At 41.4% G+C, this 1083532-nt stretch overlaps 1 protein-coding gene and 1 long non-coding RNA gene across 3 annotated transcripts; one reads left to right on the top strand and one right to left on the bottom strand.

Moving 5' to 3' along the window:
* Positions 1 to 294801: 294801 nt before the first annotated feature.
* gpr158a (G protein-coupled receptor 158a) lies at positions 294802 to 893428 on the bottom strand. The gene is made up of 11 exons (XM_073054683.1): positions 891729 to 893428; positions 760429 to 760534; positions 536001 to 536103; positions 503075 to 503283; positions 476340 to 476408; positions 388976 to 389085; positions 370510 to 370748; positions 348487 to 348625; positions 318682 to 318787; positions 300319 to 300465; positions 294802 to 297845 (listed from the first exon to the last, which is right to left on the bottom strand). The coding sequence occupies exons 1-11, from the start codon at positions 892631 to 892633 to the stop codon at positions 295929 to 295931; spliced, it is 4050 nt and encodes a 1349-aa protein (XP_072910784.1). The 5' UTR covers positions 892634 to 893428; the 3' UTR covers positions 294802 to 295928.
* Positions 893429 to 893443: 15 nt separating this feature from the next.
* Positions 893444 to 897247, top strand: LOC140732277 (uncharacterized). Of its 2 annotated transcripts, XR_012100031.1 has the most exons (4): positions 893444 to 893793; positions 894034 to 894099; positions 896125 to 896234; positions 896531 to 897247. It is a non-coding gene; the product is annotated as an uncharacterized lncRNA (long non-coding RNA). The 2 variants fall into 2 exon arrangements; XR_012100032.1 differs by lacking the exon at positions 894034 to 894099 and having other exon boundaries at positions 893453 to 893793.
* Positions 897248 to 1083532: the final 186285 nt, after the last annotated feature.

Below are 1083532 nucleotides of genomic sequence, written 5' to 3'. Positions count from 1 at the left end.
TGAATTGGGCAGAGCGGGGAGAGACAAAAAGTGGTAAGTGGATACAGCAAGGGCTACAGACTCTGGAAGGTAGTAAGTGTGATGAGTTAAGGGAGGGATGATGGGCAGCTGGAACCAGTGAGGAATGAAATGAAACTGGGTAGTAGGGGTAATAGAAGAAAGAGTGGGGTGTGAGAGAAACAGAGAATCAGAAGTTGAGAGAAAGGAATACAAGGGTTGTGGGGTAATTGCAAACAGAAAATTCAATCTTAATACTCATGAGTTATAGACAAGCCTGATGGAATATGAAGTACTATTCTTGTTCACCCTTGCCCTTATCCAGCTCAGGCACTGGACAGATTCAACACAAGGAGGAAGATCCTTAAGGCTGGAAAATTCAGGACAAGGAGTAAGCCAGCTAAGCTGGAGATAAGTAAATATGTTTTATTTACAGAGAGAGGTGAATCTGTGACTTGTGTTCAACAGAAAGCATTGACACTGAATCATGAGAAATTCAGGTTTCTATATTGCTCTTGGAATTCAGTGGATCAAGGATGAAGGGAGAAGTCTGGGACGGAAGTCAGAATCAGGTTTAATGCCGGTGGCATACTGTATGTTGTGAGATTCGTTGTTTTGTGCCAGCTACACACTGAGCACCAAAAGACAGATTACTGCCTGATGAAGTTTGCACTCTTCAACTGCGTGGGTGCTCTCGGGAGAAACCCTTGCGCAGGTTGGTAGGTTAATAGGCCACTGTAAACTGCTCCCCAGTGAGTAGGTGAGTGGAAAAATGCGAAGGGAGTTGAGAATGTGGAGAAAATTAAAAGAAAACGGAATTAATGTAGGATTAGTGTAAGTGGGTGGCTGATGTCAGTGTGAACTCAGAGAGCTGAAGTGCCTTTCTGTGCTGCATCTCTCTCTCTATGACTAACTCAAAAGCACAAAGGAACAATTAACTCAATGTAATACACTTAATTCAATCCAATTAACTGAAGAAAAGAAATTACTTTGTACTGAAGTTTTTGTCCACTGCCTTTCTTCTCCTGCACATCCTGATCTGGAAATGTATCCCTGTGCTTTTACGGATACTGGGGCTAACTCACAGAACTACCTTACAGAACTCCAGAGGAGCCTTCACCAGAGGAACTGCGGCTGTTCAAGAATGTGGCTTGCTAGCACTTTCTCAAACGACAGACAATAAAATTTGCTCATGCCAATCACAGCCAAATCCCCAAAATTTAATAAATAAGAATAAAACTGATATTAAAGAACTATAAATTACAAAGCGTGCTACAGAGTACAAATCTGGTGCCGTTCTGTTAGAAGTCTCGGTACATTCTCCCCATCGAATATCTGGATTTTCTGCAGGTCCTCTGGTTTCCTGCCACAGTCCCAAGACATGCAAAAAGAGATGAAAAGATATTGAGGTAGTGTTCATGGGTACATTGCCCATTCATGTGCAAGAGCTGTTGACTTTGAGCACCAACAACCTGATGACTGACCATATGGAATCCTATTAGATTTCCCCTACTCAGGGGCATACATCTTTTTCACCAATCAACTTCCCAGCTCTTTACTTCACTCCTCCACCTCCCAGTTTCACCTGTCACCTGGTGCTTCTCCCTCCCCTCTCCCCATCTCTTAACTCTGCTCCTCATCTTTCTTTCTCCAGTCATGCCGAAGGGTCTTGACCCGAAACGTTGACTGTACTCTTTTCCATAGATACCGCCTGGCCTGTTTTAGATCCCCCAACATTTTGTGCATGTCGCCTGAAATTAGAGTCTGCTTGACTTGTAGCAGGTTAGTTCAGCAAACTGAATATCCTTCGTCAGTGCCAGGAAATGTGTGGAAGTTGGCATTCCTATGCTGGATCCTGGCTGAAATGCAGCATTGAAGTTCAATGTAAATTTATTATCAAAGTACACATTTGTCACCATACTGTACAACCCGAGGTTCATTTTCTTACTGGCATACTCAAATAATCCATAACAGAGACAGTGAAAGACCACACCAGTTTGGGCAGTTAACCAGTGTACAAAATACAAAATAAATAATAATATAAATAAATAAGCAATAAATATCAAGAATATGAATTGAAGATTCCTTGAAAGCAAGTCCATAGGTTATTGGAACATTTCAATGATTGGGCAAGTAAAGTTGACTGAATGTATCCCTTTGGTTCAAAAGCCAAATGTTTGAGGCCTAATAACTGTTCCTGAACTTAGTGGTTTGAGTTCTGAGGCGCCTGTACCATCTTCCTGATGGCAGCAGTGAGAAGAGAGCATGTCCTGAGTGGTGGGGATCTCTGAAGATACACGCTACTTTCTTGTGAGAGCATTTCATGTAGATGTGCTCAGTGGTGGGAAGGGCCTTTCCTGTGATGGACTGGGCAGTATCCACTACTTTCTGTAGAATTTTTCATTCAAATGCGCTTGTGTTTCCATACCAGGCATACCTAATTAATACACTCTTCACTACACATCAGTAGAACTTAGTTTAAGTTTTTGTGTCATACTGAATCTTCACAAACTCCAAAGAAAGTGGAGGTGATGTCGGGCTCCCTTTGTAATTGCATTTGCGTGCTGGGCTCAGGACAGGCCCTCCAAAATAATAACACTGAGGAATTTAAATTTGCTGACCTTCTTCACATCTGATTCTCCAATGAATATTGGCTCATGGACTTCTGGTTTCCTTCTCCTGAAGTCAATTATCAGCTTCCTGGTGTTGCTGACATTGAGTAAGAGGTTGTTGTTATGGCACCACTCAGCCAGATTTTCTATCTCCCTCTTATTGGCTGATTCATCAGCAAGTTTGATTTGGCCAACAACAGTGGTGTCATCAGCAAGCTTGAATATGGCATTGGAGCTATGCTTAGCCACATTGTAATAAGTGTAAAGCAAGTAGAACAAGGGCTAAGCACATAGCCCTGTGGTGTTCCTGTGCTGATGGAGATCGTGGAGAAATGTTGTTGCCAATCCAACCTGACTGAGGTCTGCAAATGAGAAAATCGAGGATGCATTTGCAGAAGGAGGTATTGAAACCAAGATCTTTGAGTATATTGATTAGTTTGAGGGAATGATGGTACTGAATGCTGAGCTGTAGTCAAAAAAATGCATCCTGATATATGCTTCTTTGCTGTTCAGATGTTCCAGGGTTGAATGAAGAGCCAATGAATTGGCATCTGCTGTTGACCTTTTGCAGGTAGGCAAATTGGAGTGAATCCAAGTTGCTTCTCAGGCCGGAGCTGTTATGTTTCATCATCAATCTCTAAGAATACTTTATCACTGTGGATGTAAGTGCTACTGGATGATGATCATTAAGGCAGGTTACCTCGTTCTTCTTAGGCACTGGTATATATAAAGTTCTGCTTGAGCAGATGGGTACCTCAGACTACAGAAGTGAGGTTAAGAATCTCATTGAACACTCCAGCCTGCTGATTAGTTAGTAGTTAGTACCTGGCCAAGTATCCCATCTGGACTGGATGGTTTTCATGGGTTCACTCCCCGAAAGGCTGCTCACACATCAGCCTCAGAGATGGAAATCACACAATCATCGGGCTGTGTGAGTTCCTGACGGTCCGTCCATGTTTTGACAGTCAAGACGAGTATTGAAGGCATTGAGCTCAACTGGAATCGAAGCCCTGTTGCCACCTAAGTTGCTTAATTTAACTTCATAAAAGGTGATATGACTCAAGCCCTGCCTCAACTGTGAAACATCCTTCATTGATTCAAGTCTAGTTCAAAATTGCCACCTCACTCAAGATATGGCTTTCTGAACATGACGCATGGACCTTTTGTAATTTTCTTGGTCACCAGACTTGAATGCCTCTGATTTGGACCTCAGCAGATTGCAGATGTCATCCAGTAATCAGCCCCCAAGCTCTGTTCTTTCCAGAGATGCTGCCTGACTTGCTGACTGTTTCCAGCATTTTCTGTTGAGCTTCAGACCTTAGGTCATGTGCAGTCTTTCTGATTTTAGCCATTTTAGGACTTACATCTTCCTTAAGCATTTACAAAGCCTGGCTGACTAAATGTAGGCAGTTCTGATTTAGGAGAACAGGGCCACAGATATTGCACTTGATCATGTGAACATGACCTTTCTCCAGTCTGTAGCATTCCCAGAATGCAGAACAACTTTATCCTTTACTCCTTCCTGAATAACTTGCAGCTAGTCCTGTTCATTTTGAAACCAGCTTTCCTTCTTCACTGGAATATCATATTCTTACGTGAAATTATTTATGCCCATGACATACATGAGATGCACTGCCACCTAATGCCTTTTTAATGTAGTACAGTAACTTCAAACATCAACCAGTTCAAAACCAGACTGCATTGGTAAAATGGAGGATGATCTCACTGTACACTTGTAAGAAGCTCAAAAATCCTATAACATGGTTCAAAAATAAATCATAGAATGTAACAAGAATTTATCATATGGAAAGACATCAGCATAACATACCCCAGTTCACCAATCACACTTGCCACGTCTGTGCATTTATTCACATATACGGAGATCTCCACATTATTTCAGTGACCAATCAAGTTGATATAGCTCCCAGTTCTTTGTTTGTTTCTCATTTCTATTTTTGTCATGACAAATTAAAGAGGAGACACAAAGGACTGTAGATGTTAGAATCTTGAGCAACACACAGAACGCAATGGGTTGAGCAGCATCAGTGGAAAGAAGAGAACTCGATGTTTTGGTTTGAAACGCTGCATCAAAACTAAGAGTGAGCAGGCAATTTCTGCTAAAAATCAGAAAAACTGAAGATGCCTTGATGTCTGAAGTTAAGCAGGAAATGTTGGAAATAGTCAGCAAGCCCCTTTCTTCTCTCTATACCAGGCATGAGGCAACTGGCCACGTCAGTCTTCACTCTCAGTCGTGATGCAGGATTTTGACACAAAACATTAATATCTTCTTTCTTTGCACCAATGCTGCTCAACCTGCTGAGTTCTGTCAGCAAAGGATAGAAACAGTAATGGCCTGGAGTTCTCACTTGGCTTATGATGTGCATGCAATGGGTCAATCTCCTTAGCTATGGAAAGTATTAAAACTAAATACAAACCTTTTCACATATTATCAGGAAGAGTGGACAAGACATTTTTGACATCTGTATGTCCCAATTGGGATCTGTGGGTTGATCTGGCACCTTCCAAGTTTGTGCAATTTAACTGTAACAAACTCGTAGCAGCCATCGTCAGAGTGGGACAGCCTTGGCTCAACAGGCTTTGGCGTGAACAGGCAGAGGCGAGGGTAGGCTCTGGTAAGTTGTTGTTTTTGCTTTTTTTCCTCTCATTCGATTTCTTTTTTAACTAGTAAGTATAGAGAGAATGCCAGGCAGGGTGTTGGAATGCTCCTCTTGCAGGATGTGGGAAGTCAGGAAGACCTCCGGTGTCCCTGACAACGACACCTGCAAGAAGTGCATCCAGCTGCAGCTCCTAACAAACCACATTAAGGAACTGGAGCAGGAGCTGGATGACCTCCGGATCATTCAAGAGATTGAGGAGTTTATAGATAGTAGTTTCAGGGAGGTAGTTACACCAAAGGAGCAGTGTACAGGTAATTGCGTTACCGTCAGGTGAGGGAAGGGGAAAGGGCAAGCAGAGCAGGGTTCCCCTGTGGCCATTCCCCTCAACAACAAGTATACAGATTTGGATACTGTTGGGTGGGGGGGGGGTGGGGGGATGACTTACCTGGGACAAGCTGCGGCAGCCGGATCTCTGGCACTGAGTCTGGTTCTGCAGTGCAGTAGGGAGGGTGGAAGAAGAGGAGAGCGGTAGTGATAGGGGACTCGATAGTTAGAGGTACAGACAGGAGGTTCTGTGGTCGTGACAGAGACTCCCAGATGGTTTCTTGCCTCCTGGGTGCCAGGGTCAGGGATGTCTCTGATTGTGTGCACAGCATTCTGAAATGGGAGGGTGAGCAGCCAGATGTCATGGCACACATTGGAACCAATGATGTAAGAAGAAAGAGTGAGGAGGTGCTAAAGAATGAATATAGAGAGCTTGGTAGGAAGTTAAAAAGCAGGACCTCGAGGGTAGTAATCTCAGGATTGCTACCTGTGCCACGTGAAAGCGAGGGTAAGTGTAAGATGTTCTGGAGGATGAACACGTGGCTGAGGAACTGGTGTAGGGGGCAGGGTTTCAGATTTCAGGATCATTGGGACCTCTTCTGGGGCAGGTGGGACCTGTACAAGAGAGACGGGTTACACCTGAACTACAAGGGGACCAATATCCTTGCAGGGAGGTTTGTTAGTGCTATTGGGGAGGGTTTAAACTAGATTTGCAGGGGGATGGGAACTAAAGTGCCAGAGCAAATAGTGGAGTGGGGGTGAAAATAAATGATGTTAAAAGTTCATGAAAAGTCAGAAATAGAAGGGTTGTGTGTGGTGATAATAATCTTCTGAGGTGTGTCTATTTCAATATGAGGAGTATTGTGAGGAAGGCAGACAAGCTGAGGGCATGGATTGACACGTGGAATTATGACATTATGGCCATTAGTGAAACTTGGCTACAGGAGGGGCAGGACTGGCAGCTCAATGCTCCAGGGTTCCAATGTTTCAGACGTGATAGAGGCAGAGGGATGAAGGGTGGGGGCTGGCATTGAAAGTCAGGGGAAATGTTATAGCAGTGCTCGGGCAGGACAGATTAGAGGGCTTGTCTACTGAGGCCATATGGGTGGTGCTGAGAAACAGGAAAAGTATGACCACATTAATGGGGTTGTATTATTGACTACCCAATAGTCAGTGAGAATTGGAGGAGCAAATCTACAGAGAGATAGCAGACAACTGCAGGAAACAAAGTTGTGATAGTAGGGGATTTTAATTTTCCACATATTAATTGGGACTCCCATACTGTTAAAGGTCTAGATGGGTTAGAGTTGGTAAAATATGTTCAGGAAAGTTTTCTAAATCAATATATAGAGGTACCAACTAGAGAGGATGCAATATTAGATCTCCTATTAGGAAATGAGTTAGGACAAATGACGGAAATGTGTGTCGGGGAAAACTTTGGGTCTAGTGATCATAATGCCATTAGTTTCAACTTGGTCATGGATAAAGATAGATCTGGTCCTTGGATTGAGGTACTAAACTGGAAAAAGGCCAAATTTGAAGAAATGAGAAAGGATCTAAAAAGCGTGGATTTGGGCAGGTTGTTCTCTGGCAAGGATATGATTGGTAAGTGGGAAGCCTTCAAAGGAGAAATTTTGAGAGTGCAGAGTTTGTATGTTCCTGTCAGGATTAAAGGCAAAGTGAATAAGAATAAGGAACCTTGGTTTTTGAGGGATATTGGAAATCTGATAAAGAAGAAAAGAGAGATGTATGACAAGTATAGGCAACAAGGAGCAAATAAGCTGCTTGAGGAGTATAAAAAGTGCAAGAAAATACTTAAGAAATCAGGAGGGCTAAAAGAAGGCATGAGGTTGCTTTGGCAGTCAAGGTGAAGGATAATCCTAAGAGCTTCTACAGGTGTATTAAGAGCAAAAGGATACTGAGGGATAAAATTGGTCCTCTTGAAGATCAGAGTGGTTGGCTATGCATGGAACCAAAAGAAATGGGGGAGACCTTAAATGGGTTTTTTGCATCTGTATTTACTAATTAAACTGGCAAGGACTCGATGGAAATGAGGCAAACAAGTAGTGAGGTCATGGAACCTATACAGATTAAAGAGGAGGAGGTGCTTGCTGTCTGAGGCAAATCAGAGTAGATAAATCCCCAGGACCTTGGACCTTGAACCTTGAAGGAGACTAGTGTTGAAATTGCAGGGGCCCTGGCAGATATATTTAAAATGTCGGTATCCACCAGTGAGGCACCAGAGGATTGGAGGATAGCTCATGTTGTTCCATTGCTTAAAAAAGGATCTACAAGTAATCCAGGAAATTATAGGCCAGTAAGTTTGATATCAGCAGTAGGTAAATTATTGGAAGGAGTACTAAGAGATAGGATGATAATAGGATAATAAGACAGGGCCTTATTAGGGAGAGTCAACATGGTTTTGTGCATGGTAGGTCATGTTTAACCAATCTATTAGAGTTTTCCGAGGAGGTTACCAGGAAAGTGGATTAAAGGGAGGCAGTGGATGTTGTCTACATGGACTGCAGTAAGGTCTTTGACAAGGTCCCTCATGGGAGGTTAGTTAGGAAGATTCAGTCGCTAGGTATACATGGTGAGATAGTAAAGTGGATTAGACATTGGCTCAGTGGGAGGAGCCAGAGAGTGGTAGTGGAGGATTGCTACTCTTAGTGGAGGCCTGTGGCTAGTGGTGTGCCACAGGGATCAGTGTTGGGTCCATTGTTATTTGTCATCTATATCAAAGATCTGGATGATAATGTGTTAAATTGGATCGGCAAATTTGCTGATGATACAGAGATTGGAGGTGTAGTGGACAGTGAGGAAGGTTTTCAAAGCTTGCAGAGGGATTTGGACCAGCTGGAAAAATGGGCTGACAAATGGCAGATGGAGTTTAATGCAGACAAGTGTGAGGTATTGCACTTTGGAAGGACAAACCAAGGTAGAACATACAAGGTAAATGGTAGAACACTGTGAAGTGCAGTACAACAGAGGGGTCTGGGAATATAGATACACCAATTCCCTAAAAGTGGTGTCACAGGTAGATAGGGTCGTAAAGAGAGCTTTTGGCACATTGGCCTTTATAAATCAAAGTATTAAGTATAAGAGTTGGAATGTTATGGTGAAGTTGTATAAGACATTGGTGAGGCTGAATTTGGAGTAATATGTGCAGTTTTGGTCACCTGATTACAGGAAGGATATTAATAAGGTTGAAAGTGCGCAGAGAAGGTTTACAAGGATGTTGCCGGGACTTGAGAAACTGAGAGAAAGGTTGAATATGTTAGGACTTTATTCCCTGGACAGTAGAAGAATGAAGGGAGATTTGACAGAGGTATATAAAATTATGATGGGTATAGATAGATTGAATGCAAACAGGCTTTTTCCACTGAGGCTAGGGAAGAAAAAAACCAGAGGACATGGGTTAAGGGTGAAAAGGGAAAAGTTTAAAGGGAATATTAAGGGGGGGCTTCTTCACACAGAGTAGTGGGAGTGTGGAATAAGCTGCCAGTTGAAGTGGTGAATGCAGGCTCATTTTTAACATTTAAGAAAAACTTGGACAGGTACATGGATGAGAGGTGTATGGAGGGATATGGTCTAGGTGCAGGTCAGTGGGACTAGGCAGAATAATGGTTTGGCACAGCCAAGAAGGGCCAAAGGGCCTGTTTCTGTGCTGTAATGTTCTACGGTTACACCTTGCTTTCTCTTTCACAACAAAGCTATTGGGAAAAATTGCTGTAGTTGTAATTTATTGAAAGTTCACATGAACTTTTCATAAAATACACATATGGTCAGTGGGAGGTTTTGTTCTCCATTTTGGCACAATTCCACTGATGAATTTGTGTCAGCCTTCTCTGTTAATGATCTAAATTTACAGCAACACAATCTTGCAAATGCTTCGCAATTCAACAGACTTCTGTTAACGCTCTCCTTCTGGTGCTCAGGATAACCTCAATTAATATTTATTAGATAATCAGACTGTGCTGCAAAACTCTGACCTGAATGAAGTTTATAAGTAATTCAATTAACATGTGATGCAAAGGAAAGTAGAATGTGTTCTTAAATATTACCTTAAAGTACTTTTGCCAAGAAATTGTATAGAAGACAATATTTTGAAACAGGTTATTCGGCCTAATCCAACCAAGTTAATGTTTGTTATCTGATCGAAACATCTTCTATTCTTTCTCATCCCAATGTGTTACTCTCTTTAACCATAAGCCTATTAGCTTCTCCTTCTGCGCCTTAGTCACCCATTATGGAAGTGAGCCCCACTTTCTCATTCAAGATAACACTTAAGTAGGAAATCAAGAAGGCGTGAAGTTTCTCTAGCAGACAAGGTGCAGGAGAATCCCAATGGATGCTGCAAATATATTGAAAGTGAAAGGATAACAAGGGACAAAATTGGCCCTCTTGAAGATCAGAATGGTCATCTGTGCATGGAGCAATAAGAGATGGGGAAGATCTTAAGCTGATTTTTTTGCATCTGTATGTACTCAGGACACAGGCGCAGAGTCTATAGAAATGAGGCTAAACATCAGTGTGGTCATGTGACCTATATAGATTACAGAGGATGAGACGTTTGCTGTCTTGAGGAAAGTTAGGGAGAAAAAAAATCCCCAGGGCCTGACAATGTGCCTCCCTTGGAACTTGTGATAGGCTATTGCAGAAATTGCAGGTTCCTAGCAGAGATATTTAAAACATCTTCAGCAATGGGTGAGGTGCCGGAGGAATGAAGGATACCTAAGAGAGGTGCTGTAAATAAGCTGGAAATTTTCAGGCCGATGAGCCTGATATCAGTAGTGGGTAAGTTGTTGGAAGGTATTATAAGAGACAAGGTATAGAGGTGTAAGTATTTGGATGGACAGGGACTGATTCAGGATAGTCATCATGGTTTGGGTGTGGCAGGACATATCTAACCAATCTTACAGTGTTTTCTTTCTTTCTTTTCTTTTTCTAATTTTTTATGAAATTTCATATACACAAATACAGAATTCATAAGGATACTTATAATAAATCAAAATAAGATAGCGCAAAATGCACTGTATATAAATCACACTGATACAATCACGGTATCCCATATTCATGATCAATCAAATAAAATAAATTGAATGATGAAATACAATAATAATATGGTTAATTATATTATAATAAAAATCTACACCCACTACCAAGACAAATCTGGTTGTTTTCTAAAACTGTAAAAAACATTAAACCAGATCCTCAAAATGTGTTTAACCACCAAACTGTCAATTAATTTATTTAAAGATAATGCAAGAGAGGATCCAAGAAGCAAAATAATAGAAAATTTTGTAACAGAGTTGGCTTCCAAAAAGACCCATATTGGACAATCCTCATGATTAATATAATATAACATAACCAGAACGTAGAGTTTTCAAGGAAATTACCAGGAAAGTTGCTGAAGGCAAGGCAGTAGATGACATCTGCATGAATTTTAGCAAGGCCTTTGACAAATATGTAGCTATCACCAAGATTGGAGACATATTAAACAGCAAGGAAGATGATCAAAGTTTGCAGTGAGATCAGAACCAACTGGAAAAATGGGCTGAGAAAATGGCAGATGGAATTTAATGAAGACAAGTGTCAAGTGATAAACTTTGGGAGATCAAACCAGGGTAGGACTCACAGTGAGCTGGTAGGCACTGAGGAGTGTGGTAGAACAGAAGGATCTGGGAATACAGATCCATAATTCCTTTAAAGTGGCATCACAAGAAGACTGGGTCATAAAGAGAACTTTTGACATATTGGCCTTCATAAATCAAAGTGTTGAATGTAGGAGTTGGGATGTTATGTTGAATATCCCAATGTGAGGAGTAATTTCAAGTATCGCATGCAATTCTAGTCACTTACCGACAGGAAAGGTATCAATAAGATTGAAAGAGTGCAGAGAAAATTTGCAAGGATGCTACCAGGACTTGAGGACCTGAATTATAGGGAAAGGTTGAATAGGTTGTGACTTTATTCCCTAATGTATGGGGAGGTTTGATAGAGAAGTACAAAATTATGAGGAGTATAGATAGGGTAAATGCAACCAAGCTTTCTTTACTGAGGTTGGGTGAGACTTGAACTGGATGTCATGGGTTAATGTTGAAAGGGGAAATGTTTAAGGGGAACAGGGATGAACTTGTTCACTCAGAGGATGGTGAGAGTGTGGAACAAGCTGCCAGTGGAAAAGGTGGATTCAACGCTTAAAAGAAATTTGGATAGGTACATGGATGAGAGGGGTAGAGAAGGATAAGGTCCAGGTGCAGGTCAATGGGACTAGTCAGATTAATAGTTTAGCATGGATAGTTTGGGATGAAGAGCCTGCTTCTGTGCTCTATGACTCTAGTGATTGGATGAAGAGGTTTTATCTAGATTTTCTGTGTCTTTTTCAAGTTTCAAGATATCAAGTTTATTTAATATAATTTCCAGTACACAAGTGTAAAGGAGAACAAAATAACTTATTACTGCTGCAATGCAGCACAAAAAAAAACATGATGTAGAACACAACAATTAAAAAAAACACAATACAAATACATAAAAAAAGCTTATATACATAAGTTAATTTTTTGCCCATAATATGACACTAGGCACAGGAGTGTCTGTACATAAGATGACTGACAGAAAATGATAAATTAGTGTTGGTGGGCAATGTGGAGAGGTGGGTTCGTGGGTGGATGTGTCGATCAGCCTTACTGCTCAGGGAAATCAATTGTTTTTGATTCTGGATGCCCTGGTGTGGAATGGGGGGGATCAGTCAATCAGCAGGGTGGGTGCAATCCTTTATGATCTTACTGGCCCTTTTCCGGCCCCTCTCTGTATGTGTGCCCTTAATGGGGGGAGGGTTGGCCCAATGATGCACCAGGCAGTTTTAACTACCTGATGTGCAGCCTTGCTGCCCACCACCATACAGTTTCTGTACCAGGCAGTGATGCAGCTTGTTAGGATGCTCTCTGCTGTGCTTCTGTAGAATGACGTGGGTATAGATGTGCATAGTGCAGTGCTCTCCAGCACCCTCAGCAAGTGGCATTGGTGAGCTTTTGCGTTTGTGTAGAATGTGTTACGAAACCATGAGAGGTTGCGTGAGATGTCCACTCCCAGGAGTTTGAAGCCGCTCGCAGTTTCCACTGCTGTGCTGCTAATGTAAAGATGGGTGTGAATGGTGCAAACTCTCCTGAATAATCAATAATCAATTCTTTTCTCTTGTTGATACTGAGGAAGAGGTTATTTGCCTGGTGTCAGGTCTTGAACTCTTCCACCTCCTCTCTACAGGATGTCTCATCTTTCTTGGTGATGAGACGCACCACTGTTATATCAGCAGCAAACCCGACAATTTGATTACTCCATGGTTGAACTGTATAGACGTGTGTGCAAGAGTGTACACCAATGAGTTCAGCACACAGTCCTGGGGGGAGGGGGGCGGAGTGCCCGTGAGGAGGATGATGGGGGTGGGGGGAAGAGTTTGTGCATCCTGACTATCTGACACTTCTAGTTTTTCTCCAAGCTCTATCAAAACTCAAAAAAACATCTAAAAAGTCACTTATTAAGATGTTTTAAGAGATCACGGTGACCATTGCACTTTCTGAAATGGCAGAGGTTTTCGCAGGAAGCTAGAATCATTGAATATTACAGCACAGAATGAGGCTGTTTGGCTCATTGACTCCCTTCCACACTTCAGCTACTTGACTCCAACCGTGTAGTTTATGGTTCTTCAAATGTTCATCCAGGACCCTTTTAAATGTGATTAATGTCTCTGCCTTCACCACTCTTTAAGACATTGAAATATGCTTTCCCAACGTTCTCTATGTGAAGAAAGGCTTTAGCCTTTTGTGATTTTAGACACTTTAATTAAATCCATGCTTAGTCTTCTTTGAATGAAAGAAAATAATACAGATCAATCTCTTCATAACCACAATTTTCCATATCCCTGTAAATCAAACATGCACTACAAATACCACATTGTTTATGTAGGGTGGTGACCATATGATTGGTATTGGGTTTGTTGACTGCAAAGTTTAAACTCAGATGAAGACCTTAACCCAGGCAACCTGTTCATATTCTATACCTTCACAGTACGGTCCAGGTCAATTTTGACACAGTCCAAGAATCCCCTCATAACAAGTGCCTATACTAAATTTTGAACCACAGATCTCATTAGAATGTATAAGTAGCCTATCTGACATTAATAAATGGGTGATTAATCCATAATTAATGTTTCAGAGAACTAAAATCCATTTCAATAGATACGGGTCAGATTTGACCCGGAACAGCCTCAATGTACAAAAATTTGTGACATCTGTACAAGAGTATAAAATTTTTAACTATTTTCATTTTTGCACATTTTGGGTCACTTTAGGAGAAGTCATCAAATCTCGGCTAAAAAAAATGGCATTTAGGGTGTTTTTACTGCTGTCAAATGTTAAGATGGGTCAAATTTGACCCGAGCAGTATGTAAGGGTTAAATCCTATTGGATATAAATAGTCAGGAGTGCTTTTACTAAAGGGAGATTATACTGTAACTACACACACTTCAAAGACTACTTCACTTCCCTATTTATTCCCCATAGTGAGTTTAGCTGTCAATACCTACTATTCAAGCAGTGAATCTCTTCTCCCTACCAAGAAGATACTTCCAGCTACCAAAGTAGTTTAAAACATGGCTCATTTATTTTCAGTGATACATGTTTAAATCCATACAACATTCTTAAAGCACATTTAAATCTCAGAGGATTTCTATCTTAAACATTTCCAGATTACAAACTATTTCTAAATCACAAAGCAATTCCAAAACATAAAGCATTTCCAAAACACAAAGCGTAAAGGATTTCTGAAGCACAGGTACAATCCCTAGAAACTAAAAAACCATACCAATGATGCAGACAAACTAATCTGTGCCAGAGGAATAGATTCTAATTCACCCCATGTTCCTTTATATTTCCTAGCGCATTTCTAATAAGCCTGAACTACTTTCTCCATTTGGGTAACGTCACACACATATGAGTTTTCCTCAGATACCCTTTTAACATGAATAGTCTAAAACACATCTTGGAGACATAGATCACAGCTTAATGTTTACAGTTCACAATTAATGCTGTAAAACAATTCTTCTTGAGTGCATAAAACTCTCAAATATAAATATGTCAGTCATTTGACATGCTAAATGATGTTATCCATCTAGTATGCAAGCTTTCTCGAAGTAATGTTTATACAAGCCACCTTACCTTTGTTCCTCCAGCTAGAAATCCATTCCATTGTCCCAGGTTTTCCATTTCCATCCCATATGTTCTGATAATGCTTCCTTTCATTCCAAGACAACTCATCTCCCTTTATTCTGAACCAAGGATTTAACCAGACCATGGTTAAACCCACACAGCTTTGTCCACTCTATTTCATGTACGGTACCTCCACTTTCATGTAACTCTCATCCTTGTGTAACAAGGATAAGATTCCCCATTTCCTCACCTTTCACTCATTAGCCCTTATGTTCAAGTTCCAAAGCCTCTCTGCTGAAGTGGATTACATATTGTCCTCTAACATTCTCTGTTTTACTTTATAAAGATGAATATAGTCTTAACCATATTACAGTCTTCTGGCACTACACCTTTCACTAATGAATTATTAATATGTGTAACAGACTGCTTTATTACTATACTTTTAATGTTTATATAGTTGGATTTAACCCATGCTTTTCTCAGATTTTATCCTACTTGAGTTTGACTGGTAGATTTAAAATTTACCTTTATATTTTAAATGCTTCATTTCTTATCACATCTTTTAATGTCATGTTCATTTAATCCATCTTCTGGTAATAAATGAATTAAATTAATTATTCAACATTCCTTTATATTCAACTGCAAATATCTAAAATTTTAGCTTATCTATCCCTGAAGTAGACACTTGCCCAGTCAGATTTTTAAAATCTTTACAGGTTTGAAGAACACTTAACAGTTTTATTAAATCTTCCATAATAACTTGATTGCATTATTCTTGTACTACTTGTCTCCTAATTTCTCCTGAGAGGGTACAGAAAACATGTATGAGAATAGTTCCGGGGAAGAGATATCAAGCTGCAAGGTTAGACGGGGAGCGAGAGTCGAAGGTGAAGCAGATCAGAAGGAGATATGATAGAAATGGGAAAGATCATGATGGCTTTGGATAGGGTCGACAGGAATGTTCTAATCATTGGCTGATAATTCACGTACCAGTGGGGGAAGTTTTAAATCAAAGAGCCATGAGGGTATGGGGAGAACAGGAGGTGGAGCAGAGTTAATCAAGGATTTCAAAGAGGAATTAGATGAAAAATAATTTTCAGTACTACATCTAAAAGGGAGAATGAATAAAATCAATGAATTCCCTTCACAAGCCTCAAAAAGGTACAGTGGTACACAAATGTTTGGGCACCCCATTCAAAATTTCTGTTACTGTGAATAGTTAAGTGAATAGAAGATGAACTGATCTCCAAAAGTCATAAAGTTAAAGATGAAACATTCTTTTCAACATTTTAAGCAAGATTAGTGTATTATTTTTGTTTTGTACAATTTTAGAGTGAAAAAAAGGAGCACCATACAAAGGTTTGGGCACCCCAAGAGACTTGAGCTCTCAGATAACTTTTACCAAGGTCTCAAACCTAAATTAGCTTGTTAGGGCTATGGCTTGTTCACAGTCATTGTTAGGAAAGGCCAGGTGATGCAAATTTCAAAGCTTTATAAATACCCTGACTCCTCAAACCTTGTCCCAACAATCAGCAGCCATGGGCTCCTCTAAGCAGCTGCCTAGCACTCTGAAAATTAAAATAAATGATGCCCACAAAGCAGAAGGTTGTAAGAAGATAGCAAAGCGTTTTCACGTAGCCGTTTCCTCAGTTCATTATGTAATTAAGAAACGGCAGTTAACAGGAACAGTGGAGGTCAAGTTGAGGTCTGGAAGACCAAGAAAACTTTCCGAGAGAACTGTTCATAGGATTGCTAGAAAGGCAAATCAAAACCCCTGTTTGACTGCAAAAGACCTTGAGGAAGATTTAGCAGACCCTGGAGTGGTGGTGCACTGTTCCACTGTGCAGCGACACTTGCACAAATATAACCTTCATGGAAGAGTCATCAGAAGAAAACCTTTCCTGTGTCCTCGCCACAAAATTTAGCATCAGAAGTTTGCAAAGGAACATCTAAAAAATTCTGATGCATTTTGGAAACAAGTCCTGTGGACTAATGAAGTTAAAATAGAACTTTTTAGCCGCAATCAGCAAAGGTACTGTGACTGATTTATATTGCAAACCCTACCAGTGTGTGTTGGGGAGTGGAATGGAGGATGGGCTTTGGAATGCACACAGATTATTTAAGTACCAGGCTCCTGTAAATTGGCAGATGCACAAGAGGTTTATGCCCCCCACCTCATTTCAAATTACAATTGAAGGTGAAGACTAGAGTCCTGAAGAAAATAATGTTTTGCCATTTCCAACACTTACTTTTTTGTAAACAAGATATGAGATATCCTCATTTGAGATATGATGTTCCTCTCTTGAGCATACTCCGCAGTATAAGCTTATCCCCTTGGTTTAAATTCTTCTCTCTATACTATTGTGTTCAACATTATTTCAGTTTTGCTCACAAACTTGATGGGAAGTTTAGAAGAGGTGACCAAGATGAATGCAGGGATTCTACATTATTTACATGAACATTAGCAATGTTTCACGGAGTAGAGTGGTTTGGAAGGTTAGATCACATGGGATTCAGGGTGAGCTGTCTAATTGGCTTGGTGGATGAAGTCAGAGGGTGGTAGTAGAGAGTTTCTTTTTCAGATTGGAGACCTGTTACTAGTGGGGTGGTGGGTCCACTGTTGTTCAGCATCTACTGTATATTGGCAATTTAGATAAGAACATTGTTGCACAATTAGCAAATTTGCAGATCTATTCACATCCAGAAAAGCATAGCCTTACTTAGAATAGTTAGCGTGGCTTTGTACTTAAATCATAATAGCACGGTAGAGGCCCTTCAGCCCATACTATTGTGCCAACCTTTTAACCTACCAACTTAATCCTTCCCTTCACCATAGCCATCCATTTTTCTATCATCCATGTGCCTATCTAAGAGATTCTTAAATTCCCCTAATTTATCTGCTCAACCACAATCTATAGCAGAGCATTCCATAAACTTTACTCTCTGTAAAAAAAAAATTACCTCTGACATCCCTCCTTCAAACACCTTAATGCTATGCCCCCCCCCCCATATTAGTCATTTATGAGCTGGGAAAAATCTCTATCTCTTCACTCATCCTATGCCTCATATCATCTTATACACCTTGATCAAATCACCTCTCACCCTCCTTCACTCCAAAGAGAAAAGTCCTATCTCTCAACCTGTCTTCAAAAGACATGCTCCCTAGTCCAGGAAGCATCCTTGTAAATTTCCTCTGAACTCTCTCTAAAGCTTCTACATTCTTTCTATAACGAGAAAAACCAGAAATGAAAACAATACTCCAAGTGTGGCCTAACCAGGGTTTTATAGAGCTGCAACATTAACTCGTGGGCCTTGAACCCAATCCCTGACTAATGCCGACCAACAAAGTGTATGCCTTATTTACAGTACTATCAAATTGCATGGCAGCTTTGAGGGTTCTATGGACACGGACCCCAAGATCCCTCTGATCCACCACACTGTCAAGAATCCTGCTATTAACCCTGTATTCTACTTTCGAATTCAACCTTTCAAAATGAATTACTTCACACTTTTCTAGGATGAACACCATCTGCCACTTCTCTACCCGGCTCTGCATCTTGTTAATGTCCTCTTGCAACCTAAAACAACCCTCCACTCCATCCACAACTCCACCAACCTTCATATCATCCACAATCTTCCACCTCCTCTTCCAAGACAGTTATAAAAAAAATCACAAGGAGCAGGGGGCCTAGAACAGATCCCTGCAGAACACTACTGAAACCCTGGATCCTGAACCTTCTAACTTTCTGCAAGAGCCTACCATGGGGAACCCTTATGAAATGCCTTACAAAAATCCATATACACTATCCTCATAGATGTGAGCTCACATCTTACAAACTAGGTTGATGGGTGTTATTCTGTCACCAGTGGTTTTCTGCAAGGATCAGTGCTAGGGCTTCTGTTGTACAGCCCAAAAATTGGTAGAGGATGGTTGTCAAAGGGTTCAGTAGGATTTATACCAGTTGGAAACTTGGGCAAAGAAATGGCAGATAGAGCTTAATCTGGACAAGTGTGAGATGTTGCTCTTTGGGAGGAAAGTATACAGTAAATGGTAGGACTCTTTGGAGCTCTGATGTACAGAGTGATCTAAAGGTCCAAGTGCAGAACTCTTCAAAGCAGGAACACAAATAGATAGGGTGGTAAGGGCATATGGCATTCTTGCCTTCTTCGGTTGTGGTGCTGGATATGTAAAAGTCAGGAAATCATATTCCAGTTGTTTAACTTTTTTTATGGCAGTACATTACAGTAAGAATGAGGGGGCTTTGGAGCGGAGTTCACCAAATTACAGATTATTACTTATAAGGAGAGGTTGGACAAATTTGGATTGCTTGAGCTGGAGATTGGAGGATGAGCTGATATAAAATTATGAGAGATCACGATAAAATTCCTCAGGATGGGAATGTCAGATACTTGAAGGCATGGTATTAACATGAGAGGGAGAAGTTTAAAGATTATTTATGAGGCAAGTTCATTTTACACAAAGAATGGTAGGTGCCAGGGGAAGTGGTGGAAACAAGATTTAAGAGGCACGCGGACAGACCGATGAATAGGTAGGGAATGGATAGACGTAGACCAGGTGCAGCCAGAAATGACTGGCTTGCATTGGCATTACAATCAGCACAGGCAGCATGGGAGAAGGTGTCATTACCATGCCTACCAGCTCTATGTTCTTAGCTCCTCTGATTCCCTTTCCACCTCCCACAGGAGTGTCAACTCACAATGGAAATGATCATATCAGCGCATCCTTGGGATGTCAGAGAAAACTGCAGCATCAGGGAGAACAGGCAATCTCCAAAATACAACACCAGGGCCCCTGATCAGTCCTGGATCACTGGAGTTAAGTGGTAGCAGCTCCACTGGCAGTGTCATGATGCTGACCATGATACCAAATGATTTTAATATGCAGTAAATTATAAAGGAAATAATGAAAGAACATGCAAAAACATCCTTGGCTAAATATATATTGAATTTCATGTTCAAACCAAATTTAGATGAATTTTAGATGATCAAGTTTCTTAAATCAGTCATTTAATTGACTTGGTAGATTATAGTAAGAAAAAATGGCAAGTAAAAATCCAACAATGGAACCATAATTATGCAAAATTACCATGGAATGAATGCCAGTAATCATTATCCTTTGACTACGACCAACTTTAGGGAGTTTTAAATACCCCTTGCCTGCCATCTTTTTTTTGTAAATAATTATGGTACACACACTTTTACAGTAATAAAACAGAACCATTGCTAATCTTATACTACTAAGCTTTCAGCTTCAAAATTATTTTTTCCAGAAGCCAATAGTTTTGATTTGCTAACACTAGAGCTTCTGTGATTTCTCTTCTCCCATTGTGTTCTGCCCCTTGTACTTACACCGTTTGTAGTATTTAACTAATTGTTTTGTTTGTGATTGCTTGGAGTTCCTCTGTCACAAAACAGATTTCAGTATCAGTTTACAGTCAGCTGTAACCGATTTAAACTGACCCGAGCATTAAACAAATGTGTACTTTCTAGATGTAGCAGGCAATGGAAAATAGGTAGAAAGATTAATAAAAATTCAAATATGAATGTAAATAAGCAATAAAAATAAAGGCATATTGTACTGATGAATATGACAGAAAATTATGCAGACTAATGGACCAGTCAAGGCGTGTATCAAACTTCTCTCCAAACTTTCTACCTGACCTGTGTTTATAGGATTTATTGGATTCAGCTGGTGCTTTCATTCCATCCCATTCTCAGAAAGAGTAAAAGATTCAACATATTATTTTATGAAACCATCTCAAACTGATCAGGCTGATATTTGACACCACATGGATATCATTCCAAGCTTTACAATAAATCAGATGATATCTATAGGAGTAGTTACAAACCATTTGTTCTCAATTCATTTTCCCCAGCACAATTTTATATATGATTTCAAGTGCCCTCCCCCAGACTGTTGTGTAAAATAACTGAGAAAAGTGGTGATGTTGTTCCGTTGGTTAGTACTATTCATTGAAGTTAGTTCAACAGTCTGTAAAAGTCACCTCTGAATATTTGCCAGCCAAGCAAATAGTACAACTGATTGAAGACACGGCCTGCCTAGCCTTCAACATCTTATTTGAACACATTAACGGTGATGAGAATAGCTTTAATTGCAAGGAGAAGGTAATAAACAAGCAGTGATAGAAGTCTAACAGTATCAGTGGGGAAGATTGCAACAAAGCATTAAGCTGATATCACTGAGGTCTCAAACGGCATGAACCTGCAGCTCAGATCAGATAGATTTAAAACGCAACACAGTACTAAGATACTTCCTCAAAACAGGGAATACTTAGACTGAAAGAACAACAAATTTTAAATGTTTCAAAGAAACTCACGGTTTGTGTAGATCTTCATATTAACCGCATGAACTGTTCATTCACAAAGTGCATTGTTAGAGTGAAAACATTCTTGTGTTATTTAGGGATGGCTATGTGGAGTCTGAACTGAACTTACTAAATTATGCATCAGTTGAGTCAACTGGTAATCTAATATGAAACAATTTGTTGAAATATTTAAACTTGTAATTAGTCTAATGGAGAAACAGGCATTGTGTCAAACCACCAGTGAGATCCAGGAAGAAAAACTTTGTCAATGCATGACTGCATTATCTAAAACACTGGTACAATGTCCACAGTGTTAGTCAATCAATCAGGAGCGTTATACACAGTCAGGTATGTAAGCACACTGAGATAAACAGATACAAGAGTGGTTCATGTAACAAAACAATATTCTCATGGTCAGATGCTGAACTGCATTAAGATGAAGACTGAATAGAAGACAGGAGTGCGAATGTTGATGCAAGTTGCCATGGACTTCTGTATGTGTTGACAGCTCCAGTGATACCCAGTATCAAAAGCATTTTAGTTCTGGTTAATAGCGATAAATTATGCTTGACATTGGCACAAGATGTGATTTTTAGGACTGGTTGATAGTATCATTCAGGATGAAGACATATATAATCATAACCTGAAATGGATTAACAAAAATGGATACCTGCATGGGGTCATGACTTAGTCATATTTATATATGTTAAGCCATGAGCAACTTGAACTTGAAATGAAAAAAAAAATCAGATGTATAATCTTACATTCTGGCCATGGTTCACTTCAGAGTATGAATGCAATCTTGTTTTTCTGTGGGCTTCTGCCTGGAAGTGTTTAATAGATATAAAAACAGACCCTGCCTCAATCAATATCTTGCTGAAATATATTCAGTGGTTTGTAGAAAGGAGTGGAAACTTCTGAAGAGCAAAATAAATTGCAGTTCAGATGTGTCCACCTCTGATAAACCTCTCTCTCCAGTTGTGACATTTCTGTTTAACACACAAATAAATTGGACTTCTGTCAATGCTAGGTAGCAGTAGAGGCAAATAAATCCCCAGGGTCTGATGCGATTTATCCTCAGCTGCTATGGGAGACAAGGGAAGAGATAGCTAGGCCTCTTACAAAAATTGTTTGGCCACAGGGTGCTAGATGACTGGAGGACTGCAAATGTATTACCTTTATTCCAGAAGGGCAGTAGGGATAAGCCAGTTTATTACAGGCTAGTAAGTCTAATATTGCTAGTAAGCAAATTATTACAGTGAGGTTTTGAAGGACAGACTTAATCTGTAATTGAAGAGGAGGGATTAATCAAAACTAATTAGATTGGCTATATTAAGAGGAAGTCCAGTCTGACTAAATTGATTGAAATGTTCAAGGAGTAATGATGAGCGTAGTGTAGTTGATGGAGTCTCCATACCACATTAAGGATATGTTTGTATGCGACAGGATATTGTGGAGATTCACCAGCATGTTTGCTGGGATGGAGCTTTGAAGTTGCGAGGAGGTTTTAGATTGGCAGGATTTCTTAGTAGTGAAGTCTGCTGAGGTGGGTGGAGGTGTTAAGGAGAGTTTCTTCCTCAAATTCCCAAAGCAAAGGTATCTGTTACCAGATGGCACAGGTTTAAGATGAGAGACAGGTTGATTTAGAAGGGGATTTGGAATTCATCGACCAAGGAGGTTTTGAAGGGAGGTACCGTCAAAATATTTAAGTTGTATTTAGATGAGCACTTGAAATCCCACAGCAGAGGAGGTAGTGAGTCAATAGCTAGAAATGGATAATTATAGATAGGTGTTTGATGGGCAACATTTGCATGGTGACCCACAGGACTTTTTATTTCCATGGCTCAATGGCGCTGTGACTCAACATTCAACAACAAAACCAGAAAATGTAGACAAAGCCACAAGTGGCTTTGCATTGCTGTTAGGACAATTCATTAGAATAATTGATCAGGGTTAATACTTGGAAATAATTGGTATGGATGCAGGGATAAATTCAGTTTTCTTTAACTCAGCCTATTATTTTTCTTGATATATGTATGTTCACATGTTATTTATATTTCATTTACTTAAATGTGCCTTGTAAATATCCTGATTTATTCTCAAATAAAAAATAGTTCAATGTCCATCCTTTCCAGCTTAGGCCTTTGCATCACTAATCCAGTTGTACAACTACATTTTATAAGGATGCCTCTGTTTGGATAAAAGAACACAGGAAAATAGCAGCAAAAAACAATCTGTTGGAAGAACTCTGCAGGCAAGCAGCATGTACGAACGCAAAGAGACAATAATGTTTCAGGTTGAGACGTCCTATTGCACGATCTTGACTATCCCTTTGTCTCCACAGATGCTGTTTGATCCATTGAGTTCTTCCAGCAATATGCTTTATTCGCACTAGCTTTGAGTATCAGCACTCTCTCGTGTCTCCTCAAGAAAACCAGAGTAAGAGTAGGTCATAGGAAGGGTGAGTCTGTGGTGAGGAAGGCAAATCTGATATTAGCATTCATTTCAAAAGGACTAGGATACAAAATCAAGGACGTAATGTTGAAACTTTATAGAGCACTGGTGAGGCTTCACTTGGAGTAGTGTGAGCAGTTTTGGGCCCCTTATCTTAGAAAGGATGTGTTCAAAGGAGGTTCACAAAAATAATTCTAGGATTGACAGCTTGTCATATGAGGAGTGTCTCATGGCTGTGGGGCTGTATTCATGAGAATTCAGAAGAATGAGGGGTGACCTAATTGAAACTTGTCGAATGGTGAAAGAGTGAATATGGAGAGCATAGTTCTTATGGTGGGAGAGTCTAAGACCAGAAGATAAGTCTAAGATACAGCCTTAGAATAGAGAGACATCCTTTTAGAACAGAGATGAGGAGGGATTTCTTTAGCCAGAGAGTGATAAATCTGTGGGATATGTTGCCACAGGCAGCAATGGAGTCTTTATGTATATTTAAGGCAATGTTTGATAGATTCTTGATTGGTCAGGGCATGAAGGGATATGGGGCAAGGCAGGAGATTGGGGCTGAGAGGAAAATGGATCAGTCATGATGAAATGGTAGAGCAGACTTGAAGGGCCAAATGGTCTAATTCTGCTCCTTTATTTTATGGTATTATGGTCTTATTAGGCCCTCAAGCCTACTCCATAGAACAGTACAGCATAATACAGCCCCTTCAACCAATGATATTATGTCAACCTTTTCAACAGCTCTAAAATCAATCTGCGCCTCCCCCCCCACCACATAGCCCTCTATCATTCAAAATTTATGATAGTTATCCTGTTCCAGCCTCAATTCCTCTTCAGTGCCGGTTCCCCATGAGATTTTATTCTTCATCTGTCTTTTCCTTACTTGATGAGGTCAGGACAGAGGGCATTGCCTATGTGGACTTTAACAAGGCCTTTGATCAAGGTTCCACATGGTAGGCTTGACACACAAAATTCTGGAGGAAAACAACAGGTCAGTCTGCATCTATAGAGGGAAATAAAGCATTGAGCACTGATCAAGGATCTTGGCTTGAAACGCAAGTAAATGCTGCCTGACCTGCTGAGTTTCTCCAGCATTTCTTATGTTTCTCAACATTTCCTCCATCTGCAGATTCTCATGTCTCCAACATGGTAGTCTAGTCCAGAACCTTATACCACATGGGATCCAGGTGAGAAAACAAATTGGAAAGAAAATTGGTGTTGCGGTTGTGAAGAGTTGTGTCTTGGTTCAGAGATATGTAGCCATAGTGTGCCACAGGTTTCAGTGCTGGATAATTTATCATGCATCATACTTATGACTTGACTGTGGAGGCCAAGTCATCGGATATATTTAAAGCAGAGGTTGACAGGTTCTGGATTAGTCAATGCATCAAAGATTATGGGGAGATGGCAGGAGAATGGGGTGAAGAGGGATTATAAATCAAACAGATGATGACGTAGATCAGATAATGACTTCTCTTTGAAAAAATAATCTATGCTCCTCAGTCTTAAATAACTGGCCACTTAGCTTATAGGAATATCTCCTTGTTTGAGTTATTCAAAACCAGAATGGATGCAAACTTTAGCCCACTGCTAAAGTTTCCCAGCTACTTCTGTCCATGTCATTTATAGGAACAGACATGCAAATCCCATTTTTTTTATCCCCATGTTTGCTATATCAAAACCAAGAGGGCAGAGGTTTAACATGAGGAGATGGATATTACAATTACTATGCCTAAGAGGCACTTAGAAAGGTGCTTAATTAGGCAATGAGTTAAAGGATATAGTCCTCATACAGCTAATAAGACTATTGTAGATGGACATGGACATTGTGAGAAGAAGCACCCATTTCTCTGTGTATGACTCCAGAATGAATTATTTTGAGGAAAATAATTCATTTAATTTCACTAAAGAAATCCATTAGAACAGCAAACTATAATTTAATTTTTTGAAGTTTGCTTGCACTGCCTTAATTAATTTTTAATAGCTTTGTAAATTTTATCTGGTGACATCTACACCTATCCCGATTCCCTCATGACCAGAGGGGACAGCATCAGAATAGAAGGACACCCCTTTAGAACAGATTTCTTTAGCCTGAGAGTAGCAAATCTGTGAAATTCATTGTCACAGGTGGCTGTGGAGGCCAAGTCACTGGGTATTTTTAAGGCAGAGATTGATAGATTCTTGATTAGTCAGGGCATGAAGGAATATTGGGGGGGGGAGAGGCAAGAAGTTGGGGCTGAGAGGAAAATTGGATCAACCACAATGAAATGCAGAGCAGACTCGATGGGCCAAATAGCCTAATTCTGCTCCTATATCTTATGGTCTTATCATATCCCCAGTTTCCTTAAATCTGTTTGCTGAATTTATATTCAGATGCCAGCATCATACAGTTGATCTAAATTTATATCCACTTTATTCAGATTTATTTAATATTGAACTCACAAACAGAATTGAAAATCTCATTGTACCATCTACCTACTTTTCAACAATTTCCTGAAACAGATACTAAACTTTAGGCTAATCACCATTTCTGCTTCATTCTAGCTTCAAAACTAAAATTTAATTTGTCTTCTAGAGCGTGCATTACCCAACTGAACACGTCACTCTTTCAGGAGTCACGATAATTCATCATTCATGTGTTTACAGTGACACATAGTAATCGAAATAGAGTGTGCCGAGTGCTTCATACAGGATGAAAATAATCTCTTTGATTTATATTTGGCTGCCTGTTCATGCATCATTTGTGTCTGGTATGTGAAATATGTGTTTGGGTCACTAGTAGATTACTCATCTTTAAATAATCAGGGAGTTCAGGACTGACCACATTAAATAGGAAGTATTAACTCTGTTATCCGTGATGTTTTCTTGATGCAACTGCTCTCAGTTTCCGTATTTTATTCCCCAGAATTTAAATGGTTAATCAGCAATGCTAAGAGAGTTTTTGATCACTTATAGGAACTGAGAAGTTGGAAGCTATTTTGCTGGGTACTGAATTTATATTTTGGATAAAGTGGAAGCAAGCTTTCTAGGAGAGGGGATGGGACGCACTTTTTGCACACAAGTTGGTTGACATTTAACATCCTACAAACAACATTTGATGCTATATGAATTGTTAATTTTAATTGAGCATGCCATGTTTTTCTTAAACATTTTTGACAAAAAAATTAAGTCATAGGAGTGTGGTGATCTTATTAAATGAACAAGGAGTGTAGATCGTATTCCTGTCTGTGACGTTCAAATGCATGGAAACAAGACAGGAGTTTTCTTAAAGAACTGATTCATTTTACTTCACACAGTTAAATTATCCACAAATTAACCAGAAGCAATAAGCCTTCTCATTTCCATAGGAATTGAGATGTTTGTCAATTGAGAAATGCTGATCAGAATGTGAAAGCAATGTGAAAAAAACTGAAAAAATTAAGCAGAGATTCAAGTGTTATTTAGTGTTTAAGGTGTCTTTGATAATGGTCGTGGCATAGAAGTTATTTGCATTTGTTTAGCAATAAAGAGGAAATATTGGGTGTGAATATCTGTTTAAAATCACAGATCACTCAAAGAACAATAAATTCTTTCACTAGAAGCTAACATCAGTTTATTATTAATACACAAAAATCTGCAGCAGCTTTCCTCTTTGCAAGGGCCTAACACAACACGCTGAGTAAGCACGAGTAGTTAACTAGTTTTGAAGGGAGCAAGTTATCCATTACTATCTGAAATATGTTTTTCTGTATCACAGTTAACGATTTTCTGCATGTGCAGCATTATTTATAAAAAGATTATTAACAGGTCAATGTGTCTTTGTTAGTGTTCCCTGTTGTTAGCATCTGAAAGATGTATATGGAGGTAGACTGGTGACAAGTTCCATTTTATATGATTCCTTCTCAAGGGATCTTTTTCATGATTTTATCTATAATGTTAAATTTACAAGGATGCAATACTCTTTATTTTGGTTTTATTGCTGTGTCAAGCGATTGGCTAAGGTGCTAGTTCCAGGGCTTCAAGCTTTCTGAGACAGATTGGGCTGGAATCACTTTGAACCCCACTCTCAATATAAATAAGGTGAAAAGAGCATGTTTTTCATCCTAAAGCAGCCAAAATAATTACAGTGTGGTTATCACCAATTACTTCAAAGCAGATGTACAGATTCAAGCATCGCAATCCCTTCAAGATTCAGTGAATGATAGAATGTTTTAAAGGCTAATATATTTGCCAGAGATCAATGCATTTCTGATGCTACTGACTGACTGCAAGACATCTGTAAGTAAAGTGCAACATCCACTTGCAGTTTGTCACCCTGTCCACATGATTTTCTCAGCTCTGAATATTGAGCCAGACTTTTCAGTTACTTTTAATCTTCATCACTCAAAGTGATGTTTGGTATTTGTGTGGATTTTATAGGTAATTCGTGTGTGTTGTGATGACAAAGAGGGTGGAGTTGTGGAAGAAGCACATCTTTGGACACTTAATACGTTTATCGATCCAGAGTCAGACGAGTATTATTGATGATAGCACTGCAAGAGGAGAGTGTGTAGAAAGGAGAGGAAGGTACCAGAAAGTCAGATATTAACTATTAGAGTAAGGGTGCCGCAACTAATAGTTTATTTATTTATTTATTGAGATACAGCATGGAGTAGGTTGTTCCGCCCCTTCAACCTAGGCTGCCCAGCAATCCCCCGACTTAGAGTGAGGGTGATTAACTTATCAGCTGGAGTGTCTTTGTGCTGTGGGAGGAAACCAGAGCACCCGGAGGATACCCACACAGTCACGGGGAGAACATTCAATCTTCAGGCAGGCAGCAGTCAGGAATGAACCTGTGTCACTGGTAATAGCATAAAGCTTTTAAATGAGAGGGGAAAAACTTGAATCCTGTTAGTATCCTATTGCTGTGATTTCAATCAGTAAAAATGCTGGAAATTATTGCTAAGATCTCCATGCACGCACTATTTATCAACCAATAATTTGCCGATTGATGTTCAGTTTGGTGCTGCAAGATTCATAGGAAAAAAAGGATTTTGGAAGTAAGGTCAATGCAGCATGCTGTTTTTTTTCATGAATCTGTAGTTTAAAATAGCAAATATTAGAAACATTCTCTTCATCAGCCCTTATCCGAGGAGGAAGATGAAGCCTGACCTGTACAGTGCTTCTAGCATTACCTGTTTTCATTTCAGATTATCTGCTGTATTTTGCTTACAGAAATCTAATTTCAAAACTTTTCTGACTAAGAAACTGTTTGGTAATCTATAATTAGATCATACTGGGAATACATCTTGTTATGTTCTATTTTCTTAGGGAGTCTTCTTCAGCAAGGTATCACTTACCATTTGTTATTCTTATTAGATATTTAGTCTAGTGTTTGGGTTCCTTGGTAAATGTTTAAAATGATCAATTTCTAACAAATGAAATGCAGCTCAAGTGGGACAAATTCAATTAATATATTTAGAGGTGTACATTCCAGTTAATTATGCATCAGAAAAATAATTGCATTTTCCCATTATATTCAATTGTACTAGGTTAACATATCCTGTCACAGAATAATTATTCCTGCTATTGAAGCATTTTAATTGTAAACTCCTAATAGACAAACATGACTGTGACTGATAAATTTACCACAACTTCAGGTAATCCTCAAATATGAAAAATAAGCATAAGAAATAGAAGCAGAAGATCAAACATATTTGAAAGTATTCTACAGCTCACCAACACTACCATCATTTGTACATTCCAAGATTTAATTTCATGTCCTAAAATACACATCTCAGCTTTTTGTCAATGACGAGGCTCTGAGGCAGAGAACTGCATAATCACAACTTTGAGGGCAAAGAAAAATTTATTTTGCTTCGCCCAAATTTCTTTCCGTCTTCCTCACAGTTTACCTTCACACATATCTTTGTATTACCAACAAATGTTGATACTTTGCTTCAAAAGTCAAAACACTGCAACTGCTACAACTTATTTCCAGCATGGTCAGTGCAACATTGTGGGCCATAATGTGCTGTAAATTTCTATGTCTATCTGTTCTAATTGACTGCTTTGGTCTGCCAACATTCCTTCTGGTCATACTGAAGGGGAAAAAAAACAGTTTTGGCAGCATCAGAGTTTGGTGAAAGTTTAGAGGGGTGGCATCATTAAGGACCACCATCACCCATGACATGCCCTCTGTCAAGGCTCCTGCATCTCCGCCCTGACAGTAGCAATGACAGAGGGCATGTCATGGGTGATGGGGGTCCTTAATGATGGATGCTGCATTTTTGAGGCATCGCCTTTTGCAAGTGTTTTCAATGCTGGGCAGACTAAAGCTGAGCTGACTGAGTTTACAACTTACTGCATTTTTTCTGTTCCTGTGCTGTTGTCCACCATATCAGACAGTGATGCAACCATTTAGAATGCTCTCCATGGCACATCTGAAGAAATTAGTGAGTGTCTTTGGAAACATACCAAGTCCCTTCAAATTCTTATTGATATATAATCTATAGATTCATTTTCATGGCCTCTACAGCACACATTCTGAATACTATTATTTAATTATCTGCTATTTTTTGTATTTGTACAATGTTGTCTTCTGCACATTGGTTATTTGTCCATCTTTGATTGTGTGTGGTTTCTCATTGATTCTGTTGTGTATTTACTGGAAATGCCCACAAAAAAAAAACTAACCTATAGTGGCATATGTACTTGATAATAATTTTACTGTGAACAATTTCAGATGTGAAGTTTAAATTTATATTCAGTCAACTCTATTTCAGGCTTTTATCTATAATAAAGTGGATGGCTTATCAATAAGGTACTCCTTAATAAGCTGCCAGTGCCAATTCATTGAAGTAGAGCAAATTGGAAGGAGCTGCTGGTAGGGATGACATCAGAGTAGCAATAGCCAGAACTTCTGGGGAAAAATGAGGAAGGTGCAGGACTAATGTACTTCAAAAACAAAGAAATACTCAAATGCCAAAATAGTACAACTGTAGTTGACAAGGGAAGCTAAAGCTGATGTAAAAAGCAAAAGAGCATACAACAAAGGAAATATTAGCACGAAGACAGAGGACTGAGAAGCTTTAAAAACCTACAGAGAGCAACTAAAAGAATCACTAGGAGAGAGAAGATGAAGTATGAATGCAAGCTAGCAAACAATATCAAAGTGGATAGCAGAAGCTTTTACAAGTATGTAAAAAAAGAGATGAGAGTAGATATAGGACAAGGAATTGGCAGACGAACGAAATGAGTATTTTGCATCAGTCTTCACTGTGGAAGACACTAGCAGTGTGCCAGATGTTGCAAAGTGCAAAGGAAGAGAAGCCCAAAATGGCATTGAAAGCAGCATACTTATCATTGAGGGGAACAGTAACAGGGGCACTCGGCACTGGCTGCTTTTTGCCTTTCCCTCTCATGACAGTCACTCAGGTGCAGTACCCTCCTCCTGCAACTGCAGGATGACTAGATCGCTGTAGCTCCTGGCTGTCCCCCTCGTCATTCTCTCTTATGAGCTGCAGCTTCAGTTCCTTAACGTTGTCTCTAAGGAGCTGTAGCTCAATACACTTTGTGCAGATATAGTTATCTGAGAGACTTCTCTCCTACAGTCCTTTATGTGAAAAGATGCCGTTAACTCTGAACCCATTCTCAGCATACTAACAATAGGCAAAGAAAAGGAGAAAAACTTAGTAGAAACTTACTTAGAAACTCTGCCTGTGCTTGCCCAAGCCTGCTGAGCCAAAGCCTCATACTCTAACACTGGGCAACCCCAACAGTTTGTACCCCTTTATTGTAAGAGTATTAGATGGTTCCCTAGAATGATCAAATTAACTTTTGACCTTGCAAACTACCTCATTATGATCTTGGAATGCACTTTATCTGCAACTGTTGCACTTTATTCTGTGTTGTTATTGTTTTATCTTGTTCTGCCCCATTGCACTGTGTAATGACTTGATCTATATAAACAGAATGCAAGACAAGCTTTTCACTATTTCAGTACATGTGACAATAATAAACCAATTCCAAAAACTGATTATCTGGTAATTATCACATTGCTATTATTAAGAACTTGCTGTACTTAATTTGGCTGTGTTTCAAATGTTAATTACCTACAAACTACTTAAGCACACCCAGCGGGATGTAAAAGGCATTATATAAACAAGCATTTTCTTAGTAAATGTGGATTCCAAAGTGGACCTCTCTTCAAATTCTGATTGCCTCTTACTAGTAAGATGAAATGAATTTGGTTTTCTGGAATGACGAGCATATGTGTCATGCCTAATGCAAAAATATATAGAAAATTGTTAAAAAAAATTGCTGATGTACCCTGAAGCAGCATGGAATGACTCAGACAGATATTGAAAACCATCGTTACCTGACTGCAGCACAGCCTTGTTCTGATCTGCAGTTGATTCTCACCTTAGGTGATAAAGTTCACCTATACACAAGGGATCCCAGATTCAAGTAGTAGGCTAACCTACTAATTCTTCAAACTGCTGAATAGGTACGTTGTAAAGAGATTTTGGAAATTACTTGTCCGATTGCAATTAACCTAATATAAACATGCAGTTTCAACTGTCAGTGTAACAACCAATGAGTTAATAACACATTCAACTCTAATTCCAGCGAACCATCCAACGATTAAAATCTAGAATATACTGCAGATAAGTGTCTTTGTCATCTATGATGTGCCACCTAATTCTCCATTCTTTACTAAAAGGGTTATTGAGTAGCTAGTCAGAGGACTGAGGAAACCCCATTAATGAATGAATACAACATTGCTTCCGTAATATATTCACTGATGTCAGGGAAACTACCAGGGAGAAAATTGAATTCAGCTAATAGTCAATTAGACCTACTGGAAGAGAACCATGGGCAGTCAAAAGACTTCTAGCGATATAAAAATTCCTAAGGCAGGAAAGCAGTTGCCATAGCTACTTAGGCCACATATTATGAATTGTTTATACTGGTTAGATGAAGGGTTAAGATTTATGGTTTACTTTCTGTAAAAAAAAAATTCCAAAAATAAGTAGAACATCAGCAACCATTGAAAGAACTGAAAATTACTAATCCATACATTATATCATAATTTCTCTATCAATACATGGATAATATAATAAAATTACTCTGACACAGCACTACACAAACTCTCCACTTCCTGGAGGACTATTAAGTCTCAGTAGATCTCTTATAAATTTCCATGCACCACCGCAGATCCTGAGCCAATAAATGGTAGTGATTTATCACTATACCAACCATTCTGGTACTAAGAACGAGCGAACATTTATTTCCCCCAATTCTTGAACTACAGAACACACTGCTTTTTTGGACAATTAAATTTTGAGGAACAGCTGGACATGGGGATCTATTTATAAGTGATGTGATTGTGTCCTTGGTAAACTTCTTCTCTCATCTACATTCTTTATTGTGATAAGCCATACCACCTTCTTCCAATGCTCTCCGTGTATCACCTTATTGAGAAAATTGCTTTTGTCTACAAGTTTTACAACATATAACACAAGATATAAAAATCTCACATTTTGGCTCATTTATATTAGAAACAAGCCTCCACAATCAAATTACCTTTTTTTTGAATCACTCTATTGTATATTAACATACAGGCTCAGTTAACAAATGAGGATAATTTGGGTTGACTTTATGAGAAGAGAATTTGAAAACAAGAATAAATATATCTTGTCCAATTGCATAGCACCCTAGTGATGTTTCTATGCCTGAGATGTCTGCAAGCAAATTTGCAGTCTTGAAATTAAGAATCAATCATTCAGGATAAACAGGAGGGGAAAAAATTGCTTCATACAAAGAATAGCAAATCTTTAGAACTTATACTCAAAGATTACCAAAGTTCTGTGAAGGATTATTTTTAGAATACTTTCAAATCAGAGATCAAAATATCTTTAGAGTTCAAAGGAATGGAAGGAGTTAATGTAGAAAACTGCACCAGGATTACAGATCAGCTGTGACATTATTGAATGGCTAGTAGACACTTGGAAATGAATGTCCTACTTCTTCCTAATGTTCTTATGATTCAAGCCACACTACAGAATTTTGATGGTAACCCTCTCTCAGCAGACAGTATCAAATAGAGTTTAGTCTGTCTTTGTTCGGACATTACACAAGAGGCTCATGGAAGGGATGAACTTAAATGGTCAAATATACTCAGCAGCTTCTTTCCGCCATGTCAGAATTATGTGTTAGAAAGCATGTGAAGGTGCTTGAATGAATCCCTCCCAATCTGAAATCAAAGGTTATTCAAAAGAATGTTCATTCTTCCCCTCAATTACCTGAAGTGCAGTTCCACAGATATATTTTACCTCAAGCGGCCAGTGGGTAGGAGAAGGTCTTCTGTAAACCTAAGCAAGAAAGGGCAGTAAGAAAGCTAACCACATAGCATCAAACCTATGGCTTTGCAGCTACCACTTCCAATAAACTGAGTTCAGTCACTATGAGGCTTTGAATTTCTTTGGTTGGATTTCCCAGCACTACATTAAGCTATACAATTATCTAGTGAGCCATCCAGGGAGTCCCCTGAATTATCCCCTGATTGCTCCACTAACCAGCCAATATTATCACATCATTAAGAATGGTAGGTAATATGGCTGGTTCACTGATTGCCTTTCAGTCGTTTTAGCTCACTGCTCAGTTCAATTTTCCCTGCTGATCTAAAAGTGGTGATGTAGCTCTTAAGATAAGCTAATTGCATACAATAGTGCTGAATTAAAGAAATATCTTTATGAAGGAAAATCTGCCATACCTATAATACATAAAGCCATCTATTGTTTTAATCCTACCTCTCAACCAACTTGTAAATGTATTGGTTTCATTATATTTCAATAAGTTGTGTCAACAGTATCCAGGAGTTGCTGATATATCTCTAGATACTTGCATTCTTTCCCCTCCTCTGGGTTCAAATCTAATTAATTCACGTTTAGTTTTACCTGGAGCTGTTAGCTTGTCTCAATACCTTTTAATATGAGATAACGTTAATACTTACATTATCTCCTACACAATGTAAGATTAGAATGTGCATTCATATAACTGATATGAGGAAAACACAACAATATCTTGACATGGTAATTATGAACTCAACACTCCAGGTTGAAAATTTCAATTTCATTTTATAAAGTAAGAATATTACTTGAATTGAATTGACTTTATTTCTTACATGAAGGATGTAAGAAAACATCCTTAAACATGAGGAGTAAAAATCTTTGTTACGTCTCCGTTTAAAAGTGCAATGTGCAATTAATTGTAATCTATAATAAACAGTATGTACAACATGTCATTGAAATACAGTTGTGTCAGCATGAATTAATCAGTCTGATGGCCTGGTGGAAGAAGCTGTTCCAGAGCCTGTTGGTCCTGGCTTTTATGCTGTGGTTCCATTTTCTGGATGGTAGCAGCTGGAACAGTTTGTGGTGGGGGTGACTTGGGTCCCCAATGATCCTTCGGGCCCATTTTACACACCTGTCTTTGTAAATGTCCTGAATAGTGGCAAGTTCACATCTACAGATGTGCTGGACTGTCCACACCACTCTCTGCAGAGTCCTGCAGTTGAGGAAGTAAAGTTTCCATACCAGGCAGTGATGGAGCCAGTAAGGATGCTCTCAATTGTGCCCCTGTAGAAAGTCCTTAGGATTTAGGGGCCCATACCAAACTTCTTCAACTGTCTGAGGTGAAAGAAGCGCCATCGTTCCTTTTTCACCACACAGCCAGTATGTGCAGGCCACGTGCGATCTTCGGTGATGTTGATGCCGGGGAACTTAAAGCTGATCACCCTCTCAACCCCAGATCCATTGATGTCAATAGGGGTTACAGCTTACAGCAGATCTTATGTTCTTCTATGTGGGGAAATCATTTTCCTTCTTCAGTATTACTTATATGTAACTCCAGTCTCAAGCCATGTTGTCAGCATTCAAGTAACCTCCTAATTAACCCAGCGAGCTCTTCAATAATGAGGGGAGCTATAAATAGGATAGAAGTACTGGTAGTACCCGTGCCCTGAAGATGAACAGAAAAATATTGCTCTTACATTATTTGTAAAACAATTAAGTACAACCTGACTTGGAATGTGACCCATATTGCAACTCACATCCCAACATTCCCTTTGGAAATATTCAGCCATTGCATACATCAATCAGGTACTCTTTCCAAATGTATATTCTACATGCTCTGTCAGCTCTGTACTTCACAACTTAGTTTTATTAACATTCATTTCTGCAACTTAGACAAGGCTATTTGAGGTATTCCTTTGGGTTCACCAAAAGTACACAATGGCCAATGAATTATATGACGTTCTGGCTACAAATGAACTTGTGGAGTTTTTCAATCCAGCGATAATAGCTAAATCTTCTTTTTACAGTTGTAGGTATTGGTACTCTGCTCCTCCATAGAAAACCAAATAAAGAGTCAATCGTCCAATCAAGATTAAGATCAAAAGATCCTAGGGAACCAAAGGAGTTGTATAGATCAGGTAGAAGGAATGAAGCACAGGACCATCCTTAATGCTTTGGAGTATCTAGGCATCCTCAATGAGGCATTAGGTCTATTTTTACTCTTTTTTTCCCCTCATGTTTCATGATTAACTTATTTATGTCCTCTGGGGGCCTTGCTGTTCCCAAGGAAGCATCCAATTAGTGAAGGATTGAGACTATGTCAATTCTTTACATAAGTTGGTGAACTAATCAGAATGTCTTTGAAGGAACACTTAACAATCCAACCTGTCTTTTCTGTAATATAACTTACTTTTGGAATTTGTCTATGGGAGTACTCCATGTAGTTTTGGTTTTCAATATTTCAGGCTGTTCCTAGGTCATGTTGTATTCCCAGGACATGTTGTATTCCACTCTAAGCACACAAAACATACATGTATCCCATAATTGACTGATGGCTCCTACTCAGCATACAATGGCAAGTCCTGACATACTCCTAATGGGATACTCACCCATTTGAAAAGAAGACTTTTAAGAAGAGATAATGTTGGATGTTTGGAGATGTCAGAGATGTCACAGTCTGACCCAGAAAGAGTTGTAAAAACTTTCCATATTAAAGTATTAACCCAATATTAAGGGATTAGATTTCTAATGTTTTATAACTATTACAACCAGAAAGAGTGCAGAGGGGATTTACAAGGATGTTGCCAGAATTGGAGAGCATGCCTTATGAGAATGGGTTGAGTGAAATCGACCTTTTCTCCTTGGAGCAACAGAGGATGAGAGATGACCTGATAGAGGTGGGTAAGGTGATGAGAGGCATTGATCATGTGGATAGCCAGAGGCTTTTTCCAAGGCTGAAATGGCTAACATGAGGGGGCATAGTTTTAAGGTGCTTGGAAGTAGGTACAGAGGGGATGTCAGCGGCAAGTTTTTCACACAGAGAGTGGTGGGTGTGTGGAATGCACTGCCAGTGATAGTGGTGAAGGCGGATACAATAGGGTCTTTTAAGAGACTCTGAAATAGGTACATGGAGCTTAGAAAAATAGAGGGCTATGTGGTAGGGTAATTCTCGGCAGTTTCTAGAATTCTTTTGGAATTCTTTTTCATTTTATCATCCAAGGTCATTTCATATCTCCTTTTTAGCTCACCAAACTGCTTTATAAAACTCTAAGGACCACTTCATAACAATTTTCTATACTTGACATATGTTTCCATCTTTATTTTTGCTGAAACCCTCAATTTTCTTTGTAATCAAGGTTTTCTAATTTTATTATCTTTATTCTGGACCTTTTTAAGGACCTTCTGCTCTTCCTTTTCTTTGACATGCCCCCTCCCTCACCTATTGGATGTAGTTTTCCTTTTATCAGTTGTTTCAAATTTATTTTTGCCAGATCCTTCATATATCATTTAAGCCCAATTGAGACTTTAATTCTCGGTCCAGTCTTAGCCTTTTTTGTGACTAACTTAAAGCTTACTGAACTTACTATGTGTAAAGAGTTTTCACTACAGCTCCATCTTCAGTATTACAAACAAACTCATCTCCAAACTACTAGACCTTGGACTCAACAGCTTCCTTTGCAAATGGATCCTCAACTTCCTGATCAATAGGATATAATTGGTTAAGAACAGACAATAACTTCTCTGCCACATTTATTCTCAAAACTGGTTTCCCATGAAGGTGCATCCTCAGCCTGCTATCCTACTCCCTATGCACTCAGACTGCTTAGTAGGTTCTACTCTAACTGCATCTACAAGTTTGTAGCTGATACCACTGTAGAGGGCTGTATCTCAAATAACAATCAGTCAAAGTACAGGAAAGTAATAGGGAGCTTAGTGACATGGTGTCATGACAATAACCTATCTCTCAGTGTCAGTAAAATAAAAGAGCCTATTATTAACTTCAGGAAAGGGGACAGTGCTCATATTTCTGTTGACATCAATGATGCTGAGGTCGAGAGGTTGGAGCTTCAAGTTCCCAGGAGTGAACATCACCAATAACCTGTCCTGGTACACCCACATAGATGCCATGTCCAAGAAAGCTCACAATTATCTCTATTTCTTAGGAGACTAAAGAAATTTGACATGTACCCTTCGATGTTCATCAGTTTTCATATGTACTTCATAGAAAGCATCCTGTCTGGATGCATCATGGCCTTTTATGGCAACTTCTCTGTTCAGGACTGCTGCAAACTAAAGAACTGTGCCACAGCATAGCACATCACGGAAACTAGCTGCCCTCCATAGACTCTCTCTACAATTCTCGCTACTTTGGGAAAGCACCCAGCCTAATCAAAGACCTCCATACCATTTGGACTCTCCTTCTTCCCTCCTCATATTGGGCAGAAGAAACAAATGCCTGAATGCACATACTACTGGGCTTAAGGATAGTTCCCACCCCATTGTTAAAATAATATTGAACAGTCCCCAAGCGCATTAAGATGAACTCCTGACCTCACCACCTACCTTTTACTTTATTGTCTACCTGCACCTCACTTATTTTGTAGCAAGAACACTTTATTGTGGACTCTGTTGCTGTATTACCCTGTACTACATCAAAGCACTGTTGTGAACAATTGATCTGCATGAGCATTATCCAATACAAGTTTTTTTCACTGTACCTCAGTAGTGAGGTGTTGTTATTAGATCATAATAATAAATGAATTTATCAGTTTACCAGTTTACTATTACTTGCCCATTCAGATTCTCTGAAGTAAAATGGAATACAGCTCTGTAGGAAACCCTTGCTGGATTTAGTTTAACAAAGTTAAACCCATCTGGGCCTCATTAATATTGAGAAAGTTAAAGTCACCCACAACTCCTCCACTATTGCTTTTATATTCTACTGACATTTGTCTATGTATTTGTTCTTCCAAATCCTGCTGATTATTTTGAGGCTGTAGTATAATCCCATCAAAGTGATCACCCCCTTTCTAGTTTCTAAGTTCAATTTCTGCTGGACATCCTCCCGGAGTTCTCCTGCAATGCTGTTCCTGTTCCCCCGTGCAACACCTCCTCCCTTCTTTAAATCCTCTCCCCTCATCCCTGAAAACACTTCACCCAAGAACACTGACCTGTCAGTTGTCTTCCCCTGGTTATGCTCTGTGATTCGCACAAGACCATGATTTCATGTTGAGATCCACACATTCTCAATCATCTGTCTTTTACCTGTAAGGCTCTTTATGTTAATGTAATTAATGTCTTATTTATTTAGAGATCCAGCATGGCAAGGTGCCCTTCTGGTCCGATGAGCCCACACCATCCAATTAACCTACTGACCCAGAATGTGAGAGGAACCCGGAGCACCCAAAGGAAGCACACCCAGTCACGGGGAGAACATACACAACTCTTTACGGATAATGCGCCGGGAGGCTAATGAGATGGTCGGACTAACCTCTAGATGTGAAATAACTGAAAACCTGAAAGGGTAATGTGTATGCTCTCACTGACAATGGGAAGAACTTTAAGTCACCTGGATTCTTACCTGTTACCCTAACCAGGCAGAATCTCAATCTCCTCAGTGGTGCCATGTCTCCTCCCTGTTATCAAGCTTCCCTTCCCCTTCTGGTGAAAGCCCTTGGTGAAGGAAATACGGTACCTCTTCCTCCCTTGCCCAAGTACAAGCATTATGGCAACCCTCAGGGAACTATCCATGATTGGCCCTCCTCCACAGCTGCCACTCTCTGCAAAAGACAGCTGGAGTAGCTTGGAATATTTTCTCTCGGCACACGGTTGGATCACATTATGTTCATTCACGCAGTGTCTCTGCCAGGCACTGTGTGAAGAAACATAATATGATCCAGCTTGCAAGATGCCAATATGACAAAAGGATGAAATAACATAGATTGCACTGACATTCAAAAAATGTAAAAAACTGTACATAATGGTAGTAGATTGACAAGTTCACAAAATGTGTGGTAGCATTTTCAAGTTTGTCCCCTCAAGCCACACAACAACTGCTGTAGGTATGAATACTAATGGAGCATAACATTAGCAGATGTCATTAGTTTTCTCCCAGAATGAAGATGGAGACATTGAGGTCATACTCTCTTACCACGTGCAACTGGCAACTGCCTTACAGCAAGATAAATGTCTGTTGTGCTATTAATTTCTCTTTTGAACATCCCTGGGAACAGAATGAGGCACTTCTTTCAATAACACCATTATGAAATGTAACTAGAAGAACATTTACAGGTGTCAGCTTGTGATGCCAGCTGCACAAGGAGTACTCGTGCTCATCATTCAAAGCATCAAATGAAAATGTGCTACAGTTGAATCTCTAAAATAATATAGAGCCTCGATTCATATATTTAACACAAAAATGCAAATATCACAGAAGCATAAATTAGTTGCAGCACTAAAGAAGGCTATTTGGCCCATCAACTCCCTCTCACTCCTCATTGAGCGGTCCCCATCAATTTCATTACTCCACTTTATCTCTATAGTGCTATTTAACTGCCGTATGAAGGCATCAGTTCACTCTCCTTCCTCCACTCTCGTGTGCAGTGAATTTATATCCAAACATTTCACTTGAGTGAAGAAACAATGTTAGGTCTATTTCCCATCCACTGAGATGAATATAATGCCTTTCATTTCCTCATCAGATAACAAAGCATTTCTAAAGTGTTGTCATTATCATAAAACAGGAAACATGGAAGCTGTTTTACCCTCCCACTAGACTCTTCCAATTGAAATGTTTTTCTCTTTCACACAGGTCCTACTTCACTTGCTCAATATTTCCAGCATTTGCTGTTTTTACTTCAGGTTTTTACTTCTGCAACTTTTTTAATAAGCATTTTAAATTGCTTCATCTCTACAGATGCTTTAAATTTCCAGAAAGCATCTGCAGTGATTACCAGTAGACTAAATATCTTTTTCTATGCTGCACTTCTACAATAATATATGATATATATTGTCTGATATAAAAACTGGGGGAGGGGATGGTGGAATGAGTTTGTTTCCAGACATCCCACTGTTCACCTTGCAGTGACTCTTCCCCTTCCTAAACAGTAAGCTTCTAACATCAGGTATCATTCTTGTGTTGGCTGTTAGTTTGATTTCATGGCTCTCAGGTTTAAGAGATTCTGCTCCAAGGACCACCCTTCAAAACAAAAGGAAAGATTTTTGGCTGACACTTTAGTACAGTAAATTGATAAACTGATAAATTAATTTACCCATCTCAAGTGTGCCAAAGTACCATGAGAAACTTGTCTTGAGGACCATTCAAACAGATCAATTCATTACAACAGTGCATTTGGACAGCACGGTGCAGGCAAAGAATAAGGTGCAAGGTCATAACAAGGTAGATTGTGAAGTCAAGAATCCAGCTTATTGTACCAGAGAATCATTCAATAGTCTTATAACAGCGGGATGGAAGCTGTCTCCTTACTGTATTCCAATTCATCTTTATATGAGATATGGCCCATCACTGTGGTAATCATCTGAAAACTGAGTTAAAGAACCTGGTCACGCAGTTGTGAGTGAATAGGGAATAGAGTATGGGGCTGAGGATGCAGTCTTGTGGGGCACCTTGTGGAGGAGGTGTTGCTGCCTATCCTTACTGACCAAGGTACATTGGTCATGAAGTCAAGGATCCAGTTGCAAAAGGAGGTGTTGAGTCTCCAGGTCTAGAAGTTTGGAGGTAAGTTTCTTCGGAATTATAGTACTGAAGGCAGAACTGTGTTGGAAGTGTCTTTGAAGGAAATCCTTGCAAACATTAAGTACTATTTGGTAGGTTTTAAGGTGGTTATGAGAAAGGTCTTAAATTAGGAGAGGGCTAGTTGCAAAATTTATGGAGGATCTGGCAAGAATAAATTAGAAGCAGATGCCAATCAGAATCCGATTTATTATCACCAATTTACAGTATATTCAATTCAATTCAAGTTTCAATGTAATTTAACCATACAGGAATAACCATGAGTACAGCCAGACTCTGGGGCCAAGTTGCATAACTCAATACCAACTGCCATATGGCACAGCGCACACATAGCACATACAAGGTAGCAAGCACAGAAAGATATCAGTGAGATACAGCCACGCAAAAAAATAATAGTCCAGACCCGAGCCACGGAAATCTGCAGTCGGCCACAATATGGCTTGTCTTCTGCCCAGTGAACACCAGGGGGCAGCACTAACTCTGGCCTGGACGCTGACACACTGCCTCCAGTGGAGCTCAATGGCTCCAAAGCCTCTCTTCTGGCAGCTGTAAAGAGACGACACCACTGCATGTGAACTGAAATTTGTTGTTTTATATTATAAGCGCAGTGCAGATATAAAATCACTATGAATTATAAATAAATGGTGCAAAAAAAATGAGGTGGTGTCCACTGGTTCATGGACAATTCTGTAATCTAATGTTGAAAGAAAGGAAGCTGTTTTTGAGTCACTGAGTCTTCAGGCTCCTGTACCTCCTCCCCCACGTTAGTAACTGGAAGTTGGCATGTCTTGGATGATGCGGGCTCATAATGATGAATGTTGCCCTTCTTAAGCAGTGCCTTTTGAAGATATCTTCAATGGTGGAGAGGGTTTTGTTGAACCTATAGCTCTCTTTAGCCATTTGCATTTCAGTGCATTGGAGCTTCCAAACCAGGCTGTGAAGCAACCAGACATAATGGTCTCCAGCATGCATCTATAAAAATATATAAGAGCCTTTGGTGACATTCTGAATCTCATCAAACTTCTAATGAAGCTTACCTCGTTGTCATTGGTTTTAATACCTTCCTCTCTATGGTTGCTTGTTGTGTAAACTTCCCTTTGAGGAAGGAATCGCTCTACCAGAACTCCTTTGGTTGATAGCTTTGCCGATAGACTAGCATGCTGTAGATATTTTCTGTCTGTTGAAATACTTTGCTGATTAGAGTTGGCGTATACATAAGATGGATGACCTCTGCTGCATTTAAAGCAGCTATTTCTATCTGTCTCACCCACATGCACTGCATTTTGTTTTAAGATTTCAACCTGGAATTTTACCCCGTGTTCATGAATTTGCCTGCAAGTTCAGAAGTGAGATGCATTTAATATTTTGAATTGAAGCTTCTCAGTAAATAAACCAGAAGAAAACCTGTCATACAGTACATGATCTAAGAAATTGCCAAATCTGCTATGCCAAGAAAGTTTTTAAGCAGATAATCTATTGAAGTCCTATTTCTGATTCCTAGATTCAAACTTCAAGCTCTTTGTAATTTCTGATCATTTAGAAGTGATCCATGATGTCGAGGTTTCAATGTGTGGAGATCTCATTGAAAACTACCAAATGTTGAAAGGACTAGATGAGGTGGACGTGAAGAGGATGTTTCCTCTGGTGGGGGTATCCAGAAATAGAGGACAGCCTCTAAATTGAGGGGTGATCTTTTAGAATAGAAGCAAGGTGGATTTTGTTTAGTCAAACAGTGGTGAATCTGTGGAATGTTCTGCCACAGACTGCGGTGGAGGCCAAGTCCATGAGTATATTTAAAGCAAAAGTTGATTAATCCTTGATCGGTCAGGGCATGAAGGGATATGGTGAAGGGCAGGTGTATGGGGTTGAACGGGATCTGGGATCAGCCATGATAAAATGGCGGAGCAGATTTGAAGGGCTGAATGGCCTATGTCTTATGGCCTTATGATACAAAACAAAGCTAATTTTGCTTTCTATGTCATTAAAATTATTATGAAAGTAGTTTATTTTTCAGAAACCTCTTAGAAGAGGTATTGTACTGTTTTGTGCTTCAAGCAGACTTCAATTATACAGGTACCTACCTGCCTCAGTGACTGTCCAGTAGCACTTACATCCACAGTGATGAGGTTGGTGATGAGTGATACAACTCCTGCCCGAGATGTGACTTGGAACCATTCCAGTTGGCCTACCATCATGACAGGTCAACATTGCCTCATCATTGGTTCTTCACTCAATTATGGAACTGTCCTGAATCTAGTATGTAAATGTCACTGCGAAGAAAACACCGCAGTGCCTCTATTTTCTGAGAAGTTTGTGAAGATTCCGCATGTCATCTAAAACTTCGACAAATTTCTGTAAGTGTGTGGTGGAGAGTATCATGGCCTGGTATTTTAAACCTGAATACCCTTATATAGAAAAGCCTACAAAAAGTAGTAGATAAGTTCCAGTCTAACATGGGTAAAGCCCTCCCCTTGCAAACCACAAACATTTCAAATCCACAAACCACAAACATCCCCAGTACTGAGCATATCGACACAGAGTGCAGGAAAGCAGCATACATCATCAAAGACCCCCAATACCCAAGCCGTTCGCTTTTCTCGCTGCTGCTATCTGGAAGAAGGCCCAAGAGCATCAGGACCCACACCACCAGGTTCAGGAACAGATATTACCTCTCAGGCATTAGGCTCTTGAACCAAAGGGGATAACTTCACCTGACCCATCACTGAACTGTTCCCACTGAACTGGACATATTTTAAAGGACTCTTCACCTCATATTCTTGATAGTTATTGCTAATTTATTTACTAGTGTTATTTTTTTCTCTTTCCTTTTTTGCATATTGGCTGTTGTCCACCGTGGTGGGTGTGGGTTTTCATTGACTCTATTGTTTTTCTTGTATTTACTGTGATCACCTGCAAGAAAATGAATCCCAGACACATAAATGCACTTTGATGATAAATTTACTTTGAACTCTGACATCCTTACTGTCACCACCAAATTACACCGTGATGGTTGCAGTGTTAAAACAAAATGCATGGGAACTTTTAATGTAACTAGCCGGAGAATGTACTTGAAGAGTGTATCACATAATGTAACTAGTTCCACAATGCTTTTATCTGATTACCATTCTTTCTTAAATCACAGTATTTGTTATAGACTAAATGAATCCTGTTATAAGATCAAGGTCGAAATGTGTGTTTATAATCACTCACAAACTACACACTTACTCGCACTGACAAATTTTATTTATTGTTGCCAATGCCATGAGTGCGGAGAAACACAAAGAGCTATTGGGACACATGCAGCTGTTTTTTTGGGCCAACTAACAGCACTGTTCATGATCTCCTGCATCATGCAAATATACATCTACATCCGACATTAATGTTCAGTATGCCTGCAAGAGATGATTTGCTTTTATGACCAGCTCCTTTCATGACTGTCTAAAAAAGCCAACAATTTCAACAAGGGGGTTTGCACATGTGATATGTGTTCCTAAAACACTCTACTCCACATGGTCCATTACAAACATCCTGGTAAAGCGATAGTGAGGAGATCACCTAGCTGCTTGGGACCATCACCAAGTTCAGCTATGGCCCAAGTGCGGAGGGAGAGACACTGAAGCAGGTCGATAGTTCACAGACTTCAATGTGAACAGTGTTAAAGGGAAAAGAAAACAATAAATGCTGGACCAAACAGGGCCGTTAACTAAAACTCTCAAATGGAAAATGAAGCCTACACTGCAGGAGAGAAGAATAACCAAGAATAAAATGAATACCGCTAGTCTTCAGAGTCAATTGACTCGACAGTCCAATTTCTCAGGTAGGGCGGAATGCACACTAGCAGCGAAGCGTTGCTGTGTCCAAGTCTCGATGAGTACTATGATGACAAGTTTGGAGTTAAATACTATCACAATGAAATAATAATTAGCTGACATGCGCATTTTCACGAGTGCAATTGCCGAATCTGCTGCTCTGCTGAACCCATGGTTGTGACAGGGTTTTTCTCTCTAGGCGCAGCCCCTGATCTGCCACAGACCTGTGTCCACTGGAAGTCCCGAATAAGGGACTTTTCCAAGATGTCCTTCAGTGATGCTGATAGGTAAGTGCCACAGCGTGCACTGCCATTATTGGAGCCAAAGACTTCCATGTAGAGACAGAAACAAGAGCTTATACAAAGGTAGCTCGGTCAAGTGACACCATGAGACAAATCACTCAAAATGAGGACCCTCCAACTGGAGCTAATTGGACATGTGCTTCAAGAGTAAAACTAACACAGAATCTCAAAGCCAATCAAAATAAACTTAACAAACTTCAGGTGGGGCCGGGAGGGAGGCTTGGGAGTCCGCGAGATGGGGAGGACATTGAAAAACCCTAAGCACATTGAATAAGCCTTGGAAACAATCAGAAAAATAAAATCCTTGGGAACATAGAGAAAATTCCTTGAGAAATTTTGAAAACATGAAACTTGAAAGGTAAAGGAGGAACCTTTTCAATTCTTACTCACAGTGTTTTATCTCTCACAATGTTTCCAGAGGCAAATAGGATATACTCTCAATTTTACAGATCAAGACAGCATAGACAGGTTCCTTTCATCACAAAGCTAGCTGGTTCTCTGTAGGTCTGTTTAATTTGCTACATGAAAGTTCAATTTTCCCAGTCTGTACCGTGACTTTCATCAAGAGGTTAAAAATACTCATGATAAGGTTACTTTACTTGTGCATTTACATACTCCAGCCAGGGATCAGCTTTTGGAGTAGGGCTGTTCCAGAATTTACACTATTGACTTGAATGATGACTTGTTGAATCAATGGATAAGCTTGCATGAAGCGTTCATTTGTATGCAGACCTGAGTCACAGGACCATAAAGCTACAGACCTGAGTCATGGGACCATAAAGCTACAGACCTGAGTCATGAGACCATAAAGCTACAGACCTGAGTCATGGGACCATAAAGCTACAGACCTGAGTCATGGGACGACAAAGCTGGGAACCTGGATACTTGAGAGTTGAAAAGCTTGGAATGGATACCGGAGAAACTCATGTAGACTAGAGAAGCTCGGTATGTAGAATCGGGACTCTCGGAATGTAGAGTCAGGACATGCACTCAGAATAAAGGCACCCTATCCTCAAGCCACCAATGTCAAAATGTCACTGTTCAAACTTTGCTGGGTCCATTAGTTGGCAAGATACTTCTGTCATGATGGAGACAGAAACAGTTTCTACATAGGAATTCCAATGGAACATTGTTGCCTCGACGAATCATTCTGACCAATGAATCTCATGGCCAAGGTCAGCTACCCTCTCTTTGCTGGGTGCATCTTTGTGTGGTCGAGACTTGCTGTCAACGGGTTCGGATATGGCCTAAGTGCGGAGTGAGAGACACTGAAGTAGGTCGATAGTTCACAGACTTTAATGCGAACAGTGTTAAAGGGAAAATAAAACAATAAATGCTAGGCCAAACTGGACTGTTAGCTAAAATCTCAAATGCAAAATTAAGCCTACAGAAGAGAACAACTAAGAATAAAACGAATACCGCTAGTCTTCAGTGTAGGCTTTTTTCTAGGATGGTGGTGAGGGAAGAAGTGTGGGGGCAGGTGTAGCACTTCTTCCGTTTGCAGGGATAAGTGCCTGGAGGGAGGTCAGTGGGGAGGGATGGGGTGAGGCACCACTTCACCTGCGAGTCAACTGGGGTGATATACTGTATCTGGTACTCCTGATGTGGCCATTTATACATTGGGGAGACTCACCGCAGACTGGGAGACCGTTTCGCCAAACACCGGCGCTCAGTCCTCCAGCAGTGGTGGGATCTCCCTGTGGCCACACACTTCAATTCCACAGACCACTCCCACTCCGATATGTCGGTCCATGGCCGCCTCTACCGTCAAGATGAGGTCACATGCAGGTTGATGGAGCAATACCTTATCTCCCACCTAGGTAGCCTCCTACCTGCCGGCATGAACATTCAACTCACAGACCTCTGTTGATACCCCTGCCCCCCCTTACCCCATCCCTATCTATAATTTTAGTCTGGTTCTCTTTCTCTCTCTTTTTCCCTCCTCACTATAATCTCCCCCCAGCCCTACCTTTCTTTCTCTTTTATTTCCCATAATTCTCCACCTTCCCCTAGCCCATTTCCCTTCAGCCTATCACTTCCCAGCGCTCTACTTCATCCCTCCCCTTACTTCTTATCCCCCCTCGACCATCCCATGTTACTTCCCTCCTGATGAACGGTTTCGGCCCGAAACATCGTCACTACCTCCTCCTAAGGATGCTGTCTGGCCTGCTGAGTTCTGCCAGCATTTTGTGTTTTTACCGCTAGTCTTCCGAGTCAGTTGATTCGACAGTCCGATTTCTCAATCAAGGTGGAATGCAAGCAAGCAGCAAAGCATTGCTGTGTCCAAGTCTCGACCAGCACTACGGCAACAAGTATGAGTTAAATATTATCACAATGAAATAATAATTAGCTGACACACGCATAGTCACAAGCACAATTACCATATCTACTCTGCTGACAAATCTGTGGTTGTGACATGGACTTTGTGTAATAACAACAATATTCATTTATGTTATGTCACAGATATTCCACCTGCACATGAAATCTGTTCTTATTTTATTTGAGTCCCTGGGCCCATTCTTTCAATGGGAGTCCAGCTACTAGCTCATCAGCCAGATCCAGTACAGGACATTTCCATTCAATACATGGTTGCCTCCAATCCAGAATTGTTTTAAACACTGGTTAAGATCAATCTCAGCTGTCAAAGCTGCCAAACAGGGAGAAAGACAATTCACAAGCATTCTGAACATTGTCAATGCTTGAACAATGATATATTTCAAATCAGCAGATGGTGTGACCTGAATGGGAACCTGCGAGTTCTTCTAGATTAGCAGTGCCCAAGCTGAGGTCCATAGACCCGTTGTTTAATGGTACTGGTCTACAGCATAAAAACACTTAGGAACCCTATGCTAGAGACATATAAAAAAGTACCAGAAGGATTAGTGCTCAGGCCTTTGATATTTATGAAATATATGCAAACATAGGAGGTATCATTTGTAAGTTTGAAGATGATACAAAAATTAGTGGTGCATTGATTTGCAAAGTTGTCTAAGTCTTCAGCAGAATAGAAATTTGTTGGAGCATTGGGTGGAGACTAGAAGATGGAATGCAACCCTAACAAGTATGAAGTAAGTTATTTAGGGAGTGAAATTGGAAAAGGACATATACAGTAAATGGTGGAACTTGAAGAAATGGTGATGAAGAGCTAGGGTTCAGATTCAGAATGACATGATATTTGTTGTTTTGTGGCAAGTCCATGATTTGCTGTAAGTTGCAACATGTGTCAATAGGATGGTGAAGAAGCATGATACGTGCTTCCTTTCATAGGTTGGGGCACAGAATATAAAAGTTGCGGCATTATGTTGCAACTTTGCAAAACACTGGTTAGGCTATACTTGGAAGCATTTTCTACAATTCTGGTTGCCACGTTACAGGGAGGATGTGATTGTGCCGGTGAAAGTATGGAAGAAATTCACCAGGACGTTGCCTGGGTTGGAACACTCGGGAAATGGGGAGAGATTGGATGGGATGGGCTTGCTTCTGCTGGACCAACGAAGGATAAGAGGTTATACTGACAGAAGTATATAAGGATAGTGGAGGCATAGGTAGAGTAGACAGTCAGAACCTTTCCACATGACATGGTGAAGGTATCATAAATAAGAGGGCATAGTTTTAATATGAGAGGAAGGGGATTTTAAAGAGTGGAATACATTGTGAGAGGAAGTGGTAGAATCAGACACAATTACTACATTTAATAAACATTTAGACAAGCACTTACGTAGGAAAAGTACAGGATCAAATCGTAATGGAGGAAAACAGGATTACATGGGCAAAATGGGCAGTATTTTTATGATGGTTGAAGGCCTGTTTTTGTACTTTACAGCTCTGTAATTCTATGACTCTGTGAACCTAAGTGCTTCACTTGGAATAACTGCTCTCTGGATTCAGGAAGGGAATAGACGAATGGTCTTTCCTTTGCTTACATGGGAAGGTGGATGGGACGTAAGAATGACAGATGACTCGGGAAGTGTGTGGTAAAAGGGGAGCAGAATGAAAAATGTGACTGGTAATTGGATCATGTTTGAGCTTGTCCGGTTGACTGGTTGAGTATGCTTTTGAATTTTCTAGAGCCTATGGCCAAGCTGTTTTTCTGATTCTGGACTATCATAGAAGGCAGTTCAAGGTTAACCAGATTGCAATGGCTCTGGAAACACAATTTGGCCAGAATGAGTAAGGAAGGCAGAATCCTTTCTCTTTGTTAATGAACCAGATGGGTTTTCACAATCAAGCCGCCTCTTCGCCACCATGAGCACTACTAGCTTATTTATTTTTGATTTATTTAATAATTTTGATTTAAAGTCCACAGCTGCCACATTGAGATTTAAACTGATGCCTCCAGATCATTAGTCCAGCTTGCTGGATTACTAACAAAATAATATAACCTTTATGCTATCATATCCGTAAATAGCAGATGTGAAAAACAAAGGTCTAAAAGCTCATTTTGCTACTGAAATCCTATTGCGTTATCACATTGTTACAACTGAATGACTTAGAGATTGACACACCGGAATCCACATGCAGAGAAAACTGTAAGTGATAAGTTTCTGAATAAATTTTAAAATTCATAATGGGAATGACAATCAGGTAAATAAAAACAGAACATATTTTTAATTAATCCACAGTAATGTTAAATTATTGCACTGATGGAAGATTAATGCCAAAGGGACTTACTTAAACATTTGATCAATGAGTCACTTCACACAAGGAAATTCCAATCCTGTCAAAAGAAAGCAATTTATTACAAAGCGTTTTCAGAACCTACCACCTTACCTACCACCTACCACCCCACCAGCCTCCAGATCCAACGTATAATTCTCCGTAACTTCCGCCAACTCCAATGGGATCCCACTACCAAGCACATTTTTCCCTCCCCCCCCTTTCTGCTTTTTGCAGGGATCGCTCCCTACACGAATCCCTTGTCCATTCGTCCCCCCCCTCATCCCTTCCCACCGATCTCCCTCCTGGCACTTATCCTTGTAAATGGAACAAGTGCTACGCCTGCCTTTACACTTCCTCCCTCACCACCATTCAGGGCCCCAGACAGTCCTTCCAGGTGAGGCGACACTTCACCTGTGAGTCGGCTGGTGTGGTATACTGCGTCTGGTGCTCCCGGTGTGGCCTTTTATAGGTGAGACCCAACGCAGACTGGGAGACCGTTTCGCTGAACACCTATGCTCGGTCTGCCAGAAAAAGCAGGATCTCCCAGTGGCCACACATTTTAATTCCACGTCCCATTCCCATTCTGATATGTCTATCCATGGCCTCCTCTATTGTCAAAATGAATCCAAACTCAGGTTGGAGGAACAACACCTTATATACCAGCTGGGTAGCCTCCAACCTGATGGCATGAACATTGACTTCTCTAATTTCCGTTAATGCCCCTCCCCCCTTCTTACCCCATCCCTGACATATTTAGTCATTTGCCTGTTCTCCATCTCCCTCTGGTGTTCCCCTCACCTCCTTTCTTTCTCCTGAAGCCTCCTGTCCCATGATCCTTTCCCTTCTCCAGCTCTGTATCACTTTCGCCAATCACCTTTCCAGCTCTTAGCTTCATCCCACCCCCTCTGGTCTTCTCCTATCATTTCGCACTTCCCCCTCACCCCACTACTTTCAAATCTCTTACTATCTTTCCTTTTGGTTAGTCCTGATGAAGGGTCTTGGCCCGAAACGTCAACAGCACTTCTCCCTATAGATGCTGCCTGGCCTGCTGTGTTCCAGCTGCATTTTTTGTTTGTTGTTGTTTTCAGAACATCTAGTTTTTGCTATGCTATTTCTGAACAGCATGGAGTCACTGGAGGAGGTGTGGTGTGACTGGGGTGGGGGCTGGCCCCTCCCATCCGAGCTGCCCTCCATTGTTCAGACAAGCTGGATTGCATTCATCTGTGGGTGATGAAGAACTGCTGCATGTTTTTTCTTGCAGAAACATGGCTCTAGGACAACATCTCATTAACCACCAGTTTATAGACTACGACACACAGGGACTTGGCACTGTATTATTTTTTATGTGAGTGTATGTTTAACTGCTATCATATCATATATGAAACCCCCTAATTTCCTCAGCTGCGTAAGTCTAAGGAAGACACTCTACGGTTCCGCCAAACTCGCAAGATTGAGACTGCTCTCCCTCCCCAAACCCCGGTTTGTGTGGGGGCTGTGTAATTTGCTACCCTGTTACAAATTAGTGCCACAGAATAACAGACAGTACACTGCACACAATTAAAGGAATTATATTTATGAATCTTAACTAAAGGGTTAGTAAAGAATAACAAAAAGAAAAGGGCCCATTTTAATTAAACAGTCAAATGTGCACTAGTTGGAGCTCATATTGACTTCTCTGTCACTCACATGCTGGGCCCTCGGTCAGGGTGAAAGCCTACACTGCCTTCTGAACGTCACTTGCAATCCATCTCGAACGAATTGGTCTCCCACCAGGTTGTACCTATGACAGGCTCTACCCAGGGTCTTCTCTCTTCATCTCCCGCCGATCAAAAACCTCAAGCCCAACCTTAGTGCCCCTCTCGAGAGAAACCTCCCCTCAGCTCTACCATCCTAATTGGATGGCACACATTTCTCCTCATCCTTATCTTCACCAATAACCCAGACAAGCTGAAAACAGAACAGGCTGCTCTTACAGAACTGCTAAATGAAATACATACAGCTTAACAGTAAAAATCTGAACCGGAGCATTGTATATGTGCCTTGTGCTATGTGTAAATCTTTGGTACCTTGTTCCCAGAGGAATCTTGTTTAATTTGGCTGTATTAATGTGTATGGATGAATAACAATTAAACTTGAGCTTGAACTTCAAATTGAAAATCTGGGGGCTATCTCTTGGGTGAAAAGTTGTCCTTCAAATCTTCAACCAAGGTAGTTATTTTTTATTTGTGAATCGAGAAGTGATACTCAATTGAGAAGAGTGTAATAGTTAAGCTCAATTTTGTCCTCACAAGAAAATAGGACCATGTTTGTATAAGACCTTTAATATAGGCACCTCTGGCAAGGCGGTTCAGCAAGGTACTATTATACAAAGCTTGACTCCAAGCCACATACAGAGTTATTTTGACCAATGAAAATTAGCAGCATTTTGCTTTATATTTTCATGTGTGAATAAGACACTGAAGGACAGGAGTCTTTTGGATATCCTCAAGCAAGGGAAGGCTGGTTGCTGGGTTGGACTTGTCAATGTGGAGTTAAACGATTATGTGGATGAGGGCTTTGGCAATTGATGAGATGCACAAGAACAATTCTGGGCAATGTTTTGGGGATCTTTTCTGTTTCCTGCCTCCATCCACCAAAATCATAGACCTATCTGTTGGTGGACATAATGCAAAAGTTGCAAGGTATCTTGAAACAGGTCTGTCCTTGAGCAATGGATAAGCCAAAGGGTGCTCTGTGATCTGCCTCTCAATGGCATCTCAGATCTCTACTAGTCATGATGGCTGCTCTTAACTTGGTGCAGTTTTTGGTACAGAGACCCTTTAGAGTCTTCCAAGGATGGTCAGATCAGAGGGAACATCCCTGGTAGCATGAAGTCAGGATTGCCATTAGAATAATCTGCTGATGAAGTTATCTGGTTGATAGGTTAATAAAGAGAGTAAGAGAGAGAAATAACAAAATGGGATGTCAAATTTGTGAAATGTGGAGCTGTAAGTAGGTCACAGAAGGTCAGAATGTATTAGTGGAAAGAAAGAAACTGAGCCAATATGACAGGTGGGTCAGCTGCTGTAGTACAAGCCAGTTGTAAAACAGAGAGCCTGATCTACCTGGAGCAGCTGAGTTAGACCATAAGACATACGAACAAAATTAGGCTATCTGGCCCATCGCATCTGCTCCGCCATTCAATCATGGTTGATCTTTCTTTATCTCCTCCTCAACCCCAGTTCCTGGCCTTCTCCCCGTAACCTTTGATGCCATGTCCAATCAAGAACCTATCAATCTCTGCTGTAAATACACACAATGACCTGGCCTCTACAGCTACATATGGCAACAAATTCCACAAATTCACCACCCTTTGGCTAAAGAAATTGCTCCACATCTCTGTTTTGAAAGGGTGCCCCTCTATCCTGAGACTGTGCCCTCTTATCCTAGACTCTCCCACCATGGAAAACATCCTTTCCATATCTACTCTGTCTAGGCCTTTCAACATTCGAAAGGTTTCAATCAGACCCCTCCTCATCCTTTTGAATTCCGGCGAGTACAGGCCCAGAGCCATCAAACGTTCCTCATATGATAACCCTTTCATTCCTGGAATCATCCTTGTGAATCTCCTCTGGACCCTCTCCAATACCAGCACATCTTTACTAAGATGTGGGGCCCAAAACTGTTCACAAAACTCAAGGTAAGGCCTCACCATTGCCTTATAAAGCCTCAGCATCACATCCTTGAGTTCAATATTGAGTGCAGAAGGCCACAACTTGGCCAAAGAGAAGATGATAAGCTGTTCCCCAAGTTTAAATTGGCCATATTATAACTCAGAAAACAAAAGAGAGGTTCAAGTAGAAGTGAAATGAAGAATTAAAGTGTCAGGCCATCAGATGCTCAGAAATGCTCCTGTCGACTTACCATAATAACTTTGCAAATGGTTACCCAATCTACAATTAGTTTGTCCGTTATAGAGGAGACTACTTTGGGAGTACCAGCCAACAAAACCGTGGAGATTACCTGATTTTCAGCAGAGTTGTGCAAGTGCAGTTCTACCCAATTGTTTCTGGTCTCACTAATATTTATTGCCTAGTGATTTTATTGCATCATTTCTGGTACATTAGAATATTCTTGTGTTTTATTCTAACTCCAAATTGGATCTCCCATGCAAAATAAATGCACGAAGTTGGTCAGAAGCTATTTGAAGCAGTATTTTAAGGGTAATTTACATAAAGGTAAAGGATGAAAATGGGATCTGTGTAATTCAAAGCAGGACCATGTTCACTTTAGTGCATCTCTGACACAACTCAGCAAACAACAAATATGTTAGCCATTGAAGTAAAGAGGCTGCACAAAGAGAGCTCTCATGTTTCCTTTAAAGGATGTAATATATAGGATACATAACAGGCAGTGGTCACCTCCAGAAGATGGAATCCAACACTCTGTGTGGCAATGTGGAAAGGAATTTCATGGCTTCTTCAAATGTAGTGATCTGCATACCACTGCTTAATCAATAGTACAGAGGCCCTTACTCAAATGTTATTTAGGAAGTCTGATTCTTTAAGCATGATTTCCTCTTACAAGGAAATGTAGGGATATTGTAGCAAGACACTGGAGCATTTGGTCTTGTTTAATCATCAGTGCTTATGGATTTGTCAACTGCTCCCCTTTAGGACACTGTAGCATTACCACAGAATTACCCCATTCAGCCCACTGAGTGCGTGATGACTACTCATGAGCACAGTTCTACTCATCCTCTCTTTCTCCTCATCCTGCAAGTTAATATTCCCTTTTACCTAGGTTATGCCCCTTTGAAAGACCTGATTACCCCATTTGCACCACGTTCCTTATCAATCTCTTTCTACATTTCTTCATACACCCTTTGCTTCCTTTTCCCTTCATTGTATTTAGGTCTCCTGGTCCTTGAACCACTTGCTATTAGCAACAGTTTACTCTGATTCACTTTGCCTAAGTAAGTTATGATTCTGGACAATTCCACCAACTCCTCCACCGATGATGGCTCTAAAAATGCTGTGGTGAGGCATGTCAAAGAGTGAAGGACGAAGCTGACCAATGTCACATTCATAGAATATTTACTGTAAATTATAAATTGATGAAGGTCACTTAGTTACAATGATCCAGTCAGGCAGATGCAAAGATGATGCATGGGTTTGGGAGCCAAGAGCATGTCCATGACTCTAGAGAGGAACAGGAGGTTAGAGATGAAAAAACAGCTTGAGGGACTAAGGTACGAAAAGGTGCAATCTTGACGGCTGAATTTAAAAAGAGTGACACACTAAATGAAAAGAAGGAACCACAAGGAAGATGGAAGCATCGTGAGAATAAAGAGAAAAGCAGTGACAATCATTGAGGAGAAAAACTTAGAAAAATTTTAATGGATAATGAAAATAAAGGTAGAAGCTTGTAATTGGTGAAGTGGCTGTGATTAGAGGAGGTTTGCCTCAGTGAGTCAGAGGAGGGAGAGAAGTGGCAAAGGTGTGTGATACGATGTGACAAAGAAGCCCATAAATTCCAAAAACTTGTGGAACTACTGCTAAACAAGGTTTGCACTGGAGAAGCTGGTGTTACTTTTACTGATGGAAATAATGATCAATTTTTACAGACAGAAATTCTAATAATTGTCATAGAATGCATCCAAACTGGCAGTGAACAACTAAACCACTTTCCTTCATATACCTTCAAATCTGTGTCCCTGACATATAAAAGACCAGCTGTTAGGCCAATACCAGGGATACAGAAAGAAAATGAAGAAGATTTATTCACAAATAATGTTCTTGTACTCACTGTTCTATTACTGATTTTTTTTTGTTTGTGCATCTAAGGATTAATATACATTCATGATTTAGTTGTAGCTGCTTTGGCTACAACAGCCGTATCTTCGAATTGCTTGGAGCACCTGCAGGTTGCCTTTCAATAAACCTGGAGCCCTGAGGGAGACAGGGTAAATAGAAAGAAGTTTCTTTTCTGTGTCAGAGCGTATGGGTTTAAGGTAAGGTTTAAGGAATACCAAGAAGTTTTGTTTTCACCTAAAAGTTAATTGGAGTTTAGAACTCAGTGCCTGAGAGGGTGATGGAGGCAGAGATTCTCATAACCTTTAATGTCTAGATGAACACAAGTTGCTAAAGCATAGAGGTTATGTCCAAATACTGGGAAATGGGACTCGTGTGAGGGAGGGCTCAACAATAATCATGGACATAGTGGGCTGAAAGGCTGTTTTCATGCTGCATTACTGACTCTCTATGACCATGAGCAAAGCTAATCTTATTAGTCTGCAAACCGTGCATCGCTTAGATCCAAGCAGACCATCTTCCACTGGGCATATATCCATTTCAGCAGTGAATTATGTGGGACCATTTCCTTTATTCAGGACATCCTACATAATCTTTACTGACACAATATTTATCTTGACATGCAAGCAACTTTGATTGTGGCTGGTCATTAAACTGCTGTGGTTTTTTTTTAGAACTTGCCATTGATGTCAACGAGGTGATCTCTCAGTATTTATAATGCATGGAGCTCCTCATGAACAGTGTGATGTAGGGCATGCATTGTGTTTACCCACTTCCTGTCAGGCAGGCATGGCTCGTGCCTGCTCACTCTGCTACTTATGAAGCTGAAAGAAAATCGTAGACTGTTAGGTTAAGGACAAATTCTTTCATTACATGCAAAGGTATGTGGATTGAAACCTTTGAGACTTTAATGCCAGTTATTAGATAATTGTTTTTCCCTAACTTATCTCCACTTACCTATCTTGATTCCAAATCCCTTAGTACCTGTTTGCCAACCATTTCTGCTTAGAATTTTCCTTATATTTATCTAACTTCAATGACATTGTTCTTCAAAACCAATGAAAAAGCTGGATCTTCTTCTGTAGACCCTTGTCCTACAGTTTTCCAGCAGAAGAAAGAGATTCTTTCGACATGCTCTCTCCCTTCAATCATCATTAACACTTCAATTTGATCACCTTTTAATTTTCTGACATGAAGAAAATACCAAGATGGCCTCTGCAGCCTGAACTCAAATTTTTGTTCATGAATCTGCACTGGACCCTCTTGTATATTGGTAGGACAGAAGTTCAGCCTTATTTGAAGGAGGTAAAAGCATAATATGTTAGCATTTGCACTTTGAACTTAATGTTTCTAGTGGAAGTTGAGTGGAGCTTTTCTTCAGATTCTGCGGTTAATATATAAGGCTGAGGATAAATTTCTACTCCTATATATCCTTTCTGAGGTATTGTGCTGGTAACAGAATGGTTTGGAAGGAGTTACTGCAGAATACAAGTCAAAACGAAACAGACAGTGCTATGCATCTGTGGTAATTTACTGCAGCAATTTATGACTCTGACGAGCAGAAACTGTTCAAGTAAAAGTAGACTGAAAGATTCATTTGATGCACCATCCAAAAACATTCTGTCAGTCAACACCTACCAATCCACTAATTTGACATAGTCAGTCATTGCACATGTCAGTCAGATAGACTGAGGGCCATGTTTTCTCTTCTCAGAAAAAAAGGGTAATTTTTGTTCTAATATTAATCCATTTGTATTTATTAAAATAATCTATTCAGCTATAATGTTCACAATCATGTTGTTTCTATGTCTAAAGTCAAAAACGGTGGATGTTTAATCCATTTTTATTTAGTAGAATATGCAGTTAAATTGAATGTTTTATATGACAGGAAATATTTGCATTTCAGTCCCTGAGCCGAGCTCCTGTCTCTCATTCTCATGTGAAGCAGAGCACAGTCCAATTCTAACGTTTGACCCAGCATAAATCATGCCTATTTTAATTTCTGACCTGCTGAAATATAAGAACTTACAACTCACCATTTATCCATTCTCAGCACGGAGAATATAGACAACCAAAGCATCCACCACCACGTTCTAGAACTGCTACTTGCCTTCATTCATCGTTTTCTTAAACCAGCCGGTAACGTTACAGGTCGCTAACTACTGCCCTAATCACTACAGCAACACCATGAACTGTTGGCAGTACAATGGATTATTGTCTCAATTGCTCTTTTGTGTATAATTACAAACTATGTATATATAATTTATGTATTTATTTATTTTATTTGTTTTCTTGTGAATGTTATGCTTTTGATGCTATATTTATACCACTGTTGTATTAAAATTTTCATTGCACCTGTTCTCGTGCATATGACAATAAACTCAACTTTGTGACTTTTATTTATTCATGAGATTTGAACAACATTGTCAAAGTGGCATTGACTCCCACCTTTACCTACCCTTGAACCTGAAGTGCTTATCCATTTCAGAGAAGTGCTAAGAGCCAATCCCATTCCTGAGCATCTGCAAGCACATTCAGGCAAGACCTGAAAGACCAGGAAGCTTCCTCCCTGAAAGATAGACTTGACGCTTATTTGGAACAATCTGGTGTTCATATTGGCATCGTTACTTTTTATGTAATAAACAGTATTTTCAATTTGATTTGACTTGTAAAAACCTGCTGCAAGCAAGTATTTAATTGCATCTGTACTAGAGAGGCATAGATAAAATGAAAAATATTGCTCGCAGAAGCTCATAGGCACTTATGATGAGTCCATATATGATTCCAACTTCAGCTGGAAAACTGCATGCAGTTGTGGTCACCAAACTGTAGAGAAGATGTGACTAGATTGGAATGGGTGCTGAGGAGATACATCAGGTTACATAGAAATATGGCAAACCTATGGGCCTTTCAGCCCACAAAGCTGTGCTGAACATGTCCTTACCTTACAGCTACCTAGGCTTACCCATAGCCCTCCATTTTTCTAAACTCTGTGTACCTATCTAGGAGTCTCTTTAAAAGACCCCATCATTTCTGGCTCCACCACCACTGCCAGCAGCCTATTCCACACACTCACCACTCTCTGTGTAAAAGACTTAATCCTGACATCTCTGTATCTGATTCCAAGCACCTTAAAACTAAGCCCTCTTGTGCTAGCCATTTCTGCCCTGGGAAACAGTCTCTGACTATCCACACAGTCAATGCCTCTTATCATCTTATACACCTCTATCAGGTCACCTCTTATCCTCCGTTGCTCCAAGGAGAAAAGGCCAAATTCACTCAACCTATTCTCATAAGGCATGCTCCCCAATCCAGGCAACACCTTGTAAATTTCCTCTGCACCCTATCTATGGTTTCCACATCCTTCCTTTAGTGAGGTGACCAGAACTGAGCACAGTACTCCAAGTGGGGTCCGACAAGGGTCCTATATAGCTGCAACATTACCTCTCAGCTCTTAAACTCAATCCCACGATTGATGAAGGCCAATGCACCATATGCCTTCTTAACCACAGGGTCAACCTGCATAGAAGCTACGAGTATTCTATGGACTCGGACCCCAAGATCCCGCTGATCCTCCACACTGCCAAAAGCCTTACCATTAATACTATATTCTGCCATCATATTTGACCAACCAAAATGAACCACTTCACACTTATCTGGGCTGAACTCAGTCTGTCACTTCTCAGCTCAGTTTTGCATCCTATCAATGTCCCGCTATAACCTCTGACAGCCCTCCACACTATCCACATCACCCCCCCAACCTTTGTGTCATCAGCAAATTTACTAACCCATCCCTCCACTTCCTCATCCAGGTCATTTATAAAAATCACGAAGAGTAGGGGTCCCAGAACAGATCCCTGAAGCACTCCACTGGTCACTGAGAATGGATCCCTGAGGCACACCACTGGTCACCGGCCTCCATGCTGGCTATTGCCAATGATTTTCAGTTATGAGAAAGGCTGGAGGTGCTCGGTGGTTTTCCTTGGAATGATGGAGGTTAAGAAATGACATGATTGAGGGAAATAAAATTATGAGCGATATAAGTAAGGTAGACTGAAAAAAAACTTTTCCTTAATCAGAGGTGGATAAAACCAGAGGAAGAACATTTTGGTAAAGGTTAAAAGTTAAGAAGGGATCTGAAAGGGACTTTCTTCACTCAGATTGTGGTGAATTACTGGAGTATAAGGCCTGAGAGAGAATGAAAGCAAAGTTTCTAGCAGCATTTAAACATGCAGATGAACACTTAAATCAACTTTTACAGAAGGTTAGGAGCCAAGTGTTGGAAGATGGGATTAATACGGACGGGTGTCCACTAGTCAGGATGGCTGCTGGGGGTCGAATTCCCTATTTGCTTGCTTTATGACTATGATTATTATCATAGTAAGTTAACTTATATAGGACACAGTCTTCAGCTAAATGGCCAATCAGCTGTAAAATAATCAGTCCAAAAGAGAAGGGAAGTATTGTGTAGCAGTAAGCCACTGTTGGATCAGGATGAGACTCAGAAACACCTAGCCACCTCATCAACTGCTGAGCAGTGTTGTTAGTTGGGAGATATCTCTCAAACCTAGCCAAAGGACAGAATTTCACAATACAAGTTATTTCAAAAGGTATCCCCAATATATTTTGTACTGAGGACCAGATTACCATAATTTAAAACAAAAACATACGCTTCAGCTCAAACATTTTCTATCTATCTATTTATTCATTGGCTCTTAGATTACCCTCAATATCTTTAAATTAAGAGAGGTGGACTTGGTTTTACTTCAATTTGGCAGCTTGCTTTGTTGAGGAGACTCTGGTGACTGATGGATAAAAAGCATAGATTGTTCATGTGAAACAAACAAATCTGTTGCTATATCTCTAAGTATTAACACAGCATCTTTAACAGCTGGCAACAGAGTAATAGTATCTTCCTGTAGGGTATAAGGTCCAATACAAATCTGAGTTAGGCAAATGGATGTAATGAAAGCCTCTAAAATGGTAATGGTTTAACCTTCAAACTGAACAATGCCATTACAACCATTATTAGTTCAATTCCACGGTTATGTGCTGTTCTCTGCCTTTGTCGGTGACCTGCACCATTGAAAAAGGTGTCGCTGTAACTGTCTTCACTGTTATAGCTCTCAGCACATCGGATGATGCATGGTTCATGTAGTCAGCTTAATAGCTGCATTGTCTCCATAACAACAAATGGTTTCATGTAAGTCTACTGAAATCTGGGCCCTAACTTATCATTTGATCACACAGACTAAACTGAGTTTGCAGTGCTGTTCAGACTTCTGATGATTCCTTCGCAACGAGCATTAGTAATGACATTTAAGGTTTCGTCTTATAAAAAGAAGTGGGCTCGTAGACAATAAAAGTACCCAAATTGAAATCATGTAGACTAACAAATTCTTTGTTAATTGACAAGGAATTGAGGATCTGATGAAAGGCTATCTAGTTTATGGAAGCTGTATCATGCAGTCTACTTCATAATAAGATCATGAACAACATGTCTCTCTTCTTCTCTTTTGTCTTCAACAATTATATTTAAATGAATAAAACACTGAATTCTGTGTCCTTGGCAGGTAACTGTCTCTCAGCAACAAGGGTAGGAATGGAAAAGGAAAAATGAACAGAAAGCAGCAATATTCAATTTGATCGATTGACCAATGAAAAATGGAATGCCTTGTTTAATTAGAGTGACTACACTCAATCCATAAAGTCTATTTTTTGTTAGCAAGATGAAAAGTTAGGTAATCATGAGGTCAAAATGACATCCGTCACAGCATGTGGCGAACAGCATCTTTCCTGTAAGGCAGTGGTTTCCAAAGTGGGTGGTATCGTCCCCCCAACCCGGGGTGGTGGGAGTTTCTAAGGGGCGATAAAGGTAAAGGGGGTGGTGAGGGCACTCAGTAGCAAGGGGGGCAGATGATGATTTACAGGCTTGATTTAAGAAATAAATAACTTAGAATTAGTATTTGATCCTCAGTGCCTCGTAATGATTGTGTAACCACTTCATCTCTTGCTAACTCAGCATTCTCTTAGACTTTGCTCAAAGCGCATTATGGTTATTGGAAGGCAATGTGACCCTTCCATATCCGGCATATCATGAGAAACTGACACTGAAGAAATTGTGTTATTTCTGGGCCCTCCCTACACATTGTCTCTGTTCACTACTATCGTACAGTACGATTCCCATAAGCTAATCACACGTGACACAGTTTCTGTGAATTAGAGTAGCGTGCTCAAAGGGTTCAAGTTCAGAATCTGCCCTACTGAATGGTCTTGACCAGGCTTCTCTAGACCTCAGCCCAAATGATTCAGTGCTGCCCCACTTTATGTTCCATATGGCACAGTCAGGATGTGTCCAGGCTACAATAACATTATAACTTTTCCCTTTTATTGATCACAGCACTTCAGGTTGGACATAAACAACAGGCAATTCACCACAGCCATTAATCCTTAATGAAAATGGCAGAAACAGACCAAACGAAAAAGAACAGTAGACAGTATAGCGTGGAGTATCTGAAAAATGGATTTATACCAGCACCAAGAAACCAACAGCAACCAATATGTCTGTTGTGTGAGGCAATGAAACTATCCAGGCTCCGTGAGCATTTGAAGATAAAACAGACTAGAACTTGGCTTATTTTCAGTCACTTCATGCAAACTTTCAGAAAGAAAAAAGTGGATGAACAAATGAACATTGCTCATTGATAAATCTGGAAAGGCCCATACAGTTGGAGAACTGACTCTGCCAGCAGTAAGGGAGGATCTGAGTATGATTTCAAAGAAGAACAGTTGAAATGTCTGCGAATGTGGAAGACCTATTGTGCAACGTACGTAGGACAACAGAATTTGATCCGCAGTTGGATAAGTCAACATTGCCAGGTAATGAATCTTTACTTCTTGGTTATGATACTTCATAAAAGATGAAAAGGTAGTTCAAGAGTTGTTATTTGCAAGGGGACTAGAAAAAGGGTTGTTGAGCAATTTTTCAAAGTGAATGACATTCCGCTCACCAACATTTTTACTTGTTCCATTGATGGGGAACCATCAATGACATAATACTACCATGGGGTTATTACTTTCCTAAAAAAAACTGTGCATAACATATTTACTGTTCACTGTGTAATTCACAGACAACATCTTGTCGCAAAAAAATCTAAATGATCGGCTGAACAAATCATTAAATACTGTTAACACAATTTTAAATAAAATCAAGTCCCATGCTTCTAATTTTCAAGTATATTTTGAGTGCTTTTTCTAGAGAATTATGAATAGTTTTAATGCTTGCTGTTGCACACAGAGGTCTGATGGCTCTCAAAATAATTATGTCTGAGATGCTTTTATGAGCTTTTTGAAACTGTGATAACATTTTTCTAAGACTTGAATGCTCTATTTACTAATCAACTCAAAAGTATTAGGCCTGACATTGCTTATTTGTCGGAATTGTCTGCAAAGTTTAATGAAATCAATCTTCAATTGCAAGGAGGTGATGTGAATCTTATCAAAGTTAAATCAGTCATCCCCACACTTCTGTCAAAGTTAATCTGATGTAAGTACAACATTGGCCAGGTGATCATTTCCAGTTTCCAAGCCTCTCAGAGTTGGAAGAGAAAGAAGGAATACCAGATGATGATCTTCAAGTGTACCTGGGTGAGCTGCATAAATACACGTCAGAGAGATTTCAGGATCTTTTCTCGATCCGAATTCCAGATTAGGTAATAAATCCATTCCTGAACACTTGTAGGTGGAAGGATGGAGGAAGAACTGAATTTGTTACAAAATGACTTTGAGCTGAAGTAGAGGATCAAAAAAGCATATCAAGAATTTTGGTTGCAGAAAGAAATCACTGAAAGCTATCCTGCACTGTGGAAAAAGGTCGAGATGTTCTTTATTGCCTTTCAAACATAACATTTAGTGAAGCGCGGTTTTAGTGCAGTCATCCAGCTTCTTTCAAAAGAACGTAACAGATTGCAAATTATTGAATGTGGGAATCGGAGACTCCTGAGTGACATTCAGCCTGATATTAAGAAGCTGATATCACTGCACCAAGCCCGTCCATCTCATTGAAAGGTGAAAAGGCAATGAAGTATGATTAGTTGAACTATTATTCTGTGCTCTAAAATTGTTGATGAAAATTATTTTTATTGTAAGTAAAGAAATAATTATATTTGTGTATTTCAAGAAATTTGAATAATCTTTGCAGTTATTCAGCATTGCTTTTAATTTGCAACTCGTATTGCATTGTAAATCAAAATTCTTTATAAATTTCATGCAACGGCCAGAAAGGGAAAGGGGGAAATCATTGAGGATGTCATTTGAGAGCAAAGGGGGCACTAACCCAACAAAGTTTGGGAACCACTGCTGAAAAGTAATAATTTCTCTCAGTTGCTACAAAGCAGATGTAGTTTTTTTCCACTCTCTAGAAGCACAGGGAAGGTTGTAACCACTTGTAACAGCAAGTAGAAAGAAATATTTCACGCATTAAGCGGAAACATAATTATCCCTGTCACAATGACAAGTGAGAAAACATTAGTTACCCTGCCATGAGTAATATCGTGAATGCAGATGTTGAAGCTGTTGCTTCTTCCTCCGATTGTTTGCACTCCATATTGAGCTCTAAACTGCATATTAGGAAAGTTCTTTTCTTCATTGCTCTTTACACTTAGGTAACATTGACAGGCTATAGTCTTGTGATCAAGACTTATTTAACTGGAGTTAGCTCCATCTCTTACTTTAGTTTCATTAGAACAAAATACAGTACAATGTATTATTTAGAATAGATTGCTAGCATTTTTTAAAAGATTTTAAGCATTAGTAATGTATTTGTGGAAGATTTGAAAGGTAGATATAGTAAAATTAACGTAGGTTTTACTTCTTACTCTACATGGATACCAATCAACATTAGCATCTCCTTAATTCTTTTTTTGAAGGATTTGAACTATACATTTATCTAAATTATCTCAGTAATATGACAGCAAGATTGCTTTCTAATGGTCAGTAACGGTATTGCGCATTATTTTCCCAGTCATTAACTTCAAACGATGAGTTCCAAATTATATTCAGGTCACTTCGTGCTTTGAATCAAAAATACCCATTTTAATTGGAAATATTTATTTTCTATTGCATTCATGCTCCAAGTTTGTTTCTTAATAATAATAGGAATACCTAGAGGGATTTACAATCGAGGGGTTGGAGAGTAAATACATTGGCTTTCAGTGATGGTATAGCTGGAACTGTTGGTATGTCCCACTCTTCTCTATTCCAGCAAATACATTAACCTGACTATTAGGTTCTCAGATAATTTCATGTAGAAATAGCTTGGCGTCTGTTATTGTAGGAAAGACACAGGTCAATTGTATCTTGAAATTGGGGAAAGCCTGTGAGCCCTGCAAATCTCAGAGTCCTTTCTTGCTGCTTCCGGAGGAAAATGATGCTGAGCAGACATGGTCTCAAACATGAGCATAGCGACAGCATCAACCACAGAAAGTGTGAACTGTGCAATGGATGTTAGTACAGATATCCCAGAGGCAGATTGGGTGGACCCTCGAGCTAAATTTCTTGTGTAATGACCTTGAATGCTTTGGGCAGTACTATGCAATCTCTAGCACTTGATTACAAGCCTCTTTCCGGGAAATGCCCCAGGCACTGATTGCTTCTCCAAGATGCGGAGTTGATAATAAAGAAAATGATACCATGACATAAAATGATACCACAAAATAATGTAATTGAACATAGCCTGTATTGATTTATGAGATGAAATCATGTTTGCCTAATCTATTGAAGTGCTTAGATAAGGTGCCTAGTAGAGCAGTTGGGAGGAAACTAGTGGATATGGTGTTTACGTATTTTCGGAAGACATTCGCAGGCACTTTTGTTCAGCTCTATAATGGTGCAAAATTGGGTAGCTCAAAAATGGGTGTTCATGTGGTGCTGTGGGCCATGTACCTCAACACCATCTGTAACCTTTCGACTCCAAAACATCTACCTTGGTTCTAAGAGCAGTACAGAAGGGCATGTTGCCAACCTGACCGATCCAAAAATAATGAGGTCCAATGACTGCCTGGCTATGGCTTTTCATAAAGCATAACAAATCCAATCTATTTCACTACTGCCCAAGCAGTTTCCTCTCAGTCATCAGCAACACAATAGCAGGATTCTTAACAGAGTTATGAGGTAGCACTCACTCACCCGTAACCTGCTCACCAATGCAGTTTGGCTTTATTCAAATCCAGACTTCATCACAGCCTATGTGTAAACACAGACCATAGAGCTGAGGTAAGAGTTACTACCATGACATCAAGGCCTCCTTGGATACAATATGGTAGCTTGGAAACCCGATTATACAGTCACAGAGAGATATAGTCTAGTAACAGGCCCTTTGATCCAAAGTGTTCATCTCATCCAAAATAATCCTACATTTTCAATTCTCCTCAGAATCTACCATTCATCTACACACTACAGGCAACTTATTATGTTATATTAACATCAACCCACGCATCTTGGGATGTGGGAGGTAACTTGAGCATCTGGAAGAAGCACAGTGAGAATGCAAAACACCATACAGACAGATCTGAGGTTGGGACTGAATCTGACATTGTGAGGCAGCAGCTCTACTAACTATGCAACTGTGCCGCCCAAAGATGGTAAGGCTGAAATCAGCGGGCATTAATGGGAAAACATGCCTATGGCTGGATTCGTGCCTCAGGACAGGAAATATAGCTGTGATTTTTGAAGTTCAACCATCCCAGCCTCAGGATATCACTGCAGGGCTTCTGCAGGGCAGTGATTCCATCATCTTATCTGTTTCAGGTCAGAAGGGGGAGTGTTTGCTGATGAATTCATGATGTTAAAAACCATTCTCCGCTCCTCAGTAAAATAAACAAGAATAACATACAGCAAGACAATATTCAGGCATGGGGTGATAGCTGAAATGTAGGAGTCAGGCTGCAAAATGCAGGGAAATGTCTATATCCAATATGTTTAACCACCCACACTTTACATTCAGTGTTGTAACCATTACTGAATACCTTGCCATCAATGTTCCCTCTAATTTGTAATGAGAAGCGTGTGCAAAAACCTTGGACTGTGCAATTTTTTTGCCCAGTAACAACGACATATCCATACTGGAATTTTAAGTGGAAGTAACCCCGAAGCTATTCTAAGGATTATAAATCTACATTCCTGACTTCATGAGCTTTCTGTGTAGCAGTTTATACTGTTCTATTAAGCTACTCTGCTTTAAATGAACTATCAGTTCTTTGCACTTCTGCCCTTTGCTTCTTTAGAATTTGACATAGTTAATCAATAATTTCAAATAAAACAGTATAAATAAGCGAGTTCTAAAATCTGCAGATAAATCATTGCAAACTCCACATTGTCAACACTGTCTGAATTAGAAACTAGAAAAGGAAATGTGGTTGTGTATGACTGTGAAATATACTTAACATGCCATCTAGGTGACAAACTTCTGTGCGCTAGTAGCAAAAGATGTGTGCGCACACACATGTGCATATTTTAGAGGGAACATTGCTAGCCATTGATATCTTGGGGTCACCACAGATCAGAAGATCGACTAGAGCAGTCATAAATACCATGGCTCCAAGAGCATGTATCCTCTGAAGGCGGGCAAGACACAGGACTGAAATCTGATAATCACTTCTAAAAATAATTAATTTGTTAATAATAATATTTTATGCCAGCTTTATTTAATTATTTGAACTTATTACATACACCTGTTAGGGTGCATTCTCCAGATAGCTCTGTGAAGGTTCCCAACCTTCACAGAGTGTTTTGACCCTTAACCTTGACACTCTCCAGTTGGTGGTCTGGCAGTGGTGGCCAAATCACTGCCCATCTGCTCCTGGCTTCCAGCTTCCCTCCTCTCGCCAATTCCAAATCCAACAAGAGACTCGTTTTGCCTCTTCCCCCATCCTACGTGCTGCTTGTTTTTTGCTCCTTTCATCCAGGCCCAGAGCTGACAACAACTGCCATGCTGATTTGGCTGGGAAAGCTCTGCAGCCGATCTCCACAGGGAACATCCATGTCTGCCATCCCTTGTCTTTGCACTCCTGCACTAAGGGCTGGTACTTCAAGGTCTTTCTCTCATGGGCCTCTTCCCATCCCTCCTCCCACCGCACCGTCAGCTCAACCAGAATTATTTTCTGGTCTTCAGTTGACCACAATACAATGTCCGGGCGGAGGGTTGCGTGCACCACCTCCAGGAACTGCAGTCTCCTTCCCACATCAGCCCTCATCTCCCAGGACCTGGCCGTTAGCAGCAGATTTGGCTTTGGTTGTTTGGTTACGAAAGGCCTGGCTCCCTCTTTGATGAAGGTGATGGCCTTCCTCAAATCTGTGCCGGCCGTCCCCTTCTTGCATCTTTCTCGCTTTATTGTGTCAGCAAGAGCCAGCTGGAAGGAAAAGCTGTAGGGAAAGTTATCGCTTTCCCCATTGTACTCTCTCGTGACACATCAGTTTTGAGATGATCGATATAGATGGCTTACAAAAAGGTTTTTCACATACATGTGACAATAATAAACCAATTACCAATGAAACTGGCGAAGGGACTCAGCCCGAAATGGCGACAGTGTTTCTTTCTATAGATGCTGCCTGGCCTGCTGCGTTCCACCAGCATTTTGCGCGTGCTGCTTGAATTTCCAGCATCTGCAGATTCCCTCGTGTTTACCAATGAAACTATTAACTGGTACCAGAAACTAGATATCTTGTAACAGATGACACACTTCCTGCATCCCATCGTCACTGTTCTACCATCCACAGCATCCTGGAACTGAATGGGATGGAATTCTCTCCATTTGCCTGAATGACTGCAGTTCTTACAACTCTCAAGAATCTCAACCATCCAGATCAAAGCAGTTGGTTTGACTGACACCCCATCAACAATGCTGAACTTTCATTCCCTCGACAATATATGCATCTTGGTTGTAGTGTAGCATCTAGAAAAGAAATGAGCTGCAATTACCTGCTTTGGCTAATCAGACACAGGCTACCAACTCATGACCTCGACCACCAATGAGGAGAAGGGTAACAGACACGTAGGAATGAATGCTACCGCTTGCAGATTTCCCTCCTAATTGCGCAGCAGCATGGCTTGGAAGATTATCATTAAGCTTTATCTCTGGGTCAGAAGCATGGAACTCACTACCCATTAGCACTTTGACTACTTTCAGAAGAAATGATGGAACTCACTACCCATTAGCACTTTGAGTACTTTCAGGAGAAGGGCTACAGCTGTTCAAGAAAGTGGCTCTTAATGGGTAATTAAAGATGGACCATAAATGCTGGCCTTGCATCAATGCCCAGATCTCAAAAACAAATGTTGCAACAACCAGGAAGAAAACAAAAATGACAGCACAATGTTGAGTAAAGGAGACCAAAAGGGCATTAAAGCATAAACAGTTCGATGAAGCGCATGCCTGTTTCATGCCAAAGCTCTTGTCAAACCTCCATGATGTCTAGTCTCAAACCACCACAGAGCCTTGGTAAAGCCTAATTGACCAGCTGTTCAGAACACTCTTAATGAAAGAACCAAAAAGCACAAAACAAATATCAGTAGATAAATTCTATCATGCTTTAAATGATCCATGATAACCTGGAAGTGAACGCAGAAAGTACTGTTAATAAGTTTGCAGATGACATGAAAATGGATGATATTGTGTATACCAAGGAAGTTTTACAGGAGGATAGATATCAGAAGAAAATTTGGTTGGAGAATTGACAGCTTAAATTTATTAGGGTGGGACAAAATATTGTTTTCAGTGTGTTGAAAAAATATTCAGACGCACAACCATTTTCACATTTTGCTGTTTCATTTTCTAAATTTAAAATAAATTGAAGTAAGATTTTTAATTGATCTATAAATCACAGTGCATCACAAATCAAAACAAAAGTTCCAAAACCTGTCAACAATTTACTAAAATTTAAAAACCAAAATAGTGAGGCTGAAAAAGTATTTCCTTTGTAATCACTATGCAAACTTTCCTCGGTAGCAATGTATTATCTTATCAAATCAGCCAATTTGTTGACATAGTAAATTGGAGGATCACCTTTTTCAATGAATTTATAAGAATACTGTAAATATCACATCTGTCTGTAAAGTCCAACAGTATTGTAGATTTTCAACAAATCAAATCAAAATGATGACAAAAGAGCATTCAAGACAAGTCAAGGAAATGATGACGGAGAAGCACAAATCTGGGGAAAGATACAACAGCATCTCAAAGACACTGAACATACCTCAGAGCTCAGCGCAGTCCATCTTGAACAGGTGGAAAAATATGAAACCACAGCCATACTGCCTCGGTTAGGCCACCCTTCTAAACTTAGTTGATGGAGAAGAATGGCATTTATACGAGAGGCTACTGTGATGCTAACTGTCACTCTGAGTGAGCTGTAAAACAAAAAGAGTATTTATGGAAGAATGGTAAGGAAGGAGCCCTGGTTAAATAAAAACATATCCTTATCTGTAAAGACTTGGCGAAGTGTCACCTAGAAGATACTGTAAATATGTGGAAGTAGGTCTTGTGGTGGTATGAGACTGAAGTAGGACATTGTGGCCTCAATATTAAGCGGTATGTGTGGCATAATACTAATACTGTGTATCAACCAGAAAGCACCATCCTAACCAATGATCACTCTAAGGTGTGCCCATGTGCATGTGCTTACATCTTTTGCCACTAACGCAGAAAGGAAGTTAAACTGTGCAGAAAAGGTTATTACCCTCTACCTCATTGGCATGTTTAGTATATTTTACTATCATACGCAATCACATTTTTTTTCTGAATTCTGACACAACAGTGTTGACAATGTGAAATTTGAGATGACGTCTGCAGATTTTAGATCTGGCTTATTTATACTGCTTTTATGGAAGAAATTATTGATTCACTATGTCAAGTTCCAAAGAAGCAAATGGCATAAATTGCAGAAGAACTGCTAGTTCATTTAAAGCAAAATGGCTTAATGAAACAGTGGAAACTGCTACAGCAAAACCTCATGAGGTCAGGAATGTGCACCTAGGAGAAATATTTATGTACAATACAGAAACTGGTGTTACCTGGGTGTATTGTCACAATTCAAAAGTTACTGGAGAATTTGCAAGTGGGAAGAAATGGAGTGATATGTGGAAATGCTGTGTCTATGCAACTATATATCAAATAAATAATAGCACACATATGGGAGATGGCTTTAACTGGTGTATTCACATTGCAGAGAGAGAGAGGGGGGGAACAGATCAATGCACATAGGTAGGTTATCAGTCCATGAATAGTGCTGGGGGGTCATTGCTCTCAAAGAAATAGATCCATACATTACACTTCCTCCGCCTTTAGATTAATGTAACCTAAAACTCTATGTGTAGCAGAACATTCAATTTCCCTTTAACAAACCATATTCAAATATACATGCTTTTACAAAAATAGTCCATAACTATCTTCACTGTACCAAAGATTCAGTCTTTTGGGTGGCACTCTGTTACTTTCAGGATAGTGCCTTTGCCCTGTGGAGTGGCATCAGTTTTGGCAGGCATCTTGTCAAAGACAACTTTCTCTGTTGCAGGTGTCATGTTGCTGTTAGTGACATGATCGTCACTGAAAGGTAAGTCTGGTGCCTATATTGTGCCGGCCTTGTTGGATACATTCAACTCAGTTGTGTTGTTCAGCTGAGCATCCAGCATCTGGTTCACATGATGTCTGATCTCCAACATCCACTGTGCACATCAGTGGTCCAGTTCTTGTAGCTGTTCTACTGGGTGTCCACTTGTCGTCTTGGTAATCTAATGAACAGGGAGTTGGCATGGTGCTTACCTGGAACGACAAATGGGTGAGTTACACCTTGTCCAGGATTATTACAACTCCACTATTCCTAGCAGCATCTGTTGCCTTCAGGTAGCTCTGTGCTTCAATCCCAAATTCCTTCTCTCCCTTGATAGCCGTCCTCTTAACATCATGGATTGCCACATCTGGTGAGGGAAAGTTACTAACTATGTGAACTATCATGCAGTACTCCAGAATCAGGTTGTCCAGTTGGTGGTCACAAAACTACAAGAATCTAAGGTAGTTTCAATGATTCTCTCTCACCAGGAGCGGTGGATCATTTGTTTGATGTCTGCCATCACTGTGGTGAACTCAGTTCTAAAGCGCATGAGGACCCTGAACAGACTGTTATTGAGATCTGGACCCCACAAGAGCACCTTTGAATTGTGCACTTGAATCAAAGAAAGCATTTGTGCTACTTTCAGGAGGTGGTTAACACTGAAGTTGGTCAAATACCAGTTTTCTTTATTGGGATCTGGTGGAGGCGCTAACTCAGTATGATTATTCCTGAAGAGTCTCTCCATGAACTCTGGGTACTGATCCTTCATTTCTGGTTTTCTTCTCAATGTGCAACGTAGAGACATGAGTCAACTAACAGCCTGTCATCTGTTGCTTAACAGCTGTTGCCATGGAGAGTGGAAAGGAAAGGGAGCTATTGAACTGTTTGACTCGTCTTTGCTAAACTCTTTGTTTATGACTTGAAGGAAGACCTCTTTATCAATGGAAGGTGCCAGCTTATAGTCATCTTACAAGTGACAGACCAACTTGCCTAAATCTTGTTGAGGAGAGGTAAGTATATCATGTCTTCACTGGCATACCACAATATTCTCTTTCATGCAGATTCTACTTTAATGGGAACTGAAATGCCTCAGGCGCCCTATCTCCAGGATATTTCTCTTAAGTATGCTGACAATGGACTGATGAGCATGATCAACGCAGTCTTCACCCACTATGACACAACCCAAGTCCAATCATTGGGCATAGGCTGCTTTGTGCCAACAATTGCACTGTTTACATGTGCACGGCAAAAGAAGAATCTCATCAGAAGACTCAAGTGGGGGTATCTTGTCGGCTATGTCTTTAAGATGTGAATGACTGTGTGCAGCTTCAGGATTTGGAATTTTATCCCTGTTGTCGTAATGAGGGTTGGCAAGGGTAAGAAGACCTCACTCTTATTTACTCCACGACAAATCCACTGGCAACTCTGATGTTCCAAAACATGAAGAAACAGAGCTTTGATTATTGAATGTGTCAAATGACATGTTCCTCTGATCATCCAAAATCATTTATGGCTTTATTTTTTGCTTAGGATGTCCTCTCGGGTAGATGTTGGCGTGACGTATTTTAAAGCAGGATTTGTCTCTGAAGCCTTTCCCACATGAGGATGCATACCCAGCTGGCTCCCTGCTGTGCTGTGCTGTGGATGTGCTGGAACCAGCAGCAGCCCAAGGTGCTGGCCCTGAATGAAGTGCCAACACATGGTGGCTCCTGTTGTACTCAGTGCAGTGTATGATAGCTTCACAGTCGTTTACATGGTGCACTGTTGAAACATATTGAGTACTCTATTAGAAAGCATCTGCAAGCAGTTTTTCTCTGAATCCTCAGCATTTCCTTAAGGGGAGATGTTTCTTATGATCAGGAACTTCCCCTCAGGGTCCACAACAGAGTTTTCTACTTCTGTTTTGATTACCATTCTAGGGGATCTGGTTTTCTCTGCAGACCTTTTTTTTAAATCACAGTTTACTGAAAAGTTGTGAGCATAAAACTAGGGTCATTTCGCATTTCTATGTTGTGGCAGATGAATTCCACAAAGCATGAAAATGACAGTCAGTGGGCATGATGTTTCATTTTATACTCGAAACCTTTAGTTATCCATATTACTTGGATATCTATCTTACATGTTACTTGGTAGTTCTCCACTACAGCATTTATTCCTCTTGCTGTGCCCAAGTAGCTCAATCCCAGTAGGTATCCCTCAGTTTTTGCAGCTTGCATTTCTGACAACAGATCAGCAAGCTCCAGTAGCTCCCCCAGTTTTTTTTTGTAAGAGCCTTAGAAAATTGCTGAAGAGAGCTTCTTCTATTGCCTCTGGAGAGCCATAACATCTGTCCAGCCTCTGCCACAGCCTGTAGCTGGTTTATTAATGTGCACTGTCCTAACCCTTGGTGCATATTTCAGTGACTCTCCATCAGGCCACTCACAGTGAAGCTCTTCGCTAGGCTTGACACCTAATCCTTCCACAGCATTGTGAAAGGTTGACCTTCAGGACAGATAAGTGGCAGACTGATTGTCAAACAGAAGAGAAGCTAAAGTTAGATGTATCAGTACTACAGCGGAGTAAAAGAAATTACAGAGGCATGAGAGAGGAGTTGGCCAGAATTGATTGGAGAAGATCACTGGCAGAGCAGCAATGGCTGGAATTTCTGGAAGCGATTTGGAAGGTACAGGATATATACATCCAAAGAGGAAGAAGTATTCTAAAAGCAAGAATTCTCCTCCTCTCAGACTTCCAATGTCTGATTGGTTGCTGGTCAAAGCTTCATTATGCTGCTTCAACCTGCTGCTCCATTTTTTTACTCGGGCAGTGGACCTGAGTGAAATCCCTTCCTTTCAAATGTCTGATATTCGGAGTGGTCGCTAGTCAAAGCTCTATTACATATATAATTCACTGAAATGGTCAAGGAAAGTTGAAGAAGTGGGATGAAAGTGGGTATCCCAGGCTTCATAATAGAGACATGGAGTACAAGAGCAAGGAAGTCATAAATAATATAACATAATGACCTAGACACTGGAATATTGTATCCAATCATTGAATTTATGTCACGGTCCAGTCCATGGATTCCTCATTCCAGTTATTTCCTTTTCCCCGTGTTCCGTTGGGCGCCTTAATCTTCATTTTGTACCGGCAACATAAAAGGCTCCAGGTTACAGCGGTTATTGCTGGACCGGCATCAGAAATTCATCACTGGTAACCAGTCACCGGAAGCTAGTCATCTCACCGTAGCCACTGCGGCTATGCCCATCCTGGGACTGCCGAGTATCGTGGACTCTAGCTGCTCGGTGCCTGTGGCTGCTTAGCGAATTCAGTCGTTTTCATGTCCAGCTGAGTTGCCGGCTGTTTTTGCCACTGCTCTGAGTAAGGTACAAATTCTGTCATTTACGTGGCCGGCTGAGACTTGCTGGCCATTTGCTGCCACTCCTAGCAAAGATATGTACGGACTGTCATTGTGTGGTTTTGTCTCCTCGTTGTCCAGGTCCTTCCAGCTGAGTAGGTCCGGCCGTTTGCCACTACTCTGAGTTAGATATTCTGTCTCCTCGTTGTCCAGGCCCTTCCAGCTGAGTAGGTCCAGCCATTTGCTGCTACTCCGAGTTGGGTATTCTGTCATTTCATGGTCCAAGTCCAGTCCAAGTCCAAGCTTGTCGTCCAAGTTCTGAGTCCAAGTCAAGATCCAAGTTCTGAGTCCCAAGTCAAGTCCGAGTCCAGGCCAAGGTCCAAGTTCCAAGTCAAGTCGAGGTCCAAAGCAAGTTCAAGTACAGGTTCCAAGTCCAAGTCTTAGCCCAGGTTTTACCAGTTTGTTTTTCTAATGTTTATGTCCATGTTGACATTTAGTCCTCACTCCCTGGCCTTCCTAGTAACTATCAATAAACACTGTTCTGTTTGTACTAACCTGTGTCTGTGTCCTGCACTTGGGTGTGCTAGGAAAGCCCCTGTGTAACACTTTAGGAAAGATGTGCATACCCAGAGGGTGCTGAATGGATTTGCAAATATGATTTCTTCAGGAGATACCTCAGTTATGTGAATGCACTGGGGAAGCTGGAATTGTTCTCCTTGTTTGCAAGGTAGCCTGATAAAATTACTTAAAATCATTAATAGTATAGATGGGGAGAAACTGTTCCCATTGGCGGAAGGATCGAGAGCTTGGGGAATGAAGGTGACAGGTAATAGGAGGGTGAAAGAGCCAAATGTTATGTGAGGAATGTCTGTTTTACACCCAGCATGTGTTGAGAATCTGAAATGCACATCCTGGAATGGTGGAGAGAAATTTCATTGCAACACATGAAAAGGGCTACAGGGAAAGGATTGGGAAGCTGAATCAGCAAGGTTGTTAGAACAGACCTGATGGACTACATACGTTCTTCCCTGCTGTAACCATTGTGTGATTTCAAAAGTATCTGTATGGATATCTGAACATGAAGGCTACAGACTAGGAGTGGTATGAGAAGCTGAGTACCTTCTTATCAACCAGCACAGGTATTCCAGACTTTCCTCTGTATGCTAACCATTCTGAGAGTTTTGTTCTAATAGATTCCAAATGACTGTATCTATTGCAAGTCTCTTTCTTGGGTTTAATCTCAGAAACAAAATAAGAATCAAGCTTGTTATCACTGATAAATGTTCCCTCCCCTTTCTCAATCTCTCTATCTCCATCTCTGGAGGCAACTGTTGACCAGTATCTTTTATAAACCTACCGATTACCACAGTTGTCTTGACTATACCTCTTCCCATACTGTTTCCAGTGAAAATTATGCTCCCTTTTCTCAGTTCCTTTGTCTCTGCTGCCTCTCTTCCCAGGATACAGCTTTCTTTTCCAGATGTTCTCCTTCTTCAAAGAATGCGGCTCCCCTTCCTCCACCTTTGATATTGCCCTCCCCCACATCTCCTCCACTGCCTCAAAATCTGTGCTCCTCCCATCTTCCTGCTACCTTAACAGTGATAGAGTTCCTCTTGTCCTAACCTACCACCCATGAGTCTCCAATCCAATACATCTTCCTCTGCAACTTCCACCATCTCCAAACTGACCATACCACAGAACAACCTTTGCCTCCCTCTTTGGTTTCTGCAGGGATCGCTCGCTCCATGATTCCCTTGTCCAATCATCCATCCCCACTAATCTCCCTCTCAGCACTTATCCCAAAGTGCTCCATATGCCCATTTGCCTCCGCCCTCACCTCCATTCAGGGCCCAAATCAAACCTTCCAGGTGAGGCAACACCACCTGTGAATATGCTGGGGCCATCTATTGTTTCTGCTGCTCCTGTTGCAGCCTCCTCTATGTTGGTGAGACCTGTGGTAAATTGGGGAACAGCTTCGTTGAGCACCTCCACTCCATCTGCCAAAAGCAGAACTTCCTGGTGGCCAAATGTTTTAATTCCCATTCCCCTTCTGACATGTTGGTCCATGCTCTCATTTTGTGCCAAGATGAGGCCTCCTTCAGAGTGATAGAGCAACACCTTGGGTGGCCTCAGCTTGATGGCATGAATATTGATTTCTCTTTCCAAAAAATCCCTCCCCCTCTCCTCTTCTTCTATTCCCCCCTTTGGCCTCTTACCTCTTTTCACCTGACTACCACCTTCCCCTGTGTCCCTCCTCCTCTCCTATCAGATTCCTTCCTCTCCAGCCTTTGTCTTTTCAACCCACCTGGCTTCATCTATCACCTTCTCGCTATCCTCCTTCCCCTCCTCCCACCTTTTTATTCTGGCATCTTCCCCTTTCTTTTCCAATCCTGAAGAGGGGTCTCAGCCCGAAACATCGACTCTTTAATCATTTCCATAGCTGGTTGCTGAGTTCCTCCAGCGTTTTGAATGTGTTGCTTCAGATTTCCAGCATCTGCAGACTTTTGTGGTTTTGCGGCAGCAGTATGGTGCAATATATAAAAATACTATAGGTTACAGTAAGAAATAAGTAGCTCTTTAATCTCCTTTCTATTATTCTGTGAGAAGGCAAAAATCTATGTCGACGCCTATGTCAGGCACATATCTGGTGGTGATGGAGGAAGGAAATTGCTTTTCACCTGACAGCAGATACAAGATTTTGAGCAGCATGCCCTCCAATTCACCATGAGCAGTGCCACAGGCGATATGCAGTACCAGTCTTGTATGTGACTAGTGCTAATTAAAATCAATTGTTAAAATCACAAAAAACACATTGCTGGTGTACAGCGCTGTTTTAATGACAAATGCTTGGCTGGAAATGCTTTTCCATGAAGTGAAATCTGTTGAGCACAAAACAGAGGATAAAGGCTGCCTTAGGTATTGAAGGAGGTGAGGTGGAATATAATGAAAGCAACACACACAAAATGCTGGTGGAACGCAGCAGGCCAGGCAGCATCTATAGGAAGAGTACAGTCGACGTTTCAGGTCGAGACCCTTCGACTATACTTCTTCCTATAGATGCTGCCTGGCCTGCTGCATTCCACCAGCATTTTGTGTGTGTTGCTTGAATTTCCAGCATCTGCAGATTTCCTCGTGTTTGGAATATGATGAAGTTTATTTCTTTGAATTAGAGAATATTCACAACGCTTTATATTTCATAATATTAAATTTCACCACTGTCCATTTTTTGGCATAGAAGAAGACTATGCAGTTCATTGAGTTTGTCCTGGACATACGTCAAGCAATCTAGGCATTCTCATTACTCTATTCTTTCTCCTATTCATGCAAATTATTTTCTCATTAATGCCTATCCAGGTCCGTTCTAACTAGCTTGATTGGCCTTTTTCTTTACAGCCCATTTGTTCATTGCTGATAAACATTAAGCTGCTTCCATAAAACCCTCAGTTAACAAAATCAAGTTGAATTAAGAAATTAGACAAGCTGAACTCATTTTTAGGGTAGGTATGTTTTTAATCAGATTATAACTTGGATTTCTTTTTCATTTTAAGTTGATAAATGTTCCTTCCCTCTTTCAGCATGTTTGTTTAAATGTAGCTAAGGAGAAAGGAAGCCCCTGTTCACAGATCTGACATTTAAGGCTCCCTCAGAGAGCCTGACTCCCAATCACTAATAATAGGACACAAGAAGTGTAGGAGTGTCACGATCCTGACCATTGATTCCTCATATTTTCCTAATTCCCTTTTCCCTGTGTTCTCCTCGGCTCCTTGATTGCGGCACCTGATTCTCACCTAAACCTGCAGCATAAATACCCCGGCTTTGTATCCACTTATGGCCAGATCGTTGCTTCAGCCTGTGTAGTTGTTCATGTTCTAGGCCGCTTAGAATTGTGTATTCTGTTTTGTTTCCGTGCTGTTTGCCTGTGTTAACGTTATCTCTTGACCTCTTAGAATTGTGTATTCTAAGTTCTGTTCCTGCACTGTTTTCCAATGTTAACCCTTTCTCTCAACTGCTAAGAATTGTGTATTCCAAGTTCTGTTTCCACGCTGTTTGCTTGTGTTAATGCTGTCTCTCCGTGTTAATAGCAGCATTGCATGCCGTCTGTCTTCTCGTTCATCCTCCCACCTGCTGTTCTCTTCAAGCCATGCTCGCACCCTGGTCTGCATCCCTGCTCCGTCTTGTTCCACCGTCCGCCTACACTCTCCGTTGGCCCGGTGGTTAAACACCACGTTCCCACCGCAGCGACCCAGGTTTGATCCCCGATCAAGCCTCACTCATTCCTCAGCTTTCCTCTGCCTAATCCTCACTCCCTGGCCTTCCCTGTAACCGTTAATAAACAGTCTTTAGATTACTCTACCTCTGTGTCAATGTTCTGCATTTGGGTTCATCCATTCTCTTCGCAACAGGGAAAGACTAAGTTTGATTATTGAGCATTTTTATGGGGTGAACCTTAGCTAACCCAGTGCCCCTTTTCAACAGGGCTGTAATTAAAATACTCATGGGGGTCAAGGGGATCTATTGATTTCTGGTAAGCTGATTGAAAGAGATGACAGTGTGGATCTCCTAGGACTTGACAACTTGGGCTTTCCAAGTAAGTTGTAGAAAATTGAACAAAGTTCTGGCTGATATCTAGACTTCAGGCGGATCTGCTGCCAAGTTGTCATCCTTTGGCTTGTTAGGGTAAGTGAAGACAGGAGCTAAAGGGAGGTAGTCACCCCAAGGCTACAGGAGACAGATAAATGTGTGACTTTCAGGAGAGGGAAGGGAGAATGTCAGATAGTGGAGAGCAGCCCTGTGCCCTTCCCCTCAACAATAAGTATTCTAATTTGTGTACTGTTGCAGGGGATGACCTACCTGGGGCAAGCAATGGCAGACTTGCCTCTGCAACTGAATCTGGCCCTGTGGCTCAGAAGGGCAGGAAACTGAAGAAGGGGGCAGCAGTAATAGAGGACTCTATAGTTAGGGGGACAGATCAGTGATTCTGTGGTTGCAAGAAGGAAACACAGACAGTAGTTTGCCTCCCAGATGCCAGGCTTCACGATGTTTTTGAACGTGTTCACAATGTTCTGAAAAGGGAGGGTGAGCAGCTAGAAGTCATGGTACATATTGGTACCAATGACATGGGTAGAAAAAGGGAGGTGGTGCTGAAAACAGACTACAGGGAGTTAGGAAGGAAGCTGAGAAGCAGGACCTCAAAGGTAGTAATCTCAGGATTGCTGCCTGTGCCACACAACAGTAAGGAGAGGAATAGAATGAGGTGACAGATAAATGTGTGGCTGAAGAATTCGAGCAGGGGACAGGGATTCAGACTTCTGGATTACTGGGACCTCTTCTGGGGCAGGTGTGACCTCTACAAAAGAGACTTGAATCCGAGGGGGACCAATATCCTTGTGGGCAGGTTTGCTAGGGCTATTGGGAGTCATTTAAATTAATATGGTGCAATTAGAGATTGGTTGGTATAATGTTGTGGGCATTACTGAGTCATGGCCAAAAGAAGGTCATAGTTGGGAGTTTAACATAAAAGGATATACTTTGTATTGAAAGAACAGACAGGAAGGCATGGGTGGTGGTGTGGCTGTGTTGGTGAGAAATGGAATTACATCTTTAGAAAGAGGTGACATAGGGTCAGAGAAAGTTGCATCTTTGTGGGTGGAGTTAAGAAACTGCAAGGGTTAAAAAAACCATTATGGGAATCATATATAGGCCTCCAAATAGTAGGCAGATCTGGGGTTGAGATTGCAAAGGAAGCTAGAAAGGGCATGTAATAAGGGTAATGTCACAATTGTAATGGGGGAACTTCAATATGCAAGGGGAGTGAGAAAATTAGGTTGGTGTCGGACATCCAGGGAGGGAATTTGTTGAATGCCTCCAAGATGGCTTTTTAAAGCAGCTTGTGCTCGAGCCAACTAAGGGAAAGGCTATCTTAGATTGGGTGCTGTGTAATAACTAAGATCTTATTAGTCAGTTTAATGTAACGGAACTGTTAGGAGGCAGTGATCATAATATGATTGAATTCATACTGCAATTTGAGAGGAAGAAGCATAAGTCACATGTATCAGTATCGCAATGGAATAAAGGGAATTACAGAAGCATGAGAGAGGAGCTTGTCCAGGTGGATTGGAGAGGGATACTGGCAGGGATTATGGCAGAACAGATGTGGCTGAGATTTCTGGGAATAATTCACAAGGCACAGGATAGATATGTCCCACAGAAGAAGTTGTTCTCAAAGAGCAGGGCCACAAAAGGCAACTGAAAAAGCTATAAGAAGGGAAAAGATGAAATATGAGGGCAAATAAGCCAATAATATAAAGCAGGATACAAGAAGATTTTCTAGTTATATAAAGAGTGATATGGAGGTGAGAGTTGATATTGGATCTCTGGAAAATGATACTGGTGAAGAAGTAATGGGGGTCAAAAAATGGCAGATGAACTTAATAAGTACTTTCCATCAGTCTGCACTGTGGAAGACACTAGCAGTGTCCCAGAGGTCCGTGAGTGTCAGGGAGCAGGAGTGAGTGCCATTGCTATTACAAAGGAAAATGTATGAGGCAAACTCGAAGGTTTTAAGGTGGATAAATTACCTGGACCAGATGGACTACAACGCAGATTCCTGAAAGAGGTTGCTGACTGCTGCTGAAGAGATAACTGATGCATTGGTCATGATCTTTCAAGAACTGTTTGATTCTGGCATGGTCCCAGAGGACTAGAAAATTGCAAATGTCTCTCCACTCTTTAAGAAGGGAGGAAGACAAAAGAGAGGAAATTATAGGCCAGTTAGCCTAATCTCAGTGGTTGGAAAAGTGTTAGAAGTCATTATTTAAGGATGAGATAAAATGAACATTGTTTCCGTAAAGGGAAATCTTACCTGACAAATCTGTTAGAATTCTTTGAGGATGTAACAAGCAGGGTGGACAAAGAAGAGGTAGTGGATGTCATTTACTTAGATTTTCAGAAGGTATTTAAGATATCTCACATGAGGCTGCTTAACAAAACAGTTCTATGGTGTTATAGGAAATATGCTGGCACGGGTAGATGAATGCAAGTGGGAGTAAAGGGGTCCTTTTCTGGTTGGCTGCCAGTGACTAGTGGTGTTCCTCAGGGGTCAATATTGGGACCACTACTTTTCACATTGGTTTGTCACTGACGTAGAAAGTGGAATTGATGGTTTGTGGCAAAGTTTGCGGATGATACAAAGATAGGTGGAGGGGTTGGTAGTGTTGAGGAAGCAATGCGATTGCAGCAAAACATATACAAATTGGAAGAATGGGCAAGAAAGTGGCAGATGGAATACAGTGTTGGGAAATGTATGATAATGCATTTTGGTAAAAGGAGCAATAATGCAGACTATTACCTAAATGGGGAGAAAATTCAAACATCAGAAGTGCAAAGGGACTTAGGAGTCCTCATGTAGGACTCCCAGAAAGTTAATTCGTAGGTTGAATCTGTGATAAAGAAGGCAAGTGCAATGTTGACATTTATTTCAAGAGGAATGGAATATAAAAACAAGAAAATAATGCTGAAGCTTTATAAGACACTAGCTAGGCCACACTTGGAGTATTGTTAAGTTCTGGGCTCCTTATCTCAGAAAGGATGTATTGTTATTGGACAGAGCCCAGAAAAGGTTTATGAGGATGGTTCTGGGAATGAAGGAGTTAACACATGAGGAGCATTTAGCAGGTCTGGGCCTGCACTCACTGGAATTTAGAAAACTGATTGGGATCTCATTGAAACCTACTGAATGTTGAAAGGATTCGAACGGATGGATGTGGAGAGGATGTTTCCTCTGGTGGGGGGGGGGGGGGGTATCCAGAACTAGAAGGCACAGCCTCAAAATTGAGGAGTGACCATTTAGAATAGAGCAAGGAGGTTTTTCTTTAACCAAAGAATGGTGAATCTGAGGAATGTTCTGCAACAGACTGCAGTGGAGGGCAAGTCATAAAAACGTAGAAACATAGAAAATCTACAGCACAGTACAGGCCCTTCAGCCCCCAAAGTTGTGCCGAACATGTCCCTACCTTAGAAATTACTAGGCTTACCTATGACCCTCTATTTTACTAAGCTCCATGTACCTGTATAAAAGTCTCTTAAAAGACCCTATTGTATCTGCCTCCACCACCATTGCCAGCAGCCCATTCCACACACTCACCACTCTTTGAGTAAAAACCTTACCACTGACATCTCCTCTATACCTACTCCCCAGCAACTTAAACCTGTGTCCTCTTGTGGCAACCATTTCAGCCCTGGGAAAAAGCCTCTGACTATCCACACGATCAATGCCTCTCATCATTTTATACACCTCTATTAGGTCACCTTTCATCGTCCATCGCTCCAAGGAGAAAAGGCCAAGTTCACTCAACCTATTCTCATAAGACATGCTCCCCAATCCAGGCAACATCCTTGTAAACCTCCTCTGCACCCTTTCCATGGCTTCCACATTCTTCCTCTAGTGAGGCGACCAGAACTGAGCACAATACTCCAAGTGGGGTCTGACCAGGGTCCTATATAGCTGCAACATTACCTCTCAGCTCTTAAACTCAATTCCATGATTGATGAAGGCCAATACACCGTACGCCTTCTTAACCACAGAGTCAACCTGCGCAGTTGCTTTGAGCGCCCTATGGTCTCGAACCCCAAGATCCCTCTGATCCTCCACGCTGCCAAGACTCTAACAATTAATACTATATTCTGCCATCATATTTGACCTACCAAAATGAACAACTTCACACTTATCCGGGTTGAACTCCATCTGCCACTTCTCAGCCCAGTTTTGCATCCTATCAATGTCCCGCTGTAACCTCTGACAACCCTCCACACTATCCACAGCACTACCAACCTTTGTGTCATCAGCAAACTTACTAACCCATCCCTCCACTTTCTCATCCAGGTCATTTATAAAAATCATGAAGAGTAGGGGTCCCTGAACAGATCCCTGAGGCACTCCACTGGTGACCAACCTCCATGCAGAATATGACCCGTCTACAACCACTCTTTGCCTTCTGTGGGTAAGCCAGTTCTGGATCCACAAAGCAATGTCCCCTTGGATCCCATACCTCCTTACTTTCTCAATAAGCCTTGCATGGGGTACCTTATCAACTGCCTTGCTGAAACCCATATACACTACATCTACTGCTCTACCTTCATCAATGTGTTTAGTCACATCCTCAAAAAATTCGATCAGGCTCGTAAGGCATGACCTGCCCTTGGCAAAGCTATGCTGACTACTCCTAATCATATTATACCTCTCCAAATGTTCATAAATGCTGCCTCTCAGGATCTTCTCCATCAACATACCAACCAGTGAGGTAAGACTCACTGGTCCATAATTTCCTGGGTTATCTCTACTCCCCTTCTTGAATGAAGGAACAACATTCGCAACCCTCCAGTCCTCTGGAACATCTCCTGGTCCCATTGATGATGCAAAGATAATCACCAGAGGCTCAGCAATCTCTTCCCTCACCTCCCACAGTAGCCTGGGGTACATTCCATCTGGTCCCAGCGACTTATCCAGCTTGATGCTTTCCAAAAGCTCTAGCACATCCTCTTTCTTCATATCTACATGCTCAAGCTTTTCAGTCTGCTGCAAGTCATCACTACAATCACCAAGATCCTTTTCCATAGTTAATACTGAAGTAAAGTATTCATTATGTACCTCTGCTATTTCCTCCAGTTCCATACACACTTTCCCACTGTCACACTTGATATGTCCTATTCTTTCATGTCTTATCCTCTTGCTCTTCACATACTTGTAGAATGCCTTGGAGTTTTCCTTAATCTTGCCTACCAAGGCCTTCTCATGGCCCCTTCTGACTCTCCTAATTTCCTTCTTAATCTCTTTTCTATAGGCCTTATAATCTTCTAGATCTCTAACATTACCTAGCTCTCTGAACCTTTTGTAAGCTTTTCTTTTCTTCTTGACTAGATTTATTACAGCCTTTGTACACCACGGTCCCTGTACCCTACTATAACTTCCCTGTCTCATTGGAATGTACCTACACAGAACTCCACACAAATATCCCCTGAATATTTGCCACATTTCTTCTGTACTTTTCCCTGAGAACATCTGTTTCCAGTTTAAGCCTCCAACTTCCTTCCTGATTCTTTTCACATATGATGTATTTCTAACTTCTCTAGTCACTCTTCACAGATAAGAGAAAATCTGCAGATGCTGGAAATCCAAGCAACACACACAAAATGCTGGAGGAACTCAGCAGAACAACCTGAAGGGTTTCGGCCTGAGACGTCGATTGTACTCTTTTCCATTGATGCTGCCTGGCCTGCTGAGTTCCTTCGGCAGTTTGTGTGTTTTGCTCCTTTTTTGTTGCTAATTTGGGTGATTTTGAACAACAGCAGCCTTCAGATAATGAATATTGAATTGAACTGAAATACACTTTTGATTTTGTATTTTATATTCTGTGATTTCACTCTTTTTTTTGTTGCTATTTGTGTGATATTTTTGCGCTTTGCAGGGAGTGATTGAGGTTGATGTTTGTTCTCTGAACGGGTTCCATGGTTCTTCATTGTGTTGTAGCTGTATGTGGGAAGATGTATACTGCATACATACTTTGATAAGAATGTTCTTTGAATATTTAAAGCAGAGGTTGATAGATTCATCATTATAAGGACATCAAGGTTTCAAAGGTACATTTAATGTCAGTGAAATGTATACAATATACATCCTGAAATGCTTTTTCTTCCAGGGTAAAGGCAGGAGAGTGGGGTTGAGAGGGATAAGAAATTGGCCATGATGGAATGTGGAGCAATTCAGTGGCCTGAATGGCCTAAATCCACTCCTGTTGTCTTATGTTCTATGAGTCTGCCAACATCAATGGTATAGCTGAAATATTAAAATATTCATCAATGCATAAGATACCACCATTCTCCAAAAGTGTGCAGACTCTGCCTCTAACTGTGGCCATCTGAATAATGCTGATTATCCTTACCTCATGGTGTCAAAATATAGCATTTTTTAAAAAAGTACACGCAGAGGCTCCCTGATTAGTTTCACAAGTTATTAGCTTCTAACAGAATCCGCGGGCATTTAAGAGAATCTATTGTGTAATGCCATGAATAAGGGTGTTGAGTGCTCAAAGTGAAATTACTGAGTGCTGTATTTGATCTCCAGCAATTTTAACAGCAAGGGGAAACACCTATTAATAACTGGTGCTGTATATTAGTGTCTAATTTTAAACTGATGCAATAACTTAAATCTAGCTGTGCAGCTGCTTGCTTCATGGTATGTTTCCGAAAAAGCTTTCCATGGGTGTTTTAAATGGCATGAAGATCAATGCCCAACATGTTTCATTTCTCAGTGATTCCTCTCAGATCATAATCTGTCGCTTCCAAATTAGCACACAATTACTTCTTCAGGACTCGAGCAGGATCAACAGGTGTGAGCTACTGGACTGCGTGCTGATGCACTCCATCTGTTCACTGCTGATAACACTGCTCTGTGCGTCTCTGTGTAATGTCTTTACCAGCATTGGAACTCAACGCGTAATGCATTCTGTGAAAAGAGCCTGAAGCTTGCGGTTCTCCCTGATAAGCCTTGGCAGGCTGCGAGTGGCTGGGTTGAGTCAACTGCATCATATGTCTCTTAATTCGTAAGCTGCAAGTTGCTCTTTTCCATTTGAGATGAGAATGACCTAAATGTCAATCCATATTCTACATGATGTTGTTAAGATATAAAATATGTTAGTCAAATAAAAACTGCCATCTGTGTTTATTTAAATTTTTTAATTAAAAATGACTATAAGATATTACAAGATATAAGATATATCCAAGAGAAATGAACGCTTTAAAATGATCATTCACTTTGTCACAGGTGCTTTTGAGAAAGGATCATGGTTGGGAAATGGATAAATGAGTAGTTGAACTGGATACAAGGCAATTTAGGGGCCAACATTATCTTGGATGCAGGTGCCATCACAGTTCATAGGTCAATTGGCTGCTTAGAGTCAGAAGCTCCATTAACTTCAATTCTCTGGCCTTATCTGAATATCTGGAAAGTTACCCCCACCTCAAGACCTCAACCACCAGAAGGCGAGAGTGAGGCGCTCGGTCCCAGAAAAATTATCCATGGAAAGGTAAGCAAGGCAGTTCATCTAGGTAAGTGGGACATGATCACAATTAGAAGCTGTTTGGGACAAAGCAGCAGCTGTTTCTGACTCACAATGATGTTCAACTCTGCTCCGTACCTTATGTTAGCTTCCTCTGGCCACTCTGTGGACATTCTCGGCTGCCTCCTTGTATTGTAGGCCCTGGGTCCGTCTTCCCACCACAGATTCCTGGGTGCATTGGGCTGGGTTAAGAGCGAGCAGTGAGAGGGATGAGGGGAAAAAAGGAGGCAAGCTCAAGTAAGGGAAGGGAGACAAGCAGGAGTGGGAGGGAGCAAGATGGGAGTGGGCGGGGTGAAGTAGGAAGGAGGAAAGTAGTAATTGAAGAGGAGGAAAGCTGAAGCAGCCCCCAGCAAGTAACCAAGAAAATGTATACTATGAAGTTAAGGAAGTAGAGACAAGGTCATCCCATGTACAAACCCCTCAGAAAGGAGGGCAATTTGAATATTTAAATCTGACTCCCACTTCCATGAGTGGGACTCATACAATTGTAGAGTCATTCAGCAGGGAAACAGGTCCTTCATCCATGTCTACTGTGTTGCCCAGCAAGTTAATCCCATGTCCTCACATTTGGCCCACAGTTTTCTAAACCTCTCCTATCCGTACATTATCCCAGAGAGCTTTCAGTGGTTGTGCCTGCCTCAACCACTATTTCTGGCAGCTCATTCCAAACACACAACCACTTTCATGAAAAGAGCCTGCCCTGCTGTCCTTGTTAAATCTGTCATTCATGATCTTATGTCTATGCCAATTTATTTTTAGTAGACTCTCCCTGAGGAAAAGTCTACGTATTTTCACCTTGTCTACCTCCACTAGCTCACACCCACAACTTTGGACACAGTCACCATCCTCCACAAAGACAGGAGTCTTTTTTAAAGACACAGAGGTGGAGTATGCTTTGTGATTAACTCATTGTGGTGCACAAGTGTGATGGTTCTCTCAGTCCTGCTCACTCAATCTGGAACATCTCGGGGTCAAATATCATCCGTTTTATTTGCCAATAGAGTTTTCAGCCATCTTCCTGGTAGCAGTGTACGTTCCACCTCAGTGTACCGTCACACAGACGCTGGAGGAGCTGAGCATCGTAGTCAGCAGGCATCAAACTGTGCACTCTGTTGCCTTCCCTATTGTTGAGGGTGACTTCAACCAGAAGTCTCAGAACAACTACCACCAATATGTCATCTGTGCAACCAGAAGAGCCAACGCACTTGACCTCTGCTATACAAACATCAAGAAGGCTTACTGTGCCATCCCTGACCCACGCTTTGGAAAGTTCAATCACCTAGATAGATAGATAGATAGATACTTTATTCATCCCCATGGGGAAATTCAACTTTTTTTCCAATGTCCCATACACTTGTTGTAGCTAAACTAATTACATACAATACTTAACTCAGTAAAAAAAAAAATATGATATGATATGTACTTCTACTCCCAGTATAAAGGCAGAGGCTAAAACCGCAAATCCAGTAGTGAGGAGCAAGAAGCTATAATCAAGGAAGGTAGAGGAGCACTTACAGCACTGCTTTGAGTTAGAGGACTGGACAACGTTAGTGATTCATCTTCAAGTCTGAATGCATGCACCACAATTGTCTCTGACTTCATCAAGACCTGTGTGGACTAGTGTGTGCCTTCAGGAACATCTTGTCTTGCCTCAATCTGGCCACCCCTTCCTGTCCATCTGCATATTAGGCTAATTTTTAGTTCACTGTTATCACCTGTGTCTTGTTAGTAGCTCTATATTCGTTCCTTGTTTCTTTGCTCAGTCTTGGAATCATCTTTTGTCAGTGAAGTCTTGGTTTTGGTTGCAGGAATCTCGAGTTTCCGAAACTCCAGTTAATGTTTTTTTTCGGATTTTGACTTTTCCTGTGAGCTTTTGGGACCCTTTGCCTGCTAGGGAAACCAGTAAAGCGTTGATGGATTTCTTTTTCCTCTGATTTTGTGTGACTTTTCTCTGCAGCTGGGTTCACCGCTATTCAGCATGAGGGAAGTTAAAACTGAAGAAGCTACCTAGTCAGCTGTGACAGCAAGACTAAGCCATCCAGATAGGCCCAGCAGAGAAGAAACTGCTCTGTGCTGTTTTTGCTAAGCGGGGAGCCTTGCTCAGCACACATCAAAAACAACTACAGCAGCTTGTGGGTGCTGTTAGCTGAGTCTCTTCAGCAGCTACCTGCCTGCATGCCTTCCTCAAGATCCTTATCCTGATGTATTCAAAATCAGTTTATTATCACTAAATATTGTGAAATTTGTTAACTTAGCAGCAGCAGTTCAATGCAATACATGATAATATAGAAAGAAAAAATATATAAATCAGTTACAATTAGTATATATTAAATTGAATAGATTAAAAATATTGCAAAAACAGGAATAATATATTTAATAAGAGAGGTAATATTCATGTGTTCAAAGCCCATTTAGGAATCATATAGCAGAGGGGAAGAAGCTGTTTCTAATTCACAGAGAGTATGCCTTCAGGCTTCTATACCTCTTTCTCAACTGTAACAAGGATAAGAGGGCCTGTTCTGGGTGATGGGGTACAGAATAATGGAGGCACCGCTCCTTGAAGATGTCTTGGATACTACGACGGCTAATACCCAAGATGGAGCTGAGTCATTTTTCAACTTTCTGTAGATTCTTTCGGTCATGGGCAGTAGCCTCCCACCCACTCCATACCAGTCAGCGATGCAGCCTGTCAGAATGCTTTCCACAGTACATCTATAGAAGTTTGAGTGTTTTATGTGACAAACCAAGTCTCTTCAAACTCCTTGCCTGCTTTATAACTCTATTGCTGTCTTGCCTACTTTATAACTCCATTGATATGTTGGGACGAGGTTGGTTGCTCAGAGATCTTGACACCCAGGAGCTTGAAATTGCTCACTCTCTCCACTCCTGTTCCCTCTGAGGATTCGATCCTGATGGCTCATTCTACCCTTTCTGAAATCCTCAATCAGCTCTTTCGTCTTACTGATATTGAGTGCAAGGTTGATGCTGTGTCACCACTCAACTAGCTGGTATATCTCACTCCTTTTACATCATCACATCTCCTACTGAGACCCTACCAACAATGGTTGTATCATCAGCATATTTATAGATGGAATTTGAGCTATATCAAGTTACACAGTCACAGTAGAGAGAGTAGAGCAGTCTGCTAAACACACACCCCTGAGGTGCACCAGTGTTGATTGTCAGCAAAGAGGAGATATTATCATCAATCTGCATAGATTGTGGTCTTCCAGTTAGGAAGCTGCGGATCCTATTGCAGAGGGAGGTACAGAGGCCCAGGTTCAGTAGCTTATCGATCAGGATTGTGGGAATGATGGTGTTAAATGCTGAGCTATAGTCGATGAACAGCATCCTGACATAGATGTTTGTATTGTCCATGTGATCTAAAGCTGGTGTGAAGAGCCACTGAGATTGCATCTGCCGTAGACCTATTGAGGCAATAGACAAATTGCAGTGGGTCCAGGTCCTTGCTGAGGCAGGAGTTTATTCTAGCCATAAACAAACTCTCAAAGCATTTCATCACCATAGATGTGAGAGCTACTGGATGATAGTCATTAAGGCAGCTCACACTACTCTTCTTAAGCACTGGTGTAATTGTTGCCTTTTCTGAAACAAGTAGGAACTTCTGACGAAGGGCTTCAGCAGCCCTGAAGTGCACCCCAATCAGTCACCAGAAGCAAGTCAGCAAGAGGAGGAGACTTATTTCTCCCTTCAGCTTAGGACAGAGGGTTTTGGATCTCAGCTAAGGACTTACATTTGAGTCAAATCCAGAAAATTGGCTCAGAGATTTGCTGGGCCATTGGACGGGTCAACCCTGTCATGTATCAGTTGGCTCTGCCTAGGTCAATGAGAGCAAGTCCTACTTTTCATGTCTCCCACTTGTAAACTCTCCATCTCCTCCAGTTCTCTTTTCTTTACCCCCACCTCCATTGTAGGTGGTGATCCCGCTTATGCTGTGAGAGGCTGCTAGACTCCCAACATCATGGTTGCAGCCTCCACTGCCTGGTTGACTGGGAGGGCTATGGCCCAGAGGAGCATATCTGGCTGTTGGCATGATATATCTTACACCTGGACCTGATCCAGGCTTTCCATTGCCAATAGACAATAGACAGTAGGTGCAGGAGTAGGCCATTTGGCCCTTCTAGCCAGCACCGCCATTCACTGTGATCATGGCTGATCATACACAATCAGTACCCCGTTCCTGCCCTCTCCCCATATCCCTTGACCCCGCTATCTATAAGAGCTCTATCTAACTCTCTCTTGAATGCATCCAGAGACTTGGCCTCCACTGCCTTCTGGGGCAGAGCATTCCACAAATCCACCACTCTCTGGGTGAAAAAGTTTTTCTGCATCTCTGTTCTAAATGGCCTACCCCTTATTCTTAAACTGTGGCCTCTAGTTCTGGACTCACCCATCAGCAGGAACATGCTTCCTGCCTCCAGCACGTCCAATCCCTTAATAATCTTATATGTTTCAATCAGATCCCCCTCATCCTTCTAAATTCCAGTGTATACAAGCCCAGTCGCTCCAATCTTGCAACATATGACAGTCCCGCCATTCCGGGAATTAACCTTGTGAACCTACGCTGCATTCCCTCAATAGCAAGAATGACCTTCCTCAAATTTGGAGACCAGAACTGCACACAATACTCCAGGTGGGATCTCACCAGGGCCCTGTACAGCTGCAGAAGGACCTCTTTACTCCTATACTCAATTCCTCTTGTTATAAAGGCCAGCACGCCATTAGCTTTCTTCACTGCCTGCTGTACCTGCATGCTTGCTTTCATTGACTGATGTACAAGAACACCTAGATCTCGTTGTACTTCCCCTTTTCCTAACTTGACTTCATTTAGATAGTAATCTGCCTTCCTGTTCTTGCCACCAAAGTGGATAACCTCACATTTATCCACATTAAACTTCATCTGCCATACATTTGCCCACTCACCCAACCTGTCCAAGTCACCCTGCATTCTTATAACATCCTCCTGACATTTCACACTGCCACCCAGCTTTGTGTCATTGGCAAATTTGCTAATGTTACTTTTAATCCCTTCATCTAAATCATTAATGTATATTGTAAACAGCTGCGGTCCCAGCACCGAACCTTGCGGTACCCCACTGGTCACAGCCTGCCATTCTGAAAGGGACCCGTTAATCGCTACTCTTCGTTTCCTGTCAGCCAGCCAATTTTCAATCCATGTCAGTACTCTGCCCCCAATACCATGTGCCCTAATTTTGCCCACTGATCTCCTATGTGGGACTTTAACAAAAGTTTTCTGGAAGTCCACCATCCTCATCCTCCTGTGCCATCAGGAGCTGGATGTGTGGGGGTGGGGGGGGCACTGTCACACCTCATGCTGGCCACCAGAAGGAGGCGGAGAAGACACGGCCAACCCTTTCCTTCTCACCTGCTATTAGGCTAATTATTAGTTCATCGTTAATCATCTGTGCTTTGATTTTAGCTCTCTGCAAGTTCCTTGTCCCTGTTTCTTTGCTCTGTCTTGGAATCTTCGTCTGCAAGTGAAATCTTGCCTTTGTTTGTAGGAATCCGTAGTTTCTGAAACTCTAATGTGTTTGGGATTTTGATTTTCCCTGCGAGCTTTTGGGTCGCTCTGCCTGTACCTTGCCTGCTAGGGAATCCAGTAAAGCCTTGTTAGATTTCTTCATCCTAATCTTGCGTGACTTTTTTTTGCAATTGCATTCACCACTATTCAGTACGAGGGGAGTTAAAACTGAAGAAGTTACCTAGTCAATGGTGACACATGCCAGACATACACAAACCAAAAGCTGTGGATGAACCAGGACATTTGTGGTCTGCTGAGGACTCAGCCTGTTGTATTTAAGACTGGTGATCCAGAACTATGCAAGAAATCCAATATGGTCTGTGCAATGCTACCTTAAGAGTAATGGATGCAGTCTCACTGGTTTTCCACTCGGACTTTTCCCCTCTCTTTTTACACTATTCAATTTAGTTAAAGTAACAGGTTTCACAACATGCAGTATGCCAGTTATATTAAACCTCTTTCTGCTCCTGATTCCCAATCTCTGATGTTCCAGGGAATATTGTCCTAGTGTACACAACCTTTCCTTCTAACTCAGGCCCTCAAGTCTAGGCACCATCCTGGTAAATCATCTTGGCATTCTTTCCAGTTTGATAATATCTTTCCTATAACAAAATGATCAAGACAGCTGCAAATTCCTAGATTAGAGGCAAAATGTCATACAATGCAAATCTCTCATCCACCCCATATCATTCAACCTATCAGACAACTATCTATTCAAATCTCTTTTACATAAGCATAGTCCACTGCTTTCTCCGCCTTGCTGATTCAACTGCATTTGAACCATCCTCTGGGGGAATGAAATCCCGCCCACCCACTTTCCCCTTGCAACTGCAGCAGTCCATTACAGGCAACATCTTGTTCTAAACCCTCTCCAGTGCAAATACATCCTTCCTATGGTGTGGTGACCAGAACTGCACATTCCCCTTTGTTTATTCAAGCTCCTTGGCATACACATCTCACCTGAACTGTACATATCAGCTGTATGGAGGAAAAAGCACAACAGTGCCTCAGCCGGCTGAAGAAGTTTGGAATGAGTCCCCAGATCCTCAGGACTTTCTACAGGACCGCCATCGAGAGTATCCTGACTGGCTGTGTCACCGCCTGGTATGGGAACTGTACTACCCTCAATCGCAGGGCACTGCAGAGGGTGGTGTGGACAGCCCTGCGCATCTGTGGATGTGAACTGTCCTCTGTTCAGGACATTTACAGCAGCAGGTGCGCAAAAGGGGCTCAGAGGATCATCAGGGACTCCAGCCACATCGACCGCAAACTGGTTCAGCTGCTTTCATCTGGCAAACGGTACCACAGCATTAAGGACTGGACCAATAGGCTCCAGGACAATTTCTCCCACCAGGCCATCAAATTGTCCAATACACATTGATCTGATTGCATATCTAACTGTACGTTGTATCTGTCTGTACATGTATATGTAATGCTCTGTAAAGTTTCACTGCTAATGTAGTGGTTTCTCTGTAGTAGCAGTGTTTGGGTTATGACTAGAGATAACGGGGGGCTTTGGAATGTGCGCCATTCAATGAGAGGCGTGTTTTTCTTTCTTGTGTGCCCGAGAGAAAGGTTCACGGGGTTTTGTTCGGTGGAAGATGGACAGAGAAGATGCCGAAATGGGGAAATCAAGGTCTGCAGGACGGAGTGGACTTGGAATGGGGTCAGGAGTCGATGCCCGGGGGAGGGAATATCAATGGAGAACAAACAGAACGGGGAGAAGCTTTCTGCCTACATATTTCAGCTTGAGAGACAGCTAAATTGCTTGTGGCACAATGGGGCCATTCAGGGGGCTGAGGTGGATCAGTTAAGAATGGACCAGATAGCAAAGGGCACTCCGTCCCGGGATCTGATTGCTTGGAGTCTCCGACTGTCTCATAAGACACATCCGCCTCCCTCATTTGTTGAACTGATTGGAGAAGTACGGAGGAGAAGAATGCATCAGAGGTGTGGGAGGCCTCAGTCAGCAGGGTACAGTCCTCGGTAGTGGTCCCCTGCGGTGAAGCGGCAGAGTTGAGAATTGAGATGTCTCGGCTGTTGTCAGTGGATGTGACCTCTCCATATGATGGAGCTGATGGGGGGGGGGGAGCAGTTCCCTTAAGGGGACGAACAATGCGGAGGGCTGCGAGCAGCCGGTGTCATGCGAGAAAGAGAGTGAGCCCCCAGGTACCTAAGCAGAGAAAATCGTTGGGAAAACTTAGAGGAGACCCAGTGAGGGAACAGGCTGGTGTCTTTGGGGGAACACGTTCACAGCAACCCCCGAAAGCAAAAGACCCCATTCCTGAAGGATTAGTGGGGCCATGCTCCAGTGTATCGCTACAAATACAGGGTATTTATGCTAAAGACATACTCAACACTGGGTCACAGGTCACATTGCTCCACCGTTCATTTTACAACTGGTATCTGAAGCATTTACCATTGACCCCATTCAGTGCACTGGAGATCTGGGGTTTTAGTGCAGGTGATTATCCGTACGATGGTTATTTGTCAGTGAAACTGGAGTTCTTGGAGGCCGATGTGGGAGTGGATGAGGTCCTTGATACATTAGTGCTGGTTTGTGTAGACCCCGCTGAGGCGGGCCGTGTTTCAGTCCTGGAGGGGACCAACACTCCTCTTGTGAGAAGGCTCATGGGGGCCTGCAAGGAGAAGGCGGGTGAGAACTTTCTGGGAACATTGTCCGTGCAGCCAGTGTTTTGAGCTGCTTTTGAAGAAGTGTGTGGCTGCATTGGGCTGGATACCGAATTTAGACATGGGACTGTGTGGTTCACCCACTTGAAGCCAATAGTGTTATGGCCTGGGGAAGTATTGAGAGTGATAGGGACCCCTAAATTTCCTGGAGTGCCCGAGGGCGAGGCCCTCTTAGTGGACGCTCTGGAAGACCATTAAGGGGGAGTTGGGATTTCCTGCTGGGGTACTGGTGAGGCCTGAACTGCAGAAGCTTCGGTTGTGCAGGTGAGCAGGATGGTAGTGATTGACAGGAGCACTATGAAGAGGGAGGTCACCTTCAAGTGGGGGATGCCCCTGGCAGATTTGTTCTCAGCGATAGTAATGTCAGGTGTCCCTGTGAGACAAGCTGGGGTGAAAGTATTGGAAAAAGGGGGAAAAGTTGACTGCTGAGTCATTCAACTTCGGGGACTCCCCGGTTCCTGTGGGTTGGACGAGGAGGTTGGTAGAGAAGATGTTGAAGCTGGAAGTGTCTTTTCCACTGACGAGTTTGATGTGGGTTGTTCCAAGAGCACTTGTCACACTATCCAAGTAACTGAGGACAGCCTGTTTAGAGAGTGGTCACAGCGACCGGTCCCTGTAGAGGTGGAAGGCATTCAGCAGCATTTGTATAAGTTAAAGGAAGCTGGGATCATCACTGAATCCAGAAGCCCCTAGGTGTCTCCAATAGTAGTGACCAGAAAGAAGAATGGGAAGGTACGGATGCGTGTGGACTATAGGACTCTGAACAGGCATACTGTCCCTGACCAGTATACAGTCCCAAGGATTAAAGATGCACTGGCCTGTCTGAGTGGTGTGAAGTGGTTCAGTGTGCTGGATTTGAGGAGTGGATATTACCAGATCCCCATGAGTGAGGCTGACAAAGAGAAGACAGCATTTGTCTGTCCCCTGGGATTCTTCCAGTTTGAAAGGATGCCCCAGGGATTATTGAGAGCCCCTGCAACTTTCCAGCAGGTCATGGAGAAGATGGTGGAGGATATGAACTTGCTTGAGGTATTGGTGTATCCGAATGACCTTAGTGTTTGGGTCCACCTTGGAAGAACATGAAGCGAGGCTACTGAAGGTGCTAGACTGCCTGAAAGCTGAAGGGTTAAAACTTTCCCTGGACAAGTGCCAGTTCTGCCAAATGTCTGTTATCTATGTCGGGCACAAAATCTCACAGAATAGAATAGCTACAGATCTAGCTAAGATATAAGCGGTTACCACTTGGCCAAGGCCCCAGACTGTGAGCGCTCTGCGCTCATTCCTTGGGTTCTGTGGTTACTATCGGAGGTTCGTAAAGGGCTATACAAAAGTGAGTCACCCATTGATTCAACTTCAGTGTAGTTACCCTCCCTTGGGGAAGAAAGGGAGAGGGAAAAACGGAGAGGGGGGTAGAGAGTATCTTAGCCTGTTTGAGCCCTTTGGACCAAGGTGGGATGCGAAATGTGAAGAGGCCTTTCAGTCACTAGAGGAGCTGCTGACCCAGGCGCCCGTGTTGGGTTTTGCGGACCCCCGCTTGCCGTATGTACTGCATACGGATGCCAGCAGAGAGGGCTTAGGGTGTCCTTAGGGAGTTGAGATCCATTGCATTTGTCAGCTGGAGTCTGTCGCCCTCCAAGATAAACTAACCCACGCACAAGTTAGAGTTTCTGGCATTGAAATGGGCTGTGGTGGATAAACTGAGTGACTACCTCAGTGGTGTCAAGCTTGAGGTGAGGACAGACAACAATCCCCTAACATATATCCTCAGCTCAGTGAAATTGGATGCCACAGGACATCGGTGGTTGGCGGCGTTGTCTGCCTGTGATTTCAGGCTGGCCAGGAAGCAGATTCAGTGATGCTGATGCTTTGTCCCGACATCCACATGAGGGACTGGACAGGGATGAAGAGTGGGAGAGCATTCCTGCCCCAGAGGTGAAGGTCATTTGTCAGTTTGCCATCATGGTGAAGGCAGAAGAAAGCAGGGGCTGGATCGAGTGGCATATTAAAATTGAAAGCTTCTGATGATGGCATTCCACAAGTTCACTGTAATCTGACTGCTTGGAAGACAGATCAGTTGCCAGAATTGAGTTCTGGGGAAGCGGCAGCTGCTCGGTGAGATGACCCGGGTATTGGTGCCATTTGGTCCGTGGTCAGGAAGGGAGACATGGCTCAGGTGGAGAAGATGAAATACACTGTGCTGCCTCCATTTCTGAGCCAATGGCCCTGGTGGGAGTTGCAGAACCAGATCTTATATCGGGTTACGTCACCCCTTACCAACTTCTGTGTAGCCAGTTGGTTCTGCCGGAGAAGTATCGTAGGATTGAGTTGAAGTTACTTTGTGATGATTCTGGACATTTGGGGGTGGAAAAGACCTATGGATTGCTCAGAGACCAGTTTTACTGGCCCCAAATGAAGTCAGAGGTTGAAGAATACTGCAAGTCGTGCATTCGCTGCATACGGCGGAAGACACTGCCTGCGCGGGCAGCGCCTTTGTCCCACCTGCAGAGCGCAGGGCCCCTGGACCTGGTGTGTATCAATTTCCTGTCCATAGAACCCAATGCCAGCAACACAGCAAATGTCTTAGTCATAACAGAGCACTACACCAGATATGCTCAGGCTTTTCCTACTAAGGACCAGAGGGCATCCACAGTGGCCCTCTAAGATGTTATTGTCAGGAATGGGGGCAGGATTGGACCCAAATGCAAGACGCAGGCACTGAAGTACTAGGGGTAGGACAGGATGGGGATGCCGTGGCATGTGAGGGGCAAGGCAGGTGGGGCTGGATCCCAGAGATCAGGAGAGGCGGGAGGATCCCAGAGTTCAGGCGAGGCAGGCAGGAGGATTCCTCATGGTGGGCCACATGGATCCCAGGCAGGGCCACCTCCCAGGCAGAAAACACAGAGGCCTGGGCCAGTCGCAGACACCTGGGCAGGTGCGGGGCACAACCTTAGGGAGCAATAGGTGTAAAGGGCAGAAACCCCCGCCAGCCAGTGACAATCCAGCTGGACCTCCCCAACAGAGGCAACGGGTAGGAAAAGGCAGATGGGTGGAAAGCACCAGGCAGCAGCAGTCCAGCCAGACCTGCCCAACAGAGGCAACAAGTAGGCAGGGGGTAGAACCCCCACCAGGCAGCGGCAGTTCAGCCAGAGCTGCCCGATGGAGGCAAGGGATCAGAAGGAAGCTGGGTCCAGGGTAAGCAGCAGGACTACCATGATACACCGGTAATTTGGGAAAAACACCTACAACATGGCAGCACAAGCAAGGAGAATAAGGCGGAACAGCGGGACCAGCGCACAGGGGAGAAGCAGGGGAACAAGACCAACCGGATAGAGCATATACAGAACAGGCCAGCAACCAGGGTAGAACAGGATACAGACAGGATTCAGAGCCAGTGGTCCCGGTACAGAGCAGGTTAAACAAGCTTCAGAGTAGGACAACCCCACAACTAGGCTCAGTCCCCGAGCCCCTTATAAACACCTGCCCCCTAATAGGCAACAGGTGTACCTCCTTAAGCCAAGATAATCCAGGAGGGCTGGCTGCAAGGCCCAGAATCCGGAGTCTGCGGACCGGAGCAAGACCCGGAAGGCGGTCTCCGGACCGGACTCTAACAGTTATGGGAGAAGTATTAGGCGGACACCTAATGATCAGGGATGGGATTTTGAGAGCAGACTCATTCATGAGTTACTGGGCATGCTTGGAGTCGAGAAGTCGAAGACCACGCCCTATCACCAATAGGGTGATCCCCAGCCCTAGAGGTTTAATCAGACCTTGCTAGACATGCTCAGAACCCTGGAGATCAGCAAGAAGAGCAGGTGGAGTCAACATATTGGACATCTGGTCCATAGTTACAACTGTACCCGAAATGAAGCTGCCAGGTATGCGCTGAATTATCTGATGTTTGGGCGCAAGGTGAGGTTGCCCATTGACCTTTGTTTTGGGACTGATGAGGGTGACTTACCACTGAAGACTTATCTGAAGTATGTGTCTGATATGAGGAGAGAGCTGAAAATGGCTTATGAATTAGCCATGGTCGCGGCTGCCAAGCAGAATAAAGGAAATAAGAGGAGGTATGATCAAAAGGTGAGGTTTTCCCAACTCCTGCCGGGAGACCGAGTCCTCATAAGGAATTTTGGGCTACCTGGGAAGCATAAGCTGGCTGACTGCTGGGTTACCACACCCTACGTGGTGGAGAGTCAGAAGCCAAACCTACCAGTTTTCTGGGTGAAACCAGAGGATGGGAACGGGCCTGTGAAGATTCTCCATCGGAACCACCTTCTGCCTCTGGGACAAGAGGTTCAGGTTGACCCAGAGCCCAACCTGAAGCCTAAACCTAGTAAATGGACTCTGCAACCATGCGAGGTGACTGCAGGGCCAACTGCAGGAAAGGTTAAGCCGCCCCCCGGCCCTGAGAGGGATACTGATTTGGAGGATGAGGACCTGGAGTTGTGGTAGATGCTGCCTTCTGCTAACTCCCCATTGAATGAGGAAGAGACTCCCTGCCCTTCTCCCACTGAGTCAGGTGAAGTGCGGGGGGGTGGGGGGGCTATCTGTGGACAGCCTGGGCTGCAGCAGGACCCTGTAAGGGATGAAGAGGGGCTTGGCCACGGGACAGAGGGGTCCAAGTTGCAAGTGGGAACGAGTGAATGGCTGGGGGAGGCCTCGCCACGTAGACCAGAAGAATCCCCAATAGTGTCGGAACTTGAAGAGTTAGGTGAAGGGGAAATGGAGGTCTCACAGAATCAGGAGACCCATGGATAGGCTGGCCTATGTAGCACTGGGGGAACAGAGTGTGGCCCCTGCTGTTTTGGGGAGCCTTTTACACCTGGGTTGGATTTTGTGCTTTTGGCAACTTATCTCAACGTCATGAGGACCTGACTAAATTTGGTGGGAGGAGAGTGTAATGCTTTGTAAGGTTTCACTGCTAATGTAAGTGTTTCTCTGTAGCAGTAGTGTTGGGGTTATGACTAGAGATAACGGGGGGCTTTAGAATGTGCGCCATCCAATGAGAGGCGTGTTTTTCTTACTTGTGCGCCTGAGAGAAGGGGTCACGGAGTTTTATTCAGCGGAAGATGGAGAGAGAAGATGCCAGAATGGAGAAGTCGTAGTCTGCAGGATGGAGTGGACTTGGAATGGGGTCAACATCCCGGGGGGGGGGGGGCGGAATTGATGGAGAATGAACAGATGGGGAAACAGTGAGCTCCAACGTTGCCCATTACACTTTTTCATGAGAATGGGCCCTCTTTCTCTTTTGCTTCTTTACTAACCCTATTGTCAAATTAAGAATTATAAAGCTCCATCATTTAAAAGCATATTGTGTACTGTTTGTAATTTTGTGGTACTAATTTGTAACAGGGGACACATCACGCAGCATCCACCCAAACGAGATTTCTGAAGTTTGGCCGAGCCGGATGCTGTCTCCCCCTAGAGTAAGCCACTAGCCGAACATACATACATAAACCAATTATATACACAATCTTAGTGTTTGAGTAATATTCTCCCATATTTCCCTTCCTTACTGTTTGTAAGATTTTTGCTCCCTCATGTTGTGAGATGGATGAAAGAAATAAAACTCTAATTCTAAGTGCAGCCTCATCAATGTCTTGTATGGCTGCAGCATAACCTCCCAACTCCTATACTCACATAACACGGAGTAGCTGGAGGAGTGGATCAGACAGCACCTATGGAGGGAAATGGACAGTTAATATTTTGGGTTGAGACCCTTCATCAGGACTCAGGATTTCCACCATCTGTAATCTTTGGCCCTGACTGATGAAGGCCAGCATGCTAAAAGTTTCAAGGCTTCTTTTTCTTTTCAAGAGCTGTATCAGTGCATGTTGTTTTTGTACTGGGTCTGAGAACTGTTACATAATACATCTGCACTGAAGCAACATCTCAGTACCACTTAAATTGAAGTGGTTGAGGCAGATACAAGAACAATTTTTAAAAGACAGTCTAACCAGTGCATGAATAGCAAATGTTTAGGTTATCCCCAAACATGGGCAACTGCGGACAGCTTGGAACATGCATCTTGGTCAGCAGGGAGCAGTTGGGTTAAAGGTCCTGATTCTGTGATACATGACTCTATGATTCTGTAAGTTAGACTGACCTCTAATCATGCATGACAGATGCGAGAATTTTAATTTTTTTAAATGCAATTTTGTATAAAATTTCCCACTTTTGTAATGAGGTTACCCGTTCTGACTGTTGCATTTTTGTGAATGAAAAGATAGTTGCAGGAAGGAAAATTGGAAATTATAGGAAGAATTTCTCACTTTGGCAACTTCAGCACATGCAAGGAATAGATTAGAAAACCCTATGGCCTGCTGCCAGGGTTATCCATCTGTTAATATTAAAATGAATTGTTGGAAATTTATGGGACAGGAGTGATTAATTTCCTAATGTGCACTTCAGACTCGTGCCAAGAGGATTGAATGGTGGAAGTTGAACTTCAGCTTTGTTGAATTGCACTTGCAAAGTGTAACAGCGACTTGCTCAGTGTATAGTTCCTTGTGGATCATTTTGTAATTTGAAAAGTTTTGTGTTTGCTACTTCTCCTAACACGATTTGGAATCAACATTTTCTGCTTATCGTATCATGCTGGCAAGTCTTGCAAGTGCCTCTCTGTCTCCCTTTTTTCCTTTCATGCAAGGACTGGACTGCAGATTCCTGAATTCCATTCAAATATAATCTTAGTTTCATTTTAACTTAAAATGCATCCAATAATTTTACTAACAAAGGATATTTGGTCAAAAAATAATGGCATGGAACTTACGCCACAGTGTAAAAACAAGAGAGTGAGCATTAACATACTATGAAGCAATAATCAATACTGAGTCTGCCTGAGGTGCATGATTTAATGCTCTTAGAACTATTCTGTTGCTTCTTAAGTGCTTGAAAGTAAAACTCTTTGGCTAAATCCTCTGATGAAGAAGCAAGCTTAAGAATTGAGGATTAGAGAGATGAAATTCAGCTGAGCACCTGAGCTCAAAATGAGATGATGGGTATCAAAGGGTGCTTGATGGTTGGTGCCAAAGAGTCTGCTTCCATGATGTATGACTCTAAATAGTAGAAGCTCCTGCCCTAATAAATTACAAACTACAAGATGGAATAAGTCAGGCCCACAAGTTTGTTTTATCATTCATCATGACCGGTCTTCCACTTCGGCATCATTTTTTCCAGCATATCATCTCCATTAGCCTGACCTAGCCCAACCATGTTGATGTTATGGCCAAGATAAGGGAACAGCACCTCTACTTCCTCAGGAGGCTAAAGAAATTTTGCATGTCCCTTTTGACCCTCACCATTTTTTTTATCAAGGCACCACAAGAAGCATCCTATATGGATGCATCACAGTTTGGTGTGGTAACTACTCTGTCCCAGAGGGTTCTGGATGCAGCTCAGCATATCATGGAAACCAATGACCCTCCATGTACTCTGTCTACATTTCTCACTGTTTTGGTAAAGCCGCCAACATAATCAGAGCCTGGACATTCTCTCCTTCCCCCATGCATAACATACAAAAACCTGAAATCATGTACCACCAGGCTCAAGGACAGCTTCCATCCGGTTGTTCCAAGACCATAGAACAGTGCGCTAACGTAATAGCCTCTTCATCTCACAACCTACTTCGTCATGGTCTTGCATCTTATTGTCTGTTTACACTGTACTTCCCCCAGAAATTTTACTCTGTATTCTGTTACTGTGCCCTTGTACCACCTCAGCGTATTGTTGCAATGAATGATTTGCATGGATGCCCTGTAAAACAAAGTTTTTCACTGGACATTAGTACATACCAATTTATTCCTCAATTCCATTAATGTTCAGAGATCTAATAATCTGTATTTGAAGAATGCAATAACTGAGTCTCGACGGTCTTCTGGGGTAGAGAATTCCAAATTAAATCTGTGAATGAATGTTAATTTTAAATTACAGAGAAAATGGGAGGGAGGTGGTTGAGTGAAGGGAATATCTCTGGTTGTGTGAGGACATAACTGCCATAGGGGTAACCTATAGATATCATTCTAGTCAATGGGTTCATGGGGACAGTTGGACAGAGGGAGAAAAACATGGACAAAATCTCTGAAATGAGGGCAAAGAAGAGCACAATACAACTGAAGGAATATACAAAATGTGAAATGCAGGGCTGTATGACAGCACGTCCCATTAGAGTGATGAAAACGGGGCAATATCATAGGTAGATGATATATAGCAGAAATGAAAAGTTCTGACACAGGCAGAGGGATAGTGAGTTATAGAAACTGATTTTGAATCCAGAAGGCCACAACGTGCCCAGATGGAACTGAGATGTTGTTGCTCAAGCTTACCTTGTACCTCATTGCACCAGTGGAGGAGCGCACAGACTAAAAGGTCAGAGTGAAAGAGCAACAAGAAATTGAAGTAAAGCAAAAGGGAATTCTGAGTCGCTAGAGCAAGGTGAATGCAGGTGATTTTACCGCATGGTAAGTGGCCCCTCTGGCCCAGTGAACCCAAGGAACCCAATTGCAACCATGTGACCAATTAACCATATGCCTTTCTAGGGTTTATAATCATCAATGCTGATACCAATATAGGAAAAAACCAGAGACCCGTATGGCCAACTCCTCACAGGTAGCAGCTGAATTGAACCCGGGTTGCTGGTGCTGTAATAGGTTTATACTAACTGCTAAGCTACTGTGCTGCCTCAATCTTCAAAGTTTTCCCTTATTCTGTGTTTGGCTTTTTTATTGTGGAAGAGGCCACTTTGGGAACACTAAGACACTAAATTGGGAAAAGTGTAAATGAATTACTGCTTCATCCAGAAAGACTGATTGGAGCGCCAGATGATGGAAATAGGAGAGCTAAAAAGGACTGGTGTTATGGGGAGCGGCTGGTGGAGATGGAGGAACATTGAGGAACAGCTCATTCAGTGAGGAAAGAATGGGAAAGGTGAATTCAGAGAGGAGTTAAAGTTATGCCTGGTGGAGACACTATGCTTGCATATCATAAACAGTCCAGTGAAAATGAAGGCTGCTTTTACATGTGGCTTATGAGGTAATGGCCTTTCTATAGCCCTTGCCCACTGCAATTTTGGATAATGAGGGGTTTTCAAAACACACCTTACAAGCAATGCTTTGTAAATCTAACTGCAGCATTGATGATTATAAGCCCATTGTTCTTTTTAAAATCACAGTAAGGCAACCAGATCCAAGCCTGCAATAATGTTCTCATGCACTGAGTCACTTGGAAATACAATGATTCTAATACGTAGGCTAATATAGTGAAAGTTGGGGGAGCATCATAAAACGATTAATTGTTTCAAAACCACAACGGTGTTGCTGAATATAGCATTTTCCTTAGTTGCTGGTCTGTGACAGAGTTATTGTGCTGCTCATAGTTTCATTAAATTAGCCATCCACTTTTATTTATTCTAAAACAACTATTTTACTAACTACACTATGAGACATAAACTTAATTGATATATTAATCACTCTTGATTGCAAGACTAGCAATTTTCACTCTAACGGAAACTATTCTGGGATATCAGCTTCCAGTCATCCTTCACTGTCGAACAAATAGCGACCAAGTGACTAAGCTTATTGCTCACAATTGAGGAGCAAATGTGTCACGAGGAATAGCACAAGTCACAACCTAAGAACATTTGCCAGCAAAGGAAGTGGTCTGAAATTAGTAACCCTTCGTGACTATTTAGATGAGGTTGAAGGACACAAATTGCTGAGCTTTGCTCCTCTGTCTGTACATTCAGAGACTGCTTTCTGCCTTCAAATAGTGCTTTAAATCTTGTCTCAATGATTTTATAGGCTCACTACATCTTCAGTAGCAGTTGCCCTACCAGGGAGAAGGTAGCATGGCTTAAGAATTCCTGTGTGATACCATATTATTGGTGTTAAAGGCTGGGCATTCCAAACAAAATTGTCTAAAATGGCATGGGACTGCAGCAGTTACTGCAATTGCAGCATCAGTGATTACCAATCAGGGTTCGATTCCCACCACTGCCTGCAAGGTGCTGCACGTCCTCCTTGTGACCACGTGGCTTTCTTCCCTGTGCTCTGATTGCCTCTTAGTTCCCAAAACTTACATTCTTTGTCCTTAGCTTATCTTTAAGGATGAGAACTAATCTTTTATTTCCAATCTGATGCCTTATAAACAGCAAGCAACCATTCTGCTATTGGTTTCAGTTGGAATTCTGTCAATTCCGTCAGGGTCATCTGCTGTATCCGGTATTCCCAGTGTGGCCTGCTCTAAATTGGTGAGACCCAATGTGGAATGGGGGACCACTTTGCCGAGCACCTTTGTTCTGTCTGCAACAGTGAAGATTTCCTGATGGCCAACCATTTTAATTTATTTTCCCATTCCTATTCCGACATGTCAGTCCATGGACTCCTCTACTGCCATGATGAGGCCACTCTCAGGTTTATGAGGAACAACACCTCATATTCCGTTTGGGTAGCCCCCGACCTGATAGCATGAGCATTGATTTCTCCCCCCTTCCCTCTTCTCTCCTTTTCCATTCCCGATTCTGGCTCCTCTCATGCCTGTCACCACGCTTTGGTGTCCTCCTTCCCTTTCACACATTGTCCCCTCTGCTCTCCTATCGGATTCCTACTTCTTCAACACCTTTATCTTTTCAACGAATCACCTTGCTTCTCACTTCATCCTCCCTCCCCCAGTCGGTTACCTTTTCTCTCAGCTGGCTTCACCTATCACCTTGCATCTTGTACACCTCCCCCCCCCCCCCACCCCCCCGACCTTCTACTTCAGGCTTCTTCCCCTTTCCTTTCCAGTTGTGATGAAGGATCTTGGGCTGAAACGTTGACTCCTTATTGCCCTCCATAGATGAAGGCTGACCCTGGCATCTTGTGCGTGTTAAATTGGAGGAGCATCATCTCTAGGGTTTGGAGGGAATTGTCAACCTTTTGCACTAAGAGTGGAGAAGGAAGATAGCTGATATCAAGAGGAGGGACAAGATGGGGTCCAAAAGGTGATGGATGGACTGAAAAGTACAGAAGGATGATGGGTAGGTGGACTCGAGTGGTGGAGGGGGGAGGCGTTTACGTTCAATTTTTGTTGGAACCCCATTCCTTACTTTCTTCATTAAGCTACGGACTGGGGGCAAATGAGGTAGAACTGACACAAATCTTGCCGCCAACAAATATTTATCTTTGTAAATAAAAGTGAGGGAATGTGGTAAAGCTTGATCAAACTCCATATTTCAGCCTGCCAGCCTTCATTCAAACCTGTTTTAAAGTCAGCAGTTTGAAATGCACAGAGCGAAATACTGCGGATGATAGGGTTTAGGTTTGGTGTAAATAAAGAAGCATTATTTTGAATTGCATTAGGAATGAGGAATGATTCCTGAAAATCTAACGTAAAATGCCAGAAATAATGATTTGTAAAATTGTTGAAGTGTTACGGCTGGTAGGCTGTAATGGGGTGCTGTCTCATGATGACTCTGGTGAGTTCCTGCTCACCCAGCTTGGAATATCTAATACAGTTCAAAGTAAATTTATTATCTAAGTGCATTTATGTCACCATATACAACTGTGAGATTCATTTTCTTGTGGGCATACTCAATAAATCCAGAATAGAATCAATGCAAGACTGCACCAACTGGGCATTCAACCAGTGTGCAGAAAGCAACAAACTATCCAAGTAAAAAATAAGGAAATAATAAATAAAAAAGCAATAAATATTGAGGATATGAGGAAAAGTCCTTGAAAGTCCATTAGTTGTGGAAACAAATCAGTGTTGGGGTGAGTGAAGTTATCCCTTCTGGTTGAAGAGCCTAATGGTTGATAACTGTACCTGAACCCACTGGCACAGGTCCTGAGGCTCCTGTACCGTCTTCCTGATGGCAGCAGGAGTACAGATCATGACCTAGGTGGTGGGGGTCCCTGACAATGGATGCAACTTTCCTGTGACAACACTCCGCGCAGATGTGCTCACTGCCTCTACAATGAAGTTTTATCTAAACTACATGCCATGTGAGTTTCCATACGATAACCTAACAGCAGTCTACACCCTGGCGCAGGTGGATGTAAGGACTACACTCTATGAACAATACTTCATGGTCAACAGCATTGAAATGTGATATCCTGAAGCACTCTCCATTAGCGGTAATGTTAATAATGCCCATGTTAAGAATGTTTTCCATAATATGACCAGCATGTCATCCTTCCCATCAGAGATACAAATACCCTTAACCATTGATACACAACCATCATACCAAACCACATCCCACTGACACTTTGGTTAGTCTGACCGCCAGGCTGTGCTCCCTTTCCCTGCATACAAACAGAGTCAGTGTTCTGAAGGGGGTTGCTGAAGAGATTCTGGAAGCTTTAGTAATGAACTTTCAAGAAGCAGCGGATTCTGGAATAGTTCCAGAGGACTGGAAAGTTGCATATGTCACTACATTACTTAAGAAGGGAGGGAGGCAAAAGGCAGGATATTATACTGTAGACCAATTAGCCTATCATCAGAGGTTGGTAAGATATTGGAGTCCATTATAAAGGATGAATTTTTGGGGTACTTGGCAAGACATGATAAAATAGGCCAAAATCAGCATGATGTCCTTAAGGAGAAATCTTGCTTGACAAATCTGCTTGAATTCTTCAAGGTAGACAGGGTAGACAAAGGAGAGTCAGTGGATGTGTTTACTTGGATTTTCAGAAGGACTTGAATTTTCAGGACTTGGAAAAGGTACTCCACATAAGGCTGCTAAGCATGATAGGAAACCATGGTGTCACAGGAAAGATGCTAGCATGAATAGAAGATTGACTGACTGGCAGGAGGCAAAAAGAGGGAGTAAAAGAGGCCTTTTCTTGTTGGCTGTCAGTGACTAGTGGTGTTCCACAGGGGTCCATGTTGGGTCTGCTTCTTTTCACATTATATATCAATGATTTGATGACAGAATTGATGGCTTCATGTTCAGGTTTGCAGACAATATGAAGATAGGTGGAGGGCAGGTAATGACGAGGAAGCAGGGAGTCTGCGGAGAGACTTCGATGGCTTAGGAGAATGGGCTAAGGAGAAGCAGATGAAATAAAGCATAGGGAACGGTATGGTAAAGCATGATGGTAAAAGGAATAAACATAGAAGCAAAATACAGGCCCTTCAGTCCATAGAGTTGTGCCGAATGTCCCCACCTTAGAAATTACTAGGCTTACCTATAGCCCTCTATTTTCCTATGCTCCCGGTAGCTATCCAAAAGTCTCTTTAAGATCCTATCATATCTACCTCCACCACTGTTGCCGGCAGCCCATTCCATGCACTCACCACTCTCTCAGTGAAAACTTATCCCTGACATCTCCTCTGTACCTACACCCCAGCAGCTTAAACCTGCGTCCTCTTGTGGCAACCATTTCAGCCCTGGGAAAAAGCCTCTGACTATCTACATGATCAATGCCTCTCATCATCTTATACACCTCTATCAGGTCACTTCTCATCCTCTGTTGCTTCAAGAAGAAGAGGCTGAGTTCACTCAACCTATTCTCATAAGGCATGCTCCCTAATCGAGGCAACATCCTTGTAAATCACCTCTGCACCCTTTCTATGGCTTCCACATCCTTCTTGTAGTGAGATGACCAGAACTGAGCACAGTACTCCAAGTGGGGTCTGACCAGGGTCCTATATAGCTGCAACATTACCTCTCGGCTCCTAAATTCAATTCCACGATTTATGAAGACCAATACATCATACGCCTTGTTAACCACAGAGTCAACCTGCATAGCTGCTTTGACTGTCCTATGGCCTTGGACCCCAAGATCCCTCTGATGCTCCACACTGCCAAGAGTCTTACCATTAATACTAAATTCTACCATCATATTTGACCTACCAAAATGAATCACCTCACACTTATCTGGGTTGAACTCCACCTGCCATTTCTCAGCCCAGTTTTGCATCCTATCAATGTCCTGCTGTAACCTCTGACAGCCCTCCACACTATCCACAACACACCCAACCTTTGTGTCATCAGCAAATTTACTAACCCATCTCTCCATTTCCTCATCCAGGTCCAATTTTTATCCATTTATAAAAATCACGAAGAGTAAGGGTCCCAGAACAGATCCCTTAGGCACTCCACTGGTGACCGACCTCCATGCAGAACATGACCCGTCTACAACCACTCTTTGCCTTCTGTGGATAAGCCAGTTCTGGATCCACAAAGCAATGTCCCCTTGGATCCCATACCTTCTTACTTTCTCAATAAGCCTTGCTGAAATCCATATAGACTACATCTACTGCTCTTTATTCATCAATGTGTTTAGTGACATCCTCAAAAATTTAATCAGGCTCGTACGGCACGACCTGCCCTTGAGAAAAAGGGGAGAAAATTCAGAAATCAAAAGTGCAAAGAGATTGGGAGTGCCGGTGCAGGATTCCCTAAAGGTTACTTTGCAGTTTCAGTCAATGGCAAGGAAGGCAAATGCAATATTAGCATTAGGTTTGAGAGAGCTAGAATATAAGAGCAAGAACGCAATGTTGAGGCTTTGTAAGGCATTGGTCAGACCTCTCTTGGAGCATTGTGAGCAGTTTTAGCCCCATACTCCACCCACTACCCCACCCTTCCACACCCCTAACCATTAGTACCTAAATTTTATCCTGTCAGTCACCTTACGTAGAGACACTCCTGTGTCTAGCATCACTTTATGGACTCACAATAACTCGATGTATATAGGCTGTCTTATGTATTTACATTTATTGTGTTTTATTTTATTATTGTGTTCTTTATACTATTGTGTTTTTGTACTGCCTGGGATCCAGAGTAACAATCATTTCACTTTCTTTTACACTTGTGTACTGGAAATGACATTAAATACTCTTGAATCTTCTCTAGGAAATGATGTGCTGACATTGGGGGGAATCCAGAGGGCTTCATGAGAATGATCCCTGGATTTAAAAGGTTGATGTATGAGGAGCATTTGATGGCTCTGGGCCTGTACTCACTAGAGTTTAGAAGACTGAGGAGAGATCTCAGTGAAAGCTATTGAATATTGAAAGTGGTTCCCAAAGTGGGTGATATCACATTACCCACCCCAGGGCAGTCAGTGCCTCTAAAGGAGAAATAAAGTTCAAGGGGCCCATGTGGGTGGCATTCATTAGCAAGGGAGCAGCTGAGGAATTACCAACAACTTAAGGAATGAATTACATATTATAAGCATTTGATCCTCAATGTCTCATGACTGATTATAATGATCACACAATCACCACATCTTTTGTTAACCCACCGTTCCCTTAGACTTTGCTTGAAAAACATTATAGAGTTTGAAAAGCAATGTGACACTTCTGTGCTTGGCATGTCATGAGTAGTCTGAACTAAAGAAATTAAGTAATTTCCTGGCCCAGCAAGTGCATTATTGTCATTCACTACTCAAGTACATGTTAGCTAGTATGATTTCCACACTAATATCACAGTGATGCAATTCCTGTACATAAGAATGTGGGGTTATTACCTTCTTGAAAAAAGCCATACCTAACATATTTACCATTCGCTGTGTAATTCACAGACAACATATTGTTGCAAAATATCTAAGTAATCAGCTGCACAAATCATTAAATGCTGTTATCACAGTGATAAATACAATCAAGTCCCATGCTCTTAATTCTCAACTATTTTAAGATCTTTATATTGAGAATGCTGAACAGTTTGAATGCTTGCTGTTGCATGTTGTAGTCAGATGGCTCTCAAAAGGAAGCAGCCTGAGATGCTTTTATGCACTTTTTGAAAGAACACCAGACGTTGATCTTCAAGTATACTGTGCTCACCTTGATAAGCTGCATAAAGACATCGGATAGAGGTTTCAGGATCTTTTCTCGATCCAAATTCCAGATTGGGTAATAAATCCATTCCTGAACACTTGTCATGATGAATTAACAGGAAGAATGGAGGAAGAACAGATCTCACTACAAAATGACTATGAGCTGAATCCAAAGTTTGCAAAATCATATCAAGACTTCTGGTTGCAGAAGTTGCACTGTGGAAGAAGGTCAACATGTCCTTTATTGCCTTTTGAACATCATATTTTGCGGAGCACAGTTTCAGTGCAGTCACCCAGCTTCTTTCAGAGTAATGAATCAGATTGCAGATTACTGAATGTGGGAATCTGAGTCTCCTGAGTGACATTCAGCCAATTGTTAAGAAGCTGATATCACTGCACCAAGCCCCATCCATCTCATTGAAAGGTGAAAAAGCAAAGAAATAGTTAATAGTTGGACTGCCAACGTATGCTCTAAAATTGTTGAGGAAAATTGTTTTACCTGTAATTAAATAAAGAAATAATTTTATTTGTTGCTTTAAATAGATTTGAATAATTTTTGCAATTATTTGTCACTTTGCATTCCTGTTTTCTATCACAGTGCATCATAGATCAAAATACTTTATAGTTTTAATGTAATGGCCAGAAAGGGAGGAGGCACTAGTGATGCGGTCAGGGAGCCAAGGGGGTGGTAACCCAAAAATGTTTTGGGATCCACTGGTCTGGATAGAGAGGACATGGAGAGCATGTTTCCTTTAGTAAGGGCATCAATGGTTATGGGGAGAAGGTAGGGAATGGGGTTCAGGGGGATAATAAATCAGCCAAGTTGCAGTGGCAAAACAGAATCGATGGTCTAAATAGTCTAATTCTGCTCCTTTCATATGGTCTAATGATTTAAAAATCATAGAGCGCTAGTCTATGATTAGCACTCTATGAAAGTTTTGAGTCAGTAGACTAGACCATGTACAAAGACTCATCTGTCACCCAAGTGTGACTTTATCAGCATGTTGACTGAGTACCAAAATGACAATTCGAGCGTTTCCAAACTGAAAACCTGGATATACGTGGAGATCCACTCCCTACTGAAGTCTAACACAGCAGCATCCAGATTAGGTGACCACCTCCCCCACCCCCCACCTTCACAATAAATCGAGATACAAACTCCTTAAAGCAACCAGGGATGCCAAAACTCACTACCAGTCAAAATTGAGTCCAGATCACACGTCAGTTGTGGCAGGGCTTTTGTGCTATAAAAAGCTATTAAACAAGGGTGGGGGGGGGGGGGGGGGGGGGGGGAGACCAGCATAGCCAGTAATGCGAAAACCTCCTTCACCACTCTGTCTACCTGTGACTCCACTTTCAGTGAACAATGTACTTACACTCCAAAGTCCTTCTGTTCTACAACACCTCTCAGGGCCCTATTGTTCTCAATAGAAGTCCAATCTGGATTTGACTTTGCAAAGTGCAGGACCTCACAATAATCCAAATTAAGCTGCATTTGTCATTAATCAGCCCACTTGCCTAGCTGATCAAGATCCCTCTCTAAATTTTATAATCTTCATCACTGTCCACTAAGCCACCTATTTTCGTGTCAGCTACGAACTTACAAACCCTGCCTTGTACATCCTTATCCAGATCACTGATATATATGATAAACAACCAAGGGCCCAGCATCGAACGCTAAGGCATAGCACCAGTCACAGCTCTGCAGTCCAAGATACCCACTTCCACCATCACCGTCTGCTTTCTACCCTCAAGCTAATTATGCATCCTATTAGCCAGCTCTCCCTGGATTCCCTTTCTTGATTTTCTTTTGAACAAGTAAACAGGTTAATGCTCCTAAACTTGATCTCTCTTGCTTATTATTCCACATAGCAGAGATTGGCATTTGCTAAAGCTGCTGCTTCATAGCTGCAGCAGTCTGGGCTCGATCCTGACCTCTAGTGCTGCCTGTGTGGAGTCTGCTTGCATGCTCTGTCTGGGACTCCAGTTGCTTCAGTTTCCTCCCACATTGCAGATAGATGTTTATTGGCCACTGTAAACCAATTGAGTTGTAGAATCTGGGGAGAGTTGTTGAGCATGTTGGAAAGGTTGAATACAGAGAAAATTAATAAGGAGTGGAATTGCAGCTGTGAACCAACATGGAATTTATCAGATTGAAATATCTTCTTCTTATGTAAACTAAGGTTCCTACATGCTCAGGAGAGGCTGTTTGAGATTCTCCCAATGGAATCCTCCAAGTTTAGATTTGGACATGTTTCTTCAGGGGTATCAGCATTGTTATCTGATCATTGTTATCATTGTTAAAATTGTACAAGGCATTGGTAAGGCCAAATTTGGAATATTGTGTACAGTTCTGGTCACCGAATTATAGGAAAGATATCAATAAATTAGAGAGAGTGCAGAGACGATTTACTAGGATGTTACCTGGGTTTCAGCACTTAAGTTACAGAGAAAGGTTGAACAAGTTAGGTCTCTATTCATTGGAGCGTAGAAGGTTGAGGGGGGATTTGATTGAGGTATTTAAAATGTTGAGAGGGATAGATAGAGTTGACGTGAATAGGCTGTTTCCATTGAGAGTAGGGGAGATTCAAACGAGAGGACATGATTTGAGAGTTAGGGGGCAAAAGTTTAAGGGAAACACGAGGGGGTATTTCTTTACTCAGAGAGTGATAGCTGTGTGGAATGAGCTTCCTGTAGAAGTAGTAGAGGCCAGTTCAGTTGTGTCATTTAAGGTAAAATTGGATAGGTAAATGGATAGGAAAGGAGTGGAGGGTTATGGGCTGAGTGCGGGTAGGTGGGACTAGGTGAGATTAAGAGTTCGGCACGGACTAGGAGGGCCGGAATGGCCTGTTTCCGTGCTGTGATTGTTATATGGTTATATGGTTATATGGTTATCTACTCAGCTAAAATTTATAACACTATAAAGAAAAATAGTTGTTCTTTTAAAAATGCACTTTTGTATATAAATATCAAACAGAAGTCCTATCCTTAGAAATATTTTGTTCATGATAGTAATTATTTTCATGAGCTAAATGTCTAAATTGTGTGAAGCAGCGCCACACCAACGCAAGTTCATTTTAAAAACATTTCCTCAGGGGAACCTTCCAAACAATATTGGAAATTAGTTCTGCTTTCCAAAGGTTAAAATTAACAGTCTATGTCTCAATTGGTTTTTGAATTAAATGGTTAAGAACAAAATTGCTCTTTTAGTTTCATGGAACATTTCATCCACATTTTGCAAAGCAATTTCCTTCATTTTCGTGATTAAGCCCAGCGATGGTAATGCTGGTTGAAGACTGCAGAAATAGAGTTTTATGGTCATACAGCACAAAAACAAGACACACATCTATACTATTCAATTTGACCACAGCTTGCTGCGTCTAAGCCCTTCCTGTACCTGTACAAGTGTCTTTTAACAGTTGTTATTGTATCTGCCTCACCTCTATCCATGACTCTCATGACCTTATACAAAATATTTTTTGTTATTTATTGAAAAGCACTTCCAGGTCAAGAAGAAGACCATTTTAGATGGGTTACGTGGTCCATAAGTTTTTTGTTGTTAATAATCAGAAATAAGATTTACAATGAATGATGATGGGGGATTACTTATTTAGATATAACAATTAGAAAAAAAAGTCATTCACTACACTGCAGTTTTTAAAAAGTTTGTTCATTTTTCCAACTTTAGTCAGTGGTAGCATGCTCCACAAATGGTATCCCAAGGATCAACTTGTTCTATGAGTCCTCAAGTCCCTGTCTTTAATCTGTCATTGTCATTGTAACCAATCAGCACCATTCTTAATCAACCAGTGTTATTGTCTAAACATATAGCATCAATATCTTATGATGCAGTGCCCCAAATGTCAAGAGACAGTTGTCATGGTAACTCCTACCTTTCTGCTATTCACCCAGAGTTGGCATTCAATTTCTCTTATTTCCTTTTGCATGTTATAGATCATTGCAAATTGCCTGCCAAACTATCGGGATCTAGAATTGGTCAATGATTTATCTTAATGGAGATTAATCTGAAGAATTTATTTAACAGCTGCCATCACTTTGTAAGTAGGTATCATAATTAAAAGGACAGCTCGGGTAATGAGAGGTAATTCACCATTTCAGATGTGTTTCTGTTGAACTCTCAGCAAGTTTCTGGCACCCTGCTATTGGAAGCAGGAATAATGCAATAGATTTCCTGTAATAATCACATATTATAGAACAAATGGTCATGTTAGAGCCTGACAAATTTTCTGGATCATTTGTGCATTCAGAACAACTTCTAGTATATAGTTCATCAGCTACAGGAGATTTGTTGATTCCACAGTATAGCACAATGATATATTTCACTGATATATTTCAATGATATAGTCCTAATATAAGGAGGCAACAGACATAGTGAACAGTTTGGTTATCATATACCAGAATTCTATACTTTCTAGAATCACTCCTGTGGATGGGAGGATAGCAAATGTGACTCTTTTATTTAAGAAAAGTGAGAGATCCAAAAACTGCAAACTCCAGGCAAGTTAGCCCAAGGTTAGTGGTGGGGAAAATGCTGAAGTATCATCATAGCATCATATAGAGATAAAGTGCAAGAACAGATCCTTTGACTAACTAAGGTCATGCTGACTATCAACCATCCATCCACCACAACCCAACGTTAATCCCATGTCTTATTCTCCCAATATTCTCATCAACTCTCTCCTCCCATTTCCACCACATTCTACGCTACAGCAGAACAGTTTTACAGTAACTGATTAACTTATTGACCCATAAGTCTTTGGGAAGTGACAGAAAACGGAAGCATTGGAAAGAATCCAAACAGCCTAAACATTCACAAAGAATTACATAAAGAGCACCTGAGGTCAGGGTTCAACACATCTTCCTGGCACTGTGAGACAAAGGTACATTATATAATGTAATTATATATTAAAACAATTAAATATAATCATATGATGAAACATCCAATAACATTGAAAACTGTAATAGGACTGAAAAGACTCATCACGGAGGAAAGAAACCCATTTTTAACTAAACAGTAATTATTTAAAGATGTGATTAATGGAATATAGAGTATAAGAAGTATACATGGATGCCTTTAGTAAAACTGTATAACTTGATGAACCTAAACTGATTAAAAATTCACTGCAATTTTTATCCCAAAGTACTGTGGGATTAGTTACATATTTTATGTATTTCAAACTGGCTGCAAGCAGAAAAGGAAATCCTAGATTTATTCAAACTTTTCTTCCGATCTGCTTTGTGACAATATCATCAAAGTAACAAGCCAGCACCTAGATAACAAGCAACACACACAAAATGCTGGTGGAATGCAGCAGGCCAGGTAGGATCTATAGGAAGAAAGCAGTTTCCGTTAGTCCTGATGAAGGATCTCGAACCAACATGTCGACTGTACTTCCGATAGATGCTGCCTGGCCTGCTGCGTTCCACCAACATTTTGTGTGTGTTGCTTGAATTTCCAGCATCTGCAGATTTCCTCGTGTTTACCTCGATAACAAAATGGCTTTTGTGCACCTAATTCTGTTTTCAATAGGTGTTAGTATGTGTAAATATCAGGAGGAATATTTAACAAGTATATTTAGGCTTGTGATAAACTTCAGTTTGTCTCCATGAAAAAATATCTGCTGTGCAAATCGTGGTACATCAGATATCTCTATATTGAACAAACAACACACACAAAATCTGGAGGAACTCAGTAGGCCAGGCAGCATTGATTGAAAAGAGTACAGTCGATGTTTTGGTCCAAGACCCTTCAGCAGGACTGGAGAAAAAAAGATGAGGGTAGTATTAAAAGGGGGGAGGAGGGGAGAGAGAAACACAAGGTGATAGGTGCAACCGAGTGAGGGAGGGGAGAAGTAAAGAGCTGGGAAGTTGATTGGTAAAAGAGATACAGGGCTGGAGAAGGGAGAGTCCGATAGGAGAGGACAGAAGGCCATGGAAGAAAGAAAGGAGGGGAGGAACACCAGAGGGAGGTGATGGGCAGGCAAGGAGATAAGATGAGAGAGGGAAAAGGAGATGGGAAATGATGAAGGTGAGGGGGGCGCATTACCAGAAGTTCAAGAAATCGATGTTCATGCCATCAGGTTAGAGGTTACCAAGATGGTATATGTTGTTCTTCCAACCTGAGTTTGGCCTGATCAGTACAAGAGGAGGAGGCCATGGGTAGACATATCAGAATGGGAAGGGGAAGTGGAATTAAAATGGGTGACCACTGGGAGATCTCAGTTTTTCTGGTAGATGGAGCGTAGGTGCTCGGTGAAATGATCTCCCATTCTACATTGGGCCTCACTGATACACAGGAGACCACACTGGGAGCATTGGGTACATTACATGACCCCAACAGACTCACATGTGAAGTGTTGCCTCACCTGGAAGGACTGTTTAGGGCCCTGAATAGTAGTGAGGGAGGAGGTGTAAGGGCATGTGTAGCACTTGTTCTGCTTGCAAGAATATGTGCCCAGAAGGTGATCAGTGGGGAGAATGAATGGACAAGGGAGTCACACAGGGAGCATTCAGTTTGGAAAGCAGGGAGTGTGTGCAAGGGAAATATGTGCTTGCTACTGAGATCCTGTTGGAGATGGTGCAAGCAGCAGAAAATTATGTGCTGGATGCGGAGGCTGGTGGGGTGGTAGGTAAGGATGAGGAACCCTAACCCTGGTAGGGTGGTGGGAGGATAGGGTGAGAGCAGATGGATGTGAAATGGAAGAGATGTGATTGAGGGCATCATTGACGGTGGAAGAAGGGAAGCCCCTTTCTTTGAAGAAGAACATATCCTTCATTCTGGAATGAAAAGCCTCATCCTGAGAGCAGATGTGGTGGAGATGGAGGAGTTGAGAGAAGGATATGGTGTTTTTACAAGTAATAGAATGGGAGGTGGTGTAGCCTAGGTGGCTGTGAGAAACCATGGGTTTGTAATAGACATCAGTAGATAAGCTGTCTCCAGAGATAGAGACAGACAGATCAAGAAAGCAGAGATACAAAAGTGGCATCACAGGTAGATAGGGTCGTAAAGAGAGCTTTTGGTACATTGGCTTTTATAAATCAAAGTATTGAGTATAAGAGTTGGAATGTTATGCTGAGGTTGTATAAGGCATTGGTGAGGCTGAATTTCGAGTATTGTGTGCAGTTTTGGTCACCGAATTACAGGAAGGATATTAATAAGGCTGAAAGAGTGCAGAGAAGGTTTACAAGGATGTTGCCAGGACTTGAGAAACTGAGTTACAGAGAAAGGTTGAATAGGTTAGGACTTTATTCCCTGGAGCATAGAAGAATGAGGGGAGATTTGATAGAGGTATATAAAATTATGCTGGGTATAGATAGAGTGAATGAAAGCAGGCTTTTTCCACTGAAGCTAGTGGAGAAAAAACCAGAAGACATGGGTTAAGGGTGAAGGGGGAAAAGTTTAAAGGAAACATTGGGGGGGGGGGTTTCTTCACACAGAGAGTGGTGGGAGTGTGAAATGTGCTGACAGATGAAGTGGTAAATGCGGGCTCACTTTTAACATTTAAGAAAAACTTGGACAGGTACATGAATGAGAGATGTATGGAGGGATATGGTCCAATTGCAGGTCAGTGGGACTAGGCAGAAAAATGGTTCGGCATAGCCAAGAAGGGCCAAAAGGCCTGTTTCTGTGCTGTAATATTCTATGTTTCTACGGTTCAATGGGAGGGAGTTGTTGGAAATGGATCAGGTAAATTTGAGGGCAGGGTGGAAGTTGGAGGCAAAGTGGATGATGTTGATGAGTTCCACATGGGTACGGGCACCAGCAACAATGCAGTTGTCGACGTAGTGCAGGAAAAGTGCAGGACACCCACCAGTGCAGACTTAGAATACAGACTGTTCCACATAGCCGACAAACAGGCAGGCATAGCTGGGACCCAATACTAGTGCCTAAGGCTACGCCTTCTGTTTGTAAGGAAGTCAGAGGAGCCAAAAGGAACATTTAATTATTTAGAGTGAGGACGTTCCGCTAGGTAGAAGAAAGTGGTGGTGGAGGCGAACTGGTTGGGACTGGTGTCCAGAAAGAAACGGAGAGCTTTGAGGCCTTCCTAGTTGGGGATGAAGGTGTAGAGGGACTGGACATCCACAGTCAAAATAAGATGATGGGGGCCAGGGAACCAGAAATCATTGAAAAGATCCAGAGAATGTGAAGTGTCATGGATGTATGTAAGAAGGGACTGAACTATAGGGGATAAAACAGAGTTGAGGTATGCCGATATGAGTTGTCTGGGACAGGAACAAGGTGAACCAGTAGGTCTACCTGGACAAGCAGGTTTGTGGATCTTGGGTAGGAGGTAGCAAAGGGAGGTGCAGGGTGCGGAAACTGTGAACTTAGTGGCAGTGGATGGGAAATCCCCAGAATTAATAAGGTTGGTAATGGTGTGGAAGACATTGGCCTGGAGCTCCTTAGTGGGGTCCTGTTCAAGGGGTAAGTAAGAGGAAGTGTCTGAGAGTTGTCACTGGGCCACAGCAAGGTAGAGGTCAGTGGGCCAGACTACTACAGCACCCCCTTTATCTGTAGGGTTTGATGGTGAGGTTAGGATTAGTGCAGAGGGAGTGGAGAGCAGAACATTTGGAAGGAGTGAGGTTGGAATTGGAGAGAGGAGTGTTGAATTTGAGTTGGTTGATGTCCCATTGACAGTTAGCAATGAAAAGATCTAGAGCAGGCAGAAGACCGTGCCTGTGTGTCCAGGAAGAGGAGGAGGGTTGAACTTGGTAGAAGAGGTCATCGGTGCTGGGTGGAGAGTCCTTGCCAAAGGAATAGGCTCAGAGACGGAGGAGGCGGAAGAAGAGCATCATGGCGTGCGTGGACTCACTGAGGTGTGGGCACAGGGGGACAAAGGTGAGGCCCTTACTGAGGACAGAATATTCTGCCTTAGAGAGGGGAAGGTCGGAGGGGATGGTGAAGACTCAGCGTGGATGAAAGCAGGGATGAGAAGGTGGGAAGGGGGTTGGTAGTATCCAAGGAGAAGGGAGGTTTGGGGTGTTCACGGATGGTGGCGTGAGAGGAAGATGGAGTTTCCGATGGGCCAAGAGCTGTTGGTGGGACCTGAGAGAAGACGGGATTGCAGAGTGCTGGTGGGGGAAATGGAGAAAGGGGTTCTAACAGCAACACGTGAAGACCTGGCCTGAAGATCAAGGCTGGAGTCAGAGGTGGAGGTTGCATAATCAACACTTTGGAGATGTCCGAGGTCATTGGAACCTGCATTGATGGGGTGGAGTCTGGGTTTTGAATCTGCTCTGGATTGTTAGAGACATTGATGTTGGTAGCAGGGATCGTGGTTTGAAGATGTCCATGCCTGCCAGCACTAGAGGCGGCAGGTTCTGTGGTCTATTGACAGATGATCTTCCAATTCTTGTAGGACGTGAGAAAGTCAAAGAACTGGTGACTGAAGGCTTGAAGTCAAAGAACCGGAAACTGAAAGCATGGAAGCAAATAGGATGAGAGGTTTACACAGGAAAAATGCAAGGTTTTGTCACTCTGATTGCCACCAGAAGTTTTATAAGTGGATAGCTCAGAAAGAGTGGTGGTGACTGCAAAGGTAAACTCTGCAAAGAGCAGAGTTAGGCCTTTCGGCCCATTGAGTTTGCTCCACCATTCCATCATGATTGGGTTATTATCCTTCTCAAACCCATTCTCCTGCTATTCCCCCTAGCCTTTGATGCCCTGACTAATCAAGAACTAATCAACCTCTGTCTTAAATATGCCTAATGAGTGGGCCTCCACAGCCTTCCACAGATTTACTGCCCACTGGCTAAATGGATTTCTCCTTATCTCTGTTCTAAATGGATGTCGCTCTGTTCTGAGGGTTTGCCCTCTGATCCTCCAATCACAGGCAAAATGCTATGGTGAGTTCTTAAATCAAATGAACATTGATTTCTTTTAAATTAAATAAACTTTGATTTAAAGAGTTGTGAGTTCCACTGCTTTGTGGGCGTAAACTGTTCATCTCCACATGGATAGCACAAAACAACAAATTTAATAGGATATGCAGGTGAAAATAAACCTGATTCCTATTCAAAGGCACCGTTGCCTGTTGTGCACTAGATTTTCAGAAGATTTTCAATGAGGTCCCAGACAGGGGACTAAGCCAACAAAGTTAGAGCACATGGGGGTAATGAACTGACAAATGTTAAAAACTGATTATATGACAGAAAGGCAAACAATAGGAATAAAATAGATAGTTTTCATGTTGGGTGCCTGGGATTAGTGGGGTATCATAGGGATCATTACCTGGGCTCCAGTGAACCATAATCTGTATTAATAGTTTTGCTAAGAGGCCAATTGTCATATTTCCAAATTTACTAATAAAATAAAACCAGATGAAATTGTGAATAGGGAGGCAGATGTAAAGTCGTTTCCAGGAATATGGTGAGATGAATGAATAAGTGATTAATGGCATAGAAAGATGAAAAATATGAAGATAACCCCTTTGGATCACAAACCAGAGGAGTTTTCTTTGAATCATGACAGTGTAGGAAATACTAATATTCAATAATACCCAGGCATCTTTGTACACAGCTCACAGAAATCTAACATGCACACACAGCAGGCACTTAGGTAGGCAATTAGTATGTTGCTTTATTACAAAGTGATTTGAGCACAGGAGTAAGATATATTATTGTTCTTACATGAGGCCATGGTGTAACCTACACAGTTAGTGTTTCTTTTTCAATAAAAAGGAGATACCTCCAAAGGAGGGAGTGTAGTGAATATTTACTAGACTAATTCAAGGGAAGACAAGTTTGGTGTATGAGGTGAAACTGAGTAGACTAAACCAGGCATTCTCTAGAGGAGGGGCTTCCCAACTTTTTTATGCCATGGACCCTTACCATTAACAGAGGGGTCTGTAGACCCCAGGTGGGGAACTCCTGCTGTAGAGTTTAGAAGAGCAAGAGAAGATTTCATCAAAATAATCAAAATTGTTACAAAACATTAATTATATGTAGGGAGAGTATTTCACCTACTGAGGAGTCTAAACCAGGAGTCCTGATCTCAGAATAAGGCCATTTAGGAATGAGTTGAGGAAGGTGGTGAAGATTTGGAATCCTTCCTGCCAAAGGGATGTAGGGATTCAGTTATTGATTTCATTCAAAGTAAGATTGATAGCTTTCTGGATTTAAAGGGAATCATGAGCCATGGGGATCAGGCAGGAAATGGCACTGAGATAGAAAATCAGTCAAGATGTTGATGCATGGCAGAGCAGGTACAAAAGAACCAGATGGCCTAACCCTGCTCAGCATTTCTTATGCTATGACATGAGTGATGGTAAGACAATTTGTTTCTTTCACTTCTCAGGATTTGATTGTGCCCGGAAAAGGCAGGGGTGATAACTATTTCAGAGGGCACTTGTTTTAAGAGCCAACTGTAAAGGATGTTTCAGGAATCTCATACAGGCCGGACCAAAGCGTAACCCTTCAGGTAGCTTCTGTGTTCATTGTTACAAAGACTAATTCTTCCAAATTATTAATCATATTTAAATTTCACAGTTGTTATGCTAGAACCTATACATCAGCAGCACAGCAGTGGAAACTGAAAGCAGTTTCTAACTCCTGGGAGTGCACATCTTGTACAGTCATTCATGATCCCAGAACACATCCTACATTTTCAATGCTCCATTGTAACCCATGGCAACCTTCTGCAATATATGGATCTAATATCTTTTAGAACAATGACGCCCCCTCCTGTTGCACTATGTATTGATCTGCTGTCTGCACATGCGCTGTTATCTACGCGTGCCCATTGTTCTCTCTCTCGCTGCAATGTTAATACACCAGTTAAAGCCATCTCCCATATGCGTGCTTTTATTTAATTGACATGTAGTTGTGCACAGACACAACTTATATCACAGACTGTGATATTTTCTGACATTTAAGTTCATACTTATCGCCAAACTGCACCGACAGTTATGGCACAATTACGGGACAAAATAGTGAGAGTTAAACAGTACAGAGAAGACACCAGCAAATGTGTGAGTAACAGTGAAAGAGGCACTGATTTTAAAGAGAAAAAAACATGGCCATAGCCTCAGTCAAGAAAGTTGACAAACTTGATAGCAGAAATCAAGACTGGGAGTTGTATATCGAGAGGGTTGAATTGTATTGCAACGCGAACGACGTGGAGGAGCAAAAGAAAGCGCCTACACTTCTTAGTCTAGTGGGCGCAAGAGTCTCTTATAAAGCCTAGTAACCCCTGAAAAGCCAGCAAACAAGACATTTGACAGAATTGTCACAACTTTGCACTATCACTTGAACCTTAAACTGTTGGCAATGACTGAAAGATTTAGAATTTACAAAAGGAACCAGTCAAAAGAAGAAAGCCTTTCTGAATACATTGCAGAACTGTGCAGCTTCCCAGTACTGTGACTTTAGAGATGGACTTTCTGATGTTATAAGGGACAGGCTGGTGTGTGGCCTGCATAGTCAAAGCACTCAAACAAGGCTACTGGCAGAAAGCAACCTAACCTTAGAAAAGGCATTGACCATTGAAATATCATTAGAGACTGCAAAATAGGATGCAGCAGAACTACAGAAAAGGAGGTCAGAATTGAAAATGCACAAAATGACCCTGCACTGTGCAAAAAACCAAAGATGTTATCAATGTGGCAAATCCTCTCATGATGCAAATAAATGACTGTTGGTTCAAAGAAAAGTCTGCAGAAAGTGTCACAGACAAGGTCACATGGAGAGAATGTGCAAGGTGGACATAAAGGATAAACAAGTGGAATGTCTCAAACACAAAACTAAGCAAATGCATAAAGGTGCGGAATGTAAAACAGAATCAGACAACACAGAGTTTGACAAAGGTGAACTGTCATGCCTAGAGCTGCATAGTATAGCTGAAGCAAATCACAAAATAATCAGAATGACAATAGACCTGTTCGGGGTAAAACTGAAAATTGAGCTAGATACAGGGTCAGCTTGTCCATAATTCCAGAGGCTGACTACATCAGACGGTTTTCTAAGCTAACATTAGGGAAGACCTCAGTGATGCTAAAGACCTACACAGGTGAAAAAGTGTCTCCCAAAGGCAAACTGAAAGTGAATGTGATGTATGGAGGCCAAACACAACAGTTAGAGCTTTCTGTGTTGAGAAGTGGAGGCCAACACTTTTTGGAAGTGAACAGCTGAGAAAAATCAACTTGATTGGCACTCAAACAAAGCTCTCAGTGTGTGGCATCAACAGGCAACAACAGCCCAAATGGTAGCACTAACCAGAGATTGTCACAGGTGCTTAATGCTAATGAGAAGGTGTTTGAGAAGGGTATTGGTGAACTCAAAGTGTCATGGTCCTGTCTGGCCGCCCCCCCCCCCCCCCCCCCCGTCTCGCTCCTATCTCCTTGATTATGCCTTAATTCCAGTTGTTAGATTCCCAATTGCTGCTAGTTCACTAAAACAGCACACCTGGTTTGCATCAGAGACTGCAGGATAAGGACTCTGGCGTCACAACCACGAGTCACCAGCTTGTTGGTCGATTCCTGTGTGATAACCTGGTTTCCCTACTGCTTAGAACCATTAGTTCTAAGTTCAGCTCTAGTTTCAAGCTATTCCATGAAAACCCCGTCTCTGGGTCAAGACTCCCCTGGTTATCTGTTCCACATTCGTGACTGTGCAAGCACCGCTCAACCCCATCTCCATGTCTGTGCCCAGCACTTGGGTTGGCCCCCAGTCGCTCCGTGTAACAGAATGAACTGGACAAGAATGAACCCAGTGGACACGAACCCCCAGTATCAGGCCATTGCCAGCCAGGGCTCCCTACTGGGCGTCCACGATCAACTGCTCAGAGACGTCATGGAGAATCTCCGTGTCCGGTCTGACCAACCCCTACAGCCTGGGATGGCATCGCCCAATGGGTCGGCAACACGATCACCAAGAGAGCTGCACATTCCTGACCCAGAACCCTACACTGAGGACCTAGGGAAATGCTGGGATTCTTGCTACAATGCTCCTTGGTTTTTAAGCAGCAGCCATATACATACTCCACGGACAGATCAAAGATAGCATACATCATGGGGTTGTTGTGAGGGAATGCCTTAGCATGGGCCACCATTATGTAGGATCACCAGCCGGAGACCTGCTCTGCTTTTCCCAACTTCATCTCTGAAATGAGGAAGATTTTTGAACATCTCATTTGTGGTAAGGATGCCGCTAAGTGTCTACTGATTCTCCACCAGGCCTCACGGAGTGTAGCCGAATGCTCCATTCCGGATGCTAGCGACCGACTCGGGGTGGAATGACGAGGCACTCTAGGATGTGTTTCGACAAGGCCTCTATGACAGGATAAAAGATGAATTAGCGGTGAAGATTGACACAAACAGCTTGGACTCTTTGGTCTCTCTAGCCACAAGGCTAGATAACTGACTCCGAGAACGTCAGAGAGGGAAATCCGGTCGCCCCACTCCTCGGGTCACCCCACGGCCTGCTTTATCATCTTCGACCAGCCCTAACCTCTCTCCCCTTCCGCTCCTAGCACAGCTCTTTCTCCAGCCATTCCCACTACCCCGGTGAGCCAGATGACACTCCCTTCAGACACCAAACCTGGATGCAGATCCAAGCTACTATGAGCTATCACCAACTGTCCCTGTTTCTATCTGCCTTGGTGGACTTGGTGCCGAGGGAAACCTGCTGGATGAGGACATAGCCTCCCGGGTCGGAATTCCGTGGGAACCTTTAGGTACCCCTCTGGAGGCCCGGGCACAGGACGGGAGACTTCTGGCTCAGGTCACTCACCGTACACCACCCTGACCTTGACTTTGTCTGGAAACCATCGAGAGCAGGTACAATTTAATCTAATCCATTCTCCTCAAGCCCCTATAATTCTGGGATACCCCTGGTTGAGCCACCATAATCCCCCCATAGACTGGTCTACTGGGAGGATAGCCAGCTGGAGCCCATTTTGTCACTCCACCTATATTCAGTCGGCCCTTTCCCCTGGGGAGGTCACCACAACCTCGCCTGTCGTGGAACCCCACTTGTCCAGGGTTCCAGCAGCGTACAGCGACCTGGGACAGGTATTTAATAAACACCAGGCTCCTTCTCTGCCTCCACACCGACCACACGATTGTGCTATCGACCTTCTCCCCGGAGCCTCGTTACCCATCAGTCAGTTGGAAAACTTGTCCCGTCCTGAGAGAGGAGCCATGGAGAAGTACATCAATGAGTCTCTCGCGGCAGGCATTATTCGACACTCATCCTCCCTGGTGGGTGCAGGGTTCTTCTTTGTGGGGAAGAAGGATGGGTCACTATGTCCCTGCATCGATTACCGAGGTCTTAACAAAATAACCATTAAAAACAAGTATTCACTGCCCCTCATAAATTTGGCATATGAACCACTTTACGGAGCCACCATCTTCGTGAAGTTGGACCTACAAAATTCCTACCATCTGGTCAGAATAAGGGAGGGGGACGAGTGGAAGACAGGATTTAATACACCTCTAGGCCACTTTGAATACTTGGTCATGTCACTTGGCCTCACCAACTCCCCCACCTTTTTTCAAGCCTTGATTAATGACGTGCTGAGAGACTTTATTAACCACTTTGTGTTTGTCTATCTGGATGACATCCTGATCTTCTCCAGCAGTCTCCAGAAACACATTCATCATGTCCGTTAAGTCCTACAGAGGCTGTGGGAGAACAAATTATTTGTGAAGGCTGAGAATTGTGAATTCCACGTCCCCACAGTCAGCTTCTTAGGCTACATCATCAAGAGTGGGTGAGTGAGAGCGGATCCCGAGAAGATCATGGCGGTGGTGGAGTGGCCCAGACCCACGACCCGCAAGCAACTCCAGTGATTTCTGGGGTTTGCGAACTCCTTTCGCTGATTTATCGGGGATTACAGTCGGGTGGCAGCACTCCTTACCCGACTTACCTCACCTACAAGACCTTTCCTTCGGGACTCCGAGGCTGACGCAGCATTCGCTGAACTGAAGAGGCGTTTCATGGCCGCTCCCATCCTGGTCCAACTGGACCCCTCCTGTCAATTCATTGTGGAGGTCGATGCCTCTGACTCCAGGGTGGGAGAAGTTCTGTCCCAATGTTCTGGACCTGATCAGCAACTTCATCCCTGTGCCTTCTTTTCTCGCCAGCTGTCTCCCACTGAACGCAAGTATGACATGGGGAACCGGGAGCTACTGGCGGTCAAAATGGCGTTGGAAGAATGGAGGCATGGGCGGAACACCTGTTTATTGTCTGGACCAATCACAAGAACCTTGCATATATCCAAACTGCCAAACGCCTGAATTCCCAGCTGGCCCGGTGGGTATTATTTTTTGGTTGGTTCAGATTTACACTCACCTATAGTTCGGGGTCCAAGAGCAGGAAACCTGATGCGCTTTCCCGTCAATACAATTCCGAGGAGGATCTTTCCAGCCCGGAGACCATCCTTCCGCCATCCTGTGTAGCGGCTGCCCTCATCTGGGAAATCGAGGCCATAGTAAAAGACGCCCAACGGGCTGAACCTGACCCCAGCAACAGTCCCACCAATGCCTTTTTGTGCCCAATTCCATTTGATCTCAGGTTCTCCAGTGGGGGCACACATCTCATTTCACCTGCCATCCCAGGAGTGATCGGACACTGTCTCTTCTGAAAAGACAGTTTTGGTGGCCTTCCATGGACACTGATCCCTGTTCCCTTGTCTCTTCTTGTTCCGTCTGTACCCATGGAAAAGCCTCCCACTGGTCACCTGTTGGATTACTTCATCCCCTACCTGTCTCTAGTCATCCTTTGTCTCACATAGCATTGGATTTTGTCATGGGATTACCCCCTTCACATGGGAACACTGCCACACTCACCGTGATGGACCGTTTCTCCAAGACTGTGCACTTTGTAACCCTCCCTAAACTCCCATCTGCTCAGGAGAATGCAGACCTTCTCATCCACCACGTCATCCACCTCCACAGAATTCCTTCGGACATTATCTCCGACCGGGGCCCCCAAATCATTTGGCAAGTCTGGAGATCCTTTTGTCGATCCCTGGGTTCCTCAGTTAGCCTGTTGTCTGGCTTTCATCCACAGACGAACGGGCAAATGGAACGGATCAACCAGGACTTGGAGGCGGCGCTACATTGCATAACAGCCAACGACCCGTCTACCTGGAGTGACCACCTCGCGTGGGTAGAGTACGCCCACAACTCTTGGGTCAGCACCGCCACCGGAAGGTCTCCCTTTGAATGCTCTCTGGATTACCAACCCCTGCTGTTTCCCGTTCAAGAAGAGATTGTGGTGCCGTCTGTTCAGGCCCATATCGGCTGGTGCCGCAAGGTCTGGGAAGACACACGCACGGCCCTGCTCCGCTCAGCCGACCGCAACTGGAGGGGTGCCGATCGCCATCGGACTCCTGCGCCCGAGTATCGGCCTGGGCAGAATGCGTGGCTCTCATCTAAAGATGTTCCTATCAAGCTCGCCCCTCGCTTCCTGGGACCTTTCGAGATTGAGAGTATCATCAACCCTACGGCTGTTCGACTTAAACTGCCTAAATCTATGCACATACACCCTACATTTCACATTTCCCAATTAAAACCAGTTTCTGTTAGCCCCTTGTGTCCTCCGACTGAAACCCCTCCACCTTCTTGGATCATTGATGACCTCCCGGTATACACCGTCCGGTGGGTACTGGATGTGCACTGTCGGGGCAGGGACCTCCAATACCTGGTCGACTGGGAAGGATACGGCCCAGAGGAATGTTCCTGGATTCCCCACTCCTTCATCCTGGAGCCTTCCCTCATTCGTAACTTCCATCGGGACCATCCAGATAAGCCTGGGGGATTGCCTGGAGGCTCCCATTGGGGGGGGGGGGGGTGTCTGGGTACCGTCATGGTCACTTCTGGCTGTCCCCCATCTCTCTCCTATCTCCTTGATAATGCCATACTTCCCGTCATCTGATTCCCAATTGCTGCTAGTTCACTTAATCACAGCACACCTGGTTCCCATCAGAGACTGCAGGATAAGAACTCTGACGTCACAACCACGGGTCACCAGTTCATTGGTCGATTCCCGTGAGACATCTTGATAACGTGAGATAACTGTTAGTTCTAAGTTCAGCTCTAGTTTCAAGTTATTCCATGAAAACCCCGTCTCCATGTTAAGACTCTATATCAGAGCTCCGTGTCAAGATTCCTCGTGGTTATCTGTTCCACGTTCACAACCGTGCAAGCACCGCTCAACCCTGTCTCCGTGTCTGTGTCCAGCACTTGGGTTCGACCCCAGTATAACACAAAGGCCTGAAGGCCAGAATTGAACTGGATGAAAGAGCAGCATTAAGATTCCATAAAGCTCATCCAGTGCCTTATACACTACGTCCTAAAGTGGATGCTGAACTGCAGAGCTTGGAGGCATCTGGAATTCTCTCCAAGGGCTGAGTGGAGTGATTGGGCCATGCCATTTTCCTAGTGATCAGGAAAGGGAAGGTCAAAGCTGTTCACAGATGTGGTGATTTCAAGGTGAGTATCCCTGCTACAAATAGAAGACATATTTGCATCTTTTTTCAGGTGGAAAGTGGTTCTCTAAGATTGACTTGTCACAAACCTATCTGCAACTGGAGATTGAGGAGTCAAGCAGGGAATTCCTCACAATCAACACACACAAGTGACTGTTTCAGTATAATCATTTTGTCCTTGGCATTGCATCAGCTCCAGCAATTTGGCCAAGAGCAATGGACCAGGTGCTCCAAGGTATCCCAGAAACAAACTGTTTCCTTGATGACATCATTGTGACCAGCAAGATTGATGAACAGCACCTCCAGATCCTTGGTAACGTGCTTACCAGACTGACTCAATATGGTCTGTGGGCCAAGAGAAAGAAATATGAGTTTTTCAAGACTGAAATTCTTATTATGGACATATCATTGACAAGCATGGCAATTATCATTATCAGAGTACATACATGTCATCACATTCAACCCTGAGAATCTTTTTCTGCAGGTATACTTAACAAATCCATGGAATAGTAACCGTAAAAAAGGATCTGTAAACTGTAAATATCAGGGACTGTAAAATGTAAACAAACTGTGCAAATACAGATAATAAATAAATAGCAATAAATAATGAGCATGAAATAACAAGACTAAAGAGTCCTTAAATGAGTGTAGCTATCACCTTTTTTTAAAGAACCTGATGGTTGAGGGGTAGTAACTGTTCTTAAACCTGCTGGTGCAAGTCCTTGAGCACCTGTACCTGCTACCTGATGGCGTCAGTGAGAATAGAGCATGGCCTGGGTGGTGAGGATCTTTGATGATGGACGCTGCTGTTCTACATTTCAAGTAGATGTGCTCAATGGTTGTTAGGGTTTTACCCTTGATGTACTGGGTCAAGTCCACTACCTTTTGCAGGATTTTCCACTCAAAGGCTTTGGTGTTCCCATACCAGGTGATAATGCAGTCAGTAAGCACACTTTGCACCACACATCTATAGAAGTTTGCCAAGGTTTTTGATGACATGCCGAACCTCCACAGACTCTTGAAAAAGTACAGGTGCTGTTGTGCTTTCTTCACAATAATATTTATATGATGGGTCCAGGAGAGGTCCTCAGAGATAGTGACACTGAGGAATTTAAAGTTACTGACCCTCTCTGCATCTGATCCTCCAATGATTATGTCTCATGGACCCCCGGTTTCCCTCTACTGAAGTCTACAATCAGTTCCTTGGTCTCATTGACATTGAGTGAGAGGTTGTTGTTATTACATCACTCAGCCAAATTTTCAATCTCCTGTCTATATGGTGATTCACCACGACCTTTGATACAGCCCACAACAGTGGCAATCATCAGCGAACTTGTATCTGGTGTTGGAGCTGTACTTAGTCACACAATCATAGGTGTAAAATGAGTAGAGTTGAGCGTCAAGTACATATCCCTATTTTCTCACAAAGAGTTCCTGTGGACCATCACTGGCCATGGACCTCCAAGCAGAACACATTCCTTCTACTGCCACCACCTGCATTTTGTGGGCTGGGTAGCCAATAACGAATCCATGCTGCCAAGATCCCACAATTTCTGACTTCCTGGATGAACATTCCATGAGGAACCTTGTCAAGTACCTTACTGAATTCCATGTACATCACATCCATCACTCTCCCTTCATCAACTTGTATTGTCACTTCTTCAAAAAGATAAGTTCATGAGGTACAACCTGCCCTCACAAAGTCATGCTGACTGTCCCTTATAAGACTATGTTTCTCTAAGTGCTCATAATTCCTGTTCCTAAGATTCCTCTATACTAGTTTGCTCACCACTGACATAAGTATCACTGGTCGATAATTACCAGCATTGTTCCTGTTACCTTCCTTTGACAATGAAACAACATCTACCATTCTCCAATCCTCCGATACTACTCCTGCAGCCAGTGTGGACACCAGGGTCATCGCAAAGCCACAACAATCTCTTCCCTCTATTCACATTGTATCATTGGGCATATCCCACCTGGCCCCGGGTATTTATCTATCCTAAAGTTCCAACACTGCCTCTTTCTTAACCTCAATGAGTTATAGCATATTAGTCTATTCTACCTTGATCTTACATTCTTCAAAGTCCCTCTCCATGATGAACACTGAAGCTAAATATTCACTAAGAACTTCCCCCTCCTCCTCTAACTCCAGGCATGTTTTCCCCTTTATCGCTGAGCTGTCCTACCCTTACTCCAGTCATCCTCCCATCCTCCTATTCCTTGTGTACCGAAAAATTGTCTGATATCTGTGAGAAATTCAGCTGTTAAATTTTAGAGGCTTAGTTCGCTAAAGGGCTGGGAGCTCATCTATCGCTTATGCTTCTGGTGTGTGTATCCTTTAGACTCCCAGATAGCCCTAAACTACACAATGTCAGTTTTCTTTCATTTTAAATATAATTCTTTGTCTTTCTCTTGCCTTAAGCTCATCTATGTTGATGGAATTCCTCACAGCAGTGCCCACTCCTCCTCCCTCCACCACAGCAATGTACTGATCTATCATTTTGGTCGACCACATGGCACTCCAAAACAATTTAGCTCTCAGTACCCTTCCGTTATCAGTTCCCAGTACGTTAGCCAAATGCTAGCTTTTAATTCAGTGCAAACTGTGTTTTAAAGAAATTATAGGGCTGCATTGCCATGGGCTTTGGTGTTCTCAGCATATCTCCAACTATTTGCCTCATCACCATATCTACAGTTTAATCCAGCAAACATCTGTCAGACTCAACTTTTAAATCATCGTTTGATGTATATTATAACTTCTTCACCAAATGAATAGGAAAAAAAGTCTCATACCCAGCAATTCCTTTCAAATTTTCAAGCATCACCGTCAAATCACTCCTGATAATCTGAATTTTGGGAAATCTTGGTAGCATTCTAGTAAACCTGCATGTCATGTTTTCCCAGATATGTAATCTTTTCTAAGCTCTGATGTCTAAAATTACTTACGACGTTCCCTGCATTAAACTCAATTTGCAAGTGTTTTTATACCCATTAACTTCATCAAAGAATCTATCCCTTCATCATTTCTATGGTCTTATCAACATATTTTACTATACAATGTATCATTGGGACCGTACTGAAATTGTAGCATATTATAGTTTTATATGGAACTTAATTGAAGTCCCTGAAGTCCTTATAAACAACATACAGAGGCACTACACTGTCTCCCGGTCTTACACGCTTCCTAAAAAAAATCAATTGGATTTGTTGAAAGTGACCGAACTTTTACAAAATTCATTTCGGGCAAAGCACATTGTCCCTAATTATAGATTCCAATTATTTCCTTAGGAGCTGTGAGGATTGCTTAGTTATGAAATATATTGCAAAACACTTCAGCAATTTTAATAATGAATCATTGCTGATTGTAAAGTCCGTTTTGGATACTTACCGGGGCCAGCTAATTTATCAGCATTTCCATTTATTTTTAGGGCTTTTAATATTCCAAAATGATTAATAAATCAACTTAAATTCATTATGGATTTCTTGTACTCCATTTCATTTCTCATTTTTTTCGAATCACTTGTCTTTAGTGACCATTTTTACTGGTGAATTTGAGCGATAATAAAATGTTTGCCCGTTATGATAATGATTTGAATGAAGGGAAATAATTTAAATTTTAAAAGATACACAAACAGCTTTTGAATACAACACTGAGCCTATCAAATAAAAACACAAAATGAAGAGAACACTCAATAGTTCAGACAGTGTCAGCAGAAAGAGAAACAGTTAATATCTCTTGTTGAAATCTTTCAACAAACTTTTTTTCTCCACATTCCTTTGGCAGCCACAGATATTGCCTATAAGACCATAAAGCATAGGAGCAGAATTAGGCTGCTCAGCCAGCTGAATCTATGGTGAAAGGATTGCACTCATAGAGTCCCCTCTCAAAGCTCCAATTGCCCCAATTTCCTTATACCCACCAATATATCTTTGCAGTTATAATGTACAAAATAATTGATTCTCACATCGACTATGAATGAGATCTGAACAGTTTAATATTTTCTGCTGTATTACAAAATCTGATATGTAAGTTCCACCCATGTTGGAATGCAATGGTGAGGTTGTATAAGACATTGGTGAGACTGAATTTGGAGTATTGTGTGCAGTTTTGGTCATCGAATTACAGGAAGGATATTAATAAGGTTGAAAGAGTGCAGAAAAGGTTTACAAGGATGTTGCCAGGACTTGAGAAACTGAGTTGCAGAGAAAAGTTGAATAGGTTAGGACTTTATTCCCTGGAGCATAGGAGAATGAGGTCTGATTTGATAGAGGTGTATAAAATTATGATGGGTATAGATAGAGAGAATACAAGCAGGCTTTTTTCACTGAGGCCTGGGCAGAAAAAAAACAGAGGTCATGGGTTAAGGATGAAGGGGGAAAAGTTTAAAAGGAACATTGGGGAGGCTTCTTCATGCAGAGAGTGGTGGGAGTGTGGAATGAGCTGCCAGATGAGGTGGTGAATGTGGGCTCACTTTTGACATTTAAGAAAAACTTGGACAGGTGTATGGATGAGAGGGGTTTGGAGGGATATGGCCCAGGTGCAGGTCAGTGGGACTAGGCAGAAAAATGGTTCGGCACAGCCAAGAAGGGCCAAAAGGCCTGTTTCTGTGCTGTAATGTTCTATGGTTCTATGGTTTAAATCTTTCATTACCCATGCACCTTCAATAGATTTTTGTTCCCTGTCACAACCTCCATTCACCTTGTCGCTTTTGTCCTTCAAGTTAACCTATCTTCTACAGTACTGCAGCCCATCTCTTTTACTCTCTCGATCCCCGTTCCTCCTTGTAATGTATCATACAACTTGCTTTATCTTTAACTTTTCCTAAACCTTATGAAAATTATTGACTGGAAATATTAACTGCATCGCTAAGCATTTTCGGCTGGTGTTGCTATTGTTGCAGTTTCCAGCATTTGCATTTATACAGCACCTTTCATGTCTTTTTTTCCCAAAATGCACAAGATTTAAGGTGCAAGATTGTTTAATATCATTTCCAGTTCACAAGTGTAAAGGAGATCCGAATAATTGTTACTCCAGATCTGATGCAGCACCAAAGAAAACACAAGACAAGGAAAGAATAATTTTTAGAAAACACATTTAATATAAATGCATTAGTTAGATTGCAAACACGGATTGATTATATGTACATAAATTTATTCTAGGCACATAAGTGTCTTTACATAAGGTGGCAGACAGGAATTGATAAAGTAATGGTTGTGGGGGGTGGGGAGTGTTCTAGGGTGGGTTACTGGGTGGAAGTTCAGATCAGTCTTACTGGTTGGGGAAAGTAACTGTTTTTCAGTCTAGTGGTCCTGACATTAATGCTACATTGCCTGCTCCTTGATGGGATTGGGACAAACAGTCCACTAGCAGGGGGAGTGAGATCCTTCATGACAGTGCTGTCCTTTTGCCAGCACCATTCTGTGCACATGTACTTGATGGTGGATAGCCTGGTGTTGGTGATGTGTGGGTGATTTTGAGTACCTGTTTTAGAGCCTTCCTGTCCACAACGGGGCCGCTTCCATTCCATTCATGATGCAGCTTGCTAGGATGCTCTCTGCTGCACACCTGTGGAAGGTCATGGGTGTCGATGTGCATAGTCCAGCTCTCTTCAAGCTCAGAAAACAGAAGCATTGGTGAACTTTCTGGATTGTATAGAATGGGTTCTGGAACCTTGAGAGGTTGTGCAAAATGTATACTCCCAGGAGTTTGAAATTGCTCAAAATTTCCATTGCTCTAACACCAATATAATGAGGGGTATAAGTGGTGTGAGTTCTTCTGGTCGATAATCATCTCCTTTGTCTTGTTGATATTCATAATGGTCAATGAACTATAATTGTACTGTTGTAAAGGAGAATCCATGGCAGACAGATTGTGCACTTTTCAAGCATATTTGAGTCTAGCTAAACAAAGATGCTCAATTAATCTATCAAATCAGCTCTAGACTTCATGAATGGCATCATAACTTGCTGAGTGCGAGATCCATAAAATGGGGCAATGATGCTAAACTTAGACTTCAGTGCATTTGGTCTTCTTAATATTTCAAATAAACCAACGACCAATGACAGTAGCATATGGACCAGTGTCCCTACGCTTCTAGTGCATGTCTATTTTATACTATGAGGCTTGGACAAAAATCTTCTGGGATGAAAGCATGAAGTAATAATTGTCAATTGTTTTAAGTAGTCAGGAAGGAAAATAGAGGAAGGAGTGTTTTGAAAGTGACAGAGAAAAAGAGATTTAGGGAGAGCTAAAAGTAGACCATTTGTGGCTAAAATTGAGAGTACTATTTTCCCAGCACCATGCTCAGAAATGTACTTCTTAGTTCACCTTTTGGAACAACGATGCATATAGGAGGGGCAATCTAGATCAGTTGGTTGAGTGTTGTCAAAATAACAAACTTGTACTCAACATCAGCAAGACCCAAGGAATTGATTGTGGACTTTGTTTATATGTTGAGATAGACAGTGTTGATCAGGCCCTTCAGGCCATGCATTCCAGCAACCTTCCTACTTAGCAGATCACAAACACATCTGCAGATGCTGGATGTTGCATCTGCGCAACTACATATCAATTAAATAAAAGCACGCACATGGGAGATGGCATTAACTGGTGTGTTCACATTGCAGAGAGAGAGAAAACAGTATGCGTGCATAGACAGATCAATATGTAGTGCTAAGGGGAATCATTACTCTGAAAGAAATAGATCCATACATTACACTTCCTCCCCCTTTAAATTAATGCAACATAAAACTGTATATGTATAAAATGTTCAATTTCACTTTCACAAACCATATTCCAAATACACATGCTTTCACAATAACAGTCCATAACTAACTTCACCATTCTAAAGATTCAGTCTTTTGGGTGGCGCTCTGTTTCTTTCAGGATAGCTCCTCTGGACCTGTGGAGTGGCATCAGGTTTGGTAGGTGTCTTGTTAAAGATAACATACTCAGTTGCTGGTGTCACATTGCTTTCAGAGACATTATCATCTCTGAGAGGTAATGTGTCCACCTTGTTGGATGCAATTGACTCAGGCATGTCCTTCGGTTGAGCATCCAGTATCTTGTCCACATGATGTCTCTTTGTACAATCTCCAACATCTACCATGTACATCAGTGGTCCAGTTCTTGTAGCTACTCTGCTGGGTGTCCACTTGTCTTCTTGGTAATCACGCGCTAGAACGTCCTGTCCAACCTCAAAGCTCCTTGCTGATTCACAGCTGAACTGTTTGTTCTGTACTTCCCTCTGTAGGTCTTGTTCAGGAGGTCCTTGTGAAATCTCAGATTCATGCTCATGAACAGCATTGTAGGTGTTAGATTTGTTGTCACATGAACAGTGTTCCAGTACACAAAGAGGAAGATGTCCATCTTGTGTTGTAGAGAAATGTTCTCCTTGTCCATCACTTTAATGGACTTCAAGGATTAGATAAACCTTTCAGATAACATATTCATTGCTGGGTGGTGAGCAGTTGACTTGAAATGTTTGATGCCAATTCTCTTTATGAACAGCCGGAGTTCTTCTGACATGTATTGTGGTATGTTGTCACTCACAATTTGCTTGGGTAAGCCATTTCAGGTGAAAATAATCCTCAGAGACAGTCTTTGCTGAGCTGGTTGGCTTCATTGGTATGACGTCCAACAACTTTGAATGAGCATCCACAGCAATCAGAATCATGGAGTCCATAAATGGCCCAGCAAAGTCAATATGTACTCTTTGCCATGGTAATGATGGCTGCTCCCAAGGGTGTAGCAGTGCCTGTGAACTTTTTGGCATCCCAAACAGCTTTTAGCCAAGTCTTCGATCTGTTTATCTATTCACAGCCACCATATATAGCTCCGGATGAGACTCTTCATCTTTACTCAGGTGTCCTGCATGCAGATTCTGTCACACTCTGGTGTGCAGTTTAGAGGGAATCACAACACAAGATCCACACATTAGCATTCTTTGATATACAGGCAGTTGGTCTCATATCATTAAGAATTCTGGAAACATTGGGTTACCATGAGCTGGCTATCCTTGCATGGTGATTTCATAGACTTTTGACATTGTCTGGTCATCCCTTGTTTCCCTTTGTATTTCAGAATTTGCTACTAGCAACTGGTTCACCAGTGCGGTGTGGAACACTTCTGCTGGGTCACAGTACGAAGACTTCTCTTCTTGAGTTGCCAACAGTGGAAGACATGACAAGCCATCAGCATTGTTGTGCTGTTTAAGACCCTTGAACTCTATATCATAAGTGTGGGCTCCTAGGAACAGTGTCCAATTTTGTAACCAGGTAGCAGTCATCACTGGGATTCCCTTCTTAGGATTAAAAATGGAAATAAGGAGCTGGTGGTCTGTTACTATCATAAACTTCTGTTGGTAGAGATAGAATCAGAATCAGAATCAGAATCAGACTTTAATCGCCAAGTACCTATGCACATACAAGGAATTTACTTCCGGCAGATGTCTCTCTGCTCATAACAATAATAATGATAAATATAAATGAAAATATAGATTATACATACAGGTAGTGCAATCCAAGTAATAGTTAGCCGACAGTTAACCGGCAGTTAACTGTTCAGCAAAGTGACCGCAGTAGGGAAAAAACTCCAGTGCCTATTAGTCTTAGTCTGGAGGGATCTGAAGCACCTACCAGACGAAAGCAGATCAAACAGTCCGTGCGCAGGATGGGAGGAGTCCTTTATGATGTTTCCCGCCCTTTTCTTCAACCTGGAAGAGTACAGGTCCACAATAGAGGGCAGGGAGGCTCCAATGATGCGCTCGGCAGTCCTCACTGTGCGCTGTAGTCTGGTTCTATCCTGCTTGGTGGCGGCTCCAAACCACACAATGATGGAGGTGCACAGGACAGACTCAATGACTCCAGTGTAGAACTGCAGCAGCAATTCCTGAGGCAGACCGTATTTCCTCAAGAGCCGCAGGAAATACATCCGCTGCTGGGCCTTCTTCAGGATGGAGCTGATGTTCTGCTCCCACTTCAGATCCTGAGAGATGGTGGTTCCCAGGAACCTGAAGTTCTCCACGGTGGACACAGGGCTGCTGAGGACTGTGAGGGGAGACATAGCGGGGGGATGTCTCCTGAAATCCACTATCATCTCCTTTGTCTTGAGCATGTTCAGCTCCAGATTGTTCCGACTGCACCAGAGCGCCAGTTGGTCCACCTGCTGTCGATATGCAGACTCATCACTATTCTGGATGAGTCCGATGACGGTAGTGTCGTCTGCAAACTTCAAAAGCTTCACATAGAGGTTGGAGGAGGTGCAGTCATTGGTGTAGAGGGAGAACAGCAGTGGAGAGAGGAAACACCCCTGGGGGGGCACCAGTGTTGGTGATTCGAATATCCGAGGTGACCTGTCCCATCCTTACCTGCTGACTTCTGTTGGTCAGGAAGCTGTAAATCCAATCGCAGAGGTCAGGTGGCACAGCAAGGTGAGACAATTTGGAGCAGAGGGTATGAGGGACGATGGTGTTAAACGCCGAACTGAAATCCACAAACAGCATCCGAGCATAGGTCCCAGGATGATCCAGATGTTGCAGGATATAGTGCAGTCCCAGGTTGACTGCATCGTCTACTGACCTATTTGCCCGGTAGGCAAACTGCAGGGGATCCAGCAGGCTGCTGGTGAGGGTCTTCAGGTGGTTCAACACCAAGCGTTCAAAGAATTTCATGACTACAGATGTCAGTGCGACAGGTCTGTAGTCGTTCAGTCCTGTGATGGTGGGTTTCTTGGGGACCGGGATGATGGTAGAGTGCTTGAAGCAAGTCAGAACCTCACTCAGCTCCAGAGATCTGTTAAAGAGCTGGGTGAAGATGGGAGCCAGCTGATCAGCACAGGCTCATAGACAGGAGAGGGAGACCCCATCTGGGCCTGGAGATTTTCGGGTCTTAAGTCGCTGGAACAGTCGACATACTTAGCTGATTCTAAGCTGTGATCCAGGGGGGCTGGGCAGAGATGGTGGGGAGGTGATTGCAGTGATTGGGGGATGAGTGCCAGTGAGTGATGGTTGAGGGAAGGCAGGAAGAGAGACCGAAGAGGGGGGAGGGACAGGTGTAAGATGGACCCTCTCAAATCTACAGTAAAAGGTATTAAGGTCGTCAGCCAAAGCTTTGTTAACCTCAGCAGGGGGGGGGGCAGGGCGTCTCCTGTAGCCAGTGACCTCCTGCAGGCCTCTCCACACCGACAATGAGTCGTTAGCTGAGAAATTATTCCTCAACTTTTCGGAGTAGAACCGCTTGGCCACTCTGATTTCTCTGCTCAGTGCATTTCTGGCCAGCCTGTACAGGGCCCTATTCCCACTCCTGTGGGCGTCCTCCTTAGCTTGGCGAAGATGTCTGAGTTTGGGGGTAAACCATGGCTTATTGTTGGCGAAGGTCCGGAAAGTTTTTGTGGGTACACATGCATCCTCACAAAAACTGATGTAGGATGTTACGGTATCTGTCAGTTCATGTATATTGGTGGCTGCAGCTTCAAAGACACCCCAGTCAGTGGTGTCAAAACAGTCCTGAAGTTGCTGTTTCGCCTCACTGGTCCATTTCTTCACTGTCCTCACCACAGGCTTCGCAGATTTAAGTCTCTGCCTATAGGCTGGGATGAGGTAGATCAGACAGTGGTCAGAGAGTCCTAAGGCTGCACGGGGAATAGAACGGTAAGCATTATTTAGGATAGTATAACAGTGGTCCAGAGTGTTACTGTCCCTGGTGGGGCAGTTAACATGTTGTCTGTATTTCGGGAGTTCGTAATTCAGTTTAGCTCTGTTGAAATCTCCTAGGATGATCAACAGTGAATCTGTGGTGGAATTGCTTTATTCCCCATACTAGACTATGGGCCTCTTGGTCAATCTGTGCGTAGTTAGGTCCTGCGTTCATCAGTAATCTTGAAGCAAATAAAATCGGACATATAGATCCATCTTTCATAGTGTGTGACAAAATGGCCCTGATACCATAAGGGGGCGCATCACATGCCAGTCTGATGGGCAATGGTAGGTCATAATAGGTGAACAGTTTATCAGATATTATTAGTCTCTTTGTTTCTTTGAATGCTCTTTCACATCTTTCTGACCATTCCCACTTTGCTCCTGTCTGCAACACTGTGTTTAATGGGTGCAGCACTGTAGCAATGTTTGGGAGAAACTGGTGCTAGTTGTTTACCAGGTCCAAGTATGACCTGAGTTGTGACACATTTTCCAGTTTGTGTATCTGTAGCACTGCTTTAATCTTCTCTTGTGACTTATGTAAGCCATGCTTGTCAATGACAGGACCACAATATGAGATTTCATTCTTGAAAAACTCTCATTTCTTTCACTTTGCATGCAGACCATACTCTCACGGCTTGGTATGCACTTTACCAAAGATCTGGGGGTGATCTTCATCATTCTTGCCAGTGATGATGATGTCATGAAGCTAACATTGTGTTCCTGGGATATCTTGGAACACATTGTCCAGTGCTCTTTGCAAAATTGCTGGAGCTGATGCGAAACCAAAGATGAGACAATTATACTTGTGGGTGTTGATTTTGAAGAACTTTCTGCTTGATGCCTCAATCTCCATTTGCAGGTAGGCTTGTGACAAGTCAATCTTAGAAAACCTCTCCCCACCTGCCAAAGATGCAAAAATGTCTTCTTTTCACTGGAAGGGATACTGCACAGGATGCAGCATCGGGCTGATGCTCACTTTGAAATCCCCACATATGCGAAAGGCTCCAGTCTTCCCTTTCTTGATCACCTGAACAATGGATGTGGCCCCAATCACTCCACTCAACCTTGTAGAGAATTCCAGATGCCTTCAACCTCTGAAGTTCAGTATCCACTTTAGGAGGTAGTGATTAAGGCATGGATGCACTTTATAGAATCTTGGTGTTGCTGCTTTGGCCAGTTCAATTCTGGCCTTCATGTCTATGAATTTACCAATACCCTTTTAAAACACCTTTTCATTACCATTAAGCAGCTCTACCAGTCCCTGGCTAGTGCTACCATTGAGGCTGCATTTGCCTTTTGATGATACATGGACAGCTTTTATTGTATGCCAGTCTCATTGGAATTTTCTCAACCATTCACATCCATAAAGTGCTGGCTCTTCACTTTTCAATACATAAATCTCTAACTACTGAGTTTGGTCTCCACACTTTGTGGTGGGAGATTTTAATTTCCCAAGTATTGATTGGCTTCTCCCTAGAGTGCAGGGTTTAGACTGGGTGGAGTTTGTTAGGTGTGCTCAGGAAGGATTCTTGACCCAATAAGCCTACAAGAGCAGAGACTGTACTTGATCTGGTATTGGGAAATGAACCTGGTCAGGTGTCAGGTCTCTCAGTGGGAGAGCATTTTAGAGATAGTGATCATAATTCTATCTCCTTTACCATAGCATTGGAGAGGGATAGGAACAGACAAGTTAGGGAAACATTTATTGGAGTAAGGGGAAATATGAGGCTATTGGGCAGGAACTTGGAAGCATTATTTGGAAACAGATGTTCTCAGGGAAACGTACAGAGGAAGTGTGCCAAATGTTCAGGGGATGTTCTGCATAGGAACATTCCAATGAGACAGGGAAAGGATGGTAGGTTACAGGAACCATGCTGTACAAAGGGTGTTGTAAATCAAGTCAAGAAGAAAAGAAGAGCTTACAAAAGGTTCAAAAAACTAGGTAAGGATAGAGGTCTAGAAGATTATAAGGCTAGCAGGAAGGAGCTTATGAATAAAATTAGAGAGCCAGAAGGGGCCATGAGAAGGCCTTGGTGGATAGGATTAAGGAAAACCCCAAGGAATTCTACAGGCATCTGGAAAGCAAGTGCATAAGATGTGAGAGTATAGGACCAGTCAAGTGTGACAGTGGACAAGTGTGTATGGAACTGGAGGAAATAGCGGAGGTATTTAATGAATACTTTGCTTCAGTATTCACTACGGAAAAGGATCTTGGTGATTGTAGGGATGAGTTGCAGAGGACTGAAAAGCTTGAGTATGTAGATATTAAGAAAGAAGATGTGCTGGAGCCTTTGGAAAGCATCAAATTGGATAAGTCACCAGGACTGGATGGGATGTAACCCAGGCTACTGTTGGAAGTGAAGGAGGAGGTTGCTGAGCCTCTGACGATGATCTTTGCATCATTAATGGGGACAGGAGAGGTTCCGGAGAATTGGAGGGTTGTGGAAGTTTTTCCCTTATTCAAGAAAAGGAGTAGAGATAGCCCAGGAAATTATAGGCCAGTGAGTCTTACTTCAGTGGTTGGTAAGTTGATGGAGAAGATCCTGAGAGGCAGATTTATGAACATGCGAGGCATAATATGATTAGGAACAGTCAGCATGGCTTTGTGAAAGGCAGGTTGTGCCTTACAAGCTTGATTGAATTTTTTGAGGATGTGACTAAACACATTGATGAAGGTAGAGCCGTAGAGGTAGTGTATATGGATTTCAGCAAGGCATTTGATAAGGTACCCCATGCAAGGCTTATTGAGAAAGTAAGGAGGCATGGAATCCAAGGGGACATTGCTTTGTGGATCCAGAACTGGCTTACACACAAAAGGCAAAGAGTGGTTGTAAACAGGTCATATCCTGCATGGAGGTCGCTGACCAGAGGTGTGCCTCAGAGATCTGTTCTGGGACCACTATAAATGACCCAGATGAAGAAGTGGAGGGATGGGTTAATAAATTTGCTGATGACACAAAAGTTAGGGGTGTTGTGGATAGTGTGGAGGGCTGTCAGAGGTTACAGCAGGACATCGATAGGATGCAAAACTGGGCTGAGAAGTGGCAGATGGAGATCAACCCAGATAAGTGTGAGGTGGTTCATTTTGGTAGGTCAAATATGATGGCAGAATATAGCATTAATGGTAAGACTTTTGGCAGTGTAGAGGATCAGAGGGATCTTGGGGTGTGAGTCCATAGGACACTCAAAGCTGCTGCGCAAGTTGACTCTGTGGTTAAGAAGGCATGTGGTGCATTGGCCTTCATCAACCGTAGGATTGAGTTTAAGAGCCGAGAGATAGTGTTGAAGCTATATAGGATGGTGGTCAGACCCCACTTGAAATAATGTGCTCAATTCTGGTCGTCACACTACAGGAATGACATGGAAACCATAGAAAGGGTGCAGAGGAAATTTACAAGGATGTTGCCTGGATTGGGGTGCATGCCTTATGAGAATAGATTGCTTGAACTCAGCCTTTTCTCCTTGGAGTGCTGAAGGATGAGAGGTGACCTGATAGAGGTGCACAAGATAATGAGAGGCATTGATCATGTGGATAGTCAGAGGCTATTTTCCAGGGTTGATATGGCTAACATGAGAGGGTGTTGTTTTAAGGTGCTTGGAAGTAGGCACAGGGATGTCAGGGATAAGTTTTTTTTATACAGAGAGTGGTAAGTATGTGGAATGGGCTTAAGGCAGCAGTGGTGGAATCGGAAATAATAGGGTCTTTTAGGAGGCTCCTGGTTGGGTATATAGAGCATAGAAAAATAGAGGGCTATGGGTAAAGCCTATGTAGTTCTAAGGTAAGGACATGTTCAGCACAGCTTTGTGGGCCGAAGGGCCTATATTGTGCTGTAGTTTTTCTAAGTTGGATGTTCTATGTTCTACATCACATTCACTTTCAGTTTGCCTTTGGGAGACAATTTTTTTTGCCTGTGTAGGTCTTCAGCATCACTGAAGTCTCCTCTAATGGCAGCTTGGAAAACACTGTCATAGTCAGCCTCTGAAAGATAGATAGATAGATAGATAGATAGATAGATAGATAGATAGATAGATAGATAGATAGATAGATAGATAGATAGATAGATAGATAGATAGATACTTTATTCATCCCCATGGGGAAATTCAACTTTTTTTTTCCAATGTCCCATACACTTGCTGTAGCAAAACTAATTACATACAATACTTAACTCAGTAAAAAAAAAATATGATATGCATCTAAATCACCGTCTCAAAAAGCATTAATAGCTTTTAAAAAGTTCTTAAGTCCTGGAGGTAGAATTGTAAAGCCTAATGGCATTGGGGAGTATTGACCTCTTCATCCTGTCTGAGGAGCATTGCATTGATAGTAACCTGTCACTGAAACTGTTTCTCTGTCTCTGGATGGTGCTATGTAGAGGATGTTCAGAGTTATCCATAATTGACCGTAGCCTACTCAGCGCCCTTCGCTCAGCTACCGATGTTAAACTCTCCAGTCCTTTGCCCACGACAGAGCCCGCCTTCCTTACCAGCTTATTAAGACGTGAGGCGTCCCTCTTCTTAATGCTTCCTCCCCAACACGCCACCACAAAGAAGAGGGCGCTCTCCACAACTGACCTATAGAACATCTTCAGCATCTCACTGCAGACATTGAATGACGCCAACCTTCTTAGGAAGTACATTCGACTCTGTGCCTTCCTGCACAAGGCATCTGTGTTGGCAGTCCAGTCAAGCTTCTCGTCTAACTGTACTCCCAGATACTTGTAGGTCTTAACCTGCTCCACACGTTCTCCATTAATGATCACTGGCTCCATATGAGGCCTAGACCTCCTAAAGTCCACCACCATCTCCTTGGTCTTGGTGATATTGAGACGCAGGTAGTTTGAGTTGCACCATATCACAAAGTCCTGTATCAGTTTCCTATACTCCTCCTCCTGTCCATTCCTGACACACCCCACTATGGCCGTGTCATCAGCGAACTTCTGCACATGGCAGGACTCTGAGTCATATTGGAAGTCTGATGTGTACAGGGTACACAAAGATGACCCTGTATAAACAAAGATGACCCTGTATCCAGCTCCATTTTCAGTTTTACACCAGACACATCTATTGTGATCATATGATTCTGTGATCTGCTTCAGTAATACTGTGCAGTTCTAGGCATGACAGCTCACCGTTGACAGACATGTTGTCTGATTCTGGTTCACATGCTGTCACTTCATGCATTTGGCTAGTTTTGTGCTGAAACTTTTCACTTAGTGTGGTTTTTCTGTTTGGTTGTGCTTTTTATCTGCCTTGCCCACTCTCTCTATGTGACCTTCTCTGTGACACTTTATGCAAACATTTTCTTTGAACCAACAGTCCATTGCATCATGGGAGGATTTGCCACAATGATTGCTTTTTGGCTTTTTGCACCATTCAGGGACATTTTGTGCATTTCACATTCTAACCTTTTTTTCTGTAGTTCTGCTGCATCCTTTGCTGCAGATATTGCAATGGTCAATGCCTGTTCCAAGGTTAGGTCTCTTTCTGACAGTAACCTCTCTGAGTGCATTGAGTATGCATGCCACATAGAAAGTCCATCTCTAAAGTCACAGTACATGGAAGTTTGCGCAGTTCTGCAACTTATTCAGAAATGCTTTTATGCTTTGACTGGTTCCTTTTGTAAAGTCTGAATCTCTCGGCTATTACCAGCAGTTTAGGGCTCAAGTGATTTTGTAAAATCATAAGAGTTTCTTCGAAAGTCTTGCTTGCTTCCTTTACAGTGGTTACCGGTTTGCTTAACAGACTGTACATCCTAGCACACGTTAAACTAAGAAGAATGGGGGCTTTCTTTTGCTCATCCATATTTTTCGCCTTACAATACACTTCAACCCTATTGATATATAACTATGAGCCTTCATTAGTAATATTAAACTCACCAACTTTCCCAACTGAAGCAATCACCATATGATTTTCACTTTAACTTTGCTATGTACATCTATGCACTGTTATTCACTCGTCCCTTTGTTAGCCTTCATGACAGTCTTCTCCATACTGTTTAACTATTTCCTCTCATTTTAACACCCCATAACTGTTGGTGCAGTTGGTGATACCCTCTGACATTCAGGTTCATACTCCTGATGAAGGGTTTCGGCCTGAAATGTCGTTATTACCTCCTCCCATAGATGCTGTCTGGTCTGCAGATTCACTCGTGTCGTACTCATTACCAATTTGTTGTGTCTGTGCTACTACTTATCAATTAAATAAAAGCATGCACACAGGAGATGGCTTTAACTGGTGTATTCACATTGCAGTGAGAGAGAGATAGAAAACAATGCACTTGCACAGACAACAGATCAATATGTAGTGCTAAGGGGAGTCATTACTCTAAAATAAATGGATCCATACATTACACTGGAAATCCAAAGAAGCACACACAAAATGCTGGAGAAACTCAGCAGGTCAGGATTTAACAGGAGCTTAATCACAGGACAATTGACAATGACTAATTAACCTACAAACTGATATGTCTTTGCACTGTGGATGGAAACCAAAGCACCTGACGGAAACACAAGGTATGTACAAACGTGCTTACAGAGGACACCAGAACTGAACTGCAAACTCTGATGTCCCAAGCTGTTAATAGTGCCTGGCTAACTGCTATGCTACTGTGGTGCTCTCAGGAGGAGAGAGTCAGGAGAATACACAATGGTCCTCATTGAGGGATCAGTGATAGATAAGATGTGAGGCTGTGCTTTTTTAAAAGTTTGAGGAGATTTAGTATGTCATCAAAACAGATACACAGTGGAAAGCATTGTGACTGGTTGGATCACTTTCTGATATGGAGGATACAATGCACAGGAAAGCGGGCGCAGAGGCGTGTAGACTTGTCTAGCTCTATCATGGGTACAACCCTCCTTCAAGGACTTCAAGGATGTCTTAAAAAGGCATTGCCTCAAGAAGGCAGCATCCATCAGTGTTCAAAGTAAATTTTATTATCTAAGCACATATATGTCAACTGTTACGGCACGTATCCGGCACCAATGAGTATAGAATTAAGTCAGTTTTTTTTAAACAAATTAACATTTATTAAACTCTGATAAACAAAATGAAAAGTAAACAAACGATTAACTTAACCAGAAGTTAACTGCTATACGGCAGCTCTGGAACAGTTCTTAAAGTGGTAAATGCAAACACAGTCCTAAACGTGGTAAATACGAAAGACCAGGTGATTTACACAGTCAATTAGGAGAGACTTCCCTGAAATAACAAATTCCTTGACAACGTGACGTTACTGCTGATCCCAGCCAAAATATGCTTTTTCCGAAGGGTTCACGACGAAGGAAATAAAAACGGCTTAAAGGAACTGACCTTTTCCTTGGCGGATGAACACTGCACAACCCTTTCTACTCTTACAGACTGGGTTATCTCAGATGCAGGTCACTATTTCCTGAACGAAGATTCAGTAAGGTCAATCCTGTAGCAAACCGCCGACGACATCAACTTTACTCGATCTTTCAGGTTCCCATAATTCAGTAAAGTCTTCACTCTCCAATACTTAGACTTTAAAATTTAATCAAAGATACACGAAACAAACTGGCAGCGATTAGCAAAACTGCCAGCACAGTGATTCTGTACCTTACAGTAGAAAGTAAAACTCCACTTTAAAATGAAACTGCGTCATGAGACCAAATATGCAGCATAACGGAGTAACTGACGAATTAAATGACAACTCAACACAAAAACTCCTGCGTCACAGCAGACTTTCCCGTTTTATACCTGTTGAGAACATGTCATACGTGACTTCACACTGGCGGGAAAATTACATCACCCCACCATCACAAGACCATTACATCATGCTCACCAGATACTCAATTACATCATCGTCATAAGACAGTCACAAGATACCCACGGGGTATGTAATACAATATATACAACCCTGAAATTAATTTTCCTGCAGGCATACTCAACAAATCTATAGAATCTATTGTAACTATAACAGAATCAATGCAGGATCAACTAGAGTACAAAAGACTGCAAATGCAAATATAAATAAATTACAATTAATAACAAGAACATGAGATAACAAGATAAAGAGTCCTTAAAGTGAGATCATTGGGAACATCTCAATGGATGGGCAAGTGAGTGTAGTTATCCCTTTTATTCAAGAGCCTGATTGTTGAGGGGTAGTATCTGTTCTTGAACCTGGTGGTGTGAGTCCTGGGACTCTTGTACTTTCTTCCTCATGGCAGGAGTGAGGACCTCTGATGTTGGGTGCTGCTTTCCAACAGCAGCATTTCATGCAGATGTTCTCAATGGTTGGGTGGCTTTCCTGTGATGTACTAAGCTGCATCCACAAATGCGTGTAGGATTTTCCATTCAAAGGTATTGTTGTTTCCATACTGGACCATGATGCAGCTAGTCAATGCACTCTCCACTACACATTTATAGAAGGTTGTCAAGTTTTAGATGTCATGCCAAATCTCTGCAGACTCCTAGGGAAGTACAGGCTATGCTTTCTTCACAATTGCACTTGTGTGCTGGGTCCAGGACAACTCCTCTGAAATAGTAACACCCATGAATTTGAAGTTGCTAATCCTCTCCACCTCTGATCCTCTGATGAGACTGGTTCATGGCCCACTGGTTTCCTTCTCCTGAAGTCTGTAATCAGTTCCTCGGTCATGTTGACATTGAGTGAGAGATTGTTGTTATGACAGCAGTCAGCCAAATTTTCATTCTCCCTCCTGTATGCTGATTTATGACCATTTTTGATTTGGCCCATTAAGGGCCCTCATCATCCAGGACACACATATCTTCTCAATGCTACCATCAGAGAGGCAGTATGGGAGCTGAAGATCCACACTCAATGTTTTATGAACAGCTGCTTCCCTTCTGCCATTACATTTCTGAATAGTCTGTGAGCATTAGCTCACTATTCCTCTTTTGCACTATGTATCCATCTTTCTATTTATTGACTGTATTGTAGTAATCTTTATACCTTGTACTGTACTGCTTACATGAAACAACAAATGTCTTGACATATATCAGTGATAGCAAATCTAATTCTGATTCTGAATATCTTGTATTGTCTTGTACTTTATGACATATATCAGAATTAATAAACTTGATTCTGATTCTAATTCTGCGTGTCATATCTGAAACATGTTTTAACAAAGATCCTTGCTGGTTAATACAATCTGGCTGGATTTGAAAGTGCACCATGAAATGTATCCGTGGAAAACTGTTCAGTTCCCGAGTACAGACAGACTACACATTTCTCAAATTAAGTCACGGCATGTGACAGGGAAAGGGACTCTTTTCTGATAAAATAGGCAAAACATGACATGCTGGTTAACTCGATCATTTGTGAGTCAACATCTGAGCTCATTAAGGAATATCTTTTTTATCTTATTTGCCTCGCCATGGAGCAGCTAACTGATCATTATGGAAGTGCAGGAAGTTAAATAACTGGAACTGCTTTCAATTAAGATATCGTGATCGCTAGGAGATATTTTTCAAAGCTCTGCACTCTACTGGAGTCTGACGCTACATAAGCTTTAGAGACAGCTGTTGTAAACGTAATGCCAGGCAGAGCAAAACAAGTAGGAAAAAAGCTGCCAGGAGATTAATCATAATCAGCCCACACTTAATCATAGCTTTCAGCACACCAAGGAAATATAATTTCAACCTTGTTCATTGTCTCTTTGGACTCAAAGCAAAAAAAAACTACACAACCCACTTGCCACATTTGGAGTTTAAAATCTGCCTGCCTTCATCACTCTAACAAAGTATTCAGCATATCCCCGCTATTAGGGTGAGTCACACTGCTACTGAATTAAGCAGCTCTCTGCTAAAGAGCATCACTCTCTTTAGCCTTCACTTGAAAGGAACACGACTTTTATTTAATAGTGATACAATAGAAATGATTTGCCTGTGACTTTGCTTATTGCGTAGTTTCAACACAGTTTATTTATTTTGATACTCATTTAAATTGAGACAAGTAGTTCTAAACACACATGTAACACTCGCAGAGGATTTCTGATTCATAGAAGATTTCCAAGTTAGAGAAGATTAACAGACTACAAAGGATTTCCAAACACAGGTACAATTCTTACGAACTAGAAGAACATACCAATGAGTTGCAGATGAATAAGTCATCCGTTGCAGAATCCGAAGGTTGAGGAATGAATTCTAGTTTTTCTTTCTGTAGCCCCATCTTTCGGTATTCTCCTTTTCATTCTGAGCAATCTCCAATAATAATAAGAATCTGATAATAATCAACATCTGATGAAGTATTGGCATACTATAATCACTCTATCTATTAACAACCAAAAAAGAACAACATTATCAAAATAAACTGAGGCATTTTCCAAGGCAGCTCTCTAAGCCCATTATGGTTTTGTCGAGCTTTAAACCTGCTCTCTAAATTACTGAATTAGACAAAAATAGGGTATCAAATCAGAAGTAACCAAACAAACTACTCCTTAATACACCTTCTATACATGGATAATGTGAAATTATACACTCCCTTATCAATTAAGCTGAAGTAATTAATCTAAATAGTAGAACTATTTTCGAAAGATATAAACATGAACTTTGGACTAGATAAGTGCAGAACATTAAACATAAAGACAGGTGCAATAAAACATACAAGTATTTGGATATGAACAAGCAAAGAAAATTCTTCATTCTGCAATAAAGGGAAATATTCGACAGGATTTATTTCAGGGCTTCAGAAAATTTGAGATCAATAGTAAAAATATAACAAAGGCAATAAACACTTTACCCATATGCTATACCCATTTTAACATATTCTTTTGGCATAATATCTTGGTCTGAATTACAAAGAAAATTAAGAACTGAACATATTTTAGAAAACACTATGTACACTCTAATGCACTTAGGTTAACACTACCTCGGAGGAAGAGGAATAATAAACATTAAAAGGTTGCACAATGGTCAGATAAAACTTCTAAGGATACAACTTCATCAATGAAAACAGGATTCAGCCCTCTTTGGCGCATATTCAACTCTGATAAGAAATGCACACCACTAAACTTAAATGAAAGCACTTCCTAGAAAAATGAAGAAACATTTAACCAATGGAAGAGCATGACCCTCCATGGAAGACATCCCCACGATCCGAGCAGACTAAATGGTGAGAAGGAAGCGTCGAATGCCTGGCTCAGAGTTGAAGACATCTTCCCAGAAACTGAGAGGTTGCTAGTGCTAATTCAAGATCAGGAGGTTAACACAAGAAATACATAATAAAAGACCAACAAATTCAAGATGATAAATGTAGAAAATGCCAAGAGAAACCAGAAAGAATCCAACACATTACAAGGTCCTGCAGCAGTTTAACTCAATCTGATTATGATTACTTACACAGGGAGAAACAAGTGGCGAACATCATTCCGCAAAATCTTGCTTTAAAGTACAAACTCATAAAAGACACCATACCTTACTATAACTTCAAGTCTGATCCAGTTTCAGAGTCAGAGTCCTACAAATTGCATTACAACTGATCCATTATTACAGACAGGACAATCCATAATAATTATCTGCATATCATTGAATTGAATTGACTTTATTTCTTACATCCTTCACATACATGAGGAGTAAAAATCTTTACATCATGTCTCCATCTAAATGTGCAATGTGCAATCATAGTAATTTTTAATAAATAGAACGGTCAATGTAGTATAGAGTACACTCAAGTCAGCACGGGTTCATCAGTCTGATGGCCCAGTGAAAGAAGCTGTCCCAGAGCTAGATGGAGCCGACTAAATTTACGACTCTCTGCAGCTTCTTTTGGTCCTGTGCAGTAGCCCCCACCCCCCCCCCATATCAGACAGTGATGCAGCCTGTCAGAATGCTCTCCATGGTACGTCTATAGAAGTTCTTGAGTGTTTTTTTAGTGTATTTAATATAATATTACAGGAAAAACAATTAAAAGCTACTTACTTAATAGATATAACCATTCCAAACACACGTGATATCAAGAAATGGCTGAAAGCATGAGGTACTGCAAAGGCTATAGGCCCAGACAAAATCCTGGCAATAGTCCTGAAGACTTGTGCTCTAGAACTTGCCATGCCACTAGCCAAGCTGTTCCAGTACAGCTACAACATCAGCATATGGAAAATTGCCCAGGTATGTCCTGTACACAAAAAACAGGACAAGTCCAACCCAGCTAATTACCGCCCTAACAGCCTACTCTCAATCATCAGCAAAGTAATGGAAGGGGTCATCAATGGTGCTATTGTGCAGCACCCACTCGGCAATAACCTGCTTACGGATGTCCAGTTTGGGTTCAGCCAAGGTCACTCAACTCCTGACCTCATCACCTCCTTGGTCCAAACATGGACTAAAGAGCTAAATACCAGAGGTGAGATGAGGTGAGAGTGATAGCCCTTGACATCAAGGCAACATTTTACCAAGCATGGCATCAAGGTACCCTAGCTAAAATGAAGTCAATGGGAATTAGGGGGCAAACCCTCTGCTGGTTGGAATCATACCTGACACAAAGGAAGATGGTTGTGGTGGTTGGAGGTCAATCATCTCATCCTCAGGACATCACTGCAGGAGATCCTCAGGGAAGTGTCCTAGGACCAACTATCTTCAGCTGCTTCATCAATGATCTTCCTTCCATCATATGGTCATAAGTGGGGATGTTTGCGGATAACTGCACAATGTTCTGCACCTTTCATGACTCCTCAGATAGTGGAGCAGTTCAGACCCAAATGCAGCAGGACCTGGACATATTCAGGCTTGGGTTGACAAGTGGCAAGTAACATTTGAGCCACACAAGTGCCAGGCAGTGACCATCTCCAACAAGAGAGGCTCCAACTATCATCCATTGACATTCAGTGGCATCACCATCACTGAACTTCCTATTATCAACATCCCAGAGGTCACCATTGACACAAAACTGTACTGGCCTAGCCATATAAACAGCATGACAATCAGAGCATGTCCAGGCTGGGAATCCAGCAGTATGCAACTCACCTCTTGATTCCCCAAAGCCTGCCCACCATCTACAAGGCTCAGATCACACATTTGGATGAATGCAACTCCATCAACACTCAAAAAGCTTGACACAATCAAATACAAGGCACCCCACTTGATTGGTACCCCTTCCACAAGCATCCAATCCCCGCCACAATCGACAAACAGTTGCAGCAGTGTGTACTATCTACAAGATGCACTGCAGCAACACACTAAAGTTCCTAAGCCAGCAACCTTTGGACCCATGGACACTATACCATCTAGAAGGACTAGAACAGCAGATACCTGGAAACACCACCACTTGGAAATCCCCCTCCAAATGAAGGGATTCTAGTGAGAAGAGTTTAAAAGGAGGCAGCCTTATAGAGTGGGCACCAGAGTAGAGGGAGACAGAGTAGGAAGGGTTTGGCTCAATGGGGCTTAGGTGATAACAGGTCGAAGCAAGGTAGGTTGCTTGAGTAGAATACAGACAGGAATTATGTGTGTGAGGCTGGTTTTCTGTGCTCGGTGTCAGATGTGGGAGGTCCGGGAGACTCCCAGCCTCTCGGACAGCCACATCTGTGCCAGGTGTGTTGAGCTGTAGCTCCTTAGGGACAGGGAGAGTGAAGACGTGATAGAGAGGAGCTATAGTCACACCGGGGCCTGGGGAGACAGATAAGTGGGTAACAGTCAGGAGAGGGAAGGGCAGCAGTCAGAGGCTAGCGATCACCTCTGTGGCTGTACCCTTTGATAATAATACTCCTGCTTGAGTACTATTGGGGGGAGGAACAGCCCACCTGGGGGAGTCTGGCCCTGTGGCTCAGAAGGGTAGGGAAAGGAAGAGGATGGCAGTAGTGACAGGGGACTCTATAGTTAGGGGGGTCAGACAGGCGATTCTGTGAACACAGGAAAGAAGCACGGATGGTAGTTTGCCTCCCATGTGCCAGGGTCTGAGAAGTTTCTGTTCACATCCAAGATATCCTGAAGTGGGAAGAAGAACAGCCAGAGGTCATGGTACATATTGGTACCCACAACATAGGCAGGAAAAAAGGAGGAGGTCCTGAAAGCAGACCACAGGGAATTAGGAAGGATGTTGAGAAGCAGGACCACAAAGGTGGTAATCTCGGGATTACTGCCTGTGCCATGTGACAGTGAATATAGGAATAGAGTGAGGTGGAGGATGAATGTGTGGCTGAGGGATTGGAGCAGGGGGCAGGGATTCAGATTTCTGGATCATTGGGACCTCTTTCGGGGCAAGTGTGACATGTACAAAAAGGATGTGTTGCACTTGAATCCAAGTGGGACCAATATCCTGGTGGGGAGGTTTGCTGAGGCTATTGGAGAGAGTTTAAACTAGGATTACTGAGTGGTGGGAACCGTACTGAAGAGACGGAAGAAGGGGTGGTTGGCTCACAAATAGAGAAAGCTTGGAGACAGTGCGAGACGGAGGATAGGCAGGTGATCAAGAAGGGATGCGCTCGGATCGATGGTGTGAAATGTGTCCATTTTAATGCAAAGGAGTATTATGAACAAAGCGGATGAGAGAGTGTGGATCAGTACTTGGAGTTATGATATTGTTGTCATAATGTGGGCGTTGGGAGCAGACGCAAATGCAAGACACAGATACTGAACTACCACGGACAGGACTAGGTGTGAGAAGGAAGCAAGGAAAGTGGGGAAGAAAGGACACTGAACATGACACAGGCCCTGACGAGACAAGGATTCTGGGCCTGGGCTCGGACTAGACTAGGATAGCGGAACCAGGACATGGAACTGGGAACTAGGAGCCTGAGCTTGGACCCTGAGCCAGAGACTGGACAAGGACCCAGAACCTGGGTCTTGACTCGGGCTCAGACACCAGAACCAGGTGAGGACAAGACATGGCTACAGAATGAGGAGAGACAACAGGACTGGACGTGAGACTCCTGGACAGGACAAGGGAACCCCAGCACCAGACGAGGGAATCCCAGCACCAGGCTGGGCAAGGTACTCCTGGGCTGGGCAAGGCACATGGACAAGACGAGAACACAAAGCCGTGGCTTGGACAGGACAAGGTGCTAGGACATGGCTAGGACTGGACGAGACCCCGAAGGCTTGACTTGGTCGAGGGAGAGACAGGAACGCAGAGCCTTGGTCGAGGGAGAGACAGGAACACAGAGCCTTGGTCACGGGAGAGACAGGAACGCAGAGCCTTGGTCGAGGGAGAGACAGGAACGCAGAGCCTTGGTCGAGGGAGAGACAGGAACATGGAATACAGAGCCAGGACCCCCCTTGGAAACAAGACGTAGGGCCAGGACTCACTACACAGAACACAGAGCCGGGACCCCTCCTTTCGTACAGGACGTGGGGCCGGGACTCATAACACAGAATGCAGAATACGACAAAACGGTTCCTAATACAAGATAGCGGCAGAACGGTCGGATCTACCTAGCAAAGTTGAGGACACAAAGACAGTTCTCAAAGCTAGGTAGCGGTAAACAGCTGGGCCTACCTAGCGAAGGCGTGGACACAGACTGTTCCCAACACTAGGTAGCGGTAAACAACTGGGCCTACCTAGCGAAGGCGTGGACACAGACTGTTCCCAACACTAGGTAGCGGTAAACAGCTGGGCCTACCTAGCGAAGGCGTGGACACAGACTGTTCCCAACACTAGGTAGCGGTAAACAGCTGGGCCTACCTAGCGAAGGCGTGGACACAGACTGTTCCCAACACTAGGTAGCGGTAAACAGCTGGGCCTACCTAGCGAAGGCGTGGACACAGACTGTTCCCAACACTAGGTAGCGGTAAACAGCTGGGCCTACCTAGCGAAGGCGTGGACACAGACTGTTCCCAACACTAGGTAGCGGTAAACAGCTGGGCCTACCTAGCGAAGGCGTGGACACAGACTGTTCCCAACACTAGGTAGCGGTAAACGGCTGGGCCTACCTAGCGAAGGCGTGGACACAGACTGTTCCCAACACTAGGTAGCGGTAAACAGCTGGGCCTACCTAGCGAAGGCGTGGACACAGACTGTTCCCAACACTAGGTAGCGGTAAACGGCTGGGCCTACCTAGCGAAGGCGTGGACACAGACTGTTCCCAACACTAGGTAGCGGTAAACAGCTGGGCCTACCTAGCGAAGGCGTGGACACAGACTGTTCCCAACACTAGGTAGCGGTAAACAGCTGGGCCTACCTAGCGAAGGCGTGGACACAGACTGTTCCCAACACTAGGTAGCGGTAAACGGCCGGACCTACCTAGTGAAGGTGTGAACACAAAGACAGTTCAAAACAACAAAAGACAGTTCCTTATCTTGCTCCGGTGGTTGAACTTGACAGCAGTGAAGGTAAGGGTTACAGGTGAGGCAAGGCGAGGCTAGGTTCCAGGCGAGATGAGGCAAGGCGAGGTTCCAGGCAAGGCTTGGCTCCAGGAGGAAGGTGAAGGGGAGGGATACAGACAGGGGGTTTGGACAGGAACAATCCAGCAGCCAGAGGCTGAATCCTGAAGCTATTTATGAAGCCAGCCCAAACGAGAATCAGTTGCCTCAACAGAAACTGGGGAAAACAAGAAAACCTGGCATAAGGAACATTGAGCAGACGGTGAACTGGAATACAGATTTCACAGACCGGAACATGACAGTTGTGGCCATTACTGAGACTTGGATGGCTCAGGGGCAGGAATGGTTACTTCGAGTGCCAGGCTTTAGATATTTCAGAAAGGACAGGGAGGGAAGCAAAAGAGGTGGGGGCATGACACTGTTGATCAGAGATAGTGTCATGGCTGCAGAAAAGGAGGAAGACATGGAGGGATTGTCTACGGAGTCTCTGTGGGTGGAAATTAGGAACAGGAAGGGTTCAATAACTCTACTGGGTGTTTTTTATAGAGCACCCAATAGGAACAGGGACATCGAGGAGCAGATAGGGAGACAGATTCTGGAAAGGTGTAATAATCACAGGGTGGTCGTGGTGGGAGATTTTAATCTTCCAAATATCAATTGGCATGCTCTTAGTGTGATGGGTTTAGATGGGATGGAGTTTGTTAGGTGTGTTCAAGAAGGTTTCTTCACACAATATGTAGATAAGCCTACAAGAGGAGAGGCTGTACTTGATCTGGTATTGGGAAATGAGCATGGTCAGGTGTCAGATCTCTCAGTGGGAGAATATTTTGGACATAGTGATCACAACTCTATCTCCTTTACATTAGCATTGGAGAGATATAAGAACAGACAAGTTAAGAAAGTGTTTAACTAGAGTAAGGGGAAATATGAGGCTATCTGGCAGGAACTTGGAAATATAAATTGGAAACAGATATTCTCAGGGAAATGTACGGAAGAAATGCAGCAAATGCTCAGGGGATATTTGCGTGGATTTCTGCATAGATACATTCCAATGAGACAGGGAAAGGATGGTGGGGTGCAGGAACTGTGGTGTATAAAAGCTGTTGTAAATTTAGTCAAAAAGAAAAGGAGAGCTTATGAAAGGTTCAAAAAGCTAAGTAATGATAGAGATCTAGAAGTTCATAAGGCTAGCAGGAAGGGGCTTAAGAAAGAAATTAGGAGAGGCAGAAGGGACCATGAGAAGGCTTTGGCAGACAGGATTAAAGAAAACCCCAAGGCATTCTACAAGTATGTTAAGAGAAGGAGGATAAGATGTGAAAGAATAGGACCAATCAAGTGTGACAGTGGAAAAGTGTGTATGGAACCAGAGGATATAGCAGACGTACTAAATGAGTACTTTGCTTCAGTATTCACTATAGAAAAGGATCTGGGTGATTGTAGGGATGACTTACAGTGGACTGAAAAGCTTGAGCATGCAGGTTTTAAGAAAGAGGATGTGCAGGAGATTTTAGAAAGCATCAAGTCGAATAAGTCTCCGGGACCGGATGAGATGTACCCCAGGCTACTGTGGGAGGTGAGTAAGGAGATTGATGAGCCTCTGGTGATGATCTTTGCATCATCAATGGGGACAGGAGAGGTTCCAGAGGATTGGAGGGTTGCGAATGTTGTTCCTTTATTCAAGAAACCCAAGATAGCCCAAGAAATTATAGACCAATGTTCTTACTTCAGTGGTTGGTAATTTGATGGAGAAGATCCTGAGAGGCAGGACTTATGAACATTTGGAGAGGCATAATATGATTAGGTATAGTCAGCATGGCTTTGTGAAAGGCAGGTCGTGCCTTGCGAGCCTGATTGAATTTTTTGAGGACGTGACCAAACATATTGATGAAGGACGAGGAATAGATGTAGTGTATATGGATAACAGCATGGCATTTAACAAGGCACCCCATGCAAGGCATTGAGAAAGTGGGGAGGCATGGGATCCAAGGGGACATTGCTTTGTGGGTACAGAAATGGCTTGCCCGCTAAGGCAAAGAGTGATTGTAGATGTGTCATATTCTGTATGGAGGTCGGTCACCAGTGGTGTTCCTCAGGGATCTGTTCTGGGACCTCTACTCTTCTTGATTTTTATAAGTGACCTGGATGAGGTAAGGTTTTTTTTCACGCAGAGAGTGTTGAGTGTGAGAATGGACTGACGGCGACGGTGGAGGAGGCAGATATGATAGGATCTTTTAAGAGACTCCTAAACAGGTATGTGGGGCTCAGAAAAATCGAGGGCTATGGGTAAGTCTAGGTAGTTCTATGGTAAGGACATGTTCGGCACAGCTTTGTGGGCCAAAGGGCCTGCCTTGTGTTGTATGTCTCTATGTTTCTAAGTCACTCACCATCCTGACTTGGAATCATATTACCGTGTCTTCATTTTCGCTGTGTCAAAGTCATGGAATTCCCTCCCGGCAGCACTGTAGGACTACCTACACCTTAGGGACTGCAGCCGTTCAAGAAGGCAGCTCATCACCTCCTTCTCAAGGGCAAGTAGGAATGGGCAATAAATGCTGGCTTAGCTGGCACCACCCACGTCCTGTAAACAAATAAATAAAAGAGCATTAGATACAAAAATCAATACATGCAAAACAACTGAAATTTGCTGAATTGAAAGAGGAAAATTGAAAGACTGTGGAACATGAAGTGAGTGTACATTGTCCCGATAGTAATATCGACACCTGGTTCATCCCAAATTTACTACACAATAGCATTGAACACCTCGGCCTGCACAACAACATCTATTTAAATCTCCCGAAAGCCACTGCTGAGGGCTTATGAGACACTGATCAGGCCGCACTTGGAGTATTGCCAACAGTTTTGGGTGCCATATCTCAGAAAGGGTGTTTTCACATCGGAGAGAGTCCAGAGGAGATTCACAGAGATGATTTCAGGAATGAAAGAGTTAACATACGAGGAGCATTTGGCAGTTTTGGGGCTGTACTCAGTGGAATTTAGAGGAATAATACCATAAGACATAGGAGGAGGATAAGGCTTTTCAGCCCATCGAGTCTGCTCTGTCATTCCATTGTGGCTGTTCCTGGATCCCACTCAACCCCATACACCTGCCTTTTTGCCATATCCTTTGATGCCCTGACCGATTAGGAAGCGCTCAACTTCCGCCTTAAATATATGCTCAGACTTGGCCCCCATCGCTGTCTGTGGCGGAGCATTCCACAGATTTACTACTCTCTGGTTAAAAAATTCCTCTTTACCTCTGTTCTAAAGGGTCACCCCTCAATTTTGAGGCATAACTCTCTAGCTCTGGATAACCTCACAACAGGAAACATCCTCTCCACATTCACCGTATCTATCCCTTTCAACATTCTGTAGGTTTCAATGAGATCGCCCTGCATTCTTCGGAGCTAAAAGTATTTAAAAATTGATCCTACAGCACACAGGCAGCCAGTGTAATGGTGCCAAAAGCAGTGAAATGTGCTCAGATTTTCTTTATTTGTTGGTTAAAATTCTCGATGCTACATTTTGAAGCAGCTGCAGCTGATTTCAGGCAGTCCTGAAAACAGTGAATTACAGTAGTCAAATCAGCTAAAATCAAAAGCATGTTTCAACTTTTCTGCATCTTAATGTGTTATAAGAAACTGAACTCTTGCAATGTTACTTAAATGAAAGAAAGCATTTTTATTAATATGGTTAATATGTGATTGGAAATTTAGCTCAGAGCCAACAGTAACGTTACTGTGTCACGTACTCATTATTTCTGGGTTGAAGTATGGTTCCCGTATTTATTTTAAGGGAATTTGAACTCATCCATTCTAGAATGCTAGTAAGACACCAGGCCAGAGTTATAGAACCCTAGGATTTTCTTCTGTAAGAGACAAATGCAGTTGTGCGTCATCTGCATAGCTGTGGAAACTTACCTTGTGCTTTGAAATAATCTGAACTCATGGGAGCATGTAGAGTGAGATCAACATTGGTTTTGATGCTGATATTCATACTATTTTTCACTAGATGACATCTAGGACAAAGTAACTCAAACACAGATGGTTATACTATGCTTGGGGTCACATGTCCAATATGTGCGAACATAACAAATTTCTTTCCTTTAAAATTTAGTTTTATTTTCTATACTGTTCAGCACAGACATCATAGGCTGCAGGGCCTGTTTTGTGTTGTAATATTTTGATATTTTCTGGATAATTGGGACCACATCCGGCTTAGGTATGACCCGTACAAAAGGGATGGGCTGCACTTGAATCCAAAGAGGAGCGATATCCTTGCTGGCAAATTTGCTAGAGCTGTTGGCAGAGGTTTAAAATAATATGGCAGGGAGGTGGGGACCAGTATGATAAAACTAAGAATGAACCAGCAGGTTTATAAGTAGATGATGGGTGTAGTATGAATGTAAGGAAGGACAAGCCAATGATTGGGTACAAATACAGAGAGCAAAGAGTTACGTTGTACCACAGAGGCAAAATTCATAAGGGCAAAGAATGCAGGACTGGATGTGCTGTATTTAAGTACATGTAGCATTTGGATTAAGGTGGACGAACTTGTGACGCATCTAAAGATCAGTTGGTATGACATGTAGGAATCACTGAGTCGTGGCTGAAAGAAGGCCATAGTTGGGAGCTTAACATCAAAGGATATACTTTGTATTGAAAAGACAGGCAGGAAGGTATAGGCCGTGGTGTGGCTCTGTTGGTAAGAGATGGAACTACATTTTCAAAAAGAGGTGACATAGGGTCAGAGAATGTTGAATCTTTGTGGGTAGATTTAAGGAACTGCAAGGTTAAAGAACCATTATGGGAATCATGTATAGGCCTCCAAATAGTAGCCAAGATGTGGGGTTGACATTGCAAAGGAAGCTGGAAAGGTCATGTAATAAGGGTAATGTCACAATTGTAATGGGGGGGGGGGCTACAATATGCAAGGGGATTAGGAAAATCAGGTTGGTGTCGGATTGCAAAAGAGCAAATTTTTTGAATGCCTATAAGATGGCTTTTTAGAGCAGCTTGTGCTCAAGCCTACTCAGGGAAAGGCTATCTTAGATTGGTTGTGTAATAACCCAGATCTTATTAGTCACCTTAACATAAAGGAATCCTTAGGAGGCAGTGATCATAGTATGATTGAACTCATACTGTAATTTGAGAAGGAGAAGAATAAGTCTCCTGTATCAGTATTGCAGCAGAATAAAAGGAATTACAGAAGCATGATAGAGGAGCTTGTCCAGGTAGATTAGAGGAGGATACTGGCAAGGATTACAGCAGAACAGATGTGGCTGAAGTTTCTGGGAATAGTTCACAAGGTGCAGGTAAGATATGTCCCATGGAAGAAGTTCTCAAATGGCTGGGGGAGGCAACCATGGCTGACAAGGAAAGTTACATAAAAGCCAAGGAAAGGGCATATAAGGTAGCAAAAGTATGTGGGAAGTTAGATGATTAGGAAGTTTTAAAATCCAACAAAAAGCAAATAAAAAAGATATGAGAAGAGAAAAGATAAAATATGAGGGCAAACTAGCCAATAATATAAAACACGATACCAAAAGATTTTTCAATTATATAAAGAGTAAAAGGGAGGCGAGGGTTGATATTGGACCACTGGAAAATGGTGCAGGTGAGGTAGTAATGGGGGAAAAGAAATCACAGATGAACTTAATGAGTACTTTGCATTTGTCTTCACTGTGGAAGACACTTGCAGTGCACCAGAAGCCCATAAGTTTTGGAGCAGGAATGATTGCCATTGCTATTACGAAGGAAAAAGTGCTAGGCAGACTGAAAGTTCTTAAGGTGAATAAGTTATCTGGGTCAGATGGACTACATCCCAGAGTTCTGAGAGAGGTTGCTGAAGAGATAATGGATGCATTGGTCATAATCTTTCAAAAATCACTTGATTCTGCAATGGTTCCAGGGGACTGGAAGATTGCAATTGTCACTCCACTCTTTAAAGAAGGAGAAAGTCAAAAGAAAGGAAATTATAAACCAGTTAGCCTAACCTCAGTGGTTGGGAAAGTGTTGGAGTCTATTATTAAGGATGAGATTTCAAGGCACTTGGAGGCTAGTGATAAAATAAGTCAAATGCAGCATGGTCTCTGTAAAGGGAAGTCTTTCCTGACAAATCTGTTAGAGTTCTTTGATGAAGTAACAAGCAGGATGGACAAAGGAGAGGTGGTGCATGTCATTCACTTAGATTTTCAGAAGGCATTTGATAAGGTGCCACACATGAGGCTCGTTAACAAGGTAAAGTCCTGTAGCATTCCAGGAAAGATACTGGCGTGTATAGAGGAATGGTGAGCAGGCAGGATGCAGCCAGTGGGAATAAAGGGGGCCTTTTCTGGTTGGCTGCCAGTGACTAAAGATGTTCCTTGAGGGTCAGTATTAGGACCACTACTCTTCACATTGTTTGTCAGTGTTTTGGATAATGGAATTGATGGGTTAGTGGAAAAGTTTGCAGAAGATATGTAGATAGGTTGAAGGGTAGGTTGTGCTGTGGAAGGAATGCACCAGGACTTAGACAAGTTGGAAGAATGGGCAAAAAAAATGGCAGATGGAATGCAGCTTTGGGATATGTATGATAATGCATTTTAGTAAAAGGATCAATATTACAGACTATTATCTAAATGGGGAGAAAATTCAAACAGTAAGAAGTGCAAAAGGACTTAAGCAAACCTGTGCAAGAATCCCATAAGGTTAATTCACAGGTCGAGTCTGTAGTAAAGAAGGCAAATGCAATATTGGCATTTATTTCAAGGGGAATAGAATATAAGAGCAAGGAGATAATGCTGAAGCTTTATAAGACACTAGTCAGACCACACTTGGAGTATTGTCAACAGTTTTGGGCCCCATATCTCAAAAAGGATGTATTGTCATTGGAGAGAATCCAGAAGAGGTTAACGAGGAAGGGGTTAATATATGAGGAGCTTTTTGCAGCTTTGGGGCTGTACTCATTGGAATTTAGAAGAATGTGTGGGGATCTCATTGAAACCTACCGAATGTTGAAAGGACTAGATAGGGTGGTTGTGGAGAGGATGTTTCTTCTGGTGGGGTTACCAGAACTAGAGGGCACAGCTTCAAAACTGAGGGGCAACCTTTCAGAACAGAAGTAAGGAAGAATTATTTTAGCCTGAGCATAGTGAATCTGTGGAATGCTCTGCCACCGACTGCGGTGGAGGCCAAATCTGTGGGTATAATTAAAGCAGAAGTTGATAGATTCCTGATTGGTCAGGCATCAAGGGATATGATGAGAGGGCAGGTATATGGGACTGAGTGGGATCCAGAATTAGCCATGATGAAATGCCGGAGCAGACTCGATGGGCTGAATAATCTAATTCTGTTCCCGTATCTTATGGTCAAACAGTCTAATATTCCACATCGTACGTTTTATGCTCTAGGTTCATTTTATAGCAATCTAATAGTTTCATGGTAACTCTTTGCTATTCACTGGCTCTCTCCTCTAAATTTTATTTAAGCTAAAATATGGCACAACATTTCCTCATGCTTTCTGATCATCAGTCCCAACCTCTGGAATACCGGTCCAGTAACTATGCTACTTTAAACCAACCTGGAATAAGTAGGCACAGGAAGTAAATGACTTTCAACTACAACCCTAGACTGCACTACAGTTCCTCGTACTGTTTCTAAGAGTTAAAAATTGAGATGCTAACTTTCCAGCCATCCTGCTTTGTTCACAAGTTGTTTTGTGAAAATTGGCCTTGGCCAGCATCCGGTACCCCCTTTGGCCAATTGGCTCATCCTTGATATTGCAAAATAGCTACAGTATTTGGGTATAACCATCCAGCCGTAAATGCAATGGAACATGTTTGAAATTATAATATTCTTTCTCAGAGCACAGCTGTGCCCAAGTTTATGATGCTTGCCCTGACCCCAATTCTAATTGCAAGCCCCACTCAACACATAAACCAGTCATTTAGCTGGTACAGATTGCCACTAGATAAATTATTTTTTTTATACTGGTGATGCTGCATCAAATGTTACTACAATATTGTTCCCATTTAAAATCAGTCACTTAAATTATTAAAATATTAGAAATTGACTTTCATATATCTTTTACAATTCTATTCACTGATTACTTAGACTCATACAGTTATACGGCATAGTAAAAGACACTTTATCCCAAAACATGTGGAAGTATTTTATATTAAATTGATGTCACTTTGAAGTATTTTGTGGTACATTTTCAATTCTCAAGTAACTTCAAGTAATTCCAAGTAACCAAAATAAACCTCTTGGTGTTACTACTCTTCATCTTGATCAAACCTCCAACCACAGAGAGAAAAAAATTGGTAGCATTATTTCCAAATTATTGCAGATTAAACCACAAGAATTATTTATGCAGTTTTAGGTTGTATATCAATTTTAAACAATCCAGTTTTGCTATTATTATTCATAAAGGGCTTCAGCTTCACTTTGAGAGAATCATTTGGTTGGATTAGAACCATTATTCTCAATGAAATAATTTACTATATAATAGATAACTCAGCACTTTATTTAAAGAGTCCAGAGCACAAATGTCAAAATTAATGTAATGATATATCAAAATGACACTTTGACAAGTTTAGGATGAGAAAGTGTAGAATGATCAATCTCTCCACTTCCTGGAGTTTTCAGTATGTTCTCTCTGATGAAGATTTTCCCATTGGAAACAACTTCCGTATGGGCTCAAAATCGATAACATAAACAAGTCATGACCATCACTTATAGTATCAAGTTTTTTAACAATTTTTAACAATTTTAACAATTCTTATTATATGTTTTCAGTGCCTGGGCCCTACCTTCCAATCTATCACCATGCAAAAACCTTTTCATAACTTCTGATATTCTCAATGACATAATAAACAGTGACACACTTTTGAAATACTCTCAGGCTGCATAATATTGCAATGAGAGTAACTGAGTCCATCATCTAAAGTGCCAAATATATAATTAGATGCCTTCACCTTTTGAAGAGATGGTCCTGTGAAACCTAGAATTCTGAAGTACTTCCCCTTCTTTTGATGAAATCTATATTGAATGGACTTCAACTTTGACATCCTTCATATACATGGGGAGTAAAAATCTTTACGTTACAGCTCTGTCTAAATGTGCAATGTGCAATTTATAGTAATTTATAATAAATAGTTAGTACAACAGGACAGTCAATATAATATAGAAATACAGTTGTGTCAGCATGAATTAAGCAGCCTGGTGGAAGAAATTGTCCCAGAGCCTATTGGTCCTGGCATTTTTGTTGTGGTACTGTTTCCCAAATGGTAGCAGCTGGAACAATTTGTGGTTGGGGTGACTTGGTTCTCAAGTGATCCTTTGAGCCTGTTTTACACACCTTTCTTTGTAAATGTCCTGAGTAGTGGGAAGTTCACATCTGCAGATGCACTGGGCTGTCTGCACCACTCTCTGTAGAGTTCCCATACCAGGCAGTGATGCAGCCAGTCAGCATGTTCTCAATTACACCCCTATAGAAAGCTCTTGGGATTTGGAGGACCATTTCAAATTTCTTCAACTGTCTGAGGTGAAAGAGACGCTGTTGTGTCTTTTTCACCACAAAGCCGGTATGTACAAACCACATGAGATCCTCGGTGATGTTTATGCCGAGGAACTTAAAGCTGTTCACCTTCTCAATCCCAGATCCATTGATGTCAATAGGGGCTAGCCTGTCTCCATTCCTCCTGTAGTCCACAAACAACTCTTTGTTTTTGTGACATCGAGGGAGAGGTTGTTTTCTTGACACCACTGTTTCAGAGTGACGACTTCTCTGTAGGCTGCCTAATTATTATTTGAGATTAGACCAATCAGTGTAGTGTTGTTAGCAAATTTAATTAGCAGATTGGAACTGTGGGAGGCAACACAGTCATGGGTATACAGAGATTAAAGAAGGGGACTTAGTACACAGCCCTGAGGGACACCTGTGTTGAGGGTCAGGGGGGCAGTGGTGAGGAAGCCCACTCTTACTACATACCGACAATTTGACAAGAAGTCCAGGATCCAGCTACACAAGGCAGGGTGAAGGCCGCGGTCTCTGAGCTTTCTTGTCAAGTCTGGAGGGAATTATGGTGTTGAATGCTGAACTTTAGTCTAAGAACAACATTCTCACATAAGCACCATTCCTTCCCAGATGTGGCTATTGCATCATCTGTCAATCGGTTGTGTCAGTAGGTGAACTATAGGTAGTCCATTGTGGGCTCCTTACAATATGAGGGAAATGGACATCCGAATTGGCTTTTGAACCAAATGACTTGCTAGACTATTTCTGAGAACTGTGAAAGGTTAACCATACTAGATTTAAAGCCTAGAGAGTCAATCTCCTAAACTCTTCAGTCAGGATATTGATAACTATTGAACATCTTGAAGACCCATAAAACTCCGAGATTAACCAACCAAATGTTACACAATAATGACTTCTCAAAGTACTGGTTATAGTTCTAACATTGCCAGCAAATTCTTCGATAAGTAAAAGTTATAATTTAGGAGTGCAGCTTGAACATAACAAAATGAATTTCAGGTTATACCTCTTCATTTATTATACATTTGTACTTTGCATTATTCCTCAGTGGAATTTTGACATTGAGAAAAACATCAACCTAAACATAGAACATAACAGGACATTAAAGGCCCTTTCGCCCATGATGTTGTGCCATTCTCTTAAGCTGTTTCAGGATCAATCTAAACCTTCCCTCCCACATCCATTTTTCTTTCATCCATGTGTGTAAGAGTCTCTTAAAGTCTCTGATGGATCTGCCTCTACCACTTGGACCAGAAGCCCTGGCAGGTACATTCCATGCTCTTAACACGTTCAGAGTAAAAATCCTACCTCTGCCTAGTCTTATCTTACCCTCCCCTATCAAGTCACCTCTTGTGCTCTCCCACTCCAAAGAAGAAAGCCCCAGCTTGCTTCACCTTCCCTCATGAGACATGGTATCTAATCCTGGTAAATCTCCTCTGCATGCTCCCTAATGCTTTCCCATCTTTCCTACAGCAAGGTGACCAGAACTGAACACTTTACTTACAGTGATGTGGCATATGATCTCCCAGATTAACAAGGGCCGGATATCACATATTTATATTCCTTCTGGGTACCCTCCAACCTGATGGTATGAATATCTTTCAGTAAAAAAATCTATCCATCCTCTTCCTCTGTTCTGCACTCTGACTTTTCACTTCTGCTCATCTGCCTATTATTTCCTCGTCGGTCCCCTCCTCCTTCCCTTTATCCTATTGTCCACTCTCCTCTCCTATTAGATTCTTTCTTCTCCAACCCTTGACCTTTCCCACCCACTCGGCCACACCTATCACCTTCCAGCAAGCTTTATTTCCCTCCCCCCACCTTTTTATTCTGGCATCTCCCCCCATTCCTCTCAGTCCCAAAGAATGTTCTCAGTCCAAAATGCTGAATGTTTACTTTTTTCCATAGATGCTGCCTGACCTGCTGAGCTCCACCAGCATTTTGTGTGTGTTGCTTTGGATTTTCAACACCTGCAGACTCCCTTGTGTTTATGATGAATAAAGACCTCTATATCACCAACTTTAGTATCTCTCTGGTGACTTTGATCGCAGTCACACCACCATAATTGTCAGATTGACTAGTCATCCAATTTGACCTGAAGAGAATAGAATAAGTTTCCAAATAGCTCATGAATCATTATGAAAATATCATTGTCTTGCAGCTGGAAACTAGAAGTATTAAGTACAGAATAATACTTTCTGAAGAATGAAGAATGAAATTGAATCATTCATGAAAAACCATTGGAAGGCATGATTGAATGAGCTCTCGTTGACCATAGGCTGACCCCGCTCTATTACTCAATGTGCCTGAGGGCAATGATGTGCTCAGGTGTGGAATAAATTATTCTAGAGCAAAGCCTACGACTTGATATGTCCAGTATAGGTTTACTTTGGGGTGTTACGAGAAACGCAGGCTCGTACTGTGAGTATTGCTTTAGGAGCGCCTGAGTGAGGAAGGACTATGACGTCAGTCACAAGCTGCGGCGTCCTGTTGGAGACTTAAACCGAGAGAGAGAGAGAGAGAGGGAGAGGGAGAGACTGGAAAAGCTGTTGGAACTCCAGTTTGTTGCTGTCATTGTGAATGGGAGTTCCATACTCTCCCCTGCCCAAAAGGTTGGATTGATTATCGGCACGCAATGGATGTCTGACTGTTACTTTGTATAATCCGTATGTGTGGATTTGTTGGAGTGTCCTGTGGTATCACTTTTGTTGGCCCTTAGCTGGAATTGGGGTGTTATGTGGTAACCACTTGAAGACGATACTCCTGTGACTGTCACTTGGTGATATTTCTAAGTGGTTTTCAGAACGACTTGACAGACAGGATCTTCGACGACTGTTATTCTGTTTCCCCAATGAGGAACTTGTGGAATTTGACTCTATATCATATCCTGGATTACAAATCTCTCTCCCATCATCTATTCCATGGATTACCGAATCTTTCTACTTTGCCACCTGAATCTTAAGACTTTAAGAATTGTTCCCAAGCTTAATTGTTTGGGAGCCACACGCGCATATATACGCATAAAACTGTTAACTTCTGTTTATTTCATTTAAGTTACTATATTATAAGTAGATACTAATAAGGATAGCGGTTTTAACATTAAAACCTGACTCAGTGTATGATCTATTGCAGCTGGTACGTAACAGGGGGGTAAAGACATTGAAATTTACAGAAGTTTAAATAGAATTTTAATTAGTTCCAAGAAGCTGAGCAAACACAAGGAAATCTGCAGGTGCTGGAAATTCAAACAACACACAGAAAATGCTGGTGGAACACAGCGGGCCAGGCAGCATCTATAGGAAGAAGAACTGTCGACGTTTTGGGCCGAGACCCTTCATCAGGACTAACTGAAAGGAGAGATACTAAGAGATTTGAAAGTAGTGAGGGGAGGGGAAAATGTGAAATGATAGGAGAAGACCTGAGTGTGGCTTCATCTTGACTGTAGAGGAGGCCATGGATAGACATATCAGAATGGGAATGGGGCGTGGAATTAAAATGTGTGGCCACTGGGAGATCCTGCTTTCTCTGGTGGACTGAGCATAGGTGTTCAGCGAAACGGTCTCCCAGTCTGAGTCGGGTCTCACCACTATATAAAAGGCCACACCGGGAGCACCGGACGCAGTATACCACACCAGCCAACACACAGGTGAAGTGTCGCCTCACCTGGAAGGACTGTCTGGGGCCCTGAATGGTGGTGAGGGAGGAAGTGTAAGGGCAGGTGTAGCACTTGTTCCACTTACAAGGATAAGTGCCAGGGGGGAGATCGGTGGGAAGGGATGGGGGGGGACGAATGGACAAGGGAGTCGCGTAGGGAGCGATCCCTGCGGAAAGCAGAAAGAGAGGGGTAGGGAAAGATGTGCTTGGGAGTGGGATCCCTTCTTACCCCATCCCTGACATATTTAGTTGTTTGTTTTTTCTCTCTCTCTCTGCCCATCACCCTGCCTGTTCTCCATCTCCCTCTGGGGCTCCCCCCTCCCCCTTTCTTTCTCCCGAGGCCTCCTGTCCCATGATCCTTTCCCTTCTCCAGCTCTGTATCACTTTCGCCAATCACCTTTCCAGCTCTTAGCTTCATCCTACCACCTCTGGTCTTCTCCTATCATTTTGCATTTCCCCCTCCCCCCACTACTTTCAGATCTCTTAGTATCTCTCCTTTCAGTTAGTCCTGACGAAGGGTCTCGGCCTGAAACGTCGATAGTGCTTCTCCCTATAGATGCTTCCTGGCCTGCTGTGTTCCACCAGCATTTTGTGTGTGTTGTTCCAAGAAGCTGAGGTGGTTAGTTGTGGTGAGACATAGCCACAATCAAAAACTGGGGGGATTCCCATCATTGATCACAAGTCATATACAAGGAACTGAATCTCACTTATGAAATTCACTTCAATTGAAATCAATGAAAGCAAAATTCAGAAGTGAACTACAGCACACAGCCACTGATATACTTTCTGTTTAGTATAAATGAGCGAGGACACAATGCTGATGTGTTCTATCAAAATCAGACTTCTGAATGGTCCATGACCACTACCCTATTATTCCTTACTTTTGTATTATTTATTTATTTTGTAATTTATAGTAATTTGATTTTATTGCACTGCACTCCTGTCTCAGGATCACAAAGTTAATGTCATATAAGACAGTGATAATAAGCCCGATTTGGATTCTGATTTGTTCTTCTTAGCTTTCTTAATAAAACATTTCTACAAATGTACTGTTAAATCTCCATCAAATTTAAATATGGACATTAACAGTCACATACTTGGGATAATATATAAGAAATTAGCATGGAAAATGTGATGTAATATAAAAAAATCTGCAAGCTGCACAGTTACTGCAACCTGAAAATGGTTGAGTGTTGATATTCTGGAAATTAATGAAGGGTTTAATCACATGCACCAGTTAAATAAACTGAATTGGCTGTTAATACCTGTTTGATTAGCAATTAATACTCAACGTAAATATACCAAGATGATATAATTCATTACTGACGAGTAAATCAAAGCTGAACTAATCTTTATCCAATGATTTCAGTTGAACAGTTTCCTGTGGGGTTGATTATAGGGTAGCGATTCCAAATACATGCATGGACCAGGAAACAGTTTCTGTTCAGAATTTAACAGTGTTTCCAAGGTAACAGATGGTAAGAGACGTGCTTTAAAATTTAAGTGAACTGGAATCGTTTTCAGGGTACAAGGTGAAAGTCTTGACATCACAGAGGAGCAATAACATCAGGACAATATATCCTTGCAAGCTTAACAATCTAGTACACAGAATGAATATAGTGTGTTTTAGTGCATGGATTGCTGAATGTATTCAGATGCCATTCATGTATCCACATACTTAAAATAAATGGTGAATTAGGGACAATCATAGACAAACATGCACAGTGGCCATGGTTGCTTCACTTTAGCTATCCAAACAATAAAAGGTGCGCCAGCAAGATTACATCTTTAGATTGATGCCCAGTGCTGATGTCATGCAGACATTTTGCGATCACTACTGGAATTCTTAACAAAAAGTGAGTTCCTTATTCTCAACCAAATCATTGGTTCAAGTGGAAAGAGGTTGAAATAAAGGACTGAATGTTACCTATTGTGGTGGAAATACTTTATAAACCAGGGAGGTTCCGGTCATTTGCTAGATTAGGTGATTTCTGTAATCTTTAGCATTAGGCAACTTCAGGTTAACACAGGGATTATCAAACCATATGTATTACAATCTTCTAGAATATTTGAATTAGCAATAGGTTGACAAAGGGAATATTAAACCATTTATTTTATTACACCAGGAATATTATCAAATGATAAGGTTTGACTATGTTCTCACTGATCTTATGAATAGCTGACATTCACAATTTAGTCTCATTAGTAGAGATATTGCAAGAAATAAAGGGACATCTTCCATGGAATTGTAACATGAGAAGAGAACCAAGAACATCAAAAGAGGAGAAGATGGAAGGCAATTAATGGACAAAAAAGTAACGAATAGCGAAACAGACGTGGAAAACTGTACAGTTGTAACCCGTACTTTTTGGACAGAAACAACTGAGTTATTCTTGATGATAGATCTTGGAAAAGAGCCAAACTAATTAAAAGATAAGGGATTGTTGTACAGTGGAAATCTTAAATGGAAGCTGGTGTTAATTTATATTTCAAGATATTGAAGACAACGGCATAGAATTTCACATGAAGCCAGGTAACGAGTCATGTGGTTAGTCTACAAATCAATACAGACTACGAGTGTGGCAAATCCAAATGTATGGATATCACCAACCAAACCACTTCGAGCCATTGAAATTTTATCAGCTTTTCTCTGAGGTAAATGATTGAAGGGATTAGAGATGTGTTCAGAAGGGAAACAAAAATACTGCTTTGACAAGTGCATCAGAGAACAAAGCAAAGACTAACAATAGCTCCTATTATGAACAAAATTGTACTGACAGTGATGAAAGCTGCTGCACAGCTGAATTACAATTATTTAGCTGGAGAATTTGAGTTTAAAACTACTGAGCAGAGTCCAGAAAGTAAGTGCACTGAGTCACCAAGGCAGGGTTGTGATTCTGATGCAGAGTTTTGACCTGAAACATTGACAATTCCTTTCTTTCCACAAATGCTGCTCGACCTGCTAAGTCCCTTCAGCAGATTGTTGCTCCAGGTTCCAACATCTACAGTCTCTTGTGTCTCCAGAGTAATATCCTTGTCTTTGTAGGCATGTGTTATTACAGAACTCAACATTACCCATTACTAGGAATGTCAGGAAGCCTTTAACCATAGTACAGCTCTCACCACAGAGTTTCTCCACCACTCAAACTTTCTCTCCTTCTATGAAGGTGTTGTTCAGGTAGCAGCACAGAAACATAGTCCATGTGATTGGGTATATTTAAAGCAGTGGCTAATAAGGTTCTTGATTAGTAAGGGTGTCAAATGTTGTGGGCAGAAAGCAGGAGGATCAAGTTCAAGTTAAATTATCATTCGACCATACATGAATATATATACCCAAACGAAACAGCTTTCCTCTGGGGCCAAGGTCCAAAAACATATTACCAATAGCACATTGCACATGGCCCAAGTAGCACATGTGGTTATGATAGCTAAAAACATACATTCATAAAAAATTAATATAGCCTATGTCCCTGAGTGGCATGTTGTGCAGATTGATGGTAAGTTGTCCTGGTCCAGTCTGCTATTCCATCGAGTGACACTGGAGGACAACACCGAGGAACACCAAAGGGTAGCACTGAGCGAACACTGGAGAGCAGCACTGAAGGAAGCGACCAGTCCCCAACTGGAGTACAGACTCCAGTGGAGAGGCCTCTGCTCTCTTCCACACTGCCTCTGTTGTCTCCTCCCCTTGGCGGTATGAAGGCTTAGGCCCTCCCCACAATCGAGACAACACATCTCCCCTGTGTTGATCACAACACACAGCCCAAATATTTCACGTAGCACAAATAGCACAATAGCAATGAACCAGTGTACTGGACTTGCAGTATTCTACGTTATCAATGTCCAATAGGGCCTTACGATCACAACAAAAACCTCTGAGGCAATCACTTGCACTGCACACTGTTACAGCACAACAACAATACACAACAAGTACAGGCAACAATACCGCAATAAGTCCAACTCCATCACTATCGAGCAACTTGCTGATCGGATAGTCCTGCAGTACTTCATCTTCTTAGTATCCAGCGGTGACTTACAATCTTAAAAAGGATGTACAGGGTGATTGGACCCAGAGTGGCCACTGCATCCAAATGTGTCACTACCTTACCAGAATTGACTTTGCAACTTCCAGTACCTTACACAGGTCACCTTTTTCACTTACAATCACGAAGTTCAGTAGCTGCAGAGATAGTGAATATTGCCCAATGCATCACAGGAGCACACCTCCCCGTCACTGGTGGTACCAACAGTAGGCACAGCCTCAAAGATTCCCCACTATTCAGGCCATGCCATCTTGCTGCTACCATCGGGCTGGAGGTACAAAAATCTGAGGTCCCGCACCACCGATTTCAAGGATAGCTACATTCCTTTAACCATTCAGTTCTGGAACCGCTCTTAATCCCTATAATTTAACAATACTATTTCAAGCACCTTCGCTCCATATGCAGCAGGCAGTATTTCCCAGTAGCCAATTGCACTCCCCATTCCCATTCTGTTATCTTAGTCCATGGCTTCCTCTACTGCCAGGATGAGGCCACTCTCAGGTTGGAGAATCAACGCCTCATATTCCGTCTGGGTAGCCTCCAAAATGATGACATGAACATTGATTCCTCTAACTTCCAGTAGTTTTACCCCTCCCTTTTCTCTCTTTTTCTGCTCCCCTCTTGCTCTTTCTCTTCTTCTTACCTGCCTATCACCTCACTCCGGTGCCTCTCTTCCTTCCCTTTCAGATTCCTTCTTCTTCAGCCCTTTTCCTTTCCCACCTACCACTTCCCAGCTTCCCACTTTATCTCTCCTCCCCCACCCACCTCTCTTCTCACTCACTTGGCTTCACCTATCACGTGCCAGCTTGTACACCTTCCCCCTCTCCCATCTTCTTTCCCCTTCCTTTCCAGTCCCGTTGAAGGGCCTCAGCCCAAAGCATCGACTTTTTATTTGTTTCACAGATACTGCCTGACATGCTGAGTTCCTCCAGTATGTTGTGAGTATTATTATAACAACTTTGATCACTTTGCTCTAAAATGGTCCTTGTTTTTGTACTAATTGTGTGCTTCCTTGAAAAGAATTGTGTATAATTTATGTTTAATTGAAGTTTTCTTGCGAATGCTACTCATACGATGCTATGTTCCTGTGATGGTGCTATAAGTTCACTTTTCATTCTACCTGTTCATACCATTATTATGCATATGACAATAAAGTTGACTAATTTATTCCACTCTCTGTAGAGATTCGATGCGAATCTGAGGACAACAAAATGTGTCAGGGTAGGGTTAATGTAAATAGGTCTGCGCAGACTTAGTGGACTGAATGGTGATGTACTTCAATTCTATGACTTGTTAACCAGACTCAGACTGCCAAATGAAATATAATCCTGATGAAGAGTCTCATCCCAAAATATTCCCTACATAAATTTTGCCTGAACTGCTGATTTCCCACAACATTTTGTTTGTGTTTCCCCAAATGAACTCGACAGAGATTTAAATTGCCATTCTTAGGATTAAAATCCTGGACCTTTGGGTTAACATGCAATAACATTGCACTTCCAAGATTTAATTTAAACATAACAATAGTCTTCTGCCCTATCAGTGTTATCAGTGCTATCATGTTTGCTGTTGTGTGCTGGGGCAGCAGGCTGAGGGTAGCAGACACCAACAGAATCAACAAACTCATTCGTAAGGCCAGTGATGTTATGGGGGTGGAACTGGATTCTCTGACATTAGTGACTGAAAAGAGGATGCTGTCCAAGTTGCATGCCATCTTGGACAATGTCTCCCATCCACTCCTTAATGTACTGGTTAGGCACAGGAGTACATTCAGCCAGAGACTTATTCCACCGAGATGTAACACTGAGTCATTCCTACCTGTGGCCATCAAACTTTACAACTCCTCCCTCGGAATGTCAGACACCCTGAGCCAATAGGCTGGTCCTGGACTTATTTCCACTTGGCATAATTTACCTATTATTATTTAATTATTTATGGTTTTATATTGCTATATTCTACACTATTCTTAGTTGGTGCGACTGTAACAAAACCCCATTTCCCTCGGGATCAATAAAGTATGTTCATCTGTCTGTCTGTCTGATATGGACTCAGTGGCCACTTTATTAGGTACACCTGTATATCTGCTTGTTAATGCAAATATCTAATTGATCCAGGCTGACAGGAAGGTGACAGTAACTCACATGACCACAAATTACAACAGTGGTGTGCACATCACATCAAACCTTGAAGTGGACGGACTACAACAGCAGAAGACAATAAATATATGCTAAATGGACACTGTATTAGGTATGAGAGATACCTAATTTAGCAGCCAACGTGTGCAGGTTCCATTGTCTTCTTCTTCTTGGTCAGTTAGCTCCCAGTAGGACACAGGCCACTGATGAACTCCTGACTCCATTGCCCAAAGTAGATGGTACAGTTGGAGTTCATCAATGTTTCTGTAATCCATTGTATCCACTATACAAGAGATTGGCTTATACAGCTTCACCAGAGCCCTGTTTCCACCTCTTACAATGGGGATGTAGGGTTGGACTTTGTCAGTGATCTTAATTCATCTCCTAACCTAGTTACTAATGTCAGCAGCAGATTCATGAGCACACCTTGGCTTCATATAAGTAATCTTAATGAAGTGAGCTTGCATGAGCATCTGAAGATTTTACACTTGAAGCACAAAAGAGAGCTCTACAGTCTCAAGATAATTAAACTCAAATGATGTGCATTTTTACCTGGAAACTGAAAAGAACCTGACAAGCTCTATATTCCTTCCTTTTATTAGTCGGCATAGATTCCACTATCTGTTATGCTGTTGAAAAGTGACATGTAGACTACACAGTTCAAAATCAATTATACACATAAAAATCAATATTTAATGATGGCTATTAGCTTCATTTTGATTCCATTAGAAAACTAAATCAACATGATAACTTAGTTAGAACTTGAATATTCATTTAATAAGCAGCACTTTTGATATCTTGTTGAATTTTATTCTATTTTCAATCATTAAAATAATAAGCATTTCCATAATTTGCAGATATGATGGAGAATTCAACTTGTTTACATAATATTTGTCATCTGCTGGTGGACTCAATTGAATGATGATGATGGTAACTTCTACACAATGGGGATGGTGACGTTAAATCAAGACAATGCCTTCCTCTCAGATACTGGAACCGATAGCATTATGCAAAGATATGCTACAGATTCCATCAGTGACTGTTAACCAGTTGCCTCATCATTTATTAAATTGGGGTCATGTTGCTTTGCATAAATTGACAGCAATGTTTCCTTACAATATAAATGTAAATGTTGTACAGTGGGCGCATCCTGCTGGATAAATAACATTGCATTAATGACGCAAGTTATTGGAAATGCAGAAAACAGCCAGTACAACTAGGCCAATGGGTAATGCACCATAAGTTCCAACAGTCCAGAATCTGTGAATCAATTTATGTCACTCTGCTGTTTGTTTTGCATAATATTTCCAATTCATTTTAAGAGCATACTACATTGCATGTTTATTAATCATTAACTTTAATTTTTTTGGGTTGGAGCTGAACAATCTAAGGCAGAGAGTCGTAGAACATTATAGCACAGAAGCAAACACTTTGGCCCATCTAGTCTATGGCAAACTATTAATCAGCCTAGTCATACTGACCTGCACCCTTCATATTCTTCCCATCCATGTACCTATCCAAATTTCTCTTAAATGCTGAAATTGAATGCATATCCACCACTTCTTCTGACAGTTCATTCCACATTCTCACCACCCACTGCGAGAAGTTTCCCCTCATGTTCCCCTTAAACATTTCACCTTTCACCCTTAACCCTTGACCTCTGGTTGTAGTCTCACCCAACCTCAGTGTAAAATGCCTGCTTGTATTTATTCTATCTATACCAGGGGTTCCCAACCTGGGGTGCCCGCACCCCCAGGGGGTGCGAGATGGGATTTCAGAGGGTGCGACAAAGAGTGGCTTGTGTCCTTGAGTGATGAGTCATCGCTCAGCACACTGCCAGTGTGCCTTGAAAAGTGGCAGTAACGTTTGTCCCAAGCACACTCCAGTCTCCCGCTGCCTGAGTCGAGAGAGACGTAAACTCACTCCAGTCTCCCGCTGCCCGAGTCAGTGTTGAGGATTCTCATCAGTGTTACCTGGGAGTTACACCTCAAAGTTGAGGAATCTCGTCAATGTTAGCTGGAAGGTTACATCTCAGAGTTAAAAATCATCTCATAATGCCAAAATCTTCATACATCCCGTATCAACCATCGAGTAACAACTTTGCGTTAAAACCAAACCCGCAGACAGTAGGTAAATTATTCAATCATAAAATTTTAAAAAGCCGCATTTTGATTAAAAACAGCTGGTCATTCATTTGTATTTGTCTCAATGCATTAAAGAAGTTTTTGAATTTCAAAGGTTTTTCTTCTCTTAAAAGATTTTTTTCTTGAATCGTTGATAATTTTGAATTGTGTTAGTTGAGGAGGTATCATGGTTAGCACCGAGGACTTTGAATTGTGTGTAGGAGTTCATATCTCCAGTTATCATCAGAAATAGGTGTGTAAATTCAGTAGAGAGTAGCTTAATAAGTCGTGTTGCATCCCCGTAACACTTCCACATGACAATTTATCTTGGCGTAACCGCAAATAATATCGCAATATAATATTCAAAAGCGTATTTCTCACGATACTTTGCTGTAGGTGTGTCTGGTTGAGTAAAGCAGTCATCCCTGACTTAGTCAGATAGTTTTTCTCATATTAACTCATATTTTTCTCTTTACCCTTAACCCTTCATTAACCCTTCATCAGGTCAAAAAGAAGGAAATGGAATGATGACTATGTGTGCTTTGGTTTCACTCGCACAACAGGAAATGATGGCTTGCAAAAACCCCAGTGCATTCTTTGTAGCGTTGTGTTTTCCAACTCAAATTTGAAGCCATTCAATCTTCAAGAGCACTTCAAGAACAAGCATGGTGGAGCTGATGTTGAAGGATATAATGTTGGGTCATTGAAAATCAAAAGAGCTCGTTTTGATTCACAAGGAACTCTTCCAAAATTAGGTTTTGTTTCTGTTGAAAAACCACTACTTCTTACTTCATACCAAGTGGCATATAAAGTGGCCAAATCCAAGAAGCCCCATACAATTGCGGAAGATCTCATCAAGCCATGTGCACTGGAAATGGCAACAATTATCCTGGGCAAAGAAGCAAGGAAAAAATTTGAGCAGGTGCCCCTATCAAATAATGTCATTCACAACCAAATCAGTGATTTGAGTGAAGATATTTTGGACCAAGTCATCTCAGATGTCAGAGCGAGTCCTCTTAAAACCTCTATTCAGTTGGATGAGTCAACTGATGTCTCCAGTTGTAGTCAACTCATCACATTAGTGAGGTATATCAACGATGGTGCTATGAAGGAAGATTTCCTGTTTTGTAAAGATCTGAAAACAAACACAACTGCAAAAGGATGTGATGCAGCTGGTGAAAGACTTCTTTGTCAAACATGATTTAGATATCAAAGTCAATGGTTCTGTGTGCACTGACAGGGCACCTGCAATGATTGGAAATAAATCTGGCTTTTTTGCATTGATGAAAAAGGAGATTCCAGACTTGCAAGTTACCCATTGTTTTCTTCATCGGCATGCTTTGGCATCAAAAACATTGCCTCCAAATTTGAAGGAAGTCCTTGATACTTGTGTGAACATCTTCAGCTGGATCAGTGGGCATGCTTTGAACCATCGCATCTTCAAATCATTTTGTGAGGATCTGGGAAGTGAGTATTCAGTTTTGTTTTTCCACACAGAAGTCCGTTGGTTGTCATGAGGACAAGCTTTAACCCGCTTCTTTGAAATGTGGGAAGAAATCAAAGTTTTTCTGGAAGACCGTGAATGTGACCTGGTTGGGACAATGGAATCACAGGAATTCACCCAAATGCTGGCTTACTTAGCTGTCATTTTCACTCGTATGAATGACCTGAGTTTTTCTCTTCAAGGAAAAGGGATAAACATATTGAAGACCTGTGAAAAGTTGAATGCCTTCAAAGAAAAGTTATGTCTTTGGCGTTGAAGGATGGAAAGAGGCAGTCTCTCAAATTTTCCTTCACTAGAAGAGATGGTTGATGATGCTGGATCCATAACTCCTACTGTGCGTGAAGAAATTGTGGCTCATTTGGAAATGCTGTCAGAATCGTTTGATGGATATTTTGCTGCTGGAGACCTGAAGATTTCAGAAGAATGGATCATGAATCCATATTCCTACAATTTGAAGAAAATGTCAGATGATGAAGAACTGAAGGAAGATCTTATTGATTTGCAGACAAATTGAGCTCTTGAAATGCAATTTGAAAGCAAGACTTTGGAGGAATTTTGGTGTGCAGCACTGGATATGTTCCCAAGACTTGGTGGAAAAAGCACTCCGTGTCCTCATTCCATTTGCAACAACATACTTGTGTGAATCTGAATTCAGTTCTCTTTTGTCAATCAAGACAAAATCTAGGAATCGCCTAAATCCACAGGCAGACCTGCAGATCGCAGTCAGCAAGGAAGTTCCACGTTTTGACAAAATCATGAATGAGAAGCAGGAGCAAAGAAGTCATTGAATTTTATGTTCACAATTTGGATTGATTTTACTGTTTACAATTTTTTCTGAATAAATTAGAATCTAATTGCTCAATTTATATTTGCATTTTATGAACTGAGTTAAAAGCTTATTTTTTTAAGTTCAATTAGTTCACCTGCAGTATTGTATGTGGTTCAAAAATTAGAAATTAGACTTCTTCATCTTCAAATGTGATATTACTTTTGTAGGGGTTGCGAACATTAATCAAACATTTCCTAGGGGTGTGGGGCATAGGTTGGGAACCACTGATCTATACCTTTCATAATTTTGTATTCTTCTATCAAATCTGCACTTACTCTTCTATGCTTGATGGAATAAAGTTCTAACTATTCAAACTTTCCCTATAACTCAGGTCCACAAGTGCTGGCAATATACTTGTAAATTTTCTCTGCACTATTTCAATCTTATTGACGGTTCCAGTTGACCAAAACTGCACACATCACTCCAAATTAGGCCTCACCAATGTCTTCTACAATTTCAAAATAACATCACAACTGTATTCCCAGCTCCCCCTGTTGCATTGCACTCCTCAGTGCTCTATTGCTCACGATGCAAGAGCTTCCCAGGACTGACTTCCTAAAGTACACTACCTCACACTTGTCTGCGTTAAGTTCCACTCATTATTTCTCAGCCAATTCTTCTAGCTGGTCCAAATCCCATTGCACCCTTTGATAGTTTTCCTGGCTGTCCACTCCATCCCTCAATATTGGTGTAATCCACAAATCTGCTGATCTTGGTTACCACACTGCATCCAGATCATTGATATAAATGACAAGCACCAGTAGACCCACCACCAGTCACTATGGCACACCACTAGTCACGGGCCTGTAGTCAGAGAGGCAACCATCTACTATCACTCCTTGGCATCTCCTGCGATGCCAATGTCTAATCTATTTTACTACCTCATCTTGAATGCCAAGCAACCAAACCTCTTGACCAACCTCCCATGTGGGACCTTGTCAAGTGCCTTGCTGAAGTCTATGTAGACAACATCCACTGTCTAGTCTTCATCAACTTTCCTGTTTAACTTCCTCAAAAAACTCTATAAAATTGATTAGGCATGACCTGTCATGCAAAAAGCCATGTTGACTATCTCTAATCAGTCCCTGTCTATCCAGATACCTTCCACTAACTTATCCACTACTGATGTCAGGCTCACTGATCTATTCATACAGCCATTCTTAAACAACAGAACATTAGCTATCCTCCAATCCCCCACACTGCACCTGTCGATAAGAATGTTTTAAATATCTTGCCAGGGCCCCTGCATTTTCTGCACTAGCCTCCACAGGGTCCAAAGGTACAGATGTCAGGCCCTGCAAGTTTATCCACCCTAATTTTCCTCAAGATAGAAAGCACCTCCTCCTTAAAAATCTGTATGTGCTCCATACCTCACTGCTGCTTTGCCTCACTTCTACAGACTGTGTCTGTATTTAATAAACATAATCAATATCTCTGAGGATGATGTCAACTTTCTCTATTTTTCTTTCCTTGTCTGTTTCTACTGTAATTAATCCTCCTCTATTTAACCTATTTCCTTCCCAGTTTGAAGATCTCATTGTTTAAGGAGATACACATTTAGACACATCCTTCTCTTAGGACCTACTGTCATTAGAGACCAATCTATTCAAAAATGAGATATTTTCATATTGAAAGTACTGTTTAACAAGAGAAGCATGCTCAGCATAAGGTACTCTGCCCCGGCAAGATGTAACCCTACTAAATTGGTTTAAACGTTCAACCATGTTAGTTCACCTTTGCATAAATGGAATGCATTCTGTGTAATGGAGACTAACATATTTGGATATCAGAATTCTTCATGACAAAACTAAATAGATATCAGATTTGAGCAAGTTACAATAATAAAGATTATAACTAGTTGTGGTCAACCTGCCTAGGTTTCAGTTACTATTATTGGAGTGTGGGATGATATTTATAAGCTTGCATCTGTATTTTACTTCCCATTGACAGTGGATGTGATGCATTAACCTTCCCAGTGTGACAGCATGTTTAGTACAAGTTTGCCATCTAATGGTGCAGCATTTTATGACACATCATAAATGATAAATTTGGAACTAATCATCCAGCCTCTTCCAGCTCTTCCAGTTATTTGCTGTAATTCTTGGGTAACCCACAATGTGACCGGATACGGTAGTTGTTTGTGGATCCTATTATGCACTAAAAAGTATAAGACCATAAGACATAGGAACAGAATTAGGCCATTTGGCCCATCAAGTCTGCTCCGCCATTCAATCAAGGCTGATCCTTTTTTTCTCTCCTCCTCAACCCCATTTCCCTGCCTTCTCCCCTTAGCCTTTGATATCATGTCCAATCAAGAACCTATCAATCTCTGCCTTAAATACACCCAACGACCTGGCCTCCACAGCTGCATGTGGCAACAAACTCCACAAATTCACCACCCTCTGGCTGAAGAAATTACTCTGCATCTCTATTTTCAATGGACGCCCCTCTATCCTGAGGCTGTGCCCTATTGTTCTAGACTCTCCCACCATGGGTATAGAGACACATTTGCATTTTCTGATGAAGTTGATAAAGCCACTCAGTCAGTTAATCGCTAGGATTTGAAGCTATATGCGTTAGAGCTTTCTAGTTGGTTGTTCTAACAAGTTAATTGGCTATGAAATGTTTTGATGGATCCTGACAAGCTGATATGTAATGTTCTCCTAAAAGAACAGAGAAGGTTTGTGATATATGATTAATTCACATCTATTGACTCGAATCCAATGCAGACACTTCATCTACCTGCCTACTGTAATAATTTCAAGGTTATTTTCCCAACCTCTTTCTTTAAGTTTTATTTGCCTACTGAATAAAAATGTCTGTATCTTAGCTTAGATCTAATTGTTTTATTTAGCAATACAACACAGATTAAAACCTTCTGGCCCTTTGAGTCATGCTGTCCCAACAACCCCCAACAAACCTGATTAACCCAAGCCTAATCATGGGACAATTTACAATGGCCAATTAACCTACCTGTAACCCAGGTTAATTGAACCCAAAGCTGTAATGTTAGAAAGTTCTACCTGCAGAGGGATACAAACAAGGTTTACCGATTTAACCATATAACCATATATAACCATATAACAATCACAGCACGGAAACAGGCCATTCCGGCCCTCCTAGTCCATGCCGAACTCTTAATCTCACCTAGTCCCACCTACCCGCACTCAGCCCATAACCCTCCACTCCTTTCCTGTCCATATACCTATCCAATTTTACTTTAAATGACACAACTGAACTGGCCTCTACTACTTCTACAGGAAGCTCATTCCACACAGCTATCACTCTCTGAGTAAAGAAATACCTCCTCATGTTTCCCTTAAACTTTTGCCCCCTAACTCTCAAATCATGTCCTCTCGTTTGAATCTCCCCTACTCTCAATGGAAACAGCCTATTCACGTCAACTCTAACTATCCCTCTCAACATTTTAAATACCTCGATCAAATCCCCCCTCAACCTTCTACGCTCCAATGAATAGAGACCTAACTTGTTCAACCTTTCTCTGTAACTTAAGTGCTGAAACCCAGGTAACATCCTAGTAAATCGTCTCTGCACTCTCTCTAATTTATTGATATCTTTCCTATAATTCGGTGACCAGAACTGTACACAATATTCCAAATTTGGCCTTACCAATGCCTTGTACAATTTTAACATTACATCCCAACTTCTGTACTCAATGCTCTGATTTATAAAGGCCAGCGTTCCAAAAGCCTTCTTCACCACCCTATCTACATGAGACTCCACCTTAATGCTATGTGAGGGAGGGGTGGGCTCGACTCAGGGTGGACAAGGAGAGAAACGCAGACGTAGAAAAGGAGCTGGAGACATGAACTGTTAAGAGTGGAATTAGTAGTGAGTATCTTTACCCTACTAACTTGAAACCCTCAGGATGAAACCCCTGCAGGAGAGACAATAGCAATAAAAAATTTATTGAAGCTATAGCTATAACATACAGCAACTATAACAAGACACCAGTGTCCAAAATCCCTACTGTGTAGTTGGGAGTTAGTTCTGCTAAATCATACCAAGGCATTTGGTCAAGTTTTGTACAAGTTTGTGAATTGACTTAGTGTAGATGATCAACTATTTCAACCAACGAACTAAGATGGCCAGCCACCCAGATGAAGAACCAGCATGGGAACGAAATGTGTAATGACGCAGTGGTTTTAATGTGGTTGGATGTGCAAGTTTATTTTCATTCGAAGAATCCAAATCTGATTTTCTGCAAGATTTGATTATTTTTGTGCAGACTTTGATAAGTTACTGAATGAGATTTACTTTGTTTAAGAGTTGTGATGTTGGAGAGTTGTTGTGAAAGGAGTTAAACTATGTATACTGTATATAATTTCTGAATTTAAACTTATAGATATACTGCCTGGAACTGAAACTGACATTAACTATTATACTTGAGAATACGAATTATAACTAACTAACTAGGGAAAAGTTAAAAGCAAAGTTCAGTCTGTAAACTTTTAAATATTGAAAACATTAGATCAAATTACTTAGAGAAATTGGAGCAACAATGGTTCTTCTAATAAATATCACTGATCCTATTAAGGAATTTGGCTTTTGTTGATAACCAAGATTTGAAATGTAAACAGAATGTTTGAACTTTGATTTGTTCTTACTCATGTAAATATTTTGTACATATTGTTGTTTTTCTTATAAACAAAACCTTATTTCCAAAAGTGTGTGGTTTCTATTCACTGCCTCCTCCTGATACTTGGATTCTTCTGATGGCCTGTTAGCACCTAGTGTAATTTGATTTTCTCTGAAGAGTGTGAAGACTAGTCACACATGATAAGTCTTGTGTTACATAAGTGTTACATACCCAGTGCATCTTTGGACTGTGGGAGGAAACCAAAAGAACACAGAAAATAACCATGGGGAGGTTAGACAAGCTCCATACAGACCAGCGTTTGAATTGAACCTCGAAGTCCAGAATGGCCCGAGCTGTAATAGAGTGTGTTAACCGCTATGCTACCGTGGTAACCAACGTGCAGTGTCGAAGGTTTAAAAGGGATTTGAGAATGGTTTCACACGGAGAGTGGCTAGAATCTGGAATGCATTGCCTGAAGGGCATTTGGAGGCAAGTCCGCCCATAACATTTAAAATGTATCTAGGCAAGCACTTCAATTGCCAAGGTACAGAAGGTTATAGATCTAACATGGGTTTATGGGATTTCATAAACAGTACATAAACAATGGTCAACATGTTTTTTTTGGGCCAAAGGGCCTGTTTCTGTGCTATAAAACCCTTTCAGGTAAGGAGGTATTTCCAGGAAACAACATTGAAGGTAACTTCATGATCTCACAAGAGACGCTACCATGAGTCTGTTTCTGTCCTCATGAGTGTTGTCTACCTAAAATGATTCCAGTATTTTCTGCTTTTACCTACAGCCAGGTTTTTGTCCTGGCGAATCCTGCCTACTGAAGAACAAGTCTGTCCCCCTGGCTTGCATCTCATTGGCTAGGACTTCCATATCCCTGTTGTACTCGTGAAACAGTGGACTTCACTGCTTTGTGGCTGCCATGGAGTTTGCAGTTTAAGGATTAAAGTCTTTTTTGAAGGACTGATGCAGGATTTTGTCACGAAACAGCAATAGTTCCTTTCCTCCCACAGATGTTGCTTAACCCATTGAGTTCTTCCAGAATATTGTTTGTTGCACCAGATTCCAGCACCTGTAGTCTCTTGTGTACCTTTCTCTGAATCTCACAGAACCAAGAGTCAGGAGATGTCTGATACTGACTGAGTCCCCATTGGGAATCATCCTGAAGCTGTCTTGATATTTGTTTCTACTCCAAATCATGCCTTACTATTTCAGATTAGGCTTTGACCAATTTTGTAATTTTGCAGAGTGTCAATGCAAATGCAGCATATTTTAGCACTCCAGAAATAGTGCAATCCAATTTCCAAACATCTGTTTTATAGCAGGACTTTCACTTAGGAATGCTTTCTCCTTTAATGTTCAACATTCCAACTTAGACCTAAAACAAAACCCAAATACTAAATATAACAAGTCTTTAAAACAAAAACAAAATTCAAGAGACACCAATTTTAAATTTTAATTTTCGATCTTTTCAATTCTGGTGCTGTGCAGAAGTCAATCAGGTTGCAGAAAGCATCTCCTTCACAAGAACCATTGGACTCATAAGTTAACAGGATTCAGAAAAAGGTCCATCAAACCTCTTTGGTGGGGCAATCAACTACCACCATCACCTCCACCCCTGCTATTTACCTACAGCATTGTAAATATTTTAACCCCAACAAATATTAATCCATTTTTTTCTTTAATATGGGATGCAGCTGTATTCAATTGCCTCAGAGTTTCAGGGATTCCAGTTCCATCTTGACCATGGATGTTGGCTCCTTGGAGCTTACAGGTAGCCCCTGTGACTGTGTAAGTTACTGTCAAGGTGCTTTTGTTTCCTCACAAATCCCTAAGATATGCTGGTAGGTTAACTGGCTACTGAATGGCCTCGCTATAAAACAATGAGCATACTTCGGTGAGCTTGCTGCCACTCTATTTCAGACAATGTTATAATGAAAAAACTCGCTGCTTAGGCAATGCAAGTATTCCCTCTAGTGGGCATTGATTCCTTTGCCATAAATCAAAACTCTCAAATTACTGAGTGTTCTGCCTCTATAAGCAATTTCTCTGTATTTATTCTATCAAAACTTTTCCTGCTCCATTGAATCTCTTCATAACTTCTCCACCTGAATGAAAACAGTCAATCTATGGGAATAAGTAAACTCTCTCATTCCTAGCATTATTCTAGTAAAATTATTATTCAGGAACTTTCAACACAAACCAAAAATAAGACATAGTGGCTAATTTTAATCACAATGTACTGTATACTCGGAGTGAGATCAATTGTTTTTAAAATGAACCACTTTGCCACTTTGCTCCATCTGAATTGCTCAGTGTGATTTGCTGTCTGGAGGCAGAGTGCAGCCTCATTGAATTCCTGGAACTCAGGGGTCCACTACTACTGGAGAATGCAGGAATTACTCAGTAGGCCAGGAAGGACAAGGGAATAGCAAAATGAGCTAAGGCTTTAGGTTAACGGTTCTTCATCCAGTGAACTTGCCCGTGCAGTTGCTTTTATCAGTCTGCTGTTGCTGATAACTCATCCCAGTACTCAATGGAAATTTAGTATTCCCCCAGCTTCGCCTTCCTGATCAGTCCTGTAATGGCAAAGCAGTTGTAAAGGCAAATGGCTCCCATCTTCTACAATTCAAATTGATTTAGGTTGCAAATGAGACAAATGAACCGGAGGTGATTAGGGAGCTTAGAGTAGGTTACATGGTCAGCACAACATTGTGGGCCAAAGGGCCTGTAAGGTATTTCTATGTTCTACATCAGGGGTGGGCAAACTTTTTGACTTGTGGGCCACAAAGGGTTCTAAAATTTGACAGGGGGGCCGGACCAGGAGCAGATGGACGGAGTGTTTTGGTAATACACCTCATAAGAGAAAATAAAATATCATGGGATATGTTGAAAACATGTGCTTTAATTTCAATTGAAAATGAACAAATGCATTACAACAAAATATCTGTCTTTGAAGTCCCATGGTATTTAGCTATTTATTGAAATGACTTTTAAAACACTGAAAATTAAATGAATAAAATACAGCTTTTTTTAATAGTAACAGTTATTATTTTAAAGCACTGAAAATTCTGTTATCCTTCAAGATATTATCATCATCACTCTCCTCCTGACTGTCATTATTTCAAAAACGGTAGGAGATGCAGGTCTACTTGTCCTGCTCCTTCTTATTCAATTGTCCCCTGTGCCAAAACTCAACAACGACCAGTGTCACTGACAGAACAGTGACAGCGCGCCAGTATGCGGAGCGCGTTATTTGATCTGGAGCGCATTTTTTATTTTGAGAACGTACGTGCACCTGCGCACTACTCATGTCCATCACTTAACAGAAATGACATGTAACATGTAAGGCTTATTGAAAAAAATATTTTCAAATGCATTTTTTACATAACACAACGAAGAAACTTATTTTTAATTTCAGTGGGAACAGTGTTGTTGGTCTCCCTTTTTAGCCAGCGTATCAAAGTCTGGATTTAGTTTTGTTGTGGCGATTCTCAGGATGGATCTGAGGTGTTAACAAGGTTTATTAATATAATTTCATCATGTTCTGCGGGCCGGATTAAAAAGCTTAACGGGCCGCATATGGCCCGCGGGCCGTAGTTTGCCCATGCCTGTTCTACATTCTAAACCTTAGGAGTCGGTGATCACAATATGACTGAGGTCAACTTGAAATTTGGTAGGGAGAAAGTAAAGTTTGACGTAGCAGTATTTCAGTGCTATGAGAGAGAAGTTGGCCAAAGTAAATTGGATGGAAATGCTTGCAGGGATGACAGCAGAGCAGCAATGGTGTGAGTTTCTGGGGAAAATAAGCATAGATGTATTCCAAAAACAAAGAAACACTCAAATGGCAAATTAGTACAACTGTAGCTGACAAGGGAAGTCAAAGCTAATATGAAAGCAAAAGAGAGAGCATACAACAAAGCAAAAAATAGTGGGAGGACAGAGGATTGGAAAACTTTTAAAATCCTACAGAGAGCAACTAAACGAATCATTAGGAGGAAATAGATGAAATATGAAAGCACGCTAGCAAACAATATCGGAGTGGATAGTAAAAGTTTTTCCAAGTATGTAAAAAATAAAAGAGAGATGAAAGTGGATATAGGACTGCTAGAAAATGAGGCTGGAGAAATAATAACAGGAGACAAGGAAATGGCAGATGAACTAAATGAGTGTTTTGCATCCGTCTTCACTGTGGAAGACACCAGCAGTGTGTCAGGTGTTGAAGGGTGTGAGGAAAGAGAAGTGAATGCAGTTACTATTACCAGGGAGAATGTGCTCAAAAAGCTGAAAGACCTAAGGGTACATAAGTCACCAAGATCAGATGAACTGCACCCTAGGGTTCTGAAAGAGGAATTGGAGGAGATTTTGGAGGCATTAATAATGATCTTTCAAAAATCATTGACTCTGGCATGGCCAAATATCACTCCACTCTTTAAGAAAGGAGAAAGGCAGCAGAAAGGGAATTATAGATCAGTTAGCCTGACCTCAGTGGTTGGGAAAATATTGGAGTCCATTGTTAAGGATGTGATTATTGAGTACTTGGTGACACAGGACAAGATAAGGCAATGACAGCATGGTTTCCTTAAGGGAAAATCTTGCCTAACAAACTTATTGGAATTCTTAGAGATTATAAGGAGGATAGATAAAGGGGATGCAGTTAATACTGTATATTTTGACTAGCAGAAGGCCTTTGACAAGGCGCCACACATGAGGCTGCATAACAAGGAAAGTTACTGGCATAGTTAAAGCATTAGCGGATTGGTAGGAGGCAGTGAGTGGGAATAAAAGGATCCTTTACTGGTTGGCTGCCAGTGATAGTGATGTTCCACAGGTGGCGGTGTTGGGACTGCTTCTTTAATGCTGTATATCAGTGATTTAGATGGTGGAATAGATGGCTTGGTTGCCAAGTTTGTAAATGATACAAAGATTGGCGGAGGGGCAGGTAGCGTTGAGGAAACAGACAGGCTGCAGAAGGACTTAAACATATTGGAAGAGTATGACAGAGAGTGGGAAATGAAATACAATGTTGGAAAATACATTGTCTGAGATGCAAAGGGACTTGGGAGTCCTTGTGCAGAACATCCTAAAGGTTAAGTTGTAGTTTGAGTCGGTGGTGAGGAAGGCAAATGCAATGTTAGCATTCATTTCAAGAGGTCTAGAATACAAGAGCAAGGATGTGATGCTGAGGCTTTATAAGACACTGGTGAGGGCTCACCTTGAATATTTTGAACAGTTTTGGGATTGTCATCTAAAAAAAGATGTGCTGGCATTGGAGAGGTTTCAGAGGAGGTTCACAAGGATAATTCCAGGAACGAAAGCGTTATCATATGAGATGCATTTGATAACTCTGGGTCTGGACTCGCTGGAATACAGAAGGATGAGGGGGGATCTGATTGAAACCTGTCGACTGTTGAAAGGCCTAGACAGAGTAGATTTGTAAAGGATATTTCCCATGGTGGGAAAGTCTAGGACAAGAGGGCACAGCCTCAGTATAGAGGGGTGTTCTTTTTAAACAGAGATGCACAGATATTTCTTTAGCCAGAGAGTGGTGAATTTTGGAATTTATTACCACAGGCAGCTGTGGAGGCCAGGTTATTGGGTGTATTTAAGACAGGGCTTAATAGGTTCTTGATTGGACATGGCATCAAAGGTTACTGGGAGAAGGCTGGGGATTGGGGCTGAGGAGGAGGAAAATGATTAGCCATGATTGATTGGCAGAACAGACTTGATGGGACAAATGGCCTAATTCTGCTCCTATGTCTTATGGTCTATGTTCAATACACAAATGTAAGTATAGAGGTATTGTTAAGTGCTTAACCAGATTCATCAATGTAGCAGGTTAAAAAGGCCTAAGGTCTTATGCTTTTATTGGCTGAGGCATTCAATAGAAGAACAGGAAGGTAATAATAAAACTGCAAGTTGGAATGTGTGAGAGCTCTGTGTTGAGTTCTTGGTCAACACCAGCAGATAGATGTGACAGCACAAGAATGCAAAGATTTAGCAGAATGATGCTAAATCAGAACTCTTTTAAGTTCTATGATCTGGGGTTGCTTCCTCTGCAACAGGGGACTTGAGGTAATGTAAAGGAAGGATATAAAATCATGTATGTTCTAACTAGGAAGAACAAGTGGGCAGGATTCCAATGCTCATCTGTAGAATTGGTTAAGAATTATAGGTGAAATGTGAAAATATTTCACCCAGTAGAGCAGTGTGGCAGCGGATGGGGTTAGGATGTGTGGAAAACACTGCTCTAAAAATTGGATGCAGTAATCTCTTGACCATAGATTAAGATGAACACACCCTAACCTACATAACAGCAGCTAAAAATCAGTATGCAAGGAAAGCCTGAGCAATTATTAGTGCAGCAAAACAAACGTAATGGACACTTTTGTGCCGTATGTCTCAATGGGTGTACTGTGTAGAATCAGGGCAGATTAACTGACTTCATGAAAAATCGAGGAGTCTTAACTGTCTTGTGAGTCATATTTCAGTGATGGCTAACTATTGGAGAGGATTATTAGAGACAGGACGTGTGTGCCTCCTGAGCCTGATTGACATTTTTGAGGAAGTAGCAAAACAAATTGTTGAAAGTAGAGTGATGGATGTGGTGTATATGGACTTCAGTAAGGTGTTCAGTAGGATTCCCCACCATGAAAGTCAGGAAGCATGGGATGCAAAGAAACTTAGCAGTGTGGATACAGAATTGGCTTGCCCATGCAAAGCAAAGGGTGGTGGTAGATGGTGTGTATTCTGCCTGCAGATGTATGACTAGTTGTGTTACATAGGCATCAGTTCTGGGACCCCTGATCTTTGTAATTTTTATAAGTGATTCAGATGAGTAAATGGAATGGTGGGCTAGTTAATAAGTTTGCAGATGACATGCATGTTGGTTGTGTTGTGTAAAAGGTTGTCATGGGTTATAACAGGACATTGATAGGATGCAGAACTGGGCTGAGAGTGTCAGCTGGTGTTCAATCCACAGAAGTGTGATGTGATACACCTTGGCAAGTTGAACCTGAACACGATTACCAGGTTATTGGTAGGATTCTTGCCAGTGTGCAGGAACAGAGGGATCTATAGGTAATGAGCCAATTCTATAAAATGGTTAGACCATATTTTAGAGTATTGTGTTAAGTTCTAGTATAGCTCTCGTTGTAGGAAAGATGTGGAAGCTTTAGAGAGGATGCAGCTTAGATTTACCAGGAAGAATCCTGGATGGAAAACATATTTTATGAGGAAAAGTTGAACAAGCTAGAGTTTTTCTCTTTGGAGAAAGGGAGAATGAGATACAACCTGATAAAGGTGTGGAAGATGATAAGAGGCATAGATTGAGTGGATAGTCAGCACCTTTTTTCCCAAGGCCACAGTGGTTAATGTAAGGAGACATTTGAGATGATTGGAAGAAAGTATAGAGCAGGTGTTCCAAACCGGGAGGCCTTGGACCCCTATCTTATTGATCCATGGCATAAAAAAAATGTTGGGAACACCTGGTAGAGAGGGTTTGCCAGAGGTAGCTTTTACACAGAGAATTGTAAGTGCATGGAACACACTGCTGGGGTGGTTATAGGGGCAGATACATAGGGGATATTTAAGAGACTCTTAGATAGGCACACAGATGAAAGGAAAATGGAAGGTTATGGGTTATGTAGGAGAGATGGGTTAGATCTATATTCAAGTAGGTTTATAGGTTAGAACCATAGAACACTACAGCACAGTACAGGCCCTTCAGCTCTCCATGTTGCGTTGACCCACATAATCCTTAAAAAAAAGTACTAAACCCACACTACCCCATAACCCTCCATTTTTCTTTCATACATGTGCCTGTCCAAGAGGCTCTTAAATACCCCTAATGTTTTAGTCTCCACCACCATCCTTGGCAAGTCATTCCAGGCACTCACAACCCTCTGTAAAAAAACTTACCCCTGATGTCTCCCCTAAGCTTCCCTCCCTTAATTTGTACATATGCCTTCTGGTGTATACTATTGGTGCCCTGGGAAACAGGTACTGACTATCCACCCTATCTATGCCTCTCATAATCTTGTAGACCTCTATCAAGTCCCCTCTCATTCTTCTGCGCTCCAAAGAGAAAAGTCCCAGCTCTGCTAACCTTGCTTCATATGACTTGTTCTCCAATCCAGGCAACATCCTGGTAAATCTCCTCTGCACCCTCTTCATAGCTTCTACATCCTTCCTATAATGAGGTAACTAGAATTGAACACAATACTCTAAGTGCGGTCTCACCGGAGATTTGTAGAGTTGCAACATGACCTCTCTACTCTTGAACTCAATCCCCCTGTTAATGAAGCCGAGCATCCCATAGGCCTTCTTAACTACCCTATCAAACTGTGCAGCGACCTTGAGGGATGTATGGATTTGAACCCTAAGGTCCCTTTGTTCATCCACACTCTTAAGTAACTGACTATTAATCCTGTACTTGGTCTTCTGGTTTGCCCTTCCAAAATGCATCACTTCACACTTGTCCAGATTGAACTCCATCTGCCATTTTTCTGCCCAACTCTGCAGACTGTCTATATCCTCTTGTAACCTTCGACCACCTATAGCTCCATCAACAACTCCTCCAATCTTTGTGTCATCTGCAAACTTACTCACCCATCCTTCCACCTCTACATCCAGGTCATTTATAAAAATCACAAATAGCAGGGGTCCCAGAACAGATCCCTGTGGCACTCCACTAGTCACCGACCTCCAGGCAGAATACTTTCCTTCCACAAACAACCTCTGCTTTCTTCCTTTGAGCCAATTTTTTATCCAAACAGCCAAGGTTCCACTTATCCCATGCCTCATGACTTTCTGGATGAGTCTCTCATGAGGGACCTTGTCAAATGCTTTGCTGAAGTCCATGTAGACCACATCCACTGCCGTACCCTCATCAATTTCTTTTGGTACCTCTTCAAAAAACTCAATCAGGCTCGTGAGGCATGATTTTCCCTTCACAAAGCCATGTTGACTATCCATGAGTAGACTGTACTTCTCCAAATGCTCATAGATCCTATCCTTAAGAATCCTTTCCAGTATTGTTGTTCGTCCTTCGGAGTCGAAGACGACCACGACTTCTGTCAGGTGGAGGGTTTGTGACTGTGGATCCCGAGGTGACTGGTGAGGCCAATCCAGGCCCTGAAAGCTCGCCCACATGTGGGACACGAGGGTAAGTGCTGCAGTGGAAGTGGAGGTAGCTCGAGCCTTGTGCACGGCGCATTTCCTCTGAGCCTCTGTGGTGCGTCTGATTTCTGCTGCATACGCTCCTTTAGTGGTCCTGCTCCACCAGGTTGGGCGGTCCAGAGCAAGCGATTCCCAGCTACTGGGATTGATGTTGAGGTCTTTGATGGACACTTTGAAGCAGTCTTTCTTTCCAGTAGTTTGCATACCACTGACGTAAGACTCACTGGTCTATAGTTCCCAGGTTTCTCCCTATTACCTTTTTTAAACAACTACATTTGCCATTCTCCAGTCCTCCGGTACTTCCCCTGCAGCCAAAGAGGATTCAAAGATCATGCCTAATGCTCCTGCGATCTCTTCTCTCAATTCCCACAACAACCTGGGGTGCATCATATCCGGCCCTAGGGATTTATCAATCTTAATGTTTTTAAGAAGATCCAGCACTTCTTCTTCCCTAATCTCCACATTGTCCAGCACACAGGTCGTTACAACATCATGGGCTGAAGGGCCTGTACTGTGCTATAATGTTCTATGTTGTTTTTTCCCAGAAGATCTGGCCAGGAATGCATTAGTTTCTATCTATTTTTGAGTATTTACAGCCTTATGCTAAAATTCCCTCTGATTAACTCTCACTACAATCGTATGTGTGTAATTCCTATTGGACATTAAGGAGACAATAATTCATAATGTCTATTATTTTGTGCTTAGTTCCAAACCCATACAACCTACAGCAGCATACCAGCTTCTACAAACACACACAGAAACCAGCACCCTGTAAGCTATATGTGATGCATTTCAATAACATTAATGAGTTCAAATTTAGACAGGTCCATTTAATTATATTCTCTGCTTGATGGCTGATGCTCAATTGTTAATTCTGTAAGTGGATGCCTATGTTATTTATTCTACTAAAAATTAAACATTACTACCTATCAAGTAACATTCCTAATTGCATTAAATATTCATAATCAGGAGAACACTTTCAATGAATGTGAAAGAATGAAATGGTTATCACTGGCAAAGGTAAATATTTCCAAAGACAAGCTAACATATTTTTGATTAATACCACACACAACTGCGTAATTTATCAAATTATTCTCTGAGCTGTTGTTATATAGTGCCATCTGGTGCTGACTTACTCATATAACATTTAAATGTGTTCTTTCACATCCCTTTTCCGGTGTCTGTGTTGCTTAAAATTTGCTGCAAGTCGTATCACTCAGACAAGATAGAGTGAGCAGCAAAATATTAAATACCACTATAAGCTAAACCACAGAATCTAGTTCAACAATATATCAAGACTATACCATGTGATGCAATTGGCTCTTAAAGGTAAATACACATTAGTGTTTAGTACATTTTTCAGGATATTGCAAATCATGCTCTGGCCAATGAAGTGCTTTGAGTTACAGTCACTCCTATATCACAGTAAACATAGCAGCAAATCAGAACAGAACAATTTTTCATGAAAGCCATATGCTAACGCACAGTCCATCTGTTTTCAGTTTTAACTGAGAATAGCTACCGACCAAATCGTTACACAGGAAGGCATGCTAGTGCTGCTCAGGGGGGGAAGGTGTTAATCCTGAGTTGGAGAGGGCTGGGATCCAGAGTGCAGGACAGCAAGTGAAGTAGCTGGGGTGAGGAGAAGGGGAGAGTAGATGTTAAACTTTCAAGCAAAAACAGAAACTGAAAGCTAGAGCATGGTGAGATTAGTGTTCTGAGTGGCATCAGTTTGAATTCAAGGAGTGTTTCATGTATGGCAGATGAACTTAAAGCATGGATCAGCACATGAAATTATGATGTTGTAGCCATTAATGAGCCTTGGTTTCAGGAGGGGCAGGACTGGCAGCTCAACGTTCCAGGGTTTCCTTTGTTTTAGACATGTGGCACGTGGCCAAGTGGATAAGGCATTGGATAAGGATCTGAAGGTCGCTAGTTTGAGCCTTGGCTGAGGCTGTGTGTGTGTGTCCTTGAGCAAGGCACTTATCCACACATTGCTCTGCAACGACACCGGTGCCAAGCTGTATGGGTCCTAATGCCCTTCCCTTGGACAACATCGGTGGCATGGAGAGGAGAGACTTGCAGCATGGGCAACTGCAGGTCTTCCATACAGGCCTTAGTCATCATTGAACATCGATGGACAGCCGAAGAAGAGGTAGAGGAGCAGGTAATGAAGAGGGAGAGATGGCATTACGTATCAGGGAAATTACCACAGCAGTGCTCAGAGAGAACAAACTGGAGGACTTGTCTACAGAAGCAAAATGAGGAATTAAGTGAGGAATTTAAAAAAAGTTGACCATGTAAATATAGACCACCCAATAGCCAGTGGGATTTAGAAGAGCAAATTTGTAGAATTAGCAGAGAATTGCAAGAAAAATAAAGGTTGTTTATTTAAAGGTTGTTAAAAATAAAGGTTGCAAAAAAAATAGGTGATTTTAACTTTTCACATATTGACAGGGACTCCCATACTGTAAAAGAAGTAGGTAAGATAGAGTTTGTCAAATGTGTTCAAGAGATGTTCCTTAATGAATATTTAGAGGTTCCTACTAGATAGGCCATGATACTGGATCTCCTCTTAGGGAATGTGATAGGGCAGGTGACAGAAGCATGTATAGGGGAATACTTTGGATCTAGTGATCAAAATTCCATAAGTTTCAAGATAATTATGGTGAAGGACAGGGCTGGTCCTCATGCTGAGATTCCAAATTGGCTAAAGTCCTACTTTGATAGCATCAGAAAGGGTCTGGAAGGCATGGATTGGGACAGGATTCTTTCTGGCAAAGGGATGCTTGCTAGTTGGGAACTTTCAATAATGAACAATTGAGAGTACAGAGTTTGTATGTTCCTGTTAGAATAAAAGACCAGACTAATAGGTTTAGTGAACTTTGGTTATCAAGGCTCTGGTAAAGAAGAATAAGGAGGCAAATATTGGGTATGGGTATTTAGGATCAAATGAGATGCTTGGAGTATATGAAACGCAAGGGAACACTTAAGAGAGAAATCAGGAGGGATAAAAGACGACATGTGGTTGCTCTGGTAGACAAAGGAAGGAGAATTCCAAGGGCTCCTATAGTTATATTATGAACAAAAAGAAAACAAGAGACAAAATTGATCCTTTTGAAGATCAGTGTGGTCATCTATGCGTGAAGCTGAAAGAGATGGTGAGATCGTAAACACATTTTTGTATCTATTTCTCAGAGACAGACACAGTGTCTGTAGACTGAAGCAAAAGTGCTGTTGGGGGTCTTGGGTGGTATCCAATTACAGAAGAGGAGATGTGTGCTGTCTTGTAACGAATTAGAGTGGATAAATGTCCAAGGCCTGACAAAGGTGTGCCCTTAGACCTTGTAGGAGGATAGTGGTGAAGTTCCAGGAGCTCTGGCAGAGATATTTAAAACATTCTTATCACAGTTGAGGTGTTTGAGTATGGTGTGATAGGTAATGTTGTTCATCAAAGGCTCTAAGAATAAGTTGGGAAATTATAATACTTTGACAAATAGGGCTTGATTATGGATAGTCAACATGGCTTTGTGCATGATAGGTCATGCTTAACTAATCTTATAGATTTTATCAGGGAGGTTACCAAGAATATTGGTAAAGGAAAGATGTGGACCTGGTCTACCGAGACTTTAGCCAGGCCTTTGGTGAAATCCCATATTGGGGCTGGTTCAGTTGGTTAAATTGCTTGGCATTCAGGAATAAGTACTTAATTAGATTCAACATTGGCTTAGTTGGAGAGGCCAGAAAGTGGTTGCAGAGGATTGTCTCCTGACTGGAGAGCTGCAATTAATGGTATGCCACAGGCATCAACGCTGGATCCGTTGTCATCTGTATCAATGACTTAGATGATAATGTGGTAAGTAGAATCAGCAAACTTGTGGATGACAACAAGATTGAGGTGTAGTGGACTGTGTTCAACTCATCCCCAATCTCCTGCCTTCTCCTTGTATCCCTTAATGCCTTGACAAATCAAAATTCGCTCACACTCTGCCTTAAATATACATAAGGACTTGGCCTCCATAGCTGCCTGTGGCAGGGGAGGAAGAAATACAAGGTAGTAGGTGACAGGAGGGGTGAAGTCGATTGGTAAAAGAGATGAAGGGCTGGAGAAGGGGGAATCTGATAGGAGAAGATAAAAGGCCATGGAAGAAAGGGAACAAGGAGGAGCATCAGAGGGAGGAGAAGGGCAGGTAAGGAGATAAGGTGAGAGAGGGAAATGTAAATGGGGAATGGTGAAGAAGAGTGGGGGCCATTACTAGCAGTTCAAGAAATCGATATTCATGCCGTCAAGTTGGTAGCTACGCAGATGAATTATAAGGTGTTGCTCCTCCAACCTGAGTGTGGCCTCATTGTGACAGTAGAGGAGGCCATGTACTGACATGTTGGAATGGGATTGGAAAGTAGAAACAAAATGGGTGGCAACTGGGAGATCCCACATTTTCTGACAGACAGAGGGTAGGTGCTAGGTGAAGCAGGCTCCCAATCTGCTTCAGCCACCAATACAGAGGAGGCCTCACCAAGATACAGTAGATGACCCCAACAGACTCACAGGTGAAGTGTCACCTCATCTGGAAGGACTGTTTGGGGCCCTGAATAGTAGTAAGGAAGGAGTACAGGGGCAAGTGTGGCACTTGTTCTGCTTGCAAGGGTAAGTGCCAGGAGGGAGATCAGTGGGGAAACACCACTTTCTATTCTATTTCCCTATTCCCGTTCCGACATGTCAGTCCATGGCATCCTTTGCTACTGCGATGAGGCCACACTCAGGTTGAAGAAGCAAAACCTTGTATTCTATCAGGCCATTGTTGGAGGCAATGTCCTGAAAAGGGAGGAAGGTGGTGGTGCCCAATTTTATGGATGAAGGTTTGGTGTGGACAAGGGAGACACTGTCTATAGAGCAAGGACTGACAGACTGATAGTCACTACTGCAATGCCAGCACATCTTTTCTTTGATAAGGGGCCCAAAACTGTTCACTATACACCATATGTGGTCTGACCAATGCGTTATAAAGCCTCAGCATTACATCCTTCCCTTTATATTCTAGTCTTCTTGAAATAAACACTAATATTGTTTTTGCCTTCCTTCAACCTTCAAGCGAACCTTTGAGGAATCCTGCACAAGGACTTCCAAGTCCATTCGCTCCTCTGATGTTTGAAATTTCTCTTTGTTTAGGATCTTAACCTTGAGCTTTTCTTTCCTTTGCTTTCGCTGACTGAAGCTTCTCCTCGAAGAGCTAAAGCCTCAAGATCTCCTTTATCCACTCAGACAACGGCTGCTGCACTTGCCCCTGCCTTCCTTTAATTTGCTCTTGCAAATCAATCCCAAAATCCCACTCTCAAAACTTCTGATGTCCAGACTGGTTGCTGGTCAAAGTTTCTTTTTGCTGTAGCAACCCGCTGCTGCCTTTTGTATTCGGACAGTGGGCCTGATTGACGTCCCCTCCTCTTAAATCTACCGGTGTCCAGATTGGCTGCTGGAACGCGGCAGGTTTAAGGGAAGATCCTATGGAGGTATTCAAAATTGTGAGCTGATTAGATAAGGTTAAGCAGGCTTTTCCCACTGAGGCTGGGTGAAACTAGAATCAAAGATCATAGGTTAAGGGTAAAAGGTAAAATATTTAAAGGAAATCAGAGGGGAACCTACTTTACTGTGAGTGTGGTGCAAATGTGGAATGAGCTGCAGTGGAAGTGGTAAATATTGGTTGAATTATAACATTTAGAAGTTTACATAGGTATATGAATGAGATGGATATAGAGGGCTACTATATGGTTGCAGGTGGATGGGACTTTGCAGAAGGCCGGGCTAGCACAGACTAGATGGGCTGAAGAGTCTTTCTCTGTGTTATAGTGCTGTATGACTCTATCATGCTATGGCATAGCCTTAAGGTGAGAGGAAAAATATGTAAAAGAGATCTGAGTGGCAAGTTTTTCACCTACAGGGTAGCGGGCATATTTATTTATTTATTTATTTACTTGTTTATCAGTTTATTTGTTTTTGTTTGTTTATTTAGAGATACAGTGTGGAATAAGCCTTTCTGGCCTTTCAAACTGCACTGCCCAGCAAACCACTGATTTAACCCTAGCCTAACCATGGGACACTTCACAATAACCAATTAACCTACTAATTGGTTTGTCTTTGGACTGTGGGAGGAAGCCGGAGGAAACCCACATACACACGGAAAGGAACGTATAAACTTGCTTACAGAGGACGCCAAAGTTGAACTCCAAACTACGATGCCCTGAGCATTAATAGCATCGCACTAACTGGTACACTGCTGTGCCACCCTGGTGGTAGAGATGGGATCGTTGCAATGTCTAGAAGACATCTGGACAAACACGAGGAAATCTGTAGATGCTGGAAATTCAAACAACACACACAAAATGCTGGTGGAACACAGCAGGCCAGGCAGCATCTATAAGGAGAAGCACTGTTGACGTTTCGGGCCGAGACCCTTCATCAGGACTAACTGAAAGGAAAGATACTAAGAGATTTGAAAGTAGTGGGGGGAGGGGGAAATGCGAAATGATAGGAGAAGACCTGAGGGAGTGGGATGAAGCTAAGAGCTGGAAAGATGATTGGTGAAAGTGATACAGAGCTGGAGAAGGGAAAGGATCATGGGACGGGAGACCTCGGGAGAAAGAAAGGGGGGGGGGAGCACCAGAGGGAGATGGAGAACAGGCAAAGTGATGGGCAGAGAGAGAGAAAAAAAACAAACAACTAAATATTGTCAGGGATGGGGTAAGAAGGGGAGGAGTGGCATTAATGGAAGTTAGAGAAGTTAGTGTTCATGCTATCAGATTGGAGGCTACCCAGCCGGTATATAAGGTGTTGTTCCTCCAACCTGAGTGTGGCTTCATCTTGACAGTAGAGGAGGCCATGGATAGACATATCAGAATGGGAATGGGATGTGGAATTAAAATGGGTGGCCACTGGGAGATCCTGCCTTCTCTGGCGGACCAAGCGTAGGTATTCAGCGAAACGGTCTCCCAGTCTGCGTCGGGTCTCACCAATATGTAAAAGGCCACACCGGGAGCACCGGATGCAGTATACCACACCAGTGCACTCATAGGTGAAGTGTCGTCTCACCTGGAAGGACTGTCTGGGGCCCTGAATGGTGGTGAGGGAGGAAGTGTAAGGGCAGGTGTAGCACTTGTTCCGCTTACAAGGATAAGTGCCAGGAGGGAGATCGGTGGGAAGGGATGGGGGGGACGAGTGGACAAGGGAGTCGCATAGGGAGCGATCTCTGCGGAAAGCAGAAACGGGGGGGAGGGAAAGATGTGCTTGGTAGTGGGATCCCATTGGAGGTGGCGGAAGTTATGGAGAATTATACGTTGGACCTGGAGGCTGGTGGGGTGGTAGGTGAGGACAAGGGGAACCCTATCCCGAATGGGGTGGTGGGTGGATGGGGTGAGGGCAGATGTGCGGGAAATGGGAGAGATGCGTTTGAGAGCAGATTTGATGGTGGAAGAAGGGAAGCCCCTTTGTTTAAAAAAGGAAGACATCTCCTTCATCCTGGAATGAAAAGCCTCATCCTGAGAGCAGATGCGGCGGAGACGGAGGAATTGTGAGAAGGGGATTGCATTTTTGCAAGACATCTGGACAGATGGAATAGGAAAGGTTTAGTGTAAGGCATCCTCTAAATCACATGAGACAGATGTGATCTCATTGACGATTGGGCTGAAGTGCCTGTTTCCATGCTGTATAACACTATAACTCTAATGATGTTTTGTAGAATAATTAGCTACCTGTACAATGCCCCTTAGTGGGTGGAAGAGGATTCAAAGGGGGGGGGGGGATAAGAATATGAAAGATCATAGGTTGCAGAGAAGTAAGTGGGGAGAAAGGAATTGATTAAGTTGCTATTGAGAAATGGCATTGGTTTAAATGGCCTAACAACCTCCTTCTGCATCCAGAGGAAATGATCTGAAATACCCAGCCTGAGGCAGGTTTGACATTTTCCTTCTCTTTCACATGCACTGTTTTCCTATCTGCTGCGCTGGAGAAATTACTACTTTTTCCTTTCGGGAAGTTTACAACTCACTGAATGGACTTGGCTGTACAGATTCCACCGGGATCATTCAATTTCACTCTGCAGGGCATAATGCTGGTCACACTTGTTAAGTTTCAATGAACACAAAGTAAAATTTATAAGAGAAGTAGGCAAGGATTTAGTCATGTCCTTCAAACTGCTGTTTTACAGTGGTTACAGACCCCATGATAAAGAACAACAAAATATTTACAAAACACTGCATAAAGCCAAGAGATTCTGTTGAGGCTGGAGTCCAGAGTCACACAGACAAAATGCTGGAGGAACTCGGCAGGTCAGGTAGCATCTATGGAGAGGAATAAAGAGCCAATGTTTCAGGCCGAGATTATGAAGGGACTTGGCCTGAAATGCCGACTCTATATTCCTCTCCATAGATACTGTGAGGCCTGCTGAGCTCCCCTAGTGTTTTGTGTTGTGGGTCACCAGCACTCCACGCTCTGGCCTCTGGATTATTAATGGAGAAACAGCAACCATTGCACTGGCAAGGCTCCAATAAAAGTTCTCTGTAATATTGCCTTGTGAGACCTTCTTTCCATGGGCCAGTCCTCCCACCCAGGCCCAGGGATCTCGAGCTGCTATGGGTCGTGTTACTTGTTTGTTGGATTTGGGGACTAAATAAGGAAACAGCCTGCAACTTCTACAAGGTGCTTTCTGAATTCCAGGATTGATAGTTAAGGATGCTATCTCCTGTTCAAAGTGAGCAGCCAGTGTTTGCAAGCATTCTGTATAAAAGTGTTCTGAATTCTGAAAGTTTGAACATGCATTTTTTTATTATTTCGACAAATGACAAACTCTCAAACACTATTTACTGTTTGTGAAACATATCCAGAGACTCCAGATGCCGGAATCTGGAGCAAACAAGCAAACGGCTAGAGAAACTCAGGAGGCCTGGCGTTTCTGCAGAGGCAAAGGGATACTTGACATTATGGATTGAACCCTGCAGCAGGATTGACAGTGTAGAGAGAAGATAAAGAAGCAGAAAGGAAAGGTAAGACAAATACTGGTAGGTGATAGGAGGAATCAGAAGAACATTAAGCAGGTAAAGCCAGTTGGAAAACGGGAAAGGGTAAAATAGAGACAGAGTCTGGTAGTTGATGTTGATCTGGAAAAGGCAGAGCTGAAATTGATTTGGGAGGGAATAGGAAAGTTGAATCATTGGAGAAGAAACCCAGTAGATAGATATGTGGGGGCTAGGAAGGTGGAACCAAATGGGGGAGGGTGATGAGTCTAGGTTACAGCGGGAGGGGGGAGGGATGGAAGTGGTGAATAAAGAGAGAGAGAGACCCTTGGTAGACTAATGAGAGTGAGAAAGGAATACAAGGTTCCCTGAAGATTCAAAATTCATAATTGTTTGTCATTTCCAGTGCACAAGTGTAAAGGAGAACAAAGTAATTGTTACTCTGGATTTACATGATGGAGATGTGGTCAGAGAGGCCAAGACGAGATTGTAGGTTGGCTTTGTAAGTACTGCACCTGTTTGCTTCCCTTGTGGCCAGGGTGATGTTTTGGTGGAATCAGGGTAAAATGTCCTGCAGGTTAACATGATTGAAGTACTCTGCAATTATGAAGAGGCTGGAACATTTGAATATTCAATATTCATGTCAATGGGATTTAGGCTCTTGAGGCTGTTGAATATAAGGTGTCATTCTAAATCATGTTCAGCCTCGCTGTGAGAATGAAGAATGCTGAGGACAGACAGATCAGTATTGGAATGGGAGGGGGAGGCTCCCCCCATCCCAAATTTCACCACATTCTACCAGAGCATCGTCAAGTTCCCTGGCCAGCTGCATCAACATCTCGTATGGGAACTGCAATGTGTCAGAGTGCAAAGCCTACAACTGACAGTGAGGACAGCTGAAAACATCAGGGTCCCTCTCCCTTCCCCTGTTCAGGACATGTATCAGAACGCTCAATACACTGCACCTCCAGGGCTGTCAAAGACCCCTCCCATCCTTCCCACAATCTCTCTGACCTCCTGCCATCAGGCAGATGGTACGGCAGCATTAGAATCAGAATTGTCTTGCTTGATAACAGCTTCTTCCCCCACGAAAATTTCTTTACCCCCAGCTGCCACCGAACACAAATGTATGCCCAGCACCCCCCACCCCCTCACTCCCCAACTCCCTCTCACCCTCTTTTGTCACTTTTATTGCTGCTGGTTCACATATTTATATAACTGTTCATTTTAATATAATAGTGCCTCTCAGGAGGTATTCTGGAGTTTTGTGAATATAGCAGATATTAATTCAAAGATGAACCAGTTTTCAGTTCCTTATGTGAATTGTAAATTGCATGCAGTAAATTGAAGTCAAACTGGACTGCAGACTAAGAGATGGTTTTGCAAAATGGTGACCATGAGATATTTGCATATAATTTAGCCAAGACAATTGATTTACGTTACTTGCCCTGTAGTAATCCAGGCACCTATTGATTTAAGTAATATACAAATTTGTAAATAAATCCAGGAAATCTTGTAATTAGCAAAACCACTTGAATATTCAGAGGTGTTTCCCTTTGTAGAATTGTAATTCAAGGGAAGGAATCTCAATCCAAAATATTGAAGTGAATGATGCCAGTGCAACTATTTAAATTCTATTGAATCAACCTGCTGTTACATTTGATCGTAAGGGGATAGAAATTTGTAGTAGTTTTGGATTTGTGAGCCTCTACCAAGAGCGTTTTGCAGAATGCAGCCTCCTTGTTGCGGTGAAGAAATACTTCTATATTGCCAGCTTCAGTGTCTCGCCAGTAACGTTAATCACAATCACAACATTTGGGGCTTGTCCAGGATAAGTTTGTGACTCACTCTGTGGCTAGCGACTTAAGCAGACTAAGGGGCTGGGTACTTTTAAGAATAGCATCCGTGCTGAGTTCTATCTGTTCAGGTCAATGATCACAGGATTACAGAGTATCAAAGAACACAGCAAAGAAGTGAACTGGTAGATATAAAAGCAAGCTGTATGTGTGATTGTGTAAGATACCAGACGTTTTTGAGTAGTTAGGTGAGACAGCAGCACCAGTTATGAAAGGTGAATACTGACCATTTGGGACATGAGAGTATACAGTCAGCCCTCCTTAATATCTGTGGGTTCCGCATGCGCAGATTCAACTAACCGCGGATCGGGAAAACCCAGAAGTTCTCTCCCCAGCACTCATTGTTTGAGCATGTACAGACTATTTTTTTCTTGTCATTATTCCCTAAACAATACAGTATAACAACTATTTACATAGCATATATATTGTATTGGGTATTATAAGTAATCTAGAGATGATTTTAAAGTACAAGCGGTCCCCGGGTTATGAACGAGTACCGTTCCTGAATCTGTCCTTAAGTCGGATTTGAAGTCGGAACAGGTACATCCGGTATTATTTAGCGTCAGTTCGTCAAACGTTTGTCTTAGTGTATCGTATATATTTTACCTTTCTATGCATATAAAACACTTAAGAAATGTATGTATTTCAATAATTAAACCAGTGTGTTGCTTAGTAATAATTGTAGCTTTCATCAGGGCAGGGCCTTTCTCACTTTATCCTTTAAAATTGTTCCGATCGTTGACCGACTGTAGCCTAACGCTTTTCCAATGACCGATGGCGTTTCACCTCTTTCCGATCACTTTATTACTACCAATTTATTTTCAATCATGATCATCATTATTTTCATGAACATAAACACTGCAGATTCAGAGCTGCACCGCCGGGTCCTAATGTCCACCGCACTGGACAGGTTAAATAAGGGACTTGAGCATCCGCGTTTTTGGTATCTGCGGGGGTCCCGGAACCAATACCTCATGGATAAGGAGGGCCGACTATACTTGTTTGGGATACTGTGCAGTAACATACTTATTTGTGAGTGTGTTATGTGTTTTAAGAATAACTTTGAAACCTCGGAAATGGTTTTAAATGAAAAGGAGTGCAAGCAAGTATCATGAATTCAGGGCCCTGAAGTGGAAGATTGCAGAGTACATACTCTGGTTTTAAGTACATACTGTTCAATTTTTATCCATCCCTTGTATTTTGCTTAATATAGGAACAATTCTGTAAATATTTGAGGAAGATGTTATACCCAGGTATATCTGTTGGGATTGCACTGATTATGGTCAGACCACGTTAGGTTGAGAATCTTGCTGACCTCATTCAGCCCTTGACCCTGATTATCACCATTCACCCCCAGAAAAAAAAACAGCATTTTGTCTAACCTGTCCTTAACTTACAGCTGCTTATGGGAATTCAGAACTTTAGTGCAAGCTCAAAGAAATTATTGAAATCCACCAGATGCACCTAAAAGATATACACGTGTTGAAAAAAGCAAAAAGCCCGAGGACTATATGGGACAATATCAGGACCGGGGGCTGTGGGATCTAACATGGGCATCTATGAGGAGAGATATTGCTTCTTTAAGGGGAAAGTGAGGCAGTGATTGGGGAATGAGTGGTTCAGCGGAACAGAGTCAATGGTTCAGAGAGCTGATGAATCTGCCATGGATATTTCAAGCATATGAGCAGTACTCAGGGTTGGACAGTCCAGGAGAGATGATCCAGTCTTCCTGAAAATGTTGAAGGAAAGCCTGAGCTCAGCCCACAGGAAGTTTTAGATTTGGGGGCAGCAGTGGGTCTGACTCACCCTGCGTATCATGGGTTGGTGAGATAAAGCAGAGGAGGGGAAAGCGAGATTGTAAAGCAGCTGTAGTGAGTGTACAGAAGCTGCTGCAAAGGTACCGAGGACTTGCCTTGTGAGCCAGCAACCTGAATACCTATCGAGGGAGTGCCTGACAGAAGTAGAAAGGAGATTTTATGTTATAGCTGTGGCCAGTCAGGCCATTGTTGGAGACAATACCCTGAAAAGGGAGGAAGATGTTGGTGCAATTATTAAAGATGAGACTTCGGTTTAGACAAAGTCGACACCGCCCACGGCGTAACTGCTGACAACCACTACTGATATGTCAGCACATCCTTCCTTCAATAAGGGGCCCTAAACTGTTCACTATATGCCATGTGTGGTCTGAGCAATGCGTTACAAAGCCTCACATTACATCCTTCCTCTTATATTCTAGTCATCTTGAAGTAAATGCTAACATTGCCCTTGCCTTCCTTACTACTGACTCAACCTTCAGGCTAACCTTTAGGGAACCCTGCACAAGGACTCCAAAGTCCATTGGCTGTTCTGATTTTTGAATTTTTCTCTCTGTTTAGAAAATAGACTTTATACATTATGTTCCATCTGCCTCTTCTTTGTCCAGTCCCTCAAACTGTCCAAGTCCTTCTGCAGACTTCCTGCTTCCTCAATACTACCGGTCATTCCAACTATCTTTGTATCACCTACAAACCTGGCCACAAACCCATCAATTCCATCCTCCAAATCATTGGGAATTAACATGAAAAAGAGTCGTGGTCCCAATACCGACCATTGCAGAATACTACTTGTCACTGGCAGCCAACCAGAATAGCCTCTTTCCAAATTGCTTCTAAAAACTCCAACCATTCCTGTTCTTCCATTATCCCTGCTAGAATCTCCTTCCAATCAACTTTGGCCAGCTCCTTTCCCATTAATCTGTAATTCCCTTTACTCCACAGTAATATGAATACTTTGGCTTCTGCTTCTCAGACTGCAGAGAGAATTCTATCATATTATGATCACTGTCTCCAAAGTGTTCCTTTACCTTAAGCTCCCTAATCAAATCTTGCTCATTACACAGCACCCAATCCAGAATTGCCTTTCCCCTAGTGGATTCAAGCACAAGATGCTCCAAAAAGCCATCTCATAGGCATTCTCAAAATCCCTCTCTTGGGATCCATCACCAACCTGATTTTCCCAATCTACCAGTGTATTGAAATCCCTCATCCCTCACGACAAATGCAACAATGTCTTTTTCAAATACATTTTCTATCTCACATTATAATTTGTAGCGTACATCCTGGCTACTGTGTGGAGGCCTCTATGTAATTCCACTCAGGGATTTTTTTATCCTTGCAGTTTCTCAACTTTACCCATAAGGATTCTACATCTTCCAATCCTCTGTCACCTCCTTCCAAGGTTTTGAGTTCATTTTTACCAACAGAGCCTTTGCAGCCCCTCTGCCCACCTGCTTATCCTTTTGATACAATGTGTATCCTTGGATGTTAAGCTCCCATTATGATCTTTCAGCGACGCCCACAATATATTACCTGCCAATCCATGAATGAACTATAATATCATCTACCGTATAATGTTTGCATTCAAATATAGTGCCTTCAGTCCTGCATTCATCACTTTTTTTTTTAATTTTTGTCCCTGTTATTCTCTAGCTCATCCCCCAGACCAATTAATTTAAAGCCAAACCTGCTGGGCATGATATTGGTCCCCCTCGGGTTCGGATGTAACTCATCCTTGTTGTACAGGTTACATCTTCCCTGTGAGAGAGCCCAATAATCCAGAAATCTGAAACTCTGCCCCTGCACCAATTCTTAGGCTGCACATTCACCTGCCAAATTATCCTATATTTACCCTCACTGTTGCTTGGCACAGACAGCAGTCCAAAGATTACAATCCATCCTTGCTGTACAACAAGGATGGATTATGTCAGAGCCCCAGGAGGACCAATATCATTGCCAGCACGTTTGGGTTTAGATTAATTCAGTATGGAGAGGGGAACCAGTGTGACAGGGCTCAGGATGGAGTAGTTGGTATGCAACTAATTGCAGTGTGTAGTGAGGCTGTGAGGAAGGACAGGCCGATGATCGGGCAAAATTACAGATAAGTTAAAGAGTAACGGAGTCAAAATCAAAAAGGGTGATGAATGCAGGGAGTGAAGGTGTTAAATTTGAATACACGCAGTATAAGAAATAAGGTAAATGATATAGTGCAGCCTAAGAATTGGTGCAGGGGCAGAGTTTCAGCTATGTTAATAGCTTGTTTGGAGTTAAACATTGCTATCTACCACGTTCAGGCAGCATATCTACCAATGGAAATAGCACAACGCTGCTGCAGAAACGGAACTAATATACCATTTCCTCTTTGCTTGTTATCTGAAGATGTGTCCTGCACATGCCCAGTAGGAGGAGATTCGCACAAATACCTGTTTTAATGTGGGCGGAGGTATTTTCAAAAACGCTTGGTGTGGACACCTATCGTTTTTACACAAAACTGGCGTTTTCAAAATTATCCGGTCTAGTGTGGACGTAGACCTAGTCTTGTAGATAGTTAGTTAGGGAAGATAATGCAAATGTAGGCATGCATAGGGACTTGATAGGTTATTAATTGGGAAGGGATCTGAAGTGAACGGCACTTTTGCTGCCTACTTAATTAGATCTTCCTTAAAGTTTGGCTTTCCTGGATCTATTAGGAAGTATTCTCAAGTTACGTGATTATAACAGATATTAATTCAAACAAGAACTAGTCTTCAGTTCTTAATGTGGATTGTAAATTGAAGTTAAACTGGTCCATAGACAAAGAGATAGGGTTTGCAAAATGGTGACCATGAGATGTTTACATATGCATCAGCCATGGAGTTGTGTTAAATGTACAGTAATCCAGGCACCTATGGGTTTAAGTAATTTGCAAATTACTTAATTAAATTCAGGGAAGCTTGCAATTAGCAAAGGTATTTGAGCATTCAGAGGTGTCTCCCACTGTGGATACGCAATTCAAAGGAAGCATTGTCATCCCAAAATATTGAAGTGAATGATATCTTTGTAACTAATGAAATTTTATTCAATCACTTGCTGGTACCTTTGATCTTAAGGGTATGAAAATGTGATGTACTTTAGGGTTTGTGAGCCTGTACTGAGAGTGTCTTCAGAATATTGTCTGCTTGTTGTGATGAATAAGGACTTCTTTATCACCAGCTTCAATGTCTTTCCAGTAACTTCAGTCACAGTCACAACAATGCTATTTACATAATTAACTTACATAACCATCTTATTATCTAATGTAACTATCTTACCTCACACTTATTTCAACATATCAATCTTCAGGCCATGCAACTCAGGGACTGTGCTAATATTGTGTGACTGCATGTGTTGGATCATAACTATATGTGCTGTGTGCGACTATATGTACAGTGTTTTTAACCTTGTTTCATTTAGCTGAATACATGTATATGGTTGAATGATGGTAAAACCGAACTTGAACTAGAACCAGCTCAAGATAGTTTTTGAGGATAGGAATTCAGAACTGCAGCTAACAAACATTATCTGTTATTGTACACATGTGACCGCACTGGTCTCCTGGGTTTAGACGCTCCCATTCTCTGGAGTATGGATAGCTGGCAGTCCCTTTAAAGATTCTGGCTAACTGCTAATTGGCGGGCGGCCAAAGTTTGGCACCAGGATTTGATATTCAAAGAGCACATAAACTCAGGTTCGGTGCTCAATTGGCATCTCAACTTTGGTTCAGTTTGTGATTCCGTTTAGGGTTTCTGTCTCTTTTGGACTCTTGCCTAGTCTCGTCAAGTTCATTTCCAGCATTTATTCAAGAACCGTGTTCTTGTCTCAGTCTCAAAATCATGTCCTGATTCTATTCATGGATACTGCTGCATTTTGGGCCTCTTGTCACTGTACGATTGAGCCAACATGGACCCAGTGGGGTATCGGAGTCTCTCGTTAGCTGTGGCCAGCCCTAGTGAGAAGATCTCAAGACAGGACCTGGAGATCCACAACCTCCAGGTCACCAGGGAGCCAACTGTCACTAGCAGGAAGGCAGAATCGCTCAGGTGAGGCCATTGGTTGCACAGCAGAGTTAGTCTGTCTTCTGACCCCGGAGAGGTTCACTGGTAACCCGGGTCCTTGCCAAGGCTTCTTCACACAGTGCCTGTTAGCTTTTAAACTCCAGCCATCCTGGTTTCCTACACACGATGGAAAGGAGGCTTTCATGATTCCTCTCCTGACCAGGAGAACTCTGGCTCGGGCCGCCATGCATTGGGAGCGGAGGTCGGAAATTTGCTCTGATTCAGAAGAATTCATGAACACGAAGAGGATGCTCCATCATCCCGCTAACAGATTCTCAGACCACGTGATGTAGGTGCATCAGGGTAGTCGGTCAGCTGCTGACTGAGCTTTGCACTTTGTCCAAGGGATGTGGCTGGAATGGGGAGGCCTTGGCTCTCTGTACTACCACAGACTCCAAGGCAAATTAAAGAACGTCCTTGCTTTGGAAGAGCCATTAGAAGACTTACAGGCTCTGACTGATTAGTTCATCTACCTCGATAATAACTTGGTGGAGTGAAAGTGGGACTGTACCAAGAGGTCGAAGAAAGCTAGCCCAAGCCTAGCCTCGTCACATCATGGTTTCTTTTCCCGACATCGGACAATGACCAGACCTTCTCCTGCGCTAGAACTTGTCGAGCCTATGCAAATCAGCTGCACAAGACTCTTCGCCGATAAGAGGTCCCGGCGTCGGAGATGAGGTTGCCTGCTACTACTGTGGGGAAGCAGATCACTTGAGGGGTGAATGTCTATAGCTTCAGCCGTTGGGAAACTACTAAGATTGTCCAGTGTCAGGAGGGCTGTGACTGTAGCAGCCATTACTCCCAACCCTACAGATTCTGGTGTCATGCTGAAGCTGGAGATCTGGGGTAAATGACTCTGCGGAAACGGGTAGTTTCCTAGACTTGGGGAGGGCCAATCAACTTAACATACCTCTGCAGGATTTGGGACAACACATAACCAGAACTGTCCTGGATAGACGTCCTCTTGGGTTCGGGCAGATACTACAGCAGACACCAGTTCTGCAAACAAGGATAGAGGAACTTGCGGGGGACATTAATTTTCATATCACAAATTCTCCTCACATACCCCTGATCCTCGGGCACCCTTGGCTGTCCAAGCATAACCTTTCCATGTACGGGGAGGTAGGGAGAATCTTTGCAAGAAGGAATGTTCTTGGTTTGCAAACACGAGGAAATCTGCGGATCCTGGAAATTCAAACAACAACACACACAAAATGCTGGTGGAACACAGCAGGCCAGGCAGCATCTATAACGAGAAGCACTGTCAACCTTTTGGGTCCTGACGAAGGGTCTCGGCCCGAAACATCGACAGTGCTTTTCCTTATAGATGCTGCCTGGCCTGCTGTGTTCCACCAGCATTTTGTGTGTGTTGATGTTTTTGGTTTAGTGTTCTGATCCCAGGCTCTCCTGAGGGCAGAGGCCAACAAGGGGGCAGACATTTGCTTGGGGTAACCAAAGCCTTCAGGAGACCTAGTCACGCCTTCACAAGTGGTAAGCTGGCTCCAGTCAATTGGAATGTATGAGTCCCAACCCTGATTTGTTAGAGGTGCACAGGAGCTGGAGAGAGAGAAAGGGTCTCCAGTTCAGGAACAAACCAAGAAGCCTGCCAAGGAGGTGCCCAAGTATTTTGGAGCTCTAGCAACCAAGCCTGAGGGAATCAGTCGCCAGTCCCATCTTAGAGAAAGGCTCCTAAAAGCAAATCCTCGGTGGCTAATCCAAGGAGGACTTGAGGAATGGTGCTGTTTTCAGAAAGGGATATCCTGGACCAGGCACTGACCCATGATTACTGTCAACATCACCCCGAGCAGCCAGGGCCATCAGCAGTCAGTCATAGGGGAGAGGGTCCTGTTACAGTACACACCCAACTATGCCAGCCTCCAACTCTCGGGAATGTGGAAAGCTGGAACGGTTCCTTTACAGATTGTGGCCCAGTCGGCTGATTTTTGGAGCCGTGATTTGGATATTCAAGGAGCACCAGAACTCAGGTGCTCAATCAGCAGCTCAACTTTGGTGGAGTCCGCGACTGTGTTTAGGATTTCTTTCTCATTTGGATTCTCAACTAGTCTTGTCAGGTTCTCATCTAGCATTTAGTCAAGAACCCTGCTTTCATCTCAAGTCTTGAAATCATGTCTCTATTCTAGTCTTGGATACCCTAGCACTTCGGTCCTTACGATTCTTCCCTAGGCCTCTCATCACATTATCCCCCTCCATCCAGCAGGAGGTATCAATGCCTGGGGTCAATGGTCAATTCAGCATGTTTACGATGCAATATGGGAACAGCAGCAAACCACGCATCTTGATGAGATATTATAACGCATGTGGAGGCTCTTATTTTAATTCCAGCAATATAACAAATCATAAAGAAACAAGACAAATTGTTAAAATGCGTCTTGTTAATTCCACTCTCTCCAACTCCGCTGCACATGTACAAGTCTGACATTTACATATCCTATTTACTTTTGTTTGTAACAGCTTTATATTCACTGAAGGCTTTTCTCAAATAAGTGAACTGCTTTACATTATAGAAAAGATTCTTGGATTTCTGCTTCCTTGCTGTGCAATTCTAACACCTTGTCTATGTAAGTTGGAGGGGATCTACTGTTCCAGTCCAGGAAACCGACAGCTACTTCATCACAATTTCCTTCATTGGTATATGCAAAGAAGGTCAACATTACTTAGTGCTTATTTATGTATTCATGAGACAATGACTTCGCTGGCAAGGTCTTTACTTATCGCTTAGGACAGTGCATGTTATCTGTCTGCCAGGACCACTGCAGTCCTGCATTTGAAAGAACCCTGTAGTTTTGTTGGATAGGGAGACTTTTTACTCCTGAGTGAGGGAATAGTGATACATTTTCATGATGTATGGCTTGGAGAGAAACTTATAGTGTCTCCACTAGAAGTGGTGGGATTAGGATATGATTTTGAAGGAGTCCTTGGGAGTAATTGCATTGGACCTAAAAGGAACACAAGAGATTCTGCAGATGCTGGAAATTTTGAGGAACACACGCAAGGTGCTGGAGAAATACTGCAGGTCAGACAACATCTGTGGGGAGGAATAAGCCGTCAATGTTTCAGACCGAGGTCCTTCATCAGGGCTGGAATGGCATGGGGAAGAAACCAGAATAAGGAAGTCGGGGGAGGGGAAGTAGTTCAAGCTGGCAAGTGACAGAGACCGGGTGAGGGAGATGATAGGTGGGTGGGTTGGTGGGATGAAGTGAGAAGCTGGGAGGTGATAGGTGTAATGTAAGGATCTATTTCTTTTAGCACAATGACTCCCTTAGTACTACATATGGACTGATAACTTACCAATGTGGATTAATCTGTTGTTCTCTCTCTCTCTACAATACGAATATACCAGTTAACCTTCATCTCTGCGCAAATGCTTTTATTTAATTGATATATAGTTGTACAGACACAACAATAAGTGTAAAACGTTGAGGGGTAAAGAAGGAGGAATCAGATTGGAGAGGGCAGTTTACCATGGGAGAAAGAAGGGAGGGTGGCACCAGGAGGAGGTGATGGGATAGTAAGGATAAGAAAGGTTAAGTGGGTGCCAGAATGGGAAATGGAGAAAGAAAGCAGGAGGACGAGGGACAAATTACTTGAAGTTAGAGAAATCAGTGCTCTCGCTCTCAGGTTGGAAGATGTTCAGACAGAATATGAGGTGTTACTCCTCCAACTTGAGTGTGTCCTCATTGTGGCAGTGGAGGAGGGTGTGGACTGACATGTTGGAATGAGATGGGAAGTCAACTGGAAACGGATGGCCATCGGGAAATCTCACCATTTGTGGCAAACAGAGCGAAGGTGCTCGACAAAATAGTACCCCAGTTTACATTGGAGGATGTAAATTTTAAATTGTAGAGGAGGGCACATCAGGAGTACCAGATACAATAGATTTCCTAGAAAGACCCAGAAGTGAAGTGCTGCCTCACCTGGAAGGACTGTTTAGGGTCCTGAATATTGGTTAGGGAGGACCCAAAACAAACAGGAAACTGCCTTCTAACTTGCACATTCATTCCTACCATAAGCAAGAGAAAATCTACAGACACTGGAAATCCAAGCAGTGCATCCAGAATGCTGAAGGAACACAGCAGGGCAGTCAGCATCTATGGAAAAGAGTACAGTTGATGTTTGCTCATTTCCATAGATATAGCCTGACCTGCTGAGGTCCTCCAGCATTCTGTGTGTTACATTCATTCCTGTTCTTCTTGTTAAGCCATACACAGTAAACATTGCTATAGCTAGATTTAAATATTAAAAGCAGTATAAATCTGTGTTGTCTTTTATGGGAACTGCCCTTCTGCACATTATAGCAATCATGGATGAAATATGCATAGTCAATCCTTGGTAGAAGTATTTAGAATTAGCGACAAATTGATATGGAATATTACTAAACAAATTACATTCAAATGTTTTTCAGGAACTACCATTTTATTTGACAATATGCTGAATTGTTCTAAAAATAAATGATGCTATCTACCTACCATATGTAGCTGAGAAAGTAAGATGTTTCAGTCAAAATGATCACTTTGATGTTATTAATGCTGGCAGGGTACTTCACATTTTTTTCCTGATGCTCCATATTGTTCCCTGTTGTTTATTTCCTAACATCATTTTCAAGAAATAAGCCTTGGAGTCTCATTGATTAAAAGCTGAGTGATCAAAATTTTTCCTGTATATCTTTTTCTCTGAATATCCCTGTAGCCCAAGAAACACAACTTGAATATTCTGTTCACCATCAGCCTGATCTTATAGTGACATTATCCTGTGGTCTTGAGAGCCAACTTGGGTAAGAGCATTGGTAAACACCCCGTGTAATCCCCAACACAGAGACAAAGCCATCACAGTGAGGGAATAAAACTCAGTGATGGTCCAATGGACTCTGCACATTGCAGGGAAGAGAAATACACTGAATGGGGACCTTCCAAAGAGTGATCTTCTGGATCTACACGAAACTGGCAAGAGGTCAGAAGAGGGGAGAGATGTGTACAGTTAGGCTGTCCTCCCACTCTGTGCTGTGTAGTCTCTAATCTCTGACTTTTCTTCACTTTCTTGTTCATCCACCTTTAAGAGTATTCATAAAACTCAGGTCTCTTCAAGCATGAATTTCTGTTAATGACTTCATTCTGTCTTAATGAAGGGCATTAAAGCGTCTTTTCCTGCAGTTAAAACACCTTTTAAATGCAGCTTGTTTAAAAGATGAAGGAAAAATAATGATGTATAATTATAGGACATAAAGCCCAGCAGAATATTTAGTTCAAATCTTACTCTGATATGGACATAGATTCTTAACCATTTTCAGTCCAGAATTCTTCCCATGTCCTTGACAGAAGAAAGAAGACTGCCTCCACTAACACCAAAATGTGATTGTTACTACAACAGAGTTAATGAACCAACAATGGAAACTATTCACTATAATGATCTCAGACAAACATTATCCCTTTGGAACACTTCAGTAAATATTCAGCCACAGAATGATTGGTGATACTGACTATGAAAACAGTGGTATTTTCATATTAGAACAGTTAGATACCTTAGAAAACGGGCCTGTAACCTGAAATATTAACTATTGTCTGTTGTACACCTGACCTGCTGAGTGTTTCCAACATTTCCTGTGTCTGGATCTCTGCATCTGTGATAATGTCTTTACAGGAGGTATTGATGATAAAATGGAGGAGGGAAAGTGGCTTCCTTCTTGAGGCTTCATTGCTTCCAGATGCCCCAGTGAAAGATCTCGGCCCAAAACGTCAGCTTTGATACATAGATGCTGCCTGGCTTGCTGAATTCCTCCAGTGACTTGTGTATGTTGCTCCAGCATTTTCTGTTTTATTTCATATTTCTAACATACACAAGCATTTTTTCTCTTCTTTTCATGTCCTTATAATTTCATTATCATGTATGAATTTCCATGAATGATCAAATGGCCAGCTCCTGATTTTGAATCTATAACTTGCCCAGAACACTCCAACTAGGGTACAGATCAACTCTGTCTTAACTCTATCAGACCTCTCAAGAATTTTGCATTTTTCAATGAGATCATCTCTTGTTCTTCTTAACTCAAAGAGCTATGTAACCTAATGAAGATTCTTATCGACTGTCCATTTCCCTCCGTAGGAAATGCCTGGCCCGCTGAATTCTTCCGGTGCTTTGTGTTTTGAGACTGAATTTGCTGCTCTCTGGTTTCCAGGTTATCAAGCCAGTCTGCATAATTTATTTTTAAATTCAAGAGCTGGGTATCACTTGCAAGTCCAGCATTTAATTCAAAGTCAGTTTATTATCAAAGTGCATACGTGTTAGCACATACAGCCCTAAGGTTCATTTTTCTTTCAAGCATTCACAGTGGAACAAAGAAATGCAACTGAATCGATGAAAAACTACACACAAGCAAAGACTGACAAGCAATAAATGTGCAAGGGAATGCAAACTGCAAACACATAAAAAGCAAATAATAATAATAAATAAATAATACTGAGAAAATGAGTTGTAGAGTTTTTTTTGGTGGTTGCAGTCAGTGATCTTTTCTGTTATGAGGTCAGTGATATCCATACGCATTCAGGAGCATGATGGCTGGAGGATAATAATTATTCCTGAACCTGACAGCAGTGAGAAGAGGGTATGACCTGGATGGCAGGGGTCCTTGATGATTGATGTCACTCTTTGTGGCAGCACTCCTTGTCATTGTGCTCAATGGTGGGGAGGGCTTTTCCTGCGATGGACTGGGCCAAGTCCACCTCTTTCTGTCGCCTTTTCCATTCCTGGGCATTATTACAATCTCGAACTGCCCACACGGGAAGGTAGCATCATTGGTTAGGAAGTTCTCGGACTAAGCACAGGAACAATGAATGGTGAAATATTTCGGTCTAGAAGGGGTGCAACTCAGAGGCAATCCTGTAGATGGCACAACTTCCATGCACTTGCTGACTTTATTCCTCTTGTAGTGGAGATCATAGATCCAGTTGCAGTTTAAGGGTAGCCTGGGTCAGTAACTGCAATGCATTTTACAAATGCTACACTCTGCAGCCACTGTGCAATGCTGGTGCGCAGAAGGAAGTTTAGATGGGTTCATGAGCCATCAATCGAGCAGGTTGTCTGGAACTTTAGTGGCGTGATTGATACTTCCCAGTTGTCAGTGCATGCTTGAACGTTATCATGGAGTTGTTGCACATATGCACGGCCTACTTCTTTTGCCAAGGTGTTGTGAATGCAATTGAACTGTGCGATCATCAATAAACATCTCCATTTTTGACTTAATGATGGATGCAAGGTTATAGGTGAAACAGTTTAATTTCTCACTACTAGACCACACCCCTTCCATCTGCCCGCACCCTTTTCCTTCTGCTGAAATTGAAACTGAAATATCAGAGTCATCGAGCTTCACAGCACAGAAACATATCCTTTGAACAACTTGCCCATGCAAACCAAGATGTCCCTGTTGACCATGTTTGGCTCAGGTCTCCTCAACCTTTCCTATCCATATGCCTGCCTAAATATCTTTTAAATATTGTTATTTTACCCAAATCACAGCTTCCTCTGGCAGTTCACTCAATATGAGCTGTGTGAACATTGCATGTCAGGTCCATTTCAAAAATCTCCCTTCTTACCTTGGATCTATTCCCTTTAGTTTTTGACTCTACTATCCTTGGGGGGGGGGGGGGTGATGACTGTGATTGTGACCAGACACCTTATCTGCGCTCCTCACAATTTTATATACCTCTACAAGGTCACACCCTGCCCCCACCCCCAGGGGATAGAGTTTAAATCTATCAATTCTCTCCTAATTCAAGCCCTACAGTTCTGGTAACATTCCTGTGATATTTATTCTGTACATTTCCAGTTTGGTAGCATCCTTCCTCTAGCTGGACAACCAGAAGGGAACACAAAACAAGTGTAGCCTTACCAATGGATTTGTACAATTGCAGCATGAGATCCCAAACCTTATACTCAGTGACCTGACTAAAGTTGAGTGTGCCAAATGCCTGCCAACCTGTAATGATACTTTCAAGGAAAAATGCACCTGTAACCCCAGATCTCTATGTTCTGCAACATGTTCCAGGGCACTACCAGTTATTTTGTAAATCCTGTCAAGGTTTAACTTACCAACATGCAACACATCACACTTGTTATAATCTTGTTATAATCTTAGATAATTTACTTCACTGTCCACTACATCATCGGTTTTGGTGTCATCTGCAAACTTACCAACCATGGTAGCAATATGGTCATCCAAATCATTAGTGTAGATGACAAATAACAAGACTGTAGATACTAAAAATGTGGAGCAATTCACAAAATGGTACAGGAATTCAGCAGGTCAGGCCACATCTATGGAAAGAAATGGACTGTTGACATTTTGGATTGAGACCCTTCACCATGTCAACTGTCCATTTCCCATTTAGATGCTGCCTGAGCTGCTGAGTTCATCCAGCATTTTGAGTGTTGTGACCAATAATAGTGGACCCAACAACACTGGTTACAATTCTCCAATCATAATCCACTATCATTTGCTGCTTTTCCAAATGCTTGGAGATCCAGTCTCTTAGAATCCCCTCTGGCAACTTTCCCACCACTAACGTTCAGCTCACCGGCCTGTGGTTTCAAGACATCCCCTTGCAACACCTCTTAAATAAATGTATTCTGTTACTCCACCATAGATAAAGATAATGCAAATTCCAGGATTCCTGCAATTTTATCCTTAGCTTCCCACAATGTCCTAGGATGCACTTGATATATGCCTTTAAACTGCCAGCACCTCTGCTGGAGGTTGCACAAAAGTTGGGCCAATGAGTATTCAAATGAAGTCACCTCAGTTGGAAGTTAAGCAGCATAAAGCAAATTTGGAGCTGATCTCCTCGCATGTTCTTTGGCATTTCACTCAGACTTTCGGACAGGCATCCCTACAGGCTAAGCGTTTCATTGTGCATGATTGCCACCATTCACTTGGTGGCTCCCTTGACTAACTCTTCATCTGACCAGAATTGTGTGAGCCAACACACACACAGGGCTGTTGACATTCTTGTTGCTTTTATACCCTATTCCAGTCAGGACACTCATCTCTGGTGACTCACCACACACAAGTATCTCTGCTATGCTGCTGTTGTCGAGGGAAGGCTAATAGCTAGTAAATAGTGATGTGGATTGTGCTAATGTCCTAACAGCAAACAGTAGACAAGGCCTAGAAGTAGAGATATTGAATGCAGCAGTGACAACACCGAAGTTGCAGGAAATTTATTAATTATGTTATTGAATGCACTCATTGCTGTAGATTGAGTTTAAAAATCTGTCGGAGATCCCGCCACTGTCTCCGGTCGTGGGTATCTGTTGGAGCAAACTAAAAGGCTTTTCAGTGGATTTACTGTTAGACCTGTGGATAATTATTTTATTCTGTCTGTTCCCTAATTATGTCTTTCTGTAACAACTATTTCTGTTTTTAAAAAGTAGTTTTACTGGTCATCTCATCAACTGAGAATGTAAAAGTTGTACCAAGTTCCTGCTCAGGTAGATTAGCTTTGACTGGTCTCCTGGTGCAGATCTGTTATTTTGAACACCGACTCCATGTGGGGTTCAGTTTGCTCCTGTAGGTTTCCATGACTGGAGATGGTGGCCAGATCTGAAATAGAAGCTCCAAACTGTATCTCCTCACAGCACACCCTCCTCACAGTCTGCATGTTCAATGGGTGGTGCTATTTCATATATGGTTCTCTGAAAGAAGAAAGCCACACTTCTGGGGACAAGGGAGAGGAGACTAAGCTTGCAGTGTATACAACTGGCAAATCAGAGGAAATCAATAATTAGCAGCAATGTTTTCTCTGGCCATAACTAAGCATGGGAGATAATTAAACTTCTCGTTCAGTGGTAGTGCATCCATCTTCCTAGAGCAGCTGCTTTTGACCTTGAAAATGATGTGCTGCCACTGTCACTTCTCTAGAAACTTCAGAGCATTTATTAAACTCATTCATGGGATGCATACACAGGCATTTATTTTTCATCTTTAATTACCACCCAATTGTGAACAGCTTAGTGTCAACTGCACTCAGGGACACAGTCGGGATTTCAGAGCCCACCTGTTACTGCACACAAATTAGTTCAAACTTGTGTTAAAATCCAATGAGCTACAGTATTTGTTTCCAAATGAATGATAACTGATTATGCGTTAATTTTACATAGAATTATACAGTACAGAAACAGGCCCTTGGGCCCAACTCATCCATGCCAACCAAACTACCTCCCCAGACTATTCCCACTAGGCTGAATTTGGCCCTAATCCCTCTAGGCCTTTTCTATCAATGTCTTTTAAACACTATAATTACCCGCCTCCACAGCTTTCTCTGACGGCTCATTCTGTATTCCCATCACATTCAGCATTAAAAATTTGTGCCTCTGATCCCTTTGAAATCCCTCCAGATCCCTTTGAAATCCCCTCAGTTCCCTCCGAAGTCCCTTTGGATGCACCTTCCCTCTTCACTGCATCACACAACACAACCAGAGCTGCATCTTGTTACCTGCCTGGTGTATCTATACTATCATCAACGGGTATAATCATACATTTTTTGGTAATTCTTCTCCTACATACATCCTTTTATATAAAAACTGACAAAAAAACAGAATACATTTTTCATGGCCACACTGGAAATATATCTTCTGACTTCCCTTTAAGATTGTTTTTAGAAATGCTGGGAGCCAATGGAAAATATTTCATCCATGTATCGGTGTGCAGTGACAGGTGGGCTCTGAAATCTGACTGTTACCCACTGTGTCCCTGAATGCAGTTGACACTGGGCTGTATTGGATGTACCCATCGTGGGGAATCTGGATGCCAACCTACACAGTCTGCATTCTAAAGAATAATGGTGAAATTGCCACCTTTGCTTTGAGTGAGTGACTGGGGTCTCTGACGTTGAAAGAGGCAAAGTCGGTTAGTTCAGAGGATAAATGTAATAATTCATAAGCAAGCTTTAAATGATTTTAAATGATCTTGGCATATTTACAATACTGGAAATGTCAGTTAATGAAGAAAAGTGAACACTCGTGAGTAAACATTTTGAGATGGTTGTGTTACAGAGATTGATGGCAATCAGCATTGTGGTTTAACATTGGAATTTTAATGCCAGCCACTGATAGTGCTGTGACACATCATTTCACAAGGTGGACATTTAATATTGTTATTGTCAGAAGGAATATTTAGGTTGTAATATTTTCACTATAACAGTACCATTTGTGTACATCTGCTCTATTACAACTCTGCCTTACCACTGAGTTATTAATCACTGAATTGTTTTTAGCTTGATGAAATTAGAACTTGCAACAGTAAAGGAAGACTTGTTTTGTTGGTGGTTATTTATGTATGTAACTAAATTTATGCTGTTGTCTGGAGCATAGCTAATCAGTGCAGCTAATATTCTATGTTGCCTTCAGTTATTTGTCCCTGGGATGAAGAACTGACTCATTGAGAAAGCCAATGCAAACTGCTAATTGAATATCTCCACATCTTAGTTTCAAAGTAGAATACAATGATCAAAAATAATCTACTAATATTAATATTTTCACCCTATGTTTTTCTGAAGGAAGGCTGAGAGGTGAGAACTGAAGTACAGAGTCAGTAAAGGAAATGCTGCTCCTTGAGTAACACTGAGCTTTAGGGAAACAGTGAAAGGCAAAAAAAAACATTGGGAATGGTAATAACAATTAAAGTGACAGGCTACGGGAAACTCAGAGTCCTTCACAGACTAAACGGAGGTGTTTTTCATAGCTGTCAACCAACTTGCTAAGTTCTTACCTTTTTACCTAGCTTATCTAAATTCCTTGGAGGACTTTGTATCTCTTCCCCACAATATTCTAACCCTCTATTTTTAGTCATTAGCAGATTTGGCTACAGGGCATCTGGCTTTTACCTAGAAGGGATGTTCAGGTCCCTGGATATTGGAAAAGGAAATGGGTTGGTTTTACATCTTCTGCAGTTGCGTGGGAAGGTGCTGTTCACAGGGACCTGGATGTTGGGAATATAAAAGTGAATGAGGTAGTCAGCGGGAGAGTTTTCCATCTATGATGTTGAAAATATGTGTATAGTCTTGGAACCTTGTTCAAAGCCAAAGTCAAGGTCAAAGTAAAATATATTATCAAAATTTGTGTATGTTATCATATGCTGCCTTGAGATTCATTTCCTTGCAGGCATTTACAGGAAAATAAAGAAATACTATAAAAATATACATAAGCAATGATTAACAAAAAACAATGTGCAAAAGACAAATTATGCAAATAAAATAACTTATACTGAGAACATTAATTGTAATATATCCTTGAGAGTGAGTCTGTAGGTTGAGTTGTGGTGAGAGAAGTTAGTTCTATCAGTTCAGTAGGCTGATTGTTGTAGGGTAATAGCTGTGATTGGGACCCGAGACTTCCTTACCTGGTCCCAATAGTAGTAGCGTGAAGAGAGCGTGGCCTGAATGGTGGAGGTCCCTAAATGATGCAGCCTTCTTGTTGCAGTGCTCCATGTTAGTGCTTTGCCTACGATGGTCGGAGTATCCTGTTGGGCTTTGTCCCTTAAAAGAGGCAGAAGTTATGAAGAATGTTTTGTAGACTAAAGAGGCCAGTTTGGTGGGAGATGAAGACGAGAGGAGCTCATCCTTGTTCTGCATGAGAGGAAAGAAATGCAGGAAAATGAATTGGTGCAGTTTAAAGCCCTTTCAACTAGAATGGAAGAGAATCCATAGCTACAGAAAAAGGAAGCCCTTATGTGGAAGGTATTAACAGAAGAACAAATTAAATGGAGTGAAACTATTCGGGAGAAAGCAATGGAATCTTTGCAAGACTCAGGGAGGAAGGAGGAGTAGTCAATATATTTGCTGAAACCTCAGGGTTTATATTATTTATTAACTGATCCCCTGATATATAAGATCCCCTCTCTCTCCTCCATAGTCACTACAATTCCCATGGCATTTTTCCAGACAAGATAAGGCAAAGCAATGCCTGCCCCTTCACATCTTGTTTTACGTGCATCCAGAAATTCACACATTCCTTCTAAGTGAAGCAATGATTCACATGTTCTTATAAGTTTATATACAACATGCAGCACTATAGATTAGGTCTTCTCTTTACTGGAGAAACCAAATACAGAGTGGTGAACATTTCATCGTATTGACCATGACTTGAATACTGTATTTCATTCAACTCTGATCTCTTTGACTATGGCCTCTTATAACATACTGATAAAGCTCAAGAATGAATACATCTTGTACTGACACTAAAACATCTGAATGTCAAGGGAGTTCAGAGCTGTCATCCTGATTGCAGTATACATTCTACCCTTGGTAAATGTCAAGTTGGCACTGGAGGAGCTGAGCACCATAGTCATTAGACAGGAGTCCATGCATCCTGATAACTTCCTGATCATTGCAGGGTCTTCAATCAAGCCAACTTGAAGAAGTCTCTGACAGCCTACAACCAACATGTCAACTTTAGAACCAGAGGACCTAAAACACTGAATCACTGTTACACCACCGTGAAGAATATTATCCCAGCCCATATTTTGCCAAGGATGCTGTAGGTATGATCAAGGGATTTGGAGGAGCATTTACAAGACTGCTTTGTATCAGTGGACTGCTCATATTCAGGGATTCAGCTTTGGAATTGAGTGAATTATGTCATGGTCATCACCAACATTTATCAAGACCTGTATGGATGAGTGTAGGCCTTCAGCAATACAGCAGGCTTTCCCAAACCAAAAACCCTGGATGAACCAAGGAATTTGTAGTCAAGTCTGGTAAACCATAACTCTACAAAAGTCCAAGTAAGACCTACAGAAGCCCATCATGAGAGTGAAAGACAATTCCATGTGAAGTTAAGAAACACAATTAAATGCATAGGAGGGCAATAGTGATAGGCAATTCCATAATTAGAGGAGCAGACAGCAGATTCACTGAATGTGAAAGAGACACAGATGGCATGTTGCTTCCCAGGTGTCAGAGTCAGGGATGTCACAGGTCAAGTCCACATCATTGTAAAGGGGGAGGGTGAAGAGTTGGAAGTCATGGTACATATTGGTTCCAATGACATAAGTGGGAAAGGGGAAGAGGTAGTATAGGGAGTTAGGTAGAAAGCTCAAAAGCAGGACCTTCCGTGTAGGTGAATGTGTGGCTGAGGAATTGGTGAGTGAGCAGGATACGTATTTCTGGATCATTGGGATTTCTTCTGGGAAAGATCTGACTCGGACCCGATAGGAACCATATTCTTGCGGGCAGGTTTTCTAGAGCTGCTGGGAAGAGCTTAAACTAATTTGGCAGGGCAATAGACAACAGTGTGATAGTGCTGAGAATGGAGCAGTTGGTATACAACTAGATGCAGTGTGTAGTGAGACTGTGAGGAAGGACAGGCAGGGCAAAATTGCAATCAGTAGGATGAGATAAAGTGTAAAAGGGGGCCAAAATCAAAAAGGGTGATGAATACAGGACTGAAGGTGTTATATTTGAATGCCCAGAGTATACAGAATAAGGTAGATGATCTTGTGGGGCAGTTAGAGAATGGTAGATATGCGGTTGCTGAATTGTGGCTGAGGGAAGATCATAGTTGGGAGCTCAATATTTACAGACACACATTGAATGGAAAGGTTAGGCAGGTAGGCAGAGGACGTGGGTGGCTTGGTTGGTAAAAAGTGAAATCAGATCTATAGAAAGAAATGAGATAAGATCGGAAGATGTAGAATCCCTGTGCTCAGAGTTAAGAAACTGCAAGGGTAAAAAAAAAACTCTGATGGGAGTTATTTACAGGCCTACAAACAGTAGCCAGATCCAAGGGGACCTTGCTTTGTGGATCCAAAATTTGCTTGCGCACAGAAGGCAAAGTGTGGTCATAGACAGGTCATATTCTGCAAGGAAGCCAGTGTGCCTCAGGGATCTGTTCTGAGACCCCTTCTCTTTGTGATTTTTTAAAATGATCTGGATGAGGAAATGGATGGGCTAGTAAATTTGCTGATGATACAAAGGTTGGGGGTGTTGTAGGTAGTGTGGAGGGCTGTCAAAGGTTACAGCAGGACATTGATAGGATGAAAAACTGGGCTGAGAAGTGGCAGATGGAGTTCAACCCAGATAAGTGTGAGGTGGTTCATTTTGGTAGGCCAAATATGATGGCAGAATATAGTATTAATGGTAAGATACTTTGCAGTGTGGAGGATCAGAGGGATCTTGGGGTCCAAGTCCATAGGACACTCAAGGCTGCGGTGCAGGTTGACTGTGTGGTTAAGAAGGTATACGATGTATTGGCCTTCATCAACCGTGGAATTGAGTTCAAGAGCCGAGAGGTAATGTTGTAGCTATAAAGGACCCTGGTCAGACCCCACTTGGAGTACTATGCTTAGTTCTGGTCATCTCACTACAGGAAGGATGTGGAAACTATAGATAGGGTGCAGAGGAAATTTACAAGGACGTTGCCTGGATTGGGGAGCATGCCTTATGAGAATAGGTTGAGTGAACTCGGCCTTTTCTCCTTGGAGCAACGGAGGATGAGAGGTGACCTGATAGAGGTATATAAGATGATGAGAGGCATTGATCATGTCAATAGTCTGAGGCTGATTCCCAGGGCTAAAGTGGCTAACATGAGAAGGCATAGTTTTAAGGTGCTGGGAAATAAGTACAGAGGAGGTGTCAGAGGTAAGTTTTTTTTATGCAGAGAGTGGTAAGTGCATGAAATGGGCTGCTGGTAACGGTGGTGGAGGCAGATACAATAGGGTATTTTAAGAGACTCCTGTATAGGTACATGGAGCCTAGAAAAAGAGAGGGCTACTGGTAACCCAAGGTAATTTCTAAAGTTAGCACATGTTCTGCACAGCATTGTGGATTGAAGGGTCTGTATTCTGCTGTAGGTTTTCTTTGTTCTGTGTTCTATGACCCTTTCAGAGGCAGTGATCATAATATGATATGATTCACCTGCAGTTTGAGACGGAGAAAGTAAAATCGGATGTGTCGCTATTACAGTGGAGCAAAAGGAATTACAGAGGCATGAGAGAGAAGCTGGGCAAAATTGGAAGGGGGCACTAGCAGGGAAAACAACAGAATGGCAATGGTTGGAGTTTCTGTGGGGGAATTTGAAATATACAGGAAAGATACATCCCAAAGATGAAAAAGTACTCTAAAAGGAGGAATAACACAACCATGCCTGACGAGGGAAGTCAAAGACAGCATAAAAGCAAAAGAGAGGACATATAATATACCAAAAATTAGTTGGAAGTTAGAGGATCAGGAAGCATTTAAAGAAGCAACTGAAGGCAACTAAAAAGACAAAGAGGAAAAATGAAATATGAAGGTAAGCTAACCAATAATACAAAAGAGGATACAATTTTTTTCACATATATAAAAAAATAAAGAGAGATGTGAGTGGATACTAGACCACTGGAAAATGATGCTGGAGAGGTCTTAATGGGGGATAAATATATGGTGGATGAACTTAGTAAATATTGTGCACCAGCCTTCACTTTGGAAGATATTAGGAGTATATCAGAAATGCGAGAAAGTCAGGGGGCAGGAAAGAGTGCTGTTGCTATTATTAAGACAGAAGTGCTTGGGATGCTACAAAGTCTGAAAACAGATAAGTCACCTCGACCACATGCCAGTCTCCTGAAAGAAGTATCTGAAGAGATTACAGAGACATTAGTAATGATCTTTCAAAAATCATTCGATTCTGGAATGGTTCAAGAGAACTGTACAAGTCCTACCTTGGTTTGTCCTCCCAAAGTGCCACTCTTGACTGCTATTTTTCAGCCCATTTTTCCAGCTAGTCCAAATCCCACTGCGAGCTTTGATAGCTTTCCTCACTGTCCACTACACCTCCAATCTTGGTGTCATCCACAAATTTACTAATCCAGTTTACCACATTATCATTCAGATTTTCTTTCCTCTGCTAGGTCACCCTCCCTAGCAGTATCCAAAGTAGTATACCTTTTTATTAAGGAAAATAACCACAGGAGTACTCTGCACTTTCCCCCCTCCTAACAATCACCCCGTAATTTGTGTTCTGCCTCTCAGGTGTAACTACCTCCCTGTATCGACTATCAAGCAACCCATCAGGCTCCTGACTTTGGAGGACTCCAGAGTTCATCAGGCTCCAGCTTCCCTTCCTTAACACAGTTTGTAGGAAGCTGAAGCCGGATGCACTACTTGCAGATGTAGTTCTCAGGGACATTGAAGGTCTCCCTGCCTTCCTGCATCCCTTACAAGAAGCATTCCACTCTCCTGTCTGGCATTCTCACTGCTCTAACTCTGCAGTAAGATAGAGTGAAAGACAAAGTTACCTGAACTCTACCTACATCCTTTGCCCCTTCTCATCTAAGCCTCTTGAGCCAAAGCCTCATTCCCCCACTCACACAATGACCGCTCTGCTTAAACCTGACCTCTTCTCATTGGCCCTTACCAGGTTCTTACCCCACGGTTCGTGGCACGCATAATGTCCTAACTGTCCCCACTTGCTTTTCTTCCCCCCAAATGTTACACGTGCCACACAGGCTCCTAGTGATGTGTGGCATGCAGAAGGCCTCAACTACCCCTGCTGGCTTTGTTTCAAATGTCACTCCTACTATGCAATATCCAATGCCTTCTAGTGATCTGTGGTGTGCAGAATGTCCCAACTGTTACCTTTGAATATGAATTTAGTTCTTCTCTGGAGAACTTTGCTTTTCTAAGTTCAAAATCAAAGTATTGTTAAAGTACATATACAATCTTGAGATTCATATTTTTGTGGACATACACAATAAATCCAATCAATACAATAGGATCAAAGAAAGATTGCACCCAAACAACCAATGTGCAAAAGACCACAAACTGTACATATACAAAACAAATTATAAATAAATAAGCAATAAGTATCGAGAACATGAGATGAAGAGTCCTTGAAAGTGAATACATTGGTTGTGGGAACAGTTCGGTAATGGGATGAGTGAAGTTATCACCTCTGGTTCAACAGCCTGCTGGATGAAGGGTGTTAGCTATTCCTGAACCTGGTAGTGTGGATCCTCAGGTTCCTGTACCCTCTTCTTGATGGCAACAGTGAGAAGAGAATATGCCCTGGTTGATGGGGGTCCCCAATGATGGATGCTGCTTTCCTGCAACAGCGCTCCGTGTAGATATGTTCAATGGCGGCAAGGGTTTTACCCATGTTGGACTGAACTGTATCCATTACCTTTTGTATGATTTTCCATTCATTAGGCATTGGCATTTCTATACCAGGCCATGATGCAATTAGTCAATATACTCTGCACCACACAGAATTTTTTTTAAAGTTTTAGATGTCATGCCAAAACTTTGCAAACTTCTAAGAAAGTAGAAGTGCTGCTTACGTGCTGGACCCACGACATACCCTCTGAAGTTATAACCCCAATGGATTCATGCTTTCAATGGGACTTGGGGATGAGTTACCAGTTGGATGAATAGATTTGAGGAAGAGGAGAACTTGGATTAGGAAATAACATATGATCATCAGGATGATCACAACACATGCGCTGTAAGGTAATGTTGCAGCTCTACAAAACTCTGGTTAGGCCATGCTTGGAGTATTGTTTTCAGTTCTGGTTGCCTCATTATAGGAAGGATATGGAAGCTTTAGAGAGCATCCAAAGGAGATTAAACAGGATGCATCCTGGATTAGAGAACATGTCTTATGAGGAAAGGTTAAGTGAGGTGGGTCTTTTCTCCTTGAAGTGAAGAAGGATGAGAGGTGACTTGACAGAGGTATATAAGATAATAGAGTGAACAGAAAGCTTTACCTAGGACAGAAATGGCTAATTAGAGAGGGCATAATTTTAAGATGATTGGAGGAAAGTATATGGGAATATCAGAGAGGTAAATGTGTGAACATATCTGTCAGGGGTGGTGGTAGGGGCAGATACATTAGGAAAATTTAAGATAGATCGGCACATGGATGAAAGAAAAATAGATGGCTATGTTGTAGGGAGGTGTTAGATTGATCTTAGAGTAAGTTAAAAGTTTGGCACAATATCATGGGTCAAGGTGCCTGTACTGTGCTGTACTGTTCTATCTTCAATGTTCTATTGGGTATAAGTGATAGGAGCTGATTTAATAAAAAGTTCATCAAACATGGAAGCACTTCTACAATAATCCCTCCTCCCACACAAAAAGCAAGCAAAACGGAACAGGCACATTGACCTACTCACACAAAAAATCAAGAAAGATTGGGTGAAAAATGCAGAATATGAAAAATCTATAGTCCAAGTCCACATCCAAAACACAGAAAACTGGGTAACGTTCTCTTAAGTAATTTTCAATGACAAAGTGGGATTTGAACATTAAGAACTTTCACCAGGCTTAGGTACCTGGGGTCCAATAACTTATCCTCTATATGCCTTAGTATTTATACGTGTGAGGGTATCTTTAAGAGTTGTGTGTCCCTAAATGCTCATTAGACTAGGAATGTGAATAGCACTTATTCAGTTGTTAGTTGTGTCTAATCTGTACAGAAGTTCTTGCAGTGATACCTATAAACCGCCTAGTCTATTTTACACTGCTCAGGCACAATGATGGATATCAGCTCTGCTTCCTGTTATTAGTGGAGGCCCATGAATTTTGTCTCTGTGATGTCTGCATCTAAGTAAGTTGAAGGTTATGTTATAATTGGACTTATATTTACTTTCCCTGGTGATGCGAGACATAAATAATAAATAGCTTAATATAAAATAGAGAACATGGTTTAAGCAACCGCAATTATTCAAGTTAATATAAAAATATATAGTCTACAACTGGAAATCCTTACTCTTCGCAGATATCCAAAAAACAGAAATAGAAGTCAGAACTTAGTCACACAGTACAAGTTATCTTCCTTTAAATGGGATTCATAGCAAACAGCTTGTAAATCTGTTCCAATTTGTCATTTCCAGCACAAATAAGAAGAGTGAAGTTGCAACTTAATTTTGCCTTTTCATTTAATATTGCTAAGGATCTTCAGTAAACACAGAAATTTTGAAACATGACTAATATGTCAACATGTGAAGATGCCTCACAATTGGTAATTTGTGATCAAATATGGGGCCTATCGGTGGCGGCAACTGAGCTTGACAAAGGAGTGCTTCTCGCAGGTCAGAGTCGGTGATTTAAGATAAGAGTTTCGCAGGCGTTAGTCCATTGTGCAGGACCTATGAGTGACGGCAATTGAGGTCGACGAACTAAACAAAAGTATGGAAGGGATAAGCAGAGCGGCCATTGTTGGGAGTAGGACAGCTGCGAGAGTTGAAGCGACAGGCTTTTGCTCATTCAGGCTTCGGCGAAGTAAGTGGGTAAGTTGTCTTCGTTTTTGGTTTCTTTTTGCACGTTTTATTTTTTTAGGAACAGCGAGCATGTCGGTAGGGTTAGTATTTTGCTCTGGGTGTCGGATGTGGGAATCGTGGGAATCTTCCAGTCTCCCAGATGGCCACATCTGCGCCAGGTGCACCAAGATGCAGCTCCTGAGAGATGGTGTTAGGGATCTGGAGCTGCGGCTCGATGACCTGCAGTTTATTAGGGAGAGTGAACAGGAGAGAGAGAGTTGCTATGGGGAGTTAGTCACCCCAAGTCTACAGGAGTTAGATAAGTGGGTGACAGTCAGGGAAGCGAAGGAAAGAGCTCAGATAGTAGAGAACACCTCTGTGGCCATCCCTTCAGTAATCGTTATCTCATTTTGGATGCGGTTGAGTGGGATGAACTGACAGAGCGATTGGGTCTCTGGCACTGATACCCACATGGTGTGTTGCCTCCCAGGTGCCAGGGTGCAGAATATTCTGAAGGGAGTCTTGGTACACATTGGTTCCAATGACATAGGTAGAAAAGGGGAGGAGGTCCTAAAGAGAGAATTCAGGGAGTTAGGTCGGAAGTTGAAAGGCAGGATTTCTAGGGTAGTAATCTCAGGATTGCTGCCTGTGCCACGTGCTAACAAGTGCAAGAATAGCATGATCAGGCGTATTAAATGGTGGCTGAGAGACTGGTGTAGGGGACAGGGATTCAGATTCCTGGATCATTGGGGCCTCTTCTGGGGGAGGTACAACCTGTACAATAAAAGGACAGGTTACACCTGAACCCAAAGGGGTCCAATATTTTGGCAGCCAGGTTTAATAGAGCTGTTAGGGAAGGCTAAACTAATTTGGTAGGGGGATGGGAACTGGAGTGATAGGGCTGAGGAAGGGGAAATAAATCAAAGACAGCATGCAACAGAGATTATAGAAAGAACAGGCAGGAGATGAGACTTAATCAAAGCCAATGGCATGAGTTACAGGGCAATAGAGACGTGGTGCAGTTAAAATAGAAAGCAACAAATACTGGACTGAGAGTGTTGTATTTGAATGCACCCAACATAAGGAATAAAATGGCGATCTTGAAATTCAGCTACAGATTGGCAAATATGACGTTGTGGTCATCACTGAAACTTGGCTAAAGGATGGTGCCATTGGGAGCTGAACGTCCAAGGATATACGGTATATTGGAAAGCTGGGTTAGTAGGCAGAGGGGGTGTAGCTCTGTGTATAAGAAATACTAAATCATTGGAAAGAGATGACATAAGATCGGAAGGTGTAGAGTCTCTATGACTGAGGGTAAAAGGATGGCAGTTGTATACAGGCCTCCAAACAGCAGCCGGGATGTGGATTACAAATTACAGCAGGAGAAAGAAAAGACGTGTCAGAAAGGCAATGTCATGATAATTGTTGGGGATTTTAACATGAAAGTGGATTGGGAAAACCAGGCCAGTACTGGACCTCAAGAGAGAGAATTTGTAGAATGTCTAACGGATGGCTTTTCAGAACAGCTTGTTGTTGAGCCCTCTAGGGGATCGGCTGTGCTGGATTGGGTGTTGTGCAATGATCTGGAGGTGATAAGAGAGCTTAAGGTTAAGGATCCCTTAGGGATCCAATGTGTCAGTACTTCAGTGGATAAAGGAAAGTACAATGGCATAAGAGGGGAACTGGCCAAAATTGACTGAAAAGGGACATTTGCAGAAAGGACAGCACAACACAACAGCAATGTCTGGAGTTTCTGCAAAAAATGAGGGAAGTGCAAGACAGATATATTCCAAATAAGAAGAAATTTTCAAAGGGAAGAAGGACACTACCATGGCTGACAAGTGAAGTCAGAGCCAAAGTAAAAGCAAAAGAGAGGGCATACAAGGAAGCCAGAGCTAGTGGGAAGACAGAGGATTGGGAATCTTTTAAAAACTTGCAGAAGGAAAATAAGACGGTCATTTGGAAGGAAAAGATGAATTATGAGATGAAGTTGGTGACTAATATCAAAGAAGATACTAAAAGCTTTTTTAAGTAAATAAAGGGTAAAAGAAAGTTGAGGGTAGATATAGGACCAATACCAGATGACGCTGGAGATATCATAATGAGAGATGCAGAGATGGAAGAGGAACTGAATGCGTCAGTCTTCAATGGAAGAGTCTGCAGTATACCGGACATTCAAGAGCGTCAGGGAAGTGAAATTTGTGCAATGAAAATTACGATTGAGAAGGTGCTCAGGAAACTTAATAGTCTGAGGGTGGATAAATCTTCTGGACCTGATGGAATGCAACTTTGGGTTCTGAAGGAAGTAGCTGGAGAGATTGCGGAGGCATTAACGATGATCTTTCAAGACTCAATAGATTCTGAAATTGTTCTGGATGACTAGAAAATTGCAAATGTTACTCCACTATTGAAAAAGGGTGGGAGGCAGCAGATCATCAGACAATGATTTGGACTATGCTATTAATGGATTTGTGGTTAAGTTTGCCTATGATACAAAGATAGGTGGAGGAGCGGGTAGTGTTGAGGAAACAGATCCTGCAGAGAGACTTAGATAGTTCAGGGGAATGGGCAAAGAAGTGGCAAATGAAATACAATGTTGGAAAGAGTATGGTCATGCACTTTGGTGGAAGAAATAAACGGGCAGACTATTATTTAGATGTGGAGAGCATTCAAAATGTAGAGATGTGAAGGGACTTGGGAGTCCTTGTGCAGGATACCCTAAAAGTTAACCTCCAGGTTGAGTTGGTTGTGAAGAAGGAGAATGCAATGTTGGCATTCATTTCTAGAGGTACAAAATATAAGGGCAGGGATGTGATGTTGAGGCTCTATAAGGCACTCGTGAGACCACACTTGGACTACTGCATGCAGTTTTCAGCTCCTTATTTTAGAAAGGATATACTGATGTTGGAGAGGATTCCGAGACTATTCATGAGTATGATTCCAGGAATGAAAGGGTTACCGTATGAGGAACGTTTGGCAGCTCTTGGGTTGTATTCCTTGGAGTTCAGGAGAATGGTGGGGGGTGGGGAGCTCAGAGAAACATTCCAAATGTTAAAAGGCCTGAACAGATTAGATATGGCAAAGTTATTTCCCAGGATAGGGGATTCTAGGACAAGAGGGCACAACTTCAGGATTGAAGGATGTCCTTTTAGAACTGAGACGGAGAAATTACTTTATTCAGAGGGTGGTAAATCTGTGGAATTTGTTGCCACGAGTGGCTGTGGAGGCCAAGTCATTGGGTGTATTTAAGGCAGAGATAGGTAGGTTCTTAATTAGCCAGGGAATCACAGGGTATGGGGTGAAGGCAGGTGAGTGGAGATGACTAGAAGAATTGGATCAGCCTATGATGGAATGGCAGATCAGACTTGATGGGCCAAATGGCCTGCTCCTGCTCCTATATCTTATGGTCATCAGCATGAGGGAACACCTACATGCACTGTAGGACTCAGCCCTGGGTGACCACAATGCTCTAGAAATTCACTAAAAATGCATCTATTCCACTCAAACCCTTATAACAGGTAGATAACTCATTGTATTCATAATGCTTTCACATCCTTATTGGATTTGTGGAACAATATAGAACTGAACTGATTATTCTTATCTGGATAAGATACTTCATCTGTCTTCCTCAGGGTAAGATCTGCATATCACCATTTCCTCACCCGCAGAAGATTATATATATCAAGCTATAAACAGAACATTTCTTCAGCCCATAGTATCTGTTATATTTTGAAATATTCCATGACCTTGTCTTTGATACTGTTCTGGAAAGAGTGCAGATTATTTTGTTGAAACGAACACTAACTTATGAGAAAAATATTTTGTTTGATGGAATTAGAAATCTGAGTTTAAATGCAATGTCTTGCAAATATTTCTTTGGTTACTAATAATTGCATCCCATTTCATATTTAGTGAATATTATTCAGTGGTGTGTGTGGCCAATTTCATGGGCTGCTCACCTCTGTCCCTCTGACACTCAACACAGGTGCCCCCCAGGGTTGTGTCCTGAGTCCCCTCCTCTATTCGCTTTGCACCCATGTCTGTGCTGCCACACACAGCTCCAATCTGCTGATCAACTGTGCAGATGACAACATTGATCAGCTTTATTTCTAATGGTGATGAGACAGCCTACAGAGGAGATGTTAACACCCTGACATTCTGGTGTCAAGATAACAACTTCTCCCTCAATTTGCAAAAACAAAAGAGCTGATCGTGAATTAAGGAAGACACAGACAGGCTCACCATGATCAATGTCAATGGAACTGCAGCTGAGAGGGTGAGTAGTTTCAAGTTCCTCGGAACACACATCTCTGAAGATCTCACCTGGACTATACACACCAGCTGTGTGGCAGAAAAAAGCACAACAGTATCTCTTCCACTTCAGGCGACTGAAGAAGTTCAGCATGAGCCCCACAAATCCTCAATATCTTCTACAAGAGCACCAATGAGAGATCCTGACTGGCTGTATCACCGCCTGGTACGGGAACTGCACCAATCTTGATCGCCGGGCACTGTAGAGAGCGGTATGGACAGCCCAGCACATCTGTGGATGAGAATTTCACTCCATTGAGGACATTTACAGCAGCAGGTGTATAAAAAAAGAATGGAAAATAATCAGGAACACCGGTTGCACCGACCATAAACTGTTTCAGCTGCTTCCATCTGGCAAACAGTACCACAGCATTAAAGCCAGTATCAACAGGCGATGGGACAGCTTCTTTCTACAAGCCATTAGACTTATAAATTCACATGTCTGTACATTTCAACGGAGTCATAACGCAGAGACTTTTACTCCCTCACGTTGAGGAATGGATGTAAGATTTAACTAAATTCAAAATTCAAAATTGTTTGCTCTTGAAGCAATGACCTGTCCATAGACCATATAACTACTAATGTCGCACCCAATTAGTAGCTTTGCATGTGATCCCATCTACCGTGAGCTGGTGCGCTGTTTGACTGTGTACAGTTTCACAAATGAAGCTAAGTCTCAGCATCTAAATGGAAATAATGGCCAGGCACAGGGAGGAAGGATGGGCTACACATTGGTTTGGTGTCAAGGCATAGTAAGTGAGTACACTAGCAAGCCTTAGTCAAAGAATCACTCAGTATGGGAACGTGCCCTTCATCCCAACTTTTGCATGCTGACCATAGTGCCCATCTAAGTCAGCTCCACTTGCCTGTTTTTGACCCATATCCCTCTAAACCAAGGTTTCCCAAACTTTTTTGTGCCATGGACCAATAACATTAAGAAAAGGGACCCATGATCTCAGGTGGGAAATGCTGCTCTAAACCTTTCATGTTGAAGTACCAGTCCAAGTACCTTTTACATTGTCACAGTGGTGGGCGAGACAGATGGTACTGAAATTATTCATCACATACCATGATACCATTGTAAAACTAACAAGATGTAAAACAAAAAAGAATCTGTGGATCCAGTTTTTAGATTTTCCATCAATTTGGTAATTTTATTCTGTGTAATGCGACATAAGATCAATCTCAATAAATCTGAAATTAAAAACATAAAATAGGAGAAACGCTCAGCAAGTCTGGCAGCATCTGTGGAAAAAAGAACGTTTCATGCCAAAGACAGTTCCTCATAGCTGAACTTATAAACAATTAGAAATGATTTAAAAAATGACAATTTTTAGTCATCTTTATGAATCATTTTAATACAACACCAACCCATACATCTGTCAAAGGAAGTATAGAACAAAGGTATACAAAAGTTTCAAAACTTCTGATCTAAGTCAAAGTAAATTTATTATCAAAATATGTGTCTGTTACCAAATACTACCTGGAGATTCATTTTCTCACAGGAAATTTACAGGAAAATAAAGAAATACAGAATAATTGATGAAAAACTGTAAATAACCAAGTTTGACAAATAACTAATATATAAAAGACAAATAATTTTAAAAAATAAAACAAATACTACTGAAAACATGAGTTGTAGGGACTCTATAGACTGTAGGGCCAGTTCAGTGATGAGGTGACTGAAGTTATCCATGTTGGTTCGTGAGCTTGATTCTTGTACGGTAAAGACTGTTCCTAAAATTAGTGGTGTGGACCTGAGGCTCCAGTACCTTCTGCCTATGGTAGTATGAGAAGAAAGCATGGTCTTGATGATGGGGTCCGTGATGTTGGATCTATCAAATTAACAAAGTTTGTTTTGTATATGTATTGATACCTACTTCTCTAGCCTCAAAACAAACAAAAGACTTTGGGTGGAATTTCCCTTCATTTTCCACTCAGCATTCAACAGATCATCTATCCTTCACTATTTCTTTTATTGTCAGTGAGATTCCAGATATATATTCTTTCCCTGACCCCTAAAGTGATCCTTCCCTCTCCAACTCCCTGATTTTTCTTCTCCCATCTGCATCAAGCATTATTTTCTAATGAAACTTTTGCTTGCAGTGATAGGAGATGCTACCTTTGTCCCTTTTCCCCATTCCCTTGCTCAAGCCCCAAACAATTCTTCCACACAAATTCACATCCATTTCATCCAGTATATTATATTGCATTTGGTTTTCACAATGTGACCTCCGCTACTTTGGAGAAACCAAATGCAGACTAAATGACTCTTCTGTGGATAAGTTCTGATAAGGTTATTTGGATTCTTCAGATAAGGATATTAAGAGGCAGAATGAGCAGTTGAAAATTGCCAAATAGAATTTAATGTGGGGAAGTATGACATCATGCACTTCAGTAAGTGGAATCTAAAGGCAGACCATTATCTAAAAGATGAACAAAGTTAGGAATTTTCTCGAGAGACTCAAGAAACAGCAGATGCTGGAATCTGGAGCAACAAACAATCTGTTGGAAGAACTCAGTGCGTTGAGCAGCAATACATAAAGAAAATACATTTTTATTCTCTGGTGCACATTGGGAGGGTATAAGATATGATATGGTAGACATATTTCCGTTAGCTGTAGTACCTGAAGCGAGAGAACATAGCTTAAGGTTAGGGGCAGACATTTAATATTAAGGTGTTTTGGAACTGAGGGTGAAGAATTTCTGGTATTCTCTATTCAGGAGACTTTTTGGAAGGTGGTTGAAGGATAAAGAGGAAGTAGATAAGTTTTTGATTGATCAGGGAAGTGGATAGTATGGGGAACTGCACCAGAAGGATAAGGACCAGGTCAAATCAGCCATGATCATATAGAATGACAGAACAAGCCTGTAGCTTCTATTGCTCCTATTTGCTTAGGTTCTTATGACCTGTTAAATATTTTCAACATTTTCTGTTTTTATTTCAGATTTCTTGCTCTGCAGTTTTGTTTGATTTTGAAGCATTAGACAATATTGTGAAGGATACTGTGAAATTTCAGAATCATACTCAGGTTTATTACGACTGTCTTATGTGATGTGAAATTTATTGTTTTGTGGCTGCAGTACAATGCAAGGATGTAAAATTACTATACAGTAACTTGCAAAATAAATAAATCATGCAAGAAAATGGGAGTGACAGGGTAGTGTTCATGGGTTCATGGGCTGTTCTGGTATCTGATGGTGGAGGGAATGAAGTTGTCTCTGAATCACTGAGAGTAGGTTTTCAGGTTCCTGTACCTCCTCTCTGATGTTAGAATGAGAAGAGGTCATGTCCCAGATGGTGAGGGTCCAGTATTCTTTTACCAGTCATAGTAAACTAAAAAGTATTACCATTTTTAAACCAAGGTAAAGGCTCTCCCATCATTCGTCTGCAGTGTGAAATAAAATAACTGCTGCAATTTGAGGAAAATGAATACTTGCTCCAAGTCACATAACACAGAAAATAGATTATGTAGTGCTTCTTTTTTCAGCAATGTGCAATCCAAAATCAATTTTGCTGAAAATAAATTGTGTTAGTGCTTATTACGGGCAAAATCTCTCCAATAGCAAAATTGGGCTGGGCTCTTCTGTTCATAATCCATGATCATGAGAAAGCTTTCTTTTTACAGCAACTATCATACACCGAATGACATCATTTATCATGCAAAGCGTGCTTCTGGTCCTTCAAAAACAGGACATCTGAGTCAAAGCTCGAATGGATCATTGTTCAGAAGTCACAGGAGAACATGAAGCACAATGCTTGACATTTAGCTGTGATTCGTGGGCTGCTCTGATGATATCAGGAACTCACCAAATTATTCCAGACCTGTCTGCAGGCTGCTGAAATACCTCTGTGTCCTCTAAGTGTTCTCACACAATCTTGTGTGCTTACTGTGTTAGCTACCTGTTAAGCAATTCATTCACCGGATGTCAAATAGCTGGTACCACTTCAGTACCTAGACACATTAGGCCAGGAAATGCAAATGAGCCTGGGAGGTTAGACCCCGTGGGGCAGGAAAACAGGAATTTGTATTTCTTCCCAGAAACTATTTAGAGGTAAGACCATGCCTACACCTCGCTCTTGAGTTTAATTCACAAGCATTGGTTTTCATAATGGCTCTTAATTAATAATGAATTGGATTATCTAAAACTGTTCTCTCTGTGAACATTATGATCATAGTAGTTCTTGACTGGCGCCCAGACAATTCCAATTAGCAGCCACTGGTCTCTGCATTTACCCATTATCTCAGCTTTCTGACCACCACAGAATGAGAGACCATCCATTCACTGTATACACAGCTGAATAACCTTGTGTGCTTTTATTTTACTGAGAATCATGGGGCATTTTGTGAGATAGGATATACCAGAGTTTCTGGTTTTCCCAAAGAACAGGCCGTTATCGGTACTCAGTCTCATAAGGCTCCCTTGAGAAAGTCAGGTCGCTCCATGAACTCAATTCTTTAAATAAGTAGTTGTTCATAAAAAAATGTTCTGACTGCTTGGCAACTCCCTCAACTTTATACCATAAGAACCAGGAACAGAACTAGGCTATTTGGCCCATCGAGTTTGCTCCACCATTTCATCATGGCTGATCCAATTTTCCTCTAAGCCCCAATTTCTTGTCTCTCCCTGTATCCCTTCATTCCTTGACCAATAAAGAATCTATCAACCTCTGCCTTAAATATACATAAAGATTTGGCCTCCACAACAGCCTGTAGCAAAGAATTCCACAGATTCACCATTCTCTGGGTGAAGAAATTCCTCCTCATCTGTCCTAAAAGGACGCCCCTCTATTCTGAAACTGTGTCTACTGGTCTTAGAACCCCCACCCCACCATCCTCTCCACATTCACTCTATTAAGGCCTTTCACCATTCAATATGTCTTAACGAGGTCACCTCATTCTTTTGAACTTGAGTGAATACAGGCCCAGGTCCATCAAATGCTCTTCATATGACAAGCCATTCAATCCTGGAATCATTTCTGTGAACCTCCTTTGAACCCTCTCCAGTTTCAGCATATACCTACCAAGATAAGGGACCCAAAACTACTCTCAATACTCCATGAAGCCTCCCAGTGCTTTATAAAGTCTTTTTAAAAGCATCCTTGCTTTGATATTCTAGTCCTCTTGAAATGAATGCTAACATTGCATTTGCCTTCCTCACCAATAGGCTCAACCTGCAAATTAATTTTGAGGGAATCCTGCACGAGGACTCCCAAGTCCCATTGCTCCTCAGTTTCTTTGTAGTTTCTCTCCATTTAGAAAATAGTCAATCCTTTAGAATCCCTTTAGTGATTCTGGACAACCAAACGTTTTCAGTGGTGGGACTGTCTTGAAAGATGGATCTTGGCATCAATGACTACTATTTCCATAGTTTTCAAACCACCTCTCTAACTAAGCATCACTTCAATGAAATATGCAGTCAATGTTCTGGAAATGAGATTCTTTTGCTGTATTAGCTGTGTGGAGAGGAATACTGTTGTATTCACGCCCAGCTGGCATGAAGACTTCATTGTCATGTGCTGTATAACTTGGCCAACAGGAGACAAGACCTACTGTCTGACCTCAAGCGACAAAAGACACTAAGAATCTAAGGAAGCAGCAGAGCGATCAGCAAGTCCAGGAAGAGCAGGAGGAGGTTGAAGACTCAGTGGCCATCACTCCTGTTCAACATTAGGAGGTTTGCCATCCTGCTGAGCAAATGTCAGTCACAATGCTCAGACAAAAAAAGCTCTATAGATTTGCTTATAGAGAGATGACTCTCTTTGTCACCCTTTGCACTTATTCTCCACAAAAATCAAATGAACCTCTCCTGACTCCATTCACTTCAAACTCCACATGGCACTAATAATAGACGGCAAAAAGAGCCCAGGTGATCCACAATATTCCATCACATGGTCCCCCTGAATCAAATATACAATATCAATGAATGAATCTCAGCTCCTATCATTTAACTGTCCTGCCACTACACCCTTGCATTTCCTGATGAATGGCACCTTCCTTACAATTCTCTGACCTCTGCATATAATAGTGTCAAAGGTCAAAAGCTTTCACTCTTTGACCTCCTGGTCAACAATGGTGGCTGACATTCATCAATGTTACCAATGCAGCTGATAATAAGTCATGCCACAATACTGGATAATAAAACAGATTGGGTTAATATTTCAAGCCCTCACTCTTCAGCAATGAGAAAACTCAACGGGGGACTCATCCTGAGTCATACGCACAACAGGTTCTGCAAATGCTGGAAATTCAAAGTAATGCACAATATGCTAGAGGAACTTGTTAGGGAGTATTCTGGAGTTATGTGAATATAGGAGATATTAATTAAAGTGAAAACTAGTCTTAACCTGCCTTAGTGACTATCATTCAGGAGCACTTGCATCCACAGTGATGAAGTGTTTTGAGAGGTTGGTGATTGTGGTGAACTACATATACCTGTCTGGACTGCTCCTGTGGCTCCTCCCACAGCCCCCTGTATAAAGGCGATTGAGGCCTGATGCCTGGCCTCATTCTCCAAGATGTAGTGTTGTTCATTCTTCCAGTCAATAAAAGCCGATACCTCGCTTCTTACGTCTCAGAGTGAGTTATTGATGGTGCATCAGTGATGAAACGTATCAATTCCTGCCTGAGGAGTGACATGGATCTGCTACAGTTTGCCTACTGGCACAACAGTTCCACAGCAGATGCTACCTCACTGGCTCTTCAAGCTGCCTGGAACATCTAGGCAGCAAAGATGCATACTACGCAATGATCTTTACCAACTGCAGCTCATCATACAATACCATCACCTCCTCAAAACTAACCAATAGGCTTCAAGACCTTGGCCTCAATACCTTGAGCAATTGGATCCTCAATTTCCTCATTTGCAGAGTCCAGTCTGTTCAGACTGGCATCATCTTCTCCACCGTCTCCATCAGCACAGGTGCACAGCAAGGCTGTGTGCTTAGCCCCGCTCTACTTGCTTTACACTTATGACTGTGAGGCTAAGCACCACTCCAATGCCATATACAAGTTTGCTGATGACACCACTGTCATAGGCCAGATCAGAGGTGGTGATGAATCAGCATATTGGAAGGAGGTTGAAAATCTGGCTGAGTGGTGCCACAACAACCTCTTACTCAATGTCAGCAACACCAAGGAGCTGATTATTGACTTCAGGAGGAGGAAACAGAGGTCCATGAGCCATTTCTCATTGGAGGATCAGCAGCTTTAAATTCCTCAATGTTATTATTTCAGAGGAACTGTCATGGCCCAGCATCCAAGTGCAATTAAGAAGAAAGTGCAGCAATGCCACTACTTCCTTAGGGGTTTGCAAAGATTTGGCATGACATCTAAAACTTTGACAAACTTTGAGAGATGTATAGTGGAAAGTATACATCACAGCGTGGTATGGAAATGCAAATGCTCTTGAATGGAAAATCCTACAAAAATTAGTGGATACGGCCTAGTTGATCGCAAGTAAAGCCCTCCCCACCACCAAGTACATCTACATGAAACATTATCAGAGGAAAGCAGCATCCATCTTCAGGGACCCCCACCTCTCAGGACATGGTCCCTTATTGTTGCTGCCATCAGGATGAAGGTACAGGAGCCTTGGGACTCACATTACCAGATTCAAGAATAGTTAGTACCTTTCAACCATCAGGCTCTTGGACCAAAAGGTAATCACTTTATTCAACTTCACTTCATCATTGAAAATTTCCCACAACCTATGGACTCACTCTCAAAGACATTTTTTCTTCATGTTCTTGATTATTTTTATTGCTTGCTTATATTTTATTATTTCTTTCTTTTTGTATTTGCACAGTTTGAGTCATTTGCACGCTAGTTGTACGTCCAAGTCAGTGCAATCTTTTGTTGATTCTTTTATGGTTGTTATTCTATTATGGATATATTGGGTATGCCAGCAAGAAAATGAATCCCAGGATTCTATGTGGTGACATATATGTACTTTGATAATACATTTACTTTGATGTAATCAGTAATAATTGTCAATGGAAGTTAAAAGCACACATTAGCAAAGTGACAATACTGGCCCACAGCACACAGCCGGCAGCTCAAGAGATGCAACATAAGACAATGGCTTTGTGTTAAATGACTCTCGTCAAACCTGACAACATGGCCAAGTTACTTTGCACCATGTGACTTGAGTTAAAGGAAGCATGCAGACCAGACCGATATTATCACTGAGCACATCAAATAGCTGATCTATCAATAGTTTAGGTGTCTGGGATCCCTGTCCTCAGAAGCTTTTAGACATTTTGTGTGAGTTACTTTGTCCCAGCAGAGGTGTTTGAACATCAAGAGGAGTCTCTCACTGTAGATATGCAGTTCAAAGGAAGCATTGTTAACCCAAAGTATTGAAGTAAAATATGTCATTGTAACTTATGAAATTGTGTTGAATCGCCTACTGTAACCTTTGATTTTAAGGGTATAAAATATAATCTACTTCTGAACTTGCGAGACTCTACTGAGAGGATCTCCAGAAGAATGCCTGCTTGTTGTGATGAATAAAGACTCTATAGCACCAGCTTTAGTGTCTCTCTGATGATTTCGATCACAATCACAGAATGAGAGGGGGACTCAACAGGTCAGGCAGCATCAATGGAAAGGAATAGTGTTGATGTTTTGAGCTAAGAGCTGATGAAGGGTCTCAGCTCAAAAAATCAACTTGTTCTTCCTTTCCATAGATGTGCCTGACCTGTTGAGTCCCTCTAGTGTATTGTGTGTGCCATTTTGAATCATGAGGTTCCAGTTAAGTCATTAAACCATTTCCAAGATATATAATTAAATTTGGTTCCTTAATAGAACATAGAATAGTACAGCACAGCACAGTACAGTCCCTTCAGCCCACAATGTTGAGCCAACCCTTAAACCCTGCCTCCCATAAACCCCCCCCACCTTAAATTCCTCCATATACCTGTCTAGTAGTCTCTTAAATTTCACTAGTGTATCTGCCTCCACCACTGACTCAGGCAGTGCATTCCACGCACCAACCACTGTGAGTAAAAAACCCTCCTCTAATATCTCCCTTAAATTTCCTACCCCTTACCTGAAAGCCATGTCCTCTTGTACTGAGCAGTGGTGCCCTGGGAAAGAGGTGCTGGCTGTCCACTGTCTATTCCTCTTAATATCTTGTACACCTCTATCATGTCTCCTCTTATCCTCCTTCTTTCCAAAGAGTAAAGCCCTAGCTCCCTTAATCTCTGATCAGTATCCATACTCTCTAAACCAGGCAGCATCCTGGTAAATCTCCTCTGTACCCTTTCCAATGCTTCCACATCCTTCCTATACTGAGGCGACCAGAACTGGACACAGTACTCCAAGTGTGGCCTAACCAGAGTTTTATAGAGCTGCATCATTACATCGCGTCTCTTAAACTCTATCCCTCGACTTATGAAAGCTAACACTCCATAAGCTTTCTTAACTACCCTATCTACCTGTGAGGCAACTTTCAAGGATCTGTGGACATGTACCCCCAGATCCCTCTGCTCCTCCACACTACCAAGTATCCTGCCATTTACTTTGTACTCTGCCTTGGAGTTTGTCCTTCCAAAGTGTATCACCTCACACTTCTCCGGGTTGAACTCCATCTGCCACTTCTCAGCCCACTTCTGCATCCTATCAATGTGTCTCTGCAATCTTCGACAATCCTCAACACTATCCACAACACCACCAACCTTTGTGTCATCTGCAAACTTGCCAACCCACCCTCCTACCCCCACATCCAGGTTGTTAATAAAAAATTATGAAAAGCAGAGATCCCAAAACCGATCCTTGTGAGACACCACTAGTCAAAACCCTCCAATCCGAATGTACTCCCTCCACCACAACCCTCTGCTTTCTGCAGGCAAGCCAATTCTGAATCCACCTGGCCAAACTTCCCTGGATCCCATGCCTTCTGACTTTCTGAATAAGCTTGCAGTGTGGAACCTTGTCATAGCTGAGGAAGGTAGTGGGGATAAGTTCCCACTACCTATTAAATGCTCCCAATGGTGTGTGCCACAAATATACTCTGACACTAAGTCCAAATTCTGATCTTCTTGTATAGCTTAGCTATTATGCCAGGTAAAGCATTCTACTGATAGGAGAAGGGGCAAAGGTGGGTTACTGGCACCTTAAGACCAGTTGCTCAGCAGGGACTCAGTCTTGTTAGGCAGCTCATACAGGAGAAGGAAACCTCTGATCTCAAACTCCACTGTCTAGTGTCTACCCACTCATGGCAAAGGCTTCGGGAGTAAACCCCAAGGAAAAATCCCTAAGGTAGTCATACATTGAGATCAGCGCTGACTGCAACTCCGGCAATGCCACTGGTCCCAAGCTGTAATGGTCTCTGCAATTCCTTAGGATTCATCAGCTATGTAGAGAAGGGGAGCCTGCTACATGGGCAACAGCGTGCTCTCCATACCATACTGCCCTGGCTTGTGTATCGTATAGACAGCTGGGATGCAACAAGCATGATGAACAGCACGCAATGGAGGGCCTCAGTGAAGTTTCAGTGGAGGCAAGACCTCATCCCAATGCTTTCACAACAAGTGAATGTGATCACTATGTTTTTACGCTAGCTTACCTGAAATGCTTGCCACCAGTACTTTATTAAATGAGACGGTAGCACAATAATGACATAAGCTGCCAGAACAGCATCTTATTTCTGTACACTGAATGAAATCAAGTGCCCTTACTGAGAATGCAATGAAAAGTGTGGAAAATAACTGAAAACAAAATGAAATCAAACAATGTAATTTCAGAAAAAAAAATTAAGGTTTGTCTTAGCAGTGAGTTCCTCTTTGCCTTCCACTATTGGCCACTTTGAACATGGGTTTAGATGGCTTAACTCTGCACCACTGTACATGTGCTTTCTGAATGGTACCAGAGTGTAACTATTAGCACCAGCTGTAAATTTTGGATTTGATTCCCAGCACTGTCTTTAAGGAGTTTATGTTCTTCCTGAGCTTCCTCTGGGTGATTTGGTTTCCTTCCACATTCCAAAAATATATGGGTAAGGGCTAGTGAGTTGGGCATGCAATGTTGGTGCCAGAAGCAAGGTGGCACTTAGACCATAAGGCCATGAGAGATAGGAGCATATTTAGGCCACTCATCCCATCAAGTCTGCTCCACCATTTCATCATGGCTGATTTATTATCTTTCTTCACCCCATTCTCCTGCCTTCTCCCCATATCCTTAGATGCCCTGATTAAACAAGAACCTATCAACCTCTTTTTAAATATACTCAATGACATGGTGTCCACAGCTGTCCACGGCAATGAATTCCACAGTTTCACCACTCCATGGCTAAAGAAATTCTTTCTCATCTTGTTATAAATGGATGTCCCTTTATTCTGAGGCTGTGCCCTCTGGTCCTAGGCTCAACCACTATAGGAATCAGAATCAGAAGCAGGTTTAATATCACTGATATATGTCATGAAATATGTTGTTATGGCAGCAGTACAGTGTGTTACATATTAAGCCTGTGAGTTACACAAAGTGTATAGTGTAGTATGAAGTTAAATTAAATAAGTAATGCAAAAACATAGTGAGGTAGTGTTCATGGGTTCAATGTCCATTCAAAAAGTTGATGGCCCATGGGAAGGAACTGTTCCTGAATTATTGAGCATGTGTCTTCAGGCTCCTGTACCTCTGCCCTGATGGTAGAAATGAGAGAGGACATGTCCTGGGTGATAGGTGTCCTTAAGGATGGATGCTGCCTTTTTGAGACATCGTTCCTTGAAGATTTCCTGGATGCTATGGAGGCTAGTACCCATGATGGAGCTGACTGAGTTTAAGACTTCCTGCAGCTTATTTCGATCCAGTGCAGTGCCCCTCCACTCATACCAAATGGTGATGCAGCCAGTTAGAATGCTCTCCACTCTTGTCTCTCACTCTTTATATAGCTAAAAAGAACTTTTGGTATCCTCTTTAATATTATTGGCTTGCCTACTTTCAATTTTCTTCTTCTCTCTCCATATGATTTTTTTTTTTAAGTTGCCTTCTCATGGTTTTTAAAAGCTTCCAAATCCTTTAGCTTCTTACTAATTATTACTATATTATATGCCCTCTCTTTTGCTTTTATGCTGTCTTTCACTTGCTTTGTCAACCATGGTTGCCTCATCCTCCCTATAGAATGCTTCTTCATCTTTGGGATTTATCTATCCTGCGTCTTGAGTTGTTTGCTGAAACTCCAGCCATTGCTGTTCTGCTGTCATTCCTGTTAGTGTCCCTCTCCAACCAATGTTGGCTAGCTGTTCCCTCATGCTTTTGTAATTCCATTTATTCCACTGTAATACTAATACATCTGACTTTATCTTCTCCTTCTCAAACTGCAGGCTGAATTCTAATATAATATGACCACTGTCTCCCAAAGGCTCTCTTACCTTAAACTCCCTAATCAAATCTGGTTTATTACAAAACACCCAATCCAGATCTGCTTTTCCTCCATAAGCTCAAACATAAGTTGCTCCAAAAAGCCATCTTGTAGACATTCTACAAATTTTCTCTGCCAGCCCAGCCCAATCCTCATTGATTTGATTGGATGGAAATGGTACATTTCACTGTTGGTTTAAATGTTTCCATATACATACACAATGCACTGGTTCATTTTTTTTTAAAACTATAAAATATAGCAATCAAACAAATCTTAAATTTAGTCTATTATGACATGGAGGATGACAAATCTCTAGGTGATAGCCTGTTTCATACAGCTGTCTGACTTTATGTTGCCATGTTCACACAACCAAAACAATCTTGTCTCTGAGAGTAAAGAAACCAGAAACATGTTTCTGTTCATCTGGGGAAAATACTCGAGAAATTCTTCTCTAGGCCTGATTCCAAGATATCACAACTATAACCAATTAAAACTTTAGCTCTGATTGCCATAAGATAATTAGCACCCATGCCATCATGTCTAGCACACAAACTGTCAACAAGTTGTCCTGATGCTCCCTGAGCAAAGAACTGCCCCATAAAATCTCTCCTAGCTTTGGTCCTGTGCCATTCAAAAACTGAGAGTCTAATGGGAGAGAAAGCTTGTGCACCAGACTGCTTTAAGGTGATGCACCAGTAGTATAGCAATAATGGCACTTACTGCAAACCTATAGAAGAGGAATAATAACCATTACCAATAGAACACACAGTACCTTTCAGATCTTTGAGGTGTATTACACTTTCTTTATATGTAGAGAAATCACGAATGTCAGAAAGCTGTTTCATCTTGCAGATCTCAGCTTCATGCTAGGGCTTCTCATTAAGAGATTATCTGGATTTTGCACTGTGTCAATTGTTACCAAAATGAAAAAAAAAATGATTTAACTGACCTGTGAAATTCATTCCTAAACCTAAATCTGTCCTGTTATAAGTTTCTTCTATGTCTAGACAGATGGAATAAACGACCTTATTAATGACAAGTCCTATATGTGGGAAAACAATTTACCTCATGCAGTTAAGTTGGAGCAAACCTAGCTGTCCTCTAGAGTTGGCTTCCCATTCGTTGTTACATTAATTACTGAAGAAAGCATCAGGTCTCTGATTGGAGCTGGTCCACAGAAATGACTGGCCCATTCAAAGTCGTTAAGTGACGAGTTATTTTTGACATTGCTCTTTCTTTACTGCAAGCACGTCATTTATCGCCCGTTCTTGGAGAAACACTGCATGTCATCCAACGTAACATTCTTTCTGAGTGAAGCCACAATGTATGTGTTGAGCACTACAATATAGGGCATTGTAGTGGTCTTTTGTTTAAACTATTAGTTTTAGGCCAGCTTCAAGGACATTATAATCATGCTCAAATCTCACGAGGGAATATTTCAAGTCATATGATTCTGTAAAGTAAAAATTACAATAGAGTGGTGACTGTGGAAAAAATAGCTTTGTCATAAAAATATCAAAGAATCAGATGAGTTTTTCCATAAGAAAATCAATTATCCTCACCTTGTATGATCAATATATTGACTCAGAACAACATTCCAGAATTGACAAGGCAATAAACATTAATTTCACCAGAAAGGTCTACAATACTGTAAGTAAATATACAAAATAAAACTGGTAGGATTAGTATAGACTAGCCAGTTCTCCTAACCACAATCTTAGGGAATGTTAGGAAGTGACAAGTAATAATCGGAGACCCTTCCCACCCTGGACATTCTCTATCTTCTGCCCAATGGTAGGGAAGAATAGAAAAGCTTGAAATCATGACGGCAAGACTCAATGACAACTTCTGTCCTGCCGCTATAAGTCTCTTGAATGAATGTTTTCTCTGTTAAGTATGAACTCAGACCTCACAATTTTCCTCATCATAGCCTGTACACCTTATTGCCTACCTGTACTGCACTTTATCTGTTCTGCATTCTGTTATTGTTTTTCCTATATACTGCCATGATGTAATTACATTTTGAAATGTTTTGTTATGTACAGATAGCACACAAAACTAAATAAAAATAATAATCATTATAAAAACTTATTTATAGAGCACTTTTCATACAGATGATATAGTTCAAAGTATTCTACAATGGATAAAGTGCAAACATGAAAATTAAAAAATAGTAAGACATTAATTGAAAGCAACGTCAAATAACTAAGTTTTCAGTTGGCGTTTAAAAGTGTCAACTGTGTCTGCAGTCCTTATAGTTACAGTTGTTGAATTCCACAGTAATTCAAAAACTATGCCCTGCCAATTTTGTTATTAGGCAGACTATTTAAATTTAAGAGACTGTGGAAGAAGACCTGAGAGCCAGAGCAAGATTGTAATGCAGAAGTGATTCTGTGGTTTACTCTAGTCATTGACCATTAGAGCTTTAAAAATTCTCTTAAGAGAATTTTATAATCAATCCTAAACGGTATAAAAAGCCAATGCAGAATAGTTAAGATGGGAGTTAAAAGTGCAGTTACAGCATTCTGAAGGAGTTGAAATTTATCAACCCTTGGAAGGCCAGTAGAAGGTACATTGCAGTAATCTAGTTTATTCGATATAAAGGTGTTTTTCAGTATCATTGCGTGACAGAAACAGATGTAACTTTGCAATATTTCTTAAGTGTAGAAATGCTGCTCTGGTCATTTTCTTAATGTGGGATTAAAATTCAAATCTGAATCATGGCTTGTTACTCCTGATTTTACAAGGCGAGTCAAGATCACAAGTTTATCAAGGAGTATGTCTTTTTGGCTTAAGGACCAACCAAAAGTATTTCAGTTTTATCTTCATTTAGATTTAGGAAATTGTTGCTCATCCAATTGTTTCAGATTCAGTTTATTGTCATTTAGAAACCACAAATGCAATGCAGTTAAAAAAAAATGAGACAATGTTCCTCCAGAATGATATCACAAAAGCATATGACAAAACAGACTACACCAGAAAATCCACATAACATTTGGCAATCTCCAATCCAGAGTCTGGAGAGGCTGCTGCGTATTAATATCATGCTACCGTCTAGCGCGTTCCCCAGAAAGGAGCTCCAAATCCACCAGACAAACAAGACCAAAAACTAAAGCTACAAGACCTGCAAAAAACGACATAGTTACAACATATAGTTACAACAGTGCAAACAATAGCATAATTGATTAAAAAAGACCATGGGCACAGTAAAAATAGTCCAAAGATGTTAAAGGACTATAAGTTCAAAAGAAACCACCACACAGTCCCCAGGGTCCCGACAGACTTGCCATTCCACGCCAGTGACAGATGGGAATACCCCCACTATGGACTTCCACGGCGGCACCCGACTCAGCCTCATAGACGCAGCACACAGTGAAAGCTCCGTCGAACCCAGCCTCGCAGACGCAGCACACACTGAAAGCGACCTGACCGCAGCGGACTCAGAGTCCGTCGAACCTCCAAGCCGACGACCATCCCCTCCGGCACAGCTTCTCCGAGCACCATCCTCTGCCGAGCGTATTAAGACGGCCCCACCAACGGCCATCGGCAATGCGACCCCGAGGACTGGGGGCCTGTTCTTCCCAGCAGAGACCCGGACCTCACAGCAGCAACAAAGAAGGTCTCCCTGGAGATTTCCAGATGTTCCTCTGTGCTCCAACGTCCATTTTCAATCGATTATGATTGCGCACAGCACCCCACTTCACAAATTACAGATAATCAGCTCCGGAGTGGCCACTGCAAGCTGCGTTGCGCCACCATCTTGGATATAAACAATTGGATATCCAATTGTTTGTTCCAACCATTCCAGAAGTCAGAGAAGATCAGATACTAGCATCGAGTCATCAAGCTCAACCAAGATATTCAATTGTGTGTCATCTGCATAAATGTGGAAATTAAGTTTATGCCCTTTAATGGTGTCTCCCAAGGGGAAAATATGGAGAAGAGTAGGGGACCAAGACAACTCCCCTAAACACCAAAAGGTACGTCAATCATATTGCTTAGAAAATTTGTCTTTAAGACAGACAAAAACAAAAAATTCTCTTGACGTAATGAGCAAACCCAATTAAGAGTTCTACCAGAGATGCCAACTCAGTTCTCAAGGCAATCTATGAGAATGTTGTGGTCAATTATATCCAAGGCAGCACGCATATCTAGGAGAATTAGAACTGAGACCCTGTTGGAATCAGTGCTGAAAACATTGGTAAGGGCCATCTCCATGCTGTGGTTTTCTCTTAAAAAAAAAATTAAATTACTGAAACATTTTTAGAATATTGTTCTCAATCAGAAAGTTGTGAGTTGGTTGAAATTGACTTTCTAAAGAATCTAGCCCAGAAAGGGAGGATTGGATATATGCCTGTAGTGCACTAGTACCTCACTATCAAACTTTTTAGGTAGGGGTTTGACAGCTAGTTTTGAAGGCATCTGGAAAAACCCCAGCTTCAAGGGATGTGTCAATTTTCCTAGCAAAATTGAAAACACTAAAAGAGTCCTTAAGAAGTACGTTAGTGTCAGGGTTGAGGCAGCAAGTAGATGGTTTACTCTGTCACAATCTTAAACAGTTCTGAATTGGAACTATTTGTAATTTATGACATGGTTGCCATCTTTCATGAGGTTAACAACAGAGGTTACCAATATCTGTAACTATACTCTCCTGAATGGAAGTAGTTTTTTTTTGATGAAAAATATTGTGAATTCTTCACATTTTGTGGCAAATACTTGACTGAGGACTTTATAAGCTGGGGCAGGGTTCCACAATCAGTTTTGGTTGAGAACAATATTCTTGAATCACCACTATTCTTTAGAATAATCTTGGAAAATTGGGCTCTTCTTGCAGATTGAATAGCAACGTTAAAGAAGGCTAGTTTTTCCTTGAAAATACCATGACCTTCCAGCCAAGTTTTCATCCATTTTCTCTCAGCATGTTCTCTTGAGTTCACAGACAGATTGGTTTAACCATGGTGACATTTTACAAGTTATTTCTTTTTAAACTTAAGTAGGGCCAATGTGTTTAATAAATCTGTCAAGTTATTGTTAAAAGAGTCAATCATTTCATTTCCTGAGCAGTGTGGACCACATGGGTCAGATAAACTAACCAGCTCAAAGAATTTAAGCTGTGTTGTAGCACCAAGAAACAGTTATTTTTTTTAAACAACTAATTTTTCGTGGTCTTTTCCGATCATGTTGAAGAGCACTCTCAGAGAGGTGGGGTAGTGAAAGGTGGCATGGTCCCAGTCTTCATTGTACCTTGGTGCATGTGACAATAATAAACTAATTCCAATCTCAAAACCAGGAATCTACATCACCAGTATTCGCTAAATGCAATTAACCTCTGTGGACTCACCGTTGTTTCCAAGTTACATTATCTAATTTCTTCTTTTCCAGTGCTGGTTTATTCCACGATTAAAGGTAATTTTAATACAATATTACACTACTTCATGATACTCATCATTTACAGTTTTAAGTTGTAACACAGTTATCTCTATCCAGAATGCACTTGAACCCCTGTGGCACCCACTTATCCCAGAAATCCCACATTGTCCTCGGATACATGTGGTCCCTCTCCAGGGACACATGGGCACCAACTTACATTATTGGTATAACAGGTCATTTAAAAGACCCAAAAAAGTGAAGTGCCAGTTACTTGGATTTAACTGAAGGTGACTACTATTCTCACTGAGTCAGTGTTGGAACCATTACTTAATATATAAATAACTTGGATATAACATTATCATTTGAATGTGAAAATGTCTAGTTTTGAAAATAACATGACCAACTTTAAGAAAACATGGGCAAGTTAATCAACTGTGGCTGAAAAGTATATTGTGATAGATCACAGGAAGATAAATAAGGAGAGACTATTCACACTAATATTGAAATATCATTAGAGCATAGGACTGCACAGCACTGGAACCTGCCCATAGGATAGAATAATGAACCATGGGAGAAAGGGAAGGAGAAAGGATACCAGAGGAGGTGATGAGCAGATGAGAAGAGAAGATGCAAGATGGGAGCCAAAATGGGGAATGGAAAAATAAGGGAGTTGGGAGAAATTACTGGAAGTTTGAGAAATCAATGTTCATGCCATCACTTTGGAGGCTGCCCAGACAGAATGAGGTGCTGGTACTCCACCCTGAGTGTGGCCTAACCATGGCTGCAGAGGAGGTCATGAACTGACATATCAGAATGAGAATGGGAGGTTGAATTGAAATGGGTGCCCAGCAGGGGTGGACAAAGATGTAGTTGCAAGGGAGATGATATTTTGGTGCTCCCTTCCAGTCAAATCTCATGCATGTGCAAGATAATTCATTTTGCTGTTATTTGAAGATGTTGCCACTCAAAGGATTCATGTCTCCAGATGGGGAGGGGGTGAATGGGGAAGACTCTCTCAATATCCAAAGCAGTAACATTTTCAGGACTAGAACACAGAAAGACCCTATACTTTTACATTGTTTTTGCAGCCACATGATGTCTCAAAGCACCTAACAGCACATGAAGTACTTTAAAAATATGTAACTAATATTATGTTGAGTACAAATTAAAATACTGTAGCTAATCTAAAAACAGCAAGCTTCCCAAAACCAGCAGTGAAATCATTAGTGTAGACAGGGTTTGTTGAGAGACACAGTATTTTTAGCCTGGATATAGTGTAAAATTCCCATAAATACAATAAAATGCTATGGGATCTTTTACATTTACCCAAGAAGATTCTTAGCTTTTTAATCCAAAAGACCTCCAAACACTACCTGACCCCTTCAATGGAAAACCAGACCAGACTTGATCCTCAAGGCTTTTGTGTGGAAAATAAACGTTTTGACTGCAGGAATGAAAGATAACAACTGAGCCAGAGGTAATCAGTGTTAAGCCTAACAGATGAGTAGGGTGTCATGAAGTGTCAGGACACTGAGGTAGGAACCCAATTGCAGACCATGTACTGTGCACACTGTGATACTTACTGAATATCAAATCCAGAGGCACAACCAAGTCAGCATCAAAGTTCAGCTGGAAGTCAAAAGTTTCAGAGAAATCCAAAAACCAGAATCAGGCCGAGTTGATATACAGACAGAGTTCAGATACAAATGCCAGACCAGCTCAGGAAAACTCACTAGCACAAACTAGTAGCAAATAGGTGAAAACACAGGATTAAAATACACTGAGCAATAAACAGAGAGGCAGATGATAGGTGGAGCACAATGAGACACAAGTGGCAGCAAAACAGGTAATAATGGGAAACAGATGAGAGGTGGAGTAACACAGAGGCTGGAGTAGAGCAGGAATGGGGACAGGAGCACATGGGGCATGAAAACAAACAGGAGCACATGGCAATACAAAACCACAGACTGACGGCTAGGGGGAAAACACTCAAAAAGACGAAGTTCAACTGGATGTACTGACATGAAGTCTATGGTACCATCAGGGCTTTATCCAACATTTGGAAGACGATAGGATATCAATACAGAGAAATCCAGATTATTTTCAAATATTCTACACCTGCTATGTGGTGTTAAGAGTATAGATAGGGTGCAGAGGATGGCTATTAAAATGATTCCCAGCTGAAGGCATTTTAATTATCAAGTAGATTCAAAGAGCTGAAATTCCTCACTCCTGTCAGGTGAGCTTTACAAGGTGACGAAGGGAATAAATTATGGTTGAGTTGACAGTTTGATCCATTTACCCAGGCTTCAATGAAAGTCACAATGAATGTTACGAGGCGAGACCTAGGACATGTATCACCTAATACCTTTGACTGTTGTTGAGGCAGGCCATAGAGAAAATTCCGAAAATCTTTGCATTAGATTAGTTGAGACTTGTGTGAGTTTTCTGAACTCATCCTGAGATCATTGCACTGTGGACCATTAACATGGTGATACCAAAGTTGCAGAGTTGTGTGGAACAGGCTATAATTAGGAGAAGAAGTCTTTCTCTTTACACTATATTACGAAGTCCATTGGATTGCAGGAAATACCCTGAGGGTTGTAGTGAGAAACACTTAATATAACTCTACAAGGGCATACGTAAAATGGTTCAACCATGTAATGGAAGATTCTTACTAGATTATCTCATCCTTTCCTCTCTTAGCAGTGCTTCTGCTCTCTAGCACTTTCCTTTTAATTAGCAGCAGATGCTAAGAGTCTCCCTTTGCCATCATGAAATTTATCAGCTGTCATTACACAGGGTGCTCTGGTCTGCTCTCCAGCATTGTTGAAAATTATACAGCGAATTGTGCACTCAAAAACTAGTGGGAGTGTTGACTGAAAACAGCAGCAATTTTCACTCAGCATAACCATGAACTTTTTTATGAATATCCAGAGCAAAAATAGCAAAAAGCATAAAACAATTTTGCATTTAATTTCATATTTTCTGAGAAGCCTGTTATATTTTGTAAATCCAGAAACTAATTAAAAAAGAATATGGGAGCCAGAATATTTCTCTACTCATACTTTTTCCTTTTTTTGGTGAGGCCCTCACATATGACATGGTGGCGGAATGATGTATGCCATTCATGGATTTCTTATAGAACCATAGAACCATAGAACAATACAGCACAGTACAGGCCCTTCAGCCCTCCATGTTGTGCTGACCCATATAATCCTTAAAAAAAGTATTAAACCCACACTACCCCATAACCCTCCATTTTTCTTTCATCCATGTGCCTGTCCAAGAGGCTCTTAAATACCCGTAATGTTTTAGCCTCCATCACCATTCCTGGCAAGTCATTCCAGGCATTCACAACCCTCTGTGTAAACAACTTACCCCTGATGTCTCCCCTAAACTTCCCTCCCTTAATTTTGTACATATGCCCTCTGGTGTTTGCTATCCGTGCCCTGGGAAACAGGTACTGACTATCCACCCTATCTATGTCTCTCATAATCTTGTAGACCTCTATCAAGTCCCCTCTCATTCTTCTACACTCCAAAGAGAAAAGTCCCAGCTCTGCTAACCTTGCTTCATATGACTTGTTCTCCAAACCAGGCAACATCCTGGTAAATCTCCTCTGCACCCTCTCCATAGCTTCCACATCCTTCCTATAATGAGGTGACCAGAATTGAACACAATACTCTGAGTGCGGTCTCACCAAAGATTTGTAGAGTTGCAATATGACCTCTCTACTCTTGAACTCAATCCCCCTGTTAATGAAGCCTAGCATCCCATAGGCCTTCTTAACTACCCTATCAACCTGTGCTGCGACCTTGAGGGATGTATGGATTTGAACCCCAAGGTCCCTCTGTTCATCCACTCTCTTAGGTAACTGACCATTAATCCTGTGCTCAGTCTTCTGGTTTGTCCTTCCAAAATGCATCACCTCACACTTATCCGATTGAACTCCATCCACCATTTTTCTGCCCAACTCTGCAGCCTGTCTATATCCTCTTGTAACCTTCGACCACCTACAGCTCCATCCACAACTCCTCCAATCTTCATGTCATCCGCAAACTTACTCACCCATCCTTCCACCTCTACATCCAGGTCATTTATAAAAATCACAAATAGCAGTGGTCCCAGAACAGATCCCTGCAGCACTCCACTAGTCACCGTGGTATATGATATATAATCCATAAATAAACAAAGAATGCTTAATCAAACAGTATATTTACATTATTACTCAAATATTAATGAAATACTAGACCATAAGACCATTAGATATAGGAACAGAATTAGGTCATTTAGCCCTGGCACTTTATCATGGCTGATTCAACTTTCCTCTGAGCCTCAATCTTCTGCCTTCTCCCCGTATCCTTTTATGCCCTGACCAATCGAGAATCTGTCAGCCTCTTTATACATAAAGACGGCCTCCACAGCTGCTTGTGGCAAAGAATTCCACAGATTCACCACTCACTGGTTGAAGAAATTGAATATACTACAAATCCTTTCAGCTCACTGAGTCTATCCAACTCTCAGTAATTCTATTATTTACTAATTGTTTCCCCAGTCATTTCTCTGCAACCTAATTCCTCTCACTTGGCCACAACCATTTTCTGATTTTGATACCACCCACCCACAATTGGGAAATGAATTTCACAATAACGTATCGTTCTGTCTTAGAATGCATAAATAAATGTTCTTGTAAAATTAACCTGCTGCTTAAGATGATATCTGATTTTTTTTAGTAGTTGAAGGGAATCATGTCCATTTTTCATAGACATAGAAGTCTACAGCATAGAAGGAAACATTCTGGGCCATCAGAAGAACAATCCAATATGTCTTTGATGCATTTTCTATAAACCTGAACATTTTTATTCTGTAACTTGATACTTTTAACACTATTAAAGACAGTCCACTTCAGATCATAACATCACACTGTTTGACATAGGGAATTTATAGAGTCATAGAGTCATAGGAAACTACAGCACAGAAGTAGGCCCTTCACCCCATCTAGTCTGTGCCAAACCCTTTAAACTGCCTGATCCCATTAACCTGCATGCAGACCATAGCCCTCCAAACCCCTCCCATCTAAACTAAACCTATCCAAAATTCTCTGAAACATTGAAATCAAAATCACATCTACCACTGCGCTCACAGCTCATTCCACACTCTCACCACCCTCTGAGTGAAGAAATTTCCCCTCATGTTCCCCTTAAGCATTTCACATTTCATGCTTAACCCATGACCTCCAGTTGTAGTCCCACCCAATCTCCTCTCATACTTTTACATCATATCATCTGATACCTGACTGTCTACCAGTAGAAGAGTCTATCAAAGTCTATTGTACATTTAACTACCAATGATGAGGCAAGAGTTCTCCAGTCACAGTTGACAAGGTGGTGAAAACTTCAGGCATGTTAAAAGAACAGATTGCATTGCAAAACTCATCAAACTAACTCAAATAGTGTATATTTTAATAGAAAGTCCGAGACTATAAACTTTATTTCCATTCATGTCAACTAAACTTTCATTAAAATGAAATTAAGTTGGCACCTTACATATTTCCCTTATGGACTATCTGATTCAATGTGCAGTTAATAGGCAAGCCTGATGAGTGATGTTGAAGAGTGTGCACACTTGAAGATCTGATAATCTGTGTAGGGGGATTCTCTTGGGGCACTAGATTGAGTAAGTCATATTTTGGCTTTGTTCCATTCATTTTTAATTTTTTTACCACCCTTTCACTATTTATATTAAAGGGTTTATAACGCTTTTATATGCCTGAACTTTGATTTTTAGTCACTGGAAATGAATACCAGAGGGCAAAAGGTATCAGCCGAAGGCAAGGAAGCTGGCAATGGAAATGGAAGGAAAGAAGGAGATCCTAAACTACTTAAAGAACCTCCACTCACTTTGGAAGCTATGTTGAAACTCCTGGATGATAAATTAGATTTTAAAATTTTCTACTTTGGAAGTAGTTTTAAAGGAGATCGAAAGCAAACTGGGATCTCTTAAGCAGGAGAGTGAAAAACAACAGGGGCAAATAGCTGAACTTGATGAAGCTGGAAGACAGGGAGATCACAGACTGGATGCCCTGGAAAAAAATTTAACTTTGACTACTCAGACACTGGAACAGTATAAACTCAAGATTATTGACCTGGAAAGTCACAGTCGTAGAGAGAACCTGCGAATAATAGAACTCCATCAAGATGTTGAGAATGGTGAGCTTACTAAATTTTTTTCTCAATTTTTAATGAAAAAATTGTTCGGCTCTGAAGCTTTTTCTACTACCCCTATACTTGACCACAAGCATCGCGCTCTGAGAGCTAAACCCCCTAAAGAGCTGAAACCCTAGCCTGTTATACTTCGATTCCACTATATAACCATATAACATATAACAATTACAGCACGGAAGCAGGCTGTCTCGGCCCTTCTAGTCTGTGCGAAACGCTATGTGCAAACCAAGGAGCATTTAATACAAATTGCCCGTTGGAAAGGAGTTATTGTACACGGGGACCTCAAGTTTCGACTGGTTGAAGACTATAGTCCTGAGGTAATGTGAGAAAGATTGCTTTTTAAATCGGTGATGTCCGAGCTTTATCAAAGAAAGTTTCAACCAGCTCTACTATTTCCAGCCTGTTTAAGGGTTGTTCTGCCTGACAAATCACGTAAATGGTTTAAATCCGTGGAAGAAGCTCAACAATTCCTTGACGACCAACATTCGATCCCAGCTGTCTAATAAATTGAATGTCTCTTTGTGTCTGTATTTGTTTGGTTTTTAAGTTAATAAGCAGTTCACAGATTTAGACTTTTGAAGTTTGGAGATTTTTGCCATTGGTTTGATAACACTTGTATTCTGTTTCGGAGTATGGATGTTTATTATGCTTTTATGTTTAAGTTTCTTTTTTTTTCTTTTGTTACTTTATTATTTTCAATTGCTTGTCTTTTGAAAATGATTAAGAAATTGATTTGGTGATTGACTGCTTTTTTCTCTGAAATATTAATAAGATTGTATTCCGGTGTTGTTTATAGCATTCATTCTCAATTTTTGACTAAGGTGGAAGTTCGCATTTTTCTCAATTTTTTTCATGTCTGTGTTCACATAGTTTATAAATTAATAACCAGTCTATAGATCTGACTGTTAGAGTTTGAAGTTTTTTCTGATCTGTTGACTGAACGTTTTTTTCCTGAAATATTAATAAGATTGTATTCTGTTTCACTTTTTTAAGATTTTGCTTCTCAAAATGCTTTGCAAATATGGCATTCCTTTTTCAATGTTTTGGCTGGGTGGTACTTTGCATCTTTTTCTTGCCATTAAGGGAGTGGGGGTAGGGGAAATTCTAGTCATTTTACTGGCTCTCTATTGGCCAGTTTTCAGGTCTTTGTGGTGGGGTGGGGGGCTATCCTTAGTTTCTTTTTTTTTCATCTGGGCTGAACTGAAACTACAAATATATCTGAATTGTTGTAACCCCTTTAAACCTTTTTCCCTCTTCCTGATTCATGAGTTTCTTATGCAGGAAAGTTAACCATTTACATACTATATGGTTTATTCAAATAAAACTGATAATATTACTAACTTTGTCTCATAGGATACGAATGATTTGAATCATCCGATTAAACAGAAGAAGATTTTTAAAGTTTTTCATAGATTGAATGCTCAGATTACCTTTGCCCATGTGAGGAAGGAGGATAATCAGCGTTTCTTTAGGTTTTGGAAGCGACAGAAATTTCATTCTAATTCACAGGCTAAGGTGAAAGGTGTATCTATTTTTATAGACTCCTCGATTCCATTTGTTCACTGTGAAACAATCTCAGACCCGAATGGTAGATTTTTATTCATTATTGGTTTACTTTATAACCAAAAAGTTGTTATGGTTAATATCTATGCACCAAATGCCGACTATCCTGAATTCTTTAAACATCTATTTGCATCTCTTCCTAATTTAAATGAATATATGTTGATAATGGGTGGAGATTTTAACTGTTGTCTGAATCCTTCAACGGACAGGTCTGTGTCCAATCAGGTACTCCAAGCAAATCTGCTATTCTTATTAATTCCTTTTTAGTTGATTCCAGAATTTTAGATATTTGGAGGTTTGTACATCCTAAGGATAAAGAGTTCTCATTCTTTTCTCATGTATATCTTAATTATTCTAGAATTGACTACTTTTTTAATTGACTCTCGATTAGTTCTGTCTGTTACTCCCTGTGAGTACAATCCAATCGCTGTTTCTGATCATGCACCTTTGAAATTATCAATCAAATTAATTGATGTAACTTTCAGCGCTAGGCAATGGCGATTCAATTCTACCCTACTTCAGGACTTAAACTTGGTTAACTTTATTAAAGAACAGAATGTCTTTTTCTTTTCAACTAACTTTACAGAAGAAATTTCCAGTGGGATATTATGGGATACTTTTAAAGTATACATCCATGGTCAAATTATATCATATTCTGCTAGATAGGAAAAACAAATTAATAATGAAATACGTACATTGGTTGGTAAGATTAAAGTATTCCGTTGCTCCTAATGTGGAGCTTTATAAGAAGAGAGTTGAACTTCAGATGCAACACAGTTTGTTACTAACATCCCCGATTGAAAATCAATTACTTAAAACTAAGAGTCAATTTTATATACATGGTGATAAATTGGGTAAATTATTGGCCAACCAATTGAAAATTGCTTTGGCTAAATGTCAGATTATTAAAGTTTGTAAATGGGATGGTAGTTTGATAGTTGAACATGATGAAATTAAAAAATCTTTTCAAGAATTCTAAACCTCTTTATACCAATCAGAATTTCCTTATGATTCTACCATAATGCATGAATTTTTAAGGAAATTGAATAGTCCAAAATTACCATTTAATGAACATTTAGCATTAGATGCACCCATCATGGAAGAAGAAACAAAGGAAGCAATTTCTCTAATGAATTCTGGTAAAGCACCTGGTTTGGGTGGTTATACAGTAGAATTTTTCAGATCTTTTCAAATCTACTTTCTCCTTGGTTATGTAGAATCTTTAAGGATGCTTTATCTGTAGGTAAATTACCACAATCCTTTTATGAAGCATTTATTTCTTTAATTCCTAAAAAAAAAGATAAAGACTCCACTGAAAGTGCATCATATAGACCTATATCCTTGTTGAATGTGGACCTCAAAATCTTTTCCAAAATATTGGCAATTAGACTAGAAAATGTATTATCACAAATTGTCTCTGATGACCGAACAGGATTTATTAAAAATCGTTACTTGTATTTTCATGTTAGGAGGTTAATGAATATTGTATATACTCTGTTATGAAGGATGAACAGTTCTGATGGACAATGGGGTGCAGAGTTGTCCATATTCCCCCCCCCCCCCTTGAGAATCACGAACCATTACTGTTGCTATGCTGTTCATGAGAGAGAGAGATGAAAAGAAAACATGCAAGAACATCTGCTACAGATAAGAGAGGGGAGAGAGACTTGTTGATTTACTATATTATGACTTCTGCAAGGTTTATTTATCTTCTACCATTTTGCTCATTAACATTCCTCAGTGGACTGCCGGAGTGGGCTGGTTTGATGGACACAGTCATTCAAAATTGATTGATAGCTGAGACCCCGTGAGTAGGGATAAAAGTCAGGTCTGGAGAGACACCCTTCAGACACACCAGTGGACACTGATTGAGTGTTGGAACCCACAAGAAAGGTGGGGGCATCGGAGACTGAACCAGGAGATTGGTCAGTTAAACTCAGTGTTACAGCAGGGCCGGTGGGGACTTGTGTGTGTGTCCACTCATGCCAGAGTGACGAGTCCACCACAGAAGAACGGTCTAGCTGAACGACAGAGGGGTCATAACTGGATGGCCACTATGATACGACGGATTAAGAAAGCAAAGGAAGGTCAGATTAAGAAAGCAAAGGAAGGTTTGGCTGCAGTTGCTGTTACATCTCGCTCGCTCTCTCTCTCTCTCCAACGATTACAATACAACAACCATAACTGCATCAGCACTCATGAACTGAACTTTACACTTTTCTATGACAATTCATTTACCCCTAGACATTGATAGAGCTTGTTTATTATTGCTTATTATTATTCCTACACTTTTAGGTTTATTATTACTAACTTGTGTTATCTATATATTTGCATTATTGGTATTGATTTGCTTATTTTACTAATAAACACTTTTGAATACAGTACCACCAGACTCCAACGGATTCTTCTTTCTCTGCTGGTCAGACACCCAGTTACGGGGTACGTAACAACTCCTTCATCTAAAACCCCAGAATGTGTTATTTCGCTTGACATTGAGAAGGTGTTTGATAGAGTTGAATGGGAATATTTATTTACTATGCTTGAGAAATTCAATTTTAGCCCAAAGTTTATATCTTAGATTAAATTGATATATCATATACCTTTGGTTTCTGTACGTACCAATAATCAGAGATCCCCCTTTTTCCAGGCTTTTTCTAGGTACTAGACAGGGCTGTCCTTTAAGTCCCTTACGATTTGATATTGCCTTGGAGCCCTTGGCAATTGCTCTTAGTGATTCACCCAATATATTTGGCATTATTCATGGGAATGAGATACATAAGGTATCACTATATGCAGATGACCTGTTATTATATATCTCTAACCCAGAGAAATCCATTCCTGCAGTAATATCACTACTTGCTCAGTTTAGTTCTTTCTCTGGTTATAAATTGAATCTTAATAAGAGTGACCTTTTCCCATTAAATATGCAAGCTCCAATCTATAGACAATCACCATTCAGACTGGTTACTGATTTCTTATTTGGGTGTTAAAATTACTAAGAAGTATAAGGATCTATTTAAAGTTAACTTTTTACCCTTAATTGATCATGTTAAACAACTGCTTACTAAATGGTCCCCATTGTCCTTATCGTTGATTGGTAGAATTAATACTATTAAGATGATTATTTTACCTAAATTTCTGTACCTATTTCGGGTGGTACCAATTTTCATTTCTAAATCCTTTTTTGATTTTATTTTACTCTAAAATTTCTTCATATATATGGCAGAATAAAAATCCTAGATTAAGTAAGACATATTTACAGAAATCAAAAAAGGAGGGTGGTTTGGCAATGTCAAATTTTAGATTCTATTATTGGGCAATTAATATTCAATATTTAATGTTTTGGACACGTTCTGGATGAAATTCATTGTCCATGATGGGTGAACCTGGAGTGCGAGTATGTACAGGGGTTTTCATTGGCTTTTATCTTCGGGGCCTCGCTTCCCTTTGCACTTACTAAACTGAATAAACAAAAGACTAATCCAATAAGTAAACATACAATACAGATATGGTTTCAATTTCACAAATTTTTTGGATTGAATAAATTTATCCTATCAAGTCCTATTATATCTAAGTTTTTCTTCCAACCTTCCAGAATTGATCAAGCTTTTCTTTTATGGAGAACGAAGGGAATAACATGTTTTTGTGATTTATTCATGGATAACTTCTCATGTCTTTTGAACAGTTGTCTAATAAATATAGTTTGCCTAGATCACATTTTTTCAGATATTTACAAATTAGAAACCTTTTGAATATTATGTTACCTACTTTTCCAGTATCACATCAAGCTGAAATTACAGAAAAAAATTTAGGTTTAAATCCCCATCAGAAGAGTTTAATAGCAATTATTTATGATCTGATTATGAAAATACGTGTAGGTACATCTGATAACATTAAGAATGAATGGGAAATAGAACTTCAGGTACCTTTACCTATAGAGAAATGGGAAAAAATTCTCCAACTAGTTAACACTTCTTCAATGTGTGTGAGACACGCCTTGATACAATTTAAGATGGTTCATAGGGCCCATACGTCCGAGGATAAGTTAGCTCATTTTTATTGTCATATAAATCCTGTCTGTGACAGACGTAAGTCTGAGGTAGCTTCTTTGACACATATGTTCTTGTCTTGCCCTCTTTTTGAAAAATATTGGAAAGATAGCTTTGATACTATTTCAGCAGTTTTGTGTATTGATTTACAACCTCATCCTATTACTGCAATTTTTGGATTAGCAGGAATGGACTCCAGTCAATTATCCCCTTCAGCTTGCCATTTGATTGCATTTGTTACATTAATAGCCAGAAGATTCATTTTATTTAAATGGAAAGGTTCTAATCCTCCTATTACATTTCAGTGGTTTTCCTAAACTATAACATGCTTAACTTGGAAAAAATTAGAAGTGGCACTATCGACCCTTCGGTTAAATTTGAAGACACTTGGAGACCACTTATTCAACATTTTCATATGATGTAAGCTGACCTTTTCTGAATCCTTCTCAATAACTTTTTGTTTGTGTATAGAGCAGTGGAGTTAATAACAAATAATGATTTTAACCGATGAAATAAGGCATCCCAGCTTTTGTTTTGTTTTATTTTTATTCTGTTTTTTTTGTTAGTCTAGGGGGATTTTCTTTCTTTTTTCCCTGTAAAAATCTTTTTTCTTTGTATCTTTATCATGTTTATTTACTAAGAGATTGGGAGGCTTAGATCACACATGTTACTCAGAGTCTGTTTATGTATATGTTAATGTTATTAATGTAATCCCGATCTCTTTGTATCAGACAGACTGATAGATAGACAGACAGACATACTTTATTGATCCCAAGGAAAATTGGGTTTCGTTACAACCGCACCAACCAAGAATAGTGTAGAAATATAGCAATATAAAACCATAAATAATTAAATAATAATAAGTTAATCATGCGAAGTGGAAATAAGTCCAGGACCAGCCTATTGGCTCAGGGTGTTTGACACTCTGAGGGAGGAGTTGTAAAGTTTGATGGCCACAGGCAGGAATAACTTCCTATGATGCTCAGTGTTACATCTCGGTGGAATGGGTCTCTGGCTGAATGTACTCCTGTGCCTAACCAGTACATTATGGAATGGATGGGAGTCATTGTCCAAAATGGCATGCAAGTTGGACAGCAACTTCTTTTCAGACACCACTGTCAGAGAGTCCAGTTCCACCCCAACAACATCACTGGCCTTACAAATGAGTTTGTTGATTCTGTTGGTGTCTGCTACCCTCAGCCTGCTGCCCCAGCCCACAACAGCAAACATGATAGCACAGGCCACCACAGACTCGGAGAACATCCTCAGCATCGTCCGGCAGATCTTAAAGGACCTCAGTCTCCTCAGGAAATAGAGAAATATTTCCTCAGGAAATAGAAAAATGACCCTTTTTGTAGACAGCCTCAGTGTTCTTTGACCAGTGCAGTTTATTGTCAATTCGTATCCCCAGGTATTTGTAATCTTCCACCAAGTCCACACTGACCCCCTTGGATGGAAACAGGGGTCACCGGTGCCTTAGCCCTCCTCAGGTCCACCACCAGCTCCTTAGTCTTTTTCACATTAAGCTGCAGATGATTCTGCTCACACCATATGACAAAGTTTCCCACCATAGCCATTCACCGTAGCGTATCATTATCATTGTTATGTTTATCTACTCAAAACTTAATACAAAAGATTGATAAAGAATGATAATCTGTGTAGATCAATCTAGCTTGTGTTAGAGGAGAAAAATATTTTTAAAAATTCAACTGTGTGGAAATTTGTGAACAAAATGGAACAAAAAGAATATTAAGAACCCATAAAGATTTTTCTACAATTAGAATAGATCGTAAGACCATAAGAGCTCTGTAGAAGCAGAATTAGGCCATTTATCCCATCGAGACTGTACCACCATTGCATTATGGCTCATTTATTAATCCTCTCAACCACATTCTTCTGCTTTCTCCCCATAACCTTTGACACCCTGATTAATCCAGAACCCATCAACCTCCACCTTGTATATACCCAATGACTTGGCCTGCACAGCCATCTTGGCAAAGAATTCCACAGATTCACTTCCCTTTGGCTACAGAAATTTTTCATCACCTCTGTTTCTAAATGGATATCCCTCAATTCTGAGGCTGTGCCCTCTGTGCCCTCAGAGTCTATCCTCGCCATAGGAAACATTCTCTCCACATCTACTCTATCCTGACCTTTCAATATTGCAGAAGTGTCATTTGATCACCCCATTCTTCTAAACTCCAGCGAGTAGATTCCTAGAGCCATCAAATTCTCCTTATATATTAACCCTTTCATTCTTGGGAACATTCTTGGGAATCTTTCCAATGCCAGCACATCTTTTCTTAGATAAGAAGCCCAAAACTGCTCACAGTACTCCTAAGTTTGGTCTAACCAAGGCCATATAAAGCATTGCATGCTTGATCTTGTACTTCAGTGCTATTGAAATGAATGCTAATACTACATTTGCTTCCTTACTATCAACTCACCTTGCAAGTTCACCTTTAGGGAATCCTGCTTGAGGTCACCCAAATCCCTCTGCACCTCTGATTTTTGAAATTTCTCTCCATTTACAAAGTAGTTCAAACGTATGACCATGTACTTCCCTACATTATAATCTATCAGCTCTGTGTCCATTCCCCCAGTCTGTCTCAGTCCTGCAGACATCCTGCTTCCTTAACACTACCTGCCCTTCCACCTATTTTTGTATTGTTTGCAAACTTGGCCACAAAGCCAACAGTTCCTTCGTCCAAATCATTAACATACAACATGAAAAGAAGTGGTCTCAGCATGAACCTGTGCAGCACTCTACTAATCACCGGCAGCCAATCACTCTTTTTATTCCCATCTGCCTCCTTCCAATCAGCCAATCTTCTATCCATTCTAATATCTTTCCCATAATATCATGGGCCCTTGTTTTGTTAAACAGCCTCATGTGTAGGACCTTGTCAAATTCCTTCTGAAAATCCAAATAAACAACATCACCTTTGCCTACAACACACACAAAATGCTGGTGGAACACAACAGGCCAGGCAGCATCTATAAGGAGAAGCACTGTCGATGTTTCGGGCCGAGACCCTTCGTCAGGACCCAAAACGTCAACAGTGCTTCTCCTTATAGATTCTGCCTGGCCTGCTGTGTTCCACCAGCATTTTGTGTGTGTTGTTTGAATTTCCAGCATCTGCAGATTTCCTCGTGTTCAGCTTTGCCTATCCTGCCTGTTACTTCCTCAAAGAATTCTAATGGATTTGTCAGGCAAGATTTCCTTTTTGAAGAGCATGCTGACTTTGGCCTATTTTATCATGTGCCTTCAAGTTCCCAGAACTTTATTCTTAATAATAGACTCCAACATCTTTCCAACCACTGAATCCAGGCTAACTGGCCTTAATTTCCTTTTTTCTGCCTCCCTCCCTTCTTAAAGGCTGGAGTGATATTTGCAATTTTCTATTCCTCAGGAACCACTCCAGAATCTAGTGATTCTTGAAAGATCATTACTAACGCCTCATAATTTCTTCAACTACCTCTTTTTAGAATCCTTGGGTCTAGTCTATCTGATCCAGATGACTTATTTACATACCTTCAGGCTTTTCAGCTTCCAAAGCACCTTCTCCTTAGTAATATCAACTGCACACAGTTCTGCCCCCTAACACTCTCAATTTTCTGGCATATTGCTAGTGTCTTCCATAGTGAAGACTGATGCAAAAAATATATTAAGTTCCTCTGCCATGACTTTATCTACCGTTACTACCTCTACAACGTCATTATCCAGTGGTCCAATATCCATTTTCATCTCTCTTTTACTTCGTATATCTCTGAAAAAACTTTTGTTATCCTCTTTTATATTATTGGCCAGCTTACCTTCATATTTTATCCTTTCTCTCCTTATGTTTTTTTAAGCTGTCATATGTTGATTTTAAAGGCTTTCTAATCCTCCAACTACCCACTAATTGTTGCTTTATTACATGCCCTCTGTTTTGCTTTTATGCTGTCTTTAACTTCACCAGTCAGCTAAGTTTGCCTCATCTCCCTTTAAAATACTTCTTCATCTTTGGAATGTATCTTGCAAATTAGCCCCAGAAACTCTAGCCATTGCTGTTCTGCCATCATCCCTGCTAGTGTCCCCTTCCAATCATCTTTGTCCAATTGCTCTCTCATGACTCTGTAATTCCTTTTATGCCACTGTGATACTGATACATCTGACTTCAGCTTCTCCTCAGATTTCAAGGTAAATTCAATCATATTGTGATCACTGTCTCTGAAGGGTTCCTTTACCTTAAGCTGCCTAATCAAATCTGGGCCATTACATAACACCCAATCCGGAATTGCCATTCCCCTGGAGAACTCAACCTCAAGCTGCCCTAAAAAGTTATCTCATAGGCATTCTTCAAATTCCTTCTCTTGGGATCCAGGGCCAGCCAGATTTTTCCAATCTACCAGCATATTTAAATCCACCATAGTTATCACAACATTGCCTATTTTACGTGCCTCTTTTTAAATTACCCATTGCAACTTGTAACCCACATTCTGGCCACTGTTCAGAGGCCTGTGTATAACTCTCATCAGGATCTTCTTACCCTTGCAGTTTCTTAACACTACCCATAAGGATTCTACATCTTCCACTCCTATGTTACCACTTCCTAACAATTTGATTTTATTCTTTACCAGTAGAGCCATCCCACTTCCTCTGCCTACCTGCCTGCCCTTTTGATACAATGTGTAACCTTAGATCTTGAGCTCCCAGCTATGATTTTCTTTCACCACAACTCAGAGGTGTCCACAACAACCTTTAACTGTGTATATGATCATCTACCTTACACTGTATACTGCGTCCATTCAAGTATAACACCTTCTGTCCTTATTCATCACCCTTTTTGATTTTGTCCTTAGTTACACTTTAACACGTTCCACTAACTGCAATTTTGCCCTATTACCTGCTTGTCCTTCCTCATAGTCTCACTACACACTGCATCTAGTTGTGTACCAACTGCCCATCCTCAGTCCAATCACTCCAGTTCCTATCTCACTGCCAAATTAGTTTATACTTTCCCCAGCAGCTCTAGCAAACCCATCTGCAAATATATTGGCCTCCCTCAGGTTCAGGTTTAAATTGTCCTTTTTGTACAGTTCATAAATTACCCAGATGAGATCCCAGTGATCCAGAAATCTGAAACTCTGAACTCTGCCCCTCAGCAATTCTGCAGCCGCACATTCATCTGCCAAATCATCCTATTCTTAACCTCGCTGGCATGTGACACAGGCAGTAATCCAGAGATTACTAGCCTGGAAATCCTGCTTTTCAGCTTTCTACCTAACTCCCTATATGCTCTCTTTAGGACCTCCTCCCTTGTCCAGCCTATGTCATTGGTACCAATATGTACCATGACCTCCGGCTGTTCACACTCCCCATTTAGAATGCCGTGGGCCCAATCCAAAACATCCCCGGCCCTGGCATCTGGGATGCAACATACCATCTGAGTGTCTCTTTCACATCCACAGAACTGGCATCCTGCTCCTCCAGTTATGGTATCCACTATCACTACTGCACTGCCCTTCCTTCTGAGCCACAGCACCAGGCTCAGTGAAGGAGACACTGTCACTGAGGTTTCCCCTGGTAGGTCCCTCCCTAACAGTACCTGAAGTGATATACTTATCATTGAGGAGAATGACCACAGAGGTACTCTGCCTCTTCCCTGTTCTTGTCCTGATAGTCACCCATGTACCTGCCTTCTGCAACTTAGGAGTGGCTACCTCCTTGTAGCTCCAATCATCCTGCTGCTGCTCCCGTTCCTTAATACAGTCTCCAAGGGGCTGTAGCTTAATGCACTTGTGCAAGTGTAGTTACCAAGAGTCTAGAAGTCTCCCAAATTACCCACATCTCACACAAACCGCATACCACTACCTCAGTCCACTAGTTATGTAATAACAGAAAATTAAAACGTTACTGGAAACTTTCTTGCTTACTTAGAACCTTTGTCTGAGCTTGCCCAAGCCTGTTCTTGCCTAAGCCTGATGAGCCAAAGCCAGACCATTTTAACAAGTGCCCCAGTCCCACAATGGCCACTGCACTTACACCTCCTTTCCTTTTATTGGACCTGCATTGATTTCTGCCTGCTGAGAATAATAACTTAATCATAGATTTTGTGACAGAGAATTATATATAATTAAGAAATAGAACATTTGACCCAACTGACCTATATTGCAGATTAGTTCACTACTGCCCCTGTGTTAGTTGCATTATGTTTCTAATTGTATTGTTACTAAGCTATGGTGAAAGGTGACAGTGTGATTGGCCAGTTTTTCCAAATGGCTCCAAATTCTGAATGATGATGAGTATATAATAGCAAAGCATAGAATATAGAACATAGAACAATTCAGCGCATGAACAGGCCATTCAGCCACAATGTGTACTGAACCAGCTAAAAAGCAATTCAAAAACACCTAAACACTAATTCCTCCTACCTACACCATGTCCACATTCCTTCAACTTCCTTACATCCATGTGCCTATCCAAATGTCTCCTAAAAGCTCTAATGTATTCTTCTGAATAACTTCTTTTTCTAATAACTTCTGAATCAACACAACAAATTCGCAAAGAGTTTACTGAGGTAAAAAATGTGCAGTTGACTTGTTGTCAGATACTTCTTGTTACCGGTATAATTGAATTTCATCCTTATTAATTCCTATAGCAGCCTGTGGTGCCTTCCGCAGTCTGGTTGGTATCAAAGGGTCCATGAATTTTACCATTTAATCAGTTCGTAATCATTACAAATTCTACTTCTCTTTAAGCCTTTCAGAAGGAATTGCGCAAATTAGTTTGGGAAAATTGGATAGAACTTGACATGGACTTCCCAATGAACTTAACAATATAGTGGTAGAGGACACAAACATGAGGGAAGTGGTAGAGGAAGTTAGCAGATGGGGCAGGTTATTAGTGCCAAAGAAAAGGGATGGGAATATCCACCCAACGGTGATGGATTACAGGCAGTGGAAGAACAAAGAATTTTGATTGACAATGTTCACTTGCATTATTTTCCCTTGCATTGAAGCAAGATTAATGCGTTTATATTTTCTTGTATCCATTCTGTCTCCTCTTTTCCTCTTTTTCCCAATCATCACTGGGTTTTAAGTCATAAAAATGAGTATAGATTGACCACTTCACAAGGCTATCTACTAAATGGAGGATGGTATGCTTGTCATAATAAGTGATGAGCCACAGGGCCATTGATCCTTACCACAAAGGGAAAAGGTCTACAGATTGCCAGCCCTCATTTCTTTTTGAATTTGCACATTGCTTCTGAAGAGGTATTTAACCTGTCAGCTTGTTCATTAAGTGGTTTTCTGATTTTTGAAGTAAACTGTTATGTACTATGTTGGATAAAACATGACAACAGTCAGAAAGCTTTCTTTAACTTGTTTTTGCTTTCTCTTTTTATTAAGTCCAGTTTTAGATCAGTATTGCTTTATGTATGTGGTGGAACTTATGGTTTAATGACAAGACTGTTGTATATTGATGGGAATATTTTTGGATTTTTGGAGATTGTAAGAGGTACCACATAAATCCAAAGTCCTTTTCTTTCACCTTCAAGTTATTTGGAAATTTAGGATATTTTCTAAGTCAAAAAGACCAGCAATAAATAATTTTGAAATGTAATTGTATTATTTATTATTTCCATATTCTCTCTCTCTCTCTCTCTCTCTCTCTCTCTCTCTCTCTCTCCCCCCCCCCCCCCCACTACTACTTCACCTCCTCACCCAGCCGACCTTTGTCCTGAAAGTATGAATGCACTGTGGAAAGAATTTTCATCAAGTTCACAAGGTCAGACAAATAGATTATGAGGCCATGATTTTCCCCTAAGGTTTTACCTTAAATTCAATGGAATATTTGCAGAAATTCTGGAGAAGAGACAGAATTAGTATATTGCAGACTTTTAATGGTTTTAATCAATGGGTTTCATCATTCTCTCACCAAAGCCATAATGACAGATCACAGTCTTTCACATTGTAATAATCTGAAAACACCACTTGAAAACAGTATAGAATCAGATTGCAAAATTAATTAATTTATTTAATCTAAGAAATAACCCTCTGCTTTAGGTGAAGTATTAGATTTTCATATGGTATTAAACAGGCCTAGAGGTAAATCTGAATCATTAAGTTTTAACAGAAATTGTCCATCAGTGAAGCAAGCAATCACTATTATTACTATAAATCACCATGGTAATTTATCCCTGTTATAACTTGAACTGTCTATTACTTCCCCTAAATGAGAATGATCTCAATCAACATTTGCAGACCTAGGTGCTTCCTGAGCTGATCCCATTTCACTGCATTTCACCTATAGCCCTCTAAATCCTTCCTATACATACACGCATCCAAATGTCTTTTAAATGTTGTAATCGCATCTTCCTCTACAACTTCTTCTGACAGTTCATTCCATATACCCTCCACACTTACCACGAAAAACGTAGCCTCAGCTCCTTTTTAAATCTCTCTCCATTCACCTTAAACTTATGTACTCTAGGTATGGACACCCCTACCTGGGGGAATAAACCTGTGGGCATCTTCTTTATTTCTACCCATCATGATTTTATCTGCCACCATAAGGTCATTTCTTAGTCTCTTTCACTCCAGGGAAATCAGCCCCAGCCCATCCATTCTCCCCTTATAACTCAAGCCCTCTGGTCCTGGCATGTAGATTCATGGCGTAAGAGATGGTGAAGAATGCTTATGTAATGCTCTCAAGTTATTCAAGGTGGCATGGAGCAGAACAAAAAGCTTTACAAAGGTATTGGATAGAGTTCCGATGGGAAAATTATTGCTCTTGGCTCAGATCAAAGTGAGGCGGACGACTTTAGCACTTCTTGGCTGTCTTCCCATAATATATCACGAAATGTAAAAGATGAACTGTGTTTAGTAAAAAGCTTTGAAGCAGCAGAACTTTTTTTATTCACAGAGTGAAAAGAAGTCAAGTCTGTACCTGTCTAAAATAGAACAATCCAGCTAAATCCACACTTTGCCCTGCAAGTGCTTTCTTTTCAGGTACTTATCCAGCTGCCTTTTGAACACAATGACTGAATCTGCCTGGCAGTGTTTTCAAGATTCAACCCACTCATAGAAAAACCTCTCCTCACATCATCTTTTTTTTTTGCCCATGTGTCTGGACACTTCCAAAAGTAGAAAGAATCTCTGTCAATCTGCTCTGTCTAGATTCCTTCATGATTTTCAATATCTCCATGAAATTCCCTCATAATTGTCTTCAAGATCAACAGCAGTTTCTCCAGTCTCTTTATTTAACTAAAGTTCCTGTTCCATGGTATCATTTCTGTTGGTCAAATCTTTTCTGCCACCCTCCACAGCCTTCATATCTTTTTTAAAGTATGGGCTCCAGTCTGGAATTTAGCGCATTATCTGTGGGCCAAACCAGCATTTTATTCTGGCATCTTTCTGTGAAACAGGATCTCACTGGCTCAATGTCATGGAAGATTGCATTTCATGACTTTTTGCACCAATAAGAAGGAGTCACAGAGGGGTTAGCTCAAGGCCCTTGATGACAACAGGCGGGCAAGCAATAAGTGTGACGTGTGCTGCTGATCTTGTGGATCAGGAATCAGCTCAACGCTACCCAAGAGCTCATGAATGTTTGAGATCCGGCCTGAACCTAGTCTGATCCAGAATCCAGAAAAAAAAATATTGTAGAATTAGAACAGAAAGTTTGGAAAAGCTCAGCAGGTCATGCAGCATTTGTGAAGAGAGATAAACAAAGTTAATGACCTTTCATCAGGAGAAATTTAGGCAGGAGGGAAATGATTATTGCCCTTCTCTGATGTATTTTGGAGAAAGTACGGCTGAACAAGATAAGCTTACATTTCCCACATGTCTGCAGCTTCTTTCTCAGTCTGTATATAATTGCATTTGCTTTTGACCTCATTCATGCCATTCAATTCAATAGGCTTCTTTATTCATGTGTTCCACAACTCAGCTGAGCTTTGACAGCAAAAACTGACTTCAAACATTAACGTTGACGAGTCTGCTTTTTGAACACCTTTATAGAGCTCCCTCCCATCATGTCTGATACTTGGGTAGAGCTGGGGGGAGCTTTTAGTCAGCTACCGATCCATTAGCTGAAAGTGAAAGGCTAAGCTATCTTCCACCACAGTCTCTGTCAGTTGGAGGTGACAGACTAGGAATGTGCACAGACTGCCTAACAAACTCTCTGTCTCCATCCTTTCCTTCGGGAGATTCATACTTTCTGTCTGGATCCTTTCCAAGCAGCCCTGGCTGTAATCTTGACAGAATATGACATTGCACTAACATAATATTCCACTGAGGATCTGTAAAATGTCTTTTAATTCAGATTTCACTGCAAAAGGTAATGTATTCATTCAGCATACTTTAATTGATTATCCAATGTTCTACCCTGCAGAAGCAATTGACAAAAACTCGTTGCATATACAATTGCTGGTAAAAATGATTGAACTACATTTTAATAAAATATTTGGAACAAAATGTATCTCATTTATGATATTCAATAAGTGATAATATTGGACAAAGTGTCAAAGAATTTCACTGCACCCTGATGGACGCTGGGTGGGTATGACCATGATGACAATGTGGAAGCAAGCCCTTGGGTTTATCAAATCCATGTCGACCAACAGGCACCTTTTACACTACCTTGCATCATTCCTATTTTATTTTCTCAACATTGCCGTTAATTGCCTCCACATTTACAACCTAACTGCAATTTACAATGGCCAATGAATCTACCAACCAGCAAGTCTTTGGAATGTGTGAGGAAATTGGCATATCCAGGGGAAACCCATCCAGGGACAGCATGAAAACTACACACAGACAGTAAGAGAGATTAGGATTGAACCCCCATCACTGGAGCTGTCAGACAGCAGCTCCATTAGCTCCACCGCCGTATCAATTACCATTTGTTTCATGGCATGCCTGCTGCATAATTTCAGCAGTTAATGGCTATGGCATACATTGTGGTGGAAAATATACTACACAGGTCCTTAACGTTTCTGAGTTAGCAGGCAATTTATCTGGTTAATTCCGATAATGAGGTTTGACAGAAAGTCTAAGAAATCCCTAAAAAAATGTGCCACTTGAAGTCGCTCATTCATCTCAAAATGTTAACTTACAATGTTGCCTTCCAGAGCATAGCTAACATAAAAACCTACAGCACAATACAAGCCCTTTGGCCCACAAAGCTGTGCCGAACATGTCCTTACATTAGAAATTACCTAAGGTTACCCATAGCCCTCTATTTTTCTAAGCTCCATGTGCCTATCTGGAATCTCTTAAAAGACCCTGTTGTATTTGCCTCCACCACCGTTGCTGGCAGCACATTCCATGCACTCACCACTCTCTGCATAAAAAGCTTACCCCTGACATCCCCTCTGTATCTACTTCCAAGCACCTTAAACCTGTGCCTTCTCGTGCTAGCCATTTCAGCCCTGGGGAAAAGCCTCATTCATGTGAGAGGCTCTGAATCACTTCATATGGAATACAGCAACCTACGTCTCCCCGTTGTGTAACGAGCTGGATTTCCCTCTTCCCATCCTTGTTAGCTTTGCTTTCTCCTTCTGCCACAGTGTAAGAATCACAAGATCATATTCAACCCTTTCTGAGTCCTTGTTAATGAATAACAAACTCACTACTCCCATCTCCAATAAACTTTGTTTCCAACTCTTCCATTTTACCACTGGCAACTGTTTTATCAATTTGCTCTTCCTACCTGCGGAATTGCCCTCTTATCAGATCAAGATTTCTCAGAACTGCTCCCTCTCCCCGCCCAATATTCTCTTCATTTTTCTTCTTCCTTTTCTGGCCAGCAATTTTTTTTCTTCCATAGTATTTTATGCAGGATGTGCATTTGTTTGAGATTTTGATGAGTTTATCTCCCCCAGAGGTCCTGAAAATAGATTCAAGTTAACAAAATGCCTTAATCAAAAAAAAACTTAAAGAAAAGAAGACACAATTTTGCTTTTGTGTGTGAGCAACCACACAGTCGAACCAGGTCACTTCAGCTCACAGACAAAGAAGTAATTGGTCCATGCATAATTCCTATACAGTTCATGTGCAATATTACATAAACCTCATCAGTTACATGGTTTGATATTAATCAGTGGGCAGTTTGTCAGCAATCAGTAGGTAAAAATTTACAATCATCTCCAAATCAATGCCAGAGAGGAATAGGAGAAATATATTTTACACCAGGAGCTGCCAAGATGCGTTATCACTAACAGTGCTTGAAGCAAAACTCAGTCTAATTTTTGAAAGAAAACCATTTCATTTAAAAAAGCTTTAATACCATATCACCTTTCACAGTCGTACAGCCAATGAAAAGCTTTAGTTTTGAATTGTAGACATTGTTGTTATGTTGAAGAATTGCAAGTCTATTTGTGTAATCTGTTTAATATTCAAAACTTACCTTAGAAGTGGTGGCATGATGGGTCTACATAATAACATTTTTAAGGAGTAGGCAGTGGAAATAAATAATGAAATGGCACTGATAATTATGTTTGTGGATGACACAAAGCTGATGGAGTTGTGGATGGATTCAACAAGTTATGAACCAGTTGAAAAAATGGTAGAGAAATAGTTGATGGATTTTAATCTGAACAATGATAAAATGTTACACTTTGGGAGTGCAAATGTAAGAGGCAAGTATACAGTAAAATAACAAGACCCTTTGGAGTATGGAGGAATCTGAAAGTGCGAGTCCATGGCATCCTGAAAGTGTCAACACAAGTAGGGAGGGTGTTAAAGATATCCCACAGCTTATTTGCCCTCATTGGTTAGGGTGTTGACTCTCAAAGCTGACAAGTCATATCGCAGCTGCTTAAAGCTTTGATTAGGTCATGTGTAGTGCTGGTTGCCTCATTACAGGAATGATATGAGGCATTAGGGAGGGTGCAAAACAGGTTAAACACCACACACAAAATGCTGGAAGAACTAAGCAAGTCAGGCAGCAAGGAGATTTCCATCATCTGCAAAATCTCCTGTGCTTAGAAAAGGTTACCAGTGTGTTTTCTCAAGTAAAAAATATAGCTCCAAGGAGAGGTTCAACGAGCTTGACTTATTTTATCTGATGTTAGAAGAACAGTTGAAAATGATGTCATTGAATGCAGTTTGACAAAACGTGGAGTAGAAACCTCTAATTTCCCCAACAGAAAAGCTGTGGATAATGGGTGAACAGAGATGTTCAGGACTGAGATGGGATATAAAGCACAAATGAGGATCTGAAGTAGACATTAGTAATGGTTTAACTGTTTGGTGAAACAACCTTATGAGACTTGTGTCCATTTTGGTATTGATAGAAGATTGTGTGGCCGTCAGATAACAGAGAATAGACATACAGTAAATGGTCTTTAAAGATTCACAAGAGAGCAGATTCTAGAATCTGGGGCAAGAAAAAAACTGTTAGATGCAGTGGAAATGGACAGTCATTGTTTAGATTAGGTTATTTGACCTTTATCTGGTTGACAAGGTACAACAAGTGGTGTGCCACAGAGATCAGTGCTGGAGCCTCAACTTATGAATTACTTAAACAACTTGGGTGAAAGCACCGAAGATATAATGGTTAAATTTGTTAATGACACTAAGATAGATCAGAAAGCAGGATGTTAGGAGGCTATAAAAGAACATCAATAGGATAAATGAGTGGGCAAAGTTCTGGCAAGTGGTCTGTAATGTAGGAAAACATGAGGTTATTGAATTAGATAGGATAAAAATAAATAAGGCAAGTTATATAAAATGGTGAAAGGTCTAAGATGCAGAGGTGTCCTCATGAATGATCCACCAGGTGGTAAAATACAAGAAACAGTGACAGCCAATAGAATATTAAATGGAATTAGAAAAAGCTGGAAAGAAACAACAGGTCAGGCAGCATACGTATATGTTAAAAAAAATACTATTAACCTTTCAGATCCAGGACCCTTCCTCAAAACTGGGAAGGAGAGAGAAAAAAAAACAAGAGGAATTCTGCAGAAGCTGGAAATCCAAGCAACACTCAGAAAATGCTGAAGGATCTCAGCAGGCCAGGCAGCATCAACGGAAAATAGTAAACATTTGACGTTTTTGGCTGAAACCCTCCATCAGGACGCTGATAAAAGTCTCAGCCTGAAACATTGACTGTTTATGCTTTTCTAAAAGAGAAAAAGATTTTACTTTTCAGTGGTAATGGAGGAGAGATTGTTGGTACATTGAGAATATCACTCATAGGGAGATAGAATAGAAGTTAAAACTTCATGTATTAAATCTGTTGTTAATATCAAGGCTATGAGGCATACCTGCAGGCTGGATGATATTTAGAGAGAAAGAAAGACTGAGTCAAAATGATAGACAGAAAAGGCCAGTTCAAATACAGTCAGAAAGTTCGACTGAGTTACCCTAAATTTAGAGAATTGATACTGATTCTAGTAAGTCCAAATGGAAAATGAGGTGCTTTTCCTCAAGCTTATGTTGTGCCTCATTGTTATAGTACAGATGGCCATGGACGGAATGATCAGAGTGGGAGTAGATGGTGGGAAACTGGAAATTCAAGTCAGACCTATGGACTGAAAACAGAAGACCCACAAAGAGTTCATCCAATCTGCACTTGGTTTCTCCAAAGTAGAGGAGACCATATTGAGAATACCAAATGAAGTACGCTAGAATTGAAGAAGTTCAGGTGAATCTCTGCCTCACCTAGAAGGATTGTTTGGCTTCCTGTATGGTGGGAAGGGAGAGTTGAAAGGACAGGTGTAACATTTTTTGTAGTTCATTGAATCATCAAAATATGAAACAGAGGCACAGGCCCTTATGGTCTAGCTCTTCCATACCATCTATCGTATCTTCATACGCTCATTTAATTTGCTCATGTTAGATCCATACCCTTCTACTCCTTTCCTGTTTAAGTCAACATTGTATCTGCCTCTGCCAGCTCCTCCATCAGCTCAGTCTGAATAACTACCACATATGTGTGAAAAACCTACCCTCAGACCCTCACTCACTTGAAGCTCTGCTGTCTGGTTTCAGATTCTCTTGCTCTGAGAAAACAATTTTGACAATCTATGTCCCTCATAATTTAATTGTATATTACAACTCTTTATTCCAAACAACATTTTGGTGAGTCTCTTCTGCACTCTCTCTTTTTCTAATATTGTCAGTACCTTCAGTTGAACTCTGACTTTTTGTGTGTTTCCCCCTAGCTGTCAGACTGTGGTTTTGTATTGCAATGTTCTCCTGTCCCCACTCCTGCTCTACTCCGGCCCTGTATTACCGAGTACTGCATCTCTCATCTGTTTCTCATTATTACCTATATTGCTGCCACCCGTGTCTCATTGTGCTCCACCTATCATCTGCCTCTCTGTTTATTGCTCAGTGTATTTCAGTCCTGAGTTTTCACATGCTTGCTGCCAGATTGTGTCAGTGAGTTTTCCTGAGCTTTTCCAGCATTTGTATCTGTACTCTGTCCATCTGAATATTGACTCTGCCTGTTTCCGGATTCTGGTTTTTGGATTCCTCTGGATGTTTTGATCTCTGCCTGAACTTTGACGCCGACTTTGTTCGCACCCCAGGATTGTTGCTCAATTAATATCACTGTGTGCACAGTACTGGGTCTGCAATTGGATCCCTGCTCCAGCGTCCTGACAGTACACTTTGGCCAGAATGGATCCAGCAGACCCCGATTGTCTGAGAGCTGTCCTGGAACAACAGGGAGTGATGCTGGGGAAACACAAGAACCAGCTGGACTCTGTGTTCAGGGCAGTGGAGTTGCTTTCTGCCAATGTTGCTGATCTTGTGACCCAGACTCAGTCACTCCAGCTGTCCCAGAGCACCCATCAACATTCTGCGACTACATCTTCTGCCCTGCCCTCAGAATCCTCGCATGCTCCTCCCATCCAAGAGCCCTGTCTGCCTCCTCCAGAAAAGTACTCCGGTGAGCCTGGTTCCTGCCGCTCTCTTCTTTCCCAGTGCACCCTCATTTTTGAATTGCAACCACGAACATTGCACTGATTGAGCCAAGGTAGCCTATGTCATCACTGTCCGGTCGGGGGAGAGAATGGGGAACAGCAGTCTGGGAAGCAGGCTCCCCTTTCTGCAGTAGTTTTCAATTATTTTCTGAGGAGATGAGAAAAGTGTTTGATCGCTCCAAACATGGGAGAGAGGCTGCCCGTGAAATGCTGCACATGCACCGGGGGTGCAGATCTGTGTCAGATTATGCCATAGAATTCCGGACCCTAGCCACCTCCGGCAGCTGGAACTCGGAGGCACAGTACAACACCTTCCTGAGCAGCCTCTCCGAAGACATCAAAGATGAGCTGGTCACTCAGGACCTTCCTGCCACCTTAGAAGCCCTGGTGGATTTAGCCATCTGTATTGATGTTCGCCTTCAGCAGTGCCGCAGAGGGAGGGGTTCCAGAGGGACTCCACCTGCCCAGTAAAAGCCAAGCGTTCACCAGTAGGACAAGGAGTACTGGTGACCGTGACCCCTGTGACCTCTTCGACATCACTCACTCTCATACCTGCTTCTCTGGAGTGGGGTGTCCAACGGTGAGCGGTCTCTGTCTTGGCCGATTCTGGTGCAGCTTGGCTTCCCAGTGGGGATTACCCATGTCTGCTCTCCAGTCACCATTATTGGCCACATCTTGAACGGTCAGAGACTGGCTAACATCACCCATGTCACGCCCCCAGTGAGTCTCAATTTATCCAGTAACCATCATGAACAGTTAACCCTTTATCTTATTGACTCTCCTCAAGCTCCCATTGTCCTGGGCCTTCCCTGGTTACTCAGACACAACCCCCACGTTGACTGGCTTAGTTGCAAGATTGTAGGCTGGAGCCCAATCTGTCACTCCACTGCTTCCACCACACTCAGATCCCCTTGTCTCCGAGCCCAGATCCCCCTGAGGAATTTCATGACCTTCGTGCCATCCCTCCTAAATACATGAAACTCAAGGCTGTGTTCAGCAAGTCCCGGGCCACTTCCCCACTGCCTCACCGTTCATATGATTGCGCCATTAACTTCTTGCCTGGTACATCCCCCCCAAGGGGCCGCCTGTATTCCCTGTCTGTACCTGAAACAGAACCTATGAATAAGCATATTCAAGAGTCTCTGGCTGCAGGCACCATCTGGCCATCCTCCTCCCCTACTAGTGCCGGTTTTTTCTCCACTGAAAAGGAAGATGGCACTTTGTGTCCATGCATTGATTACCGGGAACTGAATGAAGTCACTGTTAAGAACCGTTACCCTCTTCCGCTCATGACCACGGCATTTGAACTACTGCAATGAGCCTCAGCTTTCACCAAGCTTGATCTCCGCAACGCCTATCATCTTGTCTGCATCCGCGAAGGGGACGAGTGGAAGACGGCCTTCAACACACCTCAGGCCATTACGAGTATCTGGTCAAGCCATTCCGTCTCACCAGTGCCCCCGCCATCTTCCAAGCCCTGGTAAATGATGTTCTCAGAGACATGCTGAAGCCATTTGTTTTTGCGTATTTCGACGACATTCTGATTTTTTTTTCTAGCTCCTTTGCTGAACCCACAGGTCACATCCATAGAGTTCTCCAGCGCCTTCTGGAGAACCAGCTCTTTGAGAAGGCTGAGAAATGTGAGCTTCATCACAATACAGTATCCTTCCTGTGGTATGTAATTTCAGACGGTGCCATTCAGATGGACCAACAGAAGGTCAAGGCGGTGTTCGAATGGCCCCAACCTTCAACTCATCGGGAGTTGCAACGCTTCTTGGGCTTTGCTAACTTCTATCGCAGCTTCATCAGAAATTACAGTACACTGGCTGCACCACTCACTGCTCTCACCTCATCGGCTGTCAGATTCTCCTGGTCCCCTGCTGCTGAAAAAGCATTCTCTGACCTGAAGGAACGTTTCACCCCTGCCCCATCCTGATTCAACCCAACACTGACCGGCAGTTCATTGTGTCTGACATTGGTGTTCCCTCAGCGCTCAGCCAAGGATGAGAAGGTGCACCACTGCGCCTTCTCTCACCACCTCACTCCCACGGAGCGGAATTACAATGTCGGAGACTGGGAGCTGCTGGCTGTGAAGCTAGCTCTGGAGAAGTGGAGGCATTGGCTGGAGGGAGCCAAGGTGCCATTCTTAGTCTGGACTGATCACAAGAATCTGGAATTTATCCATACGGCCAAACGTCTCAACTCCCTTCAAGTGTGTTGGTCCCTGTTTTTCTCAATATTCAATTTCACTCTGTCCTTCCACCCTGGTTCCTGATGCCCTCTCCTGAAGATTTCCTTCCTTTGACCCCTGAGGTACCCAATGTCACCCTCCCTGCTCACTGTCTCGTGGGCGAAGTGCAATGGGACATTGAAGCCATGTGCAAGCTGCTCAACAAAGTGGGGCAGCCCCTAGCCAATGCCCCACTAACTGTATTTATCTTCCCAGCTCTGTCCGCTCACAGGTATTGCAGTGGGGTCATTCTTCCCGGTTATCCTGTCACTCTGGAACCAAGTATACTCAGGCCTTCATTGGTCAGTGGTTCTGGTGGCCCTCCATGGGAGATGACATCCACAACTTTGTCTCAGCCTGCTCGCTCTGTGCTCAAGGCAAGAACTCTAACCGGTCACCCGCTGGTCTGTTACAACCCTTGTCTATCCCCAAGAGACCCTGGTCCCACATTGCCCTGGATTTTGTCACCAGTCTTCCCCCATCAGATGGTAATACCACCATTCTCACAGTAGTTGATCATTTCTCCATGTCTGTACACTTCATTCCTTTACCTAAACTCCCCTCAGCCAAAGAAGCAGCCAAATTACTAGTATTACATGTTTTTAAATTACATGGTTTACCTGTACATGTTGTCGGACAGGGACCCTCAATTCACATCCAACTTCTGGAGGGCATTCTGTAATCTTCTGGGTGCCTCCATGAGTCTGTCTTCAGGATTCCATTCACAAACCAATGGCCAGACCGAGCGGGTCAACCAACAGCTAGAGACTGTATCGCGGTGTTTGGTCTCCCTGAACCCCTCCACGTGGAGTCAGCAGCTACCCTGGGCCGAGTACACCATTAACTCTCATCCACCCTCATCCACCAGTCTGTCCCCCTTTCGAGTGCTGCCTTGGTTACCAACCTCCACTGTTTCCTGCCCAGGAGGAGGAGGCTGGTGTTCTATCTGCTGAGGCATTCATCCGCCGTTGTCAGCGGATGTGGAGGCGCACTCGCTCTGCCCTTCTCTGTGCCTCTGCTAGGATCAAGTGTCAAGCTGACCATCATTGCTCCAAGGCCTCACGTTACCACCAGGGACAGTGTGAGTGGCTTTTCAACCCGAGAACTGCGCCTCAAGGTGGATTCCTGCAAGCTCGCTCCTCGCTTTATCGGCCCTTTTCCCATTGCTAAAGTCATCAGCCCTGCTGCTGTTCGTCTCAAGCTCCCCTCCGCTCTCCACCGCATTCATCTCACCTTCCATATGTCGCGTATCAAGTCTTTCATCAGCCACCCCGTGTCCTGTACCCAAACCGCCCCTCCCCCCCACGCCATGGCTTATCGATGGGTCAGAGGCCATCACTGCTGGATGTTCATTGCTGGGGCCATGACCTCCAGTACCTTGTGGACTGGGAGGGCTACAGTCCTGAGGAGAGGTGATGGGTCCCTGTCCGTAACATCCTGGACCCCTCTCTCGTCAGGGACTTTCATTGCCAGCACCCAGCTCTACCTGCTGTGACTGCAGGAGGTGTCCGTAGGGAGGGGGGGTACCGTCAGTACCTCCAGTTGAACTGTCTTTTTGTGCGTTTTCCCTCTAGCTGTCGGACTGTGGTTTTGTATTGCGATGTTCTCCTGTGCCCGCTCCTGATCTACTCTGGCCCCTGTATCACTGAGTACTCCGTCTCTCATCAGTTTCTCAATATTGCCTGTATTGCTGCCCCCCGTGTCTCATTGTGCTCCACCTTTCATCTGCCTCTCTGTTTATTGCTCCGTGTATTTCAGTCCTGTGTTTTCACCTGTTTGTTGCCAGATTGTGCCAATGAGTTTTCCTCAGCCTTTCTAGCATTTGTATCTGTCTGAATATTGACTCTGCCTGTTTCTGGTTTTTGGATTTCTCTTAACATTGTGATCTCTGCCTGAATTCTGATGCTGACTTTGTTTACACTTTGGGATTTGTTACTCAATTAATATCACTGTGTGCACAGTATTGGGTCTGTGATTGGATCCCCACTCCATCGCCCTGACAACTATATTGTAAGGGAAAGTGTTGTAAGATGGAAAGTGATTGATGGAGTTAAGTTGATAAAGCAGACCAGGGAGTTGAGAAAGCAACATTCCCCAAGAATGTTGAAAGGGGGATGGAGATGTCACGAGCGGACATGGAATGGACCCAAATGCAGGACGCAGGCACTGAAGTACTAGGGGTAGGACAGGATGGGGATGCCATGGCATGCAAGAGGTAATGCAAGCGGGGCTGGATCCCAGAGTTCGTGGCAGGGCAGGAGGATCCCAGAGTTCATGGCAGGCAGAAGAGCCCCCTAGGGTGGGTGCATAACTCCTGGGCAGGGCCGCCTCCCAGGCAGGAACACGGAAGCCCGGGCAAGACGCGGAACCCTGGGCAGGTGCGGACACAACCTGTAGGGAGCAATGGGTGGAAAGGGTCGGAGTCCTCAGGGCGGGCCCTGTGGATCCCGGGCAGGGCCACCTGCCAGGTAGAAGCACGGAGGCCTGGGCAGGTGTGGGGCACAACTCATCTGAGGTGAGGGGTAGGAAGGGGACCGAGTCCCCCCGCCGGACAAGGGCAGACGGCCTGGCTTCCCCGACGGAGGCAAGGGACAGGTAGGGACAGAACCACCCCAGGGGTAACAGCGACGGCCTGACTTACCCAATGGAGGCAAGGGAACAGAAGGGAGCTGGGTCCAGGGTGAGCAGCAGGACTACCGTGATACACCGGTAAATTGGGGAAGGCAACCGACAGCGTGACAGCGCTGGCAAGGCAAATAAGGCGGAACAGCGGGACCAGCACACATGATAGAAGCAGGGGAACAAGACCAACCGGACAGAACAGATACAGAGCAGGCCAGCAACCAGGGCAGAATAGCAAACAGAGCAGGCCAGCAACAAGAGCAGAGCAGGATCCGGAGTGGGCAAAACGGGTACAGAGCAGGATTCAGAGCCGGCGGACCAGGTACAGAGCGGGTTAAACCAGCTTCGGAGCCGGCCGACCCCCAAACTAGGCTCAGTCCCCAAGCCCCTTATAAACACCTGCCCCCTAATAGGCAACAGGTGTACCTCCTTAAGCCAAGATGATCCAATGGCTCTGGGTGACAGGAGGGCTGGCTGCAAGGCCCGGAGTCTGGAGTCCACGGACCGGAGCAAGACCCGAAAGGCAGGCTCCGGACCGGACCCGAACAGGAGATAAATATGTAGTCACCAGAAACTGCAGTTGTTGGGTTCTGGAACAGCACACAAAATACTTGAAGTTTTAAAAAGGGAAACGAGCAGTCAAATTTTCCAGCAATGAAGGGAATTTTCACCTGAAGTCCAGATAAATGCTGTTGATATAGAAACAAATAGATGCCTGGTGGTGGAAACTTTTCAGTGCTGGCTGAAATAGCAAAGGATGATCCATTGTGCATGATGACTGGTAGGAAAAAAGCTGAGAACGAGGGGAGATATGTTCTATGCTGATCAGGAAGTAAAGGTCTGAGAGCAGAAGTGAGGGAAAGTAGTGTGGTGCAGCCAATGGCTCTATCCTTTATGAAAGAAGAAAAAACCATAGTTCAGGATGACTTATGTGGACTTATCTCCACTCCCCTTTCAATATTCTTTGGGAATGTTGCTTTCTCAACTCACTGGCCTGCTTTATCAGCCTTATCAATCACTTCCCATCTTACGGCACTTTCCCTTACAATATATTAGTAAATGAGAGAGTGCAGAAGAGACTCACCAACATTTTGTATGGAATGAAGAGCCTTAATTATAAGGAAGGACTGGATTTTCTGGATTTATTGTCACTTGAACATGTTTGTGACCATCTGTCCTCTGAGCTGGAGATGGAAAATAAACACTTATTGACAGGAAATAGGGCATTAGTGAGATCACATTTACAGGAGAGAGGGAGAAAAACATTGATGCAGTGGAACCAATTCAGAGAAGATTTCTCAAACACAAATTCATTATGAAGATGAAGATGGAAAATGGATGTAAGTTAGCCAATTATATTAAAGAGGATACCAAAAGTTTCTTCAGATACATAGAGTGTAAAAGGTGAAGAGTGGATATTGAACTGCTGGGAAAAGCTGTAGGGGAGGTAGTAATAGGGGACAACAAAATCGTGGTGATCTGCATCAGCCTTCACTGTGGAAGACACGAACAGTATAGTGAAAGTTCCAGGAGCATGAAGTGTGAGAAGTTAACATAACAAGAGAGAAGGTTCTTGGGCAACTGAAAGGTCTGAAGGTAGATAAGTTACCTGGACCAGATGGTGTAGACCCCAGAGTTCTGAAAGAGGTGGCTGCAGAAATCATGGAGGCACTAGTAATGATCTATCAAGAATTACTAGATTCTAGAATAGTTCCAGAAGACTGAAAAATTGCAAATGTCACTCCACTCTTCAAGAAGGAAGAGAGGCAGAAAGAAGGTAATTATAGGCCAGTTAGTCTGACCTCAGTAGTTGGGAAGATGTTGAAGTCAGTTATTAAAGATGTAGTTTCAGGATACTTCGAAGCATATAATAAAATAGGCCATAGTCAGCATGGGTTCCTCAAGGGAAGATCTTGCCTGACAAATCTGTTGGAATTCTTTGAAGAGATAATAAGCAGGTTAGACAAAGGATAATCAGGACATGTTATGTACTTGGACTTTCAGAAGGCATTTGAAGAGGTGCCATACATGAGGCTGCTTAACAAATTTCAAGCCTGTGGTGTTACAGGAAAGATTCTAGCATGGATAAAGCAGTAGATGATTGGAATGAGGCAAAAAGTGGCAATAAAGGGCACTTTCTGGTTGGTTTGCTGGTGACTAGTGGTGTTCTACAAAAATCTGTGTTGGGCTGATTCTTTGTTACATGTCAATGATTTGGATGATGGAATTGATGGTTTTGTTGCAAAGTTTGCAGATGATATGAAGACAGGTGGAGGGGCAGGTAGTTTTGTGTAAGTAGAGAGGCTACAGAAGGACTTGGTCAGATTAGGATAATGGGCAAGGAAGTGACAGATGGAATACAGAGTCGGGAAGTGTATGGTCATGCACTTTGGTAGAAGAAATGAAAGGGTTGTCTATTTTCTAAATGGAGATAAAATACAAAATTTGAGGTGCAAAGGGACTTGGGACTCCTTGTGCAGGATTCCCTAAAGGTTAATCTGCAAGTTGAGTGTGAGGAAGACAAATGCAATGTTAGCATTTATTTCAAGAGGACTAGAATATAAAATCAAGGATATAATGCTGAGACTTTATAAATCACTGGTGAGGCCTCACCTGGAGTATTGTAAACAGTTTAATGCCCCTTAGAAGGACATGCTCAAACTGGAGGGTTCAAAGGAGGTTCACAAAAATAATACCTGGATTGAATGACTTTTCATATGAAAAGCATTTAATGGCTCTGGGCCTGTATTCATTGGAATTCAGAAGAATGAGAGGTGATCTAACTGAAACTTATCAAATATGTGAAAGGCCTTGATAAAGAGGATGTCTCCTATCTTGGAAGAGTCCAAGACCAGAGGACACAGCATCAGAATAGAGGGGCATGCTTTTAGAACAGAGATGAGGAGGAATTTCTTTGGTTAGAGAGTTTTGAATCTGTGGAATTCATTGCTACAGGCAGTTGTGGAGGCCAAGTCTTTATGTACATTTAAGGCTTGAGGTTGATAGATTCTTGATTAGTCAGGGCATGAAAGGAGGAGAACGCAGGAGACTGGGGCTGAGTTGAAAAATGGATCAGCCGTGATAAAATGGCAGAGCAGAATTAATGGGCTAACTGGCCTAATTCTGCTCCTATGTCCTGTGGTGTTTATGGTCTAAAAGCTGTAGATGCTGGAATTCCAAGCAACACATCCCGATGAACATCCATTCCTTATGAAGGGTCTCTGGCCAAAAGATGGACTGTTTACACTTTTTCTTAGATGCTGCCTGGCCTGCTGAGTTCCTCCAGCATTTTGTGTGTTGCTCAGAGAAGCTTTTCTAGATTAAAAACTGGAGTGGGTAGATTCTCAGGAAAAATATTTGGGCAATCTAGGCTTTCATGCACTGGGGATTAGAAGGGTGATATTTAAACCTATCAGATATTGACATAGCCTGACAAAGTGTGGGCTTGGAGAGGATGTTTCTTTTCATGAACGATCCTGGTCAATGTTTGAAATAAGGGATCACCCGTCTAAGATGGATGCAACATTTTTTTCCTCTCATGTCCACAGATCCCTGAAAGTTGCCTCACAGGTTGATAGGGTAGTTAAGAAAGCTTATGGGGTGTTAGCATTCATAAGTTGAGGGATAGAGTTTAAGAGAAGCGATGTAATGATGCAGCTCTATAAAACTCTAGGTAGGCCACACTTGGAGTACTGTGTCCAGTTCTGGTCGCCTCACTATAGGAAAGATGTGGAAGTATTGGATAGGGTACAGAGGAGATTTACCAGGATGCTGCCTGGTTTAGAGAGTATGGATTATGATCAGAGATTAAGGGAGCTTGGGCTTTACTCTTTGGAGAGAAGGAGGATGAGAGGAGACATGATAGAGGTGTACAAGATATTAAGAGGAATAGACAGAGTGGACAGCCAGCACCTCTTCCCCAGGGCACCACTGCTCAGTTCAAGAGGACATGGCTTTAAGGTAAGGGGAGGGAAGTTCAAGGGGGATATTAGAGGAAGGTTTTTCACTCAGAGTGGTTGGTGGGTGGAATGCACTGCCTGAGTCAGTGGTGGAGGCAGATACACTAGTGAAATTTAAGAGACTACTAGACAGGTATATGGAGGAATTTAAAGTGGGGGGTTATATGGGTGGCAGGGTTTAAGTGTCGGCACAACATTGTGGGCCGAAGGGCCTGTAATGTGCTGTACTACTCTATGTTCTATGTTTGCTGTAATACCATGGGCTCTTACCTGGCAAACCAGCTTCATGTGTGGCACTTTGTCAAAGGTCTTCTGAAAATCCATGTACATATCATCCACCAATTCTCTCTTGTCTATCCTGATTGTTATTTCTTCAAATAATTCCAACAGATTTATCAAGCAAGATTTCCATTTGAGGAAACCATGCTGACTTTGGCACATTTTATCATTTGCCTTGAAGTACCCTGAAACCTCATTCTTAGTAATCGACTGCAACATATTCCCAGCCACTGAGTTCAGGTTAATTGGCCTATAGTTTCCTTTCTTCTGCCCTCTTCCTTTCTTAAAGAGGGAAATAATACTTGCAATTTTCCAGTCCTCCGGAACCATGCCAGAATCCAGTCATTCCTGAAGGATCATTACTAATGCCTTTGTAATCTCTTTAGCTAAATCTTTCAGAACCCTTGAATGTAGTCCATCTGGTCCAGGTGATTATCTACCTTCAGACCTTTCAGCTTCCCAAGCACTTTCTCCCTAGTAATTGCAATTGCACTCACTTCAGCTCTCAGGTCTGGAATATGCCCAGTGTCTTCCACAGAGAAGACAGATGCAAAATATATATTCAGTTCACCTGCCATTTCCTTGTCCCCCATTACCACCTCTCCAGCATTATTTCTCAATCGTCCAAAATCCACTCTTGCCTATCTTTACTCTTTATACATTTGAAATATCTTTTGGTATCCTTTTTGATATTATTAGCTAGTTTAATTTCATCTTTACTTTCCCTATGGCTTTTTTAGTTGCCTTCTGTTGTTTTCTTTAAAAAAAACAAGCTTCCCAATCTCATAGCTTTCCATTTACGTTTGTTCTATTATATGCCCTCCCTTTTATTTTTATGTTGTCTTTCCCTTCCTTTGTCAGCCATGGTCGAATCATCTTGCCTTTAGAATGCTTCTTTGGGATGTATCTATCCCGTGCTTTCTGAATTGTTCTCAGAAACTCCAGCCATTGCTGCTGTGCTGTCATCCCTGCTAGTGTCCCCTTCCAATTATCTCTGGCCAGCAACTCTTTTATGCCTCTGTAATTCTCTTTATTCCACTGTAATGCTGATACACTTGACTTTAGCTTCACCCTCTCAAATTGCATGGTGAATTCTATCATATTATGATCACTGTCTCTCAGGGCTAACAACCCTGACTGGTCAAATAAAACTGTTATGCCAAAGCAATGAAAAATCCTTCTACATCTGTTGTGACAGTATTCCTGTCTCTACTGGGACTTGCATGACTGACAGCAAACTGAGAAGAAGCTACTGACACCATGAAGGAAGATGTGAGCGCTGCCAGAGATGAAAGACCTTCATTGCTACCCGAAATGGGCAAAAGAGGAAAAAAAAATGATCATTGCCTTGAAGGCTTTCTTTTCCTAATCAAATCCAGTTCATTGCACAACATCCAATACTGAATAGCTGATTCCCTGGTAGGCTCAAACACAAGCTGTTCTAAAAAGCCATCTCATCGGCATTCTATGAGTCCTCCCTCTTGGCATCCAAAATTAGCAACAACATGATTTTTCCAATCTACATGCATATTGAAATCACCATTACTATTGTAATGTTGCCCTTTTGACATGCATTGTCTATCACCCATTTTAATTTGATGCCCACATCCTGGCTACACTTCAAAGGCTTGTACATAACTCCCATTAGGGTCTTTTTACCCTTGCAGTTCCTTAACTCTACCCACAATTCTAATTCTTCTGAAACTTTGCCACCTCTTTCTAAGGATTTTACTTCATGCACCCCCTCTTCCTACCTGCCTGCACTTTCAATACAATGTATTTCCTTGGATGCTGAGCTCCTAACTATAGTCTACAACACCACTTACTCAATCTCAGCAAGACCAAGGAGCTGATAATTGATTTCACGAGGAGGAAACCTGAGGTTCATGATCCTCGTTGGAGATCAGAGGAGCAGAGAGTCAGCAATTATAAATGCCTTGGTGTTATCATATCAGAGGAGTTGTCCTGGGCCCAGCATGTAAGTGCAATTACGAAGAAATCACAGCAGCACCTCTACCTCCTTAGGAGTTTGTGAGGAGTTGGCATGACATCTAAAACTTTGACAAACGTCTATCGATGTGTGGTGGAGAGAATACTGACTGGTTGCATCACAGCCTGGTGTGGAAACACCAGTGCCCTAGAACAGGAAAAAGTGGTGAATATCACGGGTCAGATCCTTCCCTCCTTTGAGCACATCTATACAGAGCAATGATGCAGGAGAGAATCATCCATCATCAGAGACCCACCCCACCCAGGTCATACTGTTTACTCACTGCTCCCATTAAGAAGGTGTTACAGGAGCCTCGGGACTCTCACTACCAGGTTCAGGAACAGTTATTACTCCTCAACCCTAAGGCACTTGAACCAAAGGGGATTACTTCATTCAACTTCACTTGCCCCAGCATTGAAATGTTCCCACAACTTATGGACTCACTTTCAAGGACTCTTCACTTTATGTTCTCAAAATCTATTCCTTACTCATTATTATTTCTTTCTTTTTGTATTTGCACAGTTTGTTGTTTTTTGCATACCATTTGAACACCCACTTGTTGCGGTCTTTCATTGATTCTATTATAATTATTATTCTATTATGGATTTATTGAGAATGCCCGCAAGAAGAGGAATCTTAGGGTTGCATAGTTGAGACATATGTCCTTTAATTATATTTATTTTATACTTTGATCTTCTTTCAGCCACAACTCAGTGAAGCCCACAACATCATACCTGCCAAACACTAACTGTGCAACAAGTTCATCTACATTATTCCATATATAATGTGTGCATTTAAATGTAACACCTTCAATCCTGTATTCATCACTCTTTTCGATTTTGTCCCCGTCACATTACAACTCATCCTACTGACTGCAATTTTGTCCTATTATCTCCCTGTTCATCTCATTACACACTTCCTCCACTTGTATACCAACTGTGCTGTTCATTTCCCTGTCGCTCAGCTTCCTATACCCCTGCCCAATTAATTTAAATCCTCCCCAACAGCTCTAGCAAACCTGCTTGCAAGGATATTGGCCCCTTCCGGGTTCAGGTATAACCCGTCCCTTTTGTACAGGTCATACCTTCACCAGAAGAGATCCCAATGATCTAGAAATCTGAAACCCTGCCCCAGGCACCAATTCTTCAGCCAAGCATTCATCTGTCAAAGCATCCTATTCTTAACCCTCAGTGGTGAGTAACAGAGACTGTAAATCAGAGATTACCTCCCTAGAGGTCCTACTTTTCAGCTTTCTACCTACCTCCATATATTCCCTCTTTAGGACCTCCTCATTTTTCCTACTTATGCCATTGGTGCCAATATGTACCAAGACTTCTGGCTGCTCACCGTCCACCTTTAGAATGACATGGACCCATCCTGAGATGTTCCTGACCCTGGTACCTGGGAGTCAATATACTATCTGGGTGTCTCTATTGCGTTCACAGATCTCACGTCTAGTCTATGGAATCCCCTATCACTACTGCAGTCCTCTTCTCCCCACTTCCCTTGTGAGCTACAGTGAGTGCCATAGACCCGGTCAATGCGGCTCCCCCCAGGAAGTCTCCCTTCCCTCCCCCCCCCCCAAAAAAGTATCCAAAATATTATACTTGTTCTTGAGGGGAATGGCCACAGGGTTAATCAGTACTGCCTGCCCATTTTCCTTCCCTCTCCTGACAGTCACCCAGTTACCTGCCTTCTGCAACTTAGGGATGACCATCTCCCTGTAGCTCCTGTCTATCATCTCAGTTTCCTGTATGAGCTGAAGATCATTGAGCTGCAGCACCAGTTCCCTAACATGCTCTCTGAGGAAATGCAGCTCACTGCACCTGGTGGAGCTGTATTTACCTGGAAGGCCCACATCTCACACAAAGAACACAACACAGCCCTGGAGCCATTCTTGCTGCTCTAAATGTGTACTAACAGATGAAGAAGCAGAAACTTACCAGATACTTAACTCGCCCAAGCTGTTTTCACTGAAGCCTGATGAGCCAAAGCCTTCCCACTGCAACACTGGTCCAGTCCAACAATGGCCACTCCACTTGTCCCTGCTTTATTTTTATTTGCCTTTGCTAATGAATCATGATGTGATTAAGTTGCTGAAAAATGCCAAAAGCCCATGAACACTCCTTTTTAAATCTCATTCACGGACCTGTGAGTTGCCTCCTCACTCGCCCTGTCGGGGCACTGGAAAAATGGCAAAAGCCCAAGGGTAAAGTTTACAGTGGAAGACAGGATAGATGTGAGTTTAGATTATATAATCACTCCTGATCTTTTCATGTAGCAGAGCATACTGGAGGGGCAGTGGCCTACTTCCTATATTTAATTTGTTCCTTAATACACTGAAATAACAATAACTTCACTTGTATTTAAAGGGATTAATCTAATTCATCTGAGAAACTCCTACAGCGATCCTAATATAATGAGCTTTTTATTATATAAAATATCACTGTTATATTTTTTACCTTTCAGATCGTATTCCATGTCCTCTCCTTTATTCTGGACTTGCAATTGCAAGGCTTACTTTATAATATGAGTAAAATATAAATGCAAAATGATTCAAGCTGTTTTCATTGGTGTGTTTCAATTGTCATATTTAATCCCTTTACTGCATATAGTCTTCTCCATTGTCTATCTAGTCATCAATAGCTCTGCTTATAGAAATCAAGAACACATGTTTTGGTATAATATAAATGTACTTTTATTGCAGATAAGTTATCTTATTTACATGCTGCCACAAGCCATAAAAGAAATCTATCAAATATTCCCTGGTGGAGTCCAGAGCTTGTCAGTAGATATAACAAATACAGAATACAGTGTACAGGATACAGCCTCACTCACTATACAACTTAGTACAGTCCAAATGCTAAAGGTCAGAGGTTTAGCATGATGTCAATCCTACCAGTCATATTGCATGCAGAAACACAGATGCAAATATATGAGGTTACAGATTTGATTTTTTTTTAGTTGCTAAATACTGCAGAGCTAAAGATTGTTGAAGTTTATGATTCTATGGATAATGAGTTCTTGTTTAAAGCCATTTCACCTTTAAACAAATTTGCACAAGTAAGTTGATTTAAAAAAAAGTGCAAACCCAAGGTTGTCATGTAACACAGCTAACCTTCATACTCAGAGATTAGGGATGAGGAAGGAATCAGCTAGTACAAAGTAAGGTGAAGTTGGTTCTATTTGACTAAAGCTAGATATAACTATGGGTTCCACTATTAACAGTGGCTACGTTACTAAGAATAATCTCTGGGAAAATAAAACCACAGGAACCTACTGATTCATATTAAAAAAATCTTAAAGAGCTATTAATACCAAACTATAATTCTCAGGGAGTACATAAGAATTTGTGAACACCAATTTAAACAAAAGGCCTTAATATAAATCGCACTGAAGATAATAATATTTCCAGAAGAAGTAATGGCTTGTGGGATAAATCTAAGCTCACTATTGTTATGTAGTTAATTAACGAACAGAAAGGAAATGGCTCCCATAAGTTAGCGTAGGTGCTTCAGCTTGGTGTAACAGTACATGACCATTGCATAAATCAGAGTGGTTTTGCCACATAAGTGTTTTCTAAATACTACAGCATTCCAGAATGCAGGTACATCTGACAAAATAGGTTTTTGTTAGATTGGATGCTGAGGAGAGAAAATTGAGGAAATGAAGAACATTGCACCAATTGGAATCCTAACTTCAATCCTGCTGTCACTGTTTCTATGTGTCCTTTTTATTAAAATTCAATGATATGGAATCCTTAGTTTAGTGATATGAAAACTGTTACTGTTCAGGAGCAAGTTGACCAGATTTATTGTCACATGTTTTTCTGATCATCAAAATCCCATGGGCAGATTGAGGCCATTTTCGACGTGTCCACTTCTTTGCAACGTGAATTTTTACTGTCCTTAATAGCAACTGCGCTTCCTCCTGCTACACGTTGAGTGGGACTGCTTTCCTCAACATCCCAGGGACACACCTCAACACGTTTGCTTTTCTCCATTCCTGCTTCATTGTTGGCTGTGTTTTTACTCTTTCCGGTTGCGGAACCAGGGGTTATTCTGACTTCCCTGGGACATCGTTCAGCCACAGGTGATCTGTCCACTGTTATTTCTGGCGCTTTATCCTTTTCTTTGTATTTACCCTTCATTTTCACCTTCTCTTCCTTTCTTTCTTTTGGTTTCTCTGTTTCCTTGCCTCTTCCTGTGGAAACCAAGGATTTGACAGATAGTCCAAACCCTTTCACTGCTGACTTTTTCTGGGGAATGCTGCTCAGTAATAAGGCTGAGGCAGTGGAAGCTGGACTTTTCTCGGATTCTGGAGAGTCTGCCTGTTCAAATTCCCAAGGACAAACATTCGCCCTGTTAACAGAAATTTGCTGCTGGCTGTCACTTGAAGTTAAAGGCTCTGACGTGGGTCCTTTGTCCTGTTCATCACCCAAGGGCTGTTCATTCTTGCCCTCCCCTTTCACACTCTGACTTTGTTCTGACACATTGTTCAGCGTTTCATTAAAGCCCCAGGGGCAAATCTCAGTATCCTTGCTCATATTACTTGTGAGGTTATCCTCCTCAACAGAAATAATTTCAGGCTGGTGAGGTACAGGTTTCCCACCCTCTCCCAGCATTGATTGTGGCTCCTCAAAGTCCCAGGGACACACTTCAACTCTCTCAGTGTTACTTTGTGGTGGCTGATTTGATTTGGTGATATTCTCCACCGTCTTGTGTTTATTGGCATTCTGAGTCTTCACACTTGAATGGGAATTGTGAATATTTTGAGATTCCACTGGTGCAATAGATACATGCTTTTGAACTCTGGATTCTGATGGAGTAGCAGGTTGTTCTTGGATCTCCCATGGACAGATTTCGGCTCTGTCAAAGTCATCACTCAGTAGAGGATTTGCTGCATCTGGACTACCTGTAGATTGACTACCAGGATGTTGTTTCATTATTCCAGCTTTTGAAGCCCTTTTTGATTCCTCAGGTATTAGCGAGTGGCTCAAAGAGTTTATTGGATGGGGTGTACTGTCTTCATTGCTATCTGTTGAGGTATTACCTTTGTTAGTGTCTTTACTTCTTTGCTGACTTTTTGGTTGTTTTGTGTGCTCTTCCAGGCTTTGTGCCTTGCCTGTCATTCCCAAGGTTTTCTCCTTTGCGCTAGCAATGACGCTGAGAGATTTCTGCAACATGGCTGTTCTTGGATGCAAGGGTTTCTTGTCAGCAGTTAAGTTATGTGCGCTGGCTGATTTACACACTAGAGGAACTGACTCAGTAGAAGTATTGTCCATCTTTTCATTGGTCTTTTTGACCAGCTTCTTTCCCATGAGTGAATCTAGCAGTCCAGCTTCCGTGCTGGAAACTTCCACCTTGTCTGTTCCAGGGATGCTGGAATCTTCACCTTGATCTCTCATGTGGTCATAGCTACTGAGAGACTTCTGCAGTAACAGTGCTTTACTTTTCATGGTGTCCTCTTTTGCTTTCAGACTGGATCCAGAGGGATCGAATGGGTTCCTTCTTCCAATGCTGATGCTGTTCCTGGCTAAAGCAGAGTCAGTGTGCTCTTTGTCCTCTCGGCTGCACTGCCTGCTTACCGTCTCTGGAATCTCAGTAATGCGCCTCATGATCGATCGCCCCAAACCCTTCTTGGAGCTTCTCTTTTTTTGCAGATGAGGGTTGTTGGCTGTCATCTTCTTCCTTTTGTAGATCTCCAGCTGTGCGTACAGTTTCTTAAGCTCATCCTGCAAAAAAGTAAGCCATGAGAAAAAAAATGCAATTACACAATGCACAAAATTGCACATACCATGATGCAAAGAGTCGGCACAACATTTTGCATCTGATTACAGAAAATTAGAGTTGAGCAATGAAATCAACAAATTTAAATTCGCCTGTTATTTAACAGTGGCTAGTAAAACCTGATACCATTTTATGAATCACTGTAGATTACGCATTGGCAAACTCAAGCCTTTGTTCATTTCCATTATTTCAGCCTTACTCATGGTATCATGAAATTGTACATCTGGGGAACAGTTCCCTTGGCCCATCGAGTCTCTGCTGACCATCAAACAATATGTGTTTACTAATCCTACAGGATTATATTTTACCCACAGTCCTATTAACTACCCAGATTCCACCATTCACCTACCCAAGTGGCCAATGAACATATTAACCTGCTCAACATGGGAATATGGGAGGAAATTGAAATAGACAGAAGATCAGAGGGAGAAAGTGGAGACCAAAGGTGAGGATTGAATGTGGGTCACAGGAGCTGTCAAGCAGTAATTCAAACAGCTGTACTACTGCATCACTTTAAGAAGTTCCATTAGTTTCTTGGAAAAATGAGCCATTATCATCAATCCCTTTTAAAGACTTTTATTATGTGATTGCCATTTCTACCATTGGTTCATAGATCTTCTGAGTCTAATTTGCGAACTTTAGAACTCATCAGAAAATTAGGCTTGATTTAGCTTGGAGGCAACTACAGTGTGGCAAAGCTCTTTTGAGGACAGGTAGCCCAGCAGACCAAATTTTGTGAAATAAATAGCTGCTTTATGTAACCTTTTAAAGATAAGGCACAGAGCAGTACCGCACAGGAAAAGGCCCTTCAGCCCACACTAATAATCAAATGGCCTACTAAACTAATCCTTTCTGGCTAGACAATGTCCATATCCTTCCTTTATCTCCTATCCAAGAGCCTGTTGAATGCCTCTGCCATATTTGCCTCCAACACCTCCCCAGGCAGTGCATTACAGGCACCCAGCACTTGCTGTGTAAACAAACTTGCTCCATATCTCCTTTGAATTTATCCCCTTTCACTTTAAGTGCTTGCCTTCTGGTATTGGGCATTTGAACCCATGGGAAAAAGATACTGACTGTCTACTCTAATTATGCCTCTCATAATCTTATAAACTTTTATCAGATCTCCCTTCAGCCTCCACTGCTGCAAAGAATACAACCCAAGTTTGATCAGCTTCTCCTTAATGCTCTTTCCCTCTAATCCAGGCAGGATTTTGGTGAATCTCTTCTGCACCCTCTCCAAAGCCTCCATATCCTTCCTTTAATGGGACAATCAGAAACAATTGCATTACTCCAGATGAAGCCTATCTGAAATTTTATAAAGCTACAACAGAACTTCACGACTCTTGAAATCAGTGCCTCAATTAATAAAGGCAAGCATGCCATATGCCTTCTTTACCACCCTATCAATCTGTGAAGCCACTTTCAGAGAGCTATGGATTTGGACTACAAGATCCTTTTACATGTTAACACTGTTAAGAGTCTTGCCATTAACAGTATACTGTCTCTTTACATTTTATCTCCCAAAGTGTGGTATTCCCAGTTTTGCCAGGTTAAAGGCCATCTGCAAATTCCCCACCCACATCTGCAATGGAGCTATATCCTTTGTCAGTCTGCTATGCTGTCCACAACACAACCAATCTTCATATTGAACCTATCTGGGGTGTGGTAGGTGTCACAGGGGTTATAGAAGAGGCGAGGTGTTACTCGATGGATTGTTACTGCAGTATGAGCATTCCTACAAGGTAGGTTGCTAAGGAATCTCCTCACCTGTTTACATTACCAGAGTTCTTGGTGTTTGAGAAACTTATCTACTAGAGGTTAAACATAAGAATGACTATTAAAACATAGCTATGATTACAATATTTAAATTTATGATCCACTTATCATAAATTGGTTGCCGCTTCATTTGCCTCAGGTAATGGGCAACTTCAAAGTAGGTTTAGCCCTTATTGAAGGACTGCTGTATTTTAATCTCCAACACAGCCACAAACTAGCAATTTTGCCAACCCAGCTACCGTTGTTATATCAATTTAGTACAACACTAGATTACTAAAAGTAATACTACCTTTCTATATTAATTATTTGGCAATGCAAATTATGGTAACAATGGAGATGAACTCAATATATATCTCTAAGAAGGAACTTTTCTGTTCATGCAGAAAAGATTCTATGCATCCAGTGACAAGTCATGTCACTGATCATTTAAACCCTCACTCAGCAATGTGAGAGTTGCCAAATATAGAAATATCACAGCCAACTTGGGTTTACCTACCTGGTCATTCCACTGTCATTCTTATCACTAAACCAGCTGATTTAATCCAGACCCAAGGTAAATCAAACAAACACAGTCTTATGTTTGTACTGTGAATGAAATCCCAATTTTCAAGAGAACCTTGACAAGGAAAGGATTTTTACCCTGATATCATCAGGATCCAGGCTGTGCTCACTCCAGGCTGAGGTAATGCTACTGTTCAAGTAGGACCCTGATCTGCCCATGTCCAACTCGTCTTCGTAAGCCTCTGTTGCAATGTCATCCCTGGGGTTGATGCCTGCTTGAAGAAACTAGGAGAGAAATTAAAGGGTCACTTTTGGATGTCAACAAAATGTGACAGCTGCAACCTAAAGGTAGAGTCTTTCTGATATTGAATTTTCCAACAGGTAACTCTTTCACACTTGATTCATTAGTTTCCAAATTTAAATATCCCAAAACTAATATAGGCTTGAATCTATAGAATAAAATTGAAATTATGTGATAAGCCTTTAAATACCAAAGGCAGATCCTTCAATTGATAAAGTGGAAAAGATAAATATCTACAGTACTCACGTCAGATCACAAATATTAACCTTAGATGTGGAAAATTGTTATCTATCCACTGACAGATGACATGTCTATAGAAAGGGACATACAGGATAATGCCATACCATGTCAAATCTAGAAGAGCAAATTCAGGGGATTCTTTGAGGATTAAAAGAAGCAAAGGAACTCATTGGATTTTCACCTTTCACCAATCAACTTCCTTTCTCTTTACTTCACGTCACCCATTCCCAGTTTCACCTCTCATTTTGTGGCTCTTCCACCCCTCCCCCACTTTCTTACTCTAATTCCTCGTCGTTTTTTCCAGCCCTGATGAAGGGCCTCAGCCTGAAACACTGACTTTACTCTTTTCCATTGATGCTGCCTGGCCTAATGAGTTCCTCCAGCATTCTGTGTGTGTTGCTTGGAATTTCACCTGAGTCATCTTTCCCTTCACTGGGATACATCTGCGAAGACCACTTACCCCAAGTAGTCCATCTGAATTTAGGAGAGCTCTCTTATATTCCTTGTAAACTTGGAATGTAACTTTGTTATAAGGACATAAGAAAAAGGCCTTCTGACTGTTCAAATCTGCTCGATCGTTCATCAGATCATGGTTGATCTACCTCAATGTCACTGTGTCCAGATCCCTGGATTTTAGGAATATCTAGAAGTCTATCAAACTCTGTTCTGAATGGAAACAACAAATAATTCAAATAATAGAGAATTCCAAAGATTAATCACCTTCTGAGTGAAGTTCTTATCTCAGTCCTGTATTACCTATTATTCCTTATGTTACCCCAGTTCTAGAACTTCCAGCACTGAGCTGCAAAAATGTTAGGTTTCAAAGATTCTTTTTAAAGTTTTTGGTTTCTTCTCAATCTTCTAAACTCTCAACTATCAGACTCTCAAGTCCTACTCATCCCCAGGTGGCAAATGCCCCACCTTTGGAATTAGTCCACACCTTCAATAATAAACACCTTTTTGGGTGAGGAGACCACACTACTCAAAATACTCAATGTTGTCTCACAACATTATAATAGCAGCAAGAAATCTTTTTTTTATTGCTCTGCTTAAATCTATCATAATAAATCATTCCCGCTGACATCAGGTGGGAGACAACCTCAGATATTAAAATTAGGCCTGACAGTTAAAATTGGCTCATCCTCGTGAGATTTCAGACCTCCACATGTGCAGCTATTCCAAGCCAAATAATACAATAATCAACAAAATGCTGCAGACCAGACCCAAGCGTATCATTCTGCCAAAATGAGATAAATACAGTAAATCAAAAATGAACACTAAATTCAACAATTTCAGGTAACCAGCCTTACCAATTTGTATCAGAACTAGTCCTTCATCAGAACTGTAAATGTGAGAAAACAAGATATTTTAATTTGCTAAGCAGCAAAGAGAATGAGAGAACAGAGAGAATGTCTGTGAGATGTTGCAGACCAAAGTTGTCAAGGTAACCATTTGCAACACTCAGATAGCAACAAACCCTACAAAAACATCTGTGGGATTGATTAAGGCACACCGTTTGCCTTAGGAAAAATAGTGCCAAAGTAAGTGAAGTATTTAGGAATAGAGGTGGTGGCCCTGGTGGTCAGGGTAGGCCTTTATTCCATGGAAAAGTAGGAGAATGAGGGATAATCTGATAGAAATGTTTAAATTTATGAGAGGCACAAATAAGGTAGTTAGTAACAGTCTTTTTCTCAGGGTAGGGGAATCTAAAACTGGGGGGCATAGTTTTAGGGAGGGAGGGAAAAGATTTAAAAGGGACATGAGGGGCAATTTATTCACACTGAGTGTGGTATGTGGAACTCACTATCAGAAGAACAGATTGAGGCAGGTGCAATACTATCATTTACCATTCACTTGAATAAGTACATGGAGGGGTGGCACAGAGGAATATGGGCTGAATACAGGAAATTGAGACTTTCTGGGTGATCACAGTGGTTGGCATGAACTCTTTAGGTCGTAGGGTATGAATTTGTGCTGTATTGCTCTATGCCGCTATGACGGCCTCCTTTCTGAAACTGGCCTACATGCAGTCCTCATGAAGTAGCAATGTTCCAGTAATGCATGAAACCAATCTGCACAGTGTCAACCACCTAAGATATTCTGTATCGTAACCACATCAGGCTTGGATAGGGTATAGTATGTTACTCTGCATGTTGAAATCATTCTTATCCCCCTGTCTTGTTAACACTAGGGGGTGCTGCTGCCCTGTTGAGGTTCTCACCATCTACTTCTTGAGGTGATATTGCAGGTAACATGGTGCAACAGACATTTTATCTCCTTGGACAAATAAACAGAAAGAAGTACTTCAGCTTGAAGCTATGCATTCCAGCCTTCAGGTCCTGAGTTTAATAATGAAACAAATGTGCAAGAGGAACATGGTAAAAAGGGTTTGATTGGTGGGCTGCAGGGGTAGAAGAGGAGGAGGTAAAGGAGTAATGAAAAATTGGAGGAATAGGGAAGTAACACCTGAGCAGAGGGGAAATCATAAAAAAGAACACAGAATCAAGAAGTGGGGGGAAAGTGGCTCAAATATAGAAGTAACGAGAGCCCTTCACCACTGAACTTTGCAGGTTCCCTGGGAAACATTTGGCTAGAGAATCATATTGCTGTCTAGGTATTGAAGTAAACTGATGGATGCCTTCTACAAGTTGTGGGCTTTTTTTTCTGCCTCGGGTATTTGATGGATTTTTTTAACAATTTTTTCTACATCTCAGTTATTCCATTATTGTCATTTTAACATCTCTCGTTGCACAGCTTCAGATTGCACTACAGTGCTGCTTTGACTCATCAGGATCAGATTTATTATCACTGATTTACATAACTCTGTTGTTTTGTGGCAGCAGTAGAATGCAACGACATAAAATTACTATAAATTACAAAGAGAAACAGTGTAAAAAAGGAATAACGGCAGTGTTCATGGATGCATGGACTGTTTACAAATCTGATGATGTAGGAAAAGAACCCATTGTATTTATTGGTGCATTTATTATTGCTTACTCTGTGAAGTTCATACAAATAAGGAATTTCATAGCACCCTGATGCATATGACAATAAACTAATCTGAATCTAAGCAGATAAACAGAGGCCCTGGAGATTCTCCCCTTGATCTTTCACACCACAATAAAGTGGCCACTGAGTGTATCTTCATTGTATTCTGCTGCGGTAGCCAATCCACATCAAGGTTCAACGTATTATGTGTTCAGAGATTATCTGTACACCACATGATTATTTGAGTTACTATTGCCTCCTTGTCTGCTTGAACCAGTTTGCCTCTTCCCCTCTGACTTCTCTTATTAACAGGGTGTTTACATCCACAGAACTGCCACTCACTGGATTTTTGTTTTTTGTTTTTTTGCACCATTCTCTGTAAGCACTAGAGACTGTTATGGAGGAAAATCTCAGGAGGTCAGCAGTTTATGAGATACTCAATCCACCCTAAATGGCACCAACAATAATTCCACAGTCTAAGAAACTTAGACCACATCTCTTCCCCATTCTGATGTTTGATCTGAACAACTGAACTGCTTGCCCATGTGTGCATGATTGTATGCATTGAGTTGCCACCACATGATTGGCTGATTAGATATTTGCATTAACAAGCGGGTGTACGTAATAAAGTGGCACCGAGTGTTGTCCTCTTGACATCATGCCTCTGATGTTGTTTGGCACTGAGTTCACTCAACTTGGTTAGCATAGGACTGACAGGGCTGTGCCGACCTAGAATCAATCCATTGGTGTTTTTTGGCACTGAGTTCACTCAACTTGGTTAGCATAGGACTGACAGGGCTGTGCCGACCTAGAATCAATCCATTGGTGTTGTTTGGCACTGAGTTCACTCAACTTGGTTAGCATAGGACTGACAACCTTGCCAACCTTGCTGTATTCTGCCTCGTGCTAGAGAAAATCAGGCACTGGCTATCATCAGGAGTATTTCCAGATTCTTCTTTGGACATTCCATGTGGTCAAATAACTTGATCTGGAAACAAGAAATGATAATTCCCTTTTTTCCCCCTTTGATTCCATCTTTTCTTATGGAGAAGTACCAATATGTTTTTGTTTGGTAGTTTTGTCATCTCCAACAGGGAGATCAGGATGCATTAGCACAAGTTACTCACGTTCTGCATGTTGTTTTCTACTAGACATTGCCCCTATTTGAATCCAGCCTATAAGGAAATTGGAGTGGCCACAGTCCACAAAAGCATTCTGATATTTTCACAGCATTAAACGTGCCTCCAATGATTTTAACCAACACGCAGTAGGGTTTTCAGATTTTAAAGGTGCAGCCTATGACCTGTGATTATTATTCAAAGATATTGTCTTGATGGAGGTGTACAAGATGATAAGAGCTTAGATCGAGTGGACAGCCAGAGACTTTTTCCTAGGGCAGAAATTGTAACTATTAGGGAGCTTAATTTTAAAGTGTTCAGAGAAAAGAAGGGGGGGGGGGGGGTTTCAGAAGCATGCTTTTTACACAAAGTGTATAGAATGCACTGTAGGGTGGTGGTAGGGATGTTTATGACAGCCACGTGGTTGTAAGGGAAATGGAGGACAGTGCCGGAGGGAAGGGTTAGATCAGGGGTGTCAAACTCATTTTAGGTCACGGGCCGGATTGAGCAAAATGCAGTTTCATGCGGGCCGGATCAGTCGGACGCGTGCGAACGCAGCTTTCGTTGCCTCCGTTTTTTCAGCCTGCTCTCATGTGTCTCAGTTTCTGCTATAACTACAAAGTGTTTCACTTTACAAATTCCGTTTCTTATGAAGAAGACTGCCGAGCAAGACTGCCGAATAAACACTAAAAACCCTGAAAACCTGGTACCTGAATAAACTCAGCATTAGCCATATCATACACCATAGGCGCTTCGATTACTGGGGCCAGCTTTAATAGTAATTAGATATTATCTTGCGGGCCAAAGATAATTCCACCGCGGGCCGGATTTGGCCCGCGGGCCTTGAGTTTGACATATATGGGTTAGATTGATTTTGCAATAGGTTAAAGGTCATCACAACATTGTGAGTCAAAGCTCCTGCACTGCGCTGTAATGCTCTGTGTTCTAGAAGGAGTGAACACTGCAGCAGATCAGCAAAGAGTTATCAGCAAATGATCTTCGTAATTCTAGTGATGCATTTTTTCTTGCATCAGCCAGCCTCAGATTTTGTTGATCAGCATACCTCACGTATTATTCCTAGTGACCCCTATCCACTGCAGCCTCACTACAAAATGCACAGCTGAGATCTGACAGCATGGCAAGCTCATCCCTCGCTACGGCCTGGGTCAATTCGCAGCAAGGGATTGGGGAGTGCACTCAAACGCAGTGATGTTTTACGGGTGTTGTAGATTGTAGATTAGTGTTCACTGTAGCACATGTGCATCAAAATAGGGTGAATTCCACTTTTTCAACACATTCATGCTAGGTCCTTTCAGGCCAGACCAACAGGTACTGTCAGAGTTCTGAGTCTGAAGAAGACAAGAAAATTTCACAGCCTTTCTGTTGACTCTGCATCCATACTTATGCAAGCTTCTCCAGAAATATGTTCCAAATGTCAAATAAACTGTTGCTTTTATTATTTTGATGAGATGTGCTCTTAAAACTCCAATGATTTACACTGTTTTAATCACACTTACATAATCTGCTACAGAAAGTGCAGCCATGCCAAACTTGAAAGTATCCCTCTCCAGGTATATTTTGCTTTCGTTCCAAAAAAATAGAACACACCATTCCACAAACTGGTAAGAAACCTAAAAATATTCCACAGCATCCTTTAAAGAAACAATCTGCCTCATATTTAACTCTCAGATTACTTAATAGAAGAGCATAGCGCATAGACCAACAAAGATCAGAAAAGGCCCTTCTGTCCACCATGTCCATGTCAAATATAATGCCATATTAAACTAAATCTCTTCTGCCTGTACACATTCCATACACCTTCATGTGTCTATCTAAAGGCCTCTTAAATACCACTACACTGTGCAGCCCATTCAAAGCATTAACACTCACTGGGTAAAAAAAAAATGACATATCTCCTTTAAACTTTCCCCCTCTCACCTTAAATACATATCCTCCAGTATTTGACATTGGGAAAAGTATTTTATGCGTGTCCTCGGACACTCTGGAGGCAACAGGTTTGGCTAACCTCTCCTTACAGCCCTATCCTCTAATCCAGTCAGCTTCGTGGTAGTTCCCTTCTGTACCTTTACCAAAGTCTCTACATCCTTCCTTGTAATGGAATGACCAAAACGGCACACAATACTCCAAGTGTTAGACACTCAGTAATTACTTGTTTTGTTGGATATTAGCTTTTTGAATTTAATCCGCAAGGGTTCAGATCTTACTTCTTGCTCCTTTCACCTTCCTTCTCATACATTCTGTGCTGAGAAAGGAATAACATTAAAAAATAGATTTGGAATTTTTGAACATTAAAATGGACTAAAGTGCAATTGGAAGATATGTGCCTCGTCAGTCTTCAAAATGTCAATGGTTCTGCCTGTAGATGCAATCTGATTTAAACATCAATTATCTATTGAATAGATACAACTTCATTGGCAGCTGACCACAGCAATAAGGTCAGGAGTAAAATTAATTAATTCATCTGACAAATAGGTGTGAAATGGAATTTGTTCTGTGAGGGATGGGTATGGCACAGCCAGTATTGAACAGCAAAAGCTGATTTTCTCTGCTGTAGTCACAGTCATCGACTTGTCAGTGGAATTATACCCTCAAGTCCCAAATTCAATTTAATGCTGACAACTCACGTCATGCAAACTGTGTCAGGGATAGTTTAAAAAAAATACTTAAGTATAAATGCAATGGTTTTGTATGTTAGTTCCAATCACTGTACTAGTAAAAGGTGAAGAAAATGTAAAGTATTAGTTTTGTGTATGACCCAAATGGCCATGCCTGTTCTTCCCCTTTGGATCAAAATCATATGTTGTGAAATATGGTGTTTTGCAGCAGCAGTGCATTGCAATGCACTATATATTTAAATTAAATAAGTAGTGCAAAAGGAGTGCAAAAAAAGAAGAAAAATAGTGAGATCGTGTACATGGGTTCATTGTCCATTCAGATGACGGCGGGGAAGAAGCTGGTCCAAAAAAATTGGAACACCATCTGAAAGGGTCTTTAAACTATGCCTAGCCACACAAACATGGCTGTAGAAAGAGTAGGACAGTAGGCTAGGCATGCACCCTCAAGGTATGCCAGCCTTTCCTTGAGAAGAATCAAGAATTCCAGGACTCTTAATTCTTGTTGGTATTTTATACTTGAGAAGAAGCAGTAATCCTGTGAGCAATGGATAACCAAGCTTACTAATTGAAGTCATGCTGTGCCGAAGAAGGTTAAATATTTAATAATTCTTTGAATTTATGCCTTAAAAGAATGTAGCATCAAAAATGCACACAGGTAGTGCAGCACCCTCAAATGGACATCAGCAAATCATGCTCTGGAAATTGAGGAATGCCATCTGTTTTTCATGTGCTACAATTGAAATCCTTTTTGGCTTTACCATAATGGTGCCTTGCTCTCTATCTGACCTTGACACAGTTTGGTGGACGGAATGGCAAGAAATGTTGCACCAAAACACCTGGACTACACATACAAAAATTGCATGCAGTTTGGCAAGAAACTCCAATATTGTTGCACGCAATAAACCTAAAAATCTATTATAATTAACAGATGTGCCTTTTCCTAATGTTTGCAAAATTAAAATCTGTTTTCCATCCTAACCCATTAAGGGGGATATGCACAAGATAGAATCTGATAATACAAAACTGCCAAGTCCAATATGTGCAAACCCAGCTAAGTCTTTTCAATTTTTTACTTTCATAAAGAAACCCAGTCTATTCACAAAAGTGCAGCATCATTCATAAGATCATGTGACAATGATATCCATATCATCTGACAAAAGACAGACTCAGGTCTAAGAGTGTGGCAGATGGTGGGTGCAGTTTGTGCATAATTTCATATTCGTTTGAAAGTCAAGCTCCAGGAGTTTGCTTCATCATGTTGCAAGTCAATTACAGAGGCGATGGTAAACATACCAAAGAGTGTACTTCATTAAAATGCATATTAAAATACAACCACAGACACAGAGGTTGGGTTTTTATTTCTAGCACAGTGACGGTGTGCTTCTTGGTACAGTGGTGTGTTGAGTCCACTGGATAAAATGAGATTAACTCATTAATAGACAAGCCTCTTCCGATCCTGACAGGGGCTGGTGTTGGAGACTGCCTGCCCATAGCCAGAGGAAATCGTATGCATCTGCAACACATCCAGCCGAATAAGTAGGGAGAGAAGCAGATGGGCTAAGGAACATTCATCAGAACTGTAAACGACAAGAGCACTTTAAAATAAAGCATAGGCAAGGAGGAGAGAATGGAGGGGATGTCACTGAAAGGTTGAAGATCAACGTTGTCAAGATAAATATATCAAAAACTGATACTTGAATTAAAATAGTACAGAGAAAAATTGAAATATATAACAAATTGAAACAAAGGTATAGGAACATACACAGAAATAAAGAGAGTCAACCTGAAATTAATATAATGAGTTTGGAGGGTTGTATTGTTACTCCTCAGAAGCTGAGCTGATTTTTCTCCAGTTTACCAGCTGCAGAATTGAAGTCATGTGGAATTATAACTTCAGGGTCACTTTGTCCTCTGAATACATTAATGTATTTGTCCAATCTGTTTTTGATTTCTCTCCAGTGTGAAGAGACCAAATGTTGAGTATTGAATGCAGTGCTCTAGATGGGAAGAAATCCAAGTGAACCTACACTTCATCTGGAAGAACTGGTGGGGCTCCTGTGTGATGGGAAGGGAAGAGATAAAAGGGCTGGTGTTGCATCTTCTGCTACTGCAGGGAAAAGACACATCTTCCTCTCCTCTCCCATTTCAGTATTCAGGGAGGAGCATTTTCACTGTGACCCTTCTGTCTCCATCAACTACTCTATTTCTCACACTACTTCCCTCTTGCAGCCATACCATATACAATAAACATTCTTTTGTCTCATCCCTTCTTTTCCCATTGACCAGAGATCCAACCAGTCTTTCAGGTCACTTCCATTTCTTCAAGTTTAACACACTTCTATTAATGCACTCAATGTGATCTCCTCTACATAGAGAAGCCAAAGAAAGATTTGGTGATCACTTTGTGAAACATCCCTTTCAGTCCATAGCATTGACCCTGAGCCTATTACTTTAATTCTTTGTCCCACATCCACTTTGACTTATATTGTTTGGCCTCCTACATACTGTATGTTCAGCTTAAGTTTGAAGAACAGTATGAACAATATAATGATAAACGATAAAGATTAGGTTTATTTGTCACATAGCCAACAAAACATTCATTGAAATGCATCATTTGCATCAATGACTAACACAGTCTGAGGATGTGTTGGAGGAGCCATCAAATGTCACCATGCTTCTGGCACCAACAGAGGATGCCCACAATTCACTAACTCTTATTAATCTGTATATTTTTTTGGAATGTGAGAGGAAACTGGAGCACGAGGAGAGTGTACAAGCTCCTTACATACAACGGCGGGAACTGAATACAGATTGTTGATCACTGGCACTGTAAAGTATTGGGCTAACTGATACACTACTGTACTGCCTCATCAAGTTCAACCTCTTGTTCAGCTTTATCATTATTCAGCAGTATGCATGAATACTGCCAAGCAAAACAACTTTCCTCCGTCCAAGCTGCACAACATACATATAACTTACACACGACACATAAGTACGAGGGGTGATTGTTAAGTTCGTGACCTAAGGTAGAAGGAGTCAAGTTTAGAAAACCTAGCACATTTATTTTTCAACATAGTCCCCTCCTACATTTACACACTTAGTCCAGCGGTCGTGGAGCATATGGATCTTGGACCTCCAGAAAGTGTCTACAGGTGAGTGATTGATAAGTTTGTGGCCTAAGGTAGAAGGAGATGACTTAAATAGCTCTCGTTACGTGGACATGCAGGTCAACTCTTTGAGTGATTATGCAGGAAGTTTGAAGTTAATAACTCATCTCTTTCTACTTTAGGCCACAAAGTTATCAATCACCCTGGTAATATTACTGCAAATAAATGAACAAATAATGAAATATATTCCAGAAGATTGACATTTTGCATAATGTGCATTTATAACTCAAGTTAAAAAGTGAAAGTAACCCTATTGGTGCTTCATAAGTGATAAGATCTGGATGCTGTCAGGGATTTCAGTAGTCACATGGCCTCGCGGAAGAAGCCATTTCCCATCCTAACATTCCTTGTTTGTTCTAATGTTACACAAGATCCTGCCTGATGGTAGGGGGTCAAAGAGATTATGGGGTAGATGGGAGGGATCCTTGACAATGCTAAGGGCCCTGATAAATATCTCAGATGGGTGAAAGAAGAACTTCATTGATCCTCTCAGCAGTCCTAGCAATCTTTTTTTAAAGGATGCCGCAACCCCCAGAATTTAATACTGAGTTTTATAATTTCAAAAAAGCTCCCATTTTTCAAAACACGTCTTTGTTTGAATTTAACAAGCTTCAGTTTGAACTTGTATCATCGGGGTACCCTCCAGCCATCTAGGGCTACATGTAGACCTGAGGCAGTGTGGGGTCTTTTCTGTTTTCACTTTGGATCACATCTGCTGTAATAGGAAGACTTTTGATGGTGACATTGAAGTCACCACAGATCCTGCAACACCTATTCTTATTGGCTACTGGGACCATTGGCATTGCCTATGAGCTCCACTCAATCTTGGAAAGAATTCCTTCAGCTTTTATGCAATCTAGCTCACTGGCTACTTCATTACAGATGGTACAAGGAACCAGATGAGCTTTGCAAACTTGGGTGTTGCATTTTCATTGAGAACAATTTTAGCTTTGATATGTTTGAGCTTTCCAATGCCATCCTTAAACATTGCTATGGCATTATCCATTCTAAATTCATTTTCAGTTGACATTTCTACAGGGGATGTGCCATGCAAATGGTGTATGAATGTCATATTACTTGTCTATTGTTAATGTTCACTTTGTTCATCTCAAGGCGAGCCAGTCCTGTGTCATTCTCATCATTGTCACATTTTTCATCAACAGCCTGTGGACTAGTGCTCTTTTTGAAATTGCAATTTGACTTATTTTCTCTTCCCTGTGCAGTCCATTTATTTTTGTCTGCTTGACATGTTCTTTGTATGTGTGCAGGTTTTGCCTTTAAGCCTGCATTACTCTGGTGTGCGTGAGCCTCGGCAACAATGGCAACACAATTTGCTCAGCTTGCCCAGTTTCTGTTTAGAAGTTGCAACTTTCTTCACGTTCACTTTCATTCTTGACTGCAACTCAATTTCATCTCTGTTTTAAATGCAAGTTGGGCTTCAGTTAGGAGCCGTTTTGAATGTTTTCTTGTAAGATTCCACAAACTAAATGATATTTCAGTGCATCATTAAGCCCCTCGTTGAACTGACAATGCCCAGCCAATCTCTTTAATTCAGCCACATATGCTGAAATTGATCTCCCTTCTCTTTGACTCCACTTATGAAATGTAAAGCATTTTCCAATCATTTATGGTTTCAGTTCTAAATGTTCCTGCATTACATTCACAATAACAGCAAAGCTCATTTCAGTTGGTTTGGGGAACAGTTAAACATCAAAGCAAAGTGTATGCCTTTAAACCCAATACACTCAGCAAAGTTTGTACTTGTTTCACTTTGGCTATTTCATTTGCTTTAAAATCTGCTCAATTAGCTCAGTATACATGAGCTAGTTATCTGTTGAGCAATCAAATGTGTCAATATTTCTGATGTAGCCAGCTACTTCTGCACTTTTTAAAATGATTACTATCACCTGGTACTCACTGTTTATGAACCAGTGAATTCTTCCATTTTCAACCTTTTTTTTTAACTTGATCACCTTTCCTTTTGTAAAGAAAATATGCTGCACCATAGGAAAAAAGGCATTGTGCTTTTTTCAAACTGGACCATTTCTTGTTGCAGTTTTGTTTTTAACTCAAACATCTCACTGCACTTTAACGGGCCAGTAATCAGTTTGGGTTATTTTTAAAATACTAATTTAAAGGAAAATACAGAGAGTCTGAAATGCAAATTTTAACTTAGTTTTTACTTTAAGCAAGATGTGCATGTATACTGTGGTGGTGTGATGACATATGCTATTTATGCACTGTAACAGATAACCCGCTATGCATTATGTAAACAACAATAAATACTTAATAAAACAATACAGTATATTTTAAAAAACTACTCAAATATTACAGAAATATTAAGTATACAACTCATTCTTGCTCCCAATAATGTTCATAAGGTCAAATCTGGTAAGTTTTAGTCTACAGATTTGTTGAGGCAACTAATGACAATGTCCTGCAGACAGTTCATGAAGCTACTTCTTTTACTTATTCTTTCAAATATGATTCTACTACTAAGCTGTGTGCAATTGGAACCTGTGATATATATTTTGATGATGCATTTTTGGGCTGATTGAGCGATCTGGTGCTTTACTGTCCCTGAAGGAGTTTGGTAATGTTGGGAGTGCAGTGCGCAGCCTGATAGCCTGAGGGATGAGGGTTATGTGATGGAGTGTTACAGTGAGGGACGAGGGTTATGTTACGGAGTGTTGCAATGAGGAAGCATAGGCTCCCGTGGTGCGAGCCTATGCTTCTCTCTGATGGAGGCACCGAGCAGTGTGGAAGTTGATGAAAATGAAAGCGGAGGATGGGCAGGCATTTGCCGCCGTTTACCTGCATTGAGCAGTCTTCCTCTTCCTCTCGCAAGCTGCTGTCTGAGGAAAGCGCAGGAGTCTTGGGATCCACATTGCAAGGGTTGATAGGCGAAACGCATTTTGGCGGGACTTAGAGGTTCATATTGCCCATGTCCCTGGATTCTGGTGACTATTTTTTGCTGATTTTGAGTGGTTTGATCAGGGTGATCGATGCACACTGGGGCACTGTTGTGTAGACTGGCTCTGCAGCCTGTAGTTGGCTATCAGTATGACACTGAACTGGACCCCTGCTTTGATGTGATATTTTATGTGCTGTAAAGCTCACTTTTTGCCATTTGCACAATTTGTTCTTTACTTTGTGTTTAATTTTTAAAATGGGTTTCATGGTGTTTCTCTGTTTCTTGGCTGCTTCTAGAAGGATGGTCTCAAAGTTGTACTCTGTATACAGTACATACTTCGATAATAAATGTACTTTGACTGATTTGAAAAGATTTTGTGGGGATCAGAGAGCAGAACTACATTACTGATTATTTTACTGAATTGCAAAGTATGCCAAAAGAGCAAATGACTTAATCTTACTTCTATTTTTTCAATTCTTGTGAATAATGATGTATCTTTCTGAATTGCCACTCTAGATCTTTTGTGATTGACTTCAAATCTTCGATATCTGACTATGGCTTGCGGTTTACTCTCTATTGCGCATCACTGGAATGGTCAGCATTTACTGTCCGTCTTTCTTTGCACTTGAGAGGGCACCTTCTCACTTTCAATCTGCATTACTCCTGATGTATATACACGCATATTGCTGTGGGATAGGGAGTTCCAGCATGTAGACCCAGGGACAATGGAAGAGGGATGCTACTGTACATTTCCAAGTTATGATAATAAGGGGAAAACTGTTTAATGCCCTTGTTTCTCTTGGTGGTAAGGTCCAATGGATCGGAAGGTGCTGTCAATATAGCCTTGGCGAGTAAATGCAGTCCAGTAATATCACAATGTGATTGGAGTAGAGGGCACAGATATTAAGGATAACTTGCAAGCATGGTACCTTTCAAGTGGCCTGCTTGGTCCTGGATGCCTTTGAGTTTTGTGGAACTGCTCATCCATTGTACTGCTGATTTGTTCCTTGCTGATGCCAGACAGCCTTTGGGGCATCAGGAAATGAGTCTCATGCTAAAGGATACCACCCTCAGTCTAACTCTATGTACATGAATATTTATGACTTCTCCAATTGAGTATCTGATCAGCAGATCCTAACAAACCATTTCATCGCCTTGGAAATTTCCTTTAACTTGTATCTTAACCTTCTCTATTGCAAAGAAATTCATTTACACATGAAAGCTTGCACCAAATGGCACGGAACAGTGGAATTAAAGCTGTGATAAACTGAAAAGAGATATTCATTAAACTGCATTACATAGGTTTCCGTGTGAATAAGTAGCGTGAAGTTAACTACAGGTAATTTGGGGAGTTAGGCAACACTATATGATGGAAGGCCTACATCAGAAGAATGGCAATCATGTTTTGTTGCAGAGGTAGACACCTGGAAGGAGGATTGGAATGCTCAGAGCAGTTCACAAAATAAAGAAGGTCTCAGCCGAAAAAGAAATGAAAATCTGTTTCTTTGTTGTAGCGCAGCTGACTCTATCGATCCCTGTTCCAATAGATTCATAAACCAGAACTGTAGTAATTTAGTTTTCCCTCATGAACTTGGCAAGACCTATTTATCTGCACGTGACTCACGTTACTGCACAAACCTAGATTAATGTAGCAGTAGTCGCATCATCTTTGCATTTAGTGATGACTAACATCACAGGGAGATTTGTGTACATGTAACGACATGCTCTGGAGTTCATGACACAAGTCTTCAACATGTACAATAGTGTCCCTTAAGGACATTAGGGATCCACACCGGTTTCATTGCTATCTAGTAGTTTTATGGCCATTTTTACAGAGACCTGCTTTAAAAAAATAAATACTGATCTATTTAATTACTTAAATTAAATTCCTCTGCTGTTGTGGTGAATTTCAAACACATTTCCCTGTATCAATGGTCATGAATTATGGTTATCAGTCCAGTAAATCTGCTATAAAAAGTTCCCACCCTCAGAATCCTTACTTTGAAAATTACCAAGTAACCTAAATTCATATTAACAACCTACAGGCTACCTTTAATATATGTGTAAAAGTTTTTCATACAGGATAATAAGGTATTGACATGCTCTTCTTCCAGAATAGAATGTGTCACATTTGAAGACATCCTTAAAAATTCAGCCAAGTAATATACATTATTTGCTGAGATAATTTTACATAAGCTCAGGAATAACATAAAAGCCTTGGGTATTAGATTCGAGCTCTTTAAGAGAATCTTTTGACTTTTCCGGGGCTATGTACATGGATCAAAGCACACAAATGCTGGAGGAACTCAGCGGATCAGGGGTCATCAGTCCTGATGAAGTGCCTCACACCAAAATGACAACAGTTTAATTCCCTCCATAGATTCTGCCTAACATTTTATGTGTGTTGATCCAAGCTTCCAGCATTTGCAGTCTCCTTGTGTCTCTGGACGATGTACATTGCTCAAGTTATTTTTGTGCAGGATATGAAATGGTTAAAGTTATTGCTCTGATGTGGTGTCGTGTCTGAATGGCTGAATACGTTCCCATGAGTAAATGGCAACTTCTGTGTCATCAGCAGTAAAGCACACAGTAGTGTTTATTTAAAGCACAGTGGAGATCTCACTCATGAATGCTCATTTTGCAGCTCTGGTGGATGAGGGCTCAAATCTTAAAGTTGTCTCAAATAGTGGGAATGATTTGGCCAATTCCAGTTACTAGGTCTGTCAGCTGACTCTTGCAGAGATAGATTCGTTTTAATATTGAAGTCAGGATCCTGTGTCATAAATCAAACTTCAATTGGTTCAATCAGAACAATGACTATCGAACTAAAGAGAGCTGCCCAAGGGATGTGTTCACCTCACTGCTGCCCAGATTCCTCACTGTTTTTCTGGAATCAACTATAAGTTTTTAAATGGCATGCTACAGTGGACTGATAGTCATCGGTAAACCTGTGTCGATCTAAGATCCTATGGGAGTAATTTCCTCAAGGAAATGCCAAGCTGTATCACAGATTTCACTGGTACATCTCTTCTGTCATGGCTCTGGCGTGAATGGACCACTCCACTCCATTGCTTGCCAATGGAAGTTGATAATCTTTCTGGTATACCGCACTGCCAATTGAAACCCAAAATCCATGGGACAAGCTTTGTGGTGTTTTCCACATTAACTACACAAGGAAGAGCAGTAAAAATCCAGAATCTGGAATGGCTTGAGTTATCAGTAATATTCAAATTTTATGCTGTGGTCTTTTTGGAATTTATCTGCATGAGCAATGATGAAATCAGTAACATTAAACTATTTTTGCATTTCCATTTAACAACAACATAATGTTATGGTCACTGAATTGGGTTTAACCATGGCAGCAAGCAATCAGAACAAAGGTTGTTTTATAAAATTCGAGATGAACTGTAAAGTTGCAAAGTTCAATCCCCACTGCTTTACTAACCATAATACCTCTTCCCAACTACAGAGGTCAGGCTAACTGGCCTATAATTACCTTCCTTCTGCCACTCTTCCTTCTTGAAGAGTGGAGTGACAATTGCAATTTTCCTGAAAGATCATTTCTAATGCCTCACGATCTCTTCAGCCACTTTTTTCAGAACTCTGGAGTTCCATCTGGTCCAGGTGACTTATCTACCTTCATTCCATTCAGTTTCCCCAGAACTTCCTCTCTAGTCGTGGTAACTTCACACAGTTTATGACCTGACAACTGGAACATCCACCATACTGCTAGTGCCTTCCACAGTGAAGACTGATGCAAAATACTTATTCAATTCATCCACTATTTCATTGTCCCCCATTACTAACTCTCTAACATTGTTTTCCTGCAGTCCAATATACATTCTCACTTTCGGAAAATCTTCCAGAAATTCCAGTTATTGCTGCTCTTCTGTTATCCTTGCCCAGTGTTCTTTTTCAATCCATTCTGGCCGACTCTTCTCTCCTGCCTCTGTAATTCCCTTTATTCCAAATTCTGGCACATCTGACTTTAGCTTCTCCTTCTCAAATTTCAGGGTGAGTTCAATCATATTATGATCATTTTCTTCCAAGGGCTCTTTTACTTTAAGCTCTCTAATCAATTCTGGTCCATTGCACAACACCTGATCCAGAATAGCTGATCCTCTAGTGGGCTCAACCAGGAGATGCTCTAAAAAGGCATCTTATAGGCACTCTAGAAATTCCCCCTCCTGTAATCCAGCACAAACCTGATTTTCCCAATCTACCTGAATGTTGAAGTTACCAATGACTTTGCCCTTATGTCATGCACTTTTGATCTCCTGTTGTAATTTGTAGGCCACATCCTTACCACTGTTTGGGAGTCTGTATTCTACTCCCATCAGGGTCTTTCTACTCTTGCAGTTCCTTAGCTCTACCCACAATAATTCAATAACTCCCAGTCCTAAGTCACCTCTTTCTAATAATTTAATTTCCTAATAATCTAGCCTTACTACGTGAAGCTAAACAGTAGTGCCCACGAAGAGCTACTGAACTCTGAAAATAATTTCCTCTTTCCAGTCATCAGTTTTGTCAATTCAGTGAATTGCTGCCATCTGGAAAGTGTGATGTCATCAAGCAGGTGATCATACTAAACCGTTCTTAGAACAGCAAACCAGAAAGTGAAAAAAATCAATTCTTTTTCACATTGATTTTTTTTTTAATTTTAGAGGACTTTGAACAAAATTTAGAACATTAGAGTTGCAATTCAGATAGAAATAAAAAATAAGCATCTTGAAAACTATAATATTATTATTTCAAAGTCAACACACATTGGTACGGCCAAAGAGGTTGTCAGGCAATAAATATACGCAAGAGCATTATTAAAGTTTCAATTGTACATCTTACAGTGAGGACAGTTTTGTGACTATCTCTTTTTCAAGTCATATTACTGATAACTTCAAACTAAACAGGGAAACATTGCAAAATGACAACCCTCGTGGAAACGCAGGGTATTACCAATAATCGTTTCTGGATATCTGCATCTGTGCATCCTCAAGCACTGCCAATTTCAAAGAGTAATGACAGCTAATACACACTACTTCCCTCTTTTTACAATAGAAAAATTGTAAAATTTATGTTGATTGTCTCCAAACGTTTGGCTAAAATAAGCATCAAAGAAATGAAGGGATAACAGAAATACCTTGGGGATCAGAAGCAAGCCCAGAGTGACAGTCATGGTCAGGTGAGTATGAACGAAGAAAAGCATGAGCATCCAGTCACTGTGAAGACTCGACGCCAGTGTAAACCTGCAAAGAAAAATCATATCATGAAGTTAAAAGCTTTCCAGATTTAAAGCTATCAATTCAGACTAAAAGGTGTTTCAGAGATAAACAACATCATTTATAGAAGTAAAGGACTGCATTGCTTAGGTTCTAATTAAAATCACACTTAATTGCATAGCAACATTTCAGATATGGTCTTCTGTTTCAGCTTCTGACCCCAGGCTAATGGAAAATTCACTGTACATTTTCTATTTAACAGGGAAAGGATATCAACATATAGCACAGCTCTGCAGTGTTATTAAATTAGCCGGCATCATCTTATTCTCCTCATACAATCTATAAAAGTGCCTTTGCTTCATTGCCATGTGCTGATCTTACTTGGGATCAAGTTTCTGTGACTAGCTCAGCATTAAAGCAACTCTAACCGACTGCCACCGTGGGAGGACTGAAACTCTGCATGATTGCACCCATCAACAATCTCCAGTGACATATATAGATGAAAGCTTGGTGAGGGGAGTAGGAGGAAGCGGTAGAATCCATGTGGACAATCAATCCACTTTCACAGAATGCTAACTAAATAGTGAGGTTGAAAATCAGCCCCACCAGCTGGTTTCTGCTGAGTTAGACTGAGTGCCCTGTGCAAATGGATTTCTTGGCTTTAGATTTTATTAGAAAGGCAAAACGTACATGAGAAAGAAAAGAGAACAGAATAGATCTTTAACAGGCTGCTGAGCTAATAGATACAGACAGGAGAATGAAAACCATTGCCTTTGATAGGTAAAACTTCTGAAGAAAAACAGCGTGTGGGGATTATATGATCAATGACCAGGAAGGCTGAAAGAAAGAAAAGGAAGTGCAGTATGACCACATGGTCACAATAATTGGTCCTTTTGTCCAATGTCCAGATAGTGGCTTGTTAACCCAATGCAACTGTTATCTGTAATGTTACCCTTGACTTACAACTCCTTGACTCTTCTTTTGTCAAATTCAGCTTCTATGTTGAGAGCATTTATTAATTTGGATACACTGTATTCAAATTTTTGGAATCAAATGACAAAATAATGAGTCATGCCAATGAACTGTTATCAAAAAGTAGGCAATATGCATCCAATTACCCCAGAATTGTATCAATTAGAGGGTGGTCTCTAGACTGCTGATTTAGTTACACTGCATTAAGGTAAGAAGCATCGGAAGTTTGAAGTAGGAATAGAAAGTTCCATCCAGGCCAAATTTAAAAGATTGTGGACTAGCATTTCTGAAAAAAAAAATTCAGAAAATCTGAACACATCTTAGTTGATTGAGAAGCTTTATTCTATCTGAGCAATTGAGGCCACAATTAAAATAAACTGAAATGTAAATTTGAGTAAAATGGGGCATTGAAGAGCCACATGGAGTTTGCTTCTTTTTTAGGAGCTTTACTGGGGGTATGTCCTTCCGCAGTGCCATCTCCATGGGTCAGTACTGCAGTAAGTCTGCAAGGAATTTCAGAATATGGCTGACAATTCCTTCCACTGGATGTGTCAGCCTTATTTTGAACGGTATCCACGTAGCAGGTGGAACAATTCTTCATGTGTGTTTCTGCTGTCCCAGAATCCCCTGTAGTCAGCACCCACAGAACGCAAACCTTTTTGCCATTAGAGTTAATCTGAATACCAAGCAACTTCCTGGTGTCTGTCTTAAAGGAATGTGAGTGAGAGGAAAGCATGCTGTGATGATTTGCTGAAACATGAAGAAATTAAGCAGAAAATTAAAAGGAATGTAATAAAATTGGTTAAATAAGAAGTTGAGAATGAACACACACAGAATGCTGGAAGAACTCAGCAGGTCAGCAGCAACTATTGAAGTGAATAAACAGGCAGAGACTCTTCTCCGGGACTGGAAAAGAAGAGGGTGCCAGAATAAAATGGAGGGTGGGAGGGGAGTGCAAAAAGGAAGGCTGGAAGGTGATAGGTGAAACCATGTGGGAGAGGTAAAGAGCTGGAGAGGAAGGAATCTGATAGGAGAGGAGAGTGGACCATAGGAGAAAGGGAAGGAGGAGGGGACCTGGGGGAGGGGATAGGCAGGTGAGAAGAGGTAAGGAGCCAGAGTGAGGAATAGAAGAAGAGGTGAGTGGGGTGGAAACCTCTTTTTACGAGGAGAAATGGATATTCATGCCATCAGGTTGGAGCCTGCCTGAAGGTGGCCTCACCATGGTACAAGAGATGGCCATGGACCGATATCTTGGAACAGGAATGGGAATCAAAATTAAAATGCTTGGCAACCAGGAAGTTCCATTTTGATGGATGGAGTGGAGGTGCTCGATGAAGTCATTCCCTAATTTCTGACGGGTCTCAGCAATGTAGAGGAGGCTGCATCGGGAGGACCGGACACAATGGACAACCCCAGCAGATTTGCAGGTGAGGAAGGTGGGAATAAAGGAATTAAGTGGTAAAGGGGACAATGAAAGGGAATAAGCATGACGGGATTCTGAAAGATACTGATGAAGCAGGAGGAATGTAACAATATTCCATCAGTTACTGTAAAATAGTGATTACATTTGATCCAGGTAGATGAACTTTAATTTAACTTGATTGATGTGCAATTAGCAATCTGAAAATGGCTTACCTGGCATTTCTCTGATCCTGTTACTGTCACCACCTACAGGACCTGAAGTGGATAATTATTCACCCAAATATAACTTGTACTTGACCCACAAATATGAAAACTTGATTCTACAATTTAAATATGATTCTACTGCCATTTAGAGAGGCAACATGAATAATCAGATCCAATAGGCTGCTTGGAAATGATTTCTCTACGGACAGAAAAACAAGCCAATGTTTTGGGTCAAAATCCATACATCAATGTGAAATGTCAACAATTCTTTCCCATCACACATGCTGCATAACCTGCTGAGCTCCTCCAGCAGACTGGTTTCTTCTCCAGAAAATAATATGGCTACTGCGTGGATCCTATTCATAACAGCAACCCTGCCTCATTCACAGGGTCTATTCTGTTGTCTTGATGCTTGCTTTCCAGACTACCCAGTATGGCACTGGCCTGCTTCCCTTGCTACCTTATCTACAAGGAAACTTGCATTTCAGCTGCTCACACCGTTTGTCTCATAAATCCTACTCATTTCTTCCACTTTTCTCATTAATTCTCTTACTGTTGGATGACTGTATCACTTCTGCCATTTAATCATCCTCAGCTTTCCACTTAAACACTTGACAGACACTCCATTTCTTTTCCCATTTTGATGTGTTCCTGGAAGTGTCTTGTTCTCAACTGAACTCAGTCATGGCTAAAGGCATAATTTGGTGCCCGTTCCACTTCAGCTCATCTCCAGGAAGCTGGCAGATGGCATTTGCACAGCTGAGAGGAAGGGATATTGGAGGCAGCAAATTATATTATTTTGAATGTCTGCATTTAATGAACTAAAAAATGACAACAACACCGCAGAGCACATTGGCTGAAAACAGCCTGTACAGTTTGAGATTAAAGCAACCAAGATCATTAATGTAATTGATAACCCCATATATCACAGTATCCCAATGATGTTTACAAATTAAATATTCCAATAAATTACATTCATTATTAAGATGATTTGTTGTTTAAGAATCCTGCTTATCACAAGCAACTTACAGTTGCATGCAAAAGTTTGGGCACCCCTGGTCAAAATTTCTGTTACTGTGAATAGCTAAGCAAGTAAAAGATGACCTGATTTCCAAAAGGCATAAAGTTAAAGATGACACATTTCTTTAATATTTTAAGCAAGATTACTTTTTTATTTCCATCTTTTACAGTTTCAAAATAACAAGAAAGGAAAAGGGCCCGAAGCAAAAGTTTGGGCACCCTGCATGGTCAGTACTTAGTAACACACCCTTTGGCAAGTATCACAGCTTGTAAACACTTTCTGTAGTTATCTAAGAGTCTTTCAATTCTTGTTTCGGGGACTTTCGCCCATTCTTCCTTGCAAAAGGTTTCTAGTTCTGAGATTCTTGGGCCGTCTTGCATGCACTGCTCTTTTGAGGTCTATCCACAGATTTTCGATGATATTTAGGTCGGGGGACTGTGAGGGCTATGGCAAAACCTTCAGCTTGTGCCTCTTGAGGTAGTCCATTGTGGATTTTGAGGTGTATTTAGGATCATTATCCTGTTGTAGAAGCCATCCTCTTTTCATCGTCAGCTTTTTTACAGACGGTGTGAAGTTTGCTTCCAGAATTTGCTGGTATTTAATTGAATTCATTCTTCCCTCTACCAGTAAAATGTTCCCCGTGCCACTGGCTGGAGGGAGACACCCGCAGACACCCCAATCCTCAACAGTGATAGAACAAACCTCGTTGTCACAAAGAACGTGGCCAGGTGGATGATCCACGTTAACCTCTTCCTTAGGACTCCATCATCACAGTGGACAGCCCTCATCCATTGTGATTTCATTCCTGTGTTGCAAATGGCTGAATGCACTGAACAGAGCAAAGGGTATGGCCTTCTACATCATCCAGGCTGGCAAGCTGAAGCTGTTCTCCAGAACCAGCCATGCCTCTGGCATTGTTGTTCTACCTGACTGCTCCAGCTTGGGGTTGGCACAGTAGTGTAATGGTTAGTGCATCCCTTTACTCCACTGGCAATCATGCATTTAGGTTTGATTCCCACTCCTACCTGCAAGGACTTTGCATATTATCATGTCTGTGTGGAGTTCCTCCATGTGCTCTGTTTTCCTCCCACATTCCAAAAGGCGTACGGTTAATGTTAGTGAGTTATGGACATGCTATGTTGACACCAGAAGTATGGCGACACTTGCCCAGCACAATCCTCACTGATATAATTTAGACCATAAGACATAGGAGCAGAATTAGGGCATCTGTAGTTCACAATACTCAAGGTGAGGCCTCACTAGTGCTTTATAAAGCCTCAGCATCACACCCTTGCTCTTGTATTCTAGACTTCTTGAACTGAATGTTAACATGGCATTTGCCTTCCTCACCATCAACTCAACCTGCAAGTTAACATTCAGGGTGTTCTGCACAAGTACTCTCAAGTGCCTCCCAGGGATCTCAGATTCCTGGATTTTCTCCCCATTTTGAAAACAGTCGCACATTTGTTTCTTCTACCAAAGTGCATGACCATGTATTTCCCAACTTTGTATTTCATTCACCACTTTCTTGCCCATTTTCCTATTCCTTCCTAAGTCCTTCTGTATCCTACCTGTTTCCTCAACACTACCTGCCTCTCCACCAATCTTCGTATCATCTGCAAACTTGGCAACAAAGCCATCTACTCCATCAACCAAATCATTTATATATGTGGTCCCAACACTGACCGCTGCGGAACACCACTAGTCACTGGTAGCCAACCAGAAAAGGATCCTTTTATTCCCAATCACTGTCTCCTATCCATCAGCCAATGCTCTAACCATGTTAGTAATTTGTCTGTAATACTATGGGCTCTTAACTTGGTAAGCAGCCTCTTGTGTGGCATTTTGTCAAAGGTCTTCTGAAAGACCATATATACAACATCCACTGTATCCCCTTTATCTATGCTCCTTGTAATCTCCTCAAAGAATTCCAACAGGTTCGCCAGGCAGGATTTTCCCTTAAGGAAACCATGCTGACTTTGTACTATCTTGTCCTGTGTCACCAAGTACTCCATCAGCTCATTCTTAACAATTGTCTCTAACATCTTTCCAGCCACTGAGGTCAGGCTAACTGGTTTATAATTTCCTTTCACCAGCCATCTCCTTGTCCCCCATTATCATTTCTCCTGCCTCATTTTCTAGCGGACCTATATCCACTCTCATTTCTCTTTTATTTTTAACATACTTGAAAAAATTTTACTATCCACTTTGATGTTATTTGCTAGTTTGCTTTCATATTTCATCTTCCTTTCTTTAGTTGCTCTCTGTAGGTTCTTAAAAACTTCCCAATTCTCTATCTTCCCACTAATTTTTGCTTTTACAATAGCTCTGATTTCCCTTGTTAGCCACGGCTGTACTATTTTACCATTTGAGTTTTTCTTCATTTTTGGAAGAAAATGTCCTGCACCTTCCTCACTTTTCCCAGAAACGCACACCATTTCAGCTCTGCTGACATCCCTGCCAGCAGCTCCTTCCAATTTACCTTGGCCAACTCCTCTCTCGTACAACTTTAATTTCCCTTACTCCACTGAAATGCTGCTACTTCAGCCTTTACTTTCTCCCTATCAAATTTCAAGTTGAACACAATCATATTGTGATCATTGGTTCCTAAAGGTTCTTTTACCTTAAGCTCCCTACTCACCTCTAGTTCATTACATAACACCTAATCCAGTATCGCTGATCCCCTAATAGGCTCAATGACAAACTGCTCTAAAAAGCTATCTCTTAGGCATTCAACAAACTCACTCTCTTGAGATCCATTACCAACCTGATTTTCCCAATCGACCTGCATGCTAAAATCTCCCATGACCACCATAACATTGCCCTTTTGACTCACCTTTTCTATTTTCTGTTGTAAACTCTGGTCCACCTCCCAGCCACTTATGGGAGGACTGTATATGACTGCCAACAATGTCCTTTTACCCTTGCAGTTTCTTAACTCAACCCACAAGGATTCAACATCTTCCAATCCTATATCACATCTTTCCACTGATTTGATGGCATTCTTTACCAGTAGAACCACACCACCCCCTCTGCCTACCTTCCTATATCTCTGATATAACGTGTAACCTTGGACATTCAGCTCCCAGCTACAACCATCCCTCAGCCATGATTCAGTGATGGCCACAACATCATACCTGGCAATCTGTAATATTGCAACAAGATAATCCACCTTATTCCTTATACTACAAGCATTTAGATACAACACCTTGAGCACCGTATTTGCTATCCTTTCTGACTCTGCATCCCTAATGATTTGATACTCAGCCTGTTGGCTGCAACTGAGACCCATCATCTGCCTGCCCTTCCTGACAATCTGACTGCATGCTATCTTCACTTTTTTACCATTCTTCCTTTCCTGATTTACAAATGATGCATTTCACTGCACGTTTCAATGCACGTATTAAAAATAAAGCTAATTTTAATCTCTAATCTTTACCTGTAATGTAAAGAATTAATTTAAGAAATTGTCCAGGTGCATCTTGATCACAAAATGTATAATAGATCCACCTGAGCCAGTTATTTCCTCATTAGTCTATGCCGTATCAGCAATGTGACGATGGTCAGCTAGATTTTCTCATCTATGATTTGTTTGGTTTGTGATCTGCCAAGAACACCCAGTTCTAAAAAATCATCACAAGCCCTGTCCAACATAGACAAAAATCATGAACACAAGGGGTAAGATGAGACTGACTGTCCTTGTTATCAGCCAGCAACATAGCTAGTAAGATATCCAGCAGCCAAAGTAAAACTTGAGTCCATCAGAATCAGTAGCAAGTGATCCATTGGCTACAGTCAGACTTAGCCCAGGGAAGAATGTCTGGTGATGGTTTGAAGTTCATCACCTCAAATTCATTGAGGGACAAGAATTTTTCAAATCTAGCATTGTGCATTGAAGAAGTATTAATTGAGGATTTGCTGGATAAGTCATTTTTTGGGAACAGTGATCACAATTTCATATATAAAATACTTAGTCTGAAAACAGAGCATTTAATCTAGAAAAGCAAACTATAAATGCACAAGATGTGAGTTAGCAATAATTGATCAGGAATCCACAGAAAAATATGATGACTTGTTAACTTTTGAGGGACTAAAACATATCTTACTAGTCATATAATTTTCAATTAAAAAATACAAAGGTGCAGAAGTTAAAGGTGGAATCATATCCAAGGAAATACCAAAAAATACAGTAAACCTGACGAGGTAAAATTTCAAAACTCAACAGAAAGCTATTGACAAGGAAAGGGGAAGTAAAATATTACAGTAAGGCAACAATAAACATAAAAAACAGATTGTAGGAACTTCCATAGTTCAGTAAAAATTAAAAAGGAACTTAACAGTTCCAGTTAATGCTGGTCCTTACAAAACAAGACAAGAAGTAAATAGCAGAGACATTAATTTAAAATGTTATGCTTCTCTTCATGCAAAACCCTTCAGAAATAGTGGAGGGGTGCAGGTCTTGAGTAAATAGAGAGATCAAAGAAATTAACAACAATAATAAGATAACCCTGGAGAAATTAATAGAACAGAAAGCTAATAAATCATCAGGACCTGATCATCTGCATCCCTGGGTTTAGAAGGAGGTGACTATGGAGAGGTCAGATGTGCTGATTGTCATCTTCCAAAATTCCATAGGTTATAAATTGGTTCCAGCAGAATGGAAGGAAACAAGTGTAACTCAAATACTAAAGAAATGAAGGAGAGAGGACGAGTTATCCTGATACCAGTAACAGAAAAAATGCTAGAATCTATCATTAAGGAAGCGGTAATAGGTAACATCAGAATTAGAGTCACTTTATTGCCAATATGTGAAACATACCAGAATTGATTGTGGTTTGGTGCCAAGCATAAAGCAGAGGATAATACCATAACAGACAACATCATAGCAACTAACAACTTGCAAGACAATAGTGCAAACAGCCATGAGCAATCAACGAATAGCAGAACAGTCACATGTGCAAATTTCAATAATCAAACTTAAATAAATGTAAACATATGACAGATTAAATCATTATCAAGAGGACAAGGGGAACAGGAAAGACCATTTAATTGATGACAGTCAGGGTATTACACCTGAGTGAATTTTGATGACAATCTGGATAGCTACAGGAAAGAAGCTTTGAAGTTGATATATACTCCTGGTGCTGATGGACTTGTAGAGGCTCCATAATGGCAATTTTGTGAATAGATGACTGTAGGCTGGGTGGAGTCAGCAATAATTTTTTTCAGCTCATTTCTTTGCTCTGGTGATGAACAGGTCTTCTAATGTCGGTACCTGATAGCTAATGATCTTCTGTGCTGAATGGACCATTCGTTGCCACCCGGACTTGGAAAGGGAGGCAGCAGGAAGCCATGGTGGTTATAACACTCTCAATGATGGCTGAATAAAAATTCATCAGGATATGCCCTGAGATGTTAAGCTCCTTATGCTGGTGTAGGAAGAACAATCCCTGCTGGGCTTTCCCAGTGATGAGTGTAATGTGCTTGTTCCACTTCAATGCATTAGTAAAGGTAGTTCCCAGCCTGAACATTAACTTTCAAGGGAAGGCAGATAGGTGTGTTGATGGAAATCAATCCTCTTTTCCAGTGTCTTGATAGCGATAAATTCCAAGTTGCTATAACAACCTGTGAGAGAGGACATGGGAGATCCTCTCAGTAGAAAAGAGGTCCATGATGGCCGTTAGAAGTCTGAAAGCAACAATGCCATTTGTTCTGATGGGATCTCAGCAGAGACCAGCACTCCTGCATCAGATACATGCCTTGCTCCTAAGGTCTGGGAAAGGGAACGACAGACCTCAGAACTCATAGATGCACTAACAGTGACCATGTTCAAGAAGGGAGACAAGGCAGACTGTGGCAGTTAGAGAAGCATCTCCGACCTGTCAGCAACAAGCAAAGTGCTAGTACATATCCTTGTCAACCGACTCCTTCCACACTGTCTGAAGTAGTGCACCTTGAATCACAGTGTGGTTTTTGCCCATCTAGAGATATCACAGACATGATCTTCAGAGCAAGCCAATCACAGGAACAAAGGCTTTCATAGATTTGACAAAAGCATTTATACAGTAGACCGCCAAGTTCTCTAGTATGTATTGAAAACATGGCTGTGCTGACAAGTACTTATGAATTCTGCGGTTATTGCACGATGGCCATAATACTCAGCAGTAGTGGTGTTGAATCAGAACCTTCACAGTCAAAACAGGAGTTAAACCGACCTGAGAAAATCTGCAGATGCTGGAAATTCAAGCAACACACGCAAAATGCTGGTGGAACGCAGCAGGCCAGGCAGCATGTATAGGAAGAAGCACTGTCGACGTTTCAGGCCAAGACGTTGACAGTACCTCTTCTTATAGATGCTGCCTGGCCTGCTGCATTCCACCAGCATTTTGTGTGTGTTGGTTAAACAGACCTGTATCATTGTGTATACTCTATTTGCCCTTTTTTTTTGCTGCTATCCTTCAACTCATTGGCCAAGACCTGCCACAGGGAATTCCAAGTGTATGGAATGAACAACAGGCTTTTCAAACTCAACCAGTTCAAGGCCAAGAACAAGGTCAGCACCACTACCACTATCATAGAGCTTCAGTATATGGATGGCAATGCTATCACAGCTCTCTCTAAGGAAGAGCTCCAATTTATCCTGAATGCCTTTGACAAGGCGTATGGAGCCCTGGACCTTGTTTTGAATATAAAAAAAGACACAGGTCAAATAACAGCCTTCACCCAACCAGCCATTTGTCCAGCTCTCCATAACAGTTGATGATATTGGCCTTGAAAATGACGATTACTTAGAAATCTCTCATCAAAAGCAGTCATCAATTCAGAGATCAACCTCTGCCTGAGTAGTGCTAGTGAAGCTTATGCAAAATTAAGGAAAAGAATCTTTGAAGACCACAGCCTACAGGTCCAAACAGAACTTCTGGTCTATAGAGCAATCATCCATCCAATCATGGACACCTACAGTTTACACCTGAAAACCCTGTAATAAAACCACCAAAATCTTACAAAAGATTTTGAGGATCATTTGAAAGGACAGATGTACTAACACCAGCATCCTGGAGGAGACCAACAGGAACAGCATTTCCACCACTCTAAAAACAACACCAACTCTGATGGATAGGTCACTTCATTCAGACACCTAACTCACATCTTCTCAAACAGGTCCTTTACACCCAGTTGAAGGAAGGTCAGCGAGGCCCTGGTGGGCAATGGGAACACTTCAAAGATAACATCAAACTCATCCTGAGGAAATTCAAGATTACATGTAAGACCTGGGTAGACATTACACTCAATGGATGCACCTGGAGAAATCTGTGCAAGAGGGAGCTGTGCTATGGAGACTGGCCTCCACTGTGCTGCAGAGAACAAGTAGTAGCTGTGAAAGGAGAGAATAAACAACTAAACCCAGCTACCATTTACTTGTGTCCACACTGGACCAGAATACGAGGATCCCAGAATGGCCTCTAGAGCCACCTGAGAAGCCACCAATAGACAACCCCTGAAAGAACATCTTACTCGACAGGAGGGATTGTGCTACTAATAATTACACTCAAGAAAGGCCTGACTGATGAGATAATTTAACAGAATTAGAGTTCACAATATTGGGATTATCTGCAGGTGCAAACTGAAGATTGGTTAAAAGACAGAAATAGAGTAGGACTATGCAGGATATTTTGGTGTTAGATTGTGGTACATGGAATGTTGCAAGGATTATAAAATACATGGTCCTGTTGAAGATATGAAGTTAGGAACGGCATTGTGAGGAGAATACAGAAATGTTTTATGAGGATATAGATGAATATTTGCCTTTATTAGGAAACTGAGGGACAACTTTAGGTACAGAGGAGATATCAGTGCTAAGTTTTTTACACAGAGAGTGGTGAGTGTGTGGAATGGGCTATCAGTGACGGTGGTGGAGGCAGATACAATAGGGTCTTTTAAGAGAGTGATTGTGAGAGGGGCAGAGAGAGAAAAAAGAGGAGAGAGAAAAAAAGGGGAGTAATCAATTAATAAATAAATAAGGGATGGGGTAAGAAGGGGAGGAGGGACATTAACAGAAGTTAGAGAAGTCAATGTTCATGCCATCAGGTTGGAGGCTACCCAGACGGAATGTCAGGTGTTGTTCCTCCAACCTAAGTGTGGCTTCATCATGGCAGTAGAGGAGGCCATGGATAGATAAATCAGAATAGGAATGGGCGTGGAATTAAAATGTGTGGCCACTGGGAGATCCTGCTTTCTCTGGCGGACAGAGCGTAGGTGTTCAATGAAACGGTCTCCCAGTCTGCGTCGGGTCTCACCAATATATAGAAGGCCGCACCGAGTGGACCGGACACAGTATACCACACCAGCTGACTCACAGGTGAAGTGTCTTCTCACCTAGAAGGTCTGTCTGGGACCCTGAATGGTGGTGAGGGAGGAAGTGTAAAGGCAGGTATAGCCCTTGTTCTGCTTACAAGGATAAGTGCCAGGAGGGAGATCGGTGGGAAGGGATGGGGGGACAAATGGACAAGGGAGTCCCGTAGGGAGCAATCCCTGTGGATTCCATCCCATGACCCTTTCCCTTCTCCAGCTGTGTATCCCTTTTGCCAATCAACTTTCCAGCTCTTAGCTTTATCACTACCCCTCTTGTCTTCTCTTATCATTTTGGATTTCCCCCTCCCACTTTCACATCTCTTACTATCTTTTATTTCAGTTAGTCCTAACGAAGGGTCTTGGCCCAAAACGTCGACTGTACTTCTTCCTAGGAATAAAGGGAGCCTTTTCTGGTTGGCTGTTGGTGACATTATATGTGAATAGTTTGAATGATTTAATTGATGGCTTTGTGGGCAAGTTTGTGGATGATACGAAGGTAGGTGAAGAGGCGGCTACTTCTGTGTTGAGGAAGCAGGAAGTCTGCAGAAGGACTGAAGTCTGGATTAGAGGAATGGGTAATGAAGTGGCAGATGGAATATAGTATAGGGAAGAGTATGGTCCTGCATTGTGGTAGAGGAATGAAGGTATAGACCATTTTCTAAATGGGGAGATAATTTATAAATGTTAGCGTTCATCTTGAGAGGACTAGACTATGTAAATACAATGACGTAATGTGAGGTTTATAAGGCATTGGTGAGACAGCACCTGGAGTGCACCTTTGGGCTCTTAACTCAGAAAGGATGTGCAGGCATTGGAGAGGGTTCAGATGAGGTTCACAAGAATAATTCTAGGAATGAAAGGGTTAATGTACAATGAGCATTTGATGGCTCCGGACCTGTACTATCTGGAGTTTAGAGGAAGGAGGGACGATCTCATTGAAACATTGAATATTGAAAGGCCTAGATGTAGTGGACATGGAGAGGGTGTTTCCTATGGTGGGGAGTCTAGGACTAGAAAGCACAGCCTCAGAATAGAAGGGTGTCCCTTTACTACAGAGATTAGTAGGAATTGCATTAGCTAGAGGGTGGTGAACCTGTGAAGTTCATTGCCAAGTCATTGGGTATATCTGAAGTGGAGGTTGATAGGTTCTTGGTTAGTAAATACGTGAATGTTTACAAGGAGAAGTCAGGAGAATAGGGTTGAGAAGTAGATTAAATCAGCCAGACTTGGACCAGTCTGATGGGCTGAGTGGCCTGGTTCTGGTCCAATGTCTTATGCTGACTTAGAATCCACATACACAATGTCCACATCTCTTCCTTCATTAACCACCTTCATTTGGAATGGATCCAGTAAAGTTTGCTGAGGAGAGCAGATATACAGAGGGATGTTGAAATGCAAGTTCATAGCCCCCTCAAAGTGACAGCAGAAATAGATGAAATGGTAAAGAAGAAATATTGTGTGCAGTTCCAGTTGCCACATTATGGAAAGGCTCTAGAGAAGGTGCAGAAACATTTCACGGTTGTGTGGATTAGAGAGTATTACCTATTAGAAGATGTTGGACAAAATTGGAATGTTTTTTTCTGGAGTGCCAGAAGCTGCAGTCGACCTGACTGAAGTATATAAAATTATGAGGAAATAGAGTTTTTTTTTCCAGGTTACAAACATCAAATACAAGTTAAGATCAAATTTATTGTTACTTAACCATATACATGTATACTACCAAACAGTACCTTACACAAACACAAAGGTAATATTAACCACAATAAATTAACAAATAATAAGGTGCATTTACAACATAAGTCAAAACCTAAAGAGTATATTGGTGCTTCCTATGTGATGAGACCTGGGTGGTGGCAGGGAACTCAGTAGTCTCATGGCCTGGGGGAAGAAGTTGTTTCCCATCTTGGCAGTCCCTGTCCTAATGCTATGGTACCTCCCAGATGGTAGTGGGACAAAGATATCGTTGGACGGATGGGAGGGATCAATGAAAATACTAAGAGCTCCTGATAAATATCTTGGATGGGTGGAAGAAAAACCCCAATGATCCTCTCAGCAGTCATTGCAATCCTTTGTAGGATCTTGCTGCCATATGCCTTGTGATTCCTGTATCAGATGGTGATACAGCTGGTCAGGACACTCTCATTCGTTCACATGTAAAAACTGGTTAGAATGGGGGAGGTAGGGAAGCCTCACTTGCTTCAGCCTCCTCAGGAAGTGGAGACATTGGTGTGTGTTTTTGGCTATCTAGGTGAGACAAGATGCATACAATACAAGAGGCATAGTTCTAAGGTGAGAGTTAACATCCTGTCCAGGTACTTATCCAAATGTCTCTTAAACATTGCAATCAAACCCACACCAATCCCTGTTGCACACTATTAGACACAAACCTCCAGTCAGGCAGGAAACCTCCACTACCACACTCTGGCTCCTCGCAATAAGTCAATATTGAATCCTATTTACCACTTCACCCTAAATGCCAAACTCCTGAACCTTCTGGATCAGCCTGCCATGCAGGATTTCGTCAAAGGCCTTACTAAAGTCCATGTAAACCACATTTGTTTCATCAATTTTCCTGGCACCCCAGTGAAAAGCTCTGTAAGATTGGTTAGATACAACCTACCATGAACAAAATCCATGTTGACTACCCCTATTTGGGCCATATCTATACTGTATATCCTGTCCCTTAGAATACCTTCCACTAATTTACCCACTACTGATGTTCGGCTCACTGGAACTTTTGCCTACAACACTCTTATATCTTCACGTTGTAAAATTCAAGTTCAAGTTTATTATCATCTGACAGTACATATATGCAACCAATCGAAACAATGTTCCTCTGAAGTACAGTGCACCTACAATACATACTGTATATCATGTGCAGCACATACAACAAAATGTTACCACATATATGTTAATAAAATACAATTCAAAATGCAATGGAAGTGCACAGAGTTTTATAGAACTGCAACATTACCTCATGACTTTGAGATTAATCACCCAATGCACCTTCTTAACAACCCTATCAACTTATGGAGCTTTAATGGATCTATCAATGTCAACACCAAGTTTCCACTATTCCTGCACAATGCTAAGAGTCCTACCATTAACTTTGCACTCTACCTTTAAGTTCAACCTTAGAAAGTGTATCACTTCATGCTTTTTCAGACTGAATGCCACCTGCCAGTTCTCAGCCCAGCTCTGCGTCCTGTCAATATCCTATAACAACCTTCTACACTATCCACAACACCAACTTCTGTCATCAACAAACTTATTAACCAACAATTCCACTTCCTCATTCAAATCATTTATAAAAGTAACAGAGAGCAGGGGTCTCAGAACAGATCCCTGGGAGCTGGTCATCAACATCTAGGCAGAAAACTCTCCATTTACATAGAATTTGCAAGGATCGGGGTTCAGGTGGTCGAGACATCCGAACTTCCCAGTTTTGGTGGGACCTAAATCATACCAACCGTAGATGTATGGAGTTTGTGAAAGGTGGTTTTCTTACCGCTGGGTCCAGTGGCTGTTAATGAGGGACTAATGAGCTGCATCTCTAGAGACGCCTCATAAAAAGGGGTTTCATTATGTTTTTCAAAAGTTCCAGCATATCCTCGTTCCTAACATTAACATGTTCCAGACTATTAGTCTGTTCTACACTGTCTTCACATTCGTTAAGGTCCCTCTCATTGGTGAATACAGAAGCAAAATATTCATTACCTCCCCTACTTCCTCTAACTATAGGCACATTTCTTCTTTTATCTTTGAGTGGTCCTTCCCTCACTCTAGTCATTTTCATGTTGTTCACATACATGAAGAACACCTTGGAGCTTCCTTAATCCTACACACCAAGGCTTTCTGATATCCCCTTCTAGCTCTCCTAAGTCCCTTCTTAAACTCATTCCTGACTACCTTATTACTCTCTGGAGGCCAGGCTGAACCATGCTTCCTAAACTCTAAGTAAAGTTTCTTCTTCCTTTTGACTTGATGTACCACTTTTCTTGTCAACCATCCTTTCTCTGCCTCAATAGAACCACCTATTGAGAACCCTAAGCAAGCGCTCCCTAAAAAAATCCACATTTCTGTTGTACATTTCCATGAGAATATCCATTCCCAATATATCCTCCAGAGTTTCTGCCTAATAGCATCATAATTCACCCTGCCCCAATTAAATACTTCCCCATATTGTCCGCTCCTATCCCTGTCCTGACTATGGTCAAGGTCTCTCTCCAAAATGCTCATCCAGCAAAAGACTGGCACCTGACTGGGTACAATGACAGTTTGGCCTCTCCTCTAGTCAGCCTGTTTGCATATTCTAACAAGGTCTAAAAAACCTAACAAGGACTGCCCCAACTGAACTTTTTGCACTACGGAGGTGCCAATCAATATTAGGGAGTTCGAAGTCACCCATGACAACAACCCTATTATTTTCGTACCTTTCAAAAATCTGCTTCCCGATCTGCTCCTCAGTGTCTTTGTTGCTATTGAGGGGCTGGGGGGATCTAAAGAATGCTCCTAAAAGAGTGATTACTCCTCTCCTGTTTCTGACTACCCACCCACACTGACTCAGTAGATAATCTCTCCATGATGTCTTTCCTTTCTGCAACTGTGATACTTTCACTGACTAGCAATGCCACTTTCCCACGTCTTTTATCTCCCTTCCTGTCCCTTTTGAAACATCTAAGCCTGGAATATTCCAGTCCTGTAATGTGTCTGTAAGTTCATTACCCTTGTTTCTGACATGTCTCACATTAAATTCGACCCATTTCAACACATGCTGCCTGGTGGCATGGTGGCGTAGTGGCATCAGCACTGAACTTTGTAGTGAAGGCTCCCGCCGGCTCCCTTGCACGCTTTCCATCCGTGCTGGGTTGAGCATTGAGCTGGCAACTCGGCCTCATAAAAATAAGAAAGCCTGCTAAAAAAAACGCCATCATGATGGTGTCTTGATGACTCCACTCGGAGTTAAGGGCTTTCTTCTTCTTTCTATTTCAACACATCCAGCTATCTGCAATTTTGCCCTATTCAGTGCCTATCCTTCCTCACAGTATTCCTTAATGTTGCATCAACCAAATTTCTTGGTGTTCACCTGGTGGAGAATCTCACCTGGTCCCTCAACACCAGCTCCATAGCAAAGAAAGCCCAGCAGCATCTCTACTTTCTGCAAAGGCTGAAGAAAAGTCCATCTCCCACCCCCCCCCCCCCCATCCTCATCACATTCTACAGGGGTTGTATTGAGAGCATCCTGAGCAGCTGCATCACTGCCTGGTTCAGAAATTGCACCATCTCAGATCGCAAGACCCTGTAGCGGATTGTGAGGTCAGCTGAGAAGATCATCGGAGTCTCTCTTCCCGCCATTATGGACATTTACACTACATGTTGCATCCGCAAAGCAAACAGCATTATGAAGGACCCCATGCACCCCTCACACAAACTCTTCTCCCTCCTGTCGTCTGGGAAAAGGCACCGAAGCATTCGGGCTCTCACGACCAGACTATGTAACAGTTTCTTTCCCCAAGCCGTTAGACTCCTCCATACCCAGAGACTGGACTGACACCAACTTACTGCCCTCTACTGTGCCTATTGTCTTGTTTATTATTTATTGTAATGCCTGCACTGTTTTGTGCATAGGTCTGTAGTCCAGTGTAGTTTTTTTTCTGTGTTGTTTTTACGTAGTTCAGTCTAATTTTTGTACTTTGTCTTGTAATACCATGGTCCAGAGAAACGTTGTCTCATTTTTACTGTGTACTGTACCAGCAGTTATGGTCAAAATGACAATAAAAAAGTGACTTGACTTGAACCTTTCTGTTAATTGCTCCAATGTTTGACTCTGGCTCCCCACCCTGCCAACCCAGTTTAAGTCCTCCCCAACAGCTCTAACAAACCTACTTCTTAATTAGTTTTCTCTCTACATTTCTCAAAATTATTCTTTTTTTTATGAAAAATTCTTTACCCTCTTGTGCAAAGTATTCAAGCAGTCTAACAGAGTCAGTCTTGAAAAAAGGAAGTGAAACACATTTGGACACGGCAGAAAATGCAACTAAAAGTGACATTAGTATCCATGAGAACCTGGGTTCAGGATAGGCTCAGTGTAATAACCTTCCCGAAGTGTTTTTTTATTTGTTTCATGCGACAGCTGCTGAGGCCTCCCACCGGAGCCTGAGAAAAAGTTTCCAAGTTTTCAGTAATTAATAATAATGAATGCTGTCTAATTTTGTTCTTTGCATAGGGTGTAACACCAGGAGCTGAAATCTATGGCTAAATCTAATATAATAATGGAGGCCTTCCTGTGGGGGAAGCCATTGTCTTTTCAAATCAAAACTTAGTAAGACCAAGCGGAAAATAGTACCCATTGTTCACCTGCTGTGACACGCTGCAGCCTTTAACTGTAAATGCTTTTGCAGTGTGAAAAGAGCAGGACTGTGTTTGCCAACTATTGGCTGCATCACTTCCACCTGAATTTTCCATGGACATCAATGCAAATGAGACCACCAGGGTGATGGTTTCTGGTTGTGCAACGGCTCTGAAAGTAACGTCTTTATGGTGGAAGATGCTAACCTCTATTTACCGTGGAGTCATCGCTTCCCCTTTGCCCATTCCCATGCAGTAACTGAGGACACAGTAAACCAAAGTGGGCTTGCATGCACTGTACTGTGACCTCAGCTAAACAGCATTCATCACAGAGTCATACCACATTGAACTAGGCCATTTGGCCCATTTGGTCCACGCTAACCAAGAGGCCAGCTATGTTAGTCCCATTTGCCTGTGTTTGGCTATATCCCGCTAAACATTACTTATCTATGTACCTGTCCAAGTGTCTTTTAAATGCTGTTAATCTACCTGCCGCAGTCTGGCAACTCAATCCATCTATGAACCATCATCTAAATGAAAAAGTTGCCCCTCAGGAGTTTAAACCAATGCATTAGATTCCTCAGACATGGGGAAAAGACTGTACATTCAACCCTATTCATGGCCTTCACGATTTAAAACACATCTTTATAGAGGATGACTCCTCATTCTCCTGCACTCCAGTGAATAAAGTCCTAGTCTGGGCAACACTTCTCTGTAGCTTAGTACATTGAGTTTAGAATAGAGGGCTAAGTGCTAGGGAAATTCTAGGCAGTTTCTAGAGTAGGTTACATGGTCGGCACAACATTGAGGGCCGAAGCGCCTGTAATATGCCTCTATGTTCAGCCCCTCAAGCCTCGGCAATCTTCTCCACATTCTTTCCAGCTTAATTGTATCTTTCATACAGGAGGGTAACCAAAACTGAACACAATGTCCTGAATCATGTTCTTGCTCTTCCTGAAGGATCTTTCTTGACTGAAGGTGACCAGTCACATGCAAGAAGATAACGCAGGAAAAAATGGAGCAAATGTAGACTGCTGACCCCTCACCATCACACACTCCATCAGATCTAAGTATTTTAAGCAAATGGGAGGTGAGTCTGATGAAGATGAATTTGCATACTGGCCAGAAAGAAAGAAATACACAGCAAAGGCTAAAGGCTGCCTGGAATTCCACTCATCGTTCACAAGTAATTATCACCGTGTTGTGGTTACTATGAAAAGTGGGCTAAAATACTGGTGTGTTTGCATAGGAGAGGTCATTGATGTTGGTTCTCCCTTTTTTTCAATGGTTGTGGAGGACTTTGCACAGGTAGCATTGGTGGTATCTCCCCAAAGTCTTGAGATGACAGCTGTAGGTGGCCCAAGTATGAAAATAAGTGATCAGGGGTTACAACTGGTCAGGAAACCATGTGTATTGTGCTGGGCTTGAGGTCTTGCTCTATCATACGTACTTTCTAGTTGATTCAAAGCTGTGTCGACACATTGAAAGCAACGATGAGGCTCTCCATCGGCCAGGGTCAACCACGGATATCGTTCACTAGCTATCTACGTGATACACAAGCCAGGGCAGTAGAATATGGAGTTCAGGCTGTTGTCCATGCAACAGCCCCCCCCCCCCCCAACCCCAGCCCATGCAGCTAATGAATCCAAAGGAACGGCAGAGACTGACACAGTTCGGCACCAGCAGCATTGCAGGAGTTACCAGTCAACATTGAACTCACAGTTGGACTGCCTTAGGGACTCCAGCTCTATATCTTTCCCCTGGGGTTTAATCTTGAAGCCTTCCCTGTGAGCGGGCATAGCCGTAAGGCAGTAGAGGTTTGAGGTCTCCTCCGCTTAGATGAGCTGCAAACCACAGCTGACGAGCCCCATCGGGCCAAAGCGATTGACGTTGAGGCACCAGTAAACTGCCTTTGCCTCTTCTCCTGTCAGTAGAAGTGGTTCAGCTGGGCTTAACACCTAAACCACTGTGAAGGCCAGAAGCTGGGCTCAGTTGTCAGAGGCTACTTGAGATGCAAGCCATTGGGAGCATTTAATAGATAGTGGGAATTTATCCCCACTACCTCCCCGGGCAATGACAGTCGTAGGGAACTTTAAAACAATGATGAATTTCATAACTGACATTTGCGTTTGCTGGAAGATGGCTCTTGAGATAAGGCTCATGTTTTCCAGGTTCTCACCTTTGAGGGCAATATTATTCAGTGGGCCATTTTGGAAGAGGACATCTAATGTCTGCATCCAGCATATCTGTCAGCTCCAACAGGATACCATCACAAGCCACTTCATCCTCTTCCCCCCCCCCCCACCACTTTCTGCTTTCCAAAGGGACCACACTTTCCATGACACCCTGGTATGCTCATCTCACTCTGTTCATCCTTCAATGTCTCCAAGCTCTTTACACTGCAACAGTAGGAATGCAACATGTATTCCTTCATACTACCATTCAGTAACCTAAACTGCACTTACAGATGATGCCAACGATCCATCTGTACATCCGCCAAAGCAGTCTATCACATTCGGTGCTCACAATGTGGCCTCTTCTACATGGTGAGAACTAACGTAGACTAGGTGACTATTTTGCAGACTATCTATGTAAACTCTTCCTCAGCAGTCATCTTAAGTTGGTTGCATGCCTCTAACCTCTCTGTCCCACTGCCATCACAACACCAAACACAAACTGGAAGAAAAGCATCCAGTATTTCATTTGGATAGCCCACAGCCCAATGGTATGAACATTGAAATTTCTAACTTCAGGTAATCCTTTTGTTCCTTTCTCACTCTTGCCAGCTTGCCAATTCATCCAGGATATTTCTCCCATTGCTCTCCTTTTCCATTTCTCCTGCCCTCATTACCAAGACGTCATCACACCTACCCCCTAACTTGCTTCCATATGCCTTTCACCCACATACCTATCTGCTTGTAGTTCTTCTCCATTGATTCACCTTTCTTCCTCCTTAACCCATCAGGTTCCCACAATGTCGTACCTGCCAATCTCCAGTTGAGCTATAAGCTTATCTACCTTATTCCATATATATACTTCATGCATTCAGATATAACACTATCAGTCCTGCATTAATCACCCTTTTTGGGTTTACCCCCATGTTACACTTCGACTCCTACCACTCTGCAATTTTGCCCTATCATCTGCCTGTCCTTCCTAACATTCTCTGTACACACTGCATCTGCCTGTATACCAACTGCCCCATCCTAAGTCCTATCATTCCAGTGCCCATCTTAAACATTTTAAATAAATTAGTTTAAACCCTCCCCATCAGCTCTATCAAACCTGCCTGCAAGGATATTGGTCCCCCTTGCTCTTCATTAATTGTTCTTTGCTTTCATTTCCAACAGGCAGCTGATGGATGGGACATAAAAGATTGACAGTTCATATTGGCAAGGTGAATCTCAGATAGGAACCTTATTCAGCTTTCATTCTGAAATTAAGATGCCTTAATCATTTTTCCCTCAGTGGCTGCCTTCTTTAGCTACACTCACAGTGTCAAGTAAAACACACAATGGTTACTGAGTGTACGTAAATTCCCACTGACCTTTGGAGCCATAGAGTCATAGAGCACTGCAGCACAGAGAGTGGCCCTTTGGGCCATCTAGTCAATGTTATTCTGCCTAGTCCCATCAACCTGCACCAAGACCATAGCCCTCCAAACCTCTCATCCATGTACCTATCCAAGCTTCTCTTACATGTTAAGAGTGATTCTGAAAAAATAGGTTTTAATGAAATTGGTAGAACTGACTGTGTCTTTTGTTGATTTAACACCCTGTTATGTTCTTGATCCTAATAGACTCTGTGGTTAATGTTCCCAATAAGTTTCTTCTCATTCCTTTTAATCAGTTCACTTCAGTGGAAATTATGGAGCTAACTTAAACATAAATGCGGTTGGTGAATTAGTTATTTCTTTCCTTTATTGCAATTATCACCATTAAATCAAGTACATTCCATTTCAAATGTATTAAAATGTAAAAGGTTTGTCTTACTGGATTTCCAAATTAATCAAAACAGTTCCAGGTAATAGGATGCAAGATTACTTTGGAAATACCTGGGTGAACTGGCTGAATGAGGCAGTTGGTAGGGAATGAGCAAAGGATGATGATACACATTTTGGGGTGGAGCTAACAGAGAGGCACTTGGGCAAAACAGTGACATTTTTAAACTTTTTTTTCTGGAATGTGCATGTGTGATAGATCTTCTTTTCAGATCTGAGTGTAAGATCCCACTGGAAAATCCATGGGAATCCACCCATATGCTGCTGAGGTTCTTCCATTTGATAAAGGTATTGCATAAAAATGGAGGGGAATTTTGCATTCAAAACATTTCAATCTTTACCACTTTGCATAGATAAATGAAAACCAAATGCAATATTTGGTCAACACTGATCAAATATTGAGAAAACAATGACACTCTCTCTAATACTCTCTAGGGTATATTTTTAAATAGTATATCATCTTCATATGCCTACTCAGCATCTGTTGTTAACCTATGTGGTTCTACTTCTGTATTTAAACGCTTGTGATTTAGAACTCAAACTGTGCAGAAAGTATATTCAACTATGGTATAGACACTAACTGAAGAATAGTACGATGAAATGCAATGGTGTGTTGCTTTAGACACAGAGAAGTAACACTTTGGGCTTTTTGAAAGGCAGGAATTGCAAATTCCAGCTGGATGATGCCTGGAAGCAGCAAATGAATTGGTTAGATTTAATATTTACTCAGATCACTGTGCTTCACTCTGTGCAAAGTAATTTCAACATGCAGATTTGCGTCCCTTTGTACTGATTGTGACCGCAGACTATTGCAACATCAAGCAGTTTGTTGCTTCCAAGCAGATCCCCTCAGTGTTGTTTCATGTTGTTCAGAGCCTACTAAAGAAATTTGCTGTCAAAAATATTTCTATTTCCCTAATAGTGGGGTTAATTGGTGACTGTTAATGTGATAATGTGAAATTTATGAAGGCTAATATACCCTCTGCTTAGAGAGTGGCTGCTAATTAATTGTGCATCGTTGAAGAGGTGTCCTTGGCAAAGTACTTGAACTTCTCCTCGCATTTCAAATTTGCAAAATTGCAATGGTTCTCCATTAACAAAAGATGTAAAAATAATAATATATAATGCCACAATATGCAGGTACAGTTGTAATGTGCTCTTAAATAAATGGAAATGGATCAGAAGCTACCTTACTGCATAATATAATAATTCCACATAATATTTGGTGATATGCTTACTATTAGATTTATCTAGAGCTCCATTTACATATTAAGGTTTTTACCATGACCACGCTGGTGCTAAGTATGCATACTTGGTGTATAGGTGTATTTGGTTGGCAATACTGACTGCTGGTAACTTTTGTCTGCCTCTCTTATTTTATCCATGCATGAAACCAATAAATAATTCTTATTCTTCATAGGCTTTGAGAAGGAGGTCGTCATTATCTTCAACTGGTTTAGTTCCAAAGCTTTTAGGTAGAGCAGAGTGGTTAGAGTTTTAGGATTTTGACCCAGAAATGACGAACTAACAATAATGCACTTTCAGGTCAGATGTTGTGTAAGTCAGAGACCTCTTACGTGGTCGTGTTCCCATGTGATTCATGCTCCTTTCTTGAGTGAATTGACAAATGGTGCCAAGAGAAAAAACTTACGGCAATTGGCTTCTTAAGTTATTGCTTATCTTTAATTGATCTTGAGAAGATGCGTGTAAGCTGTAGGGTTTTTAGTTATCCAAATTTGGGAGCTACAGATGCACATCAAAGCCTTCTGCCTTCGCTACTTTTTCAATTAGTTGCCTGTTACCTTCGCCATTCAATAAGAAAGAAAATGATTTGACATCTTAAAATGATGCCCCTCAATCCAGCCGGGGGTAAGTTCACCCCTCTGACAAGTTTCAAGCTTAGTCTTTGCACTTTATTGGCAGTGGCCATGGTAAACCACAGTATGAAACAGTCTTGGTGTGGCTGTTGAATAGTGATGGGTCAGGAGAATAAGAACAGAATGGATAAGCTACCCAAGGTAAATGGGTACTAATGAACAGCTCAACCATCAGAGTGGTGTGGGAAATCCAAGCATTCAATGACTATTTCCTGCCACAATGGAGAGCCTAAAAAGCTCCAACAACTGCAGAGTATAAAATAAAATCAGACAACTATAATTATGCTGTATATTAAGAAAACACATTTTAAACAGGTTTTACTATTTATTAGCTTATTATAAAAGATTTTTTTGTGAATTAATACCATAAATGGAAATCATTCTAACTATCTCTTCTGTATCTTTATGCACAGGCATGCTATTATCTATTTATTTAAGTCTGAGCTCACACAGTGATCCAGAATGGAAAGGAGACTGATAGAATTTCGAATTCTTAAAGCCTATTCAGTGGTGAAAACCCCTGATAGAGTGGATGTGGAGAGGATGTTTCCTATGGTGGGAGAGGCTAAGACCAGAGGATACAGCCTCAGAATAGAGTGGCATCCTTTTAGAACGGAGATGAGGAGGAACTTCTTCAGCCAGAGCATGGTGAATGTGTGGAATTCTTTTCCACAGCTGCGGAGGCCAAATCATTATGTATATTTAAGGCAGAGGCTGATATATTCTTGATTGGTCAGGGCATGAAAGGATATGGGGAGAAGGCAGGAGACTGGGGCTGAAAGGATAATTGAATCAGCCATGATGAAATGGTGGAACAGACTCGATGGGCCAAGTGGCCTAATTCTACTGCTATATATTATGGTCTTATAGTTCTGGAGTAGCAGATTTTCTAGGCAATTGGATGTTATATCAATATATCAATACTTCAATATGTATTTTAGTTTACTTTTCTTTAAGTATTGCATAGTAGAATAATAACTCTTCCAGTGAACCTGGTAAGATTAAAGGTGAATGGGAATTTAAAGAGTACTGGGGCATGGCTGAGTGGAAAGGAAGTTCAGGAACTGAGGCCCAGTGAGTAGGAAGAGAGCATGGGAATTGGAGACTCAGTGAGTTGGAAGGGAGCCGGTGAACCAAGGTCCCATTGATTAAGAAAGGAGCACAAACACGTGGTTGGGGAGCTCAGGAATCAGGAGCGTTCAGCAAACCAATTGTTTGCAACACAACTTCTTTTGGCAGAAGTTCAAATGGAGACAATAAGATGTACAGGAGTGAGATAGATTAGCTAGTTGAGTGGTGCCATAGCAACAACCTTGCACTCCACTTAACATCAGTAAGACTAATGAACTGATAGTGAACTTCAGAAAGAGTAAGATGAGGGAACACTCACCAGTCCTCATAGAGGGATCACAGTGAGCAATTTCAGGTTCCTGTGTGTCAACATCTCTGAGGATCTATCCTGGGCCCAACATATCAATGCAGTTACAAAGAGGAGACAACAGTGGCTATGTTTTATTTGGAGTTTGAAGAAATTTGGTATGTCACCAAAGACATTTGCAAATTTCTACAGATGTAGCATGGAGAACATTCTAACTGGCTGCATCACTGTCTAGTATGGGGGAGGGGGCACTGCACAGGATTGAAATAAGCTGTAGAATGTTGTGAACTTAGTCAGCTCTATCATGGGCACTAGCCTTCCCAGCATCCAGGACATCTTCAAGGAGTGGTTGGCATCAATCATTAAGGACCCCCGTTACCCAAGACATGCCCTCTTCTCATTGCTACCATCAGGGAGGAGATACAGAAGTCTAATGGCACACACTGAATGATTCAGCAACAGCTTATTCGCCTCTGCTATCAGATTTCTAAATGGGCATTGAACCCATGAACACTACTTCTCTACTTGCTTTTTGCACTACTTATTTCATTTAGCTATATATATATACATACACACACACACACACACACACACACACACACACACACACACACACACACACACACTTACTGTAACTCACACCTTTTTATTATTATGTATTGCAATGTACTGTTGTCACATAACAACAGACTTCACTTCATATGCCAGTGATAATAAGTCTGTTTCCGATTCTGAAGTGAGTGGAAGCTTGGTACCTGGGCTCTGGAAAGTGTAAGGGGAATCTGATCAGCATTAACTGGTGAGCCAGATGTTGAACCATGAAGAAACCTAATGAATCTCTTTTAGGTTGCCTCCAATCCTCTTAAGCAGATAGAGATGTTAGTATGTGAATACTGGGTTAGAGAAAACAAACGAAGTTTTTAAAGATTAAAGATTATAGAATTAAGAGCAAATACTGTGCACGTCTAAAAATGAAGAAAATTCAAAAGGATTGACTATCAAATAATATACCTTAGAAAAAGGCCTAGTCCCTGGTACAGGTACATGGAATTTACAGGTACAGGTACATTTCATTACATGGAATTCCAAATTTTGAAAAGTAGTCTCTTCACACCTTGCCTTTCAGTCCCTGCTTAATATCCTAATTCTTTCACCTGGATTTAGGGACTAGATTAATATCTCTTTCTTTATTATGCACTTGAAAATATGATCCTGCCTGGTGATGTGGAACATTTTCCTGTGTTAAAGGGGCTAGGAAAACATAAAATTGAATGCCATTTTGAGTTGTGTTCGACAACGCTGACATTTTGACATTGGATTCAAGTTCAGTTTTAATCATTAATAGAAATTCTGCCAGATTCAAATAAAAACCCATTGCATCAGCTCACCATCAGTAGAATTCTATGAAGGAAAAATCTTACAGATTTTATACATACAAACAGAAATCTGTTAAAAAATGGCATTTTAGATGAGACCATGCTGTTTTATTCATTCAGAAAGCTATACCAACAAAATTGTGAATATGAGATTCAAACATGTGAATATATATTAGCTAAATCCGAATAAAATTAAATGAATCAACGTTTGCATCTTTTTTCCCCATTATGTTGAAAAGTTGACACATTTCCAAACCAACAAGCTGTCAAAAGAGCTAAAAGCTTTTCTGCATCACTGGACTCTGTGCACTGCAGAAGCATACAAAAAACATTGTGCATTATAGAAGCATCACAGATATATCTAATGAAAGATGACACACCAGGACACGCTCACATGCTGTACTGTGTTTCTGCACTAGAGCAGTGATGTTTTTCACAAAGTTAAACTTAAGACTCTGTAAGCTTGCAACTTGAGTTATAGATTTTGAAAAAGAGATTGAGATAGCAGGTGAGACATGATCATGTTAAGTAGCAAAACAAATACAAAGGACTGAATGAGTTCCTCCTGCTCTGAAATGGTATGACAGTCTGATAGGTGAAATAGACCACTGGGCCAATTTCATTTATTATCACTTATATTTTCAGCTTAGAGTTAGAAATGACAGCCTCCTTAAAGCTGGTGTTCCCAACATTTTTATGCCACTAAGCAAGGGGTCCATGGTCCCCAGGTTGGGAATCCCTGTTCTAAAGCAAGAAGTTAGTTTTACTAACTAATAGTTGTGAGAGTAGAAAGAAAAATGTTTATTTGTAAAATAATTATTACATCTCTTGCAGGGGTGTTTTAAAGCACATGAAGTATGTTTAAATTATTGTAACATGGGAAACGAATTTAAAATAAATCAGAGATAAAGTAACAGCACTCAGGCCGGGGAAGTGTACAGAACTATATTCCTAGCCATGAAATAATTTATTGTTTTTTAATTCCCCCCCAAAAAATCTGATGAAATAATTTGACTCCATTGTTAAATGTGAACTGATCTGGAAGTTTACCTGGAACGTAGTCAGTAGAAACTCAGGAAAATAGTTTGCATATAACATTAACTGCATTAGCTAAACAAATTCTATTCTCTCCACCTACTGGAGACTTAGCATGATAAATCTTGCATGTGTTACATACAGTAGGCACTGCTGTTATTTGTATCAAGCTGTGAATTAAACTAAATGATTCTGGCATCTTCCCCCTTCCTTGCTAGTCCTGAAGAAGGGCCTCAGCCCGAAACGTCGACTGTTTATTCATTTCCATAGATGTTGCCTGACCTGCTGAGTTCCTCTGGCATTTTGTGTGTGTTGTTTGGATTTCTAGCATCTGCAGAATTTCTTATATTTTTATTAAACTGGGTAGTTTAGAGGGTACTTAAGACTACAGGCTCTAAAAATGTGTATTAAAACTCTATTGTGCTGAATGAAAAAGTGATGTGAGGACGTTACTGCAGGATTGCTACACATTGCAGGTATTTTTTATTTTCTCCTATCCATATCATGATTTTGCTACAGATGACAACTAGTGGGAAATTTCCGTTACGCTACCCCTCTTATGCAATTATTGAATAGTATCTACTAAAAGATAATGTGGTCAGAAATCACATGAGTGAATGGAATTGTGGGTGCAATGACTGACAGCTTTATTTCATTCATTCAAAGAATGTCAGCATTGCAGCCTGGGCCAGTTCTTGATTGGCCATTCCTAAACTCCCTCGAGAAGATGGACGTGAGCTGCCTTCTTGAACCACTGCAGTCTTGAGGTGTGTGTATACCCACGATGTTGTTAGGGCAAGAGGCCAGGGATTTTGACCCTGAATTTAACAGTGATATTTATTTATTGATATGATATTTTGATACATGTTTGGCTTGGAGGGCAAATTGCAGGTTGTGGTGCTTCCATACTTTTGCTGCCCTGCTCTTGTTAGGTGGTTAGGAAGGTGCTGCCTAAGGTGTCGTGGTGAGTTACTGTAGTGCTCTGTATAGCTGGTGTAAACCGCTGCTGTGCGTCAGTGGTGGAGTGAGGGAATGGCTGTGCATGGGGTGCCTATCAAGCAGGAGCCTCAAAGCTGTTGATTTTGAGTGTTGTTGAAGCTGCACTCCTCCGGGCAAGTGGAGAGTATTACACTCCTGACTGTCGAATGTGGACGGGCTTTGGAAAATCGGGAGGTGAATGATTCAAAACAAGATTTCTATCTCCTGGCCTGCTCTGGTAGCTGCATTATGTATGTCGTTAATCCGGTTCAATTTCTGGTCAATAGTAACTCCATGGTATTTATAGTGCAGGACTCAGTGTTGTTAATGCCATTGATTATCAGGGGGTTATAGCTGGATGTGGTCTTGCTAGATATTATACGTGTGGTACAAACATTACTTGCCATCTTTCAGTCCAGGGTTGGACATTGTCCAGGTCTTGTATCATTTGCATGTGAACTGCTTCGTTATGTGAGAAGTCACAAATGGGACTGAACATTGCTACTCTGAAGATCACTGGCTGAGGGCTGACAGCAAGACAACATTTGTTGTCAGTCTTATTTTGTCTAAGAAGGCCTACACTAACAATAAGAGACTGAAGAAAACTAGTGGAGTTAAAGCAGATAAACAGCATCACACAGGAATTATTTTGTCAAAACTCCTACTCTTGCTCCTATTATTCTCAAAATGGAAAAATAATTTAAAAAACCCTCTTTGCCTTTAGCTTTTAGCAGTGAGGTTTAAGATCCAGCAGGCTTCTTACCTGATTGTATAGAATATAGCAGATATAATGAGTTCATTATGGACAGCTACAGCCATGTAGCGTGGTTCATGAAATGCCGATGGCACTGTCCGCACTGCATAGCAGAGATATACCCCCCAAAGGAGGAAGAGAAATTCAGCTGCAGGAGAGAAAGCAAAAAAGGAACCAAGTGACTTTGAGAGTCTTTCATTAGCAGAAAGCAATGGCAGTATTCACAGTATCACAGCTTGGAGTAACAAAAACTATCTTGCATATAGCAAAACACAGAGAATAAGCTCATAAGACCAGTTTGATAACCAAGGTATTTGTTTAATTAGACAATTAAAACTGGTCTCTCTTAAATAGGATATCCCTCCTGACACATGAGTTAATTATGTAGAATAGCTCCACCAATTAAATTCTTTTCCAGGTTAAGGCAGATATAGATTGGCCTTTTGGCCATTCCCATTGCAGTGAGTGAAGACACTCCTGCACATGTGGATAATGAATTGGCTGACTTAGTCAAACTAAAGTTTTATTTAAACTGATGAGTAAGTGATCTTTAACAAAAATCTACACAACACCATATCTATCTAGCCTTGATTTATAAAAGACTGCTAGCATAATAATGGTTTTAACCTATATATCTTAAACTGGCTAATGGTAGTCATAAAATAACATCCTCATTGGAAAATGTAAGATTCTTTCTCCTTCCAATGAATTGGAAATGGCAATCTCGTTCTACACAAAGTTAATAATGCATAAAGCAGTGAAATAGAATGACACTTAATGAAGTGCTCATATATGTGAGGAGGGAGAAAGCCTTTCACAGAGTTAGAGTTATGCAGCACAGAAACAGGCCCTTTCGTCCAACTCGTCCAGGACGACCAAGATATCCCATCCAAGTCTGTCCCCTATTCCAGCATTTGTTCCGTAACTTTCAAAATCATATAGCTATCAAACTGTATCTTTAAAATGTTGTTATTGTACTACCTCAACCATTTCACCTAGCAGCTCATTCCATATAATTATCATACTTTGTGTAAAAATGTTGCCCATCAAGTTTCTGTTAAAGCGATTGTCTTCAACCTATGTCCTCCAGTTCTTGATCCCCCAACCTTGGGAAAAATACTATGTGCATGCAACCTATCTACAGGCCTCTTTATGCAATCAGCCCGTGCATTTATACTGGCATGTTGGCCCATGTACTGTACTATAACCTGATTTTCCCCATTTGGATGGTAATCTTTTATGCCTTTTCTACTTCTGTCTAAGTACCTCTTAAAAATCATGATTGTATTTGATTCTACCACTCCTGTGTAAAACAGGTTAAACCTTAGATCTCCTTAAAAATTCATTCCTTTTGCTTAAAGCATATACTCTTTTGTTTGTGATATCCCTACTATGGGCAAAAGGTTTATACTATTCTATCTGTGTCTCTCCTCATCACGCATACCTATATCAGGTCATCCTTCCTTCACTCTAGTGAACGCAAGTCCAACCTCTTCATAAGTCATTCTTCAATTCAGGCTATTTATTGATGGATGTCCTCTGCGGCCTCTCCAGTACAATCACATCCTTCCTTATTGCAGTGACCAGGACTGCATGCAGTCAAATACAGTCTAACCAGTGTTTTGTAAAGTTGCAACTTTGCATCTCAACTCTTATATTCTATATACCAACATTCTATCCACATTCATATGCATTTTTCACCATTCTATTTACCTGTGTTGCTACTTCAGGGAAATATGTGCTTGAACCCCTTGGTCTCTCTCTATTTGTCAACATTCCCTAGTGCCATATCATTTAAGCATTGCCTATCCCTGTTTGACTTCAAACTTGTTCGGATTAAGTTCCACTTGCTTCCTCTCTGCTCAGTTTTCCTATTGTATCTTTTGTCGTTGCCTAAGAAATCTTTCTCACTATTTACAACACCACAATCACAAGTGTAGTGGTCATCCTGTTATATTCATATCCAAGTCAAGCAAAGGTCCCAGCTCTGATCCCCACTAGTATTAAACTTCCAACAGAAAAACATTCACCACTACTCTCTGCCTCTTATCACCAAAGGATTTTTGAATTCAATTAGCCAACTGGACTCCACTGGACTCCATGTGCCTTAACTATTTAGAGCAGCCTACAATGTGGACCTTGTCTCATACCTTACTAAACTCCTGAAGACAGCATTTGCAGCCTGATCTTCATCAATCTTTTGATTACTTCTAGAGTATCAATAATTTTCTTGACACTGAACTGAAAGGAGCTAATCTACATTACAGCACATTGTAGATAGGTCACAGTGAATAAAACACATCTATAGAAATTCTTACTATCATTGTTCCATTAAAAATGGAACTTCACCCTCCAAAGTAAGATTTTGCTTTTTATTATAACCCTGAATCACCTGATTTAATCTAGTGTCTTCATCAATATTTTTAATTCCTACTTTGGACACAAACATAGGGCTTCAATTAAAAGAACGATATTATAAAGGGGCATGTTAGCATTATTCAGATACGGAGTATAATTATGTCTTCTGGTCTTATATTTATTCTCATTAAAGTTATTCTTTCACAGGAAAGCAGATAGTAAGGAGAATCACTAATCTATTCTTCACTTCACATATGCTATCTGACCTGCTGAGTACTTTCAAGATTTTCATGGGGAGTTAAAACAAACTTTGACAGGCAAAAGGAAATCAGCAGCCCATTTTACACATTGCTCAATTTTCAAATAATTGATGGGAAAGAAAAATAGTGCAGGCTGTGGAATGCACTATCAATTAATTATCACCTACTTTGCATTATCACCAATGACCAACTTCAACCTCACACTAAGTAGATAGATTTAACAGAGTCCAGTGGTGCTTGATAGACAGTTTTTATAAAACCCTTGTCTTGCCTGGAGAGAAAGAATAACAATTTAACCGTAAATCTTTGCTGGGTTTTGGTGCTGCTTGCAATGTACTCACACTAAAACAAAATAAACAATTTTACTAAATGGCCAATTTAAGTACATTTGGTACTTAACAATACAGTTAGCACTGAAATAATTATCCTAAAAATCTGCAAACAAAAATATTGGCTGTTTTTATTAGATCTTTTCCCCTATTTCAAAACAGAATTGTAGTTTAATAGACTGTAGTTTGAAGGAGTGCAGAGAAAATTTGAAACGCTAGAGTTTCTGCAGATTCTGGAAATCCAGAGCAGCACACACAAAGTTATTTAAGAACTCAGCAGGTCAGACAACATCTACGGAAATGAATAAATAGTAAATGACTTTGGCCAAGACCCTTCATCATGACCAGATGTGGCTTCCTCCTCACGTGGGAAAAGAAGCTCAGTGGATTTAAAGGAATGTGAAAAGAGGCTCGTTGAACTTTAAAATCTCAGCATGAGAATTATGTGTAATACCACTGACATATGTTTTGAAATTTGTTGTGTGGGGCAGCAGTACAGTATGAAACAAAAGAATGACTGGAAGTTAATGTAGTGAATAAAATAAATAAATATTACAAAAGAGGAACAGTGAGGTAGTGTTCATGAGTTTATGGGCCACTCCGAGATCTAATGGCGAGGGGAATGTGGCTTAGCCACTAGTATGCCTTCTTTGTGATTGCATCTATGTGCTGGACCCTAGATAGATTCTCTGAGATGTTGTTGCCCAGGAAATTGAAGTTGCTCACACTTTCCACTGCTGGCCCCTCAATGGGAACCGGTGTACGTCCTCCTGATTTCCCCTTCCTGAAGTCCACAATCAGTTCCTCGGATTTAGTGACGTTGAGTGTAATGTATACATTCTTTGATGAGAGGGCACAGTTTTAAGGTGCTTGGAGTAGGTACAGAGGGGACGTCAGGGGTAAGTTTTTTACACAGAGTGGTGGGTGCATGGAATGGGCTGCCGGCGAGGGCCTTTTAAGAGACTGCTGGATAGGTACATGGAGCTTAGAAAAATAGAGGGCTATGAGTAACCCTAGGTAATTTTTCTAAATAAGTGCATGTTCAGCACAGCATTGTGGGCCGAAAGGCCTGTATTTATTGTGCTGACAAAGGGTCTCGGCCCAAAACGTCGACAGTGCTTCTCCCTATAGACGCTGCCTGGCCTGCTGCGTCCCACCAGCATTTTGTGTGTGTTGCTTGAATTTCCAGCATCTGCAGATTTCCTCATGTTTGTGCCTGTATTGAGCTGTAGGTTTTCTATGTTTCTAAATGTACTTGAACATGAACCTTGAATCTATCTCACTTCTGTACATCTCCTTGTCATGATCTGAGATTCTGCCAACAACAGTGGTGTAATCAGCAAATTTATAGAAAGAGCTTGAGTTATGCCCAGCCATAGTGTATTCAGGGTAGAGAGAGCAGAGCAGTGGACTAAGCACACACCCTTGTGGTGCACCTTGCTTATTATCAGTGAGGAGGAGATGTTATTATGGTCCACATTGACTGTGGTCTCCTGATGAGGGTGTTGAGGATCCTGTTGCAGAGGCCCAGGTATGTTGATTATTTCTGAGAGGATAATGAAATTAAAAACTAAGCTGTAATTAATAAACCACAGCCTGACGTAGGTATATCCCTGTTCAGGTGCTCCAAAGCCGAGTGAAGAGCCAGTGAGACTGTGTCCGTTGTAGAGCTGTTGTAACAGCAGGCAAATTGCAGCACGTTGAAATCCTCGTTCAGGTAGGAGACAACTCTAGCCATGACCAACCTCTCAAAGCTTTTCGTCACAGTAGATGTGAGTGTCACCAGACAATAGTCATTGAGGCAGCTCGTTCCGCTCTTCTTGGGAATAGCTTTTAAGTTAACTTAAAGTAACAAGTAGGTCATGTTAGGGGATCTTGCACTTATGGCTTATCCTGTACTATTTGGGAAACCTAGGACACTTCCTGTTGTCTCTGTTGACCATCTGTGCAGGTATGTTATCCAGATGCAGCAACTGTTTAACTAGATTTCGGAGCTAAGTCTGTGGATGGAGCACCCCTGTTGCTGAGGTGTAGGTATACAGTACGCTTTGGGGATCCAGTCACACCACAGCTAAGGAACAGAGCGGCAGTGAGGGAAGATGACTCGTCCAAGCTGGACGGGCGTTATCAGGACCATCGTCCAAAAGAGTGTGTTTACAAGGTAGAAGGAGATTTTGAACTAAAAGGGTAGTGGGATGGGAACTAATGCTAATCAGAAGAAGGGAAAGCAAATTTTTAAACAAATGGCCCATGTTTCTCATTCTTTTGATGTCCAGAGGCTGACGGATTTCCATGTGGAACACATTTGACTACTGGACACCATCTCTCCTGACAGAGTTCCAAAGTTTCATCAAGTAACTAAGCCATTGGATAACAGAGTACTTTGTAGAGTTCTGAGTTGCTGTACAGTAGAAGCACATGATCCCTCTGGGGAAGAGGCAGAGATCCAGCAGGATGTTAGTGTAATGGAATATTATTTCAGTAATGACAAGAGGCTGTGTCTGTTTTCTTTGGAATGAAGGAGGCTGAAGGAAGACTTGATAAAGAGATCCAGAATTATTTAGGAAATAGGTGGATAGTATGAAAATTTTATTTCTTTTAATTTAATTTTATTTATTTTATTGAGATAAAGCATGGAATGGTTCTTCCAGCGCTTTGAGCTGCAACACCCACCAACCTCCAATTTAATTCTAGCCTAATCATGGGACAATTTACAATGACCAATTAACTGGTAAATCTCTGGACTCACACATGATCATGGGGAGAATGTGCAAACTCCTTACAGACAGTGTCAGGAATGGGATCAGGATTGCTGGTACCGTAAAGCGTTGTGCTAACCACTACAATACCATGCTGCCCAAACCCGACAACAAAGATACTAAACCATAAAACATAAGCATAAGGTGAAGGGCAAAGAGATTCAGAGGGGATTTGAGGAAGAAATTTTTTATTCAGTAATTGGAATCTGGAATGAACTGTCTGAGATGAATGACCAGAATTGTTCATTCCTGTCTGGCACAAAGAGAAAACAGGAAGGATGGTTCATCCATGGCTCACAAGGGAAATTCAGAATAGTAATATGTCCAATGAGGAGACAAATAAAGCTGCAAACCTGAGAACTAGAATCAATTTACGATTCTTATGGTGAGGTACATCTACCTGTCTGGACATGCTCCCCCCCCCCCCCCCCGCTGACTGCTCCTGTGGCTCCTCCCACAGACCCCGGTATAAAGGCGATTGGGGCCTGAGCCCTGCCTCTCAGTCTCCAGGATGTAGCATGGTGGTCAATTGCTGCTTGTTCTTTCTTCCAGTCAATAAAAGCCTATATCTCGCCTCACGTCTCAGAGAGTTATTGATGGTGCATCAATTCTACAAAGGAGGAGCAAGGGATTAATTATGGGAGGGCAGATGGAGTATGAGAACAAGCTTGCAAAACAGAGACACAGAAGGGACTGCAAATACTGCAAATCTGGATCAACATACAGAAAATGCTGGAGGAAATCAGCAGGTTAGGCAACATCTATGGAGTGTTGATGTTTCCTGCAAAGACCCATTCTCCTATGGCCCTGTTACCCCTTCTCTTTCCATTCCCACTCCCTCATATCTTGCCCATCACCTTCACCTTCCTCCCCCTGGCTCCCAATTCCTTGCCTTTACTCTAACTTACTTCCCCACTTATCGCTTCGCAGCTTCTCACATCATTCACATCCACCGCCCCACCTTCTGCCTCCGCCCCCACCTGAATTCACCAATCAATTGCCAGATTCTGCTCTGTCCTCTCCTCCTACTCTTGTGTTTTGGTTTCTGCCCCCTTTCTTTCCAGTCCTGATAAAGAATCTTGGCCCAAAATGTCCTACACTCATTTTCTTCCTGAGATGCTGCCTAACCCACTGAGCTTTCCAGCACTTTCTGTGTGTTGATGAGAGCAATTTTGCAGATAATAGAAAAGTTGACTGCACGAGTTCTACAGATGTGTGAAGAGGAAACGATTAGGGTGGAAACAAGCACTGGTTGTACAGGAAAACATGGAATTTGTAATGAGGAACAAAGAAATGGTAGAGTATTGATTAAATTCATTAGTTCTTAAGCAGTTTTGAAAAGCAAAAGTGAAGGAAGAGGAAGCACAAGGAACACATCACAAAATGAAGCTAAGGTGACAATATTTACTTGGGAGACAGGCACAGAGCAAATCCTTGGACTTTCACCCATGGTCACTTGCAGACAACATCTCCTCCACAATCTCCATAAGCACATGTACATCACAACGCTGAGTGCTTAGCCCCTGTTCTGTTCACTTTATGCTTCTGACTTTGTAGCTAAGCACAGCTGGAATGCCATATTCAAGTTTGCTAATGGTACCACTGTCGTAGGCTGAATCAAAGGTGGTGATAAATCAGCATATAAGAGGGAGATTGAAAATCTGGCTGAGTCATGCCACAACAACAACCTCTTTCTCAATGACTGTAAGACCAAGCAGATAAATACTTACTTCAAGTAGAGGAAATTGGAGGACTTGTCCTGGGCCCAGCACATAAATGCAATTATGAAGAAAGCAGAGCAGTGCCTCTTCTTCCTTAAATGTTTGCAAAGATTGAGCATGACATCTAAAACTGGTAAACTTCTGCAGAAGTGTGTTGGAGAGTATATTGACTGGCTTGCATCCAGCCTGGTATGGAAACACCGATGCCCTTGAATGGAAAATCCTACCAAAGTAGTAAATACAGCCCAGTTCATCATTGGTAAAGCCTTCCCAGTATTGAGCGCATCTACATGGACTGCTGTCTCAGGAAAGCAGCATCCGTCATCAGGGACTCCCACCGCCCAGGTCATGCTCTCTTCTCTCTGCTGCCATCAGGAACCTCAGGACTCAGACCACCAGCTTCAAGAACAATTATCACCCCTCAACCATCAGGCTTTGAAGCAAAGGGGATAACTTCACTTGCCCCATCATTAAAATGTTCCCACAACAAATGGACTCACTTTTGAAGACTCCTCATCTTATGGTTTCAATATTTATTGATTATTTGTTTATCATTATTAATTTTTTATTGTGGTATTTGCAGTTTGTTGTCTTTTGCACTCTGGTTGCACACCCAAGTTGGTGCATTGTTTCATTGATTCTGTATGGTTATTATTTATTGAGTATCCTGCAAGAAAATTAATTACAGGGTTGTATATGGTGGCATATATTTATTTTGTTAAGAAATTTACTTTGAATTTTGAACTTCAATAACAGTCCGACAACCTGTTTAGTGATGTTAATTGAAAGATTATATCAGCTGGTATTCAGGGTCCTCAGAGTAGAGTCAATGGGATATTTTACGTATACCAGGGATAGACAGAACATGAGTTTAACATGTCATGTGAAGACAGTGCTTCTGTTGTTCAGCCATCTCTTGGTGCTAAACTATGTCAGCTTTGAATAATATATTCATGTCTCTCGAGAGGGAATGTAACCCACACCCTTCTGACTTTGATGTAAGAGGGTTAGCAACTGATCCACTGATATGAATGGAACTAAATATCCTGAGAGAAGTACAAGCAATGGCTGAAACTTTGGTGCCCACTCAGCAGCAGCAACTAAAGACATATCCAGCCATCAAAAAATAAACAACAAAATAAAATCTGGAGTACTGAAGAAGGGTCTCGGCCTGAAACGTCGACTGTTTACTCTTTTCCATAGAAGCTGCCTGAACTGCCAAATTCCTCCAGCATCTTGTGTGTGTTGCTCCAGAGTCTGGCTCACATGTTTGAATGTTACGGTATCGACTAATCAGCTAACAATGAAGAAAAGTCCCTGGCTAGTGAAGGCGACTCGGTAGGCTGACTGATCACTGCATATTGTCCCTCGTGTGTAGGTGAATGGTGCAAACTGGGAAGAGTCGATGGGAATGTGAGAAGAATAAAATGGAATTAGTGTAGATGTATGTTTGATGTTTGTTGCAGACTCTATCGGCCGAAGGACCAGTTTCATTGCTTTATGACTCGATGACTCAAGTGTGTGGGTGTTGGAAGAAGAGGGTGACATGCTGAAAATAACTGATAAGCAAGTATTCAGTTTTTTTTTTAAATTGGATCATTGATGCGGATGGCTGCTTTGTTAAATTTTTTTCTGTTTATGCCTCTGGCCAGTTGCTTTATTTTCCATTAAATAAAACAGTGAGCAGCAAGTGAAAAGAACCATGAAGTAACTAAGAATTCTCTTTTGCTGCTCTGTTAGCAGGAGATATTGTACTTAAGAACAAGACAAGCCACCTGCAGAGAAAATAAGTCTAACCCAGCACCCTTATGGAACACAGGAGATTCTGTAGATGCTGGAAGAAGGGAATAAACATCCAATAGTTCAGGCTGAGATCTTTCAGAAGATGGAAAAATGGCTATAGAAAAAGAATTTTAGGATGTATATTGTATACATTTCTCTGATATTAAAAGTACCTACTGAAACCTATTGAATTTCCCAGACAATGTTCTGTTTGCTTCTCATTTACCACTTTCTTCCTATTATCAACACTTTTCAAAACATTTCCAGATATAAGAATGCCTCATGAAATACATCAGATCTTCCTTTAAATATGTAGATTATATTCTGATATTATAACTCAGCCTTGAATACCATTTTCACCCAAAGGTTATTGTTTCTCTCTCCACAGATGCTACCTGGCCTGCTAAGTATTTCCGGAATCCTCTTTCACTTGATTTGAGTTTTCCAGATGCTGCAGATTGCAGAATCTCACCGTTGTGTCATTGTATCAGTTAATTCCTATCCCCCGTTCCATTTCACCTCCTTTGCATTTAAGAGGCCTTCACCAATTTTAAGTGCCACCGTTGTATCTCCCCATACTATGGTAGACACTTCATTTGTCCTCTCCACTCCTTCTCCACAACTTAGAATGTTCTCAAAATTTACCTTGCTCTGATGAAAAATCATTGACTTGAACCATTACCCCATTTCACTCTCCCCAGATGATGCCTGACCTTATTTCAAAGGGTAGAAAATACATCTTTGGAGTCCAGGGGGAGCTGAAGTTTACAAAGGGAAGTCAGGTGTTTCTGGCCCAAGCTTCTCAGTTTCTATTATGAAATTCCATTAGTCATCTCTAGCTTTTGGAAATTGTAACACTGTAGCGTTAAGTGGAAAGTGTGATATTCTACCGAGGAATGGAGAAGATTTGCTGAATTACATCTTGTGGCTAAAACCAGCTACCAATTCAGAATTTGTGGTTGTATTATCATTTTTGGGTTAATAAACAGGAACAGGCCATTTGGGTCTTCCGACCAAGTTTGTGGCTGATTTTCCACCCCCAACATTGTGCCCAAAGTTCTTGACTCTATTATCCAGAAACTTGTCAATCTCAGATTTTAGTACAATCAATGACTGAGCCTACACAGCCTTGAAGCATACAGATTTCCAAAGGTTTAGCCTCCTTTCAGTGAAATTATTTCTGTTGTTTTAGTCCTACATGGCCTTTTCCTTACTTGGAGACTATGTCTACTAGTCCTAGTCCACCTAATCAAAGGAAATGTCTTTCTTAAATAAATAAATAAATAATTTTCTGATACAGCATGGAATAAGTCCTTCCAGCCCTTTGAGGTGTGTTGCTTGCAACCCCTGATTTAACCCTAATGTAATCACGGAACAATTTACAATGACTCATTAACCTACTAACCAGTATAACTTTGGATTGTGGGAAAAAAACTGGAGCACTGGGAGGAAACCCACACTTTCCATGGGGAGGACATAAAAACTCCTTTACTGAGGATCTGGGATTGAACTCTGAACTCTGACCCTATTACATACGCATCACATGTCACTTTATGTATATTCTGTACAATCAGTCTATATATATATTTAATAATTACATCTACATTGTTTTTGTAGGATTGATTTTATATTTATATTTATTCTGGTTTTTTTTGGTTTTACTGTGATTTTTATGTTTATGGTGTTTATTTATGCTGCATCATTGAATTGACTTTATTCTAACATCCTTCACATACATGAGGAGTAAAAATCTTTACGTTACATCTCCATCTAAATGTGCAATGTGTAATCATAGTAATTTATAATAAATAGAATAGTCAATCAAATACAGAGTACACTCAAATCAGCGTGAATTAATTAGTCTGACGGCCTGTTGGAAGAAGCTGCCCCGGAGCCTGTTGGTTCTGGCTTTTATGTTCCCAGATGGCAACAGCTGGAATAGATTGTGGTTGGGATGGCTTGGGTCCCCAATGATCCTCCGGGCCCTTTTTACACACCTGTCCTTGTAAATGTCCTGAATCATGGGAAGTTCACAACTACAGATGTGCTGGGCTGTCCAGACTACTCTCTGCAGAGTCCTGCGATTAAGGGAAGTACAGTTCCTACACCAGGCAGCGATGCAGCCAGTCAGGATGCTCTCAACTGTGCCCCTGTAAAAAGTTCGTTGGATTTAGGGGCCCATACCAAACTTCCTCAACCGTCTGAGGTGAAAAAGGTGCTGTTGTGCCTTTTTCACCACACAGCTGGTGTGTACAGACCATAAGAGGTCCTCAGTGATGTGGACGCTGAGGAACCTGAAGCTGCAACAATCATTTCTTTTTCCTTTACACTCCTGTACTGAAGAATGACAATAAATAATGGAGAATCTTTAATTTTGAATGCTGAGGATGGAAGAAACATTTGAAAGATTAGCTTTATTTGTCACATGTACATTGAAACATACAGCTAAGTGCTGTTTGTGTCAATGACCAACACAGTCTGTGAATGTACTGAGGGACGCGCACATGGGCCACCATGCTTCCGGCATCAACATAGCTTGTCCACAACTTATGAACCTGTTCACCTTTGTAACGTGGGAGGAAACTGGAGCACCCAGAGAACCCACACGGTCACAAAAGAACACATAAGCTCCTTAGAGTTGAGACAGGAATTGAACCCAGGCTGCTGCCATTGTAAAGCATTACTGTGTCACCTTCTTCTGTGCTGCCCTGCCTTCAGTAAGCCAAATACAAGAATGTCTACCGTCCAGTCCAGGCCTGGCACAAAACTTAGTTTCCCCTGTTATTCATGAGACCATTATTAGCTTTTTTTAAAAGTTTTCAGTGATTGTGAAAACATGTAAAACTATGTATGGCATATTCAACTAATCTTCAGATTTCACAGTGCTGTGTTCCAATATATTGGCCCCATGTCAGGAGGAGCATCTAATTAAGCGTATAAATAGAAATATGACTGCCCAAGGGACAATTTATTTCTGTTTGCTATACACCTTCTTTCACATTATAACCTACAGTATCTGACAAAAAAAATCACCAGTTCTCTTCACTGGTTCATCTTCAAACCAAGTACTTTCTGTCAAAATAAACTGAACTTCAGTCTTGCAAACTTACATTGTTATCCACAAGTACAAGAGTTGTTTTCTGCTACTAATAGTGATGAATATTTTTAAAACATCAGCCTTTTTGTTTCAATGCAAAAGCTTCCATATAATTAATGTATTGCTACTTCTATTTATGGTCTGATTCCAAGCAGCTTAAAGATAGATGTGCCTCTAAACAATTAACATTAAAAGTACCTGGAATCATGGGCTGAGATTTAAGAAGAAAAAAAATATCCTCAGCTGCACTAAAATATTTATGGAATGAAGAAGTAATAACATGTGTAAAAATGGTTACCTTGCTAAAACAGGGTTTTGAAATCAGAGTTGAATATTTTTAACACTTTTAAAACTTTTAATCTGGATTGAGGCACAGATATATTAGGAATTAACACCAGTTTGAAAAGAATGAACGAATACAGTTCCAGTGGAGGAATTGATGGGACCTGACTGTTGCCAGCCTGCACATCCAGGTTTTACGTTACCCAGACACTGTTGAGGACCCACATAATGTTGACCCCATCCAAGGGAGAGGGGGTAGTGCTTCCAGGAAGGTGAAGCACTGACAGTGTTATCTCACTACACTGCCAATGTACACGCTGTCAGATAAATGTGAAGTAGGATAAATGATACCTATAGAAAACATTGCTTGGGACAATATAGAATACAGCCTTCAAGGATGGTAGGAGATTGAATAGGTAAATTTTATTCATACTGTAATAAAAGTTACAATAATAAACAGTGCAAAGCCTTTTCCTTTCCATTCAAAGTCAATGCTTCCAGTACTGCTCTGTTATATTGCTACACATCCATAGCTTTGCTGCCACTCCTCTGGCCTCTTGGGCTGGTGTCCAGCTGACAGCTCCTCAGGCAGACAGCATGACTCTTTAAAATTCAGAAAGATCTAAAATGAGTTGGAACCTGACAACTTTTTTTAAAAATGGAGATCAGACAAAGGGACAGCAATTATGTTCCTCGCAGGAGGCAAGCTGATCATTTAAATATTACAATGAGACTGCATTCATTCTGAAAGTCACTCTGTTAGTAAACTCCCTTTGGCTAGGTTCGTCAAGTCTTTTGACCACCTTCACACATTGCACTCCGACAATCAGCAACTGGACGTCCTTGAGTCATCATTTGGGCCACCAGGTGCCTGTATCTGTGAGTGGACACCACCTAGATTGAGACCACCTCAACTTACACCCCCTTCTCCTCACTTCTCATACCCTTAATCCATTGAAGATTAAAATATACTGCAGAAAGACCAAGGCTCAAATTGTTAATAATGCAGGACCCTGCCAGTGCTGCTGACTGACTTGCTTTTGGATCTGTAATACAAATGTGAACCATGACAATGCCTGCTCATTGCTCTCCACTTCCAAATCCTTGTTCGATTTAAAAGCAATGGAAGTAAATTTGGAAGAAGAAGACAAGAAGCACATGCAAATAATATTTACTGTTTAGTGCAATTGATATGCGGACAAACTTCTCCCATGTGCGAGATATCTTCTCAACTCTATTTAATAAATATTTAAGATTATCCCAGGTATATTGAATCAACTGGACACAGAGAATTTTGGAAAGCAATAAACAATAGGTGCAGGAGTAGGCCATTCGGCCCTTCGAGCCAGCACCGCCATTCAATGTGATCTTGGCTGATCATCCACAATCAGTACCCCGTTCCTGCCCTCTCCCCATATCCCTTGACTCCGCTATCTTTAAGAGCTCTATCTAACTCTTTCTTGAAAGCATCCAGAGAATTGGCCTCCACTGCCTTCTGAGGCAGAGCATTCCATAGATCCACAACTCTCTGGGTGAAAAAGTTTTTCCTCAACTCTGTTCTAAATGGCCTACCCCTTATTCTTAAATTGTGGCCTCTGGTTCTGGACTCCCCGAACATCGGGAACATTTTTCATGCCTCTAGCATGATATCCCTTAATAATCTTATATTTTTCAATCAGATCCCCTCTCATTCTTCTAAATTCCAGTGTATACAACCCAGTGTATAAAACTGAATGCATCAAATAATGCATTTGTAAAACAATCAAGTGATCTTTTTCTTCCATCTAAATTGAGTTAAAAGCTACCATACATAATCAGTTTTCTCAAAGGGTCTTTGACTGGAAACATAACTCTGTTTCTCTTCTATTTGAAATGGCCCCATCTGTTGTAAGTTTCCAGCATTTTCTGTTTTCTATTTCAGATTTTCAGCTTACACAGTTTGGTAAATTTTAAGTTTTTTGGTAGTTGCCTATGGATCTGGTAACTGGAATATATTGACATATTTAGAAATCTTCAAATAAAATTGCAGGGAAATTTTGACTAGTAAAATTTAAGTTCTTAAATATGCACAACATTCGGACTACAGCAGTGTATCAGTTATTACAAAGCTATTAAAGCTCAGGGCATCAGTTTGGAGTTCAAATCCGATGTTGTCTGTAAAGAGTTTGTATGCTCCTCCAAGTTAATGTGTGGGATTCCCCATGTGCTTCATTTCCTCCCACAGTCCAAAGACATACTGGTTAGTACGTTACTTGGTCATTGTAAACTATCCTGTGATTACACTATAGGGTGAAATAGGTGGGTTTGCCAGGTAGTGCATCTGGGTGGGCTGGAAGGGCCTGTTCTTCACTGGATTGCTGAATAAAAGCATTTAATTGGAGTGAGGGGAATTATAAGGCTATCATGCAGGAAATTGGAAACCGATGTTCTCAGGGAAAAGTACAGAAAAATTGTGGCAAATGTTCAGGGGATATTTGCATAGGTACCGTATATTCCAGGGTATAAGCAGACCCGGCGTATAAGCCAACCCCCAATTTCAAGGTTAAAAAAGTGACTTTTTCATGTTACCTTTGTATAAGCCGACCCCTTTTGTAGAGGTTTTTGATTTAACCAGAAACGATCACAAGATCTCACATGCCGGTACTCAGCTTTGCTGGATCCAGACCCTGGAAATTTTGTGAACTAGTACCTACTAAGAAAACAGGTCTACACATTGTAGAGCGTTATAGGCGAATTCTTAATAAATAAATCAGGGAGAGAAATTTCGGATTAGGTTTCCAATGGAAAAGAATCCTCTGAAATGTAACCCCCGTGAAACCATTTAGCACCCATCACAATCTCATTAAAACAAAACACGGGGTGGTGGGATCAGTACATGTACTCAGTATTGAGTTTGCAATCACCATCTATAAAAGATTAAAACAAATGCGATATGATGCTGGCTTCAAGCTGAAGGTTGTTGATTTTGCTAAAGGAACAAATAATTCTGCAGCTGCTAAGAAGTTTAGTGTAAATGAGAGAGAGTGGAGAAAGGCAGAGGACACACTGAGGGAAATGCCAAAGACGAAATGTACAAACTGCCGGAAATCATGCCAGTGGCCAGAACTGGAAGGAAAAGTTTCAGAGTGGGTGAATCACCAGCGATCATCTCGATACATTGTTACCAGAGAAATGATTCGAGTTCAAGCATTGAAATGGGATGAAAAACACCATGAGGTCAGCGGAAATTTCAAAGCTATGCAAAGTTGGTGCACCCGATTTATGAATGGACGTGATCTTGTGTTGAGACAAAAAATAAAGATTGCTCAGAAAAATCCCGTGGGGTGTTGTTGTTGACGTTCAAGAACGCCGCTGGATGGACGAAGCGGGTTGCTTGAAGTGGGTTAAAGAGGTGTGGCATCGACGTCCCGAAGGTTTCGGGAAAGAAAAGTCGCTACTTGTCTGGGACATGTTCAAGGCGCACTTGTCAGGTGAGACAAAAGCAGCACTGAAAGCTGAAAATATGGACATTGCAGTCATGCCCAGTGGTTTGATGTCCGTGCTTCAGCCACTGGATGTGAGTTTAAACAAACCAAAGAATTCATGCGTCGACAGTGGAACCAATTTGACTCAAAACAGCCAAAAAATATGACCTGTCTTCCGTTTATTCATATTTCCAAAGTTGGCACCCTCTGTATAAGCCGACCCCCTAATTTTAGGACAAAAATTTAGGGTCAAATTCTTGGCTTATACACTGGAATTTACGGTATGTTCCAATGAGACAGGAAAGTATGGTAGGGTACAGGAACCGTGGTGTACAAAGGCTGTAATAAATCTAGTCAAGAAGAAAAGAAAAGCTTACAAAAGGTTCAAAGAGCTAGGTAATGTTAGAAGATTATAAGGCTAATAGAACTGAGCTTAACAAGGAAATTAGGAGAGCCAGAAGGGGTCATGAGAAGGCCTTGGTGGGCAGGATTAAGGAAAACCCCAAGGAATTCTACAAGTATGTGAAAAGCAAGAGGATAAAATGTGAAAGAATAGGACCAATCAAGTGTGACAGTGGGAAAGTGTGTATGGAACCAGAGGAAATAGCAGAGGTACATAATGAATACATTACTTCAGTATTCACTATGGAAAAGGATCTTGGAGATTGTAGTGATGACTTGCAGCAGACTGAAAAGCTTGAGCATGTAGATATTAAGAAAGAGGATGTGCTAGAGCTTTTGGAAAGCATCAAGTTGGATAAGTCGCTGGGACCAGATGGGATGTACCCCAGGCTACTGTGGGAAGCGAGGGAGGAGATTGCTGACCCTCTGGCAATGATCCTTGCATCATCAATGGGGACGGGAGAGGTTCTGGAGGATTGGAGGGTTGCGAATGTTGTTCCTTTATTCAAGAGAGGGAGAAGAGATAGCCCAGGAAATTATGGAACAGTGAGTCTTACCTCAGGGATTGGTAAGTTGATGGAGAAGATCCCAAGAGGCAGGATTTATGAACATTTGGAGAGGTATAATATGATTAGGAATACTCAGCATGGCTTTGTCAAGGGCAGGTTGTGCCTTACAAGCCTGATTTTTTCTGGATATGACTGAACACATTGATGAAGAAAGAGCAGTAGATGTAGTGTATATGGGTTTCAGCAAGGCAGTTGATAAGGTACCCCATGCAAGGCTTATTGAGAAAGTAAGGAGGTGTGGGATCCAAGGGGACATTGCTTTGTGGATCCAGAACTGGCTTGCCCACAGAAGGCAAAGAGTGGTTGTAGACGGGTCATATTCTGCATGGAGGTTGGTCACCAGTGGAGTGCCTCAGGGATCTGTTCTGGGACCCGTACTCTTCATGATTTTTATAAATGACCTGGATGAGGAAGTGGAGAGATGGGTTAGAAAGTTTGCTGATGACACAAAAGTTGGAGGTGTTGTGGATAGTGTGGAGGGCTGTCAGAGGTTACAGAGGGACATTGATAGTATGCAAGACTGGGCTAAGAAGTGGCAGATGGAGTTCAACCCAGATAAGTGTGGAGTGGTTCATTTTGGTAGGTCAAGTATGATGGCAGAATATAGTATTAATGGTAAGACTCTTGGCAGCGTGGAGGATCAGAGGGATCTTGGGGTCCGAGTCTATAGGACACTCAAAGCAGCTGCGCAGGTTAACTCAGTGGTTAAGAAGGCTTACGGTGTATTGGCCTTCATCAATCGTGGAATTGAATTTGGAGTCGAGAGGTAATGTTGCAGCTATGTAGGACCCTGGTCAGACCCCACTTGGAGTACTGTGCTCAGTTCTGGTCACCTCACTACAGGAAGGATGTGGAAGCCATAGAAAGGGTGCAGAGATTTACAAGGATGTTGCCTGAATTGGGGAGCATGCCTTGTGAGAATAGGGTGAGTGAACTCGGCCTTGGAGCGACACAGAATGAGAGGTGACCTGATAGAGGTGTATAAGGTGATGAGAGGCATTGATCATGTAGATAGTCAGAGGATTTTTCCCAGGGCTGAAATGGTTGCTACAAGAGTACACAGGTTTAAGGTGCTGGGGAGTATGTACAGAGGAGATGTCAGGGGTAAGTTTTTCACTCAGAGAGTGGTAAGTGCATGGAATGGACTGCCGGCAATGGTAGTGGAGGTGGATACAATAGGGTCTTTTAAGAGACTTTTGGAGAAGTACATGGAGCTTAGAAAAATAGAGGGCTATGGGTAAACCTAGTAATTTCCAAGGTTGGGACATGTTCGGCACAACTTCGTGGGCTGAAGGGCCTGTGTTGTGCTGTAGGTTTTCTATGTTTCTAAAAACTAAAAATAAATAAGTTAGCTACTGCCTTTAGGGGTGATCTTCTAAAAATTCACAACTGTATTCTTCAGCCAGAAAATGTTTCTTAACATCTCCAAAAATTGTTCGCATTTCAATGAAGTTGCCTCCTGTTCTTACTAAGCAATTCAACCTGTCCTCATGGGATACTACTTCCAGCCCCGGAATCAAACCAGTAAAGCTTTCTCACAACTCTCCTGAGAAAAACATTCTTCCTTAGCTAAAATAAATCTAAAAGCTGCTAGTGATATTCAGTAGGTGGAAAGATAAGTCGAGTTAATGTTTCAGGTCAATGACCTTGCATCAGAACTAGGAAAATGACTAAAAGTGTATCTTAAGTAGCTGAGAAGGAGAAGGAATATTATTGATAAGGTAGAGACCAAAGTTGTTTAGATCAGAAACATAAATAATTTCTCACCGCCAGTTCTAATTAAATACTGTCAAACTGAAATTCTGTTTTGCACCACAGATGCTGTATGAACTTCTGAGTAACTTCGATAATTTCTGCTTTCACTTCAGCCTTCCTACATCTACAATTATTTTGCTCTCGCTTTCTCAAACTGAACAAACTTATACAGTGGGCCAGGGATGGAGTCACAAAGGCCATTTACCATTCCATTCCTCACACTTATGCAGTACCTATCCTATTCTAACAGCCTTTCTAATAACATATTAACGTTCTGTGATTTACTACATGTACAGTATAAGGACAAATTTAACTTCTTTGAAATGCTAAAGTATAAAATCTTTTCTAAAAGCTTCTAATTTTCCATTCTTCCTACTAAATTGTATAATTTTGCCCCTCCCTGCATTATATTTCATCTTCCACCTTCCTTCCCCATCAATTTAATTATCCATTTTATCTTTCCACCATTGCTGTACTCTCTCTGGTTTAGTTTCTCATGCAGCTTTGTATCATCAACAAGCATGGAATAAATTTGATTTGTTCAATGACACCCCCCCCCCCCCACCAGGGTAGCCTGCATGAACATTCCTTGGCCATATCCCTAAACATAACAACTACAACCATCCTACGCACCCCCATAAACCTGAGCCCTCTCTCCACCAGGGGTCCAAGTTCACTCCACTACACCATCAGTTTGGGTCGCCCAACCCTAACCCTCCCACCACCGCAAGAACCCGTGGCCCCACTACCCAGCCATACACCTTGGCCCAATGCCTCCAACCCATGACAATCAGTGACAATCGCTAAACAGATCTTTTCCTAGCTTAGAGACGCCTGACTTATGTACGGTTCACACAAAGGACTGAGCATTTGGGAGACCAGTGGAATAGGTTTGTTAGCAGCTGCAGTGCTGTAGGCATCTCCTTCTGTCTGACAACTCAGTTCGTGGCCACGTTTCTGAATAGCAGCTGTTAAGTGGATAGGCAAATAATTGGCAATCGCTGTCTAACATGGATCAATGTGAAGTTACCCACTTTGGTAAGAAAATCATAAAGGCAAATCATTACTTAGATGGTGCCAGACTGACTGGGTCATGTTGATATACAAAAGGAACAGGATTTCCTTGTAAACTAATCATTGAGAACAAGTACACAGGTGAAACAAGCAAACAGGAAGGCAAACGATAAGTTGGCTTTCATTGCAAGGGACCTTAAAGAGAAGGATGCTTTACTACAGTTAGTATGGCATACAGATTTAGCTTCCTTACTGAAGAAAGGATCTATCTGTACTAGTTACTGTGCAGTTACAATGAGGCCTCACCTGAATGATTCTGAGATGGTGGGACTATTGTACAAGCAAAGATTAGGTTAATTACACCTTTATACACTGAAGCTTAGAAAATGATGAAAAATGAAATGTGCGGGGCATGATCAGCTGAATGCAAGAAGAGCATTTCTTCTGGCTGATGTGGTGGGGAGGAAGGCCAATCTAAAACTCAAGAAACAGGCTTGGACATTTAGGACAGAGATGAGGAGATGTTAGAATCTTTTTCTCCAGCTACTGTAATCAAATCAATACAGTTTACTACTTCATTGGAACCAGGCATTTGAATCTGAAATGGAATTGTCAGTACAATTAGGAATATTTATTGTTAAGCAATATATTTTTTTTAATAATTTAAAATAACTCCATTAATAAGTCTCCATTATATTTATGATAAACATTTATGGTCTTTAGCTCACTATTGATTTCATAACTTCCACTGAGGAGATCTAGAAACATAGAAACATAGAAAATAGGTGCAGGAGTAGGCCATTCGGCCCTTCAAACCTGCACCGCCATTCAGTATGATCAAGGCTGATCATCCAACTCAGAACCCTGTACCTGCTTTCTCTCCATACCCCTTGATCCCTTTAGCCACAAGGGCCATATCTAACTTCCTCTTAAATATAGCCAATGAACCAGCCTCAACTGCTTCCTGTGGCAGAGAATTCCACAGATTCACCACTCTCTGTGTGAAGAAGTTTTTCCTCATCTCGGTCCTAAAAGGCTTCCCCTTTATCCTTAAACTGTGACCCCTCGTTCTGGACTTCCCCAACATCGGAAACAATCTTCCTGCATCTAGTCTGTCCAATCCCTTTAGAATTTTATACATTTCAATAAGATCCCCCCTCAATCTTCTAAATTCCAGTGAGTATAAATCTAGTCGATCTAGTCTTTCTTCATATGAAAGTCCTGCCATCCCAGGAATCAATATGGTGAACCTTCTTTGTACTCCCTCTATGGCAAGAATGTCTTTCCTCAGATTAGGGGACCAAAACTGCACACAATACTCCAGGTGTGGTCTCGCCAAGGCCTTGTACAACTGCAGTAGAACCTCCCTGCTCCTGTACGCAAATCCTCTTGCTATGAATGCCAACATACCATTTGCCTTTTTCACCGCGGGCTGTACCTGCATGCCCACTTTCAATGACTGGTGTACAATGACACCCAGGTCTCATTGCATCTCTCCTTTTCCTAATCGGCCACCATTCAGATAATAATCTGTTTTCTTCTTCTTGCAACCAAAGTAGATAACCTCACAATTATCCGCATTAAATTGCATCTGCCATGAATTTGCCCACTCACCCAACCTACCCAAGTCACCCTCACAGCTTAGCATCCTCCTCACAGCTAACACCGCTGCCCAGCTTCGTGTCATCCGCAAACTTGGAGATGCTGCATTTAATTCCCTCGTCTAAATCATTAATATATATTGTAAACAGCTGGGGTCCCAGCACTGAGCCTTGCGGTACCCCACTAGTCACTGCCTGCCATTCTGAAAAGGTCCAGTTTATTCTCACTCTTTGCTTCCTGTTTGCCAACCAATTATCTATCCACATCAATACCATACCCCCAATACCGTGTGTTTTAAGTTTGCACACTAATCTCCTGTGTGGGACCTTGTCAAAAGCCTTTTGAAAATCCAAATATACCACATCCACTGGTTCTCCCCTATCCACTCTACTAGTTACATCCTAAAAAAATTCTATAAGATTCGTCAGACATGATTTTCCTTTCACAAATCCATGCTGACTTTGTCCGATGATTTCACCTCTTTCCAAATGTGCTGTTACCACATTCTTTGATAACCGACTCTGTCTTTGTACAATTAGAAGAATGCTTGAATTGTGTGAGTCAAAGAAGAGCAGAGTAAATGGAATTATTATAACTGAGTGATTTTGTGGGATCTCTGCAGCCAAAATCAGACCTACCAATGGCCATCATGTAATCCCAACGGTCCAGCAGACACATATTGAACTTCAGACCATCTGCAGTCTGTCCCTGGATGATCAGTGAGACATTCCTGTCCAAATTCTCACACACTGCAGATGTCCACGAGACCAAGAACCAGCAAACTATCAGCAGAATGATTCCCAACATCCTCACCACTCTCCAGCTGGTCATATATGGAATTCGTTGTGCCGTTCGGGAGAGGAAAACCTTTAGCACTCTGAAACACAGAACAAAAATAATATCAGCACTCATTCTGATTAAAGTTACCTCTGTATAGTCACCTTACATCATTGGGAAGGAATTACTGTAGATATTGTAACATACTGTGAAAATAGAGAAATGAAAAATTCCAGAGCAAAGTACTACAGTTGGTGCGTATCTTAAAAAAAACACAGAAAATCTAAATACTCAGCAAGCCAGACAGCATTTGTGAGGCGAGAATGTGTGTTTTTACCAGAATGAGGAAAAATTAAGTGAGGGTTAAGTCATGGAAAAGGATGTGTAGTGTGTTGAAGGGTGGGAGTGGTCAGAGGTGTGGGGAGAAGTAAAGGGATAGATTGCCTTAGGGTGAAACCTGGAAGAGGTTGAGTGAAGCGAGTGATGTCACAGGGTAGTAAATTACAGAAAATACATCTGGAGGAGGAGATGAATGAGTTCTTAAGTTCTAGAAGAAGAAAGAAAGAAATTAACAAGTGCAAGAAATCAGAGACACAAAACAGGAATGGCTTGTTATTTGAAATTGTTGAATTTAATATTGAATTCTTAAAGCTGAAATGAGTCACCTAGAAGAGAAGAGTAATTACGTATCTCATCTCAAAAAATATCCCAGCATATTAAACTATTTGCATGAAAATAAATGCTACAATGTTCCAATCATGTAGTCACTTTTGTTTTTGCAGTGCAAATCTGATTATTGTTCTGCTCGTTATTGTAAAATGGCCAGTGGGTGTTCGGAGATAACTCAGGCAAATGAAAAAGTTGGCACACTTCAAGAAGGATGTAATATTTGCCTGGCTGCTGATTAGATTCTGAAATTTTATTTTTAAATAATATTGAGAACAGTTGAGATTTTCAATTTTAACTGAAATAGTTGGAGAGAGCTTCCAGAGAATAAGATAAATTGAACTATAGTTCAGAAGCATTCTAAAGGCTACAGGACTTCCATTAATATATGACACTAAGCTGCCTGTTCATAAACTTATTTGAAATGTCAACTTTAACCACAAACTACTTCCTAATAGGGAAGAGGAAACTACGAGCATAAACATGAAGTGCTGAAAATACTCAACGGGCAAGGCAGCATCCATAGAAGCAGAGACTTCACAATCCTCACATTTCTTTAGGAAACAGATCACAAGCCAATGCTGGCCCACGGGAGTGTTCTCATTAGTCCTATTCCTCTATTCCTCTATATTCTAAAGGGATTGGACAGGCTAGATGCAGGAAGATTGTTTCTGATGTTGGGGAAGTCCAGAACGCGGGGTCACAGTTTAAGGATAAAGGGGAAGCCTTTTAGGACCGAGATGAGGAAAAACTTCTTCACACAGAGAGTGGTGAATCTGTGGAATTCTCTGCCACAGGAAACAGTTGAGGCCGGTTCATTGGCTATATTTAAGAGGAAGTTAGATATGGCCCTTGTGGCTAAAGGGATCAGGGGGTATGGAGGGAAAGCAGGTACAGGGTTCTGAGTTGGATGATCAGCCATGATCATACTGAATGGCGGTGCAGGCTCGAAGGGCCAAATGGCCTACTCCTGCACCTATTTTCTATGTTTCTATTTACCTTCCTGCAACACGTTCTTTATCATATTCCGTGCAATTCTTCCCAGTTCTCCTGACACCATTCATACTAGTCTCCATTAATTCTGTTTATGCTTCCCACTGCCTTGGTGAAAGCAATGAGCATTATCAATGACCCCCTCCATCCTGGCCGTTCTCTCTCACCCCACCCTACCTTCAGACAGAAGATGCAAATCCTGAAAACATGTAGCACCACGCTCAAAGACAGCTTCTGTCCTGCTGTTAGAAGACTCTTGAACAGACTTCTTGTACAATAAAAATGACCTCTGAATCTCTCAGTATTAAAGGATTGTCCCTGTATTCTAAGGTTGTGCCCTTGGGTCCTAGATATTCCTACTAATGGAAACATCCTCCCTATATCCACTCTACCCCAGCCTTTCTGTATCTGACAGGTTACAATGAGATGGAATAGTGCTGTATTTAAAACTTATCAAAAGTCAGAAAGGGGATTCTAATCTGAAGCCATACTGTTTCTTTTAATTAATTTTGAGATTGATGTGCATAGTGCTTGATCAGTGTCAGTTGATATTGTTCAAATCGACAGGGCCTGATATAGTCAATTTCCTCACACGAGAATAATTTGTGATGTCAAATCCAATTTCAATGTAAAATGGTATCAAAGGTGACTTTTCCACTTTTATTCTGAAAACATTTTCCCATTATGCAGTTAAAGAACTCCTGTGGATTTGCCTGCTTGTTTTAATAAATACACTTTTCATTCATGCAAATATAATGACAAATAACAACCTGCATTCACACAGGGATAAGCCTCAGCTCATTCTTTGGAAATTCTCTCAGAAACAGTGCCACTAATTACTCCTGTAAGCAGTCAGAGCATTACAAAATTGGGTTTTGTCCATCAGTACCATTCTAACAACATGGTAATATGCAAATTGAGCGAAGCATTGGATTTTGCTGGGTTTTGTTCAGAACTGCTGGCACATGCTGTTAGAATTGCTGGCAAGCTCCATATTCCTGGATGAGTGTGTAAGTTTCAAACTTTCTTTGCCAGTGATTTCCTAGTTGTTTGGAATCCAACAGTGGACAGGAGTTTGCCAGAATTCTACCGGGAAATCAACTTAATTATTCTGCTGCAGAACACTCCAACCTATTAGTGAGTTTCAAAGCAGCAAGAAAAAAAAGTGAAGTGGATTTTTTTTTGGGATATGTTTTAAACTATTTAAATCTGGTTCAAATCTTTCCAGTGGATATGTTTATTTTGCTAATTGGTAATTGATTTATTATTGTCATGTGTAGAACGGTAGTTAAAAGCTTTACGAGTGAATCTGCAGATGCTGGAAATAAATAAAAACACAAAATGCTGGCAGAACTCAGCAGGCCAGACAGCATCTATGGGAGGAGGTAGTGATGACGTTTCGGGCCGAAACCCTTCATCAGGAGTGAAGTAACATACTTCACTCCTGATGAAGGGTTTCGGCCCGAAACGTCGTCACTACCTCCTCCCATAGATGCTGTCTGGCCTGCTGAGTTCTGCCAGCATTTTGTGTTTTCAGTTAAAAGCTTATTTTTCATCCCATGCAGACAGATCATTCCAAACATGAATACATTGAGGTAGTGCAGAAAGAGAAAAAAATAAAAGAATACAGAATACAATGTAATAGTTGGATAAAATGTGCTGTGCAGATAGACAAATAAATTTCAAGGACCACAATGAGGTAGACTGAGAAATTATGAGTTCATGTTTATCAGACAAGAGTCCATTCAAGAGCCATAACAGAGGAATATAAGCTGTCCTTGAGCCTGATGGTTCAATTTTTTAAGTTTTCATGCTTTTCTGCCTATGATGGGGTTGTAAAGAGAGAATATCTGAGGTGAGACAATATTTTTTATTATATTGGCTGTTCTCCCAAGGCAGCAGGAAGTGTAGAATGGTACCACATTTTCATTGAGGAACCATGGAGAGGAGGCTGGTTTACATGATGCACTGGGCTATGTGCACAAGTCTCTGCAATTTCTTGTGGTCTTGAGCAGAGCATTTGTCTTACCACACTGTGAAGCATCCACATAAAAATGTTATTTTTGTTACAAGCCTCCATTTTAATAGTTTTACATGTTGCTGAATATGAAGAATACTCAGAAAAATTGAAAACAGCCTGTGAACTTTGGTAGAATCCTCTCTAACTTTTTTGAGAAGAGATATCTAGCTGCAGTTAATGCTGTCCCACTCACACCAATTCATTCCATCGCTGGAGACCTTGCTCTAGCTCAATGCAAAACCATTCAGCTTCAGGATGGGCTCAGTAAGTAAAACTTCATTTCTGAGCTTGGACAATATATAGTGCTTCAGTACTCAGTTACTAGCCAGTGCCTTTTGAATTTATTTCAATATCTTTGAAGGCCTATCAAAAGAAGATGTAGCAAAAGCCTGGGCTAAGCAGGAATTCTTAAGCTGCTTTATCTTCACAGTGAGTAAAGATATTACACAATCCTTGTGACGGGTCTGCATCATATAAAGGTCATTTATGTAACCACAGAAAACATGATGTTCACACATCAGCAAATCACATAGACTGACTTAAACTGAAAAACCTCCTAAACGTCAGATGGCATTTTCCCTTTCAGCATAGTCAAAGTTTTATCACAGGGATTTTGTTTTTCAAAAATCTGAGTGACTTCATACTGTATGCAGCACACAGTGGTTGATAGTGTCTGCATTTAACTATCCTGTTCTCAGCCAGAAGGGAGCAGAAAATGGCTTCTCATCACTTGGTGTTGTTCAAAAACATCACATCAGTAGCCTATTATTTAAAATCTAAAGGATTATGACATGGAGACATGGCTCATTAGACTAAGTTTATTTTTCCTGAAACCTCTTGAAATCTTCGTTTTTCTCTCTGTACAGATGCTGCCTGAATTGCTGAGTGTTTTAAGAAGTAACCATTTTTAATCCATGTTTTCTCTGATGTCTGATACAATCGGGGATTCAGAAATGTCCCTCTTTCGTTTAGTATCTCTTCAATGGGATTAGTACGCTGCAAGCATCATTCAAGTAGTAGGTTGCAAATTTTAACTTTGACTAAATGAAGAAAATATGAAAAGATAGCCACAATCACCCCAACAGTAGACAAACTCTTTGCTATGGCAAAAGAAGCTTTCAATTTCATTGTGTCCAACTTAGCATGAATTCAGGTGTGAAAGCAACTCACAGGACAGTAGGGTTCATATTAACAAGTTTACCCTTTTGTAGTGCTTTGGCCAGCCACTTTCTTGTATGCTGTACTCATTTACTTTCACCTCTGTACATTGTTTCTATATATTAGAAAATAGAATATTTTACCATATATTAGGTGTTTGAGACAGGTTTTTAAGCATCTACTACCATAAAGGCTGCCTCAGTATTGAACCATAATCAGTGAACACCTAGACTTGTCTCCGGAATGATTGATGGATTGAAAATAAGCCCTGAAGGTATGAGCCTGGCATCTGTTAAAAATACATTTTTGATTGACAGTTCTGTAACCAGGGTTATTGGATGTGCATATGAAGGTGACCTGTTCTTCTGAGGTGCCTTTTGCTACATCCCTGCAAAGATAGAGACAGAGGACACCCATGAGTTTGTCATTCTCTCATAGAAGTGCTGTGCCAAGTATGAAGTTGTTTAAAATTTCCTAATCTTTCAGAAGGTTGCACATAAGCAAGAAAAGGCAAGCAATGTTGAAACAATGGCCCAAAACCAATTATCTTATGCAAACATGAGAGATGCTATTGCTTAGTAATCTATCTGTTTAGAACACTGTCTGAACCAACTTCAGCCCTTGGTGTTTTGGACGGACCAGTCTGAGGTCTCATTGCTTTTAGAAATCACCTGTTTTTATTCATATCTTGCATAAAGGTATACTTTGGTTCTTTAAAAGCACAGACTTGTTTATGAAACCATATTTCCACAAATGATTTGCAGGAACAAGGTGGCAAGCACATCATTTATTGTCCTAGAGAAGGTGATGGTGAGGTGATTGAGGCTAATCCCATATAGTGCTGCTTGACAGGGAGTTCCAACATGTAAACTCTCTTATTATCAATGAAGGACAGTTAATTACATGACTTAGAGAGGTAGTAGATATCCCATGCACAAAAAGCACTCAACCCTCTTGGTAGTAGAGGCTGTGGAATTGAGTGCATCTGTGGGAGTGGCCAGGGTAACAAACCACAATGTAATTTGTGGATGGTGCACAGTGCAGCTGCTGTATGCCTGAGGTAGAGGGAATAAAAGCTCAGCATGCTTGATGGCATTGCAATGAAGTGGGGTGCTTTCTACTGGGCAGTGCGTTGAGCTTCTTGAAAATTGTTAGTACTGCACTTATCCAAGCAACTAGTGAGGTATTGCACTACGCACTTGACCCATTCCTTTTGATTATTGGAAGGCTGGTAGGAACTGATTCACTTATCACAGGATACCCAACGTGATCTGCATTTATAGCTAGTGTGTAAATGACTAGGCCAATAGGGTTTCCGATCAATGGTAACCAACTGGATGTTCACAGGTGAGGGATAGCAATGTCTCTGAGCATCAAGAGTATCAAGCTCAGTTCTCTCTGTTTGAAAGTGACCATTGTCTGGTACACTGTGGCTCAGATGTTACTTGCCACTTATCAGCACATGCTTGAACGTTGTCCAGGTCTTGCTGCATGCAGGAATGAAGTGCTTCATCTGCTGAGGAATTTCAAAGGGAACTGAAATTTGTGCATTAGCAAACGTCCCCACTTATAAGAGAAGAAAGGTCATTGAGGAAGCAGCTAAGGGAATTTACCAAGAGAACCTGGGCAGAAATGATTGATCTCTAACAAGCAGAACCACTTTCCTTTGTACAATGTATCATTCCAATCCTAGCAGTGTTTTTCTCTTGGTGCCTGTTGATATCAGGTCTACCACAAGGGTCTTTAATCTCACTTCGTCAAAAGCTGTCTTCAAACTAAGAACAATTATTTTCACCAGACCTTGGAGGCTGAGGGTGATGGTGAAGGGGTTACTTTGTGATCAGAAGCCTGTAATGTTCCACTAGGACTGGTGTCAGAGCCTTTACTGTTTCTCAAATACTTTAATGATTAGATGTGTTTCTCTGAGGTTTGATCAGTATGTTTGTTCTGAGGTGACATGAGAATTGCTGGCGTTGATAGTGAGGTGCACATTCTAAGACTACTGGATGAGTTAATAAAATGGGCAGACGTAATCCTGATAAATGTGAGGTGTTGTATTTTGGCAGGAATAATAAGACTAGGACATGGCCAATGAAGGCCCACATGGAGTACTGAGAAAGACTGGAACTTTGGTGTACAGTACAAGCTCATGGTTCCTTAGGGGATGGCAGCACAGATAAGAAGGGTAAGAAGGAATATGGGATACTGGCCTTCATTAGCTAGGGTGTATGGTAGAACTTTGTAAAACATTAGTTAGACTACAGCTGTAGTACTGTGTATAATTCTATCATAAGGACAGGTATTCTCACAATATTTAATAAGAGTCAAATCAAGCACTTGAATGCCAGGAGAAAGGAGGGTAGATTGGTATATTTAGGTCCGTGATGGTCTGGATCAGCATGGTGGGCTAAAGGGACAGTTTGTGGGACAGTTCATTTCCTGCACTCCAGGGACTTACAATAATCTCCCAACCCATATGTTTTCCTCATTCACATGGTATTATTTTTGCAATAGTGCACATTGCTAACCTCAACACTTGGCTGTACATTTTCTTTTCTATCCTATGCTGCCCACTTTACTCTGTGTACATCCCTTGTTGGTCACCCAACATTTCTAAAAACGGTTTCAGAATACTCTACATTGTTATGTGCCTATGTGAAATTCTCTGGAACTACTGTAAATCTGCCTCACATAGTGGCCATTTCATTAAATTGGACTCCCAGATTATACAAGTGATCTGCTTTCTAATTAGCAAGACCATCAAACTTTCTGAACTATTATCTCAATAAATATCAAAATTCTTTTGCTTAACAAGGCAATTAATTAGTAATTTAAGGTAACATACTGTTGTAGCATTTCCACCCAAATGCCTCATATCAAACAGACAGGCAGTTCTTCTTCCCCAGAAACACTCTCAAAATCCTGCAGGAACTTTGAAGGTTCAGCAGCATCTACGCAGGGAAATAAAGAAGAAATTTCGGGGTAGAGCCCTCATCAGCACTGGAAGGAAGGGGCAGAAGCCAGAATAAGAAGAAGGGGGAGGGAGAGGTGGAGAACTACAAACTGGCAGGTGAAATGTGAGACCAAGTGAAGAGGAAGTTGGCTATGTGGAAGACTTCCCATTCCCAGACCGACATGTTTGTCCATGGCCTCTTCTACTGCCACTCCCCTCTCCTCCCCACCCTTCTCTTGTTGCCCTCATTCTAGTCACCCTCTCACCCCTTCTCATCCCCTCCTTAGCCCTCATGACCTGCCCATCACATATGTCAGGTTGCCCAACTCCTATTTATTCCACATTCCACTCTCCTCTTCTCCTTCTTCATCCCTTTACCTCTTCTACCTCTTCACCCCCCCCCCCACTACAATCCAACTTCCACTTCAGCTGCTTCTCACCTATCACATACCAGCTTGCATTCCTTCCCTTCTCCCCAACTTCTCATATTGCCTTCTGTCCTCTTCTTTTCCAGCCCTGATGCAGTATCTTGGCCTGAAATGCTGACTGCTTATTCCCCCCTCCCCCATAGATGCCGCCTGACCTGCTAAGTTCCTCCAGTATTTTATTTGTGTTGCTCAAGATTTCCAGCATCTGCAGAATCTCTTGTATCTCTGTGGGCTCTTCCCCACAGGTAGATGGAAAGTCCCTGGAATATTCTGTCTTAAACATTTTGCAATTAAGACACTGAGTGAAGTTGGTCATATGGCACAAATCTTAGAATGGCACCTATCCAAGGTTGCATATCATACAGTATTCAGCTCCTTCGAAGAGCAAGATGCTGTTTATAATAGCAGTGCTATTAAGTTTAAAACAAATACATTTTATAGTTCTCTTTGAAAATATGTACTTCTAAGAGGATTACTGCTAAATAATATAATTTCACTTTTTAATAAGATTTTGTTTTGAAATAAAGAATGAAGTTCTTATTGTCTGCCCTGACTTTCAAGGTAATCATGGGAGCTGGTTCATGCAAATTCTAACCAATCTGTTTTCCACCTGTTATGAATATTGACCTTTAGAGCTGGGTCTGATGACTGCCCTACATCTGACTCAAGTCAGCTTCTCCATCAGGAAGTGGCCTGGTTGAGGGAAGTGCCTGGTGTGAAAAGTGCTAGTCTTTGGCTCGAGAGTCTTCGGCGAGGAGGCTGAGGGAAGAGACTACGCCAGGAACAATTGGAGATGGTGAAGACATGACCGCTAAGCTGATTCAGTGTGCTACGTGCATGATGTGGGAGGTCAGGGACACTGATGGTGCCCCCGGCTGCTACAGCTGTGGAAAGTGTGTCCAGATTCAGCTTCTGAAGGAACATGTTGCAGCACTGAAGAAAGAACTGGATGGCCTCAGGTTTATCCGTGAAAACGAGAGTTTTCTGGACAGGACCTACAGTGAGGTCGTTACACCGAGGATACCGAAAGAGAGAAATGGGGTGACGATGAGGAAGGAAAGGATGCTTGAAGTACAGGAGACCCCAGGGGATGTACCTTTCATAAACAGGTTCACCCTCTTGGAAGCTGTCTGGACAGAAGATACTGCCAGTCTGAGAGGCGGACAGGTCTGCGAGCCGAAAATTGGTGCAGAAGCAGAGTCGAGGAGTCAGACATCAGGAAGAGCCGTGGTAGTAGGGGACTCCATAGTAAGAGGTATGGAAAGGGGTTTCTGTGGCAACAGGCGAGATTTAAGGATGGTGTGTTGCCTCCCTGGTGCAAGGATCCAGGAAATCACTGACCGATTGCAGGGAATCCTCAAGGGTGAAGGTGAACAGCTGGAAGTGGTAGTGCATGTCGGCACAAATGACATCGGGAAGAAGAGGAAGGACATTCTGCAGCGGGACTTCAAGGAACTCGGCTGAAAAGCAGGACTTCCAGGGTTGTTATCTCTGGTTTGCTTCCAGTTCCTCGTGCTGGAGAGGGCAGGAACAGAGAGATAATGGATCTGAATGTGTGGCTGAGGAACTGGTGCAGGAAGCAAGGATTTACATTCTTGGACCACTGGGATCTGTTTTGGGGTAGGGATGAATTGTACAAAAGGGACGGGTTGCACCTTAATAGATGGGGGACCAGCATTCTGGCAGACAGGTTTGCCACTGCAACACGGATGTGTTTAAACTAAGTAGTGGGGGGGAGGGGATGAACTGGAAATACAAGGATGGAGTTAAAGGGAAAGTGAAAATAAGAAAAGTTAAAAAGGACAACAGAATCAATGGAGTAGAAAGCTCAAGAAGAGATCATACAGTATGGCCAAGTGAAATAGGAATTGATATGAAAGGAGAGGGGAGTAACGAATTAAAAGTATTATATATGAATGCACGAAGTATAAGGAATAAAGTAGATGAGCTTGAGACTCAGTTGGAAATTGGCAAGTATGACATTGTGGGAATAACAGAGACATGGCTTCAAGCAAAGCTACGTTGAACAGGTACTTTGGATCTGTCTTCACTAGGGAAGACACAAACAATCTCCCAGATGTAATAGTGGCCAAAGGAACTAGGGTAAAGGATGAAATGAAGGAAATTTATATTAGGCAAGAAACGGTGTTGGATAGACTGTTGAGTCTGAAGGCTGATAAGTCCCCGGGACTTGATGGTCTGCATCCCAGGGTACTTAAAGAGGTGGCTCTAGAAATCGTGGACGCATTGGTAATTATTTTCCAATGTTCTATAGATTCAGGAACAGTTCCTGCTGATTGGAGGGTGGCTAATGTTGTCCCACTTTTCAAGAAAGGAGGGAGAGAGAAAACAGGGAATTATAGACCGGTTAGCCTGACGTCAATGATGGGAAAGATGCTGGAGTCAATTATAAAAGAGGAAATTACGACACATTTGGATAGCAGTAGAAGGATCAGTCCAAGTCAGCATGGATTTATGAAGGGAAAATCATGCTTGACTAATCTTCTGGAGTTTTTTGAGGATGTAAATATGAAAATGGGCAAGGGAGAGCCAGTGGATGTAGTGTACCTGGACTTCCAGAAAGCTTTTGATAAAGTCCCACATAGGAGATTAGTGGGCAAAATTAGGGCACAAGGTATTGGGGGCAGAGTACTGACATGGATTGAAAATTGGTTGGCCGACAGGAAACAAAGAGTAGTGATTAACGGGTCCCTTTCGGAATGGCAGGCTGTGACCAGTGGGGTACCGCAAGGTTCAGTGCTAGGACCGCAGCTGTTTACAATATACATTAATGATTTAGATGAAGGGATTAAAAGTAACATTAGCAAATTTGCTGATGACACAAAGCTGTGAGATGTCAGGAGGATGTTATGAGAATGCAGGGTGACTTGGACAGGTTGGGTGAGTAGGCAAATGTATGGCAGATGCAGTTTAATGTGGATAAATGTGAGGTTATCCACTTTGGTGGCAAGAACAGGAAAGCAGATTACTATCTAATTGGAGTCGTTAGGAAAAGGGGAAGTACAACGAGATCTAGGTGTTCTTGTACATCAGTCAATGAAAGCAAGCATGCAGGTACAGCAGGCAGTGAAGAAAGCTAATGGCATGCTGGCTTTTATAACAAGAGGAATTGAGTATAGGAGTAAAGAGGTCCTTCTGCAGCTGTACAGGGCCCTGGTGAGACCCCACCTGGAGTATTGTGTGCAGTTTTGGTCTCCAAATTTGAGGAAGGACATTCTTGCTATTGAGGGAGTGCAGCGTAGATTCACAAGGTTAATTCCAGGAATGACGGGACTGTCATATGTTGAAAGATTGGAGCGACTGGGCTTGTATACACTGGAATTTAGAAGGATGAGAGGGGATCTGATTGAAACATATAAGATTATTAAGGGATTGGACACACTGGAGGCAGGAAGCATGTTCCCGCTGATGGGTGAGTCCAGAACTAGAAGCCACAGTTTAAGAATAAGGGGTAGGCCATTTAGAACAGAGATGCGGAAAAACTTTTTCACCCAGAGAGTGGTGGATATGTGGAATGCTCTGCCCCAGAAGGCAGTGGAGGCCAAGTCTCTGGATGCATTCAAGAGAGAGTTAGATAGAGCTCTTATAGATAGCAGGGTCAAGGGATATGGGGAGAGGGCAGGAACGGGGTACTGATTGTGTATGATCAGCCATGATCACAGTGAATGGTGGTGCAGGCTAGAAGGGCCAAATGGCCTACTCCTGCACCTACTGTCTTTTGTCTATTGTCTATTAAGCATGCAAATCTACAGTTATTCCACTCAAGCCTCAACACCAAACAAAACTGAAGTTTTGAAACACCTAAATATAGAAACAGGATAGGCCATTTAATCCCAGAGGCTGTTTTGCTATTCAGTGACGAATCTATGACCTACTCCACAGGTCTGATATCTATAAATACACTCAGTCGCTACTCTGTTAGACACACCTAGATACCTGCTTGTTAATGCAAATATCTAATCGACCATCTTTTGGCAGCATCTCAATGCATAAAAAACATGTAGAAATAATCAAGTTGTTCAGACTAAACATCAGAATGGGGAAGAAATGTTTTTATTTACATAACTTTGATCATGGAATTATTGTTGGTGCCAGATGGGGTAGCTCGAGTATCTCAGAAACTGCTGACCTCTTGGGATTTTCATGCAGTCTCCAGAGATTAGAATGAATGGTGCAAAAGACAAAAACAAATTCAATGAGTGGCAATTCTGTGAGCAAAAACGCCTTGTTAATGAGAGAGGTCAGAGGAGAATGGCCAGACTGATTCCAGCTAACAGAAAGGAGACAGTAACTCAAATAACCACATGCTGGAACAGTGGTGTACAAAAGAGCATCTCTAGATGAACAACACATCAAACCTTTAAGTGGATGGGCTACAGTAGCAGAAGACCTCAAACATACATTCAAAGGTCACTTTATTAGGTACATGAGGTCACTGAGTGAATATGTCTTCACTCTATTTTCCTAATTTCTTTTATAAAACAATATTCTACACAATTAGAATTTCAACTTAATTATTTATAAGGCATTGACATATGTACAAATGTTGTCTAACTTCAATTTGCAAAGCTCTGGAGATCCCACATCCCTATCTTGATCTCTCCAATTAGCAGAAAAGGTAACAGTATTGATTAACTGCTCCCTTAGCATCTTGTTAACTTCGATCAAATCACCCCATGCCTACTAAAACAGCTCATCATCTCATAATTTAGGTGCAGGTATTGATTAGTTAGATTAACTTATACTGCATTCTCATCAAGTACAATAAGATGATTTTTCACATTTGCTTACAATATCAAAGGAGATCATTTTTGCTTATTATCTGGTAAACCAATTCAATTCCTGATAATAGTCCTTTCAATCTATTCTCTCCACATCGATATTGACAATATACAGGTCAGTCCATCACGGGTAAGGCCCTCCTCACCATTGAAAACATCTACATGAAGTGATGCTTCAGGAAATCACCATCCAAGCATCCATCATCAGGGACACCCAGGTCATGCTTACTTCCAAGTGCTAAAAGAGCCTCAGGACTCACACCACCAGGATTAGGAACAGTTATTACCCCTCAATCATCAGGCTCTTGAACCAGAGGGGACAACTTTACTCAACTTCCCTTGCACTTATCATTGAACTGTTCCCACAACCTATGGATTCGCTTTCAAGGACTCTTCATCTCATGTTCTCCATATTTACTTATCATTATTTCTTTCTTTTTGTATTTGCACAGTTTGCTGTCTTTTGCACACTGGTTGAATGCCCAAATTGGTGCGGTCTTTCATTGATTCTATTATGGTTATTATTCTATTATAGATTTATTGAATATGCCCACAAGAAAATGAAGACAGCATGTACTTTGATAACAAATTTACTTTGAACTTTAGACCAGCTCATCTGCATACTAGCGACAATTTATAATAACCAATTACATATCAAGCTGGAGAAATTTGGGGCTTTGGGAAATTGGAGCACCTGGAGTTAACCCACATATTAAATGGACACAAAGTGAACATGGAAGGTAGATATAAATAAAATTCTAGAGAAGTGTAAAAAAACCCTTAATGTGCTTAGGTGCTTAGTTAGGTGTGATTGGAGTGAGAGGAGGAAGTCTCTTAAAACAATGTATATTGCTTTAATCAGATCTGTTTTGACTATGGATGTGCTGCTTATTGGCCAGTCTCACCAGTGGTCTTAAAGCCCACTAGATAAATTTCAAGCTCAAGCATTGAGATTTATATTATAACCAATTTTAGCATTACTGGTAGAAATGGATGAATTGCCTTTAGATCTACACAGGTTACAGTTAGCAATGATTTATTAGTTTAACGTAAGCGGACATAAAGTTCATCATCCAATATTGGCAACGTTAGTAGAGTGTTGGGAGCACTTAATTCGTAAGGTCGTCAGTTTTGAGTGGATGGGAAATGAATGGGTTGAAAATCTTGTGTTGTCCAATGTGCAATATGGTCCCAGTGTCCCCCTTCTGACACTCCTCCATGGTTTTCCGCTTTGCCTCTGGCTGATTGAAGCCTTCAAGAAAAGATCAAGATATATATACACACAGATGGTTCAAAAGATCTAGTGACAGGTCATTCAGGCGTCTCTATTTATTTTTCAAAGTTTCAGGTGACTATTAAGAAAAGATTATTAGACAGAATATCATTATTCATGTCTGAGATGGCTGCCATTATTTCAGCCTTGGAATGGGTTGAAGAAGTACATCCTCATTGAGTACCTCAGTGCTCTAATTCATTATTGGCTTTGACAAATATTGAAACAGGTATTTCAAACTGTAGGCCAGACCTTCTTCCAGAGGTTGAACAAAATATGTTGAGGCTACAGGGCCTAGACTTATGTGTCCATTTCTTATGGATCCTTGCCCAAGGTGGGGCTTCTAGCCAATCAATCAATGACAGACCTTCTAGCCAATCAATTACTAGAAACAAGGATACAAATATAGTCGTGCCTCTGCATAAAGGGGAGATGAAAACCATAATTAAAAAGTCGATTCAATCACTGTGGCAACAAAGTTGGGATAAGGAAAAGACAGGACTGCATTTATAAAATGGTGGGAGCTCAATGAGAAGATGAAAGGAAAGGGAAGAAGTTATATTTACACGTTTACATATTGAACATACTAGGGTGCATAATTCCTTGCTTGGAACTAATATGCATGATACCAGCATTTGTAGGGAGTGCACTTATCAGGAAAAGGTGCCGCGTATATTGTTTGAATGCAGATCGTATGAGGTGCAAAGGAAACATCTAATTGCTAAATTGAGATCTTTAGGGCAGACGCAGCTTAAAATGGAAAATTTGGTAGGATATCATCGCCATTATAATGTATATAGATGTGTGTTTTGACTTTCTGAAAAACACTTGACTTGTTGATATTTGGGGGAGGGGGATTAAAATGAAGTGGGTGCACTTCCTGACTCTTTGCTCCACACTCCAGCTCTGTAGGTGCACCTTATGTTGATCTGCCAACTGCAGTTAAACATTACTAGAAGAAGAACCCATATAGTCAAAGAGAGAGGTGGTGCAAACTGCACATAGAGACAAGCAGAGGTTAGAATTGAACAATGTTGCTGAAGTTATGTGACAGCAGCTCGGAGTACTGTCTTCTCTTTGCTGCCAAAGGTGGCAGTCGCAGAGCCTGAAGCTGCTCACAGCATTTCCAGCGCAGCAAAGGCAAATTTTATATAGTATAACCTCTGTGTTTGCATAGTCTTTTCCAAGTACAAAACAGCACTACTCCATTAGTCTTCTTAATTAATGACAGTGCCCATCTGTAATTTTTTAATGATTTTTAAGTGGGTATTGGCAACGGCAAGCTTCTCATTAATTTTTTTTTGTATGTCGGTGATTAGTTCTTTCAGGAGAAGGTAACATGAAAAAATAAGGACAATTCTGGATTTTTTAAAAACATTTTATTTATTTAGAGGCACGCCATGGTAACAGGCCCTTCCGGCCCAATGAGCCTGTCCCTTCGAATTACATCCATGTGACCAATTAACCTGCTAACCTGTGTATATTTGGACTGTGGGAGGAAACCGGAGCACCCAGAGAAAACCCGTGTGGTCACAGGGAGAGTATACAAACTCCTTACAGACGAGGCAGGATTAAATCCAGGACACTGATGCTGCAACAGCATTATCCGAAGCACTATGCTACCCTGCTGTCCATTTATTCAGAGAAAATGCAAATGGAAGGATATTGATTTTAATCTCTTGTTGCACAGCATTCCTGAATTTCATTTTTCATTGGAAATGAAACTGGGAATGGATATATAATCAGTAGCTGACCAAATATCACCTATTTCTACTCTGTTGATCAAAATCAATATTTCCAGTATAAGCTTTCTATTTTAAAGTTTTAATAAACTCTTTAGTGATATAATTGGGAGTCAATCCCAGGCTTTGGTTACTGGGGAGGAGGGTGGGGGAAGGGGTGAATGGGTGGAGTAGGGAGCAGCGAAGAGTGAACGTGAGGCAAAGAGGGTTTTATGATGGGGAAAGGAATCGGATGTCACCTGTCAAACCCACACAGTATTAAAGAGCAACTGATCAATTAGGTCGGGGAATGCTCATTTGATGTGATGGAGAGTGCAATGTCAGACAGTGCTAGGGAGCAGAAATCTAGAATGCCACAGAATAACACTCTCATCATTGCCAAGGCTTTATTATGTAACAATAATTGGTGGTGTGAATGCTGGGAGCTAATTTCCTCTAATGATTCTGCATTTAGAACTTAGTTTTAAACGTTTTATTCTAAATCACTAAATTACACATAAATTAACCAGAATTAATAATTAATAACATAATTGATAGCTTCTAGGGCAGACCATTACCTGTAACAGCCACATATTTGCAATTAACCTACAGATAAATCATAATTTCTAAGTATTATGGAAAATTTTAGATTGCAAGCAGAAACTTTCACCTTGATATGACATAGGAATGAAAATAATTACCTGAAAATACATACCAGTTTTGCAGCCTGCTACGTAACATATACAGTGGATTCTAGTTAATTGGGCCATTGGTTAATCGGGATAGCCACTTATTTGGAACAATTCTTAAAGAACAAAAACTAATCAAAAAAAAGCCAGGATTCCCTTTGTTTATTTGAGACACTATGCCTCTTAATTGGGCAGGAGACTGTTGCCAAACAGGTTCTAACTATGTGTGGTCATTAGACAGTACACTGTGCTTACAGCACAGTTCTAAAACAACATTAGTTGCATGCATTTGTGTTCAAAAAGTAGTGATTTTTCTCACTGAGAGTTGTCAAGAATAAACAATAAGACAATTCAGAACTGTTTTGCTCACTGTAGTTTCACACACTGAGTCTAAGAGATGACAGAAAATGGCTGAGAGGGCAAATGAAACAATTTTACTACTTCAAGAGGTTAGTAATTATCAAGAATTTGAAGGTACTGACAATCATCTTGAATGTTACAATGAAAATGAAGATTTGGAGAATATAATCATCAGAAGCATTGTATGAACGCAGTCCATTATCTACACTAGGTGTCAGCACTGACTTTGTTCATTTACAATCAATCAAAAGAACATGGCAGAGTACATTGGATAACTATTAGGAACTAAAACACAGTTTTATAGTACACTAGTAGAATTAGTAATGTTCTAACTTGTTCTGTATTTTATTTAAATACATAATTTGTTACTCAGTTAAATAGTTTTTTATACCTTTTTAGTCATTTCCATGAAACTTCAGCTAACTGGGACAGCTACTTAATTGGGCCAAGATGTACTGGGCCAGATGTGTCCCAATAACAGGAATCCACTGTATTTTAATATTTAATAAGGGTATTTACTGAAAGTGATGCTGCAGGAAGACAATGTTGAAGAAGGCTTAGGGCAAACTTACCTTGAGTCAGGACATTGAGAATAGAAACTGGAATATTATGTTCAAGCCATACAAGACATTTATAAGCTGCATTTGAAATATTGCGTTCAATTTTGGTCACCTTGCTAAAAGAATGTTGTCATTAAGCTGGAAAGATTGCAGAGAGCATTTATGAGGATGCTGCCAGGTCTGGAGGAACTGAGTTATGGAGAGAAGTTGAGCAGGTTGAACCTCGGAGTATAGGGGCAGAGTCTAATATCATGAGGTGGATAATATCATGACAGGCATAGATGGGGTAAATGTGCAGCCCTTTTCCTAGGGTTGTCAAATCAAGAACTATAGAACATAAGTTTAAAGTGAGGGGGAAAGATTTTCTAGGAACATGAGAGGCAACTTTTTCACCCAGAGGATAGTCAGAAAATGGAATGAGGAGCCAGCAGAAGTGGTTGAGGAAGGTATATTAACATTTAAAATGCACTTAGACAAGAGGAAAGATTTAGAGGGATGTGGGCCAAATATAGCAAATGGGATTAATTGAAATGGGTGTTTTGGGTGGCATGGACAAGCTGGGCCAAATGATTTGTTTATTACAGTATATGTCTCTATGACTTTATTAGACTGGTAGAAAATTATCTACATTCAGACAGCAGATCAGTAGGCACAAACATAATGGCAGCTGAGAAGAAGGTTGCCAAAATATTGGAAGACAGTACCTGTACAACTTGAGAGTTATTGTTCCATAAACAATGGCAAAGCCTAAAAGACGAACCCATCGTAGAAGAATACACCTGAAGATGCTTGGTTCAAAGTAGAGTATAACAACCTGTTGGAAGAAAACAGAACTTAACTTCTAAACATAAGAGATTCTGCAGATGCTAGAAATCCAGTGATACACACAAAATGCTGGAGGGAGGCAGCACATCAGGCAGCCTCTAAGGAGAGGAAAGAGCAGTCAACATTGATACCCTTCATCAGTCTTGATGAAAAGCACAGTGTGCAAAGTGCTCCAAAGCTACTGTTACATTAAACATATCAGTTTAGATTGGTACGGGCAAACAAGGATAGTGACATGTCAAACCCCTCTTATTCTTTTTTTTTTAAAGACAGAAGACCCTTTATCAGTCACCTAATACAATGACCACTCAAGTTCAATGAAATGGGGTTCCTTCCACTCTGACCTGGGTTCAATCTCCTTTAGCTGCATTTGAAGTGGCAGAATTCACCTCTGATTATCATATACTGCAGTCTCTAGGTACACAATGGTAAGAGGGCTAGGATTTTCCACATTTATATTGTTGTTCTCATCAACACATTAAAAAAAATACTACACTTCTAATACATCAGAATATATAAAGGCAAGAATTATTTATAAAGTATATGGTCTTCTCATTACTGTACTGTGAAAGATTTTTTAATGGATAATATTTCATAAACCAGCAGACCATTAGCTTTTTTTCTCTCACACATAGCAGTGCTAATTATGTTCAGCATCAAGAATACATGGTTTATACAGCTCAGTGGTTCATGGAATCTGACAATGATGGAAATATTATTGATTAACTTTGCCACTTACCAGACATTGTGATAAATGTAACAGCAGGTAATTCAGAAAAGTTCTAGCAAAAAAATGTATAAAATAATTGCCAGTGAAATATGGAAGGTTGTGTTTGGTCATAGAATCATAAATGAAACAGGCTCTTTGGCCATCTTGTCTACTTTGGCCACTATGTTCCTATCTATACCAATCCCATTTTCTAGCACACTGTCCAGAGCCTCCTTCATCTTTCAGGTATTTATCTAAATATTGTTAATGCTGTGATTCTGTCTGCCTCCACCTGACCTTCTGGCAGATTCAGCTTTCCACAAATCAGCTTGGTCAAGGCAAAATCTATTGGTTGAAGATATTATTGATCCCACCTAAACAAAATGATAAGGAAATTGTTCTGTTGACATTTCACCACAAAGGTTTGGACACTGGACTCATTTATTATGCTATTACCAATAATGAAGAGATTTAGAAACCATTTTGGCCAGAAATATAGATTCATAATGAATCAGGGTGGGCATATTGCATTGTAGCTCTTTCTTTGGATATGAAGAGATTCAGTCAAGAGAAACTCTTTACCATATTCAATATATCTTTTGTTTCCATAGGCACATTGCATTAAAATGCTTGCCTTCTTCACTAAATAGCTTTATATTACAAAAAAAGATGCAAAATATTGTGGGTGTTGAAATCTGAAATTGAAACAGAAAATGACAGAAATGCTCAGTCGGCCAGAAAAGAGCCATGGTTGATGACCTATATTACTGAAGAATTTTAGCATTCTTCTTCCGGACTACTTCTGCAAACTTGTGGGAGAAATGACCCAGAAGTCCTTTGAAAATGTCTTCAAAATGAACTCGGTAGTCAGAGTGAATGCCATGGAGGAAAGGGTTGGTTCTAACTACACCACAGAAGCTAAAACGACTAAAGTACCAATCATAGAAAGAAAACAAATGATCAAAAATACAGTCTCAGGGATGTGCCGTCTTAACTGGACTCTTTGGTGAGCAAAATTACTTAAGGCTAAAGTAAGCAATTAACCAAGTAGTTTTTAAGTCTAGATTTCTTTGTAAATATAATATTATGTAAAATATGATTCTGATATTAAACTCCTCAGTCATCACTTTTTTGATGATAACAGTGGTTTTGTAAATAAGAATTCAATCTGTTTTGGTTGGGGGAGAAGCTCGAGAGCAGATTTCTGTGAAATGGGGAAAATGTGGTTTGGCTGTATTTACTATGGAAACCATTTTTCTGGAAAAGAAAGGTTCATCTTGAACACATTCGTGGCAGTGATAGAGAAACTGTGAGAAAGGAAAGGTGATCTTATAGGAGACAGGTTGGAAGGAGGTGTAATCAAGGTAGGTGTAGCTGGAACTTCCTGGGGCCAAAAATTTTAATTCCGGTTTCCATGCCTGTTCTGACATGTCAGTCCATGGTCTCCTCTTGTGCCAAGATGAGGCAGCCCTCAAGGTGGACGAGCAACACCTTATAGTCTGGGTAGCCTCCAACCTGATGGCATGCATATCAACTTCTCCATCTGGTAAAAAAATATTTTCCCTCTCCCTCACCTCTTCTATTCCCCACTCTAGCCTCCTTCCTCTTCTCACTCGCCCATCACCGCCCCCTGGGTCCTCTCTTCCTTCTCTTTCTCCTATGGTTTACTCTCCTCTCCTATCAGATTCCCACTTCTCCAGCTCTTTATCTTTGCAACTCACCTGGCTTCATCTGTCACCTTCTAGCTATCCTTCTTCCCCTTCCCTCACATTTTTACTCTGGCATCTTCCCTCTTCCTAGTTGTAGATATTGTTGGATAGGCTATCTCCTGAGATGCAGACAAAGAGATCCAGAATAGGTCAAAAAGCACCAGAAATGGCCAAAGTGAATTTGAAGGCAGAGTGAAAGTTGGTAGAGAAGGTGATAAAATTGATGAGTGAATTCCACATGAGTTCAGGAAATGGCACAGATGATGTTAATGGCAGCTAGTCCATGCCATCTCCAAGCAGAGCAAAGTGCCCTGAGTCTTATTCTCCCCTCTAGATATCCCTGCAGTCCTGTAACTTAACTTCTGCAAGAACATCAATTCCTTTTTAATTACTTTTGCCTCTTACCTACACCAAGAGGTAATTTACAGTTGCTAAATAAACTACAAGCATATCTTTGAGATATGGGATGAAACCAGAGCACCCAGTGAAAACCCACACAGAAAACATGCACATTCCACACAGACAACCCCTGAGATTAGGATTAACCTCAGGTCCCTGGAGCTGCATCACAATGTCATTCTCAAGTTTGTAAACATGTACTTATTTCTCAGTTTGATAGCATCATCACATAGGAAGATAAAACAAGCAATTCAGTGCATAAGCATAAGGTTATACAATTAAGACAAATGATTGTAATGTGAAATATATTTGACAACTAATCAGTGCAAAGTTCTTTAAAATTTAGAAGTGAAGTTCAACTTCAATGAGGCCACAGACTTAACAACAATTGACTGACCATGCATATAATGGATGTATGATGGACCATTGAAATTTTGTGACCCTAAGAACTGAGTTTCATACTCATATTTTTATGGTTATTAACAAACCGTTTCATTTTCTAACTTCATAATTTTGTCTCTGAGTTCCTGGATCTTTGGCAATAGGTGATTAATTTGATTAATAACTTGTACAGATTCTGATGGAAAGCTGGTGGAATTGATTCACAATATGAATGGATTGTTATCTGACAGCTTGGTGAGCAAATGAAAGAATAATTAGTTCTTTGGAAGAGACTGACTAATATCATAGAAATCCAGAACAGATGATCAACTCTCCTACCACTTCTATTTGAAGGTAATTAGATTATATTATTATTTCAACACTTTTGTTCCAGATTCTTAGGAATATCCATCATTGAAACAATTTTCTCTATAAATTAGATGCAGGAACCAATACCAGCAAGCAGCTCCCAGACAGTGGCAACTTCTATAATAATTGGACTTTATCACTGACTCTATATTTAGGCAAGCAGAAAAATATGCATTTCTCTGCACCTAGATACTCTGCATTGAATAACCTGAGACAATGAATACAGAGTTAGTGCCTAGACATCACACATTAACTGCCCCAACCTCACTGACTGATATTTCATATCGTTTGAACCTGAACCTTTAGAACATACAATATGGTGAACACTTATGGTCCTTTTTCAGGGCAATATACAGTGTCTGTAAAAAGTATTCACCTCCCTTGGAAATTTTCATGTTCTGTTGTTTTGCAACATTGAATGATGATGGATTTAATTTGGCTTTTTTGACACTGATCAGCAGAAATGAATTTTGTGTCAAATTGAAAGCAGATCTCTACAAACTGATCTAAATTAATTACAAATATAAAACACAAAATAATTGATTGTGTTCGTATTCACTCCCTTCAAGTCAATATTCAGTAGATGCACCTTTGGCAGCAATTACAGTCTTGAGTCTGTGTGGATAGGTCTCTATCAGCTTTGCACATCAGGGCACTGCAATTTTTCCCCATTCTTCATTACAAAACTGCTCAAGCTCTATCAGATTGCGTGGGGATCGTGAGTAAATAGCCCTTTTCAAGTCCAGCCACAAATTCTCAATTGGATTGAGGTCTGGACTCTGACTTGGCCATTCCAGGAAATTAACTTTATTGTTTTAAGTCATTTATTTGTAATTTTGGCTTTATGCTTGCGGTTATTGTCTTGCTAGAAAACAAAACTTCTCCCAAGTCACAGTTCTCTTGCAGACTGCATCAGGTTTTCCTCCAGGATTTCCCTGTAATTTGCTGCATTCATTTTTACCCTCTATCTCCACAAGCCTTCCAGGGCCTGCTGCAGTGATGCATCCCCACATCATGATGCAGCCACCATCGTGTTTCATGGTAGGGAAGGTGTGTTTTTGATTATGTGTGGCGTTTGGCTTATGCAAAACATAGCCTTTAGTCTGATGGCCAAAAAGCTCAATGGGTTTCATCAGACCATAGAACCTTCTTTCATCTGACTTCAGAGTTTCCCACATGCCTTCTGGCAAACTGCAGCTGAGATTTCATATGAATTTCTTTTCAACACTGGCTTTCTCTTTGCCACTCTCTCATAAAGCTGCGACCGGTGTAACATCCGGACAACAGGTACTGTATGCACAGTCTCTCCCATCTCAGTCATTGAAGCTTGTAACTCCTGCAAAGTTGTCACAGGTCTCCTGGTGGCCTCCCTCACTGGTCCCCATCATGCATGGCCACTCAGTTTTTGAGAACAACCTGCTCTGGGCAGATTTACAGCTGTGCCATACTCTTTCCATTTCTTGATGATTGATTTAACTGTACTCCAAGGGATATTCAGTGACTTGGATATTTTCCTGTATCTATCTCCTGACTTGTGCTTTTTAGTAATCTTTTTGCAGTTTCTTGGAGTGTTCTTTTGTCTTCATGGTGTAGTTTTTGCCAGGACACTGACTCACCAGAGTTGGACCTTCCAGATACAGGTGTATTTTAACTACAATCAGTTGAAACACCTTGACTGCACACAGGTCTCCAATAAAAGGTCTCCATTCCACTAATATGTAACTTCTAAAACCAGTTGGCTGCACCAGTGATGATGTGCGATAAGAATAAAACTTAATGAGCTATCCAACCTCAATCCAGGAACCCGACTTTGATATGACCAGGTACAGCCAAGAGAACCCTGCAAATTGCCACTCCCTGACATCTGGGGACTAATTCATGTTCATGAATAAGTTGAATTGGTAGTCAACCATACAGTACATGAATACCCATGAATATACCCAATGACACAGTATTCCTCCAGGGCCAAGGTGCAAAATATATTATCAACAGTCATCACAGCACAAGGAACATATAACACCTATAAGACACCATTAAACATAGTCACACAAGAAGTATAATATAGCCCAAGTCCCTGAGTCCGTGGATGTTGTTTTCAAGAACAAGCGCGCAGCTGTCTGCAGACAAAGCAATCCAGCCTGTCTTCTACTGACTGAACACTAGAGGGCAGCACCCACACCAGCATGGATGCCTTACCACTCTGCCTCTGGCATCATATCACCTCTCCTGGGTGGCTACCACAGGCAAGTGCCAAAAGAGAGACGACTGTTTCATAGACTAGTCAAGCAGCCACCTGACATATTCATGCAGAGGTAACATCTCTTCCAAATGATATCTCAGAATCTTTCATCACTATTCTTAGTTATGTTCTATCCCATTGACTGAGTAGAGATGTAGTAAATTGATATACTGCAGGTAGGGAGAGGCACTGGGATTTTTCAACTTCAACTGTTGGTAATGTCAGTATTGGTAATGAATTGATTAGCACGCAGCATCTTTCCACTTGAAAATGCAATGAAGCTATGAATGGACTCTAGCAGGGTCTTCAACGTGCAGCACAAGTAATGGCTTGGTAACTAGCTGGAGAAGACCCTAAGGACACACCTGGAATAGTAGTAAGTGGTGAGAGAAAGGACAGAGTGTACAGGACCTCATCCTTAATGACCTCTCAGTGGCTGTCTGATCTGCTCGTAGTGATCCCTGTGGTGGTATCTAATCTTTGCTCTGCCACCCTCCATTTGGCACTACCAAAGTTAAATTCAGAACAGATATAACAAGTCAAGAATGAGCCACTTGGCCAGTTGGCTTTACAGCAGCTCTTGGGAAAGCAATCATATTAGGTGCATATTCTCCTGTACCCTTGTAATGAATTCTTTCTTGTATATGCCCATCAAATCCCCTTTGAGTGTTGTTATTACTAACTTCCAAAGGGCAATTTACAGTAGTCAGCACATCTTGGCATATGGGTGGAAACTAAAGCACTTAGAGGAAACCCATATATTCACAGAGGGAACTCAACACAGACAGAAGTGAAGATGGCTCCATAGAGCATTGGGCTGTTTCGAGACAGATATTTCAGATAAAAACAACAGCACATGCACACCAACTTTAATCGTCTGCTCACGAGTGCATGTACTAGTATATCATAACATCCCCCTTTTTATCAAAACAAAGAAAAGGAACAATTGTACTAACAATTAAACTCAATTTCTCTGGAGTCTGCTTTCCAGTATATTTTCATGGAATTCACTTTCAAAGCATTCATTAATCATGCCTTATGTCTCTCATGCCTGTCACGAATACATACCACTCATTATTTCCATTTGTATGAGCATATATACAAAATATAAAACATACTAAAATTCGACTTTAACTTCAAACTACACAACCTCAGATACGACATGGTCCTTCTTTGAATCTAAACATGACAATAAAATGCCAAATAGTGTAATTATTCAATGTGGGACAAAGTTTTCTAGATATTGTGTCACTATGTGGCCAGAACGAGGTTTTACTATTTTGTCCAAGACCTGTTGTTTGTTATTTGCGTGTTTCAACGTTAGTGTTAGTGTCTGTGTTGTGTCATTAGCCTCTGCTAGTGTTTGTCTGTGTGCATTTGATGCGGTAGTGATGCACCATCAATAACTCACTCTGAGATGTAAGAAGCGAGATATCGGCTTTTATTGACTGGAAGAATGAACAACACTACATCCTGGAGACTGAGAGGCCGGGCTCAGGCCTCAATCACCTTTATACAGGGGTCTGTGGGAGGAGCCACAGGAGCAGTCCAGATAGGTATATGTAGTTCATCACAGGTAGGCACACTGTGGTCATTGATCTCGGTTGTTTGACCTGATTTTGCCTGTTCATGTGTGATTAGCTTTTCAGGCGGTTCCTCAGCCGTCTTTCGTAGATGTGTGCGATTACATCAGTAGATCCCAGAAGGGGTTTGAACTACATATGAACGCTCATCAAGGCGCCGACACACAGTTGCTTTCTCCCAATTCTTTTTACCTTGCACCAGGGGTTGCATGCACACGGTATCCCCTTCGTCGAGTGGGGTAAGATCTTTGGCTGATTTGTTGTAATCGTCAGCCTGCTGTTGGATGCGTTGTTTCATACACTCGTGTTCGCATACAACTCTGGGTTCCAGTAAACTCGCTGTTGTAGGCAGAAGCGTGCGTGTGCGTCGATTCACTAGACGCTGGGCAGGACTCGTGCTGAGCCCTTGCAAAGGTGTGTTGTGATGGTCTAGAAGCGCAAGGTAGGGATCTGCTCGTGATTTGTTGCTCTTTGTGAGGATCCGCTTAGCTGTTTTAGCTGCTGATTCAGCTTTTCCATTCGCTATTTCCGGGACTGCTACACAACTGCTCAAAATCCCATTCTCGTGCAAATCTCTGAAACTCTGCTGATGTGCATGGTAGCCCATTATCGCTAACCACTTGTGTTGGGCTACCATATCTCGTAAAACGAGCCTTCAATTTGCGAATAACGGCTGTGCTGGTCGTATCACAGAGATCTACCTTGAAGAAATTGCTGTAGTAATCAATGGTGACAAGGTACTCTTTTCCTTCGAATGTAAATAGGTAGGTTCCTATTTTTTCCCACAGCCAAGCAGGTACCTCATGACTCATAAGTGATTCTTTCTGCTGACTCATTTTGTATATGTGACAAACATCACATGTAGCAATATATTGCTTGATGTCGCCGCTCATGCCCGGCCAAAAAAGACATTCGTGTGCGCGTCTGAGGCATCCTTCTACGAATGAATTCTTTCCTTCATTTGCTTCGCTCACTTTGCAGTATGATGACACGCTCACCTTTGAAGATTAAGCCATCTTGGACTGCGAGCTCATCCCTACAGCTATAGTAAGGTGCGAGTTGCTCTGGTAGCACGTCACGTTCGCTTGGCCATCCACTGATGATTACACGTTTCAACATCTGTAGTGTGTCATCTTTCGCTGTTTCTATGCGAGTCTGCTCCAGACGCTCATCGTGGATTGGCAGGTGCGACAGCGTGTTAACTTCGTCGAAGCTGTTCTCCTGGCCTGGAGTACCGCTAACTGCTCGCGATAGCATATCCGCGAGGTGCATGAGCTTCCCTTGACAGTAGGTGATGTTGAAATCACAGCTCTGCAGACGAAGAAGCATTCCCTGTAGGCACTTCGGTGCCTTCACCAACGGCTGCTTAACTATCAGTTCGAGCGGCTTGTGATCGCAGAGTACTCTCGTGAAGCGGCCAAAAGTGTACTGACAAAAACGCTCAAGTGCGAAAACTACTGCGAGCATTTCCTTTTCGATCACTGTGTCCGTTAGCGCTTTGCTTGCATATGCGATTGGATGCCCATTCTGGAGGAGTGCTGCCCCTAGGCCTTTGTTGCTGGCGTCAAATTGGATGGTTAGCTCTTCCTTAGAGTTGTAGTATGCTATCACCGGTGCTTCGGATACCATCCGCTTGATCTTGGAGGGAGCGTTTTGCTGCTCAGCTGACCACTCCCATACTACATCTGGTTTTGTCAGCTGTCTTATTGGCTCAAGGGTATCTGAGAGACTTGGTAGGAAACGGCTCAGGTAGTTGACAAATCCGATCAATCTCTGCACTCCCTGCACATCTGTGAGTGCTGGCATGTTGAGAACGTCAGCGACCTTTTATCAGGGTGAAGCCCCTCACTTGTGATGAGATGCCCCAGAAAGGGTATCTCTGTCGCTCTGAAGACAGATTTGTTCTTGTTGAGCCTGATATGCTGCTCTGCACAGCGCTGTAATAGCTGCTCAAGTTTCACATCATGATCGGCGATTGGCTTTCCCTGCGTTTCCCCTTTTCCGTACACCAGAATGTCATCTGCCACGCAGATCACCCCCGGTAGTCCTTCCAGCCTCTGATGCAGTTCGTGCTGGAAAGCCTCTGATGAAACACTGGTTCCAAACGGAAGTCTGAGCCATCTATACGCCCGAAAGGTGTGTTGAAGGTAGTGAGCACGCTTGATTCACTGTCCAATTTCATTTGCCAGAATGCAGGACTCATATCAAGCTTGCTGAAAACCTTAGCCTGGTCAAGATCTGGCAGAATGTCCTCTATCACCGGAAGTGGGTAGTGTTCTCTCCTCGGCGCTTTGTTCAATGGTCGAGGGTCAATGCATATACGAAGATTGCTGTTCTTCTCTGCAACCACTGGCTGGCTAACCCACCTTGTAGGTTCATGGACTGGAGCTATCACCTTGCGGTCTACCAGTTGATCAAGTTCAGCTTTCACTTTCCGCTTCATAGCGTGAGATAGACGTTGTGGGGGTAACACTGTGGGTTGAACTTCCTCATCAATCTGCAGGTGAGCTGCACCCGGAAGCTCTCCGAGTACATCATCGAACGCCTCTGCATAGCGTTCTTCTGGTGTGCATTATTTTCCTTTAAGTGTAGATGCATGCACCCTGCGAAAGTTGTCATTGTTGTCCGTAATCAGCTTCATTTGCTGGCTGGCCCTGCCTCCCAGCAATGGTGTAAAGTCGTCAGTGACCACGACAAATTCAACAGAATACTTGCGGTTTGTCATGGGGTTTCACAATTTCACTCTGCACATCCCTTCTGCATCCATGGTGGTCATGTTCCACATTATCAGCTTTTTTCTGCATTGTCTTAATGCGTGATCTACTCCCTCCAAGTATTTACGGGGTAAAATGTTAATGCTCACCCCACTGTCGACTTGGAAGTCTATTGGCTTTCCATTGATGAGCATCTGTGCAAGTATGTCATCCTTTGTCTTCAAACCGTTGACCACCAGTATGACATTTTCAATAAACTCAGTACTGCTGTCACTGTCGGTTTGGTCATCGCTTTGTGCTTCCACCCCATGCACAGGCATCTGCTTGCATACCTATGCAAAGTGATTTTGAATGCCACACGCCTTGCACACCTGTCCGTACGCTGGGCATTGTTGCTTGTCTCTTGCATGTTCCGTGCCACAGTACTTGCAAGGGTTCACTTTGCTTCTGTGGCTGTTCAAGGTGCCTTTTCCTCTGGCTCCACCAGAGGCACTAACCTTCTGTCCAAGATGCTTTGAACCTTCCTTGTTAGCGTGAGGTTTAATCCCATGGACAGTAGCATACTGTGGTGAATGCCTGTAGGTGTGATTCAGCCATTTCTGTGTTTTTACAGATGTCAATGCAGTTATTGAGCATTAGCTTTCTCTCTTGTAACAGACATTTTCTGGTTTGGGAGTCGTTAATGCCCAGTACAATCTTGTCTCTCAGCAGACTGTCTGACATACACGAGTAAGAATTACATGTCTTTGCAAGAGACCTAAGGCTGGCAAGAAATGATTCAAAGGTCTCACCTTGTTCTTGTTGACACTTGTTGAACAAGTACCGTTCATATGTCTCATTTTTCTCACCGATAGCATATCTGTCAACTGCAGCTAAAATCTTTGTGAGGTCTTGGCTTTCAGCCTCATCTGCAAACACAAAACTGTTGTAGATCTGAAGTCTTGACGGTCCAATTGTATGCAAAAATAATGCCGTCTGGTATGCTGGAACTCGTTTGTGCAGTTGTGCTACAACGCTGTAGTTAGTCCACATCTGCTGCCATGTCTTCCATCCGTCTATCAGTCCGCGGTCGACCGTCACAGCTGGTGGTGGGCAAATGTAGCTATGTGGGGGAGGACTTCTGCCCTGACTATGGTTCCCCGACACGGGGTCGCCCGCAGGTGCTGGGTGCCGCTGAGATTCTGCTGTATCACCTCCAGGCATTGCTACTACACCCATCTCTATTTGTGGCCACCTGTTCGTCTCGGTTGACATTTTTCTACTCTTACACTCACCCTCCGATGTTTCAGAGTTGCACTATTATTATCCTGCCAACTGCAAGTTGAAAAAATCGGGCACTGCGGTTGAAAAAAGCAATTTTCTGAGCACCACTGCTGCCACCATGTTTTGAGACAGATCTCTCAGATAAAAGCAATGGTGCATGCACATCTGCTCACGAGTGCAGGTACAAGTATATCATAACAGGGCCATTAGCAGCTGGAGAACCTGGTGCCTTAGTAAACTCCTTGTTCTGCCACTATCATCAGCCTGGGAAACTGACCATGGTCCAATGTAGAAGAACATGCTAAGAGTAACAGATGTGGCAAAAATGAGATTCTGCACAAGATTACATAAAAAGAGGAAACAATATGCTATGCATAGGATGAAGCAATCCCATAACTTGGAGATCAGGTTCAAATCCTGTTATCTTCTACATTCAGACAAGAACATGATGGAAAATTAAACAAAGGAAGGTAGCAGCTCTATAAACATTAGTCTTCAGCCAATCAGATTAATTCCATATAACATAAAATGCTGATGCACAAGATCCTATAAAGACTGTGTTCTCCATGCTGAGACCATAGTATTGAGATTTTGAGTTAAAGACTTCACTGCAATTCCAGTAAAAGCTGTTGCAGTCCAGCAACATGGTGCACATCTATCCAAAAACGGGAAAAAAAATTGCCCAGATACATTCTGTTCATAAAGTTCAGGATTAATTCAGTCTGGCTATTTACTGCATCTTCTGTCCACCATCAGCAGCAGTCTAGTGTGAGAAAGTGCTGCCGACAGTACTTTCAAGTTGCACTTACCATCCATAAACTGAGTCTGGATTCCAATGAGAGAGCCAAATTTCAGAGGCAAGCTGTGAGTAATTGTCATTGATGTCAAGAAAGCATATGACCAATTGTTACGTAGAGGAATTTTGGTAAAATGGAAAACAATAGGTATCTGGGGTAAAGCAGAAGATGGTGGTGGTTGGTGGAGCTTCATAACTCCCAGCACCAAGAGAACTAAAGGCAATGAGCTAGACATAAACATTTGTAGCCACTTCATTAATGACTTCCTCTCTCCGCTACACAAAGTCAGAAATAGGAATGTGCATTGGTGATAAAAATTCTTCAGGTAATAATGCAGATGATGCCAAGAGGCAAAAGAACCTGGACATCACACGAACTTAGATTTATAAGGGGTAAATATAACTTTATTAAATATATTACCATAATAAGGCTATGCCATTAGAGAGAGCCTAACTAATGTTTTCAGTCCTTTTACATTTAGTGAGATCATAATGGAACACTCTCAATTCGCCTGGATGAAACTCAATGCCAATGAATACCAATAAATCCATTAAATTTTCATCCCATCCCCCAGCCTAAATACCCCCTCCCTCTACCATCAGCCCATCCTGCCCGCTACCTTTCACCAGAGTTTCTTGAGTAGGCTAATATGGTGTTGCAATCAGTTTTTAAGCAAGAGTAGCCTCATCTGAAGGACTGGGCAGTTGCACAAAGTATCTTCTTCAGCAGACAGGTCTGGTCAATAAATGCTGCTTTACCAGAGGTGCCCATATCCTCCAAATGATTGCCCTGAAATTTCATCAACAAAGCTAAAAATCCCAAACATTCTCAGAGCTAGTAGCTCCCGTCATGCCATCGCTTCCCTAATAATTCCCAAAGGTTCTGCTAGCAAATTTACCATTGCACAAAATATCAGTTCAGGTATAACTGAACCCAAACACAGTTTTCATTTCAGTTCAGTGGAGAGGAGTGCTTGCAAATGAGGAAGAAAAGTGATAGATAAAGTTCTACTTTTGGATTTCATCTGCGGGATGTTAGAAAAACAAGAGGAGATCTGAGACGAGAGAGAAAGAAACAAGTCATCCTTTTTCTCCCACAGAACATCATATGCCTTTGGAACTATTTCTCAAAATATATCAGACATAGTGTTTGAATATTTTTAAGACTGATAGAAAAGAAATGGGGTGAAATATTACTACAATCAGAAAGGAATATGGTGACATGGCTGCAGACATGTCAACAATGAACGTCTATCAGGCTTAAGAGTTGAGTAAGAGTTGTATGCATATATTTGTAATTATATTAATATCTTAAGTGTTTAAATTTACTTGCTTTTAATCTTTAAACCTGAAGTTTAATTTTTAAATCATCTTTGAATGTTGTGAATGCCTGAGAAATTCATAAATGATCAAACAGTTTGACAGCCAGTTTAGCTGGTCTAGCCCACCTACAATCAAAACGTTTGTGTGGGATTTATAATGGCTAGGCACACCATTCACTATTCAGGTCCTCACAGTAGGTCAGATGTTAAATCTATTATTCTCCCCACAGATCCTGCCCCACTTACAGAGTACTTCCTGCATTTCCCATTTTGAAGTCCAGACCTGTTTCATTCTAGAGGTTTGCATAAGTAAATCTGCATAAGAGCAGGCTTAGGTAATAGTCAAGTATAGATGTCACAGCCAAATTCTGGGTTAATTAAAATAAAGAACTTTATCAAAATTCAGAAGGGTTGTTTGTATTGTCACACATTAGATTGAGTCAAAGAATGAACACGAGAAAATCTGAAGATGCTGGAAATCTAAAGCGAGACACACAAAATGCTGTAAGAACTCAGCGGGTCAGGCAGCATCTGTGGAAATTAATGAACAGTCGACATTTTGCGCTGAGACCCTTCTTCAGCACAGTGAAGGAAGGGGAAGACGCTAGAATAAAAAAGTGGATGGAGGGGTAGCTTTGCCTCAAAGAACTTTTTGTCAATAACATGCTGTAAAGGTGCATGTCATTCTTATTATTTCTAGAAGTTTGGAACTTCTTTTTAACTCCATATATCTAATATTCCCATCTTCATTCAATGCATCATTAAATAATACTTAATCTTGCACTAGAAATTTCCAAATTATTCTAAATATATGAAAATCATAGATACTTTAGAGCAGTTGTGTTACATGAAATTATATGGTGCTGTCCATGCCAAGTAAAATATGTTCAGGGCTTCTCATACATTGCATTGAATCCTGTTCTCAGCATTTTTTAATTTATTGCTTAACCCCTTTCTGCAGGGTTTTGCAGTCAAACTCAAATGTTGACAACAAAGCTAAAACCACAGTGTCTTCCTCAGAGCATCTGGGAACAGGTTAACAGGATAGACAGTTGTCCCTCTTTAACAGATCAAAGAAGAAGTGCCAGTTAGACTATTTCATTACGTTGCTGCATGGACATTACTGTAATTTTATGCAAACATTCATCAGTATCAGCTGTCTGGATCAAAATGTTAGACTCGTTGGCCATCATGCATTCCCCCATTAATAACAATAAATGCGTCAGTGTACTAGTTACAAATTGCTTCTAAATCAACTGTGGTCTGTAAAACAGATCCAGTACACAGCGACAATACTCCATTTTAAACCATTTCCTCAGCATTAGTGCATCAAGTTTAAAGACGATCAATAAAGGAGTATTAACAGGAGTGCCTCATTGATGCGAAGATGATTTATACTAGGAAAATTAGCCTTTGATCAAACTTCCATTGATCACATGCAGACAGAGTTATTTGTAATCAATGTTCTCCATTTCACAAGTGCAGTAATGACCTGGAAATGTGAATGCCTTTGTTGGAGTCAGCAAGAACGTTGGAGTCTCATGGTGACAGTGTAGGAACGCAACATTTAACTGTTAGAGGTTGTATAAACCATCACTGCTAAATATGGAACTGTTCTCTCTCACATAAGGGCTTCATACTGAACTCATCTCAAATTACCATTTTCCATTCCAGTTCTGAATTTCTTGGATTATTTGCTGCCTTATCTATTTTTAATGTTACTGATGTAGTCTATAAACTCTATAAAACTCTTATCAGACCACATTTGGAGTACAGTGCTCACTTACAGTGGATGTTGTGTATTTGGATTTTCAGAAGGCCTTTGACAAGGTGCCGCACATGAGGCTGCTAAACAAGATAAGAGCCCATGGAATTATGGGAAAGTTACATACGTGGATAGTGAGTTGGCTGATTGGCAGGAAACAGAAAGTGGGAATAAATGGATCCCATTCTGGTTGGCTGCTGGTTACCAGTGGTGTTCCACAGGGGTCCGTGTTGGGGACGCTTCTTTTTATGTTGTATATCAACAATTTGGATTATGGAATAGGTGGCTTTGTGGCTAAGTTTGCTGATGATACAAAGATAGGTGGAGGGGCCAGTTGTGCTGAGGAAACAGAGAGTCTGCAGAGAGACTTGGATAGATTGGGAGAATGGGCAAAGAAGTGGCAAATGAAATACAAGGTTGGAAAGTGTATGGTCATGCAGTTTGGTAGAAGAAATAAACGGGCAGACTTTTTTAAATGGGGAGAGAATTCAAAGTTCTGAAATGCAACGGGACTTGGAAGTCCTCATGCAGGATACCCTTAAGGCTAACCTCCAGTTTGAGTTGTTGGTGAAGAAGGCAAATGCAATGTTGCCATTCATTTCTAGAGGAATAGAGTATAGGAGCAGGGATGTGATGTTGAGGCTCTATAAGGTACTGGTAAGACCTCACTTGGAGTATTGTGTGCAGTTTTGGGCTCCTTATTTAAGAAAGGATGGGCTAAATTTAGAGAGGGTTCAGAGAAGATTCACTGGAATAATTCTGGGAATGAGAGGGTTAACATATGAGGAACGTTTGACTGCTCTTGGACTGTACTCCTTGGAGTTTAGAAGAATGAGGGGGACCTCATAGAAACATTTCGAATGTTGAAAGGCATGGACAGAGTGGATGTGGCAAAGTTGTTTCCCATGGTGGGGGAGTCTAGTACAAGAGGGCATGACTTGAGGATTGAGGGGCGCCCATTCAGAACAGAGATGCAAAGAAATTTTTTTAGCCAGAGGGTGATGAACCTGTGGAATTTGTTGCCACGGGTGGCAGTGGAGGTCAAGTCATTGGGTGTATTTAAGGCAGAGATTGATAGGTATCTGAGTAGCCAGGGCATCAAAGGTTATGGTGAAAAGGCGGGGGAGTGGGACTACATGGGAGAATGGATCAGCTCATAATAAAATGGCAGAGCAGACTTGATGGGCCGAATGGCCGACTTTTGCTCCTTTGTCTTATGGTCTTATTTCTGGTCGCATCATTATAGGAAGGATGTAGAAGCTTTACAGCAGGTGCAGAAGAGTTTTACCAAGATGCTGCCTGGATTAGAGAGCATATCCTCTGCAGAAAACTAGGGCCTTTCTCTTTGAAGCAGAGGAGGATGAGAGGTGACTCGATAGAAGTGTATAAGGTAATAAGAGGCATAGATAGAATGGTCAACCAGAGACTTTTTCAGGGTGAAAATGCAAGATGGCATAACTTTAAGGAGCAAACACATAACTTTAAGGAGATTGGTGGAAAGTATAGGAGTAATGTCAGAGGGAGGGTTTTACAGATTGAATGGTGGGTGCACAGAACACGCTGCCAGGGGTATTGGTAAAGGCAAGTATATTAGGATGCTTAGGTAGGCAAATGGATGAAAGGAAAATGAAGGACAGGAAGGGTTAGATTTACCTTGTTGTAGTAGGTTGTAGAGGTAGTACATGAGAAACTTTTAAGAGACATGTAGTTAGGCACAAATGTGAGGAAAATGTAAGGATATGGACACCGTGTAGGCAGAAGATATTAGTTTAGTTGGTCACTTGATTACTGATTGAATTGTTTTGGCACAACTTCATGGGCTGATCAACATTCTATGTTTTATAAACTCAACACTTCCTTTAAAACATAGCTGAAAGTCAGAATATTTTAGCCATCATCACTGTTCGACTTTATTAAATAGAACTGAATTGAATCAACAGTGCCAATGGAACAGTGAAGAGTTAACACAATGAGATAACCAAAAGCAGCACATGTACAGTGTATGGCACCTTTAATGGAGCGAAACACTGCAGGACAGCTGTGCTATCAATCAAAAAGTCTATCTCTGAACCGGAGAAATAGGTATCATGACAAAACTTTAGGAAAAGAGAAAACAGAAAAAGAGAGACAGAGAGAATTTCAGAATTTAGGGCCTTGACAACAAAAAAACATGGCTGCCAATTGTGGAAAAATTTAATTCTGAATATACAGTGCCTATAAATTTATTCACCCCCCCTTGAAAGTTTTCACGTTTATTGTCTTACAACATTGAATCACAGTGGATTTAATTTGGATTTGTTTGACACTAATCAACAGAAAAATACGCTTTTGTGTTAAAGTGAAAACAGATCTCTACAAAGTGATCTTAATTAATTAATATAAAACATAAAATAACTGACTGGCCATCTGCCTAGAGCAGACCGTCCTCAAAAGCTGAATGACCGTGCAAGTAAGCGACCAGTGAGGGAGGCCAAAAGACCTATGCCATTTCTGGAGAAGTTTAAGCTTCAGTGGCTGAAATGGCAGAGTCTGCGCATACAACTGTTACCTGGGTGCTTCACCAGTCACAGCACTATAGGAGAGTGGGAAAGAAAAAGCCACTGTTGAAAAAATAAACGCACATGCAATCTCGGCTAGAGTTTGCCAGAAGGCATGTGGGAGACTCTGAAGTCAGCTGGAATACGGTTATATGGTCTGGTGAAACCAAGATTGAGCTTTTGGCTACCAGACTAAATGCTATGTTTGGCCAAACACTGCATATCATCAAAACACACTATCCCTACCATGAAGCATGGTGGTGGCTGCATCATGCAGTGGGGATCCTTCACTGCAGCAGGCCCTGGAAGGCTTGTGAAAGTAGGGGGTAAAATGAATGCAGCAAAATACAGGGAGATCCTGATACAGTCTGCAGGAGAACTGCAACTTGGGAGAAGATTTGTTTTCCAGCAAGACAATGACCCCAATCGTAAAGCCAAAACTACACTGGAATGACTTAAGAACAACAAAATTAATGCTCTTGAGTGGCCAAATTAGAGTCCAGCCCTCAATCCAATTAAGAATTTGTGGCTGGACTTGTAAAGTTCTGTTCACTCGCGATCCCCAGGCAATCTGACAGAGTTTGAGCAGTTTTGTAAAGTAGAATGGGGAAAAATTGCAGTGTCCAGATGTGCAAAGCTGATAGAGACCTACCCACACAGACTCAAGGCTGTAATTGCTGCCAAAGGTGCAGCTACTAAATACTGACTTGAAGGGGGTGAATACAAATGCAATCAATTATTTTGTGCTTTAAATTTGTAATTAATTTGGATCACTTTGTAAAGACCTGTTTTCACTTTGACACGAAGAGTGTTTTTCTGTTGATCAGTGTCAAAGAAGTCTGAATTAAATCCACTTTGATTCAATGTTGTAAAACAATAAAACACAAAGACTTCCAAAGGGAGTGAATACTTTTAATAGGCACTGTACCTTCTGGAACTGACGTTCACAAAGGTGTTTAGAATTGAAGAGGGTTACAACGAAAGGACAGCAGAATTTATGGAGGATGTAATCATCAAGCTAGGGAATTTAAAAATGGAGGTATTGCCTGACAAAGCAGTCAGCGTGCATAGGACCGATATTTATATATAAATTAAGTTGCAGGCAACAGACATTGGACTAGAAATTCATTAAGGGCTAAGCTGGAGATCTGATGGGTAAGTTTTTCAAACAGAGGGTGGTGAATATCTGGAATAAGCTGTGAGAGGAGGTGTTAGAGGCAGGTATAATTATGATGTTCGGATGGGCAAGACTTTGAAGGATACGGGCCTAATAACAACAAATGAAATAAGCAACACAGATCAAAATCAAAATCAAAATCTGGTATACATGAGCACAGATGTGGTCTTGTCTTTTCTAGTTCTTCTGAATTGCTAACAGACCTTTCAAACAGTAACTCTTGCATTTCTGAAATAGGAAAGGCACAAATTGAAGTCATAGTGTTGGGGAACAGCAGGAAAGAGGATGCATCTGAATAATTGTTGGATGAATAGAAGGTGGGATGTGAGAAGGAGAACTTGGCTTGAAAACGCTATCACCATCAGTGCTGTACACCAGCATCATTGGCATCCATTCTTCTAACGAATGTATCTCTGGCTCCAGTCTCTCGTAACAGACATGACCCCACAGAGGGAGAAGGTGGTTGGTTAGCGGATGGTGATAGTTGAATGCTGTAAGTGTGTGTGGGGAATGTGAGATACATAGCTGGGAGTGTAAGTGATGTAACATCGAGTAAATATTGTAACTGTGAGATATGCAGATTGGAGTGCAAGTCCACTGACCTTGAGTGCAGCTGAATAGCTTTTTATGTAACTATGAACAGTGTGGGATTATGCCCTCTGGCCATTTTTTCCCACCAGAGCTTCTTATCAGCTTCTGAGAGTTTCTGAATGTTCCTATGGAATATTTCAGCACCTCCCTGTGGATTTCCCTCTCATCTATCAAGATTATAAAGCCTACGTTGCTGATATTTCAGATATTAGGATGGCAGGGTGGAACTACATCTCGAGCAAAGAAGGTGTAAGGCGCTCCTTCCCTCCACTAGCCTGCGGGTCACCCTTGGGCACAGTGCAGTACCTGCTTAACCTCCCTGATCAGGGTCACATGAAGCCATGGAGCTGGTGGTAGATGGTCATATGAGTAACCGGTGCATATCACAAGTCCTGGTTATGCGACCATCGTCGTCAGGTAGAGAATCTCTGAAGAGTATTGATAATGGCTGGGGTCACCTGTCTTGTAAAGACACTGCCCGGAATAAAGCAATGGCAAACCATCATGTATCATCATTGTGGCCAATAACAACCATCATGGAAAGAACACGATTGTGATGCCATACGACACGGCACATAATGAATGATATTGCTAAATCATGGTTCCTGCTCCTTATATTCAGTGACTACTGACATTTAAAAGGTCCATTAGCTCTGGTTCAGTTTAGCTCTATGTGCAGGATTTCTTAAATGTATGGTACCTAGCGCTTGCCAATGAGGAAAACACTTGATTGACACTTGCAAAGTGTCCACGTGCTCATTTTAAGTGCAATGAATTGCCATACAATATCTTGATATCTTCCTGAAAGATGTTATCATGGTTCATCGATATATCAATTATGAATTGGTAGATCAGTATGTAAATCTAGACATAAATAGCATTCAGAATCAATTATAGTATCACAAACTTTGAAGATGTGGAATTCCTTGCTTTTGACAGCAAAAGAGCGCAATAGACATAAAGGCACTTTGAATAAGTAAAAAGTACAAAATAAATTCTGGTCATTGAATTATAGGAAAGATGTCAACAAAATAGAGAGAGTACAGAGGAGATTTTCTAGAATGTTACCTGGGTTTCAGCACCTAAGTTACAGAGAAAGGTTGAACAAGTTAGGTCTTTATTCTTTGGGGCGTAGAAGGTTGAGGGGGGACTTGATAGAGGTATTTAAAATTATGAGGGGGATAGATAGAGTTAACGTTGATAGGCCTTTTCCATTGAGAGTACGGGAGATTCAAACAAGAGGACATGAATTGAGAGTTAGGGGGCAAAAGTTTAGGGGTAACACAAGGGGGAATTTCTTTACTCAGAGAGTGGTAGCTGTGTGGAACGAGCTTCCAGTAGAAGTGGTAGAGGCAGGTTCGATATTGTCATTTAAAGTAAAATTGGATAGGTATATGGAGAGGAAAGGAATGGAGGGTTATGGGCTGAGTGCAAATCAGTGGGACTAGGTGACAGTAAGCATTCGGCGCGGACTAGAAGGGCCGAGATGGCCTGTTTCCATGCTGTAGTTGTTATATGGTTATAAAAGAATAAGGAAGTAACATTCATGGGTTCATGGGCCTTTCAGAAGTCTGATGACAGAGAGGAAGATGCTGCTTCTGAATCATTGACTGAGGTCTTCATGTCCTGTACCTCTTCACTGTATATAATAATGACAAGAGGGCGCAGCCCGGATTGTGGGGATCCTTAATGGTGTGAGCCAGCTTCCTGAGGCACTGCATCTTGAAGATGTCCTATCTGCGGGGGAGGCTTATGCACCCGCCTCCTGTGATGGAAACAATTGATCTATAACCCTCTTGCAGTCCTGTGCACTGGAGCCTGCATACCAGCATGTGATGCAACCTGCTTGAATGCTCTCCCCTGTACCTCCATAGAATTTTGCAGGTTTTTGATGACGTACAAAAGCTCCTCTTTGTGAAAGCATGTCTTCTTTGTGATTGCATTAATATGTAGAGCCCAGGACAGATCCTTGGATATGCTGACACCCAGGAACTGAAAGCTGCTCAACCATTCCACTGGACCCTCCAAAGAGTATTGGTGTATGTTCTCTCAACTTCCTCTTCTTGAAGTTTACAAACCATTCTTTGGTCTTGCCGACATTGAGTGCAAGGTTGTTGTAATGCCATTCAATAACCAATCTATCTCACTTCTGTATGGCTCCTCATTGCCATCTGAGAAGTTACCAACCTAAGACCATAAGATATGAGGCATGGGAAAGAATTAGGCCATTTGGCCCGCCAAGTCTGTTTCACCATTTCATTATGGCTGGTTTAAAATCCCTCTCAACCCCATTCTCCTGCCTTCTTACTGTAACCTTTGACACCCTTACTAATTAAGACCAATCAACCTCCATTTTAAATGTGCCCAATGACTTGGCCTCCACAGCCATCTGTGGCTAAGAATTCAACAGATCCGCCATTTTTCTCATCTCCATTCCCTTCTATTCTGAGGCTGTGCCCTCTCGTCCTAGACTCTCCCACTACAGGAAACATCCTCACCATATCCACTCTCCCTAGACTTTTCAATATTCAATGGCTTTCAATGAGATCTTACCCTTAATTCTAATAAACAGTGGTGTCTTCTGTGAATTTATAAATGGCATTGGTGCTCTGCTTAGTCACACAGTCATCTGTGTCGAGACAGTAGTGCAGTGGGCTAAGCACACATCCTTCAGATGCACTTGTATTGATTGCTGGTGAGGAGGAGATCTTATTAATAATCCACACTGACTGTAGTCCCCCGATGAGGAAGTCAAGGATCCAGATGCAGAAGGAGATACAAATGCCCATGTTTAGAAGTTTGGTGAATTAAAACTGATGGGTTGATCATATTGAACGCCAAGCTATAATAGATTTTTAAAAAAGCAGCTTGACATTTGTTTTACTGTTGTCTTTGTGCTCCAAAACAAAGTGGAGAGCCAGTGAGATTGTATCCACTGGAGATCTATCGTGGATGTAGGTGAAGAGTAGAGTACACAGATCCTTGCTCAGGCAGGAGTTAATCCTTGCAAGTTAATCCTTGCTCAGGCAGGAGTTAATCCTTGCAAGAGGATTGAACTCTTGCAGCACTTCATTATGGTTGAACTTCAGACCACAACAATAAGAGTTTGAAGATGTCCTTGGACACTCTAGCCAGATGGTTGGCATAGGTTTTTAGTGCCCAACCAAGTACACAGTTGGGGGTTGATGCCTTGCAATGCCCTCTAGAAAGATGTTCTGATTACAACCATCGTTTTCAGATGCAAGTATTAATTGGACTGCATCACGGATTAGTGTTGAAGAATTCACAGTGGCTTGTCATTTTTTTTATTTTCTTCACTGTATTCTGGAACTACACACACACACACAAATATGACAATGTGTATGGAATGGATGCTTAACAAGAACCAAAAGGGATGTTAACAGCAGTGGCTATAAGTGATATCTTGAGGGACAGTAGTCATAAAATAACAGAGTCACACAACATGGAAACAGACTTTCAGTCCACCAAGTCCATGCCAACCATCAAGAAACCACTTTACTCTAATCCTATGCTCATCTCTGTTTATTCTTGCCACACTACCACCAACTTCCTTCAGATTTTACTGCTTACCAACACAGTAGGGGCAATTTAGAGTGGCCCATTACCTATAAATCTGCATACCTTGGAGACATGGAAGGTAAGGACGTGTTCGGCACATCTGTGGGCCAGAGGCCCTGTATCGTGCTGTAGGTTTTCAGAGTTTCTATGAAATTGGAACACCCAGAAGACACTCACACTGTCACAGCCAACACATGCAAACTCCAGAAGGACAGCCCTGGAGGTCCAGATTAAACCTAGGTCACTGGAGTTATCATCAGGCAGCAGTTTTATTGCTGTGCACTATAGTGCCCCTCACATACTTTTGAAAATGGTGTCAAGGTTTGTCTCTGTCATCGGCCAAAATTTCACTTCAATGCTGGCATTAAGTTCGACCTGTGTGATCCCCAAACCTCCGCTGATGAATTCAATCAAGTGTTTAACGTGGACTGCTTAGAACCTCCTTCAACGACCCTAGAATCCTGCTTGAAAAACATAATGGTCAATGTAACAATTCAGCAATTATTAATTTTTTTGCAGTTTTGTCCCTACAAACTCTGACCTGTTAGTATATCAAAAGACCCCGATGGGTAGGTGCTTGATATTTTATAATATATTAAAGTGATTTGCCATTTTAAACTACAGATTTAGAGTTTTCCTGTCAGGTTTTAGTGCTTCACTCCATAGCTGAGGTTGAAAATGTTGATATATTGTAGAAGCACTTGGTGTTATTTTGCTATCTTTTATTATTATACAATTAGCCTCCTAAAGGCAGGCACTGCATGTTATTCTACACAATGTGAACTCAACCAAGGTAGCTTCACAAAGAAAATTCTAAAGATTGGGAATATAATTTATGTTGTGCTTTGATTCCCTGCCATGGCCACTGTGAATCAGCCTCAGAATATCAATATGGGAATAATTAGAAGTTGCTGCCATCACAGGTGATAACCTGACAATGTGATTTCTTTGTCATAATACTGAAGCAGTAAGTTCAGCGGAAATAAGGAAATGTTGCGCTTCCCTATTACTTCCTACAATGGGGAGGGGGAATGTTTACAATAGCAAATAATACATCAAAATTGAAGTCTCTTTGTCATTTATTGGCTGCAGATTTAAACTTTTGCCCGTGGCACCAGATGTGGTCATTGTGATTCTATTATTGATAATGGGACTGGGGAATGACTTTAGATTGATCTTCTGTGCAGAAAGAGAAAATATTGAGACATCAGAAGGAGATAGGTACTACTGGTGAAACCAGATTGAATGAACAGATGACTCGGGCTGGTGCCAGGCTTTCAATGTTGTTACTGTTTTATAGTTTTATGGACAGGATGGCAAATAGCTTTGAGACCATAAGTTATAGGAGTAGAATTATAAACACGAGAAATACTTCAGGTGCTGGAGGTCCAGAGTGGGGAAACCCTCCCCCTCCCCTCTTCTTCTATTCCCCACCCTGGCCTCTTATCTCTTTTCACCTGCCTATTAACTTCCCCTGAGTGCCCTCCTCCTTCCCTTTCTCCTAATTTCCACTTTCCTCTCCTATCAGATCCCTTCCCTTCCAGCTTTTTACTTTTCCAACCCACTGGCTTTTTCTCTGGCTTTTTCTTTTTGGCTTTCTCCCCTTCATTTCCAGTCCCGAAGAAGGATCTCAACCTGAAATGGCGACTGTTTATTCATTTCCATGGATGTTGTCTGAGCCACTGTGTTCCTCCAGCATTTTGTGTGTTGCTTAGGAGTAGAAATAGGCCATTTGGCCCATCAAGTTTGCTCCACCATTCAATCATGGCTGATTTATTTTCCTTCTCAACCTCATTGTCAAGCCTTCTTCTCATGAACCTTTGGTAGTCTTAATAAACAGGGACCTGTCAGCCTCTACTCTAAATATACCCACAGCCTCCACAGCTCACTGCAGCAATGAATTCCAGAGTTACCCCAGATTCGAAATACCAATCAGGTTTAATATCACTGCCATATTTTGTCCAATGTCTTCAAGGATGTGTTGTCACTGGAGGGAGTCCAGAAGAGATTCACGAGGACAATTCCAGGAATGAAGGTGTTAACATATGTGGAGTGCTTGGCAGCTTTGGGCCTATACTCACTGGAATTTAGAAGAATGTAGGGAATCTCATTGAAACTTACCAAATGTTCAAAGGTCTAGATAGGTTGGACGTGGAGAGGATGTCTCCTATGGTGGGGGTATCCAGAACTAGAGGGCACAGTCTCAAAATTGAGGGGTGGCCCTTTAGAACAGAGAGCCCTTAACTCTGAGTGGAGTCATCGGGACACCATCGTGATGGTATTTTTTTTTAGCAGGCTTTCTTATTTTTACGAGGCTGAGTTGCCAGCTCGGGGCTCAACCCAGCACGGATGGAGAGCGTGCAAGGGTTCTGAACAGAGGCAGGAAGGAAATATTTAATCTGCAGAATGCTCTGCAACAGACTTTGGTGGAGGACTGGTCCGTGAGTATATTTAAGGCAGAAATTGATGGTTTCCTGATTGGTCAAGGCATCAAAGGATATGGCGAGTATGCGGGTGTATGGGGTTGAATCAGCCATGATGGAATGGCAGAGCAGACTCAATGGGCTGAATGGCCGAATTCTGCTCTTGTGCCTTATGGGTCTTATGTTATGAAATTTGATGTTTTGCAGCAGCAGTACATTGCAATACATAATAATAAGCAACTATAAATTACAATAAGAAGCAAACATATTTTTAAAAATTAAATAAGCAGTGCAAAAAGAGAGGAAAAATGTATTGATGCAGGGTTCATGGGTTCTTTATCCATTCAGAATTCTGATGGCGGAGAGGAAAATGCTGTTCCTGAAACTTTGAGTGTGTGGCTTCAGGCTCCTGTACCTCCTCCTTGATGGCAGCAGAGAGATGAGGGTATGTTCTGGGTGATGTGGGTCCTTAATGATGGATGCCACCTTTTTGAAACAATGCCTTTTGAAGGTGATCACCATCCTTTGGCTAAAGTAATTTCTTCTCTGCTCTTTTCTTAATGGACGTCCTATTCTTAGGCTGAGCCCTCTGGTGCAAGACTCTCCCACTGTTGGAAACATCCTCTCCATCTCCACTCGTCAAGTCAAGTCAAGTCACTTTTTATTAACATTTCGACCATAACTGCTGGTACAGTACACAGTAAAAACGAGACAATGCTTTTTAGGACCATGGTGCCACATGAAACAATACAAAAACTACACTGAACTACGTAAAAACACAGAAAAAAACTAGACTATAGACCTACCCAGGACTGCATAAAATGCATAAAACAGGGCAGGCATTACAATAAATAATAAACAAGACAGTAGGCACAGTAGAGAGCAGTAAGTTGGTGTCAGTTCAGGCTCTGGGTATGGAGGAGTCTGATGCCTTGGGGGAAGAAACTGTTACATAGTCTGGTCATGAGAACGCAAATGCTTTTTCCCAGATGGCAGGAGGGAGAAGAGTTTGTACGAGGGGTGCATGGGGTCCTTCATAATGCTGTTTGCCTTGCAGATGCAGTGTGTAGTGTAAATGTCCATAATGGCAGGAAGATAGACCCTGATGATCTTCTCAGCTGACCTCGCTATCCACTGCAGGGTCTTGTGATCCGAGATGGTGCAATTTCCGAACCAGGCAGCTCCTCAGGATGTTCTCAATACAACCCCTGTTGAATGTGATGAGGATGGGGGGGGGGGGGGGGTGGTGGAAGATGGACTTTCCTCAGCCTTCGCAGAAAGTAAAGATGCTGCTGGGCTTTCTTTGCTATGGAGCTGGTGTTGAGGGACCAGGTGAGATTCTCTGCCAGGTGAACACCAAGAAATTTGGTGCTCTTAACAATCTCTACCGAGGAGCCGTCGATGTTCAGTGGAGTGTAGTCGTTCCGTGCCCTCCTGAAGTCAACAACCATCTCTTTTGTTTTGTTCACATTCAGAGACAGGTTGTTGGCTCTGCACCAGTCTGTTAGCCGCTGCACCTCCTCTCTGTAAGCTGACTCGTCGTTCTTGCTGATGAGACCCATCACAGTCATGTCATCGGCAAACTTGATGATGTAGGTCTCTTCGGTAGGGTTCAGTGAGATACCTCTCATTCTTCTAAACTCTAGTGAGTACAGACCCGGACCCATGAAACACTACTCATAGTTGTCCCTTTCATTCTCTAAAACCTCCTCTGGACCCTCTACAATGCCAACACATCCATTATTACATACAGGGCCCTAAACAACTCACAATAATCCAAATGCAATCTGACTAATGATTTATAAAGCCTCAGCATTACATCCTTGCTTTTATATTCTAGTCCTCTTGAAATGAATACTAACATTGAATTTGGCTTCTTTACTACGGACTCAGCCTGCAAGTTAACTTTAAGGGAATCCTGCACTATGACTCCCAGTCTCTTTCCACCTACAATTTATGAATTCATATATTTCTGTACACTGCATTCCATCTGCCACTTCTTTGCCCATTCTCCGAATCTGTCCAAGGCCCTCTACAAGACACCCTGCTGCCTCAACACTACCTGCCCCTCCACCTCTCTGTAGGCCAAACATCATAACACCCGAGTGGATGTTTGTGGATCTTTCATTTGGGTGTGTAATCACTTGACTCTGCCGACTGCTCGCCAGCTACTCCTGCTGAGTATGCCTGTGGTCCACCCATCTGGAACCTTGTTTTTTGCCTGTTATTCTCAGAATGCTACATACTTAGCTTATGTTAGTATGACAATGGTATAAAGGGGTTACAAGTTGTGGTTGGTTCACATTCTGCCTCTGGTGTTCTTCAGTGGTGCATAGGTGGCCATGTTTGATCTGTTTTCAACTTAACATGGTGGTGGTACAATACTCTGTTCTAGAAAAGAGGATCCTGTTTCCACAAAATGACGCAGTGGTCAATCCTCCCGACGCTGTGAAGAACATATTCAGTCAGAAGATGTCAGACCAGTGTGAGAGAGAAGAGTTGGTTTCTGTTCCGATATCTGGCAGAAGACCAATCCAGCAAGTTGTGGATCCAGTCCAGTCCAGTGTCTTTTGTGGCCTTTTTGGGTGCCAGCAGGCCTACAGGCCGGGAATGATGGGCCGGGAAGGTTTCCCAGTCAGGTTTCTTTTCCACCTTAATAAACTTAATAATTTCTCCATATGGTGTTCAGCACGGAAAAGTACTGTAAGAGGAGAATAACCAGAAAATGGTCTCCTAATTGTTTCCTTTCTCATCTAATTGTATAAAATGTATGTTTATTTTATGTTTTCTTGTTTAGTTATGGAAAAAGCATGCGTGGTTTATGATTTTCAGGTAAATATTGCGTATCTGATGCTACGTGCTATTGAAAGTAAGTTTTTCATTGCACCTGTACATGACAGTAAAATCTTGATATTGACTCAGCTGTGACTTTGACCCGCTTGTTTGTCCTGATAGCAGAAGTATGTTGAACACTTATTTTGCTCCGCAGATGCTGACTGACTTGCTGAGGTCCTCCAGCATTTTGTACTGGTTGCAGAAGTACTGAGGATTCTAAGTACTACTCACTCTTTACTGTCCACCACCAACTCACTTTCTCCTAAGGGACTGTCTTTTCAATGGTTCAGCTCCAGGAATTGGGATGGTGCGTAATTTTATTAATAGATCTTCATAAGGGTTAAGTCAAATAGAGATGAACACAGAAACAGGCCTTTTGGCCCATCTAGTCCATGCTGAAACCATTTAAACTGCCTACTTCCATCGAACTGCTCCAGGATCATGTAGTCTTTTATTTAGGCATAATGTTCTAGATGACAATGATTAGGCATTGCAGAGTTAGCTGAAAATGTGAGTTCCCTGGCTCAAAAGTGAGTTATTTATCCTATCTTATTCTTGTCCCTATTAAATTTTGTGGTTGCGGTTTGAGACAACCAATGTTTGGCCATATTGCCATGTGTTGCTAGTTATGTGTAGATCAAGATGTAAGAACAGAAGAACATAAGAAATGGGAGCAGGAGTAGGCTATCCAGTCCATCAAGCCTGCTCTGCCATTCTCAGATCATGGCTGATCTGGCCATAGACTCACCTTCACCTGCCTGCACTTTTCCCATAACCCTTAATTTCCCTACTATGCAAAAATCTATCCAACCTTGTCTTAAATATATTTACTGAGGTAGCCTCCACTGCTTCATTGGGCAGAGCTTTCCACAGATACACCACTCTCTGGGAAAAGCAGTTCCTCCTCATCTCTGTCCTAAATCTAAATCTACTCCCCCGAATCTTGAGGCTATGTCCCCTAGTTCTAGTTTCACCTACCAGTGGAAACAACTTTATTTTATCTATCCTTTTCATAATGTTATATGTTTCTATAAGATCTCCTCTCATTCTTCTGAATTCCAGTGAGTACAGTCCCAGGCGACTCAATCTTTCTAACCCCCTTATTATCTGGAATCAACCTGGTGAACCTCATCTGCACCGCCTCCAAAGCCAGTATATCCTTTCATTTCCTGAAGGATATTAGAGAATTAAAAAGTTAATCTTAATAACCATTTACTAGTCTCATGGTCACCATTTACTGGAACTAATTGCAATCCAGAATTATTCAACCAGAAACATTTAGATTCCCCAGCACTGTTGTAGGATTAAAACTTAGGACTGCACATTACAAGTTTCTGGGCATAAATTTTTCATTATTATGCCCCATTATTTACAGTAGGAATGTCCTCAAATCAATTATCTAAAAAGGCAGCGAAATATTATACATTGTACTAAGGTAATTGACATGTTGAGGAATTGATTGTTTGTGAATAACTGAATCTGTCATTCATTCTGAGAAGGTAAAATGCTGACAATCACTGCTGGGAAATAAAGTGACACATTTCAAACCAAAGTTCATCAAGCAAGAGCTAACCTGCCTGATCAACCTGCTGGTGCTCAATCACTCGCTGCAAGTTGCTGGAGTGGAACTACTTCCCATGCAACAGAGACAAAATGCAAGAGGAACTCAGCAGGTCAGGCAGCATCTGTGGAAATGAATAGACAGTTGACATTACAGGGCAAGACCCTTCTTCAGGACTGGAAAAGAAAGGGGAAGATGCCAAAATTAAAAACTGGGGGCGGGGAAGGAAGTAACTGGAAGGTGATCGGTAAAACCAGGTGGGTGGGAAAGGTCAAGGGCTGGAGAAGAAGGAATCTGACCAGAGTGGACACTATAAGGAAGGGAAGGAGGAGGGGACCCAGTCGAGGTTATAGTCAGGTGAGAAGAGTTAAAAGGCCAGAGTGGGGAATAGAGAAAGAGGAGAAGGAGAGGGAAAAAAATTACTAGAAAGAGAAATCAGTATTCATGCCATCAGGTTGGAGGTTACCCAGCAGAATATAAGATGTTGCTCCTCCACCCTGAGAGTAACCACAACTTGGCAAAAGAGGAGGCCATGGACTGACACATTAGATCGGGAATGGGAGTCGGAATTAAAATGTTTGGCCACCGGAGAGTTCCACTTTTGGTGGATGGAGTGGAGGTCCCCCAATTTTCAACGGGTCTCACCAATGTAGAGGAGGCAGCATCCAGAGCACTGGACACAAAGATGGCTGCAGCAGATTCACAGGTGAAGCGTTGCCTATGTGGAGGATTGCTTGGGGCCCTGAATGGAGGTGAACGGGCATGTGTAGCACTTTGGCCACTTGCAGGCGTAAGTGGTGGGAGGGAGATTAGTGGGAAGGGATAAGGGAATCGTGGAGGGAGCAATCCCAGCTGAATGCAGAGGGCGTGGGAGGTAAAGGTGTGTCAGTGGAGATCCCTTTGGAGATGGCAGAATCTTTGGAGGTCAATATGTTGGATGTGGTGGACGCTCGTGGGATGGTATGTAAGGAACTCTATCACTGTTAAAGCAATGGGGAGGTGGGGTGACTTTCTATGCATGTAGATCAGTATACCTGGAAGACTGGATTGCAAGTGTGGATCAGCATTTCATTAGTGCTGCCATTATGGCAACTGGGCAATGGGAAAAATAACCTGCTCGGCCTGTTGCATAATGCTGTTTGATATGGAGAGTTGGCTCATTTACTAATGTCTTGATTCAAAAGAGGCTGGAAGGATTAAAACGGTGGGTTATGAGCAGTTTAATGTCACTGTCACTAGCAATGTTGATTACAGACCTTATGGAAGAAGGTGGTGTAGGTTTCAATTATGTTAAATAACATTTCAAGATAAAACTGGAATTTTCACTAGTGGTGTGACATAGGAAAGGACATTAGGTACTTCGAACTTCCACCAAATGTCTGTCTAGGCCATGACTATTGGTACTATGCCAGATTCATAGACCTTCTGGACTACTGATTATCATAACGTGTGTGCAGGAATTAGGGCCCGGTGCTTTGAGAAGGAGTATTGGGTGGGATCATGGCTAGAGTGAGTGGTGAATCAGGAACCTATTGAATGGACCTTGCTTCCCATGTAAGCATTGTCTGGTGAGTCTGATGCCAGATCACTGTGATTTCCAAATAGTTGGGCGGAGTTTACCAGAGATTTACTACAAGTAAAAAGACAAAGTTTGACTCTACATGACTCTGCTAGTCAGCGACCACCATCAGTAGATCATGTGCTTTGTTGCTAGGCAATGCCTTTTGCAAGAGGAAATCTCATAAACAATGCCTCAAGGACAGTGTCTGTACTAAGCAAGGTTTGCCAGCGCTGTACGTATTCTGTGCACGAGTAAATGTTAAACTAAAAGTGGGAGTGGAAGTGGACTTGACACTGTTCATCACTGTCATTAGGCAGCAGCACTTAACGGAACAAATGAACGTTGAGTGAAGTCAGACCAGGGAGGCTGCAAAGCCAACAATCTCGTCAGGTCTCTCCTTGAAAATGTTATTCAGTTATGGTTATCCAAATGCAAAAGGAAACATCCAAATAATTATTCAAAGATTGACCACAAAGCCCACCCCCAATTCCTAATTTTAATCTGAGCCAAGTAAATATCTTCATTTTAATCTAACAGAAACCTCATGAAACACAGAAGGCGAAAGCAGGTGATGGCTTTTAAAGAAATGCCTATTGTCCAGAAGGAGAAGAGTGGGCTCCATAAGCATCCAAGTGCCATGAAATCCTGATCAGTTTACTCCTTGACAGTATCTGATTTCTTTGCCCTATCACTTGGCAGCTCCCCCTGCACAATCCACTATCAAACCCACTATAACTGTCATTATATTCAGAACTCTCAACCTGGACCTCCATTTAAACCCTCTAACCAATATCAGGTCATACCACCCACCTTCTATAATAAAGTAATCATGTCTTCCCAGAACAGGACTTCCTGCACTTGCCCAGCCAATGAACTTTGTTCCAGCCTTCCATAACATCTCTTTGTCACTCAATACTGTCTGAGGATTTCTGAAGCAGGTTTCCTACTTAAAAGACAGCCATCCATCACTCAGACTGCCAGTGAGCAGAAGACAACTGGGAAACTCCAAAATATTCCAGAAACCTAAATGTTTAGGCACCCAAGTCTCACAGCAGCCCCACTTATTGTGGAATCAATCTCCAGGCAAAAATGCCCCTAAGTTAGATATAAGGCAATTAAATATAAATTTCATCAATAGAAGTAATTACAAGTAAACAGAGAGATCTCTTTGAATGCATTTGTGTATGCCATATTGAAAAAATGCAGCCAATGACATCAGCTCTAACTGGGGAGGATCTCACACATGGTTGTTTGTCGCTATGGTGACCTTTCTGCGACTGGCAACGCAATGATTGCCTTGTTGGGTTGTGGCTGCACTGGGTAACTGTTTTCAGTGAGGATGCTCTGGCAGAGGGGCCATCCCTCACATTTTGTAGCCCTCTGTGGTTCAGCAAGTGAATAGGTGTGAAATAGCCCTATTTCTCTGGCTCTCTCTCCCTCGGCCAGTTCCTCTCTGCTCAGTTTTTAATTCATACTGTATTCCAAAGTTCGTGTTCAATTGCCATCTCACCATATATGAATATCCATTAATACAGCCAAAAGAAACAGTGTTCCTTTGGGCCAAGGTGCAAAACACTGTACCAACTGCCTACACAGCACACGGCATATATAATTACAACAGCAGTAATCATACAGTCACATAAAAAATTAATAATATAGCCCAAGTAACCAAGTGTCATGACCTGCAGATTAATGGTGCATGGGATGTTATTGACAAGAACAAGGCCACAGCAGTCTGATCATCATGTGCTAGTATAGCTGCAGATGAACGCAATCCAATTTGTTTTCCACTGAGTGGATATTGGAGTGTAGTTATCCCCCAACCCAGGATGGGTGCCTGCTGTGCCACACCAACTCCGCATCCCTCCTCGTGGCAGCTGCTACAGGGACACTAAAGCATGAGGGTTTGGTCTACACTGCAACTGAGGCCACACAGCTCCCCCCTCCATCATTCTCTCCAATGAACTAGTGAGCCAGACACGCATTACTCTACATTACTGATGTCCAACAGGGTCCTATGATCACAAGAAAATTGTCCAAGTCAATCACTCGTACTGTTTGTTAGGCCTCCGTGCACCAGCCCCGATACCTTCCTGTAGTAGGCGGCGAGACCAGCTCCTCTGCTAGCGAGGATGGGTTAGACCTGCAGTACTTGATGTTCTTAATATGCAGCAGTGTCTTGCGATCATAAAAAAAGGCACAAAGGATTAACGAACTGTAGTTAAGAAGGCATACGGTGCATTGGCCTTCATCAAATGTGGAATTGAGTTTAAGAGCCAAGAGATGATGTTGCAGCTATATAGGACCCTGGTCAGACCCCAGATGGAGTACTGTGCTCATTTCTGGTCACCTCATTATAGGAAGGATGTGGAAACCTTAGGAAGGTTACAGAGGAGATTTACAAGGATGTTGCCTGAATTGGAGAGCATGCTTCATGAGAATAGGTTGAGTGAACTCAGCCTTTTCTCCTTGGAGTGCTGGAGGATGAGAGGTGACCTGATAGACGCGTACAAAATAATGAGGCACTGATTGTGTGGCTTTTCCCCAGGGCTGAAATGCTAGCACGAGAGGGCATAGTTTTAAGGTGCTTGGAAGCAGGTACAGAGGATATATCGGGGTAAGTTTTTTTACGCAGAGAATGGTGACTGCATGGAATGGGCTGCCTGCAGTGGTGGTGGAAGCGGATACGATAGGGTCTTTTCAAAGACTCCTGGATGGTAACATGGAGCTCAGAAAAATAGAGAGCTATGGGTAAAGCCTAGGTAGTTCTAAGGTAATGACATGTTCAGCACAGATTTGTGGGCTGAAGGGCCTGTATTGTGCTATAGGTTTCTATGAACGATTACATGATTGGTTGGACCTGGAGTGGCTACTGTGACCATATGTGCCACATTCTCACCTGGTAGTTGGAACTCTAAATAACAAATGTCTTAGATCGAGTTACAAAATCCATTGCCACCTACCTCATCACTTGCAAATTGTAAAAACTCTTGAAGGCAGCTAACACCAACAGATTCAAAGTAAAAATCAGTAGAATCAGCAACTTGCTGACAAGCAGTTGAAGATGTCTTTAAACCAGTGGAGTTATGGGGCAGTTATTTAGTGGAGGGGGTATCTTCATCTCACCATATCTCAATATACAAGATTAGGGGAGGTTGTTAGCTGGAACGTGAGTTCCAATTTTGCAACACTAGTTTCAGACAAAGCATTGCATGTTGACTAACATCAAGGTCTTCTTAACTCAGGACAGCATTCTTCACAGCAAGCATGTTAATGTGCCTAACCTATAAGCCACCCAATGGCCCCCTTCCATAAATATGCAAAAATGCTCTGAACAAGTAAACCTAGTTGGCACCTTCAATGTCTAAATAATGGACAATAATGAACTTTGCAATTTACATGTTGGAATACGCAAACCATTTGCAATTAGCACAGGCAGAAACGTTTGATCTCCCACATAAATGAAGTTGCAAAGTGAAATAGGTTGGGATAGCAGGTATTCCAGGATAGTAGACTTTTAGAACAAATAGGCAAAGTGGGAAAAGAAGGTCACATGGAAAAGGGTTAAGTGGCAAATCAGGACCACATGCGCCAATGTGTGTGATTTATGGTTCTCTTAAAAATCTATTGTATTGCAAGTAAAAATATCTATCAGGAAAATCGGGAAAGGAGTCACAAGAGAAGAACAGTAATCCTCAAATACTATGGCCAAACTAATTTTGCAGTACTGGAATCAAGGATGAGTTTAGTCAAGTCAACTTTTATTGTCATTTCGACCATAACTGCTGGTACAGTGAATAGTAAAAATGAGACAACATTTTTCAAGACCATGGTTTACATGACACAATACAAAAAACTAGATTGAACTACATAATTTAAAAAAAAAACAGAGAAAGCTATACTAGACTACAGACCTACACTGGACTGCATAAAGTGCACAAAAACAGTGCAGGCATTACAATAAATAATAAACAGGACAGTAGGGCAAGGTGTCAGTCCAGGCTTCAGGTATTGAGGAGTCTGATAGGTTGGGGGAAGAAACTGATATAGTCTGGTCGTGAGAGCACGAATGCTTCAGAGCCTTTTCCCAGATGGCAGGAGGGAGAAGAGATTGTATGAGGGGTGCATGGGATCCTTCATAATGCTGTTTCCTTTGCGGATGCAGCGTGTAGTGTAAATGTCCGTGATGGCAGGAAGAGAGACCCCGATGATCTTCTCAGCTGACCTCACTATCCGCTGCAGGGTCTTGCGATCTGAGATGGTGCAATTTCTGAACCAGGCAGTGATGCAGCTGCTCAGGATGCTCTCAATACAACCCCTGTAGAATGTGATGAGGATGGGGGGGTGGGAGATGGACTTTTCTTCAGCCTTTGCAGAAAGTAGAGACGCTGCTGGGCTTTCTTTGCTATGGAGCTGGTGTTGAGGGACCAAGTTAGATTCTCTGTCAGGTGAACACCAAGAAATTTGATGCTCTTTACGATCTCTACCGAGGAGCCGTCAATGTTCAGCAGGGAGTGGTCGCTCCATGCCCTCTGAAGTCAACAACCATCTCTTTTGTTTTGTTTTGTTCACATTAAGAGACAGGTTGTTGGCTCTGCACCAGTCCGTTAGCCGCTGCACCTCCTCTCTGTAAGCTGACTCGTCGTTCTTGCTGATGAGACCCACCACGGTCGTGTCATCAGCGAACTTGATGATATGGTTCGAGCTGTGTGTTGCAGCACAGTCGTGGGTCAGCAGAGTGAACAGCAGTGGACTGAGCACGCAGCCCTGGGGAGCCCCCGTGCTCAGTGTGATGGTGTTGGAGATGCTGCTCCTGATCCGGACTGACTGAGATCTCCCAGTCAGGAAGTCTAGGATCCAGTTGCAGAGGGAGGTGTTCAGGCCCAATAGGCTCAGCTTTCCAATCCGTTTCTGAGGGATGATTGTGTTGAATGCTGAACTAAAGTCTATGAACAGCATCCGAATGTATGTGTCTTTTTGGTCCAGGTGGGTTAGGGCCAGGTGGAGGGTAGTGGCAATGGCGTCATCTGTTGAGCGGTTGGGACGGTACGCAAACTGCAGGGGGTCCAGTGAGGGGGGCAGCAGGGTCTTGATATGCTTCATGACGAGCCTCTCGAAACACTTCATGATGATGGATGTAAGTGCAACAGGACAGTAGTCATTTAGGCAGGACACTGAAGACTTCTTCAGCACAGGGACGATGGTGGCGGCCTTGAAGCACATTGGAATGGTGGCGCTGCTCAGGGAGATGTTGAAGATGTCAGTGAGAACATCTGCTAGCTGGTCTGCACATCCTCTGAGCACTCTACCAGGGATGTTGTCTGGTCCAGCAGCATTCCGTGGGTTGACCCTGCACAGGGATCTTCTCACATCGGCCACGGAGAGACACAGCACCTGGTCATTGGTAGGAGGGGTGGACTTCTTCGCCACCATGTCATTTTCCACCTCAAACCGGGCGTAGAAGTTATTCAGCGCATTTGGGAGGGAGGCATCACCTGCACAGTCAGGTGAGGTGATGTTGTCTTGTTTATGTTATGCATTCAGGGTTGCTTTCCAAACCTGTATGTTAAGAAAGCAACCAAGGAACAATTTTTTTCTAGCTTCATAATTGTTCAAGTATGACGAAGTAATTAACAATAAAGGAGCCTCTGAAGAAGAATGATTATAATAAAACAGAAATTCCTGTACAGTTCCTCAGTGATTTAGTGGAAGAAAGCAGAGTACTTAGGTAGAAAGGAAAAGTCAGCAAATGTCGAGCGCAAATCAGATTTAACACAGGGGCAGCGGATAAACAATTGTTAGCTTTTAGAAAAAAATCATGGTGCTGAGTTCATATTTCACCATGAATATTCCCATGTCATAACTCTCCAACACAAGTTCTCAGTCTTCTTAGAGTTTTCAAAACTGAGGATGTTTGATTTTCACTCTAATTTTGCAGCATTTTCAGTGGGTCAAGAGGCTAATCTGGGAACTGCAGACCCTTCCAGGTCACTCGGTCAAATCACGTTACATAAACAAAGGGATGTATAATTTGAGGTAATGATAGCAAAACTGAAGCAAACTCGAAAAGTGGGAAATATTCAGCAATGTAGAACCATGAAAAGAAAATAGAAGTGTCTAATCCAGCAAGAAATTTAAAAGGCAAACATGAGGAAATCTGCAGAAGCTGGAAATTCAAGCAACACACACAAAATGCTGGTGGAACGCAGCAGGCCAGGCAGCATCTATAGGGAGAAACATTGACAGTGCTTCTCCCTATAGATGCTGCCTGGCCTGCTGCATTCCACCAGCATTTTGTGTGTGTTACAGAAATTTAAAAGGAGGTTTTTTAGATTCTAAAGGCATGTAAAAAAAGAATTAATTAACATAGATAAATGTTAGTCCCTGTGATGCAGATAAAGGAGAAATAACAACAGAGAACAAGAAAATGCAGCACCATTAAGCAAGCACTCTGCTGATGTCTTCATAGTAAAATTCACAAAACATCTTATACATATAGGAACCAAAAATTCATTAATAATGTTGAAACAAAGAGATTACTATTACGAAAGAAACAATATTTAAATAATTAATGGAAACAAAAGCTTGTTCTGGCAATCCTCTCCATCTCTTTCTCTACTACATTGATAACTGCAATGGTGCAGCTTCCTGTATTTATGTGGAACACACCAGTTTTAATACAATTGCCAGCAACTTCCACCCTGCCCTCAAATTCACCTGAACTACTCGGTATTTCTGACACCTCTCTCCCTTTACTGGTTCTGTCTATCTCTATCTCAGCAGACAAATTATCCACTGGTATCCGCTGTCAGCCTGAGGGGTCTCTCACAGCTACCTTGATTACATCTCCTCCCGCCTTGTCTTCTGTAAGGACGACGTCCCTTATTTCAGTTTCACCATCTCATCGGTTCTCAAGATGAAGTTTTCTGCTCTAGAATTTTTGAAATGTCCTGCTCCTTTAAAAAAAATAGCTTTCCTTCTGCTGTAGTTGATGGTGCCCTCACACACATATCCTCCATTTCCTGCATGTCTCCTCTCATACTGTACTTGCCCCAAACATAACTGAGCTAGAGCTCCTCGAGTCCTCAACATTCACTCAACTAGCCTACACATGCAATATAATTCCTTCAGCATTTCCACCATCTACAGCATTATCCCAAAACTAGCCACGTCTTCCGGATCCTCCTTTTCAGCTTTCTGTAGAAACTAATCTCAGTGACTTCCTGGTTCACCCATCCATTCCCATCCACTCTTCTTTATCCTGTCTCCTGGCACTTTCCCCCGCAACTGACAGAGGTGCAACACTTTTCTTCCTACTCCTCCCTCCTCATCATTAATGGACATTAACAGCCTGTCCAGGAGAGGAAGAGATTCACACTCAATCCTCCATTTCGGGGTCTGCAAGTGTGGTCCTCAGCTTTCTCCCCTACCATGGTGAGCACAAATGCATACCAGACAAGCAACCCCACATATTCCACTTCAGTAACCTACAACCTAATGGTATGAACATTGAAATTTACAGTTTCAGGCAGCCAGTATCTACTGTGTATTTTTCTTCCTCCCATCAGTCCACCCAGGATCGCATACTCATTCATCTCTTCTCCATGTGTTATTCATTACCATTTCCTGCCTGGCTCAATCCTCCCATCACCCCCGTACTTAACTACCTGGGTTTCTTCCCCTTTGGTCCACTTTCCCTAGCCCCTCTTCACCAGGTTCCATCTGGTCATTATCCCTCCCTTATGTGTTTCTAGTTATTACCATAAGAAATAGGAGCAGAATTAGGCCATTTGGTCCATCAAGTCTGCTTTGCCATTGAATCATGGCTGATCCTTTTTTCCCCTCCTCAGCCCCACTCCCCAGCCTTCTCCCCATAACCATTGATGCCATGTCCAGTCAAGAAGGAATCAAGCTCTGCCTTAAGTATACCCAACAACCTGGCCACCACAGCTGCCATAAAATCCACAAATTCACCACCCTCTGACTAAAGAAATTTCTTTGCATCATTTTTATATGCACACTCGTCTACCCTGAGTCTGTTCCCGTTTGTCCGAGACTCCCCCACCATAGGAAACATCCCTTCCACATCTACTCTGTCTAGGCCTTTCAACATATGAAATGTTTCAATGAAATCTCCCCTCAACCTTCTAAACTCCGGTGAGTACAGTCAAACATTCCTCATGTGATAACCCTTTCATTCCCAGAATCATCCTTGTGAACTTCTTCTGAACCTTCTCCAATGCCAGCACATCTTTTCTTAGATAAAGAAGTCCAAAGCTGTTCACGATACTCAAGGTGAGGCCTCACCAGTGCCTTATAAAGACTCAGTATCATGCCCCTGCTCTTATATTATAGACCTCTTGAAATGAATGCTAACATTGCGTTTGCCTTCCTCACCACCGACTCAACCCGCAAGTTAACCTTCAGGGTGTTCTGCGCAAGGACTGCCAAGTCCCTTTGCATCTCAGATTTTTGGATTTTCTCCACATTTAGAAAATAGTCTGCACAGTTATTTCTGCTACCAAAGTGCATGACCATGCATTTTCCAACATTGTATTTCATTGATCAGTTTCTTGCCCATTCTCCTAATCTGTCGAAGTCCTTCTGCAGCTTACCAATTTCCTCAACACTATCTACTCCTTCACCAATCTTTGTATCTGCAAACTTGGCAACAAAGCCATCTATTCCAACATCTATATCACTGATAAACAGAAGCGGTCTCAACGCCAACCCCTGCGGAACACCACTAGTCACTGGCAGTCAACCAGAAAAAGATCCTTTTATTCCCACTTGCTGTGTCCTACCAATCAGCCACTGCTATAACCATGCTAGTAACTTTCCTCTAATACCATGGACTCTTAACTTGGTAAGCAGCCTCATGTGTGGCACCTTGTCAAAGGCCTTCTGAAAGTCCAAATATACAACATCCACTGCATTCCCTTTATCACATCTCCTCTTGTACTTGTAATCTCCTCAAGTAATTCCAACAGGCTCATTAGGCAGTATTTTCCCTTAAGGAAATACGCTGACTTTGTCCTATCTTGTCCCATGTCATCAAGTACTCCATAACCTCATCCTTAACAATTGACTCCAACATTTTCCCAACCACTGAGATCAGGCTAAGTGGTCTATAATTTTCTTTCTGCTGCCTTCCTCCTTTCTTAAAGAGTGGAGTGACATTTGCAATTTTCCAGTCCTCTGGCGCCATGCCAAAATCCAATGATTTTTGAAAGATCATTACTAATGCCTTCACAATCTCTACCGCTACCTTTTTTAGAAGTTTAGTGTGCAGTTCATCTGATCCGAGTGGCTTATGTAAACATTAGGTCTTTCATCTTTTGGAGCACCTTCCTCCTTGTAATAGTAACTGCATTCACTTCTCTTCCTTCACACACTACAACATCTGGCACACTACTACTGTCTTCTACAGTGGACACCGATGCAAAATACTCAGTTAGTTCATCTGCCATCTCCTTGTCCCCTGTTATTATTTCTCTGGCCTCATTTTCTAATGGTCCTATATCTACTCTCATCTCTCTTTTTTTTAAACATACTTGTAAAAGCTTTTACTATCCACTTTGATATTGTTTGCCAGCTTGCTCTCATAGTTCATCTTTTCCCTCCCAATGATTCTTTTAGTAGCTTTCTGTAAGATTGTTAAAACTTTCCAATCTTCTATCTACCCCCTAATTTTTGCTTTGTTGTAGGCCCTCGCTTTTGCATTAGCTTTGACTTCCCTAATCAGCCATGGTTGTACTATTTTGCCATTTATGTTTCTTCATTTTTGTAATATTTCTTCATTTTTCCCAAAAACTCACACCATTGCTGCTCTGCTGTCATCCTTGCTAGCATCCACTGTACTTCCAATTTACTTTGGCCAACTCCTCTCTCATACCACTATTATTTCCTTTACTTCACTGAAATACTGTACTGCTATGTCAGACTTAATTTTCTCCCTATCAAACTTCAGGTTGAGCTCAATCATAGGCATATCCCTATGGTCTGTATTCTACAGTCTGTGGACTATGGTCTGCGGCTCCAAAGGGCTCTCGTACTGCTCCCCAACTTTTCCTTCGATACATTGACGACTACATTGGTGCTGCTTCCTACACCCATGCTGAGCTCATCAATTTCATCGACTTTACCTCTAACTTTCACCCAGCCCTCAAATTCACTTGGTCCATCTCGGACACTTCTCTCCCCTTTCTCAATCTCTCGGTCTCCATCTCTGGAGACAGACTGTCCACTAACATCTTCTATAAACCCACTGACTCCCATAACTACCTCGATTATACCTCTTCCCACCCTGCGTAATGCAAAAATTCTATTCCCTATTCCCAGTTCCTCCGTCTCCACCGCACCTGCTCCAAGGATGAGGCTTTCCATTCCAGGACATCCCAAATGTCCTCTTTCTTTAAGGATCGTGGTTTCCCTTCTGCCATCATCAATGATGCCCTCAACCACATCTCCTCCATTTCCCACACTTCAGCCCTCACCCCATCCTCCCGTCACCACAACAGGGACAGAGTTCCCCTTGTCCTTACCTATCACCCCACCACGCACCAGCCTCCGGATCCAGCATATCATCCTCCGCAACTTCCGCCACCTTCAACAGGACCCCACCACTAAGGACATCTTTCCCTCTCTACCCCCCTCTGCTTTTCGCAGGGATCGTTCCCTCTGCGACTGCCTGGTCCATACGTCCCTCCCCACAGATCTCCCACCTGGCACTTATCCCTGCAAGCATAAGTGCTACACCTGTCCCTACACCTCCTCTCTTACCACCATTCAGGGCCCCGAACAGTCCTTACAGGTGAGGCAATACTTCACTTGTGAGTCTGTTGGGGTCATCTATTGCATCTGGTGCTCCCGGTGTGGCTTCCTCTACATCGGCGAGACCCGATGCAGATTGGAGTACCGCTTCGTTGAGCACCTCCGCTCCATCCACCACAACAGACAGGATCTCCCAGTTGCCACTCACTTCAACTCTGCTTCACATTCCCATTCGGATATGTCCATACACAGCCTCCTCTACTGCCATGATGAGGCCAAACTTCGGTTGGAGGAACAACATCTCATATACCATCTGGGTAGTCTCCATCCCCTTGGTATGAACATCGAATTCTCCAGCTTCCAGTAATTCCCTCCCTCTCCCTTCCCCCATCCCACCTTCACTGCCTATCACCTCTCATGACTCTGCCTACTACTACCCATGGTGCTTTCCCCTTAGATTCCTTCTTCACCTCTCCTGCCTATCCCCTCCCTGCTTCCCCTCCCCCACCCCTTGATCTTTCCTCTGATTGGTTTTCCATCCTCCCCCCACCTTCTTTATAGGGCCCCTGCCCCCTCCTTCTTTATAGGGCCCCTGCCCCCTCCTTCTTTAGTCCTGACGAAGGGTCTCGGCCCGAAATGTTGACTGCTCCCTTCAACGGATGTTGCCCGACCTGCTAAGTTCATCCAGCTTTTTTGTACGTCTCTTTTACCTTAAGCTCCCTAATCGCCTCCAGTTCATTACATAACACCCAATCTAGTAAAGCTGATCCCCAGTAGGCTCAATGACAAACCTCTCTAAAAATCACAGTTCTCTGCCTGTGATTCAACCATTGTTTATTTGTGAATTCTTTGCCTATCTTTTTAAATTTAAAATAATATTACTTTATTTTATGGCTTTATTTTAGTGCAGACACATTTGCAGAGAACTACATACTTGAATTCGCTGCAAGCTGTGCTCATCAACTTCTTTCAATGGTTTTACAACAAACCATTCTAGAAAATGGGAAAAAAAATAAACGGAAGGGGGTCTGGATAATTTTTTAATGCATAGTCACTGAGCAATATTTCTGGAAACCTATTCTCACAGAAAGAATGAAACTGTCTCATTCAAAACTTCTATTTTTATTTTTCAAATAAATGGCGCACGCAGAAACAATTTCTACTTCTACAGCAGTGAGTTGTGAGACAGTTGCATAATCCACCCCTAATAGCTTCAAAACTAATTTGTACATTGTGACTCACTATTTATAAGGTCTTTCTCCATGGGGAACTAATCAACTGTTCACGATTTAGCTCTGCAGTTTCAGGAAAACTGCATTGCTTCGTATTTGTCTAAGTGCATTGAACAAGAGGGTCTAAATTCATTGAACAAGAGGAACAATCTTTCTTGTTTGTTTCTATTAAAGAAATACATGTTTCCGTATTATCCATCTGCTCCATTCACTGATCATTATGCTCTCCAGCTGAACTGTTGAGGAAGCTGGAAAATCTAAATGCCATGCATGTCATTTAAGCAGCACAATTATTTCATCTTCCTGTCTTACCAATGTGGAACCAATGCCTGATAGAATCTGATTAAATGGCTCATTCAATTTGCCGCATTCTGATCTGGCAATATTTTCTCATAGTTTCCCAAGGTAACCACAATTTAAATACTAAACAATTGTTCATTATGTCCATCCAAAGTTGGCACTTGCATTCTTCCAGTATTAAAAATGTACTGCTTATTTGTATTGAAAAGCAGACTGTGATTATCCTGTGCTACTAACCTAAAGCACATCTTTCCACTGAGTGATTCTTCAGGAGAACAATTGGAGAATAGCATTGTAATCCTGGGTTCTAACAATTCTCTGGTGAAAACACTTCTTCCTCATATCACCTCTAATCCTCAAAATCAACTAATAAATTCTACTTTTAGACATTTTATCTACGGAAATCTCTCCCCTGTCTGCGCCCCTCATTATTTTATATAACTAATTCTGCTTACCCCATTTTCTCCTCAGCTCAATGGGTCTACATACACACACACCCACACACTTATGAAAGGGTCATCCATTTGACATAAATTCAAAATACATGTGGGGCTCAAAATCCATTTCCCATTTCTGCTGATTCTTTTTTGCAAAATAGTCAGCATATAAGCATTTTGGCTTAGAAATACATTCAATATACAACACACAAACATGGCATTTGTTTCGATCAAGGCAGAGCTTGTCTTCTATTTGAGCCACCATCCATCTAATTGAATTTCATCAACACCTTCATTTGCTTTTTCCATCAATGGTTTATCTATTTTCCCTGTAAATTTATCCTCCCTGCAATCATATCTACAATCACCGCTCCATAAGAGTCAAGAGCCATAAGATACATAAACAGGCCCGTTGGCCCACCACGTCATGGCAACCATGAATTACCCATCTCTGGTCATCTCATGTTCCAATATTAGGAAATTCAAATTCTTGCTCAGAAAGTTCTTAAATCTTGTGAGAATCGCTGCTTTCATTTCCCAGTCAGACAGCATATTCCTAGATTTTAACAATCTTCTGGTGTAAACAACTCTACATCATATCATCTGTAAACCACATAACACACATCTTAAACCAATACACTCTACTTTTAGACATTTTATCCTTGGAACCATCTACCCTACCCGTAACCCTCATTATTTTATATAACTCATTCTGTTTCATCTTCTCTCATCCAGCAAAAATAAATCAAACCCATACGGTCTATCTTCATAAGTAAATCATATATACAACCTGAGATCTCTTTATTCTACCTGGATTCTTATCTTCCAATTAATGTGACTTCATTTCTGAACAAAATATAATATCTCTTAAATATCTCTGTGGGAATTCACCAACCTACAGCAATTTTGTGACAATTAAAGTGCTGTTTCTTGACTTCAACTATAATCTCTTGTTTCCTAATTAACAAGATGCCCTTGGCATCTGACAGAGGCTGAATTGGACTGGTGAAACACTCTGGTTCCATCGGCTGCTTAAGTCTAAGGAAGACAATCTCCGGCCTCGCCAAACATGTGAGGTTGAAGCACAACCCCTCCAAAACCTCTTGTTTGTGTGGATACTATATGATTCATTACTCTGTTACAAATAAGTACCACGAATTAACAGACATTACATCACATACAATTTAAAGATTTAGTTTTATAATTCTTAATTCTTAATTTGACTAAAGGATTAATAAAGAAAAAGCAAAAAAAAGAAAAGAGCCCATTTTAATGAAACAGTCTAAGTTGGAGCTCACAGTTTCCCCTTCACCGATCCTCCTTCAATCTTCCCCGGGCTTCATCAAATCATGGCTCCCCAAGCCCAACCCTAATGTCCCTCACCAGAGAAACCTTCCCTTAATCCAGCCATCCTAATTGGATGCCACACAATTCTCCTATCTCTTACCTTCAGCAGTAACCCAACCAAGCAGCTAGCACAGAACAGAACAGCATAACAGAGAAAGAATATGAACCAAGGTATTACACTAGTATCATATTTGGGCTAGAGCTGTCTTTCTGACTGCATATCTATCCCATCACCAACCCTAGTAAATTTCACTTCCATAACATAAGATCATAAGACATAGCAGTAGAATTAGGCCATTTGGCCCATAGATAGATAGATAGATAGATAGATAGATAGATAGATAGATAGATACTTTATTCATCCCCATGGGGAAATTCCAACTTTTTTCCAATGTCCCATACACTTGTTGTAGCAAAACTAATTACATACAATACTTAACTCAGTAAAAAAAATGATATGCATCTAAATCACTATCTCAAAAGCATTAATAATAGCTTTTAAAAAGTTCTTAAGTCCTGGCGGTAGAATTGTAAAGCCTAATGGCATTGGGGAGTATTGACCTCTTCATCCTGTCTGAGGAGCATTGCATCGATAGTAACCTGTCGCTGAAACTGCTTCTCTGTCTCTGGATGGTGCTATGTAGAGGATGTTCAGAGTTATCCATAATTGACCGTAGCCTACTCAGCGCCCTTCGCTTAGCTACCGATGTTAAACTCTCCAGTACTTTGCCCACGACAGAGCCCGCCTTCCTTACCAGCTTATTAAGACATGAGGCGTCCCTCTTCTTAATGCTTCCTCCCCAACACGCCACCACAAAGAAGAGGGCGCTCTCCACAACTGACCTATAGAACATCTTCAGCATCTCACCACAGACATTGAATGACGCCAACCTTCTTAGGAAGTACAGTCGCCTCTGTGCCTTCCTGCACAAGGCATCTGTGTTGGCAGTCCAGTCTAGCTTCTCGTCTAACTGTACTCCCAGATACTTGTAGGTCTTAACCTGCTCCACACATTCTCCATTAATGATCACTGGCTCCATATGAGGCCTAGATCTCCTAAAGTCCACCACCATCTCCTTGGTCTTGGTGATATTGAGACGCAGGTAGTTTGAGTTGCACCATATCACAAAGTCCTGTATCAGTTTCCTATACTCCTCCTCCTGTCCATTCCTGACACACCCCACTATGGCCGTGTCATCAGCGAACTTCTGCGCATGGCAGGACTCCGAGTTATATTGGAAGTCTGATGTGTACAGGGTGAACAGGACCGGAGAGAGTACGGTTCCCTGCGGCGCCCCTGTGCTGCTGACCACCATGTCAGACCTACAGTCTCCCAACCGCACATACTGAGGTCTATCTGTCAAGTAGTCCACTATCCAATCCACCATGTGAGAGTCTACTCCCATCTCCGTTAGTTTGTGCCTTAAGATCTTGGGCTGGATGGTGTTAAAGGCACTAGAGAAGTCAAGGAATGTAATCCTCACAGCACAACTGACCCCCTCTAGGTGAGAGAGTGATTTGTGCAGCAAATACGTGATAGCATCCTCCACTCCCACCTTCTCCTTATACGCAAACTGAAGAGGATCCTGGGCGTGCCTGGTTTGTGGCCTCAGATTCTGTATTACCAGCCGCTCCATGGTCTTCATCACGTGCGACGTCAAGGCAACAGGTCTGAAGTCATTCAACTCCTTTGGTTGTGGTTTCTTCGGTACCGGGACAATACAGGATGTTTTCCACTGTCTGGGTACTCTTCTCTGCTCCAGGCTCATGTTGAAGATGCGCTGTAGTGGTTCTCCCAGCTCCCAGCTCCCATACAGTATGCTTCACCATTCAATCATGGCTAGTCCTTTCTTTTCCCTTCTCAGCCCTGCTCCCTGGCCTTATCGCCATAACCTTTGATGCTCTGTCCAATCAAGAACCAATCAAGCTCTGCCCTAAATACACCCAACAAACTGGCCTCCAGTTTCCACAAATTCACCACCCTCCAGCAAAATAAATTTCTCCGTTTCTCTGTTTTAAATGGATGCCTCTTTATCCTGAGGCTGTGCCCTCTGGTTCTGGACTCCCCCACCATGGGAAACATCCTTTCCACATCTACTCTGCCTAGACCTTTCAACATTTGAAAGGTTTCAATGAGTCTCGCCCTCCAGCCTTCTAAATTCCAGTGAGTATATACCCAGAGCTAGCAAACAATATACATATGACAAGCCTTCTGGAATCATCCTTGTCAACTTCCTCTGAACCCTCTCCAATGCCAGCACAGCATTTCTTAGATAAGGAGCCCAAAACTGTTTACAATACTCAAGGTGAGGCCTTGCTGGTGCCCTATAAATCCTCAGCATCACATCCTTGCTTTTGTATTCTAAACATCTTGAAATTAATGCTAACATTGCATTTGCCTTCCTCATCACTGACTCTACCTGCAAGTTAACCTTTAGGGTTTTCTGCAGAAGGGCTTCCATGTCCCATTGTATCACAGATTTTTAGATTTTCTCCCCATTTAGAAAGTTGTTGCTCATCTACTTCTTCTACCAAAGTGCATGACCATGCATTGTCCAACATTGTATTTCATTTGCCACTTTCTTGGCCAGTATCCTAATCTGTCTAAGTCCTGTTTCCTCATCACTACCTGCTCCTCCACCAATCTTTGTATCATCTGCAAACTTGGCATCAAAGCCATCTATTCCATCATCTAAATCATTGATATGCATCATAAAAAGCAGTTTCAACATTGACCCCTGTGGAACACCAATAGTCACTGGCAGCCAACCAGAAAAGGATCTTTTTTATTCCCACATGCTGTCTCCTACCAATCAGCCAAGGCTTGAACCATGCCTGTAACTTTCCTGTAATACCATGGGCTCTTAACTTGGTAAGCATTTTCATGTATGATACCTTGTCAAAGGCCTTCTGAAAGACCAAATATACAACATTCACTGCATTCTCTTTATCCATCCTACTTGTAGTCTCCTCAAGGAATTCCAACAGGTTTGTCAGGGAAGATTTCCTTTAAGGAAACCTTGTTGACTTTGTCCTGTGTCACCAATTACTCCATATCCTCATCCTTAACAATTGACTCCAACATCTTCTCAACCACTGAGGTCAGGCTAACTGGTCTATAATTTCCTTTCTGCCTCCTTCCTTTTTTCTTACAGAGTGGAGTGACATTTGCAATTTTCCAGTCATCTGGTACTACGCCAAAGTCCAGTGATGTTTAAAAGATCATTAAATACCTCCACAATCTCTGCTGCTACCTCTTCCAGAACCCTAGGGAGCAGGTGATCTGGTCCAGGTGACTTCTGTACCCATAGGTCCCATGTCCCATTTCTACCCTTTCCTTTGCTCATATCTTGCTGAAAAGCCTTATACACACTTCTACCATCTTGGAACATGACCATTACAGCCTCTCTTGCTTTGATCTCCATTATATTGAGCTCATTTATAATTCTGTTGCTTGTGTCACTCTTCCTGCAGATACCATTCACCCAGGTATTTGCTAGCCTTAATATGCTTGCAGTTAAATAATACCTCAGTTTAGAAATTTGCATTCTTCTTTTCCTTCCCCAAAAGCCTCATCATTAAGTGTTCCGCATTGATATTCACCCCCACAACCTTCAGGATTAGGGCCATTTCTAACTAATGTGCTTCTTGAATTTAAATACTTCCTCTTTGGCAAACTTCCAGCTGTCAAGGATCTTAGTTCTCCAATTCCATCCTCACATGGCATGATGTCAAATTTTATTTGAATGCACACATGTGAAATGCCATTGACTGTTTTACCATATTAAAGCTGCTAATTGTTTTTGCCTATATACGCTCTGCTCTCTGTCTTGTTGCCAACTAGGCATCACTTATTTTAATTCAGCCCTTACTTTTCATGTTCTGGCATTATCTCTTAATCTATTCCTTGGCACAGTATCAAAAGTCTTTTGTACAAGCAAGACTTCCCCTTTTGAAACTGTGCAGGTTATTCATCACGGTATTTTTGGTTGCTGGCTGCTTTTCAATACTTTTTTTTCCATGAGAGGGAAATCTCTGATTTTTCCTACAACCACTAATAATCTCAAATGACAATGGCACGTTGAGCATAGTCTTTCTTCATTTCTAATTTCTAATTATACTTCACCTGTGAATCTACTGGGGTTGTCTACTGTGTCCAGTGTTCACGATCCTGTCTCCTCCACGTTGATGAGACCCATTGTAAATTGGGAGACTGCTTTGTCAAGCACCTCCACTCCATCCCCCAAAAGTGAACTGCCCTGTGACAAACCTTTTAATACCAATTCCATTCCCTTTCTGACATGGTGTTCCATGGCCTCCTCTTGTGCCAAGATGAGGGCACTGTCAAGGTGAAGAAGCAACACCTTCTGTACCGTCTGTGTAACCTCCAATCTGATGGAATAGATATAGATTTCTACCTCTGGTAAAAAAAATCCTTCCCTCCTTCCCCTCTTCTTCTAGTCCTTACACTGGCCTTTTAGCTCTTCTAACCTACCTATCACTTCCCCTCTGGATCCCCTCCTCCTATCAGGTTCCTTCCTCTCCACCCCTATATTTTCCCTGTCCACCTGGCTTCACCTATCACATTCTAACTATCCTGCTTCCCCTCCCCCACCTTTTTTATTCTGGCATCCCCTTTACTTTCCAGTACTGAATAGTGGTCTCGGCCGGAAATGTCGACTGTTTATTCATTTCCATAGATGATGCCTGAACTGCTGAGCCCCTCCAGCAAATTTGTGTGTTGCGAAGAACACCAGTCTTTGTGTTTTTGACTAATTCACCTAATGATTCCCTTTTCCCCATTTCAAAATGTGGCAATAACAGTTCTTATCTCTCTACCTTGATCAGATCCATCTGATCTGTGACCAAGATCACTAATGAAACAAAGTACTTATTTCACATTACATCCACTTTTCCATTGATGCTCTTTGTAGTGATAGGTCTTTAACTTGGAGGTTGGGAGAGTCACGGTCGATTCCCACATATTGCATGGAAGGCACTTTGCTTAAGTTTTCCTTCAAGTGTCTATGGCACTGTGACAGATTAAAAAGCTGAAGGTTTCTCATTGAACCTGCTTGCATTTCTCTGCTGTCTGTAAGCAACATCTTAGTCTACCTTTAGTTACCTCCAGTAAGTCCTCCTTTTGGAAGAAATGCATTGAGAATGGCCTAAATTCATCACCTCTAAGCAATAATCCCAGAAATTCCAATGACTCAACAACAGGGAGTGCCAAATATTCATTGTGCAGCATGGGCTCAGCTATTCTTTGGAGGGAGTGCATCATTGGAAAAAAAAAGGGTTATGAACAACACAAAATTAAAAATTGATATCATAGGGCTTTATTTTTCTGAAGCTACAGTATGAATATTAACAGAAGTTTGCATAAGTTTATGGATGGGAGGGGTATGGTGGGCTACGATCCAGGTGCAGGTTAATAGGTCCAGGCAGAATACAGATAGAACAGTCTAGATGGGTCGAAGGGCCTGTTTCTATAATGTAGTGCTCTTAAGACTCTATATTGTAAATGTAAAGAAAGTGGAAGGTAGGACAGAGTGAGGGAATGCAGAGCACATTTAACATTGAATGAGGCACAAGTTTTCATTCTTTCCAAGATACAGTACTATTAAACAAAATCTTTAACAATTTTAATCAGTTGAACAATCACAGCAACAAAATGACTTTTTACTTGCCGTAAGCTGAGTAACTCAGAATTAGCATTGTTTTTAGTTGAAATCAAGTCTAATTTTGAGACCAAAAATAAAATGAGCACATAGAACTAACACACAAGGTGCTGGAAGGACTCATCAGGTTAGGCAGCATCTATGGAGGTAAATGCACAGTCGTGCTTTGGGTCAAGACCACTCCAACATCTGATACATTGCTTAGGTTTCAGCATCTACAGTCTCTTGCATCAGCCTATTGTACAGTGGAATTGGCTCCATGATAGTCCAATGTCTGCTGTAATAATCTCAAGCTAAACAACTAATTTTGCATTACGAAACAGCAGATCCGTGAGTGAGAATGATTTCCTTCAAAGAAACAGACTACAGTAATTCATTTTAAACAGCCAATTCAAACTTTATTTGCAAAATTAACATTGGCTTGAGTTAAGGGTGCCAGCTTCAGATTCATAGCAAATTCGCAGGGTCTTTACATCAAGAATTTTCACCCGAAAAAAAGCTGCAAAATGCAGCTGAAAACTATAAGAAAAAAAAACATAAGAGTGCTTAAGGCCACCATAAGCAAATACAAAGAACCACTTGCTCATTTTTATATCAACACTTTTAGACTAATTTTTTTGAAATCCTCATCCGAGGGTGTCTGCTGAACTTCTTTCTAGCTTTCTTTACCTCTTTACCCTGAGTTAACTTATTTTTCATCTTCTCTCTACTTCTTTTCTCAATAATTTTGAATCCCTGGCCTCCAGTTATTAACCCATTTGCAATAGGAAATTATGTCACTCACCCTACCTCAATGTAAACCTCTACTGAGTCAGGTTACATTGGTACGTGCCTTACAGTATTTGCTACATCCCCTGTGTTAGTCCAGTGGCCGTGGTAGATTTTTGCAGCCTTTTTGTTTCCAGTTCATTGCTACCTCAGGACCTCCACGGGGCACAGCAGTCCATTAATAACAAGTGGGCCAGAGGCAGTGGAAAGGAAGGCCCTGCCCACAGACTTCCCCTGATAACTCATGTACTTGCTGTCCAAGTCCTTTTCACCATTTGCAAAAGTCTCAAAGTTCAGCGGTGGATCTAGAGAAGGAGTACAGTGCCCAGAATTATCCTATGTACTCTAGCCAAGGCCCAAGCCGCAGTTCCAAATGTGGTTTCTCTACATTAATTTTCTATCCCACTACTTATGAACCCAATTAGATTCTTAAATTTTATGCTATCAATATCCTCTTGATTTTAGAGATTTGTATGTGGGGTCTTCAAGGTTCTGCTGCTTATCTACCTTTTCCAATACTGTATTGTTTATCAAACACTATCTTTCTCTGTTAGTTGTAGCAAAGCCCACTGCCTCACTTTTGAAACTAAACCTCTCTCTCCTTAGACCATTCTGTCTAAGGAGGCGCTCAGATCAAGTTTCCCAGCTTGTGCAGCCTAGCAATGCTGCCCACCGCCCATCCCCCACACACCTCAGTTATATAAAAGTTGAAAAGAAATGATACCAGAGAGTACCACTACTAACTAGCTCACTGTCTGAAAATGCTCTAGCTCTTTGCTTCTTGTCACTGCATGCACACCTTCATTTTCTTCTATTTTTATTATTGACTTCAACTACATTTGGTAAAATGCTAATAGAAATGAAAGGTGCAGCCAAGAAGAAATAATGAAAAGTGCATTTCCTTACAGATGGAGAGCGAGTTGATGTCCTCAAGACAATGAGCAGTTGTTAGAGCTTAAACAGAAAGGGAATGTTTCTGGACTATGACAAAGCAGAATACTTTATCACAGCGGATGTTAAGAGACAAAGACTGGGAGATTGGTATCCTATTGTAAAGAGAAATTGATTAGCTCATAAATAAAGCAGAACAAGGACGTCAACGGAAAAGTGGACTGTGAAACAACCCAGGTACATTTTCAATGTGGGGGACAAATTTGGAATTCACTCCACATCAGACTCTTGCTTTAATTGACAGATTGGTTCCGATTCGATCCATGAAGTGATCGGTAGAGACACTGTTTCACAGTTATGAGATGTTAAAATATCCTGGTTATTCCTGCACCTCCTGTTTGCGTTATTTGTTTCTCCTGAGGTCATGCCTGCCCATGGAAAGCACATTTTTAAGTGAAGTCATTCAGAATTTCACATGGTAAAGTGTTCAAATCTTTTGAGTCATTTCCCGGATCTGCAATGTTAAGAGCTGTAAAAGAACGGAGCCTGACTCTTGCAGCTACTGCAGCCTACCAGCTATATTCCAGAGACCGCTCACCATGAGATGTCTCCTGTAATGCTTGGCATCTGGCATTCCACCATTAATCAGTACATCCTGATGAAGACTACCAACAATCAGTTATGTTCTTCCTTTAATTCTTTGATATGAATTAATAAGAACTATTTTTCTGTGTAGAAATTCTTACTTTATAAGGATTCTATAAGGATACCTCAGCCTGCACCCTGGATCTGGATTTTTTTTGCATCTGGATCCTGGATTACCAGCAGGTAATAAGGATGGGCTCCCTCACCACTGCCTCTCTGTCCCTCAACACAGGAGCACCATGGACTGTGTCCTGAGCCCCCTCATCTACTGCCTATACACCCATGACTCTATTGCCATGCATAGCTCCAATCTGTTGGTCAAATTTGCAGACACACAACATTGATAGGCCTTATTTCCAATAATGATGAGACAGCCTGCAGGAGAGAAGTCTACACCCTGACTCAGTGGTGCTAAGGAAACAACCTTTCCCTCAATATTGAAAACATGAAGGAGTTGATTGTGGATTACAGGAGGAATAGAGACAGACTAGCCCCTATTGACATCAATTGGACTGTGGTTGAGAGGGTGAGTAGTTCCAAGTTCCTCTGTGTACACATCTCACCTGGACTGTACATACAGGCTGCATGGAGAAAAAAGCACAACAACGCCTCTTTCACCTCAGATGGCTGAAGTTTGGCATGAGTACCCAAGTCCTCAGGATTCTCTACAGGTCCACCATCGAGAGCATCTTCACTGGCTGTGTCATCACCTGGTATGGGAACTGTCCTACCTTCAATCACAGAGCTCTGCAGAGAGTAGTGTGGACAGCCCAGCACACCCGTAGATATCATCACCTGTCATCACCTGGTACAGGAACTGTCCGACCTTCAATCACAGGGCACTGCAGAGAGTGGTGTGGACAGCCCCGCACATCTATAGATGTCAACTTTCCTTTATTCAGGACATTTACAGCAGCAGGTGCATAAAATGACTTGGAGGATCATCAGGACTGCATCCGCCCCAACCACAAACTGTTCCAGTTGCTTCCGTCTGGCAAACGGTACCACTGCACGTAGGCCAGGACCAACAAGCTCTGGGACAGCTTCTTTCACCAGGCCATCAGATTTATCAATACACATTGATCTGATTGCATATCTGACTATATATATGAGAATACAAAACAATTATATATACAATTCTAGTGTTTGGACAACATCCTCCCACACTTCCCCTCTTTATTGCTTGTTCATTGCGACGGAGACACAGCATAGAGATTTTTACTCTCTTGGATGTAAAAAAATAAAATGAATTAAATAAATAAATAGATTTATGACAAAATTTCTTTCTTCATCCTACATATTTCTCTATTTCTTCATATTCCCAGCAGCGGTTAACATAAATCCCATTCAACTATTCAACTTCATATTCCCAGCAGCAGTTAACATAAATCCCATTCAACCAACTTTCCTCATCTGTGCATGTTAGCATATTCATCTAGTCAGTGAACATTGGTGCTTGCTGTACCTTGGGCTCAAAATTGTGACTGATATACGTTGCCTTTGCCAGTGATACCCAGATCCTATAAATGACTGTAAAATGCAGACGAATATAAAATTCATACACTAAGATAGAATACGGTTGAAAATGACAGGCTTTGATGAACAACTTAAAATGTTAACTACTTCTCTTCCTATCGAAGCTGCCTGACCTGATGTGTTTCTAGCATTTTTATCTTTTTGTCTTACTTGCCTCATACACTGGGGTGCTCTCTATAGTTACATGATGAGGTAACCTGTAGCCTTTGACCAGGAGCAGACGTTGTCAGGGGTGCTCTCTATAGTTACATGATGAGGTAACCTGTAGCCTTTGACCAGGAGCAGACGTTGTCAGGGGTGCTCTCTACAGTTACATGATGAGGTAACCTGTAGCCTTTGACCAGGAGCAGACGTTGTCAGGGGTGCTCTCTATAGTTACATGATGAGGTAACCTGTAGCCTTTGACCAGGAGCAGACGTTGTCAGGGGTGCTCTCTACAGTTACATGATGAGGTAACCTGTAGCCTTTGACCAGGAGCAGACGTTGTCAGGGGTGCTCTCTATAGTTACATGATGAGGTAACCTGTAGCCTTTGACCAGGAGCAGACGTTGTCAGGGGTGCTCTCTACAGTTACATGATGAGGTAACCTGTAGCCTTTGACCAGGAGCAGACGTTGTCAGGGGTGCTCTCTATAGTTACATGATGAGGTAACCTGTAGCCTTTGACCAGGAGCAGACGTTGTCAGGGGTGCTCTCTATAGTTACATGATGAGGTAACCTGTAGCCTTTGACCAGGAGCAGACGTTGTCAGGGGTGCTCTCTATAGTTACATGATGAGGTAACCTGTAGCCTTTGACCAGGAGCAGACGTTGTCAGGGGTGCTCTCTATAGTTACATGATGAGGTAACCTGTAGCCTTTGACCAGGAGCAGACGTTGTCAGGGGTGCTCTCTATAGTTACATGATGAGGTAACCTGTAGCCTTTGACCAGGAGCAGACGTTGTCAGGGGTGCTCTCTATAGTTACATGATGAGGTAACCTGTAGCCTTTGACCAGGAGCAGACGTTGTCAGGGGTGCTCTCTACAGTTACATGATGAGGTAACCTGTAGCCTTTGACCAGGAGCAGACGTTGTCAGGGGTGCTCTCTATAGTTACATGATGAGGTAACCTGTAGCCTTTGACCAGGAGCAGACGTTGTCAGGGGTGCTCTCTATAGTTACATGATGAGGTAACCTGTAGCCTTTGACCAGGAGCAGACGTTGTCAGGGGTGCTCTCTATAGTTACATGATGAGGTAACCTGTAGCCTTTGACCAGGAGCAGACGTTGTCAGGGGTGCTCTCTACAGTTACATGATGAGGTAACCTGTAGCCTTTGACCAGGAGCAGACGTTGTCAGGGGTGCTCTCTATAGTTACATGATGAGGTAACCTGTAGCCTTTGACCAGGAGCAGACGTTGTCAGGGGTGCTCTCTATAGTTACATGATGAGGTAACCTGTAGCCTTTGACCAGGAGCAGACGTTGTCAGGGGTGCTCTCTATAGTTACATGATGAGGTAACCTGTAGCCTTTGACCAGGAGCAGACGTTGTCAGGGGTGCTCTCTACAGTTACATGATGAGGTAACCTGTAGCCTTTGACCAGGAGCAGACGTTGTCAGGGGTGCTCTCTACAGTTACATGATGAGGTAACCTGTAGCCTTTGACCAGGAGCAGACGTTGTCAGGGGTGCTCTCTACAGTTACATGATGAGGTAACCTGTAGCCTTTGACCAGGAGCAGACGTTGTCAGGGGTGCTCTCTATAGTTACATGATGAGGTAACCTGTAGCCTTTGACCAGGAGCAGACGTTGTCAGGGGTGCTCTCTACAGTTACATGATGAGGTAACCTGTAGCCTTTGACCAGGAGCAGACGTTGTCAGGGGTGCCCAAACTTCAGAGATTGTTTCAACTCTCAACCATTACTCTCTCCAGTTAGTGACTCAGCAGTGGTGGCCAAGTCACTGCCCATCTACTTCTGACTTCCAGCTCAACTCCTCTCGCCTGCTCCATATCCAGCAAGAGGCACTTTCTGCTTCCTCCCCCATCCTGCGAGCTGCTTGATTCTTGTACTTTGAATCAAGACACAATGCAGACAGCAACCTCCATGCCAACCTTGTCGGGAACCCGTTACAGCCGATCTCCGCGGGGAATAGCTGCATCTGCTATCCTTTGTCCCTGTACTCCTGGACTAATGACTGGTACTTTAGTGCCTTCCTCTTGTGAGCCTCCTCACATCTTCCCCCCCCCCCCCCCCAATGGTACTGTGAGCTCCACCAAGATGATTTTCTTGTCTTCAGTGGAACTCAGTAGCATGTCTGGTTGAAGTGTGGTTTGCACCACCTCCAGGAACTGCACCTTCCTCCCCACATCGACCTTCATCTCCCATGATTTGGCAGTTTCCAGCAGTTTGGATTGTATCTAGCATGTTATATTTTTATCTTGTATTAATATAAGATAATATCATGATAGTAGATATTCATGACGTGCTGGAGAAATAATGGTGCACAATAATGTTCCTACAAGATAATCTAGGATTTCTACAAATTAGCCAAGATTCATTTACATGCCAGTGTGTCTGAAGCCCAACAAAGAAAAGTTTTTAATGAAATTTGATTATGGAGAATGCATAAAAGCAGATTTCAGAAGTAATAGCAGAAGAATATCTCATCAATTATGACCATGAAATAATTGCCAGTAACTCAGCACTAATGACAGCTTTTACCTGCAGCTCCTGTGACAGTACTGTCTTCCCAGCTCTTAGGCAGTGCTTACCTGGCACATTACATCAAGACCCATTGAAGAGCATGAGAGAAAATGGCTGCCAGGTGAAAGGTCACTAGTTATATTTTTCCTTTCAGTCGAATTTTGGTGTGTAAATAAAATTTTATTCTGTTAAATGTGTAAACCAGATGATTAACAATTTTTTCAAAACTTTTTTTAATTAGGTCTCAAATGTTAGTGAACATTGGTGAATGTTAAAAATATTAACTGTCTTTCAAAGACTGATAACACCAGTAGCTTCAATAATTGTCAAGCTGGGAGCTGGACTTCATTGGGTTTCAAAGTTGTCACCTGGATACAGCCAAACTTTTGTGCTGAGACAATCCCTACACTGCTCTCTGGGGCACGAATGCCCCGGGAGCTGGGTTTCCAGTGGAACACTATGCCCTGGGCTGTACTGTAACAAACAGCAGGTGGTGGAAGGTGATCTAAAGTAATATTTGAGGAGGACAGAAAATTGAAAATAAATAGTTTTCAGATATGTTCGATTTTTAAGGTTTGGGGATAGAATTTGAGAAATAAAATAGACAATAGTATTGTCAAACAGAGAAGTATTATGGAAAAAAAGGAAGATTTCCTGTGTTTGCTGAGAAGTTGTAATGAGGTGGGAGGAATAGTCAAAATCTGATGAAAAATTATAATAGGAATAAACATGCAAAATTTGTATATCAATGGCAAATGAATTTCAACATAGTTAACTGTAAGTTCAGAAAAGTAAGAATTTCACATATTGATTGCATGAAAGGAATCTATATGATGCAATATGGAGAAACATCTGTGAGCGCAAATCAGCAAGGCAGGGACACGCACTCAAGGACAATTTGATAGGCACACCTGTATCTTAATGCAAATATCCAATGTGGCAGCAACTCAATGCATAAAAGTATGCAGGCATGGTCAAGAGGTTCAGTTGTTGTTAGGGATGAAATGTGATCCAAGTGATGTTGATCATGGAATAATTACTGATGCTGGATCAGAAACTGCTGATCTCCTGGGATTTTCACACACACCAGTCTCAAGAGTTTACGGAGAATGGTGCAAAAAACAAAAAACATTCAGTGAGCAGCCATTCTGTGGACAAAAATGCTTTGTTAATGAGAGAGTTCAGAGGAGAATGCCCAGGCTGGTTAAAACTGGCAGAAAGGCAACAGTGATTCAAATAAGCACATGTTACCATAGTGGTACGCAGAAGAGCATCTCTGAACACACAAGATGTCAAACCTTGAAGTGCACGGGCTACAGCAACAGAAAGCCATGAACATACATTCAGTTCCACTTTATTAGGTAAAGGAGGTACCTATTCAAGTGGCCACTGAATATAGGTAGTATAGCTATGAAAATATCTAAGAATCTAGATTTTTTTAAAGTATTGAATTGGGAGTGGTTATGCTAAACTTATTTGAACTTCATAGAGAATAATGTACATCTTGTTGAATGTAATCGATGTACTTTAGAGGGAGGGAGTTTCAGGAAGGATATAATATCATCAATGTTGTATCACTGACGAAAGAATGAATAACCTAGGCCTCTTTACAACTGGAAAAAAGACTGAGGACATATGATATCTACGATCATCATAGATATGATGGAAGAGCTCCCCAGTTTCAAGGAACAATAAAACTAAGGATCGTCAATGAAAGTTATCACTTAAGAAATTAATTAGGGAAGTGAGAAGCAACTTCCTTACATAGAAAGGAATAGTAATGTGTAAGCCCCTTCTTTGGGGAAAGAATTGAGTGAAGCTTGGTTTAACCAAATGTTCCTGTTCTTTATTTACCACACAATTCTATGGGAGCATTTAGTAAAAGAAGCAGAAAAGCATAAGACATAGGAGAAGAATTCGACCATTCGGCCCATTGAGTCTACTTCGACTTTTTACCCCTCTCAGTCTACAAACCATAACCTATTGTACCATTACTAATTAAGAACCTATCAGTCTCCAGTTTAAATATATCCAATGATTTGGCTTCCACAGCTGCCTGTGGCAATGAATTCCACAGATTCATCAGCCTTCGGCGAAAGACAGCCTCCTTGTCTCTTTGCCTAAGAAATGCCCCTCTATTCTAATGATGTGCCTTCTTGTCCTAGACTCACCCACTGAAGGAAGCATCCTCTCCACATCTACTCTATCCAGGTCTCCAGGGGGTAGAGGGCCAGAGTCATCAAATGCTCTTTGCACGTTAATCCTTTTATTTCCAGCATCATTCTCGTGAACCACCTCTGGCCCATTTACAATTCCAGCACATCTTTTCTTAGATAGTGAGCCCAAAACTGCTCGTAATACTCCATGTGCCTTCCAAATATCCAGACCTGACTTCCACTACCTTATTTTCCCTTTTCTATTTTCTAATTATGATTTGTAATTTAAATTTTTATTATATTTACTTCAATTTGTACTCCAGGGAGCACGAAGAGCAGAATCAAATATCACTGTGATGATTGTACGCTCTAGTATCAATTGTTTGGTGACAATAAAGTGTGTCTAACCAATACCTTATAAAGCTTCAGCACTGCATCCTTGCTTATATATTCCAGTTCTCTCAAAGTGAATGCTAACATTGCATTTTGCTTCCTTACCACTGACTCAACTTGCAAGTTAACCTTTAGGGAATTCTTCATGAGGACTTCCACCAAAGTGCATGACATAGAAACATAGAAAATAGGTGCAGGAGTAGGCCATTCGGCCCTTCGAGCCTGCACCGCCATTCAGTATGATCATGGCTGATCATCCAACTCAGAACCCTGTAGCTGCTTTCTCTCCATACCCCCTGATTCCTTTAGCCACAAGGGCCATATCTAACTTCCTCTTAAATATAGCCAATGAACTGGCCTCAACTGTTTCCTGTGGCAGAGAATTCCACAGATTCATGACTCTCTGTGTGAAGAAGTTTTTCCTCATCTCGGTCCTAAAAGGCTTCCCCTTTATCCTTAAACTGTGACCCCTCGTTCTGGACTTCCCCAACATCGGAAACAATCTTCCTGCATCTAGCCTGTACAATCCCTTTAGAATTTTATACGTTTCAATAAGATCCCCCCTCAATCTTCTAAATTCCAGTAAGTATAAGCCTAATCGATCTAGTCTTTCTTCATATGAAAGTCCTGCCATCCCAGGAATCAATCTGGTGAACCTTCTCTGTACTCCCTCTATGGCAAGAATGTCTTTCCTCAGATTAGGGGACCAAAACTGCACACAATATTCTAGGTGCGGTCTCACCAAGGCCTTGTACAACTGCAGTAGAACCTCCCTGCTCCTGTACTCAAATCCTTTTGCTATGAATGCCAACATACCATTTGCCTTTTTCACCGCCTGCTGTACCTGCACGCCCACCTTCAATGACTGGTGTACAATGACACCCAGGTCTCGTTGCACCTCCCCTTTTCCTAATCGGCCACCATTCAGATAATAATCTGTTTTCCTGTTCTTGCAACCAAAGTGGATAACCTCACATTTATCCACATTAAATTGCATCTGCCATGAATTTGCCCACTCACCTAACCTATCCAAGTCACCCTGCATCCTCTTAGCATCCTCCTCACAGCTAACACCGCCGCCCAGCTTCGTGTCATCCGCATACTTGGAGATGCTGCATTTAATTCCCTCATCTAAATCATTAATATATATTGTAAACAGCTGGGGTCCCAGCACTGAGCCTTGCGGTACCCCACTAGTCACTGCCTGCCATTCTGAAAAGGTCCCGTTTACTCCCACTCTTTGCTTCCTGTCTGCCAACCAATTCTCCATCCACATCAATACCATACCCCCAATACCGTGTGCTTTAAGTTTGCACACTAATCCCCTGTGTGGGACCTTGTCAAAAGCCTTTTGAAAATCTAAATATACCACATCCACTGGCTCTCCCCTATCCACTCTACTAGTTACATCTTCAAAAAATTCTATAAGATTTGTCAGACATGATTTTCCTTTCACAAATCCATGCTGACTTTGTCCGATGATTTCACCTCTTTCCAAATGTGCTGTTATCACATCTTTGATAACCGACTCTAGCATTTTCCCCACCACCGATGTCAGACTAACCGGTTTATAATTCCCCGGTTTCTCTCTCCCTCCTTTTTTAAAAGTGGGGTTATATTAGCCACCCTCCAATCCTCAGGAACTAATCCAGAATCTAAGGGGTTTTGAAAAATTATCACTTATGCATCCGCTATTCCTTGGGCTACTTCCTTAAGCACTCTGAGATGCAGACCATCTGGCCCTGGGGATTTATCTGCCTTTAATCCCTTCAATTTACCTAACACCACTTCCCTACTAACATGTGTTTCCCTCAGTTCCTCCATCTCACTAGACCCTCGGTCCCTTACTATTTCCGGAAGATTATTTATGTCCTCCTTAGTGAAGACAGAACCAAAATATTTATTCAATTGGTCTGCCATGTCTTTGTTCTCTATGATCAATTCACCTGTTTCTGACTGTAAAGGACCTACATTTGTCTTGACCAATCTTTTTCTTTTCACGTATCTATAAAAGCTTTTACAGTCAGTTTTTATGTTCCCTGCCAGCTTTCTCTCATAATCATTTTTTCCTTTCCTAATTAAGCCCTTTGTCCTCCTCTGCTGGTCTCTGAATTTCTCCCAGTCCTCAGGTGTGCCGCTTTTTTTTTTGCTAATTTATATGCTTCTTCTTTGGTCTTGATACTATCCCTAATTTCCTTTGTCAGCCATGGGTGCACTGCCTTCCCTGGTTTATTCTTTTGCCAAACTGGGATGAACAATTGTTGTAGTTCATCCATGCGATCTTTAAATGCTTGCCATTGCATATCCACCATCAACCCTTTAAATATCATTTGCCAGTCTATCTTAGCTAATTCACGTCTCATACCTTCAAAGTTACCCTTCTTTAAGTTCAGAACCTTTGTTTCTGAATTAACTATGTCACTCTCCATCTTAATGAAGAATTCCACCATATTATGGTCACTCTTACCCAAGGGGCCTCGCACGACAAGATTGCTAACTAACCCTTCCTCATTGCTCAATACCCAATCTAGAATGGCCTGCTCTCTAGTTGGTTCCTCGACATGTTGGTTCAGAAAACCATCCCACATACATTCCAAGAAATCCTCTTCCTCAGCACCCTTACCAATTTGGTTCACCCAATCTATATGTAGATTAAAGTCACCCATTATAACTACTGTTCCTTTATTGCACGCATTTCAAATTTCCTGTTTAATGCATTCCCCAACCTCACTACTACTGTTAGGTGGCCTGTACACAACTCCCACCAGCATTTTCTGCCCCTTAGTGTTATGCAGCTCTACCCATATCGTTTCCACATCCTCCAGGCTAATGTCCTTCCTTTCTATTGCATTAATCTCCTCTCTAACCAGCAATGCTATCCCACCTCCTTTTCTTTCCTGTCTATCCCTCCTGAATATTGAATATCCCTGGATGTTGAGCTCCCATCCTTGGTCACCCTGGAGCCATGTCTCTGTGATCCCAACTATATCATATTCATTAATAACTATCTGCACATTCAATTCATCCACTTTGTTACAAATGCTCCTTGCATTGACACACAAAGCCTTCAGGCTTGTTTTTACAACACTCTTAGCCCTTATACAATTATGTTGAAAAGTGGCTCTTTTTGCTTTTTGCCTTGGATTTGCCTGCCTGCCACTTTTACTTTTCACCTTACTACTTTTTGCTTCTACCCTCATTTTACACCCCTCTGTCTCTCTGTACTTGTTCCCATCCCCCTGCCACATTAGTTTAAAGCCTCCTGAACAGCAGTAGCAAACGCTCCCCCTAGGAAATTGGTTCCAGTCCAGCCCAGGTGCAGACCGTCCTGTTTATACCGGTCCCACCTCCCCCAGAACTGGTTCCAATGCCCCAGAAATCTGAATCCCTCCCCATTGCACCATTTTTCAAGCCATGTATTCATCTGAAATATCCTCTTATTTCTACTCTGACTAGCACGTGGCACTGATAGTGATCCAGAGATTATTATCTTTGTGGTCCTACTTTTTAGTTTATCTCCTAACTCCCTAAATTCACCTTGTAGGACCTCATCCCATTTTTTACCTATATCGTTGGTACCTATGTGCACCACGACCACTGGCTGTTCACCCTCCCATTCCATAATGTCCTGCAGCCACTCAGAGACATCCTTGACCCTTGCACCAGGGAGGCAACATACCATCCTGGAGTCTCGTTTGCAGCCACAGAAACACCTATCTATTCCCCTTACAATCGAATCCCCTATCACTATAGCTCTTCTACTCCTTTTCCTTCCCTCCTGTGCTGCAGAACCACCCATGGTGCAATGGACTCGGCTGCTGCTGTCTTCCCCTGATGAGACATCTCCCCCAACAGTATCCAAAACAGTATATCTGTTTAGGAGGGAGATGACCTCAGGGGACTCCTGCACTACCTGCCTACTGCTACGCTGTCTAGTGGCCACCCCTTCCCTTTCTGCCTGTGTAGCCTTTACCTGCGGTGTGGCCAACTCACTGAACGTGCTATTCATGACTTTCTCAGCATTGCGGATGCTCCAGTATGAGTCCAATCGCAGCTCCAGATGCTCAATGTGGTCTGCCAGAAGCTGCAGCTGGACACACTTCCTGCACACATAGTTGTCAGGGACACTGGAAATATCCCTGATTTCCCAAATGCTGCAGGATAAACAAACCACAGGGCCGATCTCAGCTGCCATGACCTACCCAATACTTGCCTCAACTTTTGAAACTTTCTCCTTTGAGAGTAACTTACCCGGCCTTACCTCACTTGGAGTGAAGCTTGTCCTCAGCCTCTTCTCATTGAAGCCTCTCGAGTCAAAGCCTCAAATCTCCACTCACTCACTGGCCGCTTTCCACAGACCGCTCTGCTTGAGGTAACCCTCTTTTTATTTGTTTGAGCTTTTCAAACTGCTTGGTCACCTGACCTCGAATGCCCAATCAGCTGCTTTCTGCTGAGTCTGAGCTATTTAAATCTTGATTGATTTGATTGCACAGTCCAACTGCCAAAACTGCCAGAATCTCTCGAGTCAAAGCCTCGAATCTCCACTCCTGCACTGGCCCACTCACTCACTGGCCGCTTTCCACAGACCATATACTTCTAAACATTATATTCCAACTGTCACTTTTTTGCCCATGCTCCTACTTTGTGTAATTCCTTCTGCAGACCCTCTGCTTTCTCAACATTACCTGCCCCTCCACCTATCTTCATATCATTCACAACCTTGGTCACAAAGCCGTTAATTCATCATCCAAATCATTAACATATAATGTGAAAAGAATCTGTCCCAACACCGAACCCTGCAGAACACCACTATTCACCAGCAGCCAACCAGAAATTCCTACTCTTTGCTTCTTTGCCAGTAGGCCAAACTTCTGTCTGTGTTAGTATCTTTCCTGCAATACCAGAGCTATTTATATTGTTTAGCTGTTTCATGCTCGGCACTTTCTCAAAGGCCTTCTCAAAATCCATATAAATAACATCCACTGACTCTCCTTTGTCTATCCTGCCTGTTATTTCCTCAAAGACTTCCAACAAATTTGTCAGGCAATATTTCTCCTTAAGGAAACCATGCTGATTTTAGCCTATTTAATCTGTGCATCCAAGCACCCTGAAACCTCATCCTTAATAAAAGCCTCCAACATCTTCCTGACCACTGAAGTCAGACTGACTGGCATATATTTTCCTTTCCTTTGCTTCACTCCCTTCTTAAAGAGTGGAGTAACATTTACACCTTTCTTGTCCTCAGGAACCATTCCAGAATCTGGTGATTCCTGAAAGAATAGAGAGAGGAAGGGAAGAAGGTCTGGCCTTGATTTTAACATAGACTGACATTGCTAACAGAGAGAAAATACTAGCTGGAAACTTAAAAAACATGCATTTTCCTTGCATGATGCAGATTCTGACTCAATATCTTCTAACTTCATGATAGCAGCCCAGGGCTAGATTGGTTTTCCTGTACTGAATCCACTAGAGAAGGCTTAGATACAAGGATGTGCTTTCTAATGCCCAATAGAGAGGCTAGGTGTGTGTGTGAGGAAGCAAATCGTGGTGCAATAGACCACAGGGGATGTAGATGGAGTGATTGCACAGAGGGTAATTATTCCTACCTCTCCTAGCTCAACATCAGCACTTTTCTCTTTTACAAAATGGCCTTGCCTCCCTTTAGTCACCATACAATGATTAAATAGATTTCCTTGGATTACTTAGGGTTAAATCTAGAAACTAGATAACATAAGAGTTTATGGGTTGTTAGATTAGCCAGCCTAACCACAGGCAGTGAATTTATTCCATATTCCTCACCGTATCTTCATTAAAACTGGAACTGAGAATTGAAGGAGGGTTGAAGTTACATTTATGATTCTTTTGAAAATTTCATACTCAACATGACACAAACACATGCAATCAAAAGGTTAAAAATTCCCTTCTATCTTCATCTATCAATGTGAAATGATCAGACGAGTGGAGCAAAGGAGAGTTAGAAAATCCCAAACACAGAAGCCACATGAATAATTAATCAATATGAAAGAATTAGGCTGATAATTATGGCCTGAAGCAAACTGTTTTCTTTTACTTTTCATTGTCTGTGAATAACACTAGGGGCTAAACTTTGCAGTTTTAATGGCATTGGAACAGTCGGTGTTTGCTATTAACATACAATCAAGCTGATGATAATCGTAATAACAACAACTTATTTAGAGGTCTGTTTTTATACAAATGATATAGTTCAAAGTGCTTTACAATGGGATAAAGTGTAAATATTAAAATAAAAGACAAAATGATGTTAGTTAAAAGCAAGGTTAAATAAATATTTTTAGAGCTGGTGTTTAAAAGTGTCAGCTGTGTCTGCATCCCTTATAGTTTTTAGTATTGTTTTTCACAGTTTAGGAGCATAGTTTAAAAAAGCTGACCTGGCTTTTCTTTCGAGGGAGTTTGTTTACATTTAAGAGAGCGGCATAAGAAGACCTGAGAGATCGAGCCCGATTATGAAATAAAGGAGATTCTGTGATGTGCTCTGGTCCCAGACCATTGAGGGCTTTAAAAACAAGCAATAGATATTTAAAGTCAATTCTGAAAGATACAGGATGCTAACACAGAGTAGGTCAGACGGATGTGATGTGGTCCCTAATCCTGGTTTTAGTTTAAAGTCTAGCAGTGCCTTTCTGAATGATAACTTATAGAACATGCACACACATAGCTGCGTATCAAAATTCAGACGCTGCTGAGAATTGTAATTCGATCCTGCACAGGGTGAGCTATTGCAGCTTTCCCCAGTACCAGCAGTGAATTGATCAGATCTTCCATTTCTTATGAGCTATTCTTGACATGGAAAAACTAAAGCAAAATGTTTCAGTGTGTTCAACATGTTGAACTGGAGTTCTGAATAATGTACTTAACAACTACTGTTCTCTACTTCTGTAGAGAAGAAACTGAAGATGTGGATTGTTATAATCTCTGAAAAATAGTTCAATTTTGGTACATTTGTAAAATAATGACAGTAAGTTCCCTTTTTCACATTTTCTGTTATTTGAGATATTTCAGCTTTTTTCTCACTGACATGTATACACTCTGATCTTTACCTTTGCCACAGGCGGCGGTGGAGGTCAATTCATTGGGTGTATTTAAGGCAGAGATTGATAGGGATCTGAGTAGCCAGGGCATCAAAGGTTATGGCGAGAAGGCAGGGGAGTGAGACTAAATGGGAGAATGGATCCGCTTGTGGTAAAATGGCAGAGCAGACTCGATGGGCTGAATGGCCAACTTCTGCTCCTTTGTTTTATGGTCTTATCCTTACAAATTATTTAAAAATTGTTCCTTTTACTTTCTTGTATACTGTTTGTGACTGTAACCCTTCAATACCTCTGCTGGATGGCATCACTGTTGCTGGATTCCAGAGGTACTCTATAACTATAACCTGACAGCAACAGAAGGCCATAACTAGAGAGATCTCTAACTGAGGCTGCTTCCTTCAAAATCACCAAAAACACTATGCAAAATCCCATCTCTGTTAGAATGAAATACATTTCTTCTTCCCTTTACTATTCTTGAAGCTTGCATTTTCCATTATAAAGCATAAATCTGTAATTTATACTTACCTTGAATTAAAATATACGTATACATATGCAACAAATATTTAAGCAGCACACATAATTGCTGTGTTATCGGCAATAGTTTAACAATTAAATCTTCCATTTTCCAAAGAATCACATTCTTTAGTGGTAGGAAAAAGTCAACTGAGCAATTTAAATTAATTATATCAACAAATGATGCACATAATTAGATCCAGTTTATCTATTAAAATATAATGTATTTACCTAAGCTAATGTGGGAGGTAAGTGGCTATTAAATAAAATGGTGCAGGAGACTTGAAGAAATTTACAGAGGCTTAACATTGCTTCTGCATACCTTTCATTAAAACTCCTGCACCCATTTTGCCCTAGCTCCAATAAGTCATATTTATTCGTGGCCTCCAAGCTCACAAACTACAACAGGATGCAGACTGCTCATGCTTCCATTTAAAACTCCTTGTTCTTATTTTCAAATCCTTTTGAGCTTGCTTCTCAGTTTACGTAACCTCTTCCTGCTCTGTAACCCAACAATATTTCCGTACTTTATCCAATACAAACATCATGAACATTCCTGGCTTCCACTACTCCATTATCCACAACTCTGCTTTCATAAAAAGGATCAACATATCTACATCTACTAAAATTTAGTGACCCAGTGAAAAAATATTTTGATAATATTCCTGGAGAAATGACCAGAGTTATTTTTGGATGAACCTATATTCAACTGCAGTTTGGAAGACTTTAAGGAAAACATAATGAGACATAGTGTTTGGCAGCACTGTATCATCAATGGATACCCCTTATCAGACAGCATCCACCCTGGGGTCAAGCATAAGCACATATCCTGTTAGAGCATATCCAGCTCTGGTCCAGAGGATACTGATATTTTCATATCACAAGGCTCACTCACCTTGACAAGCCAGTAATAGTTCATGCCCTGCCCTGCCCTGAGGTTCACCTTATTTCTGAACCCCTGACAGATTTCAGTGATGCCGACACCCAAAATTCTCCGGTATTTTTCTCTGAACATGTGAGATACTGATGAGAGCCCTTCTCCACTAGCTCCTCCTCCTTCTTGCAGTTTGTCTTGTTCTGTGTGCCCTCTGTGCATGAGGCACTTCAAGGGAAATGCCTACAATTGCAGCACTTCCTTGGAGTTTCCAGTTTGAGCAGAAATCATTCATAAAGCTATTCAATATATGTAAAACCTACACAGTCAATAAACTGTAAAAGAAAACCTTGTGCTTGGTTAAGCAAAACCAAGAGATTGTTAGTTCAGCATTAAGCTTTACAGAAGCATTGTCACATTGTTAATTCATGCCATGATCTTTTAGCTCCCTATTTCCTTGCTAGGTAGTCCCTATGTGTCTGCTAACACCCTTAACAATAGTGCATCTACCTGGGCTGAAACCCATTGACACCATTTTGCTGTTTAAAGAACACTGCCAAGCTGACTTTCTTGTCGCAGGGATTTGGTGACGTAAACTCGAAGTAGGAAACAACTGCTCCGTAATGGTTACATTTCTTTTCATCTCTTGCCTTCTCGTAAACTGGCCCAGATTTTCTGAGTCAACGTAGTTTCTCACCACTGTTTTAAGGTGATCTTTTAACCCACCTACTTTTCCATTCCGCTTCTCCTTCTCAGAAGGAAGTTCAGCTTCCGACATCAGTCAGCTCACAATATCTTTGTGATGGCTCTTAGATTATGCAAGTATATTTCTATTCATGCCTTCAATGCATCTATAGTAAGTGTAAATGCTTCATTAATTCCAATAAAGCCTTTAATTGTCACTTATTATTTTCCTACTTTGTTGCACTTTTCCCATTGTCAGGGTAAATTGTACATATTTCTAAATTCCTCATCATCTGAACCATGCTTCAGCTACTGACATTTTCTTCAAAATAACTAAAGAACAAGTTAATCCCCATCATTACTGACAGTCTGTTTACCATCTACAAAATGTACCGTGGCTATATTCTCACAGAACTTTGCAAGCCTGCAGGTTCTACCACCAGGATCTGCATGAGAACACAAGCTCTCCATGTCATTACTTTACTCAGCTACTTCAAGACCTGATTTTGGAAATGTCTCACATACTCTTTAGCACTGCTGACTCTAACTTGAGAGACTTCCTACCCAGAAGCACCTTCACCTTGAAGAAACTGTCTTCACCACCAGCTTCTCAGCTGTAATTAGGGAGGCCTTACCAGCAATGCCCTCAATCCCCACAAATAACACTGGCATTTTTCAAAGAAAACCACAGACAGCAAAACCAAACCTGACAATCTATAAATAACATACAGTCGATCGCAACACACAGCAGTACTCTACAAATAATATGAAAATTCCTGAATGTAATCAAAATATTTAGTGAGGTGTTATTCTAATTAGAAGAAAATTCTCATTAGATTCAACACTTGAACTGTGCAATTATTTTGAGACACATGTAATCTGACTGAATACTCCATGCAGCAGATTTTTATTATGTTGTGCTAATTAACTTTTAAATACATTATCTATAATTACCAAAGCTATATTTCATTTCCCTCTCCAATACTAAGCTGTTTAAATGAGATGGGCAAATAAACTTAAGGTGACTTTGGTAAGAGTAATTCGTGATTGGGAACATAGACTACAAAGACAGTTGGGAGGAGCACTGGAAGGATTCAAGGAGATTTTTAATGATGCTCAACAAAAGTGTATTACAATTGTAAGCAAGAAGAGTAAGAGTGAGGAGACACAGCCTTGGATAACTCAGAAAGTTAAAGAAGGCATCACACTAAAACCTCATGCTTACAAGGAGAGAGAGAGAGAGAGGGAGAGGGAGAGGGAGGGGGAGGGGGAGGGGAGAGGGAGAGGGAGAGGGAGAGGGAGAGGGAGAGGGAGAGAGAGAGGGAGAGAGAGAGAGAGAGAGAGAGAGAGAGAGAGCGCTATGGTACCTACTGTAAGACTTTTGTACAGTTCTATAGTAATTTTATGTATTCCTACAGTACAGTAAAAAAACAAATTTCACCACATGTGAGTGATGATGAACTTGGTTCTGAAGTGGGTCTCTATTGTGGACTGAGAGTGTGAAGGAGGCAGGGAAAGGGGAAATCATAGTTGGGAAAAGGAGAAGGGAAAGGGGAGAGAGACATTCTGTAATGATCAATAAACCAATTGTTTGGAATCAAATGGTCTTACCTAGTGTCACAGGGCTGGGTGTGTCTGCACACATGCCACCCTCCCACCCTTGGCACTCCTTCTCTACCACCTATCACACATTCCTCCCATAATGCCCTTCCCTCACCATTCCCAACATCCTTTGCTCCTGCCAGATTTACAAACTCATTCTTTGCTCCAGTTGACAAATATAGTACTGTGCAAAAGTCTTAGGCACCTTACTATATGAATGCGTTTTAAGTCTTTTACACAGTACAGTAAATGGTGGAAGATTGCAGCATGCTGTTTTGCAGAGTAACTTGAGAGTGTTTGCAATAGTTTATCATGAAGGTAAATGGAATGTTGTCCTTAATTGCTAGAGGGATTGAGTTTAAGAGCTTATGCTGCAATGGTACACAGTACTGCTAGGGCACTGCATGCAGTTCTGGGTTCTTTACTTGAGGGAACATATACTGGCTTTGGAGGTGGTGTAGAGGAGGTACATCAGGTTGATTCCAGTAATGTGGGGTTTAGGTTATCAGGAAAGATTGAGTTGCCTGGGACTATACTCACTGTACTTCAGAGAACGAGGGGGATCTCATAGAAACATATAGAGTTATTAAAGGTAGAACTTGAACTTCAGTTCAAGGTTCAAAATAATATGATAAATGCAGGAAAGTTGTTTCCACAGGTAAGTGAGAGGACATAGCCTTGTAATGAGCTCTTCAGGTCTGTGTGGAGTGCTGGAGAGTGTGGTACTCCAATGTTTTTTTTAGAACACCTGAATCATTTAAAATTGTTGTTAATGACAGTCGTTAATTGGTAAGAGTTCCTTGTGTTTTTCTCGAGCGACTCGCTCTTTGCAATGCCGTCTCCTGGCACCTTCTGTTTGAACTTGTTAAGCTTATTTTGATAGGCTCAGTGATTCTGTGTTAAGTTGTGTTATATAAGCAGATGCCCGATTAGCACTAATCTCAGAGTTTTGAGACTGTTACTTCCCATGGTGATGCTCAGCCGAGCCACTGATGTTCTTTTGGAAGTATTATGAATAAATTCTCACTGCCGTCTCTACATCGGACTCTATCTTTCCTCTGTGGTTGGGTTCTGATATTGCCGGCACACATCGTGTCAAGCATCAAAGATTTGGGGGTAATAGATTTAGGACACAGATGAGAAGAAACTGCTCTTTCCAGAGTACTGAATCAGTGAGATTCTGCCCAGGGAGGCAGTCGGGGCTACCTCATTCAATATATTTAACGTACAGTTAGACAGATTTTTGCAAAGCAGGGGAATTAAGGGCTATGAGGAAATGGCAGGCAGCTGGAGATGAATGCATGACCAGTTCCACCATGATCTCGTAAAATGGCAGAGAAAGCTTAATGGAACAGATTGTCTATACTCCTGCTCTAATTTCTTAAGTTCTTATGATTTTATGCAGCATTTCAAGGGAAACAGGCATGGAATGATCCAAAACCACTAACAGGATTCAATACACAACTATCTGTCCGGAGCCAACTGCTACCATTTTGACAGAAGCCTAGATTTCTATGACCAGCACAACTAGTTGGAATGAATAGCAAGTTCTTTCATCAATGCAGATCATGGTGGGGGGGGGGAGGGGGGAATGGGTGGGCAGGCTGATATAGTCTGTAACTTAATCACCTATTTCTGAATACTACAGAGCTGGTCACCAGCAGGAGAAGAAAAGTCAAAGTAAGTTTTATTATCAGAGTACATATACATCACCACATACAACCTTGAGATTCTTTTCCCTATGGGCATATGCAGAAAATCTATAGAATAGTAACTATAACAGGATCAAGTAGAGCAGAGAAGACAACAAACTGTGCAAATGAAGGCGGACACAATCTGAAACTGAATCTGACAACTGTTGAGGAAATGCTGGTAGTGTATTCAAACCTAGCAACAAAATTTGGCACAATCTACTCCAGCTTTTCCAAACCACTGGCCCTCTTCCTTTGACAGATAGTCTACCAGGTTAGGAGAATTCTATGATGTGAAAGTGGAATGGATGAAGGACAGAGTCCAGGACCGTAGTGCAAGGATTTAATTGCAATGATGGTGGTTGTGAATGATTTAGCTTGGGTTAGAAGTATACGGCTAATAGGAAGGGTGGTATTTACCACTAAAAATTAATTGTACAAGTGATTTATGGATTAAGATTGTGTCTATGCCCATTATGTCAGATACAGCAACATATACATGTATTTTCAAAATCTTTTGTTTCTGGTTTGCAGTGGTCTCTTTAGGAACTGATCTTTAATGGCACATGGATCTTTATTTCTAATCTGCCTAGTTATCTGCCTGGAATATATACTCAGTGCCCACTTCATTAGGTAGACCTGTACACCTGCTCCTTAAAGCAAATACCTAATCAGCTTATCATGTGGCAGCAATTCAATGCATCAAAGCATGCAGACATGGCCAAAAGGCTCAGTTGTTGTTCAGACCAAACATCAGAATGGGGAAGAAATGTGATCGAAGTAGCTTTGACCATCAAATAATTGTTGGTGTCAGATGGGGTGGTTTGAGTATCTCAGAAGCTGCTGATCTCTAAAGATTTTCAGGCACAACAGTCTCTAGAGTTTGAGTATCAGAGAATTTCCAGTGATTTTCATGCCCAACATTCTCTAGAATTTGAGTATCAGAGAATTTCCAGGAATTTTCATGCACAACAGTCTCTAGAGTTTGAATATCTGAGAAACTGTTGGGTACCTGAGAATCTCCAGGGATTTTCATGCGCAACCATCTCTAGAATTTGCAGAGAATGGTACAAAAAGCAAAACACATCCAGTGAGCCTTGTTAATGAGAGATGACAGAGGAGAATGGCCTGAGTGGTTCAAGCTGACAGTTAGGCGCAGTAACTCAAATAAGCATGCGTTACAACAGTGGTGTACAGAAGACATCACTGAAAGAATAATGTGTCAAATGCTGAAGTGTATGGGCTACAGCAGAAGACAAGACTGGGTCCCACTCCTGTAACTAATAAAGCAGCCACTGAGTGTATTTGCAATTATTTTATCAAGTGTACTGCACTTACAATGGAGAAACAAAAACCACTGCATTCAATCCTTAGAAACAAAGCTGAGCTTTCTGGTGCATTTTACTTTAAATTCCCATCTGACTTTTCACCTTCCTCTCTATAACATCCTGCAGTATTATAATGAGACCCAATCTAACCTTGAGGAACTTCATCTTCCATATGCCTTGCTGCAGTCTTCTGCATTCAATATTGAATCCATTGTTTTTGAGTAACTCACTTTGCCTTGTTTCAGGAAAATAATCAAAATCAGGTTTGATATCACTTACATATGCAATGAAATGTGTTGTTTTGTGGCTGCAGTACATTGCAATGCATAATAATAAATACTATAAATTACAATAACTATGGACATAAAAAATAATTAAATAAGTAGTACAAAAACAGAGGAAAAGCAGTGAGGTAGTGCCCATTCAGAAAACTAAGGTGCCTAAGACTTTTGCACAGTACTGATGCAGAGGGGAAGAAGCTGCTCCTAAAATGTTGAGTGTGTGTTTTCAGGCTCCTGTACCTCTTGTTTGATGAGAAGAAGACATATACTGAGTGATGATGGCTCTTGCTGCCTTTTTGAAGCATTGCCTTTGAATGGTGTCCTGGATGCTGGGGAGATTAGTGCCCATGATGGAGTTGGCAGAGTTTACAACTTTCTGCAGGTTTTTCCAATCCTGTGCAGTGGCCCCTCCATTCCAGATGGTGATGCAACCAGTTAGAATGCTCTGTAGAAATTTGGGAATGTCTTTGGTGACATAACAAATTTCTTCAAACTCATAATAAAATTATAACCACTGCATGACTTACTTTGCAATTGTATCAATATGCTGGATTCAGGACAGATCTACAGAGATGTTGACACTCAGGAACTTGAAACTGCTCACCCTTTACACTCCTGATAGCTCGATGAGGCTTGGTGTACTTTCCCTCAACTTTCCCTTCCCAAAGTTCACAATCAATTCCTTGGTCTTACTGATGTTGAATGGAAAGTTGTTCCTGCAACACCACTCAATCAGCTGATCTATCCTTCTCCTGCATGCTTCCTTGTCACCATCTGAAATGTTACCAACAATAACTGTGTCATGGGCAAATTTTTTAGATGGCATTTGAGCTGTTCCTAGCCACAGGTGTAGAGAGAGTAGGGCAATGGGCTAATCATACATTCTCCCTTTCAAAGTGTGCATAAAAGGCACTGGAGCAACACACAAAAAATGTTGGAGGAACTCACCAGATCAGGCACCATCTATGGAAAAGAGTAAACAGTTTGAAGGAATTTCCAGGATCTGCAGATTTTCTTGTGTTTGTGATAAGAGGCATTGAGCTCATCTGGGAGTGAAGCATCACAGTGATTTGTGATGTTAGGCTTTGCTTTGTAGGAGGTAATAGCATGCATCTGATTCCATCTCTAACCTCAATTGGAATTGTTTTTTTTCACTCTTAAAATAGTCTTCCATAAGGTGGGCCTGAGCTTTGTATAGTTCTGGATCACTTGTCTTGAATACCAGAGATCTAGCCCTCAGCAGACCTAGAATCTCCTGGTTCATCTATTGCTTTTGGTTTGCATATGTCTAGTATGTTCTAGACGGCACCAACTTGATGAAGTTGGTGACAAATGTGGCGTATTCATTCAGACTCGAAGATGAGTCCTTGAATATTGTCCAGTCCACGTATTCGAAGCAGTGTTGTAAGTGTTCCTCCAGCTCCCTTGACCATACCTTCTTGCTCCTCACTACTGGTACTGCAGTCTTTAGTCTCTGCCTATACACTGGGAGCAAAAGTGTAGCCAGGTGATCAGACGTGTTCTTGATGGTGGTATTACAGCAGTGTTGTGGCGTGGCCAAGTGGCTAAGGCATTGGTCTAGTGATCTGAAGGTTGCCAGAGGCAGCGTGTTGAGCAAGGCACTTAACCACACATTGCTCTGCGACAACACCGGTGCCAAGCTGCATCAGTCTCATGCCCTTCCCTTGGACAACATTGGTGGTGTGGAGAGGGGAGACTTGCAACATGGGCAACTGCTGGTCTTCCATACAACCCTGCCCAGGCCTCAGTCAACATCCAAATTGATGGACAGCCGAAGAAAAGAAGAGATTACAGCAGTCAAATGTGTTGGCTCCGCAGGTTCCACAGGTGAGATGTTGGTGCTTTATGTTCACAGACTTCAACAAGCCAACCTGGTTGAAATCCCCCACAATAATAGGGAAGACATCAGGGTGTGCAGTTTCATGCCTGCTGATTATGATGCCCAGTTCCTCCAGTACCTGCCTGAGGTTGGCCTGAGGTGCAATGTACTCCATTACCAGAATGACTCCCTCGGCAGATAAATGCATGATATTTATTTATTTATTGAGCTATAGTGTGGAACAGGACCTTCTGGCCCTTTGAGCCACACCATACAACAGCCCCCATTTAACCCTGGCCTAATCACGAGACAACTTACAATGACCAATTAACCGACCAACTGGTATGTCTTTGAACTGTGGGAGGAAACAGTAGCACCCGGAGGAAACCCACACAGACATGGGGAGAACGTACAAACTCCTTACAGACAGGGCAGGAATTGAACCCAGGTCACTGATACTGTAAAGCATTGTGCCAACCACTACACTACCGTGCTGCCTTGACCACTATGTGTTCCAGATTGGCTGGGCAGGACTGAGACAGAACCTTCATGTCTGTCTCAGTCTATCTGAATACATGGGCCGGGATTGTCAGTTCAGATACAATTGACTTTAGCAAAGTAATTTGAGCTGATTCTACTCTAAGGAGTGTGGTAATGAAAAGACACAAGGGATATTGCAGAGAGAAAAGAAAACAGGTTGAGATGAGGAGATAATTATATTAAATCAGTAAATTGTTCTGATCTACAAACGTTTGTAAAATAAATTCCCCAAGGAGTGGTGGAAGCAGATATAAGGTTAGGTTCAAAGAGTGCAATGCCTACATTTGCAAGATGGCGGGGAAGAGCAATGGAGTAGGAAAGATTGAAAGCTCCTTTAGAAGGTCTTATCAGGAACTCAGCATCATGTTGCTTGCTGTGTTATTTCATGGTTCTTTAAGCCAAGTGGCTATATGCCTTTATTTTTTACAGAATCACCACTGGTAGCAGCCAGTTTCATAATAAATGTTTCCTCCATAATAAATAGCCCAATAGTGACAACTTACTGCTCAATAATAGTGGGCACTAAGATGTCGCTATTGGGCTATTTATTATGGAGGAAAACAATTTTCACAAAAATAATAATTCCTGCGTGTATACTTACTTTGTAGAAATAATTCATTGGTAAATAAGGAAGCTACACATATATGTGCCATAAGCATCGGTTATATTGTATGTGTGTACTGTATCTTATAATCACATTACATTCCACAAAAACTGAATAATTCAAAATGATCATCCACATGAGTTTTGTATTGAATCCTTGTGATTTAAATTCTCTTTTCTTTAATTAGTGTCCTGCTGAATGCATCCATATCACATTCCTGTGTGTAATTCTTTATTGAAGTCACAAACCTGTTATTTTTACTGGGTTAACACTTTATTTAATAGCACACAAAATAATTTAACATGAAAGCATAAGATACCGCTCCAAGGAAACCTCACCTTAAATTGCAGACTGATTACATCCTACCCATTTTAAACCCATCTAAAATGTTTTTTAAAAAATTTATTTCCTGTTCATTGCAATTCAGGAGTAAAATATATCAGCAATTCCAAAAATAATAGTCTTCTTGAAGGTTTATTGGAATGGTGAGTGAGATGGTTTCTGCCTCTTAGCAGTCCCAAGCTCAGAAGTTCACAATGGAACATCTTGGTACAAAGCTGGATTGGGAGAATGTAGTCTTCCATGCAGGAAAGGACAATAAAATGTTGAAAGGACCATGGTGATACAGTTGAAGAGAATAAAATAGCACACGTGTAGAGGGAAAGTTTTTGAAATGAGTTTCTACTGATGGACTAAAACCACGGACGATTAAAAGAGGTGTAATATTCAATCCATCCTAAATTTTGTCTTAGACAAAGTGTATCTATCGCTCTGCCCTGTTCTCTTGTAGCTCCATTTCTGTAAATTTTCAATTAACATGACTTGAGAAAACCTCTGGGATTTCCTCGGACTGTTTTGGTCGTTGATTCAAAAAGATTCATTTTGCTGTACATTTCAATGTACTTGTGACAAATAAAGCTAATGTTTTTTTGCTAGTCATTAAATATGTTAGGCTGCTTCACTACATTATCAATGCTATAAAAATGCAAATTGTTATTGTTAACATATACATGTTACTTGTTACTTCTGGCCATTACTTGTTTGCTTCATAAATTTCTGTTGCCTGGAATGTAAATCAGTAATGAATGATAGTGGGAGGGTGAAAGGTGGTTCTGAAAAGTTTAAACTATTCTCATCTATGATGGGGATGAATTCCAGAAGATGTTTGCTAAGGAAGCCACTGCTCAAGTTGAATTTACCTTCAGTCACTTCTGAAGAAATCTTCATTTAATTTGTTTGATCCTGATGCATTGTCCATGACAATATGTCAGTGCATAAGAAAAGTCAAACACGGACACACAGATAGTTCTGCTATAATGCAGATTTTCATTTACAAATTGGTTATAATATGAATGATGGCTGAACAAACGGTATTTGAAATACACGGGAACTTTGCTCACAGTGAGATCAGGAATGGGAACAAGTTAAAATCTCTGCTATATGAAGGCAACTATAATCTGTTCTGTGATAACACAACATTCTGTATCTTCATGTTATAGCAAAACTACGTGTAATCTGTAATACAACAATAACAAATTATCTTAATGTCTTCAGGAAATTTTGCAAGCTGCTTTGGGAATCAGACTGGAAATTTTTCATCACCACCATTCACTGGTAAAAGACTGAACATGGTGCCAGTTGGAGAGAAAGCTTGCTGTATGGTGATGCTGTTAGAATGGGACAGCAGAGGGCGAGGATAGACCTCTGGATCCACACTTTGGGTCCCCTCTATGAGCATCGCCCACCACAAGCGATTTGTGTGCAGCTTAATTCCCATCAGAGGTGAATTCACTTGATCATAATTGCTAAAAATGTCAAATTTACTTTGTGAAATTAAGTATAACTTAAATCCAAGGTTCAAGGAAATTTTGTGCAGCTTATTTAACTCTTTCACTTCTCTGCAGAAATAGACTCAAGTGGCTATTCATTTTATTTATTTAGAGATACCAGGCCTTTCTGATCCAAAGAGTCTACACCACCCAATTAACCTGCTAACACATCCATCTTTTGGAATGTGGGAGGAAACCGGAGCACCTGGAGGAAACCCACACAAGCACCGGGAAATCACACATACTCCTTACAGACAACAGTGGCATTGAACCCATGTCCCTAGCACTGTAATAGTGTTACACTAATCACTACAGTACTGTGCCACCTCAAATCTGACCTGATTCTGAGCATTATAACTGATTAGAGCAGATACTGAAGGTTTCATTACCATATAACCACAGAGTGATGCACAACATTTAATCATGGCGTTAAAGTGGTGTTCATATGGTTCAAGCCAAATTATCATCACCTGAGTGAAAAAAGAGGTTAGGGGAAACACAATGTGATGAAGGGAAAGAGTAACTTGAATCACAGTAGGTGTGAGGGCTTTATAGAGTAGAGAACAAACAATGCAAGTCACCTCAAAGAGAACACTGAATCCTACATTCCCAACTGCAGTTATTTAAGCTGATATGCAGGACATTTAAAGTCAAAACTGTGCTCAGGAATGTTTAAAGTGTGTGCTTTCCAGATAACAAATTGGCATCTTGTACAGCATCTCCTGGGATGTTTTATTTCCTCAAAATCAGGATCAGAATCAGGCTTAATATCAGCGGCATATGTTGTGAAATTTGTTATCTTTGCGGCGGAAGTACAATGAAATACAATAGAGAAAAACTAAATTACAGAAAGTATATATATATTATAGTTAAATAAAAATAAATAGTGCAAAAATTAGAAATAAAAAGGTAGTGAGGTTGTGGTCATGGATTCAATGGCCATTCAGAAATCGGATGGTAGAAGGGAAGAGGATGTTCCTGAATCGTTGAGTGTGTACCTTTAGCTTTCTGTACCTCCTTCCTGGTGATAGCAATGAAAACAAGGCATGACCTGGGTGATGAGATTCTTAATGATGGATGCCTCCCTCTTGAGGCATCGTCCCTTGACAATGTCCTGTATACTATGGAGGCTAGCGCCCATGATAGAGCTGACTAAGTTTACAACTCTGTGCAGAAATTCCTGTTGATTCACCATCATTCACTTTACACTACTGCACAAACTCAAATATAAGCAGTGTGTGTGTGTCAACCCATTTTTTAAAAAAAAGTGTTTGTGAGGGAAACTGTATGACTGTGTGGAGTTATAGAACCATACAACACAGAGATAGTCTCATTGGCTTGCCATGCCCATATTGATCATCAACCACTTACCTGATCTACACTGATCTTATTTACCAGCACTCAGCTCATACCTTTCTATGGATTGGCAATTCAAGCTTGTCCAGACACTTCTTAAGTGCTATTAGAGTACCTGCCTCCATCACCCACTCAGACACTGCTTTCCAGAGTCCAACAATTCTCTGCATGAAAATATTCTTCTCCAGATTTCTTATCGTATCTTCTCTAGGATAAGATAGTTCTGCTATGGAACTAAGTTACCTACTACCTAGCCCTCTGAACAGTTAACCCTTCCCCAATTTCACCCCAATGTATCATACAGTTTGATCACACATATTTCATTCCATTGCCTCTTCATAAAATTTAGGTAATACTGACTTCAACACAACCTTACAGAGCTAAGTATTTACAGAAATTTCCTGACCCATTTTCAGTTCGTTGCTTTGCATTTGCATCATAGAGTCTGCAATAAACTACAAGGCCAGAAATGGCTCACTCAGTTAACGGACAACCAGCTTGCAGTAAAAACTACTTTTATCTTATTTCTTGTTTAGCGATACAGTGCAGAAAAGGCCCTCCCAGCCCTTTGAGCTGCACTGCCCAGCTTCCCCCGATTTAACCGTCTTTGGACTCTGGGAGGAAACCGGAGCACCCGGAGAAAAACCTCACGGTCCACGGATGTACAAAATCCTTACAATGACGTTAGAATTGAACTCTGAATTGTAATAGTGTCGCTCTAACCATGGCACCCAAAAAAAAAAAGATTCCAGGATAAATTGCTGGATCAGGCTTGGTCAGCAAAAACTGACATTGGTGAGCCACTGTTAATGAGCATGTCTTTCCTAAAGTAGGAAGCCAGATGTCCAGCTCTTTGGAGACCCGAGATGTAAGAACCTGGAGTAATCTCAGTGGATCAAGGAGCATCTCTGGGAAGAAAGAAATTCTCAATGTTGTATGTCAAAACTATGCATCAGGATTGCATGCTTCTCTTGCTCACTGGCCAATGATTGACTGAAGTGGAGGATGATACCAGCCAATAGAATCCATTATAAAGAGAGATAGATATGAGTATTTGGAACCAGTAAGAGGTTTCAGAAAGAAGAGAATAAATCAGCAAAGCACAAGAGCAATTCTGGCTGAAAGTGTAACATTTATAATAGTCTTAATTACGCACAATTAAAGGAAATCATTCCAGTTCCAATTCCAATTAGTTCCTTACACTGCAATCAAAATTGTAAAGATAGTTCAAAAATATCCTGCGTACACCAAGGCCTGTTATTTGGTGAGATCTTAGATATTGATCAGCAGTCTCTGTCAGTAGGTACATTCAGGAGTTTGCTGCTGTTTGAACATTTCAGAGCTGTAAAACAAATGGCAGATCCCTGCAACACACACAATGCTGGAGAAGCTCAACAGGCCAAGCAGCGTCTATGGAAAAGAGTACAGTCGATGTTTCGGGCCAAGATGTCGGCTGTCCTTTTTCCATAGATGCTGCCTGGCCTGCTGAGTTCCTCCAGCATTTTGTGTGTGTTGTTCAGATTTCCAGCATCTGCAGATTTTCTCTTGTTTGTAGCAGATCTCTGCAGTCCACATTAACACTGTTGTAGCCAATTGGGCAACTTTAGTCAGTTTTTTTGTTCCTAATAGGAAAGACACTGAGAAACTCCTTTCTGCTATAACCACAATGATCTTCACTTTTTTGCAATTTTTTTCTTTAAGCCAAAATAGGAAAAGAGGATTATATGTATTATTTTCCCAACATTGCAAGTGCTTCTGCTGGAATACAGGCATTAGAGCAGATCATCCTGTTCTGCACAGAACCTCAAGCATGGCTCTACACCCTCTCTTTTAAGAATGAAGTATAGAGATTAAATGCATCGCATTCAGAATCTGAACTAACATATCAATCTGAGACTTTGTTAAAAGCTGCACTCTCAATGTCACTGACAGGAAAGAAGAACGATAATATTAAACCGACCTGTAGCAGGGAAAAGGCTTTACAGCACATCTGTTCCAATATGGACTATAGACCATTCCTAATCTTGCATTCATCCTATTTTGTATTCTCTCCAGATTCTTATGAACTCCAGCCACATTCACTTATTCACCTACACAATGGTGGAAAATAATCTACCACCCTCCACGTGTTTGGGATACGGGATGAAACCGGGGCACCTGGCATGTTGTCATACTGTGCGAACTCTGCACAGGCCAGGACTGACGCTGGGTCTCTGGGGCAGTGGGGCAGTGAGACAGGGACTCTACTAAATGTGTCACTGTGCCATCCCAGAGGCAGAAATGAGAGGCATTGATCGTGTGGATAGTCAGAGGCTTTTTCCCAGGCTGAAATGGTTGCCACAAGATGACACAGGTTTAAAGTGCTGGGGAGTAGGTACAGAGGAGATGTCAGGGGTAAGTTTTTTACACAAAGAGTGGTGAGTGTGTGGAATGGGCTGCCGGCAATGGTGGCGGAGGCAGATACAATAGGGTCTTTTAAGAGACTTTTAGATAGGTACATGGAACTTAGTAAAATAGAGGGCTATAGGTAAGCCCAGTAACTTCTAAGGTAGGGACATGTTCTGCACAACTTTGTGGGCCAGAGGGCCTGTATTGTGCTATAGGTTTTCTATGTTTCTATCTCAGACAGATTGTGAGATATTTTGGATCATTTGACAGAAGGAAGTACAAGATAGGGGACAATGATTTTATTTTATTACTTCAGGTAATATACACGTTGTTGCAACACCAGCATTTATTTTCTGTCACAAATTGCCCCTGAATTAAGAGTCAATCAGACTGGTCAGACTGGACTAGGATGGCAGGTTTCCACTCTGAAGAGGCTAGTGGAACCAGCTGGAATTTTATAATAATCCTGTGGCTTCAGGCTTATCATGATTGAGGTTGCCTTTTGTTTTCAGAAGTACAGACTCTTGTGGTCTAATTCCCCATTATGGCATTCAAACTCATCTCTCCAAACATTTCCAGAACGTAGGCTGCTAGTCTAGTATCTTAGCCATTATGCTACCATGCTCTATGTTACTATTCTGGAATAATACTTGCAAAATTCTGACCAATAAATAGAGGAGTAATGGTCTTCATATCATACTATCCCGTCTGGTCTCTTGTTGAGTGAGATCACACAACAGAAACAGAGTCTGGAATATTATTATTTCAATTCGTTTATACTCAACAGTAAGGCTCTGAAAAGCAGGAAACCAAGATGATGAAACTCCTGAATTTGGGGGCAGTTTTGCAAACAGTGCCATTGGATAGGGGTCGAGACTTGGAAGTAGAGTTGGACTCTGTTCCATTTGGTTCAAATCTTTCTGCTTCTGTGGAAGGCCAGGAATGAATCCACTCATCTAGAAATACTGTGAGCAATGCCAACTTGTGAGTACCGCAGAAGGAGTTCTGGAATATCCAGTCTTACTTTTGGGGGAGGGAAATTCATTGCAACCGTTGCAGGAACAGAAGAAGTCTGGGTCCATTTTTAAGCACCCTCTCAAAACATTCATACCCCAGCAGACTGCATCAATAAATGGCAGCAAAAGAAACGTCTGTCCTGCTCCTTCTTGCCTCAGGCTAAGCACTCAACTGTGCTACAAAAACTATGTACATTTCTGCTTGGGTATTTTAAGTGGTCTGATCTTACAGTGTTCAATGGATATCACAAATTGACTCTGTTCTCCACCTATGCACTGCTGTCTCTACATAAGGCACATTCCCTGTTTCAGCTCCCCTAATTCACTCATGAATCTCATTTACTTATGAATTCTATCTCTGCCTCCAAGAATATCCTGTAAAACAGGAAGAAATTTATTCTAACTTTGGTCATGAAAATATTCTGGCCCTCTTCTTGCAGTGAAACGACTGGTTCATCTCCTGATGATCCCTAGCCAAACTCATTGTACTCTCATCTTATTTGTTAGATAGATTTCTATTCACAACAGCTGAGATTCTTACAAGCTCTCTCAAGAAGCAAAAGTGCTCACTACTCAAGAGTGCGTCTCTGTTTTGTCCTGCATCAAAGTTCTTTCTATCTCCCAGCACAGCTGAATCCATGAAAAACAGACATGCAGTGCCAACTGGGAAAGCAATATAGCTGATTTGGAAATGCAAAAATAAAACCATCACAAGTAGATCTCAACTGGGTGGATTCCATTAACAAACGGGGACATTCTCAAAAGTACCATGCAGAGTTATGTCACTTACACTCAAATCCCTGAAAGTTCAAGACAAAGAAAAGCTTGTCAAATGAAGTATCATCATGCACATTCTGAAAATGCCAATAAGAATTTTATATTGCTTAAAATGAATGAGAACATCAATAACATAACCAGGAATTGAAACACAAACAGGAGAAAACCTGCAGATGCTGGAAATCCAAACAACACATGTACAAAATGCTGCAGGCCAGGCAGCATCTATAGAAAAACGTACAGTCAACTTTTTGGGCCAAAACCCTTCAGCAGGACAAGAGAACAAAAAAGCTGAGGAGTAGATTTAAAAGGCGGGAGGATGGGAAAGATAAACGTAGGTGATAGGTGAAACTTGGAGGGGGATGGATGAAGTAAGGAGCTGGGAAGGCCATGGAAGAATAAAGAGGAAATGAATGGGCAAGGAGATGAGGTGAGAGAGGGAAAAGGGAATAGGAAATGATGAAGGAAATGGGGGGTGGGTGGCATTACCAGAAGTACAAGAAATCGATGTTCATCCCATCAGGTTGGAGGTTACCCAAACAGAATGTAAGGGTTGTTTCTCCAACCTAAGTGTGACCTCATCAGAACAATGGAGGAGGCCACTGTCAGACATATTGTAATGGGAATGAGAAGTGGAATAAAAATGGGTGGCCACTGGGAGATCCAGCTTTTTCTGGCGGATGGAGCGTGAGTGCTCAGTGAAGCTGTCTCCCAATCTATGTTAGGTCTCACTGATTTACAGGAGGCCACACTGAAAGTACCAGACACAGAATGTGACCTCAACAGACTCACAGGTGAAGTGCTGCCTCAGCTGGAAGGACTGTTTAGGGCCCTGAATGGAAAAAACTGTAAAAACGTCATCCCTTCTCTCAATTCCTCCATCTCTGCCACATCTGCTCTCAGGATGAGGCTTTTCATTCTAGAACAAAGGCGATGTCCTCCTTTTTCAAAGAAAGGGGCTTCCCTTCCTCCACCGTCAACACTGCCCTCAACTGCATCTCTTCCATTTCATGCAAGTTTGCTCTCACCCCATCCTCCTGCCACCCCACCAGGGATAGCGTTCATCTTGCTCTCACCTACCACCCCACCAGCCTCCATATTCAGCACATAATTCTCTGGAACTTCTGCCATCTCCAACAGGATCCTATCACCAAGCACATCTTTCCCTCCCACCCCCCACAGTTTCCGCTTTCCACAGTGATCGCTCCCTATGCGACTCTCTTGTCCATTCATCCCTCTCCACTGATCTCCCTCCTGGCACTTATCCTTGCAAGCGGAACAAGTGCTACACCTACCCCTACACCTCCTCCCTCACTACTATTCAGGGCCCTAAACAGTCCTTTCAGGTAAGGCAACACCACACCTGTGAATCTGTTGGGGTCATATACTGAGTCCAGTGCTCCTGTATGGCTTCCTGTATATCGGTGAGACCCGAAGTAGACTGGGAGAGCAATTCACTGAGCATCTACGCTCTGTCCACCAGAACAAGTGGGACCTCCCAGGAACCACCCATTTTAATTCCACATCTCATTCCCATTCCAATATGTCTATCCATGGTCTCCTCCATGGTTGTGATGAGGCCACACTTAGTTTGGAGGAACACACCTTATATTCCATTTGGGTAGCCTCCAACCTGATGGCATGAACATCGATTTCTCAGACTTCTGGCAATGCCCCTTCACTCCCTCTCCCCTTCACCATCTCCCATCCCCTTTCCCTCTCTTACCTTATTTCCTTGTCTGCCCACCGCCTCCATCTGGTACTATTCCCCCAATTTCTTTTTTTTCCATGGCCTTCTGTCTCTTTCACCAATCAACTTCCCAGCTTTTTATTTCATCCCTCTCCCTCCAGGTTTCACCTAAGACCATGTGTTTCTCTTTCCTCTCCCCCCACCTTTTAAATTTACTCCTCAGCTTTTTTTCTCCAATCCTGGCAAAGGATTTCAGCTCGAAACATCGACTGTACTTTCTCTATAGATGCTGCCTGGCCTGCTAAGAATCGCCAGCATTTTGTGTGTGTTACAGGAATTAAAATAGATAGTTTCATGGGAATCTACCATGAAGACCTCTCTTTGTAAATATTATCGTGTCAAAATTTCACCAGACATAAATCCTGATGTAAAAATCCACACTTCAATAATCAGAGAGGTTGCCAAACAAACCAGCAAGTGACACAACCAAGCAGGGAAAAGATCAATCATTCAAAGTTATGGAATGAAACTTATTTGCATTAATGTTTAGCGCATCACACTTGTGATACCAAACGACGGTACATTTTCAATAAAGCACAAAACTGAATGTAAATGTGATTGCTCCTTTTTTTTGGATTGTATTAACATTGAGGTAGCTTTCCATAAATTAGAAAAGTGCCAACAGTGAATATGCCTCCAGGCAAACTATTCGTTAGTGTTATTCCTGTGCATAAGCAGGTTTATAGATCAAGATCATTCTTACAGAATTTACACTGAATTATAGACTTGAATATAAATCATTAAACACTTACTGGAAAGTACAGAAGTAATGCTCCAAAGAGAATTGTCTCCAACAACACCAGTCCTGATGCTCTGATACTCTGAAAGAATGAAAAGATTTCGTACAGTAAGGATCATTTAAAAGCAACAACACCTAATTCCAGTTAATAATTTCTTAAAGACATTTAAATTCTAAACAAGGAAATGACAAATTAAGGGATCACATTCATCATGTTGCTTTAAAAATCTATCTTTCCCATTTTTAATAGATTTTCCATTTCCTTTTAATTCTGTTGATTACTTAATTTGTTATTCATGTGCAAAAATGTGCTTTCCAAAAGAAGCTGGATTAATCTAACTCCCTTTTTGAAACGTATTAAAATGTTCAAGATTTATTGAACAAGAAAAATGATATGGTGTTACTATAAAGATCAGAATACATTTGAATTATGCACATTGTAGAAGAGTGTTAACAAGCTGGGATAAAATTGGCCTCGTTCCAGGTAACAGCAATAGCATATTGACAAGCTATTTAACACCCTCCCGACATACTTTTCCATTGAAGTCAACAGAAAAGACATTCAGTCAGACTGAAAAGCAGGTTTAAAAAGACAAGGCTAAAACAGAGGAGATATCAGTCGTCAAAGTTTGTGCATGGTGAGATCATATTATAGGAAAATCAATTTGTATCAAATGTTATATTCCCCAAAATTGTTCAGAGACACACTTAGAGGAAAGATTTTAACTCCTGAACAGAAATTTAGCTTCACTGGCCCATTTAGACTACATTAATACAAAACACTTGTTGTTGAATTCTAGCTTCCATGGGTTTCAATTGCTATGATTAATATTAGCACAGTGCAGGTTGATTCCCTCAGCCTTATTCGTATGCATAAGACAAGCTATAAATCAAACCATAAATCTTTAAAGATCTAGATAGTAAGTGAAAAGTAAGTTTTAGAAGCTTATACACCTCAATGCATTCAAGGTCTGTGCACAGTTGGTTGAGCCAATTACCAGCAAGATAGTTAGACTGAAATATAAAGGGAATGGTTTATAAAAAGTGAACACTTCTAGACCACAGAATATAGAATACTACAGGCCCTTCGGCCCACAATGTTGTGCTAACCTTTTTAACCTACTCCAAGATCATTCTAACACTTCACTCCCACATAGCCCTCGCTTTTTCTTTCATCCATGTGCCATAATTCAGAGTTTTTTCAATCTCCTTAATGCACCTGGCACTACCACCACCACTGCCAGTATATTCCATGCACTTACCACACTTTGTGTAACAAACCTACCTCTGATTTCACCCCCTCCCATTATATTTTCCTCCCATCACCTTAAAATTATGCTCTCTCTACTTGCCATTTCCAGGCTGGAAAAAAAAGTCCTCGACATGAGAATTCTTAAGTGATTTCATTTCAGAAAACACTATCTGCAGAAATAAATTCCCCTAGCAGCTTAAACGGCAATTATTACTTCACTTTACAAATAGCACCATAGAGTAGCTGCTAGCAAACACTATCACTGCACCAGCAACCCAGATTTAATTCTGCCAAATTCCGCCTGTCTGTGAGGAGTTTGTATGCTCTCTATTTGACCACTTGTGCTTCCTCTGGGTTAGACATACAGGTCAGTAGGTTAATTGCACACATGGGTGTAATTGGGTGACACTGGCTTTTTGGGCAGGCAGGCCTGATACTGTATTGTATCTTTAAATCAAATAACTTATTTTTCATAGAATGGGAAGCACGGTATTGCACAGAGTAAAGGCCTTAGACAAAAAATAAGGACAGTCAGCATGGATTTATGTAGAGCAAGCCATGTCTAACTTAACTGAGTTTTTCAAGGAGGTAACAAAAGAGATGCAGATGTTGTCTACTTTGATTTTACTAAGGCCTTTGACAAGATCCCTCATACACATGCAGAAGATTAAGATGTATGGGATCAGTGGTGACTTTGCCATTTGATTCAGAATTGGCTTGTCCACAGAAGACAGGGTGTAGTGGTCAATAGGACTTACTCTGACTGGAAGTTTGTGATGAGTGGTGCACTGCAGGGATCTGTACTGGGACCTCTGCTGCTTGTAATGGCCTGGATGGATGGGTGAGCTAGTAAGATTACACACACTGGTAGTGCTGTGTGTAGTGTAGGAGACTGTCAAAGAATACAATGGTATGTAGATCTGCTACAGATATGGGGAGAGAAATAGCAGATGGAGTTTAATCTGGCCAAATGAGAGGTATTGCACTTTGGGAGATCAAATTCACAGGACCCTTAACAGTGTTGATTTACAGAGGGACCTAGGGATCCAACCACATAGCTCCATGAAGTGGCTGTACAGGTTGATAGGGTGGTAAAGAAGGCATATGGCATTCTTGCCTTTATTAATTGAGGCACTGAGTTCAAGAGTTAGGGAGTTAAGCTGCAACTTTATAAAACTTTAGTTTGGCCGGATCGAGAATATTGCATTCAGTGCTGCTCATCCTATTATAGAAAGGACGCAGAGGCATTGGAGAGTGTGCAAAGTGGTGTACCAGGATGCTGCCTGGATCAACGCGCATGTGCTATATGAAACATTTGGACTAACTTGGATTTTTTTCTCAGGAGCTGTGGAGGCCAAGGTGAGAGCTGATAAGACTTTGTAAGAATATGAGAAGGACGTAGATGGTGGAAGCATCCACCATCTTTTTTGCAGGTTAAAATGTTTACTACTGGAGGATATGCAAATAAGGTGAGAGGGTTTAATTCAAAGAAGATGTACAGGGCAAGTTATTTTTACACAGAAACTGATGGGTGCCTGGAATGTATTTCCAGGGTGGTAGCCAAGGAAAATATGATATAGGCATTTAGAAGACTGTTGGATAGATACATGAATGTGCAAAGAATGGAGGGATGTAGACATTGGGCAGGCAAAAGGATTGGTTTTGTTAGCCATTTAACTTAATTAGTTTGGGATATCATTGTGGATTGAAAAGTCCTGAACTGTTCTACGATCTATGTAAATAAAAGTTCAAAGTAAATTTATTACCAAAGTACATATATGTCACCATATACAGCCCTGAGATTCATTTTCTTGCAGCCATGTTCAATAAATCCAATAACCATAATAGATTCAATGGAAGACCACACCAACTAGGGCGTTCAACCAGTGTGCAAATGACAACAAACTATGTCAAGTGCAAAATCAAAGAAATAATAATAATAAATAAACAAGCAATAAAGAGTTCTTGAAAGTGAGCCCTTAGGTTGTGGGAACATTTCAATAATGGGGCAAGTGAAGTTATCCCCTTTGGCTGAAGAGACTGATTGTTGAGGGGTAGTAACTGTTCCTGAACCTGGTGGTGTGAGTCCTGAGGCTCTTGTACCTTCTCTGTGATGGCAGCAGTGAGAAGACTACATGATCTGGGTGGTGGGAGTCACTGTAGATACGCTCAGTTGTGGGGAAGGCTTTATCCATGATGGACTGGGCCCTTCTCCTCCTTTACTTGGTCTGCCCCATTGAGTGGAGACCAAACCTGATGTGCCAGTTCCTCATCAATGTGAGTGAACTGGTACAGTCCAATGTGTAAGTCACATTTTTCTCAGTACATAATTCTCAGTGAAAATTAAGAAGTCATGGACAATAATGCACATTGCAAATATAATATTTCCTCTCAATAAAATTCATTCCTGCACAAGTAATTGAATTAGCTTCCAAAAATGGTTTCAATTATACATGCCTGCTGATCATAATTTATTAAGCACCCATATGCCATGCCAATTTGACTAATTAGCTTTAGTTTGCAGTGTAGAATTGTAAAGCCAGTTCAGAAGTCAGGAATAGTCAAGCATTTATTGTAGGCAGGAGACAAAGTTACATAGTTTCAGTGGAAATGACTGCCATATTCCCCTTATTGTCAGTATCTCTTTTGATTCAGATTCCCTGGCAGCTCATTAATCTATGACCATACATAAAAAAGATGTAGGCAAACAGTGTAGATAATTGGGACCTGAGGAACCATTATTTTTCCAAGTAAAGTTTTATAGTTGAACTTTATTTGATTGTTAACCATGCTCCTAGCTCAGCATTTTGAAGAACAGTATTGTGGAAAGATTTTACTGTGATATATGTTGTTGATATAAACGAGTTCCAAGAAATAGCAAGTTGTTGTGCCTTAAATTCTAATTTTTATTAATATCTGTTTAGACCAGCATGACTGCAGGAAATTTGGGTACATGCCTTATAATTGTAATTAACCATGCTGTATTTGAGCATACTGATTAACATGCGGCAGAGTAGAGCCAGGTTACTCCTTAGTTACTTATCCAACATAGCTATCCTCTGGTTTGCTTAATCCTACACAGGTGGCATTTTCTTTTTCCCTGGAAATTTGTTCAGCAAAATGTTCATGGCCTATATCCCAGCGGTACGTCAGAACTTGTCTAATTATTATGGACGCCCATAATTGTTATTAAATAGTTGATCCTCTTCCTTCGTTATTTCTCCACCTACTTTATTTCCTCAGGTGGGGCAGAGTTCTACTTGAACCCATACCAGGCAGTGATACAGCCAGTTAGAATGCTCTCTATGGTACGTCTGTAGAAATTTACAACTGTGTTTGGGCACATGCCAAATCTCTTCAAACTCCGAATGAACTATAGCCACTGCCGTACCTTCTTTGTAACTGCATTGATATGTTGGGCCCCGGATATATCCTCAGAGATAGTGAAATTGCTCACCATTTCTACTTCTGATCACTTGACAAGGACAGCACCTGTTACCCCATCTTCCTGTTCCTGAAGTCCACAATCAATTCTTTGGTCTTACTGACAAGGAAAGCAAGGTTGTTGCTGCGACACCACTCTACCAACTGATCTATCAGACTCCTGTGTGCTTTTTAGTCATCATCTGAAATTCTCCCAATTATAGTTCTGTCATCAGCAAATTTATGGATGGAAGTTGAGCTCTGCCTAGGCACACAGTTGTGTGTGTAGAGAGAATAGAATCATGGGCTAAGCACACATCCTTGAAGTACACCAGTGTTGACTGTCAGTGAGGAAGAAATGTCATTTCTGATCTGCACATACTGTGGTCTTCCAGTGAGGAAGCAAAGGATCCTGTTGCAGAGAGGGGTACAGAGGCCCAGGTTTTGGAGTTCTTTGATCAGAACTGTAGGAAATGATGGGATTAAACAATGAGTTAATAAACAGCAGCCTGACATAAGTATTAGTATCCAGAAACTGTTCTCAGATTGCGATCAAAAGTTGATTTTATTCCTCTTAGCCCAAAAGTATTGAGGTCCTGAGTTTTCTTTCAAGCCAGCAAACAGCAAACTGTAAACTAAACTTGGGGCCTTTTTGATCTGCAATTATCCTGAATGACAAGAATAGCCAAGAGACCCCATTTATGTCATTACAATTATTGCTTAATAATGTTTGAACAACATGGAACAAAGTGACAAAATACAATCAAGCCATACACACAAAATGCTGGAGGAACTCAGCAGGCCAGGCAGCATCTATGGAAAAAGTGCTGTCGATGTCTTGGCCTGAAACATCAACTGTACTCTGTACATAGATGCTGCCTGGCCTGCTGAGTTCCTCCAGTATTTTGTGTGTGTTGCTTGGATTTCCATAATCTGTAGATTTTCTCTTGTTTATGATTGAAATACACTCAAGCAGTAGGTGGATAATGCAGTGCCCATTAAGTTGTTGGGGAGGGGTTTAAGCTAATTTGGCAGGGGCTTGGGAACTGGAGAGATAGGGCTGAGGACTTTGAGGAAGGACAGGCAGATGATAGGGCAAAATTGCAGTCTGTGGGATGAGCTGAAATATAACATGGAGGCAAAATTGAAATGGTGGTGAATACAAGACTGAAAGTGTTATACGGAATGAAGTATATGAACTTGTAGCGCTGTTAGAGATTTGCAGGAATGACAGTGCGGGCATCACGGAGTTGTGGCTGAAAGAAGATCATCAGAGGATATACTTTGTATTGATAGGACAGGCAGGTAGGCCAAAGGGGGGGGGGGGGCGAGGTGGTTCTGCTGGTAAAAAATGAAATCAAATGCTTAGAAGGAGATGACATAGGATCAGAAGATGTAGAATCCTTGTGGGTAGAGTTAAGAAACTACAAGGGTAAAAAGACACTGATGGCAGTTATACACAGGCTCCCAAACAGTTAAAAATTCAAAGTAATTGTATTATCAAAGTACATATATGTCACCATATAAAACCCTGAGATTCATTTCCTTGTAGGCATTCTCAATAAATCCAATACCCATAATAGAATCAATGAAAGGCTGCACCAACAGGGTGGACAACCCGTGTGCAAAAGAAAACAAACAGTGCAAGTACACAAAGGATGACAAAAAAGAAATGATGATGATGATAATAATAATAATAATAATTACTGTACTTCCTTAGAAGGTTGGCGTCATTCAATGTCTGCAGTGAGATGCTGAAGATGTTCTATAGGTCAGTTGTTGAGAGCGCCCTCTTCTTTGTGGTGGCGTGTTGGGGAGGAAGCATTAAGAAGAAGGACGCCTCACGTCTTAATAAGCTGATAAGGAAGGCGGGCTCTGTCGTGGGCAAAGTACTGGAGAGTTTAACATCGGTAGCTGAGCGAAGGGCGCTGAGTAGGCTACGGTCAATTATGGAAAACCCTGAACATCCTCTACATAGCACCATCCAGAGACAGAGAAGCAGTTTCAGCGACAGGTTACTGTCGATGCAATGCTCCTCAGACAGGATGAAGAGGTCAATACTCCCCAATGCCATTAGGCTTTACAATTCAACTGCCAGGACTTAAGAACTTTTTTTTAAAGCTATTATTAATGCTTTTTGAGTTAGTGATTTAGATGCATATCATATTATTACTGAGTTAAGTATTGTATGTAATGAGTTTTTGCTACAACAAGTGTATGGGACATTGGAAAAAATGTTGAATTTCCCCATGGGGATGAATAAAGTATCTATCTATCTATCTATCTATCTATCTATCTAATAATAATAATAATTGTTTTGCCTTTATGGCATTTGTTTAGTTTATAATATTTTCGCTTAGTAATTCGTTTGTTAGCATTTTTAAATTAAAGTTAGGATTCTTTAAAGTAAATTTGTTGTCTGTGATATATCACAGCATGCGATGACATCACATCCGGTTTCACCGCGTCTTGTGGGAAAATACCGGTTTGGAGAAACGGGAAGGAGGGGGCACACATGTGCGAGATCAGCGCAAGAAAAGTTGTCTTCTACGCATTAGAAACACAGTGAAGCAACGCCATAAGTTCATGAGGATAATCAATATGTTGAATTAAAATGTTAACACTGACTCTGTTTCAAAGTAACGATGGTCGATAAGGTTTATGTTTTCGTTAGTTAAAGAGTTGCGGATAGTTTGTGTTGAAGTGTATTTAAATCAGTCAATGGCGTAAGTAGATTCTGACTGTATGCTGCATTTTAATGTAATGTAGTTGTTGTAGTTTACTTTTGCAAGTATTTACGATGTAAATGTGATATCAAGAAGGAAACAAATACTGTACAAATCTTGTATTGTTTTATCAACAGTTTTCACCATACGTTAATGTGGAAGAGTGAACAGTAAACGGTTAATCTTACTGTGATCCTGTTTTCATTGACAACGGTTTACCTCGGTGTTTAGTTCAGCGTTCCCTTACACCTGAGCGAGAACACTACAATAATAATAATAATAATAAAATATAAATAATAAATATGGAGAACATGAGATGGAAAAGTCCTTGAAAATGAGCCCGTAGGTTATAGTAACAGTACAGTAATGGGCAAGAGAAGTTGAGGAACATTATTCACTCTGGTTGAGAGTAATAACTGTTCCTGTACCTGGTTGTGTGAGTCCTGAGGCTCTGGTACCTTCTTCCTGAAGGCCGCAGTGAGAAAAAGAGCATGACCTGGGTGGAAGGGGTCACTATTGATGGCAGCTGCATTCCTACAACAACGCTCTATGTAGATATGCTCAATGAACAGTAGCGAGGATGAGGGACACGAATTTCTAAGGGAAGTTTTAGAATAGCCATGCAAATTTTCAATATGCAGGTAGACTGGGAAAATCAGGTTGGTGCTGGATCCCAAGAGAAAGTATTTGTACAATGCCTATGAGATGGTTTTTTAGAGCAGTTTGTGGTTGAGCCCACGAAGGGGAAGGCAATTCTGGATTGTGTAATAAATCAGATTTGATTAGGGTCCTTAAGGCAAAGGGACACTTAGAAGAAAGTGATCCTAATATGATAGAATTCACCTTGTGGTTTGAGAGGGAGAAGTCAGATGTATCAGTACTGCAGAGGAATTGCAGAGGCATGAGGGAGAAACCAGCCAAAGTTGATTGGAAGGGGACACTAGCAGGAATGATGGCTGGAGTTTCTGGGGATAATTCGGAAGATGAAGAATAGATACACCCCAAAGATGAATAAGTATTCTAAAGAGAGGATGAAGCAACTTTAACTGACAAGGGAAGTCAAAGACAATGTTAAATCAAAAGAGAGATTATATAATATAGCAAAAAATGTTTGAAGTTACAAGATTTGGAAGCTTTATAAAACCAACATAAGGCAACTAACAAAAACGGTAAGCAGTGAAAAGATGAAATATGAAGGAAAGCTAGCCAGTAATATCATAGAGAGTACCAAAAGTTTTCTCAGATATATGAAGAGTATAAGTAAAGGGAGTGTGGATGTTAGACCACTGGAGATAACCCTGGAGACGTAGTAATGGGGGACAAAGAAATAGCGGACAAACTTATTAAGTATTTTGCATTAGTTTTCACTGTGGAAGACACCTGCATTATGCTGGATAATTGAGAGTATCAGGGGGCAAAGAGAGTGTTGTTGCTATTACTAAGGGGAAGGTGCTTGGGAAGCTGAAAGCTCTGAAGGTACACAAGTCATCTAGACTAGATGGACTAAGCTCTAAAATTAGCCTGACTTTAGAGATTGGGAAGACGTTGGAGTCCATTATTAAGAATCAGGTTTCAGAGTACTTGGAGACACATAACAAAATAGACCAATGTCAGCATGACTTCCTTGAAGGCTACCTAACAAGGTAAGAGCCAATGGAACTACAGGAATGTTACTAATATGGATAGAAGATTGGCTGATTGGCAGGGAACAAAGAATGATAATAATGGGGCCCTTATTTTGGTTGGCTGCTGGCAACTAGTGGTGTTCCACTGGGGTCACTATTGGGACCACTGCTTTTCACATTATATGTCAATGGTTTGGAGATGAATTGGTGGCCTTGTGGCCAAATTTGCAGATGATACGAAGACGTTTGACCATAAGATATAGGAGCAGAATTAGGCCACTCAGCCCATCGATCTTGCTCCACCATTCCATCGTGGCTGATTTACTATCCCTCTCAACCCCATTCTCCTGCCTTTTCCCCATAACTTTTGATGCTCTGAATAATCAAGAAACTATCAAACTTCATTTTAAATATGCTCCCTGTCTTAGCCTCCACAGCCACTTGGGGTAACAAATTGTACAGATTCACTGCCCTCTGGCTAAAGAAATTCTTCCTCATCTCTTTTCTTAAGTCTGGGTCGCCCACTGGTCCAGGACTCACACACTATAGGAAACACCCTCCATACATCCAGTCTATCCAGTCCTTCCAATATTCAATGAGACCCCCCTTCATTTCTGTAAACTCCAGTGAGTCCAGGCCCTGAGCCATCAAGTGCTCCTCATACACTAACCCTTTCACTCTCAGAATCATTCTCATAAACCTCCTCTGGACCCTCTACAATACCATTACAACTTTTCTTAGATAAGGGGCCCAAAACTGCTGAAAATACTCCATGGGTATTCAGACCAATGCCTTATAAAGCCTCAGCATTATATCCTTCTTTTATATTCTAGTCCTCTCAAAATGAATGCTATCATTGTGTTTGACTTTCTTACCGCTGACTCAACTTGCATTTTTAGGGAATCCTGCATAAGGACTCACAGGTCTCTTTGCACTTCTTATTTTTGAATTTTCTCCACATTTAGAAAATATTCTGCACCTTTATTCCTTCTACAAAATGCATGACCATACACTTCCCTGCACCATATTCCATCTGCCAATTCCTTGGCCATTCTCCCGATCTGTCTGTCTTCTACAGGCTCCCTGCTTCCACAGGGAGGGGTAGTTCTGAGGGAGCTTGCAGAAGGACTCATACAGATTGGGAGAATCTGATGGTAATAATGAGAAGAGGGCATGTCTAATGTGGTGAATGCCCTTAATGATGGATGCTGCCTTCTTGAGATACTCCTTTTTGAAGATGCCATCAACGTTGTGAGGCCTGACCTGAAATGGAGCTAAATCCACAACCCACTGCAGTCTGTTGTGATCCTTCATACCAGGAGGTGATACAACCAGTCAGTCTGCTGTCCATGACCCATCTGTACCAAGTCTCCTCAAATAACTAATATAGTTTAGCTGCTCTCATGCTTTCTTTGTGATTACAGTAATATGGTGGGCTCAGGATAGATCCTTCGAGATATTAAAGCCCACAAACTTCAATTTGCTCACCCTTTGCACTGTTGACTCCACAATGAAGACTGATGTGTGATCTTCTGACTTGCACTTTTTGAGGTCCATAATCAATTACTTGTTCTTACTAATGCTGAGTGCAAGGTTGTCAGTGTGACACCACTCAACTAGCTGATTTGCCCCACCCCTGTACACCTATTCATCACCATTAGAGATTCAGCCAACAACAGTGGTGTCACATCATTGAATTTATAGATACCACTTGAACTGTCTCGCCACACTGACATAGAGAGAGTAGAGCAGTAAGCTAAATATGAATGCTTGAGGTGCACCTGTAGTCAGTAGGAGATGTTACTACTGGTCCACGCTGACTGCTGTCTCCTGATGAGGAAGCCAAGGATCCACTTGAAGAGGGAGGTACTAAGGCCAGGCTTTGAGACTTGTTAGTCGTTACTGAGGTAATGATAGTATTCAATACTGAGCTGTAATCAATAATCAGCAGCCTGACACAGGTATTGCACTTGTCCAGGTGTCCAAGGGCAGGAAGAGAGCCGACGAGATTGTGTCTGCTGCACATCTGTTGTGGAAGTAGGCAACTTGCAGCGGGTCCTTGCCCTTGCTCAGTCATGAATTTATTCTCTCAAAACACCTTATCACAGCATCCTACAGGTTAACCATCCTCTGAGATCTCCTCCCCATATAGGGTCTCCTGCATTCCCTGCTTTAATCAATGTCTGCTACTTGATCGTTCAGCCAGCAAGGGATTACCTGCAAATTGTTGGAATCTCACTTTAAGCATCATGACTCTCTTTGCTCTTTGAATTCACTCCTTAAGCCCTCCACTTCAACCAAGCATCTGCCCTAATAACTTCTTGACTAGCTCATATTCAATTGGATAAATGCTCCATCTAAGCATCTTGGAATGATTTTGCAAAATTTAAATACTCAGTGACCACTTTATCAGGTACTGCTGTACTCAAGGTTGTTAATGCAAATTATCTAATTAGCCAATCATGTGGCACCAACTGAATGCATAAAAGCATGCAGACATGGTCAAGCGGTTCAGTTGTTGTTGAGAACGAACCAAAATGGTGTTTGTAGCACTTTATTAGGTACAGGATGTTCCTCATCAAGGGGCCTCTGAGTGTAAATAGTGGTTGGTGCTGCTTCAATACCCGTTGCTGATTTATCCGTCATTATTCATGGTCCAATTGCTTTGGTTCTTCAGTGAATATAAATGACATTTGGACTCAGTGGGCATACTTTAATGCACATTTTAATGCATGTTTCCAGAATTCAAACAAATAATTCATTACCTTAAGGGGTAGGCTTAATAGAAGGAAAGAAAACATTACTTTACGATCATACTTAACAAATTCAATGAGAAGAACGCAAGAAATTAAATGTTATGTAAGAGTACAAGAGTAATAAGGATTTGAAGGCTGTTTTTAAAATGCTTGACCAGGCGTAGCATTCCCATCTCAAAGGAATGAATAGGTGAAATAAACTCTTTTGGGACAGGGGTGGAGTACAGGGCATGAGTTCACTTCCTTAGAAGAGCAAACTACAGCAGATAACAATTATAACCTGCCAAAAGAGGAACCTAAAATTGTCACATTTCTTCGCACTCCCTTTACCATTCAGTGAACTATTGCCAGGTTTAACTTTCCATGTAGGAACAGAATTAGGCCACTTGGTTTGGTGAGTGTGCTCCGCCACTTCATCAAGTATCCCTCTCAGCCCCAATCTCCTGCCTTTTCCCCATATCCCTTCATGTCCTGACCAATCAAGAATCTATCAGCCTCTGCCTTAAATATACATAAAGACTTGGCCTAAACAGCTGCCTGTGGCAAAGAATTCCACAGATTCGCCACTTTCCAGCTAAAGTTCCTCCTCATTTCCATTCTAAAAGCACACCCCTCTATTCTGAGGCTGTGGCCTCTGTCCTTAGACTCTCCCACCATAGGAAACACCCACTCTATCAAGGCCTTCCAGCATTCAATTCCTTTCATTGAGGTCACCCCTCATTCTTCTCAATTCCAGTGAATAAAGGCCGGCAACCATCAAATGCTCTTCATGTGACAAGCCATGCAAAGCTGGAATCATTTTTGTGAAGCACCTCTGAACTCTCTCCAGTTTCAGCACATCCTTTCTAAGATAAGTTTCCCTAAACTGCTCACAATACTCCAAGTGAGGCCTCACCATTGCCTTATAAAGCTTCAACTTTACATCCTTGCTTTTATATTCTAGTCCTCTCAAAATAAATGCTAATATTGCATTTGCCTTCCTCACCACAGACTCAACTTGCAAATTAACCTTTATAGAATCCAGCCCAAGGACTCCCAAGACCCTTTGCACCTCACATTTTTGAATTTTCTCTCCATTTAGAAAATAGGCAACCCTTTCATTTCTTCTACCAAAGTGTGTGACCATACACTTCCTGACACTGTATTCCATCTGCCACTTCTTTGCCTATTCTCCTAATCTGTCAAAATCCTTCCATGGCCTCTCTGCTTCCTCAACATTACCTGCCCTTCCACCAAACTTTGTATCGTCCACAATCTTGGTCACAAAGCCATCAATTCCACCATCCATATCATTGAAATATAAAGTAAAAAAAAGTGGTCCCAACACAGACCTCCATAGAAAAGCACTAGTCATCGGCAGCAAACCAGAAAAAGCTCTATTTATTCCCACTCCTTGCCTTCTGCCAATTCATCAATACTCTGTCCATGCCACTATCTTTCCATTAATATCACGGGCTCTTATCTTCCTAAGCAGTGTCATGTGTGGTACCTTGTCAAAGGCCTTTTGAAAAACCAAGTACACAACATCCACTGATTCTCCTTTGTCTATCCTGCTTGTTATTTCCTCAACAAATTCCAACAAATTTGTTAGGCAAGATTTTCCCTTAAGGAAACCATGCTGACTCTGGCCTATTTTGTCAAATGCCTCCAAATGCCCTGAAACCACATCCTTAACAATTGACTCCAATACCTTCCCAACCACTGAGGTCAGACTAACTGACCTATAATTGTTTTTCTTCTGCCTTTGCCCCCTTCTTGAAGAGTGGAGTAATATCTGCAATTTTCCAGTCCTCAGGAACCATAGTCGTAATTGAAAGATCATTACTAATGCCTCCACAATCTCCTCAGCTAACACTTTCAGAACCCTGGAGTGTAGTCCATCTGTTCCAGGTGACTTATTGTCCTTCAGACCTCTCAGTTTCCCAAGCACCTAGTAATAGCAACGGCACTCAATTCTGCCCCTTGACACTCTCAAACTTCTGGCATACTGTTAGTGTCTTTCATAGTAAAGACTGATGCAAATATATATTCAGTCCGTCCGCCATTTCCTTGTATAACATTACTATCTCTCCAGCAGTATTTTCCAGTGGTCCAATATCCAGTCTTGTCTCACTATGTATCTGAAAATCTTTTGGTATCCTCTTTGATATTATTGCTTAGCTTTCTTTCAAATTTCATCTTTTCTCTCCTTATGGTTTTTTTGTTGCCTTCTGTTGGTTTTTGAAAGCTTTGCAATTCTCTAACTTACCATTACTTTTTGCTCTATCTTACATCCTCTCTTTGCTTTGGCTTCCCTTGTCAGCTTCCATCATCCTGCCGTTCTTCTTCTTTGGGGTGTATCTATCCTGCACCTTCCTAATTACTCCCAGATACTCCAGCAATTGCTGCTCTGCCGTCATCCCTACTAGTGCCCCCTTCCAATCACCTTTGTCCTGCACCTCTCTAATTCCCTTTACTTAACTATAATACTGCTACATTTGACTTTAGCTTCACCTTCTCAAATAAATTCTATCACATATGATCACTGCTACTACGGATTCCTTGACCTGAAGCTCTCTAATCAATTCCAGTTCATTGCACAATGCCCAGTGCAGAATAGCTGATCCCCTAAAGGGCTCGACCATGAGCTGCTCTAAAAGCCATCATGTAGACATTCTACAAATTCCCCCTCTTGGAATCCAGTACCAACCTAATTTTCCCCAATCTACCTGCGCATTGAAATCCCCCAGAACTATTGTAGCATCGCCCTTTGAAATTCATTTTTTATCTCCTGTTATAATTTATAGCCCACATCTATGCTATTGTTCAGAGGTCTGTATATAATTCCCAGCAGAGTCTTTTTACCCTCGCAGTTTTTACCACTACCCACAACAATTCTACACCTTCTGACCCTATGTCACCTCTTTCTGAGGATTTGATTTCATTTATTACCAACAGAGCCACGCCACCCACTCTGCCTTCCTGTCTGTCCTCTCAATACAATGTTAAACTCCCAGCTATATTTTTCTTTCACCCATGATTCAGTGATGCCCACAACATCATACAGGCCAATCTGTAACCATACTACAAACTCATCTCCCTTATTCAGTACACTGCATGCCTCAAATATAAGACCTTCAGTCCTGAATTCATCACCCCTTTTGATTTGTCTCCCTTTTACATTACTCATCCCATTGAGTGCAACGGGGACACTTCGTTTCCTTTATTAGGGAGAGAGAGAGAGCCGGTGGTATGTTGAATTACTGGGTGAACGAGTAGTCTTTAAGGTACTGCAAATCTGTGTCTTTATTGACGCTTGCTGCATGCTTGAGTGCTTAGTAGAGGGTGTTGATGCTTTTCTGCTGGTGGGGGTGGGGGGTCATGTCTTTGCTGCTGCTTACGCATGGGAGGGGGAGTTGTTGGCGGGTCTTTGGGATTCTAATATTTAATTGTTATTCATTCTTTGGGGCACTCCTCTGTTTTTGTGGATGTTTGCGAAAGAAAAGAATTTCAGGATGTATATTGTATACATTTCTCTGACATTAACTGTACCTATTGAACCTATTGAATTTCGCCCTAGCGCCATCCTCTCCTTGCTAGCAGTCTGACTTCACACTGCCTCTGTTTGTAAACTGACTGCTCCATCTTCAGCCCTATCACTCAGGTTCCTATCCCCCTGCCAAATTAGTTTGAACCCTCCTGAACAGCCCTTGTAAACCTACCTGCAAGATTATTTATTCCCCTTAGGTTCAGGGGTAACCAGTCCCTTTGGTACAGGTCATACCATCCCCAGAAGAGGTCCCAATGATCCAGAAATCGGAACCCCGCTCCCTGCTCCAGTTCCTCGGCCACGTAATTATCTGCCAAGTGCTCCTATTCTGAAGCTCACTGGCACATGGCACAGGCAGCAATTCAGAGATTACTATCCTGGAGGCCCTGCTTTGCAGCTTTCTACTTGGCTCCCTAAAATATCTCTTCAGGATCTCCTCTCCTTTCCTCCCTATGTCGTTGGTACTGAGGTAGGAACCAACCTGCTCATCACCCCTCTTTAAAATGCCGTGGACCTGATCTGAGACGTCCCTGATCCTGGCACCTGTGATGCAACATGTCCCTATGGCGCCCACAGAATTCTTCTAAGGGATTTCCTATCACTACTGCACTCCTCCTCACCTCTCTTCTCTTCTAAGGTGAAGAGCCAGACTCAGTGCCAGGGACCTAGTTGCTACAGCTCTCCCTTGATAGTTTGTCCCCCTTGACAGCATCCTAAAAGATATATTTATTATTGAGGGGAATGGCCACAGGAGTACCTTGTAACGGTTGGCCATTTCACTTTCTTCTCCTGACAGTCACCCAGTTACCTGTCTCCTGCAACCTAGAGTCATAGACAAGTACAGCACAGAAACAGGCCCTTTGGCCCATTTAGTCCATGCCAAACCATTTAAACTATGTACTCCTTTCAACCTGCAGTGAGAACATAGCCCTCTATACCCCTACCATCCATTCACCTAATCAAACTTCTCTTAAACATTGAAATTGAGATTGCATGCACCACTTGTGCTGGCAACTCGTTCCACACTCTCACCGCTCTCTGAGTGACGAAGTTCCCCCTCATGTTCCCCTTGAACTTTTCACCTTTCACCCTTAACCTCTACTTGTAGTCCCACACAACTTCAGTGCAAAATGCCTGCTTACATTTACCCGATCTATACCTCTCTTCATTTTGTATACCTCTATCAAATCTCCCCTCAATCTTCTACTTTCCAAGGAATAAACTCCTAATCTTTCTATATAACTCAGGTCCTCCAGTCCCAGCAACATCCTTGTAAATTTTCTCTGTACTCTTTCAACCTTATTTATGTCTTTCCTGTAGGGAGATGACCAAAAGTGCACACAATACTAAAAATTAGGCTTCACCAATGCATTATACAATTTCAATATAACATCTAATTTTATGTACTCAGTACTTTGATTTATGAAGGCCAATGTACCAAAAGTTTTTTTACAACCCTATCTACTTGTGACGCCACTTTTAATTAATTATGGACCTGTATTCCCAGATTCCTCTGTTCTACAGCACTCCTCAATGCCCTACAGTTCACTCTGTAGGACCTACTCTGGTTGGTACTACCGATGTGGAACACCTCACACTTGTCTACATTAAGTTCAGACAAAAGCTGCCTTTTTCCAGCTGCTCCAGATCCCAGTCTGGTAGTTTTCCTCGCTGTCCACTACCTCCCCTTTCATCTGCACATTTGCTGATCCAGTTAACCACATTATCATCCAGATCATTGATATAGATGACAAACAACAACAAACCCAGCGCTGATCCCTGCAGCACTCCAGTAGTCAAGTCAGACAGGTAACCATCTGCTACCACTTACAAACAAGCTGGATGAACTCAGCAGGTCGGGCAGCATCTGTTGAAAGGAGCAGTCAACGTTTCGGGCCAAGACCACTGTCTGGCTTCTCACACAAAGCCAGTGTCTTATCCAACTTACTACCTCATCTTGAATGCCAAACTTTTTTGACCAACCTCCCTTCCAGGACCCTGTCAAATGCCTTGTTAAATTCCATGAAGCCAACATCCAAAGTCTTGCCTTCATTATCCTAGGGGTGACTACCTCCCTGGAGCTCCTATTACTTATTCAGTCTCCTCTATGAGCTGAATATCCATCGAGCTGCAGCTCCAGTTTTTTAACACTACCTCTGAGGAGCTGCATCTTATTGCACGGTGAAGATGTGGTTATCTAGAACGCTGGAGCTCTCTCAGAACTCCCACATCTCACACAAAGAACACAACACAGCCCCTGGAATCATTCTTACTGTATTAATGTGGCCGAACAAACAAGGAATGCCTGATCTCACCTAAGCGTGGTGAGCCAAAGCAACTCTAACACTCACACAAAGTGCACTCCACTTACCCTTGTCTTTTTTTTTAATTCGCTCTTTCTAATGAATCCCGTTCACTGATTGGGCACAGCTTGAACTGCTGTGAAGCGCTGCTTTTTAAATCTTCAATCGCATACCCGTGTGAAATGGCCACTTCTTTTCATGCACCTATTCACTGATTGGGCACAGTTCCAACTCTGAAAACTGCCGTGAAAGGCTGTTTTTTAAATCTTCAGTTGTGGACATGCTTGCATTTACCCGATCTATACTCCTGGTAATTTTGTTTACCTTTACCCTATCTATACCTGTGTGAAGTAGCCGTTTCTTCTTATGCTCCCATTCACTGATTGGGCGCAGTCCTAACTCCCTTGAAGCACCAGCCAGCTAACTAGCTTGCATTTTAAAAGCATTTCCAGCTTGCCAGATTTCTTAATTATTATATTAGCTACTCCATCCTCGGGGCCAATAATATGTTCTGACTGCAAATAAATCAACTAACCTCATACCATAATACAAGGTCAATGAGTGGTAATTATATTGAACTTTTAACATAATAAAGTGCCTGAAGACACTTCACAGAAATGCTATCAAATAAAACTTGACATGGCTGTATGAGAAGAAAGGGATGGTTTTCCAGGAGCAATACAAAGAAGAATAAAAAGAGGACAAGAGGTAACGTGTGCGTAAGATACAGCGGGGTTGACATTTTTTAAAGTGCACCCAGGAGAGCTTTTTGAACTAGTATGAAGATGGTTCGACTGGAGAAAGGGCGGTACTAGACCTTGCATTAGGGCATGTAACTGGGCAAGTGATTTAATTGTCAATAGGAGATAGTGACTAGAATTCTATAGTCTTTAAAGTGGTTATTCAAAGGGATAAGGAAGGTCCAGAAATTAAGACCCTGAATTTCAAAATCTTATTACAGGACTCACTGGAACTTAGAAGAATGCGTGGGGATCTCATTGAAACCTACCAAGTATTAAAAGGACTAGACAGGGTGGATTTGGAGAGGATGTTTCCTATGGTGGGGGTGTCCAGAACTAGAGAGCACAGCCTCAAAATTGAGGGGTGACTGTTCAGAAATGAAGTAAGGAGGAATGTTTTTCTGGTCACTGAATTATAGGAAAGATATCAATAAATTAGAGAGAGTGCAGAGACGATTTACTAGGATGTTACCTGGGTTTCAGCACTTAAGTTACAGAGAAAGGTTGAACAAGTTAGGTCTCTATTCATTGGAGCGTAGAAGGTTGAGGGGGGATTTGATTGAGGTATTTAAAATTTTGAGAGGGATAGATAGAGTTGACGTGAATAGGCTGTTTCCATTGAGAGTAGGGGAGATTCAAACGAGAGGACATGATTTGAGAGTTAGGGGGCAAAAGTTTAAGGGAAACACGAGGGGGTATTTCTTTACTCAGAGAGTGATAGCTGTGTGGAATGAGCTTCCTGTAGAAGTAGTAGAGGCCAGTTCAGTTGTGTCACTTAAGGTAAAATTGGATAGGTATATGGACAGGAAAGGAGTGGAGGGTTATGGGCTGAGTGCGGGTAGGTGGGGTGGGACTAGGTGAGATTAAGAGTTCGGCACGGACTAGGAGGGCCGAGATGGCCTGTTTCCGTGCTGTGATTGTTATATGGTTATATGGTTTTTAGCCAGACAGTAGTAAATCTGTGGAATTCTCTGCCAGAGACTGCGGTGGAGGCCAACTCCATGGGTATACTTAAAGCAGAAGTTGATGTTTCCTGAATGGTCAGTGCTTCAAAGGATCTGGTGAGAAGACAGGTGTATGGGGTTGAGTAGGATCTGAGATCAGCCATGATGGAATGGAAGTGCAGACTCAATGGGCTGAATGGCCTAATTCTGCTCCTATGTCTTATGGTCTTATGGACTTGGTAAAAATAGACCGAAAGCAGTTGCTTCAAGGTAGGTCTTAATTCATTAATGGAATCTCTTTCAAGACTGAACTAATTAAAGTTATCAGAGTGAAAGTTAAGGCCAATAAGCCCAAGGGACATTAAGGATTAGATAAAGGAAGATAAAAGGAAGCATGCAGCAGGCAAAGTACTAAGGTTACTACCTCCTATTGACCATTCAATCACTTGCCCAGTAGGTATAGACAACTGATAACATGGGTTTCATGACTACAGAAAATATAATAGGTACATAAGCAACCAGGATGGCAAAGAAGGAGCACAAAATGTTACTGGTGGAGAAAATTTAAAGAAAATCCCAAATAATTTTATTAGTATAAGACATCTCTGCTTCTAAGTGTGGATAGAGCTGTACATCATTTTTTTTATAATAACTTCCCAACCATTGATGTTAGCCTCACAGACTTAAAATTACCTGGCTCAACCCTACTGCCTTTCTTGACTGAATGAGTCAAGAACTAGGGAAGGATTAGAGCTCACTGAGGACAAAAATGGCAATCTGTGCATGATTGCAGAAATTACAGCAAGGTCTGAAAGGATTACTGTGCATCTCATCTGCATTCACTGGAGAGATTGTTGGAGAATTCAGGGTATTGTAAACATAGTAAACAGGTTATCACTAAATTGGAGGAGTCTTTGATTATCATACTAGATATAAAGGTGAATAAATCCCGTGACCTAATGAAGTATAGCCCTGTTTGCTGTGGGATGAAAGGGAGGAGATTACTAAGGCCTAACAAAGATTTTTGAAACTTTACTGGTCACAGGTGACATGGCAGAAAAATTAGAAAAAAATAAATGTGACTTGTTCAGTCTAGAAGGTAGTAGGGTTGAGCCAGGTAATTTAAGCCTGTGAATCTGACATCAATGGTTGGGAAGTTATTATAAAAAAAATCTGACATATAACTCTATCCACACTTCGAAGCACAGGAAGTATTGAAGAATTAATTTGTATTTTCTCTCCATTTAGGAGATAACCAACCCTTTCATTTCATCTAATTAAAGATGTCCTCATGGCCTTGTTAGGGGAAGATCCTATCTGACAAATGTGATTGGATTTTGATTGAATTGTTTGAAGAGATGTCAAAATATATTGAAGAGCGAAGATGGATAGGTGATGTAGTATACATGGATTTCATTAAGTTCTTTGACCAAGTCACACAAAAGAAACTGCTCAAAATGGTGAGAGCTCAAATTGGCAAAACAGTTCCAAAATTCGCTTGGTAAGAGAAGACAGAGTGTGATGATATTTGCTGAAACCCTCACGTTTTGTTATATACAGTATATTAACAATTTTAGTATGAATGGAAAAGGTATAATTAGTAACTTTGCAGATTGCTAATAATGAGGTGAACAGTCGTTTGTTACAGGAAGACATTGATCAGTTGGCAAACTGAGCTGATGGAATTTAATCCTGATTAGTGTGAGGCAATACACAGTGAGAGGATTAATGAAGATAGGACAGAGACAGTGAATAGAAGATCCTAGGGAGGACTGAGAAATAGAGAGACCTCAAATGTACAAGGATCATTGAAGGTGGGAGTGCATTTGGATTAGGTAGTGAAAGGGCATACGAGATACTAGAGTTCTTTAGCTAGGGCATGGAGTATAAGATAGGGTAGGTTATTGCACAGCATAATGAATAATTTGTTAGGCCATAGCTGAGGTATGGTGTGCATTTCTGGTTGCAGTTTTAAAGAAAGGATGTGGTTGCATTGGAAAAAATGCAAAGGAGTTTCACCAGGAATATTATTTGGGATGAAGCATTTCAGATAAGAGGAGAAACCAGATTAACCGGGTTTGTTTTTCTTGGAGCAGGGGATGCTGAGGAAGATCCTCAGAAAATTATACAAAATTACGGGAGTATAGACAAGGTAGATAATAGAAAACCTTTGCTCATGGCAGAGACATCTAAAACTAGAGAGCACAGGGTAAGGAGTAAAATGTCAAGAGAGGATCTGAGAAAGAGCATTTCACGCAGATTGTGGTTGACTTCTGGATTTCACTGCCGGAGGCAGGTATTCTTACAACTTCTAAGAAACATGATCACTTAAGTTGCTAAGGCATTGAAAATTACGGATTGATTAGGTAATTTTGAGGAAGTAGGGAGGCTACAGAAGAAAGGCAGATTCAGAGATGGGCAAAGAAATGACAGATGGAATACAGAGTTGGAAAGTGTATGGTCATGCACTTTGCTGAAAGGGTCGACTCTTTTCAAAATGGAGAGAAAATACAAAAAAAAACTGAGGCACAAAGAAACGGGAGTCCTTGTGCAGGACTTTCTAAAGGTTAATTTGCAGGTTGAGTCTGTGGTGAAGAAGGCAAATGCAATGTTAGCATTCATTTCAAGAGGGCTAAAATATAAAAGCAAGGATGTAATGTTGAGACTTTATAAAGTACTGGTGAAGCTTCACTTGAAGTATTGTGAGTAGTTTTAGGGCCTTTAATTTAGAAAGGATGTGCTGAAACTGTAGAGGGTTCAAAGGACTTTCACAAAAATTATTTCAGGACTGAATGGCTTGTCATATGAAGAGCATTTCATGCCTCTGGGCCCGTGTTCACTGGAATTCAGAAGAATGAGGGTTGACCTCATTGAAACCTATCAAATGGTGAAAGGCTTTGATAGAGTGGATGTGGAGAGGATATTTCCTGTGATGAGACAGACTAAGACCAGAGAGCACAGCCTCAAAATAGAGGGGCGTTCTTTTAGAATGGGGATGAGGTCGCAATTCTTCAGCCAGAGAGTGGTGAATCTGTGGAATTCTTTGCCATTGCTGTGGAGGCCAAGATATTATGTATCTTTAAGGCAGAGGCTGATAGATTCTTAATTGGTCATTACATGAAGGGATACAGCGAGAAGGCAGGAGATTGAGGCTGAGAGGAAAATTAGCTCAGCAATGATTAAATGGTGGAGCAGACTTGATGGGCCAAATGGCCTTATTATGCTCCTATATCTTATGGTCTCATGGTCTTATATGTGCCTAAGACTTTTGCATAGTACTGTATTTGTCAATGTGGAGCACAGGCAGAGTTTGTAAATCTGGCGGGAGCAAATGATGTTGGGTATGATGAGTGTGGAGCACCGTGGGAGGGGTGTGGGACAGGTGGCAGAGAAGGAATGCTGGAGCAGTGGGGTTGGTGGCGTGCAGACATACCCAGCCCTGTGACACAAGACAAGGTCATTTGATTCTAAACAACTGGTTTATTGATCATTACAGAATGTCTCTCTGGTGCTTTCCTCTCCCTCCCCCCTCCCTTCCTCTCTTTGCAACCATAATTCCCCTCTCCATGCCCCCTTTCACTCTCAGTCCAAAATGGAGACTCAGAATAAGGTTTATCATAACTCACATATGTCATGAAATTTGTTTTTTTTTGTAGCAGCTGTACAATGCAATACATAAAGTTTCTATAGTTCTGTGCAAAATTCTTAGGCACTAAGAATATATATATATATGACTTTTGCACACCTGCTCATTAATCTAACAGTAACTTACATCATTAAAACGTAATCAAGAGCTTCCATTGTTGTTCAGACCAAACATCAGAGTAGGGAAGAAATGTGATCTAAGTGACTGTTTGTGGAATAGTAGTTGGTGCCAGATGGGCTGATTTGAGTTTCTCAGAATCTGCTGATTGCTTGGGATTTTCAACACAACAGTCTCCAGAGTTTAGATGGAATGGTGGGAAAAACAACAAGACATCCAGTGAGTGGCATTTCTGTGAGCAAAAATGTCTTCTTAATGAGAGCAGTCAGAGGAGAACGTCCAGACTGGTTCAAGCTGATAGGAAGGCAACAGTAACACAAATTTCAACAGTGATGTACAGAAGAGCTTCTCTGAACACACAACATGCCTAAACCTGATGTGGATGGGCTACAGCAACCACCCTGGGTTCCCTCCTGCACCTAATAAAATGGCCAGTAAGTTTAAATAGATACATGAACTCTTATGACTCACTGTTTAGAGAGGAATTTCCAAGGCTAGGCAGAATGATTGAAATCAGGAATAATCAAGAAACCAGAATAGGAAGAGCAGAGATGGTTGTAATGCTTATATAATGCTCTGTAAGGTTTCACTGCTAATGTAATGGTTTCTCTGTAGCAGAAGTGTTTGGGTTATGACTAGAGATAATGGGGGCTTTGCAATGTGCACCATTCAATGAGGGTAGTGTTGTTCCTTTCTTGTGTGTCTGAGAGGAGGTATTTGTGGTCTTTTTGTCGGCGAGAGATGAGGAGAGATGATGCGAGTGGAGTGAGCTGGTAGACCACAGGATGGAGTGGACCTGGAGTGCAGGTCCAGGAGTTGATGACGCCCTGAGAAAATCGATGGGAAACCAATGGATGGAAAACTATGAGCTCCAACATGCACAACAGACTGTCTCAGTAAAATGGGCCCCTTTTCTTTATGTTTTCTTTACTAACACTATAGTCAAATTAAGAATTATAAAGCTCAATCGTTTAACTGCATGTGGTGTACTGTCTGATATTTTGTGGTACTGAGTTGTAACAGGGGAACACATCACATAGCATCCACACAAACAAGATTTCACAAGTTTGGCGGAGGCTGTCTTCCCCCAGACTAACACTGCTGGCCACACCTGAGGATTACACTTATTTAAATGTAGCTGTATAACGAATATTGCCAAAGAAGATTTTTCAACCCACAAATGAGAAGTTTAATAGAATTAAGAAGAAAATCACATCATGATGATTCTTGACAAGGAAAGGAATGCACAAGAAATAAACTATGCAGTGTTTATGCAGTGTTTAAACTATGACTGCTAAAAAAAGTAAAACCAAACTGCACATTTAATCAAGCATTATATTCCCATCTCAAAGGCAAGAAGTGGTAAACAGATCAACTGTTCAGCACACCATGCTTGTGATCTTAGCAAGAAATGCCAGACACTTTGGGTTGTTGTCAAGGTAACCAGCAGCGTATCAGGTGTACACACAAAATGCTGGAGAAACTCAGCAGCACAGGCAGCACCTATGGAAAAGAGTACAGTTGAGGTTTCGGGCCAGGTAAGGGTCTTGGTCCAAGACGTCGACTGTACTCTTTTCCATAGACACTGCCTGGCCTGCTGAGTTCCCCAGGCATTTTGCATGTGTTGCTTGGATTTCCAACGTCTGCAGATTTTCATTTGTTTGTATCAGGTGTGATCAACATAATACTTGTAGTCCTATACATGAAAATTTCTGCAGTTGCTGGAAATCCAAAGCAACACATACAAAATGATGGAGCAATTCAGCAGGTCCTATGTTGCAACTTCAAAAGATCAGCTCTGCATTCTTTTTAGATATATCTGCACATGTCTTTTCAGACCTCACACTGACTTCTGGCTTGATAATACTGTGCTCAGTTCTGGTCGCCTCACTACAGGAAGGATGTGGAAACCATAGAAAGGGTGCAGAGGAGATTTACAAGGCTCTTGCCTGGATTGGAGAGCATGCCTTATGAAAACAGGTTGAGTGAACACGGCCTTTTCTCCTTGGAGCGACGGAGGATGAGTGGTGACCTGATAGAGGTATATAAGATGATGAGAGGCATTGATCATGTGGATAATTAGAGGCTTTTTCCCGGGGCTGAAATGGTTGCCACAAGAGGGTACAGGTTTAAGGTGTTTGGGAGTAGGTACAGAGGAGATGTCAGGGGTAAGTTTTTTACTCAGAGAGAAGTGAGTGCGTGGAATGGGCTGCCAGCAACGGTAGTGGAGGCAGATACGATAGGGTCTTTTAAGAGACTTTTGGATAGGTACATGGAGCTTAGTAAAATAGAGGGCTATGGTATTAGCAATTTCTAAGGTAGGGATATGTTCGGCACAACTTTGTGGGCCAAAGGGCATGTATTGTGCTGTAGGCTTTCTATGTTTCTACTAATGGCAGAGTGAGGCATATTCCAGGGCACAAGGTTTCTGATTGTGAGGGTGGACATATGCACTACGGTGCTAATACTTCCTGATCTGTTCTGAAGCTTCCTCAATTTACCATGGCGGTTACACCACAGCTGATAACAAGGGGTCCATTGACTCTCAGGCATGTAGCAGCAGAAATACTGAGGCAGAGGGTAAGAGAACATGGTGCATTAGATGTTTTGACTTTGCAAGTGGGCTTGTGACTGGAAGTATAATCCTTAAATGGATTCAGTCTCAACGATCATAGTAGCAATGGTGAAATCATGATGATTTAACTTAAATGGATCCAGGGTCAATTACTTGTCATAAGACCTAACTTTATTAACTGTAGTTGCTGAAACTCCCACTCTGCCTAGTTTCTACCAAACACAATATTATAATAGAAGCTGAAATTCCCTCCTCTTTTCTTGCTTATCTTTTTCATTCAGTCATTCTTTCCGAGAGAACTCCACAGTTCAGGGTAACTCACTGATTTGCATTATCATATGCATCTCCAGCTGAAGGATGCGTTCCTGTAGGCAGTGGAAGGTGGGTCCTCCATCTGTTCTTAAAGCACTCGAGGAAGTGCTCAGTCAGTTCAGGGTCCACTGCCTCTGCATCCTGCACTTTTATTCATACCTGATTAATTGTACATTTAACTGTCCAACAATTGTTTGTCAGGAAAGGCTTTACACTCAAATTCAGTATTACCCACAACTTTTCGGTGACCTTGGTGACGCATGGCTGACAGCTGGAAGACCAGGAGCAGAACTAAAATATCAGTGGACTCTGTAATCTGTAGAATTTTTTCTTAGTTTACCTCTTTTTATATGCATTTATATGAGCAAATAATAAGCTCCAGAGAGGCCAAGAGATCTATTTTTACACATTTGCTAATTATGACCCTTGATTCACCCTTCACGGAACCCATGCGACTGGCATCCACTCTATCACTCTGCCATGTGCACTCAGCTGAAAAAGAATCACTAATGAAATTTTCTAGTTTACTGCTCATTAAAACAATCCACTAGTACTGCAATAGGAAGCTGTTCCTCTGCTCAATAAAAGGTTGTTTCTAAATATATTCCTGACAATAACAAATGTTATTGTCCTCCGCCCAGATAAAAATAATACCTGTTACTTCCTACAAGTTGAGCAGCAAGAGCTGTGTAAACATCCTTCCCTCAGCAAACATTGTTACATAATAATCCAGCACAAGAATTCAAAGTAGAGCATGAAGCTGCAGCACAAACACATAATCAAGGAATCTTTACATTTACCTTACACCTGCGGAAGTGGTAGACCACCAGCATAGCGATGAAGTCCAATAACATGCAGAAACCTTGGAATGCGATGATGACAATGCGTAAGTGTTTGTCTTCCTCTGCATGGCAGGGACTGTCATCCTGACATGAGCTGCACCCATTCCTACAAGGAAGGCACTCGTACACACTTCCATGCTGGCCAATGGAGTTCTCTTTAAACTTGCCTGAAAAATACATTGCAAACTTTTAGGCCTTAAAGAGAAGTTGTTGTTCTAAAAAAGCTCCAAGGCATAAATCAGAACCATATCTAATTGGATGCAATTTAATTTATTCAGAATATTCCTAGTAGAGTCCTGAATAAACAGTATGATAAAGTAGCCCTTGTATGTTTGCTTGGCGCTGAACCACATGATATTGTGGATACCGTACCCTCAGCATGGAAGGGTTACCCTTTATACTGGGCTATCAGCTGCCTACAAAATGGCCAGACAGATACAGCAGAATTGAATTTCTAGGTCAGAATGTGCTGTAAGATTCAAGCAGTCCCTACAAGAGAAAGTAATACAGAAGCAATTGTTTGTAAAATAAGAAACGGTTAAAAAAAAACAATTAGTTTGAAGCCAGCTCATTTATTTTCTTAATAATCTGACATGGCAGTGTAAAACGTTGTGATTCACAACAGGGCCACTACACAGCTGATAGATTACAGAAACCAGCAAGTATAAAATGGAAGACTTAGTGGGCAGAATTGACCAGAGTGAGAGCTTTGGAGAGCCCTTCAGGCCACTGGGATTCTCATCTTGTCCCAGACAAACAGTACACATATGTCTTTGAACTGCAGAATTGTATGATGAGGTGGAACCAGATGTTAACATGTCTACATCCCCACTCCACTGGAAGACTCACCATTACGCCCAGCAATAAAATAGTGACACGTTGAGGAAAGGGACTTGATGTACATTGCATCAGGTGTTTATTTCACACCAAGGCTGCATCCTCTTTGACAAAGATACATATTTGAACTAATTTGGTTTAACTCTTTATTTGTAATTTGAAGTGTTTTGATTAAATTAATTAGTTTTACTTTCATTGTTTCAATAAGGCTTTTTTCTTTAACCTTTTAAAATCTATTTAAATGATTTTAAAATGTTCCCAGCAGAGTAAGTTAAGTGGGTTTGTAGAGTCATAGTTTTATAGTTGACAATGGTTAGGAGTAAATGGCTGCCAGAGTGTTCCAGGATCAGTGGTTGCAAAGCTTAGGACAAGGTCTAATTTAATTCAAGAACTTGCATAGAAATGCATGCACAATGTTTAATTTGATATTAGATGCCAAACATTCAGAGCCACTGTTAAATACTGTTTCATTCATTCTCACACTGATACTTTGTAAAGACATGGTCATAGTATGTCAATCAACTTCCCATGATGTAACATCATCTACCTTTGTTAGTTCATCTGTGCTGTACACAGAATTCTCCTAACCAGAAACAGAGCTGCGCATATTATTTATTTTCATCATGTTAGTGGTCCTTCGAATGTCAAAGAACAAAGGAATGCTAGAAAATATAATCAGCTTCAATAAATTATTTAGTACATGTGCACAGGATTAAAAAGTGGATGATTTTGTCATTCTAAGGCTTGTAATGCATTAGTTTCCAGTGAGCTTCACTAAACAATTACCATCCAGCTGCACCAATCAACACAATGCTTTTGAAATCGATCAGAGATTGTCACCATGGGATACCTTGCTATTTATTTTTTGACAGATCAGATGCCCTTCAGAGTGTGATGAACATATGAAATACTAGTTTTATACTGTGCATTGAAATTGCATTTGGATAGACAAAGAAGGGAAGAGATTATAGGAAAGTTAACGTCAGCCCTGTTATAAAGATATCCCTGGGATCTTACTTTGCCATTTACAACCTGGGTCAGTTCCTAAGTTTCCAGGAATTGACTGTCTCCAAAATTCTCCAACTGATACTCTCAGCACTGAAACACTAAGTGATTTGAATTATAAATTCAGGTTAAATGTCAAAGCAGCCCTATAGAACAGGATGGAATTTCATTGGGAAAAAAGTCTCAAAACTAAACATAAAATAAGTGCAACATTAGTGTAGATTGTGATCAGAAATTCTGGATAAATTTGCTTTACCTTTCACCCAGAATTGATAACTAGCACAACTAGTGTAAGATTAATGACTAAATTACATCAATAACTTTTCTGTTCACAATCTACACAAGTATTGCACTAGTAATAATACACAAGTGCAGTGCCAGGTACAAATGATTAACGTTACACGATTGGCATTGTATTCTTCTAATCAAAAGTAGATTCCTGGCATCATAAGGTTATGCAATCATCACAAAAACAAGGAGTAAGGTATGTTGAGTTCATGGCTCATGTGGTCCTCCTCTCCTGCACTGAGCACTTGCCAAATGAATACTCCAATGCTCAGGATGCCTAGAAACTCACAGTACTTTGGCACTGGTGCCAAACTTGCTGCCATTTCTGCTTCATTGAACATCCTGTACCTTGTTGTGTAAGAGGCTACTCACAGCACAGATTCCATCAGGAGACTCAGTTGCTTGGAGGGAAGCCATTCACACAGAAGATCACCCCTCCCTCACCCTTATGGCAGACCTTTACATGCTGGTCTGGGAGAGCTCCATAGACTTCCATCTGTGGCATCTTCCTGAAACCTTACATCCAGATTGGGGAATATTTTAAAGTCAACAAGAAAAAGCATTTCAGAGCATATACATTCTCAGATGGAAAAACTTATTTTAAAGTTAACAATATATTTTCCCTGTGTTTAAATTAAATCAATAATGTTAAAGGTAGGTTGAGGAAATGAGTACTAACGATTTAAGATGTTATGTAAGTTTTCATATTAAGACTTTCTTCAGGTGGGGCCATATATCAATTTGCTGTGTCCATATTCCTCCATATACATTTTACAGAATGAAGTTTCCTGTCTCATGCATGGTGGGTGTCCAGCAGATTTACCTCAGCGGTTCTACAGTAGGGATATATCTAAATTACTGAGGAAGCTTAAAGGGGCAGAAGTCCCTACTTTATCCCTCCACAATCATTAGGAATGAGACTCCCCTGACCACATTCATCAAGAGTAAGCTCTTCCAATTTCAGCTAAAGAGGCTCAGTCTCTCTCTCTCACACACACACAGTGGCAGTTGTAAGATACCAGTTTTAATGTTAAAATATCGTAATTCTGAAAAATGTCCCATGTGATTAAACTCAATTCAATAGTTGTGGTGAGGTACATTTTAATGCAACATGGTAATAGGTACTATAAGTAGACAGTTCAAGAAAATTGCACTCAATAAAGGGTAAATTTTGAGGAATTACTTTAAAAATGTCTCAACTGACTGTTGTTGAAGCAAGCTAAACCAATGCAATTGTGACTGGCAACTCCTGTATGTCAGTACTTATGAAACCTTAGAGTAAAATTCAGAATGCTTTAACTCTATGGATAGTCAAAACTGTAGGAAATCGGATGTCCCTCTCCCTCCCCCCCCCCACTTTTGTCCCCTTTCTCTTACTTCACCTCGCCCCACATCCTCATCACTTACTGCCTATCCCCTCTCCCTCTGGTTCCATCCACCAATACACTTCACATATTGGATTGCCTCCCCTATCTGGATCCATCTCTTCATCAATGGTCCTATTATCACTGTCACCGCATATGTGATTTTAGCGCCGCAGTCTTTTTGACTCCGCCCATCACCCTCCCATCTGTTTCCACCTTCACTCTTCCTTTTACACATCTAGCTCCATCTGCCTTTATATTTTGATTATTTTGGCCCAAATCATCAGTTGTTTATTCCTTATCATAGAGCTGCCTGACTTGCTGAGTTCATTCAACAATTTGTATGTGTTGCTCTGGATTTCCAGCATTTGCAGAAACTCTTGTTTTTATGCCTTTTTATTTTCCTTCTCTGATTCCACCTACCACCCACCTGCCCCTTTCTCCCAACTCCATCCTTCTCCTTCTCCTAATGGCTTCCCTTCATCACCCAGCACATCTCCTTGGACCAGGTATCACCCTGTTTCAACCTTATTTCTCACCGTTTTATACTGGCCATCTCCCCTCTCCACTCTGGCTTGTTGCAGGAATTTCAACCTGAAACATCAACTCTTTCCCTTCCGCCACAGTCAATGATCAACATACCAAGTTATTCCAGTAGTTCGTATTTAACTTAATGCCTTAACAGTTGTAATTTGGGCTGTTGATCACTTTGACATTGTAGGTATCACCAGATTTCAGTCATGTTGGGATCAGTGGTCACTGAAGTTCACTTAGAGTGAAAAATACCCTGCCCTTAACTATGGACTTTCAAGATAAAGGGCAAGATCAAGATTAGTTACTGTCATTTCCATACACAAGTGTAACAGGGAATGAAATAATTATTACCCTGATCTGATGCAGCACAAAGAACACAATAAGATGAAGAACATAATACTAAAATAAATACAGTAAATATAAATGCATAATACAGGTTAATTGCACGTCTGTAAAGTGACGGTAGGCACAGGAAGATTTGTATGTAAGGTCACTTTGACATGATAAAGTAGTGGTGATGGGGGGTATGGAGGAGTGGGTTTGTGGGGGGAGATGTTGATTTGCCCTTCTGCTTTGGGAAAGTAACTGTTTTTGTGTCTGGTACGGATGCTACATAGCCTCCTTCCTGACACAAATCTATAAGCAGAGTAGGTGGGGCCCCCCCCATGGCATTACTGGGCTTTTTCCAGCACATTTCTGTATACATCTACTTGATTATGAGTAGACTGGTGCCAGTGATGCGTTGGACTGTTTTGACTACCCGTTGTAGAGACTTCCCATCAAGCAGTTATTAAGGAATGTGGTGTATTTAATATTTCAGTAATATTTGAGTAATACTGTAAATATATTGTTTCATTAAGTATTTTTGTAACCTACATAATGCATTGTGGGTTATATGTGAAAGTACATAAATGGCATACGTCATCACCCCCACCACATGTTACATGCTACATGCAGGCCTCAGTTAAAATAAATATGAAGTTAGAATCGCATTACTGGCTCTCTTGCTTTCATTTCAATTCATTTTTAATGTTGTAGAGTGACAAATCATACAAAAGAGTGGCAATGAGGTTTTTTTTAAATGAACCTGAGATGAATACCTACTTGCTGAAGTGCAGAGGGATGTTCAATTTTTTTTGAAAAGCACGGCAAGAAGTGGTTAAGTTAAAAAAAAAGCAAGCATAGAATGTTTTCTTTTTCTTTGGAGCAGCACATTTTCTTCACAAAACAAAAGGCAATCCAGTTTTTTAAAAAGGCAGAAATTAGATGAATTTGTTGGTTCATAAACAATGAGTACTGGCTGATAATAGTTATAAAAAAGCAGAAATGGTTGATTACATCAGGGAGTTTGGAATATGTTTACTGAATTGATTGAACAATATTTTAAAGCAAATGGAATAACCAATGAGAAAAAAGTGCAAGTTTTGTTGAGTGTATTGGATAAAAAAGCACACAGTTTGCTTAGGAATTTGATTGCTCTAACCAAACCAGCTGTAATGAGCTTCGCTGATATCATAAAAATAATACAGAAACATTTAGAACTGAATCCATTACTGATTGCAGACACTTTTAGTTTCATAAGTGGAATTCAAAAGAAGGGGAGTCTATTTGAGCATATGTGGCTAATTGAAGAAGTTGCCTGAGCATTGTCATTTTGCTATTGGACATATTGATGCACTGAAAGATCATTTAGTTTGTGGAATCTTACAAGAAAGCATTCAAAAACAGCTCCTAACTGAAGCACAACTTACATTTAAAAGAAAAATTGAAATTACTGCATCAATGGAAACAGCAGACAGAGACGCAATTAAGTTGATTTCAGAAATGAAAGTGAGTGTGAACAAAACTGCAGTATTGAGATGGAAACCTGCCTGCCCAAACAAATTGTGTCACTGTTGTGGACAGGGGCTCACATACGCCAAACCAATGCCGGTTTAAAGTTGAAACATGCAGAAAATGAAATAAAGTTGGACACATACAAAGGGCATGTTGGGCAGACAAAATAAATGGACTGCACAGGGAAGAGTAAAAGATAAAAGTCAAGTTGCAGTTTCAAAAATAAACACTAACCTGCATGTTGTTGATGAAAAATCCTATAATGATGGGAATGACACAGGGTTGAGTAGCCTTGAGATTTACAATGTGAAAAGGAACAATAGACAAGCAATATGGCTTACACCAGAAGTGAACCATAAACTAGTTAAAATGGAATTGGACACCGGCTTAGCTGTTCCAGTCATTCCACCAAATAAGTTTGAACAGCATTTCAGAGATACTGATCTGGAACCTCCAGGTATGCAACTAACCTATGATGGAGAGAAAAAAAAACTTCTGTGGGAATAACATGTGTAACAGTGAAATAGATTAACCTATAAGCCACGTTTGTCTTGCATGTGGTTAAAAAAAGGAGGGCCAGCATTGTGGAAATGTGATTGGCTAAGACATCTACAACTTGATTGGTGATCCATCTACCATTTGCATACCACATTCTCTGTAAAAGAAGCAACTGAAAGCAAATTAAGAATAGTACTGGATGAATCCACAACTGTCTTCATGCTGTGCATTACGAATCATTGCCCAATAGATGGCAACCAGGTGCTGGTTCCAACTTCTGTGCCTCCGGTTGGAGAGCATATTGGACAAGGAAGGACCATGCTGCACAGGGGAATTGAGAAAGTGACAAAAGCAGTGGTTCAACTACAACAATTTTTGTTGATAACATATCTGAAAAAGCTTCTGATATGTTAATCAGACAGTTACCTGCAAACTATGGCTTTCTTTTAAACTGGAACAAAATTCAAGAAGCTTCAGGAAAGTTGCAAGCATTCAGCTTTTGTGAGTATAAAGAACCAGAATCTGCTCTGCATGCATTGTTATTGCATGAACTTCAAGTGGGAGACAAAGTACAGGTTGTAAAAGTAGATGTAAAGACCAAAGCCCCGCTGGATGAATGGAAGGTAAAAATAATGGAGTCAACAAAGATAAGAAAACAGAGTATTCATCAGATGATGTTGTGGATGAGGAAACTAAGAGGGGAGATCAGATCAAAAGGGGAACAATAGGAGGATTAATAAAAGAATAGTCCAGTGAAGTAAATGCACCTTCCCATGACCAAGATGCACAAACTGTAAAGAATAATAAGAGTGGGAACAAGAGAGGAAGGAGCTGTGACCTGGACAGAGGCAAGGATCAAAGTAGTGCCGGAAAGAAAAGCAGAGAAAAGGAGAAAAAAAGTGTCTGGAGCTGTCAGACCACTGCTTGCAGTGAACAGTCAACTTCTACTATCACCACAGAGGAAGCCCCACAATGTGAAATTGTTTTCACAGCCAAAAGTCTCACCTGCCAAGCAGAGTGACCTCCTCTGTCAGGAAAGATGTTATTCCATAAGAGTAAGAAATCCTCACCAATGATTATATCTTTAGGCCGGACTGGGACAATTCAAAAATGTACTATGCTGTGGCTGTCTATATAGTATTTGTATTATATAGTATACTGTGTATATTATTTAGATGCGTTCTATATGGAGTTGGAGTTTATAGCTAAGCAGGGAGGAATGTTGACTATGTAATATTTCAGTAACACTTGAGTAATATTGTAAATACATTGCTTGATTAAGCATTCTTGTAATTTACATAATGTATTACGGGTTATATGTAAAAGCACGTAAGTGGCATACACCATCATGCCACCAAGTGATATGTGCACGCCTCACTTAGTAAATACTAAATTAGACTTGCATTCCCAACTCTCTTATTTTCTTTTCAATTAATTTTTATGTTTTGAAGTTAAAAAACATAACAGGGAGCCAAGTCAATAGAGAGTTCCCAACAACAACCATGGATCTGAATAGAATAGAGCTGCTTAGATTTTAATAGGCCAAAGTCATTAAATTAGGATTCTGACAAATTATCTCAATTGGATAAATGAGCCAATGCTGTTAACTCAAAAATTCTTGTTGTAAATCAGTCCATAATAGATAACTTCTTAGCATCAGTCACCTTAACCGAATATCTCAATGTCCTAACTCTGTGGGATTTGCTTCCCGCTGTTTTGTAACTTTGTCCACAGCAGAGCATGGCGATATAACATTGGTCGCCCCTTGTCAAACGGATTATACAATTGACTTTAGCGAGTGCACTTCTTCAATATAGTAACAGGAAGATTAACAAACAAATGCTTAGTACGAATTGATAAGCTGAGTGATCTGAAAGTCAGGGTACCCTCATTGTCAGGCAACTTACTTTAGGGTTCCTGCCAGCTGCCTCTGCTGAGATATGCCACATTTTGTTGCTCTCTATAAAAAAAGTGGGGCAGCCATTGATTTTTTAATAAAACAACTTCTTCATGCATGTCAGAAGAAGCTTGTGGCTGCACTGCAAGCCTCTCCAGAGTGCAGTGATTCAGTGGACAATGATATCCTTATAGCTATCTCCTTGATAACGTCCTGTCATCAGTATCCTTTGCACAAAGGTGGTAACTCCTGTGTTTAAAGTACTTCAGAAGCCTGTTCAGGCTCCTCTACTTCCCAGGAAGGACCTTTCTACTATGGCAGCATGTATGCACCTTCCTTGCAACCATTTCCCACTAGCTGACAGCAACCTTTTAAATCAATGTTTTGGGGCCAGAGCTATGAAGAAAGCTGCTACTAATGTAGGAAATCTGACACCTTATGCTTGCTGTTCAGAGCATGTTACATAGAGAAACTTCTTATCTCTGTGTTGGAATTCATGCTACTGAACTTCACATACTTTTTAAAAGAGCTTTTTTTTGCATTAGTATTGGTTCATTATTGTTACATGTGCAAAGCTTGTTTTCCATAATATTCTTACAAATCAAATCATTACAAGCATTGGACTAGAATAAGGTAAAACAATATCAATGCAGAATAAAGTGTAAAAGTTGCCAGAAAAGTGAAGTGCAGGTAAACAATAAAGTGCAAGATTATAACGAGGTAGATTGTGAGGCCAAGAGTCTATCTTATTGTGCCAGAGGTCCGTTCAGGAGTCCGATAATAGTGTGATCGAAGCTGTTCTTGAGCCTGGTGGAACCGTACATTCAGGCTTTTGTATCTTCTGCCTGATGGGATGGGGAGAAGAAGAATGTCCAAGGTTAGTGGGGTCTTTGATTATGGTGGCTGCAGTGAGAAGTACTGTATAGACAGAGTCCTTGGAGGCAAGGCTTGTTCCTGTGATGTGCTGAACTATGTACACATTGCTACAACATTAGGCTGCTTCCAATGCCATTTTAATGCTCCAAACAAGGTGCAGATGAATTTTTTAACTGACATTTCTGGAAGGAGTCTTCAGAGTCTTTTCTCCATCACCTGCACCTCCAAGATTCAGTTCCCTGTGTGTAAGGTATGGTTTCTCAATGCCTTTGCGGCCCTTTCTTCCCTTTTCTCTACGCACAATGCTCCCAGTTTACAATGCAGAGCTCAGCGTTCCACACAACAATCAGATGGGAAACTCCAATCATAAAAGGGAGGATGTGATGGTGAAAATATCCTCCATTTTCAATGGTTTGGGTGGTTCAACAATAAAATAGATGCAGAAGCATGAAAATGACTGAGAAGAAAGACCTTGAAGAGTGAAATTGAATAAATATATAAGATGCATCTTGAAAACAGAGAATGTATTACTTTGACAACAATATAGTCTATTGTATTTGAGAAAGCTTTTCTTATCCCTAATTTCTAAAGTTGACACAGTCTGATTGGACCTGTATCATAATTACAGATTATTCTTACTGTTCATTGACTTTTATGTTGCAACACCCTACAGCTTTTTGTCTTAACCTTCAAGAATGGCCTTTGTTTAGGATTGTTCCCACCAGACATCAATGATGTAACAGTGGAACCTTACTCTAACGTCTTATTTTTATGAAGCTTGACTTCAGTCATTCTCGAAGGATTCATGTCTTCCTGATGAACACACCTGTCCTTTGATAAATCAATAAGGGAGAATTGGCTTATTAGCTCATTTCACTATTTGTTTTTTGACAGGTACATGCATTGCAAATGTGTAGAGTGATATGGCCCAAACACAAGCAAATAGGACTAGCTCAGATGGGGACCCTGGTCAGGATGGACAGGGTTTGTTTCTTGCTGTATTACTCTATAACTCTCTCTCTCATTTTATTTGAGTCTTTTGGACTAATCTGCCAAAAAAAGGTGTCTTCAGTTTTCCTATAAACTAAAACCTCAGGGAAAAATTCCTAGACTTGGGTATGTTCGGAGAGAGTGGGGCATGATAGGACTGAAAAGAGAAGTTCACACTTCACCATTCAAACCACTCCAGTTGATGCAATTAATTTGCAATGCAAACCAAAAAGGTAACCGCTCGAAATAGCTCCCATATACTCTACGTGTGGTAATTAATTATAGACTTCTGGGAATCGGAAATGCTGAGTATCTCCTACAAATGCACAAATAGCGCAGTGTACTTGTTTGTGTGGAAAAGTAAATTCTCCACAGCTGAAGATATTTAGGAAGTAATTGCTTTTCAACATCAGGAAATCCATTAATGGGCTATGAACCTATTAACTAACCCTGTATGCAGGGAGGGAACATGTTTAGGTCTTCCACCACTGCTCCTTCCTGTCTTTGATCGGGTTCAGCCACTGAATCCAACTCTGCATTCATGTTACTTTTTCAAATGTTGGGTGTTTCTGCCAATCCCTGTTTTCTACAATTCTGGCATTTTAATTTCACGAGGTGTTAACGGACAACACTGCACCAGCTCATGATTTGGTGACAAGCGAATGGTCACATTAAATAAAGTAATTTTAAATAGAAAAAAAGAGTGTACATAAAGAGTGACAAATTCATCATGAAGACTGCAGTGATTTTCCTAATCAGGGTAGTGGTAATTTACCCAGAATAATGAAACGGGTGAAGGATAGTTAATTGCACATTGGGGTGGAAATTTCAATTATTACTTCCTAATGGTATTTAAACAGTATAATGGATCACAACTGTCTGTGAAAGTCATTTATGGAGCATGAACTTAAATTCCAAAGTTTTCAAAGTGCAATTAAACTTCCTTGTGTAATGCTATGATTTAGCTTTTAGACCAGCAGATGTGATCCTTGCACAACCTCTTAGAGAGTTATACTGCTATACATGGCTAAGGGGAAGTGATGCTACCCCATGAGAGGCTGCTACAGAGATGCAAGGCAGGTGGGAGAGTTCTCCCATGGGATTGGAGAGCCATGGACAAGCTAGTGACAAACTGTGCCTGCAGAAAGTGCAAGCTAGTCATGAAAACCATCCAACAGTACAACTATATCTTGTGGGGATATCTCATGAACTTCATGGCTATACTTTGAAGATAGCTGCAATGCTGAGGTAAATTCAAGGATGCGTTGGGATATTTCATCAATGATGTAACCTGGGGTCAATGGGTGCTTCAGGTCTTTCAATGTAAAACACTCTCACCCAGGCAACGCAGCCAGGGTTGATCAGGCCCTGGGTTGTGTCCCAGCAGCACCGACCAAAGGTCGCACCTCTTGATCCATAGCCATCCCGGGGTTTATTCAGCAGTGTTTGTGATGGTCCTGATGGCCCTTTTCTTTGCAGACTCCGTAATGCCAAGAAGCATGAGCAGCCAGCAAAACCTCTGCACTCCACCTCTATAGGCTGGCATTGTGCCCTCCACCCTGTCTCTGGAACTGCTCTACCAGCTCCTGGCATTTGGCTTTCTAACATTCAAATGCCTCCTCATTCCAGACTTCTAAAGGAACTGTCAGCTCTACCTGCTTTGAGGTTTCTGACAAAATGACCATGTCAGGCCTCAGGGATGTTGATGCCATGTAGTCGACTCATGTCGCTCAGTCAAACATTGAGAAGGAAACCTGTAATGAAAGATCGTGATATGGAATTCATTGGAGAAACCCTCCTGCTGAGGTAGCACCTCCACCAGATACCAACAAAGAAAACTGGTATTTGCCCAACTTTGGTGTTTACCAGTCCCAGAAATCTGCACAAGTATGAATTATCTTTGATTCAAGTATGCAGTTCAAAATGTATATCGCTGAACAGTGTGCTCCTGTGGGTTCAGATCCCAATACGGTCTGCTCGGGATTCTCAAGCGCTTCAGAACTGAGTTCATTGCAGTGATGACAGACATCAAAGAAATGTTCCACAACTTACTAGTGAGAGAGCATTGTTGAGACTACCTCAGATTCGTGTGGCTTTGTGATGACAAACTAGACAATGAGATTGTGGAGTACCACATGGGAGTGCATGTATTTGGTAGCTGCCCCTCACCAGCTATGGCAATCTATGTGTTTCGGTGGACAGCGATCTTGGGAGAGAAGAAATTCAGAAACGGAGCACAGAGATACATAGAAACGCATTTCATTGTTGATAGTCTTAAATCATTTGCTAGTGCAGAAGAAGCTGTCAACGTGCTGAAAGCAGCACAAGGCATGTTGGCACAGGTTAATCTAAGACTGCATAACTGCATCCAACAGTGATCCAACATGTAATGTTTCCCATCTGATATCTGGTCAAAGGGCTACATGTGCAATGGAGAATATATTGACTGGCTGCATCATGGCCTGGAATGGAAATCCCAATGTCCTTGAACAGAAAAGCCTACAAAAAGTATTGGATATGGCCCAGTCCAGCACTGGTAATGCCCTCTCCACCACTGAACACATTCACATGGAGCACCGTCGTAGGAAAGAGCCTCCATCATCAAGGACCCTCACTATCCTGGCCATGCTCGCTTCTCACTGTTGCCACCAGGAAGGTAGCACAGGAGCCTCAGGATGCATACCACAAGGTTCCAGAACAGTTACTACCCCTCCACCACCATGGTCTTGAATCAGAGAGGATAATACACTCAACTTCACTCACATCATCACTGAATTGCTCCCACAACCTATGGACTCAGCATCTCATATTCTCAATATTTATTATTATTATTATTATTATTATTATTATTATTATTATTATTATTATTATTATTATTATTATTATTAATATTAATATTTTATTTTAGTTTTTGCACAGTTTGTTGTTTTTTGCACTTCGTTTCTCCATCCTGTTGGGTGTGGTCTTCCATTGATTCTATTGTACTTCTTATGCTTAATATGAATGGCCCAGGCAAATGAATCTCAGGGTTGTATATGGTGACATATATGTACTTTGTTAATAATTTGATTTTGAACTTTGAATCTTGATCTTAAACAGGGCCTCCCTCCTGGTGTAATGCAGTCTCGGTCTTGGATGGGGTCTCGTTACTTTCCAAGTCACTGATACCAAAAGACCCTTTCTACATCATTGCATGCTCTTGACACCAGCAGTCAATTTGACCTGCTTGGATTTGCTGCTCCATCAGTATCCAGGGATGCCTTATGTTAATAGAGTTGATGGACACTTACAGGTGGGATGCCCCACTCCCTAAAGAGAAACTTGAGCAGTGAAGCATCAACTAAAGTTATTGCTGCTGTTGCTTACTTGAAGGTCACAGACTCTGCTGGATATAGTGAAGTTGAATTCATCCTGGCTAGCCAAACCTTGCTCTCAAAACAGATCTCACCATACCAAGGCTTGAGCTCAGTGCTGCTGTTCTAGCAGTTGAGATGGTAGAGAAGATAACCGAAGAGCTGGACACAGAACTAAATGATATCAAGTTCTTCACTGATGGCAAGATTGTGATCGGTTATATATTTAATGAAAGAAGGAGATTCTATGTTTATGTACACAATAGGATCCAACATATCAAGCAATCAACTCAAAAGAGTCAATGAAAATATAAGCTACTGAACTCAACCTGGTTGATCATGCCACAACAGTGTTTGAAGTTAACTGTAAGACTGTTTCCAAGACCAGATTCTGAGACTATCTTTCCTTTACCAAAATCTTAATGAATTGATCATTGGACTTTCATTTCAATGGTTAGGTTTGACATCCTATGGATGTCCGGTGGGGAGTGTTCTGGCCTCTAGAGGTGCAGATCATTTCAGATGCAGTTCGTTTTGTATGAACATCACTTTCTCTAAGTAGCCTATTTTTCACATCTTTTCCAGCAGGGGTTAATTTGGATTTCAACTTGAATCACACAGTGGAAAGACATCCCCTCTTTATTTGCCCTTGAAACAGCAATATCTGTGAGTCTTAAGTTTTGTTAATACCTGTGAACATTTAGTAGACATATTTTGAAGGAAGTATTATGTTTATCGCCTGTTGTTACTAAGATATCATTGCACCACGAGTTTACTCTTGTTTAGACAGCATTGTTATGGAGTGCTGCATGTATGTATTACCTTGGTTAACACCAATAGTGATAATAATCAGCAGTATTAGTATTTTCTGGCATGAAATGAGTTTGTATTGAATTTAATGCATATTTTAGTTAACTTTCTGCAGTTTCACAAGTATGATCTCATTTAAAAACCTTTAATCTTGGGAGATTTTTGAGAAGCTGTTTAACTCACTGCATAGCTTTGTATATCCACGCTGCAAGGGAGTAGAGACCCATTCCAGCTTGAGCCAGTTATTACCTACACAGCACTGTTTATTTTTAATCAAGCTGTGCAGATGGATTACTAAACCATTACACACTTAAGATCAATCCCAGTCACTGTGGCAGAGTTGCCACCAAGCTCAATTGAAAGTGGAATTACTAGACATCACAAGCTCACAAAATCCCCAAAGCACATTGCCTTACAGATAAAATTTTTATTTTTTATTGGTTTTGAGAATCCTGAGATTTCCTCTATCTCAAATTTAGAAGCAAGTTACCACATGCAGCTGCAATGATATGGCACATTTAGCAGACCAGGGACAGTTTTCTGCTCAAAGCAGATCTCACAATGAGATCAAGAGGATCAGGGTGTTACCCAAGGAATTGTTTCCCTCTGATGGGTGAAAGTGTAATTATACCCTATTTTACACTTTTAGAACAGGAGTCAATTTATGCCTTCATTTCATATTTGATTACTTATTTCATTTTATGGTCACGTAATCCTCATTTAAATGATCTCACTGAATGGTAAAACAATACAAGATTCCTTGATCCTCCTATTCCCGTGCTGATTGGTGAAAGCATTTTGAAAATCGTATAACATTTTCTCATCTTTTTCTACCAGTTTTGATTGTGCGGTTTTCTTTGAAATTGTGTACTGCAAACTCTTCTTTAATGTCCTTTTGAATACAATTGCTCCTTCAATGAATTTTGCAAAATAATGTCATTATCTTATGTACATTCTAAGAAAATTTCAGATATTTCAATTGATCACCATCTTGGCAACATCTAGAACTACATGAACTGCAAAGAGTATATTTGATTAAGGATCGCATGGATTTCATTCTTGATGCTGTAAAGTTTCACTGATGATAAGGTAACAAAAGAGGTGAACCTAATCTATCTGAACCATAGAACCAAAGAACACTACAGCACAGTACAGGCCCTTCAGCCCTCCATGTTGTGCTGACCCATATAATCCTGAAAAAAAGTACTAAACCCACACTACCCCATAACCCTCCATTTTTCTTTCATCCATGTGCCTGTCCAACAGGCTCTTAAATACGCCTAATGTTTTAGCCTCCACCACTATCCCTGGCAAGTCATTCCAGGCACTGACAACCCTCTGTGTAAAAAAACTTAACCCTGATGTCTCCCCTAAACTTCCCTCCCTTAATTTTGTACATATGCCCTCTGGTGTTTGCTATCCGTGCCCTGGGAAACAGGTACTGACTATCCACCCTTTCTATGCCTCTCATAATCTTGTAGACCTCTATCAAGTCCCCTCTCATTCTTCTACGCTCCAAAGAGAAAAGTACCAGCTCTGCTAACCTTGCTTCATATGACTTGTTCTCCAAACCAGGCAACATCCTGGTAAATCTCCTCTGCACCTTCTCCATAGCTTCCACATTCTTCCTATAATGAGGTGACCAGAATTGAACACAATACTCTAAGTGCAGTCTCACCAGAGATTTGTAGAGTTGCAACATGACCTCTTTACTCTTGAACTCAATCCTCCTGTTAATGAAGCCCAGCATTCCATAGGCCTTCTTTACTACCCTATCAACCTCTGCAGCGACCTTGAGGGATGTATGGATTTGAACCCCAAGGTCCTTTTGTTCATCCACCCTCTTTAGTACCTGACCATTAATCCTGTACTCAGTCTTCTGGTTTGTTCTTCCAAAATGCATCACCTCACACTTATCCGATTGAACTCCATCTGCTATTTTTCTGCCCAACTCTGCAGCCTATATCCTCTTGTAACCTTTGAGAACCTGCAGCTCCATCCACAACTCCTCCAATCTTTGTGTCATCCACAAACTTACTCACCCATCCGTCCACCTCTACATCCAGGTCAGTTATAAAAATCACAAATAGCAGGGGTCCCAGGACAGATCCCTGCAGCACTCCACTAGTCACCGACCTCCAAGCAGAATACTTTCCTTCTACAACTACCCTCTGCTTTCTTCCTTTAAGCCAATTTTTTATCCAAACAGCCAAGGTTCCACTTATCCCATGCCTCATGACTTTCTGGATGAGTCTCTCATGAGGGACCTTGTCAAATGCTTTGCTGAAGTCCATGTAGACCACATCCACTGCCCTACCCTCAATTTCTTTTGTTACCTCTTCAAAAAACTTAATCAGGCTCGTGAAGCATGACCTTCCCTTCACAAAGCCATGTTGACTATCCATGAGTAGACTGTACTTCTCCAAATGCTCATAGATCCTATCCTTAAGAATCCTTTCCAGTAGTTTGCATACCACTGACGTAAGACTCACCAGTCTATAGTTCCCAGGTTTCTCCCTATTACCTTTTTTAAACAAGGGAACTACATTTGCCATTCTCCAGTCCTCTGGCATTTCCCCTGTAGCCAAAGAGGATTCAAAGATCATAGCCAATGCTCCAGCGATCTCTTCCCTCAATTCCCACAACAACCTGGGGATTTATCAACCTTGATGTTTTTAAGAAGATCCAGCACTTCTTCTTCCGTAATCTCCACATTGTCCAGCACACAGGCCTGCTCTATTTCAACCTCATCCTGATCAAGATCCTTTTCACTTGTGAATACTGAAGCAAAGTATTCATTTAGGACCTCCCCAACCTCGCGACAGTGAGAAAAGGAATAGAATGAGGTGGAGGATAAATGCATGGCTGAGGGGATGGAGCAGGGGGCAGGGATTCAGAATTCTGGATCATTGGGACCTCTTTTGGGGCGGGTATGACCTGTACAAAAAGGATGGGTTGCACTTGAATCCCAGGGGGACCAATATCCTGGCAGGCAGGTTTGATAGAGCTTTTGGGGATCCCGAGATTACTACCTTTGAGATCCTGCTTTTCAACTTCCTTCCTAACTCCCTGTAATCTTCTTTCAGGACGTCTTCCCTTTTCCTACCTACGTCATTGGTACCGATATGTACCACGATCTCTGGCTGTTCTCCCTCCCACCGCAGAATATCTTGGACATGATCTGAAACATCCCAAACCCTGGCACCTGGGAGGCAAACTACCATCCTTTCCTGCGTCCACAGAATCACCTGTCTGACTCCTGACTATAGAGTCCCCTATCACTACTGCCTTCCTCTTCCTTTTCCTACCCTTCTGAGCCACAGGGCCAGACTCTGTGCCAAAGGCTCAGCCACTGTTGCCTCTCCCAGGTAGGCTGTCCCCCCCCCAACAGTACTCAAACAGGAGTATTTATTGACAAGGGGTACAGCCACAGGGGTACTCTCTAGTACCTGACTCTTCCCCTTCCCTCTCCTGACTGTTACCCACTTGTCTGTCTCCCGTGACTCCGGTGTGACCACCTGCCTGTAACTCCTCTCTATCACCTCCTCACTCTCCCTAACCAGATGAAGGGCATCGAGCTGCATCTCCAGTTCCCTATCACTGTTCCTTAGGAGTTGCATCTCGATGCACTGGGTGCAGATGTGGCTGTCCAGGACACTGGGAGACTCCAGGACCTCCCACATCTGACACCAACCACAGAAAACCGGCCTCACACATATACTACTTCCTTTTGCAATCAACAACTGCCTCGCCTCATCCCGTTGAGCCAAAGCCCTTTCACTCTGCTGCCTCTCACTCCGCTGCCCGCTCCCAACGCTGCCCGCTGGATATGGCTGCCTTCTTTTTAAACTGTTCGCGCTCAACTGGCGGAAGTCACACGCCTGTGCAGTCTGTCCTCTCTCTTTCCTCGAGAACTCAAAATGTCTTCCCTCTGGAAATCCCTAGGTGCTCTCCCGCTGCCTTCTTGTTCTGAATCCAACAAAATAAATTGATCTGAACGTTGTTTTATTTGTTTATGGGATATGACCAATACTAAGAAAACTTCATTTTTACAGAACAGATTAGACAACAGCATAACACAAAAAGGACAAATGATATTATATCTGGTATTTATCCTTCATTAGATAAAAGCGTGTCTAGAAGACGTAATGCTTGCAAATACTATCTATACTGCTGGTATTCTCTGTTTTAGTGATACTGTATATGCATGGTATCATGCAGGTCTGTGCTGGGGATCGAACCATCGTCATATGTATCTTAGAATCTGAATCATGGAATTGTATACCATGGAAACAGACCCTTCAGGCCAACTCATCCATGCCTAACTGAGCTAGTCACATTTGCCAGCCATGTAATTGTCTAAGTATACCGGCCTCTACAATTTCCTGCGGCAGCTTGTTCCACGTACAAACACCACCGTCTGTGCAAAAACGTTGATCTTCAGTCCCTTTTAAACCTTTCACCTTTCACTTTAAAACTATGCCCTCTAGTTTTGAAAACCCTGGGCAAAAGACATTGGCTATTCACCTTATTTCTGAACCTCATGATTTTTTTGTGCTTTTATAAGTTGACTTTTAGCCTTCTACACTTCATGGAGAAATAATACAACCTATCTAGCCTCTCATAAATCCAAGCCCAAAGGTACCTTGTAAATCTCTTTTGCACACTCTCCAGCTTAATGAATCCTTGCTATAACAACACCACCAAAACTGGACGTGGTACTCCAAATGTGGCCTTATCAATGTCTTGTATAGTTGTAACACAACATTACAGGTGAAGTGCAGCTTTCTGTCCAATGAAGTGCTGTTGAGCTGCCTATAAATTTTGATATTGGTAATATCCATTGATTTCTTAGTTCCCAAACCAAATTTTTGTACTCCGTATTCTGATCTATAAACACAAGCACGTCAAATGCATTATTCACTTGTGTCACAAGTTTCAAGGAAGTATATACCTGCACCGCTAGGTTTCTCTGTCATAGAATGGGGCATTTTCACAACCCTTGGCTACCAACCACAGGCAATTCATGAGCTTCCAACATTTCAGGTAGCTCTCTCAGAGGCATAATTCAATCATTGATTATTGGAGTAAATATTCTGCTGGGATCTTCCTGGTTAAGAGATTGGTCTGTACTAGAGCTAAACCCAAGCATAGGCCAAAGTGCAGCTTTTAGCCCTGGGATATCTACGATGTGTTGTTGAGCCGCTTATGATTTTCAGTATTGGCAACCTCCACATATCTCCTAATTCCCAAAATGAAACTACATCAGTACAGTAATCACTTTAATTTTGGGAGAGAATTTGGCAGCAGGGAATGAGTCAAGTTGGACTTGTTAATTGCCTTCATTATTGCTTGTTTAATTGTTGTTGGTACTTGTGTTTAATTTGTGTTTGCATTTGCAGCTTTTCATCTTTTAATTTTGAATTATTTTGCTAACTTTAATTCCAACATTATTTGATATTTTCTAAGTAGCCCTGAATAATTGTGAATATATGTAAATGTCAAAGGTATTCACAGACATTCATAACCAAGACAGCTATGGCAGCTGATAGCTCGGGGGACCTGGTCTCACCGACTATCAAAACTGTTCTGTCAGTGCAGTCATGCAGCCAGTCAATTTTGTTAAAAAATCCATGATTCACTCAGGGCCAGATACCTGAGTCTTGGGACCTTCCTGGGAGAGTGAGCAATGACTGTAGGGTAAATGGCCAACGATCAGGAGCCAACAGTTAATCTACTTCACTGATACTGTATTTATACTCTTGTGTTGAGCAATGGTTTGTGTATCTCTTCAGAGATATGTGTTATCAATCTTTATTAACACAATGATCCTGTGCTAATGACCTGTCACCCTGCATCAAAGTATGATTACAGTCGGAGCTGAATATTGTGCAACCATGTTAATGGATCTTTCAGGCAGTGCTCTTCATTGTGGGGTCCAGGTTTGTGTGCTGTGGCATGTGCCCAATTCTACTATTGAATAATCTTTTATTATAGACATTTCACTCTTTTTATCCCCGCTCCAAAGGAGAGGTGTAATCAGTCAGTTATAAAAATGAGGCCAAATGATTAGCTCCAAGTGAATGTACAGAAACTCTAGCTCAGAAATTCAGTTTCATCCTGTTGTTTATTGGGGGGTTATGTAATGGAAAATAGAATTTTTTGGCAAAACACTATATTTATGATTCTGAGGCTACTTGACTCTGATCTAGAAGTAATCCAGGCACCAGCGACTCAGCCAGACTCCAGACACCACAGTGATTTCCACAGCAGTGGCACATGGGCTGAACTCCCCAACCTTTTCTCCTGTGAGTTTACCAGTGCACCACTGAACCTATGAATTCAATTACTTATCGTCAATGCCAGACCCATCCCCTATCATCTCCCCATCCCTGGAATGATACTGGCACCATCCGCCAGCCTCTCCACTTCAATTCCCAGTCATCTAACAATTCTAATCGCATCCCTGGTCACCTCCTTCCTCAACAACGCTAGTCCTGTCTCCAATAATCCCTGCTTCCTAACAATATCTGTCCCATCCTTATCCTCTTCCTACTCCCCCATCAATATCATCACCACGTCTAATGACATTGTCTCAAAATGCAACCACACCCTTCCAGCATCACATCTTTAAAACCTCCAACTACCCATACCAGTCTGAATCCCTCAATATGATAGGCCTCACTACAGACCACAATGTAGCCTCCTTCCTCCTCAGAATGCTGACACCGTAGCTGGACCATGGAAAGGATTGCTTGAGGCAAATACTTAATTTCAATAATGTTCGTGACCTGTTCGCCTGGGCCAAGGTACAAAGTTGGTCCCCTCCTGATGTGGCCAAATAGCATACACCAAATGGCCAAGCTAAAACTACTAGACAATCTTTGCCGTTTTTCAGAGAGTTCTCCATTATTTCAGTGCAATGGTTCCAGTGACATAAGAAATAATTGGCACAATTGACAAGTTTCCTGCAATCTAGCTGAGTTAACACTGGTGAAAAACCAATGGGATATCCAGAGATCTTAGCTTTTGGAATTGTGATCAGTTCAATCCTAGCAATGATTTTGTCTTGTTTGTTGTCTGGCCTACTGACCTCTACCTGGCCGAGGCACAGCGACAACTCTCTGATACCTCCTCTTATTTATCCCTTGATCATGACCCCACTAAGGAGCACCAGGCCATTGTCTCCAATACCATCACCAACCTTATCAGCTGTGGGGATCTCCCATCCACTGCCACCAACTTCATAGTTCCCACACCCCGCACTTCCTGTTTCTACCTCCTACCCAAGATCCACAAACCTGCCTGTCCAGGTAGACCTATTGTCTCAGCTTGCTCCTGCCCCACCAAATTAACTTCTGCATACCTTGACACTGTCTTATCCCCCCTTGTTCAATCTCTTCCCACCTATGTTCGTGACACTTCTCACGCTTTGAACTTTTTCAATGATTTTAAGTTCCCTGGCCCCCACCACCTTATTTTCACCATGGACATCCAGTCCCTATATACCTCTATCCCCCACCAGGAAGGTCTCAAAGCTCTTCGCTTCTTTTTGGATTCCAGACCTAACCAATTCCCCTCTACCACCACTCTCCTCCGTCTAGCGGAATTAGTTCTTACTCTCAATAATTTCTCCTCTGGCTCCTCCCACTTCCTCCAAACCAAAGGTGTAGCCATGGGCACCCGTATGGGTCCCAGTTATGACTGCCTTTTTGTTGGCTTTGTGGAACAGTCCATGTTCCAAGTCTATACAGGTACCTGTCCCCCTCTTTTCCTTCGCTACATCGACGACTGCATTGGCGCTGCCTCCTGCACGCATGCTGAGCTCGTCGACATCATTAACTTTGCCTCCAACTTTCACCCTGCCCTCAAATTTCCCTGGTCCATTTCTGACACCTCCCTCCACTTTCTTGATCTTTCTGTCTCCATCTCTGGAGGCAGCTTATCTACTGATATCTACTATAAGCCTACAGACTCTCACAGCTACCTGGACTATTCCTCTTCCCACCCTGTCTCTTGCAAAAATGCTATCCCCTTCTCACAATTCCTCTGTCTCCACCGCATCTGCTCTCAGGATGAGGTTTTTCATTCCAGGACGAAGGAGATGTCTTCCTTTTTTAAACAAAGGGGCTTCCCTTCTTCCACTATCAACTCTGCTCTCAAACGCATCTCTCCCATTTCCCGCACATCTGCCCTCACCCCATCCGCCCGCCACCCCACTCGGGATAGGGTTCCCCTTGTCATCACCTACCACCCCACCAGCCTCCAGGTCCAACATATAATTCTCCGTATCTTCCGCCACCTCCAACGGGATCCCTCTACCAAGCACATCTTTCCCTCCCCTCCCTTTCTGCTTTCCGCAGGGATCGCTCCCTACGCGACTCCCTTGTCCACTTGTCCCCCCCATCTCTTCCCACCGATCTCCCTCCCGGCACTTATCCTTGTAAGCAGAACAAGTGCTACCTACACCTGCCCTTACACTTCCTCCCTCACCACCATTCAGGGTCCCAGACAGTCCTTCCAGGTGAGGCGACACTTCACCTGTGAGTTGGCTGGTGTGGTATACTGCGTCCGGTGCTCCCGGTGTGGCTTTTTATATATTGGTGAGACCCGACGCAGACTGGGAGACCGTTTCGCTGAACACCTATGTTCGGTCCGCCAGAGAAAGCAGGATCTCCCAGTGGCCACACATTTTAATTCCACATCCCATTCCCATTCTGATATGTCTATCCATGGCCTCCTCTACTGTCAAGATGAATCCACACTCAGGTTGGAGGAACAATACCTTATATACCAGCTGGGTAGCCTCCAACCTGATGGCATGAACATTGACTTCTCTAACTTCCATTAATGCTCTTCCTCCCCTTCTTACCCCATTCCTGACATATTTAGTTGTTTGTTTTTTTTCTCTCTCTCTGCCCATCACTCTGCCTGTTCTCCATCTCCCTCTGGTGCTCCCCCCTCCCCCTTTCTTTCTCCCGAGGCCTCCCATCCCATGATCCTTTCCTTTCTCCAGCTCTGTATCACTTTCGCCAATCACTTTTCCAGCTCTTAGCTTCATCCCTCCCCCTCCGGTCTTCTCCTATCATTTCGCATTTCCCCCGCCCCCCACTACTTTCAAATCTCTTAGTATCTCTCCTTTCGGTTAGTTCTGACGAAGTGTCTCGGCCTGAAACGTCAACAGTGGTTCTCCCTGTAGATGCTGCCTGGCCTGCTGTGTTCCACCAGCATTTTGTGTGTGAAAGATCCAGATTCTCTTTTTGTTTACCTGGATGACATACTTGTCACCAGTGGATCCAAATCTGAACAGGTCACATCTCCACACACTTTTTGTGTGCTTAAGTCAATGTGGGTTGCAGTCCTGCCAAAGGGTTTCAGCCTGAAATGCCGACTGTACTCTATTCCATAGTTGCTGCCTGGCCTGCTGAGTTCCTCCAGCATTTTGTGTACATTGCTCGGATTTCCAGCATCAGCAGATCTTCTCTTGTTTGCAATGTGTTGATTATTAGTCCTGCTAAATGCCAGTTTGGGTTGACTTCCTCATCCATCACATCTCCGCTGAAGGTGCGAAACCCATCCCATCAAAAGTCACTGCTGCAATGGATTTCCTACCACCCCGCACTACACAAGAGATTTTAGGTATGGTTAATTTCTATCTCCACTTCATTCCGTGAGCTGCTGAGCTTATGCTCCCTCTATATAGTGCCATTAAAGGCAATGCTTCTAATCACGAGCTTGATTGGTTAGTGGACATTACTAAGAGCATTTGATAAAACCAAGCAGGCTTTTTCCAATGTGACCCTACTGGCGCACCCGCTCCCCAGCACACGTACAGCCGTTACTACTGATGCTTCAAACTATGCTGTGGGTGCTGTGCTCAAGCAGCTGGTCAGAGAGTTGGCAAGTGTGGCAGCCACTTGCCTTCTTCAGACGGCAGCTCTGTTCACCCAAAAAGAAGTACAGCACATTTGACCGTGAGCTTCTCGCTCTCTATCACGCTGTCTGCCATTTTCATTTTCTTCCAGCTGGTCACCACTCTACAGTGCTCGTTGACCACAAACCCTCCCCATACAGGCAATTGCCAAAATATCAGACTCTTGGTCTGCACATCAGCAACACCACCTGGTCTACATATCAGAGTTCACAACTGATATTCAACACACCAAAGGGGAAAAATAATGCAGTGGTTGATTGCCCCTCACAGCCAGCCGTTGAGGCCATTACACATTGTTGTTGACTTTGCTGGAATGGTAGCCAACGAAGCTACTGAGCCAGAAGTCCAGGCTTACCGAACAGCAAGTCACTGGCCTGGCATTGGCTGACATTAAGTTCAGAGAAGCTGGGGCTTCACTCCTGTGCAATGTGTCAACCAGTTGCCCCTGCCCAATAGTGCCCACAAATTGAAGACTTACTGTTTTTAACTCCATTCACGGCTTCTGACATCTGGGCTAGAATGCCTCACAGAATTGAATTGAATTGACTTTACTACTTACATCCTTCATATACGTGAGGAGTAAAAATCTTTACGTTACGTCTCTGTTCAAATGTGCAATTATTGTAATTTATAATAATTTAACTGATTGAACAAAAGTTTGTGTGGCATGGACTTAAAGAGAATGTGCGTGATTGGACTGCAGCCTGCGTTGAGTGCCAATGGGTGAAAGTTAACCTTCATGATTGGGCACCACCCTTGATCCCTGAGCAATGGTGTGACCATATCAATGTGCACCTTGTTGGTCCTCTTCTCCCCTCCCGTGGTTTCATGCCATCTTCTTACCAGGTGGCTAGAGGTCTTCCCTCTAGCATCAACAAAGGCCACAGATGTGGCTCGGTCATTCATCAGCTCCTGGGTTGCTCGGTTTGGCATCCAATCTGATATTTCCTCTGACTGCGGTTCCCAGTTCACATCAGACCTCTGGGCTGCGATGGCCCAGAACCTTGGTGTTAGGCTACATCACACCACGATGTATCACCCACAATCCAATGGCCTATGTGTGCGGTTTCACTACACCTTAAAGGCTGCTCTTAGGACTTCCCTGACCGATGAGAGTTGGCACGATCTTCCCTGATCCTGCTGCGGCACAGAAGGGCTCCAAAAGAGGACCTGCAGTCGTCCGCGGCTGAGTTGGAATACCAGCAGCCGTCACAAGTGCCAGGTGATTTTGTTTCTCATGCCCCAATTACCTGGTTGGCCCCTCAAGAGTGTTCTATCCCCTCCTGGAACGCAGAGCAAAGACAAGATAGGAGGGGTAAAACCTGAATATATTTTGGGAGATTGCCTTAAGCTAGCCCACCATACGAAGGCTTCCGCTACCCCACCCCTGACATCGTGACATGACCATGAGTGTGTCAACACACTTCTGGACGAGCCAGAGACACTTGTTGTTACTCCACACATGGAACATAGGACCTGAGCTGGGCAGCTAGTCCAAGCTCCAGTCAGGCTCGCAATGCCAGTTTTGGTGAATTCTGAGGGGGAGGTGGGGGGCTGTGTCGGGTAATGTAGTGGGTGGGAATGTATGCATAATTCACAACCACCAACATTGAGTTGGCGTTCACTTTAAGAAGCTGGTCTGATGTGATGACATAATGATGTAAAGTTTTGACTGCGCTTTATGTTCTGTGTTTGGTTGACACTAAAATTGGTTGTTCCTTTTCTACTTAAAACACCTCTAGTGGTTACTTACGGAAACCTACACTGTCACAGAATGTTTTTGCACAGGAATTAGATTGATAAGTTTATTAAAAGGTTGTATGGTGTGCTTACCTTTATCAGTTGAGGCATTGAGCTCAAGAATCAGGAAGTTATGCTGCAGCTTTATAAAACTGGTTAGTGTGCATCTGCAGTATTGCATTCAATTAGGAGGCTTTGGAGAGGGTGCAGAATAGGTTTACCAGGACATTGCCTAGATTAGAGGGCATAGGAGAAGTTGGATAAACTTGAGTTGTTTGCTCTACAGCCACAAGATTGAGGGGAGACTGGACAGAAGTTTATAAGATCATGAGAGGCACAGAGAGGTTAGACAGCCGTTATCTCTCCCCAGGGTCAAAACATCTAATAAAAGTGGGCATGCATTGGAGATGAGAAGAGGAAGTTCAAAAGAGAAATAGGGGGCAAGATCTTTTATATAGTGAGGCAAGTGCCAGGAATGTGCTGCTACGGGTGGTACTGGTGGCAAATAAGAAAGGAGCTTTCAGACAGGCATGTAAATGTCTAGAGAATGGAGGGATAAGGACATTGTGTAGGCAAAGAGATTAGTTTAGTTGGATATTTAATAACTATTTTAATTAATTTGGCACAACACCCTGAGCAGAAAGGCCTGTTCCTTTGCTGTACGGTTCTTCTATGTTCTATCACCATCTGTAGGTCCTGTGTATTTTAACCAGACACCTTCCACACCCCCAGCTGGAAGTTATGAAGGATGTTGAATGTTCTGGGACAAAGACAGTTTACACCTGTTGTTAGGTCCCTTCTGAAGGTCACATATGCAAATGGTTTTGTTGTTTTACTATCGCAACAACCAGTGGGATCCCTCATCCTTGTTTGTCATTCTCTAATGTATGGTAAACATTCATTTCCTTCCAATTTTTTTTCAATTCAGTGTTCTCCTTTGTCAGAATGTAATTTTCAGCCATGCCACATGTAGTTAGCTATGAGGAGTTAATGAAGCTCGAGAGAGTTGGCTTGTTGTCACACACATTTTCTGTTTATACATCCACAAGGTAATTTTACTGCTTCTGCTCAACTTCCAGATACTCTAATGATCGGTTTCTGTATTTGACTTTACATACAAATTGCTTCTGCATATGGATTGTGAAAAAAAATTAAGGCTACTTGTGATTTCTTTATTTTCTTTCTATCGTGAGAGTTTGGGCATTATTTTGACAAGTTCTGTCAATTCAGTTGTAATTAGTTCCAAGAAAGAAATTTTAAATCAAAACACACACATGAGTTAAATGCAAAATAGTGTTGTCTGACTGCTGGTTATTGTGCAGTTCTCCATAATGCGTAGTGGATCAACACTTTAGAGGTGTTCTGAAACATTAAGTTTGGTGAGAAAATATGAGGATTTTCTACCTTTGGATATTTTCTTATGAAAATATAACAACATGATCTGGATCAACTGGAAAAGTAGGCTAAGGAATGACAGATGGAATTTAACTCCAATGTGCAAAGTGTTGCATTTAAACCAGAGCTGAGCTTAGTAAACGGTAGGACCCCCAGAGAGTGCTGTAGAACAGAGCTACCCAGCGATATAAATACACAGTTCCCTGAAAGTGGCAAATGTAGACAGGGTGGTAAAGATGGTGTTTGGCACACTTTCCTTCATTAGTCAGGTACAAGTGCTGGACATCATGCTGCAGCTGTGCGAGGCATTGGTGAGACCACACTTGTGAGTATTGTATACAGTTCTGGCCATCTAGCTATCAGAAGGATGTCATCAGGCTGAAAGCTGTGCAGAAAAGATTCACAAGGACGTTGCTGGGACTAGAAGGCTTGGATTATAAGGAGAATGGATAAAAAAACAGTCATTTTCACTGGAATGTGGGAGGCTGAGGGTGATCATACAGAGTACATAATATCATATACAGAGGTGCAGGCAAAGATCAGGTGGATGGTTACAATCTTTTCTCCAGGGTAGACAAATCAAAGACTGAAGGGCATAGGTTTAAGATCAAAGAGGGAAGATTTAAAGGACCCGAGGATAAGCTTATCCACAATCACAGGGTGGGTATATGGAGTGAGCTACCAGAGATAGAGGTAGAAGTGGGTATGGTTAGAATATCTAAAAGACATCCGAACAGGTACATGGATAGGAAAGGATTAGAGCTAGAGTTCCCAATCTTTTTTTATACCATGGGCCCCTATCATTAATTGAGGGGTCCATGGACCCCAGGTTGGGAACCTCTGGTAGAGAGGGATGTGGGTGAAATGCAGGCAAGTGGAAGCAGCTCAGGTAGAACCTGGGTATGCATAGACAAGCTGGATCACAGAACCTGCTTCTGTGTTTTCCAAGTACTGTACTAGAATGTACAGACTTGTTTTGAATGGCACAGGTCCTTCAGCCCACCGTTTCATGCTGACTACCAAATCCAGAACAGGAGCAGATAAATACATTTTCGTGAAATGGCCATCTATTGAAAGGGAAGTAGTGAGAGCCCAAGGCCAGTATATCCCTGTAAGGGTGAGGGGTAAGGAGAGCAAGTCCAGGGAACACCGGATTTCCAGGGATATTACGGATTTGGTTACGATAAAAGTATACAGCACTGAGAAAAGGGAGAGATCCTTCAGGAGAATAGAAACTGTGTGGTTGTGCGTAGATAGAGAGTTTTTCAAGAAATTAGAAGAGCAAAGAGAGGCCATGAAATATCACAGTTAAATATAATTAAGGAAGATCCCAAGGCACCTTATAAGTATATCGAGAGCTAGAGGGTAGCCATGGTGTTACGTACTCGTGACACGTGACAGTGGTACCCTTGTCACGTGACTGGGGTTGAAGCTATACTGGACTTGAGGTAATGGTCTTGTGATGGTGGAGTGACGTCATTTTCCCGCCAGTAGAGATCATGTGACAGGTTTTTTTTACAGGGTATAAGAGGAGGACCCCTCACTGTGGGGTGGGGCAGTTCGTGGCTGGATTTGCCATGTTGACTTCATGCCACTGCGTGATTTAATGTGATGATGCAGTTTAGTTGAAAGATGAAGTTTTATCTAATGCCTAAAGTTTAAAAGGTCATTGCCAGCAGTTTCTTTACAATACTGCTAGCTAAGAATCAGTGGAGAGTGAAGATCGGAGTTCGGGAGTTAAAGATCGAGGAGAATCGAATTTCGACGGTGAAACAGGTTCGACCTTATTTGATCCTTATTCGGAAGGAATTCGTTGACTGTTCTCGTGTTAATCTCTGCTGGGTAGCAGAAAAGATTGAGGGCAGTGTGGAAGGAAAGGTCAGTGCCTTTAAGCCGTTACGTTTCATAAAATTCTTCGTGGGAAGAGTTCGACTTTGGAGACTGAAGAAAACCGACGTGAAAGAGAATTTAAATCGTCTTAAAAAGTCTCTCCTTTTAAATGGACTGAGCATTTTGAACTTCTGGCAATACTACTTTAAAGAACTGTTTTTGCAACATCGCTTTAAGAACTGTTTGAGCTGCATCGCTTTAAGAACTGTTTAAGCTGCCGCACAGCAGCTGATTTCCGGTTACGTTAGTGTTTGTTTACTTTTGGGGGGTTTGTTTTCAGTGTTTAATAAACGTGTTATTTGTTATTAAAACCCTTGCCTAACTCACATATATTTATTGTTGCCTGAATACGTAACAATGGAAAGACTGAAACTTTCCAGGACAAAAGAAGCAATCTGTGCTTGAAGCTTGACAATGTATTTACTGAATGTTTGTCAGCTTTATTCACTGAAGAGAAAGGCATTGCAGCTTCCTTTGAGGTATTGAAATTCTAGAAGACATTACAACTAAAAGGGGGAAGATATTGGACGTCTCAGAGAGTGTGGCTGCAATACAAAACATACTACTTGACACTGATCCACTGGTAATGGATCATATAAAGTTGCACCTTCCAGCTACGTTGGACCCTTTCCGATTTTGCTACCACTCATACCCATCCACTAATGATGTCATAGCCCCAGACCTGCACTCTGTCCTGTCCCACTGAGAAAATTATGCCTTATATGCCAGGATGTTGCTCATCAATTACAGATCATGTATAACATGATCACCCCTCAGAGGCTGGTGGGTAAACTCTCCTCGCTGGGACTCAACAGCCCTCTCTTTAACTGGTGGGTAAACTGTCCTTAACACCCCTCTCTGTAACTGGATCTTGGACTTCTTGATGGAAAGGTACCAATTAGTTTGAGTTGGCGGCCCTGAGGGCTGTGTGCTCAGCCAACTGCTGTTCACACTGTTGACTCACGACTCTGTTGCCAGATCCAACTCACACCGTATCATCAAATTCACTACAGTGTTTGGCCTCATCAGGAACAATGATGAGTCAGCATACAGAGAGGAGATAGAGCGGCTTGTCGAATGGTCTGAGAACAACAACCTGAGTCTCAACATGGACAAAACAAAAGACATAATTGTGGCCTTTAGGAAGACACAGGTTGACCACTCCCCACTGCACATCAATGGATTTGCTATGGAGACAGTGAAGAGCACAAATTTCCTTGGTGTGCCCGTAATGGACCATCTAACCAGGACGCACAACACCTCCTCATTGGGTAAGAAGGCACAGCTTCATCAACGCTTTCTGAAGTGATTGAGGCATGCAGGATTCTACCACCCCCATCCTGACATCTTTCTGCAGGAGCACCATCAAGGGCGACCTGTCTGGATGCATCACTGTATGGTATGGAAAACCAGAAGATACTAAAATCCACCAAGAGGATCACTGAGATCTCCCTCCTCTCTCCCTATGTGACATTTACCAGAAGCATTGTATACAAAGGGCCTGAAGCATTGTTGGACATCCCTACCACCCAACTCACAATCTCATTGACCCACTACCATCAGGAAGGAGGTACAGAAGCATCAGGAGTAGGACTGCCAGACTGGATAACAGCTTCTTCCCTCAGGCTGTGACTAACAAATACCCTGCCACCACTGAGGTATCATCACTAGGACAGTGAGCTGCTTACCATTTACCTGCACTGTACACTTATATACAATTTGAATTATAATTGATTAAATTATTTGTGGGAATATTTTGTTTTATGAGCTGTGTGTGATATATGTATCGTGGGTATACCGTGACCCAGAGGAACTTTTTGTATAGTCAAATGACAATAAACTTGAACTTGATTATTCTTTAGGGTTTTGCTCTGTTATGCCTGCAGCCCCCTCCTTTGTGAGAATCGCAAGATCACTACTGGGTTGGGTCAGGGGACCCAGGAAATGAGAGAGAGACGTGCAGAATGTCTCGTTCCCCGGCGATGTAAAACTACGGGACATGGCCATTGTCTCTTGGAGACACATTTGTGGATTGAAATACTATACTACGTGGACCCCCTCAGGCAAAGTGGGCTGGGTGAGAAAGAGATTGCATCACCTCACCCTGATTGACATCTTCGATCCTGTGAGTCAGCATAAAAGAGGGTCTGTAGGAACAGCCCCTCAGATGCACCAGAAGAAACGCTAGCGATCCCGTAATAGCGGGAAGCCATTTGAAGGAGGCCACGTGCGTTCAGTCCCGTTGCCTGGGATTGGTGGCTGGTACCATGGAAAATGGCATTTAACTAACAACGGGGAAATCAACTCCCTCGACTCAACGGATTGGCATCATAAACGACCTGGGCAAGTTTAAACCGTCTCTCTTAAACCCAAAACGCTGCAGCTTGAATGACAGTGACTTTTATATTTCTATCGGACAATACATTATCCCCTAGACAACAATAGAGCTATTTCTTATTGATTATTATTATACCCGCGCTTTTAGAGTTAGTATTGACGAAGTATATTATCTGTATGTTTGCATTGATATTATTTTGTGTCTTTTTATCAATAAATACTGTTAAAAAATAGTACCATCAGACTTCAACGGACCTCTCTATCTTTGCTGGTAAGTGACACAGTTACGGGGTACGTAACAGCTCTCAGTCCTCACACCTTCCGAGGTTGCGTGCTTACAGATCCCACTCCCATTGTCACAATGGTCCCTGCCATTAACCTGAGGATATAGCAGAGATCTTTGGTGCTCAGCTGTTAGTGCTTTCACACTGCCAACTTTACTTCCAGCTCCTGTCTGAAACAGTAATTCTCTAAGCAAAGCATTACCATTAATTTCATCACTACCAACAATCCCTCAACATATAGCAAGGGGTTAAATGGTCCTATGTAATGGCCAAATAAGCTGGGCATGCAGAAAACTGAAGGTATGGTCAGTTAAGCGAAGAAATCATATTCTGATTTCACAAATTTTTGATGGAATGGGAACCAGTGCTATAAAATTGAAGAAATTATAAGTGAGAATGATGTGATATGAACTGCTAAACCAGATTCCACAACCTAAGCATTGTGTAATTTGTTTTTAATGATTTTTAAAACTTATTTTGGTTAAAAAGATTTCATTGCCACAGGTTGTCAAAATAATTTTGATTGGGTTGTCTTATGAATGCAGTAATAGCGAAGCTTTGAATCCAAGACATTTTTAAGATGTCTATAATAACTTTATGGGTTGGAATGTAATAGAAAGGAGCATCTCTCAGAGTGCAATCTTCTTTTTCATTACCTAACTAAATTTATTTGGAAAATAATACTCTATTAACTTCTCTAAGGAACAGAATATTATTATAACCATAATGATAACCTTATTATGATCCACTTTCAAAACTGCATAGAATCCCTAACTTCATGCTAACTTGATGCAGAAGAGTTTATTTCAGTTGTTTATACAAAGCAAGGATCTCAAAGACATGACCTGACCTTCGTATGAATTACAGGTAACGTGGTAGAAGGGATATCATCTTTAAATTATTACACAAACTCAGACCAAAATGTTTTTGGGAATTAAGTGCATGCCCCTGGCAAAAGTGGAAAAAAAATCATGCATTATTTATCAGGCCAATTTTTTCAGTCAAGAGGCACTTACCATGAAAGCTTTTCTGTGAAACACCGCTGGGACGATAGAATCCGGATCGACAAGGACAGTCATAAGCTCCCAGCATGAAACCTCGGCCTTTAGGCGAAATACACTGAAAGGGGAAATAAAGAGAGTAACTGAAGAACCTGAGTACGATTACGGATTATCAGCATAGTAAAGATCAAAATAAAAGAGCCACAGATGCTAGTAGTCTGAAAAATAGTAACAAGAACTAAAACATCAAATGATGGAATGAACCCAGTAAGTCAAACAGCCCAATGGAAAGAGGAGCATCTTAACATTTCAGGTCCAAAACTCTTCATCCTGATATGTTCCTTCTCACACAGATGCTGTCTTGTCTATGGGCACCTCCAGAATTTTCTGTTTTTAACTTCAGAATTCCAGCATCAGCAGTTTTTGATTTTCAACATTTATTTAAAACCCATTTGGCTTACTAACACCCTATAGGGAAAAAAATGTAACTTGGCATAGAGATGACCCGAGACACTCCAACAAGGGCTGACTGATTCCTCGATTTAAGTTGGTGTTCAAATCCTGTGAATTATTACATTTTGAATAAACTGAACACATTTTACTGGGAATAAAAACAGTCAGCTAGCAATTGTACCATGTTTGTATTAACATTGGTACTAAATTTACATTGCTGACATTTATTGAAACAGGTATTTGATACAGTTTTCCTCCTTCAGCACATCAAATATTTAAAATGGATACTCTCCAATAATATCTATTAACTTTTCAACCTAATTTCTCTGAAACAGTTCAAGGACCGCTGTCAATTTTGTTGCTCACAAAATTCGTAGAGGAGTTAAGAGAGCTGTAAAACACTGTAAGGCTCTGAAATATGATCTCTCCCTGGCTTTAGCGCATTACAGAGTAAGTTGTTGATTGCTGGTAGTAATCAAGAGGCAGACAAATTCTCGGTTTCCAGTTAAGATGGTGCTGCCAAATGTGTGCAACAGTTTCTAGCAGTTAAAAAGATAAGAAATCTGACTGAAAACATCACTCAAAATACTTTCTCTGTGGTAAATTGTGTTAAATTATTGCAGCAAACAGTGAAGGGACGAGCAATGGTGAGGCAGGTTCAGGGGATAAACTGAGATGGTGTGTTGCAGAATCCTTGCAGATGGAGTTCAGATGCCCATATATCTGGGAACATGGTTGGATTGCTCTGGGCACCGAAAAGAGAAATCAAGGTCCAAGCAGAGATGATAAAATGCTTATTCAACTGGCCCGGGTGTGAGATTGGATCGCACTGGGTCCGTTGAGCTTAATCTGAAGAGCTTGAGAATGGCCTTGGGGTGGGTGACAGATTCTAGGTCTGGAGCGAGTCGCTGGGTGGAAACCTGGGCCTGGAGTGAGTCGCTGAGCAGTGAAATCTGGGCCCAGACCGAGTTGCTGGGCAGCATGGTCTAGTCGCAGGGCCTTTTGCAGCTGCAGTGCCTGGTCCTACAGCAACATGCTGTTTCGACAATTTAAATGTTGGCCCAGATTGGAGGCGAGAGTGGATGTTGCTCGGCTTCCACGATCTTCACTTCTCTCTCCAGGTCGCTGGAGCCTTTCGCTGTTCTGTTGTTGGGTTCATTTAAACACTGGCCCAGGGTGACTGAAGAGACAGGGTGTCAGTCAGGATGAGAGCCAATTTTGCTCGTTCACCATGATGGTCATCTGCTCCATGCCCACTTATATGATGAACTGATAAGTGAGGCTCTGGGCCTACTCCATGTTACTCTGGGGTACAGACCTGAGGTCTCAATTTTGGTTCAGAAGGCAGTTGCTTGCTTCAATTCTTTACATGATTTTTATTCTCTTTCTTTCTCTTGTGCATCAAGTGTTGGCCTTTCATTTTTTTTCTTTAATTGGGTCTTTCGGGTTTCTTGCTGAACAAGCAAATCTCAAGGTTGTATAATTTATACATTCTTTGATAATAAGTGAATCTTGAACAAAGTTCTCCCCAGCAGCAACATGGATGCAAAGTTGAGTACTTCTATTTCTGTTCAGATCCTAGTGAAACTCAATTTCATAGCCACTGGTTTTGGTACTGACTGCGCAGCCTGCTGGAGACCAACAGAAATACTGATCTGGCTCCTATGATCTCAACTCGACACCAGCAGAAATCAAAAAAACGTCCAACAAGATGCAGAGTTGTGAACTTCTTGATAGGCAAAAGCAAGCATTTAGTTGTCTTTTTTCTCAAAAGAAGACTCCAGAGTCAAACAAATAAAGTCAAATACAACCACATTCACACAAAATAAATCTGATTTTGTAAAATCAGTCATTCAAAACAAAATGTTCACTAAAAGAGATCAATGAAGGAAAGTAAGTAACAAGAGAATTGCTCGTGTTGTCACAGTCAGAAAGCATCATTAAGGCAATTTGAGTAAGATTCGAAAAACAAATGATAGATTTGGGTCAAAAGTAGACAGTCTTTGAAGCATTATTTCAACTAATGATCTATGTCCATGCTGAAGAATAAAGGAACTGAAAGATATCATAGCATTAATTGATGAAAATGAAAATGCGTTTGGAAACATTTCACAACACCAAAGCTCAGCAGAGGTTCAGGGGAATTCTTATGATTCCATTAAATGACAGGCACAAGGCAACGGGAGTGTAACAGAGTACACGTGGTTAACGTTACGGTGCTACAGACAGGAGTGGGCACATAATATTTATGGTGCAGGACAAAATATCCAATGATTGGGATAGTATGTTGTAGCATCAGTCATTGCTACATCAGCTGCTTTCTGATAACAATGGGAGCTAGTATCATGGAGAGCCAAGGAACATTTTGTTTGAGAGCTTTCAAAAGGAATTTCAGCCATGTATGAGTCAGTAAATAAGGCTTACATTAGGGAAAAGACTTTTCATTGTGTGTTGTGCCGTTACAAAGTATGCAAAGGAAATCAGGACGAGCTGTGGTCTCTCCTGGACAAAAGATTTAGGGTGTAAAGTTAGGGTGTGATCAAAGATCAGAAGAAACTTTGACAAGAAGTTGCCATTAATATGTTTGAGGCTGAGACATGGTGGAGTGTCAGGCAAAGATTAAATACCAAGGATCATAGTGGCAAAAGTGGTCAGTTATTGGACAACGGTGGCCAATGGTCAAGATAGTCAGTGTGGAGATGGTAAGGGCATTGGTTGGGTCAACAGTCTGGATAATTGATAGTTAGGTGAGGATTGCTGGTTTACAGTGTGAATTATTGGAGAGGGTGGGAGCTGGTAAGTGGGTGAGTTTGGGGTATCAGACTGGTGGGTGGAGGAACGTGATGAAACCTTGAGAGGTTCCATGGTGGGGGGCAGATGATTTAAGGAGGATTTACCTGGGTTGCTTATCAGTGCCAAAAAGAGACCTAGTGAAACATGCAGGATCAGCCCTTTCATATCCTGCATTATGCAAGTGTCAATACAAAGCCCAGATGGAACCAGAATACATTCCTGTGGAGGCTCATCCAAAACTGCATCAGGCACATTAAAACTAAGGCACTTAACAGGAAACAGGTCCTATCACACACAATGCAGCAAACTGCTGCCCATAAAATGCTGAAGATGTACTCTCCATAAGCTCATAGCTGGACTACACTCAGAGTTCAGCCAGCAGAAATGAGTCAATAACACCATTAGTATTGTGGAAAGTTGCTTTTTAAAGTTTTCTTTTATGTCCATTTTTCCTCCTTTAATGTGTTTCTGGAACCGTGAGCATGCAATTTACAGTCTGGAGATCAATAGAGTGATCCAGCCCTTTGCTGTCTCCGAGAAGATTCTGGGAAGCGAGTGTATACTTAGATGGCCTGATGCAAAGAAACTTTGAAATAGGGCACCAGCCAATGTTCGACTCCATTTCACCAAACAAAGCATCCATTAATCACCAGTTAATGCAGCGAGGAAGATTAAGACATTGAAGCGGGTTGATGTTTTGTTGTGTTAGTATTAGTTTTGTTTGTGTGGGGGAGGTTTGTTTTATCCACTTTGTGTGAACTGAGAGGATCTTGGGGTTGATGATCGTGTTGCCGTTCATTTTGTGGTTTTGATGTTTCTCTCTGAACGACTTTCATCGTTTTGTGGCTATCTGGAGAATACGAATTTCAAGTTTGTTCGTGAATTTTTGGTTTCTTCCTCCTGTTGTCAATAATCAGCTCCATAATACTATGAGACATTGAAGCAGAATTAGGCCATTTGACCCACTCAGTCTGCTCTGCCATTCCAGCATGATTTATTTTTTATCCCTCTCATTCCCACTATCCTACCTTCTCCCTGTAACCTTTTTTGCAATGATTAATCAATAACCCTCCATTTTAATTATCAATAACTTAGCCTCCACAGCTTTCTGTGGCAATAAATTCCACAGATCCTTCACTCTCTGGCTAAGGAAATTCCTTCTCATCTCCATTCTAAATAGATGTCCCTCTATTCTGAGGTTATGCCTTTTGGTTTTAGACTCACCCACTAAAGGGAACATTGTCTCTATGTAAGCCTTTCAGTAGTTGATATGTTCCAATGAGATCCCCCCCTAATTCTTCTTAACTTCAGCAAGTATAGGCCCAGCACCATCAAATGCTGCTTATACACTAACCCTGTCACTCAATATCATTCTTGTGTATTTCCTCTGGACCCCTCCAAAGCCAGTACATCTTTTCTTAGGTAAGGGGCCTAAAACTGCTCACAATACTCCAGGCATGGTCTGACCAACATTTTATAAAGCTTCAGCATCACATCCTTGCTCTTATATTCTAGTCCTCTCAAAATGAATGCTAACACTGCATCTGCCTTCCTTACCAATCAGCAGGTTAGCTTTGGTGGAATCCTACACAAAGACTCCCAAGTCCCTTTACACCTTTGATTTTTGAATTTTCTTCCTGTTTAGGAAATATTCCCTACATTTATTCCTTCTACCAAAGTGCATGACCATTCACTTCCCTGCACTGTATTCCACACTGCATGACATTCTCTTCCCTGTACTATATTCCATTTGCCACTTTGTTGCCCATTCTCCCAATCTGTCTAAGTCCTTCTGCATTTCCCTGCTCCCTCAACGCTACCTGCACCTCCAAGTGTCTTCATATCATCCGCAAACTTGGCCACAAAGCCATCAATTCTGTCACCCAGATCACTGATGTGTAAAGGGAAAAGAAGCCATCCAAATACCAAGCTCTGCAGAATACCATGAGTCACCCACAATCATCCAGAAAAGGCATCCTTCGTTCCCACGCTTTGCCTTTTGCCAGTTAGCCAATCTTCTATCCATGCTAGTATCTTTCCTGTGATAGGAACAGGCTCTTATCTTCTTTAGCAGCCTCATGTGCGGCACCATGTCAAAGACTTTTTGAAAATCCAAGTGCACAATATCCACCAACTCTCATTTGTCTATCCAGCTTGTTATTTCCTCAAAGAATTCCCACAACTTTGTTGGAAAACATGTTGACTGTGGCCTATATTATCAACTGCTCCAAGTACCCTGAAACTTCATTCTTAATCTTCCCAACCACTAAAGTCAAACTAACTGGCCTATAATTTCTTTTCTTCTGCCTCCCTCCCTTCTTAAGGAGTAAAGTTACATTTACAATTTTCCAATAATCATTCCCGAACCTAGTAATTCTTGAAAGATCATTAGTAATGCCTCACAACATAATCTCTTTAGCTACCTCTTTTAGAATCGGGATGTAGTCTATGTGGTCCAGACGACTTATCGATCTTCAGACCTTTCTGCTTCCAAAGCACCATTTCCTTAGTAATAGCTGCAACACTCACATCTGCCCCCTGACTCTCTCAAATTTCTGGCATACTGCTGGCGTCTTCCACAGTGAAGACTGACCCAAATAATTTAAAAATTTCATCCTCCATTTCTTTGTCCCCCATTACTACATCTCGTGTCATATTCTGATGATTGTATATCTGCTACCACCTCTGTTACTTTTTACATATCTGAAAAAACTTGTGGTATCCTCTTTTATATTATCTGCTAGCTTACCTTCATATTTCATCTTTCCTCTCCTTATGGCTTTTTGGTTGTCTTCTGTCAAAGCTTCCCAATTCTCTAACTTCCCACTAACTTTCTACTGCCTCATCCTACCTTTAGAATACTTTGGGATGTATCTGTCCTGCACCTTCCAATTTGCTCCCAGGAACTCCAGATCCTGCTGTTCTTCCATTATTCATGCTTTTCTCATACCACTGTAATTCCTTTTACTTCGCAGTATTATTAATACATCTTCTCTCTCTCAAACTGCAGGGTGAATTCTATCATATTATGTTCACTGGCTCCTAAGGGTTCCTTCACCTTAAGCTTCCTGATCAAATCTGGGTCATTACATAACACCCAATCCAGAATATTCATTCCCCTGGTAGTCTCAGCCACAAGCTGTTCTGAAAAGCCATCTCACAGGCATTCTACAAATTCCCTCTCAGAACCAGTACCAACTGGATTTTCCTAATCTTTCTGCATATTGAAATCCTGCATGCCTATCGTAACATTGCCTTTTTTTACATGCCTTTTCTATCTCCTATAATTTATATCCAACATCATATGGCTAATGTTCAGAGGTCTGTATATCATATCAAGATCTTTTTACCTTTGCAGTTTCTTAACTCTACCCACAAAGATTCTAATTATTCTGATCCAATGTCACCTCTTTCTAAGGATTTGATTTCATTTTTTTTTTACCAACAGAATCACACCACCCCCTCTGCCTTCCTTCCTGCCTTTTTGATATAATGTGCATCTTTGGATGTTAAGCTCTCAACTACGATCTTCTTTCAGCGAAACTCAGTGATGCCCACAACATCATACCTTCCAATCTCTACCTGCCTTATTCTGGATACTGTATGCATTCAAATATAACACATTCCGACCTGTATTCACCACCCTTTTGAATTTTGCTCCCTTGATACATGTAAACTCAAGCCAACTGACTGCAATTTTGCTCTACCATATGCCTGTTTTACCACTCAGTCTCATTACACAATACATCTACTTGTATACTAACTGCCCCATCCTCTGCCCTTTTACTCCGGTTCCCATCTCCCTGCCAAATTAGTCTAAAGCCTCCCCAACAGTTCTAGCAAACCTGCCTTCAAGGACTTTGGTTCCCCTTAGTTGTAACTCACCCATTTTGTACACATCATACCTTTCCCAGAGGAAGTGCTCTGGGTGAAAGGAATTGGACAGGTTTGAAATATATAGTTTGGAAGGTAGGTGGGTAATTGAACTTTCACTTGATTACATTTTGGTCTTGCTTTCTCCTTCTTAAGCCCATAGGCTGCCGGCATCAGCTCGTCAAATTCCTCTCCGCTAGACCAGTCTTTCACTTCTAAGCAAAGTTTCTTCCTCTCCTAAGGATGAAGTTCCCAGAGCTTCTGTTCACATTTGTATAGCTCTGGGTTGCTAGCACCATGCCCAACCCTCCTCCTTGCACTGTCGAGCTTGGGACCATCAATGGCAAAATTTTGGATTTTGGTGGCACAACAAAATTTCACAGTATTTCACATTAAAATATTAATATCGCCACAGTGTCTATAAGGGTGAACGCATATATTATTTGGATAAAGAACAAAATTGTTAGATGAATTATTTTTTTAATTTCATGCTTTCCAAAAAAATGCTCAGTAATTTGTAATTTTCCTATTTTAGGACATGCAGGCAGATTTATGCACACATACCCACAGCTGACATTCACCAATGCAGTCAGTACCTTAAAAGCTGACAAGTAGAAAACAAACTTTGAGAGAATTGAGCACAAAATCAAATTGCTGTATGAAGAAAATATAAAAAAACTGCAGATCCTGTAAATTTCATATACAAACACAAAATGCTAGCGATGCTAGTTCAAGCAGCAGGTGTGGAATGAGAAGGAGTTAGCTGTCAGGTTGAAGATGCAGACTGGCCTGCTAAATTGCTCCAGCAGTTCCTGCTTCTGTTCCCTTGCAAGTGGAGGATGGGAAAATGCAGTAAAACTCTGATTCAGAAATCCCAATGGTTTGACAAATGTTTCATCAGATTATGGCTTTCCATATCCCCGTCCACTCACCAGAGCCCTCTTTCCCCACACCCTGTCTAGTCACCTTGGCCCCGGCTCCACACTTCTTCCATTTCTGAGACCCTGCTTTTCATGTTCCCATCCACGAGTCATAGGGTTATACAGCACGGAGACAGACCCTCCAACTGATTAGTGTACCTATTCACTTTATTTCTACTTACCACTCTTAGGTTCACAGCCTTTTTGCGCCTTGGCAATGCAGGTTATCTGGATGATTCTGACCTGTTGCCACCACCTGGAGTGTGGAAGTGTGCTCCATACTCCAACCATTCTCTAACAAACTCCCCATTCCCCAGATTCCCTTTAAACCCCCTACCCTTCACTCTAAATCAATACCTTCTTGTCCTGGTAAAAGTCTTATTTCCATTGTGGCCATGCCTAATCTCTCACAACTTTACTGTATAGATCAGGTCTCCCCTCAGGCTTATCCGCACCAGGGAAAACAAACACAGTCCACTTCCCAGGCCCCTCTTTCCCACACTGCCCATCCACTCACATGGATGACTCCTGCTCCATCATCCACACACTGATGCTCCCACTCCCTCACTTCCTTACCAGTTCCCCAAGTCCCACTCTCCCTAGAGACTTAACCAGTTTGTTTCCCACAGTACCTTTGGACTTAATGGGTTCACTGAAATGTGACCATGCAAGTTTATTTGAAAAATAAAGTGAATTAAAAGTGTGTTAAAGTATTAATAAGATAAAGTCTGAAGGACCAGAGAACCAGTTGGCCCAGCATTATTAAACTCCAAAGCATGCCAACTAATGGAGTTTTACCATCTTTGCTTTCTTTTAAACTACATTTTCAGGAACATTCAGGTCAAATGTGCTAGACAATGTTAAATGACAGCAGGGTATCTAATTAAAAAGTGGGAAGAAAGTTGATTCTCAGCAAATAAAACAGCCTAACCAATAGAAATTGAACACCAGTTGGTGAGCTGTTAAACTTCAAGGCAAATTGAAATGAAACAAATGAAAAAAGAATGAAGATACAAGCTTGCAATTAATGAGGTAAATCTTCAATCAATGCAGTTACCATAACAGAGTGGAGATGCTTTCTTTATTTATTATCTTACAGCACAGAGTAGGCATTCCAGCCCTTTGAGATTGTTCAGCAATCCCCCAAATTATTTTAGCCCAATCACATGACAATTTACAATGACCAATTAACCTACCAACTGGTAGGTCTTTGGAATGTGGGAAGAAACTGGAGCACCTGGAGGAAACCCACGTGGTCACAGGGAAAATATATAAACTCTTTACAGGCAGCAGCGGGAATTGAACCTGGGTCACAGGTACTGTAAACTATTGTGCTAACCACTTTGCTACCATGACAGCCTGGAAATGATGCAAAAACATTTTGAAAATAACATCAGTTTAAATAAAGTGCATGTTGATGGGGTGATTAAAAGACGTATGATGTTTATGACCTTCATTAATTGGGGGGCTGAGTTCAAGAGCAAAGAGAAAATGTTGCAGCTCTATAAAACTCTAGCTAGACCATACTAGGAGTAATGGTACAGTTTTATTCACCTTATTATAGGAAGTATAAGGAAGCTTTAGAGAAGTTGCGGAGATTTACCAGGATACTGCCTGGATAAGACAACATGTCTTATGAGGGTAGATGAGCAAGCTACATTTTTTTCTCTTTGGAGCAAGGAGGATGAGAGGAGAACATGAGAGAGATACATAAGATGATAGGAGGCATGGTTAGCATGAATAGTCAGAGACTTTTTCCCCAGGGTAGAAATGGCTAACATGAGGGTGCATCATTTTAAGGTGATTGGAGGGAAATATAGGGAGGGGAGAGATAGGGGGGAAATATAGGGAGCGATAGATTGTTTTTTTCCATACAGAGAAGTGGATTTGTGGAATACACTGTCAGGGGTGGTGGTAGAGGCAGATACATTAAGGACACTTAAGAGACTCTTAGATAGGTACATAGATGAAAGAAAAAATAGATGGCTACATGAGAGCACAGGGACAAATTGATCATAGAGTAGATTTAAAGACTGGCACAGGGTTGTACACCAGAGGGTCTGTACTAGGCTCGACTGTTCTGCTTTATGTTCTATAGACCAGTCTGGATAAAGATGTCAGACTTCCTTCCCTGAAGGACATGAGTGAAACAGATTGGTTTTTAATGACAATCTGATGGTTTTACTTTTACTATCACTTCACTTACTTATTCTAATTAAGCTGTGGAAACAATACGTCTTTAATTAAAACAATAGCTAACAAATCTATTTAATGCTTCCACAAACTGCAATCTGTGATAGAATAAAATGCTGTGACATTTTGCTAAAAATAAAGATACAATTAAAAGGATTGTTAAATAATTTAAACGTATTACACAATTCGGAACAGTTCTCATTATATTTTTAATGAAAAATATAAAGGTAATTTTAAATAAAGTATGTGGTCCATGAACACTGTGCCAACAATATATGTGAATGGATGCATGCAAGTGTGGAGTCCTGTCATTTAAAAAAAAGTGTCCATAAATAAGGCCATACCTACATTTCAGAATGAAGTTCAGAAACTTGATTTGACAAAAATAAAATAACATTGAGCTCTTTACAGTGTTACTTTCAAAAAAAATCTGGTGATATTATTTGTTTCAGGGGAAGGGGGTGGAATGCTTAAATCACATGAGCACATCTGATACTTATAAACTCATTCTACTTTGTTGATATGTGGCTTCCGCTGAGAACCAGCTGTTGTCTCTACTGTGCCAAGAACCATCATTCTCCAGTGAGGACCAACTCTCAACCTGGCACTGATGGCCCAGTTCAAATAATTGCAGTAGAAATCTAATAGTGCAGGATCTGCAAGTTCTGCAGAATCACAATTTAATAGTGACTTACATTTTAAACCCTGGCAATAAACTTAATTTTTTCTTTATCTTCTTCCTCTAAGGTATTTCCTCAGGATCAAGAGCAATTTATTTCCACTTCAGTTTAATATGGTCTCAAGGACCTAAAGAGGCCAAAGTGGGAACTGCAGCTCATTCCACATGTGGGGCAGGCATGCAGGTTGGAATCTCAGAAATATTATTATTACCGTAGATACCGGATTATAAGCCGCTACTTTTTTCCCACGCTTTGAACAGCTTTGAACACTGCGGCCTTTACTACGGTGCGGCTAATGCATGGTTTTTTTTCATGCCGCCAAAAACATTTTGCCTCGTAACAGTAGATCAATAAAATTGATGAGTAGTTCACAGAGGTCCAATGAAATTGTACGATAAATCAAGCACACTTTCACAATTAAATTATTGTAAATCAGTCATTTGTACTCACCCTCATCAACATGGAAAACACTCGAAGAAAAGCATTGTGCTGCCTTTATGGCAGTTATTTAGTTTATAATATTTTCGCTTAGTAATTCATTTGTTAGTATTTTCTAGTTAAAGTTAGAAGTGTTTTAAGTATATTTGTTTTCTGTACTACATCCCGGGATGCTATGACGTCACATCCGGTTTCGCCGCGTCTTGTGGGGAAATACCGGTTTGCGATAAACAGAAAGGTGGGGGCGAGCGCATTAGACCCGCGCGAGAACGCTGCTTTTAAGTTAAAGGTGATCAATAACTTTTCCTGGTAGGCTGCAGTATATATTTTTTTACCAGTCGTTAGGAGATATTGGAATGTTGTTCGTGCACTGTTCAGTAAAAAAGTATACGCAACGTAATTTGTGTGTTACCGATACGTATGTATATTTAAAAGTAGCTGTGTTACAGGCACGGTTCGAAAAAAAGCATTTGCAATATGTATTTGTTTATGTTAGCATACGGATTTAATTAAAAGTTTAAAAATCCTCACGTGTAATATCTTTCTGTGTAAATATCTCATATTACAACGTGGGACACCTGCGGCTTAAAATCCGGTGCGGCTTGTACAAGTACAAAATTGATTTTCTTTCTAAAATTAGAGCCTGCGGCTTTTAATCAGGTGCGCTCTGTAGTACGGAATCTACGGTATTCATTTTTGTACAAGAGGTTTCTCTCTGTCACCTAACACTGGACCTCTGTGTGCTCCTAAAGAATTCATAATACCATCTCCAAGTTCCTTCTTCACTTGGAGCAAGCACTGGCCAAAGCTTTCCAAGAGGCAATGTGAATGTTTAGTTTCTTGAAGTCATAATGACATTGAAGCTTTCAGCATGGAAACACTACATGGCCTACCATACCCATGCATCTATCAACACTATTCCCATCTCCCAGTACATGGCCCAAACCCTCCTATGTCTAAGTGATTCTAGTGCTTGTCTAGAGACTTCTTAAATGTGTTCAAGACCCTCTCTTAGACCACCTCTTGGGCAGGCCATTCCAAGTACCTACCCGGGCAATAAAGGTCCACTTCATATTCTCTCTGTATTAGAAGGCATGGAAACTGACCTTTTAATCCAATTCCTCTATGCCAACCGTGGTTCCCACCAAACTACCCGCATTTGCCTGCAGTTGGCCTATATCTCTCTAAAACTCTCCAATCCACATACTTCAAACATTTTAAGACTGTTACTGTACCTGCCTCCGCCACTTTCTGCAGCTCATTCCATATATGCACCACCCTCTGTGTGAATCCCCTTTATCTTAAATCTACATCCCTTTGCTCTGTCTATCTCTGAGATGAGGAAAATGTCCTGCAACATACCCTGTTCATACCCCTGTGAGTTCTATGTACCTCAGTCATGTCCCTTCACCTCCAATGATTGAGTAAGAACAGACCTAGCTTCTCTAGTTTCTCCTCAGAACTGAAGTGCTTCGTCCCTGGCAGTGTTCTGGTGAATCTGCTGTGCACCACTTTTACATCTTGCTATACAGTACATGTATACAGGACTCCAAATGAGACCTAACCAAACTTTTATGAAGTTGGAACATAGCTTCTCTGCTTTTGCATTCAATGACCTGATTTATGAAATCCAGTACACCATATGCACCATTAACCATGTTGCCTACTTGCACTGTGACCTTTACAGATCTCTGGATTTGTACTGCTATATCTTCTCAATTCACCAGTGCTCCCAAAGACTTTATCATTAATGGTATTTGAACAAGCCTTATTAGTAATCCCAAAACCTATTTAGTGGGATTGAACTCCATTTGCAATTTCTCAGCCCATTTCAATCACCCTAAAACCTCATACTACCTTCTGCACGATCCACAAATCCGCCAATCTTCATGTCATTTGCAAACTTGCTGATCACATGTCCTACCTACATAATATAAAGATTTTTACTCTTCATATATGTGAAGGATGTAAGAAATAAAGTCAATTCAATTCAATTCAATTCACATATCAATCATTCACATATGTAAGAAAGAGAAAAGGTCCCACTGCCGATCTATGTGGAGACCTGGTAGAGGTTTATAGATTACAAGAGGCATAGATATGGTAAATAGTCATAGTTTTGTTCCCCTGGGATAGAAACGTCAAATACTAGTTATAAGGAACTTTAAAGTAAAATTGGGAATGTTCAAGGGTGATGCGTTGGGTGTTATTGTTAATATAAAACACAGAGTGGTCTAGTGCCTGCAACCTGTTGCCAGGAATAGTGACACACACAAAATGCTGGAGGAACTCAGCAGGCCAGACAGCACCTATGGAAGAGAGCATAGTCGATGTTTCGGGCTGAGAACCTCCATCATGCCTGGGGTACTGGAGGTCCGGAACGTAGACTGTACTCTTTTCCATCGGTGCTGCCTGGCCTGTTGAGTTCCTCCAGCATTTTGTGTGTGCTGCTTGGATTTCCGGAGCCTGCAGCTTTTCTCTTGTGTGTGCCAGGAGCAGTGGGGTGGAAGCCACGCTATCTACACCACAGTGGTGCGCAAGAGCAACCCAGGCAGGCAAATGCACATGCAGGGAATGGAGGGGTTTAAATATTATGGAGGCAGATAGATCTTGTTTAATTTGGCATCATGAATGGAATAACAATCATGGACCATAGGGCCTGTTCTTATGTTGTACTGTTCTATGTTTTATCTAATCTCTCCTCATAATTAAAATCCTCCAAATAACATCCTTATGAACCTACTCTGCTCTTTCTCCAGTGCACCCACAACCTTCCTACAGTGTGGCACCCAGAGTGGCACATTGTATCTCGAGCTGTTTAACCAGCATTTTCTAAAGCTGTAAGGTAACATCCAACTTTTTTATGTTATGCTCTAAGCTATGGAGGCAAGATCATTACTTGTCTTCATTACCACCACATCTAACTATTTTTTGCAATTTGAGCCTAACCCTCTCCCTCCAAGATTCTTATGATGATCACCATCCCTGAGCAACCAACTATTTGCTAAATATTCCCAGCCCTATCTACTTCAACACACACTGCCAATTCTCCCTCCACATTTTCATCAGATCTATATCCCTCTGGAGCCTTGAACTTCCTCACTATCCACAAAATGACTAACTTTAATGCGTTTGAAAATTTATAATTCATATATCCTATATTCATAACCAAGTCATTCATATACAGTACATCACTAATTCCTGCAGTACACCACTATTCACAGACTTTCAATCAGAAAAATAAACACCTATCCACCACTGCCTTCCATCAGCTAATTTTGGATCCAATTAGCCAGCTCACGATGTGACCAAATCTTTTATAAATGCATACCATGCAGAACCTAGCTAAATGCCTTACTGAAGTCGATACAGTAGGGATAATTTTTAACACCCTACATTCATCAGTCTTTCAAATTACCTCCTCAAAAACTTCATTTACATTAGGTTGACAGGACTTCCCCTGCACAAAGCCATGCTGACTTTCCTAATCAGACTCTGCCTTTCAAACGTATACAATCTTATCCCTTAGAAGTTTCACCAAGAATTCTCCTCCCACTTGTTACACATGTGTGGAGCAAGAACAACAACAGGGTAGTATGATTAAACTTTTTTATAGTATCATGCTAGTAATGGTACATGCTGGGTGTGGGAGTGACGAACCAGGCCCACCAAGATGAAAACACATGCACAATTAAAAGCCTGTGTGGAAAGAGATTAGCCTGGATGGTGGGGGTCCTTGATAATGGATGCTGTTTTCGTGTTACAGTGTTCTTTGTAGATATGCTCAATAGTGGGGAGGGGACTATACCTGTGATGGGCTGTGTTAATCCACTACATTTTGTAGGCTTTCCCATTCAAGGGCATTGGTGTTTCCATACAGGCTGTGATGCAACCAGTCAATATATCCTCCACCGTGCGTCTATAGAAGTTTGCTAAATCTTCACAAACTTCTAAGAAAGTGGTGCTGCCGTGCCTTTTTTGTAATGGCATTTATGTGTTGGACTCAGGACAGATCGTCTGAAATGATAACGCAGAGGAATTTAATGTTACTGACTGTCAGGAAGAATAGCGGAGGCTTGAAGTAAAATCCAAGCCATGGAGTCTATTAGCAGTAAACAATATTTTACAAATAAAGTGGAAAATATCAAGCCACAAGGGGCCACAAAACAAGAGAGAACTGATACTTGACGCTACAAGGCAACTTAAGGCTAGGAGCCAGTGATTGAGGCTAGTTGGTTTAATGGGACTGTGGATGTGTGCTGGGTTTAAATAGGCTGCAGGCAATGCATTGGAAGTGAGTGGCAAGTGATTACTGTTAGCTGGGTTGAGATTGAGAAGTGCCTGTCTGTGCACATCTGACACTAACCCTTGTCCACATCTAATCACCTAAGGAGGCCTGGTTCATGGACCACTGGCTTCCCCCTCTTGTAGTCAATGGTCAGCTCTTTGGTTTTGCTGATATCAAGTGAGAGGTTGTTGCTGTGGCATCATTCAGCAAGATTTTCAGTCTCCTTCCTATATGCTGATTCATCACCACCTGTGATTTGGCCAACAACAGTGGTGTCATCAGCAAATTTAAATATAGCATTGAAGTTATACTTGGGATAACAGTCATAAATATAAAGTGAGTGGAGCAGGAGACTAAGATCACAGTCTTGTACCGGTGGTGACTGGGGAGGTGATGTTGTTGCCAATTAGGGTCTGCAAGTGAGGAAATCGAGGATCCAGTTGCACAAGGAGGTATTAAAGCCTAGTGTTGGAGCTTATTGATTACTTTTGCGAGGATGATAAAGTTGAAGGCAGAGCTGTGGTCAATGAAGAGCATCCTGATGTATGCAACTTCACGAACAGGTGTCCTGATGAAGGGTCTCAGCTTGAAACATCAACTGTACTCATTTCCAAAGATGCTGCCTGACCTGCTGAGTTCCTCCAGCATTTTGTATGTGTTGCATGCACCTTCACTGTCTAGATATTCCAGGGTTGAGTGAAGAGCCATTGTAATGACATCTGTTGTTAACCTGTTGTGAAGGTAGGCAAATTGGAGCTGATCCAAGTTGATCCTCAGGTAGGAGTTGACATGCTTCATCATCAGCCTCTCAAAGAACTTCGAGCAGTGGATGTAAGTGCTACTGTACAATAGCCATTGAGGCAGATTATCAAGTTCCTTATGGGGCATAGGTAGGACTGAAGCCTGCTAAAAGCAGGTGGGTACCACAGACAGTCAAAGAAAATGTTAAAGATATCAGGAACACTCAAGCCAGTCAATTAGCATAGGACTTCAATAGTTGGCCAGGTACATTAACTGGGCCAGATGCTTTCTGCTGGTTCATCTTCCTGAACGGTCCCCTCGTATAAGTCTCAGAGACAGAAATCACAGGGTTGTCAGGAGCTGAGGGTGTTGGTGAAAATGCCTTCATGTTTTGTCAGTCAAAGTGACCATGAAAGGTATCTGAGAGTGAAACCTTATTCCAACATATTGCTTTGTTTTACTTTGAGGAGGTGCTAGTGTTCAAGCCCCACTACATTATTCTGTCATTCAAGATTGGTCCAGACATGTGAAATGGCTTTCTGGAGGTCATAACTGGACCTCTTGTACTTTCCCTGATCACCAAACTTCATCGCTATCAATCTGGCCCTCACCAGGTTGGGGATCCCTTGGTTCACCTAGGGTTGGGGATGACTCAGAATGATTTTGTGGGGACACATTCAACCACAAGTCTATGATAACCGTGGAATTTTCATTCAGACACTCAGATGAGTGCCTGAGCATGGCCCCATCCACTGAGTCAAAGCAATCCCACAGCTGCTCCTCTGCTTCCGTGATCATCTCTTTTAGTTCTTACCTCTGTTGCCTTGCTCTTTAAACTCTGTCTGTATGCAGGTAGACAACCATATGACTAGATTTCCCAAAATGCATAGAACAGTAGGCATTTCTGATCGTAGTGTAACAGTGGTTGAGTATGTTGGGACCCTTGCTGCAGCAGTAGATCTTGACCGACTAATCAGCTCATATTCCTTGAGAAACTAATGTAGGCTAGACAAAGGAGAGCCAGTGGATGCTGTTTACTTGCATTCCCAGGGGGCCTTTGACAAGGTGCTGCACATGAGGCTGCTAAACAAGAGGCCGTGGTATTATAGGAAAGATTGGATAGAAGATTGGCTGACAGGCAGGAGGCCAAGAGTAGGAATAAAGGGGGTCTTTTTTGGTTGGCTGCGGTTACTGGTGGTGTGTGGCAGGGGTCGGTGATGGGACCTTCTCACATTATATATCAATGATTTGGATGACAGAAGTGATGACTTTGTGGCCAAGTTTGCAAACGATAGAAAGAAAACCGGAGGGGCAGGTATTGTTGAGAATCAGTGATTCTGTGGAAAGCTGATTCTGATTCTGAAGACTTAGACAGATTAGGAGAATGGGCAAAGACTACACTTAAAATAATTGTGCATTGTTCAGGGCCCTTATCTAAATAAAGATATGCTGGCATTGGAGAGGGTCCACAGGACATTCAGGAAAATGATACTGGAAATGAAAGACAATGTATATGGAGCATTTGATGGCTCTGGTCTTGTACTCGCTGGAGTTTGGAAGAATGAGGGGGAATCCTGTTGAAACCTGTCAAATATTGAAAGGCCTTCAGAGAGTGGATTTGGAAAGGATGTTTCCTATAGTGTGGGGGGGTCTAGGGCCAGAGGGCACAGCCTCAGAATACAAGGACATCCCTTTAGAACAGAGATCAGAAGAAATTTCTTTAGCCTGAGGGAATGAATCTATTCAATTCATTGGCACTGGTGGCTATACTGGAGGCCAAGTGATTGGGTGTATTTAAGGTGGTGGTTGATAAGTTTGTGATTAGTCAGGGCATGAAAGGTTTCGGGGAGAAGGCAGGAGAATGGGTCTGAGAAGGAAATGGATCAGCCATTATTGAAGTTGCAGAGCAGACTCAATGGGCTGAATGGCTTAATTCTGCTCCTATATCTTGTGGTCTTATGGTCTAACCTATCAGTCACATCCACCAGAACCCTTACTCTAGAACAGGATGCTTACCCCAAGGGGCTTCAGAAAAAGATGACAGCTATTCAGCAGCAAAGTACACAAAAAAATTATGTGTGACTGCATCCTCTGCAGGTAGTAAACAAATCAACTGACAGCAAGCATACAGGGAGGGACCAGTAAAGGGCATCCAACAGTTTTAAAGACTTGGGTGATAAAAATAATTTTAAAAAGATAATAAGAACTTATAAAATAAGGGGCACACACTCCATATCCATTTTTGGCACCAAATTAGTTTACCTTCTTGTGCGACTATAACATCAGAATCAGAATCAGGTTCAATATCACTGACAGAGGACATGAAAGGTTACTTAAGATTGTCATAGCTGGGTGGGGTGGGAGGGGGGTAGAGAGGATAAACTCCCACTATCTATTAAATTCTCCCAAGTGGTGTACATCTTAAATGGCCTCAGACAACCAAGTTCAGCTTCTAGCCTTCACCTGTAGCTTAACTCCTAAGACTGGTGGAACCGTTTCTACCGACAAAAGAACCATATGTGGCCTATTGTTACCTTAAAACCAGCTGCTTCAGATTGTAGTGCAAAAAGAGGGCAAGAAAAGAATAGTGAGGATGTAGAGATGGGTTCACTGTTCATTCAGAAATTTGATGGTAGAAGGGTAGAACGGTTCCTAAAATGTCGAATGTGTGCCTTTAGGCTCTTGTAGCACCCCCTTGATGGTAGCAATGAGAAGAGGGCATGTCCTGGGTGATGGGGGTCCTTAATGATGAATGTCACCTTCTTGAGGCAGCATGAGGCTGGGGCCCATGATGGAGCTGGCTGAGTTTGCAAATTTCTTCATCTTTTTTCTGATCATGTGCAGTGTCTTTCCATACTACACTGTGATGCCACTCATTAGAATACTTTCCACATTAAATCTATAGAAATTTGCTAGAGTTTTTGGCGACATACCAAATCTCCTCAAATTCCTAATGAGATATAGCCACCGTTGTGCCTTCTTTGTAATTGCATCAATATGTTGGGCCCAGGATGGATCTTTACAGACCCAGGAACTTGAAACTGCTCACCCTTTCCACTGCTGATCTGCTAATGAGGACTGCTGTGTATTCCCTCATCATAGCCTTTCTAAAGTACACAATGAATTCCATGGTTGTACTGATGCTGAGTGCAAGGTTGTTGCTACAACACCACTCAACTAGCTGATCTATCTCAATCCGGTCTGTGCCTTCCTGTCACCATCAGAAATTCTGCCAACAATAGTTGTGTCATCGGCAAATTTAGAGATGTTTGACGTTCCATAGCCACACAATTGTATGTGTAGTGAGAGTAGAGCAGAGGGCTAAGCACACGTCATTGAGATCGGCCAGTGTTGACTGTCAGCAAGAGGGAGATATTATTTCCAATCTGCACTGACTGCTGTCTCTCAATGAGGAAGTCAAGGATCCATTGTTGATTAATACTGAGAGTATGATGGTGTTGAGCACTGAGCTGTTAGATGTGGGTATTGTTATTGTCTTGGTGGTCCAAGTGGAAATGCAGTGAAATGGCATCCAATTTGCACCTCGATGAGTTAATCATGAAGTATACTCCACCTCCTCTGCATCTATTTTCATGTATCCTTTAAGTGGAATTAATTTAACAAATTAAGAAGATATAATTTCCTAACTATGCAGTCAGTAATTAGTAATTACTGTGGATGCACAGAGGGGCATTGTGCTACTCCAAGCTGTTGGATAAACATTTTAGGTTTTGTGTTTGCTGATGCAACAAAACATTTTGAAAGGCTGCTATTTATGTGACATATATTTTGAGATTTTCTTGTTACTTGGGTAGAGATCCAGCTGTACCTTTGCCTCTCACTTAAAGTTATTACAATATCACAGCACCCATAGTTATTTTGTAACATTACCCCTTTCCTTTTTAACAGAACAGCACAACGTAATACTGCTCGAATTTCACTGATGTAGACTACAACATGTACAAATTCTGCCAATTACTTGAAAAACATATTCAGTACTTAGCATTTAATTCAATATATTCATGAATTTCTGTAAAAGTTCACACCAACATGGATCTGAAATTTTATATTTATCTTTTGTGCTTTGAGTAAACTAACATGGAGAATACAGATTGTGCCAGCATTGATTCACCAGGTCTTCAGAGAATCTTGTGATATTTTTTAGCAGAAAGCCAATTTTGTTGGAGGATTGTCTATACCAATATTTGTTCTCCTTTGAACAGAGGTCAGTGAAATGGATGGAGATTACAGTGATACATGCGCTCCACAAAATCATCTTGTCACTCCGTCTCTTTGAGGAACCTTCAGCTTTATGTGATTTGCTTTATTCTCAAAGATTAAATCTTGTGTGCTCAAACCTCAAGAAAACTGAAAGAAAATGGCAGTCTGTTCAGGTGCATTTTACTCTGCCCATTCCCCCTTTTGCTTCATTAAGAACCTAAACATCTATTTCAAGAAAGCTAAAAGCTCATTGTTGTAGAATTAGTTTTATTTTCACTAGTTGTTGGCAGGTAACCAATACAAATGGCAAACATTAAAAAAGAATTAAAAATTCATTAAAAAATGAATTAAGATCACCTGAGGCAAAAGGAATATATATTTCCCTATTCATTTCTGCAAATAATCTTCCACACAATCAACTACTCATCAATAACACATCAGATTACATTTTGACTAAAGCAAACAATTCCTTACAGCAGAATATGCAGAATTATGTATTGATAGATTCAGCTCCTGCAATGAAAAATGACCAGCTAGGCATCTCTACATCTAACAAATACAAGATATAATCTAAATTTGAGTAACCTGTATCTGAACTGAACAAATATAAGTTTGATCTATCTGCATTTCAAACACAAGGCTGGCTTTCTCTCTGAATAAGTAATTGATACTGTCCTGGTAAAACCCATTCAGCCTCCTTCATGCAAGACCATACAGCCAAGGATAAAATAGTACAAGCAATGCTGCTCATTTAAATAAATAAATATCAGTTGTTTTGTGTTTGTTTAATTAATAAATGCACCCTATTGGGCAAATGATGACTATGGTGTGGCCCTAAGCCATCTATTTCAGATACTGTATCACTATTCTTTGTTTAGTAAGCTAGACTACATTAAAGCTAGCATCAGCACTGTGCTCAGAAAGAATCTCAGGGTTGTATATGGTGACAATATGTATTTTGATAACGTTTATTTTGAACTTTGAACTTGGATGTTGTCCAACCAATAGCACAACAAAGATGTTTTCATGGGGAAAGCATCTGACTTCATCAACTTTCTGATAAATTCATCTTCTAGTGTTCACACTTGCAAACATGTGTTAAGGATAAACCTAGCAAAGACATCTTCTGATCACTCTGCTCACTACTGCATTCACAAAGCAAGTGTCCAGAAGAGAAGATTGTATAAACAAATACTTTCGGTTCACCATCCTAGCTCACAGTTCATTTAAAAAGTTCAGCATTAACATGGGGTCCTCCACAGTACCTTGAAATATGAATCTTGATCCCTGTGTTGAAGTGCACGTTCTTTCAGGGATGGCCCTTGTCACGGTATTCAAGTCAGCACACCAATCATTCTTTCCAAAGGCTGGTTCCAAAGGTACGAAATGAAATAGTTCATACTCTCAAACTGGAATATGATCCTGAAAGAATGTGCACTTCAACAGAAGCAAAGGACAGAACTGATCTGACTGTTGTGCCATGTATGTTCAAGTAAACTGTCTAAGACTCACATATCTGTAAAAATTACTTGATTCTGTGGTCAGAGGAATGTAAATGTTCTTGAAACCATATCCCAGCAAAGTCAGCATGCAGAAGAAGAAATGCATGTGGCGGTGTTATGAGGCATTCAGAGTTAGATTAGATGGCTAACAGTTAATGAAGGACTACAGCATAAATAAGTTAAATAAATCACCATTTAACTGCAGGTTGCCAGTGTTACTTTGGTCTATTAACTGGAAGTAACATTGTGTCAAAATGGTTGTTGTGATGGACTCACTATGGTAGTGCTTGTTGCTCTCACTTTCAGCTTCCACTGCTCACTAGCAACCTTGCGAAAAGGAGAGCTGAATGCTCTCCCTGCCAGTACATAGCCTCTCCAACAGCAAGCCTCACGTAGTGTCTTCTCACAGGCAATGCACGGAAACCGAACTCCTTTCAGACTCGGGCTGAACTACACAGCACGGGGAGGAGGTCTGGCCACTGCACACGTTGCATGCAGGCCCACAGCTGTATGGACACACCCTGGTTCTCATGAAGCAGACCCCCGGCTATGGGTAAATAGCCTTGTGGGCAGTCTTGGGAGAGACGAAGGCTACAGGAGTAAATCCATTCAGCAATTCTGGAGTGGAGCCCCCAAGGTGGCTGGAGGTCTTTGAACATCCTTCCGGCAGCTGCTGGTACCAAACGTATTGCTTCATAAGCTTTCCTTTGGATTATACTGGTGAGGCCGAGAGGCGGGCATCTCAAGATCTCCATACCTTCCACCCAGGCTTGTGATGATGATAATCATCACCCCTCAAGGCATATGGATACCAAGCAACACTGTTTTCCAAAAATATACTTTAATCATAATATGAATGATAAATACAATTGAACCATGCCTTTCTCTGTGTTCTATGTTCCATTCTCTTACAAGAGACACTACATGTCTTTACAAGACATCAATGCCACTCTTGTTTAACCTTTACAAAAACATTGATGAACCTTTGAGAGGCTTCCGATGATAGGCGAACCTCAGACTGTAGAGCTAAAGAGCATCCTTTGGCATGTACTTCTGCAACTTGTTATGTGCCAGTCAGCAGTATTTACTTGCAGATACCTTATACTGGAAGATCAATAAGTTTGGGCAGATTAAAGCGTGTCTTCTCCAAGTTGATCCTCCAGCAGCAATCAATGTTTGTCTCAACATGTGTCCCAGGGAACAGTCCACGGAGCACTGAGTCCTGTGTGATGTTACTGCTGAACAAGGAATGCAGCTGATCAATAAACAGTGCAAGGTGGATAACAAATTTCCTATTTGTGTCCTCAGCACCTCATCTGTCTCTGCTGCCACCTTTAATAATCCTTGTATCAGCAAATGCAAATCACTTGAGCTGAAACCCAATGATTTCTGTTTGAATGGGATGAGCCCAGGATTACTTTAATGTCTAGGTTTCTTTTAAATGCTGCAAGCAGCGATATTGACTAAGCTAGTAAGTGTAGCTGCCCACATTAACATCAAACAAGTACTGGATCTTCTTGTAAGCAGTGAAAAGCAGAACACATTGCCTTCTAATCAGGAGAGAGGTTTCTCAGATCTGCAAGATTAATAGCTTCATTCAATGCCCCAACATTGCTTGGCCTTCTGCATTTCACAAATCAGCTGTGGTTTATAACAGGAAGGAGATGCACTCAGAATCACAGAAAGGCATCAGCACAGAAGGTCATTCCAGTCTGTTTCTGTGTTAATCCTGTATGAGAACTATTCAGCTTGTTCTATTCCCCAGTCCTCTCCCCTAGCCATGCATTTTTCCCCTTCTGTATCCAGTTCTTTTTTAAATGCTAAGCCTAGATCTGGCTTCATTCACCTGGCAATGCAATTCTGACCCAAGCACGTAGAACAAAATATTTTTTCATGTCATCTTTTGGCTTGATCGCCAGTCACTTTCATCATCTGTCCTCTGACACTTGGCCATTCTGCCAAAAGGAACAGCTTTCCTCTGTATAGTTTATCTACTATTCATGACCTTCAATACCTCTGTCAGAATCCCATACAATGTCCTCCAGCCCAAATCTCTCTAACCTTTCCTTTTCCATCCCTGCACTTGTCTAATTGCCTTTTAAACATTGTAAATAGACCATAAGACATTTGGTCTGTTGAGTCTGCTCCACCATTCAATCATGGCTGATCCTTTTTCCCCTCCTCAGCCCCTCAACCACTTCCTCTGGCAGCTCATTCCATATACCCATCACCCTCTGTATTCGTCTTCACGATAGGCCAGTGCAAAATGCCACAACCATCCATCTTCCTTCCCCACGAGCACTCCTTTGAGTCAAAGAGCTCTTGGATACCTCTTGGAGCTAGGAGGCAATATATCTACAACTGACTCATTGCTGCTGAGAGTTACCCCATGTTCAACATGTAACCAGCGCAGCAGACAGATAGCTCAGAACTACAAGCAGATGTTGCTGAATGCCAATGTCCTTAAAAACAAAACTACTTTTATTACATCCTGTTCATTTTACAAAACCACACAACAGCACAAGGACAGATATCATCTTGGATTTAAATCATTGCATCTTTATGCTTGTGGGAATCTTCCAGCAAAACAAAAATCTTAATTAGGAGCTTAACAAGACCATCTCGACCTCTGATCAATATATTGGGCAAATTACTAATTATAAAAGGAGCAGTCTCAACCCGCCCTCAGTCGTTAGACAAAGTACTCCCTTAATTAGTTGACAAACTGGACGAGGTTAAACAGATACTGGAGTATTAAATCATGTGTCAAAAAATATCAGCTTCACTTTCACTATGAATTACCCTGAAGAAACACTTTATCATCTTGTACACAGTCTGCAGTGATTAATTCATGCATTACACACACACTTTAATGCTGAGTAGAATTTTGTAAACTTTACACACACACACCCCGAGTGACATCATAGTAAGGGCTTGACATTGGACTGATTGAGTAAGCAGTCAATGGCTGAGAAATTGGATCCACTCACACACTCATATGCGTGAACTTTATTTTATTCAGGTTAAACAGCACTAAAAGTCATTTCTGGGTGACATTGCACTCATGTTGAAATTTGCCTGGGTTGTTCCCCATGTAGTTGAACATGGTGCTGCTGATGCTTGATCAGTGTCAGTCACACACCCAATAATGTCAAGAGCATGCAACACACACTTCCTATATATAAACCGAAGTATTCCTGTGCAAGTGACGACCCTTCCCAACCAGTGTTAATAAAAAAACAGGAGCATACTTTATAAAGATTGGAATAGAGTCATCAAATACGGGGTCTGCAATATGACACTGATATACACAACATCTACCAGCCTTGCTAATCACCTTTGTTCAGGGCCTTTTATACAATTCACTTCAGACCTTCATGCGACAATCACCCTGTGCCTCATAATAATTTGAGACTGTTCATGGTATGATGTAGTCTGTAAGGACTCCAGTAAGGCCTTTGGTAAGGTTCCCCATGGTAGGTCATATTGCATGGGATCCAAGGAAAGCTAGTTAACGGAATACAAATGACTAAATGGTAGGAAGGAACAGGTGATGTCGGAAGTTACTTTTCAGACTAGAGGCCGATGACAAGTGGTGTGTTTCAGGGGTCAGTGCTAGCCTAATGATGCTTGTAATCTGAGTCAATGACTTGGATGACAATGTGCAAAGTATTGTTCGTAAGTCTGCAGATAACAGTACTATATTTTATTTATTTCTTTAGAGATACTGTGCAGAATAAGCCCTTCTGGCCTTCGAGCCACACCAGTAAACAACCTCCCGACAACCCCGATTTAATGCTACCCTAACCGCGGGACAATTTACAACGACCAATTAACCTACTAGTCACGTCTTTGGATTGTGGGAGGAAATTGGAGGACCCGGAGGAAACCCACACATTCTGCAGGGAGGGTATAGAGAGACTGCCTGGACTGAAGTCTGAAGTCCAACACTCCGAACTGTCATGCAAACTGCTACGCCACCATGCGGTATTTCCAATAGTGAAAATTATCCAGATTACTAGCGAGATATTCATCGGCTGGGTAAGTGGGCTGAGGAATGCCAAATAGAATTTAATCCAGGAGTGAGGTATTGCAGTTTGGGAAATGAAACCAGTGTAGGTCTTTCAAAGTAAACTGTAGGACCCAGTGGAGTGTTACTGAACAGACAGATCTACGAGTACAAATACTTAATTCCCTGTAAGTGGTGTAACAGGTAACTTGGTCGGTTTTGGGCAAGGTGGCCTACTTTTATCAGAGCAGCAAACAGAGAAGTCGGGATATATTTTTGCTGTTGTACAAGACATTGTTGAGGTTCCATATGGAATATTATGCTCAGTTTTAATCACCCTGCAATAGAAAATATGTCATTAAGCTGGAAATTGCATAAATTGCATAAACAATTTACATGCACAGGGCTTGAGGGATTTCTCTTATAAGGAGCGGATGGCAGGCTAAGACTTTATTTCTTGGTTTATAGGAGATTGAGGGGTCACTTATAGAGGTGTTTAAAACCATTAGGGGCATAAATAATGTGAATGCTCACAGTCTTTATCCTGGGGCTGAGGAATCAATTAGAAGGCATAGGGTTAAGGTGAGAGAGCAAAGGTTATAAAGGGTCACATGGGGCAACTTTTTCCCGCTTAGAGCATCATCTGTATATGGAATAAGCTGCCATAGGAAGTGATTGAGATAGGTACAATAACAATATTCACTTGACATTTGGGCAGGTACATGGATCAGAAAGGTTTTGAGGTGTACGGGTTAAGTACAGGAAAATGGGTTTAACTTCGGTGGACATCTTGATCAGCATGGGCCAGGTGGGGCAAAGGGCCTGTTTCTGTGCTGTGTGATTCCATGCCTCTGGTTTGTAGATGCCATGCAGAGAACCCTTAAGGCCTGGAACACACCCAGAGATGATATGGCAGTCATGAACTATTCATGCAGCTAATGATCTCAAGCATTATGCCTGATTCTTGGTGTAAAATCCTAAAGTGCTGTTCATGATGTAACTCTGTCCAATTCCGTAGGTCTTCTTTGGAGGATATGACTGGGCATTAGAGATTTGTGCAACATATGTTTCTCATACATTAGGAAAGTGAAATCCAATTTCTAGGCAAATATGTTTCAACCGTTGATCTACCGGTATTTAGCATTAGTGTTCGTAATTCCATTTGGAGTACACCTTTGATTATAAAAAAATAACAAGGGAAATCATTCAGAATCAGAATCAGGTTTATCATCACTGACATGTGACTTATTAACTTAGCAGCAGCAGTACAATGCAATACATAATAATAGAGAGATAAATGAATAAATAAATCGATTACACCAAGTATATATACATTTATTGAATAGATAAAAAAGTGCAAAAAGAGAAATAATATATAATAAAAAAAAGTGAGGTAGTGTTCATGGGTTCAGTGACCGTTTACGAATCAGGTGGCAGAGGGGCAGAAGCTGTTCCTGAATCGCTGAGTGTGTGCCTTCAGGCTTCTGTACCTCCTGCCTGATGGTAACAGTGAGAAAAGGGCTTGCCCTGGGTGCTGGAGTCCTTAATAATGGACACTGCCTTTCTGAGGCACTGCTCCTTAATGATGTCTTGGATATTACTGAGGGTACTACTCAATATGGAGCTGATTAATTTTATAACTTTCTGTAGCTTCTTTCGGACCTGTGCAGTAGCATTCCCCTGCCCCCGACCTCCATCATACCACTCAGAGATGCAACCTGTCAGAATGCTGTCCATGGTACATCTATAGGAGTTTTTGAGTGTTTTAGTTCAAACTCCTAATAAAATATAGCCACTGTCTTGCCTTCTCTATATCTGCATCAATATGTTGGGACCAGTTTTGATCCTCAGAGATCTTGACACCCAGGAATTTGAAATTGCTCACTCCCTCCACTTCTGATCCCTCTGAGGATTGGTATGTGTTCCTTCATCTTACCCTTCCTAAAGTCCACAATCAGCTCTTTCATCTTACTGATGTTGAGTGCCAGGTTGTCGCTGTAGCACCATTCCACTAGTTGGCATATCTCACTCCCATACGCCCTCTCATCACCACCTGAGATTCTACCAACAATGGTAGTATCGTCAGCAAATTTATAGATGGTATTTGAGCTATGCCTAGCCACACAGTCATGTGTATATAGAGGGTAGGGCAGTGGGTTAAGTGCACACCCCTGAGGTGCACCAGTGTTGATTGTCAGCGAGAAGGATATGTTATCACCAATCCGCACAGATTGTGGTCTTCTGGTTAGGAAGTCAAGGATCCAATTGCAGAGGGAGGTACAGAGGCCCAGGTTCTGCAACATCTCAATCACAACTGTGGGAATGATGGTGTTAAATGCTGAGCTATAGTCGATGAACTACATCCTTACATAGGTGTTTGTGTTGTCCAGGTGGTCTAAGGCCATGTGAAGAGCCATTGAGATTGTATCTGCCATTGATCTATTGTGGCGACAGACATATTGCAGTGGGTCCAGGTCCTTGCTGAGACAGGAGTTCAGTCCAGTCATGTCCAACCTCTCAAAGCATTTCATCACCATTAAGGCAGCTCACACTACTCTTCTTAGGCACAGATATAATTGTTGTCTTTTTGAAGCATGTGGAATTTCTGATCATCGTAGTGAGAGGTTGAAAAAATCCTTGAATACTCCTACCAGTTGGTGGCACATGTTTTAAAAACTTATCAGGAATTCCACTGGGGCCTGCTTCCTTGCGAGTGTTCACCCTCTTTAAAGGCAGCCTAGTGTTGATCAACACAATTTAAATGGGAACTAAGTTTTAGGGCATTTGAGAGAATGAAAGGAATTTTGAGCAGCATGTCCTATGCACTGAAATGGTGGCCTATTTAAAAACTAGCATTGTACTTCAGTGTCACCATTAAAATGAGTACAGTATTTTAACTGTGGCCCTTATTAAGGGTTTCCCAATATTGTTACAAGCAAAAACTGATTTCAACAGGGATCTTGAGCAAAAGATTCCCAGACAATGGAGTATTTTTCGTTTGTAGAAGTCCTTTGTGACTCTGTGCCTCCCACACACCTGGCTTCAATTCTTACCTTTATTTATCTTACTAGAAACCACTCTGTAATGCTAATTTGCAGAGGACTAAAATCCATCAGGCAAAGTTAGAGTCAGGGAATATTAATGAAGTGTCAAGCCCCATAGGCTGTCCTGAGCTGGGCTGAGTCCAAAGCTGCCTTTTGAGCTGATAAAAGCTGAAGAGGTAGTTGAGTAATCCTGGAAAAGACTAGCCATTAAAGGTTGCAATTTATAGTTTATATGCAATGGAGACATAACTGGTCATGACAGATCTTCCAATTTTAATCTTTGTACCTGATTATTGTGAAATAATAATCTCCACCTCCACGCTAGCACAATAATTCTACGGTTTTAAACTGGGGTTGCCATTATTTCATTCAAGAGTGAAAAGTACTTAATATCCTTTGATCTTATTCTTGAATGGTTCACATGGATTGGATTTTATTCAATGTAGCAGACAAATTTCAAAAAAAATCAACAGATACTGGAAATCTGAAATAAAAGCAGAACATGCTAGGAATAGACATCTAGGTACACGGCAACTGTGAGGAGAGAAACAGATATAATCATGCAGGTTAATAACCTTTCATTAGAACTAGGACGTTCAGAAATCTGACATGTTTCAGGTTGCAGAGAAGGTGAGGGGTAGAGAGAGCGAATGTGCTGCTAGCTGAGAGAGGGCACAGAGACTTGCTCATCGCAGCTCAGTTGTTTGAAGCTGTGAACAGACAATGACTGAGAACAGAGAAAAGAAAACTCTGTGAAGTTTCATTATACACTCCTTAAAATTATTCCTGTAATGTGGGGGTGCCACGGTAACGTAGTGGTTAGCACGATGCTATTACAACTTGTAGCTTTGGAGTTCAGAGCTCATTTCCAACACCATCTGTAAGAAGTTTGTACATCCTGCCCATGTGTGTGTTGCTTTCCTCCCACTGGTCCAAGAGGTAACGTCTAGTAGGTTAATTAGTCATTGTAAATTGCCCTGTGATTAGACTAGGGTTAAATAGGTGGGTTGCAGTGCGGCTTGTTGGGCTGGAAGGGCCAACCGTATCTCTATATATAAAATATAAATTCCCAACTTATTCCCCTTCAACTATCAGGCTTCACTCACCTCAATTCTGAACTCATTCCACAACCTATGGGGTCCCTTTCAGGGACTCTGCAACTCATGTTCTCAGTATTATTTCTTTCTTTATTTATGTATTTATTTACTATTTGCTTTTTTTGCACAGTATTTGCACAATTTGTCTTCTTTTGCATGTTGGCTGTTAGTGCAGTTTGTCATTGCTTCAATTGCATTTCTTTGTTCTACTGTAAATGCCAGAACGAAAATGAATCTCAGGATAGTACATGGTGATGTACTTCATAGTTCAAATTAAATTTATTATCAAAGTGCACATATGTTGCTATATAGGATGCAGAGATTCATTTTCTTGTGGGTAAACACAGTAAATCCAAGAAACACAACAGAATCAATGAACGACTGCACCCAACAGGACGGACAACAGCCAATGTGCAAAAGACAACAAACTGTGCAAATACAAAAGAAAAAGAATGAGCAATAAATATTGAAAACATGAGATGAAGAGACCTTGAAAATGAGTCCACAGGTTCTGGGAACAATTCAGTGATAGGGCAAATGAAGTTGAGTGAAGTTATCATCTCTGGTTCAAGAGCCTGATGGTTGAGGTGAATAATGTTCCCAAACTTGGCGGTGTGGGTCCTGAAGCCCTTGTACTTTCTTCTTGATGGCAGAGGATCAGCAACTTTAAATTCATCGGTGTTATACTCTCAGAGGATCTCTACTGGGCCCAGCACATAAATGTCACTATAGTGCCAATACTCCCTTAGAAGTTTGTTAAGTTTTGGCATAGCAACTAAAATTTTAGAGAAGAAAGCATGACCTGGGTGAGGGAGGTTGTTAATCATGGATGCTGATTTCCTGCAACAGCTCTCTGTATAGATGTGCTCAGTAGTGGGAAAGGCTTTACTCCAGGTAGACAGATTCATAGACAACACTTTTTGTAGGATTTTCCATTCAAGGGCATTGGTGCTTTCATACCAGGCCATGATGAAACCAGTCAATAACCTCTCCACTATCCATGCACAGAAGTTAGTCAAAGTTTTAGATGTCATGCTGAATCTTTGCAAACTTCTAAGGAAGTAGAGGTGCTGTTGTAATTTCTTCATAATGGCACTTATGTGTTAGGTGCAGGACAGGTCCTCCAAAATAACACTGAGGAATTTAAAGATGCTAATCCTCTCCACCTCTGATCCAGCAGTGAGGACTGGCTGATGGATCTCTGGTTTCTTCCTCCTGAAGTCATTAATCAGTTCCTTGGTCTTGCTGAAAATGAGTGAGAGGTTGTTGTTGTGCCACCACTCAGCCAGATTTTAGATCTCTCTCCTATAAGCTGAATGTCATCACCTTTGATTCGGCCAATGACATTGGTGTTGTCAGTTAGCATAAATATGGCTCTGGGGTTGTGTTTAGCCTCACAGTCTTAAGTATAAAGAGAGTGGAGCAGGGGGCTAAGCACATAAAGTAGCCTTGCGGTGCAGCTACGCTGATGGGGATTGTGGAGGAGAAGATGTTGCCAATCTGAACTGACTGGGGTCTGCAAGTGAGGAAACTGAGAATCTAGTTGCACAAGGAGGTATTGAGGCCAAGGTCTTGAAGCTTAGTGATTAATTTTGAGGGTATGATAATATTGAATACTGAGCTGTAGTCGATAAGGAGTATCCTGATGTACGCGTCTTTGCTATCCGGATGTTCCAAGGATGAGTGAGAACCCATTGTGGACATGCTGCGACAATAGGCAAATTGGAGTGGATCCAAGTTGCTCCTCAGGCAGGAGTTGATATGTTTCATCACCAACCTCTCAAAACCCTTCATTACCGTGGATGTAAATGCTACAGGATGGTAGATATCAAGGCAGGTTACCACATTCTTCTTAGGTACCGGTTAAATTGAAACCTGCTTCAAGTAGATGGGTACCTCAGACTGCCGAAGTGAGAGGTTAAAGATCTCAGTGAACACTCCAGCCAGTTGATTAGCATATGCTTTTAGTACTCAGCCAGGTACCTCATCTAGGCCAAATACTATCTGTGGATTCACCTTCTTGAAGGATGCTCTCACATCAGCCTCAGAGAATGAAATCACAGGGTCGTCAGGAACTGTAGGATTTTGTTAAGTTTCTTCCATGTTCTGATAGTCAAAGTGAGCATAGTAGGCATTGAACTCATCTGGGAGTGACGCCTTGTTGTCACCTGTATCACTTGGTTCATTTTGTAAGAGGTAAATACGTAGCATTCAGGCCCTGCTACAGCTGTCGAGCATCCTTCAGTGATTCAAGTTTGGTCCAGAATTGCCAATTTGCACACAAGATGGCTTTCCGGAGATCACACCTGGACTTCTTGTATCCTACTTGGCCACAAGACCTGAGTGGGACTGATCTGGCACTCAGCAGATTGTGGTCCTCATGGTTCGTCCAGGGCTTCTGGTTGGGGAAGACTCTGAATGATCTTGTGGGGACATATTTGTCTATGATTGCGTTTATGAAGTCTGTGATGACCCTGGTGTCCTTGAACACAGCTCAGTCCATTGACTCTAAGCAATCCGGTAGCCATTCCTCTGCCTCCCATGACCACCTCTTTATTGTCCTTACCACTGGAACCTTATTTTGATAACAAATTTACTTTGTACTTTGAACTGTCATATTTTAGAACAGTGCAATACATTCCATTAATTATTTAATTAACTACACCTATTCATAGATCCATAGAGTTAAAGAGCAAACAGCTTGAGCATATATACATTAAGAAAGAGGTTGTGCTGCAGCTTTTGGAAAGCATCAAGTTGGATAAATCTCCGGGACCGGACGAGATGTATCCCAGGCTACTGTGGGAGGCGAGGGAGGAGATTGCTGAGCCTCTGGCAATGACCTTTGCATCATCAATGGGGACAGGATAGGTTCTGGAGGATTGGAGGGTTGCAGATATTGTTCACTTATTCAAGAAAGGAGGTAGAGATAGCCCAGGAAATTATGGACCAGTGAGTATTACGTCAGTGGTCGGTTAGTTGATGGAAAAGATCTTGAGAGGCAGGATTTATGAGTATTAATGGTAAGATTCTTGGCAGTGTGGAGGATCAGAGGGACCTTGGGCTCCAAGTCCAAGGACACTCAAAGCTGCTGCGCAGGTTGACTGTGGATAAGAAGGCATACAGTGAATTGGCCTTCATCAACGTGGGATTGAGTTTAAGAGCCAAGAGGTAATGTTACAGCTATATAGGACCCTGGTCAGACCCCACTTGGAGTACAGTGTTCAGTTCTGGTCACCTCACTACAGGAAGGATGTGGAAACCATAGAAAGGGTGCAGAGGAGATTTACAAGGGTGTTTCTTGGATTGGGGAGCATGCCTTATGAGAATAGGTTGAGTGAATTTGGCCTTTTCTCCTTGGAGTGGCGGAGGATGAGAGGTGACCTGATAGAGGAATATAAGATGATGAGAGGCATTGATCGCATGGATAATCAGAGGCTTTTTCCCAGGGCTGAAATGACTAACATGAGAGGGCACAGTTTTAAGGTGCTTGGAAGCATGTACAGTGGAGCTGTCAGGGGTAAGTTTTTTATGCAGAGAGTGGTGAGTGCATGGAATGGGCTGCTGGCAACGGTGGTGGAGGCAGATACAATAGGGTCTTTTAAGAGACTCCGAAGTAGGTACGTGGAGCTTAGAAAAATAGAGGGCTATGGGTAACCCTAGGTAATTTCTAATGTAAGGACATGTTCAGCACAGCATTGTGGGCCGAAGGGCCTGTATTGTACTGTAGGTTTTCTATGTTTCTGATACAGCATGAATAGAGACACTTTGTGAATGAGTCCAGGCTGTCAAGGGTGTCCACCCAGCTGTGAAATTGTCCTACATTTGGCCAATATCCCTATAAGCCCCACCTCTCCATGTACCTATCCAAGGGCTTCTTAAATGTTATACTATTGTATCTGCCTAAAACACTCTGTTGGCAGTTTGTTCCATACATTCACCACTCTCTGCATGAAAAAGTTGCCACTCAGTAACATCTTTCACTCAATCTATTCCCCATAGTTTAGGACACCCCTACTCTGGGGAAAAGTCTGGTACCATCCACCATAGCTATGCCTCTAATCATTTAAAAGGTTTCTATAAAGTTACAACTCATTATCCTTCATTCCATGGAATAAAGTCTTAACCTGGCCAAACTCTCCCTATAGTTCAGGGCACTTTGTGTTGGCAACATCTTCATAAATTGATTCAGCACTCTTTTACCTCCTCTTTACTCTAATACAGTGAGCTAAACTGTAGAAGGTATTCCAAGTGCAGGATCAACAATAACTTACACAGCTACAACATAATATCCCATATCCTTTACTTAATGCCCTGCTTGATGAAGGCCAGTGTGCTAAATACCTTTTTCAACATCCATTCTACCTGTGACTCTGATTTAATGAACTATACACACATACTCCTAAATCCCTCTGTTCCATTACACCCTCTAGTGCCCTACCATTTACAGTAAAGTCCTACACTGATGTAACTTTCCAAAATACAGTACATTGCCTCATATTCATCTGTATTGAGTTCCATTCGCTCTTCATTGGTCCACTTCCCAACTCATCAAGATACCTTTGTAACCTTCTGATCTATCAACAATACCTCCCAATTTCATGCCATCCACAAATTTATGATCAAAATCTATTTGCATAAAATTCATTTATATAAACTACAAGTAACTATTCCTATTCCTAGAAGCTTAATCTCAATACCTGCCAGTTAAATGACATTTTTTAAAAAAGAAATCAGTAAAATAACATGACTTAATTCTATATTAAGTCTAGTCCACAAGTTCAGCAAAGTTACATTCCAATGAAGTTCTCAGTTCTAATCCTCAAATTAAAATAATCTGATTAAATTCAAAGTATCCATCCCTGTCATTTTACCACTGAAATCTTCAAGCTAAAGAAAACACCCAATATGTTCTCTCCAGTGCACCTGCAGCATTCGTCCTTCCAGGAAGGCAGCTGCCCATGGCTTACCAATGTAAATTTCAAATTTGATATGTGATGGTGTAAAACAGATAGTTGTGAATGTTCACCCTAATGCAAATCCCTGAATTTTACTTCACTTTAATAAAAAAAATCAACAACAATATTAAACAGGCAACCAATTGACTCAATTTTTTTTTCATCATCACACAGACAATGATTATCTTTCTGGGCCTACAACATGCTGACATAGAAAAAAGATGTACGAGGGGTGATTGATAAGTTTGTGGCCTAAGGTAGAAGAAGTCAATTTTAGAAAACCTAGCACATTGATTTTTCAACATAGTCCCCTCCTACATTTACACACTTAGTCCAGCTGTCGTGGAGCATACGGATCTTGGACCTCCAGAAAGTGTCAACAGCAGGGGTGATTGATAAGTTTGTGGCCTAAGGTAGAAGGAGATGTGTTATACAGCTGTCATTACATGTACATGCAAGTCAACTCTTTGAGTGATTATGCAGAAAGTTTGAAGTTAATAACTCATCGGGGTGATGGATAAGTTCATGGCCTAAGGTAGAAGGAGATGAGTTATTAACTTCAAACTTTCTGCATAATCACTCAAAGAGTTGAACTACATGTGCATGTAACGAGAGCTGTATAACTCATCTCCTTCTACCTTAAGCAACGAAATTATCAATCACCCGTGCTGTGGACACTTTCAGGAAGTCCAAGATCCGTATGCTCCACGACCACTGGACTAAGTGTGTAAATGTAGGAGGGGACTATGTTGAAAAATAAATGTGCTAGGTTTTCTAAAATTGATTCCTTCTACCTTTGGCCACAAACTTATCAATCACCCCTCGTATAATGCTTTCACTTGCATTTCTTTTGCTTCCTCACACATTTGAAACTGTCTTTAGATGCCCCAGAAAACACACACAAATTGCTGGAGAAACTCAGCAGGTTAGGCAGCATCAGTGGAAATGAATAGACGGTCGACATTCTGGACTGAGACCTTTCATCAGGACTGGAAGGAAGGGAAAAGATGCCAGATAAGAAAGTGAGGGGAGGGGAAGGAGGACAAGCTGGAAGGTAATAGGTAAAACCAGGTGGGTGAGGGAGGGAGACTGAAGGAAGACGCTTGGAGGTAATCTGTGGAAAAGGTAAAGGGCTGGGAAAGAAGGAATCAGACAGGAGAGGAGAGTGGACCATAGGAAAACGGGAAGGAGGAGTGACAGGAGAAGGTTGATAGTCAGGTAAGACGCAGAGGCAAGAGGCCAGACTGGGAATTTGGAGAAGAGGGAAGGAGGAGGGGAAGAAAATTACCGGAAGTTGGAGAAATTGATGTTCATGCCATCAGGTTGGAGGCTACCTGGGCAGAATATGAAGTGTTGTTCCTCCATCCTGAGAGTGGCCTCATCATAGCAGAAGAGGAGACCTTGGACTGACATGTCGGAATGCTAATGGGAATCAGAATTGAAATGGGAAATTCCATTTTCTGCTAACGGAGCACCAGATACAGTAAGCAACCCCAATATATTTGCAGGTGAAGTGTTGCCTAACCTGGATGGACTATTTGGGGCCCTGATTGGAGGTGAATGGGCTGGTAGAGCACTTCTGCTGTTTACAGGGATGATTGCCAGGAGAGAGATTAGTGAGGAGGAATCAATGGACAAAGGAATCATGGAGTGAGCAATCCATGTGGAAATCAGAGGATGGGGAGGAGACAAAGATGTGTTTGGTGGTAGGATTCATGGTGAGAATAATGTGTTGGATGCAGAGGCTCATGGGGTGGTGGGTGAGGGCCAAGGAATTGAAAGTAGTTAAGGAAATCGAGGGCATGTGAAGTGTCGTGGATATAGGAGGGAAGGGACTGAACCAGGAGGATTTAAATGGAGTTGAGGTACACAGACACGAGTTCAATGAGGCAGAAGCTGTCAGAAGCAAAGGGCATACTCGGACAGTCAGGTTTGTAAATCTTGGTTAGGAGGTAGAAAAGAGTAGTGTACGGTAAGGGAACCAAGAGATTGGTGGTAGTGGATGGGAGATCTCCAGAGATGACAGCGTTGTAAAGGTGCAGGAGATAATGGCCTCATTCCAACATGTCAGTCCATCTGCCACGATGAGGCCACTCTCAAGCTGGAAGAGCAATACCTCATATTTTGTCTAGATAACTTCCAACCTGAAGGCATGAATGTTGACTTCTCTAACTTCTGATAAATTTTTTTCCTCTCCCTCTTCCCTCTTCTTTAATTTCCCATTTTGGCCTCTTACCGCTTATTCTCATTTGCCTATCACCTACCTGAGATGCCCCTCCTTCTTCCTTTTTTCCCATGGTCCATTCTCCTCTGCTATCAGATTCCTTCTTTTTCAGCCCTTTACCGTTTTCCACCTATCACTTCCCAACTTTTTTCTTCACTTCCCATCCCCACCTACTTGACTTCACCTATCACCTTTTGCTTATCCTCCATCTTATACTGGCATCTCCCCCCATCCTCTCCAGTCCTGATGAAGGGTCTCAGCCCAAAATGTCAACTATCTATTCACTTCCACTGATGCTGCCTGACCTGTTGAATTCCTCCAAAATTTTGCGTGCATTGCTCTGGATTTCCAGCATCTGCAGAATCTTCTGTTTTTTGATGGTCCAGTTGTGCAGCATTCAGTAGAATCGAGGTATTCTAAGTCTCTGGCTGGACCATACAGGACGACATCTCCTGAGAAGTATAAATAGTAGAGCTTCTTTCTTAACTTCCTTCTTGCACTCATTTGTTGTGTACTGTCTCTCAAGAGAAGATTTTGAATATAAAGAGACATTTTAATTCTCAAGAGCTTAGATGAATTCACTCAGGACCCTGAAATTAATCAGGCTTTTGTTTTCTACTGTGTAACAAATCCTTAAAGGAAGTTATCCAGTCAGAGGATATCAGAATCAAATATTCAGTTGTAAAATGTGTGCATATTCTGGTATTCACACAATCACAGTTAAATACAAAATTTGCTGCTTTGAAGGTTGACTTTCCTGAAGAATGTGATGTCTTTAATTAAGTCAATCAACACAGAATTACTGTCCCGATGAAAAATCATCATTTTAAATCAGGGTAGAAGGCCAAGTAGATTAGGCTTGGCTTTAGGGCAGCAGGGCAAATTAACTGAACAAATTTCATGTCACATGCCGGTGATAATAAACCTGACCCTGATTCTGACAATTGTCCAGTAATCTGGGAGCATCATGTATGGATTCCACCTGAAATTGAAGGGGACCAATATCTTTGAGCGAGGTTTGCAAAAAACTATTGGGGAAGGTTTAAACTAATTTGACAGGGGGAATGGAACTAAAGTGATACAGCTGAGAATGGGGCATTTGGTATACAAGATGTAGTATGTAGTGAGACTGTGACGAAGGACAGGCAGATGATGTGGCACAATTGTAGTCAGCGGGATGAGTTGAAGTGTAACATGGGGACAACATCAAAAAGGGTGATGAACACAGGACAGAAGATGTTATACTTGAATGCACGCTGAACATGGAATAATGTGGATGATCTTGTTGTACAGTTAGAGTCTAGCAGGTATGATGTAAGCATCACTGAATCATGGCTGAAAGATGATCATAGTTGGGGGCTTAACATCCAAGGATACACATTATATCAAAAAGATAGGCAGAAAGGCAGAGTGGAAGGGGCAGCTCAGTTGATGAAAAATGAAGCTGAATCAAAGATGTAGAATCCTTGTTTCTACAGGGGTGAAAAGGCCCTGATTAAGAAACTACAAGAGTAAAAATACCTGCTGAGAGTCATTTACTGACCTCTGAACAGTTGCCAGGATATGGATCACAAATTACACTGGTCTAGTTAATAGGTCCAGACAGGTTAGAATTTGTAAAATGTGTTCAGGAAAGTTTTCTATATCAATATATAGAGGTACTGACTAGAAAGGGTGCAATATTAGATCTTCTATTAAGAAACGAGTTAGGACAGGTGATGGAAGTGTGTGTAGAGGAACACTTTGGTTCCAGTGTTCATAACACCATTAGTTTCAGTTTGATCATGGATAAAGATAGATCTGGTCCTCTGGTTGAGGTTCTAAACTGGAAAAAGGCCAAATTTGAAGAAATGAGAAAGGATCTAAAAAGCGTGGATTGGGACAGGTTGTTCTCTGGCAAGGATGTTATTAGTAAGTGGGAGGTCTTCAAAGGAGAAATTTTGTGAGTGTATGTTCTTGTCAGGATTAAAGGCAAAGTGAATAAGAATAAGGAACCTTGGTTCTCTAGGGATATTGGAACTCTGATAAAGAAGAAGAGAGAGATATATGACATGTATAGGAAACAGGGAGCAAATAAGGTACTTGAGGAGTATAAAAAGTGCAAAAAAATACTTAAGAAAGAAATCAGGAGGGCTAAAAGAAGACATGAGGTAGCTTTGGCAGTCAAGGTGAAGGATAATCCGTAGAACTTCTACAGGTATATTAAGAGCAAAAGGATAGTAAGGGATAAAATTGGTCCTCTTGAAGGTCGGAGTGGTCGGCTATGTATGGAACCAAAAAGAAATGGGGCAGATCTTAAATGGGCTTTTGCGTCTGTATTTACTAAGGAAACTGGCATAGAGTCAATGGAAATAAGGCAAACAAGTAGTGAGGTCATGGAACCTCTACAGATTGAAGAGGAGGAGGTGCTTGCTGTCTTGAGGCAAATCAGAGTAGATAAATCCCCAGGACCTGACAGGGTATTTCCTCAGACCTTGAAGGAGACTAGTATTGAAATTGCAGGGGCCCTGGCAGATATATTTAAAATGTCGGTATCTACGGGTGAGGTGCAGGAGGATTGGAGGATAGCTCAAGTTGTTTTGTTATTTAAAAAAGGCTCTAAATGTAATCCAGGAAATTATAGGCCGGTAAGTTTGACGTCTGTAGTAGGTAAATTATTGGAAGGAGTACTAAGAGATGGGATCTACAAGTATTTAGATAGACAGAGACTTATTAGGGAGAGTCAACATGGCTTTGTGCGTGGTAGGTCATGTTTAACAAATCTATTAGAATTTTTCGAGGAGGTTACAAGGAAAGTGAATGAAGGGAAGGCAGTGGATGTTGTCTACATGGACTTCAGTAAGGCCTTTGACAAGGTCCCACATGGGAGGTTAGTTAGGAAGATTCAGTCGCTAGGTATACATGGTGAGGTAGCAAATTGGATTAAACATTGGCTCAAAGGGAGAAGCCAGAGAGTGGGAGTGGAGGATTGCTTCTCTGAGTGGAGGCCTGTGACTAGTGGTGTGCCGCAGGGATCAGTGCTGGGTCCATTGTTATTTGTCATCTATATTAATGGTCTGGATAATAATGTGGCAAACTGGATCAGCAAATTTGCTGATGATACAAAGATTGGAGGTGTACTAGACAGTGAGAAAGGTTTTCAAAGCTTGCAGAGGGATTTGGACCAGCTGGGAAAATGGGCTGAAAAATGGCAGATGGAGTTTAATACAGACAAGTGTGAGGTATTGCACTTTGGAAGGAAAAACCAAAGTAGAACATACGAGGTAAATGCTGGGGCACTGAGGAGTGCAGTAGAACAGAGGGATCTAGGAATACAGATACAAAATTCCCTAAAAGTGGCGTCACAGGTAGATAGGGTCATGAAGAGAGCTTTCAGTACATTGATCTTTATAAATGAAAGTATTGAGTATAACAGTTGGAATGTTATGGTGAGGTTGTATAAGACATTGGTGAGACCGAATTTGGAGTATTGTTGCAGTTTTGATCACCGAATTACAGGAAGGATATTAATAAGGTTGAAAGAGTGCAGAGAAGGTTTACAAGGATGTTGCCGGGACTTGAAAAACTGAGTTACAGAGAAAGGTTGAATAGGTTAGGACTTTATTCCCTGGAGCGTAGAAGAATGAGGGGAGATTTGATAGAGGTATATAAAATTATGATGGGTATAGATAGAATGAATGCAAGCAGGCTTTTTCCACTGAGGCTAGGGGAGAAAAAAACTAGAGGACATGCAATAAGGGTGAATGGGGAAAAGTTTAAAGGGAACATTAGGGGAAGCTTCTTCACACAGAGAGTGATGGGAGTGTGGAATGAGCTGCCAGATGAAGTGGTAAATGTAGGCTCACTTTTAACATTTAAGAAAAACTTGAACAGGTACATGGATGAGAGATGTATGGAGGGATATGGTCCAGGTGCAGGTTAGTGGGACTAGGCAGAAAAATGGTTTGGCACAGCCAAGAAGGGCCAAATGGCCTGTTTCAGTGCTGTAATGCTCTATGGTACTACGGTGATAGAAAAGGCACATAAAGGAGGTAGTGTTATAATAATCAAGTGGGAATTCAATATTCAGATAGATAGGGAAAATTAGGTTGGTTCTGAACCCTGAGAGAAAGAACGCTTGGATTGCTTTTTAAAGCAGCTTGTATTTGAGCTGACAAAAGGACAGGCAATTCTGGATTGGATGTTGTATAATGAACCAGATTTGATAAAGAAACCCTTTGGAGACCGTGATCATAATATGATATAGCTCACCCTGCAGTTTCAGAGGGTGAAGCTAAAGTCAGATATATCCATGTTATAGTGGAGTAAAGGAACTTACAGAGGTGTGAGAGAGCAGCTGGCCAACATTGATTAGAAGGGGACACCAGTTGGCAGGATGACAAAACAGCAATGGCTGGTGTTCCTGGCAGTAATTCGGAAGGCCACAGGATAGATGCATCCCAAAGGTGAAGAAGTATCCTAAAGAAAGGATGACACACCATGGCTGACAAGAGAGATCAAACACACCACTATGGAAAGCATTAGCAGTTTGCCAGAAATTCGAGAGTATCACAGGGCAGAAGTGAGTGTAGTTGTTATTACTAAGGAGAAAGTGCTTGGAAAACAGAAAGGTCCAAAGAGAGATAAGACATCTGGACTAGGTGAACTATACCAGAGGGTTCCGAATGAGGTAGTGGAGGAGATTCTTGAGGCATTAATAGTGATCTTTCAAGATTCACTAGATTCCCAAATGGTTCCAAAGGACTGGAAAAATGCAAGTGTTACTCAGGGAGGGAGGCAGAAGGAAGGAAATTAAAAACCAATTAGCCTGACTTCAGTAGTTGAGAAGATATTGGACTCCATTATTAAGGATGAGGTTTCAGGGTACTTGGAGGTATATGTTTTCCTCAGAGGGAAATCTTTTCTGTCACATTTGTTGGAAATCTTTGAGGAATTAATAGATAAGAAGGAGAATGGAGGGTCTGTGGATGTTGTTTCCTTCAATTTTCAGAAAGTCTTTGACAAGGCGCTGCATTTAAGGCTGCTTCAAAGTTCTAAGTTCAAAGTAAATTTATTATCGAAGTACATATATGTCACAATATCCAACCATGAGATTCATTTTCTTGCAGGTAACTACAGTAAATAAAAGAATCACTGAAAGATCACCCCCAACAGTACAGACAAACAACCAAAGTGCAAAAAAAAATAAAGTGTCTTAATAAGATAAGAGCCCATGGTATTACTGTACAGGAAAAGTACTGGATAGAAGATTAGCTGACTGTCGGGAGGCAAAGGGTAGGAATAAAAGGAGCCTTTTCTGGCTGATTACTGGTGATGAGTGGTGCTCTGCAGGATCAGTGCTGGGATCACTTCTTTTCACTTTATATGTCAATAATTTGAATGATGGAATTGATGGCTTTGTGGCCAAGCTTATAAAGATAGGTGGAGGGTCAGGTAGTATTGAGGAAGCATGGAGCCTGCTGTTGGACTTAGGCAGAAGAGGAGAGTGGGTAAAGAGGTGGCAGATTGAATATAATTTATGCAAGTGTATAGTCATGCAATTGGTAGAAGCAATAAAGGCATATTTTCTATACAGTGATAAAAATTCAAGAATCAGAGGTGTAAAGGGACTTGGGATTCCTGGTGCAGGATGCCCTAAAGATTAACATGCAGGGTGAGTCAGTGGTAAGGAAGGCAAATGGCATGTTAGCATTTATTTAAAAAGGACTAGAATATAAAAGCAAGAATGTAATGCTGAGGCTTTATAAGACATGGGTCAGACTGCACATGGAGCTGTATTGGGCCTCTTATCTGAGGAAAGATATGCTGGCATTGGCGAGGGTCCAGAGGAGGTTCATGAGAACAATTCCAGGAATGAAACGGTTACTATATGAGGAGCTTTTGATGGCTCTGAGCCTGTACTTACTGGAATAATGAGGAGGGATCTCATTGAAACCTCATAATCTAATCTAAAAAAATCTAAGAGGATGTTACCTATAGTGGAGGAATCTAGGACCAGGGGCACAGCCTCAGAATAAAGGGTTGTCCATTTGGAACAAAGATGAGTGGGAATTTCTTTAGTCAGAGGGTAGTGAATCTGTGAAATTCATTGCCTTAAATGGCTGTGGAGGCCAGGTCATTGGGTATATTTAAAGCAGAGGTTGATATATTCTTATTTAATCAAAGCATCAAAGGTTATGGGGAAAGGCAGGAGAATGGGGTTGATGGGGATAATAAATTAGCCTTGATGGAATGGCGTAGCAGAATCAATGGGCTGAGCCTAATTCTGCTCCTATGTCTCATGGTCTTATCAAAGATCTCCTAATTGTTCAGTTCTCCAGCTCAATAATAACTTGCTTCCAGTCTGATTATGTGTGCTCTGGGGTGATTGACGATACCAATGTGGGAAGTGCTAACTATTTCACAGATGGGACAGATGGTGGACATGCAGACGGGTGTTTTGTGAAGTAGTGTGCTCCTTCCATCACATTCTCAGGGTCTCAGTAACACCCCAAATTTTCCTTCTCCACTTTCAGTGTTCATTGACCAGAGATTCTTACACTGCACTCCTTCAAGAAGGCTTCCAATGCATCAATGAATCTTTTCCTCTCTTCGCCAAGTGATCTCTTCCCATGTCAGAGCACTCGGGTCAGGTCTAACCCAGCCATAAACAAGGTACTGCTGGCAAAGTCACAATTCAGGTTTGACTTTGTTACTTGCCTGCTCATTCATACTAGACTACATCTTCCTTCAGTCACTTATGTGAGGTAATATCAGAGGTACAGTACATACCCAATGGGGCTCAGGGGAACTCTGAGCCTGGAGATCTTTACTTCACCTATAGGATGCTTGCAGTAGAATTTGTTGCCTTCTGATACTTTCAACATTGTCAAAAGCTGCCGCCCTGTCCAGTCAACCACTGAGGCTTATGTTTACCAAGGGGCAGACACAGGACCACAATCAGAAAAATACAGAAAAACTCTGATAATCTGATATCTAATTGCTGGGATATCCTGACATTCGGGCATCTTGCTCACTCATTAGTCTAGACTGTGAGCTAAGGATGTAGAGTGGAGCATGCAGCCTAAACAGATCTGGAGACTAGTGGGCCCAATGTTAGGGTCTGGAACAGCAGTGATCAGCAGGTTTGCTACCAGAGCCAGGGCCCAGAAGGTTTGGTATACTTCCTGCTTCCTTTAAACTCACCAGATTCTTTGGAAAATGTGTTAGTTACCATGTAATGTTATTTATAAATTAAATAAGAGTGACTTTGGATATTTCTAGGTGTAATAGTCTGGTTTAAGATGGTGCTGGCGCTGCACAGCAATGAACTGCTGGCAGAAGAAAAACTTTTATCTACTTTATTAATCACACTTTTTCTCAGAAACAATCACTGCAATCAACAGCCTGTAACTTCCCTTTCAGAGTTGAACTTCAGAACCACTGATTGACCTGGGATTTTTGTGGTGTGAACTGAAGTCTTGAAGGTGCAGGGATAGTTGCAGCATAGCGGCTTTGGGCCAAATCAAGGCAGTGAGGCCCATGAGTGGGTAATGAACTGACTTTTGGCCATTGCTGCAGCAGATTTGGAGGCGATTATAAGTGGCAAAGCTGAATGGAGGCAGAGTCTGGGCCTTAGAGCAGGGCACAAGCCTACGTTTGACAGAGTTAAGCACCGGGCCAGATTGGAGAGATCAGGTATGGGCCAAATTGAGCCAGCAGGGCCCAGGCCCTAGAGCATATCAAAGCAGCAGAGCCCAAGTCCAAGAGCAAGGAACAACCCGAGGTTTGGCTGATATAAGTGCCAGGCCAGATTGGATATGTCAGGATGTTGGGGCTGGAGGAGAGGGACAGGCCAGTGTTCAGCTCACTGCTCACAAAGTTTACTGGTTCCTGTGCTGAACTGAGGCTGTGGCCTGTAACTGAACCGGTTGCAGTGATGAATGGCTTCATGGCTGTGGACTCACCTTTGTGAAATTCAGATCTGAGTGTTACTTACTTGCTTTTCTTGTTTGCAGGGTTTGTTATTTTTTTCTGCACATTGGATGTTCGATGGTCTTTCCAATGTGTTTCTTCGTTTAGTGTTTGTCTGTAAGGAGATGAATCTCAAGGTTGTTTATTGGATACACACTTTGACAGTAATTGCACTCTGAACTTTGGGTGCAGAAAATGTACTGGTATCAAAGTCCTGAGGATGCCACGTCAGCTGAGTTTTACTGTCTATTGGGTATATAAACAGCCAGGTTTTAATAACTTCAATATCTAAAAGATAAAATGTTAGTTTTGAAATTTACTCCGGGGCTGTTAAGTGATTAAATGAAAGTGCTGGAATGTTTCCTCAGCTGATTTATAAGGTCCAGTTCCTTTCTCAACCGCTTACTTGCTCTCCAACCAAAATGGTTTCTGACAAGAAGAGGGAATTAAAATTGAGGATGGAGAATCAAAAAAATCCATTGCTTCAGTAAGTACTCTTCAGCAAATTCAAAAAAATAGTAAATGTACAGAGAAAGAGAGCAGAGGATAGTGATGAAAGGATATTTTTCTCATTGGAAGTCTATGACCTGTGGTGTACGGTAGGGATCACTACTGTAGAGTACCTGTGCTGTTTGTGATATATAGTATGTCAGCAGCTCGGATGAGAATGTAGGTGGTTGGATTGGTCAATCTGTGGATAGCATAAAAATTGTTGATGCTTAAGGTATTGAGGAAGCCTGTCTCCAGCTGGAGCATGATATATATATATATAGGTAGGAAAGCTGGGCAGAGCATTGCTTGATGAAATTTAGTCCTGACAAGCGTGAGTTAGTGAATTTGTGAAGTCCAATAGGGGTAGGAGTAAGTGTGGCACTAAAGAAATTTCATGAACAGAAATACCAAAGGGTCAAAGTACCTTGCTCTCTGAAAGTGGAAATGCAGATTGATTGGGTGGTGGAGAAGGCATTTGTCATTCTCACCTTCATAGGTTCGGGCACAGAATGCATAAGGCACTGGTTAGGCTGCACATAGGGAGTTATCTAGCCACCACACTATAAAAAGGGATGTGATTGCACTACAGAGAGAACAGTGGGGATTCACCAGGATGTCACTTGGATTGGAGGATTTTAACTATGGGGAGATACTGGACAGGCTGGGGTTGTTTTCCCAAGGACAGAGTAAATAAAGGAGTGACCTGATAAAATTACAAACAATTAGGAAAGACAAACATGGTGTAGGTAGACAGAATCTTTTTCTCATGGTAGGCATTTAAAACGGCATAGGTTTAAAATGAGAGAGAGATTTATAGGAGATCTAAGGGGCACATTTCTTTTCTATACAGAGAGTGGCTGACATTGAGAGGTGGTGTAATCAGATACAATTAATATGTTTAAAAGGTACTTAGATATTTAAGTTGGTAAGGTATATAAGGATATAGTCCTAATGCAAGCTAATTGGATTAGTGTAGATGTGAATAAAGCTGGCATGGACATAGTCAACCAAATAGCTCATTTCTGCACTACACAACTCCACAATTCTATGGCATTATGACTAAAATTATAATTTTCATTCCAACTCTTTCTGAGCTAGTCATTGTCCTGTATAATTATATTTCACATTGTGCTTTGAGCAATGAATATTACTATTTTCTTAAACTGTTGTATTTAATACACAACATATCACATCTTCAAAATTTCAAAATGTTTCACAAGCGCTGAATTATTTTTGAAACATAATGACTGTTATTACTCTGATAGACAGTAAGGCACCATACAATACCAGGAAAACTGGACGACTAATCTGTTTTGGTGACGGAGATAAATGACAGCTTAAAGATGTTAAAATTAGACAGTGAAACTACGGTTATCCTTTGACCTAATTAGCTGTCAGAATTTTGTTTGAAGGATCATAATAACTTTCATATATATGGACCATAAATAGAAAAGCATCCTGAGAGGGAGAAAGGACACTTACAAGAATTTCCTTTCCACTGACACACAAACTTTGCAATTCAAGGAAGGTCAAATTCTTTAAGTTTCACATTATATTTGACATAAATCCTGTGTTTTATATGTTGCTTGTGCATGTTACCTGGGTAAATCTACCTGCTTCTGAATTGGGAAGTTGCTACCAATTCACACTACACCACCAGTCTTCCTAAGAAATCCAACATCAGAGTGTTTTGTTGAATGATACCACATACAGCTGGTTTCAGTTTAAGGAAACCTAAAAGTTTTTATCAATTATATCAACATAATGTATGTATTAGGCATTGCAATTAATTTTAAGTTATGCCTTAAATGTTCATAGATGGTCAAAGTTATACCAACCTATAAAATGTCAAAGATTATAATAGTTAGAAATGAAATCAGAAACAAAATATGCTAGAAATATTCAGCAAGAAAGACAGCTTCTGTAAAGAGTATAAAACTCTTCACAGATACAGCACGGTTGTATAGCATTTCACTGTATGTTTCAATGTGCATGTGACAAACAAAGCTGATCTCTATCTTTCAAACAGTAACCACTGATTATCCGAAAATCACCACTGCTAAAATCCATCATAGATTCTTTATTAAACAAGACAATTACCCTAAATTAGTCTTCAAACGGTGAGCGAGACTTCACCCTGCCTGCCCTTGATGAGAAGCATTATTACTCATGCAGCAGCAATTTGCAGTAGTTCCTCTTGATTACACAATGGATAATGTATGGGTTTCCTACGTGCCACAAGAGAAAAATACAGATTTGCAATACATTGGTCCTTTTTTCCTGACTGAGAGAAAAAAAACCCACAACTAGAAAAAGTATGACAACAAAGTGTAAGTCAGCAACACTGCCCACAGAGTAATTTTTTTCTTTGTTAGAGTGTCAACTAGCTTACTTTATATTCCATTAGGAAATGAGTATGAGGTAGTTTAATTATCAATCTAAATATTTTGTCATTCATAACCAAAGTAATAAAGCAATTCCTAATATGTCATATATCCTAGGATTAACCAGGATCATGAAATTCATTAATTCATGATAAAGCATTTCTATTAGGGCCAAAAATAAACACAATGGAATATAGAACATTTAACACAGAAAAGTACAGTGGAGGAACAGGCCGTCCTGTCCATCATATCTTGACCAACCTGCACGTGGATCCTATCCATCTGTTTCGTGCCAGTTCATATATCTATATGCCTCTTAAATGTTATCATAGCTGGTTCTATGATGTCCTCTGACAGTATTTTCTAAGTTCCTATAAATCTAAAAAAATGTAAAAAGATGGCTAGCAAGTGTCTTTTAAATACCCCCTCCCTTACCTTCAAGCTATACCTTACACTATTTGACATTTCCATCTATGCTTCTTATAATTTTATCTGTCTCTATCAGGTCACCAGTCACCAGGTACTCTCAGATGCTCCAGTGAAAACAATCTAAGTTTATCAAACATCTCCTAATATTCTCCAATCCAGACAACATCATGGTGAACCGGACTGTACTATCTCCAAAGTGTTCACATACTTCCTGACAATTTTCTGGTCCTTCACAATGGTTAAAAATGAAACAAAAGTCCTTGCAAAGGCCCCAGCAATCTCCTCCCTTGTGTCCCTTTTAATATCCTGGGATAGATGCCCTGGGGACTTACCTTCCTTCAAGTTTACTCAAGATCCCTAACATCTCCTGCTTCTGAATATCAGCATGTCTGCAGATATCAGCATGCTCCTCACTGAACTCACCAGCATTTGTGTCTTTCTTGGTGAACACTGATATCAAATACTTGTTGAGGAACTCATCTACTTCATCTTCCCCCATGCACAAATTCATTTCTTTGTCCTTGAACAGACTTACCCTTTCCCTAGATAACTTCCCTCTTGCTCTTAATATGATGACTTGAGGAATTTGCTTTTGCAGTCCCTTTCCATCTGTCACTTACCCACTGCTTTATTTGACCATCTGGATGCCATAAGATTGCTTTCCTCTCAAACATAACAAATTATACAATTAACATTTAATCATTCTTGTACAACACTTCTGCAACATTGGTCACTCTGGAACAGAAGGTGATAGTTTAACTTTTAGATCAAGAGGGACTAAATAATTGATCAAATATTACTTTATTTTATGTGCCAATTTATTTTTAGCACTGAAATAAAATTTTCAGTCAATAATAACTTATTTTGTGGAACTTGGCAATCATAATGCCATTAGCTATCAAAAATAAGTAATTACATACTGCTCGATTGCAGATGGTCATTGCCTACCCCCTGTGTCATGTGAATGTAATGTGTCAGTTATCAGCTTGTGCTTGAATGACTGGGACCTGTTGCACGCATGCATTGTCACTTTCTGGTAAGTTACAAGTGGAAATGGCCTTGTGCAATCATCAAAGAACATCCCTTTTTCTGAGCGCATGAAGAAGCTCCTTAGGATGCTTGGGGTTGAGAAACTCCTGTAATGATATTCTGAAGACTAGTTGATTGCAAATTCAAATGGCTACATATTTTGTGAAATAAAACATTAATCTACTTGTTCCAGCGCTTAAGAACATAAAATGGAAAAGAGTTTAATTCTCTGTTTACTTGAATGACTGAATTAATACTTTTGTCTTTAATACATAATGCATTGTGGCTCAGTAAACATTTGCCCAAAAATAGTTGTGTACAATGTGTGTTTCAAAATTATGAAAGCACTTACCAAGATAATTTTTAGGATTTTATTAGACATAATTCAGGAAAAATGTTGCTTATACACATATCTCAAGAGCCTTCTTGCAACAAAGGCAGATATTGACAATAAGATTCACCATGGCCTTGAAGTGCACCAGCACAGTTTTTGGCAATCTGAGGAAGACTAGATGACACCACCATAATGGGATGGGTCTCAAACAGGAAGAAGAGAGAGAGCCAAGTGCAACCTTTCCGTCAATTCAGTAAAACAAAAAAACTGGTTATTGACTTCAGGAAGCGCGACAGAGCAAACGATCTTATCTGTGTCAATGGTGCTGAGGAGGAGATGGTTGAGCGATTCAAGTTCCTAGATGTAAACATCACCAATAGCTCGTACTTGTCTAACCACATAGACACAGAGCACATCAGCATCTCTACTTCATCAAAAGGCTAAATAAATTCAGCACTTCCTCACTGACACTCAACAGCGTTTAGCGATACATCACAGAAAGCTTCCTATTGGGATATTTAACAGCTTGGTGCAACAACTGCTCTGCTAAGTCTGTAAACTGTACCGTTACTATGCCAGCCAAACTCACACAAATTGAACTTGGCTTGTAATTCGACATCATATCAATGGGAAGCATTGTCATTTATTTACTGTGGCACATTCATTTCCTGACTGACTGGTTGTCAGTAAAGCTGCAGGAGTCTCACGGACTGATGGCTTTTATCTTGAAGAGTTTATCACAATGTCACAGGCATACCAAGCACCAGAGAAATCGAATATTTACAGCTGTGCTTGGTAAAGGGAGATTAGGATTTAGAGTTAATGGCAAAAGAGCCTATCTCAAACAATATCTCGAGAGTTCAAGAAATGCAACACCTTTCCATGCAGTTTCAATTATGAGACAATAGGTAGAATGTTAACTGCATCACATCAGTTATTGGATAAAATAACTAAATTCAATGTAAGCTTTCATCATAAAGGATTTTAAAATTTAATTTACCATTTGTTTTACCTGCTGCACGAATGACCATCTGTAATTCCTGAAATTGAATTATCTGGGGAAGGACATCTTTGAGCTTCTGGATTAGTTCGAGAATCATCATGCTTTCTGTCCCTGGTTCAAAATAATATCTTCCATTTAACGTTCCAAAGAATACCAAGGAGAGGAATCAAGGGGGGGAAACAAAGGCCAAGGAGACATAATGACAAGTAACCAAATATTGATTAGAGAGAAATGTCTTTAGGTGTGTTTAAAGGAAGCAAGAACTATAGAGAATGCAGAATATTAGAAAGGGAATTTCACCTAGTTACCTTAATCCTACACTAATCCTAATTTATTCTCCTGCTTTCCAATAAACTTCCCCACGATTTTATTATCCTCTTAGATTGTTTCCATTTGCAACAGAGATACCAAGCTGCAAAGTGCTGAGGTGGAGGGAGATGGAGGTTCCTAGTGTAAATATTGCCAATAATTACCCACATCTGGCGAAGTTGACACTATGGCAGTGAAAACCTGTTGATGCTTCTACCTCCTCAGAAGACTAAGGGAATTTGGCAAATCCCTGATGATTCTTACAGATTTTTACAGGTGCACCATAGGGAGAATCCTACCTGGATGCATCATAGCTTGGCATGAAACTGCTCTGCCCAAGATGTCAAGGAGTTTTTTTTACACATAATCACGGACACTCCCACCCTGGACATTCTCTCCCCTCTCCTGTTAGAAGGAAGATACAAAAGTTTGAGAGCACATGCCACCAGGCTTAGGGGCAGTTCTATCCCATGTTATGAAACTCTAGACAAGATCTCTCATACACTATAAGATGAATTCTTGATCTCACAGATATCACTTTGTGGCCCTTGCACTTCATTTACCTACCTATATTGTAGATCTCTGTAACTCTAACTTTTTCACGACCTCGATATCATGCAAACAAAATCTTTACTCTGTATTCCGGTACATGTGATCATAATAAGCCAATACCAATAACAAGTGGGGTGTATGGGATGTCCAGGGAAGGGTAGCACCTCTGCTTGTTGTGCTCCACCTGGGTCAGCTTGCCCACCTTTGGCCCCCACCTGCCGCTCAGCTCTCACCTGTGGCTCCAAATAATTGTTTGTATGCAACTGTGGCCGCATCCCGGTACTCTGCTTCAACAGGTGGGCTAAACTAGTTGGGGGTAGCTGGTAACCTCCAACTCCGGTGAGATACCCCAGCATGCGAAACCAGTTCCAACGGACTGGACAGATGAGATCAACAACAAGATTCAACGGCCAAGAAGGTGGTGCTGCAACACTTTGTGGAGAGCAAAGGGCATGACAAGGCACAGAAGGCATCATGGCTATCCACTACAGCCAAAGAAGTCTCCAGTCGTGAAAATTTTTCACACCATTGGACCAAGATTTTTGAGGCCAAGAGAGTGGAACTGCCCCAGTGCAATGGCTTTTTCACAATAAAATAAATATAATATAAAGATATAATATAATATAAAGATACATATCTTCACTTCAAGATGGCGGCGCGACACAGTCTGCAGCGGCCTCTCCAGAGTTGATATCTGTTATTTGTCAAGCGGAGTGCCGTGCACAATCCTAATCTGATGGAAAACGGACGGGGGAGCACGGAGGAACATTTGGAAATCTCCAGGAAGTCCTTCTTCGTTGCTGCTGCTGCTGCTGTGAGGTCCGGGTCTCTGCTGAGAAGAACAGGCCCCCAGTCCTCGGGGTCACGTTGCCGGTGGCTGGTGGCGGGGTCGTCTTAATACGCTCGGCAGAGGATAGTGCTCGGAGAAGCTGTGCCGGAGGGGATGGTCGGAGGCTTGGAGGTTTGACGGACTCGGAGTCCGCTGCGGTCAGGTCACTTTCGGTGTGTGCTGTGTCTGCGAGGCTGAGTCGGGCGGTGCCGTGGAAGTCCAAGCGGGGTATTCCCTTCTGCCGCCAGCGTGGAATGACAGGTCTATCGGGACCCTGAGGACTTGTGGAAACTGTGTGGTGGTTTCTTTCGAACTTATAGTCTTTTCACATCTTTGGACTATTTTTACCGTGCCCATAGTCTGTTTTTATCAAATTATGGTATATCTGTTGTAACTATGTGGTTTTGTGCAGGTCTTGTAGCTTTAGTTTTTGGTCTTGTTTGTCTGGTGGGTTTGAAGCTCCTTTCCGAGGAATGCGCTAAGATGGTAGCACGATATTAATACGCAGCAGCCACTCCGGACTCTGGATTGGGGACTGCCAAACGTTATGTGGATTTTCTGGTGTTTTCTATTTTGTCATGTGCTTTGTTGATATCATTCTGGAGGAACGTTGTCTCATTTTTTTAACTGCATTGCATTTGTGGTTTCTAAATGACAATAAACTGAATCTGAATCTAAATCATACTCATCCCCCACAGGTTACATCATCGTCAGAAATGACGGACAATGAACACCAGTAACAAATGTTTTCTTCTGTGTTTTCTTTCTGGTTGCCGATTGGCAGATATGTAATATGCTACTTTTTTTGGACAAGAGAGGGGTTGGAGTTTTGATGTCTAATGTTCTTGTTGGTATTTTTCTGTGTGAGCAATCTATTAGATTTTGTGTGTGAAAGACTTTGGGGGTTTGATGTTATTGTTGCTTTTTTTTGCATGGGTGGAGCTTGAGGTTAGGGGTTTGATGTTTTATCTACAGTGTCCAGGTGGGTGATCTGCTAGTTTTTGTGTGTGGGAGGTTGTTGAAGTTGGGAGGGGGGGCATGCAAGTTTTGTTTCTTTTTCTTTTTCATGCTGGGGGGTTGGGGTTGATGTCTTTTCTTTCAACAACTTTCATGGTTTTTCTGAATTTCATGGCTATCTGGAGAAGATAAATCTCAGAGCTGTATTCGGCAAGCACACTTTGATAATAAAATGAACCTTTGAACTTCTCTCTTTGAACAAGTGATACACACAACAGATTCTACAGATGCAGCAAATCCAGAGTAATACACGCAAAATGCTGGAGAACTCGGCAGGTGAGGTAGCATCTATACAGGGCAATAAACAGCCGACATTTGGAGCCGAGTCACTTCATCAGGACTTGAAAGGAATGGGGAAGACTATACCAAGTCTTTGGGATGTGGGAGGTAACTGGTGCATTCAGAAGAAGAACTTCCCAACTTCACACAGAGAGCACCAGAGTTCAGATCGAAGCTGAAACGGTGGGGTGACAGCCCTCTTGATACCAGCTAAAAATTAGTGGACAGTGGAACAGACATAAATCAATTTGATGATAATTTTTCTTTATTTTCGAGATAGGGCAGGGTAATAGGGCCTTTCCACCCAACGAGACCATGTCAATCATTAATTAGTATCTTATTAACCCGTACTTCTTTGGAATGTGGGAATAAACCGAAGTACCCACAGAAAACCCACACAGTCATGGGGTGAACATACAAATTCCTTATAGTTAGCAGCAGAATGAACCGTGGTTGCTGGTGTTGTAATAGCGTCACACTACCACGCTGTCCCAATGATTAGCAAACAGATATTAGGCTAGCACGAGGAAATCTGCAGATGCTGGGAAAAGTTAGTCTCGACAAAGCGCCTCAGCCCGAAACGTCGACTGTGCTTCTTCCTATAGATGCTGCCTGGCCTGCTGCGTCCCACCAGCATTTTGTGTGTGTTGCAGATATTAGGCTAGTATCACATGTACTCACACATACATTGTTCCACTGGTGCTCAGTAACGTGGCACAGAGATTAGCCTTGCTACAGCTGAGCTGTTATTGATTTCTGACCTTCAAAGTAATGGCAAAGGTCACTTGAGAAACAGCAACCCGCAGACAAAATACCAGCAGGTTAGCAGCTTGGTAAATAGAGACTTCTGGGTTTAAAACGGGTCAGCATCCACTGAAGTGAATTTTAATTTAAACAAGGCTGGGTTAGTTCCATGCCCCAAATTTTCTGATCTAGATTGTTGGTATTACTTTAAATGTAATCAGTAACATCACTAACAACACATTTGAGTTTGCCAGGAAACACATTTAATTTAACTCTATACCTGAAAATGCCTCCGACAGAAATGACGTCTCCTTGCTGGAGGAGCAGATGGGAAGGAAGCACAAGAACATTCCCTAGGAAGTGCAACATCATTCAATGTACCGAAGGGTTCAATAGAGAAAGACATAATTCATTGTCTCGAGGCTTCTAACCAGGTTGCATCACCTGAGGAGAAGAGGACACTTCTACAGATTTAAACCAATGGAAGTAGCACAGACGTACAATTTCAACAGTCCCAGGGAATCCCACTTGCTGAGACTGTAATTTTTGTTTGAGTGGCCAAGAATGCTGGTGGAAACAAGTAAATTATATCTGGAGCTCAACATTTTTTTAACAGTAAAGAGATGAAGTCAAACCTATTAAGTAAAAGCTTGGTAGACTGATACCAGTTAATCACTAGAAATTTCCCTTTTTGGGGGATTTGTGATTTAGCATTTGAGTACCTATTGTTTTGCTCTTTGGATTTCCAAGAGAATTCATGAATTCATGAATTTTGACTTTGCTTGTTTCTGACTTTGATTTACCTTAATCATTCAGCTAAAGAATGGAAGCCATTGCCTCATTGGGTTTGGATTGGAAAAATGAACAGCTACTGCAGCCTTAATAATGGGAAGAGCAGGATATGGGCCACTAAAAAGGGAGCAGCTGAGGGAGCTGATGAGTTAAAGGCTTTGTAGCCCAACAGCAGATTTTTCTGGGCACCTCTAAATCGCAATGCTTGAGGATGTTGCACTTTCTCAGGCGGACTGTGCATATCTCAACAGAGCCCCGTGTCACAGAACAGAGAAGTACAGGAGCAGGCCCTTCAGCTTTCCATGGCTGTGCCGACCATCATGCTAATTTAAACTACACCCAAACACAAGGAAATCTGCAGATGCTGGAAATTCAAGCAACACACACAAAATGCTGGTGGAACGCAGCAGGCCAGGCAGCATCTATCGGACGATTCGGGCTGAGACCCTTCGTCAGGACTAACTGAAAGAAGAGGTAGTATGAGATTTGAAAGTGGGAGGGGGAGAGGGAAATCCAAAATGATAGGAGAAGACAGGAGGGGGTGGGGTGAAGCTAAGAGCTGGAAAGTTGATTGGCAAAAGGGATGGAGAAGGGAGCGGATCATGGGACGGGGAGCCTAGGGAGAAAGAAAGGGGGGGGGAACACCAGAGGGGGATGGAGAGCAAGGAGTGATTGTGAGAGTGGCAGAGAGAGAAAAATGAGAGAAAAGAAAAAAAAGGAAAAAATAATTAATAAATAAATAGATAGATAGATAAGGGATGGTGTAAGAAGGGGAGGGGGCCATTAACAGAAGTTAGAGAAATCAATGTTCATGCCACCAGGTTGGAGGCTACCCGGACAGAATATTAGTTGTTGTCCTCCAACCTGAGTGTGGCTTCATCTTAACAGTTCTGTCCACCAGAGAAAGCAGGATCTCCCCAATGGCCACACATTTTAATTCCACGCCCCATTCCCATTTTGATATGTCATTTCTCTAACTTCTGTTAATGCCCCGCTCCCCACCTTACCCCATCCCTTATTCATTCATTCATTCATTCATTCATTCATTTATCCTTTTTTACTCTCTTTTTTCTCTCTCTGTCCCTCTCACAATCACTCCTTGCCTGTTTTCCATCTCCCTCTGGTGCTCCCCTCCCCCCTTCTTTTTCCCTAGGTCTCCTGTCCCATGATCCTTTCCCTTCTCCAGCTGTCTATCCCTTTTGCTAATCAAATTTCCAGCTCTTAGCTTCATCCCTCCCCCTCCTGTCTTCTCCTATCATTTTGGGTTTCACCCTCCCCCTCCCACTTTCAAATCTCTTACTATCTCTCCTTTCAGTTAGTCCTGACATAGGGTCTCGGCCCGAAATGTCAACTGTACTTCTTCCTATAGGTGCTGCCTGGCCTGCTGCGTTCCACCAGAACTTTGTGTTTGTTGCTTAAACTACACCCATTTCTCTGCATATGCCCTATATTCCTGCCTGTTCTTGCGCCTGCCTAAATTCTTCTTAAGCATTACAGTTGTATCTGTTTCCACAACCTCCATAGCAGCACGTTCCCAGCACCCACCAATCTGTCTGTAAAAATCCCACTTCATAAATCTCCTTTAAACATCCCCGCTCTCATATTAAACCTATGCCCTCTAATATTTGACATTTCCACTCTGGGGAAAAGACTATCTACCCTTACTATGAAGTCATTTAGTAAAACTGCACAGAAACAGGCCTTTTGGCCCAACTGGTCTATTCTACCATAGCATCCTTCCTGCTAGATCCAGCAGCCCATCTTCAGACTATAACCCTCCAAGAGCCCCTCTCCATGTACCTATCCAAATGCCTCTTAAATTATGTAACTGTACCCACTTTGGCCACTTCCTCTGACAGGTCATTGCAGGTACTCACTACCCGCTGGGTAAAGACATTTTCCATTAAATCTGTTTTAAATCTGTCCCATCTTATCTTGTACTGGCGACCTGAGTTTCAGATTCCCCAACCCTGAAGAAAAGACTATGACTCTCCACATCATCAATAAAGATCCATCATAGTCAACCTCTTCTTATAACTCAGGCTCTCTAGTCTGGACAGTGTCCTTGTAACTCTCTTCTGCAAATTCTCCAGCTTGACAATATCTTTCCAAGACTATATAAGAAGGCCAGGTTGAGTTAGGACTTACAGAGACCTAACTCAAGAGCAAAGGAACAATTCCAAATGAGGTTAGAGGTGGAATCAGATGCACGTTAACTCTGGCAGGGTTTGTGGGCCATTACTTCTTATGAACCAAAACCTAACATCACAATGGCAGTGATGTTTCACTCTCAGATGAGCTCAACACCTTTTATGCACACTTTGAAAGTGAGAATATCACTACAGGTATGAGGATCTATGCAGTACCTGGTGACCCCTTGATCTCTGTCTCGGAGGCTGGCAGGAGGGTGAACCCTCGATGGCGACAGGCCCTGATGGAGTACCCGGTAAGGCTCTGAAAACCTGTGCCAACCAACTAGTCTGTGTGTTCAAAGATACTTTCAATCTCTCATTGCTACAGCTGGAAGCTCACACCTGCTTCAAAAGGATAACACTCTCATACCAGTGTCCAAAAAGAGCAGGATGAGCTGCCTTAAAGACTTTTGTTCAGTAGCACTCACAATCTACGGTGTGATGAAGTGTTTTGAGAGTTTGGTTATGGCTAGAATCAACTCCCGTCTCAGCAAGGACCTGGACCCACTTCAAATTGCCTATTCCCACAATAGGTCTATGCTGGATGTGATCTCATTGGCTCCTCATCACCTAAAGAATACTAACACCCATGTCAGGATGCAGTTTATTGACTATAGTTCAGCACGGAACACAATCATTCCTACAGTTCTGACTGAAAAGTTCCAAAAACTGGACCTTCGTACCTCCCTCTACAACTGGATCCTGGACTTCCTCACCAAAAGACCACAGTCTGCGAGGATCAGAAATAACATCTCCACCTCATTGGCACCTCAAGGATGTGTGCTTAGCCCCCTGCTCTACTCTCTCTACACCCATGACTGGAGTTTAGCTTAAATGCCATCTATAAATTTCCTGACAACACACCTGTTGTTGACAGAAAGTCAAACAAGAGGGCATATGGAATGGAGATATATCAGCTGGTTGAGTTGTGTTGCAGCAACAACATTGCATCAGTAATACCAAAGAACTGATTCTGGACTTTAGAAAGGGCAAGACAAGGGAACACACACTTGTCCTCATAGAGAGATCAAAAGTGGAGGGAGCGACAGTGCAATTTCAAGTTCCTGGATATTAATATCTCTGAAGATCTATCCTGGCCCCAACATATTGATGCAATGACAAAGAAGGCACAACGGTGGCTATGTTTGATTTGAAGTTTGAGGAGATTTGGTAGGTCACCAAAGACACACAAATTTCTACAGATTTATTATGAAGGGCATTCTAACTGGCTGCATCACTGTTTAGTATGGGGGAGGAAACTACTGCACATGATTGAAAGAAGCTGCAGAAAGTTGTGAACCCAGTCAGCTCCATCACGGGCACTAGCCGCTATAAAATCCAGGATACCTTCAGGGCGCGATGCCTCAAAAAGGTGGCATCTATCATTAAGGACCCCCATCACCCAGGACATGCCCTCTTCTCATTGCTACCAGCAGGGAGGAGGGACAGGAGCCTGAAGGCCCACACTCAATGATTCAGGAGCAATTTCTTCCCCTCTCTCATCAGACTTCTGAATAGACATTGAACCCATGAACACTACCTCACTACTTTTTTTGCACTAATTATTTAATTTAACTATTTAATATATTTATATACTTACTATAATTCATGGTTATAATATAATATTGTGTATTGCAATGTACTGCTGCTGTATAACAACAAATTTCACAACATATGTCAGTGGTATTAAAACTGATTCTGATTATGATTCCTATAACAGAGTGCCTAAAACTGTACATGATACTCCAAGCATGATGTCAACAGTGACTTATATAACTTCAACAAAATGTCCATACTTCTAAACTTGATGACCTGACTGATGAAGGCCTGCATGCTAAACACCTTCTTCACCATCCTGTCTACTTGCATGACCTCTCATAATTTTATAGACTTCAATCAGGTAAAATTGCATCATCACCATAGGTCGAGAGCCTATCCTGCATTTCCTAGTCAGCAACATCAATTTATTGGGTAGAACTCTTGACTCTGAGACGGAATATTTTGTGTTCAGTTCCACTGCTGAAGGTGGTGATCTTCAGATGAGATATTAAATGCAGTAGAATAATGACCAGATAATCTATCTAGTAATGGAATTTGAGAGATAAACATTTCCCATGACACTCAGTGAAACATCGTTGTCCCTTTTCATAATGTGCTTTGGTTACTTTTTTATTCATCTGAAAGGGCATTTGGGGCCATGGTTTTACACTTTTTTCAAAAGATGAAACAACTTGCTTGAAAGCATTATTCAAGTTCTAAGTTAATTTCAAACTGGCCAGGACAACTGACTTGGACTACCACTGATCACTTAGCTTGTCAGACCAGATACAAGGAAGATAATGTGGCAAACAGGCACATCACTATTTTGTCCTGTGTTCAACTATCAAAATCATTAATCATTCTATTGATAGGCATAGCATCCTCAAACCTCTACCTTACTCCCTATATACACAAAACTGTGTGGCTACATTCTCTTTAACTCCATCTACACATTTGCAGATAACACCAGTGTAGTGGGCTGCATCTCAAATAACAATAAAATGGAGTACACAAAGGAGATAGAGAGCCTAGTGGCATGGAGTCAAGACAACATTTCTCTCAATTGTCAGCAAAACAAAACGGTTGGTCAATTACTTCAGGGAGCACGGTAGAGCAAACATTCCTATATGTTAAATTGAGATGAGGTGGAGATAGTTGAGAGCTAAGTGAAAGTACCACCAATAACTTGTTGGATTCCAGTATTTAAATCCAAGGTTTAAATGGAATTGTTTTATTCAGAATTTATATAACAAAGGGAAGTTGAAACAAACAGGGACAGAAGTTTATTACTTGAAGAAGTGAAAGAAAAATGGTACCTGGCACAAATCAACTACTTTTATACCATGAAGTTAAGAAAAATTCCATAGATAAGAATAATCCAATTAGAAACTACTCATTCTGAACAAAGGAGCTGATAAGCTTCCAGAATTATAACAACTAGAGGCATATTAAATTGTTATATATATAATAGTTACTTAAAATGCAAGCAGATAATTGATTGTTAAACTGCAAGGAAAATTGCAATGAATGTATGCAGTTGAATCCAACATTGTCCTGGTCCAACCTTGTAGATGCTATGGCAAAAAAAGCACATTTGCTTCTACTTCCTCAGGAGGCTAAGGAAATTTGGCATGCCCTATTGACCATCACCATTTTTATACAGATGCACAATTGAAAGCAACCTATTCAGATGGGCCAAGACCACAAGGAATTATAGAAAATTGTGGACACAACCTAGTTCCTCTTCTGGGAAGCAGAATTTTGTCAAAACTTATGGGAAAATGTCACCAGGTTTACAATCCTTAAATGGGTGCCGAAGTCCAAAATGTGTTGTTTCTCTAGCTTATGAATTTTCAGAATACTTAGATATTTGGATTCTTCATTGGATCTGTCAGCAGAACGCAAATTTGCTGCAAATTCCCAGAAATTTCAAGGATGAAGGTATTTGGCTAATTTACGTTTTCTGAATTCAATGTTTAGTTGAATACAAAAAGGACCCAACTCTGTTTTCTCTGAGGCAACCAGTTTTTAATCCATGCTAATGTACTTCCTCCAAAACCATCAGTTTTTAATTTATACACCAGCCTCTTATGTGGTACTTTTTCCAGTGCCTTTTGAAAACATAAATGCACTACACCTAGAAGTTCCTTCAGGTTGGGGGCTGGGGGAAGTTAATGGGGATAAACTCCCATTACCTATTAATTGTTTCCAATAGCATGCATCTCTACTAGCTTCTGACAACCAAATCCAGCTCCTGGCCTTCACGTGTGGCTGAGCTACTACTGTAGTGGTGGAACTATTTCTTTTGATAGGAGAGGGGGCAAAGGCACCAGGGTGCCTTAAACCCAGTCACTTCAGGTAGATGGGGCTCATCAGCCGTGGTTGGCAGCTCACCAAGGAGAAGGAAAACTCTGAACCTGAAACTCAGCTGACTTGCTGCTATATCCACTCATGGAGAAGACTACAGGGGTAACTCTGGGGAAAAATCCAGAGCAGGACTCCCTCTGGCAGTCTTATGTTCAAAGCTGACTGGCAACTCCTGCGATGCCGCTGGTGTCAAACTGTATAGGTCTCTACCTTTGGATTCATCAGCTGTGTGGAGGGGGTAAGCCTGCTGCATGGGCAACAGCTTGCCTTCCATATCATACCGACTTGCATGAACAGACAGCTAGGATGCAACATCCATGGTCAACCCTGACCAACGAAGGGCCTCACACACTTGGAAGTTGTGAAAGACAAACTGCTGGAGGAATTTAGCAGTTCAAGCAGCATCTTGGGAGGTAGAGGGATGGTCAACTTTTTTGTGTGAAGGGCCTGCATAATGATCTTGTGTTAACATCAACGTTCACAAAAAGCTGGAGAAACTCAGCAAGTCAGGCAGCATCTATGGAGGGAAATAAGCATGACTGTTTATTTCTTTCCATTGATGTTGCCTGACCTGCTCTGTTCTTCCATCATTTATGTGTTTTGCTCAAGATTTTCACCATTTGCACATTCTTGTTACAAAGTCAAGTTTAGTTGAAAGAAATATATGTTGAAGACTACTGCAACATCATCAACATTCATGAGCCCAAATTCACAGTTTGTGAATGTATTACAAATATACCAACACCTGAGCAAGGTATCAACAACCTCCACAACAAAACTGATAACAAGTTCAAAAGTGTGAAGTAACAGCATCCTACCTGCCAATATTTACAAATACACATTACAACCCAGGTTTCCAATATTTAATCAAAGAAAATAGAATCTGCGCTACAAGTGCTAATTTAAAGATCTGATATTTTTGGCTACAATGTTTTAGAATAAGTTCTTTATTTTAAAAAACTTATTTAATAAAAAAAGGAAACTGAAAAGGCATATACAGCTCAAATTAAAAGTGTCCAGTTGGCCAGATTGAAGGTAAACTCCATATTTTTATGCCATGTTTTATTTTGCAAATTATCTATCACTTAATATTTTTGAGATTAAGACAATTGGTTTGTAATTGTCACTGATTAAGTTTGCATCACGTACCTTGAAAAGAATTGTACATTCTTTGAAAAAAATCATTTAATCATTGAATGCTTAACTAGGGACAAAAACAGAGGTTGCAGGGGAGTATATAGTGAAGCTTTGGGGGGACTGATGAAACCCAAGGTGATGTAACAGGCTAAAGGAGTGATGATGGGCAAAGCACATTGGCCGCATACCAATCAGGAGGGACTAATAATTCAAAAATGTCTAGTTTTCACTGTAAATTAGTAGCAGCAATTTCACATGATAACATTTCCCTTGGCAGGTCATCTGTGTAATGATTTTAGTTCAACATTTCCTAAATGAAATTTGAAACTTTTTTTTTCCGGTATGAAACATAGTAGCAACCATTTCACCTCAATCAGAAAGCTTGCCCAAGGTTTTCCTGTCATCAATCATTCTTGCAAACCCAATGAGACTTTCATATTAGGGATACTTGGAGGATCGACATTCCTCATGCAATGTTCTTTCAGGATCCTTGTTATCCCAGGGTTAACTGGGAAGCCTGTGAGGCAAGGAAATTATTTACATTCTTGTTTAGACTACCCACCAACACAATCATTCGCTCCAAACACAACCACCCCCCTCCGCCCTGTACACACACACACACACAATCTTGTTTTTAGCTACATTTTTTCAGCTGAAGTGTTACCTGGTGGGCTAAATCTGAAACAGCCATTGTGTCCGGGCACATTGCACTGGTTTCCAGGCATATGTTCTTAAGCATTTTGAATATTTCTGATTCATTTAATTATGATATCTCCCTTCCACCTCTTATTTCTGTTCCTTCCATCTGTTCCACTAAATCTAACAAGCAACATCCTGTACTCCTCCTCCACCTCTCTACTGAAATCTAGCACTTTGATGTAATTTATTGTCTAACTTTTCTCTCATTCTTGTTAGATTGCTATTTTCTATCCTTATTGCTGCTTCTACTCACCATTATACAATTTAAAAAGTGATTTTTTATGACATTCATAGTAACTTAAATGGTTAAAACAGTTTTTATCCTTTTTATTGAGTTATGCTTTCGAGTTTATTTAATTTGTACACTAATATAGATATAGAAACATTCAATTTAAGAGGCAATGTTGGTCAGACCACGCTTAGAGTACTTTTGGGCCCCTTGCCTAAGAAAGGATGTGCTGGCATTCTAAAGGGTCCAGAGGAGGTTCACGAGAATGATTCCAGGAATGAAAGGATTAACATATGAGGAGTGCTTGATGGCTCTTGGCCTGTACTCCTTGCAGTTTAGAAGAATGGGGGGGGGGGGGGGGATTACATAAAAAACCTATTGAATATTGAAAAGCCAAGATGGAATGGACATGGAGGGGATGTTTCCTATAGTGGAGGAATCTAGGACCACAGAGCATGGACTCAGAATAAAAGGACGCCCCTTTAGAGCACAGATGAGGAGGAATTTACATAGTCAGACGAAGATAAATCTGTGAATTTAATTGCCACTGACAACTGTGGATGCTAAGTCACTGGGCATATTTAAAGCAGAGGCTGATAGGTCCATGATTAGTTGAGATATCAGTGGTTACGGGGGGAAGGCAGGAGAATGGAGTAGAGCAAGATAATAAATCAGTCATGATGGAATAGCAGAGCAGACTTCATGGGCAAAGTGGCCTAAATCTGCTTCTATCCTATGTCTTAATATCGTTTTTAGTTAAAATAAAAGATTCAAATAAAATTGCATATTGCCAGTCTTAATCAATACTGTGCCCACCATACAAATAATGTATCAAATGTTGCCAAATACCCTCATCATACATGAAGGTTCTATACCCTGGAATGCTGAACTGAGAAGATTCTATAGCCTGGAATATTGAGTTGACATTTCTGCTCCTTAGAGATATAATCTCCATAGAGTTTCCTGTGAATTGATTCATTTCTTTGCTTGGTGCTACCAAATAGCTTGCATTGGTAACTTACCACTAAATGGCAATTTATTTTTTTGTGGACAACCAATAATATGAACCATGTGGACTTATGACCTTGCAGGTTGAATGAAGGCATGAGAAAGGAATCACAGAAATAAAATTTAAAATGAATTGGCTTTGATCTGACTACATGATGAGAGCCTGCTGGCTGTGAATCTCTAGCCATGAGGACTGTAAAGGAACCAACTGATAAATAAAAGGGGAAGGAAGAAATCTCCAAGACATCTCAATGAAAGTTTTATTCTTGGAGCAGAGACACAGAGAAAGAAGGATGGGGAAAATGGAACAGAATCCATAGAAAAGGAGGTAGAATAGGTATAAGTATAGTCAGGGCAGCTGTGGGAACCCATGGGCTTGTAATCGATGCTTATCACTAACTTCCTGAACTGGAAGCTGAGAATCCAGAAAGAGAAAGGATGAATCAGAACGATGATTGAAAGTAGTGTCATCAATCGGAAACATTAACTTTTTCTCTTGCTACAGAAACTGCCTAACCTGCTCAGCTTTTCTGGCATCTTCAATCTTTTTATTGATTTATTTGCAATTTTACAAGTGATCTCAACCAGATATTATCCTTTTCAATGGAATTCTATCAGTGTAGTTGTCTTCACCATGTCACCATGATTACATTTTTCACAAACCATACATTTCCTGTACCTTGTGCCTCCCGGCATTTTCATCAATGCTGGCTGTCATTACTTAATGTGATATCTAGCTGTCAATTTACATTTTGGTTATTTGCAACATGCACAGCTATGTCAGGTTCCTATTAGTTCACAGATTAGGTGGAAAGAGAAACTGGGAAGGTGGTGCATGCCATTTGTATCCCTACCCCTCCCCCTTTGCCCCCTCCCTCCTTAGTATCTATCTGATCTCCTGGACCATGTACCACCACACCAAAGCCAACTTTGACCCAACTTTTGTATCCTCCACCAGTGGCAGGGATTCACTATTTGGAGCTTAGGACTGTATGGGGAGTGGGGCAAAACAGATAGAGAGACACAGTCTGAGTGTGTGTAAGTGAGAGGGAAAGACGATAAACAAGAGAGAGACAGAAAATCAAAGAAGGGTATGCAAATACAAATCACATAGAAAAACACTAATGGATTTCTCTTATTCATTATAAACCAAACTAGACAGGAAGTAGATTGGAATTCCTTTGAAATTCTCTGGTTTTTAACATACCTCTAATCACAGTATATAATTTTAATGTAAATTATTGCTCATTGCAAAATGGGAAGGCCTTGCAATTCTAAATGTTTAATATTACAATGTTATCCAACTTAAGTTTTGTAAATCTAAATAATCAATGGGTTTCTTCTGGCAAATGTAGATTTTATTTAGAATTTTTAGAACTTACTTAAGTCTTACATCCATACCACAATGTGAGGGAGTAAAAATGTACTAGTAAAAGAGAAATAGGAGGACGGGGAAGATGAAAGCATGTCTGAGGGGCTGCTGCATGAGGGAGGGCTTTTGATACCTAGATCATTGGAATTGCTTCTGTGATAGATGGGATCTTTACAAGAAGGGTAGGTCCTTGCAGGGAAATTTGCTCATTCTACTCGGGAAGATCTGGCATGGAATGGACAGCACAGTACTGCAGCAAGTGAATCAGAATCAGGCTTAATATCGCCAGCATGTGTCATAAACTTTGTGCAAGAATAGTGCAAAACAGTAATTTGAAAAGAAGTAGTGAGTTAGTGTTCATGAGATCAATGTCCTTTTAGAAATCAGATGGCAGAGGGCAAGAAGCTGTTCCTGAATCACTGAGTGTGTGCCACCAGGCTTCTGTACCTTCTTTCTGATAGTAACAATAAGCAGAAGGCATGCCGGCTGGTGGCGTAGTGGCATCAGCGCCGGACTTCGGAGCGAAGGCGCCCGAGTTCAAATCCAGCCACCTCCCTTGCACACTTTCCATCCGTGCTGGGTTGAGCGTCGAGCTAGCAACTTGGCCTCGTAAAAAGAAAAAAAGCCTGCTCGTCACAACGGTGGCCCAATGACTCCACTCAGAGTTAAGGGCTTACTTCTGCTTCTATGTCCTGGGTGGTTGGAGTCCTTAATGTCCTGAGTGGTGGGAGCACCACTCCTTGAAGATGTCTCGGATTGCTGCAGCTTATTTCAATCCTGTGAGTGTTGGTTCGTGTTCTCTCATCTTACCCTTCTTGAAGTCCGCAATCAGCTCTTTGGTCTTCCTAATGTTAAGTGCAAGGTTGTTGCTAGGATACCACTCAATTGGCTGGTATGTCTCACTCCTGTACACCCTCTCATCATCACCTGCGATTCTGCAATACCATCAGCAAATTTATAAGTGGCATTTGAGCTACACCTAGCCACACAGTTGTGGGTGTAGGGGGAGTAGAGCAGTGGGCTAAGCACAGATCCCCGAGATGCACCAGTGTTGATCGTCAGCGAGGTGGGGATGTTATTCCCAATCCACACAGTTTGTGGTCTTCTGATTAGATGAATGTAGCAGATAAACCAAGTGAACACAGTGGGCAGAGCAGACAGAGGCAGGTTAGGGAGCATGGGAGTGTTGGCAAATAAGATTAGAGCACAGGTCATCTTTCAGCCCAGGTAGTGATCATTACAATCATGGAATACTGAATGAGCAATGAGCACATTGTTTGGCTAACGGTATAGGTCTCAGGGCAGGAGTTACAGAAATGTACATGTAAACAAATCGCAGAAAGAACAACGTAGGATTATAGTGGAGGGGATGTTAACTTTCTAAATATTGGATTATCATAGTGCAAGTGTCTTAAATAAGGTGGAATTTGTTAAATACTTCCAAGAATGTTCTTTGAGGCAATGTATATATTCATAGAAGAGATGTATAGTATTTCACATATCTTAAGAAACACAATTGGATTGGGTGGAATTGTTGGTGGGGGGACATTTTTGGAACAGTGGCCATCATTCCGTATATTTTAAGGTAATTCTATAAAGCTATAAGTTTAGTCTTAAATTGAAGAGTACTGATTCCAACAGCATAAGAGAGAATCTGGCAGAATTAAGTTGGGAGAAGATGCCTGCAGTTTAAACAACAAGCTTTGAAAAAAGAACAGTAAAAGTTCAGGCAGGGCCAACAAGTTCTATTAAGCATGAAAGGCAAAGATGGCGAGTTTATTGAATCTTGGATGACAAAGGATATTAAAGATTTTATCAGGAAGCATATGCAGGTATAGGCAACTGGAAATAAAGAAGTCTCTTGAGGAATATAATGCACGTAAGTAAGAACTTCAGAAAGAAATTGGGAGGGCCAAAAAGAGTGATGAAATATCTTTGCCAGAAGATTGGAGACAGTTAATGTTGTTCCTTTATTTTAAATAAGGCAGCAAAAATATGGCAGGAATCCAACAGCTATTGAGCTCATTAGAAGGGAATATATTGGGGGAAATTAGGATTTATGTATATTTAGAATGACAGGGGCTGATCAGGGATAGTCAGTACAGCATTGTGTGTGGCTAAAGCTTGTTTCACTGATTTGATTGAACTTTTTGTGGAAATAAGATGAAGGCAGGGTGGAGCACATAACCTATATGGATTTTAGTAAGACATTTGACAAATTCATACATGATAGGCTGGTTTAGAAGTTTAATGCAGACAAGGCCGAGGCAAGTTGATCAAAACTAGAAGGTAGGTGGTAATAGTAGAAAGATGATTTTTGAGTGCAGTACCAGAGTGAATGATGCTGGGACTACTTTTGTTTGTCATATATATTAATGACTGGGCTGAAAATGGAGGTGGCAAGATTAGTACATTTAGATAATAGATGGTGGACATTCCTTCCAGTTATAAATAGCATAAATTAAATAGCTAATATGCAATAGTCCCAACTTATTAGGCTTCTGGACCTTTTCCACATGGTGATTTATGGCACTGTACAAGTTGATACATTGATAATAAATGTACTTTTAATCTCTGAATCTTTCAATCATATGTGTCCTGAAATGTTGGATATAAAGGGAATGAATAAAAATGCCATTAATGCAAGAAAATTGCACCATGATAGAAGATCAACCATATCAATCACAACCTATTCTGGTTCCTCTTTCTAATATCCCTATGCTTGATAATGAAACAGAACTTTAAGAGAATTTTAACTTGGGTCATTCATGACTCAGAAACGAATAAAGGTATTTGCTCAAATGACGTCTAGTTTTTCAACTCAACCAATTTAATATCCAATTACATCTTAGTTGTCCCTGACATCTATGATTATTCTACCTCTCGCCTTCCAAAAGTTGTCTTTCATTTGGAAAGAAGGTCTCCTTAACAACAACTTGTTTATTTTCAACTGATTTAAATTTAGTTGCTCATTATTCTTCACTTACCTTATCAGCACTATAGTATCGATACTACTTTACTGCTTGGTTCCCTTCAGCAGCTCAACTTGCAGCTCATCACCAGTACCTCTGAAATCTACCTTGATTCTTGTATTCTCTTCTTTTTCAATTTACAAAGCTTCAATAGATTTCAAAACATTTGTTAAAATATATCTTTCCAGACTTCATATTGACTATTAAATGCATTATTACCAAACACATCCAATACTCAACTTTACCTTCAGAATATTTTATTATACTTGATGTTGTCATATCCATCTAATTCTCTTCTCCTCTTCCTAAGTTCATCGTCCATGGATGCATGATTCTCTTCATCAGGTTCCTTGATGAGGCCCTACTGAATCTTTAGTTGCTACAGCCAGTGCATAAATTACCATGAAACCATCAGACATATGAGCAGAATTAGGGTATCTGGCCCATCGAGTCTACTCCACCATTCAATCATGGCTGATTCTTTTTCTTTGCCCTTCTCAGCTCCCGGCCTTCTCCCCATAACCTTTCATGCCATGTTCAATCAAGATCCTGTCAAGCTCAGCCTTAAATACACCCAATGACCTGACCTCCACAACTGCCTGTGGTACTAGTGTTCCACAAATTCACCACTCTCTGGCTAAAGAAATTTCTCCACACCCACATCTCTGTTTTAAGTGGAAGCCCCTCTATCCTGAGTCTGTGTCCTATTGTCCCAGACTCTCCCACCAAGGGAAACATCCTCTCCACATCTACTCTCTCTAGGCCTTTTAACATTCAAAAGCTTTCAATGAGATCCCCTTTCATCATTCTAAATTCCAGCGAGTACAGACCCAGAGCCATCAAACAGTCTTCTTATGATAACCCTTTCATTCCTGAAATCATCCTTGTGAACCTCCTCTGAATGCTCTCCAATTCCGGCACAATTTTTCTTAAATGAGGAGCCCAAAACTGTTCATAATACTCAAGGTGAGGCCTCACCATTGCTTTATAAAGACTCAGCATCACATTCCTGCTCTTGTATTCTAGACCTTGTAAAATGAATGCTAATGTTGCCTTTGCCATTCTCACCACTGACTCTACCTACAAGTTAATCTTTAGGGTGTTCAGCACAAGGATTCCCAAGTCCCTTTGCATCTCAGATTTTTGGATTTTCTCCCCGTTTAGAAAATAGTCTGCACATTTATTTCTTCTTCTAAAGTGCATGACCATGCATTTTCCAACACTGTATTTCATTTGCACTCTCTTGCCCATTCTCCTAATCTGTTTAAGTACTTCTGCAGCTTAATTGTTTCCTCAACACTACCTGCCCCTCCACCAATCTTCGTATCATCTATTCCATTGTCTAAATCATTGATATACAGCATAAAAAGAAGCTGTCCCAACACGGACCCCTGCAGAACACCACTACTCACTGGCAGCCGACCTGAAAAAAGATCCTTTTATTCCCACTCACTGTCTCCTACCAAACAGCCAATGCTCTAACCATGCCAGTAACTTTCCTGTAACATCGTGGGCTCTTAACTTGGTAAGCAGCCTCTTGAGTGGCACCTTATCAAAGGCTTCTGAAAGTCGAAATGTACAACATCCACTGCATTCCTTTTATCTATCCTACTTGTAATCTCCTCTAAGAAATCCAGCAAGTTTGCCAGGCAAGATTTTCCCTGAAGGAAATCATGTTGACTTTGTCCTATCTTGTCCTGTGTCTCCAAGTACTCCATAACCTCATCCTTAACAATTGACTCCAACATCAAACTAACTGGTCTATAATTTCCTTTCTGCTGCCTTCCTCTTTTCTTAAAGAGTGGTGTGACATTACACTCAGTTGCCACCATTTTAGCTACCTCCTATACATGTATATTCATGCCCTACTGCAGCTGTAGCCCATCCTTTTCAAGGTTTAATGTGTTGTGCATTCAGATATGCTCCTCTGCCCACCATTATTGTAACATATGATGATTTGAGCTATTGTCAACTTCCTGTCAGGTTGAACCAGTCTAGCCATTCTCCCCTGATATTTCTCTTTAACATGGCATTTTTGCCCACAGTATTGCCACTCACTGGATGTTTTCTTGCTTTTCACACCATCTTGTTATGCATGAAAATCCCCCGAAATTCTCAGATGCTCAAGCCACCCCATCTGGCTCCAGCAATCATTCCACAGTCAAAGACAGTTAGATCACATTTCTCAAACAAGAGAAAATCTGGAGATGCTGGAAATCCAAGCAACACGCACAAATGCTGGAGGAACTCAGCAGCCCCTGTACCCCTGCTGTCGGCAAACCAGTTTCAACTGTTCTCTTAGGGAGTGCATTGCAGGTACTTACCTCCCTCTGGACAAAAAAATGTCATAGTCTGTATGAATCTCTTCTTATTAGCCCTAAACCTATGTTCTCTAATTTTACCTACCTCTGATATGAAGAAAAGTTTTCTGCAATCTACCCCTCACAATTTTATATACCTTCATTGTCCATTCTTAACCTTCTCTGCTACAGGGTGAAAAGACCAAGTTTCTCCCTCTCTCTGTTTTCAAAGCACTGACTAATGAAGACAACATCCAGTATCCCTTCCTAACCCCAGATTTCTGCTGGTATCCATACTGCGGACTCACAACTGCACTGCCAGATTCAACTCAAACCACATTACCAGGTTCACCAATGATACTAGTGCTTGGGCTAACTAGCAAAAATGATGAGTCAGCATACAGAGCGTAGATGGAGAGGCTTGTCAAATGGTGTCAAATGAACAACAACCCGAGTCTCAACATGGACAAGACAAAACAGATGATTGTGGACTTCAGGGAGGCACAAGTTGACCACTCTCCACTGGACAACATTGGCTCTGTCATGGAAAGAGTGAAGCGCACAAAGTTGCTTCGGATACACAGAATCTAACCTGGACACACAACACTTTCTCACATTAAGAAGACAAAGCAGCATCTACACTTTCTGAGGAAATTGAGGTGTGCAAGTTTCCCCACTCCCATTCTAACAACTTTCTACACGAGCACCATTGTGTATGACTGCATCACTGTGTGGTACGAAAGCTGTAAAGCATCGGACCACAAGACCATACAGATGACAGTATAATCCTCTGGGAGGGTCATAGGGGTCTTCCGCCCCACTATTTGTGACATTTTCTGTGAACATTACAGACAAAGGGCCCAAAGCATTGTTGAACATCCCTACCAGCCATCCCACAATAATTTTGACTTACTACTGTCCAGGAAGGAGGTACAGAAGAATCAGGACTAGGTCTGACAGACTGGGTAATAGCTTCTTCCCTCGGGCTGTGAGAGGAATGAATACACTGCCACCACTGAGGTCTTATCACTAGGACAGTGAGCTGTTTCTTGTTAACCTTTGCTGCACTTCATGTACTTTGAATTATGTTTTATTAACTTATTTATAGTAAAATATTTTGTCTTATGTGCTATGTGTATATATGTTGTGTGGGTGCACGATGATCTGGAGAATATATATACACATACACAGTCAGATGAAAAAAGACTTGAACTCCAGTGCCGATCCTTGGGGACACCACAATTCACAGGTATCCAATTCTAAAACAAATGTACAATCACTCTCTGTCTCTTATTGCCAAACCAATTTTAGATTCAGCTTGCTACCTTGCTCTAGATCCAATAGGCTCTAACCTTGTGAACCAGTCTCCCAAGTGGGATTTTGTCAAAGGTTTTACATTATTACACGTAATTTGAATTCTGTGTACTATGCCTTCTGCCCTGTCATCATCAAAACAATTTGTTATCAATAAGACCATAAGACCATAAGCTATAGGAGCAGAAGTAAGCCATTCAGCCCATCGAGTCTGTTCCACCATTCAATCTTGGGCTGATCCAATTCTTCCAGTCAACCCCACTCCCCTGCCTTCACCCCATACCCTTTGATACCCTGGCTAATCAAGAACCTATCTTTCTCTGTCTTAAATACCCCCAATGACTTGGGCTCCACAGCTGCTCATGGCAACAAATTCCACAGATTTATCACACTCTCACTAAAGTAATTTCTCTACATCTGTTCTAAATGGATGTCCTTCAATCCCTTTAAAAAATTCAGTCAAATTAGTCCAGCAAGATCTAACCTTGACAAAGCCATGTTGCCTGTCTTTGATTAATGCCTATCATCTCAAGTAAACATAAACTTTCTGCTTTAGAATCTTTTCAATATCTTCCCTACCAATAATGTTAGCGTCACAGCTCTATAGTTACCCGGGTTTTCCTTTCAGCCTTTCTTAAACAGGGGAACCACATTTGTTATCCTTCAGTCATCTGTTGCCTCGCATGTGTCCAACAAGTATTTACAAATCTCATTCTGCTTGCCATCAAACTCTCCCCTCGCCTCCTGCAGTAACCTGGAATATATCCCACCTGATCTTGGGGATTTATCCACCTTTAAGCCTGCTAAGGCATTAAGCACCTCCTCTCTATTTATGGAGACATGTACTGGGCTTTCACCTACTCCTTCACCGAATTCTCCAGCTAAAAGTCTGTTTCCTTTGTGAATACTGATGAGAAGTATCTGTTCATGATCTCAGCTATATCTTGTAGCTGTATGCAAAAATTATCCCTCTTAGCCCTACTTTTCCTCGGATTATTCTTTATATCATTAGTAATTTATAGAATACTTTCAGATTTGGCTTAATCTGGAATGTGTAGCAACACTTGTGGGCTGCAGCCAGCACATCCTTAAGTTGCTTGTGTGGTTCTTAATGAAACAATGCCTTTCACTGCACGTTTCAATGTGCAGGTGATACATAAAATGAATCTGAATCTGCTGGTGTTTTGCTTTGTACTGTCTTGATACACTGTTGTAATGAAATAATCTGTACGGTTACCATACAAAACAAAGTTTTTTCAATAGCTCAGTACAGGTGGCCATAATAATAAACCAGTTTGGCAATAAACCAACCAATTTACATAATGGCCCACGGTTTCCATTCCTACACCATCATATTTTGCATCTTCCTGTGCAAGTCCAACACTTCTGCCCTGCCACCCGGACAGCTACTTACCCCTGCATTGTGCCAATAGATTTCTCACTGGTGTCCAACACAACAAGGCAGGTCCTGCAGGTAACTCAGCTCTCAGCACGGTGAAGCATGCCGACTGAGCTTATTGCAAGCACAGCATTCCCAATAAAATAAATGGGAGACTTTGGCTGCCTTGAGAAAGATGAGTTTTTTTAGAAATTTTATTAATTAATTAAGCTAGTTTCAATATTAATAATTTCTTCTTAGCATGTGAATGTGCTTTTAAAGTGTATCTGCAAGGGGAGTTTTATTTACACCAAGGTAGATTGATACCAACAAAAGTGGTGAAATCAGTAACAATTACTACGATTAAGAAGCATTTAGACAGGCAAATAGGCGTGGCATAAAATGACATAGTTCTCAGGTGGGAAACTGGGATTAGTAGAAATACATTAAAAAGTCAGCATAGATATGATGGGCTGAAGTGCCCATTTCAGACTAGTACAATTCTGTGATTCTATGACTCCAAATCAGGAAACGTCCTGCTAAATCTCGGCATCCTTTACAGTGTAATCCTGTCTTCCTACAGTGTGAGGCATACAATACCCTGGCTGCATCCTCACCAATGTTTTAGGAAGTTTACATCATAATCTCCCTGCCCTTATATTCAGTGACCCAGCTAATGAAGACCTATGTGTAGATATTGGCACACCTTATCTAGACATGCTGATACCCTCAGGATTTTGCTGTTTCTAAAATTCCCTGAGGCCTTATAATTTATTGCTCAAGCCATACTCCTTCTAGTCTTTGCAAACTGTATCATCTCACACTTATCCAGATTAAATTCCATCTGCCATTGCCCTACTCATCTTACCAACTCACCAATGTCTCTGATCCTCTATCTCCTGCTTTCTGTAAGGAGGCCGATAATCACAAGCACAAATTTGTTACTCTCCATACATATGGTCACATTTGAAGAGCTAAAATATCATCCTCCTTTCCAGCATAATGAATTCCTTATTTAATATTACATTTTAAGTCTCCTCAAACCCTTCCTACACTAGAAGATTCTATATCCTTGAATGTTCGGTTACCAACCCTGTTGTTCTTTCAATCTTGTCTTAGTGATTACAATATTATATACCACATGCCCTAAGTGCATCTGCCTTACTTATCAGACACCTTGCAACTTAGACTCATATTCCTCCATATTTTAACAGGTCTCAAGCATAATCGAATGAGTGTTTGTGAATTTCAGCGACTTCACTCAGCCATTCCAAATTAATCCAGCTGTTACCCTTCAAATACCAGCAATATTGTGTCAAAGGTTTACCTTCCTCTCTAACCATTCCCTCAATGCATTTCAATTGATAGATGGTTTATTATTTTGTTTGAAACCCCTGATATTTTGTCACTGAATATTGTCACCAGCACACCTTTGGCCAACTTATACTTTAATCTATTTTATTTTTTCTTATATTTTTTCATGTATTCAGAAAAAGAATCTCAGGATTGTATGTGATGACATGTGTGTACTCTGATAATAAATTTTACTTTGAACATGTTCTTTTCCTCACATTTTCTTGTAAATTCAATTCAATGTTATTCTTAGTAATATCCATTTTTATTTATTTGGTAGCGATCCGCGTTGCAGAACTGCACATTAATATTTTAAAGTATTTTTCCCTCAGTTGATCTTACACTCCATGATGTGCTCTACTTTCACATATCAAACTTTTCTCGCTTTATCCACATTACTAGGCCTGGTTCTTGCCGACTAGTTAGCCAAAGATCTCACATGAATCATATTTGGATCACACATCAGCAGATGAATTGATTTATAATGTGTGGATGCCTTCCAGATAATTTGCAAGAAATCAATTTACCGGACAATGTAACGTATCTGGGGTGAAATTGCTGCCTGCACTGGTTGGAGATAGGATGGCATGTAAATATCCTGATCAGGCAGACTCCAATCTGCACATTGCCCATGGGAATTTATGCATGCAGACAAAGAAAGGTAAAGCTTCAAGTCAGTGTTTTATAGATCTATAATAGATTTCTTCTCAGGTTCAGTATCACTAATCACACCCAACGATGAACCTTACATTGCCTACAATCTGGAAAATGCCTTACAACCTAATATCTAGTTAAAGAATAACATACCCCTGGGGCCAATCTAATAAGAGTGCTCATTTTAAACACTGAACACATCTTTGAGCATTCTTTCCTTTACAAAACAGACAGAAAAGTGCTCTAGTAAGATGAATCCAATTCTAAGCTGAAGAACTAGCAAATTTTACATGAAATATATGTGTGAGTAAATGCAATATTTTGCAGGATACATGTCACTAATCATATCAGGAAATATAAAATAGTTGATTGCAATCATCTGATATGATCAAATTGACATACAGAGTCCAAGTTCAGTTACCTGCTCTTCATATTATTGGACATTTGTTTGATTCAACTGCTCGCTAACATGGAAACTAATTCCCATCAATTTACCCTGATTGTTCCAGACCCAGACAACCAAGGAATCCTAAATTAAGGCCATTCCAATCACTGAGTCCAAAACCTGGACACCTATACCTCCTTCTGCAACTGGATCCCTGACTTCTTCATCGGGAGACCATTGTCCATGCAGATCAGAAATAACATCTCCAACTTGCTGCCAGTCAACAGTGGTAAAACTCAGGATGCATGTTCAGCCCACTGCTTTACTCTCTCTGCACCCATGACTGTGTGGCTAGGCACAGCTCAAATAGCAGTATAAATTTGCCAATCACACAACTATTGTTGGTAGAATTTCAGATGGTGAGGAGGAAGCAGAGAGAGTGAGATAATCCATCTGGTTGAGTGGTATCACAACAACAACACTGTGCTCATTATCAGTAAGACCAAGGAATTTATTGTGGATTTCAGGAAGTGGAATACACACCAGTCCTCATCAAGGAATCAGCAGTGGAAAGGGTGAGCATTTTCAAGTTCCTAAATGTCAACATCTCTGAAGATCTATCCTGGGCCCAGCATATTGATACAATTACAAAGAAGGCATGACAGCAGTTGTAATTAATTATGAACTTTAGGAGACTTGGTATGATACCAAAGACACTGGTAAATTTCTACAGAAGTACTGTGGAGAGTATTCTAACTTGTTACATCACCATCTGGTATGGAAGGACCACTGCACAAGACCGGAAAAACTGCAGAAAATTGTGAGCTCAGCCAGCTCCATCATAGGCACTAGCCTCCCTAACAAAGAAAACATCTTCAAAATGGTAATACCTCTAAAAGGCTGCATCCATCATTAAGGATGCTCATCACCCAGAACATGCTCTCTTCTGCTACAACAAAGAGGAGATGCAGAAGCCTGAAGACACACATTCAATGTTTCAGGAACATATTCTCCTCCTCCACTATCAGATTTTTGAATTTACAATGAACCTATGTATACTACCTCAAAATATTTTTCTTTCTTTGCTCTCCTTTTTTTGCATAGCTTATTTAATTTATTTTTAAAATGTATTTCTTATTATAATTTATAGTTTTAAAAAATTATCATGTATTGCAATAAACTGCTGCTGCAAAACAACAAATTTTGCTCCATATGTCTGTGATATTAAACCTGATTCTGAATCCTGTTGCTCACTCTGTAGCTCTATGAATTATTTTCCTTCAAATGTTATCCAACAGTCTTTTGAAAGCCCTTATTTAATTCTGATATATTGATTCCAGGTCTCAGAATCAGAATCAGATTTAATAACACTGGCATATGTTGTGAATCTTTTTGTTTTACAAAAGCAGTACAGTGCAAAGCATAATTAATAAGTAACTGTAAATTACAAGAAGAAATATTCATATATTAAAATGTTTTAATTAAATAAGTAGCGCAAGAGGCTTTTCAATAAAGCAACATTGTGCAGAGTTGTAGTGGAGGCTATTTCGAACACTTCTGGCCACTTTGTAGCTGCATCTATTACAAACAAGAAATTTGTGCCCATGAATGGTCTGGCAAAATCCACATGAGTCCTCTGCCAGGGCAATGCAGGCTATTCCCAGGGATGGAGGAGTGCTGTTCTTGGCATCTTCTGGACGTATTGGCATCCCAATCAGTGCATGGTGAGCTGTTTGATCTGTGGATCTAGCCTAGGCCACCAGATAAAGCTTTGAGCCAATGTTTCATTTTGTCTATGCCTAGGTGACTGGCCTGTAGGTCCTCCAACACTTTATCTCTCAGCTTGGATGGTACGATAACTCTCAATTCCCCACAGAAAGCAACCCTGTCAAGATAGATAGATAGATAGATAGATAGATACTTTATTCATCCCCATGGGGAAATTCAACTTTTTTTCCAATGTCCCATACACTTGTTGTAGCAAAACTAATTACCGGTACATACAATACTTAACTCAGTAAAAAATATGATATGCATCTAAATCACTATCTCAAAAAGCATTAATAATAGCTTTTAAAAAGTTCTTAAGTCCTGGCGGTAGAATTGTAAAGCCTAATGGCATTGGGGAGTATTGACCTCTTCATCCTGTCTGAGGAGCATTGCATCGATAGTAACCTGTCGCTGAAACTGCTTCTCTGTCTCTGGATGGTGCTATGTAGAGGATGTTCAGAGTTTTCCATAATTGACCAGGGTAAGTTCATCCTGACGCTGGAACAAATGGGGAAACTGGAATTTCTGCTAGACATGTAGACCTGAAGCAGTATGGGGTCATTTCTGGTTTCCTTTTGGATTATCTCTGCTGTAATAGGGAGACTTTAGATATGCATTAGAGAGAATATGTCCTCTTTTATACATTTTTCAGGTATTTCCTCTTCCAAGGGTAAACGGGACAATTCATTAGCCTTTCCATGATTAATTGTCCTCTTGAATTTTTGTGTCCTTCAAGAAACAGAGGCCATCTTTGCACTTGTGCTGCTGTTGTTAGTGGAACACCCTTCTGCGGATTGAAAGTGGACACCCGTGATTGATGATCAACAACAAGGGAAAACTCTGTCCCATACACGTGCTGGTTGAAACGTTTTACACTCCAAACCAGACTTAAGTCCTCTCTGTCAATCTCCATGTAATTCTTCTCTGCATCTGTAAGAAAACATGATGCAAAGGCTATGGGGCATTCACTTACATATATCATTCATAACATGTGACATGACTGCACCTTATACCAAAAGGTGAGGCTTCACGGGATGATGTGGATCATAATGTGTGAGTACGGTGTCTGATGTCACCAATTCCTTTGACTTTCAGAAAGTCACCTCTCACTACTTTGTTCATTGCCATTTCTTCCCAATCTGTAGTAATGAGTTCAGGGCTGGAGCACAGTAGTCAGGTTTGGCAGAAACTTGCTATAGTAATTGACAAATCCTAAAAAGGACTGAGATTATGACACATCCTTTGGCCTTGAGGCATCCACCACTGCTTGAATTTTCTCAGCACAATTAGGTAATTCTTGTGCATCAATGGTGTGACCACAGTAAGTGATGCTTGGTTAAAAGAATTCACACTTGGTGCATGATGCTCTGAGCCCATAGTCTTCTAATCTTTTTAAGACTGTCTTGAGATTTTAGAAATGTTCCTTACCATCCTTAGCAGTAACAATGATATCATCCAGGTAACACTGAGTACCTGGGCAGCCTTGCAGCTCCTGGTCCATAGCTTTCTGCCAGAATGCAGGTGCAGATGCTACTCCAAAAATAAGCCTATAATAGCAATAAAGCTCTTTGTGCGTGTTTACGGTGAGAAGCAGTTCAAATGCTTCTTTCACCTCCATCTGTAGGTGCGGCTCAGCTAAGTCCACTTCTCTGAAGTATCTCCCTCTAGAAAGTTTTGCAAAGATATTCTCTATCCTGGGCAGAGGGTGTTGATCTACTTTCAGTTCTGGGATAATGGGAACCTTAAAATCGCCACAGATCCAACTGACCCATTCTTCTTGGCTACTGGGACCAGTGGCATTGTCCACAGTCTCTATTCTACCTTGGAAAGAATTCCTTCTGCCTCCATGCAATTTAGCTCACAGGCTACTTGATCACAGATGGTGTAAGGAACCAGAAGACCGTTGTAAAACTTGGGTGTGGCATTTTCATTTAACACTATTTTACCCTTGATATGTTTGAGTTTTCCAATGCCATTCCTGAACAATGTTGTGTCATTATCTAGTACCTTTCTTAATTCGCTTTCATTTCACTCTATTGCAGAGGATATGACAAGCAAATGGTGGATGGATCTCCAATCAAGTCATAGTTGTCTCAGCCAAATACAGCCCCACAATGCTGGCCCTCCTGTTTTGACCACATACACTCATAGTGTATGTAGCTTACTGGTTGTTATATTTCACTTAGCAAATTTAATTCCCACAGGAGTTATCTTTCCTCCAGTATAAGTTCTTATTTGGATATCTGCAGACTTCAGTTTAGTACCTTTGAAATGCTGTTCAAATATACTTTTGGAATGACTGAAACAGCTGAGCCGGTGTCCAATTCCATTTTAATTAATTTGCCATTCACTTCTGATGTAAACTATATTGCTTGTTTATTATTCTGTCCTGACGAAGGGTCTCGGCCCGAAACGTCGACTGTACTTCTTCCTATAGATACTGCCTGGCCTGCTGCATTCCACCAGCATTTTGTGTGTGTTGCTTGAATTTCCAGCATCTGCAGATTTCCTCGTGTTTGCTTGTTTATTGTTAGTTTTCACATAGTAAATCTCAATACTAACCAATCCTGTGTCACATTCATGATTATCAGACTTCTTAATCACTAGTATGCAGATTAGTGCTCTTTTTGAAACTGCAACTTGACTTTTTATCCTTTTCCCTTCCCTGTGCTGTCCACTTAGTTTTGTCTGTCTGATATGCTCTTTGCATGTGTCCAGCTTTGTTGCATTTTCTGCAAGTTTTGACTTTAAACCTGCAGTGGTCTGGTGTATGTGAGGCCCTGCGACAATGGTAACAGAACTTGCTCAGCCAGGAAGGTTTCTGTGTAGACATTGTAATTTTGTTTATCCCCACTTTCATTTATGACTGCAATTCAATTTTGTTTCCAGCTGCAGTTTCCATTGATATAGCGATTTCAACTGCTCTTTTAAGTGTGAGTTATGCTTCAGTTAGGAGCTATTTTTGAATGCAATCTTGTAAGATTCCACAAACCAAATGATCTCTCAGTGCATCATTAAGTCCATCACCGAACTGACAATGTTCAGACAATCTCTTCAATTCAGCCACCTAACTTGAAATGGACTCCCCTTCTTTTGGATCATGCTTAGGAGATCTGAAGTGTACTGCAATCAACAATGGTTTCAGTTTGAAATATTCCTGCATGACTTTCACAACATCAGCAAAGCTCATTTGGCTGTTTTGATTGGGGCAGTGGAACTTCTAAATAAACTGTGTGCCTTTTCACTTAGTACACTCAGCAAACCTGGCACTTGCTTTGCATTGGCTATTTAATTTGCTTCAAAATGCTGCTCAATTCATAAGACACAATATCCAGTTATCTGTTTTGCAATCGATTGTGTCTATCTTTCTGATTTAGCCAGCCATTTCTACATTTTTTAAAAATGTAGTATTATTATCACTTAGTACTCATTGTTTATGAACCCGTGAATTTTGTTCAATCTTTGCCTTTTTTTTAACTCAACCATCTCTCTCTAACAGGTAGGTAATCGCTTCAGGTTCATTTCAAAGCTTACTCATCACCAGTGTTATGTTTTGTAACTCCAAAACATAAAATTAATTGAAAGAAAAACACAGAGCTGGGGATAACTTGACTAGAGCATTGTACACTTATGATGTGGTAAAGTTATGATGTACAGTATGCTATTCACATTCTTTTACATGTAACCCATAATACATTAGGTGAACAAAGAATGCTTAATCAAACAATATATTTACAATATTACTCAAGTATTACTTTAATATTAACTACACAATAAAAATCTTCCATTTACTCTGCCTAACCATACACCTCTAACATATCTCCACTATATTTTCCCTGTTCCAAAGAAAATAAACCAAGCTCTTCCATTCTAATCTTGCAGTTTACAGCCCACATCTGGTTTAAGTAAATCTTTTCTGCACCCTCTCTAGATCTTCACAAGTTGTACTTTTTCTCTTTACCATGATGAAAGCCTGTTGCAAAGGGAATTCAACTTTTTGAAGTGAACCAGCAACTAGATTTTCATCAGACTGATGTGTTAAGACGATCCTCTCTGGGAACACCTGTTCATTGATTAGCATGGAGTTGACACAGGCTGAATTACTTTTCAATTCAATTCTTCTTGAAATTCAGCTGGTCCAGCTCCATTTTCATCAGCATTATCAAAGCTGCATTTTGAAACCACTCCTATTCTATAATTCAAAGCCACATCAATCAAATTGGCAACAAAAAATAGCACCCTGTTCAACATAGAAGGACAAGAGAATTAAGATATGAACAAAGCAGTTGCTATAGTTTGAGTGCCACTATCTCATTTTGATTTGACTTTAAAGTTAGAGTAAGGAAATTTCAATGATTGCACACTTATCGAAAAAAGTGTCCTTTGTCAATATAAAAAATGCTACCGGGTTTAGCCTAAGCTTTCCACAAATTGGACCACAAGGTTAATTCTGCCAGTGGCAATTGTGCTACTCAATCCACTATTCTGACTTTACTTTCATCCTTCAAATGTGATTGTTTTTACCGGAACAAAAAAAAGTTGCTGCTGGCCTTAACTGATTGGAACAATTTAGCTTTCATTAGCAAAAGCATTTAGAATCAAAGCAAGATTGAAAGCCAGCCAGAGCACAGCTGACCAAAGTAAAATATTATGAAGCAGTTGCATCCCATGCTAGCTAACTTCAAATTTATGATTCAGGCACATCCGTAACCCGCTCTCTCACAGAAAAACAGAACCACAAGAGTAGAAGAAGAAAATTTAGCCTATCAAGCCATCTCCATTCAATGACACCATGGCTAATCAGTGATCATTATTCTATTTATCACATCTCCCCCCTTACCTTATTGCTCAGAATCAGAATTAGGTTTATTATTACAGACCTACATTGTGACATTTGTTGTTTTCCGGCAGCAGTACAGCATAAGAAATAAAAAAATACTCTTAAGTTACAATTTTAAAATATATATAAATAAATAGTGCCAAAATTGAATAGCAAGTAAGTGTTTGTGGATTGTTCAGAAATCTCTTGGCAAAGGGTAAAAAGCTGTTCCTAACATTGAATGTGGGGTTTTAGGCTCCTGTAGCTCCTCTCCGATGGTAGTACTGAGAAAACTGCAGGTCCCTGCTGGTGAGGGTCCTGAATGATGGGTGCCACTTTCGTGAGAACACTGTTTTTTGGAAGTGTTCTTGATAATGGGAAAGTTCGTGCCACAATGGAGCTGATTAAGTCTAGAACCCTCTGCAGCCCCCTTCTTGGTTAATAAGAATTTATCTATCCCAGATTTAAAGTTAACAGTTAACCTGCATCAATTGCTGTTTGCAGAAGAGATTCTCACGTCTTTACTATCCTGTGCATTATGGAATGTTTCCTACATTCACTTCCGAAAGTTCCGGCTTTAAACAACACGTACACTCTTTAGACAAGTAGAAATGATCAGTTCTTCCCAACAAGCTGAAAACTTCCAACAAATCACACTTTAACCTTCTAATTTCCTTGGACTATAATTTCCATTTATGCAATTTCTTCTTACAATTCCTGAGGTGCTGGTATCCTCCCATTAAATCTTTAATCCCACAAGGGCAATACATTATTTTTAATGTGTCCAGTCAGAACTGCAGTACACCAGGCGTGTTATAAACTGGAGTTTACATAGTTCAAAATAGTTTCTTATAATCCAGCTCTCTGGCTAAAAATGACCACCATTACATTTAGATTATTTTTTGTACGTGTCTGATATACTTAATTGATCTACATTCAGAGATCTGCTAAGTATTGTCGGATCTCAATTATGTCTGATTTAGAATGTACTTTGTCTATTCACTGAAGATATGAAGTGGATGATCTCACATATTCTCGTAAAGAAATCCATTTGTTACATTTTTATGAGCTCTTCGGATCCATTAAAAACTTATTTTCTGCTTCTGTCTGCATGACTTAAAATGCCACCTGCCTTTGCAGCATTGCAAACTGGAATGTTTCTCTCCATTACCTCAACCAAGTCATCAATAAATGCAATAAATAATTAAGTTCCCAATACAGGTCTCTGTGGAACACCATTAATCGCATTCTACAAATTAGAATAACTGTCTGTTATCCTGACTCTTTGTCTCCTGTTGCTCGGCAGTTTTCCAGGTCAATAATTAGCCCTCTGTTCCATGATCTTCACCTGGTGCAAATAAGCTAGGAAAATGCAGGGTCTGTATGAAAAAACACACGTTTCTTACGTAGATGAGCCCCTTCACCTGAGTATGAGAGCTTAGAAAACAAGTTTATGAGGTCAAAGACATGTCAGAGTAAGAACCTTAAATCAGTTAAGAGAACAGAGGTGAGTGGTTTTATTTCTGCTGGGATTATCAAAGAGAAACTGAGAAGTCCAAAAGTGCCTAAGAACATAAGATATAGGACCAGAATTAGGTCATTTAGCCCAACAAGTCTGCTCCGCTATTTGATCATGGCTGATTTATTTTCCTTCCCAACCCCAATCTCCTGCCTTCACCCTTTGCTTTAAATATACCCAGTGACTTAGCCTCCACAGCTATCTGTGCCAATGAAGTCCACAGATTCACCACCATCTGGCTAAAGAAGTTCCACCTCATCTCTGTTCTAAAGTGACATTGTTGATTTCTGAGACTGTGCCTTCTGATTCTAGACTATCCCACTATTTGAAACATCCACTCTATCTAGTGTGTGTGTGTGTGTGTGTGTGTGTGTGTGTGTGTGTGTGTGTGTGTGTGTGTGTGTGTGTGTGTGTGTGTGAGAGAGAGAGAGAACATATACTACCTTGAGACTCATATTCTGGCAGGCATTTACAGGAAAAACAAAATACGATAGAATTTTTTTCGTGCAAAACACGACAAACTGTGCAAATATAAATAGGAATGAGAACATGAGTTGTAAAGTACCCTTGAAAGTGAGTCTGCAGGTTCCAGAGCAATGGTGATTGAGGTTATCCAAGCCAGTTCAGGAGCCTGGTGATTTCAGATAATAACTGTTGCTGAGACAGGTGGTGTGGATTCTAAGGCTCCTGTACCTCCTCCCCAGTTGTAAAAATGAGAAGAGCTCATGGGATGAATGGTGGAGTCCCTGATGAAGGATGTTGCTTTCTTTCTGTGTCAGCAGTCCAAGTAAATGTACTCAATGGTGGGAAGGACTTTGCCTGTGATGGACTGGACTGTATCCACCACTTTCTGTAGCATTTTCCGTTACTGGGCATTGGTGTTTCCATACTGGGCAGTGATGTAACCAGTTAGGATACTCTCCACTGTGCATCTATAGAAATCTGGCAAGGTCCTTGGTGACATGCTGATCTATGCAAGTGTAACACCTGTGTAGTGCTTGTCTTATTCGCCACACTCTTTATGAGAAAATCAGATTACAGAGTACTACACTAGGAGCTAGCAGGCCATCAGGAAGGAGGCTGTGAATAGATAATACACATTTCTAGAGGTAAGTTTGTTCATTTAAAACAAAATTCTAACATTCTGTCTTAGGTTTCAATTCTCAGATCTCAAATGAAAACCAAATTGCTTTTTAGTTAAAATCAGTGAGATTCATTAGAATAACCTTTATTACTCCAATTTCTCTAACTAACTAGTTCTAGTCTTATTCCCTATTTAGAGGTTTACAGGCTAACATTTGCCCTTTGATTTATCCCTAGTTAGTTAAGAAACTGACTTAATTTTTATTCTTAAGTACTATGGTTAACTTTAGTTTCAGTTCAGGTTAGCTCATCTAAAAATTCCCAACATCATAACTTTTAACCAAAGTAAATCTCATTTAGTAATTTATCAAATTCCTGGCAAAATAACAATTTCTTCCAGAAAAGCAAATTGAGATCCTTCGAATGAAGAATAAACATATACATCCAATCTTATTAAATTTTCTATGCCATGAAACATTTCATTCCTGTTCTAGTTCTTCAATCTTGGGTGGCTTCCCATCTTGTTTCTTGGTTTGTTGGATGAAATAGTGGGTCATCCACAGAAAGTTGATTCATAAAACTTATACAAAAAAAACCCTGACCAACTCCCTTGGTATGATTTAACAGAACCCAGTTACACAGTAGAGATCTTGGACAATCGTCTCTGTCGATATTGTCTCAGTACAGCTGCTGCTTGTTATAACTAGCTTCAATAAATCTTTTATCACTATTGTCACTCCTCCAGGGGTTTCACCCTGAGGTTTTTAAGTAAGTAGAGTAGATATTCTCACTACTAATTCCACTTTAAACAGTATATCTTTAGTTTCTAATAGTTTACTGTGTTCTCTGTTGCTTGTCCACACCAGTGTCAGCCATGCCTCATTCTCATATAGCCTTTTTTCCCAGGTTCTCTTTTTTAAAAAAACATTCAGTAAACTTCATTTTCATCCCTTCATAGGTGGAGTCTTCTAACATTACATCTTTGGGCTCAATTGACCTGGGCTACACAGACTTCTAAGAAATGTTCAGGAACATGCATTGAAGTAGGTTCAAACTGAAGATTATTAGAAAGAACGCAAACATGAGGAAATCTGCAGATGCTGGAAATTCAAGCAACACACACAAAATGCTGGTGGAACAGCATAACATCCCAATGCCTGTACCCAATACTTTGATTTATGAAGGTCACTGTGTCAAAAGATCTCTACAATTTCTAGGAAGTACAAATCTGTATTCCCTCTGTTCTACCACACACCTCAGTGCCCTACACTAACTGTGTTAGTCCTACTGTGATTTGCTCTCCAAAGAGTAACACCTCACAGCTCACACTTCTCTATACTAAAATCCATCAGCCATTTTTCAGCTCATTTTTCCAGCTGGTTCAGATGTCATTGCAAGCTCAAATCACCTTCCTCACTGTCCACTACATTGCAATACTTGTTGTTGTCATCCGCAAATTTGTCGATCAGGTTTATTACATTATCATCCACATCATTGATATAGATGACAAGTAACAGTGGACCCAGCACTGAATCCTGCGGAACACCATGTCTACAATTCTCTGGCTTCACCCCACAAAGGCAATATCTAATCCTCATTCTGAAAGCCAAATAACTGAACTTTCTAGACCAACCTCCCATGCAGGTCCTTGTCAAAGGCCTTGCTAAAGTCCATGTAAACAACATTTATTTCCCTGCCTTAATCACTTTTCTTGGTAACTTCCTCAAATATAAAATTAATTATATATGGCCTACCATGCAAAAAGCCATGTTGACTATTCCTAATGTTTCTGTCTATCCAAATACTTACACATCCAGTTCTTTAGAATACCTTCCAATGACTTACCCATAACTGATGTCAGGTTCATCGCCAGATAATATCCTGGCTTATTCCTAGATCCTTTCTCAAATTACATACCATTATCTATGCTCCAATCCTCTGACATCTCTCTAGTTGCTAAGAAAGATCTAAATATCTCTGCTAGGGCCCCTCCTATTTCTGAAGTAACTCCCACAAGGTCCATAGGAACACCTTGTCAGGCCTTGATGATTTATTCACTGTAATTTGCCTTATGACAGTAAACACATCCTTCTCTGGAATGTGTTTATGGCCCATAACCTCACTGCTATAGACTCCATGTCCTCTTCTCACTTTTGAAGGCTTCCCACTTACCAAACACACCTTTGCCTGAAGAAAACTGTTCCAATCCACATTTGCCAGATCCTTTCTGATGCCATCAAAATTGGCCTTTCTCGAATTTACAATCTCAACCCGAGGACCAGACATATCCTTCTCTATAATCATATTGAAAATAATGGCATTACGACCACTAGATTCAAATTGATCCCCTGCACAAACTTCTGTCACTGTCCTGTCTCATTCCCTAATAGGATATCAAGTATCACACTCTCTCTAGTTGGGACTTCTTTGTACTGATTAAGGAAACTTTCCAGAACACATTTAACAAACTCTTTCCCATCCAGCCCTTTTACAGTATGGGAGTTCCAGTCAATATGTGGAAAGTTAGAATCACCTACTATCACAACCTTATGCTTCTTGCAACAGTCTGTGATCTCACTACAAATTTGCTCCTCTAAATGCTGCTGACTATTGGGTGGTCTATAAAATAATCCCATTAACGTGGTCATAGATTTCTTATTCCGCAGTGCTACCCCTATAGCCTGAGTAGATGAGCTCTCCTGTCTGTCCTGTCTGAGCACTGCTTGTGACATTTTCCCGTCTAGTAATGCCACTGCTCCCCCTTTAATCCCTCCCACTTTGTCACATCTAAAACAACAGAACCCCAGAACATGGAACTGCCAATCCTGCCTCTCTTGCATCCAAGTCTCACTAATCATTACAATGTCTTAATTCCACATGCTAGTTCATGCCCAAAATCCCAATGAATCTTCTGTCATTACAACTTGCCACTTCTCCACCATTCCCTTATGAGCTAGACTCAGAGGCAGAGACCTGACTGCTGTGTCTTTCCTCTGCTAGGTCATCCCACCTCCAACAACAATATCCAACGTTGTTGAGAGAAATGGCCACAGGGGGGTCTGCACTGACACCCTACCCCATTTATAGCTCCTGATTGTCACTCAGTTACCTGTGACCTGTACCTTGCATGTTACTACCTCTTTGGATGTCCTGTCAATCAACTCCTGAGCCTCCTGAATGATCTGGAGCTCATCCAGCTCCAGTTCCAATTCCTTAAACCAGTTTGTAAGAAACTGCAGCTGGATGCACTTGTTGCATATGTGGTCATCAGAGACACTGAGGTCCACACCTTCTCACATCCCACAAGGGAAGCATTCCACCATCCTTCCTGACATCCCCACTGCTCCAACTGTGCAATAACGAAGCCTAAATTCCCCACTCTAACACTGGTGCACCCACACAGTGACCATTCCCATAATTACTGCTCTGCTTAAGCCTAATTTCTTTTTATTGGACCTTACCAAGTGCCTAATTATGCACACTCCAAAGTGTTTCCTGGTGAGGTATGGTGCACAGAATGTCTCAAACTGACCCTGCTTACCTCTTTTGAAATGTATCTCTTGCTATGCACACTCCAATGTCTCCTAGATATAGGCTCTGCCATTTGACTAACTGTACAATGCCACCTTCTCCCTTGCACCCTCCTCTGCCTCACCTGTAAATATTATATCCCAGGATATTGAGTTGCCAGTCATGCCAGTCTTTCAACCAGAGGTATTCAGAGTTTGATCAATTATGGAAGGCAATTAAGTTATAAGAAGAATTTAACTACCCATTCAATTTCATGATAAAGCAATCTGTTATGTTACTACTATTTGTACTTAAGAATATCATTTTCAAAAAAAATGGAAAATTCTGAAAATTTTCTGCAGGTCAGTGAATGGTAGAATCATGGGAGAGTTAATGAGAGAATCTCAGACTCATTGGGGCAAAATTACCTCCTACTCTGTCACAAGTAAATATTGCAAACTGCTTATTGATTAACCCAAGTTCAAATGCATGTGTCATTTTGGTCCCAGCTAATATCAAGCTCAAGAGAGGTTCATTTTGTTTTCTCTCAAGTGGTTTATTTTGACTGATTTTGTGGGGGGGTTTTCGGTGGTAAAGTAAATTAACTTTTTGTGGCCGTGGTGCCTACTGAAACTCTGTCAGCCTGATAACTTGGGAGCAATTGGAAACAAAGTCAGAACACTGTGTCCTGAATTCCTACTGCCGAGATGTGAGAAACAGAAATCCAGGCTAATACCCAGTGTGTCTCTGAAGCAGTGTTGCACTGCCAGAGATGTCATCTTTCAGCTGAGACACTGTGTAAAAGAACACAAGATGTTTTGTGTAAATGTAAAAGATCCCAGACACTATTTTGAAAAGCAATCATGAAAATACCTGGGCTCTGCCCAATATTTTGGCCCAGTCAGTATCACTCAGTCGAATGACCAGTCCGGTGTTATACCATTGCTTGTAAGAGCTCACTATGAAAAATTGGCTGCCACATTCTGGCAGGCAGATCTAACTCCCTAACTGTGAACTAAATATGGCCTATCTTTCTCACTGAGTTCTTTTCGGTTCCTTGCTTTGCCACCGCCTGTAAGCAAACAAATCTCAAGGTTGTATATACATTCTTTGATAATAAATGTAATTTGAATACTTTGAAGTAAGTGATCTAAAAGTGAAATCACAGTACTAATGGTGTAGCTGTACAGCAAGCAGAGGAACAATATTTACCATGTCAAAAGTAATTTTGCTTATTGGTCTTAATTGATGCATTTAGGTCTCCTTCCAAAATCTCCAAAAGGACGTGGCATTTGATATTTAGCATTTGTTCTTCACACATTATTCTTCTGGCATTCTGTGCTGATTTGTTGTTATAACTGTTCTCAAGGTCATGAGTCAGTCTTTATAGAGGTGATGATTTCATGCCATCTACCGTGCCTAACAGCATCCAAATAAAAGGCCTAAAACTGTCCTGTCTGAGCACTGCTTGTGACATTTTCCCTGTCTAGTAATGCCACTGCTCCCCCTTTAATCCCTCCCACTCTGTCACATCCAAATCAACAGAACCCCGGAACATGGAACTGCCAATCCTGTCTTTCTTGCAACCAAGTCTCACTAATGATTACAATGTTCATAATTCCACATGCTAGTTCATGCTCTAAGCCCTAATGAATCTGTCATTACAACTTGCCACTTCTCCACCATTCCCTTATGAGCTAGACTCAGAGGCAGAGACCTGACTGCTGTGTCTTTCCTCTGCTAGGTCATCCCACCTCCAACAATAATATCCAAAGTTGTTGAGGGAAATGGCCACAGGGGGGTCTGCACTGACACCCTACCCCATTTATAGCTCCTGATTGTCACTCAGTTACCTGTGACCTGTACCTTGCGTGTTACTACCTCTTTGGATGTCCTGTCAATCAACTCCTGAGCCTCCTGAATGATCTGGAGCTCATCCAGCTCTAGTTCCAATTCCTTAAACCAGTTTGTAAGAAACTGCAGCTGGATGCACTTGTTGCATATGTGGTCATCAGAGACACTGAGGTCCACACCTTCTCACATCCCACAAGGGAAGCATTCCACCATCCTTCCTGACATCCCCACTACTCCAACTGTGCAATAATGAAGCCTAAATTCCGCACTCTAACACTGGTGCACCCACACAGTGACCATTCCCATAATTACTGCTCTGCTTAAACCTAACTTCTTTTTATTGGACCTTGCCAAGTGCCTGATTATGCACACTCCAAGTGTTTCCTGGTGAGGTATGGTGCACAGAATGTTTTAACTGTCCTTATGCATCGAAAAACATATCATATATATATATAATATCAGAATAAATCACAAACACGAGAAAATCACTTACAAATTCATTTCATAACTAAATGAAATGGTAATGCTTTATAAGTTATGCAAAAAGTCTCACTACCAGATGGACAAAACAATCTTAAAACCATTTGCTGCAAAATACACGCTGGTGATATCACTGAGTTGAAGTGCTTGTTTTTTTTAAGCGTTTTAATTTTTTCCGATCACAGACTGATATTTAACTCCAATTATGCTTAACCTCCAAATGATGGTCATAAATTGCAATTTTCCCAGCAGTGGACAGTTCTATCAGGCAATACATTATAAAATCAGCAGACTAATTATACCTTTTTAAACATTTCCTTCCTACATGTTGACTGGAGGTCAATTATTCTATTAATTTGGAAAGGTCAGTGGTTGAAATGGAGCAAACTCCAGAGACTTGCAGCAATGATACACCGATTTCGATGGCCTTCAGTTTGCCGGGAAGGTAACAGTATGTTTAATGCCTGCATGATATTATCTGTAAATTCACGGTGAGGAAGCTACAGCCTCTTAGTTACAAATTGCTGGATTATTTGTGCAGCTCCAGAATGAGCTTTGCAAGAGTGGTTCCTCATCAACGTCCCTGTGGGCTTCAGGAAATTGAATGAAAGTGAAAATTAAAATTGGTTGGAGAAAGGTAGCACTGATAATTAAAAGCATAAGTTCAACTAACACTTGACACCACTGGATGCCACACTCCAGTAGTGTGTAATATCTGGGTCAATGGTTTGAAGGTCATGGCTCAGTCCATCTTAGTGGTCCCAGCACAATATAATTCTGGTGTAAATTACTGTAATTATTCCTTACTAAGTATTTTGAAAGTAATTAGTGCAAATAATAAATAATTTAATTTTGCAGTTGTAATTCAGCTTGTATTTTTCCCTTAGTCTCAGAACCGTACAGCACAGCAAGATCATTGGGTCTACCGAGACTGCACCAACCGTCATGCACTGATTATCACTAATCCTACATTGTTTTTCCACATTCATCCAGCTCACATGTTTATCAGCTCCCCCAGATTCTACCACTCACCTACATACTGGGGCCAATTTAGAGTGGCCAGTTGACCTACTAATCTGCACATCTTCGGGATGTGGGGGTAAAATGGAGCACCCAGTGGGAAACCATGCAGTCACAGGGAGAATGTGACAATTCCACTCAGACAGCACTGGAGGTCAGAGTGAACCCAGGTCACTGGAGATGAGGGGCAGCAGATTTACTATCTGCATCATTGTGCCTCACTGTTAGACTTAGCCGCATTAATGGTAGTCTTGCCTCTTTAAGATTAGTGTAAAAAACTTCAAGGCAGGACTTCAGAGAAAACTAGGGGAGTGCTATCAGGAGAAAGGTTAAAACCAGGAGGTATTTACTGTGTGTTGTGAATTATTTATTTAGAGCTATAGTGTAGCACTTCAAGCTGCACCACCCAGCAACCCCAATTTAACCCTAACAAATCACAGGACAATTTGCAATGACCAGTTAACCTATTTGGTACATCTTTGGATTGTGGAAGGAAACTGGAGGACCCATAAAGAACTCACACATTCCTGGCTATGTCAATATATAGCTAGGTGTACTACATCAGGGAAGCAAAGAGAAAGAGTGTTCCAAAGGGCTTTGAAGTTCATTGTCATTAAATGATGGATCCTTACACTGCCATCCAATCAACATGCAGGCAGGAATTTTTGAATGTATATTTGAGAGAGTAGGTGGTGACTTAATAATAGTCTTGAAAATGACTAGGCAGATGTAAAGAAGCTGGTAAAAAAAAATCAAGATCTGTGCCATTAAGACCATAAGCCATAGGAACAGAATTAGGCCATTCAGCCCATCGAGTCTGCTCTACTATTTCATCATGGCTGATCTATTTCCTTCTAAAACTCATTCTCCTGCCTTCTTCGTGTAACCTTTCACACCTTGACTAATCAAGAACCTGTCAACCTCCATCTTAAATACACCCAAAGACTTGGCCTCCATTGCCACCTATGGCAATGAATTTCACAGATTCACCACCCCCTGGCTAAAGAAATTCCTCTTCATCTCTCTTTTAAATGAACATCCCTCTATTTTGAGGCTGCACCCTCTGGTCCTAGTCTCCACCACCATAGGAAATATTCTCTCCACATCCACTTTATCTAGACTCTTAAACATTCAATAGGTTTCAATGAAATCTCCCCTCATTCTTCTAAGTTCTATTGAGTAAAGGCCCAGAGCCATCAATCACTCCTCATACAATAAGCTTTTCACTTCTAGAATTATTCTTGCGAACCTCTTCTGAACCCTCTCCATTGTCAGCAAATAATTTCTTAAATAAGGGGTCCAAAACTGCTCACAATATTCCAAATGAGAACTCAGCAAAGCTTTATAAATCCTCATCATTACATAATTGGGCTAATGGTTCTGTGTTTTGGTGTGGTTGAGACACTTTACCCAAAAGGCAATCAATATTCTGTTGGTTAGATTACAACTGAAGTTAATTTTCAATAAAAATACATGAGACTTGGTGGGTTGCAAACAAATTTGGCTTGACAATACGAGACAAAGGGTATTGATGAAAGGATGCTATTCTATGACCAGTGGTGGTCCATAGGGATCAGTGCCACAATCACTGTAAAGTACATGTATGTGGACTGATTTGTAAGCTTACAGATGACACAAAATTGGCAAAATGTGGATAGTGAAGATGGCTGTCAAAGTGTACAACAGAATATAGATCATATATTCAGAGATGCATTGAGTTATACCGTATGGAGAAAGGTCCTTTGGCCAAAATCATCCGTGCTGACCGAGATGCCTACCACCATTTTCCTGCATTTGGCCAATATCGCTCTAAACCATTCCAACCATGGATCTGCTCTCATGTCTTCTAAGCGTTGTAATGCACCTGCCTCTTCTTTTAAGTTTTGTTCCAATTACCCACCACCCCCGTGTGAAAAGCTTGCACTGCAGATCCACTTTCAATCTTTTCCTTTTCACCTTTAACCTATGTCTTCATGTTTTGGACTCCTCCATCCTGGGAAAAAGACAGTGGCCATCCACCTTGTCTATGTCCCTCTGTGCTGTACGGTTCTATATTCTAGATTAAATAATTACAAATGCAAATAAGTAAAACAACAGAAGTGGTCACCTCCATGTCAGCAAAACAAAGATCTGCTCATTGAGTTCAGGAAGGGGGACAGAGTGAACACTCCTGCTCGTATCAGTGATGCTGAGCACAAGCATATTCCTAGGAGTGAACATCACCAGCAGGTTGTCCTGCCCAACCATGTATATACCACAGCCAAGTAAACACAACACTCCCTCTACCCAATGACATGGCCAAAATACCCAACTGTAGCAATGAATTCCACAAATTTTCCATTATCTGGCTACAGAAATTATACCTCATTTCTGTTCTAAATGCACGTCCTTTTATTTTGAAGCTGTGCCCTTCCCCACTGTAAGAAACATTTCTCCACATCCGATCAATCTCAGCCTTTCAATATTTGATAGGTTTCAATGGGATCCTGCCTCATTCTTCTAAACTCCAGCAAGTACTGGCCTAAAGCCATCAAATGCTCCTCATACAATAATGCTCTCATTCCCTAAATCATTCTAATGCACCTCCGCTGTACCCTCTCCAAAGTCAGCACCTCTTTTTTTAAGATAAGGAGCCCAAAACTATTCACAATCCCCCAAGTCTGGTCGGCCAATGCCTTATAAAGCCTCAGCATTACATCCTTGCTTTTATATTCTAGTTCTCTCAAAATGAATGCTAACATTGCATTTGCCTTTCTTATCATTGACAGGGAACCTTTAGTGAATCCTGCACACTTGCTTTAAACCTCTGAGTTTTGAATTTTCTGCCTGTTTAGAAAATAGTCTGTGCCTTTATTCCTTCTGTCAAAGTGCATATAGTTCCCTGTATTATATTCCACCTGTCACTTTGCCCATTTTCCTAATCTGTCTAAATAGACCTGCAGACTCTTTGCTTCCTCAACACTATCTGCCCCTCCTCCTATTTTCATTTCATCCACAAACTTGGCCACAAAGCCATCAATTTTTCATCTAAATCATTGACGTAAAAGAACACAAAAAGAAGCGATCCTAACACTGATCACCGCAGGACACCACTAATCACCAAAAATGGCCTCCTTTATTTCCATTCTTTGTCTCCTGCCAGTCAGCCAATCTTTTATCCATGCTGGCATCTTCCCTGTAATACCATGGGCTCTGATTTTGTCAAGCAGCCTCATGAGGGACACATTGTCAAAGGCCTTCTGAAAATCCAAGCAAATAATATCCACTGACTCTTCTTTGTCAATCCTGCCTGTTATTTAAAGAATTCCAACAGATTTGTCAGGTAGGATTTCCCCTTAAAGAAATAATGCTGAATCTGGTCAATTTTATCACGTGCCTCCAAGTGCCCCATAAACTGATCCTTAATAATGGACTTTTCACAACCACTGAAGCCATGCTAACTGGCCTATAATTTCCTTTCTTCTGACTCCCTCCCTTTTAAAGAGTAGAGTGACATTCACAATTCTCCGGTCTTCTGGACCATTGCAGAATCTTGTGATCCTTGAAAGATCATTAAAAGTGCCTCCACAATCTCTTCAGCCACCTCTTTCAGAACCCTGGGGTGTAGTCCAGTTGACTAATGGACATCAGACCTTTCAGCTTCCAAACACCTTCCTCTAAGTAATAGCAACTACGTTCACTTCTGCCCACTGACACTCTTGAACAGCTGGCATACTGCCAGTGTCTCCCACAGGGAAGATTGACCCAAAGTACATTTTAAGCTCATCTGGCATTTCTTTGCCATCCATTACTACATCTTTATGCTCATTAAATTCCCACCCAGCATGGACATTCTCCTCTTCCTCTCTTTGAACAGGAGATCACCACCAGTCTCAAGGACAGCTTCTATTCCATTGTTATAAGACTATTAAATGGCCCTTAGTATAATTAGACAATTGAACAGCACCTAGTATGGTAAGATGGGCTCTTGACTTCGCAGTTTTGTACCTTATTGTCTGACTGCACTGCACTTGCCCTGTATCTGTAGCATTTAGTCTGCATTTGATTATTGTTTTTCTCCTTGTCCTTCTGCAATACGTTATTGTAATGAAATGATCTGTATGGCTGGCTTGCAAAACTATGTTTTCATTCTTATTTGTAGACAATTATTGTCTACACATGACAACAATTAACCAATTAACTAAGCTACCATGAATCAGAGCAATCGGACAGCATAAAGGAAAAAAAAATCGACTTTTTCCATAACATCAGGGAATGTATCTTGTTAGATTTAAGTTTGGCAACTTGATGTAGAGTTATGAATACACCTGAAAAAGGGGTTTACAGCAAAAATGGCAACTAGTCTTTCAAACAAAATCTGAATATTTGGTATGCAGGCCATCACAGAATATGTTCACTGATGCCTTTGGATCAAATAAAGTGAACCCAATTTGAACAAGTATGGATTTGAGATAGAAGGCCATATCTGAGAATGAGAGAGTAGCAGGTCTAAGTTAATAGGTGTCATTGGACCCAGTCACCTATCCTGAAGAGGTATAAATTCCTAAAGCAGTATAAAATCCTAAATCCAAAAATGCATGAAAAACTGTTATTTTGGGATATAACTTATTTGTATCTAAAATATTCTGATTATTTTGCATAAACTCAGTTAACACTGCTAGTTATGAGCTCTACTAGCAACACAAGAAATTCAGATTACCTCAAAATGTTATCAAAAATTCCCATAAAAAATTCAAGAGAAACTCAGGTTATGTAGAAAGATTTTAGATAAAGGAATGCCGCACTACATGGAACATTTAATGTGAGCATTGCAAATGTATTTAAGGGAAATTTGGAAAATTACATGAGGACAAATGAAATAGTAAATAATGATGATTGGATGGTGTAACATGGCAGGAATCCCATGCAGTGAATAAACTGTATCACAGACCCAGGTTGGGCAAATTGGCCTGTTTCTTTGCTGTAAAGTTCTTTGTATCTCTATCGCATGTTTATCATTGTGCATCCACTCCTGAGTAATGGACCAAGAGTCCTCACTCTGTTGATTAAAATATTTCCATCGCCATTCAGCTCAAAAATGTTTTGTCCTGTGAGATACTGAAAATGCAATAAAACCACAGCAAGGACTTTGAAAGATCTATTATCAATTTCCTTGACTTGTGATACTGCAAGGACTGAGAATGAAACAAAGCAATAATAGAAAACAAGTGTAACACACAATAAAAACAAAATACTTTAAACTGAAAGAAAGGAAGATTGGACTAAGAGAGGGAAGAAAATTTTAAAGATGTATCAATATAAAAATTAAAATTAAGATCATGCTAAATATCACTGACATGTCATGAAATTTGTTGGTTTTGCAGCAGCAATGCAATGCAATATATAAAAATACTAGAAATTACAATAAGAAATATATATAAAATACTAAATTAATAAGTAGTACAAAAATAGTGTTCATGGGTTGATTGTTCAGAAATCTAATGGTGGGAGGAGAAAAGCTGCTCCTAAGACGTTGAGTGTGTATCTTCAGGTTCCTGTACCTCCTCTCAGATGGTAGTATCAAAAAGACAGGAAGTCTTTAATAATGAATGCCTCTTTTTTGAGGCCTTTTGAAGGTGCCTTTAACACTGGGGAGGCTAGCTGATGGAGCTGGCTGAGTCTGTATCTCTCTGCAGCATTTTCTATTCCTGTGCAGTAGCCCCTCCGTACCAGCATGACTTGGAGAAATGAGACCTAACTGTTACTCTCTTTTCATGAAATGGACAGGTTCCCTGGCATTATGGGGTAATAAATTCCTCTGTGTGAAGGTATGTGTGTTATTAGTTGCCTGCCCCAACATTCTGCAATGGCTTTAATAAGGTATCAATGTGGCAACATCTTAAGCTCCTGTGGAGGTTGAGGGTGAGCAAGTATTAACTCAAATCTATTGGCAGAGTCAGGTCAATCATCGAACAACCTGGGGCAAGCAAAATCATCAGGTTCATCTTCTTCAGCAGGAGCTTCTGAATGACTTACACCTTACAAAATACGTTTGCCATTGAAATCAGCATTATGTCAGCAGCATAATCTGAGCTCTTAGATTTGGCCATGTGATATGGGCTAATTGTCAAGTACTCCTGTTTAATCTCTGATGATTTGGAGTGTCTATCAAGATAACCTGGCAATTGGAATTGTCTCATTCTTTTCTCCATTCCCTTCACCCCTTCCCTTCTTCATACCATTCTAAAGCACTGCAGAAATTCAGTTTAATATTATTTTTCTGAACAGTAAGTGAAAACTTCATTTTACTTGAGAGATTACATGGAGAGGAAGTAAAAGCAGAAGCCAGCAGTAGGACTGGATCTGGGCGTACATGCAGATCTCTGGGACAACCTCACTAATCTAACATCCACTAATCGAGATCACAGCACAGCAACTCGACCTTCATGAAGTATTAGTGACGAATGCTTAGGAGCTCCTTATAATCTTGACAAACATTGTGAGTGCAGGCCAGAGTTAACAGCCACAAACCCTCAGGTGTTGGATAGTCTGGGTGCCATGTTTGTTCTGTCCTCACTACCATCATGTCTGCTGGATACTTTCAGCAGTATCAGAGCCTGAAACATTTTCTACAGGTGCACAATCCTGAGTACAGAAAATCCAAGTTTGATAATTAAATGCAAATATTGTTACTCTTTAGAAAATGATGTGGCGAGATATTGCATAAAATCAAAATCTTCAGAACTGAAACTACCTAACAACCTAGAATCTAACCCTGGTTGGTAAGACTAAACACATCACATAGTAGTGATAGTTTATTATGATTTAAACCCAGTTCAGAGAGTAGTTTTGTCCCTTGTGCTGATTAACATGATAATCTGACAGTTCAATCATTCCCATTGATTTTATAGTCATCTTCCCCCTGACTCTATACCTCTTCTCATTTTCACACTGTGAGTTCTAGCCATCCTGATGCACTATAAACTCAGAGATACATTCATTGTCAGAACATTTGCTTTCAACCAACAGGGCTTCTGCACTCTGAAATTGATGGGAAGGTATGTGGTAGATAAAATCGAGAAAGGAAAAGGCTGAATTGATGATGTATTCATAGCAGCCTCGGACTGCATTTGAAGCGACTTCAATTCAGTTAGCTGTTCTATTGTGGCTTTAGGAAATTACTGAGGGAACCGCCCCTCAAGATCTCCAGCAATTCTGCAAGAAGAGTAGAAAAATGCATTTGTATTAACAACTGTACAGCATGACAGAGTGTGCACTACTGCTCCAGAAATGGCCCAAAAGTCTGGTATCTCAGTGCACATTGTGAGATTAGGGAAGAGAGTGAGATAGTGAGAAGAGAGAATGAGAGAAAGAGAGAGTGAAAAAATGAGAGAGAGAGAGAGAGAGAGAGAGAGAGAGAGAGAGAGAGAGAGAGAGAGAGAGAGAGAGAGAGAGCGAGAGATGTCTGATTTCCTGTAGTTTTGACTATCCACAGAGTTATAGCATTCTGAATTTTACTCTAAGGTTTAATAAGTACTGACATACAGGAATTGCCAGTCACAATTGCATAGGTTTAACTTGCTTCAACAACAGTCAGTTAGGACATCTTTAAAGTTTTTATTCCCCAGAATTTACCCTTTAATGAATGTGCAACTTTCTTGAACTGTCTAGATACGGTACCTCCTACAGTGTTCCATTAAAATATACCCCACCACAATCATTGAATATGTGTTTAATCACTTGGAACATTTTTCAGGATTATGATATTTTAATATTCAAACTGGTGTCTAACAACTGCCACAGATGCCAGGCAGGAGAGTGAAAGAGAGTTCAGTTCATAGCAGAAGCACCATGAAATCAGTGTTACAAGAAAGCAGAAGCTAGCTTATGGCAATATTTTACCTTATCTCTGGCACAAACGTGGAAGTTAGAATTAAATATCTCACTCAGTCACGGGAAATCATGCCTCATTGAATCATTGGAGTGCTGCCTAGTGAGGCGTTTGCAAGTACTTACAGGATTCAGCTTGTAGTAGGGAAGGCCAAAGAGAAAGAGGGCTGCTTGCTCTGCCAGCTGTTACATTAAATTACCGGAATCACTTAAATTCAGGCAAACATTTATCATCACAAAATAAGGAATTTTGTTTTTTTATTCATTTACCAAAAAATCCATTCTGGTCTGCCAGCAGTAATCCATGTGACGGTAGGCAGAGGGAAACGTCAGTTTCTACCAGTGGCTACAGTGAAACACACTGAAACTCAGACGGTAAATCAGTCAAGACTTGGTCTATTGATCTGAAAATGTGTTTGAATTCGATTATGGCAGCTGGGAAAATAAATTTGCAGCAATTAAATAAATGCAAAAAAAAATTTAAAGAAGCTACACACACAAAATGCTGGAAGAACTCAGCAGATCAGGCAGCATCTATGGAAATGAACAAACAGTCGACGTTTCAGTCCGAGACCCTTCTTCAAGACTTCTTAAAGAAGTTGCTACCAATAATGGGACCTTGAAACTACCTAACTATTGTAAAGTTCCATCTGGCTCACTATAGTAGACCTGAGAGGGAAGTATGCCTTTCTTACCCAGTTTAACTTCCGTCTGAATCTAAACACAGAAATGTGGTGGACCCTTAAAGACATTGTGAAAACTACTTGGTTAGGAGGGACTTACAGGACTACAGACAAATGGGTAGCATGGGTAAGGTCCATAGTTGGCATGGACAAGATAGGTTGAAAGGCCTGCTCCCATGCTGTATTGCTCTGACTCACTGAATCTGTTCATTTCATGGTGACTTGCCAGTGATGTCCATTCCCCATAAACCAATAAATGACAAATAAGAGGGTGAACACAATGCCTTCACTTCCTGCAAAAATGTTCTAAAGGTAAAGAGAGACAAAACTGGAGGTCAATCTTAATCAGCCAACTCACAGATGCTGCATTGTCCTTCATACTCAACCTTCATCATACAGCCAAACACGTTGATTACCCACAATCTTCCATTCAATAAAATTAAGTGTGCTTAAAAATTAATCCTGTGAAGGCCTCAAAATCACCAGCAACCTTAAAGGTCACAGCATTTAATTCATTTTCTTCCAAAATAAATGTCCATGCCAAACTGCATTACCCTAACTGACAGATGAAATGCAATATTGATGCATCTGAAATCTATCAGAGCACAGAAAGTCTAGGCATGCACTTGAATTCTAGTCGAGTGCTTGGAATGCAAATGCACAGATGACTGTGGACCAAAAATTGGCAAATAAGATTAGTATACATCCTCCGGAAAGTGGCTACACAGGTTGATGTGAGAGTGTAAGTTCAAAGGAGAGATACAGAACAAGTTTTTTACAGAGTGGTGGGTGCCTGGAATTTGCTGCTTGGGGTGGTATTGGATGCAAATATAATTGAGGAGTTCAAGAGGCTCTTCAACAGGCACATCAATGCACACAAATGGAAAGATGTGGACATTACGTAGGGAGAAGGGATTAGTTTAGTTGGACATTTGATTATTACTTTAATTGCTCTGCAGAACATTGTGGGCCAAAGGATCACTTCCTGTGTTTTACTATTCTTTGTTCAATGTACATAGCTTCTTGATCATTGACAGGTGGACCACAGGGCCCGTTTTTGTGCTGTATGATTATATCATGCAAGTCTCCAGAAAGTTAAGCTAAGGTGTGGACAGATAGCACAGTACAGAATCATAGTGCAGAATGACATCAAGCAGGCAGCTGACAGGAAGAAAAGTACTAGTGAGGGGCATGTGGGGGCAAAAATACCAAGCTGTTAGACCCAAGTTAAAAGGGAGCTGGTTCTAATTGGGCAACAGGCTGATGAATACTTGTGCTACATGTAGGCAGTTCAGAACCAGAATCAGGTTTAACATCATTGGCATTTGTAGTGAAGTTTGTTGTTTTGCATCAGTACATTGCAATACATAATTATATTAAAAACTATAAAAGTGCACATAAATTAAATTAAATAAATCGTGCAAAAAGTGAACAAATCATCATCCACTCAGATGCTGCCCTTTTGAAGCACTGCCACTTGAAGATGCCCTCAGTGGTGGGGAGGCTAGATGATGGAGCTGGCTGAGTTTGCAGCCCCTGCAGCTTTTCCAACTCTGTGCCGAGTCATGGACAAGCCGAAGCTGTTCCTGAAACGTTGAGTGTGTGTCTTCTTCAGGCTCTTGTACCTTCTTGTTGATGGTAGCATTGAGAAGAGAGCATGTCCTGGGTAATGGGAGTCCTTGATGATAGATGCTGCCCTTCTGAGCATTGCCACTTGAAGATGCCCTCAATGCTGATAAATAGCACTTTACTGGAATAATGATAATGAACAGCCTTTTATTGCAATGAAGTGCTTACTAGTCAGTTCACTCAGTCTGGAAGGTTCAAAAAGAATGTGTCAAATCAACAGCAACCTTTTTACCACATGGGAAAATCATTGCATTGCCTACTAAATATGTCACATTACATCTAGTACAATAGAGCATACACTATACCCTGACTAAATACAAAGTTTTGAACTATTAATATGAGAACAAAATTTGGTCACATGTTGGGAGGGCGGAGAATGTTAGGTCAAATAAGACAGCACATTGTTGGGTTGAAGAGGTTGGATGCCACAGTGCAGATGTGATGATGTGCAGGTCCCAAAGAATAGTGCATGTTTAGTCACTGGGGACCTATACCTATCCACAACTGGTTTCCAGAGCTGGTCTGTGACTCACACCAAAGGATCCCCCTTGAGTCTTGTTGAAGTAAGTTCCAGAGAGACTGTGAAAGTCTGCCTTTGATTAAGTGTTCCCCTGATGTTTCATTGGACAATCCTAAACCTGTTCTGGGATCCTTTACAAATTAAGGTTCTAAAACACAGAGGACTTGCAATAATAATTGTGTGCTTCACAGTCTTTCTAACAAGTCCCTGATTTCCATTAACATTTTATTTTCTTACAAATTAATTACTGCTCTTCACCACTGCATAAAAGATAGAATGCTACGCATCTATTTTCTGTCATTACCATAGGTTTCCGTCATTTCCTATCTTGCTCAGAGGTTACAGGGAGAAGGCAGGAGAATGGGGTTGAGAGGGATAATAAATCAGTCATGATGGAATGGCTTAATTCAACTTATACTATCTGTTGCCTCTTCATTAACTCCTTTCTTTATGGCCTTCCATTCATACAGCTGGGCTTTGGTCTTCACATCTATTTTCACAGGCAGCATTTTGTCTCCACTTGAAGTACATGTAATAACCTTAATACACCAGAGCAGATTCTGGTTCTTTATACTCACAAAAGCCAAATGCTTGCAACTTTGCTGAAGCTCCTTGAACTCTCTTCCAGCTTATAAGCAAGCCACATTTTGCAAGTAACTGCCTGATTAACATATCAGGAGTTTTCTCAGATATATTGTCTAAAAGAACTGTTGCATTCAGACCACTCCTTTTGTCATGTTCATGATTCCACTGAGCAGCAAAGCCCTTCCTTGATCCAATATGTTTTCCAACCAGAGACACAGATGTTGGCCCCAACACCTGTTTGTCCCCTGTTGGGCAACGGTTCATGATGCTTGGGATGGGAAGAGTTGTGTCATCATCCAGTACCTTTGTCAATTCACTTTCAGTTCAAAGATCAAAATTCTCTTTCAATATTTGTATTAATATTATATAAATTGCATGGATATAAATACAAAGTTCACAAGGATACAAGTAATATGAACTATATTACATTTAAATCACAGTAATATGATCACAGTATCCCACATTCCAAGTCAATCATGTAGAGAAAAAGATTGAATTATGAAATGAAATAAAGTAGAATGATTGTATTTTAGGAGGCTGCCCTGCCCACTCATGTTCGATGGCTATCTGAAGTTATGTTGTGCCTTGATCTAGAGAAGATTCGTTGTTCGATTTCTGATTCTAAACATGATTTTCTAATGTTATGGGGACCCTTTCTGAGTTATTTTCATAATCTTTGAACTGCTATTAAAGTTCTGAGCCATCATTATTATAATATTATATGGTAAGGTTTTTTCTTGTCTTTTCTTTTTCACCAACCAGCTCATTTTGGTAGTGGGAGTAGATTTTTTTTCATAAAAAAGATCAAAATTCAAAGTGCATTTAGTATCAAAGTATGTATGCAATATATAACCCTGCAATTTGTCTTCCCCAGACAGTCACAAAACAAAGAACTATGCACCCAACATGCTCAAAGGAAAGCATCTAATATCAAACCCCTTCTCTATGCAAAAAAAATCACGCAAAAAGGCAACAAAAAACAGTGAAGACACAGAATATAAATATTTCAGTAGAGTTCACTTCAGTTCAGCTCAGAGTCCATTATCTAGGGGCTACCTTGATTCAAGTAGTAACAAAAAGAGTGACCAGGACTAGAACACATCATAAACCTGAGACTCTAAATCTACAATCCACATTGATGAAACCTTGCTATGGCACCATCTACCAACAGCATCGAGGGTGAGAGAGATCACTCTAACGTAAGGACTATCCCTCAGGCGCAACAAGTGATGGACCGCCACATGCAGACATCTTCTCCATCAGCAGCGAGTAAGAGTCTTGTAGACAGCACTGAACACTTGCTTGCCCTCTGCACCCATCTCAATGTTTCAGTCTCCCTCAGCGCTTTAATCGGCCAGATCGCTCTCATCTTGATTTTTCATCAACAGCATGCAGGCTAGTGCTCTTTCTGAAACAGCAATTTGACCTTTTATCTTTTTTCCCTACCCTGTGCAGTCCATTTGTTTATGTCTGCCCAACGTACTCTTTGTACGTGTCCGACTTTGTTGCATTTCTGCAAGTTTCACCTTTAAACCTGCATTTTTTTGGTGTAAGTGAGCCCTGAAACAACAGCAGCACAATTTGTTTCAGCAGGCTTGTTACTGTTTAGACACTTCAATTTTATTCATGCTAACTTTCATTCCTGACTGCAACTCAATTATATCTCTCTCTGCAGCTTCCATTGAAACAGCAATTTCAACTGCTCTTTTGAACTTAACTTATGTTTCAGTTAGGAGCAGTTTTTCAATACTTACTTTAAAGATTTCATAAACTAAGTGATCATTTAGTGTATTATTAAGCACATTACCAGACTGACAATGCTCAGACAATCATTCTTTAAGTTTCATAAGTGCAATCAAAAAGAAGAGGAGCCTATTGCAGAGTATGTGGCTGAATTGAAGAAACATAGAAACATAGAAAATAGGTGCAGGAGTAGGCCATTCGGCCCTTCAAGCCTGCACCGCCATTCAGTATGATCATGGCTGATCATCCAACTCAGCCAGCCATGATCATACTGAATGGCGGTGCAGGCTCGAAGGACCGAATGGCCTACTCCTGCACCTATTTTCTATGTTTCTGTAATTCAGCCACATACTCTGCAATAGGCTCCTCTTCTTTTTGATTGCACTTATGAAACTTAAAGCATTGTGCAATCAACAATGGCTTTGGTTCTAAATGTTCCTGCATTATTTTGACAATACCAGCATATCTAATTTCTATTGGTCTAATTGGAGAAGTTAAACATTGAAGTAAACTGTATGCCTTTAAGCCCAATAATTCATATTTGTTTTTCATTGGCTATTTCATTTTCTTAAAAATATTGTTGAGTTAGCTCTGTATACATATTCCATTTATATTATGTGTAATCAAATACATCAAATTTTCCAATATACCCAGCTTTTTCTGCTCGTTTTAATGATCATTAACACCTGCTACTCACTCTTTATGAACCTGTGAATTTTTCCATTTTCTGCCATTCTTTAAAAAATTCTATTGTGTCTTCCCTTCCAAAGAACATCTGCTGCTCTGTTTTGCCATTCCTCACTGCTTTTTTTTAGTTCGAACACCTCATTGTGCTTCAACAGATCAGTAACTATCTTGGCTTCATTTTAAAAATACCTCATTGCCAATGTTATGTTTTGTAACTTCAAAACATTAAACTTATTCAAAGGAAGACACAGGAGTTCAACAACTTTGAATTTTCTTTTAAGTGAGACACATATGTATCATGTGGTAGCATGATGACATATGCAATTCATGTATTGATACACTTAACTCTTAGTCAATTACTTAAATGAACAAGAATGATTAATCAACCAATATATACACACAATTACACAAATATTACTGAAATATCAAATGCACAGTTGAAACACTTTGCATCTAGTGATCATAAAGCCTTTAGTTTCAAGAAGAATAGATCTGCTCCTCAGATTGAGATTCTCAATTGGAGAAAAGTAATTTTGATGGTACCAGAAAGGATCTTGTAAGTGTGGATTGGGAGGAGGTTGTTTTCTGGCAAAAATATACTTGGTAAGTGAGAGGCCTTCAAAAGTGAAATTTTGAGAGTACAAGAGTACGTATGTTCCTGTCAGAATAAAAGGCTAGGATAGAAGGTTTAGGGAACCTTAGTTTTTGAGAGACATTGAGGCCCTCATTAGGAAAAAGAATGAGGTGCATAACAGATGTAGGCAGGAAGGAGCAAATGAGGTACTTGAGGAGTATAAAAATTAAAAGAGAACAATTAAGAAGGAAATCAGGAGGGCCAAAATGAAGGCATGAGTTTGCTCTAACAGACAAGGCGAAGTAGGATCCTAATGGTTTTGACAGATATATGAAAAGCTAATGGAAAATTGGTCCTCTGGGAGATCAGAGTGATCATCTATGCATAGAGACAAAAGAGATGGGTGAAGATCTTAAATGGATTTTTTTCATCTGTATTTACTCAGGAGATGGACACAGACTCTATAGAAATGAGGCAGAGCAGCAGTGAGGTCCGTTTGCAAATTACAGAGGAGGAGGTGTTTACTGTCTTGAGGAAGATTAGGGTGGATAAGTCCCCAAAGTCCGACAAGGTGTTCCCTTGGACCTAATGGGAGGCTGGTTCAGAAGTTGTAGGGGCACTACAGGAGACATTCATTCATTCTTTTAATGATTTACTTAGCAATAACATTTATTTAGCAATATAGCGTGGCGTAGGCCCTTCTGGCCCTTTGAGCCAGACTGCCCCAACAACCTCACAATCATGATTTTATCCTAACCTAATGACAGGACAATTTAAAATGAGTAGTCAGCTACCTGGTGCATCTTTGGACTGTGGAAGGAAACTGAAACACTTGGGAAAAACCCATGTATTTAAAACATCCTTAGTCACAAGTGAGTTGACAGAAGATTGGAGTTCAGCTAATGTTGTTCCGTTGTATAAGAAAGGTCCTGAGTATAAACCAGGAAGCTATAGGCCAGTGAGGTTAACATCAGTAGTTGGTAAGTTATTAGAAGATATTTTAAGGGACCAAACATACAAGAATTAGAATAGACAGGGACTGATTAAGGATAGTTAACAAGGCTTTGTGCTTGATATGTCATGTCTAACAAATATTGTAGAGGTTTTCAAAGAAGTTTTTCAAAGAAGTTAATGAAGGCAAGGCAGTGGAGATTGTGCACATGGACTTTGGCAAGGCATTTGATAAGGTCCCATATGGAAGGTTGGTCAAGAAATTTCAGTCGCTTTGCTTTAAGGATGAGGTCATAAACTAGATTAGACATTGGCTACGTGGGAGAAATCTGGGAGTGGCTGCCTTTCTGACTGGACTAGTGGAGTGCCACAGTGATTGGTGCTGGATCTGATTTTGTTTGTCATCTACAGCAATGATCTGGATAATTATGTGGAAAACCAGATTAGCAAATTTGCGAATGACACCCAGTTTGGGGGGTGGGGGTGGGTGCAGGTGTAGTAAACGGCGAGGATGACTGTCAAAGCTAGCAGTAGGATCTGGCCCAGTGGGAAAAATAGGATGAAAAATGGCAAATGGAATTTAAAGCAGGCAATTGTGGGATGCGGACTTTTGGAGAACCAACCTGGGGAGGATTTCCACTGTTAGGGCACTGAAAGATACAACAGAGAAATCTGGGAATACAGATCATAATTCCTTGAAAGTGGTGTTACAGGTAGGTAGGGTTGTAAATAAAGCTTTTAGGCACATTAACCTTCATAAATCGAAGTTTTGCATACAGAGGTTGTGATGTTATGTTTAATTTGTATAAGGCTTTGATGAGGCCTAATTTGGAGTATATGTGCAGTTTTGGTCACCTACCTAGAGGAGCGATGTTAATAAGATTGAAATAGAGTAGAGAAAATTAACAAAGATGCTATCTGGACTTGAGAACCTGGGTTGTAGGGAAAGGTTGAATAGGTTAGGACTTTATACCCGAGAACATAGAAGATTGAGGGAAGATTTGATAGAGGTATACAAAATTATAAGTTGTATAGATAGGGTAAATGCAAGCAGGCATTTTCCTTGAGGTTGGGTGAGATGAGAAATAGAGGTCATGGGTTAAGGTTGAAAGGTGAAATGTTAAAGGAGAACATGAGAGGGAAATTCTTCACTCAGAGGGCTGTTAAGAATGAGGAATTAGCTGCCAACAGGAGTGATGGATGTGAGTTCAATTTCAACATTTATGAGAAATTTGAATAGGTACATGGATGGGAAGGGTATGCAGGTTGATGGGACTAGGGAGATAAATAGATTGGCATGGATTAGATGGGCCAAAGGGCCTGTTTTCATGTTGCAGTGTTCTATGTCTATATAACTCGATGAGATATGGGGAGTGGGGTACATATAATGGGATTAAGTGAGAAAGACAATAATATTTAAAAGTAAAAGTATGCTCTTTTACAAGATTCAGCATTGTTATCATCTCTGCAAACATATTGCAATCAGATTCACACTTCCATTAATCAATTTGCTGTATCAGAGATTAATTGGCTGTCATTAGTGTTTACTGTGCCATTAAATAGATGTTAACATTTCTAGAGGCAATGTTAACAGTCTTTGCTTCATTGAGTTTGTAGCCAGTCTAAAAACAAGAAACTTCCTGCTTTTCCATGCATTTCCATGATGTGTCATACAGCAATATGCATTTTGCAAAATTTATTGATAGCACACACAATTAATCATGCGTCTGGTCCTTGCCTGAAGTTACTGCACTATTCATACATAAATAACAACAAGAACCATTAGCCTCACTATTATTTTGACAGCTATATCTGGCCCATTAATACAAGGAGTCTTTCTCTAAGTGTTATTAAAGAGTATTTTTTTGCAGAATGAAGTAATGTGCATCAATAGCTCTCAACCTGGTGATCTACAATGAATATTTAGCAGTACTGTCTGGAAATCTATATCTTTCGTAGCCATGTAGCTAAGTCTCACATCACTACTCAAACTAATTGGCTTTATTGTAAAATCAGGATGCAGCATGAACTTGACGACCCTACCCCCAGAAATAAATGTAAAAATCTACATGTAGGCTGTTCATCTGGATTTACAGTTGACAAATGCTCTGAGTTCAAATGCATTGGATAAGAGACCTCATCAGTTCAATCTGAAGTGAGTTTACCTTACAAATCACTCCTTTGTAATGGAGAATTCAGTCATGTCAACTACATCCACCTGCCTAACTCTAGTTTCTAAAAATATTGTGAGGCATGGTAATGGTCCCTAAAGTCAGAGAATTTTTGAGTAACTTTTACTCTTACAGTCTTCCTCAGTACAGGGGCACCAGAGTCAGAATTTGAGTATTTGAACATGGCAGAGGATAATATTTGACCCGGTGTTCATGCTTTGACTAGTTTTAAAATTGTAATCACTTCTGCTTGTCAGTGGGAGTGGCATTTGGAGATAAGGCACAAGAAGTAACAGGGTGGGAGCCATTTGAGAAGAACAAGTCTTTTCAGGAGCAAATTGTTTTTGAGCCAATAAAAAAGGGACGTGAAAGCAGAATTGCCATTGTGTGAGTAGGCCAATGTCAGAGTAGTCAAATTTTGGCTCAACAGACTTCGGTGAGAACAAGCTAAGGCTGTCGAGTCACTTGTTATCCTTTGTTTAGATTGCAGAACTTGGACTTGAGAGGTTGAAGCCAAAGGTATAACAAGTTCAGCAAGAAGCGGCTGAGGAAACAACTTAAGTGAAAACTAGGTGAAACTCAAAGTTTTCACAAAGAAGGCACAGGTAAGAGCAGTTTTCTTTTATTGTCTGCAAATCCTGAGTCTTTAGCTCAGCGTAGGTAAGATGGTTAAGGCAGTGGGATTTCAGGTAGCTAACAGTCTCTCTGATGACTACATCTGCAAGAAGTGCACTCAATGTCAGCTCCTGACTGACAAGGTCAAAGAACTGGAGCCGCAAGATCCACCTGGGATGCTGAAAACCTCATAGATGAAACTTTTACTGAGAGGTCACAGCCAGAGTGCAGGCTTCAGACAGTAGACCACCAGGAGAAGGTAGGGGAATGTGCAGTCGGGGCAGGATCCCCTGTGGCCATTCCCCTCAGCAACATGAATACGCCATGGAGGGTTGTCAGCAGCAGCAGCCAGGCCAGTGGCTCTGTGGGCACTCTGAGGCTCAGCAGGAAAGGGTAAAGCCAGGTGGAATGAAAGTGATATGGAGAATCAATAGTTAGGAGGACAGAAAGGAGACTCTGTGGCCGAGAAAGAGAAGCCAGAATGGTGTATTGCCTCCCAGGTGCTAGGGGTAAGGTTAGGGTAAGGTTGTCTCAGAGCGGCTACAGAATATTTTTAAGGAGGAATGTGAGCATCCTGAGGTTATGCTGCACATTGCATCGAGCATAGGGAGTTCAGAAAGATACTAAAGAGCATTACCTCCAAGTTCAAGGTTACTCCCAGTGCTACACGCTAGGCAGGGCAGGAACGAGATGACAGTAAGATGAATGATTGGCTGAGGAACTGATGCAGCATGCAGGGGTTCAGGTTTTTGGATCATTAGAATCTTGTCTGTGGTAACCTGTATAAAAGGCCCAGGTTGTACCTAAACTGGAGGAGAACCAATATCTTTGCTGGGAGGTTTGCCAGTGCTGCCTTGGAGGGTTCAAACTAATCTGGCAGGGAGATGGGAACCAGATGAGTCAGTGAAGGAATGTAGAGGAAGGTAGATGTCAGGGCCAGTAAAAGCAGGGAGGAGCAAAGTAATACATATGATAGGATGGATAGTTTGAAGTGTGTGTATTTTAATGTTAGGAGTATTTTGGTTAAAGGTGATGAACTTCTGAGTGAGCATGGATCAGTACGTGGAGCTATGATGTTGTGGCAGTTAGCTGAGAGAGGGACAGGAATGGATGCTCAATGCCCCAGATTTTCGATGCTTTAGAAAAGATAGTTAGCGGGGTAAAGAGGAGGAGGAGTTGCACTCAGAGGAGAAATAATGGAAGGCTTGTTCACTGAGTCCATATGGGTAGAACTCAAATATAGGAAGGGTGCAATCACTCTGGGATTGCACTACAGACCCCCAGTAGCCACCAGGGCATTGAGGAGCAGATGTACAGGCAAATTAAGGAAAGGTGTAAAAACAATAGGGTTGTCGTCATGGGGTAGTTCAACTCATGGGGTATAGGAAACTTCGGCCCTATGCTGCAAGGTTTGATCATCACTATGGTTCATGGATGTGGACTCACTTCCAGCACTTTGTGTGTATTTCTTTGATTTCTAAAATCAGCAGGTTTTCAACACATATGAAATGCTGAAGGACTCAGCAAGCCAGGCAGCAACTATGGGCAAAAAGTGCAGTTGATGTTTTGGGCTGAAACACTTAGGCAGGACTAGAGAAAAAAAAGCTGAGGAGTAGATTTAAAAGGTGGGGGGAGGAGAGAGAGAAACACACGGTGATAGGTGAAACCTGGAGGGGGAGGGATGAAGTAAAGTGCTGGGAAGTTGATTGGTGAAAGAGACAGAAGGCCATGGAAGAAGGAAAAATGGGGAAGGAGCACCAGAGGGAGGTGATGGACGGGCAAGGAGATGAGGTGACAGAGGGAAAAGGAGATGGGAAATGGAGAGGGAGGGGTGGGGGTTTGGGGGGCATTACTGGAAGCTTGAGAAATCAGCATTCATGCCATCAGGTTGGAGGCTACCCAAACAGAATATAAGGTGTTGTTCCTCCAACCTAAGTGTGGCCTCATCCCCACATTGCAGGAGGCCATGGATGGACATATCAGAAAGGGAATGGGAAATGGAATTAAAATGGGTGGCCACTGGGAGATCCCATTTGTTCTGGCGGACCAAGCATAGATGCTCGGCGAAGTGGTTTCCGGGAGTACTGACCACAGTATGTGAACCCAATAGACTCACAGGTGAAGTATTGCCTCACCTGGAAGAACTGTTTAGGACCTTGGATATGGTAGTGAGGGAGGAGATATAGGGTTCCACTTGCAAGTATAAGGGCTAGGAGGCAGATCAGTAGGGGTGGGGGTATGAATGGACAAGGGAGTCAAGTAGGGAGCAGTAGGTGGGGGTGGAGATGTGCTTGGTGGTGGGATCCCATTGGAAGTGGCAGAGATTTCAGAGAATTTTGTGCTGGACACAAAGTGTGGTGGGGTGGTAGGTGTGGACAAGAGGAACCCTATCCCTGGTAGGGTGGTAGAAGGATGGGTAAGAGCAGACATATGTGAAATGGAAGAAATGTGGTTGAGGTGGAGGGAGGGAAGCCCCTTTCATTGAAAAAGGAGGACATCTCCTTTATTCTAGAATGAAAAGCCTCATCCCGAGAGCAGGTGCGGCGGAGACGGAGGAATGGAGAAAAGAGGATGCCGTTTTTAGAAGTAGTAGGGTGGAACGAGGTATAGTCCAGGTAGCTGTGAGAGTCTGTGAGTTTGTAAGAGACATTGGTGGATAAGCTGTCTCCAGAGATAGAGACAGTGAGATCGAGAAAGGGAAGGGATGTGTCAGAAATTGACCAGAAATAAGAAGAGAAAGACATTTGTTTACAAGGGACATTCAGAGTGAGGCCAGTGGTCACCAACAGCACATGAGCTCCATTTGACGTAATTAATCTTGTGACTAAGTAGTACCTCCCTAAAGCATAGAAAACCAATATACAAATATACAAAAATTAAAAGGGAGAAACCAGCTACTGTTATCTCACTGTCAAAGGACACAAAACAAATAAAAAGGCAAATTCAAAAGGTGCAGGAGAATTTCTAAACTAAGACTTGCACTGTAATACCTATATAGTATGTGAGTGAGTGGCAGAGGAATTTCAAATAAAGCAGGTGGTTACCATCTAATTCTCCACCAATTTTATTTTTAATATTGGGCACAATTGCAACTTTTATGCAATTTAATTTTGCAAGTGTTTGTGATGTAAAATAATCAATTGAAAACTTTCTTGGGCTGGAAATGATTTTGTTAATTGTGTGATACAATGGTGTTGGGTGAAGCATTAACTCCTTTGTTAGAAGACTCTAGAAATTCCTCACGTGTGCAAGTCGGCGTTAGAGAAGACACTGCATGGCAAAAGATGGAGAGTGCAGCTGATGAAACATAGAGCCGCAGGTCAAAAGCAGTTTCATATATCTTGTTAGCAGCTTGCCAGGTTATACTTAAAACACTCCACTATAAAAGTGTGCATGATTCATTGTCTGCCTTGGGTATATCAAGACTGTCTTCCCACATCAACCTAACTGCACAAAGGCAGAGGACTCTCGTAATTAGCCAGAATTCCAAATGTTCCAAATATTCTGACATTGAGCATATTTCCGGAAGAAATTGAGGAACAATTGTATGGGGAACACAATAGAATGTTTTTAGCACTGATGTTTATCTGGTATCCCATTACCTGATTCCGTATGGTCCTGCCTCATGCACACACTCTCTTCCACCATTCAGCTAAAAACCTCCAGTATAACTAAAGTAGATTAGATTAGATTAGATTCAAATTTATTGTCATTGTGCTGAGCACAGATACAAAGCCAAATGAAATGCAGTTAGCATCTAACCAGAAACGTGAAGAATAGTGTTATTTACAAAATAACTGCGAATAAAAAGTAAGTGCTACAGCACACAAATATAAAAGTACTGAGATAGTCCAATATGGGTACAATACTGCTTTGCGCTGTGATGTGAGGTTCAGTAGGGTCAAAGCCTCAGGGAAAAAGCTCTTCCTGTGCCTGCTGGTGCGGGAGCAGAGGCTCTTGTAGTGCCTACTAGATGGGAGGAGAGCAAAAGTTCATGGGTAGGGTGAGATGCATCCTTAATAATGCTTTTCGTCCTGCCCAGGCAGCGTTTATGGTAGATGTTCTCAATGGTGGGCAATTGGGTGCCGATAATCCGCTGGGCATTTTTCACCACATACTGGAGTGCTTTGCGGTCCGATACGGGACAATTGCCATACCACACTGAGATGTGGTTGGTGAGTATGCTCTCAATGGTACAGCGGTAAAAGTCCGTCAGTATCCTGGGACAGAGGTAAGCTTTCTTGATGCTCCACAGGAAATAAAGGTGCTGTTGCGTTTTTTTTGATCAGGATGGAGGAGTTCAGGGACCAGGTGAGATCCTCAGAAATGTGAACACCAAGGAATTTGAAGCTTGATACACGCTCCACTACAGCTCCATTGATGTTGATGGGGACGTGAGTGTGGCTCCTAGTGTGCCTGAACAACTGCTATTGCATTTATGTAATGACAATAAGCCCAGCACATCTGTAGATGTGAGCTTCCCATTATTCAGAATATTTACAAAGACAAGTGTATAAAAACTATCCAAAGGATCATTGGAGACCGGAGTCATTTCAACCACAAACTATTCCAGCTGCTACCATCCAAGAAACGGTACTGCAGCATAAAAGCCAGGACCAACATGCTCCGGGACAGCATGTTCCTCCAGGCCATCAGACTGCTTAATTTAAGTTGACACAACTGTATTTCTATGTTATATTGACTACCCTGTTTACATAATATTTATTATAAATTACTATAATTGCACATTGCACATTTGAACAGAGACGTAACGTAAAGATTTTTACTCCTCACGTATATGAAGGATGTAAGTAATAAAGTCAATTCAATTCAATAAAGAAGAATGTGAAAGGAAATATTTGGATCACAAATTGGGTGGCTTTGGTAATGAGCAGAAAACTTTTGAGTGTTTTTGAGGGGTCGGTGCTGAGCCCATTATTGCTTGTCATTCATATACACCATAAGATCATAAGATATAGGAACAGAAGTAGGCTATTTGGCCAGTCAAGTCTGCTCTACCATTTCATCATGGCTGATCCAATTTTCCTCTCAGCCCCAATCTCTTGCCTTCTCCCCATATCACTTCATGCTTTGACCAATCAAGAATCTATCAACCCCAGCTTTAAATATGCATAAAGATTTGGCCTCCGCAGCTGCCTGTGGCAAAGAATTCCACAGATTCTGCACCTTACAGCTAAAGAAATTCCTCCTCATCTCCATTCAAAAAGGATGGCTCTCTATTTTGAGGCTGTCCCCTCCGGTCTTAGACTCTCTCACCATAGGAAGCATTCTCTCCACATCTACTCTGTCAAGGCCTTTCACCATTTGGCAGGTTTCAATGAGGTCACACCTCATTCTTCTGAATTCCAGTGAATACAGGCCCAGAGCCATCAAATGTTCTTCATATGACCAGCCATTCAATCCTGGAATCATTTTCATGAACCTCCTTTGAACCCTCTCTAGTTTCAGCATGTCCTTTCTAAGATAAGGGGCCCAAAATCTTCATTTCGAAGATAAAGGGCCCAAAATCTTCATTTCTAATATACACAAATTCAAGTGAGAATGCACAAGGCATTGTTAGTAAGTATGCAGAGACACTAAAATAGATGGTATCATAGACAATGAAGACAGTGGGATCCTGATCTGCTGGGTATGGCAAATGGAGTTGAGGAATAGGAAATGGAGCTCAAGCAAAGTGAGTGTGATGTGGTGCAATTTGATACATCAAACCAGCACTGGACTTTCACAGTGAATGATGAGACCATGGAGACTGGTGGAGAACATGGAGACCAGTGGAGAACATGGAGACCTAGAAGTACAGGTACATAGTTCCCTGAAAATATCATCAGAAGGTGACAGGGTTATGAAGAACATGTTTAGCACACTGGTCTTCACCATCGAGGGCACTGTGTATAAGAGTTGGGTCATTATGGCACATTTGCACAAGTTTCACGACACATGGCAGTGATAATAAACCTGATTCTGATTCTGATTCTGACATTTGTGAGTTGCCCTTGGAATATTGTCTACAGTTTTAGTTGCCCTATTTTACAAAAGCTGGATGTGCTAAGATTTATTAAAATGTTGCCAGAACTCCAGGGCCTGAGTTATAGGGAGATGATTGAACAGGCTAAGACTCTATTCTTTGGAGTATAGAAGACAGAAATCATGAAGGGCATAGACTGGATGAATGCACACAGTCATTCTTCCAAAGAAACGGAACCAAAACTGCTATGTTTTGGAGCTCCAGAAATTAATTGAAAGAAACGAACACTGGAGCTGGGACACTGGTCTGCTTAGTTTATCTTTTCTTTCTTTTTAGTCAGGTGTTCACATATGACATGGTGGCGTAATGACGTATGCCATTCACGTACTTCTTACTTATTGAATTAAGTAAAAAAACAAATAATGATTAAATAATATATACTTATAATATTACTCAAATATTAAATACACTACAAAAACTGTGGGTTTAATAAGAAAGATTTAGTAGGCACCTCAGAGGGATCAAGCTGCCAGAGGAAATTGTCGGTGTGGGTACAAGAACAACATTTAAAAGACAGTTGTATGTGGATAAAGAGATTTAGCAGGATATGGGCAAGTGCAGGCAAATAGGACTAGCTTAAATGGGCATCTTGTTTGGCATGGTGTAGTCAGGCCCAAGGGTCTGTTTCCATTCTGTATGGGTCTAAGACTCAATTATTTTATATGGAGAGTAGGTCAAAATAGGATTAGGTGCACTTGCCTCTGATACTTGGCTCTGGTGGCGCAATGGCATCAGCGCTGGACTCCGGAGCGAAGGCTCTTGAGTTTGAATACAAGTCGGGCCACCCCCCCGAGCACGCTTTCCATCCGTGCTGGGTTGAGTGTCGAGCTAGCCACTTGGCCTCGTAAAAAATACAAGGGTCGAGTCAGAAATGTTCGTATCATGACCCAGTTAATTCGAAAAGAGACCAATCCTGACACCACACACCACACAAGAATGGCTGGCTGTCCGGTGAAACACGGTAAAAAAAAACTTGCCTCAACCAAGCACCTATTAATAAATTTGAAGCAAGAGGGTGGCATCCACCCAAACTAGGATTCTCAAGAAGACTTAGTAAAAAAAAGGTGCAATTTTTTTCCCTAAAGAAGTTCTAAATAAATATGATAAAAGACAAAACTGTTACATCATCAGGAACATTAAATCATTGAACACTGAATCATTAAAGCCAGAATTTAGCCAACAAAATCAACAAATTGGGGGCTTACCAGGGGCTTTGCTATTGCATGCTTGGTGGCTGGAGGGTGCTGATGCTACTTTTGTGGATGTGGATGGGGTGGGGGAGGGTCATTGCTTTGCTGCTGTGTGGGGGGGGGAGTAGGGGAGCTTTGGGGTTCTACATTTTTAACTGTCACTCATTCTTTGGAGCACTCTTCTGGTTTCAATGGTGTCAGTGAAGAACAAGAATTTGAGGATGTATATTGCATACATTTCTCTGATATTAAATGGAACTATTGAACGATTGAAATCCATGCTGACTGTTCAAGATTAAATTGTAGAAAAGGAGGCAAATGCAAATTGTGTTAAGAAATAATTAAGATAAAATCTAAAGTAGTCTCTTACTGATTAGCTAAGCTGATTGACCTGTAGATATTCAGATCAATCAGTTATTTAATTGAAAAAAGCTGTTTCCCTGTCCACCTGCATCATGGCTGTAGCCAAAGAGTATTGTGGAAGGATAGTTAGGTGGTGTGTTTTTTTTTGTTTATTTCCGTTAAGAACCAGAAGTATATTTTATCACACCTCACCACAATTAAAGATGCTTATTATGTCCTGGCTGCCTATGTTAATCATATTAAATATTCTATATTCTACTTTCTTGTTGAGAACGCCTTCATCATTCTTGAGTTGTGGGCACAATATTTTAGTCTCTATTAGGAAATGAATGTAAAAGGGAGCCTGAGTAGGCCAAAAACCAAAGGTATTCTGGAAATTAATAAGGTTCAGCCTGAACTAGTCTTGAAATATTATTATGACCAATTTTGATGCAGGTACACTTTGAAAGCTGATACTACTCTTGAATTAAAGCAAATTAAAGATAAAAGCAAAATTTTCAAGCCTGTTGCAGCCTAATAAAATTAGCATTAGCTTAGCTTTAAGCATTTAAACCTGGTTTACCTCTGTGCTTTCAATAACTGTTCAATCCAACTGAATTATGATCACTGTTTCCAACATTCTCTCCCACTGCCGCCCTTCCACCCACTAAGTACATTCACTAAAAAAATTATATATATTAGCATCAAACCTTCTGTTTAGCTTGCTACATGCTAATTTTTTTTTTAAATCCTCCTAAACACGCTTTACACATCCTACACTTTGTATGCCATGTCCTTCTGTCCCAGTTAACTATCGGGGTGGTTGAAATCCTCAACTGTCAGTCTTTGTTATTCTTATCCTTGTCGGGCTCCTCTCTCGACATTCGCTCTCCAGTTATTTTCCGACCATTTGAGAGCCTACGGTAGAGTCACAGCAATGTGAATGCTCCTTTATTGTTCCACAGCTCCCACATGGCCTCATTTATTGTTTTTTTATGATTTCATTCCTTCTCATAACTCTGTTTCCTTCACCAATATTGCTATACATTTTTTATCCCACTTCCCATCTGGGTATCCCTGACTAAAAATTTTAAGATTTCACCCCACCAATATTCAAACAGTATCTTATTAAATCACTCCACACTTAACCACCCCCCCCCCCCCCACCAGATCCGCATCTCTGGCTCCACACAGTATTAGCAAAGACTTCTGCAATGAAATGGGTTCTTCCCCTGTCATGATGCAATCTACTTTAATCTTCCCTAAACTGTTCCCAATACCCCACTGACCAAGCTGAAAAACTATTTGCCCCATGTCCATAAGCTAATGCTGGATTCATAATCACATCATCCATTTTATCCCAAGGGCTTTTTTTTTTAAAGTCTATCATAGAACATAGGATAGAGAACACTGCAGCACAGTACAGGCCCTTCATATCACAATGCTGTGCTGAACTTTTTAGCCTAATCCAAGATCAATCTAACCATTCCCTCCTACTTCCGTCAACCCATGGAAGACTGCTGGACCAGACAATATTCCTGGCAGAGTGCTTAGAGGATGTGCAGACCAGCTAGCAGATGTTCTCACTGACATCTCCCTGAGCGGTGCCTTCGTTCCAACGTGATTCAAGGCCGCCACCATCGACCCCGTGCTGAAGAAGTCTTCAATGTCCTGCCTAAATGACTACTGTCCCGTTGCACTTACATCCATCATCATGAAGTGTTTCGAGAGGCTCATCATGAGGCACATCAAGACCCTGCTGCCCCCCTCACTGGACCTCCTGCAGTTTGCGTACCGTCCCAACCGTTCAACAGACGATGCCATTGCCATCACCCTCCACCTGGCCCTAACCCACCTGGACAAAAAAGACACATACATTTGAATGCTGTTCATAGACTTCAGTTCAGCATTCAACACAATCATTCCTCAGAAACTGATTGGAAAGCTGAGCCTAATGGGTCTGAACACCTTCCTCTGCAACTGGATCCTAGACTTCCTGACTGGGAGACCTCAGTCAGTCCGGATCAGGAGCAGCATCTCCAACACCATCACACTGAGCACTAAGCTCCAGGGCTGTGCTCAGTCCACTGCTGTTAACTCTGCTGACCCACGACTGTGCTGCAACACACAGCTCGAACCACATCATCAAGTTCGCCGATGACATGACCATGGTAGGTCTCATCAGCAAGAACGATGAGTCAGCTTACAGAGAGGAGATGCAGCGGCTAATGGACTGGTGCAGAGCCAACAACCTGTCTCTTAATGTGAACAAAACAAAAGAGATGGTTGTTGACTTCAGGAGGGCATGGAGCGACCACTCCCCACTGAACATCGACAGCTCCTCAGTAGAGATCATTAAGAGCATCAAATTTCTTGGTGTTCACCTGGTGGAGAATCTCACCTGGTCCCTCAACAACAGCTCCATAGCAAAGGAAGCCCAGCAGCATCTCTACTTTCTTCGAAGGCTGAGGAAAGTCTATCTCCCACCACCCCTCCCATCCTCACCACATTCTACAGGGGTTGTATTGAGAGTGTCCTGAGCAGCTGCATCACTGCCTGGTTCGGAAATTGCACCATCTCAGATCACAAGACCCTGCAGCGAAGAGTGAAGTCAGCTGAGAAGATCATCGGGGTCTCTCTTCCCGCCTTTACGGATACTTACACAACACGCTGCATCCGCAAAGCAAACAGCATTATGAAGGACCCCACGCACCCCTCATACAAACTCTACTCCCTCCTGCTGTCTGGGAAAAGGTACCGAAGCACTTGGGCTCTCACGTCCAGACTATGTAACAGTTTCTTCCCCCAAGCTATCAGACTCCTCAATACCCAGAGCCTGGACTGACACCAACTTACTGCCCTCTGCTGTGCCTACTGTCTTGTTTATTATTTATTGTAATGCCTGCACTGTTTTCTGCACTTTATGCAGTCCTGTGTAGGTCTGTTGTCTAGTGTAGTTTTTGTGTTGTTTTACATAGTTCAGTGTATTTTTTGTATTGTTTCATGTAGCAACATGGCCCTGAAAAATGTTGTCTCGTTTTTACTGTGTACTGTACCTGCAATTATGGTCAAATGACAATAAAAAGTGACTGGACTTGACTTAGTTCTCCACTTTTCTATCATCCATGTGCCTATCTAAGAGTCACTTAAATTCCTCCAATGTGCCTGCCTCCATCACTACCCCTGACCCACACATCCACCACCCTCTGTGAAAAAAACATACCTCTGACATTTTTACCAATCTTTCCTCCAATCACCTTACAATCATGCCCTTTGTATTAGCTATTTCCACCCTGCCTGTCCACTTAGTCCATTTCTCATATCATCTTGTATACCTCTATCAAGTCACCTGTTATCCTCCTTCACTCTAACGATAAAAGCCCTAGCTCACTCAATCTATCCTCATAAGACATGTTCTCTAAACCAGGTAGCTTCCTTGTAAATCTCCTCTGCACCCTCTCTAAAGTTTCCATATCCATCCTATAATGAGGTGACCAGAATTGAACACAAAACTCTAAGTGTGGTCTGACTAGTTGTAACATTATCTTGCACCTCTTGAACTCAATCCCCAACTAATGAAACCCAGCACACTATTTACCTTCTTAAAAAAATTATCAACATTTGCAGCAACTTTGAGGGATTTATGGAAGTGCAGCCTAAGATCTCTCTGTTCCTCCACACTGCCAAGAATCCTGCCATTATGCTTTCATATTCCACCTTTCAACATAATTCCCATCACATTTTTCCAGATTGAACTCCATCTGCCATATCAATATTCCAGTGTAATCTACAACAACCTTCTGCACTATCCACAACTCCACCAACCTTTCAAATCAAATCAAGTTTAATTATCATTCATAGATACATAGATACAGCTGAACAAGACAGCATTCCTCTGGGTCCAGGGTGGAAAGCATTCAAAATAGCAAGCAAACGTTCAAAAATAGCAAGTAACATAATTCAAAAAAGTGAGCAAAGAAGCATTTTCACTCGAAAAAAATATATTTCTTGTCTAAGACCCTGAACAACAATGTCCAGCAATCAATGGTACAGTCTCCTGGGAGTGTACAGACACATACAATCCAGCCTGTCATTCCACCGGAGGGCAGCACCGATGGACCAGGCTGGGACTCCACACTGTAACCACTTCTACATCTCTCATCTGGTCTGCATCAGCAGGGAATCCCAAGGCTTGAAGCCTAGTCCTGCCTACAGCTGAGGCTACACAGCTCCCATGTTATCTGTCCCTCCACCTGCGGCAACTTACATTATTACTGTCCAACAGAGTCTTGCGATCGCAAGTGAAATGTCTGAGACAGTCTCCCAGACGGCCTGCAGCCAGGTCAATTTCTCTGTACCCAAACCTGCTCCTCAAATATCCCATTGGGGTTTACTGTATCTGCAAACTTACCAACACACCTTTCCACTTTCTCATCAGTTATTTGCAAAAATCATAAAAAAGCCTGGGTCCTAGAAAAGAGCCCTGTAGAACACCACTAGTTGCCAATCCCCAGTCAAAATATGCTCCATCTACAAGCGTCCTGTGCAGCATCATGCTGCTCCTTGTCAAATTCCTTCTGACAATCCAGCACTTGATATCTTCTGCATCAATCGCAGTGACCCAGTAGACAACCTGGTTTTCATTTGGGCTTCATGTTTGCCATACTTATCAGTAATGACCACTGAAGCAGAGAGTAAATGGAGTTTTTCAACAGCCCACATCTGCATCTTATGCTATGCCATGCTCATTTTCCACTGGTACTCGGTTGGAATTTTACTCAGTTGGGTAAGGCAAGTAGTAAAACAAAACACAAATATTCTAGAAAACTTCAAATCTAAATATTGGCACTGTGCCAGTTAAACAGCCAACAGGTACCACTTAGTGGGGAAACCATCTCCAGTGGGTGACCAATTATAAAGAATGCCACTGGTGAAGCCTAACTGCTTTGGAAAACATTGTATTCTTTTTTAAAGAAAATCAATAAGAACACCAGCTTCTTTCCCAATTAACAAACCATTCACCCAATTACATTCATAATTAAAAATTAAAATTGCACTTACTTCTCAGAGAAATTTATCATTATCTTAGTGTTTTTAACAAAGGAATTTTAGGACTAATCAAAGCAGTAAGATCGTAGAACATGTTATTGTTTTCTCTCGATTGAACAATACTATATGGTTGGGCTTACATAGGGGAGGAAGGGAGTGGAGATGTTTATGCTTTATAGGAGGTAATTAAGGAGGCTTTGCTCCTTTGGTTCTGCTTTTTGTGGTGATCTATTTATTTTTAACAATCACAGGTGGCTTTCAATGTTAAATGACTGGAACGTTTGTAAAACATTAGTATGGCGGAGTATAATAAGGCAGATTGACAGGAGATTTATATGAATCTGGGGACACAGCAGGTAATATTCTTGTTATAATGATTAAAGATTCAGCTGCTCTCACAAGATTCAGGATGCAATATTTTCCTTCAGGGCATCTGTAAATGAGAATTAAATACTAAATAATACCAAAGCTCTCCTTTTAGCTCAGATGGGATTTAGGACTTTGGGATTTAATACATCCAATTGCAGGAGTCCATGGTTGTATTCTGGGCTTTACTGGAAATGACACTGATACCTGCCTGACTTTAGGAGGGATTTTACCAGCAGCAGTAGAAAGAGAGATGTTAGATAATTTGGTGGTAGGGAAGGTAAAGTAGGATCTCAGGAGAGATGGGATGAGTAGAATTGAACACTACACAGTGTCAAGATGTATGAATTCAGTTCAAAACTAGTGATTTATTTCACTATGCCTTCACCTTTAATCCCCTAACTTTCCGTACAGTATTTCCTAATCATATTTTCAATGAAGTCATGAATAAAAGTGGAAAATCACAGCAGAGCATGTCACACTAGAATGATAACCTCAGGTATAAAATATACTCCATTCAGAGTCTTCATACAGTCAACTTCACTCAGAAATCCATGCCCATATTTTACAATATTGATCTGACTCCTATGTTAGTCACAAATTAGAAGCTACTTTCACTACTTTCTGGATTACTACTCCTAATATACATGACACACTTTATAAACATTTTTGAAACTTACCTATGAGCCTCAATCATTTATATAGGTAGCTTAATATAGGCTACATTCTATAAGAAATTCAGCCTTGCAAGTGTTGTTAAATGAACAATAGATGGATCTCATCCTTAGCATTCTCCCACAAACATTGCATTGACTTATTTTATCTTTAATGTATATATTTTCCTGTAACTCACAATTGTATTACATCTTCACAACTACTTACTTACAATAAACAGACGTAGAAATGTTGATATCTAAATAATTTTCATCTACTGTGCCAAACTCAATAGCTAAGAGTGACAGAACTCATTTGTTTATTTTCCAATATCCTTACATTCAAATGTTGATGTATGTTCAAGCTGATAAGAGCTGAGAGAAGACAGCAAGGTATCTGGGACTCTGTGTATGATATAAGCAGAATATTGTCTTAACCCATGAAACCAAAATCAGAATCAGAATCAGGTTTAATATCATTGGTATATGCTGCGATATTTGTTAACTCTGTGGCAACAGTACAATGCAATACATGATAAGTCTAGAAATAAAACTGAATGGCAGTAAGTATAGAAGTGTATGTATAAATATATATATATATACATATATATAAACAGTTAAATTAAGGTAAGTAGTGCCAAAAACAGATACTTCTAAAAAAGTAGTGAAATAGTGTTCATGGGTTCAATGTCCATTTAGAAATCAGATGGCAGAGGAAAAGAAGCTGTTCCTGAATCATTGAGTGTGTGCCTTCAGGCTGATGGTAACAATGAGAAGACGGCATGCCCTTGGGTGGTGAGGATACTTGATGATGGAAGCCCTGAGGATTGATAAAGAAGCTGAAGAATGACTGAGAAGAAGGTTTTATTAAAGAAATCAGGTACATGAAAAAAATGAGGGATATTAAAATGGCAAGAATAAATCTTAACATTTTAAAAGTATCAAACAAGAATCTCAGAGTCAAATAAGTGCTTGGCATGAGCTGCTACAGATAGTGGTGGAAACAGACAGAGTGGTGACATTTAAGCAGCTGTTGGAGAGATACATGAATGTGCAGGGAATGGAGAAGTAAGAGTTAGGTGCAATGAGAAGAGATTGAGTTTAACTTACACTAGCTTATTTCTGTGCAGTTGAATATTCTTGACACAATCTACCTCATGGCCCCACACCGCGTTGTCTTCCTGCACTTCGCTTTCCCTGCAACTGTTACATTTTACTCTGCATCCTGTTACTGTTCTCCCCTTTTACTACCTCAAGTAAGTAGTGGATAGTCTGCAAAACTATGTTTATCACTGTACTTTAGTAAACCTATTTACCAGTTTACCAATCTAATACTCAGGAGACCAAGTCCAAGATGTCAATTTTGCAAAGTAGGAAGAGGAAGGTATTTAAATATCCTACCATTTGTAATGAGTTTCAATGCATGGAGAATAATTCCACACAGATTTTCTCTGGAATAATCTGTGTATATTGTTCATATGTGTTAATTGTTTTGTATCAGCCAAATTCTTTCTGAACAAGTTCATTCTTAAGTAAAAATTAATTGATCTTTTCAAGTCTTTACTAATGTTTCCTTTTGGTAAGGATGCAATTGAACCCTTAAGTAATTGTCAATCTTGCACCTTGCATGCAATCATATTTATACTACGCTGTGCATCAGTCACCTCAGATGCGTTCAGAAATCATCCCCATTAATGCTTTAACAAAGAAAATCTTCCACAAAAAGTAATAATGTGACCAAATAATGCAGTTTTTCAAATCAAACAAGTTTTGGATAAGTTAGATAAAAAGTGTTTGCTAACAACTTCTCTGAAGGATTGAGGATTACTTCCAGTTTTGTGCATATGGTGATGATAAACAAGGTTAATATGGAAAATGGAGACTCTTCTGTAGATGATGCAGGAGATACCTGAAGGAGCAGGCGGATCACAGAGATGGTCCACTCCTTCCATCACTTCTGCATGTCTTCTGTGTGCTCATGACACATTGCTTCAAGGTTAACAATGCATTCCCATATTCTCCTTCACTTGTCGACTTGTTAAGAGCCAGGAATGATATTCCATTTTAAAAAGGTATGGAAGTATTGAGCACATTATTCAATTTGTTTCTTTTTTTTTGCCTGGTAATCTCTTCCCACAACAGAGTTTGGATTAAATATCTGTTTTAGGAAACAAGAATGTAACTGGCTGAATATGTTTAAAGCCTCAATGTTGCTCTGAGAGAAGACCCTGACATTTGGACTGGTAATATTTTTTGCCTTGAGATGCCTGTGGTAGGCAGATCAGGTCTCTGATGAATGCAGAAGGTAGGAATACTGATGCCTTGGTCTTTAGATATGTTCCAGATTTGAAGTCTTTATCTTCACATGAAACCCATACACAATGCTGGAGGAATGTAGCAGGTCAGGCGGCATCTATGAAAATGAATAAACAACTGATATTTTGGACTGAGACCCTTCTTCAGGACTGAAAAGGAAGGTGAAAATGCCAGAATAAAAAGGTGGGGGCAGGAGAAAAAGGCCAGTTAAAAGGTGATAGGTGAAGTGCTGAAGAAGAAGGAATCTGATAGAGAGGAGAGTGGATCATAGGAGAAAGGGAAGGAGGATGGAACCCATGGAGAAATGATAGGCAGGTGAGAAGAGGTAAAAAGCCAGAGTGGAGAATAGAAAAGGGGAGGGGGAGGGAATTTTTTTACTGGAAGGAAAAGTCAATATTCATGCCATGGGGTTGGCAGGTACCCAGATGGAATATAAGGTGTTGCTCCTCCACCCTGAGGGTGGCCTCATCTTGGCACAAGAGGGGGCCATGGACCACCATGTCTTCTTCACTTAGTCTTTTTGATCATAAACCAAGGGCTATGTGGGCCCATTCAAGACATTGAGAATTGCATCATCTTCACTGAGATGTAGCTCCCATGATTTGGGAAGTTATAATATAATTATCCAGAGACAAAGATGAATCTGTATTTAACATTATAAATCTAACTTCTGTATTTCAAACCTACAACTTAAACTTAATTGATGCTCTAAATCAATAAGGTGATATTCATTTGGTATTCACCAATGGCTCAATAACTAGTTCATGGTCCTTTAATTAATGATTACTGGTCATTAATTTTGACAGTCTACATTATACCCAAAGGAGTTCCTCTGGGAGACTTCCCATGATTGTATTGGTTTTTGATTTCTCTCTCCCTTAACACAGCTGATGAAGCAGTTCAAACATTAGGAGATGGCATTGTAGCAGATCTTTCTGGGAGCTCCTGAGGCAATCAAGGCATTGCAAAACTATATGGGAAGAAAATACTTAATTGCTTCAGTATTCTCTCCATGAAACATTAATTAGTGGATGGGAAATATGTTAATACTACATTTCTCCTGGCATAGAAACTTGAAAGGAGAGTGGGTTGCATAAAAGGTGATAATATTGGAGAAAAAAATGTGCAAGATTCACATTAAAGTTCAACAATGTGCTAAGATATTTCTTTCCATTCAACTATAATCTTTCAAAGTGTATTATTAGTTAAATTTTACACTGTAAATACCAGTGGAGTAAATTTAGAAACTTCAGCTTTGACAAGAGACAAATTATAGCCCTTCAATGTTAAATTCACATCTAGCAATCCAAACGCTTGATCACCTAATGTTAGTCTAGTCATCACCTTCCTTGCTAAAGAAAAACTATCATGTCATCAGCTATGAGTATTAAATTGTCAGCAGCTCATTGCTTCCTACTATCACTTATGATAGTTCAATGTGTTTTGTTCCATGAATTACAGCTTCCACTACTTTGGGAAGGAGGATACAACTCCTCAGTCTCTTAACTTTGACAGAGGCTTGTTCAGAGGATACGGATGATACTGACCATGCCAGTATTTAATCTTCATTCCTGCTTGCTATGGCTCAACAAGTTGGTCTGAACAGGAAAACACTATCCTATCTTTTTTTATTCTCCCCACACTCCCAGCAACTCCCATCAGATTCTATCACTCCCCTACAAACTAGAGGCAACTTACAGCATCAAATTAATCTACCAATCCCAAATTTGGGATGTGGGAGGGAACTGCAAGATTTGGAGGAAGTGCACCTGATCATGGGGATAACACAGAAAATCCATACAGATGGTATCCAGATAGAATGATTGAATTCAGGCTGATATTGAATCAGAATCAGATTTAATATCATCGACATACATCAAGAAATTTATTGATTCTGATTCTGGTTCTGACAGTATTGGGATAGAACAATTGAATGCGGGTTGATATTGATTAAGCCATCATGTGCCAGAGGTGAAATATACATTCCAAGAATACTGTATATTCAATCATAATCTTTCTTGATATTCCCTTGAGTATTGTGAGCTCAGATCAATTAGTCAATGTGAGTTTTTCTGAAACTTTCATGTTCAAGTTTAGTTTTAGATGTAGATCTTCACACGCCTGTACTTCCTGTTTGATGGGAACAAGAAGAGGGTGTGGCCTGGAAGGTGGGAGATCCTGATGATGCATACTGCCCTTTTGAGACAAGGTTTCACAGAGTTGTAGAGTCATAGTGAAGTGCAGCACGGAAAAAGGCCCATCTGACCCTCTGAGTGAAGATGCTCCACCATGTTCCCTTTAAACGTCTCACATTTCACCCTTACCCATGACCTCTGGTTGTAGTCCCACCCAACCTCAGTGGAAAAATCCTGCTTACATTTACCCTATCTATACCCTTCATAATTTTGTATACCTCCATCAAATCTCCCCTCCATCTGCTACGTTCTAAAGAATACAGTCCTAACCTATTTAATCTTCCCTAATAACTCGTCCTCCAGACCTGGCAGCATCCTTGTAAATTTTCTCTGTACTCTTTCAACCTTGTTTAAGTCTTTCCTGTAGGTAGGTGACCAAAACTGCACACAATACTCCAAATTAGGCCTCACCAATGCCTTTTACAACTTCAATGTAATATCCCATTTCCTGTACTCAATACATTCATTTATGAAGGCCAGTGTGTCAAAAGCTTTCTTTATGACCCTATCTACCTGTGATGCCACTTTCAACAGATTATGTACCTGTATTCCCTGGTCCCTTTGTTCAACCACACTCCTCAGTGCCCTACCATTCACTGTGTAAGACTAACCCTGCTTGGTCCCACCGAAGAGCAAAACCTCGCACTTGTCTGCATTAAATTCCATCTGCCATTCCTCAGCCTATTTTCCAGCTGATGCAGATCCCTCTGCAAGCTATGATAGCCTTCCTCACCTTTCACAACACCCCCAATCTTGGAGTCATTGGTAAATTTGATGATCCAGTTAACCACATTATCATCATTGGGATAGGGTACTGACATGGATAGAAAATTGGTTGGCAGACAGGAAACAAAGAGTAGGGATTAACGGGTCCCTTTCAGAACGGCAGGCAGTGACTAGTGGGGTACCGCAAGGCTCGGTGCTGGGACCACAGCTATTTACAATATACATTAATGATTTAGATGAAGGGATTAAAAGTAACATTTGCAAATTTGCAGATAACACAAAGCTGGGTGGCGGTGTGAAATGTGAGGAGGATGTTATGAGAATGCAAAGTGACTTGTCAGGTTGGGTGAGTGGGCAGATGCATGGCAGATGCAGTTTAATGTGGATAAATGTGAGGTTATCCACTTTGGTGGCAAGAACAGGAAGGCAGATTACTATCTGAATGGTGTCAAGTTAGGAAAAAGGGAAGTACAATGAGACCTAGGTGTCCTAGTTCATCAGTCACTGAAAGTAAGTATGCAGGTACAGCAGGCAGTGAAGAAAGCTAATGGCATGTTGGCCTTCATAACAAAGGGAGTTGAGTATAGGAGCAAAGAGGTCCTTCTGCAGTTGTACAGGGCCCTGGTGAGACCACACCTGGAGTATTGTGTGCAGTTTTGGTCTCCAAATTTGCGGAAGGACAGTCTTGCTATTGAGAGAGTGCAGCGTAGGTTCATGAGGTTAATTCCCAGGACGGGGAGACTGTTATATGTTGAAAGGTTGGAGCGATTGGGCTTGTATACACTGGAATTTAGAAGGATGAGAGGGGATCTGATTGAAACATACAAGATTATTAAGGGATTGGACACGCTAGAGGCAGGAAACATGTTCCTGATATTAGGGGAGTCCAGAACCAGAGGTCACAGTTTAAGAATAAGGGGTAGGCCATTTAGAATGGAGTTGAGGAAAAACTTTTTCACCCAGAGAGTTGTGGATCTGTGGAATGCTCTGCCTCAGAAGGCAGTGGAGGCCAAGTCTCTGGATGCTTTCAAGAGAGAGTTAGATAGAGCTCTTATAGATAGCGGGGTCAAGGGATATGGGGAGTGGGCAGGTACGGGGTACTGATTGTGGATGATCAGCCATGATCACAGTGAATGGTGGTGCTGTCTCGAAGGGCCGAATGGCCTACTCCTGCACCTATTGTCTATTGTCATTCAGGTCATTGATATAGATGACAAACAATGAAAGACCCACCACCGATCCCTGCAGCACACAACTAGTCACAAGCCTCCAGTCAGAGGGGCAACCCTCTACTACCTCATTCTGGCTCCTCTCACAAAGCTATTGTCTAATTGAATTTAATGTCTAATCTACATTGCTTTTGTAGCTGTCCTTAATGGTAGGAAGAACTGAACCCATGATGGAGCTGAACGAGTCCGCCACTGTGTATTGGAGATTCCATGCCAGTGCAATGTAACCAGTTGGAATGCACTGCACAGTATATTGGTACAAGTACACAGACCCTACAAAAAGCTGTAATCTCCATGATATCTCTGGTGTACAGTTTTCTTATTCCCACCTCTGACTGTCAGTGTCAGCACAAAAATAACTTACCATGGAATCTGAATCACTTCCCTTTATACCATGCTTATTTTGTTTCAAATATTTTCTTCCGCTTCTCTTCTGTAGTTGGATGAAACAGATTAATGTCCTGACTCCCCTGTGTTTCAGCATCTCAGCAGTAATGCATTTTGCTGTGTTGCAAGGCATTGATCTGCAGTTCAGAAGCATATCTGTGAGTCAGTGATTCTGATTTACCGTGCCTAAGTCATTTCTTTAGTGGCTCTTTCATTTTATGTACTGATCTCCCTGTTTCTCTGTTTGAGGCTGAATGATAATGAGATGAGAAGCGATGTTTGATCCCATTTTGTTTCACAAACTGTTCAGATTGAAGTCACTGAAATTATTGTCAGTTATCCAACTGAATTTTCTTAGAAGGACCACATGGTCCTCTAAGAGTATAAGAATACAAGTTGGTTCTTCAGGGATAGACAAACTGGTTTTTCTCACCTGCTTTGCTATAGAATAAAACCGTGACTGATCTTTTAACTCAGTACTACGTTAAACAGCTCAGGTACAGCTGAGGCCTCAACATCAACCTGTTCAATCTCTTCCCATATGACAAACCCACCACTGCAGAAAACAATCTGATGAGCTGCATTCCTCTCATGCAAGAATATCCTACCTTAGGCTGGGAAACCTAATATGATTACAATATTCAGATGCTCTCTCAACAGGGTCTTATATAACTGGAGTAAAACATTACTAATCATGCAGTGAAATCCTCTTTATTTTCCTCATTACTGGCTGTATCTGCATGTTAACTTTCAGAGTCCCAGGTACAAGAACAGCCAGACACCTCTGAACATTAATAACTTTCAATGTCTCACCATTTAAAAATATTTCTCCTTTCTACTTTTTTGTCAATGTGAATGTCTTCACATTTTTCTACATTTTATAATATTTGCTATGTCATTTGTCATTTAATGAGCTGCTCCATGTTGCATCCTCCCCACAGTCCACACAACCTACAAGTTTTGCAATATTAGCAAACTCTTGTGCATTACACTTAAAGTCACTCATCTAAATCAATTATTTAGATTATAGATAGCCAGAACAGATAACATGCAGCCTCACACTATTCTCAGCTCCCCAGGATAATTCCTTGATTTGTCTCTTGGATGGTAACTTATCAAAGACCTTCTATAAGTCCAACTGATTTGACCTTATTTATTCTGCTTGTTATTGTAGTGGTAGTTAATAGTGTTATTCCTATGCCACTCACAGGAGTTCACATACCGTACAAGCAGGGTTGCCAGTAAAGTTCAGTTGAGTACCCTGCATGCTGGCGTCCTGGTGTGTGCTGCACTATCCCTCAATGACAAACACTAAATGGTGTCAGAAGTGGTTGATCATGAATTGGTGCTGCAGACCGAGTGAGATCCCCAGCAAGAAAGAACTTACAGTAAGACTGTTCTTGTTCGCATATATCCATGAAGAATATCCAGAGACTTAACAACATAAGCTGCTTTTGATAGTTTGCTAATTGTTTGAGCTGAGAAAGGGCCAGGGTTGCTAAGCTACACCCAAAAGTGGATAATTTTTAATAAACTGTGTGGGCCACTAGCCTGGGGAAGTGCACAGGGTCACTGACACAGCAGAGGAGTTAGTCAAACTCTCAGGGAGGGAAAAGAAGAGTTTTGTATTGCAAATAAATAAAATAATAAACGGACATGAAAATGGAGCAGTACCAACATCTGCTTACCTAATAAAGCCCCCCGAGACATTTGATTTCTCTAAATCAGGGGACTTTGAGAGATAGCTCAGACACTTTGAGAGATTAGGGTTGTAAGCAATCTCACTCAGGCTTCAGAAGGGCATCAAGTAGGCACACTGATGTACAGCATGGGTGACAAAGCAGATGACATCATGGGTGAATTAGGACCCATGATGCTCTGAAAAAGGAGCACAAAAAAGAGCAGGACCAATTCAAAGAATATTTCACCAGAAAGCAAAAAGTGATTATGAGAGAGCAAAGTTCAACTCCAGAAAACAGGAGCTGGATGAAAGTGTAAATGACTTAATCACAGCATAATATGCCCTGTCACACAACCGTGCATATGGAAATCTAAAAGATGAGCTCATTAGAGACAGGATCGTTGTCTAGCTATTAGACATCAAATTGTCAGAGGGACTTCAGTTGCAGGCAAATCTCACACTAGAGAAAGCTATTACTATGGTCAGGCAGAGTGAGGATTCCATCAGCAGCAAGTCGAGCTCAGGCACAGAAATGATGCTGAGGTAAAGCTCGAAGCTGTATAGAAGAAGGGTACAAACAAGGTGCAGTCAGAAAGCAGAAAGAGGTGACAGTAGAGGTCAGCTCAAACAAAACAGACAAGTGAGACAAAGAGCAGGTAAAATGTCCAACAACAAGAGATGCGGCAAGTCTCCATTCCAAGTCAATGAACTCTGTCCAGCAAAAGAAATGAAATGCCACCAGGGCAACAGAGTCAGCCATTGTAAAAGCCAGTGTCACTCAAAAACAGGAGGTCAAAGAAGGTCACGATCCAGACAAAGAGAGAGCTTTCTCTGGGACTCCAGATTCCAATAGACAAGACTCAGTTACAGGGTGAGGCAGTGACATTCACAATGGACACTGGAGCAGATGCCAAAGCCTTCCCTGAATATCTGTTCACCAAACTGGTGAAGAAAGCGGGCATTATGCAACAAAAGTGCTCCTGAGGCCAGGGAAGCTGAAGGCTGAACTATGATGGCACTAGACGGCAAGTTTTTTGAGATCACCTGCAGAACAGCTTAATTTCCACCTTTGATGTCTCTCATTTTCCGTTTCAAGGTGGATGGGGTTCAGTCAAAGAACCTGACTAGCGCTACACTCAAATTACGGTTCTTTACGATATTGGCTTCTGGCGTCAGAGCTCACCAACCAGCCGTCTTTCAAAATACCTGGAAGACAAGTGTGCCTTTAGGGTTTCCGAGACTTTGCAGCCCTGGGACGAGCTAATACTAAACTGGGGCTGTAGACTGAGGCGTCGGGGGAGAAAATGGATTATCAAGAACAGCAGATCAGGTGTCAAAAGGCTCTGCACTTGGATCGTTCTCTCTCTCCCCCTCCCCGTCCCCCTCCCCCTCCCCCCTCTCTCTCTCCTTCTCTCTCTCTAATTCCAAAGCAGTTCTTTGGACAAGAAGCACATAATAAGTTTTTCATTTTTTTTAAGAAGGGGAGGTATAGTGGTAGTTAATAGTGTTATTCCTATTGCATTCATGAAGCCACTCTCACAAGGGAGGAGTTCGCATACAGTACAACCTGAGTCATCGATAAAGTTCAGTTGAATATCCTGCTTGCTGGCGTACTGGTGTGCTCTGCACTATCCCTCAATAATGAAAACAACAATTACAAATTGAAAAGACTCCATCATTATTGCCACATAATTATCTTTTCATTAATTCATGATAACAGCTCAATCTTTCTATCATTCATCATAATAAATTCCAACACTTTCCCTAGTACTGATGTCAAGGATACTGGACTGTGTTCATAATCATTACCTCCATATCCATCTCCATCAAAATTTTAGTATGGAAGTGATCACCTCCTTGTGATTAATTGCCTATATGCTTCATTAATTTCTCCAGCATGTTTCTTCAGTCATGCTAATTTCTTTGAGCTTTTTAACTCATGAAGAATGATCTAAATTATTTAATTGTGCATCATAGTTTGAATGACTTGCTGACTCAAATTTCATCTACACCTATCCTGCAGAAGCCTATGAAATTATGCAGCAATGGTCTCATGGGCCAGTGCTCTTAGTAGCCTTAGTAATGACCTACAGCTTGGCAGACTCTGCATATGTTGGATAGCTCTCACCATGCCTTGACTTTGTTGGGCAAATCACTACTGCTTTTATATTAGTAATAACCAAACACAAATCAAGTTCTTCCACAGAAAATCAAAAAAAACTTGCAGATGCTGGAAATCTAAAATCTAAAATGACCTGAAATGTTAACTCTATTTCTCCTTGAAAAGATGAGATTCGACCAGCTGAGAATTCCCAGAATATTCTGTTTTTAATGTTACTACTGAAGTTCCTCCATTATTCTACTTTATTAGATATTTGTGCAGAAGAGGTTCTAGATTAGAAAGTATTAGCTATATGGAGTAGTTGGACAAAATTGAATTGTTTTCTCTTTACCCCACCAGAAGTTGATGGAACCCGAGGGAAGTTAATAAAATTATGAGAAATATGGATCGTCAGAGGCTTTTTCCCAGGGCTGAAATGGTTGCCACAAGTGGACACAGGTTTAAGGTGCTGAGGAGTAGGAACAGAGGAGATGCTAGGGTAAGTTTTTACTCAGAGAGTGGCAAGTGCATGGAATGGGCTGCCGGCAACAGCGGTGGAGGCGGATACGATAGGGTCTTTTAAGAAACTTTTGGATAGGTACATGGAGCTTAGAAAAATAGAGGGCTATGGGTAATTTCTAAGGTTGGGACATGTTCAGCACAACTTTGTGGGCCGAAGGGCCTGTATTGTGCTGTAGGTTTTCTATGTTTCTATATGGATAGGGTAGATAATCAGAGCCCTTTCCCCAGGGTAGATAAGTCAAATACCAGAGCATAGCTTTAAGCTAAGAGGCAGAAGGTTGAAAGGAGATGCATGGTCAGGTTTTTAACATGAAGAGTGGTAGGTCCTGCAAGTGCATGGCCAGTGGGATGGTAGGAGAGCTTAACAGATATTTAGACAGACACATGGACATGCAGTGAATGGAGACCACATGCAGGCAGATTGGTCAGCGAGGACGCTGTGACCTGTACCACTGTGCAGACAGTAATATATTCTATGAGCAGAGTAGTTAGTAGAGCTATAACCGCACAGTTCCAGTGATCTGTGTTTGATCCCGATCTCCAGTGCTCTCTGTGTTTAATTTGTGTATTCTCTCCATAAATGCACGTGTTTTACCTAGGTGCTCCAGCTTCCTCCCTTATTCTAGAAGCATGTGATATATTGCCCCTAGGATGTAGGTGAATGGCAAAATTTGGCAGTGGGAGGGCAGTGGTGGGCACTTGTTAGTAATAAAATGGCTTAAGTTAGAACTAGAGTGAAGTTGGGTGCCTGGTGGATGGCCAATTCTATATAAAAGTCAGGGAGAAAGCTAAATGGAAATAAGACAGGTAGAGAGACAGAGAGCTTGAGAAAAGACTGCCAACAAAATCAAAGGGAATTTAAAGATATCCCATGATCACATGGAAAGGAAAATGCTGTCTGAGGAACAATGGGTCCAATCAGAGATCAAAAAGGAAATTTATTCTTGAAGGCGGTGGACATCACTGATGTACTGAATGAGTATTTTATATCAGTCTTCAGTACAAAAGAAGATGTTACTAACATCTTGCCATCGGAATATGTCACTGAGAGTCTGGATGAGATAACAATTGATTGTGATGTACTGGAAAGGCTAGCTGCACTTAAAGTAGATAAGTCATCTGGAACAGATGGGATGCAACCATGTTAATTGACAGACATTAGAGAGGAAATTGCAGGGGTCTAGGCCATAATCTTCCAGGCTACATGAATGGCAACAGACCTACTAGTTCTAAGGAACGTAATCGAACAATACTGAAAACACTGACTATGGATGTAAGAACGAAAACAAAGTGCACAGTTCATTCTTGTAAACTTCTCTTTTTATAATGAATAAAGATTATTTTCATTTACAAATAATCTGTCAAACAGCTATACATTGAGTTTCTATCCTGCTGTTATAAGACAATTGAATAATCCCTTAGTTTAATAAGATTGACAACTGACTTCACAATCTACCTTGTTATGGTCTTGCAACTTGTCGTCTACACTTTCTCTGTAACTGGCACAATTTATTCTGTTTTCATTTATATTACCTCAATATACTAATGTGATTAAATGAGCTGTGTGAATGACATGCAGAACAAAGATTTTCACTGAATAGCAATACATGCAACAATAATAAATCAATTTACCAAACTTACAAGTATAGCACCTTGTTCAATAATCAGTATAGGAATAAACCCAGAAACTACAGACTGAGCAGTTTAACCTCAATAGTGGGAAAAAATTAATAAATAATAATCTGGAACAAAATCATCAGTCATATGGACACATGTGGATTAATGAACAAAAGCCAGAATGTACTTAATAAAGGTAAACTATGAGGGTCAATGAGGATAATGAGATTAATATTGTACATATCAACTTCCAAAAGTCACTTGATAAGATGCTACATAATGAACCTGTCATTAAGACAAAAAGCCATGGAATAAAAGGGTCTATAAGAACTTGTCAGTACAAAAGGCCATATAGAATTTTTTTTTACCTTAAGAGGAAAGTGTATAGTAGAGTTCCCTGGGGACTGGGATACTGTATATTAATGTTCTGAAAGATGTTTTGTAGGAGATTATCTCCAAATTTGCAGATAATACAAAATTTGGAAGCATAGAAAAACTTATTGAGGATAATAATAGAATTCAAGAGAAATATAGATGAGCTGGGAGAATGGGCCAGCAGATAGCAAATGAAATTTGATGCTGAGAGAGGAGGTACTACTATCTGATAGGAAGAATGAGAAGAGGGAAATAGCAGCTATAATTTTAAGAGGGGTACAAGAACAGAGAAATCTGTGGTAATTGTGCACTGTTCATTAAACACAACAAGACATGTTGAGATGGCGGCAAAAAATGCCAATATGATTCTGGGCCTTGGAACAGAACAAAATACCCATTTGGCCACTGCTGGAATATTGTGTCCAGTTCTGCATGTTAGATTCTAGGAACGACTAGAAGGTTTTGGAATATATACAAAAGAAATTTCAAAAGCTCAATGTTCAAAGTTCCAAGTAAATTTTATTATCAGAGTATTGATAGGTCATCAGATGTAACCCTGAGATTCATTTTACTGTGAGCATCCTCAACAAATCGAAAGAAAAGTAATTATGACAGGATCAATGAAAAGTCATTCTGAAGACAACAAACTGTGTAAATGCAAATATAAATAAATAGCAATAAATAATGAGAACATGAAATAACAAGGTAAAGAGTCCTTAAAGTGATAACAGTGATTAGGAAGTTTCATTATGTAACAAGCTGAAGCCATATTCCATGCAGCAGAGAAAGCTGCAGAATGATTTAATATAGGTATTTAAAATATGAAGGGTAGAACAGAGACACAAGAGCTCACAGATGCTGAGCAACACACACAAAACACAGGAGGAAGTCAGCAGGTCAAGCAGTAACTATAGAGGGAAATACAAAGTTGATGCTTTGGGCCAAGAACTTTTATTAAGACCCCCCAACATTTTAAGTGTGTTGCTCAACATTTCAGGCATCGGCAGGATCTCTTGTATCTCTGTTAGAATTTCAATTTCCTCAAAGAATTCCAACTGATTTGCCAGGCAAGATTTCCCATGCAAACTTTGGCCAATTTTATCATGTTACTCCAATTATATCAAAACATCATCCTTAATATTGGATTCCAACATCTTCCTAACCACTGAAGGCAAGATAATTTCCTCTCTCTTTCCTCACTCCCTTCCTAAAGAGTGACATTTGCAATTTTCTAAACTCAAATGGTTCTTGAAAGATCACTGCCAATGTCTCCATGATGCCTCAGCTATCTCTTTCAAACCCTGAGGTGGAGTTCATCCATTTTGGGTGACTTTTCTATCTTTCAGCTTCCCAAGCACCTTCTCCATAGTAATTGCGACTACACTCACTTCCGCCCCCTGATACTCTTGAATATCTGGCATCTTCTTCAAAATACTTGCTGAGTTCATCAGCCATTTCTTTGTTCCATCTCTCCCTGCCCACTATTGCCACCTGTCCAGTGTCATTATTGAGCAGTCTGATAGATAGATAGATAGATAGATAGATAGATAGATAGATACTTTATTCATCCACATGGGGAAATTCAACATTTTTTCCAATGTTCCATACACTTGTTGTAGCAAAAGCTAATTACATACAATACTTAACTCAGTAATAATATGAAATGCATCTAAATCACTAACTCAAAAAGCATTAATAATAGCTTTAAAAAAAAAAAGTTCTTAAGTCCTGGCAGTTGAATTGTAAAGCCTAATGGCATTGGGGAGTATCGACCTCTTCATCCTGTCTGAGGAGCATTGCATCAATAGTAACCTGTCGCTGAAACTGCTTCTCTGTCTCTGGATGGTGCTATGTAGAGGATGTTCAGGGTTTTCCATAATTGACCGTAGCCTACTCAGCGCCCTTCGCTCAGCTACCGATGTTAAACTCTCCAGTACTTTGCCCACGACAGAGCCCGCCTTCCTTACCAGCTTATTAAGACGTGAGGCGTCCCTCTTCTTAATGCTTCCTCCCCAACACGCCACCACAAAGAAGAGGGCGCTCTCAACAACTGACCTATAGAACATCTTCAGCATCTCACTGCAGACATTGAATGACGCCAACCTTCTAAGGAAGTACAGTCGACTCTGTGCCTTCCTGCACAAGGCATCTGTGTTGGCAGTCCAGTCTAGCTTCTCGTCTAACTGTACTCCCAGATACTTGTAGGTCTTAACCTGCTCCACACATTCTCCATTAATGATCACTGGCTCCATATGAGGCCTAGATCTCCTAAAGTCCACCACCATCTCCTTGGTCTTGGTGATATTGAGACGCAGGTAGTTTGAGTTGCACCACATCACAAAGTCCTGTATCAGTTTCCTATACTCCTCCTCCTGTCCATTCCTGACACACCCCACTATGGCCGTGTCATCAGCGAACTTCTGCACATGGCAGGACTCCGAGTTATATTGGAAGTCTGATGTGTACAGGGTGAACAGTACCGGAGAGAGTACGGTTCCCTGCGGCGCTCCTGTGCTGCTGACCACCGTGTCAGACCTACAGTCTCCCAACCGCACATACTGAGGTCTATCTGTCAAGTAGTCCACTATCCAATCCACCATGTGAGAGTCTACTCCCATCTCCGTTAGTTTGTGCTTTAAGATCTTGGGCTGGATGGTGTTAAAGGCACTAGAGAAGTCAAGGAATGTAATCCTCACAGCACAACTGACCCCATCTAGGTGAGAGAGTGATTTGTGCAGCAAATACGTGATAGCATCCTCCACTCCCACCTTCTCCTTATACGCAAACTGAAGCGGATCCCGGGCGTGCCTGGTTTGTGGCCTCAGATTCTGTATTATCAGCCGCTCCATGGTCTTCATCACGTGCGACGTCAAGGCAACAGGTCTGAAGTCATTCAACTCCTTTGGTTGTGGTTTCTTCGGTACCGGGACAATACAGGATGTTTTCCACTGTCTGGGTACTCTTCTCTGATCTAGACTCATGTTGAAGATTCGCTGTAGTGGTTCTCCCAGTTCAGTCGCACAGGCCCTCAGTAATCGTGGGGAAACTCCATCCGGTCCAGCCGCCTTGCTGGTACAGATCTTCCTCAGTTGACCTTCCACCTGTGCAGCCGTAATCCTGGGCGTGGGCCAGGTCTCCTGTGTGTGGCTATTTTCCTGTGAGGGAAGTAAGCCTGGTGTGGAGTTCTGCGGTGAGGTTGTGCTGTCAAACCTATTGAAGAAGTTGTTCAGCTGGTTCGCTTTCTCCACATCTCCACTTATGTTTGCCCCTCTTATGATATCCACTCTTGCCTCTCTTTTACTCTTTATATATTTGAAAAAAAAACTTTTAGTATTCTCTTTTAATTATTGGATAGCTTACCCACATCTCCCTTTATTGCATTTTAGTTGTCTTCTGTTAGTTCTTAAAACGTTCCCAATCATTTAGCTTCCCATAGTTTTTTGTTGTATTATATGCCTTCTCTTTTCCTTTTATGCTGTCTTTGACTTCCAATGTCAGCCACGGTTGTCTCATCCACCCTTAAGAATACTTCTTTATATTTGGGATGTATCTATCCTGTGCCTTTCAGATTCCCACAGAAGCTCCAGTCATTACTGGTCTGCCATGATAAATGCTAGTGCCCCTTGCAATCTACTTTGGTCAGCTCCTCTCTCATGCCTCTATAGTTCTCTTTACTCCAACGTAATACTAATATATTTGACTTTATCTTCTCCTTCTCGAACTGCAGGGTGAATTCTAAAATATGATTACTGGCTCCTAAAGATTCCTTTACCTTAAGCTCCCTAATCAAATCATTTTCATTACACAATACTCAATCCAGAATTGCCTCTTCCTTATTGGCTTCAAACACAAGCTGCTCTAAAAAGCCATCTCATAGACATTCTACAAATATTTTCGTTTGGGATCCAGCATGAACCTACTGTGCCTAATCCACCCACATAGTGAAATTCCCTGTGACAATCATAACATTCCCTTTTTTACATGTCTTTTCTATTTCCCATTGCAATTTGTACTGTATATTCTGGCTAGTGTTTGGAGGATTGTATGTAACTCTCATTAGGGTATTTTATCCTTGCAGTTTCTTAACTCTACCCATAAGGATTCTACATTCACTGATTCTCTGTTAACGTTTTCCTAAGGATTTGATTTCATTTTTTACCAACAGAGCCACCCCACCTCCTCTGGCTGTCCTTTTTGATAAAATGTGTATCCTTGGATGTTCAGCTCCCAACTATGATCTTCTTTCAGCCATGAGTGATGCCCACAACGTCTTACCTGCCAATTTCTAAATGCACTGCAAGATCATTACCTTATTCTGTATATTGAGTGCATTCAAATATAACATTTCCAGTCCTTTTTTCATCACCCTTTTTAATTTTGCTCCAATGCTACTAGAAGTTAAATTCTTATCCCTTTCTAGACTTACTGTCTTTTTGTTTAATCTAGAGCCTCGCTTAATCACTCCTGAACTCTCCTTCCCTTTTACTTTAAACTCACTTTTCCAAACTGTTGAACTACTGAACCTACTAATTAGTTTGAAGACACATTTCAACCTATCCCACTGACTGCAACTTTGCCCTATCATCTGTCTCACAGTCTCACGACACACTGCTCTAACATTCCAGTTCCATCCCCCCTGCCAAGTTAGTTAAACCCACTCCAACAGCACTAGCAAACCTGTCTGTGAGGCTTTCAGTCCCCCTCAAGCTCCGGTGTAAACTGTCCTTTTTGTACAGGCCATACTTCCCCCAGAAGAGATCCTGATGATCCAGAAATCTGATACCATGCCTCCTACACCAACTCCTCAGTCATGCATATATCTTCCAAATCATCCTATTCTTACCCTCACTGGCATGTGGGACAGGCGGGAAACCAGAGATCACTACCCTTGAGGTCCTGCTTTTCAGCTTTCAAACTAACTCCCTATATTCTCTCTACAGAACTTCATCCCGCTGACTTCCCGCTGTTGACTCTCCACCTTCAGTATGCTGTGGACCTGATTTGAGACTTCCTTGACCCTGGCACCAAGTACCATCCATGTGACACACACAAAATGCTGGAGGAACTCATCAGGCTAAGCAGCACCTATGGAAAAGAGTAAACAGTCACCCTTCTTCGATTCTGGTCTGCTGAACTCCTCCAGCTTTTTGTGTGCATGTGGCTTTGGCTTTCCAGCATCTGCAGATTTTCTCATGTTTGTGATACCATCCAGGTGTCTCTTTCATTTCCACAAAATCTCCTGTCTGCTCCTCTAACCCTCAACACAAGTGCCTCTCAGGGCTGTGTCCAAAGCCCCCTCCTTTACTCTCTGCCACCCACAGCTCCAATCTGCTAATTACATTCGCTGATGACACTACACTGACTGGACTAATCTCAAATAATAATGAAGCAGCCTACAGAGAGGAAGTCATCACCCTGATACAAAATACTCTGCAGATGCTGTGGTCAAAGCAACACACACAACACGCTGGAGGAACTCAGCAGGTCAAACGAACAGTCAATGTTTCGGGTTTAGACCCTTCGTGAGGACTTAAGAGGGAAGGGGCAGGGGCCCTATAAAGAAGGTGAGGGGAGGATGGGAAGGAGAAGGCTGGTAGGTGCCAGGTGAAGAACCAGTAAGGGGAAAGATCAAGGGGTGTAGGAGGGGAAGCAGGGAGGCAATAGGCATGAAAGGTGAAGAAGGAATGTAAGGGGAAAGCACTATGGGTAGTAGAAGGAGGCGGAACCATGAGGGAGGTGATAGGCAGCTGGAGGAGGAGGCAGAGTGAAACTGGGATGGGGGAAGGGAGGGGGAGGGAATTACCGGAAGTTGGAAAATTCAATGTTCATCCAAAGGGGCTGTAGACTACCCAGATGGTATATGAGGTTTTGCTCCTCTAACCTGAGTTTGGCCTCATCATGGCAGTAGAGGAGGCCATGTATGGGCATATCTGAATGGGAATGTGAAGCAGAGTTGAAATGGGTGGCAACCAGGAGATCCTGTCTGTTGTGGTGGACGGAGCGGAGGTGCTTAACGAAGTGGTCCCCCGACCTGCGTCGGGTCTTGCCGCAGAGGAACAGGACATTTGAGATGTCCTGGAACAGAAAGCCTCATCCTGGGAGCAGATGCTGCAGAGACACTTCCCTTTGATGGGAGTTCAGGGAGCCCCTCTCTCACTGCTCCCCCTCTGTGTCATCTCAAATGTCCTCTTTCTTTAAGGATCGTGGTTTCCCTTCTGCCGTCATCAATGATGCCCTCACCCGCATCTCCTCCATTTCCCACACTTTGGCCCTCACCCCATCCTCCCGTCACCACAACAGGGACAGAGTTCCCCTTGTCCTTACCTATCACCCCACCACCCACCAGCCTCCGGATCCAGCACATTATCCTCCGCAACTTCTGCCACCTCCAAAAGGACCCCACCACTAAGCACATCTTTCCCTCTCTACCCCTCTCCACTTTCCGCAGGGATCGTTCCCTCCGCGACTGCCTGGTCCACAAGTCCCTCCCCACAGATCTCCCACCTGGTACTTATCCCTGCAAGCGTAAGTGCTACACCTCCTCTCTTACCACCATTCAAGGCCCCAAACAGTCCTTCCAGGTGAGGCAACACTTCACTTGTGAGTCTGTTGGGGTCATCTATTGCATCCGGTGCTCCCGGTGCGGCCTCCTCTACATCAGCGAGACATGACGCGGATTGGGAGACCGCTTTGTCGAGCACCTCCATTCTGTCCGCCACAACAGACAGGATCTCCTGGTTGCCACCCTCTTCAACTCTGTTTCACATTCCCATTCAGATATGTCCACACATGGACTCCTCTACTGCCATGATGAGGCCAAACTCAGGTTGGAGGAGCAACACCTCATATACCATCTGGGTAGTCTCCAGCCCCTTGGCATGAACATTGAATTCTCCAACTTCCAGTGATTCCCTCGCCCTCCCTTCCTCCATCCCAGTTTCCCTCTGCTCCTCCTCCAGCTGCCTATCACCTCCCTCATGGTTCCGCCTCCTTCTACTAACAATAGTGCTTTCCCCTTACATTCCTTCTTCACCTTTCCTGCCTATCCCCTCCCCCACCCCTTGATATTTCCTGTAACTGTTTTTTTACCTGGCACCTTCCACCCTCCCCCCATCTTCTTTATAGGGCCCCTGCCCCCTCCCTCTTCAGTCCTGACGAAGGGTCTCGGCCCAAAACATTGAATGTTCATTTCCACGGATGCTGTCTGACCTGCTGAGTTCCTCCAGCGTGTTGTGCATATCACCCTGATACAGTGGTGTCAAGAAAACAACCTCTCCCTTAATGTTGCAAAAATAAAGGAACTGGTTGTTTGTGTACTACAGGAGGAATGGAGACCGCTAACCCCTAAGGATCCGGGGTTGAGAGAGTGAACAGCACCTCTTTCACTTCAGACGGTTGAAGTTTGGTATTGCTCCCCAAATTCTAAGAACTTCCTATAGGGGCCCAACTGAGAGCATCCCGACTGGCTGTATCACTGCCTGGTATGGGAACTGTACCTCCCTCAATCGCAGGACTCTGCAGAGAGTGGTGCGGACAGCCAGCACATCTGTAGATGTGAACTTCCCATTATTCGGGATATCTACAAAGACAGGTGTGTAAAAATGGCCCAAAGGATCATTGGAGACCCAAGTCACCCTAACCACAAACTGTTCCCGCTGCTGCCTTCCAGGAAGCGGTACCGCAGCATAAAACCCAGGACCAACAGGCTCCAGGACAGTTTCTTCCACCAGGCCATCAGACTGATTAATTCATGCTGACGCAACTATATTTCTATGCTATATTGACTATCCTGTTTACATAACATTTATTATAAATTACTATAATTGCACATTGGACATTTGAACAGAGACGTAACGTAAAGATTTTTACTCGTATATGAAGGATGTAAGTCATAAAGTCAATTCTATTCAATAACTATGGAATCCCCTTTTACAACTGCACACCTTTTCTCCCCCTTCCCTTCTAAGACACAGAGCCAGACTCAGTGCCAGAGACTATGTCATTGTGGCTTTCCCCTGGTATGTTATTCCCCCCAACAGTATCCAAAGCAGTATACATATTATTGATAGGAATGGCCACAGTGGTACCCTGCACTTGCTGCCTATTCCCTTTCCACCTTATGACAGTCAACCAGCTCTCCACCTCAGACAACTTAGGGGTGATTACCTCCTTGTAGCTTCCATCTATCATCTCCTCAAGATCCTGTATGAGCTGAAAGTTATCCAGCTACAGCTCCAGTTCCCTAACCTGGTTTATAAAGAGCTGCAGCTGAGTGCACCTTGTGCAGATGTAGTTCTCATACAGAGCTGCTAAAAGCTGAACAAGCCTATCTACTGTAAGCATCCTGCAGTTGTGCAAGTCTGTAATCCAAAAGTTTGAAGGCAAGATATGATAAATTTAGATTAAACTTGTATAGAACATTAAATCTTAGCTGAAATAATAAATCTCACCAAAATGACACAGAAGCTCATAGAAGAGATTCTATCACTCACTGTTATTGCAGAATCATGGTGAAGACAGGGGAAAATTAATTGAAAATTGCTTTTGTGGGGGTAGCTTTTCAGAGGAATTTGAAAATAATGTGGCTATGGTTCCAAATACCCTGAACAAATGCTGTCCCAGACTGCTGACCTTTAAAGGTTGATAAGTGAAAAGAATGAAATGGATTGGCCATTATTATTATGCTGCAGCTATCAGGCAAGTTAATTCATTCTGATTTTCCCTTTCTCATTGCAGAAAAAATTCTGTACATGTCATCAGGGATTCCTGCGATGAAATACTGAATGACATCCAATTTATCAAAAGATAGGCAGGGTAATAATATTAAGCAACATACATCATGTTTACACCTGAGTTCCAATTTCTAGAGCATCACTCAGTACTTTTGAAAGCAGTTCTGTATCAACTGTGTACTCTTATTATTTTGGTTACGTCTGTTATTATTTAGTCAGCTTTTGCATCACAACAGTTGTTGTTCCTTTTGGATTAGCAGATCTATTTATTCCGAAATAAGTTTGGGTAATTGTGCAGGCAACTTGTCTCATGTCAACAAAGCCTAGTGTAGGAAAAAACTGCAATGTTATTTTATTTTTAAGTCTTTGCTGTGTTTTTTGGCACAGCAACGTGAAAAGGAAGGGACCTGACAGCATTAAGTACAATGGGTTTGTTGCTACATTACTGGATAACTAGCTATAGTTCTTGACCACTGACTGAAGGACATGCATATACATCCCATCATGACAGAAGTAAATCAGAAAATTAAAAAAAGAACTAGCTTTAGTAATGCAACCATGAAACAACTCCATTGGGTTAAAAAGCCATCTGGGTCAATTGTGCTCTTCAGAGAAGAAAATCTAGGATTACCACCTGTTCTGGCCTGCACGTGACTGTACGTTCTGCCTTTTGCTCACTGGTGGAATCACTCTGCTATGCAGAGAGTAGACTGCCTTTTGATTGCTGGTGGGATCGTTCTGCTACAGATAGGGAAAGGCCTGCTACTGGGCTCAAAGAATGTTACCCAGGTTTTCTGTGTTTCGGATATGGACTTGGACTATAGACTTTTTATCGGTCTTACAGTTTTTTTATATTTTGTTTTTTGCTTGATCTTTCTCTGTTCTTGTGTGCAGGGGAGGGGGATGTTGGGGGGGGGCTGAAGTCTTTATTCTGATTTTATTCATTTTTCGTGCAGGAAGGAGTGAATTGGGGGTTGATGGTCATGCTGCCGTTCTTTTCTTTTCTTTCTTGGTTTCATAGCTACCGAGAGAAGAAGAATTTCAGAATTGGATTCTTTGATAATAAATGAATGGTTGAATGATCTGGTCAACTTTGAACTGCCTCCTTGGTGTTGGAGCAATTAACGATGGGCCATAAAAATGCCAAATGATGCTAAAAATTTACATATCTTGTGAATCAATTAAAAAGGCCCATTTCTAACTGAACATGTGCTTGAGCTAGGCTAATCCTTCAGGTGTGGTCTGGGGAAGAAAAGCAGAGGACACTCCAGGGAAAAGGCATACTGTTAATCTGATATCCACTGTGGCCACTTCATGCCTGAATAGTATGCTACACCACATTGCAGCTACTTGGATCTTTTATATACTCTTTACTAAAGAATATTTTTGGTCTGCTATCTTCAACTGACCCCATTTCATATTTCTGAAAATATGTTAAATTCTGACTAATCTTCAGGTATTCTGCATACGTGAATGTACTGATAATGCCATTACAACTTTTAAAAGCCACAAAGCATCGCCACAAACAATTAAAATCTCTATTTATGAAGAACTTCTTAGCCAGTAAAATATTCTGAGAAGCATCGTGGATCCACTATCACACCAAAGTTTCATACTAAGTTGAATAAACAGAGCAAACAGCAAAGTATTTTTTTCCAGAAAGGTGAGTTTACAAGAATATCTGAAATTCAAAAAGAGAAATGGACAGACTTAGAAAAGTAACTCAGGAATCAAGGATCTCAGTAGCTAAAGGTGTGCAGACAATAGTAAGGGAATAGAAATAAAGGAGGCTACAATGGAGGATTATAGGCATAAAACCTCAAGTGAATTTATTTTTAAACAATAATGCACAATTAACATAAAATATTCATGCATTTGCATTCTACACCTATATCGATCTACTTGGACATTTACATGACAAAACACTCTTGAATTCCTGCTACAAATATCCACATCAACCTTACTTCCGTAAGTACCCTTCAAATAAATCTGCTCAACCAAATCTTTAGTAACTGGTTCCAATTTTCACATCTTCACAATGAATGGGCAAGCACAATTATATTTTTTAGCCCTGTGGCTGGGGCTGCCTGACTAGAAAAAATGCTTTCAACTGGCTCCTCAAGTGGAAAGAAACACAATAGAATTCATCTCCGGGAATTGAGATCATAATTATAAATAACTTTTAAATAGATACAGCGATTCTCATCTTTTTAAGGAGCATCAAACTGATTAGTACTGACTGATTCATTCTCTGAGATTTCAAAACGCCTCCTCTCATGGGAGTTTTCCAACTGCCTCAGGTTTAACATATTCTCCTTGTTTATACCCTAGGAGTTGCTGTGACTTCCCAGAATTGAAAAAAAAACACAAATTCTAATAGCAACTACATGTTAAATAAACTCATCTATTAGACCATAAGACATAGGACAAAGAAGCAATATTAGGCCATTCAACCCATCGAATCTGCTCCAGCATTGGAACATGGCTCATTTAATTTCCATCTCAACACCATTTTCCTACCTTCTTCCCATAACCTTTTGCATCTTTACTAATCAAGAACCTATCAACCTCTGCTTTATATATTCCCAATGACTTGGCCTCCACATCCAGTTATAGCAATGGATTCCAAATATTCACCACCCTCAAGTAAAAGAATTTCCTCCTCATCTCTGTGGTAAAGGAACGTTCTTCTATTCTGAGACTGTGCCCTCTGGTCCTAGACTTTCTACGACTGGATATATCCTCTTCACATCCACTTATAATCCATAAGACCATAAGAAATAGGAGCAGAATTAAGCCATGTGGACATTGAGTCTGCTCTGCCATTCCATCAATTCTGATTTATTATCTCCCCTAACCCCATTTTCCAGTTTTCTCCTCTTAAACTTTGAAGCCCTAATTAATCAAAAACAACTTAAACTCTGTCTTAAATATACCCAATGTACTGCACAACCATCTGAGGCAAGTAATTCCACATATTCACCTCTAAAGAAATTTTTCCTCATCTCTGTTCTAAATGGATGTCCCTCTGTTCTGAGGCTGTGTCCTCCAGACCTAGACCACCCCACATCCAATCGATCTAGGCCTTTCTATATTCAATAGGTTTCAGTGGGAACCCCCTCAATCTTCTAAACTCCAGTGAGTATAGGCCGAGAGCCATCAAGCACTCCTTATATGTTAACCCTTTCGTTCCGGGGATCATTCTCATGAACCTCCTCTGGACCCTCTCCAATCCTTTCCACATATCCTTTCTTAGTTATGGGGCCTAATACAGCTCGCAGTACTCCAAATGTAGCTGACAAATGCCTTACAAAGACTTAGCATTTCATCCTTAAGATTATTATGGCTGGGGGGTGGTAATGGGGACAAGCTCCCACTACCTATTAAATGCTCCTAATGTGTGCGCCTCAAATAGCCTCTGATAACCAAATCCAGCTCCTGGCCCCCACATGCAGCTTAGCTACTAAGCCCAGTGGAAACGTTTATACCGGCAGGAGAAGGAGCAAAGGTGGGTCACTGGCACCCTAAACCCAGACATTTCACGCAGATAGAGCTTAACAGCCATGGATGGCAGCTCATCCAGGAGAGTAAACCCGAGTTACCAGTTAGCATTAAACTCACGCTCTGGATTTCACCCTCAGGGTTTACTGTTCAATGCTAACTGCAGCTGGTGCCAAACTGCATCGGTCTCCGTCAGTCTTTTGGGTTCATCAGATATGTGGAGGGGGGGAGCTTGCTCACCATATTGTGCTGCCCAGGCTTGCGAATCTTGACAGCTAAGATGCAATAACGATGTTCAACTCTGACCAGCAGAGACCTCATTACATCCTTGCTTTCATATTCTAGTCCTCTGAAAATGAATGCTAACTTTGCATTCACCTTCATTACTACCAATTCAACCTTCAAGTTAAACTTTAGGGAATTCTGCACTAGGACTCCCAATCCCTTTGCACCTCCAGTGTTTAAATTCGCTCCAATTTTATTCCTTCTACCAAAATGCATGACCTTACACTGTATTCCACCTGTCTCTTCTTTGCCCATTCTCTTAATCTTCTGCAGGCTCCTTGCTTCCTCAGCACACCTTGCCCCTTCACCTGTCTTTGTATTGTTCAAAAACACAGCCTCAAAGTTAGCACTTCTGTCATCCACATCACTCACACAGCATCTCTTACATTTCAAGGTATTTTCATTTTCATGTGCATCTCATTTGGATCCCCAAAGGAAGGGCATAATTAGTTCTAACAAGTCAGGCACCAATAATACATCTTAGTGGGTGTCTTTAATCCTGTTTTGTAGGAGAGCAACCATGTACTGGCTGTGTGGGATCACAGATATTTCAACTTGCATTTACTTCCATTTACTGTCCAACATTAGAAGCCTTCTCCCCAATCTACCTGTTCTTCAGACTCTGGTCTTTGGCAGTTTTTTTGTTGTCCTCACCCACAATCAAGGTAAAAGAATTTTGCCAGCGATTCTCTGTAATTTCTGCTTCAATGCTTAATATAAACAGTTCTTCCAGTAATAACTATTTCTTGAAAATGTATGGTAATGATTTCTCATTTCTACTTCTTTGGAATAAACAGGAAGGCACAATTCCGTAGTCTGGGCTCAGAACTGCTAATATGAAATATGCAAGACATGCTGGTACTGGTATTAGAAATTTTACTTATTAATTTCATTTCTAAATTTTCCTTTTTTTGCATGTCAGTGTAATACACCAAATGTCTATTTTGAGGGACTATATAATTCTAATCGTTATTATTGTTGTGTTATTTACTCAATAACCTTGCAGCTCAATCTTATTCCCCAAATTGTAATAGAACATAGTACCTATAAACGTAGCTCTTAGTTATTGAGTTCATTTGATTTGTACTGATGTTGAGTATTCAGCTGGAACTATTTGCCCCATGGTACTTTTATTCTATTTACTTCTGCCATTCAAATCCTACTATTATATCATACCATAATCTTGGTACCAATAACTACATAATATCCCAAATACAGTACGATCAAACTAATAGCTTCTGCAGATTCCAAATCACTTCCATATTAATCTCCAATCATTTACATTTTTATTACATTTTTAATCATCTTCAATTTTTTTAAGATGGACATTCCTGGATTTTCTGTTCCTTAATACGATTCAAAATGTTCACATTAAGATCTAATTTTTTTTTGCTGTCAAGACTCACTATGCCTTTACTTTGAAATTGGTTAGTATCTGTAACCATATTCTCTTGAAATCATTCATCATGTTCCAACACAGAATCCTGGTATACCCCTGTCATTATAAAGGACAAACATTTACAGTTTGAATATGTTTTCAGTTGGTTGCAATCTTTATTCTAATGACTTTACTTTTAATAATAACTAACTTTATTTTCAGCATAGGTCGAATATTCTATATTAACAAAGGGCTCACGTTTATTTCAGTGTGCATTGTATCCCTTTGGTTTGTGCTTGAGTTTTCTTTAAAAATTCCTCATAAACGGAACAAATTCAGGCTAACTAATGTTGGTTACTTCATGCTTTGTCCTTCGTACTTACCAGCTTCATTGTGTATCATTAATTCTATAACTCTCATGTGGTTCTCTATTCATCTTTCAACATTTTTGCCCTTTCCTGTTTGTCCAAGGCAAGGCAGTGGCACTTTCTTGATCCTTTACCTCTATTTCTGCAAATAGAGATCCAGGGTTTGAGGCATGTCATTGGAGAGACATAGACAGAACACCACATTGTATTTTTAAGATGACACACACATTGTAGCCACTATGCACTATTGGCAGACAGAATAAAGATTCGGGATTATAGATGGAGAAGCAATCAAGCAGCATGCTTTTTCTTTGAGGTATCAGGAGATTGAATGAATTGTTGCAGAATACTTAACCTCCCAACTGCTCTTCTAACCAAAATTTGATGTGGCTGGTCCATCTGAGCTTTTGGTCCCTTGCATTATCCCAACCATCCCCGCCCTCCATCACCCTCAAAAATGACTTAGACATGGTCATGACAATGATTGCAGAATGTCATTGCCAGATCCTTTTACTTGTTATGTATCAGCCAATGCCTGAATGTTGTTGACGTTTTGTGGTGAACTAGATATACCTGTCTGACTGCTCCTGTGGCTCCTCCCACAGACCCTGCTGACTGCTCCTGTGGCTCCTCCCACAGACCCCTGTATAAAAGCGACTGTGGGCTGCTGCTCTCCCTCATTTTCCCCAGGATGTAGTGTTGTTTATTCTTCCAGTCAATAAAAGCCGATATCTTGCTTCCTAAGTCTCAGCGTGAGTTATTGATGGTGCATCAATTTTATTGACTGGAAGTTAAAACATGGAAACCGTTTTACGCCCAGAACGCTTAGATTTGGACCCCCAAGACCCTGAAGCAGCTCTTGCCTTTGAACACTGGCTTGTATGCTTCCAATCATACTTGGAGGAGGTTCGTGCCACCGACTCAGCTGTTAGGCTCAGACTTCTCCTCTCGAGGGTCGCCCCAAAAGTTTATTCATTCATCAGGGACCTCTCGACCTACGAGGGGGCGCTTGACGCCCTCAAAAGACAGTACCTGCAGCCGGTGAACGCGGTTTATGTCCGGCATCGCTTGGCAACACGAAAACAGCGGTCTACGGAGTCGACTGCTGAATTTCTCCGAGCTCTACAGGCACTCGTGCGGACTTGTGACTGCCAAGCGCTCACAGCGGAACAACATGCGGAACTCTTGGTCCGAGACGCTTTTGTGACTGGAGTCAGGTCAGTGTATTTGCGCCAGCGGCTGCTGGAAAAAGCTGATCTTACCTTACGCTCAGCGATAGAGATGGCTGATACATTGGAGGCTGCACAGCTATACGCCGAGGCGGTCCAGCCGCACGATTCCCCGGTTCCGAGCGAATTTGCCAACGCCGCTGCCAGTCGCGGTATCACGAACTCCTCGAATTCGCCAGGCATAAAACTCTGTTACTTTTGTGGGCTTCAGAAACATTCCAGAAACAGCTGCCCGGCTCGCGAAGCGACTTGTTCCAGCTGCGGGAAGAAGGGCCATTTCGCCAAGGTCTGTAAATCTAAACCGCGCCCGGGGTCGAGCAGCGCTGCGTCTGAGACCTGGGGGCCGCCATTTTGCATGCCCGGATGTGGACAACCATCTTTGCCGGCGTCACCATGCCCCGCCCCTACCTACCCGTGTGCGACCTGGGAGCCGCCAACTTGCATGCCCGGATGTGAGCGGCCATCTTTGCCGGCGTCACCAGGCCCCGCCCCCGACTCGCCCCGTTCAACGCTGGCTACCGTGACCCTCGATCAAAGCGCTCCGCACCAGCTCGCAAGGTCGAGGATGGACATCCTGGTGGAGGGGCACAGGACTAGCTGCCGTTTGACACGGGCAGCACTGAGAGTTTTATTGATCCAGCCACAGTGCAACGCTGTGGACTCGTGACACGGCCGGCACGTCAGAAGATCACCTTGGCTTCTGGGTCGCATTCCACAGACATCCGGGTGGGTTGTGTAGCGACATTGGTGGTGCAGGGCACAGAGTATCGGAACTTTGCGTTCCTGGTCATGCCTCGACTGTGCGCACCTGTGCTGTTGGGGCTCGACTTCCAGAGCCATCTCAAAAGTGTGACTATGGCATATGACGGGCCCCTCCCACCACTCACTGTCAGGAATCCTCAGTTTGGTGGGACTTCGCCATATACTCCGTTACCACACGCACATACACACCGAACCACACATCCCGCCCAGCACCATGCCGATAGCTGTGCTACTGACACTACTTGCAGCCTCTCCACCCTCAAGATCCCTCCCCCATCGCTGTTCACCAACCTGACCCCCGACTGTAAACCGGTGGCGACTAAAAGCAGGAGGTACAGCGCAGGGGACAGGGCCTTTATTCATTCAGAGGTGCAGCGGCTGCTCGGGGAGGGGATCATTGAGCCAAGCACAAGCCCATGGCGGTCCCAGGTGGTTGTTGTTTGGACTGGGCAGAAAAATAGGATGGTTGTGGACTATAGCCAGACCATCAATAGATTCACGCAGCTTGACGCGTACCCCCTACCCTGCATCGCGGATATGGTCAACCAGATAGCTCAGTACAAGGTGTACTCGACAATAGATCTGAAATCCGCTTATCACCAGCTCCTACACCGCCTTCGAGGCGGGTGGCAGGCTCTATCACTTCCTGCGCGTCCCATTTGGTGTCACAAATGGGGTCTCAGTCTTCCAGAGGGAGATGGACCGGATGGTGGACCAGTACAAACTGAAGGCCACATTTCCCTATCTAGATAACATCACCATCTGTGGTCGCGACTGGTCGGATCACGACGCCAACCTCCAACGATTTTTCCAAGTGGCCGAAGCTTTGAACCTCACTTATAACAAGGACAAGTGTGTGTTCAGAACCACACGACTCGCTATCCTTGGGTATGTCGTGGAGAACGGGGTCATTGGCCCTGACCCCGACCGTATGCGCCCCCTGTTAGAACTCCCTCTTCCCACCACTCTCAAGGCCCTCCGGCGGTGCCTGGGTTTTTTTTCCTATTATGCCCAATGGGTCCCCCATTACGCAGACAAGGCCCGCCCCCTGGTCAGGTCTACCACTTTTCCCCTCTCTGCCGAGGCCCGCGCGGCCTTCAGCTGCATTAAAGGGGACATTGCCAAAGCAACGATGCATGCGGTGGACGAGACCATTCCCTTCCAAGTAGAGAGTGACGCCTCTGACGTCGCGCTAGCTGCTACCCTCAATCAGGAAGGCAGACCAGTGGCGTTTTTTTCTCGTACCCTTCAAGGCTCTGAACTTCGGCACTCCGCGGTGGAGAAAGAAGCCCAGGCCATAGTGGAAGCTATTAGGCACTGGAGGCACTATCTCGCCGGCAAAAGGTTCACCTTGCTGACCAACCAGCGCTCGGTTGCGTTCATGTTCAGCAACCAACAGCGGGGCAAAATCAAAAATGATAAAATTTTGCAATGGAGAATAGAACTCTCCACCTACAATTATGATATCCTGTACCGGCCTGGCAGGCTCAATGAACCCTCTGATGCCCTATCCCGGGGAACGTGTGCTAGCACACAGCTCGACCAGCTGTATGCCCTTCATGCCCATCTTTGCCATCCGGGGGTCACCCGATTTTACCATTTCATTAAAGCCCGGAACCTGCCGTACTCCCTGGAGGACATCAGGACGATGACCAGGGACTGCCAGATCTGTGCTGAGTGCAAACCGCACTTCTACCGTCCTGACACTGCGCAGCTTGTCAAGGCCACCCGCCCTTTTGAGCGAATGAGTGTTGACTTTAAGGGCACCCTTCCCTCCACCGACCGCAATGTCTATTTTCTCAGTATTATTGACGAGTACTCGCGATTCCCCTTTGCCGTTCCCTGCCCCGACACTACTACCACGTCGGTCATAAAAGCCCTGCGCCAGCTCTTCACTCTGTTCGGATATCCCTGCTATATCCACAGTGATAGAGGGTCCTCCTTTATGAGTGACGAGTTGCGCCGGTTCCTGCTAGCTAGGGGCAATGCTACTAGTCGAACCACGAGTTATAATCCCCGGGGGAATGGCCAGGTGGAGAGGGAGAATGCCACAGTGTGGAAGGCCACACTTTTAGCCCTTAAGTCAAAAGGGTTGCCGGTCTCCCAATGGCAGGAGGTCCTCCCTGAGGCACTCCACTCTATCCGCTCCCTGTTGTGTACGTCCACTAATGCCACCCCTCACGAACGCCTATTCTCTTTTCCCAGGAAGTCTGTCACTGGGACCACCCTACCAGTTTGGCTGACGTCCCCGGGGCCAATGCTGCTACGTAAACATGTGAGGAGTAATAAGTACTCCCCGCTGGTCGAGAGGGTTCACCTCCTGCATGCTAATCCCCAGTATGCCTACGTGGTCTTGCCTGATGGGCGGGAGGACACGGTCTCTGTCCGCGACCTGGCGCCCGCCGGAGCAGCAGACCACTACCCCGAACATTCCACGGTAACTATGAACCCTGTACCCGAGGTGACACCGCACACACCGTGCCACACCCAGACTCCTCACGACGCTCATGTACCGGGCATCTCGTACGCGTCTATTCCGGGGACCTCGCACACACGCGAGGGATCCCTGACACCTCCAGTTGGGACAGAACCAACCCACTCTCCGCCTCCGGTGCAAACACCACCTCCGGCACCTGTGCAATTGCAGCCGGAGCTACGTAGATCGCAGCGAACGATTCGACCACCTGATAGACTTAACCTGTAAATATACTTGGGGACTTTTTTAAAACAAAGGGGGGGTGAATGTGGTGAACTAGATATACCTGTCTGACTGCTCCTGTGGCTCCTCCCACAGACCTTGCTGACTGCTCCTGTGGCTCCTCCCACAGACCCTGCTGACTGCTCCTGTGGCTCCTCCCACAGACCCCTGTATAAAGGCGACTGTGGGCTGCTGCTCTCCCTCATTTTCCCCAGGATGTAGTGTTGTTTATTCTTCCAGTCAATAAAAGCCGATATCTCGCTTCCTAAGTCTCAGCGTGAGTTATTGATGGTGCATCAGGTTTTGCTCGTCATTGCATGAACTGCCTCATTTGCTGAGGAGGAATTCAATGTAGAGCAATTATCAGTGGAGCTCCCCTCTATTGACATTTTGCTGGAATGAAGGGCATTAGTAAAGATGGTTAGGCCTAGGACGTCGCTGAGGGAACCCTTGTGGTCTTGTCCTAATACTGGGATGATTGACCTCCAGTACCGCAGCTATTTTTCTTCAAAAGGTATCTTCTCTTTGGTGTACTTTCCATTAGATGCCAGTGGCTTTAGTTTTACCAGAGACTTTAACAGATTTAAGAGCAGAGACTCTCAATTCACTTCTGGAATGCAGCTCTGTTTTAAGGCTGCAAATAGGTCTGGAGCTAATCCCTGAGTGCAAGTCTTTTGTATCACAGTTCAGATATTTTCTGTTCCCAATCTTTGTTATATCCAATATTCTCAATAATATCTTGCTATCGCAGAGTGTGAATCAAATTGGCTGAATACTGGTTTCTGTGAAGATAGGTGATCTCAGGAGGAAGCACACATGATTTGTGAATACTTCAGCCTTGTCTTTAACATTCATATTCTGGGCACTGGGGTTGGTGATGAGAACGATGCTTGAGATTTCTCCTTGCATTAGTTGGTTAATTGCCCACTGAAAGTCACAAGCAAATCTAGGACTGCACAGTTTTGATTAGATCCATTAGTTGTAAGGTTGCTTACTGCTCATTGTTTGCTATTTAACATGCCTGTATTTGCAGCTCCTCCAGAATAGCAACCTATTTTTAGATATAGTTGGAGCTGCCCTCAACATGCTGTAAGACCATAACACTAGAAGACATTGGAACAGAATTAGGCCATTTGGCCCATGAAGTCTGCTCTGCCATTCCATTGTGAATGAATTATTATCCCTCTCAACCGCATTCTCCTGTCTCCTCCCTGTAACCTTTGAAGCCCTGGCTAATCAAGAACCTATCAACCCCAAATTTGGCCTCCACAGCCATCTGTAGCAATGAAATCTACAGATTCACAGACACGCACTGGCTACAGAGACTCATCCCCATCTCTGTTCGAAATAGATATCCCACTATTCTGAAGCTGTGCCCCCTAGTTCTAGACTTCTCCACTATAGGAAACATCATCTCCATATCCACTTTATCTAGGCCTTTCAATATTCAATATTCTATGTCCTCTTTTTTGCTTTTATGCTGTTTGTGACTTCCCTCATCATTCTCCCTTTAGAATACTTCTTCACCTTTAGGATGTATCTAACCTTCACATTCTGAATTGCTCCCAGAAATTCCAGCCATTGTCAAGTCATGTCAAGTTTATTGTCATTTCGATCATAAACTGCTGGTACAGTACATAGTAAAAATGAAACAACATTCCTCCAGGACCCTGGTGCTACATGAAACAACACAAAACTACACTAGACTATGTAAGACAGCACAAGGCTACACTAGACTACAGACCTGCACAGGACTACATAAAGTGCATGAAACAGTGCAGGGGAGTACAATAATTAATTATCAAGACAATAGACACAGTAGAGGACAAATTACAATATAATAATAAATGATGTAGATGTCAGTCTAGACTCTGCCATCATCGATGCTAGTGTCTTCTTCCAACCAACTTTGGCCAACTCCTCTCCCAACCCTTTTGTAATTACCTGTAGTACTGATACATCTGCTTTAGTCTCTTCCTCTGAAACTGCAGGTTGAATTCTATCATATCATGATCACTGCCTCCTTAGGGCTGTGTTACCTTAAGCTCCCTAATCAAATCTGTTTCATTACAGATCATGCAATCCAAAATTGCCTTTCCCATAGTGGGCTCAACTACAAAAGACATCTCATAGGTGTTTTACAAACTCTTTCTTGTGATCCAGCACCAAACTGATTTCTCTATTCTTTCTGTATATTGAAATTATCCATGACTATCATACTGTTGCCTTTCTAACATGACTTTCTATCTCCGTTGTAGTTTGTATTTCACATTGTGGCTATTGTTTAGAGGCCAGTATCTAACTCCCATCAGGGTCTTTCTACCTGTGCAGTTTCTTAACTCCACCCACAAGGATACAACATCTTTCAATCCTACAGTATGTCACCCCTTTCTAAGAACTTGTTTTCATTTTTTACCAACAGAGCTACTCCACACCCCTCTGCCTACCTGCCTGTCCTTTTGATAGAACGTGTATCATTGGATGTTAAGCTCTAAACTATAATCTTCTTTCAACCACGACTCAGTGATGCCCACAATGTGCTACCTGCAAATCTCTAACTGTGCTACAAGACCATCTACCTTATACTGTATACTGCATGCATTCATATATAACACCTTTAGTCCTCTGTTCATTACCTCTTTCAATTTTGTCTCCATGATACACTTCAGGTCATCCCACTGACTGCAGTTTTGCCCTGTCATCTGCCTGTCCTTCCACAGTCTCACTACACTTACTATCTATTTGTATACCAACTGCCCCAACCTCAGACCAATCACTCCCCTCACATCCCCCTGCAAAATTAGTTTAAAGCTGCCAACAAGGATATCGGTCTCCCTCAAGTTTAGGTATAACCCGTCCCTTTTGCACAGTTCATACCTACCCCAGAAGAGATCCCAATGATTTAGAAATCTAAAAACCTGCTCCTGTACTAATTCCTCACCCACACATTCATCTGCCAAATTGTTGTATTCTTACCTTCTCTGGCACGTGGCACAGGCAGCAATCCAGAGATTACCACCCTGGAGGTCCTACTATTCAACCTTCTACCTAACACCCTATAATGTCTCTTCAGGGCATCCTCTTTTTCCTACCTATGTCATTGGTACCAATATGTACCCCGACTCCACCCTCACCCTCTATATGTACCCCGACTTCACCCTCACCCTCTCGCCCCCACTTTACAATGTTGTGGACCTGATCTGAGACGTCCTTGATCCTGGCACCTGGGAGACAACATACCATCGGTGTGTCTTCTTCACGTCCATAGAATTTCCTGTCTGCCCCTCTAACTATCAAATCCCCTATTACTACCACACTCCTCTTCTCTCTACTTCCCTTCTAAGCCACAGAGCCAGACTGAGTGCCAGAGACCCAGTCACAGCAGGTTGCTCTGGTAGGTCACCTCCACACCAACGATAATTAGTGGAGTGGCCACTTCTGCCAATGCTGTCATTGACTGATTCATCTCCCACAGGGGCATTGATGAGGACAAGGTCAAATTCATTTAGTTCTCTGTCACCTTACTCTCTAGCTATCACAGATAGTCTGGTTTTCATCAGAGCAATTTATTTCCCAGACAAAACACATAGGAAAAATGGTGAAGATGGAGCGGTGTGCTACACGCAGCGCTAAAATAACGACACGGAGTCGGTAAACTGCAATCAAAGAATGTTTTATTCGAACTTCACAGCCTTGCTTTAAAGCCTCCCTCATCCCGCCCTCCCCGGGCACGGATGGTCCAAGAGACACGTACTCACAAACCCCCGCAGGCTTTTTCCCTTTGTTGTGGACCTGGCCTTTGTGCCTGCACGCTGGCTATTTGTGAGCCGGTTCGAGTGCGCTAGTAAGTGGGTCGCCACATAACCCCCCTCCCCCCCAGAACTGGCGATACACCCCCCAGTGTCCACAGTCTGGGCCGAACCCTGTTTGGGAGGTCGGCCTCTGCGCCGCGGTGCCGGAAACTCGACCGGTTGCGCCAGGTCCACGTGGGCCGGTTTGAGTCGGTCCACCGTGAAAACCTCCTCTCTCCCCCCAACGTCCAGCACGAACGTGGACCCGTTGTTCCGGAGCACTGTAAATGGCTCCTCGTAGGGCTGTTGTAGCGGTGACCGATGCCCGCCCCTTCGTACAAACACAAACTTACAGTTCTGCAGGTCTTTGGGTACACAGGTCGGGTTCTGCCCATGCTGCGAAGTGGGTATGGGGGCCAGGTCACCGAGCCTCTCGCGTAGTCTGCCCAGGACTGCTGCAGGTTCTTCCTCTCGCCCCCTTGGGGCTGGTATGAACTCCCCGGGGACGACCAGGGGTGCGCCGTACACCAACTCGGCCGACGGAGCGTGCAGATCATCTTTGGGCGCCGTGCGGATGCCGAGTAGGACCCAGGGAAGCTCATCCACCCAGTTAGCTCCTCGCAGGCGGGCCATGAGAGCCGACTTTAGGTGACGCTCCACTAGTCCGTACGACTGTGGGTGGTAGGCAGTGGTATGGTGCAGTTGAGTCCCCAAAAGGCTGGCCATAGCTGACCACAGGCTGGAGGTGAACTGGGTGCTTCTGTTGGAGGTAATGTGGGCCGGTACACCAAAGCGGGACACCCAGGTGGCGATCAGTGCCCGGGCGCAAGATTCGGAGGTGGTGTCGGTGAGCGGGATCGCCTCTGGCCATCTTGTAAACCGGTCCACGATAGTCAGGAGGTGCCGCGCTCCACGCGACACTGGCAGGGGGCCCACGATATCCACATGAATGTGGTCGAAACGCCGGTGGGTGGGGTGGAATTGCTGCGGCGGAGCTTTGGTGTGCCACTGCACCTTGGCCGTCTGGCAGTGCATGCACATTCTGGCCCATTCACTGACCTGCTTGCGGAGTCTGTGCCAAATAAACCTGCTGGAGACCAGCCGGACGGTAGTCCGGATGGAGGGGTGCGCCAAGTTATGAATGGAGTCGAAAACACGTCGTCGCCAAGGTGGCAGGACGACGGGACGGGGCTGGCCGGTGGCGACGTCACAGAGTAGGGTCCTCTCACCTGGGCCTACGGGGAGGTCCTGGAGCTGCAAACCGGAAACTGCAGTTCTGTAACTCGGGATCTCCTCATCTGCCAGCTGTGCCTCTGCCAGCGCCTCAAAGTCTACCCCTTGGGAAAGGGCGTGAATGTTAGGGCGAGAGAGCGCATCCGCCACGACATTGTCCTTACCCGAGACGTGCCGGACGTCCGTCGTGTATTCAGAGTTGTCGGACAGATGGCGCTGCTGGCGGGACGACCAGGGATCGGACACCTTCGTGAACGTAAAGGTAAGCGGTTTGTGGTCCGTGAATGCGATGAAGGGCCTACCTTCTAAGAAGTACCTGAAATGCCGGATTGCCAGGTATAGCGCCAACAGTTCCCGGTCGAAAGCACTGTATTTGAGCTCGGGTGGCCGCAGGTGTTTGCTGAAAAACGCCAGGGGTTGCCAGCGGCCCGCGATGAGCTGCTCCAGTACCCCACCGACTGCTGTGTTAGATGCGTCCACTGTGAGGGCGGTAGGGACGTCCATTCTGGGGTGCACTAGCATCGCGGCATTCGCCAAGGCATCCTTCGTTTGAATGAAAGCGGCAGCGGACACCTCGTTCCAGGTAATGTCCTTGCCCGGACTGGACAGCAGGGTGAACAGGGGGCGCATGATCCGGGCAGCTGAAGGGAGGAAGCGGTGGTAGAAATTGACCATACCTACAAATTCCTGAAGGCCCTTGACCGTGGAGGGTTGGGGGAAATGGTGGACCGCATCTACCTTAGCGGGCAGAGGGGTTGCCCCATCTTTAGTAATCCTGTGGCCCAGGAAGTCAATGGTGTCGAGCCCGAACTGGCATTTGGCCGGGTTGATTGTTAGACCGTAGTCACTCAGCCGGGCATAGAGTTGACAGAGGTGGGACAGATGCTCCTGACGACTGCTGCTGGCTATGAGGATGTCATCCAAATAGATGAATGCGAAGTCCAGGTCGCGTCCCACCGCGTCCATTAACCGCTGGAATATCTGTGCGGCATTCTTCAGGCCGAACGGCAAACGGAGGAACTCAAAAAGGCCGAACGGGGTGATAAGAGCCGTTTGGGGACGTCGTCCGGATGCATCAGGATTTGATGGTATCCTCGGACGAGGTCTACCTTGGAGAAGATCCGTGCGCCGTGCAGGTTTGCTGCAAAGTCCTGAATGTGCGGCACAGGATAGCGGTCCGGTGTGGTAGCCTCGTTCAGCCTGCGGTAGTCGCCGCATGGTCTCCAGCTCCCTGTTGCTTTGGGCACCATGTGCAGGGGGGAGGCCCATGGGCTGTTGGACCGCCGGATGATCCCCAATTCCTCCATCCTCTTGAACTCCTCCTTCGCCAGTTGGAGCTTGTCCAGGGGAAGCCGCCGAGCACGGGCGTGGAAGGGTGGTCCCTGGGTCGGGATGTGGTGCTGTACGCCATGTCGGGGCATGGCTGCCATGAACTGCGGTGCCAGAACCGATGTGAAATCCGCCAGGACTCCGGTGAAGTCGTTGTCGGACAGCGTGATGGAGCCGAGGTGAGGGGCTGGCAACTGGGCTGCACCCAGGGAGAACGTCTGAAAGGTCTCGGCGTGGACCAGTCTCTTGCTGGGCAGGTCGACCAGTAGGCTGTGAGCTCGCAAAAAATCCGCACCCAGAAGCGGTTGGGCTACGGCGGCCAGTGTGAAGTCCCACGTGAACTGGCTGGAGCCGAACTGTAGCTGCACCTGATGGGTGCCTTAGGTCCTTACTGTGCTGCTGTTCACGGCCCTCGGGGGGAACCCGGTGCCCTGCTGCGGGTGTCGTAACTCGTCGAAGGTAAGACGCTGATCTCGGCACCGGTGTCGACCAAAAAATGGCGTCCCGACCGCTGGTCCCACACATACAAGAGGCTATCCCGAAGGCCAGCCGCCGTAGCCATCAGCGGCGGCTGGCCCTGGCGTTTCCCGGGAACTTGCAGGGAGGGCGACAACGATGGGCTTTTGCGCCCCACCGCTGGTGGTAGAAACACCATTGTTCGTTGGGGTCCCCATCCCTGCCTCTGGGGCTAGCGGGCTCTGCGGCCGGGCCTGGACTGGTTTGCTGCTGGGAGCATGGCCGGGTGATCTGTGCGATGGATGCCCCACTCACCTACTTGGCATTCCACAGCAAGTCTGCCCGGGCTGCCACCTTCCGGGGGTCGCTGAAATCCGCGTCGGACAGCAGCAGGCGTATGTCCTCGGGCAGCTGCTCTAGGCATGCCTGCTCAAACATGAGGCAGGGTGTGTGTCCGTCGGCCAGAGACAACATCTCGTTCATTAAAGCTGATGGAGGTCTGTCTCCCAAGCCACCCAGGTGCAGTAAACGGGCAGCCCGCTCGCGGCGTGAGAGTCCGAAAGTCCTTAGGAGCAGGGCTTTGAATTCCGTGTACTTGCCGTCCGCCGGGAGAGACTGTACGAACTCCGCAACCTGGGCCGCTGTGTCCTGGTCGAGGGAGCTCACCACGTAGTAGTAACGGGTGTCCTCTGAGGTTATCTGCCGAACGTGGAATTGGGCTTCTGCTTGCTGGAACCAGAGGTGAGGTCGTAGCGTCCAGAAGCTTGGCAGTTTCAACGAAACCGCATGAACAAATGCGGCGTCGGTCATCTCCGGTCCAAAAATCGTTTGGACCGTCGGGGTCACCAATTGTAGCGGTGTGCTACACGCAGCGCTAAAATAACGACACGGAGTCGGTAAACTGCAATCAAAGAATGTTTTATTCGAACTCCACAGCCTTGCTTTAAAGCCTCCCTCATCCCGCCCTCCCCAGGCGCGGATGGTCCAAGAGACACGTACTCACAAACACCCGCAGGCTTTTTCCCTTTGTTGCGGACCTGGCCTTTGTGCCTGCACGCTGGCTAATTGTGAGCCGGTTCGAGTGTGCGAGGAAGTGGGTCGCCACAAAGATCTCACTTTATTAGTCTTCACCTTTGTTTTGCCCAGCCATCTTTTATTGCTTCCAAAGGTGGACTGGAACATGGCACCCACTGTATATGTAGGCTAAACACTGCTACTTACATGAAGTTGATGCTATTGCTCCCTAATGCTCCCCATTCATTTTTTCCTCAAACTTTGCATTATCCATACCTAAAGAAATTACTCCTAGACTTCAGGCAAAGGGATCAATGAGGAACAGGCAGAAGGGCAAAAGATTTGTTGTCTCATTTTCAGCATCAGGATAGGCAACACACAATTCTGGCAATTCTGGCTCTTGCAATCTGTACTGTACTCCAGTAATCCAGTGCATTTTTGATTAAAGAATGTTTGAGAAATTGCATATTCCCTTGTCTAGCTCTAGCTTTCAATTTGTTTTGTATTCTGCAAAAATAAGCTACTATTGGAACATTATGGCTTTTCTTCAAGGTCTCAATGAACTTTAGAAGCCAACTTTATCTTCAATGGGCTCTGCAATTGCTCTGGTCTTTCTTCCTGAAGTAGAATCCTTTTATTTTCTGTGCTACCATCTCCTTACGTTCCTACTCATAGCTCTACAGTTGCTCATTTAGATATTGCTTTTCCATTCCTGTCCTAAGAAATCCTTTTACTGCCACTTAAGCCCATGTTTCTGTTCCTTTGGGCTGAAATTCCCTGGGTGACCACATCTCCCGGAATCTGATACGATCACGAAGAAGGCACTCCAGCGGTTCTACTTTGTTAAGAATTTGAGATTTGCTATGTCACCAAAGGCTCTTGCATACCTCTATAGATGTATGGTGGAGAGCATTCTGACGGTTTTATCACAGCCTGATGTGGAGGCTCCAATGCACAAGATAACTAGAGGATTTAGAAGTTGCAGACTCAGTCAGCTCCATCACAGGCACAACCCTTCCAACTATTAACAACGTCTTCAAGTGGCAGTAGCTCAAGAAGACAGCAGCTATCATCAATGACCCTCGTCATCCTCCTCTCCTTTTTCCTACATCAGGGAGGAGGCACAGGAGTCTGAACATCCACACTCAACAATTCGGAAACAGCTTCTTCCCCCACTGTCATCAGATTTCTGAATGGTACATGAACCCATAAACACTACCTCATTATTCCATTTTTTGCACCATTTACCTCCTTTGTAATTTATTCTGTAATCATTTTATATCCATACACTATACTGCTGCCACAGTACAATAATACAAACAACGAGTTTCACATTGTATCAGGCAGTGCTCATAAACCTGATTCTAATTTTGTAAATCTTTGAGCATTTCCTTTTGAAACCTCTCTCCCCAAGTTTCTCTGTTTAAGCCAAATCCTTAAGGCCCATTTCTTTGACCTGGCATTTGGTGTTTTGCCCTAAAATCGACTTGCGTCATTCAGTGCCATATCTTGTTTGGTCATTCTCCTGTGCCTCCTATAACACTTAATACACAACAAAAATGTAGGCTGCTTCTCATATTTATATGGACCATTATTCCTATCGATGCCTGCCTGGACTTATCAGCTTTTCTTATTGCAGGCCTTCCATTTTTTCTTATGAACACGTGCCTGTAACTTATTCCCCTATTTATAGGTGTCGGTTTATTATCATCTCATGTTCCAAGAATCAATGAAATGCTTGTCTTGTATACTGTTTAAGTGGATCAAATTATTACACAATGCATTGGGTGACAATAACGTAAAACAATAACAAAGCAAAATAAAGTGTAAGGGCTATCGAAAAAGTGCAATGCAGGTAAACGATGAAGTGAGGTATATTGTGAGGCCAAGAGTCCATTAAAGAGTCTGATAACGGTGGGATAGAAGCTGTCCTTGAGCCTGGTGGTGTGTGGCTTTGAGGCTTTTGTATCTCCTCCCGATGGGAGAAGGAAGCGAATAACTCTGTGGATGGTGTCCTTGATTATTAATATTTAACAATATTTTATTCTAAAACCTCATATTTGTCCTAATATTACTTATTACTTATCCATAAACACTAACTTATCAATACATCTCTTTGCTTTTTATTGTAACATACTTATTCTGCATTTTATGCAAGTTGAATTTAAGCATTTTTAGTCTATAATTTTATTATCATTTACAACCCATTAACCTGGCTAGATTCATAATTATGTCTTTAAATTTAAATCATTTCTTATTAACGGTGTGGGACAGTTTTCACATTTTTCTTTAGCTCCACTGTGAGATATTATTATGATCAGCAGCTCATATCTTTGACAAAGGCTCGTCTCACATCCATGAATGGGCAGCATTGGTGTCATCGCAATGAGCCTGCTAGTTACGGTTATCACTGTTTCATGATGCTGTGGATAGCCAAGAAACTAGTTGAATCAGCAGCTTCTTTACAAAAAACCCACTGGGAGTTAGAAATGAACCCAAACATTGTTTAACTAACCGTCTGCTCACAAATTGATCAAGAAAATAACCATTCATACCACTGGCAGTTAGAACTTCTTGTACAAAAGATGTCTTGCTCTTTCTAAACACACACACACACATAAGACACACTGAGCCATTCAGTATATGAAGAAAGGAGAAACTGAGAGCTTGTCAACTCCATTTCCCAGCTCTTTCTTCAGGACCTGCAAATTATTTATTTTCAAATCCTTGTCAAATTCACTTTAGAAAGCCTCTATCAGCTGTCTGCACTGCCCCTACAGACAGCCACTCCCAAATCATAGTGCATAATCTGGTGTTTATAAGAAGTTTATATCTTCTCTTTGATGGGAGTTCAGTGAGACTCTCTGTCACAGCCCACCCTTTGTCCACCCGCCCTCTGTAATTTCTGCTGCCCTCCAATTCTTCATCTAGCTTGTCCTCCTTTCCCTTCCGCCCTCCTTTTTATTCTGGTGTCTTCCCCCATTCTTTCCAGTCCTGAAGAAGGGTCTCAGCCCAAAACGTCAATTGTTTATTCACTCCATAGATACTGCCTGAGCAGGTGAGTTGCTCCAACATTTTGTGTGAGGTGCTCTGGATTTCCGGCATCTGTAAAATGTCGTGTTTATGATTTACTGCTCCACTGTGATGTTGCTTTGAGGTATGCTTACCCTGAAGAAATCTCCTCTTCGACAGGAGTTCAGTGAGACCCTCTTTCCCTGCTCCCCTCTCTGCTTCCTTCCGACTCTCTATCCTCTTTCCCCTCCCCCACCTTTTTATCCTGATGTCTTCCCCATTCCTTTCCTGTCCTGATCAAGGGTCTCAGCCCAAAACTTTGACTCTATTCATTTTCATAGATGCTGCCTGACCTGCTGAGTTTCTCCAGCATTTTGTGTGTGTTGCTCTGTCTGCGTAAAAGTTATTTCTAGCTCACTTTTTATCATTTAAATATCACTTCGAATTTGTGTCTCCTGGTTTGGAAACATTTACAAACAGTACAGATTCCCTCTACTTACCCTATCTCATTATCTTGTGCAGCTATATACCTCTCAACTCTCCTCGCTCTAAGGAAAACTGACCCACTTTAGAGCAGAGACCATGCAATGCTGAAAGCATTCTAGTAAATCAATTTTACACCCCCTCTGAGCCCTTCAGTGTTTTTTTTCTGATCTACAATTTTCAGAATTGGATGCTATATTCCAGTTGTGGCTCAGCCAAGAATAATCTGATGTACTTGGAGCCTTAGGGTTCAGACCTAGGGTGGAAGAATGGCCTGAGCTTGAAGTGCCAGAGTTCAATACAGCCCTTGGGCGATGTCTGCCTGGTGTTTGCATGTCCTCCCTATGATCACACAGGACTCCTCTGGATGCACCAACTTCCTCTCATGTCCCAATGTCGTGCAGTTTGATAGTTTAATTGGCCACAATATACTGTATGTTCCTTATGCAGTAAAATCCAGGGAGAGTTGGTGAGAAGGTGAGGAGAATAAGCATGGTATAAATGTAGGATTGGTGCAAGAGTCAACTGATGATCTGTTTCTCTGCTCCATCATTCTACGATTCTATGATAAGGATGGCAGATTTTCATCCCTAGTTTGTATATGTGAAGTGAGCTTGTCTTTATGATATTCCTGTTGTTTCGTGGTCCAATTTCCTGGTTTAATTAATTCACTAAATTTTAATTTTCTTGCCACTGTGGTGGAATTTGAATGTCTGTTCCAGCCTCTTGGATAGACCAATTACAAAATCTACCATACTCCCTAGATTTTAAACTTCTGGACCCACAGAAAATGAAAATTGAGGGAATGCTACACCTGCTATGATCAGGACCCTAGTCTCCTGTGCCTCATTCATTGTTCACGTTTACTTAATGCCTGGACCCATGATCACATCTGAAGCTCCAGAGGAGATACATGTGCATTTGAGCGGCCTACTGAGGGCCTGCATGCACCCAAAACACACTCTCTTCCTGTGCTATTTGCTGCTAAAATTAATTGGACTACTGGAAATAATTACATGCTCAGGTCTTTTTTTTTCACATTCTGAAAACCTTTCTCATTTAGGTAGCATTAATTAATTTGGATCAAAAGGCAACCAAAACCGATGGGAGCTCTGTGCGCAGACAGATTTAATTAAAGTGTGAGGCCAGTAAGCAGAGGTGGTGAAGAAAATTTAAAGCTAGTGCACTGTAGGCCATGCACTCTTATTTATGTCACAGGACAGAACACCACTTTGTATATTGAAAGGAATTACTGTCTGGGAGATAGGTAGTATCTGACAAGGGAAGTCAAAGCTATTATAAAAGCAAAAGAAAGGGCATACAACAAAGCAAAAATTTGTGGGAAGATAGAGGATTGGGAAGTTTTTAAAGATCTACAGAGAGCAACTAAAAACATCTGTAAGGGGTTTCTTCTTTTATGTTACTGCTAAGGCTAATAAAATGGTTTCTTTGTTATGTTAGAAGTAAAATTGCTTCTTTGTTATGTTAACTGGTGAGAGCGAGCTTTCTCTCGCAGCTTGTTTCAGTCATAATTTCTGATAACGAGAATTGTATTCATTTGTTAACCAATTGGGATAGATGTTATTCTTTCTTTGTGGGGCTGTTGCGTGGGCTTTTGGGGAAACAGCGCGAGGGGGTTAGAGGGAGAAGACGCGATGTTGTAAGCTGGATGATGGAACATACCCCGAGTGGGGGTCCCAGGCCCAGGGTTTTCGGCGAGGAGAGGAGACAAGGACAGATTCATGTGGAGAGTCTGGTCGACCACCGTGGTTGGTCCCAGGTGGCGGGTCGAGGAGGTCTGAGGGGATCGAATGGTGGCAAGAAGACTTCATTAACTGAGCTCCAATGGTTGTGCACGAAGTGGTTGGACTTTGATAAGTTTGGCGCCTTTTACTTTTCCTTTTATATTGTATCTCTATTAATTATATAGTTCCAGTAAGATCTATAAAGTGTAATCATTTAATCACATATGCTGTACAGTCTGTTATTTGGCGTAGTGGGGACATCACACAGCTTCTACACAAGCTGATTACCCAGTTTGATGGGGCCAAAGGCTGCTCCCCCTAGACGAAAGCAAGCTGAGCGAGCCTGAGGATTACCGGGGACTATATTGTGGGGGCTCATCCGGGATTGGATTCTGTGGAAACTGTATCTGAGGGTGAGACACTCTTAGTGAACACTCCGAAATACCATGAGGGAGGGGAATTGACCACTGAAGACACCTTGGTGAGAGAGAGCTCGCGACGACTGGCCCCTGCAGCCGTGGAAGACGTAGGCAGTGTGTGTGTGGAGTTTAGGACTCTGAACAGGCGCATTGTCATTGACCAGAATACAGGGCCGAAGAGGCAATGGCCTGTCTGAATGGTGCAAAGTGGTTTAAGGTGCTGGATTTGAGAAGTAGATGTTGTCAGATCCTGATGAGTGAAGCCGATAAGGAGAAGACGGCCATTATAGGTTCCCTAGGATTCTTCAGGTCCGAAAAGATGTCACAGGCCATATCTGGAGCCCTTGCAACCTTCCAGCGGGGCATGGAAAAGACCATGGGGGATGTGGAGGTGTTTGGAGTTTTGGCGTATGTGGATGAATGTCTATGGTTCCATCGCCCAGCTTACAACATCGCGTCTTCTCCCTCTAACCCCCTCGTGCTGTCTCCCCAAAAGTCCGTGCAACATTAGCTTACAGTCCCACAAGAAAGAATAACATCTATCCCAATTGGTTAACAAATGAATACAATTCTCGTTATCAGCAATTATAACCCAAACAAGCTGCGAGAGAAAGCACTCTCTCACCAGTTAACATAACAAAGAAGCATTTTTATTCTAACATAACAAAGAAGCCATTTTATTAGCCTTAGCAGTAACATAAAAGCGAGCTGAACGAGCCTAAGGCTTACCAGGGTGCTACACATCATTAGAAAGCAAAAGATGAAATATGAAAGCAAGCTGACAAATAATATCAAAGTGGATAGAAACATAGAAACATATAAAAGATTTTTTCAGGTACGTTAAAAATAAAAGAGAAATAAAAGAGAAAAGTGGATATAGGACCACTAGAAAATGAGGCAGGATAAATAATAACAGGGACAAGGAGATGGTGGATGAACTAAATTAGTATTTTGCATCAGTCTTCACTGTGGAAGACATTAGCATAGTGGTCGCCAACCCGTCGATCGTGATCGACTGGTCGATCTTTGAGACTTTCCCAGCAGATCCCGAAAAAAAATGAAAAATAAATACACAAATACTGTTGAGAGATTGTTTCCGGGTTGCAGGGTTTTAGTTCCGTTCTTTCTGCCCAGTGCACATGTGTGTAGCTCCCCCGCCATGCACTACAGTGTAGTTCAGTAGTCCCCAACCACCAGGCCGCAAGGAAATGATATGAGTCAGCTGCACCTTTCCTCATTCCCTGTCACGCCTACTGTTGAACTTGAACCCACGCGAGGTCATCAGTCGCCTTAATGCAGTGATATCCTCATGCCAGGGATCACTGGTTGGTCTTGGGTAACCAGCCGGCGGGAAGCACTGTTGCTACTGGCCTGGAGCGCGGACAGATAAGCGTCACCTCTGAGAACCTGTTTGGCACACCGAATGTTCATAGGGAACCCAATGCTAAAATATTTGCAGACGGGCTCAGGGTTTCGTAAGTATCAGAGCAGTTACCTCGCTGCGATCTAATGAAAGTCATCCCTCCAGCCAAATTTTTGTCAGCCGATAGATCCTACAAGTGGGGTAGGTGTGCGTCCTGTCGCACTCCTCGCTTGGTTGGTCGCTTTCTCCGGACTGCGACTGCCACGACCCTGGTACGGGAACAGCCGCACCTGGCCAATGCGTCTGGCGGGCGGGAGGCTGTCTAATGAGGCAATGAGGTACTCAAAACTGCTTTGGTATCCTGAGTCCAAGCACCCTACACTTAAAGACAAACCCATTGAGTTTTTTTCCAGCGGAAAATATGTGAGCAAGCGGGACAGCAGGTAAGTGCTGAGAGCCACGAAAACTGAATTGCGGAATGGCCTGGACATAAGGAACTTGCTTCAAGTATTGATGTATTCTGGTAGTGTTTAACAACACCACCCCCCCCCCCCCCACCCCAGTCCACCAGTCTGCAAGAATATTGTCAATATTAAACCGGTCCGCGGTGCAAAAAAAAGGGTGCTGACCCCTGGTGTTCTTACATTATTTCTACTTCCAGGTTGTGGGGTTTTACTTCCAGTCTTTTCTGCCCCAGTGTGCATGCATGCAACTAATTGATTTGGGGTCAATCTTGCCTTTCACTAAGGCTGAAGTAGGGGATCTTGGGCTTCAAAAGGTTGGTGACCACTATAGTAGTTGTGTGCCTGATGTTGTAGTGTGTGAAGGAAGAGAAGTGGGTGCAGTTACTGTTACAAAAGAGAAGGTGCTCAAAAAGCTGAAAGACCTAAAGGTACATAAGTTACCTAGACCAGATGAACTGCACCCTAGGGTTCTGAAAGAGGCAGCGTTAGAGATTGTGGTGGCATTAGATATGATCTTTCAAAAATCATTGGATTTAAGCATGGTGCCAGAGGACTGGAAAATTGCTAACGTTATGCCACTCTTTAAAAAAGGAGGAAGGCAGCAGAAAGGAAATTGTAGACCAGTTAACCTGACCTCAGTGGTTGGGAAGATGTTATAGTCAATTGTTAAGGATGAGGTGATGGAGTACTTGGTGACCATATAACAATTACAGCATGGAAACAGGCCATCTCGGCCCTTCTAGTCTGTGCCAAACACTTACTCTCACCTAGTCCCACCAACCTGCACTCAGCCCATAACCCTCCATTCCTTTCCTGTCCATATACCTATCCAATTTTACTTTAAATGACAATACCGAACCTGCCTCTACCACTTCTTCTGGAAGCTCATTCCACACAGCTACCACTCTCTGAGTAAAGAAAATCCCCCTCGTGTTACCCTTAAACTTTTGCCCCCTAACCCTCAACTCATGTCCTCTTGTTTGAATCTCCCCTACTCTCAATGGAAAAAGCCTATCCACGTCAACTCTGTCTATCCCCCTCATAATTTTAAATACCTCTATCAAGTCCCCCCTCAACCTTCTGCGCTCCAAAGAATAAAGACCTAACTTGTTCAACCTTTCCCTGTAATTTAGGTGCTGAAACCCAGGTAACATTCTAGTAAATCTTCTCTGTACTCTCTATTTTGTTGACATCTTTCCTATAATTTGGTGACCAGGACTGTACACAATACTCCAATTTTGGCCTTACCACGTGACACAGGACAAGATAGTACAAAGTCAGCATGGTTTCCTTCAGGGAAAATAGGTCTATCTCTACCATCTAGAAGACACTGAGGAAGATAGCATCAGTCACAACATCGGTGATGTAAGAACCATGCAACTATTCTCAATCTGATTTGCATTCTGTGTTGCATGTTTATTCTCGTAACTGGGGGTGCGGTAAAAGTGAGGGGAATAAGTCACGTATTCATGTTTTATTCGTTGTAGTTTGCAGTAGTTGGGGATGGGCGGATGTTGTATCTTTTGCTGACCACTTAATTACTTTTAGTTTACACCTGGATACGCTTAAATTTCATTGCTCATCTCTAAGAAGATATTGCATACATATGGTCGATTTTTGGATCAATCTTTACCGGAGTTAGGGTGTGCCATGCAAGTATGACAAATCGGTAGGGTCGCCAGCAGTGGCAACTGTTGTGGGTTGGGTTTTGCTGCCGTATTCTGTCAGCAATAGTTTCCAATGGGTATACCAAATGAACACCAGCGTTCAGATGTGTCTGTGAAAATAATGTAGGAGCCACACATCTGCTCTCTATCTGCATTGTATCCTCTTCTGTGCATTTATTATGGTATCTAGTCACGTGAGCGGGGGTGTGGTAAGAGTGATGAGCAAACCTGCAGCAGCTTTATTCGGTTTCGGTTTTGCCACTCTAGGTGAGATTCAGATGGGAAATCGTAGCTCAACATGGGGAAGTGAAAAAGAAAATAAAAGAAGCAAAGAGAGATTGTGGGAAATGAATGGCACTCGACATAAAAGGTCTTCTGTAACCAGAACTGGGTAATAAAACCAGATGCTACTGGGACATGGAAGGTGAGCTGTCAGACTTTCAAAGGTGGTACTCTGTATTGTGTTTATCAAGGAAGGGGATGCTAAAATAAACTCAGCTGCAGAGATGGTGGGATAGATAACGGATGAGATGAAATGCTGGCCATGCTTAAAACAAACAAATCACCAGAACCTGATGGGATGCTGAGGAAGAGAAGTGAAAAAAAGTTTTGATAATCTCCAATCCTTCCTGGAAGGGCGGCACATTTCCCCAGCCTGTTCTCAGCAGATGTATGTGGGGAGTTTCTACATTCTCCCTTGACCATTTCGATTTCTTCTGGGTTCTCCAGTCTCCTTCCATACAAAGATATATCTGTAGGTTAGCTGCCTACTTTAAATTTCACTGAGTGTAAGTGGGTAGCAGGAGAATTGGAGAGAGGGTGGGTGTTGGTGGACAAGTGAGAGAGGATAGATTGCAGGGAAATGTTTTTAAAAGGAATGCTTTGATAGCCAGCATAGAATCCACAGGCTAACTAGCCTTAGTTTATGTCATAAGGAAACAGGAAATAAAAGGGAAGAGCCAAAGGACTAGAAAATGGGTAATGTAATACCTTAGTTCATGGAAGCATGCAAGGACTTCGGACAACTGAACTCCAGGCAATTAACAGAAACAGTTATTGTGGAGGTAAAAGCAATAGGTAACAAGGGGAGAGCTGGCATTGATGTGTTAAGGAAAATTTTGCCTGACAAACCGTGGAGCAGACTGCAAGTGTCAGCCGGTGTGGATATGGCTCGAGTGCGGAATGAGAGATACTGAAGCAGGTCAATAGTTCACAGACTTCAATGCGAACAGAGTTAAAGGGAGAGGAAAACAATAAACGCTAGGACAAACAGGGCCGTTAGCTAAAACTTTCAAATGGAAAATGGAGCCTACACTGCGGCTGAAAAGAACCACTAAGAATAAAACAAATACCGCTAGTCTTCAGAGTCAGTTGACTCAACAGTCCAATTTCTCAGGCAATGCTGAATGCAAAACAGGCGGCGAAGCGTTGCTGTGTCCAAGTCCCGACAAACACTATGATGGAATGAATGGAGTTAAATACTACCACAATGCAATAATTAGCTGACACATGCATATTTCCGAGGGCAATTGCTATATCTGCTGCGGCACCAAATCCATGGTTGTGACAACAAGATACAGATAACCAGGAAATCTGAAGTAAAAATAGGAAACATTTGGAAACTCTCAGCAGGCCAGGTAGTTACCAAAGAGAAATAGAGTTATTGCTTCAGATTTGAGATCCTTCATCAAGACTGAACAGCAAACACCTAAATGATCAGTTAGAGCAGCAGAAGGAATTTGATACAGAAAAGTATGAAAAGATACATTCATTGATGAAATAAGAAGACAAGAAAGGAGACAACAAAATTTAAATAGCAATGGTCTAAGAGATTTATAACCATAGAGGGTCTGGGTGTACCCATACATAATTTACTGAAAGTTGCTGGAGTTGTTGACAGAATGGTTAGTACAGCATTTGGGATTCAGGAATTCATGAAAAGAGGCAACGACTGCAAAATATTGGTAATCAACAGTAGGAATATCATATCCAATTCTGGTCCCCACACTTCAGCTCTCACAGAGAGGACAGGAAAGATTGACTGAAATGTTTCCAGTAATGCATGAGTACAGTAATAAGCTTAAAAGGGAGAAGCTGGATAGAGGAATGGAAGCCATTTTCACTGTCCAACCACAAGGGATGTTTAAAATTTTGAGAAGAAAATTTAAAAAGTATGGAAAAAATGTTTTTACTTCTGGAGTAGTTATGACCTGAGATTCAGTATCAGCTAGTGATAAAGACTGATTTTATTTAGATCACTGCCTGAAGAATTTTGGAGTCAGAATGTGAAGTTCTGCAACACCATTGACCAACAGCTGAATACTTTAAAGTTGCGAACGCTTGCAAAGACCATGTCAAGTGGGCACATAGCATGCTTACAAAAAGTTCTGCTGACCTTGCAAGGAACAAGATAAGTTACCGGTAATTGGATCAAATAACAAAGAGGAATTTCAGACAAGTAGATTATGGTTTGCTTGTTAATTTCAGTGACTTCAAAACTTAGGACATGTGCACTGATACATTGTTTTACGAAACATATTTTCACTTGATTGGCAGCCAGTATAAAAACAGGAATTACTGAAGTTACTCATCAGGTCAGTTAGCATTTGTGGAAGGAGGAATACAGTTAACCTTTCCCCCCATGCTTTCTGATATAGTTTTTTCACCTGATTTTTTACTTCTGCTTTGTTCTCTACACAACTGTTGCCTAATCTTCTGAATGTTTTGAGGATTTTCTTTTTTATTTCTGACTTCCAGCATTCGGAGTTTTGCTTTGCTTTGCAAACTAAGCTCTCCCATTCGCACCCCAAATAACATCATAACAAATCTAACTAGTTCAAAGATCTGGTAAATTCCAACAAGCCGGGTATTCCATATATCGTGTTTAAGGAAACAGATGGCAGGGTATGTTTCAATACACCCCATTGCAGGACTCCAGTGTAGAAACTGATCTTGCTGAGAGTCATGCTGGAGCATTGACTCAAGGACCTTGGTCTCTGAGAACCTCAGTCAGCTTAGAACTCCGAGAACATTTGTCACCCCATTGATTTCTGCCAGGTTTGTAAACTCACAGGGGAAAAAAAACAAAAGGAGATAATTTCTTTTTTTTTACATTTTCAACTCTGCTTATTGTTTTTAATGATTTGAAAGTCATTTACTGTTTTTAACCAAAACCAGGATGAGGGAGCACATCACTTCATCACTCTGCATTAGCTTCCTGTATCTTTTGGAACTTATTTTTAAAGTTATCATAATGGTCTGGGACCAACAGAACTGCTTTCATTTTATAATCCTGCTTGAGCTCTCAGGTCTTCTTTTCCCCGTCTCTTAAATTTAAATAATCTGCCTCAAATTGTCAGGTCAGCTTTATTGAATCACACTCCTAAGCTGTGGAATTCAGAACCTAAAACAATAAGGGATGCAGACTCAGTTACACTCCTAAACACCAGTTCAAAACCTATTTATTTAACCTTGGTTTTAACTAACATCCTTCTGAAATCTATTTTCATGTTTGTACTTCTATCCCACTGTAAAGCACTTCGCACCACATCATCTGTATGAGAGTGCTCTATAAATAAACTTATTATTATTATTATTGTTTTTTTTTCTCAGCTCATTCTGCTAAAACCTCAGTTACAGGCATAACCAAACAGACACATTTCTCACTTGTTAGGAACCTCCAGTCCACTCTGGTGGTGTTTGGCATTGCGGCTTTCTGAAGATTTACATACATATTGCTGTGAATTCCAAATTGCTTAATGCTATTGTGTAGTAACTTAGGGATGACAAAATCCCAAAGTAATAGTAGTAGTAGTGTAGATATTACTGTTGGGACAATGTATACCCTGTTCATGTTCCACAGTCTTTCAATTTCCTCCTTTAATTCAGCATATTTCTGGTGTTTCTCATTTACTGATTTCTGTATGTCATGTGCATTTACAATGGCTATATCTAATCGTGTGCAGTTTTGGTCCCCTAATCTGAGGAAAGACATTCTTGCCATAGAGGGAGTACAAAGAAGGTTCACCAGATTGATTCCTGGGATGGCAGGACTTTGATATGAAGAAAGACTGGATCGACTAGGCTTATACTCACTAGAATTTAGAAGATTGAGGGGGGATCTTATTGAAACATATAAAATTCTAAAGGGATTGGGCAGGCTAGATGCAGAAATATTGTTTCCAATGTTGGGGAAGTCCAGAACGAGGGGTCACAGTTTAAGGATAAAGGGGAAGCCTTTTAGGCTTAGTTTAGATGAGGAAAAACTTCTTCACACAGAGAGTGGTGAATCTGTGGAATTCTCTGCCACAGGAAACAGTTGAGGCCAGTTCATTGGCTAATATTTAAGAGGAAGTTAGTTATGGCCCTTGTGGCTAAAGGGATCAGGGGGTATGGAGAGAAAGCGGGTACAGGGTTCTGAGTTGGATGATCAGCCATGATCATACTGAATGGCGGAGCAGGCTCGAAGGGCCGGATGGCCTACTCCTGCACCTATTTTATATGTTTCTATGTTTCTATTAAGCAAGTTGTTCTTGCTTGTTTATCCTGTAATATTATGTCTGTACGGTTATTATGGATTGTCCTATCTGTAATAATGGATCGGTCATAATAGAATTTGTAGGGCTCTGACTTTAAAACTGGATCAGGCTTGTATTTAGGTATCTAGGAAGTTTGGTGTCTTTTATGAGTGAATTTTTAAGCAAGATTTTGGTGAGTGATGTTTGCCACTTGATTGTGTCTGTGCAAGTAATCAGATTGAGTTAAACTGCCCGAAGACCCTGGAATGTGTTGGATTGCTTCTGGTTTCTCTTGGCACTTTCTGCATTTTTCATTTTGAATATGTTGGTCTTTTATTTCGCATTTTTGATACTTTTTTTGTGTTAACCACCTGGTTCTATATTGCCACAAGGAACCTCTCTGTTTCTTTTTCTTCTTCTTCTACTTATTATTATTTTGCTCTCAATTAATTAAAACACATGTAAATTAAACCAAAAACATAGACTATTAAAATGTGCAGCACAGGAACAGACACCTCAGCCCTCAATGTTGTGCTGAACAAATTAAATTAATCATATGGCCAACCTAATTAATTCCCTCTACCTACAAAATGTCCATATCTTTCCATTTTTCTCACATTCATGTGCCTATTTAAACATCTCTGAAAAGTTCATAATGTATCTGCCTCTAACACCACCCCAGGAAGCACAATCCAGGCACCCACCATTCTGTGTAAAAAAAATTGCTCCTCACATCCCCTTTAAAATTACCACTTTTCACTTTAAGTCCATACACTCTGGTATTAGACATTGCAACCCTGGGGAAAAGATGCTGTCTGTCAAATCTTTCTAGGACTATCATAATCTTATAAACCTCTATCAGGGCTCTTCTCAGCCTCTGCCTCTTCAGAGCATACAACCTAAGTTTGTCCAACCTATCGCCATAGCACATGCCCTCCAATCCAGACAGTATCCTGTAAACCTCTTCTGCTCTGTCTCCAATGCCTCGACATCCTTCCTATAATGGGGTAACCAGAACTGTGGGCAATATTTCAGATGCAGCCTAACTAGAGTTTTTTAAAGCTGCAACATAACTTCTGGCTTTCGAACTCAGTGCCTCAACTAATAAAGGCAAGTATGCCATTGGCTTTCTTAACCACCCTATCAACTTGCTTAACCACTTCTAGGGAACTATGAACTTGGATACCAATACCTCTTTATTCATCAACACTGTTAAGGATCTTGTCCTCAACAGTTTATTGCCTCTTCACATTTGACCCACCTTAATGCTCTTTAAAAGACTCAATGCTACGTCCTCCTTTACCTCAAAATGCCCTAACATAACAATATGCTTGACATTATTATTTCAAACACTCTTATAGCTTTTGCAGCCTGCAAAACCAGCTATTGACATTTTCACATGCTCTCTGCAGAGAGGATTTTTATTTGCACCTTTGTAAACCAAGCCACCATTCAGGCCATTCAACTGCTATATGAGAGGCTCCAGGCCACCAGGATAAACTCACTGCTTGTGGAGGAAGCATGGACTGACTTCAAGTGCCACTTGACTGCAAGCTCTAGCCCAAAATAAATGTTGTTTTTTGTTTAAGTAAAGCTCTAAGCATTTTAACTAGTTGGATCAAAGACAGTAAGTTAAAATATCTTGGTAAATTATCCAGCCACTTTGTTGTCAAAGCATCCTGAAATGAAAAAACGCCCTCTTGTCACTAAGAAATCTTCTGCTACTGAAACTATTCTGCAAGAATGCAAACCCCTACTTAAGCTGGAATTGTCTGATCTATGGATTACAGGCAAATTTCATGACTCGTCAATGTGTCATGCCTTTAAATCTCATTTATGGAAAACAAATCACTTCTATTGCCTTTAAAGGACAGCTTGACACACATTGTGCTTTTGTGAAACATGGCAGCTCTGTTTAACATATGTAGTAATTATAATCCTTCCAAAGGATGCTTTCTATATATGTTGTATCATTTCTGCAGATGCTACACTACAACAACGGCCTGTCACAATGTTTTCTCTCTCTGGAGAAATGTAGTTTTGTGAGCACTACCAGTCAAGGATGCAATGAACAGGTGAGTCACAGTCAGTAACTTCTAAATACCATCTAAACATCTGTCCCATTGATTGTGAAAAACAACTGCATTAATCATAAATGTACAGTGGCCCTATTCCGACTAAACTGATATTTACATTTTCCATATATCTACACCACTTCACGTATCCATACCTCCAGAGGGCATGCAGATCAAACTTGATAAATGTCAGAAGTGCTGTAGATCAGTTTAATTAGTTGGAAGCCAACTTAAAGCAGACCTAGAGGAGCCACCACCTGCCAAGACAATTTGTTTTATCATTCTCAGCATTCCCTTCAAAATTTCTTGAAATACGTTCTTAGAAATTCAGTCTTCTTTTAAAAGGCCAATTTTCTCCTCCACTGACTTCACAGCATATCAAACAAAGGACCTTATCTCTTTTTTTGTCCCATAAGCCTCTGCATAGGCACGTGATCTTGAGGAGTACCATTATTATAGTCCCTTTGATTAGACAAGGTTCAGGGCAGGTTAATGTGGTTAAAGTTAGTTTCTTGCAGAAAAACATCATTTAAGGTCGAATTAGAGTACTGTGCAAAAGTCTTAGGCCTGTATATATCACAAGACTTTTACACAGTACTCTAGTAATTTTATTCATTGCACTGTACTACTGCAAAAAAAAGACAAATTTCATGACATACTGTATCTGAGTGATGATAAAACCGATTTTGATATGAGTCTCTATTGTGGACTGAGAATGGGAAGGGGGCAGGGAGAGGAGAATTATGGTTGGGAAAAGAAGAAGGGAGTGGGAAGCATCAGAGAGACATTCTGTAATGATCTATAAACCAATTTTTTGGAACAAAATGACCTTGCCTGTTGCCTCAGGGATGGATGTGTCTGCACTCACACCACACCCCTGACCCTGACACTCCGTGCCTGCCACCTGTCCCTCACCCCTCCAGCAGTGCTCCACCCTCACCATTCCCAACATGCTTTGCTCCATCTAGATTTACAAACTCGTTCCCCACTGCAGGTTGACAAAGACAGATCTGTGCAAAATTCTTAGGCATCCTAGCTACATATACTGTGTGTGTCGAAGTCCTTTGTAGGCACTGTATCTGCGTTCACGTTGTCATTTCCGTGTACTTCTATGTATGCATTTCGATGCCACACTACATATTTCTCCAGGTAGGCTAATAATGCACACAGACTAATTTGATTTTGTGTGACTAACATAAGTAGTAGTTGAACCTGCAACTAAACAAATATACAAAGCTCAAATTAATTTTAAACTTTCCATGTTCGTTTAGTTGCATTTGAAGAATATGCTGTGATGTGAAAATGAGCGACCTTGATGAACTCAGTGGAATCATCTTCTCATGGCAGTGCCAATCTCAGTGTGCCAATTGGAATGGAAATGTGATACTCAGAAGCGATGACGCTGAATCTGTGCCTGGTATCATGGCCTGACGGGATGAAGAACATATTAATAAATCAGCAGTTTCAGAGTACAGACATGATGAAATGTGTCCAAACTTCCTTCAGTAATTTGAAATTATTTTTGAATTTCATTGTGCTGAGGTGCTTTAGTTCCGGATTCTAAAGGACTGGTATGGAACCTAAATCCAGAATCTGATGGACTCTCTGGCAAAAGAGTTGCTAGCTGAGCCAAACGTTGACACAGCGATTAAACCCCAAGTCTGAGTAGAACAGCAGCTGGTGCTAAGCAATGTCTCCCTTGGCTCTTCAGACAATGGGAGAATGATGGACATGCAATAGAATATCCCATCCTCCCAAAAGAAAGTGCTAACTGCTGTTAACGGTACTGAGTGATCAGAAAGGAGACTGTATTATAAAACATGAAGGATCTTACCTTCTCCATAGGAGAGTAAAGTAAGAGGGGTGAGAATGTAGATAAAGATGAGGAAAGGTGATTAGGTAGGTTACCTGAAGATAAAGTATTGTGATGATAAATACATTCAGAACTCAAACCTGGAAGCTCTTGCTCATTGAATTGTACAATGAAGAGAGAAATCAAAGGCATTGTACATGATCTTTCAAGTTTTCTTAAGATTCTGTCCCATATCTGTTCAAAAGAAGAAAATGGGGAAATGCATCCCCGGGTTAAAAATTAGAATGGGCGAATCTCAGAGGGCCGCAACTCAGGATGAAGTTAGTACTCGTTTAGGCAGATGTGTGTTAATCCAGTATGGATTTCGAAAAGGCAAGTCATGCCTCACAAAGATAATTGATAACTCTAGGAAAAAGTGTAGTGCATTAATAAATCAAATATAGCAGATGTGCAATTTGATTTTCAGGAGAAACATAACATTGAAGGTAAGATTAATACATGTGGCATTAAAGTAAACCCTGCAGCATGGATTAAAAAAATATTTATTCATTTACAGGATGCAACTATTAGTGGCAATGCCAGCATTTATTGTCTAATCCTTATTGCTCTTGATTTGAGGATGCATTAACATTCAACTGCATTCTCAGGTCTGGGGTCACATGAAGGCTGCTGGGGAAGGAGGGTAGAATTCTGTGCCTGAAGGTCATTAGTGCTTTGGTTCATTAGTTTCCTACTTACTGTGACTGACACCAGATATACTTCCATTTTCTTTACACATAACTGAATGTAAAACTACTGTTCTTGTTTGCCTGATGTGGAAGAAAAGGTCACAAGATGAAACTTCACCCAGAGAACCACTGTAAGCAATGCAATGCACTATGAAGGGCACCTTACACTGTCAAATATTCTTTTAGATAAGCTGGCCCTTTCCATAGATATGATATTGGAAGGAGAAGGCCATTCTTCTTGTCTTCATGTGCCCAGGGCATTGTTCCTCTGAGAGCTCACTGGAGCAGATTCAGTCCATTACAGTTAACACGACTTCCTGTGTGGACCATTGCTTCTAGGTTCCACTTCATTATGAGTGTGACTACAACTCAGAAGAACTTCACTGCCTAGGAAAACATTTTGGGACATCTGATTTATCACAAGGAAATGTGAGATTATATATTAGAGAAAGTAGGAAGAAGAATGGAGATACATTCTAAATTACAAAACTGTGGGGGGTAAACAGTGAAGAGCAAGAACATTAAGGTGTTCTTAAGGTGTAAAGTGGGCACTACTGTAGTGTAGTGGTTTGCACAATGCAGATACAGCTTGCGACATTCTGGAGTCCAGAGTTCAATTCCGGCGCTGTTCTTTGTATGTCTTCCCCGTGGAATGTGTGGCTTTTCCCAGGGGCTAGGGTTTCCTCCCACAGTCTAAAGATGCACTGGGTAGGTTAACTGGTCATTGTAAATTGTCCCATGATTAGGTTTGGGTTAATCAGGGTTTTGGAGTTGCTGGGGTGGCGTGGTATGAAGGTCTGCAAGGGCCTACTCCACGCTGTATCGCTAAATAAATAATAAGTGAATATGGTAAAAATTCGATAATAAATGAGGAAACAAAGCAGGCAGATTATTGGCGAGGATGTGGAAGGTGGAATAGAGTCCAGATGGGTGTTTTAGGCAGGTGCAAACGATGCACATACAGTATATGGGTGTCCATTGTCTGCTGTGACTACAGCATTATGACATTAAATTTTTTCTTTTCTTTTCTCTCTCAATGCCTTAATGATAGTTTATCTGTCCCAAAGGGTTTAGAAGTTCTCAATTCTCATTAAGCCTACCCAGAAAGTCTATTTAGTTAATATCAAAGCACTCAAGGGCAGAAGGCACGTGTGTGTCATGATAATGAAGCAAGCGGAATATTTTAAAAGCTATATGTGTGAATCAACCCATTTATTTCACATTAATGAGCTTTCAAGCACACTTTCTTTGAGCACTAGGTATACCAAAATTGTGAAATATTTTCAAAGAGGTTTATGTTACCTTGACGACAGTGTCATTGACCACCACAATCTTGTTCACTAAATCAAGCAAATTATGCAATTTGACATTTGGAATTACTAGACTCCGATAACCATTTATTAAGTAAACATTCACCACTTGTGGTGCACATAATAAGATTTTATTTTCCCTTTTTGACCTTGGCTGATAGGGAACTCCAGAAATCTGTAACCATGGTTTTAACAGCACCTGCTTAAACCAATAGGCTAACAAAGCAGCTGAGACAAAAAACTGATTGCATCACACCTGAGAAAACATTGATCAATTTGAACAAACTGCTAGGCAGAGGGAATTCATATTTTGTTTAATGTTATGTGCAAGACCAAATGCTTCCATTCCTCAAACATAAATCATTCTTAATGTTACAATGTCTATCTACATTTTCAATGCAATATTATTCTTCAATGTACTTCCACAAGATCCTAAGATATAGGAGAAGAATTAGATAATTCATTCCATCGACTTTGTTCCGCCATTCCATCATGGCTGATTCGATGAAAAATCGTTGGGTACTAAGCTACATTTAACTTGCAGTCAAATATATCATTTTTACATGTCACAGTTCCACTGTTCACTGTTTTGCTTATGGTAAATATTTATTCAGAATATCAATAGCAAGGCTTAGTTTTAGTTTGTCACTTGGAGATTCAGATCCAGGGTTACATCTGATGTTGATCTCCACTGCTGAATCAAACGAAATTTATAGCTCTACTCAAGGACAAATATTATAGCTTAAGTACTTAAGTTATAGGAGAGGAATTAAACCATTCATGACATTGTGTGTGCTCCACCATTCCTTCAAGGCTGACTATTATCCCTTTTAACCCCATTCTCCAGCCTTTTCACCATAATCTATGGTCCTCTTACTGATTAAGAACCTATTCTGCTTTAAATATACTAAATGACATTTTTACAGTCACCTGTAAAAAAGAATTCCACCAATTCACCACCCTCTGGCTAAAGGAATTCCTCCTCATATCAGCTTTAAAGGGACATCCTTTTATTCTGAAGCTGTGTGCCCTGGTCCTATACTGCCCAACTGTGGAAAACATCCTCTTCATGTCCACTCTATCAGGTCTTTCAATATTCAAATGATTTCAATAAGATGCCCCCTCATTTTTCCAAACTCTAGCGAGTACAGGCCCAGAACCATCAAATGTTCCTCATATATTAACCCTTTCACACCCAGGATCATTCTCATGAACTTCCTCCGGACCTTTTCCAATGCCAGCACATCACTTCTTAGATAAGGCTCCTAAAACTACTCATAATACAGCAAGTGTGGTCTGACAAATGCCTATAATGCCTCAGCATTACATTGCTGCTTTTATATTCCATTCTTCTTACCATACAGAGCCAATTGCAGCACATCCATTAGTTGTCTGGTAGAAACCCTGCATTCATCAACCTTGAGGGCAAATGCACTCTGAGCTCAACCTTTCCCTGACACCAGCCACTGGTCTATTGGGCAAATAAGAACTCATGTAGACATTGTGAGAGTGATTTCATTTCATATTCATCCAGATGGCAGTCACAAGTAGGACTTCCCTGGATACAATGCTTCCTCTCACACTTCCTGTCTTGCCACCATCATTCGCTTTACACGATTGGTCAGAGGCGAACTTACACAGCACATTGTCTATTTTTTTAGAATACCCCATGCCTTTGAAACAGATGAAGTGCTGCAATCCAACACATTTATCTACCGCTTCCTTTCACAGGTGCTGCCTGACCACTGAGTTTCTGCAGCAGTTTCATTCACACCATTTAAAGTGTAGTCACTGTCCCAATGTGTTAGTTAATCTCTGCACAACAAGCTCAACACAAGCAATAAGGTGATAATGACCAGTTAATCTGTTTTTAGTAACGCTTGTCTGGATTTCTCCCAGTGCCATGTGCTAGTCAGGTCGGAAATAGAATGACAGTACAGATGAATGAGTGGCTGAAGAAATTGTGCAGGGGACAGGGTTTCAGATTTCTAGATCATTGTGATCTCTTCTGGGTAAGGTATGACCTGTACAAAATTACAGGTTACACCTGAACTCGAAGGGGACAAATATCCTTAAGGGCAGGTTTGCTAGTGCTCTGGGGGAGGGTTTAAACTAATTTGGCAGGGGGATGGAAACCAGAGTAATAGGGATCAGGATGGGGCAGTTCATAGAGAAGTAAATGAGTGTGTTGCAAGACTGTGAGGAAGGACAGGCAGATGACACGGAAAAATTACAGTCAGTGGGATGCTTTGAAGTGCAATATTGGGGAAAATACAAAAAGAGTGTTGAATACAGTGCGGAACATGTTATACTTGAATGCACAGAGCACACAGAAAAATGTAGATGATCTTGCTGTGAAGTTAGAGCTTGGCAGGAATGACTTTGTTGGCATCAGTGAGTTATAGCTGAAAGATGTTGGGAGCTTAATGTCAAAGGATGCACATTGTATTGAAAGTTCAGAAAGGTAGGCAGAGGGGTTTACGGTGACTATGCTGATACAAAATGAAATAACATCCTGAGAGAAGGTGACATCAGATCAGAAGATGTAGAATCCTTGTGTGTGGAATTAAGAAACTGTAAATGTAAAAAAGACCCTGAAGGGAGTTATATCCAGGATTCAGAACAGTGGCCAGGATGTGGGGTATAAGAAAAGGCATGAGAAAAAGGGCAATGCTACAATAGTCATGGAAGTTTCAATATGCAGGTAGATTTGAAAAACCAGGTTGGTGTTGCATTCCAAGAGAGAGAATTGTTAGATGGTGGAAATGTCCTCCTTCTTCAAAGAAAGGGGCTTCCCTTCCTCCACTATCAAATGTGCCCTCACCCGCACCTCTTCTGTTTTGAGCATGCCTGCCCTCTGCTCATCATCCCACCACCCCACCAGGGGTAGGGTTCCTCTTGTCCTCACCTACCATCCCACCAGCCTTCCCGTCCAGCACATAATTCTCAGTGACTTCCGCCATCTCTAATCAGATTCCACCACCAAGCACATCTTCCCCTCCCTCCACCGCTAATTTCTGCTTCCGCAGGGATTGCTCATCGCTCCCTATGCAACTCCTTTGGCCATTTGTGCCTCCCCACTGATCTCCCTCTTGGCACTTATCCTTGCAGGTCGAACAAGTGCTACACCTGCCCCTACATCTCTTCCCTCACTACCATACAGGATGCCAAACAGTCCTTCCAGATGAGGTGACATTTCACCTCTGGGTCTGTTGGGATCATCTACTGTATCCCAGTGTAGCCTCCCATATATTGGTAAGACCTGACATAGATTAGACCACTTTGCTGAGCCTCTACAGTCTATCCACCAGAAAGCACGGATTTCCCAGTGGCCGCCCATTTTCATTCTACTTCCCATTCCCATTCTGACACGTCAGTCCATGGTCTCCTCTACTGCTGCAATGAGTCCACACTCAGCTTGGAGGAGAACACTTTATATTCCATCTGGGTAACTTCCACCTGATGCCATGAACGTTAATTTCTGGAACTTCTGTTAATGCTTCCCCCCTTCACCATTCCCCATTTCCCTCTCCCACATTATCTCCTTACCTCACATCACCTCCCTCCGGTGCTCCACCCCTTCCCTTTCTTCTATGGCCTTCTGTCCTCTCCTATCAGATTCCCCCTTCTCCAGCCCTTTATCCCTTTCACCAATTGACTTCCCAGCTCTTTACTTCACCCTTCCTGCTCTCCCAGTTTCACCTATCACCTACTACCTTGTATTTTTCCTCCCCTCCACCCACCTTGACTTCTCATCTTTTTTCTCCAGTCCTGATGTAGGGTCTCAGCCTGAAACAGCCTGTTTACTCTTTTCCATAGGTGCTACCCGGCCTGTTGAGTTCCTCTAGCATTTTGTGTGTGTTTCTGCTTAAAAAGATAGAGCTGATGGTCTTACAGGAAAGATACTGGCATGCATAGTAGATAGGCTGACCAGCAGGAGGCAAAGACTGGAAATAAATGGGCCTTTTCTGGCTGTGGTGTTCTGTAATGCAGCTGCCCTTTTCACATTATATGTCAATGACTTGGAGGATGGAATTGATTGCTTTGAAACTAGGTTTACAGATGACACAAAGAAAGGTGGAGGGGCAGGTAGCACTGAGGAAGCAGGGAGTCTGCAGAAGGATTAGACAGATTGGGAGAATGGGTATAGTGTAGTGAAGTGGCAGATGGAATATGGTGCAGTGATGTGTACAGTCATGCACTTTGGTAGAAGAAATAAAGGCATAGATTATTTGTTAAATAGGCAGAAAATTCAACAACCAGAGGTGCAAAGGGCCTTGGGAGTCCTTGACTAGGATTCCCTAAAGGTTAACTTTAAGGTTGAGTCAGTGGTAGGGAAGGCAAATGCAATGTTAGCATTCATTTCAAGAGATTAGAATATAAGAGCCAAGATATTATCAGACATTTTTCAGACAGCATTTGGAGTATTGTGAGCAGTTTTGGGCCTTTTATCAAAGAACAGACGTGCTAGTAGTGAAGAGTGTCTTGAGGAGGTTCACAAGATTGATTCCAGGAATGAAAGGGTTAACATATGGGGAGCACTTGATGGCTCTGGCCCTGTACTTGCTGGAGTTTAGAAGAATAAGGGTGGAATCTCATTGAAACCTATCAAATATTGGAAGGCCTAGTCAATGGATGTGGACAGAATTTCCTGTAGTGTGTGTCTAGGAGCAGAGGGCACATCCTCAGAATGGAGGAACATCTATTTTAAAAAGAGAGCAGAAATTTCTTTAGCCAGATGGTGGTGAATCTGTGGAATATATTGCCATGGACAGTTTGGAGGCCAAGTCATTGAATATATTTAAAGTGGAATTTGATAGGTTCTTGATTAGCTTGGGCATCAAAGGTTGTGGAGAGAAGACAGGAGAATGGGGTTGAGAGGGGTAATAAATGAACCAAGATGAAATGGTGGAGCACGCTCAATGGTCTGATTGGAATGAGCCTGCTTCTACATCCTGTGCTATTACTGAGGCATAAATAGAGGCAGGGCCATTGTGAGCAATTCATTGTCTCTTTTTAAAATAATGCCATCAGACTTTTTTTTACATTCAACTGAGGAAATAAACTAAGACCCCAGTATAAAATTCCAATGCAAGATAGCATTGGACAATGCAACAGTTCTTCAGAATGGTGGTACAAATTTGTATCAATTTTAGATTTCAAATCCCCGGAGTCAGATGTGAACCTACAACTTTCCAACTCAAAGGCAAGATTCACACATTAGCCATTACAATACCCTGGAAATGGTGTCAAAAAGGTGGAATCCAAATGTATTATTTCTCTGGCAACTTTTATTAATTACTCAATTTAATCTTGCAATCCCGAAACTCACTGTATTCTGCTGAAATTGGTATTTAATCTGAGTCTCTGCTGCTACAACTGTGTGAATTTGTCTTACCTTGCACCAGTGGTCAGTGCAGTCTATGTAAAATTGCAAGTTTATGCAGGTTATAACTGGTTACCTGATATTGGCATATGTTTGTAGGGATTAGACTGAGGTAATCAGATGTTACATATACAAGATCCAAATGTCTGATAGAAAGTCTAATCAAGTTCCCTTACTCAAGGGATATTAATTAATACAATCTTTCAACAGTATTTGATGTAACAAACAAAATAATTCTGATAGTTCAATTTGTACCTCATTGTATTTTATTACCACATTCCTCCAAGCATTACCCCCACGATACTATTTACTATAAATCTTTTACTGTTCTATTCAAATTGATAGGGAGATTAGATGCCATTCTGTACAGAATCTGATGGTAAGAAAAGAAAAAATTGCATTAAATCTGAGCTGCCCTGATAGGACTGCAAAGTAAGCCTAGGGTTAATTAGAGCACAATTGCCACCACCAGAACAACTGGATGAGTTTGAATTCCAGTTCAGTCTGCAGAATTTCCTGAACAGCAGCAAAGAGCTTGAAGTTGACCTTCAGATAAAATGACTACAAATTTCTCACTTACATATTGCTGACATTTGAAGGAAGAAGTGGCCTGATTTTACACTCTCGTCCCAACTGACTACAAGGTTTTATTGATTTGTATATCAGATCACATGATTTCTTGCTCTTTCATAACTCTTCAGTCCTTACCATAAAAAAAACTATGATTTATCCTTCTCAATTTCATGTCATTTTGCTAAGCAGGTATTGATTGCATTATCAGACATATCATACAATTGAATACTCTAAGAGGCTATACAGGGTTCAAATCTTGGATTACTGTGTTACGGCATTTTGAATATGACCAAAATGGACAGTTGTGAATGAAGAGATCCAGCAGTATTATCAATCTTATGATGGAGCTCATGGCTAAGAACATTACTAATTATTTCACAAGGACTGAAGCATTTCTCCACTTTTCCATGTTCTCCAGATATTTAACACCAGGTATTGGAGAATTATATTGCAAAAACGTAATAGAAGTATAATAGATACCAAATACAATAACCAAAAGACTTCATAGTTGCACATCAGTCTCTCCATAATCCAATAGATGGGAGGTTTCTCATTATATGTGCAGTGTACTGTATTGAGAGTTTTGCAATCCTGTATAAGTTTCCTATGATAGCATTAGTATACAAAATGAATAGGATTTATTCCTTTCTTTGTGTGCATTATTTTCATTTTGAATGTCCCTTGTACCTCCTGCTAACATACATCTATCATTGAGGAGACACATACAGTTTTATCCCATCATCTTCTACAACTGGTCAATAAGGATTAATGATTACATTTCACTGGAACAAAAGTCCTGACAGTTTTAACTATCTCACCTTTACCTCTTTGCCACCAGTCTAACAGCCGAATTCAAACTGGCAAAGGGTTGCATGACAAAGCTGTTTGAGTTTGTGTGTCTGAATGTATTGAACACTCTTTTTAGTTGAGAGGTTAATCATTAGGAAATCAAACAGGGCAGGTGACAGGAGCTTGAGTATGGGAACACTTTGCATCTACTGATCACAATGCCATTAGACTCAAAATAATCTGGTCTGTGAGTTGAGACTAAATTGGAGAAAGGCCAATTTTGATGGTATCGGAAAGGATCTAGCAAGTGTGGATTGAGGCAGGATCTTTTCTGGCAAAATTGTAGCTGGTAAGTGGGAGGTCTTCAAAAGTGAAATTTTGAGAGTACAAAGCTTGTATGTGCCTGTCAAAATAACAGGTAAAAATTACAGGTGTAAGGAACATTGGTTCTCAAGAGATATTGAGGCCCAGGATCAGAAAAACAAAACAGGTACATAGCAGGAATAGACAAGTAGGGACAAATGGGCTGCTTATGGAGTATAAGACATGCAAGAAAGCCCTTAAGAGAGAAATCAGGAGGGCTAAAAGAAGACACGAGGTTGCCCTAGCAGACAAGGTGAAGGACTTTACAGATATGTTAAGAGCAAAAGAATTTCAAGGGACAGAATTGGTCCTCTGGAAGAACAGAATGGTAATCAATGTGTGGAGCCAAAAGAGATGGAAGAGATGTGAAATACATTTTTTGCATTCATATTTACTCAGGAGATGGACACAGAATCTATAGAAGTGAGGCAGAGCAGTATCAACTTCATGGGCCCTACACAGATTACACAGGAGGTGTTTGCTGTCCTGAGGTAAATCGGGGGGATAAATCCACAGGGCCTGACAAGGTGTTCCCTCAGACCCTGCGGGAGGCAAGTGCAGAAATTGGTGGGGTTCCCAGCAGAGATATTTAAATCATCCTTAGCGACAGGTGAAGTACCAGAGGATTGAAGGTCAGCAAGTGCTGTTCCGCTGTTCAAGAAAGGTTCTAACAGTAAACCAGGAAATTATAGGCTGGGGTGTCTGACATCAGCAGTGGAAAAGTTATTGGAAGGTATTCTGCGGGACTGGATATATAAGAATTTGGATAGATATGGACTGATTAAGGATAGAAGCATGGTTTTCTGCGTGGTAGGTCATGTCTAACAAATCTTACAAAATTTTTCGAGGAAGTTGATGAAGGCAAGGCAGTGGATGTTGTCTACCTGGATTTTAGTAAGGTATTTTACAAGGTCCCGCATGGGAGGCTAGTTAAAAAGGTTCAGTTGCTCTACATTCAAGATGAACTAGTACTTTGGATTAGACAACACCTTATATACCGGCTGGGTAGCCTCCAACCTGATGGCATGAACATTGACTTCTCTAACTTCCGTTAATGCCCCTCCTCCCCTTCTTACCCCATCCATGACATATTTAGTTGTTTGACTGTTCTCCATCTCCCTCTGGTGCTCCCCTCCCCTTTCTTTTTCCTGAGGCCTCCCACCCCTTGATCCTTTCCCTTCTCCAGCTCTGTATCACTTTTGCCAATCACCTTTCCAGCTCTTAGCTTCATCCCACCCCCTCCGGTCTTCTCCTATCATTTTGCATTTCCCCCTCCCCCCACTACTTTCAAATCTCTTACTATTTTTCCTTTTGGTTAGTCCTGACGAAGGGTCTCGGCCCGAAACGTCAACAGCGCTTCTCCCTATAGATGCTGCCTGGCCTGCTGTGTTCCACCAGCATTTTGTGTGTGTTGTTGTTTGAATTTCCAGCATCTGCAGATTTCCTTGTGTTTGCACTTTGGATTAGACATTGGCTTTGTGGGAGAAGTGAGAGAGTGGTAGTAGATGGTTGCCTCTCTGACTGGAGGCCTGCGACTAGTGAAGTGCCACAGGTATCAGTGCTGGGACTGTTGTTATTTGTCATCCATGTCAACAATATGGATGATAATGTGGTTAACTGAATCAGTAAGACACCAAGATTGGAGGTATAATGGACAGCGAGGATCGCTATCATGGCTGGTAGAGGGATCTGGACCAGCTGGAAAAATGGGCTGGAAAATGGCAGATGGAATTTAAGTGTGAGGTGCTGCACTTCGGAGGACAAATGAGGGTAGGTCTTACAGAGCACTGAGGAGTGTGTTAGGATCTGGGAATACAAGTCCATAGTTCATTGAAAGTGGCATCAGAGTTAGATAGGGTTGTTAAGAAATCTTATGGTGCTTTGGCCTTCATAAATCATGGTACTGAGTACAGAAGTTGGGATGTTATGTTGAAATTATATAAGATGTTGGTGAGGCCTAATTTGGAGTATTGTGTGCAGTTTTGGTCACCTACCTACAGAAAAGATGTGAACAAGGTAGAAAGAGTACAAATAAAAATGACAAGGATGGTGCTGGGTCTGGAGGACCTGAGTTGTAAGGAAGGATTGAACAGGTTAAGGCTTTATTCTTTGGAACATAGAAGATTAATAGGACATTTGATAGATGTATACAAACTTATGAGGATTATAGATAGAGTAAGGCTTTTTTCCACTCAGGTTGGGTGGGTCTACAACCAAATGTCATGGGTTAAGGGTGAAAGGTGAAAAGTTTAAGGGAAACCAGAGGGGAAACATCTTCACTCAGAAGGTTGTGAGAGTGTGGAACAAGCTGCCATCACAAGTGGTGCATGCAAGCTCAATTTCAACGTTTGAAATAAGTTTGGATAGTTATATAAATGGATGGGGTATGGAGGGCTATGGTCTGGGTGCAGGTCAACAGAACTAGGTAGTTTAAATGGCTGAGCATGGATTAGTTGGGCCAAAGTGCTTGTTTCTGTGCAGTACTTCTCTATGACTCTGTTGATAAAAACTATTATTTCATTCTTGGACTATACATTATACGTACACTGTTCTATGGGTTGAATAGAAGGGAAAACCTTGGTTTGAGACACTGCTAGCACCCATAATCAATAGTTCACTGCCCTCCTCCCCTAAGTCTAGAGGTTTTACAGTGTCTTGAAATTGATCCTTGTTCTTAATCAACATTGTTCCGGCTGGCAGCCTCTGTCTCTCTATACATTCAAGAACAACAAATTGCAGCAGGTTAAAATCTGACTTTAACAATGATAAGGGAATCCACTGGCACAGCTTCATTCCTTACATCCATCAGATTCCGTTAAGTATTTAAAGTAATTTTTTTCCATATGTCAATATCAGTGTCTTCATGACAGTATCACTCATTCACGAATCAGTGAGGTCCTTAAGTAGATATTGTGGGCCTTTGTTATATGCAGTAGGAGTTACAGCAGTTTCAAACATACTGTGGAAAGCACGTGATTGTACAAGAATGACATGGGTTCTGATGACACTTGGCAAGTAGGACCAAAAACTCTATCAATCACTCATGATCTCAAAATCCCACCTCCAGGTTTCTCAAAGGTGCAAAAGGTTCAAAGGTTAATTTATTATCAAAGTATGTATGCAGTATACAAACTCTAAGATTCATCTTCTCCAGTTTGCTATGAGAAAAAAAAAACCATGGAAGTCAGTTCAAAGAATAACATCAACACCCACCCCCACCACTCACAAAAAAAACAAATCGTGCACACAGCAACATCAACGTCCCCCCAATGCAGAAAAACAAGTTACGCTAAATGGCAGAACATCAAACCCCAAACTCTCGAACAAACAAAAACTAACAAATTGTGCCAAACAGCAACAAGAAAGACCGACAACCCGATCATCAATGACCCTGTATGGAAACAAAATCACCTCAAGGGAACGTAAACATCAACCTCACCCCATGTAGATAAACAGATCACACCAACACGCCAAATTGGTTTGCCAATTTTTACCTCAAAGACAGTTTAAATTCTTATCATCTGGCTTCATGATACCCAGTTCAGGACCACATCATTAGGCTTCCACTCGCAAACAATATTTGACAAACCCAGAACAATGCAAGTGTGTGTACACCAACTGAGCACAGAAACAGCTGAGGCAGATGTTAGACGTCACATGTGGATGTGCAAGGTACAAGGGGCATCTAACATCAGAGGAAGGAGGAGTTGGCACTTTCTATGACCCAAAAGTCAAAGAAATATTTTATTTAGAGATACAGCTTGGTGTAGGCCCTTCCAGCCCAACAACTCTACACTGCCTAGTTGCAGTCATGTGACCAATTAATCTACTAACCCAAATGTCTTGGAAATGTGGGAGGAATGTGGAGTACCTGAAGGTGGCCCACAAGGCCTCAAAGGGAACATACAAACTCACATCACTGATGTTATAATAGCATGCCACCCAAAAAAATAAAATGTAAAAACATGCTGTTTTAAAATGCTAAGAATCGAAATTCCATTCAGACATTTCAATGAAAAGTAATTAAAATGGAAACGACATCTCAATTAAAGTTCTGTACTGCTTCATAAAATACTATATAGTGATCTGACATATATGCCTTTGAGAAGGAATTGCAATTTAAGCAGCATCATATTAATTACACTGTAATGTGTAGTTATTTGAGCTACTGTCGCCTTCCTGTCAGCGTGAACCAGCCCGGCCATTCTCCTCGGACCTCTCTCATTAACAAAGTGTTTTAGCCCACAGAAATGCCACTCATTGAATGTTTTTTTTGTAACTCGCACAATTCTCTGTAAATTCTAGACTGTTGTGCATGAAAATCCCAGGAGATCAGTAGGTTCTGGGATACTCAAACCGCTTTGTCAGGCACCAACAATCATACTACATTTAAAATCACTTAGATTATATTTCTTCCCCATTCTGATGTTTGGTCTGAACAACTGAGCCTCTTGACCATGCCTGCAGCTTTTATGCATTGAGTTGCTGCCGCATGATTGGCTGATTAGATACTTGCATTAGTGTGCAGGCATACAGGTGATCACTGAGTGTAGATCAGCTTCAGCAAGATCTGCACTAAATGGAAAACTCCGGGCAGGTCAATTGTTCACAAGCAAATCAGGGACCAGCACAAAGAATTAAAAAAAAGACACATACAATTGCTAGAAAGCAGCAGATACTAGAAAACAGAAATAAAAACAGAAAATGATCAAAGCACTCAGCATCTCAGGCAGCGTCTGTGGACATTAATGTTTTGGGTCTACAATCTTGATGAGAACTAGAGTGCTGCCAAAAGGTTCTGCTTTTTTTATTGTGGTCCTTATGGAGTCATATGAAATATGTAATGGGCCCCGTTTTTTAAATTGGACTGGATTTACAAGTCTGGTCAAGTAAAAGTCATACAGTCTGTTTAATGTTTCAGCGGATAAAAATCCAGTTCACTGCACATAAATGATATGCTCCTATAACAAACTGCCAAACACAAAGACATGTAATTATCCTTTAAAATATGTTATTCAGATATAGAGAGTCTCTGGAGAAGCAAATATGTATCTTTCCCATGTTATCCACAAATATTCTAGAATTAAATTAGACAGTGGGGGAGCTGGCAAGAGAGAAAGAGAGAGACAAGCATGTCATTGGCTGTAATATTTATAAAGTCCTTGAAAAAAATCAGCTGGATACTATTCAGCACAGATCAATCTGAGGAATGGTTGGTTTTATGCCAAATCCTGCCTCCTCCCACTCCCTTTCTTCTTCTTACTGGCAACCTCTCCTCTCTACTTTAGCCATAAAGCCGAGTCTTGACCTGAAACACCGATTTTCCTTCTGCCCTCACAGAGGCTGCCTGACCTACTGACCTTTTCTCAGCACTTTCTTTTGCAACAGCATACCACAGACTGAAAATTTTATCGTGGCACAGTGGACAGGGATCTATACAGACAGACAGACAGACATACTTTATTAATCCCGAGGGAAATTGGGTTTCGTTACAGTTGCACCAACGAAGAATAGAGTAGAAATATAACAAAATAAAACCAGAAATAATTAAATGATAATAAGTAAATTATGCCAAGTTTTAATAAGTCCAGGACCAGTCTATTGGCCTCAACTCCTAGTCGGGGCTGGTAGGCAAACTGGAGGGGGTCTAGGTGTGGCCTAACCATAGGCCGGAGCTGCTCCAGAACAAGTCTCTCCAGGGTCTTCATGATGTGGGAGGTCAATGCCACCGGTCTGTAGTCATTGGAGCCACTGGGGTGCGGCGTCTTCGGCACAGTGACGAGGCAGGGCGTCTTCCACAGCACAGCACAGATATAAACTAATCTCTGCATTCATAATCAGACAGCACCACCCTATTACACATCCAAGGGCCATTGTTCTATGTTCTGTAGTCAAAGTCTAAATATGGCCAATACTGGTGACAGGATCTTGCTTGCACCCTCAAATACTTTGCTGCAGTTGTTAGGGCATATTCTGGACTTGGAGACTATATCAAATATTTACTTCTCCAACAACCAGTCTTCAGACACAAACAGGAATTGTTGATTGCATTTAAAATGCAACCCTGAGCCATAGTTTTCCTGGAACTGTGCACTGGAGCTGACTGTAAACAGGACAATGTTGATTAGCATTCATTTTCGGTGTCTGGAGTGTAAATACAAAGGGAGTGTGTGAAAACGATATGTAATTCAAAGGAAGAACTGTAGATACATTAAAACCACAGAATTGTTCTGCTGTTCCCTTTGATCTTTAGCACATAAAAATATCATGTAATATTGAGTTGGGTGGCCTCTCTCTCCAAGAATTTGTTGAATAAAACACTTCAGTGTCTCTCCCGTGACTTTTTTTCACATTACAACACAGTCAAAACTGACTTAGATGTGACTTAATGCTTAAACATAAAACTTAGAACACAGATCAGGACAGCACAGTTCAGGCCCTTCAGCCTATGACGTTGTGCTAACCTTTTAACCTATTCCTAGATCAACCTAACCATTCGCATCCATATAGCCCTCCATTTTTCTTTCATCCTTGTCCTTGTGAAAGACAATCAAAATGAAACCAATTCTAGTAGCTTCAGACAGGTTATTCATGAGACACGGTGGTACCAACAATCTGAAGTTGTATCAACTGGTATGCTAATTGCTCCCAGTATGTTGTGGAATGGAAAATCTGGGGGCAGTTGATAGAAATGAAGGAAGAAAAGAAATAGGATGAGTATGAGATAAGTATAAGTGAGTGTTTGATAGTCAGCATATAAGGAAAGCCTATGTGGTCACAGGAAAAAATATGTAAACTCCACACAGTCAGTAACCAAGATAATGGTGACCCTGGGATCCTGGAAAACAGATTTTGTCTGTTTTGGGGGATAGTTGGCAAAATCGAGTCAAGTCAAGTCAAGTCAAGTCATTTTTCACTGTCATTTCGACCATAACTGCTGGTACAGTACACAATAAAAATGAGACAATGTATTTCAGGACCATGGTGCTACATGAACAATACAAAAAACTACACTGAACTACGAAAACCAACACAAAAATGACTCTAGACTACAGACTTACCCAGGACTTCATAAAGTACACAGAACAGTGCAGGAATTACAATTAATAATAAACAAGACAATAGGCACAGCAGAGGGCAGTAGTTTGGTAGTCCGATGGCTTGGGGGAAAATCTGTTAAATAAACAGCTGAATGGCAGCGTCCAGGATTCCGTCCATTTCTGTACTCCCACGAGTATCTCGTTGCCACAGATGTCGTCCAATTTAATGTCAACTGGAGAGCAGAATGGACGGGAGAGCCAACCAGCTAGGTCTTGATTTTTTCCTGGCACGGACTCCTGCCCGCTCCCCTCGCTTCCTCTTCCTCGCACACTGCTTACGCACCAGCCACCGGCATCAGGCGACTCTGAGGAAATCACAATGTACTGTCTATTTCTTTATGTTCTTAAGAAGGTGATGGCAAGCAGCCTTCTTGAAATGCCACATCCTTCTGTTGTGCATGTAATATTCCAAAAATGCTTTTAGGGAAGGAGTTTTATCAACATTGAAGGAAAGGAACTATATTCCCTAGTCAGAGTGGTGTATTAGAATGAGAATTGTTGGAATTCCATGTGACTGAAAGCTTCTCTCTTCTTGGTGTTTGAGGCTGTAGCTTTGAGAGAATATTTTGGAGTAGCTGTGGTAAGAAATTACAAGAGTATTTGAAGAAGATTGATTGATTGATATACAGTGCGGAACAGACCCTTCCCACCCTTGGAGCTGTGCCACCCAGCAAGCCCCCAATTTTAACCTAATCAAGGGACAATTCACAATGACCAATCGACCTACCAACTGGTACATCTTTGGACTATGGGAGGAAATCAGAGCACCCAGAAAGAACCCATGTGGTCATGGGGAGAACATACAAACTCCTTACAGGCAGCGGCAGGAATTGAACATGTGTACTGTAAAGCATTGTGCTAACCACTAGGCTACCATGCTGCCCACTGCCAAGATGCAGACTGCCATCACGGTACAGCAGTGTGGAGGGGTTAGGCTAATGGACGAGCACATGACCCTCATCTGATCAAACAGGCTTCTTTTTATTGCTTTGATGGTGTTGAAGTTCACCAGTGTTACTGGAGCTGCACTCCTTCAATTCAATGGAAAGTATTTCATCACACTCCTGATTTGTGCCCGTGTAGCTTGTGGAAAGACTTTGTGGAGTCAAGAGGGGAGTCATTTGCCACAGGATATCCATAATCTTTCAGTTTTATATGGCTGGTTTGGTTGATATTCTGATTCATGAACACCTCCTGAATGCTGATGGTGCGAACTGAGTGGTGGTAATGCCATGGGATAGATAAAGGATTGATGACTGTGGCAATGGTTACTGGTTACTCTGAATGTCACTTAACACTTATTAATAATGTTTTATAAGATAATTACTTTGGTGGTTACACAAGAATGGGAACTTGCAAGAGCAGATCTACCCAATGTCTCAGTCGATTAATCAATCAAATCTATTATAGTCTCCGGCACTAACCTCAAAGTCAAAGTTGAGTTCACTGTCATATGCACAAGTATGCGTACCACAAGTGTACCGAAAAACTTGCAGCAGCAAGTCAGCCACATAGCATCATAGAAACAGCATTCACGAGATAAACATAAATTAAATATCATTTATATGCAATTAAATGCCCATTTGTCCAAAACGTGTCCATTTTCATAAGATCCTGAGTCATTTTCAGTAATTTTTCAGTTTTTCGTATATAGCGTCCCAAAAGAAGGTAGAAGTCTGGAAATGCAGTAAAGAACAAGCCAAAGGTGTCTTATATCAAAAGGACTGAAATGTTGAAGGGAAGTAGCTATTCTTGAACCTAGTAGTGTGGGACTCCAGGCTTCTGCACCTGCTGCCCAATAGTAGTTGCAAGAAAGATGTCATGGGCTGGAAGGTGGGGATCTTTGATTGCAGATGTGTCTTCTTGAGGCAGTGCCTCCTGTAGATATTATCAGTGATGGGGAGGGATGTACTAGGAAATATGGCTGATCGTCAACACAGAAACCTTGACCATGGTCACTTAGTCCAGCAGGTTCACTGTGCCTTATGCTATACAGCCTTTCAGATCAATCTGAATGATTTTTAACTAGTGAATCCTATATATTGAATGTGGTTTATGATAAGCCTCTTCCATCACCAGATAGGCACACCTGATGCTAGTGCTGTTTAGGGATCATAAGTCAATAAGACATAGAAACAAAGTTAGGCTATTCGGCCCATTGAGTCTGCTCCACCATTTCATCACAGCTGATCCCTTTTCCTCTTAACCCCATTCTCCTCCCCATAACCTTTCACACCCTGGCTAATCAAGAACCTATCATTCCCTGCATTAAATGCACCCAGTGACCTGTCCTCCACAGCACCTTTGGCATTGAATTCCACAGATTTACCATCCTAAGGAAATCCCTTCTCATCTTTACTCTAAATGGATGTCTCTCTAGTTTGAGGGTGTGCCCTCTGGTCCTTGACTCCCCTCACCAGTAGTGAAGCTACAGCATAGGCATGTCTCTTTCTGCTTGTTTGCATTCAAATAAAATTAGTGAAAACAGTTCCCATGAGAAGTGCAGAAAACTTCCTCTAAATGGAACAACCTCAGCTTCTCCAGTCTAATATTATTAATATCCTTAATAATCCTTCATCCCTGAATCTCTTTGGTGAGTATATCTTTTCTGTACCACCTTAGGGTGCATTTGAATATATATGTTTCCCACATGACAAAAGTAACAGTACATGTCAAAGCATTTGATTTGTTGTAACATAATTTGGGTAATCCTGTGAAGAGAAAAGGTGCTTTATAAATGCAAGTTCTCTTGTTCTTTTATTTGTTTGTCAAATTTTTGAAGTAAGTTCAAAACAAAAACTTCAAAGTTCAGAGTAAGTTTGTTATCAAAGAACGTATATTTCACCATCTTCTACCTGAGGTTCATTTTCATGCAGCCATTCACAGAACAAAAAAATATGATAGCTTCAATAAAAAACTGCACATAAACTAAGACTGACAAATAACCAATATGTAAAAGAAGACAAAATGTGCAAATACAATAGATAAATAAGACTGAGACCTTGAGTTGTTGAATCCTTGAACGCAGGTACACAGATTATAAAATTAATTTAGTGTTCAGGTGAGTGATGTTATCCATGTTAGTTCAGGAGCCTGATGGCTGAAGGGTAATAGCTATTCCTGAGTCTGTTGGCATGCAACCTAAGGCTTCTGTACTTCTAACAACACACACATAATGCTGGTAGAACACCGCAGGCCAGGCAGCATCTATAAGGAGAAGCACTGATGACATTTCAGGCCTAGACCCTTCGTCAGGACTAGATGAAGGGTCTCGGCCAGAAACGTCGACAGTGCTTCTCCTTATAGATGCTGCCTGGCCTGCGGTGTTCCACCAGCATTTTGTGTGTGTTGTTTGAATTTCCAGCATCTGCAGATTTCCTCGTGTTTGCTTCTGTACTTTTTTCTTGATGGTAGCATCAAGAAGAGTTCATGACCTGGATGGTGGGGATCCTTGACAATAGATGCTGCTTTCTTGTGGCAGTGCCCGTTGTAGATGTGCTTAATGACGGGCAGAGCAGTTCCATGATGGACTGTGCTGTGTCCATCATTTCTGTAGCCTTTTCCATTCCTGGGCATTGGTGTTCTGCTACTAAACCATGATGCAACCAGTTAGGATATTCTCCACTGCTTATCTACAGAAGGTTGTCAAGGGTTTAGATGACATGCCGAACCTGCACAAACTTCTAAGAAAGTAGAAGTTCTCTTGTGCCTACTTTTAAATAGAACTTACGTGCTGGTCCCAAGGCAGATCTTCTAATGAAATTAGGACTGAAGGTGTTTAATAAGAATGCACACAGTATACTGAATAAGGTACATGATCTTGTAGGTATGATAACTGGCAAGTATGACATTATGGGCATCACTCAGTTCTTGCTAAAGGAAAATCATAGTTGGAAGCTTAACATCCAAGGATACACATTGTATTGAAAGGACAGGTAACTGGACAGAGGGGGTGGGCTTGCTCTATTGATAAAAAGTGAAATAGAATCCTTAGTAAGAGATAAAATAGGATTAGAAAACGTAGAATCCTTGTGGGTAGAGTTCAGAAATTGCTAGGGAGCTAAGTATAGGCCTCTAACCAGTAACCAAGATGTGGGATATAAATTTCAACAGGAAAAATAGAAGGCATGTAAAAAAGGCAATGTTACAATAGTTGTGGGAGATTTCAATATGCAGGTAGACTGGTAAAATCTGGTTGGTACTGGAGAGGGAATTTGTAGAATGCCTACAAGATGGATTTTTAGAGCATCTTGTAGTTGATCTCATGAGGGAAAAGGCAATTCCTGTTTGGGTGTTATGTAAATGAACCAGGTTTGATTAGACAGCTTAAGGTAAAGGAAGCCTTAGGAGGCAGTGATTATAATATGATAGAATTCACCTTGCAGTTTGTGAGGGAGAAGATAAAGTATTACTGTAGAATATAGGTAATTACAGAGGCATGAGAGAGGACCTGGCCAAAGTAGATTAGAAGGGGACACTAGCAGAGGTGGTGGCAAAACAGCAATGGCTGGAGCTTCTGGGAGCGACTTAGAAAGTGCAGGATAGATAGTCAATAAATTAAACACATTTAATACATGTTGGAATTTATAGAAGCCCACTGAGATACCCTCAGAAATCACAAACCATGAGAAATCTGACTTGAAGTTGTGCTTTCAATTCTATAAACTTCCTGCAAAAAGTGTAATCATTTTGCAGGTTATGTAAGATCACAGTAAGGGTTGCTGCTAAATGAGTTATGGAAGAAACAGGAAAACGAGCTGGATGTTCTCCTAATAAAGATGGTTTATCTTGAGGTCAGAGGATAAGAAAGGATGAGTCATGCTGGCTTTGCTATGAGAGTCACCTTCTTGATCCCAGGATATCTAGCAGCACCAGCAGTTCAGCATCTGCGTCAGCAAAGTTGCTGACAGATAAATTGTAAAACCATTTATTGGTTGATAATGTTTATGAGGATTTGGTTTCTACACAGGTCCAACCTCCAAAAAAATCTCCAGAGCCAATGACCAGGTACTTAAAAGGGCAACACGAGTGAATCTGCAGATGCTGGCAATAAATAAAAACACAAAATGCTTGCAGAACTCAGCAGGCCAGACAGCATCTATGGGAGGAGGTAGTGACGACGTTTCGGGCCGGAAGGGCTTTGGCCCGAAACGTCGTCACTACTTCCTCCCATAGATGCTGTCTGGCCTGCTGAGTTCTGCCAGCATTTTGTGTTTTTACTTAAAAGGGCACTCACTTGTAGTTGATGGGATGACTTGCTGAATGACATTGTAATAATCAGAAAAACTTGCAAAATGTCAATGGGCAATGCATTGCTGATACCAACAATGCCAGTTCCAACACGGTGCTTTCTCAAGAAACCAGAGAATGATGACCTGCATACATCACATTTTAATCTCATTCTCATGAAACTTTCACAACAGTGTTAAGGTGACTTAACATGCTGGAATAATGTCATAAAACACACAGAGTAATTCCAGGCTGTGCAAGATATGCACTTGCCCCTTGGTGGAGAGTATATAAGGAAGTTATATAGCGACAATACCACTGTTTCTCATAAAATATATTAATGACTGGGTGAGCAGGACACTATTTCCATTGGGATTGCTGTGAACTGTGAGGATTACAAGAAGGCTGGAACAGACATAGAGGAGGAAGATTAAACTTAATGCTGAGAAATGCAAGGTGGTACATTTTGTGAGCATTGCGTCACAAATTCGACCAACTTTTTAAAAACGACAACAAATATCCAGCTCATATAATGATCAGTTTCCCTGTTCATGAGAGTTTCCATTAAAGACAACTAGCTCCTGTGGTCAAGGTCAAACAAGGGCACCATTGACCGTTTTGAACACACCCTTACTGTGATATGCTTCCTCTCTAAAGTGGCCACGGGATCACCCCTTTTGCCGGCTATTGCTAATTTCTACATGGAGAACTTTGAGGAGAGAGTGCTGAGTTCATCAACTTTACATCCCGAACTCTTCTACAGATATGTCGGTGATATCTTTGTAGTGTGGCCTCATGGAATCCAGGCCCTTCAACGGCTCCACGACCATCTGAACATTCAATTTATGACGGAGATGGAGAAGGATGGTGCCTCCCATTCCTGGACATTCTAATACAATGGAAACTGAATAGTAGCCTCAGGCATGGTGTCTATCAGAAACCCACACACACGGATTTATATCTCAACAATAACCACCACCATCAAGCCTCCCAATGAAGAGCGACTCTCGCTAATTTGATTAACTGTATGAAAATTGTTTCGTACCCAAAGAGTCTCCATGGAGAAATAAGACGATTATACACAGCATTCCTTCAGAATGGCTACAAGGTGAAAGAAATCAATCAGGCCCTTAAGAGGGTCAAAGATGATCTGGGACTCAAGTCGGCTGGCGTTTACAGGATTCCCTGTGAATGCAGAACAGTGTGTATCAGCCAGAGGGGACGCACAGTGGAAACCCACATCACGGAGAACAGGAGGTGGGTTACTCTGAGAAATCGGTTGTAGCAGAACATTGCATTCACAATGGCCATAGGATTGACTGATGGCACAAAACTACTATGCTGTGCCAATAGGGTTTTGGGACGGCCTGGTGAAGGAAGCCAGACTAGACATACCTAGGCATCATATGTAATGAAGATGGCAGACTTTGTCATCAAAACATCAGTTAAAATCAATACTTCCACCCAGCTGGAAGCTGAGAAAGGACTAGATCCACATCGGAGGACAAGTCATTAGAAGTTCTGGAGTGAGAGAGGAAGTGACTCTCAGGGATTGGTGAGTGTACCTTAAAAGTAATGCTTTGCTCAAGCATTGGCCAATCAGAGATGGGGATTCATTTGCAAAGACAAACAAAGATAAGGCAGGGGCAAGCAGAGCAGCCATTGTTGTAGTGGGTAATGTTGGAGTTGGGATTTGAGGCTCTAGCTCTTCAAGTCTTCAGCAAGGAGAGGCTTGAGTGAGGGAAGGTGAAAAGCCTTTTTTTCCAGTTTGCTTACTGTTTCCTTCTTTATAATTGCACAGAACAATAGTGATAGTCGAATGCTCCTCTTTCAGGATGTGGAAAGGCAGTGAGATCTTTAGTGTCCCTGAAGGCTTCACCTGCAAGAAGCTGCAGCTTCTAATTCTTCATGTTAAGGAGCTGGAGCCGGAAGTCTGGATCATTGGGGAGGTTGAGGGGGTGATAGACTGGGCATATAGAGAGGCGCAGGACACTGGGTGACTGTCAGAAGGGTGAAAGGGATTAAACTGCCAGTGGCCATCCCCCTCAACAACATTAATATCACTGTTGAGAGGATGATCTAGCAGAGGAAAGCTACAGTGGTCAGGTCTCTGCACCACAGAAGGGAAGGGGGAGAAGAGGTGAGCTACAGTGATGGGGATTCATTAGTTAGGGAAACAGAAAGGAGATTCTTCGGATGAGAACAAGATTTTCAGTTGGTATGGTGACCCTTGGATGCCAGGGTCCAGGACATCTCAGATCAAGTCCTCAGCATTCTTAAGTGGGACGGTGAGCAGCCATAGGTCATGGTCCATATAGGTACCAATATGCAGATAATATGTGGCTAAGGTGTTGGTGTAGTAGCAAGGGCTTCAGATTTTTGGATTATTGGGCTCTCTTCCAGGGAACGTGGGACCTGTACATAGAAATAGTTTGTAGCTAAAATGGAGGGGAACTGATATCCTAGCAGGAAGATTTGTTAGTACTGCACAGAGGTGGGGGAGGCTTTAGATTAGAGTTGCAAAGGGATGGGAACTAATGTCCCAGAACAGGTAGTGAAGAGGATGTGGCGACAGATGTTGTCAAGACCACAGACAAAGTCTGGAATCAAAAGATTGAGCATGATGGGACAAATGTTTTGAGTTGCATATACTTCAGTGCAAGAAGAATTGTGGGAAAGGCAGATAAGCTCAGAGCATGAATGAATACATGGAATTGTGATATTGTAGGCATTAGTGAGTTATTTGCAGGATGGGTAGGACTGGCAGCTCAGTGTTCTGGGGATTTGCAGTTTTAGACATAAAAGAATGAAAGGGATTGAAGGGGAGGGGTGGCATTACTGGTCAGGAAAAATATCACAGTAGTGCTCAGTCATGACAGACTGGAGAACTCACTAGTGAGACTTTATGGGTGGAACCAAGGAATAAGAAAGCTATGACCACATTACTGGGTCTATACTATAGACTACCCAACAGTCTGCAGGATTTAGAGGAACAAAATTGTAGAGAGATTACAGAGTGTTGCAAGAAACAAAAGATTGTAAAAGTAGATGGTTTTAACTTTCCACATATTACTGGGACTCCCATACTGTAAAATGGCAGGATGGGAAAGAGTATGTCCACTGTGTTCAGGAAAGTTTCCTTGATCAGTACTTAGAAGTCCTAATGAGAGAGTGTACAATACTTGATCTCCTATGTAGGCGGACACTTTGCTTCTAGTGATTATAATGCCACGAGTAACAAGGATAGGTCTCATCCTCAGGTTGGAGAAAAGCCAACTCTGATGGTATCAGAAAGGATCTAGCAAGTGTGGATTGGGACAGGCTGTTTCCTGGCAAAGGTGTACTTGATAAGTGGGAGGCTTTAAAAAAGTGAAATTTCGAGAGGACAGAGCTTGTATGTGCCTATCCGAATAAAAGGAAAGGATAACAGGTTTTTCAAGAGATATTGGGGCCCTGGTTAAGAAAATAAGGGAAGTGCATAGCAAGTATAGGCAGGTAAGAACAAAAGAGGTACTAGAGGAGTTTGAGAAATGCAAGAAGAAAATAAGGAGGGCTAAAAGAAGGCTTGAGTTTGCTTTGGAAGAAATGGTGAAGGAGAACCCTTAAGGCTTCTACAGATATGTTAAGAGCAAAAGGATTGCAAAGGACAAAATTGGTCCTATGGAAGATCAGAACAGTAATCTATGCATGGAGTCAAAAGAGAAAGGGGAATTCTTAGATGGATTTTTTTGCATCTGTATTTACTGGAATGAAAGACACAGAAACAAGGCAAAATGACATCAACTTCATGGACCTTTACAGATTACAGAAGAGCAGGATTTTACTATCTTGAGGCAAATTAGGATGGATAAATCCCCAGGGCCTGACAAGGTGTTCCCTTGGACCCTTTAGGAGGCAAAGACAGAAATTGCAGGGGCCCTAGCAGAGATACTTAAATCATCCTTAGTGGCAGGTGAGGGACCGAAGGATTGGAGGATAGCTTGTGATATTCCGATGCTTAAGAAAGGCTTAAAAATATATCAGGAAATCATAGGCCACTGAGGCTGACATCAATAGTGGGAAAGTTATTGGAAGGTACTCTAAGGGAATGTATATATGTATATTTGGATAAACATACACTGATTAGGAATAGTCATCATGGCTTTGTAGGTTGTGTCTAAACAATCTTATAGATTTTTGTTCAAGTAAGTTACCAGGAAAGTTGATAAGGGCAAGGCAGTGGATGTTGTCTACATGGACTTCTGTAAGACATTTGAAAAGGTCGCGCATGGGAGGTTGATCAAGAATGTTCAGACACTTGGCATTCAGGATAAGGTAGTAAGTAGAATTGGATATTGACTTTGCAGGAGAAGCTCAACAGTGGTAGTAGATGTTTGCCTCTCGAAATGGAGGCCTGTGACTAGTGGAGTGCTGCAGGGAACAGTGTTGGGTCCACTGTTGTTTGTCATCTTTATCAATTAACTGGATGGTAAGGTGGTTAACTGGATCAGCAACTTCGTAGATGATAACAAGATTGGTGTGTATTGGTCAGCGAGGAAGGCTTCTTCCGCTTGCAGCAGAATCTAGACCAGATTGAAAAATAGGCTGAAACTGGCAGATCCAATTTAATGCAGATAAGTGTGAGGTGTTGCACTTTGGAATGACCAACCAGGCCTTACACAGTTAGGAGTGCGGTAGAACAAAGAGATCTGCGAATACAGGTCCATAATTCATTGAAAGTGTGTCAAAGGTAGATAGGATCTAGATAGGGTAAATGCAATCAGGTGTCTTTCTACTGAGATTGAATGAAACTCCAACTAGAGATCATGGGCTAAGCGTGAAAGGTGAAATGCTTAAGGGGAACATGATGAGAAGGTTCTTCACTTGGAGAGTTGTGAGAGTGTGGAAGGAGCTGCCAGCACAAGTGGTGGATGTAAATTGGATTTCAATGTTTAAGTGAAGCTTAAATAGGTACATGGATAGGAGTGATATGAGGGCTATGATTCAGGTACAAGTCAATGGGACTAGGCAGTTTTAATGGTTAGACACAAACTAGGTAGGCCAAATAGCTGTTTCCGTGCTGTAGTTTTCTATGATTGTATGACTCTAAGTAGCAAGACATGTAAAGAAAGAGATTAAAGCCAGCTGGGAATCTTAGCATTTCTCAATAGAGGATAAGAGAAGCTAAGATGAATCTTTATAAAATAGTGGTTCAGCACCAAATGGAGTTTTGGAAGTTATTGGGATGTGTGATTGGATGAGCTTGGACCTCATCCAACCCAAGGTGGAAGACCTCTGCATGTTTTAAATCTAGCTGCCTAAGCACACAATGTGTAAGGACCTTTGGGGTTACAGAGCAAGTGCTAGGAGGTAGGAAATGAGAAAATATTCAGAAAAATATAGAGGCTCTTAAAAGATAAGGGTTTCTTTCACTATACCTGGTACATGTGTTAATAATAAACTAATTACCAATTACAGCACACAGCTGGTGTGTGGTTCAATGACAACTGCCGTGGAATTCAGTTTTTTGAAGTCAGAGTATGCAATGCAATCTTGGCATTGAATGTTAAATGATGTGATGAAGTGTATGGGAATATTGAGAGTCTGATTGAGGAGATAACAGCAAAAATCAAGAGCTGTATTCACTCTTTAATCTTGTCCACACTGACACCATATCCTTAGACATCATATCAGCAACCTCCTTCTAAACTGGAGAACCTCAGGTTGTACTTGAGCTATGAAGATGAGAGGCCTTCTTTGACCTGGTTTCCACCCAGTAGCTCCTCTATGTAGACGTCTGAAAATCTGAAATAAAACTGAGACTCAACTCCAGACAGAAAACAGTAAATTCAAATCAACTTCACAGGTGCATTCCTGCTTTGACTAGTATCTGAAACCCTATCAAGAACCATATGGCACGTCTGTCCATCATTTATTGTCTTCTGATTGGCAGTTCACCAAGAAGGGTACTGCAGGTGTCACATCCACGGAATCAGCAGCGCAGTAGATATGGCAATTGCACTCATGAATATGCACGTGTCAGCTAATTATTATTTCATTGTGATAGTATTTAACTCCATACTTGTCGTCGTAGTGCTTGTCAAGACTTGGACACAGCACAGCAATGCTTCACTACCTGTTTGCATTCAGCATTGCCTGAGAAATTGGATTGTCGAGTCAACTGACTCTGAAGACTAGCAGTATTCGTTTTATAATTTATTTGTTCTTTTCAGCCACAGTGTAGGTTTTGTTTTTCCATTTGAGAATTTTAGTTAGTGACACTGTTTGGCCTAGCGTTTATTATTTTCTTTCCCCCTTTAACCCTGTTTGCATTAAAATCTGTGAACTATCGGCCCACTTCAGTGTCTCTCACTCCGCACTTGGGCATATCCGAACCTGGTGGCAGCAGGTCTGGAAGCCAAAATAGGCAAACAAGCTGGACACACACTGGCACTGCTCCTTTCCTGTTCCCACAGCCACAGCCTCACCTGCTGTGTATTTCCAGCATTCTTTGTTTCTTCTTAACTTCAGAACACATTGAGTGTTGTTACACTTATGCCGACAATTGTTAATGCTGTCGAATGTCAGTGGGAGGCTGTCAGAATCCTTGCTGGGAAATTGTCATTCCCTGGCACTTGTATGGCACAAATGTTCACACTGAAGGGCATCCAGGTCTTATTTCAGGCACTCAAGGACTGCTCTGTTTTGAGAACAATTGCAAATAGAACCAAATCTAGTGCTATAATTACTAACATCCTTACATATTAGATTATGTAACAATCAAGACTACTCAGGCAAAGATGATTGAGGCTAACCTGAGGAAATTCTAAATGAACGGCATCCAACAACTACCTCTGGAAATCAAAACTACTAGCTGTGTTTGGAGCAAAATTAGAATGATACGTGGAAAAATGTAAACCTGAAATAACCCAAATTGAACAACAAACAAGTATATCATGTGAATTCTCTACTCCAAAGGGTGATGAAACTGGAATACTGCATTTATTTACGGTGGAGATAGATGCATTTTGAAGATCAAGGAATTCAAGATCAGGTAAATCATAATTTTAATTATCTCACTGAAATATCTGCTCAGTTTCCTTTGTTCCAAAAAAAAATCCATCAATCTCAACAGTCTCTCCTCATGACCATTATTCTTCTCCTGGCAACATTTTAAATCTGCATTCTCTTTTGCAACATGGAGACCTGGCTGTGTACTGTGCTCTTATACAACCAAGCTAGTATCCCTCCATGGACTACCTCTGTAATCAAAGACTCCTCCCACCCTGGACATTCTCTCGTCTTCCCCATCCTGTTGTGCAGAATATACAAAAGCCTGTATCACCAGACGCAATGACGTGTTCTAACACACTATAACGAGACCACTGGAAAGTCCTCTGGTACAACAAGATAGACTCTTGACTTCACGATCAACCTCATCATGAATTATTGTCTACCTGCACTTCATTTTCTCTGTAACTGTAACACTGTATTTTGCATTTCATTGTTGCGTTTTGCTTGTACTACCTCTATATACTGATCTAATGAAATGATCCATGTGCACCTGTAAAAGGCTAATGGGTGGAGGCAGAGCCCGCTATTTACATATAAAAGACAAGACTGAAGGAATTGAAGTCATCTTCTGCCAGATTACAGAGTGAATTATTGATGAATCAGCATACAGGAGGGAGATTGAAAACTTAACTGAGTGGTGTAATAGCAATAACCTCTCACTCAATGTCATTAAGACCAAGGAACTCATTGTAGAGTTCAGGAGAGAGAAACCAGAGGTCCATGGGCCAGTAATCATTTGAGGATCAGAGGTGGAGAGAGTCGGTAACTTTAAATTCCTGGATGACAGTATCTCAGAGGATAGCACAACAGCACCTCTACTTCCTCAGGAGTCTGCAGAGGTCTGGCCTGTCATCAAAAACCTTGGCAGAAAGTGTGGTAGAAATTGTGTTGACTGGCTGCATTACGGCCTGGTATGGGATCTCCAATGCCTTTGAGTGGAAAATCCTGCAAAAGGTAGTGGATTTGGCCCAGTACATCGCTGGTAAAGCCCTCCCAACCATTGAGCACATCCACATGAACCATTGCCTAGAAAAGCAGCATCCATCATCAAAGATCCTCACCACCCAGTCCATGCTCTTTTCTCGCTGCTGCCATCATGTAGAAGGTACAGATGCCTCAAGACTTGCATCACCAGTTTCAAGGAATAGTTACTACCCTTCAACCATCAGGCTCTTGAACAAAAGGGGAAAACTACATTCATTTAAGGTCTCTGTTAAATTGTTATTTCACGTTCATTATTTATTACTATTTACTTCTATCTGTGTTTACTCAATTTGTTTACAGTTAACAGTTCCTGATGTTTACAATTTACAGTTACCATTCTATGGATTTGCTAAGTAGGCCCATAGAAAAAGAATCTCAGGATTGTATTGCTGACATGTATGTACTCTGATAATAAATTTTATTTTGAACTTTGAATAAACCTTTTCAGTTTTCTCCTCAGCCCGAAGTATCAGTGAAGTCCACCTTCAGTCTCTTTGATTCACTCCATGTAACACCAAGATTCATGTGAGGTGATGAGCAACAGCAGGAGATCTGAACTTTGATAACATCCTGACTGTAATGGTCAGATGCTTCAGAAGCAGCAATGCATCCAGTACAGGTCTAATGTTGGTATCTCGAATTCCTTGATCTTCAATGAGTAGTGAGTGTAGGGGGCTCACTCGATGTGTAGTGAGTGTAGAGATAAGTAGTGATTATAGAAATCTCACTCGATGAGTTGTGAGTATAGAGGCCTCATTTGATAAGTAGTGATTGTAAAGATCTCACTCGATGTTTAGTGAATGTAGGGTGCTCACTCAATGAGTGTTGAGTATAGAGGACTCACTCGATGCGTAGTGATGTAGAGGGCTCACTCTGAATCAGAATCAGGTTTATTATCACCAGTGTGTGACATGAAATTTGTTAATTTAGCAGCAGCAGTTCAATGCAATACATAATCTAGCAGAGAGAGAAAATAATAATAATAAATAAAATAAAAGATAATAATAAGTAAACAAGTAAATCAATTACGTATATTGAATAGATTTTTTAAAAATGTGCAAAAACAGAAATACTGTATGTAAAGAAAAAGTGAGGTAATGTCTAAAGCTTCAATGTCCATTTAGGAATTGGATGGCAGAGGGAAAGAAGTTGTTCCTGAATCACTGAGTGTGTGCCTTCAGGCTTCTGTATCTCCTACCTGATGGTAACAGTGAGAAAAGGGCATGCCCTGGGTGCTGGAAGTCTTTAATAATGGATGCTGCCTTTCTGAGATACCACTCCATAAAGATGTCCTGGGTACTTTGTAGGCTAGTGCCCAAGATGGAGCTGACTAGATTTACAACCTTCTGCAGTTTCTTTCGGTCCTGTGCAGTAGCCCCTCCATACCAGACAGTGATGCAGCCTGTCGGAATACTCTCCACGGTACAACTATAGAAGTTTTTGAGTGTATTCGTTGACATGCCAAATCTCTTCAAACTCCTAATAAAGAATAGCTGCTGTCTTGCCTTCTTTATGACTGCATCAAAATGTTGGGACCAGGTTAGATAATCAGAGATCTTGACACCCAGGAACTTGAAGCTGATCACTCTATGAGGATTGGTATGTGTTTCTTCGTCTTACCCTTCCTGAAGTCCACAATCAGTTCTTTTGGCTTACTCGATGAGTGTAGAGGGCTCTCTCAATGAGTAGTGTATGTGGAGCTCTCACTCGATGTGTAGTGAGTGTAGAGGTCTCACTCAGTGAGTGGTGAGTGTAGGGGGCTCACTCGATGTGTAGTGAGTGTAGAGGTATCACTCGATAAATAGTGAATGTAGAGGGCTCACTTGATGTGTAGTGAGTGGAGAGATCTCACTTGATGTGTAGTTAGTGTAGAGGTCTCACGCAATGAGTGATGAATGTAGAGGTCTCACTTGATGAGTAGTAAATGTAGGGGGCTCACTCAATGAGTGTTGAGTGTAGAGGTCTCAGTCGATGGGTGGTGAGTGTAGGGGGTTCACTCAATGAGTAGTGAATGTAGAGGGCTCACTAGATATGTAGTGAGTGTACAGGGCTCACTCAATGAGTAGTGAATGTAGAGGGCTCACTCAATGTGTAGTGAGTGTAGAGGTCTCGCTCGATGTGCAGTGAGTGTAGGGGATTCACTATAGGTAGTCCCCATGTTGTGTAAGAGTTCCAATCCTGAGAAATGTCCATAAGCTGATCAGAAACATCCATTTTCTTTAGTAACCCATATCATACCACTCAGCACTTATAGCACTTATACCACTCAGAATTATAGCACTTGCTATAATTCTTCCATTTCATTGGATATTCGCCCTGACTAATCAAGTATATTTTGTGGCCAGTCATTAATGAATACCACAAAACAAATTATTATTATTACTGCTATCTTGAAATTATTTTAAAAATGCATGTTATTCGTAACCCGGGAAAATCCACCTCCGAAATGATGGTGAAAAATATCCTCATCACATTCAAAATGTGTCTGAATAAGCACTGGAGGGACTTTATCATGCAGGCTATGGACCAAGGACCAAGGAGTGGTATTAACCTAAAATCAATTTTTGATTAGCATGTACATTATTAACCAAGTAATCTTCAGTTGGCTATGCTTTCTAATTTCTGTGATCTATTCACTGTGTCAAAAGCATTCTGTTTCCACTTGCAACATGCAAGTAATCTTGACATAATAGCATCAGAAATTGGCCCCTCTTACACTGATGATACCAAAGGCAGACTAGGTGAGCAACTTGCATAGCATTTAGCTTGCAATGACCTTCCCAAATTCCCAGTTGCTTGCCATTTCAACTCCTGTTCCCATTCTTCCACTGACCTTCTCCACCAGGGTTAGGTTCAATATAAACTAGAGGAACAATATCTCATATTCATCCAGGGCAGACTATAAGCAAATGCTATAAACAATGCTTTTTCTCCCAATTTCAGGGAGCCCTTAATTCCTGTATGCCCTCCCACAAACAGTCCTCCCTTCCAATTCACCTCGTCCTTCCATTTTTGTCCCTACTTCTACAATCCTTCCAGTTACCACTCGATCACCCTTTTTCATCCCACACCCTTTTGTGTTTCCATCCATCTTCTGCCCCTTTTACCCATTGGATTCACCCCCCCATGTGGTTCACCCTCCCTTAAAGGTTCCCATTATCACCTCCTTTACTTTTCAGATTTGAGCACCTGCAGCCTTTGTGTACCCACTTTCCTAATTCAGAAACTGTTTTCACTTGCATCCTTCCCTCCACTGCTTGTCATCCTTTACCAAACAGCTGCTGGCCACTTCCGCTCTGCCTTTTAAAATGGCTATCTTACCTTTGTACTCTCAGTCCTGATGCAGGGTTTTGATGCAAAACAGTGATAATTGCCCTCCCCACACCTATTGATACTGGTCCTCGGGCAGATTCTCTGGATTACACTGGACAATAAAGATTTTGTTTCCTGAATACTTTTGGGTGTACTTTATAGATTTCAGGCTGCTGCTCATGAAAATCACCAGGAAATTTCCCTATCACATACCATTTAAACAATTGCCATATTTGTTATTTCAGTTCATAACCCAAGTAAATTAAAATGTCGCCCATGATGTAAGCTGAAACCACGTCAATACAGATTAATTCTCTGCATTCCTATTTACACTTCTTCCCTGCAAATCTTGGTGCTATCAATGATGAGCTTGGTGAAATGTTTCGCCAGGACATTGCAGTCATGAGGAAACAGTATCAGGGCAACTGGAATACATCAATGCTGACTAGTTACCATTGGACCTTTAAGCAAGACGCCTCAGACACAGAGTATGAATGAAAATCAACAGCTAAACATTTTTAACCAGTTGAACTATTGCAAAACATCAGCACTGTTATGCAACTAAACACATCGTATTCAATAAAAGTTAATTTCTTATTTCTTCTGATACAAGTAGTCTGAAATTATATCTGTGCTCAGCTTCAAGCAATCTATCATAAAGAAAAAAAATTCTGAGAAAGCAAAACTTTCAAAATACTTTGTTGTCCAGAGTTATTAGTCTGGTAACATAACTACCAAAGTGTCAGTCCCATGTTACATCACAAGAAGAGTTAATGACTAAATGTTTTCTGAAAGATATTGAATATCCTCAAGTTTATCCAGAATTTATTACCTGTAAAAACAACACAAATAATTTAGCCCTACTCATTCTAAATAGTGTACTTTTTCACAAGTGGACTTCAGCACAGAGCAAGCTCTTGACAAAATGCATTATAAAACATCAATAACCCACATGGTGGATTGAAATTTTAGCAATATTGAGTCTTAAGTGCAGCTATATAGGACACTGGTCAGACCCCACTTGGAGTACTGTGCTCAGTTCTGGTTGCCTCACTACAGAAAGGATGTGGAAACCATAGAAAGGGTGCAGAGGAGATTTACAAGGATGTTGCCTGGATTGGGGAGCATGCCTTATGAGAATAGGTTGAGTGAACTCGGCCTTTTCTCCTTGGAGCAACGGAGGCTGAGAGGTGACCTGATAGAGGTTTATAAGATGTTGAGAGGCGTTGATCATGTGGATAGTCAGAGGCTGTTTTCCAGAACTGAAATGGTTGCCACAAGAGGACACAGGTTTAAGGTGCTGGGGAGCAAGTACAGAGGAAATGTCAGGGGCAAGTTTTTTACTCAGAGAGTGGTAAGTGCGTGGAATGGGCTGCCAGCAAAGGTGGTGGAGGTGAATTCGATAGGGTCTTGTAAGAGACTTTTGGATAGGTACATGGAGCTTAGAAACATAGAGGGCTATAGGTAAGCCTAGTGATTTCTAAAGTAGGGACATGTTTGGCACAACCTTGTGGGCCAAAGGGCCTGTATTGTGCTGTAGGTTTTTTATGTTTCTATGTTTGATTGCTTGATAGATTACAACCATAATATTGCCATAAATAAGTCCAAATTACTATCTTATTATTCTTCCTCAGCTATCCATACAATTCAGTAAACTAAGTCAAGAGCACAAGAGACTACCCAACCAGAAGGTCCTGTCTTGGTTTTAAAGATCATTTGGCAATTGGTAATAGCACAGGATGGTTGCAGATGTTTAATGATGATCAACTTTCCCTTCCTCAAAATGATAATTCATTGTGTACAGTTGGCAGAAAACACTTAATAGTTATTCAACATCTAAATAAATGGTTAGCCTCTCAGGAACAGAAACAGCTCAGACCGTGACAATGAATTCACGGCACTGTACACTTTGTTCAAATTGCCAGAGCTAAGGGCCAAACCTTATGAATAATTTTGGTTCAGTGAATTAACATACATAAACAGATTCACGGGGAATAGGTTACAAAATAAATTAGTCAATAAAGAGGGTTATTGCCAGTGCATTATACATAAAAATATATATACATGTGCACTTTTCAGTTTCTATTTTTTGTTTGGTTCACATTGTTTATTCATAGATTAACTTTCTCGAAATCAGATAGTTCTGGCTAAGGGAAGTATTAGGAAAATACCACAACTTTCATGTTCTGCTGTTACAGTAAAATTTTGATCACCAACTACTGAGGATTTTAATGGTGCCGTACTAACACTATTTCTGCACTATTGGAACTTATTCACTATTAATATTATGGCATTTATAATTCAAGGTGGTATAATAAGTTATCTGGTAAATCCAGTAAGCCTCAAGGAAATCTAGGGAACCAGGTCACAGTGAGTTTAAATAGACTTAGAGGATGGGGACTTCTAGACTTTAAGGGAGATTAGGAAATGGGGCCTCAGTGAGTTTTTAAATGGAGTGTGGCAAAATATCATTTGGTGAGTCAATGGTGCACCATTAAGATTGCCAAATAACCAGATAGCAGATTATCAAAATGTTTCAGTAAATTGAAAATGACAAGAAATAATACATGTAAAGTTGACACTACCCCTATGCTTTTAGTAATCTTACTTAACTAAGTAATCCAGTTAATTAGGTGTTTCCAATCAAACACAGGTGTGCAATAGTTTAAGCAAAATATGGCATTTCAAAAGCTGTACTCTTAAAACAAAAAGCATGGTTAACATCTTATTGCCAGCACAGAGATTTGTTGCGGTGAAAGAAAACATTTTTATGTCAGTCTTGAAGAGTGTTCTTTCTGTTAATATTAACACACACAAACTGCTGGAGGAACTCAATAGGTTGGGCAGCATTTATGGAAATGAATGTTTCAGGCCAAGACCCTTCTTCAGGATTGGAAAGGAAAGGGGAATGCACCAGAATAAAATTGTGAAGAAGGTAAGGAGGACTAGCTATACATAAGAGGCCAGAATGGAGAATTGAAATAAAGGGAAGTGGTGGGGGATAATTAACAGAAGGAGAAATCAATGTTCATGCCAAGAGGTTGGAGGCTTCCTAAAGAGAATATATGGTGTTTCTCCTTCACCTAGAGAGAGCCCTCATTGCAGCAAAGGAGAAGGCCAAGGACTGATATGTCAGAACGGGAATAGGGATAGGATTTTAAATGGTTGGCCAACGTGAAGTTCTGCTTTTGGCAGATGAAGCAGAAGTGCTTGACAAAGTGGCCCCAATTTACAATGAGTCTCACCAATATAATGGGACCGCATTTGGAACACCAGATACAATAGCCGACCCTGACAGATCTGCAGATGAAGAGTTGTCTTACCTAGAAGGACTATTAGGGGCCCTGAATGGAGGTATGGAAGGAGGTGAATGGTCAGGTGAAGCATTTTTGTTGCTTACAGAGCTATGTGCCAGGAGGGAGATGAGTGGTGTGGGACAAATGGACAAGGGAATCACAGAGAGAGTGAACCCTGCAGAAAATGACGAGTAGGGTTGAGGTAAAGATGTGTTTGGTGGAAGGAACCCATTGAAGATGGTGGAAGTTACAGAGAGTGATGAGTTGGATGCAAAGGTTCAAGGGGTGGAAGGTGAGGACAAGAGAAACTCTTTCCCTGTTAAGGCAGTGGGAAGATAGTGTGCACGCAGACATCCAGGAAATGGAAGAGATGTAGATGAGGGTAGCATCAATGGTGGTGGAAGTGAAACTCTATTTTTTGAAGAAGGAGGGTATCTTTTATGTCCTGGAGATGAAGGAACTAAGAAAAGGGAATAGCATTTTTACAGGAAACACGATGGGAAGAGATATTGTCAAGAAGGCTGTGGGAATATCGTCAAGAAGGTTGTGGGAATTGGAAGGTGTATAAAAGATGTTGATCAACAGTTTGTCTTGAGAAATGTAGACAGAGAGATTGAGAAAGGAGAAAGAGGCGTACCAGAATTGCACCAAGTGAATTTAAGGGCAGGAGGGTGAAAGTTGGAGGAAAAATTGACAAACACAGTATGCTAGCAGCCCCAGTACGGATCAATGTGGTGCAGGAAGACTTGGGGAGCATCACTGTGAAAAGCTTGAAACAATGACGTAGCCAACAAAAAGTCAGGCATAGCTGGAGCCCATGCAGGTGTCTATGGCTCCTCTTGAGTATGGAGAAAGTGAGAAGAGCTGAAGGAGAAACTGTTGACAATGAGGTCCATTGTTGCCAGATGGAGGAGGGTGGTAGTGAAGGGGAAATGTTGACAAAAAAAGCAGAGAGCTTTAAGGCCTTCCTGATAGAGGATAGAAGTATATAGGGACTGGACACCCATGGTGAAAATGAGACGGTTAGGGCCAGGGAATTGAAAGTTTTTGAGGAGACTGAAAGCTTGCGAAGTGTCGCGCTGTAGGTGAGAAGGGACTGAACCAAGGCGGATAGAATGGAGTCGGCATATGCAGACACAGATTCAGTGAGACAGGAGCAGACGGAAACAATGGGCCTACCCAGACAGTCAGGTTTGTGGATCCTGGGTAGAAGGTAGAAACGAGCAGGAAGGATCTATGAGTTTGGTGGCAGTGGTTGGGAGTTCTCCAGAGTAATGAAGTTAGTGAGGGTGTCGGATGAGTGCCTTTTCAAGATATAAGTAAGTGGAGGTGTCTGAGAGTTGCTGTTTAGCCTTATCAAGGTGGGGTTAGCCCACCACACTACAACAGCACCTCCTTCGCATAGAGGTTTGATAGTAAGGTTAAGATTGATGCAGATAGGGTGGAGGGCAGTACATTCAGCTGGGGTAAGGTTTGAATAGGAGACAGGAGTGCTGAAGTCAAGCTGACTGACATCTTGTTGGCAGTTAGAGATGACAAGATCCAAAGCAGCCAGAGAACCAGAACAGGATGTCCAAGAAGAGGAGGCAGGTTGGAGAGAAGAGAAGGGATCTTTGGTGTGGGCTAGAGAATGCTTAACAAAGAAGTGAGCTTGGAGGCGATGGAAGAAGAGCTCAGCATTGTGGCAGGGGTGGACTGCGGGCGAAGGAGGACAATGTAAAGGCCGTGCTGAGGAACGTTCCATCTCAGATAGGGGAACGTCAGAGGGAATGGTGAAGTGCAGCTGAGATCAGAGGGGGGGAGGAGAGTTGATGGTGTCAGAGGTGAAGGGGAGGGCTGATTTGTACAGGGAAGGTAGGGTGAGAGGTTGATGGAGGCTCTGAAAACCCAAGAGTTGATGGGAGAGTCTGAGAGACCCAGGGTTGGAGCGTGGTTGTGGGGGAAGCAGCGCCCGGGAGCCCAGCAGCAGTCCTGAAAACAAGCCAAAACTAAAACAACCTTCCCCTTTAGTATCAAACCATTTATTTCCCTCAGTTCAATATTTAAAGTATGCCATTTTATATGTCTGAATATAAATTTTGTGTATAAATCATAACATGAGTAAATCTAGAGTAAAAATCCATTCTGTCAAATCGGGTCCAGCTGCTCTCTCATGTCTTTAGCAGCTCAATCTTACCGTGAGTTTTAAATCAATCTAAAAAGAGTGTCCTGCATTTCTTTGTAAGACAGGAAATATACATTTTCTATGTTGTTTTACTGAATCTTTTTCCTGATCTATAACAGCAGTCAATTAGAACTGAGATGTCCTTGCATTGTCCTCATTTTGACACCAGTATAAATCTGAAGCAAACTAATATAGATGTAATAGCTAAAAGTTTTCCAATGTGTTGTTAACACATCATTTGCAAATTGGTAAAAAGGCCTACATAAGTTTCTGTTGTACAAAAAAGCTGAATGAACTCAGCAGGTCAGGCAGCATCCGTTGAAAGGAGCAGTCAACATTTCAGGCCGGGACCCTTTGTCAGGACTGAAGAAGGAGGGGGCAGGGGCCCTATAAAGAAGGTGGGGGGAGGGGGGAAGGTGCAGGTGAAAAACCAATCAGAGGAAAGATCAAGGGGTGGGGGAGGGGAAGCAGGGAGGGGATAGGCAGGAGGGGTGAAGAAGGAATGTAAGGGGAAAGCACTATGGGTAGTAGAAAAAGGTAGAATCATGAGAGAGGTGATAGGCAGCTAGAAGAGGAGACAGAGTGAAAGTGGGATGGGGGAAGGGAAAGGGAGGGAATTACTGGAAGTTGGAGAATTCGATGTTCATACCAAGGGGCTGGAGACTACCCAGACGATGTACGAGGTGTTGCCCCTCCATCCTGAGTTTGGCCTCATCATGGCAGTAGAGGAGGCCATGTATGGACATATCTGAATGGGAATGTGAAGGAGAGTTGAAGTGGGTGGCAACCGGGAGATCCTGTATGTTGTGGCGGATGGAGCGGTCCCCCAATCTGTGTTGGGTCTCGCCGATGTAGAGGAGGCTGCACCTGGAACAGCGGATGCAATAGATTACCCCAAAAGACTCACAAGTGAAGTGTTGCCTCACCTGTAAGGACTGTTTGGGGCCCTGAATGGTGGTAAGAGAGGAGGTGTAGGGACAGGTGTAGCACTTACGTTTGCAAGGATAAGTACCATGTGGGAGATCTGTGGGGAGGGACGTGCGGACCAGGCAGAAGCAGAGGGAACAATCCCTGCTTAAAGCAGAGAGGGGTAGAGAGGGAAAGATGTGCTTAGTGGTGGGGTCCTGTTGAATGTGGCAAAAGTTGCGGAGGATAATATGCTGGATCCAGAGGCTGGTGGGGTGGTAGGTGAGCACAAGGGGAACACCGGCCCTGTTGTGGAGACGGGAGGATGGGGTGAGGCCGAAGTGTGGGAAATGGAGGAGTTTCTGTTGTGATGCTTTAGAAAGCAATTGTATATTTCGATGCTAAATGAACAAATATCTGTTGTGCATCCAAAAGAAAAGATCTTCAAGTCCTGATAATTTTAAATTAAAACAGAAATAATCTTCAGTTTAGGTCATGTGTAGTGGGTAACTTACTAGACTAGTAGTCAAAGTTCTACTCTGTTGATCCAGGGCATGACTTTTAGACAGAAAGGTTGGAAAGATCATTTTTATTTGTCATGTGTGCATCGAAACAGCAAAACGAACAGTGAAGTGCATCATCTGCACCAAATCAAGTCAACGAGTTCAAAATATACCAAGGAAACTATAGAATTAAAGAGGAAGTAATTTTAAAAATCTGAAACTTAATAATAAAGTCAATCTATATAGATCCATGAAATGATCTGCTTTCCATAAAAACTATATGGTCCACCGATGCCTTTAAAAAAAGAAATCTGTCATTCTTACTCAATTTGGCCTCATGGTGACTTAAGACTCACCTGTGAGGTTGACTCTGAAATATTTTTTTTAATTCTGGGGCTGTTAAAGATGGCTAATAAGTCATTATGTTACCTATGATTTTCATATCCTTTGAAAGTATAAAACACCAGCATCTTTGAGATGGAGTAATTGTTATCATCTCTGTTGAAAGGCTAACGGGCTAAATAATTAAATCTGTTTCTGTCTCTGAAAATGCTGCTTAATGAGCTGAATATTTCCTGTATTTTCTGTTTTTATGTATATAATTATGTCCAAATTTAGGTATGAAAGTTGCTTGTCAATCGGTAAGATTCTTCTCTGCGTACAGGTAAGTAAGCATAAAGTTAACTGAAGAAAAATTGTTCATGTCCATCATTTGCTTTCAAGACATTATAACTAATGAAAATCAACAATTATTTTCTGATTCCATAAGCAAGGGAGAGCAGTTCTGGTTTTACAGAAGACAAAAAGCATGAATACAATCTAAGACAAGAGCAAGAAGCAATAAATCTGTCTTTCATCATTCCTCCTTCAAACTAGTTTTTTTTTGTAATCAGATTCAGCCATCATTTCTCACAAAAGTTAGAATTAATTTCTGTTTTAATTTACATTTAAGTGATAAACTATTTTGGAATCAGCTCTTGCATATTTGGAATTCAAAGATTTTCATTAAATCATACATATCAACTCATATAAACAGATGCCACATTCCAAGGTAAGTTACAGTTGCATGCAAAAGTTTGGGTACTCTGGTCAAAATTTCTCTGTGAATAGTTTAGTGAGTAGAAGATGAACTCATCTCCAAAAGTCATAATGTTAAAAATGAAACATTGTTTTCAACATTTTAAGCAAGATTACTGTATTATTTTTGTTTTGTACAATTTTAGAGTGAAAAAAGGAAAGGCGAACTATGCAAAAGTTTGGGCACCCCAAGAGATTTGTGCTCTCAGATAAATTTTACCAAGGTCTCAGGCCTTAATTAGCTTGTTAGGGCTATGGCTTGTTCATAGTCATTGTTAGGAAAGGCCAAGTGATGCAAATTTCAAAGCTTTATAAATACCCTGACTCCTCAAACTTTGTCCCAAAAATCAGCAGCCATGGGCTCCTCTAAGCAGCTGCCCAGCACTCTGAAAATTAAAATAAATGATGCCCACAAAGCAGGAGAAGGCTGTAAGAAGATAGCAAAGCATTTTCAGGTTGCCGTTTCCTCAATTCGTAATGTAATTAAGAAATGGCAGTTAACAGGAATGGTGGAGATCAAGTTGAGGTCTGGAAGATCAAGAAAACTTTCCAAGAGAACTGCTCGTAGGATTGCTAGTAAAGCAAATCAAAACCCCGTTTGACTGCAAAAGACCTTCAGGATGATTCAGCAGACTCTAGAGAGGTGGTGCACTGTTCTACTGTGCAGTGACACCTGCACAAACATGACCCTCATGGAAGAATCATCAGAAGAAAACCTTTCCTGCGTCCTCACCACAAAATTCAACGTCAGAAGCTTGCAAAGGAACATCTAAACAAGCCTGATGCATTTTGGAAACAAGTCCTGTGGACTGATGAAGTTAAAATAGAACTTTTTGGTCATGATGAGAAAATAGGGTGAAGAATTTCATGAAAAGAACAGCTCTCCAACTGTTAAGCACAGGGTTGGATCAATCATGCTTTGGGCTGTGTTACAGCCAGTGGCATGGGGAACATTTCACTGGTAGAAGGAAGAATGGATGCAATTAAATACCAGCAAATTCTGGAAGCAAACATCACACCATCTGTAAAAAATCTGTAGATGAAAAGAGGATGGCTTCTACAACAGGATAATGATCCTAAGCACACCACAAAATCCACAATGGACTACCTCAAGAGGCACAAGCTGAAGGTTTTGCCATGGCCCTCACAGTCCCCTGACCTAAACATCATCGAAAATCTGTGGATAGACCTCAAAACTGCAGAGCATGCAAGATGGCCCAAGAATCTCACAGAACTAGAAGCCTTTTGCAGGGAAAACTGGGCGAAAATCCCCCAAACAAGAATTGAAAGACTCTTAGCTGGCTACAGAAAGCATTTACAAGCTCTGATACTTGCCAAAGGATGTGTTACTAAGTACTGACCATGCAGTGTGCCCAAACGTTTGCTTTGGGCCTTTTCCTTTTTTTATTTTGAAACTGTAAAAGATGGAAATAAAAAAAGTAATCTTGCTTAAAATAGCAATGTAACGTGTCATCTCTAACTTTATGCCTTTTGGAAATCAGGTCATCTTTTACTTGCTTAGCTATTCACAGTAACAGAAATTTTGACCAGGGGTGCCCAAACATACCACTGCATGTATATCTGCTGCAGTTCCACTGAGGGTAAGACCTGAAATCCCTTTGTCACCATACACATTCCCCGTAACCTCCAGTGAAGCCCTTCATAATATAATGCTAGTTCCAAAAACCAGCCATCCAGTGCAACAACATCAGACATTAATATTATTATGCTCTAATAATTATCAGTATAGCCACAAACGAATTTTATTTTGGTATTATATTACTGTTGAGCAGCAGCAAAAAATCTTGAAAAGACAGAACCATTAAGCAGGGTTTTAATTAGACAATAACAATGAAAGCACATTTGATGTGTAAACATAGTCAGTACATATTTAAAACTATATATATAGACACACACAAATAGCTCCTGCACTCAGGCTGACAAACCATGTCACATTTCAATGAGTGTGTTTGGCTTTACCTTCGTGCTATTTAGTCTGCACTTGTGTGTCCCTCCAAACCATCCTTCAGCTGAACACTGGTCAATGTCCACATTCTGTAGATTAATGTCAACTCTAACCACACCCCTGGAAGAAAAATACCAAGCATTAGATTTGCTGATTATTTAGCAACTAACCAATTAAGATGAAAACAAAAACTGAAAATGTTGGAAATACTTTTAGTTCGGACCACATCTGAGTGAAGAGAAAGAGAGTCAAAGTTTCCAGCTTAAGTTAACTTATCAGACAATCTGTCCTGGACCAGCACATGTCATCACAAAGAAGCACAACAACACATCTACGTTCTTATAAGCTTGTATAGATTCAGCATGCCACCAGATACTTTGACAGCTTCTATAGATGCACAGTGGAAACGATCCCACCTGGTTGCATCACGACCCGGCGTGGAAACACTACTGCCCAGTAATAGAAAAGGGCACAGAAAGTGAAAGATAAAGCCCAGTATGTTACAGGCAAAGCCCTCCCTACCATTGAGTGCAATTACATGGAGCACTGCCATAAGAAAGCAGCATCCATTATCAAAGACCCCCACAATCCCTCTTCGCATTACTACCATTGGACAGGATGTATCATTTTTTTTGTAAATTCTATTGTACTTCTTCTTTTTCTATAAAGAAGCTTAACATAATATATGGTAGCATTAACATACCATGGTAATAAATTTGCTTTGAATTTTAAACAAAGACCACTTCTCAGAACTAAAACAAAAAGGATAAAAGAAGTTTGGAAAGGTGCAGGCTGAGACTGGGATAAACTGTAAATGGGATTATCTGGTCAATGAATCTGGAAATAGTTAGAGAGTGAGAACAGTGACTAAAACCTGGACAGAAGAATGTGCAAGGTGTGAAATGCAGAGCAGGAGAAGTTCATAGGTCAGGTTTGGTTTGTCCTCAAATCCTCATTAGTAAAAGGTAAGGAAAATAAGAACATAAGCTAATATTACAGATGGATGACTGATATAGACCAAGATATTAAGTTGAAATTAAATACGTATTGTATGCTCTCATGCATTTTTAGGGTATACAATGCACTGCAATGTCACATAATAAGAAATTGGTTCATTCAGGTATCCTCAGGTAAACCTGCCTGGTTTAGAGGGTATGGACTATGATCAGAGTTTAAGGGAGCTAGGGCTTTACTCTTTGGAGAGAAGGAGGATGAGAGGAGACATGTTAGAGGTATACAAGATATTAAGAGGAATAGACAGAGTAGACAGCCAGTGCCTCTTCCCAAGGGCACCACTGCTTAGTACAAGAGGACATGGCTTTAAGGTAAGGGAAGGGAAGTTCAAGGGGGATATCAGAGGAAGGTTTTTCACTCAGAGAGTGGTTGGTGCGTGGAATGCACTGCCTGAGTCAGTGGTGGAGGCAGATACACTACTGAAGTTTAAGAGACTACTAGACAGGTATATGGAGGAATTTAAGGTGGGGGTTATATGGGAGGTAAGGTTTGAGGGTTGGCACATATTGTGGGCCAAAGGGTCTGTAATGTGCTGTACTATTCAATATATTCTATATGTTTTCAGCAAACTAACACCTTCAAAAATAAATGCAAGGATTGGTTTGGGCCATTTTTAAAAATAATATTGAATGGTTATATTACAGACCATGACACAGACTGCTCAACATTGCCCCAAGAGTGGCAGGTGGCCCATCGACCAGTAAGTCAAAAATTGAATTGAATTGAATTTCGGTTTATTGTCATTTAGAAACCACAACTGCAATGCAGTTAAAAAATGAAACAATGTTCCTCCAGAGTGATATCAGAAAAGCACACGACAAAACAGACTAGACCAGAAAATCCACATAACGTTTGGCAATCCCCAAATCCAGAGTCTGGAGAGGCTGCTGCATATTAATATCGTGCTACCATCTTAGCGCATTCCCCGGAAAGGAGCTCCAAGCACACCAGACAAAACAAGACTACCCAGATACACCAAGTCAGGAGACCAACTGTATCACCCAACAAACCAAAAACTAAAGCTACAAAACCTACACAAACCCACAAAGTTACAACATATAGTTACAACAGTGCAAACAATACCATAATTGATTTTAAAAAATGGACCATAAGCACAGTAAAAATAGTCAAAAAATGTTAAAAGACTATAAGTTCGAAAGAAACCACCACACAGTTTCCACAAGTCCTCTCTGCATTTACCATGGAGAAGGTCACAGAAACAAGAGAATTCAGGGAAGAGAACAATGGTATCCTGAAACAGGCCAAAATTATGCAAGAGGGGATGTTGGTGGTCTTGAGGTGTGAAAGGTGGATAAAACCAGAACCCGAACAAACATATTCTCGGATACTGCAGGAAGCAAGGGAAGAGATTGCTGGGGCCCTAGCAAAGATTTATGTATCTTCCTTAGCCAAGGGTGAGGAATTAGAAGACAGGAGGATGGATGAATGTTTGCAATTATGTAAGAAAAGCTCCCAAGACAAGCAAGGGAACTGTAGGCTGATGGACCCAACTGCAGTGGTGGGAATGTTCATAGAGTGGAATCCAAGTGAGAGGATTTGTCTGTATTTGGAAAGGCAATCAGTGATTTGCAGTTTAGGGGTAACCTAAATGACAGACAAGCCTCACCTTCAATTCCCTGTACCTCCCCACTCCCCCATTCACTTTCTCTTCTTCTGATCCTCCTTCAGGCTTCTTATTTTCTTCCCTCTTCACACATACACATACAAACATACATCCACACAATAGCATCACACACACACACATCACTCAGTTCTGTCACCCTCCCCTTCCCCTTCTAGCTGCCTACCACCCACACATTTCTGCCCCGGCCCTCTCCAACCTCTCCTTCCCCCCTCCACTTCTCCAACTGGCTCTGCTTGCATCTGTTTTTACTTCTCTTCTAAATGTTGCCATTATCACTTTCCACACTCATCAGATCCCAGTACTTATAGCATCTCTGTTCCCACTTATCACCCTCCAACAGCTAGCTCCACTTCTACCTTCTCACATTCCTCCTCACTCATCTCCTTCCTTTTATTAATCTGCCTCCCTCCACAATATCTCCAGAAGGCCCATGCATGTTTGTCTTCATCAGAAAGGGCATTGAGTGTCAGACCTGTACACACAGGAACCACCAGTCTCCATCCAGCTAATAGGATTCGCTTCACTCATCCTACACTCATCATCTGCAGCCTAGTTAACCCCAGTTCTCATCCACAGACCTTGTTCACTCATTGAACCAGCTGGCCTCAACAAATTGCTTCTTGCTCTCAATCTCCCTGCCTAAAGTTTGCCTTGTCGCCTGTTGTCTTTCGGCTTTCTGTTCTCTCTTGTTTTGTGTTCCCTTGAGGCTTGTTATTTTATAGCCTATTATTAGAGTTATCAGTCAGTGTTGAATTGCTTCTGCTGCTCTGCTTTTGGGTCAAGTCTCCCCTACATTTCCTGACAGGATGAGTGAGCCTTCAATTGACCCAGCAGAGTATGCTCACCTAAAGGAAGTCATCTGTTGACATGAATACCCGATCAGAAGCAGCCGGAAACCTTTGGCTACCAGCTTGCCACTCTCATCCACTTTCAATGCAGCAGCTCTGTGGCAGTCCACCTCCTCCCTCTGATCTCCCATGCCCAGATGTGTTGATGGATCTCCAACCCAAAGCCATAACCTCCTGACCTAGTGCACTTACCCATCAAGCCCCAGGCCCTCTGTATTCTATGGACTGGGCCAAGAGTCCCATCCTCATATCTCTCTTGACTGAGCGAGCTCTGACTCGGGCCATTTCTAAATGGGACAATGACTCCCCGATTTGCAACAAATAAGAGGATTTCACCACTGAGATGCGCTGGGCTTTTGACTATCTGGGAAGTGGAAAGGAGGCTGTGTATCAGGTACTTTGCCTGAGTCAAGGCTCACGCCCTCTGCCGGCTGACACCATGAAGATCAGGATCCCCGTGGCGATCTGCGGCTGGAATATGGAAGACCTGCTGGCTCATTACCATGATGGCTTCTCACGGTACTTGAAGGGCAAGCTGTCTACCTGGGATATGCCCATTGACCTCAAACGTCTCATCACTCAGGCTTTCCATATTGACAAGCATCTTATGGAACAACACTCCACGTCATCAGCCAGACCCCCAGTTCCATTTCCAGAGCAACTTCAGTCTGCAGAATCCCCTTCACCAATGCCCCCAGAACCCATGCCATAAGGAGAACTCCGTTAACCCCCTAGAGTATGAGTGTTGTTGGAGAAACAACTTGCGCATCTACTGTGGGGCAGCCAACCACTTACTCATCAAACGCCCAATAGGGCCGGGAAATGGCACCACAAGGTGAGATGAAGGGCTCCTATATGGCCAGATCTCCTCCTGGTTCCAGCACCATAGGCCATCTCAGTGCTCCTCCATCCTCGGCTCTACATTTACACGAGCTCTGGTGTATTCCATCAGAGCAGTCAATTTCCTGGATCAGACTCTGTGTGCAGCTTGGACTCCCGACCAAACCTATCTCTCACCTCCTCAACATCATGGCCACCAAAAGATGTCCCTCGGGGTCTGGGCTACTCAGCTCATCCTGGGTTACTCCTGGGTCTAAACTCATGACTCTCACTTCACCTGGTCATCTGGTTCACTGCTGAGTTGGAGACCCAGCTGCCAGACCAACTGTCTGCATCTTCAGTTGAGTTCACCACATAAATCCATGGAGATGGAGAAAACCCTCGACCTCACCAAACCTCATGGGAATATCATGACTTAGCATTGCCTTTAGTAACAAGGAAGCTAGCACCCTGCCACCTCACAGACTACATGACAGTGCGATCAACCTACTCCTGGGAATTAGCCCTCCCTGAGTCCTCCTGTTCTCCCTCTCTCTTCCTGAGACCCAAGCCATCAATGATTACATTGCCGAAGTGCTACAGCATGGCTTCATTTCACCTATCCCAGTCCCCAGCTGGTGCAGGATTCTGCTTTGTCAAAAAGAAAGATGGGATTTTCCTCCCTGCATTGGCTACTGTAGACTAAACAGAAACTATAGACCACTTAATCTACCTGAGCCAGCACCTCAGATGGTGGAAGGTGGTCCAGTGTACACAGTTCAACATTTGATGGATTCACGTCACTGTCAATGGGGTTTGCAGCACCTGGTCAATTGTGAAGGGATACAGCCTGGCGGAAGAGGTTTAAATGCTGTCCAGTTACATCTTAGATTCATTGATCATCAAGGAGCACCACAGGACCTATCCAGATCATTCTGGTCCATTGGGGGTTGACTGGAGGAGGGAGTGGGGGGTGTGGAGGGTCATGTCAGGCCTGCACAGGAAGGCACCTCGCAGTTTCTACTTAGCTAATAGGATTCACCTGCCACTTGATCCAGACTCATCACCTGCAGCCTATTTAACCCCACTGCTCATCCACAGTCCATGTTCAATCATTGACCAGCCAGTCTCAAACATTTGCTTGTAGTATTCACTCTCCCTGCCTAAGGTTTGCCTTGTTGAATGTTGTATTTAGTTTCTGGGCTCTCTTGTTCTGTGGCCATTCACAGTTTATTTTGTGATCTATTGTTAAAGTTATTGTTCACTGTTAAATCACCTGCACTACTCTGCTTTTGGGTAAAGCCTCCTCTACATTGAATACAAGATTCCGCATGTCATGTTGCAGCTGAACAAAACATTGCCCAGGTAGGCACATTGGTCGGCACGAATCTCGGTAACATCATTGTCATGGTGAAAATGGCCTTTTGTCCAAACAAGAGAGGGAATCGGAACATCAATTTAAAGTTTCATCATGACAAAGATCAGATATCAGTACAATTAAGGTAAGATATCTGAGTACTTTAGTATTTGTTCCATGCTCAAGTATACTATAATTTTCAAATGTTACAGACCATTTATTCTGGGAGGCTACAATTAAAATCATTCTCATTATACAGTGAATATGTTGCTGAACTCATTTCATTTCCAAGCAATAGAGTATGAGGGTACTCCACTTAAACAGGTCAACGCTTCAATATTTAGTGTGCCATTTTCTCTGTAATTAACTTTAAGTAATCTTATTTTATTAGTCATTTCATACAGTTGTGCTGTGAATACAATTCAGTCCCCTAAAATTGCCCTAAAAATCTCAATTTCTCAACAATTCTTCCTGTACTTGAAAACCAACTTGCTCTAATGTCTTTAACCTGTTTAATAATCTTGATATACTCACCAGTCCCGACTAACTCAACACCTCCAAATGGACCAATAATAGTGAGAAATAGCCAAACTTGTCTTTGAATTTGTCATAAGAACATCAGCATATACAGTAGATCACAGGAGACTTACTGCAATAACCCTATCGTGCTATTCAGACGACAACTACTGCTGATGTTTGCACCCAAATCCTTGAAATTCACCCAGGGCCATTTGTTATCTTCCAGAATGCAGACTGATCGGTTAATTCAATACTGTACCTGTCAAACACTTGTCAGATAACTTCACATTCAATGTCACTATGAGTTTTTTCATCTATTTGATGTAAGCTCTAAGATAACAAAGTATGTGCACTGATTTTAAAAGTATAAAATACTTTACAGATTTTATTTTTGTGATGTATGAGCAACTAAAATTATATTGTTAATAATAATTTAATTTCCAGGTCCTGATAGGAATATTAAACTGCTCCTGGTTATTTTTTCAATTTATTTTCCAGGGTTGTAGCCTTGCAGCCTGTTTTATTCTTTTATATATATTTTCCTTGTCTACACGAGGAGATCATAAATACAGACAATTCATGTTCATAAAGGTCTTGATTCCATCTGTCTAGTTTCACTTCCCACAGTTCTCTATGCTGTAGCTATATTGATGATGCTTGCATTTTAGTTTATGTCTACTACAGTTTAACAGAATATATCTTTATAAATGCACCTTGCCAGTAAGAAAATATATTTCCCTGTGTTTGCACCATCTGAGCAACCATCCCTGCCTTTGTTCATCAGAGGGAAAAATGTGCAGAAGCAATCACAATTCTAAGCACCACTCAGTGAGTCAGCCATCATTACCGATACTAGATATCAGAAGAGATCGTCACCCAAAAAATAAATGCAATTCCTCCCTTTACCTTCCTCTTTTACAGGTTTATCAAAAATCATTTCAGCTCTCAATTACTTAGTTATATCTTTTTACATGACACAATTTCTACAGCATCCTCAATACGAACAGATAGGAATTGGTATCAATGACAAATATTCTATATTTTTTTTAGTACTATAAGGGTTTAAATGTTTCATAAAAATAAAATGTATTCCTCCATGTCAACTTTGTATTGAGCTAATTTAAGTAGTGGAGTAAATGCAATCCCCAATGTTCATATTAGTCTTTTTAAAATTAGCGCAGTTTGCAAAGGAGATAAGGTACATGTACGAAGGAGAAGTGCCCCCATACGTTAAGAGACTTCAAAGTGCCTATAAATCATCAGCACACGGGGTAAACCAACATATTTATTAGTTCACAAATCCAACCTAAAATTCATTTGAAATAAGATTAGTAAGGATTTAAAAAATAATATATTTGAACAACATAGCACATAACGTGCTTCAGTAAATTCAGCTGTCACACTATTGACTGACTACCTTTCAAAGCAGTCAGTTCATCTGGTATTCACTGAATCACCGCTCAGGCTATCCTAAAGCACTTCAGAATAATAATTCCATATTTCTGTCAAATAAATTTATATGCTCAGAGACAAACACAGTATCACTCAATCTTACCTAAAAAAAACAATAATCAATGTCACAAAGTTTTTTCTATGCTGTGAAAAGCTGTAATTTATTATTATCAGTTTATATTAGGTAACAATAGGCCGAATCTTGCAAGAGTGGGACAAATACTATTAATTCTTTCTCTGCATCCTTCACATTCATGGTGTAACATGTTAAAAGACTGAATTGACAACAGTCTGCCAAGGGCATTTGGACATCTGAAACCTAGGTGAACATCAAGGTCAATTGTGCAACCCTGGTGCCAATGAGATTTAAGACCTGAGAATGATACAAATGACTGATAGAGAAGGGCCATGAATAAGAATCAGATCAAGTGTAGAAAGAAGTATGATTAAAAGGAAAGGAAAATAAGGAAAAATGCCTTTAATGTTTTAATCTCCAATTTGAGTTTTTCTGCTAAAGGAAGGAGATTCAACAGTTCTAAATTGTTCCTATTCAGAATTGACATTCTTGCCATAGAGGGAGTACAGAGAAGGTTCACCAGATTGATTCCTGGGATGGCAGGACTTTCATATGAAGAAAGACTGGATCGTCTAGGCTTATACTCACTGGAATTTAGAAGATTGAGGGGGGATCTTATTGAAACGTATAAAATTCTAAAGGGATTGGACAGGCTAGATACAGGAAGATTGTTTCCGATGTTGGGGAAGTCCAGAAGGAGGGGTCACAGTTTAAGGATAAAGGGGAAGCCTTTTAGGATCGAAATGAGGAAAAACTTCTTCACACGGAGAGTGGTGAATCTGTGGAATTGTCTGCCACAGGAAACAGTTCAGCCGGTTCATTGGCAATATTTAAGAGGAAGTTAGATATGGCCCTTGTGGCTAAAGGGATCGGGGGGTATAGAGAGAAAGCAGGTACAGGGTTCTGAGTTGGATGATCAGCCATGATCATACTGAATGGTGGTGCAGGCTCGAAGGGCCGAATGGCCTACTCCTGAACCTATTTTCTATGTTTCTATGTTTCTATGAATTGAATCAGCTAATTGCAATTTGTATATTACTGGGATTCAGACATGTAAGATTTGCCAAGCAACACTCCACAACACATGGAAGGCGAAGAGATGTCTCCACAGTTTACTCAACATTATATGGAACATTCTGGCCACATTGAGAGATATAGGGTCAGGAAAGAGAGTAGGTAAATAATAGCAAGATGAGGAAAGACTGGCACTCAGTGTTGGGAAAATTTTACATGCCATAGGTAGTAGAGGTGGATTGGAAAGTCCTTCCTCTTAAACCTATACCCTTTTGTATTTGTTACTCTTCGCATAGGAAAAAATACTGCCTCAGCCTCCTTTACTCCAAGGGAAACATGACCAGCCTGTGCAATCTCTCCTCTAGCTAAAATTCTTCAATCAATGCAATATCTTGACAAATTATCAACACACAACTACTATATCCTTCTTTTAATGTGGCAACCAGAACTGTACACAATAAGCTCAGTCGAATAACTGTTCTATAAAATTACAACATAATATCACATCTTTTATGTTCTATACAAGAAACTATGAAAGAAAATAATCCATTTTCACCCTATCTACTGGTGCTGTCACTTACAGGGAGCTTCAGACTTGGACACCTTTCAACTCATCAATATTCCTCAGTGCCGTATTATTTAACGGCATATGTCCTACAAGTGCCTGACTTCCCAAAATGCATAACCTCACACTTGTTGAGATTAAATTTCATCTGCCAATGGTCTGACCAATATTTCATCTGATCTATATCCTGCTGTAGCTTTGGGTTTTCCTCAGTATTCACACCATTAACCTTTATGTATCCAAACACTTACAGATCGACAAAGGTCCCTCAAATTTGTAATGACTAGTGTGCGCAAAAATCTTTTTGTCCACAACATGTGTGCACTGAATTTTTAAGTAAAAGTAAACTTGAAACTATTCTAAGAATAATAAACTACCAAATACCAATGTTGTTCATTGTTAAAAGAAATAAAATAACACACATCAATCAGTCTTATTTCTCATTACTATTGGACAGCATGTAATAATATCAATCTTTTCACATGTTATTAAAGTTGTTTGAAATGGTCATTAAGCCATTCTGCTTTAAATGAACTAGCAGCTCTTTTGTGCTTCATGCCCTTTGCTTCTTTGGAATTTGACATAGTGAATCTATAATTACTTCATTAAAAACAGTATACATAAGCCAGTTCTAAAATCTGCAGACAAATCATTGCAAACTCCACATTGTCAACATCAGCTGCATCAGAAACTGGAAAGGAAATGAGATTGTGTACAATCGTGAAATATACTTAAGATGCCAATGACGTAAAGGGTGACAAGCTTTGGTGCATTGTTTAAATTTCTTTGCGCGCACACACACACACACACACACACACACACACACACACACACACACACACACACACACACACACACACACACACACACACACACACACACACACACACACACCATACCCCCCCCCCCCCCCCGGGAACATTGCTGATCATATCTCCTACATTCACATCCAAGCCTAAATTTATAATTTATATCACAACAAGAGCACTAGCATTGATTCATGTTATATCATTCATGCTTCATGATTTCAGACTTCCAATCAGAAAAGCATCTGCTTCTACACTCTACTTTCTATCTCAAAGTCAATTTCGGATCCATCTGGTGAGCTCACATTGAATCCCATGTTCCTTAACATTCTGGACTAGCAGATGAAGTGGGACACTGTTAAATGCCTTACCAAAGTCAATACAGAGAACATCTACTGGCCTGCATTCATTCTTAGTTACTTCCTCAAAAAGCTTAATCAAATCTTCCATCTCCTTCTCCTTGACGTGTGGCTCATCGCCAACAACCATAAGATGGGTACAGAGAGGAGGTGGAAGAAGCTCAAAGCCTGGTGCTAGGCAATTAACCTTCTCCTCAATGTCAAGAAGACAAAGGTGATGCCTACCAACTTCAGGAGAACTTGCTCCATTCACAGCTCTCTTCACATTGGCAGCAGAGCAATGGAAGCTGTAAGCAGTTTCCAACTCCTGGGAGCATACATCTCACTCAAACCCTCATGGTCCTAAAACACACCCTGCTCATCAATGCCTCTGCTTTCGGAGGAGGAAAAAGCAAGGTGGAGTATGCACATCTGTACTCATAACTCTCATGGAGAGCTTTCTACCATGCTGCATCACTGCGTAGTGTGGAAACTGCACTACAGTAGATAGGAGGCTTCTGCAATGGGAAAAAACTTTCCAACCAGCAACAGCAACAGCCTACCTGCATTGAGGACATATGTGTGTAAGATATAGTAGCAGAATAAGGCCATTTGGCCCATCAAGTCTGCTCCACTATTACTTCATGGATGATCCAGTTTACCTCTCAGTCCAAATCTCCTGCCTTCTCCCATATCCTTCATGCTCTGACCAATCAAGAATCTATCAGACACTGCCATATTAGTTTAAACCACTGCCAATAGCTCTAGTGAACCTGCCTGCAAGAATATTGGTCTCCCTTGGATTCAAGTGCAACCTATCCCTTTTTTAAAGGTCACACCTGCCCCAGAAGAGGGCCCAGTTATCTAGAAATCTGAATCCCTGCTCCTTGCTCCAATTGTTCAGCCACACATTCTGTAGGCATTCAACAAGTAATAACAAATAAGTAAGCTAGCCAATAATATTACAAAGATACCAAAGTTTCTTTAGGTGCATGAAGTGTTAAAGGGAGGCAAGAGTGGACATAAAGTACACTGCAGATGCTGTGGTCAAAGCAGCACGTACAACAAGCTGGAGTAACTCAGTAGGTCGGGCAGCATCCATGGAAACGAACAGTTAACGTCTCGGGCCGAGACCCTTCATCAGGACTGAAGAGGGAGGGGGCAGGGGCCCTATAAAGAAGCTGGGGGGAGGGTGGGAAAGAGAAGGCTAGTAGATGCCAGGTGAAAAACCAGTAAGAGGCAAGATCAAAGGTTGGGGGAGGGGATGGGCAGGAAAGGTGAAGAAGGAATGTAAGGGGAAAGCACTGGCAGAAACATGAGAGAGGTGACAGGCAGCTGGAGGAGGAGGCAGATTGAAACTGGGATGGGGGAAGGGAGAGGGAGGGAATTACCAGAAGTTGGAGAATTCAATGTTCATGCAAAGGGGCTGCAGACTACCCAGACGGTATATGAAGTGTTGCTCCTCCAACCTGAGTTTGGCCTCATCATGGGAAAGTGAAACAGAGTTGAAGTGGGTGGCAACCGGGAGATCCTGTCTGTTGTGGCGGATGGAGCAGAGGTGCTCGATGAAGTGGTCCCCCAATTTGCGTCGGGTCTCGCCGATGTAGAGGAGGCCGCACCGGGAGCACCGGATGCAATAGATGACCCCAACAGACTCACAAGTGAAGTGTTGCCTCACCTGGAAGGACGGTTTGGGGCCCTGAATGGTGGTAAGAGAGGAGGTGGAGAGACGGGTATAGCACTTACGTTTGCAGGGATAAGTACCAGGTGGGAGATCTGTGGGGAGGGACGTGTGGACCAGGCAGTCACGGAGGGAACGATCCCTGTGAAAAGCAGAGAGGGGTAGAGAGGGAAAGATGTCCTTAGTGGTGGGGTCCTGTTGAAGGTGGTGGAAGTTGCGGAAGATAATATGCTAGATCCAGAGGCTGGTGGGGTGGTAGGTGAAGACAAGGGGAACATGGTCCCTGTTGTGGTGACGGGAGGATAGAGTGAGGGCCGAAATGCGGGAAATGGAGGAGATGCAGGTGAGGGCATCATTGATGACGGCAGAAGGGAAACCACGATCCTTAAAGAAAGAGGACATTTGTGATGTCCTGGAATGGAAAGCCTCATCCTGGGAGCAGATGCGGCAGATCCATCTCAGACACTTCTCTCCCCTTTCTCGATCTCTCGATCTCCATCTCTGGAGACAGACTGACCACTGACATCTTCTATAAACCCACTGACGTTCGTAACTACCTCGACTATACCTCTTCCCAACCTGCCAAATGCAAAAATGCTGTTCCCTATTCCCAGTTCCTCCATCTCCGCCGCATCTCCCGGTGCGGCCTCCTCAACATCGGCGAGACCCGACACAGATTGGGGAACCACTTCGTCGAGCACCTCCGCTCCATCTGCCACAACAGACAGGATCTCCCAGCTGCCACCCACTTCAACTCTGCTTCACATTCCCATTCAGATATGTCCATACATGGCCTCCTCTACTGCCATGATGAGGCCAAACTCAGGTTGGAGAAGCAACACCTCATATACTGTCTGGGTAGTCTCCAGCCCCTTGGCATGAACATTGAATTCTCCAACTTCTGGTAATTCCCTCCCTCACCCTTCCCCCATCTCAATTTCACTCTGCCTCCTCCTCCAGCTGCCTATCACCTCCCTCATGGTTCCACCTCCTTCTACTACCCATAGTGCTTTCCCCTTACATTCCTTCTTCACCTTTCCTGCCTGTCTCCTCCCTGCTTCCCCTTCCCCACCCCTTGATCTTTCCTCTGATTGGTTTTTCACCTGGCACCTACCAGCCTTTTCCTTCCCACCGTCCCCTCCCTCTTCAGCCCTGAAGAAGGGTCTCGGCCCAAAACATTGACTGCTTATTTCCACGGATGCTGCCCGACAGACAAGAGTGGATATTGGACCTCTGGAAAACAATGCTGGAGAGATAGTAATGGGGGACAATGAAATGGCAGGCAAAATTAATAAGTATTTTGCATCGATCTTCACTGTGGAAGACATTAGCAGTATGATGGAATTTACAGGTGTCAGGGGGTATGAAGTCTGTGAAGTTAACATAATGAGAGAGAAGGTTCTTGGGAAACTGAAATCAGAATCAGGTTTATTATCATCGGAAAGTGACATTAAATTTCTTAACTTAGTAGGAGCAGTACAATGCAATACATAATATAGAAAGAAAAAAAACACAAAATAAAACAATAAAAAATAACTAACTAAATCAATTACAGTACACATATATTGAATAGATTAAAATTGCACAAGAAACAGAAATACTATACTTTTAAAAAGTGAAGTACTGTCCAAGGGCTCAATGGTCTGAATGGAGATAAGTCACCTGGACCGGATGGTGTACACCCCAGAGTTCTGAAAGAGGTGGCTGAAAAGGTATTAGTAATGATCTTTCAAGAATCACTAGATTCTGGAATGGTTCTGGAAGACTGGAAAATTGCAAATGTCACTCCACTCTTCAAGAAGGGAGAGAAGCAGAAGAAAGGAAACTATAGCCAGTTAGTCTGACCTCAGTGGTTGGGAAGTTATAGGAGTTGATAATTATTGATGAGATCTCAGGATTCATGGAGGCACATGACAAAATAGGCCATAGTTGGCATGGTTTCCTCAAGAGAAAATCTGTTGGAATTCTTTGAAGAAATAACAAGCAGGATAGACAAAGGAATATTGGCTGACATTGTGTACTTGGATTTTCAGAAGACCTTTAACAAGGTGTCACACATGTCCATGGTATTACAGGAAAGATTCTAGTATGGACTGATTGGTGGGAGGCAAAGAATGTGAATAAAGATTGCCTTTTCTAGCCTTTTCTAGACTAGTGGTGTTCCAAGTAGATGATGAGTGCAACATGAAAGTAAGGAAGGACAAGCCAATGATCGGGTACATATGCAAACAGAGCAAAGAGTTAAATTGTACCAGAGAGGCTAAATTCAAAAGGGTAAAGAATTCAGGACTGAAGATGCTGTATTTAAATGGGCAAGACAGCGACTATACTTTATTAGGAGTTTGAAGAGATTCGGTAATCCAATAGAGTCACTCAAAGGCTTCTACAGATGTACTGTGGACAGTATTCTGACAGGCTGCATCACTGTCTGGTATAGAGTGGCTACTGCACAGGATTGAAAGAAGCTGCAGAGGGTTGTAAATTTAGTTGGCTCCAATTTGGGCACCACCCTGCAAAGTACCCAGGACATCTTCAGGGAACAGCGTCTCAGAAAGGCAGCATCCATTATTAAGGACCCCCAGCACCCAGGGCATGCCCTTTTCTCACTGTTACCATCAAGTAGGAGGTACAGAAGCCTGAAGGTACACGCTCAGCAATTCAGGAACAGCTTCTTCCCCTCTGCCATTTGACGACCTCACCTTTTTAATATATATTATTTCTGTTTTTGCATAATTTTAAATCTATTCAATACACATATCCTGTTAGTTATTTGCTTGTTTATTCTTCTTCAGTATTATGCATTGCATTGAACTGCTGCTGCGACATTAACAAATTTCACGACACATGCTGGTGATAATAAATCTGATTCTCATTCTGAATAAGGTGAACAAACTCCCCAACTAGGGGAAATATTACCTCAGACTGAGTGTTGTGTAATAACCCAGATCTTATTAGGGAGCTTAATATAAAGGAACCCTTAGGAGTTAGTAATCATAATATGATTGAATTCATACTGCAATTTAAGAGGGATAAGCATACAGTAAGTCACATGTATCAGTATCACAATGGAATACTGAGAGAGCAGCTTGCTTGGGTGGAGTGGAGGAAGATACTGGTGGGGATGATGGCAGAGCAGAGGTGGCTGAAGTTTCTGGGAATAGTTCACAAAGCGCACATAGGCAACCATGACTGACAAGGGAAGTTAAAGACTGCACAACAGCCAAGGAAAGGGCACATAAGGTAGCAAAAATGAGTGGGAAGTTGGATAATTGGGAAGCTTTAAAAATTCAACAAAGGGCAAATAAAAAAAAGCTATAAGAAGGAGACAGATGAAATATGAGGGCAAACTAGTCAGTAGTATAAACAGGATACTAAAAGTTTTTTTAGTTATATAAAGAGTAAAAAGGACCGTGACAGTTGATAATGGGTCACTTATGGTAAATGATACTGCTGAGGTAGTAATAGGGGACAAAGAAATGGCAGATGAACCTAATGAGTACTTTGCATCAGTCTTCACTGTTTAAGACTCAGCAATATGCCAGAGGTCAGTGAGTGTCAGGGAACAGAAGTGAATGCCATTGTTATTCCAAAGGAAAATGTGTGAGGCAAACTCAAAGGTCTTAGAAGTTTGTAAGTCCCCTGTAGCAAATGAATTACATCCTAGAGTCCTGAGAAAGGTTGCTGAAGAGGTGAGAAGGGTGGAAGGCAAAACAAAAAGGAAATTATAAGCCAGTTAGCCTAACCTCAGGGTTCAGGAAAGTGTTGGAGTCTATTATTAAAGGGTACTTTAAGACTAATGATAAAATAAGTCAAAGTCAGCATTGTCTCTGTGAAGGGAAATCATGCTGCTCAAGGAAATAACAAGCAGGGTAGACAAAGGAGAGGCAAGGAATGTCATTTACTTGGATTTTCAGAAGGCATTTGTTAACATGCCACACACAAGTCTGTATAACAAGATAAAATCCTATGGCATTACTGGAAAGATGCCCTACTATTCTATCCTATTGCCCTTACATATTTCTGTGGCTTAGTTATGTATTTTTTTCTCTAATTCCTGCCACTATAGGGAAGCCTGTACTAAGTGATCACCCTTCTTATACCTAAATTCTATAGTGGCATGCAAAAGTTTGGTCACCCCTGGTCAAAATTTCTGTTACTATGAATAGTTAAGTGAGTAGAAAATGAACTCATCTCCAAAAGTCATAAAATTAAAGATGAAACATTCTTTTCAACATTTTAAGCAAGATTAGTGTATTATTTTTATTTTGTACAATTTTAGAGTGAAAAAAGGGAAAGGAGCACCATGCAAAAGTTTGGACACCCCAAGAGATTTGAGCTCTAAGGTAGCTTTTACGAAAGTCTCAGACCTTAATTAGTTTGTTAGGGCTATGGTTTGTTCACAGTCATCATTAGGAAAGGCCAGGTGATGCAAATTTCAAAGCTTTATAAATACCCTGACTCCTCAACCCTTGTCCCAACAATCAGCAGCCATGGGGTCCTCTAAGCAGCTGCCTAGCACTCTGAAAATTAAGATAATTGATGCCCACAAAGCAGGAGAAGGCTATGAAAAGATACCAAAGTGTTTTTGGGTAGCCGTATCCTCAGTTCATAATGTAATTGAGAAATGGCAGTTAACAGGAATGGTGGAGGTCAAGTTGAGGGCTGGAAGACCAAGAAAACTTTGAGAGAACTGCTCATAGGATTGCTAGAAAAGCAAATCAAAACCCCCGTTTGATTGCAAAAGACCTTCAGGAAGATTTAGCAGACTTTGGAGTGGCGGTGCACTGTTCTACAGTGCAATTTCACCTGCACAAATATGACCTTCATGCAAGAGTCATCAGAAGAAAACCTTTCCCTCGTCCTCACCACAAAATTCAGCGTCAGTAGTTTGCAAAGGAACATCTAAACAAGCCTGATGCATTTTGGAAACAAGTCGTGTAGACTGATGAAGTTAAAATAGAACTTCTTGCGCAATGAGAAAAAAGTGTGCAGAATTTCATGAAAAGAACACCTCTCCAACTGTTAAGCACGGGGGTGGATCGATCATGCTTTGGGCTTCTGTTGCAGCCAGTGGCACGGGGGACATTTCACCAGTAGAGGAAAGAATAAATTCAATTAAATATCAGCAAATTCTGAAAGCAAACATCACAGTGTCTGTAAAAAAGCTGAAGATGAAAAAAGGATGGCTTCTACAACAGGATAATGATCCTAAACACACCTCAAAATCCACAATAGACTACCTCAAGAGCCACAAGCTGAAGGTTTTGCCATGGCCCTCACTGTCCCCCATCCTAAACATCATCAAAAATCTGTGGATAGACCTCAAAAGAGCAGTGCATGCAGGACGGCCCAAGAATCTCACAGAATTAGAAGCCTTTTGCAAAGAAGAATGGGAGAAAATCCCCCAAACAAGAACTGAAGGACACTTAGCTGGCTACAGAAAGTGTTTGCAGGCTGTGGATACTTGACAAAGGGTGTGTTACTTAGTACTGACCATGCAGGGTGACCAAACTTTTGCTTCGGGCCCTTTTCCTTTTTTGTTATTTTGGAACTGTAAAAGATGGAAATAAAAAAAGTAATCTTGCTTAAAATATTAAAGAAATGTGTCATCTTTAACTTTATGCCTTTTGGAAATCAGATCATCCTTTACTCGCTTAGCTATTCACAGTAACAGAAATTTTGACCGGAGTGCCCAAACTTCTGCATGCCGCTGTACATGTTTAGCCTCCTTGGCCAATCCCTCTGTAAGTACTGCGTTTATGTTCTTACTAAACAGTAGCAGAACTTTCCTTCCTCATTTGCATCCCCTTCTGTTGGGGTGGGGTGGGAGTTTAGAAGGAGATTTAATGGGTATGTACACAAAAGATTTTGTGCCTTGAACACATGGCCAGGGGTGGTAGTGGAAGCAGATGCAATAATTGCATTCAAGTGGATTTTAGACAGGTACATGAGAATGCAGGGCTATGCAAGGAATGGCAAGGTATTGATTGGGGAATGGAGTTGTATGGATTGTGTGCAGATCATGTACATAGAACAGTAAAGCACAGGAGAAAACCTTTGGCCTTCAATGTTGTTTTGAATTAACTAAACATAATTAAAAACCTTATTAAACTCATCCCTTCTGCCTATAAAAGTCCATAACCCCCAATTTGCTGCATACTCATGTACCTATCTAAGAAGCTCTAAAATGTCTCTATCATTTGCACTACCATCCCTGGAAGTGCATTCCAGGCACCCACTTCTCTCAGAGTAAATTATATTTACTTACACATCTCCACCGAATTTGCACCCCTCACCTTAATCGTATGCACTCCTAGTATTAGACATTTTGACTCAGGGAAAAGATACCTTCTCTATCTATGCCTTTCATACTCTTATGAACTTCTATCAGATCTTCCCTTCCAGAATAAAACAAACCAAATATTTCCAACTCTCCTCACAACTCATGCCTTCTAATCCAAGCAGCATCCTGCATCCTCTCCAAAGCCTCCAGGCTCTTCCCACAATGGGGCAACCAGAATTGAATGCAATAGTCCAGAAGTGGCCTAACAAGACTTTTATAAACACGTCAGACTGCTGTTTATCAATTACAGCTTGGTGTTTAACACCATCATCCCATCAGTACTGATCAACAAGCTTCAAAACCTGGGCCTCTGACTTCCCCATTGAGAAACCGCTGTCAGTGTGTTCATAGCATACCCTCCTAGCTAACATTCAACATAGGCACAACTCAACGATGCATGTTTAACACATGCTCTACTCTTTCTATGCTCATGCCCGTGTGGCTAGACACAGCTCAAATGCCATCTATAAGTTCACCGATGACTGGCAGAATCTCAGATAGCAGTGAGATAATCATTTGGTTGAATGGTTTAACAACAAAAACCTCATACTCAATGACAGCAAGACCAAAGAATTGATTGTGGACTTCAGGACTTTGGGAGATCATGCACTCATCCTCTTGGAGGGAGGTCAACAGTGGAAATGATAAGCAGCTTCAGGTTCCCAGGAATCAACATCTCAGAGGATCTGTCCTAGGGTCAACAGATTGATCCAATCACAAAGAAGGCATGCCAGTGGCTATAGTTCATTAGGAATATCTGATAGTTACCAATGACCCTAGCAAATTTCGAGAGGTATACATTGGTGAGCATTCTGACAGCTGGCATGAAGGCGCCAATGCACAGGATCAAAAAGGACTGCAAAGGGTTGTAGACGCAACTAGCTCCATCTCAGGCACAAGACCCACCCCCGCCCCAAAACCACTGTGGACATCTTGAAAAGGTGGTGCCTCAAGAAGGTGGTGTCCATCATTAAGCACCTTTACCACGCAAGACATGCCCACTTCTCATTTCTACCACTGGGGAGGAGGCACAGGAGTCTGAAGACCCACACTCAACACTTTCTCCCCGTCTACCAGCATATTTCCAAAGGGTCCATGAACCCATGAGGGCTGCCTTGTTATTCCTCTTTTCACTATTTATTTACTTGATTGCAAATTAAAGTAATTTTTAAGTCTTGCACTGCACAGCTGCCACAAAACAGTGAATTTCATGATATACGCACAGTGGCCTCCTGAGTTTGCTCATGGTCTTCTGCTGCTGTAGTCCATCCACTTCAATGTTTAACATGTTGTGTATTCAGAGATATCCTTCTGCATACCACTGTTGTAGTACTTGGTTATTTGAATTACTGTTGCCTGCTTGTCAGCTTGAACCAGTCTGGCTAGGCTCCTTCGATCTCTCTGATTTACAAGGCATTTTTGCCCACTAAATTTCTTTTTGTTTTGCACCATTCTCTGTAAACTCTAGAGACAGTTATGCATTGAAATCCCAGGAGATCAGCAGTTTCTGAGATACTCAAACCACTCCATCTGGCACCAGCAATCATTCCACGGTCAAAGTCAATTCCATCACATTTCTTCCCCATTCTGATTTACATTCCCAGTTTTCAGATTGCTTATCAGCATAATATTTTAATTTCTTCTTTTTATTATTTAGTTGGGGAGTGCAGGGGAGTATAAATAATCACATTCAATCTCATCCATGTTAAATAGCGTACCCTGTCTGGCCATCTTTAAGATTCTTAGTCACTTTGGAATGGTGTACAGAAGTAAATCGGTGGTTAGTAGGACTCCACGAGAAACAAAAAAGCTGAAATTATTTTTGAAAATTCTACAATTTTCACTAAAATGTACTGGCTGTCAAAAAGCTGTTGCTACATGCTGAGGCAAGGTGGCTGTATGACTGAACACTGAAGCTGCTGACAGAAGTTAAAAAGGGAGTATTGCCATAGTAACAATCTGCCGGGAAGGGAGTGAGAATTCACTCTAGTTGCTGTAGATGCCTGCATCAGGGCTGGTGTGAAAATTAGACTGCGACTAATGTCACAGCTTCTGCAGGGACTGTTCGCATCCCATGTACACAGGGTGAGTCTTCAAGGATAATAGAGCCCAACTACAAATATAATCACAATTGACGCTTAAAGTGCTGTTTCACTAGCTTTTGATGCTCTCAGATTATATCGAGTTATAGCACTACCCAGCCATTACAGTTCAGAATGAATATCAAATTCCTGTAAAGGTGCACTGATATATTCTTAATCATTACATCGGTAGATATGTTTCATGAAGGTAGTTTTCTGAGGTTAGGTGAGGAGTTAATTTGAGTTCAATTGTACAGCAGACAGAAATCAGTGTGATTGGTTTCATATGGCAGTGAAGAATTTCTGCATGTAACAAATTCAGCAAATTGCTTGCTTGCTTCTGAAAGCTGAATGGACACATTGGGTGGTTAAGGTAACCATGAGACCAAGAATGGCTGACCAATCCCACCCCCTCAGGGCCTAGCTATTTTTGTTTGATTTGGCTAGCTGTTCTTTTTGAAAAGATATTCATGTTTGGACCAGTATATACTATGCCATGCCAGCGTAACTCATTCAGTTATCAAGATCATGATAATTTACTTACTATTACCATGTGTGAATACAGGTCCTCCACAGCTTATGAATTCACAACTTATATACAGACAGTACGTATGAACAAACATTTGGGAAATTACTGGGACAGATTTATCGACAATTGTGGGGCTGCAAGCAGCTTCTGCGGTGTTGGAACTCAGTTCACAGCTGCAGTCCCTACTTGCAAACTGTTTGGATACAAAACCTTGTCATTAACTGGGGAGGATGTGTAGCATGGTAGCATGGTTTGAGATTTTTAAACTACTAATGAAGCTGAAGTAGGATAGGAAAAAAATTCTAAGCAATCAGGTCAGTTTTTAGTTTTACATTTTAGCAGAGCTCTAGTACTAGGCCTCTAACACAAGAAGTGCTTTGAATTGATTCCGAGTGGAAGGAGAACCTTGCGAAATGGGTTAGAATGTCATGTAACAAACTGTTGGAAGAGCAGCACACACAAAATACTGGAGGAACTCAGCAGGCCAGGCAGCATCTATGGAAAAGAGTAAACAGTCGAGGATTTGGGCAAAGACCCACCTTCAGGACTGTTGGAAGAACTCAGTAGATTAGGCAGCATCTATGGAGGCAAACTGTGGTCAATATTTTAGGTCAAGACCATTTAAGAGTGTAGGTGGGAGATATCCAGAATAAGGAAATAAGTAGGTTGGATTCAGAAGGGAAAAGTTGAGTTTATTGTCATATGTACAAGTGTACACATTTTACACTAGTTCCAACTATTGTCTACCGCATTGAAATAGGCATCCGTTAGTCTCATGAGACCATGGAATTGCACCTTGGAAGGTTTCCAGAGCGCAGGCCTGAGCAGGGTTGTATGGGAGACCGGCAGTTGCCCAAGTTGCAAGCCTTCCCCTCTCCACACCATCAATGTTGTCCAAGGGAAGGGCACTAGGACCCAAGCAGCTTGGCACCGGTGTCATCGCAGAGCAATGTGTTGTTAAGTGCCTTGCTCAAGGACACAACACATTGCCTCAGCTGAGGCTCGAACCACTGACCTTCAGATCACTAGACCGATGCCTTATCCACTAGGCCAACACTGAAACCGCATTGAAACCAGACAAGGAATGGCATGATAGGCAGATGGAACAAGGTGGGGGGAAACAGAGAGATAGAATTAGGAGACAGCAGCTGGTAAGTGATTGAGAAAGAGAAGAAATGAGAGGGAAAAAGGAGTAGATAGATCCGTGTGGAGAGGGGATGGTTAAGAGAGAGACAAAGACTAGTAGGTGATACTTGTTTCTCAATGCGCTTTCATCCTACACCCCCTATCTAATAAAGGCAATTAGCCTGCATGACTTCTTAACTCTCTTATCCACCTGTGTTCTCACACAAGAGATCCTTGGCTTGTACACCAGGATCTCTCTGAGGAAGGGTCTCTGACCAGAATCATATAACCATATAACCATATAACAATCACAGCACGGAAACAGGCCATTCCGGCCCTCCCAGTCCGAGCCGAACTCTTAATCTCACCTAGTCCCAACTACCCGCACTCAGCCCATAACCCTCCACTCCTTTCCTGTCCATATACCTATCCAATTTTACCTTAAATGACTCAACTGAACTGGCCTCTACTACTTCTACAGGAAGCTCATTCCACACAGCTATCACTCTCTGAGTAAAGAAATACCCCCTCGTGTTTCCCTTAAACTTTTGCCCCCTAACTCTCAAATCATGTCCTCTCGTTTGAATCTCCCCTACTCTCAATGGAAACAGCCTATTCACGTCAACTCTATCTATCCCTCTCAACATTTTAAATCCTTGGCACTGTTTCTCCTCCCACAGATGAAGCCTGATCTACGGAATATTTTCAGCATTTTCTGTTTTCCAGCATCTGCAGTAGTTTTTGTTTCCCCTCTATTCTTCAATACCCCCACTATTTATTAAGCATGTCCTAGCTTATTAGTCCTCACAAAGTGCATCACCTCACCTTTATCATGATTAAATTCCATCTATGATTCCAGTCACAAAAACAACCATCCACCATCACCCTCAAGTTCCTATTATCAGAATAATTTTGGTTTCTATATGCCAACTTGCCCTAGTGATATATAACAGTAAAAAAAAGAAAAATGAGTTCTTTTTTAGCATTCACACATTATGCTTTGGTGTTCAATCACCAAATAAAAATACTACTCAGTCAAGGTTTAGGTTTTATTTGTCAGATGTACATCAAAGCATCGAAACATACAGTGAAATGTCATTTGCATCATTGTTTGTGCTGTACTGGGGGCCGCCCACAAGTACTGCCATGCTTGTATCACCAACATAATATGCATACAACTTACTAACCCTGACCTGTACGTCTGTTTGGAACGTGGGAAGAAAGCAGAACACCCGGAGGAAACCCGTGGAGTCATGGAGAGGATGTACAAACTCCCGACAGACAGTGGCAGGAATTAAGCCTCAATCTTCTGATCACTGGTGCTGTAAACTGTTACACTAACTGCTACACCGCTGAGCCAACCCCCATTTACATTAACTCAAGATGTGATTGGTCATTCAAATGGAGAGACCTATTTGTCACCTGCTCATTTTTACACGTGAATAATTCTGTCTGAAATGTGGCACTCCTGACTGATGAAACATAAGAAAAAGCAGTCCGTTCAATCGAAAATAAAGTTGTTAAGGATGAAGAAAATGTGAGACAAAAAATAAAATAATATGGAAACCGGGCAATGAATAATACAACATTCCGTTAATTGGGCCATTGGTTAATCAGGGCAGCTGTTTATTTGGTACAATATTTAAAGAACAAAAACAAATCAAGAAAACAAATAAAGAGAGCCAGGATTCCTTTTGTTTATTTGGGACACTATACCACTTTATTTGAACAGGATCCTGCTGCTGAACAGTTTCTAATTAGTGTTAGTCACTACACTTTGCTTAGAACTACAATTCAGAATTGCTTTGCTCACTGCAGATTCAAGCATTCGGGCATGGAGATACTAGAAATGGCTGGGAGTGAAAACAGCTTAGACCCCGTTTCACTACTTCAGCAAGTTAGGGACTATGAAGAATTTGAAGGTATCAATAATCATCCTGAATGTAACAATGAAAATAAAGATTTGGAGGATGCAATTGTTGAAAGCATTGCTTGAACACTGTCCATTATTTGCACTTGGTGTCTGCACAGATATGTTCATTTACAGTCAATCAAAAGAACATAGCAGTGTACACTTGATTAATTCCTCTGTCAATAACTATTAGGAACAAATACACAGTTTTATAGTAGTGTGTAGTTTTGGCAGTATTCTAATTTGTTCTGTATTTGATTTAACTACATAATTTCTTACTCAGTTAAATGGTAGTTTGTCTTCTTTTACCTTTTTATTTATTTCCATGCACATTTTGCTAATTGGGGTAGCCACTTAATTGGGCCGGATTGTACTGGGAACAATGTATTCTAATTAACCACAATCCACCGTACGTCAAAATTAATATGTCAAAATCAACGACTGAACAACTAACAAACAATAAAACCTTACCCTGGAATTATATAGTACCTTTTATGTTATAAACATCTAAAGATGTTGCATTAATAGTGTAAGTAAAATCTGATACAATGAAATGTTAGGATAGATAAGCCAGTCCTTAGATAGATGGTAGGCAGAACAGTGTAAGAAGGCAATTCCACTGTTAAAATCCCAAAGAGTTAAAGGTACAGGTGGCATGATTCTGAAAAGTTATCCACAATAAGTGCAGCATGGATCCAGTTAGGGAGTATTCTGGAGTTATGTGAATATAGCAGATATTTAATTCAAGCAAACACCAGGCTTCAGATTTTTATACATTCAGGCAGCAAATTGAAGTTAAAATCCAACAGACTGAGTGATAAGGTTTGCAAGATGGTGACCGTGAGATGTTTGCACATGCATGAGTCGAATGCTAAGACAATGGGGTTGTGTTAATTGGCCTGCATCAAACCAGGCAACATGGGCTAGATTATTTGCATCATTGTGACTTGTCTACAAACTGGTAGATCAGATTGGTGTTGTCACTTAGCATATCAAACAAGGTCACAGGTACAGGCAATCGATAGTGTACTCAGAAGTAACCCTGACAACATTCAGAAGTTTTTAGAATGTTTGTGGGAATTACTTTTCTTCTCTTCGGTATTCACTAAGGAGAAGGATATTGAATGGTGTAAGGTGTGGGAAACAAGTAAGGAAGTTATGGAACCTATGACAATTAAAGAGGTGGAAGTACTGGCGCTTTTAAGAAATTTAAAAGTGGATAAATCTCCGGGTCCTGACCGGATATTCCCCAGGACCTTGAGGGAAGTTTGTGTAGAGATAGCAGGAGCTCTGACGGAGATCTTTCAGATGTCATTAGAAACAGGGATTGTGCCGGAGGATTGGCGTATTGCTCATGTGGTTCCATTGTTTAAAAAGGGTTCTAGAAGTAAGCCTGGCAATTATAGACCTGTCAGTTTGACATCAGTGGTGGGTAAATTAATGGAAAGTATTCTTAGAGATAGTATTTATAATTATCTGGATAGACAGGATCTGATTAGGAGTAGCCAGCATGGATTTGTGCGTGGAAGGTCATGTTTGACAAACCTTATTGAATTTTTTTGAAGTAGTTATGAGGAATGTTGACGAGGGTAAGGCAGTGGATGTAGTCTATATGGACTTCAGCAAGGCCTTTGACAAAGTTCCACATGGAAGGTTAGTTAAGAAGGTTCAGTCGTTAGGTATTAATGCTGGAGTAATAAAATGGATTCAACAGTGGCTAGATGGGAGATGCCAGAGAGTAGTGGTGGATAATTGTTTATCGGGATGGAGGCCGGTGACTAGCGGGGTGCCTCAGGGATCTGTTTTGGGCCCAATGTTGTTTGTAATATACATAAATGATCTGGATGATGGGGTGGTAAATTGGATTAGTAAGTATGCTGATGATACTAAGGTAGGAGGTGTTGTGGATAATGAGGTGGGTTTTCAAAGCTTGCAGGGAGATTTATGCCGGTTAGAAGAATGGGCTGAACGTTGGCAGATGGAGTTTAATGCTGAGAAGTGTGAGGTTCTACATTTTGGCAGGAATAATCCCAATAGAACATACAGGGTAAATGGTAGGGCATTGAGGAATGCAGTGGAACAGAGAGATCTAGGAATAACAGTGCATAGTTCCCTGAAGGTGGAGTCTCATGTAGATAGGGTGGTGAAGAAAGCTTTTGGAACGCTGGCCTTTATAAATCAGAGCATTGAGTACAGAAGTTGGGATGTAATGTTAAAATTGTACAAGGCATTGGTAAGGCCAAATTTGGAATATTGTGTACAGTTCTGGTCACCGAATTATAGGAAAGATATCAATAAATTAGAGAGAGTGCAGAGACGATTTACTAGGATGTTACCTGGGTTTCAGCACTTAAGTTACAGAGAAAGGTTGAACAAGTTAGGTCTCTATTCATTGGAGCGTAGAAGGTTGAGGGGGGATTTGATCGAGGTATTTAAAATGTTGAGAGGGATAGATAGAGTTGACGTGAATAGGCTGTTTCCATTGAGAGTAGGGGAGATTCAAACGAGAGGACATGATTTGAGAGTTAGGGGGCAAAAGTTTAAGGGAAACACGAGGGGGTATTTCTTTACTCAGAGAGTGATAGCTGTGTGGAATGAGCTTCCTGTAGAAGTAGTAGAGGCCAGTTCAGTTGTATCATTTAAGGTAAAATTGGATAGGTATATGGATAGGAAAGGAGTGGAGGGTTATGGGCTGAGTGCGGGTAGGTGGGACTAGGTGAGATTAAGAGTTCGGCACGGACTAGGAGGGCCGGAATGGCCTGTTTCCGTGCTGTGATTGTTATATGGTTATATGGTTACTTTGGGGCAAATGTATTGGAACAAACATAGGTGTCTCCCACTGTGGATATGTAATTCAAAGGAATCATTGACAACCAAATATATTTAAGTAAATGAAGTCATTGTAACTACTGAAATTGTATTGAATCCACCAGCTGTAACCTTTGATCTGAAGGGTATAAATATTTGATGTACTTTTGGGTTTGTGACCCTCTACCAAGAACGTCTCCATGAGAATGCCTACTTGTTGTGGTGAACAAAGGCTTCTATATCACCAGTTTCACTGTCTCTCTAGTAACTTGGATCAGAGTCGCAACAGTTCACCAGTCTCCATTTTACACTGGTAGTATATCATGGCTCGAAGTGTATATTGAAAATGAAAGACCAATACTGACAGTAAATCTTGTGCCTGCAGTAGGGAAATGAAAGGGAAAAAAATCTTAGCAATGGGATTTATAATCACTTGGAAAGGCTGGGACTAACAAAAAAGAATTAACATGGTTTTGTAGTGTACATGGGAAATCCTACCTTGCAAATCTGACTGACTTTCTCAAGGAGGTTACAAAGCAAATTGATGAAGGTGGCTGGTAAACATGGTATTCATGGATTTCAGCAAGCCTCTGGACAAAGTCTTGCTCTGTAGGCTAGTCTAGAAGGTTAGGGTACATAGGGTACAAGCTGTTTTGGCAAGCTGGTTCCAAAATTAGGATCATAATAGGAAGCAAATGGTAGTGGTGCAGGTTTTTTTTTAAACTAGAAGCTTGTAACCAATGGTTTACAAGTTCAAATTCAAGTTTAATGATCATTCAACCATACATGAATATAGCCAAATGAAACAGTGATCCCCTGGGGCCAAGGTGCAAAACACATCACCAATAACACACAGCACACTGCATTTAGCACATGGCACAAATAGCACATATGGTTATGATATCAGAAAAATAGAGTCACACAAAAAAATAATAGTCTAGTCCCTGGGTGTCAGTTTGTTATTCCACCAAGCAAACACTAGAGAGCAGCCTTGAGTGAACAATGGAGGGCAGCAATGTGTGAGCACCAGAGGGCAGCACCGAGCAAACACTGAAGGGGAGCATCAGTGGAGGGGCCAGTCCCAACCCAGAACAGACTAGGCCTAGTCCTTGCCACAACCAAGGCAAATCAGTTCCCCCGCTGTTGGTCTCACCAATGAACCAGTGAACCGGACCTGCAATGTTTTACACTACAAATGTCCAACAGGATCTCACAATATCAATAAAAACATGTAAGACAATCACTCACACCTTTTTATCGACTGTGCACCAACCAACAGTACACAACAAGTCCAAGTGACAACAAAACGATGGTACACATTAAATCCCATAAGTCTCACTATTGACCAACTTACTGATTGTCCTGCAGTACATCTTGTCCTTAGTATCCAGCAGTGAGTTGTGATGGTAACAAGGCATTCTACATGAGAAACTACTCTGTCAATTGGACCCGGAGAGACCCCTGTGTCACTAGCCATCATCTCACCACAGGGACCACTGCTGAAACCTTTGTTACTTGTCATACGCATACAACTCATGACTTGGGTGAGACCATCTGTGATCTGACAGATGAGGTTGGTGATCACACAAAAATTTGTGAAGGAGCAAATAGCGAAGGAGGTTGTGAAAGAATACTGAGGGACACAGATCAACTGGAAAGTTGGCTGGAGCAGTGGCAGATGGAATTTAGTCCAAACAAGGAGGGAATGCAGTTTGAGTCTTCTAATACTGGCCGGGCATGTAGAGTAGATTACAGGGAGCCTAGCACCATTGATGTATAGAGACCTATGGTGCAAATTCCTAGCTTCCTGAAAATGATGACACAGGTGGATAGGGGAGTGAGGAGGTATTAATGTATGAGTCATTAGTTATGCCACACTCACAATATTGTGTGCAGTTCTGGTCATGGGGGGTTTCAATTACAAGAAAAGGTAAGAAAGGCCTCATTTGTTCTCCAACTCCAGCAGAACAACATGAGGGAGGTCTGGAGTGGGATGAGAACCATCACTGGGTTCCGGCAAACTAGCAACAGAGGAGCTGAAGGCAGTGTGGACAGGGCCAACAAACTTAACCTGTTCTTCAACAGATTTGACACTGTGGCCCCTGCCCATCCCCCACATGATTCATCTGTTGTCGGCCCCCAATCAACACATAATCCACTCTCCCCTCCTACCCCTCCTCACAGCCCCCCACCCTGCTCTCATGACTACACCCCTCCCACACCTGGAACCACCACGGTGGGCTTCACAGCTGAACAGGTGAGAAGAAGCTGAAAAGTCTCCACCCAAGCAAGGCTGCAGGCCTGATGGTGTCAGTCCCAGGGTGCTCAAAGCCTGTGCCCCCCAGCTATGTGGAGTATTTCACCATGTCTATAACCTGAGCCTGAGTCTCCAGAGGGTTCCTGTGCTGTGGAAGACATCCTGCCTCGCCCCTGTACCGAAGATGCTGCGCCCCAGTGGCTCCAATGACTACAGACCTCCCACATCATGAAGACCCTGGAAAGGCTTGTTCTAGATCAACTCCGGCCTATGGTCAGGTCACACTTAGACCCCCTCCAATTCACCTACCAGCTCCGACTAGAAGTTGAGGATGCCATCGTCTACCTGCTGAACCATGTCTACGCCTACCTGGACAAGCCGGCGAGCACTGTGTGGGTCATGTTTTTTCACTTCTCCAGTGCGTTCAACACCATCCGCCTTGCTCTGCTGGGTGAGAAGCTGACAGTGATGCAGGTGGATGCTTCTCTGGTGTCATGGATTATTGATTACCTGACTGGCAGACCACAGTACGTGCGCTTGCAACACTGTGTATCAGACAGAGTGGTCAGCAGCACTGGGGCTCCACAGGGGACTGTCCTGTCTCCCTTTCTCTTCACCATCTACACCTCGGACTTCAACTACTGCACAGAGTCTTGCTATCTTCAGAAGTTTTCTGATGACTCTGCCATAGTTGGATGCATCAGCAAGGGAGATGAGGCTGAGTACAGGGCTACAGTGGGAAACTTTGTCACATGGTGTGAGCAGAATCATCTGCAGCTTAATGTGAAAAAGACTAAGGAGCTGGTGGTGGACCTGAGGAGGGCTAAGGCACCAGTGACCCCTGTTTCCATCCAAGGGGTCAGTGTGGACATGGTGGAGGATTACAAATACCTGGGGATACAAATTGACAATAAACTAGACTGGTCAAAGAACACTGAGGCTGTCTACAAGAAGGGTCAGTGCCGTCTCTATTTCCTGAGGAGACAGAGGTCCTTTAACATCTGCCGGACGATGCTGAGGATGTTCTACGAGTCTGTGGTGGCCAGTGCTATCATGTTTGCTGTTGTGTGCTGGGGCAGCAGGCTGAGGGTAGCAGACACCAACAGAATCAACAAACTCATTCGAAAGGCCAGTGATGTTGTGGGGGTGGAACTGGACTCTCTGATGGTGGTGTCTGAAAAGAGGATGCTGTCCAAGTTGCATGCCATCTTGGACAATGTCTCCCATCCACTCCATAATGTACTGGTTAGACACAGGAGTTCATTCAGCCAGAGACTCATTCCACCGAGATGCAACACTGAGCGTCATAGGAAGTCATTCCTGCCTGTGACCATCAAACTTTACAACATCCACTTGGCATAATTTACTTATTATTATTTAATTATTTATGGCTTTATATTGCTATATTTCTACACTATTCTTGGTTGGTGCGACTGTAACGAAACCCAATTTCCCTCAGGATCAATAAAGTATGTCTGTCTGTCTGTCTGTTCTCAGTGGATCATAGGAGGCTAAGGGGTGACCTGACAGATGTTAAAAGAATTATGAGGGGCATAGATAAGGTAGATTGTCACAGTCTTTTTCCAAGAGTGAAGGAATCTAAAATGTGAAGGACTTAAGTTTAATGAGAGAGGAGAAATATTTAAAGGCGATCCATGGGGCATGTTTTTCACACAGAAGGTGGTGAGTCTGGGAATAAGCTGTTAGAGGAAGATACATTAACAGCATTTAAAAAGCATTCGGACGGGTACATATAGGGTTAGGAAAAGAGTAAAGATAAAAATCTTTAAAGATTATCTTTACTTGTCGCATGTATATTGAAACATACAGTGAAATATGTCACTTGTGTCAAATCGGAACGGTGAATATTATGCTGGTAGCAACCTGCAAACATCACCATGCTTCGGGTGCCAATGTAACATGCCCACAACTTACAAACCTGACTCTAACTGTACATTTTTGGAATTTGGGAGGAAGCTAGAGCACCCAGTTGAAACCCACACAGTCATGTGGAGAGCATACAGACAGCAGTAGAAATGGACTCACTGGCACTATAAAATGATTGTGCGAACAGATGGATAGGGCCAAATGCAGGATTAACCTCAGTCAGCATGGACCAGTCAGGCCAAAGGACCTGTTTCCATGCTGTACAACTCAATGACTCCATGTCAGTAAGAAATAGAAATCTAGAACTAGAGTGATACATCCATTAATATGTCATAGTCATCTATGACATACTAATGGTCATATAGTAGATGACATGTCATATGTCATCTACTATAAAAAACATGACAAAACTTCCTATTATACAGTCCTCATCACACTGTCATGTAAAGCATCATCTTGAAGAGGATATCAGAGGTATTCAGGATTTAAGAAATTTTAATTGCACTGAACATCTACGAATGCTGTGCTCATACTCTGTAAAAGAAAAAGTGTAGAACAACTTGTGAAAAATAATCCAGATCAATTATTTACAATAACTCATGCCATAATTGCAGGATTGGCAAGGTAGGAGTTAAAATGTCACAAAGGAAAGTCAAGTAGAACCGTAAAACTTAGAAAGTAATAGCAGGTTGGAGAAATAACTTCCCACGAAAGCCTATAAAGCAGATCATAGACATTGTTTCAAGTGTCAGATTCTCCACTGCGGAGAGACAATTTATAACAAGATAGAAATGGTGGTTGCAGAGGAAGTAGCAACAATTAACAAGCAAAGTATTGCTCTTGCGAAATAATATCTTATTTACCTGACAAGAATGAAAGATGTTTGCTAGACAGGAATAAAATAAACTGTAATGAAGGAAACTAGGCAAAATAATAGTTCAGTACAGAATAGGTAGGCTGAAAGGCCTACCTTTGAGTGTTCTGTGGCCCTATGACTCTAAACTGAGAGTTGAAATTATAGAAAGAGATATCTTTGATGATGGTTTGTTAGATTTGTACAGAGGTATCTTTCCAGCCGGTTTCAGGAAGCAAGAGTTGACATAATGATAGATATTCAACATATAAATGGAGGCAGTTCTTGGATAGAGAAGTATGGTGTGAATTAATATCAAAGAAACATATTAACTTTAAATAATAATATTCTTAACTTTTTGCTTCCCATAAAGCATGAGTGATATAATTAATCACCATAAGGACATTGGGTTTGTTTAAAAAAATGTGTGCTGTTCATTTTAACTTCTCATTTAGTACCAGAAGATGATGAAATATTTCAAGAATCACTAGATTCTGGTCGGGTCCCAGATGACAGGAAAATTGCAAAAGTGACTCGTCTTTAAGAAGGGAGGGAGGCAGAAGAAAGGAAATTATAGGGCAGTTTAACTTGGGAAGATATTGGAGTCCACTATTAAGGATGATGTTTCAGGGCACATGATAAAATAGGCCAAATTCAGCATGGTTTCCTTAAGGGTAAATATTGCCTGAAAAATCTGTTGGAATTCTTTGAGGAAATACCAAGCGGGATAGACAAAGGAGAGTTAGTGGATGTTGTTTACTTGGATTTTTAGAATTCCTTTGACAAGGCGCTGCACATGAGGCTACTTAACAAGATAAGTACCCATGATATTACAGGAAAGATACCAGCAAGAACAGAAGATTGATTGACTGGTGGGAGGCAAAGAGTAGGAATAAAGGGGGCCCTTTCTGGTTGGCTAGCGGTGATTAGTGGTGTTCTGCAGGGGACAGTGTTGGGACCGCTTCTTTTTATGTTATATGTCAATGATCTGATTGATGGAATTGATGGCTTTGTGGCTAAGTTTGCAGATGATGCAGATAGGCAGACAGATACCTAATGTTGAGGAACCAGGGAGTCTGCTGAAGAAGTTAGACAAATTGGGAGAATGGGCAAAGGAGCAGCACATAGAATAGAGTGTAGGGAAGTGTATGGTCATGTACTTTGGTAGAAGAAATAGGGTGCAGTCTATTTTCAAAATGGGGAGAAAATTCAAAAATCAGAAATGCAAAGGGACTTAGGAGTCCATGTGTAGGATTCACTAAAGGTTAACATGCAGGTTGAGGGCAAATGAAATGTTAGCATTCATTTTCAGAGGTCTAGAATACAAAAGCAAGGGTATAAGCTAAGGTTTTTATAATGCATTGGTCAGATTACACTAGGAGCATTATGAGCAGCTTTAGGCTCCTCATCTAAGAAAAGATAAGCTGGCATTGAACAGGGTCCAGAGCAGATTCACGAGAATGATTCCAGGGATGAAATTGTTAATGTATTATGAGCATTTGATTGCTTTGGGCCTGTACTTTCTGGAGTTTAGAAGAATGGGGAGGAGGGGTCTCATTGAAACCTATCAAATATTGAAAGGTCTTGATAGAGTGGATGCAGGGAGGATGTTTCCTATAATGGGCGAGTCTAAGACCAAAGGGCACACATTCAGCCAAAAGGAATGCCCATTTAAAACTGAGATGAGGAGGAATTTCTTTAGCCAGTGAGTAATGAATCTGTGGCTAAATTGCTGCAAGTGGTTGTGCAGGCCAAGACATTGAGTATATTTAAAGAGAAGGTTCTTGACTAGTCAAGGCATCAAAGGTTATGGGGAGAAGGCAGGAGAATGGGGTTGAGAGAATAATACATCAACTGAATGACCTAATTCTGATTCTACGTCTTATGTCTTATAATCTTAAAATTATGTAAACTGGAACCACTTAAGTGTATGGAAAAGAGATCTTTAAATATGTTTCTTTATTAAAAAAATTATCTGAGATGATAATATAACCATTTGAAAATTAAGCCTTAAGTTGCGAAGGAAACACAGCTAATGCCTAAAACTGTATATTATGTGTTAAAGAGATATGCAATTGGATTTGTATTTTTGAATTATTAGATATTGCAGATCAGGGACTTCAACAAATCTTTATTTTGTTTACCTTTAACACAACTAAAAGTTATCTAGATGCACCACAAATGGAAGGCTATGTGCTAAAACTAAGAAAGAGGGATGAATCTAAAATCACAGACCCAATGGACTGAAGGCTTCCTTTTCTACATTTCTACGATGCTAATACTGCACCTGCATTTGTCCCCAGTGAAATGAACTTTCAGATCTTGCCAAGAACAATGCCAGTACTCACAGCTTTCAAGTAGCAATAATTTAAATGTGAAGTTTTATTTGGCTAGCCTAAGAATAAGTTTTGAGTATGAGAGTAGAGACAGACAGTTCTGTTCTCTGAAAGGCCCTAGCATGCCATTCAGTTGGATAACACGCCACGATGACCTCTCCAGTGTTGTTCATATCCTGTTGAGAAGTTTTGAAAAATCTTCATTAAGTGGCACACAGAGTATCAGGTTCTGCAGGTGATGACAAAACAGACTTTGCTGAGTTAAATGGAAGAAGTTAAGGTAGGTAGATGAAGGAACTAGGTGGACACATAGAACTGGGATTCCTTCTTAAACAGAGGAAAATTACAACGAGGACTGGTTGAGCCAAGTTACTTGCCTTTGTGTTATAATTTCTATATCAACTGTGCAGGAACAAGATGTTCCATCTTTTGATCCAGAAGTCTGAGATGTGGATTTCACGGATACTCCTTTCAAGAGGATAATTACAAAGTTTCAAATATTTCTCTAGGCAGTGGGCCAATTTTTGCAATTGGGACTTTGCTTTTTGAGAAAATACACTACCTGTGCACACAATATCTTCAGACATGGCTTTGCAACATTACAGTTCATGGTGGTCTTAAATTTACCCACAGCCTATTGAACATTTCTTCTTATATACATTGGAGATGCTTAAACATGTACTTAGAGGAGAAGCCACAAGTTAGTCCTTGTGTTAATCAGGTGGAGACACTGAGAGTTATTTAGGATTCAAGTAGCACTTGTAGATTATAGGCTGTTGATCTAAGTTGGAAGAAGCGGCAAGACTGTAGAAGTGGATTTTGTTCATGGAGCAGTGACAACAGTAGTGAGAAAAGTAGAAGCAGTAATATTGTGGAAGTCCACATCTGAATCGGGCTACATAAATAAGAAAGTAGAAAATATTTAAATTTAAACAATGAAGGCAGGGGCTTAAAGCTGCAGAGATGTGGTAAAGCAAAGATAAAAATAAAGCTAGGAAGGTATTGATCTGAGAAATGATTACCAGGCCATGACAGAAAGGGGAATGGAGTGTCGAGATGTAAGAGTATGTCATGTAGATCAGGCTGGAGGTTGCAAAAAAATTGAAACAACAAAACTAAATTGTTTTCACCTCTGTGCACGTGACGTTCAAAATAATGCAAATAGACTGAGTGCAAAGTCAGATGCAAGCTAATGTGATATCCTATTATAGAGAAATGGCTGAAGGATTACATAGGCTGAAGGTCCTGAATAATGAACTGCATGTGAGAATTAGAAAGGACAGATATTTAAGAAAAGATGAAGGAGTGTGAATGATAGACTTGGTCCAATAGAGGGAGAAATGACCTGGGTTCAGAAAACAAGGATGGTGATGCAGTTTGGATGAAGAAAAGAAATCAACACAAAAATTCACCTGTGGGAACGGTATACATGTCCCCTCATATTGACCATTCAACAGTATAGAGTATAATGAAAGAAATAATGCAAACTTGTTATAAACGTATGGTGATAATCATAGGAGATAGAAATACACATATAGACTTGAAAAATCAAATAGACAGAGACAGCCTGAATAGGAGTTCGTAGAGTATTGTCACAGTAGTTTCTGAGAGCAAAACATTCTGGAGTCAATCAGAGAGCAAGATTTGCCAGACCTGGTGTTGTGCAATTGCACATGATTAATTAATGGCCTCATTGTGAAGGCATCCCTAGCCAGCAACAATCATAATATGATAGAACTTTACATTTAATTTGAGGGAGAGAAGCATGGCTCTGAATCCAGTATTTAAATTTAAATAAAGCCAATTATAAGATATAAAAGCAGATCTAACTCAAGTAAATTGACAAATAAAGTTCATAGATACAGTGAAACACACACACAAAATGCTGGAGTAACTCAGCAGGTCAGGCAGCATCTACGGAAATGAATAAACAATCAACATTTTGGGCTGAGACCCTTCTTTAGGACACGAACGGAAGGGGGAAGACACCAGAATTAAAAAGGTGGGGGAGGGGAAGGAGGATAGCTAGAAGGTGATAGGTGAAGCCAGGTGTGTAGGAAAGGTAAAGGGCTGGAGAGGGAGAAATCTGATAGGAGAGGTGAGTCAACCTTAGGAGAAAAAGAAAAAGGAGGGGCATTAGCGCGAGGTGATTGGCAAGTGAGAAGAGGTAAGAGGCCAGACTGGGGAATTGAAGAAGAGGGGAGGGGGAGGTTTTTTTCCACCAGAGGTAGAAATTGATATGCATGCCATCAGGTTGGATGGAATATGAGGTGCTGCTCCCCCACCCTGAGGTGGCCTCATCATGGCACAAGAGGAGGACATGGACCAACATGTTGCAATGGGAATGGGAACTGAAATTAAAATATTTGGCCACCGTGAAATTCTGTTTCTGGCAAATAAAGCTGAGGGGCTTGACAAAGTGGTCCCTAATTTATGATTGGTTTCATCAATGCAGAAGAGGCCACATCGGGAGCACTGGACACAAAAGACTCCAGGATCTTTAGATTTACAGCATCTTCAGAATTTCTCATGTCGTAGATATGATGGCAGGCATTTAAGAGGATCTTTTAGAATATAAAGTATCAAACTGAAAGTAAACATACAATTGCACAAAGTTCAGAAGACAAACTCCAAAAAAAGCAAAGAAGAGCTAAATGCTTTATTGTAAAGGGAAAAAAAAGAGTATGAGGTAAAATCAGCTAGAAATATAAGGAACAATAGTAAGAGTCTTAGAAGATGTGTAAAATGAAAGCTAACAAAGTGAATATTCATTCAAAGTGTATAAGTGCAGGGTATTAATAACAGAAAACAGGATAAACAAACAGGTAAATAATATCAGATATTATAGAATTGAAAAAGCAGGAAGGACATCAGAAAATTTCAATCACTCAGGCAGTGGTACTAAGAAATTTGGAAGAACTGCAGGTTGACAAGTCTTTGGATCCTAATAGACTTCATCCTGAAATATTAAAAGAAGTGGTTAATGATTAATGCATTGGTTTTAGCTTTCCAAAATCCTCAAGATTCAGGAAAATATTCATTAGATTGGAATATAGTAAGTGTTATACCTTCATACAAAATGGGTTGGAGACAGAAAGTAAGCAACTATGAGCCAATTACTTGTAGGTTAGCATCTGTCATTGGGAAAATTTTAGAAGCTGTATTGAAGATGTCACGGTATATGTAGCACTTGGACAAAGTTCAAGATAATAAGACAAAGACGATGGAGTGTCATGGAAGGGAAATCATATTTGACCAGTTCTTTGAAGAACGGGTGCATGCAGTGGAAATGCTGCATGAATTGGTAGATTTGCTGTGCATAATATGGTATCGGTGGAAGTAGAGAATTGGCCTCTATATTTCAATTTTCCAGAAGGCTTAAAAAGTTACCATATTAAAGGTTATTGTGCTAAATAAAACTTCATGGCTTATGAAGTTAGAAGCTGTTATTGGAGTTTTGACCTGGAGAGAAAATTACCTGGTTAAAAAGAAACAGAGTAGACATGAGTATATCACAAACACGAGGAAATCTGCAGACGCTGGAAATCCAAGCAACACACACAAAATGCTGGAGGAACTCAGCAGGCTGGACAGCATCTATGGAAAAGATTAAACAATGTTTTGGGCCGAGACCCTTCATCAGGACGTAAGTGTATCATTTTCCGGCTGGCAAGAGGTAATGAGTGGGGTTCCAGTTTATATAAATGACTTAGATGAAGGCAACAGAGTATGGATGCTAAACTTACAGATGGCAAAAAAGATAGAGAGGAAATCAAGGTGTGAAGGGGACATAAGGAATCTTCATAGGAAATCTATGTAAGTGTGAAAAGAAATGACAAATGGCATATAAGGTGAGAAACCGTAACTCGTCCGTTTTAATAAGAAAAATATCACTTAATCTAGATAATGAGCAATGGCTGAGCTCTGAAATATAGAGGAATTTGGTATCATTGTGCATTATTTGCAAAATAATTTTATTTAGATACAGTAAATTATTAGAGAAACTAACAGAACCTGGGCCTCTGTACCTCCCTCTGCAAATGGATCCTCGACTTCCTAACCGGAGACCACAATCTGTGTGGAATGGTAATAACACATCCTCCTTGCTGACAATCAACACTGGCACACCTCAGAAATGTGTGCTTAGCCCACTGCTCTACTCTTTATATACACATGACTGTGTAACTAGGCATAGCTGAACTACCATCTATAAATTTGCTGATGATACAACCATTGTTGGTAAAATCTTAGGTGGTGATGAGAGGGCGTACAGGAGTGAGATATGCCAACTAGTGGAATGGTGCCGCAGCAATAACCTGGCACTCAACATCAATACGCCGAAAGAACTGATTGTGGACTTCAGGAAAGGTAAGGCGAAGGAACACATACCCATCCTCATAGAGGGATCAGAAGTGGAGAGAGTGAGCAGCTTCAAGTTCCTGGGTGTCAAGATCTCTGAGGATCTAAACTGGTCCCAACACATCGATGTAGTTATAAAGAAGGCAAGACAGTGGCTATACTTTATTAGGAGTTTGAAGAGATTTGGCATGTCAACAAATACACTCAAAAACTTCTATAGTTATACCATGGAGAACATTCAGACAGGCTGCACCACTCTCTGGTACGGAAGGGCCACTGCACAGGACCGAAAGAAGCTGCAGAAGGTTGTAAAGCTAGTCAGCTCCATCTTGAGCATTAGCCTACAAAGTACCCAGGATATCTTTAGGGAGCGGTGTCTCAGAAAGGCAGCGTCTATTATTAAGGACCTCCAGCACCTAGGGCAAGCCCTTTTCTCACTGTTACCAATAGGTAGGAGGTACAGAAGACTGAAGGCACACACTCAGCGATTCAGGAACAGCTTCTTCCCCTCTGCCATCCAATTCCTAAATGGACATTGAAGCTTTGGATACTTCCTCACTTATTTTAATATACAGTATTTCTGCTTTTGCAAATTCTTTTAAATCTATTCAATATACATAATAGATTTACTTGTTTATTTATTATTATGTTTTATATTATTATTATTTTTTCTCTCTCTCTGCTAGATTATGTATTGCATTGAACTGCTGCTGCTAAGTTAACAAATTTCACGTCACATGCCAGTGATAATAAACCTGATTCTGTTTCTGATAGTAAAGATTTTTACTGGGAAATGAAAACAAAATTAAGGAGGTTTTTCTCCATTATATCTCCTTCCTTGGAATCCTTTGGGACTGAAGATAAATTGTTCTTATTCTGACTTTGTGTCCAGAATAAATCATGAGGTTATTGTGGAATCTACAGACTCCTCCACTGGTGGGGTGAAAGCCTGATGGAATGGAAGGATGTTTAGTTTGTGAGGTACATTTTCCGTGTCTTATGCAGGGCTCCTGAGTAGTTCTGATGCACTGACTCAAGGTTGCTCAATGCACCCACGTGAGAGTAAATAGGGTGCTAGGACGGTCAGACCACACCTGGAGCATTGTAGGAAGGTCTCCAAATTTAACCAAAGTTAATACAGTTCAGAGAAGATTTACAACAATAATCTTGCAAAAACAAAGTTATCTTGTATCCACTGGACTTTAACAGATTGTGACATAACTATTATAAGATCTCAAGGGGTCTTGACAGGATTAATTTGGATAGAATGATAATGGATGAATCTAGAATTAAAGACAGTTGGTTGCTCTTATAAGATGGAGTTTTATCTTCAGTGTGTCATAGCTTTTTTTGGATCTCCTATCTCAAACAGCAGTAGAAGCAAGGGATTTGAATATTTTTAAGATAGAGGTGGATGGATTCTCGATAAGCAAAGGGTGAAAGGTGACTGTGCGAATTAGGAGTTTACAGTAAATTGTAATTAGATCAACCATCAAACAAGTGAGCAAGCTTGAGAGGTCTTGTAACATATTCTTGCTTCTAATGTGTATGTCTGTATGTGTACTGATAAAGGACTAGGAGACATAAAATGAACCAAATGTAATTTCAGAAAAGTAAAGTCATAGATAGAGAAAGAACAGCAATCATGCCTCCAAGTATTGTCAGTCTACCATTGTTTACCTGGTAAACAACAAGGGAATTGCTCTCTTTGTTTTCCCTTTCATTCTCCCTAATGTCACTCAACTGGACTATTTTGTGACGAGCCTATCCCTGTGGTTACCCTGGCCTTAAGCTATCAGAGATTTTCCCTTTGTCCTGTTCCTCCCTCCTCCAGCTTTGTGCAACTTAAAACTAACTTGTTTTCTCTCTTTACCTGTTCTGACAAAGGGTCTTCAACCAGAAACTCAGATTCTCTCTCCAGAAATGCTGTCTGACCTCACAAGCATGTACAGTATTTTCTATTTTTATTCTGGATCTCCAGCATCAATTTTTTTTTAAATTTTAACACATGAACCATCTCTTTTGAGAATAATACATTATCCTGCCTTACCAAGCAACAAGATGACATTAACACCATCTTAATGACATTAACAAAGTTGATCGGAATATAGTACATCAGATCCAAGATAAACAGCAAATATTCCAAAAAATGATTGTCAAGGTAGAAAGATTTCTTGATGAGCAAGAAGTACAATATTTCAGAAAGACCCAAGGGGGATTCCAGATGAGATATAAACGTCCAACCTGACATTATCAATGCAGTGCCCACAGGTGAACAAATGGAATGATTTTAGTGCAGAAATAATATTTAGAAATGAAGATCAGACAGTGTGATAAATGACTGTGATTTGCCCAGTAGGTTTACTGCTCGAGAATCATGGACCTAACTTACCTCCATCGGAATATTAAAAACATGTTGTGCTTTTATGTATGTGTGAGAGACCGCGTGATGAGATGCTGCCACTGTAGAAGGTGAGTCTACTGCATTTCCGTATGGCAGTGATAAATACTAATGCAAAATGACTATTGTATTAGTGTTCCTATATGATAAAATAAAAAGCTTAATAACTCCATTAACCCACTTGAGATTCACTCATCCTCTTTACAGTAACTTCCTTGATGTTACTGGCAAACGCACACGTCAGTTCTATCCCCTTCCGCATGCAGCTGAAGTCTTGTGCAGCATTTAATATGCAACGAGAATATGACAGCACCTTGGATGAAATTGAAAGGCATTCAGTTTTTCTAGATTGGGTGACTGCCCTCATGCTGAATGTTCCTCTTTGTGATGGACATTTTATTGTCATATAAGCCGCTGGCTGTTCTAATAACAGGCCTAATCAAGTTAACAGACGTAACCCTGGTTATTGTTATTGATGTCAATTATGTTTCCTTTGGAGTTTGAAGAGATTTAGTATATCACCAAAGACTCTTGCAAATTTCTACAGATGTACCATGGAGAGCATTTTAACTGGTTGCAGGGACCACTGCATAGGATCAGAAATTCTCCAGAGGGTTGCAAACTCAGTTAGCTCCATTATGGGCACTACCCTTCCTAGCATCAAAGACACCTTCAAAAGGTGAGGCCTCAAAAAGCCCCATCCATTATTAGGAGCCATCATCACCCAGGATATGCTCTCTCCTTGTTATTATCATCAGGGAGACACACGCAACATTTTAGGAACAGTTTCCACCTCTCCTCTACCAGATTTCAGAACAGACAATGAACCAACTCATGAACACTACTTTCATTATTTTTGTTCTGTTTTTACACTACTTATTTAATTTATTTTTATATATTTTATTGTAATATCTAGCATTTTTAAGTAATTTCACTGTAATACTGATGTAAAACAAGAAATTTCATGACACAGGTCAGTGATATTAAACCTGATTCTAATATTAAAGTCTGTTTTGATGTAAAACTGGTGATTATTGGAAGGTTTCACTTCATCCTCACTGACACTGCTGCGCTCACTATGAAGAGAATTACTGAGAGCATGGGGGCATACATGAAAAGCTCTCTTGGAGAAGTAAAACATCCCACAGATTTGGAAATATGCTCAAATATGCATGTTCGCAGTTGTGATAGGCTTGAAGCACGTAGGTAACCCAGAAGACACAAGAGACTGCAGATGCCGGAGTGTGGAGCAAGTCTGCTGAAGGAACACAGCAGAGTGCAGGCTTCTAACCTGAAAAGCTGACGAATCGTATTACCCCTAAGATGAAACTCCATAGTTTGTTGCTTAGGTAAACAAAATTCTTATACATGAGCATGCCCGGCTCAGTCTGCATGAAGTATCAAGACAGTTTGTGCAGAGATGGGATTAATCTGCAGCATATGCCTGTCATAATAACTATAATAATGTTTAGGTGTACATGTGTAAAAAGTATGCACAACATGAATGTTTAAATTGCATCTCCAAAGTGTTCAAATTTATATCAATTTATTAGAACTTGCCACCTTGGATTCATAAGCTCACACTAAATCTTGTCACCATCATATCCTTTCACACAAGCCAGCCCACCACCACCCCCATCTCTCTTTCTCCCCTCATTCTACCCACCTTTTCCTCTTGATATTACTAAAATATCTGAATTGGTAAAATGCTAGATTGATTATTGTTCTCTTCCTGTTCTCCTTGATCATTCTCCCTATATTTTCTGTGCTATCTCAGTGGAGACAAAGCTTTGTCTTTGGGTGTTTGGAGCACTTCCTTGACAGATCATGAACTTTTTCTTATAAAGTGTCTGAGCTTTCCCATAAGACCATTTGAGTTTTCTCCAGAGTTCTCTGAACTCTTTATCTGGATTCCACTAGAATTCTCTTTAGACAGTCTGTACTTGCTCAGCACTGAGCTTTCTCTTGGGAGTCTCTCAGCATTTCCACCCCTTTCACTGAACCTCCTTACTCATAGCTTTGTTCCACAAATTTTCTCTTTGGACTCTCTGAACTTGGTCCTTGGAAACTCTGAGCATTTCCTTTGGAGTCCAATGCCCTCTAAAAATATCTGATCTTTCACTCCAGAGACCATGTACTTTCCCAATGGCCACTCTTCAGTTTACCTCTGGAGATTCCGATTTATCTTCTGCAGACACTTGCTCTGTGGACAGTCAGATCTTTCTCTCTGGACCTTCTTAGCTTAGTCTCTAATATTTCTTGTGCTTCAGTCTACTCAGGGAAAGGCTACTTTAGACTGGATGGTGTGTAATAACCCAGATCTTATTAGGGAGCTTAGCGTGAGGGAACCCTTAAGAGGCAGTGATCATAGTATGATTCAATTCATACTGCAATTTGAGAGAAAGAACCATAATTCACATGTATTTGTATTACAATGGAATAAAGAAAATTACAGAGGCATGAGAGGGGAGCTTGCTCAGGTGGATTGGAGAAGGTTACTGGTAGGGATGACGGCAGAACAGAGATAGCTGAAGTTTCTGGGAATAGTTCACAAGGAGCAGGATAGATATGTCCCACGGAGGAAGAAGTTCTCAAATGGCAGGGGTAGGGAACCATGGCTGACAAGGGAAGTTAAGGACTGCATAAGAGCCAAGGAAAGGGCAATTAAGGTAACAAAAGTGAGTGGAAACTTGGATGGTTGTGAAGCTTTTAAAATCCAACAAAAGGCAACTAAAAAAGCTATAAGAAGGGAAAATATGAAATATGATGGCAAACTAGCCAATGATATAAAGCAGGATACTAAAATTATTTTCAGTTATATAAAGAGTAAAAGGGAGATGGGAGTTGATATTGGACCACAGGAAAATAATGCTGGTGAGGTAGTAATGGGGAACAAAGAAATGTCAAATGAACTTAATGGGTACTTTGCATCTGATTTCACTGTGGAAGACACTAGCAGTGTTCCAGAGGTCCGTGAGTGTCAGGGGGCAGGAGTGAGTGCCATTGCTATTACAAAGGAAAAAGTGCTTTGCAAACTCAAAGCTCTTAAGGTGGCTAAGTCATCTGACCCAGATGGACTACATCCTAGAGTCCATAGAGAAGATAGGCGTAGAGGTGCAGAGAGACTTAGGATTCTTCTTGCAAGACTCCCAGAAGGTTAATTTACAGGACGTGTCTGTGGTAAAGAAGGCAAATTCAATGTTGGCATTTATTTCAAGGGGAAAAGAATATAAATGCAAGGAGATAATGCTGAGGTTTTATAAGATACTAGTCAGGCCACAGAGTATTATTAACAGTTTTGACTCCGTATCTCAGAAAAGATGTGTTGTAATTGGAAAAAGTCCAGAGGAGGTTCACGAGTATAATTTTGGGACTGAAGGGGTTAACTTATGCGGAGCATTTTGCAGCTTTGAGACTGTATTCACTGGAATTTAAAAGAATGCCGGGATTTTCATTGAGACCTACCGTATGTTGAAAGGACTAGATAGAGTGGATATGGAGAGGACGTGTCCTGTGGCACAGCCTCAGAATTGAGGGGCGACCCTTTAGAACACAGGTAAAGAGGAACATTTTTAGCCAGGGAGTCGTAAATCTGTGGAATGCTCTGTCATAGACTGCGGTAGAGGCCAAGTCCGTGCGTATATTTAAGGTGAAAGTTGATCGTTTCCTGATTGGTCAGGGCATCAAAGGATATGGTGAGAAGGTAGGTGTATGGGGTTGAGTGGAATCCGGGATTAGCCATGATAGAATGGCGGAGCAGACTCGATGGGCTGAATGGCCTAATTCTGCTTCTATGTTTTATGGCCTCTCTGAGCTGTCTACCTGAACTGCATGAGCCTTCTCGCTGGAGTTCCTGGGCATTTTCACTCCACTGCTTAAATCTCCTCATTAATTTCAAATCTCTGGAGACTGTGTGCTATCTTTAGGGACTTACTGAGCTTGTTTCTGCAATCTCTGAATTTCTTGTCATCTTTAAGATTTATTTCTATATTCTTGTAGCTTATTCCAAGGATTCACAGAGCTTTATCTCTGGAATCTGGGCCTTCCTGCTGGTCTATCTTTGTGGAAACTCTGAGCATTTCCACTGGAGTTGGTGTGCTGTCTCCCTTTCTCCTTGGAGAATTGAGAAAGCTCCCGGTGCTTTCTCCGTAGAGTTTCTTAACATTTTGCTCTCGATACTAAATTCATGTTCTGAAGACTCTTAGATTTCACCCTGGAGTTTGAGCTTTTCTACAAAATGCTCTCTTTACAGACACTAAGATAGCCCCTTGGGGCTCCTTAACCTTCTTCCTTAAGAAGCTGGGCTTCCTCACTAGAGTCTGTAAGCTTTCCCTCTGGGTCTCTGATCTTTTCTTCTGTAGTTTCTGGCTTGAGTCTCTGTATTTCCTCACTGAAGTCATTCATCTTTCCATCTGTAACCATATAACCATCACAGCATGGAAACAGGCCATTCCGGCCCTCCTAGTCCGTGCCAAACTCTTAATCTCACCTAGTCCCACCTACCCGCACTCAGCCCATAACCCTCCACTCCTTTCCTGTCCATATACCTATCCAATTTTACCTTAAATGACACAACTGAACTGGCCTCTACTACTTCTACAGGAAGCTCATTCCACACAGCTATCACTCTCTGAGTAAAGAAATACCCCCTCGTGTTTCCCTTAAACTTTTGCCCCCAACTCTCAAATCATGTCCTCTCGTTTGAATCTCCCCTACTCTCAATGGAAACAGCCTATTCACGTCAACTCTATCTATCCCTCTCAAAATTTTAAATACCTCGATCAAATCCCCCCTCAACCTGTAGTCTCTGAACTTTTTCACTGGGGGTTCTGGTCACTCTTTCTGAAAACTCCAAGCCTCCACTACAGGCCATTCTGAGCCAACATTCTGGATTCCTGCCTCATTTTTCTGAGGAATGTCAACTTTCCCTTTAGCCTTTCTCAGGTTTCTTCCTGACATCACTGGGGCTGCTCTCTGGAAGCGTGTGGCTTTCTTACTTCATTGGAGGATTCTTCTCTTGGCTCATTGAGTATTTTATTTGGAGTCCATGAGTTTTCTCTCATGATTTCAGGATTTTTGTATGTAGCAGGTATAGCTTTCTCTGTGGGGCCCCTGTGCTTTCTCTGTGGGGTCTCCATACTTCCTTTATGGGGTCTCCGTGCTCTCTCTGTGGGCTCCCCGTGCTTTCTCAGTGGGGTCTCCGTGCTCTCTCTGTGGGCTCCCCATGCTCTCTCTGTGGGGTCCCCATGCTCTCTCTGTGGGCTCCCCGTGCTCTCTCTGTGGGCTCCCCGTGCTTTCTCTGTGGGCTCCCCATGCTCTCTCTGTGGGCTCCCCGTGCTCTCTCTGTGGGGTCCCCATGCTCTCTCTGTGGGCTCCCCGTGCTCTCTCTGTGGGCTCCCCGTGCTTTCTCTGTGGGCTCCCCATGCTCTCTCTGTGGGGTCTCCGTGCTTTCTCAGTGGGGTCTCCGTGCTTTCTCTGTGGGCTCCCCGTGCTTTCTCAGTGGGGTCTCCATACTTTCTTTATGGGGTCTCCGTGCTCTCTCTGTGGGCTCCCCATGCTTTCTCAGTGGGGTCTCCATACTTTCTTTATGGGGTCTCCGTGCTTTCTCAGTGGGCACCCCGTGCTTTCTCAGTGGGGTCCCCGTGCATTCTCTGTGGGCTCCCCATGCTCTCTCTGTGGGGTCTCCGTGCTTTCTCAGTGGGGTCCCCGTGCATTCTCCTTGAAGCCCTAATGTTTTCCTTTGGGAGATTTCAAGCTTTCCTTCTGGTCATCCAGAACACTCCCTTAGCACTTTCTTTATCAAGTTTTTGATGTATCCCTCCAATTTCTTAGTTTTTCTAAGGAATTTCCAAGTTCCTAACTTGTAAATAACTGACAGAATATTGGGTTGGACAGCAAATTAGTTCAAGATAATTTCATGTTTAGTTGACAAAGTTGTCAGAAAGCGAGATGGTATAATCTGCTGGATGAGACTTTAAACTAAGGTTCATCTGAGTGCTGAATATTCAGCTTCCTAACCCTGTTCCTATATAGATGTGAAAGTTGCCAGAATAATATCTCCAAAAATGCAGGTTCTGCACCAGTGTTTATTCTTCACTCCACATCACTAGAGCCGATTTTAGAGTATTTCATCTCAATATTTTCGGGGATCTTGCTATAATAAACCTCACGGCAGCATTTGCTTAGATTATATCAGCTCTTCAGTGATGACTCCCCAGCTTTAGTCATTGTGACATTTTGACAAATGTGAGGCAGCTCTATGGATTGAAGCTTATTCTTCTGCTTCCATCTTTACTCTACTTGTGTCACACAAGGGGCCACTGTGATACCGTATCAAAAAATTAATCTGAATTGAAAGTCAAAATATCACATAAAACCTTAAAATATCATGCTGTAAAAAGAAATATTACCCATTCTGTGATATTTAACCTGTTGGTCTTGGCCAAATGCCTTTAAAATGAGTTTTTGTTCGCCTGCACTCTGTTTTTGTAGCTATCTTCTTCCTTGAAGCTGTTCAACAACACTCAGGATTAGGATTCATACTTGTTGTCCTCCCTACTTCCCACTGCTACTGTATGATGCTTACTTTGAGAGATCATGCTGCTCTATTCTAAGGGGATCTCACTTCCACAGGCCTGAGCACTAACTGTGTTGACAAAGTGGATATCATCTGGGTAGTGTTGTGTGCCTCCAAGACTCTAGCATGCTGCTTCTACACCCATGTTACCTTCAAAATAGCCAATTCTACATTAGAATCATTCCTAATGTACTAAGCTTATGCCAATACACCAACAATGTCAAGGCATAATAGGAGTTTCATCTGCTGAAAATCAAGTTTCTTAAATATTTTGAGGCAAAGTATAGGGAAGTTGCTTGCCAACCATAAACTTTGATTGCACTCTTCAGCAGATGGCTAAGAATAAGTCCTTCTTCAAGAAGGTTTTATGAGTAGCATTTAATAACTGACAACAAATAATAGAAAGGTGAATACAACTAAAAAGGAGAAAAGTTGTAAAATATTCTGATTTTGCAGAGTCTGAGACCCTACTGCCTCTCATGGTGGCAATAGCCAACAGGGTCTGACAGATAGCTCTGAGGATAGTTCAAGAGGTGAGAGATCTCAATTGGCATAGTTCCATCATGGTCACAGCACCACATTAAACCACCTCAGGTACATGGACAATTTATCATCTTGTTACTTCTGGCAATAGTGGAACCATTGCTGAATAGCTTTCTGTCTTGAACAGAATATCTAGGATAGCACACTGTTCATTGTCCAGCAGATTAAAATTTATGGCAACCTTCAAATTATGTTAAGCTCTAGTTCTAGATGTAGCTAATTAGAACCTCATAAGACCAAAAGACCATAAAGACATATGAGCAGAATAAGACCATTTGTCCTATCGAGTCTGCTCCACATTACATCATGGCTGATTTATTATTCCTCTTAACCCCATCCTCCTTGTAACCTTTTTCATGCCTTTTACTAATCAAGTACCCGTATTCTCCACTTTAAACATACTCAGTAACTTAGCCTCCACATCCACCTGTGATAATCCTATCCCCAAATTCAAATAGAGTTACACGATATCTGTCTAGAAACCAATTGCTGAACTACTGTGAAGCCTTTCATCAACAGAATCATAGAATTATAGATCAAACCCATCAAGCTCATTAAAGTTCAGTAAAGTACTATCCTATTTATCCCTTTTCCCTAGTTATTTCCTATATTCCTATAGGTGATTCACTCTGATGTTCCCAAGCATTTCCCTTGTGAAAGCTCTGACTACCACCACTCACACAAGAAGAGAGTTCCAGACGAAACCTGTGTCTGTAATGCTGTGCCTTCCTACCGTATTATATAATAATATACTTCATCATAAAATATCATCCTTCACACTGTCCACTCGATAGTTACTCCACTAAGTTCAAAGTCACATTTATAATCATTCTGAAAACAAAACAGGAAACTAATGAAACAGTGTCAGTAAGGTGTAATCCAGGGAGAGAGCAAAAGAAATATGATTTATAACTTTACTATTGGCCTAACCCATAAACAAAGAAAAATCGTTTTGAGCCAGAAATCTAGTTGGTTTATAGAAGAATATGAAGTAAATAGCTCTGGGCAAGAAAACAAGGATAGAGGTGGGGAATCTGGTTTTATTGATGCATGGCTCATTGAAACCAATTGCAGTGTCTAACCTGCCCAGAAAACTATCGCCTGAAGGAAAATGCACAAATCTCAGAAGATAACACCAAATTTCTGCAAGTCACACGGAACACTTGGGAATACTACATACAGTGCTGTGCAGAAGTCTTAGGCTCATATAGATAGCTAGGGTGTCAAAGACCTTTGCACAGTACTGTAGAAATTTCATGTATTCCGCTGTACTGCTGCTGCACAGAAAAAAAAAAATTATGACATGTGAGTGATGATAAACCTGGTTCTGTTACGGGTCTCTATTGTGGACTGAGAGTGGGAAGGGGATAGAGAGAGGAGAATCATAGTTGAGAAGAGGGGAAGGGAGAGGGGAGCGAGCTGGAAGCACCAGAGAGACATTCTGTAATTATCAATAAACCAATTGTGTGCAATGAAGTGCCCTTGCTTGCTGTCTCAGGAATGGGTGTGTCTGCATCTGTACTATGCCCCCCACCCCTGGCACAACTTCTTTGCCACCCGTCCCACTCCACCCTTGCCTTTCACAAAGTCTTTTGCTCCGACCAGATTTACAAACTCATTCTCTGTTCCATGTTAACAAATAGAGTACTGGGCAAAGGTTTTAGGCACTCTAGCTATATGCAGTGCCTGTAAAATGTATTCACTCCACCTTGGAAGTTTCACATTTTATTGTTTTACAACACTGAATCATAATGGAGTTAATCTGGCTTTTTTGACACCAATCAACAATAAAAAACTCATTGGTGTTTTGAAAACTGAAAACAAATATCTACAAACTGATCAAAATTAATTACAAATATAAAACACAAAATAATTGATATTATAAGTACTCACCCTATTCAAGCCAGTATTTAGTAAATGCACCTTTGGCAGAAATTACAGCCTTGTGTCTGTGTGGATAAGTCTCTATGAGCTTTGCACATCTGGACACTGCATTCTTCTTTACAAAACTGCTCAAGCTCTGTCAGATTACGCGGGGATCTTCAATGAACAGCCCTTTTCAAGCGCAGCCACGAATTCTCACTTGGATTCGGGTCTGGACTATGACTTGGTCACTCCAGGACATTAACTTTGTTGTTTTTAGGCCATAAGACCATAAGACATAGGAGCAGAATTAGACCATCTGGCCATTCAATCATGGCTGATCCTATTTTTCTATTTCTTCCTCAATCCCAGTTCCCGGCCTTCTCCCTGTAACTTTGATGCCATGTCCAATCAAGAACCTATCAATCTCTATCTTAAATACACCCAACAACCTGGCCTCCACAGCTGCATGTGGTAACAAACTCCACAAATTCACCACCCTTTGGCTAAAAAAATTTCTCCTCAGGAAACATCATTTCCATATTTACTCTGTCTAGGCCTTTCAACATTCGAAAGGTTTCAATGAGATCCCCCCTCATCCTTCTGAATACAACATTCGAAAGGTTTCGATGAGATCCCCCCTCATCCTTCTGAATACAACATTCGAAAGGTTTCAATGAGATCCCCCCTCATCCTTCTGAATTCCAGTGAGTACAGACTCAGAGCCATCAAACATTCCTCGTATGATAACTCTTTCATTCCTGGAATCATCCTTGTGAACCTCCTCTGGACCCTCTCCAATGCCAGCACATCTTTACTAAGATGAAGGGCCCAAAACTGTTCACAGTACTCAAGGTGAAGCCTCACCAGTGCCTTATAAAACCTCAGCTTCACATTCCTAGCTCTTGTATTCTAGACCTTTTGAAATAAATGTTAACATGGCATTTGCCTTCCTCACCACCATCTCAACCTGCAAGTTAACCTTCTGCGTGTTCTGCACAAGCCCTCCAAGTCCCTCTGCATCTCAGATTCCTGGATTTTCTCCCCATTTAAAAAATAGTCTGCACATTTATTTCTACTAACAAAGTGCGTGACAATGCATTTTCCAACATTTTATTTCATTTGCCAATTTCTTGCCCATTCTCCTAATCTGTCTAAGTCCTTCTGCATTCTACTTGTTTCCTTAACACTAGCTACCCCTACACCAACCTTCTTATCATCTGCAAACTTGGCAACAAAGCCATCTATTCCATCATCTAAATCATTTATATACAGCATAAAAAGAAGTGGTCCCAACACTGACCACTGCAGAACACCATTAGTCATTGGCAGCCAACCAAAAAAGAATCCTTTTATTCCCACTCACTTTCTCCTACCAATCAGCCATTGCTCTATCCATGTTAGTAATTTTCCTGTAATACCATGGGCTCTTAACTTGGTAAGCAGCCTCGTGTGTAGTACTTTGTCAAAGACCATCTGAAAGACTAAATATACAACATCCACTGCATCCCCTTTATCTACCCTAATTGCATCTCCTCAACAAATTCATCAGACAGGATTTTCCCTGAAGGAAACCATACTAACATTGTACTGTCTTGTCCTGTGTCACCAAGTACTCCATGACCTCATCCTTAACAATTGACTCTAACATCTTCCCAACCATGGAGATCAGGCTAACTGGTCTACAGTTTCCTTTCTGCTGCCTTCCTCCTTTCTTAAAAAGTGGAGTAACATTTACACTTTTCCAGCCTCTGGCACCATGCCAGACTCTAACGATTTTTGAAATATCATTTCTAATGCCACCACAATCTCTAATGCTACCTCTTTCAGAACCCTAGGATGCAGTTCATCTGGTCCAGGTGACTTATGTACCTTTATGTCTTTCAGCTTTTTGGCACCTTCTCTCTTGTAACAGTAACTGCACCCACTTCTCTTCCTTCACACGCTACAACATCAGGCACACTACTAGTGTCTTCTACAGTGAAGACTGATGCAAAATATTCATTTAGTTCATCAGCCACCTCCTTGTCCCCATTATTATTTCTCCTACTTCATTTTCTTGCAGTCCTATATCCACTCTCATTTCTCTTTTATTTTTAACATAATTGAAAAAAACTTTTACTATCCAGTTTGATATTATTTGCTAGCTTGCTTTCATTTTTCATCTTTTCCCTTCTAATGATTTTTAGTTGCTCTCTGTAGGTTTTTAAAAAGTTCCCTATCCTCTATCTTCCCACTAATTTTTGCTTTGTTGTATGCCCTTTCTTTTGCTTTTACAATACCTTTGACATCCCTTGTCAGCCATGGTTGTACTATTTTACCATTTGAGTATTTCTTCATTTTTTGAATACGGTACATATGTCCTGCACCTTCCTCATTTTCCCCAGAAATCCACATCATTGTTGCTCTGCTGACATCCCTGCCAGCAGCTCCTTCCAATTTACGTTGGCCAACTCCTCTCTCATACCACTGGAATTTCCCTTACTCCACTGAAATACTGCTACATCAGACTTTACTTTCGCTCTATCGAATTCCAAGTTGAACACAATCATATTATGATCACCACTTCCATAGGGTTCTTTTATCTTAAGCTCCCTAATCACCTCCGTTTCATTACATAACACCCAATCCAGTATAGCTAATCCCCTAATAGGCTCAAAGACAAACTGCTCTAAAAAGCTATCTCTTAGGCATTCAACTCTCACTGTCTTGAGATCCATTACCAACCTGATTTTCCCAATCGACCTGCATGTTAAAATCTCCATAACATTAACTTTTGACTCATCTTTTCTATTTCCTGTTGTATGTAACCTGTGGTCCACCTTGCAGTCACTGTTTGAAGGTCTGTATATAACTGCCATCAATATCCTTTTACCCTTGCAATTTCTTAACTCAACCCACAAGGATTCAACATCTTCCAATCCTATGTTACATCTTTCTACTGATTTGTTGCCATTCTTTATCAGTAGAGGCACACTGCCCCTCTGCCTAACTTCCTATTCTTCCCATATAGAAACATAGAAAATAGGCCATCCTAGAACATAGGAGTAGGCCATTCGGCCCTTCGAGCCTGCACCGCCATTCAGTATGATCATGGCTGATCATCCAACTCAGAACCCTGTACCTGCTTTCTTTCCATACCCCCTGATCCCTTTAGCCACAAGGGCCATATCTAACTCCCTCTTAAATATAGCCAATGAACTGGCCTCAACTGTTTCCCGTGGCAGAGATTTTCACAGATTCACCACTCTCTGTGTGAAGAAGGTTTTCCTCATCTCGGTCCTAAAAGGCTTTCCCTTTATCTTTAAACTGTGACCTCTCATTCTGGACTTCCCCAACATCGGAAACAATCTTCCTGCATCTAGCCTGTCTAATCCCTTTAAGAATTTTATACATTTCAATACGATCCCCCTCAATCTTCTAAATTCCAGCGAGTATAAGCCTAGTCGATCCAGTCTTTCTTCATATGAAAGTCCTGCCATCCCAGGAATCAATGTGGTGAACCTTCTTTGTACTCCCTGTATGGCAAGAATGTCTTTCCTCAGATTAGGGGACCAAAACTGCACACAATACTCCAGGTGTGGTCTCACCAAGGCCTTGTACAACTGCAGTAGAACCTCCCTGCTCCTGTACTCTTGTAACATGAGTAACCTTGTACATTCAGCTCCCAACTGCAACCATCCTTAAGCCACGATTCAGTGATGGCCACAACATCATACCTAGCCATCTGTAATATTGCAACAAGAACATCGACCTGTTTTTAAGCCATTCCTGTGCAGCTTTGGCTTTATGCTTGGGGTCATTGTCTTGCTGGAAAGCAAATCATCTACAAAGTCACAGTTCTCTTGCTAACTGCATTAGGTTTTCCTCCGGGATTTCCCTGTATTTTGCTGCATTTTTTTTATCATCTACCTTCTCAAGCCTTCGAGGGCCTACTGCAGTGAAGCATCCCCACAGCATGATGCGGCCACCACCGTGCTTCACATTAGGGATGGTGTGTTTTTGATCAATACTTTGGTCCAAGAGTTCACAGATGCTCTCTGACCTGCTGAGTTCCTCCAACATTTTGTGTATGTTGCTTTGGATTTGCAGATTCTGCAGAATCTTTTGTGTTTGTCAAGAATGAGAGATTGCAAAGTGTGGGATTATTTTATTTTACTCTGCAAGTAAAGGAGTTATTATATCTTCTGCCATTTCAACTTCCCTCCTGTTCTCCAAGGAACATATGAAGTGCTGAATCAAGTAAAGGCAAGAGCCTTGCATCTGTGGCCTTGGGCCAGACAGATTATGTTCATTGAAATTGCTTGAATTTTTGAGGAAATGGTAATGATTATTGGTGAGGATAGGACAGTGGATATTGTCCACATGAACTTCAGTAAAGAGTATGACAAGGCTTTTCATGTTAGGCTGATCTAAATGATTAAGGCCCATAACTTAGTAGATTGGATTCAGAACAGGAAATCCCATTTCAGACAGATGATACTGGTGGAGAGGAGATTGAAGCTCAAAACACCAGTGGTTTTCCACAAGGATCCGGGATGAGACCTCTGTGTTCTGGACAAAACGCAGGTGAGCTGATTAGTGAGTTTGCAGAATACACAAGATTTGACAGTTGTTGACAGCAAGAGAGGTTTTCAAAGGATACAGCAGGATTTAGATCAGTTGGATATATGAGCGGAGAAATGTGTTTAATCCGGGCAAATGTGAAGTGTTGCACTTGGAAGGTCAGTAAAAGGCAAGTCCTTAAGGAGCATAGATGTAGAGATCTTGGGCTGCAAGTTGATAGCTCCCTAAAATGGCAACACAATCTCACATGGTGGATTGGATAGTGGACTACTTGACAGATAGACCTCAGTATGTGCGGTTGGGAGACTGTAGGTCTGACACAGTGGTCAGCAGAACAGGGGCGCCGCAGGGAACCGTACTCTCTCCGGTCCTGTTCACCCTGTACACATCAGACTTCCAATATAACTCGGAGTCCTGCCATGTGCAGAAGTTCGCTGATGACACGGCCATAGTGGGGTGTGTCTGGAATGGACAGGAGGAGGAGTATAGGAAACTGATACAGGACTTTGTGATATGGTGCAACTCAAACTACCTGCGTCTCAATATCACCAAGACCAAGGAGATGGTGGTGGACTTTAGGAGATCTAGGCCTCATATGGAGCCAGTGATCATTAATGGAGAATGTGTGGAGCAGGTTAAGACCTACAAGTATCTGGGAGTACAGTTAGACAAGAAGCTAGACTGGACTGCCAACACAGATGCCTTGTGCAGGAAGGCACAGAGTCGACTGTACTTCCTAAGAAGGTTGGCGTCATTCAATGTCTGTAGTGAGATGCTGAAGATGTGTAGGGGACATTGGAAAAAAAGTTGAATTTCCCCATGGGGATGAATTCTATCTAAGTAGATTGTATGGGAAAGAAGGCATATGCAATGCTTGCCTTCAAGGGTGGGGTGTTAAGTATAAAAGCAGGGAAATCATATTGCAGGACACATTCAGAGTATTATGTGCAGTAGATCTGGAAAGGGTGCAGAAGAGATTCACCATCTTATTTTCTGGATTAGAGACTATTAGCTATAAGGGGAGAGTGGATAAACTTGGATTGTTTTCAAAGCCTGAGGAATGACCTGAGAGAAGATACAAAATACACTTGGACAGGTACATGGCTAGGAAAGGTTTAGCGGGATATGGGTCTGTAAATAAAGTGCAAATAATTCATGAAATAGTATGTATTTTATTTTCCTTTTTCTTATCCCAAGCCTCTACCATTCTCATTCAAATGGGGACATCAATCCTGTAGCAGATCAAACGTGGTCCAAGGTTCAATTAAGGACTCCCTAAATGCGGGACACCCCAGAAAATTTATGCTCAATTATAGATTCCAGAGATTGATAGCAGTGTGCAGCTGGGAAAAGGAATACAATATTAATGAGAGTCCAAAAACCTTCCAATACTTACAATGAGAAATGCCAACAGATCGGAACAGCTGCAAAACCAGGTGGATCCAGGCCATAATTTCTCATACCATTTAATTGCTACTCTGGGGATATGAGAGTTTCCTTTTTCCCTTCTTAGATGCAATATTTTACACTAAACTATATGGGGCACTTTCTTACCCTGTGCAATTCATTCCAGCATTTCCAAGTTGGGCACTTGATTTTCACTCTCCTTCCTGATTTAGACCAGTTTGCAGGTTCGATCTATTTGCATTCAGGGAGTTCTTATTTCAAATCATTGGTCTTTTGCAAACAGCCAGTTCTCTGCCAGGAAAACTCACTCCTACCTCATTTGAACTTTTCTAATAAATATCCTATGTTGTATTCCTCATTCAAACACAAACTAGGTCATGAATCCTTACAACTTCCAGCTGAACATACACATATGAAAACCTTTCAGAACTGCAGTGGAGTGATCGATGTTGGAAGTCAAGAATAGTGAATAACCATTAGGGATAGTGGAATTGGTTTGGGTTGCTTCAGCAAAGAGAAAGCAAAGATATTGTGTCCTTTTCTAATTAACAACTTTTTCTCGTTTGATGCTTACGTTATCCTAAAAGAAGCTGGAGATAAAATGATTGCCTGGGGTTTGGGAGATTGCATGTATTCTTGCAGTAGTAGCTACAAATGGCAAGTAGTTTAGACACCTGTTTCTATAGTATGTCTTAGAATCTGAATCAGTATGAAGCGATTTCAATGTTAACATTTGATCCGCCTATCTTGACTTCAGGCACGCAGCTTCCTCCTTCATTTCCTTGAAAAATTCTATTTGAATATCTCATGTTTCATGTCCCTTGCCTTTTCAGCTCTTTTTGAACTGCTGGATCTTTCTAAGTGTTTCAGCGCAGGCAACTTTCCAGCAATTTATTGATTCTGATCTTGCATTCAAACAGTTTAGCACATGTTGAGCAAATGCCCAAAATGAAACCGAGGAAAAAAGACTCAAATTTAAAAAAAATATGGACTTGAAGCACCACCGATTACCAGCTCTAAGCGACCGCCAACAGGCAAAATAAATATCAGGTCCTTTATGGGTAAATACTGTTGTTTGCATCTACACCTAAATACCTGACATAGTTTCAGAAGTGATCTTTTTAGGTCAGGCTGAATCAGCAGTTGTTTAATCAAGCAAGGTACTAACTGGACAGGAATCTGGCGACATTAGCCATTATTAAGTGTACCAAGCTTTTGTCAACATAAAGGAAATTAAAATAGATTTTCACCAAAATGAATCACAAATGTGTCCACTTTCTGATCACATGGTATCATGTTGGAAACTTACTTGCTTCTTCCAGTCGAGCATTGAGCTTGCTCTGATTGTGCTTGATGCACATTCACAAGCTGACATCAGCCTTCATTGAATGATATTTAACAGTGTTGTCAAGAGAAGGTGGCCTTATTCCAAAAGACAGCGGTAGCTGAGTAGTCACAGTCCAACTCAATTTTCACCATGCATTTTGCTCTTGCACAGTGCCATTAAAAAAGCCCTGGAGGTTGAATGCTCACTTTAAAAGCTGGTCTCATAGACCACAGAGTTTTACATCAAGCTCCACTGTCACTTCACCACTTGAAAACTACCACAGTGATACATCCTTGGTGTTCCTGCTGACAGTGTTTTATAATTGGGAGCTTTGGGCCTGGCATAACAGGCATTAGAAGCTAAATTCAGAACACAGAGAGAAAGAAGGGAATGCACACTTTGGAATACTCTGCCCCCAGTCTCCCTGTGAAGACTCTGCTCTTACTTTGATGTTCCCCATGGGAGCAATATCTCCTCAGGCTGATGCTGGCAAAGGCCTTTGTCACAAATGAGAGATCTTTAACCATGCCCTCATGCTTGCATTGTCCTCTCCATAATGTCAAAATCACTGTCACAAGCAGCTTCCTAGCTTCCAGTTTGTTCCAGTCGGCCTCAGCCAACCTGCTCTATGTCACATACATCCTTTTGTCCACACTTCCTGAAATCGGGAGTCAAGCCAGGAGGAGAGACTTTCTCTGATTTCCCTTTAGTGAAGGAGGTGAGGCTGAGTGAATATCAGTGGGCTGATTTCCCAAAGTTCAGCTGTGACAGGCTGTACTCATGCAACACTGCACTCTCCTCTTCAGAACACAAAGCTCTTAATTCAGAAGGGCTTCTCCTCCCTCAGCATGTAAGTTATGGTTGACTGTCAGGGAATATAGCTTTGGGGGGAGCGCACCTTAATTTGAAAAGGAATCTCTCAATTTTATTGCCTAGGGATTCTCATACCAGTAATCTCAACACAATTGTGACCAATTATATACCAATGTGAACCTAATTGCTACCCACTGCATACCAGCCAATTACTCTCAGTGGCAATCAAATGTTACCATGCCAGAGGCACCGATCCCTTCGACTGCAGTATGCTCACTTGCAAAATGAAATGGAATACTGCATTATTGTCAATAGACAAATGTTTCAAGACATCTCACAAAGCTGCATGAGAACAGCAGAGAAATTCCAATCATGAAATTGTTGTTATAAGTTTTCACTACCAGTAAAGTTCCTACAAGCAACTGGATAAATGATACTCTTTCAGGCCTTGGCTCTCATGAGCCATTTGAAGGTAGTATTATAAGATTCAATTATCGTTGACCCACAGCACCTGCGCATATTGCTATCACTCATTCTGAACATGCATTTCACCAGAGGAATTATCATCCACTGTGCTAACAAATCAACTGGAAGAACCTTCACAGATAAATGTTTGAAAAATAGGAAGGTCCTACAGAAACTTATTGCCAACAACTCTGGCCAAATATTCTCCTGAAGTCTTGTTTTGAGATAATGGCAGGTTGAAATGTAAAGCCCAAAATGTTCAATTTCTGCAGTCGTTACAGTTTTCAGGCCAGTTTTCAAAGAAAAAAAGAAAATCAATAAACTGCAGGTGCTGGAAGCCTGAAATAAAAATGAAAAATGCCAGAAAAACTCAGCATGCTCAGCCAGTTCCATGAAATTGAGGGAGACAAGTTTCCACTCTAGCTTTGTAGATTCTGAGATGACTGATGAGGCTAAAGTGGGATCAGTGTATTCTGCCACATTCAGGGCAAAAGTGCCAGACTGGGTGGCTAGCTTGTCAGTTGGTATACTTTGTCCACCATTTACACAGGGCTTCTGTGTCTTCCAAAATAGATGGATTCATGGCTCTCAATACCACCCTCAACGCTACTTTGTTATTTTGAAAGACCATGTGCCAATGATTACCAGATTCTGTGGAGTGTTGCAATTTTAATTGTAAAATGTTTTTTGTTTTTTTTAAATTTTTTTTATTAGTTTTTCAAAACATTTTACAAAATTAAAAACCCCAAATCCCAATGAGGAGCATTAATACAGTGCAAGATTAAGCATACAATAACAATATGCTACAAAGGAAGAGAATTTAACAAAAAAGCACCTAAATTAAAGACAAGTGTGCTTAGTGTCCTCCCCAAGCCCCACAACACAAGAAAAAAAACCTCCAGACCAACCACCACACAGTATAAAGAGTATAAGTCCAGACAGTCAAACTCCCAGACTGTGAATACACTTAGCAACAGATGATAATAATGCCTACTACCAGAAAAAAAAGGGAGCTGAAAGCAAGGGACCGAAAAGAAGAAAAAAAAAGAAAAAAAAAACCCTAGTCAGGAGGAAGGTTATGAAAGTACTCGATAAAAGGTCCCCAGACCTTATGGAACTTTAGATCCGAATTAAGAATTGAATAATGAATTTTTTGGAGGTCCAAGCAGGCCATAATGTCGTTAAGCCATTGCGCATGGGTGGGCGGGGCAACATCGCTCCATCTAAGGAGGATCAAGCGTGTAAAATGTTTAACTGCAAACAATTCTAAATATATAATACTATGGTTCAAAGCAAACTCATCTCCAAGAGTAAAAGGCACGTACTGTAAGAGTGGACATCAGACCACTGGAAAATGAAGATGGAAAGGTGATACGGGGGAACAAAGAAATAGTGGACAAACTCAATAAGCAATTTGTGTCCCTCTTCACCGTAGAGCACACCAGCAGAATGCCAGAAATTTGAAAGTGTCAAGGGGCATAGCTGAGTGTAGTCGCTATCACCAAGGAGAAAGTGCTTGACAATCTGTAAGGTCTGAAGATACATAGGTCACTTGGACCAGATGGACTGCACCCCAGAGCTCTGAAAGAGGTAGCTGAAGAGAGTGTGGAGGCATTAACAGTGATCTTTTAAGAATCACTGGATTTTGGAATGGTTCTAAAGGAGTAGAAAACTGCAAATATCACTCCACTCATTAAGAAGGGAGGAAGACCAAATTATAGACCAGTTAGCCCGACTTCAGTGCTTGGCAAGATGTTAGAATCCATTATAAAGAAGGGGTTTGGGGTATTTGGAGGCACACTGTTGACCAAATGACTTGGCTTGTCCAATGAAGCGGAGTGTAAGAAGTGTTCCAATGCTGGGGATGCTGTTGTGGAAGTGAATATTTAACTTACCTTGCCATTGATTTCAGAGGACATAGATGATGTCTTTCTAATGCCTTAATATGCCTGCTGTATGTTGACCATGACTCAGGAACATATAAAAGAGTAGGAATCACTGAACTTGGCCAGATCTAAGATCTTGATCCTTTTTCTTACCTGATTAAAGGCTCTGCTGGTGCACTGAATATCGCCATCAATGTCTGCCTTTGCCAAGAGGTAGCTCCCAGGCTATGCGACGTGGTCCATAAGTAGTCAACGTGGGGGTGTATTGCTGCAGGGCAGTGTGGTGCTGTAGGGAAGGTTGATACAGGCCTTTAGTTTGCAGATCCAAGGCCTATATCTGATATGTTTCAATTAATAAGCCAAAAATAGTTTGGATCTCAGCTTCTGATTACATCCAGACACAAGGTCATCGATATACTGTGGCTACTGATGAGATTTGGGTAACCTTAGTTTTAGATTTAAGGGCCTGAAAATCACACCGCCTCATTGTGCTGCTACATTTTAGGATTAACATGAATTTGTTTAACATTCACCTGCTCAGAGTCTGATTAGTCAAGGATCATGAGGTGATAGACAATAATTCTTCCTCTCTTCAATGGACACATGGGATATTTATTCCATATGAAATACTTGCATGAATTCCCAAGATGGCGGTGCGACGTAGCTTGCAGCGGCCACTCCGGAGCTGATTATCTGTTATTTGTGAAGTGGGGTGCCGTGCGCAATCATAATCGATTGAAAACGGACGTGAGAGCATGGAGGAACATCGGGAAATCTCCAGGAAGACCTTCTTTGTTGCTGCTGCTGTTGTGAGGTCCGGGTCTTTGCTGGGAAGAACAGGCCCCCAGTCCTCGGGGTCGCGTTGCCAATGGCCGTCGGCGGGGCTGTCTTAATATGCTTGGCAGAGGATGGTGCTCAGAGAAGCTCTGCCGGAGGGGATGGTCATTGGCTTGGAGGTTCGACGGACTCAGAGTCCGCTGTGGTCAGGTCGCTTTCGGTGTGTGCTGCGTCTGCGAGGCTGAGTCGGGCGGCGCCGTGGAAGTCCATAGTGGGGGTATTCCCTTCTGCCGCCGGCGTGGGATGGCGAGTCTGTCGGGACCCTGGGGACTTGTGGAAACTGTGTGGTGATTTCTTTTGAACTTATAGTCCTTTAACATCTTTGGACTATTTTTACTGTGCCCATGGTCTGTTTTTTTTAATCAATTATGCTATTGTTTGCATTGTTGTAACTATATGTTGTAACTATGTGGTTTTGTGCAGGTCTTGTAGCTTTAGTTTTTGGTCTTGTTTGTCTGGTGGATTTGGAGCTCCTTTCCGGGGAACGCACTAAGACAGTAGCGCGATATTAATACGCAGCAGCCTCTCCGGACTCTGGATTGGGGATTGCCAAACGTTATGTGGATTTTCTGGTGTAGTCTGTTTTGTCATATGCTTTTGTGATATCATTCTGGAGGAACATTGTCTCATTTTTTAACTGCATTGCATTTGTGGTTTCTAAATGACAATAAACTGAATCTGAATCTGAATCTGTATGCAAGCCTTATTGTGAGGGAAAATAGAATATAGGCTTTGGCTGGATGCTTTCAGTGAATCCCTCATGGTTTCCAATGTTTCTTTGACATCCAATTTTAGAATGAGTGATAAATTCAACTACCAGTGAGCCACGTCAATATCAGAGTTGTGGGGGGAGGGGGGCAGTAAATAGGGAGATACAAGGAATTCAATGTAAAAAAGGTTGAAACTTCCGAACTGTAAGCTCCTTGGATGACAAACTGCATTGAGAATAAGGTAAGGTAAATAAAAGGGAGCTTATGTCAGATAGAAAGAGTTCAATACTGCACAGTATTGCAGACAAGAGAACAGAGAGAAATGCAGAGAAAAGCACCGAAAATAGGGTCAATTTAAGAATGAAGTTAGGAGAGCAAAGAAAGAGCTTGATAATAATGACAGTATTTCTTAGATTCCACTTACCAGTATCTAAGACAATGTAAAGGCTACATTAAGAGCCAAAGGGCAGGACAGCACAGTGTGGCAATGGGACCCTTATCGGTCTTATGATCTGGATTCAACATTCACTTTTGGTGCTCTCTGTGCAGAGAGTGCATGAACTCCCTGTAACTACATGAGCGGGTGATCCCTGGGTGTTCTGGTTGCTTTATTACTTTGTTAATATTAATATTAATATTACTTTGTTAGTAATATTAGTAATATTAGTAACTCTTTGTCTCTTTGTCTCTCTTTAATACCATGTCCAATCAAGAACCTATCAATCTCTGCCTTAAATACATCCAATGACCTAGCCTCCTCAACTGCACGTGGCAACAAATCCAACAAATTCCACAAATTCACCAAATGTACACTTTATTACTGTCTTCACAAAAAAAAGCGGGAAGAGGGAGATGCCAACATGCAGGTGAAAGAAGAATGCATTGTGTTGAAAGCAGTTAGGGAAGTATAGTAAGGGATCTAGCATCTTTGAACCTGACTCAGACTCCTGACCCACATGAAAAATGTTCCAGTTGGTCTCAAAGCAGTAAGGATGGAAACTGTGGAGTTCCTGACTAGTGTTTTCCAGTCCTGACTAAACAAATTATGCCAGATGACAGGAGGATTGCCGATGTTCTTTCATTGCGTAAACAAGTTTTAGTTTAAAATAATTGCTACTGAGATGGTCTGTGTACCTCTGCAACTGGAAACTCATCTTCCTCATTGGCAGATCACAAACCAGTGAGATTTGATAACAACTGTTCCTCCCTGTTGATCATGAACCCAGGTGCATCCCAAAGCTGTGTGCTCAGCCCCCTGCTCTCTTCTCTGGGCGCATATGATTGTGTGGCTAAGCACAGCTCCAATGCCATCTTCAGATCAGCTAACAATATCACTGTTGTTGGGTGAATCACCAGTGCCAGTGTGTCAGTTTACTGGAGGAAACTAGGATACCTGCTCGAACGGTACCTCAAAAACAACCTCTCATTCAATATCAGCAAGACCGACGAGCTAATTGTTGACTTCAGAAAGGAAAAGAGGGTGAAAGTTTGTCAGTCTGCATTGTGTGATGGACAGTGGAGAGAGTTTAAGAAGGTTTTTCTTGACACCATACTGTTGGAAGTATCCTAACTGGTTACGTCAGGCTCTGGTATGACAATTCGAGGGTGCAGGAACATAAGAAGCTGCAGAGAATCAGAAACAGGAGAAAATCTGCAGATGCTAGAAATCCAAGCACACACACAAAATGCTGAAGGAACTCAGAAGGCCAGGCAGCACCTATGGAAAAAAGTGCAGCCGACATTTCAGGTCTCGGCCCGAAATGTCAACTGTACTTTTTTCCATAGATGCTGCCTGGACTGCCAAGTTTCTCCAGCATTTTGTGTGTATTGCTTTGATCTTTTTAGTTCTAATTGGGTTGTTTCTTTCAGAAACGTGCCTAATTTATGGTTAGTATTCTGTATGTTTTTCTTATGAATGTTGCTTATATGATTCTATGTGCCAGTATGCTGTTGCAAGATTTTCACTGCACATGTACATACATGTATCTGTATGACAGTAAACTTAATTTTGTTCGTCTAAGCATAGACTATTAGATCAGAATCATTTTGCTGGAACTGTAGACAACATGAGTTTGGCTGCCACACGAGTACTGCTAATGGTTCAGACTACACAATATGTGATTGTACCATCAAGGTTGCAGAGGAGACTCACAGGAATGTTGCTGGGAGTGCAAAACGTTATCTATGAGGAAAGATTGAACCTCAGAATCTCAGAATCAGGTTATTTTCACAGAGATATGTTGTAAAATCAGTAGCTTTGTGGCAGCAGTACAGTGCAAGACATTAAAAAATACTCGAGGTTATAATAAAAATTAAAATAAATAAATAGTGTAAAAGAGGAATATGTCAGTGGTGTAAAAGAGGTAGTATTCATGGATTCTGATGGCAGAGGGAAGAAGCTATCCTAAAAATTATGCCTTCAGGCTCCTGTACCTCCTTCCTAATGGTCGTAATAAGAAGAGACAGGGAAAGCTGGGAAGGCAATAGTGCTTAAGTCTACTTCAACTCCACTAAGACCAATTCCAAAGCAAATGGCCATACCTGAATAACCAGATGAAGGCTCACTAAAGGATTCAGTGTTCTACTTGCATTTGTAGTGGTTAGCGCAACACTTTACTGTACCAGCAATCCAGGTTCAGTTCCCACTACTACTTGTAAGAAGTTTGCATGTTCTCCCTGCAACCACGTGGGTTTCCTCTGGGTGCTCCAATTTCCTCCCATAGCCCAAAGAGATAGCAATTGGTAGGTTAATCAGTCACTGTAAAATTGTCTACCCTGAATAGGCTATTAAATTGGGGGTATTGCTGGGTACCTCAGCTCAAAGGGCCAAAAGGGCCTATTCCATGCTTTATCTCAATAGGTAAACAACAATTAGAATCAGAATCAGAGTTATTATCACCAACCTATGGCATGAAACATGCTGTTTTGTGGCAGCAGTACAGTGGAAAGATAAAAATCAACAAATTACAAAAATAAATAGTGTAAACAGAAAAGAGTAAGAGGTAGTGTTTGTGGGTTCATGGACTGTTCAGAAATCTGATGGCAGATGGGAAGAAGCTCAATCATTGTGTGTGGGTATTTAGGCTCCTGTACCTCCTCCCTGATGCCTAGTAACCAGAAGAGGGAATGTCCTGGATGGTGAGGGACTTAATGATGGATGCCACCTTCTTGGGGCACCACTTCTAGAAGATGCCCTTGAAGGTGGGAGGCTTGTGTCTGTAATGGAGCTGGCTGAAGCCACAACCCTCGGCAGGTTCTTGTGATCATGTGCACATGGGATCTTCCCGTGCATTGGAGTCTTCATACCAGACAGTGCTGCAACCAATTAGAATGTTCTCCATCTATAGAAATTAGTAAAAGACTTTGGTGACATATCAAATCTCAAAAACCAAATAGAGTGAAGCCACTGGCATACCTTCTTCATCACTGAATCAATTCATTAGGCCTAGGATAGACCCTCTGAAATGTTGACACCCAAGAATCTGAAACTGCTCACGCTTTCAACTTTTCCCCTCAATGAGGACTAGTATATATTTTCCTGACTCACCTTTCCTGAAGTCCACATTCAGTGTGAAGTTGTGTTGCAAAACCACTCAGCCATCTGACCTATCACACTCCCATAAGCCTCCTCAATTGTTTCTGAGATTCCACCATCAATGGAGTCATCAGTGAACTCGTAGATGGCATTTGAGCTGTGCTTAGCCACACAGAGTCAGGAGAGAGTACAGCATCCTTGATGTGCACTGTGACAGGTAGGACGAGATACTATTACTGGCCTGCACTGTCTATGGTCTCCCAATAAGAAGGTTGTGGATCCAATTGCAGAGGAAGATACAAAGGCCCAGGTTTGGAGTTTTTTTAGTACTCTGGGAATGATGGTTTTGAATGCTGAGTTGTAATTGATAAACTGTAGCCAGACACATGTCTTGTGGTTGTCCAGGTACTTCAAAGCAGAGTGAAGAGCCATTGAGACTGTGTCCACTATAGACCTGTTGCAATGGTAGAGGATTTGTGCACATCTAAGTTCTTTCTCAGCAAGAATTAATTCCAGCCATGGCGATAAGGATATAAGAAATAGGAGCAGGAATAGACCATCAGATCCATCAAGCCTGCTCCAGCATTCAATAAAAGCATGGCTGATCTGGCCATGGACTCAGTTCTATCTACCTGCTATTTCCCTTCATAACACTAATTCTCCTACTATGCAAAAATCTATCTAACTATGTCTTATTTAATAAGGTACCCGCTACTGCTTCCCTGAACAGAGAATTCCACAGATTCACTGCTCTATGGGAAAAGCAGTTCCTCCTCATCTCCATCCGAAATCTATTCTTCCAAACAACATCTTGAAGCACTATATTATGGTAGATGTGAGTGGTACTGAGTGATAGTTATTGAGGCAGCTCACTGGCCAGCAAGATACCAATCCCCAATGGTTTTCAGTGCTCTTGGGTAAAGAAATGGTTTTACTTTTGGAGTCTCTATGTTCCTATAGAAGTGCAACCAGCTCAAAAATGGCATTTCTCCCTTTAACACAGGACATCTTTCCGTTAACATATCATTTTGCACCCCTCCCCAATGTGCAGAATGCATTCTATGCCGTTTCAAACAGAAGGTCTGTGAAACCATCCTGACGGTCTCTAGTACATCTGTACCATGCTCATTGATCAGCCCTCTTGAGTGTGAACCCATGGAAAGCAACTGGCCCAGATGGAGTCCACATCCTGAGATCCTGCACAGATCAGTTGGTGGGAGTGTTTACAGACATAGTAAACCTCTGCATACACCAAACTGAGGTTCTTACCTGCTTTAGGAAGACTTCTAGCATCCCAGTGCTAAAAGAAAATAAGGCTACATGCCTTAATGATGACTACCTATGATTTGGCCATCCACCATCATCAAGTGCTTCCACAAACTGGTCAAGTCACACACTAATTCCAGCCTTCCAAATGTCATTGACCCACTTCAAAAAGCATACCACTGGAACAGATCCACAGTGTTTTGGGAACACCTGATCATACATCATACTCCTCTTTATTTACTCTGCCTTCCATACCATAATCTGTAAAATCTCATCGCCAAATTCCTGGACTCAGCAACCCTCTTGCAGCTCAATCCTTGACATCCTGACCAGTGAGGAGAGGCAATGATTATCCTCAAGGATGCAACCTCAGTCCCTTGCTCTACTCCTGATACATTCAAGACTGCATAGCCAAATTTTGTTCGAACTCCATCTACAAGTTTGCAGGTGACACCACCGTAAGGGGTCAAATGTCAATGAGGAGTCAGAGTACAGGAAGGAAATAGAGAGGTCAGTAGAAAGTTGTCAAGAACACAGCCTTTTCCTTAATGTCAGCAAAACAAAGGAACACATCATTGATTTCAGAAAGTAGGGTGAACTACACACACTTGTCTGTATAAATGGTGCTGAGAAATGGCTGATAGCTTCATGTTCATAGGTGTTAATATCACCAACAATTATGGTCTGGTCCAGCCATGTAGGTACCATGGACAAGAAAGCACACTAATTTCCTCAGAACGCCAAGGAAATTCAAAATGTTTCCAATGACTCTTACCAAGATTTCTGAGGATACACCATAGAAAGCATCCTATCTCAATGCATCACAGCTCGATATGGAATTCTGCCCAACACCACAAGAAATTGCAGGGAGTGATGAACACAGCCTGTCCATCATTCACATCAAGCTCCCCCCCCCCCCCACTTACTCTGTCTACACTTCCTGCTGCCTCAGGAAAACAGTCAACACAATCATGACCCCCTCGCACACCAGTTGTTCTCCTTTCTCCCCTCTCCCATTGGGCAGAAGATACAAAAGCTTGACAGCACATACCACCAGGCTCAAGGTGAGTTTCTATGTCACTGTTATCAGATTCTTGAATGGACCTCTCACATGCCAAGAGATGAACACCTGTCATGGCCATTGCATTTCACCTGTCTACCTGCTCTTTGCAATCGTACCACTGTATTCAGCAATCTGTTTTTCATTTTAATGCTTCAGCAAACTTGTGTATGGAATTATCTGACTGGATGAGATGCAAAACAAAATATTTTTTTTGTATCTTGGAGCATGTGAGGATAAAAATAAACTCAATACCACTTTTTAAATTTTTGATCTTAAAGAATTCTGGAGGTCAGCAAGGTTAAACATTGTGACTCAATGAAGCTTGTAATCAGTTGAAGAAAAGTAATAATCATGCTTGCATGCCCATCCTCATGTAGACGCCAGTTGACCATCGGATTCAATGATTTCATTTGCGTAGTTTTTGTTGGTCAGCATGACACACGCTGGGGTGACAGTGGAGGTACTGAAAAGATGCTATGGCAGATGCAGATGCTGACTCCAGATCTTTTGCAGGGGCATTGTTTATACAATCCTTGTTTACTTTCTTGGGCATCCCTGGTTCCAGTGGCTCTGTGTAAAAAACTCTATAAATGAGCAGGTGTGGCATATAGGAAAGGTCCAAATGGATATGTGACAAGTCCAGGGCAAATGGATCATTTGAAGCTGACCAGGTTGATCTTATCCAGGACTTACAAGCATGTCTCCTTGCCCTGCCACTTGATGTCCTGAACTGACTGCAGAGATCTCATATGGCAACGGTCAATCTGCTTGGTATGTTTTCTGAAGACTGGTGAGTACACTTTCATCTAGGTTGACAGATTGTCATTTTTGTAGTTCATTACACAAGAGTGGAGACAACCAGGCAACTGATTCACTGATTCAAATCACTAATTCAATCTGGAAAGAACTGTCAGAAGAGGTGATATTTGAAGTGATTGAGTGCTTTTAGCTTGGTGTCATCAATACTTACGTTGAAAGGAAATGCTGCAGAGCCTGGAGCACTTTGGTGCAGGACCTCGGACTTATTGAGACAGATTGTAAGAATAAAGAACCACGAAACTTCAGCATACTTGTCAATAATGACTTGAAGGTCAAACATTAAATGTGTCATAAGGGTGTAGTCATCAGCCTCTAATTTCAGTCTCTCAAACATCTCGACCCTCTGTTTAGTTTTTGGAGGTCAAAGAGTGAGCTGTTCAAACTGCATCCCTAACACACTCTATGAAGGCCATTGAGGGCATGGCTCAGCAGAGAGATGAAAGCCAGGTTAAATTCGACTGGATCACATACACTGCTACATATTCTACCCTTGGATATGTTAAATAATGCTGAGATGTTACTGTTGGAAAATACAAGATCCTCATGCCATTCTGAAAGAGGTAAATGAACTGGATGAATTCTCCAGGGCTGTGAGGATGAACAGAATGCCTCCCTGTTGATCCTGTTCAAGCATTTCATTTGGATGATGAAGACAAGTCATCATGGTAGCATTAATAAATTGCAACACTTTGCATACAGCTGTAATGGGAATCATCAAATGTTCCCATTCAGGACAACTACAGTTGAAATCTCCAGTCACAGCATTTTAAGATGATTTTTAAAATCTATTGACCCTCAAAATCAGTGGACCCCAGACAGCAGACTTCACAACACAAGTGCAGTTCCCTTAAAGAAAAGGGAAGTAGGGAAGGTGCACTAGACTGCAGGCAGGATTAAAATGCTGAGGCCTTAGATACCCCACTCTCGACTATCCTACTGGCGAAGGTACAGTCTCTGGAAAATAAAATTGAAAACCTCAAAGCAAGATTGCAGTAGCAAAGGGACACTATGGGCTGCTGTGTACTTGACTCCACAGAAACATGGCTCAACCCCACCTTTTCGTATGTAGCCTTCGGGCTTCACCCTCCACTGAAAAGACAGGACAACTGAGTCTTTCAAAGAGAGGAAGTGGAGTATGCTTTATGATTAATTCATTGTGGTGCATGGACATTATGGTTCTCTCTCTGTCCTGCTCACCTGACCAGGACATCTAGCAGTCAAGTGTCATCCACTTTCTCGTGGAGGGAGATTTTCACCATCAGGCAGGCACTGGAGGAGTTGAGCACTGTGATCAGCAGTCACCAAACAGCACACTCTGATGCTATCCCTATCCATTGCAGGGGATTTCAACCAGGCCAGTTTGAAAAAGTCTCTGATCAACTACCACCAACATATCTGTGGAACCACATGAGCCAACCCGCTTGACCATTGTTATACCACCATCAAGAACACTGAGAGCGACATTCCATACCTGCACTTTGGAAAGTCTGATCACCCAGCTACACTTCTACTCCTGGTGTATAGGAAAAGACTAAGGACTACAGCATCTACGATGACGACCAAAAAGGTATGATCAACGGAGGTAGAGGAGCGCTTACAAGACAGTTTTGCATTGGGGGACTGGACAATATTCAGGGATGCATCTTTGAATCTAAATAAATAAGTCACAGTTGTCACCGACTTCATCAAGACCTATGTGGATGAGTGTGTGCCTTTGAGAACGTACCAGACAAGCCAGAACCCAAACCAGAAGCTGTGGATGAACCAGAGGTTTTATAGTTTGCTGAGGGCTAGATCTGTGGCATTCAAGAGATCCAAAACTGTACAAGAAGTCCAGGTAGGACCTGTAGAAGACTATTTTAACTGCAAATAAACAATTCTGATTGAAGTTCTATTTGAAATTAGATGCACGCCATCTCCAGCAGGATTTTCAGGCCATTGCATTCTATAAGGCAAAACCTAACATCTTGAATGGCTGTGATGCTTCACCCCCAGATGAACTTATTGCCTTTTCTGCATGCGTGGAGAGGGAGAATAAACCACACCTGTGCAAATCCCTGCAGTTTCTGCTGATCTATGGATGGAGTTCAACATTCGACATCTGATCACAGCCCCTGAAGACCCTGCGATTCCAGTCTTTGAGGCCAACTTGAGAGCATCCTTCAGGAGTGTGAACCCATCGAAAGCATCCGGCCCAGACAAAGTATCTCACAGGGTACTATAGATCTGTGCTGATCACTTGGCTGGAATATTCACTGAAATCTTTAATCTCACACTTCGGCAGTCTGAGGTACCCACCTGCTTTAAGCAGACTTGAATTATACTGGCGCTTAAGAAGGATGTAGTAACCTGCCTCAATGACTGCAATCCAGTAACACTTACATCCACAGTGATGCAGTGTTTTCAATGCTTGGTGATGAAACATATCAACTCCTATCTGAGAAGCAACTTAATAGACAATAGACAATAGGTGCAGAAGTAGACCATTCGGCCCTTCGAGCCTGCACCGCCATCCTGAGATCATGGCTGATCATCTACTATCAATACCCGGTTCCTGCCTTGTCCCCATATCCTTTGATAGATAGATAGATAGATAGATAGATAGATAGATAGATACTTTATTCATCCCCATGGGGAAATTCAACATTTTTTCCAATGTCCCATACACTTGTCATAGCAAAACTAATTACATACAATACTTAACTCCGGTTAAGTTTACTTAATACATTGAGTCCTAACCCCGGCACTTTAACATATCTTACTCCTGGCGTGTCCATGTCAGACCTACAGTCTCCCAACCGCACATACTGAGGTCTATCTGTCAAGTAGTCCACTATCCACTCCACCATGTGAGAGTCTACTCCCATCTCCGTTAGTTTGTGCCTTAAGATCTTGGGCTGGATGGTGTTAAAGGCACTAGAGAAGTCCAGGAATGTAATCCTCACAGCACCACTGACGCCGTCTAGGTGAGAGAGGGATTTGTGCAGCAAATACGTGATAGCATCCTCCACTCCCACCTTCTCCTTATACGCAAACTGAAGAGGATCCCGGGCGTGCCTGGTTTGTGGCCTCAGATTCTGTATTATCAGCCGCTCCATGGTCTTCATCACGTGCGACGTCAAGGCAACAGGTCTGAAGTCATTCAACTCCTTTGGTTGTGGTTTCTTCGGTACTGGGACAATACAGGATGTTTTCCACTGTCTGGGTACTCTTCTCTGCTCCAGGCTCATGTTGAAGATGCGCTGTAGTGGTTCTCCCAGTTCAGTCGCACAGGCCCTCAGTAGCCCCTATCCATAAGATACCTATCTAGCTCCTTCTTGAAAGCATCCAGAGAATTGGCCTCCACTGCCTTCCGAGGCAGTGCATTCCAGACCCCCACAACTCTCTGGGAAAAGAAGTTTTTCTTTAACTCTGTCCTAAATGACCTACCCCTTATTCTCAAACCATGCCCTCTGGTACTGAACTCTCCCAACATCTGGAACATATTTCCTGCCTCTATCTTGTCCAATCCCTTAATAATCTTATATGTTGCAATCAGATCCTCTCTCAATCTACTTAATTCCAGTGTGTACAAGCCCAGTCTCTCTAACCTCTCTGCATAAGACAGTCCGGACATCCCAGGAATTAACCTCGTGAATCTACGCTGCACTTCCTCTACAGCCAGGATGTCCTTCCTTAACCCTGGAGACCAAAACTGTACACAATACTCCAGGTGTGGTCTCACCAGGGCCCTGTACAAATGCAAAAGGATTTCCTTGCTCTTGTGCTCAATTCCCTTTGTAATAAAGGCCAACATTCCATTAGCCTTCTTCACTGCCTGCTGCACTTGCTCATTCACCTTCAGTGACTGATGAACAAGGACTCCTAGATCTCTTTGTATTTCTCCCTTACCTAACTCTACACCTTTCAGATAATAATCTGCCTTCCTGTTCTTACTCCCAAAGTGGATAACCTCACACTTATTCACATTAAACGTCATCTGCCAAGTATCTTCCCACTCACTCAGCCTATCCAAGTCACCCTGAATTCTCCTAACATCCTCATCACATGTCACACCACCACCCAGCTTAGTATCATCAGCAAACTTGCTGATGTTATTCTCAATGCCTTCATCTAAATCGTTGATGTAAATCGTAAACTGCTGTGGTCCCAATACCGAGCCCTGTGGCACCCCACTAGTCACCACCTGCCATTCCGAGAAACACCCATTCACCGTTACCTTTTGTTTTCTATCTGCCAACTAATTTTCTATCCATGTCAATATCTTCCCCCCAATGCCATGAGCTCTGATTTTACCCACCAATCTCCTATGTGGGACCTTATCAAATGCCTTCTGAAAATCGAGGTACACTACATCCACTGGATCTCCCTTGTCTAACTTCCTGGTTACATCCTCGAAAAACTCCAATAGATTAGTCAAGCATGATTTGCCCTTGGTAAATCCATGCTGGCTCAGCCCAATCCTATCACTGCTATCTAGATATGCCACTATTTCATCTTTAATAATGGACTCTAGCATCTTCCCCACTACTGATGTTAGGCTGACAGGACGATAGTTCCCTGTTTTCTCCCTCCCTCCTTTCTTAAAAAGTGGGATAACATTAGCCATTCTCCAATCCTCAGGAACTGATCCTGAATCTAAGGAACATTGGAAAATGATTACCAATGCATCCGCAATTTCCAGAGCCACCTCCTTTAGTACCCTAGGATGCAGACCATCTGGACCTGGGGATTTGTCAGCCTTCAGTCCCATCAGTCTACTCATCACTGTTTCCTTCCTAATGTCAATCTGTTTCATTTCTTCTGTTACCCTATGTCCTTGGCCCATCCATACATCTGGGAGATTGCTTGTGTCTTCCCTAGTGAAGACAGATCTAAAGTACTTATTAAATTCTTCTGCCATTTCTCTGTTTCCCATAACAATTTCACCCAATTCATTCTTCAAGGGCCCAACATTGTTCTTAACTATCTTCTTTCTCTTCACATACCTAAAAAAGCTTTTGCTATCCTTTATATTCCTGGCTAGCTTGCGTTCGTACCTCATTTTTTCTCCCCGTATTGCCTTTTTAGTTAAGTTCTGTTGTTCCTTAAAAATTTCCCAATCATCTGTCCTCCCACTCACCTTAGCTCTGTCATACTTCCTTTTTCTTAATGCTATGCAATCTCTGACTTCCTTTGTCAACCACTGTGGCCCCTTTCCCCCCTTTGAATCCTTCCTTCTCCAGGGGATGAACTGATTTTGCACCTTGTGCATTATTCCCAAGAATACCTGCCATTGCTGTTCCACTGTCTTTTCTGCTAGGATATCCATCCAGTTAACTTTGGCCAGCTCCTCCCTCATGGCTCCATAGTCTCCTTTGTTCAACTGCAACACTGACACCTCCGATCTGTCCTTATCGTTCTCAAATTGCAGATAAAAACTTATCATATTATGGTCACTACCTCCTAATGGCTTCTTTACTTCAAGATCGCTTATCAAATTCTGTTCATTACACAACACTAAATCCAGAATAGCCTTGTCCCTGGTCGGCTCTCATACAAGCTGTTCCAAGAATGCATCCCGTAGGCACTCTACAAACTTGCTATCCTGGGGTCCAGCACCAACCTGATTCTTCCAGTTCACCTGCATGTTGAAATCCCCCATAACTACTGCGACATTACCTTTGACACATGCCAATGTTAACTCCCTATTCAACTTGCACCCAATATCCATGCTACTGTTTGGTGGCCTGTAGACAACACTCATTAGGGTCTTTTTGCCCTTACTGTTCCTCAGTTCTATCCACACAGACTCTACTTCTCCCGATCCTATGTCCCCCCTTGCAAAGGACTGAATCTCATTCCTCACCAACAGGGCCACCCCACCCCCTCTGCCCACATTTCTGTCCCTACGATAGCACATATACCCTTGTACATTCATTTCCCAGGTCTGATCTCCCTGCAGCCATGTCTCTGTTATCCCAACAACATCATAGTTACCCATTCGCACCTGGGCTTCAAGCTCATCCGCCTTATTTCTGACACCGTGCATTCAGATATAGAATTTTTAGCCCATTTCTCCTCTCTCTGTTTAAATCACTGCCTATTGTGCTTAACCCAGCTCCCCATACTCCCATCGGGCTATACGCCCCTTGAATTTTGTTGTCCTTCCTAAATTTACTTATTCTTTCTGCACATTTAACTCCATGTTCCGTCAGACCATCCCTCTGTACTTGTGTCCTCCTTATCACTTGTTCTGCCTCACCTTTCTCTACTACACACTTAGTATTCCAGAACCGTGTAGTCCCCACCTGTCCTTTATTCTTCATGTCGCTATCCTCTCTCGCATTCTGGATCCCTGCCCCCTGCAAATTTAGTTTAAACCCCCTCAGGAAGCACTAGCAAACTTTCCTGCAAAAATGTTAGTACCGCTCCAGTTCAGGTGTAATCTGCTCCAATTTGCCTACCAGTACAACAAGGCCACAGTCAATGCCATTTCATTGGCTTTTCAACAATCTATCCTAGAACATCTGGACAGCAAAGATGCATGCATCAGGATGCTCTTTATTGTCCACCACTCCACACTCAATACTATCATCCCCTCAGAACCAATCCATAAGCTTTAAGATTTGGCCTCATGCAGCTGGCTCCTCAATTTCCTCAGTTGCAGAGCATAGTCAGTTTGGATTGGCAACAACATCTCCTTCACAATCTCCATCAGCACAGGTGCACCACAAGACTATGTGCTCAGCTCCCTGTTCTACTCACTTTACGCTTATGGCTAATCATAGATCCAATGCCATATTTACATTTGCTGATGATATCAGTATCATTGACCAAATCAAAGTGTCATAGCGTCATAGAGTCAGAAAAGAGAACAGCCCGGAAACAGGACCTTTTGCTCTTACAGTTAGTACGGAACCATTTAGTCCTATCAACCTGCACCTGGATCGTAGCACTGCGTATCCCTTCCCTCCATGTACCTATCCAACCTTCACTTAAACAATGAAATCAAAATCACTTCTACCACTTGTCCTGGTAACTCATTCCACACCCTCACCACTCTCAGAGTGAAGAAGTTTCCCATTTTGTTCCCCTATGACATTTCAACTTTCACCCTCAACCCATAACTCCTAGTTCAGCTCTCACCCAACCTCGGTGGAAAAAGCATGCTTGCATTTACCCCATCTATACACCTCATAATTTTGTATACATCTATCAAGTCTCCCCTCAATCTTCTACATTCTAGCAAATAAAGTTATAACCTATTCAATCTTTCCTTATAACTCAGGTCTTCCAGTCCCAGCAATACCCTTGTAAGTTTTCTCTGTACTCTTTCAATCTTATTTACATCTTTCCAGTAGGTAGGTGACCAAAACTACACACAACACTCCAATTTAGGCCTCACCAATGTCTTATACAACTTCAATCTAACATCCCAACACTGTACTCAATACTCTGAACTATGAAGGCCGATATGCCGAAAATTTGCTTAATGAACATAACTACCAGGACACCATGTTTAATAAATTATAGACCTGTATTCCAAGATCCCTTTGTTCTTTCACACTCCTCAGTACACTACTGCTCACTGAGTAAGAACTACCCTAAGTGTAACACCTCACACTTCTCTGCATTAAATCCCATCTTCCATTTATCAGGATATTTTTTCCAGCTGGTCCAGATCCCACTGCAAGCTTTGATAGTCTTCCTTGCAAGACCCCCAATCTTGGAGTCTTCCACAAATTTGCTGATACAGCAAACCACATTATCATCCAAATTGTTGATATACTGTAGAAGATAAACAACAATGGATCTAACACTGATCTCTGTAGCACTCCAATCGGAGTAGCAACCATCCACTTCTCTCGCCAAGCCAATGTCTAATCCAATTTACTACCTCTTCTTGAATGCCAAGCAACTGAACCTTCTTGACCAACCTCACATGCAGGACCTTGTCAAATGCCTTGCTCCAGTCCACATAGAAAACATCCACTAGCTTGCTTTCATCAACTTCTCTAGTAACATGCTCAACAAACTCTATAAGATTAGTTAGACACAATCTATCATGCATAAAGATGTGTTGACTATCCTGAATCAGTTCCTGTCTATCCAAATACTCTTACATCCAGTCTGTTAGAATTCTTTCCAATAATGTTCCCACCTCAGGGTCTGAGGGAGCACTTTGTCAGAACATGGGGAATTATCCACATTGATTGGCCTCAGTACAGCAAACACCTCCTCCTCTGTAATTTGCATAGAGTAAAAGGCCTTGATGTGCTTTGCCTCACTTCTATAGAATCTCTGTCCATTTTCCAAGTAAATACAGATGCAAAAATCCATTTAAGACTTCCCCATCTTTTTCAGCTCCACACTGATTGCCATTCTGATCTTCTTTATTGCCTTTGTTATATTTTTACTATTAAGTTCTGTTTAGCAAATTTTCTTCAGCCTTGAAGTAAATTCTGTTGAACATTTTCTATTTATCACAGTATGATCAACTTTCTTTACTTGTTGATATCCCAAATACTTATATATTTCATATTCATCCATCAGTTGTTTAGTATCCTGCTGTTCTGTTTTATACTTGACTAGCTCTATTGCACCTTTCTTCAAAGATAGACAGACAGATACTTTATTGATCCCAAAGGAAATTAGTGTTACAGTAGCATTACAAATGCACAGACATACAAATATTAGAAGAGAAGTAAGAAAAAATAAAAATAAATTTCCTTAAAAATAACATGTACAAGATTTACAAGTCAAACACTGCAAGATCACTTCCCTAACTATAGATTGACTCATGATAGATCCTGATGGCCGAGGGTAAGAATGACCTCATACAACACACTTTGGAGCAACACAGCCAACCACACTTACTTTCTGCACTTATCTAGTCCAAAGCTCATGTTTATATCTTTCGAAAATAGTTCTACCATTTGAATTAATTGTTTTAGTTTAACTGATGAAGGAATGTATAATTTCAAATCGTCCATGTATATAAGGTGTATCTAGGTTTAATTTGTTTGGTTGTTTCTCATTTGATACCGTAGTTTTGTCTAATTCAGTAAAGAGTGGATTTGAGCCTAGACAGAACCATTGTGGGCTTAGTGAGTCGCCCTGAAAAATATCTCTGTTTAATCAATAATGGTTGTTGCTCTTCTTTGGTTATTGATAGGGTGATTACAGTGCACCAATGCTTCATCAGATGTTGTAACTATTTTACAAGTATTAGGTGTAGTTTATATATATATATATAAAGAACTTCTATTAACCATGAATGTGAGACAGAATCAAATGCTTTTTAGTGGTCAATGTAACAACATGAAAGATTTTTGCTGTTTCTCTGGGCTTGATTTAGAATTACAAAATCTCTTATCAGTTGTTCTTTACATCCTTTCATACCCTTTCAGCTTCGTTTCTGCTCCTTTGTAAGTATATTATGGTTATCTAAGTGAGAGGTGATTAGCTGCGAGATGCATGGTGTTACAATTTTATTTATAGTCTATAAACAAGTACTAGGACAGTATTTTGATGGATCATTTGTGTCATTTCTGTCAAAAATTCAGGCACTTTTCAAGATTTACACATTTCACACATATTAATAGGTACGGATGAAGACAAGTAAATTTTTTATACCAATAATTATAAATATTATCACTGCCAGTATTTTTCCAGTTGTTGGTATTTTTATAACCAGTTTTAGAATATCCATTGTAACTTCATGTCTTGAATTGTGTGAGTGCATTCTTTTTCCTGCCTTATCCAGCTTGTTTCTTCATTGTGTGTCAACCTGTTTGACCAGAGATTCGACCAAAGTCTCTGCGTTTGTTAGTAATTCTGTGCTGGAATTTGTAACATTTTGGTGCATCAAATTTAGTTTCAATGTCCTGTATAAATCTTTTTCATTGTTCCTGAAAAGATAATTCTGTTCTCTTTATCTGGTGCATTATATGTATTTATTTAGTCTGGCTTTATGTGCACCATGTTTTTTTTAGTGTGTCTATAAATTATACAATGCTTGTATGGACCTTATATTTCTTTAGTATTTCCTTAACATTTCTCTGAACTTTCTTGCTTCTGTTATCCATTTTATACTACATTAGGTGGGCTATTTCTGCTCTTTAGGTTTCAGTTTTGTTTGTTAATCTCCTTCTGCCATTTTGGTGTTCTCTTTTCATTCCTCAGTTTTGGGTTTCTATTAATGAGTGACTGTATTCTGGAACTACATTGCACTGCTGTTAATGCCGTGCAGTATGTTATTAAGTGTAGTTTTTCAATTGTTTCAAGTTTTCCTAAATATTGTGATAATTTTGTTGAGAGGATTAACAATTTTTGCAAATTTTTATGAACTGAATTTATTTCTTACATCTTTTGCATAATAACTGCTGAGTAGGCAGGCTGGGAAATCTCAAAAAGATACAGCCAGTATTCGAGTAAATTTTTATTTACTTATTCAAGTAAAAATCTTCATGTTACATCTCAGTCTGAATGTGCAATGTGCAAATTATAGTAATTTGTAATAAATATAATGTACAGTAAGTTATACAAAAGATCGGTCAATATAGCCAGGAAATGGAACTGTTTCAGCGTGAATGTTTTGGAATGTAGGGTCTTTTTGTTGGGTGGTTGCTTATGTATTCTGTTACTGTGATGTTAAACGTTAGTATAGTTTTGTCTGTAAGCTCAGCTTCGGCATCAGCATTCCTGTGGAGGCTCGACATCTGAGTTGTTGCTAATACCGTCAGGTTATAGAGTAGTTGTCGAAGTAATTCTATTTTCACCAGCGCTTTGGGGGGTTTGCATCCTTATTAGTTTCTTGAATAGCATTGTTATGGTTTTTAGGCTGGTTTCTTTCTGGCTCTTATGCAACTTCATGTTTTATTTGGTTTAACATGTCTATAGGGATGAAGTTATTTTTTTATTATCACACTATGTTGATCTGCTATTCATTGTGCATTTACTTCCATGAAGGGATATTATGCTATAAACTGTTGATGAAGTTTGTCCCCATTTACTGTCTTGTCAGTCTCAAGTTCCTTTACTCCATAATATGCACATATTATGAATGTGTTTATTCCTATTGACCATCTCATGCATGTCTTTCTTCTCTTAACTGCTTGAGTGGTCTCAATTATATGAGGACTACTCCCCTGAGAAACATCTGCAGCAGTCACAGACTGTGGTGTTGGTGGGCTACTTTGAATACTGGTTGTATCTTTTTGAGATTTCCCAGCTTGCCTACTCAGCAGTTATTATTAGTTTTATTATTATTAATTTTAAAAATTTCTCAGCTCAAGCTGAGGTATGGGAATAGTCAAGCACACTCATTTCTCAATTGCTAAGAACTTTTGGACTATTCTAGTGGTGTTTTGTATTGTGGCTTTCTGAGGATTTACATATATATTGCTGTGTAGGCCTAATTGTTTAATGGCATTGTACAGTGATTTTTGGAATGATACCAGTTCTAGATATTACTATTGGGACAATATATACCCTATTCATGTTCCAAAGTCTTTCAATTTCAATTTTTAATTCAGCATATTTCTGGTATTTCTCACTTATTGATTTCTATAAGTTATATGTATTTGGAATGGCTGTATCTATTAAGCATTCTTGCTGGTTCTCCTGTATTATTATATCTGGGCAGTTATTATGGATTGTCCAATCTGTAACAATAGATCAGTCAAAATATAATTTGTAGGATTATGACTCTAAAACTAGATCAGGCTTGTATTTAGAGTAAGGCATGATTTCTTTTATCAGTTTGAATTTTAAAGCAAGATTTTAATGAATGATGTTTGCCACTTGATTGTGCCTGTGTAAGTAATCAGATTGAGTTAAATTGCTACAGGATCCTGTAATGTGTTGGATTGCTTCTGAATTTCCTTGACATTTTCTATATTGATCATCCCGGTCTTCTATTATGTATTTTTGATAACTTTTTTATTAACCACCTGGTATTGCCACAAGGAACTCTTCTTTTTCTGGGAAGAAGTCTCCAACTCTAAGCCAGGTGTTCAATGCTTTCTTGTTGACATCTCGACTGCTCAGATCATGGGGATGTCTTCCATGGAGGCTGATGCTCTTCCATTGGTTAACTTTTCTTTTCTGTAGTGATCATTTCTTCATCTTTCTGGGTTGTGCTCTTATTTAAGTTCAGTGGTGTGTACTTCTTATCAGAAATGCAATATGCTTGTGTGAAGTTCTGAATCCTGTCTTTGTTGATGAAAATATATTCTTAGAAGTTTTATCCAACTGTTGTGTAGATTTTTACAGTCTGTTATTCCTTTTCCCCCCTTCTTTCCTAGGCAGTGTTAATGTAAGTGCATTCAAGTGTACAAAATGTATTCTGAAATTTGCCATTTCAGTTCTTAATTTTCTTTGTAAATTTTCCAGATCAGTTTTGGACCAAGATATTATGCCAAAAGAATACGTTAATGTGGGCATAGCGGAAGTTTTTATTGCCTTTGCTATATTTTTACTGTTGAACTTTGTTTGGCAGATTTTCTTAAGCCTTGAAGTAAGTCCTATCAGAAGTTTTTTTTTTCCTTTATCGCACTATGACCTATTTTTATTTCCTTGTTGATATCCCAGATATTTACAGTATATGTTTTATTTTCATCCATTGGTTGTATTAAATCCTGCCGCTCTGTATTGTATTCTACTAGCTTTATTGCACCTGTCTTTCATTCTATTATGGTTATTGGATTTATTGAGTATGCCCATAAGAAAATGGATCTCTTGCTTGTACAGTATATGGTGACCTGTATGTACTTTAATATTAAATTTACTTTAAACATTGGACATCAGAACATCTTTCAAGATTATGAACCCTTCCTTGCAAGTCATCACGCCCTGATGGTGTATCTTGTAGGGCACTGAAGTAGCAACCAAGTGGTGTGAGTGCTCAAGGACATAGTCAATCTCTCACTGCTGTAGTTGAAGATTCTGATTTACTTGAATAGGGTGACAATCACACCAGCGCTTACACTCACATGAACTGCTTTGAGAGTTTGGTCATGGTCAGGATCAACTCCTGCCTACACAAGGACCTGGGCCCACTGTTTGCCTATCACCAAAATAGTTCTACAGTGGATGCCATTATACTGGCTCCCCAATTGTGCTTGGATCTCATGCACCTGTACTTCCCTTGACCTCATCCAAAGTTGTGAGTAAGTCAAGATCATTGAGGTCAAGCTTCAGTCATATCCAGGCTGCAGGACTGTCGGGTCAGCAGTAGAGGGCTGGAGAAATTCTTCCTTCAGCACTCAATGATGCTACATAATTGAGCATGGTGTCTTTGAGCATGGTGGTGCCATGACAGGAGAGGAATGCATAATGCTGGGCTTTGGTCAGAAGGACTCCATAAATATCTCTTAACTAAGTGAATGACTTTTTGAATTGGTTGAGTCAGCATGGTGTTGGATCTCATCCCGCTTTTCAACTCGTTAACAGTCCTATGCTTTGCAAAGTACTCTTTCACCTTTGCTTTGCAGGTGTTTGAAGTGATCTTTTCCTTGATGCAGAGTAATGTCATGTTCCCATCCTAAAAAGAAATTGTGCTTTTCTTTCCTGAGGATCGTCCAATACTGTTCTTGTCTAAACAATCCTGGTGAACTCCAAGGACACGCAGTAACCATCAGTTCCTCTTTTCATTTAGATCTCCAGTCAGGGGTCAATCAGCAGCCAGCATGGTGTTATGGTGGAACTAGTACTTCTCCTTCACATCTGAGCACTTCAGCTTCACAATGTGAAATGCAGTTCAGGTAAGATTTGGTTTCCTTTGCCAAATTGGGACAACGTGGTGGTTGACAAAGATATGACTATTCTGTGATCTGTCTGATACTCTGCCCCGCACCCACCCCTCTTCCACTGGAAGGTCAGTGGTGGAAAAAGTGAATAGCTTTCAGTTCCTGGATGTCAACAGCTCAGATGATCTGTCCTGTCTAACACATTGATGCAATCGCAAAGAAGGCATGCCAGAAACTCAAATCATTAGGAGCTCGAGTAAATTTTGTATGTCACTAAAGACTCCTGCAAATTTCTATAGATGCATGGTGGAGAGCATTCTGACTGGTCTAGAATGGAAGCTCCAATGCACAGGATCACAATAGGCTGTAGAGTGCTGAAGATTCAACAAATACCATCACAAGCACATCCACCGCATCATCAAAGACAATTTCAAGAGGTGATGTCCCAAGAAGACCCATCATTAAACATCCACATGATCAGGGTATGTACATTTCTCATTACCATCATCAGTGAGGAGGGACAGGAGCCTGAAGATCCACACTCAATGATACAAGAATAGCTTCTTCCCCTTCACCATCAGATTTCTGAATGTTCTTGAACCCAAAAGCACTACCTCATTATTCCTTTGTTTTGCTCTATTTATGTGTTTTGCAATTTATAGTAATTTTATGTCTTCACCCTGTACTGCTGCTGCAAAACACATTTCACATCTCATAATGCAGTAGAATAAACCTCATTCTTGTGATCCTGCATCACAGATATCCCACCTACAAATAATGACATAATCCCTGAGAGCTGCTTGGACATAAAGTATGGTCCTTAATATGATGGATAGTCTAAAGAGTGTGTTGTTGATGGTGAGGTTGTCCTCAGCAAACATGGTCAATAGTAGCAGACTATTGCTGTTTGTCTCTCCGGGTTCATAACACCTTCCCAGCTCTCACAATTACTTTCAATTCCAGCACAGAAATCTTGATCTTTTTGCCTGCAGGAGTAGGTTTCACAAGGAAGTCCAGCTTCTCAGAGAATGCCTCCATGTCATCATTGCATTTCGATGGGAGCAATAACAGAACAAAATGAGATGTATAAACTTACAAAACATTTTATCCTTTTTTTCATATATGAATTGATATAAACATACACCTCTAAATCTTAGTTGATGAGCTCATTTGATAAGGGTTCTATTATTATCTGGAAATCAAAATTATATCTCACAATGCACAAAACATTAATGAGGTGATTTCCATTTTTAATCACCACCTTATTTTATTTTAAATATACAGCTAGAAGGGCCACTAATTTTCATGGCCCCAGATTCCTTAATTCAGGCCTTAACTGAAAAAACGGTGCAATTCTTTGTTGTGACCACCAATAAACAGACCACTGCAATGTAGTAAAGTTCTTCTACAACTTGTTCATTCCTGTGAAATTTATTATATTAACTTCGCACACCTAAAATATGGTACACAAAATATAGGATCCACAACTAAATGTTACATCTTTTTCAATAGAGTTTGCAAGCACAAATCAGGTGTGAGGTGTCAAACCAGCCTTCTTTCATGATAGAAATGGTATCACAGAGGGACTCATGTACTCCCTCAATCTTGAGCAGATTCTGAGCAGGACTGCTTATTATGGAACTAAGTTTTTATTTATTTGGCACAATATTGGCTGGTAGATAGACAGTATGCAGATGCTAATGTATTGTTCTAAGGAACATTCATTTAAGGCAATTGATTGCATTCACTTAATCCATAAAGCTGCAGACTTACGGCAACAATTTAGTTTTCTGCTCTTACACATAAATTACAATCAGAACTGCAATTAATCCATAATCCATTTGTCAGAATTACACCAAAGTTCTGAAAATTAATTTGTGAGATTCCAGGGTGCAGAATGTCTTCCCCTGCTCTTTTAATGGAAGCACAAACTTGACTATATATTTTTTTTTAAATAGTTGGACTTTAGATAACTTTCTGCTCGTCATTCTATTATGGCATGATGAGCTGAATGCCGGGTTCCCAACCTTTTTTATGCCATGGACCCTTACCATTAACTGAGCACTCTGTGGAGCCCATGAACGACTATAGTCAAACATAGGCATAAAGTTGTATGACTTCACAGCAAACAAATCGAAATTCTAAAGCCAAGTGCATTTCTCATATATGATGCCAAACAAATCTGCTATTATTGACAGGTATAACTACCAATTTAAATAATTAATCATAAGGTATTAAGAAAAGACTAAGTTGCATTTATATAGAAACACTAAGTGTTGGAACATCTTTTCCATAGAAGGAATTACAGTGAAGAACATTAACTGTAAATATATTTTGCAGCAAGAATAACAGTGAAACCATCATTGCTCATACAAATTAAGTAGTAAATTGAGCAGTAGCAATTGATGGCTACAAATTCAACAAAATAAAAAATCAGAAAGTTGTTGTCAACCCAGCCCAGCTTCATCAAAGATTATAGAGACATAGAACACTACAGCAGAGAAACAGGCCCTTCAGCCCATCTAGCATGTGCTGACCCATTAATCTGCCTCGTCCCATTGACCTGCACATGGACCATAGCCCTCCATATCCCTTCCATCCATGTACCTGTCGAAATTTTTCTTAAATATTGAAATTGATCCCACATCCACTACTTGCGGTGGCAGCTCATTTCACACTCACCACCCTCCGAGTGAAGAAGTTCCCTCTCATGTTCCCCTTAAACATTTCACCTTTTACCTTAACCAATGAGCACTAGTGCATCAAACCTCAGTGGAAAAAGCCTGCTTGCATTTACCCTATCTATATTCCTCTTTAAAATCTCCCCATAGTCTTCTATGCTCTAGGGAATAAAGTCTGACCCTGTTCAACCTTTTCCTATAACTCATGTCGTCAAATCTTGGCAATATCCTCAAATTTTCTCTGTACTCTTTCAACTTTATTTACATCTTTCCTGTAGGTAGGTGATCAAAACTGGACACAGTACTCCAAATGTGTCCTCACCAACATCTTAAATAATTTCAACACAACATCCCAACACCAGGACACAGTAGATTGATTTATGAAGGCCAATGTGCCAAAAGCTTTCTTTACAACTCTATCTACCTGTGATACCACCTTCAATGAATTATGGACATGTATTCTTTGATTCCTCTGTTCTACCACAGTCCCCAGTGCCTTACCACTCACCGTGTAAGACCTACCCTGGCTAGCCCTCCTAATCTAACACTTGTTTGCATTAAATTCCATCTGCCAGTTTTCAGCCCATTTTTCCAGTTGGTCTAGATCCTGTTGCACATTTCATAGTCTTCCTTGCTGTCCACAACACCCCAATCTTAATGTCATCCACAAATTGCTGATCCAGTTAACTACATTAGCATGCAGATCATTGATATAGATGACAAACAACAATGGGCCCAGCACCAATTCCTGTGTTACTCCACTAGTCACAGGCCCCCAGTCAGAGAGGCAACCATCTACAATGGCTCTCTGGCTTCGCCTTCAAAAATAATGTCTGGTCAAATTCACTAACTCATTTTGAATGCCAAGTGACCAACCTTCCATGTGGTACCCTGTCAAATGCCTTACTAAAGTCTATGTAGACATCTATTGCTTTGCCTTTATCCTTTCCTAGCAACTTCCTCAAAAAATGCTATAAGATTGCTTAGACATAAAGCCATGTTGACTATCTCTAATCAGTCCCAGTACTAGGGTACTAAATCCTTTCCTTTACTCTCTGTATACCCATGACTGTCGCCACCCACAACTCTAATCTGCTAATTAAATTTGCCGATGACACTACATTGATTGACCTAATCTCAAACAATAATGAGGTGGCCTACAGGGAAGAAGTCATCTCTCTGATACAGTGGTGTCAAGAAAACAACCTCTCCCTCAATGTTGCATAACAAAGGAGCTGGTTGTGGATTACAGGAGGAATGGAGACAGGCTGAACCCTATTGACATCAATGGATCTGGGATAGAGAAGGTAAACAGCTTTAAGTTCCTTGGCATCTACATCCCTGCAGACCTCACGTGGTCTGTGCACACCAGCTTTGTGGTGAAAAAGGCACAACAGTGCCTCTTTCACCTCAGACAGTTGAGGAAGTTTGGTATGGGCCCCCAAATCCTAAGAATTTCTTTCAGGGGTACAATTCAGAGTATCCTGACTGGCTGCATCACTGCTGGTAATGGGAATTGTACCTCCCTTAATCACAAGATTCTGCAGAGAGTGGAGCAGACAGCCCAGCACGTCTGTAGTGGTGAATTTCCCATGATTCAGGATATTTACAAAGACAGGTGTGAAAAAAGGGCCCAAATAATCATTGGGGACCCAAACCACCCCAACCATGATCTATTCCAGCTGCTACCATCTGGGAAATGGTACCACAGTACAAAAGCCAGGACCAATCCGGTACAGCTTCTTCCACCAGGTCATCAGACTGATTAACTCACGTTGATTTGAGTGTATTTCTATGTTACATTGACTGTTCTATTTATTATAATTTATTATAAATTACCATGATTGCACATTGCACATTTAGACAGAGACGTAACGTAACGTAAAGACTTTTACTCATACATGTGAAGGATGTAAGAAATAAAGTCAATTCAATTATCAAAATACTTACATATCAAGTTGCTTAGAATGCCTTCCAATACCTTTCCTAAGACTCACTGGCCTTTAATTTCTTGTCTTATTCTTAGAGCCTTTCTTAAACTATAGAACAACATTAGCTATTCGCCAATCATCTGGCACCTCACCCATGGCTAAAGATGTTTTAAATATCTCTGCTCGGGCTCCTGCAATTTCTGAGCAACCATCCGAGCCGGGGACTGAGGGAATACTTCATCAGGCTCTGGGGATTTATCCACCCTAATTTGCCTTAAGACAGCAAATACCTCCTCTGTATTCTGTATAATATATTATCGTGCATGTGCCCTGCAGATGGTCTTGACATTATTTTAATCACATGAAAGCTATGAACTTTTGGTACTTAACAACAAATACATCAGCAAAATCTAAACACATTAAAATATAAGTGAACTCTGGACATCAAAAATATTTTTGATCCTAAAGAACCATCTTACATTGGAATCTTTTTTCTGCTCTTTGCAGTGCAGTCTTTCCTCAATACTGCAATAAAATCCTGGAAATACTCGGCAGGCCAGAGACCACAAAAGAGAAAATAAGTCGATGATTCTGGTCCATCACCATTTAGTGCATTCTAGTTTCACATAAAATGTCATTGACCAGATACACTATATAAATTCTGTTCTTCTCTTCACATATGCTCCCTGACCTGTGGAGCATTTCTAACATTTTCTGTTTTTATTTCACATTTCCAGTATCTAAAGGTTCCTATTTTTGAATTGTTTCCTTGGTACTTCGCTGGTTTGTCAGACAAAACAAAGTCACAAATATTTCTGAAAATCAGAATATGAAGTTAAATATCCAGCAACTTAATTTTGGTTACAAAAGCCTGTCCCTAACTCTAGACCTACATAGAACATCGAAATCTACAGCACATTACAGGGCCTTCGGCCCACAATATTGTGCCCACCATGTAACGTACTGTAGAAACTGCCTGAAATTTCCCAAGCACATAGCCATCTATTTTTCAAAGCTCCATGTACCTATCTAAGAGGCTACTAAAAGACCCTATTGCATCCACTTCCACCACTGCCACCGGCAGTGCATTTGACACATCCACCAGTCTCTGTGTGAAAAACTTACTCCTGACGTCCCCTCGGTACCCATTTCCAAGCACCTTAAAACTATGCCCCCTCGTGTTAGCCATTTCAGCCCTGGGAAAAAGCCTCTGACTATCCACAGGATCAATGCCCCTCATCATCTCATACACTTCTATCAGGTCACCTCTCATCCTCCGTCACTCCAAGGAGAAAAAGCCAAGTATACTCAATCTATTCTCATAAGGTACACCCTCCTATCCAGGCAACATCCTTGTAAATCTCCTCTGCACTCTCTCTCTGGTATCCACATCCTTCCTGTAGTGAGGTAACCAGAATTGAACCTACAGCAATTGTCCTCTGAAACAATTTAGCATGCTATTTATGGATGGTCAATAAATGTTGGTTTTACAAGTGACACCAACAACTTGCTTCTGAATAAAAATAATCACTCTTGCCACATTGGACACTAGAAGCAACTGAACAAGCAACATTGGAAATGTTATACCAGGCAGGAAGGACAGAGAAGGATCATTAATTGTTCAAGTAAAAATGGAAAGCCTCGGCTCCACAACTTGAGTAAAGATTTTTTAATCACTTTGAGATTCCCCTTCATCTTGGTTCTCCAAGCAATAATGTTCAGAAAGTGCTAAGATCCCAATCACAGGTGATAAAACTATTGACAAGAAATGTAAACAGTGTTCATTAGATGAACATTTTATGAATCCAATGACAAGAAGTCACACTAATTCTGTCAGAAGAAAGATTAATTGCATTTGGTTTGTGGGTCTAGCAAGCTGGGTAAGTTCATTCAAAGTTTAAATGCTATTCAAGATATTGGCACACTTGACTTTGTTGGCTTAACTGTAACTGTTATACTCAATTAATATGCTGCAAATATTCTGCCAAGATTTTTATCCTCTTCTTGATAAGGTGCAGTCTAATCAGTGCCCTTTGTTTCTTAATGTGCGTATAATTTTAAGTATAACCGGAAAATTTAATGTAAGATCGGAAGTGTAACAGATGGAAAAAGAAGTGTGAGAATCAGGAAACACAGGACAGATGTACCATTTTTATTTAGTAATGGCAAATATCCTCTAATGTTGCCCATAACAGGTTAGAAGATGTGCTATTTTCTAAGACCTGGCACATAATAAGATGTGAGAAAATAAGCTGAGAAGAGAGTGCAGAATCTGCAAAGGGACACAGACAACTGAAGTGACTGGGCTAAAACATAGCAAATGGAGTTTCATGTGGGTGGTTAATCATTTGGGTCAGAAAATGAAAAAAATTCAAATTGTGTTTAAAATGGTGAAAACCTATCTCAACAACTATATGTCGCTTTGACAAGTGGTTAGGAAGGAGAATGTCTATTAGCCTTCGCACAAGTAAGTTTGGAGAACAAGATAAAAAAATTCCTGCTGTAGGATTGTGTATATACCACACCCTAAGTAACTATGAAATGACTTAATTCTTTTCGAGAAAGCATAAATTCAATAGCTTGACTTCAGGGACAAGAGTGTTATTTTCTGAGTAAATGCTGTGCAAGGTTGTCCTTTATCTACTGGATCTTTATGGAATGAGACATTCAAGAATCTGAAAGCGATTGAAAGATTAGATGCTGAGAATTTGTTCCTGTGACAAAGGAGTTAGAGACAGGAAGCATAATCTCACATTGAGAGATTAGTCAGTTACGGATTTGGACAGAGATAAAGGTAGTGAATTGGAATTGAAATTAGTTTATTATTGTCACATGTACTGAGATACACTGAAAAGCTTGTCTTGCATACAGATCAAAACATTATACAGTGCATTGAGGTAAACGAAGTAAAGTTAGAGATTGCAGAATAAAGTGTACCAGCTATAGAGAAAGTGCAGTGCAAGTAAACAATAAGGTGCAGGATCATAATGATGTGGATTGTAAACTCGAGAGTCCATCTGATCATACAAGTGACCATTCAATAGTCTTTTAACAGTGAGATAGATGTTGTCCTTGAGCCTGGTGTTATATGCTTTCAGGCTTTCATCTCTTCTATCTGATGAGGAAGGGGGGAGAAGAGAACAATCTGGGGTTGGTGGAGTCATTGATTATATTGACTGTTTACTGAAGCAGCAAGAAGAATGGACAGAACCACTGAAGGAAGGTTGGTTTCCCTTATGGACAGAGCTATGTACACAACTCTCTGCAGCTTCTTGCAGTCACCTGCAGAGCAGTTGCTGTACCAAGCTGTTACACAACCTTCTATGGTGCATTGATAAAAATTGGTAAGAGTTGATGGAGATATGACATATTCCTTTTGCCTCCTGAGGAGGTAGAGGCATTGCTGAGTCTCCAAATTGAAGGAGGTAAAGATAGGAAAGAAAATAGAGATAGGAAAGGGATTTGGAAAAGGATAGGATAATGATAAGAGTAGGGATGTGAATGGGGATAGAGATAGCAATACAGACAAGTATTTTCACTCAAAAACTTCTGAACTCTACCATCTGGTGAGCTTAGCATATTCAAGTTGGAGATTAATGTTATTGATTTGGGATTAAGTAGGAAAATGAACAATGTAATTAACTTTAAATGAAATAAGATGATAATGTCATAAGACCAGAATTAGTCCATTCAGCCCATCAAGTCTGCACTGCCATTCTATTAAGGCTCTTTTATTTTCCTTCTCAACCCCATTCTCTTGTCTCCTCCCTGTATCCTTTGATGCCCTTACTAATCAAGAAAATATCAATGTTGGCTTTAAATATACCCAAGGGCTTGGCCTCCCCAGTTATCTGTGGGAATAAATTCCACAAATTTACCACCCTCTGGCTGAAGAAATTCCTCCTCATCTCTGTTCTAAAGGGACATCTTTCTATTCCGAGGCTGTGCCATCTGGTCCTAAACTTCCCCACTATATATAGGAAACATCCACTCCACACCCATTTTGTCTTGGCCTTTCAATATTCAATGGGTTTCAATGAGAACTCCCTTCATCACTCTTTGTCGGCTGGTGGCGCAGTGACATCAGTGCTGGACTCTGGAACGGAGGTTCCCAGGTTCAAATCCAGTCGGGCTGTTCCGGAGTATGCATGCTGGGTTGAGTGTTGAGCTCGCAACTCAACCTCGTAAAATAAAGAAAAGTACTGCGAAATGTCTGTGTGAGGAGTGGCACGCCACACAATCTTTCACTCCTTGTGAAAATGCCCGATGCTGGCCTCTCAGCCCTGAGTCAATGTCATCATCATCCCTTCATTCTTCTAATCAATGACAAAGCAACTTTGAAGAGCCTATTTTTTATTCATAATTTGTTACACTTCAGAAATATACTTTTAAATGCTGAAGTGTTCAATTAACATGAAGTAAAAATAGAAAATGCTGATAAAACTCAGCAGGTCAGAAAGCATCTGTGCAAAGAGAAACAGAGTCAATGTTTCTTGTCAAGTACTTCATTAAAACTGGAAAAGCGAGAAAACAAGTTTGTTTTAAATTGCATTGATGATGAGGGACAGACTGATAGGACAAAAGGGAATATTTCAAACAGTGTGTGGCTGGAATTGCTGTGGTGATATACTGTTCATGAAGCCATCTGGTTGACAAGGAGAAACATAAGCCTCAACAATTTTCAGCTGTCAAAAAACCCAAGGTACCTTAATACCTTACAATTTCACTATTACAATATTCATTACACTAACACTAGTAAAACTGAAAAGACAATAAAAGGTTTTAATTCTGTGAGACTGGCCATTATGTCAACCATATATTCAAATAATTTACTGTTAGTTGAAAATTAATGTGCAGATTTATTCTATTAAACTATGAAAATATATTTTGTTAATGCATCTTATTGTAGGATATTCAGGTTCTGGTCTGAAAAAAAGTATATGCCAGAGACCTTAGAGGAGAAGAAGGAAGAACATTTAAGAGGGAAGTAAGGAGGGCAAAGGGAGTTCATTATTTTAGCAGATAAGATATAGAATCCCAACAGATCTTAGAAGCATATTAAGAACAAATGTGTAACCAGCGAGTAAAAAGGTCCTCTTAAAAATCAGCGTGGTCATCCATGTGTGGAGCAAAGGGAGATCTTAAATTAATCCGCCTCATCTGGATTAATGTGGAGGAGGTCATTGAAGCTAGAGAGTTCAGCGAACAACCATAAGACATAGAGGTTGACTTAGGCCATTCAGCCCATCGAGTACGCTCTGCCATTCCATCATGGCTGATCACAATCCCTCTCAACCCCATACACCTGCCTTCTCACCATAACCTTTGATACCCTGACCAATCAGGACTCAATTTTTGCCTTAATATACCCCTAGACTCAGCTCCTATACCTGCCTGTGGCAGGGCATTCCTCAGATTGACTACTCTCTGGCTAAAACCGGAAAATCCTCCTTAACTCTATTCTAAAGGGTTCCACTTAATTCTGAAGCTGTGTCCTCTAGTTCTGGACACTCCCACCAGAAGAAACATCCTCTCCACATCCACCTTATCTAGACCTTTCAAAATTCGGTAGGTTTCAATGAGATCCCTCCCACATTCTTATAAATTCCAGTAAGTACAGGCCAAAGCTGCCAAACGCTCCTCATATGTTAACCCCTTTATTCCCAGAGTCATCCTTGTGTGCCTCCTATGCACTTTTTCCAAGGACAACACATCCTTTCTGAGATATGGGTCCTAAAACTGTTAACAATACTCCAAGTGCTGCCTGACTAGTGTCTTATAAAGCTTCACTATTATCTCCTTGCTTCTGTATTCTATTCCTCCTGAAATGAATGCCAACATTACATTTGCCGTCTTTACCACAGACTCAACCTGTAAATTAACCTTCTAGAAGTCTTGTGCGAGGACTCCTAAGTCCCTGTATGTCTCTGATGTTTGAATTTTCTCCCCATTTAGACAATAGGTTGCATTTTTGCTCTTTTTACCAAAATGTATTATCATATATTTCCCAAAACTGTATTCTATCTGCCACTTTTTTTGCCTATTCTTCTAATTTGACTAAGTCCTTCTGTAATCGCATTGCTTCCTCAGCACTACCTACCTCTCCACTTATCTTCGTATCATCTGAAAATTTTGCCACAAAGCCATCAATTCCATTATGTAAATCATTATCAAACAATGTGAAAAATAGCCGTCCCAATACTGACCCATGAGGAACACAACTAATCACTGGCAGCCAACCAGAAAAGGCCCCCTTTACTCCCACTCACTGCCTCCTACCTGTCAGCCATTCCTATATCCATGCCATTATCTTTCCTGTGATCCCATTGGTAAGCAGCCTCATGAATGGCATATTATCAAAAGCCTTCTGAAAATCCAAATAAATGATATCTACTGTCTCTCCTTTGTCTAGCCTGCTTGCTATTTGAAAAGAATAGTGATGTCTCAAAACATACATACATAACAAAAGAGGAGAGGCTGGTGGACTTAAAGCACATAAAGGTGAATAAATCCTATTGGCCTTACTATGTGTATCCTAAGATATTATGAAAGGACAAGGAAGAAACTACTGGGGCCATGGCAGAGGGTTTGGTATCTTCCTTAGCCAGAGGTGAGTTACCAAAAATTATAGGGTGGCAAATGTGCTTTTGTTTAAAAAGGACTGAACGGAAAAAGGAAAGAACTAAAGTCTGCTAAATTTAATATCAGTTATGGAGCAGTTATGTTCAGGGGAGTTAGAATCTGAGAGTCAGGAACTAACTGCATTTGGAAAGGCAAGGTCTGGTAGCATGTTTTTGTGTGTAGGAAAAAAATCATGTCTCACAAATCTCATTGATTTTTTTTTTTGAAGAGGTGACCAAGAGATTTGACAAAGGCAAGCTGATAGATGCTGTAGGCTGTTGAAAAGGTCCCACAGAGCAGGCTAGCCGAGAAGGTTAGATCACATGAGATACGGGATGAGGAAACCAAGTGAATACAAAGTAGGCTTGGTGATAAGAGGAAGATGGTGGTAGTGCACAGTTGTTTTCAGATCAAAGGCCTGTGACTGGCGGTATAACATAGTTCATCCTGTTGTTTGGTCATCTTATTTAATGATCTGGATGCAGATGGCACCAACATTGGTCATACAATGTGTGGAGAAGAAGGCTAATTAAGTTTACAGTAGGATTTACATAATCTGGGAAATTAGACTAAGGAATGGCAGATGGAATTTAAATCAAACAAGTGCAAAGTGATGCATTCTGGGAAGTTAAACCATGGCAGAAATAAAACTATAAATAGCAGAGGCCTGCAGAGTGCTGTAGAACAAAGAATCAGAAGGTATAAGTATATTGTTTCTTGAAAGTGACTACACAGGGTGTAGTCTTGCAGGGTGTAAGACGATATTTGCTTTAATCAGGTAAGGTATCGAGTACAAGATTTGGGACATTGGACAGAACTGAAAAGGATTTGGCTGGGACTGCACATGGAGAACTGCATGCAGTTCTGGCCACCAAGCTATAGGAAGGATATCACTAAACTAGGGAAGATACAGAAAGTATTCACAAGGACTGGACATCTTGAGTTTTATGTTGAGGCTGTTTCCATTGGAGTGTAGGAGGGTGCCATGAGAAAATTGAGGGGAATGGATAAGGCAGGTGGTCACACTCCTTTTGCCAAAGTAGGAGAACCTAAGGCTTTAGGGCATAGGTTTATGGTAAGATGGGAAATATTTAATGGGGAATGGAGGAGTAACTTTTTCACACAGAGAGTGGCGAGTATTTGGAATGTGCTGCCAGAGGAAGTGGTAGAAGTGATTACTATTATAAAATTTATAGGAAGGTGCATGAATAGCAAAGGTTTAGAGGGACATGCATCAGGAAGATGGGATTAGCTCAATAGGCAAGTAGTAGCAAAGATCACTTGGACCCGTTCTCATGTTGCATAACTATGACTATGCCTTCATCTCATATAACAGCTGAAGCTGGAACAGAATACCACTTTTTAAATAGCTATGATTAATATTGTTAATTGATTCTCTTATTTATAAAGGCATAATCCGTTATCCAAGTGCCTAAAAAAGCAAACTAAACTAAACATTTATTCAAATTATGTAATCTTGAAAAGATATGAAGAACAGTGGATTACAGTTAATTTTCAGGGGCATGAGGACCAGTACATTTTGGATTAAGCATTGCCCCACTTAGCTGAAGTTTCATGGAAATAGTTAAAAGATATAAAGAAGACAAACTACCATTCAACTGAGTTACAATTTCTGCTCTTAAATGAAATACAGAATAAATTAGAACCTCTACCGTACTGCAAAACTGTGTATTAGTTCCTAATAATTAATGACAGAGGAATGCATCTGCCATGTTTTTTGGTTGACTAAATGAAGAAAATCAGCACAGACTCCGAGTGCAGCTAATAGACTGCCTCCTAACAATGCTAAACATTGCATCCTCTAAATCTTCATTTTTATTTATAACATTCAAGATGATTGTCAATACCTTCAAATGTTGTCATGATTCCTAATTTATTCACGCAAGAAAGAAACACGGATGGTAGTTTGCCTCCCTGGTGCCAGGGTCCAGGATGTTTCTGATCGCTTCCAACATATCCTGAAGTGGGAAGAACAACAACCAGCAGTCGTGGTACATATTGGTACCAATAACACAGGTAGGAAAAGGGAGGAGATCCTGAAAACAGATTACAGGGATTTAGGAAGGAAGTTGAGAAGCAGGACTACAAAGGTAGTAATCTCGGAATTACTGCCTGTGCCACGTGACAGCGAGTATAAGAATAGAGTGAGGTGGAGGATAAATGCATGGCTGAGAGATTAGAGCAGGGGGCAAGGATTCAGATTTCTGGATCACTGGGACCCTTTTTGGGGCAGGTGTGACCTGTACAAAAAGGACGGGTTGTACTTGAATCCCAGGGGAACCAATATCCTGGCGGGGAGGTTTGCTAAGGCTACTGGGGAGAGTTTAAACTAGAATTGTTGGGGGGGGTGGGAACTGAATTGAAGAGACTGGGGAGGAGGCAGTTGGCTCACAAACAAAGAAAGCTTGGAGACAGTGCGAGAGGGAGGATAGGCAGGTGATATAGAAGGGACATGCTCAGACCGATGGTTTGAGATGTGTCTATTTTAATGCAGGGAGTATTATGAACAAAGTGGTTGAGCTTAGAGCGTGGATCAGTACTTGATGTTGTGGCCATTACAGAGACTTAGATGGCTCAGGAGCAAGAACAGTTACTTCAAGTGCCAGGCTTTACATGTTTCAGAAAGGACAGGAAGGGAAGCAAAAGAGGTGGGGGCGTGACACTGTTGATCAGAGATAGTGTCACGGCTGCAGAAAAGGAGGAATTCATGAAGGGATTGCCTGCGGAGTCTCTGTAGGTGGAAGTTAGGAACAGGAAGGGGTCAATAACACTACTAGGTGTTTATTATAGACCACCCAATAGGAACAGGGACATAGAGGAGCAGATACGGAGACAGATTCTGGAAAGGTGTAATAATAGCAGGGTTCTCGTGGTGGGAGATTTTAATTTCCCAAATATTGATTGGCAACTCCCTAGAGCAAGGGTTTAGATGGGGTGGAGTTTGATAGGAGTGTTCAGGATGGTTTCTTGACACAATATGTAGATAAGCCTACAAGAGGAGAGGTTGTACTTGATCTGGTATTGGGAAATAAACCTGGTCAGATTTCAGATCTCCCAATGGGAGAGCATTTTGGAGATAGTGATCACAATTCCATCTCCTTTACCATAGCATTGGAGAAGGATAGGAACAGACAAGTTAGGTAAGCGTTTAATTGGAGTACGGGGAAATATGAGCCGATCAGGCAGGAACTTGGAAGTATAAATTGGGAACAGATGTTCCCGGGGAAATGTACAGAAGAAATGTGGCAGATGTTCGGAGCATATTTGCGTGGTGTTCTACATAGGTACGTTCAAATGAGACAGGGAAAGGATGGTAAGGTACAGGAACCAGGGTGTATAAAGGCTGTTGTACATCTAGTCAAGAAGAATAGATAGGCTTACGAAAGTTTCAAAAACCTAGGTAAAGATGGAAACCTAGAAGATTATAAGGCTACCAGAAAGGAGCTTAAGAATGAAATTAGTAGAGCCAGAAGGGGCCATGAGAAGGCTTAGGCAGACAGGATTAAGGAAAACCCCACGGCACTCTACAAGTATGTGAAGAGCAAGAGGATAAGACATGAGAGAATAGGACCAATCAAGTGTGACAGTGGAAAATGTGTATGGAACCAGAGGAGATAGCAGAGGTACTTAATGAATACTTTGCTTCAGTATTCACTATGAGAAAGGATCTTGGCAATTGTGAGAATGACCTACAGTGGACTGAAAAGCTTGAGAATGTAGATATTAAGGAAGAGGATGTGCTGGAACTTTTGGAAAGCATCAGGTTGGGTAATTCACTGGGACCGGATCAAATGTACCCCAGGCTACTGTGGGAGGTCAGGGAGGAGATCACTGAGCCTCTGGCGATGATCTTTGCATCATCAGTGGGGAGGTTCCGGAGGATTGGAGGGTGGCAGAGATTGTTCCATTATTCAAGAAAGGAAGTCGAGATAGCCCAGGAAATGATAGATCAGTGAGTCTTACTTCAGTGGTTGGTAAGTTGATGGAGAAGATCCTGAGAGGCAGATTTATGAACATTTGGAGAGGCATAATATGATTAGGAATAGTCAGCATGGCTTTGTCAAAGGCAGTTCGTGCCTTACGAGTCTGATTGAATTTTTTGAGGATGTGACTAAACAAATGGATGATAGTAGAGCAGTAGATGTGGTGTATATGGATTTCAGCAAGGCATTTGATAAGGTACCCCATGCAAGGCTTATTGAGAAAGTAAGAAGGCATGGGATCCAAGGGCACCTCGCTTTGTGGATCCAGAACTGGCTTGCCCACAGAAAGCAAAGAGTAGTTGTAGACAGATCATATTCTGCATGGAGGTTGGTCACCAGCGGTGTGCCTCAGGGATCTGTTCTGGGACCCCTACTCTTCGTGGTTTTTATAAATGACCTGGATGAGGAAGTGGAGGGATGAGTTAGTAAATTTGCTGACGACACAAAGGTTGGGAATGTTGTGGATAGTGCGGAGGGCTGTCAGAGGATACAACAGGATGCAAAACTAGGCTGAGAAGCAGCAGATGGAGTTCAACCCAGATAAGTGTGAAGTGGTTCATTTTGGTAGGTCAAATATGATGGCAGAATATAGCATTAATGGTAAGACTCTTGGCAACATGGAGGGTCCGAGGTCCATTGGATGCTCAAAGACTCTGTGGTTAAGAAGGCATACGGTGCATTAGCCTTCATCAATCGTGAGATTGATATTTGGAGCCAAGAGGTAATGTTGCAGCTATATAGGACCCTGGTCAGACCACACTTGGAGTACTGTGCTCAGTTCTGGTTGCTTTTCTACAGGAAGGATGTGGAAACCATAGAAAGGGTACAGAGGAGTTTTACAAGGATGTTGCCTGGATTGGGGAGCATGCCTTATGTGAACAGATTGAGTGAACTCGGCCTTTTCTCCTTGGAGCGATGGAGGATGAGAGGTGACCTGATAGAGGTGAATAAATGACAAGAGGCATTGATCATGTGGATAGTCAGAGGCTTTTTCCCAGGGCTTGAAATGGCTAGCATGAGAGGGCAAATTTTTAAGTTGCTTGGAAGTAGGTACAGAGGAGATGTCAGGGGTAAGATTTTTTTATTCAGAGAGTGGTGAGTGTGAGGAATGGGCTGCCAGCAATGGTGGTGGAGGCAGATACGATAGGGTCTTTTAAGAGACTCCTGGATAGGTACATGGATCTTAGTAAAATAGAGGGCTATGGGAAACCCACAGTAATTTCTCAAGTAAGGCCATGTTCAGCACAGCATTCTGGGCTGAAGGGCCTGTATTGTGCTGTAGGTTTTCTATGTTTCTATTTCATTTTCACTCCCAGCCATTGAAGGCAAGTCCCAACCTGAATGCCTGAAAGAGTTGTCTTGCTGCTTACTTCTCACCAAATATCAGTGACAAAAATCACTGCTTTTTGAACAGAAACGTATTTAAAAATTGAGTGCTCTAAGCACATTGGAGTGCAGACAACTGACACTAATTGGAAGCCGTTTGGCAACAGACTCTTATCCCAGTTAAGCAGCGTAGCCTTCCAAACAAACAAAGGGAATCCATTTTCTTGATTTAGTTTTGTTCTTTAAGCATTGTCCCAAGTAAATAGCTACTCCCCTGATAAACCATTGGTTCAACTAACTGAAATAACTTTAATAACATATATTTAATATAACTACAAATGATGGTGGGAACAAATTTAGTGACATTCAGTTTGTATATTTTGCATGAACTTCCCAAATGTACACAATCTTGCTTCGAGTCTAAATGAACAACATTAAAATACCTTGATCTTTGCCAGATCTATTGCATTTGGTCATCAAATACAAATATCTGAGAAATTGCATGCCATTGGGTGGATTGTGCAAGGTCAAAAACTGCTCCACTGTGCTTACTATGAAATGCATATCCCCATCTATCACAAGCTATCTCCAATTAACACATTATCACTTCTTGGATAATACATAATAATTGGGCAGAGAAGAATGGTCAATATTTCTAATATAATTTTATTCAAAACTTAACACTTATTCCTGAACTTAAATTAATATAGCTTTATAATTAGACACAAGACATCGGAGCAGAATTAGCTATACAGCCCATCGAGTCTGCCCTGCCATTCCATCATGGCTGATTTATTATCTCTCTAACCCCATTCTCCTGCCTCCTCTATGTAACCTTTGATGCCTTAACTAGCAAAGAATGTATTCACCTCCACTTTAAATATACTCAATGAATTAGCCTCCAAAGCCATCCACAGCAAGGAAATCCACAGATTCACCACCACCTGGCTAAACAAAAAGTCTTTCTCATCTCTGTTCCAAACGGACGCCCCTCTATTCTGAGGCTGTGCCCTCTGGTCCTAGCCTTACCCACTACAGAAAACATTCTTTCCTCATTCACTCTATCTAGGCCTTTCAATATTCAATCGGTTTCAATGTTAATCCCCTGCATTCTTTTGAACTCCAGGGAGTTCAGGCCCAAAGCCATCAAATGCTCCTCATGTGTTAACCTTTCATTCCTGGAATCATCATCATGAACCTCCTCTTGTCCTCTCCAATACCAGCACATCTTTTCTTAGATAAGGGGTCCACACTGCTCACAATACTCCAAATGTGGTCTGATCAATGCTTTATAGAGCTTCAGCACCATACTCCTGCTTTTATATTCTAGTTCTCTCAAAATAAATGCTAGCATTGTATTTACCTACTATCAACACACCCTGCAAGTTCATCTTTGCAGAATCCTGCACAATGACTCCCAAGACCCTTTGCAGCTCTGATTTTTGATTTTCCCTATTTAGAAAATAGTCTATGTCTTTATTCCTTCTACCAAAGTGCATGATCGTACACATCTCTACACTATATTCCATCTACCACTTCTTTGCCCGTTTCCCCAATCTGTCTGAGTCCTTCAGCAAGACTCGCTGCATCCTCCAACACCATGTATCCCTCCAACTTCTCTCTGCATCATCTGTTAATTTCATCACAAAGTCATCAATTCCGTCATCCAAATTGGTGACATATAACGTGAAAAGGAGCGGTCTCAATACCAGCCCCAGCAGAACACCATTAGTCACCAGAATCCAACCAGAATGGGCCACCTTTATTCAGACTCTTTGTCTCCTGCCAGAAGATTGCCTCCAGCCAATCTTCTATCCATACTAGTATCTTTCCGGTAGTGCTATGGGCCCTTGTAAAGCAACCTCATGTATGTCACCTTTTCAAAGGTCATCTGAAAAACCAAGCAAACATCTTCCACTGACTCTCCTTGACCATCCTGTCTGTTATTTCCTCAAAGAATTCAACATATCTGTCAGTCAAGATTTGCCCTTAAGGAAACCATGCTGACTTTGGCCTACTTTATCACTCATTTTCAAATACCCCGAAACTTCATCCTTAATAATGGACTCTGACATCTTTGCAACCACTGAAGTTCGGCTAACTGGCCTAATATTTTCTTTCTTCTGTCTCCCTACTTCCTTAAAGAATGGAGTGGCATTTCCAATTTTCCTGTTCTCCACCATTCCAGAATCTAGTGATTGTTGAAAGATCATTAATAATGCCTTACAATCTGTTAAGCTACCCCTTTCAGAACCCTGTGGTGTAGTTCATCTGGTCCAGATGACTTAACTACCTTTAGATCTTTCAGCTTCCCATGCACCTTCTCCTTAGTAATAGCAACTACACTCACTTCAGCCCCGTGACACTCCTGAATTTCTGGCATATTGCTGGTGTCTTCTACAGTGAAGACTAACATAATATACTTAAGTTTGGCCACCATTTCTTTGTCCCTCTTATTACTTCTCCAGGATCATTACCTAACAATCTCTTGACATTTATTTCACTCTTTTTATATCTGAAATCCTCTTTAGTATCCTCTTTGATATTTTTCGCTAGCTTACCTTCATATTTCATTTTTTCCTTCCTTTTTTTGTTGCCTTTTCTTTGTTTTTAAAAAGCTTGTCAATCCTCAACTTCTCGCTATTTTTTATTACATTATATGCCCTTTCTTTGCTTTTATGCTGTCTTTGACTTTCATTGTCAGCCACAGTTGCCCTATCCTCCCTTTAGAATACTTCATCCTCTTTGGCATGAATCTATCCTTACCTTCCGAATTTCCCCCACTTCGGTTCTCATCCCCTTGCCAACTTATTTTAAACCCTCCACAACAACTCTAACAAACCTGCCCACAAGGATATTGGTCCCACTCAGGTTCAGTTGTAACCTGTCCTTTTTGTACAGATCATATCTTCCCCAAAAGATATCCCAGTGGTACAGAAATCTGAAACTCCCAATACATTTCAGTTGTCACAAATGCTAGGCTTTGGACATATTTTATGTATATTAAAAAAAATTGAACTATCATTACTCATTTCAAAAGCTTGATGAAGCATCCACACCAACATATGAGATCCTTAACAAACTTTAGGAATTATATGGATCTCAAAAAGGCCCTGTGATTTTTCTGAGAATAACTAGCATTTAATTGGCATAATAATAACTCTCCTAAACACATACCTCAGTGGCCACTTTATTAGGTGCACCTTTCTAGTACTGAGTAGGACACCACTTTGCCCTCAAAACAGCCTGAATTCTTTGTCGCATGGATTCAACAAGATGTTGGAAACATTCCTTAGAGATTCTGGTCCACCTTGACATGATATCATCACGCAGTTGCTGCAGATTTGTCAGTTGCACATTCCTATTGAGAATCTCCCATTCTACTACATCCCAAAGGTGTTCTATTGGATTGTGATCTGATGACTTTGGAGGCCATTGGAGTACACTGAACTCATTGTCATGTTCATGGGACCAGCTGGAGATGATGGGTGCTTTGTAACATGGCACATTATCCTGCTGGAAGTAGCCATTAGAAGATGGGTAGACAGTGGCCATAAAGGGATGCACATAGTCAGCAACAATACTCAGGTAGTTTGTGACATTTAGACAGTGCTCAGTTGATATTATGTGGCCTAATATGCACCAAGACTACATTCCCTGTCGTTACACCACCACCATCAGTCTGAACCGTTGATGCAAAGCAGGAAGGATTCATTTTGTTTACGCCAAATTCTGACCCGTGTTGCAGCAGAAATCAAGATTCATCAGAATGGGAAATGTTTTTCCCAGTCTTCAACAGTTTAGTTTTGGTGAGCCTGTGCCCATGGTAACCTCAGTTTCCTTTTCTTAGCTGACAGGAATGGAACCTTGTGCAGTCTTCTGCTGCTGTAACCTATCCACTTCAAGGTTCGATATGTTGTGCATTCAGAGATGTTCCTCTGCACACCAGTGTTGTAACGCATGGCTATATGAGCTACTGCTGCCTTCCTCTCAGCTTGAACCAGTCATGCCATTTTCCTCTGGCCTTTTTCATTAACAAGGCACTTTCACCAACAGATCTGCTGCTCACAAAATGCTTTTTGTTTTTTCACCATTCTCTAAACTCTAGAGGCTTGTGTGTGAAAATTCTAGAAGTTCAGCAATTTCTGAGATTCTCAAAACACCCCATCTAGCACCAACAATAATTCCATGGTCAAAATCTTTTAAATCACATTTCTTCCTCATTTTGATGTTTGGCCTGATCATCTTGATCATGCTTTTATGCATTGAATTGGTGCCACATAATTGGCTGATTAGATATTTGCAATAACGAGCAGGTGTACCTAATAAAGTGACCATTGAGTACTAAGTTTTCTCTTAAATGGTTCCTTGAGATTGTCAATGCCTTGTTGGCATTCTAATTCTGAGGTTTGGAGTGGCTGATGAAGCCAATGCGAGAAATGCAGAGTTTGTGATAGGAGGGGCACATAGTTTGGGAGGGGGGTGATACTCTTCTTCCACTCCTTATGCTAGGCTTCTTAATGCTTCCAACAGATGAACTTTAGATACTCAATGTCATACTGATCGTTCCTCCTGCATTTTGAGTTGCCACAGGCAAGGAATTCCCCAGAGTCAACAGGACTTTTACACTTTTTGTAGGCGTCTTTGAGGCCATCTCTGAATTATTTCTTCTGTCCACCTAATAATCTCTAGGCATGACAAAGTGTGGACAAAAATTTCAAAGGTCTGGTGCCAAGCAAGTAATAAGATAGTCTGTCCCTTGGAGCCACCCGAGTATAATTAGATCATTTGTGGATTTGTTTGCATATCCTGTCAATGGATTTGGAAGATTTTGTATTGGTGCCACCTCTGCACCACTTCAACATGCCCACTGCAGAAGCATACATAATTTCCAGGGCTTTATCAAACTGGCTAAGAACTGCTGACTAAGTATGCTTCCATGCCCTCACCCTACTGCTTACCTGGCAGGGGACAGTTGGCACTCACTGCTGCCTCTCTCCCATGACAGTAATCATGGAAGCTGATCTATAAACCAAATTCATCAATAAAGGAGAAGGAAGACAATTTTTGACTCTTAGCGATCAAGTGTCTGCCTGAAGAGAGCTTAACCTACTGGCAAAGGGGTGAGAAACTAATCTAATATTTCTTTCCAGCAACTAAACCTGCTATAAACAAACAGTTCCACCAGGGTGGCTGCAGTGACAAGCACCTCGGTTGGAGGACAGGGGATTCGGAACACTGTCATTGAGAGAACAGGATGCTGTGTGGACATTGTGGGCTTATTTGGAATCTGGACCTCGAGCAGCAGGTGAAGATGAAGCTAAGGATGGATGCAAGTTGGGCAATCATCCACCCATCCCCAATGTTTGCCATGAGAAAGGACTGTGGGTGCACTGTGCATGCAGGAGAACCCTAGCTATTTTGCATAGAGTCCTGCCAAAGGGCAGCAGCCCGAAATGTCGACTACTCTTTTCCTAGATGCTGCCTGGCCTACTGAGTTCTTTCAGCATCTTGTGTGTGTTGCTAGGAATGGTCATTTGCCTTGACGTTCCAAGCCCCCAGGCCTCTCACAATGAGAAGTAGTCTATGGAAGAGTGGATAGCAGAGGGATAAGGAGGAAGGCAAGTGGTGAAAAGGAACAATCTCAGAGTATCAGATACAAGGGACAATGGACTTCTGAGAATAAAACTAATGGGAAGAAAGGGGCCATACAACAGGCAGTTGCCAGAACCTCTGCTTGTAAGAGGCTGAAGTAAATATGGAGAACTGATGATACCAGTAGAGGAAGTACCAAAACTGACGAGACAGAGAGGAGGGGAACCCAGAGGCAAAAAAAAAATGAGGCAAAAATTCAGCCTGTCACCCCTCTGCCCTGGGAGACTGGGAGTAGCACTTAAGTCATCAGCTCTCTGCTCCAGGCCGAAAGTAACACAGTGTCCAATGCACACAGCTCCAGGAAACCAGGAGTAACACAGTGTCAGACACAACGCAGAATGGAGTGACAATAGACAATAGGTGCAGGAGTAGGCCATTCAGCCCTTCAAGCCAGCACCACCATTCACTGTGATCATGGCTGATCATCCACAATCAGTAACCCGTTCCTGCCTTCTCCCCACGTCCCTTGACTCTGCTATCTTTAAGAGCTCTACCTAACTCTTTCTTGAAAGCATCCAGAGAATTGGCCTCCACTGCCTTCTGAGGCAGAGCATTCCATAGATCCACAACTCTCTGGATGAAAACATTTTTCCTCAACTCCATTCTAAATGGCCTACCCCTTATTCTTAAACTGTAGCCCCTGGTTCTGGACTCCCCCCAACATCGAGAACATGTTTCCTGCCTCTAGCATGTCCAATCCCTTAATAATCTTACATGTTTCAATCAGATCCCCTCTCATCCTTCTAAATTCCAGTGTATACAAGCCCAGTCGCTCCAATCTTTCAACATATGACAGACCCGCCATTCTGGGAATTAACCTCGTGAACCTATGCTACACTCCCTGAATAGCAAGAATGTCCTTCCTCAAATTTGAAGACCAAAACTGCACATAATACTCCAGATGTGGTCTAATCCCCCCCCCAGGGCCCTGTACAACTGCAGAAGGACCTCTTTGCTGCTATACTCAACTCCCCTTGTTATGAAGGCCAACATGCCATTAGCTTTCTTCACTGCCTGCTGTACCTGCATGCTTACTTTCAGTGACTGATAAACAAGGACACCTAGATCACATTGTACTTCCCTTTTTGCTAACTTGACACCATTCAGATAGTAATCTGCCTTCCTGTTCTTGCTACCAAAGTGGATAACCTTACATTTATCCACATTAAACTGCATCTGCCATGCATCTGCCTACTCACCCAATATGTCCAAGTCACCCTGCATTCTCATAACATCCTCCTCACATTTCACACTGCCACCCAGCTTTGTGTCATCTGCAAATTTGCTAATGTTACTTTATCTAAATCATTGATGTATATTGTAAATAGCTGCGGTCCCAGCACCGAGCCTTGCGGTACCTCACTAGTCACTGCTTGCTATTCTGAAAGGGACCCGTTAATTCCTACTCTTTGTTTCCTGTCTGCCAACCAATTTTCTATCCATGTCAGTACCCTACCCCCAATACCATGTGCTCTAATTTTGCCCACTAATCTCCTATGTAGGACTTTATCAAAGGCTTTCTGAAAGTCCAGGTACACAACATCCACTGGTTCTCCCTTGCCCATTTTCATAGTTACATCCTCAAAAAATTCCAGAAGATTAGTCAAGCATGATTTCCCCTTCGTAAATCCACGCTGACTCGAACCGATCCTGTTAGTACTATCCAAACGTGCCGCTATTTTATCTTTTATAATTGACTCCAGCATCTTCCCCACCACTGATATCAAGCTAACTGGTCTATTATTCCCTGTTTTCTCTCTCCCTCCTTTCTTAAAAAGTGGGATAACATTAGCTACCCTCCAATCCACAGGAACTGATCCTGAATCTATAGAACATTGGAAAATGATTACCAATTTAATTGGTAATTAAAGGAGGGTGCAGAGCGTTGAGCGGCAGGAGGCAGAACAGAACCATAGAGTGATGTCCCCAAGCATCGCCACACCAAGGGGACATTCCAAAATCAGTGAGGCAGTTCATCAGGGCCATGGGTATGAAGGTTCAGGCTGATTGAAAATGGACAATATTTGCAAAACCTGAATTCCAGTAACTATGGAGGTAAAACTGGCATCTTTAACCGTGTTCAGTGTGAAGAACACTGTACAATGTGTTAATACCTTCCAATACCCAGCCAACTCTGATCAGCCACTGAACCTGGAAAAGCTGAATGGCTCCACCCATTCCATTAGAATGAATAAAACTGCCAGAAGCGATAGCTCACTGGCAGATTTGTGCTCGACTCTGTGGCACTGAGGTGGCTCAGATCTGTTGGAAGTGTATAACACTATTTTTCTGGTTGGCAGCATGTTAGACTCTATGATGAAGGGCATCATCACCCTCATCAACAAGCTGAAAGCGGGAAAGGGAGCTAGAGACCCATTTCACTACTGAATGTGGACTATAAGATGCTGTCCAAAGCCATTACCAACCAGGACCAAGTCTGCTCTGAGACATGTGATCTACCCAAACCAAACCTGTACTATACTCCAGGCAGGAAAATCTCTGGCAGCCTTGTGTTGGTCAACGACACCATTGCCTGGGTACAGGACAGAATATCCTATAGATACCACAACACAGGAACACTATGGATATGGTTGGGTTTGTTTCTTGAACAGGCGGTCCAAACCACCTGGCAGAATATTTTGTCATCAGATCTCACCAATAAGCACCGACTTTGCTTGGACGGTGGTGAAAGGGTGCACGATGTCTGTGGCAGGGCATGAGTGCTATCACGTCTTACAAAGTGCAATCAAGTCACCTAGATGACAACAGGGCTTCACTTCCAGATGTGCTCAAAACCTTCTAAACTCACTTTGACTCTCAAAGCATAGAGGAAACATCATGAAATACCACAGCCCCTGATGACCCTATGATTTCAGTCTCTGATGCTAACGTGACAGCATCCTTCAGCAAGGTGAGCTCATGGAAATGTATCCAGCCCAGATGGGGTACCTGGCTAAGTGTTAAAGACCTGTGCTGTTCAATTGACTGGAGTGTTCACTGTGATCCTTAACCTCTCGCTTTAGCAGTCTGAGGTACCCTCCTGTTTCAAGCAGCCTTCAATTATATTGGTGTCGAAGAAGAATGTGGTAACCTGCCTCAATGACTATCATCCAGTAGCACTTACATCCACAGTGGTGAAGTGCTTTGGAAGGTTGTTGATGAAATATATCAACTCCTGCCTGAGAAGCAACTTGGATCCACTTCAATTTGCCTACCATCACAACAGGTCAACAGCAGATGCCATTTCATTAGCTCTTCACTCAACGCTGGAACATCTGGACAGCAAAGATGCATACATTATGATGCTCATTATCAACTACAGTTTGGCTTTCAGTATTATCATCCCCTCGAAACTAATAAATAATTTTCAAGACCTTGGCCTCAATACAAACTTGTGCAATTGGATCCTCTATTTCCTCTCTTGCAGACCCCAGTCAGTTTGGATTGGCCAAAACATCTGCTTCTCAATCTTCATCAGCACAGGTCCACAAAAAGGTTGTGTGTGCTCAGCCCCCTACTCTACTCACTTTGCACTTGTGACTGTGTGGCTAAGCACAGCTCCCATGCCATATCCAAGTTTGCTGATGACACTACTTACAGTGGCCAAATCAAAGGTGGTGTGGAATCAGCATATAGGAGGGAGTTTTAAAATCTGGCAGCGTGGTGCCACAAAAACAATGTTTGCAAGACCGAGGGGTTGATTATTGACTTCAGAAGGAGGAAACCAGAGGTCCATGAGCCAGTCCTCATCATGGGATCAGAGGTGGAGAGGGTCAGCAACTGTAAGTTCCTTACTGGACCTGTCCTGGGCCCAACATGTAAGTGTAATTACAATCAAAGCTCAGCAGTGTCTTTACTTCCTTAGAGGTTTGTGAAGGTTTGGCATGATACCTACAGCTTTGACAAATCTATAGATGTGTAGTGGCGACAATATTAACTATTTGCATCACAGGCTGGTTTGGAAATACTAACAGCCCTGAATGGAATATCCTACAAAATACAGTGGATATTATCCAGTCCATCGTGGGTAAAGCCCTCCCCACCATTGAGCACATCTACACAGATGATTTTGTCACAGGAAAGCAGAGATCATCATCAGGGATCCGTAACACCAAGGGCATGATTGCTTCTCACTGCTGCCATCAAGAAGAAGGTACAGAAGCCTCAGGACTCACACCACCAGATTCAGGAACAGCTATTACCCCTCAACCATCAGGCTCCTGAACTAGAGGGGATTATTTCACCCAATTTCACTTGCCCCATCATGAAACTGTACTCACAACATATGGGTTCATTTTAAGGACTCTTCATCTCATGTTCTCTACATTATTTGCTTATTTATTTGTTATTATTCTTTATTTTTCTTCTTTCCTTTTTTATTTGCACACTTTGTTGTCTTTAGAAAAGGGGTTGTTCATCCTGTTGGTGAGATCTTTCACTGGTTCTCTTATGCTTATTGGATTTATTGAGTATGCTCACAAGAAACTGAATCTCAGGATTGTATATGAAGACATATACTGTATGTAATTTGATAATAAATTTGCTTTGAACTTTGAACTTGAACTTTGGTAGGCATTTGTCATAGCTTTAAATGTCATGCTAAATCTTCACAAACTTCTAATGCAGTAGAGGCACTCTGGTGCTTTCTTCATAATTGCATTTACATGCTGGGGCCAGGACAGGTCCTCTAACATGATAACACCGAGTAAGTTACTGAAGGAGCACTGCTTGTAAATGTGCTCAATGGTGGGGAAGGTTTTGCCTGTGATGGACTGAGCTGTTCCATCATTTTCTACAGACTGTTTCATTCCTGAGCTTTGGTGTTTCCATACGAGGTAATGATGCAGCCAGTTAGGATACTCTCAACTGTGCATATGTATATGTTTGTCAAAGTATTAGGTGACATGCTGAATCTTTAAGAAGGATGATTTATAAACACTCTCAATAGATGGAGTAAATTTTCCATTCCATTTCTCCGTCTACTTGGACTCCACATGGAAATTTGGGGGCAGTCATTCGCTACATCCCGAAATCCATTTGCAGAATCCTACATTGTGCAAGCTGAGTGCATGCTACATAATACATTGCCCATGGGGAAAAAAAGCTTTATTGGGTCCGTGCTCTTTATTGTGGCATTAATATTGATTTCAATTTTTAAATTAAGCTCTGGTACATTTGTGTAGGAGCACTATAAACCAGCCTATAAAGTATGCTGAAAGTTCATGCTTTGCACTAAGTGAGTGGGATTCAGTGAATGAGGTACCCTGCCAGGTGCTGCAGAGGTGGAGCTGAACCAGCCTGTTGGGAAATCTAAATGATCCAACTCACTAGTCCAAGTTACTCCTTTTTTGCTTTTGAATTTACCCTTTACAAAATTATGTAAGTTGCTATTAATCTTCAAATTATGCAACACCTCCAAAATGTTCAGCATGTTGATGTCACACATTGCTTCCTAATATTTTATGAATCATATATCATTATCTGTAACTCCTCCATAGTCCTTGGCTGTGCCTCACACTTTCCGTTACTAAGCAGGTAGCTGTCATATGGCTTTCACCAAAGTTGCTTTCATTGCAATGTAATTTCTTCTGGAATTACTCCATTCATGTTGAAATTGATGGCTCATCATCAGACTCATTTTCAATTAACTTAAGGGTTATCCAGTGCTTGCACCCGTCGGTTCTTCTTCATAAGAATGACCTTGTTAGTACAAGGGCTCATTATCCAACACTACTTACACTCTCGATAATGAAAATGCAAAACATTCATTAGACACCTTCATTTGAGACTGTATCATAACCTCCATGCACAACATTAGGATTGTTGTACCTTTAACCACATTCCCTTCAATTCATCAGCAACCCTTCAAACCTTGTCAATCATTACTACTTTTTACCTTGAAGGGTTTCACCATGAATGCATTAATTTTGGCCTCTTTCCAAATAACATGTCCAGTCAACTTCAATAGCATAATGGTTGTAAGTAAAAAAAAGAGGAAAATCAAAACATCAAAGCAAAATGCATTCCAATAATATATGCTTCATTTCAAAGCCCAAATTAAAGTGAATTTTGGAACAGACATTAGGCAGATTATGAACATTTAGAAATGTCTTTCCTCTCAAATTTTGCCCACCCCTGGATATTCAGGTACGTTGGCCGGCTCTGCTCAATTCGTTCTTGCATCCAGAATGTTGCCATAAACATTAGGCAAAGCCTTATACTTGAAGCTAATCACCTCCCTGCCAATAATGAATTTCTTTTCAGTGAATACATTGAACAAATTATATCAACAAGTTACTATTAATACCAAATCTTGTGTAGTGCCATTCTAATTGATGCTGCAAAAAGTGTCTATTTTTAACAGAAGGGCATTATGGCTATAGCTTAATTACATCTTTCGGAACATGCTGGTATTTGCATTTGCTAGCCTCATAAAGTAATAGAAATATCCATTCTTTTATTCAAACAATGGTTTTAATATGCAAGGTGATGCTAGTGTATCACAGTGGCACTCTCTGCTGTCTTTTGCACACTAGTTGAATGTCCAAGTTGGACATTGATTCTATTATGGATTTATTGAGTATGCCAGCAAGAAAATGAATCTTAGGATTGTATATGGTGACATATATGTACTTTGTTAATAAATTTACTTTGAAGGTGGAAATACTAAGTCTAATGGTATAATGAACTTGTTGCAGGGTATACCTGCAGGGGGTACAGATGACTCAACATTAAGATCAATGGCCAAAGCTGCACCAAAAAAGCATTATAATTTTGAACAAAATTGCTGTACTTGTCATATTCATATTTTTTCACAAAGGAGGAAGATAGCCTAATGAGGTTTGTACTGGCTCTCGGAGAAATCCAGTCAATCTGCTCCCATTTATTTCTCAGTAACTTATTCTCTCTCATTTTCCCATCACTTCCCCTGATTTTATCACCCATCCACACTTGGGAAAGCTTTACAGCCATCTTTTATCTCAATAATTGTCTTTGGGAAGTCAGAAGAAACTTGAATCATAGGGGATGTCCATGGTGTCGCAGAGCCAACAGAGATCTTCACACAGGATTGAAGCTAGGTCATTAAAGCTGTGAAATGCAGTACTGCTCGCTGTTCCCCTTTGCCATCCAAATCAACAGCAAGTTAGCTCAGTGTGCAATTAAACACAAGTTTGATCCAAACATTAAACATAAAATGCAAATCAGGCAGGAGCTGATTGACAGGACGGACAGGTAAGAGGTTTATGAGGTAATGCCCTAACTCCATCACTGATGAAGGCTTTTGTGAACAACATATACCTGAACCTTTCAAAGCTAACTTGCATGCTTCCACTCCACTTTAAGGTTCTCAGACATCAGTGAAAGTATTGCACTTCTTCAAGAAAGCTCTGAGGACATCCATAAATCTAATTTTCTGTCTGCCCGGTAATTTCCTCCTCCCAATTAAACCGAAATAGGTTGTCTGTTTACAGAGTCTGGTGTTGGGCATGTGAATGACTGAGGAACATTCTGGATTCCTAAGAACATAAAAAAAAGCCCAAAACCATATTTGGTCATGGTCACATTGTGAACACTAATGTAAAAGATTTGACTGGATAAAGATATAAGGAGATGGATCCAATTTTACGATTATCATTTACTTCAATAGTAGTGATAAAATCCTCAGGGCAAACCAATGGACACGGATGTATAAAAGAAGCCCAGTTCATATGAATAGACCACTGGGGTGAGAAGAGGTTAAGTTCAGAAGGCCAAGTAATCTTTACAATTTTTAACGATTTTAGTGAGAGTAAATCACAAGGTTTTATTCAACTGAGTTATTTTTCATTGTGAACTTAATACCATTTGACTCCACTATGATATAATTTGCCTATTCTATTAAACAGTGGCAGGGGCTGTGAGGCACTGCTTATAGATCTATAATCTGCTTGAACATAACTCTGCAGGTGAGTTGGCCTCATTACCTTTGTTCTTCCTCAGCATCCCAGTATTATTCCTGCCCCAACTCTTTCATGTTCTTCACCCCGTGTGGCTTGAAGAAATTCTCCAGCAAATGTTAATAAATGTTAAGACTTTCTCAGGGTTGGATTGCTGAATTTCAGGAAGCCACTGGTGAGCTCAGTCACTGCTCTGAGTGAGACATATGACTAGAATTTTAATTTATACTTGTAGAACCACAAAGGAGGACTGCAGTCAAAGATACCTCACTGATGTCATGTGACATAAAGACTGCCCTGAATAAATATATCATGACATCTGCCAGGAAAGTGCTTCACATGAATATTGAATGAGTAGAAATACTTCCTGTTGGAAGAAAGTTGCAGCAAGCACAATATAGATTTTCAAAAGACATTTGTAATCAACTTGTTAGCAGGATTGGTAAACACTGCATGAAAGGATCGTTATCAACATGGATTCAATATTTGCCAAGATACAAGAAAATAAAACTTGTGAAATGTTTGTTTTTCAGATTAGAAATATTCAGTGGTGTTTCCCAGGAATCATATCATCACCAGCAACTTTGGCCTAAACTTTGAAGTGCTTTCAAGTTCATAACCAGCTCAATTTCAAAGATTGCCAATGAAACAAAACAGGAAAAAAGCCTCAGAAAATAGAATCGCAAATACAAATTAAATACAGACAAATTGGAGATGGTGCATTTTGGTGGTAAAACTGAAGAGAATCAATATGTAAGTTGACTATACCCAGTTACAGATGGATCAGTAACTGGGTTAATATTTCCTGCATTAGGGGTGAGCCTGCTAGCCTAGAATAGCCTGGTGGACTGCCACCACAATGAACAACACATGCACGCTATACGAGGGGTGATTGATAAGTTTGTGGCCTAAGGTAGGAGGAGTCAATTTTAGAAAACCTAACACATTTAATTTTCAACATAGTCCCCTCCTACATGTACACACTTAGTCCAGCAATCATTGAGCATACGGATCCCTTCTTTGTAGAAGTGGTCCACAGCAGGGCTGATTGATAGGTTCGTGGCCTAAGCTCTTGTTACATGCATGTGCAGTTCAAATCTTTGAGTGAAAATGAAGAAAGTTTGAAGTTGATAACTCCTTCTACCTTTGGCCACAAACTTATCCATCACCCCTTGTACATTTGATGCAATATGTTAACTGTGCCGATAATTCCATCTTATACAGTGCAAATTGACTTTAAATTCTAGATGTTTAAGAGCAAGGATATCTACAAGGCCATAGTAACAAAATATGTCCCTGGTACTGGACTAAAGTTCTGCAACAGCTAGTATAACTTTGTCATATCTTTGTTGATGAAGTACAGCCACCAAATACATAGTTCCTCAATGAATTGGAAGTGAGATATTCTGTTATAGGGGATGCTGTGTCCTTCCTTGCCCTGATCTGCTTCTCTCCTTCCTTTTCCTCTAGTCCCACTGTCAGTTCTAGCAGCCACTTTGGACAGAAATGATCCTGCACCATCCAAAAATAATCCTGATTCTGATTTTCCATTCTAATCTACTTTATAGTTCAACAAAATAGATCCTAAAACAGTTATTTTCTTTATAACAACATCAGTACATCTTCACAAACTTAAGAACTGTTTCCAATCAGAATTATTTTGGTTCTGTTTCCTTTAATGCATAATGCTGTTTACGGGTTTTAAGTGCTTTCTATTTTTCAGAAGAAAGTATAGGCATTTGCATTTACATTTACTGCCAACGATTCCTTGCCAGATTTCCACCAGAGAGCTGGAGCAAATGTCATGAACACTGCAATAAATTAGCAGCAACATGGTCAACAAAAGAGTGATAATGATTTTTAAAGTATTCGTAGTTAATGCCCATTTTAGATAAGGGATACAAAGTTGGATTCTTTAATAATACATTAACAATAATAAGTGTTATAATAACAAATAAAGTTGAAATTAGTTTATCTTATTAGATTCACCCACCAAAAATTTACCACTTGAAAATGCTGTGAATTGTTAATGGTTCAAAAATGTTTTCTACTGCATAAGTAGATATAATGCCCTAATAAAGGTTTCACTGCTAACGTAATGGTCTTTCTGTAGAAGCAGTGTTCGGGTTATGTTTAGAGATAATGGGTGCTTCGGAATGCTGAGCCATCCAATCAGGGGAGTGTTTTTTTTGGTGCACCTGACATCAGTATGAGTGGGTGTCTTTGTTTGGCAGGAGATGAGAAAATGCTGGAGAATCGGTCATGGGATTCGACCCGGTGGAACTGTGATTCAATGGAACAAGGTGCATAAGTCTACTGAGGTTCAGGGAATGTGACTTTTGGAAGGGTTGAGCTCCAACCTGTGCACGTTTGACTGTTTAAATATAATGGGCCTGAGAAAACAGGGGCTTGAGAGAAGGACAGGCTTGATGGATCAAATCATTTTGTTTGATAAGAACAATGCAAGAAAAGAAAAGATACAGATTAGCTTTATAAATCACATGTACACTGAACATTGAAATATAGAGCAAAACGTATCGTTTGCATCAAATCAAGTGAGTGTGGATTGTGTTGGGCAAGTGTCATCATGCCTCCAGTGCCAATGCATCATGCCTAGAATTCAGCAACCCTAACTCGTGCATCGTGAAATCAGAACACCCAGATGTAACCCATGCAATCTCAGGGAGGACCTACAAACTCCCTACAGACAGAGGTGGGAATTGATCCTTGATCAGTAATCACTGGGCCTAGTACTGTAGAGGAGGAGTAGACCACTCGGCCCCTCGAACCTGCTCTGCTATTCAATATGAACATGGCTGATCTGCCCCTAACCTCATCACTTTTACTTTCACCTAATTCCCCAATTCCTGATTAAGCCTCCACAACCGTCCTAGAGAGAATCCCAGAGATTCACCATCCTCTGCAATAACCAGAAGAAAGAATTTGGAAGTAGAAAAGTGGGGGGGGGGGGGGAAAGAAAAGGAATCAATGACACAGAATGTTTGTACAGTGCACATGCTTTCATAATGCTCACCAGCACTGTCATGAAACCAACCTCTTAAATCACTAGCAAGAAATAATAAACCATCTGTCCTGTTGTGTCTAAATTGCAGCAGCTTCCAACCAGTGGATATTGTTAAAATGCCTGTCTATTTCTCTTGTTATAGAACTGGCAAATGTCTAGTATTCCAGCTGATCAAGTCTTTGGATGACAAACCTGATGCATCTACAAAATGTAGCTGCCAGTAAGTTGGATTTTTATGTGAAATTTGAAAACAAGCAGGGATTCACCTGTCCATTGAGATTATCGAATGGTAGTTAAAGATGACCCTGAAATTGTAGCTTACACAGGATTTGTTAAGAAGATCCATGGATATAGATGTTGTAAGGGAAAAGAATGTCATTATAGAATTAAGAATCATCAAAACGTGGCTAATGAGGGAAAAAGGGACAGTGCTGAAGCAACGACACGTGTAAGCAGTGAATTATCTGTCACTGAAGCATCTATCAGTCGTTAAGTTGACTGACTGTTTGGAGAGGGTGTTGGAATAAAATCTGATGTTTTATTGCTCATGAGACATGAAGGAGAAAATGAGCAATCAAACTGTTGACAAGCCAGATCAAAGCTAACTACCAATTTGAAAAGTTGTACTGCTATTGTGGAAGACCATATTATCTATGCTGAACCTGCCACTTAAACTATTAATGGAGCCTTGACAATTTCTGTATTATTGTCAAAAGTGCAAAGAATATCACACACCCAACGGTGAATTATATTCCCAACAGAGATGCAGTAACAAAGTATTCCATACAGAACATAACATTGTGTTTTTTAAAGTTTGTGCTGTGATATAAAAATAAAAATGGCGCCATATGTTTGAACAGAACTAACTAGGTATTCATTGAATAAATTTAGCCAAATACATTGAACAATAAAATTTATGCATGTAAGGTTAAAATGTAAAAGGACCTTAAACATTATTATCTACAAGGGATGTCTGCGCATTTTATAATTTGTGCAAACAACTGATTAGAAGTACAGATTTCTGTTGGTGCAAAGTGTTGACAGTACAATCTAAACATCTACTGATCAATGTAATGTACAGGGACATTTGCAAAGTGAAAATATACCAGTGTTGATTGCTTGAATCACTTCTGAAGAATTCAAGTTCCTTAAAATAATTCAATGGATAAGGTCTGGACTATAGGTAGAATGCAAATTTGGACTCACAACTCACTCTTTGTTGTAAATATGCTGTTTCTTCCCCAACAACATAATTGGCTGGGCTAGTAGAACAAAATCAACTGAAAGGATTATGCTAGGATATTTAGAGAAAGATCATAAATGGCTAAATATATCCTAGAGCATTTCTAATTCAGCACCTGATGGTTAAGGCATTCAAAACATGTTGTACTCATGCAAAGTAGAGTCCTTGATGACAATAGAAGAAAATTGTAGAGACAGTTTTGAAATGTATGCTACACCTTCATTAAAGGAAATCAGTAAAGGTGTTTGTTTCCCAAGATCATCATCTTCAGGCTATACTGAACATATCTTATCACTATGTAGAAGAATGCAACACAACATTCCATAAAGAATATTTATCTAGGAAAATAATGCTATGGGAGTACCACCAGCATTTTCTAAATAAGATAATGTGGTCAGAGAAAGTTAAGTAATGGGAGAGAAGCATTTGTGGGGAGACAGTAATCAGAGTAAGATCTGTAAGTTTTCTATTTCCTGCATCTTCTATTTCCCAGTATTTTGCCTTACAGTGCTGGCTTATATTGAGGAACTAAATTATGCATAAGTTATTAGCAGTTCAAAATGTAAAATAAATTCTCTGAAGATAAGTACGACCATGTTTTGTTTGAACATATCATTTTTCACTACTTAACAAATTTCACAACACATGTCGGTGATAATAAACCCAACTCTGATTCTGATACTCTGTTTTACATAACCATTTACTGGCCATTAAATATGGAGTCAAGAAGCAATCATTAATTTCAGCTTACCATAGTTAACTGCTTTGTAACAGTATTATTTCCTTTAGCTTTTGACAAATGTCAACTTAGACCAGTTAATTTATTCCAATGATATCTAAGACTTAATGGATATTTGTCACTAAAAAGTCCAAAAAAGATCAGTTCTAATGTTAAAAAGTATTGAATTGTGGAATTATGCTTGTAACTAATATACCTGATGCTCAGTTACTATTTTGTATGCTGAGTGATCAACTAAATCTTGAACAGTAGTAAAGATGCTGGTTGGAAATCATCTATTACCACATAATCTCCTGTAAAACTATATTATATACAAAAAAAATGAGATTCCATATGCTTCAGGAAATTTGTGCATAACTGGGTGAATCATAACACCCAGTTAGTTGCAGTCTAATAAATAAAAGGGGTGTTCTGATTGGATAATGGAAACCTCATTACCAATTCACTTGAGAGCTAGAAAATGTATCTTGTTGAGAAAATATGCATGCTAGCAGTGTACAGATGATCAGAAGTTCATGTTTCAACATGATTTATTCTTTGATCATCACAAATTCCAATAAGATAAAATCCCCAAGAGACATCAGCAAGGAACAATTAGTCCTGTGCTTCTAAATTTAGAGAGCATTAGAACACCGTGGTGTCGTGGGCAAAGTACTGGAGAGTTTAACATCGGTAGCTGAACGAAGGGCGCTGAGTAGGCTACGGTCAATTATGGATAACTCTGAACATCCTCTACATAGCACCATCCAGAGACAGAGAAGCAGTTTCAGCGACAGGTTACTATCGATGCAATGCTCCTCAGACAGGATGAAGAGGTCAATACTCCCCAATGCCATTAGGCTTTACAATTCTACCGCCAGGACTTAAGAACTTTTTAAAGCTATTATTAATGCTTTTTGAGATGGTGATTTAGATGCATATCATATTTTTTTTTTACTGAGTTAAGTATTGTATGTAATTAGTTTTGCTACAACAAGTGTATGGGACATTGGAAAAAAGTTGAATTTCCCCATGGGGATGAATAAAGTATCTATCTATCTATCTATCTACCATTTTGTTTGGAATGTAACTATGCAGCAAAGTGATATTTTACTGTGATAACTTTGAATGTTATATCCATCTCTAAGGTGAAGATGGCATACATTTAGAAGGTGCCAACTGCTTTAGAACTCAAAAGAGTGTTTTTTTTTTGTACTATCTTCAGACCCCTTGTTGAAATGGTGCCTTGAGTCCATCTTTTTTGCTTTCCAGTTATAGTTATTCATTTTTAGGACGTGAGTTTTGTTGGAAAAGTAATGGTAGGCTGCCTACTGGGATCACTACAATCCTTCTGAAAATATGCCCACAATACCTTTGGAGCAGTAATTCTAAGATTTGAATCTAGTGACAATGAAGGAATGGCAATATAACTCCAGGCCAAGTGTACTTGGAGAGCAATCTGCAGGTGACAGTGCATTCACCTACTGCCCTTGTCCTGCTCAGAGATGAAGGTTTGGGGGGTAGATCTCAGAGTAGTGTAAGTTAAAAAAACTGTAGTGCAATTTATTGACAGTACACAGAGATATCACTGACAAATCAGTTTAGTAATTACTTGAGGAAAGTAAAACTGGCTAGCAATACGTGCATATTTATTTCTCTGTAAGCATATCATTAGAATGAGAAAAGACACAGTACATAGAACATTACAGCACAGTACAAGTCTTCAGCCCACGGTGTTGTGCTGACCTTTTAACCTACTCGAGGATCAAACTAACACTTCCCTCCTACATATCTGCACCCAACAGGACAGACAGCAACCAATGTGCAAAAAAACCCAACAAGCTACAAGTGCAGAAGGACAGAGATGAAGAAATAATAATAACATAATATATATTCATAATACATGTATATTATCAAGTAATGGAGCTTGAGATTGACATGACAGTATACAGGGACAAACTCCATCAACATTTTATTGCACAATATCCCTTCATTCAAGTAAATGCACAACAAATTGCAAATTAATGTAGAGCAATAATTTTTTAAAAATGTATCCCTATAACATGATAAACCAAATAAAATGTGAGGTTGCACAAGAGCCAGAAAGAAACCAACCTAAAGACTACAACAATGCTATACAAGAAACTAATAAAGATGCAAGACCCCCAAAGTGCTGAAGAAAATAGAATTCTTCAACATCTGCTCCACAATCTGATGGTAACAGCAACAACACAGAAGTAGAGCCTCTGCAGAATGCTGAGGACAAAAGTGAACTTATAGACAAAGTTATCCTAACATTTAACAGCACACTAACAGAATATAATGCCAGTGACCCAACAAAAAGGCCCCACACAACAAAAAACATCATTAAATTTACAAAAACAAATTGTTACTACATCAACAATACAATATTTCCACAATATTTAGGAAAACTTGAAACATTTGAAGAATTACATACAATAACATACGCACATCATTAACAGCAGTGCAGTGCAATGGTTCCAAAATTAAGGCAATCATTAATAGAAACCCAAACCTGAGTAATGAAATGAGAATGCTAACATAACAGAAGAGATTAACAAAAAAATTGAAACCTTAAGAGCAGAAATAGCTCACCTAATGGAGTATAAAATGGATAACCCAAGCTAGAAATTTAAGAGAAAAGCTAAGGAAATATAATGTCCATAAAAATACACTCAACCTGACAAATGCGTTGTAGAATTTATAGATACATTAAAACAAAAGCTTGCTGCATATAAAGCCAGACTAAATAGATACATGAAATGCACCAGATGAAGAAATAATGGAAAAAAGTTTACACAGGACATTGAAATTCGATGCACCAAAATGTCACAAACCCTAGCACAGAATTACCAACAAACGCAATTATAACGGACTTTTGGTCTGATACCTAGTCAAACAGGGTGACACACAATCAAGAATTAGGGAGGTGGGGAAGAGAATGCACTCATATAATTGAAGAAATGCAAACAATAGATATGGTAATAGCAGTGCTAAAAATACCCACAACTGGAAAAGTGTTAATATTCATAATTATTGATATAAAGGCAATAAGCACTTTTGCTATACACTTATTAACTTATTCTTTTGGCATAATATCTTGGTCTGAAACTGATCTGGGAAACTTACAGAGAAAAATAAGAACTGAAATGACGAATTTTAAAAAACTCTATGTAAACTTGAACACACTTAAGTTAACACTATCTAGGACAGAAGAGCAGACATAATAAAATTACACAACAGTCAGATAAAACTTCCAATGATACACTGTCATTAATGCAAACAGGATTCAGCACTCCATACAAGCATATGCAATTCTGTTAAGAAGTACACACCACTAAACATAAATGAAATCATTATCCAGAAAAATGAAGAAATGATCAGTATAGAAGAAAAAGTTATCCAATGGAAGAGCATGACTCTATGGAAGACATTCCCATGATTTAAGCAGACTAGATATTGACAAGATAGCTTCAAATGCCTGGCTCAGAGTTGGAGGCCTCTTCCCAGAAACAGAGGGGTTTCTTATGGCAATACAGGACTAGGTAGTTAACACAAAAGATATCAAAAAGTACACAATAAAAGACCAACAAATTCAAGAGAGGAAATGCAGAAAATGCCATGGGAAGCCAAAAACAATCCAACACATTACAGGATCCTGCAGCAGTTTAACTCAACGTGATTACCTACACAGGCACAATCAAGTGGCAAACATCATTCACCAAAATCTTGCTTTAAGTGTTAAACTCATAAAAGACACCATACCTTACTATAAATGGAAACCTGATCCAGTTTTGGAGTCAGAGTCCTACGAATTATATTATGACCGATCTATTATTACTGATAGGACAATTCATAATAACTGTCTGGATGTAATATTATAGGAGAAACAAGCAAGAACAACTTCCTTAATTAATATAACCATTCCAAACACACTTAACACACAGAAACCATGCTGAATTAAAAGAAGAAATTGAAAGACTTTGGAACATGAACAGGGTATACATTGTTCCAATACCAATATCTACAACTAGTATCAACCCAAAGTCACTACCCAATAGCATTAAACAATTAGGTCTATGAAGCAATATTTATGTAAACCTCCAGAAAACCTCATGACTAAACATCACTAGAATAGACCAAAAGTTACTAGCAATTGAGAAATTAGTGTGCTTGGCTATGCCAGTACCTTAGGTTTTATGAGCTTGTGCTGAGAAAACAAAGTACAATAATAATGATAATATTAAATAAGCAATAAATATTGAGATCATGAGATGTAGTGTCCTTGAAAATGAGTCCACAGGTTGTGGGAACAGTTTCAGTGATGTGGTGAGTGAATTTGAGTAAAATTATCCCCTCTGGTTCAGGAGCCTGATGGTTGAGGGGTAATAACTGTTCTTGAAACTGATGATGCTGGTACTGAGTCTCTTGTACTTTCTTCCTGATGGCAAAAGTGAGAAGAGCATGGCCTGGATGATGGGGGACTTAATGACGGATGCTGCTATCCTGCGACAGTGTTTCGTGTAGGTGTGCTCAATGGTGGGAAGGGCTTTACCTCTGATGGACAGGGCTGCATCCACTAATTTTCATAGACTTTTCTGCGCAAGGGCATTGGTGTTTCCATACCAGACCATGATGCAACCAGTCAATGTGCATTCCACCACACATAGAAGTTTGTCAAAGTTTTAGATGACATGACGAATCTTCACAAACCTTTCAGACCAGCTCTGTGGCCTGTCAATGTACCTTTGCAACCTACGTCAACCTGCCACACTATCCACAACTCCACTAACCTTCGTGACACTCCCATCTTGTCTCTATCTCTTTCTAACTCTTTCTTTCTTCTCTAATATTTTATTAACTGGAATCTCACCGCTGTATTAAAGGGGAGCAAACATCTCAAGTGCCAACATAACACTAATGAGATAATTAGTTCTTTTCAAATTTTGACATATAGTTATATTAAATTTAAATTAACAAGCAAATATCTTTTCTCTCTAGGTTTCCTCTGTTTTCATAAGTGTGTAGAGCACAAAGCAAATACATATACAGTAGGTAGTGAGAACTAAATTGTAACCACAAAAACACACAAATATACAAACACATAATTAAGTTAGTGGAATGAAGGATTTTTAAGTATGTCCAAGATTTATCTTCAAACAATTTTGCAAAAGAAACTAAGCATACATTCTCAAATAAATAGAATTTTTCAACCACCCTCCAGCAGCTACTAACCTCCTTCCTCATCTGGTTTCACCTATCACGTGTCAACTTGTACTCCTTTCCCTCCCTCCATCTCTGCCCCCCTCCTTTTCAGTCCTGGTGAAGGGTCTCAGCCCAAAATGTCCGCTGTATATTCCCCTCCCATGGATGCTGCCTGACTTGCAGAGTTCCTATCACAATCAAGCGAAAATCTGCAGATGTTAGAAATGCAAGAAACACACACAAAATGCTGGAGGAACTCAGCAGGCCAGACAGCATCTATGGAAAAGAGTAGAGTTGACATTTCGGACCGAGGCCCATGGGCAGGACTGGAGAAAAAAAAAGCTGAGGAGTAGATTTAAAAGGTTGGGGAGGAGACAGAAAAACACAAGGTGATAGATGAAACATGAAGGGGGAGGGATGAAGTAAAGAGCTGGGAAGTTGATTGTTGAAAGAGATACAAGGCTGGAGAAGGAGACAAAAGGCCATGGAAGGCCATCTCCAACTACATCCCACCACCAAGCACATCCTTCCCTCCTCTCCCCCACTTTCTGCTTTCCACAGGGATCACTCCCTACACAACTCCCTTTTCCATTCGTCCCTCCCTACTGATCTCCGTCTTGGTACTTATACTTGCAAGCGGAACAAGTGCTACACCTCCTCCATCACTACCATTCAGTCTTTCCAGGTGAGGCGACGCTTCACCTGTGAGTCTGTTGGAATTGTATCCTGTGTCCAGTGCTCCCAGTATGGCCTCCTGTATATTAGTGAGACCCAACATGGTTTGGGAGGCCACTTTGCCGAGCACCTACACTCCAACCGCCAGAAAAAGCAGGATCTCCCAGTCACCAACCATTTTAACTCCACATCCCATACCTATTCCGATATGTCTATCCATGGCCTCCTCCACTGTTGTGATGAGATTGCATTTAGATTGGAGGAACACCACCTTATATTCCAACATGCCTTCAGCCTGATGGCATGAACATTGATCTCTCGAACTTCTGGTAATGCCCCCCCCCCCCACACCATTCCCATCCCTTTTTCCTCTCTCACCTTATCTCCTTGCCTGCCCATCACCTCCCTCTGATGCTCCTCCGCCCTTTCCTTTCTTCCATGCCCTTCTGTCCTCTTCTCAGACCCACCTTCTCCAGCCCTGTATCACTTTCTCCAATCAACTTCCCAGCTCTTTACTTCATCCCTCTCCTTTCAGGTTTCACCTATCACCTTGTGTTTCTCTCTCCCGTCCCCCCACCTTTTAAATCTACTCCTCAGCTTTTTTTCTCCAGTGCTGCCGAAGGTTCTCGGCCTGAAACGTCAACTGTATACACTTTTTCACAGATGCTGCCTGGCCTGCTAAGTTCCTCCAGCATTTTGTCTGTGTTGCAGTTTCTACAATATTTTGTGTATGTTGCTCAAGATTTCCAGCATTTCTTGTGTTTATGATAACTTTAGTGCTCTTCATTTTGATGCACTTCTGAAAGTAAAATACAATGCAAATGCTCAGAGTACACCACCCAGGCCAGAAACAAGGCTTTTATGAAAAAAGGTTATTATTAATAACAGATTATTCAAATGATATAATTATGCTATAATATGCATATAGTATGAACTTGTGACACAAAAGATTCTGCAGGTGCTGGCAATCTTGAGCAACACACTCAAAGTGCTGGAGGAACTCAACAGGTCATGTAGCATTTATGGAAGGGGATACATTCTCTTGTTTAGTCATCCCTTCCCACAGATCTCTCTCATAACACATATCCCTGCAACCATGACAAGTGCTACACCAGCCTCTACACCTCCTCCCTCACCACCATTCAGGGCCCGTAACAGCGTTTCACCTGCAAGTCTGTCGGGGTCATTCACTGTATCTTGTGCTCCAAGTGCAGCCTCCTCTGATTCAGTGAGACTCAATGTAGATTGGGGGTCTGATTCATTGAGCCCTTAAGCTCTGTCCACCACCAGGATCTCCCGGTCACCAGCAATTACATTTTGATTTCCTATTCCCCAACATGTCTGTTCATGGCTTCCTCTATTGCCACAATCAGGTCAAATGCAGGTTGGAGGAAAAATACATCACACTCTGTCTGGGTAATCTACAACCCGATGGCATGAACGTTGATTTCTCTAACTTCCGGTATCCACTCCCCTCTGTACCCTTCCCCCCAACCCGCCCACTTTTGTTCCCCCATTCTGGTTACCCTCACACTCCTTCTCTTCTCCTCCCTGGCCCACATGACCTACCCATCACTTCCCTCTGGTACCCCACCTTCTTCCCTTTAAGGAATTTTATAGGAGAGGTCAACTGTCCTCTCCTTTCAGATTCCTTCTTTTTCAGCTCTTTACCTATTTCACCTATCTGCACCCAGATTCTCACATCATCCCTCCTCCCCCACCCACCTACCTTCCCTCTCACCTGGACGCATCTATCACATGCCAATTCATACCTCACCCCTCCCCCCATTTCTTATTATGGTTTCCCCCCTATTTCCTATCCTGGTAAAGTGTCATCGCGAGAAGCATCGCCTGTTTATTCCTCTGGCTGATGGCTGAGGCTGCCTGATGTGCTGAGTTCCTCCAGCATTTTGTGTGCATTGCTGTAGTACAAATTTATTGTGTGCTGTGCAATATAAATAATTACAAAGGGAAGAAAAACATCTTTATGCATTGACAGGTATAAGTAGTCTCTTAGTATTGCCAGGATAATGGAAATTTCATGGAAAGATGTTTGAGACATTAGAGTTGTTATTACTCTTCCATTTCCATATGTCATAGGAAGCTGCATAAACATCACTACTTTTACAAGATTTTATTATAAGCTGATTTATATCATTGATGCTGATGGAACATACTCTCTATACACTGAATTCAACATACAGAAAGCTGATATCATTTACCTTGTGTGCACCAGTTATGCACTGGTTAACAGGCTTGTTTGCAAAGGGAACTGAGTCATAGATCTGGAATGTAAAATCTTCATTCAGTTGCAATTGCCCTCTGAAGGCTTTGCTCAGTAAGAGCAATATCAAGAATTACCCTTGTATGAAAGTAGCCCAAAGTACTAATTGTTGCAACTGTAATTATGCAAAGTTATGAGAGATGCAGGTTGATCTCTTTTTTTTTTACCAGAATTGGGGGGAAACGCTTATTTAAAATTGAGGGAAGGGGAGGAACAAAAAGATTAAAGGAGATAATACACACAAAATGTTGGAGGAACGCAGCAAGACAGGCAGTATCGAGTAGGAGAGGACAGTGGACCATGGAAGAATGGGAAGGAGAAGGGGAACCAGGGGGATGTGATGGGCATGTGATAAGAGAGGGGTGAGAGGGTGACCAGTATAGGGAATGGAAAAAGAAAGAAGAGGGAGAGGGCAGTAATTACCATAAGTTAGAGATACTGTTGTTCATGCCATCAGGTAGGAGGCTATTTAGATGGGATCTCCACTTCCCATCTGGTCTCACCTACCTCCTGCCAGTTGTACTTCTTCCCTTCCCCACACGTTCTTATTCTGGTTTTTTGCTCCTTTCCTTTTCAATCCTGTTGAAGGGTGCTAGCCCAAAACTCTGTCTGTTTATTCCCATACATTGGTGCTGCCTGGCCTGCTGAGTTCCTTCAGCACTTTGTGTGAGTTGCTGAAGATTTCCACATCTGCAGAATCCCTTGAGTTAACAATAACAGGAAATAACTTGTGATATGTTGGCAGGCAGGACGTATACAAGGGTGGTTGGTGCAAGGCCAAAGGGGTTTGTAATGATGGAATGTAGGAGGAGAATGTGAGTTTAGAGGAGTGTAACTGGGAATAGTGTCTGCTCTTTTTGCTCTTTCACTTGCTCAATATGCGTGGTCCTTGCATTCTTGTATCATTTTCCCTTTTCTGCTCCATACACCACTACAGACCACCCCTTTTATTCTTTATTGATTCACCTCCTCTCCCATTCTTTTTAATCTTAAAACTTATTGTACAGGATGCTCTAGCCGAGTTGGAGATCTTGACAACAGCTGCTTCTGGAGGAGTTCAGCACAAGATTTAAAAAGCAAGTGGGCCTGTCAGGACTTCCTGCGGAGCTTGAGATTGTCTGCATTATTAGTCCAATAAAAGGAAGTGATGTTTAAAAGAAGCAACCATTGAGTGAGTGGGCCAGTGTTGGGATGGGAGCTGAGGCTTTAGTTCAAAAGGCTTCAGCAATAAGAGGCGGAGTCTAAGATATGCTTCCGGGATGTTTTCTTTCTTTCTCATGCACAGTTAGAGCACTGTGAATAACTGACAGGACAGTGAAGAGCTCCTCTTGTGGAATGTGGAAGACAGGGAGACCTCCAATATCCCTGATGGCTACACTTGCAAGGTGCATCCAGCTGCAGCTTCTTTTACACCACATTCGGTAATTGGAGCTGGAACTGGATGAATGCTGAATCATTTCAGGAGGCTGAGGAATTGATTGACAGGAGATACATGGAAGCAGTTACATCTAAGGTGCAGGACACAATAACAAGTATACTGCTTTGGGTACAGTTGGTGGTATGACCTAGCGGAGGAAACCCATCGCAGTCAGCGGTCTGTCACTGAATCTGGCTTTGTGGCTCAGAAGGGAAAGGGGAAGAAGAGGTGAGCAGCAGTGATAGGGAATTCAGTAGTTATGGGAACAGACAGGAGTTTCTGTGGACAAGAATGAGATTCCCAGATGGTATTTTGCCTCCTGTGTAGCAGACTCAGGAACATCATGGATCAAATCATAGCATTCTTAAGAAGAAGAGTGAGCAGCCAGAGCTCATTATCCATGTCAGTACCAAAGTAGGAAGGGTAATGATGTCCTGCAAAGTGAGCTCGGGGAGTTAAATGCTAAGGGCAGCAAAGTGGTGATCTCAGGATGTCACATGCTAATGAGGCTAGAAATGGGAAGATAGTACCATTTAACATTTGGCTAAGGAAATAATGCAGGAGGGAGGGCTTCAGATTTTTTAATCATTGAGCTTTCTTCCAGAGAAGCTGGGATCTTTACAAGTGAGATGGCTTGCATCTGACTTGGAGGGTGCCAAAATCCTTGTGGAAAGTTTTGCTGGTGCTGCACCAGGAAGTTTAAACTAGAGCTGCAGGAGGAACCAGAGTGCCAGGGTAGCTGGCGGAGTAGTTGTGAGAAAAGGATGTTACGCCTATGTAAAAAGACAGGAACCTTGTGGACTGATTTTCTGAGTTGCATCGATTGCAATGCAAGGAATATTGCAGGTAAGGCAGATGATCTTAGAGCGTCACTCAGCACAAGGAATTATGAAGGTTAGTGGAATTTGTTTGCAAGGTGTAGCAGGACAGGCAGGTCAGTGCTCTGTGGTTCCATTGTTTTAGACATGAGAGTAGGGGAGATATTAAAGTGAGTAATAGGATTACTCATCAGGGAAAATGTCACAGCAGTGCTCATACAGGCTAGACTGGAGGGCTTAGGAAGGTAGATAGGGTTGTAAAGAAAACTTTTGGCTCATTGACCTTTATAAATCAAAGTACTCTGTACAGGACTTGCAATGTTGTGCTGAAGTAGAACAAGACATTGGTGATGTCAAATTTGGAAAATTGTTTGCAGATCCGGTCAGATTATAAGAGTTCAGAGACAATTTATGAGAATGGTGCCAGGACTTGATAACCCCAGATATCAAGGTTAGGACTGTATTCCCTGGATCATAGGAGAAGGAGGGGAGATTCAATTATGAGGGGTAAATGCAAGCAGGATTTTTCCACTGAGGTTAGGTAAGATTAGAATTATAAGTCACAGGTTAAGGGTGAAAGGTGAAATATTGAAAAGGAATCTGAAGAGGAACTTTTTCACTCAGACAGTGGTGCAAATGTGGAATGAGCTACCAGAGGAAATGCTGGAAGCACATTCAATTGCAACATTTAAGAGAAGTTTGGATAAGTACATGGGTGGGAAGGGTATAGATGGCTAAGCTTCAGGTGTGTTCGAAGAGACTAAACAGAATAACCTTTCTGCATGGCCTGGACAGGCCTAAGGGCCTGTTTCTATGCTCTAGTGCTCTATTTATGAAAGATTTCAGCCCACACCAGTACTATAGTTTTCCTCTCACTGGAGATGTTATCTGAGCTGTTAAATATTTCCAGTGATTTTTATTTTTATTTCTGGAATCTACAATATTTTATCTCTGAGTTAGTTTTCTTCATATTTGTCATGAAGATAAATCTGCCATTCTTGTGGGAATATAATTTACTCCTTGGAACACAGGTGATTAAGGAAAGAATATCAGGGACTGAACAGAAGGCTTGCTGGGAAGTTCCCTGGACTGGACTGGAGCTTCTCAGTTGTAAGGAGAGACACAGTTTGTTTTACCTGGAGCAGAGGAGTCCAAAGAGTGACCCTGATGGAGGGATATGAAATCTCCCATATAAAATTATGAGAGGGGAAGGTAGGGCATTCCATAAAAATTCTTTGTCTGTGGCACTGGAATCCAATTCAAGTGGACATCGCTTTAAAAGGAAGATAGGAGATTTGAAGGGGATCTGGAATGGATTGCCAGAAGAGGTGGAGGCAGGTACTGTCACAACATTTAAAAAGCATCTAGTCAAGACAATTGCCAAGCCATGGAAAGCTACAGACCTCTCCCAGTAAGTGGGATGAATGCAGATAGGCACATTGTTAGCATGCGCAAGGTGGGCCGAAGGGCCTGGTGCTATGCTGCCTGTCTCTGGGACTCCATAATTAATGGATGCAATGTTATATTAAAGACAGAAAATGTTGAAGTTTTAGCCAAGTCGGGCAGAATCTGTCTGGCCTGATGAGTACCTCCTGTGTTTTCAGATTTCCAGTACCGGTCGTACTTTGTTTTCCAAGTTGTGCTGGTGGAGCCCCTATCAATGTCAATGAAAAGTTTGATATGTTCGAACGAGTTAACAGATCACTTCCCGATGGAATCCTGCTCTAGGAACTGACGGCAATTTGCAAAGTGTGAATTATCACTCCAGGAACAACACAAAAACGCTACCTACTGCTTCACTGTCGGTTTTAAAGTTAAGATATTCACCGCGATTTACAGAAGCTCCCTAATTCCCTCACCCTGATTTCATTAGCATTTCACTTATCTCGTTTACAGAAGTCCAACCCTCTCGCTATTTATTAAAACGAGTCTTTGGCCATATATTCCACGCGGCAAGCAGCTTCAAATCCCAATGCAATATGCCGCCAGCTATACTTTAAAACATTTCTAAATTGTAAAAATCACAATGGCTGGATTAACAAAATTAAATGTTTCCGGTCTGTGACCAAGCGAGAACATTCAAAACAAACTCCGTTGCATTTGCCTTCGCCCGCACATATATCTGAGGGAATTTCATGGATGAACCTGGCCAGTCGCTTTGTACACGCTATCATCACTCGGGGTTCTATCAACGCACATTACATAATCATTTAAGGATTTCATGAGATAAAACGGGAGAAAGGTAATCTATACAGTTTTCAAAAATGCAATCAGTCTTTTGAAGATAATTTTTGAATGATTCGTGTTTTCTTTTTTGGACCCCTACGCTCTCTGCTGATTAAGCGTGGAGATGAATCAGTGTGTGTTGAGGCTGAACAGGGCATATTACTGGGGGAAATACAGTTTAATCACACTGACGTCAAGCAGCTGTGTGGGAAAACACGAAAACTTCATCTCGACAATAAACCGGAGGCAGCCGAGTGCTAAACCGAAGACGCGTTTAGTAAGAAATCACCCATTGGCACAGGCTGCTCGCTCCGGTTGCAGCCCGGCTGCCTTTAAGGACATGTGATTACTCCATTGATAGTGGTCACAGATAGAATGGAAATCGGCAGCTCATGGTTTACGTCATCTCACAGAGCCCATTCATATCTGTAAAATGCAGAATAGTAAAAATCCAGCAAGGAATGCAAATTCGATATTTGATAAATAATTTGGAAGATGGAATTTAAAAGAAGTCACTCTGCTGGGGAAACCAGGTTTACAGTCTACCACATACACAGCGCGAACTCAATATGCTTCACGCTTCGGACTTTCTGCGGGATGAAAGATATGAAGAAAAAAAAAGGAAACAAACTAACGGAGCATCCGCGATCTCCGAGATCACGACGTTTCCCTTAAACCCGTCCTCAAGGGATAGACCGTAATTTTCGTTTAGTTTAGCCAGATTATCCCCGAGACCGATGCCTTCACGAGCACGAGGTGTCCTAACTACGGATTCTGTCCTGAAACAGAAGTCCCAGTATTTTTTGAGAGTCCCTGTTAAGGGAGTTCATGGCAGGTCACTTTCACACATCGCTTTGTTAAGTCACAGGAATTATTTTCTCTGACCACGAATATCCTCTCCCCACCCCCCACCCCCGAATAAAAAAAAATGAAGCAGTGTCACCAGTGACACTTTCAACCTGGGGGGAAAAACGCATCCTGCATGGTGAAAATCAGTCTTAAACCTATTAGATATTAGCACGGTTTTAGCGGATTTGGGGGTGTTTCCACCTAAAATTGCAAAACTACGCAATAGTTGTTACCGCGGCTCACCTGAACTCCGGCTGAAAATCCGACTTAAGTCCGTAAAAGGAGGTGGAGAGCGTGAGCAGCCACAGCGGGTTGTACTTGCCATGTTCACACTCCAGGTAAGGCGCCGACCACTTGATATGAGTTTTATCGACCAGGTACCTCATGCTTTTCTTGCGCATGGAGGGATGCGAGGACCTCATTTCGCCCCTCAGCAACCTCCGGTGCAGGGAGGACGCAGGGGAACGCAGGTGCTTCAGCAAATTGAACCACTCGGTCTCGGTGCTGAGGTTCGCCAAGCGCCGAGCGCTGCTAGAGAGATCCTGAAGCAAGATCTGATTGTCCATCCTGGTGGCCTGCAGAAACACTTGGGGAGGGGAAGTGAACGGCTGGACATCGAAAGTCACTACGGCCCGATGGACTTTGGGGTCGCCCTCCAGAATGCTTCTGACCAGGGCATGGTACCATTCAATGTCTTCCTTGATAGTCATCTCGCGTACCCTGTTGGTTTGCAAGATCATGTTTAAGAAATTGGTGGCGTGGATCATTGTGTCCATAGCACTGTGGAGTGACGGGTGTATGTTCAGGGTATCTGAGACAGCTTTCAAATTTGACAATTGGTACCTCTTGGTACAGTTAGCATAGCCAAGCTTGGCAGGATCCCCGGTATGAAGGAAAGCCCAGACAGGAGTGGGCAGGCTGTCATGTTGTTGATGTGTACTGCCGCTGCCGCCGATTTCGAAAGACTTCATCGCATTCGATGGCTTCTGGAGGTCGTGGGTATTGATGTGCCTGTTGTAAATGGATTGCTTCTCGTACTTCCCCACTTTCCCTCCCTGTTGCTCTGAGCGCCCTCCCAGCCCGTGGCTGGATCCCAAAACGAATCCTATCTGGATTTGGAGGAGGAAAGAGAGGATAAAACCAGCCATCTCGCCGGCCAAGTCGTTCCCGTTAAAGTCAGTGTATGTCGGCAAGAAGAACCTAGAACAGGGCACCAAGATGCATCAATATATTCATAAGTCGTTCAAAATGAACGCATCCCTCCGTATGGATATGTCAACATTGGCCCGGTCTATAAATACGCGGTCGACAGCCCGCTCGGCGCAGGTCACCCGCTATGTCTTACTGATGCTATAGTTAGCCGCTTACGTCTCCTTCCCAAACGATTGCATTCCTGGCTTTTTTACAGCTCTTCTTTAGCTTCTAAAGATCTCAGCGCCAAGAAATGCCTCGGGGCGAAAGTGGCTTCCGTCCTGGAGACTTTTTTTCGCCCCATCGTCTCCCGGAGAGTCAGTAGTGGAGAACACTTTGCAGTAGGGTGTGTGACAGCGGCAAGGGATGAGTGTCTCTTCAGGAGGGGGTGGCCGCGAGTTAACGCTGGGACGCGGCATTAATACCACACTTTTTTTTCCGCGAGAAGACAACTCCACCCGCGCGCTCTCTCGCTCTTTCTCTCTCTCTCTCTCTCTCTCTCTCTCTCTCTCTCTCTCTCTCTCCCCTCCCCTCTATGCCAGGCGCCACGACTAAGCAGCAGCCACAAATTCACTCACAGCACCGCCAACACCCGCCCCCTTCTCCGCCACCACCCTGCTCCATTCCGATTGATTGTTCGCTCCCCGTCTTCGGCGCTCTCCCCCCGCTGATTGGTGTGACTCATAGTCAATCAAAGGCTCCCGTCAATCAGCGGGGTGGATGGCTGCCGCCAGCCTCCGCCAACAGAGGGAGGAGCGGGCACGTCATGTGCAGTAGTAATAAGGCAGGGGAGCGAAACAGGGATTGCAGGCTCCTTGAGCGTTGAGTTTAGCCTCTCAATCAGGCACTGTTGCGTCTCCAGTGCGGTATGATCTGTGTTGAAGTAATCTTTTATGCAATACTTGTAACAAATAAAACTCTTCTAAAATTACACAGAACATGTAGCGTTTGAGACTTACAGCCAGCATGTTATCATTGTGAATAATTTAAAGCACCAAGTTAAATATAACTGCTGATGAGAGGCAACTTATTCGTGCTGCGGTGTTGGAGGCACTCTGGGGTGCTGAAAGGACAGCGCTCTGAGCGCAATTCATTGGTGAATTCGAGATCCGTAATGGTAAGTTTCCCCATTGCAAACATTGCGACAACATTTCGGGCTCTGTTTATCAAGACGCAAAGATGCGCAGAGGAATGGAAAACAGCGGCCATGGGAGGTCATTCAAATTCATTGGGTCAGCTCAGGAAAGCAACTTCACTTCCTCAGCGCGAGCGTTCAATCATAATGACTTGTTTTTCCACTTGATAAATGTTTTGGCTAAAATATACACTTGTCCGCTCGTTTTCATCGTTTTTTTAGGGATCGCCCGTCCCATTTTATTGCCCATTCCTCGGGATGGAGAAGACTGCAACCCGTCTGACGAAGGTATTCCCGTATTTGAGAGGGAGTTTTTAAATTGACAGGCAAGGTTGTATGACTGAGAGGGGAACCAGCAGATAGTGGTGTTCCGATTAATCTGTTGTCTTTGTTCCCCCGCCCCACCACCACCCCCTTAAGGAAGAAGATCTGAGTGTGGGGTGTGATATCAGTATAGACTAGGCAAATACCTGCAGAGTATTTGTTAACGCACAGTGAGCTGGTGATGAAGAGAAGGAGTGTTTAGGGTGACTGAAGAAATGCTATTCAAGCAAGTTACTTTGTTATTGACGGTGTCGAGGTTCTAGAAAGTTCTTGAGGCCTCATTAATACAAGTAAGTGGAGAGTATTCTATCACAATCCTGAATGTTGTCCTGTAGGCCACAGAACGGTTTTTTAGGGAGATCCATTCACTGCAAGATAGCCAGTATTCGACCTTTTATCTGGCTATCTATGATTATATACTGAAAGCCTCTTGGGATTTTACTGTATGTTTTACTGCAGGTAATGTGGGCTGTAAAATCATAGGGCTATTATTTACCTTTAGACACATGGTCAGTCATGTTAGTCAGTTTTAGATTCTGGCATATGATAAATGTCCATATGACATTCATCTCCTCATGAAAAGGAAAAAGATATGGTCACATAATTTCTGTAGCTTGAAATTTTGATACGAATCAGCATGCTGATTCAAATGGTTGCTGGGAGAGATTGACCACTGTAGTCACAGGTCAGAAATAAGCAGCAGGAGGAACTCACTGGGGCAGGCAGCATCTATGGAGGGAAAGAAATGGTTGACATTTCAGATCAAGATGCAATTCAAATATAGTACATAAGAACATAAGAGATAGGAGCAGGAGTAGGCCAATTGGCCCCTCAAGCCTGCTCCACCATTCAACAAGATCATAGCTGATCCAATCTTAACTCTAGTTAACTCTAGTTAAACGGGCTGGGGTTAGTGTCCTGGCGAATCATATAACTAGGGCTGCAGAGAGGTCTTTAAACTAACTAGTGGGGGGGGAGGATTCTAGAGAGCAAATAATTAAAAAGACAATGGAGAAGGTAATGGATGTAGGTAAAAGTGGAGGAATAAAAAGACAGAGTGTGTCAGGAGGGGAAAGAATGTACGGAGATAAGCGTAAAGTTGTACAAAAGGAAAAGGTAGGAGATAAGTGTCAAACATATTTGAAAGTCCTTTATTTGAATGCACGTAGTATTAGGAATAAAATTGATGAGTTGACGGTACAAATAATTACGTATGGTTATGATATTGTGGCAATTACGGAAACGTGGCTGCAGGGTGACCAGGACTGGGAATTAAACATACAAGGGTATTCGACAATTAGGAGAGACAGGCAAGAAGGAAAAGGAGGTGGGGTGGCTATGTTAATAAAGCAAGAAATCACTGCAATAAAGCAAAATGATATTGGCTCAAAGGATCAGGATAACGAAACAATTTGGGTAGAAATAAGAAATAGTAAAGGGAAAAAAGCAGTGGTGGGAGTACTCTATAGGCCTCCAAACAGCTGTAACTCAGTTGGTCGAAGCATAAATCAGGAAATAGTTGGGGCTTGTAATAAGGGAACAGCTATAATTATGGGGGATTTTAACTTTCATATTGACTGGACTAATCAAGTCGGACATGGCAGCCTTGAAGAAGAGTTTATTGAGTGTATTCGGGATGGGTTCCTTGAACAATACATTACTGAGCCGACAAGGGGGCAAGCAGTCTTAGATCTGGTCCTGTGTAATGAGACAGGACTAATAAAAAATGTCCTAGTAAAGGATCCCCTTGGAATGAGTGACCATAACATGGTCGAATTCCATATTCAATTAGAGGATGAGAGGGTTGGATCTCAAACAAGCATACTGAGTTTAAATAAAGGAGACTATGATGGTATGAGAGCGGAATTGCTTAAGATGGATTGGGAAAATAGATTAAAGGGTAGATCGGTACTTGATCAGTGGTGTATATTTAAGGAGTTAAATATAGTCTCTTAACCCTAGACACTGAATATCCTTTTCTCTCCACAGATGTTGCCTGACTTGCCAAGTTCCTGCAACAGCATATTTTCTTCTTTTAGGATCCAACATCTGCAGTCTCTTGTGTCTTGAAGTTAGTTGATGCTCTTCAGATACTGCAGGTAAAAAGAACATTTGGGGAACACATTATGACATCTGATACAAAACTGGACTCAGACCATAAATAAATCTATTACTGAAGTGAGATTTAGATAAGTTGAAAGTATTTGATCATATAATTAAGTAAGTATGACCTCTTTGATATTCAACAGTTTTAACTTAATCAAATTTCCCAGTGGTGGAGGTGAGGTCATCAACTTAATTGGAGTAGCTGTGTAAATGCAATGGCAAAAAAAAAAGAATGTCAGCAATGAATTTTACTGAAGTGAACTTTATATTTGTTTATTTATTTATTTAGAGATACTGCACAGTACAAACCCTTTGGGCCCAGTGACCGATGATATCCAGCAATCCACCTATTTAACCCTAACCTAATCACAGAACAATTTACAATGACCAACTAACCTACCAACCGGTATGTCTCAGGACTGGCAGAAAAGCAGAGCATCAAGAGGAAACCAACATGGTCATGAGGAGAACATACAAACTCCTTAAAGACAGCACCAAAACTAAACTGTGAACTCCACCATCCTGAGCTGGAATACTGTTGTGCTGACCATTACACTACTGTAGTGATTCATCTCCTTGTGAGCTGTAGATTTTCTTTAATCTGCAATGTGTAATTCAAGAGAGTGGTGGCAGTCTGTGAAGCTGCAATGATAATCAAGAATCCTAACACCATCTCTGAAGAATTAGTTATCATTATTCATTGGCAATTCAGCACTCAGGAATATGCATTAGGTAGTAGCAACCAGAATCAGACTCAGAATCAGGTTTATCATCACTGGCATGTAACGTAAAATTTGTTAATTTAGCAGCAGTAGTTCAATGTAATACATAATACAGACAAAAAAATTAAAATAATGATTAATAAATAAATATATCTCATTCAGTATACTTTATACAGTATACATATATTGAATAGATTAAAAATCATGCAAAAACAGAAATACTATATATTTTTTTAAAGAGATAGGTAGTGTCCAAGGGCTCAATATCCATTTAGATAGATAGATAGATAGATAGATACTTTATTCATCCCCATGGGGAAATTCAACTTTTTTTTCCAATGTCCCATACACTTGTTGTAGCAAAACTAATTACATACAATACTTAACTCAGTAAAAAATATGATATGCATCTAAATCACTATCTCAAAAAGCATTAATAATAGCTTTTAAAAAGTTCTTAAGTCCTGGCGGTTGAATTGTAAAGCCTAATGGCATTGGGGAGTATTGACCTCTTCATCCTGTCTGAGGAGCATTGCATCGATAGTAACCTGTCGCTGAAACTGCTTCTCTGTCTCTGGATGGTGCTATGTAGAGGATGTTCAGAGTTTTCCATAATTGACCGTAGCCTACTCAGCGCCCTTCGCTCAGCTATCGATGTTAAACTCTCCAGTACTTTGCCCACGACAGAGCCCGCCTTCCTTACCAGCTTATTAAGACGTGAGGCGTCCCTCTTCTTAATGCTTCCTCCCCAACACGCCACCACAAAGAAGAGGGCGCTCTCCACAACTGACCTATAGAACATCTTCAGCATCTCACTACAGACATTGAATGACGCCAACCTTCTAAGGAAGTACAGTCGACTCTGTGCCTTCCTGCACAAGGCATCTGTGTTGGCAGTCCAGTCTAGCTTCTCATCTAACTGTACTCCCAGATACTTGTAGGTCTTAACCTGCTCCACACATTCTCCATTAATGATCACTGGCTCCATATGAGGCCTAGATCTCCTAAAGTCCACCACCATCTCCTTGGTCTTGGTGATATTGAGACGCAGGTAGTTTGAGTTGCACCATATCACAAAGTCCTGTATCAGTTTCCTATACTCCTCCTCCTGTCCATTCCTGACACACCCTACTATGGCCGTGTCATCAGCGAACTTCTGCACATGGCAGGACTCCGAGTTATATTGGAAGTCTGATGTGTACAGGGTGAACAGGACCGGAGAGAGTACGGTTCCCTGCGGCGCTCCTGTGCTGCTGACCACCGTGTCAGACCTACAGTCTCCCAACCGCACATACTGAGGTCTATCTGTCAAGTAGTCCACTATCCAATCCACCATGTGAGAGTCTACTCCCATCTCCGTTAGTTTGTGCCTTAAGATCTTGGGCTGGATGGTGTTAAAGGCACTAGAGAAGTCAAGGAATGTAATCCTCACAGCACAACTGACCCCATCTAGGTGAGAGAGTGATTTGTGCAGCAAATACGTGATAGCATCCTCCACTCCCACCTTCTCCTTATACGCAAACTGAAGAGGATCCTGGGCGTGCCTGGTTTGTGGCCTCAGATTCTGTATTATCAGCCGCTCCATGGTCTTCATCACGTGCGACGTCAAGGCAACAGGAATTTAGGAATCAGATGACAGAGAAGAAGCTGTTCCTGGATCGCTGAGTGTGTGCCTTCAGGCTTCTGTATCTCCTACCTGATGGTAATAGTGAGAAAAGGCATGCCCTGGATCCTTAATAATGGTCACTGCCTTTCTGAGACACAGCTCCTTGAAGTTGTCCTGGGTACTTTGTAGGCTAGTACCCAAGATGGAGCTGACTAAATTTATAACCCTCTGCAGCTTCTTTCAGTCCTGTGCAGTAGCCCCTCCATACCAGACAGTGATGCAGCCTGTCAGAATGCTCTCCAGGGTACATCTATAGAAGTTTTTGAGTCTATTTGTTGTCATGCCAAATCTCTTCAAACTCCTAATGAAGTATAGCCAGTGCCTTGCCTTCTTTATAACTGTATCAATATGTTGGAACCAGGTTAGATCCTCAAAGATCTTGACACCCAGGAACTGGAAGCTGCTCACTCTCTCCACTTCTGATTCCTCTATGTGGATTGGTATGTGTTCCTTTGTCTTACCTTTCCTGAAGTCCACAATCAGCTCTTTTGTCTTACTGATGTTGAGTGCCAGGTTGTTGCTGTGGCACCATTCCTCTAGTTGGCATATCTCACTCCTGTACACCCTCTTGTCACCACCTGAGATTCTACCAACAATGGTTGTATTGTCAGCAAATTTATAGATGGTATTTGAGCTCTGCCTAGCCAGGGTATATAGAGAGTAGAGCAGTGGGCTAAGCACACACCCCTGAGGTGCACCAGTGTTGATGTCAATGAGTAGGAGATGTTATCACCAATCCACATGGATTTTGATCTTCCAGTTAGGAAGTTGAGGGTTCAATTGCAGAGGGAGGTACAGAGGCCCAGGTTCTGTAACTTCTCAATGAGGATTGTGAGAATAATGGTATTAAATGCTGAGCTATAGTCAATGAACAGCATCCTGACGTAGCTGTTTGTGTTGTCCAGGTGGTCTAAAGCAGTGTGAAGAGCCATTGCGATTGTGTCTGCCATTGACCTATTGTGGTGATAGGTAAATTGCAATGGGTCCAGGTCCTTGCTGAGACAGGAGTTCAGCCTCATCATGACCAACCTCTCCAAGCATTTCATCACTGTAGATGTGAGTGCTACCAGGTGATAGTCATTAAGGCAGCCCAGATTATTCTTCTTAGGCACTGGTATAATTGTTGCTTTTTTGAAACAAGTAGGATCTTCCACCCATAACAGTGAGAGTTTGAAAATGTCCTTGTATGCTCCTGTTGGTTGGCACAGGTTTTCAGAGCCTTACCAGGTACTCCATTGGGACCTTCTGCCTTGCGAGGGTTCACTCTCTTTAATGACACAGAATGGACTGAGCATTTTCTGACAGCATCAGAAAAATACACAAGCTGTGATGCCTAGAAAGTCAAGGACAGAAGGCACATTAGGAACCAGATTCCCTCCAACTCTCCAATTAGGCTGATCACAAAATATGTATATTGCAAACTATTTTGAATCTTCTTATCTAATCACATTCTGAAGTATGTATATCACCAAGAACTGTAGCAATTCAAGAAAAGCCACCTCCACCTGCTCAAAGTCAATTAGAAATGGACAAGTAAGTGCTAGTCTCTCTCAAGACATTTATAACCCTAAATATATAGATTAATGTAAAGTCATCTTACTCCAGTAGAACACTGAACTTATAACTGCTGTCACTTGCATTCATGCTGCCTACCCACAAATATATTTTCAAAAATAACCCTAACACCATCCTCAAGGCTGAAATAGATTTAGAGTAAATTGGAGGTTATGGCTCCCAACAGGAAACTGGAGTTAAAACAAAGATCAGATTATCCATGATCTTATCAAAGAGTGGACCAGACTCAAGGGCCCAAATGGACTATTCCTGCTCCTTTCTCTAATTTTTTTTAAAATGTTATGAATAAATAGAGCACAATTAAACCATCAAACAACATATATGATTTATATAGCTTCCAGTAAAGTGTGCTGTTTAGATTCAGGCAAATACTGATAAAAGGGCATTGATCTAAAATGCTAATTCTCTTCATTTTTAGATTTCCTGCACCTACAGTGCTCTCAGTTTTCCATTTGAAGGAGTTTTAGTTTTGGATGCTTGAGACTTTTTTGATTTACTTTAGGTCATTGTATAATTGTTTACCTGTTTATCTGCTACAAAGTAATTGCATGCTTTCTGCATTGCTTAACAAAGTGATTCCCTGGAGATTGTAACATTTGCAGCTTATGCAATATCAGGTCTGTACAGCTTCAGAGATTGTAGCATGTGGCCAGCTCTTTGCATTATAGGAGAAAGTCCCAGGAATTTTCGCTCTCTCTCTTACACTCTCCTCTCTGTATCATTTTGTTTAGTAAAGAAGTTTGTTAAATCAGCTTCTCAGTTATCCCCCAGTAGTTTAGGAAGTGGGAGGCACAATAGCATAGCAGTTATCATGACACTACTACAGAACCGGTGACATGGGTTCAATTCCTGCCACTGTCTGTACGTTCTCCTCATGATTGGGTGGGTTTCCTCCAGGTGTTCAGGTTTCCTCCCACATTCCAAAGGTGCATGGGTTAGTAGATGAATTGGTCACATGGGTGTATTTGGGGAGCTTGGGATTGATGGACTGGAAGAGCTGTTATTCTACTGTACCGTATCTCCAAATAATTTTTAAAAAATAGTGACATATAACCATATAACAATTAGAGCACGGAAACAGGCCATCTCGGACCTTCTAGTCCGTGCCGACGCTTACACTCATCTAGTCCCACTGGCCCACACTCAGCCCATAACCCTCCATTCCTTTCCTTTCCATATACCTATCCAATTTTACTTTAAATGACAATACCGAACCTGCCTCTACCACTTCTACTGGAAGCTCATTCCACACAGCTACCACTCTCTGAGTAAAGAAATTCCCCCTCGTGTTACCCTTAAACTTTTGCCCCCTAACTCTCAACTCATGTCCTCTTGTTTGAATCTCCCCTACTCTCAATGGAAAAAACCTATCCACGTCAACTCAATCTATCCCCCTCATTATTTTAAATACCTCTATCAAGTCCCCCCTCAACCTTCTACACACCAAAAAATAAAGGTTGTTCAACCTTTCCCTGTAACTTAGGTGCTGAAACCCAGGTAACATTCTAGTAAATCTTCTCTGTACTCTCTCTATTTTGTTGATATCTTTCCTATAATTTGGTGACCAGAACTGTACACAATACTCCAAATTCGGCCTTACCAATGCCTTGTACAATTTTAACATTACATCCCAACTCCTATACTCAATGCTCTGATTTATAAAGGCCAGCATACCAAAAGCTTTCTTCATCACCCTATCCACATGAGATTCCACCTTCAAGGAACTATGCACCATTATTCCTAAATCACTCTGTTCTACTGCATTCTTCAATGCCCTACCATTTACCATGTATGTCCTACTTGGATTATTCCTCCCAAAATGTAGCACCTCACACTTATCAGCATTAAATTCCATCTGCCATCCTTCAGCCCACTCTTCTAACTGGCCTAAATCTCTCTGCAAACTTTGAAAACCTACTTCATTATCCACAATGCCTCCTACCTTAGTATCATCTGCATACTTACTAATCCAATTTACCACCCCATCATCCAGATCATTAATGTATATGACAAACAACACTGGACCCAGTACAGATCCCTGAGGCACACCACTAGTCACCGGCCTCCAACCTGACAAACAGTTATCCACCACTACTCTCTGGAAACTCCCATCTAGCCACTGTTGAATCCATTTTACTGCTTCAATATTAATACCTAATGATTGAACCTTCCTAAATAACCTTACGTGCGGAACATTGTCAAAGGCCTTACTGAAGTCCATATAGACAACATCCACTGCTTTACCCTCGTCAACTTTCCTCATAACCTCGTCAAAAAATTCAATAAGATTTGTCAAACATGACCTTCCACGCACAAATCCATGCTGACTATTCCTAATCAGACCTTGTCTATCCAGATAATTATATATACCATCTCTAAGAATACTTTCCATTAACTTACCCACCACCGACGTCAAACTGACCAACCTACAATTGCTAGGTTTATTCTTAGAACCCTTTTTAAACAATGGAACCACATGAGCAATAAGCCAATCCTCCGGCACCATCCCCGTTTCTAATGACATCTGAAATATTTCTGTCAGAGCACCTGCTAATTCTACACTAACTTCCCTCAAGGTCCTAGGTAATATCCTGTCAGGACCTGGAGATTTATCCACATTTATATTCCTTAAAAGTGCCAGTACTTCCTCCTCTTTAATTGTCATCATTTCCATAACTTCCCTACTTGTTTCCCTTACCTTACACAATTCAATATCCTTCTCCTTAGTGAATACCGAAGAAAAGAAATTGTTCAAAATCTCCCCCATCTCTTTCAGTTCCATACTTAGCTGTCCACTCTGATTCTCTAAGGGGCCAATTTTATCCCTCACTATCCTTTTGCTATTAATATAACTGTAGAAACCCTTTGGATTTATTTTCACTTTACTTGCCAAAGCAACCTCGTATCTTCTTTTATGTATGGAAATCATCTACCAGGCCTCCAGCAAAACCAGCAATTTGGAAATCTATGAAATTTAAATAGCTATCAGTCCGATTGTCCCAGCCTTATCTTGGTCAGGATATCTGGTAGCAACATATCATGGCATTTTCCATTGAGTTACTCAACACTAATATGCCTGCTATTGGAGTCACTCTTTCACAATCTGGTTTCTGATTTGTGCTTTGTATGCATGTTGCTGACAGGAGTGCTGAAAATGTTACAGTGAAATGTTACCTAGAGACTTGAGTGAGCAGACAAGTAGCTGTACACTAAAACATAGGACTGTGAGCACAAAACTGAACAGGGCTTGTACATACAGTTAATTCCATATACAGAAAGGAAAATAAAGATTGAATTAAGGCAGAAATTAAAACAACAGCAGTTAAGTTGAGCTGGAGTACTACTAAATTTCCAATAGCCTTTAAACCTGAAGACATTAAATTTATTTAATTTTCAGTGATCATATTTGAATTGTTGTAAATGATACTTAATACATTATTGAAAGGTTACTTGTAACAAAAGTGACAAAATTTAACTTCTTTGTGGCAAATTTAGTTTGGATCTACGACACAGATAAAACTTCCTGACATATAAATCATTGCAATAATGATGTAGTCAGCCAGCTGATGTTTTTGCAGAGTTGATGGCTGAATGATACAACATGAATAACAGTCTTTTACTATCCATAATTCCTATGTCAAGCCTTCAGATATACCTAATGTGCGGAAGTAAAGACCTATGTGTAAGATTATAACTGTTTTGATACTGAAGGTCTGTACAGTGCTGTGGACAAGGCAGCTTATTGGCTTACAGAGGGGCCATGTCTACAGGAAATGTCAGAATAGAAGCATAGAAAACCTACAGCACAATACGGGTCCTTCAGCCCACAAAGCTGTGCCAAACATGACCTTACCTTAAAAATTACCTAGGGTTGTTTCCCATAGCCCACTATTTTTCTCCGCTCCATGTACCTATCCAGGAGTCTCTTAAAAGGCCCTATTGTATCCACCTCCACCACTGTTGCCAACAGCCCATTCCACGCTCTCACCACTCTCTGTGTAAAAACTCCCCTGTACCTACTTCCAATCATCTTAAAACTGTGCCCTCTCGTGTTAGCCAGTTCAGCCCTGGGAAAAAGCCTGTGACTATCCACACAATCAATGTCTCCTATCATCTTTTGCACCTCTATCAGGTCACCTCTCATCCTCCGTCATTCCAAGGAGAAAAGACAGAGTTCACTCAACCTATTCTCATAAGGCATGCTCCCCAATCCAGGCAACATCCTTGTAAATCCCCTCTGCACCCTTTCTATAGTTTCCACATCCTTCCTGTAGTGAGGCGACCAGAACAGAGCACTGTACTCCAAGTGGGGTCTGACCAGGGTCCTATATAGCTGTAGCATTACCTCTCGGCTCCTAAACTCAATCCCACAATTGCGCAGAAGTTTTGAGTGTCCTATGAATTCGGACCCCAAGAATGTAATAACATTTAAGAAAACATATGAGTTGTGGGGGATAGAACAAAGAGCTAATGGGCAGTGGGACAGCTCTATTTCAGCAGCTTACAGCTGTAGTTGTCATCTTGGTCATCTTCTCAGGCTGTTGGAAGTGTTAAGCAAAGGCTTGCATTGGATCCGCCCCAAAGCTTTGCATCACCTGTTGTTGTTTGGTCTAAGATTCTGCTAGGTGCAGCCAGAATTTGTGGCTAAATTTAGGGGTAAGAAAGATCCTCAAGTCAATTATATTTGGCTCACCCATCCAATTAGAAGAAGGTGGTAGTGAAATGGATTTTACTTAACCTTCTGTACTTTTTGCTTCAGTAAGCAGCTCATTTGTGAAGATCAATCATCTTGACTTCATAGTGTCAAAGTTGTGTCATCACTTAGAACTTATCAAGCCCGTCTTATACCTCATGGACTTTATTATCCATAATTACCATTAAAAGAAAATTGCATCGTTCTTTCCAGATTCATGCAGTCATAGTTAAGATAACTGGTCAGAACAAACTTGCGACTTGTGACTTTCAAGTGTATGTGTGGAAATGAATATAGAAGAATCTGCCCTCTCACAAAACATAGGCCATTTTGTTTTCATACATTTCATCCATTATAAGACTAAGGATAATACTATTGCCTACAAGTAGCATTAGCTTCATTGTTAGTTCAATAGGAAAATCGGCCCATTTTATTGTGGTAAAAAATGATTTCTCATAAGATATACTGCCTATATTTGGTAAGTGATCACCATTAACTGTAAGTCTGAAGGCAGTAAATCCTTGAATTCTAATCTTTCTAAGAAACAGAAACGACAGAAAGTGCGTCAGTACAGTGTTACATACCTGGAGTATGGCATTCCCATCAGATCAATGACACCCCATGTGTCCTATTTGTAATACTGAACTGTCTAATGAAACCAGGAAACCGTCAAAATTGCAGGAACACTTACATAAAAGACACAATAAAAAGGCTACTTATGGTATTGCTCAGTTCCACAAGATGAAAGAAGCACTTGAAAAGTTTTGCACACTCGAGTCATTTGCCATTAAAGCTAAAAATGACCTTCATAGTGGTCTCATTGCTTCTTATAACATTTCCAAAATGTTAGCCAAGTGTGGAAAATCTCATACAATTGGTGAAAGATTAATAATGCCTTCTATATCAGAAGTGCTCACGACTGTTCTCAAAATGGATACCAGTATTTTAAAATCAACTCCTCTGAGTAATAACCCTGTAGCTTGTTGTATTGACAAAATGAGTGAAAACATTATGTATCAACTATGCACAGAGCTACAAAAAAACAGAATTTGAGATATAACTGGATGAGTCAATTGTGCAAGACAATGAGGCATTGTTAATGGCATATGTACGGTTTATCAAAAATGGAAAAGTTTATGATGAGATTCAGCTTAGTAAAAAGTTAAAAACAAATATCAACAGAGAATCAATCTATGATGAGAAAATGTACATTGAGGATAAAAATATTTCGATTAGGTATATGATTTCTTGTGCAACAGATGGAGCACCATATATGACAGGTTGACATGCTGTTTTAGTGGCACTTATGAAAAAAGAAATTCCAAGTCTGTTTGCAATCCATTGTGTAATTCATTGTCAACATCTCACAGCCAAAAACCTCAGCCAGTGACTTTTTTCAAGCATGACTCTTGTAATATCTGCTATCAACAAAATTAAAGTGCATTCATTAAATACCAGAATATATCACCAGTTATACCAAGATAATGATGAAGAGTTTAAATGCTTGCTTCTTCGCACTGAAGTCAAAAGACTGCTTCTTAAAATATTTCATTGATCTTTTTGATACTGTGGTTGAAGATTTGATCAAAGTCAACAAGAGCTTGGGAAACACGATTGAACTTTTATGTAACGATGTGGCATACCTAGCCAACCTTTGTGACAAAATGAAATTCTAAATATGAACTTCAGGTGAGAATTTCAATTTAATCTAGGCTAAAAGTGCAGTGTCCACTTTTATTGGAAAACTGGAAATATATAAGCAAAACATTGGGAGAAGAATGTTCTTGCAGTTACCCTGCATGGAAAGTATGGCACTCGCTTTCACAAACAGTGATTTGCAAGCGTACTGCTTACACCTGCAATCACTAAAGAAGGATTTTCCAAATCAATACAAGTATTTAAACAATCTGGAAATTCCGGATTTGGTAACTAAACCATTTCTTTGCAAGGTGGAAGAACAGGAACAGTGCTTGCAAGAAAACAGTATTGACATTTAGAATGATGAAGAAGCAGAAATGCTTTTTCAAAACTATCAGCCTTTGTGGTCTGTGCCTACACTGTCATATGATGTTTCCTGGTCTTCGGAGAAGAGTCAAACTACTCTTCATTGCATTTCCATCCTCCTACCTTGTTGATCAAGGCTTCAGTGCAGTTATCCTCATTCTGACAAAAAACAGAAACCACTTGGACATTATTACTTGTGGGGACTTTAGCTGTCACAACTTGAACCAGATATTTCAACTCTTGCTAAAAACCATCAAGCTCAAGGATCACATTGATATCGAAGCTGCTGTACAGCACACAGGTACTGTGTAAGCTAGGTTTAAAGACGAATAAAAATTTAAAGCAGATTAATTTTTCTCATGTTAGCATATGGTAGACATGTTCTTACACTATGGGGGCACTGGAATGTATATTGCGCCTAAGAGGTGTGTTGGCAAGTATGGAGGTGCCTTAAGGGGGGGGGGGATGCGTTGGGCTTAAAAAGGTTGTTTCCTACCCATGTACCAAAGCTCCATCCAAACCATCTTGCAATCATTATATTCTTTGTATTCTCTTTTGGAAGCACCAGTATTTTTAAGGTGGAGTGTGATAGTTAATTTCGTCAGTGAGGGCATCAAAGGTAAACGGGAGAAGCAGAGAATGGGGTTGAGAGAGTGATAAATCAGTGACGATGAAATGGCTGAGCAAACTTGATGGACTAATTCTGCCCCTTTGTCTTTTGTACTTACATCTTATGTGTTCATTGCTGGAGTGCCTGCGAGCACGTTGCTTAATAAAAATAGATATATTAACAATAGAAAAGAGCAAAAATAAATCCAGTGCAGATAGTACTGTTACTGAAAGTTGGGCAACTTTTTTTTCATGGTATAGTTGTAGGTATTTCTTTAACCAAATGTATTTCTTTGTACCACATTCCCTCTCTTTCTCTTTGCTACCCCATTCCTGACACTGGGTGGTAATCTGGAGGATCAGCAGATGTGTGTAAGGACACATGTGACTGTTCTTTAACTGGACGTTCTAAATCATTCCCATTGGCTGTATTCACTAAACTCATCATGCACTCAGAGGCAACATGGTTAGAAACTGGTTAGTAGAGAAACAGACTTTGACAGTAATGTGCAAAGTAACAAAATATTTACAACTATCTTGGATTACTGCATTACTTACGCAAACACGTGAAATGACAAGCCAGTAGACAAAGCAGCTGCACAGCAGAACCAAAATCAGGTTTAATATCACAAAAATAGAATGAGAGTCAGGCTTCATTCTAAAGATTCTAGGTTCTGAAAGGAAGGCATTTCTGTTTCCATTATAAAGTCAGCGCACATTTGATGTACTATTTTAAACTCTAGGAAGTCCTACCTGGATTTATAGGATTAAATTGTAAGGAGTATTACACATTTTACATTATTTTAATTTCAGAAGTTTGAGAGATAAAACAGTTGATCAAATAAGAAAAATAAAAGTCAGGAAGAATACAGAAAAACTATTACCTCAAATGAAAAATCCAGAATAAGATGATATAAATGAACAATAGAGACAGGCCATTAAAATATCAATGAAGAGAGTACTTGTACTTACACAAAGGCTGGTGGAAATATAAAATTCATCTCAAAGGAACATGGATTGAAATTGAAGCTGATGAAACTGATGGATGCCTGCTAACTGCTGATGGGACATCAACCATCTTGACCTCACCACTCCTCTCTCCAATTCCAACCTCACTCCTTCTGAATGCTCTGCTCTCCACTCTCACCATCAAATCTGCAGATAAAGGGGGTGCTATAGTATCCTGGCAGACTGACCTCTACCTTGCTGAGGCCAGGCAACAACTGTCAGACACCTCCTCTTACTTACTCCTCGAACTGAAGTGCACTAAAGAGCACCAGGCCATCGTCTCCCGCACCATCACTGACCTTATTAACGCTGGGGATCTCCCATCCACTGCCAACAACCTCATAGTTCCCTCACCCAGCACTTCCTATTTCTACCTTCTACCCAAGATCCACAAACCTGTCTGTCCAGGTAGGCCTATTGTTTCTGCTTGTTCCTGCCCCGTTGAACTTATATTACTTGACTCAGTCCATTCCCCCTTGTTCAGTCCCTTCCTACTTACATCCATGACACTTCACACTCTCTTGATCTTTTCAATGATTTCAAGTTTCCTGGCTCTAATCATCTTATTTTCACTATATATATCCAGTCACTATACTTCTCTATTCCCCACCAGGAAGGCCTCAAAGCTCTCAATTTCTTTCAGGACACCAGACCTAACCAATTCCCCTCTACCACAACTCTCCTCCTTCTGGTGGAACTTGTCTTCACGCTTAATAATTTCTCCTTTGGCTCCTCCCACGTCATTCAAATAAAAGGTGTAGCCATGGGCACACACAAACTTTGCCTGCCTGTTTGTTGGCTACGTGGAACAGCCTCCACTAGTATCACTCCCCAACTTTTCCTACGCTACATCAATGACTGCATTGGTGCTGCTTCCTGCACCCGTGAAGAGCTCGTCAACTTCATCAGCTTTGCCTCCAACTTCCACCCTGCCCTCAAATTTACCTGGTCCATTTCTGACACCTGCGTCCCCTTTCTCAATCTCACTGTCTCTGTCTCTGCAGATGGATTATCTACTGATGTCTATTATAAACCCACTGACTCTCACAGCTCAAACAAGAAAAAATCTGCAGATGCTGGAAATATGAGAAACACACACAAAATACTGGAGGAACTCAACAGGCCAGGCAGCATCTAGGAGAAGAGTATAGTCAACGTTTTGGACCAAAACCCTTTGACAGAACTTACAGCTACCTGCACTATACCTCTTCCCACCCTGTTACTTGTAAAAATGCCATCCTCTTCTCTTAATTCCTCCATCTCTGCTGCATCTGCTCTCAGGATGAGGCTTTTCATTCCAGAACTAAGCAGATGTCCTCCTTCTTCAAAGAAAGGGCCTTCCCTTCCTCCACCATCAATGCAGCCCTCAACCGCATCTCTTCCATTTTGCGTACATCTGCGCTCATCTCATCCTCCCACCAGCGATAGGGTTCCACTTGTCCTCACCTACCACCCCACCAGTCTCTGTCCAGCACATAACTTCCACCATCTTCAGTGGAATCCCACCACCAAGCACATCTTTCCCTCCTCCTACTTTCTGCTTTCTGCAGGGATCGCTCCCTATGTGACTCCCTTGTCCATTCATCCCTCCCCACTGATTTCCCTCCTGGCACTTATCCTTGCAAGTGGAACAAGTGCTACACTTGCCCCTACACCTCCCCTCTCACTACCACTCAGGGCCCCAAAAAGTCCTTCCAAGTGAGGCAACACTTCAGCTGTGAGTCTGTTGGGGTAATTTACTGTATCCGGTGCTCCCAGTGTGGCCTCCTGTATATCGGGGAGACCTGACGCAGATTGAGGAAGTGCTTCACCAAGCACCTATGCTCCATCCACCATAAAAGCAGGATCTCCCAGTGGCCACCCATTCTGACATGTCAGTATACGGCCTCCTCTACTGTTGCGATGAGGCACACACGGGTTGGAGGGCAACACTTTATATTCTGATGGAATAGCCTCCAACCTGATGGCATGAACTTCGATTTCTCAACCTTCTGGCAATGCCCCCTCCTTCACCATTCCCCACTCCATTTTCCTCTCTCACCTTATCTCCTTACCAGCCCATTGCTCCTACCCCTTTACTTCTTCCATGGCCTTCTGTCCTCTCCTATCAGATTTCCCCTTCTCCAGCCCTGTGTCTCTTTCACCAATCAACCTCCCAGCTCTGTACTCCACCTCTCTCCCACTCCAGTTTCATCTATCTCCTTGTGGTTCTTCCTCCCCTCCCTCCACTTTCTTACTCTGACTCCTCATCTTTTTTCCAGTCCTGATGAAGGATCAAGGCCTGAAACATTGACTGTTTACTCTTTTCCATTGATGCTGCCTGGCCTGTTGAGTTACTCCAGCATTTTGTGTGTGTGGCTTGGATTTCCATCATCTGCAGATTTTCTCTTGCTTATGGATGCCTGTTAAATTTGAATGGAAATTAGCAAAGCTATGTAAATGAAGGCAGGACTGAAGGTTTTGCTATCAGCTTTGACTCAGTTTAATGAGGAGATTATGTTGAGGGACTGAGTAGTCAACTGTCCTTCTGGCAACCATCATGCTACATTATATATACATTTAGTGTATTTACAAAGGCAAATGTGTTAGAAAACATAGCCAATTTATTAAGAATTTTCTTCACTGTGTACATTAAAAGAGGTATGTTGACATAATTCTTACACTATTGATTTTCATTTTGAGATTTGTACAACTGAGTAAATTGTGGGCAGCATTTATGTAAATACTCAAGTATTTGGATCTAATATTTTTGACAAGTATTCAAAAGATTAACAACATCTCAACAACCAGCTGCTGTTGACATCACTTCAAGCAGTACTATTATAAGCTTTTAAATTCAGTTCCAAAATCTTCAGTGAGATTCAAGGGGAAATTGTGAACTTCTAATATCAGTCTACAATGATGTGGAGTCCTTGTCTTTATGAGCAGCCCTGAGTTTTGGTGCAGTGAATACAATAAATTGAAAAAGATTTGCCGTATTTTTTAACAAAATAATCATGCATTAAAATAAATCTTAAAAGATCCTATAAGACCTATTTGTTGAAAAAATACCATTGCATGACTTTACATGAAGTTATGCCAGCTAACTTTTAACACCAGAGAAATTAACAAGATTCCCTGTGCCACTCACAAATGGTTTTGTTCTCTGTAATATGCTTCTTTAAGGGTCTTTATCTTAAAGAATCATGAGAAAGACTCTCTTAAAGAAAAATGAATTTAAATAGTCATTAAGCTATGTTTATTTTCATAATTTTGTGTTTCCTTTGACTCTTTTATGATTTAGTGATCTGATTTTGTTGGAAATTCTATAAAAAATCTTTTGTTAGATATTATTTTAAATTAATAACATTATACAATCCTATGGGTTATCCAATAGAGACTAATTGGGTCAACAGCAAATGAGTTATTAATATAATGTGATATGATAAAGAAACATAAACCAGAGGTTTGCTGTGTCGTACAATCAAAAAGGAAAATTGAAGTAAGTACTTCTGATTACAAGACACAAAAATGTTTTGAGCAAAGCCAAAAGTGAGAAATGATTGTTGAGAATTGTCTATTCTTGACATGTGTTTTCACAATTCCTCATTCTCCTCTAATATTTTATTTGTTTACACTGATTTTGAAAGCATGTTCCAGGCTTTTCAATTCTTCCGATGGGCAGGGAGAGTGCCATTTGATGCCATTAGTCCTTACCCTCCTTGTCAGGGAGGCATATGGTGTTTTGTGCCTGCATGGCTATTCATCCATTTCCATGGCAGGTCAGTACAGATTGAGGGACACCATTTATATTGGCTCCAGGCAGAATATAGTCCCCAATTGCTCTGCTCTTTTTACTATCCTGTTTTGATTTATTTTAATGCAAATCCTGTTATTGATTTAAAGAAAAGCTTTTGTTGTTTATGTAAATACTTAGTGCATTAAGATAAATATGATGGCTACAGCATTTATGGAAAAGCTGATTGATCAGATGTCCTATTTATCTGACTAGAAGTGAAGTTCAAAAGCAAATTGACAAAAGCCAACTCATTCCTTTTGAAATCAGACCTATGCATGCATCTTAAGTAGAAAATCTTTACCTTGTATGAAATATGCTGCTACAGTTGAGGTGAATATCACTCAGAATCAGAACCAAGTTTAATTTCACTGGCATATGACGTGAAATTTGTCAACTTAGTGGCAGCAATACAATGCAAGACATGACAAATGTAGAAAAAACATAAATAAATGAATTACAGGAAGTATATATGAATATTATGTAGTTAAATTAAAAATAGTAGTGCAAAAGTAGAAATATAAAAAATTGAGGTAATGTCAATGAGTTCAATGTCCATTTAGAAATCAGTGCAGTTTTGTTTTTGGAGAATTCAAATGTTGAAAAGCAAATAGCTGAGATTATTATTACTTGTAATGAAAAATAAAGAATTGTGTTATATTAAGGCTTTCTATGAGTTCATGACATTAGAAAGCCTTTGAACCAACGAGCTGAACTAGTTCTTGAAGTATTGTCTTGTTAAATTGGTTTATTATTCTCATGTGTGCCAAGTTACAGTGAAAGAGTTTGTTTTGCATGCCATCCATACAGATCAGTTCATCACATCAGTACATCCATGTATTACAAGAGAAAAACTATAACAGAAAGCAGAATGAAGTATTACAGTTACAGAAAAAAGTGCAGTGGAGGCAGAGAATAGGAGCAAGCTCATAATGAGTTAGATTGTGAGATAGGGTCCATGGAGGGGAGGCTGGATTTGGTGACATGCTGAGCTGTGTCCGCAGCTACAGGAAGTTGTGGACAGAGTGGTACACATCATCAAAAGCAGGCAGTTGTGAACAACCTGTTTATGCCTCTTTCTGCCAGCATTATCAAAGAATCCACCCACCCTGAGCATCTAGTCTTCTCCCCTCTTCTCTCAGGCAGACAATATAAAAGCCCAAAGGTATATATCACCAGGCTCAAGGACAACCTCTATCTCAGTGCTGGAAGGCTATTAAGAAGTACCCTAGTATGGCAAGTTGGACTCTTGACCTCACTATACAGTATACCTTGTTTTGATCTTGCACTTTATTTGCATTGTATTTTCTCTGTAGCTGTTACACTTCATTCTGCATTGTTACTGTTTTATCTTGTTCTACCTCAATGCCCCACATAATGATTTGATCTGTATGAACAGTATGCAGGACAAGCTTTTCACTGTATGTTGGTTTATGTGACAATAATAAACCAATTCTAATTCCAATTCCAATTCCACTTTCTTGTGGCCTCGGGCTGAGCAGTTGTCCTACCAAGTTATGATGCATCAGGAGAGGATGTTTTCTAGAACATAGAACTTAGAACAGTATAGCATGGGGGCAAGATCTTCGGCCCTAAATGTTGTGCTGAACCAATTAAATAAGTAATCATTTTTTTATGTTACACCCTGGTTGTAATGTGGGGGAAGGGCTGACAGGTGCACCTGGCAAACTTCCTCAAATAGCAATATGATGTTAGTCAAATAATGTGTTTCAGAAGTGGTGACTAATGGAAACATGCTGCCAGGACATAAGTATTAACCCTCATTTTTCGTTGAAAGGGTGTCATTTAATTTTTTTGTCCTCCATCTTTAGAATATCTCATTCTTCTGTGCACCGCTTTTGTTCTGTGTTTCTTGAATGACACTCAGAGTCACTGGTCACTTTATTAGGTACCTCCTGTACTTAATAGTGTCTACTGAGTATATACTTGTGGTCTTAGGCTCCTGTAGCTCATCCACTTCAAGATTCAACATTTTGTGCATTCAGAATGCTCTTCTGAACACCACTGTTGTTACACACAGTTAAATGAGTTACTGTCACCTTCCTGTCAGCTTGAACTAGTCTAACCATTCTCCTCTAACAGGGCATTTTTGCCCACTGAACTGCCACTCACTGGATGCTTTTTGTTTCTTGCACCATTCTTTGTAAACTCAAGAGACTTGTGTGTGAAACTTCCAGGAGATCAGCAGTTTCTGAGATACTTCAACCACACTGTATGGCAACAGCAATCATTCCATACTCGGGGTCACTTGGGTCACATTTCCTCACCATTCTGATGGTTGGTTCAAACAACAACTGAACTTTTTGAAAACGTCTGCATGTTATTATGCATTGAGATGCTGCCACGTGATTGCCTGGCTAGATATTTGTATTAACAAACAGGTGTACTGGTGTACCTAATAAAGTGGCCACTGTGTGTATATACTGCTTATAAAGGAAAGAGTGCATGCTGTACAAACCGTAAAATATTGAGACATAAATTTTGTAATTGTTTGTTAAAGGGATCTGTAAGGTAAAGAGAGCTGCTGAACTTCGTTCAAACTAAAAAACAACTTTAGCTAAATATTGATAGGCGAACACATTAAATTTCACAAATGCGCATGAAGGAATTTCAAGGTGGAATACAGTTATTAAAGCATCAAAGACAATTTATTCTTCATGTTAATCATTATTATTTTGTACTTGTCTTGGTATCCTCTTCAACACTTCACATTGTCCTATAGTTCAATACACTTTGTTTACTTGTCAAGGGGGATATCTCCTTGCTAATCTCTGAAATGTGGCTTTCACCTGTCTTCCTGCAAACAGCAACATGGTTTCTGCATTGTTGCCTTTCGAAATAAACTAAACTGGTGATTATTAATGATAGCACAAAGTCATTCCCAGATCAGTAAAGCCTTCAAACACCTCTTGGGATAGAGTTTAAACTTGGAGATTAGTCAGTCACCCAATAGCCTGACACAAAATTACATCTGTATAGACAGTGTGCCAGAATTCTCCACCAGAGTCCCTGGGCATTTTCAGTTCCATCTGTTGGACATACCAACCAGCAGGAGACCCTTCGCCATTGAAAAAGTCAGCATGCAATCAATTTGATTCACTTCAAATGTTATCATGCAACAAATACACCATAAGCCTATAAGCTAACAAATATCCTGGCTATACTAAAGATCTGCATTCCAAAACTAAACTTTCAAACAGAGGGCAGCGTGGTAGTGTAGTGGTTAGCATAATGCTTTACAGTACCCATAACCCCGGTTCATTTCCCAGCGCTGCCTGTAAGGAGTTTGTAAGTTCTCTCGGTGGCCGTGTGGGTTTCTTCCAGGCGCCCTGGTTTCCTCAGAACAAAGACGTTCCAGTTGGTAGGTTAATTGGTTATTGTAAATTGTCCCGGGATTTAAACGGGGGATTGTGAGATGGCACGGCCATCTCAAATAAATAAATAATCTCCCGCCGGCTAAGGTAAGCTGACGTCTACCCAAAACTGTGGTAAATTCCAACACCACCAATTATGGCCTATTTGGAAAAATAAGGACAAAATCAAGCCAGATAATGTCAATCAATGTTAGGCTTGATGGAGCCTTCCTGAGACAACACCTCATGTAGATACTATCAATGGTGGGGTGGGACACGCCCATGATGTATTGGGCAGTGTATTAGGGAACTGCGAATTCCAGCCACCAGAGAACAGTAGAAGCCAACAGGGGAATGATTACAGAGCAGAGAGATAAGGTGTGAACTCTACGTGGCTGGTGAAAGGAAGGGAGTGTCTGGAACAGGTTCAAACCAGCCAGAGTCACGGACTATAAGCAAAAGAGACTCATGCCTGGTTACCAGCCTAACAGCAATTCCGTCAAGTCCAGGAGAAGACGTGTGAAAGTTAAAAGCGGAAATTCGGCACTCTCTGCCCCATGAGCTGTGTCCAGCTCACATAGCACATCGGCACTGAAGCTTGACGCTGCAGAAGGCTTACCTACTTTACGGGAGTGATAGGGATAGTGGAGGACATGTGAATAATGAGAAGTGGATCAGGCAGCATTTGTTCCAGAACAAGTAACTCCTCTGTTGATGTCAGCTTGTAATAAAGAGTAAGTTTGCTCTGAAGGTAAACCCTAGAGATTCTTTCCATTTAGAAGCAGTAATGTGGAAATACCTTCACAAGAAAGAGTACAGCAGCTCCAGAAGGTAGCTCACCAGTACCTTCTCAAGGGCATTTAGGGATGGCCAACAAATGCTGATTTTGCCAGCCACAGTAAACAGCACTGGTGTTTATGTATGTTGAAAGAATTGATTTCAAAGGCCGAGCACTAAGAGCATCCATATAAAGCCTAACAATTTCAGCTGTCATCTTTTAATGCTTCTTCAATCCACTTTCCAATACTTCTGTCAAGAATGTTTTATGCATAGAAAAAGAAAATTCAAACATTAGATTTCTGAATAAAAGCAGCAAATGCAAGAAATACATAGCAATTATTTATAATTGTGAATAGAAAAGTTCTGACATGACATGTAATTCTGATGAAGGAAACACAGTAAAAATGAGTATTATATTAATGAAACAGCCTGCAGTTATTTCTTTTTACAGCTTGACTTATATCACTAATCAGCTTCATTAAATTAATATCTCACAGACATAACAAAACATCAACAATTAAGTAGACTGCTACCTTGAACTGATTCGGCAATCTGCAGAATCATTTTCAAGGACTGTTTCCAACTCATGTTCTCAGTATTCTTTTTATTTGCACAGCTTGATTCTTTTGCAAATTGATTGTTGGTCAACCTTTGTTTACGTGTGGTTTTTTTTGTAAATTTCTTTCCCCTGTAAATGCTGACAAGGTAATGAATATCAAGGTAGTACATGATAATATATGTACTTTGAATAAATCTACTTGAACTTTGAACTTTGAACTGACAAGCAAATGAAAAATCACATATTCTGATTTTTTAAAATTAATTTACTGTGAGCTTAGGTGCACCCATTGATTTGACCAGGAAAGTCAATATGTACTCAACTCCAAGGCCAAGTAGCCTGAGGCCATAGTGGTGGTTCGACTCTACTTGGATTATTAGCTGCCACAGAACCCTGAGTACACTGCTATCATGGCGTGTGCTGGGCCGGCAATATCGGAACCCAAATGCAGATGAAAGGTAGACTCTCAGGTAGAGACAGTGACAAGAGATCCTTTATATTAATTCCAGAAGAACATTTGGTGGCTCGGTCAAACGATGTCACAAGGAGTAACATTCTCAAAACTAGGAGCCCGTGATTAGCGCTAATTGGGCATTCGCTTAAGTAATAGGAGTAACATGGAATCCCTGAGCCTATTAAAATAAACTTAACAAATTCAAACAGAAGGCACCAGGAGGGCACATTACAAAGAGCAAGTCATTCGAGAAAATCACAAGGAGCTCTAAAATATTAAGAACTGTCATTACATAACAGGTGCTCTAAATCCTCTGGTGCCCCGCATAGGCCCAAAGAACACATTACTGGACTGCCCCCACCAAAAACTTGAGATCCAAGAATGACTCAAAAGACCTGGGAACTCGGGAGGGAGTCATGGGGAACTTTAAGAGGGACTCTAAGGGGTGGGGAAACCTGGGAACCCTGAGAGACTAGGGAACCTCAAGTGGGGCATGGAGAGGGAGGCTTGGGTGTCCTCAGGATGGGAAGAACTTTGAAAAAACATTGGAAACACTGAGAAAAGTCCTTGAATACATTGAGGAAAGTCTTTGGAAACCTTGAAGTACTTGGAAAACATCGAGAACCTTGAATGTTTAGACTAGGATGCTTGGACCCAGAAAAAATCTTGAGACCTAAAAACTTGATTCCTTGAAAACATGGAACTCAACACATATTGAAATTGGCCAAAGAAATAGGCCTTGAAATCTGATTGCACAATACTGGCACTTGAAAATTGATCTGATCCAGAGAAAACATGATTGTGACTACTTCAAACTCAACCCATGCAAATTAGGTAAATTCAACTGCATACTTCTTGCCAATAGTCACCCTTGTGATCACAATGGGATTTGTGCATCAGTAACATTTAGAATGTGATCATGTCATTTCTCTTTTTCAACCTTTGTGGGAGAGCTTGGATTAAATTGTCTTGAGGACACAAGTTGTGGTACATCCCTGAGACAACATGGTCTCATTCCTACAATGCCAGCCTGGAAGGCCTGTAGTAAGTTAATTATCTGATGTTAACCTAATTGGTTCCTCTACCTCCACTCCAACTCCCCAGTTTGCTAATCTTGTTGAAAATTCCATCTGATTCATATATGTTCCACAGGGAAAGGAAACTATTGTTCCTTACCCTGTTTGGCTTATATGATTGACTTTTAATTGCCTTTTCTATTAAGAAGGAACTTGGGATGATAATAAATTTTGTCATTACCAACAACATTCACATTCAATGAAAGAACAAATTAAAAAATATATAGAGAATAATTCATCCTAATATCAAACATAATATTCTGTTATTACTCTGTGGAAAGGGATTCCACAAAAGGGTATGAATCAGATATACTGTAATCAAAATATTTAAGAGACATTGAGAGAGACATTTGAATAGATAAGACATCGAAGCATACTGACCTATTGTGGGCAAATTGGATTATCGCAGATGGGCCAAATAGGTTGCCATATTACTGTAGGTTGAAGGGCCTATTTCTGTGTTATACTATAACGGTGTGACTTTATCACTCTAAAAGGATTTTTTTTCCAAAGAGATCAGGCTTTATACAAGAGGATGATAAGACATAGGAGCAGAATTAGGCCATTCAGCTCATCAAGTCCATTCTACCAATCTATCATGGTTGATCCATCACCTCTCTCAAACACATTCCCCTGCCTTCTCCCTATAACCTTTGACATCATGACTAACTGAGAATCTATCAACCTTTGTTTTAAATATACTTAATGACTTGGCCTCCACAGCCATCTGTGGCAATGAATTCCACAGATTTACCACCCTCTGGCTAAATAAATACCTTCTAATATTTGTTCTAAATAGATGTTCCTCTATTCTGAGGCCGTGTCCCCTGGTCCTAGATTCACCCACTATAGGAAATAGCCTCTCCATATCCACAGTCTAGGCCTTTAAATATGTGATAGGTTTCAATGAGATCCCCTGCCCTCTATTCTTCTAAATTCCAGTGTGTACAGGCTCAGAGCCATCAAATGTTCTTCATGTGTTAACCTTTTCATTCCTGGAATTATTCTCACGGACCTCCTCTCGATCCTTTCAAATACCAGAACCTCTTTCCTGAATAAGAGGCCCAAAACTACTCACAATACTCCAAGTGCAGTCTGAACAATACCTTATAAAGCCTTAGCATCACATCCATTTGAGTTGTTGTTAAATGTGGCTGTACATCAGAAACATTTAAAAAAAAAGAAAATTCCCTTGAACAGCAGGCAGTTGACAAAGGCCACCAGTTGGTACTGGGTAGAGGGAAACAAGTTCCACCAGCTCCAGTTGCAGAACAAAGGATCCCAGAGATACCACAGTATTTCAGTGCCACCATGGGATTAGGTAGGGTGTCATATCCTGGCAATGGGTTGAACTAAGCAGGATTCAGCCGAATGAAAAGATTCCACAATCAAAACATCAACCCTGAGGTGCAGCTATTTTAAAAAGTGTGGACAATTAAGCAGCTAATTGGAGGATCAGTCTCCAAGGAAATCCTTAGCTTCAATGGTGGTCATCTATTGTCAAAGGCAAGAATGAATTATTTGCTATCATAATCGACAAGAAATATCAATTTTATAATATAGTTTGCCTTGCTCCTGAGGTCCCCACCATTCAGAAAGCAATCTTCTGACAATTCACTTCACTCCCTGCAATACAAAGAAACAGCTGAGCCCGCTGGATATAGCAAAGGGCGTCCCAGCTGCAGTAGTGAAGGCAACACACAATAAGCCACATTTTCAGCTGAACTGTTCGTCTGCAGATTCAACAAAGGCATATACTGATGGAAAACTGCTCATAAAATCCAATCTTGCTCATCGTTGCCTGACCAATCTACTCTCAATCATCAGCCAGGTTAATAATGTGGCACCAATAATTTGTTGAGTTTACGTCAAAATTTCCAAACACTTTATAGTTTTAATCCAAGTATGGACATGACAGGTAAAATCAAAGAAGAGGAGTGGTGAGAGAGGGTCTCACAGAGGCTCCATGCTCCTCCTCCTTCTCCTATCAGATTTCAACATTTTCAGCTCCTTGCATGTTACTCTATTTGTTATGTTCCATCCCCTGTGGTTTGTTTCAATTTCTATCCCCTCATCCTTAAAATTAGGTTTCCCAAAATGTGAAATATTCATTTTACACTTTTTCTCTCCTTCATATCCTAGTCTAGGCACCCTCATCACAGGTGTTCAGAGTATTCCCCATATTTAAATTTTCCACTTTTTAACATGAGATAAGTGTTTCTCATTTCTTAGCTCTCAGTTCAGAATGCTGCATTGAAAAACAATCTTGCATCCACAATAGGAGCCCTCCAATTAGTTATAATAGAGATGAAAGATTAATAACAGAAAGGCCTAGAAATTAAAAAAAATCAAGGCAAGTATATTCTAAGGGGTTTGGTGTAAGATCATTGCTGAACAATCAGGGAAATATAATAGCATTTCCAGAATCTTCTGTTTTCGTAAGAGGACTTTATTTTTTCTCCATGATTCAATATTATTTAGCCAGCAATTTACATTTTATTTTCTTGCAAGCCAGGTTCAAAGGTTCAAAGTACAATTTAATGTCAGAGAAATGTATACAATATACATCCTGAAATGCTCTTTCTTCACAACCATCCACGAAAACAGAGGAGTGCCCCCAAAGAATGAATGACAGTCGAATGTTAGAGTCGCGAATTCCCCCCCAGCTCCCCACTCCCGCGTGTAAGCGGCAGCAAGCAACAATCCCCCTCCCCCCACCCGCAAAAAAAGCATCAGCACCACCGTCAAGCACTCAAGCGTGAGCAAAGCAACAGCAAAGACACAGACTTTCAGTTACCCCAAAGACTTTGCATTTCATCCAAGATTTGACATACCGCAGGTTCTCTCTCTCCCTAATAAAGGAGAAAGAGGCATTTCAATCAGATTGTGCTAATTCACAATTATAATTTATAATTCCTTTATGCCAAAATTGTCTTCAAACCCATTGGCATATCATTTCACTTACAAACCAAATTTCCCATTTGGTAATACTTAGATATTCCCTTGCATCATCTTTCATAAAATCTAGTTTAGAAATATTATCCTGCAACGTATAATCACAATCCACTTCTCAACTGTTTATATTAGTTTTCAGTTTCCAGTGGCTCAAATACAAAATGTTTGGCCTTTTCGCTAAATCTCTTCAAGGTTTCATAACACTTTTCTCCACTGTCCCCTCCATATTAAAATCCTAATTAATGTCTTTAGCTACGACAAAATCCCTAATGTACATCTCACATTCTCTTCACTTCTTTGTTGTCCTGCTATCTAAATACCTCCACCATGATTCCCTATTTTTTGAAGATGCTGATAATTTTTTAAATTTAAGCAACCTCTCTAACTCTCCTAATCACTTTCTTTTAGAATTTAGAGAATTGCACAGAATTTAGAGCAATAGAGTTGTAGAGTTATACAACATGGAAATATGCCCTTTATCCAATTCACCCATGCTGACCAAGATACCTTCCTGAGCTGGTTCCATTTGCATGTGTTTGCCCTATATCCCTCTAAGTCTTCCCCATCAATGTACTTGTCCAAATATCATTTAAGAATTGTAAAAGACATCTTCCACTTCCTCCAACAGCTTTAGGAGGAACATATTAGGCCTGAATTCTCCTTATCTCACTTTTAAAAACCTCCCACTTGTCAGACATCCCCTTACTTGGAAACACAGTTCCCCAACCAACCTTTGCAAGGTCTTGGCTAATTTAGGACCTTAACTTGTGTACCAGTCCATAACTAATTTGAATTTAATAAACTTCTTTGGTTGAGTAATTTTTAATACCCATACTTAAATTCTGCTCCATTTAAACTTTTAGTACTATGCAATCCAGGTCAAATCAAGGGAACTTAAATCACCTTCTATTACAACCCAATTATTTCTACACATATATTGATCTCCATATATATTTGCTCTCTTCGACTGAATATTGCAGGCCTATAGTAAACTCCCATCAAAGCCATTAACCCTATTTCTTTCTAAATTTAACTTACTTTACCTCACTGGGCACTTCTCCAGGAATATCTGCTCCAAATACTTATGTGATGTTCTTCCAAATCAATATTGTAGCTCCCCCCCCCCTTTCTTACTTATATGTCTGTCACACTGATAGAATATGTACCCCAGAAATTTGAGCTGCCAGTCTCTCCCATCCTTCAACATATTTCTATGATTGTTATAATATCACAATCCCATAAACCCATCCATGCCAAGTTCATCTGCTGTTTTTTCTTATTTACTTAATTGTTTACTATTATTATTATTTTAATTTTTTTTATTCTTCTATATTTTATATTGCATTGAACTGCTGCTGCTAGGTTAACAAATTTCACGACACATGCCAGTGATAATAAACCTGATTCTGATTATTTGCTGGGAATCTTACATTGGAATAAATACAGTTTCTTATACTTACCTCTCTTTCTCTTTGGCCCTTGCCTGTCCTACCACTGATCTTTGTATCTTTTACTTCATTATCTACTTCCCCTTTCTCAATTTGCTACTTTGAATCCCACCCCTCTACTAAACTAATTTAAACTATCCCAAGTAGCTCAAGCAAAGCTCCCCACCAGGGTATTTTCCCACTCCAGTTCAAGAGCAACCAGTCCCTTTTTGCACAGGTCATGTCTGATCCAGAGGAGATCCCTGTTCGGGAGTATTCTGGAGTTGGAGTATATAGCAAATATTAATTTCAAGAGCTACCAGTCTTCAGATTTCAACGTGGATTGCAGATTGAATTTAAAACGCTGCTCAGAACAATGATCTTCCTGAAGCTGTGGACTGGGTTTGATTGCAAACCAGGAAACACCCATTCACCTGAGATGTCTGCATATGCATGACTACAGCTAGAGAGACGATGGGGATTACATTCTCAGGTGTCTGGACTGTTTGCGTGAAGATTCAGGTGTTCCTAAAAGTTAAATGTAACTTAAATTAAGCATCGTGAACCCAAAGCATTGAAGTAAATGATGTAACCATGTAAACTGTTTGTGTTGATCTAAAGGGTAAAAAAAATGAGATATACTTTTTCGAAGAGTGTCTCCAGTATGATTCCTGCTTGTTTGGCTGAATAAAGACTTTGATATCCACCAACTTTAGTTTCTCTCCAGTGATTTCTTTCCCAGTCACAACATTAGGGTGCTCGCCCGGGAGATGTTGATGACCCACCGTGTGGCCAGGGATCTAAGCAGTCTAAGTGTGTGAGTATTTTTAAGATTAGCACTCACAGTTAGATCTGTTCAGATCGGTGACCACAGAATCATGAAGTATCATGAACACAGCAGAGAATGAACTGGTAAATCTAAAAGTAGTGTGGTGTGTGTGCGTGCATGTGTGTTTATGCAAGAGACTAGACATTGCTGTGTAATTTGGTGACACGGGCCACCCAACTGCAACAGGTGGTCTCTAACTGTTTGGGACATCAGGGGATGTGTGTATACTCATTCAGTGGACTGTATAGTAGCAGGCTCATTTGTGAATGTTTTTGTGTGCTTTAAGAATACGTCTGTAATCCTGGTATAACGATTTTTAACTGCAAAGGAATACAACAGGCATTATGAGTTCAGTGACACATACCAGTGCAGAGTCCATACTCTGTGGTTTTGAGTATGAACTGTATAATTTTTATCTATCATTTATATTTTACTTAATGTGGGAATTAGTGTGGAGATTTTTGAGAGAGAGAGATAATACCCAGATCAGGATGGCACCTATTGAGGTCAGGCTCCGTCAGATTGAGAAACTTGACGGGCTCTGCCATCCCTTGACCTTAGTTGTCACCACCCATAAGCCCTTCAACCCTGGAGAGAAGCAGAGCATTTTGTCAGAGCTGCCCTCACTTAAAGTCACCAGCAGGAATACACAATTCTTGTACAAGCTCAGGAAATGATTGAAGTTCAGCAGAGATATACATATATTGGTAAAAACAAAATACCCGAGGAATATGTGGGACAGTATGGCTCCGGCAGTGCAGGATGGTACATGGGCAGCTACAGCAATGAAGAGGGATATTGTTTCTTTAAAGGGTAAGTGAGGGAGCAACTAGGTTCAGAGAGCTGCTGAGCCTGCCATGGATTATGCAGACCGTAAATATCAAGCGTACGGGGAGTATTCCACGTTGGATAATCCAGGGAGGGATGACCCAGTCTTCCTGAGAAGCCTGAGCTCAGCCCAACAGGAAATTTTAGAATTAGGGATAGTGATGGAAACGACCTATTCCATGATATCATGGGCTTGTGAGATGGAACAAAGGAGGCAGAAGAGGAGTCATAAAGAAGCTGCAGTGGATGTGGCTGCTGTGACATTACAGAGGACTTGCTTTCTGTGCCAGCAACCAGGGAGCCTAGTAAGGAATTGCTCAAATCAATGGGGAAGGGTAAAGAGATGATTTGTTACAGCTGCAGCTTTTCGGGTCATGATTGGAAGCAGTGCCCTCTAAAGAGAGGAAAGTGAGAGAGTCACACAGCAAAGCAGGCAGAATCCAAATCAGTGCCCTCTCTTTCCAATTTGACTGCTGATCAGATTATAGAGCTGTCAGATAAATGGCTGATGGCAGCCTCTGTTGCCAGTAGTTGTCACCCACGGATGAACACAAGGGGTTTATTAGGAGGCCGGCAATGTGAAATGCTAGTGGATGTGGAGATATCGGTATCAATAGCTGATCTACCCTTCCTGTAGATTTTTGGGTGTACCCAAACAATGGTACTGTCCTGGGATAGACACACTGAGTAAGGCAGGTGCAGGTCCGAGAAGCTCAGAGACCTCGGCCTTCACTCTGCCTTGTACAGCCGGATCCTGGACTTCCTGTCAGATTGCTAGCAGGTGTGTAAGAGTGGGCTCCCTCACCTCTGCCCCTCTGATCCTCAACACAGGTGCCCCTCAGGGCTGTGTTCTAAACCCCCTCCTTTGCTCTCTGTATACCCATGACTCTGTCGCCACCCACAGCTCCAATATGCTAATTAAATTTGCTGACGATACTACACTGATTGGCCTAATCTCAAACAATAATGAGGCAGCCTACAGAGAAGAAGGCTTCACCCTGACACAGTGGTGTCAAGAAAACAACCTCTCCCTCAATGTTGCCAAAACTAAGGAGCTGGTTGTGGATTACAGGATGAATGGAGACAGGCTGACCCCTATTGACATCAATGGATCTGGGGTTGAGAGGGTGAACAGCTTTAAGTTCCTCGGCATAAACATCACTGAGGAGCTCGCGTGGTCTGTACATACCGGCTGTGTTGTGAAAAAAAAGCACAACAGCACCTCTTTCACTTCAGATGGTTGAAGAAGTTTGGCATGAGTCCCCAAATCCGAAGGACTTTCTACACGGGCACAATTGAGATTGAGAGCATCCTGACTGGCTGCATCACTGCCTGGTATGGGAACTGTACTTCCCTCAATCTCAGGACTCTGCAGAGAGTGGTGCAGACAGCCCAGTGCATCTGTAGATGTGAATTTCCCACTAGTCAGGACATTTACATAGACAGGTGCATAAAAAGGGCCTGAAAGATCATTGGGGAACCGAGTCACCCCAACCACAAACTGTTCCAGCTGCTAACATCCAGGAAACAGTACCACAGCATAAAAGCCAGGACCAAGAAGCTCCAGGACAACTTCTTCCACCAAGCCATCAGACTGATAACATTTGTATTTCTATGCTTTATTGTCTGTCTTGTTGGACATAATATTTATTACAAATTGCACATTTAGATGGAAACGTAACAAAAAGATTTTTACTCCTCATGTATGTGAAGGATGTAAGAAATAAAGTCAACTCAATCATTGGCTCAGGAAAAATGGAAAAACATGGGCAAGACGGGGACAGCAAACGTGTGTGACCCACAGAGCAGCTAAAATGGCCCACAGAGAGACAGCAGGCCCAAGAAGGGAGGGGTGACAGGCTAATGTGTGGGAGTAGTATCCGGAGGTCCCAAGGTTTGGGGCCAAGCACAGTCCAGATCTGGTAGAAGTAGCACAGCTGCCTGAGAAGGTAGTGGTGATTAAAGTAAAGGCTCACCTGAAAGGGGGCAGTCAGGGACAGAAACGGAATGAGGGGAGAGGCATCAGTACAAGCAGGACAATGGACAAAAAAGAACTAACAGAGATTATAAGTGTATAGGAAGAAACTACAAATGCTAAATTAGTAAGATTACATGGAGATATGAAGGACCACTTTAACCAGGACAACACATTGAGTGATCGAGCAAATCAGGAGGAACATATTGCAGGTCAGAGAGAGCCAGAGGGAGAGAAGGGAGTCCTCCCACAGCCTGGTGACCAAGTGGTGGTAAGGGAGCTGGCTGATAAGACAGGTTTCGCTCCCAGGTGGATAGAACCACCGGTGGTGCTCTAGACGAATGTCGCCTGTGCTGGTGTACAGTCCCAGTAGGGCAGCCAGTGGAAACACTGAACTCAGGTAAAGCTGCATTACTCACCTTCTTGTCACCCCCACAGACAGAGCGAGAGATCAAGTGTGCCCCATAACAGCGTCTTTGCAGAAAAACCTTAGCAATGAACAGCAACCGGCTGCATCACCTGATGGAAGCAGACCCACAACAAACACAAATGCAGAAGACACCAAGAGAGCGTGATAGCAAGGTGTGAACAGTGCGCTCAAGTTAATGGTAACTGTACTCTGAAATGAAGGCTGGTTCCTGATCAATAGATCAAAATAGAAAGACATTGGGGGAAATAGACAGGAAGGGATCCGAGTTACAGCAAAGACATCAGGTTCCACAACTTCGATGACATGGCAGACTGAGAAAGAGATGTCACCAATGAACAACGATTCCTTGGGTAACATCTTCCAGATAATCAAACATATCAGCTTTTCTATGTCTTCTACTTATTTTTTTTACCTTGATTTTGTTTTGTGAAACTGTAGGAGCCTGGGTCTTACAGTTTGTAGTTCGATGGAGTGAGCTAGCACACTGCTCTTCCCAAGAAAACTCCAGGAGAGAAATGTGAGCACGAGCTACCACAGGGAGAAGCTCAGAGACGAGACGAGGGGCCATGATCAGCTCCATTTCTTGCTGATTAAAGCATCGAGGAAGATTGAAACATCGAGTCAAATGTGGAGGAGATTGCGCGGTTCTTGGAGGGGCCACTGGATCTCATTCTCCTCAGAGAGGCCGCTGGTTCATATCGCTGCCCTCAGATGGACCGTTGATTCCTGTTGCCTCCCTCGGACAGGCCACTGGTTTGAGATGCTTCCCTCGGAGGGGCCGCTGGGACCTGATGCTTTTGGAGGAGTTATCGAAGTTCTGAGATACGTGGATTAGACTGTAGTTCATAATGGTGTCTCTCAGTTATCAGTTTTCTTTTCATGTTCTCAAGCGTTCTTTTCTTGTTGCTGATTACCAGACTGGGGGGTTTCGGTGATCTGTTAGTTTTTGTGTGAGCAGAGTTTGGAGTTTGCAAGTTTTTGTTTCTTTTTCTTTTCGTGCAGGGGAATTGATGTTTTTCCTTCAGCTACTTTGAAATTTTGAAGAAATTATACATAGCGTTTGAAGGCAGTCACTCCAGTCTGAATGCGGAGTGAGCTGGGCCCTTTCAGTGATTGATTGCACTGTCCGGGAGGGGGTGCCAGCAGGGTGATGTCCTTGCAGCCAGTCAAACAGAGACATCAATTAAAATGATGGACCAAGAGGAGGGATTATGAGGACATATTCTGGAGTTAGGGTATATAGCAAATATTAACTTCAACAGCAACCAGACTTCAGATTTGAATGTGGATTGCAGACAGAATTTAAAAGGCATCTCAGAGTAATGGTCTTCCTGGAGCTGCAGACTGGGGTTGATTGCCCGTTCACCTGAGATGTCTGCATTTGCATGAATGCAGCTAGGACAATGTTAACATTCAGTCTGGAGTGTCTGAGTGTTTGAGTGAAGCTTTAGGTGTTTGAAAATTAAACGTAACTTAAATGAAGCAAAGTATTGAAGTAAACGATGTCATTGTAACCATTGAAACTGTTTATGTTGCCAATGATCTTCAGGGTATTAAAATGTCATATACTTTGAGTTTAGGAGCTCTGCCAAGAGTTTCACCAGTATGATTCCTGCTTGTTTGGCCGAATAAAGACTTTGATATCCTTCAGTTTTAGTTTCACTCTGGTGACTTTGTTTACCATCACAACAATCCCAGTGATCCAAGATTTGTTCCCCTTGTAGCATTATCATATCACAATGTTGTTGTGCTACATCGATATATTTCTTTTTCAATACTCCGTGCTTGCCCAGAATCTCCACCATGGTGACAAAGAAGGTTGTCGCAATGTTCGGCAGTGAGTTTGTATAATTAATCACAGGGACAAAACCTAAGCAACTACATTTACAGTGGTGACAACAATAAACGCTCTGCAAATGTAATGCTATCAAAGTGATGTGTGTGTGTGTGTGTGTGTGTGTGTGTGTGTGTGTGTGTGTGTGTGAGTCTGTGTGTGTGTGTGTGTGTGTGTGTGAGAGTGTGTGTGTCTGTGTGAGAGTGTGTGTGTCTGTGTGTGTGTGTGTGTGTGTGTGTGTGTGTCTGTGTGTGTGTGTGTGTGTGTGAGTGTGTGTGTGTGTGTGTGTGTGTGTGAGAGTGTGTGTGTCTGTGTGTGTGTGTGTGTGTGTGTGTGTGTGTGTGTGTGTGTGTGTGTGTGTGTGTGTGTGTGTGTGTGTGTGTACCAACCAGAATGAGTTTCCGTTGTAAGATTTTGATCCATCAAGTAGGGTTTTTTTTAGTGAATTTTTGATTCATTTTCTTTCATCCCTAGGTCTCCTTTCAGAATATAGAACATAGAGCAATACAGCACAGTACAGGCCCATCATCCCACAATGTTGTGCCAATATCTTAACCTACTCCAAGATCCAGCTAACCCTTCCCTCCCCCGTAGCTGCCATTTTTCTATCATCCATATGCCTATCTATGAGTTCTTAAATGTCCTTGATTTATCTGCCTCTATCACCAGACATTCCAAGCACCTTCCACTCTCTGTGTACAGAACCTATCTCTGACATCCTCACTATACTTTCTATATAACCATATAACAATTACAGCATGGAAACAGGCCATCTCGGCCCTTCTAGTCCATGCCGAACGCTTACTCTCACCTAGTCCCACTGGCCCGCACTCAGCCCATAGCCCTCCATTCCTTTCCTGTCCATATACCTATCCAATTTTACTTTAAATGACAATACCGAACCTACTTCTACTGGAAGCTCACTCCACACAGCTACCACTCTCTGAGTAAAGAATTTCCCCCTCGTGTTACCCATAAACTTTTGCCCCCTAACTCTCAACTCATGTCCTCTTGTTTGAATCTCCCCTACTCTCAATGGAAAAAGCCTATCCACATCAACTCTATCTATCCCCCTCATAATTTTAAATACCTCTATCAAGTTCCCCCTCAACCTTCTACACTCCAAAGAATAAAGACCTAACTTGTTCAATCTTTCCCTATAACTTAGGTGCTGAAACCCAGGTAACATTCTAGTAAATCTTCTCTGTACCCTCTCTACTTTGTTGACATCTTTCCTATAATTCGGTGACCAGAACTGTACACAATACTCCAAGTACCTTATCAAAAAGAATCAAAAGGAAGGGAAGTCCATTTCAGCTTACATGGCTGAATTGAAGTGATTGAGCATTGTCAGTTCAGCTTAATAATACACTAAGAGATCAATTAGTTTGTGGAATCTTACAACAAAGCATTCAGAAAAAAAGCTCCCAACTGAAATACAGCTTACATTTAAAAGAACAGTTGAAATTGCTGTTTCAATAGAAATCACAGAGAGACACACAGGAATGAAAGTGAATGTGAATTAAACAGAAAATGGCCTGGCTGAACAAATTGTGTTACCGTTGTATCAGGGGCTTACTTATACCAGACCAATGCAGGTTTAAGGCCAAAACTTGCAGAAAATACAACAAAGAGCATGTCAGGAAGACAAAAAAAAAGTGGACTGTACAAAGAAGAGGAAAAGGTAAAAAGCCCAGTTTCACTTTCAAAGAACACTAATCTTTGATGTGTTTCATCACAGTGCTGATGAAAAATTTGATAATGATTAGAGTAGTGGTCACCAACCTTTTTAAGCCCAAGATCCCCTACCTTGGCTTTAGTGAAAGGCAAGATTGACCCCAGATTGATTAATTACACGCATGCGCACCGGAGCAGAAAAGACCGGAAGTAAAACCCCACAACCCGGAAGTAGAAATAATGTATAAACACCAGGGTGTTTATGTTTTATGGTGTAAAACATTTCAACCAGGATTGTATGGGAGAAAGTTTACTCTCGATACTGATCATCGATCGCCAGTGTCCATTTTCAATCCACAGAAGGGTGTTCCACTAACAGCAGCAGCACAAGTGCAGAGATGGGCTCTGTTTCTTGGAGAACACAATTACAAGATCAAATTCATGAGGACAACTAGTCATGGAAACGCTGATGGGTTGTCCTATTTACTCTTGGAAAAGGAAATACCGTAAAAATTTACAAAAGGGGATGTATTCTCCCTAATGCAAAACAAAAGTCTCCCTAATACGTCAGAGGTGATACAAAGGGAAACCAGAAAAGACCCCACCCTGCTTCAGGTCTACATAGCCACCCAAACTAGCTGGAATGTGCAGCAGAAAATTCAGTTACCCCATTTTTACCAGCACCAAGATGAACTTGCCCTCAATGGAGGTTGCCTTATGCAGGGATTGAGAATTGTTGTACCATCAAGCTGAGAGCTAAATGGTTGGAGGAGCTACATTCCAGTTATCCAGACATGGTTAAAATGAAAGCATTAGCTTTGTCTGCTAGCCTGGGATAGATCAGCAGATCAAGCAGCTTGCATACACTGTATGGAATACCAACATATCCAGAAAATGGCAAGAGCCATCCCTGGGAAAGTCCTCCATTGCCATGGCAGAGGACCTGTGTGGATTTTGCTCCACCGTTCATGGGCACAAATTTCTTGGTAGTAGTGGATGCAACTGTACAGTGGCAAACAGAGTTTCCAACAAGCCTCTACTTGAGCCTCGCACACTGTTAATATACTGAGAAGCCTCTTCGCAAGGACTGGTGTTCCAGAACACTTTGTCAGCCACAATGGACCACAGTCTGTGGGTTAACAGTTTCAGTCATTCCTAAAAATGAATGGAATGAGCACTGTCCCACCCAGCTACAAGTGGCTTGGCAGTAAGGTTTCTCCAAAGCCTAAAGAATGCACTGTGAGAACACACTACACTAACACTGAACCAGATGCTTACCAATTTCCTTGTTGCATATTGTAATGCAACACATTCCACAACCAGCAACTCAACGGCCGTGCCCTTCCTGGGTCATCCCCTGTGCTCACGTTTGGATGTCCTCAAACCCAGTCTCAGAAGCAGTAGGCAGGACAAACAGCAGATCCTCAAGCATGGAGGTTCAGTGTTTCACTCCTGGACAAGCAGTCCTGGCAAGGCAAGGGACCACAAAGGTGATCAAAAGTGGGTATGTAGAAAGATTAAGGACAGAACTGGACCACACTCCCACGCAGTGGAGATTGCATCTGATACCATCTGGAGATGACAAATCGATCAGTTAAGGAGAGCAGAGCCAACTGTTGGAGAAGAAAGTTGGCTACCATTATCAGAACCACTTCCTGCAGTCTCAGAGTCAACTCCTACAACTACCACAGAGGGGGTTCCAGAATCTGAGGTTGTTTCATAGCCACAAGTTTCACCTGCCAGGCAGAGTGATCTCCCTCTGGCATAAGAAAAATCTCTCTTTCATGTCAATGAATTATAGAATGTTTATGAAACATAACAATCTGTAACTAATAACTGCATATGAGAAAAGAGCTTATTTTATACAATGGTATTCTGTTGCACAAGGCAAGAACTAAATTAAAAGTTGATTATTGTGTGCATCTGAAACAATAAGTTGCAAGATGTGAGTTTTCTAGTCTTGGGCAACAGCTGGAAATTCAGGTCAGTGATGGAGGCACATCAAAGCAACTGTGACGAAAAGCCCTTGAAGAGGATTTCAAACCTTCTGAAGTGCTTGAGTTAACAAGATTGTTGTCATTTTCCAAGAAGTGAGCAGCTGATGCAGAAAGACTACAGGAAACTGTTGCCAATAGAATGCAGAAATAACCATCATGGAGGTACTTCTCACTCATAGCTGACACTGGAAACAATTCCTGGCAACGTGTAAATAAGTAAAGCAATGTTACCGCTGTGGTGTCAATAACTCCCACAAAACAGAATATTCCGCCAAGGGAAAATGGATTAAGTAAGATTCTCAGACATTTTATAAAGATCTGCCTTTCAGCAAATCCAATGCATCAGAACTCATCTAAACAAGGCACAAGTGTTGAAGTAAATGCAGAGATCAGTAACAACCATGAAGATCCTGAGCACGTACAGTATTTGTTAGTCACCATTGCTTTCAGCTATGCATGAACACATATAACTCACAAATCAGTTTACTAGTTGATATAGCTGTACTTGTGAATGTGACAAGTAAGCAAACTTTTAACAATCTTTGACAATGCTAGAATATTATTTAACAATGATGCTACACCTTTCACTGTTCTGGGGATATTTTCCCCAGAAATGAAATATAAAATCCAAAAAAAGTTATCAGAACAATATTTTTAAGGTAATTAAAGGTGAATGGCACTTTTCCAGTTTTCACACATTCAATGAAGTTAACCAAATTTAGTGACCTCTTTCATGGCACTGGAAAGCATATTAGCATTAAGTACATAGATAGTCACTTGACTTTATTCAGGAATTGCTTTACCTGTCTGTAAGTAAAGTGAGAAAAAAATGCCTGCTTGTTTTTGATATATTTCACTGAGTTGAGAATGGAACAATGCCATGCTAGTTGCAAAGAAGCCAATGTCAAAATCACATTTACATATATGTTTTCTCAGCTGTGTAAGTCTAGGGAAGACAAACTCAGGCCCCACCAAACGTGAGATTGAGGTGTGAGCTCCCACCCCAAACCCCTGTTTGTGTGGATGCTGTGTAATCCCCTACCCTGTTACAAATTAATGCCACAAAATAACAAACAGTACACTGCACACGGTTAAAGGAATTATATTTATGAATTTTAACTGAAGGGTCAGTAAAGAATAACAAAAAGAAAAAGACTCTAATTGAACAGTCAAATGTGCACAAGTTGGAGCTCATCTCTGAACTTATCTGTCGCTCACATGCTGGGCCTTCGGTCAATGTGAAAGCACACACCACCTTCCCAACGTTGCTTGCAATCCATCTGAAATAAACGGGTCTCCCACTGGGTCGTATGCTACAACCAGTTCTCCCCAGAGTCTTCTCTCTTCATCTCCTCTCAAACAAAAGCCCAAGACCAACCTCACCAAGAAAAACCTCCTGCTAATTGGATGGCACACATTCCACATCATCCCTTATCTTCAACAGTAACCCAAACAGGCTGAAAGCAGAACAGAGTGCTCTTACAGAGCTGTTAAATGAAATACCTACAGCATAACAGTAAAGATGTGAACCAGGGCACTACATATGTATGCCCCAACATCAACCAGTCAAACATTTAACTTCAACAAGTGATGAAATCAGTGGGTCCAGTTTGCAAAACTAGAATTATTGCTGAATATCATCAGATTGAGTTTGCAGAAGACATTTGTTCTCCAAATGTTTTTCCAACAAACAGCGAACTTCAGAGATACTAGAGGCTGAATTTTGAAGTAAACTGATCAGCTGAGGTATTTCTGAACCTCATACAATGAGGCACAACTGCACAGGTGTATGGACGTTAACAAGTTAGACCAGTGGGAAGAATTTAAAAAGAAGATCACTTCATACAGCGGTTGCCAGAGTAGAGGGAATCAGAGTCGGAGGGCTTTGGTTCAACAGGGCTTCGATGATAATGGGTCAAGGTGAGGTAAGTTACTTGTGAAGAATAGGAATAGGAAGTCTGTCTGTGAGGCCGGTGTTCTGTACTGGGTGTCAGATGTGGGATGTCCTGGAGACTCCCAGCCTCCCAGATGGCCATATCTGTACCAGGTGCGTCGAGCTGCAGCTCCTTAGGGACCGCATTAGGGAACTGGAGATGCAGCTCAATAACTTTCATCCAGTCAAGGAGAGCAAGGAGGTGATAGAGAGGAGCTATAGGCAGGTAGTCACACTGGGGCCTCGGGAGACAGGTAAGTGGATAACAGTCAGTAGAGGGAAGGGCAAGAGTCAGATGCTAGAGAGTACCCCTGTGGCTGTCCCCCTTAACATTAAGAACTCTTGTTTGAGTACTATTGAGGGGGGGACCTACCTGGGGGAAGCAACAGTGGCCACATCTCTGCACCAGAGTCTGGCCCTGTGGCTCAGAAGAGTAGGGAAAGGAAGAGGATGGCAGCTGTGATAGGGGACTCTATAGTTAGGGGGACAAACAGGCAATTCTGTGGATGCAGGAAAGAAACATGGATGACACCTCCCAAGTGCCAGGGTCAGGGATGTTTCTGATTGCATCCATGATATCCTGAGGTGGGAGGGAGAACAGCCAGAGGTCGTGGTACATATTAGTACCAATAACATAGGTAGGAAAAGGGAGGAGGTCCTGAAAACAGACTACAGGGAGTTAAGAAGGAAGTTGAGAAGCAGGACCTCAAAGGTAGTAATCTCGGGATTACTGCCTGTGCCACGCAACACTGAGTATAGGAATAGAATGAGGTGGTGGATAAATGCATAGCTGAGGGATTAGAGCAGGAGGCAGGGATTCAGATTTCTGGATTATTGAGACCTCTTTAGGGGCAGGTATGACCTGTACAAAAAGGACGGGTTTCACTTGAATCCCAGGGGGACCAAAATCCTGGCGGGGAGGTTTGCAAAGGCTGTTGGGGAGAGTTTAAACTGGAATTGCTGGGGGGTGGGAACCGAACTGAAGAGACGGAAAGGGCAGTTCGCTCACAAATAGAGAAAGCTTATAGGTAGTGTGAGAGGGAGGATAGGCAGGTGATAGAGAAGGGACGCGCTGAGACTGATGGTTTGAGATGTGTCTATTTTAATGCAAGAAGCATCATGAACAAAGCGGATGAGCGTAGAACATGGATCAGTACTTGGAGCTATGATGTTGTGGACATTACAGAGACTTGGGTGGCTCAGGGGCAGGGATGGTTACTTAGAGGTCCAGGCTTGTAGACGTTTCAGAAGGACAGGGAAGGAGGCAAAAGAGGTGGGGGCATGTGGCACTGTTGATCAGATAGTGTCATGGCTGCAGAAAAGGAGAAAGTCATGGAGGGATTGTCTACAGAGTCTCTGCAGGAGGGGGTCAATAACTCTACTGGGTGTATTTTACAGATCACCCAATAGTAACAGGGACGTCAAGGAGCAGATAGGGAGACAGAATCTTGAACGGTGCAGTAATAACAGGATTGTCGTGATGGGGGATTTTAACTTCCCCAATATTGATTGGCATCTCCCTAGAGCAAGGGGTTTCGATGGGGTGGAGTTTGTTGGTGTGTTCAGGAAGGTTTCCTAACACAGTATGTAGATAAGCCTAAATGAGGAGAGACCATACTTGATCTGTTATTGGGAAATGAACCTGGTCAGGTGTCAGGTCTCTCAGTGGGAGAGCATTTTGGAGATAGTGATCACAATTCTATCTCTTTTACCATAGCATTGGATAGGGATAGGAACAGACAAGTTAGGAAAGCGTTTAATTGGAGTAAGGGGAAATATGAAGCTATCAGGTAGGAACTTGGAAGCATAAATTGGGAACAGATGTCCTCAGGGAAATGTACAGCAGAAATGTGACAAATGTTCGGGGGATACTTGCGTGACTTTCTGCATAGGTACATTCCAACAAGACAGGGAAAGGATGGTAGGGTACAGGAACCATGGTATGAAAAGGCTGTTGAAAATCTAGTCAAGAAAAAATGAAAAACTTACGTAAGGTTAAAAAAACTCAGTAATGATAGAGATCTAGAAAATTATAAGACTAACAGGAGGGAGCTTAAGAATGAAATTACGAGAGCCACAAGGGGACATTAGAAGGCCTTGGTGGGCAGGAGTAAGGAAAACTCCAAGGCATTCTACAAGCATGTGAAGAGCAAGGATCTTGGCGATTGTAGGGATGACTTACAGCAGACTGAAAAGCTTGAGCATATAGACATTAAGAAAGGGGATGTGCTGGAGCTTTTGGAAAGCATCAAGTTGGATAAGTCACCGGGATCAGATGAGATGTACCCCAGGCTACTGTGGGAGGCGAGGGAGGAAATTGCTGAGCCTCTGGTGATGATCTTTGCGTCATCAATGGGGATGGGAGAGGTTCCAGAGGACTGGTGGGTTGCAGGTGTTTTTTCCCTTATTCAAGAAAGGGAGTAGAGATAACCCAGGAAATTATAGGCCAGTGAGTCTTACTTCAGTGGTTGGTAAGTTGATGGAGAACCTCCTGAGAGGCAGGGTTTATAAACATTTGGAAAGGCATTATATGATTAGGAATAGTCAGCATGGCTTTGTCAAAGGCAGGTTGTGCCTTATGAGCCGGATTTAATTTTCTGAGGATGTGACTAGACATATTAATGAAGATAGAGCCGAAGATGTAGTGTATATGGATTTCAGCAAGGCATTCGATAAGGAACCCCATGCAAGGCTTATTGAGAAAGTAAGGAGGCATGGGATCCAAGGGAACATTTCTTTGTGAATCCAGAATTGGCTTGCCCACAGAAGGCAAGTGTGTAGACGGGTCATATTCTGCATGGAGGTCGGTAACCAGTGGTGTGCCTCAGGGATCTGTTCTGGGACCCCTTCTCTTCGTGATTTTTATAAATGACCTGGATGAGGAAGTGGACGGATGGATTAGTAAATCTGATGATGACACTAAGGTTGGAGGTGTTGTGGGTAGTGTGGGTAGTCAGATGTAATAATGGGACATCGATAGGATGCAAAACTGGGCTGAGAAGTGGCAGATGGATTTCAACCCAGACAAGCGTGAGGTGGTTCATTTTGGTAGGTCAAATACGATGGCAGAATACAGTATTAATGGTAAGACTCTTGGCAGAGTGGAGGATCAGAGGGATCTTGGGGTCTGAGTCCATAGGACACTCAAAGCTGCTGTGCAAGTTGACTGTGGGGTTAAGAAGGCCATCATCAACCTAGGATTGAGTTTAAGAGCTGAGAGGTAATATTACAGCTATATAGGACCCTGGTCAGACCCCACTTGGAGTGCTGTGCTCAGTTCTGGTCACCTCACTACAGGAAGGATGTGGAAACTATAGAAAGTGTGCAGAGGGGATATACAAGGATGTTGCCTAGATGGGGAGTATACCTTATGAGAATAGGTTGAGTGAACTTGGCCTTTTCTCCTTGGAGCGACAGAGGATGAGAGGTGACCTGATAGAGGTGTATAAGATGATGAGAGGCATTGATCATGTGGATAGTCAGAGGCTTTTTTCCAGGGCTGTAGTGGCTAGCACGAGAGGGCATAGTTTTAAGGTGCTTGGAAGTGGTACAGAGGAGATATCAGGGGTAAGTTTTTTACGCAGAGAGTGGTGAGTGCGTGGAATGGGCTGCCGGTGACTGTGGTGGAGGCGGATACGATAGGGTCTTTTAAGAAACTCCTGGACAGGTACACGTAGCTTAGAAAATAGAGGGCAACCCTAGGTAATTTCTAAATTAAGTACATGTTCAGCACAGCATTGTGAGCAGAGGGGCTTGTATTGTGCTGTAGGTTTTCTATGTTTCTAACTTTTCTCAAAGTACTTGAAAGCATACTGATCATTAACAATGGCATACAGAGATCCAAATGTGTTGATATCAATTTGCTTAGTTTTCACAACAAGCATAGATCTGAACAAAGTTCAGGGATTAACTGTGCTGCACACCCTACCATCGTTTGTTACATCGATTAAGTGTGATTTGGTACATTGCCCAGTCCACTGCGTGAACCAAACAAAGCCTCAATGAAGTGAGAATGGACAGTTCAAAGTTCAGAATTCAATGTACGTTTATTATCAAAGTATGTATACTACGTATAACCTTGAGATTTGTCTTCTTATAAGCAACCACAAAGCAAAGAAATTCAACAGAACCCTTTAAAAAACACTGTCATACACCCAACTTGCAGAATAAAAAAAAATCATGCTAACAATAAAAGTATGCAAGTAACAGTCAGAATTGAAATTCATGGAAGTAAGTCCATAGCCACGGAGCCAGTGGCAGCTGATCCAGGCGCAGAACACAACAGGAACACACAAATCAAAATTTTGCTTGACTAATTGCTAGTTATACCATTGCTGATTGCTTGTTGTCCATCAATTTTGACAATGATGATTAAAACTTTGCGGGAAAGTTTTGAAAGCAGAAGAGCTATTGCACTGGGGCAGTTCCTCTCTCTTGACCTCAGAAGCTCTATTCCAGTGGCACGAGTGATCATCGCAACTGGAGACCTCCTTGGTTGCAGTGGATGGCCGTAGTGTCTACTGTGCCTTGCCTTGCCCTTCACTCTCCACAGAGTGCTGCAGAACGGCCTTCACGGCCGTTGGATCACACTAGTGATCTCATCCACTCAGTCCACTAAAAATGACCTTGCATGCTAGGATAGGCATATCCCTATATCTCACCGCCCTTTGAGGCAAACCACCACTCTCACATGGCTTAGCCCATCTGTTAAAGCCACCATCCCATACAAACTGCTACCTGAAGCCACAGGTGAGAGCTGAGTGTCAGGTTAGGACCAAATGTGAATGAGTTGTCTCAAGAGGGGCACGACAAACCACTGTTCACTACAACCCAGGCAAAGGTCTTTCAATATTTGTAAATATGAACGCAACTGTTGTCAATGCAATTGTCATAAAAATACCTTGTCATTCATTGAGGTAAACTAACATGCACCATCACCTGGGGCAGTTCACATTGTTATTGGTGTCAACATGCAACAGCTCTGAGTTTGTGACTAATCACGGGCCACTAGTCAGTCTGCATTGATTCGTGTCGAGCTCTGAATCCCTGAATATCAAGAATCATTGAATCATCGAAACATACAACACAAAAAAAGGCCTTACAGTTCATCTCATCCCTGCCAATCATAATGTCTGTCCACTATTATCCCATTAATCCACAGTAGGCCCATATCCCTCTACTCTTCTCCTATCTAAGTACTTGTCTCCACCCAAAAAATCAATTAACCATTTCACTCTGTGGATGCTGTTTGACCCATCGAGTTCCTCCTGCTCCTTTGTGAGATGCTCTAGATTCCTAGCATCTGCAGCCTGTCAAAATGTCATTTAAATGTTGTTATAGCATCTGTCTCCACTACCTCCCTTGGTGTATTCCAAATATTCTATGATTAAATCTGCTTTTCCACACATCAAGTTAGTTAGCTGTTCATTTCTGAAGTGTGAAATTCACATCAGCCTTCTAAACATTATCACAGTGCTATTGTTGTCCAATAGACAACTAATTATATTTGTAGACTTAAAGTCCTTGGTTTAGAACATAGAACAGTAACAGGCTACCCTGTTTCAAATTAATCTTATCTTTTCATAAACCTCATAGAAAACATCATGTCCAAGAAATTAAAATCTCCAATTTTAAAAAGAGAACCCGTAAAATTCTATGGCCAACTGATAATATTTTTGAACATTTTACATTCTAATTGTAAAGTATTTACATTGCATGAAGCTGGTAAAAATATTCTCCATGATTTTGCTGTTATTTTTCATGTAAGATAGCTAATTAGGTGCAGCAAAACAAATGACTGTGGAAGTTCAAGAATAATTTGTTTTACATGCAACTTGAGTTTCCACAATCTCTTGCAACATTTTCATTCCCCAGGAGATGTACTCATCTTCAGATCTTCAGGATAGCTTCCAAGATTCCATATGGCACAAGACCATAAAGGATTCTTTACAAAACGTTTTAATGTGGTTTTTTCCCCCATGTAGTTCACTAAGAAATTGACAGATTCAACTCATCAAAATAATAAAATAGTGCCTTTTTCAAATATGGATTATAAGTCATATTGGTCATTGTTAGCAATTAGGCACTGCAATTTAAAATTGATGGTGGGTTTTACTGCTTTGACCAAACTTCAACAAGTCATTACATTAAATATTTGAAAGAAACTATTATCATTTAAAAATTTTAAGGCAAAGTAACTGTTCAAAGCAATAAATATGTTGATTCATTTTTGACATTTTCCCTGATGATATGTAAGTCAGTCTTCAAGGAAACTCTGGGGAAAAAATCATTCTTGAAAGTACATAATTGTAGGTACAATTTGTGGGATCAAAAAAGTTAATTGACCATTCCTCACTGTGAAGATTTATAACTACGCAAAATTTCCAAGTTGTGCTTCTTACTAATATTTTTGTTGGTTTTGCCCCATATATATTAAATCCTCAGTCTCAATATATTTGAGATTTGGAAAATGGATGCCCTGATGAAGGATCTCACCTTGAAAGGTTGATTGTTTATTTCCTTCTCAGATGCTGCCTGACTTGCTGAGCTCTTCCAGCATTTTGTGTGTGTGTTGTGGGAGAAGAGATAAGGTGGAGCAGAGTTTTCATCTCAGCATGTGTATTTGTTCATACTTTTCTCTGCCTTGTAAGAGTCACTGTCTCAGAGTTAACTAGGGTTAGTTCTCTAAGGACAGAATAAGGAGGAATTAAGAATGGTGAGAAAATACTCAATAATGTCCTGGAGGTTTTGTTCAGACAGTGCAAAAATAATGTGACTAGCAAATTTGGCAAGTTATTTCGCATTCATATGGTCTACTTCAGTGAAGCTATCATTCCTAAGGAAATGCCATCACTTTGTCCAGCAGAAATCAAGTTTCATGAGAGCATATATCACTGTTGGGGGAGCACAGCATGCTGAACAAATCTGTGGATGGGGGTAGGGAGGAAGGAAACGCCAATGTTTTGGGTCAAGACCCTGTATCTCAACTAGCAAGAGCACGTTGACATGAGGAGCAGACATTCAGCTTCCCCTCTTCCTGCTCAAAAGCATGGGAAAAACAAGGGGTTGCTTGTAATCTTCAGAAACCAAGCTGCACATGTCAGCTGTGCCCAAATAGACCTTTATGGTGCTTGGGCACCACTGCTGGGAATGAGGCTGTCCGCATTCCGAGATGATCACCCAGCTTTATAAATAAAATCAAACAGGGGCTGACTGATGCAAGTGCTTACTCTTCACATTGAACTTTAACTCCCCTTTGCAGTCAATGAGCGAGGAAAGACTCAGAGCTTCTATCTGTTATCTCTGCCTCATTCGATGTAACAATCCAATTTGTGATGAGTTGTACAGTTTTTACGTTGTTTTAAGTAGTCTAGTGTAGCCTTGTGCTGCCTCACATACTCTAGTGTAGTTTTGTGTTGTTTCATGTAGCACCAGGATCCTGGAGGAATGTTGTTTCATTTTTACTATGTACTGTACCAGCACTTATGGTCGAAATGACAATAAACTTGACATGACTTCAGAAGAAAACCAGAGGAATGATGTGATCAGAAGCAATGGGGTTTAAGGAAAATTGTATCTAATATCAAGTTAATAACTTGATCAACTAATTTACTTTATTACTTCTGGTTCTGCACTACTGATTTTAATTTAACTATTTTATATACTTACAATTCTTCTTTTCTCTGTATTTATCATGTAATGCACTGTACTGCTGCTGCAAAACAACAGATTTCATGACATATGCCAGTGATATTAAAACTGGTACTGATTCTCATTCTTGAATAGTCAAGTCAAGTCAAGTCGCTTTTTATTGTCATTTCGACCATAATTGCTGGTACAATACACAGTAAAACTGAGGCAATGTTTTTCAGGACCATGGTGCTACATGAAACAGTACAAAAACTACACTGAACTACGTAAAAACAACACAGAAAAAAAACTACACAAGACTACAGACCTACCCAGGACTGGGTACCCAGACTGGGTATCCTACCCAGGATATGTGACACAAAGAGCTAAGTTCTGAAATAACTGTTTCTGGTGAACTTCTTAAATCACAGGATTTAATTTTCATGGGAATATTTAAAAAATCATTTGCAGTTGAATTATTATTGAATCAAACATTCAAGGTTTTTTAAGGCTTATGTAACAACAGCAACTTTTGCATGGAGCTAAATACATCTCATATTCAGACATTTCTTAGAAGAAAAATTACAATATAATATGTCTATATCGTTTTGTCAGCCTGCTAAATTAATCCTCAAAGTGTCAGAGAATCATATTAACAGCTCTGGATGTGGTCAAGTATCTGTGTAAGTTCTGGTTGAGAATTCTCACCACAGAAGGTGTTGTCAATAGAAAACTTCCAAAACTGTTTCCTCTCTTTCCCGTATACAGCATGAGTCTAATTACCACAAGCCTTTCTGGTTCAATGTGTTGAATGGCTGCCAGATCCAGCAGAAATATCTATCAAGCCGAAAGGAATATTTGTTCATACTCAGTGGCACTCGGGATTAATAGTCATTTTATGTCCCTTGCAAGATACTTGTTTGAGGGTTTAGTTCTTTGATTTGGTTATTCCAGAGATTGATTCATTTCACATTTCATGTACTTTTTTTTGTTAGAAGGCAAAATGCTCAAAGTATTGAAATTACAATGGCTAGACATTCACAAAGGTGCAGATTTTCTGGGAAATTTTAGGGGAATTAAACATGCACACAAGACAGGTTCCAAGTGTATACACAAGAGTGATTTTTAATTAAATAAGTTTAGTTTTATTAAGCTCAAGGCAGGTTTCTGAAACCAACTTATTTTTTGGATATGATGTTCAAGTTACATATTGAGTCCTGTGAAATCAGCACTAATTAAGCCAGTTAAGTTAAATGTATTATCAAGTCACTTTCATTGTCATACACTCAAGTGTCTGCATACATAAATGAAATGAAAAAGTTACTTTCAGCAACATTACAGGCACATAGCATGGAAGTGAGAAGCAAAATATAAATGAAACATAAATTACAAAAGTTTTGCACAGGAAAGTACACAAATAAAACCAAAAATAAACAAAGTTCATTGTCATGTAAAGTGGTCAAAATGGTCATAGTGTTACTGCACTGGGGCAGTAATTACAGTTATACATGTTGGAGCAAGAGCTGAATGGCAAAAGGGAAGTAACTGCTGGTGGTGTGGGACTTCAGGATTTTGTATATCCTGCCCAATGGCAGCTGCTGGAAGATGGCATGGTTCGGATGATAGATGCTGCTTATTTGAGGCGTAGTGTTATGGTACACATGCGACCACACCAGCCTCTGGGGTTAAGACACTCCTTTTCTCCAGACTATGGATAACCGAAGCATTCCTTTTAAGGATTCAGGCCTGCTCCACTAATTGGTGGCCACGTTTTGGCATCAAAATGTGGATATTTAAAGAGTACCTGAACTCAGGGTTGGTGCTCAGCTGTCAGCCCAACTTTGGTTCAATCTGCAATTGCATTTAAGATTTTTATCTCATCTGAATTCTTGTCTAGTCTCATCAGGTTCTCATCTAGCATCTGGGCAAAAGCCCTATTCTTGCCTCTGTCTCGATTCTAGACCTGGGTACGGCAGCACTTGGGTCCTCACCATCCTCAACTCGGCCTCTCCATGCATTTTCAATAGTTTCCTCTTGCCTCGTTTCAATACCTTCAGTGGTGAAGACAGATGTACCCCCGATGTATTGGGCTTGAGTCCACTAACTTCTGCAGCTTTGTCTGCTCCTGCGCATTAGAATCGCTGTACCAGACCATGCTGTAACAAGTCAGGATACTTTCAACAGTAACGGTAACATCTACAGAAGTTTATTAGAGTGCTTAGGGACATGCCAGACCCCCTTAATGCTGGTATGCCTTCCTTGTGATTTCAACCCTTCTGTGTCCAGGACAAACCATCTGATATGTTAACACCCAGGAATTTAAAGTTGCTGAAAACAGCACTAAGTTTTCCAATAATGGATGGATGTACCGGAAGTAATATTGCCAGTGGTCTACATCAGTGATGGTGTGGAAAGATTCCTCAGGACATATATTTTTCTGCAATTCTCCAGGCAATTTTGATAGCTAGAGTACGACTCATGGTGCTGTTCCTCTTTCTGTGCCCATATATATTACGCTTCATCCTGGATTGCAGAATTATGCACTAGGCAGCTCAGCACAAATATGTTCAGTAAAGTTTCCAGAAGCATAATCATGGTCAGCCCCGCAGGGTGCACCAAGGTAGCTCAAAGCTTATTATGAGCCAGGTTCACCTCGGTGCCTAGCTTCAAGGCAGCAGTCATGAGCTACAGTATGTCTGGAATGGTCATTCCTTGTCAATGCAACAACCAGTATGTAATCATGCAGCTTGATCTGAAGGTATATTGGGGAAAGACAGTGCAGGATATATGAACGTCAGTGGCTTCCTGTAGACCAGCCAGGCTGCCGGCTGAGAGCACGGTGAGCAACGTGATGTGCTGTAGCTCTTAAGGCTTTTGCATCCTTGGGAAGTTTTCAATATCGACAAAGCCTACCTCGCTCTGGCTCTGTATCACTGGGTTTCTCTGGATGGTGGTAAAACGCGTATCAGTTGCCTCTCTGACGTGAAGACAGAATAGAAAATAGCACCATTCCCATGCCGCTTCAATGCCAGGCATTGTTGTCCAGCATTTCTGATTCATTATTGTCTTGGTGCAGAGGTGCTTGTAGCAAGCATCAGTGCTTAGTGACACATTCTGTGGTGCTGCTCTAGAAATTCAGTTGGGTGGATTCTGCTGTGGATGTCATGTGCTCTTCGCCTGCGACTTTTTGAAATACCTCACTTTAAATTTTACCTCCTCTATTCTGGTTAAAATATTTTCGATGGGCATTTAGCTTGGAGAGAAAATCCTTCCTGTTCATGACTTCTCCTACATGCACCTCACTGGACTATGCACATATCCAAGGCCCTGGCTGCTGCGTTTCTCAGAAGACAATAAAACAGTAATGTAAATCCAATCTTTCCTTTAAGAGGAAAATATTATCTTAAAAAGTCTAAGTTTTGACAGAAACCACACCCTCCCTATACAGATATCTACTAATGGGGAGAATTGCAGATTGCGAAGTATTGGAAGCTCTGCCTGAATATTGAAATTAACAAGTGGATGTAGATAATATCCTCCAAGCTAACAATTCATGGGAGACATAAATCACACACAAAGAATAAGAGGTCTAGTGTAAATCTTAGAAACCAGCACACAGACAGGAGTTGGTATTTAACTTAATTTGAATTTGGTTGAGGCCACCTCAGCAGAAATTCAGATTGAAGAGGTGCCGGCTAGACTTTTCCAAACTGCTCCCAATTACCAATTACCTCTTTCAGACAAGGGCTTAAATTATAGTAGGTGGATACATTGTATTTTGAATGCTAAAGTAAACTCCCACTAAAGCTAACTCAGACCATCTTGTCAACATTTTGTTTTGTCTCAGTCAGTAGGAACCAGTGAACTCATTCTACAATTTAAACATCTAATTAAAATCACACTGAGTAATTGTTCTTCAGAGCTAAATAACACAGGATGATTCACACTTTCTATCCTTTTACACCACGGTTCTCTGTTCCATTTCCCAAATGAAACGATAAATGTCACTCAATTGACAAAGTCACAAAAAGGTCACTTGTCCGTGGACTTAAGAGCTAAGAATTTTGGCAGCAGAAGGCATGTCGCCAATGGTGAAACAAGGAAATTCAGAGATCATTTTCTTTTTGACAATCCTTCAACACAGCTTTGGAAAGCTTGCTTTCCCCTTCTGTTTTATTAATATATTTATTTAAGGAAGCAGAGCCCATTGCTGAATTACAAATGAACAAAAACTCCTTTTTATATCAAACAATATTGTCTCCACATTTTTGCACATGCAGCCAAAAGAATCTTCTTTCAGTGCGTGTAGACGGACAGTTTTAATGGCTGGTTTTGATCAGAGTACATTTGAGCTTGATGGTGTTCAATTCCAGTCGCCTTATTATAGGAAAAATGTGAGGGGATTAGAGTGGGTCCATTTACAAGAGTGGTTCATGCGATGAAGGATTACAGTTATAGGGATAGATTAATAAGACTGGGACTGTTTCATTTAGAAAAGAAAGGAGGAAAATAAATAATGAGAATTCTTAACAGAATGTAAACAGGAAGGCTGTTGGCTTCATTGAGTGATTGGGGACGAAATATCACAGGTATTAAAGTAAGGGGATTAGAACTAACAAGAATTACTTAAAGAAAAAACATGTTAAAGAAGCACATACAGATGTGGCGGAGACAGGTTCAATTATGGCCTTCAAGAGAGATATGGATATATACATGATGAGGAGAAAAATGTAAAGCTATTGAAAGAACTCTAGAGGTAGATGGCGAGGTGGAGGTAGATGGCGAGGTGGAGGTATCTGGCGTTCACATGATACTTCCTTGTGCGCTTTACTATTCTGGGATTATTAGATTCCATGAAATTATTATTTTACTTACTAAAACTAGGTTTAATTAAAAGTTTAAAGAAGTTTTTTTAATAGATATAAGGTATAGCGAGAAAGAGAGGAAGATGCACTGTGTCACACAGAATGAGAATGTGAGAAGAAAGTCTTAAAAGCATAATGGAGTCTTTCACTGTAGATTTACAAAATGAGAAGTTCCAGCTCTGGATGTGTGAGCCCAAGATAGAGAAGCTAGTCTAACTCTTGATGCCAAAAGTGGAACAAAACAAATCAAGCCACGGACAACAGATGCTACTTAAATAATGAACATGAAAAAATCTGCAGATGCTGGAAATCCAGAACAACACACACAAAATGCTGGAGGAACTCATCAAATCAGGCAGCATCTATGGAACGGAATAGATAGTCAACGTTCAGGGTTGAGACCCATCTTCAGGACTGAGAAGGAAGGGGAAAGATACCAGAATAAAAAGGTGGGGGGAGGAGAAGGAGGCTAGCTGGAAGGTGATTGGTGAAGCCAGGTGGGTGGGAAAGGCCAGGGGCTGGAGAGGAAGGAGCCTGATAGGAGAGGAGAGTGAACCATGGGAGAAATGAGAGGAGGGAACCCAGGGAAGTAATAGGCAGGTGAGAAGAAGTAAAAGGTTAGAATGGGAAATTGAGGAAGTGCGGGTGGAATTTCTTCATAGGACAGAAAAATTGATATTCAAGCCATCAGGTTGGAGGCTACCTAGACAGAATAGAACATGTTGCTCCTAGACCCTGAGGGCAGTCCCATCTCGACACAAGAGGCCATAGACTGACACTTTGGAATGGAAATGCAAATCAGAATTAAAATATGTGCTGCCTACGGCGGATGGTGCAGAGGTGCTTCACAAAGTGGACCTCCAATTTATGATGGATCTCACCAGTGTAGAGCAGGCCACATCGGGAGGACCGGACACAATAGACGACCCAATTAGATTCATAGGTGAAGTGTTGCCTCACTTGGAAGGACTGTTTTGGGGCCCTGAATGGACGTAAGGGCAGAGGTGCATGGGCAGGAGTAGTACTTAGGCTGCTTACAGGGAAAGTGGAGGGTGGGGGGAGGTAAAGATTTATTTAGTGGTAGGATCCTTTTGGAGTTGGCAGAGTTGTGAAGGATAATATGTTGGATGCAGAGATTGATGGGGAGATAGGTAAGGACAAGAGGAACGCTATTTACTTATACTTAAATAATGTAAGCACTCTCAATTATTAATTGGGAGAGAGCCTAGTGAACGTTATTTGCTTGCATTTTGATCAAAGTCATTATCTTCATTTCAGTTTCAATAACAGACATCAAATTTCCATAAACCGCAGGTAAAGCCTCAGTGACTGATACACATGTATTCATTTTATTTAGTGCAATGGCAATGGTTGCATATGCACAGCCAAAACTGCTGGGGTAGTTAAAGGCAATGGGCAATAACTGAACTCAATTGGTTTTGGCATATATGACTTATTTAAGCTTGATGTACCGAAAATGTTTCTCGGGCATGTTTTGCTAATGGTGTCTTTCACTGAAAGAGCATGGGGGCCTTCATGTTGACACATGTTGTGTGTTTCACCTTCCAGAATTTCATTATCAGATATTCAAAAGGTATCTGTTTCTGCTGGGAGTTGATGGCTGAGGGCAGATGTTGGTGAGTAGTTGGTATGAAGCAAGGAGTATGTGCAGAGAGAAAGGTTTTCAGTGCTCCTGGAGATACAGTTACATATAGGCATAGAGTATTGCAGTAAATGTGTTGGCACGTAGCCAAGTGGTTAAGCCGTTCGTCTAGTTATCTGAAGGTCGCTAGTTCAAGCCTTGGCTGAAGCTTGCATGTGTGTCCTTGAGCAAGGCACTTAACCACACATTGCTCTGCGATGACACAGGTGCCAAGCTGTGTGGGTCCCAATGCCCTTCCCTTGAACAACATTGGTGGCGTGGAGAGGGGAGACTTGCAACTGCCGGTCTTCCATAAAAAAAATCTTGCTCAGGCTTGTGCCCTGGAAACTTTCCAAGGTGCAAATCCATGGTCTATCGAGACTAATGGAGGCCTACACTGTAGTAAATATTTAACTGAATGGGACTATGGAAATGATTACATATGGAGGACACAAAATGATTGTCTACAGGAAAAAGAAGACAGTTTCCAAGAAACAGAATGACATACTTGTCACATGAACCTTGATACAACATTCATTTCATGGACTACAGTTCTTGGCAGAGATACGCTGACAACACAAATCTTGCACATGTAGAAGAAGGTGGTCTGATACTTCGACAATGTAGAGATTTTAAAATCGCCATTAACACAAAGAAGTGACAGTATTCCAATCAGTCATTTCTTTGCTTGCCTTTTTAATTGCTTTTCACTTTCATCTTCATCTTCTCATGAGTGAGAATCACCATATAAATAGGTCGTTATCATTCACAATGGCAAACAGAAAGGGGAATATTCTCTGTGATGTGTCAAGCAGCTATCAGTGAGTATAGATGTGGAGTCATGGAGTAATGCAACATGGAAAAGCCTCTTCAGCCCATCTCATCCCTGCTGACCTAGATGCCCCTCTATGCCTATGTCATTTGCTTGTGTTTGGCTGATATTCCTCAAAATTTTTCTTATCTATGTGTCTGTCCAAATGTCTTTTAAATGTTTCAATGTATCTATGCAACAGCAAGATCTGGATTATTAAAAAAGTGAAACTACCTGGATATCCTTGATATATATCTTACCCCTTAGGAGATATGCCCCATCCTCTGCGAATATCAGAACTGATGTGCTCCATTTCAATGAGAGGTTCCATATTATCTACAATTACATCAATTTCTCCAGATTTCAATCAACTTCTTCAAGTTATTCCTTCAAAAAGTGTGTGTGCGTGTGTGTGCGCGCGCACACATGTGTGCCTACATGTGTGCATATGTGCATGTCTATGAAGTTTTTATAAAACAATTTTACCTGCATGTTCAGAGGACATAATGGAGATGGTTGGATGAAAGGAAGAATCCACAGGGTGATACATTATTTTTGTAAATGTGCAGAACAAACCAAGATCTGACAAAGTACCAGGAAAGTTTAAGAACAGGAGCAAGTACTGAGGGTATGAGTGTAGGCAGAACATGTCCCATTGTGTTTGGAAGGATTTCAAGGGAAGGGGAGAGTTGGTAGAGATGTAGGAGAAAACTGATGCTTCAGTTCTGTATTCAGGTCTAGAAAATTGAGAAAATGAGTCATAACTTGCGCAAACACTGCATCAGGTCTCATACGCCAAGCTTCCACTAGAGGTTAATTTTTCAAAACTAAACTGAAGGAAAGCAAACTTCCTTGGTGGTCCACAGGGACTCCTCTAACAAAAGCTAAAATCATAATTCCCTGGTTAGCTTAATTCTGCCACCTTTGGATAAATAATAAAATTGAAGGCACATTTGCAAGAAAGAAATGCCTTGCACTTTTCACCACCTTGGATCTCCCCAAAATGTTTTTCGGGTAAAACATTTTTCAAATAAAGTCACTGTTACATTTTGTGACCAAACGTGGTAGTTAATTTGAATATTTATTAGGTTATTGTCAAACTGATAATCCTCAGATTGACTCTGATACTGAAGTATTGTTTCATTCAGTTTTGATGCAAGTCAAATAGCTGCAGAGATTCCTGAGCAGATTTTGTCTTTTTTTTAAAACAGCACTGCATTCAATATTCTTATCCAGCAAATCTTTTCCAATGTTTATTGATTCCTTCATAATGACCAACAGATGCATGCTTTGTCTTATTTGGTGCCTGAGGATAAAAATGATCAATCTCTTGTGGCTTATTTGCTTTGAGTCCTTTTTGTCTGTCTGGGAACTGAGTATTATATTATGTCCAACTTCTATATTCTTCTTGGACTATCACCAATTGTGAAGGACATATTACTCAACTCTTCCCCTTGAATACTTGGAGAAAAGATTCATTTATTATTAACTACACTGTGCATTCTCAGTTTCTGTCCTTAATGCATTCCATTTGGAATTTAGTTGTTTCTTAGACTAGATTTCTGTTGTTAATTTTTTTTTCTGTTTTACTTTGCATCGGCAATGATGCTCATTTCTAGAATGCATGCTGCTTATTTTCCACCATTATCTCACTTTTGGATATGTTTTTATCCTTTCTGACTTCTAACTGTGTTATTCATATTTGTTAATTGTAGCTCTGCTGTTAAATGTCAAGTGTTCTTTCCTTTGTCTTGCATGTTCTCCTCCTTGCCGACAGTCATCACAGGAGCACGTCAAGGAAGCGTACTTAGTTCACCGCTCTACTTTCCCAACACATGTGACTGTGTGGCTAGGCACAGCTGAAATAACGTCAATAAATTTGCCGATGACAAAACTGTTGACAGCAGAATCATGGAGGCATACGGGAGTGAGCTAGGTCAGCTGGTTGAGTGATGTCGCAACAATAGGCTGGTTTAGGTTGCCGTGGTAACGTGGTGGTTAGTGCTCAGGGCATCAGAGTTCGCAGTTCAATTCCGATGCCATCTATAAGGAATATCTATGATCCTGCCCGTGAACACCAGAATTTCCTCCACCAGTTACTCAGGTTTCCTCTGGGTGCCCCGGTTTCTTCCCACATTCCAAGAAGTACCGGTTAGTAGGTTATTTGTTCATTATAAATTGTCCTGTGATTAGGCTAGGGTTAAAGAGCTGGGTTGTTGGGTGGTGCTGCTTGTTGGGCTAGAATAAATAAATAAAGAACTTTGCACTCAAGGTCAGTAATAATGAAGAACTGATTGTGGACTTCAGAAAGGGGAAATCGGAAGAACACACTGCAGTCTCATCAAGCAGTCAGCTTCAGAGCGAGCAGCTTCAAGTTCCTGGGCATCTACATCTGAGAAGATCTAAAAGGCATTGCAGCATCATTGGAAGTTTGAGGACGTTTGGTAGGTCAGTGAGGTCTATCGCAAATTTCTGCAGATGTACTGTGGAAAGGCACATAAAGTCATAGAAAAAACAACACAGAAACAGTCCCTTTGGCCCATCTCGTCAGTGCCAAACCATTTAAAATGCCTACTCCCATCAACCTGCACTGGACTCATAGCCTTCCATACCCCTTCTGTCCATGTGCCTATACAAACTTCACTTAGATGTTAAAATCGAGCTTGCATGCACCACTTGTGCTGACAGCTCATTTCGCACTCTCACGTCTCTCAAAGTGAAGGCAATTCCCCTCGTGATCCCCTTAAACTTTTCACCTTTCAGCCTTAACCCATGACCTCTAGTTGTAGTCCCACCCAACCTCTGTGGAAAAAGCCTGGTTGCATTTGCCCTGTCTATACCCCTCTTAATTTTGCATACTGCTTTCAAATCCACCTGAATCTTCTATGTTCCAAGGAATAAAGTCCTAACCTATTCAATCTTTCCTTATAAATCATGTCCTCTAGTCCCAGCAACATCCTTATGTTTTTCTGTATACTTTCAACCTTAATTACATCTTCCCTGTAGGCAGGTGACCAAAACTGCACACAACAGTCCAAATTAGGCCTCATCAATGTCTTATGCAACTTCAACAATAACATCCCATCTCGTATACTCAGTACTTTGATTTATGAAAGCCAATGAGCCAAAACCTTTCTTTATGACCTTATCTACTTGTCCCACCACTTTCAATGAATTATGGACGTGTAGTCCCAGATCCGTTTGTTCTGTAACACCCTTCAGTGCCCTGCGATTCACTGTGTACACAGATCTTTGTCCCAGGAAAGCAGCATCATCACCTGGTATGGAGGTTCCAGTGCACAGAATCAAAACAAGCTGCAGAGAGTTGTAAACTCATCCAGCTCCACCAGTGACACAGCCCTCCCCATCATCTAGAAAATCTTCAAAAGGTGGTGCCTCATGAAGGCAGCTTCCATTATTAAAGATCCACACCATCCAGGACATGCCCTCTTCTCATTGTTACCATAAGGGAAGAGACACAGGAATCTGAGGACACATACTCGGTGTTTTAGAACAACTTCTTCCTCTCCGCCAACAGATTTATGAATGGTACAATGACCCATGAACACTATCACACTAATTTGCTCTCTTTTTACGTCATTTACTTAATTTTAATTACTCAACTTCACTCACCCTAACACTGAATTGATCCCATAAACTATGGAACAATTTTCAAGGACTCTTCATCTTATGTTCTGGATGTTTATTGCTTATTTATTTATTATTATTATTTTGTTTTACTTTCATTTTGTACTTGCACAATTTGTTGTCTTTTGTACCGTACTTATTTGTCCATCTTTGTAGTGTGCAGTATTTTATTGATTCTCTTGTGTTTCTTCATATATCTACTGTGAATGCCTGCAAGAAAATGAATCTCAGGGTAGTATGTGGTGATGTATACGTACTTTGATAATAAATTTACTTTGAACTTTTGTGTGGCTAATGAAAACCTATGGAATACATAAAGAGCATTGTACGACCTCCCATCTCTACAGACCAGCCCCATCTCAATACCACCAAATGAACCCTCCCCCCAACTCCCCACACAATCATTACCAACATTTCCATTGCGGGGGTCAAAATTTACCTGAAGAAGATTGACCAGAAGGATAAGTACTCTGTGGCTACAAGAGCAAGTTAGATATTCTATATGCCTGTAAATGAATCACTTCATGACTCTCGCATCTTTTCAAACATCTGTAACAAAGTAACTTGATGGAATAATTATTGTATGCCATGGAACTCAAGAAGTTCAGTTTAATCCAGGAGAAAGGAGCTCACTGGATTGGCATCTGGCGTTCAATTTTCACAGTTTGGTGAGCTGTTGTGTTGAACTTTGTGACTGGTGGAAACCTTGGCTATAATGTTTAAGATCCATGGCCATAGGATTTTTCTTTCCCTGGAGTTATCACTTCACATTTATAGCAGATATGCTACAAAAATGGCTCCAGTAATTGAATAGCAGGTGGCTTCCTCAGATTATAGGAACATTTAATTGAAGTCAAACATATTCATAAAATCTGCAAGTACATTAGTAAGGATTCAGCAGCTGCGTAGTGTAGCCATGAATAAGAATGGATCTACCCAGCTTTCATGGAAAATTGAATTATATTCATTGAATTAGTCACTGAGTATGTCTTGTAACAGCTCTCCAGCCATTCATATACATACCCTTCTATTAAATGCTTTGTAAATATATGTTCCAAGATGTGTGTTATATCTCTCAAAGATTCTCTCTCCTATATAGAAAGAAAATGTAGAGGCAAACAGAAAGCAGGAATATGAGTCATCACTGAATGAAACATTGTTCTCCCTTTCACTGAATCCTTTAGCATATCTTCTGAGGTCAAAAGCAGTTTCTATTAGAATACTTGCACATCTGAATTTCTGATTAAAACTTCTACCAGATTATTAGAATTGTACTAGCAGATCTGTGACCTGTAGGGTTATAGACCTATGGCTATAAAATGGGATTAGGTTAAGATTCTTTCTGTTGACTGATACAGGCATGATGAGCCACATGTTTCTGTTAATGAGTAATAGTGATAATTGCCAATTGTCAAAATTTGAAATAGAGACTTCATTCTTACTGGGGAACCTGCTGCTGTGAGATAATGCTTCCCCACTGCTCTTTGCATTGAGTTGAGATGCTTTCCTCTCTCCATATAGGTTTCTACTGGATTCTCCTCTTTCCTCATACATCCTACGTGCTGGTTGATGGGATAATTGTCAAGTCAAGTCAAGTCAAGTCATGTCATTTCGACTATAACTGCTGGTACAGTACATAGTAAAAATGAGACAACGTTTTTCAGGACCATGGTGTTACATGACACAGTACAAAAACTAGACTGAACTACGTAAAAAAACAACACAGAGAAAGTTACACTAGACTACAGACCTACACAGGACTGTGTAAAGTGCACAAAAACAGTGCAGGTATTACAATAAATAATAAATAGGACAATAGGGCAAGGTGTCAGTCCAGGCTTCAGGTATTGAGGAGTCTGATAGCTTGGGGGAAGAAACTGTTACATAGTCTGGTCGTGAGAGCCTTTTCCCAGATGGCAGGAGGCAGAAGGGTTTGTATGAGGGGTGCGTGGGGTCCTTCATAATGCTGTTTCCTTTGCGGATGCAGCGTGTCATGTAAATGTCCGTGATGGCGGGAAGAGAGACCCCGATGATCTTCTCAGCTGACCTCACTATCCGCTGCAGGGTCTTGCAATCCAAGATGGTGCAATTTCTGAACCAGGCAGTGGTGCAGCTGCTCAGGATGCTCTCAATATAACCCCTGTAGAATGTGATGAGGATGGGGGGGGGGGGGGGTGGGAGATGGACTTTCCTCAGTCTTCACTGAAAGTAGAGACGCTGCTGGGCTTTCTTTGCTATGGAACTGGTGTTGAGGGACCAGGTGAGATTGTCCGCCAGGTGAACACCAAGAAATTTGGTGCTCTTAACGATCTCTACCGAGGAGCCGTCGATGTTCAGCATAGAGTGGTCGCTCCATGCCCTCCTGAAGTCAACAACCATCTCTTTTGTTTTGTTCTCATTAAGAGACAGGTTGTTGGCTCTGCACCAGTCCATTAGCCGCTGCACCTCCTCTCTGTAAGCTGACTCGTCGTTCTTGCTGATGAGACCCACTACAGTCGTGTCATCGGCGAACTTGATGATGTGGTTCGAGCTGAGCGTTGCAGCACAGTCGTGGGTCAGCAGAGTGAACAGCAGTGGACTGAGCACGCAACCCTTGTTTGCTATAAATTACCCCTCAGAGATGGCTGTTGGACTAATTGGGGACAAGTCCGGTGATAGAATAGGCTACAGAAAAATACATAGGGAAATGGGATTGCTCTGAGAATTGGCATGCACTCTCTGGGCTGAATGGTCCTTTTCTGAATGATCTGATGGTGATTGAGCTTCCTCCTAGGAATTCTTTAGAGGAAGTTGTAGTGCGGTGTTTTACTCAGCTGAGCATCAGCCCCAACAATCTGTGATGCACTGCAGGACTCCTGATGAAGAGCTATTGGGCAGGCCCACCTTCTGTTGAACTCTAACCACCGTGCAAGTACAATGGGCTCTTTCAAAGGTCTGGGAGAAACTGGTAACTGAGGGAAAGGATTTTTGATATAATTAAGTCAGTGCAAATTTTTAAATCGGTTTAAATATTTGAATTTTTCATTCATCTAAACTCAAAAATTAATTATAATAATTGATTTCCAAATAATATTTATTAGCATGTTTTTAAATTCTTGATTGATGTGAATTGCTTGGTTGCAACAGATACCCACAACCATATGGCAGAGGGCAGGTTTACACCTCGGCCAATGCCGTTATTAGTGCAGTTCCCTGCTTGATTTGAGAGGGTGTGTGTGCTGTGCCTGAAATCCAATATAATATTTATATTAAAAGTAGCTAATGAAAGTAATTATGTCCTCAAGTAAGAAAATGACAAGTAACCTGGACAATTGCAATAATATGTCCTAATTCAGCAGTTACTTTCCATAGACTAATCAGCTATAATAAACAATGTCTGGTAGTTTCAGAAAGACACCTCAGTTTAAAGTTTGCGAAAATCCCCTTCTATATTCACAAGGCCTGTGCTTAATGCACAACACCTTGGGTCTCATGTGCTGTCGAATTTCACAGTAATAGGCCATTAAAGACAGAGTTGCTTGGTTTGTGGTGTATTTCCCCATTGACAAAAACAATTCAATTTTTAAATTGAACTCAAGAAAGGACACAAATCCCTTAAAAGCAATTATGAAGAAATCAGGAATTTATCAGAGAAATTTGCCAAGAACCAAACATATTCAAAGTCCTCTTCTAAGGTGATATATTTTCATTTTTATCTGTACAGTTTGCTATTGGGTCGCATCCTAACAGCAGCATTCCCTGACTCTGCACTGAAGGGCCAATTCAGACTCTACTCCCAAACCTGGAGAGTTGAGAGCCTTTTGTCTCAGAGGTAAGGGTATTATCATTAAATCTTCCTTTTTAGTAGTGATTGTCAATTGCCTTATCCAGTGTAATTGCTCTCCTGTCAGAGAAAAGGTTATTTGTATCTAAGCTAGTCAGTTCCTCAGATTATTAATAGCCTTCTGTTCATATCTTGAGTAGAGTAAATGGCTGCAAATCAGAGTAGTGTGAAACAGCAAAGTGACTGTTTTCCAGTCAAAGAACGTAGATTTCTATTGGGCTAAGATCAAACAGCTCATAGTTAAAGTGACAGGAGTGCCACATTGTATTAAAGCTGTTACCCTTTAACAGTAACCCACTGACTAGCTTAATAAATTACACAGAAACTATGTTTGGTCAGAAGGACTTTGTACATTGGGAATGATCCCAGTCCAATTTTAATTCCACTCTTAGCTTGTGTGGGTAGCAGGGTGGAGATATGTCTCTACCAAAGGAGGTGTAAGGCACCCCTTCCTTTCGCTAGCCTGCAGGTCACTCTTGAGCAAGGTATAGCACCTGCTGAGTACCCCCCATCAGGGTCACATGAAGCCATGGAAGCAGGTGGTGGATGGTCACATGAGCAGCTAGTACATATCACATGTCCTGGTTATGTGATCACTGACACCAGGCAGGCAATCTATGAAGGGCATTGATAATGGTAGGGGAGAAAAATTAGCCAAGAATAATCATGGTCATGGAAAGACCATGATCGCCCATGTCATCTGACACTGCACATAACAAATTAACTTCTTTTATTTCGGAGGGAAAGAGGTCAGGAGAAAATACAAGTTGGACATTGACAGTTCTATTGCCAACATGATAGAAGCATTCGAACTTTTAACAGCATCAAGACATAATATAAAGTCATAGAGTCATAGAGACAGTTTCTCCAGCCTATAGAATGAGGCAAATTCCTGCATTAATGGTGTGTTAATCCTTTTTTTAAATTCCCTCCACATTCATTCACCCTCTCCCAATTTTGCCATTCATTTACAAACTAGGAAAATTTACAGTGATCAATTAACCTACCAGCTGACACATCTTTAGGGTGTGGGAGGATGCTGGAACACCCAAGGGAAACCTAAAAATTTACAGGGAGAACTTGAAATTGAATTTATTTAAATCTTACATCCATCCCACAACGTGAGTGAGTAAAGATCTTTGCATAATGAATTCGTCACAATGTATGGACATGTGAATTTATAGGTCTAATGGTTTGTAGAAAGGAGCTGTCCTGTAGCCCATTGGTCCTGGCTTTAATGCTGTGGTATTGTTTGCCAGGTGGAAGGAGCTGAAGCAGTTTATGTTTGGGGTGACTGCTGTCCCCGATGATCTTCCAGTCCTTCTTTCTGCACCTGCTGCTGTAAATGTCCTCAACGGAGGAATGTTCACATCCACAGATGCGCTGGGCTGCAGTGCCCAGCGATCAAAGTTGGTGCAGTTGCCGTACCAGGTGGTGATACGGCCAGTCAGGATGCTCTCAATGGTGCCCCTGTATAAGGTCTTGAGGATCTGGGGGCTCGTGCAGAACTTCTTCAGTCGCCTGAGGTGGAAGAGATGCTGTTGTGCTTTTTTTTGCCACACAGCTGGTGTGTACAGTCCAGGTGAGATCTTCAGTGACATGCATACTGAAGAACTTGAAACTTGAACGTTTCAAGTTGGAGAATGTGCAAATTCCTTGCAGACAGCACCCAGAGTCAGGATTGAACTAGTGTCCTGATGATGTTGAGGCAGCAGTCCTACCAGCCCATATAGTGTCTACAAAAGCTTTACCTTTCCCCTCCCACCCCCCACTCTCTGCTTTCCGCAGGGATCATTCCCTCCTTGGTTCCCTTGTCCATTCATCCCTCCTCACTGATCTCCCTCCTGGCACTTATCCCTGCAACGGTAAACTCCTACACCAGCCCATTCACCTTCTCCCTCACATCCATTCAGAGTCCAAAACAGTCTTTCCAGGCGAGATACCACTTCACCTGTAATCTGTTGGGGTCATCTACTGTATTCAGTGCTTCCGATTCGGTTTCCTCTACACTGGTGAAACCCAACGTAGATTGGGGGAATCACTTTGTCAAGCACCTTAGCTCCATCCACAAAAAGTGGAATGTCCTGGTGCCCAACCATTTCAATTTCTAGCCCAAATTACATCCCAACATATAACCATATAACCATATAACAATCACAGCACGGAAACAGGCCATTCCGGCCCTCCTAGTCCGTGCCGAACTCTTAATCTCACCTAGTCCCACCTACCCGCACTCAGCCCATAACCCTCCACTCCTTTCCTATCCATATACCTATCCAATTTTACCTTAAATGACACAACTGATCTGGCCTCTACTACTTCTACAGGAAGCTCATTCCACACAGCTATCACTCTCTGAGTAAAGAAATACCCCCTCGTGTTTCCCTTAAACTTTTGCCCCCTAACTCTCAAATCATGTCCTCTCGTTTGAATCTCCCCTACTCTCAATGGAAACAGCCTATTCACGTCAACTCTATCTATCCCTCTCAACATTTTAAATACCTCGATCAAATCCCCCCTCAACCTTCTACGCTCCAATGAATAGAGACCTAACTTGTTCAACCTTTCTCTGTAACTTAAGTGCTGAAACCCTGGTAACATCCTAGTAAATCGTCTCTGCACTCTCTCTAATTTATTGATATCTTTCCTATAATTCGGTGACCAGAACTGTACACAATATTCCAAATTTGGCCTTACCAATGCCTTGTACAATTTTAACATTACATCCCAACTTCTGTACTCAATGCTCTGATTTATAAAGGCCAGCGTTCCAAAAGCCTTCTTCACCACCCTATCTACATGAGACTCCACCTTCAGGGAACTATGCACTGTTATTCCTAGATCTCTCTGTTCCACTGCATTCCTCAATGCCCTACCATTTACCCTGTATGTTCTATTTGGATTATTCCTGCCAAAATGTAGAACCTCACACTTCTCAGCATTAAACTCCATCTGCCAACGTTCAGCCCATTCTTCTAACCGGCATAAATCTCCCTGCAAGCTTTGAAAACCCACCTCATTATCCACAACACCTCCTACCTTAGTATCATCAGCATACTTACTAATCCAATTTACCACCCCATCATCCAGATCATTTATGTATATTACAACCAACATTGGGCCCAAAACAGATCCCTGAGGCACCCCGCTAGTCACCGGCCTCCATCCCGATAAACAATTATCCACCACTACTCTCTGGCATCTCCCATCTAGCCACTGTTGAATCCATTTTATTACTCCAGCATTAATACCTAATGACTGAACCTTCTTAACTAACCTTCCATGTGGAACTTTGTCAAAGGCCTTGCTGAAGTCCATATAGACTACATCCACTGCCTTACCCTCGTCAACATTCCTCGTAACTACTTCAAAAAATTCAATAAGGTTTGTCAAACATGACCTTCCACGCACAAATCCATGCTGGCTACTCCTAATCAGATCCTGTCTATCCAGATAATTATAAATACTATCTCTAAGAATACTTTCCATTAATTTACCCACCACTGATGTCAAACTGACAGGTCTATAATTGCCAGGCTTACTTCTAGAACCCTTTTTAAACAATGGAACCACATGAGCAATACGCCAATCCTCCGGCACAATCCCCGTTTCTAATGACATCTGAAAGATCTCCGTCAGAGCTCCTGCTATCTCTACACAAACTTCCCTCAAGGTCCTGGGGAATATCCGGTCAGGACCCGGAGATTTATCCACTTTTAAATTTCTTAAAAGCGCCAGTACTTCCACCTCTTTAATTGTCATAGGTTCCATAACTTCCTTACTTGTTTCCCACACCTTACACCATTCGATATCCTTCTCCTTAGTGAATACCGAAGAGAAGAAATCGTTCAAAATCTCTCCCATCTCCCTCGGCTCCACACATAGCTGACCACCCTGATTCTCTAAGGGACCAATTTTATCCCTCACTATCCTCTTGCTTTTAATATAACTGTAGAAGCCTTTCGGATTTACTTCCACCTTATTTGCCAAACCAAACTCGTAACTTCTTTTAGCTTTTCTAATCTCTTTCTTAAGTTTCCTTTTACATTCTTTATATTCCTCGAGCAATTCCTTTACTCCATGCTGCCTATATCTATTGTAGACATCCCTCTTTTTTCGAACCAAGTTTCTAATATCCCTTGAAAACCATGGCGCTTTCAAACCTTTAACCTTTCCTTTCAACCGAACAGGAACATAAAGATTCTGTACCCTCATAATTTCACCCTTAAATGACCTCCATTTCTCTATTACATCCTTCCCATAAAACAACTTGACCCATTCCACTCTCTCTAAATCCCTGCGCATCTCCTCAAAGTTAGCCTTTCTCCAATCAAAAATCTCAACTCTAGGTCCAGTCCTGTCCTTCTCCATAATTATATTGAAGCTGTTGATCCATTGCCTCCTTTTCTGCAATGATGAGGCCATTCTCAGGTTGGGGGAGCCACACTTCATATTCTGCCCAGGTAGCCTCCAACCATGAACTTCAATTCCTCCAACTTCAAGTCATTTTTCTCCTTCTCCTTTCCTCTTCTTCCTTTCCCCACTCTGGCCTCTTAACTCTCCTGACTTGCCTATCAACTCCCCCTGGTGGCCATCCATGATCCACTTGCCTCTCCTATCAGATTCCTTCTTCAACTCTTTGCATTTTCAACACCACTTCCCAGCTTCTTACTTCATCCCCTCTGCACCCACCTAGCTTCACCTATTACCCCTCTAGTTTGTCCTCCTCTCCCTCCCCCCTCATCTTCTTAGCCTGGCATCATCCCCTTTCCTTTCCAGTCCTGATGAAGGGTCTCAGCCCAAAACATCGATTGTTTATTCATTTCCGTAGATGCATTCTGACCTGCTGAGTTCCTCCAGCATTTTGTTTGTGTTGGTCTACAACAGCTCAAACAATAACTTATTTAGCAACGGGGAAAAAGCATTCATGAAATTATCAGGAAACTTTATTAGCTATTTCTGTACTGACATTTGAAGCTTTTAGGATGCAGCTGACAGGGCCATGGCCATACACTGTACCTTGAATCTAGTGCCCAGAAAATTCATCAGATCTCCCCCTGTCTTGTTGTGAGTTCCTGCACAGACATCTTTCTGTCACACTTCTGATGATGTCATAGCCCTGGTGTGGCTGCAGAGTTGAGGATTTCCCCGTTCTTTTGGTTCTCACATCCCTTGGGTTGTGATCTATATGGCTTCACATTCTTTTTAAAAGTACCTTGGCTTTACTTGCGATAGTCATTCCACAGTCACTTCCATGCTTCTATCCTCTCTGCTGTTTTCCATTTAACTGCTGCTCAGCCATTTCAATATTATCTATTAGGTACAAAATTAAAAATACTGAATTATGCAAGACTGTGCTAAGAATTCATTTGAAATATTGTGAGATATTCTGGGTGCTCTTTAATTCCACAGAGACAACTCTGCTTTACAGAATGTCCAGGGGGAAGCCAGGGGAATGAATCTCACACTTTGATTAGTTCACAGTGATTAGATTTATCTGAAAGGTGAAAACTTGGAAGTGGTCGGATTCAAGCTTTCGGGTAGAATTGGAGCACAGAGCTTCTTGGCATTGAGAATGCGGGGAGTGAGGATCTGCGGAAGTTTCATTGTTCTCAGTGGTGACTGGTCTGTGCAGTAGTTATAGTTCCACTTACATGCAGTGAGAGCAGGTCTTTCACTCCAGGGTAGGGTTACATCCAGAGGTCTGCTCAATACCAGAGTACACAGGACAATGGTGAACCAAGGCCACAGATCTGTAGGAGCTTTGTGTAAGTTTAGTGTGACCACGGAGGTAGTGTGGATTGCTGAATGGATCTCACACAATATAGCCTATTACTCCTTTTGCCACCTCTTCTGGAGAATCAATTTTAGGAACTGGATTTCAGGGTGAGTCTAGTTAGAAGCAGGTATGATGTGGTGGGCTCAATGGTACTTATTCCTTTGAAATGCCATGATTGACAGCGGTAATGTCAACAGACATATTTAGAGTGACACACTCAAAATGTTGGAAGAACTCAGCAGATCAGGCAGCATCTATGGAAAAGAACAAAATGTCAATGTACGAGTAGAGACCTTCCTGAGGTGTTGGCATAGAGATACCTTGGATCCACTTCAATTTGCCTACCACCACAACAAGTCAACAGCTTTTCACTCTTCACTGTGCCATCTGGACAAATGGAACTCATATGTCACGCTGCTATTCATCAAATATAGTGTTGTGTTCAACATAATCATACCATCCAATCTCACTGTCAAGCTACAAAAAATGGGCCTTGGTACTTCCCTCTACAACTGGATACTCAACTTCCTCTGTGAGGGTTGGCAATAACATCTCCTCACTGACCAGCAACATGGATGTACCTCAAGGCTGAGTCCTTAAGAAGGGTCTCAGCCTCAAAAGTCAACTGTTTACTCTTTTCTAGATGCTGAGTTCCTTCAGCATTTTGTGTGTGTTGCTTTGGATTTCCAACATCTGCAGGCTGAATATCAGACTCACATTTGATATTCAGACTGAGTCTAGTTAAAAGCTAAATGGCTGGATAATCATTTCCTAAAATGTAGTTGAAGAAAAAGTATTGATAAAGAATCCAGGAGAACTCGTTCTTTGAAGTCTTTGAGTCATCGAGTGATCCAACATAGAAACAAGCTTTACAGCCCAAGTCATTCAGGTTAACCAAGATGTCCATCTATGCTCGTCCCATTTGCCCACATTTGACTGCATCCCTCAAAACATTTCCTTATCATATACCTCTCCAATATTTTTAGAAGCCTTTACTTTCCTGCCTCAACCATCTTAACTAGAAGTTCTTTCCAGCTTACACACAACCATCTGTGTGAAGAAATTGCCCTCAGGTGCCTTTTAACTCATTCATTCAAGTTCATTTTGTTATAGAAGTTTCACATCCATTTAAATGGTTTATTTCTTACATTGAAGAATAATTTACAAAAAATAATTTACAACCATGTTGTCATGTCTGAGGGACCTGTTTTAATTTGATTCTATTGCTGATTCATTGGTGGGAATGCTGTCATTAAGCCAATACCACCAATTATTCCCCCTCCCCATATGTCCTTGTGTTTAGCTGAGATATAAATAACCAGACGTGAAGAGAGAACCAGTAGTAATAAATGCAAATGGATGCACAAGCAACATGATCTAATTGTTTTGGTTGTATCATCTGTGTTGAAATACTTCAAAAAGAATTTGAATGTGTAAATTGAGCTTAATGTGAACATGTGAAACATTCTTTTCAATAAGGTAGTATATCGAAATACCAAAATATTAAGAGGGATCTGAAATAAAAACAATGGCAATTGGAAGTCCTCAGCATGTCAGCAGCACCATTGGAGGAAGAACTTACCCAGTTCTGATGAAAAGTCATTGACTTGAAATGTTGACTCATTTCTTCTCTCCACAGATCCTGCCTGAGTATTTGCAGCATCTTCTCCTACTGCTAATACAGTACATTAAAATTACACAACAATCTCATTTAAATAAACCACATCTCTTTGAGTCGCACTGCTAAATCATTCGGCAACAAATTTTAACCAAAGCAATACATGAATTTTGCATTAGCCACTTGAACCCACTGATTAGATCAGAATTTTTAAAATTATGTATAAAATTATCAAAGCCAAAGAAGCAGTTTCATGGAATAATAATAGTGGTTCTTTAGCTTGTTTGGATGCTATTGTTACTCAGAATCAAAGTCGAGTTTATTGTCAGATATACAAGTACACGTATATGTGTGGGTACAGTGAGAAGTTTACATGCAGCAACGTCACTGGCACATAGCATCATTTAGGCAGCATTCACAAGAAATAACACGAATAGAATAAAGAAAAACAAAGTCTATTTTGGTGCAAAGTGCTCAAAGTGGTCATAGTGTTGTCATACTTCGGTAATGATTAGGGTTTTGCCCATTAGCTCGAGAGCCGAATGGTTGAAGAGAAGAGCTCTTGAACCTGATTTAAGCTTCAGACCTGATTGAAACTTTAGGCTGGATTAGCAGTCTCTGAGAGGATTCTGAAAGGCAGAGGCAGCATGCACAAACTTCATGGTAGGCAGGCTATGGGACGGGGTGCGAGCTGATGTTTGGCTCCATTTCACCAGTTAAAACTTCTATTGTTTGGGCCAATTAAGACGATGAGGGAGATTGAAATATTGAGGCGAATGTGGAAGTTTGGAGCTCATTTGGGTGTTCCAGCGCTCTGCAGTCTTTGAGAGGGTTTTGCAGAATGTGAGCTCCAGCTTCCTGTCTTTTGCTCTGCTACTAAAGAGGGTAGTAGTGTTCGGAGAATATTACCCGGGCTTTCTGCATTTTGGATATGGACTTGGACTATGGTCTTTTTTTCAGTCTATGTTTATGGTCTATGTTTCAGAATATGCTTTTTATATTCTGAGTTTTTTGCTCAATCTTCCTTGCATTTTTTTGTGCAGGGAGGGAGATTTAGGGGTTGATATGCTTGTTTTTCTGTGGGGGTGGAGGGGTTTGAGGGTTTATATGCCTGTTCTGTTCTGTTTGTTTTTTTGTGGGGGAGGAGGGGTTTGAGGGTTTATATGCCTGTTCTGTTCTGTTTGTTTTTCTGTGGGGGAGGAGGGGTTTGGTGATTGATATGCTTGTTCTATTTTGGTTCATCGTTTTTTATGCAGGGGGGGTGAAATTTGGTGGTTGATACGCCTGTTCTATTTTTTTGTTTGTTTTTATTTTTGCACAAGGAGTGGACATTTGAAGCTTGATCATCACGCTGCCTTTCTTTTCTTTCTTGGTTTCATGTCTATCCAGAGTCGTACAGTTTGATAATAAATGAACCTTTGAACCTTTTGAAGGGGCAAAAAATGAACCAATGTTCAGCCAATTTAAAACTGAGCCAGATTAAAATGATCAAGGTGTCAAGGCCAAGGGCAGAGGATGAACCGGTGTTCAGCACACTATTGTGTTGTGAGGGATCCCTCACCTGAGGCTGTCCCGACTGTCTGCATCTGACCTCTCTCTCTCTCTCTCTCTCTCTCTCACTCTCTCTCTTCTCACTACTACCATCGAGTGTGAGGTGCAGGAGCCTTTTCAAGCTGCACTTGCCTCACTATTGAAGACTCTGGTTCATGTTCTTTGTGTTATTTGTTTACTTTCTTATTGCTTGTACAATTTTTTTTGCAGATTGGATTTTTGATGGTCTTTATTTTGTGGGACTTTTCATGGATACTGTTGTGTTTCTTTGTTTCACGGCTGCCTGCAAGAAGATGAATCTCAAGGTTGCACATAGTATACGTACTTTGATCATAAATCTACTTTGAACTTTTGAACTTCCATAGCTCCTGCCCAGTGGTGGCTGAAAGAAGATGGCATTGCCTGGATGACGAGGATCTTTGATGATGGATGTTGCCTTCTTGTGGCAGTAACTTCTATAGATACTACAGATGATGGGGAGGAATGTGCCTGTGATGAATTATGCAGAGTTCATTATTCTGCGCCGCTTTTTGTTAGAAATCATTCTGGAGTTGTGAAATTATGAATAGTATAACTATGGATAAACTAAAATTAAAACCTGTCTTCAGGAAATAAAACCTGTACAGAATGTAATTTCCAACTGATACTTTGCAGCTACCGAAACCAATCATTCTGATTCTGTCCCATTGAAACTGCACAGGGGAAGCCAGTAGATGAATGTTCCAAGGAAGCTATTAACACATTGTTAAATGTGTGTCTCTACCACTCAGACACAATTCAGGACAGATCTGTTTTGCCATTTCACCTTCTGGTTAATTGATTATTGATGGAGCCATCCCTCAATACTATAATAAAAGGGGTGAATTTTGAGTGTCTGGCTTTTGGAACAGACACCACTACAGAATATTCAAAGGGGTTCTGCGAGCTGGGATGTATTGGTGTTGTAAATCTGTAAATTTACCTGACAATATTCCAAATATTAAAGTTAAGTAGGTGACTGTAGTAATTGAAACTCTACTTAATTATTTATTGTTATCTTTGTATTGAAGAAATATAAAATATTATGTCAGGAGAGTAAGATTCTCTTGGATTCTCCTGGAGGTTTGCTGTGTGAATAAGAATATATACATTTTCCAGTTACAGATTCAGTGTGGCTCAGTTTTAGTCAATCATAACGCTGCTGATTCTTCCAACTGGCAATCCTCCAAGGTAGACTGGTGCACCCCTTTCCCTTCCTTAAGTCAACAATCAACTCTCTAGTTTAGTTGACGTTGAGTAAGAAGTTGTTGCTGCACCACCACTCTACAATCAGAATCAGGTTTATTATCACTGGCACGTGCCGTGAAATTTGTTAACTTAGCAGCAGCAGGTCAATGCAATACTTAATATAGAAAGGGAAAATGAATAAATAAATAAATAACCAAATCAATTACAGTAAGTATATGGAAGAGATTAAAGAGAGTGCATGAAACAGAAATAATGTATATTTATAAAGTGAGGTAGTGTTCGTGGGTTCAATATCCATTTAGGAATCAGATGGTAGAGGGGAAGAAGCTATTCCTGAATCACTGAGTGTATGCCTTCAGGCTTCTGTACCTCCTTCCTGATGGTAACAGTGAGAAGAGGGCATGAGAAGAGGGTGATGGGGCCTTAAAAATGGACATCACCTTTCTGAGGCACCACTTCTTGAAGATGTCTTGAGTGCTATGGAGGCTAGTACCCAAGATGGAGCAGACTAATTTTATAACTTTCTGTAGCTTCTTTCAGTCCTGTGCAGTAGCACTCCACCCTCCCCTCCTCCCCCCCACCCAATCCAGGCAATGATGCAGCCTGTCAGAATGCTCTCCATGGAACATCTATAGAAGTTTCGGAATGTTTTAGTTGACAAACCAAATCTCTTCAAACTCCTAATGACATACAGCCACTGTCCTGCCATCTTTACAGCTCCATCAATATGTTGGGACAAGGTGTCCTATCTCACTCTCTGGTACACTCACTCATCACTACCTGAAATACGTCCAACAACAGTAGTGTCATCAGCAAATTTGAAGATGATATTTGAGTTGTGCTTAGGTACACAGTCATGTGCGTATAGACAGTACAGCAGGGGGCTAAGCGTGTAGTCCTAAGGTACACACATGTTGCTGGTCGGCAAGGAGATGTTATTGCTAATCGTCACTGAGGAAGTTGAGTATCCAGTTGTAGAGGGAAGTGCAGAGGTCCTGGTCTTGTAGCTCAATAGTGAGATTGGATGGTATGATTATGTTGAACACTGTGATGTGTTTGATGAATAGTGGCCTGACATATGAGTTCTTATTGTTCAGATGGTACAGTGCAGAGTGGAAAGCCAGAGAAATTGCATCTGTTGTTGACCCGTTGTGGTGGATCCAAGTTATCTCTAAGGCAAAAGTTGATTTGTACCATAACCAACCTCTCAAAGCACTTAATTACATTTGATGTAAATGCTACTGGACAGTAATTACTGAGATAGGTCACCACATTCTTCCAAGGCACCGGTAAAATAATTGCCTTTTAAAGCAAATAGGAACCTCAGACCACAGAAGCGAGAGGTTGAGTATGTCTGTAAATACTCCAGCCAGTTGTTCTGCACAGACTTTTAATACTCGATCAGGTATGCTGCTTGGCCAGACACCTTTCATGGACTCACCCTCTTGAAGGATGCCATGATGTCACCCTCAGAGACTGAGATTACAGAGTAATTCAGAGATGTGGAGCATGAGTGAGTGTGTCATAGATCCCCCTATTGAAGTGTGCATCAGAAGCATTGAGCTCATCAGGGAGTAATGGGTCCTTGCCACTTCTGCTGCCTGATCTGGCCTTGGAGGTAGCTGCATTGTGTAAGTCCTGCCATAGCTGTTGAGCATCCGTCTGTGATTCCAGTTTAGTCTGCAAAGGCCTTCCAGATGTCATACCCGAACTTCTCCCATAGCACGAGGACAACCAGTCCTCAACGCCACTGATCCAGCAGATGCTGAATCTTGTCTGTAGGGTCGTTCGCCAACTCTGGAGATTAGGTCACAAATATTTTGACACTAGTCAAGGTGACATCATTGCTGTCCAACTGAGCGTAGTTTTTCCTGAGTGCTCATGTTTATATTGGTTCCACTCATTCTTCTGATTGGTTGGCTATCTTGCTGGCCACTAGACTCTGCTGGGTCCTGGCCAGCCAGATAGCTGAGTGATCTCCGCTGGCCCGTATCCCTGGTTATCAATTGTTGTGAGCATTGGTTCCTCAACTGTCTACAGCTCATCCCTTGGCCCCAACCCCACAGATGCATAGGTTCATAAATTGTGCCCAGTTAAATATGCTTGTGAATAGAGCCTTCCATTGAGAACCAAACTTCTAAGAATTTTCTTAATTTCTTGTTTAGTGCTTCTGCCAGGATTTTAGTGGTTTCCCAGACAAACTAATGCCCTTCTTTGTCTCCATGTACTGAGATGAGTGACAGGAGATGGTATCTTCCTAAGGCTAGCTGAAGTTCATGTAGTCTTGTGGATAGTTTTCTCTCCGTCTGTTCCACATAGTGTTCGGGGCAGTATCCACAGAAGATTACGAATCTTTAGAGATTCAAAATGGGTTTTGGATGGATAAGACTTGCAATATTTTGTCAGACCATGCATGTCCTTATAAAGTCAGTGACAACTTTGACATGTTCATTTAGGTCTGCTGATGTCCAGTCCTCCAATCTGAAGCAGTCCCAAATTCATTCCTTTGCTTCAGCTGTGCAGCTCTTCAAGGTCTTCTTCAATGGTGTCATGCTCTGCAGTCTCAGCTGTAAAAGATGGCACTGATGTCAAGAATTGAGTATTTTGAAGGGACTAACTTAATCTGTGACATCCAAAAGCCTTCTACCATCTACATGGCATAAGACAGCAATGTGATGAAAAACTGTTTTCTTGCTTAAATGATTGCAACTTCAGAACAATCAATAAGCTCAATAAAGTTACTAGCCAACTTTGCCTTGAGTGTGCCTCCAGCATGCAGTTGCAATCACCTAGAAAGGCAAGAACGGTTGGTATGCAGGAACTTTATCTTCAGCATATTATCCCCAAGTTACACACACTATATAGACTTGACAACACAACACCTTTTGTTCATTATCACTGGATCAAAATCTACAAAACCCCACTGCAGAAGTACTTTCATCATGGGATTGACAGCATTCACGTAATCAGTTCAACTCTACCTTCTCAAGAGCAATTATGACATTACATTACATTTATGTAAATGGTTCAATTGAGTTTCTGATCAGCACTGGTCTCCAGAAAGTAGATGGTTGAAGATTTGGCTATGCTGATGCTGTTGAATATGAAAGGAAGCTGTTTATAAAGTCTTTTGTTGGACATGGCTATTGCCTGGAATTTGTGTGACATAAGTTTTACTTACAATTTATCAGGTCAAGCCTAAACATTCTTTAATCTGAAAGTAGACATCAATTACCTCATCATCCAACAAATTCATACTGAACTTGAGAAAAGTTTAGTAATCTGAAAACAACATGACTTCCAAACTAATATTGGGATAAAGTAATTGAAGAGTCTTGGATATTGCCCTTCAACCTCCTTTGTAAAACGTATGATTCTCGCCACTCTAGACTTTTTCAAAATTACTCAGCTGGAAATCAGACTAGTCAAACTCTGTCTTGTCATTAAGCTCAGTCACTCTCACTTCCATGCTAGAATTTGTTTCTTTCTGTCAACATTTGTGTTGAAGCTCTAGTGAGGGTTGGAGCCAAGTGTTCTTGGCAAGCCCAAATGAAGAGACCACACTTAGAGTATTGTGTTCAATTCTGGTCACCTCATTATAGGAAGGACGTGGAAGCTATGGAGAGGGTGCAGAGGAGATTTACCAAGATGGTGCCTGGATTGAAAAGCAAATCTTATGAGGCAAGGTTAGCAGAGCTGGGACTTCTCTCTTTGGAGTGTAGAAGGGTGAGAGGGGACTTGATAGAGGTCTACAAGGTTATGAGAGGCATAGATAGGGTGGATAGACAGTACTTGTTTCCCAGGGCATGAATAGCAAACACCAGAGGGCATATGTACAAAGTTAAGGGAGGGAAGTTTAGGGGAGACATCAGGGGTAAGTTTTTAATGACACTCCAGTTTTATACCCCTGAAGCTTTCTAGATGTACCACAGATCCTTTCCTTGTACTGATAATACAAGGTTGTGGGTGCCTGGAACTTGCCAGGGATGGTGGTGGAGGCTAAAACATTAGGGGTATTTAAGAGCCTCTTGGACAGGCACATGGATGAAAGAAAAATAGAGAGTTACAGGGTAGTGTGGGTTTAGTACTTTATTTTAGGGAATATATGGGTCGGCACAACATCGAGGGCCGAAGGGCTTGTACTGTGCTGTAGTATTCTAGTGTTCTTGTGTTCTAGTAAACATCAGTGAGAAGGTTATTAAAGAGCACCACGAGTTTTAGTTAGCATTCATTAATATAACAATTCAGTTTCTATAACCTTATCCTGTTATGAACATGACACAATACACAAAGAAATTTCTGCTCTGTAACAGTGGCATTTTTGCAGCTCATGGAAAGAGGGTTCCATGAGTTATTTTATATAGCAAAGAGAGATAAAATGTGTCCTAACTTCAACATGATGGTGTCACGCTCACATCATCTGATCATGTATTTTAATCTTACATCATCTCTATGTCAAAAATAAACAATCCAACTTTAGTTTGTTGTCTTTCCAGTGCATTTGTACCTTCCTCCTATCAAAAATAAATCTTTGAAAAAATTGGCCCAGTAAACAATAATACAACAAATTCAGTCATCTGTTGGAATTATAACACAAAGAAATGGCATTCATATTTCAATTATCAGTACAAGGAAAGGATCTGTGGTACATCTAGAAAGCTTGAGGGGAGTAAAACTGGAGTGTCATTAATCTTATGTACAAAAGTCAGTTCTAATGCTGTCAAACCAGTCACAAATAAACTCTAGCCATTATAATTAGGCTCAGTGCAAACTTGAGAAATAATACCTCAGCTTCAGTTAGGGCACACTGCAACCTTCTGGAGGTAATATCAAACTCTGCAGTTTTAGATAAAACACTTTTTCTTATTAAAGCTGAGCATTTCTGCTGTCAGTTATCTATGTGTGAACTTGGCTGCTGTTTTTTTCTCTCTTCCTTACTACAAACTGATTTGCTAAGAAGCATAATCACCATGCAACTGCCTCATCAACCCAAGACTTTTGAGTGTGTCTTATGGATTTTGGGCCACTGATCGTGTAAATCACCGTGACATTTCCCTATCACACAATATTTTTTTGAAATAGCATTTATTTGTTATTTCAATTCATAATTCAATCAGAATAACTGATGCTAGGCAACACACACAAAATGCTTGAGGAACTCAGCAGGCCAGGCAGCATCTATGGAAAAAAGTACAGTCATCATTTTGGGCCGAGACCCTTTGGCAGGACTGGAGAACAAAAAAAAATGAGGAGTAGATTTAAAAGGTGGGGGAGTGGAGAGTGAAACACAAGGTGATAGATAAAACTGGGTGGGGGAGGGATGAAGGAAAGAGCTGGGAAGTTGGTGAAAGAGATACAGGGCTAGAGAAGGGAGAGGCTGATAGGAGAGAAAAGAAGGCCATGGAAGAAAGACAAGGGGGGAGGTGCACCAGAAAGAAACGATGGACAGGCAAGGAGATAAGGTGAGAGAGGGAAAAGGGGATGAGGACTGGCGAAGGGGGGAAGCATGGCATTGCCATAAATTTGAGAAATAGATGTTCATGCCATCAGGTTGGAGGCTACCCAAATGGATTAAAGATGTTGTTTCTCCAACCTGAGTGCAGCCTCATCACAACAGTAGAGGAAGCCACGGATTGACATATCAAGATGTCTCTTTCATCCATCAACTTCCTAGCTCTTTGCTTCATCCCCCCCCCCCTTAAAGTTTTACCTATCGCCTGGTGATTCTCTCCCCCTCTCCCCCACCTTTCAAATCCACTCCTCAGCTTTTTTTCTCCAGTCCTGCTGAAGGGTTTTGGCCCAAAATGTCGATTGTACTCTTTTCCATTGATGCTGCCTGGCCTGCTGAGTTCCTCCAGCATTTTGTGTGTATTGCTCAGATTTCCAGCATCTGCAGATTTTAGAAACATAGAAAACATATGACACAATACAGGCCCTTCAGCCCACAAAGCTGTGCCGAACATGTCCTTACCTTAGAACTACCTAGCCTTTACCCATAGCCCTCTATTTTTCTAATCTCCATGTAGCCAATCAGGAGTCTCTTAAAAGACCCTATCATTTCCACCTCCACCACAGCCGCCAGCAGCTCATTCCATGCACTCACCACTCTCTGGGTAAAAAACTTACCCCTGACATCTCCAAGCACCTTAAAACTATGCCCTCTCATGCTAGCCATTTCAGCCCTGGGGAAAAGCCTCTGACTATCCACACGATCAATGCCCCTCATTATCTTGTACACCTCTAGCAAGTCACCTCTCATCCTCAATCGCTCCAAGGAGAAAAGGCTGACTTCACTCAACCTGTCCTCATAAGGCATGCTCCCCAATCCAGGCAACATCCTTGAAAATCTCCTCTCCACCCTTTCTATGGTTTCCACGTCCTTCCTATAGTGAAGCGACCAGAATTGAGCACAGTACTCTAAGTGGGGTCTGACCAGGGTCCTATATAGCTGCAACATTACCTCTCAGCTCTTAAACTCAATCCCACGATTGATGAAGGCCAGTGCACCGTATGCCATCTTAACCACAGAGTCAACCTGCATAGCAGCTTTGAGTGTCCTATGGACTCGGACACCAAGATCTCTCTGATCCTCCACACTGCCAAGAGACTTACCATTAATTCCATATTCTGCCATCATATTTGACCTACCAAAATGAACCACCTCACACTTATCTGGGTTGAACTCCATTTGCCACTTCTCAGCCCATTTTAGCATCCTATCAATGTCCCGTTGTAACCTCTGACAGCCCTCCACACTATCCACAACACACCCAACCTTTGTGTTATTAGCAAATTTACTAACCCATCCCTCCACTTCCTCATCCAGATCATTTATAAAAATCACAAACAGTAGAGGTCCCAGAACAGATCCCTGAGGCACACCACTGGTCACCAACCTCCATATAGAATATGACCCGTCTACAACCACTCTTTGCCTTCTGTGGGCAAGCCAGTTCTGGATCCACAAAGCGAGGTGCCCTTGGATCCCATGCCTCCTTACTTTCTCAATAAGCCTTGCATATGGGGTACCTTATCAAATGCCTTGCTAAAATTCATATACACTACACCTATGGCTCTACCTTCATCAATGTGCTTAGTCACATCTTATTTGAGAGAATGTTCCCCAGGTTTTCTGCCTTTGGGATGTGAACTTGGACTGTGGACTTTTTTTCAGTTGTATTTCTTTTGTGTTCTGTGTTTCTCACTCGATCTTTCTTAATTTTATTTGTGTGTGGAGGAGGGAGATTTGGGGGTTGATATGCCTGTTGTGTTTTGTTCATTTTCTTGTGCAAGGAGAAGGTATTTGGGGGTCGATGATCATACTGCCTTTCTTTTCTTTCTTGGTTTCATGGATGTCTGGAGAAGAAGAATTTCAGATTTTCATACTTTCTTAACAAATGAACCTTTGAAAAATTTTTTGAACCTCTGAATTCTTAACACACATTTAACACTCACAGAGGATTTCTGACTTTTAAAAGATTTCCAAATTACAAAGGTTTACAAGCTTTAAAGGATTACCAAACACAGATACAATTTTTATGAACTAAAAGTATATACTAATGAGAAGTAGAAAAATGAGTCATCCTTCACAGTAACTGAAAGCTAAAGAACAAATTTTGTTCTTCTTTCTGTCACCCCAACTCTCTGTCATTCTCCTTTTCGTTCCTAAAATTCTCCAATGCTTTCTAATACACGTACTTACAGTATACCATTTCCCTTCTGGTTGACATTTGCATGTCACGTTTCTCAGATATGTTTGTTGTGACAAAATAATTCACAAAGATGGTTTAAATGCTTCTGGAGATAGTATCCCAGCTATTGTTTGATCATATCAGTGACTATGTTTGCTGCGCTAATTAACAAAACCCCATTGTCTTACATTTAGCTGACATAAACAAGAATACTTGTGGTGGCAACCGTGGTCTTAGCAGCCAACCGACCAACACCTCCCCCCCCCCCCCCCCGCTAACTCCACTGTAGGCCAGACCCTGTGAACTTAACACTGATTTCCCCCTCATTCTTCTGAATTCCAGTGAATACAGTCCCAGAGCCATCTTATAACAAGCCTTTCAATCCCGGAATCATTTTCATGAACCTCCTTTGAACCAGCTCCAATGCCAGCACATCCTTTCTTAGATAAGGGGCCCAAAAGTATTCACAAAACTCCAAGTGGGGCCTCATTAATGGCTTCTAAAGCCTCAACATTGCATCCATGCTTTTATATTCTGGTCATCTTGAAAGTTAGGTCAGCTGGTGGCGCAGTGACATCAGTGCCGGACTCCGGAACGGAGGTTCCCGGGTTCAAATCCAGTCAGGCCGTTCCCTTGTACGCTTTCCATCCGTACCGGGTTGAGTGTTGAGCTCGCAACTCAACCTCATAAAATAAAGAAAAATACTGCAAAATGTCTGTGTGAGGAGTGGCGCACCACACTGTCTTTCATTCCGCGCCTTGTAAGGCATGAAAATGCCCAACACTGGCCTTTCAGGCCCGAGTCAACGTCATTATTGTCATTGAAATTAATGCTAACATTGCATTTATCTTCCTTACCACAGACTCAACCAGCACACTAACCTTTAGAGAATCCTACACAAGGACTCCCAAATCCCTTTGCGCCTCAGATTCTGAATTTTCTCTCCATTTAGAAAATAGTCTGCTCTTTTATTTCTTCCACCAAAGTGCATGTCCATACTTTCCTGACACTTTTTTCCATCTGCCACCTCTTTGCCACTCCTAATCTATCTAGATCCTTCTGCCTGCCCCTCCACCCATCTTCATATCATCCACAACCTTGGCCACAAAGCCATCAATTCTATTATCCAAGTCATTGACATTTAATGTAAAAAGAATCGGTCCTAACACCTGATGCCTGTGGAACATCACTAGTCACTGGCAGCCAACCAGAAAAGCTCCCTTTATTCCCACTCTTTTCTTCCTGTCCATCAGTCAATGCTGTATCCACACTATTATCTTTCCATGGGCTCTTAATCTGCTGAGTAGCTTCATGTGTGTCACCTTGTCAAAGGCCTTCTGAGAATCCAATTACACAACATGAGTCAGTTTTCCTTCGTGTATCCTGCTTGTTATTTCTTCAAAGAATTCCAACAGATCTGTCAGGCAATACTTTCTCTTAAGGAAACCATGCTGACTACTGTTATTTTACCGTGTGCCTCTATGTACCCCCAAAACCACATCCTTAACAATCGACTCCAACATCTTCCCATCCACTGAGGTCAGAATAACTGGCCTTTCTTGTGGCAGTTAACAGTGTTATTCCTGTGCCACTCAGTTAGCCACTTCCGCATGGGAGGACTTCACTTACTCTGCAAGTAGAGTTATCGATAAGGCTTAGTTGAATATCCTGCATGGTACGTGCTCTGCATTATCCCTCAATATCAAACACAACACCTATAATTTCCTTTCATACGTCTCTTTCCTTTTTTGAAAAGGGGAGTGACATTTGCCATTTTCCAGTCCTCCGGAACCATGCCAGAATCTAGTAATTCTTGAAACATCATTACTAATGCCTCCACGATCTCTTCAGACACCTCATTCAGAACCCTGGGCTGTAGACCATCTGGTCCAGGTGACTTATCTATTTCAGACCTTTCAGATTCCCAAACACCTTCTCTCTAGCAACGGCAACTTCACTCACTTCCTCCTGATATTCTCAAACTTCCAGCATACTGCTGGTGTTTTCCACAGTGAAGACTGATGCAAAATACTTACTCAGTTCATCTGCATTTCCTCCCACCCATTACTACCTCTCCAGCACCATTTTCCAGCAGTCTGTTATCTATTCTCATCTCTCTTTTACTCTTTATAGATCTGAGGAAACTTTTGGTGTCCTCTTTAATATTATTGGCTGGCTTACCTTCGTAGGGCTCGCCATCACTTTATCAAGGGCACTTAAGGATGGGTAATAAATACTGACCTTGCCAGTGACACTCAGATCCTGAAAATTAATGCATAAAAGTTTTCTGTCTTTTCAGTGGGTTACCAGGCAACACATTTTTCTTCACTGTCAGCTAAGCTCAGCTCGTTTTCTCCAATAATGGCAGATGGTGAGGAGGGAAGTGTCTGTGAACCGAATGTACCTGAGTTGCAGCCGCCAAAAAGAAGTAGCCAAGCATGTCACTTCCTGCAGTGTACATTATGTGAATAATTATTTTTGGGCAAATACATTAGAAAAAGTTTCATGCAAGTTCTTTTCTCTGGATAATGTCAATATCAAAATTGCTTTATCTTGAAAGAGCTCCGAAAGGAACCACATTCAGAGAACATTAAAATATGAGACTCTGCTCCTGATTGTTATTTCATTTAACTAACAATATAAATTGGCTATGATAAACAAGAGTGAGATTGCTCAGCATTCTATGCCTGTTCTTGGCCTGAAGTCCCAGAACTTTGTTGGGTAAGTAAGTCAATTATGTCAGGTAAGTGAGCGAGCATTTAATTTGTCCAGCACTAATTTTGACACTGAGTGGTTTTCAGAAACAGGTTTTAAAATTCTATGTTTTGATTTATAGAAATCTATATTTAATGGTTACCTGCACTCTGGTCTATGCATATTTCCTTTGACTGTATCGCAAATGCTATTTGTTAATTCTGTATGTATATTATTAATTAGATCAAAAATCCATAGGCTTTGTACCCACCAATGTAAGGCAAATAGGTCAGCTGTTTACTCTAGAAAACTTGCCCTGATGGAAAAGTTGGTCCATCACTCATATTGCTTCAAGATGAGAACTTCTAATTAAACTAATTCTAACTTCTATCTATCACTGAGAGCTGTCACTGGAAAATTATACTTGTAAACATGACAGTAATCACCAAAATATCAGTTATCATAATATTTATATAGAATATTGAAATTTATGGCACATTATAGGCTTTTCGGCCCACAATGTTATGCTGACCATGTAACCTACTCTGGAGACTGCCTAGAATTTCCCTAGTGCATAGCCCTCTATTTTCCCAAGCTCTATGTACCTATCTATTGTATCCGTTTCCACCACTGCCACTGGCAGTGCATTCCACGTACCCACCACTCTCCGTGTGAAAAGTTTATCCCTGAAATCCCCTTAAGTGCCTGTTTCCAAGCACCTTAAAACTATGGCTCCTCCTGTTAGCCATTTCAGCCCTGGGAAAAAGCCTCTGGCTATCCACATGATCAATGCCTTTCATCATCTTATACACCTCTCATTCCCCGTCACTCCAAGGAGAAAAGGCCAAGTTCACTCAACCTATTCTCATAAGGTACACCCTCAAATCCAGGCAACATCATTTTAAATCTCCTCTGCACTCTCTCTATAGTATCCAAACCCTTCCTCTAGTGAAGTGACCAGAACTGAACACAGTACTTCAAGTGGGATCTGACCAAGGTCTTATATAACTGTAACATTACTTCATGGCTCTTAAACTCAGTCCCACGGTTGATGAATGCCAACACACCATACGCCTTCTTAACAACACTGTCAGCCTGCGCAGCAGCTTTGAGTGTCTTATTGACACAGACCCCAAGATCTCTCAGATCCTCCACGCTGCCAAGAGTCTTATCATTAGTACGATATTCTGTCTTCAAATTTGACCTACCAAAAGGAACCTCTTCACACTTATCTGGGTTGAACACTACCTGCCACTTCTCAGCCCAGTCCTGCATCCTATCAATGTCTCACTTTAACATCTGACAACCCTCCAGAGTATCCACACCACCCCCAACCACAACCATGATGAGAGACATTGATCGTGTGGATGAACAGAGGGTATTTCCCAGGGTTGAAATGGCTAACATGAGGGTTATAGTTTTAAAATGCTTGGAATTAGGTACAGAGGGGACATCAGGGGTAAGTTTTTGACATTGAGTAGTGGGAGCATGGAATGCACTGCCAGTGATGGTGGTGGAGACAGATATAATAGGGTCTTTTAAGAAAGTCTTAGATAGGTCCATGGAATTTAGAAAAATAGCGGGCTTTGCGGTAGGCTAACTCTAGACCATTTCTAGAGCAGGTTACACGGTCGGCACAACATTGTGGGCCAAAGGGCCTGAAATGTGCTGTAGATTTCTGTATTCTATTTTCAGTGTTGACATGGAAGAGCTTGACTTCTGCTATTGATTTTATCAATACGTGGTAAAAACAATATTTAGTTCAAGAAAAATAATCAGATCTAGTAGGGTCAAGTGACTGAATTTGGAATATTTTGCCAGTGGAGCACACGAGCAAGTTTACAGCTTCTCCCTTGTATCTGTCCTTGTGAGAACAACACCAAGGGCCTTTCATTATCAAACTCTCAGTACTAAACAGTGCTAACCATATAGACTTTTATTACTATTATTAAATGCAAGTCCCTTCTACTGTATTAGCAAACTATTTCTGACAGTTTATCAAACTGATTATGACAATTTAGATGGGAATCTTGGTCAGGAGTAGGGTGAGTTGGTCTGATGGGTTTGTCTCTGAGCTGTATTACTGCATGAGATCAAATCGCACAGCTGTCTTTTTTGCCAAAAAAACATAGAGCATTCAAATCTTTTTATTCGATGACTGCTAATATGTTTTTGAAATGGTAAAGAAAGTTATTAACAATGGATGCGCAGAGTCATTTGGACATTCACCCACATAAGAAAACAAGAACAATTGTATTTTATAAAGCTAGTGAAATATAGATAAGAGGAATGAAAAAAATGGTTAAACTTATGCTTTAATTGCATAGAGCTCAATGGAATACTGTCTTCAGTTTTGGCAACACATCCAGGAAAGCAGACAATACAAAAATGGTACCAGGGATTGAAGAATGGAAGTAGAGAAGCTGAATAACGTTCAATTCAGTTTCCTGGATTAAGGTGTAATGTAACTGAGGTGTAGAACTAATAAAAGACAGGGACTGGCTAAGTAAAGAACTCTTTCCTTGGATACTGGAATTTAGAGTAAAGAATGCAAAATTAGAAACTTGAAGGTCTCAACCATCTCCACCTCAACGCCACTGATACTGACAAGCTGCGTACTCCAACATACACAAAACGCTGGAGGAACTCAGCAGGCTAGGCAGCATCTATGGAAAGGAACAAACGGTCAATATTTTGGGCCGAGACCCTTCATCAGGACTCAGCCCAAAAGGTCAACTGCTTACTCTTTTCCATAGATCCTGTCTGGCTTGCTAAGTTCCTTCAGCATTTTGTGTGTGTTGATCAGATTTCCAGTATCTGCTGATTTTCTCGTCAGGGTGTGTACTCCACTCCACTTCCTGAAGTAAATAACCAGCTCTATTGTTGATATTGAGGGAAATGACACCAGGCTAATAGGCTCTCATCTCCTTCCTATCTAGTTGTTGTTTGGGATTCAGCCCACTATGATTGTGTCATCTGTAAACTTGTGGATGGAGTTTAAGCAGAATCTGTCCACAAAGTAAGGGGCTGAGGACACAGCCTTGTGGAGCACCAGTGTTGAGGATATTCATGCTAGAAGTGTTGTTGCCTATCCTTACTGACTACAATCTACTGGTCAGGGAGTAAAAGATCCATTTGCAGAGGAATGCGCCAAGCCCTGGTCTAGGAGTTTGGAGATGAGTTTGATTTAAACTTAAGGCTGAGCTATAGTAAATAAATAAAAGTCTATTATAGGTGTACAAATGTTCCAGAAATGAGCAGAGAGCCAGTAAGATGGTGTCCATGTTTCAGCAGTTAGGCAAAATGCAGAGGGGTCAAGGTTGTCTGGCAGTCTAAAATGGATGGTGCCACCACTAGCTTCCTGAAAAAAATGAAAAAGGAAATCTAGTGTTCCTTCCCCAAAAACACTACGGATGTCAGTTGATGGAAATCTTTGAAAATGAAACTTGCATTTTGTTTTGTTTGTAAAGGGATATATGGTAAAAATATGAAAAATGGATTAGTTATGAGTCAGATAAAACGTGCTTGAATTGTGGTCCAGGACCAAGGACAGTCGGGCCTCCTTTGTGATGGTGTCACTGTTATCCTCAGTCCATCTTTCTTCTTGAAGGTTAGACCATAATGTATGCTCCATTGGCTCAGTAACAGTAGTGAGTTAGGAAATTATAGGTTGTTGATTCAAAAACTACTCCAAGTTCCCAGCAGTTTATACTTTCTGTAAAATGTGCATAAGATGCCACTGCCTGCCAATTAAGATATATCTAAAAGATCACTTGTTGGAATCTGAGCAACATTGCCAGTACCTACACTTCAGCCAATATTTATCCCTTAAGCAAAATCATGAAAATTGACCAGATATTCAAAGGACTATAGCTTATTTTCTGCCCACTTATAATATTTAGTTAAATATTTTTACAGGTTGTAATAAACTTGTCTACACACCAAATCATCACTGGTACAGCCAATTGGTTTTAGAAGTCACATAATTAGTTAAATGGAGTTCACCTGTGTGTAGTCAAGGTGTTTCAACTGATTGTAGTAAAAATACACCTGCAGCTGGAGGTTCAACTGTTGCCGAGTTAGTGTCTTGGGAAAAACTACACCATGAAGACAAAAGAACATTCCAAGCAACTCAATGGAAAGGTTATTGAAAAGCACAGTCAGGAAATAGATACAAGAAAATTTTGAAGTCACTGAATATTCCTTGGAGAACAGTTAAATCAATTACCAAGAAATGGAAGGAATATGACACCTAAATTCTCCATCAAGATTAATCAGCAATTTTTTTCACCAGCATATGCATCAACCATATCAGTGAGAAGGTTAGCTTGCATCAAATGACACATCCCACATACTTATGACAAGCAGAAAATAAATACTTTTTTTCAAAGATTTAACATTTGCTTAGCAACTTGCTTTTCTATCTTAGTCTTCACATGCAGAAGATGTATCTAAAAAGGTTCTATATTAAGAAGGAAGGTGGGAAGAGAAAAGAATAGAAAGTAAAACGAAAGACAAGTGGTGGTGTTATCGATTGCTGCTGGGGCCGATCTATAATCATTCAGGTATCCTGGCCTCCTTTCAATAGAGCTGCTGCAGGTTTCTTTTCTCACATTTGTTTTGCACGATCCAGAGGCAATTCTACTCCAAGAACATCAGGTACTGCAGTGTTACTCCATCAGTGTGCTGCTCATTGATCAGAGAACTGGACTGCTGCTGGCTCCGGAGCCAGCCGGGATGTTGCAGAGAGAGCTGGCTGAGGTGTCGAAAGGGCCGGTTGGGATGGTGGAGAAGCTGGTTTAGGTTCGGAGGAGCTGACCTGGCTGCGGACAGTGTTGCTGCCTGCTGCTCAGAAGCACGAAGATGGTGCAGTAAAAACTGTGGGCGATTGTCTCAGACATTCGCAAGACACTGTTGGACAGTGATAATGTAAGTTGCCGCAAGACTTTCACCCTTGTGTGATGGAGGGACAGACAACATGGGAGCTGTGCAGCCTCAGTTGTAGTGAGGACTAGGCCTCAAGCTTCAGGATTACCTGTTGCTGCAGACCAGGTGGTGTCCGAGCTCGGCTGGGGCCTGGCCTCTCCCATCGTGGCTGCCCCCCATGTTTGAGTGGTAGAACAACAGGCTCGATTGCGTGTGTCAGGAGACAGCACCATCGATTGCTGGACATTTCACTCAGGCTCTTAGACCATATCTATGTTTTTTTCCCCGAGTGAATATGAATTGTAGCATTATTTTGAATTATGTTGCTCACTATTTTTGAATGTTTGCTTGCTATTTTGAATGTGTCTGGTTCAGCTGTATCTATGTGTGGTTTGAATGATAATTCAGCTTGATTTCAATTGAACACCAAACAACCATCAAAGTACAAAGTAAATTTATTATCAAAGTCATATTTGTGAACATGTATTATCTTGAGATTTGTTTTCTTGTGGGCATTCACAATAGAACAGAAAAAAATATATAATAGAATCAATTAAAAATGACACAAAGACTGACAAACAAATAATAAATGAGATGAGAAATTACGCAAATGAAAATAAATAAATAATAGTGAGACAATGAGTTACATTGGTTCTGGAATAAGTTCAGGGTTGAGCTGAGTGAAGTTATCCACACTGGTTCAGCAACCTAATAGTTGAACTGTTCCTGAACCTGGTGGTATCAAAGTTAAAGGAGTAAATCAGGTAGCAACTTCCAGCAACTGAACATGCATAGTTAAACATGGAAATTGGGAATGTATTGTGCAAATGACTCACCTCCTCCAACAGCCTCTGAGTTGAAGTGAGTTGTTAGCCATGCTGGTTCAGGTGCCTAATATTTGAAGGGTCTTGAACCTGAGGCTGAACCTGAGGCTCCTGCACCTCCTTCCTGATGGCAGCAGCAAGGAGAGAGCATAGCCAGGATGGTGAGGGTTCTTGACGATGGATGCTTTCTCGTGGTCGGGCTCCTTGCAGATGTGCAGGATGGTGGAGAGGACTTTTCCTGTGATGGACTGGGCTGTGTCCTTCACTTGTAGGCTTTTCCATTCCTAGGCACTGGTGTTTCAATGCCAGGCCATGATACTCCCCACTGTGTATCAATAGCAGTTTTGCCTGACATGCCAGATCTGTGAAAATATTTAAGACAGTGGAGGTGTTGTCATGTCTTCATTGTGACCGTGCTTGCTGTATGTGCTGATCCAGGACAGAACATCTGATACGAATTTAAAGTTACTGGCCCTTTCCATCTCCAATCCCCTAATGAAGACAAGCTCCTGGATCTCTGGTGTTTTCCTTCTGCAGAAAATAATCAGCTCTTTGGTTTTGCTGGTGTTGAGTGAGAGGTTCTTTTTGATTGACCAGATTTTCAATCATTCTTCTCTATGCTAATTAATCACCACCTTTGTTTCACTGAACAAAAGTGTTGGCAGCAAACTTCAATACGGCATTGGAGCTGTACTTAACCACACAGTGGCCACTTTATTAGATACTCCTGCAAATATCTCATCAGCCAATCATGTGGCAGCAACCCTATGCATAAAGGCATGAGGACATGGTCAGAAGTTTCATTTGTTGTTCAGACCAGACATCAGAATGGGGAAGAAATTAGATCTAAGTGACTTTAACTGTGGAATGATTGTTGGTGCAAGATGTTGTGGTTTGAGTGTCTCAGAAAATGCTGATCTGCGATTTTGATGCACAATAGTCTCTAGAGTTTACAGAGAATGGTCCGAAAACAAAAAAGAACATCCAATGAACAGCCGTTCTGTGAGCAAAAATGCCTTGTTAATGAGAGAGGTCAGAGGAGAACGGCGAGACTGATTCAACCTGACAGGAAGTCAACGGTAACTCGAATAACCACACTTTACAACAGTGTTGAATCTTGAAGTGGATGGGCTACAGCAGCAGAAGACCACACTTGGTTCCACTCCAGTGGCCACTTTTATTAGGTATGCTCCTGCACCCAGTAAAGTGGCCACTGAGTACATAAAGCAAGTAGAGCAGGGGGCTGTGCACACGGCTTTGAGGTGCATCTGTGCCGATGGTGATTGTGGAGGAGATGTTGTTGCCAATCCGAACTGACTGTGGTCTTCAAGCGAGGAAATCAAGGATCCAGTTGCACAGAGGCATACAACATCAATAGACATGGCATAGATGAATAAAGAAGGAAAGAACTGAGTTTGGCTGTCTGCCTTCTCTCTCAACATGGGACCATAATGCTCCAGTGGCAAAATAAGGTTCACAGCTATGGTGGACACCTATTGTCCCTAGGACACTAATTCACACTCTCAGTTGTGCCTTTGGTGAATGATGCAGTCAAGATAGCATGGATACCATTGCATCGTGTACAGTGTTCATCTGATTTAATGTGGACATTGCTTTTGTGTTTCAGGTTGGAATTAAAGACCTCAGAGCAAGATTGCAGTACCAGAGAGACATTCGGGTCTGCTGTGTACTTTGCTTCACAGAGACATGGCTCATCCCACCACTCCACACAAAGTGCTCCAGCCCTAGGGCTTTACTTTCCTCTACACGGACCATTCAGCAGCATGAGGTAAAGGCAGAGGTGATGGTAACTCATTGTGGCAGTTCTGTCTCCATCCTGCTGTCCGAAACTGGATCATCTGGTGGTTAACTGTTGTCCATTCTATCTGCTGAGGGAAGTTTCCACCATCATCTGCTTGCAGTGTACATTTCACCCCTTGCCAATGTCAGGCTGGCATTGCAGGAGCTGATCACTAACCATAAGACAGCATGCCTGATGTCATTGTGGGGGACTTCAAACAGGCCAACTTGTAGAAGTCCCCGACCAACTGCCAACAACGTTCCAGCTATGGAACCAGAGGAGCCAGCGTTTGACCACTGTTAAACCACTTAATGTGCCAGAAATTTCAAAGTAAATTTATTATCAAAGTATATATATATGTCACCATATACTACCCTGAGATTCATTTTCTTGCAGGTATTCACAGTAGAGCAAAGAAGTACAATAGAATCAATGAAAAACTACACACAGTGACACCCAATGTGCAAAAGAAGACAACTGTGCATTAATTAATTAAAAATAATCAATAAATATTAACAACGTGAATTGTAGAGCCCTTGAAAGTGAGTCGCTAGTTGTGAAACCAGTTCAGGGTTGAGGTGAGTGAAGATTCTAGTAAGATGAAAGAGGGCTTGGTCATAGCGGCCTCTCCAGGTCCAACAAATTGTGCAAAAGTGTGTCTAAAATGATTTTCCTGTGATCGGAAGACCCCGTTGGACATTGGTAATATAAAATACTACAAGTTTTTTGCTCATTGGATGTTGCTCCATTGCTCATTGGAGAGACCAACATCAAGGTGGCTGCATGGTCTTGGTTGTTGCTAGGACCAGACCCTCGTGGCATAGCATCACCTTTTACAGCCACCCAGGGGAGAATGTGCTGATTTACCTTCATCTGTGGTTGATCCAGCATGAGATGAGGAACTGCTGCCTGTTTATTCTTACAGAAACGTGGCTCAACGACAACTTCTCATGTACCATCAATCTTCAGGTACTGCCAAGGAATTTAAAGTTATTGACTTCTGGTTTAAAGTGGCTCAACTGAAGTTGTGCAGCAACTCTCTGGTAGTTCAAATGGCAAGAAATACATCAAAAAACATTACTAATAACACTTTTCTGAAGTATCACCGCAAACAATGAAGAAGCAAGTGGATGCAAAGTTGATTCGAAGGATGGGTCGTGCGGCTGCATTGTGTTCAAGATGGGGTCGCAGACAGAGTTGGTATCGCTGTCACTGTGGGAGTGGACGATTTGGGAGAGGAGTCGATGCCCGTCCTCCTAACCCGGCTGCGAGCTTGGATCGCTTCAAGTGCCGAGCCAGTTTGGTGAGATTGAGAAAGGCTTCAGGCGGCGTGGACCAAGCGTGTCACTGTGCCGGGATCTGTGTCCTAGAGCAAGGCAGTACTTGGTGTTTGGACAATTTAAATGCCAGCTCAAGTAGACTGGAAAGCCTGAGTGGCAAGGCTAGAGGCAAGGGTTGGACTGAGTTCTCTCACTCTCCCATTATGTCCGTCCTCCTCTCTGCCATATGTCATCTCTACGAGTTTTGTGGCATTTCTGCCTTGCTAATATGATGGACTGAGATGGCTAATCTGAGTAGGCTTGGGCCTAGTCCAGCTTCTCTGGGACTCAGTCTGGTTCGGAATGCTGTGGTTTGCATGATATGTGGGGTTTTTTATAGGTATTTATTTAAATCGGGTTCTTTGTGTTTCTTGCTTCGTCTCTCCCTGTAAGCAACTAAATCTCAAGGAGTGTAATTTAGACATTCTTGGATAATAATAAATGTACTTGACCCTCTTCACCTTCAGTCCCCTAACGAGGACTGGCTGGTGGACCTCTGGCTTCTCCCTTCTGCAGTCTGTAGTCAGCTGATGCCCGCACCTTGGCAAGTCCAATCTCCTGGCTGCACTACTTGCCCTGCCATACTGTAAGAGACTGATATTGCAGCACTAGTGGCGAGGACCATGATGGTATGGTCAAGGGTGGCAGAGGAGTGCTTACAGGACTGCTTTAAGTCAGTGGACTGGACCATATTCAGTTATTAACTTTCTGAATGAATATGCCTCAGTTGCCACCGACTTCAAGACCTGTGTGGATGAGTGTGTGCCTTTTGAGAACGTTCTAGATATACCGTAACCAGAAGCCATGGATGAATAAGGAGATTTACAGTCAGCTGATGGCTAGATCTTAAGACCGGTAATCCAGAACTCGATAGGAAGTCCAGATACAACCAACAGAAGTCTCTCTTAAGAAGAAAAATGCAATTACAATAAAAGCTAAAGACACAATCAGATGCATGTTAGTTATGACAGGGCTTGCAGGCCATTATTTCCTACCAGACAAAACCCAATATCATAAATATCTGTTGTTTCACTCCTCAGTGAGCTGAATACTGGAAAAATGGTACTGGACCCCAAGAAAGGGAGTTTGTGGAGTGCCTCCGAGATGGATTCTTAGAACAGCTTGTACTGGAGCCTACCAGGGAGAAGGCAATTCTAGATTTAGTGTTGTGCAATGAACTGGATTTGATCAGGGACCTCGAGGTAAAGGAACCATTAGGAGGTAGTGACCATAATAAGATATATTTTAACCTACAATATGAGAAGGAGAAGGGAAAATTGGATGTGTCAGTATTACAGTGGAACAAAGAGAACTATGGAGCTATGAGGGAGGAGCTGGCCAAAGTTCAACAGAACAATACCCTAGCAGGAAAGACAGTGGAATAACAATGGCAGGTATTTCTGGGAATAATGCAGAAGGTGCAGGATCGGTTCATTCCAAAGAGGAAGAAAGATCCTAAGGAGAGTAAGGGGTGGCCGTGGCTGACGATGGAAGTAAAGGGCAGTATAAAAATAAAAGAGAAGTATAACATAGCAAAGATGAGCGGAAAACCAAAGGACTGGGAAGCTTTTAAAGAGCAACAGAAGATAACAAAAAAGGCAATACGCCAAGAAAAAATGAGGTACGAAGGTAAACTAGCCAAGAATATAAAGGAGGATAGTAAAAGCTTCTTTAGGTATGTGAATAGCAAAAAAAAGTTAAGACCAAAATTGGGCCATTGACGACAGAAACGGGTAAATTTATTATGGGGAACAAAGAAATGGCAGACGAGTTGAACAGGTACTTAGGATCTGTCTTCACTAGGGAAGACACAAACAATCTCCCAGATGTAATAGTGGCCAAAGGAACTAGGGTAAAGGATGAACTGAAGGAAATTTATATTAGACAAGAAACGGTGTTGGATAGACTGTTGAGTCTGAAGGCTGATAAGTCCCTGGGACTTGATGGTCTGCATCCCAGGGTACTTAAAGAGGTGACTCTAGAAATCGTGGACGCATTGGTAATCATTTTCCAATGTTCTATAGATTCAGGAACAGTTCCTGCTGATTGGAGGGTGGCTAATGTTGTCCCACTTTTCAAGAAAGGAGGGAGAGAGAAAGCAGGGAATTATAGACCAGTTAGCCTGACGTCAGTGGTGGGAAAGATGCTGGAGTCAATTATAAAAGAGGAAATTATGACACATTTGGATAGCAATAGAAGGATCAGTCCGAGTCAGCATGGATTTATGAAGGGAAAATCATGCTTGACTAATCTTCTGGAGTTTTTTGAGGATGTAACTATGAAAATGGACAAGGGAGATCCAGTGGATGTAGTGTACCTGGACTTCCAGAAAGCTTTTGATAAAGTCCCACATAGGAGATTAGTGGGCAAAATTAGGGCACTTGGTATTGGGGGCAGACTACTGACATGGATTGAAAATTGGTTGGCCGACAGGAAGCAAAGAGTAGTGATTAACGGGTCCCTTTCGGAATGGCAGGCTGTGACCAGTGGGGTACCGCAAGGTTCAGTGCTAGGACTGCAGCTGTTTACAATATACATTAATGATTTAGATGAAGGGATTAAAAGTAACATTAGCAAATTTGCTGATGACACAAAGCTGGGTGGCAGTGTGAAATGTCAGGAAGGTGTTATGAGAATGCAGGGTGACTTGGACAGGTTGGGTGAGTGGGCAGATGTATGGCAGAGGCAGTTTAATGTGGATAAATGTGAGGTTATCCACTTTGGTGGCAAGAACAGGAAAGCAGATTACTAACTAAATGGAGTCAAGTTAGGAAAAGGGGAAGTAAAACAAGATCTAAGTGTTCTTGTACATGAACAATGTAAGTCAATGAAAGCAAGCATGCAGGTACAGCAGGCAGTGAAGAAAGCTAATGGCATGCTGGCCTTTATAACAAGAGGAATTGAGTATAGGAGTAAAGAGGTCCTTCTGCAGCTGTACAGGGCCCTGGTGAGACCCCACCTGTTGTATTGTGTGCAGTTTTGGTCTCCAAATTTAAGGAAGGACATTCTTGCTATTGAGGGAATGCAGCGTAGGTTCACAAGGTTAATTCCTGGAATGGCGGGACTGTCATATGTTGAAAGATTGGAACGACTGGGCTTGCATACACTGGAATTTAGAAGGATGAGAGGGGATCTGATTGAAACATATAAGATTATTAAGGGATTGGAAACACTGGAGGCAGGAAGCATGTTCCCGCTGATGGGTGAGTCCAGAATTAGAGGCCACAGTTTAAGGATAAGGGGTAGGCCATTTAGAACAGAGATGCAAAAAAACTTTTTCACCCAGAGAGTGGTGGATATGTGGAATGCTCTGCCCCAGAAGGCAGTGGGGGTCAAATCTCTGGATGCATTCAAGAGAGAGTTAGATAGAGCTCTTATAGATAGCGGGGTCAAGGGATATGGGGAGAGGGCAGGAACGTGGTACTGATTGTGTATGATCAGCCATGATCACAGTGAATGGCGGTGCTGGCTAGAAGGGCTGAATGGCCTACTCCTGCACCTACTGTCTACTGTCTATTGTCTAATACCTTTAATACCTGCTTTGAAAGGGAAAACAAACCTATATCTGTGTGAATCCCTGCAGCATCTGACAACCCAGTGCTATCTGTCTCAGAAGGTGACATCACAATATCTTTCAAGAGGGTGAATCATCTCAAGGCATCAGGCCTGATGGTGTACCTGGCAGGGCACTCAAAATCTGTGCCAACCAACCAAGTGGAGTGTTCAAGGACATCTTCAATCTCTCACTGCTGCTTTCAGTTTCCTGCCTGCTTCAAAAGGGCATCAATCATACTGGTGCCCTGGAACAGTAGGGTGAGCTGCCTCAAAGTCTATCAACCAGTATCACCTGTATCTACTGTACAATGAGAGGTTGGCCATTGCTAGAATTAACTCCTGCCTGAACAAGGACGTGGAACCACTGCAATTTGCCTACCACCACAATACGTCTTCAGTGAATGCAATTTCACTGGATCTTGGCTCTGCCTCAGACCATCTGGACAGTAGCAATACCTACGTCATGCTGCTGTGTATTGATTACAGCTCTGCATTCAACACCATCACCCCCTCAGTACTAATCAACAAGCTTCAAAGCCTAAGCCTCGGTACCTCCCTCAGCAACTGGATCTTTGACTTCCTCGTCGAGAGGCCTCTGCCACTGAGGATCGGAAATAACACCTGCCCCTCACTGACAATCAACACTGCCGCATCACGAAGATGTGTGTTTAGCACATTGTTCTACTTCCTCTGCACCCATGACTGTGTGGCTCGCTGCAGCTCAAAAGCCATTTATAAATTCAATGATGACTCAACTGTTGTTGACAAGATGACAAGGTGGTGTACAGGAGTGAAATAGATTGACTGGTGTCATAACAACCTTGCATTCAACACAATCAAGATCAAGGAATTGGTAGCGAACTTCAGGAAGGGGAAGCTGAAGGAGAACACACACCAGTCCTCATCAAGCGTTCAGCAGTGGAAACCACGAGCAGCTCCAAGTTCCAGATTGTCAAACTCTCCGAGGAGCTATCCTGGGCCCAACATATTGATGCTGTTACGAAGAAGGGAAAACAGCAACCATAGTTCACTAAGAGTTTGAAGAGGTTTGGTATGTCATCAAAGACATTGGCAAATTTCTACAGATATACCATGGAGATCCTTTCAGCTGGTTATATTATTCTCTTTTATGGAGGTACCAAAGCCGCAGAGAGTTGAAAACTCATTCAGCTCTAGTATGGTCACTAACATCTCCAGCATCGAGGATATCTTCAACAGGTGATGCCTCAGGAAGATGGTGTCCATCAACAAGGACATGCCCTCTCTCATTCTGCCATCAGTGAGTAGGTATAGGAGCCTAAAGATGCACGCCCAATGTTTTAGGAACAGCTATTCCCTCCACTAACAGATTTCTGAATTGATGAACACTACTTCATTATTCTTCTCTTTTTGCACTATTTACTTACTTTTTTTATAATATTCTTGTAATTTGTTACTTTTTTATGACTTGCACTGTAATGCTGCCACAAAACAAAGCATTGCCCAACATTCTGTATGTCAATGATACTAAACCTGACTCTGATTCCATTCAGGATTCCCAATGGGAGACAAATTCTTTGCCTATTGACAAATCCTAAGGGTGGGGAGAGACCAACTAAACAAGATGAAAATGTGAAGGTGTATGTAAAAGACAGGTCAGCAACACAGACAGTCCATAGTACATTGGATACACATACACTCCTCTGGCTGGGTCACCTGGAAAAAAATAACTTGAAGGTGACTCAAAGTAGCACTTGACGTCTAACTTAAGAACTATCTAAGTGCAGAGGAAAAAATAGTTTCTAATACAGCAGAAGGACCAGGCAACGACTCAAGTTATTTTCTGCAAACAACTGTGGAATTTTTATCCTGTCTGGAAAATGCATGTCAAGGTTGGTACAGACACTTTAGTACCAACCTTGAATAACCTTTTGCACAATGTCAGCAAAACCAAAGAGCTAATTATTGACTACAGGAGAAGGAAACCAGAGGTCCATGAGCCGAACGTCATCAGGGAATCAGAGGTGGAGAGGGTATGCACCTGTCCTGGGTCCAGCACATAACTGAAGGCATGGTAATGCTTCTACTTTTTGGGCAGATACTGTAAATTTGAGCTCAAATACAAATAATATGAATATATTTAGCTTGCAATATCATCAGCATATTTGTCAGGAATTCTGTTTAGACTCAACCAAGAAGATGATGCCTCCATTACTTCAGATAAAAACTGAAGTATTTCTGCTGCTTGCTCAAGCTTCACGTTGAATAGACTGATGAAAGAAATCCCCTCAAAAGAACTTAAGAAAATGTGACACAGCTTATAAAGATCATAATCACAAAAGAGAAGGGCTTCACACAGAATAACTCTATGTAGCACATTTAATTCAGATTGCCAATAAATTCCATTTCATCATTAGACAAAGTAAGCACATAAAAATAGTCAAGTTGGAGAAAGTTTTTAGAAAGTCTAATCTAAAATTAGCTGGCCAATGGACTTGACATTAACAATAGTCTTGAATCAGTTAAAAGGTTCTTAAGTATAACTAAAATTAAAAGTGATATTAAAGTTGCAAAGAAAAACACTGTCTCATTTAGTTGTTGTTGCTGCTGTACTTGATCTATGCTTAGCTTCAAACCACATAGCACTCCTGGTGTCACTGAGTCACTAGAAATGAACAGAGCTGAGAAATAAGTAAACTCGGATGAAATAGATTAAAATGACATTCCCATCAGCAGGAAACTAAATGCATGTAGGTTATTGCTCTGCTATAATGGCGTGTGCGCTGTTCCTGAAACAGCAAGAAATTAGTTTTGGAATGAGCAGCTGCTTTATCTTGAGCACCATGTATTTATGCAAAAACTTTTCCCTTAATGTTTTTTTTTTTAAAAATTGTGGAGGTGGATGCAATTGGTGAGCATTGTGCTTTTTTTTTTGCTTTGTAATACTTTCTAATAAATATCTCAGAGAAACAGAAGCCAATAAAGTCCACATTCCAACCCAGCCAGCTGGTCTCTATTAAGACTATTTTGTAATCTTTTAAATTATTCCAAGTTTATTGTCACTTGTCTTTCAGTGATATCCCTTGGTTTTTGTGTGGAAGTCATCAAACTACTAATAATTTCTGGCTGAAGTGTGAGTTTTCTGAATGACCTCAGACAGCATTGTTCACTATGCCCAGGCGTCTGACAACTACAAGAGTATGAATCAGATACAACAGTAAAAACAATGTTGAGAATCCTCAGCAGACCAGACAGCATCTGTGGAAAGAGAAACAAAAACTGAACTCATTAGCAGAAGCTTGGCCTGAAAATCTGTCCTTTATACTATTTAATCAAATGGGAAGCAACATACTTTAGTAAATTAATTACTTGCTGACAATCAAAACATTACAGGAATTGCCTGTCTCAGAGTCTGATCCCTGGACACACTAATTCAGTTATTTGACTAATGGAGCAATTCATGAATCTATATATGCCCAAAACTAAATGTCTTCTGTTTTAATAGGACATTAAAATATCATATAAATATGATTGCAAGGAAAGCACAACAGTGCCTGTACCTCCTCAGGAGTCTGCGGAGATGCAGCATCTCACCAAAAACCTTTGCAAACTTCTATAAATGTGTGGTGGAAAGTGTGCTGACTGGCTGCATTACGGCCTGGTATGAGAACACCAATGCCTTTGAGTGGAAATCCTACAAAAAAAATAGTAGATTCAGTCCAGTACATCACAGGTGAAACCTTTCCAACCATTGAGCACATCTAAATGAAATATTGCTGTAGAAAAACAGCATCCACCATCAAAGATCCTCACCATGCTCGCTTCTCACTGTTGCCATCTGGTGGAAAGTACAGGACCCTCAGGACTCACACCACCAGGTTCAGGAACAATTACCCCTCAACCATCAGGCTCTTAAACAAAAGGGGATAACTACACTCATTTAAGGACGATTATATTGGTCTTTCATGCTCATTATTTATTCCTATTTATTATCTGCATCTATACAGTTAATTTAGTTTACAGTTCCTGATGTTTAGTTCACAGATCCTGTTTACAGTTACAGTTGTATAGATTTGCTAAGTATGCCCGCAGATAAAGAATCTCAGGGTTGTATGTGGTGACATGTATGTACTCTGATAATAAATTATATTTTGAATTTTGATCACATTTACCGCTAATAAACAATCATAAGAAGGAATCAGCCATCTTCTGGTAGGAGGTTCAAAGGTTCATTTATTATCAAAGCGTGTATCTAAATACAACTCTGAAATTTGTCTTCTCCAGATAGCCATGAAACAAAGAAAGAACATGAAAGTCATTCAGAGAGAAACATGAAATCCACCCCCCGACAAAAAAGAATGTCATCCCAATCATCAAACCCCAACCCCCCTCCCACACACACAAAATGTAAAAGTAATCCTCTGCTCTTTTAGTTTCAGTGTTAGTTTTAGTTTTAGTTTCAGTGGCAAACAACACTTCCTTTTCTTTGTACTATGATACCCATCCACAATTTTGGGCTAATTATTTCATTACTCCATTAAATCATTTACCAACTATCCAGCACCAAAGATTTCAGCTAACTTATCCTAGTCTACTCAATTCATAAGTTCTGACATTTAGTGCCATGGGAGGGATATGGAGGTTTACAATCCAGATGCACGTTGATGGGACTAGAAAGATTAATAGCTTGGCTTGAATTAGATGGGTTGAATGGCCTGTTTCTGTGCAGCAGTATTCTATAACTCTAGTGCAAGAGTAGCATTGCCATGAAACATTCTTGAGCTACAGAAATAAATTGGCCATGGCTCCACTCTTGATTTACCTGTGCTAAAAATATTAATATGAAACACTGAAACATAAAAGAATTGACTTTATCTCTGATGTCCGTACAGTTCAATGGAGATCCAGTTCATCATTGTAGGAGTTCTTCAGAAAATTGTCCTATGCCCATCCATCTTCACCAATGATGTCAATCCATCATTAGGCCAGAAAAGGGGATGTTTACTGATGACTACAAAGTTCATTCTATCTGCAGTTGCTCAGAAAATCATGCTGCCCATTCTAACCTGTTGCAGGACTCATTTAAGAAAAAGCAAGCATAGGTCAAAAAATATCAATAGCATTCATGATCATCTTCAACAAGACAGAGTCCAGCCACTTTCTCTGGACATTCAGTGGTATGACCATTACCAAATCCTTAGCCATCAATGCGTCAAGGGCTGCCTTGGACCAGCTGAGCTCTCATGGTGATGACAATGTCAATTGAAGCAGTCACATAACTAGAAGATAAGGCTGGTAATCCAGCGGCAAGTGATCTACTTAATTAATGCCAGAGCACTAATTAAGACATATGAATGAAGTTCTTATACATATTTGACGTTGTAAAAGTTGGCAAGGCTTAATTTGGAGTATTGTGTGTAGTTTTGGCCAACTACCTACAGGAAAGATGTAAATAAGATTGAAGAGTACAGGGAAAATTTACAAGGATGTTGCTCGAACTGCGGGCTCTGAGTTATAAAGAAAGATTGAATAAGTTGGGATTTTATTCATTTGAACATAGAAGATTAAGGGGAGATTTGACAGAGTTATACAAAATTATGTGGGGTATAGATAGAATAAATGCAAGCAGGCTCTTTCCAAGGTTGGGTGGGACTACGACCTGAGGTCATGGGTTAAGGGTGAAAGGTGAAAAGTTTAAGGGGAATGTGAGGGAGTCGAGAGAGTGTGGAATGAGCTGCCAGCACAAGTGGTGTATACGACCATGATTTCAACGTTTAAGAGAAGTATATGGATGGTAGGTGTATGGAGGGATATGGTCCCAGTCCAGGTCAATGGGAGTAGGCAGCTTAAATGGTACGGCATGAAATAGATGGGCCACAGAGCCTGTTTCTGTTTTGTACTTTTCTATGACTCTATACTCTACTTGTACGGGTAAGTGCAGATCCGACATCACTTAAGTTGCTCAAAAAAAAGCCACTAGAACAGCATCCATCTGTCATCTAAAATATTCATTCTCTCCATCATTGATGTAGAGAGGATACAGCGTGCACCATCAACAACATGTACTGCAATTACTCACCCAGGCTCTACTGCCAGAACTTCCCAAGCCTGTGCTTTCTATCATCAAGAAGGACAAAGGCTTCAGGTGCATGGGAACAATCCAGATGCCATATTCCCTTCAAATCATACACCATCCTGACTTGGAAATATACTGCTGCTCTTCCATTGTTGCCGAGTTTAATTCCATCCATTGGCACCGTATGATACCTTCATCACAAAGAGTGCAGCTGTACAAGAAGGTGGCTCGCCACCGGCTCTCAAGGGAAATCTGAACTGAGTAATGGCTGTATGTCAGGAATGAAAAGAAAACCCAGAAAGATCACTGAGCCTCTGTCTTCAAGCTGATTCAAGCTGACAAGTGCCATAATGCAACAAAAGGTCTTCCAGAATGTATGGAAACAGAACCCAACAATAGAAGCTACCTCTGAGCAATGAGAAGTGAGGAAATTAAAGGACGCATTAGCAGAGAATTGTTCATTACTTCACAAATGGATGTAGTCGACCTAGAATAACAGAAGCAAATGACTTTAGTGAGTAATATACTACAGCAGCCCTGGATATATTATAGCACATCACACAAAGAAATATGTTTCTCACTTTCACAAGATCTACTTTCCCTATCTCCTAACAGCTTATTTTAGCAATGTTGATTGAAAATAAATATTTACCAGAAAACTGGGGGTGGCTTCCCAGTTATTCTTAAGGAGTTGCCCAGGGATCTGAGCGACACTTTAGTTGAAAGTTTCATCTGAAGGATAAAACTGCTAACGATGTCTGTTCTTCAAGCTTTACACTGAAAGACTAATCAGAATATTTGAGCTCAGTGGGAAGTGAACCCACACCTTTCTGACTCAGAGGAGAGCGCACCACCATCTAAGTCATAGCTGAGAGAGAGAGATGCTCATTAGGTACTCAGAAGTGATCCCTACACTACTTCGAATGCTGCTGCCATGGTATTGCTAACCTTCATCTGAACTCTCACACATGGTTCACATGAATGTTCTCTTCAAAGAGTGCACCTTTGACATTGAAAAATCACCCCTGTTCTGAGGTGGATGCCCTCAATTTAATTGAAGCCTAGATTTGGACCAGTTAGAGGCAAAGTGAGTTGAAAACATATCACTTGTGGCAGAAATCATGTCATGGTTACAATTATTACCTAGGCCTTCTTAATCTGCTGTGTGTTCACTTGCCACTTGGATTGGGGAACTACCAGAAAATAATGATTTTGAAGTACAGTATGCATCAAAAAAAAGAGTGGAGAGCATTTCCTCTGGCCTGATCACAATTTTCATTCCACTGAAACTACAAAACCAGATTAATGGGTCACTCATTTCATTTCTGTAAAGTGAATCTTTCTATCAACATAAATAATTTCTTTAATCTACACAAATTTACTGCACTTCAAAATAGTTTATGATTTAAATGTAGAACTCTATCTAATTTTATAGAAAGATAAGATAGTTTATTCAAGTTCAAGTTCAGTTTATTATAATTTAAATGTACACATGCATACTGCCAAATGAAACAGCGTTCCTCCAGAGCAAGTTGCACAACATAGTACATATAACTTAGACACATAACGAAAGTAATATTATTGTTGGTCAGAGAGAACAATAGTGAACAGAAATGAAGGCAGCCACTTTGTGAGACTGTTCTTGCATCTGCCAATTTGTGAACTGTTTAATGAAGACCATAAGATATAGGAGCAGAATTAGGCCATTCAGCCCATCAAGTCTACTCCACCATTCCATCATGACAGATCCCAGATCCAACTCAACCCCATACACCTGCCTTCTCGACATATCCTGTGATACTCTGACAGATCAGGAAATGATAAACTTCTACCTTAAACATCAGCACTGACTTGGCCTCCATCGCAGTCTGTGGCAGAGCATTCCACAGACTCACTACCCTCTAGCTAAAAAAAATTTCTCCTTACCTCTGTTCTAAAATGTTGCCCCTCAATTCTGAGGCTGTGCCTTCAGTCCTGGATACCCCCACCATAGGAAACATGTTCACAACACCCACCCTATCTCATCCTTTTGGTAGGTTTGAATGAGACTCCCATGGATTCTTCTAAATTTCAGTGAGTACAGGCCCAAAGCTGCAAATGCTCCGGACTCTCTCCAATAATAACACATCGTTTCTGAGATACGGGGTTTCAAACTGTTGACAAGTGTGGCCTGACTAGTGTCTTATAAAGGCATAGCATTACTTCCTTGCTTTTATATTCTATTCCCCTTGAAATAAATGCAACATTGCATTTCCCTTCTTTACCGGAGACTCAACCTGTAAAATTAGCCTGCTGGGAGTCTTGCACGAGGACTCCTAAGTCCCTCTGCACCTGATTCTTGTTCCAGGATAACATACTCAGAGCAACTGAACACGTACACAAGGAATTTCTGCTAATAACATGCTAAACCGGAGACCATTCTCAGCTAAGAAACTGTCTATTGTATTGTGTAAAATGTCAGGTTTGCAGAAGTAATTTCAACACCTTGGCCCAGTATCTGGGTGGCCTGGTTTGAACCAGTCAGAGCTGAATAGAATAAAAGATGTCACCTAAGACACAAAGTTGAACATGAAGACCATTAAACAAACCTGCTACATCCAATGAGAACTGACACAGGTCAGTCAGATGACCTCGAGCCGTTGAAACTGAAACATCAAATTGATCTGATAAGGCAAGGAATAAGAATGAAGGGGTTTTGTGAATACAGGCAGCAACCACTCTCTGGAGACTAACAATCACGATAATGGGGCACTCCACATCAAACGTATGAAAATCACATCAGGACCATGATAAATACCTGGACAGCATATACTTTCCCCAAGTATTACCTGTTCTGTTCTTTGATTGTTCATAAGAGGATTAGGGAAACTTAGTAGGTATGCACACAGTTATTTAGATTGTAAATCCACGTGCTTGTGAACTGAGCCAATAAATGTACTTGACAGTAAAGGTAGATTCTATCTGTGCCTAAACGATCATTACTACTAAGGGGTAATCATTGCACCATTATCACATTAGTAAATACTAAGGTTCATATATGATACAAGTTAAAAGAGTAAACAGTATAATGCTCCTGGCACTTCATACGTGTTGCGACCATAAGATGACATTCATACGTGGTGGCAAGAAGTTCAGTAGTATTAAAGCCTGGGAGAAGGAGCTAATTCCTATCCTAACAGTTCTCATCCTATGCAGCGCTCCTGATAAATGTTTCTAATGGGTGGAACAGATGTTCCAATGATCCTCTCAGCAGTCCTCGCAGTCCTTTGTTAGGACTTGACGACAGATGCCTCGCAATTCCCGCACCAGGTGATGATGCAGCTGGTCAAGACACTCTCAATGGTGCTCCTGTAAAAATGGTTAAAATTGAGGGGGGCAGTAAGCCTCACTTACCTCAATCTCCTCATGATGTGGAGATGCTGCATTTACTTCTTGCCCAGTGAGGTGGTGTTGAAGGACCAGGTGAGATCATCTGTTATGTGCACTCCCAGAAACTTTGTGTTTCCAACTCCCTCCACAGAAGAGACTAATTGCATCGTGGCCTGGTATGAAAACACCAATTCCCTTGAATGGAAAACCCTACAAAAATTGGTGGATACAGCCCAGTCCATCACAGGAAAAGTCCTCCCCACCATTGAGCACATCTACACAGAGCATTGTCGTAAGAAAGTAGCATCCATCATCAGGGACCCGCACAACTCAGTTTGTGCTCTCTTCTCACTGCTGCCATCAGGAGCCTCAGGACTCACACCACCAGCTCAGGAACAGTTATTGCCCCTCAACTGTCAATTAACCTCACTAGCCCCATCGCTGAACTACTCCTGTGGACTCACTTTCAAAGACTCTTCATGTCATGTTCTTAATATTTCTTGCTTATTTATTTATTTATTTTCCCTTCCTCATTTGCACAGTTTGTTGTCTTTTTCGCATTGGTTGTTTGTCCTGTTAGGTGCGGTCTTTCATCAATTCTGTTGTGTTTCTTGGATTTACAGTGTCTGCCCACAATAAAGCAAATCTCAGGATTGTATATGGTGATGTATGTGAACTTTGATAATACATTTACTTTGGAGTTTGTACTTTGTGAAGAGTGGCCAGCCTGCTCCTTCCTAAAGTCTTGTCCACATGGAGACTCAAGTTGTTATGCTCGCACTATTCAGCCGCTCTATCTCCTCTCTCAATGCCATCTCATCATCGTTGGTGACCAGGCCAGCCACTGTTTTATCATCAGCAATCTTGAAGATTTGGCTTGAAGTGGATGTAGCAATGCAGTTATGGGTCAGCAGCATGAATAGCAGTGGGCTGAGCATGCACCCGGGAGGAGTGCAGGTGCTTAGTGATGATTAACAAGTATTACAAGTTTACTGATTATTTCAAAATAAATGAATTTCTTGCTAAATAGAACATAAAGGAACTAATAGCATTTCTACCAACAATAGAACTGTTCCTGGTTCAACAAAGCCAGTCGGATCAATGAGAAAAAAAACACATCAAAAGACTGAATTAAAGATATGGAAGTTGAAACTGTCTGATGCAGACGAGATTTGCTTACTAAAGGCATTCTCTTAGCTCACAGTTGGCGCTCAAAACTCATGGCTTATCCCACTCATTTGTTTCATCATTTCTCTTTAAGATTCAAATATTTTAGCCTTTAAATTATATGAGATGAGATGTAGCATTTCTCTTGAACAAGTATTTTGCACAGTTTCAGGCATACGAGCACAAATGAGTCCATATTTTGTGTTAATCTTCCTGCCCAAAATTCAGGCACACATAACGTGAATGCCATTGTCAGTTGATATCTGAAATGAAATTATCAGGGCACTGCATTTGAATAAACCCAGCCAGTAACATTTACAGGCTGGACTACAACAATTGACAGATTTCCTAGAGTTATTTCAACAATAATCTTATCTCAGGGTTCAGGTGGCAATTCTAAGCCTCTCAAATATTTCTCTTGTGGTTTATTATGTCACGTTGGCCCTTCATTTGAACTACAGCTTTGCAATCACTGATAAGTGTATGTTATTTAGCATTTATTGTTTTCTTCCTCCTAAATTTCTATTTATGCATGGAAATTTTACCCTCACAATGGACTAAATAGCCCTGGAAATCATACACAATATGTAACCAGAGCCTGTTTAACTTGAGGACGATAGCTGGCAAAATTTAATCTCCTGCACTTCATAATGATTTCAGCAGCACAGATTACACTGCTGAGTGCCTTGTCATCCCAGCAGAAAAACTAATATGTATAACGTTCATGGCCAGCCATCGGTTGAACTAGTCTATATCATTTAAACCCAGGAAGAATAGCTTAAAGGGGAGTGCAAAGTGAATGTAGGAAGGAATGGAACTCCATTTCTTGGTGATCTGTGGTTACTATAAAGACTCGGAGTAATGCAGGAGAGGGTGTGATTTATAATACTACTCCAGTTTTTCCTGCATTACTCTGGCTTTCTCCTGAATGTGGAAAAGAGAAGAGAGAACTGACAGAGGATGGTCAGGGAGGAAAGGGGGCAGGTGCTCTCCAGACCTATACATACTCAGTGGCAATGTGAGGAGACTGTTGTGGCTAGAATGTTGTCTGAAGGATCTGGATGAAATGCAACAATCTGAATGGCCAGACACATATCTTCAAAGTCAGTGAATGTAGCTTTGCCTTCCATACTCCATTACTTTACTATCTTCCTACAAAACTCAATATACAACATTTTCATCATTTACAGTGATCTTCGCCACTTGGTATATTCCACTTATGTAGACTTCAATACACTCTCAAACACAGTGAGTCCTGCTAACAAATGTCATAGCAATCTTCACCTTTGAGACTGCATCACTGCCAGGCTATTCAAACATGGCAACCACATCACCCAAACACACTGCACAACACTGTGTGGTGTGCTGTATCTACTGTGTAAAATGGCCTAATGTTGCAGCAATTAGTTCTGCCTCATTGCTCCATGTACCTGTAATCAATCCTGACCTGGAACGTTGGCTACATATCCACTCCATGACTCTGCAGGCTTCCTCTGGAATCATCCCACATCCCAACTGGTTACTGTAAGTTCACACTTAGTGCAGGTTAATGGCAGAAAGAACCAAAAAGGAGCTGATGGGCCTGTGTGAGAGGGAATAAATTGCAGGAAAATCAAGTGCCATCCTGGACCAAGTAGCTTCTTCTGCATCAGTCTAAGAGATGGTATACCACCCCTTGGACGCACAGGATAAAATAGGCCAAAGTCAGTATGGTTTCCTTAAGGAAAAGTCTTGTCGGACAAATCCATTTGAATTCTTTGAAGAAATTATGGGCAAGATACACAAAGGAGAATTAGTAGATGTTGTTTAATTGGATTTACAGAAACCCTTCCTTTCCAGTCCTGATGAAGAGTACTTTTTTCCCACAGATGGTACCTGGCCTGCTGAGTTACTCCAGCATTTTGGGTGTCTTGCTTTGGATTTCCAGCATCTGCAGATTTTCTTGTGCTTGGAATAGATGGGGCCTTTCCTGGGAGGCTGATAGAGGTTTTCTGCAGGAGTCAGTGTTGGGACCACTCCATTTCACATTATATATCAATGATCTGGATGATGGAATTGATAGCTTTGTGGACATGTTTGCTGCTAACACACAAAGGTGAGTGGAGGAACAGGTAGCATTGAGCAAATGGAGTCTGCAGGAAGACATGGACAGATCAGGAGAATAGGCAAAGAAGTGCCAGATGGAATACAGTGTAGGAATATTTATGGTCATGCACTTTGGTAGGAGGAGTAAAGTGTAAACTATTTTCTGAAAATTCAAAAATCAGAGCTGCAAAGTGACTTGGGCTCTTTGGCAACATACACAAAATGCTAGAGGAACTCAGCGGGTCAGGCAGTATTTATGGAAGTGAGTTAACAGTCAGGATCTCAGACAAAGAGCCTTCATTAGGACTGCAACGGAAGGGGGAAAATGTCAGAAAAAGAAGTTTGGTGGGGGGGGGTTGTTGAAAGAGGACAATATAAGTCAGCATGGCTTTGTGAAAAGCAGATCGTGCCTTCCGAGCCTGATTGAATTTTTTGAGGATATGATGAAATACATTGATGAAGGTAGAGCCGTAGATGTATTATATATGGATCTCAGCAAGGCATGTGACAAGTACCCCATGCAAGGCTTATTGAGAAAGTAAGGAGACATGGGATCCAAGGGGACATTGCTTTGTGGATCCAGAACTGGCTTGCATACAGAAGGCAAAGAGTGGTTGTAGATGGGACATATTCTGCATGGAGGTCAGTGACCAGTGGTGTGCCTCAGGGATCTGTTCTGGGACCCCTACTGTTTGTGATTTTTATAAATGACCTGGATGAGGAAGTGGAGGGATGGATCAGTACACTTGCTAATGACACAAAGGTTTGGGGTGTTGTGGGTAGTGTGGAGGGCTGTCAGAGGTAATAGTGGGACATCAATAGGATGCAAAACTGGGCTGAGAAGTGGCAGATGGAGTTCAACCCAGTTAAGTGTGAGGTGGTTCATTTTGGTAGGTCAAATATGATGGCAGAATATAGCATTAATGTTAAGACTCTTGGCAATGTGGAGGCTCAGAGGGATCTTGGGGTTCGAGTCCATAGGACACTCAAAGCTGCTACACAGGTTGACTCAGTGGTTAAGAAGGCATATGGTGCATTGGCCTTCATCAACCATGGAATTGAGTTTAAGAGCCAAGAGGTAATGTTGCAGTTATATAGGATGCTGGTCAGACCCAACTTGGATGGCATTGGTGGAGGCAGAAACGATAGGGTCTTTTAAGAGACTCCTAGATAGGTACATGAAGCTTAGAAAAATAGAGGGCTATGGGTAAGTTCTAAGGTAAGGCACAGCTTTGTGGGCCAAAAGGCATGTATTGTGCTTTAGGTTTTCTATGTTTCTATAGCAAGTGATAGGTGAAATCAGGTGGTTGGGAGACGGAGGATGAAGTAAGAAGCTGGGAGGTGATACATGAAATAATGAGAGGGCTGGACAATAAGGAACCTGATAAGAGAGGAGAGTGGATTATGGGACAAAATCGGGGTGTGGACACTGGGAGAAATGAGGAGAAGAGATAAAAGGCCAGAGTGGGATAAATGAAAAGAGAGGAGGTGGAGCATAATGAAAAATTACTGGAAGTTGGAGAACTCGATGTTGATGCCATCATATTGGAGGCTTGCTAGATGGAATACGAGGTTCTGCACTGCCAACTTGAGTGGCCTGGTGGCCTCATCATGGAAGAAGAGGAGGCCATGGATTGACATGACAGAATGAGAACAGGGACAGGGAATTAAGTAGTTGGCGACTGGGAAATTCTACTTTTTCCAAATGGAGCCGAGGTGCTTGACAAAGCAGTCCCCAAATCTATGTTGAGTCTCACCAATGTATAGTACTCGTGCGGGACTCCATAAAGGTTAACATGTAGGTTGAGTGGGTGGTAAGGAAGTTAAGTACAATGTTAGCATTCATTTCAACTGGCATAGTATACAAGAGCTTCATAAGGCATTGGTCAGACTACACTTGGAGTATTGTGAGCAGTTTTGGGCCATTTATCTAAGTAGAGATGTGCTAGCATTGGAGAGGGTCCAGGAGAGGTTCACAAGAATGAGACCAGGAATGAAAGGCACTAGGCCTGTACTCGCTGGACTTCAGCAGCATGAGGGGGTATCTCAATGAAACCTATTGAATATTGAAAGTCGAGTTAAAGTGGATGTGGAGAGAATATTGGGTGAGCGAATGTGGAGAGAATGCTGGATGAGTCTAGGACCAGGGGGCACAGCCTCAGAATAGAGGAATGTCCATTTACAACAGAGATATGGAGGAATTTCTTTAGCTAGAGTGTAGTGAATCTGTGGAATTCATTGCCATTGATGACTGTGAATGCCAAATCATTGAGTACATTTAAAGTGGAGGTTGATAGGTTCTTGATTAGTCATGGCCAGGTGGATTGGAGGAAAATACTGGAAGAGATGATGACCGAGCAGAGATGGCTGAAGTTTCTGGGAGTTGTTCACAAGGTGCAGGATCGATATATCCCACAGAGGAAGTTGTTCTCAAATGGCAGTGGTGGGCAATCATGGCTGACAAAGGAATTAAGGACTGCATAAAAGCCAAGGAAAGGGCATAAAAGGTAGCAAAAGTGAGTGGGAAGTTGGATGATTGGGAAGCTTTTAAAATCCAACAAAAGGCAACTAAAAAGATACAAGAAGGGAAAAGATGAAATGTTAGAGCAAATTAGCCAATAATATAAAGCAGGATATTAAAAGTGTTTTCAGTTATATAAAGTGTAAAAAGGAGGAGAGAGTGGATATTAGACCACTGGAAAATGATGCTAGTGAAGTAGTAATGGGGGAACAAAAATGGCAGATGAACTTAATGGGTACTTTGCATCTGTCTTCTCTGTGGAAGAAAACAACAGTATGCCAGAGGTCTGTGAGTATCAGGGAGCAGGAATGAGTGTCATTGCTATTACAAAGAAAAGGGTGTTAGGCAAACTGAAAAGTCTGAAGGTGGATAAGTCAGCTGGATCAGATGGACTACATCCCAGAGTCCTATAAGAGGTTACTGAAGAGATAATGGATGCATTGGTCATGATCTGTCAAGAATCACTTGATTCTGGCATGCTCCCAGAGGACTGGAAGATTGCAAATGTCACTTTATTCTTTAAGAAGGAAGGAAGGCAAAAGGAAGGAAATAATAAGCCAGTTAGTCTAACTACTGTGGTTGGGAAAGTGTTTGAGTCTATTGTTAAGGATGAAGTTGCAGGGTACTTGGAGACAAAGGGTAAAATAAGTCAAAGTCAGCATGGTTTCTGCAAAGGGAAATCTCACCTGCCAAATCTGTTAGAGTTCTTCAAGGAAGTAACAAGCAGAGTGGACAAAGAGAGGCAGTGAATGTCATTTACTTGGATTTTCAGAAAGTTTTTGATAAGGAGCCACATGAAGCTGCTTAACAAGAAAATCCAATGGCATTATTGGCATGGATAGCAGAATGACTGACAGGCAGGAGGCAGTGAGTGGGAATAAAGGGGGCCCTTTCTAGTTGGCTGTCAGTGACTAGTGGTGTTCCTCAGGGGTCAGTATTGGGACCGCTAGTTTTCATTTTGTTTGTCAGTGATTTAGATAATGGAATCGATGGCTTTGTGGCAAAGTTTGTGGATGATATGAAGATGGGTGGAGGGTAGTTAGTGCTGAGGAAGCAATGCAATTGCAGCAGGACTTAGAAAATTGGAAGAACAGGCAAAAAAGTGACAGATGCAATACAGTGTTCGGAAATGTATGGTAATACATTTTGGTAAAAGGAAAAAATAATGTACACTACTTTCTAAATGGGGAGAAGGCTCAAACATCAGAGGTGCAGAGGGACTTGGGAGTCCTCGTGTAAGACTCCCAGAAGGTTAATTTAAAGATTGAGTCTGTGGTAAAGAAGACAACTGCAATGTTGGCAGTTATTTCAAGGGGAATAGAATAGAAAAGCAAAGAGATAATGCTGAGTCTTTATAAGACACTAGTCAGGCTGCTCTAGGAGTATTGTCAATAGTTTTGGGGTCCATATCTGAGAAAGGATGTGTTATCATTGGAAGGAGTCCAGAGGAGGTTCACAAGGATGATTCCAGGAATGAAGGGGTTAACATATGAGAGGCGCTTGGCAGCTTTGGGCCTGTACTCACTGCAATTTAGAAGAATGCATGGGGATCTCATTGAAACCTACAGAATGTTGGAAGGATGAGATAGTGTGGATGTGGAGAGGATGTTTCCTATAGTGGGAGCATCCAGAACTAGAGGGCACAGCCCCAAAATTGAGGGGCAACCTTTTAGAACAGAGGGAAGGAGGAATTTTGTTTTTGCCAGAGAGTAGTGAATCTGCGGAATGCTCTGCCATAGACTGTGGTGGAGACCAAGTCCATGGGTATATTTAAGGCAGAAGTTGATTATTTCCTAATCAGTCAGGGCATGAAAGGATATGGAGAGAAGGCAGGTGTATGGGATTAGGTGGGATCCAGGATCAGCCATGATGGAGTGGTGGAGCAGACTTGATGGGCCAAATGGCCTAATTCTTCTATGTCTTATAATCTTATGTTCAGAGTTCAAAGTTCAATGTAAATTTCTTATCAAAGTATATATATGTCACCATATATAACCCTGAGATTCATTTTCTTGCAGGAAATCAGAGCAGATACAAGACAATAGAATCCATGAAAGACTGCACTCAACAGGACAGACAAACAATATGCAAAAAACAATAAACTGCAAATATGAAAAGAAAGAGAAAAAAGAAATAATAGTAGTAAAATATAAATAAAATAGCAATAAATATCAAGAACATGAGATGAAGAGTCATTGAAAGTGAGTCCATAGGTTGTGGGAACAATTCAGTGAGAGTTAACCAGTAAACCAGTGGGAGACAGGCATGGGTGCATGATCTTACACACTTGGAGGAGACAGCATTGACACATATTGAAGCTATTCGTATTGGGTCTGTGCCCAGTGATGGGGAAATAACCACAGATGATAATACTACCCTCTACCTAACCCTCTTCTTCTTCAAATGGACTTTACTTTCCAATAACCTGCCAACAAGGCTATGTCTGGGTTTCCCAGGACATTTCCTTCATCACAACCTTAGTCCAAACGTGGACTAAACAGTAGAATTACAGAAGTGACTCACACACTAAGGAAGATGGTTATGGTTGTTTGGAGATTAACCTTTCCAATCTCACTGTAGGAACAGAACCCTAAATGTGGCTATTTTCAAATGCTTCACCAATGGCCTTGCTTTCACCTCAAGATCAGAAATACACGTTTTCACTCGTATGCATAAATGATTGGTCAATGCTGAATTAATTCACAATTCTTCAGCAAATAAAGTCTGCACTCATATTCAGCAAGACCTTGATCATCTTCAGACACGAGGTGGAAAGTATTTGATACAATGTACTTCTCACTACCCTAAACATCAACTTCCTCCACTCTATGCATGATGGTTAAGCTGTGTGGAATTCACCAAAATCCTCTACGTTACCTTATTCAGTTTACTCTGACAGCTCTGCCCAAAGACAAGACCTCTGGCGCCAAGACAACAAGAGTTTCAGGTCCACTGAAACACCACTACCTGCAGGTTCCCTTAATTTGCACACCATGTTTATTTGGAAATATATCAGCAACCCATCAGTTTCACTGGGATTAAATCTGAGAACTCAATCCATAGCAAAAACTTGAATAACCTTCATCAGAAAGACGGTAGCAGTTCTAAAGGCAGATCTCCACTGCCTTCTCACTTCTTACCCCTTCTTCCTGCAATGCAACGCCATCTTGTGGCTTGTTCCTTTCAACTCAATGAGAAATAAGTAAGAAGTGGGCAAAGTTGAAAACACGCCTGTGATTAAACAAATGACCAGATATTGAAGTTATCTTGGAAATGGGCTGAATGCAGATGCAGTGACTATAAGCAACAAAGGGAAATTAAAATGGTATGCATAGTCCAATGTGATATTGGGGTTGCATATTTTGTTAACAAGGTGAGATGGTTTGGTTATGGACAGCTCAGATTAAAAGAGGTGTCTTCTTCCTCCACTTCTTGGACCTCCTGGAGTACTCCTTGTGATTGTGTTGAAGATGATACAAAGGAAATAGTCTGGTGAGATAGGTTTAGGGTAAAGGGAAGAGATACAGGGTTGAAATGGGATTTGCCTTCATCCAGAGAGCAGTACCTGAAACTGGGTTGCCAGCAATACTTAAGAAGCATAAAGGTGAATTGCTTTGATGTTTTAGTCTATGGATCAGTTGCTTTCCTGAAACTTAGTTTGGAGTGTTCCTTAGTTACTTTTATTGTTTGCATGATTTGTTCTTTTTTCACACATTGGGGGCTTGACAGTCTTTTCTAAGTGGATTCTATGGGGTTTCTTTGTTTTGTGGCTGACTGCAAGAAGACAAATCTCAAGGTTATATAAAGTTCACATATTTTGATAATAAATGTACCTTGAACTTTGAAATACGTAATGGTGTTCATATGGAAGGGAGCCCATTGGTCAGCACAGATATGTTGGGTTGAATTGGCTGTTTCTATGCCGCATGATACTATAATTCTATTTTACCAATCCCTCTTTATAACTTGACTTATGTTCAGCAGGATGGAGAGAGAGTAAGCTGAAGATTGACAGGTTAGTGAACAGAAGCTGGGGAGGGATTACTTTGAACTATGAAGCTGTAAATATTTTAGGCATAAGGATGTGATTGAATAATTTAAGATTCTGCTCCTGGTGCCTCTGGTGAGGTCATTATATTTTTCTCAGCACTGTAGTAAATGCTAGGAGGTAAGTTCCTCCCATCATCTTTTCCACCATTCCCTTCCATTATCTTCAGAATTGAAGTTTGGAGATATTCTGTACTTCAGTTTTCCATCCAGCACCAGGGTCTCCATGGTTTATGACCAGCAGTAAGCAAATAGATGTAAAGCCACCTTGACATTGGAAAGCCATTCACAGAAGCACTGGGCTACATTAATGTTGCTATTGATACCGGACATTCTTCTGTGCGTGTCATTGTGAAACAAGCCTAGGTAGCCTCTGAGGATATGGGGCCTGCTTATCTACATTTCAGTATTCCAGATATTCTAAGAATTATTCGACCCAGGACACTAGAAATTCTGCAGATGCTGACAATATTGAGCAACACTCACAAAATGCTGGAGGAATTCCACAGGTTAGGCAGCATCTACGGAAGGAAAGAAGCAGGTGATGTTTTGGGAGAAGACCTGTTGGAGGTCTACTTGATGAAGATGCTGTCTAACCCGCTGAGTTCCACCAGCATTTTGTGTGTGCTGCATAAGGCCCAGGGATTCTGGGTTCATCAACCCAATAACCACAATAAAAACTTAAAAATGCATAAACATGAATTCACATGCATCACTCTACTGTATTCTACTATGGTTTCTAGCTTCTTCAAAGAAATTATAATGTCATAATCAGGGTATTACTGGGTGCATAATTCCAGTGCCATTGTCACAAGCCACAGTTTTGAGCCTTCTCTCTCAATAGTGAAGTTACCATTTTGTATCTCTAAACAAAATGGCTGAACAGGAATGACATAAGCTGGGCTCCATCAAACTCACCTCGAGAAAGGAATCAAACTGCCTGTAAACAGAAGGTGCTGTTCAGTTGTTAGGGCCAGCAGGCACCTCATCAAATTTAAAAGCAGTCAACCAGTTGATTAGTGCAAGCTGCTACCACAAGGGCAAAGAGGATAAGAAGCTGCAATATTTATCACTGTAATACAAGCTGCCGGGACACAGATAAGGGCTTGTCTCTGGGTGGCAATGTACCACTTCAGTCTATTCTGTGCTACATATGAATCATATGTCTGCAGCACACCCGTAATACATCTGAAAATATCAAAGGATTCTCAGAAATTGATGCATTTCCCTCTGATCTCTACTTAGAATCCAATCCAAGCAGTAAGACCAAAAGTATTTTCTTCCTATTGATTAGAAAGCTTTACCAAGATATTGACAGGGAACAAACCAGCAAAATAAATATTGGACATATCCAGGACTTCTTCAGAGAGTAAAGGGAATAGGAATGGGAATAATATTTTACTGGCACTGATTGTTATTGCAAAGTGGATTGGTCAAATTTACGGATTCACGTATCACTTCTGAGAGTACTAATTGTTATTGGAAGTTTATCAGCCCAGTCCCGGGAGTGACTATCTATTTTCCTTTGTGCAGGGTGTGGCACCAATCATTCCTTTACCAGGGCTTTTTAATGCCATGCTCCTTCAAATTCTGCTTTGAACTCCAAGGTTCTTGCTCGCACTTCAACTCTGAAATTCAGCTCTTTGTTACATGTTTTATAAAAATGTTACGGTGAAGTCAGGAGCTGAGTCTTCCTGCCATGATCTAAACTGAGCATCAGTGAGAAGATTACGGTTGAGAATTGCTTTTGACAGTCAGGGACAAGCAGTCTGATTGGTCAGTAATTTAAAAATTGGATTAGATATGCTCTTTCGTGAACGTATATACCTGTGCTATTTGCCACTTTATTGGGCAGAACAACTTGGTTAAAGGTGCAATTAGTTGTGCAGCATGCTCTCTATACTACAACTGGGATGTTGTTTGGATCAAATCGCCTTTACTCTATTCTTTGCTGTCAGCCATTCATGGATGGAATTTCACTGACTGAAAATGTGGCTTTGTCATGTGGTGAAGCCAAAGTTGATCATCCTTGTGTCTCCATGATTGCAAATATTTTCATCTTGTCTTTGGAATTCACATGTTTGCTCTGCCATAATTGAGAATAGGAAGTCTTTTGAGTTTCCTCGCTGCAGTGGCTGTTTAATTGTCCTGCATCATACAGGGCTAGATATGATAGGACAGCATGGATTTGGCCTAATACATTGGTTGAAATCCCTCACACCTTTTCCTTTTGCACACAATTAGTCCTATTTTATTACTTTGCCAGTTTGGCACTTCAATTCCATCTCTTGGAAGATGTCCTCAATGGTAGGGAAGGTTGTGGCCATAATGGGGCTGGCTGAGTCCACGGTTCTCTGCAGCCTCTTAAGATCCAATGCACTGGAGTCTCCACGCCGGATTTGGATGCAGCAAGCAAGAATGCGCTCCTTCGTACACCTTTAGAAATTTGTAAGAGTGTTTGAGGCACTATTGTGCCTTTGTTGCGATTACATGAATGTGTTAGGCCCAATATGGATCCACTGTGATTCTGACAGTCGGGAACTTAAATGATTCACAAATTCCATGCTGACCACTCATTGTGGACTTGTGTGTGTTTTTCCACCTTCCCCTTAACAGAAAAGTCAAGTTTTCTGACTTTGAATATAGCAGCTGAGCAGTCAGTCAGAATAGTTTGAGGAACTCTCCAAAAAGGTGAATCTGTAGGGATATTGAAACCTCAGTAAGTCATCACATACCCAATTCCTTGCTGAAGTATGGAACAACTTTATGATGTGACATAGTGTACAAAATCTGGAGACCTTTTAAAGAGAAGATGATTAAATACAATGTTGAACAAATTGAACCACAAGTGGCTTCTTGTCTTGAACAGTGGGAGTTGAATCAAATACAACTCTAGCACTAATCAAAACAATTGCAGTTTCATGAAAACTTAATGCACTTCAATCTTTAGCAAATTCAACAAGAATTTGTCAACGAGTCTAAGAGAGAGATTGGATCCACAGAGAAGTTTACAGAACCAAGAGACATTTTGAAACAAAAACCAAATAGTGCTTGAGTTGGATCTGGTGTAAAGTTTAGAAGTTCCAAATCCGGACACTTTTAACAAAGCAGCTGAATCTTTCTTAATTTCAAAACAAGTCCAAAAGTTTATTTTTCTCTTTACTTTTTTAGCACTTTCACAAGATATAGACATTGTTTATTGTCTAATCCTTATGTGTTGTTAAACTCATAAGAAAGTTAAGAATTAACCACACTAGTGGTTTTGGAAGTACAAGTAGCCCAGCTGGGGAAAGACGGTAAATTTCCTTCCCTGAAGGAAATGAATGAATCGCATAAGCTTTTTCACAAACCAGTAATTTCACAGTTGCAGTTACAGAGACACGCTTTTATAAAATTACAATTTATTTAATTACTTGAAGTTAAATTCCCCAGCTACCATGCTGAGATTTTATCTTATATTTCAGGATCAATGGTCCAGAACTCTGGCTACTGGTCCAGTAATTTGACTCCTACACTATCATACAAAAATTAGAAAACAACTTGGGGAAACTTTGACAACTGGTTGCTAGACTATATTTAGAACTTCCAGTAATAACCCCCCCCCCCCTTCACGATTCTCCATTTCCCTCTCTCACCTTGTCTCTTTACCTGCTGCCCATCACCTCTCTCTGGTGCTCCTCCCCCTTTACTTTCTTCCATGGTCTTCTGTCCTCTCTTATCGGATTCCCCCTTCGCCAGCCCTGTACCTCCTTCACTAATCAACTTCCCAGCTCCTTACTTCATTCCTCCCCTCCCAGTTTCACTTGTCACCTTGTGTTTCTTCCTCACCTTCATTCTTTGACTCCTCATCATTTTTTGTCCAGTCCTAACGAAGGGTTTCAGCCCAAAACTTTGACTGTACTCTTTTTCAAAGATGCTGCCTGACCTGCTCAGTTCCTCCAGCATTTTGTATGTTGCTTATATTTACAGTTGCTCATTTAAAAGAGAAACCAATTAGAATGATCTGAAATATTCAAATTGTTATGTTCCCTTAACTGCACTGTTAAATGGGCAAAATGGCTGTGGACAAAAGCACTTTTTTTATGAAGGAGAGCAGCTGTGTATATGTATATACATGGACATATTGGACTCTGCATATATTTGTATGTGAATATAGTGTGATCAGATTAGACAGGAGAGTCATGTTGTGTGCCTTCTTTGTATCAGCCTGACTAGAACATTCAGTCTGCAGCAGGAACTTGGAAACTCAGCTTGTATATTGGTGAATTGTTCTGGTTGCAAATAAACCACTGCCTTTTCCGATGTACCTGTTCTGTGCCTTAGTGCTTTTGTGAAACTATTTGAAAATCCTTTTACTTTTAATGAACAGCTATGGGACAAATTAACAAATTCTGTCCCATACAAAATACTTAAAATATAATGAATGCAAAGATCTTTACAAAAATGGAAAAGAATGTTAAAGCCTTTCAGACTAATACTTCTATCTATTCAAGTTATGATTTCCTGTCCATTTATCTATTACATTTATTCATTTCTCATACTTCCAATCTTCAGTGGAAGCCTGCTGTAGAAATCTCTTAATGGTATCTAATCTGTTCATTTCAATCCTGTGATCCTTCAGTACATTGACCAATTTGCCTGGATCAGTGGCAAAGAAACTAATTAAGTCACATTTTGAAAGGAAACAAATCCAGTTTCTCAATCTTTTCCCAAGTTTCTTATAATCAGAATCCTCACAGCCAGCCAGGTCTGCATCCCCGTCAGGCTGAAAGCTTAAAAATTTCATTCTGGCTATTGCCAATCATTTTAATGACTCCTGAAATTCAAGGCGACATTAAATGGTGTTACACATTTCCATCATGGAGAGTATGTTACCTGTGACCAAGGCTGGCTCCAGAAGTTAGGTGCAATTGGCCAAAGTTGGATTTATGTGAACAGCAAGTGGTCAGGAGAAGGTGTGTGTGTGTGTGTGTGTGTGTGTGTGTGTGTGTGTGTGTGTGTGTGTGTGTGTGTGTGTGTGTGTGTGTGTGTGTGTGTGTGTGTGTGTGTGTGTGTGTGTGTGTGTGTGTGTGTGTGTGTGTGTGAGAGAGAGAGAGAGAGATGTAAGGATGGGACCCAATGGATCAAACTAGACAATTTAGAATTGAACAATAAGTTGTTGAAAACAAATTATCCTTGAAAGGGTTCAATGATGATGGTCCAATTTCTCCTGCAAGACACCACAACAGTCACTGTTGCACTTTTGCTGCAGACAAAGCCAGCTTTCAATTAGATAATGCTGAGAAAAAGTGTCAAACTTCCAATCAGATATGTGAAAGCTTCCATTATGCTATTGTGTTAAGATTTCAGTGTTCCAACAACAAGAGGGTGTGGCATATCACATCAATCCAAGAGAAACTTGCTAGAAAACTAAGAGTATGGGGCTTGAATTTTGTATGAGGGTGTTTATCATGTACCAGCTGCACTAGTATGCAGCTAGCTGCAAGACAGTGCCTAATGAACAAACACCTAGAAGTATCCTTCTTACTCCATATAGTCTCAAGATAAAGGGTCAACCAAGAAGAGGAGGTTTCGTGACCTGGTGAGTGAAGAATCCTTGGAATTCTCTATCCAAAGTTTGTGGAAGCTTAGTCACTGAACATGGTTAGATTTTTGGATAATAGGATTATGGAATTAGGATAGGAAAATGAGCAAAGGGTTACCTGTGGTAGAGTGAAACCAGGTCAAATGGGTTAATAGGGGCAGTTACAATAGTAGGTAATTATGTTTCTTTCTCTGCATTCTGCGTTGTTAATAGCAAAGCATTGGGACGTGCCCAGCAGGTCGGCTGTAGCAGTGAAGGGATGAAGTGAGCTAATGTCCCACATAGGAGATTGGTGGGTAAAATCAGAGCTCATGGTATTGGGGGGAAGATATTGACATGGATAGAAAACTGGTTGGCAGATAGAAAGCAAAGGGTAACGGTGAATGGGTGTTTCTCGGAATGGCAGGTGGTGACTAGTGGGGTGCCACAGGGCTCGGGACCACAGCTGTTTACGATTTACATCAACGATTTAGATGAAGGCATTGAGAATAACATCAGCGAGTTTGCTGATGATACTAAGCTGGGTGGCAGTGTGACATGTGATGAGGATGTTAGGAGAATTCAGGGTGACTTGGATAGGCTGAGTGAGTGGGCAGATACTTGGCAAATGACGTTTAATGTGAATAAGTGTGAGGTTATCCACTTTGGGAGTAAGAACAGTAAGGCAGATTATTATCTGAACGGTGTAGAGTTAGGTAAAGGAGAAATACAAAGAGATCTAGGAGTCCTTGTTCATCAGTCACTGAAGGTGAATGAGCAAGTGCAGCAGGCAGTGAAGAAGGCTAATGGAATGTTGGCCTTTATTACAAAGGGAATTGAGTACAAGAGCAAGGAAATCCTTTTGCATTTGTACAGGGCCCTGGTGAGACCACACCTGGAGTATTGTGTACAGTTTTGGTCTCCAGGGTTAAGGAAGGACATCCTGGCTGTAGAGGAAGTGCAGCGTAGATTCACGAGGTTAATTCCTGGGATGTCCGGACTGTCTTACGCAGAGAGGTTCGAGAGACTGGGCTTGTACACGCTGGAATTAAGGAGATTGAGAGGGGATCTGATTGAAACATATAAGATTATTAAGGGATTGGACAAGATAGAGGCAGGAAATATGTTCCAGATGCTGGGAAAGCCCAGTACCAGAGGGCATGGTTTGAGAATAAGGGGTAGGTCATTTAGGACAGAGTTAAGGAAAAACTTCTTCTCCCAGAGAGTTGTGGGGGTCTGGAATGCACTGCCTCGGAAGGCAGTGGAGGCCAATTCTCTGGATGCTTTCAAGAAGGAGCTAGATAGGTATCTTATGGATAGGGGAATCAAGGGATATGGGGACAAGGCAGGAACTGGGTATTGATAGTAGATGATCAGCCATGATCTCAGAATGGTGGTGCAGGCTCGAAGGGCCGAATGGTCTACTTCTGCACCTATTGGCTATTGTTTATCACAAGGGAGGACTTACAGACCTCAGATAGTAAGGTTGCACAACTGCTCCAATCTCCCCTTCATCTTCAACATGGGTGTTCCCCAGGGCTGTACACTCTGCTCACACGTGAGTGCATGGCCAATCACATCGTCAATGACACAACATTGCGGGGCTCCTCACCAACAGTTATGAGATGGCCTACAGAGAGGAGGTGGAAGAGCCTGATGCCAGGCAAATAACCTCTTCCTCAATGTTAATAAGACAGAAAAGATGGTTATCAACTTTGTCGAGAAGATCTTGCATCACTCACAACCCTCTTAACATCGACATCACAGCAGTGGAAACTGCCAGCAGTTTCAAATTCCTGGGGGTGCATTTCTTGTAAAATCTCTCATGATCCCAGAACACATCATACACAATCAGGAAAGCTCATCAAAGCCTCTTCTTTCTGAGGAGGATGAAGAGACTTCGATTATGCACATCTACCACATTCTCACATCATTCTACAGGTGAGCAGTAGAGAGCATCCCAACAAGCTACATCACTGCATGGTTTGAAACTGCACTCGGGCAGGCAGGAAGGCCCCACAACAGGGAGTCAAACCTGCCCAATGCATCACTGGCACCGGCTTACCCTCCCTCAAGGACATATATACAGAAAAGTGCCGGAAAGGGGCCAGTAACATCATGAAGGATCCCACCCACCCTTGCTCATGGATTGTTAGTCTCACTCCCTTCTTTGAGACCACATAGTATCCATGTCTGCACCACTGACACAAAAACAGTTACTTTCCCCAAGTAGAAAGTATGATCAACACCTCCACCTATTATTCACCCCTCCACGCCCCAGCCACCACAACTTTATCTTTTCCTACATCTACAGGAAGTGCAGCCAACTGCAGCTCCTGACTGATAAGATCAAGGAACTTGAGCTGGAGCACGAGACACTCAGGACTATCCATGAGGCCAAAAACCTCAAAGATGAGTCTTTTACTGAGGTGGTCACTCTCAGAGTGCAGGCTTCAGGCAGTAGATGGGTGACCACCAGGAGAGGCAGGAGGAGTAAGCAGTCAGTGCAATGGACCCTGTGTCCATTCACCTGAGCAACAACTATATCCACTGGAATATTGCTAGCATGATTACCTATCAGGGCACAGCAGAAGCAGCCGGGCCAGTGGCACTGTGGCCAGCTCTGGGGCTCAGCTGAAAAGGGTAAAGTAGAGCGATAGTGATAGGAAACTCAATAATTAGGAGGACAGGCAGCAGATTCTGTGGCCGCAAATGACGGCCATGATGGTGTGTTGCCACCCAGGTGCTAGGTTCCATTTTATCTCAGAGCTGCAACAGCAGATTCTCAAGAGGGTATCTTGAGCAGCCAGAGGTTATGGTGCATATTGGCACCAACAACGTATGTAGAAAGGGGGAAGAGGTCCTGGTCAATGAGTATAGGTAGTTAGGGAAAAGACTGAAGAGCAGGACCTCCAAGGTAGTCATCTCTGCATTACTTACGGTAACACAGGAATAGGATAATAATACTGATGATTGAGTGGCTTGGGAAGTGGTGCAGGGGAGAGGGCTTCAGATTTCTAGATCACTGGGATCTTTTCTAGTGAATGTATGACCTGTACAAAAAGGACAGCTTACACTGGACCCTGAGGGTGACCAATATCCTTGCAGGTGGGTTTGCGAGAGCTGTTAGGGAGGCATTAAACTAAGTGGATAGAGGGGATGGGAACCGGACTTATAGGGCCCAGGATGGGGTCATTGATATACAAGTTGTTGCAGTGTGTAGTGAGACTGTGAGGAAGAACAAGCAAATGTCAGGGTAAAGTTACAGTCAGTGGGATAAGATAAAATGTAACATGGGGGAAAACATCAACAATGGTGATGAATACAGGACTGAGGGTGTTATATTTAAATGCATACATTAAACAGAATAAAACAGATCATCTTGTAACACAGTTAGAGATTGACAGGCATGACATTCTAGGCATCAATGAGATGTGGCTGAAAGAAGATCATAGTTGGGAAATTAACATCCAAGAATACACATTCTACTGAAAGTATGGGAAGGTAGGCAGAAGGGATAGTGTGGCTCTGTTGGTAAAAAAAAAGGAATTCAAATCCTTAGAAAGAGCTGAAATAAGATCAGAAGATGTAGAATCCTTTTAGGTAAAATTAAGAAAATGCAAGGGTAAAAAGACCCTGATGGGAGTTACAGACATCTGCCCCCCCCAACCTACCTCTGAAACTGTAGCCAGGGTTACAACTTCAATGGGAAATAGAAAAGACATGTAATAAGGGCAACGTTGCAATAGTCATGGGGGATTCCAAGAGTTTGTGAAAGAACTTCAAAATAGCTTTTTGTAGTAGCTTGTGGTTGAGCCCACTAAGGGAAAAGCAATTCTAGATTGGGTACTGTGTGATGAACCATATCATGATTAGGGAGCTTAAGGTAAAGGAACCCTTAGGAAACAGTAAGCATAATATGATAGAATTCACCCTTCAATTTGAAGCTAAAGTCAGATCTATCAGTACTACATGAGAGAGGAGATAGCCAGAGATGATTAAGAGGGGACACTAACAGGGATGATGGCAGAGCAGCAATGGCTGAAGTTTCTGGGAGCAATTCAGAAGGCACATGAAAGATACGTGACAAAGAAGAGGAAGTATTCTAAAGGCAGGATGATGCAACTGTGTCTGAGAAGAGAAGTCAAAGCCAACATAAAAGCACAAGAAAGGGCATAAAATAGAGCAAAAATTAGTGGTAAGTTAGAGAATAGGGTAACTTTAAAAAACCATCAGAACACAAAAAAGACGTAAGTGGTAAAAGATAAAATATGAAGGTAAGCTAGCCAATAACATCAAAAATGATATCTAAGAAAGGATGTGCTGACATTGGAGAGAGCTCAGAGCAGGTTCACGAGAATGATTCTGGGAATAAAAGGATTATCACCTAAAGAGCGATTCAAGACTCTGGAATTCCAAGTACTTGGTGGAATTTAGAAGAATTGGGGGGGATATTACTGAAATCTATCGAATGTTGAAAGGCCTAACTAAAATGAATGTGAAGATGTTTCCTTTGCTGGGGAAATCTAGGACCAGAGGGCACAGCTTCAAAATAGAAGGATATTCATTTGGAACAGAGTTGAAGAGGAATTCTTTTAGCCAGCAAGTGGTGAATCAGAGGAATTCATTGCCACAGGTGGCTGTGGAGGCCAGATCACTGGGTGAATTTAAGGCAGAGGTTGATAAGTTCTTGATTAGTCAGGAGGGCATGAAAGGTTATGGGCAGAAGGCAGGAGAATGGGGTTGAGAGGGAAATGGATCAGCCATATGGAAATGGAGGAGTAGATTCGATGGGGTGAATGGTCTAATTCTGCTCCTATGTCTTATGACCTTATGGAGAGAAAAGGTGAAATATGAAGGTAAGCTTGCCAAAAATATCAGTGGATACCAGAAGTTCTTTTCCAGATATGTAAAGAGTAAAAGATAGGTGAAAGTGGATATTGGACCACTGGGAAATGACACTGGAGAGGCAGTAATGGGGGACAAAGAAATTGCAGACGAAATTAATAATCATTTTGCATCAGTCTTCACTGTGTAAGACACTAGCAGTATGCCGGAAGTTTGAGATTGTCAGCAGGCAGAAGTGAGTATAATTGCAATTACTCAGTAGTAAGTGCTAGTGTAGCTGAAAGATTTGAAGTTAGATAAGTCACCTGGACCAGATGGTCTACACCCCAGGGTTCTAAAGGGATTAGTAATGATCTTTCAAGAATCACCAGTTTCCGGAATAGTTCTGGAGCACTTGAAAATTGCAAATGTCACACCATTCTTAATGATGGGAGGGAGGTAGAGTAAGGAAATTATAGGCCAGTGAGCCTGACTTCAGCGGTTGGGAAGATGTTGGAGTCCATTATAAGGATGAGGCTTTGGGGTACTTAGAGGCACATGATAAAATAAGCCAATGTCGACATGGTTTCCTTAAGGGGAAATCTTGCCTGACAAATCTTTTGGAATTCTTTGAGGAAATACAAAGGATAGACAAAAGCAGAGTCAGTGGCTGTTGTTTACTTGAATTTACTTTAACAAGGTGCCGCACATGAAGCTGGAAAATAAGACAAGAACCCATGGTGTACAGGACAGATACTACCATAGATAGAAGATTGGCTGACTGGCAGGAAGCAAAGTCAGAATACAGGGGTCCTATTCTGGTTGGCTCCTGGAGACAAGTGGTCTATCGCTTTAGGACCGCTTCATTTCAAGTTACAAGTTAATGATTTGGCTGATGGAACTGATGGTTTTGTGGCCAAGTTTGCAGATGATACAAAGACAGGTGGAAGGGGAAGCAGTGTTGAGGAAGCAGGGAGTCTGCAGTGGGACTTGGACAGATTGAGAGAATCAGCAAAGAATGTGGCAGATGAAATATAATGTAGGAAAGTATATGATCATGCACTTTAGTAGAAGGAATAAAGACATAGACTATTTTCTAAAAAAAAAGTAGAAAATTCAAAAATTAGAGGTGCAAAGGGGCTTGATTCCTTGTGCAGGATTCCCTGAAGGTTAACTTGCAGGTTGAGTCAATGGTAAGGAAAGCAAATACAATGTTAGCATTCATTTTGAGAGGACTAGAATATAAGAGCAAGGATATGATGCTGAGGCTTTATAAGGTGTTGATAAGACCACACTTTGAGTATTGTGAGCAATTTTGGGCCCATAGCTAAGAAAAGAATTGCAGTGGGTCCAGAGGAAGCTCACAAGAATTATTCCAGGAATGAAAGGATTAATATATGAGAAGTAGTGAATACAAAGGCAACACGAGTGAATCTGCAAATGCTGGAAATAAATAAAAAAACACGAAATGCTGGCAGAACTCAGCAGGCCAGACAGCATCTATGGGAGGAGGTAATAACGACGTTTTGGGCCGAAACCCTTCATCAGGAGTGAAGTAACATGGGATGGTCGAGGGGGGGATAAGAAGTGGGGGGAGTGATAAAGTAGAGAGCTGGGAAGTGATAGGCTGGAGGGAAATGGGCTAGGGGGAAGGTGGAGAATTATGGGAAATAAAAGAGAAAGAAAGGTAGGGCTGGGGGGAGAGATTATAGTGAGGGGGGAAAAGAGACAGAAAGAGAACCAGACTAAAATTATAGATAGGGATGGGGGTAAGGGTGGGGTGCAAGGAAGGAGGCTACCTAGGCGGGAGATAAGGTATTGCTCCATCAACCTGCGTGTGGCCTCATCTTGACAGTAGAGGAGGCCATGGACAGACATGTCGGAGTGGGAGTGGTCTGTGGAATTGAAGTGTGTGGCCACAGGGAGATCCCGCCACTGCTGGAGGACCGAGCGCCGATGTTCAGCGAAACAGTCTCCCAGTCTGCGGCGGGTCTCCCCAATGTATAAATGGCCACATCAGGAGCACCAGATACAGTATATCACCCCAGTTGACTCACAGGTGAAGTGGTGCCTCACCTGAAAGGACTGTCTGGTGCCTGGGATGGTGGTGAGAGAAGAAGTGTGAGGGCAGGTGTAGCACTTCTTCCGTTTGCAGGGATATCCCAAACACCGGCGCTCCGGCCTAGGTAGCCTCCTTCCTGCCGGCATGAACATTCAACTCACTGACCTCCGTTGATACCCCTGCCCCCCACCCTTACCCCCATCCCTATCTATTATTTTAGTCTGGTTCTCTTTCTCCCTCTTTTTCCCCCCTCACTATAATCTCTCCCCCCAGCCCTACCTTTCTTTCTCTTTTCTTTCCCATAATTCTCCACCTTCCCCCTAGCCCATTTCCCTCCAGCCTATCACTTCTCAGCTCTCTACTTTATCCCTCCCCCCACTTCTTATCCTCCCTCGACCATCCCATGTTACTTCACTCCTGATGAAGGGTTTCAGCCCGAAATGTCATCACTACCTCCTCCCATAGATGTTGTCTGGCCTGCTGAGTTCTGCCAGCATTTCATGTTTTTTTAACATATGAGAAGTGTTTGATGGCTCTGGGCCTGTACTTGCTGAAATTTAGAAGGATGATTGGAGGTCTCATTGAAACACATCTTACGTTGAAAGGCATAGACAGAGTGGATGAGAGGGTGATTCCTATAGTGGATGAATCTAAGACTAGAGGGTAGAGCCTCAGAATAGAGTAACATCCATTTAGAATAGAGATGAGAAGGAATTTCTTTAGCCAGAAGGTGATGAATCTGTGAAATTCATTGCCATGGATGGCTGTGAAGGCCAAGTCATTGAGTATAGTAAAAGCAGAGGTTGATATGATCTTGATTAGATAGGGTGTGAAAGGTTACGGGGGATGATGGAAAATGGAGTGGAGAGAGTTAATAAATCAGTCACAATGGAATGGCGGAACAGGCTCAATAGGCCAAGCGGCCTAATTCTGATCCTTTATCTTCTGGTCTTCCTGTCAGTTACTTACAGTCAGACACGCCTTTGCTTAGCATCACTTTATGGACATACAATCACTCTATCTATATAAGATGCTTTCAAGAAGGAGCTAGATAGGTATCTTATGGATAGGGGAATCAAGGGATATGGGGACAAGGCAGGATCCGGGTATTGATAGTAGATGATCAGCCATGATCTCAGAATGGCGGTGCAGGCTCAAAGGGCCGAATGGTCTACTTCTGCACCTATTGTCTATTGTCTATAAGCTATCTTAAGTATTTATATTTACTGTGTTTTTATTATTATGTTCTTGCGCTGAATTGGATCTGGAGTAACAATTTCTTTTTTCTTTACAATTGTGCACTGAAAAGGACTAAACACTCTTGAATAGCCAGTAGGTTACAGCCCTTACTGCCTCATATAACTATTGCTCATACATTCCATGCTGTTCATTGCATGGGAAACTAATGTGTTCAATCTCTCTTTGGGGGTGTGGCGAACTACATATGCCTGTCTGGACTGTGATGCACCATCAATAACTCACGCTGAGACTTAGGAAACGAGATATCGGCTTTTATTGACTGGAAGAATAAACAACACTACATCCTGGGGAAAATGAGGGAGAGCAGCAGCCCACAGTCGCCTTTATACAGGGGTCTGTGGGAGGAGCCACAGGAGCAGTCAGACAGGTATATCTAGTTCACCACAGACTGCTCCTGTGGCTCCTCCCACAGACCCCTGTATAAAGGCGATGGAGGCCTGAGCCCGGCCTCATTCTCCAGGATGTAGTGTTGTTCATTCTTCCAGTCAATAAAAGCCGATATCTCGCTTCTTACGTCTCAGAGTGAGTTATTGATGGTGCATCGGGGGGGTGGGGGGTTTAAGCAGGTATTACAGAAGATGATGAGGGGACAGCTGGTCTGCTGTGTTCTGTGTCACTGCTTCTCTGCAATTCACTGTTGCTGCTCTCTACTTCTGCAAGATCATCAGAGAATAAAATTATCACGGAAAAGGCAAAGCAGTGGTGGCTTTTGCTGGATTAGTTGTCCACTAAGGAAGAGAATAAGATCCTAATGAGACAGTAATTTTGAGGACGTTTGATAAACAAAATTGACACAGTAACAGGAATGAGGATTTAAAGTGATTGTATCCTCCAGGAATGTGAAAGCTCTTTCCCTTCCAGTGTAAAAAAATACCTGGGAAACCTGAAATACCAGATGCAGCCCATGAACTGTGAAAACAAGCAGTGGCTCGGCCTTTAGGATGTCAGGATAAACTGCATTTATTAAGTTGTGTTTAAAGGGGAGAGAATTCAAAGCACGTAAGTGAGCAGGGGACGGAACTAATTGCATCACTCTTTTAACGGGCTGACCCAGACCTAATGGGCTGAATATTCATTTTTCATGTTGTGACATTTTCCTACCTAATTATTTATGTAGAGGCTGGGGAGAAAGCAGAGAATATAGTTATTGGAATGAATCCTGGAAATGCTGGCAATGCCGATTTCCTGTCACATTTTCCCTTACTTGCAACGCCCAGATCCTGACAAAGAGATTTTAAAAGTAAGGTTGTCATGCCACTGCAGAGAATGTTGGTGAAACAATATCTACAGTACTGCATAATGTTTTCCACCCACTATTAAAGAATATTCTTGCTCTGGAGAGTGTTGTGGGGTGGTTCATTCAATTGTCTCCTGGAATCAAAGAACTTTGAGGAAATATTTAGCAGGCTTATAAGAATGAGAGATTATCCAATTGAAATAAATAAGGTTCCAAAAATAAAGTTTTAGCAACTTAGAAGTTCAGAGTATATTTTCCTTCTTGTGTAAGTATTGATTAAAGGCGATAAGTTTAGAGTAAAAGGTCACCCAAGGAGGAGGAGTCCTCTATCCCGAGAGTGCTGGGGAGACTTGATCACTGCATTTTAGGCCAAGAAAGACAGATTGTCCTATAGGTGACTGTGGTGAACTACATATACCTGTCTGGACACGCTCCCCCCCCCCCCCCCCGCCCACCACCGCTGACTGCTCCTGTGGCTCCTCCCACTGACCGTGGCTCCTCCCACGGACCCCAGTATAAAGGCGATTGGAGCCTGAGCCCTGGCCTCAGTCTCCAGGATGTAGTGTGGTGGTCAATTGCTGCTTGTTCTTTCTTCCAGCCAATAAAAGCCTATATCTCGCCTCACGTCTCGGAGAGTTATTGATGGTGCATCAGTGACATAAGTGTTGTCAAGGACAGACAGGTAAGATGAGCTGAGGCCAAGAATTGATCATGTATGATCTAACTGAATAGCAGAGCAAGCTTGAGAGCAACAATTATTATGTTCCTTTGTTATCCTATTCTCAATATTACATGCTGCATTCCAATTAATTTTAAGCTTTTGTAATCTTTCGAGCTAAATGCCTCAACTCTATTGATCAGAAATGATATCATATTTGAACAACTTGAACATTAGATTGAAAAGTTCACTCAGAGCCTTGCTCCCATACTGGCCAAAATCCTAAAGATACTTTGCTAACAGTAGACCCAGCTCACACAGATATACAAGCTCATCAGAACTCCACTATTCCTCAATATGGCGCAAAATTTGTCTTGAACATTGCATTGGAAGACTGATCACACATTAAAGAACAAAAACTGTTTGAACATCCATGCAATTTTGCTTTGCAATGGTTTGGATTTTCCTGACTCTGAAATGGCTGCAAATGCTCAACATGTCAGGCAGTTTCTGTGGAAAGAAAGAAAACGGCTTGTATGAAATCAGAGATCCTTCAAACCCATAACAAATTATTGGTTGTTATACCAATTCTTTGATTGGGAGATTCACAAGTGTTTCATAAAAAAATAAACTCTGTTTCAGAATCAGAATTAGGTTTATTATCATTGATATAGGTTAGAAAATGTGTTATTTTACAACATCAGTACAGTGTAATGTCTAACAATTACTATAAATTGCAATAAGAATATATAAAAGAATAAATAAATAGTGCAAGCTGACTACAAAATATTGAGGTGGTGTTTATAGGTTCATGGACCATTTAGGAATCTGATGGTGGAGGGGAGGAAGCTGTTCCTAAAACACTGAATGTGCATCTTCACCTCCCCCCGATGGTAGCAACAGGAAGAGGGCATGTCTTGGGTGGCCGTGATGGAGGTGGCCAAATTTACAAGCCTATGAAACTTTCCCTGATCCTGTGCATTGAAATTTCCATATCAGACAGTGATGCAACCAGTTAGAATGATCTCCACAGTACATCTGTAGAAATTTACTAGTCTCTATGGCAAACCAAATCGGAATCGGAATCTGGCATGATAAATTTATTAACTTAGCAGCAGCAGTTCAATGCAATACATAATCTAGCAGAGAGAGAAAATAATAAAAAAATAAACATGTAAATCAATTACATTTATTAAATAGGTTTAAAAAGTGCAAAAACAGAAATACTGTATATTAAAAAAGTGAGGTAGTGTCCAAGGGTTCAATGTCCATTTAGGAATTGGATGGCAGATGAGAAGAAGCTGTTCCTGAATCGCTGAGTGTGTGCCTTCAGGCTTCTGTATCTCCTACCTGATGGTAACAATGAGAAAAGGGCATACCCTGGGTGCTGGAGGTCCTTAATAATGGACATTGCCTTTCTGAGACTCTGCTCCCTAAAGACATCTTGGGTAATTTGTTTGCTAGTACCCAAGTTGGAGCTGACTAGATTTACAACCTTCTGCAGCTTCTTTCAGTCCTGTGCAATAGCCCCTCCATACCAGACAGTGATGCAGCCTGTGATGCTCTCCATGGTAGAACTATAGAAGTTTTTGAGTGTATTTGTTGACATGCCAAATCTCTTCAAGCTCCTAATAAAGTATAGCTGCTGTCTTGCCTTCTTTATAACTGCATCGATATGTTGGGACCAGGTTAGATCCTCAAAGATCTTGACACCCAGAAACTTGAAGCTGCTCACTCTCTCCACTTCTGATCCCTCTATGAGGATTGGTATGTGTTCCTTCATCTTACCCTTCCTGAACTCCACAATCAGCTCTTTTGTCTTATTGATGTTGAGTGCCAGGTTGTTGCTGTGGCACCACTCTACTAGTTGGCATATCTCACTCTTGTATGCCCTCTCATCACCACCTGAGGTTCTACCAACAATGGTTGTATCATTAGAAAATTTATAGATGGTATTTGAGCTATGTCTAGCCACACAGTCATGTGTATATAGAGAGTAGAGCGGTGGGCTAAGCACACACCCCTGAGGTGCACCAGTGTTGATCGTCAGCGAGGAGGATATGCTATCGCCATTCCACACAAACTGTGGTCGAGGATCCAACTGCAGAGGGAGGTACAGAGGCCCAGGTTCTGCAACTTCTCAATCAGGATTGTGGGAATGATGGTATTAAATGCTGAGTTATAGTTGATGAACAGCATCCTGATGTTGGTGTTTGTGTTGTCCAGGTGGTCTAAAGCCATGTGGAAAGCCATTGAGATTGCGTCTGCCGTTGACCTATTGTGGCAACAGGCAAATTGCAATGGGTCCAGGTCCTTGCTGAGACAGGAGTTCAGTTTAGTAATGACCAACCCCTCAGAGCATTTCATCACTGTAGATGTGAGTGCTACCAAGTGATAGTCATTAAGACAGCCCACAATCTGCTCAAATTCCTAATGAAATATAGCTGCTGGAGGAGTAGATGTAACTCCTCCTGATGGAGCTGCTTAAAATGAAACAGGAGACTGAACTGGTACTTTTCCATGTTCCTAAGTATTAAATTACTGTTTTCATGACTGTAAAGTTCTCTTTTAATCTGCAAACTGCATGATTGCACCCTGGCCCCATCTATTATTTGAACCTGGGGCTTGAGAGAGCTTCTTTACTGGTTCAGACCCAAGGGAACACCATCTTGTTTTAAGAAGAAAATAATTCCCAGGGTTCTGGAAACACAAGATTGGGTTGTTGGAATCTGGAGCAAATCATAACCTGGGATCTGATACATGATCTCAACATTTACACAGGGTCCACGACATGAAATGTCAACCATTCCTTTTGTCTCCACGGATGCTGCTTGGTCCACTAAGTTTGTCCAGCAGTTTATCCCTCTCCCCAAGTTTCTGCTTCATTGCTGGACAATCAGGTACTTTTTTTTCCTTTGTCTGCACTTCTGTCAAAATAAAGCCTATCATCAGCTTTTACAGTGAATCCATTTAAGAGACAGGTCACGATCTCTTTCTGGACGAGACAAAGATATTGATTTCTGAGAAGTGCCTGGAAAAACACAAGGAAAAAGCTTGCTTCTCCCACCACACAAATCTGAAGGCAATTTAGGCACAGTGAAAAGACAGAACTGCTTAGGGGATTTATATGATGTTGGTTGAAGATGGTGAGCAGTAACCCAATTTAAGCAAGTTTATATAATGTTCTTTAAATACTTATCATCAGCCTACAGACCTAATGCCTTCTTCATTAACGTATAACCCTACAAAGAAGTGCATATGGAATAATGTTATAATATATATTTTTGTGGAAATCTTTTGGTCTTTTCCACTTGTCTACAGTGCAACCCCCTGCACATTGACAATAATTAAAGTTGTTGTTAATTATTTTAATGACAAGCATTTATTAATGAAAAGTGAAAGGAGTCATTATTATTAATTGTCCATCATTAACTGTCCGTATAACTTAATCTGACCGTTTTACATGAGTGTTAAAGAGAACCACTTAGTAGACCTGCGGTCACAGAGGCCAGTCCAGGTAAGCACAGCACATTCATGAAGACCTGAAGAACTTTGGTAATTTTTGGTAATTACTATCTTTGGTAATCTGTCTATCACTGGTTAAAACAGTTTTAATTGTCCACCCCTAACTGCCCTGATGTGACCAATAGTTACCTTGTTTACTTCAGAGTTAATCATCCAGACCAGACCAGCAACGGATGACCGATTTCTTTCCCTGCAGGAATTAGTGAAGCACAACTAGAATCTGGTAGCTTTGTGGTCATTGTTACTAATCACATTTTTATTATAATTCCAGATTATTAATGGAAGTTAATTTTGATAGCTGTTGACGATTTGATCTTGGACCTCTGCACTTTTCCTAGGCCACTAACTTATCCATTGCCCTATCTCAGCTGGTTTTTGTTTCAATCCTGTTTTTCCTAACTGAGACTGTCTTTTTTTAATTACAGATTTTATTTAGTTTATAAACTGTAAATTCTCTACCTGCAGCAGAATTCAAAGTTTTGTTTAACGATTAATTGGACATGCTTTGGAATTTTGTTCAGAAAATTAACCACTATACATAGCACTGTACTCAGTAGGAACAGATCTTGAGTATATGGTGTTTTAAGCTTTAATAAAACATATTTCATTTGCTCATGTATTGATAACATAGATAAAGTACCAATTAATGCCTTGATGTCAAACTTGTTGATTAGCTATGTCTTCCATGGAACAACATTGAAAGCATGGGCAAAATATTTATTTCTTCAGGACTAACACATTTGTGGAAGTTTCAAGCATGAATAATTATACAGGCCATTCTTAAAAAAGAAAGACCTGACAAAGATTTTATGGAAAGAGGACACAACTTAACGAGCACTTAGATCACAGCTGCAACTGTCTAATGACAACAGCTGAGATGTTTGTACTGAGGAAGTGCTGGTGAAATGATCAAAAAAATTAGAAGTCAAAGGGGAAATGCCTTATGTCATACCTGACTTCAAAATATATTTAATAGTAAGGCAATGGTCAACTGCTAATTAAACTACAAAGGCTTGTCCAAGCAATGCATCCCATTCTGTGATAGTCTTTAGGATCTTAGAACCATGAACAACTTGTTATACACATCATAAGAATGTTTTAAAAACACTTTTTCAATACCTATGCATGACTGCATGGTCAATATCTATTGTCGAACCTTGTATGTCCCCAAGAAGATAAGCTGTCTTTATGATTCACAAGTGCCCTTCTGGTAAATGTCCCATGGTAGTGTAAAGAATTCTAGGAATTTGACCAAGCAAGGATATATTTTCCAGTCAGAATGGTAATTGACTTGAAAAGCTACAAATGGTGTTATTTCCATGCTTTGCTTCCTAAATCAATTCATTTTGCAGCGAAATATTGCCAGCCATGAGACACCTTAGGACACCTGATACTATTTCAGAATGGCAATTGTGTTATTATGTCTGCATAATAAAGAACTCCATTTCCCAGTGGGCAATGTGAGGGACTCACCTGGAACCAGAAGTTATGATGGTGACCTGGTTGTGCATGCACACGTTTTGAGGATCAATTCAGTAATAAAATGTTCTAACGCAAACCCATGCCAAGTTTGCCTTTATTAAGAACAAACATAACATGGTGTCAGAACACAGAGAGTAAATGAATACAGTGTGTGACTGAGAAAGACACTGCATGAGTACGATAGGCACTAGCAGAGAGGTCAGACGATAGCTATAATAGAGAGAAGCTGGCTAGCGAGGCGAGAATGCACATTGTTTCCGAAGTTCAGCAGTCACCAGATTCACCAAGAGAGATTCAGGTGAGAGGCCGAGAGTTCCCATCATAGATAAGCTAAGTCCTCTCACACCTATGCAGTTTATCGGCAATATAACTGCTAACTGGAAACGCTTCAAACAGCAATTCATTATATGGCAGAGCAGAAGAGTCCAATGGAAAAAATGAAAGTGTCTGTTTTTCTGCAAGTAATTGGCAAAGATGCTTTGGACATCCATAACAGCTTTCAAATTGATGAGACATCTTTTATTTTGGAGACTCTGATGACAAAATTTAAAGAGTATTTTGTCCCAAGTACAAACATCCTCTTTGAGAGATATATGTTTTTTTCCCTGTGAAACTGGAAAAGGCTGTGAATATGTGTAGGGCAGTAGAGATTACACAAGCACAAGCTAAGGAGCTGCACAGGGCAGACACAACCGTGCATGTTGTGAAAACAGAGGAGCGATACACAAGGCATTTCCCAAAGCAACAGGAAAGCAAAGAGGAAGGCTCAAACAGCAAATGTGGAGGTAGTCACATTCCAAAGAAAGTGTCCTGCTTACAGAAATACCTGCAATAATTGTGGGAAGGAGAAACACTTTGTAAAGGGCTGCAAAGCTGGGGCTACCATGTAAAAGGTGCACACAGTTGATGAGGAGATGGAAGAATTTTTTGTGGATTCTCTACAGACTGCTGAGTCTTTGTAGATTCTCTGTAGACTGCTGGTGCTGGTAAAACAGAATGGGTCATTCCAGTGACTGTGAATCCAACAGTAATTCCATTCAAGATTGACACCAGAGCCCAGGTGAATCTGTTATCAATGGATGATAAAAAGACTTTCACAATAAAGTGCAAGACATTCCCAGTGATCTTGAAAATGATAGGCTACAATAGAGGGAATGTTCCAGTAAAACAGGGCTGTATAGTGACCTTCAAGCACAAGGGTCGGCACTTAAGATCATAGCTACTGATTGCAGAAATAAAAATACAGCCAATAGTACAGATCTGAGTGCATGTGAAAAGCTCAACCTGGTGCAAAGAGTTTTCATAGTGGTTTCACAGACTAAAGATGACCACACAACACTCATGGAAGAGTATGCAGATGTCTTCGAGGAGCTCAAATGCATACCTGGTGTACACAAAATTCATACAGATGAGACAGTGACTCTTGTTATCCATGCATGCAGGACAGTTCTGTTTCCACTTAGAGACAAACTTAAACAAGAACTAGCATTCATGGAATAGATGAATGTCTTACAGAAAATTGAAGAACCATCAGACTGGGTGAGCTCGTTGGCCATTGTGCAAAAGAAAAATGTAGCCTTGCGGATATGTCTAGACAAAAGCGATCTCAATAAATCCATCAAGAGAGAGCATTTTAAATTGTCAACATGGGAATGATCATGCCTCAGTTTGCAGATCCCAAGTGGTTTAACAAACTCAACACATCATCTGAGCTTGTCAGATGAAGCAAGTTCGAGACTGTGTAAGGTACTTTTAACATCCCACAGGGAAGATATTTCTTTCTATGGCTACCTTATGAAATTCTGTCCGTACCAGAGGACTACCATAGAGCCATCCACATCTTTGAGGGCATACTTGGTGGCAAGACTGTGATGGATGACATCATCTGAGGATCCACCAAGGATGATCATGATACACAACTGGGACAAGTGATTGACATGACACAGAATGTCAATTTGAAATTAAATAAAGAAATGTGAGACACTGATCTTTGTAGGAGATGTCATATCTGAAGAAGGAGCAAAGCCTGACTCAGAAAAGACGTCAGACATTGAAAACATGCAGAGGCCCCACAACAAAGAGGAGGTGACATGATTTTTGGGGATGGTGACTTACCTGGCTAAGTTCGTCCTCCGTCCTTCGATTGTCAACTGTGTCAGTACCACTTACATCACTCCTTGAGGAGTGAAATGAGTGCATTTGGTCCCATGAGCAAGAAGAGTGTTTCCAGATGCTGAAAAGAGTCAGAACTGAAAAGTCCACGCTTAAGTTTTATGATCCGGAAAGGTGTACCAGGATCTCGGCTGATGCATCCCAGTATGGTCTTGGAGGAGTACTACTGCAGCAGCTTGATGACACATGGCAACCTGCGGCCTTTGCATCAAGGGCTTTAGCAAGTGCAGAAGCCAACTATGCACAGATAGAGAAAGAGCTTCTCGCCAGCATGTATGCATTCAAAAGGTTCCATCAGTACATCTATGGACAAGCTTTTGAGGTGGAAACAAACCATAAACCTCTGGTGTCAATTATGTCCAAACCACTGACTGACTGTCCCATGAGATTACAGTGCTGCTGATAAGCTGTAGAACTTTTATGTGAAGATGATCTACACACTGGGAAAATACATGTTTGCTGCTGATGTGCTGTCTCCAGCAGTCAACAAGAAAGAAAAGAGTGACCAAGAGATTAATGCAGATATACAGGCCCATGTTGGCATGATTGCACCTCCCTTCCAGTATCTCCTGGTAGAACAGTGTAGATTACGAAAGCTGAAGGGTCAGATGAAACAATGAAAGAACTCAAAGTTACAATGCAGACAGCAACTAAGAATGACTGTCCAATGTGCATTTAAGATTACTGGGCATAAAGAAGTGAAAGATATGGTCTTTCAACAGAAAGTGATTAAATGAACTACCCTACACATTAGCAGTAAAATCTTAGCCAGGGCATTACAGTTGTAATATACTACTTTACCAATTACCAGCACTGCAATCAACATCCAGCAAAGCAGTCATCACCTTCTTGAGAACTATGCTTGCGAGGCAGTGAAGTAGTGTCAAATTATGGTCCACAATTTTTGAGCTAAGAATTTGTGCCCTTTGGCAATGCTTGGGGGAGTTTCGACATGTACCTTCCAATCCACATCACCCAAAATCAAGTGGCCTAGCTGAGTTCAGTCACAGTAATGAAGGGTCTCATGAAGAAAGCACAAGATGGACAAGAGGATTTCCACAAAGTCTAATGTTTACAGAAGTCTGCATTGCAGAATGTCCTTTCGCCCGCCCAAATGCTGATGGGTCAACACATACGCACTAATCTTCCAATGCGTGAAACCTAAAGGAGCACACAAGGTCAAATTGGCTAAAATGATAGGGAAAGAAAATGAAACATTATATCATGAGAAGACTGTGAAAAGCCTACCAATACTGAAGCCTGGGGATAAAGTGTGAATCTGAGATCACGATTCTGACCGATGGTCCATGCGGGGATACGTGCAAGAAGAGGTAGCACCACATTCCTACCTGGTTCAGATGGAGCAAGAGACATGCATGAGAAGGAACCACGTGGATCTACAACCATAAGCTCAAACCCATAGCTGTGGTGTGTAACCTGTCCGTATACCAAGGGGACCAGCATATGTAAAAAATGAACATGTTGATCAGAGCTCCCAGAAAGACACAAATATTAACACAGCAGATACAAGAAATACACCTGTGGAAATGAACAGCAGATCAAAAAAGGCAATTGAGACTGATGAGTGGGTAAGGGACTGTAGTTGTTCATTACAATTGAAGTTGAAAAGTTGAACAGTTGAAAATTCAAAGAAAAGAAAAAAGATTGGTTATGGAATGTAGATATCTTTGGAGAATATTACTGTTTTTTTGCAGGTTTATGAGAACATACTTTTCTCATTGGTTTTCTTTCAGGGGGAAGATGCACATGCATAATAAAGAACTTCAGTTCCCAGTGGCAATGCGAGGGATTTGTCCAGAACTGGAAGCTACGATGGTGACCTGGCTGCATGCACCCAAGGTTGAGGAGCAGTTCAGTAATAAAATGTTCTAACATAAATCCATGCCAAGTTTGTCTTTATTAAGAACAAATATTATTTCATGTGCAATGTTCATTTTTTCTAATGAGTTTCTGGTGCTGGACTCACCTGAAACAACTAGGTTTTAATAACATCTCTCCAGGCTGGGAATCACCTCCTCCTCTTTGAACCTCCTCATGAAGCAGCCTTCATGCGCACTGATCTCATACCCCACTCCGCAAATGAGCCAGATCCCTAAGCCTCAACTCACTAATTCCCAAATATCTCAACTGTCTTTCTGTCTTACCACCAGCTACCCTGCTTTCTAGCTCCTGATGGTGATCCTAACTTCTTCTCCCCACAATGTGCAGTTAACATTGTGCCCTCGTTCAGCAGGGCTAGACCAGGGCCTTGATGCCACATTCACAAATTCACAACTACCTTACCACTAAGGTACTGATTGGCTCTTCAATTAATCAGCTGAGTTAGACCTGGTGCGTCTTCTTTCACCTTACATGGGTTCACAAAGTTAAGTTCACAGGTCTTAATGCTTTCTCGGTGTAAGGGACATGAAGGGATCAACACTGGAAGTGCTGACTTCTTCCAGAAAATGGAACAATTTTCAGAAGCTAAAGAAACTGAAGGTGTATTATGTATAATTTTTGTCTCCTTACATACATTTATGATAGAGGAAGTGCAGAAAAGATTATCCTCATTGGTTCATAAGAAGGGAAATAACAATTCTAAAAATTATGTCTTTATTTTCCCTCAGTCGGAGCAGAGTCAGAGATGTCTTTGTGTACAGTGGGCATTAGAACATATGAGATAAGAGCACATATCCACCCTCTGTATATCTGTAGGTATCTTACATGCCTTCTTAACCTTCTTGCTTTCATAGGATCCAGAGAACCTTGAACACATACACCAATGTCCCTCTGTTTCACAGTATGTAATAAATACATTACTGTATATATCCTAGCCTCATTAGCTTCTCAAAATGTATAGTCTCACACTTTTCAGATTCTGCTAATCAATACCAATCCTCTCATCAATTTCATTCTGTAGTCAAAGCCAATTCTCCTCACTATTGACAACACATCAATTATCATGTCATCTGTAAATGTAACTTATCATACCTCCTACATTCATTTCCCATTGATTGCATTCCAAATAGATTCTTTGTACTATTGGAAGCTGGCCAATTTTTGTTTTGATTTTCCAGTAAGGCAAGTGGTGAAAGATGATGCAAGATGAAAATTTAAAAAATGCAGATGCAGTAAATCTGTCAGAAAGCATCTTCAGAAAGACAAAGTTAATTTTATAGTTTGTTAATTCTTCAGCAGAACTGATCAAGTGAGAAACTGACCGTGATCTCCACCCTATCAGAAACATTCCCCTTGCTCTCTCCACTTTTTTGTTACTTACAACACACTAGTTTTCTCACCTTTCCAGTTCTAGCGACGGATTATTGACACAAAATATTAATTTTATTTCCTTCTACACTGAGGCTAACAGGTGACTATTTCCAGCATTTTCTGTTTTGTTTTGGAAGTTAATGTTATCCATTTCTAGATCACTGGCTGTTCTCAGGTCCAGGGAGGTATAGTCAGCTCAATCTTCTTAACACCTTGCATTGAGAGGCCATTCTATCACTCAGTATGTGACAAATGATGGAGACCACCATGTCAATGTGAATTTATTGCAAGTTGCTAGAAAGCAGCAGCCCTTCAAAGTGCTTTAGTCCCCCAGATACATGAGGAATAAAGAAATTCAGATGATTGATAATATATTTGTAATGATATAGCTTGCTCTGTCATTCTGCAATCTCCAGAGCATCAAACATAAAATCTGCAAAGCTCTCATTTTTGATGAATGAACTCAAGGGTTCTAAACCTCAGCTAGAGAGCTTGCTAAGCCTGTGCACAGAATGAGATGCATGTCAACATTTCTTTTCTATCTTACTTAAAGCATGTTCCCCATGAATGACTATTAATTAAAATTGACTCTGAGGACAAGGAAGCCAAAATGTGTAACCATATAACCATATAACAATTACAGCATGGAAACAGGCCATCTTGGCCCTTCTAGTCTGTGCCAAACGCTTACTCTCACCTAGTCCCAATGGCCTGCACTCAGCCCATAACCCTCCATTCCTTTCCTGTCCATACACCTATCCAATTTTACTTTAAACAACAATACCGAACCTGCCTCTACCACTTCTACTGGAAACTCGTTCCACACAGCTACCACTCTCTGAGTAAAGAAATTCCCCCTCATGTTACCCTTAAACTTTTGCCCCATAACTCTCAACTCATGTCCTCTTGTTTGAATCTCCCCTACTCTCAATGGAAAAAGCCTATCCAAATGTATGTTCTCTTTCACAGGAAAAGGTGGATGAATCATTCATTTGCACTCATCCCATTTTATTCTCACCATATTCCCATCAACACCCCCAAATTCAAACATTCACCTACACACTAGCAACAACTTACAGTGGACCAACTGACGCAGGTTTGAGATATAGGAAGTGTGGTGAACTACATATACCTGTCTGGACTGCTCCTGTGGCTCCTCCCACAGACCCCTGCTGACTGCTCCTGTGGCTCCTCCCACAGACCCCTGTATAAAGGCGACTGAGTCCTGTTGCCCTGCCTCATTCCCCAGGATGTAGTGTTGTTCATTCTTCCAGTCAATAAAAGCCGATACCTCACTTCCTACGTCTCAGCGTGAGTTATTGATGGTGCATCAGGAAGCACACAAGGAAAATGTGCAAGCTCCACATAACGGTGCACTGGAAGTCAGGATTGAATCTGGATCCCTAGAGTTGTGAGGCTCTCCTATCTGAACCACCATCCTGCCCACGATCCAATGATACATAAATACTGCCTCCAACAGAATGTGAACATAGGAGGAGGAGGAGGTGGTCTTTGGTCCCTTGAGCCTGCCCAACTATTCAAAGAGTTTGTGCCTGATTTCTCACATCCCTTTAATCCTCTGATATGCAAAAGCCTATCAAATTCTGTTCTGAATGCAATAAATAACTGAGCCTCTACAGATCCAAAAGCAGAGAATTTCCAAAATTCTTGTCCTTTAAATAAAGTAAGTTTCTCCTCAGTTCAGTCCAAAATGGTCTACCTATTATTTTGAGAACGTGGTCACTACTTCTAGACTCCTCAGTCAGGGGAAACATTTCCCCAGGTTTTGACACATTGAAGAATTTTATATGGCACAACATGGTCGTCTCTCATTCTTATAAAACCACAAAGATCCCCGAAGAGCCTATTCAATCACATCTCAATACCATCCCTGGAATCAGTCTGGTCAATCTTTGCTGCACTCCCTGCAGAACAAGCATACACTTCTTTTAAATTGTACATAATACTACAAGTGTGGCCTTGCCAAGGAACTGCATAATTGCACTCTGGAACTCAAATACTTTCTGGCAAAAATATCAACATACCATATGCTTTTAATCGCCTGTTGCACCTAAATGTTAGGTTTCTTTGGCTTATATGCAAGGACATTCGGGGCACTTTGAACATCAACACTTTCATATATCTCACCACAAAAAAAAAATTAGTTTTCTTTTAACTAAAATAGATAATCTCACATTTGCCATGTTACTTCTTCGTATCATCTGCGTTTATACTCTGCCACAGAAGTCTTTCCCTATTTAATTTTGAGTACAAATAAACATTACACAAACCACTGAGAGAAGTGTGCATTGAATTTGCATTATGACATCAATTGACAGTCCCTATCTAACTATAGAACAATATACAAGTTATCTTACATTCAATTCTCAGTGGATATGTTGCATGATTTTATTTATTTAGCAATACAGCGTGGAATAGGCCCTTACAGTCCTTCGAGCCACATCACCCCAGCAACCCTCGACAAACCCAGTGAACCCTGTCCTAATCCTGGGACAATTTTACAATGACCAGTTAATCTACCGGGTATGTCTAGAGCAACTGGGAAAACTCAAGCCTTCCATGGAGAGGACGAACAGGGAGTTCTTACAGAATGGCACGAAATTGAACTCCAATCTCTGGGAGTCTTGAGCTGTATTAGCGTTGCACTACCTTGGCACCCACATGATATATCCACATACGTGGATATGACATTTGTATGACAAAACATGACACATCCACATGTTTTGCTGTTACAGTCAGCAGAGAGGGCACAAAATAATGGATTGTGTCCCTCTCTACTTCAGCAAATTTAGAAATGTAATGCAGAACTGTTAACCAGCCTTTTTCTTCAAACAGGCTGTCAGTTCGTTGCCTTTGGGATGACAGAAGGCATTCTGAAGTGTTCGTTCTCAGACTCTGACCTTCCTCAGCACTGACATTTTACTATTGACATCCGTCCTCTCTATATACAAAGTTTCACATATTTCTGTCAGTTTTCTGACAACAATCTGTTTCAATGCTCAGACCTGAGGGGGTTACTTTGAGATAAACTGTACAAAAACAAAGCTTGCGTGTAATAATTGGAGCTATCCTCAGGCTATTCAAAGCAAATTAATTTTATTAAACCCATCCAGTAGATAAAATGTCCCTTTGTGATTTAGTATTCCTTCCAATAAAATGAACAATGATTTTAAACGTAACTAAAATACGTGTCAGCTGTATTAATTTTAAAATGCTATAAGATCTAAAATAGATGTCATACTTAAATCCTTAATTACCTGAGATCACAGGAATCCATGTTTTACTTGATTCTAATTTTAACTTCAGAATGCGTTTAGCTTCCCACTATATCATCCTGAGGAAGTCATGAAGCAATCAATCACTTGTGTCTTTAATTTGATCTTTAATTTCTCACATCTACCAAAAGTCCAGCAGACAATTGTCAAATCCTACTCTCATTGTATCACTGATCAAGTGAAATCACAGTTCTGAGGAACTTCAAAAGGTAATGACTATGTATATAGCACAGTTTACGAGCTATAACAAGGTGTATTAATCTCGTTAGTGTGTCCACTGGCTAACTTTTGGGACAGGTGGAAACAGGTTTGAACTCTGATCTGTACTTTGTTACCTGTGGCTGCATTTTCCACATTGGAATCTACGGTTATGGTGAGGACTGGAAAGATGTAGAATGAGGTATATATAAGCTTGTTTTGCCATTTGCTTGCTCTGATTGATAATCTATGGATCTGCCTGCCTTAAATAATAAAGTATGAGGATGAAGTGGGATGACAGACAGACAGACATAGTTTATTAATCCCGAGAGAAATTGGGTTTCCTTACAGTTGCACCAACCAAGAACAGAGTAGAAATATAACAAAACAAAACCAGAAATAATTAAATGATAATAAGTAAATTATGCCAAGTGGAAATAAGTCCAGGACCAGCCTATTGGCTCAGAGTGTCTGACACTCCAAGGGAGGGAAATGATGCAAGAAAGAGAATTAAAGAGGATACAATTACCTTAAATTGATTCTCCCCAGTCATTGGCTGCAGCCTCGGCAACTGACAAGCATCATTTCCTCAAGGAGATTGATTCAAACAAGCATGTTTAGCTCACCTGCTCTCTTACTGCACCCATGACTCAGTGGCTATACACAGCCCAAACTCCATCAATAAAGTTGCTGAAAACACTATTGTTTGCAGAATTTTAGATGATGATAAGGAGGGGCACAGGAGCTAGATCGGCTGGTTGAGTGGTGTCGCAACAACATTGCACTCAACATCAGTAAGACCAAGAAATTGGTCGTGGACTTCAGGAAAGGGATGTTGGGGAAGTGTACACCAACCTTCATTGAGAGATCAGCAATGGAAAGGATGAATAGTTTTAGGTTCCTGGGAGTCAACATCTCAGAGGATCTATCCTGGGTCCACCATATTGATGCAATTACAAAGAAGGCACAACAGTGACTATGTTTCATTAGGAATTTTAGGAGACTTGGTATGTCACAAAGAACTCTAGCAAATTTCTACAGGTGTGCCATGGTATGAAGTGGTGACTACACAAGATCAGAAAAAGATGCAGAAACTACAAACTCAGTCTCCCCATTATGGGCACTAGACTCCCCTGCATCGTGAACGTCTTAAAAAGGTGATGCCTCAAAAAAGCTGCATTCATCATTAAGGACCCAGGACATGCCCTTTTCTCATTTCTATCACCCAGGAGGAGTACACTCACTGTTTTAGGAACAGCTTTTTTCCCCTCTACCATCAGATTTCTGAATGAACAATGAATCCGTGTCTACTGCTCACCACTTTTTTTCTTTTTTTGTACTACTTGTTTAATATACATGTTTTTAATTTATAGTCATTATGTATTGCACTGTACTACTATGACAAAACAACAAATTTCACGACCTATGCCAGTGATATTAAACCCGATTCTGATGCTGATATTCAGACACACTTGTCTCCACCATTTATCTCCAGCTGCTCAATTTTCCTACCTTTTGCTTGTTGCCCTACGATGGAGAAGGAAGCGTGTGGCAATGATCAAACTGTTGAAGGTGCATTGGATGCCAAATGTTCAGGGATGTATTGAATGAAAGGAGCAATAACTGTGGGTCCCATTTAATGGAAACCTTCATTTGGTGGATGACGCTACACCTAGGAATGGATCTGCACATGGTGAAATATGGCATGACTAGCAATCTGCTGGATGAACTCAGTGGGTCGAGAAGCATCTGTGAGAATAAAGGAATTGTCAGTGTAAGCCACTTACAGTTGCTTGATCATTGAGCTCATTAAACATCTCATAGCATTATACTTAGGTCCTTGATCCTGGCATGGACTTCTTACAACTATCCTTTCGATTATATACCTGCAGGGACTATTTCTATCTTTCACTTCCCATGACTGTGTGGCTAGGCACAGCTCAACTGCCATCTATAAATTTGCTGATGACACAACTACTGTCGACAGAATTTCAGATGGTGATTGGAGGGTGTACAGGAGCAAGATATATCAGCTAGATGAGTGGTGTCGCAGCAACAGCCTTGCACTCAATGTCAGTAAGACCAAAGGACAGATTGTAGACTTCAGAAAGGATAAAATGAAGGAACATACACACCAGTCCTCAAAGAGGGATTAGAAGTGGAAAGAGTGAACAATTTCAAGCTCTTGGGTGCCAACATCTCTAAGGATCTTTCCTGGTCCCAATGACACAGGTACAAAGAAGGCACAGCAGTGGCTGCATTTCATTAGGAGTTTGAGGAAATTTGGTATGTCATCAAATTTCTACAGATATGCCGTGAAGAACATTCTAACTAGCTGCATCACTGTTTGGAATGGTGGCAGGGGGTGGGGTGCATCTACTGCACAGGATGGAAATGATCTGCAGAGAGTTGCAAACTTAGTTGACTCCATCATAGGCACTAGACTCCATTGTATCCAGGACACCTTCAAGGAGTGGTGCCTCAAAAAGGCAGTGCTGATCATCAAGGACCACTATCACCCAGGACAGGCCAGCTTCTTATTGCTACCATCAAGGAGGGGGGACAGCAGCCTGAAGGCACATACTCAATGATTCAGGAACAGCTTCAAGAAGGAAAAATGGAAGATCAGGTTATTATTTAAATGGTCAAAGATTGCATCATACTGCTGTGCAGAAGGACTTGGGAGTGCTTGTGCATGAATCACAAAAGGTTAGTTTATAGGTGCAGCAGGCTATCAAGAATGCATATGTCATGTTGCCCTTCATTGCTAGAGGGATTGAATTTAAGAGCAAGGAGGTGATGCTGCGACTGTACAGGGTACTGGTGAGGCTGCATCTGGAGTACTGCATGCAGTTTTGATCTTCTTACTTGAGGAAGGATAGACTGGCTTTGGAGACTGTGCAGAGGAGGTTCACCAAGTTGATTTCAGAGATGAGGGGGTTAGACTATGAGGAGAGATTGAGTCGCCTGGGACGTACTTGCTGGAATTCAGAAGGATGAGAGGAGATCTTATAGAAACATGTAAAATTATGAAAGGGATAGATATGATAGAGGCAGGAATGTTGTTTCCACTGGTAGGTGAGACTAAAACTAGGGGGCATAACCTCAAGCTTTGGGGGAGTAAATTTAGGATGGAGATGAGGAGGAACTGCTTTTCCCCAAGGGTGGTGAATCTGTGGAATTCTCTGCCCAATTGAAGCAGTGGAGGCTATTTGTTGTTAAGGCATGTAGGTGGCGATGGGCAGATTAGCCATGATCTTATTGAGTGGCGGAGCAGGGTTGACAGGCTGGACTGTTCCTATTTCTTATGTTCTTCCCCTCTGCCGTCCAATTTCTCAGTGGTCATTGAACCTATTAACACTACCTCACTACATTATTTAATTTCTATTTTTGTACTACTTATTTAATTTAACATCCACATTCTTACTGTAATTCAGACTTTTCCCCTCTATTATATATTGCATTGTACTGCTGCCACCGAGACAACAAATTGAACAACATATGCTGTTGATATTAAATCCGTTTCTGATTCCAATTCCTCCAAGACTTCCAATGCAAACCTTGATACCATGTGTGCTATTCTTCACTATTTCTCAGTACAGATTCATTTCTGCTTGCCTGCCAGCATCTGCTCCAGTCTCAGTTAACCACTCCATGAAGTCTAAAAGATGGGTTCTGCAAGGTGCTTGAGCATATTCTCCTTCTGTGAATACACTCACACTCCTCAGAAGGCAGTGGACAGATTATATGCTGCTCCCATTTCAGTAAATCCCCTTCTCTCCAATATAGCTGTTCTTTCCTCTTTCTACTACGTGCACATGATGTGGTTGGTGAGGTGGAGGGAGGCTGCTTCGAATCATGTTGTGACAGCTGAGATGCTGGCATCCTCTGAGCAAGACCAACAAATTGCACCGATGCAGGCTGTACTGAAGGTGGAGAAAACAGGGTTCTTCTTCACCCGCAATATGCCCTGGTGTCAGTAAAGTCGGAGAGCAGCGTCTGATTTCTATTCCACATAATGTACACACCTACACTAGGTCAATATCCACTATAGAATATTGTTAGAAACAAGACTGATCTGATGCCAGAGAATTGGAGAGTGACAAATGTTACTCTTTTGTTCATAAAAATACAGCAGGAATAAGTCCAACAAGTACAAGCAACTCTGTTTTAACTTCGCATTGGAAAAGCTTTTAGAAATATATATAGATACGCACACATATACACACACACAAAGGCCAAATATTATTAAATAAATTTGATTGAATTTTTAATGAGGCAACAGATGGAGCTGATGAGGTTATTGCAGTCAGTGTGGCATAGATATTCTTTTGATAAGTTAATGCCCAACAGCCATATCAGTAAAATTGAAGCACATGGCATAAAAGAGCCATTGATAGCAAGGATGTAAAGTTAAGTAACAGGCAACAGAAAATCCTGGTAGTTTGTTGGAAAGTGAATAGTAGCATTTCCCAAGATTATTGTTTTTCCAGTTTCAGTTGATGATCTAGATTTAGATGTGCAGGCCATAATTTCAAAGTTGCAGACAACAAAGAAGATTGTGATAAGTTGCAGTAGGATCTGAACAGGCCACTGAAATGGGTGGATTCATGGTAAACGATGTTCAATGCAGAGAATTAGGAGTAAAACATTTTGAGGAAGAATGAGGATGAACAAAAAAAATGGATAGAGTACAAAGGAGACTGACTAGGATATTGCCTGGAATAAATGACTTTGGTTATGAATGAGAGTCTGGGCTTGATTCTCTTGCAATGAAAGAGGCTGAAGAGTGAACTGACAGAAGTATAGAAATTTATGATATGTATCTCATATAAATGATGGAGTAGATTTAAGGTGAGACAAAAGAGCTTTAAAAGGGATCTGAGAGAAAAGTTTTTTTTAAATCCACAGAGTGTGCTTGATATTGAGAAAAGTATTGCCAAAGCAAGTGCTGTAATCGAATGCTTCCATTCTGTACAACTCTCTGACTGTTCACAGGGGTGATGTAGGAGAGGGAACTGGGCTGGTGGGGTGGGGAGTGGTGGCAGGCATAAATGGACTAGTCATTGAGAGTGGCAGGACCAGTTGAGAAATGGTTATTAATGAGGATGAAATTATGTACTTTAATCATAAAATTGGGTAAAATCAGGGAAGTCATTATTATAATTAGCTGGCTTCATCTTGAGTATTATGTTCAATTCTGGCTAACACATTATGGGAAGTGTACTGGGGCACTGGAGAGGATGTTTACCAGAAGGCTTTGTGAAATATGGGACAATTCTTAAATGGATGCAATAGAACTGTTCTCTCAGTTTTATTTGGAAAAAAAGCTCTGAGGGACGTTCTGATAGAAGCCTATAAAACAATGAAGTGACTGATCAGAGAGGAAATGGGTGATCTTTTCCTCAAGGACCAGAAATCACAGGAGTAAACGAAAGGGAAGGGAAATGAAGAGTGACACGAGAAAGAAACTTCTATAGCCGAGCATATGGCTGTAATCTGAAATGCAGTGCAGGCGTGCTGGAGATTCTACTCAGGCCTTCAAGAGAGAATTGGATAAACCAAGGTTGCTCTCTTCCTACATACACACAGGGCCTGAATTATTCATTGTCCTATGCTTATTAGTCATCCCAAAGTTCTCCTGCCGCTGCTCTACCCATCTTACCAACTGATCATATCATTCCGGAGTCTATAACAATTACGCACACCATCAACAACACTGATGTTCGTATCAGCTGCAAACATATGAATCACACCTCCCACTTTCATGTCTAAATTCTAATGTATTACAGTTAGGTTCCCAGCACCAGTCCACCACTGGTCACAGGCTTCCAATTACAAAAGCTACCCTCTACCATCAACTTTTCTCCAGTTTGGATCCAATTTGCCAACCTGCCCTGGATCCCCTGGGGTCTAAACTTTTGGACAAGTCTCCCATGTTGGAATGTCTCAGAAGTCCATGTAGACCACATTAATGGCACTACCCCATCAGTATATCTGGCTCCCCTTTTGTGCTGTAGAAATTCCAAGGCACTATAATACAATACATTTTAAATTTCAGTGATCAATTCTCTATCCGCTGTTTTATCTGGATTCTACTCCATTAATGCTGGAAGAATGGTAATAAGGAGTTTGGAATGGGAGAGTAGTTGTTTGAGCTGGATAGCTGGTTTTGGTCAAGTCTGGATTTATTTTTTTTAAACTTGTGACCTGATCCCAACAACCCATTTTGAAAGTTCAAAATGCAATACCCAGGGTGGAAAAAGCTGACTTATACTCACCCTGACACATACTCTTTGTTATTGGAGAAGCAGATGCTGACAAAATGTTCAAATATATAATGTAATGAAGCCAATAAAAAAGATAGTTGTGAAACAGGCTGCTGATTTTTGCCTTTCTGTTCCCTTCTGCTGGCAAGTTCAAGTTAACCTTACATAATGTCACAACAGTATTGTGAGATTTAGCTAATTATCTGCAATACATGGGGTATTTTATTCAGGTGAGCAACCATTTAAAAACTCTAATATTTTAATGAAAGTGCAATGTTAAGAATGATTATAGATTGCATAATAGAATGATATTATAAATGAATGACTATAAATGAATGTAGAATGACATAACATTTTGATACAATTAAAGGGACTACTGTAAGTCATGGTCCAAAATGGATATTTTAATCCAGAAATGTTTGAATTAAATGTTGACAGTGGTTAAATATATCTGCACTTACCTAAAGCAGCATAACATAGAAAAAGAGAGACTGCAGATGCTGGCCATTCCTGGCCCCACTCTGTTTTGCTGAGGCCCTGTTACTCCTTCTCTTTCCCTCCCCTTGCCTATCATCTTCACCCTCCTCTTGCTGGTTCCTTTTATCCCATGATCAACTGTCCTGTTCAATCAGATACCTTCTTCTACAGCCATTCACCTTCCCCACCTATCACCTTCCAGTTTCTTACATTATTCCCTTTTCTCCCCCACCCCTTCCCTATCTCCCTGCTTCCCACCCCCACCTGGATTCACCTATCAGTTGCCAGCTCCTGATCCTCCTGTGCCCCCCCCCCACCTCCTCTATCCTTTTACTGAGGCTTCTGCCTCTCTCCTTTCTAGTCCTGAAGTGTCTCAGCCTGCAACACTGACTGTTCGCTTCCCTCCAAAGATGCTGTCCGACGGGCTGAGCTCTTCCCGTATTTGAAAATGTGTTGGTGCAAATTTGCACGTTGTTTTGGAACACCTGTTTCTGATCATTTATTTCCATATCTGGAATGTGTTACTCTTTTAGAAAACTAATTATGATCAAATGTTGTTTTGAAAGCAAAAATACATCATCTTCTGCAGCACATGTACAAAACAAAAGCAAAACCTGGAGATGTAATTGCCAGTGTTCACTTGACCCAAAGACTGCAGCCATGGTAATTTATGTTTAGCACTGAACAGCTGGTTCCCCTTTTCCTTAAGGTTTACTAACATTACATCTCCATAATCAGTCCACAGCCAGCGTCTGAGACAAACAAAGTATATTAACGATAGTAATTAAAGCTGTAAATAAGAAATAGAATGCAGGATAAAATATGCAAATCCATCTGTAGAACTGATTATGCTTTTAATTATGATGAACAATGTGTTAGCATCGGTATTAATAGCTAAAAATAAAGTGAAAGCTTGACATGTATGTCGATTAAAATTTTTGACACGTAAGAAACTACTTCATTGAAGTTTAGAGAATGTCATTTGCTTCCATTTTCCATCTGGCCTACACATGACTCCAGATCCACAGCAGTCTGAATGTTTCATAACTGCCCTGTATTGGCAAAAAGGAAGTCCAAGGACAATTGGGAATGTATTTTAAAAGTTGACTTTATCAGTCAATGAAACAAACATTGTATAGATTTCTTAAACCAGAAACAATTATAATAATCATAACACAATGTTAAACTAAGAAATGACAGCATTACTACATATTAATCTAATGTTCATCTTTCATTCATTGTTGGTGAAAACTTGAAATCAGGCTAGCCTCACTCCCAGCTCTTGATTCTGTACCCAACAGATTACAGTTCTTCAAGTGTTCAACCAAGCACTTTAAATATGATGAGAGCATCTGTCTCCACTACCCTTTCAGGCAGTAGGTTCTACATCGCCGCCACTTACTGAATGAAATGTTTTCTTCTCACCTCTCCTCTAATCGTTTGACCAATGAACACAAATCAATCTCCCCTAGGTACTCACCTTGCTGCAAAAGGGAATACATCATTCCTCAGCCTCCACCTTACTGAAGACAGCAGATTAGACAGCCTTTCTTCAATTATAAATGCCTTTAGTTCTGGCATCATCTTTGTAAATCTCCTCTGCATCCTATGCAAAGCAATCACATACATCCTATATGGCAGTGATCAAAACTGTGCATAATACTCTAGCTGTGGCATCATTAATGTTAACTACAAAATATAAAACAACATTGATTGCATCTTTGATTAGTTCGTTATTGTCAAAGTACATATATGTCACCATATATGACCCCGAGATTAATTTTCTTGTGGGCATACTCAATAAATCCATAGAATAATAACCATAACATAATCAATGAAACACCACACCAACTTGGGTGTTCAACCAGTGTGTAAAAGACAACAAACTATGCAAGTACAACAAGAAATAAACAATAATAATAACAACAAAGAAACAATAAATATTGAGAACATGAATTCTTGAAAGTGAGTCCATTGGTTGTGGGAATATTTCAATGAGGGGGCAAGTGAACCGAGTGAATTTGGTTCAAGAGCCTGATGATTATGTGGTGATAACTTTTCCTGAACCTGGTGTCACAAGTCCTGTGGCTGTTGTGTCTTCTTCCTGATGGCAGCTGTGAGAAGAGAACATGTCCTGGGTAGTTGGGGTCCCTGATGATAGGTGTTGCTTTCCTATGGCAACCCCTTTTTAAAAAAATATCAAAGCTGAGTTTATTGTTACAGGTGTAAATAAAATCTTACTTGCAGCAGGATCATAGACACAATATACACAAGAAAAAGTATAAACTATACAGAATTTGGGTATCATGTGGAGCCCAGCAAAGGAACAGGGTATTGAATATGTGGCATCCATCATTCAGCAAGCCCCAGACATACAGCCGACCAGTGCAAGTCCAGAGAGCAGCCAATTCAGCAGCTGTGGCCAACTTCACTCAGCATGTTGCTATCAAGTCTGTTCACCACATTACTATCTGCCATTCACTGGGCATCATTTTAATGTTTTTTGTCAATTATCTTTACAAAACAAATTATGGTTCCTATCAATTCATTAAAATGAACACTTTTCCTCATAATTTTTTAAATTGCAATCCCAATGTTAAACTTTAATTACAGCATTAAAATGCACCTTATTAATGAGGCATCAAAATTAAAAATAATTATTATTACTTCTGGTAATATGTTTGAGAAAATCAGAAATGCAATGAGCATAGCTGGTGGGTAACTAAGCTATGCAGTCTAGCCTGGTGTCAGACATATAAAACTATATAAAAACTAATCTATATTACTTCTCAAAAACTGGGATCAGTAATTCCAGATTAGGGAAGAAAGAAAAATAACCAATGGTCCCATATTTCATAGCAGTGCAAAACTTTCTGCTGGAAGTTTTGTGTACAGACGTCAGGATAGGGCAAATACGGACTTGGTTGCAAGACCCTGTAATCAAATATCTTAAAACAATACATGGAAGGGCTTAATAATGAACAATGTGATCTCATAGTTAAACCTAGCGCAAAAGTCATAAAACCTTTCATGGTCGCCCTGTTGCTGTTCATTCTGGCTTCCTTACCATCAGCCTAAAAGCAAAGTGTGGGGCAGGTGGAACTGATGTCACCAAGCAACAATTCTCTAACCCTCCCTGCACCAGGTCCACCCTGAAGTTCTAAAAATTAAGGTTAGTGGAATTCCTGATATAGAAGTACACACTCTCTATCTCAGCTTGTGGTTGATTTCACCACCAACAGTATCCTTTAATTTTTTTAAGCCTCTAGTAAAGGAAACATAGTAAGTTCTTTTTATTTGGGCCAGAAAGACCCTTTGTAATTTTACACAGCTCAGCTAAATCTCCTCTTAACAACACACACAAAATGCCGGTGGAACACAGCAGGTCTTAAACACTTAAGTTATTTTTAAATATCAAAAATTTCCCAGGCAGGAGAAGCACTGTCGACGTTTCGGGCCGAGACCTTTCGTCAGGACTAACTGAAAGGAGAAATACTAAGAGATTTGAAAGTAGTGGGGGGAGGGGGAAAAGCGAAATGATAGGAGAGGACCGGAGGTGGGTGGGATGAAGCTAAAAGCTGGAAAGGTGATTGGCAAAAGTGATACAGAGCTGGAGAAGGGAAAGGATCATGGGACGGGAGGCCTCGGGAGAAAGAAAGGGGGAGGAGGGAGCACCAGAGGAAGATGGAGAACAGGCAGGGTGATGGGCAGAGAGAGAGAAAAAAAAACAAACAACTAAATATGTCAGGGATGGGGTAAGAAGGGGAGGAGGGGCATTAACGGAAGTCAGAGTAGTCAATGTTCATGCCATCAGGTTGGAGGCTACCCAGCCGGTATATAAGGTATTGTTCCTCCAACCTGAGTGTGGTTTCATCTTGATAGTAGAGAAGGCCATGGATAGACATATCAGAATGGGAATGGGATGTGGAATTAAAATGTGTGGCCACTGGGAGATCCTGCTTTCTCTGGCGGACCGAGCGTAGGTGTTCAAACCTTTAGAAAGACACTTCCTTCCCTTAACAAGTATACGCTGGCAGTCCTTCACTTTATCTGCTCCTTTCTAATTGATTTAAATAATTTTCCAACCACTTGAGTTATACTAACTGGTCTGTAATTACACCACTTACTGCTTTTTTTAAACAAGGGTACAACAGAAGCAGTCCACCAATCTTCTGGCAGTCGTATGCCCAAGGAGGATTGGAAAGTGTTGTTTAGACCCTGCACTTGGTTATTCCTTTGCTGCCACCTGAATCCTGAAGAGTAAACTGGCCAGATAAAAAAAAAGAGCTTCCTTAAATGCATTATCCATTACATTAAAATAGGCATGTCTAATTTGCATCCAATATAAACCTTGTTTAAAATTTGAAATGAGCTAGGGAACAGAATGCTAGATGTATGTTTTCAATGCACTAGCAAATATCTTGAGTTATACTTGCATGCCATTCAGTATAAATGTTTCAAGGCAAGCTAAAATAATTTTTGAAAATTGACAAAACTATTCATTATCTTTTTGAAATAAAATGATTTTACTTTTCTTACTTCTTTTGGCTTTTGATTCCCAGAAGTAGTTACATATGAATAAGTGCAACAGGTATGCTCTGATGATCTTATATTCATCCAAACCAGATTTGTAATATAATGTTTTGAAATATAAATTTTGTTACAATCATAGTTTTCCTTTAGTCTAAACAATTTTAGTGCTATGTCAAAACTCATGACTGAATTGCTTTAAATCCAATTCCTCACAAATTAAATATTGCAGGCAACTACAGATCACATAATTCTGAAGTAAGAAAGAAAGCATCAAGTTGGTTGGGCAACTTCAGTGGAAAGGAACAAACCTTAACATTTCAGATCACTGACCTTTCATCAGAACATTTATCTCTTGAAATTTCAGGAACCTAAAGTAAAAAAAACTAACAAAATCTCTATATATAGTCAGAGAAGGACTACATTTTGTGATAAAACACAAATAATTAATGTCAGCCGTACTCTCCATGATCTCTTACACACCCTCTCCTATTAGAATCCCAATTTGCTGCACCTCTTCCAGTTCATTGAATCGCCTTCTGGGTCTTCAGCCTGATATATCTTCAAAGGGAAAGCTGTAGAAATATGAATCCCGGTTATGCCAAGCATAGTTATAAGAGAATGAATAGATTCCTTCAAATTGTACCATTTTTCAAAGTAGCTTAAAAAAGCTGCAGTGTAATTTGATATCAATAAATCATCTTTAAAAGCTTCCCCCCCCCCCATAGACTGCATAGACTAGCAAGCCATTTTATGTATCAGCCCTTTCAATCATCCATTATGGATGAGTGACAGTACTTAGGATATTCATTTCATAATGACCAAACTTTCAGTTATGTCCCTTAGTTCCACCTTCACGACTTAATGTCTTTTTCTTTATCTCTTTTATTATTAATTATCTTCCAATCTAAATAGCCTTTGGGCACATTCTACAGGAAAGTTGTTATACAAATCCTACAGATATCAATACTGTGTATCATTTTCATTCTTGTACCCTACGCCTAAAGATTGGATTTGAACAAAAGATAATCAATAGCCAGTAATTTTATCCTTTATTTCACAATCTAGACTAGATCAGGAATCACCAATTCATTTGAAAAAATCCAATGATATTAATGAAGATCGCTTTCAACAATCTGTGCCTTGTGTCCTACTAGGTGGGGATCAGATAAAGTAGTGTTTATAACATAGCAGTCCAAAGAGAGCAGACACCAAGCATGTTAAAGCAGTTCTCCAGACATGACTATTGATATTAAAAGATGTATCCCATTATTAGCTAGTCCAGGTGACATCAGCTACACTGTGCAAGACCTTCTATAATGTTGCCACCTGCAGAGGGCTCACTTTCCCCAACAAGAGAAAGGCTGCCATGGATCACTGTTTGGAGCTTCAGTACATGATAATTCATTGTTTCAACATATATGGTTTACTGATGTTTGTAATCAAAGTCTTCCATTTGAATTGAGTTACTATGCTTTGTATCCTTGAGTCCAATGTACGAGCAGATGCTGTCATAAAAGCCGAGATGCTGCATCATTATATGAATGTTGAATTGACTGTTGAGCTCTTTGACCTGATTTGTGCGCTTCTTTTCTTGATAACAATTTCTGACAAGTGAGCATCAATGTCAGGAGAGCCATTTACTGAGGTTGCTGTGGCTACACAGGCTTCTGAAACACTGCTTGAAGCTACTTGTGCAATATAACGTGATAGTGCGGGACATTACTGCTACTCCACTGCTTCTGTGTGAAATTACTCCTACTTCTGTTTCCATGGTTAACCTTATGGCTGTAATGTTGCCAATTATGTTGATTCCATTTTAAAATATCACCACAATGGAGATGTTTCCCATTATTTATTCTTGACTGAGTGCTGCTGACACATTCCTCCAGTTGCCCTAAGAAAATGAATCTAGGCATTTTCCTTGAAGTCTTTGTGGTGAACTGCTTCTACAGTGATATTAAGTTCCAGAATGCTAACCCAGAGATGACAATGGAAAAATACAGCATCGCAACTAGCATTTTAGTTTGTTATTTTTGAATGTAGAAATTATCAGGGAGGGAATAGCATTCTATGTCCTATGGTAACCCAAGAGGAATTCTGAACAAGAAGAACATGGTAACCTGCCTCAATGAATATGGTCCAGAAGCACTTACTTCCACTGTGATGAAATGCTTTGAGAGATTGGTCACAAAAGATATCAATTCCTGCCTAACGAGTGACTTGGTATGCTTTAATTTGCCTATTGTCACAACGGGGTCAACAGCAGATACCATTTCATTCAGCCCTTAAAGTACTAGACAGCAAAGATGCCTATATCAGGATGCTCTTCATTGACTACAGCTTAGCATCCACTACTATCATTCCCTCAAAACTAATCAAGGTTTCCCTCCTTGAGCAACCGGATCCTTGATTTCCTCACTTACAGACCCAAGTCAGTTCGGATTGCTAACAACATCTGCTCCACTATCAACATCAGCATGGGTATACCACAAGACTGTGTGCTTAGCCCCTTGCTCTACTCACTTTATACTTATGACTGTGAGGCTAAGTTCTGCTCCAATGCCATATTTAAGTTTGCTGATGACATCACTGTTCTTGGCCAAGTCAACTGTAATGATGAATCAGCATATAGGTGGGAGATTGAAAATCAGGCTGAATGGCGCCTCAACAACAACATGTCAGCATAAACAAAGAGCTGACTACTGACTACAGGAGGAGGAAATCAGAGGTACGTGGGCCAGTCCTCATCAGTAGAGGAGAGGAAGAGAGTGTCAGTAACTTTAAATCTCTCGGCGTTATCATTTCAGAGGATCTGTCCTGGGCCCAGTAAGCAAGAGCTATTACAAAGAAAGCACGGCAGTGCCTCTACTTCCTTAGATGTTCGCAAAGATTTAACATGTCGACTGAAACTTTGAAAACGTCGATAGATACAGTGGGGAGTATACTGGCCTGGTATGGAAACACCAATGCCCAAGAGCAGAAAAGCCTACATTAAAAACGTGCACATAACCCAGTCCGTCTCAGGAAAAAACTCTCCCCACAACTAAGCATATATATAAATATATAACAGGAACTCTGGCACAAGAAAGCAGCAACCATCACCAAGGACCCCCACCATCCAGGCCATGCTCTCTTCTCATTGCTGCCATCAAGGAGGATGATCCCACATCACCAGGTTCAGGAAAAGTCATCACCCTTCAACCATCAGCCTCATGTACCAGCATGGATAACATCACTCACTACAGCACTACAGACTCGCTTAAAGGACTCAGCAATTCATGGAATCACTATTATTTATTATTATATTTGCAGATTGAGTTCTTTTGCACTTTGGTCATTTGTCTTTGTGTGTTGTCTTTAATCGATTTTATTGTATCTCTTTGTTCACTGTGAATGCCCACAAGAAAATGAAACTCAGGGTAGTATATGGTGACATATACACATGTAATTTGATTATAATCCTTCAACAGCTTGCATGTTTGATAAGGTTTCACGAGCAGTGGATATAGCTTCATTTTATATTGAAACTACATGATAGTTTATCCCTGTCTGAATTGTTGCTTGATCTAAGTACGAGTAGTTTGTATTGAATGATTCTCTCTTTTTGGGGGAACCTCTCAGTTCATTTCATTGGTGTATTTAAGTGGAGACATTGTAGCTCAGCGAACAGAAGATGTGAAAGTAGAACGTTCATTTCAAGGTATTTGCCATGTTGGTATAAAACGGCAAATGCATAATCAGTATGGCAGACAACCATGTTTTTGTAAGTTTCAGTCTAAGCCATATCTTCAGAGGGCAAATTGGAAGATAGTTTAAACACAGGAGTTCTGTAGATGCTGGAAGTTGACAGCAACGCACAAAATACTGGAAGAACTCAGCAGTTAGGGGGCATCTATGGAGGGAATAAACAGTTGGCATTTCAGGCTGAGACCCTTCATTGGGACTGGAAAGCAAGGGGGAAAGAAGCCAGGATAATAGGATGGGGAGAGAGGCAAGAGTACAAGCTGGAATGTGATAGGTGAAGCCATGTGAGAAGGAAAGTGGGTGGATGCAGGAGGGGTGGGGAATGAAGTGAGAAGCTGGGAGTTGATAGGTGGAAAAAGTAAAGGGCTGAAGAAGGAGGAATCTGATAGGTGAGGAGATTGGACCATGGAAGAAAGGGTAGGAGGATGTGAACAATAGGGAGTAATGGGCAAGTGAGGAGAAGTGAAGGGTAAAAGGGGAGCCAGACCTGACCTGCTGAGTTCCTCCAGGATTTTGTTGATAGATGCCCTTTTGTCTTGCAAATGTTGAATGCAAGGCCTGTACTCTAATAGGATTGAATGAACAAGTTGATGGCCATCAGCTTGTCCTCTAATAGCACACCAATGCAGGTGTCACCTGTTTAATGTAGCACGACTATTGAGTTTCCATGAGCTGCTGTAAAATTTGGATCACTTTTCATATCTCAAAAACCACTGCTCAGTGAAGGCAAACATCAGTGATTAAACTCGGCCACCACTTTCAGTGTACCAGAACCGATGAAATGTTGAAAGTTTTGTTTGAAGATCATAATCTCAGACTCAACACAAATATTATAGTCTACAAGACAGCAGTGATTCCTGGACTATCTACAGAAAGCATTTCAACTCACTGGAAAGATATCACCAATGCAACATCCACAATGTTCTCCAGCTTCTTTGGAAGGATATGCAAACCAATAGCAGTGTCCTTTCCCAGACCAGTGTCAAGGCCTTAGTTTCACCCAGTCAGTTCTTTTGGGCTTGCATTCTCTGGAATGAAGGAGGCAGAGAAATGAAATGATAGTAATATACAAGATTGTGTGAAGTATAGATATGAGAGATAGTCAAAACCTTTCTTCCCCATAGTGGGGCTTTCAAAACAAGATGACACAGATTTAAGATGAGAAGAGTTTTAAAAGTAATAGGAGAGGCAAGTTTTTGTGTTACACAGAGTGGTTGACAGATACATTCAAGGGGCATTTAGTCAGACACATAAAAAGGCATAGACAAAAGGATCAGGCCCTAATGCAGGCAAATGGGATTCATGCAGGAAGGCAAAATGATCAGCATAGACCTAGCTGGCTGAAGGGTCCATTTCTGTGATTGCCACGCTCTGATTGTAAGCCAGGCCCCATCTTATACAGAAAGAGGCAATTTGGCCCATTAGAGCCATGCTAGCTCCCAGGGGGCAATCCCATTAAAGGTTTGTCTCTTACTTCCCTGTGCTACATCAGTTTACTCTCTCTCACGTGCCCATAGGTTACCCTTGGGGCTACTCAAACCAGATGAAATTCTACCAGATACTTCTCATTTCTTGGCAGTGCTTTTGATTATTCTATTATTTCGATGTCTTCAGACAACCTGCTTTCATGTTGATTACACTGAGTTTACTTTCTTTTCAAATCTTTTTATTATTATTATTATTCAAAAATAACACAGGTACATCGAAGTAACAACACTTACAATGCCTCAAGAAAAAGAAATTATCTTAAAGATTGAAAATTTTTGTGGAATAAAAAAAACCCTACTAAGCAAGAAAAGTGAGAAAAAAAAGAAACCCATTGGGGGTACAACCCCGGAGCCATGCGTCATACAAAAAGCTTCTAAAAATAATCATCAAACCACCAACAAGAAAGAAAGATATATCAAAAAAAATTTACACTTAGATCGTGGAGGAAATCTATCAGTTAACTGAAATGATAATAACGAGCAAATGAGCCCCATCTCTTCTCAAAATCAAATAAAGGTTCAAAGGTTTAGACTTCTAATTTTCTCCAAGCTAAGACACAGCATCACTTGAGAGAACCATTGTGACAAAGTAGGAGCTGATATATCCTTCCATTTCAACAAGATGGCCCTCCTAACTATCAACGTAACAAACACAATAACATGTTGGTCAGACACAGAAATACCATGGATATTTTGAGGAATTATTCCAAAAAGCACAGGCAATTTATTAGATTGTAAGTTGATTCTGAGTGCTTTAGAAATTGTTGAAAAGACAGACTTCCAAAACAGTTTTAATATAGAACATGACCAGAACATATGTGTCAGTATAGCTATCTCAGTTATTAAATAACTGTTATTAAATATTCTCTCTCATATTCACACTTTTTACAATACCTTCAAGTTAGACATTTTTTACAAAAATATTTAAGTAATTTTCCTTACATATTGGAGGCTGACCTGTTAGATACTATTATGAATATGAACCCCTCGTTAAAAGGTTCTATTGGAAGAATTTATAATCTATTATTACAATGGGATAAGCGTCCTTTACTTAAGATTAAACAGGATTGGGAGAATGAACTCAATTTGACTTTTATATGGGAGGATTGGACGCAGATTCTGAAGCTGGTTAACTCTTCTTTGATCAGTGCTAGTCATTCACTGATTCAATTTAAAATTGTACATCGTTACCATTTAACGAAGGAAAGACTTTCTAAAATATTTCCCAATGTTTTGTGATAAATGTAAAACTGAGATAGCCACACTGAGTATACAATGCCACGTGGTCAGAATCTGTTGCAATGTTATAGTCTGTTTCTTTTTATTGTTCTAAGGTCCTGTTTGACTGGAGCCCTGATGCACCATCAATAACTGAGACGTAAAAGGGAGGTATCGGCTTTTATTGACTGGAAGAAGGAACAAGCAGTGAGTGACCACCATACTACATCCTGGAGACTGAGAGGCCGGGCTCAGACCTCCATCACCTTTATACAGGGGTCTGTGGGAGGAGCCACAGGAGCAGTCATCAGGGGGCGTGTCCAGACAGGTATATGTAGTTCACCACAAGCCCAATACCTCAGCTGGAGACATGGCATTTTCAAATTTTACTATCCCTCTCCCCCCCACCAAGGACCACAAACAGACGAATAACGAGTCCACCATTTCCACTCATAAAGTGGGACGTTAGTTGCCTGATAATTGTGATGCACCATTATTACGGCTACATTATTACAAGCCGGTTTTCATTTGCTACCTCTAATAAATATGAAAGAAATTATCAACAATAAAATACAACTTTCTCATATAAGTTCGTTATCATTGAGTTCTACATAATAAATCATTTTATCGATTTTCAGTTAAAGAGGAACATTGAACTAGTTTTTTTTTACAATTTAAATTGCCACCAAAATAAAACAGCAATTAAATAACTGACAGCAAAAAATGTGGATGCAGTGTATTCTGTAACCAGTAATTATGCTCATGAATTATTCATTCATTCTTTAATGTATGCAGAAATGGCTTACATAAAGATGACATTTAGCACCACATTTCCTCCTGGTCCTTCCTTCGGCAGAGTGCATTGACCTGAATGTGAAGCACAAGAAAAAAATTTAAGTATCTGCTGGTGATCTTCCTCATTAAGCTCACTAAGCCAATTCAAGTAATTGATGGAAAACATAGCAGCATCTGCTTCCAACTCCACATTTACTGTTTATTGCCTTGGCATGCAAAACTCTGTGGAGGTAATGTAGTTCACAAAATCAGTACATATAATTCAATGTCAAGAAAATTGAACAACATCAACAGAAATTCATAGTCACATAGGACTCATAACTTAGTAAAACAGGCCAAGGAATGGTATGGGAATTATTATCAAAGCAAAATTCAACATTAATGAGGAGATGGTAATAACCAAAAAACTAGTTAAAGACTTTGATCTTATATTGCATCTCAGCAAAGGAGAACATAAAGATTCAGGGCACAAACCCAAGGACTATCTGGGTCTAGTTATTTCAAATTTGACTGCCAAGTGTTTTTCAATGAAAATCTAGTATATACAACTGCTCAGTCTTTGTCAAAGCTGGAGACCAAAGCAGCCTCAGCCCATATCACCAGCAGGCTTGTTCACTACACTGTCTGACTGGCAGCTGAAAGTTGATCTTAGCAAGCAACTAAAGTTCCTTGATTTCATCGCGTCATCATCCCTGAGGCCTGACATGGTCATTTTGTCAGAAACCAGAAAGCAGGTGATCATAGTAGAACTGACAGTTTCTTGGGACGACCAGATGGAGGAGTGTAAGAAGCCAAGTACCAGGATATGGGGAAGCAGGCGTGGAAGGCACGATCCAAGCCTATTGAGGTGGGGTGCAGAGGTTTTGCTGGCTGCTCACTGTAAGAACCTGCTCTCTCCTTGGCATTATGGGGGCTGCAAAGAAAAGACCATCAGGACCGTCACAGAGGCTGTTGCGTGAGCCTCCAGATGGTTGTGGATCAAGAGGTGTAGCCTATGAACTAATGCTGTTAGGACACAAGCCCGGCCTGAGTCACCTGGGTGAGGGTGTGTGATGGTGAAAATCCCAAAACACCCGATGGCCCAGCGCATCCTACGATGTATCTCAGAACCACAAATAGAGAATATTTACAGATTTTGGATGGTTTCCTTCATTTTTGGCCCATTCTATTGTGCATTTTGGGGATATTTGTGCTTTTGTTTTAAATTTCCAGAATTTCATTCCCTCTATAAATCTCCATAATTTTTGTGGTTTCTGGTAAACAGATCTTTACTTCATAGCAGTTTGTTACTGGAAGCAATTTTTTCTCACTTCTGTCTTTAACATTGTCTTTTTCCCTTCAAGCTAATGTGGCCATTCCATTTATTTTCACAAAAATTAGATCCTTTGCCCATAGTGCCTGCTCACTTGGGTAAGCCTATAACAGTTGCTGGCCTTTCCAGACATATCCCATTGATCATTTCATGCACAATATGGAAACTATCTCGACTTGATCCAGTTGGATAAAGATGTAATTGCCTCTGGGTATAGGATGTGAGGTAGTGCTACAAGCTGACAAATTTCATCTGACTAAAGATGGCGCACTGAAAGATAGACAGTCCTGGAATTTAAGCTCATTTGATACTCCAACCAAGCTATCAGATGCTTGTTCTACTGATCAACAAAATTAAATTATCTTCATATGACCTCCTATTTGTTATCTTCATTTGGATGTCAGCATTCACAATCAAGACTGAATCTATCACTCTAAAACCTGCTCATTAACTTTTTAAATAACTTCACTATGACATGGATAACATGTTTCTTATAGCCCCATCTTCACATCTAGAGCACGCCAAATACCTATGATTTATTTTCACTGGACATCATGATGTACTTAACTGTGTGCAATTAGATGCTCAGAGCATATCTGGTAACTAAACTAGCCGAAATACGGCAGATGTGTTGAGATACAAACAGAAGCAACATTCACCTCAAGCACTGAAACAAAGTTCTGGCCTTTTAGGCAGTAAAGCTAGCTGCATCCATCTGAGTAAATAAGCAATTTAAAAAAGTCATTTTAATATGTCACCTGGGACAAAGTATTAGCATTTGAAATCTGTCAGCTTGTATTTTTTTCCCAACTAGCCCATTTCCTAGAAGCTGGATGATTTTCGGTAATTTATTTAATGAAGCATTTAGCTACCTCTGCCAAATACATAGTAAAATCTACAATAAAAAGAGAAGCTATTCAACATATATCCTCATCACACTTCCTCTCACTCTCCCGTCTGTTCCACTCTGTTATGCTCCCTAAGTGTACAAGTGGCATACTCTGCCTTCTCTCTACGTGACAGTGAGTGTCACATTCTTGCCACTGTACCAAGAAATACATCCTAAATTATTTAGTTAATCTATTCCTGGATAACTTACAATTGTATTCCTTCATCTGAACATGAATCTATGAGCAAGCTATTTCTCCAGTTTCATCCAATCCTCTTTTAAGTGTGCTGGAAATATAATGCAAGTCAGCCCTCCTGCCACACCCACCCCTCACCTCGACATCCACTCCCTCCACCACTTCCCAGTCTCTTTCTCTCTATGGAAAACAGCTTCTTGACTTCTTTTAAAATGCATCTCATTTCCGGCCACATATTGTAATTTCCTGCACTTTCTCAAGTATGATTGCGAGAATTACACCTAGTGCTCCAGCTGACGTTTAAACAAGATAACCAGATTCTTCTTGGATTTAATATTATCACCCTGATACTGTAATCCACTCTAGAAATATTTTGTTTTCACTCTTTTCAGACTTTTATCACCTTGTTGCTGCTGCTAGCGTTTTTGCAATGTGTTCATAGACTTCCTTGCCTATTTATCTCATTTAGTTTCTTATTCTGATGAATAAGCAGTTTCTTTATTCAGCTTATCAATTTACCTAGCATTCTGAAAATTGCTTATGAGCTCCTGCCACATTATTAATCCTAGCCAACATTTTTTTTAAATAGACTTTAATGCCTAATCTCCATATCCCAGTTCAAATTATGATGAAGCAGCAATTCCACCGAAGATTTTAGGGAACACCACTCATCATGTTCTGTTTTTTTTGTTTCTTTTGTGTCCTTTTCCTTCAGTCTGTTTTGCTTCTTGATTCATCTGAAGGTTGTGGCAGCTGTCAGGAATCTCTGATGTGGTACCTCAGTGAAAGCTTCCTGAAAGCTCATAGATACAATACAGAAACAGGCTCTTCAGCCCTCCAACTTTACTCAAATCCTACACTAATCCCATTTGTATCCTCCCCCCCCCCTCCAGATTTTACCACTATCTGTACAAGCAAGAAGCAATTTACAGTGACCAATTAATCAAACAACCTGTTCTTTTTTTTTGGAAGAAACTGCAGCACCTCGAGAAAACTCACTCATCATATGGAGAACTTGCAAACTCCACACAGACAGCAGCTGAGGTCAGTGTCAAAGCTGGGTCTCTGGTTCTGTGAGCCATGACACTCCTGTGCCCAAGATGCATTGCTTTGCTTTTATATACTGTCTCCAATATTTTTGTAATATTAGTTAAACATGGCTGCATGCAATCATTGCACTTTTACTAGGTTTGAGTTTTCTGGATTGGGACCACTGACCAGAGCCATCACCTTTGACACCCACATCCTGCATTGGGCCTCCACTCCAACTCAAGAAATCAGGTGGGGCCTGCTTGCTGTATAACCAGATCTGTCCCTCATATTCACCTGTCAGGCTTTGATACAAGGTTAACTGGGAGCCGGAAGCTTGCCTGTCAAAGTGGATGTTAAATAACCAAAGGGATAATGCAGAAGTTTAATCTCTCCAACCTTCTACCCTATCGTAGAGTTATGTTAAAGAGTTAGGAAGATGAACAGAGAAATGGCAAATGGAATTTAATCCTTGAAAACGCGAGTTGATATTACCCAGGATGTTGCCTGGTTTGCCACACTTCAACCATGAATGGATAGGTTTGCTTTCTTTTATTTAGACAAGAAAGCTGAGGAGGGAACTTGATTGACACATGCAAGATCATGAGGAGAATAAATAGGCCAGGTAGTGAGGAAATGTTCTTGTAACAGAAACATCTAAAACCAGAAGACATCAATTTGAGGTAACAGGTAGGAGTTATAAAATGGACTTTAAGAGAATTTGTTTTACCTAGAGAGTGACTGGAATCCAGAACATGTAGTCTGAACAGGGAGTGTGGACAATCTAACACTTAATAGTATTTGGATGAATATTTGAATTTATTTGCTGGTGGCATATCTTTTTGTCTAAAATCATTTTTTGTTTCTCAGTTCAATCATATAATTTCACTTCAGTATCTTCCTTCTGGCAGTTTACCGACTTCGCTGTTTTCTTCATACTCTAATAAATTGTTCAGCTGAGTGAGAAGATTGACCATTGATCTTAATATTCTAGGCCCTCCATTTTTCAATGTTTCCTTTCAACTCCACTCTATATTTTCCAGTTCAAGATGCAGCTACCTTTTAGCTAGACATTTCCAAATGTGGTGTCACTCAATATCCGCAATGTGAGCAGTTGCGAACCCCGTAACTGGGTCACTTACCAGCAAAGATGGAGACGTCCGTTGAAGTCTGATGATACTAGTTTTAACAGTATTTATTAGTAAAAATACACAAAAATAATATCAATGCAAATATACAGATAATATACGTCGTCAATACTAAATCTAAAAGTGCGGGTATAATAATAATCAATAAGAAATAAGCTCTATCGTTGTCTAGGGGATAATGTATTGTCCAATGGAAATATAAAGTTCACTTAGTTCATGCAGGCTGCAGCCATTGGTTGGAGGGAGAGAGAGAGAGATTTGGGAGAAAAACTTGCCGGCTTTCCTTTTATGATTTCGATCCGTCAGGAGTCCAGTTGTCATGGCCGTTCACTTGTGGCCTCCCCTTTAGCTAAACTGTTCTTCCGTGGTGAGCCCGCCAACCCTGGCAAGGGAAGGACGCACACGAGCCCCCACCAGCTGTCGCTATTAAACGCTGTCACGGAATTTCTAGCGTTTCTCCTGGTGTGTCTAAAGGGGTTGTTCCCCAGACCCTCTTTTATCCTTACTCACGGGGTCTCAGATGTCAATCAGGTTTGGATGATGCAATCCATCAACCAGCCCACTCTGGTCGTCCCCTGAGGGGTTTCAATGAATAGTACAGTACTCAATACACAATTCCGTCTCCAAGAGACAATGGCCGTTATCAGTGGTTCTGTTTCGCTGAGGTCAGGACACATTCCAAACCTTCTGTATTCTGGACGTCTCTCTCTCATTTCCTGGGTCTCAGACCTGAATTAATAGCGATCTTGCGATTCTCAAAAAGGAGGGGACGACTTTGTACCCTTCGGCCCCTCAGAGTTGTGGCACATTCGTAACACCCCCTTCCTTCAAAGATTTTTACCATCAGTAAAAATGAATTAATACAGAGTCTTACAGGATTTCAGAATCTAATACAATACAAAAGAGGGTTTTTTTTCCACTACAGAGTAATACAGTTATACATTCAATTCAGCATCTAAACAGTTAGCGATTACATTGTCACTTCCTTTAATATCTTAATATCTTGTACCTTAATAAATTCTTGTAGCATCAGATTCCAATTTAATAACCACCTAGTTTTATTCCTTTTCTTCAACAAACAAAAACTAAAGAGTTGTGATCTTAGCTTACGTGTATATTACAAAAGTTCATGCAAATACTAATCTTTATTTTACTTTCAAACTTAACAGTCAATCTTCCATGGGGTTGGCTTTATTATTCACATGCTTTGTCGAAATCCCTTAAAACCGGATCCTGTTAATTAAAGTGACATCCCGTCAACCCTCGCCCCTTTTCCAGTTAACTCCCACGTGGTTAGCCTGTGCACTAGTGTGGAATAGGCTTTTGCATGCTCCTTTCATAGGAGTTATTTTATCAACAATGTGTTCCAAACGTAGCCCATTTGCTAAATTTCCACACAATTCTTTATTTTGAAGCAAGTTGTTAATTTTATCTTCAGGACCCTTCATGCTATTAGTTTTCAGTTTAAAATCTGCAAGCGATCCCTCTTTGTCCAAACAGCATTTCAAATTCTGCCTCTTCACAGCACACTCTTGAATAACAATAGCGTGTGGGGCACCTTTACATTCCAAATCAACCTGTAATTGATTCGCAGGCACCGTGTTACCAAGCCATTGTCCCTGTAGCCTGGTTACTGCTTCCGACACCAATCCAGACTTTAAATTTTCTTCATTCAATTTAGGAACTACACTTTTCCCTTTCCCTTCAATAATAGTATTCACCTCACCACCTTTTATCTCCTCACTAACTTTTAACACACCTTTGAACACAAACAACTGGAAATTCTCACTTCCCACTAGTACCACGGTTAACCCTTTCTTCACTGAACCAAGTCCATCTGACCCATAAGGACTGCATTCCTTTTCAACTGAATCAAATACCTCAGGCTTTTTCTGAGTTCCATTACTAGGTTCAGTACCACGTGCATCCACATCTTGAACACACTCAAACGGGACATCTGCCTCTTCCAGGCTTTCAATACCCGTACCCTTTTCAAATTCTAAGTTCCCCTGATCCTCCCAGTTACTCTCTGGGCAACTCCCTTCCAGAGCAAAGTCAACCCTGCGGGCTAAAACAACCTCATCTGCCAACCCAGCAGACTTCTTCAAGGTAATGGCATCCTTTTCATCTAGGACTGCCCTCATTTCATTATCGGGAACACATTTAAAATTTTCAACTTCTTCAAACAGTTCTGTCAAACCAGACAGATCATCCATGTCCAACCCTGGACCTTCTAACAGCCTTATCTGTTTCTCATTTTTACTCCGTGCCTCTATAAATTTCCTCCTGGCTAAGGGCAGGACTACCTCCTCTCCCTTACTCTCTTTCACCTCCCTATTCTCTGTTTTACCACCCTCTAACCTCTCTTGGTACAGGGTCGGTAAAAACGTCTCAGCCAAATTGATACTGGCCGGATTTAAACTGGTCTTGTTCTCAGCTGTCTTTCTCGACATGCTGCGAGTGGTCGTGCATGCGGGATAGATCTTGGAATCTAGGGGCGGGTCCTCAACACTTACAGGCTGGCTCGTCAGCTCCATGGCCAACCAAACGTCACCACCAGCTAAATCGTTGCCCAGAAGGATGTCTACGTCAGTTTTCGGAAATTCTGATCGCACCCCTATTTCAACTGGTCCAGATACCAGCTCACAATTCATAATGATCCTATGCAAAGGCACAGATTCTGTCCCTTTTCCTATGCCTCTCAAAGCTACCTCTCCAGTCTCAGGGCCAAAATCTAGTACCGTACTGCGAATTAATGACAGCTCAGCTCCAGTGTCTCTCCAGATCCGCACTGGCACTGGTGTGTCTCCCTCTTTCACAGACACGGTTCCTTCTGAAATAAATTTCTCAGGCCCCTCTCGTATTCTGTCTACCTGGGGCTGTCTCATCGATTTACTGACCACCACAATATATCCTGTAGGGATTGCTGCTTTCCCTCTTCCTGTCTCCTTCCTCAGAGCAAGGCATTTAGATGCAATATGACCCACCTTTCCACAATTAAAACAGATCAAGCCAGGACCCCTCTTGCCGTCTTGCCTTTCCTCCTCCTTATTTTTACCACTAGCTCCCGGCTGAATTTCTACCTCAGCCGGCGGGCTTTCTCTACCGTTCCCACGGTCTTTCTGGTAACTCTTATTCGAGGAAAACTTTGTCTTGTGGGTTAGGGCATATTCATCTGCGAACCTAGCAAATTTGGATATGGACTTATTCGGCTTCTCATTCAAATACATCCGGATATCATCCAAAACACAACCTTTAAATTCCTCAATCAGAATTAACTCCCTGAGACGCCAAAAATCCTCTTCCACCATTTCTGCTGCACACCAGCGATCCAAGAGCACACCCTTCTCATAGGCAAACTCTGCATACGTCTGATTCCTCACTTTCTTTAAATTTCTGAACTTTTGTCTATAGGCCTCAGGTACCAATTCGTAGGTCCGAAGAATGGCCTCCTTTACTTTCTCATAATTCTCAGACTCCTCCTCCTCCAGGGACAACGCCGCATATGCCCGTTGTGCCTTCCCTTTTAACTCACTTTGTAACAACACCACCCACTGATCTTTGGGCCACTTCTGACTCACTGCCACCTTTTCAAAATGCAAGAAATAACTATCAACATCCGTCTCCTCGAACGGAAGTACAAACCTAAACTCCCTACTAACATTAAATCTCTCCTCTCAGTCTGACCCTTGAGCTCTTCGCTCTTGCCTTAACTTCTCCAGGTCCAAGTCATGTTGCCTCTGTTTCTCCTTCTCCTCATACTCCCTCTCCTTTTTGGCTCTCTCCTTCTCTTTTTCAGCTGCTTCCAGCTGTTTTAACTTAATTTCATGCTCCCTCTTCCTCTGTTCCATCCAGCCTCAATTTCTCCAACTCTAACTGAGCCGTCCCACTAGCTGGTACCTTGTCAGGGATATTTTCCAATACCTCAGCCGAAAACACATTCTTCACAATATAATACTGAGTTATGGCCCTCCTCACCTCCAGCTTTTTCATTGACAACCTCACCTCTGCGAAGTTTAGTCCTTTCGCAATATTTATCAAGTCCGACTTTGTGGCAGCCTCTAGCGCCTCCAGAGTCGGGTTTTCTATAAATTCATCTACGTCCATCTTTGCTGGTTTCCCATCTGGTTACCCATGCAACCAGATCCAAGTTTGGACTTAAAAGCCCGATTCACTGGCCCTCCAATTTGGTATCAAATCTCGAGACGAGGCCCCACGTTGTTACGAACCCCGTAACTGGGTCACTTACCAGCAAAGATGGAGACGTCCGTTGAAGTCTGATGATACTAGTTTTAACAGTATTTATTAGTAAAAATACATTAAAATAATATCAATGCAAATATACAGATAATATACGTCGTCAATACTAAATCTAAAAGTGCGGGTATAATAATAATCAATAAGAAATATGCTCTATCGTTGTCTAGGGGATAATGTATTGTCCGATGGAAATATAAAAGTCACTCGGTTCATGCAGGCTGCAGCCTTTGGGGACTGCTGGGTTGCAATGGTTGGAGAGAGAGAGAGTTTGGGGAGAAAAACTTGCCAGCTTTCCTTTTATGATTTCGATCCGTCGGAGTCTCGTTGGTGTGGCCATTCACTTGTGGCCTCTCCTTTAGCTAATCCGTTCTTCCTTGGTGAGCCCGCCAACCCAGGCAAAGGAGGACGCACACGAGCCCCCACCGGCTGTCGCTATTAAACGCTGTCACGGGATCTCTAGCGTTTCTCCTGGTGCGTCTAAAGTGGTTGTTCCCCAGACCCGCTTTTATCCTTACTCACGGGGTCTCAGATGTCAATCAGGTTGGGATGATGCAATCCATCAACCAGCCCACTCTGGTTGTCCCCTGAGGGGTTTCAATGAATAGTACAGTACTCAATGCACAATTCCATCTCCAAGAGACAATGGCCGTTATCAGCGGTTCCGTTTCGCTGAGGTCAGGACACATTCCAAACCTTGTGTATTCTGGACATCTCTCTCTCATTTCCTGGGTCTCAGACCTGAATTAATAGCGATCTTGCGATTCTCAAAAAGGAGGGGGCGACTTTGTACCCTTCGGCCCCTCAGAGTTGTGTCACATTCGTAACAGAGGAACCTGACAGATAATAGCAACACACACAAAATGCTGGTGCAACGCATCAGGCCAGGCAGCATCTATAGGGAGAAGCGCTGTCGACGTTTTGGGCCGAGACCCTTCATCAGGACTAACTTAAAGGAAAGATAGTAAGAGATTTGAAAGTAGGAGGGGAAGGAGAAAATGCGAAATGATAGGACAAGAGCAGAGGGGGTGGTGTGAAGCTGAGAGCTGGAAAGGTGATTGGCAAGAAGGATACAGAGCTGGAGAAGGGAAAGGATCATGGGTCGGGAGGCCTCAGGAGAAAGAAAGGGGGAGGGGAGCACCAGAGGGAGATGGTGAACAGGCAGAGTGATGGGCAGAAAGAGAGAAAAAAAAGGAGGGGGGAAAAAAGCTAAATATATCAGGGTTGGGGTAAGAAGGGGAGGAGGGGCATTAACAGAAGTTAGAGAAGTCAATGTTCATGCCATCAGGTTGGAGGCTACCCAGCCGGTATATAAGGTGTTGTTCCTCCAACCTGAGTGTGGCTTCATCTTGACAGTAGAGGAAGCCATGGATAGACATATCAGAATGGGAATGGGGTGTGGAATTAAAATGTGTGGCCACTGGGAGATCCTGCTTTCTCTGGCAGACAGAGCATAGGTGTTCAGCGAAATGGTCTCCCAGTCTGCGTCAGGTCTCACCAATATATAAAAGGCCACACCGGGAGCACTGGACGCAGTATACCACACCAGCCGACTCACAGGTGAAGAGTCGCCTCACCTGAAAGGACTGTCTGGGGCCCTGAATGGTGGTGCGGAAGGAAGTGTAAGGGCAGGTGTAGCACTTGTTCCGCTTACAAGCATAAGTGCCAGGAGGGAGATCGGTGGGAAAGGATGGGGGTACGAGTGGACAAGGGAATTGCGTAGGGAGCGATCCCTGCGGAAAGCAGAAAGATGGGGGGGGAGGGAAAGATGTGCTTGGTAGTGGGATCCCGTTGGAGGTGGCAGAAGTTACGGAGAATTCTACGTTGGACCCGGAGGCTGGTGGGGTGGTAGGTGAGGACAAGGGGAACCCTATCCCAAGTGGGGTGGTGGGTGGATGGGGTGAGGGCAGATGTGCAGGAAATGGGAGAGATGTGTTTGAGAGCAGAGTTGATGGTGGAAGAAGGGAAGCCCCTTTGTTTAACAAAGGAAGACATCTCCTTCATCCTGGAATGAAAAGCCTTATCCTGAGAGCAGATGGAGATGGAGGAATTGTGAGAAGGGGATAGCATTTTTGCAAGAGATAGGGTGGGAAGAGGAATAGTCCAGGTAGCTGTGAGAGTCTGTAGGCTTATAGTAGATATCAGTAGATAAGCTGTCTCCAGAGATGGAGACAGAAAGATCAAGAAAGGGGAGGGAGGTGTCAGAAATGGACCAGGTAAATTTGAGGGCAGGGTGAAAGTTGGAGGCAAAGTTAATGATGTCGACGAGCTCAGCATGAGTGCAGGAGGCAGCGCCAATGCAGTTGTTGATGTAGCGAAGGAAAAGAGGGGGACGGATACCCATATAGGCTTGGAACATGGACTGTTCCACAAAGCCAACAAAAAGGCAGGCATAACTGGGACCCATGCGGGGGCCCATGGCTGCACCCTTGGTTTGGAGGAAGTGGGAGGAGCTAAAGGAAAAATTATTGAGAGTAAGAACTAATTCCGCTAGACAGAGGAGAGTGGTGGTAGAGGGGAACTGATTAGGTCTGGAATCCAAAAAGATAATAGCAATACCAATTCGACAGATTTGCTATCTTTTTTATTTGTTAAAGTTCAAAATAATGAGTGCAGAAAAGAATCAATGCACAATTTAAACCAATTAAAGTTTCTCACACCAAATCTGACAATAGCAGTATTGTTTCCAAAGCAACAGCAATCCAAAAATTTATGTCAAATCAAAGAACAGTCTATAACCACCCGACCTGTATTTCCACGCCTTACATGGTTTGTCTTTCAGGGACCAATCTATACTACATTATTGAATTACTATCAGCACCTGTAGTTTTAGTCTTGTTCACAAAGGACTAAATTGATGTTGACTAAATTCATTTAATGTGTGAACCTTGGGACACACTATCTAATAACTCTTAGTTCAATTCACATCATGTTCAAAAAGAAAAGAGAAGTTTTTATCACAACTTCTCAGCCACAGTGTTGATATCAAGTATGTTTTAATTAATTTATCTCATTCTTTTCAAATATTTTCAGCAGCAATAACACTGAACAATGTCTATTAATTTCAAATTAAATTTAAATGTTAAGTATGTTAGATATCTCAATGGAACAAACCTCATTTACATTCTCAGTCTTCTGCCTTCCTCAAAAGTTTAATTTTTTTAAAACTAATGGCTCATACTTATAAAATGATTATTAATTATGTTATTCAGGTGCCTGTGAAAAATCTTTGACATTTAATTAGTACCTTCTTTTGATTCTGTGAAGATCACTACATGGGGAAATGTAGAATCAACTATTTATGATGATTAGCTAGAATTTCTTGGTTCTGAAAATTATAATCCATTAGAAATCTCTATCCCTTAGAGCTTTAGGTACCATATTGTTCAAGATATTCAAGGTTGAAAAAGGCAAAATGAATATGTATAGCAGAATTGTGGGTTGTGGGGAATGGAGAGGAAAGCCAGTTATAAAATGGACGAGCAGAGCAGTCTGATGTTCCTCCTTCTCGTTTATTTATCCATTACAATTACAATACAGCACATTTTTTTCAATACATGTTAAAATGTTTTATAATCCTAATAATTTCAAAATACCACTTCTCAAAATCTACATATCATAAGTGAACTTTGGAGCCTCTTCGTCCATTTTAATCTGGCGCAGTGTAACTCTGCCCACCTTTGTTTTCATGCTCAAATATACCTTTCCCACCATTCAGGAAGTAGTGCAGATGGCCTGAATCCTACTAAAGTTGGACATTTTAGGTCATACGCCTTTCAGTGAAGCCCCTACCTTAGAAGTACAAGCTGATGATATCCAGGAAGCTGTGGTCTAAAAGTTGCCCACGACCTAAATGGCCAACAGTCTAATTCTATAACCAGTAAGATTTGAGCAACATGAAATAAGAAAAGGTTAAACAAAAGTGACAAATTAGAATTAACAGGTGCAGGAAGAGAAATAAAGAGAAGCAAAAGAAGACAGGATTTCAAAATTAGTAAACAAGAAGGCCAAGTGAAAAAAAAGTAAATAAAGTTGACATTTTAACGCATTGTTACCAACAATCATTCACAGCCTCCAGAAAAGAGTCTGTGTTTTAAAATGGTTTGTTTTATGGGATAGGTAATAATGCATGTGTTAACAATTATCACATCACTAATAAAAGAGTAATCATTTAGCTATTAGTCACTAGACTTAATTTTCTGTAAAGGTAATTCATTGAAAATTCAGCAAGTTCTTTAAAATAGCAGATGACTGAAGCCAAAGGTGTTTGTACAATGCAAACAGTGGAGCAACATTACTTGACCATTAAACAGTGCTCAATGATAAATCATGATCTGTATTTAGTCTTGCAAAATCTCCTGGCCTTCTGCATATCTGCAAGATGCAGCTCCTTCACATGCCATTCCACTTCAGCAAGTTTTGGACATTCAATTGCCCACATTGGTTAAGCATCAGAACAAAAGGCACAAAGGAGTTTCAAACTGCTAGGCGTGCGCATCTCGCAGAACCTCTCATGGTCCCAGAACATTTTCTACATAATGAAAAATGCTCACCAACTCCTCTACTTTCTGAGGAGGGTGAAGAGAGTTGGACTTTGTGCATCTATACTCACTTCATTCTACAGGTGTGCAGCTGAGAGCATCCCAAGAAGCTGCAGAACAGCTTGGAATGGAAACTGCCCTGCGTCAGACAGAAAGTTCCACTACAGGTAATCAAAATTGACCAGTATATCACTAGTACCAGCCTACCAGCCATCAAGGACACATATACAGAAAGATGCCAGAAAAGGGCCAGAAACACACCTTACATAACAAGGTGTTATGTAACCCACCCTGCTCATGGACCATTTGCCCCACTCCCATCAGGAAGCAGGTAACATAATATCTATGCTAGGAGAACCAGATTCAATAACAGTTACCTTCCCTAAATAGTAAGGTTGATCAACACCTCCACCCACGAACCCAACCACCAATAGTTTATCACTTCCTGTCAGTCACCATCTGTACAGGCACTCCTGTTCCCAACGTCACTTTATGAAGGTACAATCTATGTATACAAGCTATTTTATGTACTTATATTTATTGATTTTTTAAATTATTCTGTTCTGTATCTTATAATGTTTTTTGTGCTACATTGGATCTGGAGTAATAATTATTTTGTTCTCCTTTACACTTTTGTACTGGAAATTACATTAAACAATCCTGAAGAAATCCACATTGCAACCAAAATTACTGCAATCCACAGATACACTGGGGACTTTGAGACCAGTGTCTGCCACAGGAGATGAATTTTTTCTTGATGCACCATCAATAACTCTCGGAGACGTGAGGTGAGAGATTGGTTTTTATTAGCTGGAAGAAAGCACTGTCAGCAGCAAGAGACCATCACACAACATCCTGGAGACTGAGGGAGGAGCAGTGCCTCCAATCGCCTTTATACCGGGGTCTGTGGGAGGAGCCACAGGAGCAGTCAGCAGGGGGCGTGTCCAGACATGTAGTTCACCACAGTTCTGGATAGAGATGGCTTGAGCTCCAAAACCTGGCCCTCCGTACCTCCCTCTGCAACTAGATCCTTGACTTTCTAACTGGAAAACTGCAACATGTATGGATCAGAAATAACACCCCCACTTGCTGACAATTGAAACTAGCATATATCAGGGATGCATGCTTAAACCACTGCTCTACTCTCTCTCCACCCATAACTGTGTGGCTAGGCACAGTTCAAATGCAATCTATAAACTTGCTGATCACACAGATTTCATATGTCACCAAAGACACTTGCAAATGTCTTGTACCATGGAGAGCATTCTAACTGGCCGCACCACCATCTGGTATGGAAGGGGGGATGGGTTACGGGCTACTGCACAGGATTAAAATAAGCTGCAGAGAGTTGTAAACTTAGCCCGCTCCATTATGGGCACTACACTACATAGTATCCAAGACATCTTCAAGCAGCAATATCTCAAAAAGGCAGCATCCATCATTAAGAACCCCCATCAACCAGATTATGCCTTGCTCTCTTTGCTACCATCAGGAAGGATGTACAGAAGTCAAGTCAAGTCAAGTCACTTTTTATAGTCATTTTGACCATAACTGCTGGTACAGTACACAGTAAAAACGAGATGACGTTTTTCAGGACCATGGTGTTACATGAAGACAGAAGGCACACACTCAACAATTCAGGAACAGCTTCTTCCCCTCTGCCATCCAATTCCTGAATGGACATTGAACCCATGAACACTACCTCACTACTTTTTATTCTCTTTTTGTGATAATTATTTAACATATATATTCTTACTGTAATTTACAGTATTTCCCTCTATTATTCTGTATTGCCTTGTACTGCTACCACAAAGCCAGCAAATTTCATGACATATGCCAGGGATATTAAACCCGACTCTCTTTTTGACTGAGTTATAATTTGTATCTATTGATTGCTAATCACGTGAATTGTGGAATACTGTATTATTGCAAAGATGTGACACAATCATCACTGAATAAACCTCCTTTGGAAAGGGGAAATAAAGATTACTAACAGAAGGATATTATAGAATCTTAGAATCAGGACAAATTAAAGGCAGAGAGGGAAGCTATTTGGTTCATTTTTGCCATGTTTCCCAAAGAAGAGTAATTTTGGTTAATCCCTTTCCCCAGCAGTTGGTCCGAAGCCTCACATATTAAAGGATTTCATGTCTTAGTCACATTAGGAAAGTACCTGCATGAGGGTTTCTATGGCCAGCACACAATCAGATAGTTTCTTTCCTTTACAACTACTAATTTTCTATTAATAACCTAGATGGAATGGTAAGCACTGTCTCAGTCTATCACAAGCATGTCACTTTCTCCCATTCAGTCCAGCATCAGGAAGGATGTACTGTATATGATAAGAAACTAATGTGACCTGGTTGTTCACTTTACAGCAAAGGGAACCTTGGGTTTTTGTAATTTTATAAAACTCACTGGCTTATAATACATGTTATACAAATTCATTAAGTTCCTTAATTGGTTTCCTTGACCTACCATGGGTTGAAGTATCCTTTTTTAATAATTGATAATTCTCCATCAAAAATCAGGTCAATTCTACATATTTTCACAAATTCAACATGCAATACCCAATTTTTACTAGAAATTTATAACTCCTTGTTCATCCTCTCTAGCAATTTGTTGTCATAGAATTATACCACACAGAAACAAGAATATTATTTCAACAATGACCATCAAATATCTGTCCATGCTAATCCCTTTTACCAACATTTGGTCCTTAGCCACCTATGCCTTGCAAATTCCAATGTTTCTCTCAACATCTCTTGAATGTTTTGAAAGTACCTGCCTTCATCAGCCATAGGCAGTACATTCCAAATTCCAACCACCCTTTGGGTAAAAGTCTTCCTTCCCCTCAAATGCTCTTAGCTCTTTATCACTCCATTCTGAAGACTCATCATTTTTATGTGCAGTGCTGTATGATGCAGCTGATCACGGTCCCATGACCACAATTGTTCTCAGCAAATTTTTTCTACGGAAATGGTTTGCTATTGCCTTCTTCTGTGCAGTGTCTTTACAAGACAGGTGACCCCAGCCATTATCAATACACTTCAGAGATCGTCTGCCTGATGTCAGTGGTTTGTATGACCAGGTCATGTGATTTGCACCAGCTGCTCATTCGATCATCCACCACCTGCTCTCATGGCTTCACATGATCCTGATTGGGGGTCTAAACAGGTGCAATACCTTGCCCAAGGTTGACCTGGCTAATGGAGGGAAGAAGTGCCTTACACCTCGTCTAGTAGACACACGCCTCCACCCACCACCCTAAAGACTAAAGCTAGTTAATCCTGTTAATTTAGAAGTGTTGGTTATGATGCAAACCCAGATGGGCAGGGATTGGAATGGCATACTGGAATACCCAATTGTATCATTGGACTCTAATTACTCCGTAAAATCCAATTTTACAAGCATTTTAGTAAGATTTATATATTGCAACATGACACAATTTCAGTTTGATGATTTAGAGGATCAAATTAAGCATGGGACTTGGAAGGTCCACCATTGTAGAAATATTCCTTCCCGTGCAGTTACACACTCAGACTTTGTGATGTTCAGGAGGGAATTTGATCTTTCTCTTTGTGACAACACAACTGACTCAGCACTATGGTGAGTAGTAAAGATGTGGAGTATCTGCATCAGAGGACGGATGTAGCTCGCTGGCTATAAATACTTTATTTCAAGGCCTTCACTAAAAAGGACAGTTGTTAAGGAGCAATAAATAATCTGTGATCTCCAAACAGCCTCTTCATGCTTGCTACAAGAATAGAATCAGGAGAAATTTACTGACTCCAAGGAACAATTAATCCATAAAGCCTTTGACAATGGGAGGGCAGACTCTGGATGGCAGCACATCTGGAATCTTCAACAGGTTGTCCATTAGCTTTAACCTTGAATTTACAGTGCTCCATCAAAATGCTCAACAGGGTAACAGTGAAGTGCAATTGTTTCATACCCGTAATAGTGACATAAATGAGAGAAATGAGGGAACTTCTCTCAAAGCACAGCCCTGCATTTAACCCATTGCCAACCCCTGTCCTAATCAGAACCCAATAAACACTCTGCTGTAGTAGACACTGCCTCTTTATAATTAGCTGTGATAAACATCTCACTAGGATGGGATGTGGTTGTACCATGGCCACCGCCACCACAGAATGATACACTTTCATTTTAGCAATCCTTATGAAATGAAGCCAATGTGCTTTTCTTTAAAAACTCATCTTCCTTTTCAAGAAATGGAAGTTCCACCAATAACACAGTAGAAACTTACAGTCTGCACAGCAAGCTAGATTCAACAATATACACAATAATACTTTAAAGTATATGTTTTGATTACTGTTTGAAGGATATTTTAAATTTATATTAAAGATAATAACCTTACGGAATATAATAGAATAGCCAAGAATGTAGCTTATGAGAGTGAGGTCAATAGTGAGTGAAGAAACTAATGTCAAAACCATTTCTCCAAGGTTCATTAGTGCCATAAAATCCATCTCTATCATGAGGCCATGTTTCATTTTGTGCATTGCTATCTAGAGAGCCATCATATAACAGGTGCTAAAGATCTCTTAACAGTAATACAATTCGATTTTTATAGTAATGGCTCTCTGGTGGGTCAGATAACCTTTGAGTTCTGTGCATCTCAACATGTTAACTCACAGACATCTGCACCTGTTTGTGTAACATCAGAGATCATCCCTGTGGTTTTGGCGTAAAAGGAGCAGCTGTTGTTCATTCCTCTAAATTCTCACAGCAAAGGAAGATTTTCTTTGCAAAGATACCTCTGTAGTGCCTATATATTTTTTCCTTGCAGGTTACTAAATCTTTCAACTAACAAGGGTAATGATGATTTTCACCTGCATGATCATCTCCTTAACAGAAAAGCTACATTTAAATATATGTAAGGATATGACAGATGAGGCAAGCTACAATAACACATACCAGACACCAGTCTGAGCTTGCAGAAGACAATTGCTCTCCCATTACTTTTCACTATGGTCACTAATTAACGGAGCCAGCTGGCAACAATGATGTACCAAAGAAGACTGAAAAGTGGGGAGTACTGGAGTGAGCACCACAAGGTAGTGGGGAGACTGCAAAATTCCCCTCCATCGTTCTCAGTCACTGACATCTTGCAGGAAGTCAAGTCACATTGTGGAATTCCAGCCCAAACTCAAAGAGAAAGTGAGGAGTTAATGAAAAGACAAACAACTCACTAGGCAACCAAGCATGTGACAGTAACAAATAGCAAGACAGATTTTATGATAAAAATAACTTCAAAGTTCAAATTCTAAGTTAATTTATTATCAAAGTACATATATGCTATGTGTACTACCTTGAGACTCATTTTCTTGCAGACATTTACAGAAAAGAGACAAAAATAGAATTTTACGACAAATTATACGCAAGACAAAAACTGATAAACAACCAATGTGCAAAAGACAAACTGTGCAAATAAAAATAATACTGGGAGCATGAGCAGTAAAGAGTGTTTGAAAGTGAGGCTGTAGGTCATAGTATCAGTTCAGAGTAATGAAGTTATCCACATTAGTTCAAAAGCCTGATGGTTGTAGTACCTGGTAGTGCCAAAGTCAAAGTAGTAAATCAGGCAGCAACTTCTAGCAACCCCACAAATATAAAACTCATAAAGGATTGTGCAAATGGACACCTCCTCCACAAGAAAACGTTAAAGGAGTGATCAAGTTTTACCACTATTGTTAGCCAAATCAAAGGTGGTGACAAATCAGCATATCGGAGGGATATTGAAAATCTGGCTGAATGGTGTCACAACAGCAATGTCAGCAAGACCAAAGGGCTGATTATTGACTACAAGAGGTGGAAACCAGAGGTCCATGAGCCGAACGTCATCAGGGATTAGTGCTGGTGAGGGTCAACAACTTTAAATTCCTTAGTATTATCATTTCAGAGGATCTGCATTGCATCCAGCATGCAAGTGCAATTACAAAGAAAACATGGAAGCCCCTCTACTTTTATTAGAAATTTGTGTAGATTCAGTGTGTCATCTAAAACTCTGGTGAACTTCGATTGGCGTGCAGTGGAAAATATATTGACTGCTTGCATTACAGCTTGGTATGGAAGCACCGTTGCCCTCAAATGGAAAAGCCTACAAAAATTAGGGGATACAGACCAGTCTATCACAGGTAAAACAATCCCCACCACAGAGCACATCTGCATGGAGCATTGTCCAGGAAAGCAGAATCCATTATCAAGGACCCCCACCATCCAGGCCGCCCTCTCTTCTCTTTGTTGCTGTCAGTAAAGAGGACAGGAGCCTCAGGACCCACACTACCAGGTTCAGGAAGAGATACTACCCCTCAACCATCAGGCTTCACTCACCCCACCACTGAACTGTACCCAAAACCTATGGATTCACTTTCAAGGACTTTTCATCTCATGTTCAGCTCAAGATGGTAAAACCTGAGGTACAGGCATAGCCAAGCACACTCATTTCTCAGTTACCAGGAACTTTCAGACTCTTCTAGTGATGTTTAGTATTGTGGCTTTCTGAATATTGCTGTGTAGGCCTAATTGTTTAATGCCATTGTGCAGTGATTTGGGGACAATTCCAGTTGTAGATATTACTATTAGAACAAAGTATACCATGTTCATGTTCCATAGTCTCTCAATCTCCTCTGAATTCAGCATATTTCTGGTGGTTTTATTGATTTCTGTATATTATATGCATTTGGAATGGCTACATCTATTAAGCAAATTTTTCTAGTTTCTATTAGCATTTATTATCTTGAATTTGTTGGTCCTTTATATGTATTTTTGATAAATTTTGCATTAACTACCTGGTCCTGTATTGTCAAAAGGTGTCCCTTTGTTTCTGGGAAGATGTCTTCAATTTTGAACTCTTGTTATTATCATTTTTGTTTTCTATTTGCCCAGTTTGTTGTCTTTTGCACATTGGTTGTTTGCCTATCTTGTGTGAGGTCTTCCATTGATTCTAGTGTGTTTCTTTGTCTTGACTGTGAATGTATGCAAGAAAATGAAACTGAGGTTTGTATAAGGTGACATGCATGTAGTTTGATAATAAACTTACTTTGAAGCAGAGAAAGCATGAGCTAATGAATTTGATAAAGGCAAACAAGTCGGCAGAATACACAATCTATGGTAGGATGCTAAGGTGTATAAAAAAAGAAGGATCTTAGTATGCTTGCCCATAGGTAGGTAAATAATGTCATAAACAGAAATTGGCATTTGTTATAATAGCAAAGATGTGTTAGCACCAGAGAAGCTGCAGAAGAAATTTACAAAGGTGATGTTAGCTAAGCAGAGGTAATTTTGTTTGGAATAGAAGAGGGTTAGGCAAGATTTAATCACGTATGCACTTAGAAAATGAGCTGGATATACAGGACACACTGTACTTCCATAGCAATGGCCAGTCACAATATAGGTTTAAGCCCATTTGTAGGAAACAGAGAATGGGAGTGATGGAGGAATGACCCAAAATATGATGGGTATTCTCTGCCTGTGAGAATGGTGCAAGAAAGCCTCAAGGCTATGGACCAATAACTATGAATTGGAATGAATATAAAGACAACACGTGTGAATCTGCAGATGCTGGAAATAAATAAAAACACAAAATGCTGGCAGAACTCAGCAGGCCAGACAGCATCTATGGGACGAGGTAGTGACGACGTTTCGGGCCGAATTTCTCCCATAGATGCTGTCTGGCCTGCTGAGTTCTGCCAGCATTTTGTGTTTTTATGAATATAAAGAGTTCATTTTGTGGCCAACAACACATGGCAGATTAAGTGGCTGCCATCAATGCCATAATTTGTTGATTGCTCCTAATATTTCACTAAGAGATCTGCCATCAAAATTCATGAGACAGTTTAACAGCTTGATATGTCTTAATTACTCAAAGTCAAACTTAAAGTAAAAATTTATTATCCAAGTATGTATCTCTTCTCAGGCACTGAAAATATGTTACATAGGTTGAATTTCTTTTTCACAGATACTAAAATGTGTTTTAAAGATTTTTCTTTGTTATTTTAATCTGATTTAAATCAATTTTTTTCCTCTGTTTTTATTTTACATAATTTATTATGGAGTTAATTATTCCCCCGATACAGACCCTGGAGATCTCACTAACAATTTTTCCAAACTGATTTGTTTTTCCTGTTTGTACAGGTCCCCAGTCCTCCATGGTAAATGTCATTTCTGAGGCAGATTCAATCTGCAGTTTATCCTGCTACAGATGGTGCAAACACGTGACAGCAGTTAAAGATTGTGGGACAGTAAAGACTGCTCAATGGTACAGCTGATAGATAGAGCTTTTTCCCCACACAGGTCTAGTAATTCATGCTCATTTTTGACCTTGGTCCCTGTTGGTGGAGTTTCCACATAATCCCTGTGACCATGTGATTCAGTTTCCTTCCTCATTCCAAAAGACATATGTAGGTGAAGGATAGAACCTGGAGGAAGTAATGGAAAAGCGGCAAGAATAAAATGGGATCAGTGTAGGATTACTGCAACAATCTGCTAGAATTGCTCAAGCAGATAGTTGGCATAAAGAGATATGCACGGACTTTGAGGCGAGTGATCCCAGGCTCGAATCCTACCCCCTCCTTGCATACTTTCCATCCATGTTGGGTTGAGCGTTGTATTAGCAACTCAGCCTCGCTAAAGAAATTGCAAGGTTGCCGCCCAGTGTGTCACAATTCTTGGAGAGGAACCTGCTTCATGTAGAATAGCATTGTGACAAGCTACAGGAGAATGGCTTTAATCATTATAAAGCCCCAAGAGAAAAACTAAAGTCGGTAGTGTTAATGAATTGTTTTCTTGACTTGTTCACTGGCTTCCACTTCTTGTTGTGCATCAAATCATCATTTAGAAGCAGTTCAGCGAAGGTTTATTAAGTTGATTTCTAAGATAAAGGGGTTGTGTCAAGAGGAAAGGTCGCTGAAGAGAAAAATGGGGTGATGTTATTGCAAATTCTGAGGTTCTGATGGGACTTTACAGTCAAGATGCTAAGAGGATGTACTAGAGATATGCTGAAAGCTGATAAATCCCCAGGCCCTGGGGACCTACTGTACTTCAAATCGTTTTGAAAGGGGTGGCAGAGTTAAATCAATGCACTGACTGTTACCTTCAAAAATGTCATGGATTCTATAATGGCTCCCACAAATTGTAAGATAGGAAAAGTCTAACCCTACTGTTTAAGAAAGGAGGGCAAGAGAACAAAGGGAACGACAGATCTGTTAGCCTAAGAATAAATGTAGGAAAAATATAAGAATCTGTTGTTAGGAAGTTTTCAGAAGACCATCAATAGGGTATCACACAAAGATTAATAAATGGAATTACAGTGTATCATATGGCAGGTGATATATTGGATTAAATTAATGATTAGTTCACTTACAAGAAACAGATTTGAAATAAATGAGTCCTATTCAAGTTGGGACATTGTAATTATAAGGATACCACAGGGATTGTTCATCAGAAGTGATGACCCTGAAATTATCAGAATGTCACAGACCCACATCTAATAAATCTAATATATCTAATGGCTCACAGCTCCAAACACCCAAGTTTGATCCTGATCTCTGTTGCACTTTCTGTCAAGTGACCATACAAGTTTTTGCCAGATGCTCTATCTTCTTCCCACATCCTAGAGCCATGCTGGTAGGTTAATTGGCTTTTATGAATTATCTCCTGGTGCAAGTAAAAAAGAACTGATGACAGCAGGTCGACATGTGATAAAGAATAAGTTGCAAGGCTACAAGGTATTAGCACCAGGTGAAGGGTGGGAGTACGGGTAGGAATTGTTCTGTTGGGAGCCAGCATGGACTTAATGACCAAATAGCCTCCTTCTGTGTCATAATAAGCAAGTTCTCTTCTCCTAAGGGAAGGAAATCTGCTGTCCTTACATAATCTGATGAATTTATGATTTACCTTTAATGCTCTCTGAAGGGCATGATAAATCACAAACTTATCACCATTGCTTTCACAAGAAAAGTTGAGGATGGGTAATGAATAGTGGCTTTCCCAGTGATGCTTATGCCACTTCATCAAAGACCTCCACCATCTAGGCTATGCCTTCTTCTTGCTACCATCTTTGGGTATAGAAGTCTTAGGTCCCACACCACCGGGTTCAGGAACAGTTATTAACCTATAAGCACTAACTGGAATGGAAGCTTTAATCACCACTATGTGGAATTGAAGTGTAGATTGTTCAGCATTTTCAAAGACTCTTTATAACTCATGCATCAGTGTTATTTTTATTAGCACAGTTTGTCTTCTTTTGCACATTGGTTGTTTGTCAATCCTTGTCTATTTATGTAGAGTCATTTGTATTATTCTACTGGATACCTTTTTTCCCCTCTAAATGCCTGTGAGAAAGAAAATGATTCTCAAGGTAGCTTATACATACTTAGATAAAACATTTACTATGAACATTGAAAACGTGTAACATCCTGGATTTATCTATTTTTAATTATTATCAAAAAACAACCAAACAGGAGTTTGATAAATTTTCTTTAACCTGAAGGATAGTTTTGAGCCCATTCATTATCACTTAACCACTGTCATCAAATTTGTTTGTTCCTACAAGAGAGGCTGCCTCCAAACTTCCAGCCTATAAGCAACTATCTTGTAAACTGTTAGCTGGTTCAAAACAGGGGGAAATATTAAATATAAATTTAAACAGAGATAAATAGCAAGCATGCATTGTTGAAGAGCTTCTTACAGACATCCACTCTAGTGCCCTATGCTCAAGATACCAACTGAAACACTGCTAAACACCCTCCGCACACATTGTGCCAGAGCTTCTCCTAAATACAGCCACTCCAGAAATCATCACCTTGATAACTCTTCTACCCACCAGCCATTCTTCCAAATCTTCATTCCTATTGTTGCGCTACTGTCAGAGCCCTTTACCTTCCCTTACTGCTGCAAGGAATCGACTGCTTCTTCAAGATTTTGTAGCATCCTAATTACATTAAAGTGCTTTCAGTATACCAGGTATCAGAATGCCTCAGGGACTGGAAATACATAGCAAGTTCCAAACCTACGGACCATTTATTTATGGTATACACCCATATCTCCTGTGGAAAAGTTTACAGTACTTACTTCTCCATACTCAGACTAGTCTAGACAACCCCTGTATCACTGCCATTCAGATTACAAAAATTTGCTCCTACAGAATTCACAAATCACTCCCCAAAAATTTAATGAACAATATTTTCACTCACAGAATCTGTATGTAAATAAATAAATTAGCAGAACACACACAAGACGCTGGAGGAACCTAGCAGGTCGGGCAGCATCTATGGAAAGAAATAAACAGCAGTCAATGTTTTGGGCCAAGACCCTTCATCAGGACTCGAAACTTCCACTGTTTATTCCGCTCCATAGTTGCTACCTGACTTGCTGAGTTCCTCCAGCATGTTGCATGTGCTACTCTGAATTTCCAGCATCTGCAGAATCTCATGTTTATAAATCAAAACATTTATTTTTCAACTCCTGTTTCTTGATGCATGCACAAATGATGCAACTTGGCACTGTGGAAAGTTGTGATGGATTAAAGATAAAGGTGAGCTTTATTGTCACATGTGCACTGAAACATACAGCGAAATGCTTTGTTTGCATCGAGAACCAACAGAAACAGTCATGCCCTTGCTGTCTTTTCACAGTTGCCAAAATCCAGGAGGATGTTTTTCAGTCAGTTAACTGAAAATGCCGGAGGTACTGCAAGCCAGGTAGCATTTATGGAGGGAATAAAGACTGATCAATGGGCTCAGCCCAAAGCAGCCACTGTTTATTCTCCTCCATAGATTCTGCCTGGCTTGCAGAGTTGCTCCAGCTTTCAGTGTGTGTTGCTCAAGATTTCCAGCATCCTGAATTTATGACTTGTGGGGGTGTCTTATTTTGGTCATCATCCCCTGCACTCCTCCTCCCTCTAACCCCACCCATCTGATAGTCTTGCATCAAATAATACCACGTCACCATGTCAAGCTGCAGTTCCCTGGATTAGGATGAAGGGATGGCATGTGGTAGCAAGGTGACATCAACAGATGTGGAAAAAATAAACCTATAACTCATTCATATGGCAGCAGTCATCACAGGTGGACGAGACTTCACGGCAGGTCCTGGCTTATTAAAATAACGTATTAATCATATCAGTATGAACGCCTCAAAATGGACTTAGCACAGCTTCTAAATATAGAACACAGGTGGCAGATACTCCTAACCGAGCTCTAATATACACAAAAGAGCTCCAGAATGGTTCAGAATGTTGGTGCTGTGCTGAAACTGTATGTGTGAAGCACAGCACACATCACTCTTCGGATGTTAATGATAACCAGCCTTAATATAGGTCCTCCAATTCCTTTTAATTTGATTTTAATCTTTTTTGTCAACATTGCATGGCACTTGCCACATTCCTAATCTTTTCCTCAACCCCTCAAAAGAAACTTTCTTTCTTAAAGTTCAAAGTAAAATTTATTATCAGAGCACATAGATGTCACCACATATAACCCTGAGATTCTTTTCCCTGTGGGCATACTTAGCAAATGTATAGAACAATAACTGTAAACAGGATCGATGAACAACAAACTGTGCAAATGCAAATAGAAATGAATTGAAATAGATAACGAGTATGAAATAACAAGATAAAGAGTCTTTGAAGTGAGACCATGGGTTGTGGGAAACACAATGAGTGTAGTTACCCCTTTTGTTCAAGAGCCTGATGGCTGAGGGGTAGTAACTGTTCTTGAACCTGATGGTGTAAGTCCGGAAACACTTGTACCTGCTATCTGAAAGCAGCAGTGAGAAAAGAGCGTGGCCTGGGTGCTGAGGATCTCTGGTGATGGATGCTGCTTTTCTACAGCAATGTTTTGTGTTGTTGGGAGGGCTTTACCTGTGCTGTACTGGGCCCAACCCACCACCTTTTGTAGGATTTTCTGTTCAAAAGGCATTGGTGTTCTCATACCAGGCCGTAAAGCTGCCAGTCAGCACACTTTGCACCACACATCTATAGAAGTTGCCAA

The sequence above is a fragment of the Hemitrygon akajei genome, chromosome 8 (genome assembly GCF_048418815.1).
Source record: "Hemitrygon akajei chromosome 8, sHemAka1.3, whole genome shotgun sequence".
NCBI classification, from domain to species: Eukaryota; Metazoa; Chordata; class Chondrichthyes; order Myliobatiformes; family Dasyatidae; genus Hemitrygon; species Hemitrygon akajei.
This window is presented reverse-complemented; position numbering and strand designations above follow the sequence as displayed.

What these genes read in the sequence shown, in the direction of transcription:
- gpr158a (XM_073054683.1), bottom strand. Translation starts at nt 892,633, where the DNA reads ATGGCTGGTTTTATCCTCTCTTTCCTCCTCCAAATCCAGATAGGATTC. An exon ending in TTCACAGAAAAGCTTTCATG is followed by an intron (nt 503,284 to 536,000) that starts GTAAGTGCCTCT and finishes TGTATTTTTCAG; the next exon opens with GCAAGTTTAAAGAGAACTCC. An exon ending in GCTTGCTTCTGATCCCCAAG is followed by an intron (nt 300,466 to 318,681) that starts GTATTTCTGTTA and finishes TTTCTCTCCTAG; the next exon opens with TTTCTTCAAGCAGGCATCAA.